This window comes from Drosophila ficusphila, unplaced genomic scaffold, assembly GCF_018152265.1.
Source record: "Drosophila ficusphila isolate 14025-0441.05 unplaced genomic scaffold, ASM1815226v1 contig_414, whole genome shotgun sequence".
Classification (NCBI taxonomy): domain Eukaryota; kingdom Metazoa; phylum Arthropoda; class Insecta; order Diptera; family Drosophilidae; genus Drosophila; species Drosophila ficusphila.
The window spans coordinates 3,091,138-4,179,156 of record NW_025064328.1 but is presented as its reverse complement, the minus strand read 5'-3'; the positions used below and the strand labels follow the sequence as shown (position 1 = coordinate 4,179,156).

Genomic DNA, 1,088,019 nt, shown 5'->3' with positions numbered 1-1,088,019 from the left:
TATCTAGTTTACTATAAATTACCCCAGCCACCAGTGAACCCTTTAAACCCTTTGTGTTATTCATTAGTACGAAAACCCTTAGCTCCTAGCACCCTGTATGTGCATATGCTTTGACCACTTTGTCATCCGACTCACGTTCAGGACTCACGTATGCCAGCCCCCCGAAAAGGATTGTCCACGCCTTTGGTCAAGTTTGGCCCGACTCGGCCCTTGGTCCTTGGTCCTTGGTCCTTGGCCATCAGCTCGATTAGATGTTGTGGCCTGGCTGCGTCCTTGCGGTCATGTTTTGTGGATTCAACCTAGCTGACCGTCTGGTCTGGGTTTTCTTTCTTTTTTTCCTGCCAGGAGGTGGAGCAGAAAGGTTTCGAGGTGTCGGAGAGCTAGCGAGCGTTAAAAAATGTTTTAGCAGTGCATTTTTGAGGTTAACAGCGTGCACGTGCTAACCCAAAAGAGAGAAGAGGGGTTAAGTAAGGGGGGAGGGGGAGGGAGGAGGGGGTTCTGGCCAAAGGTGGCGACAATGGCGTTGAGTGCCGAGAGCCAGCAGGACTGGGCCAAGAGATTTATCTAGCCCCGATGTACGTGATGGCAACAATCGTGTCAACCGCCGCCGGACTGCCATGAATTATGACGAATATGTTCGAGTGTTCGTATGGCTCGGTACATCCAAGTGGATGTCTTGTAAATCTCGGCTAAATCTCCGGCAGGGCGTGTGCTCCCAAGAAAGACAAATAAACTGCAATCGTTGGGGCATAAATCCTAATTCTAGTTTGATTATCTGCCTCTGGAGGCGGAGTGGCTTTAAGGCAACTGCTGCAGCTCCTGCTCCTGTCTGGATGGCAAACAAAGGCTTAATGTGGCTGGGAGGCTGTGCTATCGGATGCTCCACTTTCGAGTCCCCAGGACCCGGGTCCGAAGTCCCCGAGTCCCAATTCCCAGGCGAGCATTAACGAGCGCTTCCTTTGCCGCCTGCACGGGAAAAACCGGAACGAATTTATATCGAGATTATTGTGTTTCCATCAAGATATTAAGTTTTTCAAATTCTGCAGAAAAGTTATTTATGGAGCAAGATGGGAGATATATTTAATAACGGAAATTACCTTTCCTTGGAAGCAAGGAAAATATTTTTAAAACCGTCATGTTATATTCCGAAAATTCTAGCAACCGTCTTAAATTGAAACTTTGTTGTCAGCCAACTTGCTTATATTATATTTTACTTAACAAGTGTATTTATTTCTTAATAAACTTAAACTTTTAGAGCACTAAGTGGTTTCAGTGTTAAGTATTTCGATGGGGGCCAAACCCTTTGGTTATCGAAAAGTCAAGGCAGAACCTAGGACATTAAATCCGTGCAGCCATTAACATTTACGATTTCGCAACCGGGGGTCAAACACTCACACGCACGGCAGATGCTTGCCATCCAGGATTAACTGCAGATGTGAATGTGGATGTGGCCCTAAATGCCGTCCGAGGAATCCAGATTGGTAGGCGTTTCGCAGGCAACGGCAGCTGAAAACACATCCAGTGATATGTGAAGTGAGCGAAGCGGCTGTGCAATGCCGAAAATCAAGGAGGACACTCTCTATTTGTTTGCAGTTTATCTGGGAGCTGGGTTCTGGGGAACTGGAGTGCGCCTCTTGGCCCGAAGTGATCGCCTTAGGTAGTCGTTGGACCGGAAAGGGGCCAAAGATTTGCAACCAGCTGGTATTTGGGGTCTAAAGTTTTGCATTTTAATAGCCCCTAACTGCCGACCATTTGCACTGTGTTTGTTTATCCTGCCACCGAACGGGGAGTTGGCTTTTCCTTTTGGGCCAGGTGTGGCTTGCCATTCCCACAGAGATTTGCATGCGATTGCGTTTTCAAGTTGGCCAATTTTCGGTCCAGTTGCCGGCACTTGAAAGCGTTTCCCCCTAACCGAAAATGGGTTTTGAATGCGAAAGTACATCACATTGCAGCCGGTGGGTTTAGCTTAAGCACGAAATTGTTGCGTTTGCCCAGCAATCGGGTTAATTGTTTCTAGCAATCAGCCGGAATAAGGTTGCATTGCACTCTGATTTACCAACATTTAACTCAATGTGGAAGCAGGGAAGCCTTAGGCTTTTATTGCCGACGATAGGTAAGCAAATCGGAAGGTACTTACTTAATGAGGATTAGTTTTCAGAGTTTGAGTGGCTTTGAAATTCGGTTTCATTGAAATGGGTTTGGTTACACCATCAAAGGAATTGGCATTTCGGAAGCTCATGTTAACTTTAGGGAAATAAATTACAAAATAAGATAACTATATATAAATTGGAATGAAAACAGAAGAAATATATGGATGTAGGGAACATATACATAGTTTGTTTCATAAAAGTAAATATCCATTTAATATCCATTTAAATAATTGTAGTTCAACATCTTAACCCCCTGCTAGTTATTATTCCAATGGTGGCCGCTTTTTAGCATAGTCCTTGTACGACTAAATTTTAATGTCGCTCGTTTGGCTTGATGTGTGGCCATCATGGGGAGCACCATCATCATCAGGGGAACTGATGCCAGCACCAGGTCACGTTTTTGCCCGACTTCTCTTGGCTTTCTGCCCTGTCTCTGCTCTTCGCTCAGCTTTCAAGTTTCCAGTTTCCAGTTTCGTGCCGCACTTTTTGCTCGAGCGAGATTCGTGACGTGACGAGTTGCCACGCTAATGCACGCCCTGCAAAGTATGCAATAAATTTAACGCTGGCTAAAGGGAACCTGTGTGTGTGTGTTCGTGTGTGTGTGTATGCGTGCGAGCAAGGATTCTCTGTCATCTGTATCATAAACACTAACAGCTTTTACTTACTTCGTGGCAGTCGCTTTAGCACTTGACTCACAAGAACAAATACCAGGATGCAACAGCAATTTTTCAGGCATGCGACAAAATTTGTTTACTTAAGTTCCTGCTTCTGAAATTCTGTTTGTTTCCACGCATTCAGCGGGTGCAACCACATGAAAGCCGCCGCTTAGCAAACAACCGAGGGGGAATCCCCCGTCAGATGGGGGTCACCTCTTCTGCGGTCACCTCTTTTGGCCGGTAAACCTTTGGCATTCCCGTCACGTTTCGATTCGCTCAAAACTTGAGCCCGTCGCCGGTAAAAATCAAATTCAATTAGCCCAAGTGCAAGGAAACTTAAAAGTTGGGGTTTCAATTTACTATTGGCACTATAGCCTTTAAGTAAAATCAAATGTACTTCGGTCTTTTTTGACTCATTCTGATTACTCATTATAAGAAACTGATAAGCATTTAGTATATGTATGTATGTATGTAAATATGTATAACACAAAACAAAAGATTATCAATTACTTTGAATCATTAGAACTTTTATAATACTTGTTTTCTAAAATTGATTTAAAATTGATTTGATTTTAATTAACACTACAGATCCAATTATTATGACGACTAAAATCACTGCGATATCCGCATTTATCCATTTATTGGGCCTCTCATATGCGGCGGGTGCACGATCCTCTAGACAGATTTCATATGAGCTGCTGCAAAACTGCGTGGGAAACCTAGTCTCCACAATCTCTGTCGGTCTACTTGGAGTCGAGCCCATCGCCTCTTCATATGAGGGCGGCGGTGTTTCTAGTGCCACGTCAAAGAACGGAGAAACATTCCTCATTATGCCGCTTCTAAAAATATTTCACTTAGTTGCTGAATACAGAAACGGCCGATGACTAATTTAGCTTGCTCGCCATAAAGTTTTTGTATAATTACACTATTATAATAGATTTTTAACGCCACGTTCTCAAGCAGCCTCGCAATTCAAGAGCTTAAAACATACTGTATTCAAATTGGCTTTGGTGTGCTCTGAATTAGTTTTGATAAGGAGTTTTGGTGAATTTTCGAATGATTCATTAGAGAAGACTAGAAATATTTTTGGAAACGCGAGCTGCGGCAATTTAACGCACGAAAATGGATAAGCATTAAATCTTCAGATGGTATGGCTTGCCTATAAAAATATTTGATAAATATTAAGTTACTTAGCCTTCAATTATATTGTATGTACAGAATCTGGAATTGAATTTAACCAGCCGAGACCCGAGCGAAAAGTAATTCAATCAAACACAACTTAGTAAATCTCAATTGTTTTTTAAAAGTCCCCGAGCGATAAATTCGATTTATGCAAAGATATACCAATCGGCATTTAGCTATTAAGCCCATGAATTTGCATATATGCAGAGACACACACTGACAGACACACACACTCAGACACACTCGTTGGAATTCAATAAATATAAGGGACTCATCCATCAATGTCAGCTTAAGCTGCATGCGGGTCGATCTTTAAAGAGGCCTTAAATGCTCAGCCTTAAAGCACCGACAAAATGTCACATACCGTATGTGTGTGAGCCATGTGCTGTGATAATGAAATATGGCCAACACACACACACACATACACACACACACACATGCAAACAGACATGCGATTTCAAGCATTGCGTATACGCAGTGAAGCCCGGGCAAAAATTTGTAGCATCTACTTATCGATGCTGTCAATGAATTCCGTAGGCGAGCGACCTAAATGAAATTTTTGCTTCGACCAGCAGCTGCAAATGCTGCCACCAGTCGTTCGGTGCTCAAAATTCAAATTTTTGAGAAGCAATTACCCACGAGACTTTGATGTGGCTGCTCAGATGCTTTGAACTCCGCAAGTCGATGGAATATAACGGCCAGAAATGAGTAACAAAGCCGGAATGTCTAGAATGCAGGCGCAAGTGGCCCAAGTCTGCCGGCAGATTCCGGCAGCTATTTCAATTTTGAATGTCTACCACGTGGCTCTCGGGGAAAACAACACACACACACACCCTCTAACACACACACACACCCACAAACAGGGAAAAGGAGAAGCTCGTTTGCCCCCTTTTAAGCGCCTTTATGGCTAATTAAATGAAATTGAACAGGTCCGCGCTTAATTGCCGGCGTCAGCAGGTGTATTAAAAATTAATAAAAACGTAGAACTCAACGAGAATGTTTAACGCTGATGGCTTTGTTTGGAGGCGCTGCAATGCTTTTTTTATTGACTCCCGGCCGTGTCCCATGGCTTTTAATTAACTTTTCGCCGTCGTCATGCGAAGGGATTTTGTGGCATAGCTTAGCGGAGAAGGGATATTAAAGTCGCGAAAAGCGAAAATGGGTTGAAATTTAAAATTCTTATTGTTCCCATCCAATATTTGTATGAACGCACCACATGGCGTATGATTAATGCGCCGCCCGGGACTCTGCACATTTCATTGAATAAATTGTAATTTATCAAAAGCACAGGGCAGTCGACAAATAGCCCCAACTCCACACTCCACAGCTCCAGTCGATGCCAAAGCCAAATCCAGAGCCAGAGCAAATCAAATAAATTACAGACAAGTTGAAAAACTTTGACCATTAAATGCCCTAAACCAAATACGGCCAATGACGACTTGTTGTTTTTTCGTTTGGCCTGTGTTGTTCTTACTCGCCCAGCATTTCATTGCAATTGATTTTTGGTGTCAGCTGCACGCTCACCCGGAGACAGACATATCCTGCCCCCCCCCCCGTCAGTCTCCTCGGCCACCCAGAGCGGGTCCGAATTTTCCTTTCCACCAAACCCGACAAATGCTGTGGTTGCGGCTTAAGTTTGTCGGCAAATTGAAAACTTTGTTGGTTAACTTGCCCTGGAGGCGGGGGGACCAAGAAGCCCGGAGGCCAAAAAATTGCCCAAAGCCCGGGCACATCAATACAACATTTTTCCGTCGTCATTTTCCCCCTCGCCACCCTCCCCCTCACTCATCATCAACCCGATTTTAGCCCAGTCTCCCAAATAAACAAGCTGGCCGACCAGAAGGTTCGGTCGCCTATTGTGGCTGGATTTCTGGTCATTCTGCTGATTGCATTAACAAACCAAAATAGAGTTAAACAACAGCGAAAATCAAAGCGAAAGCTAAAAGTTCTTCTGGTATTCAACTAACTAAGGAAGCTTTAATATACGAAAAAATAGTTTTAAGTGGAAAAGTGCATTTATAAATTCCAAAAAAATGTTAACAATTATTTACGCCATAAAAATATTTTTATTCATATTTAAATTATTATTACTTTAAAAGTCTAATGCGCTTATTTTCTGTATTAACAATAGGTATAAAAAATATAATTATAATGATGAGAGAATGCTTTGTATATTAATCTTTCTTAAAATGCTGATAGTAAAAAAGAAAGAAATATACATTAAGCTACAAAAGGATTCCGTCCAAAAAGGACTTTAAAATCTCCTAACATTATGGGTTTTTTTTTTTGCCTAAAAAGGTCTACTTTTCGCCCCGAGCATAAAATGTGTTTCTTAACTAGCCAAAAATAGCCTGATTTTAAGGTGGAAAGAGCGTGTTGCTTTTAATATAAATAAATAAACAGACGGCTGGCCGAATTGAAAGTTTATGCCCGGCAGCCGAACAGAAACTGAAGGCCCAATCTGTTAACGGAAAAACGGAAGGTGGGCGAAAGCCTCTTAGCTCGGCTACCTAAAATCTCCAGCACCCGCGTGGCAGGCACTGAAAACCGAGGGAGTCCTGGGCACAGGATGCACCTGCACCGTGGTGGCGGGTTCCTCGTCCAGCTGGACATCGGTGCTGGAGAAGGGAGAGGCTCCGGTTATCTGGCTGTAGAACGGCTGCATCACCCGAATGGTGGACACCCGTTCGCGCCAGGTGTGCCAGAAGTGCTGCTTGTACAGGTGGCCGCCGAACTCGAAGATCATCGGGTGATCCGAAAGAGGTTTTCCAAAAGGCTGGACAACGTTCAGCATCATCAGGCAGCGATTGGCCTTCCGGAAGAAGTGAAACCGAACCAACTGGAGTGGCAGCATGCTGACCAGCTCGAAGCTCTCGATCTCCGGATCCAAACCTCTGGCCAGGAAATTGGGAACATCTCCGTACTTGGAGAAGTTGTCGCAGCCGAAGAGCAGGCGAGTGCAGGTGAGGCCGATGTGGTATTGGCGCAGTCCCATTCCTTGGATGTCCACCAGGGTGAAGGGATTCTCCACCAGCACCGGCTCGTAAATCTCTTCGTGTTCGTCGAGCAAAACTTTCTGAATTCGAAACATCCCCAGCTTCAGCTTGCGGTAGCGTTTTCGGCAATAATTTAATTGAAATGTCAATCAAGGTTTCGCCACTCTCTACAAACTCAGCTTGCTTTGAGCTGTCAGCTGTTGTGGTATCCGAAAACTATCTGGCCAAGTCGATTAGATCGTCGCCATGGCCATCAGCAAATGCAAATGCAAATCACTGGACATCCGATGTCATTCCAGCTCGAAGTCAGAGTCTGCATTTGAATTTAAATTGGCATTTGCTGGCGGGAAAGTCAGAAAGTCATTCGGTTGGCTGATGGTCTAAAATGCTGCATTGGGTGCACTCAGTTGAGTAAAAGCAAAGTGCTGATGGACATAATGATGCCGCCAAAGCGATTTAGCAAAATCAGTCAGGTTAGTCGAGCCATTTAACGAACGAGTAAAAAGATACAAGTATAAAAAAAGTTAAAAATACAAGTACAAATTTAAATTCTTTAATAAATATACATACATATATGCAAATCACCAAGAAATTCTAGGAAAAATATCTCAAAGAGATAAATGATTTGATTTAAATTCTCTAAAATCCTTTCTTTTCACGGAATCCTTTTTTCGCCTTAGTAAAATATTTGTCACTTACAGTCAATTTCCGAGAAATTCACTTATTGGCAATGAATTGTGTAAACTTTATCAATTTCCGAATCAAAGGTTATTTTATTTCAAATCTTTTTTTGGTTCTCGCCGAGGGTCTAACAAGTTCGCTTCCCCGGAGAATACCGATTTTTTTTGTGTGCCATCATATGTTAGTTTCTGTTCGACATTACAAGTTCACAGCCATAATCTTGGCTTATGCCGCCGCAGTTCACATTTTTCTCTCTCTTGTTCTGTCAGGGCAAACACTTTTAAAATATTCTGATTTATGACAAACTTTCACCGCCAGTTAGCAACTTTTCGCAGTTGCCATTTGGCACTTTCCACTTTCTACTTACCACTTGCACGTCCGTCCATGTCCTTCTTGCGTTCATTTCCCCCCAGTTTCAGTTGCTGCCGGCAGCAATTGGTGACAGGGAATAAAAAGGAGGAAAGAAAAGCTCCGGGTCCTCGCGGAATGCGGGTTGCTGATGCTGCTCACTTTGTCAGCCATTTAATTTGGCCACGCTCGCAGTTGCAGTTGCAATTGCAATTGCAGTTGCAATTTCAGTTGCAGTTGCAGAAAGAAAGCGGCTAGGAAAGAGTTATTGCGCTTAGTGCTGTGTCAAGTGGCATCTTCGCTGTTTTCAAAGTAATTAGTTTCAGGGAAACTACGAGTGCGCATCCAAACTTATAGTTAAACATAGCTTATGGCTTCCGCTTTCTGCTAATCGCATTTTCCCGTCCGGCTTTTCTCCTTAGAGCCTTTCTCGTTTTTCAAGGCGTGTCCTTGCTAATTTGACCAAATTTGACAGGGCATATCAAATTGCAGCATTGATTAAGTGCGGTGCTGGAAAACTTGGAGCTGTCACAAATCTCACAAGATACATGGTCCCTTAATGAATTCGTTTTCGCAATCGCAATCGCAATCGTATCGTTGCCAAATGAACAAATGACGTCTGCGGTCGGCTCTTGCAATTGGGGAATTAATTAAAATTTTCTCGTTTGGCATGTTTATGATGGCACTCTCAATTAATTTCAGGCTTCGTTGGCCAGCACACCATGTATTGAGGTTTCTTTGGTGGCATCTATTGGTGTTTATACAGGGATTAGTTTTAATACTTCTAGAATGTTTCGGTAATCATGAATTATAGAACTTAGCTTAACGCAATGAGTAGGAATTGATATTCTGATTCTAATATCCTTTTGAATAATCTGAATATTTTCGTAAAATATTCACTACGCATGAGCCTTTGTATGTGGGCCACAATTAATTTGGCTTTGTGTGAATTGCTCAAGTTGCTTTCCATGTCGTTGGGGCAATTAATGCCGCAAATGTATTTCATTGTCTCGATCATGGAGTTTTCTGCTGCTGCCAACAGTTTGCCCATTCACTTTGAGTGCCAACATCTGAGCGCTAATGGTCATTGGCTTAAACATTGCCCACAAACTGCACTTCCCCTCGCTTCCTGCGAATATCTGACTGGCTTCCGCTTGGCCAAACACCTGTATTGTGCTCGAGTGCAGCAATTAGGTAATAACAGACGAGGCACGCACGCCTACACCTTGAACAAATTGGAAAGTAATTAAATTAAATAATCCTGATTGAAATTTAATTGAAGTTAAAGAACTCAAGACTAATGTAGAGACGATTTTATGACTTTTACATATATATAACCAATTGTAGTTCAATGCAAACAAAGTACATAAATAAAAAATAATATAATATACATTTTTATCAAAATATTTAGTTTTCTATTCAAACTATTTTGTAATTCATTTGTTTTTGCTGTTTAATAAGAATTTAATAGTATATTCATATTTTTCTTTTACTGTTTTCATCTCTAATCCTTCATAGAATTTTCTCGGTGTACAGGGACACACACATTGACAGCCCACAAGAGTGTTTGTGTGTGTGATTCCTTGTTTGCCCGCTTTATTACCGCCTTTTGCGCTTTTCATTGCAAACAATTTACGTTTTTATTGTTAAATGCGGCGCAAGATGAAACATAAAGCACGGCAGCCGCTGTTCACATGCTCGGCGGATTGCGAATAGCGAATGGCGAATTGCGAACCGGAGCTTTACGGAAGCGGAAGTGGCTACGAATTGTAGTGCGGATGTTGGAAAGCGAAAGTACACATTTCCCATCTGTAGGCCTTATTCTACTGCCGACTTTGTGGCTCAAATCGTAATTTTCATGCCTTGCCGCAGCCACATTTACTATATATTTTTTTTTTTGTTTACCATTCTACATATTTGTGCGGTGGTGGCCGTAAAAACAAAGCATGACAAAAAATTAAGTATACGCAGTTGAAGTGCCTTAATTTAATGACTCCATACCGCTGAGCAATAATTCGTTCTTATTCTTATTCCGATGGGAAAGTAGTAAAAGCAAAACTACTTATTGCAAAGGCCGATCCGAGATCTCAGCGAATCTGTTTGGGATTTAAGCTGGGCAAAGCCGGGCTTTTAAAGGTAAGTGGAGCAGTAATTGGCACTCTACGACTGCTTTTTTCCTTCATCCCTGCTGTTAAACGCTCGTTCACTGACATAACCTTTGAGCTAAGGGCACTCAAGGGGGCTTCTCCCCTCGAATTCCCCCTTCGTTTAATGGCTTTAAGAGCGGATTCAACTGAAGCCTTCGAGGGAATTCCACAGCGAGTGGTTAAATGGAAAAATCAGAAAGGGCCTGAAGCCTACTCATATATGCAGTTAATAAGTCAATGAGCCGGATTCCTTCTTTTCAGCCTTCAGGCACATTTGGCATGATTGGCATGGCCAAGGAACTATTCGCACGGCGTTTGTCTCCTTCAACTTTTGATGTCAGCAAACGTTTCGCACTCTTATCTCAATCTGCAGCTGCCGACTCACATGCGCCATTCGCCATTCGCCATTCTCGTCCTTATTCGGCTTTATTCAACCGCCAGGAGCTGGAGCGTTTCAAGCTTATCTCACATCTCATCCCAAAAATGGTAACCGACACATTTGCACAATTGCTTCTTGTAACTGACACGTCAGCCACGTCCAAACATAAACGTAAGTGAGCGGAGCAACTAAAGTCGAATGGGCTGAGCCATTGCGAGTGACTCGGGGAATGGCTGTACTATATACATATATATATCCGCATAGAGATGGAAATTCAGTCGAGGAGAAACGTTGAAAATATGCTTCAAGCATCTGCATATGTAACTTTAAGTGGTGCAACAAATCAGATTGAGTTGCATGGTCAATTTGCTGCAAGTCGGGCTATGAATACTGATCTTCTTGAAGCACTGAAAGAAGTATGAGAAAATAATTTAACAGGGGTGTAAGATAACAATTGCCTTTGGTTTTTGTAAAAAATTCTTTTTAAATAAAATAAAGAGTTTATATGTTGAGAGTTATAAATAAAACAAAATTGTATATAAACATTTTGATTATGATGAGTTGCCTCCTAAAAATAAATATATTTATGATTTATAGATTGAATAGACTATTTAAAATGAAATGTAGAGTTCATTACTGGAACTTTAAATGACTTTACATGAAATTACGTAGCATCCTTGATTAAAATGTAATATTTAATGAAGCCAGGGATCACGGGCTCATCTCTAATGCAAATGTCCTGGCCCATCTGCACCTCGGCTCCTGTCGTGGTCGTTTTCCCTTCCTGTCAGCCGTGAGATAGGGATCTCTGCACTTGAGGCGGATTTAGTTTATGTGCTGGCAACTTTCTAATGCAATTCACGTGTGCACATAAATGCAATTGTGTGAGTTGGTCTGGTCTAGTACGGTTGCATGTGTGTTTGTGTCAGTGCGTGGCTTTAAGTGTCGAAGAGCACATTATACACATCCAGAACATAGGAAAAGTTTCCCACTTCATATCTAGCTGGGGCAAAACATTGAATGTTTGTGAGAAGTCCATTTGCATTGAATAGGTGACTGAGGGACCTGCAGAGTGGGTTTCTTTCCGAGTTTAGAACGCATTTTATGTGGAATATAAATATTTGCACAAGCTCGGTGCCAGACGAAATAAAAGCGAGCGCCGTACGTGTGTGTGCAACTATCCTTGGAATATTTGTGCAACATTTTTGCTGCATATGCAAAACGAATTTAGCTGGTACCCAAAATAAAGTTCTATCTGGCACCAAATATTTGAGTGGGCAAGAGTGCGGAAACAATGAAATGCAATTAATATGAACATTTAAAGACAACAATCCGGATTTGGGTTATCCTGATGTGGATTTCCAATTCTGAGTCACAATTCGAAAAATAAATGTAGTGTTAAAACAACAGGGAGAGGTCTTAGTTAAATATTTTAAACCAGATGTAAATAGTAAGGAAACCTATTATAACTATACGTTTTTTTAATGTTAAGCCAAATGCTAGCTATATAAAATTATCTTGGTTACAAAATATAAATGTCAAATGTGCACGCAATATAATAAATAATATCATTATGTTTTTCCCCTCCTTTTTTCAACATTTTTGCTATGTGTCAGTCTCTTTTTAAGCCGCTGAAATCGAATAGAAAAAGCCCGTAAGCACAATTTGCTGTCTTCGCCTTCTATATTTTTCGGCTCTTAGGCAGCTGCTGTTAATAAGGTGTTGAGCAATTTTATTTTATTGGTTCCTAACACAACAACGCCCACATGCCCACAGGAGCCGTGGGTGGCTCCTTTAATTTTAATTGGCTCCACGCCCAGCAGCACGTGTCCTTGGTCCTTGTCGGCAGCCTGTTACTCAATTGCTATTGCCATGTCCCCGCCCACCAACCGCCCCCCTTTTTCGGCTTTGTTTCTGGGACATGTGTGTGCCTTTGGATTCTCTTTTTTTTTATTTCGAAGGCACTTTTTTGAAGGCTTGCCAGGTCGTTAACATGTTCTTATTTAATGCCAAAGAAATTGCCATTGGCATTTATTGCCGTAATTAAGAGATGGAAAAAAAGTGCTTGGAATGCTTCGCAACGCAACCGCTTTAGACCAGGCCCGAAAAACAAAACAAAGCATTTGGCCATCAAAGACCAGCACATCGGTACGAATATAAATTTCTGCTCCAGCCGGTCTTCAAGATTTTCAAATTGCCAGCCGGCAAAGAAAGCAATTTGTGTTTTCTGGTAAGTGCCATTTTCTTTGTTTTTAGGAAACAGGGCCTCCATACTTCGCCCTTTTTCGGGCTCCGTCACTCAATTCGCTTTGAAATTTATGATCCAGTTGGGAGAAGAAGTTTTTACCTCCGACTTTTCGGTGTACTCGCTTCTGCAACAGGCGTTTAATTAAACGCTCTTAATGCTACAACCCAGGGCTCCAATTTACAAGTGGCTCAGCCGATGGCCGAAAGTCGTTAAGTTTAAAGACATTTTCCAGGAATTTGATTTCAATTCCCCTTAAAGCTTTCGCATTCCCAAAGGAAAGTTCGATCAATAACAAGGGTAATTTATTTAAAACCATTTCATTTGCGGCTATTTAAAGACAATTAATGAAGTTCTCTTTAATTAGTACAATTATTTACAGATTTCCCCATTAAGAGTTATAAAGCTATTTTTAGATCTTTTAATTTTCATTTAAATAAACAATTTTGAGCACAAACCTCTAAACGCTGATTTTCCGCTTAAATTAATAAACTACTCAATATCATCGTTTTAAATTAAGGTATTCCCAATTCAATTATTAAATGTAAAGTACTCCGATTTTATTGCATACATTCATCGCGATTTTTTTCGAAAAAGCTCTAAATAATTGCTATCGGCTATTTACAACAGATTCGAGCTGGCATGAAAACACTCAACTGGGCTTTTGTTTCGGGGGGCAATTAAATGAAAAATAGTTAAAATCCGCGGCGGATTCAGAAATGTACCAATAAATGGCGATATTTCGCGTTCCAGCGCCATTGCAAAGTTAATAAAAGTAAAAATCTGTTACGTTGAACGGGGCTCAAAGCGAAAACTGCCTCGATTACGTCTGCGCTTATGTCAGCAGATTTCCCGACTTTTCCCCACTCCCTTTGCCCTCCCCCTTCCGCCTTTTTCCGAATTTTCCGTTTGCCGAGTCGCGGGGGCATGCGACTGACGCATATGCTGAAAGTTTAATTAATGTTGTCACGTGCTCGAACTGCGAAGATGAAATTCGTTTGTAAATTACTCCCAACTTCCAGCGAGCCGGAACAGAATTCGTTGCTATAGATATGCAGGTGTATATTAAATATTTTATATTTATTCCGGAGTATCGTTCGTAGTGTAATGATTGAAATTCAATTTAAGGCAAAACTCGGGAAACGTGCCGCGCCAAATGAATTTTCACTTTTCCACGGCGAGTGCTTAAAATTCAATACACGCCGCCTACACACGCATCCTGGTTGTCCTTTTTTTGGCCTGATAACACTAAAGTTGTCTGCCTGACTGCAGAAGTTTAATTTGATACACAAACAGAAAACGAGAAACAAAACAAAACAAAATAAAATAAAACAAAACAGAGCAGAGCAGCGCAGTACAAACAAAACAACATCCGATGAGGCCGTAAAACATTTAAATTAACGTCTCCTTCAAAGCAGTAACCTTGTAAAGAAGCAAATGTATCTGTGTGTGGCGGTATGTGTGTGTATTAGTGTGTGCCCAAGTTGAAAAGGCATTCCTGGAATGGCAGACATAAATGGCAAAAAGGGTCACACGCAGGCATGTCCATAAAGATAAAAACCATAACGTGCTCATAAAGCGCAAAAAGGCGCCAACACTTTACATCTACAGTCACCCGAAAGATAGAAAGATACACTGAGCTACACGGAAAGGAAATGAGTTCCAGGAATCACCTTTGATGCTAGAACATTAAAAAGCAATATCAATGTGAATAACTAATTTGTATAAGTCAAGGGACATTCCTTGGAACTCCAACCATTCCACTGTTAATAAATTAAATGGTAAATTCCTATACACGGGTAGCTTTATTCTTAAGCGGGAATTTTAATATAAAATTTAATTGTTATTTTCCCATTCAATGTACATATTTTTTTTCTGTGTGCGACTAAACTTTAAGATACTCACCCTTGAAATGCAATTACCATTTGTACCCTGCTGCGTTTACCTAATGAAGTTTGCGAGTAGATAAAAGCGACGTTTTTGTGCTGAAAATTTGTAATCTGGCCAAAGATAGATAGCTTTTAGGTGTACATTCAGTAGATTCGCCATTTATTGGATTGCTTTAAACAAACGCATTTAATGCACATATTCCAACTCAATAACATCAACGCTTAACTACAGTACATAAATCCATGCAATTGTCGGTTGTTCTGATTTGTTTGTTCGAGCGACAACACTGAATTGCAATTTGTATTTTTATTTTCGGCAAAGGGGTGGGAAATGTTTAGCTTTGAATTGATTTTGAAATATTTATCATATTGCAGCTAAATGTACGACAGCTAATTAATGCTTAATTGTAACTACAATTATTTATTCGCTATATTTAGTTGGAAGGTATTTAGTGAGTTTAAAGGAGATATGTGTATTTTACAGTTCACATCAACTTTCATTAACTATTTTACAGAGTGGCCATTATAAACAATGTATGTGTGTGTGTATGTTTCTGTGTATGTGTGTGTGTGGTTGGGCTCCCATTTTGAATAGATCGGCACTTAAACATGGCTTAATAAATATTACAGCAAATGCATTTTACCACCATCATCATCATTATGAGTTCTGAAATCATTTTCATTGGAAATGGCTCGCTGCAGCTTTCAATTAGTAAGCAATTTAGATTTAATTATCTACATACATGGAAATGTAAATTTAATTATTATGCCGGCAAAAACACATGACTTTCAACGAAGTGCGTTGTTGACTTTCGCGTCTGCTGGTGTTTGCCAAATCCAATAAATTCACAACATTTCGGGGCTCATTTTAGTTGCAAACCATTTTGCTTAGCATTGCAAATCGCAAAACTCCTGGCTTCACTGCACTTTCATTAAAGTCGGGTGTTTTTTTTTTTTTTTTTTGTTGGCTTGACTTATATCCTACATTTAGCTAAATCAATCAGTTATCTAGGTAATGGTACAAATGTAATTTAATAAAGTCTTTGATAATTTAACTGGCCTAAGCATAAAACATTTTTGATTGCCGGCAGTCAATACGAAATCTGTTCGACGATTTAAAGCCAAAAACCATTGGTTTCTTTTATTGCCTAAGATCTCAATCGGTTTAATTCGGGTTGCTAAAGAAATCTTCGTTTGAAATCAAACCCTTCAACATTGAATAAATTTAACAAAAGTTAATGAATTTTAGAAACTTTCTTGTACAATATCTTTGGTTTAAAAGTATGATAAACTATTGGAAAACAGCATAACAAGCGGTAATACCTTTTGGAAAACCATTTAGTTTTAAAGTTGAGTGTCTTGGACTTTGTTGCCGAACAGCTTTGCATGGCTGGCCGAAAAATTCATTCTCTTTACACGGAAACCTCTTTGGTGTACTTGGACCGATCGTTCAGATCCAGGACGAGCTTATCCGGCCTCTTTGGCCGACTGGTTGCTCCACTACCGCTGGTGGAATTGTTCGAGGCATTGGACACATTGCCCAGCGAAGGAGCGGCCAAGGGTTCAGCCGGATTCAGCTGGGAATGCGCCTCGTTATCCTCCTTCTCAGCACTGGTGAACAGGACTATGTCATCCGTGGAGTGAGCTGCCTTGGTCCTCGTCTCGGCCTCCACTTCTACAGCCGCCGTGCGATCCAGGATTTCGCTGCTACGCGATTGGATCTGCACTTGGCCGCTCGGCTGCTGGCCAAGTTGGGAGTTCGTCTGCGCCTGGGAGTAGCTGCCGCTCCGCCGGCGACCCGTCAGCTTGTACTTACTTCTACAGTTATCACAAATTTGATACGAAATGCTGAGCTCCGCCTCCAGAAGATTCCGCGGAGCCCGTTTGCAGCTGGTCGGCGGCGTATTGGTGGCCGCCGTTCGCACCGTCGGCTTTCGTTGGCGCAGCCCTTGGTCCTGGTCGAGGTCCTCCGACTGGGAGCACATGCACTCCAGCTTGATGTTGGCGAAGCTCAGGCTGCCCTCGTCCTTCGGCGATCCCAGATGATCGCAGGCGCTGCGCGGCGGACAGCAGTAGTAGTGCTCCTTGGACGCATCCAAGCAGCGACTGCAGATGATGTGACCGTCGGCGGTCCGCCGGAGGAGCTGCTCCCGGAAGTCGTCGCCACTGAGCTCCGTGTTCATCGCCCGCTCCTCAAAGGCAGCCGACGGAGGCGTCGAGCTGGGCGGCGTTTCCAGAACCATCGTGGGTATACTCGTCCTGCCACTCCGCCCATTCGCATTGTTGTTCTGCTGGCTGTACTTCTGCATCTCCACATTCAAGGCGAGCAGGGGCAGAGCACTCTGCCTGGTGGCCGCCGAGTGGCCATGGGCAGTCGCCCCCGCGGCCGCCGCCACCACCATCAGGCCGCCCGGGGTTTTCAGGCCATCCAGCAGACTGGAGATCGTCATCACCGCCACGCCTTTCGGCGGAGCCATCTCCTGGATGCGTTGCAGCTGCATGCTCAGCTGTCGGATCTCCTCCAGCGCCTCCTGGTCGGAAAGCTTTGTTTCTGTATAAAGATAAAATAAGGAGGAGGAAGAAAAAAATATATATTTTATACATAATAAAAATAAATGTATGTATTTTATATAAAAAAGTTTTGAAGGTTCCTTTCCGATTTCATATGTATTTTGAATACCATTTAGGTAAAACCCTGTTATTAAATCTAAATCTTTTGCTTGTTTTCTGTGTGTACATATATAGTTTTTATACAGAGATCAAGATTTCCCCAATAAATAAGTAAAAGTGTATATATTGCTGTACATTTAAATGACCACAGCTCGAACTTTTCAAACTCTAAACACCAATAACTGGAACTAGTTTTTATCGCAGCAGAGAGCAATGAAACCTATTTTACAACTCAAAGTCTGCTCAACTCGAACTTTTTTAATGGCAGTTGACGAATCGAGTTATGAAAGTTTATCTGTATGTGGAATGTAGTAGAGAAGAAGAAAAAACAAACAGAAGTGGTCTACCTATCTGTACTCTACAAAAAATATATTTATTTTAAGGAAAGTATTATAAAATGTATATTTGTATATACAAAATATTTGTTTAGGTTCGATATCAAGTATCATAACCACCTTTTACGTTGTGGATAAAATACACAAACTGTATACGAACAAAGGAAATATCAAAGTTGTGGCTAAGAAACCACAATGTTTGGTTAACCCTGGGCAACAATCAAAGGCGAGATACGATTTTCTTTGTGAGTGGCAAGCTGGCTGAAAGCGAGCAACGATTTTCCGCCGCGTTAAAAAGCGCTGCTTCTTGCCTTCCGCTGCCAACTTTTGCACTAAAAAAGTTGCCTGTCCGTGTCAAAAGTTTCACACTACCCGAACCCCACTACAAACCCCAGAAAAACCTCCGAAACGGACCTCAAATTTAAATGCGTAATGTTTGCACCGCCGTGGAAGTGGATGCCAAAGTTGGACCCTGTTGTTGTGGCTTTCACTTCGGCCGGGAAAAGTGGCAGGCTTCCTCTTCGCTGGCGGAATGATAAATGGCCATTCAATTCAGTTGAAAGCCTGTCGGTATGATTTAAGCCACGTCCACTCAAAAGCAACTCGCTATCAACTTTCAAATAAAGGCGAAGGAAAACAAATAAATTTACAACCGAAAATCGTGAACTAAAGGCAAAACACACTTCCTCTCTCAAAAATCGGGACGCCGCAAAGAGCCGGAATGAAAAAATTCCTGACGGATTGAAACAGGCTTAGTGACCCCTCTTTACGGTAAGTGTATTAAAAGCAAGCCGCCGCTTTTTTCTCCCATTGTCCGTTGAATTTAGATTTATGGCTGTGAAATTAAGCGAGCGGAGCAGTCGGCAGTAGCCAAAATTGAATTTATTATGTGTGCCCCTCTTAGTATGCAACACAATATTCCTTTTTGCGCTCGCGAAATATTTTAAATTCGCCACACAGATACAGCTTTGACATGTGTGTGTGTGTGTGTGTGCGTGGGCTGTTGAGTGTTTGCTACTTTGTGATTGTTCAATTTAAATATGCAAATTGAGAGCCGCTTAAAAACTGGCCCAGCAAAAAACCAGAGACAAGACCGAAAGGCACGAAAAAAAAAGAATGTAAATTTAACGCACAATTTACGCAGCCACAAAAATGCGCTACGTTTTGCGTTAAAATAGAAATGCGAGTAATAAAAAATTAAATAAAAACCTCTCTGTCGGACTGAGAGCCTATAAAGCATTAAAACATAAAGCGTCGCTCTCTGGCAATAAACTTCTAGCAGCGTCGAAAATTAAAAAGGTTCCCCATCAAAACGAATAGTAAACATTGCGATAACAATGGCAGAGGAAAGTATAATGGCCAAAAGCACCTAGCCCCGAAAATTACCTCCTTTCGAAATGAACCTTTCTGTACTTCAGTTTTTCTTTTCGGACATCAAGATTAAATTCCTAAAGTGTTACTGTAGTACCACTGGGAAATATTTTAATTATATAAATTAATGGAATGATTGTACAATCATCGTAACTTGAACTTTAACGATGTTCTACAGCAATTGATTAAATCAAATTTTGCTTTACACATACAAAACCAATTATTTATTTGTATAATTTGACAATTCCTATGTTTATTTTAAACTTTCCCAAATCAAATTAGTTGTAGGGAAACCCCCAGATAAAAAAATTTAAAACCCATACAATTATACGAAACTCATGGCTGTTTCCCAAAAAGTTTGCTTCAATTCAGAATTTAAATTCAAATCAAAAGTTATTGGCTGCCGGTTGCCGTGGCATCTGTTCAATTACGAAGTTCAATTACGGACTCTTCACAGCTTTAAAAACTCCCACACAAACGGAAATGGAAAATCCCCGCGAGCCAAAAATAGAAGTCCACCTGACCCCCGAACTTTGTGGGTGGATGGAAGAGGAGGAGGGGGAGGAGGATGAGGAGGAGGGCTGTTGGCTGTTTCGATGGTCTACTTGACTGGCCCGCCCTTTGGCAGGAGAAGCCCCCCGGGAGTTCACATAGTTGTTTATGCATCAAAGCCAGCGAAGCGATAAACAAATATGGCGTCGTCGGCAACTTGGCGGAAGTTTGTGCTCCGGAGTGGTTTCCTTCCTTCCGCTGGAGCAGGGACCTCCTCCACACATGGATCTCGGGTTAACCGCAACTAAGATTGCTTCTGCATGGGAGGCAGAACATAAATCAGCATCCCAGCCTGTCAGCCAGATATGCCAGGGCTCATGTCTAGACAGCAGCGATAAGCGTGCCACTGACGCCGGTGACGCCTGTCCCGCTCGCTTTTTAATTTGCCAAATAATAAGCCATAAATAACAGGCGACCCGGGAAAGGACTTCATCCACATTGCACTCGAAATAATAACGAAGAACCGGTTGTACCTTTTAGATTTTAAAGCATTAAAATTCTTAATTTCCAATCAGTATTTATCGGAGTACTAAGTTAAACAGTTTACAAATGTTAATATATGTTTCCTGCAAAAAGGGAAATATATTCTTAATCAACCTATTAAACAAAGATTATTAAAAAAATTTTTAAAAATTCTAAAACATGCAGTATTCAATTCATAATTTATCTTATTTACTTTCACCTATTTAACTCACTTTTATATTGAACTGAAATAGAACTAATAATAATTTCCTTCTTTAAAGCTCAATGATTTAAGTCTATATAATTTTTATCTGTGCTACAGTGCACACTTTATCCCCTCCATAGATCATTTGTCAAGTGGACACTGTCGTTTGTCATAAACGTCGATACACTGGGACCATTAGAACAAATGGGGCAATTGCCCGCTATCGCAGGAGCAGCACTCCACTCCGCTCCCCTCCATTGCAGCCCACTCTTATCGAATCCACTCAACTATAGACTCACCTGCGGAGGTGGTGCCAGCCACCGGGACGGTGGAGGTGGTCACCGAGCTGGGATTGGCAAAGGTGCGCACTTGGGGACGAAAATTGAATTTCGCCCCCGATGCCTTGGTGCCCAAACCGATGTTCTCCTGATGCGATTTGCCGCTACGCAGCACGATGTACACCTGCGCCAAATGGGCGATATGGGATCAGGAAAGGCCGAAAAGCCGAGGCCAGGAGGACACTCACCTTGCTGCCAAAGATTAGGGCCAGCAGCAGCGTTACAGTCAGCTGCGTGTGGCAGAAGAATATGATGTACAGCAAATCCGGATTGGCCGGCGACTGCAGGAAGAGCCTGGAAATACACGAGTAAGTCAAATAGGTTTACCATTATAACAGCGCACGGAAATAGTAGATAAATGGCATGGCATTTGTTTGATTTCAATACTAGGAAACCACTTCAAGGTTCTGTATTCAAGGAAAGTTAATTCAAAGAACAATTACTAGTGCCTAAACAAAGACAACTTTGTTTAGCTTAAATACACATAAACTTTAAGAGCTTACAAAAATGCAAATAAGTTTGACCAATACTCAGAATCCTTAATTAAATACTTCATATGAAAATTTTAGATTAAAAGCTTAACGGGTTCTTGGAATCTGCTATGGCAATAATTAATTAATTTTCTGACGAAATTACATTTTGCAAATAGCTCTTAAATGCAATTCCTGAGAAAAGAATAATAGGGTTTGGTTCTAGATAAAAACACGTCTATTGAACAATATTTTAAAGTGCACTGGTTTTTAACCAGCTTATGTGGAAAAGCTGCTAAAAGAATTTCATTGAAACTATGGCCAGAAATCCAATTAGAATATTATGATGAAATGCTAATTATTTCTTAGAAATAATTTTTGTTTAAATACTTACATGGACACGTTGAGGAAGCAGGTGAGCAGGAACTCGTTGTAGATGGCCATCGATATGAAGCGGCTCTCGTTGAACTCCGATGGCGCCTTCCGCACCATGATGCACAACCGAACGCCCCACGCCAGGAACAGGACCTCCACTGGAAAAGGGATTAAAATGGGAAGAGGATTAGTTCCGCTGAGCATTTCAGTGGCTGCCAAGCTTCACTTTGATGTCTAATTACCAAACCCGCAAAAAGGCAGCCGGCGAGTAAATATCTACAACGTTATTAAATCTATAAAGAGACTAGTTGGAACAACTGAACTTCCATGGCTTTCGTTATATACTCTTCTTCATTGCTTGTTGCCCCCCAAGGCAAAACACTTTTTTTTTTTGGTAAATGTTCAAGCATGCAATTATAAATGAAATACGCGCTTTGGGTTGCAGCCAAGCCAAATGAAGTTATTTAGCAGCTGGCTGCTGCCAAAGTGCGTGAAAAGCGCGCGAATCTACGATAATTGTTGTCCGTGTGTGGCAGACAGAAGAACAAATGCAGATAGAAGCACTCGAGTCCTTCCTCAACTTTTTTAATTAAGCAAGCTGGCAAGTGGAACGTAGTTATTCCCGGGCAAAATTCACTCTGCTGCCGCTTCAACTCGGCTTGTGGCACGGACCTGTGTCGCCAGTTGGTTTATAAAAGCGCAAAAATCATTCATATATGGATTGGAGTGGACTTCGGTTTAGTCTCTACTGTTATTTAAATTTTCCTTCAACGGGTAGCAAAATATAAAAACATATATAAACCTTCTAAACAAAAATTTAAACAAAAAAGATTATTAAAGTTTATTTGAGATTTATACTTTCAAAGAATTAAGAAGAGCTTAAGAAGATAAAAAGTGGTCTACGCAAAACGCTCGAAAAATTGTCACTGGCTACGGTATAAAAAGCGGTCCACCCTAATACCCATGGCAAATGTCCAGTTGACATCTGCAGGCCAAGAGGAGAAAAAATATTGAATCTGGCGTAGAACTAACAAGAGCAGCAGGTGTTCGTGGGATTGAGCCTTAAGCTGGCCAGCCAACGAATTTATCCTGCTGCACTTTGCATTGCTCATATCCTCTTTGCCATTCATATTTTTTTCAGCCAACAGTGCGTATGGGTTATGCGTACATAGTAGCTCGTTCGGTGTTTTTTCACCATTTTGCAAAAAGACAGAGCTGCCTTTGAGTGGCCTTTGGGATGGCAAACAAGCCGGGTTTGCAGCCTTATTGAATTAGGTATTCCCCCAACTTACTCGAGGTGAATGTGTAGTCCCACCAGTCGGTTTTGCAGAGGAACGCCTTCAGGTCGTCGGCAGTGCGCCCAACCACAACATCTGGAGGCGAGACGAGTGTCCTGACCAGCAGGCAGGTTCCGATGGCCCCACAGATGATTCCCAGTCGCTTCAGCAGGGCGGCATCGGTGATTTTCACAGCCTTTGCCGAACGAACTCGGAAAATCACAGATATCCTTTGGGCAATATCATTGAATTGGTTGTGGTTTTGGGGGTTAATAAAGGGCCATTATTTCTTACCGCCAGGTCTTTAGCATCAGAGCTCCGTAGGTCAATGAGAATCCAATCTCACGTAGCCAAATGCGAGCGGTGCAGGTGTAAAGATTGGGATTGGGATACATCACAATGTTCTGCAAGTAAAATAAATATTTTTTATACAATTGTAGGTGACTTAAATAATATTGAATTTTAAATTATATAAAGCAGTAAGCATGAAGTTTTGAAGTTAAGTTATCTTTAGTAACAAATCAAAATAAATGACCCAATTTTAATGTTTCCATGTATTAATTTCTCTTAAATGTTCCACAAAACCACTACCAGACTTCTTGTCATGCTTTTTGTGACGTTTTCACCCGAAAAAAATTGTTTTCTTACACTGGCTAATCTGCCGGATGATCATGGAAAATGAGAAGTGCAAGCCAGCACTTGGCTTTCAGCCTCCACTCGAACAAAACCCAAACTTATGCGACAATAAGCCTACTTCGATATTGCGGCCTGTCAAGGACAATAGGTTATTTCAACACTTGGATTGGCTTCTATTTTCGGTATTCTTCACGCCTTGCACATATTAAAAAATCATAAAGCAAACTGTGCTGACAGGGACCCTCGTCCTGGTCCTCATCCCCAATCCCATCCCTATTCCCATTCCCATTCCCATTCCCATCCCCGTTTTCGTTCTCATCATCGTCCTGTGTCCATTGTGTGCTCGTCAAGAGATACTCATGGCGGCTAAATAAATCTGCCACACATAAATAAAAAAAACCCCGGCAACGGATGTTCGATGAACTCTCGCTTAAAGTTGTTTATTTGGCCGGCATCCCATTAGTTTCTTTCGCCAGCCATAAATCAATCAAATTAAATTGTGTAGAAATTGATGGGAATTGGGTTCGAGTTCGGTTTTTTGGAGTGGCGATAGATGGTTGGTTGGTTCTGTTTGCCAAATGGTTTCCTATCTCATTTTTCACCGAATGCAAATTTCACGTCTATTTATGCTTTTCAGCGCTGAATGCTTCCATTGAGTTGTAATAATGTTCAACGGACTCGTTTAGCCGGTCGAAAAATGTTTCAATTCGACGAGTGGCAGTTAAGCGAATGCATCTGTTAGATGGCTCTTAATTACTTCGGCCTGCAGTGAAATCGAGCATTTGCCATTGGATTATACCACTCAATTGGCAGGGCTTAATTGAAGCAGTTTATTCCGTTTGTTGAATGAGTAATGATCTACTTTACTTACCGTGCAGTAGATGAAAAAGGCGCCCAAGGCGATGACCCGCAACAAAGCCGGACTGGCGGCCCTTACAACCTGCAAAACAAGACAATTCCAATTAGTTTCCGGCAGCAGAAAGTTTGCAAATTTTAATTGAAATCGTTTAATCCGCACAATTTCCCAAGGACGCAGCGAAATCACTGCAGGACTTCGGTTCGAGGTGGTTCCCTCACACTTGGCAGGATTTGGGGCGGCATGTTTAGCGCCATTTAATTAGTTTGGACACACACACACACTCACACAGGCAGTAACACACACTCAAACACACACTCAAACACACACCATCTTACACCCGTTGGGGACATGAGCGGAGACACAAATGCGACAGAATCGCATTACGAATGAAAACAGTTTAGTTGGCTAGTTGCCTTGGGACGCGGGCAAGTGGAACGGGAAAGGGGGAGATGGGGGAGGTGGGGGAGTGGGAGATAGGGGGGATGGGGAGGTAACTGGGGACTTGGATAGATGGTGAGCTGGGGAAAGACAGCACACAAATGTCAGACAGCGACAAGGGAATAGAACAACTCACTTCCTTTAGCCACTAGCCCTTCTCCAACATGCATTCACTGAGAAAAAATCACAGGGGAATACAATTAAGCAAAATAAAATAGAACTGAAGGCAATAACAAAACTCAATAAAAATGTAAATTTAAAGTACTGAAACGAAATTACTACAAAAATAATTTCACACTTAATTAACCGATGTTAATATGAGATTTTCATTGAGTAAACGAAGGATTTCTTAAAGATTAAGATATATTTTTCAAACAAATAAATAAAACCTTAAAAAATTTAATTTAAATTATCTAAAAGCTGTTTACATATTTTTCATTAATTTAATGCAATTAATGGAATTGCAAAAAGATTTTCTATTTCCTGCTCAATTTGTTTTTAATTTAAATTTAAAGTTTTAGCCCAGTGTATATATATTACATCCGCAGTGGACGGGAAAGTTGCGAATGGTTTAAATCCAAACGCCAGAGACAATTGGACGCCGGCAGCTGGACTTGTCCTCCGTTCTCCGTTCTCCATTCTCTGTTTTCTATTCTCTGGTCTAATGAGCGACCAAGTGACACTCGGAGTTCATCTTGTGGGGCAGGACCTCTCCGCATCCTCTGCCGCCAGGCAGGAAACCAGCGGAAGTGGGTGTGTGGCCAGCTGTGCGAATGTTTGCACTTCCGCTTATGCGCGACTATATCCGCTGTCCTGTTGGCTTGTTGGCTTGTTGCCGCCTGTCATCGGGATGTTGACGGCCCGGATTCCTGGATGGCCGGACTGCACGTTCAAAATTAACTCGATTCTAACAATGGTAAGCCGCTTAGCGGCACAATGATGACAGCGGCTTAGGTTGGCCCTCTCCGGGATCAGCGGTATTTGACAGCGCGCACTGTCACGCATTAAAAATATATACTCAGAAAACAGAAAAACAAACGACGGACAGGTTCCGACTGCTCGGGGATAATGCCATTACAATGGTTTGACAATTTTGGCATGGAATTTCAAAGATTTATCAGGGCTTTTAATTCCACAACTGTTAGTCGGAACAAAGCTTTTAAGAAGGCAGATTGGAATTCGTTTTGCTTTAATAGCAAATGGTTAGTTTGTTTTTTGTGATAACACTTCCGGTACAGAATAATTGCATGAAAAGTAGTTGTGTGTATGGAGATTTAAATTGAAAACACTTCTCTGTTAAAATGGGGGATATATGAAAACACAGATTTCCTATTTCATTTACTTTAAATTATCTAAATGTAGCTTTAATACGTTTTGATCTGACAACAAATTAAATGGAAATGCAAACTTCTATGAAAACCAAAACCAGAAATAAAATAAAAAGTGAATTGGCAAAGCACATAACTTCTGTTAGGAGATATTTTTTAGTTTTTCCGGAACGCTTTAAGCTGTTGATATAAACCTGCTGGCGTTGGCAGAAAGGAAATGCCAAGGCCTCCTGGCAACCCACTGATATTCTACTTAGGGCGCTAAAGTGCAGAGTGTTGGAGGAGTACCTCCAGTATGACTCCCGGGGAAACCCACTCACCTTAACCTGCTGGTAGCGGAAGGTGAACCAGGCGGCTGGGGGCAGGAGGCCAATCACGATGCAGGCCAGCGCCAGGATGCTCGTGCGCATCGGCCAGTTTAGGGCGGCGATGCAGGGCGAGGAGTCCTCGCAGGAGTCACAGCCCTCGGCGCAGGGAAGGCACTCGTACTCGCTGTTGCTGTTGTACGTCGAGTTCTTGCCCTAATACATATTTAATGAGAGTAAGGCTCTTACGGCGGCGAACACTTGACGCGGCGGCATTCGGCATTTGGCATCAGCCATTCGCCATCCGCCATCAGCCATTGGCCATTCAACATTCAGTGCTCGGCACTTGGCCAAGATGACTTACCAGCATCAGCTTCTCGTACTCCTCCTCCAGCAGGCTGCCGTTGAAGAACTTGTGCTGCGACACGATGTCGGGGAAGTAGAATCCCTTGCGGCACAGGCATTTGTAGGAGCCGCGCCGAAATCCCAGTCCCATGATGGCCTCGCACTGCCAACGTGAAGTGCGGAAATGGAAATGAAAATTAAGTGCTGACTGCGGAGAATTTGGGGGCTCACACAGAGAAAAAACCAGTGTGTTATGCTGACCTTACACTATAAATCTTGGCATAATTCTGAGAGCCATAAGTTGTGGTTTTTATAATCTTAGGTTTTTGCAAACAGATTACATTGAGATTAAGAGTTATGAATAGAGGTTGCGGTTTAAGAAAACTGTGACTATTGCTTTTATGATTAGGTTTATTTTAGTAACCTTTAAATTCTTCCCAAAAATGTATGAATTTTTTAAAGAAATTATTAAAGAATTGAAGCTTCTTGAAAATGATTTTAACAAACAAATGGGTTTCTTTGTATAATTTTGAAAGACAACTTATCTCATTGAAATTACTTGACAGCAATAAAATTTATGTTTTTTCTCTGTGTACACAGACTGATACCCACCATGGTGGTCCGCTGCTTGCACTTGTCCGTGCCGGCGAAGATGTTCAGCGGCCGCTTGGTTCCGGGAGTGTGGCGCTGCGGACACTGGTCGATGTCCACGCGCCGCAAGTCGATATCGATGCCAGATGTGCCCCTGCAGGAAACACAGAAAAACAAGGCATCAGCATCAGCATGAGCATGAGCAGAAGGCGTTAAAAATTTATGTTATTAATTTGTCAGCCTAACAATCAACTGGGCGGCACTTAAGCCAAATGGCGCCATTTATAAACTGGATTCAATAAGACCTGTGCGCCGACAGCCTTCGATATTTATGGACGTGGTCGGAGGGAACGTGGTTCAGTTCGCCAGTTCTCGGCGATAACAAACAATAAATTCCTGCCCTGATTGTGCATATGTCTGGGTGCTAGGCCCATGTCCAAGATTTCGCACAAAAGGATAAACTAACATGCGTGCTTGGTTCCGGCTTCCGGGGCTCAAAAAAAAAAAAAAATAGCAGAAAATTATTTTCTTGCTGTCGCTGACGGGAAAAATAGTAGGTGGAGTTGTGGAAGTTGGAGGAGTGGGTGGGGCTGGGAATGGGTTGGCCTTGTCGTTTTACAAAGACATAAAGCCATGAAAAGGGTGCACTAAGCTGTCGACCCGTGGTTGCGCCCCCTCGTCAGCTAGTTGAAATCCCTGTTTCGCCTGTATGGCCTGTATGCCTCCACAAAGGTCGCAATGGCAATGGCAATGGCAATGGGCAGCCACCCAATTACACGCATACCTAAGCAAAATCATGGAGGGAGACAGCTGGAGGTTCTCGGCCGGAACACATGTAGAATTTTACGCATAATCTCAGCCTTCCTACTCGTCCGCATTTTCACGCCGGAGCCGTGGCTCTCCCCCTCCCCCTCCCCCGCTTTTCCCTTCTACGGCTTTTTCTTGGCCGGAAAAGTTTTCTTGCGGCATGATCCCTTCGGCATTTGCCTTGCTGTTTGTTTGCGAATTTCCCTCTTCTTTTCAAGGTTTTTTAAAGGGGTTTTCTTTAAAAGTTTCCACTGAAATTCTATTTGATATTCAATATTGTTGCAAGTGTGCAGTTTGTGAGGAGGTTACTGTTTTTAGGGTAATGAATAATATTTTCTATCATTTTATTTATGTAAAGATAACTAATAATTTCTTAAAAATACTTTCAATGCCTTACTTTAACTTCAGCAAGCGAAATTTCCAAGTCTCAAAACCCAAATTAAATTAAACGTTATAGTTTGCACTCGACATAAAAAAACCTTTCCTTTTCCAATTCAAAATTGAAAGTATAACAAATCGCCCATTATTCGGGGCAAGAGGCTCCCCCGAGAAGTGTGATTTCCATTTCGGTGCTTCAAAGAGTTTCGCAAGAACTTTCGTTTTCTTTTTTCAATATCCTGACTCCTTCGACGGCCATAATGTGTTTGTCCCGGCCATATCCGGTAGCCATTGGATGGGGATGGGGCAAGGATTCGAATTCCCGGGATCGGGATCCGGGATCCGGGACCCGGGACTCCAGCAGACTGCCTGTCAGTTAATATTGACATATCAGTTTGTATTTATTTGATTGTTTCTGACAACTTATTGATTGGGAAATTCGGGGGAAAAAAGGGCTAGTGGGAAGTGCACAGTGGCGGGACTGCCGGCTGCACAATGGCCATATTACATTATCGTAATGATTATGTTAATTCCCAGGCAGTTGATCCCAACGCCTTTGAGTCCTGCGAGCAGCATGTCCTTTTTTTCCACGTCCTTTGCCGTATTATTGGGACGGAATTCTCGGATATGTTTTCGTGTGTTATTCCTTATTTCTTATTTGCCTCTGCCATTTATTTGCTGTGGTTTCATTTTCCCAACTCGGCCGCTTTTCCTTTGTCTGTCTGGCTTTGTTGCTGTTGACAGTTTTTGAAGATAATTTGTAAACGGATATTAGAAAATAAGCTGATTGAGCCTGCCGAATGAGTTTGTCCTGTTTGCGAGCCAGAGATAAATGGATGGGGACATACAAACGTGTGTATGTGTGTGTGTGTGTGTGTCTCATATTGATTTATTAGTTTGCGCCTAAAGCTATTTGGCAATGGCTGCTGATGTGACAATGTTTGCCTATCGCTCGGACACTTGATTTATATGACAGACGCCTTTTCAGAGAGCTCTGCCTAATGCCTACAAATGAGCCATAATCGAGGTTGTGTTTGTGTGTGTGTTTTTCGGTGACCGAAATAAGGTCCAATGACGAAATTTTGTCAGCCAAGCCTGTTGAATTCAAATTAACCGTGACATATTGGCAGCAGCTTGACTTGAATTGGTTCGTAATTTAATAGGCTGGGTATTAATTTCTGCCATTATTGCAGTTTAAAGCTTGGCAAAGAGAAATCACAGAACATTTTGCAATAGAGTACTGGATACCAAGGAGTGCAGCTTGACATTCGAGGCACGTGCAACAAACACGCACTACGTGAATAAGTGAAATGCATCTGCAGAGAGTTACACTCACATCCTTGAGCCCGCCGCCACACGTTGCACGTACCAGCTATTTAAAACTGGCGACAGCCGGGCTCCCTTGCTGCCCCATTTGCGGGTTCATAAAGATGCTTGTGCTTTGCTGCCGCGTAACCAAAATATGGCAGCAACTTTATTACAGCGAACGTAATGGCATATACCGTTCACACCCAAACTGAACAAAACCGAACCGAACCAAGCGAAACCATCACGCATAGCGTTTTGTTGCCAGTTTGTAAACAACTCATCTGCTGGAGCCGCGCCACATTACGTATACGCCATGCGTGCCCAATTTTCGGTCGTGGCAGCTAATGCACATAATCAGGTTTGTAGTTTGCACCTCGGCGGCAAAGTGAGCTGCGGCCTGTAGGCCAAACCAGTGATGGCTGGCTTCTAGCTCTTTCATAATTTTAATAGTTATGGTTTAAGCCGTGTTAAATTTGATTTTCGTTTTCTACACGTTAGTTCTACTTACTATTCAAAATTGAATTTGGTGGCGTACATAAATATTTAAAACAAATAAGAATTCATTTACATTGCAAATTCAAAATAAATTTTTGTATACTATACAATATTATTAAATATTTAGGTGGCTTAAAACAACAATTTCCAATTTACAATTTACGCAAAGGAGACCGAAAAGTAGATTCAGCCATAACTTGTTCAATTTAAGTCTGATTCCAAAGTGGCATACCCCTAAACGTTTTTGATCGCATCCTTGATACAACTGCATTCAAAGATTTTCATTTTCCGGTCGAAATTTTGACCCCAAAAAAGGAAATATTGTCAGCACTGACCAAAACTCTTAATGTGCCATATTTGCCAGCCAGCGAGGCAACCTTCATTTACAAACTAATTTCAAATCCGGCCCGATGGCAGGACCAAATGGATGTCAATCCCTTTATGCCGTTGTGAAGCGTGGAAATACGGTTTAAAGCGAGAATAAATTTAAGCCTTAAATTTGAAAAAGTGAAATATGTTTTTGGAGGGAGGAAAACATTCCAAGAAACAAACTTGTAATATTCAACTAATTCTTAACCTTTTCTAAACAATTTTCCTCAGACTAAAATGTTTAGTTTTCAAGCCTCGAGCATCGGTGAAAATACCTGGCATGGCAAAACCCGAGCATTTGCTGAGTTTTCTGGAATTCTATAAGTTGCACATGCAAATCCATAATCAAGCACATATTCAGTTTCTGAAGCCGACTCACAAAGGCTGGCTTATTGCTTGATATTTGAGATTGCCGTTTCCGTTTGCATCATTATGCTGAGTCCCCGGGAAAATGTGGGGGGAAATGGTAAATGCAGGCACAAGCAGGCAGCCCAGAAGTAGGGGGCCAACTGAGCCATATTGCAGAATAAGTCAAGTAAATACAATGCGGGGATTACAATCCACATTTATAGCCGCCCCCTTGGCCCTGTTTAATATTGAAACTTTGTCGGGACCCGCAGAGTTGTGTGTCGCTAAGCGAAACTTAAATGAAATCAAATAAAATTATTGTCCCAGCAGGAGGTCCTTTGCCGGCAGGCCTCTCGTGTCCTTTCGCCACGGGGGACTAATGTGATTTGTGTTTTTCTCCGTTCTCCGTTCCGTTTGGCCAAATAATTTATAATAAAATTAACTTTAGCTTAATGTGGATGCTTATTGTTCAACTTGGCTTCGTTTCGTTTGGCTTTTCTGCCAGTGAGCCTGCATATTTCATGCAATTAAGAAAAATGAGGCAGCTACACACACCGCATAGCAAGTTAAATTAATTAGCAAGTTTCCGCCACGCTCCTCGTTTAGTATTCGCTTATTTTTTGTGTTCTTTCTGCTTCCGCCGCAACGTAAACAAATTAATTTTGCCCACTAATGGGAAACTGATAGCAGCACATTATTAACATGAGCCGGAGACGGACATGCTTTTGGATGTGGGATCCTGCCAAGACGGCCCAACTTTAGTCATTTTTCCACAGGACTCGCTCCGTAAGCCGCTGAAACAAATGAGCTTTGTTTTGACGTGCTCCTGCTGCCCAACTGCATTCTATTCCGGCCAAACTACGCGGGTTAAACTGGAACGAACTAACGAACTTTTAACATTTGCACATTAATTCTGGCGGCACTCTACAGTGGGAAAAGCAGAGGAAAACCAGGAGGAACTAACGAACTGAAGAATATCATTTACATATCTAACTAGCTTTTCTTTCAGCATTCGGTGATTCTTGCTTTCAACAATTATGACTGACAGAAAGTTTTTAACAATGAATCGAAACGCCACTTTATGTAAACAAGTTTTAAAGTTTGATTTGAAGAGCTGCTTATTAAGAAAATGTTTTGCAATTAAAAAAGTTAGAAAAAAAGTGAAGTATACTTTACTAATCAAAAGGAGTAATAAACAAATGAAGATTTTTCATCACTGTTAGATAAAAACTTGTAATCATCTTTAAATTTTTTCCCACATAGCAGAACTATAAAATCTGAAAGCAAATATAGCTCTATTTTTTTTGAGTGCCTCAAATCTCTGTCGAATCTATACTATTAGTTGAATTTTCCACGCCGGCAATTGCTACATTTTCCGCTTGACCCACGGTGCCTCCATCCACTTGTGCGGACTAAATTTATGTTGCAACTAATTGCAGGCAGTTGCTGGGCTTCCGCCAGAGGCAGACAGTTTCCTTTCGCACGGAGGTCCTGTCCCCAGGAGCAAAGGCAGGAGCAGCCTCCCAATGCTTGACCTCTGAACCCGACTCCGTGAATTTTCCCTTCGGCTGCGTGTGAAATTTATTGAGCGTGGAAAGTCATCGAACGCTAAGTAGGCATGTGTGTGCGGGGATGAAGACCCAACTTTATAATTGATTGCTTTAATTAAATTTTGAGAACGCTGTCTGCCAGCCCACCTGCCAGCGGAAATGGCTTTGGGGAGCAGAAGAGCAGCCATCGCATCCCTCGCATCCATCGCATCCATTCGCACCCGTGAGTAATTAAATTTTAAACGCTTACTTGTGCCAAAGCGAACTGCTTGCAATAATTACGGAAGCCATTAGGCAAGCTCTCAGTTGAGGGGGGCGGAAAATGTCGGAAAAATTTCCACACAGATATGCTTTTCCCGTGGCTGCAGTTGGTTCTACTTTTGTTCCTTGGGCTAACAGTCACGTGGACCAGCTTGAATCGCATCGATTGGCCGAAACGACACTTGGGATGGTGGCAGAAGCAGTACTACCAATCAAATTGTGAGTCTCTTATACAAACAAACTATATTGTATAGTCTTTTTTTGAAACAATTTCATTTATTGCAAAATTAATTAATTAGTTACCCCAAGTCATTTGATTAAAATAACAAAACTTTAAATGTTCAATTATAAATTGCTTTAATTGAATGAGTTAATGAAATATATTTATCTTTGTGATTTTATTAACTAGAAAAGTTGTTACGGTTGAAATATTATAGCATTTTATTATCTTTGAAAATAAAGAGAAATTTAATTTGTTGTTTTTTAATGACTTGATTTGTTTTCTACCTTTTAGGGAGGCAAAGACTGCGATTTACAACTACTCCCAAACCTGGGGCCACTCCAGAATCGCAAGAGATGCGATTGGTGTATCCCTGCTATTGCTATAAGCCATCACTCAAAGGATTGGCAACTGCCAGTCCAGTTGAGAAGCGAATGATTGAACCAAAAGAACTTTTTTACCTGAATAAATAGTCAACTTTTTGCTGATATAAGTACGGAGAATACTCAAAAAGGAATTATATTTAAGTATGCAAAGCTGTTGAAAAAAAAATGCTTAAACATTCTTTCCATTAAGTTTGGGAAAGTTCCCAGTTAAACTCTTTTTCCTGTCTGGAAAATCTTCACTAATCCCGGACTTTAAATCATTGCCGTAGCTGTTGTTTATTTGTTGAAGATTTTTAAGACAACAAGCTGATAAACCTCACGCACTCATCCCTTCCATCCGACCAGTAAAAGCAATTTCAGCCAGTCGAAAAACAAAAGCACGTAATCCTGGCCACTCCCCACTGACTCACTAACTCAGCCACTAAGTGAAAATAGTTTTCTGGCCAAAATGTTGTTTTTTCTTCTCTCTCTGCAATCTGCTGTCTGTTTTGCTGTTTTCTGCTGCCAGCCATTGATAATTGCGAATTATGGATGAAGTAGAGTGGAAATGCAGACAGCAACGATGACTGAGTGCCACGCCCACTTTTTTCGAGCCCACGCCCAGTCAGCATTTTGTGGTAAATATCAAAGAGGTTTTCATTCACCAGTTGTCATTAGGATGATTGCCTCAATTTATGAAGTCGCTTCTATTTTTACCTTTAGACTTTATTCAGATTTGATTTCTTGGAAATTTGTGAATTGGTAGCTCGCACTTGAAATAAATCAATTCTTTCAAAGAATTTAATTTAACCAATGCCGCAAAAATAGAAATGATTAAATTTAAACGAGTTCCTTGAATTTATTGATTTGCAGAAACATCAATGTTGAGCTCATTTGAATAAATATTTGGTTCATCGCTTTTTTTTTCTGCGATTCCTGCCAACTTGGCAGCAATATTCAATTGAAAACTTCCCAAAGGGCCGAAAAAACTATTAAGAGAGAAAAGGGAAGAAAATAAAAATTATTTAAAGCACAAAAAGGGCCTGGGGAGATTGGAAATAAAGATAAAAAGATAGCACGTAATAAAGTTTCATAAGATGTTGTGCTCTTTTTAAAGTAGTCTCTTTTTTGACCCGGTGCGTGAGTGGAATTTGGTAGCATTCGATGTTGGGCGAAAGCACTAAAACTTAAACTCAGTTGGTGGCACATTGCACGTGCCACACTAGCCGAAGGAAAGGCCAAAAACGATGGCCAAGAGCCGCCATTCAACTATTCAATTACTTTTCCTGTTTCTAGACAAAAGCCAAAAACTGGCACTCGCTCAGTTTTCCGGCTTTCCCGACCATCCTGCTGTCGCTGGCAGTTGCGGGTGCTGGCTGGGAAAACTGCAATGGCGCGCTAAGTGAGAGCAGAGCAGTTTTCCTTCGAATTTCCCATGCTGCGAATTATTTATAAAATGCGCATCTGGCGGTATCCGTCATGTGCAAGAATTGTGCAGGCGACAATGTAACCCGTGCACAGAAAAAATCGAATAGGTCATCCGAATCGATCAAATTGGAATTGAAATGAAAATTTTTTTAACTAGCAATAAATTTCCATTTTAAGTGCACTGAGTATATATCCATGAGAGTGATATTTTATATTGATTTTATATTTTTTCTGACATTTTTTTGGCATGAACTGAAAGACCAAAACTAATTATAAATATTTTTTTAAAGTTGTATGATGGATTTTATTTTTGATTTCGTATTTTTCCTAGTTTATTCGAACTATAAACAGTATTATTTTTTTTTGTTTACTCACTTGAAGTGGTAGGTGCCGTTCTCATAGCCAAAGAATGGAACCGTGTAGGTCAGCATCCAAATGTTGCCGCCGCCGCAGTCGTAATACGGTTTTGACCATCTGCCGTCCTCGTATTTCACAGCCAGCGTGTCGTCCTCGATGCGCTCCTCCGTGCGGTTCGAGTACAGATGAAAAGCTGCAAGAGGAAGAGCAGAAGAGTGCAACAGGGGGGTTTCAATAGCGTTATCCATTATGCAAACTGTAATTAGAGGACCCAGAAATCGATAAGCCTTTCACGGCAGTCAGCAGCTCTGCGATTCAGCGAGCTGTTCAGGGCACCACCCAAAGGAATACACAGCGAGAAATTGAAAGCGAAAGTAAACAGAAAATTTAATAGGATCGAAAAAATATTGTCGTAGTAAGAATATTATATTATAAAGCCTACACAACTAACCAGAACTAATATGTTATATTTTTTATATTGTATTAAATAAAGGTTTAAATTGAAGCATATCCTTTTTTTGTTGAGATATAAGGAAGAACTGTCGGTTCTACTTATCCTTTGTTAAATTATAAAAATTATTTTTGGATGGCTGCCACTTTTTTCATTTTGCTCAGTGTTTCACCTTGATAATTTGCATTGCCTAAGCCAATTCTGCGGCTAATGACTTTATAAGTGCGAACACGCGACCTTGGATGACTCGGGAGTCCTCTGATGAATAAACCAAAAATGACAAGACATTAAAAACAAATCAGGAACTGCAAGTTGGCATATAAAAACCGCTTTCAAGGGAATTTATCCTTTAGAAGTCTTAAATCCAACGAGTAAGATGAAGAAGCCATTTTTTGAACGTGCTCATGTGGCGCCTCTTGAAAAGCGCATAAGTTCCTTGGATGCAAGTTACTACTACTACCGCGCTGCTTTTTTACTTGGATGGACGCCGCCCAAGGAGGCTCGGCTAAAATGGATATATCTCATATTAACCTTAACCACATCGTGGCTGGGAATAGTTTATCTACCACTGGGATTAACCCTCACTTATGTGAAACACTTCGATAGGTTCACACCGACCGAATTTCTGACCTCTCTGCAGGTGGATATCAATTGCATTGGAAATGTGATCAAATCGCTGGCCACCTTTTCCCAAATGTGGCGATTCCGTAAAATGAATGAGATGATTGTCTCTTTGGATCAGAGATGTGTTACTCCAACGCAGCGAGAAATACTCCATAAGGTTGTGGCTCGATCGAATCTAATTGTGGCCCTTTTCGTGGGTTCATACTTGAGTTTTGGCGCTCTGAACACTTTCACTTCGGTTTTGGCGGGCAAGGCTCCTTGGCAGCTGTACAATCCACTGGTGGACTGGACGAAAGGATATTGGCAGCTCTGGATTGCCTCGATCTTCGAGTACATTGTCGTCTCAACAGGAACGATGCAGGAACTGATGGCCGATACCTACGGAATCGTATTTATATCCTTGTTCAGGGGGCATTTGTCAATCCTTAAGAATCGCATAGAGAATCTGCGGCAGGATCCGGAGATTAGTGAAATGGAAAACTACGAGCAGTTGGTCGCCTGCATCCAGGATCATCGCACCATTATTCAGTGAGAGAATAAGCCAAAAGGTTTTTATATTTTCTTTAAAGATAACCATTTCAGATGTTCGGAAATCATTCGACCCATTTTGTCGATCACTGTTTTTACACAATTCATGCTGGTCGGCATTGATTTGGGTGTGGCCTCCATCAGTATTCTGTTCTTTGAGAATACCATTTGGACGATCATGGCGAATGTTTCATTTATCGTCGTCATTTGCGCGGAGTCCTTTCCCTTCTGTATGCTCTGCGAATATCTGATCGAGGACTCCACCAAAGTCAGCGACGCTATCTTTCACTCCAAGTGGATAACCGCCGAGAAGCGCTATAAATCGGCGATTTTATACTTTCTGCACAGAGTACAGAAACCTATTCAATTTACAGCCGGCGCTATTTTTCCCATTTCGGTGCAGAGCAACATTGCCGTGGCGAAGTTTGCTTTCACCATCATCACAATCGTCCAGCAAATGAATCTCGGCGAGAAGTTTTTCAGTGACATGGCGAATGGGGAATAGAGCCTTAAAGTGCTGTGCAAAGAGAAGTTTTAAAACTAATATTTGCATCCCGACACTTGCACCATGTAGCATGTAGCACGTAAGTGCTTGCACACGCACTAAACTTTGTAGAAGTTCCGCACACACTTGAGGACTTCAAGCAGCTTTAGAGGACCATGAACTTTGTGATGAGAGGATATTAAACCCGCCTTTCTGCATTGTTTAATATGTGCATTCAGATTGATTGCTTACTGCTTTGTTAAACATATTAGGCTTCGTTCAAAAAGAAAATATAATATAAAGGTTTAGTTGAATTATGTTTGATTAATCTGTTTTTTTAATAAAATGAATTTGTAGGTACAACTTCAGATATTTCTAGGAAAGGTATAATTTAAATTGACTCTTTAACTTTAACTGCTTACCCCCTAACTTAAATTTAACATAACCCTTAAAATTCATTTTCGAAGGATCTAAATTCAAGCAAACAATTATAAACAGTAGGTATATTTTTTAAACTGACAATCCTTAATTGATTTATTAACTACTGCCCCCCACCAATTAACTATTAAGCCAGCTAATTGCCAGTTGACAGGCCTGCTTGCACTTTAATAATAAATCCCCGTTGGCAGTTAACACCTGACCAGTGGTTAACTCAAATTACAGGCCACAAAACGAAGGGGCGTGGCTTTGCCAGGGAATCGGGCACCTGTTCAATTAGCGAGGGCATGGATAAAAGTATAAAATGCAGGTGAGAGATTCTAAACAGTTAGTAAACATGGTGCTGTTCGAGCTGATTAAACCGGCTCCGTTGACGGAGAAAGTGCAGTCCCGCCAGGGAAACATATATCTGTACAGGGGCATGTGGATTATAGGTTGGATCCCTCCGAAATCGGGAATCCTGAGATATGTGTATCTCTTCTGGACCTGCGTGCCCTTCGCTTTTGGGGTGTTCTATTTGCCAGTGGGCTTTATCATCAGTTATGTTCAGGAGTTCAAGAACTTTACGCCTGGAGAGTTTCTCACCTCGTTGCAAGTGTGCATTAATGTGTATGGTGCCTCGGTGAAGTCAACCATCACCTATTTGTTTCTTTGGAGACTGAGGAAAACGGAGATGCTATTGGACCACTTGGATAAGAGGCTGAGAAATGAAAGTGATCGGGAAAAGATCCACAATATGGTGGCACGTTGCAATTATGCCTTTCTGATCTACAGCTTCATTTACTGCGGATATGCGGGATCGACTTTTCTATCCTACGCACTGAGTGGCCATCCTCCGTGGTCCGTTTATAATCCTTTTATAGACTGGCGCGATGGTTTGGGCAGCCTGTGGATCCAGGCGATCTTTGAGTACATAACCATGTCCTTTGCCGTGCTGCAGGATCAGCTTGCCGATACGTATCCTTTGATGTTTACCATTATGTTCAGGGCACATATGGACATTCTTAAAGATCATGTGAGAAATTTGCGCACAGATCCGGATTTAAGTGAGGAAGAGAACTATCAGGAGTTGGTTAACTGCGTAATGGATCATAAGATGATACTCAGGTAAAATAACTCTGATTTTATATAATTATTAATTTATTAGTTAAATAATTTATTTCCCAGATGCTGCGATATGATTCGACCCATGATTGGGCGCACTATTTTCGTGCAGTTTGCCCTAATTGGATCCGTTTTGGGTTTGACTTTGGTGAATGTGTTTTTCTTCTCGAACTTCTGGAAGGGAGTGGCCTCCCTTTTCTTCGTCATCACCATCCTGCTGCAGACGTTTCCCTTCTGCTACACCTGCAACCTGCTAATCGATGATGCCATGGACCTGTCCAACGAGATTTTCCAATCGAATTGGGTGGACGCTGAGCCACGTTACCGGTCCACATTGGTTCACTTCATGCACCACGTCCAGCAGCCGATTATTTTCATAGCAGGAGGCATATTTCCCATCTCCATGAACAGCAACATAAGCGTGAGTTAGGAACTTCCTTATTCCTTGGAACCCAATTCCATACTTGACCTCTTTTTTCTGCTTTTAGGTGGCCAAGTTCGCCTTCAGCATCATTACAATAGTGCGGCAAATGAATCTGGCCGAGCAGTTCCAGTAGAATTAGCTCACAAAAATGATTTCGAATTGTCCTGCACCCCAAAAGTCCCCACAAAAAAAGAAAAAAAAGCCCAGTAGCTATTCTTTATGCCCGTGATTTGCATAAAACGGGTATATGTTGTGGCTTATCTGGTAAGATTTGGCTGATTTAGTTGGTGAATGGTAATGCGAAAGTCAGACTGAATTTGCAAATTGCGTTAGCAGACGGAAATTACAAACAGCCAGACGTCGACGAGTGTAACAACAAGCCGTCTGAGCAAATGTTGGCCCACAGCTAAAAATTGTAGATGGGTGGAAGAACCACAGGAAGTACATATAACCGTTTACATATTGTATGCGATTTTTATTTAAATTTTATGTTAAACACGTGACTTGTAACCAGCAAAGAGGCGGAGCTGGAATATAATAATATAAAACGGATCGCCCAGACTGTGGCAAAAGCAAATATTATGACATATTTTTGCGGTTTACTTGCCGCACACGCGTCACCATTTCGCCCCCATACGACTGTGCCACATCGAGTACATAAACATATAGAGGGCTTGGGATGGGGCAAGATATATGTTTGTGCTATGCCTCTGAAAATACGAGTAAGTATGTACAAATAGTAAACGGGAATGGACAATAGGAAAGCAGAAATGCTTGAAGGAGTCCACCTTCTTTTCGGCCAAGATTTTCCTGCCATCGAAACTTAAATTGAGTGGACAATAACTCACATTTATATGGCAATTTAAGTTTTATTCCTAGCTTTATCTGCCAATTTAGTAGTGGCCCTATTTAAGTTCGCAATATATTTATTTCAGAGTAGAAATATTTATAGAGATAATACTTGAATAACTCGTATTTAATATCTATTTAATTATAGAGATAATACTTAAATAACTCGTATTTAATATCAGATAGATAAGAACACATTAATATTTTTATTGTTTTCATAGTCATTCTTAAATTTTCTGCTGCTTAGCTATTTTATTTCATTTCTGCAACGGCAATAAAAAATTCTCTAATGATTGAACAAACACTCAATTTATGGATGACTTTCTAAAAATTCTCATTAGTAATTAGTCTAAATTACAGCGTTGAGTGCACTCAAATCGACTTTATTAATCATTTGCTGAACATTACAGCCAATGAAGTGATTTCAATGAAACTGAAATAGCTATTAAAAGCAGTTGATTCGTATTGATTGCGCAATTCGCTGGATCGACTGGCGCTAGCATTCGGGAAAAATGTTATTAATTATGCAATGAAAAGGTAATTACCCCGCGAATTGGCTTTTTTCGGCTGCAAATAAAGAGAAGCAACATTTGCATTGTGCACCGCAAATACATAATCAAATTAATTGCGCATGAACTGGCCACAAATTGGTTGTGGTGTGAAAATGCCTCAACTGTTGAAATGTCCTTGGGAAAAGTGAAAGAATTTAATAGAGCCGCATTAAAGCAATTTGCGCGACACCAAGAAAGTTTCCAGCGCGAAAGTTTTTCCGCCAGCAAAGTTCAAAGGCGAGTGCAAATATGCAAATGTGCATAAATCGAATGACAGCCATCCGGTCGAAGTTTCAGCACCCCATTAATCATATTTCGCCGGGGCTTATAGGAGTTTTTAGCGTTAGATAAATTACCCAATGCCAAACATGAACACGGCCCAAACGGAACCCCTTTCGGTTTATTGTTAGAGCTACAAATATAATTTGGCAAGTTCGCTTTTCTTCTTTTTCCTTTCCAGCAGTTTGTCCGTCTTTTCAATTTGCAAACAAACGAATGAGGAACGGACTTTTATCTATGGCAAATAGTTGGCTGCCAGCCTGCAATCAGCATTTTGGCCGGGCCAAAACGCTATTAGTATGCATGGTCCTGGCATACAACCCCCTTCCTTGTCTCCTGCACTCCCTCCCCTTCAATTTTCCACCCCCTCTGCAGAATGTTTGTTTTCGATTCCATTTGTTTTCCCTCAGCCGCAGAAGGGCAGTGTGTGGGTGTGTGTGTGTGAGTGTCAGAGTGTCGCAGCCAAAGTCACGGGGAACAATCGAACACGGCGTATACGTAATACGTATGCGGACAGCACACATTTTTCAACGGCATCTCATGCAATTTCGCCAATGCAATTTGCAGGCCCCAGAGCCTGCGGCCGAGTCCCCGGCATTTTGGCCCGGTTTTGGGACAAGGAGCGGTACTGATTACACAGTGGAAAATATTTGCTAGCTATGATCGAAAAAAGCAAAAGGAAAACATTGGGTGAAGGTCACTTTACCATTGCAAACATGAACTTTAATGGAATATGACCATCAGGCCTTCCTATGATTTGTTAAATTGTGATCTAAAAAGCTTAAAGTATGGTTGTGCAGTTGATTAAGTATTCGATTTATGTTTTAAAAATGTATTTAGAATTTGCTAATGATGAGGCAGATTAATGAGGTATTTAAAATTTTAATAGGACATTTAAAATCCATTAGCATTTGGTTGAATTTGATACTTTTTAAGTGCAGTAAACATTGATTTTATATTTGTTATTCTTGCCACAAGGGTACAAAAAAAGGAAATTTTGAATCCATTTTAGGTGATCGATATTTTCGCGCAGTGTACATGCCAGGGAAATACCAGAAAGCTCATGTACTAGCACAGCCACGGCATTTAGTATTAGTTGTAGGCAAGCAAACAAATAATTTGCATGCCAGCGCTGCACACGCAAGCCGGAAAAGGGGAAAGCCGGAAAATGCCGATGCGGGCCAGCGGAATGCGGGGGGAGGGGAAAGGGGGAGGGGGAGATGCAGAGGAACGACGTGGCGTAACCGTAACCTTTAATTTGCAAATTATTTTGAAATGTTGCGGCACGGTCGTGTCAAGTGCATTCGTTCGCTCGTTCGTTCGCGCCGTCGGTGTGGGCCAAGTTATGCAAACTGTCGGACAAGTGTGGGCTAAAAAGGATGTGCCAACATCATTAAAATTCATTCGACGCAATTCGCCCTCACTTCAGCTTTTATATTTTCGAAAATCCAATGGCGGATGTCTTGACAGAGTCGCAGAACCCGGCAGCTGATTAGCAAACGAGATGACGTGCCACACAAATGGGGCAGGGAGGCATAACGGCAGGCGGTTCTTGCATAAAATTAGCTTACACGCATCACTGTCAAATACGCCGGACACTCATGCAGAAGGCCGTGAGAATGGATTAGCTGTCCACCGGAGCAGACGGAATCCGGCTAATTACGAACGGAACCGTCCGGTAAATTGGCTCGGGTTCCCCCCAGGTAATTTCCATTTAAAGTGGACTCCCCAAGTTAAAGGCAACAATCCCTTTCCGTATATTTATTATTGCTTAATTGTTGCGCTGTCAGGCGGAGTTTTTGGTGCCTCTTTGGGCCATGATAAAGTCGAGTGAAATATACGCAATTAGGCTGGCCTAACAGCCATTCCTCACAGAATTCCCGGTGACAAATGAAGTCGCAGATTAAAGCCTCCCAAAAATAAGTATTCAATGCTATATATATGTATATGAGGCCGAATAGAGGTCGTCTTCGCTATCGGGCTGCCATAAATAAGGGCAAACAGCTATCCAGGCTGGAAATAAATCAGGAAACATACCCCCGCCCAAAAAGCATCCCCGAGATACTCACACTTAAGATACTGCTCGTTGCGGGCTATCACCTTCTCGGCGTTCTTGCGGGCGAGAAAGAACCACTCGGAGGTGTTGCCCAGATAGTGGTACTCCATGGCCAGATCCTTGGCGAAGACCGCTCCCAAGTTCGGAGGCGGCAGGCGGTAGGCGAACGGACAGAAGAGTCCCGGCTGCGCTGGATGCTCGTTCCAATCGAAGCAATTTCCGGCCGCGAATATATCATCGTCGAACTCAACCATTGATAGAACGGAGGCGTGCAGCAGGTTGACATCCTCCTGCACCGAACGGCCGGTCGTCTTGAAGATCCTGCCGGAGACAACGAGCAAGACACACATCGGATATTAGTTGCTGGCCAGCGCAAGAAATTCAATTTATGAGGCTGGCCTCCCCCGGGAAATTGCATTTAAAATGCATGTGCATGGCATTTAATAACGAATCAAAAATACTCTTACGTGAAAAATAAAATAGATTTTACTTGATTTTACCTAATTTTATCTACACATATTCAAGTTTTAAAAATATATTTAAAGATATAAAAATTTGATTGTTTACGAATTAACAAAAAAGTGTGCATCTTCAGAAAGTCAGCACTTATTTATTTGAAGGTTTCTTTTTATTATACCTCGTTTTAAATTTCTATAATTTCAGATATCTAAATATAACCTTTCAATACTAATTCTAATAAGAGACCGTTAACCGAATTATTTGTAAATTAGGAAGGCACGTAGCTCGGCTTAACCCAGAAAAGGCGCAACCCTTTTCGGAGGCAGGGCATGAATAATATAATACGTTTTGTTGCAACTCGAGCGGAGGAGGACCGAAAGTGGCTCAGTGGACCAGTTCACCAGTGGACCGGGCCCGGGAACCCCTAGAATTGGCTTCCTTTCGTTTTTGTTGGGCTGTCATTTTTATTTTTATAACCCAAGATGGGAGGGTGGGTTTTTCTTGTAGGGGATGAGTGGGTGGGTGGGGAGAAGTGTTGGTAGTTGGTAGTGAACTATGGCCCGCTGGCTGTTACAAGTGCATACTTATAGGCGCGGCGCATTCAAGTCGCCTCAAACTGTGCTCAAGTGCGCTCCAGGCCTTCCATTGTCTGCAGCCTCCTTCGCAGGATGCCTTGGTATCCAACCCCCTTCCCCTTCCCCACCCAACCCCCTTTTGCCAGCATCTTGCCGCCTCGAAAATGGGTAAACGAGAAAATTACATTGAAGATTTTTTTAGCTCAGGGTGTGGGCAAATTACCACCTCCTTCCTGTCTGCGTAATATTAATTAAATTGTTGCCTCAAGAGGGGGCAACAATAGAGAGCAAAAAAAAAAAAAAAAGAATGAAGGAAGGGAAGCTCACACAGCATCGACATCAATTCCATTTTCCGATACATTAGCCAGGAGCCACGCAACAGAGGCTTTTGCGAAGAGGTTTTTAGGGAAAAACGACTGGATCCTCTGGATCCGGCGACTCTTTTCTCATGTGTCGCACTCGCTAATTGGGCGTGGCTCATTAATTCGCTGGCGGGCCTCATTTGTAAATGTCAAAGGCATTTTGTCAGCCCTCCGCCGCCGCCTGCTGAACACCTAACATACTTGGTAGTGGAAACGGTAACCACCCACAAATCCAAATCCATGCGAGTGTCCAAGGTCCCGCGACGACGGGGGCTCAAAAGTCGCCTAATGATGATGATGACGGCGCCGCCGCCGACATTGTTCGCTGGTGATAATGCTGACTTAGCTGGGAGCTCGACATGGAGTTGACAGCTTTTTTCCACCAGCCTCCCATTATTTATGGCCCACACGCATTTTTTCCGACGGGGCCAATGATGAGTGCAAATGGCTCTCTTTTCATATTGCATTAAGACTGGAGAACAAGCAAAAACATGGCTTTTCAACTTGACAGTTTTCTAGTTATTAGTCTTCCCAAAAAGACATTTTATGTTCTGAACAACTTAACAAATTTTAAAAGTCTGCTAATTATAATTCAATAACCCCTGAGGAAAAAAAGGTTGATTTATAGTTGCTTTAAAAAGCCATCGTTTTTATCTTTCTGGGAGCTTTCAAACAGGTATCCTTAAGTTTAGATAAAACGAAAAATTATTCAATTCGTGTTTATTATCATTAAAACTTAATTTATTATGGTTCTTCAAATATTATTTCCAGTGCATTCCTGCCAGTCGTCTTTCTCCAATTAACATTCTCCGCAGACAACTTGAACTGTTCGTGTGCTTACATAGTTTGGGTCGCTCGCAATTGCAGTGTGCTGCCTGTTTTTCCGGCTTTTCCGCCCACCGAGAGAGACTGTGTCCTAAAGGGTGCTAAAAACACTTTTCAGCACTTGAGTGCTGGAAAAGAGGTGAAAACAAGCGCAAAACAGGACGAGGGAGATCCAGGAGTAAGTAACTCACTAAGTACTCGAAAGTGTTTGGTCCTTTTTTGCCTTTGTTTCGATGCATTTTTGGGGGCAGTTGAGGGCGTTGGCTGCGGTAAGGGTTAAAGCCTGGCTTTAAGGCTTTCAACCTTCATAGCAACGGACTAAGTTTCGGTTACTTGAAATTCCTTTTCAGTGTTCTCACCTGTGCTGTAATTACGCAACTGCATCGCAAAGTTGAGCGGTGAATCCCTCTGACGTTTAATTAAAAACATCCTCGCCCATCACTGACCACGCCAAAAGTTTTCCCCATTTTCCCCGTTTTTCCTTTGCCTTGAGGCGGCATTATTACAATTTATATCCGCTTCTTTGTCAAAACTCGTTTCTCCCTGGATTTCAAAACATCTCCATGGGACTCAAAATGGCTGTCTCGCTTATTTGTTTAGCACATGATGCCAGTCGGCCGAATAAAACGCGTATTAGAAACTTGAAGCGCCTTGAAAATGTTCATAGAGTGGAGGAGGGGAAAGGGGAGAGGGATAAGGGGGTGGGGGGAAAAGCTGCCTGGCGGCACTTAAGCCGCTTTTTTTGTTATTTGACTTGAGAAGGTCGTTGCATGTCGAGGATGGGGCCTTCCAGCCGCTTTTCCGCCTCTTGTTAGTTCATACTCGTATTTGCATTCAAGTCGCTGCCAAGGTCTCTATTGATTTCGAAAGAAAAGTCCAAAACAGCGCACGCTAAACTGAGCAAATAATTTAATTGCCCGGCCATAAACAAGGAAATTAAATTCCATTATTTCGAAGTGAGAACAAGAAATTAATTATGCACCGAAACCGAAATAACATTTCAAACTTCGCTACACAGAGGTAGCATTCAGAGAGCGAAACACAACCCGAATGTCCTGGAGAGCTCTTCAGGAGGTTCGGCGTATCCTTTTGGCCAAAAGGCTTCAAGCACCCGTTGCTTTCCGACTCTGACGGCGTGTCGACATCTTAATTGAAAGCGAAATGCTCCGGTTTAATTATTCAAAGCCAGGACACTTTCGCACACTCCTTCTTCTTCTGCTGCTGCCAAGAAAAGAAGGCCTGGCAGCCTGGCCTGAATGACTGAATGGCCATGATGATGATGATGCCTTTTTGGGAACCCCTAGACGGAAGCGTCCCTTTTGTCTGAAGTTGGGGGGGCGTCCTTTATTTGTTTGCCGGGTGCGCTTTTAATGGGCCATAACGGTCAAGGCTTTTTGCCAATTTTAATTAGGCCATAATTAAATGATCAAACGGTGAGGCGAAGGCCTAACTGGCAAATTGATAAGATATATATATTTAGATATAATTCCCTGCTAATTGACTTCTGCAAATTATGTTTTTAAATATTTCGTGGAAGGTTAAGAAAGTTTATCCCTAAAGGAAGACATTTCCTGGTTTTTCTTTCTCAAAAACAATGTTATCTAGGGTTTCGTTAAGAAAAACATATCATTTATTTTTGTTGAAAAAATCTACAAACTAAAAGGCAAACAACTTTTACCAAGCAAAGATGTTGGCAAAAATTAAAAAGTTTCCCAAGCGTTAAGCCAAGTAAAAATATAAAATATGTAATATATGCTAAATTTGCCAGGGAATGTTGTTACCCAATTTGACATTAAACACAAAGGATCAAAAGTTGGTCGCAAAAAAGGGAAATCACTGGGAGCTTCTACGATATGAAAGTGTATATGTGTATGTGGGTGTGTTCAATTAGGAAGCAGGAAAAGGAGTTCAATTAATTAAAAGTTACCCCATGTTGGCCCAGTTTGGTTGCCTGGTTTCTGCTCTGTTGGCTTGTGGCTAATTGAGCCGCCAGGCACTTGTTGTTGACATGTTTATGCTGGCCATACGAACCCCATTCCATCTTCACTCCATCCTCCACTCGTTCTATTGTTCAAAAAATGCTTTTTGATTTAGTCCATTAATTGCTTTCAACTTGGTAACTTCTTTTCAACGTACTTTGCCAGCCCGATGATTATTATTGCAGGCGCACATTTGGGAGGGCGTAAAGTTGGCAAACATTTTGGCCGAAAAAGTTTCCCTTTTGTGATTTCCTGCCGCCGAGCATAATGAGTCGAGAACTCGCGCCTTTCAGCTCTTGCCAAAAGACAAACTTTGGCCGCCTCTTCTGTCTGTGGCGCTGGCTTTCGATCCAAATGTTTTTATTGCGTAAAAATAGACTCACAGAATGGGAGCTTTGCGGCTGCCGCTGCTGCTGCTGCTGCTTCTGCGGCTTTGCTGCCGTGCTGGCTTAAACGTTACGCATCCGCCAAGTGGGCCAGCCAGCCACTTGAAAGCGACCGCGGCGAAGGACTTGTTTTCGGGGCACACTCGACAAGTTTGTTAAGCTGTTAAGTTATGGCAACATGTGTTGCACAAAGCGCGCCAAACTGCGCTGCAGTCGCTTAGTTTTGTAAGCCAGTCGAAGGAGGTTAACCAAAAAGCAAAGCGGAGCATTCGCGGCAGATTTGCCACAAGTCGAATCGCTCTGAAAACCAACTAAATTGAGTTTAAAGAGCGCTAAGCGACCAAACTTTCAACAGTTTTATTTCAATTACTACAACAACAGCATACAACTTTCACAGCTCTTTCGCAACTCGAAGTGAATATGAGCCGCCAGTGAAAATTAATATTGTGAGTTGTGTTTTTACTAAAATTCATGAAATGTAAAGAACTACGAAAGTAAAATGATATTATTATAGATGTTTTTTCTTTATAAGTGTTTTTTGTTTGGGGTTGACAACAAATTGGTTTCATATTATATATTTATATATTTGTTTAATTTAAGCAATCAACAAAATCATATAAACCTGACTTTTTTAATTTCAGAAAGCTCTTGAAATACCTTTATTTCCTTTTGACCAAGTATAGTAAGAAAGTAAAATGATATTATTATACCTTTTTTTTTGGTTTGGGACTGACAACAAATTGGTTTCGTATAATCACAAATACATTCGTTTAATTTAATCAATCAAAAAAATCGTATTTTAAGGGTAAATATGACTTTTTTAATTTCAGAAAGCTCTTAAAATACCTTTATTTATTTTTGACAATAATTGTACGACTTTTGTTTAATCAGTTTTTAATTAAACTCAATATAAAGTTATAGTATTTATACATTTATTTTACCCTTATAGTTTTAATTATGTTACGATTATACGACTTCCCCAAAATGGAGTTCTAAACACTATTAAAACACGACTGGAAATTAAAGCATTTGCCTAAAACCTTCGCGGCACAAATCGAGTTAAATACCTAACTGGCAGTTGCTGGTCTGGCTTAGACGAGCTTGACTGTAGCCTTGTGAAGGGGCCTCAACAGAGGGGAATCACCGGAGCCAAAACCAGAATCAGAAGCGAAACCATTTACATCCAACATCGCCAGCAGGCTTTTGGATGCAGACAAGGGCAGCAGCAGGATTCGTCGGCACAAGAGTCAAGCCCAGATGTGAGGGAGCCGAAATAAACCAGCTGGAAAAAGGGCCGAGACCAGAGTGGTGCTCCTGTGCTGCAGAGGCGGTGGTGCAGTGGTGCGGTGGCTCCTCCGGGGTCCATCCCCCATTTAACCCAGCGGGGGATCCCTTCCGTCGGTGGCCTACAAAAGGATGCATGTCCGCGTCACTGGCAGTTTGAGTTTCAGTTTCTGTTTCAGTTTCAGTTGCAGTTGCACTTGCGGATTTTCATGCGGGGGCGGGGAATAAAAATCCACATTAGGATTGTTTTGCGCAAAATGAAAACAATTTCCATTTTGGGGCTAGACAACTGCATTCTGCTGCGGCGAACAATAAAAATGGCTGAAGCAAAAGGTTCGTGGGCGTGGCAGGTTTTAAAGGGGGCTGAGAGGGAGGAGGGGAGGAGGGTGAGGAGGGTGAGGAGGGGAGGAGGGGGAGGAGGGGAGGTGAGGCGGACGGGGAAAGGCAGCGTTATTAGCACCACCCGCTGGGCAAAGCAGAGTCGAGTAAATCAAGCGGCACAAAGTCCCAAAGCCAACAACACTGCAAGAAAACTAGCTGAATAATGGATTATATGACCTTGCATTCTGCACTAAAAAAAAATTCTACAAAAGTGTAAAATCAAGAAAATAAAATAAAAACCTTTAACTATACAATAACTAAACATTTTTCAAACGTCAGCAAAAAAAAATAATGTTATATATTTTTAAAACATTTCTAGATGTATAGAGTGATAATAAGAAGTAAAAATATCTTAGTAAAAATAATATATTTATTATCATTTTGAAAACACAAAAACTAAATACGATGGTTTGAAATAAATATCTTTCAAATAGGTTTTATAAAAACATCCTTTAAACATAATATTTTCAAGGTATTCCCTTTTTTCTCTGTGGAAAACAGTTTCCTGAACATTGGGTTGCATAGATATTTGTTTGCTTCCGTTTGAAGAACTTTTGAAGGATGTTGACAATGACGCGGCGACGAGGAGGGGGAGGGGGAGCCTCCTTCGGGGATGTCCTTGCCGCTGTCGCGTTTTATTGCCGCTGGCAATTGGAAACTGCATCGCTTATGCAGATTTCAATTTCGATTTGTTGTATGAACCGAGCGCAAATGCCACTCGAATTCCAAAAGGCATTGAGAATTGAAACAAGCGACGGCGAGGCAATAAATTATTTGCCAAGTTTATCGCCGAACTTCCGCTGGAAAACAAAATCATTGCCTGGCAAATAGAAGAAGGGGGGTTGAGAATTGAGAGATGTGCACTTGAAGCCAAGCCAGCAAGTAGCAGGTCGGAGGAGGGAAAACTGAAAGAGTTGAAAGATGAAAATGGAAAAGCGACCGGAAACTCAATTTCAGGACAAGCCGTAGCAGCAGGTCCTACGCTTTTCACTCACGCTTCTCACCTCCGCTTCACTCGACGACGACAACACATTAAAGTACTTAAAAGTTTTCCGATTCCATCCGCCATGTTGCCACACTTTGTGCCTTGTTGTGTGTGTGTGGGTGTGTGTGTGTTCGTTTTTCCCTTTTCTATGTGTTGCCGCCTTCACTTTGGCGGCGTGAACGGAAACTAACGAAAAGTGGCCAAGGCAAGAAAACAATTGAAGCTCGTAATTTCAACTTGAATTGATATTGTTTTTCCTGACTGCCATTTAGCCCTCCCTTTTCACTCACTCACCTTCAATTCAGTGCCCCGCGCGCCGCCCTTTTGTTTTCCTTAAATGTTATTCTTGTTTTTGTTTGCGCAACAAAGTAAACGGGAAATGCCCAAACACAAAAAGTGAGCGGGAACAGGACCAGCAGACAGGATCCTTCCTTGGCTTGGGCTTGGGAAAGCGATAACAATGTATCACAAAACAATAACTTCAATTAGTATCTATCTGTGTAGCTTTCCCACGAACCTCGGGCTTTTCCTTTTCCCTTTCCTCTCTCTTGTTATTTCCTTTTTGCCCGCCCAAACAAAAGTTTTACGGGCACCCTTGATTATGTTAACACAAGCAAAACTGATTAAAACGAGGCCTGATTAGCCGACGCCTTCGCTTTTGCCATCGCTCTCGAAAATTATGAACCGGGGATTTGGCCAGCTGTATATCTGGCATCGAAATTTATGGCAGGCGGAGTGGATAAATCAACGGAGGCTTCTGGTTTTCGACTCACTCCCGAAGGCCACATTCCCCATTGGACGAATAATGAAAACAAATGTCTGGCATATGACACTAAATGCAATAATGTTGATCCCGAACCGGATCCGCTGGTGGTGGTGGTGGGGCACAATTTAATTTATTGACATTCGACGTTAACAGCAGTGAGACTTTGACATTTTATTGCTCCCCAGGCCAAGTTACAACACTGTCCGCCTTCTCACATTCCCATTTTCCTCGAATTTTCCCCTCGCCTTTCCCCTCGCCTTTTCCCTCTGTCACTTAATTTGTCAAACTGCTCGTCGTCGGCTGGGTTAATTGTTTATTTTGTGCGTTTTATTGACAAGCGGCATTTGTTCCTTGGCTTTCTCAACTTGTTGTCGTATCGCCGTTTACTTAACTCTGGCTTTTAACAAATGAGTTTTTCGCGAACAAATGGCTTTGATTTTCGACCGCAATCAGTGGGCAGAAAGTTGTTATCTTTGCTGGAAAATTATGTCATTGGAATTTGGTGACGACTTCCGTCCCACAGAAAACTTGGCCAAATCACATCCCCTGGACAATGGCAAATGGCCAATGGCCTGTTGCACGAAGCCAAACCAACCGACCACACCCATGCTTATAAAAACATTAACTTTTTTACTGATTTTTCTATTGCTTCGCCACAAACCAAAAGGAGAACCCAGCAAAGAAACTAAAGAAAAACAGAGGGACATAAATTCCAGGTCTAATGTCTGCACGGAGCACATGCCCATCGACTCCGACACAAGGATATGCTTGTATGCAGGCAAGGATAACCGGACACAGGACATGGGACACAGGACACAGAACACAGGACACAGGACTTCAGACCCACATATGCGACATCTGATGAAACTTTGTGTTTATTGTGCTTGGCTGCTGGGGAGAAAATCGAGGAGCAGAGCTCAAAAAATGATGGCAAAACTTCTGTGGGTGCAGGGCAGCCATGTCCTTGGGATTGTCACTTGGACGTTTATCCAGATACAGGACACTCTGGCCAATCGATGATGGGAACCCAAAGCCAAAAACACGGCTCATATCAGCTTGCTCGGCTCGGGCAGCTGGAAATTCGAAGAAAAACCAAATGAATTGCCATCGTTTCGGTCGTCCAGGTAAATCAATGTCCTCTGCTCCTTGTTTTGCTTTTGGCCAGAAGAATGCCGCAAACTTTTTTCCGGGCACGCCCGCTCCGCTAAGTAATTGAACTTTTATCAAAAAAAATTGCACGCAGTCAAGCAGACGCGAGCTCGAAGTGAAAAGCCGCGCGGAAAACGGGAGAAAATCGTTGGGAAACCGAAGGTAGTTCTGCCAACTATGGCCCACCGCAACAAGAAAAGCACATTATACTCGTTGTTGACAAAGACCACTTGCCAATCTGGATGAGCAGAAATTGGCGAATAACTACTCAGACGTGAATGAAGAACGGCGAACATCGACGATGTTAACTGGAGAATGAAGGTTGTTTTTGTTTTTCCCCGCTTGTAAAAACAGTCTTCAAATGTTTCCTTTCTTGTCTGTTTTTGTTTTGAACAATAAATCAAAATAAAATATCTTGAAACAGCAACAAAGCTTAGAAAACCTTTCATAGGAAGACTGATGATTCAACCACACTTTTTCCTCAATTTATTCATCGCATATCCTGCTCATTTCAGTTTTCAACTGTCACTTCGGCACTTTCAGATTTATTCTCGTAAAAAGGTTTATTAAATCAAAATAAAATATCTTAAAGCAGCAACATAGCTTTTCGAATAGTAAACCTTTCATAGGAAGACTGATGATTCAACCACACTTTTTCCCCAATTTATTCATCGCATATCCTGCTCATTTCAGTTTTCAACTGTCACACTGGCACTTTCCGGTTTATTCTCGTAAAAAGTAGTATTGTTTAAAATCCAAAAGGAACCCCTTTTGAAAGGGGGACAAAAACAACCATGCCGGTCATCAAGTTGCAGTCCTCTGATGGCGAAATTTTCGACGTGGATTCCGAAACGGCAAAGTGTTCGAGTACCATTAAAACATTGCTGGAGGATTGTGGGTTGGAGTCGGAAAACGACCCCGTCATTCCGCTGCCCAATGTGAATTCGAACATTCTGAAAAAGGTTCTCGTTTGGGCCAAGCACCATCAAGCCGATAATGAAGAGGAGGAGAATGCGGAGGAAGCGGCCCAGCCAATTGTGGAAATTAGCGAGTGGGACGCCTCGTTTTTGACCATGGATCAGGGCACTCTCTTCGAGCTTATCCTCGCGGCCAACTATCTGGATATTCGCAATCTAATGAACGCCGGTTGCTTGACGGTGGCCAACATGATCAAGGGCCACACCGCGGAGGAGATTCGCCAGACCTTCCACATCGTCAACGATTTCTCGCCATCCGAAGAGGATTTACTTCCCGCGGAAGTCGAAGAACAAGTGGAGGAGGAATCAACGATATATGGCGATATATAACTATGGATTGAATATAACCAAATACATAAGTTCGAGAAGGCAGGGTTCCCCTTAGTTTCGCCCAAGTGTCCTTCGTTCATCTCAAGCAAATAGTTGAGTTAACAGTTGTGGTCAAAACAATAGTTAAAAAAAAATCTACCTAATATTAAATTTTACTCCCCTTTAATTACATTCCCCATGAAATAGTATACCCTTCATTTTCAGCTTGTTTATTCATTAAATCAACCTCCAAATAAATCCAATTAAACTCATTGCCATAATTTCATTTAACTGCCCTTGAAACAACCTTCAATGGAATACTACTATTTTCTTAGCCACAACTGTGCGCATTAACTTCGGAATCCATTTCCACTTGCATTTGCCAACCGTCTGGCCGAAAAAACTTTCGATTGGAAAAGTTTGGCATGTGAATAATATGATGTGGGCCGAATTGGGTGAAAAACTTTCGCCTGACACATTCACTCACCTGGTCAGCATATTGGCGCGATTGACGGCCACCTCGGCCTCCACCCGGAATCTGTCCTGGGCATACCGGTCGACCACGCCCTCTCCGAGATTCAGGGAGGTCCCCGCCACACAGTTGGAGCCCATCAGGTGCTGCTGTTCGATGTACTGCAGGAACTTGGACACCAGATCGATCTTACTATCCCGCGCATTTATCACATCGGCGGTTATCTGACTGGACTCCATATTATCACCCCCATCCTCACCCTCCACATCGCCAATAACCAACTGCTTAGTTTTATCATCTATCTGCACATCTGGTGGATAGCCATCATCCATGGTCACCTCGGAGGTGTCCAGCAGGGAATCCGAATCCGAATCGGAATCAATTTCACTGTCGAAGCTGATCTGCTTGATCTCCATGCTGGCTGCCTGGGATCTGGCCTCCGCCTCGGGTTCATTTCGCGACTCCCGCTGACCCTCGTCCATCCACTCCGTGGTGCTGAGACTCTCGTTCAGCTTGCCAAAGGGTGGCACCTCATCCTCGTTGTTCCCGTAATCCGATTCGGAGGAGGAATCACTGGGCTTTCGCTCCCAAGTGCCATTCACTGGCAACAAACGAGTTCTGGCCATTTTCGGTTTGCTTGTGGTGGACGAGGGTAGCTCCTCCGCCTCCTCCTCCTCCTCCAGTGTATCGTCATCATCGTCACCATCATCTCCATCCCCATCATCGCCACCATCATCCCCTTGGTAATTGGCCTCATCACGAACAAATTGGCGCGCCTGTTTGCCACCGACACCGATATCCGGATCACCTGGCAGCGGAGCCACCGTGGCGAATGAACTCTCCAGCTCAATCTCGTCCGCCAGCTGCATGACCTCGCTGAGGGCCGTGTCCTCGGCGTCCTCGCTGGCAGGACGACCCTGCAGATGCTCGGCCTCCGCCAAGCTGCGATGGTTCTTCGGCGGATGGAGGAGGCCCAGGCTTTTGTCCACACTTTTGCGTATGCTCTCGTTGATTTTCTTCTTGTGCAATTTGCGGATTTTATGCGTGACGGGTGCCGGCGATGTGCCACCCGCCCCCGGTTGCGGGGTGGGCGTGACCAGGAGGAGGCGGGTGGTGCCACCAATGCCACTTGTACTGCCATTTGTGCTGCTGCTGCTGCTGCTGCTGGAGCTTCCATGGAGGAAATGCGAACGAGAGCGCCCGTGGCGAATGTTGAAGCTGTCGCCCGTCATCAGGGCATCCGCTTCCGCCTTGATGCGGTTCCGTGGGGATCCTGCAGCTCCCGCTGGTCCTCCTGCTGCTCCTCCTACCCCTCCTCCCGCTGCCTCCATTTCTGAATCTGATTCCAATTGAGCCTGACCTTGCAGCACCCACAAGCCCATCACAAACAGCAGCTGCACAGCCTGCGGCATCCACATCCACATCCGCATCCTGGGGCTCGGGGTTCGCTATTCCTTCCTCCTTCTTCTTTTTTTGTTGCTGCTCTCCTCCGACTTTTTTTCTTTTTTTGGGTGGTGGGTGGTGCTGCTGCTTTTGGGTGGTGCCCCTATATCGCTTAGTTGCTCGCCTTGATTGGCTGATCAGCACTTTGTGTGCTGTGCGGTTATCGATTCGCAGCGAGTGCCGGCGCAATTGCCTTCTTGCTACCTTTTGGCATTCTCAGTTGTCAAGGGCCAGGTCGGGAATATCACGCATCCGCACCGTGGCCCGCCGCAGGTTCGGGCGGATGGTCATAAGCGCCGCTGTCGTCGTTAAGGCGCCCATTGCCCCGTTCACCCCACTCACTCTCCGTGTGCTCTAATTCTCGGTGCGGAATCCTGAAACGGAATCAAAAGAGAAAATCCAATGATTAACCAAAGGGAGTCTGGCGTAAGGTGAGTGCTCCATGATGAACTTTGATGATGGACACGGTATGATAAGTTCCGAAATGAAGCAAAAGCAAAAGGTGAGGCTTTCATCAAAAGCTAAGAAGTCACACTAAAAAAAAATTGTGTGAAAAATATTCAAAGGAAAAAATACTATAGAATTCAATTTGTGCATTTAAAGTTTAGTAACTTTTTGTTTTATTTAAACCTTCCTTTTAATTTGATTTTTTCTTAGCTTTAAAACTAGAGTTTCAAATACACTTATATTTTCGTTGAGTGTTTCATAAAAAAGCCTTATTAAGAATCTCAGATAATGACATGCTTGTATCCTCCTAGGATGCTCGCTGTCTTAACTTTTTTCCACTATTTTCCTCGGTATTCTCATAATTTTCCCTCTTACAATTTCTATTTCTTTATGCCCTTTGCTGCGTTCCCTTTTCCCCATTTTTTTTTTTGTGAGGATACAAACAAAATGTTTTCTTTGAATTATGTGATTTTTGTGTTGCCTTGAATGAGAGTGAAGGTCGTGCGCAATTCCCTGAATTCCGAGAAGGCAAGTTAGCGTAATCGGGCTGCCGGACCGGCAAAAGCATCTGCGGCAGCGAAAAGTCATACTCTCATGTTCGCTTTAAGGCGGCAATTAAAAATTTCCACATCTACGCAGCGGAAAAACAACACAAATAAATAATTGTTTCCCCAGAAGTCGTTGAGTGAGAGGACGCGAAAATTGCGCATACGCCGCGTGGCACCGCTGCATTGTGGGGCGGTAAAAAAAAGAGGCAAGAGCCTCGAGCACGCAAATTAAACGCGATTTCAAAGAAGTGCGCTTTGATTGTCAGCTGGGGGATTGTCGAGGCGGCAAGGGAAACCAAAGAGGCGGCGAGTCGGCAGCCAAGTGAACATAAATAAAAGTGTACGGCCACAGCTCGCATAAATATTATGGCGCTAACAAATTATACGCCATTTAAATGTAATACTAATTCTGAAAAGAAAATCCATTTGGCGGGTCCAGATTTCTCAGCGCTTAACGGCGATGAGCAGAGCATAAACATTTTATACACCGCACAAAGGCACATATACATATATATATATACTCACTGTATAGTACACGAATACTATAGAGCTTGAGGAGACACAGGCAGCACCAGTTCTAATTTCGAATTTTATGAGCCATAAAAATTTCTCCAAGGCGAGACCAAACATCAACAGACAGCCAACAAACACACTGCCAACAATGGCTTTATGGTTGGGGAAAGGAGAAAGTGGAGATATTGGTGGGGGAAGGATGTTCAGGATGGGGAAGAGGAAATAATGGCGATGGCAGCAAGAGTAATTGACACTCCGGCCACAAGGAGGTGAGACCCCCACTTTTGAGCTTCAGATCATGCGGCACTATGTGTGATAAGTGCAGATTAAGTTGCAGTTGGTAGAAGAGTTTAAGTATCTATTTTTTATGATATTTTAAGGATTTTTAGAAACTACTTTTGTTAAAGATTTATGGCACATTTCTTATTGCTGGCTTTATAATAAAAAAATACAAAACATTTTCTTTAACCCTAGTGGTATCTCAAGAAAGTGATTTCCATATTAAGCATAGTTTAATGTTTTTATTTTTTCCTTAAACAAACTTGTTTTCCTCAACCTTCACCCCGCACAAACGTAGTTTGCGAATTTATTTCGACTGTCACACCAGAGCCCATGAATTTTGTAGATGCAAGTGTCGCGGCAGTGGGAAGTGGAGGGGCCATCGAATCGGGCAATAAATAAACAATTGACATCCCCGGGGAATGAGGGTGCTAGTATATATTATTCATAAATGCCAGAGCAAGTCAAACGGCACCGCAGAAAGGACAACAGAACCTTGGTCCTTTTTGCCAATGGCTTTGCTGTCGGCAATTGGAAATGTTGTCTCCGGAGTGTAAAGGACCAGAGTTTGAATCCGGTTCCGGACTTTTGTTGGCCCGTGACTCAACTGCCGACACGGCTAATGCATAACGACAAACGAGCGGGCAGCAGGGGGTTAAGAGTGCCGTTCTCGTGCACTTAACCCTTGACAGCGAAACCCCCTCGACTCAGCATGCGGGCAGATGGCAACTAGTTGACAGCTCCACGTTTCTCTTTTTTTTTTTGTTCAACAGAACCTCCCTACGTCACAGGTGAGTGACTGTTGATGCAGGCAGTTCGACCCCAAAGAGCCCCCACCTTTTCTGCACACGTGGACGGAAATGTTTCAAAACTAACAATCCAATTTCCCAGGGACGAGCAATTGCATCTGCGACTGGAAGTAAAAGTGTGCTTAGTCTGATTAATGCCCACGGACAGTCCTTTGCCCAGAAAGGTCTAAAGCAATTGGATTGTCCAAAACTAGGAGGCAAGGACACACATTCTCCATTGAAAACAAAATTGTTAGGAGTAAAAATTGTGACAAAGGAATCACTTTAATTTTATTTACTTAAAGTTTAATTATAGTTAGGAAACTATTCTTTTGGATAAACCAGATTTATATTTTCCTCACAAATATTTTGATTATACATCAAAAAATTTGTATAAATTATTAGATTGCAAAAGATATTATATGTTAAAGATACATATATCACTATTAACATATGACCCACTTCCAATTTCTGAATTTATAAATCTTAATTTAGTTCTATAGACTTAAGACTTAAATCCTTTAAGGCTCTGTTTTCTCTCTGTGTATCAACAAAAACTAAACCTTCCAACTCTTCGTTGTTTTTGTCTCGTTTAAGCATTTACTCAGGTCCCAAACACATCCTAGTCTCAGTTTTTCCCTCTTTTTCGCTCCTGCAAATTTATGCAAACAGATTAACAAACTCAACGCATTTGCTTTGCATGAGCACAACACTATGGCTGTCTGTGAATTTTTATGTGTGTGTGTGTGTGTGAGGAGTGTCCTTGTTGCTGCCGGTGACAAAGTTGAAGCGTTAAATGAAATTCGGGTAATTTTTCTGTCGTTGCCAAAGAAAGAATGAAATGTCTTTTGCCCAAATAGAAGAGAAACGGAAACGGAAGCAAAAACCGTCAAAAATAAGATTCAAATAAAGCACCTGAGTTTCCGCTAAGCAAAGTTTGAATGCTCTAAAATCTTTTGCTTGTTATATTTAAATGTGTTTGTTATTATATTGCATTAATTTAACAATTTATTTATTACAAACAGCATACAAAATAATACGTTAAAGGTGGGGAGAATTCCATTTGTTTTATTGTCTACTTTAAAATATTTTAATAATAATAATAGTTTACGCTTTAAAAAATACCGATCCTTTGCTGTATAAAATTATAAACGTAATGCTTAAACTTGTAACAACAATCAGAAATATAATTCTCTAGAGAAAAGCATACTTGTGCTTATAGTAAGAATACTTTTTCGAAAGGATATTCGAAGAGGCTGTAATGCAAATGGCGGCCCGTTACCTTGCGCTCCTTTTTGTGCTCGTCGTCAACTCATCAACAGGGCCACCTTTGTTGGGTAATTCACATTATGTGTCGGCAATGGCGCCAAGAAAAAACAACACTAGGCAACAAGCAAAAGCAGCGTGCAGGGAATACGAAAAAATGACATTTGACTTTTAAATTGGATAATTTTTTCTGGCTGGTTGCCAATCAACGGACGAGGGAACGAAGCATCTCCGTCCGCTGGCATTCAATCCAGATAAAATAGTGGGGAATGTAATTGATTTGGATCCAAAGTTGATAAATACTAGACAAGGGAGATTGATTATACATATTTTCAATTGGCGAAAGTCGCCTGCACATGCAGTCGTTTGTCTACATATGTGATGATCTCAAAAAAATGCTTCCAATTTGCATACAAATGATGCAGAAAACACACTTCCACACCGACACCCTTGCTCATCTGGGGTGTATGTGTGTGTGTGTGTTTTTTTTACAGCCACTAATACTAGCAACAAAAATCACATAAAACGCAAGCAAATTGCTCAGATTATGAGCCACTTGGGTTGGGCTTTCCCGGCTTTTCCTCCAAGTGAAAACGGCGAGGCGGTTGTGTGCGCTGCGTTTTTATGAGCTGGCAAACATGCTTTGAGAATTTATGAAAATAAAAATTGCAAAAGGCAGTCGGCAGTCGGTAGTCGGTAGTCGACAAGAAGTCGCAAGTGAAAGCAACTCTTGTTTTCTTTTGGGCGGGAAAATGCTTCCTTCATTAGCTTCTATTTGTAGAAGGTCCTTTCTAGCCAAGTTCGGAAGTATTTGTTTATTTATTCGTTCGTCAGAATGCTGTTGTGTTTTCCCCCTGAAAATATTTGATGGAAACACCTACACATGTTTTTCACTCAAAAGCATATTTATCTGCCCAAAGTTTTCTCACTATTTGTGTTAAGTACACTGTGTAAAATTGGTAGAACTAAAGGTAACTTATCATTTGGAAGGTATTTTAAGCCCTGAGGCACAATTAAACGAGATAAACTATGGCTTAGTCAGCTAAACATAGCATTAATGCAATAGTTTAAAGCCCCTTGGGATTAATTTCCTTCTAATCAGATTCGGCTAAGAAAACACGCAGATAAAGCAAAACCAACAGACTGTCATGCTTTCAAGAACAAAAATACGTTGCCGTGTTATTCCAACATAATTGTTTTTCGCTGCTGCCGAGTATTCAAGTGTGGATATGGCACACACCACACCCTAGTTGAGTGTGTGTGTGATTGTGTGTGCTTTTCTTTGTTTGCCCAGGATCCCTTTCCCTAATGGAATCCCGTGGAAATGGATTCGGATTTGCAGGCGGCTTAAAGACACGGCGATAAGGATACAGGATACAGAATACAGGATACGCAACCGACGCATGTACTATATAGGTACACTCGTATATATAGAAACGTGATGGCAGGGAAGCGAGTGCCAAGTGGAAGATTATGTCGCCAGACATTAAATCACCGGCGCAGGTAAAATATATGCGATGCTTAAGCAAAATCAATTCTATTTATACGTGAGGGCATAAATTGCACGGTAACAGACTTTCAGGCAACTCCGACGTGTGCCAGATGCCTCTGGCTATTACCATTCCCATTGCCATTGCCATTGCCTTGGCCAAAACACACGGCAATCACACAGACAAGCGCCGTAGCAATAAAATGGAGCTGTAGTCCTAATCCTGGCTTACAGCTGAAAAGAATACACCTGCGAAACGAGAGAAACTGTTTATTTCGAGGAGAATTTATAACCAGAATTATGTGCTCAAGCAATGCAAACAAAACTTTGAAGAGCCCATCCCCTTGCACAAAATGTAAATTGCCAAAATATTAGCTTTGAAGGGAGGAACTCGGGATGGTTATATTAGTGCTTTGCATGACATTAAAAAAATGACAACCAAATCAAAGGCCCCAAGCCTTTCCGCCACAACTTATCCGGGGATTATGTTAATTATGTGTTTCGATTCCTGCGAAATGTGTTTCTAATACGAACCGAACCCTTGGGGGTCCAACAAAACACACTCGCAAATTAATTGAGTTGGAGCAAATTGCTCTCCCTATAATGCGTAATTTAAATATTTAAATTGACAAATTATTCAGAGCGTTGTTTTAGGGTTGAGCAAACAACAGAAACCCATCACTTCTAATAAATGCCAAAAGTTTCGCCACTAATCCATTATATTATATTCCGAAACAATCGCTGTTGACCTTGCCACAATGGCTGGTCAATAAATCCAGTGGCCAGACTTTGTCTAGCCAGCTATACAAAGAAAATGCTAAATTACGCATACGCCATGTGGAACGCGACTTTAACTTGTTTCCCTCGTTAATGGACTGCCTTGAAAGTTTGGCCTTTAAACCGGTTCCTAATGGACAAAGTGTGTAGCCATAAATTGGCCCAAGGACTTTACAGAAAAAAAATAAAGAGCGCATAAAGTATAAATATAAGCTAAATAAAAAATAAGTAAAGAAAGGCAAAGCAAAGCAAAGCCGATGGCCCAAAGTCAGGGCACAAGGCTCAGTCAAATGGAATTTTCCCTAATTTATGGGCCTCGACAACATAAGAGCCAATATAAAACATGACGTTGCCCTTTTATTGACCAAACAGACCAGTCGGAAAGGCAAATCATCAGCAGGCCTTCGGCTCGTCAAGCGGAGATTCCCCAAAATCCCATTTGCCTGGCTTCCCCCTCGACACAAAAATCCCCATTGAATGGCCAGCCCAAAATGCTGGCGTTGCCAAAATCTGAATCGTACTAAAACTATTAACTAAATTATCGGCAAGCCGAAGGGGAAAGTGGAGTATTGTATCGTTTCGTTTTGTTTTGGGTATCGTAAAGATATCCAGATGACGCCATCCCGGCGAAAAGTTTAAAGCCAAACGCCAGACTGCGGAAATAACAAATGTTAAACGCTCATCAATAACACTTCCTTCCGAGAAGGAAACTGGAGGACTTTCGCCTCGCTTTTGTCCGCTTTGTTGTGCTCTGTAATGTGATTTATGACATCGTTCTTTTTGTGGCCGATCACGCCGGCGAACTGCTCCTCGCTGCTCTCTCATGTATAAATAATCAAATCCAATTTCGTTAATGGCCTGCGAAGCGAAGGGCGGCGGATTGCCAGCTATCTGTTTACCCAATATTCACTTGATTTGGTCCCCCAAAATGCAAAGACTTAAAGCGGAGTTCCACGGTAAACCTGTTTTAATTTCCTGCCCGTGTCAATCAATTCGCAAGGCCTTGAACATGAAGCACTTTCCTGTGGCTTCGTTTATGCCTATGGGTTTCACAAACTCTTGAATGGGTTAAACCAAAAATATCTACTCTTTCTATAGGATGCCAAAGTATTTACTAAATATTTACATATTATATAATAGTAAACAATCAAGTAAGCCTGTAACTTTACCCTTAAATGCTGAATTTATTTGAAATTTTCTAGAGTAATTGAATTCATGAACTAGCGCAATGATTTCATGAAATTGCTTCCGCATAAACCCTGTCCAGCAAAAAGAGTGTAAGCCAGGTGAGTGCCGGCCAACTGAATGGCCATGTTTATGGCCCTCTATCTGCGTCTCCATCTGTTACATAACTTTCGGTTTATGCACCTCTATCTCGATCAAAGGCACCACCTCCTTTGGCCGGAGGCCAAGGGTCATTTTCATTTGGTCTCGCCCTTATCGCAGCTCGTAAATTAATAAAGCCAGCGAACAAGTGAGGCAGCAATCAACGCATCAAGCAACTTGGCCCAGGACAGACCGAACTGACGACAATGGCGTCATTAAATAATACAGGCAGCACGGCGAAAGGATACTCGTGTCCTGACAATGCCAGTGAAGTGTGCGTGTATGTGTGTCTCTGTGTGTTCGTGTGTGTGTCTGTGTGTAGTAGTTAAACACAAGCACACACTGTAAGACGAGGAGGTCTTTAAGGACTGCACTTCAGGACTCGACTGACGGATATCTCACAGAGGTGGAAAGAAATATTCTTTAGAAATGCACGCATTGATTTTTTCAAAGCGTTCACTCTCGAGTTTTCTGTGGATTTTCTATGCCATGATTTTGCGAGTATTTGCTCTTACTGAATCGGAATTATTATTTTTGTGGTATTTTTTTCGGTTCTTTCATTATCCAAGGTATAATCTTTCTGCATTTTCTTGTTTTTGTATACCGATTTGCCAGAGATATTTGGTTTTTCTTGATAAATCCCCTTGAAATGCCAGCATGCCGCACCTGTCTGCGAAAAACCAATGTGTGCTGAAATAACCGAGTACAAAGTGGTGAGGAAAAGGAAGGGAAAACCGTGTGGAAAAGCTTGAGGAAAGGTGGTGGCTGAAGCTGGGCGGTGACGTTTTGCCAGCAACCACGCCCACACGCACGACTTGTCAGTCAAGTGACGGTGAAATGCTTGTCTCTGCCCTGGCCCCAAACCTCCGAGCCATTGTCCTTTGGGCCCAGGACAATATTCGCGGCAGGTTGGAGGCGGGAAAACCAGAGGGAAGGGGCTTTGGGAGCCACACAGAGAGATGACAATTTAAGAGGACAGTTTTCGCGAGCGTGTCCTTGGTCCAAAGTCTGCATTCAGCCGTCAACCTTGACACTTGACTGTTGCTGAAGTTTGAGCTTCAATTGGGGCAGAAGGAAGTTGCAAGTTGGCGGGTATTAAGGCCTGACAAATGATACGCTTGCCTCGTGGAAGTTGCGCAGCTCTGCTTTCTAATACTTTCTCCGCAGCGGAGTGCAGACGCATCCTTTGGTTTTTGCCTTTTTGCTTTTTCTGTTCTGTATCTCCGTAGGCAGCTTAAAAGTTCCACTGACAACTGTCGCCATAATTCACTTTCACAGGACAACGGAGAAACCCTTACCGCTCAACCAGAACCAGAAACAGAACGAGAAGGAGAAGGAGAAACTGAACCAGAAATAGAGGGAAAACTAGAGGGAAAACTTGAAAACGACACTTGGCCAAACAAGTCGCTGGGAAAGCGTCCGGAGAGGCCGGCCATAAAACTTGCCCCGTCCTCAGTCTTTGGCCATTTGTTATTAGGAGAACCGCCGCAATTGTTGCCATTTGCAAGCGCTTCAATCACGGACAGGCCGAAGAAAACCTCGCCACAAAGCACCTGCTGCCTTGGGCTAGAAAAACCAAAAACAAAAAAAAAACAAGAAAGGCAAAAAAAAAAAAGCAAACATTAGAGAAAAAGAAAAGTGCTGAAAGAAAGGCACAAATCATCTGCAGGGACAGCAGGGAAAAGTCGCTGAATGGAGTGGCAAGAAAAGCCAGTCGGCTGGATTGTAACTCAACTTTGGCATTCGATGGCAATTATTCTGTCATTCGTTTCTTTTGCTGACCGCCAAAGGAATGGCACTCCTGGGACCAGGAAACCGCGAGTCCCCTTTTGTATTTCAGTCGAGATGGTAATAAAAAGATAGGCAAGCAGCACAATTAGCTATTCAGCCGAAAAGTCAAAATATAATAAGCTGAAAAAAGGTTCTTAATTGTAAAATTCCAAACAATCCTAAGCTTTAACCTAAGAAAGTATTTTAAAATTTATTTTTCATAATATGTATACAATTTGTCCATAAAAATTGTAAAGCTCAATAAATTATTTTTGTATATTTCATTTTAATGAAGCTCAATAAATAATAAGTGCATATTTCATTTAAATGAATTGTAGTTTATATATTTACCATATCTAACCATCGATATTTGAATGCCATACCTAATTAATACCTGCAAACAAGCCGTGAGCTGAAGGACACTCAATCAAATCGGAAGAGTAAATAACCTATTGCCTTATTGACCCCTAATTGATGCTCAAAGCATGGGAAAATCTATAACCATTAATGAGTGTGGGGTGTACCATAAGGGCGTGATTTTAACAGGCCGTCAATCCGAACGAGGAGTGCATTTCAAATCGCTTAAATAATTAATTTGTTTCCGGCACACCGCAAATTAGGGGAATTTAATTAATGTTTAACACGCCACAATCATAACTAATTTAACGACTAATTCTAGGGCAGTAATCGGATGATAAAGCAACTAAATTGGTAAACGATTGGGCGTGTCAACTATGCCCACTAAAGGATCAACATTTTCCAGCCTTTCGTGTGGAATTTGGTTGCCTTTTTAATTGAGTATGTCTGCTTTTCGGTTGGCCAATTAGATTAATTGCCCATGAGTTTTTCTGAAATGAGCTGTGAACACAGTTGTCCTTAATTAATTGCTTGCATGTCAAATGCCCAACACAAAACCGACACTGGACCATCAGAAATTTAAGTTGAAATACTAGAGAAAAGGAAAGTATAAACCGAAAATGGCTTTTAATAAAAGCCAACTTCAACCTTCGAGTGGAATTAGGGAATTTCACTACTAATTCCCAGTGCATAATTAATAATTTTCAAAGGTGCGCCAGGCAACGAGAATCATTTAAGCCGATTTGAAGGGCTTTAAAAAACGCAGTGTAAGTATGTCCTTTCATTACTCAATCTCAAAATTTAATTTAAATAGAGGCGCAAAATAAGTAGAAGCAAAGGCTCACAGAAATTCTATTTATTCCGCATATCATTGCTATTTAAATATTCAGCATTTGCATTTCGGTTTGCCAAATTAAATTTTAATTAAATTTGCGTGGCTTGTGTCAATGATCAAATGCATTAAAGTCTTAGCCGAAACAATAATTAAATAGAATAAACACACAAACAGCACACATGCACTGAAAATAGAATTACCCATTTTTAAGTATTCTACCTGAAATTAAGATATTTGATCAAAAAGCATAACATATTTAATCTCTCTAAGTGCCTTGCTATTCTGAATTTAACATGAGCTTCAAAGTTATATAAAGTATTCTGGCTCACAAATTTATTTTTAGTGCACACAAGTGAATGAATACAAGCCGAGCTCCATTGTAATTATAATGCTGAATGGGGGATTATGTAGTTGTCTCGGAAACTATGCAAGCTCATTTGCCGATTGACCAATAAGGATAAGGTAACAAGCCGCAAGTGGTTCGAAAAAAGAGTGGGTAGGAATCCCATTCAAAGGAATCTCAATGAAATTTGAGCCGAAACACGTGTCGGTTGTCGTAGGTTTTCAAGTCATATTTTTATACGCTTTTCTCGTGCTTCCCTTTCCTTATTTACATAAAACTCGTTGTTTGGAATTCCGCGACTGGGATATCTGTAAAGTTTTACGAAAAAATAAAAAAAAGGCACAAAGTAAACGGCGAATAAGTGGAATCAAAACAACTGCCAACTGAGCCTAACTATCTGCTGCCTTAGCTTTTTTTTTTTTAGCAACAAGCAAGCTGCTTATTTTCTATTTTGTTAGTAATCGAAAAAGGACACACTTGAAAAAATTTGGATTAAAGGTTTACCATTTTTTTTAACAGGTATTAAATCATCAGATTAAAAACTAGTTGCAACATCAAAGAAAAATCCCATGCCTTTGGAAATAACAAAATGACATTCGGCAAACAGGGTTTAATAAAGACATAACTCAGACCGCAAATTTACTTGCGGTTTTTGCCTTTGCCTGGCTCATTCCCAAATCCCTCCTGGGTGCCAAACCCTTTTGCACAAATTTCTCACACTGTATGCAAATAAGCTACTGAAACAGTCGGTGACAGGACGGCATCCTTGGGAGCACGGGTCAATGGGAAACTGCAGGCATCAGCAGGAGGCCGGGAAAATTTGCATTCATAAAGCAGAGGCGCCCAGTTGGCCCATTTGTATGCAAAGTTAAGTATTAATGGGCGGATAGGCGGCGGGGTAAGTGAAAGTAAACACCGGCTAAGAGCGTGCAGGTAAATGCCCAAAATTAAAACAATGACCTGAAACAGAAGCTCGGGATTTCAGCTGCTGAGTGTTCCTGGATGGCAATTAACTTGAATGAAGCGACTAATAAGTTGGTTGCCCCGCGAATCCCCGCGAATTTTGGTAGTCTGTCGGGGAAATGTGCTGACATAAAAGAAGCATAATTTCTTCATTTGGCCAAATGGACTCGAGTTAATTGGTACCCGGAATTTTCCAGCCAAACAAAGGAGTTAAATTAATTTGGCCGAATGAAAGGCGCTCTTTGGCCAAGTTCCGAGTCAAAGTCAATGTGGAAATACAATTTCACACAAGGCCAGGCAAAGTACACACGGCGTATGAACGATTTCGGTGGGCCTCCTTTAGCATTTTTCCATACGGACTTCTCCGGCCTCCGCCTAATTAATTGACTAGCGAGCCCACTTCACCCACTCTTTTCGACTCGCAGTGAATTTTCCCAGTAGAAAATAATGAAATTTATTATTTACTTTTACTTGAGCTGCGTCCTCGTCTGGCATTAAATCCTCTGCCAGTCAACCTATATTTTCCATAGTTTTTTCGTCTCACCGATAAAAATATTTTGTTTTTATTTGTCTTCTTATTTACAGAATTTTTCGCTATTGGCTTTCGCTGATCCACTACGTATGTCCGTGTTTTTAAGTTCTTAAAGGTTTCATAAAAACAACCAGAACCCGTAACAAAAAATTCTGTGGAAATCCAAACTATTTTCATAATTTTTTTGAACAATACACTTTCAACCTGGAATTTCGTTTACAATATGCATACAAATTTTTATTGTTTTTCTTAGTTTTGGTAGTTCTTTTTTTAATGGCATGAAAAAGGAATGATGAAAAAAAACTGTGAAACCTGTAACCCCTACATACCTTAAAAGTGTACTCCAAATTTAACTTATATTAATTCTATATATTTAAATTTGATCCGTTGAAATATGATTTCAATAAAGGGATAGTGATTTTTCACAAAATGATTTTTAAAAAATTCTTGCTGCCATTCTGACAGGCTTGTCGTAAACTCTTTGAACACTTCACTGAACTCGCGATCTCTGGTCCGATGGGATCGAGATATATTTAAGTATATATTTCTGGAAATATCTCGATTGAAACACAACCACGCCGCGACGCGTTGCAGAACGAACTGCGAACCGCTTATCGAAATCGCAACTTCAGCCTTAAAGTCGGCTTTAAATGCTCGGAAACTCACCACGCCGCGAAAACGAACCCCAAGCGCCGAGGGTTCCGACCCGAAGCATCCATGTGGGTCTGTGGACCAGCAGCTGAGCGCCGGGAGAAAGTGAAAGCCGACACAGTGGCCGCTATTGAGGCAGGTTAGTGCCCGCTTTCTCGCTCTTTTTGACTCTTTTGAATTGGCGGCGCCTTCCAGCGATGTTTCTGATTAGACTGGAAGCGGCGGCTTCGCTCCTGATAAGCGAAATTCTGGGAAACTGAAAGTAAACTGTTGCATGCAGCTATAAAAATGAGTTTATAAAAGTTTCGTTGTTATAAAAGTTTTCTTTGAAGCCTGTGATTTCAATAGACAAACTCATGAGCATTCTAATGCTTTTCATATATTTAAAATTATTTCCAACCAATCAAAATACAATAATTTGAAAAATGAACATCTCCAAAATAGATCGACCTATTTTCGTTCATCCGTTTAACCGTTAATCTGTTCAACCGCCCACCGGTCCATCCATCCGTTCATTCGTTCATCCGTTCATATGTCCATCTGTCCATCTGTCGATCCGTCCATCCGTTAATCTGTCCATCCGTCAACCCGTTCATCCATTCGTCAAGTCAATCAAGTCCATCTGTTCGTCTGTCCAAGTCCTTAAGGTCCGTAAAGCCCGTTCAGTCTGTCAATCATGTGCAAATATCGCAATGTACACAATTTTAAATCTATTGAGTTTGAATCTGAAATATTGTTTACTAAGCCATAGATCAAATTTTCTAACCCCTTAAACTTTTTTTATTTAAGTCTTTCAATTTATTAAAACAAAGTATAAATTTCGATTTAATTTAAGTCCTTTTATATCGCGATGTTTCTCTCACCGCATCCTGGACATGCGCAGCCAAAAGGACTCTCCCTACTCAGCTGTTCGGCAATGTCCGGCCTTCCAGTGTGGTGAGTTCGCACTCGGAAAGCGCTGATAAGAATCACTGATAAGAATGCATTACGGATGCAGCTGCATCCGCCCCAAAGCAACACGTACCGCGTCTCTCATAAGCGGGGTGCGATTGCATAAGTGTTTCATCATAACGGTTTGCGGTGGCCGCGGATGGAGGTTGGTTTTTTGAATGGGTGGGTTGGCAGTGGAAGGGGTGGAGAGGGGGAAAGGGGGTAAGAGGGGGAAAGAGCGGGTAATTGGGGGTAAGAGGGGGTAACCGCAAAATGCGCAACGCTGCAGACGCAATTAATGCGCACCGTTTTACAATTAGCGACCTGGCCCAATTATGCAGTTCCCAGTCGCCACCCCGTCGCCACCCCGTCGCCACCCCCATTCAACCCCCTCCCAAATTACCGCTCTGAGCCTCCGCCGTGAATCTTGCTCGTTGTTTTTTTTTTTGGTTTTTTTTTTTTTTGTGTGTCTCTGGGAACGACTGTTAATAGGAAATTCATGGCCACCGTGACCGGTCGCCGGCTGGCGTAGTTTTTCGCCTTGGCGGGGCACGTGGATGAGTTGGTTTTTTCGGTGAATGGGGCTGCCTTTTAATTATGATAATTACATTGTTGTCGTTCTCATTCGCTGACAGTTGCTGGGGCGCGATCTCTGGCTCTGGAAAAAAGTGGTCCCCTAATTATTCCCCATTTCGTGGGACCTAATGTCGTGTGCGAGCACATCCTGGTCCATAATGGGGATAAACAAATTATGCTTTTAGTCTGCGAAGGGGGGTTCGCTATAAATTCAAAATTAGGTTTCTCAATCATAAACTGGTCAAAAAAAGAATGAGCACTTTTTTGAAATAATTAAATTAGTTTTTTCTTTTTAATTTTAAAATCTGACAAAAAATATTAACGTAGCAAGTTGTATAGCAAGTTGTTAAAAGCTTGATGCTGAACACTAGACAACACTTTCATCCGCCGAGAAACTTGCGGCATTCGCCGTAATTGGGTTATGGCATCCACAATCCGCACATGAGAGCATTTTCGGAGCGGGGCGAGGGGCAGGATGCTGCATACAACAAATGGGGCAGACTGTGTGACAACGTCGCTGTGCAAAAATGCAACAATTAAGACCTTAGATTGTCCCCGAACGGCAAGCTGCGATGCATCTAAATGCGCATATATGCGATGGCTGTTAGCCGTGGCTGTTTCCCCACTTTCCCCCGATTTTCCGACCGGAGTCCGGATTTTGTATTTTGTGTTTGGCCCGTTGCCATTTCGACGGGCATGCAACAATTTATGGGCCTGTCAACAATATGGCAACATGTTTTTTGCCCGCCTGCGTCTGGACATGCTAATTGCATGCACCATGTGGAAATATCAAGTAAGTCCCGGGCCTGTTCCACCAGCGTTGAAATTTTTACGAAGCGAATAATTTAATGCGCCATAAATTCGCATGTACGCTTGTAAAATTGACAGCGAGTGCGCCATAAATTCTGTAGCATACTTTTTAGCGCAAAATTTGAGCGACAAAAACCGCTGACAAAAGCAGCGACAATGGAATAGAGCCAAAATGTGGGTACAGATTTATGTGTGCCGGTTTTATTAATTATAAAAGCAGCCACACAGTTGCCAGATTCGCCAAAGTGCTCACCTGAAACTATGACATGCATAATTCCGCATTTCATTTGCCATTGTTCAAATCAGCATGGAGTGCAAATTGTTGAACAACAAAGTCGATCCCCAAATTCGAAAAACTTTTTGCATTTTACCTCTCAAATGGTATTCATTTTTTGTCATTTATACCAACTACCAGGTAATGTGTATTGTGTTTCAGAAAGGGTGGCACAAGGTGGAACTTATAACATTTTGAAAAAGGTAATCATGTTCATCCATTAAAGCAAAATAATTGGGCATGAAAACTTTCTGGAATTTACCATTTAATACTTTATTTCTGATTTGTTTAAGGAACGAAGCGAATTAAAAAACTTTTAACTAAACAGCAGATCCTTTTAAGAATATCGAGAAATTATAAAATTGCATTATAATCATATTTATATTTATTTAAATACAAATCGAAGTAGATTTAAATTTGCACAATAATAAAAAAATCGTTCGGACTTTATTTTGAATATCCAATTGATGTCTATTGGCAAGTGAGTCCTCCTTCTCTCACTCGTGGTACTTAATTGAATTGCCAGGACCCATTTGATGCTTGAATGGGAAGCCTCAATTTATCGGCAGGTGGCCGCAATAATTCCTAATTGTTGTGGCCACGCAAGCTTAATTACATAATTGGGCAATCGCACCAATAGAAGTAACACCGAAGACTATTTAAGTGAAGCGGCGACCGATTTTAAAGAAATAAACCAAAGGAACATGACAGAGGTCTCAGTCGACAGTCTGGAGTTTTTCAAGAGCCACTGGACAGCCTGGCGAGTCCTGGGAGTGGCTCACTTTCGAATCGAGTCCTGGCGGAACTTGTACATCACTTACAGTATCCTGATGAATGTGTTCGTGACCTTGGGCTACCCTTTTCATCTGGGAATGTCGCTGTTCCAAAACCGCACTCTCACCGAAGACATCCTCAACTTGACCACATTTGCGACCTGCACCGCCTGTTCGGTTAAGTGTTTGCTCTACGCCTACAATATCAGGGATGTGGTTGAAATGGAGAGACTTCTGAGGCTTCTGGATGAACGCGTCGTGGGTCCGGAACAACGTGGCATCTACGGTCAGGTGAGGGTGCAGCTCCGGAATGTCCTTTACATCTTCATCGGAATCTACATGCCGTGCGCCTTGTTCGCCGAGCTGTCCTTTCTGTTCAAGGAGGAGCGGGGTTTGATGTACCCCGCCTGGTTCCCCTTCGATTGGCTGCATTCCACCAGGAACTACTATATAGCTAACTTATATCAGATCGGCGGCATCACCTTTCAACTGCTGCAAAACTATGTGAGCGATTGCTTCCCAGCGGTGGTTTTGTGTCTGGTTTCCTCGCACATCAAAATGCTCTACAATCGATTCGAGCAAGTTGGCCTGGATCCCAATAAAGATGCGGAAAAGCAGCTGGAGGATTGTATCACCGATCACAAACATTTGCTAGAGTAAGTGAACATATTAAGTTAATGGATTTATTTTAATCTCTTTTGTTATTACAGACTTTTCCGACGCATTGAGGGCTTCATTTCGCTGCCCATGTTTATTCAATTCACGGTGACTGCCTTGAATGTCTGTATTGGCATTGCCGCCTTGGTGTTTTTTGTTACCGAGCCCATGGCCCGAATGTACTTCATCTTTTACTCCTTGGCCATGCCCCTGCAGATCTTCCCGTCCTGCTATTTTGGCACCGACAACGAATACTGGTTCGGACGGCTTCACTACGCGGCCTTCAGTTGCAATTGGCCCACTCAAAGCAAGAGCTTTAAGCGGAAAATGATGTTGTTCGTCGAGCAGTCCTTGAAGAAGAGCACTGCTGTGGCTGGTGGCATGATGAGAATCCACCTGGACACGTTCTTTTCCACCCTGAAAGGTGCCTACTCCCTGTTTACCATAATTATACGCATGAGAAAGTAGATTGAGTGCATTTAAATAACCAATTATTTTCTAGACGAATTAAACCTTCTGGTGTTTTTCAAAAATATAAGAAGAAAAAATCGTTTGCTTTCATTATATTCGCTTTACTGACTTTATTAAAACTATCTTGTTTACCTTGCGGACATTTACATTGGATCTAAATATTTATATTAAAACTTTAGCCGAATACAATTTATTTTCATATTTTATTTATTTATTTCATTCATTTGTTTTTCTTTCTAAATAAAAGATTTGTTTTTTATTTCAGTTATGAGCTAGTGCAATGGCCTCTTCCCTCAGGACTTAATCAATGGCATTTACAGCCGGAAGCCATTATCCGTGTTTGCATACAAAATGGCGGCCGGGCAACTTCCGTCGCAGCTAACAAAACGGAAGCAACGGAAATGGACTAACCTGAAAGATATAAATAGCAAAAGAGCATAATAGAGGACGATAATTTCGAGTGATTGTGTGCCGTTGTCGATTTTTCTCGTATTCTTCTATGCGCCAATTTATTAAGTATACGCCACGTGTGTTAAACTGAACGTTGGCTAATTGAATCACTCAGCGAAATTTGCATAAGACAGTTAACGAACAAATCAATTGCTTAACCAGGATAACAGGACTTGAGCCGAATGCCATTCGCTGCTTATTTATTTGCACAGGCGATAAGACATTAAAAGACGTTGCCTTTCATTCGAATCCGATTCCCGGACTCCCCGGATCTCCCCGGTTCCGGAATCGCCACCGGAGTCGCAGCCGGAGTCCGTAATGCGCTTAAGTCGGGACAAAGTCCGTGTTGGATCTGCAAAAGTGAACATTGTAAAACGGAAGCCCGAAAAGGGACCAACTGGCTAAAATTTATTGCTGGCAAAAACTAAAGAGCATCCTGGGATTGCTGCGTGTGTGTGTGGGTGTGTGAGTGCGTTTGTGTGGGTGTTACTCTCTGTGTTCCAATCGATTTGATGACCCTGTACCCGGACATCCAAAGTTGATTTGAATTTATTACGGAACACATTTACTCCTGCTTGCCGCCTAATTCCCCAAGCCGAGCACGTACCGTAGGTCCTGCAGCTCCATCTCCTAGGTTCCCAGTCCTCCTAACCAGGACATGCTTAATTTTTAATCAAAACAAACAACAACTCAAACTGCTTAAGCCCTGCTGTTTAAGTTTTCCGCACTGGATCCTTGTTCAGTTAGCAGACTCAGCTGTTTGTTATCAGCCGGAAATTGTATTTGGTCACTTGGCTCATTTCGTCAGTACCTCGTCATCGTCCTCGTCATCGTCGTCGCCATCGCCATCCTCATCGCCATCATCATTTCCCGTGCTCAACGCTTCCCTTTATTCAAGCGGAGTCTGCAAGCTGGGCGAGCGGTTACTTGGAAATTCCATTGCACTTGGGGAAGATGATTTAACTTAGTTGGCCAGACTTGAGCACTGGGAAAAATGAAGTTCTCAAGAGAAGGGATTAAATTAAAATATAAAAGAGTAATTTATTTTCAAAGTAACCTCATGAGTTAAATACAATCATTGGTTTCTATTAACAAAATAAAACAACAAGCCAAATAAACTTTAATACATTAATGATTTCTATTTTAATAGTGCATTAACACTCCTACTAATGAGTTTCCATTATAACATTTAACAACTTGTTGATTAGCTTTGTTAAGGTTTTTGCCTTCCGTACTTCTTTAGCTAAGTACTTAGCTTTTCTTTCAGTGCACGACACTCAGCTGGAGTGGCTCATTGGCCACTTGCCCCGACCGAAGTAAATTTGTTGCTAAGCTGAATGTTAATACGGTTGCAACAGCGAGTGGCTGTTGGCTCCGTTGCTGTGACAGCCACAAGCAGCCAAAGGCTTTTGCCGAGACTAAGGATCCACATGCTGATGAGGACTGCTCCGGCTCCGCACTTGAGCATCAAGTGGTTACACACGTGAGCCACTCGAACCGCTCGACGGCACAGGAACCACAAAACCCAACAGGTGCGGCCGAATAAATTCCCACTAACTGGAGTTAGGTCGCCCGACTTTATATTTAATTACCAACTATCGTTTGGCCGGGGGCGGGGGAAATGTAACCAACTGAAACCGAATCCCAACAGCCAGCATCCTTGACTGCAAATTAATAGTTTCCGCATTCGAGTGAGCAGACCAAGAAGTTTTAAATTCTCCGAAGTAAATCAAAAGAAAAATGGCTTGAACTGTGGCGGCGAAAGTTTTGCCAATGGCCCAAGTTGGCCAAACAACCACATGCGACCGAAGGATGGGCAAAAAGGACATCTGCAGCTCGGTGTACTCAAGTAAATTACAAGCTTTCCAAGTCTTGGCATATTTAACCACAGCTATGTTGGCTCAAGTTTTACTTCACACTTGAAAAAGGAGTGGAAAATTTCCACAGGCAAAGTAACCAAATAACCTTTCTAATTATTCATTCAGGTTATTTAAGTAAGAAGTCAAAACATTTAAATAACTTAATGCTGTAGCTTTTTTGGAATATGTTTGATAAATATATTTACAAAAATATATTTTCCATAAATGTTTAATGGTTACTTAAACAACTAAATTAAGAAGATTTCTAATTTGAGTTTATTTTATCACAGCACAAATATTATGATGGCAATATTTAATTATATTTGTTTTGTTTATAGTATGACTTTGTTGGGTATTTCTTTTTCGAGTGCACCAAAAACATGGATGGTGGCTGGAACAGGATCCATATGGTCCCATATAAAGAGGGAAATTTTACAACCGGCATAAGAAAGTCACTTAACGTGGGCAATGGCACATTAAGTGAGCGATGAGGGGGCGATGCGGTGAGTGAAAGTTAATTTTGGCGGGGAAATGTGAGCCGGGGTAAATGTGCAAAGGCAGTGGCCTAGTGGATTTGCAAAATTTGAGGATGCGGATGCGGATGCGGATGAGGATATTTACTGGAGTGGGCAGGGAAGCGTCAGTAAAAACATTTTGGCTAAACTATGCCATTAACATACAAAACTTTCACAGCAGCCGGGCTGCCAGTAACTCTATCCCTCTCTTTCTGTGGCACTAGCCCCCTCTCTTTCTCGGCGGAGCACGTAAATACTTGCCCAAAACTTGCACGAATTAACAACAAAAAGTTCGTCCTTCTTGTGTGACGGAAAACTTGGCTAAAATAACACAAGACTGCCGCTGGCAAGTGACAATAACACAACACAGCAACTATTTGGTAAGTGCGACAGAGATAGCTTCACTTGGAGTAAAAGGGATGGCAGCAGGAGTTATATAGGGTTATTTGGTTTCGGGAAAGGATTCTTTGGGCGGCCAGTGCCAAATGTCAAACAATTTGCGGTCTCCCAAGTTGAAGGATTCCGTCTCCCTCTGAACTTCTCCCCCAAACTCACAGCCATATTTCCCGTTTTAAGCCACGGCCCAAAAGGCCTTTGGCCAAAGTATTTATAGCTCAAAACTTTACGACGAGCAGGCCCATAAAAAGCAAAGCTCCTCCGCCCAGCATAATTGACGCTAAAGAGTGTTTGGCGTCCGATGTGGATTGCAGTCCAACTATAACTCATTACGGCTAATGAGCGTTATTTGTGCCCCTTGCGATGAAGCCAAGCCAAGCAACTGAACTCCAGTCGCCGGCGAAAGACGAAAGGTCGAAAATTAGTTTGGCTTCTGACACAAGCCTGTCTGCAAATACGCAAAGAAGAGCGGGCTTTAACTCGGCCGAAGGGATTACGTTTAATTGACAGCGACAACAAGTGACAGCCGCTGTCGACTGCGTGCGAAAGAGACGGGATTACAGGCAGAGAGGGAGATAGAGAGATAGGGCGAACAGTTAGAGCGGAGAAGCTGAATTATGCCCAAATTCAAATTTAAGTGTTTAAGTTTGGGTTCAGCCATAAAGCATTATATTATTGAGGTAAATTTTAAAATTATTTAATGGTCTTGTTTTCATTAATTGATTACTGAAAAACATAGCTAACTACTAACCAATATTGAGTTTTAGCATACTAATTTAAATATTTAGTATTTTGAAATATTTGGTTTTTATATGATTACAAAGTAGGGGTTTTTAAACCGGAAGATCCGTAAGCTTGTGCTAATCCTCGTTAACCACACTCTCCTGCTGCATCAGCTTCCTGGTTTTTCCTGCTAAAGCCTTCAAATAATATTCGACAGCATAAATTTAAATCGAGCCACTGGTCGAGTACCCAAAAGTCAGCATGAGCCCACAAATGCGAGTTAAACGATTGCCATAAATCCCCAGCTGAACGAGCTGGTTACGAGGAGTCCTGCAGTTGCGCTTAATCACAGGTAACACAACACGCTGCCGTTTAAATGCAAATGACGCGACTCTGCGCGGCGGTAATAAACGTGGCCAAAAGGCATTTCGCTCCTTATATGCGGAAAATGTGAGTGGAAACGCGAATAAACAGAAAGAACGTTGGTAACCAAGGCATTACAGAGGAAAAAATAATATAATTAGCTCAGTTATTATATTCACAAATCTTGATTTATTTATAGCACATTTATTTCGATTTTAAATATTAAAAGTATTAAAACATTTTTAAGTTATCTTGCATTATAAGAGAAACATCATTTTAAATATGTTAGTATTTTTTTCAGTGCATCTCAGCTCCTGTTACGGCACGCTCAGTGGGCGCTGGGTTGTTGGGGGCGTGGTCGCGACACGTGCAGGACTAAAATGCTGAAGTTATCGGCGGGCAGGCGGGACAATTGAAAATTTAAATGCCGAATGGCAATGACAATAATGAGCACGATGACGAGTGTTCGGAGGATGGCAACAATTATGCTGATGACGTGTGTACCCCACCCACACCCACACCCAACACCCCAAAATACGCCTAATCCGATTGCTTTCTCTTCTCGAAAAGCAAACAAACATTCGCATAACGTTTTTTACGGCTTTGGTTGACTGATAACGAGTGATTAAATGTTTTTTTAAAAGCGTTTTAATGCGATTTAAAGGTAAATGAGCCGTTTCGTTGCCAAGGTTTTAACTCTTTCTGTGTTTTGCTAGGAATATATCCTAATGATCGAAACATTTGTACTTAACCTGAGGGCTTACTTGGAGAAAGAAAGCTAGAAAAACCGCAAAGACTTATAAATTTTCATGGTGACTCAAATGAAGAGAAATTTCTGTCCACCACAGAGTGATAAAGGTAAGAAAACTTGCAAAATATGCTAACAAAATGCAAACGAACTCACATTGATTCCTTTGCAATTGTATTGACATTTCTAATGGTTTCATTTTTAGAAAAGTTTTCCAGTTGTAAATGGGACCATTTATATGCATATGTGTAAATATTTGTATACAATTTGTGGGAAACATATTTTCAGTTCGGAAGGGCTTTAAAGCTTGGTCTGCTTTTTAAAATGCATACAATTGAAAATAATCTGCTTTGGATGCATTCGTTAACTTAAGAACAAGTATTTTTTCCAGATGCAACATCTTCAAATTGAGGCTTTCAAATTTGGCAGTTGCTTAGGAAAATGTCCTATTAATATTTATTTGTATATTAGATTGTGTCTATTTATATAGTTTTTGTCTTTTTTAAAACATCTAGACACTTCGAAACTAACGATATATACCCGTTGCGACCTTGACATGTTTTGCTTTAGTGACTCGCTCACGTCCGAACAGATAAACATTTGTTAAAATGACATAAAATTACACGAATGTCGGCTGACAAGGGGCAATTTAAAACTAATTTTGCGATCATCAAATGCCACCACAGCCAAGGCAGATGAAATAATTGTGAAGATATAAAGATAAGAGGGGACCAGAGCAATGCCAAAATTTCTAGAAACAACACACCGCAACTGGCGAATAAATTGTAACTTAATTTGTTTTAGTGGAAGATAAATATTAACCTTTGAAGGGTACTTCTATGTCGCACATCTAGACACATTTTGTTTGCACTTCATTTAATGCAATCAATCAGAAATTAATCACACTGATGGACAGAATAATAGAGGGCGGCTTAGTAAAAGTAATCGAATTTGCAGGAATTAGTTAATTGATTCTATTGAGGCCCGGCCAGTTGTGTGTCACTCGGAGCGAGTGATTTTGTTTGCCTCTGGCAAACGCATTTGCCAGAGTAAATGCCCCAATGCCGTAACCCAAAACAAACCCAAGCCCAACTACACGAAACCCAAGACGCAGAGTCTGCTGATGTTTAAGGTCACTGCTGGCTGTGATTAAAAACTGCGTGCTGTAAGGTAAACTTGAAACGTAATGTTCGGGTGTGCACTTGGCGGCATCCACGAGATTGCCACTATTGCAACCGCAGAAACAAAGCAAAAAATACAAAAAAACAGCAATGAAGCACCTGTTTCTCGGCAGAGTGCGAAATCAACTTGAGACTTGCCACAATTTCCGCTTCGTTTTATCGGGTAGAGCGTCAGAATTCAGGGGTATTCTTACTGACTGAGATAATTTGGCTCTCAAAAGACTTAATTTGTGAATTTAAGAAGCAAGTTAAAATACAAGAGTAATTTTTACAGCATTTGAATGCCCACCTATAAAAAAACCATTACATTTAATACATATTACTTGGTTCATATCACGAATTTAATAGAAAATGTGTAACTAAATATAATGCTTTCTATTATAATAAATTTTATACGTTTTCTTTTAATTTTATTTTTTTTAATAAATTGTATAATTGTATTTAAACTAATAATTTTTAAATAAATGTTTAAGAAAGTAAAGTAAAAGAGTAACATCCAGTCGAATTGCCAAACAAAAACATTCCTATTTGCTTTTGTTTGTTTTTTTCTCAGACCACAATATTGGGGATAAAGACGAAGATGAACTTGGAGCTCGGGCTGGAGTGCATTCATTTGAGATAACCTTGCTGATTGCGGCCAGAAAAAGCAGATGGAGAGCGAAATGGGGAGCCCACACACCACTGGCCATAATTGAGATGCCAAAATGGATTCACGTGTGAGCCAGAATGTTCCCCAGCCCCAAATAGAATCCGTCTGCGTGAGCAATTCAGTTGCCGGAATCTTTCGTTTACCCAAACATTTCCGGCGAACCTACTTCCGCAATGGAATCACGTAGGCGTCCGAGACCAATTATTGTCCTCGTCCCAGAAATTTGGTATGCAGGGGATCTGGGTGCGAGTTAAAATCAAATTTGATTTCCAGACTGCCGGATCGTCCGGAATCATTAGCGATTGGTTTTTGTCCAGATGCTTTTGGTTTCGGGTGCGATTCGTCACGCACCGGTGCACATCGAGTGCCAGTGGCCAGCAATTAAAACTGCGGTTCAATAAATATCAATAAATTTCGCCAGCAATTTCCCTAGTTCGCGCATAAATAACAATAGTTCGGTGCGTGCGTTTGGCAGTTGAGTGGAGTTTCTAGACCAGCGAACAGGTCAAATACCGATCGAGTTGACCAGCAATCAAATCAGGTGTGAACCAATTGCAAACAAGGTAAGGTACACGAGTGTATTCACACCCAGATCGGGCTAGACCACGCGGCGTATGAGTGATGCCGGTGACTCATCCGCCCCGTAGGCCAGGTGAAAGTTTTAGTTTTGCATTTGCATTCGCTTTAGCCACAATTGCAGTCTGCGTTTCGCGCTGCATGGCGAATTGATTGCCGCATATGCGGAAAAGAAAGTTCACAACCGGCTGCCAAACTCAAACAACCGGCAATAAATACACCGGCAAAAGACAAACCCACCGTCGGTAATCGCCATCGTACATAATACTGAAGTATTTGCAAAGCAGGGGCAGCTCTAGGCATCCAAACAGCAAACGGCAAACGGCAACTAATCAGTTAGCCACTCAGTCGAGCCTGACTGTTGCCTTTTCGCACCACTCGACAAAGGCAAACAGCAGTGTATTGAGACAAAACCAGCTGAATGATTGAGTTGATTGCCAGATACCCTCGGAGTTAACTGACCCGTCGAGTCTCTTCAAAATTAACTTTTAAAAAGTTTGCCAATCAAGCTAAGGGTTTTCCAAACTTCTGTGTTACTTGTGTTTTACAATGCGTACATAGCACTTTACTGCCTGATTTTGCATATGATTAATATTTTTTTGTATTTTGTAAACATTGGTTTTAATTAAAGGGGCTCTGAGATTTATAAGGGAAACCACATTCATTTAAAAAGAGTATTAAACAGACTAGTGATTCATCAGGGGTATAGTGAACTTTTCAGGTATAAATTACCTCATAAATAACAGAGCTGTCGGGTTTATAGATAAATCTATATTTTAGTTGAGAGCCTATTCAAACAAAATACGTTTTTTAAAGATTTTTCAGAATATTATAAAAGATACCCCACTATTTTTTCTCTGTGTATCCACACCTTGCGAAAGGGTTTCAGCTGCGCACGCGCAGCGCGCACGAAGAACAGCTGAGCTACGTGCTCGGCGGCTTAACTACCCGCTGACCACCTGTCCCCCTCCCCGCCCCCTTTCCCCCCACCCCATTCAACCGCCATTCCTCCACCCTTCCGAGAGCCCAGAGCAAACACGTTAGGCGCCAACGAAGCTGAGAAACTCGCCTGGCAACCCGCTCGCAGCTCAACCCGCTCCGCTCGCCAAAATCTAAAGAAGAAAAAGAAAAAAAAACGAGAAAAAAACAGAAAACAGAAAAAGTAAGAAAATAAAAAACAACGCCGACGAAAAGAAAACAAAACGTGCGACGCTTCGTTGCCGGCTTGAGTTGGCCAGAGCGTCAGAGCCAGGCTTGTAGCTATCGGCCAGCGGCTTGAGGTTTGGGGCTTGTTGTGTGGGGGGACTGGGGCTTGGGGCTTGGGGCTCGAGTGGCGGTAAGAGACTCTTAAGTGCTCAGCTCAGTTCAGTTGCGAATTTCATACAACACGAGACGGTTGCCTCCGAGCGGCGTTCTACTCTCGACTAGCCGATTCCAACGAAACTCCACTTCGATTCCGCAACAGAATTTGGCTAAAAAAAAAAATAAAAAAATAAATACAGTACCGAAAAAAGGAAGTTTCGCGATCAGGCGGAAATTAGTCAAGCAAATAATTGTTCAAGTGTGAGTGCTCGCGAGTGGAAAGTGGCTTGAATTCCTCTAATTGGGAGTGTATCAAAATAAGTGGCCAACATGATTGAGAGGCGCAGTCAACTGGATAAGGTAATGCCACCCAAGACATAAAAACGTTATTGTCTCAGTTCAAAAACAAAAAGTTCTATAAAAATTACTTAAGCTAAGCGTGAACTTTTTACTTTTTGTATGCTTAACCTTTTTGTGTGCGAAATTCAGTAATTGCCTTTCAAAGTTTCACAATTCGCAGATTCCATCAAAACGTGTGAAATTTTTTAATGCGAGTGCAAAAGTTGCAAACTTTAAAGATTCTCATAAACATAATGATGGCAAAATGGGCGACTAGTTCTCACTACAAATACAACTTTAGTTAACTTATTTAAACTACTATTGAGTTTTCTTGAAAATATTTTAGACCAATTTGTACATTTTCTCTTAAACTTGGACAAAACTTCGTTAATTAAGTTTTAAAACTATCCGTGTGAAGCGGCACTTATCGAAAATTCCGTTGTAAAACATTGCAATGGCTAGTCGAAATTCAGCTCCCACTTAACCAACTTAAAATCTATGTAGGTCGAACTAGTTTTATTGGCCATAAAACATGAGGTAACACGAGCAGCCCTTTTGTGTAAGAATCTTTGCTTCGGGGGGAAAATAAAATTATTTTAAGAAGGGTATAAAAACCTTTCAAGATCCGTAAAAGTATTTATGACGCTCTTGCCGTTTGATATATCGTCTTAATGATACAAGACACAGAACATATTTATTTTCCTGATTGCGATCATCGGAGAGGTTTTAGCTGGGGAGGCGAAATCTTTTGCGATTCACATTCTTGCCGGACCTCTCATTCAGGTTTTATTCTGGGTTCAGCAATCTGATTAATCAGCCATGTGCGAGATTTTCTTTTCAGGTTCTAAGCTTCTGGCAGATCGCACGATCTGCGAACCGAGTTCTGAACGCAGTGTTTTTTTTTTCTGTATCTCTGTCTGCTTATCTAAATATTCGCAAAAGTAGAATCTGAATCTGAATCTTTATTCACTAGTGACTCAGTCGCAGCTACGACTCATTTGCATTTGTTTGGCAGTAAAGAACTTTTGCTTTTATTTGGCTGATAGTCTGGTCGATAAAAGAATGTATGAAGCTCTAATTAATTATGTGCGATTCAAATTACGTAAGGCGTTCCGAAGACGAAACGAAAGTAAGCGCTTAATGTCTAATTTATGTACGTTTTCATCGATCGTTTCGGTTACAAAGTATTTTAAGCGCGGAGCGTCACAACCATCTTTAATATTCAGCGGAAACGCGACAGTATTTTTGGCCAACTGATCGACATAAATCTATATTTAGATTTACGTCAGTTAATCTGCGTCACTGCGTATGCCCAGCTGCATTTATATCGCGTTTTAAGTTGGTTCTGAATGAATTCAGATAAGTTTCTTATTCTGGGCCGTGATCCGTGTCACGTAATCTTCGATTAGAAACGATGTATAAATATTCGGGAACCCCAACATCTCTAAGCGGAAGAGTAGATGAAGCTCCATTATTAATGAGTTCCCGAAAACCGTGTGAGCAATTGGCTAATTAGGTGTTTAAAATATACAAATGACCCTAGTTCTCAGCGGGTTGCAAATGATTCAAAAGTATGAAGATACAAACAGAGAAGTGAAAACAACAAGGGTAATTATAAAAATATGAAAAAACTTTGAATGAAACCTTGATTATTGGCACTGATTAATTTGCTTCAGGGAACTTAGTGCAAGAATTATAAAATTCCAATGGAACTCATTTGGAATGGCAGTTAACTAAATACAATGCATTATTTTGTACCTTTGTTTGTGAAAAAAATATATATTGAATTAAAGACAATATTTGTTTATAAAATATTTTAAGTATCAACAAATGTGTGAGCGTGTACACGCTTAATCAGATTATCATGCAAGCTTTAAATTAATTAACGCATTAGCAATAATACACTCAATTAGCACTTTAATAGACTCTTTTCGGTAAATTTAATTAAATCCTAAAAGGATAGGTATTTAAAAACAGCTTGCACTTAAAATTAAAAGCGTATGCTATTCTTTAATTAAAAGTTAAATGAAGAGAACTTTTATTTCTTAAATAATGCAAAATAAAAAGGGTTCCTTTGATAAATCAATTACTTCTTTGCTACTTGCACAAATGCAATTTAAATTCGCCATCTGAGCAAATTAAATAAGCAAACAGTGCCCACTTTTCGCGAGCAATTGGAATAAGGCGAATTAATTAAATTGATTTTATTGGCATCAAGTGTGTGTGGTACTGCTGCGGCTTTATTCGATTGCGATTCCAATGAAAGCGAACGGGTGGGTGCTTTTGGCATTAATTAGCTGCATGATTAACGACGGCACGATGGTTAACTCCCCATCGTTGAACCCGATTTAATTGTAGTTTAACTCTGCCATTGAACCTTGTTCATTTCTCCCAGAGCACTTCGCGTATAATCTCAATTACGGGTTATCTAACAGCAGCCACTCGAAACAATAACAAACTTGGCCCGGTAATTAAATCAAATCCGCCAAGAAGAAGAAAACGTTAGCATAGCAAATAATACATGTGCGAACATAAACAACAACACAATCGAACAACAAACGCTAAAGCCGCTAAACAAATAATCAATGCTGGAAAGCGAAAATATGTAGTTATTGTTATATCTCTAGGAACGTTTATCTGCACGTGTTCGTTTTTCGATATGGGGGCGTACGACGAAGAAGAAGAACAAGTCGAAACGCTAAAAAAATATCAACCGATTCTTTCCGCTAAAGGTCACGTACAAAAACAAAATCAAAGCCCGTCGCCAAAAAAGCAAAAACGCGTTTCAAACAAAAAAAAAAATAAGAAACGTAATGAAATTAAAGCAAAATCCGGCAATCAAGCTTACAAAATGGGTACTGTTTGTTTTTTTTTATGGGCGTGTGTGTAAGTCGGTAACCCCAAGCAAAGTCAAGGCCCTCTCGCTCGCACTCTCTCTCTTTCGCTTACTTTTTCGCTATGCTGATTAGCTTCGTGACCCTGAGCAATGTCAGCCAAAGGCGCACGCAGAGGGGATTTTATTGCAGGAACCTAACTGTACTCAATAAAAACAGCTTCTACAAATAAAAATGTTAACCATTTAGACCCCTTTCTCGGAGCCTCTTAAGCATTAAATTTAACAAAATTATGCCGGGCCCCCAGTTAAGTATTCCTTCCTCCACCACTGACTTTAAAAGTTTACATCCAACTTTAGTTTTCAACACACAAGTGTGACCAGCCATAAAAGAAAGGTGCACAAATCGTTGAACGGCAAATATGATGCTGTTCATTGTTGTCATTGTTTGTTGGTGCTAGAGCCCGTTGTTTGGCCATTCAAATTTTATGCATTGTCAGCGGCCAACAACACAATGGTACAGAAAATTGTTTATGCGGGGGTAAACAGCCGGTTGAACATACAATTCAATTTAACGCTATGCGGCCCGCCCGGCTATTTGGTTTTCTAGTTCAAGTTGAGGGTCAATAGTTGCCATGGCTTGCATTTTAGCCCGGCTTTGGGTGTTTGTTTGCAATTTGTAAAATTGCCGAACAAATATTGATTGGCGAACGAAAAAAGGCAAATCCAAATAGCCGTTTCTTCTTATCAACTATGGCGAAAATCACACAGTTGCTCCCTCCAATCGCCCCACCTTAAATGTTTATATTTAGACAGGGCAAACTATAGAAGGGGAACGAGGTGAGGTGTTCCTAAAGGGCGTAGCCGGTTCAACGTGATTCATCCAGGTTGAATGCATCATCCGTCGGGTTCTCTACAGGCAGAATAATAGGTTAACTTCAAAATTAAAGTTATGGTAGGTCAATCTCGGAATTTAAAAGTATAACAATTTTATTTACTTAAATGTACATCCGTCCTTTGGCACTTTAACGTCCTTTAAGAAAGCGTATTGTACATTTTTAATATCATATCAATTTAATCTTTTTGATTAAATTTTTTTGCTGTGAATATTGTTATATGTTTTATATGCATAATAATTAACTCATTTTTCAAAAGTTTTAAATTAAGTTTCTGTGTCGTTCAAGATTAAAATGCAGTTGCAATGAACAGAAAAAAAGTGATAAAATTTATGCAAGTGCATCGACTTAACTCAGTTTTCCAACGTGGTGGGAAGGCTAAAGCCACAAAAGAGAATTGCAAAATGGAGGGCGGGATGGGAAATAAATTAAACGAGGTTGGAAGTGACAACTACACGTGACTTGCTGTGCGGCAGATCAGTAATTAATGCATAAATAGACTAAGCAAACAATTATACGGATGACTGATTTACAGTCATTCCACAGGGTAAAGGTTCTCCTGCCCTTTGATCGAGAATATTAATTGGCCAATTGAAATCATCAGTTGGTAAGTGATTTGTCTGCCGTCAAATCAATTTGTGTTGGGGTAGATCAAGTTATTAACCAAAACAGGTTTGATCTAACCAATTAAAATCGCGTAAGACGTAAATATTTTGCAAAAAAGTCATAAAGATAAATAGGCCTGTTATTCCATTTCCTAGTAGGTTTAATCAGGTATGATTGATTTCACAGAAATAAATGTTAAATGTTATTGATGAGCCAAACTTTTAACTGATAATTAACCAGAGGACCGAAGTCATGTGTATTAATGTAGATTTATGTAAATGAGCCACAAAAGATATAAATAGATTTTTTTTTTTTGAATTTACTGAACTTGTTTTATGGCTGATTCTACTTTTAGCCAAATCGTTGTCGTGAATTTAAATTTGCATACACTTTTCAAGGGTATTTGGTTGGCTAGACGTAAAATAATAAAGTAAAACAGGAACAAACTTTAATGCCTTAAAATTAAAATGCCAATAAAAATTCTTATAACAAAATTAAGTTTACAGTGTTTGGAAAAAAGCATAAAAACAAATCTCTTGGATTATTTAAAAACTACGAAGGGTATATGAAATTCAACATGACGCAGTTACCTTCGTTTTTTGCTTATTTTAAGATTAGCCAAATTCGGTTTCGTTAATTCAAATATAGCGTATCATTTTCCTTTTCGGCAGCTTTATTTAGGTATTTATTTACGTATATTCATTATATCTGGTTCTGGTGGGTTCAAGGCGGTTCCGGTCGACTCCAGATGCAGTTTCGTTTTTCAGTCAACTTATCATCTGATTAAAGCCATATAAGTTAATGGCTGAAATCGTAGAAGAACGAAACCTGGTCTGGAATCGAAACTCGGTCAGACAGATAAGGTGAGCCACTTGCGGTACTGCTACTTAGTGTTCCACTGACTTAAAAGACCCGATGAGTTTACTGATCCTCTGACTTTTAAGATCCAATGGGCTTAGTGAAATCCATTTAGCAGCTAAGCGATGGAGCAGGTTCACTGAACTGCAGTCACCTACGATTGGCATTGGGAGCAAGCGAGAGACACTCTTTGTGGGTGCAAAGAGTTCGGAGAATATGTGGGTCAGGCCGGCAATTACACTGAAAGTAGGCGGTCCACTTTTCTTAAAACCCGTTTACAGTTACCAGCGACAGATGATAAAAAGCTGAAGAAACGGAAAGAAGCAGAGAAATTTGCGGAGCTTGTTCGCTCACTTTTTCTCTTATTAGCGAAATTTCAGATTGCAAGATTGACTGTAAAGTAACAGTGCTGCACTCTCTTCTAGGTAAATGTTAACATGAATGAATGCTGACAAAAAAGCAGAAAGTAGGTCTTAAACTTTAATTATGAAGACAAAAAAGACAATTTTCCTTTAAATACAACCATTACAAACAAAAAACTGAACCACTGTACTGCCAAAAAGAAAATGATTTTACTCTCTTTTTTACTCTTTAGAACCAGCTATCTTTTACACAGCCATTTTCACTCTTACTGTAACAACGCTGCAACAAGCACGATCTCTGTTACTCTCTTACATTAACAGCAGCTACTCTCATTACAGTGAGAAAGCAATGAGAGAAAGTAAAGCGCTATGTCGGTGCTCGCTGTCTATCTCTCTCACTTTCATTGCACTCTCTTTCCCGCTTACTCACCCAACCGAGTGCAAACTTTTACATTGAGATGCAAAGAGAGGAGATGCGCTGCAAGATCCGCTGCTGTTGCTCTCTTCTTGTAACGGAAGAACGCAGGCTATAAAAGCAGCGCATGCGCCCCGTGTTTTCCTCAATCGCGCACCTGCACTCGAAAAGAACACGTCGGGTGATAAGTTCTTCCAAATTAAGAAAAACCGACTTAAAGTCACTGCAAATATGACGACGCGAACCACAACAACGCAGCGCAGCCTCTACATCACAAACGAGGTGAGTTCCTGCTTCGCCAAAAATAAGTCAAACATCAGCGCTCAAACGGAAAGCGCCGGCATGAAATAATTTATGAAATCGTCCGCCGCGGGCACTTTTAATTCTGATTACGATTCTACTTGTGATTGTGGCTCTGATTCTGATTCTGACGAGAGCCACTCAGAAACTGGCTGCTAATTAGTGCTGCCTCATTAAAGGCAAAACCAAACAAACGAAACTGTTGCTTGGACACTCGAGACCACTCTTACGAAAAGCCAGAAGTCCAGAAACCAAAAAGCAGTGCAAAAACTCGGGTAAACAAATCTGAATGGCAGCGGCTGCCCTGCTGCCTTATAATTGTGAAACAAAAGCCCCATTTACGCCAGGTCAGAGTTTCCGTCCAGAACAAAATATCCAAATTATAATCAATGCAAACAATTAGTACGGGAACAGCTTTTGGGGGAAAACTCGTTCCAAAACACTTTTGCTTTTGCTTTTGCTTTTGCCTCTACTGGCCGATAAAGGCTTACATTTCCAGAACGCTAACACAGTATTGGATTTGAAATGATTAGAATAAATTAGTATTCATTTTCGCGGGCAAACAGCTGCGGGCTCAAAGCTTAAAGAAAGCAACAGTAAAAAGCAAACAAGAAATATTCCGATTTTTGTGTTGCCCGCAGGGCGAAGTAAAAAAGAGACGACGAAAACAGAGGCAGAAATAAAATCAAATGCAAATTATAAAGAAATAATAATAATAATGTGGCTAATTATGAGTGAAATTTCAGGAAATCAAATAAATAGAATGAAGAACAAAAAGAAGAAAAACAACGGTCATTGGCAGTGAAATGAAAAACAGACTTAAAAGCCCTTAAGTGGTGGACAAAAAAAAATTTGAAAACAACAAAAATGAAGAACAAACATTTTGATTCAATAAATTTGAATTATAGCTTAAAAGTCATTTAGCATTATTTTCTCTGTTTTTACATAAACTATTTTTTATCTATAATTGATAGATTATGTGGTACAAGGAAATGCTTTACAATCAGTGTAGCTTTAAACAGTAGTCACTCACTTCTGCGGTTAGCTCATTAGCAAAGTTAAATGAGATTGCGTAACGCCGTCGCCCACTAATATGCAACCGAAACTATAATTAAACTTGTGCGGCGCAAGAAGACGCCAATTGCCACCCTCGCAGACTTGCAACCCATTTTGTTGGCTAAGTAATTAACGTTTATTGGCTGCGGACAAACAAGAAGTTCGTGGACTGCCGCCCGAAGTACACTCTGCTTATTTTCGTAAATTCAATCTTCTTTTCCAGAAAATATATATTCAAACAAACATATGTGGGTCCTGCCATTCGGCCACGCCCCCACCAAATGCGCGCCTCTGTTTGTTCGCCGCGCGTTTAGACTTTTGTTTGTTCGCCCAATATTTGCCCGAAAATTTTGAGTAAGAATAACAAAAAGATTTTTTTGCCCGCCCAAGTCAACAGATTGTTGGTGGCGCACTGAGACGATAGACCCAGAGTTGTGTGTGCATGTGTGCCTATCGATGGCAACAATTACCAGACATCGGGGCGTATGCGTGATATTTCGACGAGCAGTATCACGCATACGCCTTGTATGCAAACGGAAACGGCTTGCACCGCAAATATTTTCGGCCAAGTCGTGTCCACAGACCGTCTGCAGTCCGGTTGACCGTAATTCAACTTGGCCAGCTGCAAACAGATTCAATTTGCATTGCGACATGCAAATGCATTGGCCGGAATAAAATCTCTTTTTCAGGTCAGTCTTCGGACAAATACTTCTTACTCACTCGTTTTGTAACCCTTTTATTAAACGAAATTTGCTAGGTTTTTGTCATGCAAATGGAATCTCACATTCTTTCCCACAATTCACTTAGGATGGGAGTGTATTGGTTGATTGAATGCCTTTCCTTTAAACGGAACAAAGATTCGAGTCCTGCTTTCAACTCTGGCCTGTAATTTAAATTTTTTGCAAATAGTTTTCATATATTTTTAATTGCACACTCGTTACTTAGACTCAAGCTTCGCAATTTGACCAACCATTTCGGTTTAATTTCTGGCATATTCGTTTTGAAATCCTGGTCAACTGTATTTGCATTGTAAATGGCAACAAATATGTGATAATTGTATGGAATATTTTTCGTATTTTCCATACGCTTTTCCCCAGACAACGTAAAATATTCAGAAGGACCATCAATTCCCATTGATATGCGCATGATTATGCTAGCTGAATTTGAAATGGTTTATTCTTCAGCAAAACAAACTTAAATCAAAACACCAGCTCTATTTTTATTTTTCAACTCCAGCGAACAACGAAACCCTTGTTGGAATTTAATATGCTGTCGGCGCTTTTAAAAATTTTCAAGTACAGCGTTAACAGAATCTTTTTTGGCCAACTAGGGTCAGGGCTGAGATTTGTTTAACCATTCGTTTAATTAAGTGGCAGCGTGCGGTTGCATTTGTGTCAGGGCTGCCACAGAATCTCCGGCGACTTGCGGCGCTCAAAAATGTTCGTTTTAATGCTTTTCGAGTAACAATTAGACAACAGCAATTGCTGGGTTAACTGCTGTCCCCTCCGAGACTTCGTCTCCCCTGCCATTCTGTTGGCCAAAGTCATGGAGTGTCATGGCCCGCTGGACTTGGTTTGACCTGCTCTGCACTTGCCTTTTATGTTACCATTTTTGATTGCTGTTTCGACGCAGCCAGACAGCACAATAAACACAGATAGACAGACAGTGGGTCCATCAATGACTTGGATTTATTTTCGTAACTAAATGCGGGCTCACAGTCCGCTGGATTTGAACCTTTCGCCTTGGACGGCTTTCGAAATACTTGGGGCGGGAAAATTCACTCACTGCCAAGTGGAAAAACTCGATGCATCCAGCTGAAAACTGGTTGGCTGGCCTTGGTCTAATCCACATTTCAGAACCTCCAGCCAGCCAGTCAGCCAGGCAGTTCAGCCAGCTCAGCAACAGGCAGCAGATTCTGTCTCGCGCCAAGCGTTTCCAAACTTGATACTCGATTGTTTGGCCAACACTCTTAGCCATGGCTGTTGGCCAGAACGAAAATCTCCAAGCAGCAATGCAGCCTGCAACTTGACTTTGCAATCATACTGTTTTGAACCGCAGCACGCCAAACAAGTGCCGTTCAAGTGCGGATTGCCAAGATCAATGTGTCGACAGCATGAGCTTCAACAATGATGTACGACTGCAGTCCATTTTATACTTCATGCAATTCCTCTAATGATTCTCTTCTATATATCTTGTCTTTCAGATCATCATCACCGCCATGGATCGCTTCGTTTGGTTCGTCCTCCTGGTGGTCATGTCCCATCTGGTCACCGAGTTCACCCGCGTCACCGGATACGCGAGAGGCCAGCGCCACGAGCTGGTGCTGCTGAACGAGGTGAGTAGCGAAACCTGCTCGCAGCTCGTTAAAATATCAACTGACTGCCTAACTGACTAGCTGACACGCAGAAAAAATATCAAAAAAAATAAAGATTCCAGGAACTATGTAGTTTTCCATTTAAAAAAGACTTAGATTGGGGGATTTTTCGAGGCAAAATAATTAAAACTTTGTAGTCCTGACGTCAATAATGTGTTTACTGAAATAATAAAATAAATTTAATTATAATCTCTATACAGTTTTCAGCATTTTCATAAATATTTAAATAATTAAAAATGTTTTCTTTATGAATCAGAATTTATTCAATATTTTTTCTGCGTGCAACTGTAACTGATATTACTTAGCTGACTCTCAATTATCTGTTTACGTAATTTTGACAAGTTATTAAAATTTTGCTGACCTTTTCAGACCCTGCTGGCCCCGATGCCCGTCCAGAACATGGTGCTCTACCCCAGCCAAGAGTACGGTCAGTACCAGCAGCACTCCTCCTCCCCCTCCTCATCCTCCAGCGTCGGTGGATCGATGAGCAGCCTGCAACAAAACGCGGCCATGTGGCTGAGCAGCTTGGCGGCGGGAGTGAGTCCGGGAAACGGAGCAACTGCAGCGGGTTCAGCGGTTCCCGGGAGCAATGCGGCCATCTTGTCCCTGGGCGATAGCCAACCGGCTCACACGGCCGAGAACACTTACCCGGTGTTCAGTTTGCGTCCCCTGATCGACAGCATTTTCGAGGTGAGTTCACGCAGTTTGAGTTTTCCCTGCAGTGAAATCCATGATTTAACAATTTCCATTCGAATTTTCCGCAGATTCCGATTTCGACGCTGCGAGCTGTCAACAATTTGGTGGGTCGACTGACCGGAGGCTATCGCCAGGCTCCGACGGAAGTGTCGCAAAAATCCGTGGCAGCAGGAACGGCGCTGCCTTCCGGCAGACAAGTCCAAAATCCTACCTTAAATGCCCATCCGAGTCCACATCAAATGCGCGAGGAGATGGCGTAATTTAAGGATCCTTAGTCCCACTTTAGTCAGTACTTTTGCGTGAATGTTGTAATTTCTGTCAGTGTTGATTTCGAGTGTGTTTTTCGTGTGCATTTTTACCTTTGTGATATACGTGACCTTGTCGTAAGCTTAGCTTAAGGATATTTATGTCCACCCACAAAAAAGTCCCCAAAAAATAATATTAAACAATAAATGTAATTCCTACAAAGAAAATATTATACATACTTTGTTTTTAAAAGCAATGATCATAAAATAATCGTTTCATTAACTTAAAAACTCAGTCAATAGCAATCAATGGGATTAATATAATTCAACGTTTATTAACAAATAAAGCTATCAGCTTTTTTAAGCAAAATGTTTTTGTGTACATTATACAAATATGACTGAAGTAACTCGTAAATATTTATTTAAACGTTTTCCCTGATGAAGCTGTAAACATTTTTTCACTGGTTGGTCTTGATTTTTTTCTAGAATGTTATGCCGTTTTTACTCAAATGTTATTTTCAAATAAAAAAAGCTTACAGCCGCAAAGAACGCAATTAAATTATGTGCTGCCTATTTTTTATTGGATTAAACAAGAAAAAAGTGCTGCATACTTTTAGAGCTTCCCAACAAATGGTTATTCTTTTTATTTGAGTTTATAAATACGTCAGTAAAAGCAATCGCTTAATTCATTGATGGCTGTGCAATGGAACAGAATTAAAAATATTTTTATGTATATTTGGGGATTCGTACAAATGTTATTTACCATTGACGAGTCAATAAACGCATATCAGGGAATTGACAAAAAGCGCTTCCTCATTGATTGACAATCATAAAAAAAAGGTTATCAAAAGAGCACTGGAACTTCCTGGGTCTCAAAGCTGTAAACAATGCTTTTCCCAAATAAATCCTAAAGTAAACTAATTGATTAAAACCTAATGAGATTTCCATTTAGCGGGACACAAGTTCTCGCGTAATTAATGCGGAAGAAAAGAGATAATGAAAAGGGAACATCAAGTGATTTTCCCAACGAGAAAATCTATCTACTATTTCCCAAGGTAATCATGCGTGTTGTTAGGGACCAGAGCAAACCCAATCGGCAATGAATCGAATTTAATTATATTTTCTTTTTGGACCCTTTTCGATGGCATTTGATTTCGGCCATCGCATTCTAAATTATCCAGCACGTGCGCTTCGGACTTGGCCAAAAAAAAAAAAAAAAAAGAGAGCCAAAGGCAAAAGGCACATTAACGCAGGCGGCTCTGTTTGTCATTTGAATACCTAATGAATAAATCGCTGGGACAAAAGCAGGGAGTCCAATGGCGTTAAATTAGAAATGGATGGGTAGCTAAGTTTAAAATCAGCCAGCCGAGTCAGAGAAACCCCAAAAGAGAGATAAATTTATAATAGAAACTTTTACACAAAAAGAAAAAAAGGAAAAGAAAAAGAAAACGCAAACACAAACCGCCACCATTCAATACTTATTAATTTGCCCGGCTGCAATTGGCAATCCCAATTTGCCTCTAGCTTCGGTGAAGCGTGAACGAAAACAAAACAAAAACCCAATTTATGGCCAAATGCAGCCAATTTCAAACCGCTTTAAAGCCAACAAAAAGTGCAGGACGAAGGGGCGGTAAGCAAAAAACCGGTTGGTCAATATTAGCCGAATCGGATGCACTTTAATCGGGGCGTATGAGTAATACAGTAGTAATCCATTCATTGTTTTGTATTTATGAGCTTAGAATGGAAAATCTAAGTTTAATATATATTTGATTATCTCTGAGGGTTAGTCGATTACGACTATGAACTTTATTGTAATGCAATAAACACAAGAGTGATGATAACATATAAAGTTGTATAATTTGCCGTCAGCTTCCAACTTTTACTTAAACTCTTTATTCTTTTTTTCTGAACCGCAGAACAGACGACTGACCACAAATAAAAAGCAAAGGCAAGTCCGTCATGTCTGAAATGTTACCAAATTCTCACCCAGTTGTTAGGACAGGTGTAGAAAAAGTGCTAATAGGTCGCCGAAACAACGAATACGTATAGTATCTTCCCAAATTCTTGCATCATCATCATGCAGTGTCCAGAGTTCCCTGCACATCAGCTTCAAAGATAATAAATTGAATAAGTAAGAGGAAAGAAGAAGAAGCAGAACTCCTATATAAATAGACGCCTGAATATCAAATTGCGACACAATTCCAGTTTCGCGGGGCATTACAAGCCGCAGACAGTGGACGGCAGACCGCGGATTCCGATTCCCCTCGGCAGAATTCAAGTTTAAGCCCGGCTCAAACCACTCGACCACTCAGTTCCAAGCGAAATCGCGACGCGACAACAACGGACCACGGCTCAAACGAAACAAAATAAAAATAAATAAAAACAACAGCAAAGCATCTAGGAAAGGTACAACAAAGAGCGGAAAGCTAGAGCTTTGTTAATTAATCAGAAGCGTTCGAATTCGCATGTGAAAGCCCCGCAATTATGCTCGGCCGCTCCCCATTAAAGTGCGAGGAAGAATTCTTCGGGACGCGACTCGCATACGAAAGCGATTCTCTGGAATTGATTTCGATTTTGGATTCTGTTTTCTAGGTGCGCAAAATGTTCGTCTTACTGGGAGTTCTCTGCCTGCTGCAGACGGTTAACTTGGTGCCAGCTCAGGTGAGTCCTGCGGATTCCGGTTCCCGAATTTAATTAAAGTACTCACCGACTGACACCTGCCACCGGAGTCAAGTCATAGTTGGCTAAGACCTGCCTTTCTGGCCAAGAGCGATTCGAAAATATTTTAATTACTTTGCTCGCTGGCTGCTTTATACATTATTCGTTTATTCGGTTAGCAAACTCCGGTAAACCCAATTTCGGAGCATTAAAAATTGTAAACGCAGCTGTGAGTCAGACATTCCATCAGTCAGATTAATTTCTCGGTTTCTCGGCTCTAATTGAATTATTCATCAACTTGATTAATAGATCAATCGATGAATTGCATTTCCTGTCGCTTAAGCAGGGAAAGAAATGAGTTAATGTTATACAATGATTTTTTCAATGGAAAAGATATGCCAGATATGCAAAGTTGTCTTTGTCTTTTTTTCAAAACAATACATTTTTAAATAATAGAAACTTTTCCTTTTTATTTTTATTATTTTCTTTTTTTTGTTTGTATGGTCAATTTTACTTTGAGTTGAGTGCTGGCCCCCAGATAATCAAAATCTGCATTAGAACTGCTGGCCATCCGCAGCGCGAAAATCAATGTCATTGTCGATAATTTTATTTTGCGGTTTGAGGCCGCAAATTAACGAAAACGTCGAGAGTGCAACATTCGATTTTGGCGGGAGGGAATGGTGAACTTTGTGCCGGCCCAAAACATTGCACAATGTCCGGTAATGAAGAACTTTAGTGCGCGATTTCGCAACACGACGTGCCTTTAATTGCAGGTCAAGGCGAATGCTCGCTGGGTTTCCTTACCTGACTGCCCGAATGCCCGAATGGCAATTACATGGCACACTCAGCACTCAACACCACTTGCTTATCATTAATCTTGGCTTCACGAGCCGCGACCAACTATTATACATCATTTTAATAACTACTGTTGGTCTAGAGTTTGCCGCCTTAGTGGCTGCCTTGAACTTTGACGACCTGGGCTAACTAATATCAATTTAATTGCATTTTTCACCACCGATTACTCATACGCAGTGTTGCACACAAGTTGCACGAGAGCTAAAGTTTGCTATCGGTAATTCATGGGAACCAAAGCTTAGGTGTCGAAAGGCCATGCAATATTTTGTTTTAAATACATTTCCTCGTTTAAAATTCAAATTTATCTTCCCAATCTGAACTCGGTTTTGTAAGCAAAAAGAAATTTTAAGAGTATGACAAATCTGTTTACGTAGTAATATGCAAAATATTTTTAAAAGAAAAACCGATTATAAATATGAATATTTTCTTTTTGTTGTGTGATATGAATGGGTGAAACATCATTGTAATTTTAAACTAAGACCTCAGGCAGCTTAAGCATGATTTTGTCACACATCTTACCTGAAAACACTTTTGCCGAGATACTATTTTCAATCTTTTCTATCGTTTTCTTTTTATGGGAGTTTTCTTTACAGACTGGCTATGCCTGTTCGTGGCTTGAGGGCTACAAGAAATTAGATTTTAATCAACGCATGCATGAAATTTGCATTTACCACCCAAATAGAAAACCCCAAATAATTTTTTTTGTTTATTTTTCTGTGCGGGTCGTGGGAATTGAAATTAAGAGCGCACGTAAAAAGTCCTGAGAAGGGATTGCGGCCAGCCAATGAAGGTTACAATTCAGGACAGCCATTGCCCAGAAATTCATGCAAATTACTGGCCATTCATTCCAATTCGCAGGTTCAACCGAGAAATCCTTTCAGTTCTCTTTCTTTCTTTTTTGGGGTCATGACCCAAGCTTATGAATTTTGAAAACTCCTGGCGGCAATCTTTAATCTCCCCGTGGGGCATTAAATAAGCTTTACACAATTGTGGAACTTCACCATCAACTTAAATTAGCCAAACACAATTGTGGCACATTACTGTCAACCCAGAAGAGTCATATTGCGATTGTTATCAGGGAAATGTATGTTCTGCAAATACAGTGAATGAAAACACTTTCCGGATGAAAGTTGTGGACATGTAAAACATTTCAATTGTTCCAGGCAAATATTTAACAAAAGCAAACGAAAGTTCTGCCCATTGTTTGGTTAAATAAATCTACCCAATTTTATATATGTACAACTTGTTATAAATTTATAGTTTGCAAAGCGTTAAAATAATTAAATTATTTAGTTTATTATCATCTAATTTGCCAGTTAAAGGAACACAAAAACTTTTTGTTAGTGAACAAAAGAGCGCGATATAACATGCATAAAACAAGGTTTTGTTTTTCAACCAAACTTTTAACTTCTGACATGAGTAGGGATATATGTTCGGAACTGTGAATTGTAGTTATGAGTATTTTTTTTTTATCACTTAAAAATTAAACTGTTAAAAGGAAAACAGAAACCAGAACTTTGACGCCACTTTCAGGGTTTAAATAGTTATTATTAATAACAACTACTTACATAGTTATGTGTGCAATTTCCATAAAATTATTAAAACCCGACAACCTTTAAACGACTTTTAAACTTCAGAGACTCTTGCAACTTTTCGGTTTTAATATGATTTCATTATATTTGTCACAAGTTTTCAGTGTCAGTACAAAAGTTTACAGTCGAAAGAGCAACCAAGTTTTCTTTATAAAAACTCACCTATATATTCTCAAGACTTCACTTTTATCGTGAGTTACGAGAACATATAAACAAGTTGTATAGATTTTAATTAAGATACTTTTAAATATAGGTTAACGTGAGAGTTTTTGAATAGCTAATGCAATTATTTACGTAAGTTCATTCTAAACAAACAGAAGCTTAAGCAGGAATAAAAAAAATTACAAAAGTAAATACTCAACATAAATAATAAAATTGAACATTTCAGTTTAATTTTTTTAATATTGAAGAAGACATTTTAAAGACCTATTATAGTTTCATTTAAAAAATACATTTTCCTCTGTGCTCTTGGTTTGCACAGCTGAAAGTTCCTATCATTATTTTTACACTAATTAATATTTACAACTCCGGAGCTGGAGTGCTTGTTCTCCTAAGATAACAACGATACCCTATATGTCCACTCCATAGATGGATACCTCAAGGTGAGCAGTTTCTGGTTCTGAGTTCTCAGTTTCTGATTCGTTTTTCCTTTGGAGCCTCCGGCAGTGAATTACCACAAATTCCTGACCAATGCCACCTTCTGTGACAATGGCCTCTGCCAGTCCGTCGCTCAGATCCTCAACATGTATACCCGTAATCCGGTAGTTATCACTGGCATTCTGTTGGAGATTCCCAAGGAGATTAAGCAATTTGCACCCCAAGTACTCGATATAAATCTCACCTGTGAGCCGTAGATGAGATCTCCGCCCGGGGACCCCGGCTTTAGGTAAACATCTTCGGTGTACAGCAGGCTGGCATATTTGCCGACATGTCCCCAGGTGACCGAGGCCGCGTCGCCAAGTAACACCTGCCCAGGTGGCACCACCAATTGGAGCAGCAGCAGCGGCGGCAACCACAGCAGCCACATCCGAATCATCAGTGGCAGCCATTCCCATTCCCACTGCCTCGCACTTGTCAACATGACAACATGTGTCTGTCTGTCTTTCTGTTTGTCCGACAGTCTGTCTCTCTGTTTCTCTGTCGATTTTCCCTGCCTTTCCCTGCAAACTTGTGCTGTGATTCTGATTCTGGTTCCGATTCTGGGCCTTCAGCTTTTCCACCTTCTCCTCCTCCTTTTCCTCTAGTCGGCGTGTGAAACTCAAATGAGCTGCCGTCAGGAGGCCAAGTTAAATATTGTCGTTGTGTCTGCCTGGAAAAACTCTTATCGGCGACAGGTGTGCTACACTCTCTCGCTCGCTCTCTTTTGGCCAGGGTCATTTGCAATATTGTCACACTTTTGGTACCCTAACTTCTGGGGAAAAACCCTTAAAATCATAAACAAAAGGAAGCAATAGGACTAAAGAACAAATTAACTATTAAATATTAATTATTAATTATCTATTAACAATTAACTATTAAGCACTTCTGTAGGAAAAAGTTTCACAAACAATATTGTTATGAGTATAACCACAGGGAAATAAAAACCATTACATATTTTAAAATTTGCTTACATATTAGAATTAAAGATAGAGAACTCACAGGCCATTAAACAACTAAATAAACTCCACCACATTTGTTTGTTTGGGTTTGTTGAGCTAGCTGTTACCTGTCACAATTATTGATAACTTCTTTGTAGCTCGCTCGCTGCTCTCATTACCAGCGTTCCACTATCTGTTATCTGGTTAAACAACACTCTCGCTCTCGCTATCATTAAATCGATGTTATTCTTACGGGCTTATCTTTAGTTCGTAACATTTTAATTTTTTTCATTCTTGGATAAACGAACTGTGCAAATATTTATCATCAACATTTCCAAAGCAAGTGAATGTCTGCGCAAGAAAACTTTCGACCTTCAGCGATTTGAGCCGTTGAGAAATTCCGCTTAAATTGATTAACACAGAGCAACACACAATATGTATACAAACTTAGTTAAGCGGGCACAAAGGGTGTTAGCCTATTTTTTTTTTCTTTTTGATTTTCCTGGCCAGGCTAAAGTTGGGCCGCAACTTTACAACTATTAGTGAAACAGGGCGGACAGAACATCTTGCGCCGAAAAGTTTTCAGGAGGCAAAATCCGAAGGTCTTGGCCAACTTTGAATAGCATTAAGTATACGCAACGTGAACAAAACTTTTTGGCTAAACCCTCTCAAATTTCCCCATTGCCATTCCCATCATTACCTTTAGCTGATTACGCTGCGCGATGGCAAGGTGGGCGTGAACTTCGCCGGATTCCACGCGGATGCGGGACTCGGCGGACTCCTCACGGGAAATTCTGCCCACGGCGGACTCAGCGCCTCGGCGGGAACTCCTTGGGGAGCGAGGGCAGCTGCCGGACTCGGTGGCAATCTGGATGGTAAGAGCAAGAGGTTCTTGGCCTAATTGATTCGATTACACACACGGTAAACCTCGTTTTTCTCAACAGGACGAGCCGCTGGCGTTGGTTACGCCGCTGCCCAAGCAAATCCTTCCGTGGGAGCAAGTGCCCTTCTGGGTGGAAGTGCCGGTGAACATGGTTACATTGGTGCCGAGGCCCACAGTCCGGGTCGCAAGGCTATCTCCTCTTCTCAGCACACCGTTCAACCAGCATATCCTGAAGATCCTGCTCCTGCTCTTCCGAATCCTGAAGCTCCGCAGCCAACCGCCAGCAGTCACATCCAGAAGGTCAAGCCGCCGAAGAAGTACACGCTGATCAAACAAAATGTGAGTAACTATAATTGATAATCTTATATGCTTTATTAAATGCGGTTAATATTTAAAAGGTTTAAAACAAGATTTTACCAATATCATATCCATTAATCATAAATAATTGTCAGGTATTGGATATCTTAACTCTATAAATATAAATTGTTTCGGGCATCATTTTCTGTTTCATTCTCCTACAAATCTTTAAAGATACTTTTTACTTAATATCTAAACTTCCATTGAAGAAATCTCTTATTTTGAAGAAATATAAAGCAAACCTTAGACACGTTTTTGCTAATCAAATTCCTTTTAAAATACCGAATTGGGAAGAGCTTTTAAATTTTCTAGGAATATCCATTTAATCTTTATGCTCCCAGAAAAGAAATTAAAAATATCTTACCTTGTTTGCTTTACGTTTACGAGACTTTTTACATCCGTCTGGTAGCTGTCAAAAATTGAAAGCATCTTTAAAAGTGTGGCAATCGAAAACTTCGCAGAATATTTACCAGGTTTCGGAAAGTATTAAAAGTGTTTTGCCTAAAAGTCGTAGCCATTACTTTGAGTCAGAAAGTCCTTAAAAAGATTTTCCAAAACTTTAACGTTGCCTCGTTTCGAGAAAAGTTTTGCCGTAAAATTAGCGGGAAATGGAGGCTGAAATGGCTTTTCAATTGCGCAATTGCTGGCAATAAATCGCCAACTAGTATTTAACTAGGACGTGCGGTTAACTATTGATCAATGCCCTCGTGTCGGCGAGCCAACAACAAGCAATCAATCCACCCATCCGCCAATCCATTGATGTTTTAGCCGGACCGCAGCGAAATCATTGAAAATCATGTTAAAGCGGCCGCAGATGTCGATGCGGTGGATAAACACCCGCCCCCGGCTGCCCCGCCCACTTCGCAATTGATAATTGTCAAGCGACCACGCCTACATGCAAAGCGTCAGCGGCAACGTGTCGTATACGTGATGCAGCAACAGCCGCAGCAGCAGCAGCAACAATAACAACAACAAGAAATTCCGGACGTGGAAGCCCAAAAGGACGAGCCGCATTCATCCGTCGAGGTAACACCAAATGCGGTGTGGACACAGATACAGATACAGATACAAATACAAATACATACACAGATACACAGGGCAGCGGGCCAGCACACAGATACACACAAGCACACGCACTGGCACATTTAAACGTAAACAAATTGTTGGCTTTTTGGTGGCGCCGGATACCAAACTTTCGCTTTGAGGCCGTAATTTTATTTGAAAACATTTGCGGACAATGTGGGCGGATGCGAAAAAAAAGAAGGAGGAGAAGGGACAGTCAGCTGCTGCTACCGTAGCATTATTATTTCTGTGAAATAATTTTAATACAATTTTAATTTATCCCCCCGCTTCCCCTTGCATGTGATGCCTTCTCCCCCCGAAAAGTAATTTCGGTAACTTATGAATATCCCACCATCCACAGGTGCCGCTGAAGAGTAATGCCAAGGTGGTCCACGCCCACAAGGTGAAGACCGTCCAGCGACAGGCCGTGAACAACCGCTTCGTGGCACCTCAGGCCCAAGGACCCGTGGGTCTGGCCCTCGATGTAAGTTTCAACCAGGCAACTTAAGAAAAATATTAATGATTCAAATAAAACGAAAAACAGTTCTTAGCTGACCTTGCTTATAAATAAAACAAATTTATAATAATTCACTAATATATATATTTTTTTAATTTTCTAATAGATTCCCATTGGCATTCTGCGATCCTTGCAACAATCCTTGACCAATCTGGCCAATGGTGGACCGCCACCACCGCCTGCTGCTGCTCAGGACCATGTTCATTAGGCTCAAAATAATACTAGAGATTTAGATTCGCTATTTTTAAGAACCCCTTAAACACACAGAATAAAATAAATAAAGCATTTACGCAGAAAGCAAGGAATTAATACATACAATTAATACAAAAATAAAAATTATAAATAAATCAGTTACGTTTTATTATTTTTTGTGGTAGTATAAAAGCTACGTTTACTAAGATATTTCTCAAATTAAAAACCAGTCAAAGAAACATATTATTTTCTTGTATTTTTGCTCACAGTAGCTCTTAAAACGCTGTAACATAATTAGAAATGTTGACACATGTTGTATGTTATTCCCACTGCTAGTGTAACCGACTTTTGAAATGGAAAATCAGGCCTAAATGGCTTCCGGCTTATACGTCAATTATTACGTTGGCCAAAGCACTCAGCATTTAGCTCTCGGTTGCCAAGTGTTTGCTTGGTGATTGCCTGCCAGTAAAATTCAGCTCTTTTATGGGCGACAAGCACTCCTGGTTGTTTGTAGTTGACTAAAGGGGTCTCCTGCCATTAAATCAAATGCCACAACACAATGCAGGGAAATGAATTGAAACGGCATTCGCATATAGAACCCAACAGTATGTTGCCGCCAGGAGCTGTGAAAATTCGCTGGAAATTCAAGTTAGATGCTGCGGAAAATGCCAAGGCATGGAAGCTGTTTATTTAGGAAAAGTGTGCGAGTGTGCGGGTGTGCGAGTGTGCGAGTGTGCGCGTGTGTTGGAGATCCAGACCTCAGACAAGATACGGCTCACACACACAACACACACACACTCCTACAAGAACAGTGTGAGCGAGCAAAATATTTCACACTCGGCAACCGCAGGCACTTGGGTGCCCCAAATTCGGATGGGGTGCACAAAGTGCGGCTTTCGTGGAAGAGGGGAAGTGGTAACCAACACGTAAATGAATGCACGATACAAACTACAACAACAATGACAACTACAATAATAACAACAACGACAACAACAACAACGACATGCATTGTGTGAATGTGCTTAAATACTCGGGGGGCTTTTATGCTTTTAACCCCTCGAAAAAGTCACGGCTTGCCGGCTGGCCATAAGGGTCAGTTTGTTTAGGGCCCGGCTCACATCCTGCGGCGCTTATAGTGGCGGCTATTTAAATTTCTTAATTAGTGCTCGCCCGAGAATTTATTACCGGTTACTCGCTTTACTAGGCACTCAATGGGTTTCCTCTTTCAGCCTTTAAACTGATTAAATGCCTGCGTTACATTTTTGTGCAACAGGCTTGCAAGGTTTCTTGTACTTTACCTTTACTTATTGCAATTTATGCGAGAGGGGAAAAATAGACAAAAAAAAAACAGAAAGAAACAAGTTATTGTTTGTTAAGTTAAGACAACAAGTTTCTGCCTAAGAATTGTTAGGATTATGCAAAGCAACTTTACAAGAACTGAATTGGTAGATCTTAAAGCCAGCAGGATTAAAAAGCTATTAGAGGCAACAGTTTCTGTTAAGTTTCAAGCTCAAATATATTTTTAAGCCACTTCTAGACATTTCATTGTTTTATTGTATTAATTAAAAGCTCAGTAGCTTAGACACTTTCGTTTTTTGTAAAACAAGTAAATTTACAAGGCTAATTTAACTTTGTGATACCAACATGTACAAATAAATTTTCAAAATCCTGGAGCTGCACCTGAACACCTTGTTTCCCAATTAATGAGATCCGAAATGAGCTTGCCTAGTACCAGCATAAATCTCTCTAATTAAAATTAATAACCTTACTAATTTTTCACCAACCTTAGCCGGGAAACCTCGCTCGTAACTTAAATTTCTTTAAAAGACTACGATGCCCCGAAGATACTTGGCCTATAATTTTATGCATATAGACGTAGTTTTGTTTTTTTTTTACATTTTGGGGCCCAAAATCAACAGGACGTTTTTGTGTGTGTTATTCAGCTGCTCTTTTTTCAAGGAGCCCGAAGGAAAAACAGGACGAAAGCCAAGAGCCCGGGGTCAAAGGCGACGCAACTCGAGCTCGATTTGTGGGTCGCGGTTGCCTCATTAAATTTAACGCACGTGCCGCACAAATTATGTTTGCCCACATATACAATCTTCCGCCGCACACACACACACTCACTGTCCGTCTGGCATACATTTAAACATTTTCCTAATTTAGAGTTTGGTAAAAAAAAGAAATGCCTAAGTGGAGAATTGAAAAGGTTTTTGGTTCTTATTTTGTCTACAATTTACGTGGGCCACAAGAACGAATGAATAGGTAGTAGGTTAAATCATTCAACAAATGTACACACCCACATCGACACACACACAAGCTCAGACTTAAAAATTCACAGGAAAAACCACACACACACTTGTGCTTATTGAGTTGCCTTCTTTAGAGCGCCCAAAGGTAGGCAACATAAAATTTCCGTAATTTGCTGGGAAAATGGCTCTCTAAATTGAGCTGTTGAACTTGCAAAAGAATCGAATTTCCCACACATTTAAATACTGTGAAAAAAGTCACACTTAGCTTAATAAGATAAAGCTAATTAGCATTAATACTAATTAGTTGCCTGCTAAAAAAGATTTATAATAAAGTCACATGCAAATAATTGAAAATGTTTTTTTTTTTGTCTTTAAGCTCAATGAGTGATCCAAAAGTATGGTGATACGGCTTGCTGTCTTTAAAAACATATTTTAAACCTACTCAGCTAAGCATTTAGTTACTTTAAGAAAAAACAAAATCCAGAAGAAAATTGTTGCCGGGACAACGTTGCGTATGCTGCATATTCAACTTGAGCTGCTGACTCCATTGCCAGGTAACTAACTGCGGCACTTATAAATATTCAGTACTTTGGCTTACGCAGATCAAGTGCAAACTGTCAGAGCATAAATATTCATAAATTCAACAGGACCTTGTACATACGTATGTGAGTTTGGGGACAAAAGGGAAAAAAAAGCGCTTCCAAACTTTCGAGTCGCTGCTGTCGCTCTTTATTAAAGTTTTCTTGTACTTAAGCGGGGGCAAATAGCTGTCCGCATTTGCACACGCCAGCAAACAAACAAGCCCACACACACGTCCCAGTACATGGCATCCAAATATGCGCTGTCTGCATTATTAATGAGTCGACTCCATTTAATTGAAGCAATGTGATTGCGGCCATTGCGACAGGTGGCAAAGTGGGCGGCTTTTTTGGGGCGTGCCCCGATCCAAACGTTGCTGAAAACACCTGCCGTGTCTGGGCATATGCAAATTCGGTTTGCCACGTGCTCCGGGCAACGGATTCCTGTTCTCCGGAACCCGGCCTCCCGGCTCTGTTTTCCGTGGCAGTAGCCATGTGGCGACTGCGAGCTACAAAATGTCAACACACACAGTTCGTGGAAGTGATATTCTTTAAATGTGCCTCTACCACGAAATCGTTAAAGAAAACGGAATTTATATTGGGCATCAAGAAAAGAAGTTCAGTTCTAACAGAGCTATTAATAAAAAACTTTTTACCAACTTTGGTAACTTTTCTGAGAATCCATATTTAGAAAATTTTAAAAGAAGGTGGCAAAACATTGATTAAAAATTTGAAAATAAACTAATGATGTTTTAGATGTTTTAATAACAAATTCAGCAAGGTATACCACTCGTAATTCTGATAAAACTTAGCAAAGTTAGGGGCTTAGAAATGCTGGGAACTGGTCCCTTTTTTTTCTTTGAAAATCGATTCTTTGCATTTTACATATTTTATGAAAAAAAGAAATAAATAACCCAAACTAAAGCATTCTCTGGGAACTCTTTATTTTCTTTGGCAACGCAATAAAGGGGAAGCTTTTGCCAAATATACAGCTCAATAAATCGTGTACCCAAAATGCGAATCGTAAACTTCCTCGAGTTTAAGGTAACCGCAAATACTCAGTAACTCTGTCAACAGGTCCTTGTAACAACATTTATTTCCCCCACTTTTACCGACTGCGGTAAGCGAAAAGGTATTTAATTTCCATTGGGTTATTGTATTGATCTTTTCCAAAAGCAACAGATGTAAATTATGAATGGCCTCGCGATAAGCCGCAAGAACAGACCGCAAAATCTCTTTGCAAGCCAAGATACAGATTTAAATTCCAACCAAATAATTTAAGACCAGAGCCACCAAAACGATCAAATTGCAACCATTTGCTATTCCACCTCTGCGAAAAAAAATAAATCCGTAGTTGAGTTACGCTGAAAAACGCGCAGAAATCGTAGGGCAAAAAATATTTCCGCCTTTCGACCTCCACTGTACAGGCCCTTTCGGTTATAAAATCATAAATCCCCGGGGGGGGCAGAAGGAAAGGAGTTGCCAAAAATATGGACTCCGGGCCAGGAAGCGGAAATTATGTTGGCCTGTCTTGGGCTTAACCTTTGTCTTCCCCGCTTTCTGTTGCCGTTCGAGGATTCGCCAGCATGAATGATTGCAGTTTAAACTCACCCGAGTTCACTTTTACACTCTCGCCGAGCTCTTCTTTCGGACGCCGGGCAGCCGCACCTTTTTCCACTTTTAGCCCCGGCCCATTTATGATGCTCCTTTCGGCTGGGCAACATTTTTATAGCTGCAACAGCAGCATAATTAATTTCATTTTACGACGAGGAGAGTTGCAAAAATGCATAAAGTCAATTAACTGAAAAAAGCAGCCGGCAGGAAGGAGCCAGGAGCCAGGAGCAAAGCCCGGGGCAAGGAAGCTCCCGAGGAGCAGCGAAGCGAGCTGATGAGGTTGTAGTGGCTTAACTGAGCATGCCGTAAATAAATCAACGGGTCAAGTCGGCGTGGGCATAAATTCCTGCTTCTTCGGCCAGAAAAGTCTATTATGCGAATGATAACTTTTATTCAAGGGCTTATTCTTGAGTTGAATCTTCCTTTCCGAGCAAGTAAAATCCAATTGCAATGAATTGTTACCTGATAAGCTGAAGATTTACTAAGGCAAATAATTCGTTTTTAAATTATTATAATTACGGGTACTGGGGATTTACGCAAATAAGTATTTAAACTTTACCTTAACGAAGATTAACCAAATATACAGCTTACGATAAATATATTTATCTGCTGGATATACACAAATCGAGAGTTAAGATAGCTTCATTTACATTTATACGGTAAATACAAGTATTTATTTTTTATATTTACTATTGACTTTACCAAGATTAAAGTACCTTTTCAAAAACCGTTGCAACAAACAGCGTTGCCACCCTCGAAAAGCAAAACCGTGCAGATGGTCACCCTAACAGCTGATTCGTTAAGAACAACAAAAACATTTCGCGGCCGGCTTTTCTTTTTGCATATATTTACCCAATTTACTTGGCTAAACACCTCTATGAACAAAAGGGAACCAACCAACTGACCTGCCACATCCTTCGGCTTTTGCATGAAATGAGCCAACACGCAGCGGTCGACAGAAAGCGGTAAACAAGGAAAATGTGAGTTGTTGGTGGGGGTGGAAAAGCACAGGAAAACGCGGCAATGTTCAAATCGCTTCGGATTTTCCACTCCATTCGAGTGGCAGCCGAGCAGCAGAAAGGACACGCGCCGCGCAACGTTGGGAAATCAAAAGCGAGGACCCAAACAAACCATAAATCTCAGTCCCTAGCAGACCGAAGTAACTTCAAGTTGTGTTTGCAATTTCAGCACCAGCACCATGGATGATTTTGCCAGCATAAAGCCGCACAGCTCGGTGGTCAAGTTGGCCTCCTGCCTGGAGAAGATCTACGCAAAGGTAGTGGAGAGCCGGGAGAAGCAGGTGCCCGAGCACCAGATCAAGGAAATCGAGTTCCTCAAGTCGCAGTGCAAGCACGACCACATGCAACTCAGCTTGATGAGCTGTCAAACACTGGTGCGCCTGGTGGACGAGGGCGTCTTGGAGGCCAACGGAGTGCAGAACAGCTTACTTTCCATGCTGGCTAATGCGGGGTGAGGACAACTGCATGGCTATCTGGCCAGAGAACCCGCCCACGACCCACATACATATGTAGCTCAATTCCGCAGAGGCGCACCTCTGAACTTCCGGAGGGCAGCAGGCAGGAGGAGCAGCTAGAGGAGCCACGCAAGGTGAACTATCGTGCTGGACTATCAGCCTAAGTGGAGCGCAGCGATTCCAATTGCGAAATTGCCCACAAAGGTGCATAAATTACCGACACAGATTGAAACTCACAGTGGATTCTCCCCACTGCACTGCCACTTAATTAACGCGCCATTTAACGCTTGCCATCGAGTGCTACCAACATTGTTGACCCTCCTTCCGTCCGACGACGCACGCAATCCCTCGCATTTCCGCTGGACGCGTGTCCCAAATTAATTGCCCAGCACTTGGCACGTCATGTAACAAATGTGCAAATGAACTATGACTCCGAGTTAATCCAAAATCCCAGTTGTTTGGCATTGACGCGGTTTCCGCTTGGCCGCAATCCGCAGTCGTCAATCTTGCGGATCAACAGCGATTATGCCTGGGGCGCCGTAAAAACTATTAGCCATTTCCCGCCACGCAACGCTACACCCACATATCATATCCTGCAGCCTTGGCTGGCGAATGTTTGAGGTATGCAAAGCAACTGAAAAGTCTGGCATTGAACTTGAAATGTTTGCGGAGCGTCGAAGGACGAACAAGCGGTCATGTAATACCGGAATTAACCTTGATAAGCCAGCCAAGTCGAGCTGCAAGTGCAGGCAAAAAGGATTGCATATTAATTGGCCTGCAATTAGAGGCCAAACCTAGTAGTCCGGCTGGCCACAGCGTGAATCGTAATTACCTCGCCAAACGCAAAGCGATTTACTCCACCTTCGCCGTAAAAAGAGCTCCACTCCTTGACTGCCGATTGCAGTTGCTACTCCGGAAGTGTCCGCTAAACGGCTTTTTAAGTCGTTCCACCTTAATGATGACTTACATTATATACGTCTGCCAAATGTCAATCATTGTTGACGTTTTCCAGGATTTAATTTAAATGCCTTCTATAATTAAATGTTGCCTCTTTTTCAGACCAATGCATTTTGCCATAATCACGGAGAGCATTTTGGGCTTGCAGCTTCTAAGCTTGAAGCGCAAAACTTCTTTACTCAAGGACCAGGAGACCTACCAGTGCTCTTATGGCCTGAAAACGCAACAGCATCCGCTTATCTCGCTGCTTCAGCACTCGAGTGCCAATATGCATGATGTGAGCAACAAGATCATTGGCATTTGCCAGCACCACGATAAAGGGTGAGTGCTTCACTATAATCATTATCCAGTTAAATTTATTTCTTAAGTTCTTTTCTAGCATTCGAGACTATAGCATAGAGTACCTAAGACCGGTTTTTCTGTACGTGCTCTGCAATCCCCAAACTCTGCACGATGTAAAACCCATTTGGACTTGCCTGCTGAATTTGAGTGGCAAACAACCGGAGGCACGTGCTCTGATGCAGGAACTGCTGGCATGGAGCAAGTTCAACAACGCTAGCACCTGCTTGTGCACCAGCATCCTGGTCATTGAGGCCATCGATCACTTTCTGCAGCGAGAGGATTACGCCCAGTCCATCGACTTGGGAATTTATCAAGCCTGTCTTATCAAACAGCTGGCCAATTATGGCATCGATCCGCGTCCTAGCTTGCAATGCCTTCTTCGAGTGCTCCATGCCACGAGGGAACACACAAAGGATCATTACCATGTGCTCTTGGTGCTTCTTTCGGAGGTTTTGCACGTTCTGTCGCCCTTCTACCTGGCAGATCTGCTGCGCATCATCGTTTTTGTGGTGGTGCAGGAGCGCTGTGGCCATGAATACATTCTGAACATGTGTCTGGACGGTATTATTCAGTGGATGTCTCAGACTGCATTCATACCCGCAGAAGGCTTGGCTTTGGCCCACCAAATAGTCCAAAGGGTGCTCGATACCGAAAGGTCAGAACAGGAAGGGGAAATAATCACCACCAGTCAGTTGAAGCCCGCTCATATGCGGAATTATCACCCGGACATAGCAATTGCCTTTGACTTGGCCACGTTGGTGGAATCCTTTGACGCCTCCGACAACCAGGATGTATTCGCTTTTGTCGACGCCCTGAATGTCAAGGCGAACACGGCCTTCTGCCAGCGCCTGCATCTCTTTCTGCGTGCGCTATTTTTATCTAAGAAGCCACCAGTAGATTGTTGGTTTAAGATCTACGAGGTCATCTTGCAGATCGTCAAGGTTAACGAGGGCATAGCCTATGATTTTCTCATGACATACATCTTTAAGCTGGCCCACGAAAGTAATCCGGAGTTGCAGCTGGAACTGCTCAGAGGATTGGCCAGCTTTGCTGTGTCCAAGGTGGGTTTTAACTACTCTACTTTTAGATTTGTTTAATTTATTTTAATTAAACATTTTCAAGGACAATGTACCCATGATACTCAACACCATAAGGAATCTTTCCACCGAAAATGGCACATTTTGCGTGGACTTATATCTCCGACTTTGGCGAGTGGAGACGCGTACTTATCCTTTTCTGATGAAGCAGATTGCCCAACCTCTTCCGGACAACGACAAGCGCTGGGAGCTGCAGATCGCCCGCACTCATGCCATGCGGGAAATTTGCCAGGAAAAGTAGTTTGAGTTGCTATTACCAAATGAATTCTTTAATCCATTCCAACTCTATTTGCAGACCGACTTTACATGGTTCGGAGCTTTTGCCGCATCTTAGCAACACCCTCAACAATTCCTTTGATGAGGCGGGTGACCTGGCTACTTCCTTGGCCTTGGATGCCATATACGCTTTGTGTGATAGTCACACCGTCAACATAGCTTCCACTTGGCAGGCATTGGGAAGCAAATTCCGGAACGAGCAGCGGCCGCAGACGCTTAAGTCGCTTTATAAGCTCTTTGGATTGGTGCCACTGCTGCAGACACCAACATTGGAGTACGAAAAGCTGGCGGATGATGCTCTGGAGCAGCTGTGGCAGGCTATAAGCAGACCCGGCACAGATGCCGCTCAGGTGCGGAATGCCCTGGCTGCCCTTAAAAACTACGAACCGGGGATCACTTTGAACCTACGACACATTCCAGCCCAATTTCGCTTCGAAATCGTTGGAGGAGGAGTGGGAGTCGGTGTTCCCGGTGGTCGGGAAGTAATGGATCTGCAACAGGAGGCGGTGCCCGGTGAAGTATGGGTGCAGCTGCTGCAGAAGATTCGTCCGGAGTGTGGAGATGCTGCAGCTGATTTGATTTCACACCATATAAGCAGTGAGATTGGAGGCTTCCGGAGCGGAGTCTACCGACTACCAGAAGGCAAGCCTGAGCCTCGAAAGCTGGTCGGTTTGTTTGCCTCAAGCCCACTGCGAGCAGTCACCAATTATCTCGTAAGCCAAGCGCGCTTTGGAGACTACGTTCCAGAACCGTACGCTGTAACATTCGCCCTGCGGTCGTTGTCCAAAAAATTCCCCAAACCCATTCCGCCACTGGACTGGAGCTGCCTCACGAGCTTCTTCCACCTGTCATTCGATGCGCGGAAATATTGTATCATGATAGCCAAGAACCAGGCCGTAAATTCCGGTACCGCCAAACGTCTTCTAGAGAACTTCCTCGTAGACTTTGAGCCCAACTGCTTCGAGGAGGATCTTTTGTTGCTGTTCTCATTGCTGCCAGAGATTGCCAACAGTGTGAGCCTGCAGATCCTGAAAAACTTTGCCGAGAAGGTGGCCGTTTACTGCTTCAAGGAGTCGCAATTGAATGACTTTGCTGAAGGTGGGTTATAAATTTGAAACCATCTTTAATTTTAAATTTGAATTTGAATGGTTCTTGCAGGATGTTTGTTTGAGAAATTTCTGGAAAGCGTAAAGTATATCTTCACTGGCAAATGCGATATACCAGAAGTACTTGATGTTTTTACGCTGATTGTGGAGCGCTACATGGACTCGATGAATTTGGATTCAAGGCTTTTCGAGCGCTACACCGAAGTGGTTGCTACATTGCATCCGAATGCCATTGATGGCCTCACGACGCCAGCAAACTGGTGGGAGACGCCGGTGGGCAAGCTGAAAAAGGCCACGATTATCCGGTGCTATTTGGTACTGTACAACGAGAAACTACCAAATCCTTTGAAGTGGCTTACTCCCATTGTTGATGCCTATGAGAAACGCGAGGAGGAAAGGTCTTTCTTCTATCGCCATTTGTCAGCCACTCTTTATGCCTTTGGCAGCGATGAGCATTCCAGCAATTGGATAGGTGAGATGTTCCTGGAGATCCAGATGCTGCTGGCCGAGGTCTCCAACAAGGAGAAGGTAAATAGGGCCTTGTACCTGCTGGACACCTTCATTCTGGCCGTTGATGTGCTCTCTGGTTGTGCGGTACTGCTGGGCAGCGTGGATGTGGTGGCCACTAATGACAAGCAGCGACTGTCGCTTTTTCCCGAAAGCTTGCAGTACTTATGCGATCATATTTTCTGGAAGGATCAGGAGGCAAAGGTTCGGATTCAACCATTAGTTACATACAACTTATTTTAACTTCTTATGTCAACCCTTTTAGATCTATGAATTCTTATTCAATCTGTACAAGCACATAGCCTTGCCGTCTTCCTATGCCGATGTCTTCAGGGAGGCCATTATTTGCTCCCGAAACAAGCCATATTTTGATAACAAGGGAGTCTGGACCAAATACGTAGGAATGCGTAAATGAACACGACGACGAACACTCACCGCATTTAAACTCTCTGCCCACGCCTAAAGTGCACTTCAATGGTTAAATTCAACCGCCTACCGTCAATGTTAGTCAATTTTTGATAGCAAGCGCGTTCTTTGTTATTTGTACGAGTTTAAACTTTAACGTACATTAAATGTATTTTTGCGCACAACATTTGAATTTGCAAAGGGTTGCCAGGTGGTCGAAAATTGTGGAAAGTAATAACTGTCGAGAGCCGATAACTTGGGGGGGGGTGGTTACTATCGACTTGAACACACCCCTAGTTTCCACAATCGCTTGCAGAATTATTATTTATTCCGGAATAACTAAAAAAATGCAAATGAAATAGAAAACTCGAGTGCAATTCACCGAAATTAACGACGCTCATTTATGTGAGCTTGTGAACCGGTTGGCAAATTACTGCTAAGTGATTCGGGAACGCGTGTTTCTACGTGAGGCAACAGGAAAATCCAATCAAAACGTAAACAATGGATGAAATAAAGCTGGCCAAGGTTAGTTATCAACTTAATCAAGGCGATAGGGTTTAGAAAAGTGAGGGTCATTATACGGCGACTACTGCGGAGCACCTGGATGCCGTGAAAAGGGTTGTGAGTCATCCGTGTAAGGTGTTCACAGTTCGAAAATCGATGGGATGGTCACCTGTGTCGTGGGAAAAGGACCGGCTACCACACCCCCTTTGCCCGCGCCCCCATTGCCCTTCCCTAGGGACTTACCTCGCAGATATCATCGAAGGCCCCCGATACCCATCTAATAATATGGCCCCAAAACATGCGCATAGAATCCAAAAGTAAATAAGTTTTGACCCCACTCTCTCCCTGAAAATTCTATTCCACCCACACAAACGAAATGTGAGAGCCAATTTTTTAACCATGAAAAAGTTATTCCTCTAAATCTGCAAAAAATTCCCTCAGCTTCCGAAGAGGGATGTTTACCACACTTGCCCTTTGACGTGGCCTATTTAACGGATATCTTGTTAAGGCTGAAATTTTCTTTAACGATTTCGTATTTATACTCTTTCCTTTAGAAAAAAGTAAACTTTTAACTAAGATTTTTTTATATAACACTTTTTACCAGGTTGTCAGTCATTTAATGGTGTTCCGCAATAAATTTAGTCTAATGATCAAGTCAGAATTATTGGTGGTACTTTCAATTTTCCCATAATTTAATGTAAGCATCCTTAACTGTCGTATTATAAAGTGTTTAAGAAATTTTCGAAAAATATCTTTTGGTATATCTTGGTGCTCATATTGTTTCTTTTCTTTTCTTTTCTTCAAAAAACTAATAAACTTTTACAATAAACAACCGATATTGTTGTCAACTAAACCCCACTCCTTGCAGAGTATTGAAATAAAAAATAACACTCCTCTTTCTCTTTTCTGAAGAAGAGAGAATATCCCTGTTGTCAAATTTCGTCGGCTTCGGGTTCAGTCCGTTAGCTTTTGGGCGGCTTGGCCCTCTCCTGAGAGCCGCAGGCTTTTAACGGATTGAGAAAACGTTGTCCAATTGGGAAACACATTAAACAACATCGAAGATAAGAACCGACGGTGGGGTGATTGGCTAATGCCGAATCCAAGTTTTCGATAACTGTTGCACCTTTGCTTAAGGGTGGAGAAGTTTGAGGGGACACAGTCAACAAAGTTCCCTTTCCCCGAATTGTTTAGCCCATTTTGGCTGACACATATTAAATACCCAAAATAAGTTGAATACCTTAATTAAGTAAGCAAGAAAAATACATGCCGTTCTCTAAGAGTCTGCAGTTAAGAACCTATTAAAAAGCAGCTGAATTCTAAAAGCGGTATTATAACAATGATAAATGAGAAAAAACCGAGATACTTATCAGCAATTATGGTCAATGGGAACTATGTTGCAGGGAAATAACTCTTAACTTAACTCTTAACTCAAGGAAAAGGCTCTCTCAGCCAGAATGCTTTTCGGGCTCAAATCTCCAGTTCAGTCGTACTCATTTTAGGTTTTGCGAACGGACTGACTGACCCGACGAGTCTGCCTCAACCTATTCAAACATGAGCATAGCTAGCTTTTAAGCGCGCGTTTGTGGCCCTTCGAGTTTCGTTCCAACGCTCGACGGGAACACTTCGCGTTCCGCCATCGAAAAACACACATAACACGTATATGTGCAAAAACACACAAAAAGGCACATCCATTTGGAGTGTATATTTTGGGTTTCGCGTTCGTGTGTCAGGCGAAAAGTGAAAGTCTCAAGCAATTTCACCCACACCCACTCCAACTCGTTTCTATTTGATTTGCCCGCAAAGGATTGTTGTTGATTTAAAATCAATAAACCATCCAATAATGGACTTCACCCGATTCATGAACAAGTTCAACGAGATCGAGCGCCAATTGTCCCCCACCTCCGCCCTCCGCCTGAGTTTCGATAATATATCACCGGAGACTGAGGAGCCGCCGGATGGAAACAAGAGGCTTTGGGGCGTGCCCGTGCCGCCCTTTGTCTCCGACAAAGTGGTATCCTGGATCGAGGAGGAGTTCAACGAGGCTCCTGTCTTCTACAATGGCAACAGTGTGCTCAAGAAGGTAAACCCCGCTCCACGCTCCACGCTCCTTTATGCAAATCACGTCGAGAAAATCCTACTAATTTTCCGTTTTACGCATTGCCACCGGCTACGGGCCGGAAAATATGCAAATCACCATCGAGCGCCCGGGCAATATGTTCGGGGTTCCCAAAAGCCCTCGCCTCCCCCCCAGAAAACAATTTCCTATTTGGGTCAGTTTTGGGCGCGTGGAGTGCAGTCCAAGTCCTTGCCTGCCAGCCCAACTGCATCCGGGTGCCATGTGCGTCAGCACACAATCACTCCTTTGGATCCACCCACCCGTTCTGACAGATTGTTGCATTGTCAGCAGGGCACTCGAGTCCGGAGCTCGGGCAATTAATGGGTCGGGTTTTCCATCAAAGTCACAGATGCAATGGCCACCGGGTGGCAAATTGTACTCGTACATCAACTATTTGCCAGCGAGCGAAGCAGCCTGACAACTGTCCTTCGATGATTACAATTGGGTTTTCAACTGCAATTTGTTTAAACTGAGTTTCAGAGAACAATTTAGAAAAGAAATACGCACCACAATTTCGTAGGTCAATTTACATACAGAGATAAGCTGTTTTAAATCATGACTTGACATAATTAAATTAATATTATTGCATTTTTCAGTCACTTAAGCCTTTATATACACATTGATTATAAAGCCATGCATGGTACTCATAAATCAAGTATTCGACACGTTGCCAACAGCTTTAAATGAGCTTCTGCATATACAATCTGAATATAATTAATTGTGTTTAATATACGTGAGTTTCGGGAAGTTGAATTTATTGAGCTTATTCTGTCAGCTTCAAAGTAGCTTTTTAAATTTATTTTTTTTAAAGAAAAACGTTTTAAAATAAATTAAACGATTCAGAAAGCTAGTTAAAAGATAATATTAACGAGCAGAGTATAATTTCACAAAAAGGTTATAGGTTTATGTAACCACAGAACCTATTATTCCACTTTGCCGTAGCTATACAGTTTTCAATTCATTTAAGATAATAACAAATATTTAGTTAATTTCCTCAAATGGCAAATAGTTCCGCAGAAAGCGAAAGCTTTTTGTATCTTATCTTTAATTCACGCTACAATATCACAGCAGCAATAATTTGCATGTTAAATTGAATTGTCTGCCCGCTGGGCGAGAGTAATGAACTCCCACTGGCTAAGTCAGACAATTAACTAACCTTATCTATCCCGACAGTGGACCCGGCTCAAACAAAGGCCTCAATCTAAGTGACATGAAAGGAAATTAGTCCGATGATGAGCAGCTCTCGGGTCTGGCAATATGAAAGTCTCCTGGGCAATAAAAACAGCCGTGGGCCAAACAGCAAAAAGGGAAGCGAAAAGGGGGAAGGGGGAAATCAGTCTGAAGGACCATCAAAGGAATTAATGTCCTGGCGGCCCGGCGATTTTATTTAATGGCTGTATACCAACTAACCACAAGGGCCACGCTCTGCCCATATATTTATTTGATGCTTTAAAGTTAACATACGAGTATCCTGAATGTTTGATGAAGTTTTTGCCACACATCCGAGGATTCGCTGAAAGTTGATTGAAAAACTTTCCTCCTCCTTTCGTGTCAATGCAGTTGATTTTTTATCGTATGTAATGTGGGGGTTTTCACAGAACTATATGGATTCCACTGACGTCAGCGGGGCACAGCTGAAGTAAAGCACCAGAAATTCCGGTGGCGCAAAGAAAATTTAAATCAAATTGTAACCATTTCTTTCTCTCTTGTTTGTTCAGGTGGAAAATGTGCGGATGATAGATCGCTACAATACCAAAAATCCCACGGTGGGCACCCTCTATCTGACGGCCACCCATCTGATTTTCGTGGAGCCCGACAGCAACAAGGAGACCTGGGTAAGTGGCCCCTGCCCCATGCCCCTAATGACATCATCTATTACTCCGCATACCAACTGAAAACCTATATTCCTTGTGTGCTAAGAACTTTTTCAGCTGCGAAGTAGCAAATGCTTATTTGCATGGCCCACAAAACAGTTTAGTGAGTCACCTTTGTGTTTGCGAATAAGTCGCAAGTTCTTGCGAACGTGCTCAACTGGGTTTTTTTTTTCGGTTTAGAGCCGACCTCGCAGCTGTCAAAAAGTTTAAAGCCCCATCAAAAGAACGGGTGATGTGTGAGGCCCGCTGCATTTCCGCTCTTTCACCGAGAATGATTCCGAGGATGAGTGCAGAAAAGTTTCTTTTAACAAGTTGCCCTCCGTGTTTCTGCGCTTTAAGTTTGTTTCATGTTTACCGAAGGAATTTAATTCGCCTTCTGCAATCTGGCACGCACAAAGGAAAGTTTGTGTTGGCGTGTTGCGTATACGCCCCATCGCACACATACAAATTGAATTCGTTCATCTTTTGTGTACATTAATTGCAAAGCTAACACAGGCGAGCATATTTCCTTGTTGCAGCGGGAAAACTCTTTAAAATTATGGTGGGGTGGAAGGGTGGAAAAACAGCTCGGAAAAGCTGTTGCAGCTTAGCAGTACAATGCGATTTGTTAGCCTGCACGCGCGATGCATTCTTTATGCAATTGAAAGGATAACGTGACAAAAGGCGGACTAAATAGTCGAAAAAAAACGCTGGTTTAGCGACGGCTTTCAAAGCAAATCCCCGGCAAGCTTATATCCTTTGACACACCGCCGTTTTAACTGCTCAAATCCCAGCACAAGTAAGTGCCACTAAATGCGTTTAATTATTCCATTCGCGAGAGTTACCCACTGCGTATACGTAACGAGGTTTGGCCCGGAAGCAAGCATGCATTGCATTTTAATTGCCCCGCGAAAATTGTATTAATTATGCACTCCGCGGTGCAAGTTGGCGGATCCGAGTGCCACAAGTGGCCCAGGAGCGAGTGTAGGATCCACAATTCCGGATGAGTCGCACTTGCGACCACCGCAGCACAAAGTGGTTAATTAAAAGTGAAAACACTTAGGAGCCGAGTGGGCGGGCAGTTAAGGGGTGGAAGGAAGACCAGTAAAGATATCGATTTTTTGGTTGCCATTGAAAATTGGTTGCTTAGTTCCTCATAATCCAGCTGCTTCTTCGTCGTGCCGCTTCGCCCCTGAGTTGCTCTGCTTTTTCTTTTACTGCCCGCCACTGTGGCGCATCAATTATTTAGTGGCGAAAGCAGTTCTGGCCAGGCACGTAGTTGGGACGCCCCAAAAAAGGGGGGAGTAAGTAAAGTTCACTTGCGGCTCTGCTGGCGTTGCATAAGCGTAGCCTTGGGCGGAGTCATGGTCATAAGCCGATTTGTTGATTGTTTCACTCACAAAGGAAAATGAATTATAAGCAGCAATCAACTCCCTAGCTAAAAATAGTACAAACATTTAGTTTTATTAACCAAACATATTTTTAACTTTAAATTTTTTGGTTTCTATAAATAAATAAATAAATAAAAATAGTAAATTGTTATAGCAAAATACTTATATTTTCCCGGCGGGTTTTCGTAGATCCTGCACATGCATGTGGCCAGCATTGAGAAGCTGCCCTTAAGCACGACGGGATCGCCGCTTCTCATCCGCTGCAAGACCTTTCTGTCGGTCACATTTGTCATTTCCAAGGACTCCGAGTGTCACGATGTCTACACTTCGCTACTAAAGCTCTTTCAGCCGGGTAAGACCATAAAGGAATGCATATTCGTAAAACTACAATCATTTCCCGTGGGCAGTGTCCATCAACAAATTGTATTGCTTCAACTACCAGCCGAACAAGGATGATTTCCCCAAGAACGCCGGCTGGGACTACTTCAAGCTGGAGGCCGAGTTCAAGCACATGCTGGTGCCCAACGAGGCATGGACTCTCTGCTCGATGAACGAGAAGTACGAGCTGTGCGACACCTATCCGCGTCAGATCTACGTGCCCAAGGAGGCCACCACGCTGATGCTCATCAGCAGCTCGCGATTCCGCTCGAAGGGAAGACTACCAGCGCTTACCTATCTGCACAACAACAAGGTGATTACATTCATTTCATTTTGGTTCTACCTTTCAAGTATAATTCTATTTACCTTAACATTCAGGCCTCCATCTGTCGCTGCAGTCAACCGCTGTCTGGATTCAGTGCCCGCTGTCTGGAAGACGAGCAAATGCTGGAGGCCATACGCAAGACGAACTCCAACACGGACTACATGTATGTGGTGGACACGCGACCGAGGGTGAGTGACGGACTGGAGAGATTCCCCCAGAGTTTACCGCATGCAAATAATCCATTAACGCTGTTTGCAGATTAATGCCATGGCCAACAGAGCCGCCGGCAAGGGATACGAGAACGAGGCCTTCTACGAGAACATCAAATTCCACTTTCTCGGCATCGAGAACATCCACGTTCAGCGCGCCAGTCTGCAAAAAGTGCTGGAGGCCTGCGAGCAGAAGTCGCCCACGATGAGTGCTTTCCTGAGTGCCCTGGAGTCGTCCGGCTGGCTGAAGCACATTCGCTCCATATTGGACACGTCGAGGTGAGAACGCAAATTGCGTATTTATTCAGCAAACCAAAACAAACAGTTTTCTGTTGTCCAGTTAAGCTATAGATAAATAATTTAATGTAACTATTTTTACTGTCCTTTTACTTTAGCTTTATCGCAAACGCAGTGGATAAAGGTGTTTCGGTGGTGGTTCACTGCTCCGACGGTTGGGACCGCACTGCCCAGGTCTGCTCGCTGGCCCAACTCATGCTGAATCCCTACTACCGGACCATTAAAGGCTTCCAGGCGCTGATCGAGAAGGACTGGCTGGCTTTTGGGCACAAGTTCAGCGAGCGTTGCGGTCACATTCAGACCGATGCGCGCGAGGTGTCGCCAATCTTCACACAGTTCCTGGACTGTACCTGGCAGCTGATGTCGCAGCGCAGCGAGTCCTTTGAGTTCAACGAGCGCTTCCTGCTGATACTCCACGATCATGTGCACTCGTGTCAATTCGGCACCTTTGTGGGCAACTGCGAGAAGGATCGGTTAGATCTCAAGCTGGCCGAACGCACTTTCTCGCTTTGGGGCTATATGGCCAACCATTTGAATGAGTATATCAACCCGCTGTACAAACCCAATGTGGACGAGGCAATCAAGGCGAATCTCGCACCGCAGTGCATCAAGTAAGAAACGACATCGTCCATCAAAAACATATTTAATCTTTGAATTTCATAAACAGATTCTGGCGCGGCATGTACAGCCGCTTTGAGAGCGGCATCCATCCGCGGGAACCACTGGGCGACCTGCTGCTCGACAGCAAGGAGCACTGCAACTCGCTGGAGGATCATGTGCAGCATCTAACCAAGCGGATAGCCAGCTTCAAGAACTACATCTCCAAGTCAGCCAAGAAACTGCAAGACGCCACCAGCACCACCGCAAAAGTTAGCAAAGAAGTCTCCAGCAACGAAATCAATGACAACAAGTAAGGATCACTTCCAGACGTATTGCAAACACATCCTTGAATCCTTGCTGCATTGTAGATACAACTATGACAAAAAGCTGAGTGAACTTTCGGCTGCCGATGATGATCATCCGCTGAAGGCCAGCAACATGTCCTTTGCCAACTTGTCACTAAATGCCGAGCAATCCAGTCCCCCGCAGAATTTGCCCGAGGAGATTAGCTCCGTGGCCGTGGACTGGAAGCCCATGCGCAATGTGACCACCTGCTCCTGCTCCACGCCCTTCGATCAGTTCAGCAAAAAGGTGGATATCTTAACAAAATAACATATGTGTAATATAATATTTCTTGTGTTTTTTCGACAGACTCACTGCTGGCGCTGTGGCGACATCTTCTGCGAGCGCTGCATAGACAAGAATGTGGCACTTCCAGGACACGACAGTGGAAAGCCAGTGCCAGTGTGCCGAGGATGCTTTCGACAAATGCAAAAGCAAAGCCCGTAAAGGGAATATAGGCGGGATTAAAGGATGTTGTTAAGTCATATGGGGAGCAGTGAATGTGCGATGAAAACGGAAACTCTATTAAATTAAATTGTATGTATTTATTGTTGCATTTGTAGCCGTAGCTGCTTACAGAAGCTCATTCAAGTTGTTGCAAATGAATATCAAAAAGAGTTAAACCAACGCAATCCACTAGCGATTGGCTTCCCGGCATCGTCCTAGTCTTTAAGTCGGGCACAAAACTGTATTTTGTTGTTAGAATTTAGATCGACTTATTTGCCAACCATCCCCACACAAGAAAAGAGTACAATGTAATGCAAATTATAAATGTAAAACTCAAGTTAGAGCTATTTTGCTTTAGGCAAATACAACGGGGCCCGCTTATGATCCAAAATTATTCATTTCCGAAGGATTTCCGGACTAAGATTGTACAGATATTTGGGCAAAGCCCTCCTTCGTTGCAGCGGTCCCTTGCATAAAGTATATTCCATTAGCGTTAACTTGCAAGACACCCCGAAACTTATGAAAACTATGCAACCTATTTATCGATTTGATCAAAGTGTAATAAAAATTATTTATTCAACAACAGCGAGTTTCCAATGAGTGATCAAAGTTGTTGCATTAGTAGCCGATGTCGGGCTTGATGCGCAGAATAACCGGAACGCTGGTGCAGGGCAGAATGGCCACTTCGGTGACCACGGCACTTACCAGCTCCGGCGGCGTAATGTCATAGTTCAGGTTAAGCGGCATCGGCTTGCCCTTGGCCTCCCAATTGTTTAACTGACACTTGCTTCCGCGCACCAGCTGGTTGGGATCGCTCAGCTCGTTGTAGACGATGGCGTCTGTTTGGAAGCGTTCGCTGAATTTGTGCGTCTCGCAGCACACGAGCACGGGCACATTGTGGGCATTGGCCACCAGTGCCACCTGAGCGGTTCCCGTGCGCGCCATCACATAGCCGTTGGCCAGCAGGGCGTGGGCTCCGAGCAGCACCTTGGTGGCTTCCGCCATTACATAACCCACGGCATTGATCAACACGTAGGTGCAGGGGATTCCGTGCGCGTGCAGTCGGCGCAGCATCTCCTGACCTTCGCATCCGGGTCGGGAATCGACGACAATTACCCGGAAGGCCACCTGTCGCCGCTTGGCCTCCTCGCAGATGAACTGGATCAGGGATGAGCAGGCAAAGGTCAGCAGCACATCGCCATCGGTGATCTTTTCCTGCAGAAAGCCGCTTATCGCCTGGGCTGCCTTGCCGATCTGATTTTCTATGTAAGTATCAATAAAGTGGCCTAGGAGCTCCTTTAGCTGGTTTATAAATGGATTTTATAAATAAGAAAGCTCACTCATTCTTATATATCTAATATATATAAGCTTACCTCCGTTTCAGGAATATCTGCTGGCAGTTGCGTTAGTTGGTTCTTAAATTGTTTGTATGCATTCGACACGGACACAGCCAGCGGTCGGCACTTGTGAAGATGGTCCACGTGATGCTTCACTGCAGCGTCCAGGCTACGACCAAATTCTTTCTTAGCGGGCGTTTCAAAGTCGTGCACCACTTGACGCAGCGCATGTAGGAAGGCAATGCACCGGGCATTGGAACCCACAACTGTGCGCTTAGCATACTGAACACCTAGGCGCGCTATGCTCGGATGCACGAGAGGATCGTTGATGAACTGGCTGTTTTCCTTGGCGCAGACAAGATGATTGAACAGTTTTACCCGGCACTCTCCATTTGAAGAGTTCGCTGCACATTTGCTGGGTGAGCTGGTTGTGGCTGGTTTAGAGGGGGAGACGCTTTCTCGCTTAGACTCCTTAGCGGTCGTGGCAGTGGGAAGAGCCTTGCCAGTTGGCTGTGATTTCTTAGCCTGACCTTGGGCCTTGGCTGCCCTCTGGGCTTCTTGGATAGCCCGTCGCTCCGCTTTGCTGAGTGCTACTTTTTTCTGTGGAAAAGGGGGGAGATGTTAACCCCAAACATATTTTTGATGCAAAGAGCTCTTACCTTTTCCTGGTCCTTTCCTGCGGTTTGACTTGGAGGCTTGGGTACCTCTGGAGCTTTATCCGCCACTTTAAGCTCAGCCACCTGTTGTCTGGTGGCCTCCACTTTGGCTCCAGCGCTCTTTCCAGCCTTTTTAGCCGCTTTCTTGGCTTCGCGTTCAGCCTTGATCTGATCCCGTGACTTTTCCCCCGCCTCCGTGTTTTGACCATTCGGCAAAGTTGGTAAAACTGCTTTTGGAGCTACTGAATCTACCTTCTCCTGGGCTTTAGTTGTGGTGGTAGTCGTCAGCTTGGTGGTTATGGTCGTTTGCTCCACCTCGGTGATGATTTTGGTGCCCGAAGTGGCGGCAACGACCGCAGTCGATGACTTGTTTTGGTTCTTGGACTGTTTTGCCAGCTTTTTCGCTTCCCTCTCAGCCATTATTTGCTCACGCGTCTTTTCTGTAGTAACTGCATCCTGAATTCCGGACATTGCACTGGCAGAATCGGTAGTTAAGGTCTTAGGAGTCGTTAGATAGGTATCTTCCAGGCGATTTCGTTTGTTTCGCGGTCGATTGCGTTGTCTTTGCTTCTTGGACTTAGTCTTCCGAGTATGGGCGTCAGTCTTTAGATTAGGAATATATCATTATTTTGTGTTGAAACAAATAATTAAATCACACTAAGTGGATCTAATTTAAAAAATAAACGTAAGACATGCAACATAAGCACTTAATTTTAAGTGTACTTATTTTCAGTGTAGTTGGTACTTAGCAAATGAATTTTTTAGAGTCAAGTTAGTAAGGCTGACTACCTGTGGCAGTTGTTCGCTATTTAAAACCATTTTGCAAGCTTGAAAAAGAGACGAGGAAGTGCGAAAAGAAAAGGATGTAAAAGGTTAAAGGTTTCGGCTCCCTTAGCCGTGTTTTTTAATTCCTATCCGAATGTTAAGAATTTTAGTGAACAAGAAGTAAAGCTGAGTTAACAACTTTCACAATACTTTCACATTTACCTTACTTATTTTATTGTTATTTTAAAAATTGTAAAGTTTTGCTCACGATGGCAAAAATTCTACCAGCTGATAATGCTGAAAGCGAATCGATGGATGTTTCGATAGGCATTAGTAAACACATGGACGGCGTTGCCAGACACTACTACTATTAATCTTTATTCTTTTTCTCCTTTTAGCAAACCCCTGAAAACAAAAAGGCATGGGCCGTGTCCCAGGCCAAGGAGCATGCCGATCACCACTAAATAGAATTAGACTTAATTGGGCTGGACTTTTATTGGAATGTAAAAAAAAAGTAGCATTTATATTCGGTTAAGGCACTCGCAATGCTATCGATAATTCGCCAGTATATTTTGCTTTTGAAAACATTGACTATCGGCATCGTGTTTAGTTAGCTGCTACAAAAACTTCATCTCCACTTTAAAATGGCAAAACCTCCCCCAACAATTCTAAATTTATAAAAAGACATGGCTCAAAAGCTTTTAAATGAATATACATTTTTTAATAAAATATTTATATAAATACTTTAGCATTATTGTTTCGTTAAATTAACCACAAAGTTATATTTATCCGGTTTCAATGGGCAACAAAAGTTTTTTATTCTTTTTTTATTATTAAACTAATAATACAGGTTCTCTTTTAACGGTACGGGAAACTAATAACGGTTGTTTGCTATGCAAATTGAGGTATCGTCGTAGTACTGTCCAGATCTTGAGGTATCATGCGTCATACTGGTAATATCCTCTTGGCCTTGCGCACTACAATTAACAATTTAACTAAGGAAAACAAACAAGCGAACGTTTTAATTTACCTTTTCTGGGGCGGATCTTCCCTAGTTGTGATCGCTGCATCATTCCTTGGGTTGGCAAGCTCCGAGTTGTGAGTTTCCTGGCACTCCGGCTTCTTTGGATATCGCTCATGCATTTTTGGTTTAAAGCTAATCAATTTTTCCATCAACTGTAAATGAAAAGCTAACTGAAATAGGCTTCTCCTTAGTTTGTTGGCAGTTTCCTCATTGAGCGTTTCTTTTAAGTATATTACCATGTTAGGATCCGGATGTTGCAACATCTTAAGGGGAATATTTCCAAATCTTGGCGCCCCAGTAACTAAACTCCCTACGCGTTCAATGTAAACTGATGGCATTAACAACATTTCGGTCTCTCCAGTTCCGACACCTTTGTATTTCCGGTTTCTTTTAAAACTTTTGAAAGAAACGTTAACAAAGTAGAGGTGTTCCGCAAGCTCACCAAGAGAAAAGAAGATTGTCCGAAGCTGTTGGCCGATAATGGATTTTGTCGGAGAACCTTTTCCAAGTTTCCAAGGTTTCTATTCTCGAGCAGAAATGCAGGAGAAGTTTGTTCCTCGATTTACAGCAAGAGCCTAACGGCGGGCCCCCTTCCGCCATTTTGTCGGTACTTTTGTCCGAAGACGAACAGTAAAAAAGTGGCGGAAAGCTTGATTTCTAAGTATTTATTTGTAAAAATAGCAAAAAAGCAACTGGCCATAGCTTTTCTGGGTATTCACTCAGTACTATAAAATCACTCTGAGTCATTTCGCAACCTTTACAGCGCTCAGTAGTAAAATTGGCAGTGCCTGACATGGTAAAATTGTTAAATTTCTTTTGTTTTTAAATTTTCACACAATTGCAGCACTCTTCATCCACAACACATTCTCAACGGTAAAGTTTTTCGCTAGAAAAACATGGCAATGTTCTAAAACGGGTTGCCTCGCGGCAGTAATAATTGCAATTTTAACACATTAATAATTAAAATTTAAGCTTTCCGCCACTTTTTTATTAATGTTTAGGCCCCAAGGTATCCATTAAAAAAAAAAAAAAAATTCCTAGACCATTTTTAGCAAAAGCCGCTAAAGCGCAATTTTACCGCAACTTTTCTCGGATGCAATAACTGTAAAAGGCTTTATAGAACCACCGTGCTCACTCAAAACCACAAAACAAACGAGTGAGCACGGTGGTTTTATGAAGCATTTTACCTTAAAAGTTATGGTAAATCTAAATCTGATCTCTGGATGCCGAATTGTTAAGTGACCTCTCGCTGGATCTGCTCTTGCCCTTTAATTTAGACATCGAAACACGCGGTAAATTATTAACACAACCTATAAAATGACAACTAAAGCTCCGAAAACCGTCAAAAAAAAATGGCGCTCGAAATTTAGAACATTTAAGGTGTGACCGTACGTGAAATAATAAAATATACAATGCTACAATATTGAAGCATTGCGATTGGTACGAATTCGGACCCGCGTAACATAACATGCGGGTCCAAATTTGCAGTACCAATCGCATTCTTAATTGTATATAACAAAAAAAACGGTGCTATATTTTTACTTTCCGCCAACTGATTTCGAAGTTAAGAAGTTAAGCTGATAATGCCGAAAGCAAATCGATGAATGTTTTGATAGGCATTATTCAACACTAGACGGCGTTGCCAGACACTTCCCTCACACATTGCCATTTTTAGTGCTACCCTTACCATACAAGTTGGCATTCCCATAGCTGTCTTTTTTTGTGAGGTTTGTATGTTCGCCTGCCGCTGCTGAAAATTACATAATTTTTGCATAAATCAAACTCTATTTTATTGATTAGCTACGAATTCTTTGACTACCATGGCCGACAAAGCTGCTGCTGAGAAACCCGCTGGACGTCCCATGCGCTATCCCTACACCTTCTCAGCGAAAGTGGCCCAGTTCCCCATTAAGCATTACATCAAGAACCAGTGGATCTGGCGCTATTACTTCATTGCGGCTGTCGCCTGCGTGCCCGTGTTCTACAAAATCAGCAAATTGGGTGCGTTACAGTTCTAATGTTTATTACTACTATTAATCTTTATTTTTTTCTCCTTATAGCAAACTCCCCTGAAAACAAAAAGGCATGGGCCGAGTCCCAGGCCAAGGAGCATGCCGAGCACCACTAAATTGATTTAGTCTTAATTGTTGCATCAACACTTTAGAGCTGCCTGTGTTGGGGTTATCATGCAATCTGCCAATAAATGATTTGAAAACCACGGTGGACTTTTATTGGAATGTAAAAATTAAATTAAAAATTACCAAATATTTCATTTATATTCTGTTAAGACTCTTGCAAGTCCTATAGATAATTCGCCAGTATATTTGTCTTTTGAAAACATTGAATGTCGGCTTCGTGGTCTAGTCAGCCATCACTTTAAAATGGCTTAACTTCTCTCAACAGTTCTACATTAAAAAAAAAAGACATTGCCTTAAAGCCTTTTCAAGGAATATACATTTATTAATATCAATTTTAATAAAACTAAAAATTAAATGTTCAGGAAACAAACAATTATTTATTAACATATTCATAAATACTTTAACATTATTGTTTTGTTGAATTAACCAATTAGTTATACTTATCCGTATTCAATAGCCTACCAAAAATTTTAATCTTTTTTTTTTATAATTTAACTAATAACACAGGTAATCACAATGTAAGATCGTTACTTCTTCTGGAAAGATAAAAAGGAAGACAATTATGAAAAGTTAAACATAATATTGATAAAATGTATTTCATTTCATTTCAACTAAATTGCCTGCTTAATTTGCTCAGGTAGCCCCATACTGCAAGCTCGCACTCCAATATCATAGAATATCTTCATATCATAAACCTTCTTCTTCAATTACCTTGCGAACGGTGATGTTTGTGGAATTTACAAGAGCGTTAAGCTGAGAGGATTCCTGGAGTGTGTTGCCGGCATCAATTTTCTCCGGGGAAGTGATATTGGGGACTGCTGGCTGAGGTGTAGTATTGTCGGAAGGATTACAACGTTCAGCGCCTTCCGACTCTTTAGGCACCACCGCATTCAGAGGCAGCTTCCGGAACTCGTGCCTCACCTGCGGCACCTTTTCGTTTACCAGTTTTATTCGTTTGTTCGGTTCTGCGCTGCTGGTTTTTTGGCGCTTTCCCACAATAACATGACTTTGAGTAGCTGACGTACTTGGGATTACATTGGTATCCAATTCTGGGATCAACTGGTTCTCAATACGGGATCCCTTGTTTTGAGTAGCATCAATATGTTTATCTTGCTCGTTCAAAGTAATTGGTTCTCTCTTGTCAATTGCGTGGCAAAGAAGTTCGATGGGTTCCTGCATAATTGTCTCCACATTTACGGAAGGTGGCTCTTGTGATGACACTAGTGGATCAACTGCAATTTGTGTCAAATGAGAAGCTTGGCTCACTTCTGCCACATTGATAAAAGTGGATACATTAGCCTCAGTGGGCGGACCATTAGGTTCTTCTAAAAATAAGGTAATGAGTGTTCTAGTTGTTAGTAAAGATTTTGGTCATAACCTACGATAAACGGTGATGGTAGGGATGTTTGTTGCAGTATTCCCGCTTTCTGGACAGATATTTTCTGAGAATAAAATACATGTTTATTGAATTGTATTGTTAAAATAAAAATGAACTCACCCGACGAATTTAAAATAGGCATTAGCTCCACTCCTTGGATTTCAGGGTTTTGTATCTCATCCGAGACCTTTGGTACTTGGGGTATCCACCTATCGTGTGTCCAACAAGTGGTATATAGTTTCTGCCTCTCTAGGCATAAAAGCACAATATCGTCTAATATCTGACCGGTACGTTGGGTGTATTCCTGTTCAACGATTTTATCGAAATCCGTATAGGATCCTAGTTCCCAAGGATTCACTATTTTCGGCGACAATTCGTCCAGTTCCACATTTTGCAGCTGAACTCCTTTGCTTTCGAGCAGCATCTTCAAATATGGTAATCGGACACACAAGTTTATTGGCCAGTTACCATGGTTTACGACGTGCTGAAAGCAAAGTTTTAAATCGTCTTCGCTTTCATACAAGCTTTCCCCATCGTGGATATTCGTATAGTCAGAGAATTCTTTAAAAGATAGTTGGTGGAGAATGCGCCAAATGGTTCTTTTGAGGCCCTGGCTGGTGTGGATCAAATACTTCAGATTGTGTTCCTAATTAAGATGAAATAAAGTGAAATTTTCTTGTAAAGTTCCTACCACTCGATAAAAAATGCTTACTTACCGGACTACTTTCAGAAAAAAATAATTCCTTTGCTTTCTCTAGGATTATTTGTTTTTCTGATTTCTGGACTGATTGTAGTTCGAGATTGTTAGTCGTTGAGTTTTTCTCTGAAGTTAATGACAATAGGTGTTCGTTTCTTTTGCTGTTTTCCGACGAACTTCTTGAACAGATCGGCATTTTATTTAAAACAGATTCTTTAGCAACGTCTACCTTTGAATTTTTCTGCTTGTCCTGCTCGGAAGCACTTTTAAGAATTTTTGGGGCAGGTACCTTAAATTCAACTACGCTGATTATTTCAACTTTATTTGAACGTGAATTCAACGGATCCTCATTACTTTTTGTAGGGGTTGCAATTTGTGATTCTCTATACGCATCCATGAATGAGAAATTTTCTTGAGTTGAGCAGTATTCCATAAATTCTTTTACAAGAGTTTCTTTCTCTTGCGGGTTTGTGCTATCAGGACATAAATATGCAAGAAAGTTGTCGGGAATGTATTGCTGTAATCCAATCTTTGTCTTTCTAATAAAATAATGAATAACAATAAAGTTTATAAAATTAGATCAAACTAACATTAATTACTTACGAAGAAAATCAAACTCTATTTTATTGATTAGCTACGAATTCTTTGACTACCATGGCCGACAAAGCTGCTGCTGAGAAACCCGCTGGACGTCCCATGCGCTATCCCTACACCTTCTCAGCGAAAGTGGCCCAGTTCCCCATTAAGCATTACATCAAGAACCAGTGGATCTGGCGCTATTACTTCATTGCGGCTGTCGCCTGCGTGCCCGTGTTCTACAAAATCAGCAAATTGGGTGCGTTACAGTTCTAATGTTTATTACTACTATTAATCTTTATTTTTTTCTCCTTATAGCAAACTCCCCTGAAAACAAAAAGGCATGGGCCGAGTCCCAGGCCAAGGAGCATGCCGAGCACCACTAAATTGATTTAGTCTTAATTGTTGCATCAACACTTTAGAGCTGCCTGTGTTGGGGTTATCATGCAATCTGCCAATAAATGATTTGAAAACCACGGTGGACTTTTATTGGAATGTAAAAATTAAATTAAAAATTACCAAATATTTCATTTATATTCTGTTAAGACTCTTGCAAGTCCTATAGATAATTCGCCAGTATATTTGTCTTTTGAAAACATTGAATGTCGGCTTCGTGGTCTAGTCAGCCATCACTTTAAAATGGCTTAACTTCTCTCAACAGTTCTACATTAAAAAAAAAAGACATTGCCTTAAAGCCTTTTCAAGGAATATACATTTATTAATATCAATTTTAATAAAACTAAAAATTAAATGTTCAGGAAACAAACAATTATTTATTAACATATTCATAAATACTTTAACATTATTGTTTTGTTGAATTAACCAATTAGTTATACTTATCCGTATTCAATAGCCTACCAAAAATTTTAATCTTTTTTTTTATAATTTAACTAATAACACAGGTAATCACAATGTAAGATCGTTACTTCTTCTGGAAAGATAAAAAGGAAGACAATTATGAAAAGTTAAACATAATATTGATAAAATGTATTTCATTTCATTTCAACTAAATTGCCTGCTTAATTTGCTCAGGTAGCCCCATACTGCAAGCTCGCACTCCAATATCATAGAATATCTTCATATCATAAACCTTCTTCTTCAATTACCTTGCGAACGGTGATGTTTGTGGAATTTACAAGAGCGTTAAGCTGAGAGGATTCCTGGAGTGTGTTGCCGGCATCAATTTTCTCCGGGGAAGTGATATTGGGGACTGCTGGCTGAGGTGTAGTATTGTCGGAAGGATTACAACGTTCAGCGCCTTCCGACTCTTTAGGCACCACCGCATTCAGAGGCAGCTTCCGGAACTCGTGCCTCACCTGCGGCACCTTTTCGTTTACCAGTTTTATTCGTTTGTTCGGTTCTGCGCTGCTGGTTTTTTGGCGCTTTCCCACAATAACATGACTTTGAGTAGCTGACGTACTTGGGATTACATTGGTATCCAATTCTGGGATCAACTGGTTCTCAATACGGGATCCCTTGTTTTGAGTAGCATCAATATGTTTATCTTGCTCGTTCAAAGTAATTGGTTCTCTCTTGTCAATTGCGTGGCAAAGAAGTTCGATGGGTTCCTGCATAATTGTCTCCACATTTACGGAAGGTGGCTCTTGTGATGACACTAGTGGATCAACTGCAATTTGTGTCAAATGAGAAGCTTGGCTCACTTCTGCCACATTGATAAAAGTGGATACATTAGCCTCAGTGGGCGGACCATTAGGTTCTTCTAAAAATAAGGTAATGAGTGTTCTAGTTGTTAGTAAAGATTTTGGTCATAACCTACGATAAACGGTGATGGTAGGGATGTTTGTTGCAGTATTCCCGCTTTCTGGACAGATATTTTCTGAGAATAAAATACATGTTTATTGAATTGTATTGTTAAAATAAAAATGAACTCACCCGACGAATTTAAAATAGGCATTAGCTCCACTCCTTGGATTTCAGGGTTTTGTATCTCATCCGAGACCTTTGGTACTTGGGGTATCCACCTATCGTGTGTCCAACAAGTGGTATATAGTTTCTGCCTCTCTAGGCATAAAAGCACAATATCGTCTAATATCTGACCGGTACGTTGGGTGTATTCCTGTTCAACGATTTTATCGAAATCCGTATAGGATCCTAGTTCCCAAGGATTCACTATTTTCGGCGACAATTCGTCCAGTTCCACATTTTGCAGCTGAACTCCTTTGCTTTCGAGCAGCATCTTCAAATATGGTAATCGGACACACAAGTTTATTGGCCAGTTACCATGGTTTACGACGTGCTGAAAGCAAAGTTTTAAATCGTCTTCGCTTTCATACAAGCTTTCCCCATCGTGGATGTTCGTATAGTCAGAGAATTCTTTAAAAGATAGTTGGTGGAGAATGCGCCAAATGGTTCTTTTGAGGCCCTGGCTGGTGTGGATCAAATACTTCAGATTGTGTTCCTAATTAAGATGAAATAAAGTGAAATTTTCTTGTAAAGTTCCTACCACTCGATAAAAAATGCTTACTTACCGGACTACTTTCAGAAAAAAATAATTCCTTTGCTTTCTCTAGGATTATTTGTTTTTCTGATTTCTGGACTGATTGTAGTTCGAGATTGTTAGTCGTTGAGTTTTTCTCTGAAGTTAATGACAATAGGTGTTCGTTTCTTTTGCTGTTTTCCGACGAACTTCTTGAACAGATCGGCATTTTATTTAAAACAGATTCTTTAGCAACGTCTACCTTTGAATTTTTCTGCTTGTCCTGCTCGGAAGCACTTTTAAGAATTTTTGGGGCAGGTACCTTAAATTCAACTACGCTGATTATTTCAACTTTATTTGAACGTGAATTCAACGGATCCTCATTACTTTTTGTAGGGGTTGCAATTTGTGATTCTCTATACGCATCCATGAATGAGAAATTTTCTTGAGTTGAGCAGTATTCCATAAATTCTTTTACAAGAGTTTCTTTCTCTTGCGGGTTTGTGCTATCAGGACATAAATATGCAAGAAAGTTGTCGGGAATGTATTGCTGTAATCCAATCTTTGTCTTTCTAATAAAATAATGAATAACAATAAAGTTTATAAAATTAGATCAAACTAACATTAATTACTTACGAAGATAATTCTACTTTCCGTGCTTCATAAGCCTCGTTCGGACATTGGCTTCCTTTCTTTTCTTGTTTTAAGTCTTGACCTTTTGGCTGTGACTGATTTTGTCTTTCGTTTTTAGCATCAGAAATAAGAACCGCCCATTCTTGTAATTTTTGGGTCAGCTCAAAAGGTGCAGCATCAAAGTTAAATTTGAAACGATTTCTTAAACCCTTTATAACGTAAAAGGAGTGGAAAAATCTGTGAAGAAGGCGAACACATCTGTCTTTATCTGATCGAATCTTGGCTAGCTGCTCTGCATTGTTAGTCTTTCCAAAAGAGTCGTTGACAAGCTGATCCATCAACTCATCGCTGTTAACATAACGCATAAAAGTTCGAAACGATACGGGAAACTGATAAAGTTTGTTTGCTATGCAAATTGAGGTATCGTCGTAATACTGCCCAGATCTTGAGGTATCCTTCGTCTTACAGGTAACATCCTCTTGGCTTTGCGCACTACAATAAACAATTTTACTAAAAAAAACCAAGGGAACGGTTTTATTTACCTTTTTTGGGGTGGAGTAGTGGTCGCAACTTCATTCCTTGGTGTAGCAAGCCCCGAGTTGTGATTTTCCTGGCGGTCCGGTTCCTTTGGACATTGGTCACTCATTTCCCCTGGAAAGCTTAGCAATTTTTCCCTCAACTTGGCGGGGCATGCTTTAAATCGTGGAACAAATTTCTCCCGCATTCCTAGTCCAGAATAGAAGCCTTGGTAATACTCCTCAATACATTCCTCCACAGATTTTTCTTTATATTCATCGCAAAGCAGCATTTGGTTAACAATTTCATTGAGATTGCTAACATGACTTTTAAACATTTTCAAAGAAACAGGAGGCTTATATCTTCCAAGTCGAAATATATTGTGGAAAAAGTTTTTTAATTTTTTTTAAAAGAATATTTTATACAGCTACTTACATCAAATCGTTTTTTAGTAGGCCTTTATCATTTTTAGATATTTCTAAATCTTGGTTGGCTGTCTCTCTATGGGGTTCTTTTAATTCTGACACAATGTTCCGATCTGGATGTTGCAACTTCTTAAGTGGAATGTTTCTAAAGAAAAAAAAAGAAATATGTTTTTTTTAAATTGTTTCCGGTTATTTTTTATACTTACTCTGAATCTTGTGAAGACTCGCTTTCGCGGGACAGCAAATCATGGTTCCTTTCTGGTAATTGAAAAGTTGACTGGGGTAGGCTACTTCTCAGTTCGTTGGCAGTTTTCTCATTTAGGGGTTCTTTTAAGTCTGTTGCCATGTTCCGATCTGGGTCTTGCAACTTCTTAAGTGGAATGTTTCTAAAAAAAAAACTAATATGTTTTTTAAATTGTTTCCGGTTGTTTTTTCATACTTACTCTGAATCTTGTGAGGACTCGCTTTCGCGGGACATCAAATCATGATTCCTTTCAGGTGACTGGGTCAGGCTTTTCCTCAGTTCGTTGGCAGTTTCCGTGCTCGGAAAAGCCAGTAGGCGGTCCTGGAATTTAGTCGCACATGGTCGCAACTGGAATTTGTGCTTGTCGCGAATCTCTGGTGTGAGGTAAAATGCCTTGTAGTAGTCATGTGCACATTCTTCAAGGTCTTTTCCGGCATAATTTTTGTCCAACAGTCTCAGGTCTTCCACAATTTCGTTTAAATTCAGCAAGCTACTCTTAAACTGCTCAAAAGTAACGATGGAACTTTGAAATTGTGAATAATAAAGATTAGAGGAAAATATATGGATCTGTGAAACGCTTTTGTTGCTCACTTGTTGTTATGAGATTTTTTTGCGTCAATATCCGAAACACTTTTGACTGCAATATCATCATAAGGTTTGGCAAATTCTAGTAACTTGGCCAAGGGAGTCGGTGGCAATTCTTTGAAATAGTTCGACTTGCCACGAAATTGTGGTAGTATGTAATAGCGGGTATAGAACTTTTTTAAGGTTCTACGACAAAATTCATCGTCGGCCAATAGCTGCGCACAATCCTCTTTGCTTTTGGTGAGCTTGCGGAACACCTCTATTTTGTTCAAGTTGCTTTCAAAAGTATTAAAGGATACTGGAAATACAAAGGTCCCAGACCTGCCAAGAGGGAAATGTTGTTAATGCCATCAGTTCGAATTAAATGCGACTTACTTGTCTAGTTTAACTATCACATCTTCAGATCTTAGTTTCGGGTTTCCTGGTAAATTATTCGTTTCGCTTTTAGCATTAGCCGAATCTGTGTTAGCTGCGTCGCCCACAACCACTTGTTCTGATATTGGCTGTATGATCTCCTGCGGTTCACCCTCATTTACTATCACCTCAGGGTTAGGAACCTTGAGTAACTTTTCTCGGATGCGGTGAGGACAAGGAGCCACCTCGAAGTGATACTTTTCTCGAATACTTGGATCTCTGTAAAAGGCTTCATAATACCACCGTGCCCACTCGTCGTCGGTTTTGTGGTCTCCATCGACGGATCGTAGGGTGGTTGTGATTTTCGGCAGGTTAGCTATTAGCCTTTTAAATACCTTAAAGGTTACGGGATAAATCTGATCTTCGGATACCGAATTGTTGAGCGACTGCTCGCTGGACCGGCTCTTGCCCTTTAATTCAGACATCAAAACGAGCTTTAAATTATAAACACAGCTTACAAAACGACAACTAAAACCCCGAATGCCGCCAAAATGATACGACGCTAGAAATTCAGAATATTTTAGGTGTGACCGTACATGATATAACAAAAAAATGCACTTTGGCAATACAAAAAAATGGCTGTCGTATTGTAGCAAAACAAATGATAGTTCTTAAAATATATAACATATATCGATAAGAGGTGGTTCAAACATCGCAGCGGTTTCATCTCTAATGTTTGGTGACCGGCTGCTGAAAAAACGCGGAATATTGTTTAAGTTCTTTGTTTTGCTTTTTAAACTAGTGGAGCTTCAACAAACATTACCCCACTAGTAACATACTTGAGCAACATATTGAATAATGACATTTTTCGATGTATTTTGTACCATTTGAATCGGTGTGAGGCGCCGAGAAACGCAACCACGTGAAATCCAGCAACAACAAGTCGGCGGTGCCATGGATTTGTCCGAGTTTTCCGACATCTATATTGATCACCTTTTGGACTCGTCTGCACCGCTCCAAGATGGCCAAGTAACGCCTTACAGGCAGGTTCCACTAACTAGGATTAACGAAAACCGCAGAACCAAGAGAAGCCGGCTGGCCGAGCGGATCGCCCAAAACGACGAGCTAGTCCGACAGGTGAAGCAGCTCCAGTTCGAGAACAAGCAGTTAGCTGACCTAAAAAGCACCGCCCAGGAGGTGACGAGTCTTTACCAGAAGGAGAAGCAACAGAGAATTGAACTAGAGAAACGGTCCGCCGAGATTAGCGAACGTTGCGGAGAATTGGAGAAGGAGCTGGATGCCCAGGTGCTGAATTGTGAGAACCTGCAAGAGGAGCTGCAGCTCAAAGGACTGCCCGTAGATACCAAAGATGTGCTGCCCATTCTAATGCAGTTGGTCCAGCGAAGGGGTGAAGATAGTGGTTTCTTGCGGCGGGAGAACAACATATTAAAGAAGCTAAAGGACCACTGCAGATCATTGGGCATAAGTGTGCCCCCGCCTAAGAGTCCTAGTTCACGGAGCAAACGGAAAATCAGTCAGCTGCACCAATCTACACAAACTGACGAGGAATCCGCAAAGACTAAACCCGTGCTTTGTTCTGTGGCTGTTCAGGTGGAGGATCTAATAGAGACCCGCAACCAGGGTACGCAGCACAAGAACACTACCACAACGCGGGGAACCACCACAGCCTCCTTCATCCGGAAGCACCATGTGGGCACCTGCTTTCCCGAACCCAAACCACTGCCAAATGTCCGGCAAATACTTGATGAAATGCTGTCCTGGCGGAATGATATGGTAATCGAACCGATGAGTCCGCTGAGCGATCCGCAGTCGGAGTTGGATGAAATAACCAGCACAGCGAGTGTGGCCACCTGCACCACTCTGTGTGATATTCACCGGGAGATTGACTTTATATCCGAACGGCCGTCGCAAATCAAGGTGTCGGCCTCACGGCCACCCTCGCGGTCCATGCTGGACAATGTCAAAGAGGAGGCCAGGTCCTCCAGGGAGATGGCCAAGGAGCTGCTCAATTTTCTACCTCAAAACCAAAATTGCCTGGCCAATCTGCCGCCACAGGCCTTCGAGGAGCTGTGGCAGGTCTTTGGCCAAATGGTGCTTGGACTGCTGCAGAGGCGCTCAAACTCATCGCTAGCCACGCCGCCAAGTGTAAGTCAGGCGGATTTTACCAATTGGTTGTATGAGCTCTATGAAGGCACGCAATGGCAGTCGGAACAGATCCAAAATATTGACTCCAGCAAAAGAGGTAAAACACTCAAAACAGTTGTGAGTGAAATAATTCATTCCACTTTTCATTTAGACTTCGCCCTCAGCACAGAGTGCATGGACGTGGGAACGGATCCAATCATTGAGTCGCCCAACATCAGCCACGGGGGGATGTCACACCCATTCGTCTGCCAACGAAACCCAGAGATCGAAAGCGGAAATCTAAAAAGCGCAAAGCGATTGCGATACCAAAACCTATCTCCAAGCGAAACTGTTTGGAGATTTTGCCCATTCCCGACCAAAATAGCCTCGAGGAGAAGCCAATATGTGAGGAATCAAATAGTGAATCAGAAGGACTAGAGCATGAGCAAAAGCCAGAAACGGCAATCCAATTTTTAAGCAATTTGAATACATTTAACATGCCCAACTGTGATAATCTCGATATGGAATTGGATGAAGAAGAACTCTATTTACTACTTTTAACATCCAACGCAAAAAAACAAAAAAATAATGCAGAAATTGGTAGGAACAAGGTTCCAGGAAAGCCTGTAGAAAACGCCGAATTGATACTGAATGGAAAAAATGCTTCAAATGCTTCTTTAAAAGATGCGCAAAATCGAAATTGTATCAAACAGCAACAAACGGAAGTAGAAAGTTTAGATGAGCCACAAATCGAAATAGATGAAAAAGAGAAGATTAACAGCGTGAATTTCAGAGATTCTGAAGACTCTGACACAAGATCAGACCCACCTTTGCCAAGCAGTGAACATGACCCTCAAAAACGCTCAAGAAAAAGTGTTGGGGTAGAAAAAGATTTATTTGTGAAATGTTACTACCCGGATGACCAGAAGGATTCTATTTTACCAAATTCAAAATCGTCTCTATTTGGCAGTGACTCTGATATGGAATCTGACTCGAGCGAAAGGCAAATGGATCTCGAAGTAAGTGATTCGGAGGATGATTTCCAAGCTGGTGAAGAGGAGTCTAGAGCATCTGATGGCAAAGAGCAATCAAAGGAGTTCCTATTCGGGAGTGATTCAGATTTGGACGAAAAAGAGGAGCATATACCAAAAAGCGCTGTTAGTAACACAGCAGACAAGCAAGAAGTGGTTGCCAATGAGATAGATAAAGCCCTTCCAGATGAGTTACAATTGTTTGGATATGAAAATTGTTTTTATGAACAGACTCGTACGAAAAATGAGGAGAATGTTGATCAAGTCCGCAATGCGTCAGAAAGTCTGCATTTACTTGCCGAAAACTCAGAAACTGAAATTTTACTTACCGATAGCCAAATGCCTGAAAAGCAATCAATCTTTATTCAAACCGCACAGTTAAGTGATGAATCCGAGGACGAGCACAGTCTGGTTATCGATGAAGAAATCCCCACCTCGCAACTTCCTTTTGAAATACCTTCACCCCTTCTCGTACCAGCTAAACGAAAAAGGACGAAAAGTGAGATCAGAACACCTTCGCCACCTGAAGAAGTTCGTTTAACTCGTCAAAGAGCCAAACAATTGCTAAATGAACAGAAATCAGTCCCTGAAAATGGGCCTTCACTTGTAGAACAAATAAGAAATCAACTAAGACAAGCATTATCCAAACCGGAGTCTTTAAAAAATAACATTCAGATGGATACTGAATCGGTAGAGCAAATGAAGAAAAAACCAGAAACTGAAGAAATTGAACTGCATCCCATCCAGCAGGCCTATACATTCAGCGAAGAGTCACCAGCCTCTCCTGTTCCCCAGCCAATCGAGGAATGTGTCAACCCACCCATCGAAATACCTCTGGAGCAATCTGCTTGCCCCGGGAAAGATGGCCAACTTAAGTCAATTTTAGAACACGTAGTTCAAGTGGACAAAGGACTCGATAAGCTAAATAAGACGAATAGAAAAACTTTGGGAAAAGCCCAGCCTCAACTTTGTGCTGCAATCGGCAATTATCTTCAAGAGACCATGCAGCTGGAATCGTCCTGCAGCGACCTAGCCATGGAGATCTACAAGGTGACCAAGGATGAGGCGGTGGTCGTTAATGCCATGATAACAGTTATCTGCAAGATTGGAGTCAAGGAGGAGCCAGTGGATCGCTTGCTGAATGCCTTGAAGTATTTTGATTTCACGCAAAGATTTCTTTGCGAACTCGAGGAGCGTCTGTTCCGGAACACCAAGGAGCGGCCAGCTATTGAGGTTGCTCTGAATTATGTAAAGCTCTACCTAAAAGCGGTGGCCCTACAGACGACTCTAAAGGCAGGATACGAAAACCCGGCGAGGCTTCTGCTGGCCAAGATACTGTACCACTTCGACCGGGATATGCCATCGCTGGTAATTGAGGTGATGCGGGAATTCCCCACTGTGATGCCACACCGCGAGCAGCGAGCATACGACAACTCGGATCCCCTGATTACCGTGATAAAGCACCTGCTGATGACCCGAAAGTACGACATGCATGATCCGGAGAGCGCCGATAGGCAGCTGCTATCCAAGTTGCGCTTCGAGTACCACTTTCAACCCTTCGAGCCCACCAAACAACAGGTGCTGGAGAACCTGGTGGGGAAGCTGAAGGCTGGCCGCCTGGAGCAACTGGGCTACGCCTTTGCGCTCTTCTGCCGACGCTCAACGTTCCTGAATGTGCTCGACAGCGTGCTGGGGGAACACCTAATGCCACTCGCCACCAGCTACTGTGACCTCGCCACCCAGGACAAGTCATACGATGACCGACTCGTGGTTGTGCTGCAGTGCATCTCCTTGGTTCTGAAGCCACTGCCTCTGGACACAGATATCTCCGCCTTTGTCGGCCTTTTAAAGCGCCTACTCGTGGCAGTGCCACGACCTGGAGTTCAGATGGCGGCTGCGCAGGCCTGTCTGCGTCTACAAAGATTCGGATTCAAGTACATTTTCGATGTCCTGAAGGACTACAGGCCTAGCTACGAGATGGATTCGCTGACGCGAGCTATGCTTCGATGCTTCGCGGAGCGGCGAAGGCAGTTCCGTTCTGCGGCGACCACTGGAAAGTCCGCAAAAACTTAGGAGATTACCTTGAATAAATTGCAACTATTTATTTTATGTAATTGTATAGAATTTGAATTAAACTAAATGCCAACTGCGCTGCGGATCTTTACAAATTTAATCTTATAACTAAAACACACAAAACGATTGCACTTAGGTTAGATTGGGGATAAGTGGGATTCTGGATCGCAAGCAAATAAATGCCGGAAACATGGAAAGCGTAATCAAAATGTACAAAAGTGCTTAGCATGAATTTGGATAGAAGTAGCTATAGTTAATTAGTGGACTGTACAATAACATTTATCTAGTATGGGGTTAATGGGGGTTTACACACAAATATGTATCAACTGGTTTAACACATCCAATTGCCTGCAGAAACAGCCGGAATCATCCATCCCATCGGCCGGAGGTGAGGTATAAGGTACTTGTGATCTCCTTTCAATCCCTCCGACTTTAATTGCGGTCTGGAAGCGTCGCCGGGCAGGGCTCCCAGTTCCAGTCTCCATCGTAGAGAGCCATGAGTTCATGCTAGATTATTTTGTTTAGCTGCAAATATGAAGTTCGCATTAGTAAAAGATGGCAATAGCTTAATTGGATAGCAGTTTCTACCAGCGATCGTCGCTGATGCTCCTTTTCCAGAGCAACTTGGGTCTGCTGCGGTGAAAACTTGAGCACCGCCGATATCACTTTAACCAGTGTCTCATTGTTTGTGTTGCCAGTCAGGTACTAAAAATAAATATTATACAAATTCATTTAAGTTAAATATTTTAATTGTAAAACAGTGTTTTACCTGGAACATGATATTTTTTAAGTATTCAAACTCCGTGTTTGCTGGAACAGCCTCGCTGTGCTGCATGGATACCTGATAAAAAAAAAACACAGTCAGCAAGGTAATCAATATATTAATTGCATCCGAACCAACCAGTGTTTCATCCAGTTGTCTTGAGAGTCTCGCATTCTGCAGCTTCAACCTTTCGTTGGACTGTTCGAGTATTAGGTAGTTTTCGCATTTTTGCTCCAGGAACAGATTTCTACTTGTCACATCCTGCACCTCGTTCATAATCTCCTTAAGCTTGGCCTCCAATTCAGCCCGCTCTCCGGCAGCGGCCGCCTCCTGGACATTCTTGGGCGCCATGCTGGCAAGAAGTTGCTGGGCCTGAATGCCCGCCCGCAGGGTTTCCAGTTCGTTGATGCGCTCGGCCATCTGCTGGTTGTTCGCCTGCAACTCCTCGATCTCCTGCTGCATGTTGGACTCCGCGCCGTTGCTTTTGTGCTTCAGATCCTCCAGCTCTCGCTGCAGTCGCTCGTTCAGGCTGCGCAAACCATCGGAATCCGACGAGGCCGTGGCCTGCTCCTTGAGACTGGACACCTCCTGGTTGAGGCTTTCAACAGTGGCCTTAAGAGTGCTTTGTTCTTCTTGGGTTTTCGTTAGTTCGCTTTGTTTATCCTGGAGTTGCTGTTGCGCTTGGAGTAGTTCTTTTTGGACAGCGTCACTCTGTTCGGTGACGAAGCTGGCGTGCTCCTTCTGTCGGGTTAACTCGACCGCCTGCTCCTCAATGGCTCTTTTCAGTTCACTCACCTCTGCTGTCGCTGCCGCACTTTGGGTTTCCTTTTCGGACATTTGGACAGCGTGCTGTTCGGCCTTCTCCTGCAGAACGTACAATTCACATTGCAGGGATTTCAGTTTCTCTTTGAGTTCCGCGTCTTCAGCCAACTCCTTTTCCAGTTGTTTGGTGTGCTTGCTAAGATACTCGTTCTCGATTTGAAGCTCATCGAATTTTGCAAGTTTTTCAGAGGCTTCAACCTTGTCCTTTAGCTGGCGATCCCGCAATGCCATGGCTTCTTGCAGCTCCACCACTTGGCGATTCTTCTGGGCAATAGACTCCTTAACTTCCTCTCGTTCCTGGTTGTGCTTGATTTTCAACTGTTCCATTTCCAACTGCAGGGCATCGTTTGCTTCATGGAGACGCTCCACATCGGAGTTGGCGGCACTCCAGCGTGCCTCCAAGGTGGCAATCTGTGAGGCGTAGGATGCACTGGTGGCCTGGATCTTCTCCTGAATGCCTTCTTCCGACTGCCTGTGGGAATCCAGTTGCTCGCGAAGATTGCTGATGGTGGCCTGCAGCTGACTTACGTTTGCGGAATTCTCGGCCTCCAATTCGACGCATCGATCCGCCTGGTCTCTTAACTGCTGCTCCTGCTCCCTCTGCCGTTCTCGTAACTCCAACAATTGCTGTTGCTGTTCCTCCAGATCCCGCTCTAAATTCGCCTTAACCCGCTGCAATTCTCCACTGGCCGCCTCCAAGCAGTCCAAGGTATCCTTGGTCAGCAGCTTGTCCTTTTCGTAGGCATCGCACTTGTCTTGCAGGGTGCGGTAGTCGTGATCCATCAGCTCCTGGGCATTTTGAAGTTTCGAGTGCTCGTCCAGTACCTGTTGCATCTTTAACTGAATCTTTCCAATTTCCTCTTGCTTGGCCTCCAGCTGGGATTCCAAGTGATTCGTCTGCTCCTCCAGCAGACAGTTGCGCTCGGCGAGCTTGGTGTTTTCGCTTTGGATCTCCTCCAGCTTGGCGGAGGTTCGTTCGTCCTGGGCACTGCTGTCCACCTGCTCCTGCTGCAGAGACTCGATGCGGGACTCCAGCTTTCGCTTCTCGCGTTCCAGTTCACTGTGAGAGTCCTGCACCTGCTGCATTTGCGCCTGCATGGTACCGATCTCTTCTAGAATTCCGGTGACGCGTGTCTGCAACTCTTCCTTCTCGTTTTCCACCTGTCGGCAATGACGTTGTTGATCCGCCAGCTCACCTTGCAGTGTTTCTAATCGCGCGTTTTGTTCGCTTGATTTCGTTTGATGGTGTTCATGTTGTTTCTTTATCTTGTTTAACTTGTTGCCACTGGCTTTCAATTCCTTTTCCTTGGCCAGGAGACTGGCCTGGCTATTGGCCAAGTCCTGACTGAGTGCCTCCAACTGGGATTTCAGAGCTGCAACAGTTTCGCTTTCTGAGTTGGCGTGCTGATCCTGTAGGATTTGAATCTCGCGCTGCAGCTGCTCGAGCTTAAGCCTATGCTGTTCCTCCAAAGCAGTTTTCTCGGAGCCTAAGGCGGCTACTGATTCGCGCTCTATTTCCAGGCTCTTTTCCAGTTCAAGGGCATGTTGCTCTCGCTGCGACTGTAGAGTTTTTATCTCTTCTCGCGCACTTTCGAGCTGCGCCTCCCAGTCGTTTTGTTGATGACGCTGAACAATTTCAAGCAGCTGATCGTTTTGCAAACGCAGGTCCTGCAAACTGTTTTCGCTTTCGGTTTTGAGGGCATTCAAATTTTGCTCCAAGGACACAGCTTGCTCTTCCTTTGCCGAGAGTGCGGCCTGAAGGGCGTTTAAACTGAGTTCCGTGGATAGAAGTTTTGCTTGGGCCTCATCCTTAGCCGCTTGCAAATCTTCAAGCTTCTTCTGAACATCTTTAACTAGAGACTCACGTTGTTCGTTGACCTGGCGCAATTTTTGTAGGTTCACATCGTTTTCCTGGGTAATTGTGCTTATGCTCTCCTTCAACTTAGCCAACTGGTCTTCCTTGGCTTCGTGATCTTTCCGAAGAGAGTTTAAAAGTTTTTCTGTCGCCAAGAGCTTTGATTCAGCTTCATCTTTGGCTGCTTGAAGTTGAGTTTGTAGAACTTGAGCTTCATTCGTTTGAGACTCGCTGGCATCTTGATTTTTTCTTAACTTGCTTAAATTAGCTTCGTTATCCTTTTTCAAAACAGCCAGCTGCTCCTCTAGATCATTCAACTGTTTCTGCTTGGCTGTGTGTTCGGTTTTGAGAGATTCCAACAGTTGATCCTTGACCAAAAGCTGCGCCTCGGCTTCCTCTTTGGCTGACTGTAGTTTCTTAAGCTGTTCGTTTGAATCGCTTGCTTGGTTTTCGCGACTTTCGTTCTGTTGTTTAAGTTCCTTTAGTTTTTGCTCGTTGTCCGTTTTAATAGTTTCCAGTTGCTTTTCGAGGGCAGCCACCTGTTGCTCCTTGGCTGCGTAGTTTCCTTTCAGGGAATTCAGCAAGTGCTCCGTGGCTATTAGTTTGGCATCGACTTCCTGCTTCGTAGCCTGAAGTTTTTTAAGCTGCTCCTTAGCTTCGTTGCTGTGGGACTCCCGCTGAGACTCCAACTGCTTCAGCTTCTCCTGAAGCTGTCGCACCTCGGTGTCCTTGTGCTCCAACTCTGTGTGAATGGCCTGCTTCGTCTGGGCCAGAAGCAGAACATTCTCCTCCTCTTGCTTGCGGAGAGCTTCATACTTTTCGGTCACTTCCTTAAGTTGGGTCTCCCGCTCTTTGAGAAGTCGCTGGAGATCGGAGCCATCCTCACCGGAACCACCATTTGCAGACGGTTCCGACTTCCCCGCCGACTCATCAAGGTCGATAAGCTGCTCCGTGTCCAGCAGATGCCCGCTTCGCTCCAGAGCAGCCGTAATGTTCTCCGGATTCTCGCCGAGTAACTTTAGCTTCGTTTGATAAGCCTGCATCTTGCAGCTCATGTCGTCCATCTCAATGCGTAGCGCCTCCTCCAAATGCGCCTTTGCCTGCTGCTCGAGCGTACACTGCTCCCTCAGCTCGCTTATCCGGCGCAGCGCCTTGTCTTGCGTCTCCACCAACACGGACTGTAAAGCGATTTTATCGAAAGCATAAGTATCATAGGCTTATCAGTTGGGCCGATTAGATTGACAAATAGATACCCTCGCCTTGGAGCTGTCGCGCTCCAGTTCCTTGTACTTTTTGGCCAGATCCGTGTAGCGGCAGCGGTACTTGTGATAGCGATCCAGGGACTTCTTATACGCATCATACAGCTGGTCCTTGGTGATCACATCCAGACGAGCCGTCGAGGCGGAGTCGTCGAACTCGCTGCTCGTCTCGTCAAGATCCGATTGCAAGTGGTAGACCTACAATATTTCATATGATTAAGAGATATTTAATGCAGATTTTGAATTGCTCTCTTTTACAGCTGGCGCTTCGTAGGTGGGCAGGCGGAAGGACACATCGCTGGCCATGGACGAGTTAGACAGCTTGCGGGTCCTCGAACCATTCAGGGATTGGGTTGAGCGTCCGCGAAGCGAAGATGCACTTGTGGCCGGCAGTTTTTGGATGCGATAAGGCGAGTTCTGAGGTGTGTCTGTGAGGAAAAAAAAAAACAAATATACATATATGGATCGGTTGGGCTGATAAGAAACGCCAAGTGACTCATGGAATACCCACCCTCCTCCGTGATGCTGAAGAAGTTCTCATTGTTGCTGGTGTTCGTGTCCGAATTGGGTGTTGTGCTCGACGATGAGCTCACGGCGGCCTAGAAAAGAGAAGTAAAAGAAAACAGAGCCGTGAGCAGCTGGTCACTTCACTTGTCTTCCCAGAAATGGGTCACAATAGTACTATTTGCCGACCCCTTCCTAGCCGAACAAATACACAAAACAAATCGTGTCGGTGTGCGTATGTTTTTCTTAATTTGCATTTTTCATCTGCACCCCTTCCACCGACCCAATGCAATACCTGTGCAGCATTCGCAAATTGTTGGAATTTCGACGGCGACGCCTTCACCTCCTCGATCAGCTTGTTTTTCAGGTTGGCAAACATTTTCGGGCCCTTCTGCGCTTTTTTCAACTGGCTGCGCTACCTGGTTTTAGCACTATTTAATTTTTAATTAAAAAACATCTAAATAAATACGTGTCTGCAGTTGCTTCGGTGATGGTCACATTGTCGATATACAAAGAAGTTATCGGTAGCTGAAGACGAAGCTGGTGACGAACGCGCTACAATAAGTTGAAATCCAAAATCATCAAAAACGTAGTAACGAATAACACATATGTATTTACATTTTAAAAATTATTCGTATGCGTTTTCCTAAATTGTGAAAATGTGTACGAATAGAATATATAGATACGAATAGTTCAAAAATCTAACTACTTTAACTACATAACTACATTAATGCTTTTAATAAATCATTTCCATAAAAGAAAGAATAAAAATTTATAAATATATTTATAAATGTGGAAAGTTGATGAAATACTAATTATATTTCCTTAAAAAAGTTTTAGCTAATTATACGTACCTATCCATTCATAAAAATATTTAAACAGCTTCATAGTTACATGGGAGTTCCAGCAGATGGCGTTAACTTGCCATTAAAACGAAAAATCCGTTATGTTTAAATTGTATTTGTTCCTTATCAAAACCGGTCCGTCAATCCCTTATTTTATCGTTTCGTCTCTAGAAAGTTTTATGAATGCCTTCAAGTTTTTTTTAACAACAGTATTATAATTAGTTGTTTACACATTTAGAAGTGAATGAAAGCTGGACAAGTTTGCTAATTAAGCAATGATTTAACATTTTTAGTTGTCGCTTGTGTGTAAAGAATGAATATTCGGAAAGACCCGCCATTTTTAACACCCTAATATTGTTTAAATAAGATGCGGCTTTAAATAATAGTTTTAAATAATTAAAAAGATAAGTGGTTCCTCTTATGTTCCCTTTTTGATTTTAGATGAGTTGAGTTTGAGGTCAATAACCCAACAAACCACTATGGCCCCAAGAACTTTTGCAATCAGCCACATAAAACATACATAAGAATAAAATTAAAACTATAATGACTTAAGAACCTCTTAAAATAAATCATATGCTAAGCATCAACAGGTGTATTACTTTTATTGACCTGTTATAGCACGTGCCAATAAAGTAGTTCCCAGCTACCATATATTACTGTCGGATTTATGTTCATTTAAAGCCTTTAAAATATGGTTATTTTATTGTTGTGGTATTCAAATACATTTAACATTTTTGAGTTATTGGTGGCATAAGGTGTGCACTTGGGGAAATACAAAAGAGAGTGAAATGCATTTAAGTAAATGTCTCGAGTTAACACATCAGCGTTGTCACATTCTCCCAGTGGCCGGCCGCTCACTTGTTCAGGTTGTTGAGGAACTCCTTGTGGCGCTGGATGGCCTCCTCGTGCTCCTTGATCTGCTGGTGGTGGAACTCAGCCTGGTGGATCTGGTCGTTCTTCAGGCGATCCAGCTGCTCCCTTTGCTGCAACGAAGTAAATTAAACATTCACGATTATTCGGTGCAAAAAAAAAAAAAACAATTAAAGAAAGCAAGCCATTAAAAACTAATTACTGGTTAGATATGCCCGCCCCCACTTGAAGCGTCTCATCAATAATAAAGTGCCATTATTAGCTGCCAGTCATATAAGAGGCTTTGGGCCTAAGCCGCCGTTCCAGAGCGTAAACAGTTCCATCTTTGTCAAGGTCCAATATTTGGTTAAAAATTTTAGCACGAACTCGTTCGTATGGGCCCACAAAAATGTAAATATCACCAGGGTGACCAAAAAAAAAAAAACGGGTAGCATAGCACTATAAGTAAGCGCAAAAAATAAAAAGACCGGGGGAAAACCACCTGCCAATGAACCTGAATCAGCTTCTATATACCAGCATTGCTCGCCGTTCTGCCTGCTCATCTTCCGCCGCCCAGAAAATCCAGTTTTCAGTTGATAGTTGGCTTCCGATGTGAAACGACGAAGAAAGTGTTGGTCAAATTGGGGTCACCGTATTAAATTATTGCGCATTTCAGGCCGCATCTGGCCAAATATCAATAGAGCTAACACGCCTAATTGGCAGTCAACAACTATTCAAAGCCAAAGCCGAGCTCCACTCTCTTCAATCTCCGCCAGCGTCTCTCTTCCACTTATCAGGCACCAGAAACCAACCAAGTTGATAAGCAGCTGCTTGTAGTTCGCCCAGAACATTTCCCATCTGACTTTGCTGCGGGATGGATCGCCTGCGGATATTGTTGATCGCCTTCTCGTTGACAGTGGCTCAAGGCTATGGCCTTGGCCCCGGAGGATCTCGACCCGTTCGCACCGTGGAGACACTGACGCAGTGGGGTCAACTGGAGTTCGGCTTTCCCACGGCGCAGGATCGGGAGAACGCCCAGTCGGCCGGCAATCTGGTGCCGGAGAACGGCACCCCCATCGATGTGCAGGCTCAGTACTTGGCCAATGGCAAGATCAGGGTGTTCACCACCATTCCGCGGTTCGTCACGGGAATACCATATACACTGGCCACTGTTTCCGAGACGCAGGCCAGGAATGGTCCTCTGCTGCAGCCGTATCCCAACTACTCCTGGCACAATGGCAACGGGGAGAACTGCGACAAGATCACCTCCGCCTTCAGAGTTGCTGTAAGTTTTTAGTCACCAAGGATTGAACGTGCTCTTACTAAGGTTTATGCTCCTCCAGATCACCGAGTGCAACCAGATGTGGGTGATCGATTCGGGCATAATTGGCACCACTCAGCACTGCCCGCCACAGTTGCTGCAATTTGATCTGAGCACCGATCGCCTTCTGCATCGCTACCGCTTTCCGAACGATACGTACATCCCGAGCGGATCCCTCTTCATTACGCCAAACGTTCTGGTGCAGGATCCTCCGCCCAGAGGCTCTTGCAGTCGCACCATGATCTACGTGGCCGATGTGAGCTATCACGGCTTGGTGGTCTACAACCACCAGACGCAGACTTCCTGGCGAGCGGAGAACCGCTACATGTACCCCGATCCGGATTACGGCCAGCACACCATTGCCGGCGAGAGCTTCTATCTGATGGACGGCATGTTTGCCCTGAACAATGACAAACGCAATCTGTACTTCCATCCGTTGGCCAGTGCCAGTGAGTATGCCGTGCCGTTGAGTGCGCTAAATCGGCAGGAGAACTGGGCCAGTGGACCGGAGGCCTTGCCGGAGGAGTTTAGGTTGTTGGGCAGACGGAGAAGCGAGTGCGCCGCATCCGCCATCGATGGCAGGAACAACGTCTACTGCGTCACCTTCAATCCCATCAAGCTGTTCGTGTGGAACGTGAACACGCCGTACAACTCGCGGAGCTTCGGCAATTTGCCGGCCAAGTCGGATGAGCTGCAGTTTGTCAGCGGCATGAAGGTCGTGCGGACACCCGATGGTCAGGAGGAACTCTGGCTGCTCTCCAATCGCTTCCAGGTGGGATTGATTGATTGAGAATATTGGTTTCTATTTACTGAGTGTTTTGCTCTTTCAGAAAATCTCTGCAGGCACTTTGAAGTCCGACGAAGTGAACTTCCGCATTCTGCGACGCAAGTTGGATGATGTTCAGGGAGGCGTCTTCTTTTCAAACGACGATGATCTATCCAACCGTTTGGTCTTTACTAAGTGATTTTTTAAACAAACTAAATTAATGTATGTAAACAACATTATTTCTGTGAATTGTTTTGAAAAAGTGGCGGATCTGGGAATACCACTGAGTGGGTAGAGGGGTAAAGTTATTATCACCTTATCTAAGAAAGTAAATAATGCAAATGAAGATTTCGTTTGGACTTAGGGATTTACACGAATTTGTAAATATTTTTTCTTCCGTTTCTGCGAAAAGGTAAAATTTAATTTGTTGATGATCGTAAAGTTTTAAAGAATGAGGTTTTTTTTTTAACAATGCAGATACGGTTTCAATATAAGCAAAATAACGTTTAGTTGGAAAACTTTGAATGAGTTAAACTGCCTGAAATCAGAAGCATTTGAAAATTTAGTTTTGATTCCAACATTCATCATTTCAAGCTTTACTGTATGAGCTTTTCATTTTGATTTTTGAATTTCATGCGGCATAAAATACGTGACAAAGTTCGGGGTCACGGTTATCAGCAAATGATTGGACAAATCTTAGTCTCAGGCAACAATCTGTCCCCAAAATATTCCCTTAGGGTTTTATAAGCCCCAGGGGCTTGTGATTAGACCTGATTTTTTGCCATTGACTTAACCTTAACCGTTTCGTTGTTTATCGATTTGTTACCATCCAACGCTTTAAACTGGATTGCAAACTAAACTGTATTTATTGGATAATTGATAGCACTTAATGGGACAATGAACCATTCAATCGGACGAAATGGGTGGCGTGCATAATTAGCCAACACCAACAACTTGTTTCCCGTGGTGGACACCAATGAGCTGCCACGGCTTAACCAGAATTTCAGTGCACAGAGTTTTGTGTGTGCAATTAAACCAGTTACAAACGCCGACCAGCTTAGCTTGCTAAATGGCTGACCGGATTAGAAAGACATGGGCCAGCTGCCCGTCGCGCATGCGCAGTATCCGTTTGGACTTTAAGTGGAGCAGTTGGCGCGAAAGTGAAAGGATTACAGCATGCAGCGTTGGATTGTTTTTGGAGCCTGCTGTTTCTGGTGGCTTGCAGCTTCCGTCCAGGCCTTGGAGAGTATTTTTGCTGCATACAATCTAGAGCTGGAGTTCCCGTCGCCACAGGAAAGGGAACGAGCTCTGAAGGAGGGCCTTTACGATCCCGGCAATGTGATACCCATTGACGTGGATGTGTATTACAAGCGTGAGAGTTCCTTTCGTCTTAACAAAAGCTAGCTTAACATGGTTTCTTTTAGATGGCGATGCCACGCCCTCCATATTTGTTACGATACCGCGTTTCGCCAAGGGTGTTCCATACTCTTTGGCCTACGTCACAAACGAAATGCGTCCGAACGGAACCCTTCTGCAGGCTTATCCCAGCTACGAGTGGCACAAATCTCACGGAGCTGATTGCAATGGCTTGACCTCGGTTTACCGCACTCAGATAGATGAATGCGGACGCATGTGGATTCTGGACAGCGGTGAAATCGACTTCATTCAGCACTGCCCGCCGCAGTTGTACGCCATTGACTTGGAGAGCGGTAAAGTTGTGCACCAGTACAAGATGCCCAAGCGGCTGTACAAAGAGGGCGTAAGTCGATTTGTCACGCCCACCGTGGAGCTGGACCCCCACAATTGCGACGTGGGCTTCGTGTACATGGCCGACTCAATTGGGCATGGCATTGTGGTGTACGACGTGGCAGCCCAGCAGTCGTGGCGCATTGAGAACAAGTTCACGTATCCCCATCCAGATTTCGGCACCTTTACCATAGCCGGTGAGAGCTTCCAGCTGTGGGATGGCACTGTATCCACCACTCTTACGCCGCACGGGTTGGGTGGTCGGCGAATGATGTACTTCCATTCCTTGTCCAGCGAGTGGCAGATCGCCATCCCACTGGATGTGGTCAACAATGGCAGCAACTGGCGGCTGAACGATGTAAGTGCCGCCCTGGATCAGTTCCAGGTGCTGGGAAAGCGAGGAAGCCAGTGCGTGGGAACGGCCATGAGTGAATCGGGTTTTCTGATCTGCGGTTTGGTTCAGCCGGCTAGCATTCTGGCCTGGAACATCCGCTCTGCGTACAGCCACCAGAATCTGGTGATGTTAGTGGAGGATGAGCAGCGCTTGCAGTTTTCCAGCGGTCTAAAGATTGTGCGGAATCACGAGGGCAAGGAGGAGCTCTGGGTCCTGTCTAATCGGCTGCAGAAAGCCTTTGGCTCGGGATTGGATTTCAAGGAGATCAACTTTCGCATACAAAAGTGCGGCGTTCAGGAGTTGCTTAGCGGAAAGCCGTGCATTTAAATCTAGTGCTCAATAAAGCTGATAATGAAATGGAACTGGTGTTTACAATAACTCACCTTCTTGTAGAAGTACTCCTCCTCACGGGCAGCCTCCAATTTGCCGAAGGCACCTCCAGCCTCCCGAATGGAGCCACCACCGCCACCGCCCCGTCCGGCGCCACTGCCAAGGTCGCCGACCTGGCTGCCGCTCATCTTGGCCAGCCTGTGGAGTGGAGAATGGTAAACATGTAGAATCTTCTTTCGGTTTTAATGCCGGCGATGTTACGCAACAGTGAAGTCAGCATAGAACTCACACACACATGCGCGCAAAGTGAAAGCGATTTGGATGGGATCGAAATTGTTTATCTTATCGCGCGTTGAGGAAATGTAAGTCCAAGGCATACATAACACTTTGTACATGGAATATGGTTATTAGGAACTCCGTTAATTTTTAAACCAATTAACAGGTTAGATATTCAGGCTATATATGTACATATAAAGGTAGGTTAAATACACAAGCATAACTTACTGGACTCCAGCAGGGTAAAGGCGAGACGTACGACGTACAACGAACATTCTGCTTGTTTTCTAGGTAAACTGCAAGAAATCATTGAACATAAAAGTAATTAGGTTAACATTTAAATCCAAAATAGAACCGGAGTTTAATGTAAAGCGTTCTCAGATCTGAAAAGCCGAGTGCATTCAACTTTTCAAATACCCCAAGACGCAATAAGGCAAAGATATTTATAGCCGATTCTTTGTTTATTGTTTGCATAAAATATACCCTACATTGCAAAAGAAAATCTGTTGTATATATACGGCTTAATGCCGAAATAATGCGGCCGGCTGAACTTTACTTACCTTTTTTTTTAAGCGACAAAAGTTTTCTGAAGAGTGACCACAGGTATATCCTCGAATATTACCTTCGCGGTAAAGCTCACGATAGCATCGATAAATCGAATATTTTTTCGACCATTAATACTATCGATTAGACCGTCGATATATTTGTTCGGCTCTACTCCCAACCTGGTAACACTGCAGCCGACGCCAACAATTTGGAAAAACATATTAAAACTCTTGGATTCTGTAAAAAAACCTAAGTGTTTGACTCCAAAATGGTCGAGGTAGACGACGGGTCCGAGTTGCTGTTTTTCGACACCTTCTCGCACGAGGAAGTGACGGTAAGACCGCAGACGTCTCCACAGGGAGTCCCCATTGACCCACACTTTTTTTCGTAGGACATTAACTTGGACTTGGTGCAGTTTCCCAAGCCGGTGTTTATCACACAGGTGCGAATCATCCCGCTTGGCGCACGAGTGCAGGCGGATTTTCCGGGCGGAGTTCGCCTGGGGGCCACTAATCCCTCTCAATTCGACCTCGAGTTCTTTGTCAACGACTTGGGAATGCCGGCTGCGTCGGCATTCGAGAATCTTGGTCTACTTCGGTACAACCAGAACGACTGCATCCACCTGGACTGTTCACAGGAAAAGATCGTCACGGACGGATTAGTGCTACGCGGCTGGTACAGCACCATCACCCTTGCCATCTATGGAATTTTTACCAACTCAGTGACAGAGCCCATTGCCAGTCCAACGCTACCCTGTGAGCCTGTTGGCCCGGAAATAAGCAACCTAAGTGGCGAGGTGCTCCTTCAGGAAGAAGCGCTTAAGGATGAATGGCAGGAACCGATGCAGGCCGAAATGCTGACCGCCCACAAGGGCAACGTCAGCGACTACGATCCAGAAGACATGGAGTACGGACCGCCACGGGACCATTACCGTCAGCACTCTGAGGAGCAGGAGCAGCGCGAGATGCGCCGCCTGCGGCGCTCCACGCACTCCACGGATCACTCGCCACCACCGCCCAGGAGGTCGCACACGCACTCTGAGAGTAACGAAAGAGAGTACATCAGATGGTAAGTGGCTAAGGACCTTAAACCGAAATCAATTCACCAAAAACTTTTCCATTCAGCTCCCGCGACAAAGGCTCTAGGGATTGGTCACGTTCGCCGGAATACTCTAGCCATCGCTCGCGTCGCAAGCGCTCGGAGAGATCTCGATCCGATGTGGACGAGCACAAGTGGCCCAGGACCCCACCTGCATCGATTGACTCGCCCACTCGACCGCGTTCTCCAGATACGATGGACTACGAAGATGACGATTCGCGGTCCCACTACAAGATGCAATCCTCGCACTACAGACACTCCTCGGAGTCGCTGCATCGAGGTGATCGTGATCGGGACGACGAAGATCGATCCTGCACGCCGCAGGAGCAGTTCGAGCCCATCCTCAGCGACGACGAGATCATCGGGGACGATGAGGAGGACGATGCAGTGGATGCGGCTGCCATAGCAGAATATGAGCGTGAATTGGAGGCTGCGGCTGCTGCTGCACCTCCAGCCATTGATGCCTTCGAGCCCTGGCAAAAGCCTCTACTGGTCTACGAGGGAGATATGGCTGCCCATTTTAGCAAGGAGCTGGAAACTCTGAAGTTGCTCTTCAAGAAGCTGGTCATGCAAACCCGGTGCGAGAACGTGGCTGCCTTTAGCGAGGAGCATGGCGCCAGTGTGGACGAAAGGGAGCAATTTGTGTACTTAGGAGAGCAACTGAACAATCAACTGGGCTACTTGGCCCAGCACTTTAAAAGAAGAAACTTTGTCCTGCAGCAGTTCTTTGGAAACGATGAAGTTCATCTGCGCCAGGCGGCAAATGTGCTGCAGATTGCTCTGAGCTTTCAGGCGGCTTGCATGCAGCCCCAGCCCGCTTTCAAGATCCGGCACATAAAGCTGGGCGCTCGAATGGCAGAGCTGCTGGGCAGCAGCGAGGATCTCTTCCAGCATTTGTTGAGAGAACACAAATTCGATATGTTCGAGGCCGTTTTCCGGCTGTACCACGAACCTTACATGGCGCTCTCCATTAAGTTGCAGCTCCTGAAAGCCGTATACGCTCTGCTGGACACCAGAATGGGCATCGATCACTTTATGGGCGCGCAGAACAATGGCTACCAAATGATTGTGGAGGCAATCAAGACTGCCAAGCTGACAAGGACAAAGTACGCACTTCAGGCGATCATTAAAAAGCTACATTTGTGGGAAGGCCTGGAGAGTGTACACATTTGGTGTAGACAACTCTTCGTGGACAGGAATCTTATACCCGGTGATAGGGAGCAAATGGAGGACACTGTGATACTATCCCGGCAAATAGAGTTTGCTTTTGAGATGCTGATGGAAGCACTGTTCTCCAGCCAGTTGAGCTACATGCAGCCGCGCCGCTTTCTCCCCGTCTCCAAGAAGTTTGAGGTGGTTACCGATCCCACTGCGCAACGCGCCTTTGCGAATGCCCTGCAATCTTTTCTGAGCCAGAACGCTTTGGCAGAATCTTTGCTGTTGATGTTGGGAAACTGCAAGGAATTGCCCGCCACCACCTATCTCTGCATGTTGGATTTGATGCACACCCTGCTCCGCTCCCACGTCGGCATTGATTACTTTGTGGACGATGCCTTCCCAGTTACCCAAACGATTGTTGCCATTTTGCTGGGTTTGGATGAAGTGCCTGGGAATCCCGAGGAAGTGGAGGAGAAGCCGGAGAAGTCAGAGCCAGAGGAAAAACCTTTGGAAGTCACAAGCGCCATAGTGGAAGCCGGTGGAGAGAAGCCAGTTGTGCCCGCAGCAGATGGCGAGGTAAAGCCTGCTCCTGTCTCGACTCCTGCTCCTACCGCAGCTCCTGCTGCTCAAATGCGACCCAGGCCGATCCTTCGTCCAGTGCTGCCACGCCTTGCCAGATTGGGCATCGAAATGTCGTACAAGGTGCAGACACGTTACCATCTGGACGCTATTGTCTACGCAGCCGCAGCTCCGGAGTACGATGCCGTCAAGTTGGCCACTCATATGCATGCCATTTACTCGCAAACATGCGACCCTGCTGGACGCCAACATACCGTGGAGGTGCTGGGCTTGAATAACAACCTAAAGATCTTCATGGATCTGATCAAGAAGGAGCAGCGACTGCAAACGCAGCGCCAACTAAGCTCTCCAGGTACTAAATACAAGAGTCCGGTGCTTAGTTACGCAGTGGATATGGTGGATGCTTGTGTCCGGTACTGCGAGCAACTGGACTACCTTATCGAACATGGAGGTGTGATATTGGAGCTGGCCAAAAACCACGAGACTTTCGAGCCATCGGTTTCGGCGGTTCTGCAGGAGATGTACGTCTACATGAAACCCCTCGAAGCTATAAATGTATTCGTCTATGACGACATTATGCCGCTAGTGGAGGTGATCGGTCGGTCTTTGGATTACTTGACCACGTTCCCTGGTGATTTGATAATGGCTCTCCGGATTTTGCGCTACCTCTCCATCAGCAAACCTGTGGCAGGTCAGAAGGAGACTCCCGTGACCGAGGAGCTCAAACATCGCTTTGTGGCCCTGCAGTTGTATTCGGCGGATGGTGTCCAGCTTTGTATCCAGATCATGGAGCGATTGTGTGCCTACTTCGAGCAGCCTGGTGCACATGCTCCCGCCTTGATGACCATCCAAGGAGTACACTGCTGCCAGATTATGTTGCCCACCTTGCAGATCCTTCGAGAACTTCTCTCATACGCCATCCTGTGCAGAGATGGCACCTACAAGGACCTCACTGCCATCGATCACCTGGTAAAGGTGTACTATTTGCTGTATTACTACCCCACGCGATGTCAGGCTGTTGCTGAGGTGGAGCAGTGTAAAATGGAGGTGGTCCAGACACTTCTTGCCTATACTCAGCCGAATGAACAAGATGAGGAGTCGCTGCACAAGTCGCTTTGGACGCTGATGATCAGGGAGGTGCTTAAGAATGTCGATGGTCCCGCTCACTTTATACCGGGTAAGGAAATCTTTGAAGAATCTGAAGAAATTTAATACATTTTACATAATTCTTAAACAGGTCTCAAACTTCTGGCGGAGCTGCTACCTCTTCCACTGCCCATGCCCCAACCACTGTGTGACCAACTGCAGCAGCAGCACAAGCAACGTCTGATCACCGAGCGAAAACTTTGGTCCGCCCATCTGCATCCCCAAAGCGGGCAGATTGCTAAGTTGGTGGAGGCTCTTGCTCCGTCCAGTTTTCCGCAGCTCTCAGAGTTGCTGCAGCGAGTCTGCATGCAACTATCGGATCTGGCACCCAATATGACGCTGCTGATCGCCAAGACTATAACGGAGCTGTTGTGCAATGAGTATCAGACGTCGAACTGCATTCCGACCACCAATTTGGAACGTCTGCTCCGTTTTTCCACGCGCTTGTGCGCATTTGCTCCCTTGAAAAGTTCCATGTTGTCCATACTTTCGGGCAAATTCTGGGAACTGTTCCAGTCGCTACTGGCACTCAACGAATTCAATGACGTGGTGTCCAATTGTCAGGAGGCTGTGCATCGTATTCTGGACAGTTTCCTGGACTCTGGAATTTCATTAATTTCGCATAAGAGTACGGCCTCGCCAGCTCTCAATCTCGCTGCAGCTCTTCCTCCCAAGGAATTGATACCGCGTATAATTGATGCCGTGTTTAGCAACTTAACCAGCGTGGAGGTAACACATGGTATTTCCATTCTGGCAGTGCGAAATCTTGTTATTCTTACAGAACATGAGTAAGTATAAGATGATTTTTGTTACCCAATTCCGGTAATTAAATCATAATCTTTCTCCACAGTTATACTTTTTATCATCTGGCTCAATTACTGAAGCAAAAGATCACAGAATTTCAGGCGTGGATGGAGCGCGTTATCCTGCACAATGAGACGGTGGAGTACAATGCCAACATCGAGTCTCTGATCCTGCTGCTGCGTTCTTTAACCCAAATCGAACCACCACCCACCATGTCAGCCATGCCACATCGCACTCTGAAACTGGGCGCCGCTGAACTGGCGCAACTAGTGGAGTTCCAGGACATTGAACTGGCCAAGCCACCGGTGCTGAGTCGCATTCTCACCGTCATGGAGAAGTACAAGGCGGTGGCCAACGAGGCGGCCTTGAGTGATCTTAAGCAACTGATTCTGCTGCAGGCCTCCAAGCAGGAAGTTATCGCCGGAACAAGTACTGAAACGCCCCCTGAGGGTGAGACAGAAGCCAATCCTTCTGCCAGCAGCACCAGTGGACCTCTGACCGTGGAACCCTTTCTTCCCCAGGCTGAGGGCATTGTCACTCAGTACGAGGCGCGTCCGATCTTCACGAGATTCTGTGCCACCGCCGAAAATGCTCAGCTTACGGCTCGCTACTGGCTTGATCCGTTGCCCATCGAACTGATCGAGGACATGAACGAGCCGATCTACGAGCGTATTGCTTGTGATCTTACGGATTTGGCAAATGTTTGCCTGAATCCTGATCTGAATGTGGCCGGAGATAGCAAGCGGGTAATGAACTTATCCGGATCACCGCAATCGAATCGCGAAATGACGCCGACAGCGCCTTGTTTCCGCACACGACGAGTGGAAGTGGAACCAGCCACTGGGCGACCGGAAAAGAAGATGTTCGTTTCGTCAGTGAGGGGTCGTGGCTTTGCTCGACCACCACCATCCAGAGGTGATCTATTCCGGTCACGCCCACCCAACACTTCAAGACCGCCATCTCTACACGTTGACGACTTCCTGGCCTTGGAAACCTGTGGCGCCCAGCCCACAGGACCCACTGGCTACAACAAGATACCATCCATGCTGCGAGGCTCCAGGGTGGGACGCAATCGAGGTTCCCGTATTTCGGCAGCTGCTGCCTTTAGGTGGGTTCCATTATTAGCTTTTTAGTAAGCGATATTTAAGTTTCTTTTTTTTTTTTTAAACAGACAAAAGAAGCTAATGCGCATTGGTTCGCCGTCCAGCTGGGCAGAGTCTTCCGGAGCGTATCGTTCAGGATCAGATTCACATTTCAATAGCAGCGATTCCCACTATTCATCGCCGCACTACAGCGGAAGACCGCGTGGTCGTGGCCTGCGCTCTAGACCATCCTACTTGAGATAGGAGGAAATTTCAGCTCAACAGCCTGGTTCCCAATTCCACTACCAATAGAACCATTTTCAGATTGAAATTGGGTGTTGGAATATAAAACCAGTTCGTTTTTATTTAGCAGTTAAATTCCATTACATAATAACATGTGCAGATTTTGTATTAGTTAACCATGTTTTCACCAAGTTGTATATAAGCTTAAAGTTAATTTTCTGTAATAACACTGTGCAAACGGACATCGTGTGTCTCCATGGGCAGCTCCTCATTGCTGACGATCTGCTCGTTTAGGGCCAGTGCCATCAGCGAGACCTTCTTGTGGGGATATTTTTCGGCGTGCTGCTTCAAAAACTTGTCATAGTAACCCATTCCATGGCCCATGCGAGCTCCACAGCGGGTGAAAGCCACCCCGGGAACAATGAATAAATCGATGCCGTGCCCTGAAAGTTAAAAAAATTATATAATAGTTCATCAGAAGGAAGAGATCCAAAGAAAGTTTTATAACCGACCATTTGTCATGGCGTCCTCACGCGCCTCTTTGAAGTCAGGCTGCTTGATGTTCCACTTGGTCAGTGGAAGGCTCTCGTATTCGTCCATGCCGCGTAGCCTAACCATCTTCATTTTGGTACCCTCGTAGGTTGGCACAAAGACCATCTTCTCCAGGCGAAACATTTCCCTGAGCAGCGCCGTGGTGTCCAATTCAGATGTTGTGCTCAGGTAGATGCTCACCCGCTGCGCCTGACGGAAAACCTCGCTTTGCAGCACCTGGTACGAGAGGAATAGGCTAATATGTGATAACCTTAAGCCCTACAACGAGTTTACCTTGGCCGTGACTGCTTGGGATTGTCGGGCAATGGCCTCAGTGTCTAAACCCTTCAGTGCATCCTTCATGCGCTTTCTGAGCGCCACTTTAAGGGTATTTTGGATCGCTGCTGCCATTCTAACTAGTACTTATCACTTGTGCGAACCGGTGAGAACTGTTTCCATCTGCCTGTCCAGAACGGGCATCTGTAGGTCTCGTCTCATGCGCTCTTATCAGTTACACTGCCCCACTGCTATCAATCGGTGATTCTTCTTTGTTCTCATGTTCGTAAACAAATGGCAGGGGACAAGTCTGTCCCGAGAAATTTTGATTTCCAGTGGCTAGCCCAAAAACCGATCAGCTGATCAGAGATGGAATTACTAACTGGTTTTTTATTTTAAAGAAGCCAACCATTTTTTTAGTCAAATTAGCACAAAAAGCATAAAGTATATTTGTAGTAACTCTTTTAATAAATACAGTTAAGAAAAATTGATCATGTGACAATTAATATCATAAATATTATAATATTTTTCAACACTAACACTTCTTTACTTTTTCGGTGCCTCTGGAGCCTTCGACTCCGTCTTGGTCTTCAAATTCTTTAGTTGCTCCTTTTGCTACACACATACATATATTGAATTTTCAATAAGTATTTGTCAATAGTATTTGCCATTTATTTCGAATTTTCAGGAACTCACCTGCTTGTAGAAGAACTCCTCCTCGCGAGCTGCCTCCATTTTGCCAAAGGAACCTCCTGCCTCCCGAATGGTTCCACCTCCGCCGCCTCCCTTTCCGGCACCACTTCCAAGTTCACCGACCTGTGACATTTTCAAGTGTCTGCAATGCAATGTTGAAATTAGTTCTAGAAATCTTATGCAACTTTGCTCCAGTTTGTGAAACTTACTGAATTTGCTTTGGATACAAACGCTGACTGATTCGACGCAGTGTAAACATGTTTGTCTTTTATAGAAACGGTTTATATAGTATAGTTAAGCTATATATAAGGGGTGATTTGTCGCAGTGATTTCGCCGACTTGTGAAAACAAACTAATGAAAATTAGACAACAGCGTAGCTATAAATACTTGGTGGGGACACCAATAAAATGCTCTTTTGGGGGAAGCAATCATTTCCAAACAAAATAATTTAGTTGGTTATTTATTTAACTTAAAAACCAAATTAAAACAAAATTATTTCTGTAGTGACTTGTATATTATAGAGTCCCCTTTATTTATTGCGCCCCTGCTGTTTTGTACCAAAACGCATTAAAATTGTGTCAACTTGAAATTAAAAAGCCAGTTTTTTTTTGTTTTTAACTTTTAAACTAACAATTTTAATCGCATTGCCGTTTAGATATGGGAATTATGCTGCGCCTCTGAATAAACTGAATAAAATGAGTGAAATTAAACAAAAACAATTAACTATTTTGGGTTTTGCGGATCTGATTTTTGATCCAATACAGTAGCAGTGTTGTCTACGACTTGTGGGTCTTCTTGCGCACGATCGTGTAATACCTTTATATCGTCTGCGGTCTGAAAATCAAGTTCAATGCAATCATTAAAATGCCTAAAGCAAGATTTTTTCCAACAATCATTACCTCATTTAGGAAAAAGGCCTCCTCGAGCACATTCTTGTGTTTGTTCATGCACGATGTGCTGCCCAGGGAGGAGTGATCCAGGGTCTTTTGAAACTCATCCCAATTGGGCATGTAGTCCACGTTCTCCTTTTTGTCCCGCATCTTACACATTAGGCTTTGAGTAAGCGAGATAAAATACTCCTCTTCCTTCAGACCGCCTTGCAACTTGCCAAGTCCCCCGCCCCACAAAAAAACCGTTGGCGGCTTCTTTTCCTGACAATACGATTTCTTGGGGACTAAACCGAGCCTTCGTGGATTTCGGCTTGGGAATTATAAGCACAAAAGGTGTTAGAGAATGCTACTCACATTTGCGATAGACCCAGGCTCAGTCTACGTTGCATTAGTCCTGCGCAAAACATTTTCCCACACGTATAGAAGGAATTCATACGAAACGGTGTCAATTTCTTACAAAGGGGTAGACAAATGTAGTCGAACCCAACGACTGATACTACTAGACTTTGAAAGTATTCGCCCAGGTTACTCCTTGAATTACTTTCAAACTTTACATACTAATTAAACAATTAAGAAAAAAAATCAAATAAAACAAACAAATGTTATCGGAATTAATAATGGATTTTTATTTGAAATGTAAAACTTTGTTAGCAAGGTAAAAATAAGCAGATTTTGTTGTCTTCGTCCCAACGTGCACAATGATGACTTTTTAAGCAAGTTTCTTTCGAATGTCTCGCTGAAGAAAGTCCCAATATGGTTAAAATAACTAGGCAGCAAACTTTTAAGTTCATTGTGAGAGCTTAAGTTTTAGACTAATTTCAGAGCGGCTGCACTTGCAAATAAGAAGGAATTAGATCCCATATCTAATTGATTTTACTAAAATAATTAATTAAGGCAGCGGCACAAGTCCCCGTATCCATAAAAAACACGTACACATAAAACACAAAAAGTAGAAATCCCCTTGAAAATGTATAAGAAAATATGTATTTAACTTTTCCGTCCCCCTAATTAATGGACACAAATGTGATTGTTTTCAAATTTCCGTTGAGTTCAAACATGGCGACGTGGTCCCAAGTTAATTGAGACAGCTAGGACTGTCGACAAATCGAGAATGTATACGTATCGATATACCTATCGGAAATTGAATACATATACTTTTCGCAACATATCGATACAAAGGTATATTTTCGACAACCCTAGTTCCAGCTCTAAAAGAAAATGTTGTGAAAAGAAAAACGCTGCTTTTCCATGATTTGTGGCCAAATCGGAAGTGCTAACTGTGCGGGCGAGATAATGCCGATCGAGTGAGGCTAAGACACTAAACGGGCGGAGCGACTGCGCCGCAATCGCTTCGCTTTGGCAATTGTGTGTGTGTATCATGGACAAGCTACGAAACAACAACAAGGAGAATGCATCCATTGAGTACCCCTACCCACAGCCCTCTCGCCCCCTGGAATCCACCACCGCTGCCTCGTCTACGCCACTGGAGTCCGGCGAGGATGTGGAGAGCAATAAAAGCACGCCCTATTTCACGCCTCTCGAGTTCCTGCAGACGTCCTTTGAGTTCCCCTCGCCCACGGGGGAGGGCGGGGTCCTGGGCATTCCCGAGTCGTCCGCGGAACAGGAGGATCAGGAGTCGGAGGAGCCCTACACCCCCAGGCAGTTCACCATTGCCAGTCCCCACCCAGCTTCTAATGTCCACCATCCACCCAACTCGCAGTCACCCACTTTAAGCCGCAAGTTCAAGAGGCTCTCGTTGTACGACCGACGATCCTGCTCGCCGCACATCACCAGCTCCACTGTTGGAGAGGAGCGGGGCGGAGGGCGCGGCACCGACAAAGAAAACACTATCCCCAAGGGAAGATCGGACGATCATGACCTGGAAAACAGCTTGTATTTGTCGAAAAGTGAACACAATTCACCCACAATCCTGTTCAAGGATGAATCCTCCACGACGCCGGGGCTGGAGGCCAGTCGCCTAAGCTACTCACCCAAACTGTTGTCCTCCATCAATAATCTGAACTTATCTGGTTCGCCTTTAAACATCATCAACTCAGCTGGCTACAAGAATGGCAATTTCTTTCGCTTCCCGGAGATCGATCATGTTGTGCAGGAGGTGCCTATGGATACGGGCAGCTTAGAGGAGGCTCCTCGCCGGGAACGAAGTCCAGCGGTTGTTGAGCCGCCGGAGCAGCAGCAACAGAAGTCGGAGGGCCGAAAGAATCGCAAGAATAAAAACAATCTCACCATTCGTATCACGGACGTGCCCATTAAGAACTCGAGCCAGGCCTCGCCCTTGCCAAAGCCCAAGACTCCGACTATAAAGAGCACCAAGGAGAAGGCCCGCTCGCTGGACTCGGCGGCCAATGAGTCGGAGCTGTCGATCGTGGTGCACAACATAACCGAATCTCACGGTAGCTGCGATGGCATGGAGTCGGGCCAGAGCAAGCCATCGACGAGTGTCATTCATCACCACCATCTCCAACAGCCAACTTCTGGCGTCTACTCAACTTCGCTTTCCTGGCTGGACAGCCACCTCAGTTTGGTCAATCAGCGGCGCACTCCGCGCAGGAAGTCGCCCGGAATCAACACCACAGACTGGCTTACGTACCACCGCAAGCAGAACCCATATCAGGTGCCGCCGCCGCACTGCAGTACCACGGCCCAAAGCTCCCTGGATTCGGACGCTAGTCTGACGCCCAGTTTGGGCGATTCGGAGCTGAAGTCCGCCTGCAGCGTAGACAGCGGTTCCAAGTTTGGAATGGGCGCCACTCTAGCGCCGAGGAGCGCCCACAAGCACAATCAGCTGCTGCACTCGTCCAGCACGAATCTGAAGACGCTGCCCGAATGCCTCACCCTGGTGGAGTTCTCTTCCTCTGGCGGTCCCAAGGATTCGCCCTTCAAGCAAAAGTCCATGGATCTGCCGATGCCGGCGCTGCAGGCCAAGGCCACCGTGTCCACATCTTCGATGAATCTCCTCCAGCGGCGGGGATCCAATCACAGTTTAACGCTCAACCTGCACAGCTCGTGCGGCAACCTGATGAACAGCGGACTAAGCCTGTCCAACTACAGCCTGGGCTCCATACTCAACTCCAAGTCCAGCTGCAATTTGGATGCGGGTGCCGCCAACCAGATCAGGTCGGATCAGCAGCCCCAGGCGCATCTGCTGGCCAGCAGCCAAGGCAGTCGGCAGGGGCTGTTTAGGAGGCGCGGGTCGAACCACAGCATCACCTTGAAGACGGGGCACACAACCACCTCGTGCGGGGACTTGAACTCCATGCACCAGCTGCAACAGCAGCAGGCGATGCTGAGCGCGGAGAAGTACAATCGCCTCAACATGCGCACCAATTCCACTGGCTCGGGATCGGGCTCGGGATCCAATGTGCCCACACCGAAGCGCGGATTGCTAGAGCGTCGCGGCTCAAATCAGAGCCTTACCCTCAACATGGGCAGCATTTTGGGCGTGGGAGCTGCTACTGAAATCCAAATCCAAGACATGGGGCAACCGAAGGTTACCGTTTGCAGTTGCGCTGCCGCCAACCAAGCTCCGCACCAGCGCAAGTTCTTCAGCACCGAGAACCTAAACAGCAGCAAGGTCAACAATCAGAAGTTCTTCGGCCAGGTGTGCTTTGGATCCGCCTCGGACTTGCAGCCCAATCCGCAAGAGGAAACGGCTGGCGCGGATCCGGGCATTGTCGCCACTTGCACCTGCGCTGGAACCGTGCGCAACATCATGACACGGCCTCTGTCGCCGCAGACAACCAGCGAGGAGTTCAAGATCTACCTGGCCAGCATACAGATGCTGCAGAGTGCCTCCAATCCCCTGAATCAGTTCGATTTGATCCGACTGAACCATGTGTTCGATCACAGCTACCAGACCAACAGGAGTGTGATTGAGCGGCCCCCTGTGCTGGGCTCTAATGCACGGGATCTGGACACGCCCACTGACCTGGTGCCGCCGAGTTCGGAGGACAGCGAACTGCTTGCCTGCTACCAAACTGTGGTGAAGAGAATCGTGCAAACCCTACCGGAAATGGAGGAGAGCGAGCAGAAACGCATCTTCCGGGACCTGCACAAGGAGTTCTGGGACCTACCGCTTAATCACCAGGAGAAGCCGATGGTCTTCGGCTCGCAGACGAAGAATCGCTACAAGACTATTTTGCCCAACGAGCATTCACGCGTGCTGCTCGAAACGGAGTCAAACGAGTTGATTAACCTGCAGGAGGAGGTGAAGCGGACCGCCAGCGAGGACATGCCCTACATCAATGCCAATTACATCAAGGTGAGAAAAATCTCTCTAAAAAATAAGTAAATATCCATGTTGACATCTTTTTTAGGGACCCGACTACGTGTCCAAGTGCTATGTGGCCACGCAAGGACCGTTGCCGAATACCATCTTCGAGTTCTGGCTGATGATCTACCAAAACACACAGCGCTACATACGCCGCTGCGTTGATGGCGGGAGCAGCAGCAGTCCGCACATGGACCGGGCGCAGATCCTTCAGCAGTACTTCCAAAAGATTGTCATGCTCACCAACTTCACGGAGACGAATCGCCAGAAGTGCGCCATCTACTTTCCCGTTGAGCTGAACGAGATCTTTGCGGTGGCCGCCAAGTGCGAGGTGTTCCATCTCAGTGCAGCTGCCCGGGAATACTTTGATCCATATTTGTCGTCCACCTTTGTGCCGGACACTGTGGTGGCTTCCTCCGAGGCGATCGACTATGAGCTAAGTGGCCGGCACATTGGCGTGGAGTCGGTGAAGGTGACACTGGAGGGCGATCTGCTGGAGGCTCTGCCTGCCCAGGGAAGCTTCTTCCTGGTCAAGAACGTGGGCATTGTGCGTAGGAATGGCTACTCGGTGAGGAAGCTGGTGCTGCTCTACTGCATCCGTGTGCCGCAAAGTGCTAGCTATCACCTGCAGAAGATCTACTGCTACCACTACTGGTATCCGGACTGGCCGGATCACCACTCGCCACGGGACATCAACACGCTGCTGGACACCTGCTTGCATGTTCTGAATCTGGGCAAATGCGAGTCGGAGTTTGACAACTACGATGAGAGTAGGAGTGACCGAAATGCCCACTTGGCGGCCCAGCGGCTGGAGATCTACCAGCAGGACATCTTCAATGCGGTGCAGCCGCTTCCCGTGATCCACTGCTCGGCTGGAATCGGGCGCACTGGTTGCTTCACGGCCATCCTGAATGCAGTGCGTCAGTTGCGGCAATCGCTGGCCTACTCGCTGACGGGAATGCTGACCAAATCGCTGACCAGCAGCTCGGCGGAGGAGAGCGATTGTCCAACGGACAGCGACAGCAGCTTCACGTGCAACACCATCCGGCACATCAAGCACATTCTGGATCACCAGGAGGACGAAGCGGAAGCGGAGGCGGTTGAGACGCCCCCATCCTTTGACCGCCTGCCCAAGATGCCGGACATTTTCGTGGACGTGCTGGGCATCGTGTGCAATCTCCGCCTGCAGCGGGGTGGGATGGTCCAGAACTCAGAGCAGTACGAGCTGATCCATCGCGCAATTTGCCTCTACTTAAAGCGCACACTGGCGTTGAAGCGATTTTGAAAGTAGCGGCAAACATAAAATAACATTTTGACGACGAACAGAAGGAGATGAAGAACAAAACACCAATTTACTATTTGTAATCACAACTTTTGTGACCTTTATTTTAATGAAAGCAACCACAACGGACAAGCAACAAGATTAACAAGAAACCATGGCTAAAAGAGTCTCGAAAAAGTTAAATAAGATGGCACTCTCCGTAGAGGATTGACGAGATGCTCTCAAAATTTGCTAAAAATACATATTCTATATATATATAAATGTTTATTAAGTGTTGGATGTATGTGTGTTAAATGTGTACATAAGTGTAAATGTTTCCGACTTTTGGTGTGAACTATGCTTAAACTAAAGTTAATTAACCATTATTATACCTTACCTTACCTTACCAAAACCATACCTTACCATAAAGAACCGCATCTTTACAGAGCTCGCGACCTGTGGCCGCGTTCCTCGGTGAGTTGTCCAACCTGTTTGGGTGCGGAGAAAGCTCAAACCTTTTTCAAGTTGGGCCCCTTCCAGGGTCCTTCTGACTAAAACACCAATTTCCCCAATCCCAAACTGACAGCTCGACCGCCGGACGATGGCCAAAACACGGACAAGAGTTCATTAAAAACACAAGAGAAAAACTCGAAAAAAATGGAAACCCATAAATGAACTTGTATTAACGTTTATGCAATGGAACTAGTCAAATAAAACTTAGAAACATTTTAAATGTAACTTTAAATGTGTAAAATTATAGTTTTATTCAAAAATTAGACCATCCGAGAGGGCCTGGAGTTTGTAGTTTTGTATTTTTGTTTTAAAATTTGTTTTTGTTCTCGTAGTCTTATCGAAAAGTATAATATTGGTCTATAAACCAACAATTTATTATATATTTCTATAAAGATAAATTTATTAATTTACATGTTTTTATGAAATATTTTAAACGAGTTTACTCTTGACCTTGAAAAGCTTTTAAATATTAAACCTATTATGACGCAAAAAGCACCCGCTGGACAAGCTAAGGGTTAAAAGTCGTCAGCTGTTTTTTATGAACAAAGTTCAGCGGTTTCTGGTTTTGTGATTGCCGAATAATTGCGGCTGATTAGATTGTTTATGAAATCTCGAAGGGAGGACAGCTAATTTCGCCATGCTCCGTTCGGGCGGTAGATTAATATTTACCAGGTTCTCCAGCAGCATGAAGGTAAAACTCACCTTTCGAAATCAATTTCCATATTTTAACTGCGACTTTTCCAGGTGAAAGTGCCAGTGAAACAAGGAGTTGTAGTGGGGCAGCAAAAGAAACTGGCCAGTGGACTGGAATACAATAGTTTCTTGGGAGTTCCCTATGCTGAACCACCGCTGGGAGAGCTTCGTTTTCGAGTGGGTAAAACCTGGTCTTCGAAGTGCTCTGTAATATAGAACTATGTAAATTTAAATCCAGAGCCCTCGGCCGCTACTGCAATTTAAGGAGGCTGAACAAGACTGCAGCAAGGAGGGTAATATCTCCCACCAGCGAGATCCGTTCACTTTAGAGGTAGCCGGTTCAGAGAACTGCCTTTTCCTAAATGTCTATGTCCTAAAGCCAGGAATTCTGGGGCTCCTCTGCCTGTAATGGTCTGGATTCACGGAGGAGGGTTCTTCTTTGGCAATGGCAACAGTGACTTGTAAGATTTTTAAGCATATAACCTAATCCCAAATCTAATCTATTTTATCTTCTATCAGTCATTTTCCCGCAAAGCTCATGGAGCAGGAAGTTATTGTGGTCACCCTGAATTACCGGCTTGGTGCTCTCGGATTTCTTAGTTTACCCGAGGAGGGAATTCATGGCAACATGGGACTTAAGGACCAGCGTCTGGCCCTCCAGTGGGTGCAGGATAACATTGCCAGCTTCAACGGCGATCCCAATAACGTAACTCTGTTCGGCGAGAGTGCGGGCGGAGCTTCAGTGCATCTGCACACCTATGCCCGTCATGCTAACCGGCTTTTCCACAAGGCCATCATGCAGAGTGGAACGGCCAACATGGAGTGGGTGTTTCAAAACGACGCGGCAGCTAAAACTCGTCGTCTGGCGGGGCTCCTGGGTGGTGGTGATTTTGGTGGCGACACCAAATCCCTTTTGGCCTTTCTGCAGTCGGAGAAGGCAACACCCACTGGCATTTTGTCGAATACATTGAAAGTCCTCACTCCCGATGAACGGCGACGCCACCTGCCATTTGCATTCAAGCCAGTCGTGGAGGATAGTAGCAGTCCGGATAGCTTCCTGGACCAGAACATCCTGGATCTAATGCACAAAAAAGACTTCCTCGGAGGAATGCCAGTGATCATGGGCTACAATTCGGCCGAGGGACTAGCCATGGTGATCAAGGCCAAGCAGAAAATAGAGGCCTACGAGGACGATTTGGCCAGGATGGTTCCCAAAAATTTAGTGCTGAATCCACAGGCTCCAGAGGCCCAAGAGGCTGCTTCCGACATAAGAGCCTTTTACTTCAACGGGAAAGCTTTGACAAAGGATAATCTGGATAATATGGTGGACCTGTTTAGCGATTATCACTTCAGTATGGATTTGCAGCATGCAGCGGAGATTCACGCCTGCTGCCAGACAAAGTCACCTCTGTACTTCTATCGTTTGGACTACGTGGGCGGTCGCAATATGTACAAGAAAATCTTCCAGAACGAGGATCTCCGTGGAGTGGCACATGCCGATGATATCTGCTATCTGTTTCAGATGGCGGGTGACGAGTCCGAGATGAGAAAGGATGACCTTCTGGTTACGGAACAACTCTGTAAGATGTGGGCGAATTTCGCGCGCGATGGAAAGCCATTGGAAAATTGGACACCTGTCCAGAAACCCCAGCCAGGCAAACAATTCCAGCTCGACTGTCTACTTATCGATCGGGAGCTGAAGATGTGCGCCAACCCTGATGGGGAAAGAATGGACTTCTGGCGCAGCATGTACAGAAGATACAGGAGCAAGTGCTACGAAGCTCTGAGAGCCAAGCTCTAGGTCCATAGTTAGTAAGCAAAAAAGCAATAAAGAAGCAAGTAGATATTTGTAGAAATCGGAATTTTAAAGCGATATTCATCAGAAATTTCCTTTCACAGATATTAAATAATATCTTCTTTAAGAGGGTCTTTCTAAGTAGTTTAAATTAAAATTACTTTGTTTGAAATGATGTGATTTTAATAAATACATTTATTACCAGATCGTAAGCGAAACTGTTTTTGAATAAGTTCTCTCGCAAATGTAGAGCCTTGGTGTTTCGCATGGTCTGTCATTCAAAACATTGTAATTGGATGCAGTTCTTCGGTAACCCAGTTCGTCACAATGTTCATTTCCGTTCTGATTGTTTGGTTCCCCCGGGTACCAAATGTTTAACGTTATTGGCTGACCATTTGAGAACCAACTGTGTTTTCCTTGATGTGACAAATCAGAGCCCGAGGTCCAGTAAACATTATCTATATGATTCTTGAAGAGATACTGATTGATTAAATCCCACTCTTCAAGGGACTCAAAGGCTATAAGATGGGCGTCCATTTGACGGCAGGACTCGGAGGCAGCAAACCAATTTTTTTCCGTCTTGGTCTCAATGTAATAATGATCTTTTCCGATCTTAACGAAAGAACTCGTTGTTAAACTACCATCTTCTACAGTCGGAATAACTTGATCGCATCCTACAAGAGAAAGCAGAACCAATACTGTCCAGAGTGCAATAAACATTTTGCAATTACTGATTAAAACATTACTGAATCTCGATGTTTTTATACTTCGGCCGAGTGGCGCAGTTATCCAAAAATAACTTTTTATCTGAAAAGATAATTTTTTTTTTGGAATTTTTGTGTAAAGATATTAAAAAAAACTATTGCAATTTAGTGAACCAATTTTAATTTGAGTTAGAGTCGAAAAATATGATTAGAATTTTTAAAGATTAGGCTCGAAAAAATATAGATAAAGATAGATAGAATAGATAGAAAGTAAGTAGAAGGTAAATTATCTTTAACTCTTTAAGTATCCAGTTTAAATTCAAGATTTCCCTAGAGGTTGGTGTCCGTGCTGTATAACATTTAAATTTCACCACACCTTTTTCCTGTAAAATTTTCAGCGGGTACCACCAATTCAAAGAGGCGGCAAGAAAGCAATAAAAATCAATATTTCGTAGATATAGTTAAGACTTCGCTTATATCATTAAATTAAAAAAAAACCTGTAATTTCAATATTTAGCCAAAAACAATATCGCGATATAAATATGTCTACTTCACGCAAGAAATATCGATATAGTGATATTTTGACATGTTATCGGCAGCACTAGTTCATCGCCGGCGGTCACACTAACTGCAATTTAGCAATAAACAAATTTACATTTTAATGCAAATGCGATTGCAGGGATTCTAGCTAAACAAAGCCGCGACGGAACAGGAATAAGGACGCGCGCAGGACGTGTGGACGCGGGACAAGTGCCAACATGTTGGGCAAGTGCTGCATCGGGACATTCTGGTCACTAGCCATGTTGGTGGCCTTTTCCACTGCCTACAAAAACGGTAAGAGACTTAAGCATCACGCGCAGAACTGGAAAAGTTACTATTCCTCTTGCTTCGCAGTTCGCCTGCAGGACATCATGTGCTCGGACAAGCTATTCTACACACTGGCCAAGCCCTTCCGTGGGGATCCTACGGTGCGGCTAGACTTCGAAGACACCTCCGGGGCGATCGTCACCCAGACGTGGAATCTGACACTGCCCCACGGTCACGCGGCCAATAGGATCAAGTACGACTGCCAGTTCCGGGTGCTGACCAGCGAGCGACTGCCGCGCGGCATCTACACCATCATCACGCGGCTCAAGTTCCGTCGCGATCCGGTGTCCAAGGAGTGCATCGACTACATCCAGTTCAGTAGCGGCAACCGCTCGCCCAGCGAGCGCATTTGCACGGACATTTCCATTGACGGACCTGCTGGAAGACTGATCTTCGATCAGCGCGACCGCGAGGTCAACGTGCACATCTTCATCGATCGATCGCGCCACATACTGGGCGATCCGCTCGAGCTGCGCATGGTGCTCACGGCCCACTCCGAGTGCCAGTTCAATGGAGACTTCCTCTGCGAGCCCGGCGACCAGTACTCGTGCATTTCGCGGCACTTTGTGCGGGACAACATCACCAACTGCCTGTATCCGTGCCGTGACGAGGGCACCTGCTTCCACGACGCCATCGTGCCGGAGGAGATAGACACGGCCAATGTGGCCATTTCGGCACTGACGTCGCTCATCTTCACCATGCTGGGCGTTGGCTTCTGTGTGTGGATATGCTGGAAGTACTGGAACTGCATTACAGTCCAGCAGCGGGCGCACGAGGCCTCCGCTGCTCGCTTTAACCAGCGGCGAGCCAGGGTAAGTTAAGAATTCTCTTTAAAATGCGATAATCGGTAACTGATTGCTAGTCCTACTTGCAGTCCGATGTGCCCACCATTGAGCTGCCACCAGCGGTCCATTACGATGATAGCGTCCTGCACGAACACGATAACCAGCAGCAACAGCAGCCGGCTACGCCCAAGGATCTACCGCCCAGCTACGAGTCCCTGTTCCCGGAAAGATAAAGATCCGCTGCTCGGTTCGCTCCGCCTTGTGCCAGATCAGCAAGTACTTGGTATCGCACACTTGTTGTATTAGTCCTATTAGGTAATTGAATCTCTATTTGAAACGATTAGCATTCCATGTAAATATGTTAGGACTGATTTTATGTTTTGAGATTAGCGAAAGCGATCAATCTTCAACCTTGTTGATGTGTTCACTTCGAAGCAGATCCACAAAATACTCAACGTTTTACTGATGTATATATTTAAGCTTTATGTTTTTTAGCGATCCGTTTTGGTTTTTAGTATTTGTAACTGTTGAAGCCGCCTTTTGGCAACGCAAATTGTTTACTCACTGATGAAATCTCACTGGTATTACCGTACTCAATGAAATTATATCAATTATTTATCTAAGCAACAATTATTTATAAGCAAAAGCCACACAGTACTAGTCTCTGTAATAGCTAGCGTAAATATTCCAAGGGCCAGCCAGGTCCTGGCCGGGCATACCACATAGTTGTACCTGTTTCTGTACTGCATAGATATATGTTATGTATTTGTACGCCTAGAATACCACGCGCTTGTAGATGTCTTTGTTGTGTGCTGGCCGAATGTGTCAATTGTTCAATCCAGAGTAATATATATTATGTAGGCACACACGCTCACGGGATTATGTACGAACTACAGTATTTACTCCAAACATGTAACTGCAATGTAACTGAAAGATCGGATCAGTGGTCAGTAGGTCTTAAGCCAATTACTTCATATGTATACACACGCAACTCACTCAAATACCGTATATTAACAGATAAATAAACCAACTAAATCTCAACGGAGCATAGCGAAAGTGCGCACGGGAATCACCTCGCATCACCCTCCGCTGATCATCCCCCGTTTTGGGTGTTGGGGTTTCATCACATGGTGACACACTTCATGAATCAGCACGTGCCTTATCCAATAACCTGTCGGACGGGCTATTCGATCCCCCGCACCGTCAACTCATCTGCACGGAAACCTGAGTTTGGTCACGAATAGGAAAAAGGTGTTGGCTTTAACTGCGTCATCTATTCGGTCAATTGAGATTTTTCTTTGTTACCAACTCCGGACTCAAAGATGGATCATGGTGGATGTGGCACGTGCTGGGGTCGTTTGGCCATTGACTCGTCACAATTGACCAAACTGGTTATTGGCATCGTAGCTGCGAGACAATTTGCCGGGCAATCTGTGCCCCCGTTCAATGTCGGCCCGCAATTGTCCAATTGCCTTGGAGTCGCAGTATGCGAAACAATTAGCGAATGTGCAGCCTCTTGGCAACCGGTAGCTGGTCCACGGATATTTCTCTATATATAACGCCCAGGTGCCAATTATAACACGCACACAAAAGAGCCAGACGTTCGTTCGATCGATCTATCTTTTCATCAAGTTCAGGGTCGATTGCAAATCTCTTTTACGGCGCTCATAATTTGGCCACAATCAGCACTTGGCCTTAATTGGTGTCAAGCACCTTGATAAAAAGTTTGGCCACAAAGCCATCTATCATTCCGACTGGAAGACAGACCCCTTGGGTATCCTAGAAATTTCACTCGATCTTCTTCTGACGCTTCCATGTTGTCAAATCACGAAATTCGCACAGCGAATTAGCACTTTTATGTGGGCGTGTAGGTGTGAGTTCACGCCCAAAAATAACCCCAACCAAAGCGACTTCTTTGATCCACTTTTGCAGGCAGCTCCAGCCTCCACGAAGTTATATATTTAAAGCGAACGGTAAATAAGGATGTGCGGTTTAAGGTGTGGCTTGTTTTAAAACCGTCATGTAAAGTATATGTAAGTAAAGGTGAAAAAGGTTTTTACATTATTTTGGGTTTGTAAAATGAAAAGAGTAAATATAGCCAACTAAGTATATAAATTATTTATATTTCTTATCACATATCTGTTATCTATGACATGTTGTCATGACTTTATGACAGATTTCATTTAACAGCTCAAAAATCTATTTTGCATAAACTGCGCAGCAAGAAAGAAGATTTTTTTAACCTGGCAAGATCAATATTTATTTAATCACTTCCATAAACAGTAAATATCAATAAATCGCTCTAAGTACATGTGTACATGATTTGTCGGCAAATTGTTAAAGTTCAAGATAATTCTTCTATTTATTGGAAGTGTGTTTATTTATGCCTGTTTTTATACTTATCAACTATAAATAAAATTTTGTAAATCTCTGCAGAATTTTTTTGAATTGATAATAATAAACTGCGGAACCATTTAAATTGTGGAATATTTTATTTGATTTTTATTTGTGTGCAAATTAAACTTCCCGAAACCTACATCTCCAATACCTTTTTTAATAAATATAATTACATACATTTCACATCGATTGTTAATCCGATTGAACGAAGTTTGAGATGAAATGACTCATTGAAAAAAGAGTTTATGCTTCGGTTTGCTGTGTGTGCGTTTGTAAAAACGCTTGGTAACCACAGGAGCAGAACCAAAGCCACATCCAATCATTCATGGGGTTTGCGGTGGCGACAGTTTTACACGCCACCCCTTGAACGCTGTTGTTTGATGTTTTGGCCAACAATTAGATACGTTGCTCTAACTGGTCTCGCCAATCGCCGGAGTTACTTTCTCGCCGAGCGGAGAGCGCGTGACTCATACGCACGGGGGCCCGCAGAAACACAAAGACGCTGGCAGAAACCACTGGCAGAAAGAGCAGCTCCGGCTAAAAGTTGTGGGCAAACCGAGCGGCTCACTCAGTCTGCGACACACAGTTGAAGCTACAAGATCGATTCGGCGGACAGTTCGTATCGAAGCCTAAGGCCCGCCTCCGTTTCCAATTGCCCGGTGCAATTCTCAGTGAAGTGAACGATTTATGGAAATTCATTGATTGCAATTCCAGCCGACAAGTGTGTGAATTAAAAACAAACCACAGTCCCAGTTACCTGAACCTCAGCGCCATGAAACCCAGCCGGATCCACACAATGCTGCCAATTATGATGGGTGAGTCTCAGCCAGGCCTTCTCTGGATATATGCACAGATATTGTATTGCCATATACCATATACAAAAGCAGGCAGTAAACAAGTCGCGAACAAGCATATGCTAATTATGTGAACGTGAACTTCCACAAACCCTAGCTGATTGCTAGTAATTATACCGTGAATAAACATAGCGAGTAGCTCATTGAGCAGGGAATGTTTGAATGGGTCTGTCGAACGGTCTATAGGTATTTTAAAAGAACTGCCCATATAATTATCTCATAAAAATAGTCAAAGCTCAAACGGAACAGGAAATGTCTGTGATTATTCAAAGCGTTCTCAACACAAATAGTTTTGGCCTCTTAAATATGATTAAATGTCTGTAGAATAAATGTCTCTGTGAGTTTATACAAAATATTGATTCTTTCAAGAAGCTTTGTGATAAAATGTCTTTGAGATTTAGTTTTACAACAACTTTATAACTTCTTCTTTATAATGGAGCTTCCATATATCAACTCTTTCTTTTAACACGATGTCATTAAACTTTATCCAACAAAAATCCCCGCCTCTTATCAAATGCAGGCCATAATAGCCATCATAACCTAATTTGACTGTTTGAGGAACTTCTGGCGTCAGGACCATATCATCTTCATCCAGACATCGTAAACCAGTTAACGAAGTCTTTACGATCCAGTCATCCGCTAATCCCGTTAGATAAGATCCGAGAGCCGGCATGTGATCGCCTAATAAATATCATCCGGGCAAATCAAAATTAAAGGCCCTCGTTTCTGTGGCATTTCACTAAAAGTGGGATGTTGTTTGGTTTCGAGGGGGGCCTGCGATATCTCGACTGGCAATTTTCCCGCAAATTATGGAAACCGGTTAAGCTGAAGTCGCTGGCAAGCCCCAAATGCTAATGACAAATGACGTTATTAAATGGGGCGGTTTACTCTACTAAAGCCACCCAACTTTGGGGGGTAATGGCAACAAATCACGGAAATTCCCGAAATTCGATTTCTTAAGTAGAAAGCCGGTTCAAGGCAATTGGAGTTCGTTTATCTGCGGTTCCGATAATTTGCGGCATGTGGCCAAGACAATAACTCCACTCGCATCCACCGGCTAGGTTTGTTCAGGTGCCACCGCACCACTCGAGCCACTGGAATTGCTGACGTTGACTCCAGCACGTTTTGCTGTTAGTGGCTAATTAGATTTTAATTGCTAATATGTTGTTGTGGTTGCTTATTTTTTTTCACTTCCACTTTGCTTGTTTTGTTTGGCATTTAAATAAGCTTGTGCTGGTTTTGTTTGCATGCGTTTCTTTTTACTGCCACCTTATCAGTATCCACTTGGCACTCTATAAATAACCGAACCCACCCGCACATTCTATCCATTGTTAACTGGAAACTCTCCCCAAGAAACCCACACCCAACCATAGTTATTTTTAGGGACCATAAAACATGTGCTTACATTCTATAGTGAAGTGCAGAAGTGGAGCAGGGCTGTCTGGGTTTACTTTTAATTACTTGGTTACATTTTCAGATAAATCTCAAGATGTTTTCATCTTTTATCAGTGTGGAAAATATTTGCTCTAGACTAGCAGAAAGATTCCATTCATCTCAATTAACATGGGACGAATGTTTCCACATGACCATGTTTTCTAGATGAGTCTGAGATTTATCGTCACTTAGCACAAAGATTCCATTTAATTTTCCCTCGGGTTCGGAGTTCCCACATGACTAAGATAATGCGATTAAAATAAACCCAGAGATTCTATTCATTCAGCTTTCCTATCTATTAAAAACTTCCACTTTTTTGGCCAGACAACAGGGCGTATGAGTTATCAGTTGCGCAACTTTTCCTCTGGGAGGGAAAAAAAGAAAAAAAAATCTATTGCGGGAATGACCAGCTGTCTCTCAACCAGAATCGTCACATCCGCAACCTGGGTCAACAATTTCGTCCGACCGAAATTTCATCAGTTCTGTGGTGAAATTGATAGGAGAAATCAGACCCGCCGTAAAGTAATCATTGACAGACATTGTAAAGATAAAAGAGCAAACTGAAGGTGTGGTGTGCCGTGTGCCCAGCCAGCCATCACCAGTGCGTACCAAAGAAGACCGCACCATCGATGGTGAAATATGGTAACCATACCCACCCAAAGAAGTGTGTGAACTCAGTTGCCAACTCATCGAACTGTCTTTTAAATGAGATAGCAATGTATTTTTATGGCGGCAGCTTAACTGGCTTTTATGGTGTTTGTGTTTTGATGGGAGCGGCAAAAATATTTTGCAATCCCAGTTGCTATAAAGATAAACCCTATGTGGGCTTTTGCCTACCTCACTAGTCGCTGGATCTAGAGATATTCTCAATCCATATCAGGGATCTGGGGATACACCAAAAAGGAAAAAACGCCGCCTCAGACAGAAAGTCGTCATTGAGTCGCTTATCGTCGAGTGGCTTTTGGCCGTAAACTTAAACGGCCGATTGACTGAGCTTATTAAGCGATCCATTTACGAGGGGAACGCCCCGCTGGCAGTGACTATATTTAGATACCCTTATCAGTCGCCGAAGACAAACATCTTTTCATCGCTCCCACCTGAAAGAAAATCCATTCGTTCGCACGCCTCAGAATGGCAAAGTGATAAGCTATCAGTGAGCTCACCACTCGCCACTCCGTCTTGATTTCCTGATATACTATATATACCATAATAATATCGCTAATGCCCCTCGTCCGCTCCGTTCCCTTCTGTTCCGTTGCGATTCGATTTCGATTCGATGCGGTTTGGTTTGGTTCGGCGTGGCTCTTCTATTCCATTTCAGTAATCATCGCCAGCTCGTGCTGCGTACACGGCCAGTCCTATCTGCTCAGTTTGGAGAACGTCCTCAACGAGTCCTCCCACCAGCTGTCCTACAACCTTACCTCCGCGAACGGAACCACCGAGGTGGACTTGTTTCCCGACACCATCCCGAACAACACCCGGATAATTGTCTACAAAAACAGTGAGTGTCTTTGAGAAAACGTGAAAAGTGCCAACTATAAGAGACATAATTATCCTTTAAAAGTCCTTTAAAGTAGTGCTTCTGATAAATACTACAAATTCGATGTTATGAGTAATATCTGCATTGACAACAGTCATTTTCTTTGTTAAATATATAAACAACCGTGACCTTATTTGTGGCTCCTTATCTAAATTAAATAATAACTTGAAGTGGTAACATACGGACAAACGTTTTTAAGATCGCACTTTGATTAAAATGAATTAATTTGCGAGATAGAGTGGCCCTGATAAAAATCATAACAGCACCAATGATAAAGAGTAGTGTATCTAAGGAATATGATGAGCTGAAAGTGAACGTTTTTTAAACGTAGGTTTTATTATGATCGTAATTGCCTGTAAAAGTTCTAGCAAATATTTCTCCGTCTACGAGGCATTGTAAACAGGCTTAAGAAGGTTCAGGAACGCTTTCAATTGAACTCGGTTTCGTAACCCCTGGTAACTACTGGTAATATCTCAATTTTACCGGACCCTTGAAACCTGCACTTAACAGCAATTCCTGCCTAATTGCGGTACCCACAACAGGGGTTAGCCCCTATCTATAGACCATTTTAGCCATTAGCGTAGTTCGATGACGCGACAGTAATGCGAATCGAGCAGTTTCGTCATAAAGTTTATGGCGCAGACCCACAATTCGTGACTAGAAGCACAACAACCGCGATCAGCACTCCGATTGACTGATAACCTGATGTCGAGGCAATAAACTATGGTACTGAGATGAAGCAACCAAAGGCTTTTGGCGAAATAGGCATTCTAGGGATTTCTAAATTGATTCTAATTAATATCTGTCTAGAAGTTGGCTGGACTGTGATCCCAGAACTAATTCACACTTAATACTTTTAGCTCGCGTTGAATCGCCCAACGAACTATCCCAAACGGCGATGGATGTGATCACGATTGTGTGGTATGTGGCCACCTTCTTGGCCCTGGCTGCCTTCTTCATGCTGATGGCCTGTTCGGATCGTCGCTGTCGCGACATGAGGCGTCGCCCCACCGGAAGTCAGCCCACCGAGGGTCTGAGGGCACCACCCACTCCCTCCCCTTCGTACAGTGAATTTGCACCACCCAGCTACGATACCGTTATCAAGATGCAGCATGCGGCCAAAACGAGTGTGTTTGTGATACCGTTCAGCAACAAGTCCGGCGAACTGGGTGCCCCCAACTCACCTCCGCCCGTGACAGCAAGTCCATTGCCACCTGCTGTGACCTGCGACATGATCATCGTCAACGAACTGCAGAAGTCGGCCGACTAACCGATAAGCCATCGGTGAAGACTCAGCCTTCGCCCCTCGACTCTGTGATATTTGCTGTTTAATGGCAATGGGCCAAGTATTAGATGTCGTAAGATCCCACAAAAAAGACTGACAATGAAAGATATCTGTATGTGCATATACGCATTCAAATGCCAGTTCAACTGAAACTAGATGAATAAGTTATTATCTGTAATAAAACAAAAATGTTATCGAAGATGATTCACAGAACGTGATGTTTGGTTTTCCAAGAACTTGGCTTTAAATTAATAACGGGGCTCATGGGGGATATTCCCAGTACAAGGGAAACGTCTGGCAACTCTTTCTCAAAAAGCTTCAAATAATATGCATAACTAAGACAGAAACCGGCAGCTTTTTCTGGGTAAAAGCTCTCGGGGAACACTTGTGTTCAAAACTGATAAGCGCTGAGTTCAGGGGAATTTTTTGTTTTGTGGGGCTCCCACTCGATGCGGATGGATTGACAAGGCCTGAAACTGAACCCTTTAATCCTAATCTGCGGATCTGGAGGTGAAGTGCACTCCGTGTGTTTACCCAAAAAGTAAAATGACGTTTGTTTGACCGCTTCTCTGGCGAAAAAGGGTAAGTTAAGTAAACAAACATTAAGTACTTCCCTTTCCCATTGCCATTTAGCTGTCCAGGGTCAGGCATTTAGTTCATTCATCGATCGCTTCTAGTGAATTTCTTCTCCAGCCGCAATTGTTTAGATCGATCGAAGGTAACATCTGGCCCAAAACAGAATTGCTTATTCTGGGGCACAGCCAGCACACCGCGGCGTATGCGTAATATTTCAATTTTTGTTTATTTTCACAAATTGTTTTCGAAAATTACACAAACAACGTCGATAAGACGTCGCTTTTGGGGAGAACGAATCAGAGGCTGGGGGGAGTGTGTGTGGCAAACCAGATCGGATTGCAGTAAAATCACGTTACGCCCCGCTCAATGCGGTTCATTTGATGCAGACCATCGTGCTTGTTGTTCTTGTTCTTGTCTTTGCTCTTGCTGCCTGCCTGCCTGCCGATGGTCGCTGATTGGCGCTTGTTGCCCGAGTTGAACGCTTGATTGTGGGTCCATTCATTGAGCGATCATTAACTACACCGAAAGCTATCACTACTTTGTTTTGTTTTCAAGAATCTATTTCATCACTTATAAAGGGAATTTCCGAAAAATATATAATGATCTTTTAAATAAGCAAATGTAATTGATAATAATAATGCTATTGATAATAAATAATCAATAGCATTCACTAGTCGATTACTGTAATCGACCATTTCAAGGATTTATCGATTTAAAATCTATTACATTTATTGGTTAATTGATGATTATTAAAAATTAAACTCAAAATTATTTTAAACGAACTTAACGAACTCCTCATTTGTTAGGGGATTTACTCATAAAGTTTCTCGTTATTTCTTCGTGTGTAGAAACAGCGTTAATTATAATGTGAAATCTTAATCAATGACCACACAGTATCTCTTGCAAAACTATCATCTTTTTCTCCGTGTGTAATGGAGAGCGTTGCTGATTGAAGCGGATGGAGCCGATCGGAGTTGGCCAATTTTCTAAACCTTCTCACGCTCTTCAATTGAACCGCACTTCCTCGACTTCCTCCCGTCTCCCCACTCTTACTCTTCCTCTTCTTCCGCCTCTTCCTCTTTCCCCACAGTTAGTTGTGCAAAAACTCTCCCTCTTTCTCCCTCTCGCGCAGTTCCTCTCTCTCTCGCTCTCTCTCGCTATAAGCAAGTATTTTTTTTCGTTGAAAAGCCTCTGTAGATTAATTAGCTGGGATCAGTTCAACACCAACCGTGCCATCGCGAGGAAGTGGATTATCAGAGTGAAGTGAATTGAGAGTACAGCGAATATATCGAATCGAACCCAATAGAATTGATTCTTGGCATATCACGTATACGCCCGGTAGCACAACCGAAAAACCGTTAACATGTCGCTAAGGAAGAGCTTGTTGGGCTGCCTGCTGTTGGTCGGCACTATTTTAATGCTGAGCCAGGTTCAAGCCAACATCGATACAAACGAAGTGGACCCAGATTTTTACAGTAAGTGTGTGCCAGATGTGATTTTGGATCCGCTATAGCTAACCACCCTGTGTAAATCGTAGTGCTGCAGGGCGTCCGTGTGTATCCCAATGATCGCCAGTGCGTTCTGGTTGGCGGACTGTGTGTCCAAACGAAGGACTGCTTGGAACCCACCTCGAACAAGGGTCTGTGCCCCACGAGTGCCGGACAGGGCGTGGAGTGCTGCTATGAGCGTGAGTAGACCTACAAGCCTTTTGCTGTGTGTACCATCCTGCTTAAAACCCCCCAACAAAAACCCCAAAAACCCCATCAGTCCAATCCCAACTACCTGCTTTGCACTCTTAAAAAAACTCTAACCACCCAAAATTGGCATCGTCGTATCCAAAAATCGCCACTAACCATAAAAAAAAAAAATATAAAACCCGATCCATTCTGTGTGTCCCATCGCCCTCAAAAACGTCAAACGTCATCCCGTTGCCGTTGCAGTGCCGGTCAGACCAGCGCCCTGTGCGGAACACTTGGGACAGTGCATGGACCGATGCCACCAGAGGCTCCTGCGACCCGGTACCGATTGCCAGAATGGCCAAGTCTGCTGTGTCCTGATTTAGTTATACTTAACCACACCAAACACATGCCCATGCTGAGAAAAAACATCGCCGAATTTCTTATCATTCAGTTATTCATCGGAAATATTTTTTGTTTCATGACGTTTAAAATATTAAAAATAATTTATTATACTGAAGTCTGACCAAAAAATGTATGATGTCATTTTAAAATTTTGTTTGATTCTTTAAAAATGTATAAGATTAAGTAGAACAATGAATTCATATTTTTCATGTTAAGAAACATTTGATTTAAAACAATACAATTGTTCGCAAAAATTGGTAAAGATATGGCTTTGTTTTTTCTCTGCATGCACGCAAACACACGCACACACACACACACCGTACATAAACATGTATTTATTAAACTCTATATATTAATTATATTGTACGAATACTTTTGTATGAATTCTTAAGTACCCACACATCTCCCGACAATGTGAAATATTTGACTGCTTCCAATAAATGCATTGTAAATATTTTCCAAAACGAATCTCTACTCACTCAAACAGTCGCGTATCGGAGGATTATGTAAGTATGGGTTTGGGTCAGCTGACAGCTCCCAAGTCTGATCCCCTTATCATCTGGATGTTAAGCCGTCACGTGCCCCAAGTACAGCCCCAAATCGAAAAGACGAAGATGGAACAAATGAAAACAATAGCCGAATCATCAGCAAATATAAATGTGGATGATGGGCGAGAGTGGATCATAGGGTGAAAACCGAAAACAAAGCTTATCTTTTCCCGAATATTCAATGTCAAGTTCAGAACCCACCGAAATCAATTCGTTCTTTGGACTGCCTCTCATTTGTGTGTTAAGAATTTTAATTCCAAACAGTGCTAAACAAAAATAAACGACCTTGCCACGCATCACGAAGATATATCCATGTGCCGCGCATGCTTTGTTTTTCTGTGCTCCCCGATATTTGTTTGTATCTTTCGGTTATGCATGATTTCATTGCTAATGTTTGGACGCTTATTCCATTCAGTTATTTATAGTTGGGCGGTCGGTCGGCCGACGGGGTCACTTCAGTTTAGTTTCGATTTGGCCAGCGCTCTTGAGTTGAATGAATTCGTATGCAAGGCGGCATTGAGGCGCCAGCAACGTGTGCCTATATCAATATAGTGTATTATAATCTAATTGTTTCCACTATTCTGGAAAGCGTTTTTTCATCAATGGGAATAACTCAACAGAAAAACATTTTTTTATATGGAAAACGATTTTTATTGTGTATAAACGTGTATGCGGTATAATGTGTAAATCCAGATTTAATCAAAAAAATTGCATGGTAAGTAAATTGAGAAAAAGTTATTAGCTGTGAAGAATGTAATTCAATTTACGATAAAGATTGTAAGTAAAAAAGTTATAAGACAAGAAACGAGGTCAAGTGTCTGGAAATTCCAGAAATTTTTCAGATTTAATTGTTTACCAAGCTCTCTAAACTCAAATTTATTATAAAAGTAATAACTTGTTTGCCTCTTAAATTAAATGAAGTGGAGATATCATATCGATATCAAAACATAAACTCGTTAATATTCAAGCGATTTATGAGCTCTACAAAGTAAGGATCGTAAAAACATATATAGCTCTGGAACTAGTGCAAGTTAAGAATATATCCTGACCTTGCATTGAGTGGATTGCATCACTCTCGCTGCCACGAATTCATTGTCATGGAAATTAACCGGCCAATGCCAATGGCAGTGAAAACACCGGCCTTGTCTGGACACTTCTCGCGATCTATATCAACATCTAGAGCTAAATCGGGTGCACTACGGCCGGAGGGTACTATATGCGCTACTATAAGTACACGTATAGTGTACAATTGAGTAAATCAGTGTACGTTCAATCACCGTACTGCGTCTTAGATTGCATAAGTTGTGCAGTAATGCCGCGAAATCGCTGGCGATTGAACCCGAACCCGAACTCGAACCCAAATCCGAAACCAAAACAAAAACCAAATCCATTCCGAAACCGAAACCGGAGCGAGCCGAGCTTGCCGTAATATTTTTTGTTAAGTTGTTTTAGGTACTTTAGTTTTCTATTTTTTTTATTTTGTTTTTTAGGTAAGTGCGAGCGTTTCGTGCTGGGGACGAGGCTTATCGGAACGGCCCATCATGTCATATAATAAATTATTTATGTGGGTTTTTTTTCTGTATTTTCTTTGCTGGCTTTTCGCTTTTTGCATTTGTTTACGTTTTTGATTTCGTTTTCGTTTTTTGCGAGCTAATCCCGATTTTTGCGTTTATTTGTGTCGCATTTGCACCGAACAGAAACTAATAAAAGTTTGTGTGCGCATTTTCAAGGGGGGTTTTTTGGGTGGGGGAGGGGGAGGGGGAGTGGGGTTTCGGGATAAGGCTCAGATACGCTCATATTTCATGTCATAGTTCGCACTCATTTTTCACTTGACATAAAACTGCGTTGGCGTTTGCGTCTCATATCCTGGGGCCAGTGCAACGCAATTTGCATCTCCATACCGCCCACCGCCCACCGCCCACCGCCCTCGGATCCGCTCCTTCGTCCTTTGCCATTTTATATTTTGCACTTTTTTAATTTTTATTTTCGCATGTGGCTGGGGAGTGTGGAGAGTATAAAAGAAAATGATTTTGTGGCATAAATTAACGCCAAGAGGCACACGGAACACTATTAAAAAATACGGATCCACCAGAGCACACATGCCGGGTTGGTTGGCTGCCTCGTTGGCTGGTTGGCTGGGTCCTGGCCAAAAGGATGTGGCAAGTCAATGGCTTATGGGAAAGCCAGGATATTCACTTCATGGCCGCGTGCACTTCGTGTTGTCATGGGGTCGGAGGAGCTCCTCATGCAATTAATCCTTTTTTACCCCGCCTCGCAGCTCATCCTTTGCAGGAAAATGACTTTTTAAGTTAATTTCTTATGCGCTGAAAGTCTTCATCGGACCACTCCTATCAAACATAAACGAAGGCTCTTCATAACCGTTCAATTTATGGCTCAAACTGCACTTTCCAAATGACGCCTATTAAAATATGTCCGAAATAATAGCATTTCTTTTTCAAATGGCTTTGATAGCAGCTGTTAGCTATTAATTTAATTTATTTCGCATGCTTTTTTAGCAAACTCGTTTTTTGCCAGGATCAACAGGTTAAGCTCGGCGTTGTTTGCTGCCAAATATTTGGGTTAGGTAAACCCGATTTAATGGTCCGCACAATGTCAACACGACATCACATTTTCCTCATCCGCACACAAACAGTGCCTTCAAAAAGTATAAGCTGGTTACTCTGCAGAAAGTTGAAGAGTGCAAAGACTTTTGCCTTTTCTCAAATAATTGACTTACCTAATAGTATAAGCAAAATTTGAAGTATTTATAGTCACTTTCTTTTTCTAGAGTTCAGCAAAGGAACAAAATTTATTTTGTATTTTTTCTTTGAATTTACGAATTATGAATTTTTAAACTCCAATCACTTTTGAAACGCACTTTATATTAGCTTTTCCTTTGTGGCCTCTCGACCATCTTACGAATTTGAAATTTTGATGCAAATTGGTGTGCAAATGCCATAAAATGAAATTACCAAAATCCTTTGACAAATATGGGAAGTCAAGTGGGGGGAATGCTTGGCACCCCTTGTCACCTGAACAATATTCTCCCCCCTTTTTGGATAATACCATTAAAAGCGAGCAAATGAAAGTGAAAATGAAAATGTTTCCATAAGCCAGGTGGGCAAAGGTTTTTGCGGAGGTGTCGTGCCACCTTTTGAAGTACGCAAAATATATAGCATATTCATGCATGCGGAGGTAGACAAGATGGTGATGGTGATGGAGATGGAGATGGAGATGTATTACCCCCGACGAATTCCCCCGCAATTAGCAACAAAATTTTGGTTGTGTTTTAGCCACAGCAAAGTGCTGATCGCCTGGGGCAGAGTCTTCATTTTTTGTAACGGGATTAACCGCAATTTCTTTAATTAAAATTTCCATCACTCCCGTTGCCGGGATGGAGTTTCTAAGCTGGCGAAAGAAAAAGGATTGTAAATTACGCTGTCAGCCAGTCACTCAGTCTGTCAACAACAATTAAAACGGGAAGCAAGAGCAACAAATTAAAAATTCATCTTCCGCATATCCCGTGAATTCTTGTCTTACATCTTTACCATAAACCCCGACTCCTAACCTTCATTCGCATCCTATCCCGGGGTTACTAGATGTGGTCCTTTTTTTAATTTGATTGGCACGGCGTTTCCGGTTTTTCTTTACTCATCACCTCACCACCTCACCACCTCACCGCCTTGCTCCTTGATTAGCTCACTGAAATGTGGAAGGAGTTTTCTGTTCTGTTCTCTGGGGGTTGGGCTAATGATTTTTTTATTTTCGGATATTTGTTCTATTCCGTTTGCTCTGATTCGCCGGCAATACCCTTTTTTTAATTGAAACCTAATTTTCTGCACTTGCCTCATTATTAGGAAAATAAAAAGGAGATGGCCCGGGGTATGCGAAAGTTTTCTTCTACCCAAAAAATGATCTCCTCCCCTGGTTTATGGCTTCTTATATCATGGCTAACCGTTTTGAGTTTTTTTTCCAAACATTTCAAGCTTCAACTCCTGCAACTTTTTGACTTTTGTTGTGTGCAAATAATTTGCAGCTCGTTCGCTGGCGCCATTAACAATGTGGGGAAATGGCAGAAAGTTTTATCTAATTAATGAAACTTCAACGCTACGTCGAGCAGTCAGGACTCTTTGCTTTTGAGGAGCCCCCGAATGACTGGAGCACCGCCTTGATGTCGTATTGTTGACAGTGACGATACTGCTCGGGAAAACTGGAAAAGCTGAAAAGTGGGCGGGGCACAACGGGCACAACGTGGCGTATGATTGCTTTTGTGTAAACAACCAACGCACAGACATACGTACATATAGAAATACATATATATATATACCATATATACGAGTATATCTATGTCGCTTTTACGCTTTTCATTTTCCCATCTTTTTTGCTCCTTTTTATCCCCGTCAAAAGTTTTTTAATTAGCAACAAAAAGTAAAGGGTTAAATATCGCGTCGAAAAGTTTCGGCAAGCTAACAATTAAGTTTCGGCAATGCCGCTGACACGCCCCCTTTTCGACATCAGAGGGGGGCGCTGAGGAAAAAGGGGGCGGGGGCGGAGGCGCGAGTGCAGATAATAAGTATTAAGCAACACTTACTCGCAATTAAGTTTTGCTCCTGCCAACGCCGCGTCCTTCTTTGTTGACTTTTTTCCGGGCTGTAATTACGCGTAATCGCAAAATTAATTCCTGCACATGACTGCACCTCGACGGCTGCTCGACGGACAGGAGAGAGGCATCCTTTCCGGATGGAAAGGTTGCCGTTGCCCGGATTCGTTGAGGATTCCCCGCTCTGGCAATAACCCGCAGCCAAGTCAAGGATGTGGCCGCTTCCCATGGCGAGTGCATTAAGAATCTGGCGGCAGATAAAACCCGGCAATATTCATGAGATTTGTTTTATGATGTGCTAACAATGCGTAAATGTACAACTATAATGGCCACAACAAGGAGCTCCAAGTTAAGTGGAACACCTTTCTCGAGTCCTTCTTCCTCCATTTTAGCCACGACAAATGCAATGGCCTCGGAGGTTTCCTTGCTTTCCTTTCTGCTTCTGCAAATGTCCTTTTGCCTGGGATTATACACTTTTAAGAAATGTAAATAAATATATTTTTAAAAACATATTCATATTCTATTTATAAATACAAAATATAGCAAAAGATAATGTTTTATTTTTCCTAGAAAATTTCAAGCAATTATAATTATCTTATCATCATTCAGCGATATTGTGTTAAATAATATATTACAAGTAAACAAAGTGCAATCTGTTTTTCTTTTTTAAAGGAATTGAAATATATTGTATTTAAAATTATAAAAACTTAATAAAATGAGTTTTCAGATTTTTCATTTTTCCTTTAGATTAATTTTTTTTTAAAAAAGTTTCACAGGTAAGGGTATTTATTATACGTTTTGCTGCCACAAAACTTTTTTTTCTTTCTTACCAATTTTTTTCTTGTCTAGGTTTTCTCCTTCCATTGCGTTCAACTTTTTCTTTGGCTGGGCAATTTTTCACTTTCGCAAGATGGCAGCGAATTTTAATGAGCCACCGGACAAGCGGTCAGCCGAGCTGAGTCGGGAGAAAATCCTCTCAAGGAACAGGAGCAGGAGCAAGAGTCACTTATCCGGCTGGCCGGGAAATTTGTGTTGCATTTGCATTTTCATTGGCGCGATATGTTAATGACTTGCTTTCTTTCGCCATCTTGATACTGTTCGAAACTAGAAAGCGCTGCAAGTGTTTTCCCATCCTGCGGAATTACTTAAGGATTTGTTTTGCGATTGGGCAAAAGTTGCCCTCCCCATAATTACCAGAGTCATTTATCATCGTTGAGCAGAAAGTTTGATCTTTTGACTACATTTGGAATTCATTTTATTTAATTTGTTTCGGCAATCAAGTGTTTGATATTTGATGTAATTTAAAGTTGTACTTGGCTTGGAATCTAATTTGTGTACTTTGTTTAACGCTTCAATAAATAATTGTAGAAAAATGGCATTTACATAACTAACGGTAATTTTGTGAAATAACAATAACGAAAGTGGATGCAAAAACAGAAAACATGAATGCAAGCTCTTTTTTTTGCCATTTATTTACAATGTTCTTTTGTTCTATTTGCATTTGTGTTTGTGTTTGATTAAATAAAGTTTTCGATTTTGCTCGAATTATACGTGACAGAGCCAATGTTAAATGAAGAGAAAAATTGCATTTAAAAGCCAAAAATTGACAAAAGTCATTTCAACATTTTAACATTTTCCCAATGAAACAAACTCAATTTGACGTAATGTCTGTTTCTCCTGCATCTGCCCGTGTGTGCGTGTGTGTGTGTGTGGGAAAAACATTAAAATAATTGTTTTAAAATCCTTTTGTCAGAAAGCAAAGTAAATTATAAACACACATGCAGTGCGGAGACAGACAGACGGATAGACCGAGCCTGGGAGACAGGATAACATTTGCACATCACAAGTCATTGGATCAGGACTCCACTGAGCCATTAAAAAGGATATCATCTATGTGAGTGCCTTTCCCCGTGTGAGTGGGGACAACTGCAAAAACATAGAAAAAAAATGTAATTCATATAAAGATGTGGGAAATGTTTTATATTTCTGAGCGACAAATTTATAAGCTTAGGAAAAAATGGAGGTACTAGGACCAAAGAAAAAGTTTTGGAAAAAATATAACAAAATACATTTTTAAAAGCTATGAAATTGATTCTATCTAAACAAATACAAATACCTCTGAATACCAAACAGTTATGTGTTAAAGGACCTAAGTTCCAAAGTTCTTGATAAAAATTAATAAAGCTGACTATCTTTGTTCCTCAGCTTTTAAAATTATGGTATTGTAAAGTCAAAGGTGTTTACAGAAGTAACAGAATCCAAGGATTACCGATGGGAGTTGAGCCATCAGGACATTGCACTATCCACCGAGATATCAATTTGAAATTGATTTTTTGTTTTGTGTGTGGCGAAGGGATGTGCTTGGCAATATTTCGGTTATTTTCATTGCTATCAAATTGCACTATTGGTTTGCAGCATTTGCATACGGAACACGGCATATGCAACATGCATTTTCCATAAACCGAACCAGCAAAACGTTTCAATTCCCATTTTATTCATTGAAAGCTCATTTTTTTGTTCTTTGTCAGGTAAATTTCTTTTATTTTCTGGGAATATTTACACTTGCAGAATGAGGAGGAGATGGATGAAAAGGAGGGGGAGGTGGAGGAGGGGGAGGGGGGAGGAGGGGGAGGCCAAAGCCGCAGCTCGTAAGATGAAGTTGGCACCGGAACCGGAGCTCATTTCATCGGACTGGGACTCACCTTTGCCAGCTGCTCAATACAATTGTACAATATTTATTTAATGTAAATGAGAAACGGAGCCGGAGCCACATGAGCCTGGCTGCCGAAGAGGCGGAGGTGGAGGGCGGGGAAGGTCCTTTGCTGCAGCAGCAGGACCTCAGCTAGCAGTCCCCAATGTCGATTGGTTCTCCAATCCTGCCTCTCCAGCCTCTCCAGCCTCTCGTCCTCTGTGGATGTGTGGCAATGCATTGGAGCAAATTAAAATTGGAAATTAAATGTTTACGAAGCACAAAAATTTCGACGAAAAAGTAATTGCTTTTCCAACTTTCCAACAGAAATCGAGTGCCGGGGCTGCAAGTAAATTTCGAACCGAGATGGCTATCCCAACAAGCCAAATTGAAGGACTTAGACCAAGAAATGACAAAGGCGAAGTGTGTGTACATCTTCGACTGGGCGGATAAACTAAATTTGGTTACTTGTTTGAGTTGGTTTTTGTGAAGCATCGAGTGAATAGCTGTAACTAAGACGAAAGGAGGACTCCTTGTTTGGCTAACTCGAGGATAAGACCGTTGGCAGCTGTCAATCTCGGCTGGATTGCAGTGCAACAAGTCAGCGAAGGGTTCCGCATCATTATCCTGCCATCAGCACCCAAGGATCGCCCATCGGAATCGCATTGCATTGGAGTCGGCAGCTGTGGCAGCAATGATATCGACGAGTTCTTTGTTAGGGCTTGTAAGTCTGTTAGTTTGGTTTTGCATTCCTTGCCGCAGGACTCATTGTAATGTGCAGGTGCGGTTACGGTTACGGTTTTGGGTTTAGAGGCTCCTCCTCCACATCCTCATCCTCATCTGGCATCATCCTCATCCTGTTCCTGTTCCGGTGCTGTTTTCTTTTTGCTTCTTTTAATTTCCGCTCCGTTATGTTGCCAACTCCGGCTCCTTTGGCCCGCCTGCCTGTTGGTGTTGGCCAGTGGAGCTGGCCCAATCCAATCCAGGACCAGACATGCAGCTCACGCTCACATTTCCTTTCCAGAAACAACAAGGCAAAAGGAGGCGTGTGTGTGTGTGTAGTAGTGTGTGTGTGTGGGCAAGTCAAGGAGGAGGAGTTCGAAGCACCGAAGCGCCGTTGGCCAATTCCGACCACCGTCTCACCGGAATTCAGGGAATGCCATGGCCGTAACCTGATGAAACCAAACAAGCTCGCCGCTCCAGCAGCCAAATTGAAAGACAAGCGGCTTGAGCCCGCAGGATTCCAGGTCACTTCCGGTTTTTCACTATGGCCCTGGCTATGGCCATGGCCAGAATGACAATCATTTCGGCGAACCTGCCCGCCAGCCAATCATCGAATACTTTGGCCCCCGAACATTTCAACCGGAATTCCCCGATTCTCGAGGAGTTAAAAAAGCTTCTCACTTCCCCCGTCGACTGTCATTATAATGTACAATAAAATTTGTATGTTTACCGGGTTTTCATGTTTTTTTTTTTATTTTCTTTTTCGCAGGCAGCCAAAACTAATTAATATTAAAATAGCAGGCTCATAAAGTGATTTTGTTTTCATTGAACGACAACTGGCGTACATACATATTTATGTTCATTGGCGAGCCTAAAATTATGCAGCGGATTTTTCATGTTTAATAAAACAAACCAGGCCCGCGGCTAACTATTAATTAACATGTTAATTACAATTTTTCATTGGCATAAATGCGAAAATGCAATTTGTAAAATGTCGCCAGTTTTAATTTTATGCACGCCACTATCACAGGCACATATTGAGTTTCATGCGGGAGGTGGGACGGAAAAGGTGAAAAGTGGGCGTGGCGGGGCGGAGGCGGGGCGGAACAGGCTCCTAATCGAAAAACCCGCTCAGGTGTATTATGCATGGGTGGGTGCAAAATATTGTGCAATGGCTGGAAAAAACCATTAATATTCTTATTTGCTTAGCCGATGATGGCAAAATTGTTGGGCGCAACGGGCACCGATTTTCCACCAGTTTTCCCCTCACCTCCCCCTTTTTTTCGCCCCCACCCCTCTAAACCAACACCTGCTGATATATTTTGCTCCACATTTTGATTGGCAATCTAAAATGCACTGGCATTTGAGAAATATATTGGAGGGGGCGATGCGGGGGCACTAACCTACCTTTGTGTGTGCGCAAGCTTGTTAAGTTTTATTTAAATTCGAACTGCATTTCGCCGACCGCGAATTGGTGGGCGGTGTGTTGGTGTGGGCGTGGCAGCGTGGCAGCGTGGCGGCGGTACGAACGGCTGTCCTCGCTGCCGCCTCGAGCGCCGTTGGTCCGCTGTGATTGTCAAAGGATGCGGCCAGGAAAATAATTAAAAATTCCATTTAAATGCAGATTAGCTCCGCAAAATGTGAGACTACAAAATTATATAGAATATCCTGGACCCCCCCCCCCAACCAATATTTATACCTATATGTATGTACATGCTTAAGCGCCCGGCTTTAATGGCGTTGCGTGGCGTTGAATGAAAAATAGAATGGCGCCTAAAAATATGCAAATCGCGGACAAACGGTTTTATAAATGCAAGCAGCGAGCGTGAATCGGAAAAGCGCTTTCCATATGCATGCTCAGGCTCAGAAATCTGCAATCGGGGAATCTGGAATCATGGGGTCCGAGGTGTGCCAATTATTCATGAGCGTTGTAATAAAATCAAAATAAATTTCTATAACAATTGCATTAAATATTGAAGCCGTTTGCCGAGCGAAGTTTTTCGTAGTTTTGCACTTTCTAAGCTTTATTTGCATTCAGCATATTTTATTTGATTAATACACTGGCAGTTTTGGCTTTAAGTTGCCGAAATATATATTTCTTTTTAATGGACATTTCACCTTTCATAGTTTGAAGCCACCACCCCAAGCGGAATATGCATAAAAAAAAGACGAAATTGCAATCAAGTTTTTCTGCCGAGGCCTCATCTTTATTGGCAATTGCATTGTTTCGGTTACATTACTCATACGCCCCGGTGGCCCTCCTCCTCTTTTCGCTTTTTATTGAGCCCCCGCCGATATGGCTTTTGTCAATCAGTGTAGCGGCATTTAAATATACAATATATACATGTATATATTCGGATACGTACGTGTTTTACAATGTTGGCTTGCCAGTTGTCGCATTTCATGCATTTTTATATGTGACAAAAGCGAGCAGTAAAATGTATATAAAAAAAAAAAGATGAAATTGTACCATTGGGACGTCGATGTAATGGTTACGGTTACCGTTACGGATCAGACAGCGGCACAAGTCATCAGTTTTTATGTCCTTGCTGCAGTTGCAGTTGCATCGGAATCGGAATCGGAGTCGGAAAACAGGGCCCGAAACCCCGACGCATGCATCATGTTGCTGCCTGGCTGATTGCGGCTGCAATTGTCAAAATGTAAATGCGGCCGAAAGTTAATAATCATGCCGAAGGGTGGCCATCTTAAATGCAGAATGCTCTCAGCCATTTAAGATTCGTGCAGCAATGGGTTTATACAATTCTGGTTTTGCCTATAAAGGAGTAATTACATGCAAAGCTTTAAATAATATCAGATCAGGTCACATATCATATACATTTTGAATGACCTATCTGCTAATAAAAGGTCAAATCCTGTTGTTCTTTTTTTTTTAGTTAATTTCTTTGTATTGTGAAATAAATCCTTTATGTAGAATTTAGGAATTTTGTATCCATAACAGATTTTATTACTGTGGATTATTTTTTGTACCAATTTATTGTTTTACGAGCCCCACAATTTGAATTTATTTTATGTTGGGTCCGATTGTCTTCATGTCCAGTTATTACCGCCAAAAGCCTGCTGATGAAATCAAAATATGGGAGAAGTATTTTCATAACCAGCGCCGCACACACACCCCCACCCACACTCACACACACACACACACACACAGCGAGTTGTACACTGTGAAAATCCAGGGGGAGGAGAAGTTTACAGCTCGTTTTTGAGGTACGCAACGATTGTCCTGCGGCGGCCTTTTGGGCCCTCCAATGAACATTTGAAACGAATTCGGTTCGCATTCCCATCCTCCTTTCTCTTTTCTCTTTTTTTTTGTATGCTTTATTATTTTTTCGCCTTTTTCTGGTATAAATTTCATTTTTGGTATGTTTAGAACGGCCAGCGGCATATTTTATGTACAACTTCAACACTCTGCGTGTGTGTGTGTGAGTGAGTGAGTGTGTGTGGTATCGCACTGCATTTATGTATGGGTTTGTGTGCGTGGACGGATGCCTTCCACGTGGGTTACTTAATATACAAAGGCCTTTAATTTCGTCTAAAGCTAAATAAACTTTATACCCTTTGGTATCTGCCGCACATCTATTCGCATGTATGTATGTATGTATGTATGTATGTATGTATGTGTGTATTGCGTATACACCTGCGGTCATGCCGCCACCAAAGGACCTTCTCCTCCATGTGTATGTGTGTGTGTGTTTGATGTTTGGGCTGCGTTCTTTGGCGTTCTCGCTCTGTTTTGACTGTGTCTGCCCCTCATGTTGTTCTCGTTGTTGTTTTCGTTGTTGTTGCTGATGCTGTTGTTGCAATGTCCTTGGGCGCATATTTGCATGTTTTATTGTATCTGCTGTTCTCCCAGTTTAGGCCAGCACCCAACTCAACCCCCGCATTCCCTTAAAACCAGCGCCCGAAGGCAATCCACCGCCCTCAGTACGCATGTACCTATGTTTTTAATTCTTTACATCGATATTTGGCCGCTGGCAAGTCAAAAACGCGAGCCGCTGCCAAAGGTTGATTGCGGCACCCAAATGGGAGTTGGGATGGGAGGTCAGCCACCCACCATCTCCCCCGTTTTTGGGCAGGGAAAAGCGGACAGCAGCGCGTTAGAGGCAATTTTCCTCAAAATATTCATGATATGTGGGCTACACCTTTTGTTATGCATTTGTTTTGATGTTGGAATCTAACCTTCGCCGTCGGCCATTCGCCACATTATTTGCACTACTTAAAGCGGTCACAAAAACTGGGGAGGGGGTAATGGTAAATTAAAGCCCGATATGTGGAGGGTGCTAATTAAAAGAGTGCTGCCTGCATTTGGGGGCACGAGGACATCGCTTCTTTGGCAGCTCCACATATTTACACGCTAGTTTCCCATTACCGGGATGTCTTGCAGTCGCAGTGCGATTTTTAATTTGCGTTATACGAGGAGTTTCCTTTTGCCTGGCCCGCGGCTCACATGTGAAACGGTGGGGGGGGAGCAGAAAGGACAGGCTCTGAGGATGAGAAAAGGATAAAGAGACGATGGCAAGGAAGTGGCAGGTGCTGTAGGAGGAGCGGGGCTGCCAAGGGGAAGGGGGAGGGGGAGGGGCAGGGGAAAGGGGGTGGTGCTGAGCAGTGAAGCATGACACGCTGGAGCAGCAAATGTCACGCTTCACTCATTTCCGTCCCATGATGTCGACGTCGTCATCATCATCGTCATCATCTTATTCGCCATCGTCATCGTTCTCGCTGCCTGCTGATGAAGCTCAATGGTTAGTGGCAGTCAACCAGGAGTTTCCCCTCGTCATCCACCACTTCCTCCTCCATTGGCAAAGAAAACCACATGACAATATTGGTAGGTAGGCTGCACAGTAAGAAATATTTCCCAAGAAAAGATTCCAGCTCGAAAAAATTCCCCTATTCGTAATTCGACTATTCCTAACAAATTATTTTAATGCTTTTGATGTCTTATCTTGAATTAAAAGTAGGTATGCTCTAAAAGTGAAAATAACTGATTATTTTACCAATTTTGTATATTAATTAATCTGAATTTAATGGTATGACTATAGAATGTTTTGCAAAATATAATGCAGAGTCCGATATAATTTTAATGTTAGCCCATGAACTTACATACAATTTTAAAACTACATAAATTTTATGATTTTTGTTTTTTTAATAGCAGAATATATAAAAAAACATGAGTGGAAAATAAAATTAAGTAAGATAAATGTGATTGAAGTGTATTCCAAATAAGATCAGTTGAGTTCTTATTCCTTATAATTTTTTTTGTTCTGTGCAGGAGGGCAGGGGAAGCGGAAAGCGGTGGGTGGTTGGGTGGGCGGCTTTTTGGGTGTCAACGGTACCCCTTCTCCGCCACTGTCCTCGTTCTCGTTGCGTTTCTGGGTAGGCAACCTCTCAGCCGGAAGCACTTGAGAACTTGCAATGGCCAGCGGGCATTTTGTGCGGTTTCGTGCGTCGTTGCCCCCGTTCCCCGTTTTCCTCTCCACCCCTCCCTCCTCCCACATTTTCCCCATTTCCCCCCTTTTCCGCAGGATCCTTGACGACGAGTTCGCGAACTGAAAATTCCCTTCGTTTTCATTATGTTGCGGCCATGTTGTCCTTGCCTCGGCCTCGGCCTGGTCTCTCGGCCTGCTCCTGGCTGCTGCCACTCCTGCCACTTTTGCTCCTGCTGCTGCTGCCTCTGCTGCTGCTGCCTCTGCTGCGGTTGCTCCTGCCGATTCCGCTGCGGAATGCTCCTCCATCGTGGTTCTTTTCAGAGACCTCGCCATCATTATTATGAACACCGTTATGCCTGCCGGGCATATATTCCAATTTGTTGTTGTTGCCGCCGCTCTTATTCCTCCATCGCCAGCGGTATTCGCCTTTGTTGTTGCTCCTCTTGGTGTTCTTATATGACCGCCAAGTCTCTCTCGTTCCCTCCATACCCAGTACTGGGAGTCAGGGGTCAAGGGTATGCCAGATTTGGGAACACTCGAAACAAAACAAAAACAAATTACTATTTACCAAATGTAAAATAGCAATAAATTTAATAGGAGCTTGCTTAGCATAGAGTATAATGCAAACATAACTAAAAGTGAAGTGCAATATATATTTGTAATCTAGTAATACAAATTTCTCATTTGTTTATTATTAAAAATACTTTTAATTGAGATAAATGCATATATGAATATAAAATCTTGAACTTATATGACTAAGAATAAATTCAAGCAGGGGTATCCGCAAGTTGCATTCCACTCCCTTCTGAGATTATTTCACTTGTTCCCTTATTTTCGTTTATTTTGCCACATTCTGCAGCATTGCAGTCGCGTTGACAAAAGTCCTGATGCCTTCGCTTCGTGTGCTATTTATGAGTAATAAGAGGCAGATGACTGCCGGGGTCTTGGCAGTTCACTTACCTGTTGTGACTGCTGGAGATTGGCCCTGCTGCCGTTGCCGTTGCGCCTGCACAGCGATTGCTAATAAATTCTAGATTTGGATGGCAAACCGCATATGCAAATAAATAGTTAGGCCAACTAACTGGCCGTGGACGCCTGCGAGCGCTGCAAGAACAACAGCAATAATAACAATAATCGTGCCACATTTAGATAGCGCACACAGGGAAAAACGCTTTTAGCCAATTGAAGAGTTTAAACATTGGGCCAAGTATGAAATTTGTTTGCCCATCTTCCACCCAACCCCAACCCCAACCCCAACCCAAACCGAAATGTTAAGTTGCCGCAGTGGCTGCTTATCTCTGGCTTGCAACATTCGCTTGGGGCAATTTTTACTTTTTGGGTTTTCGATACGAGAGCCGCTCCAGCAATCCCTCCCCCGCCCCTCCCCCATCACTCCCCCATCCTTGTTGTTTTTGTTGGAGGACCACGAGCTGCTGCCCGAATGCAGTTGGCCTCCTGGGTGTTTGGGTGTGCGGGAGTGTGTGGCAGCCAGGTATGCGATCGTGAGTCGCATCACAGAATCAAGAGTAAACATATACAAAACTGATCGCTCAAAACGAGGAAGGAAACCAGATTCGAAAAATGCAAGTAGTAAAAAAGAAGAACCACAGCTCGAATTAGGCTGTTTGAATGTTTCTATATTCTATATTATTCTATATACATTCAATTAATACAACATTTGATATGTGTTTTTGATTTTTAAATTAAAAAAATATTGTGTATACATTTTTAAGACAATGTCTACAATTTTATATTGATTTCTTTTGTATTTTTGGTCTAGTGAGCTGAGCTGTTTGGTATTTTTCGCGTCCCAATAAAAATCATTAATTTTGTAATATTTGAGAGGAATGAGCTATACAATTCACCACGATGAGTGTATATTTGATAATGAGCTATATAAGTGGCCCTCACTGAAAATCATTAATCATTTTGTGTTATAAAATGAGGTTCATCACATCGGCATTAGTTTTCTTAGTTCTTGCGGCGATCGAAGTATCGTCCACTTCACTAGAACGAAATTGTGGAGTACCAGCTTCCCCGAGAAGATTTCGGCGGATAGTTGGAGGACGTGTTGCTAATAGATTATCGAGTCCGTGGATGGCTCTAGCTCTAGGAAATTATACTCGTTTCTGTGCCGGCACACTGATCAACAGCCGTCAGTATTCCGACTCGATCTGTTTGTTCGCTTAGTTTAACTTTGTCGTTTATATTTTGCAGAATTTGTGTTGACTTCTGGTGTTTGCGTGCATACAGTGCAGCCTAAGTAAGCTTAATACTGCTAATTTTAAATAAAAACTAACATTTTATTACTTCCAGAAAAGTGGTTTTAGGCGTACATGATAGAAACTGCACGACGGAAAATTGTTTGTCAGAACAAATGGAAGTTAATATTCACAGAATTGCTTACCATCAGTTGGACGATAATTCTTCCCCAGTTTCTGATATAGCACTGCTTCAATTGGAAAATTATGTTCATTTCACGGGTAAATATGGTATAATTAACAAGAACTATCTAAGCTAAACACTTTTATTTTAGACTATATCAGGCCAATTTGTCTCTTTCCTCCCCCTGAGAAAAGGGAGGAAAAGTTAAAAGACTTTATTGCCACTGGCTGGGGAAACACTCGATCGGGCCACCTTAGCAGTGTTCTAATGACAACCTCTCTCCAACGCTTAAAGCGCAGAACATGCGAAAGTTATTTTAACCAATTTGTTGATTCCCAACTTTGTGCTGGGAGTAAAAACCACGACAGGGACTCTTGCAGCGGGGATTCCGGTGGTCCGTTGAGCGCACAGCTAAACCACGGGGGAAAAAAAAGGTTCTTCCAAATCGGCATTGTCAGTCTTGGAACTTCCACCTGCAATGGCATTGGAGTCTACACAAAAGTGAGTTACTTCAAGGACTGGATATTGCAGACCGTAAATGGAGCTCACTCGAATTGAGTCGCATTGTCCTATAAAAGCTCATAAGGATTCGAATTGCGGTCTTAAATTGTTTTGGTTTTTCTTGAGTTACTTTGCAATTAATACAATATTGACATAAATAATACTAATGGCATCTGTTAATTGTTATACCTGCCTTTATCCACATTAATAAAAGCTCTAATAAATCTAGAAAATAGAGATTGAATGTACATTTTAATGGAAGGTATTGAAGGGGGTCTGCACTCGTGTCACGTTGCCACTTTTGGCGTGTGTTAAGTTGGCCGTAAATACTTCTGGCCTCGCCTGGTGTTTGGCATTTGGTGTCTGCAGTCTGCCGTCTACTGTCCGCTTTTTGCTGCCTTCTGCCCAAGCGACTGGGTAGTCGGATACTCGAGCACTCGAATACTCGAATATTCGGATACTGGGATACTCGGATACTTGGGTGCCCTGGTGTCTTACCGTTCCCCGCTTTTTGGCATCTGCTCTTTAGCCCTAAGCTGGGATTCGGTCGCTCGTTGGCTCGTTCGGTTGTTCGTTGCCTTATGAAATATTTGTGCAGCAACTTTATTTACAATTTTTTCGGTTATTTATTGTTGGCAATTTATGCTTTCGTTATGCATTTTTCGTTTCTTGTATTTGGTCAGTTCTTGCATTCTGATTTATCGGTATTGGTGTGTGCTCTTGTGGGCGTATGTGGAGCCCTATTCGATTGTGTTTTCCACATTGAAATCAGCCCATGCACGCACACATTAATGGCCCAAATACAAGCAAATTGTGAAAAATCTTTTTGGCAGTCCTGCTAGAACTTCGAGTGAAACTGCATTTTTATTTTAATTGCAGCAAGTGCTGCTAAGGTTGCAATTAGTTGTTGCATATGAGAAAAGGTCTTAAATTGGTGTGTACTTTATGGGACCTTTAAAAATGTTCAGTCCGTAAAATTAATCATGCAAATGTTATGTTCGGGCTTAAATTAGTCGTAAAGCAAACACTTTATTAAGTTGTAATATTTATAACAAATTTATTTTTCAACAAAGCCACTATTTAAATGGTTACGATTTTACTTGGTATTTTAAACGTATGTATTTATATTTCATTTTCAATATTCATGATGAATTCTGGGCAAACTCTTTCTGGCATTGTTATTTCGGCTTCGTGTTTTAGCCATGGACAAGCTGCAATCAAAATCAAGGCACTTGAGAGATATTCCCTCAAATTGAACATGACACATTTGTTTTGCTTCATCTGTGCCTAACGAAGGTTTTTAATCTCGGTGCTTGATGATTGCTGGATGGGAAATGATTCGGCCAAGTGCCAATAAAACTCAAGTTGAAAGGCAATTCCACAGAGGAACCAAATCGTTCTCTTCATTTTCTGCTGGGCGGTGTAATTAAAGTTCCAAAAAGAACAAAAGCCAATGAATCCCAGTGAAACTCTTAAAATCTCCACTTGATTGAACTGCATGATGGTACAGATACAGATACCGATACAGATACAGATACAGATGCTTGTATCTGCATTTGTAAGTACTTTTCGAGTGCCATTTGTGCAGTGATTTTATGACTTTTATTCTCTCCGCTGGCCACATAAATTCCGTACTGTTTTTCTTTTCACTTTTGTTGTTATTGTTTCGACAGTCATCATATATCAATGTCGTTGCAAATTGATAATGGAGTCCAATGCAATGCAATGCAATGCAATGCAGCGACAATCCGACTGGGTATAAAAATCAAAATCTGGCCGCTGGGCAAACATTTGATCTGACATTTGTTGTTTTCTTGTCTTTTGTCTTATTTATGTTTATTTACTTAATGCCAAGCTATCGTATTTAAATCAAATATTTGACTAAAATATTATTTCTCATAATAAGAAAAATGCCCAAGAGCCTTCAGGTCAATATTTCTGCGTGTGTGCGTTTGTTAAATTTAAATGGAAAATAATCAAGTTATCGCCCGCTGAGGTTGCCTGTCAATCTGCGTTTAAAATGCCTCTATACGGATTTTTGCATTTGCCCCACCCACCCCTTAAGCCCCCCTTTGCCCCACCGCCTCCCATCGGCAACTGCAATCAAAATTGCAAATACAATAATATGAAAGGCACAATGAAATAAATTGAAATACCTCAAGCTATGTAAATGGGACGGCTCCAGCGACTGGACAGCGGTGTCCTGGGCACGCACACGGTGACCCCCAGAGCGATGCACAAATACCCACCCGTGCCCCCAAACCACCCACACACACTCCGAATTCAAGCTGGCCGAAAGGAGAAAAGGTTGCCGACCTTCTCTTCTGACTTTTACCGAGCTTTTGGCCAGCGAGTTTGAGCCTTAGCCCCATCGAACTGCTTTTTTATTGGTGAATAAATCGGTGTTTTTCTGTGATTGGCTTGGCACTGATAAGCCGCTTTATTTATTAAATATTTATATGTATTGAAAACACAAGGTGCTACAATAATTGGATTTGTGTTAGATTATTTCTTATCAACAATGTCGACCATAAATAAAAGTTCAAATATATATTTCAAAATGAAATCTTTTGGAATGTACTTTCCATTATGGCCTCCTTATTACCTTGTTGAATCTCCTGTAATTATAATGGGCTAGGGTATTCCCCCTTCGCTATTGACTCTGCGGTCAGCCATGTTCCTTTATTTTTATTCTGGTGTTGCTGATGGGGATCTGGATCCTGTGGCTGGTGGGACGGCCTCGTAATCAGCATTTGTGGCGCTCGAGGTCATTCGTAAAGTCTGCAGGCATTCTCCGAGCCGCCGTCTTCGTTGTTGTTGTTGTTGTTGCCATTGTCGTTGTCGTGTTGCAGCAACACCAACAACAACAACAACAAGAATAACAAGAACAACAACAACGAGAGTTCCGTATGACGCCGCTTCATCTTCCTGTTTCTGGCCGCTGGCAAAGTTCTGGGTTGGCTGGAATATTATAATTACAAGCGAAACAGGCCCCAGAGCTCTGCTCTCCTCTGTTTCGGCCCAGGCATCAGCTTTGGCTTTGGATTGGGCTTCCACTGAAGTCGTAGCTGTGTCAGTGCACTGGAAAAAATGTAGCCTTAGTTGAGAGATAATGTAGAAGAAATAACTTAAGTTATCCATCCAATAAAAGTTTTATTATAAAAACATGTAGATATCACTTAACCAAAGCAACTTTTATAAAATATATCTTTATCTTAACTCATTTTATATTTTAGATTTTGCTATTTACTCAGGTTTTATTGAATTGGTTTCTGAAAGCTTAATGATCATGAATGCTATATTATGTGATATGATTCTAGGAAGAACTTCTCTATTTTTGAACTTGAAATAAATGTATATTAATTTTGCTCTGTGCTTAGCTGTATCTAGTGTATTTTGCAGCCATGACGACGACCAGGCTGAGTTGCCTGGCTGAGTGGGAGTGAAAGGGGACCGAGATCCTGAATATCCAAATGAAGTCGAACCAGCGCCGAAGGTGTCCGCGCTGACGTTGTGACAGTTTCAGTTACCGTCTGTCTGAAGGTGCAAGATGCGCAGGGAGATGTGGCAGGGGATAAGAAGAGGGAGAGGGAGGGGGGAGCGGGTAGCGGGGGAGTGTGTGTTGCAACGAGTGTAAGCCGGTTGCATGTGGCCATGTCGTACAGCTGTTGCCACTGCCAGAGCTTGTTGACTGACTGACTGACTGAATGATGCATCCGAAGTGCCGCAGATGAAGCGGTCTGAGCCCGGCTTGAACAACTCTATTTGAAGCGAGGTTCGTGTGAAAATTATTGAGATACATTTCCCCCAGCAGTGAATGGGCACACGGCCGTCGAAAACGAAAAGTACGAGTATCTGCGGCTCTTCCTTCTACCGCTCCTCTAAGCGGCGGACATTGGCGATTATCTTGTCCACGACTGTGAAACAAATGAGCTAATGCCCCAGGACATTTGCCGCATTGTTGCTTCACAGAAGATAGCTTTCGGTTCGTATCCGTATCTGTTTCTCTCCGTTTTTCAAGGCAATGGGAAAAGAGTTCCCACAACAACTCCTATACGAGTATGTGAGAATATCGCCCTCAGTTCAATCGCCATCTACTTTGGTGGGGGCCTTCGAGCCAAGTTGGCTTGCTTGTGCCCTGGGAGGCTCCAACTATATTAATGGCTTCACTAATGGTCGGCGGGTTGGAAGTAAAACGAAAATGGGACTATCTAATTAACATATCCAATAAAATACAAATCAATTTGGGACTTATTATAAGCTTGGGAGGTTTTCGAATTCATTTATATTTCTTTTGGATGATTTTTCCTAAACTTAAAATACTTAAGTGAAAACCATTTGCAGAATAAGTATTATAAAAATATTGATGAGAAAACATTACTAACAAATAAACACTAATAAAATTCTATATAATTTTACAGTTAGAAGATAAAAAAATATTACCATGAGGCACGAATTGGAAAAAAAAAAACCAAAGTACAAAATTCATATGAAAATTCCATTACTATAGTTCTGATAATAAATTCTGGGAATTACATATTAGCAATGCCGAATTTGAAAACCTTCCTTTGTGTTATATAAATAAATTTTGGAAGGATGAATAATTTGTTTTTGTTTTTATTATTTTTGGGGTTTTTTTTTTGTGAATAACACAAAACAAAACAATTTCAACTTAAGATTTTTGAGTTGGTGATTCACCCAAGAAAAGGTTTTCCTTTCTTCATTCCGGACCCGAGTTGGACTTCGTTGTTGTCAGGCCAGTGGGCAGATTTCATATTCGGATAGTGAAAGAGGAGGACTGAGAATAAGAAGTCGCCCGCAGGCGATCCGCAAGATACCTTTCTCCCCTTTCGGTTCGCAGATACTCTGCATTGTCTGGGTTGTGTTTACGTTGTAAACGGTTGTTGGAACTACCACTTGGCATCGGCAGCATTTAAGCCCGATTTCTGGAGCTCAAACAAGTTCGATGTTGGCTGCTGCCAAGAAGTATCTGTGATTTACGACCTTCTTTAGCCGCTCACAAAAATGTTTTCAAATTACACAAATTTTGCCATACGGGCCAGAGTTGAAGAGACTTTCGGCCGCCGGGCTTACGGCCACGGATTAGTGGGCCTAAGGCCGTGACATTTATCCGATGTCAGGGCAGTAGACAAAGGGGTGGTTGGGTGGTGCGGGGGGGCCAGGTGGGTCAGGTGGTGCAGCTGGATAAAGAATGGCTATCTGCTGTTTTTAAACACCACGCCACTCCTTTGTGGACAATGGAATTTCAATTTGGCGGCGATGGATTGTTTTTGCAACACGCGCTGGCAATTTAAATTTATGCATGTACATTTTCTAATACCACTTAGAATAACAGAAATAATTTATTATTTTTAACACTTTACAATTTCAGCGCATTCTGCCCGCTACTCTGTGTATGTGTGTGTGGATTTTCGGTTCTATTTTGGCAAAACAACAGAGCTTAATATTTGTTTTTCATTTGTTAGCCCGGCACCAACCGACGATGGGACAGGTGGGAAATGAGGGGCGTGGCAGCGCGGAAGAGGCGTTGGAGCGCGAGTTCTATTCAACACTTTGGTGGGGAGCGAAAAACAGCAAAAATATCCGTTTATAAATATTTTACAATAAATATTTCGCCACAAAACTGAATAACAACGAGCCGTTTTATTATTGAAATGCAAAATGTTTGATTAAAACTTCAATTTTCTCCTGCCCCATCAGAATATTGGGGCCCTCAGCAGGCGCATCAGGTAATAGAAACATTTCATCGCCAGTCCCGCGCTTTCCAATTTCGCCAAATATCGCCGCTGCTCGTTCAAATTTTCACTAACATCATATATCAAAATATAGGCCAAGTAAACTAAGGTGGCCAGTAGAAAAATTAAGGTATAAAGGTGATTCTCGTCTGGAAACGCAGGGAACTCAAAACTTATTAGGTTTATACATATTTTCATATATATAATTCTTACCAATTACATGCAATATAAAATCTAGCTGCTCTGATGCCCAGGATTTAAGAACTTCCTTAATACCAACCCCATTATGAATGTTCTTTTGGTTTTTTTTGTTTAAACTATGTTCTGCAATCTTTTTGGGTTCTTGACTTTTAAAGAATGTTCTATAGGTATTCCTCGGGTTTTCGGAGTATCTGAATGGCTTTGCATCGGGCTGATTGTTATATGCCCTTCTGGGAAAAATTCCTTCGATTTTTGGCTGTTTCGTGGCTGTGATTACTGGTTGTTTGCAGAGCGCTGAACTGCTATTCGAAATTTTACGAGTCAGCTAATGGTACAATATATCACGATAAAATTTATTTAATATTATTAATTTTAAGAAATTGCTTACTTTACGGTGTTTGTATTTAAAAGGTCTGAACGATTCCCCACCATGCTCTAAACTTTTTTCTTTTACCTGTTCGGTCTAAAAAAAATATGGTTTATACACATTACTAGAAATCCTCCGAAATACCTACCTTATTCGTGTATCTAGGATTTCTTGTCAAGGTTTTCATTTTAGGTGTGGAAAAGCTTCTTTTTTTGAATATTCCATCAAGTTTTTCGCCAGGCTTCTTCATACTTAGCTGTTCGTTTTGGCGATTGTAGGTTCTCTTTTGCTTATGGCCCAAGCTGAACCCTAAATGATGGTATCTGTCCTGATCGCAGTTCTTTGGTTTTGCCTCTGACCAATCGCTCTCATATCCTCTGGACACATCCTGGTCCAACAGTTGAAGGGATAGATTATAGAGACCCTTAGTCTTTGATCTGGAACAACGATCCATGAGGCTGGGCAATTTTGGTGAGGCAGTTAGATGACCATCTTCATGACTATTAACATTTTCAGTGCTGACTAATCCATCTGCTGCTATCTTCGCTTGGCTGTCATTAACCGAAGTTAATCTGGTGCAAAAAAATATTTTGTATAATAAAATTAAATTCAAATATATTGGATAACTACAAAAATAATTATAAATTATTGTACTGCAAGTGTTAGTATGATTTGCGCATTTAAAAAATATAAAAAAGTACTTACGATTCGGCCTCAAAATTGTCGGATCTGTAGAGCTCGACTATCCTGTTGATGGGGAATATGAATAAATTATAATAAAATCTTCTTTTGTGCTGGCTAACTTACCTCTTTGGGGGTATTACGTGTATCCTCCTCATACTTCCCGATCACTCCCTGCAGTCTGAAGGAAGGAACTGGAAGAGTGAGTGAAATGTATGTAGCTGTGTTTTGACTCGTGTTGACCGAGAGTAAGCCCGATATGTTTTGGCCTTACTTCCATTCCGATTCGAGTGTCAAGGGCTGCTGTGCTGCTGTGCTGTCGACGCCCTGGGGGCACATTTCACACATTTTCGCATTAATATGCAATTAAAGCGGAATAGTTGCAACTAGTTGCAGTTGCACTTGCTGGCTTTGTTCGTTGCGCAGGCGCATGTCCTCCGGCGGTTCTCCACGACCCATCGTGGCGATCGCCAGCGGCGCTCCTTCAGCTTCTATCTCCGGCTGTTTCCGTTCCCCTCCCCCGCGGCCCCTCTTCCTTCTTCCCCTCCCTTTGCCTTCCCTTTTATGCTCCTGCTCCCTTGGCCGCTCATCAAAGCGTCTAAGTCCCGCGGCAACATTAACACAGCGAAGCGCAAGGACCTCGCTGCCTCGGCCGGCGTCGCTGCCCGCCGCAGGACGCTTTTTCACGCAGCGACGCTTTTTCGTACAGTCGTCGTCGTGCAGCGCAAGCGGTTCCCATCCGCAGCTCCTTCAACTTGGTTCCGCACTTAGTACATAAGCCGCTGTACATAAACAGTTGCCCACTGACAAAAACAATTTAGGGAATTAGGGGAACTTTTTGAAAAATGGAAAAATACACTTTAAATACACTTATTTCTGACCTTTATATTTTTAAGCCGTTAATAATTCAGTTTTATATTAAATATTTCCATTTTTTTATTTTTTGACATTTAGGTTGCCCATTAAGAACTCAAAGCGATTATTTCCAACAATTTCAACAAGCTTATCTTTATAGATTTTCCTTGGAAACAATTTGAAGTCTTAATCAACGACAATTTTTTTTATGACTCACTAAACGTATTTAATTCATAAAAATTATTCTTCCAAAAATGTGTTAGGAAAGCATTTAAAAATGTTTTTTAATGTTTCTTTTACAGCTCTCACCAGTTTCTTTAAGTGTAGCCCTCGCCGGCGGCCCTTTGGTATGGCGCAACTAAAATGCAGTTGTTGTTGCTTTTTTCGCTTTTCGCCGTATTTGTCTTTTGTAGCTGTTGTTGCTGTTGCTGCCGCTGCTTTGGAATTGTTGGCGGTTCTTTGCCATCGCCGTTGGCTATTTGAGGCAAGAAGTTGGCCGGCGGCCATCGGCGGACAGCCAAAGCAGCTGACAGCCCGCCAGACGCTGACTTGACTCCGGCTCTGACTTGAAGAGTTGGCCGCCATTCCCTTTCAGGCTTTAATTGCGTTTGAACTTAGTTAAAAAAGTGTGCATAAAAATAAGAGTTCGGAAGTCAAATTCAATTGTTGGCCATTCAATTAGAAGGGGTGAAAGGGGGCGACGAATTATTTAGATGCCTAGAAACGTGCTTTGATTTGGATTTTGTTGTATTCAACTGTCAGTTGCATGCACTTCCAACCGAATGCATTTCCACAGAGATATTCAAAGGGGGCTTTCGGGTGGCTGGATGGAGCAGCTTCGTTTGCTGCGCTTATTCATTCGAATGTTAATTAAATTGTATTTAAACTGCATCGACTTTTGACATATGCCTCGGCTGCGTTGCCTGCTCGTTGAAGCGCCTAATTTGATCAGAGAAAAAGTCTCGTTTGTGAAATGCACATCCTTTGTCTGAGGGAAAATCAGCATTAATATGAATTCCTTCGTGGTGCTTTTCATTATGAATGTGTTGTGCTTAAACATTGGTCTGTGAAATAAAGAAAGTTGAGATAAAAACATGAGATGTTGATCAGTTGTGTTCCTTATTCCTGTATATTTATTCTCTAAAAATTGTTTCTTATTATTAATATAGTTACCTGCATAATTACTCACCTCTAAATGAATATGCTTACATTTCAAGAAAATGCACTCGACATCTTCACAAGCAAACAAAGAAAATGGCAGACAGGAAACGTCATCAGCAATGCGGCATGAGTTCCGTTCAAATTTTTGAATGCGCTTCCTGCTGCACGGGAAATTAAAACGCTGCCTATGCGGCGTATGTGTAATATTGGGGCACACACTCGGAGACAATGCTCCCAATAGAGGTGGCAGCGGTGGCAGAGTGGCAGAGTGGCAGAGTGGCAGAATGGCATTGTGGCAGAGTGGCAGAATAGCAGAGTGGCAGATAAGCGGCGGCGGCTCTTGGTCGCCGTAATCATAATAATAACAATGGCCAGCTCCAGTTCGGAGTCATTAAGCCTCGTTTTATGGCCATTGTGCGGGGGGACCAGCTCCTCCGATGGCTCCTCCTATCCTGTCCGGTCCCGGCCAATTGGTATGCATATTTGGCTATTAAGTGCAGTTCAGAGAGAGTGTGCGGGCGAAAGAGTTATCTTCAAGCCACTAAATTGCGGCCGATAAACGCGGCCAAAGCTGCCGGAATTATAGACGGGGGAAAAGGAGAGGGGTTGAGGGGGAGGGGGGAGGGGGGGTATGGGGTCTAGCCAAAAACTTTTGGCTACCCCAACCATCGTATCGGCCGAAAGAAATTTTAATTAAATGTCGCCGCAAACGATGCGGTAATATGCAACGAGTCGAAGCGAATCGAAGCGAACCGAGAACCCATCGCTGGTGTCGCCGGCATGGGGGCATTATTTTAGCGTTCAATATGATTGCGGCCTCACGGGGCATTCGATTCGGCTCAATTTATCACAATGCCAGAGCAGAAGCCACAGCCTGGAAGCCAATGGCCGGTTGGTCCGCTTGACCAGAAATCAGCATTTTGAAATGAGCCTCATGCCGCTGTCAAGCGACTCGACTGCACTTAATACCGTTTTCCGACTGCCGTGAATTGCATTTCATGTGTCAGCGTTTTTAAGCGCTTTTCCCCCGCAGCGTTCTCGCTTGGGTGTACTCCGATCTGGGATTGGGGATCTGGGGTCTGAAATCTGGAATCTGAAATCTGGAATCTGGGATTGGGGATCTCCGATTTGGGGTCCGTCCATTGAAGGCTAATTTATAGAGTGAGAGCTGCGAACTGTGAGCTGCTGAGCTATTTAATAATAAGCAAACAATGCGGGAGTAATGCGAAAAGAAATGGAAAATCCCTTAGCCCTTGAACTGCCCTGGGTTATTGGATGGGTTGAATGGGTTGCATTTGGGCGGCGTTGGAGGTCACAATCACAGTCGCGCTGCAGCGCAGGGTGCTGAAGATTCACAGTGTTCGTTGGCAAGGTGAAATTACGTCAAGGGAATTTCCAAAAAATTTTAAATGTCACGATCTGCGACTCAGTAAAAAAAGCTATTAATATATTTGTATTATACCTGATAATTATTAAAGTGCTTTCGTTGCTTCCGTTGTTTAGCTTGTTGCTTGTCTTCCAAATAATCAACATTATTATTCCCAAAATACGCCTATTTATTATGTCAATAAACACGTAGTACAATCTTAAAGCTATTTGTTCAGATTCCATAGGTTGAATGAATAATTTTGAATGGCTTTCAAAATCATTCCATTTGACTATTAACTTATTTATTTCCAAGATTGCAGAAGAGAGCATCATACTTTAATTTGTTTTTGAGATCAGTTGCCTTGACATAATTTTGATCAATATAAAATTCTTAGTACGATTGAAGTTATAGCTTTTCTTACCTGACAGATATCACTGTACCTTTTACACGTTGAGTTCAAAAATTCATCATTGTTGGCTGCTGCTGCATTGTTGCCAAAACCCGCTGTTGCCGCTCGTACCGCACCCCTCCTCCTCCCCGTGCACCTCCCCCTTCCCCTTCCCCTTCGCCTTGTTGCCCCTGCAGCCAGCTCCCCCACTTACCGCAAACCGAAACTGACTGATGCCTGGGAGCTACTTTTGGGATGAAATATTATAATTACAAGCGAATGTCCTGCGGCCAAGGAGGAGCAGGAACAGTGCCGGGGTTACAGGGGAGCCAAAGGGGGGTATTTCACATCCAGGGGGTGAGGGGGGTGCGGACGGAATGGAGCGACATCAGCCAAGCATCAGGCAGTCCAAATCGTAACTCTCTCTCTCTTGCTCTTTCCGTCTCTTTCTCTGCTTCTCTGTCTCTGTTTCTCTGTCTCTGTTTCAGTGCTTCTGTCTCTGTCTTTCTCCGTCTGTACTTCGGTGGGTTCGGTGTTTTTGCCCTTGGGGCCTTCGGATTCCCGACCCCCCTTGTAATACCCGAATACCTCCTTCCCCTCTTCCCCTCCCCCTTCCGCCTTTCCCCTCTGGCTCATCAGCTCGTCTGCTGCTTCTTCTTCTTCAGTTGCAACATGTTGGGACGTTGTGTTTATATGGTCGCCTGCCGGCTAAAAGTGATAATTTAGATGCCCTGATAAGCCTTGAAACGGGTTTCAATGTTTCCAACATGTTCGATGCGGCAACAGTTAGGAGTGGGTGGTGGTTTTTGGGTGGCACGGGTGGCTTGGGTGGTTGGGTGGCCACTTGGGTTACCCGGGAAGTGAGTGAGTGGGCCACCCATTATTAATTGCAACTCCATGGCTTGCAGGTATTTAATAAGTTTTTGTTTAATTTCTAAAACAGGCCGCCTTTCTCTCCCTTCACTCTGTGTGTGTGTGTGTGTGTGTATTTGTCTCATCATCTCATTGCCACTCGATTCATTTAATTTCGTATTAATTTAGGCCGCGTCACACACACGCACACACATGCGTCTGTCAGTTTTATTGAAAATTAGCCTGCAGTTAATTTAGCATGCCATTAAATTTCCAGCATGCCCATGTCGTTTTTGAGAGGCCAAAAGTAATGCATGCAGATTATAAACTTAAATATGAAATGTCACGCATTGACAGGCCTTTTTTGAAAAGTGTGCAGCAGCAGCAGCAACAGCAACAGCAGCAACAAAAGCAACAGCAACAGTAAGTTTTACACCTTGGGGCCAATCCGTTTATGGGCCCAGAGTTGGGGGCTCTTGGAGCTGGAGAGATGGATATGGGATACGGACTCTCGGATCAGCATCTCACGCCATGGGTAGCCACAAAAGGCAGGCAGGCCACAGCAGAAACAGGAATTTATGTGGCCTTTTGTATTTGCTTCGAGGCGAAAGTGTTCGTTCCGAAGGGGGGATCGAAATTGGGCTGGTGCTGGAGTTGGGGATTCGGATTCGGATTCAGCTTTGGGCTCTGGGCACTGGGCACTGGGATTGGAAATGGGACTCAAACTCGGACTCCGACTGGTGCCGGAGATGGCTGTGTCTCTGGACTTGGGACTCCACCTTTAGAGATGACAAGGGTCAGATGCCAGGTGGGGCCAGCCATGAAAGTGGGCAGCACATTAGTTTGCTTTCGAGCACCAGAGGCCTAAATAGTTCATCGGCTTATCAGTGTGAATAACACAATGGTTGACTTAAAGCCAGTTCAACTTTTACTGAGCTACTTTTTTGGTATAACTAGTTTTATACATTTTTATAAATATTTATTAGATAATAAGTGAAATGATATAAGCCACCCAAAGAAGATTCTACATACTAACATAATTTTTAAAAGATGTAAAACTCTTAAATTTGATATGTTAATCTTGAAGCTATGTGTTTCTTATTTTATTAACACTATGCGATAGGACCACTTTATGAGTAATTATTCTTTTTAAATCGGAATACGTTTTGATTCGATTTTCCCAGGATCTTTACAGCCACTAAACCATTTCCTTTCTGAGGCAAAAAGCGAGCAAAGCAATTACAAACTATTTGCACTCCTCGCTGGCTGAATTGCTTAACCATTCGCTGAACAACCGATTCAATTCCGTGGACTGGTCACAGCTTCCGTTTAATTGTGGGGCTTTCACGCATTTCGCACGCTTTTTTTCACACCCTCCACCCCATTTCACCTGTCTCCCCTCCCTCCAAACCCCTCCCCCTCCCCTTCCCCTTGCCTAAATGCCCGATTGCAGTTTGTGTGTGTGTGCTAGTGAGTGGGTGGTTGGGTGGTTGGGTGGCTGGTTGGTTGATCGGGTGGTTTCAGGTGGTTTCAGGTGTAACAGATGTCTGTAAATTGCTTTACTGACTGACTGACTCGCCAGTTGGCTGTTGGCGGTCGCTTAACTGCTGATGTTGCTGCTGCTGTGTTGCTCCTGTTTGGTTTGTTGTCAGTCAAAGTGTCAGTATGTATGTGCCACGCTCACAGGTGTGAGTGCAGGTGTGACTGTGCCAGTGTGAGTGTGGGTGTGTGTATGCCAGTGGGTGGGTGGTTGGTAGTGAGCATTTCACTTATAACTGCATTAATACGAGCTTATGCTTCACGGAATCGTGCGACCCATTAGTTGTTGCTGCTGTAATCGCTGATGTTGCTGCTGTTGTTCTTGTTGCTGCTGCTGCTGCTGTTGCTGTTGGTGCTGCTGAGCGACTGTTGTTGTTGGCTCAACATTGCACATACAACCGTGCAGCAGCATTGCTTACAGGTGTGCGGCATTCGCTGCTTGTCAGTGGCCGCGTTTAACGCTACACTTAAACAAACAGCCGCGTGCGTACACAAACATCACTCAAACACACGAACACTCCACACACACACACACTTGGCGGCGAAGCGCGGAAGGAGCAACAGCAGCAGCATCAGCAACAACAACAACAACAGAAACAACAACGGAAACAGGAGGATGGCCAGGATGTGGCCGCCTATTAAGTGATTTTAACACTTTGCGCATGAAAATTGCAAAAAGGCAACGGCGCGGCGTTGATAATTATCCCTTAATTGCTTAATGAGCGGCACTTGAGCAGCGCCGTCGACAGAAGCGGCGTAAGTTTAATTAATGCCAATTTAATTACCACACCACACACACTCACACAAGGCACACACACACGTACGCACCACTACTTTTGGGCGGCACTTAAATGCCATACTTGGCTAAAAGGATTTTCACACGCTTTCAAAGTGATTTTAATGGCTTGGTCCACAAGTAGAGTAACTGATAACTCCAGATTCAAGATTTTTTAAAGCTGAGATTGTAAAGAATGTTAAATTTCTTAACAGCTGCAAATAATATTGAATTAAATAAGGGCAACCGATCAGTTTATCATTAATTATTTAATTCTTTATAAAATATATTTAATAGATCATTGCGGACCCATTATTATTTCCGAGTTTCAAGCTGTCCTTCAAAGTTTTTTTGGATAGAGAAATCTAACTACAATCTCATCGATTTCTTTATGCGTTGAGAAGAAATACAACTAAATTTAACTAGAGAATATCCGTTAAAGAGCGCTAATTGCTTCCCACATATCTTGTTTATCTAACCTAACTGAGCTAACTGAGCAGTGGTATACAGTTTCAGCCATGGCCAAAGTCGACATGTTTCTGGCTCGGCTGGCTGAATGTCTCTATTAGCCGGGGCCATAAGTTATTTGGTTGTTTGGCTTGATTAATGTTCACCTGGTCGTGTTCCGAGGAAAACTTAAACACACCAGTGGAAGTGGATGGAGAGGGAGGGAGGGGGAAGGGGAAGGGGGGTAAATGGGGGTCCAACCATTCGGACCTCGCTTTTGTGGATTGTCAGTGGCAGCTTCGTTTACGCTTTACCCTTTTCCATTGCCGGATGGCCAGCGGCGATTTCTTCTTCCAGTGATCTAATCTTGTTATTGCCCTGGCCTCCGTCTCCAACTCCATCTCCATCTCGTGCTCCATCTACAGCTCCATCTCCATCACTGGTTCCAGTTTCAGATCCAGCATACCATAAAGATATACACATATAGTATACTATACACACCAACAGAGTGATTTAGCCGATGTGCCAATTCAATTATTTCTACCTACATAAGATTTTTCCACATGGCACCGGCAAAACACATATAAACACCGATAAATGCCATACATACAAGCCATGTGGCATATAAAATAGTGAATGTAATTTTATTCACATGTCTGGCCGCAGGCCAATCCGCTTGGCCCTCAGGCGCCAAATTGCACAGCAACAGCAACAACAACACCAAAAACAGCAACAACAACAGCAAACGGCAACATCAGCAACCCCGGAACAACGGCGCACCTCTCCGTATCTCGGCTATCGGTCTTTCTTCGGTATATATATGCCACATTATATTCAGGGGGCAGGGGAGCGGACCTGAGAGCTGAAATCCATCATTGGCGCATGGCCGCGGGTCACATTTGGGTTGAAATATTATAATTACAAGCGAACGCCCGCGGGCAAGGCAAGGAGGAAGGTGAGCCGGAGCCCCAGCCCCAGCCGCAGTCGAATACGAGTACGAAGCTGAAGCTGAAGCCGGAGCGTCGAACATTGCCATCGAATCGCGAGCTTAGCTTGGCTAACAACAACACTGGGAGAAAATGTTTTAACTATTGATTTATAAGTGCGGAACATATTATCCCATTTGAATTATTTGTTCTTCTAAGCGCAAACCCAGTTTCAAAGAATTAAAAAATCCCTTTATAGAAACTACATTCTAAGTATACTAAGTATACATATCTGAAGTGTTAACTAATTTTTAGTTTTTAGTTTTTTTCAAGTATACTATGGTTTACCCAAAGGACTATTTAATTCAATCAATCAATCAATTTTATTCCAATCCCGAAGTGATATTCCTGAAAATGATTGTAATCGAATCTAATAAAAATCTGCGTTAAAATTTTTCTCAGTTTCTATCTATCTATAATATAGTCTCTATTATATAATGAATCTATTTAAAAGTCTCTTCAGAATAGGTTTAACCAGTTATTTTAAAGACGGAGTATTTATCTGTATCATCATCAGAAATGGTAGAATGTCATAATATGTAGGTAAATATAATACATTCTAAAACTACTGAAAAGAATCTCAAGTCACGCATTTTCTCTCAGTGCACAAAGGGGTCGGGGGCTTGTGGTGTCGGTTGGACGGGCGATCGGAGTCGCCTGCTGCGGATATGGATACTTAGTTGTGGTGGTTGTGTTTACGTTGCGGCTGATAACATCCCGTGTTGCTGCTGCGCCAGATGTTGCTGCTGTCGCCGTGCCCCGGGGCCACGTGCAACATGTTGCACGCAACACGCTCGACGGCGCACGGCTAACACCCCCAAACGAACCGCAAAACAGTCTTTTCTCAACGGTGGCTCAGTGTGTTTGTGCTGGTGTTTGGTGTTTGCTTTTAGCCTTCGACAACGGTGGCAGGTGAATAACAGTAACAGTTGGCCAATGCTATTGCCACGCTCTTCCCCCCCTTCCCCGTTTTCCGTTTTTTTTTTTGCTGCTTCTTGTTTGCGCTCGCCTGCGCTGGTAACTTGTTGCACGGCACGTGTTTGGACAACTGGCAGGGTCACATTAGAGGGCGGGGCAGCTGCAGCGGCGAAGGATAACAAACGAGTGGCATATAATTTAAGAACAACACCGACTGCCGACTGCCGGCTGCCTATAATTACCAACAAACCGGCCAAACACAATCACAGTTTTTGTCGCCCAAATTCATCCGGCAGGTGACAACCCGTACGAAAAAAAAAAAAAAGAAAAAGGAAACTGACGGCCCAGGACCCTCATTATATGCAAAACGCACAGGGCCGCCAGCCACTCAAACTTAACTTATTTTTAACTTGCACATTTCTGCCCGGTCTCCCTGGCTGTGTGCCTCTGTGCCTCTGTGCCTCCGCATTGCCTTGGGGCATCTTAGTTGCATGTTCGAGCAGCAATCCTTTCCTTTCCTTTCCGTTCTCGCTCGCTCGTTCCACCCCAAAACGCTGGAAATAAAGAACTGGTCTCCTCTCCCATTCATAACTCGCGGCTATATCTTCTTTTGCGTTATATTTCCCTCATTCTGCTTGTCTTTGGATATCAACTGTCAGTTTTCGAGCTAAAAACGCCAGCGGGCTAGTTTGTAAATCATTAAAATTATGCACACACACAAACACATACTCATTTCTCACATCCGCACACACTTATCATGTATTATGAGTGTATGTGTGTTCGGCCAGTGAAGTTGGCCAAACTGCATAGGAATCATTATGCAGTTAATGACAAATGTCACGCATTGCTAATGACAAAAGGATGTCGGCAATCGACTCCACAATCCTCCCCCCTTTGCCATAGATGCCCACAATTAAAATGCATATATCAAATGGCCGCCTCACTCGCAAGTGAGAGTCAGCTTTCACTGAGCTCAAGAAGTGGAAATTGGATCCAATTACATATGGATTAGCTAAAATCCTGCACTATAGTTTAACAATAAAAACAAGAACACTCCAATTAATTTCATAATTTTTATTGGGTGTATGAATATAGGATAAGTTATTACTTTTAGCAGGTCCTAGTACAATCTTTTAAGCCAGCTTAATAAATTCTGTACACAAACATTTAATCATTTTAGGCCTACACCACATAACAATATTTGAGCTTTGAAAAAATATTAGTTTGTTTTTGTGAGCAAAATATAAATATTGGTAAATATTTGTATAAGCTCTTTTTGTTAGTTTTAACTGATAGTTTTTGTTTACTGTTAGCCCTTTCAAGTTGTGCTACTCAGAAAAAGGTTTAATTCAAATAACAATCCGCTGTTTACTCTGTGTACTCTTGCCCAATTGCACCTTTGCTTAAGTATTAAAACAATCGAAAAAAGGTAAAGGTTTAAAAACTGGGAATGATCAACCTACCGAAACTTTTTAGAGAAGTTTTTACATTTCATTAAAAATATACATAGGACCAATAAAGGATTTCATCGATCCCTTTGAACACGACTATACAAACACTTCATTACGGAACTCATGGCCTGTAAAATGATTACTATTCAAATGTTAATGTAAATGTTGTGCCACATATGGATGAATGGCTGGCTGACTCGCTAGCTGGCTGGATGGCTGGCTGGTTGGATGGATGGATGGATGAATGCCTGAATTGATGGTTGATATGTGGTCGCGCTTTCTGCCACTGCCGCTGCAGTTCGGTCGTGCGTTAAAAATTTAACGCGAATTTCAGGCTGCGGCGGCAAAAATGGCATCATTAAGTAAAAGCCCCGCGGCCAGACATTGTGAATTTTATGAGCCTTTTCATATATATATATATATATATATGTAGGTATATGTGTGTATGTGGGCATGTTTTTGTTGTTTGCTCGCTGAGTATCGTTAATAATAAAAAATATATATACCTATCTACATATACTTTAAAGCACACACACACTCACACTCGACCCAGCTTGTGATGAGCCGTGCACACACACACATACAAATAATAGTAATAATAAAAAAATCACAATAATAATGATGCTGATGGTGTCGGCGGGCGAGGAGCAACAAAAAATCTGCGGAAATTCTCAGCATATGCGTTGGCATTTAAATGTTTGTGTTTTTCCCATTCACCATATTGATTGACAAGCAAATGCACAAGCCTTGAATAAATATGCACGCGGGTGGGCGGTCAGGATGCTGGGGGCGTGGCTGCTCGTTGGGCTACTTTAAAAAGCCATCAACAAATAATTACAAGCGAGCGGAGGAAGGGTATAAATGTTGACGCTGATTTCTGAGCCGATCCGAGCATTCGTTTTTACCATATATATATATATGTATGTAGAATATATATATGGGTCCTGCAGCGGATCCACCACCCCTCCACCTTACTCTCCCCCTCCCCCTTCCGCTTTACCCCACTTTCCCACCCCATCCCACTTCAGTGGCCCCGCAGCGATCCAAACAATAAAGCATAAAGCGCGCCGCACACATTTTGTCGAATTATTTTGTTGGCAGTCCGCTGGCGGCTAACTGCAGCAAATTGGCTTGAAATATTGGTATTGCCATATGTATGAGTTCGTATATGAGTGACTGAGTACATACGACTCTGTCCGCTTGTGTCTGTGTGCGTGAGCTTGTGATTAAAAAAATATTTAAAATGGCAAAAACGCAAAGCGACGTCAAAATAAAGGAGCATACCGCCCCCTCATCCCCTCACTTCCCCTTCGTCCGATTGAAACAATAAAAGTTCCCCTCAGCTTTTCCCATTCCGAGCGAGTGAGTGAAATGAGCGATAAAATTGCAACAATTTCCACTCGTCGGAGGCAATGGCTCCGATAAAAGATGACAAATTGAAATGCCACACATCAAATGCATTTTGACAGTTTTATGAAACCATTCAGTACTATGATTAATATTAAAACTCGATCTTTGAAGTGCAATTCACATATTGTCAACTCAGTAATATATTTTAGGTGGACAACAATTTGACATTTAATATTTTTATTAAATGTGTTTGCAAAACAAAAAAACAGACAAAATGAATAGTATATAGACTTAGGAAAAACATCATTTAGATGTCAAAATATTACCACAAAATCATTAGTAAAGAAAAACCAATAACTATGAAAAGTAAAGAAAAAATTCCTTTTGCTTTTTATGGAAAATATATCAATAAAAACAAACTTTTTTTTTGATCCTTTTAATATATTTATATTTTTTTTTTGCGACAATAATTATTTTATTTTTTGTCTGGTGTGATGATATCCTAGTCACGTGGCCACCTCTATGCCGGATCGCAGTTTCTGCAGCGGGGAAATATAGCGAAATATTATTGTGGCGCTTATACTACAAAATGAATATGGCCGGGGGACAAATAAGCGAGCATTCCGAAACAATTGCCAATGAAAAATGATGCGACACAACTCTCGGCAGGGGGGTGGGGTTGGTTTTTTCGGGCCCACCCCCTCCCCTAAGGGCGTTCACCAGCGGGTGGGTGGAAAGTTCGCACTCATTTTAATTACAGCTGCCTAACTGCAGGCTTCACTGTACTCGCTCACCCGGTCCCGTCTCTACGTCCCATTCTCGCTTGTGTTTTGAAACACGGCCGGCGGCGTATTTATCACAAGTTTTTCTTTGCATTGCCGCAGGGCAACAAAATATTTCAGCTGCCTCCGTCGCAGTCGCTCGTCGGATGCCCGGCGGCCTTTCAGCCCGGCTCGGCGCCCCATTGCCCCGTTCTTCGTACCGCCGACGGTTGTGCTGCTGCTGCTGCTTCTTCAAAGTCTCTGGAGCTGATGCCGCACAAAGTTTCATTTCGTTTGGCCCGCGGCCGCAGCGTTCTATGCTTTGTCATTAACACAAACACGCACACTCGCACTCGCTCACGCACACAGAGACTTCCAGCACAAATACATAGGACGGCTGCCGGGTGTCAGCTGTACATGCACCCATACACCCAAACACCAATACGCCCGCACACACGGATACACATGGCCAAGGGCAACAAAAACAAACAGGCTTTGATATTTACAATTATAGAAAATCGGCCATATAGAGATGTCCCCCATGATGAATGCAGCTTATGGGTTAAAATTTGAAATACACAGTTAGAAAATTGGTCAATCAGTCAAGAAAATAAATAAAAGAGTTACTCCTTGGGAACTTTATTAAATATATTAAGAGATTTAAGAATTTAATAATTAAAATGTTTACTCAATTTAAAGGACTGAAAACATTTTTACAAATAAGAAAAGGAGTGGGAAAAGTATGTCAAATGGAACGTTAAATTACATTTTTAAGACTATCATGTTGTTTCATAAAAGTGTAGAAACAACAATGTTTCCCAAGTGCAAAAACCCTAATTAAATACATCGATTTATAAGGCAAGCGAAAGCATTTCACCCCAGCCAATTGTTCTATTTACAGTTACAATGTTAATTGCGGCAGCTTAGTTGCAGGCCACAACAAAACAAGAACAACAAAGGCAAGAACGGACCACTTAAACCGGAAATAGACCATTAAACGTCCACACACACACTCTAACACATTAACACACACTCGCACACACATAGGCATCATATGGTGCGAAAGCCAAGCAGCTAAACAACAAACGGCGCTCTCTTTCTCTCCGTTGCCGCCGCCGTCGCTCTCTCTCAAGGTCGTCGGCTCAACACAGAAGACGCCAGCAACGAACGACACCCGCAACACGACGCAACTCGAGCCGCAACACGCAACAGCAACACGCAACAGCAAACATCGCCGCAGCAGCATAGAGCCATTAGCCATCCATCAGCCAGCGAGTGGATTCAGTTTTTGGCCAACTTCAGACGCGAATGCAAGTGAGGTAAATTGCGAGCGCTCAAAAGTAGGCAACACTTAGCTCTAACGGTGAACGGTGTTCGGTGAAACCGCAAGCGGAAACGGAAGTAAACATTTGTTGGCGCGCGCACTTAATTGAAATTCAAAACGCTTAACCGAAAGCAAATAGCGATCAGCCGATCGAAGCAAGACCAGGAAAATCAAAGAGCTCTCAAGATCCGACAAAACGAAGATTGTTTATCTACGCGCGCGTTGTATTAAAAAAGAGTTAAAGTGCATTTCCTAAATATACCAACCTTTTTGTGAGTTCTTTAAAACTATTGAGATCTTTCAAGAGCTTTTTATTTTGTACTAGTTTGTTTATCCTCAATTCGTTTTTAATTAACCTTCAGTTAATTTCAGTATCTTTAAGTAATATAACTTAATTGCAATTTATTGAAGTCTGTAAAGCTGTGTAAATATATTTAAAATCTATGATAAGAAACCATTTAAGTTCTCAATTTAGCGACGCTAAAATTTCAAAAATTGATACAATTTTTTTTAAATTTCTTAATATTAAAAATCTCATCACAATAAATTTAACTAATTTGTGTTTTCTCTTTCTTCTTGCCCCACAAACAGAACTCCGTTTGTTGCATTGGATCAACGATCGCCGTTGACGGTGGATTCCTCCTGCCCCAAACGGTAAGCGTGAACCGAAAACTTTTCATTTGCAAAATGCCCCGAAATCCCAGCCAGCCTCCGAGCTGGTCAATAAATTAGTTTAAAAAAAGATTCTGTAATAAACGAATTTTTGACACACAACAGCATCGACAGTCCAAGTTGCAAGCCACCCGATCTCTCTTTCCCTCCCTCTCCCTTTGGTTTTGGCCAAAAGCGCCGCGGGCAACTGATTTTCGTCTCTCCCACATGCCAAGTCAGAAATTGTGCGCCATAAACGAAGACTGTTTTAAACAAAAAAAACCAAAAAAAAAAAAAAATTATGCGCCTCAAGTGCTCTGTACCCGCACCAAAGGAGAAATAAACAAAAGTAAGAAGAGTAACCATGGGGGAAAGGGGGAAACCAGAGGGGGGGGCGAAGGAAGCGGGCATCGGCGACGGGCAGAAAAAATCATACAAATTTCGCCGCTGGCGTTTTTGGGCAACCTTAGCCCCCGGCTGAGTTATGTGTGCAGACGAGAACGAGTCGCATTATTTTTTCTACCTTAAAGGCTATAAAATACGATGGTGCCAGGCGGGGGTAGGGGGTCGTGGGTCGAAGGAGGGGGCATGACCGGTTGTATTGTGGCTGGTCGAAAACTAAGCGGCCAAAAGATGACCCCCGGGCCAAATACATACAGCACACTCGTACAACAAAATTTTTGTTTAGCCAGCGAATCGACGGTCCGTGAGATTCGTCCATCCGTCTGTCTGTCCGTCCGTCCGTCTCTCCGTCTGTCCGCCAGTTTGTCCGTTGAGTCGGAGCCAAGTCATGAGGCAAAGTTCAAAGCGAGAGCTGCAGTGTGCGAATTCGTATTCAAATAGGGAAATGACACGAAAAACATGAATTGATAAGGTATTTATACTTTAGCAAATTAATATTAAGAAATATATTAAAAGTTCAGAAAGATGTCATTTAATATATAAATAATACGGTGTGGAGTCTTTTTAAAATGGTTCGTAACCTTTTGAGATATAGCTTTCCTTCTCATTATTTTAAGGAAAGAAAATAATACAAATGTAACTCTTATTTGTTAATATAAATAATTTTGTAATCAAGGTGGTTCCCCAATTTAAAGTGGTCTAATTTTTATCTGTGCATCAGAAAGGAGGAGTAAAATGCTTGCGACCTTCGCCTGTTGCCCTCTCGCTTTGTATATCCCTCTCTTTCATATGGAAGCAACTGGTTTTGGTTTTATCTCCAGCTTGTTTCTCGCATTTTTTTTGTTGTTTTTCGCATGCCAGACACAAGAATTTCCTTATTTGAGGCGGAGTCGAAGTCAGAATCTTGTTTGTTTGTCTGTCTGTTTGGCTGGAGCCACAGTTCGCGATTCTTTCCTCGCACTGTCAGGATCTTTCGGCTCCCCAGCTCCCAGCTAATTTGTTTTCATTCAGCGGATTCAGGCTCCAGCTACTTGGATTCGCATTTACATTAACGGCCTGTACCTGCTACTGTTTGGGGAACCAGCGGCAAAGTGATTTCCATTACGTGCCAATAGTCAAAGCCTTCGGTTGATGCATTCGAATGCCGCTGCATTTCGGCCTGAGACTGTGGCACAAAAGCTCTTAACGCGCTGTGTGTTAATTAAGCTGCAATTCGGCATCATTACCAGCATCAACATTGCGCTGCCAATTTGCCACCAACCGAGTGGTTTCGCTGCCGCAGTTTTTGCAAGGGGTACGACTTTTGGGTATCTTGTTGCTTGAAAGTGTTGCTTATAAAAATTGTGGGTTAATCTTGCTACTAAAAAAAATTTTAAATTTAAAATAAAAAAGAATTAAACATAAATTAAATCTATTTGTCACAAGTTTTTCTGAAGATAAAAATATTATCTGATTTTTGATTTAGATATTTATACATTCGACAAAAACCCCCCAAAAATAAAATCTTAATAAAATAAGATAATTTTATTCAATCTAGTTTAGATGATAGATACTCTTAGATATATTAGAAAAAAAAAGCCATTTATTATATCGTTAAATCCAACCAATATTCTACCTATTTACCATTTGATAGGTTATGCTTGTTATGAAGGTGTAAACCTGTCATTTTAAACATACATCTCCATTCATTCTGGATATTATCCACCCTCATTCTTGCATCCCTAATCCGCTGAATAATCTCTTGTATTTACATTTCGTTCATGCCCAGGATTACCCATCCCAGAAACCGATCCTTTGCCCAACTGCATGTGCACCTGCCGCTGCAGAGGCAAGTGCATTTTACTTCAGTTGCCTTTGTGTTGCATCTGCTGTTGATGCTGTTTTTGGCTGCGATATGCACACGCAAATTGCACCAATTAGGCAGGGTGCATTGTCTGCCGCTGCCAGTTGCAGTAGCAGTAGCAGTTGCAGTTGCGAATCCAGTTGCCGGGGCAGGAGTGCCTCTGAATGGGTTTCGTGTGGTGGGCATGGTTTTCTGGGTTCCGGTTACCCCGCTCGGATGTCGAATCATGTTCCATTGTTTGAGCGCTGTTCAAGTGGAAACATGGCTGTTAATTATTATGTACACTTGATTAAGTAGCGAAGGCAATCAGGCTACATGGCGAAAGCCCTTTTACAGCCAACAACTGGCAGGTAGTTGCAACAAGCGAACAACGCTGCGTATGCGCAATGTTTTTCTTTACGGCAATATTCCGACGCTTTGCCTGCTTATCCTTTGCGCTTTTGACTTTCAATTCAATTTTCGAATTTAGCAGAATGAAAACATCCTCTATCTCTACGTAGACACACACACACACACACACACACGTGGATTTATCCGGAATATATTTATATTTTGCCTGTCGTCGTTGTCGTTCCTGCTGTTGTTTCACTTTTTTTCTTTCGTTTTTTTTCCATACAGAGGTCGGAGGTCGGCGAGTTGTGAGTTGGCTGAGTAATGTTTGCTCTGCATACGTAGCTACAGCTCCGGCTTCAGTTAAGGCCCCCCTTTGCCCCGTCAACTCACCCGGAATACCTCTTCCACAACCCTTCGCCCGCTTTTTGCTGAGTGAGCCATATGCAGCGCAATCGTCGTTTTTATTTAATATTTTCTAATAAATTTTTCAAAGTTTATTTTTGAAAGCCTTGCAGCGTTTTAATATCTGCTGCTTCCAGTATATGCCGGCACTCCAGTTACTCACTCAACTTCGGCCAGACTTCCCAGCCCACACGCGCCATACTATGGCCATATATATTCTCATATATATACATATATATATCGCATATATTTGTACAATTTGCCATGGCGCACACATTCTGCAACTTTGGCTAACAATTTTCGTAGCATCACAGAGTGGTGAGGGAAGGGAGGGAAAGGGGAAAGCGAGGGGAAACGTGGTCTGATTTCCCATATGCCGCAGCTCGAGCTCCGCCGTTTGGATTTGGACCCTTTGGCTAAAGACGACGTCGACGCAGAAGTTGAGTTCGGGCAACACTGCAGCCCGAGATCCGAGTTCCCAGCACTGAGTTCTGAGATCCGGGAAACGGGATATGGGGATATGGAATACGGAGAGCCGCGAGGGAACGAGGGAGCCAAAGGAGTCAGCCGCACATATGACCGGAGTTTGGGGGCCTCCTAGCTTTGGCTTTTTGTGTTTTACTTGCGCCCGCCGTCGACTGGACGGCAAAAAGTTTTTCATTTGCCTGCTCATCAGCGTTTTGATTTTGGTTGCGGCCAACTGCGAAACGAAAACAAGCCAACACTCCTTCTTCCTCTTCTTCTTCCTCTTCTTCTTCGCCGCTCTCCTTTCGACCTTCTCGAGAATTGCCCGAGGCTTTGGATTCTTCTCAACTTGTCCCCGGGACATTTTGCAGATTTTTCCTTTCATTCCTCGTGTGTGTGTGTTTCTCTCTGTGTTGGTGTTAGTGTGTGTGTGTGTGTTTACTTTATGTTTGTCTTGGCTAGATACACAAGTGTTCCGCATTCCCTTATCTGCAGCTCCCGGGAGTCGTAAGTTTGCTTTCTTTTTCCAACCCCGAACCGAAATATAAGTCCTTATACTGGGTTTTTGGTCCTGCCTAATTGGAATCCTCCGCCCTCTCGTCCGCCCCGTCAAACATAATCTGCCGCCTTGTGCTGCAAGTGTTGCAGTTTGATAAATCTTCGGGCTCCCAATGTTTTCGTATTAACTTTCGAGGTGGATTCAGTGCAGCCGACGTCGCTTTCGCCGCGGGCGTTTTAAAATTGAGATAAGATTTTGCCTCGAAAACTTTCGTTTTGCTTTTTATTTTCTTATTTTTTATGCTGCTGCTGCTGCTTCTGCTGCTGGTGTTATTTTTTTTTTTGTTTTGCTGTTCGGTTGCTCCTGCTTTCATACTCTGCTGTTGTTTTGCGAGCTGCCTGGGGAGCATTTGAGGCCATGAGACGGAGGGAGCAACTTAGGTATGATATCTTTAAATGCAGGCAACACACATGGGGAATAAGCCAAAGCCAGAACGGACACGACTAGACTTACCTACCAATCGCAAAAGTTTGCGCCTCCAGCGGTTGGCCACCCCAGCATCCTCCATCCTCCATCCTCCATCCTCATATCCTTTCCCATTCCCGTTCCCGTTCGCATTGCCTTTCCCTTTCCCGCTGCGTTTCCCCCACATCCTTAGCCTTTCCCTTATCGGAATCGGAGTCGCAGTCCGGATCGGGCAGGAGGTGTATCCTTGCCGCTGTGGTTACTGGCTATGTTCCTGGTCCTTTGTTGTTGTTGCCGCTGCTGTTGCTGCTGCTCCTCTCGTTGCCCTCAGCGCTGCAAGGATAAATGAATGAGGAGGGACTCGGCACACACACACACACACATGCGAGGAGGAGCCACACACACATGGAGCCGGAGAAGCCCTGAAGGAACCACCAACCCACTAGAGAGGGAAAGGCAGAGCAGGAAAGAGAGCGAGAGGGAGGGAGAGGGAGAAGGAGAGTGGGTGGGCAGGAAAACCCCAAGTTTCAATCCCAAACACCAGGCACCTTGCCCAACTACAGTGGGCACTCGCTCGTGCAGAGCCCCAGTGGATTACATTCGGGGGACAGCTCGACTCCAACTACCCAATCCCCCTCCAATCCTCCACCGTGCTGATGAATAAGCTACCCACCTTCCGAGTGTCCTTTGGAACCCGGTTCCGACCGTACTCCGTACTCCGTATTCCATATTCCGCACTCCTTGGCTTGGCTTGGTTTGGCTTGGCTTGGCTCGCTTTCCTTGCTTGGTTTCGTTTCGTATCCATCCATGATTTCCGCACTAATTCCAAACGATCGCCGCGGGCCTAGTCAGCTTTTGCCCTTTTTCGCTAGCCCTCTCTCGCTCTCGCCCAGCTAGCCTTCTCCTTCGGCACTGAAAGAAATAAATGTGGAGTTATACTATACTAGTGAAAGATTAAAAATATGATTTTCCTTAAAGTATATTAACAGGAATATGTTTAGTATTTTATAACAACTTAAAGAGGACGAAAATTAGTTCTTACCTCGTAATAAAATCTCTCCATTAAAACAAATTGAACAACATTTTTAAACCATATATTTTAAACCTATAAAAATAAATTCAAAATGTTCTTGTGTCTTGAAATGATTAAGCATACTTATAATACTTATAGATAAATTGGATAGACTTTTTAATATTACTGATGTCTTTAGATTACTTTTAGATTATACATTTTCTTATTGGTAAGGCACATTTATTTCCATGTAAGTTATGTTTCCACTTCTTTTTTCTGCGAGTGCAGCTAGCAACCAGGACACTCGGGCTGTCTGGTCTGGCCTTTGTGTGCGGAAGGTTGGCTGGCCGCAGGACATTTTCTAGGGTTACATAGTCAGCGTCGCAGTCGCAGTCGCAGTCGTCAACGTCTGATGCTCTGCCTAGGTGTGTGTCGCTATTCCAGTGTGTGTGTATGAGTGTGGGGTGTGTGGTTGTAGGTGTAGGTGAGTGGAGTATGTGTGTGTGTGTGTGGGGTGTGCACTTTAGCTCATTTCTTGGCTTTTGTTTTCGCTTTTGTCCTGTTTTGGGAGGGTGGCTGCCACTACCACTACTACAGTATTACCACAATACTACTACCACTATATGGGACTACCACTAACACCCACTCAAGCGCCCGATCCGAAAACCGAGTAGTCGTCCAAGTCGTGGGGAATTGCCTGGGCGGAACTGAAGTGGGCGGTCCTGAGTTATCCTCCCAGCATTCGAACATTGAGCATGTGCCAACGGCCAGTTTTGTCCATAATTCCTTTTTGGAAAATGGTTTCGCCCGGGGCCATCTGCTGCATCATTCCGGACTGAATGGACTGAACGGACTGGCCGGACTGGCAACCTGATATCCAGCTCCGCACTCACAATCTCAACAATGGCAAACTAATAAGCTCATGGCAGCCATCTCTTTCTGCCGCCTGCGAGCCGAATGAAACATGAAACTCCAGCAGAAGTATAAGAGGAAGTTCTCGTGTACTCGTACTCGTTCTCGTTCCCAAGCAAATGTGCAATGCCAAGAGTTAAGAGTTAATGGCATTGCCATTAAAATCAGACCAGCGCCAGGCAAAGATGTCGAACGGAATGGCCACGGGAAGGACGAATGGAGAGCGGCTGAGCGGCAGGCCGGGTTGCCAGGATGCCAAAATGATGGGGGGAAGCCGCTTGACAAATATGACTACGGCAAAGGCAACTCTTCAAAATATTATGTTGGCCAGAGCTGAGCACGTGACATATAACATATTGGAGCAGTAGGAATAAGGATCAGATTAAACTTGACCTTGCAAAGTTATATTGTATATCCAAATAATAGGTGACATTTTAATAATATTTGTATAATATGTTATCTCCAAATAATTTAACTATTTTATGTTGATATTCAGTGAAGGGTTTTTAGTTTGTTTCAGCTTAATCTTTTATTTTATAAAATGCACTACTTTTTTTGAAGTATATAGAATATTTAAGCATATGTAGTTACAATCCAAAGTATGTGTAGAATTTTTGACCTTAGAAAACATAACTTTATATTTTCGGTTGCATCACGCGTTCACCTCTCTTTCTCATCTCAAGTGTAACCAAAGGCGCTGCGAAGAACTCCCGCAACTCCGCCCCCCGCCCAGCCGGCAGCCTTGCCCCGCCGCCCCTTTACTCCCCCTCCTTCCCCTCTCCCCCTCCCCTGTCACTCTGCCCCTTGCCCAGTGCTCTGCTCATCCTGCCACTAGACGGCATAGAAAAGATACCGCCGGCGGCGATAATGGACTAGAATAGGATGCAAACTGCAGTGCTTGTCTTATATACAATACCGTTAGCTCAGGGTGTCCACACACACACACATGCCACACATGCACATATACGTATACGTATACATGTGTGTGTGTGTGCACCTGTGTTGTTGTTGTTGCACCTGCTCAAGTGGGCCGCAAAGCAATTGAAATTGAATTGTTTGTGTGGCAAGCCAGAGCTCAGGCATTGCATATTTTGTGGCTGCAACTGCAGCATTTGGCCCAAGGAACAAGGAGAAGAGGAAGAGGTGGACAAGAGGAGAGAGGAGGAGAGAGGAGGGGAAAGGGAAGGGAGAGGAAGTGGGGGAAAGGTTATTGGCTAGGAAACCATTAAGCCAGATCCCATAAACGAATATCCAATGTTTGATTGAACGCATTACTCACGCTTTATAATTGCCGTAAATTAATAAAACCCAGTGCTCGGTGCTTTTGCCCAGCTTTTCCTCCCATCTACCCCACCAATTTTCCCCTCTTCACCATCGACATGGCTGCCATGAGAATGCCTCGCAGACATTTATTTTGTGCAATTTTTTTGTGTGTGGCACTGCTTTGGGTTTTTATTTGCCGTAACCCTGTTCGAGCGACGTCCGCTCCTTGCGACTCTATTCGCTTTTTAGCCCTCGTACAATCGTATACGAGCATTCGTACAGTCCGTCCGTCCACTCCATCTGCGGTGCTCATTCCCATTTGAATGTTCATGTAGTTAAAGTTAATCAAATCGTAATTACCCAGCCCCAGTCGCTTGGCCGCAGGGTCTCAAACATTTAAAAAAAGCAAACTTGTTTAGCTACACGGGCAGCGATGATTTGTGGCCAAAGCGGACAGTTGATGCTCTTCGTCATAAAAAATAAAATATAATAGTTAATAAATTTTTAGAAAAATTCAACTAATAAAAAAGGAAAGAATTTATTCAAGCATTTGTTAATTTTAGAAATTATAAAGAAACTGGAAATTTTAGAAGCTTCTTAAATAAATAGTTCATTTTTCCTGGTCCCCAAAAAGAGCTAAATTTTTTTATTTGCAAACCGAACAACCTTCACTAGGCAAGGTCCCACGTAATGTGCATTCATAACTGAGGAGAACTGCCTGTGAGCCAGGTTAATGCGCAGAAGGCATGTGAACATTTGTCATATGTGGCCAACTCGTTTCAGTTCCCCACTCACAACTCGATTGAGTTTTATTAATTTGCGATCCTGGCGCAGAGAAACTGATACTGATGATAATGATGATGATGATGACTTTGGAGATTTAGATGTGGCCTGGTAATTGGTGTTGACTTTGTTAAGACGGCTCAGCGGTGGCGTTGCGCATACGCCATGTGGCACGCATCCGAAATCCGACACGTCATAATTGGTGAGCTCACAACGCTTTCCACCGCGTAACAATGTGATTTTCGTGTGAAATTCGACTGGCCACCCTTGCGGCCAAACAACCGACAACCAGCAACAGCAACAACAACAACAGCAACAACAGCAACAACAGCAACATCAACAACAACAACAACAACGTGGCTAAAACGATGCACTCGATGGCCGTTAACATTAACTGCATCCACGGCCCGCCCGTTTCGGTTTGGCTCAGTTTGGCTCTGTTTGGTTGGGTTTGGTTTGGCTTGGTATCTGTTTTTGGCCTGGCGATTTGGTCTTGTCCACGACCGAAGCTGCAGAGAGCCGATCGCTTTAGGCCCGAAGCCCCGTAACCGAGATGGAAACGCAGTGAAAAACCAAATATTCCCACACAATCAGCCCAAGACTATGGCCATATGAATTATATATATATATACATATATATATGCGACTTGACTCGGCCCCCTTTATATATCTTTCTCTCTCTCTCTGAAAGTGTGTGTGTGTGTGTGTGAACTTTTATGGGGCCCTGTGGAGAGCTGCAAGCGATATTCGACCCGTCGCGGCATTTTGGTTGTCACGTTTGCTGTCCTTCGTCGATTTCGTTGGTTGTTGTTATTGTGGTTGTTGTTGTTGGCTGTCTGTAATCAGAGTCAAGTCAATTTCGCTCTTGCACGGGGGTCAAATTGGTTCTCATGATTAGCGCTTTCAGGCCCCCCCTGCATCTTATATAAACTAATCTAATTATATCAATTACCGAAAACTAAGATTTGATGCATCGCTTGGTTACAGGAAAAAATGCGATATGGATCGAGAGCGAGAAAGAGATGTCAAGGCCCTGGAGCCACGCGATTTGTCCTCCACGGGCCGCATTTACGCCAGAAGCGACATTAAAATTAGGTAAGTTTTTGATTCTTTATCCTTCATAGATTTTCGTAGACTTTATTTATTTTTTTGGGAAACTGAAGATAAAGTAGATATGTTTTAAGATTCGTATAATATATTTAACTTTCTTAAATTCAACGAATAATATGTTTAACTAAACTGCTGTGTTTCATATAAATTATTTGCCTTGATGAAAATATTTTAAAATAATTATTTTAGAGCACTTATTATAAGTGAGTAGTGGCTCATTTTAAATCCCAATTTTATCTGAAATTCTTTTTTTTATTTTTTTTTTAAATTAAAATTGAAAAAAGATAAATCTTCAAAAAATAAACTTAAGCCAGAAATCATCCACTTTCATATATGACTAGACTTGAGTGTTAGAACAGTGGACAGTACTCGATTCGCATGGCACTTCTCATCTCACCGTTCCCATCTGCACACACCACCCCCTTCCCCTCTCCCCTTCCCCCTCCCCCTCCCTCTTTGTTGCTATCAATCTCATTGGGAATTCGTGAATGGTTTTCGCCCGCAGCTCCTCGCCCACCGTCTCGCCAACGATCTCAAACTCCTCTTCGCCCACACCGACGCCGCCCGCCAGTTCCTCAGTGACGCCGCTGGGGCTGCCGGGAGCGGTTGCAGCTGCTGCCGCCGCCGCCGTCGGAGGAGGAGGAGGTGGGGGAGCCTCCTCGGCGGGGGCCAGTTCCTATTTGCACGGCAACCACAAGCCCATCACCGGGATTCCGTGTGTGGCCGCCGCCTCCCGCTACACGGCGCCCGTTCACATCGACGTGGGCGGGACCATCTACACCAGCTCCCTGGAGACGCTCACCAAGTATCCGGAGTCGAAGCTGGCCAAGCTCTTCAACGGCCAGATTCCCATCGTCCTCGACTCTCTGAAGCAGCACTATTTCATCGATCGCGACGGGGGCATGTTCCGCCACATTCTGAACTTTATGAGAAACTCAAGACTTCTGATTGCCGAGGACTTTCCGGACCTGGAGCTCCTGCTCGAGGAGGCTCGCTATTACGAAGTGGAGCGTAAGTATTCTGCTAAAAAATTAACAGGGAGGGAAAATGCTTACAAGTATCTGATTGAATTAAACTCTGGTTTCTGATGGAAGGATGGTTTATTCAGAATTTATTGGAAAAGATCTATGGATTTATTATCACACCAAAAATCATTTTGTGTCCTGAAAATATAAAAAAATAGCAAAAAAACAGATTAAAGATAGTTCAGAAAAACCAACTACATTTTAATACATAAATATTTTGTAAATTTGAATACAATTTTTGGTAAAAGAGTTAGCAAACTAGTAGAAGTATTTTTTTTTTAAATTTATATATTTTTTCTTACGCAAGTTTTATTTCCTTGCTATTAAATTCTTGTAATTTCTGATAAGATACTTGTGATACCTTTTCCCTCCGTGCATCGAGCCTCGTTATGGCCACCAGCGATTATGGCTAATTTGCTCTTCTTCCTATCTCCCCCCACCCACTGTTACCCCCACCCGCCACCTCCTCGACGACGACATGACCGGTACGCTGGGCCCGCAGCGATGATTAAGCAGCTGGAGAGCATGCGCAAGGATCGCGTTCGCAACGGCAACTATTTGGTGGCGCCACCCACTCCACCGGCGCGCCACATCAAGACGAGCCCGAGGACGAGCGCATCGCCGGAGTGCAATTACGAGGTAGTGGCACTGCACATCTCGCCGGATCTCGGCGAACGCATAATGCTGTCGGCGGAACGCGCTCTGCTGGATGAGCTCTTCCCGGAGGCCAGCCAGGCGACACAGTCGAGTCGCAGCGGCGTGTCCTGGAACCAGGGCGACTGGGGGCAAATCATCCGCTTCCCCCTCAACGGCTACTGCAAGCTCAACTCGGTGCAGGTGCTCACCCGGCTGCTCAACGCCGGCTTCACCATCGAGGCCAGCGTTGGTGGCCAGCAGTTCTCCGAGTATCTGCTGGCGCGCCGCGTTCCAATGTGATAGACTCCGGCTCTGGCTCTGGCTCTTCCTCTTCCTCCGGCTGCCCCGGCTCCACAGGAAGCGGGAGCTGGCGTTGCAGCGGCTCCTAGTATTGCTCCTGCGACTCCTGTGGCTTCTGTTTCCGGTTCCGGTTCGGGTTCGGGTTCGGTATCGGTTTCCAGTTCGGGTTCGAGTTCCCTGCGACGCGGCCGGCTGATCCATGTGCGCTGCAGGCGTTAGTTGCCACCGGAACGGGGTAAATGGTAAATGGGTGGGTCTCCGTTGGGTGACTTTAAAAATGAGGGAAGTAGGATGGAATCTATGAACAATTCTAAGGTATAGTAACAGGTATTTACCTGTCACGCTTAAGCTACAAAAGGAACAACTTGTTTGTGGAGAAATAACATTTATTTTAGTAATTTTAGCCTTATTTTTGGTGAAAAGAAATGGTAGTTAAGCTGTAGAATTCAATCATTTCCATGGGGAAACGTTTTAAAGCTTTACTTGAATATCAAATATCGGTTTTATCAAATTGTCTTCCCTTATTTCGACTGATTTTACAATTTCAAGATAGATAAAAAATGATTTTAAAATGGGAAATTGTAAAGTGTGGTTGATTTATCTTAGAAAAATTATTTAAAATTAGTTTTTGTTATTCACTTTAAAAACTCAAATACAAAAACTGCATTTTCGTAGCTCAAACTTGACCTAGAATTGTTCATATATTAAATTCTATATTAGCAAGTCGACCCACCCACGTTTTGGGGGAACCGTGCATTGCTGCTCTGAGCAGTTTGTCTTTTAGCAATACTTGGACAACCTTCGCTGCGGATACAAGTTCTGAATCTGAATCCAAATGTTATTTAATGTTTATCAATTAAGTTTGCTGGACACAAGCACACGCGTGCGTATTATTAAGCATTTAAAGAGCCAAGAGCCCAGCACTGATTTTGTTTTTAGCCTTGCGTTTAAGTCGAGTATTGTTTTCTCTAAGTGTACCACCTACAGCTAATGACCTTGAGTTGTTCCATTGAAACGAATTGGCCAGGCATTGTAGCTGGCATAAATTATTATAATACACATACAAACACACACAAACATGCGCCCACATACACTGAAAACTATGGTAGAGTAACATTGACTCAAGATCGACTCACAGCGAAAATAGTTTTGTAGTACTTAATTGATGTAATTGAACCTTTATGAATGTAAACTATGGGATAACTTTTTCAATATATACGAACCGACGTCTAAATAGTCTACACCAATTCAAATACAATTACATGCAAATATAGATATATTCAACAAAATACAGTTTGCGACCACGCCCTCTATAGAACAACCACTCAATTGAATATTTAAATAAAGCAAAAAATACGTGTAAGTTGTTGAGTTATTTATTGGGAATTTTAAATCCAAGCGGGTGATAAACTTTTATTTCGGTTGGCAACGCTGTGGAAACTAAACTGCTTGGTAGGAAAGCAGTGAAGTGGATCCTATGGTGCAGTACACTTTGTGGAACTGGTTGGGATATCGGCTAACTAAACGGTTCTGGTTTAAATTTGAAACATTCATTAATGACACAAATTCGTCGTTGAAATCGTTCAGCCAAGCGCAACATATTCAACCAAAGTTCACTTTGAAGTACCAGGCAAACAGAATGCAATAGTTTCTTTTTTTTTTTTTTTTTTTTTCTTTCTATTTATTTATTTAGTGCAGAATCTGTACAGCAAATTAAAGTACTTAACAACACAGGTGTCACCAATGAGAAAAGTAAACCAAACCTCAGCATTAAGAAGAGGATTATATATAGTATTTTCTTATTGATTCCTTATCGTCTTGGCAAAGCCTTGCCTTTTGAGACGCCTCAAAGGTCTCGCTGGGAGTAGATTCCTAGCCAGTAAGCTGCGGTGTCTTTCTAATCTATCTCGGTATCGGCTTGTGTGTCTCCCAATCTGTTCTTCCACAGTGTGTAGATTTAGGTCTCTGTGAAGTGTCGTGCCACGCACATACCAGGGACAGTCAGTAATGGTACGTAGAAACCGATTCTGCAACACTTGTAACCTTTTGTAGTTCGATTTGGCTGCGATCCCCCAAATTTGAATACCATAAAGCCAGATTGGCAGGATACAGAATGCATATACTGCCCTCTTGCATCTCAGCGGCAAAGTGCTCCTTCTGTGTGTAAGCCAACGCAGTTGCTGAATCCTTTGGTTACATTTTTTGACTGTTGCTTTCAGATGTGGTCCGAACGTAAGGCGCTTATCCAGTGTGATACCAAGATATTTTGCTTGCGACGGCTGTTCCAAACTGACTCCCTCTAGCTGGATTTCAGGGGTGTTAGATACAAGTCTCTTCAGTGTAAAGCAGGGGTTCGTAGTTTTTTGCGGATTGATTCTCATATTCCAACGTTTACACCAAGCAGAAAGATCCTTAAGGTATTCTTGTATTCCATTTGCTGCTTCCCTCCGACATCTGGAATTGTAGATGACTGCAATGTCATCTGCATATGTAGCAATCAAAGCTTTGGAAGGATCTATCATGTGATGTCTGTTCCCTAAAGTATGCTCCAAATGTTAGTGAAAATGTGTAATGTATGAGCATGAGAAACAGCACGTTTTTTATAAGCTCCCAAAAGTATGATACAATTTTAATTGTTCTGGTTTATTTTATATAATTTAGTATACCTATTTCCTAGATTTATACTGTACATTTTGGGACAATCCATGTCTTGTCATATGTATTTCCAAATATTCAAAAAATGGGTTTGCTGAAAAGTAACAAAATTCCCCAAAGTTTAACTCCATAAGCTTCGGAACGCTGAAGCATACTTATTTGAACAGCCCAATCATTTAGTAAGAATTCATTTTGAATTTATTGAAAGGTAATTTTATTTGTGTATATATATATTCACATATAGGTAAATAGTCTAGTTTAAATAAAGTTAACTTAGTCAGTATGCATAACGCACTTGGCAAATGGTCGATATTTAGAATTTCGTTGCCAGCTTTTGGCCGCTCAATCGCTGATCCATCGGCTGGGCATTCGCTTACAGGCTAGTGTGCCAACAAAATATTCGAAATCTTTAGGAGATTTGCATCGATCGATGCATGGCACGCTCGGGATTTAATTGTCAAACTTGGGATTTGAAACTAGGCCTAAAATTGCATAAGATCGGTACATCGGTATGATTAGTTTTTCTACTATAGTGTTTTCCATGTTTGCTTAGCTGTGTGTGTCGAGTCGTTTGATTTGTTCATCGTATTAAAAGTCCTTAGTTCGAGTTCGTAAAAACTATATCACAGTTGGAAACTAGACGCTAAAAGAGGCTAAGGCTACGGCTAACTAGAAGTACAAGAGAAGTAATTAGCTTAGTGTGTGCCCTCCGACGAAGCCTGATCCTGCGAAAGGACACTCAATGATTCCTGGCCGCATCGGAGGCGTCTACGAAATGCACTATCGGTGTTTTGTTCTCGTAATTACATGAAATCTACAAGCGCAGAATCGCGATGACGATCCCTGCTGACTAATCCTTTAGAGGCTACAGGATAGAGAAGTATACACAAAGATACGATACAATGGGTGGGGAAGGGGAAGGGGAAGGGGAGTCACTAAGTACACTAGAGAGTAATATCGGTAGTAATATACAAATCTATGGGTCGGTCTAGGCTTTGTACAGGCGCACGGGCTCCTATCTCTAAGATAACAGCCAGCAAAGGCAAATTCCGCATGGCTTCCAAAGGCACTTGGCAAGATTATCGCTGATCCTCCTTCTCCTCGAAGGATTCTAAACCCTCGTTTCCGTGTTGCGATTCCGATGCAGTGGCTGCAGCTCCCGCTGGGTGTCGTTGTAGTACTCGTGATCGGAGCTGGTGGGTTCACTTCCCGGCATCGGCACCTTCACCTCCATGGTGCCTGGCACTCCCATCACCGGGATGCCAATCGTTTGCGTGGGAATCGGCGCCTCGTTGACGCCCAGCGTTTGGGCATTCAGCAGATACTCCGGATTGTCCACACTCACGGGCACTCCGATGAGATCCATGTACCCGGCGGCCACGCCCACTGCGCCCATGTTGTTCTGGTTGGGATTGTTCGAGTTGTTGTTGTTATTCGGACCCGGTTGGCAAGTGGGCATCAGGTAGTCGTCCTCGTCCACTGGCAGATCGAGGCGGAGGTTGCCCACGCCCACTTCGCGGGCACTGGAGTCGGTCTCATCATCCCCCACCGCTGGAGTTCTTGTTGCTGGGATCCTTGCAGTAGCGATTCAGCTTGGGTATCTCGTCGGTGGCATCCGTTCGGTGGCTTGGACCAGGAGCTGTCTTGGGTTGCAGGTAGTCATCAGGTTCCGTCATTGCCTCAGCTCCATCTGAAGTGGGCGCCAGCTTCCTAATGAGATCCTTCTCATCTTGACTCGTGTAGGCAGGCAGCCTAGTGAACTTATCACCAGGAATGGCCAGATAGCGACCAGGATCCCTGGCGAACTCGGCAAAGACTGTGGTTAGCTGCTTGAATGTTGGTCGCATGGCGGCATCTAAGTGCCAGCAGGAGAGCAATGTGCAGTAGATATCCAGCGAACAGATCTCCGGTTGCTCCAGCTTCAAACCAACTTCTATTAAGTCCGGAATATCCTTGGCTGGAATATTCTCATGTGGTCGCTGGCCAAAGGTCAGCAGCTCCCAAATGGTCACTCCAAAGGCCCACACATCCGACTTGCTGGTGAAGACCCGATTGCGAATGCACTCCAGAGCCAACCACTTGATGGGCATCTTGCCGCCAGCTGCCTTGTATTCATTGGAATCGCTGCTAAGAAGCTTGGCCAAACCGAAGTCCGTGATCTTCACCAGCGAGGGAGTCTGCACGAGGACATTACGAGCAGCCAAGTCTCTGTGAACCAAGCGCTTCTCCTCCAGATAGGACATTCCCTTGGCGATCTGAGTGCTCCAGTTGAGCAAAGCCTTGGAGCCAATCTTATCCCTGTTGTTCCTCACATAATCCAAAAAGGCAACCCAGTGGCATCAGTTGGGTAATCAGCATCATCTGCGAGGACATGCAGACAGCCAGGAGCTTGAGTAGATTCACATGCTCCACGGAGGCCATGATGTACGCTTCGCGGAGGAACTCCTCACTCGACTCCGCTCCAGTGGACTTCAGCAGCTCCTTGATGGCCACGGGGATCTTGACGTTCTCGCCCTCTGGCACCCAAACTCCCTTGTACACGCGACCAAAGGCTCCCATTCCCAGGACTCCACCCTTCCGCAACTCGGCATCCTTTACGATACGCAACTTGCACAGATTGGCGCCAATATTCGAGGGACGCAGTGGCTCGGAGTCCTCGCAGCCGGAGAGAGCCATGGTCATCTTGACGGTCTCCTTCTTGGCCTTCTGCTTCTGCCGGCAAATGTAGGTGACCACGCAGAGGATGCAGATGGTGGGCACTAAAACAGCGCCCGTGATGATGAAGATCATGTTCACGTCCAGGTTGGCGGTCATCTTGCTGCTCCTCGGCGGACTGGAGGCGCAGTAGGGTCCGATGGAGAGCGACTGGTAGTTGACATGCCTAAACTCCGACGGGCACTTCGAGGTGCAGTTGAAGGAGGTGGCATTGGTGTAGGGACCCGCCTCGCTGGGATCGAAGAGCTTGAAGTTGAGGCAAGCTAAACACTCATCGGCACCCGGACCGGTGCATCCCTTGCACTCCGGATGGCACTCGAAGCACTCGCGCCGCTCCTCATCCGTGTAGTGATCGGCAGGACACTCGTCCTCGCACTGCTCCCTGCGTTTGTAGTGGGTGCACTTGGAGCAGACCTGCTCGTGGAATCCGTAGTTGGTGCACAGTTCGCAACGTGGGTGGCACTTCCTGCAGACCGCCTTTCCAGCCAGCGGTTTCAGTGATCCCAGTTCCTGCGGATGCACGTACTCCCAGTAGTAGCCATCCGGGCACTTGTCGTCCTTCAGCAGGCAGCGCTCCACGGAGGCATCGTTGTTGATGATGGCCAAATTGCAGGTCTTGCAGCCGCCCATGCCAATGGTGTCCTTGGGTCCCGTGCATCCCTCGCAGGTGGCGTGGCACTCGCGGCAGATGCCGCCATCGCTGTACTTGTTCGCCGGACACTCGGACACGCAGTGCTGGTTGTCCCGCACGTGGACGCACTCCAGACAGTGATCCGCTCCCGAGCCCGTGCACGTTCTGCACTCCGGGTGGCACATCATGCAGGTCTTGTTATCGAACTGGTAGGCACTAAAAGGAGTTGAAGTAAATTGGTTAGCTATTTGGTTTGAGTACATTTTATTAAGGGTATAACTTACTTTGAGATATTACGACAGTCGGCTATGCAGGTGCCATTGAAGTTGAACTTCTTGCAGGTGAGACACTGATCACTGCCAGCTCCCCAGCATCCATCTTCACTGCACTGTTCCGAGCAAATGGTTCCGTTTTTGGCTGAAAAGGATAAGGTATAGAGGATTAGATACAGGTTGAAAAAATCAAAGGAAAACTAACATATGTCATTGAAGTTTAGACAATTAAATTCACTTCAAAAGTTACTTCTTAATTTTAATAGATATTAAAAAACTATCAAGTTAAACAAACAGGATAACTTGATTTTATATTATTACAATCCATCAAATGATGCATTTGGTACTATTGATCTTGAATTCCAATATTCTAATTCTAAAGGTACCTACCACACAAATCTGCCCTCAGATTCTCGTTGACCCAGACCTTCTGGTCGGCCTGCTCCTGGACCGCCGACCATCGAATGTCGCTGACGTAGCAGAGGTCCCTGTTGTGCTGGATGACCACGCTGCCCGAGCTGATGTGCTTCAGGTTGCGCATCTCGAGGCTGTACAGCGAGGACTTGACGATGGCCAGGGCGGCGAACATGCTCTCCATCAGCTGGCGACCGTGGATGGTCTCCAGGTTGCGGAAGTACGAGAGGTTCCGGAACTGCGGATGCGTGCCCTCGATGTTCAGGTAGCCGGTGATCTCCTTGACGGTCGAGAAGACCTCCAGTCGCTCGGGATCCAAGGGGATGTAGCGCGGACCCAGTGTGTAGTTCGAGTACATGTCCTGGAAGCCCGAGAAGGTCTGATCCAAGATGCGAATGTTGCCGTCGATAACCGTGCAATTGCGGAAGGTCTCAATGTTGCCGGCGTGCAGAACGGCGACTCCAGGACACGTTTTGGGGCAGGGTCCGTTGCAGGGAACACACTCCCCGGATTTGGCAGTCTTGTCCAGCGGACAACTGCGCACACAGGCGCCATTGTCGCGGAGCAGGTGACCGGGGCACTCCTTCACACAGGTGGCTCCATAGGCGTACTTGCCCTCCGGATTGGCCTCCAGAACGTAGGTGGTGGGGTTGTACTTCCGCATCGGCGGGCACTCGTCCTTGCAGACGCCCTCGTCGAAGAAGTTCTTGCAGGCGATGCAGTCCTTTTGCGTGGGGCCAACGCATCCGCCGGCGCAGAAGAGGTGGCAGCATTCCCGTGGACGTGGTCCGTAGCATCTACCCCCTGCACACTGGGGCGAGCAGGTCAGCTTGCTGAACTTCTGGCAGTTGTTCGGGCCCTCGCCCCAGCAGCCCTTCGAGCAGCTCTCGTGGCACTTGGGACACTCGCGCTCCGGCGCCGTGAAGTCGTAGTTGTAGTACGCGTCCGCGTTGTTCGACAGGATCTCCGGCCACTGGATGGTGCGCATGTGGCACAGGTTGTAGTTGTTGTGGAAGCCCACATAGCCGTTCAGCACGTCGCGCAGATCGGGAATCTCCAGGGTGTACATCTTCGAGTAGGTGACGAACAAGGCGTACTTGTCGTCCTCCACCGCCAAGCTGAAGAGGGTGCGACCGCGGATGATTTGCAACCTATAAGGATAAAGGTTTTATATCAGTTAAAGTCTGATGGAGTCTCTTAATTAAATAAAGATTTTAAGAGCTTGTCACTTTAATATGGAAGTTATAAATCTCAGTAAAGCATTCAATAAAATCAAAGAACTGCTTCAATCTTTAATATTTCATGCTATTAAAATGTTGTACTATTTTGATACTTTTCTTATCCGATTAAGAATCGTAACAATTGTCAACCTCATAGTGTGTTTAAGATTGAAAAAATATTACTAAGTAAAAAAGCTACTAAGGGATGTTGAGATTGGTGTTTTCAACTTACTTTGGAAACTTGACATGCTTGACATCCACATGGCTGATCAGAATATAACCGGTGACTTCCCGGATGTTCTCCAAGAAGCTGAGGTCCATGCTGTCGTTGGCCAGCCAGGTGAGCTCCAGGTTCCCGTCCACATAGGTGCAGTTGGTGTAGCGATCCTTGAGGTTCCTATAGTGGTGCTCCTTGTTCGAGGGCACCGACAACCTGGACTTGGTGCCAATGCAGACTGCAAAGAGAGCGGAAGAAAGGGAAATCGTTGTAGTACTGTGGGTGTTGATGCGGGCTAATGGGTTTTGTTTTTTCGGGTCGCCAGTGTCGCCAGTGACCCTAAACTGTCCAATTAACCACAGCCCACCAGGTTGGTTAGGTGTTGACTTATTGTCGGACAGTTTTGAGAAATTAATTTCGATTCGAACTTCGGATCGTAAACGGAAATAGCTTTGCCGCAGCGTTTCTGTTTGTTTGTTGGCTCGGAAGCAGTAAAATGAGGTAGAAACCGAGGCAAAAACCAGTGGGCGAGTGTTTCTCGATGCCAGTTGGCGTTTTTAATAATTAGCGGCCCACGCAGTCTCGCTTCTCATCCCAGACGGTCTCTTATCATTAGTCAGCGACCTGTTTTAGCCGCATCTTCGGGGACAACTTCATTGATTTGCATCCGATAGATACAACTTCATATGCGGAGATTCTTCCGAGAAAAGCAATAAAGGGCTACGTGGGCCGGACCAGAGTCATGCATATACCATAATACACGTGGGCCGCGAAAGTGTGCCATGTGCCAACAATGAGTTGGAGTTAGACAACACCCACCTAATATGAAAAAGTAGAAGAAAAAATAAAAACGAAACCCACGGGGCAGGGCACCCAACTAATTACACACAAAATGGCTGCCACTAAATGTCCGCCAACTAAAAACTTTATCGATTTCCTTCGAACAAATATCCCATAATTATGAAGAGGAGCGAACCAGAGACAGAAATATTTCTGTCGCCAGAAAGAGGGAGAAATTCCATTGGCGATGGGAAGAAAAAGTTAAATGCCCCCAGATATGCGTCCCATGCATTCCGCCGAAAGGAAGGAGCCCATGTGGATATGGATGTCGATGTGGATGTGGATGTGGATGCGAAGGTGAGGCCACGACTGGGACCTCGACTTTGTCGCTGGACACTGATCAAAAGCGGCTGCGCCAATCGAAGCGCAAAAATTTTCGTACAAATTCTTAAGCTTTGTTTCTCTGCCCGTTTTTGTTTGTATTATTTTTCCCCCTTCCCCTTCCCCTTCCCTTTTTTGTTTTTCTTTTTCTCCGCTTTCGGTCGAGGTTGCCGCTGGGCAGCAGCAGCAGCATCAGAATCAGCCTTCATTTCTCAGGCGGACATCACGAAACCCTTTTCAAGACTCGAGACTCGACTCGAGTCGAGTCGCCTCCTCTCGACTGGGCTTTATCGCGCACAATTTATCAGCCAGGTTTTTCATGTTCGAGGCCTGAAACTTAAGCCACGACAACCAACTGGCGGATTCCCTGCCAGGCAAACGCTTTCAACTCGGGTTTCTTGCGAATCGCGAATCGGGCATCGGGCATCGGGAATCGCAAGCGTGGCGAAGGCATTTGCGATTTTTCTTCGCGGCCAAAGCGACACGCCCGCCACAAAAAGGCTAATTTGTAATCCTTAGGCTAAGGCTAAGTGTGGCAACATTAATGAGTGGCCGACTCAGACTCAGACTCAGTCGCCGTCGCAGTCGCAGTCGCAGCACAAATCAAAGTCATAATTCATGATGTGCTCATTAAAACAAAAGACTTAGGCAACGAACTCGACGCTGAGATTAATCAACCAACACAAGCGCAGAGTTGGAGCTTCTGGAAAATCGCTGTATTCGCTGTTTTCGCTGTATTTGCTGTATTTACTGTATTTGCTTTATTTGTTTATCGATTTGTATGCCAAGCCATCAACACACACGACTCCATCGGCTGGATCGCCCTTCGTCGCCCCTTGGGCCATCATCATCAACCGACGTACTGATTAATAGGCAACCGCATTCCAAACCTAACTCCGCTGACTTTCTAAATATTGTTTTTGTTTCCATCTTCAACTGCGGCTGCTGCTGCTGCTGCTGCTGCTGCTGTTTGCCTTTTCCCCTAAGATGATGGAAACAGAAGTGGAGAAAAGCCAGAAGACTGCATAATCGATTCTTTTTGGTTTTCCATCGGCAATTTGACTTTTGGACCCCAAAGTTTTTCCCCCGATTCTGGCCTAGACGCAAAACGTTCTTGACGTTTTCCTCCTCTCCCCCTCTCTCTCCCTCTTCTCTCCACGATCCCCCTGCCTTTCTGGCCAGATCATCGCTGCAACCAAACCCGACTCGCTCAGCCGGTTCTGCGCACTTAACAGTTTTTGTTGCTCACGTTCGTACCGCTCTCGGCGCTCTTCACCTTCCCCCCCCTTCCCCCCTTTGCCTTCCCCTTTCCTCCGATCTGTTGTATTTTTCATTTCGTGGAAAAAGATTTTTAACTCATGGCCCGAAACCGAAAACCAAAAACAAAAAACGAAAAAGCAAAAAATAACGAAAACCCAAAACCAAGACCCCAGATGGCTGGCAACATTTTTGTGTACCCTCGCCCGCGGCAACACGAAGAACAAGAATTGTCTAGATTTAGTTGTACTCTAACAAAAGATTTAAAAGGGCATTAGGCTGGCTTTGTTTTCTCAGCGTTTAGATAGCCCCCGATCACCGAAATCGACTGGTTAACCCATTCGATCAAATTATCGGGCAATGCCTGTCCGTTAATGCCGCCGGCAATCAATGTGAATTCGGAGATATTTGATGAACAGGTAAAGTATGGTAGTATAGTACATTGATCTGATCCGTGTGGCGCTGGTGAAAGTTTCTGTCGATCCGGCGCCAATATAATATGCAGATGCAGCTGCCCGCATCGCAAGGTGTCATAGATTAACGTCCGAGACGGCAATTGCAATGCGATCGGTACGTTTATTTCTTCTATCTCTGGTTTTTTTTTTTCTCTTGCTTTTCTGTTCCCCACATAAATAATTCATAACTGTTTTGCGACAATTTCAGTCCACTGCGGCTCGGCACGCGCCTATTTTACAATGAAATTGTGTAAAAGTGCTTAATAAATTCATTTGCGCGGCCATTAAAAACACGCAGCTCATTAGGGGAGAGGGGAGGTGGGAGAGGGGAAGGGAGGGGGAGTGGCAGGGGGGTTTTGCAGAGGGGCTTAACAACGGATCGGAGCCAGAGTCTCCAAGTCCGACGCTTACGTGCGCGGATTTTGCAATTTTCCTCTCTCTCCAAGCTGATTTTTTTCCCTCTTCTGATTTTTTTTATTATTTCGCTGCGCAGAATGCTGTTGCGGCAACTTTCTTTCGTGTTGAACGTTGCTGGCTGCCCGTTGCTATTGCCACAGTGTTCTATGCTCGCGTCGTGGCGTCACGAAGGCGAAGGCAAATAAGCGCAACTGCAGCGGGTGGTGGGTTAACTTTAAAAGGGGAGTGAGGAGAGGGGAGGGGGAAGGGGAGTGGCTGGGGGGACAGGGCCATCTTCACCAGAAAACGCTGCAAGCGCAGGCGCATCTTCAGCTTGGCATAACAAATTTGCAGGCAGCAACAACAAAGCACCGACAATCGACTGTCGTCGACCAAAAAAAAAGAAACAAAGACTGCCAAAAATGTAACCTCCAAAAGAGTAATATTTCACAAAATGAGTTAGCAAACTTTAAAGATTTCAAATGAGAAATTAAGGAATTACCTAATTATTTAAATAATTTAATGGTAAAAAAAATATTGTTGATACCTTTACATCTAAAATTATATTTTAAGAAGTGTTACCATAAAGTAATAATAAAAAGTTCAATGAACCTTTTCAGTTGTAATAAATTATCTTTCAATTCCCGAGATCATATGTTCAGATACTGCATCCCCATATGGATTGCAGAAGAAAACATATTGTGAAGATGTTGAAAGATAAGAGATAGAGATGGGCAACCCCTAATTTCTTTCAGTGGCCGGACAAAGGCAAATCAGGCAACGAACACGAAGCGAAGATGCAGCAAACAGAGAGGGGCACAGAAAGGCGGCTGCTGCCTCTTGGCTCTTGGCTGGAGATGATGGCGATGCTGATGCCTTGTGGCGGCTCATCTGGCTGGATTCCCCCCTCCTTGCCCCTCCATTCCCTTGATCCTCGTGATCGCCTTGATGATCAGCATCTTCTGCTTTCGGGTTTTCGTGTTCGAAGCGCGTTCATTTTGTTTCGAACAACAATTGGGCGCAGGTCGTGAGGCACGACAGCCGCAGCCGCAGCAACAGCAACAGCAATGCCTGGATTAGATAAGCTTATTGTTTGCGCTGTTGCCAGTACTCTTTGTTCTGGAATCCGAACCCCCCTCCCCTCTGATAGTCCCCCTTAATCAGCGAAAAACCCCCAACTGGGCTGAGATGCAGCTTTTGGCTTTTGCTTTAGCTTTAGCTTTGGTTTTGGTTCTGGCTTTTGCTTTGGCTCTGGCTTAATGAGCACGCCCTGGCGCCATTTTTGGTCTGCTGCCTGGCTTTGAATTTTCGCATTCGCAACTATTTTTAGGCATAGAACGGCCAGCGAGCGAGACGGAAAAGAAAATCGGGGAGAGGTCTCAGAAGCGATTTCAGCGGCAACTAAGGCAGCAATTCGTGGGCAGAGGACCGACTCAATCTCGGCTTTAACTCTGCTTTTCGAAATCGAACGCCCACACGCAGAAAAAAGAGGCAAAGAAAAAAAGGCGGAGGCAGATACTCGAACGAACTGCAGTCAAAAGTTCAAAACAGTCAACATGGGAAAAAATATGGTTTTTCATGCCATGTGTGGTTGATTTTAGTTAATACACAACAAAGCATTACTATATAATTTGTTATTATTATGGCTAAAGATTAAGAAAAGTGTTAAAAATTATAATTCAGATCTAGAATACTTTTTAAGAAGTTATTGTGTTATACAATGAATCTTCTCAGAACCTCAAGTTGTTCTCTACATATTTTTAAGCTTTAGAGTTGTAAAACTATATTTTGAGTTGTATAATAATTTAAATTATATAAATCCGAATTCTGTTCTTTTTTCTGTGTAATCTAGGAAAACTGTTTTTGGGTCCAGGAAAACCAAACAAAAATGCGCAGAGAGCACGGAGCTCTTTGGAAACAATCAACAAGTGAGCGACAAACTGCGCAATCGCAGCAGCTCGAGATGCTCTTTCCTCTTCAGACGCTCTCGGCTCTCACTTCTCTGTGTGTGTGTGTGTGCATCTGTGTGGGTTTTAGAAAACCAGTATTTCGACTTGGGCTCAAAATTGCTGGAAGTAGTTGAACGGCTAAAAGTAAATGCAACGCTAATGCATCAACGACTGCAGCCGCAGACCAGGCCTTAAAGTTCAGCATTGGCTGAAAGCTGAAAGCTGAAAGCCAAGCTCCGATCATTTCGCTGTTCAATTTGGCCATTATTTCTTTGATATGATGGCTTAATCAGAAATATCATAGAAGAATGCAAAGCGCACACACACACACTGGCAAAGGCAGCGCGTGCCTGACGCCGTAATTAGCTGGAAAATGGGGGTTTTTCAGGGGGACCGGGATGCTGGTTGGACTCGGACTTGGACCCACTGTGGAATGCGGTTTTTCAAGCGCTCGCACGCACACTCATGCCGCCCTGAGATGGGCTTAGTGTGTGTGTGTGATGGGATCTAGGTGGGGGAGGTGGGTGGTTAAAGTTGTGGGTTTAAGCCAGCCGCAGATTTGGAGAAGAAAACTTAGGAGTATTGGTATACTGTTTACCATAAATTCTTTGAATATTTTAATCTTTAATCTTTAAGATGATAAACATGAAACACTAAAATAAAAATAAAGTTCCAATAAAATATGTTTATTAAAATTGTAGTTAAATAGTAAAAGTAGAAATAGTAAGAATAATAAACGAGTAACTCGTAAAAATCAAGCAATAATTTATTGCAGTAGTTAGAATAACTAACCAACGGAGAAATTCTACGGAAAAATGTTTGATAACCCATTGAATATTTTCGAGCTATAAAGACGTCAACAACAAATGCCAGTTGTTCGGGTTCCTCAACCCCCTCGTTGGATTTTTTTTTAACGGTTTCAATTCGCCTGCACGTGCAGCTTGCGGCAGGCTTTTCTCTAGCATTTATTTGCATATTTGCCGCAGCTGTGCTTATTTATGGTCATAAAGAAACAACGAGGCAGCAACAGAGTGCAAACAACTCGAACAATTTCAGCGGAAAAGGGCTTTGTGTCAACGATCGTCTGTGCGAAAAAAAGAGTTATAATCATCACGAATATCGAGGGGAGATAGAGGGGATCGGGGATCATTATCGGTTTCATAACTCTGTTATCTGGCCAGATATCCACATATCCGGCTATGCGGTTGTAGGCCGCCATTAGCATGGCCCCTAGCCAAAGTTTTCCTATCAATATTTGCACAGTTGCTGGCGCACAAAGCGCACATTCAGTTATTAATTTGCAGCTACAAGATCACTGAATGCTGGATATCGACGGGCGGCCTTTGTGCGCCTCCCTTTTTCAATTTTTGTTCACATTTTTGTTTGCCCGGCTAATGCAAACATTTGCCTCAAAGTATTGTGCAAACAGACACGGCCAGCTACGCTACGCAGCGCAGTTCATTAAATTGTGGCCAAATGGTTGTTCAAACAGTCAGCCAGCCCAAAAGATCGAGAACGTGAATATTAATATTAATTTTCCAACGGCGAACAACCAACAGCCGAACCGTGCCAAGAAAACCTCGGCAATTGCAGAGTCAACAAGTCGAGTCGCCATTTTTAGCTGGAAATTGTGTCGCTAGTTGCTGCAAATTTCTGCTGACTGCGGGGAAAAGTGCACGCAGTCGGCGGGAAAAGCAAGGCGGCTTTAACACTAACTAACTACGCTTTACCTTGTACATTTGACATTACGAAATGCATAACGAAATGCTCTCCTTGGCTAATCAGTGTGTTCTGGTATTTGCTGTTTGCCGTGATATCTGATGGAGGGCGGTGGGGGAACCCAAAAAATGAAAAAAACTAAAACAGGGGGCGATAGTGCACACAAGACTCTTTGACTAAGCCAGCGCCAAGTCAAGAGGTGAGCCACAGGGCAGGTGAGACCAGCAGCAAAGGGCAGGTAAAAAACGGGCAGAAGGGGTTTTTGCGACTATGAGATACCCTGGCGTATACTTGATATTTTGCCATAGTAAATATAACAACTCAAATTGCTTTTAAAGCAGGAGTACAAATAAATGTGTGGAGTAATCATAAGAATACAAACCATAATATAGCAAAATTTTATTATTTGGAGAAAAATAATAAATATACACCAATAAATATACAATTTAACATATAAATTTCATTTAAATTCCCGTCTACCCCTCGATAACTGACTTTCCCAGGGTAGCGATAAGACCAAATAATACGAAATGCAGTCGAAAACGTAGCTAAATACAAAATGCAGCATAAGGGGCAAACAAAACAAAAACAAGAGCCCACCGGCGATAAGATAACCGACAGCATATCGCTGGAACCAAAATGAAAACCCCAGAAACAAAAATAACACTATTAAATCAAGACTTCAGGTGATACGGTGGCCATATTTGGGCCGACTTGGCTCTTGATGATATATGGGCAGGCAGGCAGATGATCTACATAAACAGATTGTGATAGATGGGTCCCCTCTTTTCTTTGAAGAAGACGGATGGATGGAATACAGTAGATCCTTCGGTGGTGCACTTACTTTTTCCCTTGACAAACTCGTTGGGCTTCTTGTCCTCCAGACTGGTGGGAACGGTAATGCCACCGGGTCCCAAGCCGAGGGCGAAGTTCGCCCCGCCCCGCTGGCGATCCCTGGCCGAGCTGCTCCGATAGACGAACCGATCCCGATCGCGATCTATATCCTGGTGTCGGGGGCGACCATTCTGGCGGGCGTAGCGATCGCGGGCCGCCGAAGCGGGCCAAATGCAAATGCAGGCGACCAGGAGCAGCAGCAAAAGTGGCAGGCAATGGCCGTTGCGCCGTCGCAGCAGCATTTTGTGGGCGGTGGATGGTGGTTGTGGGCGGTACAGTGGGATGAATCAGGCCCTCTTCCAAGCTATAACCCCTGACGTCATAGGGGTTATTTTTTTGTGTTTTTTTTTCGTGAACTTGCGGTTTACTTTTGGCCGTTTCTTTTCGCTTTGTATTTTTGCTTTTTTGCTCACTCAGCTTTGCGTGCCAAAGATACAATTTTTTCATAAATTTTATTCCGACTCTTTCACTGCGTTTCTTGTTGTTGTTGTTGCTGTTGTTTTGTATTTAAGCTGTTGTCGTTGCAATTTGCCACTGTATTGGTGTTTACATTTCACTGTGTGTGCGTGTGTGTTTTCGAGTGGGTCTGCCAACGCGTGATTGTGTGTGTGTTGTAGGAACCAGTTTCACATTACGAGCCACAAGAGTCGTCCGAAGGCTTTAATATATATATATATATACTCGGATATATATTTCTTATTATTTTTTGTGTTATTTTTAAGATGTATTTTTCAGCTTCTTGAAGTCCGCCGATGATTTTGAGGTTAGAAAGGTGTGCGCAGGCGCAGCTTTTGGTAATTGCTCTAAGCAATTGTGTTGCCCCCGCAGACTTTAACTTGCACAAACACTCTTGGCCATCTTTCGAACTGAGCCACCGCTGCCAATTAGCAGGGTAATCACAAAATCACGTATAGTATAAGTGTATAGCCGAAAAGCACTTGTTTTACACCCGTTTCGAGGTTTTTGCGGATTGCGATTTCTCGGTATTTCGATTAGCACAACCGTCGAATTAGCAATCGCCGCGATCGAGAGCAAAGATATCGCCAAGGATTCGAGCCGAGCGATTCGCGTCTGCGCAGCAACAAGTTTTTTTCGGGACTGAAACCAAAAGCGAAGCCAAAGGCAAAGATACTCTCTCTCTGCGCTGCTCTCTCTCTCTCCCCGGTGTCTTGCTCTCTCTCTCTTGTGCGGCGAAGAGAGCGGCCACAGGTAAAAACGAAATGTAAAGGTGAGCGGCTGGCAGGCGAAATCTCAAGCGCAGATCAGGTCAAAATAAAAGCAGAGCCAGAAACTCTGGCTCTCACAATAGCCAAGCCAAGGCACAGCTGCAGACTGCTCTCTCTCTCGCACTCGCAGTATGGCCCTCCCACTCTCACTCACGGCGGGGCATCCACAGGTAATCGTAAACGTAGCAGCGTTTTAAAAAGTCAGCGTAATACGAAGTGATACGGCCAGATACGTTGGGCAACCTCTTCTGGCCAACGAATGCTCTACATTGCGTTGGAAAATGCAGAAAAAACACCACACAGAGTGCCCCAGAAACAAATGAAACGCTATCTGAAAGTGCGCAATTATCACCTGGTATATCCTTAAATGTGTGCTACATTTTAGAGGTATCATTATTCTTGGATCAGATAACCACACAAATAATATCTGACTATTTTGAATAGTAACTTTGTCCATTTTGGTGACATACCTCAAAACGGTTGTAATTGAATTCCCTAAAAATGTGTCTTAAAATTTTTCATTTTGGAGATGGTCAAAATTTTGACCCCTGTTCATGTCAGATTTTTCCAAGTTTCTTATATTATAGATCCCTATACTGTATAATATACATATAATAAGAAATAGTTGAATCGACTCTCGATTATACATAAGTAAAAAATATTTTGTTCCTTTTTTTTAAATGAAAGTGCGGACCTCAGTGGTAGAAAATAGGAACACCTCTTTAGTTGGGACTTTAAGATTAGGCGCCAGCTGCAAAGCACAGCAACTTGTTGACTGTGTACTTTACAGGAGGGTATTGTTACATAGGTAGGCACTTCAAGAACAATCCCCTGATTTCCCCCTCCCCCGAAATACCCGAAATACCCGAATACCCAATAGCAATGGCAAAAACGATGCGGGGATAATCCGGCAGCATCTTAACTCCGACAGATGCGCAAGGGCATTTAAGATTCGCATCGATTGCAGGTCGCTCTCTCACAGGTAAGATCTTGTGTATATATCCCAATTTCTTGGCACTATTGTTGTTGTTGCTGGTCGTTCTGTTGTTTAGTGTCGCTCGTTGTTGTTGTTGTTTCTTCACCCGATTTGCGGCGAATTTGAAAACGCTCAGGTAAAACGATCACCGCTCTCTCACCTGGCCTACAGTGTATTTGTGTGCATGTGTGTGTGTGTGGGCAATGCTGCCATATAAGCACTCAAGATCTCAGCATTTCTGCATCTGTATCTGTATCTGTGTGCCCGCATCTGTGTCCGTGTATCTGTGAGCCGAGCCTGCGTGGGCCATCGATTGTCTTTTGGCAAAAAACGAAAGAAAAAAATCCGATATCTGTTCGAGCGTTGTCAACATTGTTAGGGCAGATCCAAGATCTCCGGGACTCTTCACCTGTTCCCGACTGCAACCCACAAGAAATCGGGGTTTTTACGCCTGCGCCATGTGCTCCGCGGGACAAAATGGGCCAAAAGGACACTGTTACGGCAGGTAAAACCGTTTTGACCTTTTGCCAGGGAACAAAAGGTGGCTCGGTGATCGGTGGAAAAGCGCAACCAACTCGAGAGCCGCATTCGAATCTCGGAATCCCACGCTGCGACTCTCGAGAGGCGTTGCATTGTCTCGCTCGGCGCTTTGTTTTAAGAGCATGAAAATACATTTAAATTGAAAAGCGTTTGGCTTTCTCGAGTATTCGGGGCGGGGAAAGCGCCGTTCTGCGTTCTTCGTTCTACCATCTTCGATCCGCAGCCATAATCAAACGTATTAATAGCCGTCCGTCTGGGGAGGAGACCTCAATCAAAAGGGCCAGTGCCCAACCCGTACGAAATCATCTGTCAAAATCGAAGAGCCATGCAACTGACAGGCCCGAACATCGAGTTGAGAACGATCTGAGAACTCCGAAACCACTTCGGGCCACTCCGCCACTCCACCACCGAGCTGATCCACAGGTAAACGCCGCTCTAAAAAGGTGTAAGATGCCGAGATGCCCCGACCCACACTCATAAACATTTGATCGAGCGTACAAAATGCCAAGCGAGGAGAAATGTTTGATTTTTTTCTACTTTTTGTTTTTTATTTGTAACTCCCCCACTCCAGCAGCACAGCACTCCACTCCATCTGCCTATGATCTCCTCGGGTTTTTCCTATTTCAAAAGAAAGCCTCGAAGAAGCAGACCCTTGAAGTGATTCCTGGCCGCTCTACAGGTTGTCGGATCCATCGGAATCATCGTGATCATCACCATCGATGTCTGGAAGTCGGGGAGTCGCAGTCGAGGCGTTACTTTCAAGTGCCACGCAGATTAAGAGCAACAAAAGATCGGCTCAGGAGGCGCTCAAGTGTCTCGTCCCGAGGAGGGATGCTCCAGCCCATAGGGCGCAACGAATTGGTGGCATTGTGCGGCTGAAGTGTTGCACATTGGCACATGATGCTCGACAAGGGGAAAAATAAATACATACATATGTACTCAATACATAACCACCACGCTGCATTCCTTTATTTGCGAAGAAAATATTGAATATTACATTTAAAGGCTATTTAAAGAAACCTTGGCGACTTAAGATAAATTCGCATATTTACCAAGGTTTTCACATACCACAGGCAAAATATTGGTTTTATTAGCGAAGCTATAACGTCTTAAATGTGTGAAATATTAAATAGCAATATGTATATCCAAGAAGTAATAAATAGGAATGCTTTATTTAGTGTTTTCTTAAATTTAAAAGCATAAATTAATTTTATGAATATTTGACTGTTTAAAGATTTTGGAACATTAATATTCCAATTAACTTGTTTGCATGCTTACATGTTATATAAATCATTGGACTGTCATTTGATACCCCAATATTTTAAACACAATATAATGACCTCTCTAAAAATACGACAAAATTGGCAAGCTGTTTGGCTTTGCCAAGCTATTAATAGTTTACCCAAAGTTTCCCCAACCATTATAAAATCATTAGGTTGTTTTCAAAGAATTCCCCAGTAATCTTTGTGTTAAGAAAATATTTACAAAAGATTTTATGCAAACAAGACAATAACCTCTGAATTAAGCAGTTGTGTCGCCTTCATTTTGGCCAACTTCAAACGCGTGCCAGCCCTAACACCTGAATCCGCGTAATTGGATTACTGGGCCCTTTTGGCCGAGACTATTACCTTGGCAAAGGGTATATCTCTCGATACAGACGATAGATAGATCGATCAGATTCCGGCTGCGGTTGTGCTTCATCAGCATTCAACTTGTCACATGGCTGTGAAAAGCTGCTTAGAATTAAAGCTAATTGCCGGGGCCCCAAAACATGATGCGGCACATTTGGCTTTGATGGCTCTTTAGGGCCAGCAGCGCCGAGTGGCATTCCTCCTATTCAGCCCGGCTAATTGGTCGCCAGATCGAGCAAAGCCTTTACTTTAGCTTCAGCTTTAACTTTAACTTTAACCCCCAACCAAAAAGGCAGGCGTGCAAATACGCAGAAACTTTGACTTCTCATCTCATCGTTTTAGCATAAAGAGTTTTGTTTTTGTTAGTGCCTTTGGTTTTGCTGGGCTTTTTACTGATTTTTTTTATTGATTGTCGCCGTCGTCTACTGTGTTGGTTCACGACTCACGTTTCAAAATAAAAACACAAAAACAAGCTGGAAAAAAAAAACGATGAAACGAAATACAAAATACAGAAAGAGTGCCCCAACGTCTCTCGGAACGATTTCGAGTTTTTTTTTTTTTTTTGAGCTTAGCTCTGTGTTCCTCGTATTTTTATTTCGCCGTTCGCTTTTCGTTCCTTTTAATGTCTTTGTAAACATAATTGCAACAACTCCAATAACAGATTGTTTGCGAGTTTAATCGTTTTGTCGTGAAGTGTGAAATATGAGCGGCCAAGTCGCTGGGGAGCTTTCGGCGGAACTCAGTTCGAGGGTCCGAGTACTCCTCCCCCGCACCTCCACCCTCGACCTAAAAATACTCACAAAAAATATGTATTTTAGTTGAGGCTGTCGAGCATTTGCAATGTGTGGCTTGTGCCGCCAAATGTAAATTATGGTCCATCAAGCCAGCGAGCAACATTGTTGGGCGGCCATTTTGGCAGCGCACGGCAACAACAAGTTCAATTAGCGCATCGCTTCGATTTGCTAAATTTAATCCGGGCTCGGAGCACGAAGTGAATGCCACTCCGGTCAGAAGATAAGCAGAAGCAGCTCCGGAGAAAGAGAGAATCTTCTGGCGGCGATAAGCGCGACGAGAATTTGAGGAACGGACGTTTTAGCCACGCACACGTGTGCTCCACGCAGAGAAAAGCCAGCAATCTCAGTTCGTCTTCTATATAAAAGACTTCCATCGCAATATTTAGTATCAGGTGTAGTATAAAAACCACTTAAATTGTTTACAAACAAAATTGAATACTCTTGATAGCACAATCTTGTGTTGCATATTATACAAAACAATTCATTTTTAATGTTGTTCATTTATTTGGGTTAACTTTATAATACTAAGTCGGAAATACTCGTATAAATTAATTTTTTCTTAGAAGTCAATTTTTGGGATTTACTTATTTTAATTCATTTTAATTTAATTGAAAAAAATACGATTCAAGAATGAGAATCGCAAAAAGTTGTACATTTTGTTTAATTAATATTTGAATGAATTGATAAAGCTTCCATCGCAATATTTAGTATCAGGTGTAGTATAAAAAACCACTTAAATTGTTGACAAAATTGTATACTCTTGATAGCACAATCTTGTGTTGCATATTATACAAAACAATTAATTTTTATTGTTGTTCATTAGTTAGTTGACCCAAATAAACTTTATAATACTAAGTCGGAAGTACTCGTATACATTATTTTTTCTTAGAATTAGGTTGTTGGGATTTACTTATTATGACTCATTTTATGTTATTCACAAAAAAATACGATTCAAGAATGGGAATCGAAAAAAGTTGTACATTTTGTTTACTTAATATTTGAATGAATTGATAAAGCTGCGAAGGGCAAAATGTCAGAGTTGACTAATGTTTAACACCAAATTTATTTAATTAATTACCCGAAAAAAACCCCAAATTTCTGTCCGATTTTAGTTCGTTTTTTTTTCTCTCTGCAGCGATTGGGTTGGCGTTTGCCTTTGGACCTTGGAGAGCAGGGCGCCCGTCGACAACAGCATGTTGCAACAACACTCGACAGCGGCAACCTGTGGAGCCTGCGTGCCATTAGCCATGGAGCATGAAACAAAAGCCGAGCCACAAAGATGGAGCACTCGGGAGGAATGGAAGTGAAGTGGAATGGAATGGAAAGGAATGGAAAGGCAAGGAAGGGAAAGGAGTGCAGCAGTGCAGCAGAGTGGAGTGGCAGTGTGGAGTGGAGAAGGCCTGCCACAATGCATTTGCGATAAATGGCAGGCTTGGAGGCCTGGAAGGCCCTTAAAAGCCAGCGACAACAACAGCAGAAGACCACGACGACGAAGAAGTGAAAGATTTGCGCAGTGAGATAGCTCATTTTGGATGTGAGTCGGGTCTGGGCCAGTTCTTCGTTTGTTACCTTGGCTAATCGGCGGCTATGTAAGATGGTTGTTGTACGTGCGGCGACAGAGCCGCAGCCTCAGTTCCAAAGTCAAGACCACGAACGTGCTGTTTCTGTTGCTGTTGCCTGTTGCCTGTTGCCTGTTGCTGTTCGATGTTGCCGATGTTGACACCAGCAACACCAACAACAACAACAGCAGCATAAGCACCAGCAACATCAGGCGACCACAGCCGCATTCCGAAATGTAAGGATTCATGCAGCTTGGAAGATCCGAGATCCGAGGGCCGCCCCACTTGGCAGCAGCCCCGGCAAGGTCAATAAATCCAGAAATCCAGATCCACTACCGATTAGTGATGGCTAGCGTATTATTTCCCTTGAGCCAATAAGGCAATTTAGTCAAGGTCCACAGGCTTTAATTTGTTGCATGTGCAATTGTAATTGGTTTATTGAATTTGCAACTTTTTCGTTTTTAAGATTTTCGATATATTATTATGGCCTTTAAAAAATGAATTAACCTTTTTTATAAAATTTTACTTCTTGTATTTTAATAAGTTTACATTTTGTATTTACCATCTTCTAAATAAATATTTAGAAAACCTTAACATTAAGCATTGTAAACCCAGAAATACCACAAGTCATTTAAAGCCTATCGGCATTTATCTAGATACATTCCATCATTTGGATGGTGAGTAAACGTTTGGCTGGCATTTAAAGCCCCTCAGAACAAAACCATAAAAACCTCATTTACAAAATCGCTGGATTTTGCCTGCTTGTCACACACTGAATACAAACAAAGCTCTCATAATTAGAAGAAAATTAATTTCGTATCTTTACCTCTGCTTCGAAGTTCAAACATTCCAATTCGAATATTCAAATTCCAATGCTATTCATTTTTTGCGGCTCATTTGCTTATTTGCTTATTTCAAATGAAAATGATTATTTCTTTCTGAGTTTGTTGTTGCTATCTCGCCTTTTGATTTGTGTGTGTGTTTTTGTTTTTTTTTTTTTGTTTGTTTCAGAGTGTGTGCAGTCAGAGTTTCGAACTTAAACAGGTTTGGGCCACAAAACAGCAGCAGCAGCCAACGTTGGCCGTTGGTTACCAAAGCTTCGACTTGGCCAGCGAGAAAACGAGAGAGAGAGAGAGAGAGAGAGAGAGAGAGATCGAGGAGATCGGAGAACGGAGAACAAGATGCTGGCTAACTGGCAAGCTGGCAAACCCACACACCGATCTTTCTTAACTCTCTTTCCAAAGAAACGATTGCTCAGCATCCACACACACACACGCACACACTCACACAAGCAAAGCTAGATAAATAGGGGGAATTTGTGGGGATACTGGGTCTTTGTTTCCCCTCAAAAATTCCCCCAGCTGCAAACTAAAGATAAGAGGCCAGATTTATGTTTTGCGAAACAAAAATATTGTTCAGATATCAAAGGTTATCAACGCTTGTCAATAAAAAACAATATTTATTTTGAGGACTTTTTTTTTGGTATCAAGCTAATTAATCAAATATTCGCTAATCTACTTTAAATTGTTTCATATAAAAGAACTTTAGAAAAGTCGCAAAAGATGCGCGTTGGCGACTTATCTCTGTTTACTTCAGAATAACGAAACCGCAGAGCCTGGCCATTTAATCTCTTCAAGGGGCCGATGCCATGAAGATCGTCGCAGGTTTTTTTACTTTGCTTTCAGTACTGAAATTATGTATAGGAGAAACACATGTCTCATATTTGGAGCCCGATTGTGGAGTCTCAGTTTCGGGATCCAGCACTAAGAGCAGCAGGATCATCAATGGCCGTGTGGCAGATATTTTTGGCAACCCATGGATGGCACTGATCAGCGGTGGAATTATGTGTGGTGGTTCCCTAATTACAAACCGTAAGTATTTGTATTACAAAATGTATTATAGAATTTTTAATAATAAATTACGGTTGACAGGATTTGTGCTTAGTGCAGCACATTGCAGAAGTTACAGTCCCACGTGAGTGAATTTAATCTTCAAGGACCTCTAATCCCCTTATAATTCTTCAATAGAATGGTTTACCTAGGCGAGTTCGACAGATCTACCATCACGGATTGCTCTACCAAAGCCTGCATGCCAAATGCAATTGGAGTCCAAGTGGACGCACAAATAGCTCATCCCAACTACGTGCACTTTTCCCAAAATGACATTGCTCTCTTTCGACTGGTTACCCCGGTACATTATACAGGTAAGTAAATACCTAATACCATCAGGGTCACTAACCCCTCAACTTACTTTTCTTTAGCCTTCATTAAACCAATCTGTTTGCTGACCAACTACAATCCATTGGCCCACATCCGATCTCTGACTGCCGTGGGTTGGGGAACCACCGAATTGGGAGTGGCAAGTAATGTTTTGAGGACCGCCACCCTAACGCAAGTGGATCGGTCCTACTGCTCTGCCAAGTACAGATACAGAGTGGATATGTCCCACATTTGTGCCGGAGACTACAGTTCGAGTACCTGTGCAGGAGACTCCGGCGGGCCAATATCCGCCATGCTACCCATTTCCGGAGTCAATCGAGTGGTTCAGTTCGGAATAGTCAGCTACGGAAACTACGATTGCAGAGAGGTGGGGGTGTATACGAATGTCATGCACCACATTGACTGGATTGCAAATACCATACGACAGGGAGGATCTCAAACCCCACGAGTGTACTACTATATGCCTTGGTATTACATAAGTTAAAGCTCCCACTTATAACATTTACTTTAAATATGAATATATAGTATATTTGCTCCACTTTTAGGGGATATTTTTGAGAAGCACATGCTTTTATCAAAGTTCTTATTTACTTCGCTCTCCGCTTTTATTTTAAAGGCAGTCAGTTTGTCGACATTGCTTGGAGATGATGTACGCAAAATACGCTTTTCTGATGTTCCTTCTCGGTATAGGAAAGATATCTGGAGAAGAGTCATCAAACTTTCTTGACGAATCTTGTCAACGGAACCTCGGCTCAGCAAGGATAGTGAATGGTCATGAAGCTCAAGAATCCACAACTCCATGGATGGCGATGATCGTAAATAAGGAGGGTTTAAAGTGTGGCGGCACATTGATTACAAATCGTAAGTTATAATTACTGAAATGGAAACCATAACATACCTACTATATATGATATATTAATTTACAGGCTTTGTCCTGACGGCCGCACATTGCTTGTTAGCCGGTAATCTGTGAGTAATACAACAAATGTTCCACAATAATCAGATAATGTTAACTATTTGTGGGATATTCAGGAAAGTAAGATTGGGCGCATATCATTTAAGGACGGAGGAGAGTGCAGTGGTCCAGGAGTTCGAAGTCGATGAATCCTATCAACACGAGAATTACACGGAGTTAAGGCACGATATATGTCTCTTAAGACTGGCCAAAAGGGTGAAGTTTACAGGTGAAAAACTAATCTACTTCCAAGGAAAGAACTTGGTTTTAAAACGCCCTTTCCACAGCTCACATCAGACCGATTTGTTTGCTGCTGGACCCGCGTCATCGAAATCTTGAAGATATGGTGAGAAAATTCAGAATATACGGCTGGGGTCAGACCGAAGATGGTGACTTTAGCCAAACGCTGCAATGGACATCGCTTCACCTTCATCGGCGTGCAGAGTGCTCTAAGTTTTATCCCGAAGTGACCATTGGCCGGGAACACATCTGTGCAGGACGAGATAAAAGCGGCTCCTGCACAGGCGACTCTGGCGGTCCTTTGACCGGCAACATACAAATTGACCGTGACCGTGAGACTGTAATCCAGTTCGGAATCGTTAGCTTTGGGGCCGAGAACTGCACTTATCCCACCGTCTTTACAAATGTCATGGCCCATTTGGACTGGATAGTGGATGTCGTTCGCAGTCAAGATAAAAATACTTCAAAACTTGAGTTCATTTCTTCATTTTAAACTTATTTTAATTGCGTATTGTATTATTGTTTTTGATACTTGTTCTTTCTTTCTTTTTTTAAATAAACTTTTTTTTAAATATATAAGTATAATAAGTCATAAAAACGCAAACTGATAAGCAAAGTATTTAAACTCGCCACCGAGTTTGCCTTTCCTCAGTACTGTTGAAATGGACTTACTCTTCGCTTGTCTAATTCTCGGAATCCATGGATCTCTTGCCTACAGCTTGCTGGATCCGAGCTGCGTAGAATACCCGAGAGTATCCCCCCTAATTTACGGAGGGGAAGCCACTGATATATTGAATAACCCGTGGATGGTGCAGATACTTAAAGCTGGGAGACATCATTGTGGCGGATCGTTAATAACCCCCCGTATGTAATTGAAATGGCATGACTTAAGCGTGATTATTAAAATTTGTTTTTAGAATTTATTTTATCAGCGGCGCATTGCCAAAGCAAATCAAATTTGTAAGTATCTAAAGTGCAATGCATATATATGTGTGACTTAACGATGTTATGTATTTAGAACAGCGCGTTTGGGTTATAGTGGAAACAGCAAAAGAAAAGTCTGCAGCGATGGAAAGTGCAGTTCGGCGAGTGTGGAAATCAATTTGGATAGAACCTTCGTGCACCCAAACCATTTCAATTATCTTTATTATGACATTGCTATATACAGACTGGAAAGGCCAGTGCAATTCAATGGTAAGCGCATAGATTTTGCGAACTTAAGAGCTCAAGTACTCATGAATCGCTTCCTCTCAGCTCAAATAAAACCGATCTGTGTTATACGCACGTTCTACAGGGAATCCCAAACGATGATTTTACAAAACGTCGGTAGGTTTAATGTGACTGGCTGGGGACTAACGAGCGAAGGAGAGAACAGCCGAGTCCTTCAGATAACCAGCTTAGCCCATCTCGATCGGCAGTTCTGCACGACAACCTTTAGGATGAATATCGACGAGGATCACATCTGCGCTGGCGATGTGAACACCGGCACTTGCAACGGAGACTCTGGGGGACCCTTGAGTGCCAGGATGGAGTTCGAGGGCAAGGTGCGCCCCTTTCTGTTCGGCACCACCAGTTACGGAGCTCCTGGGTGTCGTACGGCCAGTGTTTTCACGAGTGTTATGGCATTCTCTGACTGGATTTCAAACGTGGTTTATCTTAACACCCCCCGAGAAGACCGCTCCACCAACTACTTTGGCCAACGAAGGACGCGAATGTATCCAAATTCATAAAACAATATCAATGATCACTTTGCGGACTTGGAAAGTTTTTTGAAATTTTGTTTAAAAATACAAAACCAATGATCTATCCCGGTAATGAACTTCAGTGAGATTTTAATCAGAGTACCCTGTTTTAATGTTTTTACCAAGCAGACTTAGAAAGACCAAACACCAATTTGACCCCATAATTCTGTGAATTTCTATATACGCAAGCTATTTCCTGGAACTCCGGCCATTGTTGCATTATAGCGATAAGCCCGACGATGTGAGGCATTAATAAGGCGCTGGCATTGCGAATCATCAGTCAGTTCATTTATTGTTACAGATGCATTTCGTGGCTTCTGCAGCAGGAGCAGTAATGCTCGTATTTTTACTGGTTATCAGTGTTTTTCAGGTGGAGGGCTCTCCACATTTGTTGGATTCGCAATGTGCATTGGCGAAATCCGATGGGGTACAGTACCGCATGATCCGGGGCAAACGTGCTGATGTACTTTCCAACCCCTGGATGGTGATAGTAATCGAACGCGGGATAATGAAGTGTGGAGGGTCCCTCATCAGCCCACGTATGTAGCTTGAATATTTCTTGGCAAGTACTTCGATTGGAAATAACTTGTAAAGCTTTTCAGGATTTGTACTGACCGCTGCGCATTGCAGAAGCGAAAGCAACCGACAACTGTACGTATTGCTAAAAATGTAAAGAATTGTATACTGGGTATTGAACATTCCCATTTAGTACAGTGCGTTTGGGGGAGTATGATGTTAATCAGCCACTTGATTGCACGCGTTATGGCTGTATTCCTCGGCCCAAGGAAATCAATGTGACCAGAATCTTTTTTAATGGTCAATTCACCGACTTCCACCGAAATGATATAGCACTTCTCAAGCTGGAAACGGCAGTTCAATTCAGCGGTAAGCTGGTAAAACCAGGTATGGTCTTTATTTAAACTCTTATTCCCCTACAGAGCACATAAGACCGATCTGCTTGATAATGGGGGACTCGAATTGGTCGGGGAAGGTACTGAGGCACATTGCGTTATTCAACACTACTGGATGGGGTCGCACCGAAAGCAACACTAACAGCGCCGGCCTCATGCAGACAACCCTGACGCACTTGAGCCCCGCCTTCTGCTCCCAATACTTCAAAAGTCAACTAGATCACAGCCAGATCTGCGCGGGCAGCTCGACGAGTGCCACTTGTTCCGGGGACTCGGGAGGGCCCTTGAGCGCCAGGTTGCTGTTCCAGCGGGAGAAGCGGGTCATCCTCTTCGGGGTGGTTAGTTATGGGTCAAATGTCTGTAACGGGCCCACTGTCTTCACGAATGTCCTGTCCCATTCCAAGTGGATCGAACGCGTGGTTAGAAATAATTAAATTTCTTTTGAATAATCACTTGCTACTAAAGAACATTCACATAAGAATTTCATTTAAAAACCTTGTCATTCTTATCAGAGGAGCTGGAATATTTATTATACATTTATTTTCGAAACTGAGCAAAGCATAAACAATTCTCAAGAAATTGTAGATAAGGTACTGCTGAAATACCATCACAGCGAAGCTTAGTCTGTTCGCAACACTCATTCGCAATGTGCTGGGCTTTCTGGTTATTGTGTTTTTTCATAGGCTGTCAGATGGGTTTTGCCCAATTTCTGGACCAAAACTGTGGATATATGTCGCCAGAAGCACTTCGAAACGAAGGCCGCCAAGCACTGATATCAGAGAGCCCATGGATGGCTTATTTGCATGACTCTGGAAAATTTGTATGTGGCGGAACGCTCATAACCCATCGTAAGAAACATTGTAGAACAGCAATCGTTCCTTAATTTACTAAAAATTTGTTTAACTCCAAAGAATTTATCCTGACAGCCGCGCATTGCATTAACAACGAAGAGTATCTGTATGTAACAGTTGGAATTGAGCTAGTTAATCTGAATCTGAATTATTCACAGAACAGTGCGGCTGGGTGAATTTGATAGGCGAACTAGTAGCGATTGCAGTGGCTCTGAATGTGTACAGCCCTCAGAAGAGTTCGCGGTAAACTTGGCCATTCGTTACAAGGATTATTCGAGGACCCATCGTTACCATGATATTGGGTTGCTTCGATTGGCAAACTCGGTTGATTACAAAGGTAAAAAAGTGCGCACCCATTGAGAATTGTTTTCGCAAAGACAACTATTCTGCAGAGCACATCAAGCCAATTTGCCTGATTACAAACACTGCGCTTCAGCCGCGAATCGAGGGACTCCAAAGGTTTGTGGCCACCGGTTGGGGCAGCAGTTCCCCGGGATCTCCAAGCTACATCCTCAAGTCGATTCGCGTGAATCGGTTGGATCGAAGTGAGTGCCAGAAAAGGTACTTGGTGCCCTGTCGCCAGGATCAGATCTGCGTGAGTCACGACTCCGGAGAGGCCTGCAGCGGCGACTCCGGCGGACCGATGGGTCATGCTTTTCGGATCGACGGTCGAGTGGTTTTCGTTCAGGTCGGAATCGTGAGTTACGGCAACCCAGAGTGCCACAGCCCCAGTGTCTTTACGGATGTGATGGGGCATGTGAATTGGATCAAGAGGGTCGTTGATCAATACAGTATATAGTATAATAATATAAAGCCGATATCAACTAATGATCAGTTTTTGTGTAATCACTAGGGAAATCTGCCATCTGGCGGCCTTTAGCAAAACCTTGTGCGTTCACTCTTTACGCCCTGCTTATTTTTACAGTTTATATTTCACCCTGCTTGCTTATACATTATACCTTACACCCTGCTTATTTTTACATTTCATTTTACACCACTCCTCGCTGGCGACATCTACCGGTTAGCTGCAGTACCTGCGTGGCCGTTACACCAATTTTACATTGTTCTACATTTATTGTAGATCTCCACCAACTACAATATAAGCAAGGTTGCCAACCACTTTTTAGGCCAGGGTGGCAACCTTAAAACAGTAAACTATTTTCTTAAAATTTTAAAAATTATAAACAATTTTGTAAACCAACTCAATTTAAGGCACAAACTCTGAAATCAATTATCAATACTTAGTTGTCTTAATTTAAATTGCACCACAAAATTAAACTCTAAATACTTTCTGATATAACTTCTAAAAACCAATACCAATTGTGTGTTAAAAAAATAGCAAATTAACTACTAAGGTGAAAACATTCGCAATATCCCTTTCCAACTTTTTTTGTACACCTCGATGGCACACACAAATCGAATCGATTTAAGTCTCGCGTGTGCCGGCCATGCAAATCCACAGGTCGTCTGCCCACTGTGCTGGTTTCAGCGATGTTCCAGTTATGAAGCGGTCGCATAATGGCCGTCGTAGCAAATAAACTGGCATGAGGTACCATTAACCCCCGTGTGCCATTGTTGCACGTCCACAGGTCGAACTCTAACATTGCCGCTCTGCGTTGGCGTTGGCGCAAGCGCACTCACATGGATCGAGGGAATCGTAGAGATCACGGGGACAGAGGGGTGATCAGGGGGGAGCGGGGAGTGCGAGGGAATCAAGGGAATGAAGGGAATCAAGGCAGCGGGGGAGTTAAAGAACACCCGATGTGGGCAACCAGGCGTTAAGTTTTTCCAACTTCGTATTTTGGTCTGTGCTTTGTTTTGCTTTCTGTTTTGCTCCGCTCCGCTTTTGCGGGGGTGGGGGCGGGTCAAGAGGGGGTGGCGGAGGGGGGCGGTGGTACTCCCTTTTGTCGGGCAAATGCGCATGCGTGTCGGTGTCGCCACCACCGAACTGAAAGGGCCAAAAGGGGTGAGGATACCAGCGAACGAGAGCGGGAAGTTGGCCTTTTGTCCAACATCGCAGAGTGCAACAATTGGCTGCCAGCTGGGTATCTGTTGCACTCAAAAATAGACACTCAAAAAAAAAAAAAGAATCAAACTTGAAATCTGAATTTCAGAATTTAAATTAACTTTAAAATCCATTTTAAGAAGTTGTTTCTATATACCAAAGTTAAGTGGCTTAAAATATTTTTACGAACGAAGTTACCATTCTGCAACATATTACTTTCATAAACACGTTATATTTCATTGATTTTTATGGATACTTTTGAGATCAACCTAGATTTCCTTAATGCTGCATCGAAAACCAAACTACACCTAATTTTTTTCTGTGCAAATACCCTAAGCCGTTCTTGCCATAAAACACCTCATGCATAACTTTGGTATCCCCCGATTCGTCGCCACGACAACGGAGAGTCGCGTTTTAGCCGGGCCAAAACAATTGTGCCACGCTGCGCTGCTTCCAGCGGCGTTGCAGTTTAAAGTTGAATGCTGCATTTGATTACGATACGGCGGCGATTGCCACAGCGGCCTTAATGAATTTCCAATTGTTTTGGCATTTTATTCTCATTTGGGATTCTTGTTTGTTTGGTTTTTTGTTTTTCGTTTTTTTTTTTTTTGGGTATTCATTCATTGGCTTTGAGCTGAACTTCGTCACGAGCTCAGCTGCCTAATTGCTTTACAAACCTTTAATTGTTGACTCACGAACATACATATTATTTGTGCATATAGAGAACCCAGATTGGACATCTGCAGCGAACTCACCTGCAACAATAGAAAAACAAATGTTAGAGATTAACCCAGAGCTTAACAAATTCTTGCTTAATTATTTTAGGATTTTTATGCAACCAATAATAATAAATAAATTCATGTAAAAAAATTTGTAAATAATTAAACGTAAATAAATTTTTAAATATAATTCTTCTTTTAACAGTAAAACCAAAAAAATGTTTTCAACATTTGAAGTGTCTTCTACAAGGGAGTGTTCGATTGATACCCACGGCAATTGCAAAACGCTGACAAATGTTGCTGTTGCCTGTTGCTTGTTGGCTGATTGCTGGCTTTCCCAGCACTTGCAACACTTTCGCTTCCCAGAGAGTTTCCGCAACCCAACGCCACTGCCCCGCTCAACCCACCGCACCGCCCTTTCCCCACTCGGCTTTCAATTCACACGCTGTGCGCCCAAACGCGAAAAAGTTCTCACGACACTGAAACAAACCAGAAAAAAGCTAGCGTCAAAGAGATGAGATGCCAGCCAGATGAAATGAAATGATCCCCACTCCCTTTTCGCACTCGCTTTTTTTGCAAGAATTTTCAATGCACTTACCCCAAAACACAGTTGCAGATTTTGCTCGCAATGCCAAGAAGCAAAAGAAAAACAGAGCAAAGGAAAATTGTGGAAGATCTTGACATATGTAATCCCGATCCCCAGTTCCAGATGCTAATTGTGGGTTAGCAGCGCTTTGCTCTTCGCGATTTGTGCCAATTTTTTGTATGAGCCGCGCGATGAAAGATACAGATACAAAGGTCAATGCCACACTTTGTCAAATGAATTTCAAAGCGAAACCAGATCGGTAGATGCTGAATAATATGTTTGGTCATGCGGTACTCGCAGTCGCAGTGAATCATGCCAATTGAAATTTCATAATTTCTCGGAACCCCGTTGGAAGGGCAATAAAAAGTTTATTTAAAGGTGGAGTAAGAAACTAAGCTTAAAAAATAATTAAACCTTAAGTGTAAGCTTGAAAAATAATTAGACCTTAAGTGTTAGTGTGTTTGTATCTCAAAGATCCAGCTTAAGACTCGGAGTGAGTTTACTTTATTTTAAACGTACTTATTTATGTATATTACTATGTATACTTATTATGTATATGTATATTATATATATTATTATTTATATATAACAGCAATTCAATGTTTAAAACTTCAAACGAATTATTATAACCATTCCTCATTTAAATCTTTTGTGTTGTATTCCAAATCGAAGCCCTTTTCAGACCCCGTTTCCTTTTTAAAAAGATCACTTCCAGCTTGCAAGATTTTCTTAACTTATCTCTGAGTTTTTGTTCGAAACTTGTTTATGAACCGTATCTCCATCTCGGCATTTCGATTGTGCGCTAAACGTTCCCCGAATTCCCACAATTTCAGCATCCGCTTCGTATCAGCATCGGCTCTCATATGCAAATGCCCACCTGATGGCACAAACGAAAAATAAAAAAAAAAAAAAAGGTTGACCCACAGTGAACTCGAAACTTCAGAATGAAAAGCAATCTTCTCACATTATAAATCACCCAAGCCCGAATTCGAATCCGGAGGAGTCAATGTTAATTAAGTGCTAACTGCAGATTCTCAAAATCGTAGCCTCACACGATTTGATGGGCAATAAAAATGTGGAAATATATTTGTAGCGCGATCGTAGGCGGATGCTGGGCGCATAAAAAACAAATGAATTGGCAGACTAACAAATTTTTTATTTGCAGCCTGCATTGTTGTCACCAGTGGACTGGTTATGCTCTATATAGAGGGAGATATGCGAGCATATCTGCTGGCTTACGCAACTGAATGTTTGTGTGCGATCGCAGTGCGATTAGATGTAGGATCGCCTCCCTGGACAAAGTTCGAGTACAACATTATCACGCCTCGTGTCGGGTATTATGCCATCTATCTATAGACTCGGGCGGTGTCAGAAGTTATCGCAACCCCCTTTGGATTCAATAATAAGCCAGATCGTGGAGCTGAGCGGAGCTGCACTGTTTGCAAGAAAGTCAAGCAGCGAGCTGAGCTGAGCTTAGCGGAATTTCAGAGGAGGAAAAACACAAGTACTGAAACGCTGGCGACAACAAGCTGATTCCGATGAAAAAACCAAACAAAATATATTAAAATATATATATATTACAGACACACGAACACACACAGACAACAGCGGCCACAAAAATAATTGAAAAACAAATGGAAAAAGAGCGAGAGAGACGGGAAAATTAATACTGAAATAAAATATGAAATGTTGGCAATTAATGAACAGAAAAAAGAGCTGTGGAAAAAACGGGCTTGCGACATGACCGATCCAACGACCGATACCAGACGCCTCTGACTCCAACTGGGTGACCACTGGGTCTGGCCACGGCCCAGTGACTTCTGCCGGGGCTTCTGCTCTAGCACATATGCACTGAGAGAAACGGATGGCACTAGAACTGCACTAGGTTAAAGAAGAACTTAACATTAGCTAAAGGAGGTGGAAAGCTAACAAGTTATGTAGCCCCAAATAACATTATTTTAGCAAATGTTTGAGCTTTCAACTTAAACTCAGTTATGAGAATTATATTAATCTTAGTATTAATAAGTTGAAAGGTTTATGTAGGTCCTATATAACTTATATTCCCTGTGTAGGAAAAACCTTTGGACCGAAAACTGGTTAAAAAATTAGATTTTAATTGAGTTCAATTGCACATATTTTTCCGAGTGCATGGAGCTGGGGATATCAATCAAGCCATGAGCGGATCGTTAACTCCGCGGACTCAACTCGTGGCAGCTGGCTGCAGCGGAGAAGTTGGAGTTTTACTATGAGGAGAGAAGGGGGAGGGGAAAAGGGGAGGCGCAAGGGGGAGGAGGATGGGTTGGATGCGATGCAGATGCCCGATTGCGGCGGCATGGCAACTCAAGTCGAGTTGGCAAACAAGGCAATAGCCTCATGTTCGGATCCCAGCTCCTGGTCGCTTTAATTAAAACGAAGACAAAGGGTAAACACTGAGCGGTAGGAGCCAGGAATGGAGTGCGCAAGTGTCTCGATTTGGTCAGTAGGATGCCACTTGGCAATTGATCACAATTATGTCGCTGCAGCAGCGCCATATTGGGCCATCCACCGAGTGGCCCCCCGCCATATTGGGCATCTTGGAAAATTCACATCATTTCCAGCTGACAATTCGGTCAAAGAGTGCAAAAACTTAGCTCTTCAGCTCCAGCTCCAGCTCCAGCTCCTCCATCTCCAACTGGCAATTGGTGAAAGTTTCCAGCGCTCTCGTCACCCGGCTCTTGGCTTTGGAGCATAGATTCTGTTTTTGTGTGGCAAACACAAAGCCGCAGCGGGATGAGGAGGTGAAAAAAATGAAATAAAGTAAGGCATTAATTACTTCCGGAGCGGAGCCGAAAAGACGAAGCTGTGATCCATCGGAGAGCCGGTTTTTTTTTGGGGGGGGGCTCAGAGCTTCGAACCCCGAATAAGACCGAAAAGACCAGTGCTCCAAGAGACCAAGCCCTGAAAAAAGGTCTCCCTGTCAGCGGGTGTTCATCAAAATTCAATTCAGCACCAAAAACTCGGCCCGATCTTCGGTGCTTAACACAGTTTGTTAATCAGTTTTAGTTTTGTTTTGCCTTTTTGGTTTCCCCCTCTCTTATTTTTCGCCACATAATGTGAAAATGAACGCCCTATGCTTCGAGGGAAAAACAGCAACCATTACGAGCATATATACAAATGGGTATTATAACCATAATGGCGTCGGGTTCTGATACCGCGTCGACTGCTGACTTTTCGAAATATTTATTCCAAACGTGCTGAGCCTGACAAAAAGAATTGGAAATTCGGTGTGTGTATGTTTCTGGTTCTGGAAACTCTTTTGCTGCTGCTTCTGCTGCTGCTGTGCTGGGCCTTTTTTCTGGGTTATGATGAAGTGCCTACATGTGTACACGATGTACTGTGTAGTTGCCGAGGTGACTTTAGTGCTGCAATCAGCACAAGTCAACAACTAGGCAACTGGAGGGCGGAGAAAGGTCGCCGGAGGTGAAAGAGGGGAGATACGGCTGTAGACTTCGGATTTCCAATGGGCCCAGTGGTAAATCTGCTGCACCGTGGACTCCCAAATCTCCGGAGAACGGAGAACACGTTGCCCTGCCATCGCCGCTGCTACGTGATCGTCATGACAAATTCTCGATTGTGTTTTTATTGAACACAAAGTATTGGTTTGGCTGGCTGAGTGGCTGAGTGGCGCATAAGCTACACACGTACATGTTCATTACCGATCCGAGGTAAAATTCATATGTTTCTGCTGCCACTCCCTTCGCATTTGGACTTTGTGCATTTGCCAATGCTTGTTGTTTGTCATTTGGTTCATGTTCATGTCCCCCAATCCATTCCCCCCTCCCCCCTTAGTTTATGTGACAGCCAAAGAGTGGCTTTTGATTTGAAATACATTCTGGCTGGGAGTGTTCTTCATAATCTGACATACTAATCGCTTTCCCCAGAGCCGAGCTCATTTGAATACGAGTATATCGCTTTGAACGGCCACTTGGCCATTGACACAACCCCGGATTCCATAATTTCTCACATGCTTGCCAGACAAAGCCGGAGACCCTTAACCCCGCTTATTTGCTTGTGGAGAGCGGCTTTTTGGAAAATTGAAAATGCAGCTTCGAGTTCGACTGGTGTCGTTTTCGCCTTTTATCTTTGTTCCTCTCTTTTTCCACTGAATGTTTCTTCACTGTTTCTTCATTTCGTATTCAAGAGGGGTTTGGCTCTGGACATGTAAAAATCTCTGCACATGAAGAAATTGTAATCATTTTCCATAATAATATAGCAATAATTTCCTTACGTATGTAAAACCAAACAATCAACTTTCATTTAATGAACGAATAATAGCTACATGGTTATTAAATTCCTGTTCTATAAAATATATACATTAAATGTTCACTTTCATAAGTATTAACTACCAAAAATCTGATCTTAAAAAAATGATAACAATTATTACAACTAATGATCGTACCACATGTCTATTAAATCCCATCAAATCCCCCTAAAGATCATCTTCTTTTTTCCTGTGTGGGCCTTTTAAGATGCGTATGTTTCCACTCTGTTTTGGGGAAATTCTACCTCTAGTTCCCCACTCCCCAAGCCGCCAAAGTGCAAGTGCATAGGATAGCCATTAACCCCTGAGTGCGCCTATTAACCCGACGACACAAGACGGCGAGCAGCCTGCAGCATCATCATCAACCTCAAATTACTTCCGCTGGCTGCAACATTCTGGCGCGGCCAAAACAATTACTTGCCACATGTGTGTGTAATCTACGCGGCCAATCTCCGATGATGATGGCCCAAACAGGTACTGCGGTACTGAGAGGGCCCAAACGGCTTGTCGCTATTTTATTCCATCAGCGTAATTAGCGCGCCGCCAACAAGAGCGGAAATTCCAGGCAGGAAAATCGCCTCGGATGCGGAGCATAACGATTTTCTTTACTGATTTTTCCACACACACACACACACATCCACTCACTATTATGGCTGGGCAATCCTGTGCGGAGGCAAAAAAAAAAAAAACTAAATGCAGAAACCGGTCAATCGACACCGGATGGTCAGCGCCGGATGGGGCGGTCTATTGGGCGGATTCGAAAATGGGAGCTGGAGCCGCGACTTCTACTCTAGCTGTAGTAGCTGTAGCTGTCGCGAATGGCGGTCCGCGGATGGGACATTCTGAAAGTTTTGTCATCACCTTGCCAGGAAATGGAAACCGGCTCCATAGATGCCGAGTGAGCGGCGCAGCGCGTGGAGCTGGAGATGTATGACCCCCTCTTCCATCTCAAACATAAATCATTTTTGGGGCCAGGTTTGGTTTCCGTTCTTTGAGGCCCTTATTTGTTCCCGAAGTACCAAATAGAAAATAGAATCTTTAATGAAACTCTCTGCAGCTTGGAAAAATTTATTCTAATTTTTTAAGTGTGCTTTTAAAAGCATTATCTCAAAATGAATTGTTTTTGCAAAAAAATAAATACTTTTTTATAAAATGATTTCATTTAAATGCTTAAAAAGGATTGAGTTATTACTAAGGCTTGGTTGTAAAAATAAAAACATATAATTATCTCAAAAAAATAATACGCAATTTAAAGTGTTATGGAAAATTACTTGATAATTACAATTTATAAAAAAAACAAACTCATAAAATATAGTAATAAAAACACAAGCCTGTTGTAAATCTTTGTAAGGCCAAAACTACTTATTAAATTCCTATTTTTTAAGAAAAAGAGTTTACACTTTTCCCTGCAGTGTACTCCCCCTTTCGGCATTCCGGGGAACTGATCCCCAACTGAACTGAGCCGAGTGCAACGAAAGCGGCAAACATTTTGGCGCAGCTGTTAATCCCAATTAACCGCAATTAATATTATACAATTTTTATGGAAAGTCAAGCCGATCGTCGGGGCGATGGAAAGCGAAGGGAGAGAAGGCGAGTAAAGGGGAGTGGGGATAGATCGGCCCTATAAGAAGTCAACTTCCCCCTAACCCGACCCACATTTCGCCGCTGTAAACCTTTATTTTTCGGCTCGATCTGCGGATTGGTCGTGTGCGTGTGATACAAACATGGTTCCCATTCCAGCATCGCTGGTGACCCCGATGCTGGCCACCCCCTGCACCACTCTGCACCACCCGGCACCCCACAAATGTTGCCACTTTAATTGTTTTTAATTAACGCGAACGCTTTCGACTTCGGCTCGGCATAAACATTCCAATTTTCCCAATGCTTTTTCTGAGCGATCGCGACTCTCTGATATGAAAACTTTCGTCATCGCTTGACTTTAATATTTCTCGGATGGCAGGCTGTTGCTTCTATTGAATTTGAAATGATTTTGAAAGCCAGCAGAGGCAAGTGGGGTGCGGTCCCCTCATGAAGACTCATACATTTACAGAGAAAATATTTTTATAAATTTCAATTTGTAATAGTTAAGTGTATTGAACCCTTATTGTTCTTGAGTATTTTATATTTATGATTTTGAACAGTAACAATAAATCAAATCAATTTGTTTCGCTTTTGCTCTCTGATATAAAGAAATAAAATATAAAATCTAAATTTTATTTTGTTCTGCTTTGCTTGAACATTCTGGATTACTGCCTACTTTATTGTTACTATTTAAATTAAATATATTAAATATATATATATATAAATTAAATATCTGTTATTCTTTATGTTATTTATTAGATCTGCCTATTTTTCTTTTCGTGTAGTAATAACAATATTGAATCCAACACACCCATTGCGGGCCATTGAGAGACATGAGGAGACAGCGGGCACTTCTTGAGATGCCGTTGAGTGATGCATGCGGCGCTTCATAAAAACTGTCAATGATTCACATGCGTCCGCTTTTGACCCCGCGGCCATCAAGGGGTTAACTCTCGCTCTCTTTCAAAAACGAGCAGGGAAAATAAAAGCGAAAAAAAAGTGGGGAGGGGAGTAGGAAACTTAACCTTAAGTCGGGGTGGGGCCAAAACCTTCCTTTTCTTGCCCTTTGCAATTATGCAAGATCACTGTCAACGCCGTTGACCTTACATTCGTGCCGCGGACTGTGACTCCGAATCCGATTTTGGATCTTATTATGCTCCCTGGCGTTTTCCGGCCCAGAACCTTCGGCGGCATAAAGGCCAGAAAAAACAAACAAGCGAAGGAGAAACAACAGCTCGTCCGGCTTGGATTTATATTTGTGGAAGGAGCCAAAAATAAGCCGAAGAATAATAAATAAGAAGTCGGGCGATCGAGAGAGCAGCTATGGCTAAGTGGTAATCCGATGCGAAGGCTCGGCTTACCAAAGTGACATATGGTTCAGTCCCCCCTTTTCCCCCCTTCGCCGCACCACCCACACTGGCCGATGTTGCAAGTGGCCCTTCACTAATTGCAGTATCTCTCGATCCACACAATGTGGCAAAAGGGTAAGGCGATCGCCCTGGATTGTATCTTAATATACCATCCCCATCCCTAACCCCATCCCCATCCCCATTCTCATCCTCATCCTCATCTCAAGCCATCGCATCCAATCCCGCAACAGCTGGCGCAATCTGCTTCTTTCTTATTTTTGGCCAAGTCATAAACAAAACAAAGCTGCGGCAAGGAAGAGATCAGTTTTGGGGGAACCGAAGGCTGTACTTTATGCCCTGTAATAACAAAAAATTAAACGAAAATTTGGAGAACAAAACGGGGAATGCCCTAAATCGAGTAAGTTTCACTAGAAATGGTGCGAAGAAAATTATGTAAAATAAAGTAGCTAAAATTGGGAAATAAATTTAAAATTATTTTAAAAATTTTATCCAAATCAGAATTACTGGTATGTATAAATAAAAAATTGTCATTTTGAAATTTGTAATTTTTGCCAAAGACTTGTGTTTAAAATTAAAAAGAAATAAACCAGTATATGGTTAATTTAAAGACATTTCAATCATTATTCGTTTATATCTTTCATATCAATATTTATCTGATGAAGTATCTTAAAAATTTGAAAAAATCCTTGGCTATCTTTTTCGGCTCCCTTTAATATTCTTAGATCCCATTATACCCTAAATCTGCATTTAATGGCACCGCTGTGAGGACGCATGCGTCATGGGGCACAAATGGGGCAGGCCGTTGATTGGGCCAACACTTAACCTCCGCAGCCGAGCGAGCGCCACAGAACGAGGCAGCGAGCCGAAGCAGCGCGAATTCCGAGGCAGATTCTCTCCGAGTTGGGGAGAACGCGCCCCCATTGGCAGCCTCCATTTTGGGCGGTGGGGGGCCGACATGCAAATGAGGCAGACAAATGTGCACAAATGTTCAACAAATCAAACAAACGGAGCGAAGGAGAACCGAATGTACACAGACGGTAACAAAACAAAAAAACGGCAAACAATAAATACTTTTTAAACAATCCGACTGGCATCCCGCACCTCTCCTCCCATTGTGCTGTCAGATTTTATTTCAATTTTCTCACCAGAAAGGAAAACTTGCAGTTGCATACGCCCCACACAGCTGGAAAATGGAAATGAAAATGGAAATGGTAAATTTCGTGGGGCGATGGGAAACATTTTGGACACAGGAAATTGATTATTATTTATGATTACAAGGCCTCTTGCCCCCAACTCCTGAGAATCCACACGTGAGAATCGTTGGAGTGCAGAAGTTCCCCCAAAAAACGTAAAACGAAAAACAAAGGGCAGAAATGTATCTTTGAGATACAGTAACAGTAGCATGCTGAAGAGATAAGATGCAATTAAGAGGGAAACGGAGAACGGAGAAATGCTGGTGGCTCTCAAGAGGGTTCTTCATAATTACGAACATGAGGCCGGCGCATGCAGCTCAAGTGTTTTTCCATTTTCCAGCTAAAAGGACATGGGAACTTTTGTGCATACTACATGCATCCGTTGGAGAGCGGAGCAAAATGTGAAATGTGGCATGTCCTTTATGAAATCCGATACTTTCCTCCCGAAGGAGAAAGCAAAGTACGAACCTGAGACGTGGGCGAGCTCCTTACCTGCCAGCCAGCCGGTTCTTAAGGTCTCTCGAAAACTCAAAAATATGTTTTTTTAAGGGCCAGACACTCGACTCGACAATGGGAAATGTCGCGATCCTCGACTGGCCACTTAGCCAGTTCCTGTTTCGCTGGAACCTCAGTCCCGAAGCAGGATACTAATGCTCTTTTTTTTTTTTGTATGGGTAGCATACCCGATTTCATTATAAATCCAGCTGTGCGCCGTTGCTAATTATTTTTTTATTAGAACGGTCTTATCACAACCCGATAAGGGGTTGTGACTCATTTGAATACACAAGGTGTTTTCGCAAATCCAAAAATACTCTCCACATCACCTGTTCGCAAAAAGGTAGTTATCAATTTTAAAGTGAACCTCGCTCACGGTCATGTCCACAGATCGTATCGCGGTAATAATACGTTCAAGTTTACAGTCCCAATGAATCCTACAGTCTCATTATTTATGTTAATGGATCGCCAAGTTAGCTACGTTTTACAACGCACCATTCCCATAGGATTGAACGAGTTGTGTAAAAACTTTAGATTCTTTTGATCAGGGAATTCGAAGCGAACAAGGCAATACACTTACCATAAAACTTATAATCATTTAAAGTATATAAACAGTCTGTTATCAGCAGGGTGAGGAAGTCGAAAACTTTTAAAGTTTTTTGATTGTACATTAAATATATTTATTTTTCAAGAGAGATTAAACCAAAAATACAATAAATCAAACAAATAATTGTTTCCTAGAATTAAAAAAACATTAATAAAACGTACTTAAAAAGGATATTTTCCGCATAAACCTTTGAGTTTTTCCCAGTGGCGGATCCAGGATTTTGATAAGGGGGGGTCCAAAATTTTTTAAGGCGGGGGGTAGAAATTTTTTTTTTTTCCTTGAGATATATGCATAATTACCACGTACAGTGGCTCGAAGCTTATTTCGTGCAAGAACAAAATAAAATTTCAAATCGACATTGCTGCCAAACTAGAAAAGATATCAACAAAATTTCAACGCAGTAATTTAAAGAAACTCTTTATTAACTATTATGACAAAGAAAAATTTACTAATCTACAAAAACAAAACAACTTTTCAAATAAAAATAAAAAAACGAGGCACTTCTGACTTCGAAGCTTATTTCGTGCAAGCACTTTAATGTTCAATAACTTAACTATTTCTTAACTTTTTTTTAGCTCCTATCCGTTTGTTAAGGGCTTTAAATTAATTTCATAAAGATTTCAACATTTTTCTAGTTGTTTTAACGTGTATTTTAGCCCACTTCTGCAGTAAAAAAATCTTCAGGTCATTTTCGTTGGAAAATCCACTTTTTCGAATCTCCAAGTCCAAAATTTTCAACAATTGTTCAATAAAATTTAAGTCTGGAGACTGTGTTGGCGTATTAATCCCATTGGGACAGTTCTAGATCAAGAAAGGGCTACAAAAAGGGCCGGGTTGCACCAAACCAAATATTCAACGATCTCGAGAAGCGCTGTTTTGTCCGGAAAACTAAGGAACACCTCAAGCTATCGGTTTCAAAAATTGCTGCGCAGATTGAGATCGAAATTGTCAACAAATTTTACCCAAATACAGTTCGGAACATATTGCACCACCATAACTTTAATGATCAAGTTGCATGAAAAAATATATTCAAAAGTATACAAATATGATGCCTTGGGTCAAGTTCGCCATGGTGTTAGAAATTCGGCCGATTTATTTCTGGAATGACGAAATTTAAGCAGACGAATCAATTTTTAATTATTTTGGGTTGTTTGGAAGACGCTACGTGAGGAGATGTTCCAATACGATGATGGAAACTAAAAAGTTAAAAGCAATGCATTGGCACGGCGGTGACCATGTCATGGTTTGGGCTTATATGGCTGCATCCGGGGCCGGGAACTAAGTTTTTATTGCCGGTATCATGAATGTTAATATATATTTAACAAATTACAAAGAAAGTTTGGTGAAAAGTGTCAATAACTTGGCTAAATGGAATCGATTTAGATTCAACCAAGAATATGACCCAAAGCCTATTGCTAGAAATATATGTTTTGGTTGATCTAAAACTGTCCCAACGGGTTTTGGCGGTGGTACCCGTTACCACAGCAACTCCAGAACGATCATTTTCGACTTTGAGGAGAATGAAAGATTATCTGAGAAACACGATGGGTCAAGAGCGTCTCAATGGTCTTGCATCTTTGAACATTCATCATCGCATAACTTTGACTGAAGACGAAATTCTCAGAAAGTTTTTTGAAAAACCTCGGAAATTTAAGAGTGAATAGAACCGTTTGTGGATCATATGTAATATTTTTTCTTGATTTATTATTCGAAAATAAATTTAAATTTTTATAAAACATTCAAAAAATTACGAATTTTTATTAATAACTTGGTGTTTCAACTCCACCAACATGCCCAATAAAAGCATAAAATTTGAAAGTATATGATCCCATGGGGGGGGTCCGGACCCGAAAACCCCCCCGTGGATCCGCCACTGGTTTTTCCAACCTCTGAACCCTTTTAAAAATCAGCTAAGAGGGCAATAAAGTACCGAAAACAAGGCTGCAACGACAACTGCAGCGAGCCAAACTTATAATTTATAAGCTGGTTTCCTTGTTCCGAGCGCAAAACACCTGCACAGGTCGGCTCTTGCCATCTCCCTCTAACTATAGGCCATCTCGTTCTGTGTTGCGCATGCGCAGCCGAGTACTTCTACTTTTTCTGCCGCCGCCGCTTGGTGGCTCTTACTTACTTATGTATGGTAGCTGGGCTGTCTCTCTCTTTTTTGTTGTTTTTGCATGAAATAAAATCTCACGGTTCAGATGCGTACAGAGTTGGCGAAAAAAGACAAAGAGCGGTAGAAGGGGGGAGAGAAGGGGGAGCAGGTGGTAGGAAGTCTGGGCAAAAACAAAACAAAAAACACGAAACCAGCCGTAAGTCGGTCGCAGAGGGGAGACATGCATGTGGGTTTGTTTTTTCTCTCTTTTTATGCTTTTTTGCAAGAAATACGTACTGAGGGAAAACTGGTTTCTGCAAGCTCGCGAGAGTCGAGCAATAGAACTGAAAATTTGAATAAACACCGCTGCACTGCCAAAAGTTGTTGTCCTTTTTAACGAGGCAATCCGCATCCGAGAATCCGTATTTGTATTTGTATCTGTATCTGTATCTGTACTTCATTCATATTTCGAGATGCTTAATGGGTCCATTGGGCTGCTTTTGGTCTGGTCTACCTGGGCCCAGGTAACCAACAGGTAGAAAAGGTCTTTGTGTGTGTTTGCACTGCTCATGGGAAATCACGCTGGCCGGGAAACCTGTTGTTGTTCCCTTATAACCAGAACGAAGGCGAAAAAAAGAGAAGCCGATGCCGAGGCAGAATCTCAATCTGGCAAGCGAACAGATGCACGATAAGCGGAGGGATCGAGAGATACAGATAGCTCTCACTTCCTCCCCGGCAACCTCTGGCTGAATGAATCGAATCCCTTTTATCAATCTTTGTCTTAGGCCCCCTTTGTCCCGCACCCCTGAATGCTGCACCCAGCACCTTGCTATTTCCACTATCTGAGATACAAATGCGAGTATCTCATGCCGATACGTAGAACTCGGCACAGTTATTGTTCACTTAACTGAAATACAAGCCAGCTACGACTATACTACAACAAATTACTCGCAAAAAATCTTTGCTTCTCTATTTTATTTAGTTTTATCTGTGTATCGTTGTTATCTCTGATGCGTAGATATAGCAAATATATTGTTTGGCTATAAAAAAATTATCAATTTTCTGGGTAACAGTATTAAATCATCTTGTCATAAAGTATACGATGTTCTATTCTGTTCCCCCCTTCAAGAAATCCATTTCTCTGAATCAGGTTAAAGTAATATATTTAAAGCTTGCATTATTCTAAAAATAGAATAATTCCCTCCAATTCAGAACCTTCGTGATCATAACATATATTTTACTCTTTAAATAACTTGGTTATTTCTGGAATTTGAATCCCCACAAACAGCAATTTCACTAAGAATGTGTTTATATACTGTTTCTGCCAGCTGGCGGTTCACGTTGCAGAAGCTCGACTGTGTGGTGCAAAAGCGCTTACCTTTCATATTGTCACTTTCCACATAGCCGGTCTTGCTGGCCGCTTTGGTGGTGGCGGCCGCCGAGCAAATGAGGATCAGCACCACCGGCAGAACGGAGCTGACGATCCACGACGATCCTTGCGATATCCTCATGATGATGATGATGATGATGATAATCCCGACTCCGGGGACTCCCGACTTTGCTTATTTTCACCAACTGTATAAACACACGCGAATCGCAGCGGATTTGTTTGTTTACTTCGAATTGCTTTTTTTTAGACTGGGGGATTTTGTGGGTGGTGCCTAGTCAAGCGTGGCCGACGCTCCTCCTTGCCCCATCTCAAAAAGCCAGACTTTGGCCGGCGCGTAATAGCGAATTCTCTATTTTTTTGACCCGATCTCTGCTTGTTTTATCTGTATTTATCTTTTTTCGCGAACTGAGCATGCAAATTGTAATGTGGCGAAAAAAAACAGATAACGCAAATGATCGCGCGGGGGCGATTACAAAAAAGCTGAAGCCAGTGCGAAACAAACTGGGCGATCACTTACACTCACTAATACACACGCGGGCGCTCTTGGCCGAAAAGCTCTGGCTTTGTCGTACAATAAAAACAATTGTGATTCCCTTCACAGAACTACACTTTATGATTTTTATTTTAAAATAATATTCTTAATTATTTTTATAAGAAATCCATTTTATTTGGTTGATATTATTTCGAGTTGATTTTCGAGTACCGATTTTTGTTGTGAGATTTTCCGATGTTTCCGAGTGCAAACCGACACACGGGCAGCGCGTTTGAAAATGTCTTGAAAATTTGAAGTTGAGCGGGCCATGGTGAAATAAATGTAAGGTAGTGTCGTCGGGTCCGTGGTGAAATAGGAATAAGGTAATCTCGTCGGGCGTAAAATCGCTCGTGTCCAGTCCCTAATCGTAAAAGGCAAAGGCGCCACCAATCGCTAACGGAACCCGGCTAAACATTATTTTCCCGCTAGTGGCGCTTTTTTCAATTTGGTTAACAAACAAAGTTTGACAACGAACTCATAAACGTGAAAACGGAGGTCAACGTTTTCTTTTTGGATGAAAACCGTGCAAAACCCGTTTGTAAATTGCGTGAGAAACCCGAAAGACGCACTCGATAGTTAACGGACTGATATGGAACCAGATGGTGTTGCCAGATGGGTTAATAAATTCCAGGTATAATATTTTAGACTGTACTGTTGCCTTTGTATTTTATACTTACTTTTGGTATTTTATTCCGGTTAATGATACAGTCATACTAGTGGCTTGTTGTTGTGCTAAAAAATAACAAAATCTAAACAAACAATAAAATGAGTAAGTTTCAAACATTTAATGGCAATGATGAAGATGAAAACGAAACTGAGCAGAAATACGCACACCTTTTAAGTGAGTAAAGCGTACCATATATCTGCGCGATATTATTGAATCTGATATTTCCTCCCCACAGATTCGGGAAATGAGAATCACTCGGTTTTGGAAAATAACTCGGGAAAAGCCAGTCGTTGCAAGTGGACGGATGAGGAAGTTGAATCCTTCCTGGGGATCATCCAGCAAATGAAACTGCAGTCTCCTCTGCAAAGATCTCGCAATGCCAAGGTTTTTAAGGTTATATCCAGAGAAATGGCTAGGAAAAACTGTTCCAAAAGCCCAAAGCAGCTGAAGATGAAGTACCACCAGATGAGGCGACAGTATGTGAGGGCCAGGAATAGCGGGGAATCATTTGATCATTTCGAGGCAATTCACGAATTGATGCAGGGAAACGACGGCTCCGATCTGGAGGGAGATCTAGAAAGCGACTCGGATGGCGATGGAGAGAATGACGAGGACCATTTCGGTCCCATCTCAGAAACTGAAGGAGATGGTAGGTTTTTAATCTACCTGTAATCTACAATCAGCTTATGCATTTTGATATCACTTACTCGTACTTCTCCAGATGCCTTGGATGCCTCCTGCTCGTCAATCAACATCAATGCCCGGTGCAGATGGGCCGAGGGAGAGGTAGACTTGCTCCTTGACCTGATCCACTCGCTGGGACTAAGGTCAGCCTTGCTGCGGAAGCGCAATGCCAAGGTATTCAAGCTGCTGGCCAAGGAGATGGCGAAGCGCAACTGCAACAAGGGAGCGGATAAGTTGCGCATAAAGTTTCAGCTGCTGCGGAGGATGTACAACAAGGCAAAGAACGGCAGTGGCGAAACTTTCGAGCACTTTGAGGCCATGCGACAGGTCTTGGATCCCACCGAAGAGGAGGCTGCCGCAGAGGCTGAAGCAGAAGGACATCTCAGTAGTGGCAGCGAAAGCGAATTCAATGATAGCGATGACGAAGAAGGTGACGCCTCTCAAAAATTCGGAGGTATAAAAAGTCAAATATAATTCTAATTATAATGTAGTTTAAAATGAAACCGTTCTCCTACACAGCTCACTTTTGGACAGACGAAGAGGTGGATTCATTCCTGCTTATCATCAGGGACAATGGTTTCTTTCGAGCCTTGGATGGTTCAAGAAAACGCAACTTCCAGACCCTGGCGCACATTTCAAATATCCTGGCCAAACAGGCCATCAAACGCACTCCCCACCAGTTGCGGAATAAGCTGCGATTGCTCTTTAAGCGACATCGCGAGGCCAAGGAGCATGGTTTACAAAATGTGAGAATTTTGCCCCGTCACTTTAAGCTCTTTGATGAGTTAATTCAGGCGCCGCGAGAAAACAGAAAGAATGCCATTCCAAGGCCCGCCCGCCACATCAAATCATCTCTCTCCAAGCAAACCAACAAGTCAAACATTCCGCTGGAGAGCGACAGCGAAAACTCCGACTCCAGCTGTGATCTTCTAAGAGCTGCCGCCGAAAGCGAAGACTACGAAGATGTCATGGAGATGGAGGCGGAACCCACACCCATTGAAGCACTCACTGCCATTATGGAAGGCCAAAAGCAATTACTGACCCAAATCAAGGCTGCCAACGAGAGCTTTCTGAGGCAGCAACGCGAACAGCAGCAGCAATTCCTGGCACAAATTTCAGAGGTGATGCGTCGGGATCGAGAGGAAACCTTACGCAGGATCAACGAAATGCTGACGCCGAAATAATCAAAATCCGAGTCAAGCTTCTAAAACTTTTATTGAATTGAATTCGAAGTTATTGCAAAAAGTTGTCATTATTTATATATAGTATATGTATGTATTCTATATTCATATCGTGTGTGGTGTTTTTGTGACAGTGTCTCGTGTCTTTTCTTCGTTCATTGTGAACAGAATTTGGGCTGAAGATACTCGCAATTCGCAATTGTCTACGATTTATCTAGGTTGTTGTATAAGTATATACGTAATTTTGAGAGATTTTCATTGTTATTTGATATGCTACAATTTATAGTTTTCGTTATTCTTGGGGTTAAGTTAACAGTTGGTTTTTATTTTTAGGGTTTAACATTAAGCGGAAATGCTCGTAATCTTTGAGTTTCGTTTTCGTGTTGTTTGTATACACATATGTATATATTTTGTATATTGTACGTTTTACAACAACTAAGCAAGCTCGTCATAAAATATGTGTTGCACTCCAAAAAAAAAAAAAAAGAAAACGAAACGCAAATGGATAGAGGTAACTAAAATGCTGCTGCTGATCTGATCCGATCTGGCTTGATATATATATTATGTGTATGTTCGTTACGTTACGCTCAGGCACAAAGTGTAAATTACAAATATCTCTCCGCGACTCGAAAACCATAGGGAAACACAATCAATCAACGGATTCTCATTTGGTGGTTAATTATTGCATTCATTTACCTAGCGGTGTTTGAGTTGCTTGTGTATCAATATTACTATTAATCTCATTTTGTTTTTTGTTTTTTCTTTTTCGTTTTTATTTCTGTTTTTGAGTTTCTGTGGCTTTGTGTCTCTTGGAGCACGGCTGAAAGCTTGGCTTGGCTTGGCGGCTGCTGCTGCTGCTGCTTTATATTTCTCAGTGTGTGGTAACAACAATAACAAGGTGTATTCCTTTCGGGCGCTTTGTGTGGCTTCGATGTAACAATCTAAGAGCTGACCGGCTCGGGCAGTGGGTTCTCGGTGATGCGTATCTTGTTGCTCTGGGTGCCGTAGTAGAGGGTGCCCGATGTGTCCGTGGTCACGTAGGCACGGTTGCCATTTCCGGTTCCGGTTCCGCTTCGGGTTCCAGTGCCGCTGCCATTCCCGTTCTCCAGATCCGTATCCTCCTCCTCCTCGTCGTCGCCGCTGCGGTTACCCGCGTTGTTATTGTCCCCCTGGCCAGTGGTGGTGCAATTGATGGCCGTCTCCCGGAGCCGATTGCCCACCCGGAGGCTCAGCTGCCGCTGGCGATCCCGCTCCCTTTCCCGTTCGCGCTCGCGCTCCTCCATCGCCTGCTGCTGCTGCTCCCGGAAGTTGGCGAAGAAGATCGACGAGTAGGTGTGGTACTTAGTGCCACAGGGCGAACTCGCTGGCGTGGACAGCGGCGTTGCTGTTGCAGTTTTTTTTTTTAGAGTGGTTGTTGTTTTTGGGGGGAAGGTAGTAGTAGTTTGGCTTTTGTTATTTACGTTATGTCACTTGAGAACATGTAAGTTGTTGGTTGTTGTTCTTGATGGGTGTTTTTCTTTATACACTTTCTAAAAGGCTTGGCTGCTGTTTTTAAAATGTTTGTGTGTGGTATCTGTGGGTTTTGCTTAGCTGCGATCAAAATCAATGCAGATTAAATATTTTAAAGTTGTTAATATTTCTTTTATAAAAAACAAAAGGCTTTTAATTTCAATTTAATCCCTGAGAACTTTAGGTTTTAATACTTAATTTAATTGCTATTTTTATACCCTTGCAGAGCAAAGGGTATTATAATTTTGGCCAGAAGTTTGCAACGCAGTGAAGGAGACACCTCAGACCCCATAAAGTATATATATTCTTGATCAGCATCACGAGTAGAATCGGAATACGTCTGTACGTCTGTCCGTCTGTCCGTCTGTCCGTCTGTCCGTCTGTCCGTCTGTCCGTTTCTGCCTAAACTAGTCTCTCAGTTTTAAAGCTATCTCGCTGAAACTTTCCCAAAATGTGTGTAGTTACTGCATGCAGTATATAAGTCGGAACGGGCCGGATCGGCCGACTATATCGGATAGCTCCCATACGAGAGAATGAAATAAAAAATTCTTACTCCGTTGTTTTTGATCAGATCGACTTGAATTCTTCAAGATGGCGTTTTCTAACTGTTATTGAATTTCGGATTAAATTTGATCAAAATCGGATAACTCTATCATATAGCTGCCATAGGAGAGATCGAAAATTATATATAGAATTAATGGAAATAAATTGATAACATCGTTGTTTTTTATCCCACGAGCATGATTTTTTGAATATAAAGTTTTTTAACAACGTTTATATTGAGAAAAAAGTTTCATAAAAATCGGTCATCTATATCTTATAGCTGCCATAGGAAAGATCGAAAAATCTATATAGAAATAATGGAAATAAAATTATAACATCGTTGTTTTTCATCAGACAAGTATGATTTTTGGAATATAGAGTTTTCTTACGACTCTTGAATTACGAATTAAATTTGATCAAAATCGGACAACTATATCGTATAGCTCCCATATGATCTATAGTCAAAAATATGGAAAATGAATAGAAAAACCGTCTTAGCTTCGATGTTGTCTAGCCTTTATGAGTTTTGTTCGACATATTTGATGACTGCAAGGGTATATAAGCTTCGGCTTGCCGAAGCTAGCTTCCTTTCTTGTTCGTCTCACATTTTAACGCTTCATTAGGTATTACTGAAGTAAAAAATTGCTACAAGCTTGATTTAATATTTTTCAAAAGCGTAATTAACAATTGTTTTACATCAAAGATTTTGTTATTATTTATTATCTATCATTATTTTAACCGCAGCTGCTGTTTCTATGTGTGGGTGGTGCAATTTGCATGATTCGATATGAGAGCGGCGACAATCTGCTGCTGCTGTTGTTTCTATTATTATTATTGTTGTTGTTTGTTGTTGTTCTAGTTGATGGACGAGATGGAGTGGGAGGGAAGAAAGCTGGGCTGAGATTTCGCGATGATCGATGAAGTGATCAGTGATCACGATTCGATGGCTGCATGGCATGCGGATGTTGATGTGGCGCCACCGGTTGCTGTTGGGATTGGATGTTGCTGCTGGGACGACGATGTTGCTGCTGCTGGGAAAGAGACGACGCGACTCCCTCTGGCCAAAGACCCTAAATCTCTCCTCAATCCGTACCGTTACAGTTCGAAATTCACGTTGTTCGTTTATTTGGAATTCTCAAATATACAACAAAAGCTTACACTTTCAATTTTCGTTTCTTGTATCGTTTTTCTCGACTTGCATATGGTTAGTGTATGTAATTTGTATATAATAGCGTTGTCATGTATGTATATTTGTATAGAGTGTATAAACTTATTGCTTCCGTACATTTAAGCTGTGTGGGTGGTGAAAGCAGCCCACTTTTAAGGCAGGTGGAAAAAAGGGTGACACAACGAAGGGTAATTATGTAAAATACACATAAGCAATGCATTTATTTATGTAGACAACAAACGTAATGGAAACTAAATCTTTTGCTGCTGTCCACTTTTTAGCTTACTAACTAAAGATCGTATTAATTACAAAAAATGATTAAACATAAACAAAAGAGCAACAAAAAAATTTCAAGGGAAATCACAGAAGAGGAGAAACCGAAGCAAGATATATTTGCTCTTAAAAGCAAAGCTGTAAACCTTTTTTTTCAAGTGGTTTTTTGTTCTTTTTGTCTTGTGGGTGTTGGGTGATCATCCAATTGCTCTCTCTCTCTCTCTCTCTCTCTCACTCTGCCCCACTGAATTCGGGGGATGTGCCGCTGCCGCTGCTTCTGCTGCTGCTGCCGCTGCCAACTGCCGTTGCTCTCTCCAATCGCTCTCTTCGCTCTTTAACCGCTCTGAATCCGTTCACTGCACACTGAGCTCAATTCGCGTGGAACTGCTCCGACTGGCCGTTGAGATTTTGCGCGCCAACTTTTGCAGTGTGCCAACAGCTTTCGGGTTTTAATTCAAATTGTTCAATTGTTTGTGATTGTTGTTGTGATAACAGTTTTCGTTGTTGTTGTTGATGTTGTTGTATTTTTTGTTTTCAATTTGCGTGTAAATAAATAAAACAAATGAAAGGTCAAATAAATTAAAGAGTTATTCTAAACAAAAGGCGTGTGCGAGTGTGTTTATGTGGAGGAGAAAATTAAAGAGCGTTGGAAAAGCGAAAGCGTCACAATTGCCCAGTTACCCAGGTTGCACTGTACTCATCAAGCAAATCTACGTGGATGCAGGCATTTGCACTTCAGCTCTTCGGATCTTAAGGTGGCTAAGGATAGATGAATAAAAACATTGCTTATAGCACACAATTCAGTTAATTGAAATTAATAAAATTCCCAAGATAATACAATTTTTTGTTTTAAATTATTATTTTTATATCCTTTTGCACCTTAAAATATCGAAAGTGCCTCAACTTGCTGTGTGAATGTGTGTGAGTGTATTTCTTTAAGCTCTACTTTTTCTATATATCTGTATATACGAATGTTAATTTGAATTATTGTATTAATTAATTAGCTAAATGCATTCCAACTAGATTTCGGGTTTGTTTTTTGCAAATTTGTTAGGTATTTTACTGCTTCGTGCTTCGGATGGCAGCTCTTCCTACTGAGGTTTCTCGGAAACTACGATCGCAGGTGCGTTATGTTTGTGTACAAATATACATACCATATATACGATTATTATATTTAGTTTGTTGTCGAAATTATACAGAACGCGCAGTTGCATTAGGTTTTGTTTTTGTTATTTCAATTTTTTCAGAGGGATTAGAAAACCAATTTCGAAACGAAAAGAAAATCAGAATTAGAATAGAATTGAAGAGAACGGAGGAAGTCGTAGGTGAATGCAGCAGAGACCAAGTCGACGGATTGGATTGGATTGAATTGGCCATGAAATCGAATGAAGGTCGCGTGTGCAAGGTCATGGATTTATGGGGTGAGGGTTGTGACATTTTCGATCGATTGAAGTTGCAATTTCGTGTAAAGATTTTGTTTGTATATTTTTTTTTCATTTTGATTCGTGTTGCGTGTTGTTCGGTTGTTTTTCGTATAATTTTTTTTTGGCATTTTTAAATATTTTTTTTGTTTTGTATGTTGGTTTAGCAAAAACAAGCAGTTTTGGAGAAAGGAAAAAGAAATGAAAAACAAAGTAATGAACATCTTGAAATATCTTTTCTTGTTTTGTTGTCTTCGTGGATGCGAAATTGTCTGTATTCTTTTGGGGTCCTAACTATCGGAGGAAAAGGGGTTGGAGGTGGATAAATATGTGTGTAGAAAGTAAACGCTTGATTTTCAACAACTTTTCGATTTTTATTTTGAAATACTTTGTTTGCGTACAAATACTTGGGTTTATCAACATAAATATGAACGATTTTTAATTTAAATTTTAGCTTGTTTTTTTTTTTTTTGTATAGTTAACCAATATATAAATATAAAATTTTGCACAATCGTTTTTTGGTTTCGTTTCATTGCATCTCAAAAAGCTTTTGATTCTCAAATATTCTCGTTTTAGGCTAAGATCTGGTTGGGTCAGGATCGTTTGTGTTTTCTTCAGTGTGCGTGTGTCTCTAAAGAGGAAGAATTCAGGGGCTAGACTAGGAGCATCTCCTGAAGGGGTAAATTGAACTGAACTGAACTGATTGGAACTGAAGCTATCGGCATTTCTTGCTCCGATCGAAAGTTATAGACTAGAGGAGGCTGCTCAACTGCGGACAGTCCCAGTCGCCGGGTCTGAAGAACTTGGCTAAGACAGTTAGGTGGTTAAGAAGTTGTGGTAGTTGCGGGTTAATAAAGGGGATTAGATAGATAGAGTGGGTAAAGTAGATTGTTGAGATTGTAGCAGAGATTGCTGAGGTTGTTCAGTTGTTGTAGCATTTGATGTTGCTGTTGTTCTAGTTGTTCTTGTTGTTGTTGTGGTGGTTGTAGGTGGTGGTGTGTGCGGTGTTCTAACACTTACCGTAGCCCTCGCCCTGCAAGAAGAGCCGGAAGGCTTCGGCCAGCTTGGCCGGCTGCTCCTCCAGCACCAAAGCGCAATCGGAAATCTATTGGCAAAGCAAAAAAATACGTTAAAATCAGTCTTAAAATCCTTAAAAGTGCATACATTTGCGGTCAGAATAATGCAATCCAAAATATAACTTTTGGTATCCTACTATTATAACCGCATATGTATAAAAGTTAACATTTCTAAGAACCTTCATCCAGGATGAGTTTGTGGGATCCAAGCGGCCGTTGAAGGTCACCGTATCGTCGACGTGCGGCGACAGCGAACCCGTGATATTGATCACCGGCATCTTTAGCGTGGTGGCCGCCGTCTCGCTTCCCGGAGTTCCTGGTGGAGTGCGCGCCAGGTGCAGATCGTTGCGATGGATGTACGCGTTGATCAGCATGGCCAGGTTGGTCGGGTTAACGCCTCGCTCGAAGTGCTGCTTGTACATCTGCACCAGATCGTGATTGCGCTCCTCCGGATTCCTGCCGAAGTGGTGCCACATCAGGTAATCGATCACGCCCTGTGTCATTCCCTTGGTGCGCAAGAAACGGGCGTTGAAGCTCTGGTAGCCCCACTCGATCCAGCCCGACTGCGTGGACACGCAGTTGATCAGGCACAGAGCGCCCACCTTGTCCGGATGGGCGTGGGCGAAACGGGCCAGAATATTCGCCCCGGCGCCAACGCCGAAACCGATCACCGACTTCAGGCCAAAGTGTGAGAGCACGAAAAGCAGTTGGGCGGCCAAATCATCCATGGTTGGATACACGTAACTGTGGGTAAACAAATATTATCAGTGATGCTTTCCATTAAATATTTTTAATTTATAAATAGTTCAATAAAAATCAAGATGCAAAACCAATTTCACAACTAGTTTGGTTTACTTTACGCTATCAACTGTAACAAATTCTTACTCCTCTGGCAAAGTGGGTGCACCCTCCTCCTGTCCGGGAGCAGTCACATGGTAAACGCAAAAGTTCTCCAGCAAACCTCGCATCACTGGAAAGTTGAAGAAGCCAGCAAAGCTGGTGGCATCTGTAATGATAAGATTAGGATGATGAATAAGGATATCTTTTTTTGAGGAGTATGCAAGTACGTACAGTTGAGGCCCAAGTCGTGGTAGGTGACAATGGCCGGCTTGGCCGTGTCGCCCTGTATGGCCACGTGGACATCGCCCTTGTCTGTGGGCACGCGTCGCTGTTCGCAGGCCTCCAGAATGGAGCCACGGGAGTTGGGGAATTGCAGCTGCACGGAGCGCAGTTCGATGTCATCCATGGGATCAACGGGCATGGTGCTGTTGGATTAACATAAAGAGACTTTAGTTAATAATTTGCAAGACTGCAGACCCTAGAATAGCATCTTGTTTAGTGGGAGTTTCGGGCGGCAGCAGCGGCAATGGCGGCAGCAGCAGGATAAGCTGTTCATAGCCTGGCATCCTGTGAGTTTCTGTGTCTTTGTGTCGCGGGGGGTAAATGCATCCTGGTTTCGGATCTCATCTAGAGGCTAAGGACTACTGATCGGTGGGGATATATATATATATATTTCAGGCATGAGTTGGTCTCGCTGCTCTCCACTACTCTAGTTATGGTTTCATGTATGCAAAACTCAAACAAATCAAGACGTTAAGTATCGGTTAATCAACATTCGGAGAGATATAACAATTTGGGATGCTGTTACGGGTTTAATTGTCAAACTCAAGTCTAGGCATGTACTTACAAACTAATGGTTGTCTCTTAACAATACTAGAATAGTACTCGTAAATCAAACACTATGTGAAATGTTAATGAACAAAGATAACGCAAGATAAAGTAAAACGCAAAAGATCTAAACTTGTGTATTGTGAGAGTGTTCAGGGTGTCTTATTGTTTTTTTTTTCAACTGAGTGGCGTTTGTGTTTTCGTGTATTGCATATATCTTACATATTCGGAGGGATCGAGGGTTTGGGGCCTAATTACACAATTCCCTTGGGAGTTATCTTTTCGATTCTTTATTTCTGGTTGTGTTAAATTTTTTTTTTTTTTTGTGTTGCTTACCCCAGCAGGTGTGCCTCCTCGGCAGTGTGTGTTGGAGCTGACGGCATCTTGGTGGTCAGTGTCTTACCGGATTTGTCGCGGTCTCTGAAAGAGATTCTATGAGCATGCAAGCAAAGAATAACCAAAGGAAAACAAAAATCGAGGCAAGTTTCTGGCAGACTCTGTTCCAAATCGGCTAAAAACTTTCACCGTATATGTATATATATTCTTTTCTTTTATTTTGGGTGGAATTGGAGATCTTAAGAGTATATAAACAGGTCGGGAGAGTAAAGAGACAGACGACAGCGAAAACAGACACAAAGAAAGGAGAAAGAGAGAAGGACCAAATTTTGTTGGCTGGTTGATGGATGATGAAGCGGGGGAATTCTCGTCAAGGTCTCGAGGTCCTTACGTAAAACGTAAGCGAATGAGTCACGCAATGTCATTCGGGGTAAATGTCGATGGATGTAAGCGATGTATGAAAATGGCAAGCGACAAACAAGTGGCGCCAGGAAAATGCGACCATCTGGCATTCTAATTCGGCTTTCCTTTCCCTTTCGCCGCCTCCTCTAAAACAAAAACAGCTCCGTAAAACAGGAAAAGCGTGGAAGCGGGGCGGAAAACTTTTGTTTACCTACTCGCTCTTCTTGGGTTCTTGGGATAACAAAAAACTTTTACTGCTGGGACCGAACTCAATTAGTTAATGCTGCAGGTGTGGGAGCAACTCAGGTGAGAGCGAGGGAAGTGAGTTCATTATCCTCGGATTGCTACGCTAACATATATATATCTTGGGTCATGGCTGTTTTCATTATCACCTCTAATTGGTTACGTGATTGGGCTCGTAAGCATCCCGTTGGGTGTAATTGCATAAGCGAGCTTATGGCTGAGGAAAATGGATGGCCTGAAGGAAAACTATTACATTCTGAATTTGGTAAGGGAAACTTTTATACCAACTTGATTTTTAAATTTGATTGTAAAGATATAATTTATTACTTTTTGTTCGCTAAGCTATAACTATCAAGTTATTGACCTTGTTATTCAGTACATTTAAGGCGGTCAAGTAATCAATACAATTTTAGCGGCCTAATTACATGGCTCCAACATTTCCCCATTAATCCATTATTAATCTAAACAATCAATTTCTGGAATAGAACCCTGAAAACACCCTTGGGAAAAAATAATTGAAATGGAAAGGCACGAGGCAACTTGTGGTAATCAGCTATTTGCATAAGCTATCTTTGCTTTCTTTTTAATTTACTTTGAATCTCAAGAAACAACAACATAGCGAGCAGCTTAAACCGGTACGGCGACCAACCGGTTAGAACCGCTCGGTATCGGTTAACTTCAGGCCAGGGGCTAAGTGCAATGCACTGTTTAAAAGAATGTAAACAGAGAGTGCGATCTGGAGTCAGGGAATACGAGTATATGTACTTTATTTGTGCGATGAATATTAATTGGACTAAATCACTGGACGAGAACCACTTACAAACGATGTCAGTGTCTGCGGAAATATCAATTAAAACCACTTGAGATCGCCAGCAATCGTAAATAATCGTGAATTCTACAAGTATGAATAATTTCGAGAGTGACCGCAAATAGAACAAATGTGGGTCGCAGCCGGCGACGAACTAAACCAAACTAAACGACCAGAGAACCGAGAGTTCAGTTTATTTTCTGAGCTCTGTTTGCTGTGCTCTCGGGATTGTTGTATTGACAAAACTGCTAAAACTGCAAACTGCAGCCTGACCTTGAGCCATGGCTAACCAGAAGCGAAGTTAAATTTCTTCGCTGGGGTAAGAACTATTTTAAAATGCTCTATTTTGCGGAAATCGTTCACAGATTTTTCAAAATATTTTTCAGGTGGAAGCTGTATGTGGTTTATGTTAGCAACCGAAATTTAAGTAAGGGTAATTATAGAGAAAATTGCATCTTCAAAGCTTTAAGCTGCGTATTTCTTTAAGTTAATGCTGATGACGATGAAATGCGAAATGTGAGCAATGCGTAAGGTTTTAAATATACATCACATATATACATTAAATTCTTCCTTCTGGGCAAATCAAATCAAATGCAAAGTGCCTTAAGAACAAGTCAAGAAAAATGTAACTAAAACAGAAGCTCACAACAATGGCAACAACCACAAACAGTCAAAAGCAAGAAAAGCAAAAACAAACATTTCGGGTAGACATGCAATCGCAATTAAGCTCCAGGGGCTGGGGAAAAACTGTGGGCAAAGGCAAAGGAAGCTTTGATGTTCGGTGTTTAAGTGAACTACACAGAGATTAAGGTGTAATTAGACTTCTATACAGGGAATTTCTAGCCCTATAAATTACACTTAGGAAACATATTCAAAGATATATAAGAGGCTGAGGGCCCAGTAGTAAATTAGTTCTTGTTTTAAACGTTAGATTTAAATCAAAAATAAAAGAAAGTTTAAGCCGTTGAAAGTTAAATAATATTTTTTTTTCTTATTATGAATAATATTATTTTTATATTTTCTATAGAATTTGTTTAATTTCTAATCCGTTTAATATGGGGAAAACTCCTAAGTCCTAATAATCATTTGGACTCTAACTGGTTCACTTAGTTCTCTGTGTAGAATATTGTGGGTCAGTTGGGTGGTTTATCAGTGGGTTGAGTGCGACAGTGTGTGTTTAGTGGTCGTGCAAAAAAAAAGGGGTCGATGGATCCGGGACGGAGTGGTGATTAAGAGTGATTGGCGGAGAGCTCACCGTCGCATCGCCCGAACAAGAAGAAGAAGAAGAGGTGGCGGTGAGGTGACCCCGTCTGGGTGGACTTACCTGGAGCCGCCGACGATGACCGGCAGACGCTCCGATCGGAGCAGGTCCTCGCTGTCGGTGGGCGAGGACTTGATGGCCTGGCCAATGGCCCGCTTCACGCTCGCGAACACGGAGGGCGGGGCCGTGGGCTCTGTAGTTGACTGATAGATGGCGCCACCATTGCCGTTAACGGCCGGCAGCGATACATAGCCGCCCTCTGACTGTGGCATGCTTTCTCCTAGTCTCTTATTTAATTATTTATCGGCTATTTTCATATAACGTATCTCTCGGCTTTACTTGAATTTCGAATTTGCGTACTTAGCCTGCTTTGGTTTGGTTATTCTGATTGTGTGAAACTGAAACTTCCACTGTGCATGCAAGTGTCGGTGTGTGGGTGCGTTTTTTTGTTTTTGGTTTTTTCGTTTTGTTTATTAACAATGCATTTGATTCATCAGCGTCGAAATGTGTATTGTTATAGCCGGCAGCAGACAGACAGACAAATACATATTTTATTATTTTTTTTCGGGCAGCAGCAGCGCAGCAGCGGCGTCACAACGTCACAAAACATAAATCATATAAAAATAAAGAAGAAGAAGTGTACACAAAATTATAATAACAAAAGCAAAAATAATGATGATGAGATTGAGTCACACGAGAACCAGATTTGCGGGAGGTTCAACAGCGTCAAATGATTCGACATGGTTAAAAAAGCAGCAAGTCACTACAGTGAAGCAGCATTGGTTCAGAAAAGGCTAGCACCATATTAATATAGTTAGTTAAGCTTTAGGTCAACGGAAGTCAAACAATAAAGTCAGCAATTTTTAATTCAAAAAATTGTATTTGTTAATCTACAGCGAGCTTCAGCAGTAAAAACTCGCTGGGATAAGCCGAAACCAAATGATAAGAATGATTATCTTATAAACAATGTTTTTAAATTTCCAAAGATAAGTTGTGTGAAATTTATTACTTTTACAACTACAAATGTTAACCCTTATCAGTAATTTAATATTATGCTGTGATTTTTATTGTTAGCTAATCGATTTGGTTTAATCCCAGTTTATGGGGCCTTAAAGACCTTCCGAAATTCAAGACCCCAACCCCCATTTGCCATCATTATCCAAGTGCTACTGCGCGGGGAAACTGAGCCTGGGCGTCAATGTTCGTACTTGAAACAAAATATGCAGGCCAAGCCGCAAGGGGAAGGGGCGTGGAAGTGGGATTGTGGCACACAGAGAGACTGCAGCAACCCCCGGCATATCCCCTCTGCCCACAAACTAGCACATATGCATTACATTAACCCAGTTTGGGCCAAGGGTTGAGGCCTGCTCTCCACGTGCCCTGGCTTAAAGCCAAAGTATAACATAGGCATGAAAATTTCGCACATGCCCAGGAGGACATTCTATGCTTTTTTTTCTTTTCATTTTTCGTTCTTTTTTTTTTGGAGCTGATTAAGTGCGTCATGCGGTTGAAATTTATCAACTAATAATCACGGGGCAGGAACAAAGCAAATGCAAACGGTTTGCCCACTCCAAAGTTATGACGCAGCGACAGATACAGATAAATATGTTATATTATATACTGGACAAAGTGTAACTGTATAAATTCAAGCAACAAACAAAACAAAACTCGTTATGGCAGCTATTTTTTGCGTCTTACGATTTAGAACCCAGTCAAGCTGAGCAATTTGAATTCATTTCCAAGCTGGGACCACAGTGCGTATGATAGATGAGCCACCAGAGAGAACTCGCATAAAAGGAAAAATAGAAAATTGCGAACTCTTGGAGGCAGGGCATTGGTGATTTTAGAGTTTTATTATGCTGATGCCAACGACTTAAGTATTTTATTGCTCATTTAGCTGCAATGTTATCTGCATAATTTGGCCATTCAGAGTGAAAGAAAACTTTGGTCGTAAAAGCAAGTTGGTAATAATGAAAAGGAAACCCAAAAATCATGACCTGATAATTACACGATGCACTGCTGATGGTTTCCTGTTATCTTATCTTGTTATCTGGGACTCGAACAAAGTTCTTAACTACCTGATTTTTATAGAATTTCTTAATAAGAAGAAATATTATCTTCTTATATGTTGGTAACTTAGTAAAATAAAGTAAACTTGAACAGGGAATGCTACTTGTTTATCATTCCTTCTTTTTTTCAATGCTTGTTCAATACAACAAAGATAAAATTCAGCTGATTAAATAAAGTTAAAGCAAAGCATGACAATATCAAGTGTTCTTATTTTAAACTTTATAAAATGAACAATATTAATTTATATATTTATGTACATACATTGAATAATTAACTATCATTGCTTTATTATTTTTTTCCTAATTTATAATTTGGTGTTAAAGCACTTAAATGACATCGCATTTAAAGTTCCAATACCCATAGGCATTCGGAAATTTCGACGCCATCCTCCTCCACCCAGAAAAAGCTGTTAGTCGAGCTCAACTTTGACCTTTGCAGGGCGATTTATGGGCGCTGATAAAGTTGCGCTTGCACTTTTCACCTCGGCCACACAAAATGATATAATGGCACCAGCGCCATATTCAGATATATACTGTAGGTGGAATTACTATAGAGTATTGGTGGCAAGCGATTTATCAGCGGCAACTGGGCCACTTCAATTCCAATAATTGCAGACCAGCGTGTGCCATTTATGGCGAATTATTCATAATTACGATTGCACGTGAAGCGGAGCTTGAGGTGCAAGGAAGAAAGCCAACGAAATTAGCAACTGGCTAGAGGGAGACGGCTGGCAACACAGAATGACGTGCCTTGGCTTTTCCCCACTTGTTTTTCCGGCCTGCGCCAAAGGAGCACACGGAATATCGACAATTTGGCAGGTAGCCCACGGCAACCGTTGGCAGGTCAACGGGCAACAACAAATCCGGCTCCTAAACGTACATTCCTCCACTCAAGCTACTCAATAGTGTCCTTAGCTGAGAGTCATTTTATTTTTTTTCGGATTTTGTTTTCGACGTTCCAGTTGGCGAAGATTTTAAAAAACAATTGGCTATTTTTTAAAGCATTATTTCTGGGAATTTTTAGTTGAGGAGTTCTATATTATTAACCTGGTTAAAACTTTGCAATACATTTTACGTTCCTTTACATTCGGAATAGTTCTTTGTGGAACCTAAAGCAAATGGAGTTTGTTGTACTTCGAATTCCTTAAAAGGAAGCCGAAAACGACTTCCTTCTTCTTCGGAAAATACTTTTGCAACTGTTTTATTGACTGCAATTTGTCCGAGCCGTTCAAGGATATCGCCTCCGGTAGAGACAAATTTGCAAAACAAAAATTATTCAAATGTTCTCTGTGAGGGGTAGCCGAGCTACCTGGGCGTGGGGCGTGGCTGGGGATCAGAGGTTATGGGGCAGCGACAGCGGTAGCAAATCACATAAAGGAAATGTCACGCTATGTCAGGCCGCAGGCCAACGGAAAGAAAGAAAGTACAGCAGAAACGAACAAAATCACACGCTCAACGTCATACCGTTGTTGCAGGATATGGCAGAATATCTGTTGGGTGTGAAGGCGTGGCAAGGTGGTAGGGCGTGGGGCGTTGGACGTCGGGCGTCGGGCGGTGCAGGTTGCCCTACTGTTACGTGTTTGCAATCGATTTGAAAGTTACATAAAAACAGAGCCGCAGACCAAGGGCAAAATGGAGGAAAAGGAGGCAGGAGAGTTGGTAAACACCTGAGTGGCCAACAACAGCAGCAACAAGGCGCCAAAAGCAATTTGTGAGCCCAACTTTTCATTGTGTTTGCTTTTTCGGTAAACTGACCTACGCATTAAATGTGCAGGAAAGTTAAACAGCAGATATAGCTATATAGGAATGGCAGACGAAACGATGGCGATGGCGCCGACAGGTTACAGTAGAGCCATCAAAGGAGCAACCCCACCCACTCATTTCCACACCCAAAAGCCGCCAAGAGCAATAAAATTTCACAAAACAGCAAATAACAAATAACTACGAGAACAGTAAACACTGCCAGTTGGTGAACCAATTAGAGCAACTATTTAGGGTTACAGGTAAGTAATTCTTAATAGGCAACCAATTATTCCGTTTCAATTTTTATTTCTATTTCTGTTTCAGTTTACGCTGGGAAATTGGTCAAATAGGATTGCAATTAGCTTTAGCTTGAAAAGAAAAAACCTTTAAATGAAAGGCAGTGCTGAAAGTCTGTCCTCTATTTTTTTTCTCAAATCCCAAATATAGAACATTTAAGAATGTAATTTAGAAATTTAGTTTTCTGTAACGATCATAATAACTCTGTAACGAAAAAAAGCTCCTTTATGCCGGTTTTCCTCAGCAACAATACCCTATTGTTAACTGGGACAAGGTTTTATCTAATACCATCTTTCTCAGCTTCAAAGGCTCTACTGTGGCAGCTGCTGAAATGATTGCGGCGAAGTTTTCTGGAGGTCGTTTAGAGTGGAAAAGCGCCAGCTCCGAGAGAGAGCGAGTGGGAGGGAGAGGGGTGAAGAGAGACGGAGTAAAGGGGGAGGGCAGCAGGCTGCCATTACGTCAGAGCCAGAAGCCATTTGGGGCTTGTCAAAATTAACAGGCAGGAATAGCAAGAAAACCCAAACGAAACCAAAGCCAAAACTCACAGAAAAAAAACGAATAAAAACGAACATAATAAATGAATGAATTAGTAAAGATATGACAAGCACCAACAACAACAGCAACAACATGCATACAACAACTAACTGTTAACTAAGTAAAAGAAGAGTGCGCAAAATATATAATAGTGCTAATTGGAAAACAGATACTTGGATGCAAATGAAAAGTTTAGATGAGGCAGTGTTTTTCTTTTTTTTTAATGGGGGCGAGCGCAGAGAGTGAGAGAGAGGATAAGACAAAGAGAGAGAGGGGAGAAGTAGTAGAGAACTGCAACAAAACAAATGCAATTGGAACATGAGGAGGACGGGGAATTAGAACTGGTTAAAGTTATTACCCCCGCCCACCTCTTTCGCACCTTTACACTTTGCATTTGTTTTGTTGTCTGTTTGCACTTGTATGTGTGTTAATTGTGCCTGCTGTGTGTGAGAGAGTTTGTGTGTGTGCTTGCTTGAATATCAAAACTCACCTGACGCTTTCCGTTCTTTTTCCTCTCTTCTTCTCCTTCGAATGTGGGTCTCAAAATAGAGATAATAACTACTACCGCTTTTCCTCGCTCTTGCCTGTTTTTCAGTTATCAAAAAAAAGGCAGTTTTTTAATCGCACATCCACAACAACAACAATAAGAACGATGAGGGTCTATGAAAAATCAATATTCGGTCTCGGCCAACTTTTTTTCTTCAGCTTTTCATTTACAACTTGTGTAATTTGTGTGCTCGTTCTATTTCGTTCACTTATTCTCTCGCTCTCGCGCGCACGCACACACACACACACGTCCGCCGTTCGCGATTGCCAGTAGTTTTTGGGGATCAATTTCTTGTAATTTCTCCAGCTGCTTTCAGGTCTTTAATTTCGGTCGAGCTGCAGCGCAAATTTGTAACCGTGCGGAAGTGTGACCAAACTCGAATCGAGGCGAAAGGAGACCTATGTGACCGTATAGCCCAGAAAAATATACTTATGCTGCGGAAATACCGTTATCGCGCTGAAACGCCTTTATCCCCAATCAGGGTATTCCTTCAGCCGAACACTTACTTGTATAATTAATTACAAATTTAGACGAAAGAAAAGTCAAATACCGGTGGCACTAAGCTGCTTCAACTCTTAACATTTAGGTAGTTGTTGCTTAAAAGTAAATTTAATTTACTTGATTAAACTTTTATCCAAATCGCCCTCTTGCACAGAAAATGAAAAATTAAATACCAAATATGATTGGATAAGTGCTGGAACTTCTTGGTATATTTTTGAGTTCCATGAGGAGCCACTCTAAACATATGTTTGCAGCGTGCAAGAAGTGCATTCCTTGTTTTGAATTAAAACACTAAGAACCTTCTTCCATTTTTCTTAATAAGTTGGCAAAATACTGAATATAAAAAACTCCTTTCGAAGATACATTCCTAGGACCAGCAAGCAAGTTTGACATTTTGATGCAATCACGTGTTGACGCGCTGTTTACTTATTGAGCCTTTTTTACAGGCATGCCGCGGCGCTACAGCAAAGCTCTCAGATTGGTTAAATTAAACCAGTCAAACCAGACAAAAACTAGTGATAATGAGTCGGACTCCGAAGGAGATTTTCCGGAGAATGAAGAAGAAGAGGACCGGGTTATATGCAGGGCTCTGGAAAACGCACCTCATTTCTCATATCCGGCCGTGAACACTGGAAGTCTTGGGCAAATGCTGCACGATCAGGACGAAGATCAGGCGCAGGACTTTCCGAACTGCTCGGTCACAGTGCCACTCCCCCTTTTCCTGGCCCAAGATGGGCAAACTCCTCGCAGCGAAGCCTGCGCCCAAAGACCCTGCGCGTACGAAGAATGGACGCGGCAATTGCAATACTATAATTCCCAGTTCAATAAGCGAACCAAAAAGATGAAACAGCGGGAAAAGAAGCATGAGCAGAATGTCTACGATGTGAGTATTTTCGATATGGCGGAGCATATTGCCCGGCAGGAGAACGCCTTCTTCAGGGATAGCTACGATTACTATTATACCGGCGGAAACATCAACGTGATGCCATTTGAAAGAGGAGGCACATTGGCCATGCATGTCAGTGGTCCCAAGCTGAGGGATCTTAACTTCTCCGAGGTTAATAGCGAGGCTGAGCTATGGCAACCACTGCATACGGCAAGAATGGAGGAAAGCTCCAGTGAAATCTTTGAAGTCATTCCCATTAAGAGCGTGCAAGAAAAGCATGGTCATACGCTTTTGGCACGCTGTCTGAACGAGGTTTCCATATACGAACTGGAACGCCGGGACGATCCCGAGGAGCTTGAAAATTACGCACTGACTTGCCAAAGCACGTTTAGCAGTCTGGAAGCTCCATATGTTAGCGCTGCACAGTCGCTGGGTTATGCTAATACCTTGGCCTTAGCCTGCCAAGATCGATCTTTGCGATACGTGGATATTCTGACCCAACATGATATTGCCAAACACGACATCTGCTTGCTCAAAGGACTGAGAGAATGTACTAGTACCTGGGCACAGCTGTTGCCAGCCGATGCAAGCACCTTTCATTACCTCTCACAGACAGTTCTGCTCACGGTGGATTCCAGATGCGAACAGTCACTAAATCCTTGCTTCGCCAGCAGCGTTCATTCCAAAACCTGCGAAACCTTTTCGTGTATGGCCAAAAGTGGGAATCCCAATCTTCTGTATGTGGCTAGTAATCACAAACTCCATTGCTTGGACTTGAGAAGTTTGGGTAAAAAACTTGCTGATCGCGCCGTGGTCACCTGGACACATCAGATGACCTATCCACCCAATTTAATGGACACCTGCACGCACGAGGGCAGTGAATACATTGCATTAGGTGGAGTTCTGCCCAGTGATCAGCGTATTTGCGAGTTAAAAGGGTCTTCGGCTAAGGGAACGGAGGAAATGTTCTCGCCCGCAATGCCTTTTGCTCCGCCAACCTTGGAAGAAGCTTTAATTGATGCTCGGTTGCGAGGTTTCGTTGATATCTATGCTGATCTTCCAGAGCGAGTTAAGTACTGCATCACGGGTTTGCGCTTTAACCGATTGGAGAAGGCAAGTGACCAAGCTTTCGCCCAACTTCTCACCGCCAACAGCTTGGGCGACGTCTACTGTCAAAGATTAACGCTTAGGGACGAAGAGGAGCACGTCCAGGAGATCAGAACTGGACTCCACACCACTGAGGCCATACGATACTTTTCGAATCTTGTTCATGAGCGCGTTCAACGACAGAACCTGCCCTGCACGGAAGTTCAGTCAATACCCGAAGTGAGAGAAATATTTCGGGCGGGTGCCAAAAGATCGGAACGCGAGGAAAAACCCATTATCGTAGAAGAAATCGAAATAGACTACGGAATCGAAGACACTGAAGATTCGGATAATAAAAGCCAAAGCTCCCAAGAACAAGTAGCCACAAAGTCCAAAAGCAATGCTAAGAAGAAACCCAAAAAGAAGGTTAAGAAAAAAACGAAAACGAAACCAGAGCCCAAGAAAAAGACTCCGGCTAAAAAGAATTTCAAGAAAGACAGGGGCATAAATCGTGGACCCTGGCAAAAGTCCGCATACCAAATGTCTCACTACACGGACATGTTGTCTGTGCGTTTGCTGGAAATATGGGACATGGACGAATATGACTACACGCGAGATGTGGACAGGGAAATGTTCCAGGAGCGGTTAAATGAGAAGCAACTGGAGCCGGAGCAACGCATGGCGAAGTGGTTAGATGAACTGCCCAGCCAGCCAGTGGAATCTAGAGAGGACGAGCAGGCGGAGGGAAATCGCAACCTAGTCCCAGGAACTAATCTCCCCAAGTTGTACGATGCAGTCGCAGCGGAGTATTTGGAAGTTCCAGTCCCTGACAATAATGAAGATCCATTCATTAGTCCCAAAAAGGAACCGTTGGTCGGCTTTATGCAGCAGCATTCAATCCTCTTGCCTGGACAAAATACTATCATCGAGAGCGATCCCAACCCCAGGCCTGCTAAAAGACCCAAGACCAAACACGTCATGGGATTCTAGCTTAAGGTTAAACATACCCAGTTTAAATATATTTGTAATTTGATACTTGACTACACAATTTTGTATACTAATTTTCTGCTTAATTTAAGTTTTTTACCACATATGTACAGATACTTATTAAAATTCTCATTGTTCAAGAGTTAAACTAAAATTTATTCCTTGCCTGAAAGTCATATTGTATTTGCCACCTGAACTCCAGACATACCATGCCCAAAACCATCCTGCATATTCATAGTGTTAAGTTATACTCGCCATTTTCGATTGACGTCACGGCATGAGGATGTATCTCCACCCAAGTCGGGTTCATAAGCTGGATTCACGATTCCCACGATGGGCTCGACAACAAATCGGTTGTTTTTGTGTTTGAGGGCGTATCCTATGGATCGTTTTGCCATATTAGTTTTATCTTGGTCTCCTTGCAGCATTATACTATATAGTATTTTTGTTGTGATCACCACACGACCGATTTGAGAGTGTAACCGATATCGACTGATTTTCAATTAATTTGGGCAGTTTGCATTTAATTGATTCGATTTATCTATCGTCGGCGCTCAGTGGGGCGTAAAGCGAGCCAAGGGTGACACCTTTGTGGGAGTGCCCACAGATAGTATGCATAGTAAAACATGAGCCGAGTTCAGTGCATGACTGTACAAAATAAATAAATTCAAAGAAAATAATCAAATAAACATTTAGTACTAAACGCAAAATATAATGAGGATGAACCCCAAGTTCACGTGATTATCACAAACAAAAATAAAAAAGAACTTAAATCAAAAATCAAATAAGAATGCAACTCACACTTATTATTATTTAGTTTGCGGTCTTCGCTTAAACATGAAGGTTGAGATTCTTATAGCTCTAGTTTTTCTATTCTTTCTATTTATTGAAATAAAGGAAAGATCAGCCGTCTTGCTCTATAACAATTGTGGAAGCACAAAAGAATCAAATGGAGTCTTTTTTCGGATTTCTGGCGGTAGGAATACTACTATCTTGGAACATCCGTGGATGGTTCTCGTAATTGGAGAGCAGAATTGCGGCGGCACTGTTATCACATCACGTATGTATTTAAATAAAAACATATTTTGCTATTTCAAGGTTTTAAATTTTGCAGGCTACGTTTTGACGGCAGCGCACTGCATATTCGATTCTGATATGTGAGTATTCGAGATTTGTTTTTCAATTCATAATCTGTTATTTATTTTCGCAGGATGGTGCGCTTTGGACATGATAGAACTCCGAATTGCAGGTCTTCCAATAAGTGCACTCAAACGCCCTATCAAGTTGGTGTCGATCAGAAAATTGTTCACAGGAACTTTAACGATTATCAAAATGACATAGGTCTGCTTCGTATGGAAATTGAGGTGGAGTTCTCAGGTATTTTATGTGGTGCAAAAAAAAGGAGAACATCCGTTGATATAATGTTTCCTTCAGATTATGTTATGCCGATTTGCCTAGTCGTCAACGAGGAAATGGAACCCATTCAACAGTTCAGCGTCACTGGCTGGGGGAAAACTGAAGACGGTCATTTAAGTCGGGTCCTGAAGACAGCATCTCTGCATTATTTAAATCCTTCGATTTGCAGTGAGAAAATATGGGAGACATTAGACCAATCCCAGATCTGTGCCGGCAGTAACAGTAGTGACTCATGTGGGGGCGATTCGGGGGGCCCTTTGGACGCAAAGATCTATTATAATGGAAAATATTTGACTGCACAGTTCGGTATTGTCAGTTCTGGATTGCCAAATTGTGCCGGAATCGGGATTTACACAAATGTTACGCACTATATGGAGTGGATCGTTACAGCAGTACAATATTTTAAGAAGATGGGTTCAATGAATATCGCAACGTTATAATAAAAACAATTTCATCGCTTAATTCAATGTGTATATGAGAATATGTCAACTATATTTATAATCTACATTTATTTTATTACGGTAAAAAAAAGAATTACGAGTTGTGAAAGAAACATATCAAGATGTTTTATTTATTTTTGCCAGACGTGTGGATTTATTGATAACCTTTATATGTATTTATATTACTTCTTTGTTAATCAAAATCGAATAAAGTCCTAACCTTGGGGTCATTAAACTTATTTTTATATTTAAGTCAATTTCGAATGTTTTTTCAGAAGTATTGCTTGTCCAGTCTGGCAGTAAAGAGCAATGAAGAAAGTCGAAGCGAGCTTGTCGGTTCTATTTTGCCTTTTTCTCGGGATTAAAGATGGAAAGTCCTCCTTGCTGGATCCGTTTTGTGGATTTTCGCAGCCAAATGAGTTTGGTGGAAAAATTTTTGGAGGGCACAGTGTGGATATACGTTCGCAACCGTGGATGGTCAGAGTGGTCTCCGCGGTTAATACGTGTGGCGGCACACTCATCACCTCTCGTATGTATTTAAGATTACAAAAACATGTTTTATTATAGGTATTTTTAATTTGTTTTAGGTTTTGTTTTGACAGCAGCGCATTGCCTAACAGAGTTGGATATGTAAGTGTATGACATTTTATTTTTGATTGATATTTCCCTAATCCTCATGGCAGGTGGGTGCTGTTGGGCGAATTCGAAGTTCTGTACCCCAATCCGTTGTGGAGAATTGAAAAATTTGTCGATAAGAAAATTGCTTTTCCTTTGTACCCAAATGCAGATGAGCAGTATGACATAGCAATAGTTCGGATGAGAACAAGTGTGCCGTATTCGGGTAATTGAATGAAATGAACCAAAAACAATTACCTTTACTAAATATTTCGTTTTCGATTTTCCATTTAGACTATATCAGGCCAATCTGCCTTTTCGTCAATGAGGCAGTGCCAATCGTACAAAAATTTAACATTAGCGGCTGGGGTAGAACTGAAAATCAAAATATTAGCCGAACACTGCAGACCGCCATTGTAAATGATGTTGATCAAAGCCATTGCAGAAGTATTTACCGTAGAATTGTTGATCAATCCCAAATATGTGCCGGCAGTTACACCAGTGATGGGGATTCCGGTGGCCCGTTATCCGCAGAGATAAATTATGAAGGTCAATTCCGGACTTTTCAGTTTGGAATCGCCAGCTATGGATCTCCTAATTGTAATAGCTTTTCTGTTAACACTAGGGTGGAGTCATTTATTGGATGGATTCGTCAAGTTGTAGAACACTTCTCACATTAAAATAAAACGGCTTTAATAAACAATAAAACAGAAAAGAGTAATTTTTTTATGTCTTTTAATTATGTATATATCTATTTCTTGACTTGGTTTATAAATTTTTTAATTAATATTTTTTTATAGGCTCCTCCCACAAATAGCGCATGCGCCTTTAAAAAAGGGGGCGGCCTAAGGTTTTTGCAACATTGTATTCAAAATGTTGCTAGCAACATGCAGCCCCAGTGGACTCCTTTACGTATACTCCTTCAGTAAAATTTCAAATTTTGGTTGAGCAGGTTGTGCGTTCTGTGTGTTTCATATATTTTCGGTTTTTGGTTAACGTTTTTTCAAAAGGAAATTGAGCTCCGCCGAATATAATAAAATTTATTGAAAGTACATAGACCCTACCCATTTCCTGTAAGTGATACCTCTTAAGAACAAAAATTAAACTTTTAAAACTAATCAGTTAGTACGGAAGATATTTTTGTTTTTTTTTTAACAAAAAACTTAAAAAAAAAGGAAAAACAAGCACACAGTATGCGTTTGTATGTAAAAATAATCTTAACAGGGGTTTAAGTAATAACATCAACATAACAGAATTGAGAAAACATTATCTTTTCCCACTTGATCCACCGCTGTTCAACAGTAAAACGAGAAATTTGATTACGTGGACAAGTGCTCTCTCTCTCTTCATGTTCCCTACAAAAAAACGCCCCAAATCTCTCTCGCATTCACAGCTAAACGATCTTTTTTCTTTTAATCTCTTGTACTCTTTCACGTGTTGGGGGGAAAGGTACACCTGCCCCAGTTCCGTTGGAGGCTCTGTGCTCTCTCGCTCTTCCCAAGTATTAACTCTCTTTTATTATGTGGGTGCACTTAAAACAATGTAGATCACTTAATGTATAATATTATTTTGAACAAAAAAATAAAAATCGTAGAAAAAATGTTTTACTTATTTTTAATTCTTTTACAATTCGATTTTTAGACAAGCAAATTATAGGCAATATATGTGAATAAAACTAAGGTTGGATTTTTCGCAGTGTGATAGTCTCAAGTAGTAAAACAACGTCGGCGGCAGCAGTTCCAGCATTTCTCTGCCGCACTTCGATCGAAACGGAGGTACTTCCGCTCCTCTCGCCGTTTGCTCGCGTGTTTTTGTTGTTCGTCCATCGCATCCGCCCCCCGCCCGCCCTTTCGCCGAAATCAAGTGATATCCGTCTGTGGAAGACAAAAGGTATATTGCAAACAGCAGATCAAAAATCGTGTGTTTGGCTTAGCGTAAATGTCTAGAAAATGTGGTCATTAAGAAATGAAATTCGAGAAATCAAAAGAAAGCGTGTACTTTGCCATTGCTGTCGTGTCTCTTCCATTCATATTCAGTCCACGCACACACATACACACACTGGCCCCAAGAAAACTGTACGAAAGAGGAGGAGAAAGAGAGCTTATCGCTTCCAGTCCATAAAAATAAACACAAAAAAAATATTGCCGGGCGGTCTCTAACATTTGTTATTGTTGTCTTTCCACTAATCACGATCGGTTCAATAATTAGCATTTCTTATTCGGAAAAGAAGAAAAACTCCTGATGTGTCGCTTATGGCCAGATTTTCCGAAACATTTAGCGCCGGCCTGTGAATTGGAACTCTTACGGTACACTTCGTACCGTCAGTTCACTGAACCTTTCATAAAAGACATACAAACAATTTAAAACAAAAAACATACGTGTGTAAAAGAAGAAGCTGGATCGCCCCAACAGGTTTCAAGCCCAAAAAAAATTCAAAAAAAATTCAAAAAAAATTCGTTACAGTGAACCGATGATGTTCACCAATAGTGTTTAGAGTATAGATGGGAACAATATAAATATTTTCATTAAAAGAAAATTTTTGTACATATTCGAAAATGTTTCGGAAATTACATTTACAGAGTAAAATAAAAAAAACATTTCTCTTAACTATTAAAACAGAAGAGTTTGCTTTCAAGAGTGATCACTGTATAAAGAAAAAGAAGAAGAAAATAAGAGCAGTTGAAGAGGAAGATCAAAAGATGTTAATGTCGATTTCACGTAATTGAGGCTTGACCATTGCCTTTCCATTAGTGAAAGTTTTCAAGCTATATAAAGTCCAAACATATTTTATTTTTTGTATGCCTTTTTTAGTTAAGTTTTTTGCGGCTATTTGAAATTTTTTTCTTTTGTCTTTTTATTTGGGTGACCTAGGCGCTTTCAAAACTTTCATTTAACCAGAAACACCCACAAACATCCCATTGGAATTAACCACGACGGACATTATGCATACGCCACCATGTACGCGCAATAATTTCGTTTTGGCTTTGGTTTTTGGCTTGCATAATCCCCTCCAGCTGGTCGAGATGGTCAAAGCTGGTTGGTCGAAATCGGCTCCCGACTCTGCCATGAATTGCACATTTGCATAATGACTAATTTTTGCCGCTCGCGCATCCCATTCGCAATCGCTGCTTGCCCCTCTTCAACCATTCAATTTCAATTTCAACTTTACACTGTTGAGCAAAAATATGTTACACCTTTCCGGGTAATTGGTTCAAATTCAACATTTAGCGCTTGTGCAACCATTATATGATTATTAAGGCAAAGATGATGGCCAGCAGATGATAGTGATAGTGTATAAAAGTGGTGAACATCAATCCCAGGCAGACATTGGTGCTTTGGCTTAGTTCGAAAGTAGTTACTGGGTATCGAAATTTGTAGTTTGCAGGAAAATAAACATCCGTTTTTTGTGTTTCTTTGGACATCAAGGTTTCAAGATAAGGTTTGAAATTTTTTTTTTAAATTTTAATGTGTTTAATTTCGTATAACTTGGATATTAACTTGAATGGGCTTTTCCAAATGATGAGCCTAGTTTAATTTTGGCAACATTTCGGCAATGTTTCTTATCAAACAGTTTCTTATCTGCTTGATAAATCATCGTGATATATGCTTGTTAAAACAATGATAGTTATATATATCTAATATCATAACGCGACTGTCTTAATAATAATGATTGATTTGCACAATGCTAATTAAAATATTTGAGGCAGAAAAAAAAATTTTTGTTCATGCTTCTTCTCACTTTAATTACAGTTTTATTGCTATTATTATTAACTCGAAGCAGGCAACACAATTAATTTATTATTACTCCTTGCAGTGGAGTGTAGAAACACGTTCTTCCTCTGCGAAAGTCGTAATACTTTTTGGTAATCAAGTTTCATTTATCTTGCAGCCATGTTGAAATCCATTCTCGTTTTGTCGTGCCTTCTGGTGGTGGCCACCAGCAACAGCCTCGTCAACGCCGAGGATCTGAAAGTGGAGGTGATCAGCACCCCGGAGGTTTGTGATCAAAAGTCGAAGGCCGGCGACTCCCTCACGATGCACTACACTGGAACACTGGCGGCCGATGGCAAGAAGTTCGATTCGAGGTGAGTTGTTTATTTCTGAAATAGCGTTTAAAATAGACCCTGGCGATTGTAGGAGAAACTCATCGCTTTAAATATACCAAAACATATGACATTTTTAAAGAGTAATACGGATACTAATAGTAACTCATCTTGACTTATTATAAACCAATTTTTAAAATCTTGCTTCTCAAACGTAATTAGTATTTGTATTTACCCCAAATTTTGTGTGTAATGTCAGAGTTCAGAATGACTTATATTTTTAAAGCTGATTTTGGCTGTAATCTCCGCACGCACACACACTCGCCTCCTCCATTGGAGATTAACATACTCGCAGATACATGTGTTTCCCGTATGGGATTAAAGCTGCTGGTGCTGCATAGTCGGTCTGTCGTCACGGCGGCTCATTGCCGTAAATTAGACGCCAACTGATAAGCGATCTCATTGTTGCATTGTCGCTGCTGCTGCTGCTGCTGCTGTTGTTGTTGCTGTTGCTTTTTTTATTGTCCAGTCGCTGCAGCCTCTGGTGCATTTTCCATGCCTGAACGCCGGCTCTTCCTCTTTTAAACCCCATCTCAATCTCAATTTTCTCGCTTTTTGTTTCGTTTTCTGTTGGTTATGGGCGTGCATATGACGTGGCCCTCAACTTTTGGCTTCATTAAGCAAAGAAATCATTTTTCCGGTGCAAAAGCTAGGAAAAAGTAAGGTGAAGCAATCCAAATGATTTTTAAATACCTAATATTTATTAATTGTTTAGCAAAAGGCTTGCCAAGAAGAAACCCTGGGATGTTCTCTAAAATTTGGTCTTCAATTAAAACCTTTAGCCAAGCTGCAATAAATCGTGTTAATTTAAGCAACGAAATTTGAAAACCGAAAAACCAATTAAAGGAAAAGAAGTATTAAGTTACCTCACATGTGGGAAAAATGAGCTCCCCAAAGTCGTTCGATTTCCACCACCGAAAAAAGAATCTCTTCAATGCGTGTAATCGTTTGGCAAGCGCTAAAATTCATTATCAGCAATTTTATTAATATCAACTAAGAACAAAACTTGTTGATAAGCGACAGAAACTAGATTAACTAAACTGATATATAGACCTATTGGGGCATATAAATAAACCGTTTTTGGAACAATATGTGGATGGGGTATCAGTCCATCTCATTTTGTTACCTGAGTGAAAGCACTCATGAAATTTTGATTTAATTTTATGACCAGAAAATTGCATCTCTTGTGAAGGGAAATGATTTTATAATCGTCTGACTGACCCACCGGTTAACCCGTTTTACCATATGCTAAAATGGGAAATGGCAAACATTTCATTTTCCCATCCATCATTGGACATCTCTGTGAAGATAAATTGTGTCCTTTTACTTGTGGGCCTCACCTTGAGTTTTGGTAGACAATTTTTGGTTGCACACGGAGTGGCAAATTATCTGGAAGTTGTATTGCCCCCCTTTGCTTACTCCTTTTTCACCTTTTGCCAGGGCTTAAAAGTTTTGCAATTGCTGTTAAATTTAGCGTGGCAAAGTCGAAGTCTGGCAGTAGAGAGTGAGAGAGCTGGCCAACTAACTAACTCAATCAGAGTGCGTCCTCTCAGCCATTTTCTCTTTGGCTTGCCACCTGTTGCTGCGGCTTAAATGCCCTCGAACTTGGCTAACAAACAAGGCACTTTGTGCCAGTCAAGTGCAGTCAAGGATGCCGACAGCCACCTCCTCCGCCTTCTACTTACCCTTTTTATTTTCGTTATGCTAAAAATCTCTTTCAGCCATTTCTTGCCTCGAGCTGCGAACGGCTTCTCCTGCCATTTTGGGTTTTAGGTCTCCTTGCAGCGGAAATTAGCTGCCTGAAAGCTGGCTACACCTTCTTTTTACCCCTGGGATAATTAAGCTTTTGCCTGCTGAAGAGCACCTTCAAAAAAAAAGGATGCTTTTCCAGAGAGATAAATATGAAGAAGGCTCCTGCATTTGACAGGTTTGTCAATTGATTTTCTTGCTGGAATGACAATCTAAATGAAAACTGTCCTAAGCACACAAGCATAAGGAAACAGAGAATAGGTTTACGTGCTTAATTGATATTAAAAAGGATTACAACCTACTTGGGTGACCATAAAAGACATTTTACATTTCGGACAATTACAAATTTCCCCCTTCCTTGCCTTTTATTTTTATAACTAATTCAATAATGAGCAGGACGAGAGCTGGAGTCCTGTCACGTGCCTGCTGCCTTTTATTTTCATTGTCTCCTCGAAAAGGACCAAATAGAAAAACCGGAGGCTGTGGAGCCGAGGAGTCCATCAAGTCTACCTGTCATAGCCATGGCCAAGTCACGTGCAACCACAGTTTGTCAATGACTTTGGCCACCACCCCGACTCCCCATTTCCCCAGCTCCCCCATCTTCATTAGACTTTGGCGGCGTCTCTTGTTTTCGCTGGCAACAAGTTGAGCTCCACTTTTGACCCGCAGACCTTCTTTTGGCCGCATAAATTATTTAGTCTCTCGCCGCTATATTCTAATCAGCCTGACGCGTAACATGAATACGAGTACACTACTGCCGGCAGCATCTCCCTTTCACCTTTTATGATATATAGTATATGGTTCCCCCCTCAAGTTTTTCATGTGCAACGTGGCCCTTTCGGGCTGTGTCACTCTTCTGGGGAAATTAATTTGTTACTTGAGTTCCAAGCAGCCAACATTGTGACTTTTCCGCTTAAAGTTTTGCCAAAACATTGCGGAAGATACTCAAGAAAATGTGGAAAATTCAGCAGAAAATAATAAATTCAGTTTTAAGTCGAATGCTTGTAAAATAAATTGTTTATTTTAAATATTCCCATTAAACTAAATTCCCCTTCAAGAAATAATACTGTAATTATTTGTTGAATTTCTTAGATAGTTGATAAATGGTAAAAAAGTGTCTTTCAAATTAAATTCGTTTAACATAATTAATCAAAGAATTTAAAAAGTACCCATATATAGTGTTTCGGGCCAATTCACACCTTTATGTGACATTTTTGATTAACATGCAAATAGTGGAATATTTTGAAGAGGTGAAAGTTTATCCATCTCGAAAATAAAACCACAAAAGGCAAGGACTGGAGGTACAATGGAAATTTGTTAATTGATTTATTAATACCATTTCGGTGAATAGATCTTCAAAGAAATAGTTTGGGTATTTCTTTTGGAACTTTCTTGGAGACAATCTCGCTCAGTGCAACTTGTAGTTTAAATATGAAAAGAGGAGCTGCTCTTTTGTTGGCATCCTCAAAAACATGTTTCACAAATTTTTGACAACGTAACGCTGGAGTAACCAGAAAGTGGGAAATGGAGAGGAGCAGAAGTCAGTTACCTGAAGCATCGGGCCATAACTTGCGATGTTGTCGCTTTCTGGCTGCCATGATTTGTATGTTTCAAGTACAAACTCCGCCGTCATTCCCCCTTTTCTTGCTTTTTTTTCTGTTTTGTCGCCCATCTACTAACCAATTCTCCCCCCTTTGTCACCTCTTTTGCAGCAAGTGCAATTTAATGTCCAAAAGCAAAGTGCGTGAAAAAAACAGCAGCAGCAACCAGAAATGCATCAAAGTGAAAGTTTTAGCTCACTCCGGACAACCTTGAATGGGGTGATAGAGTGGGAGGGGAGTGGGAAAGGAGTGGGAAAGAGACCTTAAGCTCTGCTTGAATGACCACAAAAACCTTGACACCATTGGTGGCAAAACACTTGTAAAGTGCAACAAAGTACTGCCACTGAAGATGGCCACTAAATCTAAAGCTCATTACCATGTGGAAGCAATCAAATGCTGCTGTTTCTGCAACTGCAACAAACGTCTGACTTTTATGGCAACTTTCTGCCTCTTGCCTCGGAATATATATTCGCCTTGGTCTGCGTCAGACACATTTGTAGATAGTTTAAATAATTAATGAGCTTCAACGGTTGCAATTTTTATTTTTTCCTGAATTTACAGCAGCTTTTTTTCCGGGGGTTGTGTTAAGGGCGCACGAACGTGATGCCGCCAGCTGGGGCATAAATTTGGGAGTCCCGTGCGGCACTTGTTCCGTCACTGCGAAAAATATTTAAAGCTCATAAATAATGATTTCAAAATCAGAAATACAACCTTTAATTTTATGGCAGTTTAAATGATTTTTTGTTTGAAATGGAAACTTCAACTTTTGTGAGCCTTTTACTTAATTGTTACTTGTTTATTTTAGAACAGAAAAAAAATTATAAAAAACAACGCTCAATCGAAAGACTTAAATATTTAACATCTTTTGTATTTTTTTATATAATGCTTTTCATCAATTTTTTCTGAAAATTTTCCCAAACTTTAAATTCAAATCAATAAGTTCAACGTAGATTTTTTCCCCCAGTGTCTGGGTGCAAAGTTGTTCAAACTTTAGACTTTTTGTGTGAATTGTTCGCACGTTGACCATTCCCGCAGAGAGAAATCCATGGCCAGAGGTCCTGCCGGAGTCCTTGTCCTTGGTGCACGTTAATCGCAACTTGTCGCCCCAAAGGGGAGGCCTCCAAACAGCGAGTAAGGTAACGGAATTGCGGTTGCATATTTGATTTTATAACTTTCCTTGGCCGGACACATAAAACGAGGTCATCAAGCGGCAGCCGCCCAAAAGGATTCAATTTGATTGGATTGAATGTGTCTGAAGTCGTCGGAGTGACGTGGTATGATTTCCACCCAAAAACCCCTGAACCCCTGAAAACCCGTCCACAAAATACCGCCCGTGGTGCGGAATCACGTAGAACGATGGCAAACGGATGTTTGGGCGCCCATTGAGCTGCATTTTAAATTAGGCGATGCGTTGGGACTCCGTTCGCAATTCGCAGATACAGATACAGATACAGATACCAACACGGATTCGAATTGGGATTGGAATACAAGGCGGGGGCAAGAATGAAATCGAAACTTATTAAATATTTAGCAACTGGATGAATGAGTTTACATTTTTGGCTTGACTTTATGATAATGTGCTGGCCATAAAATCCCTCCCAAAAAGAAAAAATTACACATATGCCTTCTCCGTTGAACCCCTTTGAACCACAATCTAAACTTCACAGAGACGAATTGGAAAAACCCGCGAATCGCTTGCAAAATATCCACGAATTTCTGTTTGCCTTTTGCCAATTGCGTAACAACAACTGCAATTGCAACTTGTTTGTCCACCTGCGAGTGAATTCAGGTCTGATCTCTCAGCTGACCTTTTGTTTGTTTTGCCCGGTAATTCATAAATATTTGATTGCTTCGGGGGACAAACAGGACGAAGAACACGGAAGTCCGAACGGGCGGGTCGGTCAACTCTGCCGACTGAAACAATCAACACATTTAAACGATTTTATTCATTTATTTACGACTCGACAGCTCCGTTTTTAAACGGTTTCCATTAAAGCTTTTCACTTGTAATAAGGGTTAAATTAAGCGCAACGGCTGAAATAAATGTTTTCATGCATAAAATTTGGAAGAGCTAATTAATAATACGCTAAAGAAGATTATCAGATTTTGGAATAATTATTTCTGAATTAGGCAAAGGCATATTTTAATTTAGATTAGCAGAAAATGGTTTATAAATATTTCTTCAAACTAAAAGAGTTTGGACAATTTTTAGCCCTTTTCCTGAGGTTTTCTTTTAAACTTTTCTCTTATATCGAAAATGCTGACTCCAAATGAAACTCCAATATTGATCAGTAAGAAAAAACAAAGTCACACATTCTGGTTTTGTTTTAAGCCTCAAAAATCCCATAAATTAGCGGGGCTTCAGGAGTAAGCACTTCAGGGATAAGCGCTTCCCCTCAGAATGGATAGAATAAGCCTGCAAACAAAACAGGACTTCTCATAAAATGTTTCACATATTACTAGAAATTCATGGAAAATAATGCAATAAAAATTCACAGCCACAGACAGCGACACCGAAATAAAGACAGGCCGCCGAGGTGTCTTAGATGCCGCGTAATCCCTGAAAAAAAAAAACCAAACCAAACCGAAACACACACTCACAGGACACCCAAGGATTCCAAGGGGGAGGGATACAAATTTTTTACGCTTTTTTATTTCATCAGGAGATTTGCACTTGAGCGAAAGCCGGCGACAAAAAACAGCGACGACGACGACACTTTGGTTACGCTCCAGAGTCACACTTAACCGCCGAGCATGTGTGTTTGTTACCATTTTCTCTTCGTTTTTCTTTTTTTTTTTTTTTTTTTTTGGGCCCGCTTGGGTGGATTATTCAGCGCAATCCGCATGCCACTTGGTGCCGCATTTTCACTTTCCACTTGCCCCATCATCGTTGCGACTTGAACTCGAATTTGAAACAACAGCCGGAGAGGAGCATGTAAAAATGTTTGCAAAATGCCCAGGAGATGCACATAAAATATTTAACAGACAAGCTCTAGAACTTTCCCCCAGCCACGTGGGTGACTCCTGGTTAATCATTTGTTTCCTTTTCCCAGCCTCAAGTGCAATAATCTGTTTCGGTTGCCTCCACCCTCAAGACATTTAAGCGGGTATCCCCGAAAAGTTAAAGAAAACATTTCCCCGTACCACTTAAATACAGGCAAACGACTTTCTTAACAAACAACAATAATAATATAATGATGAACAACAGGAAAGTTGTCGAAAAATGTAAAAGAAAGAAAGAAACTTTCCCTGCAGTCGGAAAACCCAAGCGACACATTTCAATTGCCAAGTTCAGATCTCTGGAGGGTTCAAAAAGTTGCCGAAAATTTCAATGGCCTTTAAGTGCTTAAAAAATTTAAATAAGGTTTAAGATTCAAGAGGATTATTAAAACTGAAAGAGATTAAAGTAAAGCTCGTTGATTGCGCTAATTAAATCTTAGAACAAACAAAGTCCATAACTTTTATAATTTCAATCCGATTTTGAAGTGGGAAATCTCTAATGTTTCTATTTCAATTCTCTAACCAACTGCATCATTAGTTATTTTTTTATTTTTTGGCCAATTTTTTTTATAATTTTTATAAAACAACCCCTTTCCGAATTTCCAACAAATGGGTTTGCTGAAAGTGACCAAGATTTTGAAGTGACATGCCTCTAAAAAAATGTTGTTTCATTGATTTTATATAAAAAAAAAATAATAATAACAAATGACTGCAAGGGGATATAAGCTTTGGCATTCCAAATCTAGCTTCCTTTTTGGTTTTTTATATAATTTTGTCCCCTTGAAGTCATTAAATTTACGCTTACCATTTAAAACTGGAGTAAAGCTCACAAGAACACTGGCCTACAAAAGGCATTTTACAACGTGTTTATGGCTCTATTTGCCACCTTATTTGCACCCTTGAGCTACTGCGAATCCATTTCTATATATCATAATCATCATCAAATGGGCTGCAACTGTGCCACATCATACATCAAGCTCAAGAGCGCGACATTCTCATGCATACCTGAGCAGCTCCCTTCTCCCTGCTCCCTGCTCCCTGCTTTTTGTTTATCCCCCAGTTTTACGCTTAACAAATTAAAGTAAATTCGCTTAGCGCGGCCATCAAATAAATAATTTTTATAGACTGCCAGCAAAAAAAAAAGAGAAAGAGAAGAGTCGTAAAGATATGATGAATTGTTTTGGTTTTAAAGGGTGGGGCCTTTTCCCTCGACACCTGTAAGCACTTGAAACTTTGCGGCTAACAAGCGTCTAACAATTTGTATCTCCATTTTTTTTTTTTTTTCATTTTTTGCAGCTTCGACCGCGACCAGCCCTTCACATTCCAATTGGGAGCCGGCCAGGTGATTAAGGGTTGGGATCAGGGTCTGCTCAACATGTGCGTGGGTAAGTACTAAAAACCCGATTCTGGAAAAGAGTTTAAATTAAAATGAATTTCTTCGTGAAATGATTTTAGGTGAGAAGCGCAAGCTGACCATTCCTCCCCAGTTGGGTTATGGTGATCAGGGTGCCGGCAATGTGATCCCGCCCAAGGCCACTCTTCTTTTCGATGTGGAGCTGATCAACATCGGAAATGCCCCGCCCACAACCAACGTGTTCAAGGAGATCGACGATAATGCCGACAAGCAGCTGAGTCGCGAAGAGGTAATCGTCTATGTATGGATCGCACTTTTTTTTATATATATTCTCTTCACTGAAATATCCGTTGGATGTGGGATAAGTAACTAACCCCTAACCTGAAAAATATGATCCTTCTTTCCTCTAAAACAGAAGATATCTCTTATATATTTTAAACCAAGTTAACTAACTCCAATTTTTTTATTTTTCCCCACAGGTCAGCGAGTATCTGAAGAAGCAGATGACCGCCGTCGAGGGCCAGGACTCCGATGAGCTGAAGAACATGCTCGCCGAGAACGACAAGCTGGTGGAGGAGATCTTCCAGCACGAGGATAAGGACAAGAACGGCTTCATCTCCCACGAGGAGTTCTCCGGCCCCAAACACGACGAGCTGTAGAGTTCGCCATTTTGGGGGTTTTTGTGGAAGGGACAAGAGTGCTTAAGTTATATAAAACCCAGATATATACATACACAGATCTTAACAATATCAAACAGACGAGGCCGAAGCCGAGCAATAAATCGAGTGAACCACTGATGCTTCCCGATGTCATTTTGTATATAGCATACATATCAGCATCTAAACATCAAAAAAACATTCAAGGAGTGCATTATTATTTCGAGACGTAGTTTAAATTATGTACAATCTGAGAGGGAATGAACATCATTTTTATATACATTTATAGGTTGTTATATACTTTGTGTCGTCTGCGGGTGGTGACGATTTTTTAGACCCGTCGTACAGATAATGTTCGTATCGTATTTTGTAAACCAGACACACACTCAAGACAAAGTCAATTGGAACACTTTAAATTGAATAAAGAATTGCTACCAATAATTTAACAACAACCCAAGCATTGTTTTACTTATATTACCACAGAAATAAACAGCGATTTGATCAACAGTTTTTATATAGTTTGTTATTCATATATACTCGAGTGGTAAATGTGTAAAGCATATTAAAGAACATCACATACAAATATATATATATATTTAGGTTGCTTAGATACTTTTTACTTTCAATGAAAACTCAAAACAAATAAAATTCAAGAATAATATAACATTTGAAATGAAAAGGGATAAGAATCTTATAAAGGTAGAGACAAAAACCAATCGATGAGCTACTTAAATATATACACAGTTAACTGAGCCATCCAACAATACGACTAAACTTCCTCCTCCTCCTTTTCCGCCCCATGGGCTCGTGTAGTTATTGTAAGCTTTGTTCGCGTCGAGCTTGGAGTTTAGAGAAAGATCCTTCTGGACATCGAAAGCCAGCAGGAGAATTGCACTACGAGGGACTAAAGTCAGGCGTTCAGTATGTAGAAGACCAGCTCGAGAACGATGGGCTCCTGAATGCCAGAGGATTCGCCATGAAGCGTGGCTATCAGATGGTTATCCAGGGCGTTCATGTACAGCGGCGGCAGCTTTGAGCCTCGCGCACCGGCTTCATAACCAACCTAAAAGTAAAGTAATACATTAAACAATTGTAAAGGATTTTAAGGTGTTTGATATATACATTCTCCTGGTCGAGAGTGGCTCGTAGGCCAAGTTTGTTAATGCCAGCTGCCGCTAAAAGATCAAGGAATGGCAGCAGGGCCATCGAGGCGCTGCGAGCCAGTTGCTCGGCAATTCGAGTTATGTCCGCATAATTTCCACCATTTGTGGCATACCAGTCTTCGCACTGTTAAGCAAAATAACAAAAAGGTGTGAATTAGCATTTAGAAAAATCAAAAATCAATAGGTTTCACCTTGACAATGTATATATCACTCAAACGGATTGCATAATTAGCATTGGAATAGTTGAAGGTGGCATGAACTCGCATGTTGGATATGCCATCCATGGGTTGGTCATCAATGGGGGATTTAACGCTATCAAATATATAAAGTCATAATTTATATAAATTAATTCTTCCATCCAAACTTACCCCACATTGATATCCCGATTATTGTCCACCCACTTAATGCTGACAATCTCACTTTGATCGTCGGTGGCGTCGATGGGTCCGCAGACGATATCGATGTCATTTTGATTGCGCAGAGCCTGACGCACCTCCTCCATTTTGGCGGGCATTATCTGCACCATCAGGCCATCCTCCACGATGCTGCACTTGCCCGACAAACCACTGCTGCTCTTCAGAGCTTCATTCAGCACAAAGAAACTAGCTCCTGTGATTTTCCGTGGTTGCCCCTGAATGTTGATGGCCTGCGTGGAGTAGGAGTACATCTCGGATCGATCATCGTTGATGTTCTGCATGCACACCAGATGTCCATCGGCCACTTTGGAGAAGTTGCCAGCAAAGGCGAGAATATGATCGCTGGCATTGTTGATTGCCTTGATTACGTCCTGCTGGCGATACTTTGGAATTATCACCGTGGTCTGCCTATCCTCCATGTGGATGTATAATCCCCGGATGGCCGGTAGAGAGTACGAGTAGTTGCGGAAATCCACCAGGAAATTGATGATGGTTTGAGCTATTTCTCCATACACCGACTCCCTGCCACGCACCGAGATCAATGGACAAGGATAGTAGCGATATTGGGCGCCCAAACGGAGGATTAATCGCAAGGGCAAAACCTTGGCCCAGGGCACTTCGTGTCGATGGATAAGCACCCCAACCAGATAGGGATTATCTGGCACAATCACACCCTGCAGGCACTGGTACGTTGGCCGGATGAAAATGAATCCTCCATGCTCCCGGGAACCCAGGAAATTGGCGTTGCGCGGACTGGTGAAAGCCAATTCGTGAGTGCTCGACCTTGCATGCTCCGCCTCCACATAGATTTCGTAAAGATGCTGGAAAACATCCTTCGGGATGGCGACTTCCCCACTCACAGATTCTCCCTGCTTGGGTTCCTTGATCTCCAGCAGAATAATCAACTCATCGCTGCCCATGTGATGAAGTCCGGATGTGGTGAAGTTAAGCACCCAGCGATTCATGCAGCAGCTCACTGGGGATTACAAATATACATTTAAAAGTATTCAAATTAAATAACTATTAGTAAATACTGACTGTTAACAATTTTGACCAGCACAAAGAAGTTATTCTTGATGATAAACTTGAGCGTTTCGTTCTGCAATCGCTCGAGGAGCGCTGCATCGTTGCGCATCACCTTGTAGTCCACCTCGCCGCCTTCTTTGCTGGCAACGCAAATGGGGGGCAGGCCGTTCTCCTCGGCGGGCAGATAGCAACCTTGGGCGTCTGCGTTCGGCGGGAGTTTGCGATTGCGCGCCGGTTCCGCTTTGCGACGCGGCGAGGTCTGAGCCGCGGTTTGGGATGATGAGCGACCAGCTGGGGGATGGGAAAATATATTAAATCACATGTAACCAAATAGGAACTGAGCTAAGTCCTACCGCTTGGTGCTTCAGTGGCCGATAAAGTGGCAGCCGCTGCACTTGGAGGAATGGAACCGCGAAAGAGTTGAGCCACCAAACCCAACGTTGAACTGGTATCGATGCTGCGTGGTGGCTCCTCTGTGGCAGGCGTGGGTGGCTTCTGACCAGCACCGGAACCGCTCCTGGAGAGTCCCCTCCTCGCCTGCTTCGCCTCGCCCCACTGCTGCTCCATGGTGCTGGCCAGTTCGCTGCCCGGTGCAATGCCATCGCTGAACATGACACTCTTCCGCTTCCTGGCGCCCTTCTTGCCATCCGAACTCGAGGAGTTCGAGGAGCTGCCATCGTTCTTTTTTAGGACACCCACGGGCACAATTACGCTGGGCGGCGGAGCTCCTGGCGAGGAGGCCACCTGACGATGTGGCGGTATTGTGGAGCAGTACTCCATCGGATTGTTGGGATTCGGCGAACGCATCGGAGTGGGCGGCAAAACGGAACCCGGAGCAGATTCGGAACTGGAGCCATTGGCCTGTCGCTCGGTGAGGATCATGTAACACTGCACGCAAACACGCGACTCCGGTTCGTTGGCGAACTCCAGGTGGAAACGCTGCGAGCAGCAAACGGAGCACAGAACCTTTCCGCAGGCGCGACAATGGTGGCGTCTCTTGATCATGGTGAACTTCTGCTGGCACTGCATGCACTGACCGGCCATGTTGTCCGGCACCCAAATGGGCGGCACCTTGCCCAGATTGGCATGCGGATCGCTGTATCCCACTGCCTCGTAAATGGGACTCTCCTCCTCATCCTCACCAGAAATTACACTTGCTCCAGCTGCTCCTTCATTACCTTCAGCAGGCTGCGTTTCTCCCTGCTGGATTTCAGGGGTTTCATCTTGGGATGGAGTGGAATTTCCCGCCTGGCAACCATTCAAATCCAGAGTTTGGGGACGCTGCGGACGCTGCTCTTGGGTTTCCAGTGCATCGGTGGCCAGACTGGCATCCTCCTGCTCTCTTTCTGCCCTCTGTTCCTCCTCGCCATCCAGCTTTCTGCCCGATAGCGAATCCGACTCCGTGCTGCTGAAACTGGAGGCTATATCCTCGCCCATTGCGGTGACCGGAATTGCGGTTTCCTGCGGCTTCAGATCGGCAAACTCAACGGTGGACGCCTGCGAGAAGTTGTCCACGTTCATCTGGTCATTGGAGGTCGTCTCCTGTTCGTCGGATAGAATCCGCACGGACTCCTCTTCGGTCACTGGTGAAGCTGAGGGGGATTTCTCATCCTCGGGCATTTCCTGATCCACCTCCTGGTTCTCATCCGCGTCCATTTCCTGCAGCATGCTGTCCAGCTCTGTGTCGGAGATCTCGTCCATGGTGGAGCAGAAGGTGAGCGGTTGACTGCGTCTGGGGTGCTCCTGTGGCACCTCCACTTCCTCCTCCTCGGTTTGTGCCTGCTGTTCCTTCTCCTCTGCGGGAGGTTCTTCTGGAACAGGTGCTTTCTGAAAGGCAGAGCAAAAAGTTATATGTTGTTTATATTTTAAATTGATTCCATGGTTCATTTTTAAAAATTTTTTAATCTACATGGGATTAATGGTAGAAAAAGAATAAACTTATTATTTGGATAGCAAAAAATTGTGAGTAATTGGTAAATGTTCAATGTTTAGAATTAAAAGAAATAGATCTTATTAATAATTAAGTTCATATTGGATCATGATTCGAAATAACAAACATAATATTGTTTATTTTGGAAAGCTTTTGTTTTAAACGTATTACTCACTTCAAGAGCTACCGGAATCTCAATGCCATTGGTCATCTCGGTTTCCGGTTCCCTGCTCTGCGACGATTCCTCCGAGAGGTCCTGCAGGACCTGCCTTAAAACCGAGGATGCAGTGACCTCCTCTGGCAGCAAGGATTGCGATTCTGTGACGGATGCTGTGATGGAGATGGAGGACAGACCCACGGCCAGCTCCTCCACATTTTGCTTAGGTAGATCCGGCTCGGTATCAGCCACCTGATCCTGATTATGATCATTATTATCAACTTCTTCCTTGGGTTGCTCTTCTTCCTTTGGCATCACTTGAACCTCACTTGGCCGATCGCTTTCGGGGGGCGTGGTCAGCTCCTCCGAGTGACTGCCATTGCTGACGGGCGAAGGACCCGACGAGAAAGTGGAGCAGGACGAAGTGGTCAGGGATTCGGAGGAGGATACGATCGCTTGTCCGTTGTTTTTCGACGTCCGTTCGCTGAACTTGTGGATGTCGTCCTCGTGTTCGGCCTCCGTTTGCCAATCGTAGCTGGGCAATTGGGCATCCACCTCCAAGGACTTCACGTTCTCCCTATAGTCATCCAGGCTATTGAAAACCTGGGAGACGCCCACGAAAGTTTTCGATGCCGTGGCGCCCAGGGATGATGGTGTCGCACTCGCAGATCCGGATCCTCCAGCTGCCGCTCCATGACTGGATGCACTGGCTCCATCGCCCAGAAAGCGACCAGGATTCACGGAGATCGCCGCTGCAGCTGCATTTCTGGTCAGCTGCTCGTCGGCCGCAATGCGCAGTTCCAGATTATCCAAAACCTGATCAATGTCCACCAAATCCATGGCCACCAAATCAGCAGAAACCCTAAAATAAAGCCCAAAAACCAGAATTAATTCGCTGAATTTTCACAAAACGCAAAAGAAAAGCTACACAAAAAAAACACAAAAAAAAAGAAATCTCGTGATTCATACGTAGTTCACATCTTAAATAAATCAATAACCAGACAAAGTAAGTGAAATCCAGTCTACTTTGAATACGCTTTCTTAATAACCTGTAATTACCTTATTTACTTTGTTTTTCTGGCTAATTTATTAACAAAAACCCCGAGACAAAAAACATTGTAAAACTGAATTGACTAAAAATTACCGCAGGAATAGTGCTGGAAAGGCGTGAAAAGTAAATTTTAGTATTTTCAGAGCCCTCTCTCTGCCACTGTTAACGGATAAAGAACTGTTGGTAAGGCGCCACTGGACATATACGGCAGAATATGGAAACTTCAATATTGTGGATAAGCATAATGGGGAACATATATTTACTATGTTAGAGAGAAATTTGTTTAGTAATTTTTTAATTAATTTGCAATTCTTAAGCCTAGATTTTAAGATAGAAACCTCCCAACAGAAATGTTAAATTCACCTAACAGAGTGAGAGCGCAGTTGGTGTGACCACATTTGCGCACAAAAATATACCATGAAAACTAAAATATACTATCGAGTTACATCGACTACCAAGTCCTATATCGATACTTATATATACATCATTATTTCCAGCTCTACGGAAAATCATTCGAAAAATTTTAACGAAACGGAGTAGGCACGGGTACGTCCGGATTTAGCGCGATTTCGTGTGTGTTTTGTCGCCACTCGAGTGTAAAGAAATTTCAACACCGCGAAATAGAGTCGCGAGTGCGGTTTTTGTAAATACAAATAAGAAAAGGTGCGCAAAGTAGTAAAAATAAATGTAACGAAAATAAACGCAGCAAAACAACGGGCAGAAAGATACGAAAAAGAAGAAGCAGGCGAAGCAGAAGAGAAAAAGACACATAAAGAAGCCGCCATAGCGGCGTGAGTGGGAAAGAGAGGGGAGAGGAGACAGAGAGCGAATAGTGTGGTTGTAGTGGTGGGCGGTTGTTTTTTTTCGTTGAAAAATCGCAGGATTTTAAGGGATAAATACAAAAATAACAAACAAAAGCCAGAACGATATTGTGTACTCAAAAATCATGTTTTTGTAAATTTGGTAATAAAATGCAAATAATCGTACTGAAAATTAAACTCCCACACACACACCTGCTCACACAGTAGTTGCGCTCTTGTCTTGTCTATTTTTTGTGTTATTCTCTCTGCGTAAACGTTTTGTTTATTACCCCGCTCTTCTATTTCCTTTCTTTGATTTTAGCCGCGCGCGCATACGATAAATTGTTGTTAATTTTACAGTGTGTAATGCTTAATTAATTCCCTGCCTCTATCTCTCTATCTCTTTTGCTTTGAAATTTAGTTGATAACGCATCGGAAATAGTGTCTGGCCATTAAATCATCATATTAATTCCACATGTGCATTTAAACAGAATTTTTCTAGTGTCAAACCTGTTTGAAAAGTTCGAAAATATATATAGATTGTATATATATAAAAATATATATGGAAAGTGCTGCCGCAAGTTCTAAAATTTAAGTCAATAAACAAACTGGAAGTTATTAGCTGAAACCACAACCTCAACGACCGAAGAAATCAACGGGGAAAATGAAGCCAAAGCAGAAGATTTCCGTAGAGCCGCTTTTGCTCGTCGCCCTGCTCCTCGGAATTCTGGTGGCCGCCACCCACGCTCAAGATCAGGTAAAGCCAACGGAAACTTATGTATACACCTTAAAGCTCAGTATGTTGAAAAAATTCAAATTTAACACATTACACTAACTAAATCTATGAGGTTTGTTTTCGTTAAAAGATATATCTAGATAGCCGAATTTCTGGTGTTTAGACCCAAAGAAATTATTATTTTTAGAAAATAGTCCGGGGCTCCTAAAACTCAACCAATTTTATTCTATTTACTCTGACCAACACGTCGACAAATTTGGTTAATGTTAAAATAATTATAGTTCCCATTGCTTAGGTAGTTTAATAATCTTTTGTAGTTGAACAAACATATTTGAAAATTGAACATCGTGTGTGACTTCAGGACGCCACAATTGCGTAGAAAAGCATTGACCCCTTTTCAGGAGGACAATTGTCAACCACTTCTCCTTGTAACTTCCCAATTAAATCGATGCAGCTTCAATCAGAATTCCGAACTGCCTTCACCCAATTTTCCCACCTTGAGGGCTTTTCCTCGGCTCGATTTCTTGTTCACTTAAGTTGTTTTTGCGGTTTGTGGTTGTCCATGTTGCTGTTGTGTTGCACTTATTATGCAAAATTCGGCAACCGAGTGCCAGATACATATACATACATATAGTAGAGGGTCAGCAGCCATGAAATTTCCGAGGCATTGCACTGGATGCAATTTGTGGCTGCGGATAATGAAGAGGAAAGGCCTTCATGTCTCGTCGAGTAAGCTGTGGCTCCATCCAGCCTGCCAGACTGCTCCTTCTGTTCTTGTAGAAAAGACATTAAAAACGTCTGCATTGCGAACGCATAAATATGGCAGCAAACTAAACGCACAGACATCGGCACTCTGAAATAGACGAGGCTGTTGGTTGCGGTCCGGTCAAATAAGGCTGCAAATCTGAAATTGGTCATCGGGTCCAACTCGCATCGATGTTGTCAGTCGCTGTTTTCCATTAGCGATGAGAGATGAGTGCCGCCAGAGACACAGATACAGATACTAGGTTCATTTGGAGAATGCGGCTCGCAGCTATAGAGATGATTCAATTTCCGATGAATTCCTTTCGTTACCCATGCTTTCTTTAATCACCTTTCGAATAAGATCACTTGCCTGGAAATAAAACTTACGAAAATTGTTTACAAGCTGTTCGGAAACTCGCCTCTCACTTGAAAGTAGATTCACTTCTCAAAATGTTTTTCTAATTGCTCAATTTCTGTACTGGTTTTAGAACAGAAAATCTGTTTAAATCAAATTAACAAAGTGATAAGTGTCTTCTGGCTATTAAAAAAAAAGAAACAGACTCAATTAAACGAATTAACTGTTTAATTGTTGTTGTTTGGGTTTTATTTGTTAACTTTCTTTACAAAAACCTATCTTAGTTGGTCATACATTTGTTAATGAGTAACATCCCATAACTCCTTGATCATTATTATTTTTTCGATATTGCTTGAACCACTAAAATTGTTTTCATGCTTGAGCGGGATAAGTTATCTTCCATTCGTATATTTTGAGTAATAAATCGATAATGGTTTGCTAGCTGATAACATAGTTGAATAATGAATTAGCTCATAGTTCGACTTTGATAAAAATAAGTAAATTACTGTATGAAAAGGTTATCATTATTATTTATAATCGGAAGTTGTAGGTTATTCTAAATCACTGGGAATGAAAATAATGTTCAACTTAATTTAAACAATAGATTAGTTAGTTGGATTTCCCGAAGCTCATCACTGATAGCGCGTCTGGTTTTGGGCCTGGGTTCTGGGCCAGTTTTTGATGCAACTTCTGCTCCTGGTCACGATGATCTTTGCCATCGATGGTAGCCAACAAAAGCATCCGGCTGTTGCCAATTTCGATGGCTGTGTTTGCTTCTTTCACTGTTTGTTTGTTTGTTCGTTTGCCTGTTGGTTTTGTTTGCTTTTATCCGTGTGTGACTTATTGGCCCGAAAAATTTCTACTCACACTCGTACATAAATAGTGCGATGGCCTTTTGCCCCTTCACAATCCCCCCAAAACACTCAGTAATCTTGTTTTTGCCATTCCGTCCATCTTGTGTCCTGTTTTTGGTGTTTGTCACTTGTTTTTGCCAAAATTGGCATTCGTGGTTATTTCCCCTCCTCGTCTCCTTTGTAGCTTTTTCTCTCCCAACGCCGAAAACATTTTGAGAACGTGCTCGGAAAAATTGATGAGTGGCACGGAAAGAGATGGTTATAGATTGGGCGAAAGAGAGGGTGTAAGTTTAATGTGTGTGACTGTTGCAAGTGCCACACTATTCACTTTCCCTCCCTTTCTTTACTATCTCATTTACAAATCTAGCCCTTCATTAGCATTAATGCAATCTACAGTACACATTGAAAATAGGTTTTTTTTTTTAATATAATAGAGAATATACTAAACTCATTTAACTATTAGCTAGGCAAAATTAGTGGAAGTATCCTGTCACTCCAAAGGTGTTAAGCCCAATTATACCACGCCTCTTTTGACATTGTTGCACTCCTCCTTTTCCGACTGTTTCTTCCTTTATATCTCCTTTATTCCATCTCCCTCCCTCAGGTTTGTTCGCCTGCTGGTTGTGTTTATTTTCCTGGATTTCTTGGAATATCGATTCATCGCCAGACGGCGACAGACAGCGATAAGGTTCAGCCGCTATTGGGTTTTCCATTCGATCGATTCTGGGGATCTAGCTACCTAAACATCCGACACTTCCTTGAACTGAGTAATCATATTTCGATTTGTTTCCATTCTCGATGCTTTCATCGAAAATTTGAATAAAGTGGCTGTTTGATATGTTTCTGGGTTAAATTCGAGTTGCAGATTTGATCGTGTATTTAATTGAATCGAACTCTTTGTATACATTTTTGGTTAAATTTATTTGTTTGTGATTTTCCAAAATTGTTTTAATTATGATATATCGCAGAAGTGCTTTTGTTTTTGTTTTTAAGCTTACCATTTGTAAAAACCTTTTTGTAAATTTAGGAATTATTGTTGACATAACAAAATCTGTAAGCTTATGAATAATTTGGATGTTAACGAATTGTTGTAATGTTTATTTTTGGGATTGTTTTTCATAATTTCAATATTTTTCTATGTGTGCCTAGCTACTATTTTAGTTTACTAGATTAGATGCCAATCCCATTGATATAATGCTTTACAACTAATTTTATTCAAATTTCTATTGTATTTCCATACACATTCAGGTTTCATCTCTGCTCATTCATTTCATTCAATCTTTGTTCATTACCTTGCCCATATGTTCATTATCTTCCCCTCTCGTTTCTCCTTATTTCCGCCATATGCGGTTTACATTTTTTTCAATTATTATTCACGTGTGTCTCTTTTCATTTGACTTTACACCAGCAATCATGTCTCATGTTGTTGTTGTTATGCACTTGCATTTGCTCTCTGTCTCTTTCTTTTCCACCTCTTTCGCTTTTGTCTTGTCGCACCTTGTAATTTACTTACAAAAAAGTCAACCGAATTTATTGTACCCTTGATGTTGAAAAAATGATAACAATTATTTGATTGGTTTTGATCATGTAATATAGCCTAACTCCAGGTTTGAATACGTTGTGTATTTTAGCAAGGATTAGCTAGAAATTTATTTATATATGTCCCAAACTTACGGAATGCAGAAAAAATGCTGCTATCAATACTGCTGAGAATGTCAAAATGTTATCATAAAAAGTTTTAAAATGCATAATATGTATGGTTGATTTTTTTAATGTCAAACCGAGGAATGTACATACACACATACATGACAGATTAATTGCGGTAATCTAAGTTCAATTGAAAACCCCAAGTAATCTGCGTCATTTGCTAATTAAGCCAGTGTAAACAAGATCGTGAGAGAGGAAGAGAAAGAACTAAAGGCAAAAACAAGGAAAAGGAAAGAGAAAATCACGCTGAACACCTGTAATTTAGCTGTAACATAAACATATTTATAAATTACTGAATTTTTTCACTTGCACCTGAAAAAAATACAATTCAATTAAAATAATAACCGAAGGTTTACCGCAAATAAATCACAAGCAAAAACATTTGCTACATACATAATTGAGCGAAGAGCGAGAGCGCACAAAAAGTCGAAGAGAGAGTAATTGAGAGACAAGCAGAAAGAGAGGGAAAGAGAGTTCGTTGTAAATTGTAAATGAAGCAAACGAACCGAGGAAGAAGCAGAAGCCAGCATAAAAAAATGTTTGTGCGCTGGCGGCATGTAAATATGTAAGTGTATGTGTGTAGGCTGCAGACAACTTTGGTGAAGAAGAAAAGGCAGAATACAGAAAGCGTCCGGAGTTGAAAACTCCGGCAGAGAAGTTTGTCTACACTGGGTAACAAAACGGGGGGATTTAATGTAACGGGTCTAATCTTATCACGGGATGTTATGAGTGGCTAACTAAAAATTGTTTAGTCCAAACGAGATCGTAATCATTTCAGCAGTTCGATTTAAAAAAAAAGAAAAAAAGTAGGATTTTTAGAAAGTTTAAAAACTAGTTCAAGGATTTTGAAATATTTTTAAAAACTGTATAGTCAAAACATATACATATCTGCTAAGTCGAATCGGTTCAGTAAAATTCAGTACAACTTAGTGTTTTTGTTCTGTTGCTTTTGGTAATTGAAGCACATTTAAATGTGTTTTCGGACAGGTTCCTCGGAGCATGACTGATGGGTCCTTAATTGCAAGTACCATTTGATGGGACCCTTACCCCGAATCAGACCCCCTGTAGGCTAGTGTTTTCGGGTGGGATTCTCGCGACCTCGTCTTGAGTCTTTTGGGTTGGGTCTTCAGTCTCTGAGTCTCCGTTTCCGTCTCTTCGGGCCTTTGGCCCGTATGATTTCAAGATTTCAGTTTCTGCTGAGGCGGCGTAGGTATGTATGTAGGTATAAATGTTTGTTCGTTAGTGCGTGTGTTGTGTGTCTGCTGTGGTAAACAGCGCAAACACACAAACACCGTCTCATTAATAAATACCTACACACATTCGTACATACTTAGGCCGGCAGCGTCGCGACCCAAAGACAGACAAACAAAAACAACAACCGCCCCCCTGTTTGCGGGACAGAGAGAGAAAGGGCGATTGAGAGACAGAAGGAGATGGGTAGAGTAAGGCAATGTCAATAAACATGCGTTGTTGCCGTTTTTCATGGTTGTTGTGGTTGTTTTTGTTGTTATTGTTGTTTCATATGTTCGACTTGGTCTTGTTTCATTTTGCGGTTTACTGACGGACAAGTTGCATGTGTGTGCGGTGATTCTTCTTCTTGCTCCTCCAGCTACTCCCACTCTTCGCCCAACTCTTCCTCTTTGTCTCCTCCACCCGCGCATCCACCACCTTTCACGCACACACACACACCTCTTCCGCTGTAAAACGCGTGTGTCTGCGCTTGTTTTTATTGGATTTTACAATTTTGTTTTCATTTTTATTGGCCTCTTCGTGTGTCCCACTGTTGCTGATTTAGTTGCTCTTTCTCCTCTTCTTTGTTCCTTTATCTTATAAACTGTTACTGGGGGTACTGCAATTTTGGGCACATTTAAAAAACAAAGAAATTATGTATGGCACTATGGAAGTATAAGTTATGGGAGTTTAAAATTAAGTATAAACTTAGCCTATCAATTAGAGCTTCTTTACTTTATTTATTGTTTATCTGGCAAGGTTATTTTCAGATTGGATGACTAAAGATAGATTTATATTTTTTGATGGGGTCATGTGGCGCACTTTTAGTTTTGATGATTCGCAGTTGGTTTGTTTACCCTGATTTGTTTATTTGAGGCCCACCCCCACGGAATTTTTTCAGATTTTAATTGCGAAAAATAACATGGAAGACGTGCCAATCCCGATTGCGCCTACTCCCGTACTTAATCCCCACTTCGCCCCCCTTGTTTTTTTGCTCTTCCATTTTTCATTGACGCAAATCGCGCGCAAAATGTTCTGTTGGTTTCTTTAGCTTCCTCCTTCCTTTTTCTGGCCCCTTTTCCAGCACTTTGTTTTTGTATATGGCGCGTATTTCCTGTCTTGTTTTTTGCTGTTGTTATTGCAGCTTTTGACTTTTCGATGTGCGTTTTCGAGTTTCCTTTTTGGCTTTGCGTTTTTGTGTTTGTTTGCATATCATTAACACGGAAAAGCCGGTCAGAAAAAAGGCTTGAAAAAGAGTTAACCGCCCCCGCGAATGAGTCAAATGACAACTGAGCCAAGTTAGTAGCCGCCTTGCCTTTTCTCCACCGTCTCTTCATGTCGCCCCTTTCCTCCCTCTCCTGTTTTATCGCCCGTTCGCCCACATGCTTCGCATACTTTCATAATTATGCGTTTTTCGTTGGGATTTCCATCTCTTATTGTTGTTTGTTTGATGTTGTCGATGCGTTTTCAATAAACTTGTGCACACATTCCTGCCGACTGTTCATTTCCAGTTCCCTTTCGAAAAAAGTCTCACCTTTCTCTACCCCATTACCTGTTTTACTTTATTTTCCCACATTGTAGTACAAACTACCAATAGTATTATTTTATTCTAATACTAAAGTCCAAATTGTGATCCTTTGAATTCGAGGTTTTTAGAAAGAGATGAAAAATAGTGGTAAGTTTTAAGTTTACTTGAAAAACGAATTTTTGAATTTATTTTGAGTTTTAGTTTGAGGGCAACAAAATTTCGGTTCGTTTTGGTCGGAAAACATCATAGAGTGTTGTACATTCCAATACAGTTCCCCTTTCAGTTCAGATGTTTGTGGAACAATTTTACAGGGTTATTGTGTGTTTTGGAACGCCCACGCAATGGCCACAAAAACCGACGCAAATTCTTGCACACACACACCGCAGCACCGCAGTGGTGAAGAAGGGGGTCGAGGGAGGGGGTGAAAAGCGACCGAAACAAACACAAATGCAGATTTGTTTATACGCCCTGGTCAGGGAAATATTTCACGTAAATTTATTCATATTTACCCGACCGAATTTTATACGCAATTATACAATTTAAGCTTTAGTTTCTCCCGTAAAAATGTTTATTATTGGTTCATTTTTGGAAAAATTTCGGCAATAAGGGATTTTTGGAATAGTTGGGTATATTTTTGGAAAAAGTTTTCTCGTTCACATTAACTGTTAGGTTAATGCTCTTACCTTGGCTAAAATGGGCGTCATTTCATTTTTCAGTGAATCTGTGAATCTGAATCTCTGCCAATTTCCGAATTGATAAGAGAAATAATATACAGAGTCGCTAATAATCTGACGAACAAAGAACAGATAGCATTCCCATGAGAGTGTCTACGATAATCCCTGGACTAAGGTCACTGGTAATAATCAAGAATTGCCCGAAGATTAGTGCAAAATCTTTGAAATGCCTATTTAACGCTGAAACAGAATGTGAGGTTGCTAATTTAAATGAGCTCATTGCTATTTGAACGATAGAATCTACAAATCCCAGCTTGTACTTTGATTTATTACTTGAGTGTTTTTATAATTTTTTCTAATATATGTAGTTATTTGTGATATCAATTTCCCCAAATTTAAAGTCCGTTTGCTTTTTACTTTGGACCCCCATTTTTGGCTTCCCTTAAATTTTCGGTGTTTCTGTCCAATAGAGCTCCCCAAAGTGTTGTCATTGTTTCGACTAACGGCAGGACACAGCTTCTCACACATGGAGCGTTGGGGAAACCCAAAACTCATTACACCCCAAAAAAAGCGACTGAGTTGCAGTTGAAGTTGCGGCAACAGATTGCAGTCCCCCAAAAAGTTGAAGGAAACCCCTCGCACTTCCCTTTTTCAGTCCTGACAGCTGCTCTGTTGTTCGGTCTGCCCGTTCTTTGATTTTGGCTTTTAAAGTTTATTGACACGACTCAAGTTTCAAGTGTTCAGATGCTGGGGAGTCAAGCTTATATAGCAGCTGATAGCCGACAAGTGTTTCGCATTTCGGGTCATTGAGTATTAACATAAAAACGCAGTAAAAATGAGTGCTATTTGTGTATATATTTATACACAATAATAAACTCTGTTTTGATAAGAATCCAACAATTAGTCCATGAACATTATTTAAATTAAAAATTAATTAAATTAGGTCGTGAAAATTTTAATATTAGCTAATGAAGGCGGCCAATAAATATAAAAAATATTTCAAATTCAATTGAATGCATATAAATATAAATTAATGGACGTTCAATATTCCTTGTTTCTCAACCAAAAATATGTGAATAAAAAGTCCTTGAATAATAATTAAATTAGAAACTACATTATTCATTTGTTATTTTATATTGGGCTGATTTAAAAAAATTTGCCTACCTACATTTTTTTTTTCAATTGTAAATACTAGTTGCACTGAATTTAGTAATACTGCATAAATTATATACTATATATACATGTAGCCCAGGCCCACAGACCTCGTGTAAATATTCTGAATATTTTCTATTATGTCACGGTTTTTGTGGCTGATGTTACGCATTAAAGTTTTAGCAAATCCATTGAAAAACTGCATGCATAATTTATAACTTTGACTTTTGACCGATAGTTTTGTTGGCCATTTTGGTTTTTGTTGTTTACGCCCTCGACATTAACGCTTTAATTGTTATCTACGAATGGGCAACCAAATTATTATGCTTATTTGTCATATTTTAATTTACGTATAATCGCATTTGTTTCGTGTTTTTCTCTATATCTTCCGTTTGGGTTCTTTAAATCTGCGGTTTTTAACAATTGTGTCACGTATGTAGTCAGCGTTTTGTGAGTCTCGTCTCTCCGATTGCTCAATGACTCACAATAACCGATCGCAGATTGGAAACTGTCAATCTCCGTAGCATTATTGCACATCCAGTGCTCAGCGATAGATCAGTGAACAGTGCTGCAAACTAAAATGACTAATTTGCTGAATGCTCAGCTAATCAATTGCTGAATGCTCAGCAAAACAATTGCTGAACGCTCAGCAAATCAATTGCTGATTAACAGAAATCGCTACTTGGAACTCGGAAACGCTGCTGAGATTGCAAAAATCTTGGGATTTTCAAATTTCTCGGAATTTAACAAAAGATAAGGGACACAAAAGTGAATTTAAAGAAAAAATTATATTGTTGAAACATTTAAAGAATTCATTTCCTTTAAAGGAAGTTGATAAGAGCCAGTTAAAATGAAGTCTGCAAAGAACTGAAGCATCATGATTTATCTTAAAAATTCAAATGCAATTCTGTTGAAATGATATTATGGGTTTTTTCCTGCAAAGAAAATGACTAATCTTTTATTTTTAATATAACTGTTATCTAAAAAAATTAATTTTTTTATGTTTAAATGTATTTTGTTATTATATTTCAGTGCTCACCGTATTTTTTACCATTTAATGTGCGTAGATTTCCCGCTGGCGCTATCAGCTTAAAGTGAATTTACATTTTCATTTACGCCTGAAATGAGAGCAAGATTTTGTCTTTTTTTCTTGCTGGAGTTGCCTTGCTTTGAATTTTTCGCTGGCTGCTTGGACAAGAGGAGTTGTTGGTAGAAAGTGGGTGGCGAATGGCTGAGTGGTTGGTGAGGTGGAGTCCCCGGCGTTTGGTATTTTGCTTTGGCTTTGCCACACGATGAGCTGCGTGGATCGCTCCTATCCCCTTTTCCCTACTTTTCATCTTCTTCACACGAAAAGAAAAAATTTACGTTTAATCCTGAATCATCATATAAACAAATTTAAGAAAGGCTTGAATTTAAATTCTTTTGTAACCCAATGAATCCTTAGATTATTCCGTCTTCGAATGTAAAAGGATATTTGATCAAAGCTTGAGTATATTTTTTTTTCGTGTACTGCTTCTCTTTGGAAAGCCTGCGGCGTATTTTGCCCCCTTAACCCGCCTGCTGTTTCATATGCAAATACTCGTAATATTTTTCAAATGTTGTTTGCTTTTGCCCTGGCTCACACAATTTTCCTCATTCTTTTTACTTCTTTTTTTTTTTTGCCGAGCGCGCTGCTGGGGCTGCCTTTTCACATTTTTCAATTTTCCACGTTCGCTTTGTTGTCGCTGCTGATAGTCGGTGTGTGTATATCCCTATATAGCGTGTATTTGCAGTGTTGCTTACATTTTCATTACTTCTTTTTTTTTTTTTGTGTTTTTTTTCTCTCTCTCCAACTACCAACAATTCTCACTTGGCAGCAGCTGTGTGGCAGGCCAAACCAAAAGGAAGTTGTCCAACGCCGGCCAAGAGAGGAGCAAAATGTTTGCATTTCAAATTACCCATGGGCCAATGACTGTTGACTGATTTTTTTTTTTTTTTTTTTTTACCTTTTGTTGCTACTTGACTTCCGTTGGGGCTGAATAAAAAGGCAGAACCATCAGCAGTTTGCCGTTTGATGCACTTGAACTCAAATTGATTTGAGATTTCTCAAAATTAATCAACTAACTCAACGGGAAAACTCACACACATGTTGCTTGCCGCAAATAAATTACTCTGTTGGCTTGTTTTTATCTCTGCCTTAGAAACACCCTTACAGAGTTTGTTAGACCTCAAAAAATCCTTGAAAAAACTCAGTAATTCTAGTTTAATTTGTTTAATCTTAATCCTATGATTTATGACTGCGCTGGAAAGCGTATTACATACAGACTTTTAATGGTTTCAACAATTTAATTCCCTAGAAAGGTAAGCAGACATCTGGAAATCTTAGCCTCTTTGTTGGTAAAGGAATAGAAAAGTTTGTTTGGGGCTTGAACTGCTATCATGTGTATAAATTTATAAAAATAAATAAAAAAGGCAAAAAAAAATTAAACTTAAAGGAATGTAGACTGAAAGGGTATTTCGTTTCTGCTTTGGTCAAGCCTACTGTAATTTATGCAAATTTCTCATCAGACCTCTCTCTCGGTTTTTTATTTTTTATCTCGGATTTACGGAAGTCCCAGAACCGCAAAGTATGCAAACATAAACCAAGAGTATGTGTATGTGTGCGTGTTTGGGGAAGTGGGCAATGTATATATGTATGTATATAAAGAGAGACAGATGTACTCACATTTGTTATGCACTTTGAAGGGAAGGAACATTTCGTGTTGTTTTTGTTTTGGTGCCTGAATAAATTTAAATTCGTAATTAGTTGAGGGAGTAAATGGGATTTAAGGTTTTTCCTCGTGTTGCTCCTTTTTTCCACCGAGAAGACTAAACATGTAATAAATCTGCATTTTGTATACTTACATCACGGTGTGATCCAAATCTGCCGGAATGAGCTACGAAAACAATGAGCTGGGGTGCCCCCCACACAAAATGGAAGATGTGAAATGTGAAATGGGGTACCTGCAATCAATCAAGCTGCCCAAGTGGCCCAGATATCCGAATTTAGTGGCTGAAATAACAATTGAAAGGCTGATTGGAAATCGGGATTTGCTTTATATTCACTTTACTGACAGCTGGAGTGGGGGGGATTCAAAGGGCGATTTAAGTGGAAGAAAATGACTTGTGTTAAGGCTTTCTTAATTTATAGTACTCTATAATTGGAAATTTTTCTTTGGTAAATTTAAAAGTGATAATTCACTGCATTAAATAAACAACAACATATCTTATTGTATTGACTATAAGTTGATAATTTTATATGCCTTTTTTGGATCGTTGACGCGTAATTATTGAGTGCTTATCGAACATTCCATTTGAAGTAATGCGATGATTGCAATTATTCTAATTCCATGGGCGGGGCAATCGGATTTTCGATTGAAGGCATTAGATAGAAGCAGGGGATGAATTACATTTTTCTAGACTAAGTAAACTGCGAATTTCGATAAGCCCCACATACATTTGGGTGTGGGGTTCCATTGCTCTGGCTTCCCGAAGGTTCGATTTCGCTTGGCGTTGGGGTTCTCGTGGGCTTTTAAGAAGGGTTTAATGACCAGAGAGACCGCGTTTCATGTTCTCCTTCCCCCCTCGCTCCCCATTTTTTTTTCTTCCCTCTGCTTTTCGGACGTTGGCGTTGGGTGTGTGTGTGTGTGTGCATTTTTAATCATGTGCTTGCCTACTTAGGTTTATTTGCCAACGGCAATAACCCCACCGGCAGCAACAAAAGTGGCGACAATGTTGTGGGCCAGTCCCAATTGGGAAATGGAGCCATGTGCCACGTACTTGGCTTGCTAATTCCTTATGTGCACGAACATTTCTTTCTTTCTTGTTTTTATTCCATCTCGATTGGCATGCACAGTAGCACACAGGAAGTACAGTAAAAGCTCGTTGGAATGGTGCATAATGGTCTATTTTGGAATTTCAATGTCAATTGTTTTATAGACCATAAATCGATTTTCGCTTGGATCGTTTCAATTAAATGCAATTCATATGGGTGCCGAATGTATTGCGTGTGTAAAGGAGGGGGGCTTTTCCAATAACTGAACAACGGTTTTGCATATTCATTTTACAATCGCATGTGGCTGTGAATTTCAGGGTTGAAAGACTAATAAAAGCGAAGGATTTACTACGAAAAATTTTTGCTGAACATATTTTTTATCCAGCTGATTTTTTTCATAAACTCCATTAATTCTGCTTGTTATTGTTTTCGTTGAAATAAGTTTGAAGGTTTTCTTAAAGTTTTAGTTATGAAACTTAGTGTACAAAACCCACACTATAAATCCAAACAAAATGTTTGCATGTCCTGCATGTCGTCCTCGTCCAACTGTTCCGCTCTTCATCCTCATCGGTGCTTTTTTTTGTTTGTTCGTTTGAATGAATGTATTTCACTTTTAGCACGTTTTGTGCCATTTTTCCCGTTTGGCCGAGTTACATATTTACTTTGAGTTTGTTCAAAGCGGGGAATTCCAATTTTCTAAAATGTCACTGCATAGTTTCAGGCGTGGGTGGTTTATACCACACCCACACATACATATGAATGTGTACGTGGGAACATTTGTTATCTCCTCTTACCCAAGTGGTAAACATTCATCTCGTTCGAAATGTTTCCCGGTTTGGTTTAATAAACTGATCGAAAAGTTTCACCCGCTTACCTCTTGAAGTTTTCGTACCTTTATCTTTTTTCACCGGCAACGCATTTTCACTTTGTCCTCAAAGTAAATCGCAAGTTTTCCTTTGAGACAAATGTTCAAAGGGACATTCGCGCGCCTTTGCACTTTTTGGTGACGGGAAAAGCGTAAAGCTGGAGCCCTCAGATGGATCAAATTATGAAAGAAAAACGGTTCGATGGGGGGAATGGGGAGACTACTGCCCACATGCCAGAAGTTGGAGCGAAATGAAAGTCCGAAAGAGGGGCCAGTGAAGTAAACGTTGTGGGGAAGGATGGATAGTTAATTCCGTTGCTTATCAGCTGGGAGCCCTGTTGAGCCAACTTTTGCATTGAGCGAATGTCGCAGGCAGAAGTTGGGGTAAAAATCTCTAGCGGATAAGGGATTTCAGGCAGGGAACTTCCTTAGATACCCTGAAAAAAAATAAACTACTTTTTATAGGTAGATAAATTAAAAATAAACTTCTTAGAATAAAAATTCTTATAATATTGGTTAGTGATATAAAATTTCTTATATTATTATTGTTTTTTTTAAGTCTCTTTTATTAAACGTATACTACTACTGCTGTTATAATTATTATATTTAGTGATAGTAAAAATTGTTTAACCTGTTGAGTTGTTTAAAGAACCTAAACTCCTTGGTAGGGGAATATGGATGTCTGCAATGCCGTTGCCCACAAAAGGTTCTCGCGCACTCTTCTCATCTTCGAAAAATCCCTTGGCCTTCTCCATTCATTCGCCAGCATGTGGACGTTGATGCTGGCCATGTCTGGTCCTGGCCTGATCCGCACTGCTCTGATGTTTTCTGGATGGGCTTGGTCTTTCTGGTCTCGGCGCACTGCCGCTGACATCATTGTCTTGCTATGCGAGTGGCGCAAGGGCTCATTTGGAGCGCCGCTCCATTCGCTGGCTGCTGTTGAATGCACCCGTTTCCATCGCCTTCGCCATCTGCAGCCCACAATCCGCAACCTCAAACACCTCCCATCTGCCCTTTTCGAAAAGACTACACAGAAAAAAAAACATAACCTATTTTAAATTAAAAAAGAAATAGTTAAAAACGTATATATTTTACTATTGATTAAGAATATTATCAATTTTTTTTTAACTTGAATTTTAGGAATCGATTTTAATAATTTCAAAATTTAAACTTTGCTAAATTCAACGTACATTTTTTTTCACTGTGGATCTCCTGTATGCCATGTGCTTTCCCTTCGTCGGAACGTTCTCATTTCTGCACATTTTCTCCTGCTTCTTTCCATACCTTTTTTCTTTCTTTCTATGGGCATATATTTTTTTTATTTTTTGTTGCGACAGCTTTTGTGCTTGCGTTTAATTGAAGATTTTTTGACAGCAAACGTCGTTGGCATAGAAAGTCATGAGAACGAGAGGGCCACAAAAAAGTGAAGGAGATGGAGTTGTTAGAGGGGCGACGACGATGAAGATGTAGGACGAAGAGTTCGTAGAACTTTTGCACACAAATGGCAGCGATAACAGCACCGACTGACTGACTGCGGGCAGCCTGGCAACCCTGCACACCCAGGAATCTCTGCCTTATGACGACCCATTTCACTATCGACAGTCGAGGCTTTGTTTCAACTTTATTACGTGGCTGGCTGGCTGGCTGCTGCTGTTTGAGATGCAGTTAAAATGTCCCCAGAAAATGGGTGAAAATCAAAACTTTAAGAGCTCCCTTGAATAGTGCGAAAGTATGCATGTGATTGGTTGGAAAGTTTTACGGGTAAATGGAAAAAGTTTCGAATATTAAATTTGTATGATGGTTAAAAGTTGACAGTTCCAACTTTCGATATTTTGATTAAAACTAATTTTGGCACTTCCTTCCTTGACTGGTTGTATGAGTGGTCAATGAAATTGGTTCCTTATTTATTCATATTTGATTAAACTAACTTTAACATAAATTTTTTATAGTTAAGTAGAAGTAAATGAGAAGTTTTTCATTTACGCCTTTAACTTCATTCAAAAGATGATCTATGGAAAGTCAAATTACGTGCTAATGCTGTCTCAATTTCAAATACACACACGCTTCACGAGTTTCCTTTGCCATTTGTCTTTTGGATCTGTGGATTCAGATTGCACATTTCAATTTTCACGGGCCGGGAAAAGGCAGAGGGAGAAGGGAACTGGGGATAAAAGGAAAATGACAAGAATCCATTTACAATTCGGCACGTGCATGTAAGAGGAGGATAACAAAGGAGGGCGACATATCAGGTGCAAATAGCGACATTTACCCTTGGCTTTTCCCATTCGGAACTTTTCCACTAATGTGCACTCGGCCAAGTGCATTTCCCAACAATTTATTACTTTATTCGACATTGTTGCGAGTGCTTAGCATTTGCAAATCTCATTTGGCTGCATATTCATGGTCATTCGATAGGAGGCAATACGTTCATGAATATTGATAAAGCAAATTGCTTTTGTTTATGTTTGCATTTTCCCAGAATTAAAAAATGCCAACTTTGAATAATATCAATAATATAAAAACAAGAGAGTGGCTAAATTTTTACTGAAATATTAAACGGCTTATGCATTCGTTTTTAATTACTGCACAGAAGGTAGGGCGAAATAACAAATAACAAAAAAAAAAAATGGATAATGGATAAGGTGTGACCTCGTGGGGGAAATGCGAGCTTTGCATGTTGAAGCGAGGTTTTTCCGAGGGTTTTTCCACGCCAATCGATTGTCAAGCCGTTGGCCCGCGTTTAACTTTTGTTATACATATACCCAATGATTTAATTACTGTTTCTTGCGCACCGGAAAAACCGAGGAAATTCCCACAAATAAATGAGTAGTAGATGAAAGGGAAAATCAATGTTTCGCGGTATTTCGCAGGTATTTTTCGTGGCGAAACACGGTCCATATTAAATCGAAAAATAATAAAACAAAAAACAAATTGCAGAATTGACCTAGTTCGCGGCTTCGTGTGCTGTATGAATTCGTTTTTGATTAGTTTGGAATTTTTACCCCAACCCAATTTAAGTTTAGTAAACCAAGTGGAATATTTGTGTTTTGGTTTTTTCCCTCAGCTCTTTAAAGATGTTTGTTCCAATTTAAGTTTTGTTTGTTCGGATTTTGCAAATAAACTCTGTTTATATGGTTTTGATTGATCTTTTATACTGATACACGATTGTTAGGCGAAAAGTATGTAGGTTTTAAATAAATGCCCTAAGAGGCTGTTTTTTTAATAAATATTTTTGAATTTCGATAGTTTTTAATAATGCGCTTTTCGGTAAATGTTTTTCTAGGTTTTTGCACATTTAAAAATACCATTTCACACTTGCAATAATACGACGTACAAAATCAATGCAAATATGCATGTTTTCCAATCGACGTTTTTGGTTTTATTGCAGTGTTAATACCGCTTGGGGATTGCATTTTATGCCACATTTGGCTGCATCTGCATATGTTGCATACTTTTCAGATTTCAGCAAACGAGAAGCAAAAAATTGATAACAGTTGAAATAAATATTTTCTGCGTTTTACGTATTTGATTTTGATTTTTGCTTAATACTGTATCAACCTTGTTTATTTGATTAAATGCTGCGTTTGCCTTTCAACGTTTCGCATTTTAATTGCATGCCCAATTAATCGCTGATAATTTACAGCAGCTGTTCGGTGCGAATTTATTTATTTTTCGTTTGATTTGTCTGTTTATTTGCTGTCTGCCCAAGTCGTGCCTCGGAATATGATTGTGTATTCTATGTTTTTTGTGCGAAGTAATCAAATTTGAACATCTTAATTGTCTAGGTTAATTAAGTGTAAGAGAGGAGAAGTGGCAACAAGTTTGACAGAGCATGAAAAAACAAAATGCTTCTGCAGATGCCAACAAAAAGTACAAAGCCCCGTCTGAGTCCGTCTTTTTTGCTTCCTCTGTGGCTCTCCATCTCGCCGGTAATAAAAAAAACAATCCCAGACTGACTTGTGGCGTATGCTAATGAGAGCTGTGTGCCGCCATCTCTCTCTCTCTCTCTTTTGTCCCCGCCCACTAATGCAATTGTGCGAGTGTGTGTAGGAATAAAAAATATGCAATGGAAGGTACACCAAAGAAAAGAAAAAAAAATTAATTCCAAAGTTCCCTTGAACTTTGTTTACAACAAATATATTTTCTATTTAATGAAAAATGCTAAAAAAAAATTTAATTTGTACTTATTAGAAAAACAATTTATTTTATTTTTAACTTCACCATTTTTTTCAGTGTAAGTAAATGGAGAAAGAAGACTGAAGAAGTCACATTTTAAGCTGCTTGTAAGCGGCGCCTTTGCCTTAAATTCTGTTTAACTATTCCATGTGTCATAATATCTGGTCCACCTTTCTCTCTGCTCCCCCTTTGCCGGCCAACTATCCTTTCATTTCCCCATGCTTTATGGCTCCTAGTGGCCATGAAAAAGCACAACTCGGAGCAGAAAAGACGAGGAGGGCCAAAGCTCAGGGAACTGCACTCAGTCAAGCCGGTCCAAGTCGGAAAGTAAGAGGAGGAACCAGAAACCGAGAGTAATATTACAAAAGGGACATCTCCAGGGGGAAAGCGCGGGAAAGCGGAAGACGTACAAGAAACACCCACACATCCAAGAGTTAATGAGGAAATAAGCTTAGATAATGTGCCTCACATAATGCCCGGCTCTTGGGACTCAAATCGCAAAAGGGAAACGGACGGGAGCCATCTTCTCATATTCTCATGTTTGCGGTTGTGTCACTTAAGCATTTTGTAAATGGTTTGTTTTCTCTTGCAATTAGTTTGAAAGGGTTGTGCTCTGGGCACGGGGCACCACCACCACCACCAAACCAATCCTAAATGAGCCTAACCGAACTGAACTGAACTTATGTGAACCCAAAACAATGACCACCCATTGTCTTGAACACGATTTTCCGATATGGGGTGGAAGGCTATGGCCTTATGTTTGATGAGGCCTTTGGCCGCTCTGTTGCCTCAATTTATGGCTAATTGATAAGCTATTTGCAAGCTCATGGGTCGTAGTCTGCTTATATGTTATCAGTTTGCGTCCTCGATTTAATAGGATTTAAGCTTTACTGGCATATTGCCTTCACACTTAACGCTTTAATATTAGAAATAACATTGAAATTGATGAACTCATTCAATTTCATTTCTTTTTTATAAAGTTTTGATCAAGTTCTTTTAAATAATAAAGTGAGGTATATCAATAACCCTTGATTGAGTTCTAAATTTACTCCCACAACTTTCACTTAAGGAATTTTCTTTTGGTCTGTCCTAATGGAGTTCTCTGCCAAAAATAAAGAAAAACCGCAATCACAACACACAAACACTTATTGGGAAAAATTCCAACACCAGATGGCAAAACAATCTTATTAATTTTAAACGCTTTGTGTATACAAAAATGGTGTATTTTCCAAACAACATCAGAATGAAGGGGAAAAACAATGCGAAAAAAATGGACATTAATTATGGAATAAATAACGCATTTTATACGGTAGCTAAAGGAGGGAGTGTGTTGTGTGTGTGTGGGATGGAAGCACAATAAATGGCTCCCAATGTGCCGCATCAAGCCATGGGCGAAGAATTTAATTAAAATGCCAAATGCATCATAAATACTGCAAACAAGTTTATTCCCTCAGGGCAACGGTTTTGCCTTCACTCGCATAAAAGTGCAATTGAATTTGGATAAATCAAGTATTTTAAAGTTCTTAATCTGCCTCAATTTATCTGCAATGTTTGTGTAAAAACTTTCAAGGAGAGTTCATTCGAGAAACCCGAAAATGAACAAATTGTTAGGCTTTTGTTTTACAGTTGCCAGTTCAAAGGGGATAAAACATTGTCTGTATTTGCTGATGTCCTTTGTTGGCTTAAATGTAAATTTAGTCGAACAACAATGTTCGTCTGGCATTTTCTCCTTCTCCACTCATTGAAATACAAACATATTGAAAAACTTGTTCGAATTTTGTGTTGATTAGTTCGCCAGACAAAAAGTTGTTTACATTTGCAATGCATAAATGATTATTTACACTCCAATTCTCAGTCTATATATCTTGTTTCTATTTGTTTTTCAGGTACGTTTCCCTTTCTCAAATGATTGATTCAACCGAAAACCTTTACCATGCCACCCTGGGGTAAGTTATATTCCCTTAGTTATCAAATGGAAATCGTCCTTCTGCCTGGTTATAAATTCACAAAAATCCCACGACGCCAATGTCAATATTTATGAACGCTCCAAGGGAATTTCGCAGTCAAGGGTAACATTTTGTCAAAACCCCCCATCCATCCGGCGGTTTCAGGGGGCGTATTTAAAAAAAAAAAATTTGCAAACATTTGCCAGATGATGTTTTGTGTTCTTTTTTTATGCATATAGCATTTGCCTCGTCAAAAGTTCTCAACGAGCCGTAATTTTAGCTGGTATCCATATGAAGGCAAGCTAAATAAATATGCTACCCCAAAAATGAAAGTTGGGTAAATTACAAAAAAGTTTACTGTGGCTGCTTGCATAGATAAACACAAAATAAATTGTTAAATTATTCGGAAAAAAAGGGGACCGCAAAAGTTTCTAACATTTTTAAAGATTTTTCTTTTTCCTAATTTAAAGTAAACATTTGAGTGATTAGAGAGGATTAGAAAAAAAAATTGCAGACAAAAATCAACATGAGAACCACTGTGCCATTGAGGCACTCTATGAAATGCAAATCCGAATGACGGTATATTCATGATAAATGTGCGAACGAGAGGCGAAAAGAGCATCTGACAGAGATGGAGAGACACTCGGCCGGATATACTCGTGTTTTCCCTATCTCACTTACATCTACCCCAAAAGTTCCATAGCGCGGGATATGGCACATATATATATATATTTTTATAGCCTCAACAAACATACGGAAAAAATTAAATTTCGTTTTTACTGTGCAAACATTAGATAATCATCATCATCATCTGCATCTGAGTGGGCGTATGTGTGTAACTGAACCGAGCTGTGGTATAAATATAATTTTGTAATGCGAAACTTTCCGTTTTTATCATTTGTTTATTATTTTGCTTATTTTTCTTGTTGGGTTTTTTCTTTGCTTGGTGGCCTGGATGACATTGTGTTTGTCAGCTTAAATGGCAAATTAGATTTCATTTGAGTTTGCAATGACGCCTGCCAAGAATTATCAAGTGTCCCATCAAAACCATATAAAAGAAATTGGGAGGAGCGTGCCAAGCATTCAATGATTTATTATCTTTGTTACCCAAATTATAATATTTTATAAACCACAAAGATTGTAAGAAAGGTAATTGTATATTTTTAAAAATACCTTTTATATTTTCTTTAAGGTTAATAATATGAGACTTTTTTTAATACCCTTTTAGGAGGGTATCGTGTAACTGAAGTATATATGCTTTCTTGCTTGATTTTAATTTTCTTTTCCTTTGGAAACATACACTCGCACTTACACCGATTTTACTCTTCTGCAAGTGTGAGTTGAAATTCTTGTCTTATTTTTTTGTCCGTTGTCTTGAAATGCTTTCTTCTTTTTGCAGCTATAAACTTCCAACTGGCTGCCTTGATTCTCCCTTTTTCCCCCAGCACTTTCATCCGCAATTTTCCATTCGCTGGCGGTGCTCACTTCTGCCATCTTTTACTTTGTTAATGAATCCCTTTTGTTGGCAATTGCTTGCCATGTTCTTTATTTCGCTGTCGAGTATTCTGGCCCCATAAACACCTCCCGCGCATTGCGTTTCGATTGCAATCGGGGGGCGGAAAAGTGTGGAAAACTCGAGCAGCGCTGAATGCCATTTTCCCCATCAAATATTTAGTTAGCCATCCGCGCTTTTTGGTTGGCGAATAGTGAATTCCCAATCCCACAGCGACAGCAGTTGCTCTAATCGCACAAAGTTGTTTGCCAGAGAATTTGGGTTTTGGAAATGCAAATTTGCGATGCTCTCTTTCCTTGGAGGCCGCAAAATCTGAAATTCGAATGCTCGGAATTTGCCAATCCCCAATCTTTTAAGCGCCCGGCAACACCCAATTATTCTAAGACACACAAAAATAATAAATCTCAACGAGAGTGTCTGTCATTTATAGCTGGAGATCTCTTTGGCTGGGGGGGTACACCCATCCCAAGTAATTTCACACCCACAAGCTTGGTTTCCTTGGCCCAAGGGCGGCCAGTACACCCATTTAGCCATCCATTTATATATCTATTTTATGTTGGCCACAAACACTCTGCTATGATTTCGCATCGCAACAAATTTCTCTACGGCTTGAGTTACACTCGCTGCTCCAGCTGGAGGGCAACACATGTTGCTAATGTGCCCGCTGAGAGTTGTATCGGAATTACAGAGGTCGTCGTCGTCGTCTTCTTCGCTTTCCTTCTCTTTCTGCTGCTCCATTGGCAAACAACACCCTCTATTTCTTTCCCTTTCCTTGTGTTTGGAGGGGTCGCAAAAGTTTTATTGATTTTGCGACAGTTGGGGCGGGCTGTGCTCTTCACTGCTCTTCTCTGCTTCCCTGCTCTACCATTTGGTGTTGTTTTAGTTTAGGCCTTGTTTCGAATTCAATTCAATCAAGCAAAAACAGTTTGCCAAAATGTCTCCAGTGGCATGTACTTGATTATCGTTGTGACGTTGTCCTTGCAGCCTGTCTCTGTCTCTGTCTCTGTCGCTTTGTCACTTGCCATCTCTTTCGCTGTTGGCCGTCAATCTTGATACGAACATGTCCGATACGCTTGTTCTTTCCAGCCCGTTAATACCTCACAGGACATTTTGCATTTTGGCCCTGTGTGTCGCAAAAAGCCTTTAACCTTTTGCATTCAATTTTGGTGAAAAGGGATTAAAGCAAGTGAAATGTAATAAATGTTTGGAATAAAGTGGCTTGTTATCGATTTATTGTGGAAATCTAAAAACCCCTCTTTTCATATCTATTAAAAGATTAAAGGGGGTGATAATATATAAAAGGATTAGATTATTACTGCCCTTGGCCAAGATAACTATTCTATGGCATTTATTTTGAACGCATTTATTATAAGCGGATCTAAAAATTATGCCGAATAATAAATTTAATGTTCATCCCTAAAGTTGACCATCAAGATTCTGTGGCAGGGCAGCAGCTGGTGAAAAAAGCCTCAGCTGTGTGAACTAATGTTCCGAGTTGAAGTTGACAAACGCGGGCAGAATGATGATGAGGGATGAATGGGGATGTGGGTGGTGGGTGGTCCGATTTCCACAGGTGATCACTTCACCTGACCTTCTCCCTGATTTCCTGCCCCCTTTTATTCCTTAGTTAGCAGCTGTCTGCGAGCGTTTGTCCTGCTGTCTTTCATAGTGCTCATCAGCATCAGCATCATCGTCATCATCATCATTTTCCTTCACAGCCGGAACGTGAAGTAAAACGTGAGCGTGTCATTTTAGCTTAGTTTTTTTTTCTTCTTCTTCGCGTGGTAAAATGGCTGAAGAAAGAGAAATGAATAGTTAGAGCGAGTGAAAAGGAATGTGAACCTGACGCACGTGCAACTGACATGAAAATAAATAAGAGGAGCAACTCTAAATGACAGTTTTTGCATTAGATTTGCTTTTCCTCCTTTTTTTTCTTTTATATTTCTTTTTCCATATTTTTTTTCTTTTATATTTCTTTTTCCATATTTTTTTTTGCTTTCGTTGTGACCTTTTTTTTTTTGTGTGTTTTTTTGAGAAAACTTTGTTCCCGAAAATTTCAGTCGGACAGTTTTGCATTCAGCTGCGTTGGCACTGATTTACTCTTCTCACTATCTTTATTCCTTCTTCTCGGCTTTTTAAGTTTGTTGTTGTTTTCGCTCGGCTAGGATTGCATTTTGGGTTTTTTACACTTTGTTATTTTTTTCTTACTCTTCGTTTTTCCGCTGCTTATTGATATCAAAAGTTTAAGTGCAGCTTTGGCAGGAGCTTACATTATGCTTTGGCCAGGCTCAGTGCGCTTATCCTGCTTACGAAACTTACAAAAGATGTGCAGAAACGAAATGGAAAGCGGAGAGTGGAAAGTGGAAAGCGGAGGAGGAAAGCAGAGTGGAAATCTTTTGCCAACAGCTTGAGATGAGCGAAAAATGCGAGTGAAGCTGAAAACCCCAAAAAGTGTGCTAAAAAAAAGTGAGGGAAAAGTACGCACTTATGATACGTGTGTATGTGTGTGTGTGTGTGAGCGATGCCTTTCCTTTTTCGCTTTCCTTATTCACTTGAAACCAAATTGAGCTAAAAGAGGAAAAAGGAAACAAATCAATTTCATTTGATTCTGTTTTTGGCGGCCCTGATTGTATTGAGTGCAAGTCTTTTCCGCTTTGCCGCCTGTACATTTACATACACATCAATTTCAACACGTCTTTCGGAGGGGGGAAAAGTCGAGGCTACCAGCATTTTAGGGCCTTTCAAGTTGCCTAAATTGATTTCCCAGCTACAATTTCCCCCACACCACATCACCCATACGTGTTCGGATGATTCTTGTATTCTGATTGTTTGGAAAACGCGTTCGGCATGAGAAACAATCTTTTTTAATTTCAGGCCAATGTTCGAACGAACAAGCGATAGGCTCGTAAAAAACTTTTGTTTCTCCGCATTATTATGGGGCTGTTAAGCTGAATTGTCCGACGAAAACTTTTCCAAGTTGCAGCAGTGGAAAATCTAGAGCAAACACAGAAGAACAGAAGATGGAGAAACAAGTATTCACGGCACACAAAAAGGCAAAAGCTCATTCCAAGTTTACTTTTGGCCTCCACGTATTTGGCAGTTTATGCCCGGTTTTAGCCAGCTTCAGCTTTCTGTGTCTTGCGCGCCCGCATATAAATATTTGATTTGATTGTTTTTTTTTTTTTTTTTGCTTACCCCCTTAGCTCTCGAAGCTTATTTTAAATTGAAAGTGCACACAGAAGACCAGCATGAAAATTTCATAGGGTCACAGGTTTTCGTCCCTTCAAATAAATTCAGACAAATAGTTTGACTGTGTGGTTAAAACCTTAAAGAGAATTTTTAGCAGCTAATATTGGCTTGAATATTTAATAAACCAGATAAATTGTTAGAATATTTTCAAAGCAAATCTCCCATATTTATCTAGTCAATTTTTGCATTTAAATAGGGAATTATTAAACAAGTATTGAATTTTTGGTTACTCTGATGAAATATGCTCCCTATTCTTCCCAAATTTGTGCTGTATGTTTTTTATTTTGCATTGTCAACACATATTGTGTTGGCTGTCCTACTCTTTTGTCCATTAGAAAATCGTTAGATGGCTTTGCTGTTGTTGGTCTAGTGACCGTTTGGCATTTGCATTGTTGCAACTGCTGACAACAGTCAGTTATGGCCATCTCGTTCGCCCGACTTCGACCCCCGGCCGACCCCTGAACTCCTGACCCTCGACCTCAGACAACATGCGACAAAGTGGGCCAGGAAAAACGGGGAGGCGACGGGGAGTGAATTGTGGGGGGAATACAGTTCAAGTATTTGGTATTGTTATTGCATGGCTGTTGTCAACGTAAAATGTACCACAAAATGTGTGGCAAAACGAAAAGTATATTGTTGTTGAGAGTGCACTTTTCTAACTTTTTCCCCAGCTCTGCACTAGAAATAATTTCGATATATTTTTATGCGTCTGTGATAGAAGTATCTACAATATTGCATTACATTAAATTAATAATTTGTGTTTTAAAATTCTATTAAATGTGTGTAGCTGAACGAAACAGCTGGGATTTTGACCAAAAAATTCTGCTTGCCAACTGAAAGTTGTAAATATCATAAAATGTGTTTAATTATGGAATCAAATTAAATAATTACACAATGTTAAAGAGTTAAATCAACCATTTTTTTGTTTCCATTAGTATAATGTGTTTAATGGTTTGTTATGGCATTGGTTTATTTGTTTTTCTCCCTGTGCATCCTCTCTATGTTTTCCACACAGGTCAAAGCACACGAAGAGCGGCCAAACAATGGCGGCTACAAATGGACTACATTGTATGCGTAATTATAATTTATATAATCTATAAGCTAATCTCGGTGATCCGCAGTGCAGACAGCAGCGGCAGCAGCAGTAGCGGCAGTCGTTGGCCGACGACCAGCTGTTAATGAAATTTATGGTTCAGAGTTCGTGACCCCCGTTGACTGGGGCTCCCCAAGAGGTCGTCGTCGGAAGGCAGTTGCAGTTGACAATGCCAGAATCCTGGCAACCTGGATGGCAAATTTGCCACCTGAGCGCGTCAACACAGCCACAGGCTCTCCACTTTCCACTTTCCATGTGAAGCTGCTGCTGCTGATGTTGCTGTTGCTGCTGCTCTTCCACTCTGCCACTCGCTCCTCCATGGCGACAATGACAATGTCTGGCTGAATAAATTCTCATTTATGACACTTGAAACCCGGCAGTGGGAGGTGAAGTGCCAACTGCGGGTGGTTAGGTTCACTACGCTTCGGTTCGGTTTGGTTCGTTTTGGCTGCCTGCTGTTTTCTACTGCTGCTCGCTCCAACAGACTCACTCGTTAGTTTGCCAGCTAGATGCTGTTACTGTCTCATGGCATTCGCTTTTTCAGCCCGACTTGCGGTCGAATCGCATGCCAGTGGCTGTGGAATGTTGCCACCAGGATGAGAAACGGAAGTGAACCCGGCGGCGGATGAGAGCAAAAGGAGCAAAGGAGCAGAGGAGCCAGATGGCTGGGGGCACAAGTCGCTTGCATTCGAATAATTGATAAGAAAATGCGTTACAAATGATCAAATGTCTGCCGAAGGCCAAACAGGTCCTACACACTGGAAAAAACCACTAAATATTCGGTTTGAGTTGGTGGTAAAACAACCTTCTTTTCTGTATTTTTCATACATTTTGGGTAAAAGTAAATACTTTTTGGGTAAAAACAGAATTTAAGCCAGCAGGAGAATCTGACAAAAAATAATGTCCGTTGTATATTTGCCATACCTGCCATATTTTTCCATGAAATTGTCAGAGTGTTGCCCGGGGCACATTCCGCCTGGCTTACAGGTGATTAAACGTGCAATTTCGATTCCTTGGAGCGCAAACGTTGAATTGACTTTTTCCCAACAATCTGAATTACGGTTCTTGTTGTCATGTGTACATGTATATGCTTTCGCTCCACATCTTTCTCCTTTCTCTTCATTTTTTTTTCCTTTTTTTTCGTTGCCCGAGTCACTCGATTATTATTCATATTTATTGCGTTTCATTTAATTTTGCTGCTGGCCAAGAAGTCGAGGCTGTTGTCGTCGCTATATGTATGTATGTATTGTAGCAGGCTGGTAGTATTAAGAGTTACCAGATGTAACGGGTGGGTAGTACTTATTAAGAGTTACCATATGATTGTGATGGAATAAGTTATCGATAAGATACCATCCTTGGTATAATGACTTTTGAGATTGACTAAGAAGAGAACGCATGTGAAAAAGCTAAAAAGCAAAGAATTAAAATAAAGAATACTACAGAATTATAATAAAGACTACTACAAATTCAGAAGTGGGATCAAGAACAGAAAAAATGGATATAGTTGGTGATAATTATGCAATGGCGGTATTAAAAAAATGGCTTGGCGAATTGGGTTTGTCCACAAAAGGCACAAAAGCTGAGTTGCTGGTGCGTCTTAATGCTGTACCAGCAGCAGAACGTGGAAATGCACCAAGAGTGGACAATTTGGAGGATGATCATCTGGTGGCGGAGACAAGACGCGTAATTCAATCGCAACAAGCTGAAATGTTTAAAGGAACAGAAGCGTTGGCAAATTTGTACAAAGAAATCGAGGCCGCTAAGAATGTTCTGGAACAATTACGCATGCATGGACGAAACCAAGAGTTAGAGGGAGACGACGATACATCATGCCAAGACGTAGAAGATGATGCTCAAGGAAATGCAAGTTGTGAAATTCAGCGAAATGTGGCAGCTGAAAAAAATTTCGGTGACTGGGCATCCATGGCGTTTTCATTGGCCAAAGAGATTTTAATGGAGTACGATGGAAATACACCAGTGCGAAATTGGATTGCTCAGTTTGACAATATTACACAATTGCACAAGTTGAACGACATGCAGCGACAATTATTATGTATTGCAAAGCTTAAAGGAAAAGCGTTGCAGTGGCTGCATGCAGATCCGGTACGTGTGGTGAAGCCTATAAACCAAGTTTTGGATCAACTGAAGGAGGCGTTTGGTGGAAAACTTCCGAGAATTGAGCTACGTCGGAAATTTGCTGGACGAATGTGGATATCGGACGAAAATTTCAGCGTATACTTTGAGGACAAGTGCATGTTGGCTCGAGATTTGGATATGGACGACGATGAGTTATTAGATGGCATTATCGAGGGAATACCACATGAAAATCTACGCATCCAGGCAAAACTACAGTGCTTTGATAATCCGGCGAAGATGCGGCGAGCATTTGCAGATGTTGCCTTACCTAGGCAGAGTGGTTTGCTGATGAAGTCGGAAGCAGCGAAGGGCAGAGATATAAAAGAAAATTCTCGTTGCTTCAATTGCAACTCCAAGGGACATTGGGCACGAGATTGCAGTAAGCCAAAGAGGAAGCCGGGATCTTGCTACGGATGTGGTGACGAAGGGCATTTAATGGCGCAGTGCCCGAAGAGGAAGGTGAAGACGGAGGACAGCGGCGTAAACAATTTTGTAAGGTCAATAGTAATTTATTTTAGTAATAGTAATAACGAATCTATAATTTCAGAATGCCTCATAGACTCGGGCAGCCCTGTTTCGTTTATTAAACAAAAATGTATTCCAACAAATATTAAATTACACACACATGAAGTGTTATATTTTGGATTAAATGAAAGCCAATTAAATGTATTCGGAAAAATATTTTGTCACATTTTCAAGAACAGTAATAAAATTAATTTTGATTTAAAAGTGGTGCCTAACGAGTCTATGAGATGGAATATTGTTTTAGGTAGAGATTTTATGGAACTTTATGGTATAAAATTATATTTAAGTGAACTTGATGTGAATGGTAATGAGCGTACTGAAAGCCTATTAGATGGTAAAGACAACATAAGGCCAAACTTGGAGCAGGAAGGAATAAATGAAGTGGAGTTAGTGGAAGCAGCAGATCAATTGTTAGAAAATAGTGAAATGAATATGGATTGTGAAAAGGTAGAAAACAAATTGGTTGATAAATCGTTAGCAGAAAATTGTTTGTTAGATAGGAAATTGTTAGACAGTAAATTGTTAGAGAGTAAATTGTTAGAGAGTAAATTGTTAGGTAATAGATTGTTAGATAATAGATTGTTAGCTAGTAAATTGTTAGATGAAAAGTCAAAGGAATTAGTTAGAGGAGTGTTGGAAGAAAATTTTCAAAGTAGCATGATGCAAATTAATGTAGTGGATTCTGAAAGAGAATATAAGATTGGGACACAAGTGGATTATGCATTAAGAGCAAAATTTATAAAAATGTTAGAAAGCACTTATATAAATGCAAAGAAGCAAGCAAATCCCAACATTAGGGGCGAGATGAAAATTATTTTAGAAAAAGAAAAACCATTTAGTTGTTCACCTAGAAGACTATCATATGCGGAAAAAGAAAAACTACAACTTATGTTAGATGAATACCTAAAAGAGGGTATTATACAACCCAGTAGTTCAGAATATGCCTCAGCAATTGTTTTAGTAAAGAAAAAAACGGGGGATCTTAGAATGTGTGTCGATTTTAGACGGCTTAATAAAATTATGGTTAGAGATAATTATCCGTTGCCTTTAATAGACGATTTGTTAGATAAACTTGTAGGAAAAAAATATATTTACGAAACTGGATTTAAAAAATGGGTACTTTCACGTATTTGTGGATAAGGACTCGGTTAAATACACTTCGTTTGTGACGCCATTGGGCCAATACGAATTTCTAAAAATGCCGATGGGGCTTAAAACTGCCCCTCAAGTATTTCAAAGATTTGTTAATACTGTATTTGCGGACATGATTAGAGAAAATGAGGTTATAGTTTATATGGATGATATAATGGTCGCAAGCAAAGATATAGATGAACATTTTGCAATTTTAGAGAAAGTTTTGATTCGATTGGCAGAAAATAAACTAGAATTAAGGTTAGATAAATGTGAGTTTATGCAGGATTGTGTTAAATATTTGGGTTTTCATATATCTAAAGGTTGTATTCGAGCCGATGATAAGGGTTTAGAAGCTATTAAGAATTTTCCTATGCCTGATAAAGTTCAATCAGTGCAGAGTTTTCTAGGATTATGTTCTTATTTTAGAAGGTTTATTAAAGATTTTTCTATTATTGCAAAACCTCTGTATGATTTACTTAGAAAGGATAGAAAATTTAATTTTGGTGAAAAGGAGCTTAATTGTTTTTTATGTTTAAAAGAAAAATTGTTACAAGCGCCAGTTTTGTCAATTTATGATCATAGAGATGACATTGAATTGCATTGTGATGCCAGTGCCTTGGGGTTTGGAGCGGTACTTTTTCAGAAAAAGGCAGATGAAAAATTTCATCCTATTTTTTATTTTTCGAAGCGCACATCAGAAACAGAAGCAAAGTACCATAGCTTTGAGTTAGAAACTTTAGCGATAATCTATGCTTTAAGAAGATTCAGAATATATTTACAGGGAAAGCGTTTTAAAATTATTACTGATTGTAACTCATTAGCTTTGACTTTAAATAAAATTGATTTAAATCCAAGGATAGCAAGGTGGGCGTTGGAGTTACAAGAATTTGATTATGAAATAGTTCATAGAGTTGGAAGCAGAATGCAGCACGTCGATGCTTTGTCGAGATGTTATAATACAATTATGATAACAGAAGCAAATAGTTTAGAAACAAATTTAGTAATTTGTCAGACGAAGGATATGAAAATACAAAATATTAGAAAATTGTTAGAAAAAGGTGAGCTGAAATTGTTTGAAATGAGAAATGGGGTAGTATATAGGAAAACGAATGATGGCAGGATATTATTTTATGTACCAGCAGCTATGGAGGATCATGTTATGTATAAGTATCATGATGAATTAGGACATATTGGTAGGGATAAAATGATTAGTGCAATGATGAAGACATATGGGTTTCCGAACATGAAAGTCAAATCGTTAGGACATATAGAAAATTGTTTAAAGTGTATTGCGTTTTCATCCAATGCAGGCAAGGAATGTGGGGTATTACATAGCATACCTAAAGGTAATAAACCATTTGATATTATTCATATTGACCATTATGGACCAGTGGATAAGAGTCGATCAAAGAAATACATATTAGCAGTGGTAGATGGGTGTACGAAATTTTTACGATTATATGCGACAAAAACAACAAATAGTAAAGAAGTTGTTAGTGCATTAAGAGACTATTTTCGATCATATAGCAAACCGAGTTGCATAGTGTCAGATAGAGGTAGTGGTTTTACTTCGGGGGAATTCGAAAAGTTTTTAAGTGACGCAAATATAAAGCACATTAAAGTGGCCACGGGATCGCCTCAAGCTAATGGACAGGTGGAACGGGTTAACAGAAGTTTAGGTCCTATGTTAAGCAAACTTACTGAGGCGAAAGAGGGGCAGCATTGGGATAAGGTTATCGAACAAATTGAATACACATTGAATAATACAATACACCGAAGTACAAAACAATATCCAAGTACAATGTTGTTTGGGTTACAACAAAAAGGGGAAATAAGTGATGACCTAAAACAAAAGCTAGAAGAGGAAAATTGTGTAGATGTAAATTGTGAAAGAGATTTGGAAAAGATTAGAAAGGAAGCAGAACAAAATCAGGTATTAGCACAGTCAAAAAATGAGGAATATTATAATAGCAAAAGAAAAGATCCAAATAAATTCAAAACAGGAGACTATATTATGGTAAAAAATTTTGATAGCTCGGCAGGAGTAGCAAGAAAACTGTTACCAAAAAGTAAAGGTCCTTATGTTATTGATAAGATATTAAAAAACGATAGGTATTTGATCAAAGACATTGATGGCTTTCAGTTAGCTCGAAATCCTTACCAAGGCGTGTGGAGTGCGCAAAATATTAGACATTGGTTAAGAAAAACAAATTCATCTATTGATGTACGAGATAATGTTAACAGGAGATAGAGGGCTATCTCAAAATCAGGATGGCCGAGTTGTAGCAGGCTGGTAGTATTAAGAGTTACCAGATGTAACGGGTGGGTAGTACTTATTAAGAGTTACCATATGATTGTGATGGAATAAGTTATCGATAAGATACCATCCTTGGTATAATGACTTTTGAGATTGACTAAGAAGAGAACGCATGTGAAAAAGCTAAAAAGCAAAGAATTAAAATAAAGAATACTACAGAATTATAATAAAGACTACTACAGTATATATATATGTGTACAGATATTTCCCTCATGTATTCTCTTATGTAGGTACGTGTATGTGTGTTCACTTGATGAATAATAAATTTAATTGGTTTTCATGCGGCAGCATCCTATTTGCTTTCTTCGTGACGTGCAGTGTGCAAGTGGAGCGTCAAATCAATTAAAGATTTCCAGGCGCCAATCCGTCGCGTTCCCGTTCCTGAAAAATTATCAACTTCTCGGTTCATTGCTCGATATCATTTTGAGTGTGAAATGTGACCCATTTCGCGAATGGCTTATTTATTAAAATCTCGTTTTTATTTCCTCAACGAGGGTGTCAAGTTTTTATAAGCCAGTCGTTTGAAAGAAAACATTTGAATGAGCTTGTAGTATATCAACTGCGATCTACATTTCCCTTCAACCTTTCCCTTCTTTAGCTTAAGTAATTGTAAATGGCAAGCAAAAAAACATTGTTAGTTGCAAAAGTCAAATGGAAGGCACGAGGCTTAGTTTAGTAGTAGTTGCCAAAGGAAGCCAATCCAAACGGAATTCATTTGCATGCTACAAGCTTTTTTCACTCATCCTCTTCCTTTTCTGTTTTCTGTTTGATTTTTCATCTAATCCGTGCGTTTTACACATTTTCCCAGACCAAGTCTCACAACCTCCGCAATTCATTCGATGTCTGTGTGAGTATATAACGATGTATTCTCCCTCTTTCCGGTTTTTCTATCAAAATGGCCACGCATACAGTTCGTTTGCCGTATAAATGTAGATGTATGTATGTGAGTTTCTATGTGTGTGTGTGTGTGTGTGTGCAGCTGAACGACGCCATCAACAGCTTAGAATTTCAAAATGGGCGAAAGCCAATTTTCACACTCAAATAAATTGGGTTAGTTGCACATATCGGACGGGGTGAGTTTGTGTGTGTGTGTGAACGGTTGTGTGTGTGTGTGTGTGTGCTGCAGGTGCTGCACATAGCACGTGAATCGAAATAGCGCTGAAATAAAGTTACCACCTCGGTTGTCCTTTTTTATTTTCTTCAATTTCACCTTTATTCAATCTTTTGTTGCTTCGCCGGTCTGGATCTCTGTTTTTATGTATTTCAGTTCAGGATGATTTATGACGAAGCAAATTGCACGCAAAGCGATTCAAATTCACTTATGCTTCTTTTTTACCACGATTTGCATGTCACAAAAGACGTCACAATAGTCTATTGTGACCCAAAGAGTCCTTTGAAATCGGTCTTGAAATATTTATTAAACTTTTTTGTTTGCCAATTAAGGACTATTGATTGCTGGGTTTTGGAGATAGCAAATTGGTGTTACCTTTTAACACAGCAAGAAAAAGAATGATAAAATAATCTCAATTACTAAAATAATTACAAAAACTAAAGTTTAACTAAGCTTTAAAGCATTGTATATCCAATTTAAGTAGTTTATATAAATAAATATATTAAATTATGAAATTATATTGATACCATTCTGCAGCTTATGTTTTTTTGTATTTTTACAGTGTTCGGTAGCCTTAGGCTTTATAAAAGAACCGTGCGGTTCAATTAACTCTTTTGCAAACTATGGCAACCGTTTATGACATTTCTAGGTCCTTTCACGGCAGCTTAAAGGTCCAAGAATAAGCAAAAGGGATGGCAAACCCATTAGGGCTCAACCAGCAGCGGTCTGAAAAGGGTCTTTATTTTTTTTCGGTTTCTTTTTCTTTTTAAAGGGGGAGCAAGGGAACGAGAACAAACGAGCGGCTAGTCGCTCGCAATTTCGCTGGCTACAAGTTCAAGCGCAGTTGGCGCTACAAAATTGCCAATGGTCAGGTCAACTAACCGAATCGTTAGGACGACGCGTAATGAAAATTAATGCTGACGAGATCCCCGTAAATTGCCAGGAACACTGCAGAAAGCCCAAGAGCGAACACCGAGCAGCAGCGAGAGTGAAAGTCGAAATTAGTTGGGAAGGCTGGGAAAAAGTTTTGGGCCAAAAATGTAACGAACCGTAAAGTGATTCAACCTTGGGGCTTCAACAAGGATAAAGAGATGTGGTGTCTGCGCTATGTGTATGCGTATAGTATCTCTCTCTCTTTTGCACTTATTACCATCTATCTTGATGAATAAATTACATGGAAATGAATTAAAAATTAAACAAGGTACTCGATGATTTCTGGGGAATATTAGTTCTCTGTAAATGTATGTAACATGAACTATGTATTATTATTAAATAATTTTTGGGTTAATGCTTGCCAAAAAGGTTTTATAGGCATGAATCCCAAATTTGTTTATAAAAAGTTCATTATTGATGTGGGTATTTTTCATTCGAGTATGCCATTAGTACTTGTTTTTTATTCCTCTACCTTTTGGCTTTCTTGTGGCTCTGCTTCCTTATATTATTATTATAAGCTTGGGGTTTTCGCTCAAGCTTATCTTTGGGAAATTAGGATGCGGGGTTGAAGCACTGCAGCTCATAAAAAATCAAGACCAAATACACTTCTGCTTATCGCCGACATCTCTATGGCAGTTCTCTCTCTCTTTCTATTTCTTTCCTTCTCAACTTTTAACAATCTTAGCCCAGACATTCTACACCCCTGGCTCTGGTTGATTTAACTTCAAACCCGCCTCATTTGTACTAAGTTCCGCCCACTAGGCTGCGGTTTAGGTCGCCTAAAAGCAAATGAATGCCAGTCCAATGAAAACTTTTTACAGCCAAGAGAAAAAAAAAATATTTGAAGATAAAGCTACTTGATCAAATAATCTTATTTGATGATGAGTTTACCCCCTTACAATCCTGAGCACTCAAACCCGCACACGCAGCCTGTTGGGCAGGAAAATTTTTTCAAAGTTTTCATTCTATTTCCCACTTTTGAGGATTTGTGTTACATTTTGTTAGAGTAAAAAGTTTGAACTCCCATTTCAAGTTAACTCCACCCCGGCCTCCCATTTTTGTCTCACGCTCCGTTTTGTTTTGATTTTGATATTTTGTTGTACTTGAAATTGGTTTGCCATTCCATTTGATTTCATTTTTTTCACCCCCCTTTGGTGGCTGGCGATATCCAAAGTTTTGCTGCGCAACTTTCCTAAGGAAGTTATAAAACAAATTAAAATTACATTTGAAATGTTTAGTGTGCACACAATTGCGGCTGGCACTGTAAGCCAGCCAGCAGACAGTGAAACAAAAATGTTTCGCCCCAAATGTCGTGCAATTTCCTGAACCCCCAGGTTCAACTTTATTATGAAAATTTCATTTTAATTGCGCTAAAGCCCGGGGAAATTGTTGTTTTACTCTTGGCCACGTCCACGTTTTGTTTTTCTTTGCCCCGTTTGTGTTGCCCTTCTGCTTACTTTGTTTTTTAGTGCATCCGCTTGCATTATGCATTATGTTTAACTGCACTGCATCGTGCCACATGCAACATGCAGCTGACATGAAAATGGCAGACACAATTAATTAATAGTTTTTGACTTTGTTTGCATTTTTGACAGTGGCCTAAAAGTTGATTTAGCCTTGCTTGTTGTCACGGAAGCTGAATTTTTAATCGCAGTTTTCATGTTTTTATTTAACTAGTCTCATTTCCGCCATTTCGAATCAATATTCTATTCAAAAACTTTGAACGAATTCTAACGGCTAAACTGGATAAATGAAGAAACTTAATAAAAATAAAAGCAACTTGATATACATGCAAGAAAATTTGATTTTGTTAACAAATTTCATAGATATTCATCAGCGATTTGAAATATTCGTTTGGTTATTGCGTATACGCCATGTGTCATTAATTTAACTTTTTCTGGCTGACCCACAACAGATGTTTGCCATTTCTGGCATTCGGCTTCAATTGTGCGTAACAATCGGATAGATGCACTTTATGCATTTGTAAGAGGAATGCGGCTTATTGATGCTTCTCGGGCTTTGTTGCATAGATAAACAAATCGACGAACAAGCGGATTGAGAGCATTTTCAAATGCCACTTGACACCATATGGTGGCGATTGCTTCTTGCCACTCGCCACCCTCTCGCTCTTTCTCTCTCTCTCCCTTTCTTTCTCTCCAACAACAAGTAGCTGTCTCTGTCTAACCCTGCTGATGCTGTCAGTTTCACACATTAAAATGCAATGATAACAAGAGGCTGCAAACAACAAATAAAAGTTTCTGGAACTAAACAACAAGAATATTAGGCCAGAGTGGCTTTGAATGTTAAAGCCACAAAACTCGGATAGTTCAAGTGGTCTAGAAAGTGTGATGGAGAGAGAGAGAGAAAGCGATTTAGCTGAAGTAAGGGGTAAAAGAGACAGAGTGGGCCACTTACGATGTCAACGCCATCTGCAGAAAGCCAGCGAGTTGCATATTTCATTAATTTTGCATAAACTTGTACTCAAGAAATTTCTTTTCAGATTTTCTTCGTGCACAAGTGGCAAAATTTTGCAAAATTGAGTATGTTTTCGGGGGATGACCAAAAATCCCTTCAACTTTTCTGGCTTGCCACTCGAGTTGCATACCACAATGTGCGGCAAGAGATTCAGCTAAATAAATTGTATTGCAACTGGAAACATTTTCTCGAGTGCCGAAAACGTATTTTTCCCTTTGCTTTCAATTTGAGTTTGCGGTGAATATATATATATATGTATGCCAAAAGTTGAATCGGCAGCAAACTAATCAATTGAATTAGTGGAACATCTGACAGTGTCGCCAGCAATCAACGCCAGTAAATTGAAATGAATGCCGACGGCACTTAGGCACGAACTCTCCTCTCGGATTCATATTTCTATTCGCGTTCTATATACGTATATATGGATTTTGTCAGGTTTATGCGGTGTTCTAAGCCGGGAGCTCACGTCATTAAATGCTTCAAGGGGTTAAAGTGCAGTAACATGCAATACAAGGGTTAAAATGACTGAAAATTGGAGCCAGACGTATGTGATTAGGAGTCATTAAAAAGTTTGATGTACTGCAAATAAGTGGAAAATAAAAACTCCACCAACATAAAAGATTGCTAAGTTGCATATTGGAATTTAAAAATCAACTAAAAAGTTGCTGACATAATTTATTAATCTACACAATATTGATTGCATCATTTTTTCCGAAAGTTCATAGACACCAGTCAGGCATGCACATACGATTTAATTAAAGTTTGTTTGCCACAAGGTTGTCATCGTCATTTTTTCGAGACCCCGAAAAAAAACCACTGATACATAGATTTCTTCTTTGAGAGTTTGTTTTTTGTGGCGAACGTGTTTAATTAAAATAAATTAAACTTTGATTTCCCAGATCAAAAAAATGTCACGCAATATCAATTAAATCGCCTCGAGGCATTGAATATATATATTGTTTGTGTGTACATATATTACTGGCTGTATCTGGGTAAATCCGTGCAGAGAATCGAGAAATGCGAGAAATGAAAATGGGAAACGTGGAATGAGGAAGGGCAGCAGCATTCTCCTGGCTGACTGGCAGTCAAGTGCCGAAGTTGAGGCATGAAAAGGAGGTGGCCGGAGCAATTGCCTCGAGGTGGTGGCGTCCACTCCACTCCACTCCACTCCACACACCTTGCCCCTTGTCAAATCGATAACAAGCGGAAACGGGGTCACTGCACCCGAAACGGGACCCGGCCAAAAGCAATCAAAACTCATTGCCAAAACGGACAAAAAGGGCAAGAGCTGTGCAAAAAACGCAGGCGAAAAAAGGAAGGCAGAAGGCAGGGGAGGCAGGCAGGCAGGTCGACTCTGCTGCCTCGCTTACATTTTCAATGTTGTTTTTCATGCAACAGCAGCAGCACAAGCAGCAGCAGCAGCAGCAGCAGCAACAGCAGCATCAGCAGTAGCGGGCAGGACAAAGGCTCAAAAACCCGGTCCCTGTTCCAGGCAAGTGCTTCAATTTTCCGGCCTGCCAACTCGGAACAGAGTGTTTCCAGGAGCCGCAGGCTTTGCCCGGTTGCATTATCTACGTTTAACTGCAGCATCATGGGAGCCCCTACCGCATATAAAGCCCATGAATTCCGGCCGCCAGGTTCTAACTGCACTTAATCAATATTCGATTACAGCGTTTTTGGGGCCCACCTCAAAGATGGTCAGGCATTCGGCTCAGATTGCAGGGCTGAATGGCCGGCAAGAGCATTCGATGCTAACAAACATATGTATCTACGGATTGGCAATTGAATCATGTTTGCCACACACTCATGCCATGCCATCTCTCGAATTCAGTTCCCCATTTTGCCATTAGCCTGGCACTTTTCAACTTGCCGATTTAACTCCTCTGATCCGCTGCCCAGCTGGCAATTACAATCTCTCTGCTTTTCCCAACTCCTCTTTCTTTCCCTCTTTTCCTTTCTCCTTCTCTCTCCCTCTCTCTCTCGCTTTCCCTTCGGAGACTTGCGGAAAAGTCAAATAACGAGCAGTTTATTGGCCACAGTCAGTCATCGCTGCCTTCTGTTGTCCCACACTGCGTATGAGTGCTAACTGGCTGTTGTTCCACACGGCGTATGAGTGCTGTAAACTTCACTTACTTCTTGTCTTCTCAGGAAGTCGCTGAGCTAAGCCTATCGATTATTTTGCTGGCTTTAATTCAAACAAAGACAATTATCCAACAATTGCAGGCTTTCACCAACAAATGTCTCAGAATAATATGCGGGATTTTCTGGCCAAACCGAATCTCCAACATAGACCTCTGGAATATGACGGGTGAAACAGCAATAAGACTCCAAATCAAGAAGAAAAAATGGAGATGGATAGGCCATGCACTGCGAAAGGACCAGGATAGCATAGTTAGAATGGCGCTAGAGTGGAACCCACAGGGAAGCAGGCGTGTAGGCAGGCCTAAAGCAACATGGAGACGAACCGCCCTTCAAGAGTTGTCCCAATACAACATCACATGGGACACAGCGAAACAGACAGCCCGAAATAGAGTAAGATGGAGGAATCTAGTCGAGGCCCTATGCTCCCAGGAGGAGTTATAAAGGAATAAAAAAAAAAAAAAAAAAAATTCAAAAATATTGAGCTCACTGAATCTAAATTGGGAGCAGATATAAAATCTCTGTAAAATAGAAAACCAAAAAGAAAAATGTTTAAAGTTTTAAACAGTTTTGGTATCTAAATTACAGCATTGAACCAATCTGTTTTGATAATTGCAAGCCTAACTAGTCAAAATGTAATAAGCACTTTGCCCGGCTTTTATTAAATTTAAACAGACTTAAGCTTTGCTCATTACTTTAAATTGATTCTCATTATTAGCCGTTACCAAAGACTAACCGAATAGGACCAATCAAGGCACCAGCTATCATTTTGTTTATTCGACCAAACCAATATCAATAGTTTCATTAATTTATATCAACTAAATTATCGGCCATATTTGCTGTTCATTAAATTGCATTTGTCAGCCAATCCAATCGAATGCAAGTGGCTCTAATCTCTGGCCAATGTTTTGTGGTTCGACAAGTATTTGCGTTTGGGCAACGTGTGTTTGTGAGTGTGTGTGGGTGTGTGTGTGTATGCTATGCTTTACTGCGTGGGTGATAATAAATCACGTAAAGTTTCAAAATGCTGTCATGTTTAGTTGGCCAGGGACATATATAACCATGGACAGACATTAAAGACATATGGCTTTGGCCCAAGCGAGGACCTTGTTGTTGCGACGTCTCCGCATGTCTTGCATGAAATTTAAATGAAATTGTCAGCTTGCAAATGTGTAACATGCGGCCTGGCCACAAATTACGTTCCACACAATAGCTGACACATTCAGGGGGATATCCACATATAGATATACGTATTCACATATATATACATGTGGCCACACACAACTTGCATCCACACACACATATTAAACATAATTCCAGTCCAGGACAAACCATGACACGTACATTTGCAGTTGATCCTAATTCGGGATTACTTTACAATTTCATTTTATCACTTGTTTATGGTTTACATATTGCAAATATCTTATGGTCGGCCGGTCAAAGGTGAGTTTTAATTTTCAAATTGTGCAAATTCATTCAAATTTTGCAAGTATTTTAGTAGTTACCTGATATTTTTACGATGTCCATAACTATGCCAAATATTTGGTGCATGTCAATCAATGAATATTTTGTGTGCGTTTTTCGTTATTATTTGCGCATAGAAATTTAATTAATTATGTGAAATTATAGAAATGTGTTTATACAAAATAATGTTTAGAAAATAAATAGCATCGAAAATTAGGTAGCAATTTGTGCTTATTAAATATGATTATATTTGGCAATATATTGAAAAATATGGTGAACTTTAAAATAAAATAATTATTTAGTCAAAAGAGAATGTTTTTATACAAATTTTGATGTTTTATATGGAGTCTGTGTATAAATAGTTTGGATTCTTAACAACGTGCGTGCAAATCCCTGGAAATTTTTTTAGGGAAAAGCGAGTCAATTATTATGTGCTAAGATAATTTTTTTTTCTTCTCTACGTTTGCTGCTAATTAAGCGGTTGAACGCCTCGAAATATTTCAGTCAACCCATGATTACTCAAAGCAGTCTAGATAAAGCACGGAAAAAATGGTCTCTTCCTGTCTCTCCATCTCGCTCTTTACATCTCTGCTGCCTCCTCTTTCACTCCTTTTTCAATGGCCGTGTAATTAAACTTTGATTACGGTACTTAGCCAGCGCACTAAGCGTTTTTTGCAACTTCTAGGCGAGAAAGAGACGGCAGTAGTTCAATTAGGAGAGGTAGCAAACGCCCGGGCTAATGACACTTTCTCAAGAAGCGAGAGAACGATAAATGAGGATTTTACCACATACTTGACCAACCTGTCGAACTTAAGAGTTTACGTCAAAGAAAAGTGATTAACTGTAATAGGAAGTATTTTTTATATAGATATATCTTTCCCCCAGAAGATTAATTGCTGCCGAACCCAAAAATGTATGCTACAAAATATTTTTCATCTTCAAAAGTGATCTTTCAATGTTCCCCAGTTATATTGTCTGGTTAAATTCTTTATGTTTGTGTTTTATCACATTCCTTTTCCGCGTACAATTATGTTTATGACATTTTTATTCGATTTCTTAAAGATTTCTTGCGTTTAGCATACGAGGGCGAAGCATACCATTTATCACGATTTGCTATGGCCAAATTGCCCCGTTGCCATAAAACATGCATGAGGCACATATTTAGGCATACAATACACACATTACATAAACATAGATTCCTGGGATATCGCATCCAAAGCTATAGCTATAGCTGATGCTGTAGATGTAGATGTGGCTGCAGCCGAAGCTAAAGTAAGCCCACAAGCCATATAATGTGCCATAAATATTAAAACGTTTTTGACTTTACGCGCTTGCGTCTTTTTTGCCGCGGGCCACGTGGGTGGCAATGGCAACAGTAAGATGGCAAAGGGACAGAGGACCAGGATAAGGAAAAGGACGACGACGAGGACGAGGACGAAGACGAGGACTCGGGGATCCTTGCTTCGGTGCCTTGTCGCGCTGTAAAGCGCTAGCAAATTATTTGCATTTTTTATATGGCTCAGCCAGAGCCATCAACAAAACAAAAAAAAATACGAAAAAAAAAAAAAAAAGTAGCAACGGAAAAAAGAAGGAAAACAGCAGCAGACGGAGCATAAAATGTAAAGTGCAAAGGGGCCGCATCAGATCGGAAATCTTATAAAAAATATATATAAAACCGGGTTTTCTTTGCGAGGCAGCTATCAACGAAGGGCTTTGCACAGTCACACACCGCACGGGAAAATTGCGGCCGGATAAATGGGCGGATAAGCCCCCTCAAGGGGGCGTGGCAACCGCAAAATGAACAGCCGACAGGACCCTCTGCGCAATTGAATAAACAAGACACAATAAATCGCATTTGTTTTGCAATAATTTCAATTGATTTTTCATAAACTGCCTGCTCAATTTTTTTTGTTAAGTTCCTCGTAAAGTTCTCTTTAAATTCGAAAATGTATTCGAAGAAAATTGTTATTATAGTTCTCTTCCTAAACGCAAATGCATTTTTGAAATCACTAGAGCATAAGCATATAATAAACTCTTAGGGGAAAAAAAATCGCCTGAAGTGATTTTTAATGGCTGCACATGAGCACATAATTTTGTGGTCCATCTGGATTTGATCGGGAGTAAGAATTCATGTTCCTTTGCAAAAGCCTGGCAAACATACAGCCAATCTGCATAAGAATTTATTAAATTATTTTTTGAAAATCGTTGTACTTGACTCCAGGGCATGATTCGCTTGCTTCCTGTTGCGGTTTCATCATCATATTTGAGCAGAACTTTTTAATCAACATTCTAAACCACGAAATGTATCAAATTTGTGCACCGCGTTCTGTCTCTCTCTCTTTCCCTCTTTCCCTGTATGATTTGAACTTTTTAATTAAATATAAAGTTTGGCAACTTGGCAACAACTGCCTCTCGCACAAAGTTTGCTGTGCTGAAAATAATGAAAATATTTCACAATTAGATGCCTTGCAGGCAGCTATATTCATAGACTTGGATATGTGGCATATAATGAAAACAAACCGCAAGCCAACCCGAATGGGCCATTGAGCATGAGAATTGCATTAAGTGGGTGGGTGGGGTAACTCATGGCTAAAATGCGGTCGCCCAATCACTGGGCGATTTGCTTTGTGGCCAAATTGGACTTGGCCTGGCCTACTCTTGACTTGACGTCGTCGTCGTCGTCTCGGCCGCCGCTGCTTTGCTTTCCTCCAGCAGCTGTCATAATTTCAGTTGCCAATGAAACGGTCGCCGGAAGTGGTAGACTGCTAATGAAGAGCAGCATTCTCCGCCTTCTGTAGTCGCATCACACACATCTCTCGTGTGGGGTGTTAAAAATGCAAATCCTGCATGGCCTAATGCCTCTTGCCTCTTGCATGTTGCATGTTGCATTTAGCCGGTTTCCAGTTGGCCAACAGCTGCTGCTGCTGCTGCTACTGCTACCGATAATGAATGCTTCAAACCATTTTTGCCTGTGAATTATTGGGGATTTAATTATGGCCTCTTTAAAATACCATTTATTGTGGCCACTAAAAAGTGGCACTTGGCTTAAATGCACCAGAAATGTTTATTGTGTTTTAATGCTGTGTCTGCTTCTGTCAGTTTTGCATAATTTGCCACCAATAAAGCTTTCGACGAATTTGGCTGCCTGTCAAGACCGAAAATTAAATAAAGTATTCTTTTATACGCACGCCAGATGGTCAAAATAGCTATTCAGAAGTTAAGCCCGTAATTGTTTGTGTATTTGTGTGAGTAGGTGGACAGAGTCTACTAATTCGTTATGGTAAAGTTTTGTTCAAAAACATTTAAAACACATAATCATAAACCTTTTTTTAATCTGCTCTTTACTCTAAAGTGAATTTACATTAACGTATAATTGGGAAATGCAATTTAAAAGCTTCCTTCTCTTATCCGAAGATAAATCCTATAAACGATAAAAATCCCCTGCTCGACAGCTTGGCTTGTTGAAAATGTTTCCTTCACTCCGATACAGGGATAAATGCCAGCCATTGTCAGCCAAAAATCCCGAATGTGGCAACAGGAGGGTAAGACCAAAATATTTGACATTAGAACCCCGTCGTTGCCACGATGAAAACTTTTGATATTGGCACTCATATGCAAGTGGGTTTGTGTGTGTGTTTGTTTGTGTATGTGTGTGAAGTTTTGGCTCCCTAATAGATGCCTCATCTTGCGCATTGTACGTGACATTTTGGGCAATGTCTTTCAAAATGGCGACATTTTGCCAGCCGCAAAAAACGAAGAAAAAAAACTATTTTAGCAGCTGCGTTTTGTCAAAAAGTCAAAGTTGCTAAAGGTTCAGATTGTGATGCGTGTGATACATATAAAACAACATAGAGTATGTATTTATAGAATAAACCAATCCCCAACACTCTCCCTAATATGATTCCACATGCAACAGTGGCGGCATTTTTAATTTTCTCTTTTTTTTCGCATTGATTTGCTTCTGTTGTCTCTGTTGTGCGTGTTTCCGTTTCCGTTGTCAACGCCTCCCCCTTTTTCGCCCACTTGTTGTTGTTTTAAGTTTCGAGTTTTTTTTTTTTGTATATCGCTCCAAATAAATATACAAAAAGCGTGTATCGTTGACACACTCATACAAACACGCTGATGTAGAGAATATATATCCATTGAAAATGGCGACGAGCGCGATAACAAAAATGGCCGTTCGCCCGCTTCCGCTTTGTTTGCGTTGGTTTAGCTTGGTTTGAACCAATTTCAGTTCTTTTGTATGGCCAGCTGTGGGAGCAGCGGAGTAACTGTAACTGCCTAACTTTGTTAACATGTGTAGCAGTTTATCGTCAGCCATTGTTTCCCCGTTTCCCCTCCTTCCTCCCCTTGCTTGCTCGGACTTTCCCGCATTTTCCCTTGGCTCGCCCGCATATAGAAAATGTTTTTGATGTGCTCAGTGAAATATGCAAATATTTGCGCATATCCATTTTGAATTCCATTCCAATCGCCATTCCACTTCCTCATTCCATTCCATTTCGTTGGCGATTCTCCGTTTGAGCGGCTAATTAAATGCTGACTTGCCACAATGCCACATTTCTCCTTTGTGATGCAAATTGAATTCATACTGTGCAACTTCTGACACACAATTATCAACGGTTGCTCCAAAGCTAGCTACATTTTGGTTTTCATTTAATGACTCCATTTTGCCAGTTGAAAGGAACACATTTTTTGGTGAGCTCTTCAGCTGGGAGTGAAAACGGATTTTTATTGGACACGAAAAGCTGCAAGAGAGTTGCTGTGGAAATGTGCTACAAAGAACAAATCTGATAGGTGAAACTTGGTGGAACGAATTTCAAATAGAAGTGCAGACATATTTTTATTCTCGTCACGCTTGCTTTAGAAAATAAAAATCCGGTATCAAAGTTAATTTTTGTATTTTTCAACTCTCTAACTATTCAATTATGACAGGTCGTGCTGTATGCGCAGCAATTGAAAAATTGTTTTTTTTGTTAAAAAAAATTTAACTTTCCTAGAAAATAAACTTTAATGCACAATCTTAACAAAGTTTAATTTACAGAGAAAATAAACGATAAAGAGCAGAGTAAATGACAATGTGGAAGCCAGAAAACACGCATTGTTATTTACCACAAAACCTTGATTTTGACCATGGACTAACTCCAGACCTTGGCCAACTAATTGCCCATTAGCCAGTGCTAATTGCATTTGCCGAGATGACAATTATAAATGGCTGGCGATTCAAATGGACTTGAAAGTGTAATTTAGCCACTGGTCGAGTTTCACTTCTGAATTGGCTTCTCACCTGCTGAACACCCACATTCGAGAAGAGTGTAAATGACCAGCGAAATCATCGATCTCGAACAGAATTAGGAACTACTACCGTGAACTTGTGGACCAATTTGATGGCCATTTAAAAACGATTTGTTGCGTTAATTGCTGTCAGTGCTTAATGCGATCACTTGATTACCTTTAATCGATTTACATTTTAGCGTTTCGGTGTCAGAAAATCCCAAAACTGATTATGCAAATTTATATATGGGATATGCATTTGGGCCGACGCGCAACGAGCGTTTCGAGGCCAAACATTAATTGCAATTGCCACTGAGCTGAACTGGCCCGAAAAGCCGCTCTCCAGCGTTGCCATTTAAATGGGTTCAAGAGATGGATAAATATAAATAAAATGTCGAAATAATTTCACTGGGGCGCTTGGTGGTTTTTGAGGTGAGCCAATATGCAAATACGCATCCAAACTTGGCTCGTTTCCCCTCTTTTCGCAGCGGATGCAATTAAAGAACTTTAGGCGGCACTAGAAACCCATTTTCGCCAGATTGCCGACGTTAAAACCCCATTTACCACACCATTGAGTTGGCTTTGTGCTGCATTTAAGTCTAACGTATTGAAGTATTTATTCTTGGAACGCGTCGTGCAATTAAATTTTCAGCGGCTGGTGGGGTTTAGTATAAGGTCTTTTGGAAGTCTATGAAGTTGTTCAACATTCCAATGTCTGCTACCTGAACTCTATTGCCATTTGGCGAGCCAAAACAGCGGAAACTATGAAAATTCCAAGCATTCCCTTCCCATTTCCCTCCAAGAAGATGAAGACGAAGACGAAGAAGTAGTTGCCGTGATTTATAAACTTCTTAATGAACAAAAGAATTATCGATTGCGGCGGTGGCATGAAAAATTGCCTGCGATTGGCTCTCCTCTCCCTTCGACTCGATTGCCATTTTCTGCTTCTTTCCATTGCTTATTGCCTTTTTACCCTCGTTTTGCAGTCTACCTTTTGTGGTACAATGAGGCGTATGAGCAATGCTGTGGTTGGATACTTACTTTGATATATGCGGCAGCATTAAAAGGACTCTCTTTGTGTACGTGTGTGTGTGTGTTTGTGTGTGTGTATGTGAGTCTGGGCCTGTCATAAAAGTTGACATTTTATTTATACATTTTGGTTTTAAAATTGCTGACCCCAAAAACCTTTTTAATGGCAACTGTGGCTGTCTCTCTCGCTCATTCCCTTTCCCTTTGCTTTTTATGCGCTTTTCATGAGCTTTTACCCGACTGAGCTCTCGTGTATATGTGTGTGTTTATTTGTGGCTCATTTCATAAACCTCTTACCGCAATGACATGTTCATAATTAAATGTTAAAATATACTCAACATGTTCGGTGCTTAAAGGGATGATGGCAGAATCGGATGGCTTCAAGTGCCTGGTCATAAGGACCGTTTAACAAACGACAGAACGAGGAAAAACTGCAACTATTTTTCATAACGTATCTTGGCAAGTGACAAACAAGTACATAGAAAAGGACGAAAATGAGAGAAATACAGTGGCATAGGGTAGAAACAATACAAATTAAAAAATTTTGCTGTTTGTTAGAGAATTAAAATACAAATACAATACAAATTTTCAGTAAAAATTAAAAAAAAAAATCTGCCAAAAAATAAAAAACTATCTAATCACGCAGTTGGTTTGAGGATTGAAGTATAAATATTTAATACCACTTCAAAATCGGATGAAAAACAGAAAAGATATGGCGTTAAAAGTTAAGAACTTTCAGCAAACGCATTTTTTTCACATTTCAAAAGAGTTTGAGATTTTTTCCAATTAACTTTTTGAATTATTTTAATGAAACCACTTTCTATATCCCTGAGCCAACGTTCTGGACTTTCTAAGCCACAAAATGTATGTCTTTTTAGCTTGTCGTGATTGTCACGCTCCGCAAACGGACTCCAAAGTAAAGAAAGCCAAGCTTGGCGTTCGCGACAACTCCACATCTATCACATTTATGTGCATTTTTGTGGCACTCGAGTTGGCAATTGACCCGCTTCTGGTTTTTGGCCAGTAGAAGTGGTCATTTTACTGACTTTGGCTTTGGATTTCGCTGTGGCTCTGGCTATGGCTTCCTCAAAAGCTTTACACTTTCATTATGTTTTATTGTTTGCTTTTTTAAAGCACTGCCACTGCCCACGCACACTCTTTCAAAGCGATTGCATGAAAGCCACTTACACAGATACAAAGGGGAGCAGCTGCTCCTGCTGCTGCTGCTGCTGCTGCTGCTGCTGTTGTTGTTGGTCATTTGAAAAGGCTTAAACATAATACTTAGGGCCAGGCATTCAGTGTCCTTAGGAGCTAGCTGGAAACCAAATTGAGCTGGGGTAAACAAGTAAGCTCGCAACTCGGAGGAGCGGAAAGTGTGTGCGGAAATCAAAGCCTTAAAAGCATTTTGTGCAAAAATACATGAAAAGTGATTTGAGGGCGAGAGAAAAGATGTTATTTGAATGGTTTTAGGGTTGAGTGTGTAGTATGGATGGCTTCCCCGAGGAGCTTTAAATTCTGTCTCTGAACACCTATTTTTCTGCGAAGGAAAAGAGTGGAAACTTTGTGCCTTTTTGCTTTACCAGTAATTTGCTCACAATTCGTACAATCTACACCCTCCCAACTTTTTGTTGAAAATTGAAGTCGAATCGTTGCCATAAATCAGAAATATTCATACAGTTCTGCCTTCGCCCTCTCGCTCGCTCGCTCTATTTGGCTCTCCCTCTATTCGAACATTACTTTCATGTGTTTTGGCTTTTTACGTGCAATTCTCCTTCTGCGAGCATTAAAATTGATTTATGTCGTCGGCAAGCGTCGAAAAACTAAAATTATGAAAGCGAGCGAGAGCAAGGCTTTTCATGCTGAGTTATGTTTGAGTGCGGCTGACTACTAAAATGTTACAAAATGCTCGGCCATAGATGCTCATGTTGCAATCAGGAGAGTGGAGAAATGGGAAAAGAGAGATATGGAACCAAATATATGAACCAACGATGTCATTTAAAGTCAAGTTGTTGAAGCTTTAAAAGGGGACTTCTGTTAAATTTTAAAACTATTAATAAAATAAGTTACTAAATAGAATAAAATTATAAAATTTGTATAACTTGTTTAAGCTTCAGAAAATATTTGCTGTAAACAAAAAGTATTTAAAATTCCCTAAAGCTTAAAATATGCTTAGAAAAGTTTACATTTCAAGGGCTCTGTCAGTTAAATAACCAGCTTATAAACTTTGCAAACTATTTTCTGCGCCAATCAAATGCGCCTTAGGAAATGCTTGCATTATTTATTTTGCTCACTTAATTCTCAGACTTCTTTATGGCCACCCTTATATACCTCGCCATCGTTTTTTCATGCCCACAAGTGACGGCGGCGCCTCGAAGTATGCAGCAATTTCTAGCCTCCTTCGCTGGCTTCTGGTATCTCAACTTTTGTTTCTGCTGCCATTCCGCTGCATCAACATTTGTCATGTTATTGTGGAAATTATTGTTGTCTGCTTTTATTGTTTGACTTCTGTCTGCCACCCCAGACATCATGCCTACGGGCCCCCAAGGCAGAATCTTGTTTAAGTTTTTTTCCCCCTTTGTTTTTGCATTTTTAATTATAAATGCCTGGCAGCATTTGGCCTGCCTTCGCGTTGTCTCGTTTTATTTGCATGTTTTCTTGCTTTTGTTTTCGTTTCAAGAGTTTTCTTGAAGGTGGGTTGTCCTTTTGGGTGTTTTTTTTTTTTTTTTTCGGGAGGCCTGTTTATTAGCCACGTCGTGCGGACAATTTTAAACCCTTTTCCAGTGTCGGTTTTAGCTCTCTTTTCTCTGCCCTAAGCGGCTTTGCAGCTGTTTGTGTTTCACCTTTTGATGTTGAACGCTTGAAACTTTACTTAGCATTGCAAAGTTTTCCCTGGCAGCACAGAAAAAAGGGTTAAAAACTTCCGTATAATTGACAAATGCTAAATAGGAAGTACGTTAAGTGCTAGATGCTTTTACCAATTGTTTGTTACAATGTTTGGCCAAACACGGTGCAGCTTAGTTGGGTGCTACTCCTCGAAAAAATATAAGGTTAAGTGATTATGCTAAAAGTAAGTAAAATTTTTTGGAATATTCAAAGGGTCAAACGCTGGGAAATATTCATGGTGCAGCAGGTCGTATGCGTGATGTGCTGCTGGTCTGTCTTACTGGCAATTTCAATTATGAAAATGCGATTAAACCAAAAACATGATGTAAGCCCAGGACAAACCAGCCAAACCGACCAGCATGTGCAGCAACTTTCTCCTGCTAACTCGATTATGTACTCAATTGCCTGGTAAAGTCCCTTTTTCCGCTTCTTCTTCTTCTTCTTCTTGCTCTTCATCTTTTGCTCCTTGGGAGTCGTAAAATGTTTTCAATTATAAAAAGCTTTTAGGTAAATCAGACCTGAAATGTGTTCCAATTGTCTTGCATTTTGTGAGCGAACAATTCAATTTGTGCGAGGGAAAAACACAAAAGCAGGAAAAAACACAAAACAAGAATCGAAATCAAATCGAAGTAGCAAGAGCAGGAACAAAAAAAAAAAAAAGAAAGGAAATGAATTAAATCGAATTGAAAAAAGTAGCAGAGTTTCCATTTCTCTATTTTGTCATCTTGGCAATTTATTGTTTTCTTCTACTCAGTGCCGGTACTTCAAACGGAAATGGAAAAGATCTGTATGGAAAACTAGGGGAAAAAGCAAGAATGTTGTTTTAGTTTTTTTGTTCCTCTACTGGCGTCGAAAGTGCTTCTGTTTTAGGCACTCTGATAATCGAGCATGCATGAGATTCCTTACCCAATCGAGATTAGATTGAGAATCGTTGTTGTGTTCTCAGTTACCTTTGCCTCGCTTAATTTGCAACTCAAACAGAGAGATGGAGGCAAATGGACGGAGAAAAGTCCTTGCTAATGACTGTACAAAAAGTATCTTTCACTTTTGTTTCCTTTTGTTGTAGTTGTTGTTGGTATCTGCACTTTGTGAGATTATTGCTGCCTTTCCAAAAAAAAAAAAAAAAACGATTTCAAAAGTTTCAACTTAACGGATAGAGTATTAAAAGAATTTTCAAAAACTAAATTTACATATTTCTAAATCTTAAAATTGAATAAATAACTATCTAATCTGATTTTCTGACTGCATAAGCAACAAAAATTTGAAAAGGCTTTGGAATTTATAATTGTTAAAGCCAACGTCTAAAATTCCTCGTACAGATAATACACAAATGGCCTACAAACGAAACTTTATTCAATATGAGCAGTATACATTCCATAAATGATACAATAAAATATTTGTTGGCCCACAAAGCCTTGTCTCAGCTGGAAACATTTATCTGTTTTGTGGCTGCGAAACTTATTCCTTGGCAATCCGGATTTGATTGCTTTGCTGCTGCTGGAAAGTTTTCATTTATGAAATGGTTCGCTCACCTGGCGCTTAAATATTCAATTGTCTCCTCTGAATGTTTAAGTGTTTGAAAATGCTATTTATTTTATGCCTTGTTATGCAATCAAAATGTTTGCACTTGCCGGCAACGTGACGTGCGCGCTTACCTGCACGTGAAAAGCGCAAACGTAGCAGAAATTAATGAGAAATTATACGCGGCACTCAGACAGGGACGAAATAAAAGGGCGGCGTTGGCAGGATAACACTTGAAATTGTGTAAAAGTGAAAAGGAAAACTTTTCGCAACGCAAAATTGCACGAATATATATATATATATCCTACATACATATATACTGCACTTTCCAGCCAAAAACTCCAGATAGTAACTTGATACAGCCAATGCTGATAGCTTTTTGTGGTGTGGCTTGGTGTGTGTATGTGTGCTGTGGTGAGGTGGCAAAAGGTTTCAAGTGAACTTAAGTTAGTTACCAAGCAAAAATACCTTACCCTTTTCAAGTTTTGTATTAAAAAACTTTCTCTTTCTCTCTTCTCTCTACTTGCAGGTAAATGACGTAAATTTTTAATTACTGGCAAAAACTTGTCATCATCATCATCCCCATCACGACGGTCGGATGGTCGGACGGTCGTCGTCTTCAAAAGTTTTTCATCATTCAGTTGGCTGTCAAGTGTCAAGTGTGTCCTGGCCGGGTTTTCCAGGTTCGAGGATTGAGTGAGCGAAACTGCAGCTAACAAATAGCAAGCACAATGCAATTTGCCATCGGCTGCAGGTTATGGCAGAGCCACAAATCTTTGGACAGACTGACTGGCAGGATGAATGGGTGACTGACTGTTGCCAGTTGCAGTGGCGCAGTGGCAGCGGCAGTGGCAGTGGCAGTGGCAGTTGCTCTTGGCAGCAATAATCAAAAACTTGGGCAATCATAAAAGTGAAATTTGCAATGAGCTCGAAGAGCGGAAGTCCGATGGGAATGCACATGCAGAAACATGAATAGGTTCCTTAAAAGTATTGAAATTGTTTAATGGGGAATTCCTTTTTAATATATTAAGTGTTAGTTCAATGGGGGGATAGATTAATGTTTATTAAATTGTATTATATGATGGCCTATAGACTATAGCTTTATGTGTAATGAAATAGCATACATTTTAGCATCTATTGTAACATGAAAGAAACCAAATTTAATTAGGCTTTATTTACTCCCAAAAACGAATTCATATCCATGCAGCACGTTTATTTTTCTGTCTGGGATTTGGGGTCAGTAGCGTTAAGCGGCGGATAGATATGCATTTGACCATTCATTCGGGACGGAAAGAGGAATTTCTGCATCAAATTAGCATGTTCTCTTCAGCTCGCTCTGTCCCTCCATCTCCGGCTGGAGGGAAAACCCGAAAGGAAACGGAAATGGAAATTTTTACTTGGCAGGCGAAATTATCATGGGAACCAACGCCAGCCAACTGAAAAGGAAGTTTGTTCTCCTGCAGCGAAGAAGAAGAAGAATGGAAGAAAGGGGAAGAAAGGGGAGAAGAGAGCGGGATGGCAAACGGAAGATGTAATTAGGGGAAAAGCAAAATGGGAAAATAATTAACACTCGGGCATAATTAATTGCACGCCACACAAATGACAAGTATCTCGAGGGTTAAGCCCGAGCAAAAAACTAAAGAGAGCGATAGAGAAAGGCAAGCCAAGACCGAAACAATTTGAAAATGCATCCCGGACCACAATTAATTTGATTTTAGATGTGGCAGGGATTGGTTTAGTTTTCTAATCACATTACGTGCAGCGAATTGAACTTTGCGTTGAAATTGAGATGCCTTATAAAACGGCATTCCAATCCTAATAACCGAGAAACAAGACTGTTTCAAGCATATTGAATTACACAATAAATAAACTGTTGCCGTCTTCAGTTGTGTTTGATGTTCGCACTTCAGCGAATCCCTAGGACCATCTCCTCCTCCTTCTTGCAAACGAATCAAAAGTGCTGGGCAACATTCCAAACATATTTTGGCTTGGCATTGTTGTGTTTGGACGATGGAAGGGGGCGATCCTCAAAAGAAGTAGCCATGCAAACCATTTGGAGTGTAGTTTCCTGGCATTTGGCCCACATTTCGTTGAAATGCTGCCAGGCGAAAAAGATTTCTACATAAATAGATTTCTCATAAATCAACATTCTCATCCACTGGCTGTGGATGCATATCCAAGTGAAAAGTTTTAATTGCCCAAATTACCCAACTCCCGAAAATGTGCGCTATAAATTCAACTCGCTCTTGCTCCTTCAACGTTTTACTTTCACGACTATCCACTTAAACCATAAGAAAAACATTTCCTCTCTGTGTGTTGTGTGTGTTTCGTACATTGGCGCCTGTCTATGGAGTTGTTTTTTAATTAAAAGCACAAACACACCCAGGGATGTTAAACCCACGAAACGGTCGGAGTATTTTGATTATTTTCGTATTGTCACTGGCTGTTTGCTTGGGCATTTCAATCAGCGAAAGTACCAAAATAAAAGGGGGAAAATAGCGACAAAAACTTTTTACACAGTAAATAAAGGTCGAGTTTTATTATTTTAAGGGAGTAAAAACAAGGTTTTTACAGGCATGAAATGAAAATATAAATAGTATATTAAAATGACTTTTTGCCAGTAAGGATTTAAAAAATTATCTTCTATAAGAGCTCTTAATCGCTATTATTAGTTTCTGTTAAAAGGAAACTAGAGTTACTTTTGATTTTCCTTTATAGTTAATCAACTCAATGAATGTTTCTTTTAATTAAGGAAACTGTAATTGAGTCTGCGACTTAACTTTTGTCGCTCAACCTTGTTAAACTGCATTTACACCCTTCGTTGGCCACGGCAATAACAAAGGGCGGCATCCTTTAAGTGATTTCCACGATGTATTCCGCCATTGCGCATACAAATATGGCGAATACGATCCAATCAATATCCGTATATAGCCGATGGCAAGAGTATCGACTGCTTATTGCTCAATGAACGCCATTTTCCATGGGCCTTTTTAATGGTCATGTTCGAGGCATTCGACGTTACAATTTTGTATGTAAGTGGAATTAATGCAGAGTGTGCTGCACGTTGTGAAGCGAAAGGAAACGGCGTTAAATTAATGCCAATAAATTGGCCAATAAATATCAGATGGGGAAATGTTTTTAAGATGTGCATAATTTATTAATCTATTAAATGGGACTTCGTGGCTTGAAACTTACTCTTAATAGCTTCCAAAATGTCTGTTTTTTTTGTAAATAAAGGGGAGCTTACATTGATGGAGCTTCCATCGTCGCCTGGCAACTGGTTTCCAATTATTTTAGTTTGTGATGTGTCCTGGGAAATTCAGTTTATAACACCTTTTCCCTTGTGTAAAAATATCTTTTCACAAAAGACTAAAACTGTTATTTTTCGAAAGTATAAAAATCTTTCAAAAATTACGAAAAATCTTTGCCAAACAACAAGGTGAAACAAATTGCTAAATGTATTTCAGGGAAAGCAACACACACATATATATACTCACACCAACACACACACATGCAAGGATGTAACCCAGTATTCATCGAATGACATTTTTCCGGGCTCGAGAAATAAAATAACAAAAACTTGCATAATTTGTGCTGTTGGACCGCATAGACAAAAACAGCAAAAACGAATGGGAAAATTTGTGTGCTGCAGACAGCTGAAAAACTAAACTTTTGATGCAAGGGTAGAGGTCGGAAAATGGAGAGAGTGAAGGCCATGCAAGGTCCAATAGCTTTTGTGAGTGTGTTCTGGCATTTTATTACAAAAGTTTACACGACTCTGTTGCTAATGTTTGGCCCCCATTGCTCTTACTGTTGCTGTTGTTGTTCCTGTTGTTGTTGTTGTTGCTTCTGTTGCTAGTGCTGTTTATTTTGTGGCTAGCTGCTAGCTGCTTTTGTCATTTTATAAGCTTTTTAGTAGAGGAGTTTCCCCGAAAGCTGGAAAACTCCTGCAGAGCTATTAAAGGATGAAAATACTTTGAAGGTGATAAAGTTGCCATCCTAATGTCAAACATCAGTTTGCGGACATTGCTTTACTGAATATTCAATTAAGATTGAACTTTGTGTTCTAGATGCTTGATAAAGTAAAACCGAAAGCTAAAAATATTTTTAAAATTCAATTTCAATCTAGTAAAACATAGAGAGCTATTGATTGTATCCCAGAAAATAATATCATACTTAATTGCGTTTAAGCTTCTTTGTCAGAATTGCTTGACAGTACTTGGCCAAAAAGCTGCTACAGTACTTGGCCAGAATAAGTTTCCCGGCTAAGAACTAAACAAGCTGCGACTGCAACTCGACGCGGCTGATGAAACCACGTAGGGACAAGCAAAATGCATTAGAGCTCTCAGCCAAACTGGGGGTACAAAAAATTGAAAAACTATCGCAACTAAAATTGAGTTAAAGCGAAAAAGTTAGCAACTCTTGCCACGCTCCTTGCCCACTTTTCGCCCACTTTCCCTTGTTCCTCTTTTGGCCATGCTGTCGCGGCTTAAGCTGACCACGGGTAATGCATTACAACAATGCTCGAATAGGACAACCTAGAGTTGGGTTCGGTTGGTTTGGGTTGGCTTGGGTTTTACTCCTCCGCCCAATGTAATTAAGCAACTTACAAGCAGTAAACACAGATACACACTCATGCAGAATACATACATATATGGGCAAACATTATTAGCCCGGCCGAAGCACATACAATATTTAATATGCGATTTCTGACACCATTCGCACGCGGCAGGAAAACCCATAAAATGCCAAACAGTATAAAAGAACGACGGCCATTTATTTGACTTACGCAAATGCCTGTTTCGTATGTGTGTGTGTGCGTGTGTTCATGTATGCGTGTGTGGGTGTTGGGTCGGGTCAAATAAATGACAGGCCATAAGGCAGTGTCTTTACATTCTGCCAAACCCGTCCAGAAAAACCAGATACACTTTAACATGTCCTGTCGAATGATATTTCCATAATTGCTACCACAAAAAAATATGTTTATGTGTTGTTACTACAACTTTTTTTTTTGGATTTACATAAAAACGATTTCTTTAAAGGAAAGCGTAAATATAATGTAATTATAAATTGATATTTCCTGTATTAAAATAAAATAATATAAAATATCTAATTGTAAATTTGTATATTGTATACAATTTTTTTCCCTTAAATGATTCAAATTTAAGTTTATTTTTTTGGTTTTTTATTGTTTTACGCTTTACTTGCACTGACTGCTCATTAACGAACACGAATCGACGTTTCATGTTACAATTTTTTGGCATTGCGGTCTGTGGCCAGTCGGAAACCGAGAGGACCAAACAGAAACGACCGGGCCATGGCCAACTGTCATTAATGAGCAAGACTTTTACCATGTTAATTTGCACGGTAAAATATACAAAATATACAAAAAAAAAAAAAGAGAGAAATATATATAACAGATTCGAATCAATAATTACATCAATTCCGGTAAATACAGGCATCGATGTGCATTTTATAATTGGCCCTTCAGACGGAAAGACAGTCGAATTGCGGATAATGGTCAACCAGAGAGCCCAAGCCCAACTGAAATGATCGATAATCTGACTAATGTGGCTTCCTCAGTCTGGTTTTCGACTGTGGCGAAGCTGTAAAATATAAAGAGTGCTGCTGGCTGTTGGCTGATGGCTGGTGGCTGTTGGCGGCCATGTGATTGATGCCAGTCACGTGGTAAGGGTATCGCTAAAAGTCAAACTAAATCTACTGCCAGTCCCTCGGCAGTTTCCTGCACAACGAGAACAGGAAATACTCAGGCATCAGCCAGCAATGGCAACAACAACTACAACATTACGGCGACACTTTGTGCGGCTCACGTTGCCAACCATTTTGCGGTGATTTTTAGCTCGTTTATTTGGAAACCGAAGGATCTCCGGGCCGGGGACAACTATACAATGATGCCGCAATGGCAAAGGCAATGGCAAAGGCATTGGCAAAGGCAATAGCAAATGGCAATGACTGCCGGCGAATCTCGTTCGTTGCGCGCGCGGAACACATGAAATTTACGTGATGCTCCTAAACGTCAAATATTTTGTCATTCTCCTCTCAGCTGAAGGCAAAGTTTCCCCCCGCCACCCGCCTTCTTCTTCCGTGGGAAAAGCTGACAGTTTGATGAATGGCGGAAGATTGAAAAATGCAAATAACTAACGAAATAACTGCGGAAGATATTGAAAGCCATGTTGCTTGTGCGTTTGGCAGGAAGGAAATGAGCGGAATTTGTAAGAGACAACATGTAAATCTCATTAGATTTTTATTAAACTCCAGGGAAGTGCTTTAGCTGATTTAATATGCGGGATTAGTATACGTCTAAATTGTGGTTTAATCACTAAAACGTGTGTTTAGCCGTGATTAAAGATTTATGCTTAATGAAATTTAAGCTAATGTAAACTGAGTAAACTTAAATGCAAAATTGTTTAAAATAAAATTTCTTTGTTAATATATGATTTATTTTTCTGTGTATGCATTAAAATTAAAATCCACTGGACATTAAAAGAGGGTGTTAAATTTGTATCTTTACCGATTTTACCATTGCCATAAAACGGAATCTCCCCAGTTTTTATTCCGCCCGATTTTTACCTGACCTGTCCACTCAAATCGTTTGTTATAAATTTTCCGCTTCCGTTTCCGTATGTTTTTTTCGGGTTGCTTTGCTGGTGACAAGATAAAAGTATCCCCTTGGCACGTGGAGTCAATTTAACGTGTTGTTGTGAGGACATAAATTACGAATTCACTGGCGCGCCACTCGAGAGGACCTATAAACAGCAGACAGGCGAAATGTGTTCTGACTGCAGTTTCCTGTTAAGCACTGCCACTAAATAATAAAGAAACATAAAGCGTAGAAATCTGATATTTCTTTCGGGGTTTCCCCACTCGAAAGTTGCAATTCTGCAGGCTGATTGCTTTTGGCGTTCGCAATTAGAAACTTTATGATTAGTTGGCTGAGCCGCGTTAAAAGTTTTGGACAGCGTTTTGCAACTTGTTTTTGCCCGAGGACCTCGTCGACCAGACCAAAACTGAACACTCACTCTCCCTTTTTCTGCAGCAGTAGTTTTGCCTGTATTTTCGTTACAGGTATGTGGCTACGTTGGCCAGCTATTTGTGGGGCTTAAAACTTTGTTATCAACAAATGTGTAAATCTGCCCAACCAGCAGAAAGTACAAAAAATGTTGTAAACTTTCACCCCAGAACTACTACTATACTATAACATATATATATGTAAGTATTCATGTGCAGTGGGGTTGTCTAACTTTTAGGCAAAATATTTATGATCGTTTTAGCGAAATCCAAAACTTCCGAGTAGCGATAACAATGTTAAGTCGGTCGTGTATTGACTTGGGGAATCTCGTATTTCGTATTACGTATTTGGCTTGAATAAAGACTAAACTTAAGCTTAAAGTTTTCCCCAATCCCCCAAACATGAAACTTAATGAAAACTCCTGAACCTCCCGTCTTCCCCTACTCCACCTCCTTGAAAACCGATTTATCCCACTCAGCCGGTGGTGCGGAGCGCCAGACAATATTGAGGTAAATGCAGCCGCAGCGGGGGCGGCGACATTTTCCAGTTACGCCCACTTAACATCCGCCCCCGCCATCGCCCCCAAGGCTCTCAGTGTTAGCCATTCTAAAACGCAAAAGTGGAGGGGGGAGGGGGGGCCTTTGGGGATGGGTGGAAAATTATCCTTTATTATTTTTCAGTGGAAAGTTTTCACTCTCATCGCGCGCCACGCCGGATGATGATGATGCTGCTGGGGTTGCTCTGGCAACTTTATAATATCACATTATATGGATGTGCTGTGTGTCGCACTTGTTATCGATTACCCATCACCCACCAGGTGGATTGCTTCGCTTTCAATATGCTGCTGCTGCTGCGCCCACCTTTATTTTGCTCTCCTCAAAGTTTGTCAATCGAAGCAAAGAATAGCTTCCCCGCCGCACAGTTTGCCATTCTTTTGGTTTTGGTGCCATAAAACTTTATCTAAATGCTCGCATCGAGGCAAAGACGCTCATTACTTTCATTATCCAGCCGAGGAGCGCAAGTACAACGGCGCACAGTTGAGCCATTTGTGCTGAAATTGAAAAGCGTTTAATGGGATTTTCACTCGGTTTCGTGTGCATCAGCGCTGGTGTAAAGTAATCGCCTTATGTAGTTACCCAATTCAAAGGCGTCTGACTAAATAAAATTCGATTAGTGGCGCTGCGAAACAACTTCAGTTTCATGGCAATAAGGAGTAGCTTAAAATGTATTTGAAAAGCTGTATTAAAATTAGGATAAGTGATCAAAACTTGGCTTTTATGTAAAATTACATTACATTGCATAAAAAGTATTTAAAAATAAGGTTTATGTTTTTAATTGTCTTGCAATAAAACAGAATCAGATTAATTTACAAAAATTCTCATAATTAGTCAACTGCCCCAAAAAGTAGGCAGCACTTTGCACTAATTAAAATAAAAAGACCAAAGAGAATGTAAATGAAAGTGAATAGCTCATCGAGCAATGTCAAATGATAAATTGTTTTGGGGATGTTAGAAAGGGGCGGCTAACAAGTAAAAAAATAAGAGGGCGGGGCCGGCAAACTGAAGCTGTCTATTTTGACGCGTTTTCTCCGCACTTTCTGTTTGTCTTTTTAATTGTTTTCGCCAGGACTTGCTGCTGTTGCTCCCTTTTAATTATAAATTGCTGGCCTAATGTTTTCTTTTCTGCTTTCCGCTCGCCTTCTAATGAGTTTTGCCAACCCCCCACCACCCCATTTTGTTTGACTGATAGAACTGAGCCAGAGAAGTTTGCCAAATTTTCCATTAGCCCTTTGCCTTGACCAACTCGTTCTGTAGCATTCTGCTGGTGTTGTTTGGCATTTGTTTTTAGTAAGTTTAACAATAAACAAATGCCAACAGGCAGAGTGGCCAACTTTTGTCATAAATTTATGTTTTTTCCACGGATTATTGTTGTTGTTGCGTGCAGTTGGCGCACGGTAAATAAACTTAAAGTTTTTTTCAGAATAATGGCAACAACTTTTTTGGTTTTTTGTTTGCCTTGAGGCGCCATGCTGGGCGACTTTAATTAGTGGAAAACTCTCGAGTTTTATAGCTCGCGGGCAGAATGATAAACGATTCGATAACCGATTCTTTTTTCCCCATCTTCATTTTCAATCCGGCGAGAAAAGCGAGAGCGGCGAAGACAAATAAAACGTTAAGCAAACGACAACTGCAAATGGAATTTTAATTCAATTTGAATGTGCGCGAAGTGGGCGAACGGAAACGGGCGACTCTATTAACATCCTGTTGAGATCCTTCTTCCCCCCCCCAACTTGTCTGTTTGTGTCAGCCGTCTTGTGTATCTTTCTTTGCCATGTAATTTCATTAAGACAAAATGGAGAAGGAAAGCCCCGAAATAGACATAAGAAAGTTTTCCGCTGTCCTTTCTTCTTAATTAGGGAATTTTGTGCCATTTTAGTATGGCCAAAACGTCGCCAGACTTTCCACCTGTTGCGCCTTTGAATTATGCATGTCTCAGCCAAGAACCGACCAAATCCCGCAGGTGCAATTGTGTTAGACTCTGCTTGCAGGTGTAAAATGCAAGACACTTGTCAAATGCTGTATACGAGGGATGTGTGTGTGTGTGTGTGAGTGTGTGCTGCCCCAAAGGGGAAAACTGTCAATTGTGCGGACGCAGCTTGTTGCTGCAACACCGGTTGACTGGATAGTTGGCTGGCTGGCTGGCTGGCTGGTTGCCTCGTTTTGTGTCAGTTGAGAACTTAAACTCATTAGCTGCCGCCGCCAGGTTAGTTATGCACATCAGGTCAGGCCAGGCCAGGTACTTTATGAATTTTTCATCATGACTGAGCTCCGAGCGTTGAGGGAGTTGCAGGGAAAGTGACTGCACTGGGAGAAAGTTTCTAAATTAGCATGACAAGTTGGGTGTATAAAAATGATACAGCAAATTCTTCAATACTTCTAAAAAATTTTTAAAAACTTTATGTGTGTATATATGTACCAACTTGAAGTATAATTCCAAACATATAAAATCATCAAGATTTCTTTTTAAATATAATAGTTTCTTCGCCAAGGAATATTCCACATTTTCAATAACCAATAACTGTTAGTCTTGCTTGTTAAAGATCTATAAATAACAAGATAAAAGACACAATTTGTTTTCCTTTTCCTCTCTGTACAAAAAGAAAAGCAGTAGTTCAGCTGGAGTCAAGTAGGCAGCCACGAAATTTGGGTCACCCACCGGCAGTGGAATTATATATATATATACACTCTGTTTTTTTTCGTCGCTCGGGTTCGTTGCAGCGAAAAATTGCCTTGTTTCTCTGGCACACACAGTCGGAAAAAATAAAACACGCACACGTATTACATACGTACAACTAAACCAAGTCAAAAGGTGAGCAGTAAAGCGTTAAAAGAAAATCGTTTTAGTTGCAAGTGAGAGCACAAGCACACGCAAATTGCTTGCCATTTAATGTTGCATACTTTTCCGACTCGCCCGAATATATACAACATAAAAAAAAATATTTAAAGAGATGACATACGAAATGTAATAATACATTTTCCTCCTTTATGAAAATTGCCATCTCACGTACCACAGTTTTTATTAAATATCCTGGAAGAAAAATTGCTGACTTGGCTTTGGGCTTGCATGCAAAGGAGTGCCGTATTTTTCTTGCACATTTAAATATGTGCACACGAAAAGTGCAAAAGTCGGCGCAAATTAATGGGAAATTATAAAAAGCATGCAAGTGTAAGTGGTCGGGGATTTTAGGTGGTTATAAACCAGGAAAATCCACTCGAGCTCGAGCTTTTCATGGAAATTTGTAACTGTAGACGGGGCGGATAAACAACAACAAACCAAATTATTATACAAGCGGCAAGCGGAGTTACCTGGGAACCAGCAACTAGCCTAAGCACAAAATTAATGGAAATTTAATCTCAAGTTTTGTTCACATCAGATCGTAGCTATTATTTATTGATAATTAAGGCAAGTCGCCCGAAGTAATGATGTTATTATTCCAAGCTGAGGTAACTCAAATTCGCTTGTTAATGTTATTTTGGTGCGTTGTACATTATGTTGTAATAATCCTAATCCAAATTAATTTGCAAGTAAAGATGCTTGCTTAAAAGGTATCTTGTTTGATACGAAACATGCAGTGAAATTCGTTCTTAAAACATTTAATCATCTCTGATAAGCTTTGAGAAAATTTCATTTGCTTTGGCTTTGGGCTTTCTACCAGAGACTTTAGATTTTTATTGAGACAATGGAGGAGAAGCCTAGGCCACATTTGCATGCCCGCAGACAAGTAACTTTTAAATTATCCGATGGCAAAACACAAAGGGCGGCAACGAAATGAAAACTTGTGCCCCTTGCCTTATTCCGATGTGCAAACATTGGCAAAATCGCAGGCAAATAAGCAGCTCACATGTGTCCTCACATTCCCATACGATATACGTATGCTATATAGGGACTATATAGAGGCTGTAGTAGAGGCTGTTGAGGCTCTGCTCTTCCAGCAGATGTATAAATCGAGCAAATCAAAAGTAAACAGACACAAGGAGCAATGGCAAACAAGGAGTGGCAACAAAGGCTTCTAATGGCAGGCAGGCAGGCAGGCATTTCCCTCTCGATCCTGTTGCTCCTTCTGTTGCGAAAAAGGGAATGACAGTTTGTATTTTATTTGCATATATTGTAACAGTTTTTCCCTTCACTTCGATATATATATAGTATACACGGATAGCAGAACGATTCTAGTGCACAGATGAGCGCTTACATTAGTGCGATGCGATGCGATGGATGCTGCAGGAAATGCAAAATAAATACTATACATGTGTGCGCATCTAAATATATGGAAGGAGCTCCTCGCCCAGTATCCGTTGACAAGATGCACTCTTGTCGTATCATTTTTACCCCGGCTCAATTTAAGCTGCACAATTTGTTTGAGCGAGCGTAGAAGAGCGAGTGGAATATTATCCAGCCAGCCAGCATTTCCATGTCAATTAGTTGCAAATTCTCAACTCGGCTGCCTCTGATAAGGAACTATATTGACAAGTTGCTGCGAAACAGCTTGAGGCAGGTGTCAGCTGACAGCAGGGCACTTTTCACCACCACCGCAACAACACTCATCTTGCCTGTTGGCAAACAAATAGCTTGGCCCACTTTACCCCGAGGGGGCGGAGTGGCGAAAAAGTGCAGCGCGAGTTTTAAGCACACAGAAACACAGCAAACATCTCTAGGGTTCGCAGCAGCGTGTCCGATTGCCCTGTGTGCTGGAAAATATTCCAGGTAGCCCGGCATCCTGGGCATCATGGGCATCCTGGCATCCAGCATCCAGAGCAGCTTGTCATAACCAGCTTTGGCACTCAGGTTGCCGCACAGTCAGCCAGCCAGCCAGCCAACCAGCCAGCCTGCTCGCAATCAATTTCATTCATTGCATCGCTCATACGCAACGTATGCCGCCTGCCTGCAGGCCAACAGCTGAAAACACTCACTCCTGCTGCTGCTGCTGCTGCTGCTCCCGCTGCGACATCTTTTGTAAGGCAAGATAATGAAAAATATTTGCCGGCTCTCGCTGAAAATTTACATTCTAAAAAAAAGAGTAAAAGAAATGAAATCCATCTCACAGAAATGCAGGTGAAAGTTGAAAGTATGGCCTTGCATTTTTGCCCGTTTTCAAGTTGATCCTCACATCGGTAACATCAGCTTTACTCCGCACATCGATCAATATCCTAGTTGAGCCGACAAACCGAACGCATACACATGCACAATTGAAATTGCAAATGGCTTCTAGGCGCAACATGGCGTATACGTAATGTGGCTTCGAGGGTCAGCCAAATCGGAATCCAAAGCCAAAGCTGTTTATTTATGCTTGCCATGCTCTGGCTGTGACTTTGGGCCATTGCTGTTTGATTACACGTGTAATTCGATGCACTAACTCCCAACACAGAACCTCCTTTCCCTTTTTTTTGCTGCCTTGTTTGAAATTTTAATTGAATTCCAGCTGACTGACACATGGTTAGCAAACGGCTAGTTGGTAATTTATGTCTCTGTCATGTCTTGCGGCCAAATCGGGGCAATTTCAACATGCCCTCGAAGGCCAAAGGCTCTATTGTTTTTGCCCGCTTTTTCGGAGAAAGCCATTTTTAATGAAATTTTCAGCTTTGTTGGCCAGCGCAGACAGGCGAGAAGGCTTATGAGAACCGACAGCCAAAACTTTTGCATAAGTAGCCAGGGAGATAAGGACGGGACGAGTGTGAGTGGGAAAAGAAGAGGGATTCAAAGTACCTAGGAGATGGAATATTTTAAAGTTGCTCCGAGGAGGCGAACGACAGCTAGATTGACCCCTGACAAGGGGGAATTAAATTGAGAAATTAAGCAGGAAGTGGCTGGCGAGCAGGGATTTCTGCGGCTGGCAAAATATTTAAATAGTTAATGCCACTGACAGTTCAATTACTAAAGCTGTCTTAGGTTTGAGTCATAAGAAAAGAAGAAGATTATCTTATTTAAATTTGAACTTCATCAATACTAAATGAAGTTTAATGGAAGTTCTTTCCATTTATTTCAGGAATTTGTATTAAATTGGTTCTTGTATCTTTTGTTAAAGATTAATCTATAAATCTTACTATTGAGTTTACATTATTTATTTTCTGGACTATTTCTTTGTATTTTTTTCTGCCAGTGTCCTTCAGTATCCTTCTTGGTTCCGGTTTGAAAACAAAGCCAATGATTACCATGTTTTCTATACACTATACTCTCGCAGCTCGATGACTGCACTTAGTGCCTCGATATTCGCCGGCATACAGCAGTGGTAACTTGATTATGACCACCAGCGAAACGAAGTCCTTCGTCCTTTTCGCCTTCCCAAAGGGTTTGGGGAAGGATGAAAACGGGGGGAGTTTCAGGGGCGATATGGCATCGAGCAGAACTGGAACTCTTGTGCGCGTTTTCCGCATCCGCGTTGCTCAATGATCCGTGTAAGCACGGAAAACTCAAACGGAAAACCGAGAGAAGGAGCGAGTGATGTATGTGCAGTTATAGAAGCGACTTGGATGGGGAGGGGGAAAACCCACGAGAGGACCAAAGAATCCGCATTGATTGTGATAAATGGACATTTTGTCTGGGGGCCTCAACTGAAGAGGGCAACTCATTAAGTATTAAGTTTGTTGTTTATCGCTGGGGCGTAAATTTACACTTGATATTTAATTAATTGTTATACGAGTCTACGTACTCGACTGTGTGTTGTCAAATGCTATTTATTCGAGTATTTATGGTATGCGTGTGTGGAACGCATCGACGCGTCGATAAACAAAAACACATTTTAATTAATGAAATCCAATAAGGCTCATCCACACAGGGATTATAATCGCTAAGCTAGCAGCCGGGCAAAAGGACACACACACGCGCCCACACACACACAAGTACAAATACAAATAAAGCATAAAAATGGGCGGGCATCAACTTTTCGCATAATTAATGCTGAAATATTTTGTAATGCAAGCAAGCGTTAAGCCCCGATCCACGCCCACAAACACCTGACACCCGAAGACCCACTTCCGTTTCCTGTTCCTGTTTCTGTTGGCCCGGCTTAATGCTCGACATATTAATTAGTTTTCATATGATGAACTCGCCTGCCTCTGCCAGCGAGACTCCGCAAACTTTTAGCGCTTAATGAGGAAAGTTTGGCCTAAAAGCGGAATAAAAAAAAAAAAACAAACATCGGCGCAGAAATTTGCCGAACTGTCAAACAGGAATGTTGTCCGATTTCTCCCAATTGGCCAAGCCAAAGGCAAACGCAGCTGTCAACATGTCAAATAAAAATCAAATTTCCAATGGATATATATCTATCTGCTGCGGCACAGCGAAGATCCCCAAAGGAGACTCAAGCGAACGCAATGAAAATAAATTATCAAAAAAAGAATGGAAACCAAGGCACAGAAAAAAGGAACTTTTGTAATATAAACTAGAGTATTGAACCGCATGACGATGATGATGATTTCATTTTTTGAGGCAAATCTCCTGAACAATTCCCAAAACTTCAAGGGAAATGACAGACGCAGACCGACAATCGAACACTCCCACCATTGTTCCCACTTATTCCGCTGCCCTACTCTGTTTATTCGGGTCTGTTTGTGTTCAGCGTTACCTCATTTTCCGACCAGCCACCCATATTTTCACCACCCCCCCAACCGCCCCACCAAAGACACTTCGTTGTTATCGCAGTCACAGCTTCCAACTCTCTTCACTGTTTTGGCTGTTATTGTTGGCAGAGCGCTGAAAAATATATTTTCCATAAATCAACATCAAAATGTTTGATGATGCGATAAATAGCGAGAAAAGAGAATAACAGAAGAGCCGTGAAGAATCGCAAGTGGAAGAAGAAGTGGCGACGGGAAGAGCAGGGGAAACTGCTGAATTGGTCTGGACTAAGGTAAATACGCAAAAGAAATCATTGAGAAATGGCCCAAAGGAGGAATCCTCGCCATGGATTTGTCAAATATTTAGCTTCGCTTATTTCTCCCACTTTTCTTTTCCTCGACGAGCCTAAGTTCATTTAGTTGGTGTGTCATAATTTACAAACAATTTATTGCTCCCGACACAGCCAGGAACTGTTTGCTTTAAAGTTTTAATTAAATTCCAACTTGTTTAATTCGCCTGCACGTCAACGTGCAAAAGATTCTGCAAAGTTTATGCGTTCGAGAAAAGTTGGGTAATGTTGATATGATATGTTTTTGAGACTTCTTAAGTTAAGAAAATCCTTAAGTAAGGGATTAACTAAATATCTCTTTAAGAAATTACTTATTTTGAACTATACATTACTTAATTTTTTATACAACCGAATTCTAATCCATCAAAATAACCACTTAATTATTGCTTTATATTGTCAATTAAGTGAACTGCACCTTTATGTTCTTAGCTTCTTGGAACTAAGAGTTATGTAAGCGACTTAATGTCTTTACTAATTAAAGTTCTCTTCCCCAACATAAACGCCTTCGCTTAATTCTAGTAATTGTCACGCATGAACGCCGTCCTTTCATTTTCTCCCCGAATTCCGGAAAGTTGCGTCCGCCTTCGCTCGAGGTGTTCATTGTCGACTTGCCGCGCTCTAATTAAAATGTTATCCATTCCCGCACCACACACACTCACCCACTGATACACACACACACACATTCTGAGCAACGCATGGCAGGGCATGTGATATGTGGCGGTACACTCACACAGCCACATCAACATCCTTGCGGCTGCACACACACTAACACACTGAAAGGCAGACACCTGACTTTGACATTGCCTGGCTATTAATTAGTTAAACTCAAATTGACACTCGAGATAATCAAAATAGAAACATTGGGTTAGACGAGCCAACCAAATATACAAGTACTTGTGTGTTGTATATATACATATATACAAAATATATATGTATATATATTTGTAGGACAGTAAAAGCCAAGCCATATTAATCAGGCGCATTTCTTTCTGTTTGCTCACATTTTGTGCTAATTCTTTGAAGCCTTGACTTGTCAACCGTTGAAGTCTGGGGACAAAAGCAAACATTTGCTGACCTTTCTCATTTCATTTCTCGTTTATTTTTGGCCTAAGCTGAAAATACTCAAGTTACGAACCGAAAGTGACACAGAAGACAACAAGCTCTGTTAGGTGTAAACTTTCGTAATAAAAATCCGACTTTCGGACGCAGGCTAGTTGTAATTTCTGCATTTGTTTACTGCACTTCCCAGCTATAGTTTTTAAGCATGTCGAGTACCATCTTTTGGCCCACAAGCGAGTGTGTAAACAATAACACATTTTTGCATAAAACGTTTATGTCGACGTGACGTTGTTGTTGCTTCTCTGTGGGCTTGGGTTTTTGAGTTAAGTTTTGGGTTATGTTAGGGGTTTTACGGGTGGCGTTCTCTCGGTTTTCTTTGGGGGTGCGCTGCTGGTGGTGGTGGTTCTGCTGCCTGCTGCCTGCTTACAAGTGCAAAAGTTTTGAGGTTAAGACGCTTGAAAATAAAACTGCAGCCACGCACTCTTTCACAGAAACTCACCCACACGCACGCACACTTGACAACACAAAACTTGCTGCTTGGCTGCATTTGTCGCTTTGGGTTTCTGGCAACTTTTGCCACACCAAGGAGTAAGCTACTTATAAATGAAAATCAACTTTACACCTAATAAAAAACTGCAGAATTTAGATTTATTCTGGGTATTTAAAAATGTTTCAAAAAAAAAAAAAAGATACAAAAGAAGTACATTCAAGTTTCCAAATTATTCATGTTACATATTTTCAAATGTGATTTTTTTTTTCTTTTACCTCGTTTTTCTCTCTGTACCAAACGAATTGTAACGTTCACGATTTAAAGTTCCCCTATTCTGTCTGGTGTTTTGCTTTTCATGTCGGAAAAACCAAGGAAAACTTTAAATATGCATGAAAGAGACAAATAATGATGCCAAAATATTTGTGTTCGAAGTATGTGCAACACACGGAGTGCAGTAGGTGTGTGTGTGGGTGTGTCTGTTAAAGTGTCAGTGTGTGTGTGTGCGTGATATGCTAATTGCCAACTCATTAAAACAGTTTCGTCTTTATGCTGAAAACCAACAAAAGTTGTCTATGTCCTTGCGTTCCACTGTAGAATTTCCCATGAAAATATTTCCACTGGCCTGTCCTTTCGTTGCTCTAACTCCCTTTCTCTCTGTTTTTGTATATGTATATGTACTTTCTAATTTAATCAGTTTGCTAAATAATGAGACAAGCATCTCTCTTTGTCCCCTATTGGGTAGCATTTTGCTCAGACTGCATTTTGTTCTTAATTAAATGCACTTTGTTGCGGAGCAAATATTATTTTTACTAAAGACCCAACAAACTGGCTAACTAACCCTGAATAACCTCCTTTCTTTGCTCTTTTTTCCCCCAACCCCCGCAATATGCAGGTAATCCTTGAAAAGTTGGCCAACAACATAAGCGTAAATACCCAAAGGACTTAGCAGTCATATTATGTATTCCAGAGCCTCATCCAAAATACGTATACGCACTGGTTGCCCCTACACTCCTGCCTAGTCCTCCATAATCGTTTTGGAAATTTATGCGCCAAGGGCCACAGCAAAATGGGTTGAGCACATGTTCTTGTGTTGCTCTTTATATACCTACCGAATTTCTTTTTCTTTGTTTGGCTTCAAGTTCAAGAGTCCTGGAAAAGCATTAGGCTGCGAGGGTGTGAGTGTGTCTGTCTGTATGTGTATGTGTGTGAGGGATATTAGGTCCCCAATAAAAAGTAAATTATGATTATCTAAGCCGACCTCTTGAACTTGTTACATGGATTCCCGATTTACAAGAAAAGAAAGCAACCATGCGGTTGCTGTCCGAAAAGTGAAGAAACTTTAAAGTTTTATAGCTTTAAATAAAAATTATATATTATATATAAGTATGTAATATGTATATATGTATTTAACAATTGAAAACCGTTTTTAATTTTCAAAAAGTTATATTCGCTTTAACACAGGCGATTATAGCTTTAATGGTCAAGTTTTAAAATGTTTTTAATGGGTTGCTCTCTGCCGGCCGAAGAAGCGGAACATAAAATGGACGCATATAATTTTGGCTTGTTTGGCTTTCGGCCAACGGCGGCTTTGTGGCCAAGAGCGGGGCGTGCATAATCGCTGATTAGTGTCTACGTGTGAAGCGGGTGTATGCCCTCCACAGGCCGCAGGACGTTGCCACACACGGTCTCCTTCTCTCCCTCTCTCTTTCTCTCATTTGCCACAAACAGGATCCGCAGGGCCTTGTGGGTCATAAATTCGCATTAGAAGCAGCACGCGGACGTGAATTGGACGCTATTGCATCCACTAATAAGCAGGACGCATGTTATCCGCTGTGGGCGTGGCCCTCGCACCAACCAAACAGCTAGAAAAAAAAAAAAATAGAAAAATAGAAAAGGGGAAACTCCGCACACCCACACGCATAATGAACTCGAGCTGAGCTCAACGCAAGCGCTTAACTTAATTAAAAAGTGCATTCTATGCCAGAGCCGCGATGGTTTCGCTTTATTTTCGAAAGCGTTAAACGGCCAAAACAGGCACGAAATGTAACCAAGAACAAGCGAAATGGGCGGGCGAAGTGGTTGCGGGTGGGTGTGGCATTTTCGCATATTTTCCCGTGAAAATATATTTTCCAAAACGCATTGCGGTCGAAATTCTCCTAAAATTTTCTCATCCTGCCCGGCACGCTCTATCTCCATCTAATTTATGATGACTCCCGAGCTGTGCAGGCGGTATAATAATATCAATTAAAACCGTTTCGTTCCGAAATCATCGGTTGCCTTTCGGCATCCAACTTGGTTTTATACCGCACAAATTTAATTAAATAAGTTATTATAATTTAATTGGATTTTTGTTTATGTAAATTGCTCATTTTTCATATAATGTTTGTTTATTTACTGTTGTGTTTTTTTTCGTATTTTGTTTTGTTATGTGTTGCTGGGTTTTTGTCATGATAACACAGGTCCAATTAAAAGTCCTGCCAATAATGAAATGTGTAATAACAGTCACGTAACCTTTGACCTGTGAACTGAAGCAGTAATTTGCTGTAATGCGACACTTTAATTGATTTTTATTCCCGTCAAATTAACGTCCATTCATTGGAAAATAATAATTGAAAAAAGTCAGACAGATTGCAGGGCATATGATGAATCTGTATGTATTAAAGCAAGGAAAGAGCTAACTTAATTGGTTTAAAAGGCTCAAAGGAATAATAATTAAAAAATCAGATTGATTATGATAAAAAGATTTATTAAAACTAAAATCCTATTCCCTTATTAAAGTTAAAATAAACGTTTTAGCGTGCAAATACAACATTACCTTATTGGCTTTAAAAATAATGTGTGTGGTCATTACACCGCTTCGAAAGTTGTGCATGTGCACTTTTGTGTGGCTTAAAATATATCGCTCTATGATCCATTTATCAGCTTGCTGAAAAATGTATGAGGTGCTGTCTAAACCGCATTCCCACTGCCATTTACAAATTAGTTTTGCTGACGCTGCGCTCGCTCGCTGTTCCTAAATCATTGTCAATTGCATAATTTATGAAAACTCGCGCTGATTGAATTTAAGCTGACGTTAGTGGAGCGTTAGAAAGAGACTCGGAGGTTCACAGTTGGAATTCGGCAATTGAATTTTAGGGGCTCATTAATTTTGCCTTGTTTGTCATTGACTCATCATTGGCTGTGAATGTGAGTTAACTGGTTGAGTGGCTCCTGTGTGTCTGTGGCCTTCATATGGCTATTGATTAACTGTCCGTCTGCGGTTTTCCGTAAAATCCCACCATTCTGGTGCTGCTGCTCTTTGTCGCGTTTTTTGTTTGTTAAATTTTTCCCACTTTGCACATTTTCAGAGCAATTAAAATTGATTTATGGTGTCGAGACAGCTCGCAGTTCTCGCAGCTCCAGTCAAATGCACTGTGGGCCATATATATCCTGGGTTTTTGGCGTCGAAGAGTTGGAGGATTTCCTACTCCCTTTTCCTTTCGGACCTTCTTTTTAGGTTGTACAAGTTTTTGGCACACGCGTTCAAGTTGTGTCTCAGTATTTTTCTTGGTGTAATTAGGCGGAGTAATTTATTTTTATTACTCTTCATTTTCAGCCGGCTCTTCTTCGCTGACCACTTAGAATAAGAGGCAACAAATTTGTCAAGCTGCAAATTATGTTAGTCCCTTGTTTTCTAAATTAGCCAAGGAAAGCTGCGTGGAGGGTTTTTAATTATAAATGCTTTAAACTCGCCCACAGAACTTTCTAAGGCACCTGAGTAGGTGGTTTAGCTCCTTTCTCTCGAAAAGAACCTTTTGTGGTTTCCCCTGATTTGCTTGGTCCATTTAATTGGGTTGAGTTTAAGCTTAGTAGTCGTAGTAGTCCCAGTCGCCCAGTCCTTTCTTTCCCTTTGCCCACTTTCTTTCATTAATGTAGTACGCAAGAAATTCACGCTCTGACGCCTACGACACTCATAAATGATATATTGCCAGACTGGTAGTTAGCAAAGTTTACGAAATTCGAGGCGCGCTAAGTCACAAGATATAAAATTCGTTCACGAAATCATTAAAAGTATTATGGAGGTGACCGACCAAGAGAGGAGCATGCTGTAGAAGAGCAGCCAACAAAAAGCGTAATTTATGGCCGAATTAAACGAAACTAATAGGAAAAAGTGGGGCTAGATCGTCCTGGGCATGTCCTTTTTGACAGCACCTTCCGCTGCCGGCTGGTTTTATGAAGATGGACACTTGTAATTCATTATGCGCTCGGTGCCACAGCTCCTGAATCAACGGAAATGAGTCCAGGACAACGTTGCTTTTTTTTTTTTTTGCTGTTTTGTTGCTGTTCTTGTTTTCTCAGCCATGCTGCTGCTGCTGCTGGCCTGCCGTTTTAGCCATGTTAATTTTTCTTCATTTTTAAAGCCTGGCCTCTATATCTGGGTCCTTGCTGCTTGTCGAGTTGCAGACTCGTTAGTTAGTTTTGGTAGAATGCCTCGGTAATTGCTTGACATCATTTACACGCCAATTTCAACTGGCGGCAAAATGCGGCATCTGCTGGAATTTTTGGTGAACATTTTATGTGATGTTCTACATTTTAAACACAGGAGTTCGAATTTTTACCATGTCAATCATTGTAAAATGTTCTGTGAGGTGAAAAGCTCATGTATCGCTTTAAAATCCTTCAAACAAAAAGCTTAAATATATCTTGTTTAAAACCTTTCCTTAGCTTTTCAAAGCTAAAAAGCACTTGTTATCCTGCAGAATTCAAAAGCTGTATGTAAAAATGATTCAAACTTTTGAAAGTTTTAACAAAACGGTAAAACGTTGATGTAAATTTCAAGTTTTCTTGTTGTGAACTGAAACTTTTTTATGGCAACTTCAAAATGTTTAAGAAAATCTAACATTTTCACACTTTTTCTTTTAACTTGTTTTTGTTGCTTGTTTATATTTATAACTCAACTTTGAATAAAGATTGTACTGTAACCGTTTTTACCAAGTTTGTTCAAACTCCTTCTCCTAGTTTATGGAAAATAAAAGTCAGTGAAAAGCTCAGTACTTTTATTTCCGGTTAAAACTTTAGGTTAACAGGACAAAGCTTTGCTTCTCTCAGAAAAGCTTCACATGCGCAGTGAGCGTTGTCAGCCTCCCAAACCAAAAATCTTGAGTCGCTGGACCAAAGGTCCTTTTTGCACATGTGTGAGTGAGAGTTTTATCACAACATTTAATTTGAGGTTTGCAGCTTGTTTTGGTGTCAGTTTGAAACTTTCTGGTGAAGTGTTCGGTTGGCTTCCTTGGCACGAGCGGGCACTCTGGCTCGCTCCGTCACAATCTACGTCTCTGGTGGTCTCCCTCTCACAGGGACAATTGTGCTGTGCTAAAATCCTTGCGCTACTGTTGCTTACGGACTAAGGACAACATCCCCTGGGCGGCAAGGGTGCGTATACTTGTTGTTTTAAAGAACAGTGCGAAACAGTTCGATGTCGCGTAAACCTTTCATATCCTCGCACCACTGACACACCATCGATTTGGGTGGCACGAAAAACTTGGCAAGGGGAAGGGGAAGTGGAACTGACTTACCTGTGTGGCCTCTCTAGGTCAGTGTTATAACAATTCACAGTCTGAATGCTTCTCTGTGCTTGTGGCACACTTTTGAGCGCCACGATTTGCATGACTTTCTGACAGCATTCAGGAATCGGGCTCAGAAACAGAGGTGGAATCGTGTCAGTGTGCGAGTGGGGGTTTGCCATTTCCGCCATTGGCTTTATGTCAAGTCACTCGCCGAAATCAACCACACACACGCAAACAGAGAGAGAAAAGATGCCTTAAAAGGCTATAAAATGTCGGTTTAAAACGAAAAATGGTTTATTTTAATAATAATCTATTATTGCAAACACACATTGCTAGATGAAACCTAACGACACATTTATAAATATTACTTACTAATTATCAGTACTTAAAAATGACTTAAAACATGGGACTTACATTTAAAATAAGTATAAATGATAGCCTGACTAAAAGCAATTATATTTCATATTCAACATACAATACTTGTATGTATAATTCTTTTCCCCTGTAGCTTTTATCCCTATTTACATTTCACTGCATTCTTGATGTTTCTAGTCCTTTTGCTAACCGGAGATAAAAATACACAAATTTTCCGACTGTCAGGCTGTCGGACTAATTGCATTGTTGAGCTTTTTCTTATTTTGCATGTGAAACCAAATCGTGTGGTGCATAATTTAAATATTTTGGCCAGGCCAAATGAAAATTTAATGCCAGAGGCTGTCGGCCTAGTGAATTGCTATTGTTGTTTTAGGCTATTTTGGGCCCAGTTGAGTTTTTGTTATTTGCCCCCAAGGAAGGGCAATAATTTTGCTGTTCAATTAGGTTTTAGGCAGCAACAAATGCGAAAAGTCAAGTTTCATTTCTTTTTTTTACGACTACTATAAACATAAAAGTTCTCCCCAAAGATACACACACGCCTGGCAATAAAATACAATCTTACAGTCGCACCACGTGAACGAGTGTGCGTGTGTGGGTGTGCGAGTGTGTGTGTGTTCAGCATAATAAGTTTTGATTTGCTTTTATTCGCTCTTTTGTACGTAGGCCTTCATATTTACCTTCTTGACACCTCAATGGACAAAGGGCACGCACAGAGTGCGAGAGAAAATCCCCGAAAAGCGAAATGAAAATGTTCAATTCACCTAAGCCTCAACGCATTTGGTTTATTTATCATTCAGTTTCAGGGTAAAAAGACAAGAAAACAACGTAATATTGATGCGGGCTATTAGGATGTTAAATACCCTTTCATTGGTTGATTAAAATGTATGATATAAGAATACAATTTACTATTAAATGGATAAAGTATTCCTTAGCATAAGTATTATTATAAATAGCTCTTATTATATTAATGATAATTGGGTTAGTGGAAAGCTACTTAATGAAATACTAAACATTCCCTAACATAACACTTACCAAAACTCTGTAACTCGTTTTCTTGTTAGAGCATTAAAAGGAAATGGGTAAATGCCTTGGCATTCATTGCTTTGGCATTGGTTGGGCTTTAGCTTTGGTATTTGTGGGTGCCAGCCGAAAATACGCATGTTGGCAGCAGCAGATGGAACTGAAAAGAGGGATGGATGGATGGTGGACTCAGCAAGAAACCTAACATGGCCAAGAAGAAGAAGAAGAAGAAGCTGCCGTGTCATCAACATAATGACGGTGCAGACAGCTTGAATATGTTTTGTGTGGGCCTCCTTCTACATTTCCTTGTCGTTGTTTTTGTTTTTGTTGCTGACCTGCCCTTTGCTGATTTGCTGTGCGGGTACCACGCTGCGTATACTTGTTCTGGCATTGATCGAATCCCATTGCCTACTTTTTGGGGCCCCGTCGCTTCAAATGAAACTGTGAAGCGCTCGTCTGCTGGGGCTGTCAGCATCGCTTTGCTGACGCTTCGTTGAGCACTTTAGCTTCTGTCATTGGCTGTCAGCTGAACTCCTTTTCATTCCGGGCATTAACTGCCAGGACATCCAACTTTTTGCCGATTGCAACTGTTGGAGCGAAGAGTTTTAGCGTAATGCAATTGACACATTAAATGAGCCTGCCACAATCGAATCAGCGGTAGATCCCCTCTTTATCGCTTTCATCTGTCCACTCTTCCGCATTAAATATTCTTTTCATTCGAGCAATTCGTAATGTAATTTTTTTCCAACGGATCAACCGACTGTAAATAGTTATTTGAACCAGTCGGAGCGGACAAAAGAGGGCTTTAAGTGCGGGGCAAATTCCACAATTCAATAACATTAAAATATTTATGTGCGCATTTTATAGATTTCCCCGAACTGAAAATATTTGCAAACCATAAATATTGACAGATGAAAGCCCAAAAGAATATATTTTCTTTGTCATAAAAACAAAATGGTTTCGTTTTTTATTCCCCCGATAACAACGCGCGTTCAGGCGTACAAACTGTCAAAATATATATATATTTTATACGTATATATATTGATTTATTGCCGGGGTTTGGCCCGTTTTTGTGATCAACATGAAAAGGCGCACAACTATTTTGAATGCCACAATTTGTCACAGCAAAAAATAGGTGAGAGGATTTACCCACTGCAATTCAATTTAACGTTTTTGCCAAATTGTAGCCATTTTAAAATATGAACCAAGCCAAGCATGACTGGTGAAAATACAAAACGTTAGCCCCCAAAAAACACACAGATGCAATAATATAAAAACAGAAACTGGCAAAACATTTCCCCATAGAATATTTTGCACGTTCTCCAGCCGGAAAATCGTTTCATGTCCAAGCAGCAGGAAAACTTTTCCTGCCTGCCAAAAACGGAATTTTTCAATTATGAAAACAGGCAAAAAAAAAAGGCAAAAACAAGCAGAGCGAGGCAAAAAGCATAGTGGCAAACAAGGAAATCTATCAATAGAAAAGGCGGACTTCCGTCGAAGGGTGAAGGAGTTGGTTGGTATACATTTCATGGAAATCCCAAACCAACAAACCCCAGACGTTGCATATAAATAAGCCATAAGGCGGAAAAGCTGAATGAGAAACTGTTGCCTTTTATTTCTCATTTCCCTGGCCGGCTTTGCGAAAACTTTTGAGTTTATCTCCAGCGGTTATTCACACCTATGGTTGAGGAAACTTGCCAGCTAAATTGTTTAGAGAAGAGCAGTCGCAGCCGCAAAACTGAACTCTTGGCCCGAATGAATGACAACCTCAGGCTGACTTGACAGCCCGCCAAAAACTTAATGCCAGTAGCTTCTAAAACCAAGCTGAAAACTGCGAACTGGGAACTGGGAACTGAACTCCCCTTGACAACTTTGACTCGCCAAGTTGGCGCATTCAGGCTCTCCTACTAATCTGCAAAAAACAGCAAACGCCTGAATCAAGATAACTTAATTCGCTTTGCAGCTTGGCTGGCGAAAAAGTGCAGCAAAATGAAAATGTTATGCCAAACTTTTAGACTCGCTTGACTTATGGAGGGGAAAGATTCCCTCGTGATGAGCTTGAAATGAATGGGAAAAAGCGTTAGCAATTTATAGGTCATGGCGTTGGCACGGAACTCGAAAAATTTTTGCGTAAAAAGGGGAAATATTTGGTCCTTGAAATAACTTTTGCATTTCGTTTGAACTAATGCAAATTTACCCTCAAAAAGTATAGTTTTACAACTGACATTACGTTCACAAAAAGACTTTATAATAGGAATGAAATATTTAGGTATTAAAATTGTTCAAATATAAGGAAATAGCAGCAATAGCTTTATAATTAAATCAACTAAAGATTACTTTAAACTTAAACCATGGGAAACTAAACCTAAAAAACTTTAAAAGTGATTACCTAATTAGGAGCTAAACTTTTATTCTAATATATAATTATTTCGACAATAAACTCCAATATAAACATAAAGTTAATAATATACTTCCTTGCTTAAACTTAAACCCATAGACCAGGAAAACCACGCTTGGAGTTTTTCAGTTGCTCGTAAAGTCTTCATCAATTCGCATTTAAGCGAAGTAAAAAGAGGCGGAGAGCTACCCGATTTTCCCCGGCTTAATGAGGCAACACGGGACATGGTCAGGAGACCCCCCACCCACCCACTCTGATTCAGTTCCCTGGGCTTCTGCTTTTTATGTTTGGCCATAAAATGCGGACAGCTCCTAGAACTGAACGTGGATGGGGCACCATTAATTATGCAATGTGCGACTGGGCCGAAAAAGCCTCGGAAACTCGGCGACTTTTCCAGCTCATGCCGCACTTTGTAGCTCATAAAGAATGGGGCAACAGCAGCGGGCTGCGCTTGCCACACACAATTTGCATTTCTCATTGATTTTCCAGTGCATCATTAAAAATGCATTTAACGCGAACCGAAATACACGTTAAGCATTGTTCTTAATTAATTGTTTCATGCGGTAAGAGCCGTGGAAGCCTCGCAAATTTTTGCGGTCATGCGAATCGCTGATGGAGAAATAAATGCATTTCGGCCTTTTCCTTTTTGGTTGCGAATTCCTCCACTCTCATAACTTTGGTGCCTGCGACTCCAACTTTCCGAAACTTTCGGGCTGTCTCCACTCTCTAATTAATGAAATAAAAATATTTCCATTTCAACGAAAGGCCAAACACAAAAAAAAGGAGTCTGGATGATGTCCTGGCGAAAATTAAAAAAGTTTTCACTCTCCCTACACGCATTCGTTATATAATATTGTTTGAAAAATTCTCATTTTATTTGGAAATTTCCCTCTACTTGCAGAAATCCGTGAAACCATCGGCGGCAGCGCCTTCTCCAGCGTCCTCTCGCTCCCGGGATGAAATCTATATCGATGATGATAACATTGAGGGCTCCGGCGGACGAGGCGGCGTAAGTTTTTCCCCACCACATATACTCGCAAATTAGTTAATTAAATTTTCGTCATGCCCCCGAAGTTTGGCATGTTAATTCAGTGAGCTGATCTGGAGAGGGTTCTTTTTGCCATTTGCATATTAGAGGGGTCTGCACATTTTCACTTCCAAAGATAACGTAAATACACTTTTTTGTGCTGGTTAATGCGCTTATATAAATGGAAGCTTTGCATATGTTTTAATAATATAAAACCAAGCTTAACTAAAACCACAGAACAACAGCTTTTAAATAAAAATTGTATAAATCTTAGTTAATTAGTCTAATCTGTTTGGCATACTGTTATGCATTAAAAAATGGTAATTTTTTAAAGCTAATTATCTTGTATATACTGTATAGGTTTAAAAAAAAATTTATATATAACTCATGTTCCTCTAGCTATTAACTCTCTCACTCATTTTAATCCGTACTGAAAAATTAATTGATGACAATAAATAATCAATTTATTTAAACTATTTTGGCTCTCAGAATCTGCATCGAAATACGTCCATTTACGATGCATTTAAATGGCCAAAAAAATGTTGCCCATTCGGTATAAAAAAAAAAATGGAAACCATGTATGAAAAAGTTGCGGCCGAAAGCTTGTTACGTAATCAAAACTTGACGTTGGGAAACTCATTTGTTTATGCGCATGAAATGTTAATGTTTAACACCTTTTTTCTGATGTTGGTGTGGGTATGTGAAGGGTGAATGTGTGTGTGTGTTTGTGGGGTAAATGTGTATGTGTGTGTGCATTTGGCATGTGAGCGACATTTGTTTGAAAGTTTTTTGACAGCGCTTCGCTTGTTCCGCCCCGAAAGCGTCAATTGTTGGCCCACACTTTTGATTCCTTTTCACCACACACACACACCCACACGCTCACTCACACATGCCCATTTCCGCTCACTCATACTTGTGTGCAAAAAAAAAACTAATTAAAATGCGTGGCTGACATTGCTGCGGCAGGAAGGAAAAAAAAAAGCGACAACTCAGGCGAGTAAAAATAGAAAAAGTTTAATTAAATTCTTTGGCTTTTTCGTTTATTTTCCTTGGCTCGTTTTGGTTTCCGATTCCTTTTCTATTGCCGCTTGAATTTAATTAAACATTTTGTGCTCTTTTGACGGCGTAAAAAAAGGGGCAAAGGACCAACATAAATAGAAAATCGAGAGGAACTTTTTCGCGGAATTCAATCAGCGAGCTTCAACATGCGGGGCACGTTGCATACTTTAACGAGTCACTGTGACTAGATCAACAAGCCCCCCGAAAGCTATTGACTTGGGCATTAATGTTGCATGGCAACGGAGGGATCCCAAAAGCTTGCTGGACATTTAGCCTGGATTTCTGTCAGCTTTGTCAAAAAATATGTAAATAAAGTCCCTCGAACCGGATTCCATTTTTCATTTTTGCAAGGAAGAGGAAGGTTTTGTTTGTTTAGTTCCCGTTCAATCTTTTTTTATCTCAGCTTCCAAATAAAGTTCTTATTAAAATGGTTTAACTAAAGAGGTATAAGGAATAATATCAGAGTTTAACAAAAATTATTTTTTTGCCGATATTTTTCAATTTTTATGATACAACTCCTTTCCAAAATTTCTTTATTTATTTATGATAAAATCCCTTTCTAAATTTTCAAAAAATGGATTTGCTGAAAAGTGACTCAAATTAACTACTTTTAAGTCCATAACTTTTGTAATTTTATTTTATTTGGCTTGTTTTAATAATATAACGAGATTTTTCATAAAATTCAGCCTGAAAAGAATATTTAAAGTTCGAGGGTACTTTAAGTACTGGATTGCCAAGCAGTCCTTTCATCGTGATTTATTTTTTTATGCTGGCTGTCTGTCTCCTTCACACTATGGCTTTTCCTAATTTCCCCCCTAACCCCGGCCCCTTTTCCCTCTCCCGCTCGCCGTCAACCGTTCCCGTTCCGCTTTTTGCACCATTTCCGCTGCGGTGGTCCTGTAGCCGTCTGCCTTCTGCCTTCTGCCGGTTGCCTGCTGCCTTCTGCCAGCTTCTGGCTGCTTTTGGCATGCGCTGCCATCGTGGCTCATGTGTCCGTCCGAATGTGTTGGCATTTTTATGTTTTATGCAACTGACAAACGTAAAAACGTCTCCCATGTGCCGACTGGTCTCCTTTTTTTTCCATCGCTCCTAATTCTATCTCTTCGCTCTTTTGTAGCAGCATACCGAAAAAAAGAGGAAACTAAATGCAATTTATTATGCGCTCTGTTGATCTTTTGGGCCAACTACTACTACTGCTTGGATCTTTAAAGTGATTAGGCCAGTGGCTTGATGGATTCGCATGGCTTCCTCTTTTCCGCTGACGACGAGTCATCATCCCTCCGCGGGGATTCATTATTTCGTTATTAATGGTTTTGTTTTTGGTCTGGCCCAGAATTATGATAGATTCGCAGATTATTCAGTCAGGGTTCTAATATGTCATTCTCCTTGGCTCTGAGTTAATCAACGCTGCTGCACGTGATTAATGATTCCCCATCACTCGACGCCAGATTGGGGCAAACTGAAATATTTAAAGCTGTTCGGGCTAAGCGCCTATTTAAGCCAATTTTTGTGGGACGTGTCAACAAGATAATGAACTTTTGTTGTGCACATTTAGGAGGCATACCAGTGTGCATGCATATGCGTTGCGTTTGGGTGCCATGCGTTTGTTGTTATGTAATAAGCTGCATGCTATGCATGCTGTACGCAGCCAACAGCTCAGCTCCACTGAGCACACAAAACGACACTGAAAGAAAAATTTACTTTAAAAATATAAGTATTTCAGTAGATAGATTTTAATTTATTCCAAACTTAAGATAGAGACATTTAAAATCATTTATAATTTGTTATGTAATTTATTATTTCTTACTCAAAAATAATTTTAAAATTGGAATTTTATATCTCTGATAAAAAACATTTCTTTTGGAATATTTTGGTACCCATACCAAATTAATTCTCAATGAGAAACCCATTTTTATTCTACGTGTACTACTTATTCGCACACACCGAACAGTTTCGTTGCATTTTCCAAAATGGACAAAGCCTGAGTGCGAGGGGGAAAACGAGCTTGTCGTAGGTCCTTGTTGATTAATAACGTGCACATGGCGCACGTGTTTTTGTGGATGGCCAAGAGGAAAAGCCTTTTTGCATAACACACACACACATACACACAGGCCAGCGAGTAAGCCCCTGCATTGGTATTCGTGTCGCATGGATGATGAAAGGAGAAAGGGGGAAAGGGGAGGTGGAATGCGCATTGACAATAAATTAACATCGATTGACATGGCTAGAATGGAATAATGGGTGTGGGTGGACGAGTCCTGCCCGAAAAAGTGTGCCACAGAATGTGTTGTGTAAACAGGTCCTGCCACAACCACTCTCGCTCCTCGCCACCGCTTCCTCGCCATTTTCGATGATGTGGTTAGGTGGTGCGAAATATGCTGCCCATTATCCAGTATATCCTGTATTCAGTACTCCGAACATCCTTCTTCTCCATCTTCATTCGGCTGCCTGTGCTTAAGTACGTGCATATAATTTCCAGCGCGCTACGTTCTCGTGGTCGTCGTACTCAAGCTGTCAATATCAGTTGCTTACATGGGAATTTATTGGTGACAGTTCGCATAATACATAATGCATGCCACCCACAGCTGTCAACTGTTGGAAAATGGGGCTTCTTGCCCCGATAGACATTGAAATTTATTGGGACTGCGTGTGCCAGCCGCCAACACCCGCAAATGAGTTTATGGCATCGTAGATGGGTTTCCTTACCAGCTAGCAAATGCTAGAAAAATCCAACTTTTTAATGTCAAAGGATATGTGAAAAGGGGGTAGAAGGGGTTAAAAGAGGGACAGACATCCTCTTGTGCCTTGCATTCATTACTCAATGTCGTTCTGCTTTTGGCCAGCATACGAGTATACAAATGATGCTGCATTATTTCTCATAACATAATTCCCAGAGTAAGTCAAATGAGTTCTGGAGAGGGAAGGGAAACCAAAGCATCGCCCAAAACAACATCAGTAATCCGGGGCCACGGGGGCCAAACTGTTTTTCGAGGGACAGCAGGATAGCTGGATAGCAGCTCCTTTTTATGAGACATCTGCCGCTGTCTGTTTTGTGGGTTATTGCGCATACGCCACGTTGTCGCAGGCAAGCCTGAATGTCTATTGAATTAAACGCCCCAAGCGAGTGGAGGTGGCCTATTTGGCCAGCATTCAGCTCTTAGCTGGTAATGGGATACTCTGTAAAGGCAAAAACTGAAAGGCCAAAGCAGTCGTTTTAAAAATAAAAAGCTCGTTTCCTCAAAAACATAATTGCGAAAGGATTACTTGAATTGAAAGCGTTTAGAGTAAATCTTCTCCCCATTGGAGTTGGTAATCTAGTTAGGAAAGTGTTTACACTTTATTCACTAAACATATTATATATGAGAGCTCTCTTTTTTAATGCATTATGCATCATTTGTGCATATTTGAATATTCTTTTTGTTTGTTTTGTATTTGCAATGTATTTGCTTTTTGCAAAATGGATTGCTTTTCCGTTCCTTCAATCTTCTATTTACCTTTAGTGCTGCTTCATTTACCTCCTGTTAAATATTAAATTTCATTATTCCGTCCACTTCACTTACTGCCAAGTATTTAAAATATTTCATTCCCCACATCGCTTATTTGTGCAATAAAAGGACTTTGCTCTGCTTCTATTTGCCTTGCAATGCAAACTTCGAGCCAAAGTTGCCATATCACCTTGCACAATAAAGGAATCCAGATATTTGCAGCAACAATAACAGAATCGAGAACATCAGAGTGGAAGGTTGCCCGTACACACACACAGACAGACACACCCACGCACACACAGACACTGGGAAAAAGGGGAAAATGAAGGGAAAACGGATGGTGGAAAACTGAGACTTGTGCCATAACATTTAGAAGCCGGGCGAAAAGTCATTGTCAAAGTTGACGACGACGACGACGCGAATTGTGAGGGAGGTTTTCTCTTTGTGGGAGTGGGAGGGGAGGGGGTGGGGGAGTTTCGGGGGAAAATGGCGACGATGATGACGGGGGCGTTGTCGCCATTTTGTTTTCTCTGTTTGTCTCTAACGCTATGCGCATTGTATTGCCTGGGAAAATGTATGGGAATGTAGGACTACTCCCCTCATGCATTATGTATGCCGATAAATTCGCTTAACTTTACGACAATTTGTAGCTGCAAACCCTGCCATAAAATTCACTCGCTTTAAACTCAGATTAGGAGAAGTCTGTCTTTCATGCTTAGAAGAGGGCAAAGGTCCTGCCCCCTTTGAGGGGCCCATAATTTGATTTAGGCACAGGGCACAGGAAAGAGCCCAAATTGGTTTCTCTACTCCGAGCTCTAAGTATCTTTGATGTGGCGGCTGAATACATTTCCAGCGATTATCCCGAAATTTGATTAGACCTCCTAATCTCCAACTGCACTCCAGAGCTTCGATTGTTATTGTTACGGGATGTGCTTCAATTAGAGCGCCGTTTTGTGCACCGCAGCTGCACTCGAAGTACCTCAAAACTCGGATTGCAAGCCAGCAGTAGAGCAGCCACAGAGGATGATGGTGGGTGGATGGGTGGCTGGATTGCTTGGGTGTACTCTTCAAAGGGCCGCCAGCATTTTGAATTGCAAATCCTAACCGAAGAATGGGCAGTGGGAGTGGGAATCGGAGTCCCTCCTTTTCTGAGTACACAGGCCAGGTGGAGGAGGGTCGCCTCAATTATGTTGCTCTCACCGGACCCCCAAACTGACTGACTGACTGACTGACTGGCTGAATGACAGACTGACTGACTGACAGACAAAGAATCGACGGAGGAACGAGATGAATGGACGCATCTTGGGCAGGTCCTGTTCAAGAAACCGTTGCCTGGTTGAGAGAAAACGTTGAAATGTCTACGTTTCTGCGGACGAGCAGCGGTTTTCTCTGCTAAGAAAATAAATTAAAAGTATTAAGTATTCTGTGCACGCAAAGAAATTCCAGCAACATTTTATTTCAAGACCATTAAGGTAATAATACAACATAAATATATACAATAAGTGCTGAGTTATTTTATTGAATAATAGTCACAAAAATTAATGAAATAAAAGTAATTAAATGAATGAAATTTTAGCAAAAATAAAATGTGCTGTTACTAAGAAATTTATAGGCAAGGCAACCTAAAAGAATATCTTAGGTATTGACTTGATAAACCAATTTATTTCCCCTAACCAAACCACATTTTTCCCTAAAATATCCTGTGGCTTAGGTTACATAAATTATTATCTTTAAATCTCCCAAGATTTCTGGCAAGTTTTCTTGCCGTATTCTCGGAAGAAAAAGCCTTCCTTCTTGGAGTCTCTTTTAACTGCCATTTGTCGTTTGTCAGGCCTCTTGGCGGGGGGAAAAGTGGGGAAAGGGGGAAAATGGGGGAAAAGGATGGGGATGCGGCGGCTCTTCCTGCCAGCAATTTGACTTGTAACCGCACTCTTGAGTGTTGCATGCTTTTAGGCGCAACGTGAGGCAAGTTTGTTGAACCTGACAGGAGTTCTTCATGTTCTCTTCTCTTCTCCTCTCCTCTCTTCTATGTTTCCTCGTCCTTTTGCCTTTTTCTTGGGTCTTGGCCTGGGTCAAGCAACTTGCCACTGCCATGAATAATTCAGCATTGGAATTCTTTGCCTTGCTTACGTTTTTTAGGGCGTGGCACAGCTGCCAAGTTAATTACATTTGCTGCTACGTGCTGCCGGCGATGATTGCATTTCCGAGCAGCTGCATCCGTTTTGTTGCCAATCCAACTTTGCCTCAATTCGAATGTGGTCACAAGAGTTCGGCGCTCGCAAACCAGAGCAACTACACATGCGAATATATTTATTTGGTTGGCAGGCAATATTTACAATGCATGTGGCAAGTGGCAAGGTTAAGAGGTCGTCGCCTGCTGCTGCTACTGCTGCTGCTGTTGTGGTCCCTCAATCAATCAGTGTCACAATATGAGCTTGATTAAATGGAAAACATTATGTTCGCAGGAGCAGCAATTGCCTAGCCGAATGACAAACCTTTCCATTTGGATTTTAATTGCATTCGCACCATTCAAAGACTGAAGTTGGCAGCAAAGTGTGGCAGGTGCGTGGGGCACGTAATCCAGGTGGTTCGCATGCATCGCCACGCATATTGATTCTGCATTTGAGCCACTAATGAGCAGCGCTTGTTGGTCGCCACCTTGTGCAGCTTCAGTTGAAGTTGAGCCTTGGCCTCATGAAAGGGGATTTAAAACTTGGAAATGGTTCAAAAGGTTTAACCTTGGTTCGGTAAATAAAAGTTGCTACCTTGAAATATACTATTTAAGCAATTACTTTGGCATTTCCCAATAAACAAATTTACTTACTTTAAATTAAAAGGTATTCAAGAAATATAAATGATGAAAAAGAATACAAATATTATAGAAAATGTTATAAATAAGATTTTTTTCTGATCATTCGACCATTAGGGGGGACGGTGGCCCAGAAGGTAGAGCGCTGGCCTCCGGTCCGGAAGGCCCGGGTTCAAATCGAGCCCCAGGCTCCCCGGGAAAAAGAAACGGTCTCTTTTTCCAAAATCTCCACCACTTCTATGCTCTATCGCTCACTTAACATTAGTAACAAATTTCGGCTCCCCGGACCCGCACACCCCCTCGTCCACGTTACTATGGACCCATCAATAGAATTTTCGTCACTCCTAGATGGCGCCAGGTGGCAACCCCACCGCTAGGATAAGTCGCTACTGGCTTATCACCGGTACGATCGAAAATCAATGATAATGAATCCTCTACAAGAAATTGTAGAGGCTCTAAGCTCCCGGGTGGAGTAACAGAATGTAAAAATTTCGACCACAAGAAAAGGGTCAAACATTTAAGTATTGTTGCCTTATCAGAAATTCCACCTTTTTCCAGCATTCAGTGAACAGATTCCTCGGCAATCAGCTTAGGCAACAATTATGTGCAGCTCATCGCACAGTCGATCACACTTTTAGCCCATTTTCAGGGGACCCTCTGTTGGTTTCCGTGCCACATTTCGCCACGGCTGCCACGCTTTTCTTGCCGTTTTCTAAGCTTTCGCAATTGACTGAGCAAGAACTGTTTGGGCCACGCCCACACAAGCGCATTATCGCCGACTAAAAGGGGCTAAGACCCGTGGGTTGCATTAAAATTTTAATGATGTGCAACGGTAACAGGAGCGGAGGAGGAGCCATTGAGAAAGGAGTGGCAGTTGGATAAGTTGGAGCAGATGCAGTCAGTCAAGTTACCAAAGTTCCTTTCTTCTCCCAGCCAGCCTTCCAGCCTTCTCCTCCTCCTTGCTGAGTAAATGTGTGCTTGAGCTTCACTTCCTTTACTTCCTTCGGCGGCTCTTAGTCCTCTTTTGGCATCAGCACACATTAAGCCCGACGAGGATGAAGCGGCTCCTCCTGCAGAAGAAGCCTTCCCAAACCCTCCCATCCTTGCAATTAAAATGTAGAAACTTTACGCAAGATCCTCGCATGTCATGCAGTTAGAAAAATATTCAAAGTATTTCACTATACACAAGCTTATCTAAAGAATTTATTGGAATTAATCAATATAAAGCATATTGCGTTTAAAACAAAAAGTTTTAATAAAGCTTTTCTTCAATAAATTACTACCCATAATAGAATCTTAATTTCCATAGAACAATCTACTTTCAACTTTCAGCATAAACTTTTCCACTCAATAACTTCTAAAACTTATAACTTTGACCTGCCAACTAGAACCAAATTTTCCCCCAGTGCGGATGCACATTTTAGCCGCATTTTACGGCCCAGCTCGTCGGGGCTCTGGCAAGTGGCTCTAATGAAAATGTTGCCTTATTAGCTGCAAAATGTCTCACGGAAACAGCGACTCCATATGCAAATTGCTTCAGGGACCAAATGAAACATTAGCCGCTCATAAACCAGCATATCCTCCTAATTTAACCCATATTTCCCCTTTGGCCGGCTGATCGATTTCGATTAGGACAAAAAGGACCTGAAAAAGGATTAATTATGCCATAACCCGCAGGCGGAGCAGCTTTCGCAATTAGCATAAGTAACAAGTAATCCGGAGCGAGGAGTAAATGTTGCAAGCGCTTTTCCACTTTTCCACTTTCCTCCTCCCGCATGAATTGCAGGTTTCGTGTTTTCGAGCCCTAAGCTCATTTATTAATTGCCAGCCGCAGAAGTAGGCTTAAAAAAAAACAGAAAGAAGGAGACCGAGAGGAGAACAACCCTCTGCTTAAAATATGAAAATTATTATTTATGGAGGCAACTGGCTGGCTTGTACTACAGCTAACACAGATTTACTTTTCCTTTGGCTAATGCTGATGAGGCGGCTTTTAATTTATTTGTGCGAGGTCTGCGCAGCGAAAAAAAATCATAAAAAATGCGGAGATAGGAGCGAAAAAAAAGAGCGAGAGCCGAAAAAAATATAAAAAAGACGAAAGGAAAGAAAAGCCTGGGTGCGGTTATTGATTTTTCCGTCTGCTGATGAGCTGGAACATTTGCCATGATAATAATGATGACGATAATGATGATGGGGATGGTGGTTGCGGTGTCCAAGGCGAGAACGCCTCGCTGCGTTTTGTCGCGTTGGCAAATTTTTGCTACTCGCCCCGGGAGTCGAAAATTTGTGTCACTTGAACACGGAAAAATCATTAAAGCCCTGCCCGCAAAAAAATTCGCGTAAATAAATCTTTGCCTGCTGATAAAATGGAAAAAAAAAACTTCAGTGAGAAATACAAATTGGCTTGTGTGTGCTTTCCGCTTTCCTTTAAAGGTAAAATGAAAAAGAAACCCAAAAAAAGTATGAGGAATTAAGCAAAAGTCGTGTTTGCACCGCTGACAGACTGGAGCTTGATAAATGTGCAGTTTCCCCGGGATTTTCCCGCCGCAATGCAGCTGCCAATTAAGTGTCAAATTATGCCAGCGGCTTTTTGGTGGGCGTGGCCTTGCACAATGGGATGCAACAAAAGGCTTTTCTTCGCTCAAGAGTTGTGCAGATAGTGGCGAACTAAATACAAGGGGGGAAACTTAACAACAATAACAACAATTGTTAGCCTCAGCAAGGCCACGACACAATTTTCTTCGTTATTGTGTGTGTGAGTGTGTGTTTGTACTTGTGTGTGTGTGTAAGAGTGCGTTTGCTTGTGAGTGAAAGTTGTGAAACTCTTGAGAGAGGCATTCAAAAGCAAAAACATCGCGCTATTTGCCAAAAACTTTTTCAATTTGCTGCTGGAAAAAAGAGCAAGAGATGAGCAAAAATCCTGTGTTGCTCATTTGTTGCATTTAAAAAGTAATTATTTGTAATGGAAAACGAGAAGAGGAAAACAAACAAAATAAACAGGAAAAAAACAAAACTAAATCTATAAATAAATATACATATTTTACTAGTCAAAAGAATCCCATTTATATACAAAATGTAATTTAATAAGCTAAAAGTAACGGACTGTCAAATAAAACTATAATTTTTCTCGATAGCCAGTCTAAACTTTCTTGTCCTGTAATGACAGGATTGAAAATTGTTCTTATTTTCTCAGCTATGAATATGCATTAGTATAAGTGTGGGTGTTAACGAGTTTTTGTGTAGTTTAGGAAACCCTTTTTGCGCAATTCATTGGATTATATGCCTTTGCTCCCATCTAAATGTAAATGGGCAATTGCAAAATAATAAGGATGTAAAGGGGGGAAAATAGAAAATAAAATAGCAACCAACCAGCTCAAAACTTGTCTATCTATGTGTTTAGAAAAGTTTTTGCCAAGCTGGAAAGGGCCAAGAGAAAAGTGGAAAGGAAAACAAAAGAGTAACGAAACGAATTTTCAATTTCGTTGTCTAAATAAAGCCGTAAGTTATCTTCCAGCTGGAAAATTGAGTTTCCCCCTAGTTGAGCTGAGTCGGCTTTTCTTCCCCTTCCCCCCTTCCGCCTTTCTTTCCATTTTCCCCTGCAGGCGAAAGTTGCAAGTGCATGTAAATAAATTAGGACTCCCTCCCAGAGAGATTCCTTCAAGCAATTATTGAGCAATGCCAATGCTGGAAAAACAAAGCTGAGAATTCTGGGATTGGCTAGGGCTATCAATTTTCCAGGGATTGTGGTTTGTTTCCTTTGCTTTTGCCTTTTCCGTTACCGCCCACCAAGCCAACCAACCAACGAACCACCTAACCACCCAACCCCCCTTGTTGGCCAGACAAACTTTGGCCATTTCCTGCAGAAATACCCATGCAAATGTTTAGCAGGCCACTTGGCTCCCGAAATGTAGCATTCACAATGCGAAATTTGTGTTAAGGGGTCGGAGAGCACAGGGTCAAAAGTGGTTACGTAAAATTTTTAAAAGGGCTGAAAAGGAGAGGGAGAAGTGGTGGGGGGTGAGGGGTGGTAAAGTGGGCCAAAGTGAAAAACCCCAAACCAACAACAGACACGAAAAACCAAAACTTATCCCTGGCCAAGGATTTTTTTTGCAAATGTTTCTGGCAACTCGGTCAACTCAAGTCACGCACTTTGCGAACATTGTCAAATCGACAATTTACTCGTTAGCAGAACTTTTTCTGCTGCCAGTAAAACTTGGCCAAAACAGCTTCTGATGTTGCTTGCTTCACAAATTGAAAGCTCCTTGTATTTAGTTTCGAAATTTATTTACTAAATAAAGTCGTACAGGATTTAGCCCGGATTTGTTTTGGAAAGAGAATGTATGTATGTGGGTGGATTGTTCTTGAGTCTGTTTTATGATGGCAATACACTCGAAGCGAAATTCCAGGCATTAATTATGCTGAATGGCGAGAATGTGTGAGTGAGGGTAACTTTTCTTTTTTTTTTTCTTTTGTCCCTGGGGCCTTGACAACTTCTGTGATGTTTGTGAAAAGTCAAGAAAGGAGAAAAAAAAAGCGTAAAACTGCATTGCACTCGGGTGTTGTTTATGCATGAAACGTGCCTTAAAACCATTCTCAACTCCACGTCTCTGTTTTCCGATGGTTCCTTTATAGTTTTACAGTTTCTTTTTCCCCTCCCCCCGCCTCATCGCTTTTTTTATAGTTGACTGACACAATTTTCGCTCATTATGGAAGCTGCGAAGGTTGCTCCTTCTTGTCTTATATTCTCATTTTGCATTTTGTTCGCAAAGTTTTTGCCTTTATTTGCCTCTCCGCCCAAAAGAAGTTTTTAAACGCTTTATTGAAACAATTTCCGTTTTATGAAAATGCTCGCGCAGCTTGCAGGAATATTTCATTTTCGCTGTCATATATCAAAATGGTGTCAAGCATACGCCATGTTGGCCGGCCAAAGAAGCTGCAGTAGCAGCAAAAGCAGCAGCAGCAGCAGCAGTGGTATCAGCTGCCAGCAAATGCAAATTTAATGCGGCGTGCAGTGGCATAGCCATATCCCATTCCATTTTCGGAGCCAGGCAGCAGGTGGTCCCGATGAAATGACATCATTTAAATTCATGCATGACCCACATTGCACCTCAGCAGGATGGCGATGGCTACGGTGGCGATGGCGATGGTGATGCTGATGGCTATGGTGTGGTGCAGCATCTGCCTTCTTGGCATTCGCCTCGTGTTTTATTAACAAAGCAATTTATTGCATAAATTCACATTGCACTCGTCGGTCGGTTGGTTGGTTGGTTGGTTTGGTTGGCCACACAGTTGCCGCAGGTTCCATCGAACCACCCTTTCCTTTTTAGGGAAGGTGGGAAAAGTTTTATGCTACCCATAATCGTTTAAATTGGAAGAACCTCATGAAACTGCAAGTTCTGCAGGACTTCATTTAAGAGCCGAAAGTGTGCTACATGGTGGCACAGCCGTGCTAAGTCATGTGAGAGGCTGCCACTCGCCACTTTCTACCATACTTACTGGCTTGCCCCATTTTGCTGACTGCTAATTGCTGCATAAATCAAGCGGCAAAACAGCGAGACGGCAGAAAAGCGAGAGGAGAGCGCACAAAACGCTTTAAATAAACTCGGCCAGAACGAAAGTGTTGCAAGAGCGCCGGCACAAACGGTTTTTCCTCCTCCATTTTTTTTTGTTTTTTTCCGCATGCTTTATGGCCACTTGGGGTGCTCCTATCCTCTATAAACCCCTTTCCCCCACCACCCACTTGATTTCCCCACGTTCGCTGGAGGGATATTTATGAGTGCTTTTGGTCAAGCGTTTGCTTGCCAACTGTCCTGCACAGGATGATATATGCTGTGGTGTGGGTTTTTGCATGCGCAACACTGCGTATACGCAATGCACAAATATTTTAATTAAATTTCAAACGAAACGAGTGGATATGAAAGGAGAGCAAACACCGAAAACAGTGGCGAAAATGAAAATGTATTTGCAGGAATAATTTTTGTGTCCCTTTTTTTTTTTGGTGCTTGGGGATATTTGAATATGTAAGGGAATGCACGAAATATTATATTAACTTTACGGTTCGATTTGCATTGAAAGATAATCCTCAAAACAAGTTCGTGGTGCTCAGAAAATTTTAATTGCTTCTACTATTGCAAAATATAAAAAGGAAAAAATTGCTGTTCAGGTGAGAATTTCACTTGTAAATTATATTTACTGTACAAATTGGAAAAATAAATAAATATTGTTCAATGGTTTTAAAATGAAAATATTTAGTTTTATTTCAAAACCATTGAATAATATTTTTAAATGTTATTTTGTCAAAATACCCTTTATTTTAAGCGAGGTATTTTCAAAGTCCTGAGGCACATGCCAAACCTGAATCCACGTTTGTTTTTGAATCCCCGTATTTGTTAAGAAGGCGGCCCCCGGCTTGTGTGCTTTTAATTTTACGTTATGAATGCCGCAGAGCAGGAACCGAATTTGTATTTGCAAATCCTCAACGGAACACTGCGAATTGCTTTAAGCTCTGTGGCGAAAATTTATTTAAGCTGGAATAAAAACAAATTTCAATTCTGTGTCATTCGAAAATTAATTGTTTTCCCCTCGGCCACAATCACTCAATTTGCGCCCATTTCCCATTACTCACGGTCGTTGTCGGCCTTGTCTATATTATATATAGTATGTGGGATAAATTTACGGGGTCGGGGGTCAACAAGTGTGTCGCTGGCTGGCTTTCTTGCTTTCTGGCTTGCCGGCTGGCTTTCTGGCCAACTGCCAAGTCTTGGAACTCGGCTTTTATAGGGCATTTCATAACGCGTGAAGAAATTCAATTAAGTTAGCCTGCGCCTGCTTTGGCGCTTCTGTTTCTATTTTGGCCCAGTGTTTTTATGGCCCGAACAAGCGGCAAACGAAATTAAAGTCAATAAACAAGAGCTGGCGTCTGCGGCCGGGAATTGTCTCTGCCATTCAGTTTGGCCCACGGCGGCTGTCTCTGGCCAATTGGTTCTGGTCTGGTCACAGTTGTTGTGCCACTCTGTGTCCTTTTTATACCCCCTCCCACATTTCCCCCCTCTGGTTGTGTGTGGGGTTTTTGTACTTGTTTTTGGTGCGAGTAAACCGCAGAAAGCCGTCGAAACAGTCGCACAGTTCAGTCGCAGTCAGACAATGGGACATATGAAGTGTATTCCCCGAAGGCCGGAGGACATGACCCAGGGGCCTCGATCCCTCTTAGCATCCCAAACGCTAATGTGGAGCAGCTCAAGGACGGAGGGACCGTGCATAATTTTCAATGGGAAATGGTTGCCATTTGTTGCGCACAAAGGAGGCCATTGTTATGGGGGAAATGTCCTTTGCTCAATTCGTGCGGCACTCTGGAAAATATTTCAGCAGAAACTCTTGTTTCGAGATTGTTTCTTTTCTCAGAAGTACTTGTGAAGGAAATTCCTTTTGCTAATTGGGAAAATATTTTTTCCTTATCCTTTTTGCCTTTTGAACAAGGTTTTATTTTGAACTCAAGAGCAGAAATGTTTCGCATTTGAATTTCTGAAAGAAGAACTGAACTTTTTCTTTAAATATAAGTCAGATGGAGGTGAAAAAATAGTAAAAACGGGTTATTAACAATATTTTTGCTTATAAAGGAACTTTTTAATGTAAGGTTTATAATTTCTATAACTATAACATTTGTAACCTAATCTTATTTGCTTCTAACTTACCCAATTTTTCCCTCCTAAATTCATTGCAGATCCACGACGATCTAGAGAAGGATCCAGACTATTCAGGCTCCGGCTTTGGACCCGATGACGAGGACGCCGAACCCGACCAGCATTCGCACAGTTCGCACAACACGCGCATCTCGCAAAGCGGCAGCGCCGGCGGCATAAACAGTAAGCATAACTCGAACGAGAACTTCGGCAAGAACAGCAAGAACAGCAACAGCGACCTCATCTCGAGTAGATTCAACAACAATAATAATCACAATCAGATCGACAACAGCCAGAATATCAATCTCAATCTCAATCCCAATAATAACCATCAAACGAATAGTGGCACAATCATTGGTAGTAGCACCACAGCGAACAATAATAACCACAATATCAACATCAACAGCCAGAGCGGCATCATCAGTGGCAGTGGTAGTGAGATCGGTGGCCATAGCACTGGCATTAATTCAATCGGTAAAGATCAAGCTAGTCATGTAAATGCAGCACTCGTTGGTGCAACTTCCATACCCGCAATCACTCTTTCAACTTCAACTTCTACAACTACTACTACTACTTATACTTCCAATTCAACAAACACACCAATCCCAACAACAAATACCACAGATACAGATACAGATACAGTTACAGTTACAGCCACAGATAGAGATAGAATATCAGCTAAAGATCGATCGAGTTTAGTTAGTAGTTACATTAGTGTTAACGACAAATCCCCTACCCAAAGATCATACACACCAACAACAACAATCGCATCTCTATATCCAGCAGCTCATACACCAACACAAACCTCATCCACAATTTCAACAACCTCGAGTTCGACACCAGTGCCCGCGACAACGACAACAACAACCACCGCATCAACGACAACAACAACAGCATCCACCACAACAGCAGCAGCAGCAACAACATCCACATCGAAATCGCAATCCAATGTTAATGTTAATACAACAACAACAACAACGAATCCACCAACGATTCCATCGCCACCAAGTCAACCCATTTTCCCGCCCTTCGACAAGGATCTCGATGTGGAGGAGTCCAGTGGCGATGGCATCGATTCCGATGACGAGGACGACGAGGACGACGAGGACTATGACTTCGATAAATTCGACAAGGAGAGCGGCAAGGAGATCGACATCGATGGTCCCGAATCGGAGGCAACACTGCCACCGAAGATCTCCGAGGAAGATGTTATCCATTATCCAACGACGGCGCAAGGAAGTCACCCCGATTTCAACGAGGAAATCGATGTGGATGGCGGCGATGAGGACGACGTGGTTGTGGATAGCGATGATGTTGTTCCGAGAATCGGTGGCAACGATGGAGATATTACAGAGCGCGGACGTCAGTGGTTTTTATTTTTACCATTTTATTATTTTCTTACTTCTTTTTACTCATTATTATATTTGGTCCTTATTTCTATATGTAGTTTTGTGTTTCATTTTGTGTGCTTTGCTTTCTATAATTTATTCCCTGTGTTGTTTGATTGCACAATATTTATGTGTGTGCTTTACCGCACCTGTCTGTACAAAAATATTTACCTTAACTTATTTGGTTTTCAGCTTTTCCCTGCTTTGGTTTTATGATTCCCTTTAAGCAGTATTTTCGGTTTGAAATCGTACTCAGAAACAATCCTAAATAATTTTGCTATCTACTATCAATGGATCAACATATCCAACTTAAAGCCTTAATAAACCTTTATTAAGTATTCCTTTTTTTCTGTGTACCTAAACATACCGACTTTGCTTACTTTAAGTAGTTGTATTTTGCTTTTACGTATACTTGCTTTGCTTTATTTGAGTAGTTTGTGTCTATGCACTTTAAGTACCTTAAATTACAAGTATTTTTTAGTCCAATTACGTTTTACATTTGGTGTGTGTTTAAACATATTATTTGGTTCGAATTTCGCGCTCTGAAAGTCTACGGTCAACGCTGCGGGTGTTCTGCAAGTCCTCTCGGTTTCAGTCTGTCCCAAAATCCCCGTCTTTGTCCAACGACCGAACAATTTACCACATAATTCCAACACACTCATTCATTCACGACCACTTCATAAAATCATTTTTCCCTCTGTTCTTGTCGTTCATTCGATTGGAAAAACTCCCGCAGAGCCAAAAAAAGCACTTCACTCGACCTTCATCGTTTAAGTGTTTAGTGTTAACCTTAAGCTAGATTAAGGCGAATATTTAAGAGATAGTTTAAAAGCTTTTATCGGGACAAACGGCGAGCAAACAATAGACAAAGACAAAGCCATGGCCAAACAATCGATTAAGCTGCAACAGGAAAAGCACTCCATCAAGGAGTCGAGAAGGGCGGTGGCGATGGCGGAGGCGGTGGCATTGGCGGGTGGCGGCATTCAGCATTCTGCAATTGTTGCCCCAGGCATAAAGTTCCATTAACACTGTCCCAAATGCTCCGCCTCCTGCAGTTCGGCGGATGAAAATCGCCTGGAAAATCGCACTAAGTCGCGCAGTGATTTTGCGCTTTGTTGTTGGGGGAAAACACTTGGCGTGCTTCGCAGGCACTTCAAATGAAAAATCACTGAATCCTGGCAATGGCAAGGCTCCACTTTTCTGCCAGCAACCCCTCCCAACGATTCCCCTCGGCCTTTTGCCTGTAACTGTAGCCGCTTACTTGAGGCATTGTTGCTTCCAATATGGCTTTCTGGGTGGGGAACCACTTGGAGAAAAGAAGGGTGTTATAAAAACCAAATAAAATCAATAGCAATAGCTGGCAGATAGATGCCAAAAGTATTCTTTCCACTTCCAAAGACTTTGTTATATCAAGGCTCTAGAACTTTCTTTAGCATCTTAGTTAAAGGAACTCCTTCTTAAAGAACTTTCCCAATTTTGCAAGATTTATTTCCGTGTGAGGCCATCTCTCAGAATCAAGGTTTATGGTCCCCAGAAACCAAGGTTTATGGTCCCCAGAAACTGAAACACCGCCTAATGGCAATCGAAACTCTGTGGGTTTATGGCTTTGCTGTTTGCCTTGCAATTGCCACGCCTCGGCCGAAAACACAAGCACAATCAATAAGGTCTTCGGTCGTCTGCCGCTGGTGACACATGGCACTGGCAATAATTTTGCCATAATTGCGCACAGCTGACCACACGAAACATTCGTCGAGCACACACACATTCTAAGCCAGTGTGTGCTCGATTGCTCCTCCTCGGATTCGGCAACAAAGTGCATTTTGCCATCAAATCCAGACGCACATGAGGAGGCACCTTTATTGGTCCTGCACAAACAGACAAGCTGGAAATCAATGTGATGGCTGGCAAGACAGCGAAGCAATCTCGAAAGCTGGCAAATCCATTTGCTCTTGGAAATCGCATTGAAAAGCAAATATTTATAGCTGCAGAGCAGCGATTCAAAGAAAACTCTCACTTACTCTTTCGCTGATTTCTCGAAGAGTTTGCCGAGCGCATATAAAATCAATTCGAGGGGTTTATTCGCGAGGGCCAATTCAAGGAGCCCTCATGGGTATTACCTAATTAATATGCCGCCCCTCGAGGGAGCAGCCAAGTGTGTGTTTGCGTTTGTGCCAGTGTGTGTTTCAGCGGGTACAAGGGCTAAGTAAGCAATTTGTTTGTCTTAAGCTCTTTGGGGAGCTTAAAAGGGAGCAGGGGGAACAAACAATGGCTGCGCAAAGAATAAGGAGCAAACACATATGCAGAAATCGAGGGGGAATAATATCCGGGTTTCATTTCAATTAAGTACAATTTAAATTCGCATTGTTTGACAGGCGACTGGCAGTAAATTTTCGCCTGTCAATTTCAGGAATGCAAAATAATTGCATACTTTCAAGCATAAGTCAACCGTCGACATTTCGGAGCAAATTATGTCTAGCTGGCAAAGTTTATTCATTTCGTTGAAAACTTTTCTGGAAACTCCTGCTCATCACCGTGAAATTAGCTGTCAGTTTTAAAAGTACATTTTTAGGGAAATGGGTGAAGCGCTTAGCTTAATTCAGAGTGATCTATCATATACTAGACAAATGTTTTATTTATTCTAGCAATAATATATAGCAATAGAACTCTCTTAAAAGAATGCCAAAGGAAATTTATTTGTAACATTTTGATAGATTTAAGTTTATAGGAATTTTCGGGACGTAACACAACGCATTTCGACTAACATTTAAGCCTTGTATATATACTGCATAACAGCTCATTAATACCCGCACAACAGCACACCCATGTTTACACAATCGTATACGCTCACTAAAACCAATATTGACACTCGAATCAATTTAATTGATTACCCACAACACACACACGAAACAAAGAAAAACAGCAACTCTCTGTCTCACACTCTCTGTTATTGTTTGATTTTGCTTGCACGTCATGGGCATAAATGTGCTTTAAACCATCGAATCAGATTCTCATCGTGCATTGTGATTTTTCTTTTCTTTTTCTCTCCCGGAACAGCGGGTGCAGGTGGCAGCAACGTCCACGAATTGGACCCCAATACGAACGTGAACAGCCAGCCCTCCGACACGAAGGGCATCGATCACAGGCCCAACGGCAACGAGGTGGTCATCATGAGCGAGGACGATCGCACGTCGAGCTTCTTCTCGCAGCCCGGAATCCTGGCTGGTGAGTACCTCAATGGGGTTATCTATATATCTATATATTTAATCTATCAATCATCAGTTGAACTAGCAAACAAAAGTTCCTTCGTTTATCAGTGAATTTGATATCACTCATACGCCACGTGTATCAAATTTGTTCGAATACTAAGGTTGAATTTTCGATATAACTCGGTCAAAAATGGTCGCAGAGCAAAAAGATAGACCTTTTTTTTTACAAACTGGTAACCTAAGCTAACGAACCATGACACTTTTTGGCTGATTTTGAAAAATTTATTTTTTGACCATTTTTCGCATTTTTGATAAGGGGTCACATGAGAATTTTTTCTAAAAATTTGCGGTTTTAATGCCAGTCGATTTAGAATGTTTTTCCAAGCTCAACTAGGTATTAATTTCGATTCTCTGACCATTTTTTGATTTTTATACGCAAAATAGTAATTTTTTTTGGAGTAAAAAAATCAAAATAAAGATGCCTACTGATAATCTCCATTTCCTTACAGCTGTTATTGGCGGTGCCGTCGTTGGCCTGCTCTGCGCCATACTCGTGGTGATGTTCATCGTGTACCGCATGAGGAAAAAGGACGAGGGCTCCTATGCGCTGGACGAGCCCAAGCGATCGCCGGCAAACAATTCGTATGCGAAAAACGCGAATAATCGCGAGTTTTACGCCTGAGATAATGGCACGGCGCGCAGGTATTAAGTTGACCACAAGTGCAGGAGCAAACGGTGAGGACGAGGGTACGGATAACTGGACGGAGGCGAAGGAGCGACTGGGTTTGGCAAGGCTCAACTGAATACACTGTGCGGAGTGGAAATTGCGCCATCATCAGCAAACCACTAAAACAAGGATAGTTCATCCGCAGCAAAAGCTACAAAACTAACACAAAAACAATTGAAAACATTTTCAAAAACACACAATTTTTCGTGAGGGGTAAATAAAACTAAAGTAAAACCAAACAAAAACAAATTGGCGAAATAATAACTCAAACAAAAAACAAAAAAAATTAAAAACTTACCTGTAAGTTAAGGCAAACAACACACACACACACAGCCAGACAACCGACTTTCTGCGTGTGTGTGCGTGTATGTATGCAACTTTTCTAATTAAGTAAGTTTTAAGCGAGAAAAACAAACAAAAAATATCAAATATAATTGCAAATAAATCATGCGAAATTTAATATATAAATAATATATTATATATAAATAGTGAAACCAATATAAGGGCGGGCAAAATTAAGCGAATTAATTATGAATTACGAGTATGTAGAGCAAAAGCAGAAGGAGCAGGAGAAAATTGAATAATAATAACTATAATAATACACACACACACACACGCATCCAACTACATAGATGTAAAAGGCAACTTTCGTGCATATTGAATATAAATGTATGGATTATATATGTTAGCTGAATAACGAAAGCGGATTGGATACATCACGATTATCTCTCGACTCTCGATAAACCCCTCTCGAACCACACACTTAACCCTTTATTTCAACCATCATTTGTCAAACGAAGTCCAATGAAAATAATTATATTTATGAATTGTGCGGCACATAAAGAACGGAAATCGATGCATAAATGTTTTTAAGTTATACATAAGCAAAACTATGTAATTATTAGTGTAATTCCTAAAACAAAACAAAAAGAAAACAAAAAAAGCAAAAGCGAAAAAAAAAGAACTAAATCAAGCAAGAAAACAGATTTATGACACTGTGAACCTTCCTGGCCACTAAAAACAAACAGAATTGAAATGAAAAGAACTATTTCTACTTTTTTCTAGAAAACACAAAACCGTGAATATTTATTGAAATGAAATTGGAAAAATGAAACAGAAATCGAAATCGAAAAGAAATGGAATATCGTCAACAAGAAAGCAATTGTACATTAATTTTTAGGTTTCCACTTGGGTTTTAGAGTTATTCGAGATTTTCTTCGCTTGACTCAACTGCTTCTTCCATGGCTAAGAATCAAAATCGGATTACGCATTAATTATTGTGCATTTATTTAGTTTTTACGTTCGCTGTCATTGACAATTGTTTAGTTTTGCAAGCAAAATACAAAAACGAATTACGAACGACAAGAACAACAACAAAAACAAAGAAACAAAAAGAACAACAGCCACAGATTATAACCACATGCAATAGTGAAAATTAATTGTTAAGTTTACAAGGCAAAATCAATTCGAACGAAAGCAGTCCAGCAACAAATGTTATACTCACCCATAATACCCACGCCCTCACACAACCAACCAATTAGCTGCAATACTTGTTTAATTGTTAGTCAACCAATATTCTCTCTCCAACTCTCATGCCATATTTTCATTGCGAAAAGAAAGTTATGAAAAACGAAAAACTAATATATAACATATAAGTATATAATTAGCAACATAAATCAATTGTGTGTGTAACTGTGTATAATGCATAAATAATGAATTAAACATACTACTACTTCGACAGCCGAGCATATAACAAAGGGAAATTTCGAACATCATCAGAACAGAACAGAACAGAACAAAACTATTTTCCCTCCCCGTTTCCGGAATCCAAAGTTAAACTAACACACGAAAAAACACACACGATGAAATCAAACACGAAAAACATGAACATCAGCCACAGCAGCAACAGGAACTAAAACATTTTTCTGACACACAACTTTTTCTACACTGTAAAAAACGCAACCGCAACTTTTTTGATATGTACAAGTACTATATTTGTTCTACTCTCATAGTACGATTTGTCAAATTTTACATCAAGTTTTTTTGCTACTTTGTAAGCGTTTAGTTTGTTAGTTTTTTAAAATGCGCTGAATGTACTGAGAAATTGGTTTTGATTTGCTAAATAAAACTGGTATAAAACTAATTTAAACAACAAATCTCGTTTATTTTCTCTATTATTTTATATCCGTATGAACTATGGGTATTTGCTTCACAGATTAGCCTTCATCAGTGGCTTAAGATAGGTCTCAAAGGACTTTTGGACGGGCTTCTGGTTCATGGTGCTGCGCTTGGCCGCATCGAAGAGTCTTGGGTAGACATTGCCATCGTAGCTGCCCAAAACTGAGTTGAGAACTCGGTCATGGAAGTCGAAGCCATCGCAAATGGCCACCGCATTGGGTCGGAATTTTTCCAGTGAAATTTCCAGGCGTTTCTGCAGCGACCTCAAATCAGCATCGGTGAGGTTGATGAACTGGTTGCAAAAGAAGGTTTTATAAAATCAGTTGATTGTGGAGTAAAAGGCAAACCTTACTCTTAAAATTTCGTTAAGGTTATTTAGCACAGTCTGGACCAGGAAAAGTTCTAGCACATTCTCCAAAACCTTGTTAAGAGCAGGTGAACGCTTTTGGGCCTTGGCTCCTGTGATTTGTTCCACGAAAGTCTGACACACAAACTGTCGGCCATGAAGCTTAAGAATAGAGATTAAGATTAGTAGTATTATTAGTTTGTTTAAGGTATTGTGATATTTTGAGAGAATTATTTTAATGTAGTAAATTTTAATTACCTCAGCTGCACGAACCAACTCAATGCCAGTGTTATTAGCCGCCACTCCCTGAGATTGACCGCTGGCCATGCGATCCGCTAGGTTCTCAAAAGCAATGCGGGTTTTTCTATACGGTAGATAAATAAATTGAGCTAATATTCTCAAGAACCCTTCAAGCCCCAACTCACTGTGCTGCCGTGTACTGCAACGCCTTGATGATGCACTGCCAGGAGTTGTCCCACTTGGGGAACTCCTTCAGCTGCATGGAGGTAGCAAAGTAGCTGTACGAAGCTGACAGAGGCTTCTCTTCCACAAAGTTAGCCCAGGCCTTAACCAAAGCACGTCCAATCTGCAGAAGCAGCACTGTGTTCTCCCCTTCGTAGGTGTAGGCAGCCACAGCATTTCCATAGATGTTGCTTAAGTTGGCAGACGTGAGGTAACCATGACCGCCAGTGGAAAGACGAAGTCGCTCAATGCCAGCACATCCATCGGTGGTGCAGAGAACCTTCAAGGCGCAGGACAGGATGTGCATGTCGGGCAGGCGATCGAACTTGCCATTGTTGGCTTCCTGAACCGTCTGAGCATACATTTCCCACATGTATTCGGCAGCCAGGTGGTAAGCCATTCCATTGGCAATCTCGGGGAAGAGCTTCAGGCGCTGGGTCACATGATCAATGATCTGAGGCTCGGGTTGGCTGTTGGTAACAGGAACTAAGTTGATTCTTCTCTATAAAAAAATCATTAGAACTCACTTGGGTTCAATGGGACTCTGTCGTCGCACCGCCGAATATCTGGTGGCGATGGTAGCCGCTTCCAAAAGACACGTAGAGTTTAAATTAACAATCAGGCAGCGGGTGTAGACCATGGTCAGGTAATTAACCCTCGATGCTGGACTGGCCTTGAAGGTGCCATCGCTTTCCACCTTGGCGAACTTCATCAGCATGTTGGTGCGCGGAATGCGGACATTGTGCAGACCCAGAAAACCCTGATTCACGGACGCCATGCCCAGTTTCTTGCCAATCTCGCCAATATCAACACCAGGCAGTGGCAAATGGGTCTCCGCATCTCTCAGCGGCACAATAAACATTTGCACTCCGTGGTGGACATCGGCTACGTACAATTGGGCCACCACCATGGCGTGATTGGCAGTGTGTCCCACTAAAAGATAAAAACATTCGAAATCAGTAAAGATTCTTAGGTGGAACTGAGGTTCAAACACTCACAGCCACCGGGCCACCACTTGTAAGCCTCCAAGTTGGGCGTGTTCAACACAAACTCATCCGTTTTGGGGTCAAAATCCGCCCGAGTGGCTATTCCACGGACATTGGTGCCATGTGCCAGTTCCGTCTGGGCGTAGGTGCCAATAATGTTGCAGTTCTCCGCCGCCTTGCCCCACTTTTCTATCTGTTCGGGTGTGCCTTGACCCTTGATCACATCCACGAACATGGTGATGTGGGTGGCCAACGGATGATTGGCCGGGAAAAGTCCATGGCTCTGTACATTGAACAGGTATCCACTAAAAAATCAAAGATAAGATAATAGGGGAAGCTTTTTTTGCTAACTTAAACTTACGGCCAAATATCATTTCCTCCTGGATTCAGCTTGTTCTGGAGATCCTTTAGTTTAGTGGCTGCCTCTGCCACTTTCTTCACACTCGAATTGTATACTTCCTCGTGTGACATATACTCATGATCAATGCCGTAGCCTTCTCCCAGATCATCGAAAATTGCCTTCTCTGTTAAAATAAGAGAGAATGTCATTTTGAGTTGCAATAAAAATAATTAAAGACTGAAAACAGAGAGATTTGTCATGTGACACGGGTAAAGGTCATGAATAACAATTTAATATCAATCCTAATCAAATCAAGTGCAACCTTAATTTTATAAATTACAAATAAATAGCGGAATAATTTGGAGAGGCTTGACTGTGATTATCGTTATCACCTGGAGGCGTGAATAAGCCGCTTTTAAACTGATAAGAAACCTAAGCGAGTTGCAATTGCATGTTATCGCTTGTTTTAACGCTACCACTATCTTTATCTATTATTATTGATAAAGCAACTGTTCTATTTTGTTGATTGTTGATAGGTGAGCATTGGTTAATTATTTTGGACTTTGCGGTCATTAGATTAACTCTTTGTACCCTGATTTTCTTTTGGAATAGGTTCGAGGATCAAAACCGGTACCATGTCACGTACACCTTTCTGTGTTTATCATAGATACTAACCGATATCGCGCTTGTTCTTAAGTTTGTCTTGACCACCATGCCACCAGGAAGAAAACTCCTCCACATCGAACTCGGCGCCGGTTCGTTCTTTCTGGAGATCTGGATTCACTGTTTTCGGAATCAAATTCTTGATGTGGGACATTTTACCGGGTGTGCAGAAATAATAACGAAAATTATAAAAACTAAACAACAATGCTTCAGAACTGGATCCAACCAACAGCTGTGAGCTCCACGCGACCACTGAGCGAAAGTGAGTGGTGCAGCTAAAAGAAAAGCTTTTTGGGGGGCAAAGTGCACATGGAAGCTTTTTGAAGAGAGAAAGCTGATCGGCAACACATAACAAAGAGTAAATATTTATGCTCAGCAAAGAACTCATTATTTTTACATTATTTTATATAAAATCTAAGATCTTGTTAACAGTATTATTTATAAATAACATAATAAAACAGGTTATAATCACACAAAACACCATTATAAAAGAGGTATAACATATTATATGTTGGGCTCGGCACTAGATATAAGATTACAAAAGTATAAAATATAGTGCTAAGCACTAGATATTGGACTTCATGAAGGGTTTAAGAATCTCATTGAAGGACTTTGGCACTGATTTCTGGTTTATTGGATTTTTAAGTGCCGCATCAAAGATACGCTCATAGGCGTTGCCATCGTAGGAGCCCAAAGTGGAGTTCAGTTGCAGATCACTAAAATCGAAACCATCTACAATGGCCACAGCATCGGGACGCAGTTTTGTGAGCACCATTTCCAAACGATTCTGCAGTTTGGTGAGATCCGCATCGGTCAGCTCAATAAACTGAAAATAAATTCACAATTATCAATTTAATATTTAACAAACTTTATCATAATTTGATGAACTCTAACTTACCCTCAGCAGGTTGCCCATTTGATTGAGTGTCTCCTTGACAAGGTACAATTCCAAAAGGTTCTCCAGAATTCTGTTAAGTGATGCTGAGCGGTTCTTAGATTTAGGTCCAGTGACCTCAGCGGTGAAAGATCCAAATATAAAAGCACGGCCATGGAGCTAAAGGGCGAGAAAATGTACACAGATGTTTAGAAGCCAATAGTTCAAAGTCCAACTATTTCAGCAAACCAACCTCTGCTGCCTGAGTAAACTCAATTCCCGTGTGATTAGCCGCATTTGGCTCAGTCTCGCCCTTAGCCAAACGTTTGGAAAGACTCTCAAAAGCCAGGCGTGTTTTACTGTTATCAAAAAAAAAATAATAATACAGAGTAAAAATAAAATTGTCTGATTATCTCACTCACTTGGCTGCTGCATACTGCATGGCCTTCACCATGTTCTCCCAGGTGCCTGTCCAGGTGCCAAAGTCCGGATTCTTTTGCACCTCAGCAAGATAGCGAACAGTGGGTGCAAGCGGTTCTCCACTCAACACCGATCGCCACGTTTTCATTAAGAAGCGACCGATCTGCAGAAGCAGGACTGTGTTCTCGCCTTCGTAAGTGCAAGCTGCGGTGGCATTCACATAAAGGTTGTTCATGTTGGAAGAGGCTAGGTATCCATGGCCTCCACAAGACAGTCGCAATCTCTCCACACCAGCAGTGGAATCAACGGAGCTCGTTACTTTTAGAGCGCAGGACAGGGAATGAAGCTCCGGCAAACGCTCGTATTTGCCGTTTTCAATATCCTTAATGGTCACATCGTACAGACCCCACAAATATTTAGCTGCCAATCGGTATGCACAACTGGTGGCTATCTCCGGGAAGAGCTTCATTTGCTGGGTAACATGATCTATGATCTGGGGCTCGCGTTCCCTTAAATGGACCAAAAAGTTAGCTTGCTTCGAATGTGTTCCTAAACATCAAAGGCTTACTTGGGATCGATGGGACTCTGACGACGCACCGCCGAATATCTTGTAGCAATGGTAGAAGCTGCAGCTAACATTAGGGAACTATTCGTCGCAATTACACAGCGCGTGCGCACCATTGCAAAGTAGGTGAGCACATTCGCGGGACTGCTAATATAGGAGCCATCAGCGTTGACTTTGGCATGTCGCATCAGCATGCGAGTCCGTGGAATCCTTACATTTTTCAGGCCCAGAAAACCATTGTTCACCCCAAGGAAGCCCATCTTTTTGCCAATGTCACCGATGTGGACTCCCGGCAGTGGTTCGTGGGTCTCCTCATCGCGCACCTGTATGAAGAACATATGCGGTCCCTTGGATTTGTTGTCGATGTAGAGTTGAGCCATCACCAGGCAATAGTTGGAACTGTGACCCACTGAAAAAGGAGTGATAAGATATGTAATCTAAAAAAGAAATAAACCAAATTATTACAAACTTACAGCCTCCAGGCCAAAACTTGTAGGAGGAAATCTTGGGTGTGTTGAGAACGAATTCATCGGTTTTGGGGTCAAAGTCCGCCCGTGTTTCCAATCCGCGCAGATACGTTCCGTGACCCAACTCAGTTTGGGCATAAGTTCCGCAAATCTCGAAGCGTTCCAATCGCTTGCCAAAATCCTCATATTGTTCGGGAGTGCATTGAGCTTCCAGAGCTTTCACCAGCATCACGTACATAACGCCAAACGGATTTCCACCGGGAACGAGACCCCACATCATTTGACTGTCATAAAGCTTTCTGGAAAATAAATGTTTTTTTTTATAACATTTTTTTTAATTTTAAAAAGAGACACTTACGGCCAGTAATCATTTCCACCAGGATTCCGTTCTTCCTGCAGACGACGAAGCTTCTTGGCCGCATCAATCGCTGCCTTCACAGAGAACTCGACGATCTCCTCGTGTGATTTATTCTGCACTTGAAGCATACCAAGGACATCCACATCCTTTTGCAAATAGTCACCTGGCCAAGAAAAGAACAAACAGCAAAGTCAGCATGACCCTTGAGTTGTTTTGCTAACTGATTAGATCAGTGATTAGTTTTATGGACTTACGAACGCCGCGGTTGAACTTTAGAGTCTCTAGGTCTCCCGCCCACCAGGCAGCGAATTCTTCGCTGCTAAAGCTAGCTCCATCACGTTCCTTCTGCAGATCGGGATTAACGGTTGTCGGGATAACGGAAGTGGCCATTGCAAGGGAATTTATAGAACTCTGACCTAGTCGCCAAGAGAACCAAATGCTAACTGAAAGCTAAACCGCCGGCGGCTCACAATAAATAAAAGTGAAAACGGTCAACAAACTTTGTAAACTTCGCTCTTTTGGTCCAAATGGTTTGCGTGAGAGCCTATGTGCGTTTTTTCGAGTGTTATTTCTCGCTCTGTTTTAACCGTTATCTTCGTGATCGCTGGATCCTAGGTCAGAATTAAATTGTATGTTTGTTTTTCACTGCCTAATTAGGACGATAAGCAACTTGCGAAAACGATTATTACTTTGAGATACCATAACACTCATAATTTTGTTTGCCCATACAGTCCTATTAGTTCACTGATAACACGTTTTAGATCGCTGTGATCGTACTTAGCATTAAAAATCGATAGGAACTATCAATAAAGATTATGTTCGAAAGTCATAAAATATGTATATTTTATAAAGCTATCTTATCTTTAAAAATGTTTGGTACATGTTTAAAATCTTAATTCATTTTTAAAAGTTGAAAACAGTTTATTAACAGCACTGTTAATTTATTAAATTACTTTATGTCTATTAACATCACTGTTAAGCTGTTAACTATCAGAAAAGTTATCGTACCAAGGAATATCGTTAAATTGCCATCTCAATTGTTTTGTTTTGGTCTTAGCGCGGATTGCTTTTAATTACCATAATGCCCATAAACTTTAATATTGGCCTGCTCGGGCATGTGGACAGCGGGAAAACCACTTTGGCCAAGGCTCTAAGTTCAATTTCCAGCACGGCAGCCTTCGACAAGAATCCTCAGTCGGTAGAGCGAGGAATCACTTTGGATTTGGGCTTCAGTGGACTTTTGGTGGATCCGCCTGCGAATTTCTCTCAAGGAGAGCAACTCCAATTCACCTTCGTCGATTGCCCGGGGCATGCAAGCCTCATACGGACTATTATAGGAGGTGCTGACAATGTTGTATTCAATAAAAGAAGATTATTAATCCACTTCTTTTCAGGTGCCCAGATCATAGATCTCATGCTTCTCGTGGTTGACGCTCAAAAAGGGATCCAAACACAAACTGCAGAGTGCCTGATTATCGGAGAGTTGCTGCAGAAAAAGCTGATTGTTGTGATTAATAAAATAGATGTTTATCCAGAGGACCAAAGAGAGTCAAAGCTGGAGAAACTTCGCTCCCGTCTTGCCAAGACTCTAGAAGCAACCAGTTTTAGTGGTGAAGTGCCCATGTATTCAGTGTCTGCTCTGGAGGGAACCAACATTACTGAGTTAAGAAATGGATTAAGAGAAGCCTTTTTTCAGCCCGTAAGGAACGTATCTGATCCTCTGCTGATGTATGTTGATCACTGTTTCGGAATAAAGGGCCAAGGAACCGTCTGCACAGGTACGCTGCTCCAAGGAAGGGTTCAGGTAAACGATGTAATAGAACTACCAGCTTTGGGTGAGCAGCGAAAAGTGAAGTCCATGCAGATGTTCCGCCAAAACGTAACCAGCGCCTCAATGGGCGATAGAATTGGCCTTTGTGTTACCCAGTTTAATGCCAAGCTGTTGGAACGCGGTATAATTACCCAGCCTGGTTACATAAAACCCATATACGCCGTGTGCCTACAGCTAAAGCCAATCCGCTACTACAAACATGCCATAAAGTCGAAGAGCAAACTCCACATCTCCGTGGGACATGACACAATAATGGCAAATGTTACTTTATTTCGCGATATGGACAATCCATCAACAGAGTTTCAGTTGGACAAGGAATATGAGTATGTGGAGGAAATTCAAACAGCGGAAGTTCTTCCCACTGAAATTGTATTCGCCCTGCTGCAGTTTGAAACTCCTGTACTGACGCCTCCAAATTCAACCCTGATTGCCTCTAAACTGGACATGGATGTGCATAGTAGCAGCTGTCGATTGGCCTTCTGGGGACGAATCTCCTGGCAGACTCAGAGTTCGAAATACATTCAAGATGAGCTACCAAAACTACGAGTTTTCAAGCGCAAACAGAAAGTAGGAAACATTCAACGTGTTGTGAACGCCAACGAAGTGATTGTTCAGAATCTTTTTAAAAAGGAAGCTAAACGCGATCTGTACGTGGGAAAGTTGGTGGAGCTTTCATCTGGCGAAAAAGGTCGTATTGATCGTACTTTTGGTCAGACCTCGAAAGTTGCAATTACCTTTCCGGAAGCTTTGTCGCCCGAAACAATAACTAACATAAAGAATATACAAGTTTTACTTAACTGTAAAAAGTATGTGTTTAATAAACAGGCCGGCCTGTTTCAATGACAAATTCTGAAGTAATTTTCTTGTGGGTTGTTTTTTATTTGGAACCTAAAAAAATTTTAAATATTCCGCCAAAGTGGAAAATAGGTTTGTCATCGATTTTAGTGCTACATAACATTTGCGCTAAACTCGCAATATATTAACAGCCCCGTCCTAAATGTGTGGTATATTTTTAGTACACAGCAAAGCCGTATATTAATAATCGTGAAAAACTATCGATGACAAGGTAAGCGGCCAGCTCATCTCTATCCCAAATGCCAATGAGTCCAAACAACAACAATTTGGCCCCCGCGAACTGCAAAAAACAAAACATCGAATCAGAAACGAAAACGAATAGACCCCGTGTCAAAGAGCAACCGCCAAAGAGAGCACCACCAACCGAAGTCAACCAAAGAGGCCAAAATCAGACCACCCATGTTCCCAGTGCATCCGCTTCTTCCGCTGCTGCTGCTCCTCCTATTCTGCGCCGAAAAAAGCCACCAGATCAATGTCGACTGCAACGAACTGCAGATGATGGGTCAGTTCATGTGCCCTGATCCGGCGAGGGGTCAAATCGATCCAAAGACCCAGCAGCTGGCCGGATGTACCAAGGAGGGCCGCGCCCGCGTCTGGTGCATCGCCGCCAATGAGATAAACTGCACGGAGACGGGCAACGCCACCTTTACTCGCGAAGTGCCCTGCAAGTGGACGTGAGTATCCCCTAGTTGTCATGAGTACAAATCTCCTAATGAATCTGCCCACCCACAGTAACGGCTATCACCTGGACACCACGCTGCTGCTCTCCGTCTTCCTGGGCATGTTCGGGGTGGATAGGTTCTACCTGGGCTATCCAGGCATTGGGCTCCTCAAGTTCTGCACCCTCGGTGGCATGTTTCTGGGCCAGCTAATCGACATTGTGTTGATAGCCCTGCAGGTCGTTGGTCCTGCCGATGGCTCTGCCTATGTGATACCCTACTACGGGGCCGGAATCCACATCGTGCGCAGCGATAACACCACCTACCGACTGCCCAGGGACGACTGGTGATGGTTAAGGCGGCACAGCGCCTGGTGTACAGTAGATCACGTTAAGTCCTTGTTATACCTTAAGTACGGCTTATGACACTAACAATAAGCAACGACTGCGGAACTACGATTCGATTCCGTTCGGATCGAGACTCTGATTAGTGCATTACGTACCCTAGTTGATAAGTGTAAAGATTGTTGCCACCCCTCCTTTGCGTAGCCTAAGTTGCATTGTTTAGTCTTAGTTACCACTGTACATGGTCCCGCATACAACTCTACATCTGTGTAAAATTGTATAGGCCGCATAGACAAATTGTTTGCCAATATAACTAACGATTTTAATCAGTTCCCTGTGTTTGCCTTTCCGTATCGGGCGCGGGATTGCCTCTGTCGCGCGGCAGACGAACAATCACACTTCTTGGCAATATAATTGGCCCACTTGTACTTTGATCTCGCTAACATTTTCGGCGTGACAGAGACTGGTCAACAAAAGAACAGAGAAACGAAAACGCCGGCGACATCCCGCGTTGTTGACGTTGACTCACCGGCGAAACGCCCAGACGCCAGAGCAAGCCGACGGAGAACGCACAAACCGGGCAATCGGATGGGAAAGACGGAAGCGAAAGGGGCCGGGGATCGGTTCGGAAAACATTTGCTCTTCTGGCCCTTTCATCTGATTGGCATTTCCGAAATTATCAGCGGCGACGCATCAGCCGGCGAGTTGTTCGATTTTAATTGCATGGCCGAAGTCCTCTGTAATTCGATGCGTTTTAATTAGGCTCTCAATTAAGATCAAGTTGAGTTTTTATCTTGAAATGGGTGACTGTTGCGTATAGCATGCAAATTTGATGATTGACCGGTAGTGTTTCAATTGCTTAGTAAAGATTTCAATTAGTTTTTGTGTTCTTACTTTTTATACGTTTGCAGAGGATATTATAATTTTAATATAAAAAGACAGGAAAGGAAAAAAATTATCACGCCGTTGTTTTTCATTATATCAACTTAATTTCTTCCAGATGAGGTTGTTTAACTACTATTGAATTTCGAATTGAATTGTATTGAAATCGGATAACTATAAAAATAAGGATTGTATTCTAACTCTCAAACCAACTGCAATTTTTATGATACAACCCCTTTCAAAATTTCCAAAAAAATGGGTTTGTTGAAAATTTATTAAAATTCAATACTTGTGAGTCCATAATTTTAATATTGTTTAGATGTTTTTATATAAATAAATAATTTAAATAAATTTTATTTAAATCTGACGACAATATGGAAAATTAAATAGAAAAATCGTCATAACTTGTTTTACAGTTTGAGAGCCACTATCATCATTAAGCTTTCGAAACGTAATTTTGTTTACGTGGTTTTAAAATTTAAATATTTTAACATTATCAATATAAAATCATTGGTATGTAATTAAGTTGTAATCAAGTAAAATGGAACATGTCAGTGTTTTTCAAACCTTTTTAAAGCAAAGTTTTAGAGCCACTCAGAATCCAGAAAACTGTACACAAATGGGGCATTGTTGAACGTTGGCCCAGGCAACGGTAAGTAATACTACACAATTGCCACGCCCCTCTTGGCAATGCACTGACCCCAGCCACGCCCACCGCCCACTTTATTGTTATGTAGACAAGTGGACATGCGGAGAAGAGCTTTTCAATTAGCCCGGCCAGAAGTTGACAATGTGTTGTTGATATGTCGCCGTGGATCCACTGGATACACCTAATTACAGTGTGAGTGTCGTGCCGCCTGTGTAAACATCAAAGGGGGAGGAGGGCCGGAGGGGTGACAAGGAGGGGCAGCACACAGAAAAAAATAGGATGTTAATATATACATATTTTAAATTTTATTAGTACTCAATAATTTTCTTAAACTGCGATAGATATTAAACAATTTTGTAATAAGAAATTTCGTTCTCAACAGGACTTTTGAACTAAGTATATTTAATATTATAACAAATTGCAGTATTCTTGGTTAACTAACACAAGGAACTAATTTATTTCTAATTTATACTTATAATTCTTTTAATTTTGAGATGCAATTTTTTGGCATGCAGCACTTCATCTATGTCTGCAAACATTTCCACTGCTTTTGTTACCTTTATATTGATGTATAGTACATTTTGCTACTGTTTCTTTTCCATGAGGCGATTGAACTCTGCACCATTAGGGAAATTTGAGCAGCTTGTTTGTAAGCCGGCTATTTGTTTTTGGGGTGCGTGTGGTAACCTTATGGAAAATGCCCAGATCGCGCAGATCCCCCCGAGATTGTTGACTCTCTGACTGGCCGCTAACTATTTCACAACTCCCACCGAGCTGGGGTTATTTAAACAGGGATTATCCTCACCTGATTCGCCTCCAGAAATAGCCACCACAATTGCGACCGAGTCACATATTGGCCAATTGCAAATATTTGCCAGTATCAAAATAGAATCGATTCGATACGCAAACGGCTTCGTATTGTATATATAGCATCATGGATTGTGGGTAATCGGGGTAAATAAGGGGGTGGGGCTGGAGTGGAGACGCTCGACGGGTTTCTTATTTGCTTAGAGCTTAGGAGCTCAACGCTTAATTACGCTCAAGTGGCGTGGAAAATTGTGGGGCGGGATTCTCAGATTTCCACCACCGCCCACTCGACCCGATGACGTTTATGCCAAATTGCTTTGCACTTTGTTTACAAGAGAGGAGAACCTATGCAAATAGCAAACGGCATTTAATGAAACGCAATTATTTAATTTTACAGACTGCGTCACGGTTCCCACCTGGCTGCATATTGCACCGTTCGCCTCATAAATAATGACTGGGCAACCTCCAGTGACAAAAAGTCCGCGGCCTGGGAAACGGCGCTCAGGTAGAGCTAAAGCTAACTCCAAAACCGAAACCAAACCATAATCCAAGTCGAGTTTCGTTCGTGATAAGTGCAATTTTCCAGCCACAACTACAGATACAATGAGTGCATAAATCATCTCCAGCTCAGCTGCAACTCCATGGCATTTTCTTAGCGTGCCGCGGCAGCTTTTCCAAAAACCAAAAAAAAAAGCACAAAAAAAAAAAAATAGCGAAAAACCACCGCATAAATGTCAAATGCCTGGCAGTTTGATTTGGCCGCGGGTTAAGTGTGAATTATCCCAGGGCCTCGGATCTCTCAGCACCATTTGTACGCTGTCTCATCTGCAGAATGCATTTAGGGGCTTTAAGTGCTATTATCGCATCCGAGACAAATGCCATAAGACACATTTCGGATTGCAAGTTGCAGTCACGGCAGCTTTTTCGATTATAATGAATGGACTCATTCATGGTGGGAAAGAACATGCATTCGAATTATAGTAAAACTAAAGGAGGAAACAAAGTATTTACCGAGCTATTCATAAATTTATTATTTTTATCAGTTAGTAGGTCTTATTGACATTTACTTAAACGCCTTATAATGAATCGATTTATAAATATGGGTGTTCTTTAAATATTTTTACACATGGGTTATCATGAAATTCCTCCAACACAAAGATATATAAACTTACTATTATCAAAATTTTTTAGGTTTTCATTCATAAAGAAAGGGTTCTACTCCTCCAACAGAATGATTCATTGTTTTTGATAACAATGGTGAAATTACCATAGGAACTATTTGTCTTTGATGACACATCACTTGTCGTTTGTCTTGAAAGTAGTTTTCCAGGTGCTAATTTCACGTGACTTTCGTTGGTTTCAAAGTTCGCTAAATTCACCTGACACTCACTGATCTAATCAGCCTTGTTCGCCCACTCTTGAACTTCATTTCATTCATAGTTTGAGTGGGGTACAATCTAATCGATACTACGACTGGGGAATGTTATTATCAGACGGGGAAAAGACCCCCGACACGCGGAGCTGTCAAAACAAAGAAATCGAGGCAGACAGCGCGGAATGCCAGTTGACAAATTCTAATTGGCAAAAGTTCCCGGAATCGAATCGTATTGAATTAAGTTGCTTACTACTAAGGTGTGTTGAAGCGCCGGGCGGCAGGCGGCGGGGCGCCTCTCATGTTCGCCTTGTTAACACTTTGCCACCGCTTAGGTGTTCAATTCACCGAGGAATGTGTGAATGTAGATTGAAATTCGATTTTAATGGCAATTTTTGAGGGCTGCGCCTTTGAAGTCGCTTCTTTGTTTGTCTGTGACCGCAGCACCAGAAATATAAACAGATAATTATTTTGTACAGCAAAAATCACAAAATATTAGATAGGTTTTTTTATCTTAACAGAATACTTAATGACATATATATTTATGACGTACTTTGTAGTGTTCTATCACAATAATAGTGCTATGTGGTATCACAATAATATGGATTAAAACATATTTTATGATTTAGGGTAGACGAAAAATGTGAAGTATCTTACATATATGACAAAATCTTATGATGGTTGAGATTCCTATATTTGGTAAAATAAAAATTAAATAGATACGATTTTAAAGACTTAAATAAATTTATTTTATTTATTTTATTATATATTTATGATATTATTCATTTTGTTTCGTAAAAGTTTCACCAACGTGTTAACATTTGGTTCCTCTACGCATTATAAATTCGTATAATGGTACACTAACAGAAACAATGTAGTTTCAAAATTTTGGATAAATCTGTCACCAGTTATAACGTTCGGATTGGCGCTTTTCTTGGGGGTGAAACAAAGTATCTCAATCGTGCAAGAGCCGAGCGCCAAAAGAGCGCCGCGTTCTCTCTCGTGTGGCTAAACTCGCGTTCGGGTTAACAGTTTGTTTTGCTGTTGAGTCTACAGACTGCTAAATGTTAAGATACTTTTGAGGAAAAATTCGAACCGTCAGTTCTCATCTAGCTGCGCCGGCGAGCGGTCCGTTTTGAAAAGCGCTCGTGAGTGGAATTCGAAATCTCGAATTGCTGGCCAGGAAAATCCCTCTGTTGTGTGGGAAAACTCGCGCGCGATTTTCCCGTTCGCCGAGGCACGGACTACAATCGTTTGCAGAGCGTAAATGCAATTGAAACGATCGTAAAGTACGGCTGAAAGTAAACAAAAACAAAAAAAAAATAGAAAACAACAAGTAACGAAGTTTGTTATCAACGCGACGAGAGCTTAATGCGGGGCTTAGCTTGATTTTCAGATTTCCTGCGTGTGCTAATACGTCGTTTTCCCCACTCGCTGGCCAACTGGGAGCGTTTTCCAGTGGGTCCGGTGAATTGGCGCGCAATTTCATTGAATCGAATTGAATGCAAATTGCAATTGCGGTGCAGCGCGAAATTGAACCTTTGACAGCGACAACGACGGCGACGTCGACGACGATGGGCGCGCACAACGTGGCGTATGCGTAATCTGTGGCAAACGAATCGAAGTACTCGCAATCAAATTGAAATTGAAATGAAATGAAAGGCGCGCGCCGGCTCAAATAAATTATGCGCCAGTGAGTTCTAAGTGTCAGCCGTCTCTTTCCAATCGCGTAGCCCCATCTCTTTCGCGCAGAAAAATAGACCCAAGCCCAGGCAATTGAAAATGCGATTCATATCGGCCCGAGTAGCAACAACAACAACAACAGCAGCAGCAGCAACAACAAAAGTAACAACAAGACAACAGCTACAACAACCACACTGATGATCGTTGGCAACATGTCAAGCATAATTAATTTTCGATTCTGTTTCTGCCGCCGCCGATTTCTTGCCACTAGCACCTCATCTGGAAATCTGGAAGTGTAATTACGGGTAAACTTTGCGTCTTTACTTGTTTTTATTTTTTTTTTTCAATTTTTTTTTTTGTTTTTTGCTTTGTAATTAATCTCTGCCTCTCCCTGATTCCCGATTCCCCGATTTGTTTTTGTTTTTTTTTTGCTTTTCTTCCCGCTCTTTGTTGCTATATTGCCAAGTACGATTTTGTTTTATTATAATGCGAAACATATAAACATTTCACTTATCTGTGTGTATCTGCGAACGTGTGTGCTATCTGCCTTTGTTGTTTCAACATTTTGCGAAAATTGTTTAATTGTTTGGATTCTATTATCACATTTGGCACTCTCGCTCTCGGCTCTCCCTTCTCAAAAATTTATTATAGCCGATCATTATAAATTTGAAAATCACAAGCTGATCAAATTACGAATAAGCAAACATATGTTTGATTGCCTGCCGAGCAATTAATAAAGAACATTTGCATAGCATTTTGTAAAGCGGAAACTCGCTGTTGAATTTAATTGCCTGGCAACCAATTGGGTTTGAAAATATTCGAAAACTTTTGAGGCGTTCTAAGTGTTTTGGGTACACGTACTACCTTTAAGCCGCTTAACAGCTCCCGACTAAGTGAGTGATTAAACAAAGTATCTTAGATTGGATATACATATTCGTATGTGCACACAACACTTTATCTGTTGCCGGGCATGAATCACCGCTGAGACATATTGTTTAACCAATTAGTAACGATGTGTCAAATATCGCCCGGTGATATATAGATAAACTGGCCAACTGTCAGGCCCGGCTGATAAATCACTGCGGCAGCTGCAACTGCAACTGCAACTTCAATTGCAACTTGAATTGTCACTAAGCTAATCGCTGGCAATTTCCTGTATTACATTCACAAAGCCATAAAAAGTATTATCCCTGGGAAGGGAGGCTAAAATAGGGAATACAATAAACTGGCTCATTAGGAGGACGGACGGTCAGAAGGACACAAATACAAATTACGACTCCTGGGGCAATGAAGATGGCAAAGACACAAGCCGAAACGCAAACAGAAGAGCCAATAAAGTGTGCACAGAGAGAAATATAACAAATTTAAATGTGATATTTCATTAGCCAGGAAAAAGTTAAATAATTCCCAAATTTATTCCTAAACTAAGAGATAATTCCTTGGCTTGAAGTTTTATTAGTTTTGAAACCTCTTGAACAATTAGTAATGTTTCCTTCTTCGTTATCCTTTTTTCGAGTGATGAAAAACCTTGGAAGTAATGAAAACCAACTAATATCTTTCTGTGTAAATACTGTTGGTAATAACTGCGCATTGCAGGGGGATCCGTTGGGGGCGTTGGGGAGGGAAGAAGCCAACGCTACATGGGTTAATATGAATGTGCGCCGGCATGTCCATGAAATGTCCATAGAACAGACGTCTGACTAGCAGTTCGAGTACTCGGCTAAACAGGCGACACACCAGGCCGTGGATGACAGTCCCAGTCGCAGTCGCAGTCGCAGTCCCAGTCCCCATTCCAATCCTCCTATCCTCCGATTCCCAATCCCTCCGATCCCTGATCCCCAATTGCAGTGGCAGAGACAAACGGACGGACTTTCCCGTACTGCCTAGGTGTCGCTTTTTGTTGCTGTTGCTGTTGCTGTTGGTGTCTCTGTTCGCTTTATAATAAAAATGCAACCATACCAGTTTTGCCAACTGACAACTCACATACACAGGCGGCGGGGCCAACTCGTTTGCCCCTTCTGCCCACCGACCAACATCAGCAACAACATCAACATCGGCAACAATAACAACTGCAGCTACAACTACGAGCTGCATGTGAATTTGGTTTCAAAAAACTATGTGTTTATACCCTTGGATCAAGGGTAATTGAAGTGGATGATGTTGTTTGCTTAGCAGTCAGGATGGGCAATTGCTGGGGGAAATTAGTTGGGGAGCTCTTGAATTAAAGTAGTTAGAAGTGTAGATGGCGTTAAAAGCTTAAAACTACTGAGTTAAGTCCCTGTTCAACTTTTATTGTTGCTATAAGAACTTCATTAAGATGTATGCTTTTAAGTCTTTTGTATTAGTAAATAATGTAGGTACCTGTTTATTTTATAAACAGTTGAGAAATTGGATTTTTCATGACTTTGAACTACTTTTAATTTGAATTGGTACCACTTAGTTAACCAATTTATATCCATTTGTTTTTCTAGTTTTTAAAGCAAGCAAATGGTTTATTTGTAAACATTTAAATAAATAAAGGCTTTCCGAGTATTTGAGGGCTTAAGGGGATGGTCTAGCTATCCAGAGCATTTCTTATTCGGTACTTTTGATCCATTAAATCCGATTCCTGTTGCAACTCTCTCTCGCTCCCGTTGGCCCCGTTCACGCACCTGTCCGCGCAAAAAGCCAGGCGGTCTGCGATCCGCGATCTGCGGTCTGCAATCTTCGGCGGGTCTTCTGGTCTGCAGGTCTGCTCCACACACACTCCACACACACTCCACGCTCCACTCGAGCGATCTGCTTTCCGCACAAACAACACTCCGCCCGGAGAAGTTTTTCCTCGCGACTGCAACTGGTGACTTTGCAGGTGTTTTGTTTGTTTGCTGGACTTGATTATGCTGCCGGCGGAGAGGGGTATTTTGGAAACAGAGGCAAGGGGATGACAGGGGGGGAACCGGCGGCACTGCCTGCATAATAATAATCCGGCAATTAAAATATGATCGCATAATAACTCGACACTCGCGCGTCTGCTTATGATTTATGGCCCAGCTTGTTCGGCCAGCGACTTTTAGCTTATTTATAGAGATGGTCCGGCTATAGAGCGCCGATTCCCGTTCTCCGGCGAATTCTTCTAGCGGGGTAATTGTGTGGCTGCGACTACTTTTTCCGCCGCTTGTTCTTCGGCTCTTCGCATACTTTTGCATTCGCTTAAAGGTAAATTGCTGTCGCCAAGCGCCAGACGCTCTAGGAGAAACCCCTCGCCAACTAAGGCCCCCTTTCGGCCCCTCCATCGAAGCTTCCCCCTAAACAACCCCCTTTTTAAACAAGCCGGCTTGGCTCGTTTCGTTTTGGCAAAACCCAAAACAGAAGACCGAAGAGCAGGCGAAAAAAAAGTAAAAAAATAAGACTGAGAAGCAAAAAGCAAAACATTTGATACGCCTCCCCTCTCGCGTTTAAGCCTCCCCCCTCGACTCCACTTTTATGACACGGCCTGTCCGACTGTTGCTTCTAATAAATAATTTTAAATGCTGACTACAAAACGAAACCGAACGAATGAAGTGAAGTTTAAGTGTAACCCAATAGCCAAGTCGCGTTCTTAATTGCCTGCGTGGGATGTGGGGCTGTGGGACATGTTGCTGCTGCTGCTGTGTCTCTCTTGTTGCTGCCGCTCCGAGATGTTGCCACAGTATACTATACAGTATAGTATAGTATATATAGTATAGTGTGTGTTGCAGCTGTGCAAAGTGGGCCAAGTGCCCACTTCGGTGGGTCCAAGTCCAAAGTCTTGACACGCATCTCGGGGGTAGTTTCTCCGTTTGCCAGCCTCTGTTTCCCATTTTCATTTCCATTTCCCCGTTAGATGGATGGCTTATGACGTCAGCCTCTTTGTCGCCATATGTCTAGGCCCAAACACCACGCACACCCCACACACCAACAACACACACACACACACTCTGTCGATGGGGAAAAAGCATGCGTCATCGCAGCGTCTGTCGATTGCAATTTCACCAGGCCCCCAGACAATTGAGAAGGGAATCCAGCGATGGCAAGGGGTCTTCTGCGTCACAACAACCAATGATAATTTCGCCATGACACGCAAAGCACACACACACACTTGCACACAAAAAGTAACACAGCAATTTTCCTTTTTTGTTGTACAATCACAGAAACTAATTAATATTTGCAGAACAATACACAGCTAATAAAAATTCCGCTGATAAGATATTAAAAATAGACAATTCCCCCCTCGTTGTCCCTTTAACGATATCTCGAAGTGCTGGTTCTGCCAGACTAAACGGCGTGTACTTTGGCGATTAGTGGAGTATTTCGAGGGGTAATGAAATACACTTCGGAGAGGGCCATTAAAAAAATATATATACCATAAACGATATATGCAAAAATGGGGGTGTTCCAATAGCCTGGGAAACTAATTAAAATAAATCTCTTAAAGGAATTGTAGCGTGTAACGAAGGTATTCTGTGGTGAGTTCTAGGATCTGTCCTTGCGGGTGCACACTATAGGGTCCGGCTCTCGCTCGTCTGCTTTGGGGGTGGAGGTCTTGCTTAGACAAATCCGCACACTAGCTACATATTATTATTTTTAAGACCAGAATTGAGTGTGCTGACGAAAATAAATGCGAGATATCAAAATCAGAAGAGAAATAGATAAAATTCAAAAAAAACAAGAGATAGAAAAGATCGAGAAAAGTTAGAATCAGCGATGCCACAGATGTTGTCGTGGTCGCGAAATGCCCACCCTACCTATGATCACCATCCTTCAGAGCTAAACTCCGGTGACCCCTAATACCCTACGATTGTGGAAGCATCAGCCGAGTTAAAAAAAACGTGAACTACTCGAAATTCATTTCAAATACAATTTAATTAATAGTTATACAAGAATTCATTATTGTTATTTGCTAACAGGTAGATACTACAAATTTTATATAAATATAATAAATGATATACAGGCGATAAAAATACTATTTAGATACTTAAATATTTAAATGATGTTATCCTCATAAATTAAAGTAGTTATAATGTTCGTATATATTTAAAAAGATAAGAAATAAGAAAAATATAGGGTATTCAGATATCGTACTTCACCAATAAAAAATATTACTCTGGTATAACAATAGATATTTAAATTTCATTGCTTTAATTTATTTTTTTATTTCACTAAATCATCTTCATTCTGTTTGATATCTTTTTGTTTAATTTAATTTAGTTTAGTGAGGCTATCGGTTCAGGGTTCTTTTAAATTCACAGTTTCATTCAAGTAGATTGTTAAAAATTATTTCATAGAGTATTTCGCAATAAGATATAAATAGAATAGATATAAATGCAATAATGAGAATAATAAACTCACAGCTTATACGTTGTTCCAGCGGCGAAAGATCGATCTCCCGGGCAGGTGGCTGTAAAGGGTGAAATTGGGGCTCGAAAACACAAAACTATTCTATAAAAATCTTTTAACTTGGAACCCTTTTAGGCATACATATTTTACTGAGAACCGACTGTGATATCTTCACTTAACCACATTTTTAAATTTAATATTCACTATTGTTTCTTATCAGAAGTTGCTGTTTTCAAATTATATCTAAATTTACAAAAAAAAATAAATATTTAATTTATCGCTTTTAAGTCATAGTTGAGCGAATTTTCCAAAACAAAATCGATGCGTAAATAACTCCACTCGTGAAAAATTAAGTTTTAAATTTAATTTAATTTAAATATTACGTTTTAGACTGAATCATTCAGACTTTAGAAAATATCACTTAAACTTGATTTTTACGGCATGTTGCTATCTTTGATTCATTAAATTTTCTTCACTTTGGCACGTTTCAAAACTTTCAAATTTTTAATTATAATATTTCACTTAAAAAAAATCGCAGTAGCGGCTTAAAAGCAATTCCAGGTTATATATTCCCTTTTGTGTCCATATTTGGCTATACTAAATCTGCTGCTGCTGCTGCCGTGGGTAGAGAGGGTTAAACATCTCTCTAAATCACTTCTTTAATGCCGCATTCTTGAATTTAATTCCAGCTGAAACTCCTCATTTTTCTTGTCCGATTTTTATTCCTTAATTTTCCTTTAATTCCGATTCTTATTCCTTAATTTTCCTTATCCGATTTAATTTGGGGCACGATATACAATCATGCCCCCCACTGTCTTGAAGGGGTGCTCCCACGGATGCCAATATTGATGGCCACGTGAGAAATATATATATCATATATATCTAAAGAAAATCTGGGGTTAGAATTGATAAAAAATCTACTTCCACCACTTACATCGCAATAGTTTTCCAAAATTAATCACAAAAATATTATTCAGCTAGGCTCGCTGCACTTATTCCTCTTATTATTTTCCACGATTTCAATATATAGTGTTTAAACAAAACTTTGTTGACGTTGAGAAAAATTGGCACGTCTGCTCATATCGGATGTCAATCAGAAAAGAACCTTACCAAATATAGGTAGTGTTGGGCTAGGGTATGGTCGGAAGTTCGCCACAGATGATAACACCATATGTCTAAGACGAGCTTCCCACTGCATCTCTGTTACAGCTGATTTATCGAACATATGTGTAATTAGCTAAGACACTAAGCCGAGCTTAGATATATTTTAAAGCATGCTTCTAGGCCGAACTAAACTATCTGGTCGCTACAGGCGCCGTTACAAAACCCCCCTGCCACAATCAGACTAGGGTATTTCATTCTAGATACCCTAGGCTGATACCGCCTGGAGTGACGTCATTGGCGAATGTCTTTGGCGTGATAATTACCCAACAGTCGCCCTTGCAGATCTTCAAGCTCGTAGTAATTATTACCTATCTTTCTTTTAATGCGTGCTTTTACGAAGGAAGGTCCAAATTTGGCGTTGTAACCTGTTTGAAAGCAACTCTGCTTGAAGTTACGTCGAAATACCTCCTGTCCTACCACAAAAGATACTTCTCTAGAACGTAAGTTGTATCTCTTTTCGTTACGATCGTGAGCTTTCTGCATTTGTTTACCAGCTTCTTCGCGATTTATCTGGAAAGAATCCTGTCTATTAAACAATAGCGAGCGGTCGTCTAGCATATTCAATTTTCTTAACAAAGCATAAGTTGATCCTGAAGTAACCATATGCTGACCAAAAGCCATATAGTATGGTGTGGTACCTATACTAGAATGAAACGAAGATCGTAAGGCACAACATATCTTGTTCAAATACTCATCCCAGTCTTTTTGATCAGGACGCAAGTACGCTCTAATAGCTGAGATGACAGAACGATTTACGCGCTCAGAAGCGTTGGCCTGAGGCGAGTGAACAGCTGTTAGCGTGTGTGAGATTTCGTACTGCTTCATAAGTTTCTGAAACGCTACCGAACGGAATTGTGATCCGTTGTCTGATACGACAGTTTCTGGAACTCCGAATGTCATAAATAGTTCTCCTTCAAGGTACTTTATTACGACATCAGCATTTATCTTTCTAACAGGTTTTAAAAATACAAATTTAGAGAAATGATCGAGGACAATGAAAATGCCTATGTTTCCACTTCTCGATCGAGGGTAAGGACCAAGAAAATCAATGAAAATTCGTTGGAAAAGCCTAAAAGTTATTGGTGCTTTTCCTAAAGTCGGTCTGAGAACTTGATTTGGTGATTTGGTTGTTTTACATGTCTCACAAGCATTGATATATGCTTTGATGTCAGGCACAAGACGAGGCCAAAAATAATATCTTCTAACACGCTCGATAGTCTTATGGATGCCACCATGAGAGGCCAAGGGACTGTTATGTGCTTGGAATAGGACTTCAGGTATCAATTCTGTCGGTATCCATAACTTCCAGGCATATTCATCGTGAACCTTTTCACCTGTCAAATGTTCTGCTTTTCTGTAAACATAGCCGTCTTCTGTTTTTAAGTCAGGGAAATTTACTTTATTTGCCGAAACTTTTGCTACCAAATCTTGATACGCAGCAGATTTAAAGTGCTCTGAACTCAAATCAACCAGCAAACCTTCACGAAAATCTAATGCTGCCACTTCATCTTCGTTAACGCGAGACAAGGAGTCGGGAACGATGTTTAAAGAACCTTTTCGATGCTCAATCTTAAATCGAAATCTTTGAAGAGATAATGCCCACCGAGCTAAACGAGAACTAAGGTCATGATTAGACATGAGCCACTTGAGCGATGCGTGATCGGTGATAATGGTAAATTCGTGTCCTTCCACGTATGCTCTAAAATTCTTCAGGGCTACTATAGCTGCTAAGCACTCCTGTTCGGTCACGGTATAGTTCCTCTGCGCACGATTTAATTTCTTCGAAACAAAAGCTATCGGACGTTCGTCTCCCTCTTGAGATAATTGTACCAAGACGGCACCGACACCAGTCTTGCTAGCGTCACAATGGATGGCGAACGGCTTAGAAAAATCCGGGCTACTCAATACCGGAGCTTCACTAAGACGACTCTTCAGCGCTTCGAATGCCTTCAGTGCTTCAGGAGTCAAACAGAATTTACGTTTTGTTGTCATCAAGTCGGTTAAGGGAGAAGCGAGAGAGGCAAAATTTGGTACAAATTTGCGATACCAGCCGCATAATCCCATAAAACTCCTTAAACCTCGTAAAGTTTTAGGAACAGGAAATTCGGTAATTGCTTTGACCTTATCAGGATCTGTTCGGATTCCGCCATCGCCAATAATATGGCCAAGATAACGCACCCGTCGCATACAGAAATGACTTTTGCCAATATTGATTGTCAATCCTGCACGCTTGATGTGAAATGCGATCTCTCTGAGAACGTCAAGATGACTGTTAAAGTTGGAGGAAACTACAAGAAGATCGTCTAAATAAACGAATACTTCGTTTCTTAGATGCGCTGGAACGACTTTGTCCATTAAGCGAGACATGGTACTTGTGGCATTGCATAGGCCAAAAGGCATTACCTTAAATTGGTAAAGAGGCCTACCGGGGACTGTAAACGCAGTCTTGTCTCGAGAATTAATTTCTAAAGGCACCTGCCAATAAGCATCTTTCAAGTCCAAGCTTGAAATATATTCCGCCTTAGGCAAACGACTCAAAATTCCGCTGATTTGAGGAAGCTGATATGCGTCTTTCTCTGTAAAGCTATTGACTTTTCGACAATCTAAACAAATTCTAACTTTACCAGGTTTGGTAACCATCACTATAGGGGAAGACCAAGCGCTTTCCGACTCTTCAATTACGCCCAATTGCAACATCCTGTCAATTTCGGCGTACATACTCTTCTCAACAGCTGGCGACACTGGAAAATGGCGCTGTTTAATCGGCTTTGCTCCACCCACATCTATTGAATGAGTTATTAAATTCGTTTTTCCAAGTCCTTCCTGCGTGAATGACGGGAAACAATTGATGACATTGCCAAGCTTTGCTTTTTCCTCAGCAGACAAGTCGTGTTGATCAACTTCGACCTTGCTGCTAGCTTCGATAGTAGTTTCTAACTCTGATATATTAAGGTTTTTGGGGAGAAGATCATATAGTCTCCAAAAATCTATACCTAAATAAAGATCATGTTTCAAAGACGGTACTAGGTAAATATTTAAAGGTTTTCTCTTGTCTCCATATTCTACGTCAATTTTCATTCTTCCTACTACTTGCTGAGGTCGTCCATCTGCTGTTTTGGCTTTAATGTTTAATGGCTTGTATTCGGTATCATTCGCCATAACTTCTTTAGCTAGATCTCCTCCAATACAACTTATTGAGGCCCCTGAGTCCAGCAAACCAAAAACAGTACGGTCTAATAAGCGAATCGGCAGAAATGGTCGTGGATCTCTTGATCCCGTAGGGAGAGAACAAATATATTTCAACCCGAGCCTACAGCTTTTAACATTCTGCCAAAACCTTTTAATTCTTTCGGAGCTGCGAGACTTACGGATTTCTAAGAGATGTTCAGAAAACACAGTAGGAGTTAAAATCTGAGGTAACTTTTTAAGTTTACAATGCAGTAGAGAGCCGACATTGCTTTTTGATACGTCCGGGGAAGTTGGTGATGCGACTAATGGTGCATTCACATCTGATCGGTCATAGTTGATTGGTGACGAGAGGCATTCAAAGTCTTCGGTTTGAACTGCGACTTCGAACTGCCGGGCTTTAAGTTTTTTGAGCACTTAACGCAGTTTGGCTTATAGGTGTTAGCGGTTCCGCAACCGTAACAAAATACGCGCTTCTCTGATAAGCAATCTTGGTATCTGTGCCCTTCTTTGCGGCAATTCCAGCATACCAAGGAAAATGCGTCCACCTCTAATTCACTTTCGGATTCGGACCCATTCTGAGAATCTGGCTCTTGAATAAGCTCTGAGACTTCTCGTCTAAACGGTGTGTTTTTACTGTATCCGTGAGAGCGTTTGACATCGTCTAGAAAAGCTTCGCGTCGACGACAAGTTTCTCTCAACTCAGATACTGAAGAAATGTCAACATTCAACAATTCATGGCGTATTTCGGGTCTCAAATTGTTTTTGAGAATTCGGACAAGTTTTCTCGGCGACCATGGTACTTCTAACTGATCGACTAATACGTTTACACTATCGTAAAAACTATCAAAAGATTCATTGGGCTTTTGTTTTCTGTTTCTGATTAACTCTTCTACATCAATATCGTCCCTTTTTTGACGAAATTGCAATCGCAAGGCAGAACATAATCTATCCCAACGTACTTCGGTTACCGATTTATGGTAACGCCAATAAAATTCGTTGGCTTTGCCCTCGAATAAGACGCTAGCATTTCTGCAAAGCACTGAGAAGTTGCCTTCAAGTGTCTGATGCGTCAGCGCTTCGACTCTGTAAATAAAATTGTCTATCGATACACCTGATCCGGAATATTTTATCTTCCATCCATTCAGGATATGCACGACCTTGTCGGGTCTATTTAAGAGATCAGAAGGGATACTTCTATGAGAACTTGGAGAACCTAAGTTAGGCGCGACAAAATTTGTGTTTTGGATATGTTCATTGCCAGAAATTGGTCGGTCTAAGGGTGGTGGAGTAGCTGACCTATCTCTGTCATTCGCATTGGAGCTAGATGGAGGGGAGATTAATCTCTGAATACTGTCACTCACTGAAGTTTGTATTAACTCAGTCATTTTCTCTGACAACACTGTGAGCAGTCTTCGCTCCATTGAGAGTAACGTCATTGCATTAGCAACATTAGCTGGATCTACATCCCTACTGCTACTACTATGAGCGCCTCCTGACGTACCAGGGACGTTTTCAGATATATTTCTATCATCAATACTTTCTGTGCCACGACTTTTAGATTGGGATCGCGTTTGTAAACCTTTACTCTCGGCTACTGGCCTGCAAGAAATTCTGCATACTGGACAGCTTTCACTTTTCTTCAAATGTGCCTCAATACATTTCTTGTGAAATTCGTGATGGCATACAGTTTCAAATAAATCGGTTGCTGCCTTAATATCTGCTTTACATAACGGACAGACTGGCTTTGCACCTCCTTGCGATGCTTTTCCCGGAGAACGGTCTAATCCCATTTTGAAAATTTATAAAAATATAACAAAAGCAAAAAAAACAAAATGTTGTATCCTTAATTTCCAACGATTTAAACAACAGCTCAAAACCAAAATAATTTAAAACCAAAATGTTGTATCATTAATACCAAATGATTTCAACAACAGCTCAAAAAGAAATAAAAAGATAAAAAAAAAAATGTTGTATCATTAATATCAAATGATTTCAACAACAATCGGTAACTCTCACGATATAAACTGTGGTTATAATAATAAAGATAAAGCTTTAACTCTAGCTTGATGTCCACAACTCGTAGGATAAAAATTTTATTTACTACTAACATTTCTCAGGAAAGAAGAAAAGAATACAGATGAAGTGAATTTCTTGCCTTTCTTACTACAAGAAAATTCAATAAGGGAAGTAATTAGGCTTTAATAAATATGAAACGGATAAGTTATTCTTAAAAAAAAAGTTCTTATGTTCCAGTCTCAACTCACATAAGTCTAATTCCTCTAAGAAAAAATTATAAATAATTCTTTCTAAAAGTCAACCGTGGATAGGGCACTTCAGTAAAACAATGCCTCTATTTTCCGAAACGCCTAAGCTTGAAGAAAGCATTTATTTAAGTAAGTGTGAATATTGTAGTGATTTGGTAAACCAGCAAGGGCCAGAAGATCAATCGCAATTTGATACTCTCTGTATTTTCCTCAGACTAAGTTTTCCTTATCATCACATACAAAAGGAAGGAAAATTCTTACACGGACTTTTAATTAAGGCCAGACGGAAACTAATGTTCACTTGCTCTGTTATCCATAATAAATAAAAATCAACATAAGAGATTTTGATCAGAAGTTAAAGTTGAAATAAATGAAAGAAAGAAAAGAGATTGAATTTATCTATCGGTGAGTCTTAATGAGGTAATACTGTACTCACTAAGGCCCCACACGTTGGCCGCCACCTTACTTAATAATAATAATAATAATAATAATGATATTATAACTGTAGCGTGTAACGAAGGTATTCTGTGGTGAGTTCTAGGATCTGTCCTTGCGGGTGCACACTATAGGGTCCGGCTCTCGCTCGTCTGCTTTGGGGGTGGAGGTCTTGCTTAGACAAATCCGCACACTAGCTACATATTATTATTTTTAAGACCAGAATTGAGTGTGCTGACGAAAATAAATGCGAGATATCAAAATCAGAAGAGAAATAGATAAAATTCAAAAAAAACAAGAGATAGAAAAGATCGAGAAAAGTTAGAATCAGCGATGCCACAGATGTTGTCGTGGTCGCGAAATGCCCACCCTACCTATGATCACCATCCTTCAGAGCTAAACTCCGGTGACCCCTAATACCCTACGATTGTGGAAGCATCAGCCGAGTTAAAAAAAACGTGAACTACTCGAAATTCATTTCAAATACAATTTAATTAATAGTTATACAAGAATTCATTATTGTTATTTGCTAACAGGTAGATACTACAAATTTTATATAAATATAATAAATGATATACAGGCGATAAAAATACTATTTAGATACTTAAATATTTAAATGATGTTATCCTCATAAATTAAAGTAGTTATAATGTTCGTATATATTTAAAAAGATAAGAAATAAGAAAAATATAGGGTATTCAGATATCGTACTTCACCAATAAAAAATATTACTCTGGTATAACAATAGATATTTAAATTTCATTGCTTTAATTTATTTTTTTTATTTCACTAAATCATCTTCATTCTGTTTGATATCTTTTTGTTTAATTTAATTTAGTTTAGTGAGGCTATCGGTTCAGGGTTCTTTTAAATTCACAGTTTCATTCAAGTAGATTGTTAAAAATTATTTCATAGAGTATTTCGCAATAAGATATAAATAGAATAGATATAAATGCAATAATGAGAATAATAAACTCACAGCTTATACGTTGTTCCAGCGGCGAAAGATCGATCTCCCGGGCAGGTGGCTGTAAAGGGTGAAATTGGGGCTCGAAAACACAAAACTATTCTATAAAAATCTTTTAACTTGGAACCCTTTTAGGCATACATATTTTACTGAGAACCGACTGTGATATCTTCACTTAACCACATTTTTAAATTTAATATTCACTATTGTTTCTTATCAGAAGTTGCTGTTTTCAAATTATATCTAAATTTACAAAAAAAAATAAATATTTAATTTATCGCTTTTAAGTCATAGTTGAGCGAATTTTCCAAAACAAAATCGATGCGTAAATAACTCCACTCGTGAAAAATTAAGTTTTAAATTTAATTTAATTTAAATATTACGTTTTAGACTGAATCATTCAGACTTTAGAAAATATCACTTAAACTTGATTTTTACGGCATGTTGCTATCTTTGATTCATTAAATTTTCTTCACTTTGGCACGTTTCAAAACTTTCAAATTTTTAATTATAATATTTCACTTAAAAAAAAATCGCAGTAGCGGCTTAAAAGCAATTCCAGGTTATATATTCCCTTTTGTGTCCATATTTGGCTATACTAAATCTGCTGCTGCTGCTGCCGTGGGTAGAGAGGGTTAAACATCTCTCTAAATCACTTCTTTAATGCCGCATTCTTGAATTTAATTCCAGCTGAAACTCCTCATTTTTCTTGTCCGATTTTTATTCCTTAATTTTCCTTTAATTCCGATTCTTATTCCTTAATTTTCCTTATCCGATTTAATTTGGGGCACGATATACAATCATGCCCCCCACTGTCTTGAAGGGGTGCTCCCACGGATGCCAATATTGATGGCCACGTGAGAAATATATATATCATATATATCTAAAGAAAATCTGGGGTTAGAATTGATAAAAAATCTACTTCCACCACTTACATCGCAATAGTTTTCCAAAATTAATCACAAAAATATTATTCAGCTAGGCTCGCTGCACTTATTCCTCTTATTATTTTCCACGATTTCAATATATAGTGTTTAAACAAAACTTTGTTGACGTTGAGAAAAATTGGCACGTCTGCTCATATCGGATGTCAATCAGAAAAGAACCTTACCAAATATAGGTAGTGTTGGGCTAGGGTATGGTCGGAAGTTCGCCACAGATGATAACACCATATGTCTAAGACGAGCTTCCCACTGCATCTCTGTTACAGCTGATTTATCGAACATATGTGTAATTAGCTAAGACACTAAGCCGAGCTTAGATATATTTTAAAGCATGCTTCTAGGCCGAACTAAACTATCTGGTCGCTACAGGCGCCGTTACAGAATAAGTAAAATGTTCAAATTTAAATATTCATTATCTGAAATTGCCAATTAGTTGCAAAATACTTGTAACTAATTATAAAAGTATTTAAAATAACTAACTCGTTAGAATGATTTGCATACAAAGTTTAATATTTATGCTACATTTATTACCAATGCTTAATATCTTCTTAAATTGTGATTGTACACAAAGAAACCTTTTGCATATAGTTGTTGTAAACTTTGGTATCCGTATATCCCCAATGAATCAATCAAGTTATTCAGAAAGTTATTTCAACCATAAAGTTTACAGTTCGAAACTTAAACCAAACTTTTCAGTTGGTCAAAGAAATGTGGCGAGCGGGGAGGAAATCAAAGTTTCCAGACTTTGTTCCAGCGCCAAAGCAACCCCCCAGAAATCGCCCAACTTCCCCTGCTGCGATTGCCATGTACAGAAATAAACTAGATTACTAATACGCCGTGTTGTGCCACATTGTGCTCGGGTTATTTACAGTCAGCAATTGCAACAATTTACTCAGTGCAGCCAGACAAAATGGCGGCAACGCCAGTTCATAAGTATTGGTGTCTATGTCCATGTAACTATGAGTGTGTGCGTGTGTGTGTGTGTGTGCTTGCAACCTCGCTGACAGCATTTGGTGCGTGCCATTTAACTTGACAAGCTCATTTGTTGCAACAGCAAGTACGGCAAATACAGCAGCGGAGCAGCGGAGCAGTGAAGCAGTGGAGCAGTGGAACTGCAGCAGCAACAGCCAGCTGTACATATGCCAAGCCAGCAAAAAACGAACATTTGTTTACAATATTTATTTATTTACTAACATTCATTCCAATTGCCATTGCTTTGGCAGGCAGTCCGACAATGTCAGCCGCGATTTGGCAGCGAACTCAGCGCGATTCGCTGAGAGCAAACAATTTCAATTGTCGGGTAATATATATGCGCATAAAGCGATACTCGCTCGCATATATGTTCGCGGGCAGGGGGAAGTCGAATCTGGTAATGGGAGTAGTAAAGCACCTTGATAACAGAACTCGTGTGGCGCTCGGCTTCGCCGTCCATAAATCCCGCGAATCGCTTGCCGCACTCCAAAGTCCGGACGAATGGTTATATCCATCTTTATTTTTTTGGGTCCGAGTGCGAGGGGGTTAAGATGAGCAATTTGTAGTCGCAATTTCACACAAATTATGCAGATGACGGCGAGTATACCCCCAAGCTTTTAGTTTTACGCTCCCCTGGCTCATTTGTATGTAAATGTATTAATGTGCATTTATGTATTTCCTATGCAAAGTCCATGAAAACTTGTAAGAAAAAAAAAAACACGAAACAAAAACTGCGTTGCCCATAAAAATGGAAGCAAAATTTGTGATAATCATATGTTAATTTCAAATCAACGCTGACGTTCATGTTGTTGCTCCGGCACTCCAATCATAAACAGACTAATTTATATGAGTTTAGCGGGCCTCTATATCTGTACGTCAATAACAATGGAAATAAAAAATACACACAGTATATGTTTATCAGATAGATATCTCTTCGAAAAACTCAGGGAAAACTGCTCGGGAAAACTAAGCTCTTGAAAAGACAACATAAAACTAAAGAAGTTTTACAGGAAAATTGAATTTGATAAAAAGGCTACCAATACAAAAAATAGTAAGGCATTGTTGAAAGTCTTCTAAACTAACATGTAACTCAAATTTTAAACAAATATAAATACAGTTAAGCTTCTTGAAAGTTAAGCGCCATAAAACAAACACTTCCGATTGTGTAACTTCCACGAAAGGCAAACAACGCTTTCCCGCTGTCAAAGATCGATCTGTTCATTAGCTTCGACTTGTCACTAGAATTTAGAGCAGCCGGGATTTGGTCTGTCATTGTTGCTGTAATTGAATTAACACCTCCGGGGCATCGTCTCTGGCCGTCTTTGTGGCAGGTTCAACATCACGACACCGAACTAATCGACAGGCAAACAAACACTCAGCCGCGAGCCAATCAAAGGCGGACGAAGCTGATCAAGTGCAACTGCACTGCAATGTGAGTTGTCGTTGTCACACGGGACCCCTTTTTTTTCCTACCCAGCGATTGCATGTCTGAGCTGAAACGCTGAAATCGTATAGGCAAGATATATGAGCACATCAACGTGAATTAACAGACACATTAACCGATAACCGATCTCCAAACACGAAACACACGGACCCATAACGAAAGACTCTGGCAACGAACCCAAACGAAAGACTCTAGAAACGAACTGAGAAGAGCCGAGAAGAAGAGGAAGAAACGGAAGTCTAGACCTCAGTGGCGAACTGAATCACGGCTGCGGAATGTAGTGCCATATGCCATATGCACGGCCGATCGCATCGCACTCCGCATATAGAGGTAATATTTTTTATTGCCATATCAAATTTCAGGCAGCAGCAGCAGCAGCAGAAAAGAACAGAAAAGAACAGAGTAGAGCAGAGCGAAAAAGAAAAACACAGAAATATCGTCAGCAGAATCGTTTCGCGTCGAGCAAAACGGAACAGAACTGGCTGTGGCGCCCAAGTGTTGCCCCCGGCACCTGTCCCATTCAGCTGCCCCTTTTGGCCAACACCCCGGGCGTTTTGTCTTGGCCACAAAGCCCGGCTGAAAATATTCAAACAATTCGCATTTGCGTGCTAATCAATAAATTTGCCTGTGAAAACCATTTTGATTGCTGGTATCAAACGAAACTTGTAAGCAATCAGCGCAGGTTTTTTGAACGAAGTTGGTATGCCCTTCTTAAAAACTTTTAGTGAAAGATTCTTTAAAAAAATCTTAGTCTTGCTTACTATGATAATTTTTAGTTTATCAACATAAATTATGTTAAATGGGCTGTAAGGTATTTTCTATTCAAAATAGTTAATAAATAATGTTAATGAAAAGCCTAATAAAGAATTTATTCCTTTCCATGGAACAGTTTGTAAATTAAATAGCATCCAGCTCCATAAAACAAATCTAGTACAACAGACATAGTTTAAAGTACATTTATATTTTTTCCGGTTCAGATAAAAAGAGCGCTCATTATTGATAGCAGTTTCCGAGAATTTGTATATTTTTTCTCTGCCATTTCAGAGATTGTCATTAAACAAATGTGCCAGAAGCGGCTACCAATTCACAACGACAACAAAAATATCATAAAATCGGGTTCCGCACGTCACTCGCTGGAATTCCCGTAAATCGTCTGCTCAAAATTTGTTGTTTTGTTGTTTCTTTTTTTACTGATGTTTTTTGTTTGGCCCGTTGGTTGGTTGTTTCTAAAAAATTGTTTACAGCTATACAGCCTCATCTTCGATCAATAAATCCGGTTTTTTTTTCGAACAAAACAAAAAGAAGGCAACGAATATTTTGCATACGTAGTTTTTTGATTAACTTTCGCCTAAATAATTGCACAATAAAAATTGTGTGGAATTTCGCTTGTTGTTTTGATCGAATTTTTTTGCTATGTTCGACTTGGCAAAAGTTCGACTTTGGATTGGCCCCAAACACACAGATACACACGCCCACAAGCGCGGACTGTGTCTGTGTATCAATTAATTGTTCTGTTTGGCTATTTTTAGATTTTGCGGTAAATTCGCTAATAATACTCAAATTTCAACAAGCCAGCACCCGCACTCTAACGCCAATGCCCCCCATCCATCTTTTCCCCCACCATATTTGCCCCGGGTTTATTAATAATTTGCAAGCCGAACCCAATGAGCAGTTAAGAACAATAAAAATCATTTTATATGATCCATGATTCATGGCCATGACAAGTCTGTGCAGAGACTCCGGCTGGGCTTATATGGCCAAGAATCGGCCGAGATTCTGCAGTGACTAAGCGCCGAAGGAAATATCGTAGGATCGAAGTAATCTGGTGGCGACTCCGAAAACGGCAGTGAGCTAAATGGCTTATGCTGATTGGCTCGGCAATCAACAGATGATCAAACATTGTCCACACAACCATAAATAGAATTTTGCAGATTTTTAAATATGAATTTCAATCGCTGAAATGAGAAAGAACTAATTTGGGCAATTAATACTGAAGCCATAGTTAAATAAATTTAATCTTTTAACTCTCAATTTGTATTTCCAGCTATTTATGAACATTGATTGGTAATCGGTATTAAATACACCGATTTAATTAAAGGAAACTAGCTTTAATTAGGAAAATAGCATTTGCTTTGCATTATTTTGAGCAATAATCTTTTAATGTACTTTTAACGGGCTTTAAACTTTAAAAGATATTAATGATATAAATATTTTTAATGTAACTTCGTGGCTATAAATATTAATTTTGACTTTAGCAAGGTCCCCGAAAAAATTGAGAAAACATGTTTTGAATAACGAAACCAAGTTCGGTTGAATTTTATAAGCTAGTTCTCTTGAGTTGAGTTTTCACACAAGTTTTCCTTACTTAAAATTAAGTTTCTTTTGCTAAGTTCAATAGCATTTCATTAAATGTACAAAATTAATTTCCAATAAAAATGGAAAGACAAGATTTCCCAGATTTTCAAATGTATATGCACTATAAAACTAAACTGCGATATTTATGTCAAAACATTAAAATGAGACAACTTTCATTAAATAAGTTGTAAAATGCAAAGTTTATTTGTTTGAAAATATATTTAAATTAAAGAAAACAAGTTTTAATCAAACTAGTGACTGTCTTTTTATTAAACCACAACTCTTTCAATAGAAAAAGCCAGGTTTTTTGAAACCCTCTTTCCAAAGACATCTCCTTTCATTAAACTGTATGATGTGCGACTTTTATGGAGCACTTATTCTGGCACATTTGGGTTCGGCTTTCCCTGTTGTGTTCTGTTCAGTTGCTTTTTGTTCGGTTTGGCAATGATTCGAATGCTATTAAAATCGCATTACCCCAACGGGAGAGTGGGAATCGGCGGTAGATGGAGGACAGGACCAGTTTAAGGTCGGTCTTCCCTGTGGTCCTGACTTTTTGCAGTTGGGCTGGGCCCCATCGAAGATGATGATGATCATGATGATGATGATGGCTAATAGCTTTGTTAGCTTTTATACGTTTGTCTGTTCGCTTGTGACTTTATTATGTCGTTCAATGCATTCGTTTTCCTCCTTTCCCCTGAAATCCCCAATCCCCAATCCGAATCCCCATCCCAACTCCAATCCCATTCCCATTCGCATTCACTCCCCGGCATTCGAAATTGGTTAACTCTCGTTGTTGGCCCATTGTCTTGGGCAATCGTCAACGTCATGGATATTGCTCTGCGTTTGGGCCTTGTCTTCATCTCGGCTGCAGCTGTAATCGGTTTTTCAGTTTTGGTTTCGGTTTCGGGTTTTTGGATTCGGTTTCGGTTTCTGTTTCTGTCAGATGGAATTGTACCAAATAAAGCTGAATTCCCGAGCCCGTCTTGCCCCGAAGGTTTGGCCATTTGACAAATGTGCGTTTTTAGCCATCTCATTGTTGTGGCAAACACAGACTTCGATATGCAAATACATTGAAATTAGTTGCCAGGCGGCAGCGGCTCGGAATCAGCGGGGAACTTCGATCCAAGGCTCGTGGACTGGTGGACTGGTGGACTCGTGGATTCGGAATCGTGTCTTGTAGTTGGCCTGTGGAATTTGCATGATTTGCCAAAGTTTTTCGGTGGGGGGCTCTCTTTTTTGGCGCCGCTTGCGGGGGATTACCACTGATCTCTCGGGGGCTTAATGGCCATGTGGCTGTAGGTTGTAAGTCGTAGGCATTCCGCTGTTAATTGAATTAAGCCAGCGCGACATGGTCCACTCCGAAGGTAATTGGCAGGAGGCAGGCCAGCCAGCCAGCCGGGCTTTTAAGTGGAATTCGCGATGCGATGGCGAGAGTGTGATAAGGATGGAGCCCGAGGACTCCACTAGGCCTAAATGTATATGTATATAGTGTATCGTGTATACCTACCGCCGATCATTAGAGGCTCCGTCTAGACGCCGTCTGCGTGCCGTGCGTAACCCTTTTGGGTAGCCAAGAAACCAGAACTAGAGAACTTGAGAACTTGAGGGCTTGGGAGAACCCTAACCAATTTGCTGCAGTTGAAGTGCAACCCCGAGAGCTGGCTTAATTGCCCGGGCCTTGTCGGTCGGTTGGGTTGACGCCATGTCGGAACCATTAGAAACCCCAACGCCAGCCCATAATCACCGGCCCTCGGCCAATTTAATTGGCACGACATCGTCTAAGTCTGACTCATGTAATGCCGCCGACGGGCCACCAATTACACACATTACAGAAAATGATACGAAGGGCCGAGATCTTAGGAACTGGACCTCAAATTAAGTGCCCCTGCTAATTCCCACTATTGCCTGTCTATTTTGGGATCAACCTTAGGACCCAGAAGACGACTACTACGACGACGACGACGATTTCTCATTTCTCAACTCATTCACTCAATCGCACATTAACCCCAGATTCGAAAGACCAACTGATTTGGCGATTTGGCGGTTTGGAAATTGCGTACACTGCACACATGTGGCACGATCATCATCAGCCCCATCATCATCATCATCACCATCATCGCCATCATCGCCATGGGCATTTAAAACATGAACAATGAACCCACACGATAAGCCGAGAACCCAGGCGATCGAATTGAAATCACTTGGAGCTCGCGGCCCTTGACCAAAATCAAGAATCGTATTTGGAATGGCACTCGAAGAGTGCTCTTGACTTGAGCGATGTGATGATGGGGAATCACGGCGACATTGAAGCTCGCCGTTACATAATCTCCGACAAAGACGGCGACTTGCCTCTTCCGAGGCACACAAAAATTCCTAATGGCGATTATTACGAGCACTTCCACTTAGTCAAAGTCATGTGATTTTATGGGCGAACAAAGAGCACCACTTCCTCGAAGTATAGAAATTAATTTCTTGCGGCATACGCAGCATTTAGTAGTTCTAGTTCCCAGTTTCGATTTGCATTGTCCTTGTCAACTGCGAGACGGTTGACAAATTGCACCTAATCGCAGGGAGCGGGCACATTGGCTCCACCACTTGAACCGATCGTCACGTACTCGATCGCTGCACTTGCTACTTTTCGCAAGTGCTACTTTTTTCAAGTGCAGAAATTAACATATAATATTATTCAGAGCCCCACATACATATGTATAGTATACGTATGTATAGTCCAACATGAGCTTAGGCCTTATCAGGTCGGGCACTGCGACAAGTACCGATTGTTGGGGGTTACATGGGCCACCAAAACGGAGGGGAATTCCTAATAAGGTATATGGTTGTATATGATTTTTACCTTATAATGGTACATATAGTACATTGGCAGATTTTAGTACTAGTAAGTAACAAGTCTGATATTCATCATCATTAAACATTTTTAAAATTTAAGATTGAATTTTAAGTCTTACAGTCAACTTAAAGGAGAAAGGTGAAAACAACAAATATCATATTCTTTTTTGATATTTAAAGATTGCTTACCTAGGTTTTATTTCAAAACTAATGAGTTGTGATTATTTTAAATAATTCTATATATTTCCATAAGGTTTAAGATATTAGGGTACCTGTGATTCCATCACTTTCCCTGGCCATTGGCACTTGTTCGAGTGCCGCTGACATTTGTTAGGTCAAGCACCGATTTTGGTCGGCCAATCTCTCTTTTTCGAGCTCTCCCGATCGCCGCTGGGTGTGTCACACGATCTCCGATTGGGAATCGAACCGGGGCTTGGGATTACGCCGGGGATTGGGATTAGCGCTTAGTGATTCACTGAGATTCGTATCCGCATTTCGGTGCGTTCGGCGTTTGGTTGGCGCCACTTTGAAGCTGCCAGAAAACAATAAAAAACAAGAAAGGAAGCTAGCTTCGGCAAGCCGAAGCTTATATACCCTTGCAGCCATCAAACAAATCGAACAAAATACATAAAGGCTAACAACCTCGAAGCTATGACGACTTTTCTATTAATTTTCCATATTTTCGACTGTTGTTCATATGGCAGCTATATGATATAGTAGTCCGATTTTTATGAAATTTTTTTCTCGGTTCAAGGGTAGTTCATAAAGTCGATGTTGTAAAAATCATGCTCGTGGAATAAAAAACAACAACGTTATGATTATTTTGCCATTATTTCTATATATATTTTTGATCTTTCCTATGGCAGCTATATCATAGGGCTATCCGATTTTGATAAAATTTAATCCGAAATTCAATAACCGTTAGAAAACGCCATCTTGAAGAATTCAAGTCGATCTGATCAAAAACAACGGCGTAATAATTTTTTATCCTTTATTTTTTTGACCTCTTGTATGGGAGCTATCCGATATAGTCGGCCGACCCGGCTCGTTCCGACTTATATACTGCGTGCAACAACTACACAACTTTTGGGAAAGTTTCAGCACGATAGCTTTAAAACTGAGAGACTAGTTTGCGCGGAAACGGACAGACGGACAGACGGACAGACGGACAGACGGACAGACGTACATACATATTTCGATTCAGATGGTGATGCTGATCAAGAATATATATACTTTATGGGGTCTGAGGTGTCTCCTTCACTGCGTTGCAAACTTCTGACTGAAATTATAATACCCTTTGCTCTGCAAGGGTATAAAAAAGGTAGAAAACAACCAAACAGAGACGCTGAACGACAACAAATCTTTGGCGAAAATCGTAGTGCTGAAGTTGTTCGTGTGTTGTCTGTGGTGTGCCAGTTCAAGACAAATAATAAAATATTATGCGCCATCGAAATTAATTATAACTCAAACAAGCATTACAATATTCCCTGGCTGGCGCCAGCCCGTCAAAGATCATTAACATTTTTATGATCCGCCAGGCGAACAAAGAGCCACCACACATAAGGCTCGTATCTGTTGTTACCTGAACCACCACCACCAAATGCTTAGACACACATAGATACACACACGGATATGGCTCTGCGTACGCACCCATAAATCGCAAAACTAATAATGTCCAGGTTGTCTTAACACCTCCCAAAGGGGGCGTGGCGAGGGCTGTGCTGATGATTCGCAGAATTCGGACAGCGCCTCTATCTACAGCCTCATCTCGTTTTTGGGTTCCGGGCAGGAGTCGTAAAACCCGAAAACGGTATGATTTACTGCCCAAAATTTCACCCTGGGCGGCAAGTGCACGGACCGTCTCTCTCCAAAAAAAAAAAAAAAATAATAATAACAACAGTTGTTGCACGGGCACACACAGACACTGACACGCTGACAAATCGGTTCTAAATTTAATTTGAACAACAAAGTTGTAGGTACAAATTGGTACGAGACACCTGCAGAATATCCAAACAAATCTATTTTCGCCCGCTGCGCTGTTATTTTTAAACTAACCGGCTTGATCGTGATCTTTCTCCACCAAAACACAAATTTCTTTCCAGTCATAATTCACGCGAGCCGCAACCACAAAAAAAAAACATACGGAAAGCAAAGCATTTAACGAGAATTGTGCAGAGGAAAAACTAATAGAGATTTCGGCGAACATCGAGCGATTGTGAAAATGTGTTGCCAATCAAGTGGCCAGTGGAAATCTTCTGCGCAGCAGCCCAAGGAATCAGCGACGCCAAGACGGCATCACCACGGATTTTGCCCAAGGACCGAGGTCCTAATCCTCACCGTTATCCTGCTGGCCGTGCTCCAAATCCAGACAGTTGTCGCCGGAGTGGGCGACAGTCTTTCCGGTAAGTTACCATTCAATAGATTAGACAAAATTTGTTTAAATAGTTTGAATTTTTATGATTTCACTGTACAGTTTTCATTTCTTAATTAATTAAGTGATCTATAGATTCTTTATAAATTAAGTGATAGTATTTTTATTCTTTAAAGAAAGAACCTTTCCAAGAAGAAACTTAATTAGCTCGTAAATAATATTTTTACGATCTTTTGAGGACCATTTCAAATTAGATAATTGTTTTATCACTTCTTTGGCCATAAATTTCTCTCCAAATCCGCTCGTTAAACTTTCAACTAACCTTGATGAAGATCCACATTCTTCCCGGGTTGGGAAAATATTCAAAAAAGTCGCCCAGATGTGTACATTAAAAAGGCTTGCCGGACTTACTACAGCTTATGACTATGAATCATGGAATATAGCTGATTTTTACGAGCTTATAACAGCTTTGACTGCCAATGCGATCGGCTATAAAGCTGGGTTAAATACATAGTTATATCGACCGCTTTTCTACGGAATTTTTTTGTGATTATATGAACTGAGTCACAGTCGACTTATTCGACCTTTCACTGGCCGTTATTTCTATTAATTTGAAATAAATAACTGAGAAATATGAAAAACTATTTTTAATAAGCAAGGCCAAATAAAAAATAAAAAATAAGCCAAAAGAGGTCAAGTTCAATTTTGGTTTTTTGATTCTATTATTTCTGTAATAAAAATTAAATTAGCTAATGTGCCAATATTTGAATTTTTAGTTTGATGACAATAATTTTTGATTGTTGGTAAATATTAGAAAAATTATCGTTTCTTTTTTCCGTATTTTTACAATATAAATTGATATTGATTTTAATATTTTTTGTTGGCTTTTGATTGAAACCCGCTCTGTTCTTAGAAGTACGCCCGTAAATACCGCTCAAACACGTGCCATCGTCAGGCGCTCCTCTTAACCCCTCACCTCCCGCCGATATCTCCACTGCCCCCTCTTAATCCCCTTTCCAGTCAATTGGCTGGCGCTTAATCTGCGACTGTGATTAATCGGCGAGCGTCGCCAACGCCAACAGTGGAGGGAGGGGGGCTTTAATCGAGGGGCTGGAGGGTCCGGCGGGATTAGCTACTGAGTGAGCATATTCAAGCGCTGGCTCCACTTTATTTTTGCTGTTTTCAGTCTGGGCTCCTCTAAAAAACACTTTGAGTGGGCTTTTTATGGGTTTTCGAGTGTGTTAAATGAAAATAAAAATCGCATAAATTAGATATATTGCAATGTCGATATCGGGTTACTTGAACCAAGTTCATTAACTGTTCTAGTCAAAAAGAGAAAGGAATGTAGAAAGTCCCCAGCGGCGAACAAGATATTTGTTTTTGATTCGGAAGAGGGGAAAATTCCATTGATTTGGTGTGGTACATGGGAAGGAGCGGGAAAACAGCAGGACACATTCGAATAACAGGAAATAGTGGTCCAAAATCAACAATCATCTTAAGTCCAGCATCAAAGAACAAAGCAAACCACAAACAAACAAGCGACCAAATTACACATCTTCTTTCTTGAGGGGATAGGGCAGTGATCAAGTAGGAGGGACCACGATAATAATGCAGAATAAAACAAAGTCCTAAAGCCGCCCACAGAGATCAGAAGAAGAACAAGCAGAGAACAAGAAGGTAGCTCGAATGGATCAGAACTCCCCACCAATCGTTTTTTTAAGAACTTCGTACAGAGAGAAGTATTTAAGTGTATCCATATTTCTCTTTTTTTATAATATTGACCTGCAATCTATAATTTAAAAAAATGCTTAGAACAATCGCCAATCGCTAATAAAGTTTTTAAATATGAGTGGTAGTACTACATAAGTCCAAATTGCATAAAGAACGAAAGAATATTGAATACTTTGTGAACTAAAGTTTTTTTCTGTGTAGCGCCGGCGTCTTTATTTCCCGCGAACCGGCGGGTGATAGTGAGAGGGACGGAGCGAGTGCCTGTGTGTTGATCAGCACATTGCAGGTGGTCCTCGCTATTCGGGAAGAAGAAGAGCCGGCTCAGCCTGGGGTCGTGTCTCTCCCACTCTCTCTCACTCCCGCTATACCTGTATCTCCCTCTCCGTTTCCGTTTACCTTTTGCTCTGTTGCCCCATTGTTGTTATTGCTGCAGTTGCTGCTGTTGTTTTTGTTGTTCGGGAACATGTTTAACATGCAACGGTTGGCTACTTTTGACTTAAGCGCCAGCAGCGACGCCGACAGAGACGCCAGCAGAGCACCGGCAAAGGAAAAGGTAGAAACCAAACAAAGAAAACAACTTTAACAACAAATCGGAGAAGAAGAGTGCTTGCACAGAAACAAATAATAATTATTATTGCAAATATGAAATATGTACTTTGATATTTTGTATTTATTTATAAATTCATTGGTGTAAAATACAAAGGTATAAGGAGAAATTCTAAATAATTGGCTTGCAATACACAAACAAAAACAAATGCAAGAACATAGATTTTATAAAGGTCTTTAGGATATGATTTCATTTTTTTCCGTGTAAAGTAAACACTCATGAACATAAATCCAGTGGCCTAATCTCATTGACCTGCAGAAGAAGATCATCGGAGGGTAGGGAAGAGTCCATTTTGGGTCACGTGCTCGGATAAGATCTCAGTCGGTGGGCAATTTCCGGCGTTGGTACATGCAATGAATCGTCTTTTTGTTTGTGTTTGTTTGGTATTATTACATCAAGAGTCAACGTCAGAGGCAGGAAATGCAGTGGGAGGGGTCCCAGTGGGGATTAACTGCTGACATCAGATGGGCATATCACTAATCTGCACTCCAATATTTTTCTTTTAGGCGTACGTCAATCCTGCTCGAATGAGGGAGAAGAAGTGCAGCTGAAGAATCAACCCAAGATTTTCACTTGCTTCAAGTGCGAATGCCAGGTGAGTTGAATACAAGTGTTGCCACTTTAGTTTCCCATTTATCCCGGATAACCCCGACCTCCTCTCGACTTTTTTATGGCTCCACGGATCCTTGCCAAACTTTTGAGCTGCTTTTTGGCCTCGATAAAAGTCACTTAAAGCGAAATGAAACAAAATGAAATAACATAAACATGCTTGCTGAAATAAATCTCTTGTACTTGTTCCGTCCTTTTCCGTTTTGCTTCCATCTGTCTCCCTTTCTCTCTCTCTATCTATCTCATTCTCAGCATGGGGCGACGCCAGTGTCCAGCCAGCAGGACATTCAGACTCATGTCTTTGCAGCTACATCCTTAGCCGCCTGCCAAAATGAAAAATACCGAAAATGCCTCGAATATTTCAACGAGCCGACACTTGCACACTCGAACATTTGTGCACCGTTAACCTTACAGAGAAAAAATTTATTTCATTTGGAAAAATATTGTATTTCCGAAGTGTAAGCGATATACAAATGTTCCCCTACTCTCACTATTTAATGCTATACTCCTATAGTAATAAAAGTAGTTTTACTACTACTCTTATTTTCTTTTAATTATTTGGAAAAAGACTTTGCACCTTTGCACATTTTCTTTCCTGTGTACCGAAAAAAAGAATTTAAAGCGGCTAAAAAATATTGCCGGAATCTGTCGGAATGTTTGAGTTTGTTTGCATTTGTTTGGCTTCGCTTCGCCTCTTCCTCTCGCCAACTCGCTGTCTCCCTTCCCCTTATAGTCGTCCCCGTTGGGTGAATTTTTTATGATCCAAGGTCGTCAAACGGGTTTCGCACCGTCATCCGCCGTGTGGGACGGGTATCACGGGTACCGCGGTATTGGCAAGGGTATTCGGTTCGGTGTTGGCTGGGTCGGTGGATCGATCTCGGCACTCGATCGTTTGACAAACACTTGGCGCCGCCGATGTGATTTTTCGTCGCCAGCTTCCCAGCGACAGACCCTCTCTCTTTCACTCGCTCACCCCGTCCGGCAGTCTCTTTCCCTTTCTGGCGCGGCTCAAACGGCGACTTCGTGTCGTCATTAAGCGAGCGCGTGCTCATCTGGCTGATCGATAGAAAGAGAGAGGTAGAACAGGGCACAGGTGGATTGGGGTGGAGGCAGGGTTGTCAGGACACGGAAAAAAAAATATTTAACGAGTTCTATTTTACCTTTTTTAAGGGCTTTCTCATACGAATTAATTTACAAATTAAAAATATACAATAACTCAGTGAGATACTGAAACGTTAGATTTTATAAATGGTAAAGGTTTTTTCATATTTATTTTTGATGCCAAAAAAGAAACATCTAGACTTTAAATCTATAAATCTTATTATAAGCATTTATGTAAATTGGTAAATGTGTTTCAGTGGCAACACCCAAGTTTAAGAAGTAATTTTCACTGTGGGGCTGTCGTGAGCCTGTTGCTAATTTAGCACTAAGCGCTGCTAAACGCCGCTGCTCCAATTTGACCGGCAAGCGTTCAAGCTGGCGCCGAGCGATCGGTCGGGCGATCGGATCGATCGGAGCGATCCAACGATTGAAGCAATCGAAGCGATTCAAGCCGATCCAACCGATCGATCGATCGTTGAATCTTTTTTCGCCTGCGGCTGAGCTGAGCTTCGCCCCGCTTCGTTGTTATTATTATTTCCATTGTTGCTGCGGTTGCTGCTGCTGCTGCTGCTGTCGTCGTCGTCAAGTGGGCGTAACCGAAATTAAAAAGCAGCAGCAAAATCAGCGGGGGGAGCTGAACAAAATACGATACTGGCGCCACCTTACTGGGAAGGCGCCATCACTATCTCCGTCCCTTTCCGGTGCGACATTATTGTGCATCTCTGTCGCACGCGCTGTGGATTCGCCGCTCGACTCATTAAAAGTTCATGAAATCGAATTTAACCCGAGTCCGATGCGATTTCTCTTAGCTTTGCTCTTAAGGCACCAAATCAAAACGCTCCCCATTGAAGCGTGCAAAGCGTTAAGCTGTAATCGCGGCTTAAACACATAAAACCGATAAATAATGCCCGCTTACTGGGCTCCCGTACTTTAACTCCCGCATTATTCCCACCCATTCAAGTCGAATCTTTACGACTGGCGTTTATTGTTCAAAATAAATGAATATATAGAACCGACTTACACTCACATTCGTTGGTTAGTTCCAAATCGTCAAGGACTATCAAGGAAAACAGTACTCTCACCCCTGAAAATGGCAACAAATTTTGGCTTTTATGCGAATATTATGCTGAATCCGCTGAATTTCGCACTTAATGGCTTATGATTTAAACGGTTTTCGTGGGGATTTCCTCATCCAAGCAGACAGACAGGACTTTTATGAGTGTACATATTTGCAAATTAAATTTTTCCTCTGGAAATGGGTAAACATGTGATTAGAGGATTCTGTCATTGATTGATAAATATTAACTAGGTACCGTCTTTGAATTAATATTAATGAAAAAATGTATAATATTGAAGTGGGTTTAGCATTTTTTCCTTTACTTCTGTATTAATATTAATGAAGGATTTACGATCGCCAGGGGCAAATCAGTAAATTTGAATCATTAGAGCTGCTTTAGTGTGCATAACTTTAGCGAAATAAATTCACTTTTGCGAATATGGAATTCTAGAGCACGGGCAAACCAGATTTGGCCAAAATATTTCAAACAGGTCTGCCAACTCCTTTCCTGAAAATTCTTGGGCAATCCGTTCTAAACCCGATGCTGATTTGAAGTCCAATTCCAAATCCAATTCCGATTCCGATTTGAGCCGTCTTAGCCCACAAGTGACAAAATACACATGACCATAAAACCACAAGACAGTCATTACCATATTCACTCCGTGTCTAGAGCGGCAGACTCCAACCTGGCCAACTTAACTCCGAGATGGCCAACACACCAACAACCAACAACGAGCGAAAAGAGAGGCTCAGACGGAGACGGTGTTAAAACCGATCATGTTTTGTCAAACGCAAGGTCGTTAGAGGCCGTTTGCAAATGTGGTTCTGCCACTGTGGCACACACACACACACTAACACACACATGCATACATTTAAGCCCGGAGTAACCAACTTGTTGTTGTGAATTGCCGCTGGGCAAGAAGCTCGGCAACAACAACTACATCCTCCATCCAATCTCCATCGTACAATGCTACTTAGCAGCTCGGGTTGCCATCGTGGCGCCTTTGGCTCTGGCTTTGGCAATCTCTCGCAGAAAAAATGCCTCAACTTTCATGTTGGCTTGGCATTTTTTCCATACCGGTTCCCGATTAGAAAGAAAGAATTCCAAAGCATAAACAGCTGGATGCGAGTTGGCCGATACCACCGGCTCGCAGCTCTGGCCGGATTTCGAGAGCATGTGAACTTTGATCCGTGAGATACGACGAGTGATTAGACTGATACTCAATCTGTCAGCTTGCTGCATTTCAAAATGTGCACAGAACCCAAAAAGAGGCAAAAGTTTAAAATATTAGATAATTTTTATTCCTTAAAATGTAATTTAAGTCTTGCATTAGAAAAATAATATTAAAGAGATTGGCTAAAACACGTGTTTTGCTTCATTAATGAAACCCTATGAAAAGATAACTATCAGTTTAATAAGTTTTTTGTAGAACAATATCAACTGAACCTTAACTTGGGATAATTTGTTTTTCGTGTAGAAATGGGAGGCTGGGGGGGAGTTACGACAATGCCGCACTAAAGTGCCATTAAAATTCCAACTAACAACTGCCATTAAAACTAATACGATGATAAACATCTCGCAGCCAGAGTCGCGGTGACTGCGACTCTCGAGATTTTCATTTTCATAACAATTGCAAATTTTGCACGTTGCGGCCCCATCCAAATTGAGATCCAATCTGGTTTGCTTGCACTAAATTATACACACACAGATACTCACCAACATTGTTTCGCAGCCAACTGCATACAAATTAGTGAAATATTTTGCCTGTTTTTGGTCGACATCTATCTAGATTTATAGATACATTTACAATTAGTGTCGGGGCTCCGCGACTGCGACTGCGACTGCGGCTCCGACTCTAGCCGAGCCGAGCTCTATTATTACCTTACGGCCTGGCTGGATCTGGCTTTAACCTGTCACTGCCAGCGAACAGCTGGCACTGCTCCATAGCCGCAGCACTCAAGGGTTAAAGTTAAACTTAAAGCCAAAGCCAAAGCCATTGGCAATTGCACAAGCCGGCCAAGTTGCAACAGTTTGACTTATGATCGACATCAATTGCAATGCACCCCGCTGCAGCTGTCAGCATGTCGTTAACAGCCAAACAGCCGCGGCTAGAAAATCCAGATGCATAGATACCAGCGTACGTACATATATACGAGTAAGTATATGTACGATATATCTGGGCCGATTTGGCGCTGCTTACCTGTGGGCAGGCAATCAGCCGAGGGATCAACTAACGAGTTACAATCGCAGCGACGGGGATTTCGCTCTTAAGGATAATTTACTGCAGCATAAATTAGACGACTTTGCATAATCCCAGCTCATTATTTACCTCCAAGTTTGCAATAAAAGACTTAAAGACAATGTTCAATTACGAATGCATTAGTAACAATAAAAAATTAGTGACTTTAAAATACGATTTACTATACCTAATCTGCAAGCATAATTGGGATATATTTTTCTGTGTAGCTAACCCCAAAGTCGAACCAATCGCCGCGCCCAAAGTAAATTACTTTGAAGGTCAGAGTGCAGAGCTTCATTGAGCAATGGCGATTTCGAAAGCAATTGCTGGTCAGTGAATCAGGTGGAGGTGTTTTTTATGGAGAAGGGAAGTGGGAATATATATCTGTCGAGTGCACACACCAATCATCGGCTCAGCTGCTCGGTGACAGCCATCTTTCACATGGCTTAGCGCATTTGTGCAAATTGCGCATACGCCACATGGGGCAGCAGAATAATCTCAGCCATAAGACTAATTTATTGTGTCGCTTTTCGTTTTAATTTTTTTTTCAGAACGGATTCGTGAATTGCCGCGATACCTGTCCGCCCGTCAACGATTGCTATATTCTGGATAAGTCGAACGGCACGTGTTGTCGTAGGTGCAAAGGTGAGTTAAATAAAATATATATTTTAAATAAAAGTAGAATACAGTTTAAAGACTTAATGTGCAGATATTTCAATGAATATTAAGTTGAAACTCTTATCTAAAGAAACCTTTCTATATACTTTTCCTTTCAGGTTGCAGTTTTCGTGGCATGTCCTATGAAAGTGGTTCGGAGTGGAGTGACCCCGAGGATCCTTGTAAGACGTACAAGTGCGTGGCCACCGTGGTCACCGAAACAATCCAGAAGTGCTATTCGCAGTGCGATGACAACCAGCTGCAGAAGCCGCGCCCCGGCGAATGCTGTCCCACCTGTCAGGGTGAGTCTATTAGCCCCTCCGATTAAATCCAGACCAGTCCCCAGTCCCCGGTAGCATCACTCACTAAAATTAGCCAAAGATCCCACTAATGCCTCATAATCGTTAGACAATAGAGAGCCCAACCAGATGGACAATCAACAAAAACAACAAAAACAAAAGCGGTACGGCTGCTCTAACCGAACGGGTATTACGAATTCAGCATAAAATATGTTAAAACGCACGTTTCGAAATTCATAATTATTACAGGCATATAAAAAACAGCCTCAATCATTGCCCAACGCAAAGTAGATCAGCGCAGATAGTGCCAGCAAGTTTATGTCTCTATTACCAAAATGATTTATTCATGGGGCATTCCGATATTCGCCCCATCTGCGATCAAATCTTTGGTGATCTGCTGCGATCTGTTTTGATCGGTTCAACGCGACGCTGCCTGCTGTTATTGTTGGCTCTGCTTATTTATGGGCTTTAAATTGTCTATTAAGGCGACAATGTCGCCCCGCATATTCGCATTGCGATCTGCGGCTGAGCAAACAAAAACAAATACACGAAAATCTTATTGGGGGGGCCCTCCTATGACGTTGCCTATGCAAATGCGGTAAATGCCGCTTGGAAACCCGTTTCGCCTTGTGGAAAATTTCTTGGCCCGCGGCCAAGCAAATCAAAACCCCAACTAAATCATAAGTGTCTGATGTCTAATGTCTGATGTTCTAATATCCGATGGGATGGCCTGTCTTTCAGGCTGCAAGATCAACGGACAGACGGTGGCCGAGGGCCAGGAGGTGGACGCCTCCATCGACGATCGCTGTCTGGTGTGCCAGTGCCGGGGGAACCAGTTGACCTGCTCCAAGAAGACCTGCCCCGTGCTCCCCTGTCCCATGTCCAAGCAGATAAAGCGTCCCGACGAGTGCTGTCCACGATGTCCCCAGAATCACAGCTTTCTGCCCGTTCCAGGTGAGTTATTTAATTATCCACTTTACTTATTATTTTCCCAAAAAATGTCTATCAACTCGGGAGACTAAACCACACGTTGAACATAAAAAGATTTGTAAATTCTAGATATAATCATAAATTGTTAGCCTAATAAAACAGCATGGTCCATAAATTTACTTGATGTATACGTAGCTAGACAAATTTTATTTTAAATTCGTGCTGCATTTAAATATAGCAATATGTGATTGCAAATTAAGCTCTTGCTCGTGTTTTAAAGCAGAGAATATTATAAAAGGCAAATTGATATAAAATGATAAAATAGGAAATACTATTTATATATTTTTGCCTTTAAATCATAGGTATTCCTAGAGGCAAAACTTTTTTTCAAATTGTATTATATTAATTTATATCTATTCAAACGTTATTAAATCAATATACCTTAAAATTATTTAAGAATGCAACCAATATTACTTGTAAACTTTCTGTATTTAACAATTTTGTACTTCAAATTTTCTTTCCACAGGCAAATGCCTCTTCAACAAAAGTGTTTACCCCGAGAAGACGCAGTTTATGCCGGACAGGTGCACCAACTGCACCTGCCTGAACGGAACCTCCGTGTGCCAACGACCCACCTGTCCGATCCTGGAGTGCTCTCCGGAGTTCCAGGAGCCGGATGGCTGCTGTCCACGCTGCGCCGTCGCCGAAGTGCGGAGCGAGTGCAGCTTGGATGGGGTGATCTACCAGAACAACGAGACCTGGGACATGGGTCCATGTCGCAGCTGCCGCTGCAACGGGGGCACCATCCGCTGTGCCCAGATGCGCTGTCCGGCGGTCAAGTGCCGGGCGAATGAGGAACTGAAGCAGCCGCCAGGAGAATGTTGCCAGCGATGCGTGGAAACCGCCGGAACTTGCACCGTTTTCGGGGATCCCCACTTCCGCACCTTCGACGGGAAGTTCTTCAGCTTCCAGGGCAGTTGCAAGTACCTCCTGGCCTCCGATTGCCAGGGAAAGACCTTCCACATTCGACTGACGAACGAGGGTCGAAACACGCGACACGCCAGTTGGGCAAAAACCGTAACCTTGAGTCTGCGAAACTTGAAAGTTAATCTCGGCCAGCGGATGAGGGTCAAGGTGAATGGAACGAGGGTTACGTTGCCCTATTTCGGCATGGCTGGTGGCCAGAACATCACAATCGAGAGATTGCCAGACGGAGGAGCCGTGATGCTGAGATCCGAGATGGGTTTGACCCTCGAGTGGAATGGAGCTGGCTTCCTGCAGGTTTCGGTGCCCGCGAAATTCAAGCAAAGACTGTGCGGCCTGTGTGGCAACTTCAATGGCAGTTCGCGGGACGATCTGACCGGCAAGGATGGACGCACCCATGGGGACGACGAGGTCTGGCACTTCGCCAACTCCTGGAAGGTTGGTGGCCCGAAGTCCTGTTCCCGCAAGCGTGAAAGCCTGGCGGCCACGCCCACCTGCGACAAGCGCAAGTCGAACTTCTACTGCCATCCGTTGAGCGTTCCCTCGCTCTTCGGCGATTGCCACGAGCGCCTGAATCCGGAGAACTACAAGGTGGCCTGCCGGATGGACGTGTGCGAGTGTCCCTCCGGCGACTGCCACTGCGATAGCTTCGCTGCCTACGCCCACGAGTGCCGGAGATTGGGAGTCCCCCTGCCGGACTGGAGAACGGCCACCAATTGTCCGGCCGGCTGGCGACGGAATGCCACGCTGTCGAGCTTCAAGGGCAACCAGTTCTACGGGGATCCCAGCTTCCATCGGTTCAAGGGTCGCCGGCAGAAGAACCATCTGCTGCGACTGCAGCAGCAGCAGCAGCACCAGCAGCAGAGCAAACAGGGCCAAAAGGGGCGGCATCGGCAGAGTGCGGGGCACAACCAGCTGGACAAGCAGGGCCACCATCGACTGGACAAGGACCAGCTGGACAGGGAGTTCATCCTGAAGCACGTGCCCAGCAGTTTCCTCTATCCACGTGCGCCGGATCGCACGCCGCCGCCCCCTCCATTAAGTTACTTAACCGTTTAACTTTAGTTACCCATTTAGTTACTACACACACACACCCATACATGAGCACGCCCATCCACACAGATACTCTCGCAGGGAAGGGGCCTTAAAAAAAAGATAGCATACTTTTGGCGGCCCCAAAAAGCCGAGAGAACCGTGCGGGAAACCTAGTTGAATTCGCTCCCATGACAGCCAGGCCACAGTATTAAGCTGAAAGTCCTCCGGAGTAGGCAGATATATATACACACACACACATAAACACACCGAACTATATGTAGCACCCACACACACAAACACACACACACACAGCATCGAACAAGAACTCATCCTGTCGCCATTTCTCGTGTAGCCTAAGTTTTATTTATTTTAGCTTTAGTAAGTGGAGTTTTATTCGGAGAGCCTGTGCTGTTTGTGTGCCTGATTTGTATTTGTATTCCTGTATGTGTGTTTCGTCGCTGCGCTGAACTAAACTGATCTAAAACCTAAACTATAACTATAACTATAACTATAACTAAAACTAAACATAAGCTAAGCTTTAGCTAAGTGTACTTAGAACATAACGCAGTCCTAGCTAAAGTACTTGATAATGTTTGCTTAAAATTTAAGCTCTAGGAAGGGACGAGGAGAAGGACCTACCCAACTACTATGAGAATTGCACAACAGTATTTTTGCTTAGTTGAAAACTTGAACGAGCCCCAGATCCCGAACTCAACTCAATCCCCAAAACAAAACAAAAACCTACTTAACCAACTCGAAATTCCGCTTATCTCAAATCGGGGCGAGCGCCCCTCGCAGATTTAACCAACTTTTACCCAAACTGTGTTAATATTTATACAACAACAACAACTATCGCCAACTATTTATGCACTTAACCAGCGGAAAAGGGAGACAACTCTTTGCCATCTTTCAATTTTACAAATTAATCAAGTTTACAGTTTAAAGTTAAATGTAATGTACTATAATAACTTCTTCATATACTATACTACTTGTATGGCTGGATCTGTAAATTTACGACACATTTGAATATCCCAAAAGATGAAGAAAAGAACAAAAACAAAACAAAAAGTAATGCCACAAATGCAAGTGGATAAAATCAAATTGAAATATATGAAAAAAAACAATTTAACTTGTGTGTTTGCTATGGAAAAAAGGGTCATTAGAAATAATGGAAATTAATAGAATGATTTGAGTTCGATCAACTAATTTAAAGAAAACTCTATCAAATGCAGTTAAATTTGAAGGAAAATTTCCCGTTGCCGTGGGGGAAACCAATCTTTAAGCCATTAAAAGCGATGGCAGTTGACCAGCTCGCAAAGAGGGAATCGAATTGCCTGTGGGAACTTCAACTGCTGACTCTTGGCTTCCTCCGCGCTGCTCTCAAGTGGAGGATCCCCGGCCAAGTTGTGTTTATTGTTCTCTGCTCGTGTGTGGCATCAGTTTCAGAGGCACGAACTCCAACTCTCCGCGACGACACTGCGTCTGGGGTGGCATGTGGCAGGCAGCTCGCACTCCGATGGCTCCGAATCGGATTCCATGGCCGCGGAAGGAAGTGGAGTGCAGAGCGAGTGCCAACGGCCAAGGGCCACTCCAGTCCAGACTCCAGAGTCCAGTGAGATTGGAGCTTCGCTATCGGGGAGCGAAACTCAGTCTGGCTGGCGTCGAATTACGGGGCATGGCCATTAGCCATTTGCCAGTGGAAGAGTGGAAGAAGTGGAAGCAGTGGGGGCAATGCCAATTTATGCATGTTTGCTTAGCAATAATTGTCAGCGATGTCTAGGGTCGGCCAGCCAATTCCCATTCCCATTCCGTGTCCAATTCCCAGGGCAAGATTGTCTGTAATTCGAATCGAACTTACTGCTCAGCCTGGAGAATTCTGAGAACGAGGCGGGCGCTCGTAAATTCAAGCGATCCGATCGCCAGCGATTTAGACGGAAAACACAATCTGGCATGGCCCCTGGATCATGACGTTTGGCTCATTGAGGAAAGCATTATACACAGAAAGAAATTCATATAGTAAATGTTGATATATTTCAAATTGCAATTATAAAACTTTGGTATTGATATTAAGCTGTTTATAAATAAAGTTCCGCAAAAGGCAAATTAAAATAAAATTCATAATTCATATTGTCATTTTATTACTTCAAGTAATATTTATTTATAAATTTATTATGCTGCCTTTTGAAGTTCAACAAAAGCTCACATTGTGTTTTAAAAAAGGAGTTGAAGTAATATAAATATCAATTTGTTTAATTACTTATAATATCGATTTATAGATCATTTGTTTTTTACTTTATCAGGTGTTTTTTTGGTTTACAGTGATTTCTCTTTTTATTGTGTACAAAAAAAGATCCCTGATGACTGCATTATAAATCTTAAATTTGTGTTAAGATCACCAGTTATCATTAAAGCTTTTATCGGACAATATTTTTCCGAGTGCATTACCACGCAGCAGGCACGTGCACTGAATTCGCAAGCAAGTCGATCGATCAGGTTGATGCCACATCCAATTGCAAGTGCCCGCTGCCTGATTGATGTCCGTCCCGTGGCTTCTCTGGAAATCTAGAGGCACTTAGACTGGATCTTGGACCACGGTGACATCTGCCCGCTCGGATCGCCTTTGAGCGTTTCCGCGTGTCGCTCCTCGGGAGACGCCGGCGACGCGTGCTCGCTCCTTATCGGGCGGCAACCTGTCCATATCGGACCATCTGCCACTCGGCCACCTATTCCACCTATTCCACTGGGCATCCGCCGGCCAAGCCAACGATGGTGTGGCGCCATGGCGTGAGCCAAATTTGGCATTTGGTGAAATGTTTTCTGTCCCGCGACGAGTGGCGTTTACTGCATTCCCCAAGGGGCGGCATTAGACGACGGACCCGTGTTCATAACTCATAATTTGAAGTCCCAACCCCATCCCAGCTCTTCTTGCTGGTAGCCACTTAAATTCCACAATTTATCAATTTCTCTGGCAGGACTCTGGACTGGCTGCGATGAGACGATGAGCTGTCCGCCGATAAGCCGCTCCAAGCAAGGACATTCCAATCCGTTGCTCATGCATCATCTGCCACACAGAGGATTACAATTAAGTTAATAAAAATTTATAAAAATATAATAAGCATACCTTAAGAGGAGAATATTTAAATTATGTATGATTGTAAAGTTAATGCTTTTTATAGCATAAAATACTCAACAAAACACAAGTAATGTTACAGCATTTTAATAAGTATAATAAACAAAGTTACTTAGCATTGTAAACAAATGAAAGATTAGATTGAATTTAATAAAAATTTAAATATATAAAATACAATATTTTGACTAAGTAAGTTTTGAAAGCAATTAATTTTAGATTTGTTTAATATTTTTTTCTGGAAATTACAGTACAAACTTCCTCTCTTTTTTCTCCGTGTAAAACCAGCATCCAAGGATGCGACTCCTAAGTGTGCATAAGCAAGTGGAAACGCATGAATCACTTGGCGGATGCGTGGGAGCAGCCATTGTCATCGGTTTTGGCCATTAGCGCGTACAGCCATATGTCAGCGGCTTCCAGAGGAAAGCCACCCACGTCCAAATGGCTCAAGGGCTGCACTTCGTCTTTGGGGGGTTGAAATCGAAGGGGTGGCGGATTGGAGCGAGCTAATGCCATTTTCCGGATGCGGGAAACCAAAGCTGTTGACAGAACTGGACAAATGAAGCATTATTTATGTTATTGATACGGCGGCGAAAGAGTGAGATGTATTTGAGTAGAAAAGAAAGGGGGCCATAATTTGTGGCATACTCTTCGGCGTTGACCTAAATGACCCACAAGCGGGGTGGCAATTCCGAGCGATTCACCAGCTAAATGTGGGGAGAAATAAATGTAAAAAATTAAATTGGATGCTAGAAAAACAATAATTCGATTCGAAAATAGTTGGTTGTTTTCTAAGGTGTGGGAATGGAATTTTATAATAACTAAAATTTTATTGATATTTAAAATTTCCATAATCCTTGTTTCTCGCTTTAAAGGAATTTTTTTTGAGACATAACACAAATTTCGGAGTAGAAATTTCATAAAATATCCTAAATTTAATTCTTTAAAACGTGTTTTGAAAAATGTTTAGTTATTTAACCGCTATTCATTCTTGTGGTTTTGTGTTTAGATAATTAACATACATTTTTGTTTGATATTTGACACGCTCCAGATTGCTTCTACGAATTGATTTTATTAGCAAGCAATTTAATGTGGTGACTAATTAACAATTAGCGTTCTTTATTTTGGCATGCTCTATGTGGCATTAATGATAGTTATATTTTGTAACCAATTTAGTTTTTACATTGATTCCCACTCCTATCATAGCTCACTAATTAAGTTGTCTTGGTTCCACTTAATTAGCTGAGCAAATTAGTTATTAAGTGCTGACACCTCCCCCACCCCAACCCTCACCCACTCAGCTGTCAATCAGCGTCGAGCGGGTCGTTAAAAATACAAATGCCTGGGAAGATTTGTTTGGGCTTACACGAGATGAATGTCTGAATGAATTGTGAATTAATGGATATCTGCCTCGGTCTATCTGCGATACTCCATCGCCCTCTCCCCCGATTCTTACTATATGTGTTTTGACTAATTTAATTGGCAATTAAGTATTCAGTGTTGGCTTAAATGGCAATGGCGTGTGTCTGAATGGGGAAAGCAATCCCACAAGAATCGAAACACAATTAATTGCCTAGTTATTGGTCATTTGAATAATTGTGTAGTTGGAGATAGGATAGGATAGAATTCAGGACCTTCTATACAAAAATCTGAATTTCTATTCCACAATCTCAAATTCCCGCCGACATTTGCTTAAGCAATTCAACAGACAGAAAGGCGTCAACATCAACTGTTTTGTTTAATCTTTTTTAATATTTTTTTGTATCGGCTTTGGCCAGCGGAAACTGGTTGGCATTCATCAGATTTCGGATAAATTTTGGCACATGCCGGTCGGGAACAATACCGTTTATTAATTATATTAAATGATTCCGCTTGTTCTCCGGTTTACTTGTAGCGATTTATATCGTTCCGAGCCTCATCACAATCAGATGTAATTATGCAAACTGCACTCGACTGTGGTGTTGGCTCATGACGGAAGTTGTTGCAGTGCCATCGGTATTGGGTATTAATTGCCATTATCTAATCTTGTAATCTGAGTTCGCTGGAGGTGGGGAGATAATGGCGCATCAATCAGTGAGTTCAGATTTTGATCGGTGGGAACAAAAACAGCCGCAAATCATACAAGATTGATCACTTATTAGTTACATAATATTATGTGTCAATAGAAATAATAATCATAATAATCATATACATACCTAATATTTTATTTTGAATATTCTTTTTTAAAAAAAGGCTTCATTAAGCATAATTGCATTAATCTTTATAAGTTTTAGAATATGTTAAAGAGGTATATATGTATATTTTGAAAAATCCCTAATGGGTTTAGATTCCATACTTTCCCATTCCCCAGGCTTTATAGGGTAACCAAACACATGCTACAACCCATCAATTAGCAGCATTGAGACTCACCTTTCTTCTCGAATTTCTCCACCATAAATCTATGAAAAGCAACTTAAATCACGCGTCGCTCTTAAGTGCCGCCTTATCGGGCATAATCGCTGATGAAATTTGCATACTGAGGCCACTAAATTTAGTCTAATAGGTTCTGAGCCTGACCGAAGGAGTTTTAGCTTTAGAGAGCTCCGGTACTGGTCGGATGTATGTGTCAATAAAAGTCGGGCAATTAATTGCGCGCCCCCCGAAATAGATAGTCGCCGTTTCCCAAGCACTCAAATCGGTAAATATAGCTGGAGCATGCGAGTATATATGGATCGGATCGACTAACGATCGCATTAACATCAAACGCGCACATTTTATGGCCTGTCAACCGATCGTTGTCCACATAGATCGATCGATAGCTCCCAGCTCGTGGCAACAATGAACCTCCAGACTCTCTCCCCTCTTTTTTTTATGATTTTTTTTCCCCTTTTTTGGTTAAGTTTGGGCAATTTTAGAATCACGATTTTAGAAACAAAAGTTGGAGCGGGATGAAATGGAACCGAGAGACCGAGAGACCGGGAAGATTCACTCATCCTCCGCTCGGCTGGCCCTCAAATTAATATTTATATTTATTATCATTATTTTGTGCAAACTTGTTCTTGGCCGTTTCGTTTCGAAACGTGTTAGAAAGGCTTGGTCTGGCTAAGTCGGGCTTTGCGAAATGGCATTAGAATCGGCCGGAGAGAGATATATAAAAAGTCGGCTTGGCAGCCGAGCTCTCTTGTTAAGTTAAGGTCTTAGTCCCCGATCTCGGTTCTGTGATCATTCAAACGGAAACATCCAATAAAGACGGCCACGCTTATTGGCCAGAATCTGATAGGAAGTGCCAAAATTGATAGACATTCTTAGTTTAATTCTATAAGTTTGTAAAAATAATTATTTAAATATGGTAGCTGTAATCTGTGGAAATGCCTGCCTGGCCATCTTCTTTCTGATGATGCAGTTGGTCCTGGCCAAGGAATATAGCTGGTGCGATCCCACTCTGTGCGAGAATGGTGTCAAACACATTGCCTGCCGAAATACTGGAGTGAGTTTGGGATGAATATATTATACAATAATCGGTTATAAAAACCAAACGTCAAATTATGAAATCGTGAATATTAATCGAATGCATATTAGGGAAAGAACGATAAAACATTTGTAAAAATGGCTACGATCCGAAAATATATGGCAAAGCTCAAGGCCTTTGTCTCGCTAATTTATGTATATTTAAATTGTATCGCCACAAATCTTTAATTAGAAAGGGGAGGGTATCTTAAAAAGAGATTCAATTTTCGGGATCTCAAACGTTTAACATTTTAAGCTGCACGTTTTGTGAATAAAACTTTCTCAAATTTTAAAAGGATTGGTTTTTATTAAACGAAAAGTTACTATTATATATTTAGAACTGAACTTTAATGACTTTTTCCATAGCAATTTGCCAGACGTTGTCAGCCAGATGCTGTCCAAGTGGATGTAAGTCATAATAAGGCGGACTTCCTGCATGCCCACAACAAAAGGCGAAACTTTTTGGCCTTAGGAAAAGTGCCAGGATATTATCCGGCCGCAAGAATGGCCACAATGGTAGGGAATATTATTAAATTTAAATAAATGTTAGTAACATTTGATATCCTTAGGTTTGGGACGATGAGCTGCAGTATCTTTCCATGCTGAATTCCCGGACTTGTAAACTGGATCACGATGATTGCCACAACACCTACCGATATGCCAATTCTGGTCAAAATCTTTGCGCTGTTTGGCGGCCAAGAGATCCTTATGTGAATGTAACCAGTTTGGTGGAGGAGTGCCTGGGTCTCTGGTTCAATGAATACTCCTTAATAGACAGCACTTTTATTGATGCCTTCAAAGTTACCTCTATTTTGTGAGTTGAAAATAGGTAGCTATTATTAAATCATATTTAATTAAATTTATTTCTTAAACAGTGAGGACTACGGCCACTTTGCGGAGATGAGTGTGGACAAGAGCTTTGCGCTGGGCTGCTCCATCATGAGATTTACACGTCCCGACTATCCTTCAGTATATATCTACAACTTTATCTGCAACTATGCTTCACTTTATGCTCTGGGAGCTCCTGTTTATGAGAAGGGTCGAGCGGCTTCTCGTTGCACCACGGGAAAGAGCCACTTCTATCCAGGATTGTGCTCCACCCGAGAGGTGTACGATCCGAATTGGTAATAGCAATCGAAGGGGGATTCCCGCCCTCCACTCAGGTTCCACCACCAAGAGTATTTAGCAAACTCTAGAATAAGTTTAAATAGAAATCAATAAATGATCGCATCGATTCCAGACACTCTGCATAATTTATTTAAATTGACTGTCGTCATTGGGAGTCTGCCGCTGACTTCTGACCCGGCTTTTGAATTGCATAATCAGAGTTGAGTTATAAACCCACTGGCTGTGCTGTAAGACAGCGGAGCTCGACCAAAATAAACAATGCCAGTCTACAAAGAAAGCCAGTCCCCGTCTTCTAAGACTGGTTTGGCACACAGAACTTTCGTTTATTATTGGCCAGCAACTCATAAAGATGTTCCCCCTCGAACAGCATATGCAAATGGCTGTTTTTATTTGATTTGTGCGCAGAAGTTATTGATTTCTCCTTTGTGATCGAGAACCTGTCCGGGGATCTTTTAATACGAAGCTTAGCGTGTGCAACAGGCAAAAAACAAGAAGATTAATACATAATACATAATAATACCTGATAGTCGGAACCACCAATTGGGTCAATGTCAGTGTCAGAGACTCGAAACTCTCGAATTATAGAGTCACTGAACTGAGCGAAACACCCACGTAGTTAATTTTATGTTGAATGTTTTAAATTTGAATGATCTGAATTTTGGCTTAGAATCTTAAATGATTTGTTAGCACCTTAAGTTTATTAGCTTATGTCGCTGAAACCTGTTAGGTGGTCTTTGTAATTTATGCTAAACTATCTGCATTAATTTCACTAATATAATAATGGGTTCCTATGTAGGAGATAAATCTCCATTTTTCACAGGCTTCGTATAACCAAACTGACGAAAGCTCAAACTTTAACTAAACGCGTGTACTTAGCTTTCTCTATTCTGAACTTAACTCGGAGATTAACGATCGAGTTAAATAGTCTAATTTTGGATGGGGAGCTGGTCGCGTGGAGCTTCTTCCCCTGGGCTCTTCTCTGGGGTTTATTGCTCGAGTTTTCCTAGAAGTCGTGCACTTTGAAGTTTCGGTGTGAACGCTCTTTGGAGATAAAAGCAGAAAGACAGACTGTAATTGAGACAAAGACAACGGCCCCCCAAAATGGAAATGATTCATAAAACGTCGCTTGAACTTTCTCAAGCTGCGGTTTCGTTTTCGTATTGAGATCGGGATCGGAATCGGATTGGTAAATACCTGCCGAACATAAGCACCTGCAAATCAAAAATTTCGTTATAAATAACGCCTTGCCGGTGGTCAGGATTTGCACTTGCACTTGAGCATTTAGTGAGATTCAGTGGAGATGGAATCCGGAAGATTTATAACGATCGGCTGCCTGCTGATGATCCTGGGCACTGCGTTATCCCAACCTTTATCCTGGTGCGATCCGGAATTGTGTCCCGATAATACAGTGCATATAGCTTGTAATAATGATGGAGTGAGTCAAATTAAATCCCTTTGAGTGCTGATTTATGACTGATTTTATCCTTAAGCAATTCCACGAGAGTTGCTCTCCGGATGCCACAATGGTGGACATGAAACCATATCGCAATTTCATCGTGGATGAGCACAACAAGCGGAGGAACTATATAGCTTCTGGATCCCTGCCTGGTTATTATCCCGCCACCCGAATGGCCACCATGGTGTGGGACGAGGAACTGGAGTACCTGGCCACCTTGAATCTGAAGACCTGCTACTTGGAGCACGATGACTGCCACAATAGCTTCCGCTTCCGGAATTTGGGTCAGAATCTCTGTGGTGTTGATCGTCCGCGGAATTGGCAGATGAACGTGACCAACTTGGTGGAGCAGTCGATGGGCTTGTGGTTCGGGGAACACAAGCTGATTGACAGCAGTTACATAACCGACTTTAAGCTCACCAGGAATCTGTAAGTCCCTTTGACACTTCCCCACTGACCTAACCCACTAACTTTAAATGTATTTCATCAGTGAAAAGTACGGACACTTTGTGGAAACTGTGGTGGACAGGAACACCCATGTGGGCTGTGCCATGATGCGATTCACCAATCCCCAGTATCCCTTCCTCTATATCTACAATACTGCCTGCAATTACGCCAGTGTCTATGCCATCGGAGTTCCTGTTTACAATGCCGGAAAGCCCGCCTCCGAATGTAAAACGGGCAGCAATCCGGAGTATCCCGCCCTCTGTTCTATTAAGGAGCAATACAACCCCAACTATAATTTGTACTAGCTAATGACCAAATGATAAACAAGCAATTAAAATACATGATACCTAATGAACCTAATCAAAACAGCTTGATTTTTATTACCGCCGTTCGACAATTGCGCCCACTGATTGATACGTCAAGTTTTGTTTATCGCCGTTCCGGCTGCTAAATTTGGCTCGTTGCTAATTGCCAATTCAGCGGACACTCATTTATTGATGTTAACGGAAATAATCGAAAGCGGTTCTCGGACATTGGGACTGAATGTCAGAAATCTCCTTAAAAAATGTTACTCCTTAAACAAAATTTAAGTTAATATAAACGAGAATTATGAACACTTAATTGTTAAACTTTGGCTTATATCTTCTTCGAAATTGGTTGATAAGGACGAAAATTTTTGGTAAACAATATTTTTAACTACTCAGAATTCTGACAAATGAAACTCTTATTTACAAAGTAATCACCTTCAGCCCAATGTGCATTTGGTAATTTTTCACGCCTCACTGCATGTGACTGACCTACCCTGCATTTGTAAAAATCGAATCGATGACGAGTGCGTCCCTTCATCCGACCGCAAATTAATTTTTAATTACTCAGGATTACATTAAAAAGCAGTTAATTTATCAATGAGCCAGCTGCACCGCCCGAATAACAACAGTCCGTCAACGAGCGGCGCATAAACAATGTACTCAATGCACCCGATAATGACGTAGAGCGATTCGGTTTCAATCTTGGCAACAAATACAGGCCCAGATTTAAGGACAGACCTGACATTCCAGCAGTCAATTGTGGGCAATTTACGGTCCAGCAACTGGAGCTGGAGCCTAGATCAGACAGAGACTTCTATAACTCAGCTGGCCATGTGTGTGGGATTGCATGTGGAGCAGACAAGGGATCGCAGCAGCTGTCCCAGCTAGAGTTTCACAGGGAAAAATATATATAATATAGATATATTATATTAGAAAGATGAAAGGCTATGAAAATTACAATTGAAAAGCCTTAAATGCAGCACCAAAAACCTTTAAACAAATAATATTTAAAATAACAAAAGCTGTCACCGATTATAAATCCACATTGTAATATTCTGTATCCGCGGTGATTCACAAATGTTAATTAATTAATTTGCAATTTGTTCGGAAGAGAACTCAAATTCAGGCATTTAAAATTTAAATGATAATAAAATGTATATAATTATTTTTTAAGTGCATTCCGTCCTCCACACACTGCCCACTTTGTAGCGGGCCACAGTGAAGCCTCTGCCCTGACTTTTATCTTGCTTTATCTGCGGCTATGCATCATAAACGAGTCTGCTTTCCAGTTCCTGTCCAGTCCAGTCCAGTCCGGTCCACCGACTGTCCCGACCTGTACCGTCCTGTCCTGTGCTGTCCCGTCCTGTCCACACAAATCTCCGCACTCCCACAGATTCTGGATTTGGATGGCTGGCTGTCGTTGCTGGTTATGCAAATTCCGATTACGAAGCTTTATCGCCGCCACAATCGCAGATCTGGGGACCCAGCAGCTGTCGCCCTGTCATTCTGTCGACTGGAGACTGCAGAGTGAGCCAATAAAGATCTCTGTTTTGACAGTTTGCACGTTTATTGGACCAGGAAAGCCGCCCCTCACCCAATCCCCTTTTTCCTCTACCACCAGATGCCCAGATCGCTGAACAGCTCCTCGGTGGTGGGCAACTCAAAGTCCTCGTTGACCCACTCGGATCTCTTTTTGTTGGTGGGGTTCTTCTCGTCGGTTGCTCCGTACTCCTTGCGGTAGCCCACATCCTGGCGGAGATCCTCCTCGTCGTACTCCTCATCATCCTCCACTGCCTCCAAGGAGCTGCTCATATTGGGCTTTCGTTTCGGTGGACCCAGTGGTAAACCCTTATCGCCCAGCATTCGTTGCATGTTCCCGATTTCATCCACCTGCTGGTTTGCCGGTTGATTCTCCATCTTCGCGGCTTCTTCAGTGGGTTTTTCGGGACAAACTGCCACCGGTGAGGAGGCCAGTCTTACAATCCTATCGAAAAGAGTGGCGAAATGTCGTCTAAATCGGCTGTAGTCAAAGCTGTCCCTGGATCCAGAAGTGGCATCCAGTAATCCGTGTGTGGATGTGGACTTCGAGCGAGTAAGTGGCCCAAAATGATGCAGCATATCAATGCCGGGCGCCATCGATTCCTCCCAACTCTAGCGAAATAATTTTAATTAATTTTTAATGCATCTTTAGTGTATTAATTTTTAAAGGACTCACCAATTCCGTCCAGTCCTCGATGGGAACGCTTAGCACTGAGTTGACAACGTTGACTACGCGTTCCTCCAGGTTCAAGGCATGAATAATCCATTTGGCTAATGCCACGGCGCAGTTTAGGTCGCAGCGCTGTCTGAAATCGATAAAAAAAATAGATAGAAGGATATAAGTAAGTTATTGCGTTGCAGGAAATACAATACTAAAATAGCGATTTCAATATGTGCAAAACTAACAACTTTTAAAGTTTTCAATAAAGAAAAAATCTTACCAATAAAATATTCTTACAATTTTGTTACAAATGTATATTACTAATTGAGATATTTTTTTCTAACGTTTTTAAACATGTTGTTAACCATTTATTTGAAACGTATTAATAATAAAATTATTATTTAAGGGTAAAAAATATTAGAAATGGAAAAATATACCCTTTATCCTTTAGCAACTGCTGGGTATCAACATGTCAATTATTTTTATAGGTTCAGAGCTTGGTGGTGGTGTCAAAATAGAAGGACTCAGTGTGCGGGTAATTATAGAACGCTACATGTGTACGTACTTCCTTTCGTCCCGCCGTATCTCCACCAGTTTATCGCCCTCCAGGATTAATTGGTCGTAGTTGGACTCTATTTGCATGGTGAGGGCCTCCTTGGGCTCACCCTCCGACTGCTCCTGCAATTGGCGCTGAAGGGTCTTGAACTGCTGCCACAGATCTTCCAGTTGGTCCTAAAGATAACAAATTTAAATCACTTTATAATATTAATTTTTTAAAGAATTGAAGTTCCCCAACTCACCGTTTGTTTTCTTATGCTCTGCTGTGTCTCATGGTGAACATCAATCCTATGAAGAATTGGTTGCGCGGGTAGAAAAGGAGCCGCCATCAGGCGTTCCACACAGCGATTAAGTACTCCTCGCTTTGGTTTCTTTTTGTCCATTTTAATCAGACCAGCGGAGCTGTCCAACTGGAGCGTTCTCTCCACAATCCTTTCCAGGATCATGGCGAAGGTCTCCACATAATCGGACTGTATGCGAAAGCGATTCGAGTTCTTGGCCGCCACCACAGTTATTATTTCACTCTGCTTCTCAAGACCGGGACACAGAAGCTGGAGACCGAGAGCATGAGTGTCGCTATTCTCCTCCAGAAACTCCCCGAAAAAGGTGGCCAACTTGGGGGTCACATGCCGACTGGTGATGCTGTAGGTTAACTTGATTCCTGCTGCTTTTTGGGGCTGACAAACGCGATAAAACATAGAGAGAGGGAGATTGGCGCTCTGCTGGATGACCCTTGGAATCCCCTGATAAGGATTAGATAGGAGATTGAGCAGATGAAACTCAAAAGAACTTTGTTTTACTCACCCTGGGTGTCAAAAAAGAGGCCACCACTTCCACCTTGGTGCTATGAACATGTAGCAGTTCACCAATATAAAAGTCCAGTTTAAATTCCTTGCTTGTCCCCGCTGGCACATCGACAAAGCTCAAGGTATCCTGGCTGCATCGAACTCCATTGGCAGTCTGGAACACCAGCTGCAACTCGGCCAGTTCCACTTTAATCTTGCAGCGGAGTAAACCCTTGGCCGAGGGCAACTCCTTCACAGCCACATCTGCAGGAACATCTAAAAGCAGGGTATCCAGATCATCACTTGCCTCCGGTTCGATGGTGAAACTCAGTCGCACTTGATCCGCTGCTTGTTGATTGAGGGCATCCATGTCCCGCACATCCACCGCCTCCTTGATCTCGTCCTCAAGTTGCTGCAACTCCTTGTGAGCCTGTGCAAAACTCAACTCGTCCACTTTCAGGGGCTGCACCTGAAACTGGAAGGGCTCGGCTCCAAGGTAACCCACCTCCAATTGTCCTTTGGCTCCAAGAGTTACAATTCCACCAGCTAAATTCTGGACATTGGAGCGCTGAATGGCCACAGGAGCGGGTAATTGGTTTGGCCATTGGGCAGCCCAAATTATGTTGGCCTCTTCATAAATATGTAGCTTAGAGGATTCCGAAATGATGGCGCTTATAAGACGTGCTCCGGGCTCTAGAAATTCACTTATTTTTAAAAAGGGTTTACGAAGAGTTTATTAAGGAATAACTTACCCCAGTAGTAGCCCACCACAAAGCTGGTAAAACATTTTGGAGCATAGTCCAGTTTCAGCATAAAGTTAAATTTTCCATTGTCATCCAGTGAGATAAAATTGCGTTCTCCCAGGATCATGATATATGAACAGTTCCTAAAGGATAAAATATCAATATCAAGTAAATTATAGCATACTTTCAGGTTAATATATTTTTTTTTTTTTTTTTTTTATTATAAAAAGTAAAAAGTGTAAATTTATTAATTAACGGGTATACTGCTACCTATGTGGCAGCTTGAGCAGGTTGTAACTATAGGGGATAACAAAGGGTTGGTATACAGATTATACATTAAATCTATTAGTGTGTAGTTTAATTATATCAGTCTTCAAGTGTGTTAAATGTGTCTTAATGGAAGGTCATGTGGGTGGAACCTTTTAAGTCTTCTTCTTCTTGGTCTCCTAATTAGCCTCTTCGCCAGGGAGTTAGGATGAGAGCCAAGGCGTCTGAAGTAGCTTTCAGCATGTGCGCGACAAACATCGCCAAACTAAGGATGCAGGTGATTGGGGAACTATTTCACAAGCATTTTAAGGTACATATACCAATTCAAAATCGGAAAGCATTAAGTTATGGTCCTTGAAGTGCTGGTTTTAGGGCATTTTCCGAAAAATAGACTCGAGCATTAAACAGATACTTACTCCTTCACCTGCACCACTCGCATATCGACAATGCCCTCGCCGACGCACTGCGTCCAGGTGGGCTGGTAGCTACTCTTCGTGACCAGAGAGTGGGACAGATCCTGGTAGCTGAAGCACTGCAGATCCCAGGTGGCGCTGAACCGAAAGAAGCTATCGGTTCGCTCGCAATATGCCACCGGAGCAGGAAGAGCCCTGTGTCCAGGGAATCGGCACTCGTAGGAGATGCCATCCTGCTCGAAGAAAGTCAACGTGCCATCCAGATGCACCACGCAGAAGAACTCCCTGCCCTTCACCTGACCGAAGTGACCTTGGCAGAGACCAAAGGACACGCGCTGGAACTTATGCTCCGCCTGCAACTGAAGACGCAACTGAGCGCCATGATCCGCCAGTCCTCCGATGGCCACCACATTGTAAATAACGATGGCGTTGGGCAGGAGCACACCCAACTGGTTGGCGTTCTCGTTGCGAACGTTTCTGAGGTATAAGTGCAGATGTAATGGAAATCCTCTCCTGGAATCCCCTCCACACTCACCCACTAAACTTTCCAGCATATAACCCAATAATGGGAGCCGCCATCTGGGACTCCAACAGCAAATCGGTGGCATCGTAGCCCCTGCGGTGCGGATAGTAGATGCTCAGCTGTCCCGTCTGGGAGCCCACTATAATGTAGTCCTTTTCCTGGGCCTCCAGACCAAAGCGGGCGCACAACAGACTCGCCACATCGTATTCCTCGCCAGGATCGGAGCACTGGGCTTTCCACCAGCTGCAGACGTTGAAAAGCGACATGTTCCAACTGATTTTTCGGAACCATTCAACTCTGGAGTTAGTTGTGGCCATCAGGAAATGCGTTGCCTTGGAAACCATTTAAATATTTTTTTTATACAATAAGGGTATTCACCTTACCAAACCGTTCACAAAAAGGATTTTACATATTTTCTTTATTTGCATTTGTTCAGTAAACTAGAGCATAAATTATTGGTAGGTAAAAACTATATGTGTATAAGTATATATTAGGATTATTATGTAGTATCTGGTAGATCTGAATTAGATTTACGAATGTACATACTGCACTACAGGAATTAAGGGCCGAGACCTTAGTTAACTACGATTTACAAATTGAATTTAAAGCAGTGGGCCTACGAACTAGGCTCTCTTCTCCTCATTAAAACTAAGATGGTAATATGAATATTTTACAGTAAGTTTCCACTTAAGTTAAAAGGATTATATCTAGGGATCAGTAATATTAGTAATACGGCGGCCACGCCTTGAGCTGATCGAAGCCATCATCGTGGGCATCTTCAGCGTTTCAGCATCAGCTCATCATCCTCCGTCCAGAGCAAGCGGTTAGATCGTATCGCTGCGATCGCCATTCGCTCATGGCTGCAAAACCAATCGACAGAAATTGAGATCAATTTAGCAATGACTGATTGACTGACTGACTGACTGACTGATTGAATGCATGAGGATCGGCGTGGGATGAGCTATTGAGATTTGTTCGATCTTGAAATTCGAAAGGATCAGATTGATTGGCTGTTGACTGAGACTGATTTGGTGGTGCTTGATTTTGTGGTGGTTGTGGTGGGGTTTGGATCTGATTCTGAATCTGAATTGGTGTGTTGTAGGTGGCAGTGGCGGTGGCGGTGGCGGTGGCAGTGGAGGTGATGCTCGAGATGCTCCGCCGGTGACGTAGTCTGGCGGCTTTGCTCGAGCGTTATTCTTTCTCGCTGCGTATCAGGATCTTTTTCTGCACCAGCTTGCGTACCTGTTGCGTTGTGGGCTGCGAAATGCCGCCCTGTTGCTGCTGTTGTTGTTGCTGCTGCTGCTGCTGCTGCTGTTGCTGTTGCTGCTGCTGCTGCTGTTGTTGCTGCTGCTGCAGGCTACCCACCGTTGGCAATGTGGTGGTGGTCTGCGTTATGGTCATCACCTCCGCTGGTCCAGCTGTGGGTCCTGCAATGCTCGTGTGTTGCTGCTGCTGTTGCTGTTGCACAACTGCCAGGAGATTGCCTCCCTGGGTGGTCTGCAAACGCACAGGACTTGCGTTCTGTCGCTGGTTATGCTGCAGTGCAGCAATCAGGGTCTGCTGCGTAGTCTGCCCGCCAGCTCCTCCGGAGGCGGCCACCTTTAGGGCACTGGCGATGCTCGGACCAGCGACATGGGTTCGCAGGTTTCCTGCAGCCAGAGCCTGAGCGGAAGCAGCTGAAACAACCTAAAGATAAAGAATATTAAGTTAATTTATATATTCATGAAATTTATTTATGATTTAACCCACCTGAATTGTTTGTCGTTGGTTGGCCTGCGACGCCACCGACACGGGAATCACCCGGCCGACGCTCGTCTTGCCCAAAACCAGATTGGTGGTGGCCAGTGTGCCCTGCTGACCACTGCGCATCACCTGCTGGATCTGCTGCACGGTCACCGAGTTCGGCAGCGCCTTTGTGTTCTGAATGTGCAACAACTGTGCCTGCACACTGTTTCCACCGCCCACCTTCTGCTGATGCTGCTGCTGTTGCTGCTGGCCAGCAACTGTGGGCAAGGTGCCGCCGCCGGAGACAGTGACTCCCTGCTGCTGTTGCTGCTGCTGGGGACCAGTGGTCGTCACTATATTCGTGGCCGTTGGCTGACCACTGGCACTGACCAGCTGCGTCATCCGGCTGATCTTTCGCGGCATCGTTAGCTGCTGTTGCATTTGCAGATGTCGCATCTGGTTGGGCATGGTCACCTTGATCTGGCTGCCTGGCTTCAGCTGGGGCAGGGTCATATTCACGCTTCCCGCCTGGACAGTGGGATTAGTGGCTGATACAGTGACTCCGCCAGCATTGACACTACTTCCGCTGGCTGCCGCCGCCGTAGAAGCTTTCACCAGGGAGGCGATCTGCTGCTGGGTCACCTGCTGCGGCTGCCCGGCCACCGGGAGTTGACCCTGCTGCTGTTGCTGCTGCTGCTGGCCAGTGGTGGTGGTAAAGAGTGCTCCAGACGCTTGCTGCGCCTTCTGGGCGGCCAGAATATTGTGCCGCTTAACCAACAACATATCTCCTGTTCCCGCTGTGGTGGTTGTTCCATCGGCAGCCACAACTTGGCGCTGCAGTTGCTGTTTTCCGGCCGCCATCTGCTTGATGAACTGCGTCCTGGCCTGGCCGTGCATCTGCACGCTACTCACAACGTTACCCGCCTGCACGGTGGTGGAGGTACCCGGCATTCCAGAAACCGCCACCTTTTGGCTAGTCACGTGCGTGGCCATATTGCTAGCCTGGATTATGGTGCCTCCTGCTTGCACCAGATTGGCTGTAGTGCCTCCAGCTGAACCTGCTGGTACCGCCTGAGTCGTCGTTTGCAAAACCTTCAAGCTGCGCTGACGGTAGAGCTGGATATGTGCTCCTCCTGGTTGCTGAGTACCCGGTATCACCGTAGCCTTTCCACCTTGCTGCAAGGCGCTCACCGGGATTCCCTTGGTGGTCACTAGCTGAGTGGTCTGCGTGGCTGGAGATGTGGGCACGGCAGCTAGGCGGAGCTGCGTCTGGAACTGTGCCGGACTCACGCCTTGTCCCAAATTAGGCATGGACACAATCGACTGACCGCCGGCAGTGGTTCGCTGTTGAAGAGTATTTCCCGCCGCAGTCGATACAATCCGCTGGCCACGCAGCATGGCGGTGTTCAGAGTGGTCACCGCTGTGGTCTGATGCTGTTGCTGCTGCTGGCTGGCGGTGGTGGTCAGCACAGTGCCAACGGTGGGCAGGGTGCTGACGGAAACCACCTGCGGCAGCGACTGCGTCTGCACAATGCTGCCCAGCTGCGGGGAACTGTTAACCGGCAGCGTCTGCGAGGAGATGGACACGATCTGGGCACCCGAGCCGATCTGCGGCTGCACCACCGCCGGAAGGGTCTGCACCGGAGTGGTGAGGACCACACTCACACTTGACTGACCACCAGAAGCGGCGGCCGACTGTTGCGCCAACTGTTGCAACTGGCCCGTCAGGCTGGAGGATGTGCCCACTATCGTCTTGACCAACTGCTGCGTGGTGGTTTGTCCCGCCTGGCCAGGATGCGTGCGCAACTGTTGCTGCGGTTGGTGGAGCAGGATGGCTGTCTGCTGACCGGGAGAGACCGTGGAACTGGTCAAGTGTTGAATCTGCAGCTGCTGCAACTGACCAGCGGCGGGCACAGCCACCGTTGTCGTCGTGCTGGGCTGCTGCTGCACCAGCTCCACCGTCTGTTGAACCGGCAGGGTTTGCTGAACGGTCGAAACAGTGGGCAGTTGTTGCTGCACCACCTGCTGCTGCTGCTGTTGCACCTGCTGGACCACTTGTTGTGGTTGCGGCTGCTGCTGTTGCTGCTGCGGCGGAAGTGGAGCTGGCTGTTGTTGCTGCTGCGCTTGCGGTTGCACCTGCTGAACGCCCACTCCCACGCCAACTGGAGGCTGCGGCATCTGCTGTCCGCGCTGCTTCTCGCGAATCTTGTTCGCCTTCATGGCCGCAATGTTTTGCGGCGGCACCGGCTGATCGTAGTTCTGGATGCCGAACTGCTGCAGCACCTCCATGTGCTTGGGATTCATCAGGCTGGGAGCACTGAATTGGCGTTTTGGAGGCGGTGCCTTCTTTAGATAAGCCGTCTTGATGCTGTCGAAGCGGGAACGCATCGTCTTGTAAAAGGAGGCGTTGTTGTCGCTCACATACATCTGGGTGGTGCGCAAATATCGCAGCGGACTCTTCAGGTACTCGGTGCGCAGGGTGGGCTTGATCTTCTTCTGCTTCTTGGGACTCTCCACCACTTTGCCTTCCTCGCGCGGCTGAATGTGCGTCTCGTATCTCCAGCGGCACTGCCTCGCCGAGCGGTAGGTCTTCGAGCAGAAGTTCACCATTTCGGACACAAGATCCCAGTTGGGTGTTTGGCCCGGCGATAGAAGCATCAGACTGCAAGGCAGCCCCTGGAGATTAACTAGCACGTGCAGAATGGCAATGTCCTCGAAGACGCCCCACTCGGCCATGGCCTCCGGTTCAGTGAGTGGCTTAGCCGGCAATTGCGGTTTCAGCCCTGGAATCGGTGAGTTCGGCTTGAAGCTTCCGCGGAAGCGCTGAGCCTTCAACTCGCGACGCAAGCGAGCGAGCTGCGGAGTTGGACGATCGAAGAGCGATCTGGGCGGCACGTAGTTATCCTCCCGACGCATCTTGTTGGGCCTTCTGCTGCCATCGTAACCAGCATCCGTGCGCGAACGCTTGTGCTCCTTGCGCACGTAAACTGGCGGCAGATCCATCTCCGCAATCGGCTCCAAGTCGTACATGAACGACAGCGAGTAGTCGATATATATGTCATTATCGTTATCCTGCGGCGGCGTTGGGGGACACCACATCTAATCAAGGGATCATAAGATATTAGCACCATGATCTTAAAATCATATAGCACAACCACTTGAACTTACCGGCATCTGTTCCATGGTGTTGCGAGAAATCCAGACCTGCACCAGAACGTTGCCAAGAAAGTTAAAGAAAAGAATAGACGTTCCACATTATTTTCAAGATATAGCAACTCTGTTTTGGTGTTGGCTTAGAAACTACTTCTGATTCAAGGTATTGCTTTTGATTTGAACTGAATTGAAATTGATTAAATTGATGGCGTTGTAGCTTTCATTCCGAACAGTTTCTATCTTTCGTACGGCGCTTGGTGGATAAGATTATAACTTAAGAGGGATTCATTAATTAACAAGCAAACAGATCGTAGACTTAGACAGAATTACACTAATTGTAATGATTGGAAAGTTTTTGCGACACCAAAACAGAATTCTACATTTGATTTGAGAAAATAATATTTAACAATCATTGGATGATTTCCGCTTATTCTTTTCCGACTTTCTTCTTTTAGGGAATAAATGCATTTCTTTTTTTTGACAACGCACGAAAATAGTCCGTAAATAAAAACCACAACGTCTTTTAGTTTTGATTCAGATTTAGCTTTGTTTGGGTTTTTTTTTATGTTATCTTGTTACACAATCAATGGATTTTTATACTTTTAAAAGCATACGACTTGAGTTCTGTTTTATTAATTAGTCAATCTATGCTCATAGTCTTTAGATTGTTAATGATTCGTTTAAGTTAGAGTACAAAATAAATTATAGAATGCAAAAATATTTAACAATATCCAGTATACCTATGGTCTTAAGACTAAAGCAGTTTTTGGGAGAAGAGTGTGTTCGTTCTGGTTTCTCGATTTGTATTTGACAAACATAATTTAACAACAACGATCAAGGATGTGGTAATTTGGATGATTACAGTAGAATGATGGATACTTTGAGTCGTCTAATTACCTCTATGTACAAACTGAGATGGCTTACGGTGCTAACCCAGAAGTTGTGAACTCCCCGGTGAACTACATCTACGCTATATACTATACGCTATATCATGGGCCCAAGCCCCTCGCACAATCAAACGATCTTCTCGATCGAACTAAGTTAAATTTGTTATCCTAGTCTCTCGCATTGGTTCCGCCGCCTAACTAACTTAGTTCATATGATAGAAGGAAACTCGTTACAGTCTATAAATACTCAATTTTAATCAGTTGGCAGCAGCCACCTGGCAGTAGTAACAGGCCGGTGGACCCGTCTCCCTGCGGATGATTTATCGCCCACTAAAACGCACACAGCACACACAGCTGATAATACTGACTGAGGGAGGAGAGCGAGCATCATCACCTGGTTGACCCGCTCGCAGAAGCAGTGGCTCCCGAAACTCCGCTCACAACTGACGAGGAAACAGAACTGGCGGGTGTTCCGGGAGTGGACCGTAGCATCACCCTAGGCGACTTAGTTATCCACCTGTGCAAAGTGTTCACATTGCTGGTGGACTTGTTATTGGTGTCCTCTTTTTTCGTCAGCACCCGCTGGGCTACCCTTCTCCTTGGCTCGCTCTGAGACTGCTTGGGCGTGGACTCGATTCTGGGCGTCTTTTTCACGCTCCGATTTGCGGTACTTTTGTTCAATGTGCTGACAACGGGACTCGTGTCCAGGGTCCACAGGTTTATCTTCACCGATCCGCGCGATCGAGTGCGTGGCGTGTGACCCACAACTTCGCTCTCATCGCTCTTATCGGAATGCTGCGGTGGCTCCTTGCTCTCCACTTTCGCATCGTGGTGTTGTTCATCCGTGTCCGACTCCTCGCTCACATTGTAGTACGTGGAGCTAGTCATGGTGGTGTCCTGCACCTGCTCGTGTGCATCCCAGCCATCGACGCTTTCGTTTTCCACATCGTCATTACCATCGCCTGCTGTGGCATAAGTGGAATTGGATTTAATATCCGCTTCTGTGTCTTCGGTGTCAGCATCAACTGCTTCCTCCTCTTCGCCTTCTTCCTCATCGTCATTATCGTCGTCATCGTTTGTTTGCGACTCGGTTTGTGTGGTCTCTTCCTCGAGTTCCGAGCCCGCTGTCACCTCTTCCTCCTCCACAGTGCCTTCCGCGTCCTCATTTTCTGTATCGTCTTCTTCTGACTCCTGCTTCTCATCCTCCTCATCTTCGTCACTTTCATCATCCATGTGTTTTAAAGGCGCCGCAATGGTGGCTCTTCTCTCCAGCAGTTTTCTGCGAGTGGCGGTTATGGAAACACTGTCCCTTCGTCCTCGTTTGGGTGGAGTTGTCTTCACACTATTGTTGCTTGCCGCATTCGATTTAAGAGGCGTCTTCATCATCTTGCTCATGGCAATGTTGGCCGACTGCCTTTTGGGGCGTTCTTCGATGACAATAGAGGAATCCTCTAGAGCGGATGCGGCTGCAGAAGCAGCCAAAGCCGTGCGTGTTGTCTTTCTAGTGGGCGGTGTGGGAACATTGGCCATGTTGACCGCGCCCAGCGAGTGGAGACGGGTGTGCCGGCGAACTGTCGATACGGCAACTGTACTTTTGCCTCCTGTCGTTGACCTCTTGTGGTTACTACTGCCTCGGCTACTGCTGCTGCTGACCCCCACCCCTGTTCTTTTCCCTGCTCCTATTCCCGATCCCACCGGTGCACTCGAATTGAGGCTGTTCTGGCGAGTACCCCGCATCGGTGCTGATCTCTTGTTCTTGCCGTTGCTACTAGTACTACTGATACTCCTGCTGAGCTTCTGAGCTGAGTCGCTTCGCTTTGCCCTAACCATTGGTCGCCTATTGGTATTGGAATCTTGTTTGGTATTAACCTGATTGCTCGAATCCTTGCGACTGTAGGTGAGCATCTCCTCGGCTTCCGTTTCCTGTTTAAGCAGCTCCTCCTCCTTGTGCATTGCCGCCAGACGATTGGCCTCCCACTCGCGCTTCTGCGCCTCCAGCTCAGCCTCCGCGGCACGCAGTTGCTCCGCTGTCCAGGCTGCTCCAGTGGCTTCCACAAAGCGCATGGCATAACGCTCGATAGGCGAGAGCTGTTAAAGGATAAGATATATATAAGTATTTAGTAGGTAAGAAAATAATCGCATAAAAAAAGTTTAAGGTGATATTTAAATATGTTAGACAATGAGTGATACAATCGAGGCGTGGGTTAGGTCGCTTCAACTATGTCTGAAGGTCTACTTTCCAAGGGAAAGTTTTTCTTGGCAACACTTGCTGCATCAAAATCGTAAAGAAATACAAATTTCAATAAGATCTGCAAGAGCTGCCTTATATTTATCAAAAAAAATAGCAAAGAAATTTAGAAATTAAAATTTTTATGACATCAAAACCATAAACTCACCTGTTTGACCAAGTTCTGCATTTCCAGATCAGCCTTGCTGAGTTCCACTTGAGCGCCTCCTTCCCCATTCGCATCTTCCGTTGCAATGGGAATGTTCTCGTCGAACTCAGCCAGATCTGCTGCCACCTCGGCCTTGGCCGTCTTAGTGGCCTGCACATCCTGCTCATCTTCGGCGGCGGCCAACGCGTGCTCGAAGGCGCGCAATGACTGCTTCTCGGTTTCCACAACTGTAGTTTCTGTCTCCACAAGGGTTGTGGTTGTCGTAGGCACAATCTTATCATTTCCTTCGGTTTTTTCCTGACTTGAATCGTCCTGCTCGGTCTGGTCCATCGTAAAAAGATCCTTGATTGTGGAACTCTTGAAGAAACTGGTAGTGAAGTTTCCACCCTCGATGGCCATGTCGCTGAGCATTCGCTTTTGATTTGCCTTTTTGAGTATATTAACCTCAATGGATCTTTCGGAGACGAGTCGGTATATGTGCACATCGCGTGTCTGGCCAATTCGATGGCACCGATCCTGGGCCTGCGCATCCATGGTGGGATTCCAGTCGGAGTCGTAAAAGATCACAGTATCGGCACCCGTCAAATTGATGCCCACTCCACCAGATCGCGTGGATAGAATGAAGCAGAAGATCCTTTTGTCGCCATTGAAGCGCTCCATAAGGATTTGCCGCTGTTCCACCCGCGTGGATCCATCCAATCGCAGATAAATGTGGCCGTGGTAGTTAAGGAAGGCCTCCAAAACATCCAACATCTTGGTCATCTGGGTGAAGATAAGTACGCGATGACCCTCAGCCTTCAGCTGTCGCAGCAAACGATCCATTGTCTGCAGCTTGCCACAATCGTACTGAATGAGTCGGGGGTCCGGGAACTGCGTAGTCATCGCCGAAATAATTGGATGCAGCAGGGCCAACTTAGGCAGAAGCGCCCGGCTCACTGTGTCTTCGATTTGACGTTCGTACTGCCATTTTGTCGAGGCGAGATTCTGCACATAGCAACGGATCCGTGGCGCACACACGGAAGGAACATAGATCACAAAGTTGGCAAAAAGCGGGCTTAGCTCCGCACATCTTTCCTCGAAGCTCTTCAGCAAATGGTTGAGAGACCAGCCATCCCTGTGCACCATAGCCGTGCAGCAATTGGCATAGCCACGAGTCTGCCATGTGGATCGCTTAAGCGATCGCGTCGCTTGCATACAACGCTCAATGGCTCCACGGCAATCCTCACCGTATATGGGAGTGGCATCGGTACGCCGACGATTTATCATGGCCATTCGTTTGAGAGAGGCCAATCGCTGTTCCTTGCGCATCTGAATCAGCTCCTGCACCTTGTAGGGATCCTCGGTTTCAGTTTCTTCCTCGGGCTCGGTTTTTCCGTTAGCAATACTTTGCTTATGAGCCGTGGTCTTAACATGCGTTGCCAGATCCTTTACGATGGGATCTCTGATCAGTTGCTGGGTAGCCGTTGGTGATGCGGTTGCTGTTGTTCCGGAACTCGTCGTGGCCGCCATAGCTGTGGTTTTGCTGGTCAGTGTCAGACGCGCTCCAGCTGCTCCCGAATTCGTTGCCGGAGTGAGGTAGAAAAATGGCTTGCCGTCCTGCATCGTTTTTGCCACTTTGGCGGGCGTTGGTGCATTAATTTGCGAGCGTGCCCCGAGCATTTTGGAATTGCTGAGTACACTCAATGCCCCAGTAGGCGAGGATGCCGCGGTCGATGACGCTGTGGTCACCACACTATTAATCACCACTGGTTTCAAAGCCATGTTCACAGGGTTAATGGAGCCGCTGACTCGTTTCAGAACCCTTCCGCTTGGTACTAAACTGCGCATTGGCACAACCTTCGAGCCCTCCATTCGCATGGCAGGACTGGCTCCTATTCTTACGGCATTCAACTTAATGCGCTGCGCCAGCTCCGCACTGCGTACTCGAATGTGAAAGCGGTATTTGCCATTCGGACAACGTGGAGCCGGCTGCGGAGCTGTATCGATTTCCTCGATAAGCTTGCGAGGCGGGGCGAGCAGGCGGGATTTGTGCGAGACGTAGGCGGTCATCGTTTGCTCCAGATGCATCAGCAAAAGGTTCACCGTCTCTAGATTAATTTGCTATAACGAGATACATAACTTTATTAGTTAAATTCATTTCTCTTGTTGTCTTAAAAATATTTTTGTTAAAAATCGAATCAGACAAATGCCTCGTAAACGAGCACATCCTGGGAAAAGTTTACGACTCTCTCAAAAATAGATTGAATCCAACTATCAGTGACAATTTAGCATCAATAGTAAACAAAAAAAAAGGTAAACATTTTTTGGGAGCTCACTCCTTTGACTCACCGTAAACGGATCATACTCCATTATGTCGCAGACGAGACGCGGAGTGTGGAATGTGATGCCCTCCATTTGAAATGGTGAGATGGTAGGACGCACCTCGAACATATTCGGGTGATTGCACACCTTACGCAGCTGCATCAAAACGTTGATCACGCTCAGCAAGTTTCCGGTTTGCAAGGTTTCCCGAGTACTGAAAAAGATTAAAAAATAGGTTAATAATGTGTGGATCAGTCGTTTAAAATATGAAAACTTACTTGGCGCGACTCATGAAATCGTCGTAGAGAAAACGCTGGCGATTCGACAGGCGGCACATGACCACGTGCTCATACTTCTTTGGCATTTGTTTTTCCACCTCCTTTTTAAGGCGTCGAAGTAGGAACGGACGAATCACCTGCACGGAGAAACAAGTGCAATATGCTAATTACTGCGCATTTAGTTTGAAATGAAGGGAAATTTTTACTAATAATCCTGTCAGGTGCGTTTTCAATGTGAACAGCTTGATGGAAACTTGACCACATGGATAAGACGCACCCCCTTAATCTGGCAAACTAACAAATTGTCATCACACGAGGATATATTTAATGTGACACAGAGTGCATTTGCCTAAACTGAGCCAGCCAAATTTCAGATAATGAAGAGGTCTGTTCACAATGTAAACGGATTAGAGTTAAAGAACAAAAATCACTTGCTATTGTGAAGATTGATATTGCACACATCTACGATTTTCAAGAGCATTTAACAGGCTGGCAAGAAAACGCTTTTAGGTGCATAACTATATACTATTTCTGATTGTAAGTTGTGTTTTCAATGTAATCGCCTTGGTAAGGCATTGACCACATGGATAAGACGCAACCCCTTGATCTGGCAAACTAACAAATTGTCATCACATGTGGTTTGAATTCAATGTGACACAGAGTGCATTTGCCTAACCTAATATTTACAATATATTTTTAAAAGATGTTCACAACGTAAACGGATTGAAGTTATAAAGAACTAATATCACTTGCTATTGTGAAAATTGATTTTGCACACATCTACGATTTTCAAGAGCATTTAATAGGCTTGCAAGAAAACGCTTTTAGGTGCAAACATCCAAAATTAAATATATAGTCAGCAATATGGAATTCTGTCATTAAATAAAGCAGAAACACTTGCAACTGAGCTTTGCTCTGGCACACAACTACGATCTTCAAGAGCATTTAATGGGCTGTCAGGAAAACGCTTTTTAGGTGCTTTAACACACAAAAACGAAAGCTAATCTTAAACTGAATGATAAGCTTACCTTGTGCAAACGCGTAATCAATGTCTCGTTGTACTCCATGTTGCCCTCAATCATGCCTGTCATTGGATTGGAGAACCATTCCTTGAACTCCCGATGTGATGAGAAGACATACGGCATGAGGAAATGCATCAAGGACCACAATTCCATCAGGTCGTTCTGAAGTGGGGTTCCAGTCAACAACAGACGTCTGAAAAAAGAAAAAAAAGCTGTTATTAAATCTATCCGTTTAAGTGGCTTTTTGTTTATGTCTCGAAACAAGGCCACAAGCATTCTAGGGCTGGATTAGCATGCTCTGGTTTAGTATGCGGCGTTATAGCGAAATTATTTTTAGCACCCAAGCGTAGTCGCCATGCTAGTTTAGCAATCGCATGGTTACTGATTTTGGTGCTGGCTGGCTTAGCAATTGAAATACTTCACTTACCTCTCGGTGGAAAAATTAAGTAGCAGTTGCCAACGCTGCGATTTGAAGTTCTTAATGTTTTGCGCTTCATCCAAGATCAGATATTTCCACTTCTTGCGGCGGAAGCTTTGCTGATCTTGCACTACCAGCTTGTAAGACGTGATGCAAACATGGAAAGCATTTGGCTTAGTCCAGCCCACGCGCTTAAGCTTGCGCTCCTTTTGGGATCCATAGTAGGTGAGTATCTTGAAGCCGGGACACCACTTCTTGAACTCCATTTCCCAGTTGAGCATCACAGATGAAGGCACCACAATAAGATGAGGTCCCCAGTTGCCCTTAGCGCAGGCGAGATGGGCCAACAGAGCTATAGTTTGGATGGTCTTGCCCAGACCCATCTCGTCGGCCAGGATGCCGTTTAACTTGCGCTCATTCATTGTAACCAACCAATCGAGTCCGATGTGCTGGTATTCACGCAGGGAGTGCTTCAGCAGGAATGGCACTGGGGTAACAACATTGGTCGAGGACAAGGTGTTTCCCTTGGGCTGAAGACTCTCGGCCAGGGCGGCGGCATCGTTAAGCATGTCGTCCTTGTTGGTACTGGTTCCTGTGTTGCTTCCGCTACCAGCAGCTCCACCAGGCGCGTCGGCATCCGTCATTAGACTTTTAAGGCCGTCCTCCTGTTCGTCCTGCTCCTCCACATCCGAATCAGTTTTAATAGTTGACATGTCTTCATCATCGGTGGCCTCCTCTTCACTTTCTTCGGTAGAATCATCAACAGCCGTCGAATCATCATCCGAGTCCAGCTCAGGTCCACGAGGCGCCAGCTTTCGTCGCTTTGGACTTGGCGGCTGGTCACTGGCTGTGCCCGACTTGTATTTCGCCAGCAACTGTTCCACTGAGAGATCATTGTCCGCCTCTAGTTGATCGATCTCCTTCTTGTGGTCAATTTCCTGTTCGGCCTCTTCCTGTTTGCTGATGGTATTCTCATCGTCTTCACTCTCTTCCTTTGCCTCAAACTCGCTATCATCGCTATCTTCCGGAGTTTCGGCTTTTACAGCCGAACTTTGCTCCTCCTCCATAAGCTTATCACGATTCTCCAGATAGCCAGGTGGCAGATCATTAAGGAAGTCATCAAAGTCCATCTCTGACTCCTTGGCCAGCGCAGTAACCTCTTCTTTAACATCCGCATCTTCCTCCTCGGCCTTGGCGATGGTCTGCTCGTCGTCTTCAGAGCCAGATTCAGGGCGGAAATCGTCTGCAAGGATAAAAGGAATACAATGAGTAATTGTTTCACTCTATGTTGTACTATTTAGATATATTTAAAGAAAATGTGCATCAGACAAATGCCTCGCGAATGCGACCATCCTAGGGTAACATCGAAGTGTTCAAATATAGTACACAACAACGTTTCAGTGTGGTTTTATCATCAGGTGCTAAATTCTCTTAGTCTAAGGAGCAGGTCTACGGGATAACTCACCATCGGACTCCCGTTTGGGCGATGTTAGACGGCTGGAATTGAGACTGGGCGTTTCCGCCACACTCTTGTTCATTCCCTCGGCGAGCTGCTGCGAAAACTTCTCCGTCTGGTCTACAATGAAGCTCAGATGCTGGTCCAAAGCCTGTTTGCGTTTCTCTTCGATCTTTGTCTGGTGCTTGTATTCAACCAGCTTCTCCACATTTGACCAGAAGCTTTTCACTTCGCGCGCAATGAAGGATGCCACTCGCTTTAGATGCAGTTCCTGAGCCTTCTCCGCTCGCTGGGCGGCTGTCGCCTTGTCCTGGAAATACTTTTGCACCATCTTGGCGCATTTTTTCGCCGCGTTCTTCTTCCACTTTCGCTCCTGTGCAAAGTCGGCCGCCAGCCAGACCATCTCCTCCAAGAGATAGTCCCAGTGAGCTTTGGGGCGGCTGGGTTCCTGCAGCTTGGGCAGTCGCCGCTCAGTCCATAATCCCTCTCGCTGTAGTTCCGATATACGCTGCATCACGTACACCTCCTGCTTCGCCTTCACCGAGAACTCTTGCGCCGCACTAGTGGGCGTGCCAGAGCCACCGGCCATCGCAGGGCTAAGCAGACTGCCGGATGTTGGAGTTCCGGGCGTGAGGGCCCCACTGCCGCCCAACGCTGCCGGGCCATTTCCCGTATATAGCGGCGTCGGTGTGCCGCTTCCTCCTCCTCCAGCAGCCACGGAGGTTCCGCTGGCGGCATTGCTCTGACCCTGCGGTCGCCGCAGCGCCGTCGATCCCACTGATGCACTGCAGGGTAACAGCGGGGTGCCACCTTAGAAAATAAGCCAAATAAAAAGACAATTAGCAATTAGCATTAATAAGTTACAGTTCGGTGATAAAGGATCAACTCTTGGCATGCTGGAAAGTGCATCAAGTACAAAAGAGCTACCAGGAAAGCAATAATGGATTAATGGAATAGAATAAACATGAGAATCGTTTGCGAATCAGTTGCTAAAAGAAAGATATGGGAACTGCATGCAAACTTAGTCTTAGTGTGGAGCCCGAATTCAATGCGGCAGCTGGGAAGATCGTTGCCACATGGATAAGCGAAGCACCGCCTTTCTCTGGCAAGCTTACAAATTGTCATCACATGAGGCTGGATATCGATGTGACACAGAGTGCGCTTGCCCTTTCCGCCCGAGTTAGAGATACAGATACGGATACTTAAGTGAGCCCAGCTTAAATTGGACCTGATTCATTTGTGGATCCAGGTCACATGCAACTGTGACGGCTGCTCTGGCACACATCTACGATTTTCGAGAGCATTTAACGGGCTGGCAAGAAAACGCTTTTAGGTGCATCCCCGGGGATCACTTGTTGTCAGCTATATGGATATCTGCCATTAAGATCGGCCGAATCACTTGCAACTGAGCTTTGCTCTGGCACACATCTACGATTTTCAAGAGCATTTAACGGGCTGGCAAGAAAACGCTTTTAGGTGCGAGATACAACTAGACTAGAGCTAATGATAAGTCATTGAGGGTGAGTAGGTGGCTAGGATGGTGAGAAATGAACCCCATCCCGGTGATATGAGTCCTAAAGATCGACGCGTTCTCTAGTTTTGCTAAGTATGCTTAAGTTTGCTAACTTGCTTACAAATCAACGCAATCAATAAAACGATACATTCATCAATTATTTATCAATTCAAACTGAACTAAAAAGTATTAAGCAGGTTTACCAATCAAAACTAAGGGCAATAACACCAATTCTAGAAATCAATTTACAAATTTAAAAAGAATCTTATGCACATCAATCAATGCACTACTTTGCTTGGCAAATGATAAAATGCTTCAATATTTAACACACAAACTTGTTTAAATAGGAATGGAAATAAAAAGAACAAAATTTTAGCTGTGAAAGATTTTTGATATTTTTTTTTTTTTTGTTTGCGAACGATAAGCACCTGGCACCAAAGGTACAGAAGGGTTTCCTACGGCAGCAGGAGGAGCGGGTATTTGACCGAAGACCATACCGTGACGACCTCCTAAAGGTCTACCGGGTATGTGACCTATATTATAACGATAACGATACAATTATGGTGAGTTGAGAGCGTGTGCGTTATAGGAGGATGTGGGCAGCATTAATGTGGTAACAGAAATCGGAAAAGAAATAAAGTTTGTAAATAATAAACAGCAGTACGGACTAATCGGTTATGTAGTTATGCTTGTGTTTTAGTAGGTGGTGTGTGTGTGTGTGTGTGTGTTTGTGGTGATAAACTTACAAAATAATCTTAGCATTTTGTGAGTTTAGTTTGCTTTTTGGTATTATGTATTAGTAATGCACAAAATTTGGTTTTTAGTGCAGGACGTGCGTTGGCGGTTGGCGCGGTTTTAGTTTCAGTTTCGCAGTTACAGGATTTGGTATGCAGTTGGCTAAAGTTTTTGCATTGATTTTACAATTTGAATTTGGCATAATTGTTGGGACGAACGTAACAATTAAAAACAAGGAAAAATACAATTTTGTTTGGTCCAAACGAACACAACAAAAACACAAAAGATTTCATAACAATGAGGAAGACAAAAGTTTGTGATCGTGAACACGGTGTATTTACCTTGTTGCGTTAGCTGGACAACGGCGGCAGGAAGTTTTGTTGAAATAGCCACCGGGGTGGCTCCAACAGCAGGGATTTTGATTTCCGCTTCTCGTGGCAGGACATTACCACTTGCTTCGACCGAACTCCCAGTTGTGGTGGTGAGGGTTGCAGTTGCAGCAGTTCCTGTTACTGTGCTACTTGCTGTTGCTGCTGGACTTGAGGTTGTGTGGCTGCCAATCTTGCTTGGCGCTTGAGATTGCGTATTCTGTAAGAACGAAGAATGGAAATAATTAGTAAATGGCCAACACATTACAAACAAAGGATAATTAATTGCTTCAATCAGACAAATGCCTCGCATTGCGACATCCCTTTAACAGGCCAGAACCAATCAAAAATAGATCGATAACGGCGCTCAGTTTGATTTTATCATCACTATGATTGCTCAAGCTAAACATTGTCCTGGTGATGCGTACCGTTTTCACTGTGGTATTGCTAATGTTGCCATCCAATGGTGCTGCTGCAATTGTTCCTGTAGTGTTCCCGCTGTCCACTGACACTTCTAATGTGGCTGTTTGCTGGGTAGTTAATTTCTGAGACTGATTTTGAGCCGCAGCTGCTGCTGCTGATGTGCTCGGCTTATCCTCGTGTATCAGCTGATCTATACGATTCGCATTGCTATAGCTGATGAACTGCGGGGTTGGTGTCTTCTTGCGCCACGCAGGGTAGTCCATCATACTGCCGCCGTTTTGTAGGTAAAAGTATTCCGACACATTTTCAAGATGCCTAATGATGGAAAACAAACCAGGTATTACATGGCCAAAGCGAAGAAGGTGAAAATAACACTCACCTTTCCTTAAGATTACGCAAGATCTGCAACTTTTGCTGGAGTATGCGCTTTTTCAGGGCATTCAGGTCCTGTAGGGCCGTGGATGAAAGCCCGCCGAGCTCGCTGGTGGAGGCCACAGATGCAGGGAGCAGGGAGCCAACAATGTTGGTGCTCCCAGCGGTCCCAACAATGCTGCTGGTGCTCGTCCTATCCTCGTTGTTGTCCAAACGCTGACGCTTGGCCTGCGGCGGCGAAACAGAGGCTTCTATCGTGGCGGTGGTATTAGATGAGGCGGATGGATTGGAGTAAGCTGAGTGGGCGGGTGCTGCTGCTGCTGCCGTTGCCTCTGTCGTTTGCTGTTGTTGTTGTTGCGGCAAGGGCGACAGCGGCACAGGCAGCTGCGCACTGGGCAGCTGTTTCTGTTTGCTACTGCTGGCGATTCCTTTTGCTTGGCTGGCAAGGTGATGGTGGTGATGGCGGGTGGCCGGCAAGGCTGCTCCTGCTGCCGATCCTGTACCTGATGGCCCTGTCGTGGTCGTGGTTTTGGTTGTCGCAACTAGTTTTTCCGTTAAATGTGGAGTTACGCGGTCAGGCACAGCAGGAGGGGCCGGGCTGAGCCCTTCATGCCCCCCTCCTGCTGAATTACCTTCATTCATGTTTGAGACATCTGTAAAAACAAACAAAAAAGGGGAAGGGGGTGTGAGTTCCCAGTATTATTTTGAACAGACAAACGTTGGCGGGAAAAAAAACGTGGACTGCCGGGCACATGTGTCGGCGCTGCAGCCCTGGTCAGACTTTAGAACCAATATTAGTTCGCAAACGACGATGATCTTAGCATTAACACTGCGTAATATCCATTATCAAAAAAGCTGAGCAAATAAAATCATAGTCATTAGAAAAAAAAACTAAATGCTTATCAAACCGAATGCACCCCTTGAAAACCCGGAAAATGCAACCCTGCGTCTTGGTTTTTTCCATGTCGCACACACACGTATTTTTCCGATTTCCGCATGAGGCAAAGTGGAAACCTAATAGTTCTTCCATTAAATTTTCCATTGCTCGCATGATTTTTAAATTTTCACCAGATTTCAACGCTCAAAATAAGCACTTTTCACACACACAGTAGCGGGGTACTATATCGCTGCAGCTAAAGCGAGATGACTATACATAGCGCGATGGCGGCGTCGCCTCTTTGTGTTGGTGTGCGCGTCAATTCTCCGCGCGGCAGACATTTTTTTTCATTTTTCGTACCTCAGACGGGGAGAATTTTAATCACAATATTTCACCATCTCTGCAAGGCATCCGGGCTTGAAAATAGTGCGGATGCGTTGTGAAAAATGTGCCGCACTCGTTGGACCGTAATCTAAACCGAATTTCCTGCACATTTATTAAGATATTTTTTCGCAGAAGTGCGCGAGCACGTCTGCTCGTGTTCGAAACAACAAGAAAATTGGTGTGACCGTTGATGAGGGTCTGATTTTGGTGTGTCTTTTGGACAACACTGATAAAATACCAACTTTTTAGCTATTTTTCATAAGGAAAAAAGTCCTATGAGACGTTTATCACAACAGTAAAAATTCAATAATGTGCATATAGGACTTATAGGATAAAAATGGTAAAAAAAAAAGCAAGCGCCCTATTTATTAGTGAAGTATAATTAAAAACACACATTTTACGACATTTTCCGATCAAATTTGATCATATTTTTAGAAAAGTCGCCGTTCTGAACATTTACCGACCCTTGCAACACATCTTAGGTAATTGTTTACAAGTGCGGTGCACGGTAAAAAAACGACTTTACAAAATAAAGTAAAATATGCAAATACGATCACTCAGATCCGAATTTGTACTACAAATCGCATCTTAAATTGTTAATAACAAAAAAAAACGTTGCAAAATTTTCACTTTCCGCCAACGGGTTTCAAAATTTTAGAAAAAAAAACACATAATTTGGCTATTTTACTTTATTTTTTAAAGCCGTTTTTACCGTGCACCGCACTTGTAAACATTTACCACATATTAATATGAGGAAAACTTTTAGTTGACTTATATAAAATTGCGCCCAATGAAATGAAACCCCGTTGAGGCCGCCACTGCCAAGACAACATAAATATCCGTTTTGCCTGAGCTAATTCAAAAGCTTCCAACTGGTCACACTGGCTAACAATGGTGACGACACAACAAATTCGTTTTAAAACTTTCTTGCGGCGGTAAAAATGCGCATGCACGCTGTTAGCGCAACGTACGCACTTGTAATTGGAACAAATGTTTCCTGAATCACATCCGCCCACTCAATGTAAGCGCCAACGTTTCTTCCACCGCCGCCGCCGTCGTCGTCGCCGCCGGACTATTTTGTTTACAATTTTGCTTACACAAGTGCAGTCGTCGATAGCCTTTAATTTCGGAGTGACAAGTACGTAGTTTCCGCCGTACCATATCGCTATCTAAAAGTCACAGGTTGGTGGTAATCAGTACGTCGCAGCTCTTTGGCTGTCTATCGTTTTTGCATACGCGGCCTGGCGCCCACAAGAAACCAAAACAGAAACCGAATTCCAAATCCGGAAACCAGTGAAAGTACGGTGAATACCGGGCAAGATGTTAGCTCATTCCGCCCATGTGATGACGCTGGCCAACAGCATCATAGGCGTCGGCATCCTGGCTATGCCCTTCTGTTTCCAGAAGTGCGGCATCGTGCTGTCCATCTTGCTCCTTGTGCTTAGCAATGGAATCACTCGGGTCTGCTGTCACTATCTAATCAAAACCTCGCTGCTGACACGTAGGAAGAGCTTCGAGATGCTGGGTCTCCATGCTTTTGGCGCTTCCGGAAAGTTGCTGGTGGAGCTGTGCATCATTGGGTACCTGATTGGAACTTGCATCACGTACTTCGTAGTCGTGGGCGATCTGGGGCCACAGATAATCGCTAAGATTTTTGCCCTGAACGTGGCGGATCACCTGCATCTGCGCAGCTTGGTAAGAAACAGATGTGCGTAACTAGATTAGATTGATATAATAATACCTATATTTCAGGTCATGATCGTAGTGACAGTGGTTTGCATAGTGCCGCTTGGCATGCTTCGAAATGTGGACAGTTTGTCGGCCGTGTGCACCGCCTCTATAGGTTTCTATGTCTGCCTCATTCTCAAGATTGTGCTGGAGGCCCAGCCGCACATAACGGCCAACGACTGGACGGAGAAGGTACTCTACTGGGAGCCGGCGGGCGTGCTCCAGTGCCTGCCCATCTTCAGCATGGCGCTTTCATGCCAAATGTGTGTACACCAGTTTTCTTTGTTCTGTAGATATCGTCAAATATTTGATCAATTTGTAGGCAGCTTTTTGAGGTCTTCGAAAGCATCAACAACCAGAGCCTTGACAAGTTGAATGGAATTGTGCGCAACGCCACTTGGATCTGTACGTTTGTTTACATATCCGTTGGTTTTTTCGGCTATGTAGCCTTCTGTACGCACACCTTTTCGGGTAAGCCAACCACCTTTTTGACGTACTGCATGAACTACATATTTCGCTTTGTATTTTTAGGAAATATTCTGGTTAATTTGTCGACCTCATTTGGCAGCGATGTTATCAAAATTGGCTTTGTGCTCTCTATTGCTTTTAGCTTTCCGTTGGTTATCTTTCCGTGCAGGGCCAGTCTCTATTCGCTGCTTTACAGAAAGGTAATTGAATGGTTTCTTTTTACTTAAATGCACACTCATAAATCGTTCCTTGACAGGGTCACTCGGAAAGCAGTAGTTACATACCTGAACAGCGGTTCCGATTCATCACTATCTTTATTGTTGTCTTTTCGCTATGCGTGGCATTGGTTATTCCCTCCGTCGAGCTGATCATTGGATTGGTGGGCTCCACAATTGGCGTTGCCATTTGCATTATGTTTCCGGCATCCAGTTTTCGTAAGATCATCAGAAAGGAATCAATGGAGCGCACACTGGCCCAGTTTGTTTTTGTGAGTGGATTTCTGTTGATGATTCTAGGCACTTATGCCAATCTGAGTGCGATCGATGAGAAGAGCTCGGGTCCGGAATTCGATATGGTTCCGATCGTCACTCCTTTGTATCCCGAGGGCCAAGTACCAGCCGTTGTTGGCGAACTACCCAAACACTTGGCCAAGGATCCGGCTGAAAATGAAAAGAATTTATTGCTGAAAAAGCTTGAGGTACAGAATCCAGAATTAGTCAAGGAACCTGTAGAGGAGAAGATAATCGACAAGCCAAAGGTAGTGCAAACTGCCTCCTCCGATAGCCCACCTTTACCCCCACTGCCAATCGACGAAGTTCATGTGGTTCCCTTAGAGAGTAACAAGGCTGCAAGTGATCCTAAAAAAACCCTTAAAGCAGCGGCAGAAATAGACCCACCAGAAGTTAAGCCCATCGATGATAATCTTACCGTTGAGAAGCCCAAGGAGAACCCACCAGCTGTCATTGCAGTACCATCAGAATCTCCAAAAATAGATTCTAGTCTGTTATCAGCAAGCAACACGATTGACGGAGCCGCCATCAAAAAAGAAGAGGAAGTGGCAGCCGAAGAGCAAAAGGAGAGTAAGGCTAGTGCGGATGAACTACTAAAGACTCAAAAAGAGCTGAAGGAGACAAAAAAACTCCTGGAGAAAACCGTAGGCGAGTTAAACGAAGAGCTGGCCAAAAAGAGTCCACTCAACCAGCAACCATCGGAGTTGGAAAAAAAGGAACCAGTGGAATCGGTAGTTAATGATGCTGAAGAGCCGAAAAAAGCTGAAAATATGCTCAAGGAGCCGCAACCTGTTGCTGGGGATAAGGAAGAGCGCAGGCCCAAGGCTTCGTTAATGGACATACTCACGGAAAATACTCACTTGCGTGATGAAAAAGAAGCCCATGCCGGCGTGTTCGAACCACTGTCCTACAAAACCGGTGAGCTGCTAAAGAACTCCAGCGTAGACAGAGAAGCTCTGGTCAAACGATTGCCTATCCCACTGGCTCTAATGATAAACGCTACTCTGCCAAAGGCAACAAATGACTCAGAGGTTAAGAAACCAAACCTCGAAGACAATGTGGAGGCCATCCGAAGAGAGCTACTTAATTTGCGAACTTCTGGAGATGCGACAGAGCAACCACTGGCGAGGATTAAACGTGAAGCCTCCAACGAGGAGAACTGCCTCCGCCAGCCAAAGCTGGATGAAGTTAACAACAATGTGGCCGCAGCTGCCTTAAGCTTGAATATGGAAAGTATTGGACGCGATCTCAAATCCATCAAAGATGACGATGTCGAGATAACCACTGAAAACGAATCCTACCAAGCGAGTCCGAATGGAACCCAAACTCCGCTGCTTACGTAGTGTGGATAGTCTACAAGTTATGCAAAGCTTTATGTACATAAACTTTACACGTATTTATTTAGTTTATAAGAGAATGTAGACTAGGAGTGTATACAAAATATATACCGTTTATATGACTTGGGAGCATTGTGTCAAATTTCTCATTTAGTTGCTAACAAAATTTTGTGTAGAAAACTAGCTCAGATATTTTGGTAACCCAGAAAAATGTCCATCGTTCTCGATGTTGTCCAGCATTTTGTGTTGCAAAAGGCTTACGATTTTACCAGCGAGGCCTTTATTCAAGCATTGCGAAGATGTGGCAATGTGAGTAGTTATCAAGTTCCCAAAACACTTGCTTATTATTCTTGATTCCTTTTTAAGCCAAGAATAGAGGATGATAAGTCCAAACTCAAGAAAGAAAAGATATTGCCAGAGCCTCCTGCCAAACCAGTTTCTGGAAAAGTCTTATCTATAAAGAAACCTCAGGTGCCAGAGGTTAAAAGAACCGTCAAGTTTGTGGGACGAGACCTTCCCCGAAAGAACTTTGGCTCCATTGATCCACCCCAGTGCTCTTGCATGCGTGTCTGCCGGGATAGCTACTTCTCTTAAACAAAAATCAATCCGTAGTTTAAAAACGATTGCAACTTTAATAGAATAGGAAAAATAGCAAAATTTTAAGCAGCATCTGGCAACAAATCTCCATCCATTCTATATCCGTAAAATTATCAAATGTAACACTAATAACAGTTTTTGGTAGCAACTAACAGGTCTGATCTTGAGTATTTAAGGTGGTTTAGGCCACATCCGCTCCCAGGGAGTGCAGGTCGTAGAGCACCTCCAGGATGGCAGCCACACTCCAAGCCTGCGTGCGACAGGAGTCACCGCAGTAGGCGCCATTATCGTTGGTCAACTCGGGCAATCCGCGCCAGTGGGAAGTCTGCAGCTCCCGGAGGTGGGCTCGCAGTATGGCCCACGTTTCGGCAATGGTCTCGTCCAGGTGGCCGCACTTCTTGGCAAAGATCAAGCGCGCTCTGAGGTAGAATCCAATGGGCCACACCCACTCGGGACCCTGGTGGTAATTTGCGCCATGGGCGACCGTGCAATCGGTGGAGTCATTTGCATTGTCATAGTTTGCCCTGTAGTTCCAGTCCTCGGGATCCAAGGTCTTCATGCCCAGCGGTCCCAGCAGATACTTCTTGGCCCGCTCCAGTGCCCGCCAAGCATTCTGGGGATTACACAGCTCCGGGGCCACGGTTAAAGTGATGGGGAAATTGCAGCGCAGCTGGAAGTCCGTCCAACTCTGGGTGGCTCCAACGCTGTCCTTGTAGATGAGCCTCTTGTTGGCCACTGAGCAGGTTTCCGTCTCGGACACAAAGAAGTGCCTGTCGAAGTTGTCCTTGATGCGATCGGCCCACTCCTTGTAGCTCCATTTGGTCACCTCGCCCGAAGGTCCCTTTCGCTCCACGCCAGTGTACGGTATGGCATCCTTTTCGGCCAGACTCTGCATGAACCGCAGTACGGCGTACTGCAGGCCAATTAGCTCCACGGCGGATCCATCGCGGGGAGTGCTGGGTCGCCCCTTGTTTCCGGCCTTTTGCGAGGAGCCCATCTTGTCCATCCAGGTGCCGCAGTTAAAGTTGTTGCCACCGAACACAAAGCCAGTCTCCGGGTGCACGCCAATGTGGTTGTTGAAACCCTGGTCCAGCATATGCGCATCGATCTCGTAGCCAGCGTTGCGTTCCCTGTACTGCAATCCCTGGAAATGCACCTGCAGCGCTTCCTGCATCACGTCGAACAGCAGCTGGTCAAAGGTTCCTGGAGCATTGGGCTCTGCATCGTCGTACGGGAAGATGCGAGACACCTTGTCTTTCAGGATCTCGGAACCCTTCGGCGCATCCTCCACGTACTGCTTGATGCAGTACATCCACCACCAGACGGCATCGCGGCAGTTAAACCTCGGCTTGGTGCCGTTGTCCAACAAATTCGGGATGAGACCGTGCCGCAGGGTCTGTCCGAATCCAATGATGATGTAGCGGGCTTCGTTGTAGCGACCGGTAAGGAACATCGAACCACGCAGGGCGATAAAGGTATCACGACCCCAGCAGCGCATGTATCCTGGAGAATAAAAGCAAATTTAGTTTAAAATGTTCTTATATAAATCTTTAAATATTTTACTTACCCGTTGAGAAATGCGGCAGACCAGCGGAGAGGGTCACACATTGCTTCGGAGGTTTGGGTGGATTTATGGCAGGACTGAAGCCTGGCAGATTGGCCGATTTGCAAACGGAAAGGAACTGCAACGTGGAGAGGGCCAGTGACTGGGTGAAGCTGTGACCATTCTTAATGAAACTGTCGAAAATCAAAACAAATTAGATAATTGCGAATTAAAATCAGATTTTCTGAAGGAACATACTCAGGCATTAGTTCGTTGACCTGGTTGATGAGAACATTGTACACTCCGCTGACAATGGCATCAAAGTAACAGGGTATGAGGTAGCGTGGAATATTCTTCAGGGGCTCGAAGGTAGCCTTAAACCAGGCTGAGAGAGGCTTAAGATCTTCGTAGCTGGTTAGGCGATCAGCAATGTAATCTGGGAGAAGATTTTAATAATCAGAAACTATTTACAAACTCGTTTTCCTTTAAATGCTTACCCATCATCCAGTTACCATCGCGCAGATTGCCACAGAATGGGTGACCTAAATCATTTTTGGGCGAAATCTCCGTTAGCAGTGAGACGAATCCTTGCAAACCGCAGTAAACAATCCTTCCGAAGTTTGGTATGTCGTAGGCAGAGCCACCGTTGCCAAGATCCCGCTCCTCCTCATCGCAGTTAAAGAGGGCACCGCTCAATGCCACCAGATCCAACTTGGAAACGATTGCCTGCAGCTGAGTCCACTCATCGCCGGATCCCAAACGCAGGGCATTTGTGATCTTCTGCAGCTTGTCGAAACTGGCACGCGGACCCGGATGCATGGACACTCTGATGGCCACCACTGTGCCAGGTCGCAAGTTGGCAAAGTTCAGCTGCGTGTTGTTGCCATCCACGTAGGATTGGGTCTGGAACACGGTCGACTTCGAAAGAGGTATATGCTCCTGCAGATTCAACTGGAACTGGGTGAAGCCATTGATCACGTTGGGATCCTTCTTGAACGGAGCGGGGCGATCGAAAGGCTTGTCGCTCTGCATGGTCAAACTGGCCTCCAAGATGATCTCGTCTAGAACACCTTCAAAGCGCAACGGTCTGATCCCTGTGGGTCCGGCATTCGGAGAGGGGTAACCAAAGGCAGTGTGGGCCACCAGAATAACCGACTGATGAGTGCTGGGTGAGTGACGCGTGACGGCCACCACATTCGGATCCATTTGGTCAACATACACCTGGCTAAAGCCCTCCTCAGCAAGCTGTCCATGCAGCAGGTTAAGTGCCCGCTTGGCTCCCATTATTCCAGATTTTGAGTCAACGCCCTTGCCCCATTCCTGATACAAACGTTCCTCGTCAACGACATGGATCTGGATAAAAAATATTGAGTCAGTTTAGGTGCACAGAACGAAAGCAATAATATATTCACATGATGGGGAACTAGCTCGTCGTATCCACGGTTACTTCCGGTGGCACAGCAGGCCATGGACACCAGTGCTGCAGAGGGCAAAAGGTCGTAAACCGAACGCTTCTCCACCGGAGACGGATTATCGTGGGTGAGGTCTAGGAAGAGGGCATGAGCCACACTGGTGGCCTCGTGGCGCGAAGGGTTCGCATAGAAGCCGCCAACTGGAACACCTCCATATCGGTAGACCAGTCGGCCTTGCTCATGAGAATCCCAAGCGGAAAGTGCTTCACGGATCAGGGAAGTGATGCCCAAGCGGTTAACGAACACGTTATCGGTGCCATCGGAGTTGGTGAACAATTCGGCCACCACATACAACTCCGGATTGATCTTGCGAGCTGCATCGAGCAGATACTCAGCCACATGCAAAGGCGTCGAGTGGCAGTTGTCCAGACGGACTCCGTCGAAGATCCGCGCCGTGGTCTCCACATACTCGGTCATGTGCTTCCACAGGTAGGGACTATCTTCTGGTTTCTTACCAAAGCGCAACTTTACACTATCGCCCCACGAAATTAACTCGCGTTTCAGGTAGACATTATCGCGTCCCGGCTGTTCCTCGGCGAAGTCCCTTAGCGGATCACTGGAGCCCATTACCCAGCCGTTGTGGGCCATGAAGAACTCTCCGGCTTTGGTGTACATATCCGCCTCAATCTCGGTGAGCGATTTGCCCTCAGTGCCAGTGTGCGTAAAGTATACCATAAAGACGGAGTGCTTCTCGGAGATCTCCTTCACGCGCGGTCCATCGGCCTGGACTCTTTCGTAGCGCACGCCGGCCAAAACGTTGTCGATGGCATAGTTTATATATCCTTGGACTTCGGCGCGCACTCGGTCGTTGAGGGAATCCAGATGACGACGAAGGGTCTCGGCGCACTTGCGGAACCGGGACTCCTCATCGAAACAGTCGCCATGAAAAGCATTAAAGATCTCCAGCGCCAACTCGAAATTTATGGTCGTGGCCAAGCGTCGATATTGCGGGTCCTGTATCAGTTGGATCTCATGGAAGCGATACTCGTTGGCCACATTTTTCGGTGGTTCGCGAGTTCGCACCTGAGTCATGAACTCGTTGACGTACTTCATCACGTCGCACTGATACAGCTCGTGTATATTGACCTTGGACATGTAGGAGGTGTGCAACTGGTACTTTAACGCTTCCAAATGGCACTCCTGATCGATGACCTGGGGCACGCCCACGTGCTCCAAGCTGCCCTCGGCTATGTCCGCTCCACATTGGGCGAAAGCGGCGTCCAACAAAAACGCTGGACGGAGGTAGGGACAGGTGGCACACGAGTAGGTGGCATCCGGATGTTGGAGGAGCCATTCCGACTCGTTGGCAGTGTGATTGAGCACAATGTCGCAGATGGAAGCCACCTGTAAAGAAGGAATGGATTAAAATTAGTGAGAGTTCAATGATTTTGACTAGTGATGCTCATTTTCTTACCCCCCATTCCTGGCGGCACTTCTTGATGACCTTTTCCACATCTTCGAAGCTGACCTTGCCTCCCTTCTGGTTCGCGTAAATCGAGCTGACCTTGAGTTGGTCCCGCAACGAATAGCAGGAGCGCGAGCCTCCCAACTCCTGGATGGGAGTAAAGTGGATCACATTGTAGCCCGCCTCCTTTGCCACACGTAGCTTGGCCTCCCAAGTGTTCAACGGTCCGAGGAGCTTGGTCAGCACCGTTTGGCAGCGTACCGAGTCCAGGGGAATGGTTTTTTGGGCACCCGGCGGACCAACATGCAGCGTGGGCTCCACTTGGACATAAAGAGCACCATCTGCTCCAGAGCTGCCAGTATCTGGTCTAGAATTGTTGAATAATTAATTAGTTTTGTATTTAACGACAAAGGAAACATGAAGAAGTTTGGTTTAAACTGTAATCATTACCTTTCCAAGTACCGGAAGTAGAAGTGATAGGTGCCGGATAACTTCAACTCCACCTCACTACGGATGTCCGTGTCCACGACGTGAGCTTCAGGATGCATTACGGAGGTCACCTGCTTGCCGTTGCTGAGTTGCCATCCCAGAACTCGGTACTCCGTTCGCACGAACTTCTGTCCATCGGCGGGATAGTTAGTATACAGCACGATCTTCCTTCCCAGTAAAGAGGCATCCGGATGAACACTCAGCTTGGAACCCCTTTTTAAACGATACAACACATGCTCGGCATTCTGACCCTCGGCAATGGGTATGCTGTGCGACTCCGTCTCCTTGCCCATGGTGCTCATCTAAAGGATTCCGGAGAGTTAAGACAGTTGAAGCATTACACAATCGAGAATGTCACTAATATTATACATGAACATGGGTATTATGCACGGAATGTACAGTTAAACATCTATCAGTTTATGTCTCTGAAAGTCAAACTAGTTCTAGCGCCAATTTAGATAAGGATTACACCTATACAATATAGGTTCTATATTTAGACGGGCACATAACAGAAAAATGTTATTAAGTAAGGGTTGATTGATTGTCATTTAAAACTTTATCTTCTGTAGCTTGTCACTAGTGAATTAAGGAATCTTCTTATCATTTCAAACATTTTTTGGCAATCCATTTGGAGTTAACTGTATAGAAGTTTCACTGTATAATATCTGTTAAAGTAATTCGCGATCGGAAAACGCACAGCCAAAGGCATCTTGTTAAAACACCACCACAGTCCAAGTAGAATTTTAGATGTTTGCCCGCTTAGTCGGCGCTTTAAGTAGCTGTTACTAGCTTAGTAATCCGGCTCAGACTGCAGCATCGCCGTACGGATTCCATGTTTTATATTCATGGCCGCGACACTCACACAACCACACCACACAGGCATACCCGGAATAAAACATATAGTTATGGATTATGGACACAACACTGGGACTCCGATCACTGGGCAACTGATGATAATACCTCACGGCGGCGGATGACTTGATTTGATACGATCTCGGCACTGCCTGCATTGCCCATTGCATTCGCATTTGCACTTGGAACGGTTCTAATCGCGACTGATTTTGATTTTCCGCTGGAAATGGCATTCTCCTCCAGATGCTGTTGCTTCTTCTTTCCGGGTGCTTCCTCTTCTTCGCTTTCGATTCGTAACGGTACCGGTGGTTCGGCGTTATCAACAATCGCTATTAAACCGTAGAGCCATCGGAAGAGCTGATAACGCATCAGGATCTGGAGCATGCTTCTCCAGAGCCAATGGAATCCCTCGTTCAGCATGACTGCAACTGCTGCAAATTCGATTTCGATGGTCTACGGAATGCCAGGAATTTTCAAACGCCACAATCTCAAATCGAGCATTAAAGAAATATTATGTACTTTTTAATCGCGATAACCGGCCACACAAACACACATTTGCACACAAAGGCGTCGATTCAGAGGGGGCTGTTTATAAATATGAAAGTACGGAACTGACAAACCTAAACCCTTGCCAATTTTTTTTTTGTTTTTTGTTGATGCAATATAATTGGCATGTGGCGCCTACGTGAGAATATATGGATTTCCACGATTAGCCGACCTTATCAACATTGAAATTTCACTAGCAGGTCAGGGAATAAAAATAAAGTTTGTGCACACACCAAGTTCACAGACGAACACACACACCCACATTTCACACTTGTGTTTCAATATGTAGGTCAATGAATTGCACTTGATCGCCGGTAGATGGCCTTAAAATATATATAAAGCTTTTTTAAGAGCAGTCCCGAATTTAGAACACAACAAAAACTGTTCCATGTGAGTAATCTTTTGATTTTTTTATCTGCACAAAACTTATCTGCCTACTTTCATTCACATTCACTCTCGGAAAGCTGTTTGTTTTGATGGGTATGCAAATTATATGATTTATTTCAATTTATTCACTGGTTTTGCGATGATTTTCCGTACTTTTTGGGCTGTGATGAAGCTGCAAAATTGAACTTAACGTTACCAGCCGAAATTCTTTAGCAATTGCTTCGATTCTATTCAGCTCAAGGTGACCTTTGAAGTTTTTGTGGTCATCAGCTGTTTAGGCGCTGAAAAACAGCCCCCCAACAACAACGCAACAACGAAGCTTGTAAACAAAAAACAGCTGCTTGTTTTTATTTACACTTAATCTGTATGTCTGTAGCTAATTACGCTGTTTTTAAAAACATCGATATGTTTTTACTAAGTTACTTGTTGACTTAATGATTTCACATGACACGCTTAATTGAAAAACCAACGGCACATTTAATTATAAATTATTTAATTGAGAACAATTTGGTCAATTAAAGAGTCGATAATCTGCTGTGGTGGGATTGGCGTTATCGATATATCAACAGGTTTCTCTGGCAGCACCTGGCACATCCACCCAGCATACCAAGGATGGACCAAATTCTATTCTGTAACATTTAAATAAGAACTTAAAGTGCAATCCCTACAATTTTTTATCAGATGAATAACATAATATATTTTAAAGTTTACCTCAAATCACGTGTTTAATAAGTATAAAATGCAACAGTTTGGGGAAAACCCTTGATACGTTCTGTAACTATCGGTACTTTAAACTGACATCTCTAACGCTTCATTTTTAACTGAGTGGGAAAAATTCAAAGGTGTCCGATTTCATTAATGAAAAAGTAAATACCAAAGTAGTTCTAAAAACAATGGATCCGATGGAAGTGATGGATCTACCTATAAAGGAAGAAATCAAAGTCGAGGAAGATGCCATCAACGAGGATGACGCCACTCCTCTAAGGGAAAGTACTGGCGAGTCTCCGCCTCATGCGTTTATGCCCGCGTTTCGGATGTCCGGATCCGGCTGGGATAGTGATCCAGAGGACAATGGCCAACGCTCTACGCCTCCCACTCCGGGTTCCCATTTGAAGGATAATCTGGAGGCCGTCGAACCGAAGGGAAAGATAAAGGAAGAGGATGAACCAGTTGAACACATGTTAGATGGGCTGCTTGAGGAAGAACTCTTCGAGCGTCCTGTGATTGCCGATGTTAAGCCGAATGTGAAATTGGAGGTAGTTGATCAGGGCAGACCTAATCGCGATGGACTTCCCAGCGATTTTACATCCCGAGATAGCATGAACGACATGGATTTGTGCAGTCTTGAAGCCACCAAGGAGCTGAAACTAAACGGACCCCAAACACGTATGGATTGTGATAAGCCTGAAGAAGAGCTGGAGTCAACTGACTCCTTCGATGATCTTGAACGTCATAAAATGGAGCTCCTAAAGAAGTTGGCAGAGGCTGATGGCAAGGAAAATGACAGGGAAAAGAAGAAGAAAAAGAAGCACAAGAAGGATCGTTCCCATCGCTCAAAGCGGAGGCGTAGTGACAGCTCACAGGATGAGACTCCAAAAGATAAAAGGCGTGTCGATCGTGACAGCTCACAGGATGAGACTCCAGAAGAAAAAAGACGTGTCGATCGGGACCATCGTGGTCGCAGGCACCGCGTGAAGACCGAAATTCCCGATGAAGAATTGGACTATGTGCCAGTGCGAGCCGATGAGAAGCCATTCCTAACTATTAACCCCTCCAAACTCTACGAGCGTCCACGGCCGAAACCTGAACCAAGTGCAGCGAATCTGTCCAAGGCTGATAAACGAAATCTTGGCGTGGCAAGGGCTGAACTGGTGCTTGAACTGTTCCAGAAGAAGGCGAACAAGGAGGAGGAGGTAGAGTGCCACATGGTGGACACCGTATGCAAGCTGTCCGTTAGCAAAAACTTCAGGGACCAGGGATGCTTCGAGAATCCCTCGCCCATTTGCAACAACATGAATGTGATCTACGAGTTCAATTCCACTCCTGGCACCAAGATCGATTTGGCACGGTGGGGCCTGGAAGTGGTGCCGCAGGCCACTAGGGAGCTGCTCTGCCTGCTGGGCATCGATGTGGCCCGCCTAAAGGAGATCCAGAGCTCAACCAAGCCATCGCACCGTATACTGAAGCTGAAGATGGAGCAAATGGAGCAGGGTCTGGCGCCTGTGGAAGAAGTATCGGGCACGCTATACAAGAATGCAGGAACACAGACGGAACGCAGAACCGCTTCGCATGATGCGGGCACCCAGGTCCGCATGGATAACAAACTTAAGGGAGCCTTCTGGCAGGATCCGGACTTTAACCAAATAAATTTGACCCATCAGCAATTGAACGTGATGTTTGCCCTTCAAGAGCTAAGCAGGAAGGTACCCAACTCTACCATTGCCATCAATCTCTACAAGGCACTCGAACCTGTTCTGGCCATTAAACGAGCGGCCTCGCGTCACTAACAGCGTTTTTGGAAAACAAGAAACTATGCCAAATACCTATGCCAAAAAACGAATTTCTTAGAATATTAAAATAGATGTTAATTACTTGTATTGCCTCAAGTGCCTAAACCTATTTCAAATATGTTGTATTTCTCAACTAAACAAATATATACTTGTATTTGTGAACCTCTCACTCGAAAGCAAAGCAGTTGAAAAATGACTGCAATAATCAAGTTAACATTTGTAAATCATCTCGCTCAATGTATTTTTCATTTCTTTGTACAATTAATAAATATTCATATGCACATGCATCATACATTTTTAACAAGTAGTGTCGTAAGTACCTTTGCAAACAAAGTGTCTTTTCCTAGCGTACCAAGTATACGATTATATCATTGTGTAACCCAAAAGTCCGAGTTAACACAAAGTCCTCTAGCTATTGGCTAATTGCACTAAACCTAATTTGTAATTAAGCGTAGCTGGCACTAAATGGCCATTCTCGTTGGCTCATATCACCTAGTAGAGAAGATTGTATCATTTGCGCACTGTAAACACGAACGGGGCGGCCTCCTCCTCCTCCTGCTGTTCCAGCAAAGTGGTTCTAATCGTGGTCCGGTGCTCCTGTGCCTCCACATCATCGTAGTCCACGGAGGATGAGCGCAGCAGCTGGAACTGTGAGTTGGAATCGTTTCTGGTGATGATCAGCGATGCGGGACGTGGTCCTGTAAAGGATAGGGAGTGTATTAGGTATGGTTTTAAATTAGAATTCAGTAAACATCACCTGGTGGCGGCTTTGTTGTCAAGCGCTTGCTGGCTCCTTGGGCTTCTGACTGTCGCTCGGAAACATATTCGACATTTGGTGTTAGCTTCGTGCTCGTCGCATTGTTGTTATTATTGGTCGCCGTCTGTTGGATCGATACCCGCTTGTCGGCCTTGACGCTTCCCTGCTGCTTCAAAATGGAGTCCCGACCCGCAGGCGGCTGCATCGGGCCGGAAGAAGTACCAAGCAATGGCGCCGTCATTGCGGCTCCGGCACTCGGTGTGTCGAGCTCTAAAAATCATACGGATGATTAAGATTTAGTTAGGGATCTGGGGCGAAAACCAGCTGTCCCAGAAAGATTATATCTAGTAACCAGGTGAATTAAAGCAACTATTGAATTCAGAACAGAGGTTAAAGGCAGAACATAAACACATTTATAGAGAAAGCTGAATAAAATGCAAGAGGCAACGAGTTGTTCATAAGATTTATCATTTATTTGATACTTCATCTCACGCTAGGAATAGACATAGGGTTTAGTTTGGGGGTACGATTAGAATACCATTCGGTTAGTTGTTTATGTTTCGTGGGCGTTTCACAATTTTAAATGTAACGTGTGTGTTGTGTGTGGGTGTGTGTGTGCTTGTGTGTGGCAAATAATTAATAACTAATCTTCGGCATATAACAGTTGGAATGATTTAGTAGTCGCAAAACTCAAGTATTAGTAACTGTAGATAATACTGACCGGATCAAAGCCAAGCCAAAGCAAGAGTAAAACAAATAATGCGTAAAAATAGGTTTCGGATGATATGCTATTTGGTTTTGGTTTTGGTTTTGGTTTTGGTCTGGTATCGTTTGACTCAGACATTGGTCCAGCTTTCAGTTTGTCAGACTTTAAAAGTTAAGTACGACTCATTCCCATGCAGCTTAATTGGTTGTGGGCATGGGTGCATCCTCTCACAGCTTGGTGTCGTCGTAGGCCTGTTCGCCGGAGGCATTGGGAATGACCACCACCATGGGCAGGGAGCTGGACTCGTTCAGCAGCTCGCTGCTTATCGAGATCTGGCGCGACGCCCGATGATAACCACCACCAAACACCGAGTCAACATGCATTAGATCGAGAGTGCTACCGCTAAGATCGTTACCATTGCCCAGGTGGAGTCCACCGCCACCCGAACCAGAACCACCAGAACCACCATGCCCACTCGGAGCACCCACCAGAGTGCTGAGACTCTGCAGGGAGTGCGAGCTGACGCTCCGATTGTACTCCGCATGCAAGTACTGGTTGTTGTTGTTGATGAGGTGGCCTATCTTCACCCCGAACTGCTTCTGATCGTCTGACGGCGATCCGAACTCGGAGGACTCGCGGATGGGTGCTAATTGCAGTTGTGCGGCTGCCGCCAACATCTCACCTGTGGGACTCGGTCGCTCGCTGCTGGCCACATCCTCGTAGGCCTCCTCGTTCAGAGTCTGCAACGTGCCGCAAATCATCTGCTCCTCCAGCGTGACCTAGCAATAAAGAAAGATTATTAGTTGAAGGGTCACATGGCGTATGCTTAATCTGGTATGGGGTTGCACAAATGTGGGCTTAGAATTTTGGGTTTCAGTCTGTGTCTTTTAGTGTCTCAGCTTTACCTGCAAGTACTCGTAGTCATGCACTTTTGACTGCATTTCGTTTCGGTTTGTTTAAAATGGTCGGAATAAGAATAGATCAAAGCACATGAGTTAGAGCGAATCGGTCTTATAAAGATGCTCCTGCCCGATCCTAGGGTTCCCAACCGCATGAGGTCTCATCTTACCTGTTTCTCCATATGACTAACGGAGTTCTTGCGCGACAAGGACTCTCTGGGCGGCTGCATTAGGGCATCAGTCACATCCTTGATCATGGGGACATTCGATGGCGCCTCCAGAGCGGCGGGCTGCTGCTGCTGACGCGGCTGCTTTCTGGGCAAACGCTCGCATTCCCTCAGTGTGGTGATCAGCAGGCGGAACAGCTCCCAGTGGCCAAAGCTCAGGCCCAGAACCTGTTAATCGAGTAATATTTAGTTGACTGGGAATATGTATTATAGACAGAACCCTCTACCGATTTCAGATCCGGCATATCACAGTGCTTCAGCACACGACCATTAATGGCATTCTCTCGGAGTACGGGCGCCAATTTGGCCAACGCGGGCTTTATGTCATCAATCCTCTCCAGCAGGCTGATGACTCCCTCCACGGTTAAATCAGTCAGCTTGGTTTGCAGGATGTCATCCTGTTATAAAAGTAATTATAAGCTTTATAATCAAGTGCTCTTTAAGTTAAAGAATATGAAACCTACACCAAACGAATCACTCGGTGAGTTTATCAGTGGCGTCACAGGCTCTGTGCTCGAACTGAGATTTCTGGAGCGTAACTCATTGCTAGGATACTCCGGGTTCTGGAACATTTGATAGGGTGGATAGGCCTGGGGCGAAGGCACATAGGTGGTAGGCGCTGGGAATTGACGCATGGTATTGGAAACGCTGGGTCTCGTTTGTATCACTAGGGAACCCTCGTCCTCGATGATTTGCTGATCCTCTGTTAAATAAATTATAATTAGTTGAAACGTTAGCTTAAGGTTTTCTGTAAGCCTACCCTTTAACACCTTTCTCAGATAAGGATCCAGATTAATGGTGAAGGGTAAAAAGATGCGGAGATCCGCCACGAGCAAATCGGATTTGTGCAGTTGCAGGAAGGCGTCCAGTTTTCGTTCATCGCGATCCAACTCCAATAGAGGAGCAGCCTCTCGCAAATAAGCCAGTTTTGGACGCAATCTAAAAGCAGAAATATAATATTAGATTCCTTCAAGATTAAATCGAGCTTTAAACTCACTTCTCGTAAACGCTTTGTAGGGAAACACTTTCATCCGCGTTGCCATCCATGAACTGATCGTGGTGCAGCACTATCATACTGGCCCGCAAAGGCCACTGTTCCGTGAGATTGATCCAGGAACTCAGGCGGTACCAGCTGAAGTCAATCTGGAAGGCCTTCAGCAGGCGCACGGTAATGTAGATCACGTTCATCAGGCGTCGCATACTTCGCGGATTCACATCGCTGAAATAGTCATCCGTGAGCACGATCCGCGACAGATCGAGTACGGTCTGCGGATTCTGGCCCAGTCGATGGAGATTGGAGCCCGTGGAACTGGCAACGGATTCGGATAGACGCAGCTTCTTGCCACCACCACCACGGGCGGGTCCGCGCAGCTTCTCCTGACTGGAGATGATCTCTGAGGCATTTGACAGACGACGAGCGGATACGGAGTGACCCAACGTGGGTCCATCATCTGTCTGGTAATCTCCTCCTCCACTTCGCTTGAATAGCAATGCTGTCATCTGCGCTCGCTGCACCTTTCGTAGTCCGGAGTTTTGCAGATAAACTGGGAGATGCACCAGGTTCCTCAGGAAGTCATGTCCTCCGATTCCACCCTCCGTAAACAGACGTCGACTGTTGGCCTCCGCAGCTTTGGCGATGACATGGGGATCCACCGAAATGAGCAGCACAAATGGTCGGTTGGGTGAAGAAAGAAGGGTTTGCACAGCATTCAGAAGAGTGAGGATCCTCTCCGTGTCGCAGGAGTCCAAGGCATCGATCACACCCACCAAACGACTCTGCTGATTAGTGAAGGCATCCAAACACTTGACCATGTCCGTCATCACGGCCACTTCGGCACCCAACATGGTCAAAGGAGCCGATTCACTGGAGCGAACCGCCCTTTTCAGCAACCGGATGTGGGAGGTAAACAAGGATACAAACACCTTGGCCAGGACATGAAGATGGGTGCAGATGAGTGTGCCCATCACGGCGGCAATCACATAGAGTGATACGAGTATCTGCTCCTTCTGCTTCTCGCTGGCAAACGTGAAGTAGGCAACGGTCAGTGAGATGCCAGTGACCAGGGTGACGAGTGCCAGTTCGAAGACCAACACGATGGGAATGCAGCACATGCGACGCCACCGCCAGCCCACATCCACCTTCAAGCACTTGGGCCGAAAGGCTCGATACAATCTGGTGGCCAGCCATCCGTAGTGAGATTCGATGGCAACGAGAAGGGCGGCCAACATATGGGCCACTGCTCCGTCGCCTGTTGGTGATGCACTGTTCGCCTCCGCAAAGTGAAACCGCACGGGTTTCGCCTGTGAATCCGACTGTGGTCCTGGGGGATGGCAAAAGGCCACCTGCAGGATTAGACGCAATCTAGTTATCCTCTTCTCCAGGCCATGCTGCACGGAGTAGGCCCACTGCATGTCCATCTGGTAGTTGCAGTACCTCACAGCCGCCAAGAGCAAGTAAGCGAGCAGCATAAAGCCCACGGCTGCGGACACGCCCACCACCGCTGACCAGGTGCTCAAACCCACAATCGTTCCAATGAGCAATGCCAAGTGCAGGCAAACGATGAAAAGCAATCCACTGGTTCGAATCGGTGGTTCCGCCCATTGGCGGGCGAAGTTGTTCATCTCGTCGCGCAGCTTGTTCAGCAGGAAGCTCTTTCCACTGCCCCACTTGGCATACAGTCCGACAGTAATTGGTGTGGTTAACGTCGGCTCACTGAGCACATCCGCCAGGGCGGAGGAATACAGTTCGTAGCCCAGCATTCCCTCGGAATCCTCGTTGGTATTCAGCCGCCGGGCGCCAAACACCTGGCCCAAAATGGTCTTCTGGTGCAGGGAGTCAATGTTGTATGGCGTCTCGCCCGCTTTGTTGGCCCGGTAGAGCAGCTGACTGTGCTTGGGATTCCGCAGGAGGGCCTCCACAATTGCCTTGCTCCTCGCTCGCATCGCAATGTGCAGGCAGGTGTCGCCTCTTTTGTCGCTGGCAGTCACCTTGGCCTTCCGATCCAGCAGCAGGTGGACAATCTCCAGATTACGATTTCTCACGGCTCGCAGCAGGGGAGTATCGCCATCCTTGGTGCCGGATTCCAGGTCGGGATTCGTGGCCAGCAGCAGCTTAACGATCGGCGTGTGTCCCTTCTCCACCGCGGTGTAAATGGCCGTCTTGCGATCCTTTCCCTGTATGTCCACATCGGCGTGTTTCTTGAGCAGCGCCTCCACTACAGTTCGATGGCCTGCCTTCACGGCATGGATGAGGGGTGTATCCGCACCACGATCCTGGATGTTGATGTACGCACCGGCTGCTATAAGGGAGGCGGCGATGTCCTGGAAACCCTCTCGACTCGCTATGCAAAGCGCCGTCATTCCATCCTTGTCCAAGGCATTCACATTCGGTTTCTTTTCGAGGATGGAACTAACGCAATCCGTGTGACCACCGGCAGCTGCAACCAGCAGTGGTGTCCACGAATACATGCCCGCGGTGTCCACATTGGCTCCAGCCTTCAGTAAAGTGTCCACAATCTCCACATTGCCTCGCCTGCAGGCCCAAACCAGCGCAGTGGTTCCGTACTTATCGCCCACATTTACTTTGGCCCCGCGTTGCACGAGAAGCTCCACAATGTCCTTGTAGCCACGCCCCGCCGCCCACAATAGGGCACCCAGGTGGTAGTTACCATGAGCATTGCCATCGGCTCCTTTGTCCAGCAGAAGGCGCACCAACTCTGTGTGTCCGCGGTAGGCTGCCCACATTAAACTGGTCCAGCCACCCTGGAAAATATATTTGTGTTAACTCTAAAATATAGAATTCTTTGAAGGCAGGGACTCACCATATCACGATGCTCCACCTCGGCACCATGGTCTAGCAGCAGTTGAACCACGTCAAAGTGTCCGTTTCGGGAGGCACACAGAAGTGCAGTCCAGTTATCCAAATCCTCCGCCTGAACATCGGCACCACGGGCCAGGAATTCACGGACAAAGGCAGTAAGACCTCTCCCAGCAACAACCATCAACACTGTGGTGGCATTCTAAAGAAAATTTGAATATGGTGTTATTGTTTGAAAAGTTATAGATTTATTCTTAGAACCCACCTCATCCCGATCATCGATGGTGAGATGTCGGCTATCCAGAATAGCGCGCAGTCCGGAAATATCATTATTATCGATGTACTGCAGCAAGGCGCGATGTCCGAGCGAACCCATGGAGTCTCCGTAGCGATTTATGTTCTGCACAAAAGAACTTGAATTAGTCGGTTTCCCCAACCTCGGGTAATTGAATATCAATTAAAAATGTAACCGAACTCATGCAAATAAAAACTGTTGATTTTAGCAAAAACTTGTACCAGTTATTCGTGTTAAAAAGCCATTAAAAGACAGAAACTACAACTCTTATTTAAAAATGTTGTAACATTCGGTTGGGGGAATACATCGATTAGAGACCTCCGATGCCGCCAGAGGTCAGAGGTCAGAGTTGAACATTTCGCATGCCATACCGAATAAAGCCAAAGAACCACAACACTGGGCAGTAACTACTCTTAAACATACAAACAATGTTTATCTTAGTGCTAAATAATGGTGTACTGTTAAAATATCCATAGGTCCATGATTGAGTCAGCGAACTTCAGTGCCAATAAACTAATTATGTGGGTTATAAAAAGCCATCACCACCAATTGTCGATGGGTAATTGTGAAATCAACAGTTCTCCAAGAAATCAGTATACAAAGGAAGTTTATAAGCGATATCTATGGTAATGTTCTAAAAATATCGAAGGGTAGTTCCCGAAAAAAACACATCATAGTATTTGACACGCGAAAAATCGTGATATCTTCTAAACGACTACCCAGAGAACTCTGATCTCGTGCAAAAAGATGTTCATATACTTGGGTAATCGCACATCTTAACGATAACGTCACAGATTGCCTTATTTGTTATTTGAACAATTGCCAACCACCATCCCTCACGCATTGCAGTGGCTTGGCTTTAATTTATTTGTTTATTCTAATTAACATTAATAAACCTTCAGTCTTTATGGAGGGTGGTGAAACGTTCAATTTGATCAATAGAGCATCTACAGGTTTTCTATTGGCTGGGCGCTAACTCGGTCTCGTTGTATTCAGATTTAGATTATATCGCCTTCGCCATGGGTTTGGGTTTCATTCGAAGGTGTTAAAATGCACTCGGGCTTAACGAAGGGAAGTAAAACGGCAAAGTAAACACAAAATGGTAAACAAAGTTACCGCTGAGCTGAATCTACTTATGTTAGATCTAATTGCTGCTTTTTAAGCACCCTAGAACGAATCAAATAATTGCGTATCAGTAAGGAGATGTCTGGCCGAAAAGAATAGATAGAAATTAGATTAGTCAGATAGCTCCGATTTACGACTGCAAGTGTGCGGCCTGAGTAAATTATATTAGTCTCGACTATGTTTTATTAATATTTTTTATCTCTGAACCTTCGTTTAGGCAGTGGTATTTCCTTTCTTATAGAAAAGAGATTTCAATGTGTGTATGACTAATTTGTATCTCTGGCTAGTTTTTAAAGATTGGTATTTCCTTTCTAATAGGTAGAATCATATAATAATGCTTTACAAAGTATGTTTTTTTTTATCAATTTATCTATCAATAACTAATAACCCTGACTGATTTAATCAATGGGTGTTATTTACACTCGAATACTTTACATTTTTCCCCTTTTTCTTCGCCGGAGATCGCAAGTTATTCAGACTCAACCGGGAGGCACTCAGAATCAATTCATCGAAGCTCTTTGAAAGTTTCATTTTGTCAGCTGATTCTCGTTGAGCAGTCTCCAGTTTAGATTCTTTTTATTTTGATAAATTGCACTTGATTTGATGATATCGCTTTATGTTGCTTTCGTGGTCTTTTGTACGTGCGTCAAGCTGATAAAACGCAATGTAAACATGAAAATTCTTCGCCTCATTGGTCCGCCGAAAGATCACTAGTTACACTCTCACTGAATGGCACTTTAATTAGGTGCCAGTATGTGCATAATATTTCTTCATGTATTTATTATGCGTTTTTTTTTTTTTTCGCTGATATATTGTTTTTCCACACTGCCAACTAATTGACAAATTAATTCCTGTGGGTATTTATATTCTTGCTGCTTGGCCAGTGCAACCTGCCGCTTGAGTAGCTCGTCGACTTCTGACGACGGTCGGTTTATCAAGCGTTTTGTTACCGCTGCCGCTTCAACGGACAGTGAGAAATTAAGTTTACACGCAACCCGAAGTGAGCATCGCTTTTCTGGCCGATTACAGTCGGCGTCGGTGGGTGGTTAAGATACCGCTTTTGGTGATTTCGTGCCGCAAATATAGTAATTGGCCGAAAAAAAACACAGACAGCCGCCACTCGAAACGTGTTTGGCGATTTTGGAGCTATAGCTTTTTGCTGCTCCTGCTGCCACGAGCGTTGCACAAAGACTGATTGACCGACCAGGTTTTGTGGTCACATCGAGTCTGGTTGTTTTTGCACCGCCTTGCGTAAAGAGTTTCACTTGAATTTACGCTTAGAAGAAGGCCGACTGTAATGAAATTAATTCTGCTGACTTCATTGATTCCATTAGGTTATTGGAACGGCGTGTCCTTTGACCACAGTTGATTTGTCGTGCAATTATTTAATTTAAACACGCTAATTACTCGGTACACCCGGTGTAGAGTGCAGGTTACTTGATAGTTATGGCACACTTTGCCGATTAGCTTATACAGAAGTACGAGTTCTAGGAGTACCAACGACACTGACTGAAGGCGATCGATAATATGAAGACGTTAAATGACCGATTGCCAATTTGTGTGTTTGTTTTCCAAGTTGTCTCGAGTACTTCGAAATGATTTGTACGTCACTTGAACTCGAGTTCGCTTAATGGGTTCTCAGCGTCGAGAGCTCTGGTAATGGGTTAAGTTTCGCTGCGTCAGTGGAATCACAATCCAGAAGATCATCAGCCAAGAGCTCTCACAGCATCTGTTAACTTAATAGTTGATAGGTAACAAAACTGCATACACGTGTAAATCTTATTTATAAAGATAGGTATAAAGGTGTTTTAAAGCCCTTAAAATCTTAATTGATGATGCTGGTTATTCGATAAAGTCGATAAAGTCGTTAAACTAGAAATTCATTATAGTGCTGTGTTCTTGAATGCATCTGCAATTTGGTTTCCAACTATTTACTATATAGCTATAACTTATAGACATATATTGCTTTAATTATTATTTATTTACTGTCGTACTGGTTGGTCTCTCTACAAGACTAGTATAACTAGAAAATAACTAAGAGTGTGTCATTGGATTCATAGTTTCCATTTTGATGTGAGGTGCTAACACTGGGCTACACTTTGCTGCCCGCGACTGTCTACTTAAGCACTGTTCTTTTGGGTGTGCGAGCAGAGTAAAAGAGTGAAAGAAAGACCATTCTTGGGGCATTAGTGGCACAGAGAGAAGCAGTTAACCAAAGTCAGAAAGGAAGAAGCGACTGCAACTATAGAAGGTTTATTTTTAGATCCAGTGCACGAGACCCATACAGGTTTTTTGTTTTTTTTTTTTTTTGTTGCGATGAGAGTTACATACTCCCGATTGTGTGCGTTTGAGTGTTCGTGTTCGTGATTGCGGGTATCTGTGTATATATGAACATTTATGGGGTTAGGCCAATCTCGGGGGTTAGGATCCAAAAAGCGGAGCAGAGCAACAAGGTTACAACACCAACTTGGCCAGGATAATAGGCATTTACGTGGGCATGGATGTGGGAGAAGCGACGCAGGGCCAAATTGAAGTGACTGAAACGGCGGGAAGGACTTTGGTTCGCGTGCTCCTCGTGTTCCTGGCTGGCGATCTCCTTGCCCTCCGCCGCCGCCACCGCCGCGTCCGTCTCCTCCTCGATGTCGATCACGAATCGGGGCAGTGAGCTGTGGGGTTTCCTCTCGGTGCCGTAGCTCCGATGCGGCTGGCGGGGATTCCTGTGGTTGACCGCGCTTATCACCCGCTCCTCGATCTCCAGCAGCGGTTGGTGCAGGGACTGGAGGTCGTGGTGGTGCAGATTGCTGACCAGTGCTCCGATGGTCGAATGGCCGGCGGTTCTGGTGGGTGAACTGGGTGAGGCTGAAGTGACTGGTGGAGTGGTGGCTGTGGCCTCTGAGACTTCAGTTTCCTCGGCGATCGTCGCCTCTTTCTTTTGCGGCTTACGTGAGTGGCCATCTTTCGGCATGACTGGAGATCTGGGCTATTCTATACAGTACGATGATTTTCGGGTGACAATTGCGAGATGCCTTAGTGCTCTCGTTTATCTAGGACGTGGCTTAGTTAGTATATTATTATTTACGTGACTTAAATTGCTAAAAAAGCTCTGCGCTGTGCGGCAGTTTTGCTTTATGGAACTGTTAATGCCTTTATGACTGACATGTCTTGGTCTAATTAAGGCTGACTGAATGGAATAGCAATGAACGCCATTCCCTAAATGAACCACAATTGACTGATGACTGATGCAATTTCATTGGGGTGGACCTGAGGTAGCCTGTCGATCAAACTGGCTTTCGGGGGGATTCCCTTTGAGGAGCAGGGTGGACAGGCTGATAACACACACCTAATACTCGCGAATTGACAACAGTTGGATAACAGCAAGTGTTTTCTATCACATGATATCTGTAGCTAGTTTCGCTGATAGGAAGGGAGCGCATCTCGACTATAAAGTTCTTACTTGCACACAAATTTATCACGGTTTTAAGGGCAACACACCTCACTCCCACCCGGATTCGTCTTTAGGCGGGACTTGAACATTTTCGCCAAACTCTCGCCGCTTAGTTCCGTCTTGAAGGCCGCCTTTCAATCGATGGAAGAAATATAGTGTTCGAGTATATGTATTTGAAATTCGATTTGGGAACCGCAGAACGAACGTCGGGCATCGACCGCCGCCAGTAAACTGTCCGCACTTTGCATGGAAGCATCATATAAATGCCTTGGCGACGGGCACCAAACGATCCGCTCTCTATTTAGTTTTCATTAATTGGGCAAACAGCCAGCCTGATAGCCAGATAACTCGGATAAGCATTGGATACTGGCCCGTATATAACCGCTTCCTTATAAACAAAAGACAACACACAATGATTATCGTGTTAATTACCTTTTCTTTATTTCCCCCAAAGTCAAATAGAAGTTGGATTCACACCGGAAAGGGATGAGAGAATTTTCGGAAAAATGTAGGCAGTAATGGGTATGTCTAAAGCATAATAATAAATAATAGATTTTCAAAGTAACATTGGATTATTTAATTTGTGTAGGTGTTAACCCAACAAAACCCTTTTTCCTTTACATTTTATCACTAACATTTTATTGCATCTGGGCTTAAAGAATTAATGAAAACGCAGCATACTTTTGGGATTGAGCAGTAAACTTATTGTAGAATTCTTTCAGAAGAAAGTAATATTGATTTCTACATATACATGAAGATATATTTCTATATACAAGGGTGTGTGCGATTCGAGGCGCCGCGACTAATTGAGACGATAAAACAAACAGTTGGAAAGCCGTTTGCCTTATCGGTTGAACAATCTGCTTTTGCAAACGTATGGAGCAGTATCCGATAAGTATTCGCCATTATACGTAACATATGCCCACTAAGCTCTACTTCTGACCCGGATCACCCACCTGGCTGGGATTGCCACCCCGACCGAAGGAGCCGCGAAGCAGTCCGAAGGGGAAGATGCTGCCGTAGCCACCCTGATCGACCCGCCGATCCTGTCCAGCAGCGCTCGTCGTTGGGGAATCCTGCAGAGGATCCGGATTCAGGGGCGACATTTCCGAGTAGGCCCGGCCCACAAGTTGAAGTTTGGGTGTGCGCCGCATTTTTATCACGATTACAACCGGTAAATTATGAGGTAATTTCAAAACACCTTTATCTTTTATCAGTTTTACAGCGCAAATATTTGTTTCCCCTTTTGGGGCTCACACAAAACTGGGCATTTCGGATCGAAAACAGTGAACTATACGCCAAGGCAGCGATTGACATATAAAGTACTATATACTATATTATTGTCTAGGCAAATTGGCAAAAATCGAGATTGCAATCTATTTGAAATATATTAAAATATACACCGATTAGAGGAGCGCACGCGGCGCGCTCTGCTGGAAAACTAAATGGAATTGGAAGCGGAACCGCTGGCGCAGAAAGAGAGTAAACGCTCGTCAATCGCTCTCCTTTGTTTTACTTTTTTTTTGTTTTTTTGTTTTTTGATAAAATGAGAAACTGTTAGCCCAAAAATAACGGTGTTTATCAAACTAGGCGTGTGTGCTCAGACACACACGTGATACGCGAATGTGGGTGATGTCGCAAAGAAAACAAAAGCGAAAAATTAGCCACCGAACCGATTAATACCCTTGATTAAATAATGGGAATGGCGAGGTTTTTCTTTAAATCACTATTCATGGTAAAAGAGTTCTTTGTTGTACTCAGGGTTTAAACAATTAGATATACATTTATAAAAAGCATATACAAAATTGCTAAACGGTGTAATAATATTTACGAAAACTGCAGGTAATCGAATTTATCCTTTTTATGTTATTTTATATTTTTAATAGCCCAGTAATAAACAAAATTGTGTGGATATAAAGACATTAAACGAATAAAACTATTAATAGGTTCAATTAAAAAATAAACCCGCAAATATTGTGACTGGCTCTTAGACTCACGCATTTCAGCTCCATCAAAAGAGATTAAAGGGTAATCTAATCAAACAATTGATTGCTCATTTTGGAGTATTTATCAGGGTTATAAAATATTGTAAATTATTATTTTCGATTCTAATCATTTTACTTTTTTACGACAAATAAGAAACACTAAAATACAATGAGTAATACATAGGCTTATTTATATGGTGAGTTATAATAATGAAGAATAATCATTATTCAGGGAGTACCCAGATTAGGGCTTTTATTTATCCACTTGTGACTCGTTTTTCACTGTGTCCAATAAACCATATTTGTTTATATTGGACACTCACTCACTTGGGAATTCGAGATGCGTCTGTTGCCATTTGACGAGTTGGCAAAATGCGATTCCATGAAATGTGAAATGGAATAAACCGGAACACTTTCAGTCATATTCACGACTTTTCACTAAATTTATGCGTCTTTGCGTCAAGTGTCGGCACGATGCGAAAACAAACTGAGACACTTCGCTTGAGGAAATCAGGTGCGATCAATGATTGCCAAATGTCTGATTTATCTCTCAAATTAGCGTACGTTTGTGAGGCGGCTGAATTAAAGAAGATCTCAAGTACCTTTGCAGATTTAGACTCCATCGCTTGACAAGATCGTTGTGGAAAAATATCAAAATCAATACACGTTCAGTTCAAATTAGCACATTAAATTTGACGAGCGTTCAGTAATTGACGATGATGTATTGAAATTGTATATCTTGATCACTTTTAAGCTACCTCGACACTTTGAGGATATACAAATGTGGAGTGCACGATAACGGGAAAGATAAAGAGTGCCTTACTTTCGAGTATGCAAGGTATTATGACAGATTACGGACAAAAAATCAAAGAAAAAACCTATAGCTGATAGCGCTCCCTTCAAAAGTAAACAAATAACTAAATTAAGCCGATGACGATTTCTAAATGAAAGCGAAAATTCGGAGGGGGGTCAGAATATTATTATTTTAAAAATAAATACGGTTGTAAGTGTATATGTTGCAAGTTCTAGGTCTCTATATTTATTTATGTAAACTACTTATACGTTGGTGTGTGGGGAACTCAAGAGCGAAATACAATGGAGAATACATTATCTATCTTATTAGCACATTTTGAGGCTACTAATGGGCCACTACTATACTGTACTATATAATTATCAGACTCGGTCGTGTGTCTACAAACAAAAGTAAGCGCATAACTATGAGACCGCGGAATCATTGGATCTGGCCAGAACTGGATAAGCTCACCTGCTAAGTCGATCAAGGGCATATATATCTGCGTATCCGGATTTTCGGGGATTTTCTCGGGATCTGGATCTGGGATCTCAAAGCGGAATGAAAACAAACGACAGCTGAGCAGCATTCATTAACAGCTGAGCGCACGTGTATCTGTATCTGAATCCGCGTAGTCGTATCTGTGTGCGTGCGGGTGCCTCTGTGTGTGTATGTGGGTGCCAACTGAAACGTCGATAAAATATTTTTTCTTTAACGGCACAAAGAACTCGTCACTCCAGTGTTTGCCGAGTTAAATAAATATTTTCAGTGCATTCACAAAAACAAAGTGTCACACGAACAAACTAAAGACTTTTTGTTTGAGCAATCAAGGGCACTTTCGCCACAAATTTTTTCGACCGCAATTCACTTATTCAGCATTACACAACCGGCCACAGGAAACTGACGTTATTAGTGCGAACCACTATTGCCATTTAACTATTTTATTTGCTTATTTTATTTTGCGAGCTAAGAGCGAAATTTGCAGCTCCTTCATGTGTCTGTACAGGGTTGCCACGCGGCAAAAACTAATTTGGAAACTGTGTAGCCCTGTTGGCGTTGCCAGACATTCTCCGGGAAAAAATATCCTAAATAAACCTATCGCCAGTTCATGCGCCAAAAGTAGCGACTTCTTAATTAAAAATCTTGATTTAACTGTGGAAATGTCTCCAAGCAAACTTAATCCCCGGGAATCTGGCGCCTTTATTGTTGAGCATGCCAAGAACGTTCGTATTCTACCCGCCGGAATTGAAAAACTAACGCAGGAGATTTTAAAAGCTCTAAAAGAAAAGCGTATTGCCGTAGAAAACTTCTCGCAGCATGAATTGCATCCTAATCCGGATCCAAATCAGGCGGAGGAGTATTCTAAGGCAGCCGATTGGGTTTTTGTGCTGGACACCTTGAACTTTTGCTTCTGGACACCCAGTGAGTAACTAACTATAAAAGGCAGCATCTCTTATCTTTTAAATTAATCCCCCACAGATAACTATACCAAATACAAGGTCGAAGGCTATACCGGCTACTTTGCGTTATGTGCAGCTGTGAAAAGAGCCATTAAAGAAGGTGTGGATGTAATTAATCCAGAATTTTACTCAAAGATCGACCTAAAAACCCTGGAGAACATTTTCCGGTCTGACGATGGGGAGACTGAGATTCCCCTAATCCAAAAGCGTCTGGAATCTCTTCACGATGTGGGAAAAGTTCTAATTGAAAAGTACAATGGACGATTTGAGAATGTAATCAAGGCAGCAGACAAATCTGCAGTGCGTTTGCTCAATCTTATTGTTGAGGAATTTCCTTGCTTTCGGGATGAGGCAGAGTTCGCTGGGAAGCGTGTTTCCATCCTAAAGCGCGCTCAGATCCTTGTAGGCGATGTGTGGTGCTGCTACAGTGCGAAAGGACTTGGCTACTTCGAGGACATCGACAAAATTACTATGTTCGCCGACTACCGCATTCCCCAGGTGCTGGTGCACTTTGGCAGTTTGGAATACAGCAAAGAGTTAATGGATTTCCTGAAGACGGATACCATTTTGGAGAATGGTGATCCCCGAGAGGTTGAGATACGCGGCGCATCTATTTACATCATTGAACAAGTAAGGGATGCCGTGGTGAAAATCCTGCAGGAGCAACACCCCGAAATCTCGCCGGATAATGTTAACTCGGTTGTAATTGACCAATATTTGTGGGACTACCGGCGTCAACACAATGCCGACTTGGAGCACATTCCCTTCCACAAGGTGCTGAGCATCTACTACTAGCCAAGGGTATACAAATAAAGACGCCAGATGAGTTTGTTAAATTGCTTTATCCTTTAATGATCCACAATCGGTAGCAATCTATAGCTTGACGGGCTTGGGCTTGCCCTGCTGGGCAGCGACACGCTCGTTGTATCGCTTCACGGATTCCTCGCGGGAAAGGTTTCCCTTGCGGGCGTAACGCTGGTTGATCAGGAATTTCACATCCATCTGTAGGGGAGATTTAAAATTAATTAATATCTCCTTCGGATTGGAAAAAATAAAATTACTTACACCCAGAGTGGACTCGTGGCGTTTGCGCAGGGGGCGCTTAATGCCATTGCGATGGGCCTTCTTGTTCTGGTTGTGATTTGTGTGGTTCTTGGACTTGGCCATCTTGAACTGATTCGAGTATCCAAAGTTCCGCCATTGATGCACATGAAAACAGAAAATATTCCTAATTAGAAACCGTTGCTAGCTTGTGCTCATTTTTATCTTCAGTGAAACCCAAAATTTGCTGGGTTTCAATTCAAAAGCATTGGTAGTTGTCCACCTACGTTTTTCGCACACTGGAATTCCTAGCTGCAAAAAGATATTTTATAAGTAAATTGTCCAGCAAAAAAAGCGAGCAGCACACTTACGGAAACGCGATGGAAAAGAAGGGAATGCTAGTGTAGCAACCAGTGCGCAAACAAAAGGACCTAAATAATGCCAGCCACGTGAGTTCGCCGTGCTGTTAATGGCGTGCTGTTAAACGCATTTTGTCCCATCACTTCTACTTAAAATTTAAATTATTTTTTGTTTAGTTCCCGCCCCATGTTAAAGGCATGGTAAAGTGATCAAAAACCAATAGAGCACTCTTTATTTAAATGGAACCAGTTTAATGATAGTAAAGTATTTAACAACTTTATTCATGCTTGGGTTTTCGCAAGCTTGTATGTTAAGTAAAAATACTTAATGTTAATAATCCTACAAAAATACAATAGTATTTTTCTTATCGCAAGACTAAAAAGCACTAACGCGTCGTGCGCTTTATGTATTTGTTTTGTTTTCATCGAAAAGTAAACAAATATAAAATAAATAATCCAAACTTGTAGCTTATATTTAAAAGAAACAAGATGCCGCTAACTGCAGAGAGTGCAGCACAACAAATTCAGGTAAAGACCTCCGTGGTATTGGTATGTAATTCAATGATTCATTAACACCGTTGTTTATAGGATCGCCTGAAAGATATTCAACAACATATTCATATTGTGGACGAGGAGCGTCGCCGGGCAGAAAACTCCATTTCCAGCTTGGTGCGATCTCTACATGCCACCAATCAGAAGGTGAAACCCCTGCTCAAAGCCAGTTTGATGGAAGCTGCCCAGGAAGAGGCCACAATTCGTGCTGCCTTGGCCAAGATCCACGAGATTCGTAGCATTCGCAATGAAAGGCGCATTCAAGGTGTGTAAGTTGTATGAAGTTTTTTAAACAGAATTAAAACTACCTTATTCAATAGCTCGCAATGCTGGAAATAAGGAGGCCATTCGACGAGGAGCCCTTATGAAAATGGTGCAATTATCCGCACAAACACTGCCTTTATTCGTGGGCAAACTAGGAGAGCGCGCCCCGGCTTTATGTGGAGCGATTCCCGCCGAAGGAAACTATGTGGCTAAGGTGGATTTAATATCTTAAAAAGTTTATAAGCTTTATAATCTCTAAAACTGTTGTGTAGGTTGGCGACAATGTGGCTGCTTTAGCGAAAGGAATAGACGAGGAGGAGAATTGGATCCTGGCGGAGGTTGTGCAGTTCCTGCATCGCCAAAACAAGTACGACGTGATCGACATAGACGAGGAGCAAAAGGACCGTCATGTGCTAAGCAAGCGAAAAGTCATTCCGCTGCCTTTGATGCGCGCAAATCCCGAAACTGATGGTCATGCTCTGTTTCCAAAAGACACGGTAGTCATGGCACTATATCCACAGACTACTTGCTTTTACAAGGCCATTGTCCACCGTCTCCCACAAACTGCCACCGAGGACTACGAGGTCCTTTTTGAAGATTCATCTTACATGAATGGTTATGCCGAGCCCTTGCCGGTGGCCCAACGGTATGTGATTGCATATCGTCCCACCAAAAAAGGTGCTGGCAGTGGCAGCGGAAATCTCTCATCAGCTTAGAATGCCAAGTAATATTTATATCCATATAATTAAATTTAAAATATAGTTGTGGATAAGCCTTCCCAATAATTAAAACCGTTAGTAAACAATCTTTCAATCTTTGAGGTTCTGCTCCAAGGCTTGTGCTTTCGACTAGTACGCCACAAACTTTTAGTATATTTTGCAGAGACGGTCACACTAATTCCCCGAATTAAGTTAATAAGTTTTAAAGTTTGTAGCAAAACAAAGAAGACCAGAGCAAGTAATAAATATGAGTGAAACGGCGCTAGCGACACAAAATAATGGCACAGTAGAAAATGCAAACTGCTTTGACATTCTGAAAGTTTCTATGCTCTTCGAGACAAGCCTCCTGGATGAGGATGACGTCCAACTGGACGCTTACTTGGCAGCATATGAGGAAATAATGAAGTAAAATCCATGAACTTGGTGAAAAGTAGATATATAGTTTTGTTTAAACCACAGGTTCTTCCAGCTGATGGGCAGTGTCTTCAGTTTTGTCAGCAGCGATGTGCGCAGCAAAATAGACATATTATACGCCCTTAGAGCCAAGGACACGGAAGAGGAGCAGCACTTCGGTAGCTTCAGGACTATGCTGGAGTACGAAAAGGGGGCGGAGTTGCTAAACCAAAAAGGATACGTGTCTGGGAGCCGCACGCTATTACGTCTTCATCGCGGATTGGGTGCGTTTTTATGGGCCGCCAACTGCCACAGTGGCTAACTGATTCATTTTTTTCTTATCTAGACTTTGTCTACGAGTTTCTCAACCGGATACAGGCAATACCAGACGACCAGAAAACCGTGGAAGTGTGCAAGTCGGCCTATGATGACACCCTTGGGAAACATCATGCATTCCTCATTCGTAAAGGAGCTCGCTTGGCCATGTACGCCATGCCCACGCGTGGGGATCTCCTGAAAAAAGTCTGCTCCGATGTGGAAGTGGCCAAGGAGAACTTGCCTACCATGCTGGAGCACATGCGCACAAACTACGATCGCACGGAGCAGCTCTATACGCTCCACGATCTTCACGGCCTGCCTTAGAGTCTACCAAGTATCTGGGGTACTCACGAGATCTGATAAAGTGATTTTTACGTATCGGTAACTCACTTGTTATCCCAAAAATAGCTTAGTCTGATATTATACTTTTATGATATGAACATGTGATTTTTTACCGGATATATAACACTATTTCAGATCTAGTGGTTACCCCGACCTAGTTAATGTAGCTAAATTTGTCTGTGTTGAATGTGTAACTGCTAGTATTAGTTTTCAACAAGCCTAAATGTTTTAATTTTGCATTTCCAATTTCCAGCAATCGCTCATATAGTCGCCTTATCCACAGGCTGTGCAATGTTTCCCAAATCCCCAGTAAATTAACGCCATAAAATATTTAGTCATGAATGAAAAACTGGCCTTATCTGGGTGTATTGAACTTGAACAACTTGGACAAACATAGTTTTTAGTGTCTCTGCCAAAAATAATAGCGTAATAAGCGGTACTGATTAGATAAAAATATTGTGGGGCTACTGCGATGTATCATAACCTCTGGTTATCTTTATTTTGGCCCAAACACAAAGGAGCTAAGCCTCCTTCACATCTCCAGAATCCAGTTAAGATTTATGGCTAGATTCGCGTTAAGGATTTAATTCCAGGGAGTAAATGTCTTTAATGGTAGATTTTGGAATGCAAGACTAATTGGGCTATCGATTGGATCTTAGTCCTTATCACTACGTATCACTATCAGAACGCTTAGAATTGGCAAAAAAGCGTGTTAAGTTGTCCACTTTATCGCCGGTTGGGTTTGTGCTCGTGCCAAGTGCAAAAGCGTTAAAAATGGTGGATCAAACAATCAACCGACGTCAGCCATCCGTCTGGATGGTTAAAAGCGTCTACGCCCGGCGATTTTGGCTCATTTTAAATTTGTCGAGCGGCGCGAACGATTCATATGGAGCCATGGATTCCTCCAAACAAACAAATCCGAAACGCGAGCCTAATCCGTTTGCCAAGGCCAATATTATCTCCAAATGGTTGTTCCTGTGAGTTATTTTTTATGGGTAAAAAGTGAAATTCTTTTTGGAAGCAAAATAATCCGTGGTCATGGTTAATCAGTGAGCAGTTAACAGCTTGCAATAATGTTTGGTGTGCTTATAATCCATATCGAAATCAATTAAAAGGGATTAGTTCAGATATACAAAGTGACTTAGAGGTCGTCCAAGGAATATCTCTAAATCTAATTTCGCCAATTTCACAATTTGAATGACCATTGAGTGTCGGAAAGTCACGTAGTAGTTTTCGGGATCAGTGCCTGTCGTTTTTTAGTCCGCCAAAGCGAAGATCCATTGATAAGATACTGATATACTTATCAATTTTCCTCTTTTAGATGGATGCACAGTGTTTTCCGCAAGGGCAGACGTGAGGAGTTCGACACCAGTAAATTGTACGAACACCTGCCGAGTTTTGATAGTGAGTCCTTGACCAGAAAAGTGCAACCCCATTGGGAAAAGGAATCCAAGAGCAAGAATCCCAGTCTGATGCGAATGATTTTTTCCGTTTACGGATGGCAGTTCGTTCCCATTTGTGTGTTATACTCACTGTTGGAAATGGCTATACAGTAAGTACTTTAATTAACACAATATATTATTTCCGGATCAACAATATATAAAATAATAAATTACATCAAAAGTTAAATTTATTTTAAAAATTAAATTCAAAGCACTCTAACTTTAAGCAGCTGTAATCAGGAACTTATTCATGTTCTATTTAAAGAAAACCTGTTGAATAAACTTCCTGAAATTATAGTGATGCTTATCTTATCGTTTTTGGTGAACTAAAAATACCTCTTCGGCGATCTAAAAATAATTGATAATGTAAATAATTTAATTATTCTTTTCAGCTCCTTTCAACCTTTGCTACTTGGAGGACTGATCTCGTACTTTGCTTATGGACAGACGACTGTGACCAAGGAGAGTGCCTATCTGTATGCCATGGGCATTGTCCTCTGTTCACTGGTCACCTCCTTGGTGTTCCATCCCTTCATGTTTTATCTTTTCGCGGTCGGAACTAGGGTGAGATTGGCCTGTGCCGGTTTGGTTTATCGAAAATGTCTCCGTGCCTCGGCGAGCAGTGGCGAAGGACTTGGAGCCTTGGCCATTTCCGTGATGTCCATCGATCTCTCGCAATTCGATTTGACTTTCTACTTCTTTCACGATTTGTGGAAGGGACCAGTGGAGGCCTGCATCTTTGGCTACCTCATGTACCGCCAGGTGGGCTGGACATCCTTGATCGGGATCGCCTTCATTGTGATCCTGATACCTCTTCAAGCTTGGGCTGCCAAAGCTTCTGCACATTTTGGTTCCCAATCCGCCAAGTATCGCGATGAAAGAGTGAAATTGATGAACGAGATTATCAGTGCCATCCAGGTGATTAAGATGTATGCGTGGGAGAAGTCCTTCGGACGATTGATTGCCGCAGTAAGGAAGTCGGAGGTGAAGGCCATCCGGGGATCCATGAGCATCTATGCCGCTTTGCAGTGCACCAATATGATCTCCAAGATATCGCTGTTCCTCAGCCTGGTGGCCTATGTTTATGGGGGTGATCTTGTGACCGCCAAGAAGGTGTTCATCCTCTCCTCGTACTACGGATTACTCAACGATTCCCTGCTGCACTACTGGCCCATGGCCATTACCACTTGGGCTCAGACTTTGGTGAGTGCCCGTCGAGTGGTGGAGTTCCTGCTGCAAGTGGAGAAGCCTGCAGATGAGTCATGCTGCAGAGATAATCCCGGCTTGGAGTTGGATCTGGAGAAACCGAAACCCGAGCAGAGTGGCCGACTGCATTGCGTGAAGAGTGAGTCCAAGTGCATGAGTTTCCGGAAAGTCAGCGCCAGTTGGGACAAGCCGAGCATAAAGCATCCCAGGAAGGCCCACATCAAGAACATGTCCTTCCACATCAACGCCGATCAATTCGTGGGCATTGTGGGTAATGTGGGCTCCGGAAAGAGCACACTTCTCCATGCCATTCTCGGTGAGATTGAGCTGATGCAGGGGCGAGTGGAGATCCATGGCAGGATTAGCTATGCCGCCCAACAGCCCTGGGTTTTCCAGGGAAGCATCCGGGAGAATATCCTGTTTGTGGAGCAATACGAGGAGCAGCGATACCGAGCAGTTGTCCATGCCTGCCAATTGAATAGAGATCTGGAGCTGCTGCCCCGAGGTGATGCCACTGTGGTTGGTGAACGAGGAATCAGCCTGAGTGGTGGCCAGAAGGCTAGGATTGCTCTGGCAAGAGCTGTCTATCGCCAAGCGGATATCTATCTATTCGATGATCCTCTAGCAGCTGTGGATGCCCAAGTGGGCAAACTTCTGATGGACAAGTGCTTCCATCGACTGCTGGCTGGCAAAATGCGCATCCTGGTCACCCATCACGTCCAGCTGCTCAAGAGTGTAGACCATCTGCTGCTCTTGGAAGGCGGAGTGCTCACCCAGCAGGGAAGCTATGAACAACTGAAGGATGTGATCACCCATCATGCTGCTCTCGATCTGGAGGCCATCGAGGCGGATAAGCAGCAAGTGAAGCGAGTACTCAGCCAAGTGGACAGGACCTCGAAGCAGCTAAGCAAGGGAGAGGATGATGATCCCACCGCTAACCAGGATATGGATGGCAATGCAGAGCAGCAGTTGCAAGGAGCAGTTAGCTATGACACCTACAAGGCGTACTTTAAGGCTCTTGGAGCTCCGTTCCTCGTCTGGTTGGTTCTCTCGATGTTTGTCTTCGCCCGAGGATGCCAGGCCCTCATGGACATCTTCATCTCGCGATGGGCCACTTGGGAGGAGGATCGTGGTTACGATTCGGTGGATGACTTCGAGTCCACTCGTACTAAGATGGTCACCTGGTACACGGTGCTCCTGCTGCTCACTTTGGCCCTCTACCTGCTGCGCACCTTTGGCTTCTTCTTCATGTGCCTGCGCATCTCGTTGACACTCCACGACCAGCTTTACCAGGGGATAATCCGCGCCTGGATGTACTTCTTCAATGCGAATCCCTCGGGAAGAGTGCTCAACCGTTTTTCCAGTGACATACAGAATGTTGATGTGAATCTGCCGCAAGCCATGATGGATTGTCTTCAGGTTTGTATCTTAATCTTATATAGCTTTGAAAATCCAAATTAAATGTTTTAATTTAGTTTGTGGTAGATGTAGTGGCTGTCCTGGTTATCGTGGCCATTGCCAATTATTGGCTTCTAATCCCAGCGGCAATTATGGTATTGCTTCTATACCTTTGCCGAGCCCTTTACATTGGCGTCAGTCGGAGTCTAAAAAGGATTGAGAGTATGAGTAGGTACAAGTCCCTTACAAATATTTAATATCTAATAACATATTTAATCCCTTTCTAACCAGCTCGCAGTCCAATCTATTCGCACACAAACCAAACCTTCCATGGTCATTCCACCATTAGATCCATGGACGCCATGCCGCAGCTGGAGCAGACTTTCCATGGTCTCCAGAACACAAACTCCTCCGCTCTTTTCCTCTACGTGAGCGCCAATCGTGCGTTTTCCTTCTGGACGGATCTGATTTGTGTGCTCTATATCCTGGCCGTAACCTTCAGTTTCCTGGTCATCAAACAGACATTCTACAGTGGAGATGTGGGTCTGGCCATCACTCAGTCCATGACTTTGGTGATTATGTGCCAGTGGGGAATGCGACAGACTGCCGAAATGGAGAACAACATGACCAGTGTGGAACGAGTGCTGGAGTACGCCCAAACACCTTCAGAACCACCGCTTGAGAGTCCGAAGGATATGAATCTTGCCGCTGAATGGCCACAAGCTGGTCACCTTCGTTTCCTGGATCTCCGTATGCGATATGCTCCAGAAGATGAGGATATCCTTAGGGGTCTGAACTTTGAGTCCCAGCCCATGGAAAAGATTGGCATTGTGGGACGCACCGGAGCGGGAAAGTCATCCATTATTCAAGCACTGTTTCGATTGGCTCTCAATGAGGGAACCATCCAGATCGATGGCCTGGATATTGGTCAATTGGGTCTGCATGATCTGCGCAGCAGAATATCAATTATACCCCAGGATCCGGTTTTGTTTTCTGGAACCCTTCGCTTCAATCTGGATCCCTTTGATGAGAAGAGCGACGAGTCGTTGTGGAGTGCCTTGGATGACGTGAAACTAAAGAAACATGTGGCCTCCTTGGAAGGAGGTCTCTCTTCTCACATGCAGGATGGTGGCTCCAATTTCAGCATGGGTCAGCGGCAGTTGGTTTGCCTGGCAAGAGCAATTCTTCGACAGAATCGAGTTCTCGTCATGGATGAAGCAACCGCAAATGTGGATACAGAGTAAGCTCTTAACTAATAACATAAGGAAAGCTTTCTAATAACTTCTTAATTCCTTAGAACCGATATTCTGATCCAGGAAACCATCCATACCAAGTTCGCCGAGTGCACAGTACTTACAATTGCTCACAGATTGCATACAGTAATGGATAACGACAGTGTTCTGGTGATGGACGCTGGCCAGATTGTGGAATACGGAGCACCGCACAAGCTCCTGCAGCGCAAAGATGGAGCCCTTTTAAAGCTGGTCAATCAAAATGATGCTGCCACCGTGAAGTTCCTCAAGAAAATTGCAGCCGAAAGTTACATGCGCCGCAACAAAAGGGATTCATTCACAATAGCAGAGGAAGAACCGAAAAACTGAACAGGAATCTCCTCCAGAAACAGGATCTAACTTAAGCGTTAGAGTTTCAGAAATTGTACTGCCTCTGGGAACAGTCAAATTCGTTTTTATTGGTACGAAAAGTGTACTATAAAGTGTATTTACATAGCAGTAGAATTACGCTAGTACTAATGATAGTTCGGCACTTAAAACGAGGAGACTCTGACACACACGCACACACAAGATTACAAAATATATGTATGTATATATATATGTAGGTAATATATCAAAACTGTAAACTTGATGGATAGCCTAGGATGATGGTAAACATTCCATTTAAAATAACATAAGGTATTGACATGTATGTGGTAAAACTAGGATCAGAAACACTCTGATATGTTCTCGAATGCAAAAACAGAACGCTCTTTATGTAGGCTATACAATGTTATGCTATGTACACAGAACGCTAAAAAATCAAAAATAAATACGGTCAAACCACATTCGACTCGGCGGCCAAAACCGCTTCTGCCGCTTCCTGCTATTCAATTCGAATCCGATGCGATGCGCGGCGCAGTGCGCCAAACTCCTTGAAGACCAAACGCCCCAGCAGCACCATGGCAATGATGTCGGCAGCGATGAGCATGTGGAAGACGTACTGCCATCCGGCGGTGGAGATGAGTCCTGCGAGCAGCGGGCCAACTGCCGCTCCAATCGAGCCAGTGCCATCGATAATCGCCGTCACGGTGGCCAGGGCATTGGCATTGCCCTCCAGGGAGCTGTGCTGACCCAGCTCAGCACTCACAGAGGTTGTGATCAGGGCATAGGGGCCGTTCACAAATATGCCGACCACAATCAGCAGCACTATGCTGAACGTCAACGACAGTGCACCATATTGTTGATACATCAGCAGCTGAAAAATATATATTTTTAGTCTTTTTGGTCTATGTGATCTGTTTAGAAAACTCACAATTGGCGAGGCAATGAACAACATGCCTGTGCAGACGGTGGCCGACATTCCGCTCACATCCGATAGATAGCCCGCAGCTATAGCTCCCAAAATGCCACCCACATCGAACAGAGTGGACAGATCAGCGGAGAGTTGTGGTCCCAATGTGCCTGCATTGCGATCAATACAATATTAAGTCACTTATCTAATAAAGGGAGGTTTACAAAGACTCACTGGATTTCTGAATATAGAGGGGCAGCCAATACATGAAAGTGTAGCTGACCAGCTTGGTGAAGAACAAACACAGGGAAAACTCTACCACTCCGGGTATGTACAGGGCATCAATCAGGCTTATAGGACGTCCGTGGCCTCTAGGTTGTGCCGCTGGTTGGGGACGAGCCAGGATTGGAGTGCGCTCGGTGGGCACCGATCTATAATTGATTTCCTAAAAATGTAAGACAAATAAGTGTTCCGTTTTGAGGGAAAATCCATGCTAAGCGCAATATTTACACAAGCGAACTGACCAGCACAACGTAAAAAGCAAACAGAAAGTCATGCACTTACGGTTTCCGAAGAGTCGTACCCCAAATTGACTACATACTACGGCCGAGCAAGTTTCTTAGAAATTAAAATCCCAGCATAATGGGAAGACGGCCGCATGCGGAACATCAATTAAAAACGGAAACTGATACTTACGGCATCGTTGTGGCGCACCTGCTCCTCGTCGTCCTGCTCCTCGTCAGACTCGTTGGTCACGCGTCGCTCCTGGTGACCGGTTTGTGGATAGCAGCCGACTATCTCCGGTTGGTCCACCAGGAAAAGGAAGAGCAGAAAGCCCACGGCTGCAATTATGATGCCTGGGACTACAAATGAAAGAGCCCAATCGGTTTCCACATAATGCGCCGCTATCAGTGTGCCAAGAATGTTTCCAATAGATGTGTGGCTGTTCCAGATGCCGAAGATCAAGCCGCGCTTGGACTTTCCAAACCAACGACCAACGAGAGCCACTACACCAGGCCATCCTGTCGTCTGGAAAATGCCAGCGAAGATTTGCACCAAAACGAAGTACCACAAGCTATGGATGTTCGATGTGCGAGCGATGCCAAACATATAGGTGAACACTCCGGTAAGGATCATTCCCATGGACAGGAAGTATCGGAGGGAAACTCTCTCAGCCACAAAACCAGAAGCGAACATGGCAATGGCGTAGGAAAACAGGAAGGCCGAATCCAGCATTCCAAACAGTGTGGTGGCATCGGGAACATCTGTAGATAAAGTTTAAATTGAGTTATAAAGTTTAAAAACAATTTTAGGATAATCTTACCAAAAGGCGCATAGCCGCATTCTTGACCAGATGCAGACAGGGCAGTGGAACAGTTTCCTTGAAGCACCGATTTAACTACGGATATAGGTTTGCGGCACATGTGGTAGCAGGCGTAAGCCAGGAAAGTTAGCACAAACACAGACATCTTATAGCTGTAAGTAAATAAATAAAGTTTACGAAATAAAAAATGTACATTACGAAGAAAGCATAAATAGATTTTAATATCATTTTAACGAGAGTACAAGCCACAGTATAACCAAGATAACATTGTAACCGAAATTACACATCGAAATTGGGATATTCTAATGAGTTGATCATGACACATTAATATTATTCTTTCTTTGTGTTTCAATATGAATCAAACAGGTTATTTTAGTTTGCAAGAATTATACTTGTTGAAAAAGAAAGATCATTTGGAACTTATAGTTTTTTCTACTTCTAAGAAATCTATAGTCAATTCTTTAATTATTAAACAAAAGTGCTTTGATAATTTTTGAACTTCCTGGAAAGATAGAGACTACATATAATCGCATCTTTTAACATTGTTTTTAACTAAAAGATAATAAGTTCGAATCTATTTCTTATTTTAATTAGGTTTAATCGAGTTTGTAGTTCCTATACTCACAGCAGATCCCTGCGGACGTGGATGCGGGGGCAGCAGTGGCGGGACAGTCGCTGCACCGCCCGGATGCCGAAGGGCACGTCGTTGTAGTTGTTGCTCATCTTTCGCGTTCTGCTGGCCAGTCCCAGTGGAGCTCTCATCGACCGGCGCGGACGGAGGGCGAGAGGCAAGTGCGGCTCGTCCAGGTGGCGGTGTTCCGTTCCGGTTGCAAATTACGTCGCCAACTACCTGCAAAAAGAGCCACGATCAACAGGTAGGTGAGTGATTTGGTCTCTTTGGTGACTCAGTACGAGATACATTTTCTGGTGTATGCTTTTCAGGTAGAGTGGAGTGGGTCGCGGTTTCTGGCGGGCTGTGGAATTGAGAACGAATACAATATCCGACCTTATCGACATATGTTTCTTTAGTTTTCTTGTTTACTTCGTCAAATTCGCTCAAACAATGAGGCGTTATATCGACGTCGCATAATAAAGCGAGTTTCCGCTCTACTATTGTTGATGCGTTGGCGAAAATTTCCAACTTTGATAGTGGTCTAAGTTTTGAGATAAGGAATCGCAAGTACTTTATCTTAAAGAAGGCCGACAGTTGACTTGTTTATGAAAGATATATCATAAATTTGTCGTAATCTGAATACACAACTTTCTTTGTTTACTTTTTACTTCCTATTATAATCAATTTACAGAGTATTTCTGAGTCGACTTGTGCCGGATATGTAACTCTTTTGTTTGTTGTCGCCCCCGAAAAAGAAGTAAAATCGTGCGAGAGCTAACAGATTGCTTTGGCTTCAACTTCGCGACATTGATAAGCAGCAGCAAATATTTATTATTACCGTTAAACACACACTAAACAGCTGCAGTAAACATTACTCCGTCCGAGAAATAACAAAATAGAGGTGGAGAAACATCGATAGCTTTGTGCGACTATCGGTTATGAATGCCAGTGTGAACGTGGCTGCTCCTTGGTTAGTATTTATTTAAGTACATATCTGGTTTACTTGTTTATTTATTGTTTTCAATTAAAAAAAAAATTTGGCCTTTTGAACGATTATTCCTGCACAATTTTGATATTATGAGTAACTTAATCTGTATTAGGTCTTATTAAGAATGTTTTTCTCTAAAAGAATTAAGTTATTGCCGTATGTTAGCAAACTTTTGGTAACCGTTATAATCTTAAACTTAACGGTTTTTTAATTATTGATTATAGAGCAGCATTCCAATTTATTTGGTGAATCTTAAAAAAAAATCTTTAAAACTTTTTGCTATCACGTTTTTGAATGCAGTGCTTATTCATTGATGCGCCACATGTTTAGGTAATATTTGGGATTCACAACTTACCCATATATGTATTTAACTTTACAATTAGAAGTTGACACTCGATCCCGGAATTATTTTCTGAGATCACGGGCTAATTTGTTCAAGTGACACGCGACTGAATGAATAAATGAGAATTAGTCATTAGTTCTAGTTTGTTGACAACGAATCAGCTCAGGAAAAGACAGAAGCACATGTGCACATGACCTGGCTTTTCAATCAGACTTAACGGAGAGCGGAAAATGCTCTAGATTTCAACACTAAGACGCTAATTTCCTCCGCCTGCAGTGTGAAAATCAAGGCGAGAAACAAGAACAATTGGAAGTGCTAATCACAACGGGCAAAAACAGTTTGCCAATTGTATAAATTGCGGGGTTTAGCCAAATGAAGCCACATTTGACAACCTAAAGCTCTGCTAAAAACAAGTACACGTTGTTATCGGAAAACCATTTAAAAAACTAATTAAAATGAAGTACAATAAGGTGAGTACAGCAAGATACTTAAGAAATTGAATTTATTAAACTGACATTTTCATTTAAAAACTAGATAATCTTCCAACTGATCGCCTGCTTTGCGACTTTTGAGCTGGTGTTTGGTTACCCGCAAGAGCAAATTTCTTCAGCAGAACAAATCCAAAGATTAAGTGCAGCAACTGAAGGAGAAAATCAAGATGCCCTGGAAACCCTGTACAGCTATGAAAGAACTTTGAGCAGATTGCGAAGAGCTCTGGAGGAGCTGGCTTATGAGGAGGCAGCTGATGCCATGGAACTGGCCGAGATTAATGTATTCCGACCTCTTTTCCGTTACCGATCTCAGTCTGTAAAGGTGAAGAATCCCCAGCAGCAGCAGTTTGGTTAACCGGGTTAATATACTGAAAAGTTTATATTTAAGTTATTTAACCTCGCCACATTTCAAAAAACCTGCTCATAAACCATTGATATTTTTTATACAAACCTAGCCTGTTAAGAAATAAAACACAACTTATTTATATTGTTAAACATTTAAATATTTTATTTTATTTTTTGTTGTAGAACCTATGCGCTTTGCAAATATCCACAAGTGATTAAACATATGTACACACCAATCTAAATATTTCTCATTAGAGTTAAGGATATTATTGTATTTTTTCATGTTTCCACATTGAGCACATTTACATCTGAAGGCTTTGTGGATGACACGTGAATTCCTTGCATTGCACTATCTTGGAAGGATCCCTAATATAAACACACCGACACATACGTACATATTTGACTAAGGAAGACACAAAGAATATGAATTCTAATTCTACAATATAAATATGTGATGGACACTCATCGGGGGTTATGTATTCTTATTTTGTTTCTGACTAGGCAGCTAACTAACTTTTGATTAAGGACCCTGTAAAACTCCCCTAAGCTGCAGAAAATAAAACAAAACTTCATACGTACACACTCTAAATAAATCTTATATGAAAATCGTTCGCCTTTGGTTACATATATGTTGTTAAATAAGAACATTTCGCACACCTATCTCCTTGTAAATAGTTAAGCCGCTAGTCAGCTTGTGAAAAATATTCCCCCTACTTGCTCTTGGCTTAGAAAAGTTACTAAAGTCGCTAGTTAAGTACTTAAGTAGAGTTGTTCTCTGTTTAGTTTAGTTCAGTTAGTAGTTTTTGGTTTTGCTCCTTTCGCTTGGTTCCATTAAGTTGCTCGTACACATATAGTTGCTGCATTATGCTGGCATTATGTCCCTATGTTTTACATTAAATTTGATTTAATTTTTGATTATCAGGCTTAAGTTAGACATTACAAATAGCTGGCTGCACACACTCGTGAGTATGCAAATGGTTGTTTACATGGGGATTGGAGAGCTTCGAACCGTCGAAACCTGTTTACATATTAGATGAGCCCATCTGGTAGCACTTAGAGATAAAGCTTTCTGCCTGCCGGTTATACACATATAAGTATATATATATCTATATATATTCACATATCGACACACTTAAAACCTAGGTAAGTATATAGACGATTTGGTTGGTTTTTTTTGTTTTGTTGTTGCATTCTTGTTTTAGAGCACCTGCAGATTTTCGCAGTGCTTGAACTTGGAGTCCTCCTTGCCCAGGATCCAGGTGAGCATCTGGCGAGCCTTCATGCTGGCCGCCATCACACTGCGACTTTTGTACCAATGCGCCGGTGAATTGGCATCCCTCGGTCCCTGAAAGCCATTTAAATTAGAGATAAATCAAATTTACTCCACTCACTGAACAAAAAGAACTCTTAAATTGACCAGGAGACAAGCTGGGTTCTATGCCAGGGTTTATTTACATTTGGCCCTCTATTCGAGTGTGTTTTTATGGCCCTGCAATACAGTTATTCCATTTCGGGGCGCCAATTGAAGTTTGCATTTTTCATGTTCTTTGTGCGGGTTCTCGAAGTGGGCACAAGATAATAAACAACGAGCAAACAAACAAAACACTTTTGGCAGTAAGCTCGGAATAGTTTCTGCACTTTCGGACACTTGACACATTTTCCTTGTTTGGCAAGTTGGCAGTTGGCTTGTTTTGGCAAAAGATCAGGGGTCGGGATGGGAGTCTTACTACATATTATATATTATGTATACAGTCGAACCACACATAAACAGGGAGTAACAGCCTATATATTGGGGCTTTACACATTTAAAGTATCTAGAAGTAAGCTGTGAATGCATATTTGAGTCGAAATACATCATTGCATACTTTCAGACACAAAAAAAGGGGTTATTTGGAAAGCCACAGAAATCGTGTGAGATTAAAACCACTTAAGAAGGTAAATTGTGTACTTTTAAGTGCATTCCTTGAGAGGTTTTAATTCTCTACAGATATCTCTGGCAACTTTGGAATATTCTGACCACTTAATCATGCTTTATTTGGTATTTGGGTTGGGGTTTGAAACGAACACATCAAACATCGATTAAATTCAGTCCGAATGGGAGCTAGTTTATAGTTTGAAGTGGGTTTTTTTTTTGTCGGGGGTACGTTCAGTTTTACTTACCCCATCGCCGGCTTTAAGATCAGTCAGACATTTATCAGTTTCTACAGTCTCTACGTTTGTGTTTTCTCTAAATTTGCTTTTATCTTTTGATTTTTTCGGATTATGCTGCGAAATCGATCGATGGACATTGATTACAAGACACCAAAAACAGAGATAGTTGGGAGGACAACTAGCTAACCAGCTAACTGTTACGGCAAACTAGGTCTAGACCTATGGGTTCTCTTTATTTATTTTTTTTTTTTTGTGTGAGATAGGAATTTTCTAAAGGGGATCTCTGGCATACCTGCAGCTGGTTTTGGTCCTTCTTCAGGCGAATCTGGGTGAGCGTGCCAGCCAGAAGCTCGTCACAATTGTGATTGATGCCCACGGAGACCTCGATAAACTTTGCTCCGAACGTGCAGGCCAGACATTTGCCATCTGTGAGTGAATGGGGTAATGTAAGGGATTTACTCTGTACAGGTCACGCCATTCGATTGACGATGCAAATTAAATGCAACGTTGGCTAATTGCAATACTCACCCTGGGCGGAAACGGCGCGTGAGCGGGCCAAATCAATTTTGTTGGCCACCAGAATGGTGGAGCGGTGGCGCAGCAGGTCCATGTCCTGCAGCCGCGATAGTATCTGCTTGGCCCGCGTGAAGGACTCCTTGTCAATGCAGGAGTAGACCACCAGGAAGGCATCCGCCTGCTCCAGTTCGTCCTGCAACGAATGAAACGAATGGCCGCAATTGAAATACACGGAACTCAACAAGTTTACAACATTCTGGCCAGGATGTTTGGGGGCGGTAATGGGCGGTGGGCGGTGGCTTTCGTGACTGTCGAAAGTATTTAATGCCGTGTTTTTATTGCAGCCCGTTCTGCAGAGGCGAAATTAAAAGTTCTTAACTGCGCACCGTCAAGTGCAGGCGTTGAGCGAAAAGTCGAGCATCCATCCATCCTTCCATCCATCCAAGCAGCCAAGTTAACGAAACCCACATTTCCGCCCTTCCCCCTGGAATTTCTTTTGTTAGCCGCTCCTGGTACTTTTGCATTTTATGCTCGTAAAAATTAAAATTATGGCCACTTGGCATCGCAATAACGTGGCGAGCAAAGGGAAAAAGTTGCCGACTTGCCCGGACTTTTAATGATGTTCATTTATCTGACCCATACATTAACAGGTCAGCGGGACGCCTTCATCGTCCAGCTCCTTCGGATTCCGCTTCAGGTATTTCGCTTTAAAGGTGAGACTCTGTTTACTCCTAATTAGCGCTTAAAGGTGTTTTAATATTGATTTTTTCGAGAGGACTTTCCCTTTGATTACTTTTTTGAGCTTATAATTTTATAGAAATAAGAAGATGATAGATAGGATAATATCTAACTATCTATCTATAGCATATTGTAAAAAATTGTATTGTAAAAAATTGTTTTAATTTATGGGCAAAATCTAAACAAAATAGTTTTTCCAATTCAATTTATTAAAGCTTGAATCATGGTGGATTCAAATATTTGCTTAATTGATTGAATTGTATTGAATTGCGTTGTATTTGTTTAGAGATTTTTTTTGAATAAAATCTCATCTTTTAACAACTCTGCATTTAAAGCTTGAATAACGGAAACATTTATTGAAAACTATTTCACATCAAATATTGAATTAGGTTGCAGGACTCAACTTTGTGCCGAAAATAAAATCCAGAAAGGTTTTGTAGCCGTCAGAAGTCTTCCTTTTGGTTTCTTTTTGGGTTTTCGGCTTTTTCAGCTGTCCAATCCTTGGGCAAATACACTTTGTCTGCGGTGACGTCGGCTGGTTTTATTCTGGGCCGGGGTGTTGGCTTCCGATTCCGTGGCTCATAAAGCCACGCCAGGCACATCCGACATTTGTAAATTCGGCACTTGGCTCCAAGGTGCTCGGGATTGCCAGCGGGCTTAAGGTCAAAACCTAAGCCATTTATTATTTGCCTTCCACAGCTTTTCACCACCATGCACGACTGCACTAATTCGCTTGATTTTTGTGTGTCGCACTCCCGATTATATAGATTGTTGCCATTTCCTTTTGTTTGTCCTCGTCGTCATCACAATCGAAATCGCCCATCGACATCATTGCAATCGTCATCGGCGATTATAATTATCATTATCGTGTTCATTTTGTATTGTTTGCCACCCTCAAAAGAAGGCGGCAAACGGCCCGTTGGCCATTTGGCAATCGTCCAGTAATTTGGCCTTTCGATTGCACAGTGGCTCATATTGTTGTATTTATATATTTGACTTCCCCCACTCCCTTGTTTTATATTTTTTTTACTTTTCTTGCTTGCTGCTGCTGCAAATCGTTGTGGTTGCAGGCGCCCGTCTGGCAGGATTTTAAATGAATTCCTTAAATGATTTCAAGGCAGTGCCTCTGCCTGTGGCATTCCGTGCACTTTGCCGTAATTAACCGCAGTTCGCAGCCTGTTCTGTTTTGTGCGAAAGTTTTCACAGTTTCTGCCGAGTTCCGGAGCTTTCCGTCTTTGTTTGGCGCAACTTCTGCTCACCGAACTCATTTTGCATCTGTAATTAATTCACTTTGTGCAATTTATGCTCGCCCAGTTGGCAAATCACTCGCCTTTTCCCCCCGGGGCAAATCTCGGCCGGCCGTCAGGACAAGCTCATTTGTCTTGCTGACAGCCAGGAACCTCAGGCAAAGCCGACTCCTGCGGTCCTGCTGCTGGTCGGAGGCCAGTTAATAGTGAAATATTTAACGACAATTACAACACACAAATAGGAATAGCTTTCAGTCCCTGGACAAATGATTTACCTTGCTCTCCGGATTGCCAGTGAGGAACTTCAGCTCCGACTCGGTGCCATTCAAGATGATTGAGACGTTCTGCTCGGACTCGTCGCATTCTGCCACAGAGAGAAAGTAAATTAAAATTACAGCTGAATCATGGCGAAATATTTTTATGCCAATGAAAACTAACCAGGTCCATCGTAGGCATTGATGCAGTCCGAGGTGCGGAACTGTGAGACCAACGCCTGTTTGCCCACGCCCGCCGATCCGAGCATTTCCACGCGATAGAATTCCACCGGCTGATGGTTCTCCTGGGGATTGGGGTTTCCGAATCCGTTGCCGCTGCTGCTGCCGCCATTGTATCCGCATCCCAGGCCCAAGCTGCTCCCCCGCCCACCGACACGCCCCCCAGGCCGCCCACGCCGTTGCGTGTGTGCATGGGACTCGAGGGCGCCAGGCTGTTGCTCCTCGAGCGTCGCCGGCGAAACGAGTCACCTCGATTAATGATACCTGTAACGACAAAAAAAAGGGGCGAAAAAAAATAGGAAACCAAAAGAGAGAGTTATCAAAAACTGGTTGCGGCAAAAAAAGAGGAGAAGAATCATCCGTTTTCGTATTCCAACTGCATGCGCGGAACTTTTGTTAGTCAACCTGTCACACGCGGCGTATGTGCAACGTGGGCCGACTCAACGAGAATCGTTGCGCATACGCCACGTAGCCCCGGCAGAAATTACAGTTTCCTGCCGCAAGGGCCACATCAACAATAGTTAATCCGTCTTTTGTGTCGCATCTGTGCCGCCACCACACCAGCTCTCCGTTCCGTCCGTCTGTGTGTCTTTTGGGTTTTTCCTGTTTTCCCCACAGTTAGAAAATCCCATTTTTCATTCCGAAATTTAAGCGAAATTTCCTGCCTGCCTGCATTTTTGCGCCCAATAAATGGCAAATATTTACAGTAGAATTTCCATATACAATTAATATTTATGCGAAATGTCGGAGGAATTTTATATGCTTTTCGTACAATTATGAAGCAATTAAAAAGGCATCGAAATTTATGTGGGACAAGGCGTAATGGTTATATTAACCCATTCGCTTGTTCCGGGAATCGGTTGGGTTAAAGCCAAAAAGCTTTTTAATGTTCCTCTTAATTTAAGGTACTTTATTGGTCTTCAAGGTTTCATTGTCTGCCATATTTTATATATCTCTAGAATCAATTAAATAGGTATATTTAAACAGTATTTATTTTGTGTGGAAGTCAAAAATTGCAAAACAAAAACCCTAGATTTAATTCATTAATTATTAGCTTATCACTTTTCTAATTTTCATCCAATTTAGAAGTGGCTCACATCTAAATGTTTGTATTACAATCTTCTAACCAACTGCATCAATAGTTTATTTTATATTTTTTGTCCGATTTTTTTCTTCAAAATTTACAAAAAATAGGTTTAGATGAAAATTCGCTATACCTCTAAATTTATTTTCTTTAAATAAACAAGCAATTTGTTGTCAGTTCAGCTTTATTTACAAATGCTAAACAATAGTTTCACAACGTTTAATTTAAACATTTAATAAATTAATTGAGTACAAGACATTGCAACGATTTAATTAACCTTTTGCTTTTCTTTGCCAGAAGCACACACATAATTTAACAACATTGCCGAGGGCATAATACAATGTGATTGACCAAAGAAGAGCAGAATAAATCTAGAGATAATCTGCCCATCTGTCATTCGCCTTCCCCAAAAGACAGACAATGCCCCGTTCCCATTCTCATTCCCATTCCGAATCCGAATCCGAGTGAAAAGGTATTACCCAACGAAGACACCGAGTCAAGAGCCTTTGAACAACCTGCGGCCGTTGTCATTTATAATCCCTCAGGCCAGATGATGTATATATATATAAATATATCTATAAGATGTATCAATCTGTTCGATTTGTTCGGTTTATGTAAGTCTGTGCTGTGTACAGTTTAAATGTCATAAATAGATTTATGGCCTGCCTTATTGCATTTAGCTGTCGCGCCAAATAAACGAGTCTGCGAATATATGTATAATATTATATATATAGATGTACATCATAGATTTTTCAGTATTCGTTAGCGCTTGCTAGTTTCTCATCTGCGGTCATTAATTGTGCAAATTGATTTAATTGCCAAAACCGTTCTAAACATTTACAATTCGAGCAGCCAAGGGGTTGGGTTCCCCCCTCGCATTTTCGTGTACATCGATGGGCCGTCATCATTGGAAAGCCATAAAACAATTTTCAGGGGGCCATATTTTTTTGATTTTCTTTCTTTTTTTTTGGTTATGGCAAAACAGAGATTACGTGGACTGCGCGCGTGGGAAACAATTCATTTGGAATAGGTGCAAACTGGCAACAATAAAAATTGCGATTAGTTTACTTTTCCTGAAATTCCTATAAATTTGTACGGGCAATGTTCATATTTATTTTTAGCCATTGGCTATAATTGAAACTGACTAATCGCTGGAGTAATTGCCGCACTTTTCCGCATCTTTTTCTGCCATTCTTCAAACAAACTGTTTTCGTTTCACTTGTCTTTGATGTTTGCTTAGCACTCTCCACTTTCCATTCTCCAGGCGAAAATTGTTCATGTGTTTTTCTTTGCTGCAGGAATAACTGTTTAAGCAAATAAATTGAAAATTTTATTTGCTGATTGATTTAGAGTGGGGCGAGTGTGGCACGAGATTTCGCATATGCTGCCACGCCACTTTTGCGATATGATTAACCGCCTTCAAGGTTAGACGCTTTTTTGTTTATGCAAAATAAACGCGAATCTATAAATACACCCCACCGAATGTTTAGCAGTTGGCCAAAAAAGAATCGAAATAACCGGGAAATATTGAAAAGTATCTTTGTATGTCCTTGTGTTGGCGCATCATTCAATTACGACTCGATTGAGGCAACCCAAAGGACAATCGGGCAGACAGTTTTGCATTGTCTGGTCGTGGCTGAAAATGTATTTATATGGAAAATCCATTCAGGCCGCTTCATTGGCTGCCATCGATGACTGACACTCGCTCGGGCATTTCAATTAATCACACATATAGCCGCCTTCTCCTTCCTGCCCATTCGAACACATTCGAATCAGTGTCGGTCTGTCAGTTCTTCGGCCGCACATTTTAAATTTCCCACTTGTGCCGAACGTAAGCGAATTTGATGGATGGCTCCCCGGCTCCCCTTTTTCGGGGGATACGAGCATATCCCCACAAGACCTGCCAACATCTTGAGCGAATTAAGTTTAATTAAATGGACGCACATGACTCCAGCCAAAGACATAGCCGCAAAACAAAGCTGCCACTGCTTGGCCCCACCAACTACAAGGTATTCGAAAGCAATTTAGTTGAGAAAACACAACCACTTCATTGAATTTTAATATGCAGTGCGTTCGAAAACGTGTCCCTAGTCGGTTTTCATCCCAAGCTGGAGCAGTAACTATCCGAGATGGGACAAAATGCTGATACCCTTTGATGTAACTTGCATTTTTAAGCAGGGATTAAAGGCTATAATATACTGATTAAAATATTTGTATTATTTTAAGAACTTCAGAAGAATAGTAAACTGGCGAAAATAACATTTAAAGAAACTTGAATGTAAAACAGAAATATATTACTATGGAGTATGGTGATAACATTTTAATTTGTCTCTCACCTAAATAAAAAATTGAAATGTTGTATATTCAAAACTCAAAATGATACCTTCTTTATCCGGAAATGTACTTTGTATTTATGTGAACTATTCCCTTCTACTTTCCACCTACTTTCGCTTGTCAAAAAGCATATATTCCCATTCAGAACTGCCTTTGCCAAATGGCTGCGACTTCTTCTTCATGACTAAGTTATGACACCTCGTGCTGTTAATACGCAGGCTTGTCGTCTGTTTGCTGTCATGTCTGCTCAAGTGTTCCGTACTCCGTATGCTGTATTCCGTATTCCGTATTCCGTACTCTGTACTCCATATTCCGTATTCTGTTCTCCGTGTTTCGTGTTTTGTGCTCCGTGCTCGGAGCTGTTATGGGTGGGCTTAAACACGTACTTAAATTTGCCATGCATTTGTGCATGCAAACGCCCACAAGTGCGGAGGAAAAATGGCAAAGATCACAGCGACAGGGATGAAATTTAATCTGGAAACTGTGAAAGTTTTTCTAAGAAATGTTTACATTGCCACTATGATTTAATGTGCGCTTAGAAACTCATTTGTTTTGTGGGATGTTATACTTATGAAACACAAGAAAAGTTTGTGATTGAAGTACCAGTTTATAAACAGAACTTAAAACTTAGAACTATTCCAGTTTAATTGCTCAATTTATTAAATTGATAAGCTAATATAGTGATATCTTATTTTCACCTGAGTCAGGCAAGTAAATTGAATAATCGAACTTAATTGAATTTAAAAGTCGTTAAATTGTTGCCAACTTTCCCGGAAAGATATCATCTGCTAAACGCCAAACTTTCAACTAAGTGTCTTACAGTCCTGGCTCACACTGTACTTTTGATGGGATGGCATGGGATGGCCCACAGTGCGTATGTGTAACAATAACGTGACACAAATGTGGAATATAAGAGGAGCAAACGAAAAGAAAAACGCACACATAATGGCAAAACTTCACAGGACTATGTGGTTCTTTGAGTGTGTTTGCATATACACACAAGTATGAGTGAGTGTGTATATTGTTGGGTATTCATATTCCATGCGGAGTGGCATTTAGTGCCACTGATATCTCCTTAACATCTTCGGGTAACAGCCTTTTAAGATTTCAATAAGGATTGCTGGGCTGCGTGCCCCAGGATGAAACTATAATTTTATGCCGCATGAAGTGTATCGTGTGTCCCCAAGATGAAATTCCCTGATCCCGAATGCCCGCCGATCCCTGCCTGACTCCCTTAGCATTGTTAAGATGTGTAATCCCGGTCATCTGGCCCTCGGGCCTTTGTTGACTTTCAATTTCGAAATTAATAAATGGTCCTCGGTGGCGGTCTTTCTCTCTTTCAAGGGGAAAAGTCCTCAGGCGAAACTCACCTCCTTTGGAGGCACTGAAAGTGCGCAATCGGTCCACATCCTCGTCGTCGTCGTTGACGCGCAGGTGATGCATGTTCATTGTGGGCACGTCCAGGAAGGCGTTCGATTTTCTGTGTCCTCCTGTTTTTTTTTTTTTGAGGGGGAGAAGAGAGAAATTAAAAAAGAATAATTAAACTTTCATGAGGGATTACCGCACGAAAAACCAGCGAGATATCTCGTGTAGTTTTGCATAAGCTGCAGCAAAATTTGCATGACAGCAAGGCTAATTAATTTAATCAACCATCCGCACATAATGTTGAAAAAATATCGAATAATAATTACATATTGTTTGTATAATCTAGCAGTTATTTAACCCTGCATTAAATTCCATAAAAAATACCTTAAAAACGTAAATATTTTTTTTGAGTTGTACAAAGTTTTACAAAGCTTAAGCTCTTCTTTAATAACTATGAATTATTTTTTTAATATATGTGTATGTTGTGTAACGCGCAACATATGTTACACGAATTCCCTCTAAACCTATCCATCATTTCCATACATGCTTTTAAAAATAAAAACCCATCATTTGAATCCATGAATAAACATTGCCACAAAAGAGAAGTTCCAATAAAAGAACCCCTGGTTAAATATGCGAATAACCCTTTGGTCAAATGTTTCCCCCGCCAGTTGTGCATTATTGATTCAGTATTCAGTGCTCCCTGCTCCATCTGGCTGACATTTGGACAGCTTTAATGGTCTGCCCATGTCGAGTTGACAGAGCCAAGTGCCACACACGCTGCACACTCACTTTGCCGCTTTGCTGCTGGGCAAATTGGGTCAATGGTTAAGTTCATCGGACGACCAACGTTAATTGAATCAACATTATTGGAGAGTACTTAACAGAAAGGACAGAGAGAAACTACCATTTTAGTGGAGCGAAGCCAACTGTTTTCAGCTTCAACACCTCGCCTTAAAGTCCTGCGGTTTTTTTTTCGCTTCGCGGCCTCCCGCTATTTTGGCCAACAAGGCATTTATGGTCAATTTTACATCGCCGCTGCTCTCGTGCTGCGAGCAATTTGGCTGAGAGCTTAGTTTATGCCGCATAAAAGATCAGGCCCGGCACTTGGCTAATTTGTTGCCGTTGTTCTCCCGTTTTGATGGCTCCATCCAGCCATTAAAAGCCGCTACTTCAACTAACTTATGTACAAGGGCGGTTAAAATATTAGTGGTGTTACTCTAAAGTGGGGTAAAGATTAGTGGAAAATAGTTTTGCCTTGACCACTTTCTTGGATGATTATTGCATTTTTTTACTCATAATTCTTATGATTTTTCATATAAAATAAACTATCTAGATTTTTCCTACGATTCCTTTAAAGTGTACCATTTAAAATTGCTTTGCATCTTTATATATTATTTCAAACCAGCAGTTTGTAAATTAAGATATCTTTTAAAGCTCAAGATAAGGAGACATTAAAAACTGAAGAGATTAATTTGCTCTAAGCCAAGCTTTCTGTTGATTTTTTTCACTCTTCTGCAAAAGCAGCTTGTCAAATGGAATATCTAGTGGAATTTTAAATGGGAATACCTAAAGAGAACATTAATTTTCCCCGAGCTCAAACTTCTTTTGCTTGCTCTGTGGTCTACTTGCATTTTAGCAGCTGAAAATTTGCGGAATCTTCGTAAATTTAAAAGATAACAACGTTTCTTTTCACTGAGCTAAAACATGTGTTTTTTTTGTGCTCTCCTATACTTTACTCCTATTTTTTTGCCCTTGGCTGTGGATGCTTATCCCCGGTCGTAATTTACTCACCGTGCGGCTGCGGCCTCCGCTGCGATAGCTTTCGGCGCTGCGGAGGCGTCTCCGTTTCGCTCAGGCGGGGTTCGCTGGTGCAGTAGCTCCGTGTCTCCTGCAGCGTGTGCTGCTGCTGCTGCTGCTGCTGCTGCGCCTTCGTCTTCTGCCGAACCTGCAAGAGGAAAAGAGGGGGAGAAGGGGATGCTTTAAGCCGGGGGGTGGCAAGGTCTTTAACGCTTCAACGCTCCAATCCATCCAACTGCCTGCCTGCCTGCCTGCCTGTCCATCCATCTCGGCCCAAGGCAATCGCTTTGATTTATGGACTGCCGCCGGTTTCACCCTCGCCGTTGCAGAGTGAGAAATTAAATTGCATTGCAATTCTTTCGGTCGCAGGACCAATCAAGCCGACACACAAATCAAATTGCATTTGTTTGTCCCTCGCAAGAACAGAGAACAGAGAAGTGCCAGCAACTACTGGTAATACCCAACGAACGCCACTTGCCATTTGGCCTGCCAATGCCATAATTTATCGGCTGACTTGGCCTCGCGACAAGGGCTCCTCCTCCTCCTCCTCCCCCTCCTCCTCCGCCTTCTCTGTGATCAGAGCAGCTCAAGGGATTTCCCCTTCCAAATGTCAAGGTTAAACGCCTTGGCCACTCCAAATGCAATCAGCATTTGCCGCCGCTTGTTTCGCCAGCCGCAAAAGTTTCCTGTTCACTTTGAATGGATAAAGAAAATGTGGGAGGAAAAAGGGTAGGAAAAGCAGGAGGAGGAGGAGGTGTTCCTATCCGTGTTCCAAATCCTTCAAGCCACGTCCAAGTGCCTGTCACGGCGCCTCACTTTGTGGTGCTCCAATGCAAAACCCGATGATGAGGAAACCAAAGGGAAAGGGGCAGGTGGAGGAAGGTGGCAAACTAATTTCACCACCTGTCCACCGGCGATGTTGGTGGCCCCTCGTTAAGTTTCTTTGGTCCAGTGTGAGGGCGATATTTATAGCCAGCCGCATGCAAAACGTTCAACTTTGTTAGCCACTTCCGTTTCGCCTTGGCCCAAAAAGCAGGGGCGATGGCGAACAGAATGATTCTGGTGTTTGGGGCCAATTACTTGGTAATTCAGAATTATTAAGTTATGCCGCCTGCGGTATTAATAAATGTCTTGTGTTGAGAGCAAAATACCTAAGTAAATTATAGGTATTCAATTGATTGGCATTAACTTTTACATGTTTGACACATTTTCAGGGATTTTCAACAAATAATCAAAACTTATTTAATAAAAGTTTAAGGAATATAATTCATTGAATACAGTTAATAATTTAAAGTTTGTGTTTATTGTTTTGAATTTTATTAGAAAAAATATTTTAGAATTTATAGTTTGGAACGTCTTCTTGTTCCCTTCATATATCTTAGTTAATATTTTGAACTTGTATCCAATAAATAAATAAAAATAATTTATGTAAGGGAGGTTTTGATCATATTTACTTTCTAAAATTCTACATATACTGGTTTCCAGAGATCTATAAAGGTTTTTGGACCCCTAAAAAGTCTGGGTAATACCGCCTCTGTATCCACATGACGTTCCTACATCGCTGGAAAACGACACGCCGGAAGCGTTTGCTACGTGGCGTCGGCTGTCAAGTGGCCACGGATTTGGGCCACATTGAGTTTCTGGTCAGTACGAGAGAGTGAAAGAGAGAGAAAGAGTGATAGAGCGAGAGAGCTTGGCAAAGCCGCCAAATCCACAGGAAGTAAGGGAGGGCATTGGGGATTGGGGGGGCATTAGCCGAGCTGTCAGTGTAAACGTTCCTTGTTTATTTAGTGGGCGCTCTTTTGCGCTTTTTACTGCCACACACACATACCTACATAACTAAAAACCTGGCTAACAATATGTTTGTGTGTGTGTGCGTGTGTGCCTGCGTATGTGTGCATTTATCCTGGCATTTCATGGGCTCTCGTGACCAGTAATTGCTCTTCTTTCTTGACCAAATGTTTGCATGGTCTACTTTGCTGGCTTAATCAAATATTACGGCTGTGCGGACACACACACACACTCATTTGATCCATCCGGATGCAGTGGTTGGATTGAGGATGGAGTTCCGCCATCTCGCCTCGGAAATTAATTGCTTCCTGGCTTCAGTTCATTGACCAAGCGATGCTCCATGGAATGTCCACCGGCGGAGTCTTCAATTTGTGCCCGCTTAATCCCCAATTAGTCGTGCGGGGCAGCGCTGATAATTTATTTTCTTAATGCGCTCTGCTTTACGAGCTTCGCTGTGTGTCCATCATTGGGGAGGAGGTGGGCATTATTTTATAGCAAATTAAAATACGATATAAATACATTTTAAAGCTGCCAGCTTTTATAATTCTAATTAATGAGTTTAAAAAACCTGCGTAAATGTATTAAATTTCCCATGGCAATCCTACTTAAAAAATTCAATTTAAAGTGTGCACACACTCTATTTAAAATCTTTCTTTCTTTAAAATGTCTTTTAAAAATGTGCTACAACTTACTTTTGTTTTCTTAGCATTCTACTAACAAGCCAACCGAATTCAACAATTTAAGTCGCATATATTTTCTCAAGCGATAACAACTGTGGCATCAAACAAAATTCATTTTCTTTCTTTTCTCTGTTCAGCATTTTTTTGCAATATCCTCAGCTTGCACACACTGTCTGCAATTTGGTTTCTTGTGCCGAAACTTTTGTGTCGAATATCGCAAAATATTTTCCTACTCGTGGCTGGCGTCTGTCTGCCTCACTTGTTTGTTGGTTTTTGTTAAGCATTTGCATAGAATACGTCTGACTTTGGCTCACAGAATGCCGTGAAAAAACGAAAATAGCTTTACAATGCGGCTTCATTGAGTTCGTTGTTGTTATTGTTGTTGTTGTTGTGGCATCTTCTCATTAAACTTTTGCGTCTGCAGATGAAAAGTGCCTGCGACTTATCGACATCGGGACATCATCATACTGAGCACTCAAAGTTTACTTCTCTGCTTCTGAGGATAGTAACCTTCCCTTCTCTGCTTCACAAACAAAAGTCATTTCATCGCTGCTTCTTCACTTTTGATACCCTCTAAAAGGAATATTGCAGGGATATATATACTTTCTACAAAAAAACAATGACCTGAAGGGAAAACTTCTGCATTTTCTATTCTAACCAAAAGAACAATAACATTTTCCTGTTCATTGAATTCAAACTACAATTTGTATGCAATTGTTAAAAAAAAAAAGAAAGCTGGGTACCTTATGTTTGGTATCCTTGACTTTTGTTCAGTTGCGAACTCATTACGGCCACGCCCACCGAGCACATGCCGCCCCCAAAAAAAGTAGGGGAAACATGTGTGAGTGGTCCTGTCTTGGAAACTTTTCCTATATAAATTACCAGCTCGCGGCGCATCGCAGGCGATGAGAAGGACATTTTTAGCACGATGCAGGAGCGTATTGCCACTTTTTGTTGCCTCGTTTGCTTACTAATAATGTCGCTGGCAGAAGCACAAGCAGAAGCAGAAAACGCCCCTTTTTCTTCCACCCAAGAATATTCAGCGGGAGAAGCTGAAGAGCAGAGCAGGGAGCTTCCAGCTGACAGGAAAACACGCATACGCAACGTATGCTGCCACGTGGCGGAAGCCCTTTTGTCTGAGGCGCTCCGTCCGCAGAAATTGAATTTGGCCACGTTCTAACTCAATTCACACGACGCACTGCAAGCGCTCCGACTTCCACGCAGAATGACGAATCAATTGAGTTGAAGACGTCAGCGACTTCAGATTTCTGGCAGGCGTTAATGGAATACAAAAATAAATGTGGATAACATAAGGAATATACATCTAAGCGCCAGTGTATTGTCTTTGGCATTTATGTTTGCACTTGATATAACTCAAAAAAAAAACTTGCAAAAGAAAAAACATCAGTTCCAGTAAAAGTTAGGTACTTCTAAAAATATAATTAAAGATTTTCTATGAATATAATATTATATAATTTGAAAGTATTAATAATTACATCTTGAAGAAAAAAAAAACCTTGTTGACCTTCCTAAATAACTTTCGGATAATTTATTTAAATTGTTTTAAGAAAAAAAAATATCCTTCAATACCTTGCTTTTAATTTCTTCTTTTAGAACTGATTTTATTTGAGTTATGAATTTACAATTTAAAAACTTTCCAAAAGTTGTTTTAAGAATTTGAACTCAGCTGCCAGCTCCTAAAACTTCAAACAACTGCCTTTTTTTTTGTTAAATTTATTTCAAGGCTAAAACACTTAACTAAACCTCAAAATGGAAATCCGGGAGCGACTCTACACCATAATGGTGAACCAGAGCTCCTTGTCGCGTTCCACGGTGACCGAGAGCATGGCCAAGTTCGCGATTCAGAATCTTGAAGGTTCCGTGAGTCTTGAGAAGACAATTGTGAGGATTCTTCTGGCGATTGAGGACAAGTACCGCAACTACTTCGAGGCCTACCAAAAGGAGATGGAGCTGCAGAGGATCGCAGCTCAGACTTTGAGTCAACTGATCCAACGCTATAAGATCACCATGCAAGTGGACACGAGCTGCATGTGTCCGAATATCTACGAAATCGAATCGGAGGAGGCAATACTAAACAAATACTATCTGCACTACCAGGTGATAGTTAGTTCGAATAAAAACCAAGGATGGGCCATCCATCATCTGCGACAGTTTGTCCTAATTTTCCGAAGAGAGTGCTCAAAGTTGGATCATAAAGCGGAGAGTTCTTTCATCATGGGTGATGCTTTTCACAGGCCGATCAAGTTTTTCATGGAGTTGGTGGATGAGTTGTTTGCCTACTTCTATTCCGGTCATTTGCAGTTGGATTGCGCTGCCCGACTGTTGGATCCCTTGGATCTGAGTAGCCTGGAGCACTACCAAAAGCTACTGGCTCCCAATGAGGATTTCGATGAGTACTTCCTGCACAACATCAGCTTCTGCCAGTGCCTGCGACCGCCTCCTAGATGTGCTACATACGAGTGCCACCAGAAGATCAAGGATCAGGCAGAACCCTATATTTCGCAGGCCAAGAAGGCAAGATGTCTGAGGCGTTTCAACAAGATGGCCAACTTGGAGGTGGAGGATCCGAAGAGAGAGAGCGGTGAAGTCAAACGGGAGCCATCGGTCGTCAGCACTCACAGCGAGAAGTTGGCCAAAAGTATCAGTCGTAATAGCCGCGATTCGACTCAGCTGAGGGAACCACTTCCAGCTGTTAGCCAACAACACGAGTTGGACCTAACCAATCAGCTGAGGAATGCCATTAATATCATCTGCTAACTCCACTCCTGGCTCGAAATTATGTTTCTATGGCTCCGCTAATCTGAATTACGTAAACTTAAAATGTAATGTCAGCCAATTAAACGGGCGAAGTGCACGTGATTGCGTTTTCAGTTTCTCAATTTCTCGGAAATATCTGCGGAAATGTTGTTATCTCCTTTCACTTTGGATACTTGCTGCACGCAACTGCGAGTTGAGTTGTTTACTTCACTTCAAAGTGATTTTGGCGAAGGTTCTTCAACGAGCACACTCGACGCTCAAAGAGCACTAATGAAAGGCAAACTACGAATTTCGTTTCAATCAAGTGGAACTCTTCAAATTGATAAATAGGTAGCTAAGTTAAATTGAGGAAAGCAAGGAAAAGGTTGAGTAGTACACTTAAATTTTAAATAGTAAAAATTAAAGAATGTGGAGAGCTCCTTTTTGATGTGGAATATGGTTAAATATATTTATTAACTCCATTGTTTACTGAAATAACTTTAACAACGAACTGTAATATTTAATTCTAATATATTAACCAAAAATTTCACCATATAAACATGTGTCTGTTTTCAATGAATACCGCTGAAATAAATAAATTTATTATACATTAAAAAGAATGCCTTCTGCTTCAGTCGTTATTCCCCATCTGCTCCAAAAACCATTATATTTAATCTTACCACCCAATAAACACCATTTCTGTTTGCCAAAGTGCTCTAGCAAATCAAAGATGACACTATAATATGGCTGCTATAACATTTCTGCATGTGCGTGTCTGGCAAATAGACTAAAACTTTCGACTTTCGCTCTTATTTATAGTGAAAAGCGTGCATTGAGTAAAAACTATAAATAAAGAGGCGAACTTTGCGAAGTGACGGGCAGATGCAAATGCTAATGCTAAATTTGCGCCGCATGGCTGCGTTCCAATGGTATTATTACATATTACGTACTACCTACTACTACTACGTATTACGTATACGCCCTGTGTGTAGATGTACTCACCGATCTGGCGCCCGAGGTGATGCGGGCACTCTGAGAGCGCGTTGCCGGCCGGCGTCGCCGGTAGCCAGGTGTACCGCCCTCGGGCGTGGCACTTCCGGAGGCGCCGGGCATCCCATGGATGACCGTTTCGATGCTGGCACCCGTGGCACAAATCGAGGCGCTCCGCGTCTTCTTCTGCATCCGATGATGCATCGGGGAGATGTCGTCCACCATGGCGAATGCGCTTTATTGTTCGCCGCCGCCAGCTGCCTTCCTCCTGGGAAATTTCAGTTGACTTTCGGTCCTGGTTTCTGGTTGCTGGTTGCTGTGTTTCGAGTTTTCTGGCCAAGTCTAGGGGTTTCTACTGGTGTGCATTAAGCCAGTTCGTGCTGTGGTTCTAGTCGCCTCTATTTGGCTGCTGTGGTTTCATTGTTGCATAATTCATAATCTGAGTTTTTGGTTGGTGTATGAATTTTTGTACTATTTTTTTTTTTTTTGCGATTTTTGATTTGTTTGTGGTGGTGCACTCTGCAAATAAACGGTGACAAGCAAAAATGAAACGAATGCAAACATTTAAATGAATTTTCAAATCAAAATTACACGCACATTTTTTTCGAATTCATTTTCGGTCGAGCTCTACAGAAATAACCCAAAGAAATATTTTCGAAAAGCAAAAGTGAGCAGAGCAGCAAGCGATTTTCATCTACAATATTGTATTTGTAACAACATGCAACATAATTTGCTGTGTGATTTTTCATTTCGCCAGCAGCCATTAAACATCAAATTCCTCTGTTTGTTTTTCCCACCTCCCTTACCTCCCAAAAAAATCCCCATCCACTTTGGATTTATTTTTAAACGTGCCTCACGCGTCTCTTTGAATCTGGGTCAACTTTGCTAGCTGGCCACTGCCCATTCGCATTTTCGGTGGACACCCCCAGAAAAAAAGCGACAAATTGCAACAAACAAATTCTAAATCTATAGAAAGGGGCAAAGCCTCGGGGAATTGCGGTTTCAGTCGGGGTTACGTAAGGGTTTAGGTAACTGCCCTGTGTTTTTCGGTTATGCATGAGTTTGGGATGTCCGATTTTAGTTGGATGATTTATGATGTTGATGTAAGGCTTTGATTTGTTAGTTACAATTTTCTATATATATTTCAGGATTTTTTAGAGACAGGAAAGTGTCCCCCTTCAATCATAAATTACAGATTGTTTTAAAATGACAAGACTATTTTATGATAATTATTTTATTTATATTTTATGGATTTATATCTCCTTATTCTTAATTTCAAAAGAGTAAACTATTTACCATAAAGTTCTTGTGCAATAAATCCCAAGATATTGCCCGTTTTTCAAACAATACAATCCAAAAATAAACACTTATAGTCATTTTTCTTTGGTTTACTTGATCTTTTCCCCCTTGAGAGTTCTTAATCACGTAATTCTCGCAGTCTAAAAATAAATCTCTTTATATTGGCTTCATTTGCTAACCCTTGCATCATCCGCATTTTGAACTCTTTCGTATGGTTTCCAATCGAGGCGAGCATTTCACAACAAAGATGAAAATAAAATCAGAAAACAGTGGAAACTTTCGCTTAGCTCTGCTTGGGAAATTCCCCTTAAAGAGCGCGGAAAAGTTAAATGGCAACTTTAACCTGCAGACTGCGCTTCTAATGGACACTAATTGCCATTTGCAGTGCCGAGTTCCCGGGGCCATTCGTTCGCGAGGGAGCTAAATGAAATCCATTTCTCAACTGGCCTTAAGCCAAGACGACTGAAATTGAATTTTCCCCCGAGTTCCGAGTCCAGAAAGCGAGGCTTAGAGCGGCGGATGAGCAGTCAGCCAGCGGGCCAATCAAAACATATTGGTAATCCACTTAGGCATCCTGTTCGCTACTTGGACATGCATCATTAGTCCCTCGACCTGGATCCTTCTCCCATTTCTCCTTACTGTATAATTGAGTTACGCTCTCGCTATCTTTTCATCCGCACTTGCACTTAAGTGCAGCCAAGTCACTTTCCAATTTCTGTCGCCGACAAGCGAACTTGATGAACTTGCAGTTTTGGCCGCGTTCATCCGAGTGCTTTAAGGTCCTCGCAGCAGGGTAATTAACTTGTGCGAATGATTAAAACATAAATAATTAAAACGAGCCAGGGTGTTGGCCACCCTTTTTTTTAGCGTTTTTTTTTGTAAGCATTTGGCAGAACAAAAGATTCGGGCCAAGTCCCTTGTAAGTAAATAATGCGAAGAGCGCAAACGAAAAAAAGAGGGGAAAATAAATACATAAACTTGAAAATGGTTTTAACGCGGCAGCATATGCGACAAAAGCTTGAGATAAGCAGGCAAAAACACTGCGAGAAATTACTTGGGTTCAAATTTAACAAAACTAAATTCCGAAAAGAAAAAATGTAATTAAAAAGAAAAAAATGTAAGCTAACATACAAGTTGCAGGGAGAGCTGCTTATAAATTTATCTTGAACTCAAGTATTCATACGTCTACAGAATCCTTTCCAACAAACTCCCTTCTTATGTAAACCTGGCCAAAAAGCCATCTAGAAAGTCGGCTAGAAGCCACCACCCACTTTCCCTTAAACATATTTAAAGGGTTGAGCAAACTTTCTGTGCGACTTTACGCTTGATTTGCCACCCAAAACGGGGAACCAGCGATGCATTGCCAGGACACACGAAAATGCGAAATGCGAAAAGCGAAAAGGTTTTCCCTGGGATGATTTCAGCTGCTGACCGATTCAGCCGTGCATGAAACTCCAGGCCACATGTACACGATGAAGTCGTCGTCACCCTTCTCGTCGATGGAGAAAGAGGCTCCATTGTCAGCAAAAAGGAGCTGCCTGCCCGCCTTGTTTGCATTCAATTGATGCCCCAGGCTCATTCTGGCTAACAACAACATTGCTAAGAGCCCCCCGATGCGTGTGTGTGTGTGTGTGTGTGTGTGTGTGTGTGTGTGTGTTAGCTTGTCCTCCTAATTGGCCAAAGGAGTGGGAGAACAGGAGCAGCAGGAGAAAAGGAGCATCAGCTCTAATGCAAAGGAAGCTTCGCCTTTAAAGCCTTTTCCCATGGACTTTGCTATTAATTTTCATCTTTATTTTTATAGACTTTAGCCGGAATTTCGGGGAACACACACATTAGTGGTGCGCGAGTTGGCTGGTCATTCCGCTTTATGGCCCAATATGAGGCGGCCTTATCGGTTGGCCTGTTGCTAGTTATTAACATAAATATTTTCGCCTCATATTTTTCCGTCTGTCCCGGCTAATCAGGCCACCACCACCATTACCGCCAATCGATGGGGATGTGGATGTGGATGTGGACAGATGATGACAGCTGTGCCCGGTTACAGGCAACTTACCATAAGCTATCTCAAAAACAGGGCCAAAAAGTGCGTTGCGTTGGCCCATTGGATATCCCATCGCACGCAGAAAAAAAATATTATAGAATCCCCGATAAAGTGTCAACAGATACCGCCATGGTTCCCAAATGTCACTTGACTATATGGAGGGTTTTTTTTTGGGGGGGCGGAGAGTGGGTGGTTCAAGGTTGACAAACCCACCGGAATGCATAAAAAAGGTGGAGCAATCAGGAGCAGTTGAGCGGAAATGCAAACAAAATTGTTTTAAATGGGAGCTGATTGTGGTAGTGAATAAATTGGTTTTAAGTGTTTAAATTCATTCAAAGATAATCAAATGCAGTTCAATCTCTGGTGGATAGATTTAATTGCCTTGCAGTAAAGCTAAATATTTGGCTTGAGCTAATAAATAAATAATTAAAAATTTAATTGAATTTTTAAACCATTGTTTGAGAGTATTTTATAAGCTCTTCGTTTATATAAAAATCTAGAATTATAAATTATTTACTTTAAATGACATGAACAAAAAGCTCAAAAGCTATTAAGTCTAATTTTTGGATGGACTGTCTTCATTTTCAAGTCGTTTAATTTAATTTGTTTGTCGAACTGGGATTAGATAACTTTATATCTTAATCTTTCGCTGATGCAGAGTTTGAACAAATCAAAAGCTCTTAAAGTATTTCTTTTCCATTCTATTTTTAAACAATTTTAAGCATTTTTCTTTGAGCCAAAAGTTGGCTAGTTAACTTGAGATACACTTCATAAAAGCTCATTAAATCCGCCTGCTGGCTGATGTGTTAATTTTTTTCCAGGAAATGTTCGTTTTCATCTCGTTCAACAATGACCATGGGCTTCGACTCGGCTCGTTTGTGTTTGTGTGGGATGGGAGTTTGTTTGGCCTGCCAGCGGCTTCCTTCAACATGTCCACGTCCGCATCCACATTCACATCCACATCCACTGCGAACATCCATGTCCATGTCCACGTCCTTGTCGGAGTCAATGTCCATGTTGTTATCCGTGTGGCAAGTCGTGTCGTTGTCACTGGATGTTCGCAGCGTTTGTTTAATGTTTCCCTTTGAGCCCCACACACACATCGCACATCAGGGGTATTTGTTTATTTTCATGGCCGACGGACACTGTCGCTCACCTGTTGCTGCAAAATTAATTTCAATGGGTCACAGGTTGCCGGGTCGTCTCAAAGGTCGAGGTCAAAAGTATGCTTTCTTCCCTCAAATCCCCTCATTATTTATTATTTTTTTTATTCGCTGATTGGCGACATTAATCCAAAGCCACTGGGAGTAATTTCTTGCCGAGATTTTAGCCCGGCTTTACCGCATAGAGCATCATTATTATCATTTTCAGCTGGCAGCTTGTCAACGCAAATGAGCTAAATAAAAACGCAAAACAACAAACTTTTTATTGCGCATACGCCACGTTGTCGCTGGTTTTTCTCTAATGGGACAGCATGTTATTAGCTCGGTGCTCGGTTTTATTTTCTCTCTTTCTGCTCAGATGAAAACAAATTTGAATGATTAAATAAATTATCCAGCATTTGGCTCCGACAGTGCGGACTAAGCGTGCGAAGAATTTTTATGATTTCAAAAAAATGAGCACAACAAAATTGTTCAAAAGTCATCGTGAAATTTCTTCATCCGCAAAGATCACCGACCAATTTTATTATCTGAGGAAATCAGTTGACACTAGCCGCAGATTTTCGAACAGTTTGACAATAATTTATGGCTAGGATTCCTATATAATATGTATTTTGTTTTCATTGCTTAAGTGGCTGAGCAAATTCTTTTCCTCTTGCCTTTGATTTCGTGTTTAATGTTCGATAAATCGATGGGCATCCCAAATATATAAACGGCAGAAAAGGCAAGCGACAGAACCTGTTTGAGAATTTATTTTGCTGCAAAGATTTTCCAAATCGTTGGGCAAAATCCAGCCCAAGGGCAGATTATGCCGCTTAATGTTCTGTCTCCTTCACCAGATTTTTCCCCTGATTTTCCCTTCCCGGATTTTCCCGCCTTCTTCGAACCGCTGTCTGTTTAGTTTAAACTCGACGTCTTTTACGGTGATTATGACACATGTGTATGTGTGTGTGTGTGTGTGTGAGTAAGGGGGGTGGTGTGCACATGCTGGGGTGTGTGTTTATTCCACCTTTGACTGCCTGCTGTTTACTTCAAGTGGCATTCTTCTTTGGGGGCATCGCAATGGCTTGTTGTTCTCAATTTAGACTCAAATCAAGCCAAAGGTTGGGCCGCCGGCGCAGATGTTTACACAAAAATTCACTTCATTTGGTTTGTGACAGGATGGATGAGGCACTCGGCACTCTCCTTTGAAGTGTGCGTCATAATTAACTATCGGCGAATGTCCTTAGGTATTTTTTGAACGGCAATTTGCCCTGGAAATAAATCGAGGAAGTTTACGATTCTCTCCTCCCGTTTTTTTCTTATTTTTTTGGGACCCTAATTGGTTTGCATTTGATTTCACATGGTCGCATTCTTGTCCCTCTGCTTTGTTCAATTTTATTATGGGGAATCGGATTTTGTCAGTTTCGTCGTCCGAGGAATTTCACTTCTTTTGTTGGTTTGGCTAGCCCAGCTGAAAAATGCTTTTGAAAGTGAATAATTGGGTGGGGGAAAGGCCAAATTTACTGAGAATAAAGGATTTCTACACAATAAACTTTGTCAATAAAAAAAGGTTTACTGGCCAATGCAGAAATGCAATAAAAATATTTAGTAAAGGTAGTGGCTTTCGTGTTGTGATTTAAAATATAAGGTATAAAGCCAAGTTTACTTAGCTAATCTCCCTTTAAGTCTTGTTGAATTACCCTATCAGAATCGAATCAAAATTGACCAAGCTTTTAACTAACACAATTTTCCTTCTGCTCCACCGATTTCCCTTCGGAGCAGTTCAACTGGAATCAATTGCGACTTCCTTCTTATTTATCCATCTATCTGATTCTCAAACTCTTTATGCCATTCTGTTTGCATGGACATTGCTGATCCAGACAGTTGCAATTATGTTATTTTTTTTCGAGAAAAGGGGGAAAGGAAAGCTCCTGCCGGAAGAACTCGCAGTGTCCATCAATGTGAGCTGGGAGAAAAAAGAAATCGCCACCAGGGAAATAGAGAAATGGATAAAAAGTTAAGCCAGCACGGAATTTATTCGCATTTGAACTGCTGTTTGTTTGTTTGTTTGGTTTGCGTTCGCTTTGGTTTTGTTTGGTTTGGTTTGGTTTGCTTTCGGTCGCTGGAAGCATTCTAAGTGTGTGCATAAATATTTTTGTTAGTTGTCTGGCTGAGGAGGAGTTATGCAGCGGAAATGTGTCCCACTTCACTGCCATCCCGGCCAACCCGGCCATCCCGGCCAGTTTCCCTCACTTCCCTCAGTTCGCTGCCCAATTGTCACTGGCACTGGGCCCAGTCACGTTTTTTCTCTTCAAGTTAACAGGGAGTTGTGCACAGGAATAAAAAACAATTAGATTAAAGAATTTGTTTGTATTAAAAAAAAATATAAACATTCCATAAAAACATTTAGAAAATAAGTAAAATTTTATGATGTCTAAATGTTTTTAAATGAAATTACAAAATCGTTTATTAAAAACAATGTTTCCGGAAAAAATATTTGCTTCAATTAAATTACCTTGAAATTCCCTTTTTATATTTAAATAAAAAAAATATTTTAAACAATATTATCCTATGAAAAGGCCACTTGAAATTTGAAAAAAAAATCTCACTGTAATGTAAAATAATTTAATTAGCTTAATTGTTGCGGCTCATTAAAACGCTCTTCGAAATAATCATTCTTAGATTATCTTTTCGAACTTTTTAATCGTTCATTAAATAAAATGATTTTTGTTTTTTTGTGCGGTGTAAACATTTTAATAAATAATTGTGTTCCCCCGGTTAAAGGCTGTGTTTTTTCTCGCCAGTGCAACAACAAGGGGGACACGGCTGTCATGTTCATAGCTTTTCCGGGCGTACAAAGAGTCCAAAGAGTCCAAAGAGCAATGACAGGGGCGACAACATTTTCGGGGCTAAGTGGTGGGCGGAGTGGGCGTGGCCAGAAGGCAGAAGGTGGACAATGCCGCGCGACCTGGTCGAAAGCACCGTGCTCAACCTGCTGCCAACCTTAACATGCCCATGGGCATTTGGCTCCCAATGTTCCCAATGTGCCCAATGTGCCAGGTGCAGGCCAAAGTGCTTTCAGGATCACACAGCTTTGTTCCCCCGGAACTCTCCTCCACTCACCCAGCAATGAACTCCTCGATGCAGCTTTTAATTGAATTTGGAATATTTTGGGCCGGGGACCCTGGCAATCTGGCCAATCCACTTCGCAACGAATTTGGCTGTGACCAGAATGGAATGCCCTGAATCCCCTTTGCCTCAACTTCAACTTCACCTTTGGCCCTGCAATTAGTGGTGGCTGTTCTCTTGCTCAAGCTCTAATGGAATTAGTTGTTAATTTGATTTGCCATAAAAGCAGTTCTGGTCTCTATTCCCATTCGCATGCAACTATGTATCTGCGTGTTTGTGGCTGTGTGTGTGTTTTTGCGGCTCAATTCTGTGGGCGCAATGGAGTGGGCGTGGCTAGGGGAAGTCGCGTGTCCGTGGAGCCAGCAGACAACACTTTAGTTTAATTGGCAGGCGGTGCAAAAGTGCATGGAGCATCGGACCCGCACACATTGGAAAATCAGTGAGTTGAAATCAGAATGCCGCACTGCAGCTACATTTGTTTTTCCCCACTACTATGTTTCGATTCGGAAAATGTGGTCACGGCTATGCCAGTTCTGCCAGACTGTGGAGTCCTGATTAGGCCATAGATCTCTCTGGGGGAATTGCTGCGGCGATTTGTATCGCTAATGATTGCCCGCAATGACTGCTCTTTGTTTGCTCCGACTTGTTTCGCTCATTTCTGCTGATTGCAAGTGACCAGACATTTAATGCTATCTGATTCAGTCGCAAACGAAATCTGTTTTTGTCTTCTATTAAGACAAATGTTCAAATAGAGCATTGTCTTTTGGCTTGGTTTAAAAAAAGGCGAAATGATGAGTAATAAAATTGTGGTGCACATGCACACTTCGACATGAAAAACAATATGAAACTTAATTCCTGGAAAATGTAATTACCGGAGAAACATAGTAATTAACAAAGTACAAAAAAGATTAAAAATGTTTTACACAGAAATCTAATTTCTATGGCTGTGGTTTGCCATTTTTTAATCCAAGCTTTTGTTTAGCCGTAATTATTTTCATTCCTTTAAAGGAATTTAATTTACAACAGCCACACAATTGTATCTCTATTTCCCTTGGGCTGCGCCGTTTTTCTCTGCATTTTCCCCCAGGGCTTTTCTTTAAATTTATTTTCCCATTTAAAGGCAACGCTTGTCCCAGCGGAGTTTTTACTGCTCGATTATCGGAAACACATCCGCAGCTTGTACAGATCCTACTCCATGACTTCTGATAAAATTTTATTTTATTTTATATGGTCATGCATTGCCGCCTGCAGTTGGAAATCCATTTATCTTTTGTTACACTGCCCGGAATTGATTGTTATTTAGCAATTTCCCCGCACCACCGCACAAATGGTTTATAGCACCCCAAAGAATTCACTTCCAAATAAACCATTTCGGGAAAGGCAGACCATAAACTGATGGAGGCTGTCGACTCCTTGCCGTTGAATATTTAATGCATGGGCCAACGTGGCGTATGAGTGATTTTCGCTCTTTTTTTTTACCCGATGCCCGATTATCCTGTACCAAAAAAAAAGGGACTGGAAATGAAAATGGAAGTTTAAGGAATGAAAGTAAACAAATCGAACTGCCGAACGGAAATGCGAAAAGTGCCAAGGCACACGACACTTTCCTCGAGGGTTATTTTTGTGGTTAAATATCTATTTGGGTCACGACACTGCAATTAGGCAATTTAATTAATCAAAACAAACCTTTCTTTCCTTCAGCTGTTGGCTGTTGGCACCTTCACTCACTTTCCCCGCCGGCGGTAAATTTTGTTTGTGGCTGGTTGGTCACCAAACTCGAACATCCATCCAAAAAGTTTATGCTGTTTTGGGTTTGGGGGGCACTACTTATGTATTTGATCGATAATTTGTATAAAAAATAACAGCGGTGGCAGCCCACTTTATATAGAATATATATATATATATATATTTATAAGTATAGTGAAATAATTTTTTTGCACTTGTTCACTTTCTTTCTCCTTGTTTTCCGTTATTTTTAGATAATGTGAAGTGAAGCCGAAACCGAAACGCACAAAAATTTTCCTTCTTTTCAGATGTTTTCCACCATAAAACTTGTGTTCCGACCGTAGAAACACATTGACTAGCTATTATAGTCTGTGTATATTATTTGGATTATTTTCAGGTGGTCTGGGTTTTTCCAAACGCGGGTTTTTCAATTCGAAACAAAATTCGAAACGATGCGTTAGGCGCCTGGCGATTTTCCAACCGCTTTTCACATCCGATCCGTGCGAGCGCCGTCGAGTGTTTGAAGCGATTTCAATTCGGTTCGGTTTGGTTCGCCGCCTTCGGTCCGACGCTTTCAACTGTGACGTCACGGAAAAGCTCTGCCACGTCACCGTTAGCTTTTCCGTGCACTTTGCTCTGTGTTGTAGTGAACGTCCCTCCCAATTTGATTGCCCCACCGCGTTGGGATTGTTTGTATTTTTTCTTTACGACTTTGCTTTGTTTATCTTTAGCTGTCTCTGCTGACTTTGTTTTGTATGTTCCATCAATGGAGCATAAGGAAGGGTGGAGAGTGGGTGGTTCAAGGTGGCGAAAAGTGGGTGGTACTTGGGTGGAATGTTGGGCAGCCAAGGCACTTTAAGGATTGCAACGTTCACAACTATATTTTTTTGTTTTTGTTTTTCGACCCTTTTCTCTGGCTTTTCCTTTGTTTTGCTACTGATTCTCTTTCGGTCTTTTTTTTTTTTTTTTTTTTTTTTGGCTGGCGTTGTTTATTGCTCGAGTTTTCCGTTGGTTCTTTTATGATCCGAAGCGCTGACAGCCCAGCAATATTTCGAATTTGTGACGAGCATTATTCGGCATTTTATTAATGTTTCGATTTCGGCAGAGGACATGGGGGGTTTTACCCATTGCTCATGCCGCTGTATTTCCCAATATACTCACATGTTTGCACAGGAAAAATTCAAAAAGAAATTAACACTGTGCTATGAATCCGTATCATATAAATATATGGATCATAAAATGAAAGAAAAACTTGTATACCTCAAATAAAAAATAACTTTTTGTTTGCATCTGTTGAATAAATTAAAGTTTGAGCAAAACCCAAAATATCATGTACATTAAACAAATTTACAAGCCTATAAAAACAGAACATAATCTTTCACAGCAGATTTAATGATTCATTTTCGGATTTATTTACTTAGTTTAAACCACAAACATGAATCATAAATCTTGAATAGTTCTCCTTTTAGTGTAGCCTATTTATCTGCTGATAAAGTGCTCATATTTCCCATTTAAGTAGTTCCAGTTGGGAAGTTCTGACCCGAAACACTTCGGTGTGAGGCACCTTGCACTCAGTTCGCAATTACCTAAATGGCCAAACTCATTTGCCAAGTGCAGGAAGTGCAGGTGCCGAAAATAGCAACAACAAAGTGCACCTGCTGCACTACCAAATGCAATTAATCTTCGGCGAAAACCCGTCAGACAAACCGCAAACAATCTCGCTCAGCGCAAACAAATCCCATTCACGTTGCATATGGGTAGCATTTTGTAATATTTTTCGTAACGTTACAATATGTCAACTTGAATGGTGATTGAGTGGACGTGGAAATCGTACAAGGGCCTCAAAAGGGTGGCTCGGAAAAGTCGGAAAAGGTTAAGGCGTAGGGAAAACTCACTCATAAGGAATCCTCGACGGAAGTCAAGTGGTGGCGGCCTTTGAACTGTTTGTTATTGTTCCGCGTTGGGGGAGCTTTTCGTTATGAATACATTAAAGACTTTAATGCCTCAAAATAGAAAAGAAAATCTTTAAGAAAGAGTTCAGCAAATTGGAACAAAGGTATTTAACAGGTATTCAAAGCAATGAGGTTAAAAAATAGTCATACAGTATAGAAAAATGTTTAAATTGTATTTACTAGCATATATGTAAATTTATTAAATATTTTATTTTTGTTTTTGGTAATGGGACATGTTACTATTTGGGATATCAGAAATCCTTTTACAAATGAAACTGCTATATTTTTATTTATTTTATGATCCCACCGATTCGAAAATGACTGTATTAATGATTCTAATATGGTGGCTTCTCCCTCTAGGTCGTTGAATACGATGGCCTATATCTTATCAGCATAGGGTGTGTTTGTGTGGCATATTATCATAAGCCTTGATTTATTTATAGAGGCGACCAGGTGGCCCACACCCATACACGCATACGGCGAAACGCACACAAACACAAACAAACACTCAGATTGCCTTTGTCCTCGCTCAAGTTCGGAGCTCAGAGAGCTGTCAATTGATTTACTTGACCCACATGGGCAAAAACTGAACTCGAACGAGCAGACGGGCCAGCCACACCCACCACCCACCGGAAAGCACCCACCGCCTACTTTTCCTGCGGTTTGCCGCCTTTTCACTAATGCGATCAATATTCGGCGGATGAAAAAGGGGGCAAGGCAACGAGTTGCTAGCGGTTGACCCACAAAAAGAAAGGTTTAACGTTGGCTTTAAGGCCAATTGTTGCTTCTGTCGGCGGATGGAAATTGGAGGTTGGCCCTCAGGTGCTGGTCAATTAGAAGAAAATTCATTTTCGCGGATTTCCCGGCCAAACGAAAATTTATGTTAATTTATTTCGAAAAAAAAAACTTTTTAATTAACCCACAAACGCTGGATTGAGACAGCCGAACATCCCGACTTTTTTAGGTGTTGCTGCCAAGTGGCGACTTGCCACCAACGAAGTGTATTTGTATCTGTATCCTGTGCTCTGTATCTTTTGCCTTCCGTTTTAATCTAGCTAATCTATGCAAATGAAATGCGCACACCTGTCGGCCAGACAGACAGGTGGGGCAATGGGCAAAATGAAAAGGAATTCTGCTCAGCTGTCTGCCTTCTGCTGTGGCTTTGTTGGTCGCTTTGAGCCCGTGTTTTTTGGCTACAATTTGCCAGAACTTGCCTCGCCGCAAACGCTTAATTGCAGCCCCAGGGCTGTGGGTAAGTGTATAATAAGGAGCATTCACAGCGGAAAAAGGAAAACAAAAACGAAGAAAAGAAAATCATGTGGGCTGGTGTCACAGGATGAAGCCATTGCTAATGATATTCATGAGTTTGTCTTTGGTTTGGTCATTTCCATTTCAATTGAGTTGGAGAATGGGAGGAAGTCTCGGCGTAAGTCTGCTTAAAAGTTTATTTTTTCAACACCTCAATATTACAGATAAAGAACGATTTAGTCTTGGGGAAATAAGAAAAGTTTTTTCAATTCTTGGATGCTTTGAAAAGTAAATTTCAATTAAAATGTAGCAATTATGTCAAAATATGTAAAATATGTAAAATGTAAAAATATTTGTATAATTAAAGTGTAAGAGGTTCTAGATACATATTTATATTCATGTGAAGAAAGGGCAAAAATGTTTTAATAAAATCTTTTCAGCTCTTTGATTTTTTATTGACCCCAAAATATATTTGTTTTTATTAACTCTTTTGTGCGTTTCAAAGGGCGATCTTTGGTAAACAGCCCAAAGCCAATAGCTCCCTGATTGTGTGATTTATCTCCCACCACTTCATATATCCCATCCATAGCTCTCAACTATGCCCATTTCCATATCCCGCACTAAGCAAACATCATCGCGGTCGGGGAAATCCCTTCCATCTTCCACTCGACGCGTTGCGTTGCGTTTCGCAAAGTGAAAGATAAATGGAGGTTGTAAAAGCAGAGCACTTCGCATAGTCGCAGGCCAAAAGAAGAAGAAGAAGAAGCTGAAGGGGGGGATCGGGGTAAGAGGAAAGGGAAGCCACTTTATCATAAACTCAACAGGTTCGAGCGCAAAACCCCCCTCGAAAACCTCCCCCCTCGCCATCCGTATGTTTTGCCATAAAAGTTGCTCTGCTGATTGAATAAAAATTTCATTAAACGCACATTTTCTAGCAGCTTGAAGGCGTTTTTCCAACGCTCCATCTGCAAAATCCTTTGGAGGAAGCGAGGAGCGATGGCCCAAGGCAGCTCTTTTCCTTTCCCGTCTGTCGTATATTTTAATTGCCGGCATTAGGCGTTCGTTGATAGGCCATAAAAAAAAGCAGTTGGCTCGACGGAAGCCGTCAAAGACTAAATGGATGACTTATCTCCAGAGAATCATTGGCAAGCTGTGCTAGACACTCTCCTTCAGGATTTGGAATTGCACAATGAAAACCTTTCAAACCCCATGAAATATTATACATTCCTGATCTGCCCGAAGGTATTCTTAGGGTTTTCCTTTTCGCTTTTTGTTTTACGCGCCTCGTCGGCTTCATTTCCGTTTGCTTAAAGGGGCGGTAATGGAGAAAGTAAGGGGTGTGGAGAAAGTAAGGGTGCGTTGAAGAAAGTCAGAGGGATGAGAGGAAAAGGGAAGGCATTGTCATTCTGATTTTGCGGTTGCTTATTCGGTTGTTAAATCGTTTTTATGACGTATTCCCCGCCACCGAAAATTTTCGCTTTGCGGTTAACTTTTTCCCACCGAACTTCCCGCCCCTCATTTCCACTTTCCCTTTTTCCTGTTTTCCACCTCACCCCGTGCGAATCTCTCGGGCATTACTCATCCGTCTGTGTTAAGCTTTCGAGTGTTTGGGTAATTTCACAGATTTATGCAACTTTTTGGCGGAAAACGAAAATAAAAGAGGAAGGAAGGGGCTGATGGGGTTGCTTGAGGATTTCACTCATTTCTTTCCTCGCTGCCAATTATCTGCAGAAATGGTCTGAAGTTATACTCCAGTTAATCATTTTTGGTTAGGAGGTGAAATTGGCCATTATTCAATTTAATTGCACATTTATATGTTTTTTTTTATTTCCATATATTTTCCATATTTTTTATTCTTCTAGGTCTTGTAAATCAATCAATTCATTCCCTAATTTAACTTTAAACGTTTTAAAATGCATGATTTTTGCCTAACAATTATTTAATAAGTTAATATTATTTTTGAAAACAATTATCTTATCTTGAACCTGCAATATTTAACTGTAAATATCTGCTAAATAAATGTTAACAGCACTGCTATGTATATTTACACATACCCTTAAAATATTATGTAGAATAGCGCCCTCTACACGTTTTCAAACACTTGCAAAATTTACATTTCCGTTAACGAGGTCAGGCGTGACTTTTCTCAATTTGGGCGCTGGTAATTAGTTAAGAGAAACTTAAACAAATTCTGGGCCATAAAAACAGTTTTCATTTATACCTTTTCATTTACACAAGAAGAATCCAAAAACTTGCCCTTATCATTCCCCTTAACTGAGCAATGAAACTCTGTTAACAGAACTGAACTAAAAGAGGGGAAATTTGCTAGCACAAAAATAAAAACGGAAACCCGTTTTTAGCACAGATCTAAAAGCGGAGACACACACCGAAGAATTTGAATATGAATTTTGGCGGCTTATATTATAATATAATAAAGGAAACAGGAGAGAGGAACCACTTATCTGGACTAAATTATTAGTTAAGTAACAACTCCCTGCTGCCTTTTTAAATTAAAAAACCATTTAACTCGTATAGCTAATGTCATGGGTACAATCATTGTTTTTGGCCCATTATTTGCACCATGGAAACACGAATACCGCTGTAAACAATACCAATACCTAGAAAATGAGATAAACACTCAATTGTAGCGAGCTAATTTCCGTGCACTCAACTTGTGGCTAGACGGCTTCAGAGATAACGACACACTGAGAAAAATATATTGAACATCAAACGGATAATGCCTTCGATATGAATAAGGTTTTTAAACAGTTGTAGTATGGTATGATTTTTAGAGTCTAAAAACTTGTTTTTGTTTATATTTTTTAAAATGCCAAATAATAAATGTTATGTTTTCAGTGTAGTTGAAGACAGGTAAGTGGCTCTCCCTCTCTACTTCGTTGAGTTGAGTGCTCTCCAGGTGTCCGCTCTCTCAGTATCTTTTTCTGTTCGCGTCACAGGTAAAATTCAAACGGTGCTTCGTAACGTATTTCGGCCCGATCAGCACCGCCGCAACAAGTGCGCAGGTGCAAGCGGGACGCCAGTTGTCGCGGCCAGAAAGAGATGGCTAGCTGGTGCTGGAGATCGGCGAGAGAGTATTTGAGTTTTGTTGGTGTTTCTTTGGTTTATTGATTCGCTGAGCGTGGCCCAAAGCGAAGCCGTCGAAAGAGTCGGCGTCAGTTGCTCAATTCACTTACCTGTCGCCAGACGTGTTTTCCCCCAAAAAGCGGAAAAACGGAAAAGGAAAACCCGCGTGCTCCGTCTCGCTCCCTCCTTCAGCGTTCGTTCGTGTGTGTAAGCGAGTGCCCTCTCAATGTGTGTGTGATTGCGCGAGTGTATATTCAATTAATTACAAAGGCAAAGAAGCAGCTATGTGAATTGAATGAAAGAAAGCCAGTTAAAAAGTATGCAAAAAAGTTGCGTGATACAAAAGGCAGGCTGAAGAAGAAGCAGAAGAAGCGGCAGTGTAAACGGTGATTAATTCACTTTAAGGTGCAATTAAACAGCAGCAAAAATAAGCGACAACAACAACAACAACGGCAGCGGCAGAAGCAGCAAAAGAAGCAGCGCAAGGTGCAGACAAGGTGAGTTGAACTTGAAGTTTTTCTTTTCTTTCCACTCACCAACACTCCCCCCGCTCCCCTCGCTTCCTCACCCCAAAAAAAAAAGAAGAAAAATTATTCAACAGCAAAAATATTTAATGAGCATGGTATCTGTGTGGACGATGAGTATGTGTGCGTGTGGCATTTTAAAATTGCACTTGAAAACGCCGAGGTGGAAAGAGAAAGACCAGATAATGACAATGAGAAGAGGGAACAGAAAATCAGTACAAAACGGTATAAACGTGATTCTTTTTTTCCAGCCATTGGCTTGTGGGAATTTTCCGAAAGGGGGGAGGAGCACAGGCTTGTTGGCCTCCAAAATTGGCCGACGATGATGATGCTGCCAACTGTACACGCTCTGTTTTCCTCTGATCCATTGGCGACATTTTTTCTGAAACTACAAAAATAAAAACCGAGAAGAACAAAAATAAAACAGAAAACCCATAAAAAAAAAAACAAAAAAAAAACGCAAATCTGGCGCAATTGGCGAAACCAGAAAAACAAGCAACAACGTTGAGAAGCCAAGCGCTTAGATTGCCGGCCTCAAGTTACGACGATTCGAGCGCTTGGCTTTCGATCGCCAGCGTCGTCGTCATCGCGATCATGATCATGTTGCGGCTACGCCGATCGTTATTATGCTCTTTTCACTGAATGAGCCACATTCCGGTTTAGCATTTTTCAGCCCAGCCAAACCGATCCGCGCACGGTTCACAAAAGCATCCCCGAAAACCCACACAAATGTGTGCACACCGCTCGATTCGAAGCCAGGCCCATTCTCAGGCCCCAAGTCCATTTCCAATTGAAAAGCCAAGTCAACAGCTCGTCCGCCGCACCCCGAGCAAATCCCCTCTTCGATCGCTTTTAAACGTGTTCCCCTCGACTAAAAAAAACACACACACACAGCGAGAAATCCAAGTCTTTCGTATTTGTATAGATTGAGCTACTATCTGTCATAAAAAGAAAAAAGAACGTTTGAGAACTTATAGTTAAAGAACAAAATTCACACAATGGGTCGGTAAACAAACTTTGGGTTATTATTCCCGTTACTCGTAGAGTAAAAGTATTCGACTAAAGACTCTTTTGTTAAAAAATGGAAATTATGAGAACTTTACTGTTGATTGACATTTGACAGATGTTTATATATCTGAAGTTCAAGCTTGGCTTTATTATTCGTGACAATTTAGTTTAGGCTTACGAAAATTGTGTAACTTATTGTTTGTAATGTTAATTTTAAGAATCTAGATCATTTGATCTTTTGTATATTGAACGATTGCAATGGGGATGGAAATTAAGCCTAATTTAATTAACTAGAAAGACTGTAAGTTATACTGATTATATAAAAGAAAGGGAGCCGTTTACTATTGTTTAATAGCAACACTTTAAATACTAAAGCTTTTCTCATTTTTCTCCGTGCAGCAAACCAGCAGCAACAACAAAACGTTGTAAAAAAGCAACAAAGCCGTTTTTTTTAGTTTCAAGCCTTGTTTTTGTGGTTGTTGTAGCTGCTGCATTCCAGCGATCGCCGTTGAGTTGGCTTTGTTGCCTTGGCAACCAGGAATGCCAGCTCCAATCCCCATCTCCCTTCTTCGGGGAGCAGACCTCTCTTTCGCTCATTCTATCTGGTAGTTTGGGTTTTTAGAAATTCCAACGCAACGAAAACGAAAAGTGTGAAAAGTGAAGCGAGGCAGACAAACGATGAACTTCGAGGTCCCAAACTTGCTATCTCCTTTCCCTTTGCTACCCGTCTCGCTCTGTATCTCCTTCTCCCTCTCGCTCTCTTTCCCATATGTCTTTCTCGCTCGCGTCTTGCACCCCCGAAAAAAAATGAGTATGAATTTTTGGAACCTGCACGTTTTTTACGTGTAATGTGAGGTCAGTAACACTTTTGTTTCAAACATTTATCACGCTCCGTTTTGGACGAGTGCGTGTAACGCTTATGACGTCAAAAACGTTGCCAACCGTTTAATGAACTCCACTTGATTGACAAGCAATTTAGTATATTTTTTTTTTTTTTTTTGGGAGAATGAACAGATAAATTAGTCTGGCTTCCTTTGTGATTGAAGTGTTGTGTTAGAGATTATACTACAATAACCACAAACAGAGATTCGAACAAAAAGTTTTTGGCTTTATGAAAATATTTTATTATAATTTAATATTTAGATTGGGATATCGATTCAGTTTGAATTTCACAATCATTTATGTTATTTCTTGCATATTTTTAAAACAGTTCTCCCATTAAAATCTATTAACAAAAACAACAGTCGAGGATTTTCCCAAAAATCGCTCTAGGCATTTAAATTACTGCATGCGACGTACTGCAAGTCCTTCCTGGAAACTAAAACCCAACTTTCCACCGGGCGTGGCATGTCCGCCCACATTTTGAGTTTTGAAACCGGCTGCCTGATGTTGACAAACCTATTTTCTAATTTGTTTTGCATTTCACCATGGCAACGAAGAGAGAGAGAGTGGGTGGTGGCGGGGGAAACGTGTTTTTTTTCATGTCCAAACGAAGCGTGCGGGATTTTATTTAACGCGCCTGGTTTTCGAGTGGGGGGTAAGCGAAACCGGGGGGATTTTTTTGAGGGGGTGCTCAAAGCCAGCTGCGTGTTTACAGATATTTTTGCGACGCTTTTTCGGCCAGCCCCAAATGAAATGGGGCCCGGCCCACAACTAGTTGCTCCAGAGCACATACACACGTGCAGACAGCCGCGCCCAAAAGCCCCTCCCCCATTCACCTAACCCCCTTTGTTACTACATCCCCCCGCCTATGCACACTATTGTCCACGCGCGCTTTTCACAGAAAAAAAAAATAAAAAGAGCGAACCAAATTTGCGTTTGTTTGTTTGCTTTAGCTTTTTTCGAGTGAGTTGCCAACTTTTGTCGGGTGGGTTTTGGTGGCGAGAGGGGGTTAAGGGATTTCCAGATGGCAGGATAATGGTGGGTCATGCATACATGTGTAAGTACAATCATTACGCGGGACTCATCTTCCTATACAGTACTAATACCCTAAATTGGATAAACAACTGCCATTTGAAAAACGATACCTTGTTTTAAAACCACTGGTCTTTACTATTTTTAATCTACATATCTTAGATAACATAACATTGCTCTATTACCAATACTATTTTAAAAAACAATTCTCTGTTACAAAGAAATCCAAGTCGGAAAAGTTCAAAGTTCGAAATAAAGACATAACAGTTAGAAAGTTTAGTCGTTAAAGGTCTTGCCCCTCAATTTGATTCCATTTGCAAAAAAATCACCTTAGGGAAGCTCGACTATATGTGCGGGATCCCTTTCCTTGTTATTCCTTTGGCGGGGAGTTTCCCATTTCCACGTTTGTCGTGCAGTCAACCCACTTATGTGTCATTGTGTGTGGTTGCCTCTGTGTGCGTGTTAGGGCAACCGTTTGGTTTTTATGTCTTTTGTAAAATTTTATTTAATTTTTGAATCTTTTTTTCTCGTGAAAAGTTTAATATTTGTTTTTCATGCTTGCGATTTGCATAATTTGCACAAAAACACACATAAAGACGGGTGTACACACACACACACACACAGCCATGACCTCCATTTGACTAGCAATACCTGCAGGGTCTGCGGGCAAAAGAGATGGGGCTATGGGGAGCAACAAAGAAAGAAAGAGAGAGAGAGGGAGATAGGAGACACTAAAAACGGAGGATAAGCAAGGATGTCTCCGCTCTGCTCACATGCGATATATTTTATGAATGCAAATCCCTGTTCATTCGGATTTGGTTTACTTACTTGCGGGCGGATTCATCCTTCCTTTCCCTTTCCCCCCTCCGTCTTTACTTTCTCTTTCCTTATTTCCCTCTCTTTCTTCCGCCCGCACACACACACTCTCACTGCATTTTCATCTGCACATGTGGGCGAATCACTTTTTTCATTCGCTGTAGTTCGGTGTTTTATTCATTCATATCGCATTTTCATTCATGCGAATTCTGTGCGAAAAATCCTCCAAATGAAGCGAGAGGATTTTTTAAAATACCCTTCACAAAGATTAAATAGGTATTTACAGGTATTTTTTAAAATATTAATTTGAACCCGTTGGATTTCAAGGGACTGAACCTTCTTTGTTTGAAAAGTCAAAAAAATCGAATATGCAAGGGGGTCAATTGAAAAATTTAAATGCACTTTTCTTGAGAAATCCAATACAAGGATTGCAATCGGACTAAAATTGGAAAAATTATGGTTCCTGAAAGTAAGGCTTTGGGTCACTTTTGCGCAAACCATTGAAAACTGAGAAAAATGGGATTTGCAAGAAGGTAAAAATCATTAAAACTAATTAAAGAGGTTAGTAAAATAACCTTTAATTTGGCTGAAAGTTCACTTTAAATATCCTTTGTTACACAATATTCATCTTCTTATTTAAGAAGATATTATGCATACCCCCAGCTGCCCTTTCCTTGAGGTTGAATAAAACGGAAACTGAACACTGAACTGAACTGAATATTTATTATTATTATGTTTTTGGCTTGCATGTGCTACCTGCCCCCGAACCACCCACAGCTTACATCCCGCTAACCACCCACCATTTTCCTTCCCGCAGTATGGTTGTCCTCATTGCGCCGAAATCGTTGGGTCTCGGTGCGCTTTTTTGTTCGCTTCTTTTCTTTATTTATTTTCATTGTGTGGTGCGGCTTAAATGCGCTTTGCAGATATTTTATGCCTGCCAACTGGAAGTGGAGAATGTGGCGATGGGGGTGCACCCTCCTCGGGGGCGTGGATGTGGGCCAAATATGTTTATTTGACACACATCCCAGCCACCAGCTCCTCTCCGCATGCAAATCTTCCCTTTGCCGGCTTCCCTTATTGCTTGCATATAGAATCAAAGTTTTTTTTTTTGTGTCTGAATTATCCAGTGACACGGCGTGCACACACACACACGCACACATCCACTCACGTATGGCGCGATTGAAAAGAGTTTGGCTTTCCGCCACGCCCCTCTTTTGTGTTCGGGGGCGGAGGAAAAATATTTACCGCCCCCCCGCCTGACGGGAAATTCTCTTTTACCCTGACAAAGCAATTTTAGTTATTTTGCCGCAATTGAATTTTGCTCGGTGGGGTTTTTTTCTTTTATTATTTTACGCCATTTCGGTTTAACCTTTGGTACGAAATATTCGTTTGGTGTGCAGTTTTTGATGTGTTGAAAACAAAATAAATAAATGGTAGCACGCAGGATTTTGGAAAGGACTCATTTGAATTCGTTTGTTGATTTAGCACATTACATATACATATTAGTAAACTATCTGTAATTATTTGCTTTGAAATACCTTTTAAGTAGGACAACAATCCCCCAAATGAATTGGCAGGCAATTCAGCAATAACATTTTCCGCTTCCCTTGTTAGTTTGTCCACTTCGCTTGCTTTATTATCGCATTATTAATTTTCTTGCCCATTCAGGCGTGATTTACTTCAGTGCCAATTTAAATATCATTAAAACGTAATTACAATTTAAAATTAAAATAACTCACGCAGGACCCCGGCGCCCAATGAAGGACAAACAAAGAGAATGGGGCAACGGGGCGGGTACTTAATCCCTTTAGGGTGCGTTCAGTGATGTTCACATATGATAAGTTGACCCCCTCGACCCAACCTAATCTGTGCGTGTGCAGAGTGATGATATGCAGGCGGAATCCTCTCCTGAAAATTGCCTCCGAAATCCTTCACGCTTCATCAATTCGCATTATTGTTGCCATTGTTGTGTGAGTCCATGTGTATATGTGTGTGTGGGTGGGTGGGGTGTGTTTGTCTGCCTGTCGGCGTGTGTGTAACGTCGCTTTTTCACATTGAATTGCTAATAAATACAGCCGCCGGCGAAATACTAGTGTTGCAAAAAAACTCGTAAGGATTTAAAAAAAAATTCCATAACAAAAATTTCTGTTTGGCAGAAAATGAATTCAAGGTTTAGGTTTCATGAAAGAACAAATTGCTTTAAGGGAAATATAAAACTCTTCATTTAAATAAAGGTTGTACCAGTTTAAATTCTATGTTGGTACATTTTATGAAGATTTAAAATTGTTTTTCTAAGTATTTTTTATTTATTTTAGTGAACACATTTTAATAAATATGCTTTGAAATTGCACTATTTATCTAAGACTTTTTATAAGCAGAGCAAAGCAGGTAATATAATAACATTACTTTCGATTTAACCGCAATTGTTTTGGTTGTGTGTGTGTGTGGCGGTGTGTGTAAGTGGTAACAGAAGCCGGGCCATGACGCACATGGCGGAACAGAGACCGCAGAAGCGCTTCTCCAGGCCAACTCTTCCGCTCCCCCTTCCCCTTCCCATTCCCCTCCGCTTTTCCACTCTTCTCCATTTCCCCACCAACGTACTTAAGCGAATTGCGTATTTATGTGTGTAATCGCAACTCATCATTTGGGGCGGTAGTTTGCTGATGGGCGGGGATTCCGGGGAAAGGCGGCCCATACTCGCACACACACTCACACTCACACACACACACACATTCACACTCACAACGGGGCTTTCGTTATGGACTGATGGATTTCGTCTGTTACCTTTTCGCATTACGAAAATGTCGCTCGGTTTCTGCTTGTTTGACTCTTGTCTGCCAGCCTGATCTCCTCTTACCACTCCCCCAAATGCCCCCCTCCCCCTTCCCCTTTCCCCTTTCTCTTTTTTTGGCGTGTCAGAAGTTGCTGCGATTTATTCGGCAGCCATTTACATATTTTATTGTCAGCTAATGTCGGAATAAAGGTGCGAGAAGGGCGAGTTGGGCCGAGGGTTGGGTAAATGTGTGGTGGGCTGTCTATTTCTAGTGTGCCATTTACACAAGCACATTTCAGGATAATTTAGTATCGGATTAGAAGTGGAATACTCGTAATTTGAGAGCAATTTAGTGCCTAATGACTTGGGAAGACCATATAAAATGTACGAACCTTGTAGGAGTTATCAGTTAAAAACATGAATTCCAATTAATAAAACATTTTCTATTCACAATGAAATATTTCTGCATCATAAAAGTCCCATTAATAATAAAGTAATCCATTGGAAGCAATTAAGGTGTAATTTCGAATCAGAAATATAATATATACACACAGTGCAACATGATTTGGTTTTATGTTAATCATTAAAGTTTTTCTAACCAGTCTATAAAACTCACAGAATTTGAAAATAAATTTAAAAGCTTAAACAATTTAATTTCAATTCTGCAATTATATGGCAGTTTAATTACCATTTTGAAATATTTATCATTAAACGAAACTTTTCGAAATGAATTTGAATTGGTTTCCTTTCATGACTTTTTCGGTTGCATGTTTTTATCGTTTCTCGTTTATCTGGCCAATTAAAGCACATAAACATGAACACAAACATATATAGTATGTTTGTTGACCAGTGTTTACAAAAAAATTTGCCTTTCTCATATTAAACTATTTTCCGTTCGCTATCTTTCCCAAGTTTCGGACAAAACAAATTTCATTTTCATTTGCCAACAATTTTTGCATAATTATTTAAAGATGGGAAACTCACATTTTTGGGCTGTCATCATCGTGCCATCATCCCTTTTCCACGCCCCAAATTTTCCCCCAAAAGTAGATAAAAAGTTTACTCGAAACAACATTTTTCTGCTTTGTTTTTGTTTAATTAAATTGAAAATGTTTTCCGCTGAATTTGCTGGCCAAGCAAAAATGGCAAGCTATGAAGGTCTGTAGTTTTTGGGTTTTTCTTTTTGTTCGGATGCCCTGAGCTCTGGGCTCTTTTTAATAAACCAAATCGATTTCTAAGCTCGAGTAATTGAACAAATTGCCACAAAATGCTGTCTGGAATTTCGGCAGCGCAAAATGATTTTCCAACGGAGAGAAAAGAAGGCGACTTGGAAAATTTCTTTTGAATGCGAGGCGCATTGAGACAGAAAAGCGTTTTGAGGTCTTTCCGGGCGCCAGCCACTTACTGATGACCTTCGAGGTAAGCGAAGCGAGGCGTTGCGTATACGCCGTGATGGACGTGGCGTATGCTCATTCAATCATCCGCCGATTCATTGACAAAGCTGTCAATGGCTATTGATTTATGAGCCGCGTTCGAGCGCTCCCTTTGCGGAAACAACTCATTTGAAGTGCCGCAGACTGCCATAATTTGTGGTCCTTTTGGCCATGATTGAGTCCTGTCTTAATGACATCTTGTCGAAGTGCTTGGCACAAATGGTTGCCCTACGAGAAGACTGTTAATTACCTTTCCCCTGCCCTTTCAGGCAATTTCTTCCCTTAACCGCACACTCAACACGCAAATAATTGAGATATGCCCATTGCCCTCTGACCCCCTTCTTGCTCACTTGTTGGTTGGCCAAGCGAACGTCTCATTGTGGCCAAGAGAAACCCCTTTAAGATTCAGCTATCAGTCGCAGATACAGATGCAGATACAGATAACGAACAGGGAACTGGACTTTATCAAGCAAAACGTGATGTCGTGCTGCCCCCACATAAACTGAAGATATTGCCGGCACTAAAGATAATTACTTGGCAAAGCAATTACTCTGTTTAGCTGGTTAAGTAATTATTTTGGTCAAAGCCGAAGTTGCAAATGCCAAAAGTACAGGGCAGGCAAACTATCTAATTCGGTTTAGCATTCGATTTATGTACGATGGCTGCAATTAGCGAATTTTCATTATAAAAGTGGACACTCATTTATAATGGCTTCTGTTTGCTAAATTTAAAATGCCCATCTTGGGGTAGATTTATATAATAACACTTGCTCTTAAAGTTTCATTTGATTGGAATCGCTTAAATAAATATTAAAAAATAATAAAACCAAATTTGCTCTCAACTTTAGGCACTTTTCACTGTATGAATTAATGGCTAGCGCCTCATCAAAATGGCCACAACGATTTTAATTAGTTTGCAGCCTGCAGGTGTTATTCTCGCGCTCTTGTTGTGCATTTGGCAAATTCCCACAAATATGCATGTGTTTGCCGTATTGTGTGTGTGTGGATGCAGCTTTTGGCCCTCTGGCGCTTGGCAAATGTGCAACGACCACAACAACGACAACAACAACGGCAACAACAACAGCAACAACAACAGCAACAACTAGAACATGTCTATCGAGCGGGACGCAATGTTCCGTGTTACCCACCATCACACCGCACATTTTCAAATTCAATTTGCCACACTTAGGCCTGAAAGATTAATTCTCATTAAAATTACATTGTGCAGTTTTTCGCTAATTTATGTAAAGCCCCGATGAGCGGAAATGGTAGATGATATGATGCCACAGAGACCGAAAACCAACTGAATGAAAAAGTCGCAAATGAATTCGAAACCCGAAACCGAATCCTAATAAAATTCTCGACCAGCAAAACACCGCAGCGAAACCTTGTCTGAATTTTGAATGGGTTCGCGCTTCTCCAATCAGGATCTATATTGTTTGTTCCCTTGCTGCCGCAAATAATTAAAACAATTCTGAATTACACATTTATTGAAATTGTTTTTGTCAGATGATATTTTTGCACGGCTTTTATATGCGGTCGAGTTCGGTTCTGTTGTTTTAGGGTAAATATTCTCCCGGGATTTGCATGCGAATGTGTGTTTACCTTCGCCCCAAATGTATTCACTGTCAAATCGATAATTGCATTAAATACTGTGGCGTATTGGGGCAATCAAACGTGTTTGGCGTTTCCAAATTATACGACAAACTTCGTTTAACAAAGTCACTTACTGAATTGTACTGCCGCCCAATGATGTTTATTTACTCGATGGGATGGATTGATTAAATGTCAGGAGATTTGTGCTGTGCTGCTCATTTTCGTAATTGTTAGAAAATTAACTATTATTGATTTATGAAGAGTGGTTGTTATGTGTTGAAGCAGTTTTATGTTTAGGTTGTATGACAACTAATTTAAACTTATGAAAATAGTTAAACGAATTTGTAATTCACCTACTTGCTGTATACAAATTTTAGTAAATTTATAAATTTTATTATTCTATTTTTTATTATCTTGAATTGAATAAATTATGCTAATAGCTTTAAAATGATTTTGTTTTCTGAGCCAATGATATAGTTGATTACCATCACTTTTTATATATAGATAATTCATGTTTATTTATTTTCTACTGAATGCTCTTTGTGTTTATATGAAAGTCATTTAATTTGTGGTTTCTAGCCAAATGAGGTTGTCATTTATATTTTGCATACGAATGTTTTAGACAGTTTTCCTTGATAAGTAATTGTGACTATTGTTTTGATCGACCGACTGCCTGCCAAATATTTGTCTCTATTTCACGGAGAAAATTCGTTGTTTGTAGCCAATTTTCTTTGGTTCGTTTCGCTTGGCTTTCGCCTGGTTTCTGCTCAAATATACATGTGCAAAAATAAACGAATTCAGTTGTATAGATTCGTGTGTGCATCGCCCCCCACTTTTTATTTAGCTGGTTATGTGAGAATTTGGATATCGTGCATTTGACACGTTCTGTTTATGGCGCTGCAAAAGGTGTGGGAATGTATGCAAAAAACTTTGGGCTATCGGGTTCGGTTCGGTGGGGGAATTCCGGAGGAACCGTTTGGAGCTGTCATCAAACATGCAAACTGCATTCGAGCGAATTGCCAAGTGACTGAAGTATTTGCCATTCGAACTCAGCACTGAAGTGCAGGAGGAGGAAAATCAATCAAATGCCTTTAACCGAAACAGAGAACTTCGTCTAACCGAGATTAACTTTGGCGCACCCCGCTTGCAAAGTATCAAACGAAAAAGTTTACAAATAAGCGAACAGATACTTGCACTCGGGGGGCAACAAACAAAGGCAATTTGCCTATAAATACCTCGGATATGGGTTTTCAGGAGCCATCGATCTGGGGCGCAGAGATTCCCCCCTGGAGATTCCGATCAACAAACTGGAAAATGTTCTCTCCGCCGGCGAGCAGTGAATTTTCCAAGTTTATTGTTCGAGGGGTAAAATGTGTGGAAACTCGAACTTGCTCAACACATATCCATAAACGCTCCCACTTTAAGCCATGCAGAAAACTTTTCGTTCGCACAAAAAAGTGGAAAGTGAAAAGCGAGCGAGTGGCAGAGGAAAAAGTAAAATTGCTGACAGGAAACTTCCAATCAGAAATGAATTACTTTGAAGTGAGCTGAACAGATGATGGAGCAGAAGGGGGGACTGAAGGGCTGGATGCTGGTAGTTACCGCAGTGTCAAGTTTAAGAAGCCATGAAATAACATTAATTTGTTGCAAATTCGCTTGCCAAGTTTTTTTAAGTTGAATTATTTTGATTAGCTTATCGCCCGTTCAAAGTTGAGACTCCATCAGCATTTCAAACAGGATTGCAAATTTTCGGTTAGGGATGCGTGCGTGAATAGAATTTTATCGTGTCACAGTGAATAAATAAACATATATAAATGAATGTAGATATAGTTGTATATAGGGTAAAAGTATTTTATAGCCATTGTTCAATTCAATATATACTCGCATTAAAATAATTGGAATTGATAGTCAGATCGTTACTTTTTGATATAAAAAATCAATTTCATTTAGTAAAACCCTTCTTTTATGCATCAGCTTAAATTAAATACTCTCACGATATAACATCTAATTCTTATTCCAAATACTACCCATTAAAAGTATCTGGTGTACTGGCTTTTGCGGTTGCCAGTTCACTTTACAAATTCAGGCCGAAACAAAAGTCGACGACAATTCAAATTTTATTAGATTACATGAAATTTATGTGGCAATCAACTTAAAAAACAGAGGAAGCGAAGTATCTAGGCCGACAGGGCGACTCGTTGGAAAATGCAAATGACTGCGAGTTCTGCTGTGTATGTCATGATTTTAATAAGAATGAACTTCGTTTCCCCACCGCTTGTGTCCTTCGCTTTTTTCTTCTTTTGTTGAACTAAATAAGTCACATAAAAAGAGTGAATCTTCGTTGGGTGAGAGATGGTTCAAAAAGGAAATGGGTATTAGGTCCTCACTCCCTTCGTCCTATTTTTTTTATCATTTCTTACTTGAATGTTGCATGAAGAAAAGGCAAATTATTTTTTTTAATATTTTTACGGAAAAATTCTTGAAATTGATAAGGCTGCCTTTTGTGCACATATACGTATGAGTATGTGGGTGCCAGTATGTGTGTTAAAGTGAGGAAGTCCCTGTGGGTAAGCATTGTTAGCAACCACAAACCCCCTAAACTCCCCACTCAACCTGCTCGTTAAACTTAAATTTTATCGCGTCGAAACATAAAGTACACTTTCTAAACGTGAACAAAATTCAAGAGCGATTTTCCAACAAACCAGTTTATTCACGAAAGCAAATATTTATTTCACAAACATAAAGCAATGCGGCTTTTAGTCGGTTAAATATAAGCATCTTAAATAATTCATAAGCTAGAAAAACAAAAATATTTTACCAAACTAGAGTAGAATATCTGTCAAATACCAAAGACAATTATTAGTTGATGGGTTTTCGGAATTTAAAGAATTCCCAATGATAATAAAATAAAATGCAAACATTGGAAAAATATGTGGTATATAAATTTTATAAATTTTAAGAAAAATAAATGGTATTTCCATCACTGGCCAGCAAAGCCTGTTTCAGTTTTTATTCCCCTGGCAAGGGAATCGTGCAAAACGAGAGGGAAGCCACAAAAAAATTGTTGAAAATACAAATTTAAATTGTCTGTTTGTCTGGTTTTCTTAAACATATTTGCCAAACCCACACACTCACACACTCACACATACAAACATGCAGACATGCAGACAGGAATGGGAAAAGGAATACTTCCTTGGCAGCAAACACTTGTATATCGACGCCCCTTAACACATCACATCACATCACCCACATTGTACATCTGATATTTAATGATTATTTGTTTGTCTGTTTGCTGATTCTGACTTCTCCATTGTTTGCTTTCTCTCACCGGCAGATTGGATGAATCTCTAACGTCATGGTATGAAGGAGCCGACGAACACTTTGGATGAAATTGTAAGTGCTTCTCCGGCTAATCAGTGTCTAGAGCCAAACAGTTCAGATCCCCGTGTCACATAACCGAGGCGGAACCGCATCACGAACAAAAAAAAAACGTTCACTGGGGTCGGGGAAAACCCGGTGAAATATATGCGAAAAAGTCAAGACAATGCAACTGGCACATAATGAAAGTGAAGTGCGGGGGAAGTTAAAGCCAACAAGTTTTATGGTCGGGGGAAGTCTAGTGTGCTACACAAAAAAAAAAAAAAAATACCAAAATGTAAAAGTTAAAAAAAAATAAATATATTATAAACTAGATAGAAAAGATATTTACTATAAGATAGACATACTTTCTTGTAGTAATAGTTTCACTAAGGATCTTATTGTAAAAAGTGAAATCTCCAAAAAAAGGAAAAGTCGAATATTAAACATTGATCTTATGATTGCACATTTTCCTTCTGTGTATTGAAAACTGCACGCAGTTGGCGGTTGGAAAATGGAGAAAAGTTGAAAATGCAAAGCAATCTAAATAAAATGTCAGTCCCGCAAGTGCCGGCAGGTGGCGCCACCAGCGGGGGCTGGGAGAGGGAAGTGCAAGCGGGACGGAAAGACAAACGGAAAGAGACAACATGTGAGCCACAACAGAAAAAGCAACAACAACAAACAATAGATATAGTTGGGGCCCAGACTTCAAAGTATTACCCAATGTGAAGTCGAGTTTTGTTTTGGGCCGAAAGGCGCTGGTGAAAAGTGTGGGGAGCATCGCCGTGTCAAGCGGTAATTGTTATGTAAATGAGTTTTACAATTTTTGCCAGCCAAAAAAGGTCACCACCAGCAGAAGCAGCAGCAGCAGCAGCAGCAGATGAAGGGAGACTCTGTGGCTTAGGCCTGGTCGACAAATTTCATCCAAGTCAGTCAGCAGTTTTTCTGCCACCCGATGAGGACAAACAAAAGTTTTGTTTAGCTTTTGTTTCGGTGCTTTCGCATTTCAGTGCATATATATTGTACCCAACCCAACAACCAAACATCCAACCAACCCATACCATACCATTACCACTCTTTCGAAAGGCAACAAAGCCAGGCTCTTTATAAAATTGCAAATCAGTTTGTAAGTCAACGACAACTTGTTGTTTAGGTTCTCTGGCCAAAGTGTTTCGCCGGTCTTAAGAACTTTTAACCATTTTTCCCTTTGGTGCAAACATACGAATGACTATGACTGTATTTTCGTTATAAGGTTGCTTTTTGCAGCCATTAAGGTCCAGCAGACACGTTTGAAAGTTAATAACCGTTTGGCAAAGTTAAAGCGAATGAAATTCGAAATTTTTCTCCTTTGCTCAAGTGTTTGCATGGTGAAATGTTGGTATTTAATGGTGAAAGCCAGCATTTAATAACATTTTTTGAAGGGAAAACTTTTGCATGTATTTATCCTTTCAGTAAAGGGAAAAAGTTGTATTTGATATGCAGAAAAATAGGTATTCAACGTGTGTGAGTGTTTGTTGATAAGCTATCATATTTCTTTCATATATCATATTTAAATATATTTTTTAGTAATTAATACCCTTCGACGCTTTTTGTTTTCAATTTAATGTTTCGACTTTGGTATCTCTGAATCATAGTGACTTTAAAATTTAACCACAAATGACCTTTCCCCTCATGAAACTCCTTCCCATAAATTTGACTTAGAAAGATGCACGAAGATGGGTGCCAGGCCAATTAGCATTTTATTCAATTATTTATTTGAAAAGTGCCCCACTCGAAGGTCATAACTAATATTGGAATTTCCCCTGGCGGCGCCGCCGACCAACTGTCCTCCGTTTCAGCAATATTTGTGTTAGCCTATTTCCTTAAGTGCAACGTCAGCTTGGCATTTCGCAACTTTTGTTGCTGTTTCCTGGAGGGAAATATAAATGCCAGGCCATGGCAAAAGACAAACACACACAGATGAGTGGGGGCGAGTCACGCAGACAGACACACATGGAGGCACTCCACTCACACACACAGACACACCCATAACGGGACACGCACACACATGCGGCAAGCATGCAGATGTGACAGAGTGGGACTTGAATTTTTAATGCAAGGCAACAACAATTCTCAGCGGCATATTTACATTCCGGCTCAATGTCAATTGTGTTTATAAATTAATTTGCAAAAAGACAAATGTACACATGGCATTGGAGCGATTCGGAGTGAGCGAGAGAGAGAGAGAGGGTGAGCCTATTGCCGCTGCTGAACAAGCACGCCTTTTGTTTTGGAGGCCATTACGGCCAGGGATCCCCAATGCCAAAGCCGGGTTCCATGTACCGTACATGTGCTCGTTCGACTGCCGGTGTCAGCTCATGTGGAGCACCTCCGGCTCCCGAATCTCCACAGGTTTCTGGCTTCTGTTGCTGCTGTCGACTGACCCCCTAACGCATTGTTGTCTCCCTCTCTGCAGGGGGGCCACCTTGTTAGAGGACCCATTCTCTCGCTGTCGGTGCCCATTTCCGTACCCAAGTCTCCTCCCCTCCCAATCCTCCGAACCCTCCGGACCCTCCAGAGCCCTTCACAAAAAAACCCGTAGCCGTACCTCAGCTGGCGTGACAGGTTGTTGTCGTCGTTAGATGTTAGACGCATGCTTTTGTTTCTTTTCGGTGTCCTCTTGCCTCTGGGATGGGACAGCAGACTGGAAAAAAATTAGACACTAATAGAATTTTCTTTCTTTGACATTTGTTGCTTTTTTATGGAACATTCTCAAAACCAATAATGAGGTTTTAATTTATGGAACATTCTCAAAACCAATAATGAGGTTTTAATTTACAAACAAGATTAATGAGTAGTTTTGTAGCTTACGTATTTTAACCATTCCAAATGCTTATGTACGATAATAGTTTATCATTAAGTACTTGGGACTAAAATCACGCATACGACACGTATGCCAGCCATATATGTATATTAAACCTAAAAATAAGTACTACCAATAATTTACGTTCACTTGTTAAAAGTATTTTTAGAATATAGAAATAAATATTTCTTATGCCTCGTTAAAAAAGCTGTTTAAACAAAAATGCATTTTTAAATCAGAAAGCGCAAAACAACTTAACAAAAGTATGCCTTCCCCTTGATTAAGAAAGATAATTTTGTGTTCACTGTTTAAAATCATGAGTTTAAACAAAGGATATCTTATGAATACAGTTTTTCTCCCTGTGCATTGGCAGGAGTGCGGGGATAAGCAGCTGCCAGTTGTCGTAAATATTTGCGCACAAAAGTCGGCAATGATTTGATGCACACGCACACAGGCAGCTGGCTAAGCTGAAACTAGCTAAGCAGCCCACACACACACTCTCTCACTAACAAAGAAGGCGGCTTAACCCGCCGAAGGTGCGGGGGTTGCAGGGGGTGGCAGGGGGAGGGATGGCGGAGGGTGGCGGCTAATTTGCGCAACAGAATGACAGGCTAGGCCATCTACAGTGGGATTTTGCATGCCACCAGCAGCTGGAAGCGATAAGCAAAAAGTCAAGGCAAGAATAACAGAAATCATGGATTAATAGATCCATTCTGTTTATTAAATACCTATCAAATATCTCTGAACGAGATGAATGCCTAAGCTTGTGTGTTTCCAAATACCATTGCTGAAATAACATTTTAGCTAAGGTATTTTTCTCTTACGTAAAGCTAAATAAGTTTAAGTGAAGAGTTTTCGCATTGCATGTATTACAAACAGCTGGCAGGGCAATAACAATCCAGCCAATAAAACGCATTTATAGAGCACTTTATTGATTAAAAATTAAATAAATCACTGAGCATATAGACTACTGGGACTACCATAATGTATTCGGATTGCGTTCTGCCATTATTAAGCCATTCTATCAGCATAATAATCAGCAAGTGCATTCGTTGCATGCATGCTTAATGCTCGGATGCGAATTTAATCCTTAGTCTTTCATTGGGATAATACCCCGGCAGAACTGCAGCAACGCACGCACTTCCGTGCGGCATCTTCAGCAATTCGGCGATGCAAGTGAGCAAGGCCGCCCACATTTTCCGACCAAACCGAATCAACCCACCCAGCACCCAGCACCACCCCCGCCTCTCGAAAAACAACTGCAGTTATTCGGCTAACGGTCGGCTCGGCATTTCCCTCGGACATTTTCCAACTTTCGGCTTCTTTTGCCGCCCGATGACGAACTTCGTTTTCGAATTCAAAGCAGCGGCAGCCGTCGTAGCGTTCAGTTCTGTTCCACCAGCGGTCCCAGCAATTCAGTTGTGCTTTGGCTGGCAGTCGCGAAAGTTGCTAGCTAACGCGATATTGCCGCTAACGTAACGTAACGTAACGTCGTGATTTTTGGCCAGCGCATAACGTAACGTAACGTAAACAGTTTGTAACGCGGAAGGTCGGCGCTCGTTTGGCGCATTTTTTCGTGAGTTATTAAAATGCGATAAAAGCCAGTGAATCGGTAATAAAGCGCTTATCTGGGCCCGCAATTACGACCCAGAAAAAGGGGGCGGGCGGATCTCGCGTTGGCGGTTTTTGTGGCGGAGACAAAGCTAAAGGCAAAGCAGGGCAAATAACAACAAAAAAAAAAAAAAAAAAATATATATATAAAATAAAATATCAGAAACAGCAGCAGGAGCAGCCGGAGCAGCCGGCAGTTGTCTCCAATTACTCGCGGGCTCGCTGTGAAGTCAATTGTGTGCTGGCCCGCATCTGTTACAAATTTCTTTCCAGGCCGGGAGTCATTTTAGGCCATCCAGAAATGGAAGCGAACGAATGAACGAATGAACGAACCAACCAGCCAACTGTCACCATTCCACATATCCGCCCATCAGCGCCTAAATGTATGCTTTAGTGCGTCCGTCTGTCACTGTGTCTCTTTTAGTTAATAGTTGTCTACGTGTGCGGCATATTACCAACTCACATTAATGCGACCGACCCACACACACACACACACACACATATAGCTCTCTAACACATAAATATCACAGGTGGGAGCGTGTTTGTTTTTCTTGGCTTTTAGCTTCCGCTGCGGGCTATCTTGAAAAACATTCAAAGTATCTTTCGGATGTGCCACTTGCCGTGCTTCGATGTGTGTGTCATCGCTGGTGTGTGTGCTACTTTTTGGTGTTTATGGCATTTAAATCAATAATGTCGCATGCCACCGCTCTCACTCCTTTTTTTTTTGTGGCTCGTTTTTTTTATTTTGTAGTTGCCCCTTTTTGCTTTTTGCTTCTTGGCACTCCCGCTGCGAGTGCAATTTGTGCGGATTTGTTGCCTTCATCCAGCTGAAGTGGTGCAAGCACCGCCTACTACGTTGCAGTATTAGCAAAAGGTGACTCAGAATTATGAGTTGAGCTCACCCCCTCCTGTTTTTCAGCTGGCCTGAATTTGCTTAATGAGCGCAGCGCCCGACCGCAGATACTTTGCACACACTTATTTAACGCTCATACGCCCCGTTGGCCACCCTCCTTTTATTTTTCGGTTCTGTTCAGTTCAGTACAGAACAGTTCGGTTCAACCGGGGCCAAGGGCACACGGCTGGCTTTTGTTGGCCACGATTGCAAGTGCAGCTGGGATTTATGCTGGTCCTATTCTTTAATCTCGTTAAAGGCCGCATTGAAATGACGCCGGGGCTCAGGGCGAAAATTTTAATGAAGATGCCGCTCAAGCCAGAGCCAGCTCAGTTCCCTGGCCAGTTTTGTGGCATTTTAATTTGCTAAGCGTGTCCAAGTGTCCGGCAAAATTTACACAAAGCTGCCACAAACTTAATTCACACAACCACAATTGCCAAGCGAAACGTACGAAAAAGGCGGGTGAACGAGAAGTGCGGAGGCAACTTTGCGGGGTTGCAACATTTTAATCAAATGTGTAAAAACTATTTCCACCACTCACACTTTAGCACCGTGCTAAATGGCAGACATCACATCATCACGAGGGCCATTGGTGGGGATGGCCTGGGCCATTGGAGACCACGTCTCCTCCATGAATTTGTTAATTAAGCCTAATGCGCAATTAAAGCTTCAAGGAATGTAAACCCAACTTTGGTCAGGTCCAGGCTGATTTAATTTGAATTTCGTTCGGTCGGGGAAAAACTGGGTTAGAAGCTGCCAGAATCCACGTTGAATGTCGTCCACATGCAGCGGATTCTCTGCCTTTTGGCTGCTCCATTTCGGGGCAGCAGCACCACCACATTATCTTAAGCTCATAAATTTAACCCATTTTTTGTTTGGCTCCCCGTACGTACATACACTTACAAGAAGAGCCCATCAGGTGGGGCTAAATTTCCCAGAAGGGTCGTAAGGCTTCAAAGATGGAAAACTTTTAGATTACCTGCCTGTCTGCCTGCCAACGCAAAAAAAAGACCAAAAATTGACCTTATCAAAGGTGCAAAGTTGAAGTCATTTGGCTGCTTTTCCACCTGCAATTAAGCATGAATTGGGGATATCAATTTAATGACTCGGATGGACTTAATTAGCTTCTTTTTTTTTTGAAGCTGTTGCTAGTTAATTAAAATATCTGATAATCTTATTAAAAAAATTTTATTCTGCCAATTTAAATCTCGTGAATTCAATTAACTCCTTGGCGACCATTAAATCAATCTATTAATTATTGAATTTATTTCTGGATTACCGACAAAAGACCAGGAATCCTGCCACTCACGAAATCACTTTGCTGACCACAAGATTTCGATTTAGCCCCCATTTGGCTTCCGTTTGGACCATTTCCCCATTGTGCAGTTGTGCGGCGACTCCTCCTGGTTCTCCACCTCCTCATCATGCTCCAGCTCCTCCTGCTCCCCTTCGTAATGCCCAAGTCCATTTGGTCTTGGCACTTCACTAATCTGTCCATTGTGAGACATTGAAAGTGGGCGGCAGTAGGCCTAGCCCCGCCCACTGTCCCCAATGGTTCTTCATAACTGTTGGTGTGTGTATGTTTGTGTGGGTGTGGAGATGGAGGCTTTGGTGAATTTACGACCACAGTCAACACTCATGGTTAACTCATGGTCAATGAGCGGGTTCACGAACTTCCGAGTACAGGTTGTTCGAAGGGGGCGAACCAAAGGTCAAGGGTGGAGGGAAAAGGGAGAAAAGGGGGCGCTGTGGGAGGTACGTATTATACACCAGAGAGCATCCTTCACGATTACTTAATATTAATGACTCCAGGCAGTGTGGTCACTCGGTGGCCATTGGTCGTGGTCCCAGGTCTGTTCTCCTCTTCTCCACTTCTCCTTTCTCCACCTTACTTTCTTCCCGCGTCTGTTCTTTTTTTTTGCAGAGAGGAAAATTCTTTATTATGTGTTATAGGTAACATTGGGTTGTACATAGGATCACTCTTTTAAATACCATACTAAGTGCATTTCAATGTCCTTTTGTTTCCCTATTTTGCATGTCAGCATGTTGTGCATGTCAGCACAAAACATGTATGCATTGTTTTAGGCCTTAATTAAGTTTGTTCATTAATTTGAAATTACTGAATTCCATAAATAATGTTGTTCTACAACATGCAAGCACATAATTCATTTTATTTAATATGTTATATGCTAAACATTTAATAAATTGGTTCATTAGTTGTTTTTCTGCCACAAACAAAAACATAATTCAATTTTTGTAATGAAATATATAATCCTCTATTTACATAAAAATTATTTAAATGTCTAACAAAAAAATCTGTAAAATTCCATGGCTCTTTTGTCTTTACAAAGTTGTTAAAAAACAATAGGAAACAAAAAAAGTTTATTTATTTTTTCCCAGTGTACTGCTGAGCTCCTTGCGCTGATGTCGCAAATCTGACATCGCCGTCGATGAAAAACTTTGCCGCTTTGGTCTTTTGTAATGAATGCCCTTTTATCTGTATTAGTTTACGTGTGGGGGAGAATGGAAAGCCCGCTTTCGCTTTCGCTCTGGCATTTCTCCTCGGCCAAGGCCAGAATGAACGGTTGATCTGGGCCTGGTCCATTGTGTTCGACAACCGCTGCTTCTGGAGAATATTTGCTTAAGCTGATTTAACTACATTAACTTGATTAAATAAGTATTAAACAGTCAAGAGGGAGGAGCCAACTGTTTGCCCACAGATGCGGGAATGCGGGTATTAAGGCCCGGTTTCTTCTTCAACTTCCCATTCACTTTTTTATAGGTTCTATTGATTGATTTCGAATTACAATAAATGTTTGGCTGCCACTGCTACCAGTTGTTTCGCCTCAAGCTGCAAAAGAGTTCAGAGTTGTCTCTCCAGCAGATGTGGGATGAACTTTTAGAAGATTAAACTATTTTTAGGTACAGGAAGTTCCCTGAAACATTTTAATACTTTATCCCTTTGAAGAATGTAACAAAAAAAAGTTTATTTTTAATAAAAAAAGAGCTTGTTAGCTTTTCTAAATAATATGCCAGCAAATTGTGGCTTTATCTATAGATGTTATCATTTATTGAATGCAACATATCACCCTTTTAATATATATTTATGCTTTTATAGAAAACATTTTCTGATAAAATATGTAGGGGAGAAGTGGGGGTTGTGGGCATGGGTCGGTTGTGGGCACCCCTACGTATATCTTCACAAAATGAAGATTGAATTTTTTTGGTAATGTCATTCGCAAGCAATTACCCTATGTATGATTTATGCCAAATATCAAAGTAAACAGACGCGTTTGCTTTTTGAAATTAACGAATTGGTTTTTCTTGTGCTTGGAAAAGGTGGTGAAACTTTATTCAAAGATTTTCAATAGTGTATCAATTAAAGTGAATCGATTAAAAAGGTAAGTGTAATGCATTTTTATTTGGTCAAAGCAATATACTAAATGGAACAATATCGATTTGAACCAAAAAATTTATGCTAACACATTTTTTAATTACTTCTTAAAATGTCTGCGAAAGTTGGTTGTGGGCACCAAAATTGGGTGGGTTGTGGGCACCCGTTTTTTTTTGGCAAATTTTTTTATTACCTACAATTTCTTGTAAAATTGTTTTCAAAATTTGTTTGGAACCCTCTAGAACATTATTGTATAAATCTTAGGCTCTTGAAAGGGATCCTCTCCCGCTGAGAGGGATTATCACTAAGATTTTAACACTTTATTCTTCATTTTTCATCCGAAATGTATGGACATGCGGGGCAGTCATTATACATGTCAAAATTGTGTTTCCGACGATGAATATCGCCTATGTAGTCTTTGAAATAAATAAATTGTCATTTTGTTGATATTGGTTGCGGTTTTTTTCCATATTATTCCATTTGCAGCATTTTTTCCCAGGGTGCCCACAACCCCCCCAAAAAAAAATTTTAGCTGAAAATTACGATTTTACAAAAGTCCATATGAAATTTTTTCGCATGACAAAATCAAGTATGTTTCTTCATAATTAGTTAGCTTAGGTCTCTAGCTTTACAGCATATGTCCAAATAATATTCACTAGTTCGGTAATTATAAGCCAAAAACAAAACTATGCCCACAACCCCCACATCTCCCCTATATTTCATTTAAACTGCAATGTCTGCTTTATTAAAACCACAAAATAAATGGTGTACCTTGCTCATCACTGGCATTCGAAAAACCACAAGCCTCCGTCTGCAACCCACAATCGAGTGATATTGCCCGCCAGCTGTTTGCCTTTGCGATTGAATGTGAATGTGAATGTGAATGTGGCTCAATTGTTGTTCGAATCAAATCGGTTAGAACAACATTATTGCTCTGGATTCCCCCATACCGCACGCACATTGCATAAATAGTTTGATTGCGACACGGATCGAGATTGCTGGCCGTTTTATGGCCAAGTAATTAACATTCCCAGGGCGCTAAGTGAAAGCCATTTCGGCCAAGTCAAGGTCGAGGAATGCAATTTGGACAATTTTCGGTTCGTTCTGGGCTATCTGGCTGGCGGATTCCCTCGATGGGTATAAATTCTTGTTGTCACTGAAGCTGCAGCAAAATCCAAAAGACAGAGAAGCTGAAAAGCTAAGGGGAGAAAATTGTTGGGAGCGTTGTATCGTTGGAAATGGAAAACAGAAAATAGAAAATTCTGCTTTTATAACTTTGTTAGCGCTCATTCTCTCGTCCTCTAAGTCAGGGAAATGGAATGCGGAAAGCGTAATTTAATGAAAAGTCATCAAAGCAATGCACCAGAGAGAGATTGCAAAACTAAACTTTTCGATTTCATTAACCGAACAGTGTGTGCCGTGTCGTCCTTTTTTGGGCCGCAGGAAAAACCATTTAAATGCGCCAACCATTAAATTCTACTTAATTTATGCAAAGTGGAAAATCTGTTTTGCTCGTAATGTTGTCCATTCGCCTTTGGGTCATAAATAAAAACGCATAAAAGCCAAAAAAAAAAGAAGAGGGAAAATAATATGATAACATATTATTACGGGCAGCAAATTAATGTCATCATCGAGCCGGCAGCAAATTGGTTCCGAAGCCCATCTGAATAATTGCCTGCGAATCTGTCGCAGGACATCTGCACATGTCTGCACTGCCGGCCAATTTATAGTTGAGTGTCGGCCAGGACCACAGAATTTTGGCACTCCTTTCGCCTTGGCTTTCTGTCCTTCGCTCGCTCTAGACTTCTTCCTTTTCCCTTCGTCTGACAGCTCTGGAAATGAGCAAATTTTTGGGTCGTCATTCCAGTTAATAATAAACAGACACAAACAGAATCACACAGCACAGACAAACGCACACACACACACACACACACACGTCAAGGACATTTGAACAACACAAATAAGGGAAGAAGGGAAGAATTGAAGAAGGAGGGGGAGAGGTTCCTGGGAACCCACCAAATTGCGCTTCATTTATTTATAATAATTACAACTGTAAAAAGTTTTAAAAGTCATTTCAATGGCAGCCGCTGCCGGGTTCTCCTCCTAAAGTATGCAGGCTAATAGGCCTGCAGAATGGTAAATAAGGACGAAGGAGGAGCCAACTATGTCCACTCCTGAATAATGAATACCGTGAGAAATTGAACTATTATTGTTTGCCCGGGGGCAACTGGGGCCATCGAGGGCTGACTGCCACGAATACACTTTGTTACCGGGCAAAATTTAAATTTAATTCCCTGAATTATGGCCACAATTTACCATGGGCCCGGCCAGCTGACCAGTTGGCTTGCATAATCTGCGCTTAAAAAATGAGCGTAAATGTTTAACGCCCCAGCGCCCAAGTGGCACTCGCTGACCTCCCAACAAAACCCCCAACCCCTCACCCCCCAAAAAAAAAAACCTCACCCTTCTCTCTTATTTATTCCTTTATTTTACACTGTTTGTTTATATTTTTATGATTGTGTTAAATCAATTGCTCCGCGAGAGGCGTGTAAATTTTATGCTTCAATTTGGTTTTTATTTATCTTCCTTTATTATTGTTTTTATGATTTTTTCCCCGTTGTCATCAATAATGGAAGAGGGATGAGCCGAGTGAATGAGTGAATGGCAGAAGCCACGCAATTCAATAAAGCATTAAATTAAAATTAAATCTACAAAAGCAAACGCAATTAAGTTGCCAAACAGTCGAGTGCAGCGACATTGAGCCACCCTCGACCTAAAAGCCCTCTCCTTTCCTTGTTTTTTTTCTGTTTTTTTTTTTTCGTGCGATGTCCTGACAGTCACTTAATTAACGCAAATTATTTGCAATGCCAATAAGCCGACAGTATATATTAGGTTTTGAGGTTTCATGGGCTAAGCCCTTTTATTTCATACCCCGTTTGAGTGCTGATGTCGATTGAATGGGACTGAATATTTCATTGAGTTCAATGGGCCAAACTCTATCGATTGACAGCAAAAAGTAATTCCATCCTGCCGCATCGCATCGCATCGCATCGCATCGCATGGCATCCCAATATGGAAGTTCTCAATTTGCGGCCCCTCAAAAGTATGCAACACTTTTCGAATGAGTGCAGGCAACCGAAGAAAATCGAGTTCGAGTCGGTTGCGAAATACTTTATTGGATTTTCCCCAGAAAGCGCTTTGATAGTGGCATTCCCTTGCCGAAAACAGACTGCAGTGGTTTTCCAAAAAGGATCTTAACTTGCAATTATTCAATTTCGCCTCTGACGTAACTTATTTATTTGTTTTGCCTTTTGGTTGTCAATCCTTTCCGGAAAACTATTGTTTTATTAAGTAACTACGACTACTACGAGAGCAAGTCGGTTCGGTTCGTTTGTAATCCATGCTTTGCATATTTTTGATTTTTGTAAAGCTACAATTTATTTAAATTTCTACGTGACTGCTAGCTGAATAAATGGGAATTGCATTTTGTAAAACAAAAGATTAAAGTTTTTTGTCTGCTTTTGTTTTTCATTTCTGTTGAACGTGACATGTTAAGTGAAAAGTAACGAAGCAAAAAATGGCTTTAGTTTTTATTTAACGTTAATTGAAAATATAAAAAGTTGACAAACATAAAAGAAATGCTTAAAACTTGTTAAAGTTGATGAGGAAAAATTGCTTTTTGGAGAATTTAAATTTTTTCGTTTTAATCCGTTGGCATTTAAAAATCACACCATGAAATAAACAAAGTTTAGTTCGTTTTTCCGGTATTTTAGCACCGATCCGTTTGAATTTCGCCAACGTTTCGGTGACCTTGAACGCACTCGCATTTCAATTCGTGCATTTCCATTTTTCGCTCATTTGAAACAGGTCAGTGGCTACTCACGTGTAAATTTACCCACAGGCACCTACCGCCACCCATCAAAACCCCCCTTCCCCATCCACCTGTTTTTCCCCCCGAAAAACAACCGCCCCTTTTGGCAGGCAGCCCGTTGCTTTAATTACTCTTGCGGAAAATTGCTTCAACTCTCAACTTTGTTGAGTGTTAAGCATTTGGCACGAAACAGAAAAAAAAATGGGTGGAAAAAGCCGACACGGACTTTGGACTCCGGACCTCTGGACTTTGGGACTCGAACTCGTACTCTTATTCGTACTCGGACTTTGGACTCAGTGTTATTCGCTCAATGAGGGTCAGCAGTGGAATTACAACGCGTGTGGTCTTTGTGGACGGGCGTTGCTCCAAAACGGCGTGTGCCACTGGTCGTTTGCCAAGTTAAGGACCCCCGAAAAAAAGGCTCCAAACAGGAGAGCAATGGCGAACCGTACGGAACCGCAACCGCAGCAGTCCGTTGGACATCAGCAGTACGTCAAAATACTTCTACTTCTGCCACCTTTTTGTGGAGTGAGGCAAAAAGTGAGAAGAGAGATTCGCGTGAGCGACGACTTAAGCCCCTCCGAAGCGTTTTTGTTTGGTCCTGGCACAGACCCTTGTAGACCCACTCCCCGGAATCCTGGCCAATACCTCAGTTCGCCCCCTCTGAACCCCTTTACCCTTCTTTCCTTGACATGAGTGTGCGAAACTTTTTGCCGAGGCAAAAGCCACTCGCAACTGAAACCACTTGGAACAAACCGTTTGCCACCAAGGACGAAGGACGAGCAGCAGGAGCAGGAGATGAGGACGAAGAAGATGGAGAAGAAGGTTGAGGCGCTGGAGAGTGGCACTAATGTCTGCTCCAGTAACTAACACGAAAGTGAAGCTTGATTTTGGCCAGCCAAAGGCGAAGGATCCTTGTCGCATTTACCATATGTGTGTGGTCCAACGACAAGGAATCCTTCGTATTTATCAGGGATGCACAAATGTCACATTTGCCTCCTGCCAATTTGGCCGACAATCAAAGTGCTGGTTCGCCTGGCTTCTGCGGTTGAAATAATTATGTTTTTCAGCACAGGATCGTTGGCTACGTGTTTTTATCAGTCTTGCAAATCTGAAAGAATTGCAATTTTGACTGGCTTTGTGGTGCGATGAAATTGACTTTCTAATTTCGTTTGCAATCATGATTTTTTTAGGTAAATTAAATTAAATTAAAAATTATTGGTATGCACTCTTTATAAATAATTTTAAATCCTTGAAGTTTGTATATCTCCTTGAAGCGTTTTAACAATTTTTTAAGTATTTTTTAAATTCCATAAAAGCGGCTTAAAATCACATTTCAAAGAGGCATCAGTCATCATCATCAACTGCAGAACAAATATACATTCCATCCTTGAGTTTCACTTATGATATTGCTATCTGGTTTCTGTTGAACTTACGCTCGTATCCCTGGCAATACATTCGCCTGTAAATGAATATATTTATGTGTGCGGATGTGGATTGCAGGTGTCCTTGTCTCGTTCTCGTCCTCATTCTCGTCTTCATCCTCGTCCTCGTCGTCAGCGGGCCTCATTCGTCTCCCATCGGTGCACACAAATTGCCAAAGTTGCGGACATTCCATCGCATAGGCAAAACTTTCGCCCGTCGCCCGTTTGCTGGTTGCTGGAATTAATTAAAATACAAAATGGCCACAAAGGCGATGGTGGGCCATCCAATCCGTGACGGGATCACAGCCGGATGTGTGTGCTCTCCAACAGCAGCGGAGGGAGGGGAGGGGCGGATTGTCGAGGGGGAGTGGCACTTCTGTGAACCGCTTTTCCCCCTCTAATCGTTTTGCTGCGGCTGGCACTTCCATCAAACACGCTTCCGCAGTGCATATCCTGTTTGTAATCGATTTGAAAATGTGCAGCAAGGACATTGTCCGGCAAACGACGACGAGAAGTACAAAAAAAAAAAAAGGAAAAACCGATGAAAGGAAAGCGAGTTACGACGGGGGCGCAAAAGAAAAGTAGAACAAAAAAGGAAAAAATTAGCAATAAACGTAAGCGCACGCGATGTCCTGCCCCCCAATGTCCTGCCCCCCAAATGTCCTTCCCTCCCCCCAAACTCCCACTAAAAAAGGGCTAAAATCAATAAAATGCTTGTTGCTCCGACACAAGAAATAGCAACACCAGAGGCAACAACATTTATACAATGCCAACGACGTCGCGACTTTTCTCCGACATCTTTCAATGTACAATTATATTGGTTGGCTTCTGCCACGCCCCCTTCCCCTTCTCCGCCACAAAGTCTTAAATGGAAAGGGTACTTCGTCGCTGTGCAACATAAATAGTTGCGTTTTTGCCTCCCCTTCAAGTGCACGGAAAGAAAACTATACAGATCTATTTTTTTAAGTGGATAATTTAAACAAACTTGAAAAAATAAAAGAAAATATATGTTCATGTCTACCTACATTTTTTCAGCCAAATATCAATGATTCTTCTTACCATTTGGCACAACAATAATAATACTTGTTATGCCTATTCAAATATCAATTGTTATTTGAACACATTTAATTCTATTAATTTTGTTCATAAAAGCCTTGCGAAATTATATAAAATTTTTGTACCTTACTCTTTTTATTCAATTTAAATAAACTATTGGCCATAAGTCAATAAAGTGTTCTTTGTCTTCTCCGGAAACCAGAGCAAATTGATCTGATTACGTTGACTTGAAAGGCAAACGGAAGTCAAGGTGTCAAGCTGAAACTGATACTGATATTGCACTACATTTTATTCTCAGTGCTTCGCTTTTTGCGCTGCGCCAGCGAAAATGCCGGAAATTCTTGGGACTGGGTCCGTGTAGTGTCCTTCGCTGCCAATTCCTCGGCTGCTCCTTCCGCTGTTCCTGCTGTTCCCTGCACCTCCTAGCTGCTCCTTTCTGCTCCTTCTGCTGCTCCTTCTGCTGCTTAGCTTCGTCAGCGCCATAAATGGCTGCAAAAATGTAAATAGACAGAAGACGCGAAGGGAGTAAACGCGGAGCACATTGCTCGTTACATGCTAGAGATTCCTGCCAGCGAGCGAGTTATTATGACAAACTTTGTTAATTGGAAAATATTCCTCGAAAATGCTGGCTGGCTGGCTGGCTGGTTGGATGGCTGGCTGCCGCCACATTGAATTTACAGGATACATTCATCGCCTGGGTCGCCGTGCCTTTGGTTTTTGGTTTCTGCGGTCTCAATGCATTCGACAAGTTTGAGCAGCTCCCCCGGCTTCATTTTCTGCTTTTTGCTGTCCTGTTTGGTGTGTGTGCGAGGCAAAGTTTGCTTTTTTGGGCAAATATTTGCGCAGATGGCATCGGTGGAAAGTAGATTAATTCATTACGCTGCCAGCAAGTTCGTTAAAAACTATGGCCAAAAGATAGAGGAACTTGCGCTTTAAATAGTTGCAAACTTTTGCGGGCGGAGAGTTTGACAAACCGCTTATGGCCAACTTTATGACAGCTGCAAATGACTGTCTTTAAGATCTCCGTCGGAAGTGAAGTGAAATGAAGTCAGCCGTGGTATGGGTAAAGTTGACTGCCGGACATTTGATGTCTCACTTTACGGTCGGTGTTTTACATGTGATTTATGGCTGTGAAACGCGCTGTCTCCAGGACATATGCTTTTATTTTTCGTATCATTTCGTCGTAATGTGTCGCTTTTTTATTTGCCCCATGCACACGTATAATGCGACCCAGAAAAAGGGGCAATAAATTCAGAGTGGGGCGAAAATTGGGGATTGGAGTATCCATTGCAGTCGATGTCGGATGTCGGATGTCTGCTGCTCCAATGGTGCTTTGTCTGATCATCTTTCGGGGTTAACAATTGAAGCAGCTCTTGGCAAGGCAATCCATTGCAGCCAGCTCATCGTCATCGCAGTTGCCATCATCAATTCGTCCCTGGTCTTGATGATGGTGACCGAAGCCAATTGTACTTGGCGAGGCCAAAAAGCAAAAAGCACCATGGGAACGAGCACTATTCACTGAATGAATGGGTTCGGAACAGTGAAAAAAATAGTGCTGAGCTCAAGCCTTTTTCTAAAGCAGTTTTTCAACAGCATATCTGTAAAATAAATTCATGGCAGTTGTATTCATTAATCTCAATTGCGCTCGAATTGGCTTAGCCTTTTTTTATTGGAAATAAAATATATTTTTGCAGGCATCTATATACTTTTTAATTTAGGTAAAGGCTCATTAATTTTTTCTAGGCAGTGAAACATTCTCTTCAGTTGCCCATTTAATTAACTAACAGTTTTCTAATCAAGAGTTGCAGAATAAACAAGAACTTTTTTATAAATACTTTTATTTGATTTGCAAAATCCACAAATCCCCATGAACTGATTGCTCAAATGCTAGATTTATTCGCAGTTTAATTTATAGTTCGTTTTATCGATGCATTGGCTACACTCGTATATAGTATCCTTGACATCCTTGATTCAGTCTGCGCCTTGTTTATCCTCAGTGTTGGCGTGAAGTAGACACGATACTCGATAACAGACTGGGACGTGTCCATGGCCAATCCTCATGACGGCATTTTATTGTTTGCTGACGGTCTTTAGCCCGTCGAGTGGATACTATACTTTATATACCTATATATCGTATACTAGATATGCTATACGTATGTGTTTTTCCGTTCGAGTGCGACTCTGTTAGGTCTAGATCTGCTCCTATCCGGTTTTGTGTCCATATTTTTTCCGTGCCGCAGGACCCCCTTCTATTCTTCTTCTTCCTCCCACTCCACTTGGTATCCTTTATGTAATTGTAAGTGCCAGCGATTATGTACACGCAACTATGACTTTAACTGCTGCTTGTTGTTCCAGCAGTTGGTACTTGGACTCCGTCGAGCGTTGTTATTGTCACGGCCGTTTTTTTCTTTTCTTTTTTTTCGGGTGGCGCTGCCCCGTTGCCAATGACAACCCTGTAGGCGCTTGGTAAACACCCTATAACCAAACAAAACCGAAAACCCCTCACACCCCCCACCCTCTAACCAACAACCCAACCACCGCCCACTCCTTTATGGCAGTAGAACCACATGGATGCACACACTTGTGCACTTTCGCAACACCCACGAACAGAAGCACACCCATTCGCACCCACTCACACACCCACTCACACACACCCACACACACAAAGTGTGCTTTCAATCAGGCACTGAATTGAAAATCCATTAACGAGTACAAGGCAGAGGCACTGGCGCCAGCTGCCACTGCCACTGCCGATGGCACCCACTGTTTTCACGAGGGGCACCCCGGAAATGCGGCCACTAACGAAGGGTTGGAAAGGGGGAGGGTTAAGAGGGGGGGAGAGAGAACTCCCCTGCTTCATATTCTTTCTTGAACAATAACAAAATAATACACAAATTTGGCGACTCTTTCACGGCTTTGCTGCTGCAAGTCAAGAACAAATATTAAAGACCAAATGAATGCAACTTCAACTTCAACTGCAACTAAGTCTGAAGCTGCAAAGAGTGCAGTCAGAAAAATCTTACACCTTCTTAGAGTGGATTAAAAAAGATTAAAGTTTGCCTAAGATGCAAAGTGATTACTCTATTGCAAAGTTTTTGAATAAGAACTTTTTGCTTTTGTATTGCTGATAGATGAAAAACCATTGAGGTCCAAAACAATATCAGAAGTTGCTAAGGCAAAGCACTTAAGCTTTCAACTGATTTAACTTTTTGGGAAACACTATTTGTACAAAAGGAAAGGAAATTTTCTAGCTGAGAAAAAATAAACGGTTGCCTAAAAAGCGAAAGTATTTATAATTCTTGTAAATTCATAAGTGAATCTCCATATTCCAAATGTTGTTTAGTTAAACGGAACAATAAACCCCCAATCTATAAAAGAAAAAAAACACTGCGGTTTCTCCAAGTGCATTAAATAAGTACCGAAACGAAATAAAAATTCAAATAAATCAAAGCCAAATCGAAGCCGAATCGAAAAATCAAAGGAGCGTGTTGAAGATGTTGACCTGCGTGTGTCGACCCGTCTCCGGCAATCTGCCCAAGATGCCGCCCGCCTCGCTGATGCCCGCCCACCGGGCCACGCCCTCCTCAGCCTCAGCCTCAGCCGCCTCATCCACATCCTCATCAGCATCGACAGCCTCCTTGGCCTTCGTCAGTCCGACGAGAGGAGTGGTGGTGACCTGCGAACCCAAGCTGAATGTGAGTAGCCCGGCGGTATCTCCATCCGTATCTCCTCCATCCGGAGGAGCAAATCCAATCTGCGACACACAACAAAAAGCCGAAATTAGCTTAAGCATAACTTGATTTATGGCTGACCACGAACGTTGACAACTTTCAGTTTGACTTTTGAGTTTTCCCCAGGATGCTTGCTTGGTGTTTTTCATTTTTATTTCTCATTTTTTTTGTTTTTTTTTTTTGGTTACGTCTCGGATTATAAATTGTGAAATCTTATTTGACACTCTAAAGAGGAGGTGGATGTGTCACTTATCTTTACTAACGATCCACAATCTGAATGGCAATCGCAATCTCTAATCCGAATCCAAATCCAAATCCTTCGTTGCAGGTGCCCAGCAGGCTGACGTCAGCCGAACTGAGGGCGATGGCATTGAGACAGCAGCAGCAAATCGACAGCCAGCACCAGCTGCTGGCCACCAAGGAGCAGCGCCTGCGCTTCCTCAAGTCGCAGGAGGTGCGGAGCGCCGTCGCCAGTGCGGAGGGGGAGCGGCTCCGCCGGCTGAGGGAGCGGGTCGAGGCGCAGGAGTCCAAGCTGCGCCGCCTGCGAGCGCTGCGGGGTCAAGTGGACCTGCAGAAGACCTACAATGTCACGCTGAGTGAGTAGCACACCTTTACAAAAGCAAAAAACACGTGAATATATTCTAGGGAAGTGCACTTTAATAGATGAAGGTTAGTTAAGGGGATCTGAGGAATTAAAATAAATTAAATGGGAATTTACGGGTTATTAGTTAATTGGGTTAAATTCAAAAAAATTAGATCATAATCTATTTTTACAATTTATTTATTTCTTTTAATGAATTAAAATATTTAATTTTATTATTACTTTATCATGAGATAAGATAGATAGATAAGTTAAGATGGTAATCTAAATTTACTGCCTTTAGAGACTTCATGGAAATAGTGAGTAGTATTTTCTTATCTTGTTTTAAATACAATTTTGCATTGGAAGTATGGTAGTATAATTTCATTGGTAAAATGTACTTGATTATATCTTCTCTCTCTTTCTAATACACACCAATTTATAGATTGGTATTATAAATTAATTTTAAATCCCCTTCCGAGTCTGCTTCCTAATTGTAAATCCCTTCTCGGATTCCCTAGCTGCTCTTAACCAGCTTTTAATCGTACCTGCCTTCCTTAAACATGGCTTTGCTCTTTAATGCGCAAAGGTAAATGTTGCAAGGGAACACCCAAGATTTATTATGCAACTTTTGAGCAGTGCAACGAGGGAAGGGAAGGGAAGAGGAGAAGAGAGGGGAGGAAGGGGGAGGGAACGGATTCAGGGGCAGTGGCGAAGTGCCACCAAGTGCATCTGGTGGGGATATCCTATCCGGTCCTAAGCTTACCTCTCCAATTGAGTTAAGCACCGCCGGCTGAGTGGCGAAGAGGGGTTCTCTGGGTGAATTAACATGTGTTAAAACCGTGTTGAGTGGTGGCCTGCCTGCCTCCAATCCTGTCGAGCGTACAGCCCAATCCCAGCCAGCCAGCCATCCAACCATCTGCCAACTGCCACCCAACATTCGCCATCAGCCACTCGGTTCTCGCGTGTGTGAATTTAATTTATGTATGTGTGCCACTTTGTTGTCCTTTATGATTGCCTGTGGGCGGGTGGACCACGCCTCTTCCCCCCGCTCACCCACTGGAAACATGGCTAAGAAGATGTTGGCCCGCCGCACAAGCTCCGGCGCACACAATTCCATACAAGGGTATTATGTTAATGAGCTGGCGCCCTGCGTTGTGGCTCTAATTAGTTTGAACAGGCAACCCAAATCCACGAAAAGGAAAACACCGGCGACCATCAGGCGGCCGGCGATTATAAAATAGTTAGTGGGTTAGTGGGCGAACGGAATGGATCCGGGATAACATGTTGATTAAGCCGGGCACTCAAAGAACAGGCGCCTCCTTTAATCAAGGAGCAGGCGCTCGACTACAGATTGTTGCGGCTCCTTTGTCGGTGATTAAGATTTACTTGGGTGCCTATTAATAAGCGTGAGATATCGGGCATTATAATCATGATAATAACCATGGTAGTATTTTTAGGTTGAGAGAAAGTGTGTGTGTTTACTTAAATAAATAGTTAAGTGGGCTATTTAGTAACAAAAATGTAAAGAAAAGCGATTACTTTCTTATTTAAAGGAAGCTATTTCTAAAAAGAATGTGAAGGTTTAATCGTTTAAATATGAAATACTTCGCTTTTGCTTTATAATAATGTGATTCTGTCTATCCAATACCAATAAGTTTATGATGAATCTAGAAAATATATACAGATTAATTTAATATCCTAGTCATCGAATAACTTTTCGACACTGAGGAGATTCCCAATATAAGAATTTAAAACTAGTTAAGATTAAAAGAAGTGGCAATATCTTTTAAAAACATTTTTGCTTAATTAATTAAAAATGTTTCTTTGTATCTCCACTTTTCAGGCAATGACTTGGACTCGATTCGAGCGCTGTTCAGCGAGAAGGAGAAGGAGCTCAGCCTGGCGGTGGCCAAGGTGGAGGCACTCACCCGCCAGCTGGAGGAGCTGCGCCGCGACCGGCGATGTCCTGTGAACATCCTGGCGGCAGCTGGCAACGGAGTTGGCCAGGCACTTCCTCCCCAGGCGTCCCGCGAGCTGGAGAAACTGCGCCGCGAACTGATGGTGAGTGAGGCGAAACAATGGGCCAGCTAATTGGGAAAGTGTTTATTTGTTGTTCTTTGCTCAATGTTGCAGTACCGCAATCAGCTGTCGCTGCAGCAGGATGCGCGGTTGCACATGCAACGCGAGGCGTTGCAGCAACGTCAGGCGGAGCTTCGATCGGTGGACCAGCGCATTTACGAGCTGCAGACGCGCCTGCAGCGCAAAAAGCAGGCCAACACCCACCATCAGCAGCAGCAGCAACAGCAGCAGCAACACCAGCAACATCAACATCAACAGCAGCAACAGCAACAATCTGCAGTGCAACAACAGCAGCAGCAACAATTGCATGTACAGTCCGCTCAATTGCTGGCGGCAGCAGCAGCAGCAGCCACTGTGCAGCAGCAACATCAGCAGCAGCAGCAACAGCAGCAGCAGCAGCAACAACAGCAGCAACAGCAGACTTTGGCCTACCAGCAACCTGCTGGCAATTTGGCCAAACACGGCGGAGTTGCTGCCCTCAAGCAGCAATTGTTGCAGAAGCAGGTGAACCAACTGGCCGCCGCTGCTGCTGCAGCTGCCGCAGGCAGAGCCCGTGGCAATGTGGCAGCCGTAGAGCCCTTTATCCACACGCCCCAAAAGTCCACGATTACCAGCACGGCCAGCTATTTGAGTGGCGGGATGAAACACGCGGCGGCGACGGCTAATACGAATCAGCAGAACCAGCTAATCCAGGATTTAACCCACGTAAAACTGGGACAAAATAGTGGTTTCTTCGCTGGATCAGTGCCCGTTCCCGTGGCGACTTCCAGCAGCGAGAGCGATGAGTCCAAGTTGGCCAAGAAGTTGCTGGCAACTCCTGCAAAAACGGAGGCTGAGTTGAGGAAACAGGCGCAAACGGAAGCGATGGATAGCACCACACACATTTACGCGGAAGTGGGACCCAAGAAAAGGGATCGAGAGGCAGCAGCAGCGGCGGCAGCAGCAGCAGCAGCAGCAGCAGCACAAGCAGCAGCAGCAGCAGCAGCAACAGCAGCAGCAACAGTAGCAGCACAAGCAGCAACTGCAACTCCAACAGCAACATCTCCGCCCGCCACTGCGAATGCGAGTAAAATCCCCAAGAGCATCTCCTCCAGCAGCAGCAGTTCCGCCTCCGCCTCCGCCTTGATAAGCAAACTGAATCAGCAGGCAACTGGAAAGGACAACCAGGATCCACAGCAGCAATCGCAAATCAAAAAGAACGAGATTTCGGTCACCAGCGAAACGCTTTCGGAACGCAACACCCAGCAGCAACTCACTGTGCACAGCATGCCACTGGGTGCCATTAGCAAATCGGTGGCTCTAGCAGTGTCCAACGCCTCCAAGCCACTGCAAGTGCAGGTGAGCAATTTGGCGGTGCCACCGAGGAAACCCATCAGCAGTGTGGCGCCCACTTCGGTTTCCAGCGGCAGTTCGATACCCAAAATGATCACCTACAGCCCGAAGGTGAATCGCGTGGCGCCCAATGTGGTGATGGCGGATCCCCGACCAGCATTGCCACCCAAACCCAGCAAGATGTCGCCCACGGAACAGCCATCGCCGGTGGAGGCCAGCACGTCAAGCTCCACGGGAGGATCAGGAGGAGCAGCAACTGCAACCAAGACACAAACAGCAACCTTTGGCCTGCAATCCCTGAACATCAACGACAACTTGCCCATCAAGGCCAAGCCATTGACCATCCGCAAGCAACCTTTGTTCGAGCAACCTCGCCTGAAGTCCAGCCAATCCACCTCGAATGGCCAACAGAAGCCACCGATGTTGCAGCTGCAAAGTCAGCGGAAATCAGAGCCCACAATTAGGCAGCCCACGGATAACTTGAAGTCCTCGCCGGACAACTCACCCCAGCATTCGCCGAGCAGTGAGTCGAGTGTGGATGAAACCGACCGCATGGTGACCCCAATCAGTGCCACCAGTCAGCAGGAGGCATCGGCAACAGTTGCACCAACAGCAGCAACAACGGCGACGACAACCAGCAACATCAAGGAGCGAACGGGTGGCAAACCCAAGCTGGCGAGGCGGGTGAGCTTCGATCCGTTGGCCCTTCTGTTGGACGCCAGTTTGGAGGGGGAACTGGAGCTGGTGAAGAAGACGGCCATGCAGGTGGCCAATCCCAGTGCGGCCAACGATGAGGGCATCACGGCGCTCCACAATGCCATTTGTGCCGGTCACTTTGACATTGTCAAGTGAGTCTGACTCAAGAATCCATTTAAAATCCCTTCTAAATACTTTATTTTCTAACAGATTTTTGGTTGAGTTTGGCTGCGATGTGAATGCCCAGGATTCGGATGGCTGGACGCCACTGCACTGCGCCGCCAGTTGCAACAACCTGTCCATGGTGAAGTTCCTGGTGGAGAGCGGCGCCTGTCTGTTCGCCTCCACGCTCTCGGATCACGAGACTCCGGCGGAGAAGTGCGAGGAGGACGAGGAGGGCTTCGACGGCTGCTCCGAGTATTTGTACAGTAAGTATATCCTTTAAATTTAACTAGAGTGTATAATTTGGTACCATTTCGTTAATCAATGGGATTCAATTATATAAATACAAGCTGGAATTAACTAGATCAAAGAGAAGTGATCACTTTTGTCAAAATATAATAAAAGATCATAAGAGTCAAAAGACAAGAATATTTGCTTTTAAAATATTTAAAAATGTTTGTACATCCTTGCAGAGGTTATAATGCATTTTTTAGCTTCTAAAAAATGTTTAATGCTAAAAAAAAGATTTAATTTATATACATAACTTATCTTGATGAATATCCTCCCTGTCTATTTTTTAAATCAAATCCCATTGAAGTGTTTGCTTTTCATAAAACTAAATCAAATTTGGAAACCTCCTAGGAATCTTTGATATAACTTCAGGGGCAACTTCCTTTCTGATTTAAAAATCTCTTCTAACATGTTTCCCTTTCCTTTCTCGTAGGCATCCAGGAGAAGCTGGGCATCCTGCACAACGGCGACGTGTACGCGGTGTTCTCCTACGAGGCGCAGAACGGCGACGAGCTCTCCTTCCACGTGAACGAGCCACTGGTGGTTCTGCGCAAGGGCGACGACGCCGAGAACGAGTGGTGGTGGGCGAGGAACGCCGGCGGCGAGGAGGGCTACGTGCCGCGGAATCTCCTGGGTGTGAGTATCTGATGAAGTGCCTCCTTTTTACGCAGGATAGTAACTAACTAGCAACTCCTTTTCTCTCATTCTTATTTCACAGCTGTACCCACGTGTGCCGCCGCATTCGCCGCACTTCAGCGATTAGCAGTTAATACGCTTCACCATACTGAAGCGCAAGGCCGGCCGACTCATCCAGAAGCGCTATATATCCAAGTACATCTAGGGAGGAGCCCCATGGAGCCAATTCTGGGCACGTGCCAAGCGCAGGAGTCATCGGGGAATTATTTATCACGGCCCCATGTTTCTTTCTGTTTACTTTTTGTTTTGGGAAAAGCAACACAAAGGACGAGGAACGAGGTGGTGACGAAGGCTATATGGTTTCCCATATGCTCATCCATATGGAATGGAACCAACTGCAACAGCAACAGAAGCTTCCGCCTCAGTCATTTATCCCGACGACTGGCCTCAATTAGCCAGGCTTTCGCACAAAGTTCAGCACCCACAAATTCATACACACAAACCCATACACACACACACACACATATCACCTACACATATCACCCACACATATCAGCAGCCGAGAAACATAAACACCCCCTGCATACGTACAACCGCAAATTGAATTTCACTTAAGCTCCTTAGCTTTAAGGCCTAGACTAATAACTCATATCAGCCGCCTGCTCGCCACAAAAAACTCCAACCTTCTCCAGCTACTGCAGATATATATAAAGTTCAAAATTGGAAAAACTGGTAAATGGTAACGGGGGGGAAAATTAGAAATTCCTGGACACCCGCACACACAGAATGTTTCATCTACGGTTTGCCGAAGGAGTTTGTTAATTGCATATATCAAGTTAGTACTTAAACCTTAATTGAACTCGAACAAAGTTCACACACAAATCGAAAGAAGTAAACATTTTTAACACATACTATATAACAAAAAAAAACTGACAAACATGGAGAATACATAACGAATCGAATGTGATTTTTGTATAAAGACGAGTATAATTTAAACAATTTGTATCGAATATGGAAATGTAAATTACATAAAGCGGATTCGTTGACAAGTAATCGCATTATAGGATGTATGCTCTAATTTAACTTAATTTAATTACACCTAATTGATTGCTTAATAATTTAGCCTTAAGAAACACACATTAAAATGCAAATACGTTTGAAAAATGAAAATAAAACGATTAAGAAAGCTTAAAAACTGTGTGTGCTTTTTACTACATCCCCATCTCTAGTGGACCAATAAATATATTTTTCAGATATACAACGCAGTTAAATCTACAATCGCAATTGAGCTGCTATTCAGTATTCATTCAGAGTTCCAAAACGTTACATCTTGAAGTTCCCCGCCATATAAAAAGCTTTCCTGTCACGCGAGCATCAATTAAACTGTCACTTTATATCAGTGGTTACGTATTCTCGAATCTCTATGAAGCCATTCGAACATTAACAACCTTATCAAAAGTAAACAATTTGTATTTCACAAATGTTCGCAAGGTCGATGGAACGACAGAGATTGCTTGCTTAATTTGTTGGAATTTTATTTTGATTATTTTGTTTGACTAATGTAATCTCTGTTGGAATTTTATTTTGATTATTTTCTTTGACTAATGTAATCTCTGTTGGAATTTCTTTTTGATTATTTTGTTTGACTAATGTAATCTCTGTTGGAATTTTATTTTGATTAATTTGTTTGACTAATGTAATCTTAATTGTTTATTATTTCATCTTGAACTTTGTGACGAGTTAGCAGCTTCAAACAAAACCGAGTCGAAATTTGGATGTTAAGCGATAGAACGGGGAAGTCGGCTTTAGAATCTCGAGAGCAACGGATCTCCTAAATTAAACCGAAAACAGGTTTGCCTTAGAAACAAAATAAACGGGACGTGAAATCAATTAAAATTTGTTAAAAACAATACCTAAAATTTCCGTTAATATTAAAAAAATGAAACTAGTGTTACTATTTTATCTCCTGGTAGCCGGGAATTTATATTTCCAACCAGAAATAGTTGAGGGATCTAAAATACTTGCAGTGTATGCCTTCCCAGGTAAAGAATTTAAAACAGATAATATGTCCAGCAGTCTGATAACTTAAATATTTTATCAGGCAAATCGCATTTCATGATGCACAAGGCTTTGATAAGGGAACTCGTTGAAAGTGGACATCAGGTGACCATGGTAACCGCATTTTCTCTAGAGAAAGAGAAGCTCGGCAGCAATTACACGGAGATCTTGATAGAACCGGTCTATGATTTTTGGCACGATGGTGAGTTGTGTGTTTTATGGTAAACAAGCCGAGTCATCATCTGTATCGTTGGTTACCAGTCAAGCTGAACTTTGGAGCCCAGCACTTATTCGAGTTGACCCGCATGACTAACTATGATTTCCTGAAAATGCTCGAGATCATTGGGCTGAAGACCACGGAACATGCTCTCCGGCAACCAAAAGTTCGGGCTCTCATTCATGCAGAGCAGAAAGAAGGAGTCTTCGATCTTCTTCTGGCTGAGCAGTTCTATCAGGAGTCTTTCCTGGCTCTGGCTCAACTTTACAAGATACCCGTGGTGACCACAAGTACTTTGGGCTATGTAAATCACATGAGTCAAATGATGGGCTTGATTACACCTTGGTCTTTTGTGCCCCATGGCTTCATGCCCTTCACCGATCGCATGAGTTTCATCGAGAGGCTGAAGAACTCCTATGCTAACTTCTACGAAGATATGAACAGGCTGTACAACTACTTTCCCAAAATGGATGCGTTGACCAAGGAGCATTTTGGTACCGTTTTGGGTGAGTTAATCTAACGGTTTGTTGGTAATTGAAGGCTCGGCTAAAACGATTGCCTTCCAGATGAAGTGCCAAAGGTCAGGAACATGGAGAGGCAAATCTCGGTGATGCTGCTAAACAGTCACGCACCACTGACCACAGCACGTCCCACTGTGGATGCCATGGTGTCGGTGGGCGGAATGCACATTTACCCGCCCAAAAAGCTGCCGGCGGACATGCAAGCCTTTTTGGACGGAGCCACCGAGGGGGCCATCTTCTTCAGCCTGGGGAGCAATGTCCAGAGCAAGGATATGCCCGTCGAGATGCTTCGGTTGTTCCTGCAGGTATTCGGTTCCCTCAAGCAGCGGGTTTTGTGGAAATTCGAGGACGAGACCATTCGCCAATTGCCCGAAAATGTGATGGTGCGCAAGTGGCTGCCACAAGCGGATATTCTGGCCCATCGAAATGTAAAAGTTTTCATCACACACGGCGGTTTATTTGGCACTCAGGAGGGAGTCCACTATGCGGTTCCCATGCTGGGCATTCCCATCTATTGTGACCAGGTGGGTGGTTTAACTCAGTTATAATCTTCTAATGGTAATTACTTAATTGTACGTTTCAGCACTTGAATATGAACAAGGCTGTTTTGGGTGGCTATGCCATTAGCCTGCACTTTCAATCGATTACTGAGGAAATCCTCCGGGAGTCTCTGCATCAACTTCTCTTTAATGCCACCTATAAAGAAAATGTGCAGAGGATTTCGAACATATTCAGGGATCGCCAGCAGGAACCGCGAAAAACTGCTGTCTACTGGATCGAGTATGTCATCAGACACCGGGGAGCTCCACATATGCGATCTGCAGGACTAGATCTCAACTGGATTCAGTTCTATCTGCTGGATGTTATAGCCTTCGTGCTGGTGGTAGCTTTCATTGGAATTGGAGTCCTCGCGTTGGCCATTCGACTGCTGATGGGCAGTAACAGGAAGCAAAGGAAAGCTAAAAAACATTAATGTTTTAAAAGTGTATATCTTTTTGAAAAGCAATGTAAAGTGGTCGTAAAACAATTGTAAACAGGGCTCAACTGTGTTGAAGAATTATAATACGAGCTTTTAGAGGAATTAAAACAAAAACTAGTGATTTATTTTTGTTAACAATAAGAAAGGACATCGAAGCTATGTCGATTCTTCTATGAAGTTTCTCTATTTTCGACGATTATTCATACGAAAGCTATATGATATTATCGTCGGAATATTTTTGAAATTTAATTCCACTTCCAAGAGTCATTGGAAAACTCTATATTTCAAAAATTATGCACAACTTTTGGTAATGTTTCTGCAAGTATGAATATTGATTTCATAATATTATGAAATAATTTGTTATTTAATTTCAAAATAAATATTCTATTTAATTAAGATGCATTATCATGCTTACATCAAGTTAAAAAGTCGAATCATGCATAGATTACTTTGACGAGACATCTAAGTCACTCGTTTTGAGCACGAACCCCTTACAATTTCACGAATCTCAAGGGGTCTACGGCATATACTCGTATATGTTTGTTGTTTATAATGGCGAGCTACCTAGAGATCTACCGGCACCCATTCGCAGTCGTTTGAGAGGCGTCCACCGAGTCGGTTGCTGATTGTTCCTATCGCAGAACAACAGGCGGAAGCAAAATGGTTTGTTGACTCTCGTAGATCAATTTATTAAATAACTGAAAGCTTTCTAGAGCTTTTTTGTTCATAAAATTTATTTAAAGGTCATTAGCCTTACCGATACGCTTTGGATTTCTAATCAACGAACGTGCGAAAAGCGTTACAAAAACATACAAACTAACTGATAAGATTATGATATAACAGTTGCTGTATTATAATTGCTTAAAACAGAAATACTTATCTGTTAAACTGACTAATAGATCAACTGATAACAATTTTATTTTACAGCAATTCAGAAATACTTTTCAAATATTGCTTTTGAGCCTGGTGGCTCTCCAGCAATTGGATTTTGGTGCTAGTTCCCGCATTTTGGCAGCTTTCTTCTTCCCTGGAAAGAGCCACTTCATGATGACCAATGCCATCATCCGGGAGTTGGTCAAACAAGGACATGAGGTAACATTCATCACTCCATTCTCCTTGGCCAAGGAAAATCTGGGAGCAAACTACAAGGAAATTGTGATTCCACAATACGATTTCTGGCCAGAAAGTAGGTGATAATAATAAAGAAAATATTCAATTAATGACTAACATTTATATCCCTTTAGTTAAGGAGATGACCCAGCGCAACACGGTTCTGGAAATGACCGATCTGCCAAACTATACCTTCCTCCGGATGGTCAATGTAATGGGTGTTCACAGTACGGACTTTGCCTTCGAACAGCCGGAAGTTCAGGCCGTAATCAATGAGAAAAACAAGGTTGGAAAGTATGATTTGCTGCTGGCGGAACAGTTCTTCAACGAGGGAGCACTTATCCTGGGACACCTGTACCAGATTCCCATCATCACTGTCTCAACTTTCGGCCATGCCAATTACCTTAGTCAACTTTTCGGCATAGTTACTCCGTGGTCCTATGTGCCACATGCCTATATGCCCTTCACAGATCGCATGACTTTGTGGGAGCGAATTGAAAACGTGGCCATCAGTGCCGCCGAGGATCTTTCCAGGGAGTTCTCATATTACCCCGGACAGGATGCGGTCCTCAAGAAGCACTTCTCCAAAATTCTCGATAGAGTTCCCAGTGTTAAGGAACTGGAGCGAAATATCTCGGCTATTCTTCTAAATACCTACATGCCTTTGGCTTCAGCGAGACCGATGTCTTACAATATGATTCCGGTTGGAGGTTTGCATATTCAGAAGCCAAAAGCTTTGCCGGAGGATCTGAAGAAGTTCCTTGATGGTGCTACTCATGGAGCCATTTATTTCAGTTTGGGTAAGAGTTACCTTTTATTAAATTTTAATAGTTATACTAATTTAATAATATATTTTTTTTTTTAGGCTCCCAAGTTCGCAGTGCTGATTTGCCGCCTGAAAAACTCAAGATCTTCCTGGATGTCTTTGGCAGTTTGAAGCAGCGTGTAATATGGAAATTTGAGGATGAAACTCTGCCCAATCTCCCAGCCAATGTGAAGGTGCAGAAATGGTTGCCTCAAGCTGACATCCTGGCCCATCCGAATGTGAAGGTGTTCATTGCCCATGGAGGTCTCTTCGGAACCCAGGAAGCTGTCTACAATGGAGTACCTGTTCTTGGAATGCCAGTCTATTGTGATCAGCATTTGAATATCAACCAAGGAAAGCAAGCGGGTTATGCTTTGGGTCTGGATTACCGGACTGTAACAGAAGATGAGCTTAGGGAATCACTTCTCCAACTGATCGAGAATCCCAAGTTCAGGAATAATATGAAGAAGGCTTCAAAGGTATTCCGCGATAGACCATTGAATGCAATGGATACTGCGATGTATTGGATTAACTATGTGATCGAGCACCGAGGAGCTCCTCATTTGGTGTCTGCCGGAGTGGAGCTGCCCTGGTACCAATTCTACTTACTGGACATCGCAGGACTTGCTCTCGCTGTGATTATCCTGCCAATTTTAGTTCTCCTCTCGATTTGCCGCAGAAGCTCGAAGCCAAAGAGCTCTCCGAAGAAGAAAACCAAGAGGAATTAGAACCAAAACTAGTGATTTATTTTTGTTAACAAAAAGGATACAAATATGTTAGATAGTTTTCTGCAATAAATTTTGGATAATTTCGTAATACATTTCTAGGGCACTAGACAGCTGGTAATTGATAAGAAAGCTAACGACTAGCGTGCAAAGACCGCTCGCAACTAACTGAACTGGATGCTGAAATAGGTCAGGAGAATTAGCTTGGGATCTTCGCAGGGCCTCTTCGTTCCTCGTTCGTTCTTCGGGCCATTTCTTAAGCTGTTTCTGTTTGTTTGTGTGTGTTCGTGTGCCTTATGTGCGTGTGAGTGTCATGTGAGTGTGTGTGCAGTTGAGTGTGTTTCAGTGTGGGTGTGCGGCGATCTCTACTGGCTTATGACCATCGACTTCTTTACCTTCTTCTCCTTCCTCTCATGGGTGATGGTCACTTCCTCTGCGAAAGAATGGAGATGAGGGGATTTTTAATAGACTGGAAAGAACTAAATTAAATATTAATAAGATCCCTGAACAGTGTAAGTTATGAGTTAGACTTTTCTCTATCATGGAAATACAAAGTATTAAAGTGCAATTATGATTCTTTTATGATTATGATTCTTTTTATTTCTTTTCTTTATTTAGTTGTTGTAATATGATTTTAAATATTATTTTATGTATGATTTTAGGGATTAGGTACAAAGGTATTTATTTACTCACCCTCGAACTTGGTGGGCAGCTGCTTCACAGTCTCGATGGTCTTGACGTTCTTCTCGCCGGGCTCGATGATCTCCTCCTCGTACTCCTCGATGATCTCCTCCTCGTCGGTGTCGTCGGGATTGTTGCTGGGCACGGGATCGAAGACGGTCTTCACCGCCTTCTTCACGATGCCCTCGGCGGTGACGGTGGTGTAGTGGTACTCGGTGCCGCCCTCGATCTTGATGGTCTCCACGGTGGTCACGTCGCCGGGATTCTCCGAGGGGACGATCTTCTTGGTTCCGGACTCGGACTTCAGTTTCTTGGTGGTGGTCACGTTCTTGTGCTTCTCGGCATCCTTGAGGGTCTTCTTGTACTGCTTGATCTCCTCTTCGGTGAGCTCCACCTCCTCCTCCTCGTAGACGGTCTTCGAGGTGGTGATGGTCTTGCCGGATTCCAGTTCAGTGGAGTAGGTGTACTCCACGCCACCGGGCACTCGCTTCGAGGACACCGAGGTGGTGTCGTTCTGGAAGAAGTCAGCTGGTGGTGGTGGAGCCGACGACTTCTTCTTCTTCTTCTTATCCGTGGTGTTGGTGGTGTTCGAGGAGGTGATGGCCTTCTGCTCCTGCTGGGAGTTCTTGCGCACGGTGCGATTGTTCTCGGTGATCTCGATGTTCTGAGTTTGGGTCACCGAAACACGACGCTCCGAGGTTGTGGTGGAGTTGGTCTGCTGATTCTTCTGAACGATGCGACGAGAGGATTCGGTGGAATCGGTGGAGTCCACCGACGACTTCCTGGTGATGTTCTTCTTGTTCTTGTTCAGCTTGGCGGCGGTGTTCTCGTCCACTTCGGTGGGCACCGAGTCGTAGAAGGTCTTGGTGCGCGTGGCCCGAGTTCCGTCCTCGTTGATGGTGGTGTACACCTCCTCGTAGCCACCTTCGATGGCGCGGGTCAGCATGGTGGTGCGCTCATCGATGCGGATCTCCTTGCCCAGGCGCTTCTGGACGAGCTTCTTGTTCGCCTGCTCCTTCTTCAGATCCTCCTCGCTGACGGGCTTCGGGTCCCAGAAGGTGCGCGTCGAGGTCTTCACGGTGCCATTCGGCTGGGGGGTGGTGGTGATCACCTCGTAGCCACCGTCGATCACCTTGTACTTGGTGCTGGCACCGGTGGCCTTGTCGAACTCCACCTTACCGTCCTCGATGTCCGCGGAGGTGATTAGCTCTGTGGTGTGTGGATGTGTGTATAGTATACGTATATAGGTTGTATATATATGGAGCGATATCCCAAGCTATCGAGTGTGTGTGTTCGCATCTGGGGTTATTCCAAAGCACTTGCGGCTTAACTCTAGTATTAGCTTTCGTCTTATCCTAGGCTAGAACTACGATATTGCATGGGTTTCCTTCGTAAGGCAGCCTGGCATTTGGTTTCAATCAAGTGACTCTTAGACGATCTTGTGTTCCTACTTCCCTTTTTAATCTAGCTTCAATGTAAGCATGATATTTAATGTTTAATAATTATTGTTCATTGCATTTCGATTACCTAATTTATACACCAATATTTGAAGACACAAAGCGATTTATTAAGTTTACGGAAACCAATGTTTTCCCTTAAAATATGATTTAAATTCATATTACGAATATTAATTGAAATTCTTTACTTTAATTCGTTGATTTCCTTTTGAGTAGTTGTATAAAGCGAAAAGTCGCATACAAATATTTATATAGAATTTAGTTACTTGTGATTTTGATACCTTTCTTCACTATTTAACTTGTAAAACCTAAAAAACGTTCGTCTAAGAGCCGCTTGGCAAGCATTTTGTACAGCTCTCATCGTTGCATACTCGCTTTGTACTCTCATTAAGTGTGTGATTTTCTGGGTTTAGACGTGCACGGGTTCAGGGGGTTCATGGTCCAGATTGGTTGCCAGCTGCCGGTAATGCGACTTGCAACCGAATGCCAGGTGTGGCAGGCAGCTGTAGTGCATCAGCAGCTGCAGTAATTGCTATTTGAACTTGCGGGCGGACCTCTGTTTGCCGTTCTTCGAGACGCCGCCACTTCCGCTTCCTGCCGGCAACCTGATGTGCTGCGGCTGTGATGGTTGTGGCTGAGGTTGTGGTTGTTGCTGTGGTTGTTCCAGTTCCGGTTTGGGCTGCGGAGGCCTCTCCTGTCGCATCTGTGGATTTGGCTTTAGCTGGGAGGGAGCAGGAGCTGAAGCGTTTGCCGGACGTTTGTTAGTTGCGGTTTTTTGCCGAGGCGGAGGACGTGGCTGGTCAGCTTGCTGCAACTGTCCATTCTCATTCGCAACAGTTGGCTTTGCATTTATCGCCTCCGAAGGTGCGGATTTATCCTCGGACTGCGGATGCAGCAGCTTGCTAGCGGTTTCATTGAGCAATTGAGCGGTGCTTAATGGGTTAGCAGTGGGAGGAGGTTCACTATCGTTATCATTATCTGCAAATGTGGTTTGGGGTTAACGAGACAGTTGTTTTAATTCGATCTTCTGAGGTGACTGATGCTAAGATGCTGAGATGCAATGGGTGAAACTGATTGATCGATTTTTGGTTTGGTGCTGGCTCTTATGGCTACGTGATGGTTCTAAGACCTCAGAGACTTAGACCCCGATGCTGCCCATGGACTGAGATGGCTTAAAAGTACACAACTGAAAAGGCGACAAACGTGGGAGAAGAACGCAACTTAGGGCTAAAATAAAAATGCACACTGCAAAAACAGAGTTTCTATAAATTGAAAATTTGTTCGTGTTGTGGTTGTTTTTGTTTGTTGTTGTTTTAGGGGATTTCTTTGTTCTTGTTGTTGTTGTTGTTGTTGTTCTCGAATAAATATTACGACAATATTTGCAAAAAGTAAATTATAACATAAATGGTATATACGTATATAGATAGAAAAGTTGGGCTGCCGAAACACTTGAAACAAACATTTAACGCTCAGCTCGAATTCGATTCGAAGAGTGGGCGCCAGAAGAGGGGGCGGGGCAGTCCACACACACACACATATAGTAAAGTTCACACACAGACACAATACACAATAGCCACAAATTGTTGGCTACAATTTCAGTTTTGATTTTTACTTTATTTTAAATTGTTTTTCGTTTATCTTTTCTAGAGTTATTGTTTACACTCCTTGTTTGGTTTTTATTCAGAGGGAAAACATATGTACATATGTGAAGGAAAATGGGTGGGGAAGGGGGGAAAAGGGGGAAATGGACTTTATGCCACATTGAATTTCTATGCAGATGAGCTAAAAAGTCATCGCTATAAATTGGTAAACACAGGAGAGGGCGAAAGTACAAAATTTTCAATTAAAATACAATGAAGTGTAAAAGTTTGTGGCCGGGCCAAGTGTTCGTTTTTTTTTTTTTGCTGGCTGGTTGTTGGGGAGAAAAGGGGTTATTGGGGGCAAGAGATTGAGGCAACTGTGCCAAGTGTGTCGCCCCAACACACCCATACACACACACACACACACGTACACACATATGGCAACATATCACGTATGTCGAGAGCAGCAGCAGTGCAAAAAGTTTAATTTGAAAACTTAATTAAAATTTCTGTGCGTTCTTTTTTTCACTTTTTTTTTTGCTTGCTTTCTCTCTCTTTCTTTCTTAACAAGATGTGTGTGTGCGCGGGGGGCAAATAAAAATTGCATTTATGACACTCGAAAGAATTCGTTTCGACAACATTTTTCGGCTGAACCTTAAATTTCAATTAGACCGGCGGCTCCTTGACATTGGCAACAGTTCCCACGCCTCCCAAAAAAGGGGAATTCCAATTGTGTGTGTGTGTTTGAGTGTTTGGTCTGTGTGTGTTGTTGTTCTTTTTTTTTAAGGAGGAAAGGAAAAGGGGAATTGTGTGTGCGTGTGTACAACAAAAAATGGCAACAAAACGACGAATAACGAACGAATTGCATTTGTTTGTTCTGGCTTGTTTTGTTTTGTTTCGGTTTGGTTTTTTTTTTTTTTTTTTTTATTTTTTTGTATCTATGAGCTACCAGTTTCTTCGGTCTCCTTATCGGTCTTCTTGTCCAGCGTCTGCGAAATCTTCTTCCAGATGTTCTCGAAGGAATCGGCGCCGGTGTAATCGATCTGTCCGGACTCCCAGCACTGGCGGCGCATCTGGTTCTCGTAGGCCTCCTGCTCGGGAGTGCGCTGCTCGCCGATTCGGAGCTGTGAAAGAGCACCAGCGAGTCCCGCCTGAAAGTATGCAAATTTCATGTATTAAAATCCCATTTAAGACAGCAAATTTCGGTTGGGTATTATGGATTGGTTGATAGATTGGTTGGGGTGTATCATGCACTACGAATCAAAACATTTATTAGTTACTAAGAACGCTGACGAACGGCTGACGAACATTGAGATGTTAGTTACGGTGCACGGTGCGTATGATTAATATGACAAGCAGAGTGCTGCAAGGGGCATAAATCAAGTATACGACGTGTTGTGCTCCGGCTGCTTACGTTTGGCAACTTCGTGTCCCAGAAACTATCTGGCAGATTACTATGTGAAAGCAGAAGAAATGGAGAGGTGGCTGGAAGTGAGCACATGCAACACGAGGATGGAGAGTCAGACTGCATTTGCTTCTTGTTCTCAAGATTTCGATGTTGATGATGATGATGATGATGGGGAAGCGAGCTCTCCTTTGTTACATTTACATTAATTCTTGACCAGGTGCCAGGCCAACTAATAATAAATCAACAAATGCCCTTATCCAGGCCACAAACACAAAGTTGAACCATGAACCAAGGACCAAGGACTAAAGACCCAGGACCATGAACAATGAACGATGACCGAAGGACAATGACGATGAACAATGACAATTCGTATGCAAAAACAGTGACCAGACGAAAACCAGGGCATTACATTATCACTATCACTTGCACTAGCACTTGCACACATTTGGCACACCATTATCCGATTTGGTGGATTGGATTGGTTTGGTTGGGAGCTGGACATATGGCTAACTACACAGAAAAAATATCTCTTTAAATACTAAAAATGTACTTTCATATCTTCAACATTTTAATAAATATTTTATGTCTTTTGAAAGTTGTTTTATAAATTTATTAAATTTAAAGTCAAAAAATCTGCCTATCAATAATGTATTTATAAAAGTGTTAAGTAGAAGTTATGAAATTTAATCCATTTAAAAATTTATATAGTAGATGAACTCTAGAAATTTTAAATTGTATCTTTTAATAGGACAACATTTTCAGCAATTTTTTTAATTGGTTTTAGCAATCAAGTTAATTTTTAATTCACTTATTTTCAGTAAAATTAGCTATTGAAAAAATATGGAAAAATATATAAATTAAAAAAATTATAAATCTACCTAATGCATTCTAAATAAGAAAAAGGTTTCAGTGCTTTGAAAATCATATCAAATATCAGGATACATTTTTTTCTGTGTAGTTTTTGGGCCGGGATTGGATTGATTGCCTTTACCTCAGGCGGCGCTGTGGCTGCAACTTGTTCTTGGTGTTCTTGTTGGTGGCTTTTGGCATTTTCTACTGTCTGACTATACACGGAATGATGAGGCGTAGGCGTGGGCGTGGGCGAGGGCGTGGGCGTGGGCGTGGCAGTGGGCGTGGCATTGCCTGAGTGGGCGTGTTCAGGTGGGTGTGAAATGTCTAGCTCATAGCTATTCACATCAACGGATGGAAAGTCTTCGGCATTGGCAGTGGTGGCATTGGCATTGTAAGATTGGGATGAAGGATTCGGCGACGACGAACGTGGGTGGCATGCATCGTCATGATGCCACTCAGTGGCATATTCATTTGGATTCAGATTCGCATTCGCATTCGCATCCGCATTCCCATTGTCCTGGCTGTGATTCTGGCTGGGATTGTGGTGCTGGCTCCGATGCTCCTGCTCCTGCTCCTTCTCCAGATTCTCATAGTAATCTGCCCAAGGATCGCGGAACTGGCGCACGTGCAACAGTTGGTGGTGCAGCTGCTGCTGCTGGTAGAACTCATGCTGCTGCCGCTGATGCTGCTCATCCGCCGCAAAATCTCTTTGCACGTGCGTTATATTTAGGCAAAAGCACTAATTTTGATTAGAGTTTTTGTTTTGTTTCAAATGCACAACAAATGCGATTCAGCAGTCCGCGTATTAAGTTTATGGCAAGTTTTAATTTACAAAATGCGCAACATAGGAAAATAAAGAGTAAATGGATAGTAAATCAATTTGCAAAATTAAAGAACCATACAGCATACAGCACAAACAGAGAAAGGAAAAAAATTAGAAATTGGCAAAAAATAAAAAAAAAGAGATCCCCCACGAATGCGTGCTAGTGTGTGTGTGTGTGTGTGTTTGTGTTATGGGATATATCTAATGATTCAGTTGAATTCTCTGGCATCACCCCCAACCGACCATCTTGATTTGAATCATTTCCATCTATCGATGGCGTAAACCGAAACATTTCTCTGGCTTTCGGCCAAATCGATGCAAATTAGAAAAGAAAAAAAAAAACAGAAAGAAAGTGAACACTAAGACGAGCACTAACACACCACACACACACACACACATGAGACACACACAGAGAGTTGGACAAATATTACAAAAAATACAAAAGAAATAAATTAAAAGAGACCCAATTGAGATTCGTACAAAAAAGCGAAAGAAAATGGGTTGCTCTGGGGCGTGGCTGCTAATCGAGGAAAAATCAACAGAAAATTGCAAACCGAAACAGAAAAAAAATTTAAAAGAAAAGAATGGAATCGTAGTATTTAAAGAGTGAACAGAAATAATAGGCGAGAAATGGAACGACAACGAGGTCAGCTATCGGCAAAAAAAAAAAAAAAAACGAGAATAGCAAATAGACAGAATCTGAATTTGAGTTTGTTTGCTTTGGGTTATTTACTTGGCGCACAGAAAGATGGATAAATAAATAAATATTTGCGTTATAATTAAGATATTTACATATGGGTGCTCAAGGTCTCTACAGATCTGGTGCGATATGGCGGAAAAATCTCCGAAAATCGGAGATCTGCTTACCTCTGAACTTAACCCTTGGGCTATCGCTCCCTCGGGTCGATCGCTATCAACTTGTCCTGGCTTTTAGCGGGTTAAGAAACGAAGCATGGGTTTTTTTTTGTTTGGGTTTCGTAGCAAATACAATTGGGTTAAACAATAAAATTCTTGGGTTAGCTTTAGTATGGCGTTCAAAACAAGGGGAACATAACAGAGTTTCAATCTGATTGTAAGCTGTAAATCGCCAAGGGTAGAAATATCTATTTGCCGATGGTCTACAGAGATCACTTACCATTTCGGTGGACAGGGACTGGATGACGTTTTCCACGAAGATGTTCCACCACAGCTGAATCAGATCCTGGGCATGGGCATAGTCGGATGAAACGCTGGCCACCTTTGTCTCAGAATTGAATTGGATCAGCCAGGGCTTCAGCTTGCCGGCGAAATGCAAAATCTTTATCTTATCTCTGAACCTGTAAGATAAATACTATTACAAACTGTTGTTATTCTGAATACTGATAAAAAACTTACTGTTTGAAGGCGGGCAGATAGCAGTAGGAGGCATAGGCCGTCACATTGTAAACGAATGGCAAATGCTTCTTGATGTCCGCCGTCGACCAGTCGGCGAAGAACTGGTTCAGCAGGCCCTGGTCGCCGCCATCGAAGCTGCCGTTCTTCACGGCGAACTCTGTGATCTGGGCGAAGGTGTCCACGCTGGGCTTAAACACGAACACGCCGGAGTTGAAGCAGTCCGGCCAGCTCACATCCGGAGCGGCGGAGAGTTCCTCGCGCTCGAACAGCTCGTCGCAGTTTTGCAAGACCTAAAAGTAATAATTCGATTATTAAAGTAACTATTTTTCAATACCATTTTAATGGCATATTAGGGAAACATAAATCCACAGCTATTTAAATTCTAATTATTCATTCATTGCAATAATTTAAATTTAATTAAATGCTTTCAGAAGTCAATTTGATTTAACAATGATATTTAGCAAAAGCGCATTTATTTATTATTAAATTCCATGATTTCAAAATAAAGTGAAGGAAGTTTGAGAAGTAATGCTTCTATCAACAATTTATAGAAAAATTTTAAGAATTACCAAAAAATTATATTTTCTCTGATGTTACAGATTTGCAAATAATCGAATTGAAATTTTGTAAGATTCATTTGAATCATTTGGGATCTATTTTTAAATGAATCTTTTATGTTCCTCCATAAAAACTTATTTGCAGAACCTAACTTAGTTTAAAATTGCAGGCTAAAATACATAAATATCCAGAGATCAAAGTGACTTGCAGGCATATAAATTATGTATGGTAATTTTCCCCAATCACTTACCAGTGTATCCGCATCCAGGAAGACGCACTTCTCGAACTGCACGAGGCGCCAGCAGTGGAGCTTTGTGAAGGTCACGCCCAGTTCGGGGCGGGAGAGGAGGGCCAGGTTGGCGGCGTCCTGTGAGTCGAGTACGTTCACCTCCTGCACCACGTTGTAGACCTCCTTCAGTCGGTCGCGCATCGACTGCGAGACATTGGGCGTGACCAGAACGGCCAGCTGGTGGGCGGTCTTGGCCCGCTTCAAGGAGTGGGCCAGAACCAAGGCACCCAGTGAGTACGTGTCATTTGTCGTCAGCGTCACCCAAGCGAACTCTAAGCGAGACGGAAGATAGAGATACAGATGCAGATTGAACGTTAGCGCAATGTCGCACAAGATACAATTACGGCCAGAGATACGAATTGGGTTACAATACAAAAGATACTGTTATGGTGCACGTTTCACTGCAGCAGATGGCGATAGGGAAAAACTCGCTCGCTCGCTTTTCATTAGTTTCGGATTCGGCAAAAAAAAACGTTATGGATTATAAATAAACAAGCGATTTTTCTTTTTTTTTCTGGTTCCCCCCATTCGAAATAGAATAGATACATGTATGTTTGTTTGTATGTACAAGTGGTGTGTGCAGATCTCCAACTGCGTCAGCAGAGTGGGCGGGGCACGCTCCGCCCACATGCATCGAAATTTCATTTGCTTTGTTAGCGCAGATAAAATTGCAAAAAAAAAAAGCAGAAAAAAAAGGGGAAAAGAGGGAAAACCATAAAGAATTGGCAAAATCGAGCAGAGCATATTTCAGGCGCGTCCAAAACGAGCAATTAGAATTTTGCGTAGTTGGCATTTAGTTGCGCGCAAGCTATAGATAATTATTCATGGCGATGGCGATGGCATATATCCTATATAAATATGTTTTTATGGGGCGATTATGAGCTTTATTCGGTGCAGACTTCTCACTCGATGGGGGAATTAGTTCGGACTAGATTAGATCGGAATCTGTATGGTATAGTACACAATTTACAGGTGAATCTCTTTGAAATTCTCTCCCCATTCTTAGTAATTTATTTATAAATGATTAAACCATGCAGACTTGCTGTGTTTGAAAATTAAAAAATCATTAGAGTTAAAATAGAGAAAACATACGATTACTTTTTATTTCCAATTCAGATTATTGACAAATGGAATTTAGATCATTATTATTGTTGTTCGGGTATTAATGCTACGGATATATATGTGTATATATATAGTCTTGGTACACTTCGTTGAGATAACTTTAGTCGGGTTAAGTGTCAGATTAGAGTTCGGTATACATGGGCTTTGTTTGTTGTTTGGTTTTAGAGAAGCGAACTGAAAAGGAACTGTGAAGCGCAGGATACAACAAGTAGATGGATAACAACAACTACCTTCTCGCATTCAGATACGAATGTGGACACAGATACGGATGCGGATTCGGATTCGGATACGGATGCACATACTGATGGATAACTGCTGCACAGCGAGCTAATCAGCGGCATTCAAATGCATTCGCTAGCCTGATCTTGGTTTGGATTGAGTTCAGGATGATCATTATCCTCCGCCGGGTTCTTTAATGTGCGTGTGTGCGTGAGTGTGTCTGTATTTGGTGTTCGTGGTTGTGTGTGTGTGTGTGCGGGTGAAAGATACACAGATGCTTTCTTTTCTATTTGCGTATGTGTGTGTGCTCTTGTGAAATGAATCGTTGAGCCTAAAATAAAAATGAAATCATTTACTTTCGGCAAAACTAGAATGGATCTTAATAACTTCGGACTTACCGGATGTGTGCAAAAAAATGACAAAAATTTTCACAAAAACAATAAAACTTATGGGGGAGAACGATCAAAAAGAATTTCTCAGCAGACGTCATAAATTTGGCGACTTAAACAAAATAAAATAAACAACACTCGGTCTAAAAATAAAACATTCAACAACTGTTGAAATTGTGAAATAGAATGCGTCGCGACAGTTTCCTTAAACATATGCTTAGCGCGTATTCTTAAAATAAGTAAATTGCCAATTTATGTGACAGCTAATTGTGGGGAAATTCCTATAATTTATTTTTTACAGTGTAAAAAGAGAGAACAGCATAATACTCTTTGTGAAGGAAAGCTCTCTCCTTCTCTCTTTCACTTGGGGATTCTCTCTCTTTCACTTGGGGATTCTCTCTCTTTGAGCAGAGTTTGCGCCCTGTCTTTTCAACCCCACGTTTATCAATTGCGTATATCCGGAGCACAATAAAGCTGATAAAACGCCCTGTCAAAGCGAAAAGGCAAAAAGGTCGGCGCTCGTGGGTTGGGCTTTTGGGTCTGGGTCAAGTGACTGAGCGAATACCCATTGGAGCGTGAAGGGGCCCAGATCAGATTAACGCCAGACAACGACATGAATGGGGTCACCAATTAGATGAATGAGGGAGCCGAGACCTTGAGCAAGACATCCAGAGCCCCTCCCGAAAACCCGTTTGTCAGGGTCCCCATTAAAGCATCGCGAATGCTTGCAGCCGGCGCATAAGATGTCAAGTACAGTCGAACTTGGTTAATGGAAAACCATATTTTCTACGTCAAATATGACAGATTGAGATGAAACATATGTTTTCGTGACAAGGTGTACGTTCGTGACTTATTAAGTTGAGAGTTTAAAAATGCTTATATCTTTTGACATAGTTTTTGGGGTAACGAATTAAAATGTGTTGACTATTAAGGAATTTTAGTTTATAAAATTGTGATAAATCTCCTTAATGATTTATAAATTCTAAAAGTTGATTTCAAATTAAAAAAAAAGATATTACGGTATAAAAACTTTAAATATGCAAAAGTCTCTACAGAGTACAAAATTTAAATCATTGTTACATATAGACTTTCTCGCTACCCATGTTGCACTGTAATGGAGGAAATGCATAATGGGATATGCCAAAGGCAGTGATCGCAGAAGGGAAATCGGGGAATGTCGGCGACACCAACGCACAAATTGGCGAGTGCAAGGCGCGGAACAAGTTCTGCGGGAAACCTCAGCAGGCGGCGTGTGTATCTTGTAGATGCCGATTCTGTATCCGAAAGAGCAGGCCACTAAAAATAGCCCAGCCGATGCGAAGTGAAATGAAATGAGATTGTGTCTGCTGGTAGGCAGATCCAATGGATGCATTGGATCGGTACAGGCAACGCAGCAGTTTTAGAAACTGAATCACCATGGATGTGGATGTGGACAACCGAGGGGTTGACCGAAACGCGAGATGCTGGAAATCCCTGCGGGCTGAAATATTGAAGGCAGCTGCCGTTTTTGGGTGATGATTAATGCGGGCATAAATCCGTGCAGATTTAATGGATTTTCCAAGGCGAAAAGTCGAGATCACCCAGAACTTTTAGTGGGCGAGATGCGACACAAAAGAATGTTCTCGAGCGTGGAAAACTTTTTCGAAAAACAAAATTTTTATTTTCGAACACACAAAACTTGTTAGCGCCTGTCGCCAGCCATAATTCCGAGCGCAAATATATATGGGCGATAGTTAAAAATAGAAAGACACATCTATGGGGTATATATACGTATAAAGTGTGAATTATATATATAATTGGGTGCTTCAAACATGATCGGCGTGTGAAAATGCCAAGGCGAAGTGCATCCCTTAATGGCCGCTAATCTCAATGAACTGCAGATGCGGAAATCGGGCTGATAAGCAGCCGGATCAGATAATGACGCTAATGGCGCTACGTGGGATTACTGGGTCAGCGGATTGCGACAGGTACAAGGCGCAAAATCAACGTAATCGAATCACAACAAAACGGAGCTCCCTCTCTCTCTCGCTCTCTCTCGCTGTTCCAGCATAACTTTAAGCTCCCCCTCTCTCCTTGAAGGTTATGTGAGCTTCACGTTATCAGCGTTTTGTGCACAAACTTTTCATAAACAAACAAATGTGCCTCGCACTTCCCAATGCAATGGTTTTACTCATTTTTGTTTTTTTAAATGCTTTCCTATACTCAAACCAGGGGTGGGGAGGAATCGGGGGGTGGTGAGGAGGGGCTGTGGGCAGAGCAAATGCTAGTGAAGGTCAGTAAAGGTCGTCGCCGCACACCGTCGCGCTCTATGCTCGATTTATAAAAAATATATATATTATAGTAGTGCGATTATCGCTATGATTTTGATTCGGTTTCTTGATTTCTTGACTTTGCATAACTCCTCCCAGAAGCGAGTGTTATGAAATGGGAGGAATGGCGATTTTGGTTGGTTTTGGATTAGCAGGAAACGCCAAAGGAGCTTTAACTTAGGGCAGGCTTTTCTTTCGATTTTCAGTTTTTCAAGTTTCCAGCCTTTAGCCATGCATACACACACACACTCTCTTCTTGCTTTGCTTTTCTTTTTCTTTTTTTTTTTTAATTTTTTTTTCGCTGCTTGCATTTGCGTTTTGATTTTGGTATCGCAAAACTTACTGCTCATTTTGTTAGGATTTTATGGGTTTAACTCGGGGTTTTATTGTGGGTAAACTCGATATTGGGCACTCGCGACGTTTTTCCGGCGGGCGGTGGGCGTTGGGCGGTGGGTGGCTGAGCTTTCACACTAAATTCGAGAACGAGAGCGGCGTTTGCGATGCGCCTTCCACGAGCGATGACGAGAATCTGAGGCGGCCGTGCGACTGCCGTGGGCATAAATGCCTAAATGCCAATGCAGAGACACCGACAGCGCAGTCGACGTCGCCGCCGACGTCCGTTGGCCACCACAAAAAAAAAGCCGGTGGGAGATTTATTCTACCCCGCTACTCGTGCAACAAAAGAGGGTATATTCTATTCGCCATGAAATGTAAAACGCAATGCACTTATTAAAAAAACATTTAGTCATTGAACAACTTAAAAACAGTAAACAATTTAACCGATAAGCAAGAGTAAACCACTGAGCAAATACAAAATTAGCCGGTTAACAGCTGAGTAAAGAGAGTTGTTAAGTTAATAAGCGTGAAAATGCCTTTGCAAGTTAAAAGGTATTTAAATAATGTTAATTAATATATTATAAAATTAATAATTATAAGAGCATTAAATTACAACGTTTATTGGCCTTTTTTGTACCGCCATCTATAACACAAACACACAAACGAGTATATAATTAATAAAAAAAACTATGATTTTCATTACTCATTTATGAGCTATGCGAAGGTATATATTTAGAATCTAAATAATTTTCCACGCCTTAATTCCACACCTAAAAAAGTGAAACTTTGTGACAACCACAAGATAAATGTTTTCGGAAAATATATATCATTTGACCAAATATTCACAGAAAGCAATATTTAAGCAATTTGTTTTGATTTTAAGAACATTTTGGACCACTTCCTTAGTTAGGAAACACATTTTTCTAGATAAGGACCTCAAATATAGGGTATTTCATCGTCGAGAACCATTGCTATTGGACTATATCGTATTCTGGTTTCACATACGATTGCAAGTGTATATGTGAGGAGGAAGGCGCCAAAGAAAAAGTATTTTGCATTCCGCTTACTTATATTTCATTTCTATTTCTGCTTCTTCTTCACTCGCCGGCTAATGCTGGACCGGCTATAAACGTAAACGGGAGAGACAGAAAAAATGAGAGAGCGGAAAAAGGTGCGAAAGTCACATTAAAAGCGAACTTTGATTAGTGATTGTGAGACGTGTATGTGAGAGAGTGTGGGTAAAAACAAAGAGCGTGCTCGTAAGAGAGCTTCAGGGTTGACAATTGTGCAGAAATAGTTACAAAAACTAAAACATTTTAATAAATAAACAAAGTATACATTTTAGAAAAAAACAAATTAGACTAGCCAAATTAACGCATGTTGGATCATTCAAAAAACCCAATTTTCGAGTGCAAGGATCATACACTGGCAAATATTGTTGCATACTTTGTGGAGGTCATGTCATAAAAACCGCTCATAAGACAGTTGCAAAATTGTTTGCCTACTTTAAAGCTGTTTCGACAAAATAAAAATCTTAAATATAAAAACTGCACATCACTGAAAATGACTAATTTATGATTCGGTTATAAAATATTTCATTATGAAAGATCATTCCTTTTTGAATCACTGGCCAATTATGCGCGAAATCAAAATTTATACTTATTCACCCATCTGACAAATCATTTAAACTCGGTAAATTGTATTTCATCTTAATTATAGTTTTATTGTCATTCGTTATAAATAGTCGATTCTTTTGCAAGCTTACTAAATCTATGTTACTTTTATAACCAAGTAAACAAGCGGTGGCATTTGAGCAAGGCATTTCTCTTTGATTGCGTTTTTTAGCTTTAGTTCTTGGTGTTTTTTGGTAAGGGATTCACGGCAATTCGCTAGGTAGACGGTTGTTCTAAGGCTTAACTAAGACATTTAAAAGTAGGAAATAAATAACTGGCCACTAAACCTAACTAAGCGACTAATTAACTAACTAAAGTGCTATTTTCGGGCAATATCACAGTGCAGAGGCTCGTCCTCCGGTTGACGGTTGTTGATGGCGTTTTTGGGCGAGATCACAAAAGGTTTTCGCCTTTGGACATTTCTCAGTCGTCGTTGGGCGCGTTTTCTTCGACAATGTACAACGCAGAAGATGACAACTATAAAAAGAAAGAAAAATAAATAAAAAATAAGAAAATGGAGTTCAAAAATTCTTCTGCTTAAAACAAATTTGAACGTAAAAGGGATTTAAAAGATTTCCATTACTCAAAACTCACCTAAAAGCACAAAACAAACGCCTCCAAAACAGCCAGCGCCAAAGAGCCAAAAGCTGCGCGTTTCGGCCAACTCCACAGTCGTCTGGCAACTGGCGAATGTCGCCGAGTGGATCGTCCGATTGTAGGGCAGTGGACACTCGCGGATGTCGAGCGCCTCTGAAAAAATGGAAAACGAAAATTGCAAATTGGTCATGTGCCAAAATTAGCAGCCGGCAGCTCCGGCTGCATCTCTCCATCAACTTACCCATGCAAACTGGCACGAACTTCGGACTGGCGCCGAGCATCATGAGATGGTTTGTGACCTGCTGGCATCCGCACTGGCTCAGCTGCGACTTGGTCAGATCGATGACCTGCAGGTGGCACAGGTTCGCCAGGCTGTCGATTTTGAAGTCCCGCAGTGGGTTCATCGAGGCATTCAGTTGCCAGAGCTCTAAAAAGTTTTAAGTGTTACAAAACATTAAGGCAAATTCGTAATTACTTAAAAGGTATATATATTTTCTTTGCATTTTTCCGATTCGCCTCGTCTATCTTTTAATTAAGCGTTCATAAGCCAATTATTCCTATACATATATCTGACCTAAATGTGTCCAAAATTGTAATTTATAATAAGGAGCGTGTAAGTCAATTATTCTTATATTTATCTCACCTATTTGTGGATTACGATTCTATTGATTTAAGTTTCATAAAACTGTTTATCTTAAAAAAGTAATTTTAGAAATTTTCTCTAATCATTACTCGCTGTATTTAAAATACTGAATGCATACCATCTAATTTCTCAACCCTTTTATTTTTTATAGACTTTCACTTACTTGGCAATATTCCCAGATTGGGCAGATCCTGCAGCTCGCAGTTGGCAATGTTCAGGTACTCCAGTGGCGCACGGACGGGTTTTTCCAGCGCCTGGAGATTCAGGGATGTCAGCTCGTTGCTGTCTATATAGAGATTTCTCAGGCGCGGCAGCTGGAACAGCTCCAGCGGAATCGTAGTCAGTCCATTACTCGAAAGATCTATTTCCTGGGAATGCCGATTGGGAAATTAATTAACGACACGGTGGCTGATTAATTGGATGTCGTTGTTACCTGGAGCGAGGTGAGCGGCTCAAAGGTTCCCACCTCCACCGATAATATCATGTTATCGTAAAGCATCAGAAACTTAATGTCTGTGTACTTCTGAAACGAGCCACTTTTCAGCTTCCTGATGCGATTGTGCGATAGATCCAGAACCTGCAAAAAATTGCCAGCGAATTGTCAGATCATTAAACGACAGTTGAGAGTTATGAATGGCTAGGGTTCCCATATATACAACCCAACTGAATGTAGAACTGTATGTGCGATGGATAAATTTATGTTTGTGGGCAACTTCTTTATTCTTTAATTAAGCTCAATTGAGGCTAACTGTGGCGAGGGCTGCCATGACGAGGCGATCGTCTGACCCCGCGATCGCGGATCGTTACTCACCTCCACCGAGGTCTTGAGGTTCTGGGGCACCTCCTTGAGGTCCAAGTCGTAGCATCGAATGCGCAGCAGCTTCTCAATCCGGCCGTAGGTGCACTTGCGCTCTTCCTGCAGGATAAATCCAGCGGAACGCAGACTTTGGAGACACACGATGAACGTCAGCAGCTGCCAATGCAGTTCCATGCTCTACCAAAATATAATATAATATATAATATAGATACACTTGTATATAGAACTAATGCAATGAAAATGGGGCTTTAGGGCGCTAACTTGCTTATTTTCTTGATTGGAATTAGAACAACAAAATCGAATAATGGCTCATGGGCGCGTCAAAGCGTTTATTTTCGAATTAGCAATACACATTTACAAGATCATTGCCGATCTTTTAGGTTTTAGGTGGGTTTTAGGGGGTGAATTCGTATCCGAAGCTGAAAGCAGCCAATCAAGCGGAGCTCCCGCACCTTGCAAACAGAATTAACCCATGGCAAAACAGCTGCAGAATCAAACAGAGCTCAAATTCAAAAGCGTAGGTCAGCTGTTGGCCTGCGTATGAGCGATGCTCATATTACGTATACGTAACAAACAATCAGTGTCATTGCGACTGCATTCATGCACATCAACAAAAGATGATTCCGCATTGCGGCGGAAACAGTTGCAGCCCTATAATAATAAAAGCTAAACTAGCCCGAAAATAACTGACTCACTGCCTTATAGATAGATCCATTTTGGGAGAGTCTTGACAGCAAGTGTTCGCCTGTATAATATCTTATCGTTTTTTGCTTTTTTGTGTGTATATCTTTTAATTCAACATCAAACAGCAGAGTGGTAGCTATAAATCACACAAATATTTCATTGGAACACTTTACAGCTCTTTGTGTTGGATTCCTCAATTTGCCAAAATTAAAAAGGAAAATGGGAAAACAATAATCGATTATGGGCCAGCAAATGGGAATTCTACAACGTGATTTATACCTTCGCATAAGTACATATATCTTGACATGATCTGGGCATGTAAGCCCACTCGGAATGCACATTTGGGAAACTGAAAAACTGAAATGGCCAGAATCCATTGTTAATGTCTCTGTCACGCCCCATTGAAGGGCAATTAGAAAATTGCACGTTTCCCCGACTTTGTATCAGCTGCCTTTGCGTGATTTTGCATTGTGAAAAATGTGAAAATGGAGACCGAACCTCATGAGTAATATCTTGAGCATTGTAATTTTGCATTGGTGACATTCGGGCTAATTGCTGTCGCAGCTAAAGTTTTCACTTTGCCCACTCAAACTGAATTTCTCGAGAAGTCAATTGTGTCAGTTAACAAAATGAAAAAAAAACTGGAAGTTCTGTTTACCCATACCTTAAACGCTTGCCAATGAATGATGAACGACACCTAGATATCCATCCATATTGGCGAATCACTTTGAGCCCGTCGAAGTGGCGGAATTAAGACGCATTGAGCCCCCAGTTGGCCGATAAGATCTTGGCCTCTTACAAAGGCAACAAAAGGGTGTTAATCAATTATAAAGTTAGTAACAATTCGTTGGTCATACTAGAGGCTAAAAATGATTCATGGTTTTTTTTTTAGACGCCATGATTCCCCGCGTTTATTAATTTTTGGGTTGTTTTCCTGCCAGCTGAAGTGTCTTGGCCTTTGACCAAAAAATGTTTCGCTCCACTTGAGAGACATGTGCTCCCTCCCTCAAACAGTTCTAGTAATAAGTTCTCTCCACCGTTGCAAAACCAGGCGCACACTTTCGCCACCCAGTGTGCGCTACCTCTGTCATTAGAGCTGCCTGTCGAATCAGCGAAAAAAAAAAACGAAGCAGAAAAATATCAAAGAAATATTGAAGCTATTTCCACACTTTTTGGGTCTGACAGCAACCGCAACAATGGCTATAAATATATTTCATATATTTAAATTAAAATTAAGCAGAAAACAGACCAAAACAGCAGCCAGAGCGGGATGGCAATATAAACAGTGGCAGCCAACTGCAAACTTATGGATTTGAAGAGATTTTATTCCTTTCCCTTCCGCCATTTCGATATTAGGGGGATCAGAATTCAAAGAAATTGGCCATAAAAAGGGCTAATGCCAGGCGGCAAATGGAATATCCACTCAGTTTTTGGATATAAAGCGATCGCGCCACGCAAATCAAATTGGGGAATCAGGGGAATCAGCCTTAGCCTTAGACATTTTGTACTATTTGAGGTGGATTGGTAGGGGTCAGAATTTATGTTTTCCACTTTGGCCGCATTTGTTCCAATATTTATTTATATATTAGGCTCAATCAGGCGGCTGCCGCAGGCCAGACAAACAATGGGCAAATGCAAATGGGGTGGCAGAAACGGGTTACATATCGAATCGGATTGGTCCAGGGTGAAACACCCACCTCTTGGGTTCCGACGACTGTCGACCAACGCATTGCAGCCTGCCCAATATGATAAATATGACGACGAGGGATTATTTATCTGTTCGCCGGGGCCAAGCGATTATGGGGATAACAAAACGCAACATGAAATCGAAATTCCCCCTTAAAAAACTCTCGAAATTAGTATCAAATATTTTAATAACATTCTAAACATTTGTGAATGGATTTATGTGCTCTTGTGATAGTTCCTGTCACACATTGTGGGCGTTGAAGAATATGCATATATTATCGGGTATACCCGTGCCCGATCAGCATATATCTTTCGGCTGGCATCCCTCCCCCTCCCCCTTCCTCCGCCACCTCCTTTACCCCCACCCCTCAACAGGTGTGTGAACTGGAGGGGCACGAGATTTATTCACATTTCTCGCGAGTACGATGAAGATTTATTTGTTTGGACTTTTCTCTGAGGCTGTGATGAAACATCGCTTGGGACAATTTTTATTGTCACGTTCTTGGTCCGCCAGAAATGCCATTGAGTAACATTCATATTTTCTTGAAAACGAAAGCTTATCAGAGCACGTCAAGTGTTCTTATCACATTTGAACCCCTTTCCGCTTTAGGGTTTTTTTCAAATTATAACAGCGATGCAAAGAACAAAAAAAAAATTAATTGAAACGGCAATAACAACGGCCTCGTAAAGAACGGTGAAGCATAAAAAACGTTGTTCATTTATTTCAATTAAACACAATCAAGAAAGCATTCCCCTGAGAATAAAGGGAGGGGAAAAACAAAAGCCTTCACTCCAGTTACAGTTTCTGGCCAAGACTACACGATATCAGAATGCCAGTCGGTAATATCGTTTTGCCCTGATGAAACCGCGTTTATTTATTGTAGAACTTTAAATATTTCTGAATTTCTTCGGTGAAAACCTTTTAACCAGAATGTCATTTCAATCTTATGTTATGAATAGCTTTACTTTGTTGGTTGCCGTACAACTCCCTTGTGGCTTTCATTTCTTTTTCTAGAACACGAACTGTAAAGATTAGTCTTTCCCTTGATAAGCAGGTGTTCTCTCGAGAGTTAATTACTAAATAAACACTTTTGCTTTTCCCTTACAGATATCCACATAAAGTATATAATGTAACTTGTATTTTATCTGGAAGATATGTATGGTGGTATGTACATATAGTATACAGCAAGCCTCCAATTGCCGTCGGTCGCCTCCCCTAATTGAAATCAATTTAACTTGGATTCTATCGCATTATGCTGTCGTAGCGACTCTTTTGGATCCGAACACTTATTCTCCTACATACAACTCGACAAAAACCAGAGACTGGGGCACATTTCAATGCTAAGTTTCCTGATTAGAAAATTTAATATGACGGGCGCAGCTGTTGTGCAATCTAGTCGTAGTATTCTGGGTTGCACCATTGATGATAACCCCACAAAACCCCTGAACAGAGTCTACTGCCTGCTTACCACTGGAAAGTATCAAGTGTTCAGGTATAATCCCATTTAAAGTTGAAGAAGATAATCCTTAGGCAGTTTCAGGAGCGTTATTTCACTTCACACACTTCACTGATCCTTATATCATTTATATTTTTTTTATACCTTTTTAATAATTTTATTATATTATTTTTAAAGCACTTGTATATTTTTTCGTAAAATCAGATTAAAATAAATAGATTTACGGCGGAGACTGATAAAGCGACCGTTACGGAGCGTTCACGTTGGCCGGAACCGCTCAATTCAACCGCAGACACAGAATTGAAACGATCGGTTCAGTTTTGGGCCTTTCGGACTCCGACGATCGCCCGAGCACACACACCGAAAAACTCTGATAAAGTATACGCACACAGATGACACGGTTGCAGTCGGGGAAAACTCAAAGGGAAAATTCGGGAGAGCGAGTACCGCTCTCGCTCTTCTCTGACTGATAACAGCAATGGAAACTGATACACTTGGTATCGCTGGAAATTGAATTGTTTTGGGGATTTTGACAGCTCGATTGTGTGGATATTTCTGATTTAGCCGGCCAGTCATTCAATTAGCAGCTAAATGATAATCGAAATTGATCTGGGGGAATGGAGCTCTCCTAATGAAGCATCCACGCCAGCTGGTAATACAAGTGTAAATGCCTTTGAATGATACCTCCAATAACAAAGTGATGAATGATAGAGATATGATACCCAGAAATGAGAGCTTAACCCGTGTCGTAAATGTGGGCAGACGCCTTAATTCCCTCCTTATCGGCAGGTCCGACTCCCTGACAAACGGAGATCTCTTCATGTGTGGACATGAGCCCTGTTCTTTCCACACTTTTCCGAATTGAGTTGAAGTTTTGAGACAACCATAAACCCATAAATCCCCGAGTGACGACCGCTAATTGCTACCTGGCACCACGACTGGAACTCCAGGTAGGAACTCCAGGTAATAATATCGCTCTAAATGGATTTACTTTTCATCGTATTTATTGGTTTGTTTTTAATATTTTGTTTACAACATGAAAAAGAAATTGTAGAAAAATATGACATTGTGATTAAAGGTTTTAATACATAAACCCATATTCCATTAGTTTTCTTACGTTTCTTTTAGTCTTCTCTTTGCAATGTTTTTTGTTTGTTTAGACAGTGAAAAGTAAAAATCAAAAATCAAAAACATGAATAATAAGTGACTCTTCAGTTGGTTAATCGAGAAAAGAAAGTACAAATTAAGTTATAAAGGAAAAATAAATAGTGCTTCGGGAGGTTCAATATTCTCTCCATTTCTCTTCAATTCGCCAACGTTCGTTGATAATGTAAAATTGTTTCAAACAAGGTTGAGCAATTATATAAATCGTCCTTCGCCTTTACAGCAACTAACACTATTGGTTAGTGCCCATTTTATCTAGATTTCATTTTTTTTGTAATTTTTTCAAAATATTTTTCGTTTGTTTTTATACATTTTCTAAATGTTTTTTCGTTTTTTTTTTTTGTTCGATTTTCTTCGTTTTATGTTGTTTTTGGTGATAATGTTCTTGTGTTTTATGTATTGATTCAATAGTTAATATTAAAATTAGCATTCATTTTGGTTTTCCATGAAAAATCAATGAAGCATCTTGGCTAATCAAAATCGTGAGGTTTCCTCCCCCGTTTGAATAAGTTTAACTCGTTCAACTAAATAGATAATACAACGCCAGTTTTAGCCAAACTAATCACAATCTCCTGCATGGAGCTTATATGAATTGCAATCCGTCCAATCGGTCAATGCCCACCAGTAGTGTGCTCACTACTTTTACTTTTCCTGCAGGCGCAGCTGCTCGCTGATGTTCTTGCTCTGGTAGAAGAGCCGCACGACATGGGTGTCAGCTCCCTTGGTGGCCAGAATCTCCACCTGGAATGTCTCGGAGAAGCGCGAGTCAATAAACGTTTGCAGCAGTGCCACATCGCACTTGGCTATGGTGGCCGCCTCCAGTTCACAGTGCTTGCTATACCGCTCCGCTTGGGCCAACTCCTCGGGCAGCTGGCGGAACTGCTGGGTCACCGCATTGTTGCCAAAGTCAATGAAATGCACCTCGCACTTGCCTTCGTCCAGGACCTTAACAATCCTGGCACGATAGAAGACCTCGTCCTCCGGAAATTGGGCAACGCACAGTGCGCCCTCTTTGATGTCAGAGAAAACGGGCAAATCTTGCTCTGCGTCCAGGAGTTTATCAGTCATCTTCTCCAGCGCCGCGACATCGCTTTCCATTTGCACGTAGAAGGATTTCGGGTCATCGTACTGCACCACGATGCAATTATGCAGCTCCGCTTCAAGGGGTTTTTGAACCCCGGCCACTGTGCTGGCCAGCTCCTGGGCAAAGTCCTTATAGTTGATTCGGAGTTGAGCAGAAAGGGGTTTAGTCTCATCCTCATTCGGCTTAGTAGTTATTTCGTATACCTCCCCGAAGTGCTGCTCCAGCAGAGCGGCAAAGGCCTCCTCCAGCTTTTCATCAGTCACATCTTGTGGAATTTCAGTCAGCTGACAATGCAGGGCCAGCGGCGAAATCAGTTCTATCTCCTTGGGTAACTTCCAAAGCTCCGAAACAGTCAAGGTGTTTCCATAATCCAGCAAGAAGACTTCAAAGCCCTTGTTTTCCTCCAACACAGACTTAATGCTGCAGCGATAGTAACAGGCATCCTCCTGGGAGTAGCAAACACCAAGGGATTCCTTGCTTGGTGCGTTCAACAATTTCAGCTGTTCCTTCTTGAGGAACTGCAGTGTCTTTACAATCAAATCCAAATCCGCTGAATTGTGCTTTAGTTGCACATAGAAACTCTTCGGTGAGCTTCCGTGCGAGATGACACACTCCGAGTTCTCGTTTTTCTTCTGGATTACTTTCAACTCGGCTTCAATCAGCTTCTGAAGGTGCTCATAGATGTTCACGCTCTTCTTATCCTTGGTTGTACATCTGACCACCGGCGGATTGGCTGACTTGTCCACAAACTCCACCGCCACATTACCATTGCAGCTGTCCAGCAGTGCATCGAGTGAGGAAAGGGCCATAGCCTTGTTCTTTTCAAATGCAGCACAGGATTCCAGACTACAGATCTCAGCTACGGGGTCGATCAGCGTAAACTCCTGAGGCATCTCGTACAGCTTATCCGCAATTGTAATGCTGCCATAATCAACCATAATAACCTTGTATTGGTCCTCGTCGAGGACTTCTAGAATGCGTGCACGATAGAACTCCTTGTCTTTGGAAAATTGAATCACGCACGCCTCATCCACCTTTCCCTTTTCGTTCTTCGGCTGCAACTTCACTCCATTTAGCTTTTCGCAAATAATATCCATCAGCGAATCCTTCTCGCTGAACTGTAGGTACATGTGGGAGGTATTTTCTACGTGTGTGATGATGGCTTTGGTGGTGACCGTCAGTGACTCCTTGCTGGCCGCCTTTTGATCCTTTTGCTTGCACAACGGCAGCAGTCGCTCAATGATATTTTCTCCGTCCAAAAGGAGATCGATGGTGATATGATCCTGTCCTGGCTTTAAAAGCTGTGTGGTGAAAACCAGTTCACCCTCGCCCGTAAGCTCGGCGAATTTAGCCTCCGCCTCTGGAGACCAAGAAGTGTAAGCCTCCGGTAACTGCAAAGTGCATTTCTTGGACAAGCTGGGAAGACTTGCAATCTCCTCTGAAAGCTGCAGGCACTTTGATGTGGTTGAGGTATTGCCGTAGTCAATGAAGAGTACTTCGTATCGGGAGTCGGGCAACTGCTTTAGCAACTGGGCCCTATACCACAGCTCGTCGTCCTCAAAGAGAGCCGCCACAATGGAACCCTTTTCGAACTTCTCCAACGGCTTAAGTTTCTCCTCGTCGCGCAAATACATCTCAATGAGCTCCAGTGCTTTCGAATCCCTTTCAAGCTGAATGAAGAAGTCGCATATTCCGTTCACATGTGAAATGTAGCAGCTACATCCACTGGCAACGTACTCCAAGGGCTTAGCAAAGCCATCGGCAATCAATTTCTTAGCCACATCCTCGCCTTCAATAGACACGTTCACATAACTGGTCGTCTGATGATCGCCTTCTGTAAGGTACTCGAAGTGCAGGACTTTCGTGTATGACTCGTTGAAGATACCATTCGCTGCATCCACCCAATCAGCGGTGCTTTTGGGGCAAATGGGCAGAGCACAGGGCAAACAAAATGGCTCGATGTGCGACCACATGCTCTCCTTGATGTCAGTGGTATCCGACACGCAATCAGTGTTGCCATAATCAATGAACAGCAGCACCATCAGCTCAGCATCGATGATCTTGGCGCGATACCAGAGTTTGTCTACCGAGTACAGCGAAATACAATCGGCTCCATTGACCACGTTCATCAATTGAGGCAACGAGGGAGAAACAATCTGGAGGTTTTCCTGCAGGCGTTTCAGTTTTTCAAGCTCTTTGATCCGATGTACAAAGAAGTGAGCCGGATTATCACAATGGCTCAGCACGAACTTGTCCATATCCTTGTAAGGATCTTCCTTTGGAGGAGCAGGTTTTTCTGGCTCAAGAGCAACCTCTTGAACAACGGACACGACTTTTGGTTCTTCCACAGGCACTGGAGTGGCTGGTTTTGGCACTGGTGTTGGCTCTGTAGGAACTGGCGTAGGAGCTTTCAATGGAACTGGTGAAGGGGCCGGTGATGGAGCTGGCTCCGCTGACTTCTTCTTTGGCTCACGTTCTTTGTCATTCTGCTTTTTCTTGGGTGAGGCACTGGCCGAGTTCGACTTGCTGTTGTTGACGGGTTCCCTACGTATTTTTTCCTCCTCGTCGTCTAGGGTCAGATCCACGGTTTCAATGTACTCGTAGGTGCGCGATTTACCCTTTTCCATTTGCTTGCGCATATAATCCAGATCCTGACCGGGTATCAGTTTTTCAGCCTTTAATAGCTCTATCACACTCTTGTTGTCATCCATTATGACATCGGCAATAAGGTGATTGCGACGCACCTCAATCGATTTAACTGTGACCACCTTCTCCTCAAGAATCTCAGCCAGCCGCGCCTGCAGCTTCGCTTCGTTGCTCGGGCGGCCAACCGGCAAATTGATCTCTACCGCAAATCCGCTAGAGTGCTCAAAGAATTTTTCATCCAATGCCTTAATATCGTCACGCTTTACTTCCTCCGTGTTGCCGTAATCAATGTAAAACACTTCGGTGCGAGCAGCATTGATGTCCTTTCCAGTGATCCTGGCTCTGTACCAGTTGTCATCGGAACTATGAACTGCACAGATCTGGCCTGCTTCGTATTTCTTTAGGGAGTCACCTAAATATTAAAACAAATGTGTGAATCAGTTTCCTAAATTTGGTTTAAAATATTTACCCTTGGCCTTATAATGCTCGTACATGTTATCCAATAGACTTTGCATGGCAGTTATGATTGACTGCGGCTGGACAAATACGCGGTAAGGTTTGGCGGTAAACACCACGAGTGCCTGGAATGAGCTTAGCACCACGGGATAGGGGCAAATGAATGCCTTGCGATCATCCTTGAAGAGTGGCATCACAGGTCTCAGATGAATGCTAAAAATTTAAAAACAAAATTTGAATAATTCTCGCGTATAAAAAATCATGCATACTTACATATTGTTTTCGCAGACGTTTTTTACATTAAAGGCAAACGACTTGCCCTCATAGAACTCCTTAAATCGCCTGGTCAAATCGGGATTGGACTTAACAAATTTAGCATCGTCGTAGCTGCACAAGAAGTTCACATTGCTGCAGTAATCAAACTCCACCTTGAAGCTCGTCATGTTTTGAATGGAAGTGAATTTGCCTCTTATCTGCTGACCTGCCAGAAGACTAACGCGGATCTCTGAAAACGAAGATTACAGAAGTGTGTCATTTGTAAAAGAAAATAAAAGAATAAAATAAATTATTTTACCTGGAGCCACTTCAGTTAGGAATTCGGCCTTTATCAATGTGTCGCGCAGCGAAACGCCGTTAACAAACATGTTGACTGTGTATGAGCAACTGCTATTGTTATTTGAGCCGTTGTTATTCTTTTCCTTAGACAAAAACTCGCAGTCCACTTTGGCATTGACTGGAACGAACTTTTCCATGCGATCCACAATGTACAGAGGATCATAGTTGGTCACGACGCTGTGAAAACTGCATCGGTAGGCCATGCAGGGTGGCTCCGCAAAGCGCTGCTCCAGTTGCCAAACATCCTCCGAAGTGACGGTAATCAAGCTGCCCGTGTCCACGCAAAAGACACGATACTTGCGGATCATGTGATTGCAAGCGGTCACAGTAGCTCGCAGGATAGCATTGTCTTTCCGTTGACGCACCACGACGGTTGATCCAACCTTTAGCTGCAGTGGCTGATGTTGCTTTTGGCGATAGAACTGTCGCATATCACGCAGGACATTATCGTACTTGTTAGATGCCGACTTTAGCACTACGTAAAACTGGAACGGAGAGACCCACCAAGATAGACTCGCCGCCTCTTTGCCCGGTGTTTTAATGTCCTGCAGCAAGTAAGGCTTGTCCAGGGAAACATACTTCTCTGGTTTGGTGGCTGTCACTGATTCGGTTGTGGACGAAGCAACATCGCTGTCTACTCCGCTGGAACGCTTCGAACAGACGGTTCCGTCTAGCGTGGACTTTTGGCGCAGCGGCTTTTGGGCATACCCCTGTGGTGCATTTTGCGATCGTTGATTCCTTTGTTGACCATCTTGATTCTTGCGAGGTGATTCATTGTTGCTGAAGCGTCTGAAATAAATAAGGAACTTTATAAAATCTTTAGCTCCAACATTTTAAATTACCACTCACGTATTCTTAATCGCCTCTTGCTTTCCATTATGACGTGGTGACTGATTCGGCGTGCGGCCGTTTTGTTGGCGGTTGCCCTTGCGTGGAGAACTCAAGCCACTGGTGTAGCTGCCGGTGCTCTGGGTCTCAAAGCTAGAGTCCAAGTGACGATCGATTCGTTGACCGTGCTGCTGCTGCTGCTGACGCTTGCTGTCCTTCGAACCTGCTGAAGTGGAACTACGTTTGTCCCAATCTCCGGAGCTTTTGCTACCGGCCCCTGATTTTCCTTGCTGCGGAATTTCAACAACTAGTTGCTTCTGCAGAGGCTCCTTTTGTTGTTGCTGCTGCTTGTCCTTCAGTTGCAGGCGGTCCTCGCTCTCCACAATGCTGGTAGAATTTAGAATCACGTTCTTATCCATTTCAGAAGAGATCACAGAATCAGCATGCGTGTTGTTGGCATTGAACTGACCCTTTTCCAGCGACAGATACTGCTCGAAGGGTATGGACAGTTTGTAGAGTTTCTTCATTACATTTAGGTTCTTGGCCAGCAAGTTGACAACATTCAGTCCATCGGGTTCTATTCGAAAAACACGAACACTAAATGTGCGACGACGGATGTTTGATTCTTCAGCCAACATCTCAAACTGATCTGTGATTTTTTCCTGACCCAGTTCGCTGTTTTCGAAGCCCTTCAGGCAACATTTGATTGCCTGGCGGGGCATTTGTAAATGCTTTTCGGCAATGTGGCCGATAAGGTGGCGCTTTACGTTCTGTTCGTATCCAAAATCTACGTGCCGCACAATCACAGAGTCATCGACGCGCAAAATCTCTGCTCGATACCATTCTTGATCGTATTTGACAATGCACGGTGCGCCCAGGATCAACTGATCGGGCACTTTCTGGTTAGCATTGTAGTAGGAAAACATCTCATCCATCAGCTGCTCGAACTTTCCAATGTTGGCTACCTTCTGCACATAAAAGTTGCTGGGTGAATCGATGTAGCGGATTTCTACGGCGTCGTCGTTCTGCAATTGTTCTGCTTTGGCATACGATTGGCGCGAGTTTTTCAGCTGCCTAAGTAGCTCCAACATATTGGTTCCCTATAAGACGGAGGTTAGTTTAGTATGTAAACTTTGTCTGATAATAGTTGATCATCTATACTTACATTTTGGTTGAGATGACATGTTTGCATGGAGCCCACGCTCTCCGGCGCCTGCACTGTCAATTCGAAGTTCATGTAGATTGCCGATTTCTTGAAAATCCGCTTCATGCTCTCGTCAATGGGCTCGATCTCCTTGGTACCGGCTAAAGCAAAGCGGAAGGCGAAAGGCTTGATCTCCAAGAGCTCCGGGGGTATTTGAAAGAGATCGCTGGCCGATAGCAGCTCCGAGTTTCCATAGTCGACATAGACAACCCGGTATCGCTGGGCGTAAATAGCACTAACCAATGCTCGATACAGGTGACCATCTTCCGAGAAGCGGGCCACACATGCGGTCCCGAGCTCAGGAGCTTGGGTGAGCGCCTTCAGATTCGTCCTCTCAATCTGACCCATCATGGCACTCAGATCATTGCCGCTGCTCTTTAAGTGCACCCAGAACAGATACGGACCATTCTCCACATAGCTGATATCCACGTCGTATGTAAGGCCCACCGTTAAGCTGGAGGTTCTGAAGGCCGGAATTGTACGCTGTTGAGCTCGCTGCGCCAAAGACGGCGTGGGCGGAGGAGTGAACCGTGCTGGGGCATAGCTCAGAGGCACGTAATTTACAGATTGGTTATAAGGCTGCTGGAAGGGCACATTTAGGGCGGGCGGCGGCATGGCCGACAAAGGTTTGTTCATGCGAACATTATAGTAGGTGTAAAGCGAACGGGGAGTCGCTTTGGGCACATATGGTTGAGCAGCCGGCTCGGCGGGCTGATAGTTGGCACGATTATATTGATTGGCCGGCACAAAGGCCGGTTTCTGAGTATTGGCCAGGCCTTGCAATGGCACCTGTACATTTGTCTGCAAATAAGAATGTTTAGAAATGAATATCTTTTGCTGAAATTTAAGTGATTCATACCACATTGGCCAGCGGCAGCTGTTTGGGCGTATAGTCGGGTGCATTGGCGTTTAGCGACCTTGGTGGCGTTACCGGGACCGAACGCTGTGCATCCAGGCGAGCGGCCAGGGAACGTCGAACCGCCAGCTGTTCACGAGCGATTTCCGTGGGCGTCTTTGCGGTGTGAATGCTATTGTTATTGTACTCGCTGACCGGCGGCGACTGCGGAGCATCCTTCCACAGCTTCTTGCAATGATCCAGCATAAGTTGTTTCGCCATCGGTGCTCCGATTTGCCTCTGCTGCACCAAGAACTCACTGAGCTCGAAATCTTTCCATCGCAGATTAGCGAACTTTTGGCCACAGATCTGTACGGGATCAATGGCAAGTTTAACGGTCTGGTTAACGATCAGCTTGTGAACCAGCTCCAGATCGGACTTGTCCCACTCGGCGCAGATGCCCAGCACAATGTACTGGGAGCAGAGCAGGGGAATGTTCTGCAGCAGTTTCGGCTGCTTGGGGAACATTAACTGGAAGAGATTTAGTGGTTAAAATTGAAGTCTAGAGAAAATTCATACTCTTACATCATTATTATTCACAGTGCGCTTAAAGCCAAAGTCCAGAAAGTCGATCTCCGTGCGCTGACCCTCCAACTCCGCGGCGACCACTCGAGTCCTCATGTACTCCACATCGCCGGGAGCCGGACCATTAATCTTCTTGAAAACGCAAAAGGTGCCGGGCGTGAGAAGGGCCTGCTGGCGCTCCACGGACCAGCTAGGCTCGATTGCAAAGCATGTGGGCAGCACCTGCTCAATGCGCTTGCTGACCAGGATGGCGGCGTCTCTGTTCACCTGGCCGTAGACCTTCAGGTACGGGCCCACGTGATCCAGGTGAGTGATGTACAGATCCACATTGGATGAACCCGCTTTGGGCGGCTGTCCATTCATGGTTTTGTATTGTTATTCGCTGGAAGCACATAAAATTCTTATTAAAATGTCTATTTAACACAAACACAGACCCTTTAGCATGAACCGTTAGTTTGGGTCGGGCATAAATTGGCAGCCCTGCACAAAAAGTGGGCATGCCAAAAAAGTGTGCCAAATTTTTTTTTGCAAAAATAATTTAAAGGTAATTAAAACAATGCCAATCTACTCACGTCTTGTCGTCGTCGTTGTCCAGAATAAAAGCGAAACTCTGAAAATGCGCCCTGCCCCTCGCCAGGTGCCCCACTTTTCTCTCTATCTCTTTCTAATTCTCTTGTCCCTGTTATTTAATTCTATTTGCTGCCTGGCTTACGGAACTGGACGGCGTATTTTGAGAGTAAAAAGTGGCACAATTCTAATGGCTGGACCTGTGGACTATTTTCTTGTGATCACTTTTCGTGGAAGAAAGTCTTGCGAGTGATTAGAAATCGCGATGCACACAGACAACTCCGTTACACGTCTGTGCAGGTGCAGCGATTTTAGTTTCTATTTGGGGCTTTCAGTCTTTTGAATTTCTCGGGCGAATGCTCGGCATTCGACCACCCGTGTTAACTGTGATTCGTAGTGGTTGTGTCAGATCAGAAGAAGCAATTAATCAGCGCGAAATGTATTAAATCGAAAAGTATCACCGACACCCAACTTTTCCACAAGACAACGAAACGACGACCAGTGTGACCGCGGCATCTGCACAGTACACACCGAAAATCCCCTAAGCAAAGACCCCTCTACACGGCGACCACCACAGCAACTGTTATTTTTATTTCTGCTGAATTTAATATATTTATATGTATATTAAATATTATTATTATTTATATTTGAATATTTAACTAAATTTTTGTTGTAATATTTGACCAACCAAGGGCCTTAAATTTAACACAGTTAACACAGTTTATTTAAAAAATCTCATTGCAAAAGCTTTTTAAAATGATCGATTTGCATACGATTCGGAGATTTAGGATAACCATGCTCAATAATTTGTTTGTTAGGCTTAAAATAATTTCTAAATGTTTAAAATTTTTTGTGCCTGACTAGTATTTTTTTAATAAAAATATTAACTAGTATATATGTATAAACAAAACAGAAAAAAAGTATTTTGCATCGGCCGGGAATCGAACCCGGGCCGCCCGCGTGGCAGGCGAGCATTCTACCACTGAACCACCGATGCTTCTTGCATGGATATCGTTTAATACTTTACCAGTTGATTTTTGTCGGACTTAACAGCATGTAAATTGTCACAAATTCGAGTGGGGAACGACTGGAATCAACAACCTGTTGATGTTGGGGCATTCCTCTCACTTGGAGGCCTCCCCTAAGTTAGGCGTAACGAAATATGTCGACTCCGTGGCGCAACGGTAGCGCGTCCGACTCCAGATCGGAAGGTTGCGTGTTCAAATCACGTCGGGGTCAAGTCAAATAAACATTTTTTTTTTTTATGAAAGAAAAGTGTGGCATTTAACGGTATTTAAATACATAATTTATTGTATAATTAATAAGCAGCTTTGATTTACTACAAGCAACATCATGAGCATTCAATTTCAACATTTAAAATCGTCCAATAGAGATAGGTTCCTTTTTGGGAACAATTCGAATATAACTTGTTACATAGGTTAACATACATACATAACTACTGGTTTGATTATAATTTTATGAACTGCGTTTAAATTGTAAATTCCCTAAACAGTTTGCGTTGATTTATTATCAGTTGTTCCCTTATTGCACAATGCATTACTCGTAAGTGTAAATTGTAAAAATTATCATTCATGTGTCATAAAACTGCATATAAAATTGAACATAAAACTACCCAACACCGGAAATCATTTCTCGACCTCTGCGAATCTCGCCTCCCTATACTCTCTTCTATGTAAATGTATTTAGCTAACAGAATTTTCAACAATTTTTACACAAATCAACAAGGTAAATGGCTGCAATCATTGCACTAACTAAATGAAATCAATCCTAAAAACATAAACTAATGGACCCTGTGTTTCGTTACATTTTTGTTTGTTTGTTTGTTTGTATATAAGCGCCTCCAAAAATATTGTAAGGGTTTAGTTGGTCTCGGATTTCAATATCGTCCTTAGTGTGTCCACTTTATTTGCTATTGACTAAGTTCAGGAATTCCTCACGGGTCTTGGGATCGTCTCGGAATACGCCCAGCATAGTTGAGGTAACAGTTTTGCTGTTGATTTTCTGCACGCCACGCATCACCATGCACATGTGTCTAAAAAATAGGATCTCCAGTTTAACATTTGTTCTTGTTTGAAATGTAGTTCCAAACACTTACACTCCTTCTACTACAACGGCTACTCCAGCAGGTTGAACTGCCTGAGTTACTGCAACTGCAATTTGTTTCGTCAAGCGTTCCTGGACTTGCAGACGACGCGAAAAGATTTCCACAATGCTGAAAGAAAGGAAATAATTATTAATTATTATTATTCGCTTGAAGAGAGCAATCAGTTTATCCTGTTTAGATTTATATTTAGTCTCATCATACCGAGCCAATTTGCTGAGGCCTAGAATCTTGTTGCACGGCAAGTAACCAATGGAGACTTTGCCGTAGAAGGGCACTAAATGGTGCTCGCACATGGAGAACATTTCGATGTCCTTGACCACCACCATTTCGTCATGATCCTCATCGAACACGGCGCCATTCAGAACGTCTGAAAAAGAAAAAAAAAATGTTTAAAATATTTAACAGAATATAAAAAATTTTTATGGCCCAAGCGTGATTTGAACCCACAACATTCCAATCTGGAGTCGCCTCCAAGTTTGACTCAGAATGCACCACATACCCGGAGCGACTCAAATGCCTTGCCACTTGTGATTTATGGCGCGCGTAACTCGTGTTAGATTTATTTGCTGCATAACTGAATGTTAAGTTCAAGCGACTGTGAGTGCTAAAGTGGCTGCTTGGTGGGGGAATGGGGTATATGGCTCTGGCTTTATGGTTCTTGTGGAGTGTGAGCTTTCGCCGCACTCGCCTTAAACGACGTGCTCTTGAGATGCCCTGACAAGTTGCTCGGAATAAAGCCGCACACCCACTTTCCCGCTCTTAATGTACAGACCGGAAAGCTGCGTTTCCTGGCCAACTAACCAACCAACCAAGCCACCAGCCAACAACCAGCATCATCTGGTGGCTCCCTCAAACTCAATGTCAGATTGGCAAGTCACGTTGACTCGGGCTTCTTGGGTTCTTCGAATTCGGGTTAAACACAATCCGAGCCATTCTATTGCCGAAGGCTATTCACTTTCGTTTAACTCATTTAGCTTTCAAATGGCCAGCACACTTGCGTTGTTTGTTGTTGATCTTAAATTTACATGCGATTTTATTTGACAAACTGTAGAACCTGATTTTTATCTCGGACAACCGGTTCCTTGCTCGCTGTTAGCCGTATTATTCGCAATTCGGATTTGTTTTTCAAACCGCTCGCATTGATTACATGACAAGTTCAAATGTGATTGTCAGTGGAGATACAAGCGGAAAATGCAGGCCAAATAGTTTGTAACTTTAAAAGTAAATAAAATATGCCAAAAAATTCTTTGCTTTGTTTGATAAAAAAAACCAGAAATAACTTTATGGATCTTCATTGGTTTTTGGGTTTTATCTGACCACCAACAAGTGGTAATTATACTAATGCACTGTCGCGGACGGAGGAGGAACCCCCGATAAAGCTGGCGGGTGATTCACTAACAAGAAACTAGTTCTCGCATGCGGGGAAATCCAGGATGAGCAACGTCGCCCGAACACTGACCCGGTGCTAATTGCCCGAAATGAGGTGTGTGCTTACCTTCGAGACTCTGGTCGTAGCCCTTGGTGAAGTACAGCATGGCCTTGGCCGCCCGCTCCGGGGTCTTGATCAGTCCCTGGCGATCCGGATTCTCGCCGAGTCCGCCCAACAGCAGGCGGTACGAGCGGGCCATGTCCGGCAGCAGGGCCTCTCGCGTCGGCGGCTTGTGGTCCAGCTCCAGGTCGTGGTGGAACGTGCACTTCTCGTGGCCTGCAAGCATACGAATGCGTTCGTTATTGGAATCGTTATCATCGGCGATAGGGAGAGGCATTGCCCCTCCCCCTTTTAGGAGGGTTTGTGTGGCTGTCTAAGTACTAACCCCCTGCGACCTCTGAACCAAAACACTAACCCACTGATAGGCGGCTGGTTTATGTTCAACAAAAACAAATAAAAAAAAAAGCATAAAAGTTTGTCTTCCACCCCGCGCTTCGTGAGATTCATGAGGAGAACCTAGTTTTCGTTTTTGGAGTAGAATCTCTGGATTCCTGGGACTTGGCCTGACCCCCACCACTACCTGGCGTTGTCGATGTACGCGGTGTCATTGGTGTTTTCGGTTGTGTACCATCGCTATCCGGACTGCTGCCGTTGGTCTTGAGGATGAGCCGCGGCCGCTGGTTCCCGGTTCCCAGTGGTGCCACCTCCTCGCTGGGCGTTCCCTGTGGTTGCGGGATGGCCTCCTCCGGCTGGGCAGTTGGCACTCTGTCGGCCAGCGAGGAGGTGCCCGAGGTGCTACTTGTTGAGCAGACGCTGTTGTTGCGTCCGCGCGACAGGATGTGGGCCTGCGGGAAGTTGGTGTCGTCGATGGCGTCGTTCAGCTCGCTGGCACTCATCTCCGAGAGTTGGCGGGTGAAGCTCATGGCGGTGCGGCTACTCAGGTGTTTGTTTGCCACTCGACGAACGGAACTCTATTCAACGCACACAATCTTCGAACTTGGCCCGAGTTGTTTTCTATATGTTTTTTCTCGCTGGTGTCTTTCGATTTTTACTCGTAGCAACTCGTGGACTTTGGCGGTTTGTGTTGGCGCTTCGGGTGGCTCTGCTCTTCTGGTGGCTACTGTGGCCAGCGGTGCCAATAAGAACCTCTCGAGCGGAGCTTTGAGCGGCCGAAAGCTCTGCGTGTCAACACCCAACCACCACCCACCGCCCTGCAAGCTCTGCTGCGACTGGCGCTTAGCGGAGATTAAGTGAGCGGAACTAAGCCGCACTGAGCGCAGGCCCACAGTTTGGTGGCCATTGGCCAGTGGCTCTCAAACTGCATGCGTACTTGTTGCTCTGCCAGGAGACGCCAGCGGTACAGCATTTGACAAGGTAATAGCACAAGCATAAATACAAATGAATTGACTAAGAAAGTTCATTAGTATTTGCCACAAAAATATCTAGAAAACATTCAGTTATAGAATAGATTTAATCTGTAATTATTATTTTTTTTTTTAAGTCGAGTTACAGTTGAAAATGTTGGGCTTTTATTTTGACCTCAAACGTGCACTTCTATCCTTGGCGCCAAGTCAAAGTGGTCAAGGCTTTTTTCATTGTTTACGCAGATTGTTTGCCATATCCTTTAGTCTAGGCGCCTTATCCACTCGACTTGGTGCCAAATGTCAAGGGGTATTTAAAATACAAACTTTTTATTCAACACGCCTCAAAACGCGTTGAGTTCCTAAATTCTAACCACCGTCCATCCGTCCGCCTCTTCGGAACTCCAACAGGATGGCGCACCGCCTGCAACTTCGGAGCGATGACTTCGACGTTATTGGCGCCGTGCCGCGCGATCTATCCGTGATCAAGAATTTCATAAAGCGCGATTGCGCCATCAAGAAACTAATTGATATCGAGGAGGAGTTCCTGCAGGAGTGCGTACAACGTGGCGAAGATCCTATGAAGCCAAAGAAAAATGGCAGAGACAGTGTGTCACGGGGCAGGGGTTCGGATTCCAAGCCACCTGAACCCAAACCGAATCCCTGCGAGAGCCAAACCCCAGAGAATACACTGGCCTCGGACTACTGTGATCCCTGCCATCGTCTCAAGACGTCCGTGGTGTTGGAAGAGGTGAGTGGCCTTTTCTTGCAGTGTTTATCTCTACAATAGCATTTACTATATAGAAACGATAATAAGGTTGCCTTCTTACACAATTTTTAAACAAGCTGTAGGTACTATATATTTACTTATATAAAATTAAAGTTTAGATTGTTAACTAAGTTTGTATTTTTATCCGAAATACAGCTGACCAAGCCGGCTACCACAAATCCGGCGTTCAACAAAGCCCTACCGCCGTACTTCGACGAAGAGAGCGTGATGGGCAACTCGTTGCCGGTCAAGTTCCGTTTCCGCCGGAAGTTCAACAGATGCGACCAGGAGAAGAGCGACAATCTGATGTGCACCACGACACCGAGCACCAATGTGGTGGTGCTGACCAACTGCTGCGATGTGCTGGTTTGGCCCAGTCAGCGAGTGGCCCAGATGAACCGAGTGCCAGTGACCACTTTAACTGGGGAAGGCGATCTCACCGAGTACATGTTGGAGGAGGAGACCATTATGTAGACCACCAACTAACCACGAAATGACAGCGAGTATGGGAATCCAGTTTGGAACAAATCATTCAATAAAACATTCTGTTCACCCCCATCCAGTATTGTCCTTATTTCACTTGGGAAACCCTGCAGCATCTGACTTGTTGGGCTTCTATTGAAAGATTCTCTGGCCCAGCTGTTCAGATTTGCTTATTCTCTGCATAAATTCCGGGTCTCATCAATTTATGCCACTCGGATTCAAAGAATTGGGAATGCAAATCGTTTGGGGTTGAATCTGAAACATCTTGTTCTCTAACTTTTGAGTTGAAGGTTAGGAATAATAAATATCTTTTCAAACATTATCGAGACCCAATTATAATTTAACATTCTGTAACAAAATATGTATTTGGCATACAAATATATTATTTAGTCAGTGTGCGATTACAACGAACTAATAAGTTACACAAAATTATATTATTTTACCATAGAAAAAATGCTTTTTCAAATGAACTTTTTATTTTTTTGTTAGGGTTGAATAAATCGGTTGGAAATAGCACAGGCTGGTTTAGTTTACATAAAGCAAAGACAGCTGCAGATGACATAGACTTTTGATCTTTGACTTAACATGGCTACAGTAGAACCTGCCTAGGGGTGACAAATTTTTTGAATGGGTAATCCAAAAGAGAGCCTTAAAGGATTACCAAGGAATACTTCCAGACAACTTTTCAGATGGCTTACTATATGATAATCTTAGATATAGCAAATAGTTTCTTCCTGAGTGGTCGACCTGTGAACATGTAATGCAATTAAGCCACCATTAACATTTTCCACAGGGCAGGTGTTCTCTCCGGCTCCCCCAACTCGAAACGTGTAGCCCACAATTACGCATTACGGAACGAGGAATGAGAAATGCCTTTATAGAGCGACTATCGTGGGGCGATCACCGATCGGGGACTCCAAGCTGGCAGGGTTGCCACCGCCTGGCATTTTCTCGGAGAATTTTTTAAGTGGCTCAATTAGCGGCGTATGAAACACCCGCGAGGCTCGGCTTTTGCTCTCAGCCAGCCAGTTAGTTGAAGTCTTTTTTATTGACCGCAATCGCTCAAATGTGAAGTACTTGCTGCTCGGCTTATTAGTCACCGCGTCAGACTTAAAGACAAGCTCGATCTGAGGGGCAGTCGAAGAAACTGAAACTGAAAACGGCAAACAACGGCAAAAAGCCCACGAATCGAAACCGTTTGGAGCGCCGTACTCGCAATTAAACACTTTTTTAACCTTCACAAAAGTAGTTCAGGTCTGTGTACCCTCCCCTCATCCAACCTAACCACCCTACCTTTGGCCAAATACCGGATCACAGGGGTTTATGTCTTTGTCTCTATCTTTATCTTTGGCTCATGGCCCAGTGTTGAGCGCAGCGCTCTCGTTGAATCTGCCGATCGAATCCAAGTGCCATGTGCCAAGCGGCAAGCAAATCTTTCAATGTCAATGTCAATCAGCCCCCTTCCCCTCAGTTCAGTCCAGGCTGGTTGTTCAGTGCCAGAAGTTGGTGGCTCTCTAGCAACACCTTTTCCTCGCCGCTGTTCACTCGTGGGTGGTGCACACAGAACACAAAGTTCCTTTTGATATCCGGCACTCTGTGTGGTTTGCATATGGGACAGAAATCCGAGTCCGCGTTCTCGCTCTGCGGTTTATGTTCTCGGATTTATGTGGCCCAGCATCGCCGGATTCGGAATCGGAATCGGAGTAGGCTCATTATGCGCATCTGATTGAATTTCAATTGCTCTCTAAACTAATCTATGTGTGATGCAATATCGGTGCCAGATTACATCTCGGCGCCATCGGCCAACTCGAGGGGCTTGTGTTTCCCGGAAACCAGATCTAGATCTACATAAGTCTAGGGGTATCAATGAACTTGCGCGCACAAATCATGTTAGCAATTTTAGGGATTGTGGAGATCGTCAAACAAAGCGATACATTTAATAGGTGCTTTAAAACTTAGATTTATTTTTGGATGATAAATTATTTATAAGGAGTTTAAGGAACCAATTTCAGCATTTGCCTGTAAAAATGTAAATATGGTAATAGGCTTTGGACAAACCCCTTTTCTTAAATGATATCAGAAAACTTTATAAATGATTCCCCCAAGTCAATGAATCACATTCTGTGAAAAGTGCTAATTTGATTCACTTCTAGAATATTAATCATTTGGCAATGGGGCTTCCTTTATTCAATGATAGATAAAATTTTAAAAAATCAAACCATAAAAGCCCCTTATAATGGATCATAATAAAATTAAGAACCTCAAACATTTGTTACAGGATTTGGTTACCAGAAAAGGAAAAGTTTGTTTATTTTTCCTGTGAAAAATCACTTTTTAGTAAAACATCCCGCTACACGGAGCTAACTAATTGGTTCTTCCGGAGAACTCACCGCTTCCATTGCTGGCCAGCTCCAAGTTGAGCATTTCCAGTTTCAGCTGCTGGCTGTTTTTGGAGACCGCCAGTTCGGTGGTGGCGGCGGCGGAGGCTTCGCCCGTTGGGATCGTGGCAACGGAAACCGCATCCGCGGCGCCCTCGCCATTTTGGGAACTGCCATTTTGCTCGCTGGTCTGGGGCTTCATTTTGTTTATGATGTTTATTAACTGAATTTGTTGGGGGTGGCGGACTTTACTAGGACTCGGCTTTGGTTTGTGTTGCTGGTGTACGATCGCGTTGCGGATTTTTGTATTTGGCGCGCTCGCTCCGAATTTATCTGACGACTAAACCGCCCGAGATTTAGTTGAAACCTTTTTATTATGAAAAATCGAAAGTTCTGCCGCGAGACATCGCGGCGTATGAGCAATCTCTCTTCGTCCAAGTCTCGAGCGCAGTTATATCGCGCTCTGGCGTAATTGCTCTCCATTCGCCAAAGCTTTTCGCTTTTTCGCTCTCCGCTCCGGTTTGAAGCTTTACGGCTGGGAAGTGCGAGGACTCCAGGAAATCGGAGTTACTTGTTTGACGGTCGAAACTTTCCGAATACTTTTTGTTTTATATTTCAAAAAAACGCTGGCTGAGTAAACATTTAAACAAAAAAATCAAATAAAATAAAACAAAACACAGCCGTTAAACAAACGTTGGCGCCTGACTTCGGACCCCAAAGCAATAATTTCGCTTTGATAACCCGGCTGCGTTTGCATCGTTAACGGGTCGTTGGCAATTATCAGGCGATAGCGTTCGATTTGCAACAACACATCCATTTTCAGGTTAATTCGTGCCTGAAATTTGTTCGGTCATCGCGGTTCACTTGTCGCCTGATTGCGAGCCCCTTAAATTGAATTACGGCGGGACAGGAGACAGTAAGAAAAATTTCAATTCATCTCATCTAAAAAAATTATTGTTCTTTGGGGTTGCTATGAGCTATAATTCGTTAACTCAGAAAAGATTAAAAACAAAATAATACAAAGCGATTAAGTATACCATAATGATCTAAGATTTATTTTACATTTTGTTTTCCCACTCTGTTTGCCGGAGTAATTTCTGCTTGCAATAACAATTGCAGTTCACAAAGAATATTTTTCAATTGGCAGCTTAACTAATACGTTTGCGATCACAGGTATAGATACAAATACAGCTGAAAGATAAAAACTTAAGCTGCGCTTGCGCCCTTTCGCCGCCTTGAACGGCCAGTTAGTCATGCCTGCGAAATTATAAATAATATTAATTAGCCATTAATTGGACATTTACGTCTGATTTGCATGGCGGACAAAAAAAAAATTTAACTTTTAAATTTTCCAGCCATACTGCCGTCGTGATCCGCTTTTAATTGCATTCAATGTCATTAGCTGACGGCACAGCGACTTAAGTTATTCCCGGAAGGAAGTCGGACAAAGAGCCGGTTGAGCCAGGTGAGCACCTCCCACATCTCACAGCTCCTGTACCTCGCCGCCAACGCCCTGTTTGCCCTGGGCCTGCCGCTCCAGCTTCTCCTGTTCAATGTTCTCCAGTTGGGCCAGGGTCAGCAGCGAGATGCCCAGCTGGTCCTCGCGGGTAAACGGTTGCGCCATTCGCCTCAGCCATCGGCGTGCCAATTGCACCGCCTCCTCGGTACTCAGGTTACAGAAGCTGTCCACCAGGTGCTCCTGGATCCACTTGGGCAGACGTGACCTTTTGTCGTGCCGCGAGAAACGCTTGTCCGCAAAGATCATAATGCCGTAGTCCGTCTTTCCGCGCAACGCCCGACCCACGCACTGTGCCGCATGCCGCATGGCGTCGAAGGTCAGAAAGTCGTTCTCACGGATTTGGAACTGATCGCGCAGGTAGTCCAGGCGGGCCTTCAGAATCCGCGACTGCGTGTACACGTAGGGTATGCCGAACATGAGCACCGCGCGACCATAGTGATGGTCGAAATCCACACCCTCCGAGACCTTGCCACGCGCCACAGCCAGCAGCACCGCTCCACGACCACAATCGCAGGCCTGCAAGTCGAATTGAGAACGTTAGTTGGGGCTAATCAACTTTGGGAGCAATCTGTGTATACTCTTTCAATTGCAAGGTATAAGATAGGTGATATTGTCATTTAACATGTGAAATTAATATGTTGGAAGCACACTACAAATTATTCAAAGCTTTGGAGAACGTATTTAAAATATGTCATTATTAAAAGTTATTGTTTTGTTTAATAAAGTTCACCATGATAAGGTCAATGAATTAACTAATTTAAGAACATAAGTAATACACCTCAGTTGCGGTAAGGTTAAGAAATCATGTTGACTAAATCAACATGATCCAAGCAACAAGGGCTGGAGCGAAAAAGAGAGCGAGGTGGCTGTGTCAAGCTCATTTGATGAGAAGCCATACCAGTTTCGTTGGCCTTTTTGTGAAATTGAAAACATATATCTCACCTTAACATAGTTCATCAGGGCGTAGCTCGTCTCGGCATTGTCCTGGGTCTCGATGAATAGCAGCTTGTAGCGTAGCAAGGTGTCAACGATGCCTTGATCATACCACGAGGCCACCACAGACTCCAAGTACAAATATGATGTGAAGAAACAAACGATGCCGTCAGGCACGGTTTTTGCTACCTCCACCAGCAGCTGGCCATAATTCCTGATCACTGCTGTGTCTTCTCGAGTCTCAAACTTGGAAGAAATAGTAACCTGGTCATTTCCCTTGGACACAATCTGTAAGAAAAGAAAATTAACATATGTTCATCTACCTAATAATGTAAATAGTACCATAGGAAGAAGACATGGACGGGCCAGCGTCATGGTGAAGCTGCTCATGACCACGGGATCAAAATCGAGAATTTTCGGGTACATGTCCATGGGCGACAATGTTCCAGAGGTGATGACCACGGTCTGGAATCGTGAAAACACCGGAGCCATGGCAATAGAAGAGTCCAAGCAACTGAAATGCAAAATTGGATTCGACACTGTCGGCGTTTTGTCGTCAAAGGGTTCAATAATGATGGTGAAGCCCTTTGTGTAGGTGGACACTAGGGTGGCGAAATGTGTGATCTAAAAAATAAATCTTTCGTTAACATTGTTTTGGGTACATTCAAGATAAAAACGCACCAAAGTGAGAGCTCCGTACTCAGTCATATCACTGATTTCAAGGGTGCGCAACAAACTGGACAAACGCTCCGCGCAGAAACGCAAAGGTTTTCGTTCGATACAAATCTTTGAGGAAATATCCTTGAGGAAGCCGGCCGGCGACTCCTGAACGACATGATGTACTCGCAGTCTAGTCTTAATATACTCAATAAAGCGACGCAAAAAGCTGAGAAAGTGGTCGGCGTTGCGTATGTTTCCAGGCACCACCTCGGTTAGGACATCGTTGGGTAGGACTGGATTGGCCAAGATCATGTCCGTGTCCCGCTGAACGCTGGCATCCTTCAATCCCTGGACCATTCGCTGATACTCCTCGTTAAGCCGATTTGTATCCTCTTCGCGAATGCTGTAAAATACATAATTTGTTTAAACCAGGTCGATGAATCCGTTGACCCGGTCAACTTACTCCTGAACCAGTTTGGTGAGCTGATTCAACGCGTTTGTGCTGCGCTCCACAGTCCGTCTGTTGATCTTCACGCTCATCGAATCGATGCAAACGTTGTCGATGTTGTGCGCTTCATCAAAAACCACACAGGACTCGCGGCTCATCTCCTTAGATACCACCTGGGCTATCTTAGGATCTAGCAGATAGTGGTAACTGTATACCACGATGTGGGCGTGGGCAATCTGAAAAGGAATAGGGTGGACGTAAGTTCCTTTTTATGACTTAAGTTAACTATCACTTACAGCATATCGGGCCAAAAAATATGGACACCAGTTACGGGATCGTCCATATTCTTTGAGATCATCGATACTGTAAACGCCGACTGGCAATGTGGACTCCTTGCCCTCCAAGCTAAACCCCTCGAAATACTGGCCTAAAAAGAAATCCATCAGATCGGATTCTCCTTAATGCTGAAACAACGTTTCCTTACAAATTGGAGTCTCCGAATCCATTTCATGCCGGTCACGAATGTAACTCGCTGTGAGTCCGTAACACTTTCCATCCACCGCCTTGCCCTCGCGCTCCTTGCTGACCTCCGGATGAATGCACATGTTCTTTCGGGAACTGAGCACCAATCCCGTGAGTGGCGGCGGATTTGGACAATGGCGCTCGTAGTAGACCATCAGGTTCTGCAGCTCGGCTATGACCTTCTCGATCTCGGGAACTGTACGGGAACAGTAGATCAGCTTACGCACTGTCTCCGGATGCTCCACCATATATGCCACTATCAGGGAAAGCAAAGTGGCCGTCTTCCCGGTTCCCGAGGGCATCTCCAGTAGGCAGTGACCCTTGGCGTCCAGGCTACGCTTCAGTTCCAGCATGTAAGCATATTGCTCCGGGTAAATGTACTCGTACGGAAAGTACACCAACAGCCCATCCACGCTGAGCCTATGGGTTTGGAAGTTATGAATGATCCCGAGTTGAATTTATTTAGCTTACTTCATTTCGTGCTAATTTCAGGATAATCTGCAATTGTTTCAAAACAAGCGTGACCGGCAAGCCAGACCGCTAAAATTTACCGGTGCGCTCGGAAAAATATCCTAAAATATACAGACAAATTTACACTGGCCGACACAAAATTGGAGTTTCATTTGCAAAAATTTAAAGAAAAAATTTATGAAGCAACGCAAATTTAAAAACAAAAATATAAATGCAATTTGAATTTTGATTTAATTTATAATTATTAATTAAATAAATAACTGTATTATTAGTTGACCAGTGTTTTTTTGTGAAATATTTTGTTTAGTATTTTTACCCTTCAGAGCCGGTTGGTATTTTTGATCAACTGAATACCGGTCTTGTTAATAATAAACACTACTATAATTAAGTTCAAAGCTACTTTAAACGCATTTATTTACCTGAAAATTACCTCTAAGAATATCCATGGACGATTTAAATCCCCTGGCGGGCACGGCTCACCTTTTGGAAGAGGTTGACAGTTAGTATATGCAAGCGGTACCTGAAGAAGGAGTTTCAAATTGACTTTTTACAGAGAAGCTGATGGTGCTTTTGAGGGACGGGAGGACTCTGATCGGTTACCTACGATCCGTGGACCAGTTCGCCAACCTGGTGCTGCAGCGCACCATCGAGCGGATACACGTTGGCAACGAGTACGGTGACATTCCACGCGGAGTTTTCATCATTCGGGGCGAAAATGTGGTGCTGCTTGGCGAAATCGTAAGATTAAATGGAACGGCAAAGAACCATTGAGCAAAGATCTTTTTATTAACTCAAACAGGACCGCGAGAAGGAGCAGAAACTGCCACTTAAAGAAATCTCCGTCGATGAAATCTTAGACGCACAGCGCAGGGAACAGGAGCAACGGCAGGAGAAGCACCGTCTGGTTTCCAAGGCACTAAAGGAACGCGGCCTAGCCGTAGACGCAAATATAATCAACGAGGACTTCTGCTAGGACTTCATTTCTCTCTAAGCACATACATAGATAGATAAGGCTCAAATGATTTTCGTCACTTTGTATATTTGTACTGCATTAAAAAACTATGTTAAAATCTATGTACATAAGTAGCTATGTAACCTGTTCAGCCCGAACCGCCTGTCCCCGACCCCGTACCGCTCTCCTCGAGCAGAATGTACTTCTCCAGGATCTGGTACATCTCCACTTTGGCCTTGATTTTGTGGACGCGCGACAACTGACGCAGGTAGGCAGCTATTGATTTGCAGAAGAAGTCGTCTTCCGTTTCCGAGTGGTTGGGGGGCACGGCAACCGGTGGATTAGCTGTTTCTGGCGCTGAATGCTCCCGCTCCTGGCTAACATTGGGCACGCAGACCAAGTAGTTCAGGTCGGCCTGGCTAGGTTCCCCTGACTCACACGGCGTAGTAGAGTTTGGCTTTGGAGTGGCAGGGTCTGGATGAATGGTAACCACTTTAACCTTCTGTTCACACTCGGATCCCAGAAACTCTTCAAAACTCTCCTGATCCTGCTCCTGGCCTTCGTCAGCCTCTACGAGCACCGAATACGTTTCTGAGTGCGTGGTCTGCGCCTCCAGCTTGGCATCGTAATTCTGGTGTTCCTCGGCCTCGTCGTAAACCTGCGAGCCCTGCTCCTCAATCAGCGTGTCCGTGTCGAGAGGCAATCTAATGCGACGTCGTCGCATGTCTACTTTCATCCAGCCGGTTGGCTTTTGGTCCCGTACACGGTCGCGTCCTCCTCGCTCCCGTCTCTTGCGTACAAAGTCTCGCAGAAAGTCCATCTTTCGGAAGAAGTCGTTCTGGCCGAACTCGCCGGACGGATGCAGACGCTTTTGTTTAAGCTCCCGGGAATAACGATCCCTCAAACAGGTCCATCGACGCCTGGCGTCCATTGTCGATATGTTGAGGACATCTGCGACTTTGGCCCAGTCTTCCTCCTTGCGCTGCGAAAGCCGGAAAGAGGGCTGTTGTGGATCGTACAGCGACGGCGTCTCGCGGATGGTCTGGATCAGCAGGATGTCCGAGTCGTCCAGAGGACGGTGGTTCGAGCTCATTTTGTTTAATTCGAAATTATTATTATTAATGCAACTTGCAGTGCTGGTAAACGAAGCAGTGCAGAGAAGGGTGAGCGTTGGCAGTGGTGGCTCAAAAGTGTTGGAATGCGCTTTACTGTAATATAGTTGAGGTATTCTTTGATATTTAAAAATTTAGAACAGATTTTCTAAACAATTAGTCCGAAAACTTTGGGTAGCTATAAATTATTATTTATTAGCGTCAACGAAAAGACGAAGATTGCGCACGATCAAAAAAATTTCAACGAATATTCTTTATTTAGCGACGAACTTACTTGGAGCCTAGCTTGAAGAAGGTTTGCAAAGTCGGGGCGAACACACAGGGTAATTGTTTACAAGTGCGGTCCACGCTAAAAACAGCTTATAAAAATAAAATAAAATATGCAAATTATGTGTTTTTTGCTTTATTGAAGTCCAATATTAGGGAAATTTTAAAACTTTTTCAAAACATTACTCATTAAAATTGTTCTAGTATGAAAAATATACTAAAGTGTGGCGACTGTAAACGGTCACTCTCAGACACAATTTCCGAAAACGCCATGGCAACCGTCAACTTTACAGGTGTGGCAACGCTCGAGGCACTAGGGCAGCCATTTTTTTCACGCTTTGTAAAAAACTTTTTTAAAAGTTGTGGAAATTGTAGAAAAGTCAAAAAAAACAGTGCCTGACCAGTTTTAATCGCTTGTGCAGACCGACCAAAGTATGCAAAACTAAATTTTGTGTGTGCGCGCCGTGAGTGAACCGAACAATTGAACATGGAAACAGTGGTTGCCTTCAACAATGAGGTAAGTTATAGAGCCTTTTGCAACGAGGTGAGTTGTAGAGCCGGCGTGGTTACACAATGTTCGTTTGGAGTTTCAAAGTCCTTGGTGTGAAGAATAAGGATCAAAAGGCACAGGCAGATCACCGAAATTTTCCTCCGAGAAGCACCCGTCCAGGGTTGCTTCATGCGAGCCTCCGATAAACGATAACCCTGGCCCCAGAACCCGAGAAATCCCCTTACCCGTTAATTAACTCCTTCGGGCTTTTTTCCAGCTCTCCGGGCTCTATGACACCCGGCCGCCCATTTCCAAGGCCAAGATGGCCGCCATCACCAAGTCGGCGATGCGAGCCATCAAGCTGTACAAGCACGTCGTCCAGAGCGTGGAGAAGTTCATCCTCAAGTGCAAGCCGGAGTACAAGGTGCCCGGGCTGTACGTGATCGACTCGATAGTGCGCCAGTCTCGGCACCAGTACGGCATGGACAAGGACCTGTTTGCGCCCCGCTTCCAGCGCAACCTCACGGAAACCTTTGCCAATTTGTTTCGCTGCGCTCCGGAGGATAAGAGCCGCATTATCCGTGTGCTGAATCTGTGGCAGAAGAACAACGTCTTCAAGTCAGAGGTTATCCAGCCGATATTTGACTTGGCCGATCCGAATCACCCCATCTACCACCAGATGCCGCCGGTGGTCGGTGGCGGCGGACAGGGAGGCAATGTAGGTCCCGGACCAAGTAGCAGTGGGGCCCTCAGCCTGGCGGACATATCGAGTGGACCCAATGGCCTGAACAGCTCGGGAATGGGAAGCATGGAGCTAAGCATGAGCAGCGCTGCGGGAGATGATAAAATGGGCGCTATGCCCGATTTGTCGGTAAGTGATATATCTGGTTGAGGCTGTAAGGTGGCATCTGGTATTATTGGACACTGGCTAACTAACCCTTCATCTGCTATTCTGCTGCATTTACATTTCTCTGTCTCTCATGTCTTGCCCACTAACTGCACCTATTCGTCCTCGCTCACTCGCTAGCTGGGCCATGAGAAGTTTGGCGGTGGCAGCAGCAGTTCTAAGCGCCACTACTCGGATCAGCACTACTCGAAGCGCCAGTCAGGAGCCTCGTGCTCGTCCAAATCTAGCAAGTCGCATCATCACAAACGGGATTACGTGAAGAGCTCGCACGACCTTGACTACCAAGTGCGGGAGATCATCGAAGACGAGGACGACAACCTGCAAATGCTGATGGGCGATGACCACCACTGCATGGGCGACGACTCACCGCCCACTTCATCCAAGCTGTTAGACGTATGACGAGCCCCATTAACACTTCATTTAGATAGTTTTGTTTGGCTTTAGTTTTCACTTGCTGTTATAACTTAAGTTTTATCATTGTAAAATACCTTGTAACCTACTCTTGCAGAACAACAATCTCAAGCAGCTGCTGAACGATCCTAATGTGATCCGGCAACTGCAGACGCTGCAGAACTTCCAGAAGTTCAAGCAGCAGGAGGAGAACCAGAAGCATCGCTATCCGGATGATGCACTGCAGCAGCACTTCCAGAACGTAATGAAGGTACACCGCCGTTTTTAACTTGGTTGTTCTTTTTATAATAATAATCTGCTTTCAGGGAAATGCTGGCATGCCGCCGGGCATGGGAATGGGCATGGGCATGAGCATCAATTTAAACGACAGCATGGACCTCAACAAGGATGTCGAGTTCATATCGGAGCAACAGACCATCGAGGTATACCTTCTAACTTTTTCTATCTATCATAGTTATATCAGCAAAGTGTATGCTGTTTTCCAACCGCTGTTGGCTTACAGCATAAACATCGCTGATCAACAGTGTTCTATTAGTTTGTAGTCGGCAGTCGCATCAGATGCCATTTGCCTTGTGCTGACGTGCAGTTGAACCGGATAACGTGCCCAAAATGTTGTTATACCCGTTAAAGTATTGGTGGTGTTCGAGACCAAGTAGATTCATATAATGATTTGTGGGGTGATTCTGCACTATTTAACCATAATCATAATATATTTAAAGAGACAATCTGAATATCTTAACTTTAACTTATTGCGGAAACCCGTTTAGTCAATATAAGATGCCTTTGTGCCATTTATTAACTACTTAATATCCTTAACATATTTTTGAATTTCAAAACAATTTCAAATATTTGAATAAGTCAATGAAATAGTAAATGGTTAAAAAAATATATATATAAAAGAGAAGCCAAAGGTAAGGTTTTAAAAGCCACGTAATGTCCGGCGGAACAACCCATTACCCGATGCTATAACAACGTTTGGTAAGTTCTTAATATGTAAATCAAAATGTTGCTCGAAAACGAAAAATTCCAATTAGTCTGAAAGAATTATGAGAATCGCCAAAAGTCTAAAGCGTAACAGAACCACACGTCAACACACGCCAAAGAATGCAGTTTATTCAGTCTATAATATCGTTCGTTTACCCCAAACCCAATTCCAATTCCAATCCCTATTCCGCTCCAATCACCACCATTCTGGACCCAATCAACTTTTAAGCTTACCAAAATGTAAACGTTTTTATCACGTATCACTTCTCTCAAATTTCTTGCAAACACTCCCGTTTCCGATAGGTGATCAACCTGGATGGTGCCGATTCGCGGAGTCCGACGCCCGACCGTGAACGCTACAAGCGCAGCCGCCGGAGCAGTCGCAGCCGCTCGAGATCTCCGCGTGGACGAGGGGCCGGGGGAGCCGGAGGAGGTGGTGCCGGCGACCGAAGGAGACGCAATTCTCGGTCCAGATCGCGCAGCCGATCGCCACGTTCCAGCCGTCGGAGAGGATCGCGCGACCGGGATCGCATGGATCGAAGCAACAGGGACAAGGAACGCGAGCACGAGCGTGAGCGTCGCAAGAAGGGCTTGCCGGAGATCAAGAAGGAGCACCTCAGTGGTAACTATAACAGCTAATCATAAAATGGTTCTCAACGTGCTCAAGCAGTTGGTGCAATGAGATCCATTTTCATCTCTTTTTTTTGTTTTTTATTCTTTTTTTTTCTGCTAATCCAGAAAACTTTCTTTCCTTTCTCTGCAGCTCATTGACTCGGTTGACGTGTGTGTGTGTTAAGCTTTAGAGATTCAGGCATATTTTAAAACTACCCTCCCTACTCTATTAAAAATTAGTTTTCGAGCAATGTTTGGGAGCAATCCCGATTTACATATACCTAAGGACTACCTATATAAAGAAGTCTATGAAAAATAGGTTCAGATATAAAACCACGTTATGTTTGGACTTTATTGAACTAAAAATGACTTTTTTATTGAATGCCATTACATTTGTTTCCACATTCAAAAATGGTTAGAATAAAAAAGTTTATCAAACTATATGAAAGAAACAACAGTTTAAAATAAATGTACGTGATTTGGTATGTGACTATAAAGAATGGTCTTTTGTCGTAACACCCAATTATTGTTTTTTGCGACAATGATCGACAATTTAAAGTTAACATAGAATGTTTTGATTTGTTTTACGAGATTATCGGTCGATTCGCATTTCAGATTGATTACTTTATAATTTTTCGCCCATTTACCTATTCACATTTCTTTTGATATATCACTTGAAGATTGCTTATAATGAACACAGTCTACATATGTTCCAAACTGTTGGATCACATTTTTTTATATTTAAAAATAAGATTCCTAATAATTACACTCACACTTCAACGTAGAAAATGGGCTTCCAACTAATTGATTTGCTAAACTCTAACGCGGCGTTAAATTTTTGACTTTCAGTGTGCAGCACAACGCTGTGGGTGGGGCACCTGTCGAAGCTTGTCTACCAGGAGGAGCTGTCCGACACCTTTGGCGAGTATGGCGATATAGTCAGCATAGATCAAATTGTTCCGCGCGGATGCGCCTTCATTGTAATGAATCGACGCCAGGACGCTCACAAGGCCATGCAAGCGCTGAAGAACCACAAATTGCAAGGACGCGCCATCACCATTTCGTGGGCTGCCGGCAAGGGTGTGAAGAGCAAAGAGTGGAAGGACTTCTGGGACCTCGAACTGGGCGTCACCTACATTCCTTGGTCCAAACTGGGTCCAGATACGGATTTTGACGCCCTGGAGGAAGGCGGCATGTTTGACGAGGACACCATGCCCATTCAGATGAAGCAGAAGATCAATCAGGCAAAGAACGCCGGCAAGGACAACAAGGGTCCGTCCGTTGCTGAGGTAGCTGGTGCACCAGGTGTTGGTGTTCCGCCACCAGGTCTGATCTTTGGCATCGACACCACCCAGCCACCGCCGGTTGGCCCAGTCGGACCTGTAGGTCCGCCACCCGGTCCGGGTGCACCACCTCCGGCTCTCATGGGCATGGTTAGGGGACAATTCCCGATGGCGCCACCCATGGGCATTAACATGCCCCCGCCGATGATGATGCCGCCAACGAATTTACCGCCACCGATGATGATGCCAACGACCACCATGCCACCGCCCATGATGATGCCGCCAACTATGATGCCGCCTGGTTTTCCAGGTAACTTAAAATTTAATTTACCAAAAAAGAATTTGATCTTAATTCATTTTACATTTTATTTCAGGCATTGGTGGACCTCCGCACCCCATGGGATTGCCACCAGGAGCTCCGTTTCCACCGCCCGGAGCTGTTCCACCCCCGATGCCCGGCGGCGGACCTTCTTCTGCAAATAGCGGCAACGTGAGCGACGATCAAATGGACATCGAGATGGACCTAGAGGACGCCCCTCCTCCGCCTCCGCAACAACAACCTAACTTCAATCCGTCGCCCAACAATGCCGAGGTGTCACCAGCGGCCTTGGCAAATGAGATGTTCCAGCAACGTGATCGCGATCGTGACAGGGATCGCTCTCGAGGTCCAGGCAACTCGCGGTGGGGCGGCCGAGATGATGTGGTCGAAGCGGCCGAGCGTTGGCGCGCCGAGAATGGCGGCGGTGGAGGTGGTGGACCTGGACCCGGACCTGGATCTGGACCAGGACCGAACGCAGCCTTCAACGAGGCTCGAGCGCGTCTCAACCTAAACCCGATTGATCACGGAATGCCAAGGCCGGACTTCATGGGTAAGTGGAAAGAAAAATGGCAAAAGGAATTCCAGCTAATCAATTTCTCTGTGCTCCGCAGATTTTGAGAATCGTGGAGGACCTGGAGGACCACGGGGAATGGGACCACGTGGAAACCATAACGGCGGCCCTGGGGGCGACTTTTTCCCGCCAAACATGAATCACAATCGATTTAATCAGCCCACCAGCCTGATGCAAATGCGCATCCCGCCACCGGCGGCCTTTAATCAGCGCATGGGCGGTCCGGCTGGAAACGGTGGGAACGGCGTCGGACCCATGTTCATGCGGAACCAAGGAGGCGGCGGTGGCGGACCAGGCGGTGGTGGACCCGGCGGTGGCCCGGGAGGTAGACAGCAAGGACCAGGTGAGGATTAAAGTGGAGCATAAATTCAAAAACACAACGCATAGAAGGCCTTAAATTTGATTCCTTAGGACAAATTTCATTTGTTAAAACATGTATTACAAAACAATTATAAATTAAACTTTTATAAAACATCGAATAAATGATAATGAGCTAAGCGACCATTTAATATTTGGAAAAGAAATTCTTGAAGAAACTGCAAACATGAATAAAGATTTGTTTTATAAATAAATTAACTAAGAAATATGTTGAAAATTAAACTATATTTCTTTAGATGCTAACTGTTACTTTCCTTCGAAAATTCTTAAATATTAGTTTGTACTATAGAAGTTATAAAGTGTAGTAGGTTTTTAATGTTAAAAGGAGAATTTATTTATCCAAAACCTTAATTATTTCCGTAAAAGAAAGTTACCTAATCGATTAGTAAATAGTTTAGACATGCTTTGGTACATTTTGTTTGGATTAGTATATAATATCTCTTTTTCTTGCAGGTTTCTTTAATCCTCGGAACCCCTTCAATGACAACCAACGTGGACGCGGAGGGCAAGGAGGAAGCGGAGGACGTGGCATGGGCGGAGGTGGCCCTGGCGGTCGAGGGCGTTGGAGCGACGATGAAGACGAGGGCGGTAACAACTTTAAGCGACGTGGTGGTCCGGGTGGTCCTGGTGGAAATCGATTCCGCGGTGATCGCGGAGGCGAAATGATGGACGATCGTCGTGGCAACAATCAGCGAGGCGGTCGCGGAGGTCCGCGTGAGGATAGGGAACGTCCGGGCTTTGGTAACAGACGTGGTTCGCGAGACGACAGCAACCGGCACTCAATAAGTTCCACTGAGGAGGGCAGCAAGCCGACTCCGGCACCGGAGTCCGAAGCTAAGCCTAAAAATGCTGAAACGGCAACCGCCAATGCCAATGTAGGAGCGCCGCCCACGACCACGAGGACAGACACCGAGGAGGACTGGGACCAGGAGCTTCAAGACTACGATGCGCGAATGGAAGCTCAAAAGCCAGTTGAAGTTACTTCTCTGACGACAGATAGTCCGTCTCAAGAACAGAAACCGGCGGAGGAGACCCAAAGCTTTGCCAGGCCAGCTGAAATTGCGAACGATTCAGCGGTTGCCAAACCGCCGATAGAAACTTCAGCCGCCTGTACACCGCTCTATGACGAGTTGCCACCGCCAGCGATCCCCCAGTCCCAGGCTCAATCCTCGAGAGAAGCCGATATCTCTCCACCCAGCCCGGAGCCTAAAGTTATTCACACAGAGGCTGCGCCCAAAGAGGAATCGGTTCCAGCGCCGGCTGCGGAACCCCAAGCGTTGGCTCCACCTTCAGAGGAGCCCGAACCACAAGCTGCGTCCGCCGAAGTCGATGCGGATGCCAAAAGCGATGCCGCAGCTGAAGCCGAAGCATAGACGACAGACAGATCAACTGAGGAACAAACGCAACTTTGAGCAAATTCAACAGAAACTGTAATTTATGATTTTCCTTACCAAGTAACTTAAGTGTAACTCCATACATGCGAAAATTTTACCATTTTTAACCTGAGATTACGCAGCATTTGTTGACGAGAGTGGGTCGGACGCTTTTTAAAATCAGATTCGGTTCAATTCGCGTAATTTAACTTGTCGTACAATAGGAACCACAACTATCAAGGACTACGTGGAGCAACAGACACACACAGATATAGCAAATAACTAGCAAAGGAAACGAATTGTATGGACAGGAAATTGACAGGGGAGCTTGCGAAGATGTAGAAGCCCAATCATAAACAAATCAGCAATCGCAAAACTTGAAATGTTTATTATTTTGTTATGTATTTAGTTTTAAGAGTATATTTAACACTCAGATTGTTTCTAATGCGCAGATTCTAGGTACACGCATAATAATGTACAATTCAAATATACCTATATTATCGGATACTATAAAATAAAAAGTGAAAAACATTAACGCATTAAGAGTTCTCCGGGCACCTAAACAATTTTTTTTTAAATAAACAATTTACTATTGCGGCAACGCAATCTTTTAAAAAAGAATAAAAATATGACCCCGACGTGATTTGAACACGCAACCTTCCGATCTGGAGTCGGACGCGCTACCGTTGCGCCACGGAGTCGTTGGCGAGGAGAGGGCGGAAGGATCCCTATTTCAACCACCGATCAAAACGGATCGGTATCCGTAAAATTTTCACAACAATAAATTTTTTTGATTTCACTATATTCATATATTTTATGATGCTTAAACGGGCACCCAATGACAGCGAAGCCGAGCGGAATTTACCTTTCGCTCGAAAAAAAATAAATAAAAATATCAAAAACCGATAAGTTATCAGAGGAACATATTTACTGGGGGTATTTCAACACAAATATATATAGGTACTATATGGTTTTGACCAGCAGTTTTGGAAACCAGAAGGGTCTTGAAAAATAATATTTAAAGACAATGTCAACGAAAAACTCCAAATATATAAGGTACCAGTAGCTCAACAAGCATCGGTGGTTCAGTGGTAGAATGCTCGCCTGCCACGCGGGCGGCCCGGGTTCGATTCCCGGCCGATGCAACAAAATTTTTTTCTGTAAACATAATTTTATCATCGGGTTTTATATCCTGATATAAAATAAGAATCTCAGTCTGTAAAATAAACCTTCCGCAAAAATCTGATTTTTTAAAAACTGCGTGCAATAACCAAAAATTACGTTGTGGTACTGAGTACTGACCCCGACGTGATTTGAACACGCAACCTTCCGATCTGGAGTCGGACGCGCTACCGTTGCGCCACGGAGTCGTTGACGCGGAGAGGGTGGGAAGATCCTTTTTTCAACGACAGATAAAAACAGATCGGTTTTCGTATAATCTTTTGAAGAACAAATTTAAATTTAAAAACAAGAAAGGAAGCTAGCTTCAGCCAGGCGCGATAACTTTTTTTCTGTTATTTTTCCGATCTCTCCTATGGGTGCTATCTGATGTAGTCGGCCTATCCGGCCCGTCCACGCACACGTCTAGTTCGATTTGAATCTCGATGCTGATCAGGTACATATATCATATATCCTTACCGTGGTCTGAGGTGGTTCCTTTACTGCGTTGCAAACTACTGACTGTTGGGTATAAAGATAGACAAGCTAACATAAGGAAATATTTACTGGGGCATTTCAACAAACAGTAAGATGCAATCATTGTAATATTGATAGACAATGTAAATTACCAATTTGTATATATGTATATATATTTGTATGTAAAGAACTAAGAAGCCAAGAAGCATCGGTGGTTCAGTGGTAGAATGCTCGCCTGCCACGCGGGCGGCCCGGGTTCGATTCCCGGCCGATGCAACATATAATCTTTTTAGTTATTTTTTAGATAGCTTAACAAAGTTTAGATAGTAAAACAAAGTAAAGCAAATTAAGTAAAAAAATAAATTATATGTAGGGGAGATTGGGGTTAGGTGACCCACGTTTTGTTATTATCAGCAGGAGCACCATTATGTCTGAACAATTTGACGTGAGGGTGTGCTGTATATAGAAATCTTAAAGAGTCCACACGCTCCCCTAATGCCCTCCGCAAAAGAAAAAATTAAATAAAAAGATCTTTGGAATTTAGCTTTGATAGATAAATAAATATATTTTCTGCACAGACGGACATAATTTAAATCTTGTCACGATGCGGCATTCGTTGCTTCCGCTGCTGCAAAAGTTTAATTTAAATAAAATCGAACGACTCGATCATAAAGCTGTCATAAGAACAATTAATGAAATTAAAGAAATTGATAGAAAATAGCTTAATAGGTATTCTTTCATTTAATTTTACAAAAAGCTAACTATGCAATACTATTATTTCGTATAGCTGCCTTACAAATGTGAAATTAAATGGAAAATTCGCAATACCAAAGACAAACTATTTAAAACACTATATCACTGAAGTTGTAAGGATCGAACTAAGAATAGGAAACCACAGAAAAAAATTTTGTTAGTATAGATTTGCCATGACTGCATGCAATTAAATAAAACGACTTGTGAAATATGAAGAAAACTTAAAACCAAGAGGTTTTGGTTCTGATAGGCAATTAAATAAATTTTTTATACACAGATAGGGGCACATTTTAAATCCTGTCACGGGGCGGCATTCGCTGCAGCTAATTAGGTACTGTTGATGGACTCACCAACCAGATGCTCCTGCGGCTGCAGGAGTTTAATTTAAATAAAATTGAACGACTAGATCATAAAGCAGTCATAAAAACAATCGTTAATCTTTGCCGAAGCTGACATTATTTTTTGTTTTGAAAAATTTTATACATGACTGTACAGAATCCGTTTCACAACAAGTTATCTTGAATGAAATATGTGTTGCATCCGTTACAGGCAACCAACAAATTTGGGCACAGTTTCTGCTTTGCAGTCTAGGCGATAGGTTCTATTTCTTCGCCCGAAAATATTTTTTAAAATCAAGAAAGTACCTAAATACTTTAAAAATGCTGAACAAAGTATTTTGCTTTCGACTTCACACCTTCGGTGTGGTTATGGGTTGGCTTAGCATAGTGGCATCCATATTTGCCACAATCATTTTGTCCATAGTTTTGGCACACGGAAACGAACGTATTGACGATTTTTTTTTTGGTACATTTAAATTGGGTAAGTGTTCATCAAGAGGACAATTGCCCCGAAAGTCTTTTAACCTATGATTTCAGCATTTGTGGTTTGCATGAGTATTATACTGATTTTGGCAGCGATCAGTATTGTGACTTCGTTTCTACTTTTGGTGGCTCTCCCTAAGGTAAAAGTACTCATAAAGTTTATTCATTGGTTTCATCGAATATTCAAATCGACTGGAAGTACATACAAAAACTCTTTAGACTTTGTAATTTCAACCATTTCAAGTTTTGCACCATTGAACCATTTAAGTTCTTCAAAACCCAGATAAGGTTTTTCATTGAAGCTGTGTTTGCTATACAATTTATCTTTGTTTTCAGAAAAAATCTTCTTTAGTGCTTCCCTGGTTGATAGACAATGGATTGCGAATGTTCCTCGTCACTATTTTAAACCTTATTGTTTGGATAGGGCTCATTTGCAACGCGCCCGTAAAATTCATCATTCTTTATTTTATATTTATCGGCGCCCTTAATGGTAAGTTTAACCTAAATCGCACTGAATTACGCTCGAACCCAATGCAAATTGCGTTCTATTTAATTTTTTTGCAGTACTCGGCTGGTATCTGTACTATGGAATATATTCGCTGTATAGATCTTTCCAGGCCCTTGAAGATATAAAAGGCTCAGGACATCCATTTCAACGATATTCGTAAAATCTGTGTCCTTCCTTCAATTCGCTCGATTTAATTTAAAGAACTTACCTTGTGTTTGAAATCGAGTTACATTAAATGCCTTGTGAAATAGGCGGAAAACGTAAAAACAAGACGTTTTGGATTTTGCTCTGATAGGCAATCAAATATATTTTCTACACACAGAGAGGGGCATAATTCAAATCTTGTCACGGGGCGGCATTCGTTGCAGCTAATTAGGTACCTGTGGGTGGACTCACTGTCATTTGCCCAGGCCCAGCCACATGTAGCTGGGGTCGATGAACTGGGAGCCGCGGTATCCCTGCGGATTGCGGGACACCAGCGATCGGATCTTCTGGGAGGGCCTGTAGCTGCGCAGGGCGTGGAGGAGCTTCGATGTCTTCCGGTCCTGCTCCTGCTGCTGGGCGGGATCATCCGCGGCATCCGGCGGCATCGGCGGCAAGTGCAGTGGGTGCGGATGGTTGCCCTCCAGCATTCGCGTCTCCGACTCGCCCAGCTGCGATTGCTCCGCGAAGCGCAGGTTCGCCTCCAGCTGGTTGAAGAAGCCGCCCAGATTGGTCATGGCTCCTAGAAGAATGCAGCAAGGGGCACTAACAACGGTGGGATTTTCACAAAGAGCACGGCCTTGCTTAAAACTTCTCCTAAACATTATTTTCCTCTAGCATTAAATAAAGTCTGCTTGTTAATAAAAACATATACGTACAATCAACAAATTGAGCAATATTTTTGTTCTTAGTAATTCGTATTCTCCGAAAAGCATTTATATCTGTTTAAATATTTATACGGAGTTAGTTCTAAATTCCCCTCTAAAATAATTATGTAATTTCCGCTTGTTAAAGATTATTCTCTCTCTCTGAATACTCTATATTATAAGAGGCTATCGCATTTGCGTATGCATTGTTAAAGTTAAGGAATGAAGTTCCCTCCTAAATTTGAAACTGAAAACCCCAGCCAATACTCACCAGCACTGATCGAGGGCATATAGCGTAGATTATCCGGCTGCTGATTGCGTTTCCAGGGCAAGAAGTAGGCGTAGTTGAGCCCTGGCAGCTGCTCCTCCACATCGGGTGGCCACTTGGGGGGTGTCCTTTTGGCCTTGACCTGTGTTCCTGTCGGAGATTGCCACTTGTGCTGCACCTGCAGTTGCTTGAGGTGCTGAAGGTGCCACTGCCGACCGAACAGCTCCGGATACGGCGGGAAATAGTTGTCTCCGTATCGGTTGTCCATTTCCTCGCCACTCGATTTCGGCAGGGGATTTCCGTCGAAAGAGCGTGACGTCGTCGTCGTCGGTGGGAATGGGTTTCTGCTGTCCACGTACCCGTTGAAGTCCCACTCCGGATCCAACTCCCAGTCCCGCTGCCACTCCGGCGGAATTTGGCGGTCACGGCCAGTCGTCGTCGTCGATGTTGCCCCGCCGAAAGGTGCGTTTCGCAGTGGAACTGTCGGGGGAAATACGTATCGGCAAAAGGGCCCATTAATTGTGAGCTCCCGCAGGATTTTTCGGGGCAGTCACATAGGAACAAACAGGGTTGGCTTCACAGAAACGGCACGACATTCAATTTCCGCTCCTGCCCCTCAGATTTTAATTAGTGATAGGCGCAATGACTCCCAATCGAGGGTCAACTTTCAATTTAAACAAGTACCGAGAAGTGAAAAACTGACAGAAACGTGATATAGTTTTCTATGAAGTTTATGGCTTCTAATAATCCGTACACCAAAAAAATATAGCGTTTCTTATAAGATTGATTAAAATGGTTAAACAGCAAGTGGAATTATTTAACTTAGTAATTTTGAGTAGTGATACTATAAATAGTTTTAGCTTTGAAATAATCATATATCAATTGATATTTATCAAAAGGGTTTTAGCGAAAACAATTTAAAAATCTTTTTATTAAAATGTATTCGCTTAAAGGTTAAATTATATATTACTGATATAATTATCAAATGTGATGTCTTTTAGTCTGTAATCACTTTTAAAACAGAAAAAAAGATTTTAACGAGTTGTAGGTCAAATTTAAAGCTAATCCGCTCCAGTTAGATGCCCTCAATCTTGTATTCATTTAAATAAAGTTTAGATCGTAGCACCTTTATTATACATTAAATACCATGAATAGGTACATTTATTTTTAGTTTAAAACTCAATGCACTTAAAGACTTCCTGCTAAATCAGAAATTCAATGACCCAAACCATTTTGGCTCACTCTTTATTTTATGAAGTGGGACTATTCCCCGGTGGGACCAGGGTCCTTTTAAGTTAACCAACTCACCTGTGAAGAGCAGGACCATCAGCAGAATCCGTCGCCTCATCAGCAGGTGCGACATTGTGTGGCTGATACTTTTTTTTTGTTTTTTGAGTGAGGCCGTCGGGTGTTGTTACATTTTACGGGAACTCCGACGCTAAATAGTTTGCAAACACATCTCAACCGAAGGGAGCGAAGTTTTAAGGAGTACAGCTAGCTGCTCCCACGGCAGAGATCGAATTCCACGCCGGAGGACTTCAAGTCGACTAACGGCCAAGTGGTTCGCACCGAGCGCTTTTATAGCTCCTCGCGGCCTGAGGACCAACGCACCAACTCACCGGGAATCCTTTCGGCCAACCACCCCGTCCAAGTTCCCGTTCGCGCGAGCACCTGTTGCCCGACGACAGAAGCAACAGCAGCAGGAGGAGAAGAAGAAGGAGGATGAGGAGTACAGGGAAGGAAAGGACGAGGAAGGACACTGGGGACATGCGCACCAGCCGGATGGACGTGTCACCTTTGCTTGGTTTTTGGTTTTCAAGTGCGATTTGAGCTCCGGCAATTTTCTAATATGCACGGCAATGGCAATTGGGAGTCGAGTGTCCAAGTGACGCCATGGATTCCTATTCCTTTGCCTATTACCATTCACCTTTCGCCAATCCGGGGCAACCAATAAGGCTCAGATGTGCCAAAGGGCCTTTTTATGCAATTATCCTGTCATATTGCGCAATCTTGTCCCAGCAACCGATATTGCTCCAGGTGTAAGCCGGGTCTTGCCTCATCCTTTATTCCCAGCCAGCCATGCTGGCCGGGCTCGATCCCAGACATCCATCCGGATGACATGACGTCAAAGGATTCGCCTTTGAGTTTGGCCACCGTATTAGCATAATTGGGTCAGTGGCTGCCGTCGGTGGCTTCCACCATTGGCCATTGTGAGCCGTGCATCCATTTATCCATCTTTCCGGGAGCTGCACCACCTTGGGACCTTGGTGGAGCTCCTCGCTCCTAATTAGATTTGCATGCAGCTTCTTTGTGGCACGCTGGGCGTCCTAATGGGCCCGAGGTTTGGTTTTGCCTGGCACCTCGCTCCATTTTTCCCCGGCTCCATTTGTCCAGTGGCCGGTGGCCAAAGAACGGCAACTTTACCTCCACGGCATTTAAAAAAGTTTCGAGCACAAACTGTTTGTTAATTAAGCTTCAATTACAAGTTAGCTCAAGTCAACTCACGGCGCATCTGCATTTGTTTTAGTTTTTTTTTTCCCTGGCCAATGGGTAAACTTTGAAATTTAAATCAATTTAGGGAAATTTAAAATCAGCAATTAATTGAATCATCTTCAAGTTCAATCAGCTCTTATAATTTGAAGATATTTTAAAACTAATATCTAATAAATGGAAGGAATCTAGTTGCAACTTCTTAAGACTAATTATATATATTTGTGGTTAATCTGACGCTTTTAAGAATAATAACTATATTCACAAAAATAAATGTGTGCCATTAAAATATAGTTTAAGAAAACTTTAAAGATCATCTGGGCTGTTTAAATACACGTATCAACTTTACAAGTAACGCTTTCATAGATAAATACATATTTTCCTACATACCATTTAAGTGTAGGGCGTTGAAAAGTCGTTGACAGCCGTGAGCTTTTCTAGTGTGCCAAAAACCAAGCGTTCCGCCCCAAAGAAAGCTTTGGGGTTTTGGTTTTTTGGGGACCAAGTGGTTTTCGCTCAGTCGCTCTTGAGCTTTCGTGCCGCGAAGTTGTCCTTAGCACAGCGCATTTGTTGCAGTCGCGACCGAATAATTGGCTTCACAGCAGTTAAAATTCGTAGTGAAAAGTGAACTCCACCCGGAAAAAGGACTCACCAAAGAGCCACCAAAGAGTACAAGTGCAATTAAAAGGATTTAACTCCAAAAGGAAAGGGAGTATCGGAGGAGTTCCAAATCAAATTTGCGTTAAAGGTGCGGCGACTTCCCTTTTTATTTTTTATTCAAATTGGGAGAAGGATGTGCACATGCCGTTGCATCCTGTTAACTCCTTTTTGTTACCACCCCATTGGAGTCTTTCGTTTGGCAGTGCGCCGGCGCCATGGAGAAAACGGCTGTTTTTCACATTTCCCGCGCTGGCAGCAGGTTGACGACCCGGCCCAAACCCAGGCCCAAAAAAAATTCGAAATGCCGGCTAATTCCGGGCTTCCACACTCACTTTCGTTCGGTGCGTTTCCCAGTTTTCCAGCCCTTGACGCACTTTCCTCATTTCCTCGTTCCGTTTTCCCATTCACCCTTATAGCATCTGGTTTATTAAACACATCAATATGTCGGCTTACGCCGCGTATACTTAATGATTATTGTCCATTGGTTTGGTGGTTTTCGTTGCTTGTTTACTTGGCCCACATCCAGTTGTAATTCTCGGCCAAATTCGGAGGTGGGAATCTTTTTACCAAGCACGCACTGGCACTTGATTTCCAATTTGGGCGCGGGCGTCTTCAAGAGACTCTTGTTCTTCTCGCTAAAATCGAATAATCGTGCTAAACATTTGTTGAGCTCTTTCACGATGTGTTTAACGAATTTGTAGTTCTCTATATAAAGTAAGGAAATAGTGATTTTAAGTAAAAGTTGTTTTACTTTTAAACGGTTTTGCCAACTAAAAGGTCAAGTAGTCTTCAGATTGGAACGAAGCATTTGTTTGTTTTATAATAAGTAGAGATATATTTCGGAATAGAATACAATAGTGTTTTAATACTTCAACTAATCTAAAATCTAAACAAAAGTTATCCCTGTATTTAAATTTATGAATATATACCTATAATAGTAATTTATTGTATTTATTAGTCATTAACCAGCTTAAAAAGATTGGCACCCTCATCATCGTATTCAAATCTCTAGGGATGTGTGTCAGCAGAGTTTCTGGGAATTAATTTTAAGCTGACCCACACAGAGAATTAGACAGAGAAGTACCCATTTCAAAGTTCGGCATCATCAGAGTGGCAATCGCTTGGAAATACCCCATTCCCCTTCTCAGATGAGCTGCTATATTTTGCATCTTATTCACTGATTTTTACCTGTAACTAATGCTGACTCTGACGCTCGATTTCCGCTCGATTGGCGAAGCAGTTGGCCTTGGGGCTCCGCAGAATATTGCATTGCACCGGCGGCAGCAGCAACAAAAGCGGGTTAATCATCAATGAAGCGTGCAGAAGCATACTTGAGGCCTTCTGATTTTGCATTGTGATTTCTGTTGGCCAAGTCACGTGGAGCTGGAGCATAGGTGGCCAACACACAGAACGGGCGAGTGTCTGGGCAGAAACTACAACCGGTTCAATGTATGCACAATTTTCGTGTGTAGCTTTGTGTGTTTTGGGTTCTTTTCGGTTTTATTTTTTTCTGCTGTTCTGCTCTGTCGCCAAAAAGCATTAAATATTACTGAATGACTGCGGCTCTGGTCGTCGTCGTCGTCGTCGTCGGTTTACCCACATTTCGGGCTCAACGTGCGGAGCATGCTGGCTTGTTAATTTGAATTTCACACTAAAAAAACAAACACTCGCTGCGACCAGATGTTGCTAGGGCCAAGCTTCCCGCTCTCTCTCCCAAATCGCTTCTTTGATAAACATATATTTTTAGTAGAGTTTTTTTTAAATATATATTGTCACCCTTGCAGGTTGACTCAGCGAACCCCAACTCATCGCCTGAACACCTGAAGGTCAGCGGGAGTTACACCTTCGTTAAAGCCCGCTTCCTGCTCCACCTTCGCACTTCCGGTTCCTGAACCTTCACCTCCTCCCCCTCCCCCCTCCCCCTATCCCTTTTTCGAGGCATTGCGTGTGTGTTAGACATGATTGCCCCTTTAGGTACACAGAGAAAAGTTCTCTAGCTGGCTATCAATTTAGAATTTTTTAATTGAGAGACAGAACTAAACTTTAAATATAATAAATTAAATATAATTAATATAAATTAAATATATGGTTACTTAGTTAATTTTATATTTTTTAATTCTCAATATTTTTTGTGGAAGTTATTGCACATCCCACCTTTAAATAACTTGCAAATTAAAAGTTAATTTGACTTACAACTCTTTTCGCGTGAGCATGAATGAGCTCAACTAACTGGTGAATAAAGTTCACTTCTAGCATAATTTCATTGTTTTTTTTTTTCGTTGGCCACAAGCAAACCGTTAGTTGTGTTAGCTTAGTTACTGAGACAACCGCACCGCATTCTGACCCTGGTTGGGTGCCTTTAATTACTCATACGCCGAGTGTGACAGCGAGTAGTACTGACCCCGCCCGAAAAGTGGAGAGCGAAATGGGGAAACTGGCTGCAGAATGCACCGCGAATTGAGGGCTGTCCCACGATGGCAACTGGCCTGCTTCTGATTTGGCAGGGCAGTAAACATTTAGCCTAATGGGGCTTCTCTTCAGGGGGGAGGGGTTTTAGGGGGGCTTTTTAAGGGGGTGCTGAACGGCCCGCGGGCATTGCCCTCCAGCACAATTGCGCCCTCAAGCATGGAAACTCGCCTCGCTGGCTGTTGCTCAGTTAAAACTAAAAAACACAACACTGAAATTGTCGTTAATTCGTTGTTGTGCGCAAAGTGAAATTTTGTATGTTTTAAGCGGTTGCTGCTGCTTAATGCTGCCACTGCTGTTTTGTTGCCTTGTTTTGTTAATGCAGCGATAAATTCGTGACGCTAAATTCACAAACATGTGCCACCGACACGATTTGTTGACCCCAAAGAGAACTTTCCAAGCGTGATATGAAAGCTCTCTCCACTTGGTAAATAGGTTTTTCCATCACTTCTATTTTAAAAGAAATAGACAATCAAAATGACCAGTGATTGTTAATTTCAACAAACAGTTTATTATTGCTTTGAAAAATAAATATGAATAAAAGAACATAATATAAATTATAACTACTGAACTCACCTTACTTAATCATATTTTTAAAGGTTAATGAACGCCTTAAGTATCTCATGTCAACAAGATTCATCCAAAAAAAGATAACAACGTTTCGTAATCCAATTTATACAGGTGTATAATATTGCGAAATTAACATTGTAGGGTTCATATATTAATTTTTCATTCTGACAGATTTGAGTCCGTATCTTATACGTTCAGCTACCACATTCCACTCTGTTGTGTACATAAAACCTTTATTTTTCTCCTTTTTTGTTTGCCAGTCAAATGCGCAAGTTGCATGCGACAAGCAATTTGGCGAGGCCACATCCTGCCCCATTTCCCGAGTCCTCGGAGGGCTCCCACTCATATCCACTCGACATCCTGACATCAACAATGCTTGGCTGCCGCAAAGAACAATGGTTAAGGCAGTGGAGGAGGCACTTAACCCAGTTTTTAGTTTCATTCAGATGCTTCCTTCAGTTTGACATGCCAAAAAGACCGAATGATATCATGTTTAGCCGAACCGCCCTTCTCCATCTGACCTAAATTCGGTGCTATTCTATTCCATGCGGGTGGCCACAACAATTGTCCCAGGTATTGATTTTTGCTGCCTTCGTTCCAGCTGAAGTTGGAGCTGAACTGCCAATAAAAAGACTGAACCGAACTGAAGACACCAACCGAGGACCAAAACGAGGAAATGTTTTAGGAGAAAACAGCTGCAGCATTGCGATAAGGGAAGCGCCGCAGTAACCCTCATCATTAACTTGAACATCGGCCAAACGAAGTCGCAATGTTTCTGCCCGTGAAATCAAATCAGTAAGTACACATAAAAAATTATACTATTTTGTTATTCATCAGGGTAAAAAATCTATAGAGTAAGAAAGGTGTCTAATAATTTTCTTAAAATATTATACATTTTTCTTTTAGTTAGGGAAAACCTTGCTTGTTTATTTAAGCTAAATTTTAGAGATATTTTCCTTGCATAAAAGCTTAGAGAAATTCGAGTGGCGTCGTGATGCTCCACGTCCGCTCCATTCAACCCCCAAATTTGAGAGCCCCCAACATAACATAAACATGCACATCAAGCATAAACAACCCCCACGGCTTCACAGACAAGGATGAGTTCCTGTTTCTGTTTTTGCCGACACTTTGTCGCCAGCATTATCATTATGCTGGCGAAAGTTGACTTAATGGAGGTGAAGATTTTACGAAACCATCAAATTCTCGTTGCAGTTCCGGCGAGGCGAGTGGCAACAACGAGGATGTCACCACCACCAGCAACAATTCCACACAAACGCCCAGCGATCTGAGCCCACCGGGACCCAATGAGGAGGTCCTTCCCCAGGCGCACCACCAGAATCCGGGACACTGCATCGCCTCCTTCGCAGCCATCAACCAGATGAGGAATAATGCACAGGTGAGGATAAATACATTTATATTGATTCCGAAATGAGAAGCAAATTGCAGTTGTATCAATCAAGTAATTGCTAGATTTATTGCTTCATCTAAACTCAACCAGTTCATATCAAAAAGTTCGTCTTCTAGCGAATATTAATTTATTCAGATCGTCAATTTACTGATCTTGATATTGCCATACTAATTGCATTAGGCGTGAGCATAATTAAAATATTTATTTAGAATGGGCGCGTGATTGAGGTCGTCGTCGCAGGTCCGAGTTGACGCTTGCCCACATGGCGCATACATAATGTCTTTCGCCCGTTTCTTCTTTCATTTCGGGCAGGCGGCAACATTAATTGCGCCCGATGCCGCCCAATTCTCGCCAAAGTTCAGCTGGGTGAGGCTATTAGAGCAAATTGCCGTTTTAGACGACCGGCGGGTGGAATATTATAGATGAGTTGGCCTTAACCAAAAGTGAGCCATGATGTAAGCGACACTTTCCCATTAAAAACTGCCTCCGCTTTCGGGTTCATTGACTGGGGGAGACCGTGTCAGCCCAGGAGTTATTGATGAAGAGCCCTTCTAAGGATTCAGGAGGTTCGGGGGAAAAGGTTCGGGATTTTGAGTGCAAATTGAGCACGTAGTCGGGTATTAATCGGATTTGTAAAGCGACACTTTGTCGGCCGCATCAGGAGTGGGCTTTCCGTCTCAACAGCCTTCCTTTCGCCACTCACGATTGTATTTTTCCTTTCTACTGCAGCTCTGCGATGTTCGCCTGGAAGTCGGAGGCGACACCATCAACGCCCACCGAGTGGTCCTGGCCTCCGTGTCGCCCTATTTCTATGCGATGTTCAACGGTGAGTGCAGTTAACAAAAGAGGAAGTCTATCTTTGCTGACATTTTTGATCTTTAAACTGAACTGAATATTTCTGTATAAGTATATAACATTTATATAGAACCCTTTCTACCTTTAAGTGATTAAAATTTATTTGTTATTTATCTCAAAAAAAAAATCCCAATTCAGTTCTAGTAAGCCATAAATAGTAACAAAGCTCACACACCATTCTACACATCCTTTTTAAACTGACATAATAAACACAACCAACTCTATCTTTCCTGTTTACCAGACGACATGTTGGAGCGCACCCAGGGATTGGTCCGCCTGCACGACGTGGACAGCTTGGCGCTGAGGCAGCTGATCGACTACACCTACACCGGCGAGATCACGATCACCGAGCAGAATGTGCAGGTGCTGCTGCCCGCCTCCGGACTGCTGCAGATGCACTCGGTGCGGGATGCGTGCTGCAAGTTCCTGCTGCGCCAGCTGCATCCCTCCAACTGCCTGGGCATTCGCAGCTTTGCGGACGCGCACTCCTGCAAGGAGCTGCACACGCGGTCCCACAAGTACGCCCTGCAGAACTTCCAGCAGGTGGTGGGCACCGAGGAGTTCCTGCTGCTGCCCTTCGAGGAGGTCCGCGAGCTGATCTCCAACAGCCAGCTGAACATCAGCTCCGAGGAGCGCGTCTTCGCCGCCGTCATCAATTGGGTGAAGCACGATCTGCCCGCCCGAAGACTCCACATTGCCGAGCTGATGTCGAATGTCCGCCTTCCGCTGGTCAGCCGGGATTTCCTCATGAGCTGCGTGGAAACGGAGACCCTGATGCGCGACGACTCCGAGTGCAAGGAGCTGCTGCTGGAGGCCATGAAGTACCACCTGCTGCCGGAGCAGCGCAGCATAATGGGCAGCCAGAGGACCCAGGAGCGTCGGCCGGAGGGCATGAAGCCCTACGTGTTTGCGGTGGGAGGAGGCAGCCTGTTCGCCATCCACAACGAGTGCGAGGTGTACAATCCGCGCTCCAACTCCTGGAGTCCAGTGGCTCCCATGTTGTGGCGACGATCGCGATCGGGAGTGACTGCCCTGCATAAGCAGCTATATGTTGTCGGTGGCTACGATGGAGTAAGTGATTTGGCCACGGCGGAGAGCTACAATCCGCTGACCAACAAGTGGAGCAACATCACCCCGATGGGCACGAAACGCAGCTGCCTGGGCATCTGCTCCTATGATGCGTTGATCTACGTTTGCGGTGGCTACGATGGCGCCTCCTGTTTGAGCAGCATGGAGCGATACGATCCCCTCACCGGAATCTGGAGCTCCTGTCCGGCGATGAGCACGCGGAGAAGGTACTGCCGGCTGGCCGTGCTGGAGAACTGCATCTACAGCCTGGGTGGCTTCGATTCCACCAACTACCAGTCGAGCGTGGAGCGGTTCGATCCGCGAGTGGGTCGCTGGCAACCGGTGCCCAGCATGACAGCACGCAGGAGCAGCTGTGGCGTGGCCTCCACCGATGGCCATCTGTACTGCATTGGCGGCAATGATGGCACCATGTGCATGTCCAGCGGAGAGCGGTTCAACCTGCGCAGGAACAGCTGGGAACCCATCGCAGCCATGCACTCCAGAAGGTAAGGAGTTTATTTACAAAGAATCTTATTATAGTTTATAATTGGTGGGTTTTACTTTCAGATCCACCCACGAAGTGGTTGAGGTGGAGGGCGCTCTGTTTGCCCTGGGAGGAAATGATGGCAGCTCCTCGCTGAACTCCGTGGAGCGTTATGATCCCCGGCTGAACAAGTGGAATGTGGTCAATGCAATGGTGGCTCGTCGCAGCTCCGTCGGCGCTGCTGTGCTGGAGTGCTTCCACCTTGAGCGCGGATTGGTCCAGACGACGAACTTATGACCCTTGGCCAGCATAACCGAGTCCTTCGCCGCAGCTGCAGCGAACGGCGCTACTAATGGCAGTAGCTCCATCAATGGAATTGTACCGGGAGGCCAGGTGCCTCCCTCAGCGGGAGCAGGAGGAACCCTCACCGTTCCCAGTCGAGCGGAGGCGGCTGCCTTCACGGCCAACATTGCGCTGAGCAGTTCGGCTCCCTCGGCGAGCTCCACACTGCGTCGCCATCGACGGGATACTCCGGGGTTGGCCGAGAGCCGGCGGGCCAACAGCAATGCCAGCAGCAGTGGCAGCGAGAGCGGCAGCAGCAGTGGATCCGGGGTAGGAGGAGGAGGGGGAAAGCCACCGGCGACGGCCTGATCCTGGTCCATGTCGCGTCGCTTCTAAGCCACCTTACAAATTAACACTTACATACAAAGCTAACCCCACGCGCCTAATGCAGGAATTTGATTGTTCGAGTTCGTTATGGATAGATATAGGAATATTTATACGACTGGGAGGAGGAGGAGGCCCCAAGGCGGTGGTTCGATTGCTCAACCAAGGATGACCATCGGAGTGGATGCAAGCCCATAATACACACACACACACTAACACACATATGTTTCTAGTCAAGATCTCTCTCTCACACACACACACACTGTTCATGGGAATGCCGCGGGGGGCGAGGACGGAACTCCTGGAGAAGCAACCTAATCTGCCTACAATTTACATACATAAACCTCTATACACTTAAATTATATACTGTATACACTCTTATGTACTATTCTTATGTATTTTATACACGCAATTAAAACGATAAGTATGTGTTTCGTAACCGGATGCGACGAAGTCGGCGTTTCTGTTTCTCTGTTCTGTTCTGTGCGCTTTGTACTAGGATCTTGACAGGAAGCCCCTGATAAGGAAAGGATCACACCATTCGCTGTGCCAGGCTGGTCGCCACATTGCCCACGTTCTTCTTATCCTTCTCCGCCTCCGTCGGCTGTGCGACCTTCGAGGCCATTTTCCGGGCGTCCAACCAGTTCTTGGGCAGACCGGTACCAACTGTAAAAGACGGGGGATTTGGGATTAGTGGAGGGATCGCTGCTCGGGGAGACAGCTTCGTTCTTTCACGAATCTATGCCCCGGCAGCATTGTGCTTGAAAATCAACATCAATTTACAGAGGATACAACGATCGTCAGACAGTTCTCAGTACGCATTTATTTTCAGTTTCCGTTTCACGTGACTCTCGATGATGGGACAAGGAAAGTTAAATGCTGGTGCGGCCATCTGCCCGCATCGGTCGCACTGCGTCACAAAGAGACGTGCCGTTGTGCTTCGATCCTTGGCACCCGGCGAACGGATGTGGGATGAAGCTGCCGCCGGGTGGCAAGGACCTCGCACTTGGCAGACAGTTCGTGAAAAAATGAAGCCGATGCGCCGCTTGGGAGTGGTTAAAACTAAACGGTACTTAGGCTCTAGCTCGAAGGAATTGAAATACGAATTAATTAACAACGAATGCGGATCGCCTCCTAGTCCAAGTCGTCGGCTACTGGTTTGCGCGATTGGGAGAAACGTTAACAGAACGAAATTTTATAGCAAAATGTAGGAAGAGAGATGGTTAACGGAGAACGCGTTAGAAGTTACTCAATTATAAAGGCTATGTCTAAGTTTTGGCCAATATGGTTGGAACCAAAAGTGCACAAGTGTTTTCAACTTAAAAGTAAACTCTTTTTGTTAATCAAAACGAGAGCTATTTACTTTTGTAAACCTTCTCGGTCATGTCATCGAAGCCAGAGTCCTGGATGTTCAGCATCAAGCTATCCGCCGACAGGTAGACCTTGTTCTGTGAGCTGGCGATCTGTGGGGAGACATTCATTTAGTTCTGGATTAGATTAGATGGCTAGACCACTAAATTCATACCGTGCGGGCAATGCTTTGGGCAGCACGCAGCTTGCGCAGTTTGAGGTAGGCAGGGTTCTGCTTCACGGCCAGACCTAAGTAAACATATCAGTTAAGGAGAACCATAAGGTGGCAAAAATATGGGTAAGGTGGATTTCCACATAATACATATATAAGGCCAACATTAGCTTGTAAACTTGGGAAACCAAAGTAGTTTCTCTAGCTTACAAGATACCAACAGCCTTTCAGTTATGTGTGTAATAGTTCAAAGTAAAAAGGTTTGTGTTTTGTAAAAGGATATCATTTTGGCAGCCTCAGCTTCTCCCTCAGCCTGGACAATCTTCTGCTGCTTCTCCTGCTTAGCACGCTCCACGAAGAAAACAGCCCGCTGGGCCTCCTGTTGGGCCACCTGTTTGGCCTCAATGGCGGCCGTGTATTCCTTGCCGAAGCTCAGCTCGGTGAGGGACACATCGTCCAGGATGATGTTGAAGTCGCGGGCACGCTCCACCAACTCCTTGCGGATCAACAGGGAAACCTAGTAATATATTAATTTAAGATTTAATACAAATTCAACATAGAGGTTTTAAAAATATCCACCTGCTGACGCTGGGTAATCAGCTGCGAGGCGTTGAACTTGGCAATCACACTCTTCAGCACCTCGTTACAGATGGAGGGCAGCACCTTCTCGTCGTAGTCCACGCCCAGTTGTTTGTGCAGGTAGGGAAGGTTCAAGGAATCGGGGCGAGACAGCACTCGAAGCGAGATGTTGATCATCTGCAGATCCTTGGAGCCAGTGGGCGAGGATATTTTGCGGGGACGCGAGCGAATGTCATAGATGATGGGGTACTGGAACCAGGGAATGCGCACGTGCAGACCCTCGGAGTAAATGTCGCTCTGGATTCCGCCGAGACGGCTGAAGATGATGGCACGGTGACCACCCTCAACTGTGAAATAAAATATCATTTTGGTTAGTTACAACTCTTGCAATATCAACAAAGCAAGATGATGGACACAATTAGGATTCCATCATTTTATATTAGTTCAATAAAAATAGAAATATTTTTTAATATTATTTCTAGTATCTGCTGTTTTGAACTTGGACCCCTTAAGTAAACATTTAGCAAACATAAATGGAGTTTGTTATGCAACAGTAGAGAGATGAAATCGGGGATTGGATAATAATATAAAGAACTGAAGCAACTGATAGGTTAATATTAACAAATTTTACAATGGAGACTTTTTGGATGCCAATAAGAATATAGTAAATCCAGTTGTTAGTTATGAAATCCGGGAAACAGTAAAAACACATACACCAACATGCAATCATTTGAGGTTATGTAAACATGCCGCTATGGTTTCATGTTTTGTGCTGTTTGCTGGTAAAGTCGACGGCTATATTAGATCGGCTATATCCTTACCGGTGTACAAGGACTGGCTGACACCATAGGCAGCAGCTCCCACCGCAGCCAGGACCTTCAGTCCAATTCCCAGTCCCGGTGGCCCACCTTTGCCCAGCTTGCCCGCAAGATCGTTCAATTTGCTTTGTGCCATCTTGTTTGTGTTCTGCAGAAAAGAATTTAAAAAATAATACAACAATCTTTAGATGCAGGGCACACTATTTAGAATTTATATTGATAAGAAAACTGATTCTTACTTGTATAAAATTGGGAAACTCGCACGTTCTGTCAGTGCGGCCAGGTGAAGAAAAGGTTTGTGTCAAAAATACTATTTACCAGTTTTCTCTAAATTAGCCAGAGCAACATTTTTCCACTTTCAAAAATGGTTGGTGCCTTGGATCGGTTGTGTTTAACAGCAATGGATCCTAATATTCATTTAAATGTTGATTTAAGGGGCGGCAAAAAAAAAGTAAATTCTCACCAAAGTATTAAAATGTATTTCTCCCAAACCAAGTGTGTTCTCTGGCTGTGGAAGAAGATATGTATCTTAACATTTCTGTTAGCTAAATAATCGATTACGTCTGACAACCCTGTTTCGGTAGATGTATTCGCTAACCCGGAATTTAAAATTGAAATGGTGGAATTGAAACATGGCGGTAAATTTAAAAAAAAATATTTTGGCCCATTTGAACGAGAGAATAGGTTTCTCATTGAGTTTTTAGACCTTGACAGTCCTTTATTCAAGAAACAGATTTATTAATGCTAAGTCTTCTTATTCAAACTGAGGTAATGTCCAAACAAACATTGAAATTCAGCTGTAAATGTTAATTCATAATAACTTACCATTAATGGCTTTGAACTGTACCCGAGGGCTAAAAATAGACCAACAAAAGCTTATGATGGAGTCGTCTGGGGTTTTTTTTTGTTGCTAACAGCACTTAAACTCACTTGTTGTGAGTTTTTTGTAAAATTGTGACAATTACAATTTCGAGCGCATAGCTCCAGTGTGCTGGAGCGTAAAGGAATTCGAATCGGCAGGAGAAATTATTTATGCCCCTTATCGAAACAGTGAGGGGCCTCGGGTTTCGATCGCGTTTTTGTTTTGGTTGACAATCTGATTTCAGGACTTACCCTCTGCGCAGTATTTATTGTGGTGTATTTATGGCTTTTTTACTGCTTAGCCCCCTTTGATACGGAAGTGGCCGATTATGTTCTATTGCTTTATGGCGCTTGTCGCAAATTGGCAACTGATGGATTTGTAATTAATTTCGGCAAGCATCGATTAGATAAGGGATGTGAAAGACTCTGTTTTGCGGCTTTCAATTGGCGCGGAAATTTCCTTGAATTAGCTGCGCTAAAAGCCGAAATTAGGATGGCCATCTGACGCACCTGCCACCTCTCTTTTGATCAAATCGCGTTAAGATGTTAACAAGTGTTCCCTAATGGCTGTTAAATTTCGCTCTGACGTCGACAAGTCACTTACGCGCCTAAGACAACGTAGCCCCAATTCAATCCGGCTAATTCCGAATTCCCAATGCACAAGTTATAAAAGTATATGTAAGAGTAATGATAGCCTTTGCGTATCCAGAAATCCCCCAGAAAATCTCCATATAAAGCTTCGCCACACAGTAAACAATACTTTACGGTCTGCATCCTATCAATTCTGGTCAAAATCTCAATAGGCCTTTTATTTGGTTTTACTTTTATCAAGCTTTCTTGATTGATCCACTTTCGTAGTTTCGATTGGGTACTTATTTCTAAGTTTATAGTACAAATTATGACTATCCTACGAAAATATGACTCAATAAACCAATGAAGCTTTTAGTCAGCTTCTAAATAAATAAAGTCTGTTTTCATTATAGGATTCATTCATGCATTCTGCAAGATATTTATATTTATATTACAATTAAAATAAATGGTAACTAGTCATGACAAATAAAAATTGTGGTTCATCAGCATTATAACGCATATAAAATTTAATACTATCATAAAAATTTTACCCAATTTTCAGCAAAGATCATAAAAACTGAAAAAAATGGGCCAAAAAATAAAAAATTAACTAATGATGCAGTTGGTTAGAGGATCGAAATATAAACATTTAAAGACCACTTCAAAATCGGATTATAAATAGAAAAGTTGTGAATTTAGGAGTAGGTAATATTGATCAATTTTTAGCAAACCCGTTTTTCAAGTCAATATTATAAAACACAACGGAGTGATAATTTTTTTCAATAATTTATTTTTAATTTAATTTTGCAAGCTTCTGCCTAAACATAACTTAATATCCTCTGCAGAGGTAAAATAAATGGTGAATAGTCATGAAAAATGTACATTTTTGTTCATCATGATTACAACGCATATAAAACATGACAACTTTAAAAGCAATTATTATAGTTGCCATTATCAGATAAATTTCTTTTGTTTGTTTTGAATTTTGAGGAGTAGTAAGTAGGAATATTATTATTTTTTCCCGTGCAGCAAATACCTGATGAGTTCGGTTGAAAGACCGCAGAAATTCACTATCGGAATACCCAAGTTCTGAGGGGGGATACCTAACATATCATATGTGGAAGTGGGTGGAAGTACCCAATCAATGCCATCTGAGCGCGTTAATCGCCGGCCAAAATCGGCTATTGGGCGGCAATTAACATGCGCAACGGGCCGCTGAAAAAGCCAAATGCGAGCACTCGACTATATGGCCAACATCGGTTGTACTTAGCCTGCGAGTAGTTATCGCCGGGGCCAACAAAGCTTGCCAATTTAGCGGGAGTTCGTTCGATTTCAATGGAACACTTGAACTTGAATTTCCATGCGACACTGCGGGGGGGTTAAAGCATACTACTACTGATATATATAGTATTGAGGAACTAAAATCGAATTAACGCCGACTTGTCTGTGGCCAAGTTCAAACAGAACAGCACGTTTTGCATATTAAGAACTTGAGAATCACTCATCACAGATATCTGTGGATCAGGGGGAAACTTATGCAATCCACAGCCGAATGTTAATATAGTACAGCTTGAATCTGAAATGCATTAACAACTGCTCGTTTTGCAGGGCTGTAAAAAATGTGTAACGGATTGTAATTGTTCGAACAACCAAACAACGATAAAATCCAGAGGAGGATGTGTAATTGCATTGACTGGCAATTATTTCGAACCAATTCTCCGCCCATTCTGCCACCTGACTAGCGAAAAGCGAAAAGCTGAAACAAAAACACACTCAGATACAGATACAGTACGCTTTTCACCAGTGGAGCATAGCGTGATCGCTTGTTTTTGAGGGGGAGGGAGATTCGGATTGGGATTGCTTGTTTGGGGGGATTGGAGATCGCAAAGTGCCGCATCATTCGCCAGCGGAAGAGATGCTCCGCGGCAGACCTTTCCAATTTACATAAACCAATAATTGATTTGCATCCGTCAACGAGTTATTTTAGTCACTGATTGATCTATTAACAGCTAGCTTTTCGGCTTTGTGGGGAACCTTTTGTGCCTAGCACGGGATCGACGAATCTAAAAGCACATTCGGCTATCGCAACTCTATTAATTCGGTACCGCCGATGGGGATTTCAATAATTTATAAGGCCGACTAAATTGGGGAGATAAAAAGCTTAGTAATGCATTAAAAACTTAGCTTACATCAGAGTTTTATGTTTGTTATGCATTTAAACAAAATTGTTAAGGGGATAAAGTTAATTATTAACTACTGGGTTTAAGCCGATGCGTTCCAGATTTTTCTGGAAAAAGAAAACTCCCTTTACAATTTTTAAGTACTAAAACTAAAATAGTTTAAATCATCTTTAGCTTTACTTCTGTTTGCTTTAATATTTTGTGCTTTAAATCATGTTATTTAATAATCTTGACAAAACCTATTGTGATTTCAAATAACAATGAAGCTCTAAATTATTTAGCTTGTAAAAACATTTCACACAATCGATTTTTTTCATTGGAGATACTTAATAAAAAATATACGATTGCATGCTTACTTTTAGAAAGTATAACTATTCTAATATCTCTATTTTGTAAACCCCAAATGCTTGCTTATATGAAATCCGTAAGTAGGGCATTGCGATTTGTCTACATCAACTCTAAAAAACTGCCAAAATCTTAGCTTCGTGACTTGACCATCAATGAATCCCGAGGTATTTTCGCTCTCATTGACTCGCAACTCGTTTGAGGAGACCGAAAGCCAAACAGAGGCCTCATGTCAGGTGTATTAGCAGACTGGTACCGAATCCAGATTTAATGTTGGAGAGGCTTTACGACCATTTAGCACAGCCATTCTGGAGCACGCGTTCGGCAAATTTGTTCGATGCTCGACTCGGTTGTTTAGCGTCTTTGGGTAATCAGTTTGTTTTCATTTCGAGTCGGGACATGAGACGGGCGTGTGTCCAAGTATCTCGCAGATACTCCGCCTCAGCTGTCGCGGAGCTATCTAAAGCACTTGCTTGCTCTGCTGACGCACCATTAGATCGAACTTTCATTCGCGGGGTCGTAAATATTTTTTGGCAATGCGCGCTTTAAGCCCGACATCCAAGGCAATGAGATATCTATGACGGCGTGGCACTGTGTACTTCAGTTGCAAGAAATTCCATTTATTGTCTAGTAAAAAACAAAACAATACAATCTCTGATCGCCAGAGAGAAAAAGAGAGAGAGATGCGAAACGAATTCCATTGGGGCAGCCAGGCATGAACTATGCATAACTAAGAATCGCAATCAACACTCGACTCTGCGATTACCGAGAACCTTTTTAATTGGGCTCCACTTTGGCACGGGTGAAAGTGAAAGTGCCCTAATGTCAACTCTAATTCACTCCACTCACTGTCGGGAATTCGAGAAAAACCCCTAGATAGTTAGATAGATAGATACATCGCTAAGCTTGAAGTTCCGTGGCATCCACGAGTACGGCAAGTGATCGCTTAACCAGTTTTTTTTTTACCTACGCCACTCTCCGAACTTTTGGTGTTTTCGTCATTTCGATTCGGCTCGGGGTTTCCCTCGACGGCCCATAATTCAATCTCTGTTTACCAAAAATCAAAAAAACGAAACAAAAAATCAAAGTTTCATTCAGTTTAGCGGGGGAAGTCAAGACCCCACGGGCTGTAAATTTTCCACTAACCCATTTCGGTGCGTTCGGGGTGCATGCCACTCGCCACTCGCCGGTCGCCACTCGCATCGCCCTCGGGATTGATTTGATACCAAAGAATATATCATTATGTCAAGATCATCAGAAGAGCCTCCTTTGATTGGGTGCGAGGTCCCACCACTTGAGCGGCACTATGTAGCGTAGTAGAGCACTGTTGCCCTGACAAGTCCGGTAATCTAAAGATGAGTCCGATAAGATTCGATTTCACGGATATTTCTGTGGGTGGAGTCCGCCCACCCCACGGCCTGTCCACGAATCGGGCAAGTGGCCTGGGGAATTTCTCCCTCAGCCGGAATCGTTTTCGATTTTATTTTTTTGGAGTACCCGCCGGCTAGCTTCGTCGGCTGGCATAGCCAACCTGCTCCAACCGCCGGTGACGTATATATTTTTTTTTGGAGCCCCAAGCGTCGGCGTGCGAGCGCAAAAGCGTGTTTGAGTGCCGATCGATCGGGGAGCGTATAAACGTATAAAAGTGGAGTCCCGCGCCGACTCAGCGTTCAGTCGGTGTGAAAACGCAGCGGCGGCGAGAGCGTTACTTGAACTACTTCCAGCTTCAAATCAAATCAAATCAAAACCGAAATCAATTACAACAGTTGTGAATATGGTGACATTTTCCACGACAATTAACACGCCGCATTAAGAACGGCCCAGCCGTAAAAGTGATAGAACAATTTACAATCTGCAATCCACAAACACTGCCAATTCTCTGTACCCGAAAAAACAGAGAGTTTGTTTAGTAAATAACTCATTTAGTTAGTCGAAAAAGCATTAAAAACCCATCATGAAGCTAATGTGCTGCGGCGGAAGCAATGGAACCATGAGCGTGGACGCGAAGGGATCCACAAAGGAGGATGAGGCCGTGGGCAAACGTAAGTGGAGCGGTTAGATAACCCCAATAAGTCGGGCCTTAAGTAACTATTGTCACTTGCTATAGGGGCTCATAAATTTACAATGGAATGTATTACAAAATAGATTAGAAAAAACAATTTGTTGAGTGGGTTACGACGGAGCTATTGGAAATTGGTCATTTCTATAAAGCCAATGTTTTATAATTTTCTAAAAGCAATAAGTCAAATTTTTTAATTAATTTCGAAAGTCGTAAAGTTTCTCATTAACAACAAAAGTTATTAAATTACGGGTTACACAAATCTTAACACAAGCCACAAATCACAACACAAGTGTTCGTAAATTCTGCTTTTATTGCCACTGTTCTACAATAAAATTTATTAATCAGATAATAAGCAATTAATTTTTTTTATCACATGGAACGAGAAAGTAATAATACACTTGGTGTCAGTGAAATACTTCCTAAATCGATGGGCAGAAATCGAATTGATTTCTCGAACATAATATACAACGTTATCCCGAATTTTTCCAAACCTGAAGTGGGCTTTGATTACGCTAAACAATTAATGTTCAAGTGCGGCCAGGCCGCTAATTTCAGTAAATGCGATTTAATCTTAAGTGGCAGTGACGGTTACTTTTTGTTTTGTTAATCTGTTTTTGTTATTTTCGACTGCAACAAGTGTTTTCTTGGTGCCATGGAGCTTAGTCATTTCGTTCAGTTAAAGCTAATTATTGGCCGAATATTATGACTGGCCATTAAAAATTAATTAGATTATATGCACCTGTTTCTGTATCGATTGGGGATTGGAGAAAGGAGGCATGTCTTTAGAACGGATAAATCCGACAGAGAGACAGGAAGCGAGCCCACAAATATAAATCATCAAAGTTCGTATGCAAATCGCGACCCAGGGCAAAAGTAAACACCGCCAGCCGATTCATTAAATTTCTCTGTTTTTGTTTGGGTGGCAGTCACCCGGTCGTATGTGGAATACGAAATAGAAAGAAAAAAACAAACACTGATCTAAACAATAACAACAGATCACAAAGAATGCTCAAATACTCGACAGTCTGTCTGAGGCGAATCCAGTTTAGTACCGGCGGCTAATGAGCAACTATTGCAAATAAATACTGCGACTAAACAACAGCAAACATCGGCTACGGATTCAGATTGAGATTGAGATTGAGAGATACGATTCTTTGAACAATTAGAGTCGGCCGCGTATATGGCGAAAACATAAATCTCGAATATTTCCTATTATGTTCCTGCTTTGACTAAACGGAGCAACAACCACTCGGCTTTCGAGGGGGAAGTGGCTTTGGATATCTGGGGACCAGCCTTTAGGGATGATAACGCACCTCGCTAATTACACATGCAAACATGAGCGAGGGGCTCATTAAAATATCACTGATAAATCGCGGATCAAATCTTTATTTAGAGCTGCGTGCAATTATATCGGGCGCCAAGTGGCCTGCATGCAAATTCATTAGCACTTGGCAGAATGCGGGGCGCTCTTCCGTCAGAGCATAAATTACGCAAGTGCGCTCGAAATAAACAATCAAGTTTGGATTACTTGTAATTGTATATTTAAATAATTTCACTAAATATTCAAATTGGCAAGGCAGGCGCCACGGCGCCCGATAAATAACGCAAAAACGAAACGCATAGAAATCGAGACGAGGCTGACACCGCCAAGTCGGGTCACAAATCACAGGTAGAACGGAAGGTTACGGGGCTGATAGGCCACGAGCTACACTTGAAAAAATATCACGTGCTTGTGATTAAAATTTTCTTAGAAGGAGGTGTGTACTTCAAGTGCTCACTTCAAAACTCAAATAGAAGATAAATTTCCAATTTACTTTTAATTTTTATTGGTTGTATATAAAGTATTTATTTCCTTTATAGATCAATTGATTTTATAAAACTGTTTAATGTTTGTGTGAATATCTGTTTAATTATGTGTAAAAAAATGTTATCAATATTCAATTACCAAAAAGATTTCTGGGAAACCGAAAAACAATTGATTTGATCTGACATTGATCTCAGCTTTTTTCGCTGTGTTGTGGGTGGGTATATCGCTTAGCGAAACCCGCTCTGCCAGTTTTTTTTTGTTTGGTTTTGTGATTTTGTGATACCGCTCGAAAACTCGGCCAAAGAGCTGGCTTATCAGACGTCCGTGCATTCGTCCATCCGCACGTCAATCCGGCGGCACAAGGTGGCCAAGTGACTGGGCCTTGTCTAGGAACATGTTGTGACATCTGTGTCGGATACATCAGCACTTGACGGCCAGCCCCGAACACCACCCACCACCCACCGCCCAATGGAAACCACCCATCGACTAAACCAGCTATCAAACCCCTATCATCCCCTATCAAACAAAATGTCGTCGAGTGGCGCTCGCTATCTGCCTGGCCAATGTGAAACTGAAGTGCCTGGACATTTGAAAGTCGTTGGACTTAACTTCTTCCCGGGAAACTCCGCCTGCCAATTCGGTCATATCCTTATCAATGATAATGATATGATAACCACCATAATACCTCACAATACCCCCTGATGAATTTACGCCAGAAGCGTGTCTAAAAGTCAAACTGAATGAACGTCCATAAATGTGGGAAATAGAACTGAATTGAAATTCATAATTCCATTAGTTGCCAGTTGATAATTACATCTATAATTGCGTGACTTGTGGTTAGCGAAAGCTTTGTAGTTAAAACTTGGTTCCTTTTAGTGAGTATCCACTGTAGTAAACAATAACATTGCAGCTTTAACTGGTTAGCTTTGAGAGCTTGAGCTTTTTTGGTTGAATGAAAAGCCCTGGCATTATTCTACGATCCAACTTTTCAACTGCTTTCAAGTTCAAAGCTAACGGAAAGCGATTTCAAAAACGAAGGTTGGCAATAAATCGCTGGTAATTTTGGATCAGCGATAGGGGTTTTAGCACGCCTTGGCCAAGTGATCAGTAATGCATAATGCCGTAATTGGTTACATCAAAAGTGGAAGATAAGCTCACACCCAAAGGGGTTCAAAATAGAAGGGGTTTTGCTAAGGGGGTGCAAATATGGAGCAACTGCCACGCGCTTTTACACAGCCAACAACCCAACAAATCACAGCGACAGCTAACGTCACAGGTCCAGATTCAGAATCAGATACAGATACGAACACAGATACAGATACTCGTACTGGAATGCCCCGAGCTATAGCTCTACGTACAGATACGTATAGCCATAGATTACCAGGCGATGCTGGTTGTGCGGTTAGGTGATCTGACTATTTGCATAAAGCACCTGCGGATGCTCCGCCAAGAAGCCATCAGTTAGTGAACAGGCTCCAAGCCGAACGGTAGTGCCTCCTTGCCAACTTGCAAACAGCTTGATTAAGAGCTAATTAAATTAGTTATTGCTGCAATGGTTACCACTGTGAAGAATCGTCGGTTCGAGGATGAAGGTACGTCCTGTCTTCAGGTGTTTTAATACATTTTTTGGCAAAATAATGAAAATTAAAGGGTGAATAAAAAGGAGTTTTATGAAAAAAATAGTATTTTGCGACTCTAAGTAGGTTTTTGTGATGGGTCAGCTAAAAAAATTGTACTATAAGTGTTAAAAATTTTAAACTAAATTAATTAATAATAAAAATGAAAACCCTTAAAAAAAAGTTAAAACAAGTAAACAAATATTTCTTAATCTTATCCGTTATAATTTTATTTCTAGTACAAATATTTTTTAACCTACTTCAGTATTTCAAGGGTTATTTATAAATAGTTTTGTCTTCTTGTCAAAATTAATTAGAGTCAAACGAAAATATTTAAGCGACCGCAAGATATTCCCAAGCCACAACATTTTCCCAAGGTCTTTCGGATCTGTCAGATGTACAAAAATAGCTCTAATAACAGTCAAGAAATTGCGTAGAGGCACTTATCAGCGATGATAACAGAATATCCATAAAAGACGAGCCCCCGTTTTCAGCTAGAGCACATAAAACCGGAAAAAGGGGCTGGATTCAGGACTTTACGAGTGCAGTAAAGCTCTTGGTGCAAAGCCGTTGTAACTGGTATTTTACGGCCCACTCACAGTTAATTAATCTCTGCCAGCGAACTTGAGATTAAGCGGACACAGATAATTAGCCCACTACATGGATATACAGTTTCATATCTGAATAGTTTGGGGGTGAAAGGGGTTAAGTGTGGAGGAGGATGGAAGGTTATATGGATGTGCGTGTCCGTCACTTTGGCGCCATACGTATGAATGGAATTTTTTTTAGCAATCCAGAAAACCAGAAACAGAAGCTGCCCCCCAAATGCAAATAGAAAGGCAAATAATTATGTCTCCACCGCTTGTCTGGCAGATAAGGGATGATAAATTCGGGCGTAAATTAAGGCCATAATCGGAAGAAATAAGCACCGAGAATAAGTAGTATACTGTCAGTCGTAAATCTATTTTACCAGGGGGGCGCGCTTTTGGTTCTTGCGCCTTTCAAGAAACGCAAAAGGCAATTCCGAATCTTGGCCACAAGCGACCTACAGGTGACCTACAGACACTGCCAACCCCACATTATATATAGCCATATATATGTAGCTCTGATAGTGCAGCTGATAGTTGATAAGCGTGGCTAATCGATGGCTGACTGCCCATTGATTGGGCTGAAGATCAATACTGGAGCCAGATTACCCAACTGAACCTAATCGATTGCGTTCTGATTTCTGATTTCAGATTCTGGACTGGGAATGCGTCACTTTCAGGTCTTCCTGCTCTTCTTTGCCCTCACAGTGGCCTATGGCCTACGGGTGAACCTCTCCGTGGCCGTGGTGGCCATGACCGATGCGGAATCTGTCAATCCCGATTTTCCTGTAAGTATATTAAGTAAGAGACCTTAAAGTTATTAAATCAAAAAAGTTAAAAGTATTGAAAACATATTCATATATAAATTTATTTTATATATATTATTATATATAAATTATATTTATACATCTTATCATTAAAACCTCAGTATTTAATTAAAAAAGTAAATAACAATAATAAAAAATGTAAAAATAGAATTTATGTATAATTTATTTATACTCAGCTTTTAAATATTTAATTTAATTGCACAGCAGCAAACTTCTAAGAATTTCAATGATTTTAAAATAAATGTTAAAGTCTCCTTTATAAAAAGTTTAACTTCAGTAATGTTTTGAATAAAAGGCATTTAATTAATAAAGGGATCCTTATTAATTTTCCTTGATTTTCCAGGATTACGATTGGTCGGAGAAGACGAAATCCCTGCTGCTGAGCAGCTTCTTCTGGGGCTATGTGATCACCCAGGTGCCCGCTGGTCAGTTGGCCCGCAAATACGGCGGCAAGGTGATGATCCTTTCCGGACTCTCCATCTGCTCGGTGCTGAATGTCCTGACGCCTATTTGCGCCAGGATTGGCGGATGGCAGCTTGTCTGCGCCCTGCGAGTGGTGGAAGGACTGTGCCAGGGAGTCGTCTTCCCCTCCACGCACACGATCCTCTCCCAGTGGGCGCCACCCAAGGAGAGACCCACGCTGGGAACCTGTGCCTACTCCGGAAACCAGTTTGGAACGATCCTCATGTTGGCCACCAGTGGAGTGATAGCATCCTCAATCGGTTGGCCCAGCATCTTCTACATCTCCGGAGGAATTGGTTGCGTTTGGTCGGTGGTTTACTTCTTCTTTGGCGCAGGATCTCCATCGGAGTGCAAGAGCCTCTCGGTGGAGGAGAAGAAGCTGATCGAGATGTCGCAGGCCGAGGAGAAGACCAGTGAACAGGATCAGCCCGCTGAGCACTTGCCGACGCCCTGGTTGAGCTTCTTCACCTCGCCCGCCTTCCTCGTTTTGATTGTGTCTCATTCTGTGCACAACTGGGGATTCTGGACCCTGCTCACCGAGATCCCCAGCTACATGAAGAACATCCTCGGCAAGGACATCAAGTCGAATGCCCTGCTATCCTCGTTGCCATACGTCTGCATGTTCGTCATGTCCTTCGTGTTCTCAACACTCTCCTCGCAGCTGAACAGCCGCAACTGCATCTCCAAGGTGACCAGCAGGAAGCTCTTCAACTCGATTGGTCTCTGGATCCCTATGATTACCCTGATTTGCCTCGGCTACGTGAATACCGATCAGTCGGAACTGGCGGTGGTGCTGCTCTGCTTTACCGTGGGAATGAACGGAGCCACCTATCTCGGCTTCAACATGAACCACATTGATCTGTCACCCAACTTCGCCGGCATTCTCATGGGCATCACCAACGGAGTGGCCAACATCATGAGCATCATCGCCCCGCTGATCGTCGGAGTCATTGTCACAAATGAGGTGAGTTTGAAAAGCTATAATAAAAGATCGAGGATATTGAGATCATTAAACAATTTTCTAAAAAGAATCAAGTTGAACTTTAAACATTTAACTATCAAACTTTCAGTTCAAATATTTCTCAATTCAATTCAATTTATTATCCTTTCACCATCCCCTTACTAAATCCTTTTTCATTATTTATTTTTCAGCACGATCCCGAACAGTGGCGCATTGTGTTCTTCATCGCCGCCGGATTCTACCTGGTGGGCAACGGTCTGTACGTGATCTTCGGCAAGGCGAATGTCCAGCCCTGGAACGATCCTCCGGCGAAGCCCCGCCGCAACTCCACGCCCCAGATTGAATCGCAACACTAGTGATATGGGTTCAGAAGCCGCTAGTCAGCTAGTTCCGTTCTCCACCAAATCGAAAACCATCAATCCTAACTAAAGCCGGGCGCAATGCATTTTCGCATTGGCCGTGTATATTTGTATATTGTATTTGTTAACTGTGACTACTTTGTATTTGCTTTCCGCTTCGTCTTAAGTTTTTAGTTAGTACAGAATAAGTGATAAGATCAAAAACCATGCGAAAAAAATAAAAAATATGCATGTACAACATGTGCAAAATCAACCACAAAATTGTTTGATTCTCACCTGTGGTTGCGCTTTAATGTGGCTTGGATTTTTATTTGAGGGGACTGCTGTTTTTGATTGACAGCTAAAAAAAAATTGTTTCCTAGCAATAAAGTTTAGATTAGTCTTGTCAATTCACAGTAATTACACGTATAAAGGAGATTTATTAATTTAACTTTTCTTGTACAAAACAAAATGGTATAATAATATTGTGTCTGTAGTTATTATGAAATAATATTGAGAGTTCAGTGACCTTAAGTGAACAAAGAGCACTATAGACTGTTAATTATTAACGTGCATTTAAAATAATAATACAGTTAATTAAAGATTTAATGAATGGCTTACGTTACGATCAATGAAACTTTGTTTTTCCAGAATGCCCAAAAAAGTATGCTTTAAAAAATTTAAATAAGTCATGTAGAAATACGTTGTGTGTAAAATACAAGCACGTGTATTGCACATGTAGAATAAATTACTTTATGACTGTGAGAGAAATCAGATTGTCGTCGTAGGAACTAACGTAGATTTAAATCGAGACTACTTTACGTTAGCACCCGACACCAGATAAAGTTGGATCCCCGAAATAAGACCAGCTGGCAAATCAATTCTGCAATCATTTAATCCCCGTTTCGAGCGTATCTCTCACATGTTTAAAAGAGTGCCGTGCACATTTTATAGCTTCGAACTCGGCGGGCAAATGGAAAGTGAGGGATAAGGTTTTTGTTGGAGCGGGGGAATCGGGGGCTGGGGAGCTAGCAGTGGCGGGACGAACTTGTTGATAAGCGGAATTTGAATAAATGTATTTTTTTTTTCCATTTCCAAGCACGCGATATGAACAAAGGCAGTGTTATGTATTCGATCACGTATATAAACACATATGTAGATATTTTTAGTTGTGTGACGAGAATGCGAGAGGTTTTGAGTCAACCCAATTTAAATTCGATCCCCAGTAAAACTAGCATTCCGAATCGGATCTTTACCTGGGTAAGTTCCGAGTTCTGGGTGTTTCAGCATTTTTTGTTCTACGAGCACATTCTATGGAATCTTGAGCTCTTGAGTAACTCGGTGATAAGGGAATCCATTAAATGCCCATTTAAAGGGAGTTATTTTTATGAAATCTGAAGAGATCTTATCAAGTCACAATTAAGCCGTAAAAACCGTAGCCACTTGTCCTATCGGCCAAGTAATTTCCTACACAAAGAAAAAGTAGAAGTATGTATTTAGGTAAATAAAACCATTCAAGTAATGACCATTAGTTTTTTTTTAAATATTGATTAAATACAAAGCTTCAGAAGTTATATATATTTTTGATTCTAGCTCTTTGTATTCGTATTGATTGTTGTTATAACGGATGTCACTTCAGTTTGTAGATTATAGTTCTCGAATCTGTTATCAAAAAATTGTATAATTGGACTTTAGTACTTTAAAAACCAAATAAATAACCAAAACCCAAGTAATACACATAAAAACCGGTGTAACGGCAAAAAGATACTGAAATATTAACCATAAAAAAGGGATACAAATTTTAATATCCTTAATTCAGAACTATGTAAAGATTATGCAAATATATTCTTGAGGTATACCAGATGATTTATCTTGGTAATTTCCGAAGTGTACGCCTTAGTAAAGGTTTTGCCTTGGTCTTTGGCCATCATCGTAAACTGGTTGGTTGGGGGTACGGGGCCCAAAATAAAGTGTGCAAATCTCGGCCGGAATGGAGGGAGGGAATGAGAAATGCGTGATAGTCGGCCGACTCGGTGTGAATCGGCAGTTTCTCGACTGACTCTCTTCAGTGGTGAAATCATGGGCAGCACACCCATGGGGCCCCAACTTCCACATAAAACACACCTCCCGCCCCCCAAGCAACTGCAAAAATGGCAAACTCATTTTGTGACTCGTTTTCGACATAAAGACGTAAAGAGCGAAAAAATAAGCGGGAGAGAGAGGGAGAGCAGCACATGGTTATCACGTGAACGAGGCGCCGAGCAGTGGAATCGGGTGCCTTCGTCGTGTGCGGGAAACGTGATCAAAGATCGGCCGAGAGAGAGCCGCAATTCTCTATTCTCTTCGCGATTTTCGATTTGTGTGTGTGTGTGTGTGTGCCTCGGATTGGGGCCTGCAAAATGGCAAAAACAATTAGCACAGTGCGGCGCCCCATTCTCTCTTTCTCTCTCTCTCCTCGATCGCATTCTTTGTCACCCCCTCCCTTTCCCTCCCCCTCTCTCCACCCATCGTTCTGTCTCTGTCTTTAAGGTTATCGCTTAATCATTTTTGCACTGTTAACGCAAATACTCAATGCTGTTTGTTGTTTTTTGCCACAAATTATATTCGTATTTATACCCGTATTTATATTCAAGCGAGTGTTCAGATGCCTCTGCTTTGGCGATAATGAATTGTCAATTTCCATTTCACAACCAACGCGATGTTCGTTTTAGCTGCTTTTTCGGTTCTAACATTTTTGCCAAGTCACTTTGGGCCTGATCTTTGCCTCTGGATTTCAGGCCCTATGTCGCGATTATCTAAATCGCTTTTAGGCCCCGTGATGTCACGCGAATGATAAATCACAGCTACTGGCGGTTCGCCCGCAAATGATAAGGCTTACACAATAGAATGTGAAATACCGCCTTCTTTATGACTCCCCAGAAATCTTCCGAGAGATAAGATCGTAAGATCTTAGAGCATCTGCAGTCGCACTGCGTCCACGGGAGATTTGTCGAGTGACTCAAGGCAATCGGCTTTTTTTCATCCACCTCCACCGGAAATAACCGCTCCGAAATGATCTATTTATAAAAGATGTGCTCTTAGTCTCTTCCCGACTGCAATTAAATTGAATACAATTTTTGAATAAATTTTTCCGCAAATAGGCGTCTTTGAGTGTTTGCCAAGTAGCTGACCTACAGATATTATTCTCGCCTCGGCGACAGGGTGTTAATAAAATGCCACGCCCCCCCACCTGCCACACCCACCGGTCTGATTAAGATCCAATTCCAATACATCCGATAAAAAAAAACTTTTCCAGCGGCAATGGCCCACGCTAATTGAAACCGGCGGGTGGCAGTGGACAATGGACAATTGCCGCTGATTGGATACAATTCAATTACGACGCCCAGTCAAATATGCCCTAGGAATTCACACAATCCCACCACCAATTTGATCCCCCGCTGTAATGACACATTTGCCCAAACATTTAGATGCCACCCAAATATAAATTTCAATATTGTGATCGATTATTTTGACTTGTTTGCCTGCAAAACCATCTAAAATGGGATGGATGTCGAGCGATCGACGCTGGAATACTCTTTTCCATTTATTGGACTTTATTGGCGTGAAAACGACCACTGATATTGATCAAAATTAATTACCGCTATCTTTGGGAACGGAAAAGTTTCTGCTATTTCGAGATGTTAGGTAACCTTGATTGTTTTTCATGAGAGCTTCACGATCTTTTTGCCAAGTCAGTATCAAGTTGATAAAAAGTTGGTGGTTTTCTGGATTCTTTCTGGTTCGTCTTAAAGTTTTATATAATATGGGAATTATTGACAAAAAAAATTAAATTTCATAGGTGTATATATATCTTAATCGTGTCTGATTGAAATTAAATCTTTTGAGGTACGTTCTTAACTTCCTAATAGGACTCAAATTATTAAACAGATTACGATAATAACTCTACTGCATTTCCAACAGAGAAATTTTCTAGTAATTAGCTTACGGCATTATAAATGATTTGCAAGGTCTTAAAATGGTTATTAAGGGATTTTCCCTTGTTTTCCGTTGGCAGACAAGTAAAATATTTTATATAATGAATAATTTTTAATCAGCTAAAGACAAATGGCACCCCTTAACCTGATATACCCTCCTAGAAGAGTGCCAACAAAGACTAATTTCCATAGTCCAACATTTGTGGAGGGCATTAAAATGCTGTCGGCGCCAACGCCTCAAACAATGTCCATATGCGCGGGGACATCGTGATTAGCAGTGGAAAAAAACTCCCGAGCGGTGCTGGAAAGGAGCCAGAACCATCGATGTTGGTACACAACACCAGCAGCTCACAATTAGCCTGTTTAGAGGGTTTTTGTTTGGTTACACCTGGCGTATACGTAATGCAGCGTAAATAATTTTTCCGCTGATCAATCGATATTTGAACAATTCGTGTAAGAAAATAAGCTGCATATTAATTAGTCTAAAACAGGTCTCGCATGTAAGGGTGCGCCATATGTTGGAGCCCATTAGATCCCCCCGATCTAAAATCCAGTGATCCTAAGCCCCCGCATCCCTATTTCTATCCCCACAATAACTGACGTCAAGCGGACTGACTGTTTGCCATTCATCAGGCGATAAGCTTGTGGTGCTGTAACAATCACATCCATCAGTGCCTGCCTTTTGAAGTGGGCGTGTCATCCGATTAGATTGCCATCGCTGGAAATTCACGAAATGTTCTAAATTTAACACACCATAAATCCGAATTCCGCTCAAATCATTTACTAAAACTGTCCAATTAGAGCCGATGGTTAATTCTTTAGCCGAAGATCCGGGGCCGATAACCAGGTTATGGATTGGCCACCGGGGGCCCGGCTAATCAAATGCCCTCCCGAATCGGAAACCGATAAGGTACATTTGTCTCGAGATTCCCGAGTACGGCATCCATTAAATGAACGTGCCTTGAAACGTGTCTGCCATGTGCCAAAATTGATTTGCCATCGGCGAAATGCACGGAAAAAAAAATAAACATTTATATATATGATATATCAGCAAAAGTCAGCCACTGAGATTATTTATAGTGTTCGTTTGTGAAATGAAATAGATCATTAAAGCAAAAATTGTTGTTTGGGCTTAACAAGGTTGGGGAAATTAAAATATAATATAATATACTATATATGAAATTGGCGATGTAATAAAATGGACTTGAAAACTACACTACAAAATTATTCAAATTAAATACAAAAAAAAGACAATATGCATCATCTTGTTCTTATTAAATTTAATACAATATTCTCGGAAAATCATTTGGTACTGTTAATTAGTGAATAGTTCAAAAAAGTGGGCGCACCTTAGTTAAGATTTATATTTAGTAAAACTGCTTTTATTACGATTGGCACTATAAATAAAATTTTCGGATTTATGCTAATTAAATGTGTTAAATATAATGTGGATACCAGAAACTAAATAATAAACTGGTGATTATACATTTTTGTTCTCTGTAAAAACGGGAACGGGAGTGGAGCCTTATCAGCCAGCGGCTGTCGTCATTGGCCCCTGACTCCTGCGCCTTCCCCTCCCCCTGGGGCCATCGTCCCTTCGGGAGCTTATTGGAATCAGAATGAATTTGCAGAGCTCTTCCTGGGGGAACAATGGGGAAGAGGTGGCTTGGGAGGCACTCGACCATTTACTTAGTCGAAAATCAAAGTCTGAAGTGTCGTTCGCTGATAAGAATAAATAATTTGTTTAAAACATTTCATTTTCAGCAATTATATTTTGATAAGCGAAATGTGTGTGAGGGGGGAAAAACAACAATAACAACAAAGAGGGAAACCAAATAAACAAGTGAAGTAATTAAAGTAGGAGAAGTGCGAAGGGGAAAACCGTGTCATGATGAAGTGAAAATTGCATTGATCATAGGTTCTGTGACTTATGCAAGAGCGTGAATCAAGGGTGTCCATCGATCAAGCCGAGCGTTGTTTATGGATCGCCTCGACGAGGCTGTGGGTTATGTCATTAGCCATTAGCCAGCCGATCGCAGAGAGTTCTCGGAAGATGCGGTACAACCAAGAGGATGGCTTATCAGGGCAACACAATGACCTCGTCTGAGGTTTTCGAATGCCTCGTTATCTGGCTTTAGCTGTTTACCTAGGAGTCCGCAGGATTCCGTTCATTCATTCAATTTGTATCTGGAAGATACCAGATTGCCCGAAAAGAGAAACAGGGAAAGAGAGAGGGAGAGAGAGAAAGAGAGAGCACTCTGTGACTAATGTTACAGCCTGATGCAGCGGCAATACCCAGAAATCGGAGGTCCCGCGAGGCAAGGAGCGGAGTGAGCGGTAACCACTTGGCCCGAACTGATAACCATGTGCTGGTCGTGGTGTTGTTTACTTACTCCCGTTCGCCGGTTCGACCAAGAAGAGAGGAGCACTACTACTACTATATACATATATACACACATAGAGAGATCGTATCTGTGAGTGCCAGCGTGTTCGGTTTGACTGATAGCGGAATTCACGCGATACACACGCTCGCCGCTCGCTCCGGCAAAAGCGAGAATGCGTGAGTGTGTTGGTGAGAGCGGTCGGTCGAGCAGCGGGCCGAGTTCGATCATATTTATAAAAGAATCGACCGCCGTCAGTTACTCAAGCAGTCGCAGTCGTCCGCCAGAACGTTCAAAACCCGCTCGTCGCCTCTGAAAAGCCAATTCTTTCGATTTGGAAAAATCCTACGCCCAGAATCTCTGGATTCCAGATTCCAAAACGGAAAGGGGAAAAATCGTGGAAACACACACGCGTAACACACACATGTGCTGCAACTTCATGACGACGGAACCGGAACACGTTGCGTGAACAAGAAAATTCCAGTGACCGAAAAAACGCGAGCGTTAAAACGTTTCGAAAATCAAATCAAAAAAAAAAACTTAATCAAATTCAACCCGCGCCGCACACATGACCACCACATTAACCATGGTGAAAACGGGTGGTAAATACGCCAACGGTAAGTGCACACACCCCCCACTGGAGATCCACTGAGCCACCAGACCACTCTATCCAAATCCATTCGGTTTAACCGATCTCTCCGATCTGCGAGTTGTTAAACTCGGACAACTGCCCAAAGCACGTGTCTTATGTAAGCGTCGCGATCGTTCGACTTGATCCGAGCTTGTGTTGCCGGAAACCGCTTAATTGGTTCTCCAACAGCAGCACTCCCATATTTCTATCTCGATCTCGATCTCGGATCCGAGTCGCCAGTTCCCAGCTCCATTTGTAGACACACATTTTTGTGTTTCACTTTTATTTCCACCTAGCCGTTCAGCTGGAAGCGCTGCTTCAGCGGTTCAGAAATATCAGAAATAATAATGCACTCGAACAGGCCATATAGACGATATAGACAGACGACCTCCACTGCACACTGCATCCATCCGCTGCATCTACTGCATCCTCCGAGATACAATTTAATTTTTCCTCAATTTATTTACGTGCGTTGTTTTTGGTTTTGGCCTGTGATTTTTGGTTACGCTGACAAACAAAATAAAATCACATTTTAGCACTTTCGAGTGATAAAAATAAATAAAAACCAAGACAAACGAGCGGAGAGAATGAGGGGCCAGTGTTTCTGCGCCAATGAAATGAAAAACTTTAAATAGATCCCGCCATCGTCCCGGGATTGTGAGGGTGAAGGGGGGTGCGAGAGGGGTGAGAGGGGCTAAGAGGGGGGATGGCAGCCAGTTTAGTCAGCTGATAAGCCGTAAACCCAAAGACGAATCCACAGTTGTAAAAACAGTCCGCCATTTGTTCACTTACACGTTCCGCTCGCATGTGTGTGCTTCCTCCTCCTCGAAAACGAACGGTAAACATGCAGACCGAGTGGGTGGTGAATGGTATAACGGTGTAAGTGATTATCTTATCACCTTTCGGGGACCTCTGTCCGCGCCTGGAAAGCGCTCTAGTCGGCGTTCCGTTCCACATTTATCGGGGCCCCGAGTCGAGCTATCGGTTATCAATGCGGCACACTTGACTCAGTTTGTGCGCCGTGTGTCCTTCGCTTGTCCCACTAACGGACAAACTGGTGACTGTACCCCAATGCGAATGGTAATCAATCAAAATATACGCGAATACTCTATAAATGGTGGCCAATAAACACTCCAAGCTGGAGCCCTCAGCCTTTATGGCGTTCCATAAATGCTGATTGATTCGGCTGGTCGTGTATTCCGCAGAAAATTGGTTTGCAATCGTTATTTTCGACTGGGGGGTTTTAGGTGTTACCCTCTGGCACTCTTCTCCAACTCGAGACAAAAAGTTCTATATCTTGGCCATAAATTTGCTCGGTGTTACGCCTAAGGGGAAGACATTGCGCAAATAAATTTAAAAACGTGTCAGATAAAGCGTTCTCACACGACCACGAGTCATCATCGCATTCAACACAATAAACCCACACGAAAGAGACGGCGCGATCGCGGGGGAAAGAGACTGCTCAACAGACAGAAAGAGAAGGAAAGAGTGGGGCAGAGAGAGAGAGGGGGAGATAGGGGGAGCGCCACTCAAGAGGAGGAAATGGAAGTGGAAGTGGGAGAGAGCTCAAAGTTCGAACGTCAGTTTCGGTTTCGGTCAGCAATTCAAATGTGAAATTATTGGAAACACAGTAAAACTTGTATAGCTGAAATCACCAACTATGACCATAAATAAAAAAAATTACGCTGCTATTTTGTATGGTAGTTAAAGTACTTCCTATCAGCAAGTATTACTAGTGCCCTATTTTGGTTTTTCTTATCAAAAAAAAATTTTTTTTTGGTTTTTTGAATATTTTTATTGTGTCTCATTAACAAATAAACACTTCCACTAACACTTTGATTTCCTTTGTGATTTATACATATTTTTTTAAAAAACCAATTTAGATTTTGAGAAGTTTGATGGCTAGAGACTCTTGACTGTAGATTTAATTAATGGTTTCGAATCAAACTCGAGCTTGGGGTTCAATAGACTCCAGTGCCTTGTAAGGCCGCGTTGCAAGGTTGCCAGCAACGGTGGAGCAATGTTGCAATATGCACCACCCTCCCACCGCCCACCGTCCACCTGCCAGCAACAGCAACACAAACAGCAACCCACTCCTATTTATAAAGACTAAGCCATTTATGGCCAGCCAAAGTCGGGTTTAAAAATAGCCAAACGCACCAAAACCAAGCCAAAAAACAAAAATACAAAATAAAATGCATAATGGTGTTGTGCCACCGCCGGCGAGAGATCGTCACGTGAGGAACGTGGTCGGATCGGCCGATCGCCTCGAACAGGTAGTGTGGGCCACACTTACCTTATATTTAATACTTTATAGTATAGTACAGCACCGTCTCGGTGCATTTTACACAACAATAACAAAGACGGCCGACGGGTCTCAGTGTTTCAGTCTCTCAATGCTCAATGTTCAGTGCTTAGTGCTCGGATTCTCGATATTCGCCAGCCAACTTTTGGCCGAGTGGGTGTCTCTGTATACGTGATGTGGCCAACTACATACATATCTCTTTCTGGCCCGCTGGCATGTGCGTGCGCGAACAAGATTTTGACATAGTCAAAGTGTTTTATAAATAAACGCGCCCCACATACTTACATGGCTACCAGTTTGGGCTTACTGAGCAGTCGAGAGAGAAAGGCGAATGAATGGGAGAGTGAGAGAGAGAGTGGGTCTTGATAAGGTGGCTGAGAGAGATGGCCCTCCGGTATCTCTCCAGCATCCAATATGGGTAGTCATCATACTCACCTTCTTCTCTCGAATTCCAGAGAAATTCCTCGGCGTGCGGCATGTGCAGTGCATACTGTGCTTCTTCTGCCTGGCGCTGTGCTACGCTTGGAGGGCCAACCTCAGTGTGGCGATAGTCGCCATGACGGACAACAGCACCAAGCCGATCCAGAACAACACCGACCTCAGTGGGGAGGACCCCGGACTTGACCTCTTTGGTTCCCAGGTAAGTGAAGGAATCTCTGTGGATTCATCACAGTAGAAACCAAAAACTCATCAAACGCTCTGAAACTTTGATTAAAACTTGATTACTAAATGATTACTTAATTCTTAATAATTAAACGTTTTTAAGATTTTTAAGTCATTGTATAAAGGTTTCCTAGCGTTTGAAGATTTAAAAGATCCGCTATTTATTATATTTATCTAACATAATTTTTTCCCACAGAGCGTCTACAACTTCACCAAAAAACAAGGCTCCTGGATGCTTAGCAGCTTCTTTATTGGCTACGTTGTGACCCAAGTTCCAGGTGGCTACATCGCCCAGAAATACGGTGCCAAGTCGATTCTGATGTACGGATTGACCATCGCCGCCGTATTGACGATGATATCGCCGCTTTCGCTGCAGTTGGGTGGCTGGTTTGCCCTGTGCTGTGTGCGATTCGCGATGGGTCTGAGTCAGGGTGCAGTGCATCCGGCCACGCATGCGCTGCTCGCCAAGTGGTCACCCGCCGAGGAGCGCGGTCTGCTGGGAACCCTCTGCTATTCAGGAGCTCAATTCGGAACGGTGGTGATGTTGGCCACGGCTGGCTTCATCGCGGACTCCTTCCTCGGCTGGCCGAGCATCTTCTACCTTGGAGGCGCTTGTGGATTCCTGTGGGTTCTCTGCTGGTTCATTTTCGCTGCCAGCACACCCGAGGAGCATCGCATGATTTCACCGGAAGAACTGAAGTTCATCACGGACTCGCGCAGCGATGGCAAAATCCAGTCGGCCGAGAAACTTGCACCCACTCCTTGGAAGGCCATCTTCAGCTCGGCGTCCTTCATGTCGCTCCTTGTGGTGCACTGCACCCACATGTTCGGCTACTGGCTGCTGCTCACCCAGATGCCCACCTACATGAAGAACATCTACAAGGTGGACATCAAGCAGAGCGCCCTGGTCTCATCCCTTCCCTATATGGCCATGCTCCTCATGAGCTTCTTCTTCGTCTGGCTGTCTAAAGTTCTCCAGCGGAAGGAGGGCATGTCGTTGACCTTCAACCGGAAGATCTTCAACTCGATCGGCCATTGGATCCCGATGTTCTCGCTGATCGCTTTGGGATATGTGCCCCAGGATAATGCTCCGCTGGCAGTGACCCTGCTCACCTTGACCGTGGGTATCAGTGCGGCCACCTACTTGGGCTTCCAGGTGAACCACATCGATCTGTCCCCCAATTACGCCGGCACTCTGATGGGTCTCACAAATGGAGCAGCAAATGTTCTTAGTGCCATGGCTCCTTTGTTCGTCGGCTGGATGATCGAGGATGATGTAAGTTTTACCAAGTTTTAATTAGAAGATGAACAGCAAACTAATAATATATTTTTCTATAGAAAAATGTGGATGAGTGGCGTACGGTGTTCCTGTTGGCTGCCGCCTTCTACTTTGTTGGCAACCTGCTCTTCGTGATCTTCGGACGCACTGATGTCCAGTGGTGGGACTCCCCGCGGGACAACAAGGACGATGCCGAGCAGGGCACGCCACTGGCTCCCAATGTCCAGGTCAAGTAGAGGCTGGCATTGGTTTACCCAGATCACTTCCAGAATCATCCGGGCTGTTGTTTCGTAGTAGTTTCGTAGGCGTAGTTAGTTAGTTAGACACCAGACGAGCTGAAAGTTAACTTTAGTGACGATCGCGTGCTTCCATTAGCGATATTATACGGTAATTGCTTAGTCCTAAGGCAGCGTAAATTATTATTGTTTGCAGTATTTTCCATAATGTACATAATCCAAAAAAAAAAGAAGAAAAATGAATCAAACAAACCAATTAAACTTGCGACTTGAGAAAACGTTCAGTGTAAATAGGAACAAAGCCCGCGACGAGTGTATTTGCTGCTGCAACAACAACTCTAGTAATTGTTATGTTTTAGTCTTAAGTTAGGAATTAACAAAAAACAAACTTGTGATGAAAGAAAGGAAACTAAAAAAGGCAAAAAAGAATGATGAAGACAATACTAGCCATGAATAAAACAGCTCAATTTGCAGCTGCAAGAGTCAAACTGTAACGAAATCATTTGTGTTTTATTTGAACCCAGATTTGAATTTGATAATCAGTCGGCGGTGGTATATCGATAGAAGCGCACCTGTCAACTTCTCTGTAACTATCGAATATGGTGTAACAAAACAAACAGTATCCACTGTTGACTGTGGGTGAATAAAATTTTGAATTTGGGCTTAACCTGTGCTTGAGTTCAGTAAAGCCAAAATGCTCACACTTTATATCTTAAATAATTTTACTGAAATCATTTGTATAACTATTTCAAAGGTTTTTAATTTAAATATTACCCCTCAAATATCGAGGCACTTGTTAGAGCGATAGTTTCGATAGTCTCTCCTCTAACTGCGTGGGCAGCAGCTGGTGGCATTTGGTGCTATCAGCTGTTTTGTGTTTAGACGCTCATCCGAAGCGCATATTCCCCCTACCCATTACCACCCACCCCCTTGAATTAATACACATCATCTAAGTTGGCTACGTGGAAGTGATAGCACCTGAAATTGCACCTGCAATATGGTGCTCGGATGCCTGCCATGCTGCAATCGCAATGGCTACCAGCAGATAGGGAATACAGGTGAGCACAATTGATGACCTTCTGGCCTTTGTTTACGTGGATATTGCGCACTATTTCAGGTCCTCGATTCGGAGTGCGTCATCTGCAGTGCATCCTGGTGTTCTTCGGCTTGGCCGTGGCCTACTCCCTGCGCGTGAATCTATCCGTGGCCATTGTGGCCATGACGGATCGCAATGCCAGCAACCCGGACTTTCCTGTATGTGTTCAGATAAGAGCCCTGCATGAATCAACTTTATTTGATGCACACAAACCAAATAGATAGCGCGTTTATACTAGCAATCAATCAATTAACCAGGAAATTAATTTTTTTTTCCCTAGGAATTTGACTGGAACGAAAGCACCAAATCGTACCTGCTGAGCAGCTTCTTCTGGGGTTACGTGGTTACCCAGATTCCTGGCGGTTATCTATCCGCAATTTATGGTGCCAAGTTCATGCTCTTCTACGGCGTGCTCATATGTTCCTTTTTGGCCCTGCTCACACCGTTTTGTGCGGAATATGGGGGCTGGCAGCTGGTGGTGGTGTTGCGGGCAGTCCAAGGACTCTGTCAGGGCGTCATCTTCCCGTCCACACACACATTCCTGTCGAAGTGGGCGCCGGCGGAGGAGCGCGGTCGCTTGGTCGGCTACTGCTACTCGGGATCTCAATTCGGAACTGTGGTAATGCTATCCGTAAGTGGATACATTGCCTCCTCCTCGCTGGGCTGGCCCAGCACCTTCTACATTCCCGGATGCGTCGGAATCCTGTGGGCATTTGTGTGGATTTATTATTGCTCCAGTACGCCGGCACAACATCCAACCATTACGCCAAGCGAACGAAGATATATTGAATCCTCTGGACAGGCAAGAAGGCCCTCGGATGCGGGACGCGAGGAACAGCCACGGCCGCCGACTCCCTGGTGGAGCATCCTCACCTCCGGACCATTCCTGGTGCTCGTCCTCGCCCACTGTGCCAACAACTGGGGCTTCTGGACGCTGCTCACGGAGATTCCCACCTTCATGAAGAACGTCCTGGGCATGGACATCAAGAGCAATGGACCGCTATCGGCGCTGCCCTACTTCGCCATGATCCTGCTCACGGTTGTTTTCATCTGGCTGTCGGATGCACTGAAGCAAAGGGGAACAGTAATTCCCCTGGAGTTCTCCAGGAAGTTCTTCAACACGCTGGGAATGTGGCTTCCCATGCTTGCCTTAGTCGGATTGGGTTACATCACCGAGGGAGAGGCCAATGTTCGGCTGGCCATTGGATTGCTCACCGCGGCAGTGGCCACCAATTCGGCCACTTATTTGGGCTTCCATGTTAACCACATCGACCTGTCACCCAACTATGCGGGTACCTTGATGGGCATAACTAATTGCGCGGCCAACTTTATGAGCATACTGGCACCGCTGATCGTAGGACTGATTGTCTGGGATGAGGTAACGTTGAAGGACATCTTGTGATAAATATTTACTATAATTTTAAATCTTTCGCAGAAAAATCCTGCTCAATGGCGAATAGTATTCTTCTTCACCGCTTTCGTGTATTTCGTTGGCAATCTTTTGTTCATGCTTTTCGGACGCACAAGTGTTCAATCATGGAACACTCCCATCCAGACGAGAACGCCTTCGTCTAGCGGAGGAGGAGATCCAGATAACACTACCGAAGATCGAGCTCCGCTCATTGACGCATAAAAATAGTAATAGAAGACGTGGCCTAGGGATTGGTTGTAAATGTGAAACTTTTGTACCTTGAAGGCGAACCATTCCATGGAATTGATGAATCGCAATTAGTATCGTATTACTAGCTATACACATGACAATTATTTATGTCTGCAAATATACCGAATATATATATACTATTTATGTATACAGGTTCGAAAAAGGTTGTGTTGATTTTTCGTTCGTTTTTATTGGTATTTGTATTTGTATTTGCATTGTACACAACGATGTACATATGGTACAAGACTTATATGCTGGCTATGTGGTATCCTGACATAATGCTAAATCTAAGATCTATCAACTAATTGTTCTAAGTGGGAATATCAGGGGATTATCAAAGGAAGCTTAAAGAATTGTAATTTTCTGTTCTTATGGAATAATATAATTTGTGATTATATTTAAATTCCTTCTTTTCTTCGCCGTATCTCGACCCTTCGATCTGGTATTATCCTTATACTTGCTTATCCCTAACATATTTGTAGTTAAAGCTAGGTAATTACAAGTGGATACGGTCCTGTTTTTGGGCCAACGCAGCTGAAAGAGCTCTCCGATGCACCCTCTATTGTCTTGGAACCCTCTGAACCCTATCCGTATCCCCTCTGCCCCTATGTACATGGTGAATCTCTACGCCTTCCGCTGCCGGAGAAGTTCTCAGTGCTCAGTGCAGTTTGTGGTTGGCGGGCAGATCCTCGGAGCGGATGCAGCGTCCGCGGTAGCAGATCTCCGTCTCGGAGGTGACTTTGGTCGACGTCGAGGTGGCGTACACCACGTGCTCCATCAGGTCCTTGTGGAAGCTGTCCTTCTTGCCCTCCGCCGCCACGGTGGCTTCCGTGGTGGTGGCGATGGCCTCATCCACTGCCGCCTCTGTGGTTTTTTCCGCGGGCGTGGATGGACTGGTTCTCCGGATGCTCGTGTAATCCTGGCGACGCTTTCCCACAGCAGCCAGAGCAGCTGTAACAGCTTGATCATCGCTCTCCTCGATCTCGAAAAGATCGTGGAGCTGTCTCTTCACTTCGGTGAAGATGCTGGGCTGCACCTCCAGGTCGTCCACATCCGCTGCCGTGTCCATACGTCGTGTGGCACTATCCTCGCTCACGGGAAGCGTGGAGGTGATGGTGGCCTCTTCCATTCCACCGGCGGTGGTCACTTCGTACTCCTCGGGCGTTGTGGGCGAGGGTACTGTGGTGGTCGCCACCGAAGTTTCTGTCTGAGCCTCCGTGGAGGGAGTTAATGGAGTGGTGGTCTTGGCCAACTCCTCCTTTTCGCTGGCCGATTGAAGAGCGTTGTAGAGCTGAGGTCCAAGGTTCTGGGATTCGGCTGTCTCGAAGTTCTCGGTGTTATCCGAGTTACCACGGTTCTTTTTCTGCCATTTGCCACGTCTGCTAAGGCGACTAATAGTGCTGCTGGTGGATTCAGTTGTCGACTCCCCAGGGGCCTTGCCCATCACTTCCTCTAAGAGCTCCGCAAAGGATTTCTCTGGCCTGTGAAAAATTGATTTAGTACTTAGTTATTTAAATCAATTAATATTCTTACTTCAGATTGGGTGCCATGATGGTTGTGCGCTGAACCGCAGATCCTCCAAGATCAGCAGCCACATTTACTTCATAGGTTTCCGGCTGATTGGTTGGTCCTGCGGTCACAATCTCCGGCTCACTTTCGAAATTGTGCGTCTCAGTTTTGTACTTGGGACTCAGGGGTTTGAAGCTGTTGGAATTGCTGTTGCCATTGGCTGATTCCGAAGATGGCGACCACTGGGATTCCTGACCCTCCAGTTGGAAGGGCTGCTTGTAACGACGGCGTTGAGTGATAGGAGACTTTGGGGAATAATTTAATTAGTAAAAGTATTTAACAATTATTAGAATATAAACTTACCACTGTCGCCTCCTTGTCCTTTGACTCTTGGTTGCTGTAGCGACTCAGCTTGCGGAGATTTGGCTTGTGGGTAATGGGTTCGGATTCTTCCTCGGGCGCCACTGTTGAAGAGGAAGCAGGATGCGTAGGACGACGCTGACGCTGGCGCACCTTCACCACTCGACGAGGTGGTAGTCGAGAACGGATCTGAAGTTTAAAAAAAGTTTCGATAAGTAAAGAAAGATAGTGAAAAAAGAAATTTACCAAGAGATCTTACCGATGGCCTCTCCTCCGATGGCGTGGTGGTGGTCAATGGAGCCTCTGTGGTCGTGGTTGTGCGCAATCGTGGATAGTTTCTCCTCACAAATGGCGATCGACGCGTTGTCGTGGTTGTGGTCAATGGAGCTTCAGTGGTTGTGGTTGTCGTGGTCGTCGTGGTTGATGGCGTTGTGGTGGCCAGAGTGGTGTAGATGGGGCTCACCTCGTTGCGCACGATGGCCTCCGTCGGGCTGAGATCCTCCTGGTTGGGGAAGTAGCCGGGTCCGTAGTTATCCTTCGAGAACTCCTGGTAGTGCTGGGCAATCTGCATGGGTTCCAGAAGATTGGCGGGGAATCCGCTCTGCTCGTTTCCACTGTTATCGATACTGTTGCTCGGGGTCACCGTGTAAACTTGTTGGGATTCCGAGGCGGGTCCTTCGGTAGTGGCCTGGACATCATAGGAACTGGGAATCGCCGTGGGACTGGTAGGTCGTCGCGAAGAAGCCTTGAACACCGGATAGTTCTGCTTGAGCACATCTCGCTGGTAGTCAATATCCTGATCCTCTTGAGGTTTGCCGTGCTTCGATCCCTTCCTGGGTTTCGTCTTTAAAGTTTGACGTTCCTCGGTTGTTGGCCTATAGCGAATGCGATTGGGATTCCTGATGAGTGGATTACGGGCACTGGTTGGTCGACGAGTGGGTGCCACTGCCGATTCATCGCCATTATCTCCGCTGCCCGAGGAAGCACCAGAATCTGGTGCAGTAGTTCCCCGACTGCTGTATGGCCTCCTGATTCGGTGGGTGGGCAGCTTACCACTCGATTCGGATTCCGAGTAGGAAACAGAAGATGTCACCTTGGTTACAGCTGGTTTACGAGTGCGAAGCACTGGTCTCCTGGTTGGTCGCGTTTCGGGTTCCGGTTCAGCAAATGGAGTAGTTGCAACGGCTGGCTGCAACTTATCCTTCTCCTGCAGATTGTTCACCAAACCGGGAATATCTGGGGTCAAAGGAGGCAGCTCGGAGGGCACATGATACGGATTCGGTTCGTACTCCACATTGCTGTTGTCCAGAATTTCGTTTTGAACTTGGCTGTAGTGAGGGCGATGGTTCAGAGGAGCCTGCTGATCCACATTGTTGTAACCCACATCCGAAGTGGTCACCGGAACTGCAGCGGGAGTATAGAGATTCACGCGGTGCTTGGTCTTGATTCTCTGAGTGGTGGTTGTGGGCAGAGGTGCCTCATAGTCCGCAGTACTTGGGGAGTACTCGAAAGGAGGACTTGTGGTCAGAGGTCGCTGGCGGAAGGCATCCTGCTGACGGAAGTACTGCTTCATGCGGTGCTCTTCCTCGGTGGATGCAGTTGGCGGACGGGTGGTCAAACGAGGAAGCTGCTCCTGCACTGGTTCCTGAACATACTGCGGATACAGCTGACCACTCGATCCGGGGAACTCGATCTGAGGTCGCGTACTGTACGTAAACAGAGATTGTGGAGCAGCCGTGGTGGAAGTGGTGGATGAAGTGGTGCTCGTGGTGGAGGTGCTCGACGTGGAACTGGTGGTGGCTTTGCTGCCCAGAGTCTTGAAGAAGTCATCGCCTCCAATCTGGTTGAGGGTATCGAAGGGATTCTGAGTTTGGGGCTTCGAAGGCGTTGGACGATAGGCGTTCTGTGGCGTTTGGACATTCTGGGGTCGCTTCTTCTTGTGTCGCTCCTGTTTGGCGGGATTCTTGGGTGAGCTCACCTCCTGGATGCCATCCTGCACGTAGTAGTAGCTGAACTTGTTGCCTCGCTCGGGAGCTTGTCCAGGAGCCAGGATCTGTGATGGAGTGGTGGTCTCGAAGGGATTGCGAGTGCTGCTCACAGGGGCATAAGGACGATGAGGTCTCGCAGCTGGCGACAATTGCTGACTGGAAGCGATGTCCTTAGCCCTGTTGACCACAATCGAACCCACATGCGGTTCCGGCAGCAGGATCTTGTTAAAGCCATTGGGAGTACGGTAACTCAGAGGAGCCACAAAGAAGGACACATCACTCAGATCGCGATTGGAAGTGAGTTGCGAAAGGTAAGGCAGATCGAACTTGACATAACCATCGGGAATTGGCATTCCAGCGGGTCCCACAAAAATCTCCGGAGTTTGTTTAGTGGGTGAATCAATTACGGAGATGCTGTGGGCATTCCTCAAGGCAGAAACCACATCCGATTGAGAGGGTCTGGAGCTGGATCTCAACAAAAACATGGCCAAGGGAGGCTGATGGGCCTTGGGTTTCGGTTTTGCTGTGGTGAACTGCGTTTGAGTTTGCGACTGAAGTTGCGGCTGCGGCTGTCCGAAGCTCTGGAAAATGGTCTGCGGCTGACTGGTGGTGGTACTTGGCCTCAAGGTGGTTCCCGAACTGAAGAAGTCACTGCCCACACTGGGATCCTGAGTGTAGAACTGGTTGATCTGGTAGGGATTCACCGCCGGCAGACCAGGATTCACATTGAACTTATTCACCTCGAAGTTGGAGTTCGATTGAGAACCGGATTGCTGACGCTGCTGGTTGTACAAAGTATCGTAGGGCACATAGAGCAATTGGACGTCCTGATCCCTGGAAGAAGTTGGAGCACTCGAGGGAGCTGCCTTGTTGGATCCAAAGAGAGTATCTGGTTCAGGATCCACTGGAAAAACTTGCGGGGTAACACTCTGCAGAGAAGGTTGAGTTGGCAGTGGTTTTCCCAAAGTTTTCGGAGGCAGAATGTCCTGCACGTAATTCTGCTGATGGAGTGGCTTGTTCAGAGCCTGAGCCAAGGGCTTCTGGGAACCCAGAGAGTGGAACTCCGAGCCAAAAGGTTGACTCTGCTGTCCGTAAAGAGATGGAGGACTGAACAGGGAAGAAGGCGCCGGGAATCCTGCAGCTCCTGCTCCGAAAGTGTGCTGAATTTGGTAGCCCGTTTGAAGAGTTGGAGGCGCCTGAGCCTGTCCTTCATTGTTTCCATGGAAGGGCATCTCGAACTTGAAGAAGGACTGCGACGTGGGCTCCTGACCCACTCCAGATCCTTTCAGGCTGGACGATGGTGGTGCCTGGCGAAGAGGCAGCGCCTGACTTCCTCCATTGGGGAACCTCTGGAACTGGAAGGGATAGTCGAACTGGGAACCCGTCTTGGTCAGATCACCAAATCTGGCACTCGGTGGAAAGGTTTGCGAGTAGGTCAGCACTCGACCGTTTCCCGTGCGATCCTTGCTGCCATCCAAAGGTTGTGCCAAGGGAATCCAATCCAAAGAATCCGTATCGGAGGTGGCCACATTCTCCAGTTGCCGCGACCATTTTGCAGAGGATTCCTGGTTTTGAGCCAAAGTAGCCGTGGCTAAAAAAGCACAGCCAGGCGGCGGTGAGTTGCATGCCTCGCTTCATAGCTGAAGTGCCTAGAAAAAATAAAAGAAACGAATATAATATAATACAGCAATTAGATCTACAAAATATTGGTGAAAATATTTCCAATGAGCGAACAATGGTATATAGGAAAGTAATTTGAACGTTATAGTTTTTTAATAACCTAATGAAAACATCATACAAAACATCTTAATATATAATTAAACGAAAATGTATGTCAATAAACCCAAAATACTTCACCAACAAACTCTTTAGCAAAAGCTTGTAAAGATTTGTAGACGAATATTGTGCTTAATTAATTTTTGCACGCCAAGTTTGGCATTCGAAAATGCCAATTTTGGAAGCAGATCAAGAGTTCAACTATTGTTATTCTAGATCTAAAACAAATGTTTATAAAAATGTGCAAATGGTGTGCCATTTTAAGCAACAATTATGGAAATTTCACAATGGCGAAACCAAAACTCTAATGAATTGCAGGTGGTTCTTTTGGCCAAATCAAACAACTTCGGCAAAAGGTCACAAATGGTGGAAATGCCAGAAACTATAATGCCAAAACTTCGAAACCGGAACACCCAGAACCGGTAACTAATAGTCCCTTGTAATTATACCAGACCAAATGCAAATCTGCAGAAATCTCTGTTCAGATTGCTAATTAAATCTTTTCTCATAGCATTCCAGTTTGATTTCGCAACTTATGGCCAAGGTCGCTGGGCGTTGAATGCAGTTTGATTTTCAATTCTGATCGATTTGCATTTTTTTTTTGCATTTTCATGATCGCCAGCGACTTGGGGGCAAGTGAAAGGTTTCTCCCCGTTTCGCTGGCTGGGTTGTAAATCAAGAGATAATTGCCGGGGTCTTGGTCTTCGCTCCGGCATCTGGATTTTGTTTTTATTTTTTTCTTTCTTTCGTTATTTACTGGCTCTTTGGTGTGGCAAGTGTAACTGTCGGCTGTGCAACTGGTCGGCTAGCGGGCCTTCCATAACTGCCAGCCAAGTGGCCATAATTGTGCGCTCGTTTTCATTTGGCCAATGCGAGAAATTGCAATAGTTAAGGCGAAATGGCAGTGGCTGCGGCTTTTGGCGTGGCTTTGTTTAATGCGCCATTGGGTAGCCATGATCCATGAACCGCGATCAATGATCGGCGACAGATTTCCTCATTGCGAAAACGGTTTTGCATGCGACTCGCTGGGATGCTAATTGCGTCATCAGCCGGCGTAATCATTGGGTCTCTTTAAATTATATTTTTGTTGTATTTATTATTATTTCTTTTTTTTTTTTGTGAAGCCAAGAGCCCGCCAGAAGATTCGCGAGCATATATGAATATGGAAAACGAAAGTGAGGCTGGCAACAACCGACCAAACCTGACCACTGACCATTGGCCAAGTTAACACACACTCACACACACACTCACACCGCACAACTGCAGATTGGCGAGCACTTTCGTTTTCACTTTTCCACTGAATTAATCGCACATACTCGTATGTGTTTGTATTTGCCCCCTGAACGAACGGATGCCGCATTAAATGGGTTAAACGAAAGCAAAAGTCCGCAAAACAACGAAAACGAAAAACAGTAAAAATAATGCGAAATATCGTAACAGCGTAAAACGGAACTTGCAGCGGTGCAGCCAAACGGGAGAGCACTGTCTACAGGTGGCACAGTGAAAGAAGAAAGTTCAGTGTGCTATTAAACGGCGGCCGACGGAGCGGGATGGCAGGAAAAATAATAGAAATTAGACTCACTTGCGGTCAATATTTCGGACCGCCGCTCCGAAAACAAAACCAGTTATCAAAAGGTTCAACAAAGCAAATAGCGTCACACCTCACTGACTCTTATTTTTTTTTATTTCTTCAGAGAGGCGGCACTGCACTTGAAATCATCGAAAGTGAAATGTGACAATGCCCTCGGAAAGCGGCATGTCTGGGCTCCAGGTAACTGGCAATTTCCCTTTCATTTCGGACCAAAAAAAGGAAAAAAAACACAACACATCTGGCGGAATCGAAGCGGACTTTCCTCGGGGGCGTGTATCTCTCGGATTAATTGCGCGACAGGCCCAGGTAGTTGACCACAAACCACTGAGCCGGATGTAAGTAGCCGAAAAAGTTAAGCCTCTTAGCGATACACTTCTGTAATCCGCGAAGGGATTATAATCCACGGTCTGGCATTGACATTGTTTCATCGCTTTGCTGATCATTTGGGTGTGATTTAATTGGATTACATACTATTCAACACCACACTGTACACTGTACACCACACCCCACACCACACCCATTTAATCCGCGGGGGAGGCAAGGTCACTCCGTTGTTGACTTACCATAAACAGCGGCAGCAGTCGACAGCTAAGTAAGTAACTAACTTGGCCCGGAGTTCGTCGAGGTAACTGCAAAGCAGAGCAAACCGAAACACAATGTGGCATTAGTTGGCGGGTAATTAAAAGGGATGCAAATAATGGGGACTACGAGATGTGGTAATGCCACCTGCAGATACAGATACATTTGCCACTCAGTTTCTTGGTCTCTCAGTTTCTAGAGCTCTGGCTTTAATTGCAACTGGAGGCTGCAACGGCCACGCTCAGATGGCCACACACAAAAAGCACACACAACAAACACACACCTACTTCACGTTCACTTTGGGGCTTATTTTCTGGGCTGATTTTTTTTGGCAACGCCTGCGGATCTGCAGCTGGTTTATTAGAGCGCAAATAACCCAGAATGTGCGTGACCCAAGTGACTCACTGTTGGCCAACACACATTTGCACAATTTGCACATTAATACTTATTAACAGATTGTTTGGCTGCATTGCCGAAATCAGGTATCTCCAAGATACAGTTACAGTGACGGCCAATTAGCGTGACTGACTAACGAGGCTCCCGGGATTGATGGCCATCGTATATTGTTTCTGCCGCTGGGCGGGCAAAACGCATAAATTATGCAGAGCCAATGAACCCGTCGCCAAACTCAACACACAACACAGAAAAAAAAATTCAAATAAAAACACAAAAAACGAAAGCGACAATGAAAATGCACTTTTCTGTCTGCTGGCTGCCATTCAGGGGGCGTTTCTGCCGGAAAGAGCCCCAATGCCCAATACCAGAAGGAAAACGGACGGAAAATCACTCATTTCTTGTACGGCGGCTAATTCCTCAAATTTTATGCCACAGCGACCCCGAAGAAATGTTCGAAATTATTAAACGAAATGTAAATTTCACGCAACGCTCAGGAGGCAAAAAAAAAAAAAAAACAAAAACTTTCATTTCTCGCTGCTTTCCAAATGAGGTAAGTGGTTGTTGTTGTTGGTGGTGCTGATGGCGGAGGTGGTGCCTGCGGTGGTTGTGATGGCATTAGTATTGATGGCACCTGCTCAGCAAACCAAAACACGACTTGCGTAATCCCAAGAATTTATGCTCGAGCATTTGAAAGCGAAAGCATTTCTCTTTTTTAAGTTTAGGTTTGATATTTGGAATGCGGGGGAGCGGCAGTTGCGCAACTCCACAATAATAAACCGGATATGTTGACGAGCGGAATTCGCCGTTTTAAATGGCCTAAACGGTTTAAATGGCTTATCACCCCGCTCATCGCAAATCGAATTGCGCAAACGATGGGCCAAGCTAATTACACAAACTCTCTTGCCACAGGCCGCATCGCCACTGAGCCGCAGATAACTGTCCCAAATCCAAAAAAAAACAATGTGACAATTGCAACAGAGCAATGCTTGGATACTACCAACTCCATCTATATATATACTCTATACGAGTATAAGTATATGAAAAACCATAAAGCAAGCGCTGACAAAACAAAGCAGCAGGCAACTGGAGCAGCAGCTGAAGAAAGCAAGAGTGGCTTGGCAGAAAACCATATAGCACTCGTACCCATACCCATACCCGTACTTGTTGGCCAGGTCTTAAAGTCGGGCTCATTCTGGCCCAGACCAGACTTGTGCAATGCGGTGCGGCAAGAAGGGGTATCCACATAAACCGCCTGCCGCAGATATATTCGTATTCGTATGCCCAGATGAACATTAGCAATCAATCCACATCCGTGACCAAGACAAGAGTGTGAGAAAAAATTCAGTAGGCCAAGACACTTCAACTTGTCGGTGGGTTTAGAAGGAAAACAAAAAAAAAAAGAGTAGAAAAAAAAACCAAGCGGAGACAAAACGGAGCAAAAAGCCTCAAATGGTTGCCTTGTCTCAGCAGCCGGGTGCTGACTAATCAACTGTGTGGGTTTTCCGGGGGAAAAGAGGGGAGTTAGAGGGGAGTGGTGTCTTTTGGGGGCTTTGGGGGCCGCACATGCAACGGCAAATCACGACTTGGATCCAACAGACCAGCAATAAATGCCCGGCCTGGAAGCCATTTGAATTGAATTTTTTTTTCGCCACAGCTAAATGCACTTCGGATCTGATATTGCTGAATGCATGGCAATTACTCACGTTTAGAATTCAGTGCGTGTCACAAGTGCTGGATAATTGTTGCTGTTTTGAAAGACCGCTGAGCATAATCGATATTAATCTTTGAAATCGGATAGTCACCACTTGGCTGGCGAAATTACTTCATTCGCCAGATGACTTACATTAACACGAACAAGATTTTATAGTGGGTTTGAACTGCAAGTTAAAATCTATTTAAGATTTAGCATCTGATTTTTATAACACTTAATTTGATTCGTTACCTATGGCATTTGTAATTTATGAACTTTTTAATTGGTTGGGATGTAAAACTGTATTAATGACTGACTGTTTCTATTAAATAACCAGCCGCATATAATTGGTAAATTAACTTTTAATATAGGCAAATTATTGTAATTAAGCCGCACTTAACAGATAACAAAACCGACCTAGCTGTAATAATTTCTCAATTTAACAACTAATTAAAGTAAGTGAGTGACCAAAGCCTCCGACCATTGGGTTCTGCAACACATTCCGGCGAACAAAGCCGACTAATGAGTCAAGTTCGGGTCCTAAGTCTTTTGTTTGGCCCGCTGGGAAAGTGGTAATCCCGCCGAAGCTCGCCGCTTGACAAATTGAATACTTTGCGGTTGAGTAATTGAAAGCCGTGAAAGACGGAGACCACACGTAGGTCGGATCGACGATGGGCACGTGCTGAGTGGTGGAAGCTTCTGCAGCTACGCAAAGTCATTCGCACGTTTCACTTTCATTGGTTTTGGGATGGAAAAGGGGGGGAAATGGGGGGGAAAATCGAGGCGGCGGTGGAGGAATCAGTGGCAAATAAACACATCAGGCGCCACATTAAGACATGACAATAAATAAAGAAAAAGTGAGTCCGAGTGGTATTATATTTTCTTGACACTTTCGCGAGTTTTGTTTTATACCCCGCCATCTTTTGCCCCTCTCTGTTGCCACCGTTTCTCATTCATTGGCATTGGCCAATGCGGCGGCTACGTGATTTCAGTTTTGCAGTCCGCTGCCAAAGGCTACGATGTGGATTCAGATGGACGTGGCCTAAGCAATTGGCCGGCCGGCGGCCATCGCCTGCGTTTATTGTAATTAGAAAGTATTTAATTTCGAAAACGCTGACCGCTCGCACATAAAAAATGTTCGCATAAAAATAAATATAAATATAAAACGGAATAACAACGAAGCAGAAGAAGCGACAAACGCGTGGTTATTTATTTTTTCCGCTCTTCTGTCGAAATCACAAACAAACGAATAAGTGCGCACATTAGTTCCGTTAAGATCTGAACCCAGATCGGAGATTAGGGAAGAGAAATGTCTGTTTGTGGAGGGCATAGAGCTCCACAAATGTAAATTGGCTCGATAAACAAGATTTTTCATGTCCGAAACCAAAAGTTTCTCCTGGTGAAAATTGGGTTAATGAAGTGCAGATGAAGATGGAAAACTAACGAACCCAAAGAATACTGATGGACCAGTTTCTTTCTTTCTGTTTTTCGTTTTTGTTTTTCTGGTCAGGGGTCTCCGGCACCTTATCTCGTTAATGAGGAAGTCTGGCCATAAAGCTTGACTCAACTTGACTCTCTAGAGGATGGATCGCTATTTACTGTCTGCAGTTTGCTGGATTAGACGGATGGATGAATGGATGGATGGTTGGTTGGATGGTTGGACCATCGGTCTTTGGGCAAACAAATTGCATGCCAGTTAACGAGTGTCGGTGGGCAAAAACAAAATGAAATTTCCAAATAATTAGAGCATGAAAAAATAAACAGCAAAATTGCCAAGACAGCCAAATGCGTTGAGTGTGTGGTTAGCTTACTGGAGACTACAAATTTCTATTCGCCTTTTTTGGCAAAAAAAAAAAAAGAAATAAAATAAACACACTTACCACTCTCCTCTGCAGCTTCTGCTTCTTCTTCCTGGACAGCAGCTAATGTTTCTCTTTCACTTGTCTTAATTCAATTAAGACCTTAATTTGCCCAGCTAGCCAAATTAGCAGCAATCCAAGCGTTTTACTTTTAATTAAATCTTTTATTTGATTTTTTTAACTATTCAATTTCACTTTTGAATACACTTGAAACGGCAGGAAGCTCACGCACTTTCGGCAAAAGACAGATGCAAGTCAAATGTCGCTGGTACCACTGTGCGTATACTCGATACGTATGAGTGTTACACTTACAGATCAAGTTATTAGCTTGCTTTAACAGTTAGCCGGAGCTGGTTTTTAGCCGCGTCTGCATCGTTGGCGTGCCGTTAACAGACTGAAGAAATGAAAAGCGTCGCGGGCCAAAGTAAGTAAGAGTGGTTCGCTCGTGGTTTTCATCCAAGTGCCGCAAAGTCGACGTCGCTGCCTCGGTTGGCAGAGCAGCCGCAGTCGCAGTCGCCGTCGCCGTCGACGCAGGCGTCGGCTCAAAGCCAAGTGGCTGTTTTTTTTTTTACAGCTTTTGGGCCAGCAAAAGACTTGGCCAACGAACAGGCAAATGATCCTAACTCAAAAGAGATCCTCCATTGATGTGTTGTGGCTTATTAAAATCAGATGGTGGGAGGCGGGGAGGTGGCTACAATTCGAGGGGGAGTGTCCACAAGAATGCACTAAATGCAAATCAACTTGGCCATAAATGCTAACATGTTTTAGCATTAGTTGCGGCGATGCTGTTCCAGTTTTGCAATTTGCTTGCGACAAGTTTTTCGTTTTATCGCTTTTTTTGCTGGGAAAATCGATCCGACTGTGTGGGTCCCATGAATCGTGTTACACCCCTCGCTGATATATATATATCCACGATCGTATGGCAGACATAACAACAATTCCAATAATTCTGACTCAGTGCCATGCGATTTGAGAGCCGTGCATCTAGCTTTTAATTGGCTTTTTAGGCTTTGCTCTGCAGCCAAGGTCGTTTTGTTGATACACAAATTCCATTATGAGTTTAATTGAATTGTTTGTTTTGGTTTGTTTTTTTTCATGTGCGTTTCTTCCTCGTATTTTTGGTTGGTTTGTTAGGAAACCTATAAACCGATTGATATTTACCAATTAAAATGCGTGGAAACCATATTTTTGACTGACTGACCTTTGCCGGCTTTTCTTTGTTACCAATAAGTTACAGACTTATTGAAAGCCATAATTAAAACGAGTGCCAAGCTTTGTGTGACAAGCTTAAGTATATGGTAGAGTTAGTTGCCATAACTACATAATTATATATATTGAAAAACATGTAATTTATGGTAGCGTTTTCTCCATTTTTGGCTTGAAAAAGGATTGGCAATCGTTGCTCTAAATGTGCAAAAAATTAAAACAAATTATTTATTAATTTTACTAAGTGTTATTTTAGTTAATAAATACTCAATATATTAATTCCGTTTCGTATATTTAAGTACAAATTAATAAACATTCTTATAATCCTCATAGTTATACCCTTTTCTTGCTGTGTGCTAAGTTTGTTGGCAAATATTTTGTGGTCTGCAAGAATTGGCCTTAAAAAGAGGTCGTTTTCAGCTTCTTTGACGGGCAATTAAAATATTCTCATACCGGCGGCCGAACAATTTCCGCTAAGCAAACAATTGTCTAAGTGAGACGTTTCTGGATCGTAGAAATTGAGTTAATTAGCATATTATTCAGGCGTCCGCCATTATCCATTACGTGGATTGGGTAACCCAAACGCGGGACGCTCTGCGTTCGCTTTTCTTTCGCAGTTTCCAATTCAATTTTCCAGCAACGGCATTTGGCGAGTGCATTGACAGGAGCAAGAGCAAGAGCTTCGCCGCAAATCCAATCAGTCAACTTGTCATAATGCCAGCCCACCTGTCTGTTTGCGACGCCCCAGGTGGGCGTGAGTTATGTGCGGACTGATGACGTACGAGGAAGGTCTCCACCTTGCGGCCAAAGTTATGTGACGGGGCTTTTCTATTCGGCGATCATTCAACCGCGACCGCCTCGCACTTCCGCTCGCTGATATTTCGCCATTAGAACAAAGCACTTTCACCACGCCAACGGAGCCCAAGAATCAATCGAATTGAATTGTATTCCATCGAATTGAATTGATTTAGCAGCCAGGGAGCATGGGTTGGGGGCAATTAGCGTTGACCTTTTCACAGGTGTCTCAGCCTGGCTCACACGCCCAAGGCAAAGCAATGCGATGCCAAATGGCAAAGGTGAGGCAGAAGTGAAAAAAAAAACAGATCGCGACCTTCAGCCCTGCTTATGAATGGCTTTTCTCAAGCATTTTCCACGACGTATGCGGAAAAGAGTAACGAGATTTGCATAAAATTCGACTTCGACTCAGAGTTGAATGGTTCCCACAGCAACCAGATAGATCAAGTTAATGGGTTATGTAGATCTTGTTATTTCTGGCATAATTCAACTTAATTAGTTGTAGAATCTTTTGGGACAGGAGGCGGATAAGCCAAGGAATGCGGGGAGAAGCCACCTGGCTGATGCAACGCTGACAAGAAGACAGACATAAATATCAGTTATGCAATCGCTGTTGCCAAAGGAGAGAGAGTTGGGATGTCGATGCGTCGACGCATCGAGAGCCAAATGCATTTAAGCTCCACGAAAGTAAGACAACTTTTTTTCGCCGCTGCCCCTTCGGGTGATGCCCAAAATGCTGGTTGTGTTTGCTTGGTTGGTGCTTGGTGCTTTTGGCCAGAAAACGCTTCCTGCTCCCGCTGCAGCAATGCATTGGTCGAAATGTGGTCGAAATCTAAACTGGATTGCCAGCGGAGAGCCTCTCGCGGCGACTTTTGCTCGAGCGCCTCACTAGTTTCCTTCCTTGTGTGGATTTGGGTTAGCCAAACATTTATCTGCCGCTCGAGCTGTTGGTTTTTATGTTGATGTTACTACTCCGATCGCTGTCAGAGATCGGGGATAAATACGGAGGAGGGGAAGTGTATCAGTGGGTGAAACCAGCAGGAGATTGGACCGAACAATGGGTTTTTAATCAGCTAATTTGGTTTAGGTTGTTAAGTATTTTTCCTACTAATTGAAAATGTTGTTTTTGTTTCTGTTTATTTACATTTATTTTTCATATGGGTATTTGTTTTTGTATTCAATCACTTACCCCTTCAAGGAACCACTAATTGTTTTAATATTTTCCCAAGCCACTCAAAGAGCATTCACTGTCCGCATTTCACTTTCCTTGCCATCGCTACTTTATTTTGGTTCACTCTGCCAACTGCAATTAAAATTTTGTAATACGGTGACCAAAAAAATGAAAAAACAGAAGTGATGGAAAATATATCCAAAGCACAAACAACATCGCGATGAAAAATTACGACAAAAAAGAAACATTTGCTTTAAACGGTCGCATGGAATGTGAAAAAGTGTGTGTGTTTTGTCGGGCAGCGAATAATTTTACCACTTTCAAAACTGATTTTCAATTTCACTGCGCCGGATCGAAACTATAGGCCAGGGTGTCGGCAAATGGCGACTAAGTGGAGGGGTTCGTACATACGTTCAGATAATAATTATGCATGCGGCGTATTAAAAAGCGCGAACCTTAGAAACGATTCAAAAACCGAATGAAATCGAAAACGAATTGAATCGAATTGACTCCAGTTTGGTTTGCGTTCGGTTTGTGGCTCTGGGAAAGTGGCTGCGGGGGGATGATAATTTCACTTTCCTTTCCCAAAAAAAAAAAAAATATATATAAATAAGAAAACGCTGCACTGACTCCGCCGACTGCATTTCAATTTTCCGCATTGGGCGTGTGTGTTTCTGTGTATTCGTTTAGTTTTTCATTTTCATATCGTTTGTGGAGTGGTCACTTCAGTTGGCATGTTAATGTAGGTCCGAATGTCCGATCGAGAGCAGATCGGCCGGTGAAGAGCGAAAGTCTGGTGCTTTGGAGCTCAGGGAAATAATTAAATCCCACCATCCTCCCCATGAAAGTGATTATCGAATGTAATTTCACTGCCAAAATTTCTGGTTTAATGTAATTTCAATTACGTGCTGGCCGGAAACGAAATCGAAGACAGGCTGGCAGACTGAAAAATGTCAGTAGTCGCTCACGATGTCACAAGCGATTGTTGGCAAATTGCAATGTGTTCCTCAGTGAGTCACGGATCTACGCGGTGGCATGCAGATACATTTTCGACCCGTCTCATTTATCAAATTGCGTGCAGCGCGGGTTCAGGGCGGGTCAAGAAAATCAGATCAAGGCGGCACAGCCAACAGTCCAAGTTAAGGCATGAAAATCTGTTTATTAATTGGAAAACTTCAAATAAGCAAAAGTAATATGTTCGCTTTTATTAAATTACATTACAATTTATTTATTTAAAAACCGGTTGTCGTTTCCTCATCAGATAAACAGCAAATATGCAAACTAAAGAAATCAATAAATATATTTTTATACCTAAGCTCACGCAAAGCATTGTATTATTCGCTTTTAATGCAATGTTTGCGGGCAAATAAAATTCAATCTCAACGTGAATTATTTCAACCGCCTTCAAGTGCAAGCTGTTTTGTGGGTGCGCTATTTGACTATGAGTGAAATTTCGCTGTCTGTCTGTTTGACATGGAAATTAGTGGCAACAACAGCTCATACTTGCTGTACAACAACATTCGTTATAAAGTCTGCCTAATGAGCTTGGCACACCGCTGCGTATACTTGATGTACATACGCATAAGAGTGTGTACAAATGCCATGAACATGAACATTTTCCAAAGCCAAGCCCAAACAGTCCACATCAAGCTCATAGTTTTTGCGCTTTAATGCTTCACTTCGCCTGTGGCACTTTTTTTTTTTTTTTGCGCCTTTGGCTTTTCGGCTTGTAAATTGTAAAATTGTTTCAGAAAGACGCGCTCTCACCTGTTTTTGCTTCATTTGTTGTTTAATTTGGCCCATATTCGTGTTAATCATCCGCTGAATTGCACTTTATGGCGTTAGATAAGGTCTTGCTGGTATTTTGACAATTGACAACCGATTATGTAAGTTGGCGCTGACGGGCAGCCGATGCCGATGTCCCCCATTTGATGTGATTTTTGCGCCATTGTCGCGATCTCGATTCGCTCCACTCCCCAAATTGAAATGCACTTATAGTAGGCGAGCGTCGCACGTTGGCGGATGCTGCAGACGCGCCGGCACAGATAAATCACCAAATCATCAATCTCGGGGATTGAATATACATCAGCGATATAGCTCATTACTGGTTCTCCTGGGCGAAATCAAGTTTAGTTTTATGACTTTTGCAGAGAAAGAAATTAACAACAGTGTTACAAAATTTATATTATTGAATTATTATTGAATTATTTATTTTATTGAATCAATAAATGTGTCAAAAATTAACAAAATGTATTTTAAGAGGTAACAATTTAACCAAATACATTAGTGTTCATAAAATGTAAAACAATTACAAGATTATTTTAAAGTATTCTATAATTAAAAGGGAAATAAAAAGGTCATGTAAATAGTCCCCCTATGTGTTGAAAATACCTAGAAAATATCTTTTTTAACCGTGTACTATGGCTGATTTTTTTTGATAAAGCATAACGATGTTGCAGCTGACAGAGGCGCTGACAGAGAAGTCCGGATTGCGTAAGATTCAGGCCACGACAGGCGAGCCGTAAATTGGCCGAGATTTTGCGAAACGCAGCTCAAGCAGTTGCAATTTCATGCATGCCGATTTTTATGTGAACAACAACATTAAAGCCACAACAACTACAGCAGCAGCATCGAACCTTATGACCATTGTACAATTTGGGTGAAAAAGCTATCACCAATTGAGCTACGGAAAGCTGTGATAAAAATAGCACGAAAAGGCAAAAATCGCGAAACATCAAATTGTTTATTGTGGGATCAAGTATTCGCAATACTGTACCGCAAGAAAGGCGCAAAAAGAAAATAATAAAAGTGCGTGATAGTAAGGAAACGAATTCAACATACTCTATAAAAGTTTACTATCGTCAATAAAATTAACTGAATTTATAAGGTAATATTATTTTAATTATTAAAGTAAAATATAAGTTATTTGACTTTATTGCGTTTATTTTCTGTATTAATTTCGAATTTTGGTTAAGTTTTTCTGATAAAAATGTTTGTGTGACAATTCAAGGTACTAACGTCGGGTATAAAACCAAATGTACCCTTGAAGTTGGTGTAAAATGAAACATCAGTTTTGAAACTATGCGTGCGAATTCGGTTATGCACGATATTTCACGCAATTGAAGCGATTTCCAAGTTGTCATTCATTCATTCATTCAAAACAACAGGCGTTAAACCGACAAAGTTCGATGGGGAAAGACACAGTTTCATTCAATTAACTTTATTCCAGACCTTGCTACAAACTTCTGTAAGTAAACATTTCAATTTAAATCGAATTATCAGCAAGAAAGCTTACAGTTTTGGAGCCACTTCCCTTGGCACTCGACAACAAGCTGACACACCCACAATTTCTACACCTCCCCACAGAAACAAGCCCACCAAAAACGTTGAAGGTCAGGGAAAGTAAATGAAATCGAAAGTTTCAACGAAGCTGATACGGGAAACAACGGCACGTGTCGTTCAATTGGCACATAAATAAATAAAATAAGATAAAAGCATTGGAAAGGCAAGAACAGAAAAGCTCTTGCCGGCGTCACTGGAATAACTATGTACATATGTGCTGGCCATATGGTGGGGCCTTAAAGGGGGGAACGAGCTATATACAGAACTTGTTTTGATCTGACAGAGTTGTCGGGGCGCCAGAAGAATACTAATGAAAGAAACCTTAGAAAAACTGAGCTCCTAAAACTATTTTATTCCGCGTATTTGTGTTCTTATATTTTAAAAATGAAAATCTTTTTTCTCTTCAAAAATATTTGATATGATGAATATCAAAATATGTTTTTATTCTATCAGTATCTTCTGGAATAAGATTTTATTATTTTCTTATCATAGCATAGAAATAAATTATGTACTTTATATTTTATGTTTATATCTTTTTGGAACCAACTTAAAACAAATTATAAAGATTTCTATAGCATATAAAATAAATTTGCACTTTCATTAAATTCATATCGCTCTCAAATAAACTCGACAACTCTTTTGAAACCGCTGGAATGAAGTGAAATTGCGTGACTGCGGAGCAACCAAGAGCAGTGTGCTTCTGACAGCGGTCCGATCGCGTAGAACTTTTTTAGTTTCAGTCCTATCCGTTAGATTTCTAGATCAACAGGTGGGTGAGATATTGTGGCTATCCGTGATTGCATAACAAGCAGATATTTTCCGCAGCCATGTCTCTTCGCGTGTTGAACCCCGCCATGCTGAATGCCTGGAGCCAGACCTTGGTGCGGGCCATGTCCACCCAGGGCGGCAGCAAGAACATCGGCTTCGTGGGCCTGGGCAACATGGGCGCCAACATGGCCAGCAACCTGATCAAGGCCGGTCACAAGCTGCATGTCTTCGACATCTCCAAGCCCGCCTGCGACGGTCTGGCCGCCAAGGGAGCCACCGTCTACTCGAAGACCTCGGAGTTGGCCAAGAACTCCGACTTCGTGATCACCATGCTGCCAAACAACGCCATTGTGGAGGCTTCCTACGATGAGATGACTGCCGGTGGTGTGAACAAGGATACCATCTTCATTGATTCATCCACCATTTCGCCGGATCTGGTGAAGTCGCTGCAGAAGAAGATCAGCGGCAAGGGAGCGCGCTTCATTGATGCCCCCGTTTCTGGCGGAGTTCCCGGAGCGGAGCAGGCCACCCTCACCTTTATGGTGGGTGGAACTGAAGCGGAGTACAATGCCGTCAAGGCCGTGCTGGAGTGCATGGGCAAGAGGATCACCCACTGCGGTGTCTATGGAATGGGCCAGGCTGCCAAACTGTGCAACAACATGATGTTGGCCATCTCCATGATTGGTGTTTCGGAGGCCATGAATCTGGCCGTTCGCCAGGGATTGGATGCCAATGTCTTCGCCGAGATCATCAACTCCTCCACCGGTCGCTGTTGGTCCTCTGAGGTTTACAACCCGGTGCCCGGAGTCTGCCCCACTGCCCCCGCCAACAGGGACTACGCCGGTGGCTTCTCCACCGCTCTGATCACCAAGGATCTCGGTCTGGCCTCCGGCGTGGCCAACTCCTCCAACTCACCGATTCCGCTGGGATCGCTGGCCCACAAGGTCTACCAATCGCTGTGCGAGAAGGGCCTGGGCAACAAGGACTTCTCCGTGGTCTACGACCTCATGAAGAAGGAGAAGTTCAGCGTTTAGGTTACTTACTGGCTAAGATTCGTGTCCGATCCAAAAACCAGTCCTGCATTTATATATATCGCTAAGTTTTTCGAGAGCCTACCCCTATTTTGCTAATTCGACTGTGCAATTACCATGTTCTAGGCAAATATGTACGTAAATTAAAAACGTATTCGTTTATCGTATTGAAGTGAAAAAGTTCCATTGTGTTGCGTAATCGTATGGTGGTTTGATTTGGCCTGGGAATCTTTTAGCAAGTGGAACTCCGAGTGCTGATAAGCGCCCTCAAACATCTGTTTTTTATTGGCTTTTTTGAGTCCCCTGCAAATACAATTTTGGATTGAGGCTTATCTCCTGGTACTCGTGGCATTAGATCCCGCATGGCGATCGTATTTAATTCATAAAGCTTCTCAGGTAAACAGAGAACTGAGCAAAACAAACAACAAATGGGAAATCGGAATGAAAATAGTGGCGTGGTCATTAAAAGCTCACCGATTGATAGGCACTGGTGAAATATTTTGCTAAATTAGTTCCAGTGTGTAGCATACTGCTCACAGTTTGACAAGCTCTTTATCAGCATAAATTGCTCATTTGAAAAGATTTTTTAAGCTACTATAAAAGTAAACATAAAACGATCTAATTAACAGTTTTGTTATTATGTCAAAATCACTTAGACCATTTAGCTGATGCCAAAATATAGATCTTTTATGTTCTAAAATATTTCGCATGGGCGTTAAGTATATTTGGTGTTAATAAGTTTTGTGATTTTGGTAAGTGAAAATTAGAATATGTGTACGAAATATTTTAGATTTCATCACAAATCTAGTTTTTGTTGTCTTATGCAAACCGTGCTTTTTTTGTAGATTTCCCTCTGGCTTGTCAAAGTGAAAGATGCTCTTATCTATGTCATGGCAAATTTTATGGACTCGAAATTCCTTCACCTGGAAGAAAACTATGTTTTATAGAAAATCCAGTCACATTGGCTTCATTGGACTCGGCAATATGGGTGGATACATGGCAGGTAATCTATTAAAGTCCGGACATAAGTTACATGTCTATGATATATCCAGAAAAGCCTGCGATGTTCTTGAAGCCAAGGGAGCTACAGTTTACACAAGAACTACAGATCTTGCCAAGAATTCCAAGATTGTTATCACCATGCTGCCAAATAATTCTGTTGTGAATGCTTCCTATGATGAAATGATTTCAGAAGGTGTTAAAAAAGGAACAGTTTTTCTCGACTGCTCCACCATTTCATCGGAATTAGCTAAGTCTTTGCAAAAGAGAATCAGCTTGAAGGGAGGTACATTTTTAGATGCTCCAGTTTCTGGCGGAGTTCCTGGAGCTGCAGAAGCCACTCTGACTTTTATGGTAGGAGGACGTGAAAATGATTTCAAGGCCGTGAAAGATATCCTTCAATGTATGGGAAAACGAATTATCCACTGTGGATCCCATGGAATGGGTCAGGCTGCCAAACTGTGCAATAATATGATGCTGGCAATATCTATGCTAGCGGTTTCAGAGACCATGAATCTTGCAGTCGGCCAGGGATTGGATGCCAGGATCTTTGCAGAGATTCTTAACTCCTCAACTGGATGCTGCTGGACTTCAGAATCCTACAATCCAGTTCCCGGAATTACAGCCCTCACTAAAGCCAACAACGTTCCCATATCTTTAATCAACAAGGATCTTGAATTGGTTGTCAATGCAGCCAGCTCCTCGGAATCCCCAATCGCCATGGGTTTATTGACCCACAAAATCTACAGCTCTTTAATTACTCAGGGTCTTGGCGACTTGGATTTTTCAGATGTCTACAGCTTGATGGAATCGAATAACTTTAAATATTAGCAATAATTTTTTAATGTTCACTATTGTGAATGGAAATATGTATTTATTGCATAATAGTTAGAAATAAGAAAACCGCTAACAAGCTTTATAAAAATCTACAAGTCATGCTGCCAATTTTATCTAAATAATTTTTCAGTACTTGAAAGCTTAATTGCCAAGTAAACAAAGTGCTGAGCAAAACAAATAGCGAAAAAACAGACTAGCAACAAAATAAAACAATAAAATCAACGAGCTTTAAGATAAAAATTTCTAGATATGAAAAACCGAGTTTCGAGAAGCACTGTACAGTTTTATTAGCACTGCCATCGTCCCCCAAATTCGACCAACATAGTTTTATATTTTGAGCGAAATCCAAAAATATTTTTTATTATTTTTGCCATCATATATATATATTGAAAAATAACAAACTTAACTTAGGTGCTAATTAATTAATTGAGTTTGGTATGTATATAAAAACTTTGTTGTTGCTCTTTCTGTGGGGTATAAAATAGTTTAACTATCTAAAATGTATCAAATCGATCAATTGGAGTGGGTTACAGTGGCATTAATTAATTAATATATATCATATTTGTATGGCTGGGCCGGGGCCTTTACGAGCTGATTATCCTAGACGTAGTTAATAAATATATAAATTTTAGAAAACGTTTTGAACAATCCTTTTTCGAATGAAATAATTACAATAAATTTGGTTAGGATTAGGCCTATTTAGGTATATAGTATATGTAAAGGTATATTACGAAGAAGCGTCCTTAAACGAGTCGAGTGCAATCGAGTGGTAAGTTGTAAATGGAGTTAATGGGGAAACTTCGGTGCGGTACGGAGCTTCCGTGGGTTAAGTCACATAAGTAGTAAGCCTAGTTGCAAAGTTCTTTGAAAATATCACAAATTGAAATACACAATAAATAATTAATCGCATTTGGATTCGCGCAAAAGGAATCTGGTAGTTAGCAATTTGAGTTTTCGGTAATTATTCGAGTAGATCTTTGAGAGAGGTTACCTTAGGTACATGCAATGTTTCAATATAGCCCTAATATCCACTATCTTTTCATTTTTTTTTTTGTGTATGTACAGAAACGGTTCGTGTAAATAGTTAAAGTTTTGCGTTTTACATGTACATCCATATCCTTTTTTTCCGTGTGTATGTGTGTGTATATATATATAGTTCTAGGAAAATAAGTTAAGCAAACTTTGTGCTGCATAATTGAGTCAAGTTGAATTGATGTTGCCGTCTATGGGTGGAACTGGTTGACTGGGCGCCGCCTCCTTGCTCCCAATTCTTAACTAGTATAGCTAACTAACTTTGGTGTCTAATTGAATTCGCTATGGCTCAGACTGAGGCTCTTGGCCTGGCCAAACTTCTGCTTCAGCTGGCTGGTGTTCACCCGGAAGCGCTGCATCAGCTGTTGCTGCCTTCCTCCTCCTCTTTCTCCTGCTCCTGCTCCTCCACCTCCTCCTCCGGATGCGCTGGACTGCAGCGGCGAAAGGGTCGCCATTGCCGCATCAGCGCTGGTTATAGACTATGATCCTTTCAGCTTCTTCTTCGGGTTGTTGCGCGATTGATCGGTGGCCGCTGATGGTGGTAGCTCTCGGTATTGATTCTTTAAGAAAATAAAATAAATATAATTAATCGATAAGCATAAAAAGGTTCATAGATAACTTACAATCTCCTCGTTATCTGGCACTCGTGAGAGGAAGTCCAATAGCTCGTTGTTGGGAATGGTGTTGGGTCTCAGCAATCGCCTGGAGAACTTCATCAGGCCCCAAAAGAGGAGCAGCCAGCGGAGTGGAACAAAATGCAGGACCAGAATGGCACCCAAAAGTAGAACCACAGCTAGCCAGGTTAATTCGGGGACGGAAAAATTGAATGTGCTAGGGAATATCAAATAAATTAATATAAATGTATATAATTTTATGAAATAATAAGAGATAAGAGATCTTACTTAATAGTGCTTTCGCCTAAAGAAGCCAGATAACCTATGGTATTCTGAACGGTTTGGGAGACTTCTTGGATGGCCTGTAACCTTTCCTTGATGGACTTCTTCTCCTCCTTTTCCTTGTCATCATCGTCATCTTCATCGTACTCATAATCGTAGTGGGCAGCGGCATCTGTGGTGCCTGTTATAAGGCGAATGAGCCAGTTTCTGGAAGATAAAATAATAAATTATTATAATTATACCTTTTTGAATATATACTACTTCTTACTTTAGTATGATGAGTAGTAATACTAGTGGTACTGTATCTAGATCGCCGTAAACACAGGCCAAAATCCACAAGACGAAAGCTATGCTGGAACGCACTGGTGATTCCCATTCAAAGCAGCTCCTGAAAATAATACATAAATTATAATTTGTATACCAAATTTAAACATTAATAAATAAAAAACTCACTGAACATATCGCGCGGCATCCAGGATATCCATGATAATTTCCTTGAGTCTGTTCACATTTCGGAGGAAGAGTTGTCTCTTAAATTTGGCCTCCTGCTGGATGAGTTTCTCCTCCTTCGGCTGGAGAGCTCGACAAACGGCTCGAATTTCACTCCAAACTACAGTCAGTTCCAGCTGAATTTGCGGTGAGTTTCCTTTGGCTCGGACACAGAGATTCTTGTCCTTCAGTGTGTACCATCTCTTGACTCCACTCTTGATCCTCAGAAGGGGAATGACTAGTTTGCCCAGGAACTCGACGCGATGATCGCGATCCTCATCGAAGACGGTGATCTCAAGCACCTGCGTTATGTCTTTAACGTTGCTAAAAAAGAAAATCAATTCATAACTCAATAAATCTTATATAAATGATAGTAAACAATATTTACAATGTAAAAATCTTATTCCAATTAGGAGTGAGTGTCTTGTATTCCGTTTGTGTTTGCAGTCGCGCATTTCCCAGTTCCAAAACGCAAAAAGGATCCGATTTTCCCCCAATATCCGCTGCTGCCAATCCTGTGGCTCCGAAAACCTTCACAGTCAGGTGACCCACATCCCTCAAGTTTTGAAGGCATCTTAGGAATCGATATCTATCTTTCAGCAACTGAACCTCCCGAGGATCCTCCTTGAAGGCTTTGAGATCACTGATGGTCTCCAAAGCTGTGGTTCCACTTATTGTGAGCATTAAGTGGACTTCACCAGGACAATCTTCAAGAGGTTTCCAAATGCCATGGGTGTTTTCTCGTTGGAAAACACTCAGATCGATAATGGCCTTGCCATACAGGGTATTTCGATTCCAAAGAGCCAGCTCTAGGTTTTGATCTTCATCGAAGAGGTGCAGATCGAACTGCTCCAACCAGCGTTCCGTCCAGGAAGACTTGCTCTTGTACTTCTCATTGCCCAATCTAAATGTTTAAAAAATATATAAAAAACCTATTAATTATTCTTATAAAAATATGAAAACATATAATAAACACAAATCATAAAGATGGTTTTGATTTGTCGATAATCTCTTATTTATTTTTGAGTAGCCAACTGACCTGAATTTAAAGTGCGTGTCATTGAGCTTGCTGCCATCTTCGGCCAGCGGCAAATCTTTGGCCTTAACCAGCAGAATGGTGACCACGGAGCTCCAGATCTGCGACTTCAGTCGCTTCGATGACTCGGCCAGCTTCGAGTTGCGCTGAAAGTGCTGTAACAATTCCGGAAAGTGAGCCTCGGCCGCCTCCTTCAGTTCCTCGCATCCCTGCTCCAGTTGCTCCCGGAACTCCTCGTGCTGGCGCCTCACGTGTTTGAGCACCATGCGAGGAGCCCGCTTGCAACCGGGCCAATTGTTGCCCAACATGATCCCCGAACGAGAGTCGCAACCAAAGCGAACCGCAAATTACATACACTGGCTGCCTCGAAACGAAACAAAACTCTAAGCCGCACTTAGCTCTCGACGATCGGACAGTGACTAAAGCCATTGGCACAGAGGTCTTGCGATTGCGAGAAAAATACACTCATTACAAAATAGTCAGGTATGCCGGACTAGACATAGTGCATACTTGTCTACAATATGTAATGGAATGCTAAGTGGTAGATGAATCATCTTCACTGCTAGTTTAGACTTTAATAGGTTTTAACAGCCCTAAAAAATCAGGGTGATATAACAACCTCAGGTACTAGGTATTACAAATGATTTAATAAAATTTTAGGTTTGTTATTGTATATTTAAAATAATACATTTTCCACCAAAAAAAAACTATACTAATGAAAACCAACGAAAATATTGAAGCTAGGATTGCTAAACAACTTTATTTATTTTTAGAAAAATAAGTAATAAAGAAAATTATAACCCTTAACTCTTTAGAGTTTTTTTTTTCATATTTCCGTATGAAGTTTTTATAGGGTATCCATTCTTCGTACTTCTCTGCTATCCATTTCCCCTCTGTTTTCCCAGTTTGTCATTTATTTACTTCGGAGCGCCTTCGTCTGGCGATAACATGCAATGGCACAATGACAGCTCAAGCTTTTATTTATTGAGCCACAACGATCGCTGCTGCTCTCTCGCCATCGAAGCTAAAGTCATGATGAGTTTGCCCCGGCTGGAAAACAGCTCAATTGTTCGGCTTTATATCGTGTTGGCTGCGGTTACTGGATCAAAGTTAAAGCTTCGTGTGTGTCTACCCGAAATAAAGCCCAAGTGGTGTGTAACCAATTCGGCTGGGCCATAAATAAAGTTGGTGGGTAGGCGAGAGCGCTTATAAATAAGCGGTGGGTCAAAGTTGGGGGAGGCTAGGAGCTCCTCGTTGAGAGGCAATTAAGAATGCCAGACAAAAGGTAGCGAGACAATCGCTTAGCTCACCGTGGAAATCCGCCGAGTGAAGGGCTGATTGATGGCCCAGACGAGCTGCTTCCGACTAAATTTCCCCTCGCTCCCTCCTCCTCCATTTTCCCCACTAAACAATAGAGTGAATGGATTTATGAATGCCACTCACCATTTCCTTGTCCTCCTGACTGCGCGGCCAAAGCGTCAAATTGATGAGTATCTCGCCCATGCCACATCCTCCATTTCCTGACGAGTCGCACAGCTGCAGGTGGATGTCCTCGGCCTTGCCCAATTCCAACTGGGTTAGGTCCAGCTTGGCCGAGCCCATAAAGTCGTCCTGCAGTCCCCAATCGTAGTCGAAAACCTGATGGAGAACGGGAGATTGGAAAAACCAAAGCGGAAATCCATTTCGATTAGATTGGACTAGGTGCTTCTGGGAATTGGTTTGCGCTCTAAATCAATTCTGTTTCATACACTAAGAAAACTAATTATACCCTGGTTGCAGATAAAAAATTAAATATGGAAAAAAAGATTCCCTCATGGCAGCGGTGGGATTCGAACCCACGCCTCCGAGGAGACTGGTGCCTTAAACCAGCGCCTTAGACCGCTCGGCCACGCTACCGTTGAAGACCTGCGACTATTTTTTTATCGCCTTGTGTTGCTCTTATCTGGAGAAAACTATTTCTGGCTGCACAACTTATCTCGGAAAAACCTCAGGCAGTTTTACGCCGTCATTTAAATGTGACAAAGGCATTTATTTAAATTTTTGACAAGCATGAAAACAATCTTTACACCGCAGTAAAACTTTTTATGGGAAAACTAAAGATGCACTAAAAAGTAAAGGGTGATAAATAAAAAAGATATTTTCGGCAAGAGTAAAAAACTTTATGAAACTTTGAAACTTTTGGAAACCTAATGACATGCTACTTAACAAGAAAAACAAAATGATTTAAAAGAAAGTGATATAAGGGAATTATTCGATTATTAAATTGTAAAAACGTTTAACAAATTCAAACTTAAACAAAATGTATACTACTAAACTACTATATTATAAATTTCTTATTTATACATATTTTTTCATTGAAGTATTTTAGAAAAAAAAAAAAAAAGCTCTTCAAACCAATAAAAAATATTGAAAGATCTTTCTCAAAATGGTTCTGCATTCTTAAAGAATATGAAAAAAATAGGTTTTCAACTACATATTTATATTTCTCCATGGTGATTTGTTTAAACTTTACTCCCCTGGTAAGTATTGATACCCATTTAGTGCAAAACTTTCTCTGCGTGCAAAGCAAACCCGAAGTTTCTGTGGAGGGGCCGACGTGCCATTGCAAACTTTCTGCGCACTCACCTTGACGATAATCGGCTGGAAGGGGTCCTCGATGGGCACGATGAAGACCTCGTCCCAAACGGGATTCAGGTCGCGGTGAATGGTGCGCGATTTGTGGAGGAGTCGCCCGCCGACCTTGAACTTGACATAAGGATCACTCAGTCCTGCGGCAGGACGAAAGACAAAAGAAATTTCTCGCTGCAGTGGCTGTGCATTGTGTCCAGTGCTTGATTGAGCACAAAGGTGTGTGGGTTTGGATAATGGAGAATGGAAAGTGGGATTCGGAGGGGTTTTTTCCAGAGGAATAAAGGTAAGGGGATTCTGGGGGTGCCTGCTCACCATTCTTGTCCATGGCCACCAGGTCGCTGCCGGATTTCAGATGAACGCGCAGCTGAAAGAAGACGAATTGACGTAATTGGGCTTCGCGCTTGCGACGCAGCTCGTCGGCCTGATCGATTTCATTATCATTTTGGTCAGTTAGTTAGAGTTGTAGTGCAGCACAGCGAGTCGTTGGAAAAGCGTAAATCGAAATTTCAGTTAGTGCCATTGAGTGAAAGTAAAAGGCGAGTAAATCAAGGAAGCCAATTGATAATAAGGAGCAAAGCAACCAAAAAAAAATAAGAGCCAGTTGGGTTCACCAACCTGCAGGGCTTCCAATTGCTGTTGGGTGGTCAACTCTGGAGGATTGCAGCCGGCGGAACCGTTCTCCGGATGCTCATCTATCCTGCCCTCCATGGAGCCGCCGAATCGCTGGATAACCTGGGCCATCTTGGCGGTGGCTCGGAATTCCTTGGCCAGCGGCGAACCACCGATGGTGGTGCTGCGATGTCGAGGACTCTGGGTCACGGAACTACTTTCCGAACTGTAATCCGCCGCATAATCCGTGCTCTCTTCGAGGAAATCACTCGGGGACTTGCGACCCAAGCGATCTTTGCTCTTCGCGCGACTCCAGCGATGTCGGAGATTGTTGAAGAATCCGTGGGTCTTCTGCAGCACGCCCACTCCGCTGGCCACGCCCCCCGATCCACCGCCTGCCAACTGCTGGGCTACGGCACTTTTGGCCCGCTTGGGTGATATGTGCGGCGATTCACCGTGGCAGTCGTGACCATTCAGCTCCGAGGCGGATTTGCTGAGATGTTTTCCGAGGCGCTGGGTTTGCTGCAACTTCGGGGAGCCATGTGGCGAGATCCGGAGCGGCGGAGTGGATCCGCTGACGGTGAAGCTGCTTCCGGGTTGCTGCTGCTGCTGCTGCAGCTGACGATCATCCGCCTCCTCCTGCTCCACCTGGTCAACGTAGTGGATGCGTGCTGAAAAGTGGCAGGGGGGAAATCGTAATTGTTATTTCACCTGGCACGCAACGCCCACAATCGATTTAACAAGAATCCAGCGACCGATTGATAAGTCATATGGAAACAAAAGCAAAAACAACAACCAAATATACTCTACGCCGTATTTACTATGTTTTTTTGAGTGTTTGCAGGCCCACCAATTGCCACCCATGACATCACTGCTCTTTTGCGATTGTCTTAATTATGAGAATTACAGAAAGCCATAAGAAAGTGGAATGATTTTTGCCATTTGGCGATGCGGTCATCCAGAATAGAGAAAAACCATCAGGGCATTTTAAAAAAGGTAAACCATTTCATAAAGTGTTTGTTGTTAATTAAAAAATATTACAGTCTGTGAGGTGCTCAGAAAAGTCATTCATTAGTTAAAATAGCTTTTATACTCCCAATATATTTTCCATTAAAGGCACGCAGCGCCTTAAAACATTTATGGGACAATTAAGAAAATGGAAAGTTTACTATTACAATGTAGCACTATTTTTACTTTAATAAAATCTTATTTTACAACGCAAAAGCTAATTTATTATTATACTATAGATCTATATGTATCTATTATGTGTGTCATAAATGTCACATATTTCAACTATTCAACTTGGATAAAATTCACTTCACTGCACATTGCTTGAACTTTTTAAAGAGGAACATTTCTTTGCAAAGTTTCTTAAATTTATGATGATTGCGTATTTTGCTTTCATACAAATTTATCTTTGCTTCGCCGCAGAAAAGTGACAGCCATTTGGATTCCATCTAATATTCTATATGAATAATAAACGAAGGATTTCGCTGGGCTTTTTAAATTTATCTTTCTATAAAGCCACGGGGTTTAAGTTTACCTGTGACTGGGAATATTTTATTAATTCTGTGGCACAACGCGGCGGCTTGTGGCTTCTTCGCGTTGCTCGAGGACTTGAAAGAGTGCCTGAGATGCAGCGGTTGCATGACATGGCCAACAGTCGCAACTCAAATTGAGATAAATAATTGATTACAGCACTTTTTGATGGCCTTTGCTTAGGTTAATTGCACTGTTAAGCAATAAGAGCTACTTGGTTCTATTTAATAAACCTTAACTGGGTTAAAACCATTCGATGTTTGCAGAACAATGACTTGGTTTTTCTTTTGCTGATTTTCCGACGCGGAGCTTGGCGAACTGCACGGCGGCAGTGCCCCTAGAAGACTGCTTCGGATTCGGATTCGCTGTCTGCCGTTATGGTTTCATTTTCATCCCCACCACCCCCCATTTTCCTCCCCCTCCTTTTGGCCAACCGTAACTTTTGCTCTCCTTTGGCATTTGTTATTGTTAACGAAGGCGCGCACATACACTTTCAGTTTATGTTACGAGTTCAAGTGTGTGTGGGTGTCAAAGTGTGTGTGTGTGGCATTGAGTTGAATTGCGAGTGGGTGGTGCTGGGTGGTTTTGCGGTGGCTCTTGGACGGTGCTCTTGTGGGTGGTTGACTGCCGGCCTTACCCACTTGCATTATTAATGCTTTGCAGCGATGCTGCAGCTGCTTTTATTTCTCTTTCTCTCTTCGATGCCGCGAAAATTGGAAAAGCATCCAACGATGGCGTCACCAAATGCAAATGTGAATGTGCGCCCTTTTTTGGGGGGCATAAGCGACAAAGCTTTACGCACCCCGAGCGCAGAAAGCTTTACATTTTCGGGATTTTCTCGGACTTTTTCACACAGTTTATTTTATTTCAATGAATGAAATGGCAGTCAAGTCAGAAAGAGAGTATCCAAATAATTCTCAGAGGCTTAAGGCCGAACAAGGACACCGGTGTTGCAAGAGCAATTCGCCTGGCTCTTGTGCAACCGAATGCCTTTGCATATCATTTCAATTAATTTAATGCAAGGAAAATGCAGATTTCCCAACCCCCACAGTCAGGTGTGGTTTTCCACCGCCCTCGGGTCATTCGGAGAATTTGTGGCAAACTATTCCCCGGGGAGCACTTTGCGGCTTAGGGGCTTGCCATCAATTTGCCACACACTCCACATATGTTTCATCGAGTTTTTTGTGTTGTTTGCGGCACACAAACATTTTTTATGTGGGCCTTTTAGTTTGGACACCAGTGTTCGTTCCATTAAAGTGTTGCATACTTTGGGGCTTTCGAGTGTTCTTGATGTTTGTTACAAAATAAATTTACTTGAGCCTTGGCGGCGCATTGCAATTAGCTAACTTTTTGGCTCTCGGGGCGGCAAAAGTTGGCTGCCATCAGCCTTGAGTGGAAGGAAAGGCTCTTTTCAAATTATCGCACATACGCCATGTGGCCAGAACTCATTTAATACCATTAACGAAAAGGCAAGCGGCATTTCGTTATCCCTAATGATCACATCCGAAGCACGTGCTTTCGATAAGCATAAAAACAGAAGGTTTTACCGCCCTTTTTACGGCCCAAATAATGAAATTGTATATGTATATGTATATCCTTTTCGCCGCTGGAAGTCCATAAATGCAGCGTCATTAATGTTTTTGTTTTTTGGGCCGTATCATGGATGGTTTTAGTATCGGAAATTGGCCCGCCTAATCGGGTAATATAAAGGCAACATCGGACATCAATTATGGATTCTACACGGTGCACGGACTTGTTTCCATCACAACTTTAGTCAATAAATCAAGCTCGAGGTCAGCCATCAATTATTTAGACGTGGGTCAGCAAGTGTCATATGGCTCAAATATTTCTGTCTCATTTGCCCTTTCATCGTGCCTCTCTTTCTACACGCTCACCTGTTGACTTTTTCTGACATTTTAGCGAATCTATTTTCGTTACATTGCACTGAGAAAAAAAATATTGCAAGCCTTATAAAAAATGAACTGAATTACTAAAAAGTTGAACATTTCAAGTTATGGCAAATAAATAAATATCCAAATAGCTTAATATATTCAACATACAAAAATGCGAAAAAAATTTAATTCCCTTTGAAAAATATGTGATAATTTTCTAAATTAATTTAAGCTAGACAAAAAATGTATGTGGCAAAAGTGAAAATTATTTTAAAGGTGTTAAATCTTGGCAAAAAAGGTTATCCAAAAGTAAATATAAATATTATGTTATTTCCTTGGGATATTTTTCTGAGTGCATGGTAAAAGTTTTCTTTTCTACACGACGTGTTTTCAGCATTGTTGTCCTCAAGTCTTTTTCTGCCCTTTGGCTTATTGGCCCCTTATATATGTAGTACATGTATAGTGGGAAATGACGTCACTGCCGGCTAGCACAATCCCCTTTCCATTCATGCGAAGTTGGCAACAAGGAGCCGTCTGGATGTCCCGCTGTTCGTAGCTTCGCCGGCGGGTGTCGCAGTTAGCGTAGTTGGACTGTAGCCCACTGTGTGGGTTTGTTGTGGTTCTGATTATCTTGTTTACCGAGCACGCAACCAACCGAAACCCGACTTATCACAGAGCGAGAGTTTAATCGCTTGTCGCAGCCAAGGCGTTGCTTTTGGGATCCCCAGGTGGGCGACGAGGCGAAAATGAATGAATGCTTTTATTGGCTTCTTATATTTCTGCGCCAGACAAGCGAATCGTTCATCTACGCCATGTGGATCAGATACTCATAATTAGCACATTCCGTGGCTGTCGAAAAGCCAAACAAAGCAAAAGCCAAACATCTGCCTCGAAGTTTCTCAAATTTCGATCGGAAATTCCTTAACTTTTATTTGCATTTTCCCATCGCCGCTGCACAGCTTTCATCGTTCATCGTTCGTTGTTCTTGGATAAATGATTTTTCCTCAATTTGTTGTCGGCTCTGAATTATTCATGGAATTTCTTTTTACCATACATACAATATTTTGGTCTTGGTCTTCTTGGTACTTTTTGCGCTCCATCTTGCTAAATTATGCATGAATTATTTATGCGGATTGTGCCCTTATTTAAGGTCCACGCTCTTACAAATGCACAGCAATTGCAGGACCTCTAAAAGCGCTCTTATGGCCACAATTGAATTCTATATGTAAATTGCGTATACGCAGAGTGGGCCCAACTGATGGTCAGCCCGTTTGACAGCCCATAAATGCATCGGATCCTGAATGGACTGTAGCTTAATTAAGTGCCGGGATAATGACGAAATTAAATGGGATTATGCCAGTCTTTTTGATGGCCTGGCTCTCGCTGATGCCTCATAAGAGTCTCTAAAGCTGGGATTACCAAAACCCTGTACGTGTGTGTTGCCCTAAGGATGAAAAAATCCTGGGGATAGGTGGCAGTTGGCGGGCCACAATATGCGCTGGCCCGAAGCTTTCATTTTAATTAACTGGGTTACCTTTGTGGGCCAGCCGTTTCGGAGCCAAGTAATTACAACTCGCCGGCAAGCAGCGAAGAACAGAAAAAATCCAGGGAGAAAAATTACAACCCAAATTGGTCATCAGAGTAGTAAATGTTTGTCAGGAATATATTAAGCTACAGTCTGAATCTTGATGTGGTCAGCATTTTGATTAAATTGTTAATAGCAAGCTAAAAACTTTTTTTTTGTAAGATTATTAAACCTAAAATTTTTGTTTTGTGTGCACTAAAAGTTTCTTAAACCTTCTTTTGTTGTTTATTTCTTTTAATATACCGAGAGCAAACTTTGTTTTTAATTGCCTCTGTTTGAAAAACATGAGATGCTGCAGAAAGAACTTGTCACTTCGTGTTGAATTGCTTTTTCCTTTTCTGCTTTTTCCCCCTAATATTTGAGAACTTGAAAATAAGACAACTTTGAAAACACCATCCTGTTTTCATTCCCAGCTGCGTCTGACTCGATTTGAACAATCAATTTATGCGCTCGTGCTCGAATTGCTTTGTCCAATTTTACGTTTGGCAATTTGCAGATGGCAGCTGCAATTTCAATCAGGGAATATGTGGTGCTCCCAAGCAGCGGGGGACTGAGACGGGCAATAATGGGAATGAAAAGGGCAGACACCTCGAGGCCACCAGTGGCGACAGTTTTCCTCCCATTTCCTCAGCATTTCATCTGGCTTCTAACCCAGCAAGATGTTCATTTCTCAAATGGTCGCATAAACAGCAACAAATTAATGGCCAAGTGGGCAGAGAGAAGAGCTGGCAAATGAGCGCCAAGCGATAATTAAAAACTATATCAGGGAAAAAAGCACGCGACATCTAGACAGCAAATACAAACCGAACATAACCGAATAGAACAGAACCAAGTTCTGTTGGCCACTCAATTTTATTTGGTCATGCCAACTGCCAGCGTGGTACTTGCGTGTCTCTGTCTCTCTCTGTTGGTATGCGTGTGTGTGAGTGTTTGGTTGGTGTATTTTAAGTGTGAGGAAGTGCAGTGGTGTGTGTAAACCGGAAGCGCAGCGGCATGCAAAGACGCCATAACTGCCATGACGAACAGCAGCTGAATGCCGCAAAATGAGGAATAGCCGCACTGTGCGTAGAGGAGAGGGGGTTGCGGGGGGTTTCCAGGGGTTATCGGTCCTAACCCCTTGCTGACATGGCGCCAAAATCAAAGCGAGGGGTGCTCGATAAGTTATGAAGTTATATTTATTTGTTTATGTGGATTATGTATTCCAAATATGTTAATGCAGATATAAATTATCTTAATGCTTTGTATTATCGATACAATTTTAAAATAGAATTTACATTTTATTATTTTATTTTTATTATTTATTTTAATAATTAAAGCATTGCAAAATAATTGAGTTAAATAATCATTTACAAATATTCACAATACAATAATTATATTTTGTTCCTAATTTTTTGCATGTTTGTAATATGTGTGTGATCTTACTGTTTTAAAGGTTATAATTATATTGTCTATCTTTCTAACCATTAAAAAAGTGAGAATGAGACAAGTGACACAAGTTAATAAAACGGAAAGTTATAAAAAACAACAAATGCTTTCAGAAAAACAACGTTTACGTTTGTTCCATAACATTTGTATGTATTTATTGTTAGGACAGGTGCTATTAATAAACAAAAAAAATGTGTTAGGCCTGCGCGTGATTTCGTTACCCCATTTGAATGACCTATTAGCTTGTTTTTCTCACAAACAGATTAAGCCCACCATTGCTGTGGCAAAATTTATGCGCAAACTAATTTGGCCAAAGCCGCACTCAACCCGCATAAAAATAGCTGGCCAAATTGTGCGGCGCTGGCTTTTCAGAGCGACTCAGCGGCTCAAGTGGCAGCATTCAGCCATCTACCAGCATCAAACAAACAAAAAAGGGAGTTGGGCGGGCCCGAAGGATAAGGGATAACGGATTACGTGAGGGCTGCTTTAAAATACATAAAAATACAACACTCTAGAGCAGACGTCAGGTTGAAATTTGCTTTGGATTTGGCCAGGTTACATACTATATAGTATACTATACACCTGCTGGCTTATCAATGGCATTCGTGGGAGCCAAACATTTTTATTTCCCCCTAAACACTTACACATCCTTACACAGCTCGGTGTTCGTGTGTGAGTGTGTGTGTGCGAGTGTGAGGTCACCAAGACAAGTGCATTCGAATTTAGCGACTACATCCTCCTTCCTCCTCGAATTTCGCCGATTTTCCTAGTTGGCTGCTGTTACTCCTCGTGATTTTCCTGGGCGCTTACTATTTTCCCATTTAGGACCTGCACTGCCGTTTGCATTTGCAGTTGGCCAAATAATTTTTTTACAACACACTGCACTCGGTTTAACTTTTCCTGCTTTTATTTTCCTTTTTTCTTGTTGTTTTAGTGGCACACACACGCGAGATGAATGGCTTTTCGGCGGGGGGGAATGAAGAAGTAAAGGGGGAGAAGGGGAGTCCTTCCAGAACTTCGCGTGGGGAAAAAGGGAGCGGGAAGTCCCTCCGATTTTACACAGAACGCGCGTTTCGAGTGAGCGAGAGGGCGAAACGCTTCGCAATGCCGTCCGCTGCCTTGGAGAGTTTTCGCGCAACTGAACGCTCGACGGAAGCTTTTGCGCCTTTGCTGGGCCTCCGAAAGCTTTTTGCCGCCGAGCGCAAAGCAAAAATTGAGTACAATTCGGTCGAGTGGCTGCTCAAAAGTGCCAAAGGGACGAAGGGTCCTTCAAACGGGATAAACAAGACAGGTAAACACGATTGTCACTGGTGACAGGCTTTAAAACCAATGACTGGGAGCCTTAATTTGTTGGTTCTTTATCGATAGTAACTACATTTTTGGTAAACATTCTACCTCAAATTAACCTTCTTCTTCAATTAACCTAATTAAACAGTAAGCTTTGAGAAAGCGGTTAAGTGGCCACGGGTCAAAGAATTTCTATTATTTGTTTTTCAGACGGTTTTTACTTAATTTTTATAATTCAACCCTTTTCCAAATTTTCATAACTTTTCTATTTCGAATCCGATGTTGAAGTGACATACCTCTAAATGTTAATATTTTAACCCTCTAACCAACTGCATCAATGGTTAATTTTTTTATCTCTTGGCCAATTTTTTTAAAATTTTTATGATGCACCCTTTTTCGAAATTTCCAAAAATTCCTTTTAGTTGAATTGCAGAAAATACGTATTTCTTCCAAACCTTAAATATAAAACAGAGAAATTTTGATAAGTGGTGATTGATTATATTTTTTCCTCTTCATCAAAATTAGATTCAAAATATAAACCATTGATTTCACAGATTATCAAGGCCCCTTCTATCAGCGCTGAAACTTCCTATAGACAATATCTTGAGAGATTGCACAAAAGAGAGGCGATTCGAGATTGTTGCGAAAAGAGATAATGCCGAAGCTTCTGACAGATGACACGATCACTCACCATCACTAAACTCGGGATCCGAACTGAAGACGATCATCCGGCTCGAAACGACGGCGGTTCGAGAACTCGCAATTCAAAAACTGTTGTTCAGTCTTTTGGGAGTTGTGCAGTGGGAAGCTTGGAACCTGCGATCGCTGATCCAGAATTAAGAAAGCGGATTTGGAATAGTGTTTCAATAAAGTGATTTTTATATTCCAAGCTCTTTTAATAACTAAAAAGTTTAACTTTTGAAACTTGCGGCTGGTTCGAAAGTTTCGATTTAAAAATATATATTAGAATATATAAGTTCCCGAAGTAAAACCAAAAAGACCGGTAAGTGGAAAGAAATTATTCGGTTTCTGCGTCTCGCCCGCAGATTCTCGAGCGCCATTATTGCAGAAAAGCGAAACTACCGTTATCAGTTAGAATTCCAGTGCCTTGCACTTTATACTTTCGCTCTGCTCCTCCACTTCCTCCTCCTCTTCCTCCTCCTTTCCCCCTTTTTCACCCCCCTTTTCGCACCGCCTTCACTCGCCGGGAAGTTCTGCACTTTTGCATCTCGTTACACTGGCCAACAGGGTTTCGCCTGGATTCACTTCCATTAAACTGCGCCATGTGTATGTGTTTTTAATTTTGCGTTTTATGGAGATACACTTTGATCCCCCGAACAAATGCTTGTGATAATTTTATTGTTTTTGTTATTTAATTGAGAATTCGCGTATTTTCTGAGCGATGCAATAAGCGCTATAAATATAAAATAAATGAATGTTGTGCTTGTGTAACTTTATATTATACGCCAACAGATTTCTTTCTCTTCGCGGCAAAAATAAGAATGGAAGCCATCAACACACAGAAATGATTTTAACAAATCAAAAAAAAAAAAAAATAAAGGAGAGCTAACCTATCATTTTATTAGAGGCTCAGAGATTTTCAAATCACTTATAACTTATAACCTCACCCACACAGTGATTATTCCGAGACGGAAATCACCCGTAATCAGCGTTTTGGAACTATTCCTTCTCCAATCGGAATCGTACAAAGTTCAGATGGTATAATTTGAAAATACTTAATTTGTTTTGATTTTTGTTGCTGCCGCCGCTGCGGTCTTCTTAATTTTTTGCCGTTAGTCATTGGTCGGCACAAGGCATCCAAATACTATAGAGCGACTGACTATAAGTTTTGCCAGACGGCAGCAACAAAAAACAAAAGCGAATCCAAATCTCAAGTTATAGCAAGTGCGAAGTGGCGATCCGCTCCGATAAGCGATCCACTTTCGGTTCCTCTGGCAGACGACCTCGTATTGTCAGGTCTATTAATACGGTATTACCGTATTCCCGGGTTGTTCAGCCGGTAATCACGCGGCAATCCGGAATCCCGAATAAAGGTATCCGTACCTTTACGACTGCTGCTATAAAGTGGAACACTCACCAAAATAGGGGGAAACTATAGAGATAAGACTCAGAACAAACTAATTTGGTTGACAACTAATCTTTTGTTCCGGTTTTTAATTCACTGAGTTGTGCTGGAATATTTTTATACAGTCATGTTATATATATAAAAATATTGTTTTTAAATGCAAACAAACAGTTTAAAAAAATATATTTTTTTTATAGGTCAGGGAATGATTGCCTAATTTTTATTAATACTGACATGTAGTCATAGCCACATAAAATTAATTTTAAGAAAGTTGCCAAAATGTTATTGCCAAGAAGTTCAAAGAAAAGGATTAAGCATTTAATCCGGCTTACTTGAAGTTAAAGCTATTAAAGTTGCTCCGTGTTATCTGCTCAAATTAAAATCCAATAAAATGTGGTTTTCTTTATCAGCAAAATGGCCCAGGAGACGGAGACGGTGGCGGGAGCCAAAGATCAGCACCATATCGATGAGGATGAAGTCAGCGAACTGCAGAAGTCGCGCAGCTTTTACGATCGGGTTCGCGAATTGGCGGAGCGATTTGCCGGAACGCAAATTGGCCAATTTGTTATTGAACGGGCAGATCGAGCATTGGTTATGATCGAGGATACGGCCAAGTGGAGTTTGCCACAGGGTGAGTAATAGTTCGTACCTGATTAGGTTTCTTACACTTTCAACTCCCTGAAACAGAGAAATCTGCTGCTCCCCTCGAACGTCCTTTGCCTTGGGCTCCTTTTCTGCTGCTCATCATCCTGCTGCGACTCACTCGCATTTGGTTGTCGGTGGGCGCCTTGATGATCGGCAATGGTCCTATTTCCCCCTCGGATATGGTTTACTTTATACAAACCCGTCGTCGCAAACTGCGAGCCATTCGAGTTCATGGTCTGAAGGTAATGAAGCATCGCCAGCAGGAGGTTTCCTACGGCAGTGGCAAGGGTTTGACCCAGAAACTCAGTCAGTGGGTTTCTCGAGCCATTTGTCGTCCAGGAGTTCAGCAGGACACCAGCAGTCGAAGGGTATTTGTACGCCATTCAGAGCAGGTGGGTTTATTAGGATCAAATTATATATTAATTACATTAATATTTAATATAATATCCTTTATTAATAGGGCCTTTCCAATTCCGTGGTTGTTAAGCGTCCGCGGGAAGAAGACTCTCATGTGGATCCCGATCACAATCTGACCATTGACCAAATGCTGGCCAAGTACGCGAATGAAAACTCCGAGGATGACTCCGATTTTGTTCCCAATGAGGAAGAGGAGGAGACCAATACCAGCAGCAGCGAGGAAGATAGTGAATCCGAGTCCGAGTCCAGCGGGGAGATCAGCAGCAGCGAGTTGAAAGAGCTCGGCGATCAGGTGGGCTTTACAAACTTATAACTGCTCTTCCGACTTAACTAAGATTTATCCTTAGGCCAAGAAACCACCTGTGGTGGAGAATGGAGTGCACAAGGCCGAGGAGAATAAGGATAAGGAAAACGATAAGGGAAAACTGAACGTAACGACAACCAGCAACGGCAACAAAGACAAGGAGCAGGCGGAAGTTGGTAATGGATATTGAACTTGAACCTTATTAAGACTCGCGTGCGTAGCCCCCTAAGTCTAGGTTAACTGCAAGTATCGCATATCGAATTAAGCGTAGATGAAAACTGAACTTAAAACGTTGTCATGATGAAATACAATACAATACCGATACAACAATACAAAAACGAAACACAGGTTCTTGCTCGTAGATCAATCCATTTGCAGGACTCCCCCCCAAAAACATAAAATTCCAAATTCCAAAAAGCCAGTTGTGAGTTTGGCCCCTCGTTGCAATTCCTTCCCGATGCCCTGACCTCGAATCTTTCTCTGTTTCTCCCCCATTCCCATCCGATTGATCGCGATTAGCTGCTGGCCAGCGGGACGAGCAGTGGAAATCTTCGCCAGGACATGTGAGTGCCGCCATGATGAACACCCGATTCTACAATAACACCGCCGCTGCAGGTAACTCACGCGAGAATCGCTTCCACATTGGTCGCAATTAACATTTTAACGTTAGTATTCTGTCTCTGTTTCTGTTACTCCGTGCATGTGTTCAAACACAACAGCAAGCTCTGATCCCCCAAATTCAACTCAACCTGAACCTCAACCAGAAGCAGAATCTGAAACTGAAACTGAAACAGAACCTGAACCCCAATCCGAACCCCCATCCCAATCCCCAACCGAAAACGATGAATCCAACGAAGACGAGGACGATACTTGCAGCACCAGTGGCAGCAGTCAAACTGGGGGCACTGTCTGCCCAAGGAAAATCGAGGCCAACGAGACCCAGCCAGATACCCAAGCTGAACAGATCCTCCTCCTCGAAGTTGCCGCCAATCTGAGTGCCTCACAACTATCCAACTATCCCACTGTCGACACCCTAACTCCTGCCACCTCCTCCGAAGATATATTCTATAGTCCTATCGGTGTGTCATTCACTCCTAGTTTCTAGTTTCAATTGCATGTTGATTAAGTTAATTAAACTTATAACAAATCATTAGGATTCCCTGCACAAAATTTATTCGATTTATTTATTATACCAAATAGTTAACATCTTCCTTGGCTAGCCACTTTTATACACTCATAATCTTGTTCTAAAATTTGTTTATCTATTTTATATAATTTATTTAAACAGGTTCCCCCACTTGCTTCAATACTAGCCTAGGAACCCAGGCTCTTCTCAAGAAGGCCAGCATCCAATCCGTCCTGGGCAAGTAATTAAATTGCATTAAACCTTCCTAAACCTTCCTTCCTTAATATCGCTTTTATTTCCAGCCCACTCCACTCCCACTACGGAGAAGAAAGATCCACCCACTGAGGAGGCGAACAGCTCCATTTGCCAAACTCCCGAACCCGAGAAGCCCCAATCCCAGCCCCAAAAGGAAGTCCATCATCAGCCGCAAAATCATCAGCAAAATCAGCAGCAACGTCAGCGGAATCATTCCCACCAACGCTTCCGCGGACGCAATCGGCGCTAGACTTTGGCTATAACCATATCATATCGCTTCGATTTTCCTTTTAGCCAGCTAGCTTTTTTCTTTTACTTTTTACATTCCCATATTGTTAGTGAATACTGCGAGTAAATCTCTGAACTTAAACGCTAGTCTGTAATTGAGCTTAGCAAACATATCACAATGTATCACCGACTGGTTCCAGTTTAAAGCGAATATCTCCACAGGGGGCAAGGATAATGGTGCTTTCATATTGCATCGGAGTTTCGGGAAGCCAGCTGATCTTGTAGTTCCTCAAAAGTCGCACCAACAGAGTTTCAATCTCCAGTTCCGCAATCCTCTTGCCAATACAGGTGCGTGGTCCAAAGCCAAAGGGAAGATATACAAAAGGATTCCTGGATCGTTTCTCTGGACAAGCCTGAATATCGGAAGCTAAGTCCGATTTGAGCCAGCGTTCGGGTATAAAATCAGCACTCTTGGCAAAGTATTCATCGCTATTGGAGAGCTCCAGGACTCCCATCAAAACTCCTGTGCCACGAGGCACTTGATATCCCGATAAAACTAGATCCTTGGTGGTTATCCTAAAGTTTCCAGGTGTTATGGAGGTTATGCGAAGGCCCTCTTTAATGCAGGCCCTCAAGTAAGGCATATTTTTGGTACTTCCATCTGTCAAGGATCCCTTTTTATCTGGTAATACGCGTAAAAGTTCGCGTCGCAAGTTCTCTTGCTTGGAGGGATTACGAGCCAAGTGGTAGAGGATCGTAAGACAAGCAGAAGAAGTCTGAAATAAATACTTGTTTAATGATTATTTTTATAAAAAATCATTCACAAACCGTATCAATTCCAGCCATTAGCATATCCATAACCATTGCCACAGCCACCTGTTTGTTAAGTTCCAGCAGTTGCTCCAAAACGCACTTTGTTTTGCGCTTTTCCTCTTTTCCAAAACTTTTCATCGCCGTCTCAATATAATTTGAGGTAATTTCGGTGATATCGTCGTAGGTTTTTAGGAACTTTTTGAAGCCAGGAGTTTTATAAAAAGGCCAAATTGAGGGCTGTACATCGTACTTAAAGCTGTAGTTGAAGAAATCACCCATGTGCTTGGCCAGCCGATCTGCATTTGGATCTGGTTGATCGGTTAGTAATCCCATTCGAGTATTTATGGCCACAAAACTTATAGATTCAAAAGCCCACATCTTTACCTCGTTGTGAAAATCAGCATTTAGGGTATGGTTCTCCGGATTCCTTAGTGTTTCCAATCTGAAAAAGAGAAAATGGTTAGACATTTTGAATGGATTCAATATATGCGATATTTTACTTGTCGATAAACTCCTTTGATATTTGATCCAGTTGCGGTAGATTCTGCCTGACATTCTGCACCTTCATAAGCACAGGATTTACTTTATTGCGTACATCAGCCCAGGCCTGTCCTTGACTAAAAATATGTACTTATTAAAATATTTTTATTTAACTACTACTATAAGTTTCTCACTCAGATACCAATCCGCCAACTCCTTTGAAAATATCAGGTCTATGCACTTTGCGATAATAATTGAAACTCTCCAGACCAATTCGAATGGGCCAAACTCCCTCGTTGCGGTAAGTCATCTCAAAATCCTCTGGATTGTAGGTAAAAACAACATTGGGCTTACCCATCATTCCAGGAATACAGTATATATCCCCATACATTTCTCTCATGCGACGGTTCATCTGGATCAAATTTGTGTTGCGAAGGGCGCCTATAATTCAAAAGTACTAAAATTTGTTATTCAACCATTATTATAGGTACTTAATTATTATATATGTTGATTTACCTCCCGGCATAAAAAAGGATAACATGCGCAGGGTGCTTGGTCCTGGCATTTCTCTATAGGATTTGGCCTGTTGCCATTTCTCATCGATTCGAGCCGTTGAAGTCCCTGCGAATTCCAACTGGGTCTGCGAATACGAATATATAGTATTGTCATTGTTTGTAAACAAACTTTCTCTCTCTGAAAGCTTTTTGCTAATTTCTCTAAACTATCACCTGCTGAGCGAGAAATCCATCCACAGATAAATTCCTAACAAAACACAGCTGACTTGTTGGAAAATGCAGCTGAATAATTTTATTAGATAATAAACACGACATTTTGAACAAAAACAAAATTCAACTGATTTAAATTGGTGTATATTATGTATAGTCTATAAAAGCTTTTTTAATTAGAATTTTTAATTAGAAACGAATTGAGGATTGATAGACAGCGAACCGGTGGCGAGAAAATGCCAAGAACGACTGAACTGAGCGAAAAACTATGAGACCTTTGCAGGTTGAGCTTTTCTCTCTTAAAACTTGTTATCCGAAAATATTAGCTTTCCATAAAACTCTTATCTTTTAAGATAGAATATATGCAAAATAGTTGTAAGGATAAGATGATTAAGTTCATGAAAAATTATTAATATATAGGTATTTAAAATATCTACTATTAAACATTTCTGCATTGTTCCAAAATATACTGTATTTCCGTTGGGAAATTAAGTCAAGTATATTACTTACAATTTGCAGAGGTTTGTGTCCAAACCTTTAAAAAGCTTTTATACCAAAGCTTACGTATAAAAATGTGTAAAAACCATCCAACCAAAATTGATATTTATAAATAAAAAACATTTCGTATTTTCCGTTTTTCGAATTACATTTATTTATTGCATGCGTAAAATTTTCCATAGCATAAAATGTTGATTCTTCTGGGTTTTCTTACAATTTGTTGAATTTCTATACGACTTTCCATCGTTATTAGTTGATTTATTTTTTTTTTTGTAATTTTTTGAATACTTTTTGTATGTATGTACATTGAAAGTTTGAATAAGTTTGCAAGAGTTGAGTTATCGTTAGAGTTTAAGTTTAAGTTAAAGAAATAGAGAGTTGATTTTTAAGGTACATTATAGTTGTTGAGTTTTGCACGTTCAATTTAAGTAGACAATACATCAATAATATCAATATATCAATATCAATGGAGGATCTAGAGTTGAGTTAAACTTTTGATATGTATTCTGAATGGCAATTGGCGTAGTTCAAGTTCGAGGACAAAATGTGACTACAAATTGCTCTTTGAGTATATATTCATATATATAATTTCGCATTACTTTAATATATTTTAAAAATGGAAATCGGTTCCATTTCGGTTTGGTTTCCTGGATTTCGGTTAATGTACTTTCGCTTCTGTATAAAAATATAAACAAATTAGAAATTTTCGTTGTCTTTGCTACTATATTTGTTTTCGGTTGGCTTACAGAATTCAACAAAAATGAGTGATTGACTAAAAAAAAAACAACAGGAGAATAAAATATTCTGCGGAGGACCTTCAGTCTTGCTTTGAATTTATATTGCTTGGTTAGTTTCATTCCGTTCGTGGTTCCTTTGTCGTTAAGAGATCAGCATAGGATGTATATTATAAGGAGATACACTGTAAAACAAGGTTTATACACTTCATCGTAGTCTATTTTCTGTTGAGTTAAGCGCTAGTTGAGTTCTGTGCTGAAGATCCCTAAGAACTGGTACTCGAACCAAGGGGGAAAGTTGTATATATCTCAATCTATATACGATGAATGTGTATGTTGGTGTCAACCTAAATTGGATGGATCGTCACGGAAATTGTTAGCCTAGGTTGAGTTTTTCACATTGAGTTTGATATGCATACGAAATGTTTAAACGTTAGCTAAACAGCTGATAAGTGTGTATATATATTATGTGTATCTATAGGTAGAGTTGCCGTAATTGATTTGGTTTTCTCTCGTTAGGAATACAAAATAATCTGGCTTAAAAATGCATTAAAAAACTATCTTTGATAAACTTATCGCCTAAGTGGGTGCAGTATAATTATCTAAACAGACGTAACTATTCTTTTGGTTTAGGCAGTGCGTTATTAACCTAGGATACGGATATATTCAACTATAAGTTTGTCTATGACGATTCCGTGACACATCGCGCACTACAAACTAGGTCAAAATCAAAGTCATTTACAACAAATTTGATGCTCGACTTAGGGTCTACGATACGATATACGGTTGTATATAATATATATATAGATATGCTTGTATATATAATTCTTGTATATTTGCCGACGACTGCAGCTGATATGTTTCGATTTCATGGTTGGTTTAGCTTTCGATATGTAACATAACGTACGAATTGCATTAGTTCAATCATATTTAGTATTCAAGTTGCTTGAGGACCTCGAGTACCCCTGATATGTTGTGTATATACTATTTTACCTTATGCTAGGTGTGATATGTTTGGTTTTTGTTCATGTTTCTGTACGCACACATTTAATTCAGCCGACTGTTAGTCTAAATACATTTTTAATTGCCACTTTGCGACGCTGATGCGTCCACTTTCCCCCCTCATTTCTCTCTCCCCATTTTCCACATATCCATTTCCCAGCCATCGCAATCATTTTCAATTTTTCCTATGCTTACTTGCTATAAAATCACATTTAGTTGCTTAATTAATTTTTATGCTCTCTCACACACTCGAACCCAATCACACACAGACACGGAGAGAGAGAACAAACATGTGGAACGCAAACAGACGTAGAAAAGTGTAACCTTCGAACATCATGTAGATATTGCTTTTCATTTCGCTATATATATATATATATATGTGTATAAACGATATACATATAGGATGTACAGTATATGCCCCATTCAAGCACACACATTTTCATGGCCTGCTGCACAGCAAAATGCGTGCAGTTTATTTTACTTGATATCCTTTTTTTCGGCTGCTCCTTGTTCTTTCGCCTGTTCTTTGCTGGTGTAAAGGCAAATTTACATGTGGTGGTGGTTGGAAGGGGGGTGTAAAGTGGGTGGCTGGAAAGGACCGGGCAAATAGGAATGCAATTTTTCAATACGCGCACATAATTGAACTGTCAGAGCAGCTCGACTCGGCCAGGCAGAAATACTGCGAACCGGCCCGCCCTTAAAAATATGCAATGGAAAATTGCAGTGGAAAGTCCCGGGAAAACTTTGCCATGCTCTTTGCCCGTTTTTTTTTTTTTTTTTTGCCCGTGGAAGGTTCCTTGTAATTAAATTGGCTGCACAGCGGTCCAAACGATTGACCAACGGCAGATTTATTGGCAGCCAGCCCAGCGCAGAACTCTCTCCTTTCCCCTCCATTTCTCCATCCACATCCACATCCATTTCCTAGTCCTAGTTTTTTACTCCTCCGGCCAGCCGAGATCCTCGCCCACCAACTCGTAGAAGCGCTGATTGTACTCGGCGAAAAACTTTCGCAACCTGGAGACCACCACGGGGTCCACGTGCGGATGCTTCCTGCCCTTCGTCTCCCGCAGGCAGCGATCCCCGTTGTCGTAGCGCAGGCAGTAGAACCCCTTCGTTTCGTTGAAGTAGAAGTGCTCGCTGTTTACACGATGTTCGATGCCTAAAAGGAATAATGTAAATAAAATGTAAGTTTACTCTCGTATAAGGAAAAAACATGAACAACATATAAACATCAAATCTAGAACTATGAATCAATAAGATTAATGTCAATACACGAAATAAAGATGTGAAGAAATCAATTGTAAATTAGATACATTTTGTATACACTTTTCTAGATATTACTTTAATATTAACTTTAATACTCAAGCCATAAAAACTTGATTAAGTTTTGGTATCTCAAAAAAATTAGTAAATAGAATAGCTAGTCTACCCTTAAGGATAACTCACCCAGGAAAGCCTCGATGCGTTTGAGTTGCGAAACCGGATCCTCGATGAGGCGATCCCCGTTGACCACGAGGAGCTGCTCCCGCGGAAAGACCTCCAGCCAGCGGTGCAAGTGGACGTGGTACATGGAGATGCTGAGCGGTCGATAAGCCTCGTTAACGGTGCCATTGGGAAATATGGCCAGCTCTTCGAAGGACCTGCGAACGGGTAAGCGATGAGACGAGGGCCTTAAATCTTCCCCCCGACAAGGATGGCAAATTGAATTGCCAACAGCTGCAAATGAGCAGCTCCCCTCCCTCTTTCCCAATTCCCCCCTTTACTCCTCATACTCCACACTCCTCGGTCATGTTAAGCAGAGTCCTTGGCTCCTTTTGCGTCTCGTTTCAGTCCCTCTGTCAACAAGTGAGGCCGCAACAAGAAAGTTTCCCCATCAGCGGAACAGAGATAGAAACACAAAGGGGGGAAAGGGACAGAGAGAGACAGAGAGCCAAGGACAAGAGTCGCATTTTGGGCAACTTTCATTTGCAGTTTGCATTTCATTTGCATGTCAAGCAGGGGAGTGGAAAGGGGGAGTGGCAAAATGGTGAAAGCGCGCAGGGGAAAGGGGTGTAAAGAGAAAATGCCTCAGTTCGCTTCACTTACTTGGCTGCCATTTGGGCGGCACTTGCCATTGGCGACAGTGTCGTCGTGGTCATCGTGGCCCCACCACCGCCCACCGCCTGTCTCCTGGCCGCAGATCCTGTCTTGCCTTTCGTCTCCTTGGCACCCGCCCCACTGCCTCCCACGAGGACATTGTCGTAGCCACGGGCCGACTGCAGTTTGGCATACAGCACCGATTGCGATTGCGATTGGGATGGCATCTTGGCAGCTGCAACTCCTGCGGCGGCGGAAGAGGCGCCAGTGTTGGTGTTGGTGGCACCACCTCCGGAACTCTCCCGCGGACTGGGGGGATCCTTCTCGGCCAGCGGCAGGATGGCGGTGGCAGCATGGCTACGCAACTGCGTGTAGTCCGAAATGGCACGGGTCACCGGCTCTCGGACAATCAGCAGCAGCTTGATGCTCGCATTCATGGCCCTCACTCGTTCCGGCACCTGGAAATAATGTTTCATAAAAATGTATAACTCAGTCATCCTGAATTTAACCCAATTAAGTTTGGTTAAAAGTTGCATACGAGAAAAAACTTTTTTTACCTATAAAATAATTCTTATTTGTGAGAGCTCTTTAATCGTATAATTTTTAACTCAATTTATAGTGCATAAATTATGGAAATTAAGTTAATAATATAGTTGAAATATAAACCTCCAAAGTTTTCGGTCTTAAAAATAATAAATTAAAAATAATAATAAATTAAAAATAATTTAAATCTGAGAAAATCATAAAATGTTTTCTGACTTAATCTAATTTGCCTACAATTTTAGCCAAGCTATCTGGATAACACAATTTGTTTTTATTTGCATTTTAATTTAAGTTGAGATGAACTTCTTTAAACAAACTCCAACTTCATATGTATATATGCTGTTTGTCAAAAATAATGCCATAAAACGGAAAATTCATTAAAAGCACAAATTCATTTATTTTTGCTTTACCCCCTCAAAACTAATAGTTTTTGGTCTATGATTTTATGCAAATAATAAAATATCTGTTCGTTTTTTGAAGAGAAATTCTAACGAAAATTCAAATAGTCAGACGAAAATATGCACCACAAAAATAAAGGAATTTAAAAGCATTTCCCACTTTAATAACATTTGCTTCAAATAAATTTAAATGGCCGCTAAAAAAATTTAAGAAAAATCGTTCTCCAGCGGAAGTCATGATATGTTTTTGATGAAATATTTTCTCAAGGTGGATGCCGTGTAAACTGAATATCCAATGTTCGATGCCTCCGCCTTTCCAATTAATGAACTTATGTCGGGGACCAACAATCGATAATAATTGCAAGCTCTTGTTGCTACAGTTTCTGGAAAGCTTGGTCGCCCCCTTTGTTGGCTTTAATTTGCTGCCTTTTGTAGCTGCCACGCCCCCCTGTCCACCCGCCTGTCCACCCTGTCCGCCCCCTGCTGCTGCACTTCCGCAGCAAGTGTGCTGTGAACAATTTAATTAAGCCGGAAAATATTGCCGCTCAATGTTGGCAGAGCAAGGACTCGGCTCGACTCCGCCGGGGTCCTTGAATTTGCCACGTTGTATAAATAGCCTCGAAAATGGGCGAAACGAGCCGAGTAAATAAACTTAATCAATTTCAATAAGAGCCACCAGGCCGTGCAACAAGTTCAAAACTTTTTTTGTTTTACAGTTTTGCCTTTTTTTTGCTTTGTTTTTTTTTTTGTATTTTTTTTCCCCCTTCAAACTCAGGCGTTTTGAAATTATTTACGTTGATGAACCATTTGCAGTTTTGAGTTGCGCCGCAGGGAATATGCGTTTCGCTGAATCTTTAATGCGGCCAAAATGCATTTGGCAAACATTATGAGCATCAGGACATATCCATGTTTCGAGTTCCGAGTGCCCGGAACTCTGGGGAGCAGATCGGAGGGCTTTAGTTTGAGGCCAAAGTACGCCGTTGGGAGATGCATTATTTATGGTGCTTCACAGGATAATTTGACATTTCCCGCTGAGCGAGATCCGCTTGGGTGACATTAGTTGACCCTCCCCCTCCCTATCTACCCTTTTTACTCCCCCTCCCTCTTGCATCTCAATAAATATTAATAACAACATTAATGAAGATTTATCTATATGGAGAGATGGAGTGCAGGCACTCCAGTTTTCGCCCCCTCACTCAAAGTGCACGACAAATTGAAACGCTGCCATCAACTGCAGCAAGTCAGTGGAAATTGAAATGAAACTGGATAAAATATTGCTCTGTCAGGATGCTAACCAAGTTTCGTTGCCATTCCCCCCCCCTGTTTTTAGCCCCCAGTTTTCGAGTTTTCCCTGTGACACATGCAACTTCCGGCTCGCAGCGAAATTGCATCAGGCCAAAAACCCAATTTTGTGACACTCTGCGGGCAACAAAAACAAGGTGGAACCGGAAAAGAAACAATAATAAAACCCGGCCCGAAAAGCGATTCGGTTTGGGTGTTAGACGTTGCCGTTTGCCAAATGAATTTGCAAACATTTCCGCTCCGGCTCCAGCGACATGCTCACGGAAATTGGCTGGGACATGGCCAGCGTTTCACTTTAATTTGACAGATGGACAAATGGACAGATGGATAGATGGACACCACATCGACTGGTAGTCATGGCAGGCAGTTAGACAGTTAATTAATAATTACGACCAGGCTGTCAGAGTCAATGCTAATTGCCAATTAGAGATCAAAGCAGAAGTGGCGAAACCCCAAACCCCAAAACCCGCAGCACTCACCTCTGGCGACACAAAGTAGCTGGGACTCTTCTCGATGGTTATTTGCCCTCGGAACGAGTGCGGCATCTTCTTGCGGTACCACTCCAGGCCCTTCAGATAGTTCTCGTCCCGATCGAAGAAGTGCACCTCGCCGCCGGCCTTCTGGATCCTCGGATGCAGGTAGAGCATCTCCAGCAGCGCCCGCGTTCCGCACTTCCGCACGCCGATGATGAGCGCCTGTGTCCGGAAATTCAGGAGGAGATGGAGGAGAAGAAGGAAGAGGAGAAGTTGGGGAATGTAAGCATTCAAATTGCAGCAATTAGTTGGCGCCTAGATTGAGTGACTGGCTCACAAAGCCTCTATACACTTGAAATAATATGCATTACTAATGATAAAATGATGAAAAGCCCTTTTTAATCTAAATATTATTTAATACTATTATCTGATTTACTAAGATTAGTACGTTATAAGATATTATTTATCTTTTTTGCTTTGGTAAAGATCATAGATATGCTATAAGGATGAACTCATTAAGAAATATTTTTAAATTACTTTACATACTTTACTTTACTTTACTTTACTTTACTTTATAAATTTTCTTTCAAAACCTTTGGTTATTTTAGGTCAATGATTATAATTAGCAATAATAATTAGTTATCATTATTTTATCTTTCTTTTTTTTTGATTAGTAAAAACAATTGTTAACCTTTTGAGGAACCTCAAACTATTCTACAGTTTTTCAAGTGTTATCCAATGACTTACCTGTGGCAGTCGTCGACTGGTTTTGGGGAAGTGCACACGGCTGGAGGGAAAGACCATGGGATGGCTTAGCTGATTGGAACTGGGCACGGGCTTCACGAACACGGGCAGATGATTGGAGCCCGCTGCAGCGGAGCCGGTGGAGGAGGAGGAGAAGGGGGAGAAGGCGGAGCCAGAACCGAACGATGATGAGGAGGAGGAGGATGCCAAAGCCGAGGAGGATGCGGCCAAGGAGATGCGGTGCCTTTCGTGGACCGCTTGTGCCGCCTGGATGTTGTAAACTGCACTATCGTACAGAACGTGGAAGGTGAGGAACAGCGAGATCAACATGACCGTAAGGAAGACGACGGCCAGCTTTGGACGGGACACGCCCACCACGAGGATGCAATCGGTGGGCGAGGCATCTGGACCCGCCGGTCGCATCGCCGATTTGGGTAGCCATCTGAAAACAAGAAGAGAAGAGAAGAGAAGCCAAAAGGCATCGATTAGATTTGGGGCTTCCGTTTCCGCTTCAGCTAATTAGATTGCCTTCCCGACCGTGCTGAGTAATTACCGTGGTCGCTTTCCACCTGCACTCTCCACCTTCTCCTGTTCCCATTTCCAACTTTTCACCTCCTGCTTTCCCGGCTCTCCAGGCTTTCCCGACTCTCCCCCACCTCCTTTACTTCAGCTAAATTAGCAAGACGACACTACGGGGCGCGCAAGTTCTCTATTTTTAGCCACGTCCGGCGGCGCTTAAGCGAATTCCATTATAAACGTTTCCGCTTAGACCGCAGCAAACACTGCCAGCATTATTATGAGCACCACATTGCAGTGCACTAGGCGTATACGTAACGTGGCCTAATGGATGACTTCATTTGCAGCATGCCACAGATGGGCGGGGTGGAAAAATAGTGAGAATGGGGGTGGGGGTGGATGGAAGGAGGGAGGCGAAGGGGGAGGGGCATTAGCAGGTGACAGAAGGAGCCGCTGCCAGTCTGCGGCTAAGTGCATTTTCATATACACGAGGAGTGATGGGGGGAAAAAGGAGAGCAAGGCGTCACAAAGGATACGAGACTGGGCCAGGACATGGCTCGTAGTGTGTGTGTCTGTGTGTGTGTGTGGCAACTGGTGGCTCTTCCTTCGCCTCCCCAAAGTTTTTTGCCCCTGGTGGTGATGCCTCATCCACTTGCGCGAGCTTCGCATGCGACACCTCGTTAAAAGTAACGACACACTGGGCTGCAGGCCCGCAAGGAGTCGAGGCACTTCACTCGACGGCGCCGTTTGTGGCGCTCGTTGCAACCTCAGAGCAAGACCGACCGACCGACCGACTTCCTGCCATTCCTGCCCCCTCCCCCTCCCCCTCTCCTTGCCCCTCAGTGTTCTTGCCTCCCTACTCCTTCTTTTCTGCCAGTTGTCGACACGCTTTAAGTTCTTTTTATATTCACAACTGTTGTGTTTTTTTTAGTAACCCGTTTTAAGCCCGCAGCTGCAGTAACGACACTGGCAAAAAAAAATATTAATATTAAATTATTATTGTAATAGTAAAAGAAATACCTACAAGTAGTTTTTTTCCATGCCTCAATTTGTACTTAATTCCCAAAGTGTATCACAACTTTTGTCTCTCAATCTCTTCTAAAAACTTTTTGAAACTTTTGATTGTAGTAAATTGGTTTTGGCTTATAGACTATTACTATATCTTTAATTGTAAGTTTATTCTATAGCTCATCAATTCATGGAAGAACAGTAAAAAGTTGATGCCAATATTTGAAATACTTATTATTCGATTACACTTTTCTAGTCCACTTTTCCAGACAGCCACAAATGTATTATTTAAAAGTCGCTCCTTTAATTGCTTATAAAATCTGTTAACTTATGAAACCTCTTTATTCATAACCCCCTATATATTTCTCGCAGTGCACTCCGGCTGCGACTGGCCTCGTTTCACGCCCCACAAGGCGGCCAGCCACTTGACTGCGATCTGCATAAACGCAGTGCCGCCCCAAAGACCGCCCACCTCCCACCTCCCCCTTGCATCCTTCTCCCAACTCTCCTGTCGCTGTCACACACTTTCTAGGTTGGCTGGCAGCCTTTATGCCAAAATCCCCGCCGAACGCAAGGCTTTAAGGACAGGCTCACTCGCCCTAATCCTGACAAAACTGGAATAAGTTTCCCTTTGCCAGCGCGCTAAGCATTTGGAAACGCTTCATTTGTCCCAGTCTTTTGGCTTTTCATTCGCTTATTTTCCTCTGCCCTTTTATTATTTTTTTATAATTTTGTGATTCATTTTGCGCTGGCGTGCTTTTCTGTGCAGCAGCGGGGAAAATCGAATCGAGCAAATGTTGTGCCGTTAAAGTTAATGCAATTTTCATTCGCGTTGTTAAAATGTAAATTTTATTAAACCAGCCAGACGTGCGGCTATCTGCGCTCCAGATTCCCAGGGGAGATGAAAAGTGGCTTGACCTTTTTCCCAGTGACCCTCTCCCTCCTCCCCCGCCCCACTGTTGTTGGCCTTCTTATCTCGGCCACGTGCAAAAGCGAAAAGCCCACACTCGAGCAGCAGTTGAGGGGCAAACCCAGAGAACCCAAAATGATTTGTTGGCCGTACTCACAGGATATCCAGAGGCAATTTGACGGAGCAATCGCGCAATGTCGCCTGATGTTGCTGCTGTCTCTGGTGGTATTGCTGTGGGTTGTTGCCGCTGGTGTTGCTGTTGCCACTGCCGTTGTTGTTGCTGCTGTTGCTGTTGCTGCTGTAGTGCTGGTGGTAGTGATGGTGCGGGTGTTGCAGCAACTGTTGGTATTCGTTTGGCTGGGAATGCTGATGATGTTGCTGCTGTTGGTGCTGTTGCTGCTGCTGATGTTGCTGTTGCAGCTGCAGATGTTGCTGCAGGGAGTGCTGCTCGTGGCCATTACTGTTGTTGTTGTTGCTGCTACTGCTGCTGCTGCTGCTGCTGTTGCTGCTGCCCGCACGTCTTTTGGCGGCAGTCATCAGAGAGGCAGCTCTATTCGGCCGGAGTTCGCTTTCAATGGGGCCCAAACGATTGCCGCTCTCGGCTGTTGCAGCAACTAATTGGCCAATGGACGTGGGCCAGCTCGATTGCAGCAACGTGCTGCATTTGCGGTGCCCGTTGGCCGGGTAGATTTATGGCCCCTCCTTTCTCCTGCCTCCCTCCCCCTCCTCCTCCTCCTCTTGCCACACGGGGCAGCCTTCCGGGCGGAATGCTCTTTTGTTTCGAACCCTCTTTTTCGTGCTCCTTGCTCTTTAATTAAATTCCCGGCAATCGCGGGCTCGGGATTCCTATAGCTCCTATAGTTCCTATGGCGTTCGAGGTCACTTTTCACAAAGTTGCAAAGGTAACCGATGGCTGGACGACATATTGCGCCTCATTTCCGCTCGGGCTAACAAAACGGAAGTTTCCCAACATCATCATCATCATCATCATCACCAGGCACCAGGGCCTCGCCTTATTGTTGTTCTGTAATTAGATTTGTTGTTCCCGCTGTTAAAGTTGTTGTTGTTCTGGTTGTTGTTATTGCTGGTATTGATGATGTTGCTCCTGTCCAAGGATTAAAGCTGGCATGGCCCCGCCCGATTTGGCTGCTGCTGATGTTGGCCATTGTCTTTTGATGGCCGAAAGTGCTTCAAGCCTCTGAAAAGATAGGCAAAACAAAGAGATTGGTTAGAAAAGTCAAAAGGGCGGAGGGTTGGGCCAAAATTGTATATTCATAACCTTTAAAATACTATAATATTTTGCTGATATATGTATATTTTCTTAAAATTATCTGTTGGTATCTAAGCCGAAAAATTTTACTATTACTTTTAGTACAATTTTGTTACTAATTTCTTATTTTAAGCACTCATAGTTTTCCAAAGATATATATTTTTTAAACCATTTATATGTTTTATCATACAGGTACTGTTGTGGTGGAACAGTTTGACTAACCAACATTAGTCTGCATATCCAAACAGCCCCACTGAAGTGGTGCAGCGTAGGCAAACGCATTAGAATTACGAAATTAGAATTTTAAATCACTGCGCTTTTCGGCCGGGAAGTTCAGCTGCAGAAATAGCATAGTGTATGCAAGAGCATACTTAATCAGGTGCCAACGCTGGGTGACCATTTCCCGGGCGGAGAACCCAGTTTTGGGGCACCAACTGGTGGCAATCGCTTAAAAGGAGGCGAATGGCAAACTTTTGCCTCAGTTGTAATTCGCGATGAACTCCACGCTTTTGCATTTTTTCCACGGACTGCCAAAAGGTAAACTCTATCATAAAACCTAAGCTCTTCAATAATTTTTTTATATTTCTTACAGAACTTCCATTGATGGGTACTCCTATACCATCGGTGGTAATTGTTCTGGCTTACTTGCTGCTTATTTTCAAAGTCGGTCCAGATTTCATGAAATCCCGCAAGCCCTACAATTTGCGAACTGCAATGTTGATCTATAATCTCAGTCAGGTTTTCATGAATTTCATCTTCTTTGTAATGGTTTGTATAGTCTATTATTTTGTTGCTTTTCAAGTTTTAATTAATCATTTTCCAACAGAGCGCTTATTACCTGTTTGTGAAGAAAACCTATAACTTGTGTTGCATGGAAGTGCTTCCCTTGAATCATCCAGATAAAAATGCCGAACGTTTGATGACCTACGCTTTCTTCCTCAACAAGTTGGCCGACCTAATGGATACTATATTCTTTGTGCTGAGGAAGAGCTACAAGCAGATCACCGTGCTGCATGTTTATCACCACGTTTTGATGGCTTTGGGAGTGCCCTTCGTTAACTATTTCTATGGACCCGGGGCACAATATGGTTTGATGGCCCATCTAAACTCATTTGTGCACGTGGTTATGTACGCCTACTACTTTGCATCTGCGTGGTATCCACAAGTGAAGAGCAAATTGTGGTGGAAGGAGTACATAACCAAGCTGCAGATCCTTCAGTTCGTCATCCTCTTGGCTCAATCCATACTGACCATGACCCTCAATCCCGGATGCACTTTTCCCCGGACTCTTCAGCTCACCCAGTTGTCTCTTTCCGTTTCCATGATTGTGATGTTCGGCAATTTCTACTATCAAACATATTTGAAAGCCAAGAGCAAACAGCACTGAGCAATAAATTCTAGTTCTCTTTTCAAGCGAGCGTTTTTATTTTGGTTCTCTTACTTTTCAAAATGTGGGACAGACACCGCAGTTCAAACACTTGAATAATGCATTTTTTGATTTGGTTAATTCCGATAAAACAGCCTGGAATGCCTTGTGGCAACTGAAACAGTCACCAGTGGTCCCTCAAACGACAAACACCCATCCACGATGCTCCGAATTTTCCACATACCCCAGGCAGGTGGGTTCGACTACTTCCTGTTTTGTAAATTAAATATAATACTTATTGATTTGTGGATATCTAGATCCCAACCCCATCATTTTGGCTGGTTCACCATGGCCTATTATCTGGATTTTGGCGGCTTATCTGCTGTTTGTTTTCAAATTCGGCAAGCTACTGATGAAGAATCGAAAGCCCTTCGATTTGAAAGTAGTTCTAAAGGTTTACAATATCATGCAAGTGATATATAATGGAATTTACTTTGGAGTGGTGAGTAAAAGGGGATTATACCCTTATAATATTATATTGTATTTTATGTTTTTTTTTTATCTTTTTAAGGTATTCTACTACATGTTCATCGAGGGCATTTGCAATCTTCGGTGCATGGAGAGCTTTCCCCAGGGGCACACGCACAAGCAACTGGAACGAGTGGTGCATGCCGCGTATTTGATCAACAAGGTGCTCGACCTACTGGACACCGTGTTCTTTGTGCTGCGAAAGAGCTTCAAGCAGGTCACCTTCCTGCATATATACCACCATGTGTTCATGGCCTTTGGAAGCTATGCGCTGACCCGATATTATGGCACTGGTGGCCATTTGAATGCAGTGGGATTACTCAACTCCCTGGTGCACACGATCATGTATAGTTACTACTTCCTGTCCTCGGAATATCCCCAAGTGAAGTCCAATATCGGATGGAAGAAATACATAACACTGACCCAGATCAGCCAGTTCTTCTTGATCTTCAGTTACGCTTCTTATGTGCGATTCTTCTCGCCAAACTGCGGCGTTCCCCGTGGAATTCTCTATTTGAACATGCTGCAAGGCGTAGTCTTCATTTGTCTGTTTGGCAAGTTCTACATCCAGACCTACCTGCGATTACCTAAGACCCCTAAATCGAAGCAGCCGTAGTCTAATCTAGAAATCACCCTCTCCCCTTTTCCCCTTCCCCTTTTAATATATTCGAGTGCATTCAATTAGTCAAACTAACTAAACACGCGCTCCTTGTCCTTGGGAAAGTCAAACTGTCTCTGGGACTTTAGGCCGATGAACTTTAGGATAAAGAATAGCCAAGCTATATCTCAAATAAATCGAATAAAAGTATGGTACTGTTTTTAATTAGTATTCTTTATAACGGGGGTAAATCAACCAATTTTACTAACAACTTTCTTATTAAAATCTACAATATAAGAACTTTTATTCAAAAAGTATCTTATTTTATTCCATTGATAAGATAACACTAATAAGAATACCGAATGTGATTATGCAAAAAGTTGTCAGCTTACATGGAAACATTGATGACTTCATAATTAACAAATGTGCTGTCGTTTTAATTTGTCTACAGTGCTAATGAGCTTGTTATTATGAAAAAAAGTTACCCATTCGAATAAAAGATTACATGACAATGTAAATGGCTAATTACTTGGCGTTACGAGTCTAGGTTATTGGACTTAAGATATGTCCATAAAATTAAACCAAAACGAAATGAAAAGTACTGAATGGAAACAGGGAAAAAACAATTCCTATGTTTGGTAACATTCCATTGTAGCATTGCAGACAATTACATAAACAAAGAAACAAATAATACTTAGCATATGGTATTCCTTTTTTAATTATATTCAAGGTTGTTTATGGTTTAACAGCCAGTGGAACATTTTTAAAAAAAGCTTTCTCTTTAACCTTTTGCCAAAGAAAACCAATCAAAGTAAAATCAAAGAGAATACAAAATAATTTATACTGAAGAGAAAATTGCAATTTCGTTTACGATCACCGATCCGTAGCTTTAAGCTTTATCCATTTGAATAAAGCATGGTAATACATCGTTTTTGTAAGTTTACAATGAGTAAATCGGTTTACATTAGGTGAAAAGCAGCCGGCGAAGAAACACCTAAAGTCAGTTGTAGTTGTTCAAGATTTTTTATTATAGTTCAAGTTGATTATTCTTGAGAATTAGCCGAAGTCAAATCTGTAATCCCTCAGATACAATGGAGTATCCAAGGGATTTCTTCAAATTATTCCAAAACAAGGATGAGAACGGCTAACCAGGGACTGGATGGAAAAGCCGGGCCATTTAAGCATCGACAGAGTGGAAACTGCAAGCCGGAAAAACAAGTTGGGGCAATCAAATGCTGCCCCCAAATCCTATATCCTTTGCCATTCGCCGTTACCTCCTGTGTTTTTGCTCGTTTGTTGGCACGTTGGAAAAGCTCCGCTTGATAAGCATAAGAAATGGAGGCAACCAAAGGAAACTAACAAGTGCGTGCGACTGAGTGTGTTTTTCCCAACGAGCGACTGCACATAACAAGCTTCCATCCTATCCCATTTATACTGCTCCTTGCCGGCTGATAGGATAAACCGGAGTTGCACCAGTCAACCTAAAGCCGGAAATTCACTGTGAGTACAGAGAAAAATATCCCATTCTTCCTGAAAAAAAATATATATTCTATTTGTTGTACTTACTATCAAACTTTAAAAGTACTTAAACAATTTCAATCAGCTTAATATATATATCTGCACTTAAAAGGAGAGCTGCTAAATCGATTTAATTTTACACCAAAATATTTTATAAATTTTTTTTTATAAGGTTTAAAATCCTTTTCCTCAGTGAAATCGTTGCACAGTGGCTTACAACATTCACCTACTGGAATTGTATTTACTGCTGGAGAAAACGAAAACAATTGCCGCAAATATGGCAAATGGCAATTGAAAAACAAAAGTCCCTGGTGAAACGAGACCAGAAATCCGTTCGCCTGCTGCTTTCACACTTTCCTGCCACGCAGGACAAAAGGCCAAAACGGCAAACAGGGACATATGAGTGCTACTGCAAAAAAAACTAAAAAAAAATGCCAAGGATGCAGCTGCAAAAAAGGGACGACGACGAAAAAAAAAAAGGATGCACAAAATTGGCTGTGAAATGAACAAGACGAGTCGAGTTGAGTCGAGACGATGAAGCGTCTTTTGTTGCCATAGAAAGAAAAGGAAATGGCTATGACAGCAGCGCAACTGAGGTCAACACTTTGCCTCTGCCACACACACACACACACATACAGAAATGTGGCAAAGTCAAACGGGAAATCTGCATAAGACCCTCCAGCTGCGATCGACAGTCCTTGAGATGTTTCCACTCAATTTGGAATGGCTTTGGCCTGTGACACAGGCACCCAGACACTCCTCCTTCGAACATCGAGTACAGCCGGGCAATTAAGAAGCATTCATTCCGGATCGCAGCATAAATTACTCAAAAGCGAATATGCAAATTCCAATTGTTCGATTTTCGATTAACAATGCAAACTTCAAGACCACTGAGCACACTACGCACAAAAGACACACATTAAAGATATCACAAATTATATGGCAAAAGGCACCTGACATGGTCAGGTATGCATATATATTTATACCATAGAGTTTATATATATGTACGTATATAGTGGCATACCAAAGGGACCCGACCTGCCCGGCTGCCTGGCAACTTTCCCATAATTTACACTTTATCGAACGATAACAAACAACCTGCATAATGTATGGCTCTCGGTTTGCTCCACCGCTCCCTCTGAAATGCCAGTGGGTGGCTAGTTGGGTGGCTGGGGTGATTCTCTGGCATTGACTGGCATCTGAGGTCACCGAAGGGTGCTGCGTGAGATTCTCACCCCTTCGCCGTAAAGTTTTCTCGTATGCAAAACGCCCGTCAATCAGAAATGCCACAACTGCAACTCGTTGCACCTTTGAGCCAAAAGCAGAGCGGACCTGTTAACCCACATTTAGCTGGCTAAGAAGACGACACACCGAAAAGCATTTACATTCGAAAACCATAAAAGATACGACCATCGACGACCTTTACCTCGGCAAACTGCTCGTTTGGGGAATATGGCATAATAAAATTTTAATTCGTTGCGATTGATGGTATCCTCGCAGTCCCCGCAAATACACGCATCAATGGATGATTTTCCGTAGTCGAGGGAAACAGCCAATACATTACATTTTATAACCCCGGCTAATTTGCATATATGCAACCATACGTACATCCATATGTATAGTATATATATATATATATATATTTATACAGATATGTGTGCCTGCGTAACATTGATTGGATTTGTTTGACTTTCACACTGGGTGATGGCATCGCATCGAAGTTGGGTGTTTCGGAGGTGGTTTTTAGGGCTTTCTGATGGTTTCTGGTGGTTTCTCGGGTGGTGTTGCGGGGCTAAGTGCCTGACATTTGCTAAATGGCAAAGGGCCCGAACGAATGCCTACCAAGGGTTTCACAGGCTTTTGCGGGTTATATTTTCCCCATTTGCCCAACCGAAAATTGCACTTGCCTCGTTAGCCGAAATGGCTGGGTAATTACGAGTTAGGGGGATTTCCTCGCTGCCATTTTAAGTCACCACTTACTCGATGGCTAACCTTCAAAGTTGTATCCTTGGAAAGAAGCAACTGCTGAGGGATAAAATCTACTACGATATATATAGAAAAAAATGCATTAATTCCCTACTGACAAAATCAGCACTTAATTTAAAATGGATTGCCTTATTCACATCGCTTTAATCATAATTACCAATGTTCAGTTTATACGCCCCCTTCACATTTGTAACCCAAATTTAATCGCACCAACCGCAGATCAATCAGCAGCCATTTTTGTATCGTTGGACAACTGCAAATTAGCTGCAGTTCATTTGGCCAGTGTCAATTGTATCCCCGCATGAATACGCAAATATAAGTATGCTTGCGGATATATATTCAGTGGGTAAATATGTGCTGGCCATTAAGCCAACAAACTATCTGTAGGGGAGCCACATGGAGTGGAATATAAATTAAGGCTGGGAAATTCGCGATTAAATGCCGTAGATGTCGATGATGAAGCTGAAGCCTTCGTTGCGTTGACTCTTCAAATGGATTTTGGCAAAAGTGCTCTGTGGTCCACCAGAAACCAAGTAGGCGAAGCCACCATTTCCATCCCTAACTTGGTCCGTAACCACGATTTGGGTGATAGTGCGGCGCAGTTTCTTCAAAAAAAAAAAAATTATTTGATCTTTTTTATGGAAAAAGGTAACAGTTGAGGAGTTAACCAACTTTTTGATTGAAAACGAAATCCCTAGTGACCACGCGCAGGAATTTGGACTTCTCCGTGATGATTTCCCTTCGAAGGTGCATGTCCCTGTAGCTCCTCACTCCCCAAGTAACACTGTGACTCCGGCCACGCCCCGCCGCCTCCGAAAGGGCGGACAGTGATATCACCAGTAATATTATGCAAATTTTCATTTTTGAAAATGAGGCAACACCTGGTTGATGCGAAGCTTTTATACGTCGGCTATACGTCCTATAAAATTCCCCCATTATTTGCAAACAGCTGTGAAAGGAAAGCTATTGAATCGTATTTCATTATATAAACAAAAAGGTATTGTTCGTAATACTCAATTAAAAACATGAGTTGTCAAAATATAAATATCCACTTTCCGCAAAAACTGTTATCTTTTGCCCTTTGTTGTTATTTTATCACATGTATTTTATTACACGCTTAATTTTTATTTTGGGCAATTAAAATCATGAATTATGAAACAGGTAGTAACATTTACTAAGACAAACTGTTATTTTTGGTGATTTACTCTTATTATTTCAGTTTATTATTTTCAGTTTATTATTTATTCAGTTTATTATTGCAAGAACACAAAAAAATGTGTAAAGAACGTTTTTTGCAAATTTTCACAGTCACAAAAAAAATAGGTTAACAGAACAAACAAAACACACTGTAAATATAAATAAATGTATTAAAAAATAATACCAAGCTGAAAACTTAAATTAATTAAAAATAAAAAAAATATGATTTACTTTCAAAGAAATGTGAATACAATCAACAATTAAATAAACGGTTATTAACACATTTATATATATATATTTACATTTACATATTTATTTATATGCTTAAAGGCCTAATAAAAACCGATAGTAATTAAGTTATTAACTGCTGCATAGAGTGTTTCAGTTATTAAATTTACATTCCGCTAATTAAAACCATAGAATCCTAGTCATTAATTTAGAAATCTCTCCCCCTTTCCCCCATAATTTCTGCAGTTTAATTACGAGCATAAAAATATTTTTTATTGGTATAAAATAAACTTGGCTATTATAAAAATGAGTAATACTTTGGGACGGGGGTTCCGTACGCCCATTGTAAATGGACAGCTGTCGTCGTAAAAAGTCCCCAGATTCCGACTACTATAGCTCTTAAATGAACCCTTTTGGGGCAGTGAAATAAACCACTTACCCCCCGTCGCGTCGTCTCGTATTTTGCCAAGTGGAAATGCTTTCGCAAAGATTTCTGAGGCTCGAGACTTTTGTTTCGGGCCGGCTTGTGTTTCTGTTGTTGTGGTTGGCTGCTTTAAATACCGCTGTGTGGGTGTCGTGTTTCGGTTTGTAAGCCGCACTGGCGGGCTTTAAGGCAAATATTTATTTAATTTTAACATCCCCACCTCATGGCCCGCTGCACAGATCCAATTTACTCAAGTACAAAGACCCAGTCGCGTATATTGTTGAAATTTTATTGTGCAAACATGAGAATGTCTGTGTTTGTACGTGTGTGTGTGGGTGTACGTGAGTGTGTATGTGTGTGTTTTATGGTTGCCACGTTGGTTTTTCTCATTTATGCACACAAACAAACGCCCAAACGCACAAACACAACAAAAAATGGCAGTAACACAAACAAAATGGCCGAGGAACCGTTGTTAAGTGTCTTTCATAGCTGCGTTTGATATTGCCTTTGTCCTGGTGTTGGTATTGGTGTTGGTGTTGCTGTAGGTGTATGTGTAGGTGTGCATGTGTTTACCGCAAAAACACAAATAAAAACCGATTCGTTGGCAAACAAATCAGCAAAACGAAATTTAGGTGGACAATAAAGTTTAGCTGCAGGGCAGCTTGCAAAAAGAGTCACAAACACATATAATGCCATAAATATTATGTTGTCTTCTATTGGAGCACAAAATCGGATAAAAAAGGCACAGTATGTTCTGCATACGTAAATAAAGGTCTATTTGGTAGGAGGGAATGTTATTTTAATAGATAAAGAAAATTTAAAAAATGAAAAAAGTTATGTTTGCCTTAAAGGTAAAATTTCACATATCCTTTTCAGATAATTGTGTTAATTTTTAAATTGCGTAGTCTGATAAAACACAATTTTCTTGTTTAATAAAAGTCAGATAATTGCATGTGCAATTTAATAATGTAATTATAGTTTCACTTGTATTTTATTTTGTTAAAATAAAGTGCTGAGCAATGTATTCTGCCATTCGAAACTTTAAACTTCAACTCTATAAAATCATCTTTTAACCACCGACATTCATGCTGTAGCGTAGCAATTATTTCCTGTTCCCCTGGGCCACGAACTAATTGGATAAAACGGATAAACCTATCTCATGTTGCTCTCAAAGCAACCATTTCTCAAAAAACCCCACGTTTGAACTCGATTGGTTGTTTTGGTATACGTTACGCCTCCTTTCAGTGGAAATTGTGGCAAGTGCGAAACTTAAATTCAGGCGCTTGTCGCCTTGTCGAAGCTCTTCAAGCTGAAATCGCTTTAAATAATTTTAATTAAAACAAATGGCACTCGAAATAAAACACGCACATCAAACAGCAGTGGGTGGGACAAAGGGAAGGAAGGGGAGGGGATGGGGAAGGGGAAGAGGAAGGTGGTGGCGCCTGAATGGAACAGACATGGCGTGTAATTACGCTTGACGGTTGAAGAGAGGGAAGCGGGGGGAAAAGAGAGAGAGGATGGAGGAGGGAGGGGCAAAGGATAGCGGCAGGACGAAACTTGTTTGTGCATTGAATCAAGTGCTGCTGCCTTTGGTGTTGTTGTTGATGTTTATGTTGCTGTTGTTGTTGGTGTTGCTGCTGCTGTTGACATTGCACGGCAGCAACATCAGAGGCCACAGCAGCGGCGCTTCAACTACGCACACAAGCGAACTCACACCCAATTATGCACAGCAAGAAAAAATTAATTACAATTTATTAAATTATTAAAAATCAGAATACAAATATAAGAAAAATCCCCACGAATCAACCATTCTATTCCAAATGAAATTTAGGTTTGATCCAATATTGCTATTAAATTATTATGGGTTATTTCATATGGTTATTGATAATGACAAATAATTACACCCTTTACAATATTTTACTTTTGCAGCACTCTTTGCTAAAATAGATAAAATTGATCTATCATTTTATTGTAGTTATTTAACTATTCCATAATTGACTTATCTATTTCACGGTTCACTATTTTTGTCAGTGGCCACTCTGCCACGAGGAGCTTCTGGCCACGCTTTTGTTCGTGACAAGTTGAGACAGAGGGCAAACAACGAGGGCGACGCGCCGTGCGGACAAACTCCCAAACAACTTCATTTCGGCTGATGTTGCCGAACATGTTGGTGAAGTTCTCGCGGCACTTTTCACGCTTGGCGATGGCACACTGGCTTTCACACACACAACCAACCAAGGTGGCCAACTCCTACGCATCCGGCACCTCCACATTTCTCCCAAACAAACACCCAACCCCACAGCTAAAAAAAAAAGAGAAGAACCCAATTGTAATTAGACTTGAGAGCCGCCCCTCGAGGGAGAGTGGGCCAAATGGGGATGGCGGCGGTGGACTTCCCAAAATTACATTTAATCATTGTTATTTTAGGCCCCCGCAAATGCCTGAGTGCCTCCACTGACCACGCCCCCTCCAAGTCCAACGCCAAACGCCCAACGCCCAACGCCCATGTCCTTTCGCACGTAGATGACACAAAAGCCAAACAAATGTGTACGTGTACGTACACGAGTGTGGGCAAGGACACTAAGGACATTTGATAAAAAGCCACTTAGTGCGGCAATGCGGCCTTAACTAAAGCCAGCGAAATCTGCCCCGAAAAACGCTCATCCATCCCCCAGCATTCGCGAAACCATAACCCATTTGGCTTTGGCTTGCTGTGTTAGCTGCTTAACACTTTGGGGCGTGCTACATTTTGACAATATCAAAGTTGAGTGGCGCAGCTGACAATGGCAGCAGAATGAGCGGCAAATAAATAACGTTTAAAGCGTAAATATGGTAAACGACGTTAACGGGCGCCTCAAGTGTCAGTTGTCGGCTGTCAGAGCCACAAGGGCCAATGCCTCGTCACTTGTGGGTTATACGCTTGGCCAAATGCCAGGCCAAAGCCAAAGTAAATATTATTTAGTATATTATCAACGCAGTGCGGTACTATTTTCTTTTTTTTTTTTGCCAGTGTGCCGCTTTCCCAGACGAATGACAATGAGATTGCGCATACGCCGGGTGGGCAAGCCAAAGATTTTCACTGCCAATTACGCTGCAGAAATTTTCTGGCCAGGCTTTGCCTTTTTTTTTTGCCAAAGCGACACTTGTTGAGGGCGGAAAATTTCCAAATCCCGTTGATGTCAAGTTGAATTTAAGTGCGCTCCACCAGCTGCCAAAGACATTTTCCCCAGAATGCGCTATTTTTCGACCGAAAAGAGATTTCCAGACTCAAAGAGCTATAAAATTATTTCTTGGCATGCAAATTGCTTTCGTTCGTGCGCTTTTTTCTTTTTCCTTGGCTGTCAACAGCAAAATGCAGATAAGTCCGAAACGAATGGATTTTCCAGCTCGGAGCTGTGCCAGCTTTCCCTGGCTAACAATGAAAATTACTTTTCATATTTAATTGCAGCTGCTGCAGAATGGGTGAACATGTGGCCAAATAGCAAAGCCAAAGTGCAGGCCAAGTGCCACATTAAATTACATCAAAGTCAAAGAAAGGAAAGGAAATTCCGCCAAGTTGCAATTGAAATTTGTTTGCCAACTCAAACACGAACATGGGCCACCCGAAAAGTTGGTCGAAATTAGACGTGGCAAGTAAGTAATGGAGACACCCGAAAGGAAATGCTTATTATTTGCATAAATTCCACACACAAAGCCGCCAAAACGAGTGACAGGCCAAAAAGCAGGGGGCCTCCTTCGAGTTGAAAGAAAGAAATGCAAATTGTGTTGGCAAATTTAAATGTCAGTCAACAATTCAGTTGTTAAACTCGCATTACACACAAAGCCATAGACATTGCTGGTCTTGCATACGAAAGGAACTTGTTACTCATACGCCCCATAGTCCATTTTCCTTGGACTTTTGTCTTTCGCTCTCTCTCTGCTCTTAATCGAAAATCGTGCGTGACTCATGGAGGGGAACGAGGGGGGATTGAGGATTTGGGGCAGGGGGATGGCTTATCATTTTTCCCGAAAAGAAAAACTTTCGACAACTTTTCACTTTTGTTAGGTATTGCCACAGCAGCTTTTGGTTTTGCCATTCGATGTCAATTTAAAGTTTCTCCTCTACTTCCCTTTCATCTCTTTGGTCCTTCTGCTATTTTTTTTTTCTATTTTTTTTTTTTGTGTTATTTGGGTGCCGAAATAAAAGTTTTGTATGGCAAAGTTGCCACAATTGTGCGAGTTGTTCCGTTCTGCTGTGCTGCTGCTGCTGTGCTGCTGCATCCGGCATAATCGATTCGCTTTTGCCTTTTTCATTTTAATAACTTTTGCAGCAGCCGGGGCAAAATAACAAGCACTGCAACAATTACGTGCCGCAAGTGCAAGAGCAGCAAACAAGCGGCAAACAACGAAACAAACCGAAAGCAGCGGCAATCGACAACAATGGCAACAAAGGCGGCCACTAAAGCTGGATCAGGAGCTGTGCGCCAAACTGCGAACTGGGTTAAACACTTGGCCGGAGTTTCCACCTGGTCTGCCCTGCCAGCCCGCCCAAGTTTCCCCCTCCCCCATTTACCCCTTTCCCCTCATCCCTTCTCCTTGCAGCTTCCACCACTCGATCCCTTGGCATTTCGAAGGGGCAACTTAGTTGCCATTGCCGTTGCTCTTGCGCGATGCATTCAAGTGCATGTTACCTTGGTCATAATTGAGGCACGCGCTAAGCGAAACAAATAACAAGGGGAACAGGAGCAGGAGCAGGAGCAGGAGTTGCAGGAGCGAAGAAGTGATTGCTGGCCCCAAAGCCCTTAAATTCAAGTTAGGTGTCACTGAGGGAAAAGGTGGGATTGAATAAAGGGATTTAAAAACACAAAAGAACACAAAACAAAAGGTTTAAAATCGTCTTTAAGATTTCTGCATTGTCGAAATGTTTAAACCTCTCTTAAAAGAATATTAATTAATATTAAAGTTACTCATTAATACTAAAAAAATTGTTCTTGATTATAATTAAAGTTTTAGAATACATTGATGAACTAAGAGATTTCAAAATAATTTTAGTAAATATATTATTATTATCATTTATAAATCATTTATTTTCTGCCCAGTTCTAAATGAACATAGTTTGCTTACAGAAACTCAAATTTAATAACTATAGCTGAAATGTTTGTTAGCTTTCTGCAAGATTCACATCAAACAAAGCTTCATTTGTATTTAATCTGCACTGAATGTTTGATACATATGTACATTAGCCCGAGGGGATTTTCCTCATTTAGTAAACTACATTCTGGTCGCTTTGCTTCGCTCGTAAAAGGATTTGAAAAGGTGCTCCACATAGAATGCAGAAAAGCCACCCGTTTTCCCCGCAACACGTACTCGACTCATAAGCTGGCATAACAGATTGCTCGAGCAATTATGTACTTTTGTATGTACGAGTAGTATGTAGTTTCTCTACTCACCGAAAGTTAATTTCCGCTTGGGCGCCGCACCTGCAACGAGAATGGAATGAATGAAACGTAATTTATAATTAATATTAACGCATTTTCGATTCAATAATAAATGAGGCTAATTTATTTACAGCTCAACCACCGCAGGGCCCCCAATTTTTTTTTCTTTTTCGTTTGAATCGCCTGCAAGGGAGAACAGATTTCAGGTAAAAGTTTCATTTTGGGTGAGCTGTCGCAGCCAACGCATTTTAATTCAATTGAAGTTGATTAAAAATTAATTTCAAATTAAATGAGAACTCAATGAACCCAAATTGTAGTTGAAAATAGTGGCGGAAAATGAGAGGAGAGCGAAAAATCGTGGCATTTGACAGGCTGTGACATTTCAAGGGACAGGAACGCAAAAAGTTGATTGGATGGAAAATTGCGAAACTTAAACGGGGCACATATACGTGAGTCTGTGTGTGTGTGAGTGTGTGGGTGGATTACTAATACGTAGGCAGGTGAAGCGGAAACGGAAGTTGTTACAAAGTCCGTTGAAATCAATTTTAAAGGTAAACTGGTAAACTTGTTAGGTGGAAAGCCGAAACAAGCCAATGGCAACGGAAACCAAGTGGGTTGAGTTGGGTGCTCAACAAGAAAGGGAAAACTAATTGCAGCGCTCATTTTTTCCTTGTTAATGGGCCTGCAAACGAGCTTCAAGTTTCCCTCCTTCTATCGATCCTTACCCACACATACACACGCTTACATCCCCGCACACTCACACATACTTACATACACACACATGTATGCGTTCTGCTTCTGACATCGAAAAAGTTTTTCCCCCAATTTTATTTGCCTCATTTCGCTGCCATTGTTGCCGCTTGTTGGAAATCTGCGTGCGCAAGTAACAACATTTTACAGCTGCAATTAAAGTTAGTTAGCACTGCTCCCCCCCGCCCCGCCCGCTTTTCCAGCAGTTTTCCCGCTGCACTTCCCGCAACAAGCTAATGCACTGCACTTTAATTAACCCAACACCAGGCGAGCGAGCCAGAAATTATACACCCCTTTTCGCTTTTCGCCCAACTAATGGCAATTTATGTGCGATAAATTGCGGTATGAGAACTATAAAAACAAGTGCGAGTTTCCAAATAACAATCAACTAAATACGGAAACACTCTAAAATGTGGAAATTACGTTTTTATACCGTGTTTCAATGAGCATATATTTACAATTGTTTTGAATTAGTATTAGTTAATTGGGCAATAAAGCTTAAAACTATTTTATTGATCCCACGTATTTCAAGGACTAAGGATCTTGCTCTTCACTTTAATGTTTATTGAAGTGAATTTCCCTTTTCACTGGCATAAAAGGATTAAAAAAAACCCACGAAAGCAATTATATAATGGCAAAAGGGCATTAATGTGCATTAGAGTCAATTATCAGGGATTGCAATGCAAAAGCCGCCGAGCAGCCGAAGGCAATCAGTACTATCAAAGGCTTTTATTTGCCATAAATCTGTGAAAGTTGTTAAAAACCCATTTAAAATTGTCACCGTAATGGCACACTCAACCGGCTCGGGCCATTTAACCAACTATCTGCCGATCCCCTCTCCTCCCCCCGATTTTCTTGGCCCGCTTCCTGCTTTTGCCAACTTCAGTTGCAGCCTGGATGGGATGTTAATTAGAAAAGTCTTGAAAATTATTAAAAACTTTCCAAAGCTGTCAGACAGACGAGAGCAGGAAAGATACTAGTGGTAATATACCACTTCGAATAGCTGTGAGGTCTCTGGGAAATGTTTTAAGAAATTGCTTGGTTTCTTTTTGATGGCTTCTTAAAATTTATTTGTCTTGGGAAATAACTTTCAAAAAACTCTGAAAGAAAACTTTATGATTAAAAACATAATCTTTGCACCCGGCATAAACTCAGGCTTTTATTTAATTAAGTATAATATAAAACCCAAGTGCAAGCATTCTGAATTTTCACATCTGGCTTCCGTATTTCACAATTCTACACAATTTCACAGTTTGGCTTAATTTACGTGACCAGTTTTCATTGAAGATTAAATTTCACAGGTTATATTAAATTTCCTTCACCCCTTTACGAATGTATTCATCTCTCAGAAAAGCCAATAAACACGATCCCTCTAATGGATCTGAATACAAAGTGTCTCTGTTTTTGATGCCGTTTCAGTGTCTCGCATCTGCATGCCACTTAGCACCTTTTATTAGTGCCAATTAAGACCGATTCCGAGCTATTTCCGACGAGATTACAGCTCCGGACTGCCCCAAACTAGATAATCAACCGCAGAGAATTTGCGGCGTGGGCCTGACATTGAATCTCGGAATCTGAGCAGCTGCCAGTCTGAGTTTCCAAGTATCCAAGCATCCAAGTATCTCGATTGCGATTGCGGTTAGTTAAGCGCGTTGCCTCCAAGTGCACAGTAGTTCAGCGGAATGTCGAAGCTAGAGATTGCCAGCAAGTCGGAAAAGTCGGAAAAGCCGGCGGAGCAGTGGGGCAACGGGCTGGAGTTCCTCTTCTCCTGCATTTCTTTGTCGGTGGGCCTGGGAAATATCTGGCGTTTTCCCTACATCGCCTTTCAGAATGGCGGCGGCACCTTTGTGATTCCGTATCTGATTGCCCTGCTGGTAATTGGACGTCCTGTCTATTATCTCGAGATTTCCCTCGGCCAATTTACGGGTCGCGGCGTGGTCAAGGCCTTCGAGTTGGCGCCCCTCCTCAAAGGCGTGGCAGTGGGCCAGGTCCTGGCCACAGCCGCCTCCATAACGTACTACTCGAGCATCATGGCCTTGACTCTGCGGTTCCTGCTCGCCTCCTTCGGCGCGGAGTTGCCCTGGAGTCGCTGCTGGGAGAGCTGGGGCAGTGATTGCCACGACGGAAGTGCCCAGAACAGCAGCGGAAAGTTGTCGCCAGCACAGCTGTACTTTGAGTGAGTGACAAAAGGCGGGAAAACTGTTTGAAAACTCAATAAAATGGGAGTTTTAAATATTCAACATTAGTAAAAGGAGCTAAACAATGAGCTATGATGATAACTCATAATGCCTTTGGGGTCTTTACGAAATATAAAGGCTTTAAAGTGTAGATACATGTGCATTTAAGATCTTTATTGAATTAAATAATCATGTAATATCTTTTTATTGTTTCAACGGATAACTACAATTTTTATTGATTGTTTGTATGCATTACTTATTCAACCCATTAACTTTCTTTTATTTATAGACGTGAAATTCTCCATGAGGTTCCCAACATCGACAATGGATTGGGTCTCCCCAACTGGCAGTTGGTTGCCTGTTTGGCATTCGCTTGGCTAGTAATCGGTGCAGTTCTCATTCGTGGCATCAAGAGCAGTGGCAAGGCTGCCTATTTCCTGGGTGTGTTTCCCTACGTGGTGCTGCTCATCCTGCTCCTGAGAGCAGTGACCCTTCCGGGAGCCATCGATGGCATCATATACTTCTTCAAACCGCAGTGGAGAGAACTTCTAAATCCACTTGTGTGGTATGCAGCTGTTACCCAAGTTTTCTTCTCGTTGGCCATCTGTTTCGGAACTCTAATCACCTATGCCAGCTACAACAACTTCAACCGGAATGTATACAAGTGAGTTTGATAGTAGCTAACCTTGAGTTTAATACCCGCTCACTTGTTTTAAAGCTTTAATGAAAGATGAAACCCGCGCAAGAAGTATATACACCTAATGCTTCTTATATATTTATAAGCTTTACTTAAGCCTCGGCAAACTTGAGAGTTTTCCCTCCGACCATAAATATTTCTAACAAAAAATTTGTGTCCCCCAGTGACATTGTGATAATCACCACAATGGACTCCTGCTCCTCCATAATCGCTGGCTGCATTACCTTCGGGATACTGGGGAATCTGGCCCGCGAGACCGGCAACACGGACATTGGCAGCGTGGTGAAGGGCGGCGCCGGATTGGCCTTCATCTCGTATCCGGAGGCGATTGCCAAGTTTGAGTATGTGCCACAGGTAAGGTATCGCGAACGCACAGCGCCGTGGGCGCCCTAAAGCACAACTACCTAAAGATGTTCGCGGTCCTTTTCTTCCTGATGCTCTTCGTCCTAGGCATCGGCAGCACCGTGGGCATGGGCTCCTGTATCCTGCGAGTCATCCGGGATCAATTCGGACCCCGCTCGCCGCCCATTTGGAAGCTGGCCAGCGGTTTGACCGTCTTGGGCTTTTCGGTGAGCATCGTTTACATGACCCCGGGCGGTCAGTTTATCCTGAACCTTGTCGACTTCTACGGCGTGTCCTTCACCGCCTTGATCCTGGCCATTGGCGAGCTGGTGGCCGTTGCCTGGATTTATGGTAAGTAACGAGGATTTTCTTTTGCAACTTTTCCCCAGGAAAGCATTAAGCTCGTGCTAATGCTTGTGTTTTATTTTTAAACTTTAAGGAGTTAATCGCTTTTGCGAGGACATTAAGTTTATGATGGGCATTGAGACCGGTTGGTATTGGCGCCTGTGCTGGCGTTTCGTTACACCTGGCCTGATGACCTCGGTGCTCATCTATATGCTGATCGACATGTCGCCGCTGCAGTACAAGGGTGTTGGCTATCCCACCTTGGCTCATGGTAAATACTCGGTTAAGTAAAGTACCCATCCTTGGTATTTACCCAAGGAGTTGCTCCTTTTTCTTTGCTCACAGTTTTTGGCTGTTTTTTGGCTGCCTTGGGGCTGCTGCAACTGCCCGGCTGGGCCATCTATGCCATCTACAAAAAGCGTCACCAGAACGGCAGCTTCTGGCAGGTAAGTTTCCCCCCCTTTTTCACAGAAATATCTTTATTTTTTTGCTGAAAACCCCTTCCCCTTCTGTTCAGAGAGTACGTGCCGCCTGCAAGCCGTCGGACACTTGGGGACCGGCCAACGTTCAGCTGGATGCCGACATCTAGGAAATTAGCTTAGTCCCCAACACTGCGTATACGTAATGGCCCCAGTAGTCTGGGGCATTATTATTTGATATGGGGGCCAGATGAAAATGGCCAGAATAAAGTGAAATATATATTAAACGTGGAGCCAGAAGAAAGAGTGAGCTTTTATTCTGGCCAAAACAGTTTAGCCGCCCGAAGGAGTTGAGCTGGCGAAAGGAGGAAGTCGCTGCTGCTGCTGCTGCTGCTGCAAGCGCTTTTAATTACCCCAGGGCAGAGTTGCCTCCGTTCGGGCGTGGCAGCTGCACTCCACCTCGGTTGTGTTTGTGTTAGTCTGCTTGGCATGTCAGACATGTCAGCAATGCGGAAATGCGCAAATACTAAATGAAAACAGGAGGTGAAGCTTGCTCATTGCAGAACTTTTAATACACTTACAAAGAAAAAGTAATTAAGTAAGAAGAATATTATGACCTACTCTTAATCTAATTTAAACAATTTCATGTCATTTTATACTTCCATTATATTTATTTTTTCCTAGAAAACGTTTGGCTAATTTGTTTTTATATAAAATCCTTCTCATACAGCTTTTTATTCCCATAGCAATCTAACAATTTTTAAATGGCATTGACAAACTCAGCTTATTACGGAAGCGAGCCACATTTTTGTCATATAACTGCCCGCAAAACGTAATACTCTTTGTAAGGATAAAAACTGCAGCTCAGACAAAAAAAGAAGGAAAATGGGGACTAGAGCGCAGCAGGAAGGCACTGTAAATAAAACATTTGGTTAGCTGCTGTTCGACACATTCGTTCGGCGGGTGGAAGGAGGTCGCAAATCAGAATGTCTGTGGCATGTGACAAAGTTGAAAAGTAAATATGCAAGGGACAAAAAACACAAAATACGCGGATACGGAAGGCAAAAAACATGTTTCCCACTCTCCGCTGGCTGTTGCAGTGCCCCCCCCACACATATGACAGCGCATTTATTTGCTACACGATTTTTTTCCTTGTGTTGCTGTTGTCAAAAAAAGTGACAGTGTTAAATTTTTGGCTCATCCCCCGCAGCAGCTGAAATTGAAGTGTGTGTTGACTTTGACTGACGTGTCGTTAGTGCTGAAGAGCAGGGAGAATCTTCAGCTAGAAGTCCGCTTGCGTGTGGCACGCCCACTCACACTCCCAGACACACACTTACACACATACACACACACACAGACACACACATGCCACATGTCCGCGTGGCAAACAACTTTCTTTCATTTCTTTCGTGCCTCCTTTTTTGGTCTGCCGTTGTTGTTCATTGCTTTAACGATGCGCGTAAATCTTGACATACTTTCGCCGCCGCCGGTGAAAGGTAAGAGGAAGAGGAAGAGGGAGCGGAAGAGTGCCACTCACACACACTCACACACACACACACATCCCACGCCCATTATTAGTAATGGCCAAATCCTCGATTTGGCCCTTGTCAACGCAGCTGGCTGAAAAGTAGACTACACTTTTTGTGCAGCCCACAACATGCAACAGTGTTGCCAAATCGCTTCCCCAGGGTAAAAAATAGACAACAACTCTGTTTGCATATTAAGTAACCGAGTCTAGAAAATCATCTGAAATTCATTGCAAATTTATTAATGGCATACACTGTTGTTTGAGAACTAAAGTGGATTAAAAATGTATGTTTTGAAGCTCATCAAAACCACAATTGCCGTGTGGTTTTTATGTAGTTTTTATAAAAGAGAAAATAATGTTTTTGATTAAAGAAAAATTTTTTAGAGATTTTTTATTCCTGCAAATGATGTTTAGGGACACTCAAATATTTGTGTAATATAAAAAACTGGTTTAGGTTTGTATAATATGTAATCGTAACCAACACATCAAGTGCGAGCATTATTATACACAAATTATCTTTTAATTGAGCTTGCTACGCTTTATGTTTAACTTTCTGAGGTTAGAATCAGAAATGCATTTCGTAGACAACTGCATCTGTTTAAGAATTGGCAGCAAGACATCTTAAATAACACTGTCTCAGACACTCAAGCGAGTCAAGACTTTTCTTGGCTGACTAACTCCGGCCGGACATGCAGCACAATTCTCTTGAGTTGGAGAGCCGGGGCAAAGTCCTCGTCAGGCGGACCAGCATCATCAGGATAATGATCATCATGCGATGCAGATGGAGTCGTACCTGTGAGCTACTTTCATGCTCCGAATTCAGCACACTTGAGTGACGGAAGCAGCTGCCAGCTGGTCTCTTGTCAGGCTGCAGGACCAGCTCTAAGGATCTGGCTGCCCCGCATCCCTCGTCCTGATTGCGAAATATGAGCCGGGAGTTGAGAGCCGAGAGGAGGCGGAAAATCCGCTTCAACTTGCATGTCTGCCTGTCAGCAGCAACTAAGCGAATTTATAGCAATAGTTTACGTATACTCGTATATGTATATTTTTTTTACCCAGCCAACAACTTGATTCGATGACTTAAAACGTTTATCGTGTTCGTCCGCAGTCGACAGACACTGTATTATGGCCCGGCCAACATGTCGTATACTTAACATTCCGTATGCCACAAGTTGTGCACTTTCCCAGGCCACTCTGCTCGATATCACCGGCATATATACCCCCTATATAACCCGCCCCTTGACTCATAAGTGAAATTTAATTGTGTTCAACATGGATTCAAGTCTGGCACAAAAAAAAAGGGACTAAAGTGAAAAAGGTTGACTAGGCTTTTCTACCCTCCGTATTATTTTCATTGATATCGTTTCGAGTCGATTGTTTCGATGGGTTTTGGGCGGAGGCAATTTCCTAATGAATCGAATCGATATATTCCCTCCCTTCCCGTCTAGACAGCATAAATTTATTTATTTATGATATTTACGTACGTACTGATTAATCTTGAGCCATTGTCTCGGGTAATTTATGTCATTTACGAGCATTTGCCGCTTATCAAAGTCACGATAAATTAAAACAGAAATGATCTGCCCCCTCCTCTCGCTTTTGTTCCTGTCGAGCAAAGCCAATTACGTTTATTACATAATTCAGCAGCTGCCCACGCATCCAACAGATGAGATGAAAATGTCTAAAAGCTGGAGGACGATGATGGCGATGGAGGGGGAGGGGGGGGGAGGAGTGGGGAGGATTAAGATAACCTGGGTGAATACGCACCAAACAGCGACGTCAGCGAAAAACCGCGATGCCCACAAGAGGATAAACCGAAGAAGAAAGGTGAAATTCTGGATTCGGGCGAAAAGTCAGGTCAAGCAATTAAGAAAACCCCAAGTGTGGTGTAAAAGCCTTAAGAGTTTTCCCTCTCTCACTCTCTCTATCTCTATCTCTCTTTCTGTCACTCCCCATTTGGGCCACTCCCTATCAGTTTTCCCATTTCCCTCGTCCACTTAAATAGGCACAAATATGTTTGTTGCCAAATTCGAGCTTCATTAGCAATCGGAAAGGAGTTCGCTTCACGCCAGCTGACAACCTAATGCGAATGTCGAAACAATATTTTCCATGTCTGCTAATGTTTCAGCATGTGTGTGTGTGTGTATGTGTGTGAATGGATGTGGAAAAGGGAGGAAATCCTAGCCAAATTCCGGGAAAGCGGGCGGCAAAAAGTGAAAGCAGCGAGACAGTGAAATCCTATTAAGAAGTTTCTATCGCAAATTAAAATCTAAATACGCAAACAAAATGATGGTGACGTCTGCGCCACGGGGAAGCCAGACAGCCAAAAACAAAAAGAGCACTCATCACTGAGAGAAAAATAAAGCAAAACAACAAATGCAGAACAGAATGAAAAATCTGAGAACAACCAAACGTTCCACTTTGTTTAATTTCTATACATAAATAGACTTTGATATTTTATGTTTTTCCTTATTCAAGGCGCTGAAGGCAAAAATACACATGCTTTCAAATAAGTGAAATATTTGGGATTTTTATTTGTTTACCTTTGAAGGAAATTTATTTATGGAAATGCGCTTTTCTACGATTTGTTTAGCAAACAATTCGAACTATAATCTAAACATTCTACGAATGGTTTGCATTTTTAAAAGGTAAATCATTTTAATGAAAATCTATATTTTATTTCCCAATGGAAAACTTTCATTAGCATTCCCTGCTTGTATGTTCTTTGTTCTCAACTCCTTTACTGCAATTGATTAAAGATATTCTCTCTGTGTGCGCAGCAAAGGCTCCAAGGAAATGGCATTAACCAGGACAAAGGTAACCGCTAGTAGCCAACAGGCAAGCCACCTTGGCCACGCCCCGTATTTCCTTTTTATTTGTGCTGTCTGCTTACAGTTTGAATTATAAGCTAGCGAAAATTTAATAAAGCTTTCTCCTCCCCAAAGAGAAGGAAGCCGAAAGACGGGCGACTTTGGGGCAGGACACGCTTGGCAAGGACATGGAACACCCGGCCGCAGGAGAGGACAGACGACAGACAACGACGACTATGACAATGTCAAAGAGTTTCGCTGCACGCAATGTGGGCGTGGCAAAGGCTGTCGGGGGGATAGAGCACCTGCGACAACAACAACAACGAAAACAACAACAACAAAAACAACGGGGAGCAGCAACAACTATTGACGGCAAAGTTTTTGGCCTGGCAAATGGCAAAAGTTTTGAGCTCTCCACCCGTTATCCGTCCTATAAATTCGCCTTTCCTTTACTTTCCTTTCCTTTTCGATTATTTTATTTTTGTGCCGCCTTGCTGCCCTTGCAGCAACTTTAAGCCTTTATTAAATTGTGTGTCCAAAGTCAACAGCGAAAGCAGAAGCGACAGCGACTGCGAATGACAGCAACAATTGACAGCAAAACAAACGATTGTCATTGCCAAGTGTGTGCGTCAACCTTTGAACCCCGAGTTGCTGCTCCCCCAAGTTTTCAGTTCTGTGTGAAAAAGTACAGCCCACTTTCCCCACCCACCCAACACAGCCACCTCCATGCTGGAAAATAGATGTCAAGCGGTTTTCCCCCAGTCCGTTTAAATTGAATTGTTAATTCGGCCCAGAAAACCTTTTCCCTTTTTGCCTTTTGTGTGCGTGTTTGACATCAATGCGATTTTCTTTTTGGCTCGTTCCGGGTGAAAATATTTATGTTGAACCCTTTTTGTGGCAGCTTTTGTTTTGGCCTTTGTTGCGCGTTATGCAAACATTCGACTGTCAGTGACAACAGGACAGGAAAAGCATCCCAACTTTCCCCATTTCCCCCACAGCTAAAACCCGTCCATTTCTCCCCTCTTTTACCCAAACTAGTTATATCTGAGCCGGAGTCAATGGGGAATATAGGTAGATAGGTACACCTGCATCGGATGGCTCTGTGGTCCTGGCAGCCGATTCTATTAACTTTTTGCCCGTTCAACATTTGCATATCCCGACCGCAAGAGTCCAGTTTACAGTTTTCAGTTCGACTCCCGACAATCCGCCACTTCCGCGCTCACAGCTCCCCACATTGTTTGCCATTTGCAATGGTATCCCCACCCCTCCTCCCCCTCTCACAGCCCACCCCCGTTTTCCACCCATTTCCCACCATGACTAAGGCATAAATCAAGCGCAAAGTACAAATATTTTTCAAGTGACAACAAATATATAATGACGACTCCACGGGCTTTGCCTCTTGGCCAGCACCTGAAAGCCTGAATAGCAGAGTACCTGAATGGACGCTGCCGGGAACTGGGAACCGGGAACCGTGCTTCTCTGTTGACTCTTTTGGCTGGAGCACAGTGCCACCCACTCTCATGATTTCTGCAGAAGGTTACTCTAACTGGAGGGGGCATCTCGAATTTAATATGAACAATTTGGGAGATAGCATGGTCGAACGTCTTTAGTTTCAGCATTTGACTCACAGGAACGAAAGGAATTTAATCAGCCCAAATATGTAGATGCTTGTGGATATAAATAACATGAAGAACATTCTTCTGCAAGTTTTTTTTTTTTGGTTTTAGCTGGAAAAGTCCCCAGATTCACTTTGGGTAAAAATATGAATATGAACTAATTGTATGCTTTATTTGAATCTTGTGTTTCCATTTAATTTGCCATTAAATCTTGGTTATGTATTTTCTCTCAAATCAGTTTCATTTTTCCCCTTTTCCACAAAATCCGACTTTAATTAATTTACGAGTAAAGTAATTCATGGCCGTAACCACATATCCACGTCCATTAAAATATGGTATTTCATTCCGAAATTGTTGTGACACTTTCATTAATAAATCTGCGATTTCCTTTGCATAACCATAATAACCATAATTTCTCATTATAAAATATATTTGATGACAATCGTTGTTTCAGCAGATGTTCCCCTAGGCAGTGCATCAAAAACTCAATTTTCCTGTGCAGTTTTCCCAGGCTTTTCCGGCCAAACCTGCTCCACTTTCCGTTGCGACGCTGCGGCTTGCGCTTTGCTGATTTCGTTTTGATTACGGCAAATTGTTTTTAGTTGCCTTCGTCGTTCAGTTCCTTTCCGCGATTTGTTTCGTGGCCAAGTTTATATTGCGGCATTTGTGCAGTTTGCCCAGTTCCGTTGATTTGCATTCATAGCCACCGTAATCACAGGTCAAGTCGCAAATTATATTCAACTCCAAACTCCCCTTCCTGACCTTAACAACCAGCTGAAATATTGACAAAGTCCTAAACAAATGACGATTGCGTGCCTTGTGTATTAAGTATTGATAAATGCTACTATTTGTTGAGTAATTTTGGTCAGACTTTATGCATTATAAATTGATTCATTTAACCATTTGCGCTTATAAAAAAAAGGGTATATTAAATAATTTTGGTAAATATGAGGAGTTAAAGCACACAACTAATAATAACCTAGATTGTTTGCTTTAACCCATTAAACACATTAAATTTTGGTTACAAGGTTTTTTTTTTGTTCTCTGTTTAGTTTGTCGCTGTTGGCAGCAATTAGCAAGTTTTTCGATGCACAACTTTTTAATGAAATTAACAACCCGCGGGACCCAATTCTTTTTTTTTTTGCCATCGTGCAGCAAATGTTAAGTGCTACTTCAACTCCAGACCTCCTCTAATGAGAGGGTAAAAAAAAAGTATGACTAGACGGATGTCTGCAGGGATAATACGATATTTAGGAATTGTCGTTCTGTTTAACTGATTAGTTTGTGGGCGCGACTTTCAATGCCGATCCATGGCGATAACATTTATAAGGCGTAACAACTAGTTCCTGCACTTATGTCATATTTCAGGGACAGTGACAGCCGGAGGTTAACACGCACGCATGCCACGCCCCTCGGCGCCTTTTCCACCTCTCATATGTATGGTATGTTATATGTATATGCATGGAGTCATCCACGTTTCGATTAAACAAACCTTCTTAAATATGCAATGACATTGACTCAAAGGCGAGGGAGAGCTTAGAGTGGGTGGAATGGATTAGGGTGTGGGTTTAACATACGAAATAAATCCAATCAGCATATTGCATTCAGGCTATATCGACAGATTATCACAGACTTTATTGAAAATTCTGTAGCCAACAGCATTGCATTTAAGTTAGAGGATTAAAGGCTTTTCAATTTGCCTGATAATCTTACTTAAAAGGAGCGATTACATTAAAAATTTTAGTTAGTGCAGGTCAAAGCTTTGTGCATGTTATTCAATATTATTTTAAGGAAGACCATAAAATACCTTGAATTTGCGTGACTGCTTTTTGGTTAAAAGATAAAACTTTATGTATTTATTCAGGCATAAAAACTAATGAAATTGAATCCATGAAACGATTGAACTGACATGCTTAGCAATTTCAAACTGCTCGTTCACTTAAATTGTAAAAGGATTTGAGCTTTATCTACGATTGCATAACCTTAGCTCAGCTAATTAGGCAAAGGAGAAAGAGGGAAGCGAAGCGGAAAAGAAAGTAAAAGGATTGCCAGCGATTGCATAAGCCAGCCAGCAACAATATACATATATAGGTACTCATATATATTGTATGACTTGGAGGTATAGAAAGGAAACAGGAATTCAACGGCAGTTGAGGAAAATGGGGAAAATGTCAACGCGACAGCGACAACGCATGCAACATGCCCGGCGCCCAACTGACGCTCAAGGATACGCAAACACACACACACAGATACACTCACACACACACATGCTAGATGACGGTGTGTATCTGTGTTTGCAGTTGCTTGCGTAACGTAAAAATAGCCTTGAACTGCAGCCGTGCGCTTTCAATGGATTTGCATGCCGCCCACTCTGCCCCACTCCCACCCACTCAAGGTCACGCGATGCCTACCGCAAATGGAACAGTTGCGGCCCATAAAGGCTGACACGACCATTATATAAGCCGGCGACCGCTGCAAATGTCGCCGAGACACCCTGCTAATTGCTTCTCGAGCAGCAGCAGTTGCAACGAAAATTGCACTTGCAAGTGAAACTAGTGTTGCAACTTGCCATTGCAACACGCAATTGCATTATTGGCCAGTAAATGTCATCGAAGTTGTCCCTTTTTCCTCGGAAAACAAAACGAAAAACGGTTACTGATCGAATTTGCAATTCCAGAGTCTTTTCTTTCACAGTCAAAAGCTTAATGCGGACTAATAACATTAATTCCAATTTTTCGTAAATTTGGTAAAGACTTAGGGACCAAAAAAGAGCGAAATCTGAATGGGGCCCTAATGAATATTTATATGTATTTGTTTGGCTTAATATTTGGAGCTGCCCTCGACGTCGCTGGCCATTTAATGTCCTTTTTCCTTGCCTTTTCTCTCGCTTTGGTCTATTCTGGTTTATTCCCGCCATATCCTTGCCATTTGCTTATGCTGGCAGCTCTTTCATTTCGCTTTCCGCTTTTTGCTCTGCTCTGCTCCAGCGCCATCGTCGTGTGCAAGTTGGCCATAAAAATGGAGTAACATTTATGACCCACATCAGGCGCACACCAGCAAAGCAACAAACGCAGAAGGACTCAGAACGCAGGCAATGCACTGACAAAAATACTGAAGTATTTTCCAGACCATGTAAAATCACAAAACAAGACTACGTTTTTTTTCTAAAACTTGTAACTCTTTTATTTAGAAAAATATGCATTTATGACATGTTTTCAGGGATTGTTTCTATTTATTTACTTTAAAACATTTTTACACAAACGCATTAAAGGTATTTAAATATTTTGCTGTGCATGGCTAAAACGAAAATGCTTTTGCGTGGGTGTGGATGAACATTAGGGAGTTCTATGGGGCGGGGAAAGCCGGGAACGGGATGGAATGACGCCTGCAAGCGCAACATTCACAAGGATATTTTATTTTACTGTTATTCCATTTCCCGCTTCTTGTTGCTGTTGCTTCTACTGCTGCTGTCCTTTTGTTATTGCTCCTTTCGGCATTTCGACATTTACTTTTCGACTCGCAGCGCATATCCTTGAAACACCCCTTCCCCATCTAGTGCTTTTTTGGTGAACACCCCGTTATAGGTTAAAGCTGTTTTCAAGGTTAAATATGCGTGGCATATCGGAATCCAAGGATTTTCGTGTTTTGAGTGACTTACCCTTTTGCTCCATTAAGTATGCCACACATTTAACTGCAGCGCATGCAACATACTGGCCGCTTTTCCTGCTCCTTCCTAGCCGCTCCTTTCGCCTTCTCCCCTTCTCTCCCCTCCTTCCCCCTTCTCTTTCGTTTCGCTTACTGACCCAGTTCGCTTTGTTTTGCGTGTTTATCTTGCTCAGGTAGCTTCTGCGTTTTCGGCTGCTGTTGCCGCTTGTTTTTGTAGCATGTTCTTTTTTAGAAACACAAATTTAGACCTTGTATAAGTTTTACCGTTTTTGTTTTTATCTCAACTATGACCGACTTAGGCACGCACGCACACACACACATGCGTTAAAAGGAGAAGAAGGTTAAAACAGAGAATGAGAAACCGAGATATATGACAATTTAGCGCCCAATTCAGTTAATTGTGGCTTGCGTTTATTAAGGCCACTTTATCAAATCTTCTCCCTTTCTTAATTTCCCTCGTCTCCCTTTTTTATGCACTCTACTTTCACTCACAATTGTGCTGCTAATTCCGTTACTTTCACTTTGTTAGGCCTTCTGTTTGCTTGTATGTGAATGTCTGTGTCAGTGTATTGGTGTGTTTTGGCTCTTGGAGCACACGTGTGCGTTTATGTGTATCCGTGTGCGTCGATTAACGGCATTGATTTTTTCCAAAAACAAACAATAATTCCACTCTAATTTCACTGATCCGTTTTGTTTTAGTTATTCGATTATTTTGTGCGCCGTTTCACGTGGACATTTAGCATTTTCCGTTTTGGTTTGCTTTAATTTCGGCGATTTGCGCGCGCGCTGGGTGTACAGGTGTGCGTGTCTAACTGTGTGTAAGTATTTCGTGTGTGAGTGTGTTGGCCATGTGTTTGTTAAATATAGTTGCCCGAGAGCGAAGATTCCGCAGGAGCAGCAGCGCACGTCCGCTCTCCACGACGCTTTTCACACTTCTAAAAGGCTCCAACGCCACTCTCGCGTATTTATGCAAAACGCGCGTCTCCACAAAATCGCACTCTCTCTCTCACTTATTGGGATCCCAAATGTCTCTCTCTCTCTCTCTCGCAATCTCTTTAGGCGCCACTATGTCTACGCATAAATAATACGCACGTTGCAAGTAAAGCGTGCGAATGCAAGAGGGAGAGAACAGCTCCAACGCTCATCTCTATGCAAAGTCAACTCCATCAGGCAGGTGTAAAAAGTGAGAGAGGGTGACGCTTTGGGTTATCAGGACTGGCAGAGTCCCCTTTCTTTCTAAAATTTTGAAACTAATAAAATATAATGATTTTAATTTTAATTTTAAAGAAGAGATATAATAATTTATAAGTTTTACAAAGAAAAGTATGAAACTGCATACTCGAACAAGATTTTACAACTTCTCGATTTTTTAAGATTTTAATTCATGTTTTGTAAAAGGATACTTCAATATCGATATTTCGGATATGCTCTGCATTCTCCTACGCTAACGGCATACGTCATCATAACGGTAAACAAAATTTTGCATGAGAGAAATTCCCATAGAGCTCACAAATTTCGTTGCCACCTCTCTCTTGCCTCATGGTCATGCGCTTTATTCCTTTCTTACATGCTCCCACTTCATTTGCTCACCGCGCAGCCTCAAAAGCGATTCACTGTCTCCCTCGCATTCCTATATCCCTCCAATTTCTTTAGCAACCTCTACTGTTATTGCATGCGAAGCACGTGAATCTTTGTGTTTACTTTTTAATTTTCTCCCAGCTCTCAGGCTCAGTTGGCATTTGTTTTTATTGTTGCCGCCGCCAGTTGTTGTTGCTGCCACCTTTTGGAGCTTTTGTTTTTCTTTATCGCATGTGTGGGCCTTTGTTTTTCTTGTGGGCCTTGCTTTGTTTTGTTTTGTTTGGTTCCATTCATACGGAGTTTCGTGGGTTTAGCTTTTGGGGAGAAACTATGCAAACTGTTTTCCATTTACGATCGACAGTTGGCAGTGTGAGTGATTGTGTGCGTGTGTACGCCAGAGATTTGTATGGAAATTGGCGCAAAATATGCCCCAAAACCGAATTCAAGTCCCCAGTTAGTTATGTGCAGCAGCTTGCCTTTTCTGCATTCACATTTTCCGAGCACAGAGCTGCATATCAGCATTTGCCGGGGGAAAACTCATTCCCAATTTCACAATCTCCTCTTTTTAAGTAAACCGAATTTTCCTAATTATTCTTTTCCTTCTTCTGGCATTTCCAAAAAAGAATTCCAAAAATCTAACAAATTAAAAAACAATATAAAATAATCATAAATTTTATTACATTGCAAAAGGTCAATATCGATCTGGGTTCGAATTTTTTTGTAATTCGAGCGAAACTAAGTTGCGGAACCGTCTACAAAGCATGTTATGGCATTTCGAATGTTTGTTTTGGGGAAATGTTAAATCATGCATGCTGATTGTCCTGTGGCCTCGAGGATGCCAAGAATAGCAAGGATGCATGGCATAAAACAGCAGCATAAGCATCACAATCGGCATCAGCCATATTCGAACTCGTTTACATTTTCAACTTTGTTTCGCATTGCTGGCATGTCCAAAAGTGACGAGAAAAGAGGAAAGCGAGCTGGATGCAAATGATTTCGCTGGCATTGATAGCCAACGTTTTCTCTGCGATTTTCCCCGATATTCTTCCTCTGACATTTCCCCTTTGGCCTGTGGAAAATCAACAGCACAAAAACCGCTTCAGCAACAGGAATTTTGATTTTAAGCAAACGGAGTGCAGAACAAACAAATAAACAAAAGGGGGGGAGTCGTGGGGTGGGAAACTGTGTGCGGGCGTATCCACAGCAACGGAAATTCTAACCGTAACTCATGGGCGGCCTCCCCTCACCTTTTCCTCTAACCCCTTCCCCAGCCGAAACTATTTCCATGAGTAATTGCCGCTGTGCATGCGCCTCTGTCTGGAAAATGGCACTCCTCCTCCGGCCGTCCCACTTTATTTCCCCATCATCATCATCATCAGCTGTATTTGTTGTCAGTTTCGGTCGGGCTTTAAGCCATTTAGCCAGACCAGACCGGTGGGCCAACAGCAGGAGCACCCAGCCAGGTAAACTGTTGATTCCATGTGGCGACGCGTCTGTCAAGGATCCTCCCCAACTCCCCCTTTCACGTGGGAACTTTGGTACGTTTCACCCATCTGATATCTGTCCAGCACGTCGGGATATTCGAGTTTATACACATGCACAGTTCAACTTCTCTAACTCAATACCAAATCTGTCACACGGAAAAATCGCGTTAACAGGAAGTTTAAGCTGAATATAAATACAAATAGTTTTGAGATTGCAAATTGTAAGGAGTTATACCTATTTATTTAAGACTAGAGGTCCTGTGTCCGCTTCGCTGGTCAACACAATTTAACAACATAAAAGTCAATGTTGCAACATTTTTTAAATATATGGAAGTATAGAAAGATGGTTATTTAAGTTAAGTTTGACTTTTCCACTTGCGCAGCACAATCCAGCCGTTTCTCTTTTAAACATTAACGCACTGCAATATCGGTATATAGTCGCCATTGCTCCAATATCTAAATTTTCATTATCACTGTAGTTCGCAGTGGGGTCATATTGGAATGCCAAGCGATTAAATGATGCTAATGATCTCCATGTGCTCATTTGTCTTTCTTCGCTTAAGTTTTGTGAATATACTGGCTGCTGGCTTGGATGTCTGCGGCCAATGTTTGCACGTCGTCCTCTAAGCATTTTGGACTATGGACAGAGTGGTGAATTTATCCTCAAATGCACGATCCACATAATTTTCACAGTTCAACTTAAATTGAATAAAAATTCTTTTTTTTTTTCACAATTTCACAGTGAACACAAAAATTGAGTTAAAATGCTATGGAAGCGTGTTTGTCAGTGTGATGAGGTAGCAACTCACTTTATATGCGACAATATTGCAATTTTCTTACGGATCCCTAATTTTTTTCAAAATAAATTATAGCCTATTTAACTCCACGATAATATAGCTTTCTATCGGTGAAAGAATTTTTTAAATCGGACCAGTAGTTCCGGAGCCTATTCCCTGCAAACAAACAAACAAACAAACAAACAAACAAACAAATTTTACCTCTTTATAATATTAGTATAGATTAAGTGAAATTTTAGTTTAAAAAAAAAAAACTTCAAATGTAACTCATAAAAATTCCAATAATAATAAAAACTATTTCCTTTTTCTACGAAATTTTTAAGTGGTTGTAATTCCATAATTATTTCCGGAACATGCAAAGTTCAAGCCCTGAAACTTCCACTGTATGTTTGTTGGACATGGCTTTCAAAAGCATTGCAGTCGTCATGGCATTTACCTTTATTAACATAGAAACGGGCACAAAAAGATCCTTATCCATTCACCGCGAAAAGGATAAAAGTTTTTTGTTTGATTTCCGGGAAGTTTATCTACCTCGTGACCTTTGCCAAAGGATTTCTTTCAGTGGAATTTGGCCGGTTTTTGGATTTTGTACGAAAATAGCATTCATTCGCCAGACAAAACAAAACAATGAAGTGTGTTTGGGGGTCCCGGAGTGAAGAATAAACCAGATCAAGTCCCCAGATGGCCATAAACATCAAAAGAGTGCACTCAAACACGTAAACATTTCAGTGCTAGGAAAATGTAAAGCAATTCGCTGAAAAGTATGCTATAAAATTGCGAGAGTGACAGAAGACAGATACGCACAGACATTGGGCCATAAATTTTGTCCCATTTTCGGTTATTTTTGTCAACAGTCGATAGCTTAATGTACATAGAATCTCCCCAATTCATCCCTTTAAATGCAAAACCCGAATAAACCCCTCTGATTTTCTAAATTTAGGCGTAAAATGCTGATTATTAGACCATAAACGCTTTTATATCGTTTCGCTGCACATTCGGAATCCCAAACTGTGGTCAGCACTTTTGGCCGTTGTGTCTGCGGTTTGATTAGTTAGTTATTTTTGCAAAAAACCACACATTGTTTTAAACATAGTTGAGGGCCAACTTTAATTGCCTAATGCTGAATGCAAATTTCAATCAAATCGCTTTGAAATGCACGAAATAAACCGCAAACTAATGCACAAACAAATCGCATTAAATGGAAAACTTTTTTCGCGTTCGCTCACTGAGATTCGATTAGGTGTGGGTAAATGGGAAAATCGAAAAATTAAGGAGGGTGATAAGCAGATGAGCGCCTCTCGGTTGATTGTCACTTGAATATTCCGAGCGTGATCGATGCGCAGAGCTTTTGGTTTCCTCGATTTCGCCAGCGAATTGAATTCAGAAAAGCCCCACACGTAAGCAGTGCTCCATCTCCCTCCCGCGCCATCTCCGGCTATCCGCCATCTCTTTCGCACACCATCGCTGGTTGTGTTTTCTCTCGTGGGCAAAATTAATGTCAATTTTTATGCTTGATTTATGGCATCGTATTTATTCTTCTGGGGCGTCGCCGACATTTTGGCCCGGCTTCATTTGAATTCAATTGCTGGCGAAGATGCCACGGCGCTGATTTTGTCGCAGCAAATGTCGAAGGAGCAGGTCGAGAGCGGCACGTGACCCGCTAACCCCGAAAGCGCAATATACACAGCATCCTGCCCTCCATTCCTGAGCAGTCAAACACATCTGCCAAAGGGCAATAAAAAATTGACAACGCCAACGCCAACTGACAGCAGCGGAACGATGAGGCGAAGAGGTCCTAGGCTTAGGTGTTTACACAGAGAAATACAACAAAGCAGAAAGTTCTACATTTTAAAATGGGCGTCCTTCGGAAAAATCTGACATAAACAGGGGTCAAAAATTCGACCCTCTCAGAGTAAAAAAAATTAAATGCAGTTCGCCTTGGAATTCCATCACAATCATTTTGAGGTACGATACAATCTAGTATGTCACTTTGAGATAGGTTTTCCGACTTATGGCTCTTGGAAATGCTAATTTGGGTCTCCTATTCCAATTCATCGGAAATTTTACGAAAAATCTGCCCTGAACAGGGGTCAAAAAGTCGAACCTCTCCGAATGAAAAAGTTTAAATGGAGTTTGTTTCCGAATTCCATCACAATCATTTAGAGGTATGTCACTTTGAGATCGGTTAAAAATTTTCCAAAGTATGGCACCTGGAAGTGCTAATTCTTTGCAATTCATCGAAAACTTTTGTTTTTCTCAGTGCTGGCGATACTAGCTTCCTTTTCCTGCAATCATTCACCAAAAGGGAGCAAAGGTGGGAAAATAAAGCTGTGTCTGCCTATCAGTTGACACAGCCGAAGGAAGCGGGGCATCCACAAAGTGCTGCAGCGTTGCAATTGCCCGGGAATCTTTGGTGCAGCTGCAGCTGCAGTTGCATCACTTTTCCCGCGATGCTATCCCAGCTTCTTCTTCTTCTTCTTTTCCATTTGCTGCCCCTGCCACAGGTAAACACCTGGGGCCGGCACTTTGGCGTTATTAAAGCGCTCCCCAGCGGAGGAAGTGGAATCATCAGCCATTTTTGGCTGGCAGGCCGGAAGCACTTTGCGTGCAGATTTATGGCTCGCCCCAGGCCGATCCTCCGTGGGAAATACATCTGCATGCATATATGCACACATACATATGTATATATGTATGTAGTATGTTGGCATGCGTGTACTTGGGTTTATGGGTGCATATCCTTCGGTTTTCCACGCTCCTCTGCGCTTTTATTTTCGAATGCATTTAAATTGCATTTGCTTTGGCCGCTGATAAAACTGTCGGCACTTGACAACCTTATCGCCGCACTTAAATTCGAGGGCGAAAAACAATAGACCCATAAATTTAACGTCGGATTTATTGGCGAAAAGCTTGTTTCCCATTTATGATGAATGTACGAGTGTCCATGTTCTGAAAAATCAGTAAGATCAGAATAAAGCCCTGTGAAATTTATTTTATTCACAATGGATTTTTAAAGAATTTTTCTTGTTGTTTAAAAAACTTTGGTTTGTTATGGATTTATTATATTTTACACATTTTATCAACTGATGTTTCAAGTATCACTTGCCATTGAATAAGTTTGATTATTTGTAAATTTAATAAATCATAAAAAATGTTAAATTGATTTTAATTCCCACTGGAGAAGCATCACGATTTCTGCCAATAATTCCCCCGCTTAAAATCTCTTTCTGTTCCATTTTCTGCCATTTTTTTCCAGCCGAATGACTTTTAAGTGTCAGCTGAAAGGCTCCAAGTGAAATCAGCCGTGCCACTTGAGTTTCCCCCACCCGGCATTTCCTTTGGAAAATCCGCCCAACCTTTGAGTTTGGCTTAAAGTTGTGTGTTATGGCGCTCGACTTGTTTGCCTTTCATTTGCTGTCCACTCACGCAGCCTCTCTTCACTTGGCGCGGCCACTTGCCGATAATCCCTGCCCCGCCCCCAAAGCTCACACCACCCACCGCCTGCCACCCAACCCCACCTGCCGCCCACTCCAATGCCGTGCACATAATCCGTTTAAAATGAGCACTGGCTGTGCTCCAGTTTCCGCTGCTCCTGTTTTTGAGTGCACTGAAATTAATTTAACGACTTGACGCACTTCAAACTGCACAAAACACATGAGTGCGGGGTGGAAAATGGGTGGGGGCTAGCAGTTTTTCCTGTTGCTCATGCGAGAAAGCGGGGTTTGGTGGGGGCAGGAAGTGCTGGGACAATGGCAACTTGACCTTGACACGTTCGACGTTTCTCTGCGCATTCTCTTCCTTGTTCCCGCATTTTAGTTTTCTTTTTTGCGACTTTCGCCTGGCTTACGTAAATTCAATTTTCAGTTTGATGAAAGCAAAGTTCAGACTACACACAAGTGTGTATGTCACTGTGTGAAAGGACTACCTGAGAATCCAGTGCCTGCAGGTATGCAATGCCATTTAGGCACTTGAGAAAAATATCAGATAAATGCAGAATCCATTTTAATGCTTAAGAATTGCTTTCTTGTATTCTCTTAGTCAATTAAACCTATATTTCAAAATTAGTTCTCCATTATTAATAGATTTTAACATTTCCAATAATTTTAGGTGATTTAGCGATTTTAAGTATTAGGTTTTTTTGGATAAAGAAATATTTCTCAGTGCAAATGACATAAGAAGAAGGCGGCGGTATTGGAGAGCGTGTGATTTGCACAATCTGCACACAACTCGAAATTAAATTCGGCCCCGGCAACAGCTCGAACTTTTTTGCGAAAGGTCAAAATGTTAATGTATTTGAAATGAGACGCCACAAAAAAAAAAAAAAGAAACGAGAGCGAAAGGAGCAGGGATAAAATAAAGTGTGAGCTAGGGAAAGGTGAAGGGGACAGCAGGCCAAAAACGAGACTCAGATGCGAGATACAGCACAGGGAACTTTCGCCCCTCGGAAAGTGGCAAAAACTTGTCCATGTTCATTCAACTTGACACGGTCGCCAGCGGGCAGACAAACTCCCCAAAAAAAAAAGGGACCCAGCAAAAATACAAGGAAACTTGGGCCTAATATAGGGAATGAAACTAGAAATGCCCTTTAAAAATGCGCCATACTGAAAAATCGAAGATATATAAAACAAACTCATTATATTCTTAGGTAATCCTCAGTCAAAAGGTTAAATTTTTTTAAATTTTTTAAGCAGTATAAACGTGTATACTTTGTAAGTATTCCGCTTTATTACCACGTTTCAAGCTCTATAGAAAAATCACAATACCCCCTGTCAATGTGTCAAAGCCGAAATAAAAAAGATGTCTGCGTGTGTGTGGGCGGGGGGCGTGGAATGTTTAATGCGATTTGCCACACGTAACTCAGTCTGTGGAGACTGTTGAATTACTTAGAATACAGAAGCCCACGTCGTGCTCTACTTTTGTGCTTTATTGAAGAGGGATACACGAACTTATTTGCCATGATTTGGGTCCACAATGCACAGCATTGTCACGGGATCCGTCAAACAATCTACAAAATGGTTAAGTAATTAAAAAGGTGTATTAACTTAAATGGTTTTTGCTACCAACCGCCTGCCGCCAAAGAACTCCAAAGGGTTAAAACCAAAACCAAAACCAGCAGGAATAACTTCATGTTGTGAACTCTTTAAGAAAACCTTTACGAATAATGCTCTTATTGAAAACAAATAGATTTGGTTCTTATCAGTAGAGAAGCTTCCGATAGAAAAATTCCGAAAAGCAAAGCTCTGATTATAAAAATAGAGCTGAGATCAGTCTTGAGAGTAAATGCACTTAGAGCGATAAGGATACAAAAATCAAATTTAAAATTGCTTAAAGAACAAAAATAAAAGCAAAATGAAAAATTTTACTCACCTTGAAAATTGATTAAGATAAAAACAAACCTAAACTATTTATTGTATTGCTAATTCACTGCATTAGTTGGCACTACTTTTTCTTTAAAAAACAATTCAAATGCTACCAATAATTTAATTATGTAAGCTATTCACTATAGTGTTCTCCACCCGCACTTTTAAAATAAGCAGTCATTTAAAAAATTGATTGTTGTGCGCAATTTGGTTATCGATAACGAAGGCATCTAATCAGCTGTTGAGTCCGCAGATAATTTCGTGCTTACCAACACTACCAAACTTTACTAGAGAACAAGACAACAAATTGATAAAACTTATTTGGTTTATTTATTTAGAATAAGAAAATAAAGTCTGCAATATGGGTGATACTAAAGCCAATCCCTTTGATATGGACAGCTCCACTTTCGACGCAGAAAAGTATTTGGAAAGGTTGCTAAAGGTGAGGAGAAAACAACTTCATTGAAGAAACAACCATTAACTTTAACCTTATGTTTTTGTTATTATTCATAATTTTAGGACTGTTCCCTAAAGCAAATAATGGATACTGAGGCGGCGGTTGTGAAAGACACCCAAACTCTGCACTCCGACATGCAGACTTTAGTCTACGAGAATTACAATAAGTTCATCTCCGCCACGGATACAATTCGCCGAATGAAAGATGACTTTAAGCAGATGGAAACAGACGTTAATTTGCTGATGACTAAGATGCAGTCTATAACCACTTTTAGTGAGCAAATCACCGGAACCCTGCAGGGCACCAGATCTCAACTATGTCGCTTGTCCGAAAAGCATTCACTGCTCAAGCGGCTGCAGTTCCTCTCAACCCTTCCAGCCAAACTAAAATCCCTGATTGAAGAGCAAAACTACTCCCAAGCTGTGCAGGATTACCTGCATGCCCAGAAAGTGTTCGCCCAATACGGCCGTCAGCCATCGTTTGACGGAATTCAACGAGATTGCGATGCCATTATGGCGGACCTAAAAGAACAATTAAGGAAGGACTTTCAAAGGGCAGGAAATACGGCCCAGTCGTTAACAGAGATTGGAGAGCTCCTCCTGCAACTGGACGAGAAGACCTCGGATCTAGCCAGTGAGATGCTCACTTGTGCGGGAAAGCGACTTCACGAGCAGATAGTTATGCTGCAAGATCAAACAGAGCGGGATATGCTGGAGTTCGTGGACATGGGCATCGATGGATTCCTCAACGATTTGGCACTCGTGGTGACCTCCTACTTTGACATGTTTGTGGCCAAGCACTACGAGCAGGAGCGGTAATCTTAATTCAGCAAATTGAACTTTGCATTGGTATTAATTTCCCTTCCTATTTTAGTGACGACTTCCAGGAGAATGCCCTCCAGGAGCTGAATGTCTTCCTTAATCAAAACATCGATAAGTATCTAACACTTGTCCAGGATCGCGTGGAATCAGACATTGGCTATGGAGACACCCAAGTGATGCTACGTGCTCTAGATCGCCTGCATCGACGCCTGCAAGCAATGCGAAATATCTGCCGCGGTTTGGAAGTGCAACGCAACACAGTATCCATTATAATATCCGCTGCCCACCAACTCTGCGATGCGCATGCAAAAAACCTCAAGGATCACTTTGCTGATAGCTTGAGTGCTGTTCGCTTATCCCTGGTGTCCGCCAAAAGCGATGCAGCTGCTGGTCTCAATCTCAATGACCTGATCAGCAACCTGTACGTCGCCATGGTGGAGAAGATCAAGGGCGTGCTACAGGACTTGCTTATATTCTTGCGCACCGACTGGTCATTTAACATCAAGGCGGAGCACAAGGGCGCCTTGTGCGTGGAGGGAATAAGAGAGAACCTGCTTATTGGCTTCCTGCGTCATATCGCCAAAGTGATGTGCGGTTTTGGAGATGCCTCCAGCTCCAGTCCACCGAATCTTCTACTAGTGCTTTCTAAAACGTGTCTGGAACTGGAACAGCAGGGCGTTCACATACTGGTAAGCATTGCCTAACATCTACTAAGAGTTTTTTCTAATAAACTACTCTTGCAGATTGCATTGGTGGATGATCTATACGAAATCGATTCGGAGAACAGCGCCACACTTACCCACGAAACGGAGATCTGTGCGGAGATGCGGGAAACGGCTCAGGCACTACTTGACTCTTATGTACGCCTTCAAGGTAACAATATCTCACAAATGCTTCGCAAAAGCGTGGAGACACGGGACTGGCTCAACTGCCTGGAACCACGATCCGTGCGAGCTGTAATGAAACGTGTGGTGGAGGAACTGAGCAGCATTGAAACTGTGGTCGCCAGTCTCTACGAGGCAAACCCAAATACAACGTCAGGATTCCGCACAACGGCCAGCAGCGATTCCAGCCGTAAAACATACTTCAGCAACTTTGCATCAACCTCCAAGCCACAATACCGATCCAATTGGTCTAACTACACGCCTTCGCAACTGGAATCCAGCTACGTGTCAAACATACATCGCTTGTTCTCGGAGCGAGTTGAGATCTTTACTTCGGTGGAGTTCACTAAGGCCTCTATTGTGATGGGCATTATTAAAATTGGTCTAAAGGTAAGAGATTATTTTCAATCTGGCTCGATGCTTATGAGTTTCTTTTTCCTAGACCCTTCTTGAGTGCGTGAGGTTAAGAACTTTCAGCAAATACGGACTGCAGCAGATCCAAGTGGATGCGCACTATCTGCAAATGAATCTCTGGCGGTTTGTTAGCGATGAAAAGTGAGTTCGATACAATTATTATTAGAAAAGATTTAATTAAATAAATTACTTTACAGCCTGGTCAACTTCCTGCTGGACGAGATCCTTGGCTCAGCTGTGCAACGCTGCTTGGAGTCCGTTTTAATGGAGCCCAATGCTGTGGAAATTATTTGTGAACGGGGTTAGTATTGGTTTCCAAAAATTTTAACAACATTCCACTTAAAATCTCCGTCTATTTTGTTAAACGCTGCTAGCCTAAGGATCTTAAAATAAACGTCTCTGTTTCTTAATAGAAAAAGTTATTAACTTGGCGGGAAGGGAAATAAAAGAATTTAACTTTTCTAAGAAAATTCTATTAAGTCCTACACCGTCAAATGGTTTTGTAACAGAGCTGCAATTGTATGTAACGATTTTTAACAAAAACATGATTTTTAATCTGTGTTTTCGGGACTAAGACACAGGGTGAACTCGATGCCGTCGGCCTTGAGATCCTCGTCGCTGTTCGTCAGCAGAATGCTGTGCGTGGTTTCGCCTCCATCTCCGCCCGTTGAGATGGTGAGGATGCTGGGTGCGACTTCATCGATGGCCTTTCGTTTCTCGGAGCGTGCCTTTCGCGCCTCCTCGAACTCTTTCGGATGACATTTCCGGCGATGAGTGTGCTGGTTGGCATTCGAATTGAAGGTTTTCGGGCAGTGAGGACACTTGTAGAGCACCTCACCAGTGTGCGTGGCCATGTGCTCCTTTAACGTAATGGCCTTTTTGAAGGCTTTGTCGCACACGCTGCAAACATGCTTCTTATCCGTGAGGTGAACATATCGCTGGTGACTCAACATGGCGCTGCGATTCGGGGAGACCTTTCCGCAGATTTCGCAGGTGGTAGCGGTGCCATTGTGTCTTCTCACATGCTTTTTAAGGCTATGCTTGTTTTTGTGCCACGACCCACAGATATCGCACTGCACCTTGGGTTCTGTGACACCAGCGTGCTCCAGTTGGTGGCGCTGGAAGGCCGCTCGACCGCGAATTACCTGGGCACAAATGTCGCACATAGTGCCATAATTGCCATGGGCCATCTTTACGTGCGTGCAGAGCAGAGATTGGTTGGGAAATCTGTTCGAGAAGAAATTAAAAATTAAAATTTTAAACAAGTAATACAAAACGTACCTTCTTTCGCAGAGGTCGCACACCACGTTGCGCTCCTTGTGGATAACGCGGTGCTGGTCCAATAGATACTGCTTCGTGTATTTTTTCGGACACTGCTCGCACATAAAAGTCTTCTCCTCCTCCGGATGGTGCTTCAGCAGCTCGTGATTCCTCAGGCACTGTTTGTCCGCAAACCGCTTGTCGCACTGAGTGCATCTACAATTAAATTTCTCATTAGTTAATGACCCTCGTGCGGATATTTCCTATTCAGATTGGCTTTCTCCACTTTACCACTCACTTAAACTTCTCGGGATCGGCATGGCGATCGATGTGATCGGTGAGGAAGGAGCGCTTGTAGAACTTCTTGTTGCAGCAGATGGCATATCCTTTGCGGTGGTGCTCCTGCAACATGTGCTTGCACAAGAGCAGGAACGTCTCCTGTCCCTCGTGGCAAACATCGCAAGTGAGTCGCATGTGGGCAGAGATCTTTGCATCGATCTCTAGCATGGACTGCTTGTAGTCTGCATAGCGTTTAGTTTTTTGCGGGGATACTTCTGCTTTGGAGGGGTTTCGCTTGGCTCTAGTTTTAGTTACTAAAATCTTTGATTCTTTTAGAGGAAGAGGAGGAGGTTTTGGTTCGGTTGCAGGATTGGATTTACTCTTGGTAGAGGAACGCGTTTCTCTTCGTTCTTCTGTGGGTAAGGTGGGTACGGGTTCTAGTTCATCCTCAAGCTTCGTTCCTGGTTCAGATGCTTCCTTGACAGGTTCTTCTTCTAATGGACCTTGTCCCTCCTGCTGAGCAATAACTTCGTTGAGGAACTGTTCATTGTTAAAAGATTCGCAGTCACTAGCGGGCAAGCCGACCGCCTGATCCTCATCCTCCGCCTCATCCTGAAAATCCAAACCATCATCCGGCTCCGGTTTCCCCTGATCCTGGACAGTTTTCAACGAAAACCTTTCCGTTAGCAGAAGATGTGCACTTTCCACCGTCACATAAAACTTATGGAAATCGTTCACCTGGTTCCAGCAGGTCAAACAAATCACCGTGGATATAGGATCATCGCATTTAGGCTGCAATAGAAAAATGATTCTTTATATTTTTACCAAGAGAATCCAAAAAGAACACACCTCAAACCAAAAGTACTTCGCCAGCACATTAGCCACATTTAGCGAGAGGCCAATGTCCTCGAAAATCCTTATCGTATCCGAATCGTTGACGCTGTTCAGGCACAAACGGCAAATCATGCTTAAATTAACACATTTAAACTTTTAAAACAAAAATTATTTGTTTGTTGACTTTTTGACCAAGAGTGGCTTTGCATCAGCTGGTCTTAAAATACCAAAAACAAGAAAAGTCGAAGTCGATTAATCGACAATCGATATCGAAGATGCTTATCAAATTTGAAATTGCATTTAGAAATAAAATTAAACCGGGGACAGATTTAATTGAGCTCAACAGCTAATTTTAAATAATAGCGAAAGTAAATTTTGTTTCCAATTATTAATAAAAATACCGATAGTTAATGTTTGGAGAATTGGTAATTTATTTAAGATAAAGTTGAATTATTTATTTATATAATGATATAACTAATTGGTTTCAAGTTTGTTTGTAGTTTTTGTTTGTTTCTCTTCTTTGTTTCCTTCCTACTTCATTCGCTTTAAATTAATTAATTACATTTAAAATCACAGCAGTCTTTCATTAAAAAATAGATTTATCAATGTTGTGTTTAATCCGTAGAATATAACTCTAACCATAGATCGTGTGTGTATAATAACTGAACAAACTTTCACTACATTTATAAAAATGTTTAAAATTTAACGGAATCAAGAGCTTACCACTTATCGGAGCTACTAATTGCCACTGCAAACTAACTACGGATTTAGTAATCACCTATATATTAACACTTAGGTTATCTATATCTCGTGCAGATATAGATGTACGTATCGTCATTGAACTGAGTTGACAGAATAAACACTTTTATCTCGTTTACGAATTGCACAAAAGTCGAAAGTAACATTAGTCGGTATACATTTATATATAAAGTTTAGTTCTAAATATTGATAATATTTACGGCTAGAACGAACGTTGGTTTCCTTTGTATGAAATTTCTGCTACTGGAATGTATTTTACTTTCTCCTGTTGCTGAAAAACCTTTCGCCACCCAATTTGTATTACAAATTCTCTAAACTATGTTGGCATGTGCGTAATTCGTTAATATATATAATATGTTTGCGAATATTTGAAATAACTCTACCCGTATATACACGATCCGTTTTGAATTTAACTACCTAAGAACCGGTGTGGTCGACGAACAATTGAAAAGTGTCTATAATTGATTTTTAAAATTTTGATTACGCTACTGAAGTCGAAAAACGGGAGAAAGGGATAAACTTTGTTAGGAAATTGGAAGCTAATTCATGTCCAATTGCTATAGTTATATGATGGCTATATCGTACATATCGGCTTTGATCACAGCTACGCAGAGTTTGGGCAAGGCGAGTAGTCACTTTTGGGTAGCCAGAGCAGCTCGAGGATTGCTCCTTCATTTAGCCCGCCACCTGTTGCATGGTGATGGTGCTGATCAACTGCTGGCAGATCTTTCCGTACTCGAACTGGTCCCCGGAAATGCGTCGCAGCTTGATACCCTTGCCGGCTCCATGGTGATCCCGGCTGCGTCCCTCGCACACCTGCAGTTCGATCTGCAGGCCGCCCGAGTACTCCAGGCTGAGATTGGTGGTCGGCTCGCCGTAGCCAGAGTGTGAGGCCAGAAGAGAGGCCGCCTCGCAGGCCAAAGGATTCGAGCTGGACGCATTCGAAGCGCTGCTGTGGCGCGATTCAGCCCCACTATCCTCCGAACTTATGCTTCCCTTGTGCAGCACAAAGCCCTTGGGTGGCATGGTCGAGTCAATCGTTTGCTTCACCATCTCCAGGATGCGGGTGGAGTCCAGGTTGGAGCACTCATGTGGCAGCGGAACCTCGTAGCACATTTCATCCGACATGCGTCGCGAATCGCATATGGAATCGGGTGTCAGATGGCCGCACTCCGTGTGATCGCCCATTTCGGAGTGGGAGTCCGACTTGAAACCGGAGCTGGCCGATGGTTCCTGGCAGGGCGACAGGTTATTCGAGTCGTTGCTGAGCGAGTCGTCCGAAAAGCCCAGCGATTTGTCGCTTCCCCGCCGGCATTGAGCTTCGGTTTGAGCATGGCATTGGGACTGGGTTTGCGATGGATGGGCGGAACTACTTCCTGATGGACAATGACTTGCGCCACTCGTTTCGCAGTCCAGACTGGCTTTACGGCCAATTCCCCTGGTAATCGAGGGCATATCGCTGCTGGGTTCCGTAATAATCAGACCCTAGAAAGAGATTTATTTATGTAATTAAATATGGTTTTAAGAACTATTTAAACAATTAAATACCTGCAGCGACATCACAGGAGTATGCTGTTCCAGGGAATCCTCACTATCACGGCTGTTGTCCGAGGACAAAGCCACCAATGTAATCTCGCTGCCCTGGACATCGGTAAGACATATTTGGGGCGTTATGCCTCCGGTGCATCCGGCGTACGGAGTGCCCGTGCTGATGGTGTGGCACATCTGCCCATTTCCATTCTCCTCTTGGATGATGCACAAGTTGGGTGAAGCTGGTGGCGTCGGCACAACCCGCACCGGTTGCGCTGGCGACAGATTGAGCGGTTTCAAGTCGTAATACGAAGCATTGGGCATAAACCGATTGTTTGCTGCATAGTCTTGATTTATTACACCACCACAAACATCCATGGAAAGGTCGAGTGGTTGATTAGCAGCGGCAGCAGCTGCTCCTTCGCTGGCAGCTGAAGTGCCACGAGTGATCGAACCACCAGCTCCGCCAGTGCTCAATCCGGAGATTCCCTTGGTGATCTGGTGGAGGGGGAGAGGACCCACCGCACGGCAGGTAGGGATTCGGGGAGCAACTGCCACTGAAGCTGCTACTGTAAACGGGCGACTGGCAGCCGCTGCTTGAATTCGAGTTGCTGGCACCCAGATTGATGCTGCTAAACTGACCCACCAGCTGCTGTTGATGCTGCGGCTGAAGGGCCAAGGTCATCGGTTGATATTGCTGGTAGCCACAGATCGGTTGGCCGAACATCTGCTTGGCGGAGGTCAGTGAGGCATTCACGGCTCCACCCTGCGGCAAACTCAGTGGCGAGACACTGAAGCTGAGCATGTGCTGTTGCTGCTGCTGCTGCTGCAGCTGCAACAGGTGACTCTGATCCAGGTGGCCGCCGCTCACCGCCGCCGCACTCGAAGCATGAGCCGCCAGTCCCAGAAGTGGCGCCAAATCCATCGGCACCACATGCGTTGAGATTATCTTGTTGGCTATTTCGAAGCTGACGCGCTGCTCCTTCACCAATCGGTCCAAAGCGGGCATCAGATTCTTGATCGCCTCCGGAGGAACTTCAATGTCATGGCCACGCCGCAGAGCCAGCTGCAATCCCACGCCGGGTTTGCCATGTATGGGAGAACCTATTGAAACAAAGTTTATCAAATTATTTGATGCCGATAAGCGAATTAAAAGCATTTCTTACCTGGCAAACTAATCGAATTTTCTAATAGCGGCGGACTCGGTGCAACCAAAAAGTTTCTCTGCGCAATATCCTTTTGCAGGGATTGGCACTCCTGCAGCGGTCCTTGGAACTGACTCTTTGATCCTTCCGAGGCCCGACGCACTGGACTGTAACGTCCTATTGTCGCTAAATGGCAAGTAGCGAAGGAAACGTAAAAAAGAAAAACAAAGAGTAGGAAAATGTGAACTAATTATAAACCCAAATCCTAGTGTAAGTAGAACATTACAAAGAGATTTAAATATGTATATGGGGTTAGATCATTTATGTAAATTTATGATTAAACATCAGGCGAGATAGTATCTCAGTTTAATTATTAAGTTGAACTTTTTAGAAGCAAGTATTCATAGTTACAAAAAAAAGGAAATATAGTTAAGGTATGTAAATAAAGAGAAACATAATACAAATTAATTTAATAAAATGCGGCGAGGTTTTAAACGTAAAAGATTGATTAATGTAATGCACAAGAGTCAAGTCTCCATTTTTTTTTTGGTTATTAGTTATCACAGTTTTGACAGAAAACTCCGATCTTAAACTAACTCCAGCAGAAGCGAACACAAAAACCAAAGACTTACCACCCTCCTGAACGGTGGGCAATTTCGAGTGGACAACGCGATGGATGCGCCGATTGCTGGTGGCCACCAGGGGCAGGGAGCCGCCGGCGGATGCCACCAAGGTCAGTGAGTGGGGCGGCGACACGCCCTTCGACAGGGCCCCGCCCACCGGGTATGTACCATTTGGCGGCGAATGGCTAAGAACTTTCAGGGTGGGTGGCAGATAGTCGCGGTTCATGCGAGACTCAACCTCGCGAATCACCTCGGGGGAAAACTCTATCGTTTATGCGGTTCGGGTAGAAGGATTTTGGTTTTGGTTTTTTTTTTGTTTATATCAAGCAGCGAGATCAGGAGCGGTAGCGGTTGTAGTTGTTGTTTTTGTTGTGCAGTAGCGGGCGATGCAAAATTATCAATTGCAATAAACCAAAAATGTTTACATAAAAAGAAAGTTTAAAAAAAGCAAACCATCAAATTAATACAGTAATCAAATTATATTAAAAAACGATGTTCAAAACTGATAAATGATATATTCAGTAATGAAATTATATTACAGTAAATTAAATAATTTGGGTTCAGAATAAAGCTTTTTATAGAGCCATGCAGCTGACTTAATTTTTGGTCGATTTAAATAACATTAAGGTATTTTGATTTTAGGACAGTTTCAAAATATGAAAATAAATTAACCTAATATATTTTTCATACACATGGTATTTTCTGGATGGTTAAAGATATATATTTTTATCCTAGTAAGCCACTTTGAACGCACCTGGCGGCCTTTCGGTGACCAAGAGCAGACCCGTTCGACGCTGTCGCATGTTGGAGGACGTCGTCGGCGTCTGGGATTGTGATCCTGGCCCAGGGCCATGTGTTACCGAGAGATCCTCCGTGCAGCCAACCGTATGACGTTGGGTAAATCCCCTGTTTTGCATATAGCTACATGGAGTAAAGAAATTGAATATAATTCCTCGAATTAACAGTATAAAAAGCAGGTAAACCTCTTTAGCTCATCGCTGCCTTCGCCGGTGACATTCTCCTGGCAGCACTGCATCTGCGCCTGTTCGTTGAGCGGTGACAACTCCTGCACAGCCAAGGGATCCGTGCCACAATTGGGATTGATATAGTAGCCGGCCGTGTCCATCTGCTGACCCTGAGCTGGGCCCACAACGGTGCCCGTGGCGGGATAATAAATATGAAGATTCGCCCCGCCATCCGAAGCACGACGACCAAATGAGCCTTAATGAAATAGGCCATCCATTAGTATTTCAATGATTAAATTCAAGCACTACTCACTGTTTCCCATGACCACGGGTGGCTTGAGCAAATGTTGATCCTTGGTGGTGAGATTTTGCAGTGGCAGATTCTGCAGCATTGGCAGATTAACCGGATAGTAGGGAACCGGCTGTGTGGGATCGCTGCACTGCGGCGGACACTTGAAGTCGATGGGCGGTACATGGGGATTGGCCAGCGCCTGTTCGTGGGCCACATCGCCAGGTCCCACTGTATGCCGTCGCGTATTCGCACCGCTAATACCTCCGCCAGTTTGGGCGCTCAAGTTTTGCGGATTAAGAGGTGGCTAAAAGAGTCAAGAGTAAATTAAACCAGGTTCAAAATTGAATATTTAATCTGTAGTTTTCTTACCTCATTCGATCGCGCCAGGCATTCGAGCTCCAGGTCACCAAACTTCTCCAGATCCACGGCGACGTCGGACCAGCCAAAGCCCAACGCCGAAGTGGAGGCATTGGCGTTGCTCAGCGGACTTAGGCGGTCCAGAGATTCCTGCTTAACGGGCTCCGAGCGATCCACCACGCCCGTCGTGATGCTCGTCTTGCGGGATCGGGAGTAGGCCAAACTGGCGTGGTGCTGCAGTCTTTGGTTTTCGCGCCGCCTTTGCTGCAGCTTATCCTGCAGCAGGTTGTAAATGGCGTAGATGTTGTCGAATCTCTGCTCGTGCACCGACTGCGCAATCATGTCGGCCGTCAAGCCGGGCAGCTGGAGCATGTGCGTCATCACCACCGAGTCCAGCTGCGGCGGTGAGTCCGCCACGCTGCCCAGCGAGGATGTGGAAGCGGATTTGGACACATTTCCCGATCCGCAGGCATAGGACATGGATTCGAAGCGCTCCTCCTCCTGCATCTCCGACTGCCATTCGCTCAGCCAGCGGTGCTTGATGATCTGTTTTATAGTGTACCGACGATCAGGTTCCACCACGAGCATATTGCGGATAAGTTGCTCGCATTCTGAGGAATACATATAAATTGTTAATCATTTTTCCATCAATCTATACACCATTTATCTCACCCTGTGACATAAAGAAGGGAATGCGGAATTTGCCCAACACCACGCGACTTTTTAGCTCCAGGATGGTCTTTCCATCGAAGGGTAATGCTCCGCAGACCAAAGCGTACAGCACAACGCCTAAACTCCAGATATCCGACTTGGGTCCATCGTACTCCAAGCCTTGGAAAACCTCTGGGGCGGCATAAGGCGGGGATCCACACCAGGTTCGCAAGGTGGCACCCTCCTCGTAATGATTACTGAAGCCAAAGTCTGCAAGCTGCAATAAATAATATAAAATGTTAAAAGGGTTTCCTTCCTTCCTTTTTTCTGTAATGAAATGGTAGTAAAAATGTATGATAATGATTCCCTCTTACCTTGATATTCATATCCTTGTCAAGCAGGACATTCTCGGCCTTGAGATCGCGGTGCACCACCCCCCGCAGATGGCAGTAGTGGACGGCCGAGACGAGTTGGGTGAAGACGCGTGCCGCTTCGGGTTCCTTCATCCGTCCATTGGCCACCAGGTGATCGAAGATCTCCCCATTTGGCGCGTACTCAGTGACCAGGTAGATCATCGACTGCGACTCCATCACCTCGTACAATCGAGTGATGTGCGGATGGCGCAGGGACTTCAGGATGGAGATCTCGCGGAAGGTCTTGCTCAGGTACTCCTCGTTCAGGCATGTTTTGTCTATGATCTTGATGGCCACCTGAAAGATGTTTCGAGAGCAAACAAGGAAACGCATTTAGCCAAAAAACCAAAACATGTCATTCCCCCGTTTGTTTGCCGTTTCTTCGGTTTTTGTTTGGCACGCAGGTGAACGAACGTTTGCATTGCACTATGGGAAAAAAAGTCGATTTTTTTGGCATAAAATCAAATTATTTTACAAATTATTTTCAAAAAATAAAATATATTTTTTGAATTTACATACCCTAATTATCCAAGAACCGTTATCTAAGATTTTTTACTAACAACACTATAATGTTGATAAACGAACAAAGTCAGATGTTCGATTGACTTTTTTGTGTGCTTAAATTAGTGAAAAATCTTTGCAAACTTTCATTGTTTATTTTGTGGAGCAACAAATTGATTTATTATTTCTGATTATGGCAAATAGTAGCAAAGGTATTTATAAATGTATCTTAGATTACATGTTTTAATTATTATGACTTGTTGTCCAACTGTGATCTGTTTTATATGTGTATCTTTTTAGCTTAAAACTTAAAAGTTTGTTTGTGTTCCGTGGTGTATAACTTATAAATGGCACAACGTTGCAAAAAGGTAAAAACGCAAAGTTATTACCAAATGTATCCCTAATATCGCAAAACTAATCATTTTTGCAACTTTTTGCACGTTTCTTCAAAATTGAACTTTTAAGGTGCTAACCTAGCAAAAGAAATTTAACACAGCTTGAGAGAAGACATGACACTTGGCTAAGCTCGAAAACATTTTTTTCTATAAAAAACGCTAAGAACCTGGTGGACCATGGAAAAAAAGTCTGAAAAACATAAACATATTAACTAAAATCAAAGTTTTATACTTTTTTGTTACAGGCTCTAAAAAAGTGTTCCGCAAAATGCAAAAAAATCTATATAATTATTAAAAAAAAAGTTAGGACAACGAACTTTTTTTTAAATTGTTTTGTTTAACAATTTTATTCCAAAAAAAAAAAAAAAATTTTTTTTTTAATAGTATTCATTAAAAAAAATTTTTAAATCTAAAAAATAGGCGAGGCCACACCCCATTTTCTTAAATTACATTCCTTATTTTATTATTAACTGGAATCAAAAAACAGATCAATAAAATGTTGATTAGTTCTCAAGTTATTAATTAATGCCAAAAAAATCGACTTTTTTCCCATAGTGCATTGGAGCGAGAAAAGGGGAAAAATAAGATTTAAAAGTGGGAGAACCTGAGAGAGAGACCCGAAATTTCGAACTGTGTGGGCTGGCCAAAAAAAAAAAGCGTCTCGCTTGGATAAGAAAACAGTGGTGCAAAGGTGATTAATTACCTTTAATATATTCAACATAAAAATAGCGGTCACAATTTAAGATATATCAAAAATATTCCAACTAGTTGATTGATTTAAATATAAAAATAATTTAAACAAATATTGGAAGAAATTACTTTTATTTTTTATAAACTGAAAGTATTTCTTGGCGAAGTCATTTCTACATTTAATGTTTAATACGTCAGCAAAAAAGGAAGAACTAATTGGCTTGCCAGCCTTGGTAACTATTGATCCATAAAAATTACGCAGTTTCATACAAATGTATTCGTTACAAATGCGAGTACTGCAATTAAACTTGGAGTACCAATTTATGAAAGGAAACAGCTTTCCTATAAATTCTAAAAGAGGCTTCATGCTGCTACAGCAATTGGAATTTTAAAGTCAGTTTGATAATTTTATATAACTATATTAACTATATAATTTGAATAATAAACCCAAATAGCCATTTCAACCATGATAATATATTTGTAATTTATTTTTCAACACAGTTTGTTAGCAGTTTTTATTAAAATTTAGGGTATTTATGGAGTCTCCGCCTTTAACACAAATGTTTTCTTCGAAAAGATACGATAAATTCTGTGGTTAAGGTTTTCGAAAATGTAAATGTTGAGTTATAAATACAAGCCACTGTGAGCGTTGCTGTTGCCAAGGCTCTTGGTGGGTGGCTTGGTGGCGCTAAGTCTGCAGCAGCAACAGCAACGGGAGCAACATGAACAGCAGCAACATGAACGGCAGCAACACCAACAGAAGACACGGCGACAGCGCCATACATGGTGCGCGTGTTCGGATCTCGGGATCTCTACGGATATGTGAATATGCGATACGGAGACATGATGTTTTTGGCGGCTAAAGGGGAGCAGACTGGCGGGGGAAGGGGGAATGGGGGCGGCGGTGGCGACGGTCAAGGGAGACGACAAGACAAAAACATTCTTTGCTCACGACTTTCGTTCGCCGCCGACGACGTTGCCGCCGCTGACTGTTTATTTGCTTTTGTGTATTCGCAAAACATTTAAAAAATTTAACACAATGTTAAATAATTAACAACACAAGTAAGCGCACACTCACTCAGTATTCCCCCTCCCTCTCTCCCTCGCTCACCCTCTCTTTCTTGATCTGTTGCTCTCTCTTTCAATGACAATGAGCAAAAGCATCATCAGCGCCACCGGTTTCTTAAATAATTGTTGTTATTGTTTGCTTAACGTTTAAGCAAATTCAGCTTCCTGAGTATTGTTATTATTTAAATATTTTTTTAAACGCAAAATGATTTTAATGTTTTCTTTTTAATTTTATAGTTGGTGGATTTCCCATATAAAAAAAATTAAATCACAATTCTTAGAAGTAGACTTTGAACTTGAGACATGGTGTGGAATGATTACTATTTGTTTATAATAAAGACGAAACTGTGTTGACAAATGTGCAATGCGGCGTATACGTAATGTCTGTAGAGCAAAAGAGATAGTGACCGGCGAAATCGAGATGTGTTTGATACTTTTACATAATTGCATGTAACAAAAGCTGATTCTGCACTAATATTGCGCCCTAGAAATCGCCAATGCCACGTGAGCAGGTTGAACTTCAGCTTACAACGAAATAAAAGGGGGGAAAAATGTGGGGGGCAGGGGGTGTGGGGACAAAACAGAAATGCCATTGCCACGTGCCGTTTGACCTTTCCTTTTGGTCGCCGGCGAATGCGATGAACCTCAAAGCCCTGCTCGCAAATGAGACATTTCAAAATAATCGCAACCAGAAATACCAACAACTATAACAGTCATAGCGAAAAATACCAGTGTCGCCTTCTTTTAGGAATCCTTCAGACGAAGGCGAAAAAAAAAACAGCGTATCAAAAGGTCCTATTGATTTAGAAGGCAAGCTCAAGGCAAGGTCTAAAATGTTGTTGATTACGAGTGTCGGCCATTAAATAAGAGCCCTGAAACAATGCCAAGCATTTCACAAATATTTGACTGCAAATCGTAATTCAAAGCAATCTTAATGTCTTCTGCTAGAAAAACATTTTCAGTTCTACATTCTGTCTGGGGCTTAGAAATTACAGAAGATTTGTAGTATTTGGGTTGAAATTGCTTTCAAGAATTTGACCTTAAAAGAAAAAAAAAAAACAATTCATCAAAAAACGAATATTTTTTATTATCAATAGAAGCTGATGTTTTGTGTTTACATTTAAAGTAATTAAACGACGATTTCGCTTTAAAATTTGTTTTGCCATGTGTTACTGATTTTTTACTGAGTTAATTACTGAGTTAATAATACGTTTTTTTTCCACATTTACATGCTTCCTTTCCATAGAAGCTTATTTTCCTGCTCTAATTTCTCGTACTCCTCCTTCAACTCTGCAATTTCCTTTGAGTTTTGAGCAGTCAGACGATACAATTGGGTGTTAACGCCAACAATTCTTTCCCTCAGAGCGTTTACTGTATACTGACTGAGACGTTCTGGACGAAAGACGTCCTCTTTTATCGTGGTTACAAAGTGCCACATGTCCTGCAGTTCTTCTCGTTTTGCAGTACGATATTGCAAATGCTTTTTATTCAGTTCCACTTTCTCATGTTCGATTTGGTTAATAAGTCTTATTAAATCTGCAGTGGAAGAGCTGGTGGGTCGTGGATTTCTTATAGTCTCAAGGTTTTCAGATGCATTCACTTCGTTCTTTGACTTTGGATCTGTATCTACTGTATCACCATCATCGTCTTGGATTATAAAGTTGTTGGGGTTTAGCTTCACTTGATGGCATTCAAGATATTTCTGCTGGGCCTTCAAACGAGTCAGTTCACAGAGAATGGCGGTGGGTGTTGGCTTTGGAGTTCTGGTTTTGGTTTGGATTTTGACTTGGTTTCGCTTGCGAATCGGTTTCTCGGGTGCCTGGGCCTTTGAAACCGATGGCTTCTGTTCATCGACTTTTGGGTCCTCCATGGTGCTTCAGTAACATGTGATTGTTGCACAACGTTCAGCGAAGGAGTCCTTGCAACTTTTGCAGTGTTCGTGTTGTTGTTATTTACACGCGGTAATCAAATGTGTTGCCAGAGCACCCAACCACCCCACTCGTTCCGCGTGTTTAATCGATATGCGACCTCCTTCGCTTTCACCTTTCCCCATTCCCCATTCTCCTTTCACGGCTGCTGCACCAACTATCCTTCTTCTTCTTTTCCTTTGTCCGGGGTCAGTAAACTCTATTCGGCTTGGAGGGGTTTTAAAAATTTCCATCTGACTGCGGCAAGCTTCAGTGGAAATGGAAAATCGATTGCTACAATTACAGTTTCCATGCCGTGGCCTACTTAATTGCCCCTGGAATTGGGGCAAAAGGGGTGGAGGTGTTGGAACCCTCTCTTGCGGTTAACTAATTTCTAATCAGTACCTCTTGCAGACAGGGAAAATCCACTTACCCGCCTCAAGTGGCGATCAAAAGTTTGGCACGCTAATCAAGTCTCAATGGGGTTAAGCAAATTTTGAAGGAAATACGGTGGAACCTCTTTTATCCTTTTACTCATTCCGCAACAAAGTTTAATTTTTTGGTAGTTAAGAAAATGATGTTATTTAAAGGAAAATATTTGTTTAATACTGATAAAGTATTAACTCTAAGGGAAGTACAATATGGCTAATTTTAAGTCAGGCCTCTTCTGTTTTTAATCTCGCCATTTTACGTCCATAGTTCACGATATGGAGGGTAGACTGTTTATGCGAAGAAATCACTTGGTTTTATGTTGATTTATTATTTGTTTTGCTATCGTTTGCAAAGTCAAATCAAAACAAGAAAGGAAGCTAGCTTCGGCAAGCCGAAGCTTATATACCCTTGCAGTCATCAAATATGTCGAACAAAACTCATAAAGGCTAGACACCATCGAAGCTAAGACGATTTTTCTATTCATTTTCCATATTTTTGACTATAGATCATATGGGAGCTATACGATATAGTTGTCCGATTTTGATCAAATTTAATTCGTAATTCAAGAGTCGTAAGAAAACTCTATATTCCAAAAATCATACTTGTCTGATGAAAAACAACGATGTTATAATTTTATTTCCATTATTTCTATAAAGATTTTTCGATCTTTCCTATGGCAGTTATAAGATATAGATGACCGATTTTTATGAAACTTTTTTCTCAATATAAACGTTGTTAAAAAACTTTATATTCAAAAAATCATGCTCGTGGGATAAAAAACAACGATGTTATCAATTTATTTCCATTAATTCTATATATCATTTTCGATCTCTCCTATGGCAGCTATATGATAGAGTTATCCGATTTTGATCAAATTTAATCCGAAATTCAATAACAGTTAGAAAACGCCATCTTGAAGAATTCAAGTCGATCTGATCAAAAACAACGAAGTAAGAATTTTTTATTTCATTCTCTCGTATGGGAGCTATCCGATATAGTCGGCCGATCCGGCCCGTTCCGACTTATATACTGCGTGCAATAACTACACACATTTTGGGAAAGTTTCAGCGAGATAGCTTTAAAACTGAGAGACTAGTTTAGGCAGAAACGGACAGACGGACAGACGGACAGACGGACAGACGGACAGACGTACAGACGTATTCCGATTCTACTCGTGATGCTGATCAAGAATATATATACTTTATGGGGTCTGAGGTGTCTCCTTCACTGCGTTGCAAACTTCTGGCCAAAATTATAATACCCTTTGCTCTGCAAGGGTATAAAAAAAACAATCGAAGAGTGAAGCATGCAGGGAGCATTAACTTGGCGCGTGCTGTTCGTCTTCTGTCCCCCTCGCACTCCCCAACCGCCCAGCCCCTCCCATTCGATCGTGGGTGTGGGCGTGCGAAAGAGAGGGAACACGCACGTGACTGATTTGCGAATTTACTTTTCTTGTAGAGACAAATAATCGTCGCCGAAGAATCAGCAGAAGAACCTGAACCACTTGATAACAATTTCGGTTATCATAGAAATATCAATGTATGGGTTCTCATTTGCTGCTGCAGGAAGAGGAAGAGAACCACCATACTTTTATTACTATCGCAGTCAGATAAATAAGAACGGGAAATAGTAAAGAAAAACAAAACAAAAAAAAACGACCTTAAATTTAGTGCGCATGATTTTTGGGGTTTTGTAAACACATACGAAAATTATAAAAACCGCAGACAACAAAAAGCGAGCAGCAAAAAGCCGCGAAATTGTTAATGAAAAGGTAAATAAAAATTGTTAAACGATTTTAACCACCCATCTCGCTCGCCCACTATCTCCGTCCCGCTTCCGCCCGTTGGATTCGGTCTGACGCGTGTTAGATGTTCAAACATGTTTTCGGTCTGTTGGCCAAAAGGCAACGCTCAGACGGCAGCTTAAATATTTGCCCATAGCGAAAGATCAATCAACAAATGTGAGTGAGACGGGGAGAGGAGCGTAGGGCTACACTCAGAGAAATATAGTCAAAGATCACAAATTATAAACTATATTTAGATAGTGTATTAGGACCCGTTTTTTAGCTCTATAATTATGTATCCTAGGCTAAATGTAAGTTATAATTAATTTATTTTATGTTCCTTTTAAACAAAATAAATTTCCAAAAAATTTTAATAAAATATATTTTAATGATGTACTTTTTCAAATTGAAAAGTTTTTCTCTACATGGGAAAAACGAGAGAAATATAAAGTGGCTACGCTGCATGGCTGCTGCTTAATTGCATCAATTGGAGCATTAAAACAGTTGCCAAGGCAACTGCGAAAAAATTTAATTAAACTAAAACTTGCCAATTGAGTACAAACACATTCCGCACAGAAAAAAAGTAAACTGAAATTCGATTTGAAAAGACACGTGAAAGCGACCAAGAGAGCGTAGAACTTCAAACAAAAAAAGCAAGTAATTAATGTTATTTGTGCATTGAATTCACAGCCACACAAAGTGATTAAAATAAGTGTTAATTAATTCAAATCTTTTATTTCAAGGTTACCACTAAAGAAAACATTTAAACTAGGTTATGGTTCATTTTCAATATACCTTGCTTTAGAAACTTATCTTTTTAGTACTTCTTATCAAAAGCCGCAGTACCTTTGGGCCACACAAATAATCATAATTCAAGTTATTTACTTATTTGGTTATGTGCTGGCTGTGTACCCAAATTGATGATAGTGAATTTATTGGCAAATGCGGTTAAGAGAGATAAGCCACAAGCTCTAAGGCTACCTACATATAAATGTTTCAGTATTATACACATACTATATCGAACGTGAACATTGTACATACTTGTACATTGGATGGTCAATGCAAAAATTAGATAAGTGAGCACCGTTGGACCTTGAAGTTGTCGAACAGCTGAGTTCTTATCGAGGCAAACTTAATTTCGTTACAATCAACAAACAATTCGCCTGACCGGGGGAGGCTGACTCGATTTTCTTATCTTGAAGTTTTACTGACCGATTGCTTTTACTTATGAAATAACACAGACATGAAACTGTTATTTATTTGAAAGATTAAGATTAAGTTTTTAATATAACAAACACAACTCAATATCCTTTAACTGAAAAGAGGAATATTTTAAGAGTACTTGAAATTTATTTTTTATTATTCGGTTGTGGACCCTTTCAATCATATCATATCCGGCGTTAATTATTAAGATTGATTTCGACAGGGGCACGTGCTCAAGTCAGATTCCTCAACGTTGTCAATTATGCAAAAATTCATTTCGATTGTTTACTCTAGAAATTTGCATTCTTCTCGGCTTTCTTCTCCCCGCTTCAATCTTTCTTTTATTTGTTCCTCCCTCGCTCTGTTAACTGATTAAAGTACTGTTTTTATTGCTGTTATTGTAGCCGCCATGTGTGAGTACTTCTCTTGACAATCCCAATTATCAAGTGGCACAGCTGTTTCTGGTGTGTTAGCACTTCATCCGACGTTCCCACCCACAAATACTGATAAAGAAGATATAAAGATTCCGGTGAGTCAATCTGTTACATGCTTTTAGTAGGTTCTATAGTATATTTTGTCAGAAGAGGCGCCTAATTGTGATTTACCCTGCTCATCAACTTGAGTCGACTTTATAGCAGGAAATTCGCAAAAAACTGATTTGTAAATGCAAATGTCATCAAAAAACAAAAGGCAAATTGAATTACTTCCTCAAAAGGTTCACACACACACACACACACACTCACACACGGGAGTAAGGTAATCAATGAGTGAGATGGCACAAACTCACACTTTTAAAGCGCTGATGCTTTACAAATGCGATTCAATTAGCATCTGTCGATTGCCACCTCCGCATCTCCATTACCCCTTTCCCGGACATCGTCAATTGAAAGCAAATAAAAAGCCAAGCAACCGAAACCGAAACAGAGACACCGAGATGCCGAAATCGAAACGAAACTCCTGATTGTCAATAAGTTGTGTAAATAACTGTTGAACACATATTTATGCAGCAATAAACAAAATCATCAAGGAACAACAACTACAATTTTATCAACTCAAATGCGCAAAATATAGTAAAAAGAACATTTGTTGGTTGAATATATTGTATTCGTATATTGTACCTCTTCAATATTAATTAATAGATTAAAAAGGAGTTCTTTTGACCCCAGTTGGGTTCTAAGAGAACGTAATTTGGTTACAATATTCGTACAATAATCATGTATAATCGACCTTTTAACCACCTGCTGTCAATTGTTAAAGCAAACACTTGATTAATCAGTTATGACTAACCAGGTATCAGCTCATTAATTGAGGAAGTCGGAGTTCGTGGAAGAGATTTGTTTGGGAGACTCACCTTTGTCTTGGTCACGATGTTCGTGGCCAACTTGACCACGGCAAAGTTGCCCTTGCCGATGGTCTTCTCCAGCTCATAGTATCCAACTCGCAGGAGCTTGTCCACGGATATCTTGCTGGTCGATGGCACCTTGTAGTTCTGCGGCGTTGAAGTTGGAGGAGCTTTTGATCCAGTGGTTGGTGTGGTGGCCATCGCAGCTTGCTTTTTGCCGGAGGCTTTTCTTTTGTTTTTTTTTTTTGTAGAGCTGGTATCAGATGCGTAATTGCTTTCAGCGCACAGGAAATTCACTTAAAATGCATTTTCTTTTGTCGCGGAGTTCGAACGCGAGTTCATTTGCTGGCGGCGAGACTTGAGAACCGGAGAATTGAGAAATGGATACGGGATGCGGGAGATTGTAGAACGGAGAGCCGCCGCCAGCAACGAATGAGTCGTATAACTTGTGGCTTCTAAAATTATTCACTTAATTCGATTAAGAGGTCAATGGCAGCTTCTCGTTCGGACGCTCCAGCGGATTCTCGGCGGGCAGTGGGCCATGCCCACCAGGCAACTCCAATGCTCACTTTATTCACCTTTTTATTTATTCAAACAACACTTCCTTGAACTTTTTATTTCTTTCCGATATTTTTTTTACGACACCTTCAGTTCTCAATTTTATGGTTCTTTGTTCGAACGCAAATTACTTTTCACATTTCGATTTTGCACTGTTGTCACCGCCTTGGGGGAAAAAGGAAAATTATTAAATAAGTATTTCACTTTGCCTAGCTTTTGACCTTGGTTTTTCTTTTCTTTTATTTCTTTATCGAGAGTGGGCGTGGCGCGTGTGTGCGTGTGAGTTAATGAGCAAAACAAACACCAAAGATAGCGGAATAAAAAATAATAAAAACACAGCAGGCCAGTGTTATCTATTCGGGCAGAAATCTCAAAGAAAACAAAAGGCACATAAATTATTTTTCCAGCCATAACAACGGCTGCTACGTTTTGCACTTTGAATTGCGGGCTTCATAAATTTTTGTGTGGTATTGCATTAATTTAATGATTTGTTTTAAGCTAAAGTTTATATTATGATGATTTTTTATTAAGAATATTACCAGTGTAGTTTGAATATAGTTTGTAATTAAAAAAATATCAGAAAAATGTATTCTGTATGTATATTATACACTTTTTTTAATTTTTAAAAAATATTTCGAAATTTTTATCGCCAAGATTATGTATGCATACATCCCATGTGTAAACAAAATCAAAAACCTCGAAATAGTCCCTTTCCAAGTGGCGGTTTAGGCGCTAACTTTTGGCGCCTCGTGTTAAGTAAAGTAAAAGAAACGAAGCGAGGTAAGACCACGAAGAAGAAGAAGAAAACAGGGCCCATGTCTGGTTTTTTTTATTCTTTTTTTGTAAGCCGATCGCCCAGCGAAGGGGGTGCGAGAGAGACAGTAAGATAGAGGGGCTCTCAATGGGTTAATGTACAGCATCAAGGTCGTATGAAAACCGGGCACTTGCACAGTCACATTCGCACATAATCGCCAAACGAAAGAGATGGGAATACTGGAGGCTGGGGGGCTAGGGAAAAGAGAGGGATGGGCAATCGTCAAATGCTCATTGAAATCAATTTAGAGCAGAGTGTGTGCGAAGAAGAAGAAGCAGGCGGCAACGACGATGATCACAAACATTAACCCAACACTCGCGTTCACATAATCTAAACAAATTGTTTTCCCCCAAAACTTTCTCGTGATATTTCGCGGGTGTGAAAATAGCAGCGGCAGCTGGACATGTCGCACCCCTCCTCGCACCTTCACATATTTTCTCACATTTCTGAAAGGTTTTCGATAAGCTTTCCTTTGTTTATTTGCATTAATCATTGGGAAGACACAAAACAGTTGTAGAATTTTCGGGGATTTGGAAATTAGCAAGTGGGTGGCAACTACCGGAGACCGAAAAACGCGTAGAGCGAAGTGCACGGAGTCAGAAGTCAAAGCTGAATGAACTTCCAACTTGGAAGTTCTCCGACAATATAAGCCGGAGAGGCTGCGACCTCGCTTCCAGCCAAGCAGCACTTTTCCAGCGCAGAGAGAAAGATAGAGAAAGCCAACCAGAGAGAGAGAGCGAGAAAGACTGATTGGTGGGGATGCAAAAGACGTCATCAGGTCAAAGGTGCTGCTTCCGTCGAAAACCGAAAGGAATACCGATTACACTACAAATTTCTTGGGCTACTACAAAAGCAGAACCTTTAGCCGGTCTTTAAATAATAAAAAACATATTCAAAAAATATATATGTAAATATGTATGTAAAACCTCAAGGGATTAGCTGGTTGGCCAATAAAATTTAATCAAATTACAGGGAATTCCAATTTAAACAGGAATTCTTTAGGACTGCTTTTCGAAAAGAGCTGGGCATTTTACTTATCTGGCCAATTTTGCTGATAACCAACCAGCAGTAGCGATCCCAGTTGTTTTGGCTCTTTTTACCAAATCACAGAGGCGAAAATGATTAAAAAACATAAAAACAACAAGTAAGCGAAAGGCCAAAAAGAAACGAGAAGTAAAATAAATGAGGCAACAAGCCGAAAGCGAAAGAGGAAAGGCGAAAACCGAAAACAAAAAAACAAAAACCGAAAGCAGAAACAACAACAGTGGCTAGAGAACTTGGACTTACACAGCAGCCAAAGCCAGACAGCAAAGCAGACGGAAAGTGAGAGAGAGAGGGCAAGTGGAAGTGGGGGCGGAGGTGGGTGGGGAAAGATAGAGCAAAGCGAACATGCGAGACAGTCGCCAGTTCCCCATCGATTTCCGAAGGGTAGAGGGAGAAGGCACTATCAGCAGGGTCTGCATTTGCATGTGTGTACGCATGTGAGCGGGGGCGCAGCAACAGTTTGTGCGAATGTGTGGGTGTTGGGGCTCCAAGGAGTTTTAGGAAAACTACAACCAAACACGCGAAAAGAACAGCAGACTTAAAAAAGTAAATGTAATTTAGTATTTGCCGAGTTAATCAAATGTTGACATAGTGTTTATCTAACATACATACATATCTAAGTACCACATTCTTGTTACTGCTAATAGCGGTTTATATCATTTAAAGTGAGCACAGTTTAATGGAAATTTAAGTGTTCATTAAAAAAAATGTTTAAATTGTCTCAAAAAAGAATCATAAGCGTTATCACTAGCCACATATTGTCTGCAATTGCATATGTGGGATAAAATAAAACTTTTCGCACGCACACCCAACCACCTACAACCCGCACACTTGTGTTTACAGGAGAAAGCACCTGCAATTGATAACGGGTCGCCAAATGGTAAATAGTATAAACAAGTAATACGCAAGGCGTCCAATTAGACCACTCAACGGCAATTGGCTTTTTGCTGCCCCTTATTTGCGTTTTACCGGAGTTGCCATGACGTACGCACGCACACACACAAGGAAGCGGCCGAGCGAGAGAAAAAGAGAGCCCCACACACACACACCGTTATGCCTGGGAAAACGTCACGACTTCCAAAGTGGAAAATCGTACGCGCAATGTTTTTTGTTGTTTTTCCACAGTTCAAATCGAAGGTAAAACTTGCCGCAGCGCACGGCACATAATTGCCATTCATGAATATGTTTTTTTAGCTTCCGCATCTCAGGGGCCGTTCGAGATGGCTGCGTGACTCACGCAAGCATACAATCCATTCCATATTGTAAAAATTATGGAAATACAGATCGTGTCACGCGCTCTTCACTGGAAATAGTTGCTCACCACAAACACACACTCACACACTCGAATGTAAAAGCGCTGTTGTTGTTATTCCGCTTTTCTTTCAGCCTCCGCAACAACAACAATCACAAAAGCTGGTCAAATACAAAACACACTTGTAAATTTATTTAATCTTCGCTCCGACGTTATTTCTTCGCCTTTTTTCATACGCTCTGGTCCCGCTTACACATTACGATTTCTATCTCTCCTCTCTCCTTCATTTTACTTTATTTCCATTTGTCGCCGAGTCTCTGCCTCTGCTTATTTTTTTTTTTGCTTTTCTTTGGCTGGCGAGATTTCTTTTCACGTTGAATTTATACTATATTATATTTATATTATTGCGCTTATCACTGGCGCTTTGTTGCTGGGCTTCTTGCCTCTGGCTTACATATTATATTCACTTGTGTTTGCACTGAACAAATCCGATTCGCGTGGGCGAAGCGTGCGACGCGTAATTTTGCATTTAACATTTAACATTAACAAACACATAAATAATCGCCCTCGGCTATTCTATTGGAATTTTTTCGTGCCGTCGACGGCGATTCTGATTGGACAACACCACCTGCTCGCGAAGCAAAAACTCGGCACCGACTCGGTGTGACCATGCGTAAGAGTGTCCAATATGCCAAAATCGATAACGATTGCAGTACAACTCTGTGAACGAAATTGCGGATTACTTAACACTGAAATCTGATTTCAAATCTTAGCGCACTTACCCACACTTTGAATCTGCATTTGGGTTAAACATTTGGAGCTGAAAATAAAAAAAAACCATTAAACAAAACAAAAAACACAATTTTTGGGAAAGTGTGACTTACAATAAAACGATTTGTGTCTAAATAATATCTCGGCATCTCAGCATATGTATTTATCCTAGAGAAATTGCTGTCGACTGCTGACCTTCTTTGGCGGCCCCGCGGTTTGAGGTCGGTTACGAATGGGCCTGGTCACTTGGGCCACATGTCTCACTTTTTCGATCAGCATAGTCTTCGGAATTTCGCGGGCCTCATACCATCCGGGGTTTACGGCTTTGACCCACGTATTACCGCTGCACTCAAAGCCCCTCAGAAGTTTTGCCACACAGCCGAAGGACACCATTTTTATCGTAAAAAACTTTAAAGTTGTGTAGAAATTAAAAACGGAAAATTAATTCGAAAAAAAGATTATGTTGAGTTGAAACTTGTAAATCGAATGAGATTTACTAGATGTTTCAAAGGAATTGCCAAGCTCCGCCTGCTGTTGTAACGGTTTTTCTCCTTCCTGCGCAGCTTGGAATACGCACCAAACTAAATGGCATCCTGGAAGGCGACAGTCAATGAATGAAAGCCTTCCAGCTGGCCGTTAATTCAACTCTCTGCCAGCAGCCAGCTGAATGAAAGTGGAGCCGGGAATTCCACTACAGCACTAAAACGGTAAATGCGTGGGTGGAGCAAGAGAAACAGAGGTGGATGATTCAAAGAGAGTGAGAGCGGGAGTTACGCACTAGGAGTCCGCGTGACGTCAGCTAAAGGCTTTCGCCCACTCAGAGAAAATGTTTATTGTAAAAATGGATAAATATCAAGGAAAAAGTTTTTAAAAATATTTAATAGAGCTTTATTTAAAAAAAGGCAGGTCTTGATTTTCCGGTCAAGGCTTCGGCCCCTTGTAAATATGTCACACAAAGTGCATCCAAAATTTTCAATGAAACCACAAGCCCCAGATAAATCAGAAAAAAAACGAACTAACAGCAAAGAAAGCCAGCAGAAACTTTCAGAGTCATCAGTCCAAGAGCTCTTTCCACTCATTATATAACAAAATATAATTCCCATAATATCGTAATGGTTCGTAGAAGGATTCTGACGAATTCCGCCAAGCAAACTTCGATGAACGCCTATCAGCAATGGTGGCAACAGCAGCAATATGCCCGAAATCCAATGGTTGCCTCAATGCCGGAATATTGGCACTCGGTGTGCAACAAAATGGGCGGAGCAATGCCGCGAATGGCGTTACTGGTTCCGCCGGAAGTCAGCAGCCGGAAATTAACTCGCTTGCGTCGCCAGCTGATGAGACCTCCGAGGGAAACTATTCCAATACAAAGCTTTATACCAAATTATGGACTGCAGCTGAATCCACAGATGCAAATCCCAAGGGGATATGAAGTCCAAGGAAAGGCATCCTGTCTGAATCAAGGACTTTCCAAGGCGTCTCTATTAAAACCAGGCTGCCTAATGTCCGCTTACCAAAATCAGTGCTTTAGAAATCCACCAACAGGAGCTGGTGTTGCAACTTCGTCACAGCAGCAGCATTACAATCAGGAAAACTCATTCGGCTATCCCGATTTGCACTGGCAACAGCAGCAATATCAAGTGCAACAGCAACACAAGCAATTTCTAATGCAACAGCAACAACGGGCGGTACCTTCTGGTATTTTAAAAAACTCTTCAAGAACTGCATCGAATCAACGAGTGATGGGAGATTTCCAAAGTTACACTCCATTTAAAAGAAAAAAGGTTTCCATCAAGAGCACAACTTCGAGGTATCAACAACCCAAAGTGGAGCAACTGAAAACCAAACCAGTAATTCCAACCAAGCCAAGTAAAAAAATTAAGCAAAATGTATTGAAGAAAGAGCGAGAACAACTGCAGCAGTTGCAAATTGAACACGAACTTCTGAAACAACGCCAAAATTTGCAGAGCGAGAAGGAGAAAGCGAAGGTGCAACATCAAAAGTATGTGCAACAGCAACATCTGTTGCAACACCAACAGGACTTAAGAAAGCTGCAGCAACATCGGAAGTCCCTGTTGCAACTTGACAAAAGTTCGAGCTTTAATTTTGGTAAATTAGCCAACCATTTAATCGAAGGCTGTAGAAGGGATTCGGATACAGAAACATCCATGTTTACGGCAGCAAATGATCAAATTAAATCCGAAAAGCAATCATTTAGGCCGCAAAACGTAAAGAAAGTTCAAAGTTCAAGAACTAAGAGCTTTGCAAGTGAAGAAACCAGACCGGAAAAACTACAAGCTAACCAGGAAAAGCCAGAAGTTTCCAGCAGAGTGGGTAAGGTTTCTTCTCGACGCTTTCTAGATCGCCAAACAAAAAGGTTGGGTTCGGGAAACGAAAGTAGCACCATAACCCTAACCACAGAGAATTTATCAAGGAGTCACACTTCGTTGACTGACAAAGCCACAAACACTAAGGCGGATTCACTGAATGGTTTTCTAAAATCTGCTCCTCGAAAATCCTTATCGACGACATCGGCAACTAGTAAAGGATCAAAAAAGATGAACATAAATGAGCTGTTGAGAAACGAGAAGGTCAGGGGATTGGATGGCAATCCAATGTGGGCTTCCTTAATGCAACTTGTTGCCCACATGTGTGAGGCCAAGGAAAATGAGAAAGCCGATGAGAATCAAAAAAGTCGCCTTAGAGCAGGATCTGGAACTGATAAGCAACGAAAGCAGTACTCTGTGTATCTCATGGTTACTTCCGATGAGGAGGAAGACGAAAAGAACTCATCCAAAACAAAAGTCGAGACATCTAGCAGTGATCCAAACTTGGCGAGTAATTCTGGTTTCAATGGAGGAGATGACTACACCAATAAGTGTTTCGATCTCTACCAGGAAGAGCATCAGAAGTAAGTTAAATAATTCACAGAAATCTTTAGAGGTTAATAGCTAAAGGTACCTTAGAGTATATTTCAAAAAATGTTGAATTAAATGGTCTTGAGGAATAATCCTAAAAGACTAGTTTATACTTTGAGCAGCATACTTTGAGGCTGTAGCTTAATCTTTCTAAATATTTTTGTGGCATTCCCAGTAAACTGAATTTTAAATTAATAAAATACTTTAGGTTAGGTCGCCATAAACGCAAGCGTACAAGGCTAAGTTCCCGTCTGGACCAGCTGTCCATTCCCTATCCCAGCACCCAGACTCAGGTGCCAATGAGAAGACCCCTCCACTGGCCGAAACCCGATTTCTCCAAGTCCCAAAGTCGATCGAATCGTGTACGGAATCCATCTCGTGTTCGTGCGCGATCTGTAGTCAAAAAGGTGGTCAAATTCAAAAGCCAAAAGTCTTCAACCTCTTCAACTTTGGACGAAAAACGCAGCTGGCGATTGTGGAAGGACCTGCCGATGACCGCGAAAGTTTTAAACAAGGCATATAGTCGCATGTTGACTTTATCGGGCGGCAACCCCAACTCTTCGGAGATATAGAACGCATAAAACTTATTTTGTTTACTGACTCTGGACAATTCGAAATCTTCAGATCATCGACGAAGCTCAAATCGCAGCTTTGTTTCACAACAATAAATATTAATAAAATATTTCTTGGGAAACAAAGCTGGTTTTGGTGTTTCGTCCTTGATCTGCGATTTTTCTCCTACGCGCAACTTAAAATAAAACACTGCTTTTGGCTTAAATAGTCTTATTATTTTGTATAACACTGAGTTTTAAATCATACCCACATGTCAATCGTGGTGGGGTATCACCAAATCTCTTTTTTTTTTGTAAAATAAATTAAAACAAATTGTCCAAATTGCATGTTTCTAGTTTGTCTTTAACCAATGGATCTTGAAAACAAATAAAAAAACCTGTGTGATTACAACAGGATTAAAAGCACAAAAATATCATATCGATGGCGCAACCAAAGGATTTGCCCATGCAATTGGGTAAGATTTACCTGCTGGTTGAAAACGAATCAAGTGGTAGAAGCACTTGCACCGAATCCTTTCCAAAAGAGGAAAGTGAACTCAAAGAAAGTCCCGCTTTCACCGCATTTGGATCTCACTTCGTTGGCCTAAACCTAAATCCGCATAGGAGAAGGAAAAGGGTTTTGGGTGGAGATAACGAGTACTGTCAGCACTCCCATTTATTACGGAACCCATTGGTTGTGAGGAGTGGCGAGGTTCCAGCTGGAGGTGAATGCCATCCGAGCTGCCCATATTACCAACCCAAGCCCCAATCCCAAAAAAAGCAACACAAACAGATTTACGACAGTTATCCGGCTCAGGAAAATTATAAACAGCCAAGTAGGCAATGTTATATTCAACCAGAGAGAACTCCTCCACGATCCCGGGAGCAAAGTGATAGTGAATGCCGCTGCGATCCACCAGCTGGAAGAAGAGCCTACCGGACATCCTCCTCTAACTACATTGAATACCGGGAGTTCCAGCAACCTCCAAAAAAGAATACCCAATATAATGAATATAACTATGAACCCCAGAGAAGCAATCGATTGCAGAAGAAGCCATCCGTTTGCAGTTGCGGCGCTGAATCCCCGCCAGAAAGACGTCGGGTTCAGAGAAGTAGTCGGGCGAGGAACACGGGTTCCGAATGCAGCTGTGAATCTGAATCCCTGGCAGAGAGGCAGCCTGCCAAGCGAACCAAACGATTGCAACGAAAGTCATCCGAATGCAGCTGTGCTGGATCTCATTCCCCAACAAGAAGGCAGCCAATCCAAAAGAGAACTGCTCCCGAAAAATGTGATCACCCAAGGAAGACCACCCAGGTATTTCCCACCTGCTCGGTTCGGTGTCATGCTCGGGCCCATGTCCAAAAACCAGCTCCTCCACCTGCCCCAAAACGAAGTAGTCAACCTTGTGCGCCGCCTCCAACTTCCATGAAACCCACAAAGAAACCCAAAACAAAGTCACCCAAAAAACCACCTCCCAAAAGATGCAGTGAAGCGTGCTATTATCGCTTTTCCGATAAAGCAGGTTGTGTGCCCAACGATTATGTGGAGCGAAGTCGCTCCAGGTCGGAGGTCCTTAGAAATCCTTTGGTTCAATATCGAACTAGCGATGATGGCACTGGCATGCTGCCCCACGAAAGTTACAGTGAGGAGTACATCCGGAGAAGATCGCCATGTCGGAACTGCAGGAGATCCCAATCTGAAAGTAGAAACACCCCCAGAAAGAAACCTTCCTTCTGCTCCAATGAAACCCTGAAGGAAAAGGAAGTCAAGAGCTTTCGTTTCAGCTGTCCAGAGAATGGGAAATGTGAGGCTTGTAGAAAAATCTGCCCGAAATGCAACAGGGTGCAGCCCCAAAAACAGAAAAGCTCGCCACCCAAGAAATTTGCCTCAACGGTGGCCAAGAAATGCTGCCCCATGTGTGGATTACTGCCCATGATGCCCAATATATCCATTCCAAATATGGCCAGTGTAAGATTAAAATCCTTTTAGTAGAGAGTTTTCTTTTAAAAAGTTGCAGAAAAAAATTACTGCTTAAAGTACAATCTGAAAGAAACTTTTTTGAATTATCATTTTCTTTCAGGTTTTTTCCCGATTTGTACTTTTCTCTTGTTTTTTCTACTTTCTAAGTTAAGAATTTTAGCTTTATACCACTTTTTTCTTCCACAAAATAGAACAACCGCATTATATACAAAACCTTGGGTAAATGTCGACCTAGGAAGGTACCCAAAACCAAATATGAGCTAACCATTTTCTGCAAAAAACGCTGTCAAGGTGGTAGAAATTCTCACTACATGACGAGCACAATTGCCACGACTCTAAAAAGAAGAGCAAAGGCAGTTTTACCAGGAGTGAATCCTGTGGCACCTTCAAGGATCTCAAGCCACAGACAGGGTTAGTTTAATCGAACCATTATGTATTCCCTTTTCCCTTAACTTCTTTTCCTTAAGGTGTTAGACAATCTCCTGTTCAAAACATTACCAGTCAATCACAACCCGCAGGACAACCAAGGAGCCAAAGTAGATCGCGAAATTCCTATATGATCCAAGAACAATCCTTTCCTTCAACTTCTGGTCAGCAACGGGAAAGATCAGCTGCTCCGTCGCAAGTTAAAACGCGTTCTCCTTCAGCAATGCAAAAAGTGGAAAGAAGGGAAGTCGAAAGAGGATCAGCTCCTATATCTTCTTCCCAGCAAAGAACTAGAGCTCAATCGCCAGTGGTAGATATTCAGAGTATCTCACGAAGTGGGGAAGCTCCTAGAGGTTCCCATTATCCTAAAGAAACAAGAACTTCAAATAGAAATCAACCTGAAAAGGAACCTTCCTATAGATCTTACTCTGAACCAGCAACATCCTCTAGATCTCAACATGAACCCAAACCTTCATATAGAGTCCAACCTGATCAGAAAATTTCTTTAGGATCCCAACCTGCACCCGCAACTTCCTATCGATCTCAATCTGAACCCACAACTTCCTTTAGATCCCAAGCTGAACCAGCACCCTCCAATCGATCGAGGTCTGAACCAAGAGAATTACCCGCGTATTTGTTGGAGCCGGAGATATTGGAACCCACGCGAAGGGGAGCTTCCTACTTGGGAACCGAGGTAAATCCCTTTTACAGGGGAAGTTTCCTCAGGGTGCGTAACTCTATGGACTCCCCGCCATCTCGCTTCAGTCCCATTCACCAAAGAGGCATTACGGACACTGAACCAAAGCCCCCAAAAGCACCAAAATCAAAAGTAAAGGGCTTGGCTCTGCCCAGTAAGTACAACAGGTTAACCCAACTTCATGCCTGGGTATTTGGCGATCCCTTCGTGAAGGGAAACAAGGATCTGGGAACCTGGAGTTGGCGTCAGATATTCGGTCGCAGCAAAAAGCGTTCATCCTCCAAAAGCAAACCGGCCAAGACAACGGAGGGCAACATATAGGCCAAGAATCTCATGTCCGAATCAGAAACCCTTTCAAAATGAAACATTTCGTCAACGACAAAATTATGAGCCACTTCCGGAGCTCAAAGCATAAAAAAAATGACGAATCAGTTGGCCGAAGTCAAGCGGATTGTTCCCCGGAAGAAGGAGCGATTGATCCGTGCAAGAAGCCACGTCCTGTGGTCCAGAGAACGTGTCCTGGCAGTGAAACTGCCCCGGATAACATGTACGTCCTGAAGAACTGCGATCGCTGTCAGGATTACACGGTGCAACCGTGTGGCAAGAACTGCAAGTGCCAGAAAAGGAAAACCAATTGCTCGGGACAGTGCGAAGTTGCAGCTCGGGAAAAATCACAGGCGCAGTCGCAGGAGAGTTTTCCCGGAACGAGGAAATCAATTCACAAGATGACAGGAAAACCATCAAAAACCTCGTTTAATTCTGAGTCCCAGCGTAGAATGGGTGGCATGGGTCCGATTTGCCAGCTTTGCGGACTGGAGGAGATCCGCCAGCCAGGACAAAGTATGTGTCCAGTTTGCAGTGAAAAGATTCAAGCGGCCGTGGATAACTACTACGTTCAATGCCAAGGACAATGCCAACAGGGAACGGGACAACCATGTCCTTATCAACAGAATAATAATCAATTTCAACAGGGAACGGGAGAAACCTGTCCTTATGAGCAGCAATCGCAACAACAACCAGCTGGTGAATGGCAGCAGTTGCAAGGATCTCCACTTGGAAATCAGCAGCAGCCACTAGGCGATCAGCCCTTCAACATCATTGTCCTTCAGGATTGCAACAATAGTTCGCTGATCGATCAGTTGACCACTGCCATAAATCGCGGAGGAGGTCAAGTGCATGTGCCACAACAGTACTCCGACTATAACTATCAGAATCCGAATCAGCAGTACAATCCATTAAGTGGTTATATAGACTACGAATATGTGGATTACCAACAGAGGTTCGATCAGGAAAGAATGGATAGAAATGGCTACAGAAACGGCATGAGTCCTTGGTCAACCTCCTCTAGAGATGGTGAGTTTTAATTAAATATATTTTCTAGAAAAGAAAGCTAGCTTTTTCAAATCAAAGATTGTATTTTAAAAACTGAATTCTTTGAAATGATTTCATTCATTTATAACAAGTTATTTAGTTATTTACAATTTCTATATTTCTTTAATATTTTATAATAAACTTTCTAGCTTATCTTCTGTTTTCTATCTTGTTTTTAATATTTTATAATATACTTTCCAGCTTATGAAGACGAACACATGTCGTGCAACAGCTACGATTGTCCTGCCAGAATGCCCGAAAACTATCAGAGGCAAGGACCCTTCAATGAACCCCGCAGCGATAATTCGAATCAAAGTTATGCGAATAGTTGCACCTGCAACTGCGACTTCTGCCGCAAAGGATTCGAAACGAAGGAGAAGCTGGCCATGCTGATAGCCCAAGCCCTCGAAATCTTCATTGGCAACAATAAGGCCAAAGCCAAAGGGTCGGAGATGAAACCTAAGAAGGAGAAGGAGAAGGAGAAGGGTAAGGCTAATCCTGGCAAAAAAAGAAAGCCTAATAAGTCCAAATCTCCGCGCTTGAAGGAGGAAAAATCCGCTAAGAGTTCCCCCGTGATAAACTCGCCGGCTTTAAAGGCGTCTCCCAAATCGGATACCAAAATGATTTCCAAGGCGGATTCCAAGGTGATTCCCAAGGCGGAATCCAAGATTAATTTCACTGAAAATGATAGCTCAAATGTCAAGAAAGAAGTGATGCATCCATTCTCCAGGGAACCCTCGCAATTCCATGCCTCCACCATCGATTCACAAAGCGTGGAATCCCGACCGAAGTACAAACCGAATTCGGATGACGAGAAGTCGGGATTCTTTTTGCCCAACTGCGAGCAGCATCGCTGCAAACACAACTGCAAAGGTAAGTGTTCCCGACCTCCGCACAATTGCAAAAAGGGTTGCAAGGACTACTGTCGAGGACCCTGCTCCAAATCAGGAGCTGGTGATGGCCGAAGTCGCAGCAAGGGAAGCAAAAATCAAATCCATAATCAGCGGCACACTCGCTGCTGTGGATTGTGCAACCAAGGTGAAGGTCGAAAGTGGCAGGAAGTCAGCAGAGAAAGTGGACTGGCCGCCAATGGCCAGAGGGGCGGCGAAGGAATTGCCACGGGTGCCGCAGGCTGCCCCAGTTGCCGCAACGATCGCAGTGCCGGAGGTGGCAGGACCTCCCTTCTGGGACTCAGTCCAATCGCCCACTATCGACCGGGAATGCTGCAATTTCCCGTGAACTATCTCCTGGCGGGAACCAATTTCCGCAGGAGTCTGGTTCGCACTGCCGCCGGGGTGACTCTCCATCAGAAACCCTATGTGGACATGGCCAGCACCAAGGATCTGCCCCACTTCCCCTGCCGCAAGAAGAGCAGCAGTCCAGACTGTCGAACCCCACGTAAAAAATGGCTTTGAACTTCAGTTGAGAAACGATACAAATAACCGGAAAGATAATGGCTCTGAGCTCCAGATCGCGACTCCGAAGGTTATGCATTGTAGAGCATCGAATTTATCGCTTCGATCGATATAGTGCATAAGTTCGTCCAGTCGCAAAGTGGTTTATAGTTTTTGTTATTCAAATCCAGAAGTATTTCCCACTGTTTATTCAGTAATTCCTTTGTATGCAATAAACCAGATAATAAGAAACACCAAAATAAATGTTGATTTTTATTTTTTCGATTTTTGTGGTTTTTTCTAAGTCTATAATTTTTGCAAATTTTTTTTCAGATTTTAAATCAGATTTTGAAACGGCATAACTCAAAAAATTTGTATTTTTATTCTCTTACGAATGCATCATTAGTTAATTTTTTATTTTTTGGCTGATTTTTTTTTCAATTTTTATGATACAACCCTTTTGCAAATTTCCAAAAAATGGGTTTCCTGAAAATTGATCAAAATTCGTTACTTCTAAGTCAATAACTTTTCTATTTTTAATCCGATTTAATTTAATCTTTATGAAACAACCCAATCTCAATTATTAAAAAACCGGTTACCAGAAGAGCTTCCAAAATTTAGCTCTTGTAACAGTGCGTCTCATGAATCCGAGCAAAATGCTAGGTATTTATGTAATCATCTATTAGTTTCACTTGCCCAGAAAATATCAAATTGTCCAGGCATACAATCACCTGTATGTTAATCCGCATATTTATCTGTTTTCTTCGTTTGCAACAACCCGGCAAATTTCCAACTAATTTCCCGATCTCTCGGATCTTCCGGCTTCCGCCTTCCGTCTTCCGTCTTCGGTCTTCTGGCTTCCGTCCGTCGCTTCCGCTTCCTGTGGCCCAGATTAACCGCTTAGAGCGGTGCAAATCAAAAGACGTGGCCATCAATGAGCCGGGACAAACAATTAACGCCGCAGGCGTTTCCTCATCGCCACCGACCAAAAAGTCACTAATCACCGGCAATATTTTGGAAGGCGCACATCCACATCCATATATATATTTATCTATATATTTATATACCTGAACGGTACGTGAACGGACAATGGGTCCGAAATCAAATTGAGCCTGGCTGCAGCAGCTTCCTGCGCTGCATTTCACACTGTCTCAAAACGAGAAACTAATTTGGTTGCCCCGCTGCGTTTGCCTTGCCACATGTCCTGCGGAGAGGATGTCAGGATGTGGTGCACTCAGAAAAAATATATAGAGAAAAATAAGTATTGTTAAAATACCCTGTAGTTCGGTGTGCCTTATTACCAAGATATACTGAGATCCTTTTAACAAGTTAAAATAAAAGTTCCAAATAAAGTTCAAACCAAAGTTTAAAAAAAAAGTTGAAAAAAAAAATGTTCAAAGCTGTGCACAGTGGTCGGTCCCATAGGCCAAAAATAAAAAAATCGACTTTGGAATTTTGATTTCAAATTTGGCGCATCTGTTTACCAATAGAACAAGGCTTAAAAAACAATTATTAGTTTTTTTTTTTGCCCCACACCTTCGCGGAGTAATTGGCGCGCAAAGTGAGCGCGCAAACCAAGCAAAAAACTAAAAGCCACTGCAGTGGAGTGCATACACAAATTTAAAAATTTTAAATATATTATAAAACGCTGTTAAACCAAAAACGGTTTGAATGGATATTGAAAATAATGGTATATACTTTATTTGTAAAGATAAATATATAAATAATTTTTCCTGTGTTTCGTGTAAATCTTAGTTAAAAAAGTGCGTCTTTTTTGTTCATATATGTTGTGCGTTACCAATGTTTATGTAAAGTTTTAAGTATTTTCCCCCGGTTGCCCCCAAATGAAATGTATGTGCCGTTATTTACTAATATTTTAAGATTATAAAAATGCTTACTTCAGCTGCGGAAGCCTGCAGATGCACTTTTGACATAACAAAATGCAACCTAACCTCATTTTCCAGTAGCTCTATTTAGGAGGGAGGAATGTTTTTGTTTTGTGCCTTCGTTTGTTTTTATTTCATATTACTTTTATATTACTTTAAATTTACGTTAGTCATCCTTTTTTGTTATCTTTTGTTAATTTTTTAACCAAAATTATGTGTTTAATAAATATAATTTTTGTCAGTTACGCTTTAAAAAAATTGTAGTGTGCATTTGGGAGTCAAATTTCCTATCGTTCCTATGGAAGCTATAGGATATAGTGGAACGATCCGGTCAATTTTTTTATAATGTATTTATAATATTTTTATAGATTTTTTGTGAAAGTTTCATAGCGATAGCACATCTAGAAGTATTTATGGCCGCGGTTCCATACTGTGCTGCGGAATGAAGTCAAAAATATTTTAATAAAAAATGCGCCAAAAAGTATTTTAGGAAAATCAGAATGAAGCTCTTAACTTTTAAAATTTTTTCAACTCTCTTTTGCTTAAAAAACCTATGAGATTTTCCCGCAAAACAATTGAAAATATTTTTAATAAATCATTGCTTTCTCAGAATTCTGGAATCAATCTTTACTTCCTTCAGTGTATAAATGTTAATTGCAACGCATAGCATTCTACGCACTTTTCCTCACTCAGCAGGACATCCTTTTCCTTGTTATTGTTGTTTGACAACATTTGTTTTTACAATTCCCTGCGTTCGTCTGCCTCCTTTTCCCCCGCTCCTGTTTTGTGTACACTGTACAGTGAACGCGCCTCTCCTTTCGATTCCCGTTTCCGTTCGGTGGAAGCCTTACTTTCTGCCCCTCACAACCGACCTCGAGCAACAGATGATTCCTGCAGCGGCTCCTGCACGAAGGACCTAATCCCATGTGTTGTTTGGCGAACGGGAAGCGGGACAGCAGGCATCTCGGGCAGGAAATGCAATTGTCTAGGCTCAAATATTTGGCAAATGCACCGAGCCATTCACTCAGAGGATGTAGGCATTTATTATGAGTTGTCGATTGCTATCTGGCCATTGTTTGGTTTGTCTTTGCCAAACGGAATGCGTTAGTTATTATTTAGATTACTCTTTTGTGATGAGCAGTGGAAAATTTGCTTTAGTTAAGATCTAAGAAGGAAGATCGTTTAATGATCAAGGTTAATAAATTGATAACATCTGAAGGAAACACTTGTTAATTGTCTCAAAACTGAAATGCTTTAATCAATCATAAGAAACAAATTTGAGTTTAACTAATTCAAATATGATATTTGTAAAGGCCTTTGATTTAAGCTCCACATTTTCATAACAGCTAAGTCCAAAATAAATTATATTAAAAGATTAAACAAATGATTATGAAGAAATATAATATATGAAAGTGTATTTGTGAGAATATTTATCATTTGTAAGATATGTACAATCCTTAGCTTCGCAATTTATGTTTAAAGACTTTCAAATATATTTTGAGTATAGCAGAAGCTAAGGGTAATTATAGGTATTTAAATAGGTTTTAAATTTGCCTTTCTGTAGGTAAATATTTTCCTAAGCCTTGAGCACTTCCCTAACCATTTTCCACTTCCTCTCGCCGCTTTCCGCCCACAATCGTGATCGGATTGGATCTGTGTAAGTGGTTTAACTAACAAAGAACCGTCGCCTCATTAGAGATTTCCCTTCGGAGACAATCCGGCGAGCTTTCCTCACCTCAGTTTTGTGTTTCCCAGTTTTGTGGCATTTATTGGTGTGTTCTGTGCGTGGATTGTTCTGGGGCATGTTGTTGTGGGCTCACGGTGGTTTTTGTTTGCTGCCCGGTGGGTTGGACCACAGAGCATTTATGTACGTGACACGTTTTGTAAGTTCCCATTGTCGAGAATGGTGTGTTGTGGCCGTTAATCAGATTCACGGAGCATTTCTTCATCGCCGTTCGCTTTATTTACTTTCATTGTTATCATTTGAAAATGCCTTAATCCGAATTTATGAAACGAAAGCGGAAGTCTGCTGCGGCTTGTTGCCCCATTGTCTCCGGTCTTCGCGGCTCCGTTTCCCAGCTCCCGGTGATATACCCATCAGATCTTGCCTTCGAATCTCTTTTTTACACTTATGAAAAAAAGGGGAGAAAATTCTGCATTATATTTTGAAAATTATATATTATATTATTCAGTAAACAATAACAAGAAAAACTATTTAATTTCTACGGTTTTCCTAATATAATATTTAGATCAACATTTTTGAAACACATTTTTTGTACCTTTTATTAAATTATATCTTATATTACTGAACGTTCTATTGTTTATCTTAACTGAAATCCCATTTATATAATTTAGAGATCTAAAATTTCTCTTAGTGTATCCTTTTTGCCTACTGTGTGGCATTTTCATTGCGATGTTTGTGTCTGCCTTTTTCTTTACGAGCGCGTCTTATTTTTCCAGCTTTTTTTTTTGTATTTACGGTTACTTGATTTGGTTTTTTTATTATTCTTCCGATTGATTCGAACGTTTTCGTAATAAGATTTCAGTTGGAAACTTGAGAAAACTGGGAAAAACCAAGGAAAAGCGGGGAAAACATGACAGCTGCCAGCCAAAAATTCCCCGAAGGAAAACGCTGAAAACTTTATGACGGAAGATGCCACACAATCTGTTTATTGATTTATAGTCTGGGGAAAGTGCCAATAAAACGCCGAGCACGAAAACTGGAGGCAATTCGGGATTAGTTTTCCCGAGGAAGGGAAATCCCTCCACACGATCGTTAAAATTCTGCAGCATCCATAGTACTTTCTGTATATTTTCGTTGATCTTTAATGACTTCGGATGGGATCCAGAGTTGGAGCCGAGAAAATGTTCGAAAATATATATATGGGCTCGTAAATCGTTTAGTTCGGCGGGGGTGGTTTAGCTCTATATCTATAAATAGCTGGCGACACCCCGAATTATTGGATGTATGTATTTTTAGGGAATTTGATATATGTTTTTCCACGGCACACGCTCCTCATTTACAATCTGAATCCAGCTGGCAGATGTATATATATCAACGTATTTGTGTAAGTGTAAATTAACTATCCGTTGGGGGATATAACTTCCTTTGCTGGCAATTTATGCACAAACACAATCCGGACCCGGGCACGTAATTGAAAATCAACAAAGCCAAGCAAATATCGAGGCATTCCTTTGGGCAATTATCAGCCGGACACACAGGAATTACCTCACAGAGTCACGTACGTGCGCCTAAGTAAACATCCTTTTCAGGCCTCTCCTTCCTTTATTCTGTATGATTACTATTTTCCTTTTTTTTTGGCAACTCTCATTGCACATCCTGTCCAGGGCGATTCTTATCGCTTTCGGGATAGCCGTGCCTAATGCGTAGATTCAAATTCCGATTCCGATGCCAAACAATGGGGAAAACACGTTGCAATTGGACGCAAGGCAGCTGTTTTGGCTTGGGTTCATATGTGGACGGGATCAGCCGGGGATTAACAGTTACTGCACTGAAAAAATACAGATAAAATTTTAAAATGGTAGAGGAATGATGATTAAAACCCATCTTTTATAATAAAAATTTTTTTTGGTAGCTACAGAAACTTTCTTATGAAACCAAAAAGGATTTCTTGAATAACAATATTTAGAAGTAATCAAAATTTATAATGTAAGCTGCTTCTCTCCTATTCTTAATAAATGTGGTATTTATGAATAAATATATATAATACATATTTGTTTCTTTCTTAATATATAATTTATTTGGATTTCTAACAGGATGCCAAATTGTATTGTTTAAGTGTCTCCATCTCAGTGCTCATCCTTCGCATCGCAATTAGAACTGATTAGAGCGACGCCGCAATCAATTAAGGGTAAGGCAAATGGTACCTACTCAATTTATTTGGCCGGCGATCGACAACTGCTGATAAACAAGCCATTAGATGCACTTGAGATCGCAACAGGACACCGCTTCAAAGAGGAGCTGCAGCATCTGCGCTGCAATTCGAGTGCATTAGATCCTGATGCGGATCGTGATCCTTCGTCCGCACCTTTCGAGGGCGTACGCGTGCCCTTTGGAAAAAGGGGGCGTGGTCCTGCAACTGCCGATAAAATTTCCAAGTAAGCTGGCGTAACTCGATCACCGGTATACGAGTATATATAATACTTCAGCACTTCACGCGAGAAGCAAAAAGGATTCGAGCACGCACTTGACAGCTCTCGACACATGGCTGACCTACAGCAGGGCAAACATATATGCCATATGCCACGATCCCGATCCCGATCCCGATCCCCAAAAAGGATCTCCAGAGATATCCACAAATCGCTTGGCATGCGTGTCAGCCGCAAAACATTGAAATGCTCTTTAGTGCGCGGCAGGAAAGGGATTTCCTGTAATTACTCGGCGATCAATTCTGACTGCCGGCTGAATAATTAGTTTTTTTGTCGACAAAAATTAATGATTCAGTTACTCGCAGAATAAATGAATGCACAAGTGCTGAAGCAAATGATAAATCTCTGAAAACTGTTAATGAAAATGGTGATAAATTGGGGACAGTTCAACGCAGAGAATAATTCAATTTCTTGGATTCATAATCAACAAAATAAGATCATAAACTTGTCACTGGAAATTTTAATTAGCAAAAAGAAAGTACATTTGCCGAGAAGAACTTGTCTTGGGTTTTTTCAAGTTTATCAACATATTTTTTGTATTAAAAATAAATATTAAATATTTTTGTTCTTAATTCAAATGGAGCACTCCACTTGATCAATAACTAACCAATCTTAAAACAGAAATATTACACTAAAGATATTCCAAATAACAAATGCAGTCTTGACGACAGCTTTCACAGAGAAATTTCGAACATTTGGATGCAAGGATTAACCCATGGGATTGCCCTGCTTCCTCTGTATTTCCCTTTCTTCCAAATCTCCCTATAAATAAGAATACAAATACCATAAAGTCTGTTTAAAATCCCTTAATCCTTGAACAAAAAGTGCTCGCTGCCATCCAAAGTTAACCCACATTTCTGTAGGCCAAGGGAGTGCTTACATATTTTTTTGTTTCCTTCTTTTCTGAAACCAGTGAACCTTTTTTTTTTTTTTTTGTATTGACCTCCGTTGTTGACTCAATCAACAGCAAAAAGTGTCCGATATGCGGGCATGCAGGTACACAGGAAAAAATGGCATATAAAAAACAATTAATATAAGATATACATACTTAGGAAATAATTTTCTTATTCTTTTATATCATAAAATTGAAGGTGTTATAGATATCTAAATTATGAATAAATGGAACTTAAAAGGATATCTTTATATGCAAAGTTGCAAAGTTTATTATTCAAAATACTATCATTATTTCTTTACAAAAAGTATTAAACAATTTTTATCAAAATCAGATAAATTATATTTGCAATATATATAAGTGATCCTAACTCATATGATATCTGCATTTATCAGCACATGATCTACAAAAGTGTCCACGGCTGTCGGCCAAAAGAGCTGAGAGAAATCGTGCTCCCTATTTCTTTCGCACTTGGAAAACACCCTTTCACTCGCACTCATTGTAGAGATTGTTAGCGGACTGAGAGACCCGACGAGAGCACTATATTCCGTTCGGACTGTATTTGTATTTATTGAGGCAGCCAACAAAAACCGCTTCTCGGCCACGATCGCAATCAGTTGAGAACGAGGAGCGCGCGTGAACAGAACGCAGATACAGATACTCCCTGGGTCATAGATACATTTGCAGTGCGCATTACTCACTCGACCGCCAGATACGAAGATACATTTCGCAGTGCGCCAGACGATTGCAACTGCAAACTGGATTTACCACCCAAAAACTAACAAAAAAAAAAGGAAGACCAAAACAATAACCGCAACTACAACTCGTGTTAAGTGAAAAACGAAGCCAATTGCAGCAGCAACAAATAAAAAACTTTCAAAACCCGGAGCCGTAGCGAAATAGAAAAGTAGTTCAGAGCGTGAAAAATACGTTACTAGCTGCAAAAGTTGTGAAACGTATCCGAGAGATACGAATCCATTTGGGAGAGCGAGAGCGGCCAAAGCAAAGTGCAATTTCTAAAAGCAAATACCAATAAAACACACATATTTAATCCGTCAAAACCAAAACAAATAATTAAGGCTGAACAACTGAAATTGGGCGAATTAATTTTACCCGCAACCTCGAAGGCGATTCGCAAGACAAACTATTGTTGGATTAACATATTTTCGATCAAGGTAAGTTGGTTTACACATTTTTTTATATGGCCCTCATTAACACTCCACGTTAAATACAGAAATCCGAAAAACATTCCGAAGGTTTTAGTTGACTTGGCTTTTATATAGTTGCTTGCGCTGTCTTGCAGTCAAAACGACTAAAGTTGTCTGTCTGTTTTGATGTGAATCTGGCTAATTGACCTCCAAAGTTGTGTTTTCATAATTAAGCCAAAACGAAACGGAGCAGTAGTAACCAATTGAAAGTTCATGAAGAGTTTTTCAACAAGGTCTGAAAGTATCTAGAGGTTAAGATGGCATGGGAAAAGGGAAATTGTGTGTTTCGAGGTCTTTACTAAAGGTTTACCATACAGGAAATAGTTGCTTAAAGGGAAAAGCACTTACAGAAATTAAGTAGATATTTTTAAGATATATAATAGAGAATTTTAAGAACTTAAAGTATTAACTATTGTTACCAACAAAGAAAGTACTATATTATCAAAGAAAAGACCTTTTCAATCACCTTTTCCTGATCCTTAAATACCACATTATTTCGTTCGGTGCACTAACAAAGCGACACTTAAAATGCCAAGACGGCAGCTGCAAAAAGGAAATTTTGTGGCCAAGTCAATGGAGATGCATTCGGCTGGCTGGTTTCGTGGTTTCCCCAGTTATTGCCCTCTTTCTCGTTCGTTCTGTTCGCTCTGTTCTCTTCAACCTCGAATTGAATGCGCGCGCATGCGCAAAGGATATCGCTTCGAATTCTAGAGGTTCGTGGCATCGGGGGTTGTAAGGAGAGTGTGGGGGGTTCGGTTCTGTGTAATCTTTGCAGCTGCAGGATCGAACGATCTGCACCTGGCCTCGCCCGCTTAATTAATTTCCCAGCTGACTCAGCCAAAAGCAAAGAGGGAAATGACAAACCTCTGACTATGCCACATTTTGATAAGCAAAAGTAAATTGACAGTGGGGTAAGGGGAAGGGGAAGGGAAGGGGTGACTTCCTGCTGATGCCATGCCCCACTGCAACGTGACACGTGCGAGGCGTGAACACACAGCCCCTCCTTCTTCAGCCCCCCCTTCCCATCCCTTGGCTTTCATTTACTCGACTTGGCGGCTACTGCACATTTGACAAGACTCAAAGCGATTCGAAATGCATTTGGCGCCATTTGGCCGCTCAGTACTTATATTTTTAAACGCATCAGCGACAACAAGACCGAAAGTCGTCACACATCCGTCCATCACACATTGGGGGCCACAGTGGCGCACACTGAAAGAAAAACGTATGCTTATTAAATACAGAAAATATTATGTAAATATTTAAAACTTTAAATGGAAAGAATAAAGTTTTTGTTGAATAGTTATTTGTGAAAAAATTCTTGATTTTATTTAAGTCATTAATGGATTAAATATATAATTACGAGATCCGAAACCATAGTATGTTATATCTTTCTTAACTTACAAAATTAGTAAACTGTTTTATCATAGCATCCATGTTTTTTTCATTTTGAAATTAAATATTACTCTTTTAAATATTTTTATATCCTACTCAGAGTACATTAGAATTTCTTTCTCTGTGGGGGGAAATTGATGAATGGTTCGGTTGGGGGCAGACAGAGATGGCAAGACAGCGGAACGGGGGGTGCGAACGAGACGGCGATTGCAGACGTCAGGCAGACGATGCATTTTCGCTGCCTCGATGGCGTTACATGATTTGTAATATCAGCAAACATACGTCACAACAACAACAACAACAACGGACAGAGCAACATGTGCATAAACGGAATCCGGTTGGCGTTTTTTTTTTTTTTTTATTCCGACTGCTAGACTAGCAAAAATGTTTATTTTTAAAAATATTCAGCAGATTATCATCTGTCGTCTGCTGCACTCCGATGAATGAACGAGTTTATTGCCTTGAAAGCTGGCCAAGAAAATGCGAACATCATTTCAGCAAATTAACGAAATTATTATGTTAAAATATTTAGGGGATTTTCAAATGGTATGGAATAGAAATTCATTTCATTTCATTTCACAAATCAAAAGTGACTTTTAATGATAGCCTAATGCTAATCTATTGGCAGTAAAGAAATTAAACAATAAATTATTATTATTCGGGAGCGTGGTTTTATGATAGGCAAACATTTAGAAGTGTGTGACATTTTGTGACCTTTTCTATACCAAATAAATATAATTTTGTGCAAATTTTGGGAGATTATAAGTCTTGTCAGCCTCCGAAATAAATGCACGATAACGACGAAAAGAATCTTTTTCGTGTAGCGGAAGCCGCTTGAAAGATGAAAAAGGAACCCTGGAGAAAGAGGAAATTGTGGGGCATAAACACCCGCCGACAAAACAGACAAGATACACACTCAAAGCCCGGAGAATCACATACTCGTATTCGTACTCGTACTCGTATATTTGGCGGATAGCAAATTACGCACTTAAAGTGCTTGCCAAATGACAGGAAACGCGTCATTTTTACGAACTTCAAATTACGATTCTTTTCTGCGTTTCGTTGTCTTTTGCACACTTAAAGTCGAAAGTCGGTGTGTGTAGTTTTTTTCTGTTTTTTTCGTGTCGGTTTAGTGGCTGCCACTAAGTAGCACGAGAAGAAGGCAGACCGAAATGCCATATAATTTGGTGAACGTAATTAAAACTGGCGCATTTCCTCATTTATTTGTGCAAGTGTATCTGTGTATCTCTGTGGGCATTTCCCTGAAAAAAGGGACAACATCGGTGGGGGAGTGCATCCTGTGCTCAAAAGGCGGATATGCGAACGTTGCACCGCAGACGACGACGACGACGACTCGACTCGACTTCCTGCCATTGACTTTTGTCAACCGAATAGTAACTGAAAACCATTTCCCTTTCCTTTTTCCTTTTTCCCTTTTCCATTTCCATTTCCACCTTCCACCGAAAACAAAGCGAAGCGTGAAAATCAACGCGTGCTTAGCACGAGCTGCCGATCAACTCGAATGTCAATGCCATATGCCGATCCCGATACTATATGCCATATAAGCTATATAGTTTGTTTCTCTGACAACACGAATCAATCATTTCGAACTCGATGTGGGTGGAGTGAAGTCAACGGAAGCCTCGCAGACAGATCCATTCCGCAATTGCTGACTAATCCGCTCCGTTTTTCCGCTTTTCACACGCTTTTCCCGTTCGTGGGAGTGGGAAACCGAATTGAACTTCAAGTGTTTTCATTGGCCTTTACTGCAGGCGGAAGTGGTTGTATATATGAAATTGAACACCATTAACAAGATTGGTCAGCAGAAATTGATAAATACGTTTATAAAGATTGATCAAAATGTAAGGTTTTTTATAGACAAAAATGAAATATGATGATCGATTTAATTGTTTCTTTTAGGTTTTATATCATTATCACATCACTAAAATTCTCAATTGATTACATTTATAATTGAAGTACCTTCCTAGTAATACTTTTCTCTGCGTGTATGCCCCATGGGTGGGCTTCCCCTTTTCTCTTTGAATTAAAATTGAAATGAAATAATTGAATTCACGGAGAAGCTACAATTATGTAGTTCGCCTGCTGTGGACCGCCTGAAGATCGGCGAATCTTGGAGATTCTTTATGGGTCATTCTCCACCGGGGGTTCTTCTTGGGCTTTGTTATTTTAATCAAATGGTGCCTAATGTGTCGCTTTCCTAGGCTTTCGAATAGTTTATGATATCCGCTGTCTGACTCAGTTGGGATTTTAAAATAAAAAAGGTGTGGGCTTTGATGGAGGTTTTCTCTTTGACATTAATCTTAACTTGGCATTCGATAAGCGATTAATTTATTTCACCTGCATTTCTGTGGGCTTATCTGCATTATATTGCTGGAAAATAAACAATTGACAACCAAGAAATCCGGTTTAGTGACTTGTTCTCTTTTATATCAACAATGAATTGCCTTTTCTTATAACAGAATTATCAGCATAAATTCTCCCTGTTTCCTTTTCCATTGGGTGAATAGCTTTTCGTGGGAATTTGCTTTTCACCTGGCAATGAACTGTGTAATTAAAACCGCTGCGAACCGACTCCTTCTTACGCATTTCCTTGAACCAACGGAAGCTCCCGGGAGTTCATTCCGGAAAACTATTAAGGTTCCCTTTTTGACCGGCTTGAAATCTCGTCACTGGGCTTCCGTTGGATTCCCCCTTCCTTTTCCCCTCTCCTTCCCCTTCCCTTCCCTATTTCTTCCCTTCCCTTCCCTCTCCCAGAGTACGAACTCTCTCCCATTCCCCCTCTCTCCTTCCCCTCCCCTCTCTCTCCTTCCCCTCCACCCTCACTCTCTCTCCCCCCCCTCTCTCTCTCCCTCCTTTTTCATTGCCATTTCCATTCCCATTGCCATTCTTACCCACATTCGCATTGACACCTTTTATGATCCGTCGGCGGATGTTTCGCTTGCTGTTTTTATTTTTTTCCTTTTTTTTTTTTTTTTTTTTAGTGCGTTGTACCCCCGATCCCTTGGCATATTCTTATTTCGATGGCTCTTTGTTTTGCTCGCCACATTCGCAGCTGCCAATTGGGCTGGTAATTATTTCCGCTCCACTCTGCTTTGAACTCACTTCCGCGATTGTTTGTTTGTAATCGTAATCGAAGCTTGGCCTGAATTTCTATGTCAGCCACATGCCGGTTTCCCCGCCCCCTTCTCCATTCCCCCTTTGATCAAGCCTAGCCCCCCGCTTTTTCCCCATTCAAATGTGACCGACCGCCGATCGATATGACAGCCGCTTTGTAATGATTATTCAGCACTTCCTTTCGCATGCGATCCGCCCCCCGATCCGCCCCCCAATCCGCCAACCGATCCGCCAAGCCGCCCATTCCGGCGGCAAGGTCAGATTTAATAACAAAATATAAATTGGAACAGGAAGCGCGGAAACGGTCAGGCGAATAACAGACACACTAGCGGATTCAAGTATTTAACATCATGCCAATTTTAGGGTACTTAGTCAGTTATTAAACAGAGCAAAGCATTCAGAAAAAATGTAGCCATAATTTTAAAACCGAATAACATTTATATAAAAGAGATTAGTTTAGTTAGCTTCAAAATATTTCAAACTTAAGTTTGCTTAACCGATGAATTTTCATCAATTGTGATTTATGTATTCTTAAAATAATAGTGAAATGTTTTTTTTTTTCAAAAATTAGTTTAAAAACTAAAAAGCACTATCAAACAAACTCGCCGAGCCAATCACACCTCATGACTAATGGCGTATACCCCTATATAATCGTTCAAGAGGAGGTCATCAAACTTCTGATGTGTACAACCCGGCGTATGCGTGTTAATATTTGTATTTTGCTGATTTTACTTCTCGTTGTTGCTGCTGCTATTTTAGCGATTAAAACAATTGCCGGCTTGTGAAAGCATTTCCGTTGTACTAACCTCATCACATTCCCCTCTCAACACTTTGCCCCCAAAAAAATGAGTCACATCCATTAATCAGCGATTATTACTCCACTTTCAGAACTAAAAAAAGAACCGAGCGAACGGAAGCGAAATGCAAGTGGAGGCCAGCTATCCAAAGTACGCCGGACGTGTGCCACCTTTGGACCTCTCGCAGGTGAATGCTGGCGAGGATCTCTGGTCAGGCAGTGCATCGAGTACTCCGAACTCCAAGCGCCACCTGCATCATCATCCCTACCAAATGCTGGACAAATGCCGCGGGGTTGTCACCTTGATTAGTCCACCCAATTCCTCATCCTCCTCCTCCGATGACAACAACAATCGACTGATGATGGCTGGCGAGGATGGGGCCACCAGGCTGCTGCATCCCATGGGCTCCGATGGTCTGCCCTTGGATCCGCGCGATTGGACGAGAGCCGATGTGTGGAAGTGGCTCATCAACATGGCCGTTTCCGAGGGACTGGAGGTCACCGCCGAGCTGCCCCAGAAGTTCCCGATGAACGGGAAGGCTTTGTGCCTGATGAGTCTGGATATGTACCTGTGCCGAGTTCCCGTGGGTGGCAAGATGCTCTACCGGGACTTCCGGGTGCGATTAGCCCGCGCAATGGCCCTCCTCTCGTAGGAAGCCTCACCCACTTCTCACTGGTTGTACATATCTCTAGGATTCGATTTAGTTTAGCCTAGTTCTCCTACTCTTAATGCCTAGTCGCTAGTGCTCTCGTTGGTTAAGTCCTAGCCATAATATCCTGCATTTCAATATTGTCAAAGATTGCTCTAAGTTCACATTTCACATGAAAGTGGAGTGAAAAGAAAACACGAGTGAAGTGAAAATGCTGTCCTATTAGTACGTTAAGTTCGCATCTGATGAAAATATAAAATGAAATTTTATAACTGAACTTATTTGTGGTTTTAATGGAAAACAGATAGAAAACTTAAACGGTAAGTAAATGGTATGTTTTAAAATTTATTAATAAATTAGCTTAGAGAAAAATTCCAAATAAAAATTTAATACACAGAGTGTTTTAATTATGCATTCACTTTGTCAAAGTTAAAAAATCAACAAGTTTAGAAAATGCGTTGACTCTTTAAATATTTATGTAAAATACTAATTTTTTGTTTTATCAAAGTAGTTATATTTTCTCTATTAAATTGTTTAAATACTTAAAAGGTAACAGACTCATCCTTGTTTACTTAAAATAACCTTAAACAAGACCCTTTAGAACAGTCTTTCAATTCATTTAAGCTGCCTATAGAAGTCATTTGGCAACCATTTAGTTTGTTTAATCTCTGCCTCCTCGACCAGCAGACACTCTTTAAGTAATCCCCGAAAAAAGATCTCGCACGGGTCTTAATGTTCTGTTTATGTCTTTCACAATTCCCCCAGAAGAACTCACATTGACAAGTGAAATATACGCTTGCCCAATTAGCACATCATTAGGTCCCAACAAATGCTGCGAGTTGAAAAGTTGGTCGGCAAGGGGTACGTAGATGATGCCCCCCACTCCCCAACACTCACACACAGACAAGTGCAATAAACTCTTTGTTATTGCTGGCCAGAAGTTAGTGCCAACATTTGTTTAGGGCCCGGCAATACATAGATCACCAGAAAGTGTTTATTTTCCGAAGACTTTTCTCGTCGGTGTGATTAATGCGGGCGGGGGAATTGGATGGAAACTGGAGTTACTTCTCGGCAAATAGAGAAAATTAAATAGCCAAAAATGGAGGTACTGGGGATACTCCACAGTAAATAATTGAAAGCAAATAGACAAAAGATATGGGAGGGTAAAAAAAAAGTTATCAGCTAATATGAAAAATATACATAAGTGTACAATTAATCTTTTTATTTCATCATTTTAAAAAGTTAATTTACAGTAAACAAAAATGAGAAAAAATTGATGTCATTTCAATTTTTACATTTTTATTTGAAGGAATATAAATTCCTAACTTAATGTATTTCTCAATATATCATTTTTTTATTGGCTAAAATTAAGTTTCATAATTTGAAGAAATACCCATTGTGTGAATCTTAGTAAAAGCCATCTTTACTTAAAACTAGAAACGTTCGTTTTTAATATGATAGGTGCTTTTTAGTATAGAGTGAATTTATAATTCCTGAAATAAGCGGAAACCCCACACAAATTTTTTCGTGCTGTATCCCAAATTTCCCCATTTCGAATTCAGCTGTTGCAAAAAAAAAAACGCAGCGGAACAATTATGACAATAACAATAACGGATAACGATAATCAGCATCGGTAGTCAAATAGAACCCGGATAGATACAAAGATACAAAGATACATCCGTGTGTGGGCGAGTGAGAGAGCGGTGGCATATATACAAATTCAAAGCGCTCCATCCGCCCGTGCATCCGCTCATTTCATTTGGGTTTTTCTTTCTTTCTGTTTTTTTTTTCTAGTTTAGTTTTTGTGCCTCCCATGAATGGGCAGATACACAGATGCATAGATACGCAGATACAGATACATTCAAGCGACGTTGGATGCTCTTCCTGCCGCTTCTGCTGCTTTTTCGCTCCATGTGGCTCATTGTCGCTGGGTTTTGTAAGTTTGCATTTGGTGCAGTTCGTTTTGGTCGGCTTTTGGGTTTGGGTTTTTCGGGAGCATCCGGGATGTAGTTTAAAGGTAAAGGAAGTGAGACAAATGAGCCAGACCTCAGCCAAGTTGTTACCTTGTAAAGCAGAAACCCAAACACAAACACAACAACAACAACAACAAACACAAGCCGAGGGGCAGCAACAGATGTCGCAACCTGACACATGCCACGACCAGGGGCACAGTCCACAAACAGTCGATGTCCACCAGCTGACGCCTCTGCTGCATCTCCACCTCTCGAAAACCTCGAATACCTCGAAGAACTCGAAGACCTCGAAAAGGACAGAACAGGAATTCCAACTCAAATTTCAATTCCACATAACCTGTTCAACTTAAATTTGGGCAGGTCAAGTTGTCTTTTAAAAGAAACCGATACAAAGAGATTTTTTCCTCGATATTTACGATTACTTGTTATAAAGATTAGCTTCTCCATCTAAATCCATCTGAATCTATCTCGCTGAAACTTGACCAAAAATTATGTATTTATTGCAGGTTTTTCCCCAGATGAATTCCTTTATTGTGTTTCTTAGAAAACCAAAATGTTGATAACATAATCTAGCAGCCAAGGATCATGTCTTAAAATTTATAAGAGATCATAAGTTTATCAAGTAACCGGAAGCATTCATACCGACCTTTAAATTTAAAGTATAATGTATTTTTGTTGACAAGTTAGAGTATAAATAAAAAATATATGTATGCATGTTAAAAAGCCAAATTTCTGAAATATTTCATAGATTTTGTTATCAAACTTTTTCAATTCTTATACGAAGAAATTTATATAGTATACATAAGTATATTTAAAATAAGTATAAAATTCAAAATGCAGACAGGCAACACCTATTTCAAGAGGTTGGTAAAGTTCAAACAGATTTTTTCAATCAAATTCCTTACTGAACTGCAAAGCTTTTCCATGGCATTAGTTTTATTCCCGTAAAGATCTACCAATCGGCCAGTTTTTTATATATGACATGCATATCGAAGCTACCACGAAATTCTTTTTGGGCGAAATGTGATCAGAGTTTGGTGATCGAACAGGCTTTGGTTTCAGCAATCGATGAGAATCTTCGTCCTTTGGACTACGAAGAAAGGCAGCGAGAGGCCCGCGAGATTCTTCTCAAGTCGCAGGAGAAAGTGTTTACAAAAATGAACCAAAGTCAAAGTTCAACGGATCAGGATCGTTTTACGGAAGATGATGAAGAAGATGATGCCAGAGAACCAGTGCGTCTCAAATCTGAGATTTTACTTAACGAATATCAAAAGCTTTACGAAGCCTCTTCTAACATATCATTCACGAGTATTTTACCGAAGGAGAAGATCAGTAAGCGATCATTTATACTTTATAAAAAATGACTTTACTTAACTTCATTTATTTTATTTTTGATAGAACAATATCTTTTGCTGTTATTGAGTCTCTTCGTTGTGGCATGTAGTGTCTTTTTTCTGATCCAGTGCGGCAACCACAATTATTTCCTATGACCGACCGATCACCGAGATATATTTAGTTGTGGCGAACGCGGCGAGCAAAACAAAACGGCAAATCGAGTAAATCATACAAAGACCGGAAAAATTGAGGAAATGCCGCTTATGTAAAGTAGAATATCCGCTGGCAGGCGAACGGAAGGCGAGGTGCGAAAACAATAAAAACCGGACGGAAGTGGACAGGGACGGAAACCGACGACGATTCCAACGATTCCGTCTATCGTTCGACGGTTTTCCGACCAATGCCGCATAATACCAATACCAATACCATTAACTCTGGCTACTGGTCTTCAATCTCAGGGCTCAGGGTCTTTTGCCAATTTGTCGAAATGATTTTTCCGCTTTTCCGGCGCCGTAATTGAATTTCTTTTCGGGGAGGAAATGACTAAACCAAAAAAATCCATTCATTCCGACTTCAAGTGGCTCAGGAAGCTCGATTGAAGGGGATGGGTTTTTAGATTGCACAATTGAAAATACTTCAGAACTCCAGGGCAATGTTATATTTATACCTGTGACTCGTGGAGTAAATGGGGTATTCTGTATTTGTTGAAAAGTATGTAACAGGTCGAAGAAAAACACTTCCAACCCCTTAAGATATATGTATGTAAACTTGTATATTAATGGTCATCACAAATCATAAAAATCTGAATACGCAGCGAATCATGTTTTTATTTTTCGCCACTCCCATTTGCAGCGTATACGCCTCTATATTCGGTACCCAAACCTTACCCAAAGCAGAGACCCAAACCAAGCAAAAACATTATCTAAATAACGGGTATCTGATAGTCGAGGCACTCAAATATAGCGTTCTCTCTCATTTTTAATTAGTTCATTGCCTGCACTGGCGCGATATTTCCCACGAAACTCCAAGTCTTCGTTGGGGTAAACAAATGAAGTGAATCAACAGAAAAAAAACGAACATGAAAAATATGGAAAGAGTTTCCAGAGCCACACACATTGTTGTTTGGCATGGCCACTTGTTGTTCGTTTCTTGTTTGTTTGTTCTGGTCCAAAAGAATATGCTAAACATGTTTGGGGCATCAGCATCAGGGAAATTTATGAACCCATAGCCTTATCGAACTAATGTATATGGAAAACCCATCATCAATACGACCCACGCAGGTGAGTCAGAAAAGTGGAGGCCATAAAGTATCCCAAAATCGAATAAGGCGACGTATTGAACACCATTAGGAGTTCCAGAAAACTAAAAACCTTTAAGAAAAGTCTCTAGATTATTTGGAGCTTCAGGTGGTCCACAGCGGTGCCGTTGAATTCTAAAAGGGTAATTACTAAATTTCAACTTTAGACTCTTGGATTCTCAGCAAAAGTATCATGTTGTGCCATTCCCTACCAGGGGGCCAAAAATTCTAAACGCTCACATTGGCGACTTCCGGCCACATTAGATGAAATACTTTTTCTCAGCGAATTCAAGAGCACTTGAAGCTCAGCGGTTTGGATTTCAGCGTTTTTTGTTTTTCGGGCTTTTTTTTCTTGAGTTCTTTCTCACTCCCACGCTCTTGGGAGCTGGAAAAGCTGTGTGTGAATTGTTTTTTAAGGGAAATGCCGAAAGACAAAAGTCTCAGGGCAGCCGAAGAAACTGTCATTGCCAGCAGAACCCACACAAAGAGTTACTTGGCTGGATGGGAGAATCTTGTGAATGGAGAGCACAGACCAGAAGACCAGGAAAAGCAGTTCATGGGAACGAACTTTGTGGCCTGGGGAAGTCAAGTGTGAAGAAAGGGAGGCCAGGGGGTGTGGTGTTCCAAGAGAAAGAGGGGGGGGGGGGATAAACGCCCCCCTCGTTGCAACAAGTGCAGTCATCTAATAGATTCGAGTGCCAGTCATGAATACGATAATTAATGCGATGCACCACCATTCATGATTCGCTTCTTGTACAAACGGCAATCAAGATGAAAACACCCTTTCTACACAGAAAAGAAAATTTCTTGTAATGTTTACTATTTTATATTAATCCATATAAGCTCGGAAAATTAAATAATTGAGTTTACAATAAATCAGAAGTTTGTTTGCTCTGTTTTAATATTCCAAATGTTTTAGGTTCCGTTTTGCCATTTAAATTATTTTAATTATTACAACTTTTTTATCTGTGGATAAATTCCTCTTCTTTTAAATTAAAAATGAACACTTTTTCTTTTTGTGTAGCCCACAAACTCGAACTTCCCGTTCTCGCCAACTCCGCCTGCACTTCCCATCCAATTGCTTGCTTATGCAAGGCAACGCGACTGTGTGGGCGTGTCATCACTTTCAATTTTGCGGCCAATTTGAGTGACACTTTCTGCCTGTTTGTCACGCCGCTTGCGTAGCCAAAGATTGTGGCACAAATGGACGCGTAAAGGGGGCGAGGGAGGCGAGGGGGGAGTGGCAGCCGCAGAAGGAGGAGGCTAGCAAGGAGGCCTAGAGAGGCAACTTTGTGTCTGCTCGTCGTCTGCCGCGCATCCGTTTCCTGTGCATAAATTTTAATGATCGAGCCAGATTTCCCCCTGCTCCTACGCCGCCCCAATCACAAGACGCTATCAATTGAAGATCGGAAAATAAAAGAAACAATCGCGCAGGAAAGGAAACCCTTTTTTTGTATTTGCTTCGTGTGTATGTCTCTTACCTTGACTTTCGCAAGCCGTGAACAAAGTCACGGCAATGTTGGCCATAAAAATGGCACAACCAGTTTTGGCCACGGGAGAAAACAAAAGAAAAGCCGAGGCATTGGCCAAATGGATGAGGCTTTTACTGGCTTTCCCAGCCATGAAATTTGCACAAAAAACACGCTAGTAGGAATTTAGGTAAGCAGACTGATCGACAGGTGGAATATCTTTTAAAAGAAGATTGGATTTAATTTTAGCTTCTAAGATTTTTTATACAAAAATATTTTTGTGTATTTGTTAAATGCCTTCAGCTTGTATTAAATCGTATAAGTATTTAAATAAATATGTATTAATTAAGATATGATAAATATCATGCTGTTTTTAAGTGAAATATGTAATATATTTTTTTGCTGATCAAAAGTCCTACTTGGTGAGTAGTTTTCATGGATTCCATCATACCCCAGGATGTCTAGGACCCCCAGTCTTCCCCCTCCCCTGCTCTCTTTCTCAGTGTTGGCCACACACCGCTGTTTCTTCAGCTGGCGATCGAAACTAGTTTTTCAGGTTCGGCGCATGGCTGATAACAACAATTGCAATGCGCCGAGCGACGGACGACGGAGGACGGACGACGGCGCATGCGCGCCAGTCTTGCATTCCTGCGATGGCTCTGGGTGCCCAGAACCCCCTCCTTTCCTTCGAGGCATTTGCGGAATTTTAATTGCGCAAAAACAGCGGCGAAGCCAACTGCAATTGCAACCGATGCGATGCGATGCGATGCGGAGCGATGGGCTGGAATGGAATGGTTGGGAATGACGTTGAATGATGGTTAGTTAGTTGGAGGTTGCTCGCAAGTGAGAACATATCGCGTGATGGTGATAGATATAATGGCCACGGAACTGAGTGGTCTTGGGAAGAAGATGGGGTTGGCAATCGAGAATTGAGAATGAGGATGGCACATTTACCAGCCACGCCTCGCACTGAAAAATCCCCCGGATTGCGATGGCAAACAGAAACCAACCGACCAGAGCAGAACGAAGTCTCTGTGGAGAACTGGAGGAATGGCTGGAGGAAAATCTTACACGCTGCTCGAATTATAAGTCGTCGACATTTTGCCTACCACCAGACGACGGGCAGAGTACACAGAAAAATGAGCCAGCATAAATAAACCATACCGTGCCATTACAAACCAAAGCCAAACCAAACGCAGCCAAAGCAAAGCGAAATAGAATAGACATTTGTATCTGTTGTTTTTCGTCTGCCTTGTGTCGCTGGTGTAATTGAAGTTGCAGAAAGCCAACCAAACGAACAACGGCCACAAAACCTAGACCAAAAAGAGCAAAAACAGAAACAGAAACAGAAACAGAATGAGATGAGGTCTGCGTCTCCACGGAGCCAGTGGAGCGCGAGGCATGGCGCATACGGAAGCCATAAGCTGCAACAGATTTCTCCTCTTCTTTGGCCCCGCTCGACTTTCGGCGCTTCGGCTGGCTGTTGAACCCGCAGCGCACCACTGGAGCATGATCCCCGCCCTCTGAAGATGGTATTCCTCCTCCTTTGTCTCGCTCGCCCCAATCCCCCCCAGTCAAATCACTTGCCCCAAAAGCCAACGCTCAAGGATGCCATCGAAAATCAATCGGTTAGCTGAGCAAAAGGAAGTGGAAAGATCGCCGAAAGGAAGAGATGCCCAGCACAAATCGCCGAAAATTACAGGAAGCAAAAGCACTTGCCGAAACGATCGAAAATCATTCAATTACGACAGCTGGCCCTGCATATAAATAATGGGCGTGTGCCCCCCAAAAACATAATTATGTAAGCACACCGGAGAAAACAAGATCACTTTTGAGATGATTTCCTATAAAACAAGATTATCTTATTTGTAAATTTGAAAGCTTAGCGATTTGTAAACTAATAACTATAAATAATATTTTCAATCAAATTCAAAACAAGTTGAATATAATAACATACATTTAAAGGAGTAATAAATAAATTAATAATTTTTGTTTTTGAAGTGCGATATTTAATTGGCAGAGGGGACCAAATAAGGTCAATGGCAGGTGCATGGATTTATTACAGGATGCGGGTGTACAATTCAAGGCAAATCGAATCAGGTCATATTCTCATATTCCCAAAGGCAATAAGTTTACTTATGCTTTCCGACTTACCAAATACAAATTTGAATTCAAAGAAGGCGCCAAAATCATAAGTCCTAGTACTTACCAACACTGAAAAAAACTTATCGATAACATTATTATGGTATATTACATTTGGTATCTGCCTAATATGCTCAATGGTATTTCAAAACAGACTAGCAACGGTTACACTTCCAAATTGCAAGCAAAAAAAATTATTAAAAAAAAGGATAATGCTGCGGATATAAACAAAGAAGCGACGAAAAAAACGTTTAACACAAGGTCGTGACACTTTTTAAGCAGGCAATGAGTTTCAATTTTTACGTGGAAGCACTCAATACAACGTTACAGTCGATTGCGCGACAAGTGGAGCAATTTGCTGGCGTTGCACTGAAAGCAGCCGTCGATTTGCGAGGAAATCTGGAATCTATAACCGGTGACTTTCGCTGGGAAAACGGACCAATTGCATTTACAGACTTGCAAGCCACTTTGCTGAAGGTCCTGCTTATTCTCCTCCTAGGAACTTGCGTTCTAGCCGGCTATTCGTGGTCAGTTTACGGCCAAGTCATCACGGAGAAGTTTGTCAGGCCAAGTACGAAATATTATGAAATTTGTGTAAACACGTTGATTTCTATAATACTAACATTATGTATTGCGTTTCAGGCACACTCAAGGAAATCGAGGAGCTTAAATTGTCGGTTGCCAAGTTAAAGTTGCCCAAGGAACACTCGCCGCGCATCTAGAAACCATGTCCAAGATCAAGAAGTTCTTTTCGCGGAAGAAGGAGGAGGCGGCGTTTAAAGTGAGTCATTTATAAAAAACGCCATTTCCAATTCATTTTTAACTTTGTATATTTGCAGCTTAAGCTAAAGGGCAGCTCGATGGGCACAGGCCATAAGTTGAATTCCCCCCAAGAGGCGCCTGTAGCCAGTAGCTCTCGCCAAAAGTACGAAGCCTACGTTCCTCCCAAAAGAAACGAGTTGAGTAACGAGGCCAGGCAAGCTGCTAATGCAGCACTGGCCCGTATTGATAAGAAACCCTCCAGGGAATTCAACACCTCGCTGTCAGCTGTGAAGGCTCAGGCCAAAAGAGAACTCGAGGCGGAACGTCGCCAGAAGGAGGAGGCAGAGGCCTCAGCCTCAACGGTCAGCACGGCAACCTCGGCCTCTGGCGGGGATAATCGCAACTTGGCCTGCGAGGGCGTCTTCTTCCGCTGTCCCCTAATCAGCGAAGAGATTCTACCAAAAAGCGTTTGGAAGGCCCGAATCAAGGAGTTTCTTTACCAGCAACTGGAGGGAGATCGCGGCCTAACCGCCTGTCTGATCATCCACAATTGCAATGTAAAGGAGAAGGCGGACGAGTGCATTGCCACCCTGATTCGGTACCTGGAGAACCTAATCAAAAATCCCGAGGAGGAGAAGTTCTGCAAGATACGCATGTCCAACAAGATCTTTAGTGAGAAAGTGCGATACGTCGAGGGTGCCTTGGATGTGTTGCATGCAGCTGGCTTCAGCGAGGTGAAGATCGATGATGAGCAGTTCCTGCTGTGGACGCGAGAGCAAACCGAACAGGATCTCGACTTGCCTACACTGGTGGATGCTCTCAAGAACTCGGAGATCATTCCTTTGGAGCTGGACCGAAATATAAAGGTTCTGCTGCCCTCACAGGCACGTCGGGTTGTGCTTCCCGACGAGTTCTATCGCCTGGCGCCGGAGGAGATCAAGAAGGAGCAGCAGCTGCGATCCGAGGCCATTGCCCAGTCCCAGATGCTGAGAACCAAGGCGATGCGGGAACGCGAGGAGCAGCGCAACTTGCGCATGTATCGATACGCTTTAGTCAGGGTTAAATTCCCCAATGGTCTCTTTATTCAGGTAAGGCAAAACGAGGTGATGTCATCTGTGGGAAGTTTGGGTAATAATTGTGATTCATTTCTAGGGCACTTTCAATGTGTATGAGAAAATAGCCGATGTGTTTGAGTTTGTGCAATCTTGCCTGGCAGATGAAAGCCTGGATTTCACCCTGGTGGCCACTAGCGAGGGTAAACTGGGCGAAGAAGACCTGGAAAAGACACTTTTTGACTGCAAGTGAGTTTTGTGTAATGTTTAAACCAGCTTTATATTATAATATCTCTCTTTTCAGACTCATTCCCAACTCCCTTTTGCTGTTTAGCGCAAATGGAGTGCCTGCTCCGGTACAAGCGGATCTTAACTACTTAAAAGAAGATCTTCTAATGCTGGTGCAGGCTATGTAGACTTGCTTTATTCCCATCTAATCAGCGGTACTTGTCCCTTACATTATAACGGAGCTGTTGTTATTTATTACTTTCAAATCTATTATTCAAAATCAATTATATATAAACGCACTTTTCAAAAAGGTAATTGTGTTTTAAACCATATTAGGGCCGCTGTTTGGTAAATTCCAATGGTTGCCACTGAAAGGAGTTATTTGGATATCTTTCTTTTACTTTCTTGTTTTTTAAACCACTGTGCAACCAACAGCTGTTTGGTATTTTTACCGCGGAATTACAGGTGGTATTTTGTTGATATCTTTAAACGGTCTCATTTCGACTAAAAAATAAACAACAAATTGCAGCGTTAGCATGTAAAAATAAGCAAAAACTTAATAAACTAAGAGCTTTAACTGTGAATTGTGAACATCGACTATAAGTGCGAATACCGAGGAACCCTTTGGTGCTACGAAAATGTGAGTCAGTACGGTTTAAAACCAAGAATCATATGTTTGGACAAACAATAACAAAGGGCGGCCAATTGGTTTCATTGCGCCACATTAACAAATGTTTAATGATTGCTTAGCCATCGGAATTCGGGGGTTGGAAAAGCAATAAATTATGTTACTAATAAGCGGGAACGAAGAGTCTCATCTGGTTATGACTTTTGCCACAGTCTTTAATGCGGTCATTTCATCGCGTGGTTTCCTGACACATTGCACATTGTAATTTCCCACTCCACGCGACTTTTCCTGGTCATTATCGAATTATTATTATTATTTCTGCTGCCGGCCATGTGGGTGCTATTTGTAAATGTTAAGAGTCTAATTAACCAGGCAGCTACAACGAATGGCTGTCATGTTTGAGGGCTCTACTTAAAACCGGTTGGAACTTATACACACTGATCTTAATTTATGCGAAAATTATAACTCAGATCGATTGGTTATATTCTTCTATCCTCATAAAAACAGTTATGGGATAATAATTAAACTTTGTAATTATTAAAATAGCAATATAGTAAACCTGATTTATAGCTCCTCAATTTAGATTTCAGCTCATTTCGTGGGAACTTAAAACTAGAACAGGCAGTTTAGTCTCTTTTCGGGACTTCTCGATTCCCCTAAACAAACAGTTGCATTTAATGAACCAATTTTGCAGTTGGCCCGTACTGTCTATCAAAGCGGCATCAGAGAAACGGTAAAAATAAAAGTCGGAGGAGGAAAAAAGAGATTAAGGTGATGGAGGAGAGGAGCAGCTTCGAATACTTCGCCCAACCTCTAGGCACTGGCAATTTGGCGTAAATCTCGCTTGATCTTGGGAAAAAGTAAATAGAAAAGCAGCCAAAATCAAACATTAATGAATCTTTTCGGCGCGGCTGCAAGCTCAGGGCTTAAATTAAACCCAGCAATCGCGCCAAATCGAAACACGCAGCCACGAGAAGGGAGCTGAAAGGAGCAGAAAGGCAGCGAGGCTAAATAAAATGCAGACAGAAAGCCAGACTGCCAGCCATCGCATAAATTGGCCTGGGCCGGAGCCAAAGATTTCATTGTTGGCCATTGCTTATTATGGCCAGGCATCGGATCTAGGCCTTCATTAAACGGCCGAAAGCAGTAACTTCAGCTGCACCGTGAAAAACTGTCATCAAAATTGGTCAATTATTCGATATTATGTATTTCGAATCGCAGGAGAGTTTTATTGGTTTCATAGATAATTTATAAAATATATATCTTTAAACAAACATGTACTGGATATGGACTAAATGGCGTAAAATAGATAAAAGATATACATATAATATATTTTAAGTTAATATTTTTTGTTTCACTTGAAGTGCTAGCATATTTTCTGGTCCATATCTTATAATTATATCTAACATTCCGACTTACATTTTATCCTTTGCTACTCAACCTACTATAATAAATTATTACGAATTAGTACATATTCATCTGTTATTTGGCAAACAAATATTTCTTTTTGTGTACAATAGAGCCTTAATCCAAGTTTGGTCCGCGAAGCTAGTGCGTGAGATATGCATTATTTATCTAGCGAAATTTTTCTCATTGCTGCAGCAACTTGTTGCAGGCAGACTTCCTGGTTTGTCCAGCTGCAGAGCCACGATAGCCGGTGAAATTCCGAAAATGATACGAATAGTTTGACTCGGTCGGCAGATAGCGAGAAATATGTGGGACATCCTGAGGATCGTTGTTTTACTTGTGGGGGATTTCGGTTTACGGGTGAGCTGGGTTATGGGTTACCCATTGCTGGTTGCAGGTTGCCCGTTGCAACCTGCACGTGCCTCGCCTCGCTGGACCGCCTTGATTGAACGATTGAAAGATCATCACCCGGAGAGCGAAAGAGAAAGAGGGATCTGCCAAGAGGATAATGATGATGATGAGGTGCAAATTGCCGCTGCCATGAAATTGCAAATCAACTTTCTGACTCCCGATTGCACTTCATTCTAAATTGTTTGCTCAACAGCAGCAGCCACTCAGCTCAGCTCAGCCAGAATCCTCTGGCGTTAGCACAAACAAAAAAAAAAAAAAAAAATTGCAAATCGAATTTGCCAATTGCCGGGATGCCTCGCTACGCTCCATTCTCCGGCTGATTTGTTTTTGTGGTTGCCACGAACCAAACCGCACAGAAGAGCAGCAATTGCGAACCCGCCCTTTAACAAGCGTTTAGCTTGCACCTCGATTCTCGTGACCCATTCCCATACCGAAAAATCCCAATATCCAAGTATCCAGTACCCAGAACTCCTCCAATATAGCGGTGAAGTTTATGACCCGGCTCGAAATTAAAGTGGAAATCGGTTAGCATTGGGTGCGCTTCTTCGATTTGTTTTCTCTTTTATCGCTCCACGCAAGCGCCCTGCATTTACATATTTCAGCCTGCATTTGACCCCTGAACTTTGAGCCGGCCAACTGGCATTCCGAACGGACGAAGGGGCAGCTGTGTCCGGATTAGCTCACTCCTGGCGGAAATACTTCCCCTGTGACGGGCAAAGCAAACAAATAACAATAATTAAGGCTTTTGCTTTAATTAACACTCTTGATCTTGGGTGACAGCATAGGAACACAAGAAAGTTTCTTATACTCTAGGAAACCGGAAATGGGAATACTCTATATGTTCAATTCCAAATTATTTCATTTTAAGAAACATTTTTGAAAGCATGAATACCAAATAAAAGGTGCAAACAGCGTTTATACAACTTAAGCTAAATGTAGTAATAACTGAATAAAAGATTAACTATTTTCTGGACATAATAAAAATAAAATTCCAAGTTGTTTACTATTATACGACCGATATGCTCCACTTTACCCTTTCCAGAAACCTATCACAATTTGCAATCAAATAAGAACTTCCGGTCCGCCCGGCGAGTGTTTTATGAATGAAAATCTTGTCTTATTGTCTCATCGAGCTCCTCATCAGCGTTTCTCAGTGGACGATGTCCATCGCCAGCGATCGACACGCTCATTGCCAATTAGTGCAATCAATTGCGTGGATAGTGGACGGGATCCAATGGAGCGGGATGCCGCGAGGGCTGGGTGCTCCATTGGGTTGTGTTTGGCCAGACCTCGACATAGACAATTGCCAGGGAAATCTTACAGAGTTCACAACTTGATAAGATTAATTGACTGGCTCTCCCTTCTTTTAGGGCAGTTCAAAGAAAACTCAAAAGAAGGGAACACAGTGCGTGCTATTTAAAAACAAGAAAAAATTGTAAAAACTGAAGAGGATTAACACAAATATTTTTAAAAAATTTTAAGCCCCTTAGTTTTTTTGTAAAAGTAATTTTAAAAGATATTTACTGTATTTCATTTGTTGATTTTAGGAATTTAATAACGTTAAACAATTCATTAAATTTTATTACATAACCTGAAAATAAATTATGGATTAACGGAGTATCGTAAAATGCAGGATTACAGCTGTCAAAAAAACTCCAAAGAAAGAATTGCCATCTAACTCGTTGCATAAAACTTGTTAAAATGGTTGAATACTAAAATTAAATGTGATTAAACAACATAATTAAAATGCCCAGATATTGCAAAACCCGAATGTGAGTTTAATCAACTATCGGGACCAGCTTGTTCAATTTATATCGTAACCCCAGTGATAAATTCCCCCCTCACCCCTCTCCCCGAAACCTCTTGATCTAACAACTTGCAGTCAATTTCAAATACATTTGCAATTTGTCAAATTTTGGTAGCCAGTGCCAAGATAAATTAATTTCGGCATCGATTTGATCGCTTGTCTCTGGTCATTTTGCATGGCTGTGGGCTTTGGGACTCGGAAGGGGGTTTCGGGGGGACAAAGGGGTGAGGGGGTAGGTGGCTTAGACCATGTTAGCCACAAGCCAACATGGCTTGGCTCATTGTAAATGTGCTTTAATGACCACCGGTCAGCAAATCTCATTTTTTGTCGACGGACCGCATGCTGTTTCACACACACACTCGAAGAAAGAGAAGAAGCAGGGGGGATGCGGAGGGGGTGCGAAAGAGAGGGCGGGATTTAGTGGCCTGGCATAAGATTTCTGGTACCTGTAAAAAAACACTCCCCCTCCGTATGCCCCTGTCTGCAATAAAAATAATGACCACTGTCCACATGGTGCAAAATTAGACATATTTTCTTCTTACTTCGGGTGTTATCCGCCCGCCTCCCATCTCCTTGATTTTCCCCCACATCTTCTTCTTCTTCTTCTGCTTGGCTCACCTTTTGCATTTTCAACACCAAAAAGTTTTACATTCGGATTTTCCGCAACTGCCGAGAAAAATGACATTACAAATTGTGGGACATTTGTCTAATTAAATCCCTGCCTGCTCCAATAACGAGAGCTTAGATTACAATCTCACAGCGGTGCGTAATGGCTTTTGGCCAACTTCGGTATAAGGTGGCTATTTGAGGGAGAAGGGGTTAGTTGAAAAGGTTGCATTTTGGGGTAAAAGTTGGGGAAATCGTGTTGGGTATTGGAGGAAATTCGAGTGATGGAGAGCTGCACTTTGTGCTCCAATTTCAGGTCAGATTAAGTATTTATATTTAGTATTCGTATTTTGATAGTTTATTAAAGTAAATCTTTTCAATGTTAAGGGATATTTGAGATTTTGCCAACTTAACCAAGCTTTCCTATCTTATCATTGGAAATCGTTATTGTTGTTCAACTTTTTTATCTGAAAAAAACTAGTTTGGGAGAACGATAAACTCTTACAGATTATTTTTAATATTGAAGTTGTGTTTTTATAAAAAAAAAAGGTCCCCCACTCCAAGATCTTTTAAGCTTCAATGGACAGCTGTCACGCCCAAATTAGATCAATTTCTCGGAAGGGTTTCATGCTCATAATTCATAGTTCTATATCAAAAGAACCTTTGTATTTTACTTTTATTAAATTGAGGCAGAGATAGGGGCCAACCCAACTGCAATTATTGTACATAAAGCGCTGACCACTGACCAATTAGAAGAGCAAAAGAAGTGCAACCCCAAGCGAACGAGTGACCGCAAACCGAATCGAGTGACAGTGGACCGGCATCAGATGAAATTAAGCCAAAACAAGTGACTATCACTCAGCACTCAAATTCTATCCAACTCACTCAATGACCGACTGATAAGAACACGTGTTGCTCCATCCGCCGTCCCGCTCGCACCACCCCAACAGAGAAAGAGCGAGGCTCCAACGGGCATAGAGAGAGAGGCTCCGGAGAGCGAGAGAGCCCGACTCGACGAGGGGTCCAATTAGATTGCCGGCAGCAAGCATGCGCTCCCTTTCTGCCCAACGCAGAAACTGTTCCAAAGGCTTTGGCGCTGGCGCTGCTCTTTTATTCTCGCCGAGTGCCTTTTGAGCCTTCCATTCGACTTGGACTCTCGGCTCAGTTGCTTTTCAGTCCCATTCCGGTTTGCGTCTCGTCGTCTCGCGGAATCTTAAGCGCAATCGGTGTTTTAGCCCAGAAAATTCCCACAAAATTTATAACAATATAAAACACAAGATAAAAATTAAGAAAACAGGAAATGCCGACGGTTCAGTGCAAATAATGAAATATAACTTTCCTTAAGAAGTACCATTTGTTTAACTAAAGATCCTAAAGAAAAACCATCTAGTGCAGTGTGAGATTTCAAATAAAGGAAAGTTGAAAAACAATGTGTTAGTAAACTTTACAAAACTTTGGAACAAACAGTTTTTGAAAGAACCGTTTTAACGACTAAAAAAATAATAAAACCGTATTAAAGCAGTGGAAAGTGTCAAATCATTGTAAGTTCTAGTAATTAGTATTTATACAAACAAATATTTCATAAATAAATTACTTGGGGAAGGCTATACAACTTATAAATAAATGTTTATTACCATTATTCAGTAATATGGAAATATGCTTAGAAATTTCATCGAAAGTAAGTTGAATCTTGGCGGCCATAATGCCCAATTTTCAGCCTAGAAACTCTCAAAAAAAACCTTATCTCGCATCGAACTGCTCAGAGATTTATTTATGAAATCACTGGCAGAGGATGAGCTGAGAAGAGCTGATAAGCCAGCGACGCTGATTATTCAGAAATATGTATCAGAGATATATATGCGAGAATATTGTGTGCCGCTTCATTCAGCGAGGGAGGGATCTTAGCCGCCTTATCTTCGATTTTCCCGCCGGGTTTTCCCCGGCTATCGATCACTTTTCCCCTCGAAATTAATAACTTTTGTGAGAACAACTGGCAGCGAGCAAGCGCACAGCGGAATCATGTTCGAGTGATTAAATTAATTAATGATATAGACACACTGCGCAATAGTGTCCACGCCAGCGGAAAAGGAGGAGATCTTCCTCAACGATCTGCAGATCTGTGGACTGGCGATCCTGCAGCGAGAAACGCCGCATGATGCGGATCGCCGGGCCAAAAAATCTGTTGGACAGCACCAGAGAGGCAAGACTCTTGGCCACTTGATGGTAGATGCCGTCTGGAGCTGCAGAGGCGAGCAGATCGTTGTCTTAACTTGTCGTACACGATGTCTTATACGTGTAGCAACAATTTATTTCGCCGGCCATTGGATCGATCGCCGGTGCAATCGATGATCATGGTCTTTCGGAAGAGGAGTCTGCAGCTCCTCTATCCCTGGCGATCAATCAAGCCCGGCTGGATGATCAATATTAGCCGGTCTAAAAATAATTGTACTCTGGCTATCTTCATCGATGGGAGAGAAAAAAAAGCGATGAACAACTACCTAAATGGGTTCGATTAATTCAAAACTTATGGCTAGCTGCAAGGCGGTTTTTTGTATTAAAATGTAATATAGCTTAAAAAAAAAGATTATTCCGAGTTTGCGTATTTCTTTTACCCTTCTAAATGTATTTTTAGTTTATAAAGAAGTAATTTCTAGAAACGAAAGTAATCTTTGCTCATTCTAAATATACGTTTTTGGAATGTGCTGATTATTTCTATTCCCCAGCTCTTAATACTCAAATATGTTGCCATAATATAAACTTTATGGTGATTATTTATATTAGGTGGCAGCATATAAAATAAATATTTCAATTTTGTGATTATAAGCACATTCACTTGGTTTGTTTATAATATAAATATATAGTAACCTAAAATATTGATAATTCCCCGACTGGATTCCAATACATATAGACAAGATGAGTCAGATCGACTCAGTCCACTTCTGTTAGTTGTCGGAACATCTAATTTGGCTTGCCTTTTAGGTTTGTTAGGCCTTTACGACTTGTGTAATGAGTTTTTCTCTCGAAGATCTTTTATGGCGTCCGCCAGACTCCAAGATATATAGATGTGCCAACACCACTAACGCCACAAACTCTCTCTATGTAAAAATTTTATGTTCACAAAAAAGTTGCCATTAAAAATTGGAGTAACTGTTTTTCCAACTAATATCTGTGTCCAAAGCGCTAATTGAAGGCGACTTCACAACTTCATAGGGGAGACTCTTCCAGCAGCCGCAGCTCCCAAAAAGTCGGAGTCTGTGTCAGGGGTCAAAGTTCTTTCAGTTTGTGTGTGATTTTCACGAGATGGGGGCCCAAAAAGCGGTCGACTCGAGTGAACTGGACTGACTGACCGACGACAAGTGCCTGTACACCTCTTTCGAGTAAGCTGTCAAAAGACAGGCAGTCAGCTCGGCCAGAGCTTGTTTACAGCCTCCGATGCTGAATTAATTAAACTAACTCTCCAGCCGCACAATAACCCCCTGGCAGCCAGGTGAGTGCAGCTCAATTTGTACTTTTCGAAATTGGTCAGTGTAACCGGAGGACAATGACTTGGGCCCCTTTGACTGCCTTCGAGTCGCCTCTCTTGGCCCCAAACTGCTCCGCCGGTCACTCGTCAGAGGTCCTTACAAGAAAAGGACATAATTGCTGCAATAGATTCTCGACAGAAGTTGAAAGGTTGCATCAGCAAGGGATGTCTTCTCCGAGAAGAAAACGGGGATGAAATATGCACAACGAGAAACAGGAATCCTTTTTGGATAGAAAAATCTTAAGTGAAAAACTTTTAATTTAGAATAACAGGAGGGATATTTAAAATTGTTACTGAATGGAATATCAAAATTTGATATAGATTTAAATATGTATTACTGTTGATACAACATTTGGATGTCGTTTTTCCACAAATTCAAAAATATCTGTAAATGTTTGATGTTTTAAAACATCATGATAATGATAACTAATTAAAATATTTTTCATTAAAAAAACAACAATTTTAGTACCACTTTTTTCATTTGTAAGGATGAAATCTTTCCTACCGAAAATGCAATTTCTACTAATCTACTTCGAGTTCTGGCCATCTAATTTGGCCAACATTTTAATTTCCTCCTTCGTTTGAGTCAGGGGTCAGGGATTTGCCAAAGCTTCGGCAACAACATCACCCACCACCTCATTCATTTTTGTGTGCGATGGTCTATTGATTGGAATATTCATTGAATAGTTTTTAAGCTGATTTATATGCTATTGTGTGTGTGCTGTCGATTTAATAAATATTTAATTTCAACTCCGGGTCCGTCTGCTGATGGCTCCTAAATCCACACATAAAAGATTCAATCAGCGAAAGGAGCAAGGAGCAAGGAGGAGCCTCGGCTGAGGATTGGGGGCCAAAGAGCCGACGATGATGATGTTGTTATTGCTCGGCAGGCACACTGCCTGCATTCAGGTATTAATAATGCCGGCCAGCGAATAATCCCCAGAGCTCCCGAGACATCGTAATTTGCAAAATGCACAATCGCTTCCTATAAATCAAGTTGGTCAGCAGCAGCGTCAAAGGAAATCTATTCAGATCGCAGCGCGGAGGCAAAGAAATATACTCCTATATATATTTCACCTGGCCGAATCATAAAAGTTCACTCCGAAAAGGCTTTCAAAAACGAAGCCAAGCCGACGTCAACTGCTATCAATCTCTGGTGAAATGGAGCTGCGTCCGCCGGCCATTAGATGCTCCCTGGTACATCCCAGCTCCCACTGCTCCACTCCGCTTTGGATTCCACCCATCCACTGCCGTACCATACCATACCATAGCATCCATACAATCCCAGCCAGCTTCGCAGGCCAAGTTGCTCCGCTCAAAGGAAAGCGCCCGTCGCAATAGATCGCACATTGCAGATAGAGGCGTGCCTGCCACTCCACTCCACAAAATTGAGCAGCGACAGATCTCGTGCCGAAATCAATATACCCTGGAAAAGAAAACCAGGAGTAAAACGTTTCGGAAATGCCGATAAAGATGAGCGAAAATGCTAAGGTGTTAGAGATAAGAGTTGTCAAAGTATTCACATTTTAGGAATAGTAAATTGAATAAAAGTATGTCAGTCTGTCAACATAATAAAAAATAATTGGTAGTAATGATAAGTATTCTTATAGTTAGAAAATATTACTTTAAAAAATATCACAGACCAAAACAGAAGTTCTTTTAATAAAAAATGTAGTTAGTAAATCTTTGGTTTAGTGTTTTAAAGAGTAGCCATTGTTTAACAAAATCATAAAATAATTCATTCTTAATAAAAACTGTGATCAGAAAATTAATATCAATTAAAAGTGTAATTCCTCAATCTCAATCCTCTGATCATACCCCCCTTATTAAAGGGTATACAAAAGGCAAAGCCAAACAATGAGCTGCAATTTCTGGCCACAAAGGATGAACGCAGCGCGTACGCCGAGCAGAGAAAATAAAATAAATGAAAACCAAAAAAAAAAATTAATAAAAAGAAGTAAAGAAAGGAGAGGAGTTGGGGACAAGAGAAGCGGAGAAGAGAGAGAAGAGAGAGTAGAGGAGAGAGGAGAGAGTAGAGGAGAGGAGCTGGCGAGATGGAGCTGAGGAGCTGCAAGAGTCGCACATTCGCGAGCGCCTTCAGCAGTTGTTATAAATTATAGTGCCGCATGCGGAATGAATGCCCAAGATCAAACCGGTGGTACGAACTACGTACACACACACACACACACACACTATATAGTATCCACTGTACATCCAAACCAAAAGGGGGAGGACCGATTGGGCGGTTGGTTGGGCGGCTATAAAAACAAACCTCCGCCCCCGCACGTATTCGCTTTATGGTTGTTGTTGTTGCTGCTGCTTTTGTTATTGTTGTTGTTGTTGTTGTTGTTGTTGTTGTTGTGCTCGACGGATGCTGTTGCCTGTTGCTGCAAAATATTTAGCAGTGTACCGCTATGAAATTTGGTATTCCAAGACGGAAACTACAAGCCGCCTTAGTGGCGAACAGCACTGAGAAAAAAATATGGATTTAGAGATCATTTTTGGGTTGATTTGAGATCCTTTAAGATCCTTTTAACCTATTTTTCCATTTGTTACATACTTTTATTTAATGGTAAACCACTTTATTCTGTAGTACAATAATGTACTATTAACAAACTAAACATTTTAAAAAACAATTAAACAGTTTGTAGTATTATAATTTTTCAAAGTAAACAACTCACCATTTTTAAACAATTAAACTTTTTGTAGTACTATTATTTTTCAAAGTAATCAGTACATCTATGAAAAAGTTAATTGAAAAAGGTACTTTTGTGTATGTCTCTTTAACGATCGACTTGAAGATCAAAGGAACATTTTGTTTCAGTGCACTTGAGCGGTTGTGCAGCAGTTGGACTGCCATTACCATTACCACGTTGTTGGCATGTTGTAAATGCCAGCCGACTGCTGTGGATTTTTGTCGTTTCTTACTGCCTCAACTGCTGCTGCTGCTGCAGTTGTTTTCGGATATATGTCGGTGTGTGTTTTGGCCATAAAAACAGAAATGAGCCCACGGAAAACATGTCCAATTGCGCTAGCAAATATTCTACGCTGGCGGCGCATCAGACAAGAAAACAAACGCAAATGCAATGGCCAATCCTTGATCGGAATTCGCAGACATTTTTGAAATATCTCCGAGGTACTTAGGCGCGAAAACATTTTTAATGAGTTTTTGGGGGAAAAAAGAAAAAAGAAAGCAGTTTAAAATGGCAAAAATTAAAACCTATCAGTAGTTGAATAATTTTGGAATTTAATGTTGATATCCTGAATTTATTAAAAGCCAATTGAACCAATATTAAATGAATGAGCTATAGAATAGGTTTTTAAGTAAATAACTAAGTAAATAGAAACTCAAATCAAATTTTAAATTATTAACCAGTTACTGGGAAAGAGCGATTTCCTTAAATCATCTCAAATTCCTTGTCAGATTCTCAACAGCTTAATAACAGACTACACATCAAAAGTCCAGCAATTTTCCGCGAAATTCGCAGTACATTTTCGCAGTACGTAAAGCGCAGTCCATAAAAGTCAAACGAGTTTAACTTAGTTAGTGTAAGTCAGACTTTGGTTTCAGCTAATGCAAACCGACGGCGGGTTTGACGAGTGCAACTGCGGAGGAGAGGACAAACAAAGTGCCGCGGTTGTCAAGCAACCCCAGCAACAATATCACCAGCAAAAAAAAAAAAAAACAACAACAAAACTAAATACGAAAAACGAGGAGAAAAAAATACTTTGAAAAACTGAAAGAAAACGACTGCGTTTGGGACTGTGTGCTATGCTAATTACTGGACATGACGGCAGCGCAACGCTTTCGGAATCGGCGGACCCCATCCCCAACCATATCCCCGACCATATCCACATCCACATCCAAATCCACAGCCACAACCATGTGAACAAAAGGCGCAAACGTTTACGCACACTCGGCAACTCAGTCGCATTTGCATTTGCATAAGCAGCCATAAAAACAAAATAAGGAAACCAAGAAAAAAACTAAAAAAAAAAACAACCAGCTGGCTGAGGAGGCATTCGCTAAATAAAAAAAAAAAAAAAAGAGGAAAATCAGAGACAGCGGCAACTTAGCAGATACTACACGACAGCAACAACAGCAACAAAAACAGCAGACGATCCGAACTTAGTAATGGGACAGGCGACTCAGTGAGAACTCGCCTTTCTTGGGCCTAACTGCTGTGTGAAAATGGATTTCCTTTTCGGCCGACTCTGGGAAATTGTGCAATGCAAACGCCACTAAAAAGGTGATTTATCCTGGGAGCCTTAATAAAGCAATAAATAGAGTGCTTATCCAATAATATAGATACCTTATGATTTATAACATGAAGGAAAGCTGCATAAACAAACGCTTAAAAGTCAAATATAATATATTGAACACCTTGAAATACTTTTTAATTGCGCTAAAAAAATACTACAAATTAAAATTTGTGTTAAGATCAGAAGGTTGCCAATAAATTGGTAATTTATTTCAAGAGATTGTATTTCTATTCCCCATTGACAACTTTCGATGGCTGACACTCCCTTTTGGGATTCACAATCAAAAATTTGAGTGATCGACAGCCAAGAGCTCCAAGTCACAGCTTACTTCCAGATATTCGACTGCACTTCCAATTGAAAGAGGCGATGACAGTACGTGTATAATGAACCTATCATCATTAATCATTATCTGGATGAAGTAGAATTACAGAATTGAATTGCTGATTTGAGCACATTGAGCCACGGGGAGCACGACGATCGGTTTGGATTCTAATTAGAGCCATTCAGGAAATCGCAGACTTGAGACTTTGGATTTTCAGTTTTCAAAACCCAAACGTGTATTGGCATCTTCCACATTAACGAGACGAAGTCACTGGTCTAGACCCCAAAAAACCGACACGAAAAACATGGCCAGAAATGTCAACTTCAATTCAGTCTGTTCCTCTAGTTGTTGTTTTTGTTGTTGTTGTTGTTTCTTTTGGCGGATTTTGGCATCCCGAAAAGTTGTAACCGCCAAAAAGGAACACGAAGCTGGGCTTCCACTCAATGTAAACTTTCGTTTTCCTTCTTTTTTTTTTTAAAGGTTTTCATTATTTTTGCTGTATTTTTTGCTCTTTGCGGTTTCAATGGTGACCATTTCTTAGGGGGAGGCTGGGAAGGTAGCCCGCCTCACGATATTTGCGTGCCAAAGCGAAATTGTGTGGAAGTCAATTGGCAGTCACGTTCGGCCAAAGCCATTGGACCTGGTCTCTTGGGCCAGGGCCAAAACAATCCGCTGCAGCTGGGCCAAATTAAATTGTCAGTGCGGCATTAAATGGAAATGAGCTTACTGCACAGACTGCAACTCCTTCGTCTGCTGTGTATATAGAGTTATCTTTCGATTAACAAACGATTGAAATTAATTTAACAATATTTCCGCATGCTGGCGCTGGCCATGAAATGTGTGGAAAACAATGACAACTGCAACAGCAGCAAGCAGCAACAATTGCTGTGGCATTTGCAACTGCAGCAGCAGCAGCAGCAGCAACAAAAGGAAAATCACGAACCCGGAAAAAGGCCTTCCAGTGGAGCCTTAGATCTTGGCCAGATCCAAGACAGTTCTCCATTTTCCCCTCCTCCCCTCGACTTTTGGTCACATGTTGCTGGTGGCTTGCAATTTCTTCATTTTGGCCGGAATTTAAGCCAGCAAACCGGTTGCCGTCTGGCAGCCTCGGATTTTGGCTGAAATTTGTTCGCGCTTGTTGACAATTGTGTCGTGTTCGCAAAAAAAGGGCTGCCCGAGAAGAATTCCAAGTGGTCCGCCATCCGCCAGTTGGACAGATGATGCACACGGCTATGGAGGAGGAGGAGGAGGCTGGGTGTAAATTACCTCGCCATAAACAGAACCAAGTCGAAAAGTAGCAGTTGTAGCTGTTGCTGCTGTCAGTTGTATTGCAGTTGCAGTTGCTGTTGCTGCTGCTGCCGCTCGTCAAAATTGCAATCAATCATGTGGCCGCCGCCAAGAATGCCCGGCCAGTAGACAAATGGAACCTGTTTCCTTCTCGCCGAGGCTATCAGTGTTAAATCTACAAGATCATTTTGCCCGCTCCGGCCACAAACCCATAATTTGTGATTGTTATAAGCCAGAACAGAGAACACAGAGAACCGTAACGAGTTCTCCGGACCAGTCGTCGTAATAGACTCGTCGCCGGCCTAATGAATTGAATCGCTGAATGATGGCCTTGTTGGCTGCGTTTCTAGCCATCGATCACGCCGGGATTGAGGACTCCTCCTCCTTAGCTGGCTGCCCTCGCTCTTTCCTGGGATTCTGGTTTTCTGGTTCCTCTGCAGCCCTATCAAGCGGAGGGAATCTCTTCATTCTTCTTGGTTTTAAGTTCGGCCAACAGGCACGAAGTGACTGGCAAGACCGCCCGCTCGGCCAGAGTCAACAGAACTTTTGGGCCTTTGATTAGGAATCAGTTTGGGGGAAACTCGGTCATCCTGCCTCACCTACATAGATCGCCTTCCTTTTCCTGCCTTATTCCATTGCCTCGTTCTGGTTCTACTGCACTCTAAAAAATTAGTATAGTACTCTAGAAAATGTAAATGATTACTCTATAAAATATTCCTAAAATTCCTTGCGAATTATTTAAATTGAGATCCAATTTATTTTATGGCGGAATATTGGATTACATTTGAGTGACTTAACCCACATTGATTGATAATTTTCTTGTTAATATAATGTTCTTTATTTATGATCTGAAGTACTGAAATGCAATTGAGTAATTAATCTTGATTTTGCATTTAATTTGTAAGCTCTTAATGAATAGTTTTCTCTCACTGTGGCCATCCATCCTTTGGCTTCGAGAGTGGAGCGCGCCTATCGCCAACTGTCATCATTTTCAAATTATTTCTCGTTGAATATCTAATCAAGATTCATGCATGATCGCGGCTAAATTGCTTCCAGGCAAGACCGAAGACCGAGCCGGCATAACAATTGCCATCCTAGCCGGGTTCCTTTTGGCCATCCAGCATCCAGCTCGGTCTGGAGCTCTTCACGGTTCGCTGTTTGATTTTTCCACAACGTTTTCCATTGTTTTCCGCTCCGAGTGAAGTTAATAGTGTTGTTCCTGACTGGAATTCTTTCGGGCTTTGTTTGCATTTTTGTTCAATTTTTTTCCCCCCCCTTTTTTTTGGACAGGCAAACAACGAATTTTGCATCGGGAATTAGCCCCGACAATTGTTTTTATTTCTTTTTTGAGAGACATGTAATCATTTATGTTTATGAGACTCTTACGATGTTGTTATACTGCTCGTATATGCACTTATTCTTGAACTTTGGCCCCTCTTTATTTCACTTAATTGAAACTAGACAGCATCCGTAGGTGAGTAATTCAATTACCCAGCTCGACTCGAGTTGCAATTGCACTCGGAAAACAAAAACAGGGTGCTGCCATTGGGCCATATTTAATTCTATTAAATTTGTTGTTCATTTGGATGGTTAATTCGCAGCGACCGCCACTTAATGGTTATTAACTTTCGTGTGACATCTGTGACTTGGGGTGTTTGCCTCAATTGCCTGGGTATCGTCACTTCGTAAATTGATGACCCCACCCAGGGGCCTTCTAATTGTTTTATTAGATTTTCTGAGAGCCACGAGTCGTACCCCCTTGCGACCACGCCCCTGCGAACCAATTTCAGGGTGTCCATTGTTGGTTAACTCTTGAGAAGGGGGAATCGAATCAGCCGCGGGCCCTCAACTCTTGACATTTTTATTTGCACTTTTCGCTCGAGCGCTGGCCAAATTTACGACTCTGCCCAGGGGAGGGATCGAGGTGTAAACATATATTTCCCAACTCCGTCGGCATGAAATTATTATCAAACATGCAAATCTCCGCCGGTCGGCGGGCATCGTAAATTGATTTTTTATGCCTTCGCTGCTTCTGTTGAAGTTGAAGTTGAGCTTGCAGTTGGGGAGCTTCGAGATGTTGTGGCATCTCACATCCAGTGGATTCTAAGTCATTTCGATTTCTCTGTACCTCTTTCAGAGTTGCCTGCTACTTGTCTTGACCGAGACAAACACCGAGTAACTCGAAGCGAACTCCTCGAAGGAGGAAACCCCGCAGGAAGGAAGGAAGGACACACAGCAGACAGCCAGAATGGTGCTCGTGCTGAACGGAGTGCTGCAGGATGACTGCCCCATGGACACCAACAGCCTGTTCCTGCAGCATCCCGTTTACAGAGACTACGCCCAGCAGCTGCACTCCATTCCGGCCAAGTCGGTGGGTCCGGTGGGCCTGCTCTTCGTCGGCCAGCGGGAACTGGCCGCCTCCGCTCCGCACGACAAGAATGTGAACATCATCGGAGCGGACGATGCCACCACCTGTATTATCGTCGTCGTTCGCCACTCGGGTAGGATGATTTTGCACCCATAAACTAGCCTCTTGTGGCTCATTAACCCTGGTTGCTCATTAATATTATTATTGTGCCACAGGATCGGGAGCCGTGGCTCTGGCCCACTTCGACGGCAGCGGCGTGGACGAGGCTGTGTGCACCATGGTCTCGCGGGTCCAGGAACTGGCCGTCGGCTATCCGGAGGGCCGCATCGAGTTGCAGTTGATTGGTGGCTATCGGGATGCCAAGGGCTACGGCGAGGACGTCTTCTTCAGCATCATGCGTAAGTGGAAAAAACACATACAATTTATATTTAGTAAAGAAAACAAGAACTCCATCCAACAATGGATCCATTTTTGTAACAATCGAAACTGGATTATTATGTTGGATTATATAACCTTTTATGTTGATTTATTCTTAACCATAAAAAACTAGTAATTGGAGAAACGCTTGCACTCTTATTTCGCTTTACAGAATCATTCCACAATCACCTACTTGAGATTGATCTGACGCAGGCGTGCGTTGGAGAGCTGAACACCATGATGCGCGGCGAGATCAGCTGCCCCATTATCTACGGGGTGGGCGTGAACATCAAGACTGGGGAGATCTTTCCGGCAACCTTTCCGGACCGAGGACCCGACCGGGAGCTACGCGATGCTCGCATTTTCATGGGAGCGCAGTCGGTAAGTAAGAGTTGACTTCACAATTATTCCATTGCTAATGGTTTTGGTCATATCTTTAGGTTCTGGATGTATATGATTCTTCGCTGGGAATGCTTCGCATTGGACCCTTCAACTACGATCCGTTGCGCGGGGCAGATCTCTGGCTTTCCCAGACGGATGAGTTTCTGCTGCAGCACCTGTCCTCCAGTCCCGACGTGGAGCCGCCTCACTTTGCACCCCAGGTGTGTTGGAATAATATTAATAATATAAATATTATTTCCTTTTGCCTTATGCTACTGCTTCAATCCATTTCAGACGCGTGCCACCATTAGGTTTATACAGGAGAACCAGTTCCCCGCCGTCACCGTCTTCAGGGACAATCGGCCGCGCTACTTCCGGCGGGATGATGCCACGGGCTGCTGGGTGCTGGTTAGATATTAAAGCTTACTGTAGTGCTTAGTTGTTACGCAATTCGAAACTGTCGCAGATGTGTTAATTGGCTGGTGCATGTGTTAATTGTCGCTGTCCACCGCAAATGCTTCTGCTTGCCTTTGTTTGAGTTTTAATCGTTGAGTTGATTGTATTCGGCTGTAATTTTCGTCATTGATATTCTAAAATGTGTATATCCACTGTAATTATCGGCCGATTAGCAACTGCAATTGATGAATGCGACATAATCTCTCTTCAATTAGATACAAGATTGAGTTCCGACGCTGGAGACGGTTGCTTGGGACGAGCCTTAGAAATGGATCTGAACTGGGAACGTGAAAGCGATAAATATTGATTAATAATTATTACGATCGTATGTGCCCACGTGCATGTAAATATTTATGTATGTGAAACCAAAGACTATAGAATATCAAGATGTTGCATGACCTCAAAAAAATCGTTCTATGGTGGGTCTTGATATGGAGACCCACATGACTTTGCACTTTTAAAGGCAGCTAAGACCATATACGCAATTAGTTCGCCGCGCTTCATGAAGCCCGGTGGTGTTGTGGTAGATGCTATGCCTCGTGTACATGAAGGCCCGGGTTCGTATCCTCGCCGAGCCCAGCCATATCATAAATTGTTTTTTTTTTCTTTTTTGTGTAAATTAATTAATTATTTTATTTTTACATTTTTTTTTCAATTTTTTGTTTTTATATTTTTTTTCGCGTTCATGCAAGTGGTGAACAGCCTGATACAATTATACAAGGTAGTCCACTCGGCAAAATCCATAGTCCCCTAATTTAACTTTGTCAAGTAAGTGTGAGTGAAACGGCTACATTGTGCTTCAGTTTGACAAGCAGGCACGCACTGAAAATAAGGGACCAAAACCGAACGAGTGGACTACGTTGTATAATTGTATCATGGTGAGCAGCAAAATACCCTAAAACGCGTATGTACACGCGCATGTGTGAAAATTTAACGACACAATTATCTGAATAAGGAACATTATTAATATTGCACCTATGAATTCTTTAATTTAATTATTATAAACGAAAAATGATGATTTAAATGAAAATTAAAGAAAATAAAATAATAATGCTTTACAAGTCTGATATACCCTTCTACTATTGTAAAGTGTATAAAGCCCGATAAACTGAAAACTAGCAGCTGTGAACAAATTCCCAATTTGGGAACACGACGAATATTAAAAACGAAGACGAAAGCCGAAAGCAGCAGTTCGTCGTGTTTCTATTTTTAGATTTTCCCTTTTTACCCCGACCGACCGCATCATGAAGCTCGAAACAGAAACGAAAAATTGTTTGTATGGGATGCAACATCTTGATATTCTATAGTCTTTGGTGAAACCCATTTATGAACCCAATACTATTTAAAAGAGATTCTTAGCTAATTATATATGCGCATAATCCGTGTAAAAGAAACGAAACAAATTTAAATGCAATCATTTTAGCTGTAATTAAAACCTGTAATCAAAAGTGTAAGAAAAATATATAAAAATGGCTTGGCTATACATACACACAAATCTAGAAAAGAGTTTTGCTTGTTTTACTTAAACTAGTGGGAAGTTTTTGGTTGTAAACTATGGAATAAATTAATCTTTTTTTTAAGAAAAATATATTATTATTTTTGGTATTTTATGTTTCTGAATATATTTTCATATATATTCACCTCAAATCACTTCCTACTATTGTTTCAAATGATTCAAATCTGACATCGTAGTTTTTTTTTCCTCTGCTCTGAAAGTAAATTTGTAAGTATATAGAGTAATTAAATTAAGAAATTTAATTTTAGCGGATTTAGCAATATTTTCAGAATACATTTTTTAAAAAATTGGTTAATATTTACCACAGAGACGGTCCACAGGATAAAAACCCATTTTATTCACTTCTGAGACATTTTTCAAAATTCCAAAAGCCCTGCGACAAAATATTGGAACTGAATTTTTATTGTTCATATATATTGAAATTAAGCAACATGCCTTTTATTGATTTCCATCACCTTTTAATAATTAATACTTGTGTGTGTAATAATTATTACTTGCTTTGCTTTAGGGCCGTGAAAAAGATTAACCGTTAAAAAAAGGGTTTTTTAAAAAAATCAAAATTATATTTACACACATTCTCCAAATATTTTTAGGGAATAAAATAATAATACTGATTCGTTGACAAAATTGAATTTTTTTCTGTTGTTAAAAATTTGTTCTTTGATTCTGGTAAAATTTGTCAATTTTATAGTTGCTATAGTTGCTTCTGGTGACTTAACGAAAAATTGGGTGATCGGCAGAACCCAGGTAATTTTTAAATTGTTTTTACAGAAGGTTATGCGTATTTATATTTATATTCAACTGATGCATTTGTCAACAAAAAAAAATGTTTAGTTATAGATTGATTACAAAAAGTTAATTTTATTGACCCCGACGTGATTTGAACACGCAACCTTCCGATCTGGAGTCGGACGCGCTACCGTTGCGCCACGGAGTCGACAAATTCCATCTTGCCAAATTGGATTTTAGTTCTAGTCGTTCTTCTTCGCCGTTACAACAGCGCCATCTAGCCCTGATGTTACACTATAATATCGATAGTCGTGAGAGCACATATATCGAATCACTGCTATGCAGCCCTACGTTTTCTTAATCGCAGCCAACTTCACTTCAACGCGTTCGGTGTATAAGATTTCGGGCCATTTATTTATTCGCAACGAATGCGAATGTAAAAGCGAATTTGTTGGTTAAAAAGTGCGCGCCCGGTGCTAGAAAACATTGCAACTTAACTTTGGAGACGATTTCAGTGAGAGTGCCGATTTGCCAGACAGCGCGATTTGGCATTTAAACCCCCTTTTATTGTTTTTTTCGCATCGCCAGCTTTTCAGCGGTGCGTTGGTGTGAGTGCGCGAGTGTGTTTCTGCCGCCAATCCAAAGTTGAAGCGGAAAAATGGATGTGGCGAAGCTGGAGAAGATGAAGGTGGTAGACCTGCGCAACGAGCTCCAATCCCGGGGCTTGGACACCAAGGGAGTCAAAGCCGTGCTCATCGAGCGCCTGCGGGCACATGTGGAAGGAGGAGCCGGCGACGGAGGTGAGTTGTGTGTGTATGCGTCATTTGTCCGCTTGTTTTTCTGCAAGTGTGCGTGTGTGTGTGTGGCTTGCCGCGTCTATTGCATGTGTGTATGCGTTTGTGAGTGGCTCAGCGTGAATTAGTTGTAAGTTTTCCTTATATAAGGCTTGGTTCTCATTTTACATTTTTCCCGCCTTCAGATAATGCGCCGGTCACACCAAGCCGCCGTCAGCGTCGCACGCGATCTATGTCCCGCTCCCCATCCCCCGTGCAAGTTGCCCCCGTGGCCGCCGAGCCCGTGCTCGACACTCTAGAGGAAGAGGAGCAGCCGGAGGAGAAGCCACCAGCACCCGCCGAACCAGTAGAGGAACAAGAGCCAGAGCCAGAACCTCAGCTGGAACCAGAGCCCAGTGTGCCAGAGGAAGCAGAACCAGAGGCCGAGGAAGAGGACACAACCACAAATCAAGCGGCAAGTGAGGAGACGCAGGCCGATGACTCCGATGGAAAAACAGAACCAGATGACAAGGAGGAAACCGTCGAGGAGGAAACTCCAGTTGCAGCAGCACAAGACCAAGTCGATGAGCCCATGGAGGAGGACAATGTCGCAGAGCATAAGGAGCAGACTTCGGCGGACGAGCCAAGCGACGAGCAAAAAACTGAAAATTCCGTGGCTGAGCATCAATCAAATGGTGACAGCCAGAAAATGGACGTCGACGAGGAGGAGTCGGCTGCCCCGAAAGCGGAGGGAGCTGACGAGTCCGCTTCAAAGACGGAGGATCAACCTCAGGAGCGCCGCAAGCGCTCGCACAGTCGTTCGCGATCCCGCTCGCGCAGCGGCTCCCGCTCTCCCAAGCACCGCAGCAGCACCGGCGACAAGCGCGACTCAAAGGCAGCCGCCGAGGAGCGCACCGTTCCGGAGGACGAGCCCACCATCGAGGATAACAAAGTGGGACTGAGCTGGTGTAAGTTGACCCTGAATAAGTACTCTACATATTGGTTATAATGCCATATAATCTGTGACTAATTCTGTTAGTTATAGCAGTATTAAGAGTTTCAATGGAATTTGCTAAAGAACGTCCTTTACTTTTATTTCAGTGGATTCTGACCTGCATTTGCGCATCGATCCGACCACGTTTACCTCGGCTAAGCCTCTCACCTCGGAGATTTACTCCCTAATTTGGTCGGGAGCTCGCTCAAACTTCGGAGTACGCGAAGGAAAAGTATGCTTTGAAGTCCGTCTTTCTGAGGAGTCGGTGCCGGAGAGCTCCCACCACTTCCGGGATGAGCCGAATGTGCGAGGCTTCCGCGTGGGCTTCTCCACTCCCAAGAGCTCTTTGCTGCTGGGCGAGGCGGAACATTCGTTTGCCTACTGCGAAACCGGGCGTAAAGCCAATCAAAGCGAGTTTTCAGACTACGGCAAGCCCTACAAGCTAGATGACGTGATTGGGTGCTATTTGAACCTGGAGAGCGAGCCATGCACCATTAATTACACTCTAAACGGCGAGGATCTTGGTGTGGCATTCGAGTTTGAAAAGAGCATACTGGGCGAGGAGGGAGCCCTGTTCCCGCACATTGTCACCAAGGGCTACGAGTACTCTGTGAATTTTGCAGACAACGAGCAGCTGTTGGTGAATGCCGAAAGGCCAACGCGCAAGCGCCGCAAGCCGCGCAAAGATGAGGATAAGGACAAGGACGATGATAAGGATGACAACGACGGCGAGAAGTGGAAAGTCTTGGACGAAGCCACCGCCGATGACGATGAAGTGGAAAAGAAGGAGGAAGACGGCAAGGAGTCCTCTGAAAAGGATGAAGAGGATGGAGAAAAAACTGAGAAAGCCAAAGAGGCTGAGTCGGAACCCAAAGCGGAGGCGGAAGTCGAAACCGAAGCGGAGGCTTCTTCCGAAGCTCCTAAGCCAGAAGCAGAAGCTACCGAGTCTTCGGTAACTGGTGAGTATTTACTAATTAAAGATAATTTTACACAGACTTTCAATAAATGGTTTTTCTTTCAGCTGAAACATCTACCGAAGCCTCGGATGAGGCGGCCACTGTGGCCAATGGTAATGCGGCTGAGAACGCCAACGATGTAAAGCAACCCGAGGAAAAGAAGCCCTCGGCTGACAATGAAGAGGAGGACGAGGACGGCCCTTCGCCCAACAAGCGGGTCAAGACCGATGGAGATTCTGAGAAAACCGAATCTGAAAAAGAAAAGGAGAAAACCCAAACAGTTGAGGATGAGTATGAGGACGTTGTGCCCGAGCCGAGAGATACGGCTGCTCTTTTGGAGGGCTATGTATTGATCGGTTTAGTGCCTGTGGAGCAGCTGGTTCCCGGGCCGCAACGCGCCGGTTCTCGCAAGGAATGCGAAGTCATTTTGCTGGTCGGCTTGCCCGGAGCCGGAAAGACCCACTGGGCTCAAAAACATGTTGCTGAGAACCCCGAGAAGCATTATGACCTGATTGGACCCGATTCATTCATTTCTAAGATGACGGTACGTTCGTTTTTGGTAAAAATACCTATAGAATTCTTAGCTTTATAATTTGTGTTACTAACAGATCGACGGCGCATCCCGCAAGACTGTGCACAAAGGCCGGTGGGACAAAGTGTACGAGATATGCTTGAACAGCCTGGCAGCCCTGGAAGATATTGCCATGAAGCGGCGACGCAATTTCATACTTGATCAGGTAAAACATAAACAAATGACTTGCACACACCCGAAACAAAACACCAGTCCACAAATACACAACATACAAGAGATAACATACAAACAAACGAACGATAACCAAACACCAAACGAAACAAGCGAGAATTATACGTTGATGATGACTTTGGCGCCCGGCCAACACACTGGGATTTGATCCCCCTCGGGATCGCGGGAGTCCACCAGCGCAGGGTCGCAACACAAGTTGCCCTACATTTTTTTCTGTATATTTGAGTATGAATTTAATTGCTCATTGCTCGTACCGTTGAGATCCCAAGTGCCCTCGAAATGGGGGCACCAACTCGCCTTTCCGGCAGGCAGGTATGTCCTAAATGTAAGTCGATCCGATAATTAGAGTGCTTAAGTTTCGAGGCAGTAAGTATGTGTGGCGTACCCGTAAGCTTAAGTTTTAGGTGCAGGTGCAACAGTTGACGGGGAAGTTAAGAGGGCGGTGTAAGAGGCGTGGGGATGATGATGGAGGTGGAAATGGAAATGGAAATGAAAATGGCATTGGAGAAAGATGAGTGAGTGAAATGTAATGGAGTGGATGGAAGTAAGGAAGATGGAGGAGCGAGCGGCATGGAAGCCACTGTAAGTAGACAAACACAAATCCGATCGACGAGTCGTTCGTTCGCTCGCCTACAATCTAATCACATATACGTATTAGTACCTACTATCTCTACTCTCTATCTCTCTCTAAATGCCAACTATCTCATATATATGTATGTGTATCTACAGAGAGCTATGCGATGCTTCATCCTACAGCCCAGCAGCACAGCCAACCACGACTACTTTTACCCCATTGTAAATTCTATTATCCTTATGCAAAGTATTAAGTCAACTGTTGTTAGAAGTGGCCGGGCGAGAACCGCCCAAGGTCCCTAGGTATTTTGATGGTGGTGTGCGCGCCCCTTCCGTAAGACCCCTTCCCTGGCGGAGTGCGGGCGGGGAGCGGGTGACCCGCCGTGAATCAGGTATGTGTTAGCTTGTAAGCGCCGAGACCGAGCTCCAAGCGGGTTGGGCTCGACAGGACGCCATCGGCAAACGTGGCCGAATCATCAACGTGTTTCTCAAATGGCTTGCTATCCGTTCGACGACTTTCCCAACAACCAACAAACAACCAATCCAACCAAACAACAACTGGCAGACAATATCTGAACCCAATTCAACCAACAACCACACCAACCAACCAACCAACCGATCAACTGTATTCTTGTAGACCAATGTTTATGCCTCGGCCCAGCGACGTAAAATGAAGGGTTTTAACGACTTCAAGCGCATTGCGGTTGTTTGCATACCCAGCGAAGATGAATTGAAACGTCGGATCGCCGAAAAAGAGGAAAAGGGAAATGCTTTTACAGTTAAAGAATCAACAATTAATAACTTACGAGGTAAATATAGTCCACCACACCAAAGCAACGAATCGAAAAAAAATATATCCAGAATAATGTACAATCGTATAACTTATGTTCTACCTATCTAAATAAGGAGACATTCTTGTAAAAAACAAAATACAATATAAAAACTTATGTAAAGTATTTAGTTAGTAAGCAGCTGCACTTTATGTATCTGTACGTAATTGTAACTGTAAGCCTTTAAAAATATCTCATAATTTAATGATTATTAATTCCATTATTCATTAAAATATATTCTATAAAGACCCACAAGTGCAACTGGTTCGTAAAAAGGCTCAAATTCATTTGGATTGGCAAATTATTCTAATCGAATTTATTTCTTTTTTTAAACGACTTTTGTGTTGCATTAATCGGAATTCAAATTTAATTGCCTTTTTACGCCCGGTTGCCGACATTTGACCTGACCCTTTCCCTTCCCCAAACTCTCCTTTTATAATAATAATGAGTAAAGATAACGCTCGAACATCTGCCCTACAGACTTATTGATGATATCCTCGCAATCTTTTTCCAGCCAACTTCACACTTCCCTCGCTGGAGTTTGGCTGGTTCGATGACATAAACTACACGGAGCTGACCGGCGACGAAGCCAAGAGCGAGGTCAAGAAGTACAACGAGAAGGGAAAGAAGGCCATCGATGCGGAAAGGTCCCGCGATAAGAGATCCCGTGGGGGACGCGACAACTATCGTCGTGACGACCGGAACAGGAATCGGTACAACGACGATCGTCGACGCGATTACGGTGGCCAGCGGCATGAGAGCCGGTGGAGCGATTCGAGGCGAGGAGGCGGCGGCGGTGGCGGCTACTCCAGCAACAGTGGCGGCGGCGGCGGAGGTGGTAGCCGTGGATACGACAATCGGCGCAGCTACAACAGCGGAAGCGGCGGTGGCCAGCAGAATTGGGTGCCGAACAGTCGCAGGAGCGGCTACGACGACCGCGGCTATGGTGGCGGCGGTAGCGGTAGCCGTGGCTACGACAATCGAAACCGCGGATACGGAGGCGGCAGTGGAGGTGGTGGTGGCGGCGGCGGCGGTGGTGGTGGAGGCCAACAAAACTGGATGCAAAGCAACCGCCGGAGCGGGTACGATGAACGCGGCTATGGAAGCTCACGAGACTATCGCGACAGAGACCGCGGCAACGACCGCAGTCGAATGGGCAGCAACGACCGCAACAGGGGTAGCAGCCAGGGCAGCTATCGCTCGGGGGCGGTACCCATCAACAACGGGATTTTCGGCCTGGCCACCGCGACACCAAAGAAGATAGTCGCGGTGGCTATGAGCGGTCGGCTGGTCAATCGGCGCCCAAGTACGGCAATAACACGGCTGCCGGCGGTGGCTACGATCAGTACAAGCAGCAGGCGGGTGGAGCACCCGGAGGAGGCAAGGTAATTAAAGCTCTCCTCCTACATTGCATGGCAGTTTGAACATTGGGAATTATATTTTTTCAGGCCTCTCTGAGCGGCAAGTGGAGTACCTACAGTCAGCACCATCAGCAGCAACAGGCGCCGCAGCATCAGCAAACGGGCGTCTGGCAGACTCAGCAGCAGTCACAACAGTACCAGCAGCCACAGCAAGCGGCAGCGGGCCAGCAACAATATTGGGCCTACAACCAAATGCAGGGTACGTATAAACATTGCTCATTTATTGGGGTAACCCACTTATGTATTTTATTATTCGCCCACAGGTTATGGCAACCAACAGGCTTGGCAGAGCGCCGATCCCCAGCAGCAACAGCAGTGGATGTCCTGGTGGCAGGTAAGCAAGGAGTACTTACTTCGCAAAACCCAAAACTAAAATCTGAATTGTTTTCCTTTAACAGCAGCAGCAGCAAGGTTCTGGCGGAGCAGCGGCCGGTAATGCCAGCGGCGGAGCGGGCGTGAATGTGGGAGGCGCCGCTGGCAATAATGATGGCGGTGCCACCAATCATTATTGGTCTCAATATTCGTACTCCACACAGTCCAATGCGGGCGCCGACAAGAAGTAGAATGCACCCACTCTGCAGTCACGTTCCACCAGCCCAGACCCCTCTACGTTGTCCCGCGGAAGGAGGAAACCACAAATCTGAACTAAACTTTATAAACATAGTTTTAAACGATTAACAGAAACAGTAAACAGAAAATTAACTTAGTTTAGCCAGTTTTAGGCGTATTTTGCCGTTTGGGCTAGTCCAAACCACAACCAAACCACTAAGAGGGCTATACCCCAATCAAATTCTTACCTAACCCACAGAAAAATTGTGTACCATGAAGACGAGCTAATTCATTATAAATTGAACCTGCATATTAACGTTTCGCTTTTCATTTTCTATGAAGCATTTTCTGTTTTGACGGCGATACAGAAATCGCAAGAAACTCGGTCTTTAATCTGACACTACGTATCTATCTAGGCAGTACAACTTGTTTTAACGTTTTATTATCATTATTGTTTTATTTTTTACAATCAACGCAAACAATTGAAAGGAATGCATTAGAGAGGAAACATTAACAAATAAATCTATACATTGAAAAAATTTAACCAAATTGAGTTTGTCTTTGAATTGGTATAATGCGAATTTAAATTATACACTTATACACATTTAAGCGAGCTATTAAACCAAAGATGATCGAAAGTTTTGGGGGAAAAACGGTTGATTATCAGAAAAGTGTTATATCCTGTTATATAGGGACCTATGTATTACATTATTTTTTTAAATCCTGATTTTTTGATTAAATTATATGTACCTTAATTTCTACGAATTCCTAATTTAATTTTAATTTTGGTAAACGTAAAACAAAATAGGATTCTTATTTTAAAATCAAATATTTGTTTGCGTTTTTATTCTTGCCTTCATTAATTTTTTTTTTTAAACAATGAGTTTTTTATACTAGGATCTTCAAAATATAACAATAACAGAAAAAACAACCCTTAAATTTTTGTCTGTTTAATTGTTGGTATTTTTTAGTACATTGTATTCATCAGCTGTTTTGGCGGCTACATCACGCCTTATAATTCAATAAATTTAGGTTTCTGGTAAGTTCTGATTATAACTAAAATAAAGGTAAAAAGAAGAAATATATAGCAAAGGTATGGTTTCCCCTGCCTGGTTGTTAATGGTTTATGTCAGTCTACACACCCAATTTAAAACAATCCCATAACGTATGGTCATTCATGTGTAATCGCTATGTGTGTACATTGTACATGATCCGATAAGAAAGCGTCGCCTGCATGACACATACCTCACTTCGCGGGAATTAAAGGTGGTTTCAATTGATTTTCCACAGAAAGGGCACGGACCTGTCTCCCCCAAAATGGTGGCCATACAATTGTTTAATGAAATCGGCAGCATCTTCCGCAACGTGAGTTTTTTAGGTTGTTTTCAGACGACTTTTGATTAAAAGCTTTTTTCAATTTGATTTGTTAGACTCCCACGTTTGCCCTGGTTTTGGAAACTCTACTGCTCATAACCGTAATCTGGTTACTCCTTCACAAGCGAGGAGGCGGACGGCGCCGCCAGTTGTCTAAAGAGGAGGAGGACCGGATAATTGCTGCGTATGAACCCGAGCCGTTGGTGGCAGACACCGATCCCAATCATCCACTGCTCCGCACCCGCATTGTCCAATCAAAAGTGGGAAAGCACATCAAGGTCGATGGACACGACTGTCTGAATCTGGGATCCCATAACTACCTGGGCTTTCTCGAGGACCAGGAAATTCTGGAGGAGGCTTGCAAATCCCTCCGCAAGTACGGTGTTGGTTCCTGCGGACCTCGTGGCTTTTATGGCACCATGGATGTGCATTTGGATCTGGAGGATCGCATTGCCAAGTTCATGAACCTCGAGGAGGCTATCGTGTACTCCTATGGTTTCTCCACTGTGGCCAGTGCTATTCCTGCTTACGCCAAACGTGGCGATATTATCTTTGTGTAAGTCGATTTGTTTTATTCAAAATTTTCTCTACTGATAATGTATTTTTTGCAGAGATGAGGCTGTTAACTTTGCCATTCAGAAGGGTCTTGATGCCTCGCGCAGCACAATCGCTTTCTTCAAGCACAATGATGTCCAGGATCTGGAGCGTCTGCTGATCGAACAAGAGAAGCGCGACCAAGAGAATCCCAAAAAGGCGCTCAAGACACGGCGCTTCCTCGTTGCCGAGGGTATTTATATGAACACCGGTGAGATTTGTCCGCTTCCCGAGTTGGTTGCCCTGCGACAAAAGTACAAACTCCGTCTCTTTATCGACGAGAGCATCTCCTTTGGCACTTTGGGTAAAGGTGGACATGGAGTTACTGAGCACTTCAATGTCGATGTGAGTAAAAGAGTAATTGACAGGGAACCATTATTATTCATAACCTACTTTCAGCGTGATGAAATCGATCTGATATCGGCAGGAATGGAAGGATCCATGGCAACTGTCGGTGGCTTCTGCGTAGGATCGCACTTCATAGCCGAGCATCAGCGACTCTCTGGCTTGGGTTACATCTTCTCGGCCTCCTTGCCGCCCATGCTCACCCAGGCAGCCATTTCCGCCCTGGATCGCTTCGAACGTGAACCGCAGATCTTCGAGCAGTTGCAGTCCAAGGCCAAGTCACTCCATGAGAAGTTTTCGGGCTTTAGCAAGCTGACCCTGCGAGGCGATGAGTTGTCGCCAGTGAAACACTTGTACTTGGCCCAGCCTGCCGAAAACTTTGACGAGGAACTTAAATTGCTCACAGAGGTGGCCGATAAGGTATACAAAATTTCTTAATTGCAATGATAAGATAATTAAATAAAATTACCCTATTTTCCGCAGTGCATTGCTAAAGGTGTGGCTGTGGTGCAATCTGCCTATCTTCAGAACAGAGAACGCAAACCGGTGCGTCCAAGTATCCGTATCGCCGTCAACCGATTGCTGGAGGATTCAGACATAGCCACCGCATTCGAGGTCATTGAGAGTGTTTCCAGCACCGTCCTTTAAGTATTCCTCTTGAAAAGAACAAAGTTTCCCGACAAGGGCCTTCCTATTAAGTTTATAGGCCTACAGGCTCTATTCTTTTTCCAGTCACGGCCAGTCCAGTATGATTTATTCAAGCAAAACTATTGCTAGCCTCGCACCTACTATTTCGTTATGAGTTTCACTACATTTTATTAATGACGAAAAATCTAGGAATAATTCCAATGATTACAAGTTTGAGATAAGAGCTGGTTTAAAAAACTTGTAAGGTTACTTCGCTTCTTTTCTTATACATACATGCAAAGGTGTTGCCTATCGCACCAAAAATCACGCACTTTTTAATTATGTTAATAAAGATAGTATAATGTGCGCCCGCATTACTTTTATCGGAGCAAAAAAACAATAATAAAATGTTAAGCTTTAATAAAGTAAAAATCGCATTGTGCATCTTTATTTTAAAACTCACGTTAAAATGGTAGGTATAACATTTTCTGTGGAATTTATTTTCGCTTTGTTAAACACAATATAGTATGACCTCACTAGACACCCACTGCAACAAACAGTACATCAGCAATGTATTGGCTGGTTAAATTATGGGCAAAAAAAAAACTGTCGTTAACGTGAGATGAAAGCTGATTGTAGTGATCATAACCCTTCGACTTTCAAACTCATGTAAACATTCCTCTGATGAACTTGACAACGACGACCCCAAATCATGATGTTGTGCACATAACGCTTCGCTGCCGGTTTAAATATATATCAGCCTCAATTGGGATCAGCAATCAGCGATCATCGGCAATCGGGCGTATACGTACTCTGCACCCAGGTGCTATCACTGCGGGTACGCAACGTTTTGGCGACAAAAACATGCAATTACAGCTATTGCACTTTGTTGTTTACATACGCGAATGGAAGGCGCAAAGAGAAAGCTGCGAAAAACAGCTGATCCACGGTAAAGCTCCCGTTGGCCGGCGAGCTTTTGAGTTTGGGTGCAGCTGATAAGTGGGCACAGTTGTCGGTCAGCAGGCGAACCAGCAGCGCCTTCGTCTACGTTTATTTTGTTTATTTCCCGGCCGAGAATTCTCTCGGGACTCATTCCTTATCCGCAAAACGCACTCATCATGGTCGAGGTTAAGGACATCGAGAAGCTGTTCGAAACGGACGGCTATTTGCGGCCCTTCGAGCACGAGATTCGTCGCCGGTAAGTTGGGATTTGTGTTTGTTTTCCAGTTGCTATTAGACATCCCAATACAAAATCATGTAATCCAAGGTCGGCGCCGGCTTTATGCGCTCTATGCTGATAACAGCCGTACGGGTCGTAACTTTATAGGGCAAATTGTAGTGTCCATGCTGCACAGCCATATCAGTTTGGCCCCACCACCTCACATGCAATTGGAAAAACTGCGTTCGCAATGTCGAATGAAGGTCACCGGTGTTTGCCGCCCTCTGTGGCCCTGTGTGTGTGTGCCTTTTAGTTAGCCTGTGTGTTAGTTTGTTAAAAACAATTATATTAAGAAGTGTTCGGTGCGTGCTGCCGGCGTGTTTGGAGCATGGATCTTGGCCTTGATGCCATTTTCCGGGTTTGCCAACATTTTCTCATCGCTCTGTTGTCATCTCAATTTCTATTTTTGCATCCACTGCGAATAAAAACGATTCGGCGGCTCTTCCGCTTTCGCCAATTTTGTTTTGGTTTCTTTTCTTGAGAGGAACACAACGTGGACAGAAGATGTTTAGCTATTGACATCATTTGTTAGTGGTAAAATTGTTTTCTTACATTGTTCTACATTTAAAAACATATAGGCTCAAACTGATTTAATTCAAAATTTCTCTTAAATTTAAATTAGAATTAGTATTAGATCCAAATACAAAAAATTCATAATTTTGGTATCGAACACAGGTGCAGCTCATAAAGACAAAATTAAAAAAAAAAAAATGATTTATTTTCAATGTCTAAAAATAGTTTCTGATAGTCAGAATGGAAAAATTTAAATATTTTAGAGAATGTTTTTGCTAGTGGGATTCTTCTGAAGAAATTATATTTTTGGTGAATTTTGCATCGATTACTTATGACGTCCCTTTTTCCAAAGTCACGGCGTTCTCCAGGACTGGCTGAACAAAATAAACCAGAGCGAGGGAGGATTGGAGGAGTTCTCGCAGGCCTACAAGTACTATGGCCTTCATTTCCAGCCGGACAACTCGGTGATTGCCCGTGAGTGGGCACCTGGAGCCAGAGATGTCTATCTCACGGGAGATTTCAGTAAGTTATAAAGCACTATCAATAATAGATTATACCTAATTGATTCAACCCACAGATAACTGGCACTGGGAGTCGCATCCGTTCAAGAAGCTGGACTTTGGCAAGTGGGAGCTCCATTTGCCCCCCAACGAGGACGGCAGCCCGGCCATAAAGCACATGAGCGAAATCAAGGTGATCATTCGCAACCATTCCGGTCAGTTGCTGGACCGCCTGTCTCCGTGGGCCAAGTACGTGGTGCAACCTCCCAAATCGGCCAATCAGGGAGTCAACTACAAGCAGTACGTGTGGGAGCCACCATCCTACGATCGCTACCAGCGCCAACATCCTCGTCCGGAGCGGCCAAAGTCGCTGAGGATCTATGAGTGCCATGTGGGCATCGCCTCCCAGGAACCAAGAGTCGGCAGCTACGATGAGTTCGCTGATCGCATTGTGCCGCGCATCAAGCGACAGGGCTACAACTGCATCCAGGTGATGGCCATCATGGAGCATGCCTACTACGCCAGCTTTGGCTACCAGGTAACAAGTTTCTACGCCGCCTCCAGTCGTTTTGGCAATCCGGAGCAACTGAAACGCATGATCGACGTGGCTCACTCGCACGGACTGTTCGTTCTGCTGGATGTCGTCCACTCGCATGCCTCCAAAAACGTGCAGGATGGCCTTAACCAGTTCGATGGCACCAACAGTTGCTTCTTCCACGACGGAGCACGCGGTGAGCATTCGCTGTGGGACAGTCGTCTCTTTAACTACGTGGAGTACGAGGTTCTGAGGTTCCTGCTGTCCAACCTGCGTTGGTGGCACGATGAGTACCAGTTCGATGGCTATCGCTTCGACGGAGTCACATCTATGCTGTACCACTCTCGAGGCATCGGCGAGGGTTTCAGCGGTGACTACAATGAGTACTTTGGCCTGAACGTCGACACAGATGCCCTCAACTATCTGGGACTGGCCAATCATCTGCTGCACACCCTGGATCCGAGAATTATCACTATTGCGGAGGTGAATAAGGGCTTCCTTTGTATTTCAAGTGGTGTTACAGAAAGTTTTCTAACAATCGTTTCTTTCATCCACTTAGGATGTATCCGGAATGCCCACCTTGTGTCGTCCGGTTTCGGAGGGCGGCATTGGATTCGACTACCGCCTGGGCATGGCCATTCCCGACAAGTGGATCGAGCTGCTGAAGGAGCAGAGTGACGACGAGTGGGACATGGGCAACCTGGTGCACACGCTGACCAACCGGCGGTGGATGGAGAACACGGTGGCCTACGCAGAGTCCCACGATCAGGCGCTGGTGGGCGACAAGACGGTTGCCTTCTGGCTGATGGACAAGGAGATGTATACGCACATGTCGACCATGTCGGACCCCTCGTTGATTATTGACCGAGGACTGGCGCTGCACAAAATGATTCGCCTGATTACGCACGCCCTGGGAGGCGAGGCGTACCTTAACTTCATGGGCAACGAGTTCGGTCATCCGGAATGGCTTGATTTTCCGCGTGTCGGAAACAATGACTCATATCACTACGCTCGTCGGCAGTGGAATCTGGTGGACGACGACCTGCTGAAGTACAAGTACCTCAACGAGTTCGATCGCGCCATGAACGAGGCCGAGGAGCGCTACGGTTGGCTGCATTCCGGACCCGCCTGGGTCAGCTGGAAGCACGAGGGCGACAAGATCATCGCCTTCGAGCGCGCCGGCCTGGTCTTCGTCTTCAACTTCCATCCCCAGCGGAGTTTCACCGGATACCGCGTGGGCACCAACTGGGCGGGCACTTACCAGGCGGTGCTCTCTTCAGACGATCCGCTTTTCGGCGGACACAACCGCATCGATGCCAACTGCAAGCATCCCTCCAATCCGGAGGGCTACGCCGGAAGATCCAACTTCATCGAGGTCTACACCCCGTCCCGCACGGCAGTAATCTATGCCCGAGTCAGTGACTAACTGACTCCGGAAGGGGTCTCCAAAAATGTTTATGCCTATACGAATTTCACATTTAGTCATAGTTTTTGTTAATGTTACGAATCGGAAAGCCATTAGTGAAATATATGCTCATTGAGGTATAATTTTCTAAAAACAATTATTTTAATATGATAATTTCAGATATGTAGATAAAATCTAAAAAACTTCCGGCAATTGATTGTTATTTCGGCCGAAATGCCGTTCGGCTCCAAAGTTTATAGATTATTAGTAACCAAAATCAACTGATTCGATTTAGCAATATCGGTACGTTTGTTTTTGATATGGGTTTCACCGTGCCCTTCCTGTTGAGCAAATGCTATATGCATTCACGAACCAAGTGTTTTATTTACGGAAGCCTCAAAAACTAAAATTACATTAGTCTGTGGTTATCTAAATGTGTTTTAAAATATATAAAATCATCACAACCTCGATGAGAGAAGAATGAAATCCATTGCACTTGTCGTATTTTCTAGTTATCTCGCCTGGAGTGTTGTAAGTAGAGATAAACCATTTATTTTCTGTTTTAATTTTTGATATATCTTTTGCTAGGTAAGTGAACCCTCCTATATCTACAAATTAAAAAATATCGAGTGCTCGACGGTTCCTGGCTTTTCGGCAAATGCTTCGTGCCGTGTAAAAGCCATCAACTGGAACAAGGCAGTGGCCCAAATGGACGTGGATCTCGCGAGGACTTTGTATAATATCTCTGTAGGTTGAGCTGATTTTTAACAATCCAAACCAATCCATCCATCATTAACGTGGAGTTCTTCAGGTGCGACTGCAAATCCATAAAAGGGACTATAGTAACCAGTTCCAGCCTTTCCTAGTGGATGTGATGATTAATTTCTGTGACGTACTCTCGAAACGAAGCTTTATACCTTATGGTCTAATTGTTCTCCAAGTTACCAAACGATTCTCAAATTTTAATCATTCCTGCCCCTACTCTGGACATTTATTGGCTCGGGATGCATATCTCGACGAATCATATTTACCCAACGTCTTTCCATTGGGTTTGTATAAAATCAACATTACCATACTAGAGGGTTACGTAAAGTCCCCATATGCGCATGTTGGAGGTATCGTTTGGTATCTCCAGGTTATGCACGCTTATAAGATTAAAAATAAACAATCGTAATGAAACCCCGACTTTTGATACGACCAGGGTAAGGTATTCTTAATTTCAAACCCGCTGCAACTTATAGTTACTTCTAAAACAATGTTGTTTGTAAATAATTGATAACCCAAACGAACTGATTCGATTAAGAAATATCGAAACATTTGTTATGATGTTGATAACACCGTGCTCAAATATAAAAAGCAAAATTAATGTAAGCATTCATGTTGAACGAATAGCAAATAAATTCATGAACCAACCTTTTAATTACCTAAAACATCCAAAATTAAAACCACATTAGACAAAAAGAATTTCAAGGCATGTATAAAAAAACAAAATCATAATACTGGGGAAAATGAACTCCATAGCACTTGTTCTATTTTGTAGTTATCTTGCCTGGAGTGTTGTAAGTAGCGTTATATTTATTTTCTGTGTTTAATTTGTTACATTATATATTTACTGCTAGGGAAGTGACCCCTCCTATATATACAAATTGAAAAATATTGAGTGCTCCACGGTTCCTGGGTTCTCGGCAAATGCTTCGTGCCGTGTAAAAGCCATCAACTGGAACAAGGCAGTGGCCCAAATGGACGTGGATCTCGCGAGGACTTTGTATAATATCTCTGTAGGTTGAGCTGATTTCTAACAATCACTTTATTTATTAAATTTGAGTTCCTCAGGTGCGACTGCAATGCCATAAAAGAGACTATAGTAACCAGTTCCAGCCGTTCCTCGTGGATGTGATGATAAATTTCTGCGACGTATTCTCAAAACGAAGCTTTATTCCCTATGGACTAATTGTTCTTAAAATTACCAAACGATTCTCAAATTTTAATCATACCTGCCCCTACTCTGGACATCTAATGGCACGCGACGCGTATTTCGATGTAGCATATTTTCCGAACCTAGCGCCTCTGGGTCTTTATAAACTAAACATTACCATAATGGAAGGTTATGCAAACTCCACATATGCGCATGTTGGGGGCATCGTTTGGTATGCCCAGGTTATGCCCGCTTATAAGATTAAAAAGAAGGAAACGTAACCAAACCCCGGCTTTAGATGCGAAGGGGATTAGGTATCCTTCACTGCATTTATACCACGTATCATATTTTTACACAATAATCTTTTGAGGAGTTTCAACGAGAGCTTAAAAACTAAGACAATAGTTTGTGTGAAATTTCAGTGGCTTTTTAACTAGAATGGCGATCAAGAATAAAAGTTCTTTGTGGTGTTGAGGTGTCTTCATCTAAATTAAATTGTATTAATTTTTGATTGAGAAAAACTTAAATTGTGTTTTTAATTCACCCAGACCTTGAGCCGGCAAAAACACCAAATATGAAAATTTAAAACCTGATGGTTACTTCTATCACAATGGCGTTCATAAATTTGTAATTAAACCAAAACCAACTGATTCGATTATGAAATATCGATTCGTAATTTTTTTATATAGATTACACCGTGTATAAACCTAAACACCTTATTAATGCAACTTTTCATGTTGAACGAATGTCATAAAAATTCAGGAATCAATTTTTTAATTACCTTAATCATCAAAAATTAAAACCACATTAGCCTGTGGTTACAAAAACGTACATATGTTAGGTTATATCAAAACAAAATCCCAATGCGAGTAAAAATGAACTCCACTGCACTTGTCGTATTTTCTTGTTACCTCTCTTGGACTGTTGTGAGTGGAGTTAAATCATTTTAATGTGTTTATTTTGTTATATATTTACTGCTAGGGAAGTGACCCCTCCTATATCTACAAATTAAAAAACATCGAGTGCTCGACAGTTCCTGGGTTCTCGGCAAATGCTTCTTGCCGTGTAAAAGCCATTAACTGGAACAAGGCAGTGGCCCAAATGGACGTGGATCTGGCGAGGACTTTGTATAATATCTCTGTAGGTTGATCTGGTTTTTAACAATCCCTTTATTCATTAACGCGAATTACTTCAGATTCGACTGCAATTCCATAAAAGAGACTATAGTAACCAGTTTCAGCCGTTCCTCGTGGATGTGATGATTAATTTCTGTGAGGTACTCTCCAAACGAAGCTTTATACCTTATGGTATAATTGTTCTTCAAGTTACCAAACGATTCTCAAATTTTAATCATACCTGCCCCTACTCTGGACATCTAATGGCCCGCGACGCATATTTCGATGAATCATACTTTCCGAACGCCTTTCCTTTGGGCATTTATAAAATCAACATTACCATATTGGAAGGTTACGCAAAGTCCCCATCTGCGCATGTTGGGGGTATCGTTTGGTATCTCCAGGTTATGCCCGCTTATAAGATTAAAAAGAAACAAAATTAACCAAGCCACGACTTCAGACACGCCAATGACAATTATGTTATGTTTTTCTATTTTATATATATTTTACCTCACATTAAATTTCATCAGAAGCGGAGTTTCCTCGGCCACAGTCTCTTCTGAGGACACAACCGCAGCGAATGTTATAGTTATAGTTTTTGTTTATGTGACGATTAGGAAACTCATTCTAAGTGATAAGCTTATTGAGGTATAATTATCTAAAAGTAATGATAATTTTGGATAGATCCAATTGAAATAACTTTCTATAACTAGTGTTGCTCTTTTTATTGATTACTAAAATATTAACATTGTAATCAAAAAAAAGGTTTATCGTGTAACCATCCATGTTGAACAAATGTCATAAAAATCAATGAACAAATTTGGTAAAAACTTAAAATCGCAGAAACATGAAATTAGTTTGTGGTATGTTAATGTAGTTTGAGGTATCAGAAAAAGATCCCAATGCTGAGAAAAACGATCTCCTTTGTTCTATTTTTTAGTTACCTTTACAGGAGTGTTGTAAGTACGCAAATACCATTTTAAAGTGCTTCAAGTTTTTAATGTAGTTTTACTGCCAGCTGTGCGAGCCCTCCTATACATACAAATTAAAAAATATCGAATGCTTAACAAAGCCCGCATATGCGACAAATGTTTCTTGTCTTGTAAAAGCCATTAACTGGAACAAGGCAGTGGCCCAAATGGACGTGGATCTTGTGCAGCCTTTGCGAAACATATCGGTAGGTTGAGCTGATTCTTATAATATTCCTTAATCATTAGCATTTTTCAGGTTCGACTGCAATACTTTAAACGAGACTACAGCAACCAGTACCAACCGTTTCTCGTGGATGTGATGATCAAATTCTGTGACATACTCTCAAAGCGAAACTTTTCACCCTATGGGATAATGCTTCTTCAAGTCACCAAAAGATTTACGAACTTTAATCACTCCTGCCCTTTCTCCGGCCATTTATTAGCACGCAATGCATATTTCGACGAATCATTTTTCCCGAACCTTCTTCCATTGGGTCTGTACAAAACGAACATTACCGTCTGGGAAGGCTATGCGAAGCGTCCAAATGGGCATGTTGGAGATATCGTTTGGTATATGGAGGTTATGCCGGCATACAAGAAAAAAAATAGAACTCAAACATATCCCTTTTAATTATTAATTAACTTTAAAAGATTGTCATGAAACATATTAAATCATTTCTAAGTCTTTGGAAACTAGAATTCGGAATTGCGATAAAAGACTTGAGTTCTTATTGCAAGGGTATTTAAGCATCGTCTCGCCAAAACTGGCTTACTTTCTTGTTTTTCTAATATTTTAAATTATTATTCTATTAGTCCCTAAAAACAATTGGATTTTAATGATAGTTTTCGCGTAGATAAATCTAAATAAGAAGATATATCTAGCTAATGGTTAGTTTAATTAGAACGCCGTCACCTATAATACATGTGTATAAATAAAATAATGTTTATTGTGTTACTATTCATGGTGAACAAATGTCACGATTTTTGTAGTTATTTAAAATCTCAAAAATTAAAAACTCATTATATGTGTTGTGGTTATGGTAATGTACTTTAAAGTACATAAAAACAAAATCGCAATGCTGGGAACAATGTACTCCATTGCTCTTGTCGTATTTTTTAGTTACCTCTCCTGGAAAGTTGTAAGTAAGCATAACATTTTTAACTTTAATTGTTTAATATAATATATTTACTGCCAGCTATGTGAGCCATCCTTTATATACAAGTTAAAAAACATGGAGTGTTCCACAGTTCCTGGGTTCTCGGCAAATGCTTCGTGCCGAATAAAGCCAGTAAATTGGAACAAAGCCGTGGCGGAAATGGACGTGGACCTTGCTAGGACTTTGAAAAATATTTCTGTACGTTCGGATGATTTTCATAAGTTATTTTATTTCCGAATATGCAAACTCTACAGATCCGAGTTCAATTCTATATGAGAGACTACAGTAACCAGTACCAACCCTTTCTCGTGGATGTGATGATTAATTTTTGTAACATTCTCTCGAAGCGAAACTTTCTACCTTATGGGATAATGATTCTGCAAGTAACCAAACGATTCTCAAATTTTAATCATTCTTGCCCCTACTCTGGACATTTAATGGCACGCGACGCATATTTCGACGAAACATTTGCTCCGAACCTTTTTCCGCTGGGTTTTTATAAGGTCAACATCACCATAATGGAAGGCTATGTTAGGGCACCAAGTGCGCATGTTGGGAATATTGTTAGCTATGTCCAGGTTATGCAAGCATACAGGAGTAAAAAAAAATCGAACAGAACTAAGTCCTGATTAAATAATGAGCATATGGCATAAGTTAGAGTTGTTTCTGAAAACTTAAAAAACATTCAATTTGTTAGTCTGTAAAAAAAAAAGCAAACGAATTTTTGACATGGGTCCCACCATTTATCAGAAAAGTTTGAAAATTTTAAAGATAAGATAAAGCCTCAACAAATAGTAAAAACGTATTTTATTGCTTTAAATTTTTAAAATTGTATTTTATTGTTTATAATAAATATATATATATGTATACGTAAAGTAATATTAGCTTTAGAATTTGTATCATACATAATGTAGGCTACTTGAGTTGCTTAATGGTTTGCTTTTCTTGCTTCGTTATTATTTAAAGTATATCTTACAGAAGTGCAACTCGTTTTTGCTTATTTGTCTTAGATTACATACTTTTATTAAATATTTTGAATCATTGTCTTCCATCTGTTTATGTTATATTAGGCTTAACCTAGCTTCGCTTAGCTTAGTGTGTTGTTTTGTTGTTTTCTTGGGTTGCTGGTGTCGCAAGAATCTTTTTAAAAAAATACTTTAGTCTAAAGTATCGAGCCTACAACTTAGAGTAATGTTAGGTCAGTGCTATGCTTCCTATTTATTTATGAATGGCATAACGAAATTGCAAATAAAATATATAATATTTATATGTAATGAATATACAACATGGTAAAAGAAATGATAATGGCAAGGGTTTTCTGGGGAAACGGAAAGGGTTGGTTAACAAAAATAAAAATAAATAAATAGATTGAGAACTTATGGAATAAATACTACATGAATTACGTTGCATAGCTGGCTCCTGCCGCATCTCTCGTTATGCAAGGAACAAATTATATTTATAAGTATTTGTTGAGAGGAGTGAGTTGTCCTTTAATCAAACCGAACAATTCTCGCAACACTAAATTAGGCTAAACGTATTTTCGCCTGCTCTTCAGGCGGGCTAAATAGTTACAACTGGTTTGGGGTGTGTGTCTCGTCTTTGCACTTAAACGTTTAAACTTTAGCTTAGTAGTACAAATAATTTAAATTTACGATGCTCTTCTGTTTGCCTTGAAACGTACATATTTGATTCTTCCGCAACACAATTCGCGCATGTGTGTGTCGTGTGTGTTTGTGTTGAACAACATTTGATTTGTATTCTTGTAGGCATTTGGTTTTCGAATAAAAAAATAAATTTTGTATGCACATCCAACAGTGTGGTAATATCAATTAGTTTAGCTTGGCTTATGTTTGAGTTATTATTCAATCATTCATATTGTTACAGTGTAATCGCATCTGCTTCTACAGTTCCCCCCGCAGTTCCTTTTCTTCCCATTTTATTTGGTGGCCAAATGTGACGATTTTTGACGTGTTCGAAAACTCCAAAAGAATATATACTAAACATTCCAGTGTTGCTGACGGTACAAAGCTAAGGATAAGCTTTGCACCATGAGCAACCGAATCACGAGTGAACAGTATTTGAGATTTCTAAAAGAAGTAAGTGGTCGGCATTATGGTGGCACTGTTCAAAAATCGACCCATTTGGCCACCCATTAGCCCCTACGCGGCGAACAACTGAGCAGCAGCAGCAGCGGCCGCCTGTTGCTGTTGTTGCTGCTGCTGCTGTTGCTGTTGCTGCTGCTGCTGCGGAGTGGTCGCCAGTATGGGAATGGCCGTACCGTCGGCGGTCAGGAGCAGCGTCTGCGTGGTCTGTGGCGTTGCGGTGGCCTGCGCCTGACCCGCTGCTTCAGTGGCCATGGCCACGTTGCCCGGCAGCGCTATGAGTTGCTGCTGACCCGCCTTGCTGGGATGCGGCACCTGGGTGGCGGCTATGATGCTGCCGTCGGCCGACTGCAACAGTATGGTGTTGCTGGGCAGGTTGAAGCAGGTCACGGTTCCGTTGGAGGCCACCGTCTGCAGCTGCAGCGGCGGCGGCTGTGGAGCCAATAGCATTGTGGTCGCCGTGGTGGCCGTCGTCGCAGTATTGCTACTACTTAAATCCAAACCATCGCTGTTCGTCGCCTCCTGCAACTCCGGCTGCTCCTGGCTCGGCTCCTCGTCAATTATCTCCTCGACCAGATCGTCCTCGTTCAGCTCCTCGATGATGTCGTCTTCGTTCTCCATATACCCGGCCGACTCCACACCGGAACTGGCCAAATTGACGGCGCTCGGCGGCGATGGAGTGGGCGTGGGCATGGCCAGGTAGTTGTCACCCGACTTGGCCGTCACAGCCGTGCCCTTGGGTATGCGGAACTTGCGCAAGATTTGAGCAGTCGACGAGGAGAGCGCACCCAAGGCCACGGCATCCTCGTCCAGTTCCTCGTCGAGCTCATCGTCCTCGGCCAGCAGTTCTTCCTCGGCCACAGGATGCTGTTCCACAGAGGCTGCTTCCGGAGCGACGATAACCTGTCGCTGATTGCGATTGGCGGGGGCATTTACCCGCACCAAGGTGACGGCACCGTTTCCGCTGCCCACTTTGGTGTTTCCATTGAGGATGCTAATCGGAGGTTGCTTGGTGGAACCACGGGCGGCCAACAGGATGACGGGCGTCTTCTTGGCCGCCGGCTTGAGGCCATTGCTGCTATTCACCACGCTGGTGGCATTGCTGTTGCCGCTGCTGCTGTTGTTGTTGCTGTTGCTGCTGCTGCTGCTGTTGGTGTTGGGAGGAAGGATTGCATTAGTCGCTTTTCTTGTGGAAGGCGGCACATGGGTCTGGACATGGGAATTGGGCATGGGAGTAGTTCGACTCGAGTTGCTGACAAAGTCGGCGAACTTGTCGACGAAACTGCTGCTGCTTTGGCTGCTTTTGTTGCTGCTACTGCCGTTGATGTTGCTGCCATTACTGTTGCCGTTGCCGTTGCGACTGCAACATTTGTTGCTTGTGTTGCTATCGGCAAGGCGAGCACGGGAATTCGCCTGCTTGACGGTGATTTCTTCGTAGTAAATGCGATACGCCTCCACTTGGCGACGCTGCGATTCGTCGTCTTGTGTTGTGTTCTTGTTATGGTTTTGATTCTGATTCTGTTTCTGAATCTGATTCTGAATTTGACTCTGATTGTTGTTGTTGGTGTTCTGGGTTCTGTTGTGATTGCTGGTTGTGTATGGCCGCTTGAACAATTGTTTCGGGTGGTTGTTGTTGTGTTTAGAAGAACCTGTTGTCGTTGTTGATGTTGTTGTTGTTGTTGATGATGTTCATGTGATTGTTGTTGTTTGTTGTGTCGCATGATTATGAATTTTTGTGTGCAAATCATAGGGAATAACACAAAAACACAAACAACAGACGAACGTAAAATGTTGTCGGGTGAAAAAAGAAAAAATAAAAACAATTTGATTAGCATATTTGCTGGTTTCTTATTTTGGTTTTGTGTTAGTTGTTTTCTTATCAATTCCTTTCTTTAATTTGAATGTTAGATATGCTTAAATCAAAGTTAATTTTGGGTTAGTAAATGATAATGACGCTTATGACTGATTGCCTAATTGGATCGAATGTGGGTGTGTGACTAGAAAATTGAGATTTTTTATGTTTTTAGTTTAGTTCAATTGCCACCACAGACACTCATTTAATTTATTAGTATTTTTCTGTTAATATTGAAGTGTTGGTAATTCCCCAATTATTAGTGTTGAGTGGTAGTCAAAGAACCAAGTGTTGTTAGGATGCAGGAACCCAAGGGACATTGGTTATTTACAAAACAGAAAAGTGATATGCAAAACAAAATCAAAACAGAAAAATAAAGCGAATAAACAAAAGTACACATACCTTTCACTAAATGTCCAATATTATATTTTAATATTTATTTTATTACTGTGTTATTCTGTATTTTGTGTAGTGGAGATCGTTATTTGTTGGTTTTTATTGAATCTTTGTTGCTGCCCTCGCACACTCGCACACGGCGTGTGAATGAATGAATCAATGAGTGACACTCAGGCAAGTGAGTGTTTTGAATATGTGAAGTGAGTGATGTAAGTACACTAATGTTTCGGTAAGTTAGTTTCGCTTGATTGTTATTTATGCTTGGCCGCTGATCTTGGCAAACATTGAAAATGGCTTCCATTTGCGTTGCTTTCGATTTGGTATTACATGGGCAAGTCTTTCACTTCATTTTCGTTTAGCGATTATATATTTTTTAATTGCAAACTCAGCACTGAGTTCTTTATTGGTTAAATAGAATTTTTGGTACTTTGGCTGCAGCTTTCTGTGGCGGTCGATTCTTCAGAGAGCTAGTAGCACTGCCTCTGATATATCGTAGCTATAGTTATAATGGGTTGTTTTGTTTGATTGATTGATTGATTGATTGATTGGTCGGTTGGTGGGTTGGTTGTGTGTACATAAAATAAAACAAGAGAAAAGAAAGAAAAAGAACAAAATTGCATTGAAGTATAAAACGTATTTGAACACAAGTTGATCTCGAAACAAAATGTAAACGAGTTTTTGTTATTGTGATTAAATCGGGGTATAAATCGGGAATGGCATATAGTTTTTACAGGGAAGCAACAACAAGCCGCCACAAGGATCTGTCTATTGGAAATAGAGTGCAGGACCTTTGTGGTTTCAAGATTGGTGAATAAATAAATGCACAAAAATCAATTCATACGACTAAGATACAAACTGAAAAAACTCTGGCTACAAAATCATACAATTACAGAATAACTAAAAAGATACATAATATGTATAACTAAAGTATGCATAATCTTAAACTAAAACTAAACAAGTTAATGCTTAATGTAGCCCCTTGATTCCCCCTAATGTTCAGTTTTCGTGTTTTGCAGGCGGCCATCGGGTGTTTAAGTGTTAATATCTTTTTTATATATATATTTTTTGGTTGCAAGTACACCTTTTGTTGCGCGACTCAAAATACGTGGTGAAAGGAAGATCAGCAGAGGCGGAGTTAGCGATATCGAGAGAGTTATAGATACAGATACAAAGATAGAGATATACAGAGCAATCTAATCGAGCGCGTTACACTAAGAGAAATCGTTCAGACAGAGGAGGAGGGATTCGGGATTGGGGTTATCTTTTTTTAGTGGCTTGGTTAGTTGGAAAGAGCGTTTACCTAATTTCTTTGGTTTCCAGCAGCGACGAGGTGTTCACATCGTTCACCGCATTGATCATCGACGTGGGCGAGAAGGGCAGGTGGTACATGGAGGCGGCGTCCAGGGCGTAGGCATCGCCCCCCTTGATCAGCAGCTCGTTCTTCAGCTCCATGAACTGCTGGTGGGGATTGTGGTGCGTGGCGAAGGGCTGCTGCTGCAGCTGCAGCTGCGTCTGCTGGTGGTGCTGCTGCTGCTGGTGGTGCGCCTGCTGCTGCTGATGATGCTGATGCTGCGTCTGGGCATCCAGTGCATTGGCATTCAGCGTGGGCTGCGCTCCCGCGTGCGTGGTGAAGGTGTACTGCGAGTAGGGACACAGGTCGCCCAGTTCGGCCGGCTCCAGTTTGGGCTGGAAGTTCTGGAGGCCGTCGGGCGTCAGGATCTGGTAGCTCTGCACGGTTCCAATCACATGCTGCTGCTGCTGCTGCTGCTGCTGTTGCTGCTGCTGCTGATCGGCCGCCGCAGGAGTCGCCGCCGCCGTGGAGCTCAGATAGGTCACGTTGTCCAGCTCGTAGTGCGGCTGCTGCTGCTGCTGCTGCGCCTGACTGCCCGGCTGCTGCGCCTGCTGTTGCTGCTGCTGCTGCGTCGTCTGATATGTGGTCGCCGTGGGCTGTTGCCGCTGAGCCTGCGGCGCCGTCGTGTATATCGCCTGGGTGCCCGGGTCCAGTTGCAGCGGCACCAGATTGCCCGCCTGGTCCTGGATCATGATGCTCTGGCCGTGCAACTGCTGCTGCAGCAGCGCCTGCTGCAGTTCCAGCTGGTTGGAGTAGATCAGCGTGGTGGTGGGCGCCGTTGGCTGCCCGCCATTCGGAGTGCCCGGTCCGCGCTGCAGGCCCACGGAGCTGGTGGCCCCCGGATTGGCCAGGGCCAGCTGCGCTCCGCCCGGCAGGATCATCCCGCTGAAGTCCAGCGAGGGCAGCGTCTGCAGCTGATGCTGCGGCTGCGCCGGCGTCGTGGGAGCCAGCGTGGTGGTCAGACTGTGCTGCATCGTCTGCTGCGGCTGCTGCTGCTGCTGCTGCGAGTGACTCACGCTGACCGGCGTCATGGCCAGCGACTCACCATTCTGCACATCGTCCAGCACGCTATCGATCTGCGCCAGCCGCTTCTTCGCCGGCGTGCTGCCATCTCCACCCTTCGACTTGCGAACTCGCGGCGTCCGAGCGGCACGCGCCCTCTTCGCCGGCGGACCATCGGACTTTAGAGGCGTCGTGGTGGCCGAGGGAGGCATTGGTACGTCGCCGTGCTTGTCCTTCTTGTGCATCTTCATCTTGTCGGGGCGCGAGAACTCCTTGTTGCAGATGGGGCAGGCGAAGATCTTGCGGTTCTGGCCCTCGTGGAAGAGGTAGGCGTGCCGCTGGAAGCTGTACTTGTTCTTGAACGTCTTGAAGATGTCGTTCTTGGCGCAGACCAGACAGTAGGCCACCCCGTCGATGATGTGCTCGTAGCGAGCGATGTCCAGGCCGCGCACACTCATCTTCTCCAGATACTCGCCCTGTTCGTCGTCGGCGATGACGCGCGTCTTGCGTTTGCGCTTCTGCTTGGCCGCCGCCGCCGAACCGGACTTGGGCACCATTGAGGAGGAGATGGTGCCCTGCTGATCCTGGCTGATGGTGTAGCTGGTGGTCCCAGCTGCCTGCTCCGCCGCCTCGGCCTCCACCTCGGCCTTGATCACCTGGAACTCCTCGAACTCGTGCTCCTGCTCCCCGTCGTGCTCGTTCTCCGGGTCGTGCTCGAGGCTCTGCTCCTCGTACTTCACCTGCAGCAGGCCGTTCTCCTCGTCGTCCTCCTCATCGCCAACGATCCCGTGCTGCGGCTCGTACTTGATGATGTCGGCGGCGACGGCACTGCTGCCGTTGCTCAGGCAATCGCTGCTGCCCGGCTCGCTCTTGAGCACATGGTACTCCTCGTAGGTGCTGCCATCGAACTCGATGATCGTCCCGTCCGTGTTCACCAGCGCCGTGGTGGTCGTGGTCGCCGAGGGATTGCCCTGCGAGACGGAGACGGGAACGGGCGTTGGAGCGGCGGCACTCACTGCCGGCATTCCGCCGTTGTAGTTCTCGAACACTATGGTGGTCGGTGTTTGTCCATCCTCGCCGGTGGTGGTGATGTAGTGATAATGTGGTTGCTGTTGCTGTTGCTGCTGCTGTTGTTGCTGCTGCTGCTGTTGCTGTTGCGTGTCCACTCCGTTGGTGTTGGCGTTCGTGTGCAGGATGGAGGACGAACTAATAGTTGTGACCACATTGTCTTTTGTTTATATATTTTTTGAAAATACATATTCGGTTCGGTTCATAAAAGATGTGTTTGAATGTAATATTTGCATAAATCAATAAATCAATTCGTAATCGAAATCGAAATCAATCAACAATTCACTCAAATCAGGTTTCTTGTTTTTTTTTTTTTCGGTTAAAACAAATGTTGTGCAAAATGAAAGCTATTCGTGGCCAACAGTGTGGGTAAATGCCACAGATGTGTTGCATCTGCCGCATTTTCACGGGCCTTTTCATCAATCAATCGAATTGGATACGGCAATACAGGATATACAGATAGAACGTGAGTGAATTGGTTTTTGTTTGTCGGTAGAATTTGTGTTTTTACTTAGATCTACTTTACAGCAATCGTAATCGTAACTCTGGTACAGTACTCGCAACTCAATACGTACAAAATAAAATTAAATAATTAATCGACTTGAATAACTGAGTTTACAGGAGGAAAGTTTAAAGGATGAAACTGTTGTGTTGGCCAACGTTGGTTCAGACTTCTCCTCTTGAAAGGACAAGCTGAGAACGGATAGAGTGGTGTTGTGTCAAAAGTACGAAACAATAAGTGGAGAGTAAAGGAGATAGTGTCGTTGCTAAAAATAACTAAATCATAATCGCAAATCTAAAAACTATGAGTTTTTCATTTCAAATTTGACGCACAGTGCTGCTAAGTGTTCGCTTGCGCATGGGCAGCACTTTCGCCGTCCGTTGGTCAACACTGGTCACACTTATCTACAGTTGGGCGCCAAAAATGGAATTGCAAATTCTTAAACTAGCTAATAAGTAAAATAATACGTGATCGACAATTTTTTGAGCCTTTTTTCGTCGCGCATTGCACGGAGTTTCCTCGGTTGAAATGATTTGTGCATTTATCTATGTGATTGTTCCAATATTCATGACATTTCGAGAAGAGACAGACACAAAACCTGGGAAAGGGTGTCGTAAATTAAAAACGAGAGCATGTTGTGTGTGGATCAGTCGAAAGCGGTTGTTGTTATTAATTGGGCGATGAGATTGGATTTTTGATTTTCGGTGGTTAATTGAAGAGTTTATCGACTTTTCATTTCTTGTCTTTTCTTTTCTCTTTTCTTATTTATGTTCATTTTTATTTTTGGAAAGGCAAAGGAGTGACAAGAGCTCGGCAAATGGAAGTCAAATTCATTGTTTGTTCTCATTCAAAACATTCTTGCTGAATGGCGCGTTTGAATTTTGGCACAAAAAGTTAAAAAAAAAAATAAAAATGACAAGTTTTAGTAGCGAATGACAAAGATGGAATATGGATGTGCGACACTTACAAAACAAAACATTTGATTGGATTCGAATTTGGCCAATTCGGATGACGGTCGAAATCATAAATGTGGGTGAGTTTGTATTTACAATGAGCGGTTAGTGATAATAGCTTGAACGGAAACACCAAATACGAGTACACAAGAGGGTTAAACCATACACAAAGACTACAACCAACAAACAAATAAACGTAAAGCGAACAAATTCAAGGCGGACACTTACCGGCAACACTGGTTGCAACATTCTGTTGCTGCTGTTGCTGCTGCTGCTGCTGTGGACTGCTGGCCGTGGTTTGATATGTGGCCGTGGCGGCAGTCACCGCATGTCCGTTTGCATCACAGAGTATTTCGTTTTGCAGCTGATAGACATTGCCATCCGTGCTGCCGTATTGCTGCTGCTGCTGTGTAATGCCGTTGAGGGTATTGGCCGCTGGCAACATGTTGACGTAGACAATCTGTTGCTGCTGCTCTTGACTAGATTTGGATGTGGATGCCTCCCGTGCTCCTGCTGCTCCTGTTGCTTCTGCTTTCTCCGACTGACTTAGTTTTGGTATCTTGCCCTCGAATTTACGCGACTGTTGCATAAACTGCAGCGACGGCTGCTCCTTTTTGGCATCTGAAAAACGTCAATCGGTAGCGTTTAGTACTTGATCGGATCTGGATTTTCAGTGATTGTGATTAAATGCGGTTAATATTGTTTTCGGTTTTGGTTGGTGTAAACACACACACACACATCGGTTTTTTTTGGGGGGGAGGGCATTGCAATGGGGTGGGGGGAATGCGGGTGAAAGCGAAGAAGCAAGTGAAGCAATTATTCTCTGGGTCGGCAAAACAAACAGGAGAACAGGCCCAGGCAGCACCAACACCTTGCGATTCGGTTTTAGTAAAACAGTTTTGGTTTTTGGTTAGTTTTTAGCATAGGTTTAAAAGCGTGATCGTATATTTCTCTGACGCACTCTTACAATTAAAACAAACTAGTTGACGACTTATTGTACATTAAACACAAAACAAATAAACCATGGAATGATTTTGCCTGTGGAACGGCTATAAAACATTGAATTTTGATGGTACCGAAAGGCGACGAAGAAGCTGTGAAATGTGAAATCGATGTTTTTGTTTGCTAGAGGAACGAATGAAAGGAGTGATTCGGGGAGTGACTGGGGCTTTGTCGGATTATTGGATGACTTGGAGGTCAGGTCGGGTGAAGCAGTGATTATGTGGATGCAGTGGTGCAGTGGCTGCTTAAGCTGCTGCTCTCACCTCCGCCGCCGTCTGCTGGTGTGTTTAGTGATGTTGTTGTTGTTGTTGTGGTGGTCACAGCTGCCGGCGATGTTGCAGCAGCAGGCGAGGCAGCAACACTTGCCACCGCTGGCGAAGTGGCACTTGGGTCCTTTTTCCGCCTCGTTGGTGTTTTTCGGGGCGTGCCGCTGGCCTTGCCACGCCTTGCACCTCGAGACGTTGAGGAAGTCGAGGACGCCGGTGATATGGAACGATCGTCCTTGGTGCGTGGACTGCGTCCCCGACTGTTGTTTCTCGAGTGATTCTTTCGCTTGGAGGCCAACCAATCGTCATCGTAGTCGGCATCGTACTTGCGCTTCTGTTTGCGCCGCTTGAAGTCCTCCTCCTCGTCGTCGTCTTCTGTCGAAAGAGAAGATTGGAAAGGCGAGACCAAAGAAAGGGAAGACAGAGAACAAGAGCAAGAAAAGAGATTATAGTACAGTTTTGTTTGGTTCGGAGTTAAGGGCACCTGAGGGCCCACACACCTGTGCCATCGTCTATGTACTCGAGCAGCTCCTGCTTGGTCTTCAGATCGGCGGGGCTCTGCAAACTCATGGCGTCCTCGTTCCCGAAATCGCCCTCCTCCCCGCCCACTTCGCCCGTGTCCAGCGTGAGCACACTCTCCTTCAGCATGGCCTTGACGTCGTCGGGAACGTTGGGATTCTGCTGGATTTCATCCAGATCCAGATCGGGATTGCGCTCCTTGAAGCTCTTGGCCTTGGTGGGATTGCATTGCTTTTTCATTCTAAAGAGAGGAGCAGAAGTAAGACAACATCCTGAATGGCATGGAAAGTACCCCCCGCGGAAAACCTACTTTTTATCACACAGCAGGACATCGAGATGAGGCGGCAGGGGAGCTGCGCTCAGCACCGCATTCGAGGGATCCTCGGGATGCCGGCCCACATCGCGCCCGTTCATCCACATGTCATAGCGATCGCTCTGGAAGCGCTTGACGAAGGTGTCCATGGAGATTTTCACCATGTCATTGCTGCAGGTGCACTGAACCGCCCGCTTGCCGTACTCGATCCACCGCTCCATGGCAAAGTTGGTGGACTCGGCGCAATTGAAACCATGGTTGAACCCAGCATGGTAACCGAAAGGAAACGTGATCATGATCTCGCCCGCTTCCTGCGTAATCTGCAAGAGGCCGGGATTTAGTAGTGCCACCAAATCGGAATTGATAACTGATAACAACACACACCTTACTGACTGGCACATCGTGCTGCTTTAGGATCTGCGGCGAGATGAGCGTCATCTTGTGGCGCAGATAGGCATTGCAGTTTTTGTAACTGGCCGGGAAATACTGATTGGCGACCTTCTCCAGCTTGCGACCACACTCGGGCGGCACAACGTACCACGTTTTCGGGGCCCCAAAGTGTAGGTAATTAATCGAATACAGATCCATGTCCTCCGTGTGCCAGGCAAAGGTCGTCTTCCACATGCCGAAGTACAAGTACGCGGTGTTAACACCATCGATCTGAATGTTGTAGTCCTTGTTCACATAATCTAGGATCGTGCCCAGCCGGTTGATGTTCCAGCTCTGCAAAGGGCAAATCGTCAGGTTGGAGGAAAACGCAAACCCCCAAGGGGAACCTAGCCCACACTTACATCCTGGTCGGTGTCTGTGATGCTCCCGCTGACATCAGCCCCGTAAATGGGCGCCACATAGGTTATGTTCTTCCAGTACTTTCGCTCCAGATCCTCAAAGTCAAAGTGCTTGGGCGTGGCATAACGCTCCGTGCTGGCCAGCTCGCTGAATTGCTTCACGGTCAGCGGTTTCTTCTGTATGTTTATCTGCTGGTAATAGCCCTGCTTGCCGGTGACCACTTGGCAGATGGGCGCCGGTATCGTGACATTCAGGGCATCCAAGTCGGCGTAGCCACTGCGGCGGGGTACCCATTCCGGCGGTGGGACCACCTTGGCCAGACCGGCTTTGTGGGCGCCCTGGGACTCCATGTAGGCAACGTACTTGGGAAAGTCCTTGAACTCCTCCCAAGTGGGTCGAAAGACCATAATGCGAGGCACCTCTGACATTTTCATGATTCCGATTCCGGTTCGTTCGTTTGCCTTGCCTACTCGAAACTTTTCTCTCGGATATTGCTGCTTAACTTCGATCTGGAACGTGTGATAGGAAGCAGCATTAAAACTCCGTACTCCGAACTCCCAGTTCGGCCCATTAATCCCGGGCAGATGCCCCGTCCGTCTGCCTGCCCCGTCGCTGAGCGCTCAAATTTAGAGCTCAAAACGCTCAATGGTTCGGATCGGATGGGATCGGATCGGATCGGATCGCTTGCCTGCCGCACAGAAAACAAATTCTGAGGAGCGCACGAACAGCTGCAACTTTTCGAGGTTTTTTTTTTGCCTTTCTTTTCTTTTAATGGGCGCGGCAGCAGCGACAACAGCAGGCAGGCAGGCAGGCAGGACGACTGACTGGCAGGAGAATAGAGGCTGGCAGGATATGCAGTTGCCGCTGCCCCCCGCCCCTTCCCCTGTCATTCGAGTGGTTTTCCTCGTGTGCTACAAACAGTGCCCATGCCAGCCCATAGGAACCCATAAAAAGTGCAACGATCGTTCATTCGATAACCTTAAGAAATGTTGTAAACTGAGTAACGTATATTACATATCATGCAGAACCGGCTGAAAGGTTGAAAGTTTAAGGAATAGCTGGTTTTATGGATCTGATGAAAGCTGAAATTGAAATTCCTTACCAAAAATAATTTGTTATAAATTGTCAGTTAAACTATCTTACAGAATTTGTCAACTAATATATTTAGAAAATACAAGAACAGATCAGAATATGTTCCTGTACCTCAACTATAAAAAATTTACTTAAAAATACTTACTGATTTGTTATAAATAAAGCCAAAGTAAATGTAGGTTGTTTACTTGTCATGTCAACAAATATATATAATTTAAATATTGTTCACCAAAAAAGTAAAACGTTTTCGCTCGAAACTGATTAGCTTATAAACCATAAAAGATCAGAAGAAAATTTTAACAATAATTTAGAAACTTTGTGTATAAACATTTTTATATTTTATAGATAAGTTAAGAATTTATTTGCCGCCACAATTTTAAAATTTTAGTCTATTTACCATTTTCTTATCAATTAATTTTTTTCTTATTTCATCAACTAATCTAATTTCATGAATCACATAATTTCCGGAGTGCACAATTTTTAGAAACACTTTGGGAAATTTTAAGAATCATCAAGTTAGTGTCTTTCAAAAACAGAAATATAATGAATCATGCATAATTGAACATTTTTGCTGTCTGTATTTCTGTATACGTCGAGCCACCCAAATTAAAAATCCCAAAAAAAAAAAAAAAAACAATAAAACAAGATGAAGGGGATAATTAATTATTGAGTGCCAGGACAAACTGTTATCTCCGCGGCAAGTCATTTATATGTGTCGCGAACGCCCAATAAGCAAATGACACAAATCCGGCGACATTTTTTCCCCATTCAATACCAATGGTTTTCCTTTTGTTTTTCCTATTTTCCGTACAAGCAGACAAGAAGCTCTGCAGGCCGGAGAAGCAGCAAGGATAGCGATAACGAGGACAACGCTGTGCGAGACATCCCAGAGAACTAGATGAAAATTTACGCAATTTTTCGGCCACGCAGAAAACTGTACCACCACCCGAGGACTTCAGGAGAGCGAGAACACCAAAAAGGACACTGAGAGAAAGAGAGCCGCCGATGATGGGGAAGGGCAGGGGGAAGGGGGGAGCGATGACGAGTGCGCAAAACTATTTGCTAGCTAAAAGGAGAGAGTGAGAGAGCGAATTTTGGAGGAAAGGAGCGAGAGATTGTATGGGCAGGATATACTCGCTACTTTAGGGGCAATACGAAATGGGCGAGTCGCTAGCCAGCGAGAACATGACTGTGTGTGTGTGTGTGTTTACGGTTGGGTGAGTGTGTGTGTGTGTTTGTGAAAGGACGAAATTTGGAACTCACTTGTGATGGGCTTCGAAGGTTTTTTTTATTAGCTTCTCTAGTTTGTTCGATGCTCTCCGTGCGTAAATCCCAAAGAAATGGCAAAAGTATTTGTGTGCCCAAATAAGCAACGCTTGCTTGTTGTTGATTTAGCTGCTGCTGTATTGCTTTTGTTTGTATTTAGTTGAAGTTTATTGCACATTATTTTATTGTGTATTTGCATGCGAAACTTTTGCTCCTCTTGAACTAATTGTAACTAATTTGCACTGTTTGACGTTTAGTACGAAACACTTTTGTTTTTTTCAATTTGCGATTCTTGTAGAATGATTTGCTTTGGTTTTGGTGAGTTATGTATATATTTAATTTAATTTAATCCTGCAACATCTGATGGCGTCGTTGTTTTGCGTTTTACAGTCTTTGACTTGATGGCTGCTGCTCGTTCTCTCTTCGAGGATGTATATATATAAATATATATAGATATATGTATATGCGTACTAGCTAACTAAAAGCACTCACGACGGGCGCGACATGTCTGAGCGGTCTGAGCGGCAAGCGTTGACTGAACGGCAGTTCGATGTCAGGACGCTGGCGACGCAGGCGTCGAAAGGACTCGCTCGCACTCACACACAGACACGGGCCGCACACACCGTGAGCCGTGAGCACACACGTACGCACGAGAGCGTTGTCCTTTTAATGCGAATGCTCTGGTCAAAGCATAATGCGAAAGGAAAATTGGTGTAGAGCCAAAAGGAGACGGCGCAAACAAGTTTGACAGGATAATTGTGGAGGGGGAAAATGCAGGCCGTGAGGAAAACTGGCAGTTTTTATCGCTCCTCCTTTTCCTCCGTTCATTCTATTCATCGAACAATGCCTTTTCCCGGCTCTTTCGTTTCATTGCGAAAAGCAAATGTGGCAAAAAGGAAAACGCATTCGCCATTCGAAACGCTCTCTCGCATTCATTCGGGACTCCCTTTCACAAAATATCTCTCTAAGCAGTCGGAGAAATCGCAAAGGACTTAATCCTCATTATACATTGTCCTGGCCTGGATTTCGGATTTTGGCGAATATCTAATCTGGTGATTAGAAATCAAGGATCGCCTGCGATCGTTCGTAGGTAAACGACTGCGGCAGGGGTTCGATCTCAAGGATCCACTTGAGACGGGAACCAAGGATTCGCTCTCTCGAGACGGCTTCATGTATCGGTTATTTAATAATTGAATATTTATTAAATCATGCAAAACCAACAAACTGGAAAGCCATTGTGTTTTTGGCATACCAATTTGTTTGTTTTTAAATGTTATAATTTTCAATAAATATGATTTATTTATGCGACTTAATAGGGTTTATGGTGCAGTGAGAAGACTCTATAAGATATAAATATTTTTTGGGCTAATTCAGCCAGTTCGTTAGCTATAAAATGTATGCCAATACGCAAGATCATTGATCACTTTTAAGCTACAAGAATATGGTTCATATTGTCTTTGTGAATTGGTTACAAGATGTACAAAAAAAATGTCTGGGAATAGTAAAATGTTTATTTAAAATAAACTCTGGAGTACATAAAATATCATATTTTAATTTTCTCTATTTCTGTATCTTTTATTACATCATTACTAAGTTAATCTTGAAACACTCTGATAAGATATAAGACAATTATTCGATAACTACAGAACCCCATAACAAAATTGTGCAATTTGCCAAATCCCTTATAATGCCCAATTTAATGGAACATGAGTTCCGTTTCCCGAATACAAATTAGCACATCTGCAACAACTGCGAAGGATAACTGCAGCGAGTAATTACGTGATAGCGTTTCGATAACAAGCTTCCCCGCATCCTGTGAGCAGCAAACCCATACAAAAACCAACATAATATTATAAAACGAAGCAAAAACTGGAGAGAGAATGGGGAAGGGGAGACAAAAAGGAAACTGAGTAATTACAGCGGCATGAAACGGCAAGAGGAATGCCGCGGAGAAGTATAATTTACAGCATGTCATTAGGCGGGCAACGCCTACATAAAATGGAGCTTGAAGGAGCGGTCGGTCAAATGAGAACGGCAGGATCAAAGCGTGACCAGAGCTCAAAAGAATGGTCACACTGCACACGGGGGGACTTTGGCAAGAACAAACAATAAGTGGCGGGGTGCCCAAGGATCCTGGAAACTTGTTTCTCCTAAAAACAGCTCAGCCAGAACGTACAGAGAGTGAGCGAGCAAAAAGGACGAAAGAGAGAGAGGGAGAGAGTAGGAGAGCTTGCAGGAAAAGCAGCGAGAATGACCAGGCGGCGGCTTCAACTTCCGGCAGGATAACTCACACACACATACACTGTCGCACGCACACAAGCTGCAGTTGTGTACACAATGTGGTCATTGACTGAACGGTAAAAAGCGAAAACAGGAACTCAACGCCAGCAGCAGCAGCAGCAACAAAAACAAAAACAACAACTGGCGATGACGTCGTCGACGAAGAACACACGTAGGAACCGCCATAATACGCGTCCCCTTTTTCCACATTCCCACTTTTCCCCCCCTCCTTCCTGCTATTTTATATTCCATTTCTCACACACACACACACACACACACACAGACGTACACATCGTCCTGTGTCTCGTGTGATTTCACAAAGCATTTCTCTAATACAATTTCTCATAAAATTTCAATTCGAGCTCCGCTTTGCCTCAGCTGCGACAACAACTACAAGATTATTTATGCTTTTTTTCCTTGTTCCTGTCGTTTGTTGTTGTAGTTGTAGCTGTTGTTCCTGCAGTCGCCGTCGCCGCTGCCAGTTGCCCGTTTTATATCCTTTTGTGACGCTAAGCACGCGCGTCGAAGCCGCACAGTGGGCTAATTTTATATTAAAAAGTTAATTTTTTTTATTTAATTCAACTAAGAAAATTAAACATTATTTTTTATGAAACGAATGAACCATCAAAAGAATTTTAACTTACTAAGTGTTAAAATCAAAAACTCGAAATCCCCTATGAATCTTTTAGAACTGAAAAACTTGTTAATTTATGGGCTTTTATTTTAATTGAAATAGTTGTCTGACTGTGGCTTCAGTTATTTCTTTATAGCCTTTATTAGTTCTTGAAAAACTAAAGTTTTATATTGGGCCATATGTAAACTAATTTACATATTTAATTGTTACCACTGTGCGGCGGTGACAGGCATCGAACGAAAAGCAAAGCACGCGTCCCCTTTTCGAAGTTTCCCTTTTGTTGTCTTTTATCTCAATTGCACAACTGTTTGGCTTTGGCTCGTTTCTCTGCCTTTGCCGCTGGCCTTTGTTTTGTTTTTATGCTTTCCATTCGTTACATTTTGTGATTCTCGTGTCTGTGTGTGTGCGTGTGTGAGTGTCTAGTGTACTGCGAGTCCTTTTTTTAAGCAGGCGCCCAGCTACAGTCGTCCTGGCGTCCATTCTTTTCGGTTGTTGTTGCGAGCTAAGTGAATAAAAAGCGTTGAAGAAGGAGGAGAATTCGAGGCGCATGACAAGTTTCCCGTTGCAGGCTTTCGGCGCACACTCGCAGCTCTCTATCTTTCTCTATATTTCTCCGATTCTCTATGGCTCTCCCAGCTCGTTTCTCTACATCTCTCTCTTTCTCTCAGCTGCAGCACACCCAGCAGCTGCCTTCGCAATCTAATTAATTCTCCTTCTCGCCATTGTTCGTCTATCGCTCGACACTTTTTGCATCTAAGGACTTATTGGTCAACAAAATGGCGGCCATTTGGAGCAGAAAGCGCAAGGATATACAACGAATATGTAACAAGAAAAAAGGGAAAACTTTTCAAGAAGCCCGTGCCCGTGCTCAAGTGGCCACTCGGCCATCCTGCTCAAGGAAAGTCGATCGAAGCAGGATGTTAGCACCAGGACCTTCGTTACTACACAAGTACCTTGTGCTCTAAATTCATACCCATGGCTTTAGAAAATATGGAACGAGGCCAAGAGGCCCTAGAATTTCCAGGTGGAATAATGACTTCCAAGAAGGTGGCATGAAAAAGAGAATGAATGCCTTTGAACTTCTCAGAGTTCTATTGCAGTTATTTGGTTTATCAACACTGGAGCAATTGTTTAAGTCAAAACAACAACAATACGTTTAAGATTGAAATAGTAATATAAGGCCCTATACAAGTTTTATGTTTAGGGTTTTTAAAATGTATTTCATTATTATTAACATATTAACAGAAAGATAGTATAAAATAAATCCATATAAGAATTCGGGTTTTGTGGCTTTGTGCCAAGATACAACAAATGTGAAGGTAAATGCTCGGCAAAGTATGCAATATATTTCCAGTCCAGCCCCAACGTGCAGAACACGAATCCTTAAATGTCACCTTAAACCTAGCACAACACCATGGCCTGTAACCCTTAACCCCATCCACACTAATTGCATACCCTTAGTCGGACTTGGTAGAAAGGATCGCACCACCCACCGACTGGAGTGCAACCACCCGGCGGGGCGGCGCGACCTGTTGCGTTGACAACTTGTTCGCACTTCATCCACGGCCCGGAACCACCACACCTGACCTGTGGACTTCGGGCGGGATCTGTGCCAAAAGCACCACCTAGTCCGGGGGTATGTTTATAATTTGCCTTATGAATGCGAGCGGGAGCGGATGCTCCTTTTGCTCAGCTTTAACTACCACCGATGGATGGCTCGCTCTGTTTTGGTTTTTTTTCCTTCCGTATTTTGGTTGGGAAAACCCCTAAATGTGTCGAAGACGTTGTGTGGATGGATGACATGCCGGCACACGCCACCGCCGAATTCATATCCGTAGCTGACGTTTCCGTGTTCCCAAGTGTCCGTGGTGGTGGGTTCGGAATTCACATGACCAAGAGCAAGAGCGGATGCGGTCGGTGCCGGCGTCTGACTGCTGACTGCTGGGGTTGCTTTCGTTTGTTTACGTTTTTGGGGGGTTTTCCACAAACGTCCTTGCACCTACGAGAAGGCCGTGCCATGCGGTTCGGTTCTTCGTTCGATGTGGTGCGTGCGTGTGAGCGGAACCACCCCATCATGCGCCATGTGTCCCAGAGCAAGTGCGCCAATGTAGGTCGGTGCGGTGGTTGGTCTCGCCCTGGTGGTGATTCCAAAAATATGCCCAGACATGTCTAAGGGTTACTGCCACTGTCACAGTTCCGTTTTTGTTTATAAACATTGCGCAAAACAGCTGATTTTCGGCCATCCCCCAAAAGCTGAGACTCCACACCCCCAAAAAACACAAAAAAAAAAAAACACTCCATTCTCAGCCAGGATAAAGTGAGCTTCAGGCGGAAAATACTGCATCACCTGCATGCCGAGTTCTTAATCGGAGAGCTCTCGTTCAGGACAGCTGGCTGGAAACAGCACAGCAGCAGGCCGGGGTCCTTAGGCACCGACAGATGTCGGCTGTAAAATGTAATGGACGTTCGTGGGCAGGCAATCCAACGAATTGCAGCCGGCACTGAGCATTGAGCATTGAGCAGAGCCGAGTTGAAAGGACGAAGGCACAGAAGGGATCGAGAACGAACAGCCTAACTGGCCTGCTGTTGCATTGATTAGTTCAATGAGCGGAGTGTTGGTAACATCTGGTCCCTAGCTCGTCGTTCATCGATCCTCGCTTGGCATGTGCCACGGATCGAAGGACATCTGCTAGCTGCCTGCCGATCGGGGGGAGCCCAAGGCGAATGTTTGATGGTTCCACTTCCCAGAGTGATAATGCTCTCTTTTTGGCAAACAGGGGAATTGAAAAAGCTAATTTAACACGAAATATGGAACCATTTCAGGATGTTTTTTTTATGAAAGACATCCTTTGTTTTGCCAAAGTAGTAAAGCAGTTACACAAAACCCTCGCGGTAATAATGAAATAAGTGTCATGAGTGGGGTCTGTCATGAAATTTATTAGCATTTCCTGTATTTTCTTTATTTTAAATGGTTACTTATTAAACAAATACACTACATACATGATTATAATATAAGATACAGCTGTATATGTAGCTGTAGAATATTTGATTTGAGTTAATCTTACAAATTAACTTTTCCATTTTCTTGTAAAGATAAAAATAATATCACTCAACTTGCCTATTTTAATAGGAACTGATCATTTTGTGTGGGTAGTAGACGCTACCTGGTAAATTGGTAAAAAAAAAAGATCTAAAATGCTGGCTCCATCGCCAGCTGTTTCTTTATATTGCCATCAGCTGCCCGACCCCACAGGATGCCTTTCCAATGCCCAAACAGCCAGCATAAAAAACTTGCAGCAAACGTCGGGCAAACAGCTTTCCAAAATTGAATTCTCCCAGCTGTAACTGGACACCGAGGCCCGTAGGGAGGATAAGGATGGGAATGGGAACAAAAATGGGGATCGGGATAAGGTCGAGCACAGGAAGAGGGGTACCGAGTGCCCCAAACTGGGAAAAGTTTCAAATTGCGCTAAGAGCAACTGGCTTAGGGAAAGAAACCGGTATGTGAACGGGCCAGGACTCGCTTACAATCGAGGGCAATTACATACATTTTACGAGAAAGGAGCTGGCGAGAACAACCGGCCAGAACTGTAACACCATTCGAGACTTCCGCTTTTGGCTGTCGTCGAAAAGGAAGTGCAAAATGTCGCTGAAAATCACGGCTTCCCTGTCGCTTTGCAGTCTGTCCCAATGGCAGCTGCGTTTTGCCACCGTGTTTGCGCAGGCGTACATTGAACCCTGCCTTTTCCTTTAGTCTGAGAAATCAGGTAGAAGCAGACGCAGACAGGACGGCAGATGTTCCCTTCGTGAGTCCTCTTTGTCGCAGGTCAGTTGCTGTCTCAAAAAGAGTTGGTTTTCGGTCTCTATTGTCGCTCGAAGGCTCGTAGAAAGGCTTGTCAAACATTTGTTTACCTTTGTTTGGTTAGAAGAAGTCATCGACTCGAACAATGGGGGAGAAACCTTCTAAGCCACAGCTGCGATCAAATCGAGATCATAAAACGCTGGCGAGACATTCTTTAGACCTTCTTATTAGTAATATTAGAAAAAGTTTTGGTTGCATTGATACTAAAATGTGGCATCCGTAAAAACAAATTTATACATCGATACAAATATATTAAAAACAATATATTTGGGTACCCACAAATTTGGATATCATGATTCATTAAAAATTAGGAAACAAGCAAGGGGTAATATGTTTTATCTTGGTTACGTTTTGTTTTCGTTTTAATAGTGTTGACAAATTGTTGAAATAAGCTTTTGTGTGATTTGTTATGTTAGGATATGTAAGATCAGCATGGAGAGCCAGAAGTTTGTTTACTTCGCTACAAAACTATTTCTAAATTTTACTTTAAAGCATGAACTGTCCATTTCAGCTTCATAGAAGTACAGAATGATAACACCTTTAAAATCTCTGATTACATTTGTCAATGAAATCTGCCTAAATATGTAATAGTACGTTTTAACTCAATTGTTTTGTTTTTGGTTCTTAAAATGCCGGTTTTCTTAAATCTATTAAATAAGCTGGTAATTAAATAATTTCTGCTGCTCTAGTACATACATATGTAGTTATACTCTATAAATTTAAAATCCTCTCTTGACAATCATGGTTCTATTTATACCACCCCGACTGTGTAACAGTCATCGGAAAGAAAAAACGCACGGCTGGCGAATTTGCCAAGTTAATGGAATTAATTCGGGTCCGAGAGTTCCAGTAACAAAGTGGGTGGCAGCAGTGGGTGGTAGGGAGGCAGCCCCGCTTGGCGAATTGAAAAATCGATTTTGTACAACGCACTCGCTGTTGCAAATCGTTGAATGGGGGAAAATGGACAGTGATGGGCACTCTATGTTGGGGAACTCACCCGATTGCTGATGCAGTTGCTCCTCCTTCAAGTTCTCTTCCGCCTGCTCCTCCTTTGATCCCCTTTATGTGGAGGATGTGGGGCACCTGTGTTTTTCACTTCGCGATTTCCCAGCAATCTGCACTGCTGGTGCAACAGAATCGGGGAATCGGGAATCGAGGAATCGGAATCGGCGTACGTGACCGAGAAAAGGTGCTCGTTCACAATGGACGCAGTCGCAGTTTATTTACAATAGATTAGCTGCACATGTCTGGGTGCATTGTTGTTGCTGCTGCTCTTGCTAATTCTTCTTGTATCTCATGGATAGTTAAATATTAAATGATATTGTAGTAGTTATAACTTTTTTTTATTTATTTGGCAGCGAAACACTCGCCATTCTTATAAGATGGCTGCTTATCAGACGCCTAGTCTCCAGTTTAATGGACACACAAACTCGCAATAGAACATTTACATTGACGCGGTAGCTTGTCACTAGTGGTACTATATTATACGCGAACCTCTGCAGTATTTACTAACAGTTCCCAAAAAGCACAACACATATTACACCAGTTTATGTATTTATTTTTCGCAAAAATCTAGCCATGATGCAAAAACACTGTAACCGCAGGTGTGACCAGACTCCTCCCAGTACTAGAAACCAATTACAAATACCGACACACACCTATCGATAATCCGACAGTGCTGTCAAGCTAAATCCAAGTTATAGCCAAACAATCTAATAACAAGAAATTTGTATATGTTTCATTAATCAGTTTAACCTAAAAAAGAAATTAATTTCTTTTAAAGAAAGCAGTTCTGATTAACATTTAAAAATTATTTATTATACCCTCATAGCCTTGACAACCAAAACTCAAATTTAAAATACAACAGTTTTATACAATGCTCATTTTTTAATTTGGGATGATAATATGAAATACTAGATTGTATATATATTTAAATTGCCAAATAAGGTATATGTAAGTTATTTATATAAATTTTATTATTAAAACAACATTTGTTTACTGATATTAATATAAAAACTAATATGCATGGTGGGCATTTTATATTGATAATGACATATGTTGACAACCCTGCTCACAAAGTGCACACGTTTTCATCTGTTTTTTCTGCGACTCCCGTTCAACTGCAAGTGAGTAATGAACTCCGGCCATTTCATCACTTAACTCACGATTGAACCAGCCAGATTTACACCTGCGACCACCTATAAAAATGCCCGAGGCTGAACAGCAGAACGATGCCAGTGCACCGGCCGGAGCAGGAGGTGATCCTCCGAAGACTGCCAAGCAGTTGGAGAAGGAGCGCCTAAAGGCGGAAAAGCTGGCCAAGCTGCAGGCAAAGCTGGACAAGAAGGCAGCGGCTGCTCCAGCAGCGGGTGAAAAGAAGGAGAAGCCAGAGGTAAGTCACCAAAATACACTAGTACCAGTAATTGGGCTCTCGAATCGAGGTTATGTGGCCAAGTGAAAGGCGGTAATTGCAACCTATTGTTACAAGAGAAACCTAATGGTTTTTGTACTTTCCCAACCCATTGTAGAAGCGCACCAAGGAGGTGAAAGAGGCTGCCGTCTACACGGCAAAAACAGCGCCCGGGGAGAAGAAGGACCTTAGTGGACCGCTGCCTGATGCCTACAGTCCACGATACGTGGAGGCCCAGTGGTACAGCTGGTGGGAGAAGGAGGGCTTCTTCACGCCCGAGTACGGAGTGAGTTCATTTTGTTTCTACCTATGAACTTAATAACTAATCCTGATTGATCCCTCAGCGCGAGTCGATTGATGCCCCCAACCCGAATGGCAAGTTTGTGATGATTATTCCCCCGCCAAATGTGACGGGATCCCTGCATTTGGGTCACGCCCTGACCAACTCTATTGAGGACGCAATCACGCGGTACCACCGCATGAAGGGACGCACCACCCTGTGGGTGCCTGGCTGTGATCACGCTGGCATCGCCACCCAGGTTGTGGTGGAGAAGCTGCTGTGGCGAGACGAGAAGCTCTCGCGGCACGATCTTGGCCGAGAGAAGTTTATCGAGCGCATCTGGGACTGGCGTCGTGAGAAGGGCGGCCGCATCTACGATCAGCTCAAGAGTCTGGGCTCCTCCTACGATTGGTCGCGAGTGGCCTTTACCATGGATCCTAAACTCTGCCGCGCTGTGACCGAAGCATTTGTCCGCCTGCACGAGGAGGGCAGCATCTACCGCAGCTCCCGGCTGGTCAACTGGTCTTGCACTCTGCGCTCGGCCATTTCGGACATTGAAGTGGACAAGGTGGAGATCCCCGGTCGCACATTCCTCTCAATTCCCGGCTACGATGACAAGGTGGAGTTCGGTGTGCTGATCAAGTTCGCATACAAAGTTGAGGGTAGTGATGAGGAGATCGTTGTGGCCACCACCCGTATCGAGACGATGCTGGGCGACACAGCTGTGGCCGTGCATCCCCAAGATGAGCGCTACAAGCATCTGCACGGCAAGTTCGTCGTCCATCCGTTCTCCACGCGACGCCTGCCGATCGTGTGTGACGAGTTCGTGGACATGGCTTTTGGTACGGGAGCCGTGAAGATTACCCCGGCCCACGATCCTAACGATTATGAGGTTGGCAAGCGCTGTAACCTGCCCTTCATCACGATCTTCAACGACGATGGCTTCATAATCGGCGACTACGGCGAGTTCACGGGAATGAAACGATTCGATTGCCGCAAGAAGATTTTGGAGAAGCTGAAGGCGCTGAATCTTTACCGCGAGACTCTGAACAATCCGATGGTGGTGCCCATTTGCAGTCGCTCCAAGGACGTTGTGGAACCGCTAATCAAGCCTCAGTGGTATGTAAGCTGCTCGGACATGGCCGCCTCCGCCACAGAAGCTGTTCGCTCAGGTGAACTGAAGATAATACCGGAGCACCACACAAAGACGTGGTACCACTGGATGGATGGTATTCGTGATTGGTGCGTGTCGAGGCAGTTGTGGTGGGGCCACCGGATTCCCGCTTACCATGTCAGCTTCAGCGACCCTTCAATTCAAACCGGATCGGTGAGTGAATCTATTTTGAGTCTTAGTTTTATCTGGGGTAATATATAATATAATGTTTGACTTGACAGTCTGCACATGGAAAAGTGGTGCGTAAAAAGACGTAACTACAATCAATTCTTTAAATTAAACGTTTTTCCCTAAGAGTTACTTAAACATTCTTAATTGTATTCCTCACAGAACGATGACGAGCAATACTGGATTGTGGCACGCACCGAGGAGGAGGCTCTTAGCAAGGCAGCGGAACGATTCGGAGTGGATGCCAGTAAAATTGTACTTAAGCAAGACGAGGATGTCCTGGACACGTGGTTTAGCTCGGGCATCTTTCCCTTTTCCGTGTTTGGCTGGCCAGACAAAACCAAGGACCTGGAGACCTTCTATCCCACATCGCTGCTGGAGACCGGTCATGACATTCTCTTCTTCTGGGTGGCTCGCATGGTATTCTTTGGCCAGAAATTGCTGGGCAAGCTGCCGTTCAAAGAGGTATACCTCCACCCAATGGTCAGGGATGCGCATGGTCGCAAAATGTCCAAGTCTCTGGGCAATGTTATCGATCCGATGGACGTCATTTGCGGCATCACGCTGGAGGGACTCAACGCTCAACTTGTGGGCTCCAACCTGGATCCACGCGAAATCGAAAAAGCGAAGGCTGGACAAAAGCAGGACTACCCGCAGGGTATTCCAGAGTGCGGATCTGATGCCCTCCGATTCGCCCTGTGTGCCTACATCACGCAGGCGCGCGACATCAACCTGGACATTAACCGCGTCCAAGGATATCGCTTCTTCTGCAACAAACTCTGGAACGCCACCAAGTTTGCCCTGCTGTACTTCACCGGCTCCGAGAAGTTTGACACGGAACTCAATGCGTCGGAAGTGATCAACCAGATGGACGCCTGGATATTGTCGCGATTGGCTTCTGCCATCGAGGCATGCAACAATGGTTTCGAGACGTATGACTTTGCTGCCGCCACCAGCGCTTGCTACGCATTCTGGCTGTACGACTTGTGCGACGTTTATCTGGAGTGTTTGAAGCCGGTCTTCCAAAGCGGAACTGAGGAGCAGCAGGCCGCCGCTAGGCGCACACTTTACGTTTGCCTGGACTTTGGCCTGCGTCTGCTTTCTCCGTTTATGCCTTTCATCACGGAGGAACTCTACCAGCGGCTGCCGAGGGCCAAACCCGCGCCCAGCATTTGCGTGGCCAGCTATCCCAGTAAGATGTTAACCTAAATCCAAACGCAAGAATCCGTAATAATACTATATTTTTTTCTAGGCAATATCTCCTGGCGTAGCACGAAAATAGAGGCAGACGTGGAGTTTGTACAAAAGGCTGCACGCATCATTCGCTCCGCTCGATCCGACTACAATCTGCCCAACAAGGTCAAGACCGAGGTGTATATTGTGTGCACGGACGCGGCGCCACGTGAAATACTCAAACGCTACGCCAGCGATCTGGCCACCATATCCTATTGCTCCAAGGTGGAGTTCGACAGCCCAGCACCGCCCGGTTGCGCCATCCTCACAGTGACCGGCCAATGCGAGGTGCATCTGCTGCTCAAGGGACTCGTGGAGGCCGACAAAGAGATCGCCAAGCTGCAGAAGAAGAGCGACCAACTGGTGCAGACGGTGGGCAAGCTGACTCAGGCCATCCAGGCCGCCGACTATGCCACCAAGGTTCCCGCCGAGGTGCAGGAGGCCAACGAGACGAAGCTCACCGAGTCGCGGGCAGAGATCGAGCGCATTGCTGCCGCCATCGAGACACTGAAACTGATGTGAACAGGGAAATGGTAGCCGCCAGTCGGTGACACTAGTAATTGATATTCGAGCACGCTTGCCTCGCTGGCTGCTGGGCTTAATGCTTAAGAAAAAATATACATACACATGCGCTTCACTCGCAAAAAACAATTAATGCATTTTGAACAGATTAGATCGATCAATCAATGATTTTTTGTTTATTTATTACGTCCCACACTTTAAATTTTGCCGGTATAAATAAATAGAAAATAATATACGCTAAAAGATTTTGGTTCTTTAACTTCCGAACTACCAGGTTAATCGGGTGGCATGATCTGTTTTGCGCTTGGACATCTTGATGTAACCCAGAAACTGCAACTCGGCTACGGCGCGAGTGAAGCGGGCTCTAAATTGAGAAGGGGAAAACGTACAGAATAAGCAGCCATATCAGTGGGGAATCAGTTTAAGTACTCACTGAATCTGAGGATCGATTTGCTCCTGGTTTGTTTCCTCGTTGTCGCAGCCACTCACCACAGATCGGAAGGCCTGCAGCCAATCGAAGAGGTTTATCATGCGGCCGCACTCCAGATGCAGCTTGTACACCACGGAGAGATCGGGCAGGGTGTTTACGAGTTGTGTCTGATCTTGGAGTTCGCAGCACTTGCACTGCAAGTAAAAGTGCGGGTTGTTCAAAGCTGTATGTAGAGCAGCTCGGGGAGCTCCTATTATGTTTCGGCGCACTGTCCCAATGTCGCTGAAAACGAACAGCTCGTGGATTGGCGGTGCGTCCTGCAACGGGCGGAGATGCTCCTGGACAATGTGCGTCTCGATCAACTGAAGAGTTTTCTGCAAAGCTCGTGCAAACTGCGTGGTGGGAGTATTTAGTTGTTGTCGGTTCTTGTCCTCTTTGCTGCGCTGCAATAGCTGCTCCTTGAGCTCCTGACGCGAAGCCACCTGACTAAGATTATCCACTGCCTGTCGGCCTTCGTTGGGCGATGTTGTTGTCACGGCCGTCATGGTAGCTGTGATCACATCGTTTACTGATCGGCGAATAGCTTCCAACTGAGGCCTAAGCACAGCTGTGCAGGCTTCGCCAAGTTCCAGGGGAGCAATCTCGTTGACCAGGAATTGCTCCGTTCTCTCGAGACAGCGGTTAACCTTAGAAACGAACTCATCCTTGGAGAGAAAACTAAGCATCTGATGGCACTCCTTGTACTCCGGCATCGTGATGAGCGACTTGTTTAGACAGTTCACATACAACTCACGACGTAGTTTTCCTAGTGGACATCGTGGCAGATCCCCAACCAGTTCCGTGAGAAACTCCAGGGAGCTGCGAAAGAGCAGGAAGTGGAGAAGGCAGTCGCGCAACAACTGCGGCAGCTTTTTCTTAAGATATTCGTCGTCGGTAAGCACAGCTATAATCCGTTTGCAGTCGTTGATCTGCTCAACGTACGGCCTAAAAGAGGGCAGTCTTCGAATGGTTTCCATGTCATCGTGTGTCAACTGCTTAATGCGTCCCAAAGCTTTGCTGTAGTCCGCACAAAGTGCAAACGCATTTCCAGCGAAGAAATGCTCCATCAGGCAGTACTTGAAGCCCTGAATAAATCCGTGGATGGAGAAATCGTAATACAGGAAAATGTGGGTCAGGAACTTGAAGGTCTTTCCCGAAAGGTGGAATGCGTACTTGGGCGACAGCAGAACTTTGTCCAGCACCTAGGATATTTAACTCGGTTATTAAATAAATTTTATTACGCTTTTTAAAACAGATTTTAAAGTCGTTAAAAAATATATAAGTTAAATATTTATTATATTATTTATATTATATTATCGTTACTATCTTACCTCGTTTAGACCCATCGGGGCGGCTTGCGTTTGGAAAACCCTCAAACGAATCTTGCTGCTGACGTGGTAGGGCAGAGTACCATGCACTGCAGTCATGGCCGTGGCGACACCGAGAACCAAAACGAATGGCAGTGAACAGCAGTGCGCGCTAAGGATTAGGATAAGATCCTGCAGCACGTTGGCGCTGAAGCACTCAAAGTCCGGCAGGATGACGACCAACTGGCGCCGCTTTTGCTCTGAGTCAAAGTTGTTGGCGTACCAGGACTTAAGCTGCTTCATGGTGCACTGCGAGCGACGCAGTCGCTTGCGATCGCGGTCGGCCACATCCTCCTCCTCGTCCTCAATGTCCTCTGCCTCGGCATCACCTTCGACCAAACCGAAGACCAAGGACTCCACTGCGGCTTTGAGAGAGGCACAATCTCGCGACTGAAGCACGCAGACTTTTGCAGCCCGCAGAACGTGTAGCCGTTGGGTAAATGTTGTAAACTGGCTGAGGTGATCCGGCTGATTGATGCCCGTCAGCAGAGCGGCGGTGGGCAGGACCTCATCCTGTGTCGTCCGCTGTCCCTGGGCCACTACAAAGTCTACCAGCTGTTCCAGAGTGCGGGCATAACTTCGCTGTTGTAGGTCGGTAATGTGAGTGTTCACCTGGTTCCAGGCATTGCGATATTCCACGTAGAACGGTTGCTGGACCACTTCCTTTCCCAATAGGCTACTTGATCCCAGAGCAGGACGCTTCCTTTTGCTAGACGCCTTTTTGCCGGCTCGTGTAGCACCGTTTTTATAAACAAAACAACCCTTAAATGAAGAAAACCAAAAAAACATAAGCCAATGTTCCTGTAAATAGTAACCAAACCACTCACCTTAGACACGGAAATTGTGGGATCCATCGCTGGGTTTCTACTGACTGCACTTAGTTTTTGTGGAGTACTGGGATTGCTGGTTGCGCTTACTTATTTGTTTAGGTCAGCTTTGCTGTGTGCCAATTTAGGTTTCTTCACCGGTGGGAACGCGAAATAAAATCAGCTGGCAGCTGCAAGGTGTTTGGCGCCAACTGGTAACAGTGTTAAGTAACGGCCTAGAAATCAGTGGTGTATTCTGCAAAGGCGGCAATTTTTAAAAAGGTCAACTCAGCGATAAGAGGTTTTTATCACGTTTTACATGTGAAACATTTTGAATTTGATTTTAAAATTGCTTAAACACTTAACTTACCCTCAGTGGTCGTGTAATTGGTGGAATACGACCAATCAGACGACGAAGAACTATTCCTCGTTGTGTCTTTAAACAGCACCAAATTTACCGATTGTTCGTCGTCACAAGGGTCCGACCATTTTGGACCCATTTGGAACGAGAAGAGGTAAAGCAGTAAGAAGTCTAAAAACAGAATAATCGCAGCCAGAAAGTAGTCATTTGTGCGCATCTCGGCAAACCTTCCCCCATTAATAATTTGAGCGTGGTACATGACGAACTGTAAAGAAGAATGATCTCAGATCTCTGGATTTATTGAAAGCGCTTATACCAACCATCAAGATGCTGATTACAATAAAAGCACGCGCGATTAGAAAGGAATATGGCACATTAGCTACGATGTAAAGCATCACGAAGTAAATAGCTCCAATAATTGACACAACAGCCAGTACAAAAAGCACCACCACATCCAAGGTTAGATCAAGCTTTAAATATCATAAATAAGATAATATTAAATTCAGAAAAAAATCAAAGAGCTTTTTTTAATTTTTAGAATTTCGTTGACTACTTACCGGTAAACAAAAACCGCAGATAATAAAGATGGCCAAAACTATGGTCCAAATCAAAAAGCTAAACATGAATTGAAACCGATAGTGGCGAACAATCAGTGGTGCCATACCCAGCACAATACATTCAAACTAAAATCAAAAAGTTTTTAAAATTTAAAAAAATAAAATGTTTTTTTTCTTACAATTAATACCGCAAACAGCCAGTTTACAATTTTATTAAAACGTAATGTCTCAAAGAAAATAAACACAACCAAAAGTACAAGACCAATCACAAAAAAAATGCAGCTTACCCAGTAGTAAGTTGTAAAAAACGCGTTGATACCGTCTCTAAAAATTAGAAATGGGTTAGTATAATGCGAATGAAAGGAACTCAAAAACGTACACAATGTGGAAAAGAACCCATTGCAACAGCGCTACGATTAAAAATAATGCGGTCAAAAGGTATGAGATTAGTGCAAATTTCCTTCTCTTTTTTTTATAGTATTCACTTTTTTCCGAAATGTCTGTCATTGTTAACTGTTTGGAGTGTATTTTTGGAATGATTATCACAGGAATGTTAAAAAAAGAAAAGAGTAGCTTGTTGTTTTTGTTTTTTAAACGGATAAATATCAAATATTACTAATAACGGACATAGGAAAATGCAGTCTTTCATAGGTTTTGAATTTAACGGTCTAAAAAATCACCTCAATATGCTTATCGATACTCAATTATTGGACAGTTAGAAGTCCCATCGCTATTTGTTGACCATCTCTAAGTGTGTTTTTCAACTGGTGGCTAAGAAGTTTTGTTTAGAAGTTTCATAATTTAATAGAAGATCAGTTTAACATGAAGGTAGCTAAATGAAACACACCGTTAAATGGTCCTCTTATAGTCTACTTTTCTTTCTTAATTTTTAAGGATCACCAACAAACAGCGGCGGATAATGAAACGGATAAAGGGGATCCCGCTGAGGACGACGCTAACGCCGCACAATCTACCAAACAACTTAAAGCTCTGGAAAAATTCATGGATCTAAATGATCAGCAATTGTCAGAAAAGAAGTCAACAGGCTCAGCAAGGCCAGTCAAAAAGGCGACTCCTATGGAATTGGACATCTATGACGATTTGGACGAGTTAAAACCAAGTGATTCAACAGGCAAGAAAGATACGTCCCTTAATTTGGACATCTACAATGATTTGGACGAGGTTAAGGAAAAAGATTTACCAAAGTCGGAAAAAAGGGATATATCTCTCGATTTTGCCATGTACGACGATTTAACTGAGATAAAATCAAAAGAACCATTAAAGCTAGACGAAAAGTCTAAAACTTTGGAGTTGGACATTTACGACGATTTGGATGATTTTCAGGAGGCCGAGGATCAAGTAAGTCATGCAAAGGGACCACTTTTTTCAGTGTACTTTCACAATTATACTATCTTGCAGAAAACTAAAGAGCTGCAGGAATGGGAAGCTAAATACGAAAGGGCGCAGGCCGAAATCCAGGAACTTAAGACTGAAAACAAGGCGCTAGGAAAGAAGATTAAAGTCATGGAGGTGAATCTTCAAAATCTGCTGGACACCGCAAAGGCGGAGGTGAAGAGAAAGGAAGCCCTGATTGCCCAGCTGCGAAATGAGTTAGTAAGCAAACGTTGACTTCCCGACGTCCCGACTAAAAACCATTTCTTTCTACAGAAAGGACGACTTGTGTTTCAGACGAAAGCGAGGACGTGCGGTAGAGGAATCAGAAGAAAAACTCCAGGAAAGTAAACGCCCAAAAGAATCGCTGTCAAGAACGGTTGCCAAGAATGACGCGGAAAAGGATAAAAATCCATTTAAGACGTTCCCAAAAGATCACGATGTCAAAAAGGCGCCCGCAAAAGAAGACACCAAGAAATCGGACAGCCGAAGAAGCAAGTCTCCTAAGACCAACGAACGAAGATCCAGCACGCACTCTCGTCGCCCAGAGAGCCGCAACAAGTCCAAAGATCGGCACCGCAGCCGCAGTCGGAGTCCAAAACACACAGCAAGGCGGGATCAGCAGCAGAGCAGGGAGAATAGTTCCAGGCAGAACAGAAAGCGAAGCCGTACTCCGTCGCCCAGGTCAGTGAGATAAGAGGACATCGATTATCTTTGTTGATAGCAACATCTGACTTTTGTTGCAGAAATCATTCTTCAAAAGAAAAATCCCAAGCCAAGACGACCATGCATGGCAATAAAAAAAATGAACTGCATGCTGATGAGATGACCCAAATGGAAACTGAATTGGCGCTGTCAAGGAAAGTCGTGCCCAAGTTAACCGGCAGTAATACTTCAGAAATCAAAAAGAATTACTCATGCGAACCAAAAGAACAATGCAAAGAAATTGCTCAAAACACAAATGGATTCTTCTCTGAAGTCTGCAAACCAACACATGAAAATATTCCGGGGTTAGACTTTACTTCAAAACCAGTAGCTGCGGAATCTGTCAATTTCACCATAAAGGAAACAAAGCCTGTGAAAAAACATGATAATAATCGATCAAAAAATGGCAAACAAGATAAATCAAAGGATTCAATTCAAGGCTTGGATCTGGAAGGTCCTAAAGATGGGGAAAAGAGAAAAGAAAGCTCAGGAAAACATTCCAAAACTAAAGTGCTGCAGTTGGACCATCTGGAACGCCATGAAAAGCAAGCAAAAAACCCAAACACCAAATTGGATAAAGAATCGAATAATACTCATGAAGATTTTGACAATCCTGCGGCAACAAACGAAGGGATTATCGATCAGGCAGAACCAACTAAAACTAGTCATGAGTACAATGATAATTCAAAAACGTCTTCAGGAAAACCCAATTGCTCACCGACTGAAAATCATTCGGAACTTAAGAGCGATGTTGAATCAGAGGTCGGAGTCCGAATAATAGAGGATATTCGATTGCCAAAGATAGCAGATATCGACCATATTGCTCTTAAGGTCGACCAACAATGTAGGGATCAAATGACAATCGCGAATTGCGCAACAAATGAACCGAGCTGCGGTTTAGTTGACAAAATAGAGCAAGACCTTGTTCCTTCTTTGGAGGAGTCAAATGAACCAACTCCCACCAGCTCTTCGGACGATGCTCCCTTGAAATCTGCCACTGTTTTATACGCCAAGCCCGACTCGACGAAGTTGGACCACAACGATGAAAACGACGAGATTGTTCTGGAAGCGGCTATGGACTTGCTAACGAACGAGCAGGATGCTCCAATTGTAGCGGCTCCTACCTATCCAAATTTGAGTATCGAAGAAGATGCCATTGAGATGGCATTGGAACAACTGCATCAGCAGTCACCAGACGAAACTGTGGTGACCTCAACATCAAATAGAGCTTCGCAGGCGCAAAGCCTAAAGGCGATCCTAAGCCAATCTCCCACTCAGCGCAGTCCGTCAAAGTCCAAGGTGAAATCTGCGAAGACATCACCCTTGGTGTCCCCAATAAAGACGGCGACTGAGAAAACACCGCTTAAAAAGCGGAAAATTAACCTGGAGAGTCCGACTGAACCATCGCCCGTTGTCCGACTGGATTTCTCGGCGGTGAGCCAGGATGTCACCATTGACGAAACGTTGCAAAGCAGCTTGGGTGAAGATCCCTCAACGGTGACAAAGCGTTGTTCTTTAGGCCATACTGACTACCAGTACGAGCAAGTAAACGACGAGGTCATATTGCGAGTAAAACGGCGCTGTCGACGCCGACGACCGACGCCAATGGAAATACAAACGGGCGACAAACCTATATAAATAAATAAGTCGTTTATAAACGTTTGAATTTAGAATTTATTTTGGTTACACTGCAAGTATGAACAATTTGAACTACACTATACTATTGAAAGCAAAATTTGGATACTATTTAGTTTGCGGAACTTGATTCACCGAGCATCTTGAACCATGAGTAGGCGACGAACCAGAAGAATATCGCAGCTCCTGTTCAAAATATATTATTACTTTTGAGTTATCAGTTGAGTGCAGTAAATAAATCTTACCTAAGCCACTTAGGATAAGCAGCAATGTTAGATATACGGGGCCAAGTTCAACGCAAACATAAACAAGGAGTATTGAGTCATAAACAAAGCGAATTATGCCAATTATTAGGTACGGAATAATAAGATTTTTAAATTGCTGAAAGACAGTGAGGTATACATTTAATCGGTTGAGTGGCGGTCACTTACCATCCAAACAGAAATCATGACGAAAACACAGGCTACTAAGTGGACAAAGTGGATAATAAGGGTGCCAATCCAAAGAAAGTAGTTCGGACCAACATCAAAGCTTATCATATCATCGTCTATATCATCATCTTTCACTGAATACGCCAAATCTAAGATATTTTGGGTAAGTATTTTCCAGATATGGTTTTAATACCTACACTTAGTTTCCAGAACAACGGCAGCCGTCATCATCATGTCTATGATAGCAACAATAAGAGCTCCCCATTTTAGATCACAGCAGCAGCACTTCCTAAAAGTCGACAACATTTATTCTTATTCAGCTTAACGAGTCAAACTGTCAACGAATCTTTGATCAAAATTTTGTCGTGACAGGACATTTTAATGACAGATTTATATACGACGGTTTGATATGGAAATTACTTTGGATTGTGCATCGTTGATTCATTGATGTATTCTTTCTTAATTTTGAGAGATAGAGAACTCTTCCATTTTATCTGCAATTAATTTCGAGCGTATTACTTGAGTGGGGTTTTACCACCCAGCTTTTTGAACCACGAGTGAATGATAATCCAGAAGTAGACAGCGAAAGCTATGGATTGAAATCGATATTTGGTATAATATAAGTCTATATATAACAGGACAGAACTTAACAGCAACTATTATTTTACTATGAACTCCGCTTTACCCTCTCAAAAACTTACCAATTCCAACTAAAATAAGACACAAGCTCCATACAGCTGGGGCTTCTATACATAAGTATATAAAAAATATCAGGTCAAATATAATTCTAATAATGCCTGTTATTAGGTACATCACAACCAGTTGTTTTTTTTCCTAAAAAAACGTTGATATGCACCAAAATACTCATCGATTATGATCTGAAAGGTGCTGCCACTTACCACACAAACGGAAATGATGACCAGAATGCAGGCAACGACGTGGACGAGGTGGACAATTAGGGCGACAAAGTAAACAAAATAGTTGGCATGGTAGTTTCTTGAGTCATAGGAACGTATGTCCAAGTAATGTTCTTCTGCAGCCCAGCCTCTTCTGACGGTGAGCCCTGAAAGAAGCATTATTAGATGGGTTTTTCATCAAAGGAGATCTTTGAAAGAGCTCACATCTGGCTTCCGCAGGAACTACAAGTGCAAGGATCAAATCCACAATACCGACAATAAGAGCCCCCCATTTTAGCTCACAGCAGCAGCAGCTATCGACTGTAGGAAAACCCATTTAATTATTTTTTTTTAATTTTTAGCAGTGAGTAATAAAAGGTTTTATGGCAATTTGCTCTACGATGGTTTGATTTTGAAAACAAAAATAACGTACGAAAGGCAAAAACTTATGTATAAATATATTTAAAACACTTACCTATAAATGAAAAATTCTGTATACCAATCCTTATTACCGAAAATTTAAACTAAAAGTCTTCGAAATTGATTGATTTTTAAAAAATTTGTAATAGGTTAAGAACATTTAAAATATATCAGTTATTCAAAAGGATTATACCACGAAACGACTGTTAGCCAAAAGTAGGGAAATGTGACTGTAAAAGGGATAAGGATTTTAAGATGCACTATGGATTTTTTTTTTTCTTTAAATTACAATGTTTTAGAAAACTTACAAAGACTTAAGCCGATAAACCAATAACTAGTGGTGCAATCATACGACTTGCTGACTATCCAACATAAAATTAGAAGCAACACAACGAAACGCATTATGGCAGTGGCCAAATAGGGAGCAGCCCACTCTTTTGCCTCCTAAAAAACAATAAAAGGTGGCAGGAGGTAGTCAATCCCTAGATGTGCATGAACTTACCCAAATTGCGGAGACCAGCAGAAGTATACACGATCCAACGTGAAGGACTAGGACCACCAACAGGAAGACATACATTGTGTAGCCAAACCTATTGTAGTAAGTCTCAATGTAAGTTTCTCTCCACCACTTTTGGGTTGAGGGAGCTGTCATCAAATAGAAATCATCCTCCGCTCGTCGCGGAATCCCTTTTAAAAGAAAACGATGGCAATAAAAGACGCCATTGCGATGCAAATCAACCGTTAACTTACATGGTAACCACCATCCGCAAAAAATGCTCAGGATCATATCTATGCATCCAATAATGAACACTCCCCACTTCAACTCGAATAAAAAAAAAATGTCTCAACCAAACCCATTTTTGACTATTAAAATTCGTACTGTTAAAATAAAATGATTTCCTAACCCGGTTTTCAGTGATAGTACCGACAATAATGAATTTCTTTTTTGAACTCTGTCTTTTAAATGATAAGTGATCCAAGGCACTCCTTGCCAAGAAATGAATAAATATTTACTTAGATAAGGTGTTTGGGTTTTTTTTATTGTCTTTGTCAAAGTTTTGAACTTTTATTTTTAGTTTCTAAATAGAAGTAACAACACATTGCTAAAATTGGCTAAATGATGTTTCAAGACAAGCTGTGCAGTGCTTTAAGTTAATATTTACATAAATATTTCATAATTTATACAGTTCTATCCAATTTCACAATCTTTATCTAAAATAATTAATAAATTATAAACAACCCGATACTCGTAGTATAAAAGGGATTGTTGCATTGCATAAGTAACAAGTTTAGTATACAAGATATCTTGAATTTTTTGGCAACATAATTAATTTATAGATAGCGATTATCTTGGGTAATCTTTTTGGTTTAATTTAGAATTAAGGAGGCTTAAACTCCAAACCACAAAATAGAAGAACCCGTATTTGAAAAACGAGTTCTTCCTTTCTGACTTATTCCTGCTTTGACTTCGAGCCCGCTTCCTCGCCGAGCAGGATGCGCCGAACGATGGACAGCTTGAAGACCGGAATGGAGAGCACCGCCCCGGCACAGGCGCCAATCCAGTAGACTATGATGTGCTCCAGGTGGGTGTGGCCGCGGCAACCCCACTTGAGGGCGGTGGCCAGGACCGGGTTGAAGTAGCCGCCGGAGAAGTTAAAGGCTGCAAGCAACATATAGTTAAAGGCGTAAACTACTTGGAAAAACCAATGTTTGGCTGGCGGATCGGATCGGAAAAGCGCTACGCCACTCACCTGCCACCACCAAGCTGGTGCCGATGAAGGAGTCGATGTAGCTGCCGAAGCGCGGCTCCTTCTCGCTAATTGTCTTCGAGGCCAGACGGCAGAGCAGCGTGGCCACGCCCTCAATGGCAGCGCCCACATATGGACTGACCTGCAGGTCGGCGTTGCAGGACTCGAAGGCCCGTCCGCGATGGGTCTCGGCCAGCTCCAGCCACCAGACGAACTGCACCACCCGGTACACACAGCAGCCGCCCATCAGCTCCGCCCAGCTGCGCAGCGCCATCTCCTTGAAGCTGGTGCGTCCCTCCACCACGTCCTCCATGTGCGTGTACGGACAGGCGGAGGCGTCGCCCCAGACACGACCCCACCAGATGGTCAGCAGGAACAGGCAGACGGCGTACATCGACACCCCAAAGTTGTCGGCCACTGAAAGGAAGAGTTGAAGCGAGTGGGATTTTAGAAACTTTTTACAGCATTTTCTGAAAATGGAACTTAAAAACCATTAACCATTTTGGAACTTCAAAAGCTTGTGGAGATCCCAAAACCGCATTTCGATTTTTTAAACAAGGTTTGTACTTACCTATAATCAGCTCGAAGCAGCAGGAGCACAGCTCGGCGGCGGCGATAGCCTCGTTTATCAGGATGGGAACGATGCCCTCCCGGGTAACCAATCGCCGGCTGACCACCCGAGCGATTTGGGCCGCCACACAGTAGCCCACCATGAACAGGCAGCTGATCCCCAGTGCTGTCGCCGACATTTTCTGCGTTTTAAAATAATTTGTTTTATTTAACTCTTCAATACAATGTTGTAAGCCAAAAAATTCAAAAGAATTATTAGCCTAATCATTTCTGAATTAGAATATTCATGTTATCATCTTCGACAAAATCGAGGTTGTAATGCTTAACAAGACACATTGAAATATTTATTTTTGTTCAAAAGTCTATGAGGCTTACCTAAATATTTTGTAGAAAACTTAAAAAAAAGTATCTATGAATTAAGATAAAAATATTTTTGAATCATGAAGACTAAAGAAGCAATTTTGTGTTCGCGAAAATTTTATAAGTATTTATTTAGTTAAAACATTTTGAATCATAAGAAGTTGGCTTTTACATTTCTACTGTGGATAACATATAAAAAGGTGAACTTTTTGACCCTTTTTTCAAGGCCCCCTTATCTTGTAAGCATTGTTTGTAAACTAGTGTATTTTGTGTGCAAAAACTATTTCCGAATTCAATGCACAAGGCGAAGCACTAAAAATAAATGTTTTGGCTGACGCTAGACCGCGCAAACAATCCAAATAAAAACAAAATATTGAAAACATTGGACTTTTGGACAAAGCTTTTATAAAAAAATTCTTAATAAACATTTTTGCATATTTTTGCACATACTTTGGAATTAAAATACGACTTGGATTAACTAAAAGCAGCAAGAGGACCGCGTAATGAGACTGCGAAAACTGTTCGTCGACTGAGACCTGGTATAAGTGATTTATTTATTGATCACTCTCTGCTCGCTGGGAAATCATTTAGCTCTGCTATATTTATACGCTGGGTCCTGACGTAATAGTAGACTTATACGGCAAAGAGAGCGCCAATTTTCAAAATAAAAGCACCGCGCAAAATGCCGGCGACGAGTTATCGATTGGGAAGGCATATCGATAACAAGCCACTGATCAGCTGGTTTAAACTTACACTTATGCAAGGTAAATATGTAAATATTGTTTATAGTTATTTAATTTCAATTAAATTGGAATATATGTTTACATTTAAAGTCAATAAATTTAATACATATTTTTAGAATCTAACAAAAAACAGCAACTTATACAAACTGCCTAGTATAAAAGGAACTTAACAATTGCAACATCAAAACATTCATGAAAGTCAGTAAAGTTAATATTATAAAATTTAACGTATTTTGAATTAATAGTTAAGTTTTTGTTTGCTGGTAGTGCTGGAGCTACTGGTCAGGATACGGCCCTCAAATCTGCCATGGCGGAGCTGCATGTCTTTAGCCATTCAGCCGGTGCAGAAACGCCGCCTCGCAACAGAATCTATCACTAAAAACCCGGCAAATGACCAAGCCGGATTTACAGAGTGGCGGACCGTTTATAGCCTGCCGTCCATAAGATTTGTGGCTGCAATAAGTAAGCTGAAAGTCTACCAGACAGTGCTCACGGCAGCTGGAATGCCCATAGTCTTTGCCCTCGGAAACGCAGGACAACTGTCCACGGATGCACTGGCCATTTACTCTGCTGTGGGAATCAGTGGTCTGGTCACCCTCACACTCGCCAGTTACGCGGCGGCGAACCTCGTTGGCTTTATCTACGTGAACGAGCAGCAGGATCTGATCAAACTAGCCTACGTTGACTTTTGGGGAAGGCGACAAGAGAGCCTTTTGGAAACAGAGGATCTACTGCCCAGCTGCGAACAGGCAAGCCCATCTCGACTGCGATTCGTTTCGCCCATCTGCCTGCGTAGCGATCCTAAGAAGCGATACAAGCTTCTTAACCGTTTTGGCCAAGTCAGCGATCCCCAACTATTTGAGGGTCTCTTTGGAGATTGATTATTGTCGTTAGTAGTAAACTGTTGTAGCGGTGGAATATTGTTGTTATTAAAATTACTAAACCTTGTACACAGCCGGTTTATTATCTTACGTAACATGTTTTTTGTTTTCCCGAGCTTTTTCTACTTTGTTTAGTATAAAAATTTTTATTACGAGTATTTACAAAGCTCTTTAACATTGTTTTAAAAAAAAAAAAAAAATTAAATTTAAACTATCCAAATTTGGGAGTGTAGAAGCAATTGTCACCTTATCAATTCCCCAATGCAATGGCCTCTTCCACCTGTGGGTAATTACAACTTGAATTATTGATACTATATCTATAAAGAACTTACTGTATCCGGCAGCTTCTTGTTAAAGGTTTCTGGAAGTAACAGCGAGAAGAGCCCAGCTATTAGCGATATAACTCCGAATAATAGGAGAGGCAATGGTTCATAGTACGAAGCCTGCGAAAGATTAAATGCGATTTAAAATCTTCTAAACATATTTAATTTCAAAAGCTGGTTTTTATGAAATAGCTTTGAACTCACCAAAAGAGGCACGAAAGGAGCCAACATTGCCCCAAATCGTGCAAATGTGGACATGACTCCAACGCCGCCGCTCCGAATAACCTTAAAAAAATAATTTATAATTAAGCCAATGAGCCTTGAATCACATATCCTAAAGTTTTCCATCATACTGTGGGCATCATTTCCGCGGTGAACGTATAAATGACGGCAAATGAAGAGGTGATGCCCAGTTTTCCGACGAGGAAGAGCGTGACGACCAGCCAGTTGGAACCTACGATAACAGATATTTCTTATTATTAAAGGTATTAGAAATGCGTGTTAATATTGTTAGTAGAATCGGAGAATAATGAACTTACAACTCCACGAGTGTCTACTCTCGACTCCTGGCTTGCAGTTAATCCATTCACCTTGAGCTTAGGGGCATGCAGGAAGAATTACGTTATGATCAAACTAATATTTTAGGAAGCAGTTTTTAGTTTTTATTTTAAATAATGATTTTAAGAAATAGTCTCGTAAACTGATCGCTTTTCTGTTTAAGAAATCTACCTTACCTTATTCCTTCCCAATGGGATACAAATCTACTATATAGGCATTTAAACTTATAAGATCCTTCCCATTATATCTATACTTTAAATATTTAGTACTTACCCAGGGTGACGAAACCGCTGGATACACAGGTGATAGAACAAAGCAGCAGTGATCCAGAGAGGGCTAATCTCCTTCCGAGTCTCCTTAGGAAAAGCTACTGGCGGAGGGTTGGTAATCAATTAAATGGTAAGTCTTTGTTATGAAAAACCTACCCAAGCAATGCTATAGCCAGGAATCTCCACCAGGCAAACTAGTGCAAAGTTGAGATACTTATTGCCACTCAAACTAGTTGCATTCAGCGATAATCCGTAGTAAACTATGGCATTAACGGCCCAAATGAGCAACAGGATGGCGTACCTGCCCATCAAAGTGCGAGAGCCCACCACCTGTTTGATGGCCATCCAGATTTTGTCATCCTTTTGTTCCGCCAGGACACCATCGGTTTCCGGTTCCGGTGCCGCTTCCGCCTCTAGTTCCTGCTGCTTGAAACTGGCCATCAGCTCAACGGAAATATCGCGTCGGTTCACTTTGGCCGCCCGTCGAATGATGACACCTGCCTGTTCCCTTCGATTGCGGGCCAAAAGCCACCGCACCGACTCCGGTACCAACCAAAAAGTATGCCAAGCAAATAAGTGGTGGAATCGAGAGCACCAGTTGCAACTGCCGCCAATCGGGCAGGAAGACGGAAAGGCCAAGAAGCGCCTCACCCACCGCGTAAAAATAGTTGAGCACAATGGAGGACATCTCGCGCTTCCGTGGTCCAACCATCTCCACGCCGATGATGAAGGCCAGTGGATAAACACCGGAAGTGCCCACCGCGTTTAAAAGGGCAAAGACCAGAAAACTGATGTAGTCCCAGGAGAGCGCCTGCGCAACGCCAGTGAGCGCCATAAATACGATGCAGAACAGAAAGACGTGCTTACGTCCATAACTAAAATAAAAATGTATAATTATTCCATTATAATAATTATGTAAAGCTAGATTTTTTTACTTACCGGTCAGCCAAGTAGCCGGAAAGTGCTGTTCCCACCACCAAACCGGCGAAATGCATTGTTCCCACGAAAGCCAGCTTCCAGAGATTCTCCTGGCACTGCAGTCCCCACTGCTGGACAATAGTCCGCTCCGCACTGCCGTACACAAATTGCCGGCATCTCTCCGTTTCTGTTGTAAAGTTGTCGGCGGTGCACCAAGTTTCAGATTCGGAGTAGCTTCCATTGGCCACGAATCTGTCACAAGTGGACGGCGTAAAGTGTCCCCGTTTGCTCCAGCTACCGGGAACAGCGATGGAAACCCAATCTGCTCCATATTCCTGATCATCTGGAGAATCACAGCCAGGAACATAACATCGATAGGTGGGCGATCCTGCCGTGAAAACATATGAAAGACTGTTGGCGGCTGCAAATAGAACCGGCAGGCAAATGAGCAAATAGTTCCGACGCTGAAAACGTCCGAACTCTCCAATCTCAGCAAGGATGTCATCAAAATCCAGGACGGCAGACGCCGCAGCTGCCGCTGGAGCGGACATCCCAAGTATAAAATTAACTACTTTCTCCTTCAAATCTGGAATAAGGAATTTGTAATTTGCGAGATATGTGAATTTAATTAGAATTTTTAAATTTGTCATTCTTATTTTGATCACGTTCTTGGAGAATGTATAATATACAATATATACATATGTATGTACATATATAAGCAAGTACATATATGTATATGTACAAGATCAGAAATAGAAAAAAAAATCGTTTTTTTTTCAAATACCAAAATTAATTTACATTTTTGCAAAAATTTTAATTTTATTTTTTCTTAGATGCAACTTTTTGAGGCATTATTAGTTTGCTTAAAAATAATAAAATACAAAACTATCTGGGTCCAGATTCTAAACCGATGTAAGAAATTTAGTGAATTGTGTTGTCCCTTACTTAACATTTAGATCAATTAATTGGCAGCTCGATCTTAATTATTAAAAGGGAGCAATATTTGCTGTGCATATCCCTTATGTAGTTGCGAGAATAAATTTTCTTGCATGCATGCAATCCAATCTTCGTCAATTGAGATAAATTGTAGCATGTCTTGAAAAATGGAGAGTGTTGTAATTGGAATACGGAATTTATAATAGTTGACAACCAGAAGTGATGCATGATTGATGCGTGCTAGGGCAGAATAATGCATAATGGATGAACCGTGTGGGAATTACCAACAGGTACGCCGGCGGGGGTTTCTGGGTCTCTACTCCGAAAGTTTTCTAAGGTCAGGGTCGGGGTGACTGCTATTATTGCATCGACTTGGTGGGAACTTCTGCAAGCTGCTGAAATACGTCGTTGAAGTGTCCAGATAAGACTGTCCCCATTATCTAATCACGGCGGACATTTAATGATGCACTTAATGGCTCTGCTGTTTTACACTCGCTCACTAGACCGGATAATTACCGGAGACTCACTTTGCTAAACACTTGGCAGGTGAGTTTGGAGTACCGGGACGCCATTCACTAAATATTGCGCGGGTTTTTTTCTAATATCCGGGTCCGGCGAGTTTCTCCGGGGCGTGTATCCCGGACCGAATCTGACAAAGTCTGGCGAAATACTGAATTGTCTTGAAAAATAAATGCAAACGCACACAGAGAGGCAAACACAATTTTCATGTGCTATCTTCGTGCTCAATCTAAAATCAAAGTAGCCGGCATTAAAATCAATACCAAGAGAAAACTGAATGTGGGAAGAGTTTGGGCGCTACTTTCTCTTACAGAGAAAATTTGTAAGAGAATCGTTTGGTGATCGTAAATATCTTAAATTGTCTATTGAACTTCTTAAATATATTCATAAGATGGCTTTCTAGCTTAAACGCTGTAAATAACTCTGGACTCTGATTAACGCTTATTGAAATTAAACAGAAAAATAATATTAAATGTAAAAAATTGCATGTTACATAAGAAACAACTTGATTTTCTCTAAAATATCTATAAACAAATTTTTTAAACCAAAGAAATGCTTCACTTTGGGGGTGTTCAAAACACTTTAATGATAAATTACATTTTTTGTTTTTCTTGAGAACACAAGGTATATCATTTTTTCGACTAACCCAATATCAAAGGAATCCTAGGTAAATGCTTTAATAGACCTCCGCTAAGTTTTTACTTCTTCAGCTTGATGAACTTCGAAGCAAACTCGTAGACGCCCACGGAGTTGTTGTTCTTTTGGTCATACTCCACCCAATCGTCCTCGGAAAGGTCGACGTCATCAAATTTCTGGCCATTTTCTGACGATGATACCTGCCATCCAGCGCGGGGTGAGAAATCTACGGGTTCAGCGCCACGACATTCAAAGACTACGATGGTCTTAAATCCGCCGGAGTCGTCTGCCGTATAAGCAGCTGTGGATTTACATTTTAGATTATTGTGGATTCTCTCATAGAATCTGCTGCTTACCATTGGACTTTTCCACAATGTCGAGGCTGTTTTCTCGACTGCACATCTTGCACTTCATGAAGAAATTAAAGCCGGCCGCATTTCGTGAATCCTGTTGCACGCGTTCGGATTCCGTGATATCGTGCCATTTGTCCGACTGTTCGCCGCAGTTGCTGCATTTTAGTTTAAGGAAGAAGGAGTACTCCGGATGACAAGTCTCCAATTTTTCTACGTTCTCTAAAGTAGCGGAAATCTGAAGGCCCACGCGCACCATTTCGTAAAAATAATATTTATATTTTTTTACAGTCCAAATCACAGCTGATTGGAAGTGTGGCCAGTTCTTTCCAGTTGTCGCAGTGGCAACTCTGGAAATGAGAGTGAATATTTGCTGAACAAAAGCGTAGAAAACATAAATACATTTTGAAAACAAATATAAACATGGATCTCAACATGAAACCCTCTTTGGCTGCTGATGAAATGTTTTCCGAAGGCCCTGGCTACATGGAAATGGACGAGGTAAGTCGTTAACGAAGATATTCTTTAAACGCAAGCGGTCAGGACATGTTTTTTACATTCTTTTAAAGAGTATTACTTTTTTACGAAAAGACGACAAAAAGAACTAGGCAAGTGAGGTGAAACTTATTCGCTTCTAAGTATGTTTCATAAAAATCGTAGTATTCAAAGAGCATTGAACTTGCAAAGTTAACTCCCTTTCTCATAAGCTTCTCAATTAATATCCTTTCAGTCCGGTGGAGCCACAGGAATGATGATGGACCATCTGCCCTCGAATGACAAACACGTTCACGCAGACTTCTACAATGATTTTGACGACCTCTTCGACGAGGACAATTGGGCCAAGATGAAATCCGATTCCAAACAGTAGATTCGCGCAGGATACTTTAATTTAGTGGGCGAATTGAAAGATCAATGTCTGCAGTTCATTCTTCTGTCTGTAATTTTACTTGCATAATTATCTGCGTTCATCGGTGTATAAAAACTTGATTCAACTATTGTTTAATCGCTATATTATGTTCATTTGGTTCGTATAACTAACGTAAATTGCCATGTGAAGATAATGCCGAGGTGGATTTGAACTTTGGCGTAGCGTAAAATCAACAAAATGCGTAATTTTGTACAGAAAACGAAACTAGTAACTAAATTTACGATATCGAACTGAGTTGCAGGTGGAATGAAGCAAACGTAATTGAGATAAATACAAATGTACACGATAACCTAGTGGATCCATTGAGTGTGTCTGTTAACCAAGTTGTTAGCCCTGGGCCGAAACTATCCGTCCAACGGGGTGCCCAAGTAGACCATCGAGACCTCGGTGTTGCCGTAGACAGCGGACACTGTGGGGTAGAGCTTCTTGTCCGGCAAGCCTGCAAAATATAGGGTGTATGAAATATTTGGCCCCGCATCGAAAAGCAACATCTCACCTCGAAAGGCTACACCCAGGAACTCGTAGTTCTTTTCGAACGACAGTGTGTTGTCCTCGCAGTCGAGGATGACGCGTATCCGCTCGCCCACTTGGTACTTGGGTGCATTGTTCAGCAGTGGGTAACTGCCCTGCATGTCGCCGTTGTGCAGCAGGTGGTTCTCGACCAGGTTCCAGCCCCAGCTCTGGTCGTCGGAGCCGAGTAAGGCCACATAGCCATGGCACTGTAGCGCCGCCTCCTTGGTGGAAATGCCAATGACAGCCACCGTGCCCAAAGGTCCCTCCCAGATCACCTCCCAGGTGTGCCGTCCGTGACGGAAGCCAATCTTGCCCCGCGCTGCATCTGTGCTCTGTGCCACGGGGTTGCTGAATACATAAGGTTTAAATTGGCAGAGCTGAAGCGTTAAGCATAAAAAAAACTCCTACCGATGCAGGGTAAATCCGTTGGGTTTGATGTACACATTCCGGGAGCAGTCGTTGGGACTCCAGGCGTGGAAGTACGCCCGCAGCTTCGTCTTGTACGTGGAGACGGAGGCTAGGAGGTCCGACTTCAGGGCCTCCTTGGGCAGCTTGTTAAGGCAGTGCCAGCGCCATACGTCGCTATTCTCGTCGTTTAGGAAGTGGTACCAACTCTTGCACACCTGCGAACAGTGACTGAGGTCGTCCAGTTCCAAATAGGAGAAGATCACCTCCAGGACATTATAGTTGCACAGCGCCGCCACCGGATCGACCATTGTGCGGTTGCTCCTCTGCTGGGGGACTTGTTAAATAGTTTCTCTGATTTCCCTCGGCCTCTTGATTGTCATTTTTCCAAACAACCCAACGAAAAACGAAAAAACTCCAGAAATTCGCGATTAGACTCCGATTTTGTGTGGCCGTTCTCCAAACGTTAATGAAATACCGCTGCCCAGACGAAGTGGCCACTTTGTTTACATTCGCGACTAGTGTGGTGAAACGAAGTCGACGGACAGCTGCTTGCAACACTGCGTAAATTGATGCGTAAATTGGCGCGCACTGTCTGCCATTTCATTCGCACCCGCACACAGCCTGCTTTGCCTTTCCCACATGAAAACGAAAAGCAGTCACTTGGTGGAAATTTTGTGACCATTGTGCTGCGCTCAAAACTCGCTTAAATTCGTGCTGTTTAACGCCATTCGAAAGTTAAGAATCCTGTGAATCTTTTGCCACCTTTCCGGTGAAAATCAAAACGTGAAAAGTCCGCGAAAAAGGCCAACGAAAAAGGGCCGCCGCCTGTGAGTGTGTGTGACCAGCAGAAGAAAAAAATGCCCTGCCGCTGGAAGTGAAAAATGCGCTCGCCATTTTGACTCGGGCGACAGTTTTTGTACAAGTGCTCCTCCGCTCCTTTTCGTCGTAGTCGTGATCCGCCTCCGGATTTGCACACGTGCCCCAGTCCGTGGGTGCAGTACGTCCGACCGCCCACCCCCACTAAACCGTCGCCCCTTCCAGTTTTCCTATACACACGTTGCGGCTACGGCACGTAGCTCCGGTTTTCTTCTTGTTTTTGGCGGTTCACCTGGTAAGCGGTAGAAACCACAACAACAACAAAAGCAGTCCGGCTGCCCCCACCAAAAAAAATGGCGCATTCGACGGGCGGTACAGTGAAGGCCGATGAGGTGAACTTCTTTTTTCGGGATGAGCACGGTAAGTGGGCGGCACATCCTGCGGCAGAAATATAAGTACCGATGGAGTGGGTGCACCACTCACTCCCACACACACTGACACACACACGCCAGTACACATACTCGCACGCACGCTACAAAGTTGCATGGGCAGCGTAAAACGCCATCTTTGCTTTTTCGGGTTTCTTTTGCCTACCATATTCATCGTTTGATACGCTTTGCGGGGAACAGCAAGAGGAGCCGAAGAGTGCTAGAAATCGGCAAAAAGTAATAATAAAAGACACACACAGAGAGACCCCCGCAAAATAACAACTAAAATCGGTGAGCCACCCCAACCCCGCCCCCTTTCGATTCGCCCATCGCCCAGTTGGCGCGCTCACCCACACGCACACACACATGCACGCGCGCATTTTCTCCCACTTTTTTTTTATCGGTCGGCCAACAGCTGATTACTTCGCCGACGCTGTGAATTCGCCTTCAGGATTTTGCATGATATCAAGCTAGTTATTATTGCAAGGGAAAATAATAAATGTATCTTCAAACAAATGTATCTGAACTTCGTGACATTCTGCAATGTCTCAGAGAGTTGCAGGGAGGTGGTGAGCGGGGAGAGAAAAGAAGGCCAAAACAAGAACAACACTGACACACACACACATACAAAGCCGGAGCCACGAAGCTGCGGCCCAAAACAGGCAAGCGCAAATAGGTGTAAGCGATGTACACGTGTGTGGTTGTCAGTCGCCGCGTTTATGCGGCAATTTTTGATTAAGATTATCGCTATATCTTGCCACGGTTGGAATTAACTAAAAAGTACTCTATATCGCTTAAAAGGAATTTAGTTTGTTGACAGGTAAATTGCCACGACTCAAGTTTCATAATAAAGTCTTTTGTACCTTACAACAAAATGCTTTCTTCTTTTTTTGCTGCCAATATAAAGTTTTAATTCCGTCAGAGCTAAAAATTAGGCGCACGTATAAACGTAGTATATGGTGGTTTACTGTCTGCCCGAATTAGCGACAAACCCGGTTAGTGGTTAGCTGGCCAACTGCTGAGGGTGTACTATGGAATTGCTTATTTGATTGCTTGGTCATCTGTTTGTTTGAATAATAGGACAATTCTTGAACATTGAAATATCAATCCCACCGAACCCAAGTGGACCAGGGCCACCATCTGGTCGAACAGTTCGGTATTTGACCATACCTAACGCTGGTTAAGCCCCCGTGAGTCTGAGTCATTTGCAGGTGTGTGTGTGAGAGAGTTAGCAGGTATTTTTAGCGTTCGACCCTTTACTGTTTTTGTTTTGGCCCCTTCATCTTAATTCTCCTACTTCCACTTGCTTCGTTGTTATGATTATGCAAATATCGGGTGGAGACAGGTGAATAATTATTACATCGAGCAAAGCCCATGTAAAACTTGAAATTTTTAGAAAAGCCGGTTACATTCATAGTTTAGGTATGACACCCGGGCCGGTAACCATATTTCAGTATTAAGCTAAAATTTTGAATCATTTCGTATTCTTGTTTGGTGAATATATTGAAATAGATCATAGGTGATATTAATATTCGATTATTTCCATTTTATGTGGTTTATGAATTTCAAGGGTTCCATTTGGTTTTCTTATTCTGCGCGCGCTGATATCAACATGTTTTAAAAAGATCGCCGGTTCAAAAGAACCCAACCGGTGTATTTTTGCCAACAATCGTATTCAAACACGAATTCAAGTATCGAACCATCGCTAGTTGGTTAATGTTTATTTACGGTCACGTGTGCCCATCGCTAATGTCCAGGCGATCTGGTTTCGGGTTGTTTGTACTTCTGCATCTTTATCCTTGTCACACCGTTGTCTACACTAACGCTCACCATCTCCGTGCGAGTGTGTGAAGGAGTACCTGTGTGTATGCACCCCAATCTTAATGTGTTCGCTTGCTTTTTGATGTTGCACTCAACTCCAGTGCGCTTCATTCGCTCCATTTGGATTCATTCGCCGCACGGCGAAAACAACGCATCGTTGATAGTAAAACACAAACGAACCGCTCTCTTGCACACAGTCAAACGCATGAGTATCTGTGAAAATACATGCAGTTGTGTTATCAAAGAAGGCACAATTTTAGTTGCGTGTTATGTGTATATCAGAAACTAAGGAGCATCTCCGTATTTTCAATCCTGCAGGACAAATAGCCAAAATGCTGAAACCGGCACAAACCAAGTCCGAATTGGAAACGGGAGGAAAACCCACAGTGGTTTACGCCACCGGCTCATCGGCGCGCAACAGCGGAAGTGCCAGCGGAATCGGCAACGTGGGACGCATGGGTGCCTTCAGTCAGATGGTAGGTTCAACACTAACCTATTTCATTCAAAATGCATGCCTAATGATCCCGTTGCCGCACAGGGCTCAAGCAATCAGGGACAATTCATACGGCTGCAGGACAACGGCCTGTCCATTCCAAAAACAGAAGGTAAAACTCGTCTAAAACCCAGGAGATCTTTTCCTTGGATTAATGCTTCCCCTTTTTCCTAGGTACTACCTACACCACCGTCTCGGCGCAAAAGACTTCGGGCAGTGGACTTTACGACATGCAGCTAAAGGGGGATCGCTATGTAAAGTTTACGCCAAACAACCCCATGAAAATCAAAACAAAACTGTAAGTATCCCATCGGAGCAAGGGTCAAAATATAAAAGCTAATGCGATTGATTGTTATTTTCGAACAGCCATGCCATTCAGAGCAACTCCTTGCACTCCATGTCTGCCTCCTCATCATCTGTGCAAAGGAAACGCAAACCGGACAAGGCCGGCAAGGGATTGCGACACTTCTCGATGAAGGTCTGCGAAAAGGTAGAGGAGAAGGGCAAGACCACCTACAACGAGGTGGCCGACGACCTGGTCAGCGAAGAGATGAAGAACAATGCGTACGACAACAACTGTGATCAAAAGAATATCCGACGTCGTGTCTACGATGCGCTCAACGTACTGATGGCAATCAATGTTATCTCCAAGGACAAGAAGGAGATCCGCTGGATAGGACTGCCCGCCAATTCAGCCGAGGTGGGATTGGTATCCCTTAGCTCTGCTCTCATATGCTAATAAGGCATTTTAACCCCTTTTCCTTAGCAATTTCTGGCTCTGGAGGAGGAGAACAGTCAGCGCCGCGAGCGCATCAAACAGAAGAACGAAATGCTCCGCGAAATGATCATGCAGCATGTGGCTTTCAAGGGATTGGTCGAGCGGAACAAGCGAAACGAAAGCCAGGGCGTGGTGCCTTCCCCAAATGCCTCTATTCAGCTGCCGTTCATCATCGTGAACACGCACAAGTCCACCAAAATCAACTGCAGTGTGACCAACGACAAGTGAGCTGCCTTTTAGCCATAATTAATTAAGATTGGTAATCAAAAATCTTGCTTGCAGGTCCGAATACATATTCAAGTTCGACAAGACCTTCGAAATGCACGATGATATTGAGGTGCTCAAGCGTATGGGATTCCTGTTGGGTAAGTGTGTTTAAGAGGTTATTACGTTTGGAAACTCAGCAGGTTTCAACATTTTTAGGCTTGGATAAGGGCGAGTGTACGCCGGAAAACATTGAACGAGTCAAGTCCTGGGTGCCACCAAACCTCGCCAAATATGTGGAAGGTATGGCTTTGTATTTTACGAAAAACTCATATATTTAAAGTTTGAATTTATTAAGCATACGGAACTGGCAAGACTGGCGAAACCATTTACGAATCAGACGACGAGGATAATGAGTTCAATGGGTACCTAGAGTCAACCAATGATTCCCAGAGCTTTGCACAACACTCGGCACAACACACCACCGATGGCGAGTATAAGTTGGAGATGGATGATGATGAGCTGGACGATGATATCGATTGAGTTGACGGTGCCGCCGACATTGCGCCAGCAATGGCCGATGCGGACGCGGATGCGGATGGAGAAGCAGATGCAGATGCGGAGGAAACATTTAGTTTTACGTTTATCAACGCTTTGTTAGGTTTGCCACGCCCCCCTGGTTAGGCGGGAGGACCCCCGACACTCCACTCCACACCCAATCCGACCCACCCACCCACATAATTGGTTTTGTTTTTTCTCAATGAGACTCTATTAAATTATAAAGCTCGCAACGACGAGAAAGGAAGATTCGGTAGTTCATGTATGTACTTGTAGTTCGCATACACAGATTGTACTTGTATCATTGAAGATTTATGTTTAAGCTCAAACGTTTTTAAAATAATTTGTCTAGTTAAGCAGAAACCCGTAATTTAGTGCAAACATCCACACATTTTACATATGGCAATCCCCCGAATCCACAGGCCCAAGCTAATGTTCACTCTCTTCTTAGTTGTTATGAGTCTCCCTTTTTCCCCCCAATTGCCTCTTTATGTTTGGGTAGGCATAAGTGAAAACGATAATGTTATGGGTAATTGTCTCTTTATAATATATTATACCAAAATTGTACACATAACAGCAATGAAATGCAATTATTTTTAGAATGCCACGAGCAGTTTGAACTGCAGACAAGACGGAACATATGAAATATGTTTTATTTGCCTATCAATACCCCATTTGATAAAACGATTGTTTTAATTTCTCAAAATCCACAATTTAAGTTGACAACGGAGAGCAGATATTTGCGAAATAATCAACCTACCTAATTAGTAATAACAATTAAAACAAGATATACATTTTCAGAATTTGTATTTATATTATTGAACCTTCTTCAAGTGAATACAAAAGCATACAAATACAAATTAGTAGAAAGTCAAATATAAGGCGTTAACAATTAAGTGTCGAGCATGTAGTTGTGTAATAAATCGAAATAATTAATTGCAAGGATTCAAAGGAAATAATAAGTGAGACGAAATCGAACCGAGTGACAAGTTAATAAAGAAGTAATTTGCATATTGTAAAATATGATAAACTGAGATCGCCGTTTTTTTTTCTTTATTTATTTTGTTTGCACACGTTTCGGGGAGCAAGAAACCCGAGAAGCCCCATTACTAGTAAAGGTTGAGAGAATTCCACACCAAAATTAAAACCAATTCCAAGTTAACGCATATGGTTTGTGTTTACTTTCATTGGGATCGCTGAATAATTAACAAGTACAATTAAGTGGAAATATACAAAAGGCGAAAGCTATCTTAAAATACAGGGACGTACATTTACAAAAGCTGAACCGAACTTAACTAAAGTAAAAGGTTATTCCCAGAGTAGAGGGTCAGCTCAGGCGAATCCCTCGCCCAGGACAGCTTCCGTCGTGGAGGGCGGTCCTAGTGGCACCTGCTGCTGGGCAGCCAGGTTGAAATCGTAGTTCATTTGCTGCTCCAATGGAGGAGATGCAAAGGCTCCCGCAGAAAGATCCATTAGTTCGGGTTGTGGCTGGGCAGGCTTTGTTTGGTCCTGTATCTCCTGTCGCATCTGCTGTGGTGACTTAACGTAGTTGATTGGAATGATTCCGGACGTCTGTCCGTTTGTGGTGGCCAATGCCCATCCGGTGTTGAGTAAGTTCAGCGTCTGCTGGATGTCGCGGGGGGCCACATGGAGCGTTTGACCGGCGCGCAGCGACAACTCGCTCTGGCTGCGTCCCACGAAGTCGTAAACAGCCTGGGTCTGAATCGGTGCCGTCCACTTGGCTGGATTACGGGCTGAAGAGGGATGAAAACACAGGCGTTATTCGCAGGTCTTATCTTAAAAGGCCTTATCGGCCAGATTAAAGCACATGGACGGAGCAAAGTGCTTTCGATTAGATAAACCCGAGCTATGCAATCTGCAAGGCTTACCTTCCTCCTGCGCGGTATTCGTCACCGTGCCCAGCAGCTTCATGATTAAATAGGGAGCAGTGAAGATGAAACTGATGAAGGCCAACACCGGCCAGGGTGAATTGCCCTTTCGCGGTGCCTGGGGTGCACCTCCCGCCTGGGGATTGTTTTCGTTTAGAGCCTCGGCAAAGGCCTTTTTGAAGGCATCCGAAGATGGATCCAGATTCGATATTCGGAGCCAGTAGAGAATCCTTGCAAAGAATAGATGTTAATATATGATATTTCCCACTCAAAGTCTGAACTCACTTTCTGTAAATCCAATTCAATCCTCGGAAAATGGCAAATGTCGTCCAGAATTGGGCAAAAACACTGCGCAGCCGACCAAAGTTCGCTGCCACGCCAAGAATGGCCCGAAACGAGCTTGTTAGCGCGAAGAATGTTGAGTCCAGCATGGAGGCGATGTTGCCGATGGCCGACACTAAGGATTCGATGCTCTGGAAGGCCGGACGCGAACTGGCTTCGGCCATCTGAATGAAACGCTGCTCCGGGTCGTTGACGCCTGGGCCTCCGAATCTGTTGTATGCACCGCCAAAGCCACCACCATAACCACCTCCGTATCCGTAGCCACTACCGAATCCTCCCAATCCTCCGTATCCGAATCCACCGCTGTTGAATCCACCGAAACCGCCTAGTCCGTAGCTGTTTCCACCGTATCCACTGCCGAACCCACCGTATTGCTGTGTCTGCTGGAACGGGGAGACCGGAAGGGGAGGAGGCTGCGCTGGACCGGGAAGCGCCCTAACATTTCCGTACGGAGTGCGCAGCACTGCCTCTGGCGGAGATCCGCCGCTGGACACACCCACTCCGATACTGCTCGAGGGCGGCAGCAGGGGCGCTTCGTTAATCACAGCGCTGCGTAGATTGTTGTTGTCTACCATGACGACCGATTCCGACTAACTCCGGGACAAAAAAAGGTAAAAGTGCTATGAACTTTACCCCACGGCAAGTTACTTTTGTACTTTCAACAGGCGCCACTCGATTCGCAACTTTTGGCAAAAAAGTGAATGAGCGGGATGTGACCGCTTCGTGCGGATTCGCTCGCTATTTTGGCCTCGGAACTCCAGCGGATGTTTATCAACGATATCTGGCGTAATTTTTATTTTAATAATTAATCAATTTCAGCAGTTGTACCGCTTTGTCTTTTTCCAGCTAGATTTATCGGGAACTCGCTAGAAATTGTCAAACTTAAAAGTGTGACCTGCGGGATTTAGCGATTGTTAAGCTAAAAATTGAGAACTAGAGATGGAACTTTATAAGTATGGCTGTTAACAACATATTTTAACGTGTTCTAAAAAAATGAGGAATTGATAAAATTTAATAAATATCAACAATACACATAAGAACACTTTCTGAAAAATCATTAATATACTTTCATCTTTTTTTTTTTTTTTTTGAGGGGTGACCACCCCGACGGAACTCTACAATTCAAGAATGAACTAAACAACAGCTGTGGAACCAGTTGGATTTTTAATATGAGTTTTGATGCCGATTGTGATGAGTTTATTCAAAACAAACTTTTTCGCACCCGAGGAAAATGTGGTAGCTATATTAAATATGATTCGAAACCCAACTTCAAGTGTCACATAATCCACAGCAATATATGCTCGCCAATCAGATGTCTATGTCGCGGTGAAACAGAAGTCTTGCTTCCGAGCCTCTGCATCCACTTTGGCCATGGCGGAGGGCAACAACAACAGTTTAACTGTAATCAACATGCGACATGACATCTGGTTCCACATATCCATGCACATCGACCCGGAGGACGTGCAGACCTTTGCTTTGATTTGTAAGCAAACCGCCAAACTGGTCGCATCGCGGGCTTTCTGGCGTAATCTCTACCGGCGCCACTGCACTGGAGCCACCTCCGGGTGGAATCTGGACCTGCCCGCCCAGCTGCAGCTGGAGCAGATCCGCAACTGTGATATACGGGCCCTCAGATCACTGGTCATCGAGGCGCTCTTCCACTGCCACCGCCCGCTGAAGATCCGTCTGGAATTGGGCTACAACCTAGACTGGCTGCTCCAGCGCATCTTTTTGTCCTGCTGGCAGACGCAGTACCAATGCCTTTGGATCATGTGCTACAAGTTCTGGAATCGACAGCCGCAGGTACAAAACGAATCGGATGTGGAAAACAACGAAGTGGTTAATGATTGGGAAACCCTGGCTGATGACGATGTGGGAAAATTGGCTCCCACGACTGGAAATTCCAACGAGGGAATGGTACTCCTTATTGTCCTGTGCCGCCACTTTGTTCCTACACCCAGCCAATTGTCCTACGGCCATCAAGAGACACGCTACCGCCTTCGAGCCACCCGGGAGCTCCTCTGCACGGACATGCGAGCCAAAAACCTGGAGCTGGACTTCGCCGAGGATGGCTGCCAAAATGTATCAGTAACCGTGAAATACGCTCGCATCGAAAAGTACAAAGTGTTGCCCTGGTGGCATCCTGACTTCCAGAGATTCGTTAAATAAAACCCCCACTACGACTTTAACGTTATCGACTGCAGGTCGTATATTTCTTATCTACGGCTTTGTGGTGTTCGCACCTTATCTTGAGTGCTACCGCCAAAACAAGTGTTCACAATGTTAACAAGCGTCTAGCATTGATCGTTTTTATTCAAACCGACTCGGGAGATACATACTTCTGGAGGGATAAATCACATTTGCGTACCTAAAATATAAAACAATCAGGTGCCTTGTCATTGTAAAAAAGCGATTATGTTTAGGGACTAAAACTGGAAGAAGACTGTTGATATGTACACACACTTTAATCTTAAACATAACTCTAGGTGCCACGAATACGAAACAAGCAAAAGGTGGTCGTAGTAAATTCCGGTTCTCGGTGCTCGGTGTCATTTGTTTAGAATTAATGGAAGCGTTTCCGGGGATTGACCTACACCTTGCCCAAAAGGTCGTGACCATAGGGCTTCTTGCGGTATCCCTTGAAGGCGAACAGCTTGAAGGCCAGCACCATCATCACGATGCAGAAGGCGTACAGCAACATGCCCATCCGCATGTCGATGTCGGTAAATACGTTGGAGATCTGGCGTTTCTGCCGCATCTTTTCTGGCGAAGGATGCAGCAACTCCTCCCGCTGCACGCCGTACCGGCTTACAAACTGCGGATTGTGTATATTCTTGAGGAAGCTCAACACAGCGTCCTTGTTCCATTCGATCTCTAGGTTCTCCGACTTGGAAACCGGGGACCGGTAACATTCGCTGCAGCTATTTGGCGTAGGGAACTGCTTCTTTGGGAACTCCGGATCCTCAGTGGCGTCGCCGGCAAGTCGTTGGTTGACCTCATTGTGAGCGGCCCACAGCCAGAGAACTGCCTCCTCCTTGTTTGGTACACTCCAGATTTTTCGCCTCGACGCCATTGTCTGTGGAGCGTAAACAGAAATGAATTACCCAAAGTTTGAGCGTCACAAAAATCAACTGTTGGCTCAGCTGTTAAACGAAAACCTAGTTGATTACAGTGGTACCTTTTTAAAAGAACCTCAAAAAAACAGACAACACAAAAAGAGAAACAGATCCGTAAAGATCAGTGAACTTTTGAATAAGGCTTTGTTTTGATTGCTTAGAGTAGTGCAACTAGCACGATTTGTTGTTCTTTATAAACAATCAAGAATAGGAAACAGTATAATTTCTTGGTTTAATATGGAAAACCTTCACCTTGTATGGTTCATAAACATTAAACTTTAGATCTTTATGTCTTAAATACATCATCGCAATTAAGCAATTTTAATTTAAACACAAAAACTAAAACCCGATGTAGTTAGCGAACACGTCGTATGTGTTAAGCACTGAGAGAAAGTAGGTGCAAATGACTCACATATAAATAACAACTTTAATCTTGCTTCTGAGCTTTAGTCAGGAAAAACCCACAACAATAAACAACGCACTGACTACATCGTGGTTATTCAATTAGTGCATTATACAAGCCGAGTACCTGTAGCAAAATCAATATCAATGTAAGCACCCAAGAACAGCCAGTTTTCTGAGCTGCTGATGCGTAGCTTAATTTTTTGATCAACACAGCATTTAACTATATACAAGTGTAGCTGTTTTGATGGTCTAATTTGGTCGTTAAATTAGTTTTTTGGTGAAAAAAAGTTTAAATTTGCATGCATGGAATATTCCAACTGTCAGCACCCAAGTCTTTTGTTTGGTAATCAACTATCCTACCCCCACAACGATCGCCTTCCTAATCAGCACTATTGTGGTCATTAGCACGTAGCCATCCGGCTGCTGACTCACCTGAAAGTGCTCGGAGCACTCGGTGCAGCCAAAGAAGTTCTTGATGTAGCCATGCATGGCCTGCAGGACTTCCAGGGGATCCGTGGCCTCCTCGTTGTTGGCCGCCTGGACGGTCATGAAGTGGAAGAGTGTCCACAGGGAGCAGCTAAATCCGCGGTAACGAGCGCTGGAGCCAGCACATCCCACAAAATGGGTGGAAGAGTAGACCGGCGACATTTGTTCCTCCAGACGCTTTAGTTCCTCCTCGAACTGCTTACCCGTCAGCTGTTCGTTGAACTGCACCACGTAGTCCTTCAACTTGGCCACCAACCTATGCCCACTGGCGCCCAGTGGATTGTAGCGCTGTAGCACAGCCAGGAAACGCTGGAGAGCGAGCAGCTTCTCGCCGTTGATCTCGCTCACCTTCGAAACCTCATTGTGCAGCACCGTGCGAACGGCCTGTTCGAGATCCGCCTGGTAGACGAAATGCTTATTCCGGTGCACTTCATCAATTAGTTCGCTCTGTCCATCGACCTTGGGTGCCGTCGTGACCACTGATTTATGCACTTTTACTGGCCTCGGCGTGACATTCTTCTTGCCCAGCTCTTCCTCAAGTTTTTTGGCATAGGATTCACCGTTGGCAAATTCCGGCGAGTAGGCAGTGATTTCGCCCTGACGGTTCACCAAGCTAATAGGCTGATTGGCGGGATCAATCTTGAATTTGGCGGCCACCGCAGGATCAATGACGCGGCGCACCTCCACCGCTGGCCATTGGATCATGAATAGAGCCACCTCAATGCCCAGCGTGGTGTTCTCCGGTTCGTGGACCACTGCCACGTACTGCCTGGCGCTGCTGAGACCTTCGAATAAGCCGCTGACTGAATCGTTCTCGGTGAGGTAGTGGAAGTTGGGCCAGTAGGAGTTGTTGTGGCCGCTCGTCAAGTTCTCGGCGGCCACCATTCCCGCCAACAGTTCACGGATCTCGGTCATGTCCTGGGTCATCAGATTCTGTCCATAATGCTGCTCACTCGGCTGGAAACCGGGACCCAAGTAACGCAGTGTGGGATAGCCCATCACCTCGTAGTTTCGGCAAATGCCATTGTTCTCCTCGGCGGCGCAATCGATGGCCGCCACGAAGAGGACCTCGGACCAGGGCAACAGGTGCTCCGCTACAGTTTTGTAGGTAGGTGCAAACCGGCGGCAATGCCCGCAGTAGGTGTTGTAGAACTCCACAAGTGCCCCTCGATTCTGGTTCACCACGGTGGCATTGAAGTTGTCTACCGTCAGACGGACCACCTTGTCCGAATCGTCATAGAGACCTGAGGAGGCGTCCACCGGTGCGGATTGCTGCTTAAGGAGCGCCTCGTATCGCGGAAGGGGAACGCCAGCAGACGCGGAGGCAACGAAAAGCAGACTGATGGCCAGAATCACCTGGTGCTCCACCGACATTTTACGGGTTTCTCTTTCCTAATTTACGGGAGCGGATGCGATTCGTACGGAATGTAAATCGCGACTGCTGCGATAAGATTCAACTTCTGCGAAGCATTGGGTTTGGAATGTTTTACGGTCGCAAATGGGTTTGATTAACTGCTTTCGTTAGAGATGGTCGTGCGTTTGGTTTTTTCACGCACGGCACGCCTACCGTTAGGAACTAAGTGATTCTTTTTACAATATATTGGCTTTAATTAGCTAACTTACATAGTTACGACAATAATAAAGTTCTGCTTTTCACGATATTAATATTGGTTTCTTTAAGACAATTAACACATAAATAAAAGTCAAACTTTAACAAATATGAATAACGGTAAATCTATTCAGGCCCATACCCATTCCTAACTGCTAGAGTCACTGCGAACTAGTTCCTTCTTGCTAAACCAACCTTCTACAACTTAATTGAATAAATCAGAAAGTATCTACTTAACAGTATAGCTAAAAATAAGATTGCTAATAAGAATGAAAAGAAATCATAGCCACTGTCCTTTAAACAGTATTGTTTTCTTTGTTGTATTGACTACTTTTAAAATAAATACTTTATGCAATAAACAACTTGTCTCTAAAAATAATGAAAGTAAAGCCAAGCTCAAGACTCATTGAACTTCTGTCACTCTTTCTTATCAGTTTTTTATAAGCTTTATATGTATGTATTCATTATGAGGAAAATCGCAATGAAGTTGTTTTTCTGTATAATTCGCTATAATAGTTGGAAAAGCCAGCATGAGTTAAAAAGTAATCTATGTACGTACATACATATGTATATGTTAAATTACTGTAAAAGTATGTTTTATATGTGTTATATGTGGCGGTATTTCTGAACTTATTTAAAATTGGTTTGTTTCCTGTTATGTTCTTTTTCGGTTAACATTTTAACTGGTTAGACAATGTTACCGTTAGCAGCATTGCCAAACAGCACTTTGCAACACTGTAAAACCAAATTGAAGTTGGGGGTGTAAAAATAACGGGAGCAAAATGATTTTGCGTTCATGGGATCGGGTTAAACCCCGTTCCTTATCGGATTTCGCCTGTTTCCTCCTGGTGGCGATCTTCGTTCCGGTGACGTACATCTTCCAGGTAACCGTTGTGATGCCGGAGTTGTTTGCCATTGGAGGAGTTTGCTACACGGTGCTTTGGTTGGCCAGCCTGTTTCTCATTTTCAACATTACTTCAAACATGCTGGCCTGCATGCTGGTGGATACCAGTATACGAAGTGGGTATATAGGATATGTATATTTGACCCTCAACTTAAACTCACTTTTTAGTGGAGCTTCTGAAGCCACCGGTGGAATCGGGGAAGTTGGCCCGTTGGCACATGTGCCACGATTGTCAAACTTTGGTTCCACCTCGCTCCTGGCATTGTGAAGTGTGCAACGTGTGCATCCTGAAGCGGGATCATCATTGTCGGTTCACATGCTGCTGCATCGGGCATCACAACTACAGATACTTCTTCTACTATTTGGTGTACATGATCATCGGATCCCTGGCGGCCGCCATTATGGAAAGCATCTACCTGTGGTGTCTCCATCCGGACATCTACTGGCGCTGGTCCACGCTGTTTACAATCTTTGCTCCCGTTGTAAGCTTGACTTTCTATCCCAGCTGGGAGACCTTCTATCTGGTCATATACGATCTCACCCTGCTGGGCTTCTGCATATCCTCGCTGCTCTTGGTCTTCCACTGGGCGATTGTCAAGAGCGGTTCGGTGACTAGGGAGCGTGGCACGAGGAAGTTCGATCGTGGCTTACGCGGCAATCTGGAAATGGTGCTCGGAACCAGGATGCATCTCACTTGGCTGTCGCCTTTCTTACGCAGTGATTTGCCCCACGATGGAGTGAACTGGGAACCCAATGCAGTCTCCTCACTGAAGGAGGAATAGTGCACAATCGTGTCTTATATTTCTTTGGCAATATATAGTATTAGTGGCATTTACTTAAAACTATTTATGTACATCAAGTCACGAATTAGGGACATGTTAAGATGAAGTCAGTCATAATGGTTATTCCAAAACAAACTAGTCAATACCTCAATCTCAATCCTTCTCTATACAATCTAAATCTCCAATTTAAATATGAAGTAACCCAGCCATCTCTTTCAACCTAATAATAGCCGAAATTTAATTGACTTCTCGTTGAAAGAGGATTCTTTGGGACCTCCAATAAGCTCGGTTTTCCGAAAACTTAGACTTTACAACTTAATGACCAAAATTTAATAGCAATCAATAGTCAATAATCTTTGTGGCCACACATTTTTATAATCTTAATTGCATATCAAGTACAAAAACATTTAACTAACATCAGGCTTTACCAAATATCTATGGTTAATGTCAAAATATTATGTTGTATGTTTTTATTTGTATCATTATTTTTTAACAAAAACTAGTCTCCAATTTATCGTAATTTATTTAACAAATTTTTTTATATCAATTACAAAAAATTATCGTTAACCGAAAACCTTTCTACTTATTGAGAAAACTTTCGCCCACCAGCGATTTCAGCTTCGACAGGTGTGTTTCATTAAGGGTAAATCCTTCATGGATGCGCTTGGCCAAGCCGGTGGAATCCATGTTGTTTTCTACGGCGTACTGAAGGGTGAGCAATGCCTGACTGGGGGACTTCTGCTGCACACTGGCTTCTACAAACTCTAGCAAAGCACTTTCGGCAGGCGTTCCGGGTATTCTGTGCTGGTTCTTGTCAATGTGGGCGAACACCTCAACGGCCTTTTCGTAGTTGTCACCGCGAACGAGCAGTGTAAGGATATCCCCAAGCATTTGGCCGGTGAAGGAGACCTTTCGGAGGCGCCTGATGGCTTCTTCCACCTTCTCGTACATATCCAAAGCCACTTTGGCGCCCTGCTCCGCCAATTGCTGATGGGCGGGGGTCTCGGGATTCGGCTTGTTGTTTACCAAAATTCGGAGAACATACAGAAGCAGACTTTCGCGGTGCGTGTGATCAAACACCACCATGTCCGACCATATGCGTGGCACATACTCCACACCGCCATTATTATCAATGGCTCTCAGGATCTCCTCCATGATGCCCGGCTCGGGGGTGTAAATGTTTGGCACCAGCAGGTCGTATGTTACCATAAAATCTTCTATCGACTCAGTTTGGCAGAGCAGTGCCAAGTAATTGCGGTAGTAGACGGACTCCTTGAAGGAGTCGCCTATCAAATCGTAATTCTTTCCTGTGTGCAACAGCTCGTCCACCTTTTTGGCCAGCGACTTGTCGTGCAAATGATTGCGGCACACATCCATGGCGGTGGCAAAGAAGTACGTGTCCCTGGGATGCTCAATCTGGAACTCCCTGCCAGCAATGTCATTAAGAATGTCGACGATAACATGGGACACTGGTCCCCTTTCCCGGCAGAAGATGATCAGCAGATAGTAGTAGCTTCCTAGACTGGGACTCACTTCCAGTTGCTTAAATTCCGCCAGCACTTGAAGAGCAGCAGTGCGGGCAAGCTTGAAGTTGCCAAAGGTGCTGATGCACTGAAGAACTGCGTTTAGGGTGCCCAGATTAGGTCTTAGCTTTTGCTGTGCCATTTCCTGCAGCAGCTCCGTGCAGAGCTGCCAACGTTGTTCCGCCGTGTCCTTCAGGAAGCTCACTATTTGGATAATGGAATTGAAGGTGTTTGTATCCAGTTGGATCTGCTTTTCGCCGGCCTCTTGGAGCAGAGCATATGCTCGCTCGCATTGCAAGTACTTCGCCATTCCGCGGATAAGGGAGGGGTAGGATTGCGGCGTCTTTGGTTCGATTTCGGAGTATAGTTTCTCTGCCAGATCGCCATCCTTCCAGGTCTTGCCACTCCGCTCACGGCGCCGGTTGTTCTGCATGAACCAACGCTCCTCGATGTACTCCTCTGGCAGGGGATCCTCGTTGTTGTGGAAACACACCAGCTCCAAAAGGCTTTGCTTTAGATCAGGGCTTATTGCGGTTCCCTTTTGCTGGAGGAGGTTGTAGACCAGAACAGCATCCTTGAGTTCTCCTTGAGCAATCAGTTGCCGCAGGGAGCTCTCCTCCACCGGCGAGTCCTCGGTGTAAACCATGCGGGGCGCAAATTTCTCTATGGCTGGTTGAGCTTCCTGGTGCTGGAAGATGAAAATTCGTTAGTTATTGTATTGTATTTCATAACCACTCACCATAAACAGCTCGCGGTGCTCCTCTTTAATCCAGTTGGCCGCCTTGCGACCGGATTCCTTGGACATGGCGTAAGTCCGCTTGGCCGCGTTCGACATGGGTATCAGGAATGGGTCATCGTGGTATTTGTAGTGCGGTGCGGTGTGATCCCGGCCCACAGTGCCTGCCAGCGCCTGAAGAATATCGGTGGGCGAGCGCTCGATCCGATTGGGGATTTCAATGGTGGAATCTTCCGCCGGCGACGCTGTTGTGTAATGTGTTCCGCTGGAACTCAAGCTGCGCGCGATGTTCGCCCGGGGCAGTAATCTCAACTGACGCGAGAGGTACATTATGAAGAAGAAGTTACCACAATTTAACCAGATTTTCAGTTATAAAACAAAACTTAATGTTTTTCTGTTTTAAAGTGAGAAACCTGCAGGTGCTTCTTCTTGCTCGTAAAGTGTGGCCGAACAGCTGTTCCTAACAGCAGGTTAACAGTGGGTACACTTTACTGCTTTCCAATACTTTTTCAGGGCTACATCATATTTAGTTCAAAGTAAGCGTTAGAATTTAAATGCCCATCTTATCATTTTCATGCGGTTAATATATATTTGTTTTAATTATTGATTGTTTTAATAAAAAAGAAAACTCTGGAAATCTATTTACTTATCAAATTTTTATTGACCAAAAAGGTATTACGTGTATACATATTTGTATACCCTCTGCTGTTTCAAGACAGCAACTGCAAACCGATTTAGTTTCTTGTTTGTCTTTAAGGGGATTGTTTGTCGGTTCTTTCTACCTGATACTTCCGAGATGTCTCAACCTAAGCCGATTTTGTATTACGATGATCGAAGTCCGCCTGTGCGCAGTTGTCTTATGCTAATAAAACTGCTCGATATCGATGTGGATCTTCGTTTTGTGGATCTCTTCAAGGGCGAACAATTCCAGAAAGACTTCTTGGCGGTAAGTGGAGTTAATTTATTCGGTGAAGCTTATACCCACCGAATCCATCATAAATGTATTGTAGTGCAAATTTTTGAACATATTTATCATAAAATGATTCCCCTACTTTTATTTTGTTTTGTTGCATATTAGAATATTAATAAATATTCCCCTAATTTTTAGTTAAATCCCCAACACACTGTCCCCACTTTGGTGCATGATGATCTGGTGCTGACCGATAGCCATGCTATACTCATTCACCTGGCGGAGAAATTCGACGAGGGTGGAAGTCTGTGGCCGCAGGAGTACGGAGCACGTATGAAAGTCCTGAACCTGCTGCTCTTCGAGTGCTCCTTTCTGTTTCGCCGGGACAGTGATTTTATGGTGGGTTCGCTAATTAAAACTACAAAGTTTTTAATTGTGTTCGATGTACTCCGCAGTCGGCGATTGTCCGCCAGGGATTTGCCCATGTCGATGTGGCGCACCACGAACGCAAGCTGACCGAGGCGTATATCATCATGGAGCGCTATCTGGAGAACAGCGATTTCATGGCTGGGCGACAGGTAAAAAAGCTGCTGCTCTGATTGCGATTCCCTGTCGTTGTGGCGGTTCAATTAAGTTTAGAATTTCACCTTTGTCTCTGCGGTTTCAGCTGACGCTCGCCGACTTATCCATCGTGACCACATTGAGCACCGTCAATCTCATGTTTCCCCTAACACAATTCCCACGTCTGCGGCGCTGGTTCTCCACAATGCAGCAGCTGGATGCCTACGAGGCCAACTGCGGCGGCCTGGAGAAGCTGCGCCAAACCATGGAGAGCATCGGTGGCTTCCAGTTCCCATCCTCAGCCGCGCCGACATCCGCCCAGGATGTGGAGTAACTCTTGATGGTTATTAAAAGCGCGTTTTAGCCTCGGGCTGGGATGCAGTTTGATGTTTGCTCTGCAGGTGAAGGGTTTACTGTGGGATATGTGGATATAGCATGCTAAAGAATTTTAAGCAAATAATTTGCAATTCCTATTTGCTCTATAATTCCAAAAAAATTAACTTGCTTGGGCTGATAAAAATATATTTACAGGAAAAAGATAAAAAAAGTATCAAGTAAAATTAAAATATATATTTTTAAATACCATTTAAACGCTCTTTCTAATATGCAAGAAAATTTTGTGGAAACAACAACAACAAAAATAATTTGGTTGAGTAATGAATATTTCCGTGTACCTATGATAATTGAAAAACGTACCCCAACCCATTCTATAATGTGTAGAATTACCACTGAAAATTGATGTTTGCTTTGGTGAAGGGAAAACATGTGTAATACCCTCGAATTCAAAGTAATTTGGCGGATGGCCATTCGCGACCCTCGACCAACTCATTAACATATACGCGTATGACCCCTGTTTACTCCGGAAATGTTGGCAAATATTTGGCTGCTCCGGACATTTGCAGCCTAATGACAGCTTGTCAGGCCTAATAGCCGTATCGAGTGCCCTCCAGTTGAGCGGGGTAATCCTCTTCGAGGGCCACTCGCTAATTGCTGTGCTCCATCCTCGAGGAGACAGTAACTCGATGCTCTGGTCAGCCAACTCGAACAAAGTTTAACGCACGCATCACGCACCCCATCCATTTACAACTTGGCGACTACGTGCACCTGGTCCTTTCATCGGATTTCAGCTCCTTTGGAGCGGCGACTCCTGCCCACCAACGACTGCCAGCTGCCGGGAAAAGTGCAGTCATTGCTATTGCTTTTTGTGAGTGCCGAAGCAGCTTCTACCCGAGGCACGCGGCAAACTTTCCGCACAGCAAGTTTTTCAATTTGGACCGGCGTTGTCTCAACATTTATCTGCCCTTCACGTTGTCAGTGTGCTGTACAGAGATTTTTTTTTGGCTCGGTGACCGAAGTCTTAGCTTTCTGTCAACGGTCATCTAAAAGCGCATCCGTGACCCCAGATACATAAAACTGAATTATTTAACTTAAGTTTCACGGCACTCTTTTGCCGCAGAAAATGTAAACTTTGCCGTCGGATTTGCATCAATTTGCGACTTTCTGCGGAGACGCAAGTTGCGAATTAAAATCTGAACTGAATTAAGTGCCTTTGTTCGGATACATAAAGGAATTATTTGCATTCCGTTTAAAACATACTTTACATATTTAATGGAAATTCTTTTTTAAGCCAAAGGTGTAACAAATTGAAAAAAAGGCTGATATAAAAATGTAATAGCTTTTTTTCTACTGCCCCTTAAATACGTTTGCTTTCTTTAAACATATTTTCAGAAAATTTAAAATACATTACCGAACTCTGTCCAATGCATAAACCGAAAAAAATCACTTTATTTTAAGAGCATTTACTCAGTCGAGTTGTATATTCAGCATTTTTTGGCAATTTTTTTGCCTGTATTTGCATGTTGCTATGAATTCGATTAAAGGCCACGCTGCTTCATACATGCGACTTTATTTATGGGCAATTCAGACGCCGGACGACGATGATGCAATGCCACCCACTGGAAAATGTCCCAGCCTCGCCGATTCGAATTGGTATTTAAAAGCAAATTTACTCTGATGCAGCCCGGAAAGGCAATTTAATTTAAATCATTATTATTGTTGTGATGATGCTAACACAAATAATTAAAAGTACAGGCAGCAACTTTTCAACCTGCATAAATTAGATGCAGCGAACACAGACGAAAAAAGCTAGGCAAAAACTCAGCATGTTGAATAAAATCAGCACTCGTTTTTGTTTTTCAACAGGGATCGATAAAAATAATAAAAGAGAACCTATTCAAGTTTGTCGTTAACAAAATTCTAAAGCGCAAATATTTAAGAAGAAACAAGGAAACTTATTAGACTTTGGGTTGGTTTTTTGCTAAATAAGTTAAAGGTTTTTGTCGAATCTTAATGGCACTTCTTTGATACTCGAAAAAGAACACTTTCTCCTGAAACAAATATTCGAAATTAAATTTCCTTGTTAAATCATTAGGGTTTCTTTCAGAGAGAAAACTCTTTTGTTATCTTGTTATTTTTTTTGCCTACTCATTTCACACATTTCCCAAAGAAATCACCATAATTAGACGCATAATGGCTCCAAATTAGCATAGCTGTTAAAAATTGGAGCCCAGCCATGAGAGAACCCAAATGTGGCACACATTGCCAGGAACAAATCGAGTTATGGATGACAGACGACAACTTTTGTTCGAAACTTTTTTTGGCCAAATGGGTGGGAGGGTCCAGAACTCCTTGAGCCTAATGCTGTTGAATACTTTGTGCAAATTGATTTAGTGAGAATGCTGCTTTGAAGTCTCCCTTCATCGCCTGCCAGTCAATTTCTTGAAATGGAAAACTTTGTGATGAGGGAAGGTGGGTAAAGGTGGAGCATAAACCTCATTACACGCTCCTAGTAAGTAGCCTAGCAGCCGGCTTTAAAGTGTTAGCCAGGAAATTCAATTAGGCCAGGCCATGCCACACTGCCAATTCCCCAGTAGGGACATTCAGAGACCAGAAGTCATCGGTGCGTGATCCTGAAATATTGACAAAGTTTTCGCATTCGACCATTGGGACAAGCGATTTCGGGTTTAGCTTCTCGATTATTACTTGGGGCAATATTTGCTGATTTTATTTCGGGTCGGACAACTTGCCTTTGACCGCTGCTGACTTGGCTATAAATTGGAAAGCATTCGCAGTTGAATTATTGATTAAAACGCTGGCTGCTCACTCGCCAAGTCCACACCGATTTGTAGCTCGTACTTTTGGTTTACGCCCAACTAACCACCGCCTTCGCACATAAAAATGCCTATTATATTATTTTCACCTTCCATATTCCCGGCCAGCTGGCGAGGTAGACCTTTTTGTTGTGGTTAAGTGCTAGGCATCTTGGTTGCGGTCCTCCTGAATTTCTAATTAACCTTTTTTCGGTTTTACGGGGCCGGGGCTGAGCCACTCCCACATTTATCTGGGGCTTCGTCTCAGGATTCACCGAAAACCGTAAACCGTTCGGGTGAATGATATTGGTTGAAAGCCAAACAGAACACAAGAGAACAGACCAAACAAACATCTGACAACCAACAAACAAAAAAGTTCAAAAGATTCCGCATCGCAATTATTGCCGACGCAAGTTTGGAACATGAGGCAAAACTTTATGTTAAATGGGATCAGGGATACTCTTGGGACTACAATAAAAACTTTATTAGGTCAAAAGTGTTATGAGCAAAACATTTTTATCATTTATGCGCACAATAAAACTGGCTTTTAATAATAAAATTTCTTGTACATTGCAGATGTGCTTGTAAAACGGGAAGGTACAAATGTAAAGGCAAGTACATAATTTCAAAATGTTTGTCTGCTGTTATAATAAAAGTTTTAGTTCCATCTCTTAGTTTTTTAGACGCAGAAATAAGATGACCAAGCTGGAAAGCCCCACCTGTAAAAGTGTATTCACACAATTTAAATCAATAAATGCAAGATGATTGCAAAGGTTAGCCAAAGTCGAGGCAAAAACTCTTTTCGCTTTTGTTTATTCGCTTTCGAGAAGCACAATATTGGCAAAAGGTAACAATTTTAAATATCAAAGAATATTTTTTGCCAACATTGTGCTTGCTAGCCATGTTCTCTTCAACGACAATGTGGGAATGCGAAATTTATTTAATTGCTTTTGTCGCAGCGGAGCGGGAAAACGTCTACAGAAATTATGGGAAACTTATAAATAACTATTCTATGCCATGACCGCCACGAATTGAGTGTTTATTTTTGTTAACAAAATGACGACATTGGGCATGATTTTCCAATTAAACGGCGAGCTTAAATAAATAATGTGTCTATTCTTGGCCAGACAACTCATTGGCTATGGGGCACGAATTCAGTATCGGTTCGATGATGTTTGCTGTTTGCTGTTTGTTTATAAATGAAATTGCAGTTTGCAAAGTCTCGAACGCTTGACTCAATTTCCGTTTCCGCCCAGCTTCACTGTAAGCCAGCGGAAGCGGCACAAATTCCAGCAAGTGGTTGCTCTCCTAAGGGCTCTGCATCTGGATCTGGTCCTGGTTGTCCTGGTGGGTCCTTTTCCTTTTTCCCCAACGACCTAATTTTCGCTTGACTTCATTTCGGATATGCGCTGCCATTTTGGGGCCATTGTGCGCCGGCCATTTTCGGTCGCAGGCCATGGCCTTTGTTGTGTTTTTATGCTGATTTATGGGAAAATAATCCCGGCTAACTTAGCGCCTGGCAAACGGTTTCCCGCCAGGATGTTTGCACACTCGAATCTAATTTTCCTGGACAAACACGACGGTAACGCCGCCGAATGTGTGTTTGTGTTTGTGTTTGTCTGTGTCGTATGTGCAATTTGGCCGAAACGATGCCGGCTGATGAGGATGCATGAAGCATCCAACAATCCAGGGAAACAAGGACCCAAGGGTCCAGCTCCGGATAAACATTTAATCAGGCGTGTGTTTGGATTGCAATTCAACTGGGGGACCGTGCTTTCGGAATCCACTCGAGTACCATAACGTAATTGAATTTGATTATTTTACTTACATCTCCGCGTTGTTCCACCCACCCAACCCACCGCCAATGCAATTACAATTACAATAATTTAATTGCCATGAAAAATGGCCGCACATCTGCGGGGCATTAATTAAATTTTTGCGAAGACAATAGTCAAAACGCAGCCTACGGCGAATTTAATTCACTTAAATGGCAGCAAATGCGGCTTCCTTCAATCCGCCGAGTATTTTGTTAATTAAAAAAATAAGACAGCCATCCGACGAAGTGCCGCGGGCCAAGGAGGCGGTAAAAATAAACGAACACGCCATCTGTTTTTCGTTGCGAGAGTAAAAGCGAGAAAAGCCTGGAAAATCTCAACTATTTCGGGTCCACCTGTTCGGAATAGAAAATTTTAGAAATTAGTCGTGCTACCCAGAGCACAAATTCTTCGAGCCTTTTACGTGTATGCCTTGGATTTTCCGAGTGTTATCGAAATAGTATCCGCTCTAGCAGAGGAAATTTTCCCCCTTCTCGAAATAGATGTCGCTGTCCGATGTCCGATGTGCGATTTGTTTATTTGGTTTTTCTCCGACTTACTTTAATAAAATATTCATTTTGGCTCGTGGGGCCACGAACTTTGGCCATTCCAAATTCCCCTTGACATGTCCCCTCAACTTTATTGCCCTCTTGTTGTGATTTTCTGGGAATGCTAAGGGTGTCTTTTAGCGCTGATGTTTGTCCTCTAACAAAGTGCTTTTCAATAACACAAGGCGCATAACTCAAGTTAATTGTTTGGTCATAAAATATTCGCTGGCCTTGTGTTTTCGAACGCTTGTAAATGGTTTACTCATTTGCCGATGGTAATCTGTTTTTATATGCATCAACAGATTATAAATGCAATTTATTGCTAATTTTATAGGCTAAATGCAGAGGGGGATTCGTTTAATTTTAACTGGATGTATGAGAGTATGCAGAAAATAATCTGCTTATTAATTCATTATTTTTATCATCATGTTATTAATTGTTGATATTATTGCGCGGCATCTGCTAATATTTAATGTAATAGCCATTGTTTGTATTTTTTCTAGTTAGAAATTAACGATTTTGCTTGATTAAATCTATAACAATTTTGCATCTGGCTTTAAAATAAAAGTTCACGATTTTTTCTGATACTCTTCTAAAGCCTTTTCGGACATCTTTAAAAACATTTGGCAAAGAAAAAAATATATATTTGTTCATCTTATTAAATACCTCTAAATCATGTTAAATTCAAAAGCAGTATAAAAAAAGAGTGTAAATTAATAAAAATGATTATTTTAAAAAATATGTAATATTTCATAGATTTTTTTCAACATAACAGCACAAGGTAAAAGGTGGTGGACATTGTCAAGCTCTCAAAACTATGACATGATTTATGTTTGTCATATTTCACTTTAAATTCTGGAGGATGTGTCTCTCGACGGGAACCAATTGGGTGCCATTTTTAATTATGACCCAATGCAAGCCGTTGGAAATTACGGGCAACAAATGCAGGCGCCCGAAATGAGTGCAGAATAATGGCAGCAGGAGCAGCCGCTTGTTGGCCTGGCCAAGTCCGAAAAAATGCGGTTAACATGCAAATGAGCAGCGCAGTTTGAAGAGCAGAGTGTGCAATACAGACACAGTTCCCTCCATCGATTGGAAATGTGTGAAAATTATTAGCCACTCGTTGTTGCTGCCGCTTTGGATTTTTCCTTCTGCTCGGCCGATGATGTGATCTAAAATTATAACGCACGACTCATGCGAGGGAGGTGGGAAAAAAAGATTTTGGCGCTTCGAATATATAGAGGAACGCCCACGCCTCGGAATTTCACACACTCGACTCCGAATTCGGATATATTTTTGGAAAATTCTTGAACGAATCCGTCGGAGTGCGCTCTCTTGCGCTTTAAAAGCCGCATACGCCCCGTTGGCTGGCATCAGTGTTAGCTTGTCAGAGCTTTAGTGAAGATCCCACAGAAACCGAATCCCCAAACCAAAAACCAAACATGTCTCTTGAGCGTGCCGTTCGTGCCAAGGTGAATACTTAAGCAGTGAACCAAAAAAAAAAAAAGAAAGATCCTTTAAAAGAAAACATCTCAGAAAAACACAGTGAAAATATGTGAAAATTGAAATGGAGTTTGGTGAAATGTGTGTTAAATTTTTGTTTGCTTGTTCTTTGATCCAACCAGATTGCTGGCAAGCGCAATCCCGAGATGGACAAGGAGGCCCAGGAGTGGATTGAGGCCATCATAAACGAGAAGTTCCCCAAGGGCGAGTCCTACGAGGATGTGCTCAAGGACGGCCAGGTGCTGTGCAAGCTGATCAACGTTCTGGCCCCCAACTCGGTGCCCAAGGTCAACTCGTCGGGCGGCCAGTTCAAGTTCATGGAGAACATCAACAACTTCCAGAAGGCCCTGAAGGAGTACGGTGTGCCCGACATCGATGTCTTCCAGACCGTCGATCTGTACGAGAAGAAGGATATCGCCAACGTGACCAACACCATCTTCGCTCTTGGCCGTGCTGTAAGTTTTAAATACTTTTGAAGTAATTTAAGAGGTTTTCTAACCTTTGAACCTCGAACCCTTTGCAGACCTACAAGCACGCCGACTTCAAGGGTCCCTTCCTGGGCCCCAAGCCCGCCGATGAGTGCAAGCGCGACTTCACCGAGGAGCAGCTGAAGGCTGGACAGACCATCGTGGGTCTGCAGGCCGGTTCCAACAAGGGAGCCACCCAGGCTGGCCAGAACCTCGGCGCCGGCCGCAAGATCCTGCTCGGCAAGTAAGCCCTTGAAGTGCCAGGACATCACAAGCCACCCACTTTTCTCCACATATATGCTAAGTGAACACACACACACCCATATATATACCGTATATATATATATTTTGTATGATGAAACATGAACACAAAGATATTCCTCACCAAAGCAAAAAACTCAACACTAAAACACTCACACAAACAACACATGAAAGCAACGCGAAGGCTCTGTCGCCTTATATTAAGTATACGCCTAAGTTAATCTATTTATGAGTACAATAAAGTAATTCACAAAATCCTAGTTTTCCACTTTCCAATCAGAAGATCACCTCTGTAACCTTGAGCTATCTACGTTCTTGCTGTTGTTCTTTGTGTGGGTGTAGAGATTTTATTTATCTGCCTATGGTGCGTTCTAAAAATGACTTTTGTACGTATAGCTGTATATATATCATCGAATCAGCGTTATAAACCAAACATAAACACACTCCGATGAGTGTGTGCGATGTGAAAAATTCCACCGAAGCGTGTCGAGGTCAGAATATCAGCGTTGGGCTGAGTTAACATCGAGATGGGCTATCTATATTCCGTCTATATGTAAGGACAGGAATTTGCAAGAGGCAAGAGCCGAAACTCACCTGTCCGAAGCGTTAAATTGCTCACTTTGAAAGCAGGCAGACAACTATGTATTGCAGGTGCAACTATGAGGGTGCCAAAAGCGAGAAGAGCCAGACAGCTCTTGAAAATATTTCACGCCTTCAGCTGGCAGTTGCCTATATCTTAATTTGTTAGCACCTGTCCTTTGATGGTAAGCCTTTAAAAAGTGATAAATATTTCACGAGAGCATCTCGGAACCTTAATTTAAATTTAAGGAATTAATTCGTTAAAAGAAAAATTGCCAATTTTATAATTTACATTTCCTATATATTTAAAATGTTGTTTTTGCAGTCCCCAAATGAAATATTTCCGCCATTAGTTTTCACTTAGTGAAGCGTACAATGAGTGTTTTATACTTAAATAGTACCCAAAAAAATGTGATTAAGTACAAAGTGTGCCGAATACCAAATTTTTATTTTTAGAAATTCAATTTTTCCAACAATTGGCTGCCTGAAATATTAATGAGAACAACCAAATGATATTTCCCCTTGGTTTCTTTCTGTTCAACATATATAAGGAATAAATAAAAACAGGCAAATAAATAACAAACTTGACACTGAAAATGTGAGGGGGAAATATATTTTTATAATGGTTCATTAACAGATTTTCTTTAGGAACTCAGGGTTATTATTGATGCATAAGCTTGTGAGTAGGAAGTCTTGGTTATTCCAATTAAACCTGTTGTTTATTGTATTAAAGAATAATAATAGTGGATTTTTTTATGATAAAAATTTATTTTGATGCTATGTTTAAAGACGCCTTGTAAAATGAATGACTTTGCTTTAGTGACACGGCTTGCAAGTGATCGGTAATGGATTTCAGGGTTTCCCTAAGATTGGTGACTTTCTCCTTCTTTTCTTTTATGTAATCCACCGTTCGATCGTAATCGTACAATAATGCAGGCATTGCCAAAATGCCACCTCGGTAGGTGCACTCGTTAATATTACTCCTAATTTTTTTGTGCTCAATTTTTGCCTTATACAGCCTAACCTTCGCCTCATGCCTCATTTCCATCTTTTCCTCCAGCTTCTCCTTAAGATATTCTATACTTTGCTTCAGCTCCAGGCTCTTTTCACGGAGATGTTTGGTCAAATGCAATTCCGTGTGATACTGGGTTCGCTGCCTTTTCAGTTCGATGTTTCGCTCTGGGTGTTAAAAACAACATAATTATTTATTTGTTGAATATGTTTAGGAAGGAGTATTCGGCTGTACTTACCTTCAATTTTTTTTTGTAATGACAGCACTTTTGTTTGCACGTTTATGTAGTCCTTTACGCTCACCGTTTCGCTTAGAGTTTCTATCTTTTTTATAATCTAAGGGGGAGAATGTGTAGGTATAATTTTGAAATTGAATATATGGTAAAAAATATGATGGATAATGTGGAAAAAAATGGCCAGCACACATGCAAATGTTGTTTACAAAGTGAATATTCAGATTTCAATTTCAATGAAAAACTTTCTATCAGGAATGTAAGATTTTTTGGGGATAACCCAATGGAACTTACTTCTCTAACGCGACCAAGGGTATGTTTCTGCTTGATGAGCGTTAGCCGCGTGTCGCTAATTTGGTTCCGGTGTTCGGCCATCAGTCTCAGCTCGCGGGAAACGAACCGCTTGAGGAAGTCGGTTTCCGCATCCGGTCGGACCAGGAGGCGACGCACCGACTGCTCAAGATGCTCCTCCGTGCTCACTGCAATGTGTATGGCGTGGGAGAGTTCCATTAACGATTTTTGTATCTGAATGGAATGCTTTTCCTTAACATCATCCAACCGTTTTTTGTTCGAAGCCAAATTGTCCAGAGCCTCTTGATGGCGTTCACGGTAGGTCCTCGCCTCCGAAAAGGACAATTCGGCGAAGGCGCGCATGTTCTTCGTTCGGCGGAGGTACTCGATCAGTCTGTCTTCGAGCTGCTTGTGATTATCGTTATTTATGATGTAATCACTCACGGCTTCCTGCAGAGCGACCAACAGCTTGTTCTTATCCAGTCGCTTCCTCAGATAATCTTCGCTTCCAGGGGCCTCCAATACTATCACTTTATCGAACAATTGATTGATAAAATCGTAAACTATCTGATGAGACTCTGAAGCTTTTGAATCTGGCAGTACAGTGACATTCGTTTCACGTCTACTCTCGGCGGCAGCAAATAACTCTTCTAAGAATTGGTCAGGCTCTTCCTGCGTGGGCTTAGAGTATGGTAAGTCGATATCCCCAGAGGACTCTTCAAGCGATTCCGATTCAACCATTTGATCACCGGCGGCAGACTGGGTATCACTGCCCGATTCGCTTGATCCCGATTCGGAATCGGAGCCTTTCATATCCAGGGCATCCTTAAACTGACCTTGACTTTGCAACCTCTCTGATTTTATTGACTTTAAAGATTTATTTTCTTTTAGGGGTTCAAATGGCATCGATATTTCCGATATATCGGGCACTAACATTAGCGTATGAACTGCCAATCGTAAAGGGTCAACGCTTTCTTGTACTTCTTGTAATTCCTGAGTTTCTGGTTCTGGTTCTGATTCCGAGGAGGATTTTATCAAACTGGGTTCCTCTTCGTATTCAGCATCCACCTTGAGCAAAGCTCCTGTGAAGGATTCAACATCTGAGTTCGAGCTGGTTGTACTGCTTTCATCGTCCAACTTGCTCAACATCAACTGCTCATCCTCTTCCTTCTTTTCGAGTTGAGATGGCCGGCTTTGTATACTGACCGCAGATTTTTCCTTGCTTGATTCCACCATCTGGTGTTCACTTTCTGCCTTTTCTGCAGCCAGCTTCGTTTCCTCATCGCGCTGTCTCAGTCGCTCCAAGGCGTCCCTCATTATCAACCTCCTCTCCTCCTTTTTGGCTTCCTGCAATAGCATTTCACTCTCCCGATACATGCTTTCCGAATCTGCCGAATCTTTAACCTGCAACACTTTATCCTGCAACATCTCCTCCTGCGATACTTCAATCTGCAATACGCCAACCTGCATTTCTTTATCCTGCACCACTTCCTCCTGCAACACTCCATCCTGCAACACTTTATTCTGCAAACCTGGATCCTGCAATACTTGATCCTGCACTACTTGATCCTGCACTACTTGATCCTGCACTACTTGATCCTGCACTACTTGATCCTGCACTACTTGATCCTTTGGTACTTCATCCTTTAGTATTTCATTCTTAGCATCGTCAGTTGTTATGGTTTCCATTATAGAGCTATTTGTTTTTATTATGAATATTATATTGTACTTGTATAGGTTTTTTGCGTACGATGGTATACACTCGAAAAAATCAATTAATCTTAGCTCTTATTTTGCTTATTTATATTTTTTAGTAACTTTTTGTTTTTTATTTGTTTTTTGTGTAGTTTCTTTGAGTTGTGTACTCGTGTACATCTGTGTGTATTGTGAGAATATCCTCAACTGTCATTGACAACTTATGAAGTGAAAAAATGTTTACCATTCTAAGGTTACCTTGAAAAAAAAAAAACATTTTTCATATAAACAAGAACATAATTATTTTTATTATGTTTAAAATAAAAAATTCTCACGCCGTTGTTTTTGATCAGATCGACTTGATTTCTTCCAGATGGCGTTTTCTAACTACTATTGAATTTCAGATTAAATTTTATCAAAATCGGATAACTCTATCATATAGCTGCCATAGGAACGATCGAAAAATATATATAGAAACACGGGAAATAAAATTTATGACCTCGTGTTTTTTCATCAGACAAGCATGATGTTTGGAAAATATAGTTTTCTAACTACTCTTGAATTTCATCAAAATCGGACAACTATATCATATAGCTGCCATACGAACAATAGTCGAAAATATGGAAAATTAATAGAGAAATCTTCATAGTTTCGATGTTGTTTTGTAGTTTATCTGTTTATCTTTGAGCCATTAACAAAACCCCTGTAATCTATTGAGATACGCAATTTAGTTTAAGTTTAAGTTGAATTATTGAAATTCACGTTTATTATAATACACAGGGTACTTTTGTGTTGAAGTTCTGTGTTTGGGCGCTTTCTAAATGCTTCTGCCTTCCAATACGCTGACGCGACGTTGGAGCGCCTTCATGGTCTCCCTGAGCTTGGAAACGGCCTCCTGTTTCTCCTTAACCTTCTCCACGGTGTGGTCGTAGTCGTACATCAGGGATGGCATCGACAGGATGCCGCCCTGGAAGGCGAGATCCCTGTACTGCTGACGCATCCTGGTGCGCTCCAGCTTCACCTCGTAGAGTCTTTTTCGCAGGAAGCGCTGCTGATCGACGGCTTTCTGCAGAACCTTCTTCTGGATCTCAAACTTTTCCCCCAAGCCAAGGGCTTTCTCCCGCTGGTGCCGAATTAGATGGATATCGGTGAGGTACTTGGCGCGGTTTTTTTCAGGTCATTACTTCGTTCTGGGGAAATATGGCTGTCTTTATTAAAATATTAGAAGCTTAGTTGCTCGTTACCTTCAATTTTCTTCTGCAGGGCATGAACTTCATTTTGCACGGCTATAAAATCCCTGATGCATAAGGTGTCACTCACGGTTTCGAGAGCTGTGATTTTCTGTAGGACAAAATGGAAGATTAGCATACAGTTTCTTTAAGATATAAATATTACATTTAATCATATTATTGTTTCCTTGTTGGCTAGTTCAATAAATATGTCCTTGTAATATATATATAAACCTTTCTATTACACTCACATTTAAAATGCTGGCCAAAGCGTGTTTCCTGGTGATGAGAAACAGTCTGGTGTCGCTGATCTCGTTCCGCTTGGCAGTCATTAGCTTGATCTCCCGTTCGACTTGGCGTTTCATGAACTCGGAGTCCGGCCGGATGAGTTTCGTCCTCATCAGGTGCTCCAGGCGATTCTCGGTGAAACTGACGACGCTCTGGGCGGAGTGCAGATTCATGAAGACGTGGTTCATCTGGAGGGCGTGCTTGTGCTTGGACTCATTCATTCGATTCTTTACACTGTCCAGGTGGAATAGAGCATTCATATAGCGGCCGTAATATCGTTTTTCCATTTCCTTGGAGAGCGGTTGAAAGACGCGGGTGTTGCGATTGCGTTTGAAATACTCGACAAGTCGACTGCCAACTAGTTCGTTGGTGTACTTCTCATACATGTAATTTTCGGTGATGGCTTGCAGCTCGTTGATGAGCTTCGTCTTGTCGAGCTTTTCCCGTAAGACGTTCTCCTCGTTGTGAAAATCCGACTTATTGGCCGTCTCCTCGATAAGATCGCGTAGTAGTTCCTCGACCGCTTTGCTAAGCTCGAGAGCATGAGTGTCGGTTGAATCCTTTTCGTCAATTGCCACCGAGAAGTCTATCACTTGCATATTGTCAAAATCCTCCAAAGTAACCGTCCTTGTTTTCTGGACAGCCGCCGGCGGAAGTTCCGCGAAGTCTGGTATATCGGAGATATTGGAGGAGCCGTCCCGACTTTCCATAAGTGCCACATCGTCCTGCTGCTCGTCGTCAGAGGCCGCTGAGGCTTCCGACTCCAAACTGGAACTGGAAGCGGAGTTTATCTCAACGGAGTCCACGAAGTGACCCGAAAGAGCACTTGTCGTGGATTTGGTTCGGCTTAATTTGGCAGTCAGCTCGTGCTCCTCCGATATGTCCGACAGACTGGGTATGTCGAAGTCCCTCAGAAAGTTACCCTTCAACTGGACGGAATCGGGATCGGCGGGTTTCAAGGATCTCTTCGATACAATGCTAACGGAAGACATACTCGTCCTGGCCTCATCATCATCATCATCATTATCATACTTTGGATCTTTAAAGAACAAAGTTCTATCGATAGGTGCGATGGAAAAGCCGGGTGGAAACAGGCTCACCATTTTGGGTGCCTGAAAGTTTTGGAGGAATTCGTCATCATCGGAACTCTCAGACGATTTGGATTCACCATCGACGGGCTCATCGAAATTCACCAGGATATCGTTCGGATCCTCGACAAGCTCCTCCTCCTCTTCCTCCCCAATATCTTTGCTCTCATCGACGTGTTCTTCGATGAAACTAACTGCCATTTGCCGGGGATCCGAGAGCGTAAACCGATTGCTGGCCAGCATTTTCAGGCGCTCCTTTCGCTCCTTTTTCAGCCTTGCCTTGTTTTCCTCGAGCGAAAGCTCAGTGGTGGCCTCCACTTCCTGATCAGCTGCTTCGATGTTTTCGGTTCCCTCCTCCTTGAATTCCTGATTTGGATCGGACAAGGTTTTTTCGCCGGGTTCCTCCTGAACAGTGGGTTCACCTGGCTCAGGTTGGGTTTCCTGCTTCTCCGGTTTGGAAATCTCTTCCTGTTTTGGGGTTTCTGCGGGCTTCGGTGTGTCTTCCGGTTTCGGTATTTTTTCCACTTTTGGTGTCTCTTCCGGTTTCGGTACTTCTTCCGGTTTCGGTATTTCTTCCGGTTTCGATTTCTCTTCCGTTTTTGGTAACTCTTCCTGTTTCTGTACTTCTTCCGCTTTCGGTATCTCTTCCGGTTTCGGTGTCTTTTCTTGCTCGGGAACCTTTTCTTGCTCAGTTGGAGTACCTGCGGATGCCATTTCCGCCTTTGGTTGATCAGCGTTTTTTTCAGTGCCTTCGACTTTCAAAACTTCCTCCGTGGAGATGGGTTCTTCAGCCATTGTGAGTATTTTTGTGTATTTTTATTGTTTATTATTTTTTTAAGTTTTTTTTTGTTTATTTTAGTATTTATTTTTGTGTTTGTTTTTGTGTTTATGTTATGTATTTTTATGTTTTTTTTGGGGGTATTTTATGTGTTGTGGGCAACAGTGTTATGTGTTTGTGGAGTTTGTTTTGACATGACAACTAACTCAAAAATCATATAAGGGTAACTTCAATAATCAAGGGAAGAGTACAAATTAAACCGTACCATAACAAATATAAGTTATAATTTTGATGTTGTCAAAATTCTGTTGACAAAATGTAATAAAAAATGCATACTTTTAGGCTTAGTATAACAACTAGGAAAACTTTCTAGCTCATAATTTTATTGATTATAACTAAGATAAGTTTTTGTTTATTCATTTATAAACAAGAAGTTTAATGTTCAAATTAGTTTTAAAATATTAATAAGCAGCTTTAAAAGGAAAATGCAAAATTTCTGAGATATTGTCAAGCAACCTTTAAGTCTTAAATTTTGCTGCTTGCTTTTAGATGACATTTTGCAGCATCTTCACTTTAAATTAGGTCGAAGCTGCTCCTTTTTAGAGCCATCTGGGGTCCAATTGAAGGGCCTAAGTAAATTTTATCAAGGCTTTAAAGTTGATTGATTGTCCTTTGTGTGCGTCTGCTTTTTTTGCATTCTGTATGAGTGCGGTAAACTTTATGACATTGATAAATTTTTAATAAATATGACAAAATGTCGGTGCTTTAATTCACTTGATTCCGCCTCCTTTTTTTGGGCCAGCACCAGGTGCCGGGCGATTTACATAAAAGTTGTGCAGTGCTGGAGAGTGTAATTTGCATAGAAAGCACTGCAGCACTTGGAATGGATTTCGGGTCTTAATACTTTCCGTTTGATTGTCTTGGCGTGGAAATTGATTCAGCAAAATGCCAAATTGCTTTAAATTATGCATGAGCCTGCGACTTTGGACTCCCATTCCGGCAGTTTGCCTTTGATGTTCGGAGGACATCTGGGAATCATATTCAATAAGCCGGATCCGACAAGGAGGCCAAAGAACTTTTTTACGACAGACGCAGTGGGCCAATCCCCTTTGATGGCTGTTAAATAAATTTGTTTTCAAAGCCGTTTAAGCCCTTTGCCACGCCCTCAGGTGACTAATAGCCCAGCTCCAAATGGGCTTTTAATAGCAGGGCAAACACTGGCGACACAATAATTGCCCTTGGACATTCATCAGCGGACACATGTGGCTTCCTGGAGAGCCAAGGCATTCCTCAGTCGTCTCACGTTCTGGCCAAAAAAACCGGGCCAATCCTTGTGCTATTTATCATTCCGTCCAAAACTTTGCCCTAATCCTTTTTATTTTTTGCTCTTCTGTTTGTCTGCATTAAGTGGCATTTTCGACTTGGCCGTCTACTGTATCTGGCGGCTACTTAGGAGAACTCTTGAACTTGACTCTTCCTCCGCGAAGCGCTCCAATTGCGGTGGCACGTTCCGCCCGGCGAAATTGTAATTTACGAGTGTTTTCATACACAGCGAGATAAAGGGAATGCTTCATAGCTATTCAAATCTAAAGGTTCATTCCAGATGCAAAAGAAATTTTGTAAGCTAAAGAGCTTTTCCAGAGCTGTTTGTTCAAAGATAACCTTTTGATCTGGGTTTTTATTAAGATCTTTGATCCCATTTTCCAATGAACTATACTACAAAGTTCCAGCAATCAAAATTTGAAGAAAAATATTTCCTATTAAAAAATTCACTCAGTACTTTCGAAGTAAAAACATATTTACTTGCTTTTAAAAACAAATTAAAAATCTGGTTCACACAGGTCTTAAACCAAAAAGTATTTTTGATTTCAGCTAAACACTAATATTTTGCAAAAAAATTTGATAAGAAAACAAACTGATATTTATATGTGTGTTATGTTCTATCAATCTTTAGGAAATGTTTTTAAATATGTTTTTATTCCTTGCCTACCTAACTTCACTTGGGACAAGTAGATCTTAACTTTCTATAGAAACTGTAAGTATTTCTTTAACTGTACGCTCGTTGTTTACAAATTATTTCACTTGTTTTTGGAAAGCGTCAGTAATTACTAATTGCGCGTCGGCATTATCTCCTGTGATCCCAAAGCGTATCAGTCCGATTCCGTCTGGTATGCTTTAGCAGCTCAATAGTGCATCCCACAGCCTCTCAATTTGTTGTCATGAATTATGCAAGTAAAGTCTGGAATCGCAATTGCTCGGAAATTGCGCAGTTGGGCGGAAACTGGAAGAGAGTGTTATGTGCAATCTATATGCAATATACAAGTATGTATGTACATATGTATTCTTATACCTGCGCTTTGCATTTGATTGATGCTTTAATTAGATTTGTAGCCGTAATCACCAAATCGCAATCCGGGCGAAAATAATCTCTTTTTAGGTTTCGTGGGAAATATTCGTCCCCGATGAGAATCAGTTTGGAACAGTCAGTCTTGGCGCAAAGTGTGCTTAGAGGATCGCAAAGGAGACTAAAGCTTAATATAATCATAGGAGGATACAGAAAGGACCAAAGCCATGCAGAGATCCTTGTTGCTAGTGCTAATTTCCAGCATTTTGCTGAGTGCTGCACTTGCTCAGCCCGTGAGTTCGGAGAAAGCCGAGAAGAAGAATTGGCTGGAACGGATGATGGCACCTGGTTTTGATCCAGAACTCTTAGACAGCGACGAGCTTCGGGAACTTAACTTGTCGATAGAGAAAACTTTTTCCAAGCGGTCCCCCAAGGATGCCAGCAGCTCCTCCGAGGAGCACAAGGGCACGATCAAGGACAAGGCGGACAGCTCCGGGGATTCCTCGTCCGAGGAAAAGACAACCACTACCACCGCACCCGTTGAGTCCAGGAGACGGAGGCAGATTAGAAAACTGGAGTTAGAGGTTAGGCGGAGGCGTGAGGTTAGCGCCCAGGAGCAGGATCCAAAAATCACCGACGAGCCGGAACTGGACGCCCAAGGCGAAAAGGAACTGGACGAGGCGATGGTCCGGGCTCTGAGCGACACGGATAACACCAGCATCGAGGACTACGCCCAGGGATGCGAGGTCATGGAGGTCAGCTCCAAAGAAGCCAATGAGGCCACGTACGCAGAATAATTTCCCAAAGACCTTACTATTTAAAATAAACATACTTACATGAAAACTCCACAAACTGAATTATTTTGTTTTGGGAATTTGAATGGTTTTTCACTTCATATTCATATGCAAATATGTTGCACAATAAGGGAAATTCTTTTGAAAGGTGAAGAGGTTTTCAACAACAAGAAAATTTAAATGATTTTTATATAATTTTCTTTATTTTTTTTGGACATATAAACATTGCTTGAGAATTTCTCTGAGTCATCTGCGACCTTAAATTTTACTGTCCTTATCGCCAGAACAGAGTTCAATTTGAAAGAATTAAAAAAAATATATTTTATTTTCTGGGTAATTCCTTTAAATATATTTGACGATCTTTGACCAATTTTTCAGCTTTCAAATATAATAAGTATTTTGTTTTTGTTTGCTATCTGTTGGGCTCAATTATATTTAAGTCAATAATCACGTAGTCGCCGTGGATGCGATAGAAAAGTAGGTTTCTTGATAGACCTGTGCCACTGGTCAGAGTCAGTCTGAAAAAGTGATTGCTAGTGAACGCAACGAGCAGAAAAAATAAATAAAAAATATAGAAAAATGCGTGTGTTGCTGCTCCTTTTGGTCTCGGCTTTTGTCCTGAGTTCGGCAAGCTTACTGCCCCCAAAACTGGAGACTTCCGAGGTGGCGGACATCAGTCAGGAATCCGAGAATAACAAGCTGGAGAGCGTGGAGTCCAATGAATCCGTAGCATCAGCCAAGGATGACAGCCATTCTTCTGAGGAGCCTAAGGATGCCATGAACGAAGTTAAGAAAAATGAATCTTTGGAGGAATCTTCATCGGAGGAGGAGAAGACATCAAACATTCATAGAAGGCGCAGATCGGCTGACAGTGTTAGATACAGGAACCTAAATCTTTTAGCCACTATTTGCCCATACCGTGATACAACCGTATTGGAGGAGACCACTATTTTAGATTCCCGCATTGAAATAACAGAAATGTATGCAATTTGTAAAGATCTTCCAAAAAACAGTGGATTAGGTGGGAAATACTAGTCACAAGCGAAAATAATAAAGTCGAAAGAAATACAAAACTGTCCTCCCTTGTGAAATTTTTCTCCCTCAGCCACTTTAACCCTGACCCATTAGTCATCTGCGAGTTATCAGTTTCAGCATTCTTATCAGGACAGTCAAAGCTCAGGCCAAAGACGTGTCAGTTCGGTGATGGTTTATGCCTCAAAATTTATGATATTATGTACAGGAAAAAATAATTTGTAGTCGTAACTTAAGGGTAATACCTAAGGTAATGGTTTCAAAAACTAAAAACTACTACCAATAACCACAATCAATCTTAAGAAGTCTTCAAAAATGAATTAAAAATCTCTTTATATTTTGTTAAAATATTAAACACTAAAACATTTATTTTAGTATTATTCTAGATGATTATGAAATCAAACACATGAACCTAAAATGTGTTTACATTTTTGTGAACAGCTTTTTTTTGTGACTTGTGTCATTTGCATTTTGCGCCCGTTCCGACTTTTTGGAATATTGAAAACTTTGCTCGCAAAATTTTGCTGCCGGCTATATCCCTTTGTCTGTCTTGTGGCTGTCACCATTTGTTGTTGTTGTTTTTGTTATTGTTGTTGCTGTTGTTTTTGCGGCTGATAAGGCACGCTTCACTCACTCTTTTATGGCCAGGCCAACAAATTTTGTGCGAACTATTCCTTGCAGAGACCACATACAAATACGACCAGTATGTATGCAATATGCCCTGTGCTAATCGAATTTTTTCATCAGGTGTGTGTGTGTGGCTGGTTTTGGGCTTTTCTCTTGAAATTTCTTTCACATGAAAGTCTGATTTCCCATTGTTGTTTATTTGACAAGCGGAACACCGAGCTTGTGAGCTTGGCACGTTCAAGTTGTTTACTTGGCTTTAATACTCGGCAGTTGACAGGTAAAGAAAAGAGTTGAATGTGCGGGTTGATAAAACAAAAGCCAATATGAAAGTGAAATAGTTGATATTTGCTTCCAAATCGATAGTTACCAATGGGAACTTCTACTAAGTCTTAAAGTACTTAAGCACTTTAATAAATTATTCATTAATTAAGTTATAAAGAATGAATATAACATCTGTTATTTCGAAGAAAAAGTATCTTACCAACTTCAATTATACTTTTTTAATTTTATTTGCAGTTGTTGTGGGAAGTAAGCAAACAATGAAACAAAGTAAAGCTTACTTCCATTTTCATATTTATTTATTTACTTTCCACGCTTAAAGTTGCTTTAATCATTAGGAGAAAATGCAACAAAAAGAAGGCTGCAATTCTGCGGCGGCACGTTATCTAAAAAAAGGAAAAACCAACCAAGAGGTGGAGATGAAAGGCGAGAGAGAGAATGGGGAAAATGGAAAAAATGCAGCCACAAAGAAAAACTTCTCGAAAATTATTTTAGTTTCCCCAGTCGAGTGCAGTCGTGTGGAAGTGAAAGAGAAGCCAAAAAAATAGAAGCACCCAGCAAAGGCGGAATAAAAGTGTTAAATACACTTTCATAATTATCATTCAGAGTCGTGCTCCGGTCTGTTCGAAATTTTTGGAGTTTCCGCAGTTTTCAGCACTTTTCCGACCGAGATTTAATGTTATTTGGATTGTGCAACGCGCGACTGCTGATTATATAAGTCCCACAATTGGCCAAGGTTCAAGTACTTAGGTTTAACTTTTTAGTTGAAAAGTAAGTTGGCAAGTGAGCGAGCGAAAGTCAGGTTGTGTAGAAAAGCCGGCAAAATTCGAATAATATTTTTGCACCGCCGAAATTTTGACAGCCAGAAAGCAAACAACAAGCAATCGGAAAAGCAACAACTAGCTAAGTGAAAAGAGCAACTGAAACTTTCGCAGGAAAAGAGCAATAGAAAAGCGGAGAAAGAAAATAGGAAAAGCGAAGAGCAAGAGTGCCGCCGGCAAGAGTGCGAATTTATAAATAAAAACCAGCGGAAAGGAAGAGAGCCAGAAGAACCGGAGACTCTTCGGAAGAGTGCGGGTAAACAACGCGATGCCGGAGCCACAGGGAATTCTTTGGTCCGTGCCGGAGACAAAGGCCAAGGCGCCCATCATCAAGGTGTCCTGCGGCATCGGCGACACGGACGGCTTCCCCGCCTTCGACGTCGACTCGGATGCGTATGCCACCAAGGACGACAGCCGGTGGGGATTCCTCATCACCGGCGGAGCGGAGTTCCACATGCCGCTGACAGTCTTCCAGGTGAGTGGGGGCCACCACCGAGATTGGACGAAGGATTGGGGTCTGTGATTGGAATAGGGATAGGGATCGGGGTGGTTTATGCCTGGGAACGGAGCCATCTGGTTCCAGTCAAGCAATTTTAATGATACAGTCGAAATCCCTAATTATATGTTAGGTCACAAAAATTATTGATTTTATATTCAGGTTAAAAAATAAGTTATTTACTTCATTGGTTTAGTATTCATTTAGTTCAAAAAAATATAATAAAATAGTTCAATATTTGTTCACCTAAGAAAAAGGCATTTGAAACTAAAGATTCTTAAATTTATTTTTTATTTCTATAGTGATAATTATTCTTATTCTTTCTATACCTTTTTTAAACGGTTTCTGTTTAAATATTTGGGAAATCAAAAATACGAAATCCTTTTGTTGCAAATTTGTTCTGTGGAAATAAATCAAATCAGAAACCAATTCAATTCAATTTACAATGGCTTCACTGTACACCTCCTTCGCTGCATTTGCGGTTTCGTCATTGTTTCCAATTTTTGGTTGCGGGCCAGAACGCCAACAACCCAACCCACGTCAATTTTGAATTCCAATTATGCTATGACGAAGTCACATCGAATGCAAATTGGCTGCCGCCGAATAGAAGTGAACATTTTATTGTTTCTGGCATCTGCACCTGCCGCTCCCCGTCTTCTGTCCTCAGTCCTCAGTCCTCAGTCTTCGGTCTTCAGTCTTTAAGTCTTTTCTAGCGTTTTAGTTGTCGTGCCTCGTCTCCCCAGTGGCTCATTTTTGGCTCACTTGAGTCTCGAGTGAATGTACAATATTTGGGTTAGTCGATTTCCATTTCTTCTTCAAATTTATCATGCATACAGTGGATGTCCTAAAAAATATATGAATTACAAAAAATATACAATAAAGTAACTTTAAAATAGAGTGGACATATTTTGTAGTATTGAATGTACTGATGTAAATTATTCCTAATTATCTCTATTTTATTTTTTTAAAAGAAATAACTTACAAAAACGTCCCGGACTGTATGGTATATGTATGCAAAGTGATTTCCCATAAGACTAAACTATTAGTATTGCTTTCGGCTTTTGAGCAACATTTTACTTTTGACTTTTTGCGTTGAGTCAAAAAAGAAAACATCAGTTGTTGTCTTGTTTGCTTTATTTCTGAATTTAAATAATTTTTAGGGCAGCTATTAAAGAGTTTCATGGACTACGTTGTTACCAAGCATTTCTTTTTAAAAAGCGTTTGTTACAAATTTCGCTGGTTGCCTAAAAAACTGGAAAAAAAATGTACTATCGTTTCAAGAAAATTTGATCTGCTCAATTAAACATTGTTTTTAGATAGTTTGAGATAAAATCATTTAATTTGTTTACGATACGCTTAATAATATTTTTATGGATATTTAAAAATATATTTTCGAGGGTACATATCATGTTGAATCTGTAATATTTAAAAATGCCGCATTGTTTTGCTTTGAGTTTTTATTGCTTTTCATTATTTGTCGAGTGTTTTCTTTTGGGAGCAGCCGTTCAGTTAGCCCATCTCGTATACATGTCATCTGTATCTGTCGTCCGCGCATCGCGTATATTTTCTGAACCTAAACTCAAAGTACGCAGATATCCATTCAATTGCGCCTCGAAACTCGAACCGTGCGGTTTTTAGCGGCTCTGTGAAAGGACCAAAAGGGGTTTCGGCATCGCATCTCGCACTCGATTTGAATCGGCAAACCTTTGGCATCCTTGCAGGTGACCCCAAACGGTCTGGCCGACAAAGCGGGCGTTCGCCTGGGCGACATCATACTCGAGATTAACGAGGAGGACGCCTCGCACTTGACGCTTTCCCAGGCCCACGAGAAAATCAACTCGACGCCGAAGAAGATACATTTCCTGCTGCGCAAGTAGGTTGCCCCAGATGCACTTGGCTCGCTGTGTGTCTGGGCGGCTTTTGATTCGGGCCGTTTAACTTATGTAATGAGCAAACTTCTCACCGATGACCATTTCTCCTTCCCCCCAAACAGCATGGAGGAGGACGATCCCATGGGCCAGTTCGAGGCCGGCGAGGAGAAGTCGATTGTGATGAGGGTTCCGAAGGCCTTGCCGCCGCCCAGTGGTGAGTGCATTATGCTGTCTGGTGTTGACTTAACTTGCACGAATCCCCGAAACACTCTATTCCCATTCAGCCCTACTTTCCTGACTACACAGAAAAATTGTGTTAACTATTTGTTTAGATAGTGTATCTTAAGAAAGGCTTTTTATTGATTAACACAGAAAATTTAGTGTCTGAATAATTAAGACATGCTATTTCACAAGAGTAATAAACAGAAAAAGTATTTTTATTTCAAGAAAATTATAGGGCATTTAAATAAAATATAGATCAATAGATTAATCACCTTTTAAAAGAATAATTTCAATGTGCTTTTAAAATCGAGTTCTGAATTTCACCCCCCATCTTTTCCTGTGTAGCCCTGTTCTCACTTGGCTTTGTATCTTTTTGTAGACTTCCACCCAACCCCCCTGCTTGGCTCGCGTTGTTGGCATCCGATTATGTGGCAAGAACCCCCGGAGCCGCCGAAGCCCAAGAAAAAGAAAACGAAAACCGAGCTGGACGACGAGGGCAACGAGGTGGTCATCGAGCTCAGCGAGGACGAGTCGTCCGACGAGGAGGAGCAGGTGAACCACAACCACACGATTGCATGCCAACAGCCCGGCCAACGAGACTAACCCATTCCGTTTTCCATTCTCCATTTTCCATTTTCCGTTTGCCGTCTGCCGTTTGCCGTCCGCCGTTCTCCATTTTCCGCCGTGTGTTCTCTTCTTCCTGTGTTGTGCGCTCCCCCGAAATGCAGGAGCTGCCCCACCATCGCATCATCCGGAACATCCGGCGCTTCTTCGCGGAGGTGGGCGACAACCAGGAGCTGCGCAGCAACACCATCGAGAACATGCTGATGGCCCTGCCCAGCGCCTCCAAGGCCAAGTGAGGAGCCGCACTCCCAGCTAACCGGCTTGTCATTATGTTCTTGGTCCCTGGCAGCAGAAGCTGTCGCATCCTTTAACCCCACACTGAGAAAAAATGCTAGTCATAAAAATATATACTGAAAATATAATCTTGGATGTTGATCCTAACTTAAAAATAGGTTAAAGAATTTTCTGATAACTATAAACTTTGTATACGCTATTTGTTTATTGCTAACATTTTAAAGAAAGTACTTAATTTTTCTGGTTTTTGTACTTTTTTAAAGATGTTTTGTTTTTAAATTTAAAAGATTATCCTTGTACCTTGTTATGCTTGTATGATTTTTTAAACCTGAGGTATAACTCTTTGTTAATTTTTAGTATAATTGGAGTACAGTTTTATAATATACAAGATTTTTATCCAATACTTTTGTGTATTACCAATTTTTTATAAATTTAAAACTATTCTTTGTTTAGACAGCATTTTTCTCAGTGCCAAAACTACTTTACTCTACTCTCACTTTTGTGTACATAATTTTGGATATTTTGTGTCTGTGTTTGTCGCCTTAATAAAAAACAAATCCCCTGAAAACCCCCGAAATGCAATTGCCCCTTGATGAATTCCATTTAGGACGCATTCGCGCCAGCTCCATTGAGATGCGCCTGCTGGAGATGCAGCGAAAGCTGTCGGCCATAGCCGAAATACCCAAAATCCTCTGCTCCACCTTGGCCACCGTGTCGCAGAGTTTCGGGCGGATGAGTGAGTCCGAGCTGGACGAGGAAGGTGACGAGGACAAGGACGAGGCCTATGTGCAGCGCAAGTTCTCCTACGACGAGGATGTCCTTGACTTCGAGCTGAGGAATGGGGATCAGGCAGGTGACACCGAGAGTGATGAGGACGATTTGGTGCTGGTGGAGGAGGACGAGGATGAGGACGAGGATGAGGACGAGGATGAGCAGGAGGCCTCCAAAGGTGGCAAGCAATCAAAGCTGCTGAAGGATGTGACGCCGGAATCGGATTATGCATCGGAAGCCAATTATCCGGCAAATGAGGCAAGCGATGATGACACGGAATCCGAGGATGAGGAAGATGCTGGCAGTGCAGTATATTTTATAAAACTGCCAGCGGCACCAGCCGAGGATATTTTGTCCTCAACGGAAGAAGAGGATGACAGCGATTTCTTGAACACCACCTACACCTGGAATCTGCGGAATGTGCCCAAGCTGCGCATTAACGATGCCGAGGCCGAAGGCGAACTGACACTGGGACAACAGGCTGGGGAGCTGCCACAGGAGGTGCCACAGGAGGTGCCACAGGAGGTAAAACAGGAGGTGCTACAGGAGGAGCCACAGGAGGTGCTCCTGAAGGAGGAGCACCTGAGGAAGGAACACCAAAGGGAGGAGCACTTCAGGGAGGAGCAACTGAAGGAGGAGGAGGAGCCTTTTCTGGAGGTGGAGACACCAAAGGTGCGCCCAGCCACGCCAACACCACAGGCGGCGCCACAAGATTCAGCTGAGAAACAGACGCAAAAGGTAATTTAAGTAGGAACACAAAAAGATTTTCAAGTATTTATAATATAGAGACAAAAATATAAAAGTCTTTCCAACAAAGTTTAGAAACAACATAAAAAAAAACAAAATTATTTTATTTGCATTCAAAAATTAATTCAAATCCCAAACTAGCAAATTTTCCAAATGACTTCACTTTATTGGTTTTAGTAAACCAAAACATACTTGGCTTTTAAATTCTAAAGCATTTATATCTCTAATGATAAATGATTGTTACTTTTATAATTAGAAAAAATATATGTAGATATCTTTTAAGCACTTAACAATACCGCAATGCTATTAATACTTAATTACCCTCCAGTTGCTCTTTAGATTGGATAGACTGGAGCGATCTTGGCCCTGGGCAGACCGTGAGAAAATCATATACAAGTGAGCGTTGAACTTAGGTCCCATATGCATTGCAATGCCACCCCGATTTGTTGCAGGCAATCCACATGCCACCTGGTGCCCCGCAAGCCGCTGGGACTGGTGGGCCAACGAATGCAGCTGTTGCTCAAGGACAACAAGGAGTGAACCCGCCGAAGGGGCGAACGGGAAGGAGTCGAACCCACGTTGAACAGTTCCTGCCATTAGCTTAAGTCTAACCTCCGAGGAGGACGGGGTGGGTGTGAAGTGGCCAACTTTTAATTGAGTTCATTATGCAAATACAGCAGGCGACAACAGCAGCCTCAACTCCGAACAGCACTTCAATTAAAAGCCGCACACCGGGGCGTTTGTGAAACTCTATTCAAACCCGCTTCACACCCAGCCTTTCATTCGGGTTAAATTTTAATTAAAGTGCACCCACTCGGATGCCGAAAAATCACTGCCAAGTCAAACGCAACCAGAGTCAAACCAAGACAAACCCCGAACCGAAACTAGAACAAACCGAACTCTCCAACTGGCACTTGCAACTGGCCAGGTTTATGCATTATTTGTGACCCACAGCACCATAAATTCCGGCTGAAGGCCAACGCATTGCACTTATCCTCCGACAACAGGACGTGCGAGTCACGCAGGATACGAAAACGAGCGATGACGATGCCAGAAAGTTTCCTTGAATTTTAACCCTTTTTTTAGGTCTGTTCGTATTTTTAGAGGAAAGCGTAGATTTAAGACCAGCAAAGTTCCTTTTATTAATCCGCTAGTTGGATATTAAATAATCTTTCAGATAAATAACGATCCTCTCTAAACAAAATATGTTTTATATTCTGCAAAACAATGTAGAACTGATTGGTAAACAAAAATTTCATTAAATTTAACTATTAAAGTATTTCTTATTGGTATACTCTTAATTTATATTTGCTTACCAATTTTATTTAATAAACTGGCTTCCAGTATTTTTCTGCCCCAGAGTACTTATTTTTTAAACTGTTGCATGAAAAAGCTTCTGTATTTCCACTTGACTCCAACTTCAACTTTATTATAATTGTTTGCAAGTGCATGCAACATTGAATTGGTAAGTGAAACAAGATCCTTGTTAACATGCATAACAATAATGTTTTCCCTTGTCTGAAATTCACTTACCCCGCTAGCCGCGAAAGCAAACTGCTCGGGAATTAAACAGCTCATTTGCCTGCTGGCTGATGAGGAAAGTTTACTGCCGCTGGCGCACGTGGCGTATGAGCGATATCAACCTGGGCTTAAAACAGCATCCTGCTGCCAATGCTTTCGGGCGCGAATAATCTGTAGAATTATGAGTGTCTGACGCCAGAAGTGTGAGGGCACACGGATGGTGCACAATGTGAAACTGCCACTTATAGCACACACTTCGCATTCATAATACATTGTGCCGCACAATGGGGCAGTTGCGAGGACACGTGTCTGCCGTGCGAACAAACAAGCCAACCAGTCGCAATCATTGTGCCACTGTGCCACTGTGCCACCCACTGCCACTTGCAGGGTCGTCATTAAAAAAACCACCAGCGGGAAATGGCCAAACCAGAGCCAGACCTCAACGGATAGCCCTCAATAAGTGTCAACAAATGTTGACAGCTCGGCAATGAGCTTTGTTGCTGCGGCGTGTCCTGGCTGCCCAGAATACATTTTCAGGTTCCAGGTTGTCGGTGAGTTTGCGTGAGAAAAGCTGACACTTTCTGGGTTCGCTGTTGCTTGTAATCAGTTGGAAAATACATGCCTTCTTGCATTCGTTAACTATCAATTCCAGGAAGAACAATATTTAAAAGTAAGCTTTTGCTAATATTTTATAAGATGGGAATGAAATCGCCATATGCCGCATTCCTTTAAGTAAATTATTAACCATATAAAAACATAATAATTCGCGAATCCCAATTACTTACCAGAAGATCTCTTCTCAAAGTTTTCAAATCAAACTTGGAAAAATCTTACATCAATAAAAAACTTTGAATGGAGTTGTATCAAGGATTTTCGAATCGGATTTAAATTGACAAAGTTATGGGTTGTGAACCTCCAAAATTAGGACTCATGTCAGCTTAAAATGATTAGGAAAAATCTGACATGCAAATGGGTGAAATAATCGACTATCACCAAAATTAGGAATTTAAACAGTCGGTTTTTAAAATTTCGATTAGGAATATTTTAAGGTACGCCACATCAGCGTTAAATTGACAAAGTTATGGCTTATGCGTTGTTTTTACTGAAGCCCCACAAAGTTCATAAAGTCCACATACAAATTAGGTTTCTGTTTGTCGCAAGAACTGGCTTTGGTTAAATGGAATACGGAAGCACCTGTTGGGCCTTCATCACCATTCCGGTAAACCTGGCCAACGTCCATTGGGAACAAATGGCGGAGAGCTCACTTCAAATGGCATTCATTAAATGAGCATTAGGTTCTTCCTGAGATGTGGTTCTTGTTGCTGTTGACAGACGTTCCTGGGATTCATTAAACAAACTGAAAGTTGACTAATTACCAGAGCAAAACCAGAGCAACTTGGATATGTTCAGCAAACATACATATAATTAAAATTTTATTACACTTGCGTACATTCATAGACACACTAAAAGCGATTGCCAGAAAGCTCAGCTTACCACAGAGAGAGATATATTTTTTTGTGGGGAAAGGAGTCGAGGATCTAGTCCTGGGTTACACTTAACACTTAAGACAACAATGATATTTAATATCCACATAAATTCTTACACTCGTAGGTACAATAAATATGTTCTCATTCAAGCTGCTCCGTTGCCGGCAAAAGGCTGAAATTCATTTTGCACTTTGCAATCTGAGGGAACCAAGGAAAACAGTGTAGTATACTATAAAAACTTAACATTTAGCAGTGTGCAATTTGTGTCAAAATTTATTTCAGCCTTGCTGGCTAGGAAAGTTCGAAGTTGGAAGTTGTCCAGCAGTTTTTAAACAATATCTCGGGTGTCTAAAGGTAAGTTATGCATTTTTGAAAACGGAAAAACACTTAAGCAAAGAAAAAGGAATGTTATATAATATTTTTTGTTAAAGTTTCAAGAAATATGATTGAGTATGTTAACACGATGTTATTATTTTAAATGAAAAATAATTTTGTTGCCTACTTTCAGACACCCGAAATAATTATTTGAAAACTCTTAGAAACCAAAGAACAATCTGAATGCGATAGTAACTGGTTTCAATGGGATGTGGCTTTTGGTGGGGCTTAGGGCTCTTGACCTGTTTTGGTTTTGGTATTTCAGTGGCTTAAACTATGAGATGTTGCGTGACTCGACGGGATTAACCTAAAGCGCCTCATCGGCCATGTTCGGTTGGCCAGCTCCCTCCATGCGAACGATGACGGTGCCCATGCCATTCGGGTGGTTGTCCTCCGATCCCGTGGTGCCTGTCCCAGCATCGGATGTGGCTCCCGCGTCCGAAGTGGCCGCCGTTCCCGTCTCGGCCACGTCCTCCGCAATGGTCGTCATCAGAGTTGGCCTGTCCCCGCCGGCTGACCCCCTTTTTGCCAGATTAACCGATACCGAACCGCAGTTCTCCCGCTCCTCCATGAGTGGCTGGCTCTGGCGGGAGTTGTCGATTGTTTGGCGGCGTTTCAGGAACGGCATCCGGCTGCGCAGGCCATCGAGAAAGGATGACGACGACGACGACGAGGAGGAGGAGGAAGCCACCAAGCTCTGGCTGCGAGTCCTGGCCTGTTCCAAGGACGACTGCTGGTGGTGGTGGGGACCCGAGGAGGCTCGCCGCTTGGCCGACATGTCCTTTAGTCATACCTTCTCCTCTCCTGGCATCGGCGGTCCGCAGCGCACGAACTACAATCAAAAGAACTGAGAATTTGCTATCATGGTGGTTGGCCAGTTGGCAACGGTGCGTCGGCTTCTCTAACTGTCTTCTATATTCTTAACATTTTGTTTTTTCTTTGCATGCGATTAATGCGTATCTAAAGGCCAATAAACTGTGAGTGCTTAAGTGTGTTCTAGTGTGTGGCTGCATTACTCATACGCTCCGTAACCCGTGGTATAAAAATTAGAGTAGAGAAAGGATGGCAGTAAAGCATGTGAGGCTTCTAGTACAAATCTTACCGAGACCTGAGTGGCTGTATAGGAATTGGTCCGCGGTCGGTTGCTGAAGCACATCATCCGCCACTTGCGCTTCATTTGGGCAATCACCTCTCCGTTGAAGAAGCAGAATAAAGTGGCCACGCACAAGCCCTGCAAAAATACAAGTGGAAAGCCGAAATAGAGTGAGCGGGCAGGCAAAATTATCGACGGGGCTTATCGCCGTTGTCCTTATTACAATGCCTATTACTTGTGTCCTTTTCTACCCTGCAAGTGGGCATTACAATTTCCCGTCTCTTTACCTACAGGTTGTAAAGGTATTTGCTCGAAAGTAATCTCTACTTCTTTTGGCAAGTGGAAGCCATTTCAGATAAGAGAATGCTCGTTACAAGCGGTCATAACAATTATGCTTTTCAGAGTCACCTTAATTTTATTAAATTATTATTATTTTTATTATTATTTCAGGCTGTTTTAAAAAATACAAAATACTATGCAGAACATTGAATTCATTGGACGTTAGTTTACAATTTTTTTTGAAAAGATATTAATTTAAAATAAATTTGTGTTAAAGACACTATTTGATAATCAATAAATTCTATCAGAACCCCTTTAAAAATTATACTAAATTGTGTTAACTAAAATATGAAAACAAAAAGTAATCAATATCCGAACTTAGATATTTAACGCTAAATTTCTATAAGAGTAAACATTTTTCCAGGGTAAATCAATCTTCGTTATCTGCCGCTAGCTTTTCTTTCTTTGTTTGTCGGTCGTCAGTTGGCCCTAATACAATACATAATACAATTTTCCCTGTTCCTTTGGTTATTCCCCCATTCCGCAAAAACGAGAAGGCTCAGTATTCATTTCTCCCGTCAGACGGCCACTTGAACGAGCCGTGAGTCCTTCGTCCCGTCGGCCATTCCTTTCGGTCCTTTCCCATCCTTTCCCATCCTGTGCCACTGTTTGCCATTTGTCTTGCCGCTTTCTGCCTGATTGTCGCAGGCGGCATTTGTGTGGGTTATATATATATGTAAATATTTAATGTATGCCCGGCTACGTGCATTGACTGCCGCCAGGATTTCTGGTTGGCACTCCGGAGCGGGGCTTCCTTTGATTGCCACTACTCACGGAGACCCATCATGAACTCAATCAGCCACAGTTGCCATCCATTTGCCCCTCTATTTTTGCCTGCTTTCCCATAATCGAAATAGGGTTTGCCGCCTCACAGCATATTGCAAGTAAGACATTTGCTGTTTGATTGCAAATGGAAACGTTCTGCTTGGAAGTGGAGTGATTGTCTTCACCTGAATTGGGAGATTTCCACTTTATTAAAATACAAGAAAGATAATTTAACTTTTCATAAAAGCTAACCAACAGTTGGCAATTCGATATAGAATATTTTTCTAACCAAAAACTCTTTTGGGAATATATTTCAGCCTTAAAGGAAAGACTTGCTTAACTTGCTTACATCGGAAACTATAACTTTTTGTTATAACTACATCTACACACAAATTGTTATGTAAACCGTTCCTGTTCTCTGGAGCTTGTTGTTATTAGTTGATTCGGTTAACAGAGTTGCTTCCGGAATATGATTGACCACAAAACGGATAACCGACATTGTTATATACGCCATATAAAACTAGTATGTATATCCAATTATTGCATTTATTTTCCTGCTCTTTCTTTAATGTTTTTTTTCTCTCTCTCTTTTTCCCCCATTTATAAAGCTTCCGTTTTAACTAACGTTCTTTATCTTGCAGTTTTAGCCATTTGTTAAAAGTGCTTCTCAGCAGAAAGTTTGGCGGTGGATTAATGTTTTTTTCATGTACTTTTGTTTTATGGGACTTATGAAAGTTTCCCAAATACACTTTCTTTAGTATAGATTTTGCTGCCGAATTTATTTAATTAAGTTTGCAGAAAAACTATTTTGCGCAGCTGAAAAAAGCCAATTAGTTGATTTAAAATATTTGGCAAGAAGTCGGAAACATTCCAAGCCAATTTAATATCACGAGTTTGTTGACATCCGACGTTTGTTTTTCCCATTAGCTTCCTGCCAAGCGGAAGTTTTTAATTCAATTTAAGTAGAACGTGTTTTGTGTGCACATCTGTTAAATAGAAAATGTCCCTAAGCTCTCGGATGAAAAGCAGAGGAAAGTCAGTGCGGAAAAGCTTGCAAGCTGGCAAATGCCAATTGCAGCTAGTTTCCTATTTCAGCACAAAAACAACCGAATAAACACGTTTACATTCATACAAATTCCCATCTCTAACTAAGTAGTTTCGGGCTTTGCATTTCCCTCGACTGCAAATCCCCGCCGAGCCAAACTCAAAAATAAATTTGATATTCTTTCCGTGGCTTGAAACTTGCGGGGAATCTTTTACGACTGTCGCCATCATCACCACGGCTGCCACAATAAATCCAAATTATATGCAGCCGCTGAGTTCGGTGCGAAAACTTTATCATCTTTGCAGCAAATAAGGCAACGGAAAACAACATCATAAAAACAAAATATAAATAAGGCAAGAGGAAAAGGCAAAACAAAAGTCCCTCGCGACTGGCTTTAAAATCTCCGCTTGCGAATAAAAGATTCTACCAATCGATTGACATCGACGAAAGAGGCTAAAACGGAGGTGACATTGTTCAGTCGCCGGGATTTATAAAACAGGCAAGAGCTCAACTGCAGCTTAGAAGCACCGAAGAAGTCTTTATGTTTATTCGCACGATAATGGATTTTGCTATTGTTTCAAGGGTGGCCATGCCCTGAATTGCTTTTTTGAAGTTGTCTAGCTTGTCTACCTTTTTAAGCAGATTAAACTCGGTGACAATCAATCGAAAAAGAGATTTACGGAATAAAGAATTTTAATTGAAAGTTTGCTTATAGAATCCAAAAAAATGTATAGCATTATTGCAGCATTTGTTTTAAATTTGGAGTCCAAAGATGTTAACTTTCTTATAAATATTTTTTAGAAAATATACATATTTTTATTACTTTACTTTTAAAATACTATTTCCGACACCTTCCTAGAACAGCTATAATATGCAAATACTTAAATCTGCTAGTGCAGGAAATTTACTGGAGCAAATCGTTTGACAAGATACTTAGGGGATTTAATCTACAAGATGCGATTGTTTCTGCCAGATGGAGGTTTCCCTGCTTTGTCTTTAAGTTGTGGCCAAGGAAAATATGTTAACTGACTGTAAATGCTGGTCCAGCGGGACTGACTTGGCTGGGGGCCAAGCTGGAGCTGCTTTTACGAGCTCCTTGGCCCGGGAGTGCATTTCATGCTCAACTTGCTACACGGGAAACTTTCCTCCAATCTCGGCCAGCAATTTAATAAACTGCGAGCGAGCCAAAACGCCAATGGCAGGAATGCCACATGGCGTGTGTTTGCCTTATTGATTCGCCAAGACCCCGGATCTAATGAGCTCGGTATGTTATTCGGTATTTGGCATCCCAGTAATTCCGACTTATTTGCATTCCCTGTTGCGAATCCATAGCGCGCGAACTAACATCATAACTTTTTAGCCATCTCCAAGTCGTAAAGTGATTTTATGAAAGCGAGCAGAACAAAAACGAGGGGCAGAACAAAAAAAAAAAAAAGGAATGAGAGCAGGAACGAAAACATTTTACTTACTTGAAACGAGGCCGTAAACGCCGAGATGATTTCGTATGTATTCTCCCAGGGATGTCCGGGTGCAGGACGAAACGGCGTCACAATATACTGGAGGCCGAGCAGAGGAACCAGCAGCAGCGTGGCCCTAAAGAAACAAAAGTGAGAGTGTGAGTGGGAGTGAGTTATAATGCCTTGTTTTGCTCTGTCGGGTGTGTATTAACATGCAAGCCAACGCGGCGTATGCGTAATTTAAAATGTAAAATGAAGCAAACTTCCAAGTGCAGAGCGAATAAACAATAAAAGACCTGTCAGCTGAAGGAACGATTCTAACGAGGAAAGCGCTACAATAAATACAGGGCAAAACAAAATGTAATTACGCATTCGCCCCGTGGGCCAGTTGAGAGTTTTCCTCTTCGCTTTTCAGCAATTCAGTCCCCCCAAATAAATTTTTTATTTTTATTTTTTTTTGCGTTGAAAAGTTAACATTCCTTTGTGCAGATGAAGCGAACTCACCGAAAGGCCTGCAGAACGGTTCGCGATGGACCGCAGCTGCCTTGAATGCTGGCCGGGGCATTAAGTTTCAGCAGCACCACGCGCACAATGTTGCACAGGAAGAGCAGGTTGAGGAACATAAAGATGCACACCGGCACCACCAGAATGTTGTCGTAGTCCGTGCGGTTCATCCAGCAGCTGCAAAGTGGGTGGGAAATTCAGTACGTGAATTGCTGATTGATTTGATTGGCATTTGGCAAAGCATTGGATGTAACAAATGCATATTTAGTAGACACAGTGAAAACCCTATTGACATGTGATAATTCCCAAATAGATATTGGAATAAGTAGTAAATACTTGTAGGTAGAGATATAATTTTCTTGCATAATAATACAAAAGCAAAATCATTGAAAAAGTGTTGCGAGAATAATCCGACAAATTTCATTGGTTCATTCAGAGTTATTCCTTTTATTAAATAAAAAGATGGCAAGTGATTTTTGCAGTTCATATCTACTAAAATATATGGATAACTATTTCTTTTTGGTTTCTTAAAAAGAAAATAACTTCCTTAAGACATTATGCCAAAACTATATTTGACCACTTATATTTTAAACAATCATTAATTCAGGTTACAACTTTAAACTTGCAGCTTTAGCTTATGCAAGTGTGTAATAATGTTTTCTGTTTGTGTAGAGCACTCTCATTAATTATTCACTTACTGCATATGGTCCTCGGGCGAGCCGCCCAGACCGCGGGCCATTCCGTAGACGAATATGACGAGGGCGGGGGAGCCCCAGCCGAAGGCGATCAGCCACTTGACCAGACGCTTCTCGGAAATGAACGCGGCCACCAGGACGGTGTGCAGGTAGAATCCCTCGCAGAGCATCCACGAGTAGTTCGAGAGGAGGAAGTAGTGCAGGGTGATGTGCAAGGCGACGCAGCGCATCTGGGGAAATAGGGAAATGGGAGAGCGGAAGCCGCTGTTGATTCGCCATTACGCATACGCCAGGTGGGCCCACTTACCGGACTGTAGTGGAGCAGCTCCATGTTGGGCAGGACCAGCAGGTACCACACCAGCCACAGCGAGTTATTTGCCGCAAACGAGGCAAACAGATTCATGTGCAGCGTGATGCGGGCGCACTTCAGGGATCTGTGCAATCGAAAGACAAATATGCGAATTGAATTACTTTGGGCGGGAAATTGTGGCAAGTTTTTTATCGTTCCCTTTTTTTTTAGCCAAAAATTGCTGGCCTGTCTCTTGACCAATTTGCATTCGGCCAGCGGGCATTGGAGTAGATTGGATTGGGCAGGCGGAGCTGGAAAAGTCCAAAGTTCATTTCCCATTTTCCCTTTTGCTCAATTGCATTGATTGCTGGCATCTGGTCAAACAGAATTTTAATTCGATTCCTTCCAGCAATTTAAATCCACAGAAAGGACTGTGTTCCTTCATCGCTTAACTATTTTGTCATTTAATTGTATTTTATTTAAAAATAAATTGAATTCTGCCTTTTCCAATTTTTTGTAAAATAAATAAGTTTTCTGTTTTCGATAAATTTTTAACAACCAACCCACACTTCTTTCAACCAATTAAATTTTATTTAAATTGAAATACCCTGGCATTTTCATTACAATTGCTTAAAGTGGATGGAGGGTTTTTGTTCGTTCGGTCACGCTTCATTGTCATTAAACTTTTAATTATCCACTGTTTTTGGGACAGACCAAATTCCCACACGACGTTGGCCCCGTTTTATTTGCCTTTGGCACACAATTTAAAGCACTTCCATGGCATCCCCCTCTGTCTGCATGTCCTTTATCCTTAGCCTCGTCTCTATTCGAATGAGTGATAAACAAACCGAGAGCACTAATTGGTCTGCAGGCACTGGGAAATTAATCGATATCCTGTTTCGAGTCTGGATAGAAAGGGGGAATGTGGAAAACTGAAGGGGATGAGACAAAGTATTTTCCCATTTCCGGCGACGATTGTGCCGCATTAAGTGAGTGCAATGAGCATTTGGGCCAGCACCCAGGTTGGCAGTTGATTAAGCCACTGTCCCATTTGTTTGCCATCAATAAATTTTATTTTTGGCGCCAGTCGTCGCATTCTAACGACCTGCGAGCCTCATTACCCCCGAGTGGTTTTTCATGCTGTCAACTCGTGGCCAAGACGAAGGAGTGGAGTGAAGGAGTTCTCCTGGGAGTGGATGTGGATAATCCCCAGCTGTACTCGTACTTACTTGAAATAACCCAATATGGCCAACGACAGCAGAATGGCCAGCAGTGAGATGCCGTAACCAACCTCGTAGATCAGATTCACATGGCTCTTCCACTAGAGATACAAATGTAAAGATATAGTCTTCATAATTAATAGCAATACATAAAAATACCTCGAGGTCATCGATATTAACGCAGGTTGTGTAGTTCGACCAAGTTTTATTCGTCAACGGATGCTTAAACCACTCGCCATCGTAACCACATTCCTTATGGGCATATCCTATTTAAATATTAAAGGTAAAATAATATAAGTTTAATATTAAATTGCATTTTAAGTTCCTTTTTCCGCTTGTGTTGTTTCCTATACAAAAATAATAAGCTTTCATGCTTATTCTACTTATTAATTCTTTTTCGTTAAATATTTATTTAATTACTTTCATAAACAACAATTTTTCCCAACCTGCTACTTCAAGCGTTAAGAATTTCATAAATTGCATCCGGCATCCTGTGCAAAACACAATTATTTACAATTGCTAAAAATGTGTGATTTTATGATTGACTATTGGATAAATATTGCAGCTCATATTTACATTTTGCGGTGGCCCACAGAATTAAATTGCATTAACCACTATTTATTGAATCTGCCACAGAGTTCACCACAAACAATGTTACGGTTTGCATTCGAAATGAAACCAAATTCGTTTGATGTGTGAATTTAAAATGTAATAATCATACTTATACTACTGTTGTTGAGGTCATATATTCATTCGAGTTGAATGAAGCCGAAGTTCGTGACAAAAAGTTTATTTTGCTTGTGGCATGTCAAGTGATGTTCGATTGAGAATTACTGAGTTTTGTGCTGCAATTTGTCGAGTGGCACTTGTCGGAAAAATGCAGAAAAATTCGGTTAGGAATTTCGAAGGTGACTTCTATCAGCTCGTTCGTTTTACACGGATTTCTTTTTCGTTTCGTTTTTTGGAGCGATGATCTTGGCTGAAACCCATTTATCGCCGTTTGGCACGCAGACTGAAAAAATCACGTATACGCGCTGTGTGGCAGATAAGTAGCCGAGCGGGGGAGTCGGAGCCCGCAGCTCACCACATCGACATCCGGCGACCGGAAGTGCCATAAAAGTTAATGGCGGCGCAGCGCCAAAGCACATAATCTTGTACAAGCTGCCGGCGACCCCAAAAGGCGAACAAAAACAAAAAAATTATTAAAAAAAAAAATAGGTGGAGCAAAACCAAAACCAAAACCAACCACGAGTCAAATGTAGTGAAAGTAGCACTTTCTTGGCGCTCGCCTTGTTTTTTTCTTCCCTCCTTTCCACGGCAAAAAAGTCATTCAACTTTTGCTATTTTCGTTGTCCCGGTCATGGCCAAAATGAGGTTACGATTTAAGTTGGCTTGCCCCATATTGCTAAGCGCCTCATTAATGCAAATTGACATGCAGCGCATGATTTATTCCATAAATTGCTTCATATATTTATATACATATTTATGCTGGTTTCCCGGAAAGTGCTTGTGTTTTTTCCTGAATTAATTTGTAATGCCTCGGTTATTCAACAATTGCCAAGCACAATTAATTAATTTCAGTTGTGAATAGCTGAACATTCAAATAATTCATTTATAAAGCACTCATCTACTAATTTTTAATGAAATAAAATATTGTGTGGCAAAAAGTGGAGAAATTATTCAAGTCACCTTGGGACAGATATCCCACATCGCGATTAATGATTCAACAATGAGTTGAAAAACTATACAAAATGGTGGGCTTCTTTAATCAAATTACTTTGGACGTCATCAACACCTTGGCAGGAGAACATAATTAATGGTTTAAAGCACCTTTTGTTATTTAAAAAAGAAAGAATCTTCCTTAAAATTGCTCTTAGGTTTTATATAGATTTTCCAGTGTCAAATGATTTCCACTTTGGCTCAATCAATTTGGTCTGGTTTTCTACTTTACATTTGATGCCAGAGAGATACCGGCAAATTGTGGCAAATCAGGCGAAAACATTTTAGCATTTCGTCGAGCTTCTTGGGATAATTTAGTGGCCAAAGGAGCTCGGATGAGCCGTGTGCCCTCAGCCTGTGTGGCTTTATGAATATATTATGTATTCCATACGACACGAAATCAAAGCATAAACATAACAAGTTTCCAATTGATTTGGCCTGGCTGGGAGCTTATTCTGTAACATTTATGTGTATACAAGGATGAGCCGAGGGTTGAGGCCAATTAGAGGGTAGACCGACGACCTCAAACCACCGACCAGACCGCATTGCCTCGTGCAAACACATTTTCCCCCCTGGGAAAATCACATACATTTATACCATGTATACATATATTAACGTTTTTTTTCGTGTCATATGCAGATCCCCGGCTGACCCCAAAACGGATGTAGCTTTGTGGAATTTAATAAACAATTCAGCTTCAGCTTCAGCTTCAGCTGGCCGGCGTACTTACTTGCTGGATCGAATCCCGTGATGAAGTCCGGGCAAAGTTCGTAGGCGGAAGTGCCGGCGGCCGTATCCGGCCAACAGAGCCAGCCATCAAAGGTGCCGGCGCAGTGGGGTCCTCCGCCTGTTTATCGGTCCAAAAGGGCAACCGGAGAGAAAGCGGAGAAAGCAGGAGACAAGGGCGGCAATTTAAAGTTACTCGTGCATAATGGACACCAAAATTGCAGTTGGTCAGAGCCAGAGCCACGCAGAGAAACGCCATTAAAGTGTCGGCTCAAGGGCCATTTCAAGCGTATATTTCTACTTTATTACTATAATAATATAAAACAATACCTTCTGCGAGGGTGTAAAATAAACCTGCTGGTGGCCAAGGCCGAATTTCATGAAAAAATAGTGAACCACTTTTGGGAAAATCTGCTGGCTCTTAGCTCTTTGTGGTTTTAATTAAAAGCCAGTTTAATAAGATTTATGCTTATGTAAATAAATACATTTTGGTCTTACTGCAGCTAAGTGCCGAAATAAAGCTAACTTTAAAGTTAATTAAAATACTTTTTATAGAAAATAATACATTAAACACTTTTTAACAATTATCATTATATTTATTCAAAATATTTCAAAGAAAGAAGATATAAAAAATAGTTTAGACTTAGTAAAAGATCTTTATTGTTGATCATTGGACAAGTGCAATAAGGGCTGTTTTTTCAAAGCAGATGTTACTTATTGAATTAATTTGTTGTTCTAAAATTTCGCTCAGTGTATCACTCACCCGCCAGCTGACCGCTGCCATTTAGCCGCGTTTCGCAGGCGGCCCGAAGTGCATCGAAGTCCGGACCGCTCTCCGCCGCAATTTCGGCGATGGAGGCCACGTTGCTGCCACTCCCACCGAGGGATGCATTGTTGTTGTTGTTGTTGTTATTGTTGTTGTTGTTGTTGATGTTGCCAGTTGGCTCGTTCATGGCTGCCTGCAACTACTGCACTGCGTCAGCTGAAAAGCGGCAAATAAGTTTCGTTAGTCAATCAAAATTGCATTGGAAGGGCTCATAAATGCCTGTGTGAATGTGTGGTGGCCTCTGCGAAAGTATTTTGCGTTTTACGCTCCATTTGAAAGGAAACTTAATTGGTTTTCCCACAGTTAACCCGTTTTAAGTACCACGACTGCATACTGTTGCACTGATTTCCACTGAATTATTTGTGGTTGCCGTAATTGATTTTTTGCGCACAAAAGGTATTAGTTGCGTGAGTAACTTAATTGAACTTAAACAATCGCATCAGCTCTTAAATAAAGGTATTTGTAGCAGATATTTTAAGAGAATTAGCATTTTTTGCCATAACATTGTGAACATTGAAAATGAAAAAACAATAACTAATTATACCGAATGTATTTCATTTTTGAAAAACCCATAATTGTTTGTAAATCAATTTATGCATTTAACCGCCTTTTCAATTAAATCTTGTCTCTGGCATTTTCTGTGCATTTCCATATGTCTTTGGAACTCAAATAAATATTTACCCTTTTCTGTGTGCATATTTCTGTCAACTGCAACTGAAATTCGCCTGCACAAGTTGACAATGTTTTTGTGGACGGCAAATAGCAATAAGGTGTGTGCAAATATCCACTTCACCGGGACACACAAATATTGGTGCAGAAATGTTGCACATGAGGTTGCTCCTGTGACTGTTGTGTATTCAGGCTGAAACTAGCAATGTCCACTTGCATATCGAAGATTTTCCAATTGGATATCCGACTCTGAGCTGTGAAAAGCATACGACAAATTGCTGGCATGTGGCAAGAGAACTTGTCAGGTGGTTTTTCCCCTTTTCCATTTTGTAATCTTATCGTTTAGGCAAATTGCCGCCTGCACTTAAATTGCAAAGTGACAAGAGCAAAGACCACAAAAGAGGGAAAAACAAACCAGGAACGCAGAAAATGCTGCCATGAAAGCGAACATCATAAAATCTAGGATTGCAAATTGGTTGTGCAGAAAATATGGGGGATTCTCCGAGGGTTGGGTAATGGCAAACTGAATGCATTCTGTGTGCACAACACTTGTGAGCGAGTGGCGTTTTATGACAACTCTCGGCGATGTTTGCCCGGGTTTTCTGCAGCTCACTCCATCGTCTCCTGTTGTAATAATAATACAAGTTTTATATTTATTACACGAATTACACGAAATCGCATAACATCAGTCAGGACAGCTCGCTCAACTCGCTGGCGTTGCCCTCGGTTTTCTCGAGCTCATATTCCCAGCAATTGGCTTTAATGCTTGAGCTGAGCAGACAAATTTGGTTATTAACTGGCCGTAGCCGTAAAAGCCGTTTAAGGAGCGAAGAGGGCTCGGGGCCACTTAAATTTTACGACTTCTCGGTACGAACTTGCCCATAAATCCCCGACATTGAACCTGGCATTAGCTATTGAATAAATAAGCGATTCAGTACTGAAGTGGGTTGAAAAATAGTTGGATGATAGATAAAAATCGGATAAATCTTGAAAAGTGTTCAGGCGAAACAGTTTATTGCCGAAGTTTTAGTTCTGCATTGTAAGCAGAGCAAAATATATTATCAACTGAAAAAGATATTGTTAAGTATTCCTTTTAGCTGATGAAGATATATAAATTCTTAGTACATATATAGCTTTTTTTATTTTAAATCCTAAACCATAATAAATAAAATCATCTAGCTTTATTAATAAAGTTGGAATACTGTTTCGTGTTCCTTGATTTAAAGTCATTATAACATAGGCTTTAAGTGATTTAGTTACAAAATTAGCTCTATACCATGATTCCTTTACGATGCCATATAATTAACCGATTCTAGACAAAAGCTTAACGTTTAACTAAGATGAAAATTAATTCGCTGCTAAATAAAACTCGATGAAATAAAGCCGAATGTGTAAATCAGAACATTAAGCCGGAGGATTTTCCTAGCATACTTTCTAGCGTGTCTCACTGCCAAAATGTATCAGCTCGTGTTGCTTTTAATGTGCCTGCTTGAGGAGGCGGTGGGGCAGGGGGCGTGGCCCTTAACGCCCTAAGGCGCAACACCACCCCCTCCATCGACGCACCTCCCCCGATCAGCTAATAAAAATATTTTTACGACAACGCGCGAAACTCACGCAAAACGTTGGCAATAACAGAAATTAGCAATAAAAGCGTGTGGAAAAGTGCCATAGGCGAAAAATAGCCGAGAAAAAAGTTGGTCTACAGGAAGGAAAAACGCGGGGGGAAAAGCGGCAAAGAAAAGCAGCTGCGGTGCGTTAAACAAGCTTGACTTGACTTGACTTTGGCAGCCCTGCGTTAATGCCCGATGTCAGGGATCCGTAAATTGCATTTGATAAAAGCGAACGGGAGGCGACTTCAATAAAAACCGCGCGTCGGGGAAATGGGAAAATGCGTGGGATCTTGCGGGGTGCTGGTGGGAAAAGCATAAAACTGGCAAATGTATTTCACTTTCTGCATGTGCGTTACATGTGTAGGGCATTTATTTTAGCACTCAGCACTGAAGTGTCGACCCTGACCACGCCCCCATAGCCCTATTCACAACACACAAAAAAACACAAAAATGAAATACGGACACAACATAGTGAAAAACTTTGTTGGCGAAAATGCTGGCAAAACTGTTGTGTATTAAAAAACGTAGCCAAGCGAAATTGTGCCGTCTGCATCTGTCAAAATGTTTTCAATGGCTGGTTTGGTTTCGGATTTTCCCGTGTGTGTGTGTGTGTGTGTGCTGGTGCAATGGGCCACCCTGACGTATGAGTAATGAAAATGTTTGTTCGCCGATTTCCAATTCGCTGACTGTCAGTTGTGAATCGAGACGGACTCAGTGGAGAGGAGCCCAGCCATCCAACGGATAGTTTATCTTCATACCGCGCTCGCCCAACAAAACATCTTTTAGTTCTAGCTGCAAAAATTTATTAGGCGCATAAATCAAACAGCGATGTCTGCACACAGCTCTGGATTTCGTATGATTTATTAAAGATTTTTCTTTAAATTTCGTTCGCTTTTGGAGCGAACAGCAGCATCAATTATTAAATAGACGATGGTGGGAGTCATTTATTTATTCCCTCAAATTTAGCATGAAAGAATAGCATCGAATATGGCATAAATCAGGAGTGTAATGCTTTAAGAGATTGTGCTAAAAGCCAGCCATTTCCACAGAATTTTATGTTTTATTGAGTATTTTTGGAGTGTGGGGGGATTTGTCGATCGGGCTTTTAAATTGTTTAAATAGCTTTTCGCCTAAAACAACATTTCTGCCTCCACGGCAGCCATTGCTGAAAACGTTTTGGCCTTGGTCCGAACGAAGGCATTCCATTCGGATTTCCCTGGATTTCCCTGGTATTGATGCACTGAATCGTTTTCCATTTTCCACCACTTTTGTTGCAAATGGAATGACAGAGCATAAAGGCAATTTATGAGTTTCCAATTTCGCCTGCTCTCGGGGATTTCAGCCGGGGATTATAAGTTTAAATGCTTTTCATTGAAGAGCAATTGTGTTTGCTCTCTGCCGTCGCCAATTGAGCTTGAATGAGTTGAAGATTATCTTGGAAGCCAATTAAATTATTAATTGTGAAAAATTAAACCATATATTCATTTAAATAATTAATAGGTGTTGAAGCAAACAGAAGTTTTGAATTCCTTGATATCATAAATTCATTTCATATTTAAGAAAATTATTTATTTGATATATTACTACAAGCTATTTATATTTTTCTCCTAAAATAGCTACAAATATATTGTGATTATCTTCCCCACCAAAACTGACTTTGCACAATTTATTCTTTTTATTGCCACCCATAATGTCAGACATTCATCCCGCCCAAGATATGTAGGAATTTACTCAAAGAGAAATTGAAATCGTCTTGTCCTGGCTGACAGGCACATTCCGTCTAAGTTGGCCATTCAAATCGCATTTTGTCATCTTGTATGCTCCACCAGCCGAAATGTCCGGGGAATGTATCTCAACCGAGGGCCCTTTGTTGGCGGTAATAATGCCAACTGACAGCTGCCATGGGTACGATTTGAGAGCGTGCCGGTTGATTTATTTAGCGCTGCACTCGGCAGCGTGGAAAGGAGCTCATATTTCAAATAAATATAAAGTGTAAACACGGAACGGCTCAACAGGATCCGGGATCTGACGAAGGGAAATGCCCACACAGGGACATTAAACGCTCTCCGCCGGCCGGAAGTAACTCTTAACCAGGGATTATGCTGGTTGGCCAGCGTCAAATAGCTGGAGAGGGCGATAAAACGTCCAAACACACACACACTCTTGCCCAGTTGCCCACTTGGCTCGGGATTTAAAGCCGGCGAGCGTGAAAGCCGAACCTTAATGGAATGGAATAATTTATAAAACTGGTCTGAAAAAGCCCCGGCCAGCAATGAATTAAAGAAAGATGAGGCTTTAAGCCGGTGAGCCGGCGAAAATGGAGTTTCAAAGGCCCGGGTGTAAAGTGCATTTGTGGCACATTCTTGCTTGTTTGCTTTCGCTTCCTTTGAGCCAACCTTTGTCCTGGTTCATTGCTTTTCCGCTGGACTGCTGGAATGGAAGGTGGCAGGAAAGGTGTGTGTGTGTTAGCCAAATTCCAAAATGAAATACGTGCCACACGTGCTAAATGCCTTGTTCTCGCAGCTCGCAGCTCACAGCTCCCAGTTCGCAGCAACAATTGCACAATTTGTTCGCGCGAGAAATTTGCATATGTCTAAGCCGGCGAGGCGAAGGTGTGGGTTCCGAAATGGACTTTGTTTGCCGTCTGCTGTTTGCTCTTTCACAAATGTCTTGCGGTCTACTCAAAAGTGCTCAACACACACCATAAACATGTACAGCTGCGGTCAAGATAATAGCACTTGAGATGGTTTACGTGTTAAGCGATTTACTCGTATTTTATTTCCAACTTGAAAAGAAACCTGTGTGCTTATATTATTATATATATTATTATTAGCGGTATTTTTGCTGTTTACAGAAAATAAATTATATTATACCACATTAAGTCATGTACTTTAAAACATAAATATTCAATAATTAATCTTTTTTTAGATTATAGATCTTATCCCATACAAATTTTTACTTAATTACTTGGATATTATTTTGAAATACCTCAAGTATGTGCTATTGTTCTTTTAAGGACTGTTTACCCATATATTCAACCTGAAGAACAAGGAAAGCAGCTGCTCAAAGGTACATTGCATGTGCCGTATCCTTTTCAAAGTGTGACAGTCTTGGTAACAAGCAGGATCCCCTTCCCCTCCCCCTTCCCCTTCGCCCAGATGTTATTTAACTTTGTCATTTGGCGAAAGCCAGTGGGAGAATTCTTACTTTAACTGAGCTTATTTGTTGTGCTGCTTACGTACTTTGATTTCAACAACTTTTCCTCGCGAATAAGTGTACTTTTCCCCTCGCTTTTTTTTCGCGGCCCAAGTGCACATTTCTTATTGTTTGGCAAACTTTTTTTGTGAGCTGGGAATTTGTTTTTCGCCTGGCTCTCATAATATTTCCAGTCGAGGCGTGTTCATCATAAAATTTGATTATTTCTTTGCCGTTGCCAGGACGGGGGACTTTTCACAAATACTTTGTAGTCCAATTGAAATTTTGGCGAAGGTCTAATGGTTAAAGTGGGTCAATTTAAGCCGAATGCAAACGAGTTTCTGTGAAGTTTTAGTTAAAAGCTTCTTCAAGGAATTTCAAAGCTGAGAATAAATGTTTAATGTCGTTGAGTAGCAACGTTTTAGGTTATTTGTATAATATATTTTGCGTGACTTTGAGTTTTTGATTATTTTTATTAATAAACAATAATAACAAGTATTTTTTATGGATAGAATTGTAATTGTAAGAGGTATATATATTTTTCTCCAACCTGCAAATTAATTTGTTTATATTTACTAGTTAAATTCGGCTCATTTGATTTGCTATTAATTCTTATTCACACTCCGGCTATTAATTTGATTTTACTAAAATCCCATCCTAAATATGGAACCGGAATTAGAATTTTCCGAGCACGAAGCCAAGATAATTATTTGGCCAGCTCACGCACTTTCACTTCCTGCGAAACGAACTCAATTCATATCAATAACATTATTTTGTGGCTGGCCTTTATCCTCTGTTCTTTTAGCCAGGACCTGCTGCTCTTCCTTTTCTGGTCCGCAATTTTGGCAACACAAATTGGTGTAGGCAGTATTTTCGTTGTGTACCCTAAACACACGACCTCGCCGCACTTTTCACTTTTCATATCAGCAATTTTCTGCACGTCTCGTTGAGTTTTGTTTAAATGTGTTTACAATTGACTACACCCGAGTAAAGAGAAACCCGGGTAGAAATTCCAAGAGGGGAAAGGTTCGCGGGGGGGCCAAAACCATTGTCAGTCAGCCTAAGTCAAATTGTTTTGTTCCTCTCACCTCCATTTCCATTCCCATTTCCATGCCACACCCTGCCGCAAATTCTTGCCTCTCCGGCAGCCAGCTAATGTCAATTGGGAAGGCAGTTTGATTTTCATATTTCATTTCATTTGCAATTTGCGCTGCCTTTAGACAATTGTTGCTCTATTCATATGGAAATTCCAAGTTGCCGGCTTAGCTTCTCAAAAAAAGGGGGCTGTTTTTTATGTTATTATGCCATAAGCCTTTTTGTTTTATTATTTAGTGCTTTTATTTGTTAAGACATTGTTGATGATGCTTCTTGAGAAGAATAATCAAGATAAATACAAACAGATTGATTTAAGTTTAACTATAGCTAAAATATATTTTACTACTACGTTATTCAAATCTTTTGTCTTATAGAGTTGGTTTTTTCACGTATTTTTTCAGACTTTACTGCATAAATAAATTAAGTTTAATTATACAGTGCATATATACCTTTTCTGCGTTTGTTTGTATTTTGTATTGCTTTTGCCTCAGCTGAAAATTCCCCTTCTAGTTTTAAGATTGTTATTGATTTCCTTTTGTTGATACTTCTTCTTTATCTTCTTAATTTGTTGCTGCGACAGTTGTATCTTTTGTAACACTATCAATTCTGCTTTTGTGCTGTTGCCTTGACTTATTATTCTGCGACTCTTCTTGCAGCTGGGTTTTCTTTGTGGAGCTTGCTGCCTCAACTGTTCAACTGTTCAACTGTTGCTCTTTCTGGAATTTCGCCAGAGGGTCGTTGTGTAATTGTCGGTGGTTCATCTGACTTGACATCTTGTGCCCCTCACCCGCCGATCCCTCCCTGCATGCATAATGGTCGAACAATAGTCGTCAGTCGAGGTTCAATACATCCAAATGAATGTTCGGGCCAACTGAGGCCTTTGTTTTCGAATTGCTTTCGATTTCACAAAGTTTCTGCCTAATTTTCCATTTGCCTCGGACAAAGAAAAAGTTTCCTCAGGACTTTAGGTTGTTCGACTGGAATCGGTTCGTGAATTATGGCCAATTGTAACTGCCGGACAATTGAGCTTGACTTTAAAATCACTTATTGTGTCTAAACTGAAAGTAAAACGATCTGGAAACAAAGTTGCCAACATAAGTTGTTTATCAAAGTTTTTAATTGTGTCCAAAAGTTTCGAAAGTGAAGTGGTCAGTGTTCGAAGGTAAACTAAGGGATTCAAACCAAATCTAATCAGAACCAATAACCAGCAGCGAACTGCGTCACCAGAAGATACGCAAGTATCTGGTGGAATCAAAAATTAATTAAATGTATCTTTGGCCGATGGCGCGTGCTAAGTTTGAGTTCTCGGTGATTCAATGGGCACTTGTTGCTTTATCTCTTCGAGGTCGGATCATAAACTTTTCCGACAGCTGCAAACTTTTGTTTACCGACTTCTTGTTAATGAAACCGAAAGAAGACACTACTAACGAAGTAGGGCTTGTTGGCTTAATTAATTCAGTTGTAGTGTAATTTTTTCTTTCTCGAACTTCTGCCGCCTGTGATATTTAATTAGGATCCCGATGACAACGGCGGCATGAGCATGAACATGAGCATAAATCTGCGTGCCAAACAAATGAGTTCGTTTGTGAACCTCCTGCACAAATGTATCTGCCAGATACAATCACAATTCCATTACAAGCCAACCAGGCGTAAGTCTACCCGTGTGTTAGTATGTATGTGTGTGTGTGTGTGTGTGTGTTTGTGCCAGTTTGCTGGCCAACAACTCTTGGCCACATTGTGTGCTCGGCATTAAGTGCTTATCTGATTTGCCTTTTCGCCCACGAGACAAGACCAAAAGCAAAAGCAAGAGCAAAGCTAAGTTGCAGCCGCAAGCCAAGTCAAAGGAACTTTGGGCTTTGAACCTTTCGTGGCGCGTTATCGAAAACTGTTTTGATTGCACGCCTCGAAGCCAATTAAAGCGATGTTGCCAATTTACCGCAGTTGGCCAACGGAGCGACTGGCCAGAGACAGCCGGATAATTCAATAAACTTGCCCAGATTTATCTCCCAGGGCGACATTGCCCCCAGGCCAAAAATTTCAGCCCATGTGAAGTCGAGGAGAAGTCCTTGTGCTCCTGCTCCTGCATCTGCTCCTCTTCTCTCTGTGTTTATGCATTTAGCAAATTATGGACATTATGGCACATGTTTAACCAGATTCTCTCTGCTTGGCATATGGTGAATGAGTGCCATGCAGATGATACACAGAAAGAAAAAGGTTTGGTTAAAAAAAAAACCATCTAAAAGAATACTTTAAAGCAAAGATAAGAAATAATTATTCTTTTATCTTAAAAATCAAAATAAATATTATTCTTACTTTCTCAATTCCCTATTTCCAATTCAATACTTCTTTTTTGTTTTCTAAATACTGTTTTTATTGAAAAACAATTTTCTTTGTGTACCTTTTACGATCCCCCCACCGATAAGCAATGCAATTCGGGTGCTGTTTCCTTAGCCAGAAACCTCAGCATAATTTTCCATATCTCATGCTGCATGCAACAATGAATGCCAAGTGGGTTAAACGAATGCAACATTCGCCTCCATGCAAAATATTCCAGATTGGTTTTAGCAGCAGGAAACTTCCTGCATTGCAGTACATATTACTCACTCACTTAATTAAATTCTCCAGCTTATGATTAAATATCATTGGGTTTTGGTTAAGGTGTATTTAATATGTTGAACATGATTCATAAGCCACATTAATTTTGACTTTTATCGTAATACATTTAGAATTAATGCGTTGTTTTATGAGTTTGTTATAAACACATTTGCAAAATGAATTATATAAGATTTATGAGTACATGTTCCCAAACATAATAGTTCCGGCTAATCAGCTGATAATGAAAGATGGCAGCGGGCTATTAGCTTAAAGAGTTATTTACGAGCCATGATGTATTAGGAGCAATATTTAATGGTACCATAAAACCGCTGCTTAAAACAAATGGCTTGTAGTCAATTGTACTCCAGTTTGAGTAAATGCCTAGACCTTGGTGCTCTTAGCACACTTCACACTCAATTTAATCCAGGAGAGGATGGCCAAGAAGGTGCTCCACCTTCGCTGACGCAAAAGGAAAAGTGCGCCGGAGAAAAGCCGTAAGTAAAAGGAGCAGGAAAATTCAGCCCCTTCTGGCAGCCGTGTCAAAGGGAAGCGAAATGTCGAAATGAATTTTCAGACAGTGAATTATGTTTTCCTTGGGCACACTCCGTTCACTTCTCGTTCTTTCTCGTAATTTTTGCCTTCTTTTTTTTGTGTATTTTACGCCGTGGGGCGGCATCTTAATTACCTGCAATTTGGTGGCCGCAAAAGCGAACACAGCAAAAAAAGGCCAACAAAAGGTTCGAAAATGCGGATGAGGGGGCTGTTGCCTCCCCTGGAAAAAAGGACGCTCCTTCAATAGAGCGTTTTAATTTCAATGGGTTACTAGGGGCCGTCCTTGTAAAAGGATATGCTTAATGTATGGATATTGTTGGCCAACTCTTTGTGCTCCTCCAGTTCGCCTTTGGTAATAAAAGCAAGTCCGCAATAGATATAATACGCCATAACTTAGCATAAATTACGCGGACGTGCCCCAAGGGGTGGCATAATTGCTGTTTATGCATACTTAATCAACTGACCAAAGTCGAAACGCAAAGGATTTAACGACGGGCTAAAACTCCGGGCTCCGCTGATTGGATCAGCCGGCTGAAGGAACAAAGGCGGAATTATGCCCGAGCACGTTGTCCGCAAAACTTCAATTAGTTTCTGGTTTAAGTTTCAGCCCACCGACTGATTGGTTCCAACTGGCGGCCACTGCTCGCCGAGGACATCGATGGCCATATCCTCAAGTCTGATGGACTGGGCAACTGACACTTGCTGCCAATCCATCTGCCACTCACTCGAGACGAGCGTGCGAAGATGGACACTTGTTAAAACAATCTGCTGGAGGAGGTGGAGGCGATATAAAGCTGGACAAAAGAAAATCTAACGATCCATTTGTGGTGGAGCAAAAAATGCATCAACAGTATTGTTTCCATACTCTGATTAATTATGCAAAACATAAATTGATTAATCATTTCCTAAAAAATATATAATATATATTTAAATTAAATTCCTTTAAACAAACTTAATAGGTACTTTATTCGTTTCCCTTTAATAAGTAGCAAAATGTGTGTACCCTTATATTATCTAGTAAGTTATTCAGTTTCCCCTTAAGCATTATGGAAATTTATATGTTATCTGGACGTATCATATTCCAAAATGTTATTCCTTTCGTTGTACAACATTTGAGGGAGCTTATGTAAGCCTTCTTTCAATATTTGTACCACATTAAAACTAATTTTATCTAAACAAAAATTATTTGTATCCCTTCAAGCACTTCTTATAATCATTTCATTTAAATAATCCCTGTGGATATATTTTTTCCCTTCCCAGCTAAACGTCTTAAATAAATAAGTGGTAGTTCAAAATCAGATGGTCGTACCCAGAGATTATCCTGTAAATTATTCAGTTTCCCCTTTGGCATTATGGAAATTAATATGTTATCCGTACGTATCAATTTTCAAAATGTTATTCCCTTCCCGATGGCTATCTAAATTTGGGTCGCTGGCTTTGGTTTGAGGACGCACTTGTGAATCATTTTACATTATTTATTCCACTCTGGAACTCATTAGCCGGAATTTAGCAGAGGTCGAGGGCTCAGTGGTAGCAGCTTTAAAGCCCTCGGTGGTCGAGCACATTAAGAGCAGCTGACCTTTGACCGACTTAATCCCGTTTCCACTACATTCCGCCAGCTTTGTGGCACTTGAGTGGCGGAATCCATTCGCAGGACACTCGAGCAGATCCTGTCGCATAAAGGCGAGCTCTAATTGAAAGGGAATTTCCTGCAAATGCTTCCCTAATTAATGTTGCAACATTTGCTGCTAAAAGTTTTCGACTTTTGTTCCCCGAAAGCCAAGTAATTAGAGTGCCGGCTGTTCGTGGCTTGGGCGTCAAACAACCCAATAAACAAGCTAATGAACATCAAATGGGACTTGTAGCACCACAACAGTAAACTCGAGTCGAACAAAGGCGACAATTTGGCAGTGGACTCTTGGCCACAATTCACTTCCTCTTTTGACACTCTTTTTTTCCCCCTTCTGCATCTTTAATTAAGTTATGCGCGCTTTTTTAATTGCACATTACAAACGAATCCGCACTAGAATTGTGAGGGCGGACTTTATATATTATAATATATGTGGGTGTGGGTGTTCCCTCATTTCCATCGTCTTCTTCTAATGCAATTTTCATGTAGCATGCTGCATATAAAGCTTAAAGGCAGCCAACGCACCGCCACGAGAAATGTGTGTGTTTATTTATGCCATGTGATGCGCGACTTGCAGTTGGAACCTTGCCACATGTGCGTCGTCCCATAAATATTACGCATACGCAGCATTGCCGGCAAGGCAGGTTGGCCACAACCGCTAACCTGGTTTACCCAGACAAAGCAGCCACCCAATTTATCATTAGAATTTCATTAGGGCCTGCCATTCCCCATGTATAAAGACGAAATTGTCAACCACTAAAGTGGAGGAGTGGAGCCCAATCGCATGTGTTTGGAAAATCAAAAAGTGGTTTACAATTTCATTCTTATCTTGATTTTTTGTAAGAATTAAAATAAATCAATATGAAAAAAAAAACAAATCTGTGCCGTTTATCTTATCTTAGTTCTTAATGAATAATGCTACTCATGTTCACAGACTTTCTTAGATTAATTAAACTTGATCACGTAGGGCCTATAAATTGGAATTAAAATGTTGAGCCAAAAAAAGCTTAGATAATATTCAAGTGGGTTTTGGTGGGCAATAACAATTCAGTTTGTGTTAGATTTAAAAGATTTTACTTTTCGGATTGTTTTAGATCTGATGGTTGTTTAAAAGTTATTGCTAAAAAGATAGTGCTTATAAAAATATCTAAAAATAACATTGTAACCTGCAATTAAAGACAACCGTTCACTGAATTGTGAAATTGTAAGTTAACTCTGCTTCAAACAATTCACAACTTTTCAGTTAGCGAAAAGTTTGGATGCCGCCCCCGAAATCCCACGCAGATTCACATTTGTCAATGTCTTCGCGACACGCCCCGAAAATTGTTTTAATTGCAATTACTGTTGCCACACTATTTCTGTGGCATCTCGCTTCTTGCCACTCTGGAAGAGACGTGCCCAGAGGCTTGTGTTTGAAATGAAAATGAAAATTTAATGACACTTTGATTTGCAGCTGTCAACACTTTTGGCCAAGATGCCAAATGCCGGGTGACAGGCGACTTCCGGCGCGATAAACGGCAGACAAACATGTACGATGTGATGTGATGTGTCAATTGCTCAAAAAATTGTTGTTGTGGTTCGGGCCAAGAGCCCTGGCTGGCTTAATGTTGCTGTTAATGGCAACAAGTGTCTGACAAGGGCCAACAACAGCATGAGCTTGGCAATTTGCGCCTGATTTATGGCCACCGAGGAGGAGCACGAGCTCCACGGCGTTATCTAAAGAGCATATCGATGTTCGCCGCACAGCGAAGCTGGAAATCATATCTAAAGGCTGGCCAAATCGGAAGTGGCCACCAACAGGTGTCCCTCCACTGGGCGGCTAATTTATGGCCAACATCTAGGTGCAGCATTGCAACCCGCTGGGGAAAACAAGGCAGGGGGAGAGGAGGAGAGGGGTAGAGCCAACATGCTGCAATTGATTAATGTCAGCGGTGCAAATTAAGCTGAACACACGTTGCCCCTTGACTCCGCCTTCGCCGGCTTGTCTTTTAAAAAGCCAAAGCAACAGCAACAGCAAAAGCAAAGGCAGCACACGTGTGTAAGCCACCTTGAAGTGGATCCGACCATGCAATCCGGTCGGATGTGTGCGATGCTTCATTAGCGCCGACAGTGGGGCACAAAGGAGCTGCTGCCACCTGGTGGCTCTGCGGTGACGTGAACTGTCACTGGCAGCCAGAGGAGCAGCAGGAGGAGCAGCGGGAGAAACAGCAGTGGAAACCCAGAGCAGTTGGAACCAAAAAGCCAGCAGGTGGGCCAAAAACGCTGGCCTGTCAGTCGCAGACAGCCAGGCAGCCAGGCCGTTCAGAGAAACTATTTTCCCAACTCAACTGCAACTGGCTGCCACTGGCCAGAGCCGAGGAAAAGCTGCTCCAATAATTCCTTTCGCTAACGATCTTTGTTACGGGCCCACGACTAAATGCCGCCAGAAGAATCCAAGCCGAGCCTTATCTCTAATGCACTGCGAAAAAAAGGTTCAACTAACTAACATTAATATATCAAAAAACTTATTAAACAAATAAACATGTTTTTTTTTATATTTGTGTAATAATAAAACTAGTTAAAAGGAGAAGTATTTTTTACAATCTATAAATGCAATTGAACTCATCTTATCAAGATGTTCATTCAATGTTAAATGAATTAGGCAATTAAAAAGCAATTTATGCTAATTGGCAATTGAATGTGCAACAAAATATACATTTAATTATAAGGTAGCTTTTGAGAATGCTGTTGGTTTGATAAGATCAAACATAATGTTCAAATATTCTCTTTATTATAATAGTCGTTTTTAAGATTCTAAAAGCAAACATAAACAATAAAATGTGCAAATGTCACGTTTGTGGTTGTCTCATTAAAGCAAGATATTTTTGGATCTAAATAAACAACACAAAATAAATTCCCTCCAATAGTTAAAGTTATCTATACATTTAATATGTGTTCTCTATAAAAATAGCGGCTATTATGGGAACATGAATGGACCAACTTAATTTAATTATCTATACAAATTGGCTGTGATGATTTTCTGCCCTCTTATTTAGAGGCTCCCCTTTGCGGCAGTGTTTGTGAGGGAAAATCACGATTCTTCCTGTAGATGGGGTACCAGGAATGGTCATGACAACGGAGGCCGGGCTCTTCAGCTCCTCAGCTCTTTGGCTCTTCTGGCTATCTGGCCATCTATCTGACTATGTGGCACCAGCAGATGCTGCCCCAATGCTCCAATGCTGGCGATGCTTTGAGATGTTTAGCCAGCAGACAAATAAGTTGATGTTGATTGTTTTTGCCTGACTGCGGCACGTAAACGATACTGACAGTCAGTCCATGGATCCAGGGATCCATCTGTTCGGGCGAAACTTAATTTCTACATTTTGCCGGCAGATAAAGCGCAGAGTGGGTAAACTGGTAGCTGCACAGTGGGCCTGGTCAGTTGGATTGGCAACGGGCCAATACGCACAGCACGCATCTCTTCCATTAGACGCTTTTAGAGATTGTTAAATTCCAATTAACAACTTTTTCTGTCCAGTTGGCCCGTTGCCGCCGCCGATTGCCAGGGCATCTTGGCCGGGGAGTCGCCTTTTAAGGCCAGAGCTGCAAGCTCCCTGATTCCGGATTCCCTGAGAGCGAGAACAAGTTGTTTGGGCCGACATGGGCCAAACAGCAACAGCGTTAATTGAACCCGCACACACTGGGCCATGTAAGCGTCGCATAAGTTGTGTAGTTTGTTTGTTTTCGACTGGCGAGATACTTGCTGTGTGAGTCACGTCGCCGTGTGCTTTTTTCTGCTGCATTGTAATGGTTTATGGAGTCCCATAACCATTTATTTTAATTTTTCCTGGCATTTGCCTGCGGACAGTTCGGCCTTAACAATGACGTTGGCCGTGCGATCTTAACATCGTTTGATCATCTTGCCCACTTCGCCACTGACCGCACGCTGGGTAATGAAAATTAATTGAAAAATTGATTGAAATTGTGCACTGAGCAGTTCAATCAGCGCCAGCCTTTTGTTATTGTTTAGACCTGTCCGTTTTCTTCTTTTATTTTTTTTTTTTTGGGTGGCGGGGAAAACTTGTGTGCGGCGGAAAATTGCGTTTCCAGTGTGCGGTGAACCCGAAATAGCTCATATTTGCAATTAATTTGGAAAATGCTTAATACAATAAACACTGATGATGCCCAAATCCGTATCCAACAACTACCGGTTGCATAACCATTTTGTGGAAATGGCTGGACAGCGAATTAATTTGGCAACCGCCGAAATAGGATGTATCAATCAATGGACCAAAGCCACAAATGATGGGAAATTGATAACAAATAGGGAGAATTGCAATTGGCTTATATTTGTGCAGAGATGAGAGCTTTGCCAAAAATTGTTTACATGAACTTGTACATCAAATAAATCATTTATAAATCGCTTTTATTTGACCAAAAGGTAGAGCGTGGGATGCTTGACTATTTTATATATATAAATAAAGCCATATATTTCCTATAATGCCTAAGTGCTTATGTTCACAAGCACATTTCCGAATGCTTAAGTACAGCTAAATTGTTTTGGATTGTGGTTTTTATTGGGCTAAAGAAATGCTAATGTTTTATGCGGCCTAACTAGAATTATATTTAGAATGGTATTTCGATTTGTTTATTTATTTTTATATATTATGAGGCTATCCAGACTTTTTTCATCAAGTTCAGTGAGCATAAATAGAAAAAAATTGAAGAATGGTTTTACTTTCACGTTGTTTAGCTTTTAATGCGTTTTTAATTGCCTTCTTGTGCCTGCTGCATTTACAAAGTCACAAATGAGTTGTTTATACCATTTGAATAACTTACTTGTAAAGTATTTAAAGTCATGCTGTCTTATCAGTTTGCTGTTCAACCAAAGCGACTTCAGCAAAAACTTTACTTCCTGAATTACTTGCTCGAGATAGTGATTTATACCCCTCGAGAGTCATCCATTCACTGGAAGCTCCCAAATGCACAAACTGCTGCACTCGTATATTATCTCTGGCAATATTTACTCATTAGACGCTGCATTACGCTCACGTGGACATAAACAAAGCTGCGGGGCAAAGAAAAACAAAAGCGGAATAAAGAATATACAGAATATACAGAATATAATATGCGCTAAATGCATTTTCTGGACCAAAATGCTTCTGCTCCAAGAGATAGCGATTGCCCGGAATTTGTTGTTTAAAGTAAAAGCTAATGCAAAAACCCACGCCACCTTTGGAGGGTATATAGGCCCATGTATCTTTGCCCAGTATCTATGACATCTACGCTGCAGTCCGGGCGCCACGTAAACGGCTAATGGAAAACGGCTAACAGCTAACAGCTAACAGCAAATAGCGAATTCAGCCGGTGGCAAATTGTTTGCTTTTGGTCGCCAGGCTCAACTTGTTACAGTGACAAATGACGGCAGATATATCATGATCATCGCACAATAATGATAGTGTCGCGTCGTGCTGTGAAATCATCGTCGATTTGCAGATTGCCGATGGCCGCCGACTGTGCTCCTAACAATTAAAGACATTTCGGCCGAATCGCAAGATTTATGGCTTTACAACGTGCGTCATCATGAAGCTGGAAATCAAAAATCAAACGAACTGGGAGAAATGCTGCCCCATTGATTTATGCAGCTGCTAACCGGGATTCGTTTGCCGAACAAAAGCCAATTCACACGCTAAATAGATGGGCCCAAACTAAATCCTTTGAGCGATTTCCCCCAATCACGCATTTGCATAATGGCCATGCATTGAAAGCATATCTTAAATATTTTCTTTATTCTGTAGCCCAAGTTCTTCAGACTAAAGTCACACAAAAGAATCGGAAACGCATGTTCTGCCTTTCACTTTCTCAGATTTTTCTTGACTTCTTTTTATCAGAAAATTGCAAACTACACGAGAACTTTTTAAGGGGTGCTTTAAGAAACTTTAAAAATAAATATATATTCTTTAAAAATGTAATTTGTTTTTATTTTGTGTTGGTATAGAGTAAAATTTTACCTAACTTAAAGTTGTTTTGTACTTGAAGTCGTTGCCTGTTTTAATTTGAGCTTTCTAAAGTATGTAAAATTTCCTCCGAAAAGTTTTAATTTTATTAAGGAATTTCTAGACTTGTCGTAAACTAAGTAAATTTACATATCCTTGCAGGAAACATAACAGAATGGTGCAGTAGTTTAAAATACGGCGAAGGCAGAATGTGAAAAGACAGCGTCCCTGGAAAGTGTAAGCCGGAACACAAAGGCCTCATAATTTCCGGGCCGCCAGCATGTGAGGCATGTGTGCGTTTTGAAATATTTGGCCCATTGTGAGTTGGCTTACCGTGAAGGAGGAGGCTGGCGAAAGGAATTCCTCCTAGGCAGTCCGCCGCATATCCTGCGGCAATGCAGTGCTGTGCTCCCGACTTTTCCTCGCTTTTCCTGGCTTTTCCTCCCTTTTTCTCCCTGGATTCCACTGCAGCCAAGCGCCGCCGCTCGTTGACGTTGTCAGCAGTTAATTGAATTAGTTGTTAATTTATGGCTATGTTTTCACTGGGAATTTTGCGAATGTGCGCGGGATGAGGTTGTTGTAGGTGCCTCCGACTCTTCCAAGGACTCCGCCTCCGACTCCGACTTGGGTTCTCTTTTGTGTCACCGACGGTGCGGCAGAATGGGACTTGACTTGATTAAACGCCTGCCACTTAAATTGGCATTTAAGCGACGCAATCGGGCACTCACACACCGCGGCGGAGGAGACCGATGACAATGGCTTGGTGGGAAATAATAAAAGAATAAGTAGAGCACACACACTTTTCAATGGCCGGAGCTAAAACTTTTTATTGTACACCCATTTGGGTTTAATGAGCGTTTCGCGCACTCGCTTCGAAAATGGCTTTGAAAATCGGTTTCGGTTTCGGTTTCGGAACCGGCTCGGTTGCGCGAGGAGCGTTCCGAATACGCGGCAGTTGGACGGCAACTGAAATCCGCATGCCACACGCCTCGCAGCCGGCAACCCGACAGCAACAATGTTGCCAGCGGAAATGTTGCTGTGGCTATTTCTGATGTTGCCCCGGCAACATTGCTAGCATTGCTCCTCCTTATCAGTGGACTATGGGTAAAAAAGTTGTTTGTGTTACCTATAAACTATAAATTAAGGACGGTATTAATCTATTAAAAAAATCAATGAAATCTTGTTCCATAGAAAATAATATAGATAATATATTTTTTTTTATTCTGTAGTAATGAGTTTTTATTTTCTCGCAATATAGCTTTTCCATTGTCTTTCTATTACAGTAAATTTTTCTTACAATTTGTTTTTTTATATTAACCTACATTTTACCTATAAAACTTAAGTCACTTCAAAGAATATTTTTGTGTAAAAATATTCGAATTTTGCCCACAGTGCACTGGCCTCCAAAAGGTTTCCCAAGCTTTGGAAAAGCTTCGCGCTGTGATGGCAGTCTGAAAATTGGGCACCGGGTATTATTTGTTGCCAGCAACTTGTTGCGCTGCCTCTAAAAAAGTGATAAGAAAAATTGCTTCAATAGCAATGAATTCAAATTCGGCTTATTGGACTATGCCGATAATAATAATTCTTAGTTGGCGCCGCTCATAAAACCCGAGTTTAACAATCGCAATTAATCACTTTAAAAGCAGGCAAATTCTAATTTCAACTCAGATTATCAGCAGTAAATATTTTTGAAAGGGGGAAGATGACTTTGTGTAAACACTTGTTGATAGTCTGAAATTAGAAAAGTTCCAGGTCAGCATCCTAAAACAAAGATTGGAAGTCTGGGTGTAGTCTTTGATATTTTTAGAAATGTATGGTTTCAATCTTTTAACAATCCCTTGAAAACCACCAAAGGCTTATTGAGCTTTTTGCAAGTTCACAGGATATTAAATACGAAGCTTTAAAATAAAATAAAACTAAAGTGATTCAAAAAATTCCCATAGCCACTTCTAATATGATGGATGATTTTTAACGGGCGTCGATTTTACTTTAGTTCACTTGCAGGCGTTTAGATATAGTTTAGCCAAGATTGGAATCCGATAAATATGCGAACCACTTGATAGATTGTCTCACACGCTGTTTGAACACCCAGATAGCCCGGCTTCTTGAGATAATATATTGCTTGTCTGGTAATTGTCACAGACAAATGTTGACACCACGGCTGTTCTGATAAGTCTGCAATTATCTGTAATTGATAGTGCCTGCGGTGGGAATAGAAAACGAAAGCCCCAAAAGACCCAAGCGAATCGTAGGTGCCAAATAAGTTTCCCGGTCGGATCTCTTTGATTGCTCAACGCTAATGCCAAAGCAAACAAATCGCAAGTCTTTCTTTTAAAGCTCTTTTTAATGCCAAATTCTTTGTTTAGTTTGCAATATCAAAGAATTTTTAACCGCTTAGGACACCACGTAGGTGAAAGCAAAGCCGGCTTCATTCTGCCTGTAGATGTCATCGCTGTTGAACAGAACCATCAACGGGCCGGGATTGTTGCCTGAAAAGTATTTAAATATTTAAGTAATTTTCCGTATTTGCATAATTTAAATAATAGGTTATTATAATAAAATTATTTTTAGATTGTTTAAAACAAAAATGATTAAAATTATTGCTTCTGCAATGACCTAAAATATTAGCAAGTGAACGAATGAAACAAATAATGGCCTTTTAAGTGCTCATAAATAAATATTAGTAAATAATTGTTAAATAAATAAATTACATCAAATTGTTAAGACTCAAAATCTACCAACTGATTTTCCCAGAGGAAAAAGAAAATTTGTTTGCTAGTGTTAACCGAGCTTTCCCGCCCGGAAAAGCTCTGTGAAACTTACTCGAAATGACCACATCCTTCTTGATGGAGCCACAGAAGTAGGTGGCGTGCTTGTGGCTATCTTCGAAGGTGGCCTGTGGCACCATCAGGAAATCGGCATCCAGATCATTAGTGCTATCGCTGCTATAGCAGTTCTCATCGGTCGTCAAGGTGGAGGAGGAAACCACGTCTCCCACGTTGAAGTCATAGGCGCGAATGCTGTATGGATATTAAATATATAGTTATTATAAGAAATGGTTTTGAATTTATAGAATTACTCACGTTAGTTCCTTAGTTCCTGTTTCACGACGGAAGCAGATGGCGTAGTTCATGCGGGATGGGTAAATACCATTTCCATCGTTGTAGTTGAAGGACTTGACTGCTCCCTTGGATTGGGGGAAGTACTGAAGGCAGCCAGGAGGCGCCACAAAGAAGCCATCCTTGATGGTGCTGGCACGACCCTCGATGGTGGGCAAGTTCTCCAGTTCCTCCTCCTCCTGGAGATCCAACGAGCGAACGGAGGCACCTGCAGGGCACTCCAACTGGGTGACGGTGATGTCCCAAGAGGGAGTTGGCAATCCAGTGGCTCCAGCACGATCGGCCAATCCAATAACCAGATCCACCACACTTTCGCCATCGGTGGCATTGAAGGGCACATAGATGTGCTGCCAAACCTCAGTGCCGCACAGCCTCAGTCCATCGACCTCGAAGTAATCCTTAGTGCACTCGGCGTAGGTCAAACCGGAATCTGCGCTTTCCAAAGTTGGTTGGGCCAAAGTCATGGCCCAATCAATTCGCAATTGGCAAACGTACTTGCTGTACGCCTTCAAGTGGTATTCGCACACCCTTGGTGGATTTGCGGGATTAACCAGGTTGATGTTCTTCGAGGAGGTGCTTCCTCCACAAGTTGGCTTCGCCACCGAGGCGGCTTCGATGGCCGAAATCGCCACCAGGAGGAGCAGGGTGCTTGCTATGCAGTTCTTCATCGTTATGAATCGGTAAAGTGGTCAGCCAGCGGCTTTTTATGGCCAGCCGGCAATCTCGACTGTCAACCGTATCGCTTCCAATTGTCCAGGTTTCAGTGTCAACAATAGTGATCGATTGGCTTTATCGCTACGCCGTTCCAAGGGGGCACCTGCAGTCCGACGACAGAATAGCAAACGTTTGGAGCGCTCTATAATTAGTTAATCAATGGGGGACTAATCCAATTGCTTTATCAATGGGGAAATAGGTTTGCTGGGGTCGCTGTACTTTAATACCAAAAATTCGGGGATTATTTGAGAGTCATAAATTATGCTGGCATTTATATAAAGAGAAATTATATAGAGAAAATTAAATTCTTCCGAGCTCTGACTTTATATAAAAATTAAAATTATTATATTTGTAAGCACATCCTTATCAAATTTTATCAGTGCTTGGTAATAAGTTTAGTAAGCTTACAAACATTTTTCTACTCTATTTCTAAGTTATATTTGTTATCTCGGATAAGTACTTAAAACAGTTATTCAGTTTTTATCTAAGTTTATAATTAACCTACATATTATATAGTAAGTGTTAGGAATTCCAATCCAATATTGCGCATTGACTTTTTTTAAATAATTGGCATTTATTAATTTCTTATCCCTATCAAATACAAACAAAATAATCCCAATCCCAGCAAAGCCGAGAGATAAGCATTATCTTATAGAAACTCTCATAAATAGAACCCTTTTTGTCAGTTAAATTTGCAAGATAGTGACTCACAAATCAGTGAAATATTTCCCCCAAAAATAGAACTCTTCGCTGCCGCTGCATTTATCGAAGTTGTTTCCCCACTTGGGTTGTGCAATCCTCCTATAATTGGGGTCTTGTCATTTTCACACACCCACCCATATTTGTTTCCTCTTTTCACTTTTTGACATCATCATCACCATCGATCGTCATCTTCGTTTGCGGCGATGATAATGAGATAGCCAGCCAGCCATTCTTCGCGACACCCAAAAAGCGAACAAACATAACCCAGTTTCGATGGATCTAAGATCAGAGTAATGGACACTTCGTCGAGGTTCAATGACTTGATTGATCGGTGATGGGCACACACAGTTAATAGGCGCAACTAGTTCGGTTTGAATATTCATGGCGGTAAGTGACGAACCGAGCTTCTTACCAAATATTGACACGCCGTTGCTTCTAACACGAAAATCTCATCACCGCATCGCCGGCAGCGCCGCTGTATCTTTTGGATTCTTCGGCCCAAGAAGTGCTATAAAAGCGGTGCTACCCCCAAGATCTTCACACAGTCGATGTGAAAGTGCGTGGGTGAATAGAACCCGAAGAAAACCAAACCGAGGATTATGATTGGATATACGCTGCTGCTTCTGGGATTTCTGGCCTTTGCGCAGGCGCAAAAGCTGAACGAAACAAGTGCTGGTGGTGTTGTCCTGCAGGAGCCAGGACTGTGGCGCCAGGGCAGGCGGAGGAGTGTCCTGGCGGACAGTTGTATGACCAACAGTGGCACCACCGGCACCTGCCTCACGCGCTTCAAGTGCATGCGGCAGTCGGGCACCGTCAACGGATATTGCGGCACCTACGGCGTCTGCTGTGAAAGTGAGTCAAAGAAAGTGATAAATGGAACGTCATGGAAAATCTGGGTGGATAAATAAACTATTTTTGCTTCATTCAAAGAATACGAAAATCCTTTAAATCAAATGGGATGACTCTGCTTTAAAAGACGTTAACAAGATTAGTAAACTGTTTTCTTTTGACAAACAACTTAAGCTTACGCTGTTTATGTTGTGAAAGTGATTAAATGAAAGTGATACAGAATATTTAAGATCTTTATTAATGAAATATGGTATAGAAACTATAACCTAAAATAATACCTTAAATTCATAAATTTTAAATTCAAATATTAAAACATTTAAAAGTAAAAATTAACTCTTTAGGATATTTTTGTATCCAATGGTTTTTTAATGAAATTATTTTTTTTGCATCTTAAACATAGCTTTTATTTTTTATTAAAACCAAAAAATGTGTTTCCTTAGCTAACCTTCAAGTGGGAGCATCGACGCGTCAGAAGAGGACTATTATCAAAAATCCCGGCGTGATTTCCAGTGATTTGAACACCTACACCATCGAGGCTTTTAGCAGCAATGTGCAGCAGTTGCGAATCGATTTCGAGCAGTTCGTGATGACACAGCCCACGGACACCGATGGAGTCCTCGAATGTCAGGATTACTTCGAGGCAGGAGGCTTCAAGTTGTGTGGCGTAAATGATGGCCAACACCTGTATTTGCCCTTCAATGCGGCTGCGGGTGTGGATCAGGTGACCCTGACATTTCTGGTGACCTCCAGGGGAACTGCTCCCACTTGGAGGCTGGTGGTCACCCAATTGGAGGGTCCACCTCCGAACAGCAAGCGGCGATCCAGCACCTCCGCTGGTTTGGGAACCTCCACCAATTCCCTGCAGGATCTTCGCGACATCTTTGCCACTCATCATGCAGATTATGAGCTGTTGGCTCCACCAGGTTGCCAGCAATACTTCACGGAATTAACGGGCACCATTACCAGCTTCAACTACCAGTCTTCAGTGGTCAGCAACTATATGCCCGATTTGAGCTACAATATCTGCATTAAGTCTGCAACTAGCGCCAGCATGATTGAGTGAGTAAAGTAAACATCAAATAAATAAATAATAACTAACAGCATTTTAAATAACTTCAAGGAATTGAAATTAAAACCTGATTTATTGGGTTTGTGATTTGAAGTATTAAAGCAGTACCATCCTCTATATTTTTCACATATATTTATATTTTAATAATGGTTATTCTTGCCCCCTAATAGGTACTCCTTCAGCAAGTTCTCGATGTCGGTGCAGGCTGAAACGGGCGAAGGTTACGACGAGTTCTGCCATGCCACAGTGCACACGGCTGGGAGGCAAGAGGACTACCTGATGATACCGCAGGGCATTCTGGCCAAGAACATGGCCTACCAGCCCACCTACTACTGCGGCACCAACGACAACCTGCTGGTTTACGGTGAGTATCTACTAACTGATGAGGATTTTCCAATGAGAACCGTTTAACACATGGATTTTCCATTGCAGCTTCACCTCCCTATATGATGCACTTTTCCAGCGATGAGCTGACCCTAAATCGCGATGTGGAGACGGGTTTCAGCATGACTTACCGCCTGAGGAACTCGCTCCTCTAATTCTTCCTAATTAAGTTTGCATAGTTTCTTGCCTAGAATTTAATAAACTCGAATGTGTTTAAGAGCATTGTTGGCTTTAAGCCAGTGTGTGTTTGGAATTCAGTTAATGAGCTTGTCAAATCGAGGGGATTATGACAATTTGGGAGTTGGGGGAAGGCGAGTAACACAAAATCAAACGCACTCGCAAAAAGTTGGACAAGCGCATTAAGGAGCTTGTGCGGTCAGCGACACGATTATCCTTTTAGTTGCGTAATTAGTGTGATTAAAGTCAAGAACTACGAGTGGGTGGAGGGGGGAATGCCAATACCACCTCAATGGCCAACTAATGCCCCACCAAGAGAACAGTGGCAAGCAAATAGAAATGTATAAAATGCGCCATTGGCAGCTTTGAGCGCTGGGAATCGAACCGTGGCGAAAACCTACAAACTACCGAATACCCCTTTCCCCATTTCGCCCCCTTTGGCCTTTCACTTCGACAAGGTGCTAGATTTGGAGGGCTGCTAATTGACGGCCAGCACATTCTTCCAGCGATCATGGCTCATTTAGCAGCGCCGGCTCCGGGAATCACTCTCGCCCACAGCCACTCTACCCACTCCACTCGCCAGAAGCGGTGTAAATTGTAAAATAAGCCAATCAGGCAGGCACATGCCCAATCCCAATCCCAGTGGTCAATATTGTTGATTGGTCGGGGGGAGTCGCTTTATGCCTGGATTAGCGTCTTCGCACCTGCTGTGGGCAGCCCTATTAGCCGGGCTCCGGATGAGCGGCTCCCCAACGGGCCCAGAATGCCCCGTCTTAAATGGCCGGAAGAAGCGAGTAAGTAAATACCGTGAATCTAATGATATGTGTGCTGGTGAGTAAGCCACTTGTAAAATGGTTGCCAAAACTTAACAGGTTTATGGGGTTTGATTTCAAATCAGTTGCTAGAGAATTAAAATACAAACTTTAAGAGATATGCCACTTCAAAATCTGATTAGAATTAAAAAAATTATGGAATTTGATGTAGTGAATTTTAGAGAGATTCCGAATCAAGCAGCGCTGCCGACACACGTCAAAATAGCTACTTAACTGGAATTTAAAAATATTTTATTTTACAAAACTGCAAGAAGGCTCTTGATGAGATTCGGTGGTGCCGTGGACAGAAAAACCAAAAGCAAAGCAAGAGGATCTCAAATTTTTCTTTTGCGCACTCTTCGTGTGCTAATTGGACTTTGTCTAGTGCAGACGTACAACTACAAATACTCATCTGTAGACGGTCACCATTCACTCCGCGCGCTGCCGCGCAAGAGGGGTAATGGATGGAAATCTTCATTCTAACTCTCAACCTAGCGGTAAGCAGTTTGATTATAAAAAAATGTTCCAAATAGCTGGTAAAACACCTTCGGAGATAAGGGAAGAGATCATCAGTTTACAACGCCCACTGTGCTCAAAATCTGCGAGCACTAGTACTATAACCTCAATGCTGGCTACAGCATCAGATGCGGAAATCAGCAGTGTTTGCTCTTCCGCGAGTATGGATAAAACTAATGTTTATTACTCCCAACGCTCATCTGGTAATTCATCCCCATTACCCAGAGGTGGGGCTGCAATTGTCTCTCCAACTCTTGGTGATAATTCAAAAATTTCTTCAACTCCGTTTTCTGATGCTGCTACCAAGTTGAAGCTAAGCCAAAGCCATCTGTCGTACAAGAGGAAGAAGCAACTTTCATATACTCCTTACCCTAAGAAGGTGCACAAAGAAAAGTTATCTGGATCACCCTCAGCATCAACCAGCAAGGCAAGCTCTAGTAATAGGTTTGCCTTACTAGACATGGAGGTGGACCTAGACAGTGACAGACCTGTTGAGGAAAGAAGTAATCTTTCCTTGGCAGATGCCCAAACAGATTTAAATGATGATATGGAAACAATTGTCTCAGATAATGAATTTGAACAAAATAATTCTAATGGCAAGAATAATCCCAACAATAATTTAAAACCACCACAAATTGTTCTAAGTTTTGTCAACCTTAACGATCTATTTGATGTTATTTCGGGGATCACTAGTCTAGATAACGTTATCGTTAAAGTAAATCAGGGATCTACAGCAAGAATATTTTCCAAGGACTCTAAAACTTATAGAGACATTGTTGATCATTTTGATGAAATGGAAATTGAATTCCATACGTACCAAATGAAGGAAGATAAACCACACAGAATAGTAGTTAAAGGGCTTCATCATAGCACATTAACTAGCGAAATTGTTGCCAATTTTAAAACCTTAGGTTTTGAAGCTCTTCAGGTGCATAACCCAAGATCTAGGTCTGACCCAGATGAGAAACTCAACATATTTTTTATCAATATTAAGCCATGTGCTAAAATTAATGCCATATATGATATAGTAACTCTTTGCCGCCAACGAGTGCGAATAGAAAGGATGCGTAAAAGATCTGAAATAGCTCAATGTATTCGTTGCCAAGAATTTGGACATACAGCGAAGTACTGCCGCCGGCATCCTAATTGTGCTCGCTGTGGAGAAGATCACCATACAAAGCAATGTGTTCGTCCCCAAGATCAACCGCCTACATGTATGCACTGTAGAGGGAATCATACAGCAAGCTACAAGGGTTGCCAATCTTATCAAGAATACCTTAGGCGATCGATGAGTTCAAAAAAACAATCAACGCGACAACATCCACAACAAAAACGTCAGCAACAACAGCCAATCCGAGAGCAGCAATCTCAGCAAATGCCTAACTCTTCTGCCAGCAATAATATAGGCTTATCTTATGCCTCTATTGTAAGAAATGGAATTGGTCATGCCCAGCGCCGTCTACATGATCTCCAAGCGCAGCCGCAAGTACAAAATTCGAAGAATACTCAACAACAACAATATGTGCTTGACGTTCAGTCTATATTGGAGCAACAGCAACAGCAATTTATGAAATGGCAACAACAACTTCAGCAACAGCAGCAGCAGCAATTCTTTTTGTGGTTACAACAACAGCAGCAGGAACAACAAAAGCAAAACAAACAGAACAGCCTTCGACTTGAAAGACTTGAAAATATGGTTTTCGAAATGGCCAATTCTATTAAGCAGTGGACTGGGGGCAAATCAGTGCTTCACAACAACGTTTCAGCCTCAAAATGAATACACTCAAAATCCTTATCTGGAATGTCAATGGCATTTCAGGTAAAGCCAGAGAAGTGGAATTCTTTGCGCACAACAACAACATTGATATTATACTTTTAAGTGAAATTAGGCTCAATCGAGGTGAAGTTGTCAAAATTTTCGGATATTCCTTCTATCCAGCATATAAACCTTCACGACATAATCAAGGAATGGGTGGGGCGGCGGTATTGGTAAGAAGCTCTCTCAGTCATTTCCCACAACGTATTATAGAAACGAAAAGCATTCAATTGTCTTCCATTAAAGTTGCGACCGGCTTAGGACTCGTGGATGTAAGCGCAATATACTGTCCTCCAGGCCAAAGAATTGTAGAAAGACATTTCACTGATATACTCTCTTCTTGTGGTCAGAGGTACATAGTTGGTGGTGACTGGAATGCTAGACATTGGATGTGGGGTGACACCTACAATTCACCCAGAGGCCGTGAGCTGGTTGAATCGATTTCAGCCAGAGGGTCCAAAATACTTGCCACTGGTTCACCAACGAGATACCCATATGTTCCTAGCCACACTGCTACTTGCATCGATTTTGCTTTATACCACGGAATTATGGATTCTCAAATCAATATCTGCCAAAACTGGGACTTGGAGTCTGATCACATTGCCCTTATTGTTAATCTACTAACAAATGGTTCCAATATCACCCGAAGCCCTCGGTTAATAACAAGTCGGACTGATCTCACTTCTTTCAAACAAATTCTTGATAACTCCTTTCAACTAAATTCTGCTCTGGACTCACGACAAGACATTGAGAATGCAGTTGACACTCTAACTAATAATATTTATATGGCTGCTTCTGCTTCGACGCCTTTGGAACCGGATTATCGTCCTATCAATTATGGTGTTGTTCTCACAAGGGAAGCCAAGGCGCTAATTGTAACAAAAAGGCGCCTTCGAAGAAGAGCAATTCGTTCTCAAGATCCTGAAGACCGTATTTTGTGGTACAGAGCTGCAATGCAACTTCGAACCCTTTTAAGGAGACTTCGAAGCGATTTTTTTGAGCATAAATTGTCTTCCATGGACTACACGGTGGATGCAAATTATTCACTGTGGAAATGTACAAAATCGCTTAAGCGCCAGCCCCTTAGACAGGTTCCTGTTCGGTGTCCCAGTGGTGAGCTCGCAAAAAATGAAGTGGAGCAGGCCAATGCTTTCGGTCTACATCTAGAAGAACGCTTCACTCCGTATAGCTTTGCATCGACAGTTCAGGTTAGCGAGACCCATCAAACTCTGGAGACGCCTCTGCAGATGTCGTTGCCAATAAAGCCTATAAGGATTGAAGAAATATCTGAAGTTATCCAGTCCTTACCGAAAAATAAGGCTCCAGGAATTGATAGAATTTGCAACGTAACGTTGAAGGCCTTGCCCATAAAAGCGATTCTATTTATAGCTTTAATATTTAATGCTATTATTAGGACTCAAGTGTTCCCAAAGCAATGGAAATTAGCAGCAATTCAGATGATCCACAAGCCAGGTAAGCCAGAGGCTGATCCTGAGTCTTACCGTCCGATAAGCCTCTTATCGTCCCTGTCCAAGTTGTGGGAGAGACTCATTGCCAATCGAATAGCAGTTATCATGAATCGAGACAGTATCTTGCCAGACCACCAATTTGGTTTTCGAAGAGGACACGGCACTGTGGAACAAGTGCATAGATTGGTGAAACATATTTTGCAGGCCTTTGATGACAAAGAGTATTCCAACGCAGTTTTCATTGATATGCAGCAAGCCTTCGATAAGGTGTGGCATGTTGGACTTTTGCTTAAAATCAAAAACCTCCTACCTGCCCCCTACTATGGTCTTCTGAGATCCTACCTAGAAGAACGGGAGTTCAAGGTCAGAGTTAGGGACAGATACTCTGATAACTATAGAATGAGAGCAGGAGTACCTCAGGGCAGTGTGCTTGGGCCGCTGCTTTACTCTTTATATACAGTGGATATACCAAGCCCAAACAGACATCACATGATAGATCCTTCCAAAGCTTTGATTGCTACATATGCAGATGACATTGCAGTCATCTACAATTCCAGATGTCGGAGGGAAGCAGCAAATGGAATACAAGAATACCTTAAGGATCTTTCTGCTTGGTGTAAACGTTGGAATATGAGAATCAATCCGCAAAAAACTACGAACCCCTGCTTTACACTGAAGAGACTTGTATCTAACACCCCTGAAATCCAGCTAGAGGGAGTCAGTTTGGAACAGCCGTCGCAAGCAAAATATCTTGGTATCACACTGGATAAGCGCCTTACGTTCGGACCACATCTGAAAGCAACAGTCAAAAAATGTAACCAAAGGATTCAGCAACTGCGTTGGCTTACACACAGAAGGAGCACTTTGCCGCTGAGATGCAAGAGGGCAGTATATGCATTCTGTATCCTGCCAATCTGGCTTTATGGTATTCAAATTTGGGGGATCGCAGCCAAATCGAACTACAAAAGGTTACAAGTGTTGCAGAATCGGTTTCTACGTACCATTACTGACTGTCCCTGGTATGTGCGTGGCACGACACTTCACAGAGACCTAAATCTACACACTGTGGAAGAACAGATTGGGAGACACACAAGCCGATACCGAGATAGATTAGAAAGACACCGCAGCTTTCTTGCTAGGAATCTACTCCCAGCGAGACCTTTGAGGCGTCTCAAAAGGCAAGGCTTTGCCAAGACGATAAGGAATCAATAAGAAAATACTATATATAATCCTCTTCTTAATGCTGAGGTTTGGTTTACTTTTCTCATTGGTGACACCTGTGTTGTTAAGTACTTTAATTTGCTGTACAGATTCTGCACTAAATAAATAAATAAAGAAAAAAAAAAAAAAAAGTGAATTTTAGACAATTTTCAGCAAACGCATTTCCCATTTATTGTTAGTCATAAAATATTGTTCAGTTAAATAATAATCAGAAAGATAAGAAGGGGATGCATTTTCATTTATGGAATTGATATTAAAACCAAAAAAATTAGATTTTAAATGCCTTTTTATAAAGTTCCCACATTCTTTATAAATCAAATCAAAGTAGCATAGAATCAATAACTTAAATCTCAAGAGTTAACAATCTCTTTAGGCAATCTCCCAACATTCCAGGGCATCTTGGAATCGTTGTTCGTTTTTTAATTTGTAACTGTAATACTCTTTTTTGTTGTAAAGGTGGCAAACAACAAGCCATAAAGCACAGTTTCCATGGAATGGCTTGCAGCGGCTTTCCCAGGTACAAACTGCTAAATGTTGCTCATAAATTAACGCCAAACTAAACTGCTGGTGGAAAGTGGCAGAGGAGGGGCAGGGGGAGTAGCTCCTGGCCAGGACCTCCCGAGGTGGCTAAGGCTAAATGCTGTGAGTGGCAAAAGATCGACGACAGCCAGTAGCAACTGGCAACGCGTCGCAGCTGCAGTGAAAATAACGAAAATGCATTTTAAAACCCCCAAAAGCGAGCGAGGCGAAAAGGAGAAAGGCCGAGGCGAAGGACATGGCGAGGAAAAACCAGGAAAAACAAGGAAAACATTGGGAGTCAGAGGAGCAGAGGGAAAAGGACAGTGTTCCACTGGACTGACCGTTCTCCTTCTCCCTCTCTTTCGCTCTTACTCCTTTGCCCAGCATGCCTGTGCTTGTGTGTGTGTGTTTAAGTAATGATTTTGCAAAATATGCGCAAAAGTGCCAACACCAACACCCAACAATATGGTGCCCTAAATGGAGTGTAACCGGAAGTGCGAATAGCGTGCAGCTGGGACGACTAGTTGACCAAGATAAGACGCCGGCTCAAATCGGGCTTAAAGCCCTTAAAGCCACCCGGCATTGATGGCTGGCTAATAAGCAAAAAGGGAAACTCGGACACACGATTGCAAGCCAATTTGTCATGGTCAACAGGGGTGTGAAAATGCATGCCAAAGTGGCTCGCAGAGAGCTGCAATTTTTGGCCCGCGAAGTGCAAATGGAAATTGTAACGGGCCATGTGAGGTGCGCTGAGAGAAAAATTGTGAGGCTTTAATTAACAAGTTAAAGTGTTGAGGAAATCATAAACTTTTTTTGTATTAACTGAGCTATAATATTTTACATGTTCAAATGATATTTGATATATCAACTGGAAAATTAAACTTAGGAAGTTTAAAGCTCAAATTAAATTTAAAAAAACATAACTCAAAGTACTTTCAAATGTAAAAAGTTTCTTTAGCTGTTTTAATCAATTTAATAAAATAAATATTCTTTAAATGTCAAGATCTTTTGACCCACTTTGGTGACATTTTCACCGTGCATGCTGTCTCTTACCCCCACTCTACCCCTCTCTTTCTCCTCCTGCTGTTGTTGTCTTATCAACACATTGTCGCCAACATGCAGGCGGCTCATGAAATGAAACGAAAATATTGAAGCTGTCCTTTGTGGCGTTTGGTCCTTTATCGAGCGCCGCCCACCGAAATGTCCTGCTCTCATAACATTTCTAAAGACAAAAACTGTAAAATCGAGATACAATTGCAATGCAGAAGTGGCGGGAAAGGGAGCGCTGTATCCAGCGGGAGAAAGAGACGGAAAGAGGACGGCGAGAACCACTCACGTGTGCTCTCTGTGTGCGAATTTTTGTTGATTTTCATGGCATATTTTACACTGGCTGTAAATACACACGCATACGTGGGTGTGTGTGTGTGTGCGTGGGTGTGGGTGTGTTCGTGGGTGCAGCAAGAAATAAAATTGAAATGAAATATGCAAACACGAAAAATATGCGCCAGCCCGAAAATATGCTTCGAAAAAATTGCCAGTTCACAGAGGCACCCACACGGATGCAGATGCAGATGCACACCAACACGAGTACATTCGCATTCATGCACCCACACTGTTGCACTGGCCACTCGGCTGCGATTTATTGCATTATCAATAAAGTGAATAAATTTTGAGGTTATTGTGGCGTGATAACGGCAATTTTTGTACTTGCTCTTGTTTCTCCGGCATACCTCCGTCCTTCGTCTGTGTGCGTATTCGTTTGCCTATGTGTGTGTGTGTGCGTTGTGGGCGGGTGCATCTGCGTTGGTGTGCGTGAGAATCGTGGAATGGTAATACTGTGTAAATGGCGCTGTTAATTAAAAAATCACACCCATGCGTATCGCTGTTGCCAACAATTAACTGATTAAATGCTTAAGCCGCTTGGCTTAAAGACTTCCCATACAAATTGAAAGGGTGTAGAAGGGATTCCAGCAAAGGTCCTCGCATGCAAAAACAGTTTACTTGTATTAAAAAGGAGAATAAGAAAATAGTTAATATTAAAAAAGTTAAATGAAAAGTTGTGAGAATAAATATGACCTCCTAAACTGTTAATCTGTTTCAACAGCATGAATTTCGTATAGATTTATTTAAATAATTAACAAATTAATAATCTTCTTCAACCATAAAATATTTTTTAAATTCCTTAATCAAAAGAGAAAGATTTAATAATTTAATTAAACTTCATGAATGAATATAGCTCGCTTTCATTCATTAAACCTGTTTTATTACATTCATTTCTTAATTTCCCCGAAAATGTCTGCCAATTCTGTCAATTAGCCCACAACACAAATTCCCCTCTTAATGGCCAAATTGTTTTTTAATTAGCGGTTAATAATCTGCAAATTTGGCATCAACAACTGATGATCAAGGCCTTTGTGTGGCAACATGGCAGTGGTACGAGTATGGAAACATCGCTACGGTCATTCGGTTTTTCCTATTAACAAGCCCACAGCGAGCTCTTCTTTGTTTACATTCCCACAGAATACCGAAATCGCCAGAATGAGTCAGGGAAACCTCACACTTCTTATTGGCCAGCTAATTCATGCGGAAATGCAAATCCAAATTCAAAACCAAAACCGAAAGCAAAGCCAAAACCGAATCTCAAATCCGAAAATCCAGTATTGGATCTTGGAGTCTGAGTTTCGAGTGCGTATGCAAATCAACGTCGGCGACACGGCAACTGTTTGAACTATGAATTTCTCGCCGTTTGTGTTTATGGAAATTTCGGGAATTATGCAAAATGCTTCTGACTCACGCACACCCACCCACGCAGTGTTGTATATGTGTATATGTGTGTGCATTTGTATTCTAACACCTCTTTTGTGCGTGGGTGTTTGTGCGGCGATTGTTTGCCCCCCAATGTATGAGTTATAATATGTTAATCGCTACCGTTTGCCTGTTTGCATATTGAATAATTGCCGTTATGTGTGGGCGATTCGGGCCTTTTGTTTGTTGTTGGTCAATAGGTTCTATTATGGAAAAATTGGCGGACACATCAAAATGTCAACAGATCAAACAACGGCGACACCGCTGCGCCACTTTCAACATTAGCTTTTCGATGATCTGGTGAAAGGGTTTTGCGCCGCGGGAGGTTTTGACGTTCATGATGACGACAAAAGGGGCGCTTTATGTGCCACGCCCACCCCTTTTCCCATGCCCCTTTCCCGCCCAATGTCAGGCCACAGCCAACAAGCGCCGGGAAACGTTTTAATAAATTTGTAAACAGATTTGTTAATTTCAGCATAAAATTTTGATGAGAATTCAGCCATATTGTGCACGGTGCTCTCCTGGAGAAAGCCTTCTATCTCTCGCTGCGGGTGTGTGGGTGTGTGTGTGCGAGCGAGTGTGCGTGCGATGGTGTTAAGTATGCGTGTTCAACACAAATAACGATAAAAACACAAAGTTAACTGCAGACAGACAGTAACTGCGAAAAACACTCGGAGAAAGTATTAATTATATTTAATTTCTAGGATTTTCTCTTGTTTTAAAAATTCTAAGAAATTGTTTTTTTAATCCAGTTAAATGGTTAAGAAATAAATAGGAATTTATCTCTATTATTATAGCTCTTGGTTAGCTGGACAGATTTCTTTCTCTGTAGGAATGAGCGAGCGTTGACTCGGATTTTTAAGGCAGGCAAATGAAACTCCCGCCGCAAAGCTTGTATGTGTGTGCGGGTGTGCGTTGGGGTGTGTGCGTGTGTATCCTTTAAGCACAGCATCACCATCAGCAGGAGCAGCAGCAACAACAATGTGGAGAAAAGGCGTAAGAATTTAATGAAAATCATCAACAAAGTGGAGGCCATTAAGGGGCGGGTGTGCGAATTGGGGCGTTTTGGGGGCTGGAAATGTAACCAAGTTTATGATGAGCCACGAAAATTAAGACTACAAATGTTTGTTTGGCTTAAATGAGTTTGCCTTCGCCTGGCGACAGGTTGTTTTTGTTTTTCTTGGCCTTAAAATAAAAATAAAACCGGCATGTTGTGTTTGGTTCTTCCCTTTTTTCTGGTGTAAAGTTTAAACGCCAGCGAGACAGTTTACATAATAAATGAAAGGGGAGTGGTGGTGGGCTTTTTATGGCCATGTTAATTATTAGATAGAATTTGAAATGAGATTTGAGCTGAAATGGTCAGCAAATGTTGGCTGGCCGTCAGCCGGTCGCAACGATTCGCCATAATCATAAGCGTAATGACCATGGCCAAAACAGTGTCAATGATGCCCGAAAAGTTGGCGCAATGGAGCACGAAACTAATAAGGATAATGCGCGGGTCCTTCGGCCGGCGTTTCCACCAGCCAGCCAGGAAGCGCGAGACATCAGCAAAAAATAAATTCCAGCCAGCTCCTAATTGCATTGCAACAGTTTTCATGTCGCTTCTGCCGCTTCTGACTGCAATTATCGCGAGTGTGCGAAAAACCGTTGCGTTCAGTGGGTGGTTCGGTGGTTCAGTGGTTGGGTGGTTGGGTTGTCGAGTGGTGCGTGGCACTTGGGTGGTGCACCATAAAAATGCTGCCTCATCTGCCTTGCGGCTTCCGCGAGTGCAAAGTGCCACAAAAGCAAGCGCATAAAACGCGACATCGCTTTTGGCAAACATTTTCCGTGTTGCGCGATGCTTTCAGCAGATGCGAATGATATTTGCCGTCGGTTTATGCGAATTTTTTCCAGTCAGCCAACGAACGTAATTGTAATGAAACCCTGCAAAAATAATCGCAAAGCCACATATGGATATCGAAATGCGCTTAGATTTTCACAAAAAGATTGCACATGTTTAAAAGTGTTTCAGCAAACGTGGCTCAGCATAAATTTTCTTCTCGTATTTAATGCAATCTGCATTTACTCGACTAAAATGTTTATTCGATTTGAAATAAACGAAAAAATTATTTATAATTTTTATGCATTCTTTTATAGTTATTAATGGTTTTACATTTCATTTTACATTCTTCAATATAAAATAATTTTCCACAAGAGTTAGGTGAACGTTTATGTTAAATGATGCTTAACTATTTTACTTTAAGTTTTATTTACTAGTGACTTTCATTATCGAATTTCAAAGAATAAATTATTAAATAGTCTTTACAAACCAATTTAAGAGCTGATTTAAATTTTTGTGCGATTGGAACTTTTTAGCTTGGTTTCATTTTCCACATCCGGTTATTTTTTGTTAGGAAAACTTTACCGCATAATGTGCTATTTTTCTGGCACACATTTTTTGCTCAGCTTGAATGTAGGCAACACAATTTAAATAAATTCGAGCTAATTTGTAAAAAGTTTGTTTGGCTTTGCGTTCGCCCTTGCTATCGCTTTTTTACGATTTAAATATGCTGGGCTATTAAATTTACTTTTCGGGGAGGACGTTCCCGAGCTGACAGTTTCCTACGCCTCGTTTCAATTTGTTTCGTGCTGTTGGCTTGTTAGCCGCCCGCTGGCGTGTCCTTGCCGCTTGGTCCTTGGTCCTTGGCCCTTGGCCCTTAACCGCTGGCCCTCCGTTAGCCCAAAAACTGCGCTAAGCTATACATCAATGGTGGGCAGTCAAGAGAGAAGCGTCGACAGGCGACTGTCAGCGTCAGTGTTGTCACAATTATCTACATGAGGGGAAAAAATACCCCAAATAAATGGGGAAAATGTGGCTAAAATGGTGATTGAATGCGGCTTTAAAGTGGCTTTGTGGTGCATAAAAGAATAAATCCCTGGTTTTAGAGTAATTACTATTTAAGTTAAGTTTGCAATCTTCTAAAGAAAACCACTCTGTAATAGTCATAAAAAATAATATTTGTAGTTTACAATTATTAAGTGACAACAGCAAAAAAGTATACTATAATTTAAAAATATTTGTAAGGTCTAATCTTTTGGTAGAAATATTCTGTTTTACAACAAGTAGCTTATTTATAAGTTCTGATATATCTTTTGATCTTTTCTTTTTTAAAAACTTCTCTAAAAATGTTTCGAACTGCAATAGGTCCTTTTAAAAATACAAAATGACAACACTACGCCGCGTGTTTCCGCTTCGCGGCAGAGATTAAAATTTTTCAATTTCCCCCCGCCGCTCTGTTTGTTTATTTGGTGGGGCGGCGGCCCAGTAATCAGTGGGGCACTTCCACTTCCCCTGCTTAGTGGCAAACGGAGATTAATGTTTCGGGGCCCCGTTAGCAGTGACTAGCTCAATCCGCAAGGTGGCCGCGATGCTCATTGGGCCTTATGAGTTTTCCAATTAACTTAATGTGCATAAAAAGCAAGGGCGGCCGCAAAATGCACACGCAAACGCTTAAAACGTGAAACGAGCAAAGGGAATGGAGAGGGGGTGGGGGTGGGTGGAAAAGCACCGTGGAAAACAAACAGAGAAATGCGTTGAAAATTTATGACATCTTGTTTTTTATGGCCAGAAGCTGAGGGCCGTGGAGCGTGGATCGTGGAGTTGAGTTCGCATTCGATACGCGCTCGATTGGCCCTTGGACCCTTGAGGGCAAGGGGGTGTGTGCGGAGTGTGTGCGTGTGTGTGTGTGTGTGCTGTCAATTCAATCAAACGTTTCATACATCAGCGGACACACCGAGTCCCCAGGAGAGAGTGGAAAGTCGTTGCGTACCGGACGTGTTTTATACTCGAGTGCGCGAAAACAAGTTTCCTACGTTGTGATCCGCGTGTGCGACATCTAAAATTGAAGAGAAGGGGTTGTAGCGACCCATAGTTGTGGAAGGATAAACATACCAGTGTGCGGAGGTCTTCCCTGGACCCCAGAATCCCTCTGGCTCCAGTAGCGTCGGCTCGGCACTGGGACGAAGGGGTGATACCCCCCTGCAGGTGAGTGAAAGCCCTTTTCACTCAATTTTCCGAATTGGGTGATTAGGTCTGCCATCTTCGTGGTCAGTTGACTGATCAGCTGCGCTGCAGAGTTACCAACTTTTGCGCAAGCGTTAGCCGAGCTGCCAACTCGCGGGGAAAGCTCTAAAGCAAGCTCTCCTCCGACCAAGTATAGCATATTTTTAGGCGACAGGTAGGAGTCAAAAGATTTAAAGGATGGCGAGCCGTGGCCCTGGCCCGGTTAGCATAACTAAGGAGACGACTCAGGGCAAGGCCAAAAGCGCAGCAGATGAAGACTCTGCTGCGCCGGAAGCTGACCCATTTAGGAAGAGTAGCAAGATGGGGAGATCACCGACAAAGGTGCCAAAATCTCCACCCATCTTCTCGCCTGCAGTAGAGCAGGAACAGGCGGATACGGCGCATGCTGGAGGTCCCACAGAAGCGGGGGTCTTCCATTTCAGCGCAATTTCCGAGCAGGGACTGGCTCCGCTTATCGCCAATGGCGACATAGACGGAGTTGTTGGAGCGATCGGGGCGAAATTGTCCCAGCTTAACAGTATGATGTTAGGCAAGACGAGGGTGATGGTGACGATTCCTATGAAGGAACTCGTGCAGCAGGTCATCGCCCTCCAAAAGTCAGCAGTCAGGATTCTGGAGACGGCTCCAAAAAATCCCAGTGAGCAAAAGCCCACTCCCAAAAGGTCACGTGAGAGCCCTAGAGCCGGTAAGCTCTCAGCGCCAAAAAGGCAGAAGGTGCCGCAACCTTGCGGTACAAGCAATAAGGTGGTGAAAGCCATAACCTACGCAAGTGCAGCGAAGCAAATTTCCGGCCCCCTTCCGCCGAGCCATGCGGACAAAGGCACGAAGGAGGGTGCGGAGAAATGGTCGACGGTTACCAAAAAACCGAAGAAGCAGCAGCCAAAAAAGCAGCAGCAGCATAGAAAACTCCCTCCACGCACAGACGCACTAGTCGTCAAGTGTGGCGAGGGCATGCAGTATGCCGACGTGTTAAAGTTGGTGAAAAACAACCCAACTTTACAGCAACACAAAGATTGCGTCAAAGGCATACGGATGACTGGTAGGGGCGAGCTACTCATCAAAATGATGAAAACGGCCGACCCAGCCACATCCAAATTACAGAAGGCAATGCAGGAGACTCTGTCTGATAAGGCAGAGGTTAAAGAATTGAAGGAGCTAGTCCAGGTTGAGATTAGGGACATAGCAGAGTTCTCGTCGAAGGACGATATCATCCAGGCGGTTTTCGCCAACTATGAGGGCGACATCCCACCTGCGGCCATTCCTTCCCTAAGGAAGGCATACGGGGGCACACAAGTAGCCAGGTTGAGCATCCCGCCCGTTCTTGCGGAGAAGATCCTAGCAGAAGGAAAAATCCGCATTGACTGGGCGCACTGTAGGGTCCGTAAGTCCGATGAGCCAAAGCGATGCTATAAATGCCTCGCATTTGGTCACATGGCCTTGCACTGCCGTAGCAAGGTCGATCTGTCCAAAGCGTGCTTTAACTGCGGTGGGCTCGATCACGAGTCCAAAAGCTGCAGCAAAGAGGCACGCTGCCTATTATGCGCAAAAACCCAGGGCGCAAACAGCAAGCACCACACGCTTAGCAGAAGCTGTCCAGCTTATCAGCAGGCTCTCAAAGCAAAGGGGAAATGAAAATTCTCCAATTGAATTTGAACCATTGCAGAGCGGCCCAGGACTTGCTTGCACAAACGGTGCGAGCCCTAAAAATAGACCTGGCCATCTTGAGCGAGCCATACGCAAGTAAGCACGATGGGATTTGGTTTCAAAACTCCCAAGGTGGTGCAGCAATTTGGAGCTGCAGCCCGAGACCACTGCAGATCCAATGCCGGCATTCAGGCAGAGGTTTTGTCAGGGCGAAGGTGGGTAGCCTTACCATCTATTCGTGCTATATTGCACCCAGTGTCGACTCGCAGACATTTGGCAGCATTGTTGACGACATTCTGGAGGACGCCAGAGGACGACACCCCATCATCATTGCCGGCGATTTCAACGCCTGGGCAACGGAGTGGGGCAGTCGCCTCACAAACCATAGAGGCCACATATTGTTGGACGCTATTGCCCGGTCAGGCCTCACTCTGGCTAACACAGGGTCAGCCAACACATTCGAGAAGGCGGGAATGGGTTCAGTGATCGACATCACGTTTATGAGCCCAACCTTAACCAGGACGTCAGCATGGCAAGTCTCAGAGATATATACCGGAAGCGACCACCGGGCCATCACCATGGAAATAAGAGACGGGCGATATAAACGCAAAAACATCAATGCGTCCACTGGGTTCCGAGATTCTACCCTCGACCCGCAAGCCCTGATCTTAATGGCGGAAGATCTCGTGTATGACGAGCGTAAGAACGCCAACGAAAATGCTGTATGCATTAAAAAAGCAACCTGGTCAGCATGCGCAGCTTCCATGGAAAGGAGACGTGCTGGCGGAAATGGGTGTCCCCCGGTGTATTGGTGGACCGATGCCATAGCGGAGGCGCGCAGGAAGTGCCACCAGGCACGAAGGCAATATATGCGCTCTCGAGGTAGGCCGAACTTCGCCTCACTCCAACGCCTCTACAAATCCTTGCGGACGGCTCTTAAAAAGGAGATCTCCGCGAGCAAGAAACAATGCTTCGCTAAACTATGCGATGACGCAGACACACGTCCCTGGGGCACAGCGTACAAGCTGGTAATGGGGAAGTTGGCGGCCTTCAGCCAGCCCACCCCAACATGTCCTGAGCAGCTCAGCAACATAGTGGCGCACCTCTTCCCGCCGAGTGTAGTACTGCAGCCACAGCAAGAGCCCTCCCCGCTTCAAAGTGAGATTTTTCCCACGTTCACAAATGCTGCGGAAGTCTTGGCTGAAGTTAGGAGAATCAAAGTCGAAAAGGCCCCTGGCCCAGATATGATCCCTAACAAGGCATTAAAGATAATAATGACGGAGAGATTGGAGATCTTCGTAAAGCTCTTCAATGCCTGTTTCGCACAGAGAACGTTCCCTGAAGCCTGGAAAATGCAGAGATTGGTACTATTACCCAAGGGCAGTCAAAATGACAACCTTGCGGCCTATAGGCCACTCTGCATGCTCGACACTGTGGCAAAGGTATACGAGAGGCTAATCTGCAACCGCATCGAAGTTGCACTGTCCGAGGGTCCGGGCTTATCCCACAATCAATTTGGTTTCAGGAAGAAGCGATCCACAGTGGACGCGATCGGGCTGGTACACAAACTGGCCTCTGAGGCAATCCAGGGAGCACGTTGGCGAGGCGGTAGCAAAAAATACTGCCTTGTGACTACCCTGGACGTAAAGAACGCATTTAATACTGCCAACTGGGTGCGGATACTCTCAGCCCTGAGACGTTTACAGGTCCCCAGCTATCTGGTGGACATAGTCTCAGAGTATCTTAGCAACAGACAGCTTCTATATGATACTGAGGAGGGCCGTCGAAGCTATGCAGTTTCAGCAGGAGTTCCCCAGGGCTCGGTGCTGGGCCCTACCCTCTGGAACTGCATGTACGATGGAATACTGAACCTACAGCTCCCTGAAGGAGCTACGATCATTGGCTTCGCAGACGATATTGCTGTCGTCGCAGTAGCGAAGCACCTAAATGAAGCCGAAGCAGTAACTAATGCGTCTATCGAGCAAGCTTCCCATTGGCTATGTGCTAATGGCCTGAAGCTCGCCGAGCACAAGACGGAAGCCGTCTTGATCAGCAGCAGGAAGGCAGTAGAAACCGCCCAAATAATAGTGGGTAGGACAATTATACGGTCCAAGCCCTTCATTAGGTATCTTGGCGTAATGCTGGACCACCGGCTTACGTACAAATTCCATTTAGAGGTGACGGGCAACAAAGCGGCCAAAGTTGCCACGTCTTTAGCTAGAATGTTAGGGAATGTTAACGGGCCAAAACAGCAGAGCAGGCGCCTTCTGGCAAATGTGGTGAAATCCACAATCATGTATGCGGCACCGATCTGGGCTCCGGCCATGACCTCGCCCACATATAGTCGCTCATGCAGGGCGGCATACAGACGCGCCGCACTCCGAGTTATATGTGGCTTTCGGACCATTTCCGAGGAAAGCGCGTTATTGCTAGCCGCCACGACGCCCCTAGACCTGCTCGCAAAGCAGGCGCAGGAGCTGGCCGGCGAATTTGCATCGATCGAGGAGAGTAGAGCCCGCGTGGTCTCAGCGTGGCAAAACCGGTGGAGTGGAAGCACAAAGGGTAGGTGGACGTACAAGCTACTGCCAGATGTGAAGCGTTGGGTTGAAAGAAAGCACGGACAGGTTGACTTCTACATGACGCAACTGTTGACAGGACATGGGTGCTTTAAATCCTATCTTCATAGGTTTGGGCACGAGACGGACCCGTTCTGCACACAGTGTACTGGGGCAATCGAAGACGCAGAACATGTTTTCTTTTTATGTCCGAAATTTGAAGCTATAAGGCATGAGCTCAGCCTAGCAATTGGGAAGCCGTTCACGGTCTCTGACCTGATGGATACGCTACTGGGCTCACAAAACAATTGGGATGCCGTCAGCAAAATGACAGTCTTTGTCATGAAATCCATGCGTCGCGCTGAACGTCAGCGCAACCGTCGTCTAACCTAGTTTAATTCCTAGTTGCGGCTTTTCAGGCCATCTCCCCCCTCGCGAAGTAATACCCAAGGTTAACCCCTGCGGTTGTACCGTGAGAAGGGAAACGGAGAGTAGGTTCGGGGTTTTACTGGGTGAAAGACCCAGACTTCGGCTCTTCAAGCTTTACCACCTACTATAAAAAAAAAAAAAAAAAAAAAACACCGAGTCCCCATGGCCAATACACACATACATACGGCTTTAACCCTTTAAGCGCCGGATGGGCAAAACTGCTCGCATAACACTAACCGAACACGAACGATGCCACTAAGCGACAGTAAAGTGCAAAATTCGTGCACCGGAGTGCATGAAATGTCGATGAAATTCATAAAAACTGCTCACGTTTTATTGAAATAAAATATTTATGTAATGGACAGTGAACTCTTTGCGTAGCAGAAGGGGCGTGGTGGTGGGTGGTGAAAGGGGGGCGGGTGGATACGGTTGGTTTTCGGGCATTTGCTAAAGGTTAACAGGCCCAGCGGAAAGGGCCATTGAATGGGCAGCGGAACTCGCATGCAGATAGGTTGCCATTTGAGCGTTCTGAAAATCATTGAAAAATAGGAAAGAAAAAAAAAGCAAAATATAATAGTTTTATTGAATGAGAGTGATTTTACCTTATTCTTAGCAATAATTTGAACAGAATGTGCCAAGATTATATTTTGTAAATGTATTGTAACATTGTAAATACATAAATAATTGTAAATAATTTTATGAGTTAATGAAATTCGTATATTTTCCACTTTTAGAAAATATATTTTTATTGCGGAATAAGGAGCATTTTAGGTTCATCTTAAAATCAAATCCAAAACTGAATAAATATTTCTTCTATTATTTTGAATGCTTACCAACACAAGTTCTCAGCATAGAACGCATTTGTACCACAACTTAGAGGTTTTCCTGGTGAATTTGGAAACCGAAACGCCCTGGAAATTTACCTTCGGAATTGTGAGTGTGTGTGTGTGAGTGTGTGTGGGTTTGTGGTTGCGTGGGCGGACTTTGTTTGCTCTGCACCGCAAAATGTGTTCACCTTGCTGTTGCTGCTCCATTTGTAGTTGTTGCTGCTCATGTTGTTGCTGTTGTTGTTGTTTTCGTTGTTGTTGCGGTCACATTTGAAGTCGTAAATTTGTCGCACGTAAAGGTTTAAGCAGCCATGTTACGGCTGCTGTCCTTCGCCCCCCCAATCCCCCCTCAATCCCCTCCAGCCTGTCGCAGCTAAAAGGTTCATCAGATAGCCAAAAAAAAAGAAGGGAAGAAGAAAAGATGGAGGAGAGCGGGGAGGGGGGAGGGGATGGGGGGGTTAAAATTATGTTGCTTCTCCGGTTTCTGATGCCACTGGTGATTCCCGTGCAACGATGGCATGCCCGGGAGCCATCGTCCCTGTCCGTAGTTCTCCGGTCGGAGTCAAAAATTCATTGAATTGCGGCCGCTGCATTATTAATAAGCCGAAAAATTGTTGTTGCCTGCCACTTGAAGGGGGTGTGGTATGAGTTGAAGTTGGGTGGTGGGAGGTGGGCGGTGGGTGGTGGTATTGTGGATTGCAATTGAAACGTGCGACGGCAACTTTTACAGCCGTCTTGCATTTATTTCAATTTGCTGTCTGCGTCTGTGTTCCTCGTTTCCTTTTCTTTTGCCTCTCCTTCCTTTGCCACAATTCTTTTGTCTTAACTGCCTGTCGCCCATTTCTTTCTCTCGGAATTTGCCTGCCGCACGAAGATGCCAACATTTCCCCTTCTCTCCCCCTCCCCCGGATTTTCTTGCTTTTCCCCTTTTTTCCTGCTCCGGTGGCTTGTGGATTGGACTGAATTGTAGTTATTGCTGCGGCGTCGAGGACTCGAAATTGAGAAGTTCTTGACTTGGAGCATCTTGTCCTCGTCCTCAAACTAAGCTGTACTTCTAAGCAGTGCGGTTCGAAAGTGTTGCCAAAATGCAGGTTGGTTGTCTGGTTGAAAGGATATGCTGATTTTGGTAATTAACTTACGGTTGGGAATTAATTATATTATTGCTATGAGTGTTGTCAAAAGAGTATAGTTCATAGAAGTAACTCGTATAGTATCCCTTAAGTTAGTTCTTGACTTACCAATTACAAATCAGCTTTAATTTTTGATAGCTAGTATATTCATTAACATTAAAATTATCATTTAAATACAATTATGTTTACATTTTAAGCATAATTGAGCCAAAGATTATTGTATAAATAAACAACCAACTTAGTAATCAACGTAATACCATTTGCTAAGCTCCCTTTAAATTTAAATTGATAGATATCACACAAGTGTTAGCCTTAGAAATGCAATGCCAACATTTATCCTTTTCTCAGCTTACACAACTTTTCTGCAAATCCTTGAAATATCCATGCAAGTGAAAATATGTCTGCTGAAAGTATTTATTTGGTTGGAATTAATCCGAAAATAACAATAGCAATTGCGAAGCTGAATCCGAATCCGAATGCGAATCCGATTGTGAATGTGAAAAGACCTAAAAATGGTTGTAAAGGAATTCTTGACCTACGGCAAGTGTATCGCATTGATTGATTTTTCATTACATATCCAGGCGGCATCCGCTGAGGTCGGAGGACCTGGAGGTCCTTGGCATGCATGTTTACCACTTCCGGTTGCCGCAGGCGGAGCGGTGCAACGATTGCAGCCCAACAGTGGCAGCCACATTGGCAATTGTGACAATGGAACAACTGCATTTTTGGCCCGCACCCACACACACACACACACATGCACACGCACACACACTGCCCCAAAAAAGGTGATTGGAATGAGGGACTTTGGGGCCGACTTGTTTCACATTTCCGTCACACATGCAACTCGATTCCGTTACGTTACGCCCACATCCACACATCTCCACATTTCCACATTAGGTCCACACAGTTGGCCCACACAGTTGGCCCACACACTTGGCCCCATCCACGGCTGCCGATCTGGTCATGTCAATGTGGACAACTTCACTTTAAGCGAGGGACCAGCATTGGGCAGGACACCGGACAGGACACTGGACAGGACACTGGACAGGACACTGGACAGCACACTGGACAGGATGAGAGGACGAGAGAGGACAAAGGACGCGTGGCTGGGGCATTTGGATGCCAAGCGCCAGCCGAAGGATTCTCCATGTCCTTTGACACGCGCTCAATTGCAATTTCTCTTTGCATCTGTGTGGGCACGCGGAAAAATAGAACCGCATCTTGTGCAGGCATTTTTGTTTTGTCTATTACACAATTTAAATATACAAGGTATGAATATAAAATTAATATTGCTAACCTTAATTGTTAATTAAAAGTTAGATGGATACAAGATCCTAATAAGTGAAATGTTTCAAAATGACTAATACTTAACAATTGAACATTTTAAAGATTATTTATTACAAACAACGAACTAATTGCTTTTTAAATAAATCGTAATGAACTTAATTTTATCAAATATACCTCTCTTAAATAATCCATGAAAATCAGTATGAGGAACTCACCGACTGTTACATATAATAATTGGTTATAAGAACGATGGATACTAAAAATAACCTCTCTAATTACAATCAGTACTTGAACCTCCCTAGATTTTATCAGTGTCACTGCAATGCAACCAAAATGTAAGAAATGCCTGGCAGCACAGATGAACAGGCCGAAACTGGCTTCCCTTCGGAAGGACCCCCACAATTTGGCTCAAATGTGCAGCACACTGTTCACTGCCCACTGTTCACTGGGGCTATTCCATTCCGTTCTAGGCCTGCAGTTCGCTTTAAAGTTACATTTTTCATTTGCCATTTCCATGTATGTGTGTGTGAGTGTGTGTGGGCAAATATGCAATATCCTGTAGCTGCAGATCGTCCTGCGAATCGAGAGCAAGTGCCAGTGTTTGTCATTTTTGAGGCTGTTAATTTTAAACTAAAATCGATTTTTCATTCGAGCATCTGCCGAATGTCCGGAAAATATTGAATGGCCTGGCCCCCGAAAAACAAGGAGGATGCAGAGCAAGGGGGGCAGCTGGAGAAGGGGGCGTGGCATTCCCCTGTGGGCCGTGGCAGTGGCATGTTTAACCTCGTTTGCAGCAGACACTTGTCTAATGTTTTATTGCTGTCTCGCTGGCAATGCACTGCGATGCAATTGCAATTGCATAAGACTTAAATTAATTAATTTCCCACACACACAAATACACATTCTAGAAGAAGAAGAAGAAGAGGAGCACTCACACACAAGCACAATGACAGGACAAATCCTTTGGCAAGTGTCTGCCTAATGAGCTGCAATTCGCAGCCCGCTGCTCCAGCTGATAAAAACCGAAAAGAGGGCGGACACACTGACTTCTCCTCCGTGTGGCCGAAATAGAATAGGAAAAAAAGCGAGCGAAGGGGCAAAAAAAAAGGTGGCCAAGAAGGAGGCCCCCCAGAGCAATTTGTGGCAATCAGCAAATGGCCAAGGCGATGTGATGCTGCTGCTGCTGCTGCAGTTGCATTAGCTGCTGGGCGACACTTTTGCGTTTTTCGTAATTAAATTAGTGCCACTGTCGAGCATTAGTTACACTTTCCCCACACACACACACACACTCGCAGGCAGACACACACACACACACCACGACCACTTGGGTCTGGCAGTTTAAATTTGCCACAAACCTCAGACTTTCCCCATTTTCCCCTGCTCACTCATTGTCAGCAACTGATTTTCCACACTTTTGCCAGCATTTTAAATGTTTATTTGTACGCTCGTTTTATTTCCTTGGCCAGCTTAGTTGTGTGGCATCCTGCGGTCAGCAGAGCAGTCTGAACTTTTGCCTCTGATTTCGCACAAGTTTGGGCATTAAGGATCCCGAGATCCCGAGATCCCTTTCCGAAGAGGAGGAGCCACTGCTGGTTATTAGAATACTTGCACCGAAGCGGTGCAACAATGCAATGCCCACATATTTTTCACCCAGCCAGGCCAGGCCAACTGAAGTCGAGGCAAGCTCAATTTCATTTGGTCGCTGTGAAGCGAAAGCATTTTCCAATTGTGAATTCACTATCCTGTTTGTTTGCCGCTCCTTGTCGGCCCGAACTGCAAAACTATTTTCGAAGATTTACGACGAAATTGTTTCGGAACTTTTTGATTTCGTTTCGTCGTCGTTGGCGTCGCACGTTGCAACTGTGCTCGCTGCTCGAATTTGCTTTGGTTTTTTCGGGTTGGGAAACTACTCATCCCCCCCTCTCCCCTCTCTCCACTCCTCAAAAAAAAAAAAAAAAAAAAGGATTAGGAACGTACGTGCATGTGACCGTTGGAAAGCTGCGGGTCCTGGCCATTTGTCACCCCCGTCCAGAGCAATTTAAAGTGCCCCCGAGCATAAGGCACTCCCACACACATACACACTAATACACACACACATATATACACACTTTAGCAGTATGTCCTTGCTGCCAACTTAATTACACGTTTGCCAAACGAGAAACCTGGCACTCATTTTCACTTTTGCCACTCGCCCCCGAATTCAGATGCCCGATTATTATCTGCTATTTGCATCCTTTCTCGAGTGCATTTTAATACGCTTAAGTGCACGGCGAGTCCCTAAAACTATGCTATGAGAAATAGTTCAACAACTTTATTATGAAATTTCTGCAAGTCAGGCTGCAGTCAAAGCTCAGAATAAATAAAAATACCATTTGTACCCAACAGCGTGTGTGTGTATTTGTGTGTGTGTGTTAGCCGACTGAAGCGCTTGGCAAATAGAAAACAACACGACGAGAGTCGGAAAAGCGGACGGTTGGCTGGCTGGCTGGCTGGCTGGATGGCTGGCTGGGAAAACAGCCAAGCGACAGAGACAAACTGACGAGTGTGCTTAGTGGGCCATGCAAAGGTTTAGTTTCCACTCTTTGCTTTTTTATACCCAGATTTCTGCCTCTGTGCCTGCCAACTTCTGTGAGCCCTGTGTAATTGCTAAGAATGCAGCTGAAAGCAGCTTGATATGCATGTGCTATGTGCTATTTGGCCAAGATGCGATGCGATTCAAGTCGGAAAAGGGGAACATCACAAAGGCAGCGGATCATTATTAAGCTGCGACGCAAATCCAACAGATACTGATGGCCCCCGCTTGTGGCACGTCTCAAAAAAATGCTCAGTCCAGGAGCCCCAAAGTCGAGAGGAGGATTTGAGGGCGGCAATTGTGTTAACATGGCATTTAAATCGATTATTTTCAGCTTTAGCATATGTGTAAAAACGAAATGTTATATCTATGGAAAGTTGGGATCCTTGCTTATAAATCATTTTAAGGCCTGTATTATACTCATACCAATATAAAAATATTTTTATAGAATTCTTTTAATACGAAAACTGCTTCGAAAGGATTTCCATCTAATAACTCTAAATAAATGGTATGAATCTTATATCTAAATTTGGATATTAATATTATAATATTGTTGATATTGGCCTTGGTATAAAAATTAATAAATGTAATCTAAGTTGTATTTCTTATTCTAAATTTTCTATAAATGGTAGCAGTTCAATATGCAGACATTTATTTTAATAGTTTCTTCATATTGGTATATTATGTATATTGAGCATCAAAGCTTTGCGAATTCAATGTTCTCTTTGGAATCGTAATCCCACCCAATGTTACATTAATAATTGCGTTTACTTGGTATAATCCCCGTCAGTTAGCTGAGGTAAAAAGATACATATTTAATTTGCCGTTTCCGCTGGCTTCCCGACTTATCCTTTAATAAGAATTAGTATTTGAATTTGCTCAGCAATTTTAACGCTTGGACGGGCAGTCATTAAAGCGAAAGTCGCCATCGCAACCGGAAGTGGGGTGGGGCAACAAAAGGGGGAGGGGAAAGAGGGGGGGAAGAGGGAAAGAGGGGGAGGAAGTAGTGGAGGCGGTGAGCAAACACAAACTAACAGCCCAAACACATCCGCACCGTTAATGTGCTTGTGCCTTTGTATAGGTGGCATGTGGTTAGTGGGCGGTGCCCACAAAGGGGGCGTGGTGGTGGTGCTGAGGGGCACAGTGGGCGACGAGTGGGTGGCACCCACACACAGTTGGCAAGTTGCATGCGCTTAATGCAAATCCTTGAAACCACTTGCGGCCCACTCGAAATTTTTAATTTTTCCCACAAAAGCCGCACTCGACAGAACTCGAGGCGCATCAACATCAACCGACTCATGTGTCTCTCTCTTCCAGTGTGTGTGTGTGTGTCAGTCAGTGAGTGTGGGAGTGTATGTGTTGGCTGATGTGGCATTGCCGCTGCAAGTTGCAACTGTTGCAATGGGCATGAAACAGAAACACTTTGGGCCGCCATGCACCTAGGCGGAATTACAAGTACGCGCCATGTTCGTTTGTATTTCCTCTGGCTTCGCATGTATATGTGTGTGTGTGTTAGCCCGAATCCTTCGCATGTATGAGTATGTGTTCCGCTGTTGCAGATAGCAGGAAGCTGAGGGGAGCAGGAGTTGACTCGGAGTCGGAGATGCGGCGGCTCGCAGTGTAAATAGCATAAAAAATGATAAATCATCCGACGTGTTGCCAACGACTTTTGAAGTCCTTACGAAAAGTAATGTGGGATGTGTTTACTTAAGGATATTTTACACATATTAAGATAAGCAACTGGAAAAACGTATAAGCTTATATAAATTAATAGAAATGTTTACTTTTCTGCTTTGATTGTAGGACAAGTTAAATGTTTTTTTTAAATAGAATTTTAATTCAATTTTTTGAGAACAGTAAATACTCCTTAAAAGAGTATTATCGAGCAGCTAGGCCCTCTGTTGCAATTGTGTGCTGCTGCATCCTCCCACCAAGTGTGTAGTTGTGTCCGTGTGCAGGCGTGGCACCACTTCTGCCTCTGTATGCAAGTGTGTGTGTGTTGGTGTGCGGTGCTTATGAGTTGTGCGCTCGTGTGAGTGCGGGTTCTGCGGGGAAACTCACTCATAACGCGCTCGGTGCTCATTGCATTCGTGAACTTTATTAATAATGGCGCCAAACAACATGAACACCGCCGCATCAGAGCAGCTTTAGCTTCGGATTCAGCTTTCCCAGGATCCCATCATCCGTATCCGTGTCCGTCCGGAAGTTGAAAAAAGGTATGCCAACTTGTAGCACACACATATATATATATATGTATTTATATATATCCAGCCAGCCAGGGCAACAAAAAAAAGTGGCACAGAAAAAAGCAAGCGGAAAGGAGAGCAAGAAATGTGCACTGCAAATTATTATTTTTTTTGCCCGCGGCTGAAGGAGTCTGAGCTGTAGTCTGTTTAATATGCGTTGGTGTTTTCCCTTTTAGGGTGTGGCAGCTGTATCTCAGTATCCGTATCTGTATCTGTAGCCCCGTATTTGTATCTGTACTTTTGCACTTGTATAGGCGGCAACTTCAACACTTTAAGAGCCGCCTAAAAGCAGGCAAGTCATCAGCGTCGACGACAGCGATGATGACCATAATGGCGATGATGACGGCATTAATAATTACAGCCAAGCAGCCGAGCAGCAGAGCAGCCGAGGCAGCATGCAAGCCAAAGACATTCATCTTTTGCCAGCCGAAAACTGAGTTACGGGGAATGTGGGCACCACTCAGTCAAAAATTTCATCGCGTCAACTCGAGTTAGGCGATGTGTGTGAGTGAGTGTGTGTTGGTGGGTGTGAGAGTGTGCTAATTACAGCTGACAGTTGGTGCTTTTTTCCCCCGCAGCTTACATAACTCTCTTAAACACTCAGGGAAAAATTCAAGCAAATTCTGCGTACCAAATTCAATTACTCAAAAGTTGCCTTCTAAATATTATCTCTACTTATTGGGTTTATTTGGCTGTTTTTTGAAAGTTTTATTCTTTGGCTTGAAATTTAAAAATCTAACAAATCTTGATTTAAACTCAACCTGATTCCTTGAAAGAATCACTTAAAAAAGGGTGCATATTTTATTCGCAATTTCAAACAATACTTATGTATGGCAAGACTTAAGCATTTAATGTGAGCTACAATTAATAATCCTTGGAAATGAAAACCCTATCAATGTAAGAAGGAAAAACAGCTTCGCTGTAACTCAGATTATTATCTCGTAAATGTCACCCGTTTGAAGGTAAAAGAATTCTTGCTGTGCAACACTTTATCCACTCCTTTTTGGCATTTGCGCGCCACGTGACGTATGAGCAATGTACGTGGGGCAATTAATGAGTGAAGGCGAAATGGGGGCGTGGCTGCCAATTAGGCGGGGCCCCAAAACTCGCTTATTGATTTCTGTTGTGCCTGCCTAATTGAATTTATGTATTTGTGTTCAATTGCATTGCAGCGCTCCGCCAAAGGACTTTCCTTTTGGCCTGCGCCTGTTTCATTAATTAAGTGCGCCCTGACCTGGCAAAAATCAAAAAGTTAACATTATAAATTACAAAACAGCGGCACGAGTGGCCTGCTAACTGCTAGATGGCTAGATGGCTAGATGGGCACTGCTAAATGGGAAATGAGGTAGCGGAAAAGCGAACGGGCGAGCGGAAGAGCGCGGAAAAGCGGGAAGCGTACGGACAAGGAGCAGCCGAAAGCTGCGCTGCGGAAAACTGTCAAGAGTCTCATTAATTGAACAAAGCATTCGAGTGTGCGGCGGTCGTCGGAGGGAGCGGCAAAGATTGGCCGCTGCAAATTACCAGCGGTTGGAGTGAAAAAGCGGGAAAAGCGGTGGGGGAAAAGCGGGTGCAAAACTGACCAAGAGCAGCAAATGAGCAACCAATTTTTATATAGAAATGATGACAACCCGCGAAGGGAAAAACTGTGGCAACTTGGTCCGTTCTGTTTGTTTCTCGTTTGACTGGGGAAAAAGTTCGTTCGTTCGCTCGTTCGCTCGCTTTCCCCTCGCCCATTTTCCGCTTTTCCCGCTCGCTGTGTTTTGACTTTTAAGCAGTTCTCGGGCAGCCAGCGGAGCGACAATGATGATGCAGGACAAACGGTGGGTGGATGGGGAGAGGTGGAGTAGAAAAAGAGGGAGGGGGAGGAGGAGGAGGAGGAACGGAAGAGGAGCGGCGGAGCGGGACCATGGCGCTTTGTGTGCTTCCGTTTCCGATTTCGTTAGTTTTTTGACTTTGCTAGAAAGAGAGAAAGAGAAAAAGGGACAACGCTGCGCTGCTATTGCTAGTATTTCACTTTAGCCAGCTTCCTGCCGAAGGACCTCCTCCTCCCTTCTGGTGCTGCCACGCCCCCTTGGGGGAGCAGCTCCCACTTCTCCCCGCTGCTTATGCAATGAAATGTTTCGCAAAGCGGCACTTAAGCGTACTTCTTGCCACAGCAAATGTGTTTTGGCCCGGCTCTCTTTTCGGACTGGCAATTTCATTTCTGAAGTTTACTGGCCAACGAAACTCACACAAAATATACAAAAAAAAAAAAAAAAAGAAAAAGAAAAAGAAGAAATTGAGGAACGAGAAGCTGCATCAGCGTAATTGCGGTTATTTCACCTGTCGAAAATAAAACAAAATGCAGCCAGGTGAAAACAAGTTGCAATTTGTAGTTGCAAACAGTTCAATTTCACTCGTTACCCATTCCGAGGCGCCACCCCCAGTTCGGTTGACAGGGCCACGCCCACCGAATCGCCGTGTGGCTGGGCGGAGCTAGCCAAGCGCCTTTAATTCCAAACAGAAAAAGTCAATTTTCTGGTAAATTTGTTGGGACTCGTTAGAACTCCTCAATCACTTAGTTTTCTATTTCCGAGCCGTTTTACTTTCCGTTCTTGGTTTACTTTCTTTCTTCTCATCTTTTTTTTTTTTTTTTTTTGCTGTTTGAGTGTGTTTAAGTGTGTTTGCAGTAGGAATATGTCTAAGTGTATGTGTGTGTTTGCCCAGTTTGCCTTGGATCCTTTTGGGGCATTTCATAAATGCAGCCATAAATCAGGTTTCAGTTGGCCACGAATTGATTTTTTAACTTTTGTCGCTGCCTTCTTCCGGCGTTTTTCTCGCTTTTCCATTTCCTCCATTTCGCTGGACTTTCTTTCACGCATTCTTTATCGCATTTCTCTGGCTTGTTGCTTGTTAGCCTGTTTGCCGTTTGCCGTTTGCTGTTGGCCTTTAAAAATAAATTGTGTTCAATATTTCATGGCTCTTATTCGGGCTCTTGGCTTTTAATCAATTTTTGTGTCATTTCATGCCAATTATTGCCGCTCTTTCTTACGCTTTTCGTTTGCATGTGAGAGCTTTTCAAACAAGAACAAGAAACTTGATATCTTTGATAAGACGTCTTCCCATTTTAACGAGTGCTTTTCGAAGCCTATCAAAAATTAAACTTAATGGCAGTTTATTTTAATTGCTCTTTTATTTATATTTATAGGTACTGAGCTTTTGTTTTTGGAATTCATTTGGGTATAAAATACATTGAACTTATCTGCATTAAACTAAAACTAAGCTTCTCATTTTGGGACATCTATGAAAGTAAAATAAATTGTTGAATAAGTTTAATGACATTATGATTTCACTGATTTTTGCACACACCATTGCAACGCATTCGAATATTTGAATGTTTACCAACTTTATGTGCAGTTAAACATTGCGTTTTGTTTGCATTGATGTTGATGTTTATACGCTACTTAAATTTTATTGACCGTGAAAATAATCACTTTTTGAATGTGTAAAAGGAAGTCCAGGAAAAGCATTTGATTTGTTGAACATTAACAGCCATTAGACAATGGATTCCCAACTTTCGCTTTTCCCTGCTCTCAACTTTTAATGCCAGCTCAATGGGGATAGAAAGGCTTTCTCCCAGCCACCTGCTTTCACCTCCTGCTCCATCTTCTTGCCACTTCTGAGCGCCTCCAGTCCATTGGTTATTGTCTTTGTTCGGCATTGTCCATCGATTGCTCGATAACACTCGACCGAAGCGTTGAAGTGCAAGTGCAAGTGCAGCTCCATTTTCCAGGACCAAAAGGAAAAAAAAGGAGGGGGTTTTAGAGGAGGAGCTGCTCTTGGCCAAGTTTAAAGTGGATTTCCGGTTGGATTTGTTGCGGTTGCGTGTCACTGGCATCTCCGCCGCCTTTCCAACCGGACCGACTGACTATTGACTGCATTCGCTTTTATGTCTTCCGGCCAACATAAACACTTTACTCCGACTGTCGACTGTCGGAGGAAAGTTTCGCTGACAGTCATGGCCGCAAAAAGAAAAGCCCTGTGACAAATGTCCTGGCATGTGAGTGTGTGTGTGTGTGTGCAGAATGTGCGTGTGTTGTGTGTGTTGTGTGAAAGTTGGCAACTTTTAAAAGTTTCACAGCTAAACGCCTTGATTCGCCAGTTGCTCTCTTACCTGCAAAATCCTCGGAGTGTGCCTGCCATTATTGCGTTTATTGGCTTAAAGTGTTTGGCAATTCATTAAGCTGCAAAACGGGTCGCCGAAATTGCCCTTTGCCATTGCCATTGCGTTTGCCGTTTGCCTGGGCGTAAATTGCATTTACCATCTGAGGATCAGGCGGAACAGACACGTTAATTTCGGACTCTAATCTCGGGCAACAAACTTGGGCGACGACTCCTCCGATGTGTCAACAAATCGCTGGAATTAAATTGGTTTTGCATAAACACTCCGCAGGCGAAACAAGGACGACAAGGACTTAAGACCCGAAAGTATGCAACATCAAGTTCTGTTTTATTTTGCTCCAAATATTTCTGCTGAGCCAGGCCAACACACACCCACACACACGCAGACACACACACACACACACGTGTCCAAACTATAAAATAATAAACCGAATTTGTTGTGCAAGTTTAAGTGAAAATGTTAAGAGTAAAGTTTTGTTCCACCCCGAAAATGAAGACAAACATTGTTATCACCTACGAAACAGAGACGGCGGTTCGAGGGGTGAAAGGAGAGGGGGAGGGGTCATGGGCTCAAAGGGGGTCTACGTGCAAATAAGTTGAGCAACAGAGCAAGGCAAAATATTTATACAAATAGGTTATGCAAACAAACTTAGACAAAGTCACACAAGCAGAAGAAGCAGAGCAAGATGTCGGGCCAAGAAGAACAAGTTAAGGATGGATGGAAGGGGAGGGGAAGCGAAAAGGGGAGTGGAGGGGTGGAAAATGGGGTCGGAAAAACTAAGGAAGGGCACACACAGCACGCACACGACATGAGACTTCGTCCTGGCGCCAGGACCGCTGCAGGACATAATGAAGTTTGAGCTCGACTCAATGAAATGTCAACAGCGGCATGACGATAGATGATAATGGTCGCTGATAAAAAGTGATGGAAAAGGGAAAGAAAAAAACAAGAGAGAGAGAGAGAGAGAGGGAGTAAAGAAAACAGGGAAAATTGGTATCATGCATTGCCAACTGCACTGCAGACTCCACTAATTAATTGCCATAAATTAATTATGATTCGTTGGCACTGAAACTCAGCGCCCGACTTGGCCACTCTGACTATCGATTTCAAAACTTCAAGCATACGCAGATATATGTATATATATGTGTGTATATAGAGGAGTTATGTGGGGGGGGGACATAAAACATGCAGCAGCCGCAAAACATATTAAATTTATTATCAATAAATTTTCATTAGATTCGTGTAGCAGTTAGAGAAGTAAAGCGCTCCCCTCCATATCCTTTATGGCACTCCAACTATAACGAGCTCTGTGGGTCGTGGCCAGTTGACATAATTTACAATTTTAGTCATAAAAAGCACAGACACACTCACACACACACGAACAACACACCCACTAACCCTCTGGTTTTTGTATTTCCCCCCCATTCCGAAAAACCCCAACAAAAGCCTTCGACAAACCCCTTTAAAGTTTGCCGTTTGGCTGTGCCAAAGTTGGCCAACAGCGAATCAACAGTAAATGAAACATCCCGTTTGGGAGGGAGTGGCAAAGCAAGGGTTAAAGTTGGGGCTAACCCCACCCCCCGCATCCCCCCTCCACCTCCACTGCAACTGTTATTTCATTTTGTTGAATTTCGCAAATCTGATTTCTGGGAGCTAATAAATTCGGAGGTTGGCTAAATTTAATGGAATGCACAATTATGTCTGCGTGCGATATTATTTTGAGCATTTCATTAATTATTTTTGTACACAAAGAAAAACAAAGATTGAAATTAAGGGAAACCTATTTGAAATAGAAACACAATACTTTAATTTAAATACCTAATAACTTTTAAGAAACAAATTTGTTATTGCATATTCGATTTACTCCCTTTATCTTTGCAACATCTAAATCATGTTTTTTGGGTATTACTGCTTTAAAGTCATTGCTTAACTATTTGTAAGGCCAAGAGTAAAAGCTCTCCCCATTTAAAAACCCTTTCCCCTGAGCTATTTTTGATAGTTTTGATAGCTCGCCAAACTTTCCCTAATCGTTATCGGTTTTCGACTGCTGGGTATTCCTCAAAATCAAGTTAAGTTTTTATTGAATAAAAATTGTAAGCCGAGACTTTTTGCGTTTCCCCATCGTCATTCGATGGGGCATCAATAGCAACAGTAACAACAACTACAACAGCAACAACTACAACAACTACTATTACAACTACAGCAAGGATGCTATCATCCAACAGCGACGCCATTTTATTTTCTCTTTGTGCCACATCTTTTTTTTCCCCTTTTCAGCTCGCTTTCTTTTGCAACGCGCTGTTGTTGTTGTTGCTGCTGCTCGTGTTGTTATTGTTGTTGTTGTTGGTTGGCGTATTATAATGCCAACTCATATTGCGCTCGTTATCCTTTTGTGTATCGTCGTGCAACGGAATTGACCCTTTTTTGCCGCTGCGTGATGTCACCGGGGGATGTCAAAGGGGGCGGACAAAAGAGTGGGCGGGGGTTCATGGGGCAGGGGGGCAGGGTCAGGGATCTGGGGAAAAGGTAACACGCGGCGATGGCAACGGCAGCGGACTGCTAAAGTATCAAAAGTGATGGATGACAGGTTAATATGCGGCGACATTTTCATGCTGATGCTGATAAAATTTTCGTTTTGCATGCGGGCACCGCAGCTAGTGCTGCTATCATGGGCGTCGGCGGGGAGCTCCCGAAGGGGGTGGAGGAGGGGTTCGCTGTTCGGAGGACACCACAACCGGATCACGGCCATGTCGCCGGTCCTGCTCGGTGACATTTTAAATGCGCAGCAGACAAGTTTAATTTTACATAGCCCCGGCAAACGTTCAAACAAATTAAGCGGAACATTTTCTCTACACCCGTTTTTCCCGGTTTTTTCCACCCCTCTCTGTCGCACTCACTTACCATCCGCATCGGAATAAGTGAGTGAGTAAGTGAGTGAGTGAGTGAGTGAGAACACGAGACAATTGCATTAAATTTGCCTGCACAACGGTGCGTATGCGTAATGTTTAATTGCCGTCAGCAGCTTCATTAGAGGAGCTGCTAAATAACTGCCAGTCAACCAGCGACCCCCGAAACCTCCATCCTCCTCGTCTTCCCTTTCCCCCCTTAAAAACCCTTTCAGTGTCCTTGTCCCTCGTCCTGCAGAAGCAGCAGCAACATCGTCCTGCCAGCTCATCTGCATGCCGTTTGAATGTGCAACACGAAATGGCTAACTGACTGGCTGGCAACCCGAGCTACCAGGATTCCGGGGAGTCGCCCTTCAAGCTTGGCTGACTACAGACAGAAAAAAATATATATCAACCAAATGGGAGGGATTTTCTTGAATTTTTTACAGGATAAGCAAGCTTAAAATGCTTATTATAAAAAGGTATTGAAACGAGGATTAGTATAGATTCACCAAAAAAGTTAAATACCTGCTTAAAAGTTCATACAAAATATAAGAAGTTTCTTGAAGCAGCTCGCTTTTGTAAATTTAGTAAAATCATTCCCGCATGAAAACGATCAATAAATACCACTATATAATTTATTGAAATATTTGTCAGCTGTGATTTGCTTTTAATTAAAAATTCATTCTAATTAAACCACATTTAATTGACTTTCGTGTATTTTTTTCTCTGTTCGGTAGTTTGTTGCAGGAAAGGGCCTGCGACTCAACGAGCGGCATTCGAATGCTTTGGAAAAACTTCCGCTCCATTAGTCTGCCTGTTTCCGGCAGCGTTTTCCTAGCACAATTTACGCAAATTGATGTCATCACGGGGCGGGGACCTCGATCCCAATCCCACTCTCTCTCCTTCCCCTGGCCAAATCCCTCCCAGAAAATCCCCAATCCCCCTTGGATCCCAGCTTCCCAGTTGGGCATTCAGAGCGAGACCCAAAGCGTGCGTAACTCGGCAAATGAAGTGAATGAATGAGTGCATGTTGCAGGCCGGATGGCTAGACATTTTGGGGTCAATGCGGGTAGCCGAGGGGGAAGGGCGAAGAGGGGGTGGGGAAAAGGGGGGAGGCCATAAAAGGGCCAGCCCACTCGACCAAGATGTGTTGACATATTCCACAGCGGGTGGCAGGGTGGCTCTTAAAGCCAGGATTCCGGATTCATCGGGGGCAAAGATGCAAGGGGAAAAGGGAAAGCTGCCCTCGAACACCTGGCAGTGGTTCAATTGGCGCTGCCAGATATGTACCGAGATACTCGTAATTTAAACAGATTTGCTCCGATGAAAACAACTTTATTCTCCTCGGCCCGCAAAAAGTGCAACATCATGGCAAAGCAAAAAAGCCTGAGCACAACTTGAGCCCGGCAAGCGCAAACAAACAGAGGACAAACTCGCAGGCAAACTCGCAGACAGAAGGCAGCGAAAAACCCAGCCAACACAGCCATTTCAGCCATACAGCCATACAGCCATTTCAGCCAACTTAGACTTCGAGTGAGTTTCGAAAGTCAAGTGCGTGTCGCTCTTGGCAATCGCAAAGTTTGCCATGTGTGTGGATGGAAAAGGGGGAGGTGAGGGGGAAGATGGGCTCTGATTTACAAATATTTACCTGGCACCGCTAATGCCAGCAGCACTGCCTTCCTTCTATATGCACTCGCTTAATCAACTTTGGATGGATATGGACTCGGCTTTAAGTGCCCGCTGGATGGAAGCGATTTGAACTCGTTCGACCGGAGGTTAAAGCCATCCAACTAATACATTTTAATTATAGCAATTAGCCTGTGGCCCAATTACCGATCCCGATTGGTAATACCAAGGCGCATTGAAGTCCGCATCAGAACGAATATATCGCTGGACATTTAATTAGCTGCATAAATTATGGATCCGCTTGGATTTATGATTTCAGCTTAAATGATTAGTTTGCTTTGTTTAAGCCTCGTTAAATTTTAAGCAATTACCATTGATTGAAATTATGCATAAAGCCGGAAAAAAAAAAAAAAAAATTACTAATGATGCAGTTCGTTATAGAATTGAAAAACAATCGTTTAGAGGTATGCCACTTCAAAATCGGATTAAAACGAGAAGAGTTCTAGACTCAGAAGAAGTGAATTTTAGTCAATTTTCAGCAAACCCATTTTTTGAAAATTAGGAAAGGTTTTTTTTTTACCACTGAATTAAATTAAATTAAATTATTGAATTATTCGCCAAACAAAACATAATTTTCAAACCTCCTTTTCGTTGCTTTTAAATCGTTTAGTAAAGGTAATTATTAGCTCACCCAAACGAGTTTATTATTTATAAGACATAACCCAATTATTAATTCATTACGTTGCAGGAGGGAATGTTAATTGTTCATGGTTTATTAAATTGATCAATAAATAGGAATGCTCCGAAGTCATGAATAAGCTGCGACTTTTGCTGGCAAATTCCTGGATTCTCATTATTTATTTATACTCTTTTATTTACCTGCAACAACTTGCATGCTAATGCGCTGCAAAAGGTTATCCTCCTCAGAAACAAACACACACATCTCCAACTCACAACTTACGAGTGTGACACAAAGTGGTCGCAAAGTCCTGGCTGCAAATGCCAGTGCAAAAGTGGCTGAAACTGGCGCCAAGTTCATTTGGCACTGGCTAAATCTCGGCACCTTTTGGCCTGCTTTGCGTGGAGTTCATAAACCAAATTGCATTTCATTGCCAGTGCTTGGCAGCCACGTAAATTCGCCAGTTACTTGCGTTGCGTTGCGTTGCGAGTGGAAAGTTGCTAAAGTTTTAGCCGCATAATCTGCCCGGGCAATGCCATAAATATCCAATGGCTTTGTGTCTGTCTTGGTGGCCCAAAGGATGCAGGCTACGTATGTGTAGGTAAGTTTGTATGTGTGTTTGTTAGCCTGCCTGGTTAGCAGGTTAGTGGTTGCAATCGATCTATTAAAGCGGGCTCGGGAAAACTCGTTATTAAAGGCCGCCTGCTGAGTTCATTATTCGATGCCAGGTCCGCAGGACGACCTCCCCAACAATAAAAACAACAAGAACAACAACTATCTGCTGCTCACTCGTGTGTGCAAGCCATCGATTAAGTCGAGCAGACGGGCGTACCTGGCGTATGAGCAATGCTCTTAGCTCCTAAACCTTCCACACTCCCCCCTCCCCCTCCCCTCGCTCCTCTATATATTTACTCCCTTCCAGGGCTTTTTTTTATTTGCTCGATGGCTTGTGCGCCTCGCGGGAGAAGGCAGCACTTTCAATTGAGAGACAACAGCCGCACCTGGCGGAATTCCTCACGCGACTCGTCCTTTTCCCTTTTCCCTGAATTCCAGCTGCAGCTTAGCTCCGCCGAGGATCCTTCGTTCTTTTCACTTCAATTGCCGCCAGCAGCAGTAGCAGCATCGATTGCACGTACATACATACCTCTTTGCCCCCAAACACTCCGCCCCCAAGGCCCCCGAACTGCAATAAACAAACGGATCCAAGGGGGACACGGGAAAGGAGAAAGGAATATGGATAGGAAAGGAGGAGTCGGGTGAGGGGATGCGAAAGAACAAACAAAAGTGCACAATTCCCGGGCGATTACAAGTTGGGTCCACAAAGTGTCGGCATCTCTAGGTGGCGGCGGAACTCTCAAGTTTGATTCTTGGCAAACATTTAACATTTACCGCAAGCACAGCAAAGTTTTCTGTGGCATTGTTTTTAATTTATCTAAATTGAAAAGTGCAACAAATCGCGCAACTTAAGGATGACCAACGAAACCAACAAGGAAAACCAAGTGCCAGACAGGACATCCAGGGGGTGTTTTCCTCGCCGCTCGAGTGGGTGGCTCAACGGGCGGATAAGCTTAGAGAAAAATGTGGGGAAATCTTCGGAAAAAAACTTTGCCTTCTTGAATAATACAAACGGAGTTTTTAACAGAGATAAAAAAGGGAGTAATGATGAATTTAATTTTGATAAAAGAAATTTAATTTGAAACGTATGATTTTTGACCCTCTTATTAAAATAATACAAATTACAGGAATAAGGATTTTTTACTTATTTTATTTATTAAAAATATTTAAGCTATATTTTAACAATATTTATGTTACATTAAAATTATAGATGATATGCGGATTTCTAAAGAAATACTATTGATTGGCACCTTTTCAAAGGTCAAAGCTTAACTTTCAGCGTTGCCTAAGTTTCAGGTATGGTTTTTTTCTAAGTGCATTGAACCGAGGTAGACAGCCGCAGAGCGTAAAGAGCAAGACATTTGCTGAAATAAAATTTCAATTTGCTTGAATTTCATTTGTGTGTGTCCGTCCGTCTGAGACTTTTGCTCCCGTGCGATGCTGTGTGTGTGTGTGTGTGTTTGTGTGTGCCGTGAGTGTTTCGGTGTGCTTGTTTGTTTGTTAGTGTGTGTGTGTGTGTCGCTGCTTTATCGCCTTGCCAGTTAACGTCAGCTTGGTTTACCGTTATGCTTGGCTGCGTGCGTTGCGTCCTGCGTCCTTCATCCTTCGCCTTTCGTCCTGCGCCGTCAGGCCACAGCCACTCGAACTTGCCAACTATTTGCCGTGTGCATCTGTATCTGTATCTGCCCGAGCATCTGTATCTGTATCTGTATCTGTGTGAGCGGCCAATCCTCTCGGGCGGTTCTTGCTGTACGAGAGTGTGTGTGAGTGAGTTTGAGTGTGTGTGTGAGTGAGTTTGAGTGTGTGTGTGAGGAGCAAAAGTATTCCCGCTGGTGACGTTTGTTGATGGTTTCCAGGTGAATGCACGAATTGCGTTTTCGTATTAAATAATAAATGAATGTTGGATTGTTTTTTCGCCCCTCGCCGGCAGTTTGTTCCTTGGTCTTTGGTCCTTTGGTCCTTGGACCCTGATTCCTGATGCCTGATTCCTGATGCCTGGCCTGATACCTCCTCCCGATTTGCCGCTCTGCCATAATTCCAGCTGCCCTCGCTGATTGCCGCTCTTGTTATGCTTCTCGTTTTCGTCCTGGTTTCGTCCTGGTTTCGTCCTGGTTCCGCCCTCCTTGTACTTACGCCCATTTCTTTTGGACCCCGGACATTTAATGTGTATTTTGCTTATTCCTTAAGTGCCGATGGTTTGTTTATTAAAGCGTCTGCAATGTCACCGCAGGGAATTGCGTACAGTTATTGCTCCCTGCTCATTGTTGATAATTAAAGCGAGTGCGATATGTGTGCGTAGCTCGGTTCCACTGAGGGGATGAGGAGGGGTGGGGTAACTGCCACTCGCTGATAGATTAACCCCACAAAGAATGTGGCAGGACCCGCTGAGTGAAACTTAATTACCCGCCAGGAGGTGACCAAGAACAGAGCTCGCCAAAGCTCTTCTCCTCTCGTGGCGACAGTTCGCTGGCCCACTTTAATTGAACCAATTTGACGGCTTCATCATGAGGTTGGCCAGCCAGGAGATTAATGTCCCTCTGCAGGGTTGAATTTCATTAATGATCGATGGTCCTACTTAAATTTGAACTGCAGCATGAGGAGAAATCGTAAAAAATGATTTCTTAATTTATCCTAAAACAGTGAGTTATTTCAATATTTTCCTTTAATTTTATTTAACTACTTTTACTTACTTTAAAGAGTGAAAGGAATACAAATACCAATAATTATCCAAGCAAAATAAAAACAAAGATCAGTAAAAGGTTCAAAGTTTAGTTTACCGCATTATTAAAGTTTACCGCAAATCCAACACAATCCTCGGTTTATAAAAATAATACATTTATTAGATAATTGCAGATAAACACTACCAACCGCCGATGGCATTAATTTGCGCTATTTAAAAAACAGAAAACAAACCGTGACTCCCCAAAGAATGATTTCAATGCAATGTCGATAATTGCTTTACCATAAATGCAACTTTTTTTTGCGCCGTAATGTTTACCCGTGGGAGATAAATAGATCAGCGTATTCCTCGCGATGACAATATTGAATTTCGGTAAATACTTTTGGTGCTGCACGGCAAAGAGCAATTAATTAATTCCGCAACCACAAAACGCAATGTAAATGTTTAAATATCGCAGCTTGATGAAATTATATCACAAACATAGACGTCGGCGGAGGTGAAAAGCGGAGGGGGAGGGGATAGTAGTATAAACAATTTAATTTCATTTTTGCCCACGTTCAATTTGCAATTTACTCTTGCAGAAAGAATGAAACCAACAGCAGTTGGGTGATTTTTGTGCAACGTTAGCTGCTAATTTGAAAATGATTTTGCACAGAGCCGCATGGGAATGTGGATTTACACGGAATCGGATAGGGATTCCTGACTTTCCTAGTTTTATTTTCTCTTTACGCTCCTCTGCGCATTTGTTCAGGATTCATTTTATTTTAATTCCCCAGCACAGGTGTGTGGTTCAGGGAGTTCCTCTATTTAATGGGGATTTCTTGATGAGTTGGTGATACGAGCCCTTATCAGTTCTCCGTCCAGTTGTCTTGTAATGCACACGGGGCGAGAGAATGATAAGGGTACGAATGCACCGGCCAATCCTTCGATCAGCCCAGGTTTAATCCCATTATTATTGCACACTTTTCACTGCAAAATACTCACCCCAAGTATCGATTACTGGCCCACTCCGCCGACCATCAATCATTCGCGCATCTGTGAAAAGAGGCAAACAAAACTGGTTAAACGGCTGACAAAACGCTTCCTTCGGTTTGGGGAAGGTGTTAAACATCAGTTGGCGATGGAGCAAATGAAAAGCCAAAAACTAAAGCTAAAGAGAAGCCCTCTTCTCGGCCAACTCATGTGCATAATTCATTTGCATAACGCATATGTATATAAATCAACTGAGCACATACACCATATATATTTTCCTATGCGGAGCGTATAAATAATTCAACAATCAGGGGAGCTCCAGAAGAGGCCCTTGTTGGGAAAACCCTTTGCCGCCTTTCAAATATTTTTCAAACGCTTTTAGTTGGAAACTTGCTAATTGATTTACTCTCCTGTTCGAGTAGAGCCTCTCCAGAGTTTTTTGGTTTTTGATTTTCGGTTTTTAGTTTTCGCATTTGATTTGCAGTTTTTGGTTTTCGGTTTTCGGTTTTCGATTTCAAGTGGTTCCATGGGTCATGAGTTGTTTTCGCAAATCGCATTCGGGGCTAAATGCCAAGCGCCGCGTTTAAAATTAGCTCTGTCTCCGAATCTGAATCCGAGTGGCAGTCTCGGCCTGTCCCCGGTAATATAATGCCTCCGATATTGCGGATATAAACTAGCTGCAAGCTCCACGCTCCACGGTGCCTCACCTTCCATGCGATTCACGTTCCGGGCGCCCTGTCTCGTTGCTTGCTGCACGTTATGAATTTTCAAATGGAATTTGCTGTTGCCGTTGTTGCTCCCTGCAATAAATCAAAACTATGCAACAAAACGCGGAGCAACTCCAGCAGATCCTGCTCCCCTGCTATGCCATGCCATCCCATGCCATGCCATGCCAAAAAGGATGCCAGAGGACTTATCTCTGCCCCGTAAAACGCTGCCATGTATAAACCAACCAGGCAGCCCAGGCAGCCAGTCAGCCAGCTGGCTTGACTCCCCTCGTTGCTCCTTTTTTTTTTCCTTCACTGTTGCACTTTTACGGTTATAAATTCCGCCCACAGACGAAGGGCGAAGGGTGGGGCAGTGGGCGTGGCACATAAAACCGGACACATGCTTTTAATCTTCGGCGCAAACATGCTCACAGCTCGCTGATGCATGGCAAAGGATGCCGGTTGCATGGCAAGGAGCTCCTGCAGCTCCTCGTCTTCTTCCGCCGGAAGTTAAAGCGTTTTCCCAGCTGCAGCATACTGAAGCGTCTGAGTTTGAGTTTGAGTCCTGTCTGTGTGTCCTTTTCAATTAGCGCCCCACTGAAATTGGCCGAAAAATTTTCAATTTTTGCTTAGTGCTGAAATTTACACGAAAAGTGAAAGAGAAAAGGGGTCGTCGGTTGAGTGGGTTATCCTATTCCTGCGAGAGAATTTTTGGGCGCATAAATGTCGCTTATCGGCTTTTATGCGCTCTTTATGAGTGAGTGTGTGTGCTGTATGTGTGCTCTGTGTGTATGTGTGTGTGTATGTTTGGGCACAGGACATGGCTGGAATCCTGAAAGAGGGGACCATTGTTTGCATCTGGGTCGTGCGGCTGCCGCTTTGGCTAACCAATAATGGCAATTGGCCGGGTTTGAGGGGTTTCAGGCCCCAGTTTCCATGGTCGAGGTTCGAGGATACGGCTGCTATCGCCAGCGGGCAGGACACGCAGGACGTGTTGTCGGTGCGGCACCTACTGCGTTATCGGGCCTGCTGGTGGCAGGCCAGGTGCTTTAAATTTCCCCAACATGTTGACCAACAG

At 42.4% G+C, this 1,088,019-nt stretch overlaps 152 protein-coding genes, 4 long non-coding RNA genes and 19 other non-coding genes across 273 annotated transcripts; 96 read left to right on the top strand and 79 right to left on the bottom strand.

The window, feature by feature from the left end:
• Nucleotides 1-6,361: 6,361 nt before the first annotated feature.
• On the bottom strand, nucleotides 6,362-7,132 carry LOC108087620. The gene has a single exon (XM_017185062.1). The coding sequence runs from the start codon at nucleotides 7,077-7,079 to the stop codon at nucleotides 6,495-6,497; it is 585 nt and encodes a 194-aa protein (XP_017040551.1). The 5' UTR covers nucleotides 7,080-7,132; the 3' UTR covers nucleotides 6,362-6,494.
• A 7,671-nt stretch (nucleotides 7,133-14,803) lies between these two features.
• LOC108087714 lies at nucleotides 14,804-68,071 on the bottom strand. Of its 2 annotated transcripts, XM_017185234.2 has the most exons (14): nucleotides 67,819-68,071; nucleotides 53,829-55,630; nucleotides 42,918-43,225; nucleotides 35,135-35,309; nucleotides 27,252-27,384; nucleotides 26,659-26,802; nucleotides 26,310-26,510; nucleotides 24,236-24,304; nucleotides 23,023-23,132; nucleotides 22,744-22,958; nucleotides 21,471-21,609; nucleotides 20,795-20,900; nucleotides 20,568-20,730; nucleotides 14,804-17,224 (listed from the first exon to the last, which is right to left on the bottom strand). In XM_017185234.2, exons 2-14 carry the CDS (start codon nucleotides 55,241-55,243, stop codon nucleotides 16,086-16,088), a joined length of 4,317 nt encoding a protein of 1,438 aa, XP_017040723.1. In that variant the 5' UTR covers nucleotides 55,244-55,630; nucleotides 67,819-68,071; the 3' UTR covers nucleotides 14,804-16,085. The 2 variants fall into 2 exon arrangements, with proteins under 2 accessions (XP_017040723.1, XP_017040724.1); XM_017185235.2 differs by lacking the exon at nucleotides 26,310-26,510.
• LOC108087719 lies at nucleotides 32,666-33,465 on the top strand. The gene is made up of 2 exons (XM_017185239.2): nucleotides 32,666-32,965; nucleotides 33,261-33,465. The coding sequence occupies exons 1-2, from the start codon at nucleotides 32,833-32,835 to the stop codon at nucleotides 33,437-33,439; spliced, it is 312 nt and encodes a 103-aa protein (XP_017040728.1). The 5' UTR covers nucleotides 32,666-32,832; the 3' UTR covers nucleotides 33,440-33,465.
• On the top strand, nucleotides 35,944-37,224 carry LOC108087715 (putative odorant receptor 59c). The gene is made up of 2 exons (XM_017185236.1): nucleotides 35,944-36,719; nucleotides 36,774-37,224. The coding sequence occupies exons 1-2, from the start codon at nucleotides 35,944-35,946 to the stop codon at nucleotides 37,222-37,224; spliced, it is 1,227 nt and encodes a 408-aa protein (XP_017040725.1).
• LOC108087716 (odorant receptor 59b) lies at nucleotides 37,979-39,302 on the top strand. The gene is made up of 3 exons (XM_017185237.1): nucleotides 37,979-38,748; nucleotides 38,809-39,166; nucleotides 39,234-39,302. Exons 1-3 carry the CDS (start codon nucleotides 37,979-37,981, stop codon nucleotides 39,300-39,302), a joined length of 1,197 nt encoding a protein of 398 aa, XP_017040726.1.
• Nucleotides 52,735-53,613, top strand: LOC108087718 (S-phase kinase-associated protein 1). Its single transcript, XM_017185238.2, has one exon. The coding sequence runs from the start codon at nucleotides 52,850-52,852 to the stop codon at nucleotides 53,360-53,362; it is 513 nt and encodes a 170-aa protein (XP_017040727.1). The 5' UTR covers nucleotides 52,735-52,849; the 3' UTR covers nucleotides 53,363-53,613.
• A 3,363-nt stretch (nucleotides 68,072-71,434) lies between the features above and the next one.
• Nucleotides 71,435-72,628, top strand: LOC108087621 (odorant receptor 59a). The gene is made up of 2 exons (XM_017185063.1): nucleotides 71,435-72,159; nucleotides 72,214-72,628. Exons 1-2 carry the CDS (start codon nucleotides 71,435-71,437, stop codon nucleotides 72,626-72,628), a joined length of 1,140 nt encoding a protein of 379 aa, XP_017040552.1.
• Nucleotides 72,629-80,018: 7,390 nt separating this feature from the next.
• LOC108087611 lies at nucleotides 80,019-92,611 on the top strand. Of its 4 annotated transcripts, none has more exons than XM_017185054.2 (4): nucleotides 80,019-80,078; nucleotides 91,262-91,393; nucleotides 91,802-92,122; nucleotides 92,197-92,611. In XM_017185054.2, exons 2-4 carry the CDS (start codon nucleotides 91,277-91,279, stop codon nucleotides 92,386-92,388), a joined length of 630 nt encoding a protein of 209 aa, XP_017040543.1. In that variant the 5' UTR covers nucleotides 80,019-80,078; nucleotides 91,262-91,276; the 3' UTR covers nucleotides 92,389-92,611. The 4 variants fall into 4 exon arrangements, with proteins under 4 accessions (XP_017040543.1, XP_017040541.1, XP_017040539.1 ...); XM_017185052.2 differs by lacking the exon at nucleotides 80,019-80,078 and adding an exon at nucleotides 81,486-81,753; XM_017185050.2 differs by lacking the exon at nucleotides 80,019-80,078 and adding an exon at nucleotides 87,861-87,984 and having other exon boundaries at nucleotides 92,197-92,610.
• Nucleotides 92,612-94,587: 1,976 nt separating this feature from the next.
• Nucleotides 94,588-102,179, top strand: LOC108087739 (protein bassoon). Its single transcript, XM_017185260.1, is given in 7 exon segments — nucleotides 94,588-94,779; nucleotides 94,966-95,034; nucleotides 99,762-99,930; nucleotides 100,000-100,277; nucleotides 101,064-101,315; nucleotides 101,719-101,841; nucleotides 101,981-102,179. Coding segments are annotated over 6 exon segments (984 nt in total). The 5' UTR covers nucleotides 94,588-94,779; nucleotides 94,966-94,974; the 3' UTR covers nucleotides 102,083-102,179.
• Nucleotides 97,537-98,760, bottom strand: LOC108087737. Its single transcript, XM_017185259.2, has 2 exons — nucleotides 98,320-98,760; nucleotides 97,537-98,257 (listed from the first exon to the last, which is right to left on the bottom strand). Exons 1-2 carry the CDS (start codon nucleotides 98,557-98,559, stop codon nucleotides 98,048-98,050), a joined length of 450 nt encoding a protein of 149 aa, XP_017040748.1. The 5' UTR covers nucleotides 98,560-98,760; the 3' UTR covers nucleotides 97,537-98,047.
• A 5,143-nt stretch (nucleotides 102,180-107,322) lies between the features above and the next one.
• LOC108087732 (focadhesin) lies at nucleotides 107,323-112,856 on the top strand. Its single transcript, XM_017185253.1, has 8 exons — nucleotides 107,323-107,487; nucleotides 107,696-107,977; nucleotides 109,041-109,259; nucleotides 109,318-110,341; nucleotides 110,403-110,614; nucleotides 110,673-111,751; nucleotides 111,812-112,470; nucleotides 112,532-112,856. The coding sequence occupies exons 2-8, from the start codon at nucleotides 107,706-107,708 to the stop codon at nucleotides 112,679-112,681; spliced, it is 3,615 nt and encodes a 1,204-aa protein (XP_017040742.1). The 5' UTR covers nucleotides 107,323-107,487; nucleotides 107,696-107,705; the 3' UTR covers nucleotides 112,682-112,856.
• A 103-nt stretch (nucleotides 112,857-112,959) lies between these two features.
• On the top strand, nucleotides 112,960-121,716 carry LOC108087690 (myotubularin-related protein 6). 2 transcript variants are annotated; one of them, XM_017185198.2, is made up of 10 exons: nucleotides 112,960-113,196; nucleotides 117,010-117,126; nucleotides 118,725-118,887; nucleotides 118,943-119,226; nucleotides 119,292-119,426; nucleotides 119,497-119,726; nucleotides 119,843-120,355; nucleotides 120,412-120,654; nucleotides 120,713-120,935; nucleotides 120,996-121,716. In XM_017185198.2, exons 1-10 carry the CDS (start codon nucleotides 113,173-113,175, stop codon nucleotides 121,131-121,133), a joined length of 2,070 nt encoding a protein of 689 aa, XP_017040687.1. In that variant the 5' UTR covers nucleotides 112,960-113,172; the 3' UTR covers nucleotides 121,134-121,716. The 2 variants fall into 2 exon arrangements, with proteins under 2 accessions (XP_017040687.1, XP_017040686.1); XM_017185197.2 differs by lacking the exon at nucleotides 112,960-113,196 and adding an exon at nucleotides 114,795-115,255.
• On the bottom strand, nucleotides 121,672-124,229 carry LOC108087691 (translation initiation factor eIF-2B subunit delta). Of its 3 annotated transcripts, XM_017185199.2 has the most exons (5): nucleotides 124,114-124,189; nucleotides 123,916-123,953; nucleotides 123,130-123,729; nucleotides 122,507-123,070; nucleotides 121,672-122,435 (listed from the first exon to the last, which is right to left on the bottom strand). In XM_017185199.2, the coding sequence occupies exons 2-5, from the start codon at nucleotides 123,943-123,945 to the stop codon at nucleotides 121,752-121,754; spliced, it is 1,878 nt and encodes a 625-aa protein (XP_017040688.1). In that variant the 5' UTR covers nucleotides 123,946-123,953; nucleotides 124,114-124,189; the 3' UTR covers nucleotides 121,672-121,751. The 3 variants fall into 3 exon arrangements, with proteins under 3 accessions (XP_017040688.1, XP_017040689.1, XP_017040690.1); XM_017185200.2 differs by lacking the exon at nucleotides 123,916-123,953 and having other exon boundaries at nucleotides 124,114-124,229; XM_017185201.2 differs by lacking the exon at nucleotides 123,916-123,953 and having other exon boundaries at nucleotides 124,119-124,213.
• A 441-nt stretch (nucleotides 124,230-124,670) lies between these two features.
• Nucleotides 124,671-126,297, bottom strand: LOC108087750. Of its 12 annotated transcripts, none has more exons than XR_006245470.1 (4): nucleotides 126,103-126,297; nucleotides 125,152-125,382; nucleotides 124,922-125,095; nucleotides 124,671-124,868 (listed from the first exon to the last, which is right to left on the bottom strand). XR_006245470.1 is itself a non-coding variant. In XM_017185273.2 (4 exons), the coding sequence occupies exons 1-4, from the start codon at nucleotides 126,194-126,196 to the stop codon at nucleotides 124,766-124,768; spliced, it is 465 nt and encodes a 154-aa protein (XP_017040762.1). In that variant the 5' UTR covers nucleotides 126,197-126,282; the 3' UTR covers nucleotides 124,671-124,765. The 12 variants fall into 12 exon arrangements, 3 of the variants coding, with proteins under 3 accessions (XP_017040762.1, XP_017040763.1, XP_043064070.1); XR_006245468.1 differs by having other exon boundaries at nucleotides 124,922-125,067; nucleotides 126,103-126,287; XR_001771185.2 differs by having other exon boundaries at nucleotides 124,922-125,067; nucleotides 126,159-126,285.
• A 250-nt stretch (nucleotides 126,298-126,547) lies between these two features.
• LOC108087751 lies at nucleotides 126,548-127,133 on the top strand. 2 transcript variants are annotated; one of them, XM_017185279.2, is made up of 3 exons: nucleotides 126,548-126,642; nucleotides 126,716-126,916; nucleotides 126,976-127,133. In XM_017185279.2, exons 2-3 carry the CDS (start codon nucleotides 126,736-126,738, stop codon nucleotides 127,041-127,043), a joined length of 249 nt encoding a protein of 82 aa, XP_017040768.1. In that variant the 5' UTR covers nucleotides 126,548-126,642; nucleotides 126,716-126,735; the 3' UTR covers nucleotides 127,044-127,133. The 2 variants fall into 2 exon arrangements, with proteins under 2 accessions (XP_017040768.1, XP_017040767.1); XM_017185278.2 differs by lacking the exon at nucleotides 126,548-126,642 and having other exon boundaries at nucleotides 126,665-126,916.
• LOC108101424 lies at nucleotides 126,662-130,180 on the top strand. The gene is made up of 3 exons (XM_043208136.1): nucleotides 126,662-126,691; nucleotides 129,739-129,963; nucleotides 130,023-130,180. Exons 2-3 carry the CDS (start codon nucleotides 129,783-129,785, stop codon nucleotides 130,088-130,090), a joined length of 249 nt encoding a protein of 82 aa, XP_043064071.1. The 5' UTR covers nucleotides 126,662-126,691; nucleotides 129,739-129,782; the 3' UTR covers nucleotides 130,091-130,180.
• LOC122320060 (protein telomere ends associated-like) lies at nucleotides 127,411-129,680 on the bottom strand. Its single transcript, XM_043208134.1, has 5 exons — nucleotides 129,148-129,680; nucleotides 128,552-129,077; nucleotides 128,436-128,495; nucleotides 127,765-128,378; nucleotides 127,411-127,589 (listed from the first exon to the last, which is right to left on the bottom strand). The coding sequence occupies exons 1-5, from the start codon at nucleotides 129,559-129,561 to the stop codon at nucleotides 127,581-127,583; spliced, it is 1,623 nt and encodes a 540-aa protein (XP_043064069.1). The 5' UTR covers nucleotides 129,562-129,680; the 3' UTR covers nucleotides 127,411-127,580.
• A 277-nt stretch (nucleotides 130,181-130,457) lies between the features above and the next one.
• On the bottom strand, nucleotides 130,458-135,486 carry LOC108101423 (protein telomere ends associated-like). 4 transcript variants are annotated; one of them, XM_017205751.2, is made up of 12 exons: nucleotides 134,920-135,486; nucleotides 134,551-134,865; nucleotides 134,159-134,482; nucleotides 133,922-134,101; nucleotides 133,726-133,860; nucleotides 133,317-133,652; nucleotides 132,778-133,266; nucleotides 132,194-132,713; nucleotides 131,598-132,123; nucleotides 131,482-131,541; nucleotides 130,811-131,424; nucleotides 130,458-130,635 (listed from the first exon to the last, which is right to left on the bottom strand). In XM_017205751.2, the coding sequence occupies exons 1-12, from the start codon at nucleotides 135,381-135,383 to the stop codon at nucleotides 130,627-130,629; spliced, it is 3,972 nt and encodes a 1,323-aa protein (XP_017061240.2). In that variant the 5' UTR covers nucleotides 135,384-135,486; the 3' UTR covers nucleotides 130,458-130,626. The 4 variants fall into 4 exon arrangements, with proteins under 4 accessions (XP_017061240.2, XP_017061239.2, XP_017061241.2 ...); XM_017205750.2 differs by lacking the exon at nucleotides 130,458-130,635 and having other exon boundaries at nucleotides 130,643-131,424; nucleotides 132,778-133,257; XM_017205749.2 differs by lacking the exon at nucleotides 130,458-130,635 and having other exon boundaries at nucleotides 130,644-131,424.
• Nucleotides 135,487-135,621: 135 nt separating this feature from the next.
• Nucleotides 135,622-140,238, top strand: LOC108101419 (little elongation complex subunit 1). The gene is given in 3 exon segments (XM_017205745.2): nucleotides 135,622-137,161; nucleotides 137,216-137,284; nucleotides 137,287-140,238. Coding segments are annotated over 3 exon segments (4,239 nt in total). The 5' UTR covers nucleotides 135,622-135,852; the 3' UTR covers nucleotides 140,148-140,238.
• Nucleotides 140,152-145,865, bottom strand: LOC108101418 (golgin subfamily A member 4). Its single transcript, XM_017205744.2, has 8 exons — nucleotides 145,646-145,865; nucleotides 145,358-145,445; nucleotides 145,105-145,274; nucleotides 144,841-145,044; nucleotides 141,049-144,765; nucleotides 140,917-140,988; nucleotides 140,736-140,852; nucleotides 140,152-140,672 (listed from the first exon to the last, which is right to left on the bottom strand). Exons 1-8 carry the CDS (start codon nucleotides 145,727-145,729, stop codon nucleotides 140,655-140,657), a joined length of 4,470 nt encoding a protein of 1,489 aa, XP_017061233.1. The 5' UTR covers nucleotides 145,730-145,865; the 3' UTR covers nucleotides 140,152-140,654.
• A 1,000-nt stretch (nucleotides 145,866-146,865) lies between these two features.
• Nucleotides 146,866-152,493, bottom strand: LOC108101414 (ATPase inhibitor A, mitochondrial). The gene is made up of 4 exons (XM_043208330.1): nucleotides 152,438-152,493; nucleotides 152,106-152,173; nucleotides 151,655-151,799; nucleotides 146,866-147,178 (listed from the first exon to the last, which is right to left on the bottom strand). Exons 2-4 carry the CDS (start codon nucleotides 152,150-152,152, stop codon nucleotides 147,050-147,052), a joined length of 321 nt encoding a protein of 106 aa, XP_043064265.1. The 5' UTR covers nucleotides 152,153-152,173; nucleotides 152,438-152,493; the 3' UTR covers nucleotides 146,866-147,049.
• On the top strand, nucleotides 147,261-149,370 carry LOC108101409 (protein yellow). The gene is made up of 3 exons (XM_017205735.2): nucleotides 147,261-148,329; nucleotides 148,388-149,137; nucleotides 149,196-149,370. Exons 1-3 carry the CDS (start codon nucleotides 147,919-147,921, stop codon nucleotides 149,328-149,330), a joined length of 1,296 nt encoding a protein of 431 aa, XP_017061224.1. The 5' UTR covers nucleotides 147,261-147,918; the 3' UTR covers nucleotides 149,331-149,370.
• LOC108101410 (protein yellow) lies at nucleotides 149,477-151,633 on the top strand. Its single transcript, XM_017205736.2, has 2 exons — nucleotides 149,477-150,503; nucleotides 150,556-151,633. Exons 1-2 carry the CDS (start codon nucleotides 150,308-150,310, stop codon nucleotides 151,596-151,598), a joined length of 1,239 nt encoding a protein of 412 aa, XP_017061225.1. The 5' UTR covers nucleotides 149,477-150,307; the 3' UTR covers nucleotides 151,599-151,633.
• Nucleotides 152,494-152,595: 102 nt separating the features above from the next.
• On the top strand, nucleotides 152,596-158,775 carry LOC108101408 (protein virilizer). Its single transcript, XM_017205734.1, has 6 exons — nucleotides 152,596-152,757; nucleotides 152,815-153,491; nucleotides 153,548-156,435; nucleotides 156,496-157,192; nucleotides 157,255-158,316; nucleotides 158,380-158,775. The coding sequence occupies exons 1-6, from the start codon at nucleotides 152,692-152,694 to the stop codon at nucleotides 158,552-158,554; spliced, it is 5,565 nt and encodes a 1,854-aa protein (XP_017061223.1). The 5' UTR covers nucleotides 152,596-152,691; the 3' UTR covers nucleotides 158,555-158,775.
• On the bottom strand, nucleotides 158,622-159,684 carry LOC108101411 (5-formyltetrahydrofolate cyclo-ligase). The gene is made up of 3 exons (XM_017205737.2): nucleotides 159,359-159,684; nucleotides 159,046-159,301; nucleotides 158,622-158,976 (listed from the first exon to the last, which is right to left on the bottom strand). Exons 1-3 carry the CDS (start codon nucleotides 159,473-159,475, stop codon nucleotides 158,744-158,746), a joined length of 606 nt encoding a protein of 201 aa, XP_017061226.1. The 5' UTR covers nucleotides 159,476-159,684; the 3' UTR covers nucleotides 158,622-158,743.
• A 101-nt stretch (nucleotides 159,685-159,785) lies between these two features.
• LOC108101415 (ATPase inhibitor A, mitochondrial) lies at nucleotides 159,786-160,395 on the bottom strand. The gene is made up of 3 exons (XM_017205741.2): nucleotides 160,243-160,395; nucleotides 160,037-160,175; nucleotides 159,786-159,955 (listed from the first exon to the last, which is right to left on the bottom strand). The coding sequence occupies exons 1-3, from the start codon at nucleotides 160,290-160,292 to the stop codon at nucleotides 159,887-159,889; spliced, it is 258 nt and encodes an 85-aa protein (XP_017061230.1). The 5' UTR covers nucleotides 160,293-160,395; the 3' UTR covers nucleotides 159,786-159,886.
• Nucleotides 160,396-160,618: 223 nt separating this feature from the next.
• On the bottom strand, nucleotides 160,619-161,427 carry LOC108101413. 2 transcript variants are annotated; one of them, XM_017205739.2, is made up of 3 exons: nucleotides 161,279-161,426; nucleotides 160,934-161,208; nucleotides 160,619-160,868 (listed from the first exon to the last, which is right to left on the bottom strand). In XM_017205739.2, exons 2-3 carry the CDS (start codon nucleotides 161,081-161,083, stop codon nucleotides 160,758-160,760), a joined length of 261 nt encoding a protein of 86 aa, XP_017061228.1. In that variant the 5' UTR covers nucleotides 161,084-161,208; nucleotides 161,279-161,426; the 3' UTR covers nucleotides 160,619-160,757. The 2 variants fall into 2 exon arrangements, with proteins under 2 accessions (XP_017061228.1, XP_017061227.1); XM_017205738.2 differs by having other exon boundaries at nucleotides 160,620-160,868; nucleotides 160,934-161,219; nucleotides 161,279-161,427.
• A 677-nt stretch (nucleotides 161,428-162,104) lies between these two features.
• Nucleotides 162,105-167,214, top strand: LOC108101416. The gene is made up of 2 exons (XM_017205742.1): nucleotides 162,105-165,206; nucleotides 165,262-167,214. The coding sequence occupies exons 1-2, from the start codon at nucleotides 162,303-162,305 to the stop codon at nucleotides 166,498-166,500; spliced, it is 4,143 nt and encodes a 1,380-aa protein (XP_017061231.1). The 5' UTR covers nucleotides 162,105-162,302; the 3' UTR covers nucleotides 166,501-167,214.
• An 84-nt stretch (nucleotides 167,215-167,298) lies between these two features.
• LOC108101417 (juvenile hormone esterase) lies at nucleotides 167,299-169,689 on the top strand. The gene is given in 5 exon segments (XM_017205743.2): nucleotides 167,299-167,680; nucleotides 167,734-167,859; nucleotides 167,921-168,050; nucleotides 168,053-168,143; nucleotides 168,202-169,689. Coding segments are annotated over 5 exon segments (1,683 nt in total). The 5' UTR covers nucleotides 167,299-167,626; the 3' UTR covers nucleotides 169,484-169,689.
• A 1,103-nt stretch (nucleotides 169,690-170,792) lies between these two features.
• Nucleotides 170,793-172,874, top strand: LOC108101421. 2 transcript variants are annotated; one of them, XM_017205748.2, is made up of 3 exons: nucleotides 170,793-171,015; nucleotides 171,076-171,860; nucleotides 171,923-172,874. In XM_017205748.2, exons 1-3 carry the CDS (start codon nucleotides 170,940-170,942, stop codon nucleotides 172,064-172,066), a joined length of 1,005 nt encoding a protein of 334 aa, XP_017061237.1. In that variant the 5' UTR covers nucleotides 170,793-170,939; the 3' UTR covers nucleotides 172,067-172,874. The 2 variants fall into 2 exon arrangements, with proteins under 2 accessions (XP_017061237.1, XP_017061236.1); XM_017205747.2 differs by having other exon boundaries at nucleotides 171,911-172,874.
• Nucleotides 172,875-174,790: 1,916 nt separating this feature from the next.
• LOC108101427 lies at nucleotides 174,791-179,542 on the top strand. The gene is made up of 3 exons (XM_017205757.2): nucleotides 174,791-175,045; nucleotides 177,840-178,019; nucleotides 178,919-179,542. The coding sequence occupies exons 1-3, from the start codon at nucleotides 175,003-175,005 to the stop codon at nucleotides 179,326-179,328; spliced, it is 633 nt and encodes a 210-aa protein (XP_017061246.1). The 5' UTR covers nucleotides 174,791-175,002; the 3' UTR covers nucleotides 179,329-179,542.
• A 1,578-nt stretch (nucleotides 179,543-181,120) lies between these two features.
• On the top strand, nucleotides 181,121-182,464 carry LOC108101191 (U-scoloptoxin(19)-Tl1a). 2 transcript variants are annotated; one of them, XM_017205447.2, is made up of 3 exons: nucleotides 181,121-181,394; nucleotides 181,457-181,606; nucleotides 181,687-181,977. In XM_017205447.2, exons 1-3 carry the CDS (start codon nucleotides 181,283-181,285, stop codon nucleotides 181,716-181,718), a joined length of 294 nt encoding a protein of 97 aa, XP_017060936.1. In that variant the 5' UTR covers nucleotides 181,121-181,282; the 3' UTR covers nucleotides 181,719-181,977. The 2 variants fall into 2 exon arrangements, with proteins under 2 accessions (XP_017060936.1, XP_017060927.1); XM_017205438.2 differs by having other exon boundaries at nucleotides 181,125-181,394; nucleotides 181,860-182,464.
• A 15,502-nt stretch (nucleotides 182,465-197,966) lies between these two features.
• On the top strand, nucleotides 197,967-199,088 carry LOC108101300 (serine protease grass-like). Its single transcript, XM_017205605.2, has 4 exons — nucleotides 197,967-198,159; nucleotides 198,222-198,267; nucleotides 198,321-198,487; nucleotides 198,541-199,088. The coding sequence occupies exons 1-4, from the start codon at nucleotides 198,102-198,104 to the stop codon at nucleotides 198,945-198,947; spliced, it is 678 nt and encodes a 225-aa protein (XP_017061094.2). The 5' UTR covers nucleotides 197,967-198,101; the 3' UTR covers nucleotides 198,948-199,088.
• Nucleotides 199,089-204,535: 5,447 nt separating this feature from the next.
• Nucleotides 204,536-206,162, bottom strand: LOC108101225. The gene is made up of 6 exons (XM_017205477.2): nucleotides 206,022-206,162; nucleotides 205,920-205,961; nucleotides 205,363-205,786; nucleotides 205,236-205,310; nucleotides 204,860-205,172; nucleotides 204,536-204,795 (listed from the first exon to the last, which is right to left on the bottom strand). Exons 1-6 carry the CDS (start codon nucleotides 206,051-206,053, stop codon nucleotides 204,608-204,610), a joined length of 1,074 nt encoding a protein of 357 aa, XP_017060966.2. The 5' UTR covers nucleotides 206,054-206,162; the 3' UTR covers nucleotides 204,536-204,607.
• Nucleotides 206,163-215,110: 8,948 nt separating this feature from the next.
• Nucleotides 215,111-233,529, top strand: LOC108101426 (BTB/POZ domain-containing protein kctd15-like). Of its 2 annotated transcripts, none has more exons than XM_017205755.1 (6): nucleotides 215,111-215,179; nucleotides 219,649-220,066; nucleotides 220,663-220,725; nucleotides 230,089-230,196; nucleotides 230,717-231,222; nucleotides 231,739-233,529. In XM_017205755.1, exons 2-6 carry the CDS (start codon nucleotides 220,056-220,058, stop codon nucleotides 232,170-232,172), a joined length of 1,122 nt encoding a protein of 373 aa, XP_017061244.1. In that variant the 5' UTR covers nucleotides 215,111-215,179; nucleotides 219,649-220,055; the 3' UTR covers nucleotides 232,173-233,529. The 2 variants fall into 2 exon arrangements, with proteins under 2 accessions (XP_017061244.1, XP_017061245.1); XM_017205756.1 differs by having other exon boundaries at nucleotides 219,649-220,343.
• A 1,488-nt stretch (nucleotides 233,530-235,017) lies between these two features.
• On the bottom strand, nucleotides 235,018-249,230 carry LOC108101311 (epidermal growth factor receptor). The gene is given in 7 exon segments (XM_017205616.2): nucleotides 235,018-236,376; nucleotides 236,378-237,148; nucleotides 237,150-238,389; nucleotides 238,458-238,590; nucleotides 238,836-240,010; nucleotides 240,312-240,534; nucleotides 248,078-249,230. Coding segments are annotated over 7 exon segments (4,272 nt in total). The 5' UTR covers nucleotides 248,370-249,230; the 3' UTR covers nucleotides 235,018-235,938.
• A 105-nt stretch (nucleotides 249,231-249,335) lies between these two features.
• LOC108101336 lies at nucleotides 249,336-258,774 on the top strand. The gene is made up of 8 exons (XM_017205646.2): nucleotides 249,336-256,724; nucleotides 256,785-256,827; nucleotides 256,881-257,056; nucleotides 257,114-257,540; nucleotides 257,689-257,933; nucleotides 257,999-258,041; nucleotides 258,105-258,256; nucleotides 258,315-258,774. The coding sequence occupies exons 1-8, from the start codon at nucleotides 256,502-256,504 to the stop codon at nucleotides 258,758-258,760; spliced, it is 1,755 nt and encodes a 584-aa protein (XP_017061135.1). The 5' UTR covers nucleotides 249,336-256,501; the 3' UTR covers nucleotides 258,761-258,774.
• A 155-nt stretch (nucleotides 258,775-258,929) lies between these two features.
• On the top strand, nucleotides 258,930-260,086 carry LOC108101404 (serine protease grass-like). Of its 2 annotated transcripts, XM_017205728.2 has the most exons (4): nucleotides 258,930-259,131; nucleotides 259,185-259,227; nucleotides 259,286-259,461; nucleotides 259,522-260,086. In XM_017205728.2, the coding sequence occupies exons 1-4, from the start codon at nucleotides 258,930-258,932 to the stop codon at nucleotides 259,995-259,997; spliced, it is 897 nt and encodes a 298-aa protein (XP_017061217.1). In that variant the 3' UTR covers nucleotides 259,998-260,086. The 2 variants fall into 2 exon arrangements, with proteins under 2 accessions (XP_017061217.1, XP_017061216.1); XM_017205727.2 differs by having other exon boundaries at nucleotides 259,286-260,086.
• Nucleotides 260,087-260,297: 211 nt separating this feature from the next.
• LOC108101405 (chymotrypsinogen B) lies at nucleotides 260,298-261,358 on the top strand. Its single transcript, XM_017205729.2, has 4 exons — nucleotides 260,298-260,548; nucleotides 260,612-260,660; nucleotides 260,719-260,894; nucleotides 260,948-261,358. The coding sequence occupies exons 1-4, from the start codon at nucleotides 260,311-260,313 to the stop codon at nucleotides 261,352-261,354; spliced, it is 870 nt and encodes a 289-aa protein (XP_017061218.1). The 5' UTR covers nucleotides 260,298-260,310; the 3' UTR covers nucleotides 261,355-261,358.
• A 208-nt stretch (nucleotides 261,359-261,566) lies between these two features.
• Nucleotides 261,567-263,641, top strand: LOC108101407 (serine protease grass). Its single transcript, XM_017205732.2, has 4 exons — nucleotides 261,567-261,768; nucleotides 261,832-261,877; nucleotides 261,930-262,108; nucleotides 262,164-263,641. Exons 1-4 carry the CDS (start codon nucleotides 261,567-261,569, stop codon nucleotides 262,568-262,570), a joined length of 834 nt encoding a protein of 277 aa, XP_017061221.1. The 3' UTR covers nucleotides 262,571-263,641.
• Nucleotides 263,642-279,351: 15,710 nt separating this feature from the next.
• Nucleotides 279,352-281,284, top strand: LOC108101403 (zinc finger and SCAN domain-containing protein 29). The gene is made up of 4 exons (XM_017205726.2): nucleotides 279,352-279,485; nucleotides 279,547-279,960; nucleotides 280,033-280,449; nucleotides 280,515-281,284. Exons 1-4 carry the CDS (start codon nucleotides 279,410-279,412, stop codon nucleotides 281,177-281,179), a joined length of 1,572 nt encoding a protein of 523 aa, XP_017061215.1. The 5' UTR covers nucleotides 279,352-279,409; the 3' UTR covers nucleotides 281,180-281,284.
• On the bottom strand, nucleotides 281,192-297,473 carry LOC108101347 (protein NDRG3). Of its 13 annotated transcripts, none has more exons than XM_017205657.2 (8): nucleotides 297,018-297,473; nucleotides 291,948-292,294; nucleotides 289,171-289,266; nucleotides 288,238-288,431; nucleotides 288,052-288,172; nucleotides 287,346-287,910; nucleotides 287,111-287,195; nucleotides 281,192-282,560 (listed from the first exon to the last, which is right to left on the bottom strand). In XM_017205657.2, exons 2-8 carry the CDS (start codon nucleotides 292,154-292,156, stop codon nucleotides 282,118-282,120), a joined length of 1,713 nt encoding a protein of 570 aa, XP_017061146.1. In that variant the 5' UTR covers nucleotides 292,157-292,294; nucleotides 297,018-297,473; the 3' UTR covers nucleotides 281,192-282,117. The 13 variants fall into 13 exon arrangements, with proteins under 13 accessions (XP_017061146.1, XP_017061151.1, XP_017061159.1 ...); XM_017205662.2 differs by having other exon boundaries at nucleotides 289,171-289,254; XM_017205700.2 differs by lacking the exon at nucleotides 281,192-282,560 and adding an exon at nucleotides 284,324-285,108 and having other exon boundaries at nucleotides 297,018-297,470.
• A 333-nt stretch (nucleotides 297,474-297,806) lies between these two features.
• On the top strand, nucleotides 297,807-300,581 carry LOC108101324. The gene is made up of 2 exons (XM_017205636.2): nucleotides 297,807-297,955; nucleotides 298,022-300,581. Exon 2 carries the CDS (start codon nucleotides 298,024-298,026, stop codon nucleotides 300,535-300,537), a length of 2,514 nt encoding a protein of 837 aa, XP_017061125.1. The 5' UTR covers nucleotides 297,807-297,955; nucleotides 298,022-298,023; the 3' UTR covers nucleotides 300,538-300,581.
• Nucleotides 300,582-300,763: 182 nt separating this feature from the next.
• LOC122320044 lies at nucleotides 300,764-300,963 on the bottom strand. Its single transcript, XM_043207981.1, has one exon. It carries the CDS (start codon nucleotides 300,960-300,962, stop codon nucleotides 300,780-300,782), a length of 183 nt encoding a protein of 60 aa, XP_043063916.1. The 5' UTR covers nucleotide 300,963; the 3' UTR covers nucleotides 300,764-300,779.
• A 210-nt stretch (nucleotides 300,964-301,173) lies between these two features.
• Nucleotides 301,174-302,571, top strand: LOC108101406 (serine protease grass-like). 2 transcript variants are annotated; one of them, XM_043207980.1, is made up of 5 exons: nucleotides 301,174-301,271; nucleotides 301,432-301,594; nucleotides 301,649-301,691; nucleotides 301,745-301,911; nucleotides 301,969-302,571. In XM_043207980.1, exons 2-5 carry the CDS (start codon nucleotides 301,543-301,545, stop codon nucleotides 302,388-302,390), a joined length of 684 nt encoding a protein of 227 aa, XP_043063915.1. In that variant the 5' UTR covers nucleotides 301,174-301,271; nucleotides 301,432-301,542; the 3' UTR covers nucleotides 302,391-302,571. The 2 variants fall into 2 exon arrangements, with proteins under 2 accessions (XP_043063915.1, XP_017061220.1); XM_017205731.1 differs by lacking the exon at nucleotides 301,174-301,271 and having other exon boundaries at nucleotides 301,355-301,594.
• A 128-nt stretch (nucleotides 302,572-302,699) lies between these two features.
• On the top strand, nucleotides 302,700-303,726 carry LOC108101184 (spaetzle-processing enzyme-like). Its single transcript, XM_017205427.2, has 4 exons — nucleotides 302,700-302,919; nucleotides 302,978-303,020; nucleotides 303,074-303,231; nucleotides 303,300-303,726. The coding sequence occupies exons 1-4, from the start codon at nucleotides 302,700-302,702 to the stop codon at nucleotides 303,683-303,685; spliced, it is 807 nt and encodes a 268-aa protein (XP_017060916.1). The 3' UTR covers nucleotides 303,686-303,726.
• Nucleotides 303,727-304,728: 1,002 nt separating this feature from the next.
• LOC108101281 (FK506-binding protein 2) lies at nucleotides 304,729-315,920 on the top strand. 2 transcript variants are annotated; one of them, XM_017205577.1, is made up of 5 exons: nucleotides 304,729-304,895; nucleotides 306,895-307,090; nucleotides 314,755-314,843; nucleotides 314,914-315,113; nucleotides 315,292-315,920. In XM_017205577.1, the coding sequence occupies exons 2-5, from the start codon at nucleotides 306,897-306,899 to the stop codon at nucleotides 315,469-315,471; spliced, it is 663 nt and encodes a 220-aa protein (XP_017061066.1). In that variant the 5' UTR covers nucleotides 304,729-304,895; nucleotides 306,895-306,896; the 3' UTR covers nucleotides 315,472-315,920. The 2 variants fall into 2 exon arrangements, with proteins under 2 accessions (XP_017061066.1, XP_017061075.1); XM_017205586.2 differs by having other exon boundaries at nucleotides 304,730-304,895; nucleotides 314,914-315,101.
• Nucleotides 315,921-315,971: 51 nt separating this feature from the next.
• Nucleotides 315,972-321,323, bottom strand: LOC108101243 (zinc finger FYVE domain-containing protein 9). Its single transcript, XM_017205501.1, has 8 exons — nucleotides 321,220-321,323; nucleotides 320,179-321,022; nucleotides 318,427-319,900; nucleotides 318,086-318,364; nucleotides 317,000-318,023; nucleotides 316,823-316,943; nucleotides 316,591-316,755; nucleotides 315,972-316,531 (listed from the first exon to the last, which is right to left on the bottom strand). The coding sequence occupies exons 2-8, from the start codon at nucleotides 320,998-321,000 to the stop codon at nucleotides 316,379-316,381; spliced, it is 4,038 nt and encodes a 1,345-aa protein (XP_017060990.1). The 5' UTR covers nucleotides 321,001-321,022; nucleotides 321,220-321,323; the 3' UTR covers nucleotides 315,972-316,378.
• Nucleotides 321,324-321,706: 383 nt separating this feature from the next.
• On the top strand, nucleotides 321,707-422,476 carry LOC108101253 (syndecan). 7 transcript variants are annotated; one of them, XM_017205517.2, is made up of 7 exons: nucleotides 321,708-321,874; nucleotides 322,503-322,768; nucleotides 399,845-399,952; nucleotides 415,041-415,473; nucleotides 415,783-416,361; nucleotides 419,442-419,609; nucleotides 420,103-422,476. In XM_017205517.2, exons 2-7 carry the CDS (start codon nucleotides 322,676-322,678, stop codon nucleotides 420,273-420,275), a joined length of 1,554 nt encoding a protein of 517 aa, XP_017061006.1. In that variant the 5' UTR covers nucleotides 321,708-321,874; nucleotides 322,503-322,675; the 3' UTR covers nucleotides 420,276-422,476. The 7 variants fall into 7 exon arrangements, with proteins under 7 accessions (XP_017061046.1, XP_017061006.1, XP_017061014.1 ...); XM_017205525.2 differs by having other exon boundaries at nucleotides 322,433-322,768; nucleotides 415,786-416,361; XM_017205511.2 differs by having other exon boundaries at nucleotides 322,433-322,768.
• LOC108101292 lies at nucleotides 348,826-350,491 on the top strand. The gene is made up of 2 exons (XM_043208310.1): nucleotides 348,826-350,254; nucleotides 350,310-350,491. The coding sequence occupies exons 1-2, from the start codon at nucleotides 349,121-349,123 to the stop codon at nucleotides 350,319-350,321; spliced, it is 1,146 nt and encodes a 381-aa protein (XP_043064245.1). The 5' UTR covers nucleotides 348,826-349,120; the 3' UTR covers nucleotides 350,322-350,491.
• Nucleotides 422,461-425,551, bottom strand: LOC108101420 (probable peroxisomal acyl-coenzyme A oxidase 1). Its single transcript, XM_017205746.2, has 8 exons — nucleotides 425,308-425,551; nucleotides 424,654-424,816; nucleotides 424,305-424,597; nucleotides 423,834-424,239; nucleotides 423,270-423,776; nucleotides 423,103-423,208; nucleotides 422,851-423,006; nucleotides 422,461-422,790 (listed from the first exon to the last, which is right to left on the bottom strand). Exons 1-8 carry the CDS (start codon nucleotides 425,447-425,449, stop codon nucleotides 422,530-422,532), a joined length of 2,034 nt encoding a protein of 677 aa, XP_017061235.1. The 5' UTR covers nucleotides 425,450-425,551; the 3' UTR covers nucleotides 422,461-422,529.
• Nucleotides 425,552-425,660: 109 nt separating this feature from the next.
• LOC108101425 (probable peroxisomal acyl-coenzyme A oxidase 1) lies at nucleotides 425,661-428,738 on the bottom strand. The gene is made up of 8 exons (XM_017205754.2): nucleotides 428,234-428,738; nucleotides 427,980-428,142; nucleotides 427,628-427,920; nucleotides 427,158-427,563; nucleotides 426,592-427,098; nucleotides 426,423-426,528; nucleotides 426,194-426,349; nucleotides 425,661-426,121 (listed from the first exon to the last, which is right to left on the bottom strand). Exons 1-8 carry the CDS (start codon nucleotides 428,367-428,369, stop codon nucleotides 425,861-425,863), a joined length of 2,028 nt encoding a protein of 675 aa, XP_017061243.1. The 5' UTR covers nucleotides 428,370-428,738; the 3' UTR covers nucleotides 425,661-425,860.
• A 292-nt stretch (nucleotides 428,739-429,030) lies between these two features.
• LOC108101234 (selenocysteine-specific elongation factor) lies at nucleotides 429,031-430,667 on the top strand. The gene is made up of 2 exons (XM_017205489.1): nucleotides 429,031-429,319; nucleotides 429,374-430,667. The coding sequence occupies exons 1-2, from the start codon at nucleotides 429,061-429,063 to the stop codon at nucleotides 430,651-430,653; spliced, it is 1,539 nt and encodes a 512-aa protein (XP_017060978.1). The 5' UTR covers nucleotides 429,031-429,060; the 3' UTR covers nucleotides 430,654-430,667.
• A 212-nt stretch (nucleotides 430,668-430,879) lies between these two features.
• LOC108101207 (TM2 domain-containing protein CG10795) lies at nucleotides 430,880-431,997 on the top strand. The gene is made up of 2 exons (XM_017205459.2): nucleotides 430,880-431,339; nucleotides 431,398-431,997. The coding sequence occupies exons 1-2, from the start codon at nucleotides 431,065-431,067 to the stop codon at nucleotides 431,672-431,674; spliced, it is 552 nt and encodes a 183-aa protein (XP_017060948.1). The 5' UTR covers nucleotides 430,880-431,064; the 3' UTR covers nucleotides 431,675-431,997.
• Nucleotides 431,998-436,468: 4,471 nt separating this feature from the next.
• On the top strand, nucleotides 436,469-473,718 carry LOC108087852 (BMP-binding endothelial regulator protein). The gene is made up of 7 exons (XM_043208331.1): nucleotides 436,469-437,366; nucleotides 461,076-461,375; nucleotides 464,189-464,277; nucleotides 469,241-469,334; nucleotides 469,466-469,648; nucleotides 470,387-470,599; nucleotides 471,102-473,718. Exons 2-7 carry the CDS (start codon nucleotides 461,195-461,197, stop codon nucleotides 472,616-472,618), a joined length of 2,277 nt encoding a protein of 758 aa, XP_043064266.1. The 5' UTR covers nucleotides 436,469-437,366; nucleotides 461,076-461,194; the 3' UTR covers nucleotides 472,619-473,718.
• On the bottom strand, nucleotides 450,214-452,945 carry LOC108087871. Its single transcript, XR_001771194.2, has 2 exons — nucleotides 451,350-452,945; nucleotides 450,214-451,297 (listed from the first exon to the last, which is right to left on the bottom strand). It is a non-coding gene; the product is annotated as an uncharacterized LOC108087871 (long non-coding RNA).
• Nucleotides 473,719-478,915: 5,197 nt separating the features above from the next.
• Nucleotides 478,916-480,448, top strand: LOC108087773 (antigen 5 like allergen Cul n 1). Its single transcript, XM_017185302.1, has 4 exons — nucleotides 478,916-479,187; nucleotides 479,574-479,723; nucleotides 479,777-480,021; nucleotides 480,083-480,448. The coding sequence occupies exons 1-4, from the start codon at nucleotides 479,047-479,049 to the stop codon at nucleotides 480,333-480,335; spliced, it is 789 nt and encodes a 262-aa protein (XP_017040791.1). The 5' UTR covers nucleotides 478,916-479,046; the 3' UTR covers nucleotides 480,336-480,448.
• A 1,187-nt stretch (nucleotides 480,449-481,635) lies between these two features.
• On the top strand, nucleotides 481,636-482,543 carry LOC108087758 (antigen 5 like allergen Cul n 1). The gene is made up of 3 exons (XM_017185288.1): nucleotides 481,636-481,770; nucleotides 481,826-482,220; nucleotides 482,282-482,543. The coding sequence occupies exons 1-3, from the start codon at nucleotides 481,636-481,638 to the stop codon at nucleotides 482,541-482,543; spliced, it is 792 nt and encodes a 263-aa protein (XP_017040777.1).
• A 1,547-nt stretch (nucleotides 482,544-484,090) lies between these two features.
• Nucleotides 484,091-488,301, bottom strand: LOC108087770 (protein PTHB1). The gene is made up of 8 exons (XM_017185300.2): nucleotides 488,048-488,301; nucleotides 487,516-487,989; nucleotides 486,842-486,975; nucleotides 486,109-486,782; nucleotides 485,547-486,047; nucleotides 485,312-485,478; nucleotides 484,762-484,891; nucleotides 484,091-484,697 (listed from the first exon to the last, which is right to left on the bottom strand). Exons 1-8 carry the CDS (start codon nucleotides 488,299-488,301, stop codon nucleotides 484,158-484,160), a joined length of 2,874 nt encoding a protein of 957 aa, XP_017040789.1. The 3' UTR covers nucleotides 484,091-484,157.
• Nucleotides 488,302-488,438: 137 nt separating this feature from the next.
• LOC108087791 (helicase domino) lies at nucleotides 488,439-506,511 on the bottom strand. 3 transcript variants are annotated; one of them, XM_017185324.1, is made up of 16 exons: nucleotides 506,320-506,511; nucleotides 505,090-505,735; nucleotides 504,716-505,025; nucleotides 504,261-504,507; nucleotides 503,613-503,717; nucleotides 501,681-502,481; nucleotides 500,225-501,458; nucleotides 499,804-499,990; nucleotides 498,776-498,912; nucleotides 498,525-498,711; nucleotides 496,197-498,296; nucleotides 495,670-495,888; nucleotides 492,929-492,964; nucleotides 489,785-492,859; nucleotides 489,278-489,721; nucleotides 488,439-488,895 (listed from the first exon to the last, which is right to left on the bottom strand). In XM_017185324.1, exons 2-16 carry the CDS (start codon nucleotides 505,722-505,724, stop codon nucleotides 488,890-488,892), a joined length of 9,723 nt encoding a protein of 3,240 aa, XP_017040813.1. In that variant the 5' UTR covers nucleotides 505,725-505,735; nucleotides 506,320-506,511; the 3' UTR covers nucleotides 488,439-488,889. The 3 variants fall into 3 exon arrangements, with proteins under 3 accessions (XP_017040813.1, XP_017040812.1, XP_017040814.1); XM_017185323.1 differs by having other exon boundaries at nucleotides 488,439-489,721; XM_017185325.1 differs by lacking the exon at nucleotides 503,613-503,717 and having other exon boundaries at nucleotides 488,439-489,721.
• LOC122320199 lies at nucleotides 498,367-498,476 on the bottom strand. The gene has a single exon (XR_006245546.1). It is a non-coding gene; the product is annotated as a small nucleolar RNA Me28S-Am2589 (small nucleolar RNA).
• On the bottom strand, nucleotides 498,984-499,125 carry LOC122320207. The gene has a single exon (XR_006245554.1). It is a non-coding gene; the product is annotated as a small nucleolar RNA psi18S-841/snoR66 (small nucleolar RNA).
• Nucleotides 499,161-499,290, bottom strand: LOC122320209. Its single transcript, XR_006245556.1, has one exon. It is a non-coding gene; the product is annotated as a small nucleolar RNA psi28S-3316 (small nucleolar RNA).
• Nucleotides 499,308-499,447, bottom strand: LOC122320208. Its single transcript, XR_006245555.1, has one exon. It is a non-coding gene; the product is annotated as a small nucleolar RNA psi18S-841/snoR66 (small nucleolar RNA).
• On the bottom strand, nucleotides 499,477-499,608 carry LOC122320210. The gene has a single exon (XR_006245557.1). It is a non-coding gene; the product is annotated as a small nucleolar RNA psi28S-3316 (small nucleolar RNA).
• On the bottom strand, nucleotides 499,624-499,755 carry LOC122320214. Its single transcript, XR_006245561.1, has one exon. It is a non-coding gene; the product is annotated as a small nucleolar RNA psi28S-3316 (small nucleolar RNA).
• Nucleotides 501,532-501,639, bottom strand: LOC122320198. Its single transcript, XR_006245545.1, has one exon. It is a non-coding gene; the product is annotated as a small nucleolar RNA Me28S-Am2589 (small nucleolar RNA).
• Nucleotides 502,699-502,838, bottom strand: LOC122320206. Its single transcript, XR_006245553.1, has one exon. It is a non-coding gene; the product is annotated as a small nucleolar RNA psi18S-841/snoR66 (small nucleolar RNA).
• On the bottom strand, nucleotides 502,876-503,009 carry LOC122320213. The gene has a single exon (XR_006245560.1). It is a non-coding gene; the product is annotated as a small nucleolar RNA psi28S-3316 (small nucleolar RNA).
• Nucleotides 503,022-503,152, bottom strand: LOC122320212. Its single transcript, XR_006245559.1, has one exon. It is a non-coding gene; the product is annotated as a small nucleolar RNA psi28S-3316 (small nucleolar RNA).
• LOC122320201 lies at nucleotides 504,575-504,681 on the bottom strand. Its single transcript, XR_006245548.1, has one exon. It is a non-coding gene; the product is annotated as a small nucleolar RNA Me28S-Am2589 (small nucleolar RNA).
• Nucleotides 506,512-507,208: 697 nt separating the features above from the next.
• On the top strand, nucleotides 507,209-510,514 carry LOC108087812 (putative sodium-coupled neutral amino acid transporter 10). The gene is made up of 6 exons (XM_017185375.2): nucleotides 507,209-507,481; nucleotides 507,551-508,038; nucleotides 508,096-508,334; nucleotides 508,394-508,542; nucleotides 508,603-508,739; nucleotides 508,796-510,514. Exons 2-6 carry the CDS (start codon nucleotides 507,664-507,666, stop codon nucleotides 510,389-510,391), a joined length of 2,496 nt encoding a protein of 831 aa, XP_017040864.1. The 5' UTR covers nucleotides 507,209-507,481; nucleotides 507,551-507,663; the 3' UTR covers nucleotides 510,392-510,514.
• A 9-nt stretch (nucleotides 510,515-510,523) lies between these two features.
• Nucleotides 510,524-511,134, top strand: LOC108087813. The gene is made up of 2 exons (XM_017185376.2): nucleotides 510,524-510,694; nucleotides 510,752-511,134. Exons 1-2 carry the CDS (start codon nucleotides 510,596-510,598, stop codon nucleotides 510,977-510,979), a joined length of 327 nt encoding a protein of 108 aa, XP_017040865.1. The 5' UTR covers nucleotides 510,524-510,595; the 3' UTR covers nucleotides 510,980-511,134.
• On the bottom strand, nucleotides 510,995-517,358 carry LOC108087811 (glycogen debranching enzyme). Of its 2 annotated transcripts, none has more exons than XM_017185372.2 (8): nucleotides 516,852-517,358; nucleotides 515,853-516,193; nucleotides 515,412-515,769; nucleotides 513,938-515,341; nucleotides 513,023-513,878; nucleotides 512,784-512,961; nucleotides 512,550-512,719; nucleotides 510,995-512,485 (listed from the first exon to the last, which is right to left on the bottom strand). In XM_017185372.2, the coding sequence occupies exons 1-8, from the start codon at nucleotides 517,161-517,163 to the stop codon at nucleotides 511,164-511,166; spliced, it is 4,941 nt and encodes a 1,646-aa protein (XP_017040861.1). In that variant the 5' UTR covers nucleotides 517,164-517,358; the 3' UTR covers nucleotides 510,995-511,163. The 2 variants fall into 2 exon arrangements, with proteins under 2 accessions (XP_017040861.1, XP_017040862.1); XM_017185373.2 differs by lacking the exon at nucleotides 516,852-517,358 and adding an exon at nucleotides 516,589-516,676.
• A 1,115-nt stretch (nucleotides 517,359-518,473) lies between these two features.
• Nucleotides 518,474-520,473, top strand: LOC108087794 (protein panoramix). Its single transcript, XM_017185337.2, has one exon. It carries the CDS (start codon nucleotides 518,570-518,572, stop codon nucleotides 520,181-520,183), a length of 1,614 nt encoding a protein of 537 aa, XP_017040826.1. The 5' UTR covers nucleotides 518,474-518,569; the 3' UTR covers nucleotides 520,184-520,473.
• Nucleotides 520,397-535,264, bottom strand: LOC108087793 (kinase D-interacting substrate of 220 kDa). Of its 10 annotated transcripts, none has more exons than XM_017185326.2 (12): nucleotides 534,707-535,264; nucleotides 530,504-531,056; nucleotides 526,858-526,992; nucleotides 526,597-526,794; nucleotides 523,773-526,537; nucleotides 523,536-523,714; nucleotides 523,240-523,478; nucleotides 523,003-523,173; nucleotides 522,719-522,943; nucleotides 522,065-522,428; nucleotides 520,944-521,213; nucleotides 520,397-520,884 (listed from the first exon to the last, which is right to left on the bottom strand). In XM_017185326.2, the coding sequence occupies exons 2-12, from the start codon at nucleotides 530,975-530,977 to the stop codon at nucleotides 520,697-520,699; spliced, it is 5,208 nt and encodes a 1,735-aa protein (XP_017040815.1). In that variant the 5' UTR covers nucleotides 530,978-531,056; nucleotides 534,707-535,264; the 3' UTR covers nucleotides 520,397-520,696. The 10 variants fall into 10 exon arrangements, with proteins under 10 accessions (XP_017040815.1, XP_017040816.1, XP_017040821.1 ...); XM_017185327.1 differs by having other exon boundaries at nucleotides 522,332-522,428; nucleotides 534,707-535,263; XM_017185332.1 differs by lacking the exon at nucleotides 530,504-531,056 and having other exon boundaries at nucleotides 534,707-535,262.
• On the top strand, nucleotides 535,225-536,528 carry LOC108087795 (queuosine salvage protein). The gene is made up of 2 exons (XM_017185338.2): nucleotides 535,225-535,654; nucleotides 535,712-536,528. Exons 1-2 carry the CDS (start codon nucleotides 535,225-535,227, stop codon nucleotides 536,485-536,487), a joined length of 1,206 nt encoding a protein of 401 aa, XP_017040827.1. The 3' UTR covers nucleotides 536,488-536,528.
• LOC108087796 (60S ribosomal protein L29) lies at nucleotides 536,520-537,051 on the bottom strand. The gene is made up of 3 exons (XM_017185339.2): nucleotides 537,021-537,051; nucleotides 536,758-536,865; nucleotides 536,520-536,694 (listed from the first exon to the last, which is right to left on the bottom strand). Exons 2-3 carry the CDS (start codon nucleotides 536,857-536,859, stop codon nucleotides 536,566-536,568), a joined length of 231 nt encoding a protein of 76 aa, XP_017040828.1. The 5' UTR covers nucleotides 536,860-536,865; nucleotides 537,021-537,051; the 3' UTR covers nucleotides 536,520-536,565.
• A 433-nt stretch (nucleotides 537,052-537,484) lies between these two features.
• Nucleotides 537,485-538,721, top strand: LOC108087828 (SAGA-associated factor 29). The gene is made up of 4 exons (XM_017185399.2): nucleotides 537,485-537,620; nucleotides 537,681-537,909; nucleotides 537,965-538,122; nucleotides 538,181-538,721. Exons 1-4 carry the CDS (start codon nucleotides 537,582-537,584, stop codon nucleotides 538,622-538,624), a joined length of 870 nt encoding a protein of 289 aa, XP_017040888.1. The 5' UTR covers nucleotides 537,485-537,581; the 3' UTR covers nucleotides 538,625-538,721.
• Nucleotides 538,722-538,783: 62 nt separating this feature from the next.
• On the top strand, nucleotides 538,784-540,034 carry LOC108087829 (ceramide-1-phosphate transfer protein). The gene is made up of 3 exons (XM_017185400.2): nucleotides 538,784-539,032; nucleotides 539,087-539,304; nucleotides 539,367-540,034. The coding sequence occupies exons 1-3, from the start codon at nucleotides 538,875-538,877 to the stop codon at nucleotides 539,660-539,662; spliced, it is 672 nt and encodes a 223-aa protein (XP_017040889.1). The 5' UTR covers nucleotides 538,784-538,874; the 3' UTR covers nucleotides 539,663-540,034.
• A 65-nt stretch (nucleotides 540,035-540,099) lies between these two features.
• On the top strand, nucleotides 540,100-545,790 carry LOC108087826 (probable multidrug resistance-associated protein lethal(2)03659). Of its 2 annotated transcripts, XM_017185397.1 has the most exons (6): nucleotides 540,100-540,657; nucleotides 541,002-541,232; nucleotides 541,515-543,747; nucleotides 543,804-543,954; nucleotides 544,018-544,966; nucleotides 545,024-545,790. In XM_017185397.1, exons 1-6 carry the CDS (start codon nucleotides 540,455-540,457, stop codon nucleotides 545,325-545,327), a joined length of 4,071 nt encoding a protein of 1,356 aa, XP_017040886.1. In that variant the 5' UTR covers nucleotides 540,100-540,454; the 3' UTR covers nucleotides 545,328-545,790. The 2 variants fall into 2 exon arrangements, with proteins under 2 accessions (XP_017040886.1, XP_017040884.1); XM_017185395.1 differs by having other exon boundaries at nucleotides 540,100-541,232.
• LOC108087827 (glucose-6-phosphate exchanger SLC37A2) lies at nucleotides 545,366-549,108 on the bottom strand. The gene is made up of 7 exons (XM_017185398.2): nucleotides 549,007-549,108; nucleotides 548,181-548,405; nucleotides 547,556-547,707; nucleotides 546,928-547,496; nucleotides 546,466-546,676; nucleotides 546,253-546,401; nucleotides 545,366-546,195 (listed from the first exon to the last, which is right to left on the bottom strand). Exons 2-7 carry the CDS (start codon nucleotides 548,315-548,317, stop codon nucleotides 545,824-545,826), a joined length of 1,590 nt encoding a protein of 529 aa, XP_017040887.1. The 5' UTR covers nucleotides 548,318-548,405; nucleotides 549,007-549,108; the 3' UTR covers nucleotides 545,366-545,823.
• A 754-nt stretch (nucleotides 549,109-549,862) lies between these two features.
• Nucleotides 549,863-550,493, top strand: LOC108087838. The gene is made up of 2 exons (XM_017185413.1): nucleotides 549,863-549,969; nucleotides 550,034-550,493. The coding sequence occupies exons 1-2, from the start codon at nucleotides 549,955-549,957 to the stop codon at nucleotides 550,343-550,345; spliced, it is 327 nt and encodes a 108-aa protein (XP_017040902.1). The 5' UTR covers nucleotides 549,863-549,954; the 3' UTR covers nucleotides 550,346-550,493.
• On the bottom strand, nucleotides 550,472-578,124 carry LOC108087836. The gene is given in 11 exon segments (XM_017185410.2): nucleotides 550,472-551,680; nucleotides 552,496-552,600; nucleotides 552,779-552,912; nucleotides 553,015-553,195; nucleotides 555,263-555,351; nucleotides 555,426-555,630; nucleotides 555,633-555,745; nucleotides 560,270-560,389; nucleotides 562,059-562,212; nucleotides 568,295-568,801; nucleotides 577,580-578,124. Coding segments are annotated over 10 exon segments (1,461 nt in total). The 5' UTR covers nucleotides 568,508-568,801; nucleotides 577,580-578,124; the 3' UTR covers nucleotides 550,472-551,533.
• Nucleotides 566,219-567,410, top strand: LOC108087837. The gene has a single exon (XM_017185412.2). It carries the CDS (start codon nucleotides 566,306-566,308, stop codon nucleotides 567,311-567,313), a length of 1,008 nt encoding a protein of 335 aa, XP_017040901.1. The 5' UTR covers nucleotides 566,219-566,305; the 3' UTR covers nucleotides 567,314-567,410.
• Nucleotides 578,125-583,973: 5,849 nt separating the features above from the next.
• On the top strand, nucleotides 583,974-623,120 carry LOC108087814 (apoptosis-stimulating of p53 protein 1). Of its 2 annotated transcripts, none has more exons than XM_017185378.1 (8): nucleotides 583,974-584,399; nucleotides 597,303-597,361; nucleotides 616,475-616,742; nucleotides 618,573-618,790; nucleotides 618,863-620,988; nucleotides 621,047-621,264; nucleotides 621,723-621,925; nucleotides 622,008-623,120. In XM_017185378.1, the coding sequence occupies exons 2-8, from the start codon at nucleotides 597,329-597,331 to the stop codon at nucleotides 622,050-622,052; spliced, it is 3,111 nt and encodes a 1,036-aa protein (XP_017040867.1). In that variant the 5' UTR covers nucleotides 583,974-584,399; nucleotides 597,303-597,328; the 3' UTR covers nucleotides 622,053-623,120. The 2 variants fall into 2 exon arrangements, with proteins under 2 accessions (XP_017040867.1, XP_017040866.1); XM_017185377.2 differs by lacking the exons at nucleotides 583,974-584,399; nucleotides 597,303-597,361 and adding exons at nucleotides 600,741-601,779; nucleotides 615,759-616,110.
• A 567-nt stretch (nucleotides 623,121-623,687) lies between these two features.
• LOC108087875 lies at nucleotides 623,688-628,431 on the top strand. The gene is made up of 8 exons (XM_017185460.2): nucleotides 623,688-623,967; nucleotides 624,027-624,185; nucleotides 624,245-624,706; nucleotides 624,767-625,245; nucleotides 625,305-625,685; nucleotides 626,628-626,886; nucleotides 626,945-627,610; nucleotides 627,676-628,431. The coding sequence occupies exons 1-8, from the start codon at nucleotides 623,865-623,867 to the stop codon at nucleotides 628,341-628,343; spliced, it is 3,177 nt and encodes a 1,058-aa protein (XP_017040949.2). The 5' UTR covers nucleotides 623,688-623,864; the 3' UTR covers nucleotides 628,344-628,431.
• LOC108087810 lies at nucleotides 628,340-641,855 on the bottom strand. Its single transcript, XM_017185370.1, has 3 exons — nucleotides 641,745-641,855; nucleotides 629,034-630,230; nucleotides 628,340-628,773 (listed from the first exon to the last, which is right to left on the bottom strand). The coding sequence occupies exons 1-3, from the start codon at nucleotides 641,749-641,751 to the stop codon at nucleotides 628,706-628,708; spliced, it is 1,272 nt and encodes a 423-aa protein (XP_017040859.1). The 5' UTR covers nucleotides 641,752-641,855; the 3' UTR covers nucleotides 628,340-628,705.
• LOC108087807 (glycogenin-1) lies at nucleotides 630,237-641,858 on the bottom strand. 5 transcript variants are annotated; one of them, XM_017185368.2, is made up of 8 exons: nucleotides 638,715-641,724; nucleotides 637,324-637,634; nucleotides 636,516-636,805; nucleotides 636,277-636,457; nucleotides 636,009-636,068; nucleotides 634,458-635,057; nucleotides 633,008-633,209; nucleotides 630,237-631,456 (listed from the first exon to the last, which is right to left on the bottom strand). In XM_017185368.2, the coding sequence occupies exons 1-8, from the start codon at nucleotides 638,722-638,724 to the stop codon at nucleotides 631,011-631,013; spliced, it is 2,100 nt and encodes a 699-aa protein (XP_017040857.1). In that variant the 5' UTR covers nucleotides 638,725-641,724; the 3' UTR covers nucleotides 630,237-631,010. The 5 variants fall into 5 exon arrangements, with proteins under 5 accessions (XP_017040857.1, XP_017040854.1, XP_017040853.1 ...); XM_017185365.2 differs by lacking the exons at nucleotides 630,237-631,456; nucleotides 636,009-636,068; nucleotides 638,715-641,724 and adding an exon at nucleotides 641,745-641,858 and having other exon boundaries at nucleotides 632,898-633,209; XM_017185364.2 differs by lacking the exons at nucleotides 630,237-631,456; nucleotides 636,009-636,068 and having other exon boundaries at nucleotides 632,898-633,209; nucleotides 638,715-639,551.
• Nucleotides 641,859-643,434: 1,576 nt separating this feature from the next.
• LOC108087872 (leucine-rich repeat-containing protein 4C) lies at nucleotides 643,435-649,580 on the bottom strand. The gene is made up of 7 exons (XM_017185456.2): nucleotides 649,307-649,580; nucleotides 645,462-645,644; nucleotides 645,084-645,227; nucleotides 644,814-645,018; nucleotides 644,249-644,434; nucleotides 644,005-644,160; nucleotides 643,435-643,887 (listed from the first exon to the last, which is right to left on the bottom strand). Exons 2-7 carry the CDS (start codon nucleotides 645,639-645,641, stop codon nucleotides 643,730-643,732), a joined length of 1,029 nt encoding a protein of 342 aa, XP_017040945.1. The 5' UTR covers nucleotides 645,642-645,644; nucleotides 649,307-649,580; the 3' UTR covers nucleotides 643,435-643,729.
• Nucleotides 649,581-650,276: 696 nt separating this feature from the next.
• Nucleotides 650,277-659,784, bottom strand: LOC108087825 (maternal protein tudor). The gene is made up of 9 exons (XM_017185394.2): nucleotides 659,284-659,784; nucleotides 658,712-659,093; nucleotides 658,151-658,657; nucleotides 657,253-658,092; nucleotides 656,109-657,187; nucleotides 655,219-656,048; nucleotides 654,918-655,149; nucleotides 654,658-654,857; nucleotides 650,277-654,600 (listed from the first exon to the last, which is right to left on the bottom strand). Exons 2-9 carry the CDS (start codon nucleotides 659,072-659,074, stop codon nucleotides 651,101-651,103), a joined length of 7,551 nt encoding a protein of 2,516 aa, XP_017040883.1. The 5' UTR covers nucleotides 659,075-659,093; nucleotides 659,284-659,784; the 3' UTR covers nucleotides 650,277-651,100.
• A 420-nt stretch (nucleotides 659,785-660,204) lies between these two features.
• Nucleotides 660,205-660,275, bottom strand: Trnag-gcc. The gene has a single exon. It is a non-coding gene; the product is annotated as a tRNA-Gly (tRNA).
• Nucleotides 660,276-660,445: 170 nt separating this feature from the next.
• On the top strand, nucleotides 660,446-660,517 carry Trnaw-cca. Its single transcript has one exon. It is a non-coding gene; the product is annotated as a tRNA-Trp (tRNA).
• Nucleotides 660,518-660,561: 44 nt separating this feature from the next.
• Nucleotides 660,562-668,166, bottom strand: LOC108087849 (GTP cyclohydrolase 1). 3 transcript variants are annotated; one of them, XM_017185430.2, is made up of 5 exons: nucleotides 667,836-668,166; nucleotides 662,899-663,108; nucleotides 661,605-661,770; nucleotides 661,395-661,511; nucleotides 660,562-661,331 (listed from the first exon to the last, which is right to left on the bottom strand). In XM_017185430.2, the coding sequence occupies exons 1-5, from the start codon at nucleotides 668,023-668,025 to the stop codon at nucleotides 661,202-661,204; spliced, it is 813 nt and encodes a 270-aa protein (XP_017040919.1). In that variant the 5' UTR covers nucleotides 668,026-668,166; the 3' UTR covers nucleotides 660,562-661,201. The 3 variants fall into 3 exon arrangements, with proteins under 3 accessions (XP_017040919.1, XP_017040917.1, XP_017040918.1); XM_017185428.2 differs by lacking the exon at nucleotides 667,836-668,166 and adding an exon at nucleotides 663,413-663,958; XM_017185429.2 differs by lacking the exon at nucleotides 667,836-668,166 and adding an exon at nucleotides 663,461-663,958.
• Nucleotides 664,465-665,520, top strand: LOC108087851. Its single transcript, XM_017185431.2, has 2 exons — nucleotides 664,465-664,944; nucleotides 665,119-665,520. Exons 1-2 carry the CDS (start codon nucleotides 664,606-664,608, stop codon nucleotides 665,434-665,436), a joined length of 657 nt encoding a protein of 218 aa, XP_017040920.1. The 5' UTR covers nucleotides 664,465-664,605; the 3' UTR covers nucleotides 665,437-665,520.
• A 684-nt stretch (nucleotides 668,167-668,850) lies between the features above and the next one.
• LOC108087863 (general transcription and DNA repair factor IIH helicase subunit XPD) lies at nucleotides 668,851-672,466 on the bottom strand. Its single transcript, XM_017185447.1, has 8 exons — nucleotides 672,377-672,466; nucleotides 671,868-672,325; nucleotides 671,680-671,810; nucleotides 671,399-671,619; nucleotides 670,957-671,338; nucleotides 670,618-670,899; nucleotides 670,285-670,563; nucleotides 668,851-669,858 (listed from the first exon to the last, which is right to left on the bottom strand). The coding sequence occupies exons 1-8, from the start codon at nucleotides 672,379-672,381 to the stop codon at nucleotides 669,307-669,309; spliced, it is 2,310 nt and encodes a 769-aa protein (XP_017040936.1). The 5' UTR covers nucleotides 672,382-672,466; the 3' UTR covers nucleotides 668,851-669,306.
• Nucleotides 672,467-672,725: 259 nt separating this feature from the next.
• LOC108087869 (U6 snRNA-associated Sm-like protein LSm1) lies at nucleotides 672,726-673,450 on the top strand. The gene is made up of 3 exons (XM_017185453.2): nucleotides 672,726-672,875; nucleotides 672,930-673,114; nucleotides 673,176-673,450. The coding sequence occupies exons 1-3, from the start codon at nucleotides 672,821-672,823 to the stop codon at nucleotides 673,347-673,349; spliced, it is 414 nt and encodes a 137-aa protein (XP_017040942.1). The 5' UTR covers nucleotides 672,726-672,820; the 3' UTR covers nucleotides 673,350-673,450.
• On the bottom strand, nucleotides 673,396-674,503 carry LOC108087868. The gene has a single exon (XM_017185452.1). It carries the CDS (start codon nucleotides 674,419-674,421, stop codon nucleotides 673,477-673,479), a length of 945 nt encoding a protein of 314 aa, XP_017040941.1. The 5' UTR covers nucleotides 674,422-674,503; the 3' UTR covers nucleotides 673,396-673,476.
• Nucleotides 674,504-674,977: 474 nt separating this feature from the next.
• Nucleotides 674,978-682,570, top strand: LOC108087830 (SR-related and CTD-associated factor 4). Of its 3 annotated transcripts, XM_017185401.2 has the most exons (10): nucleotides 674,978-675,224; nucleotides 675,475-676,068; nucleotides 676,225-676,497; nucleotides 676,613-676,765; nucleotides 676,821-676,937; nucleotides 677,803-678,121; nucleotides 678,961-679,704; nucleotides 679,769-680,263; nucleotides 680,325-680,627; nucleotides 681,116-682,570. In XM_017185401.2, exons 1-10 carry the CDS (start codon nucleotides 675,195-675,197, stop codon nucleotides 682,033-682,035), a joined length of 3,948 nt encoding a protein of 1,315 aa, XP_017040890.1. In that variant the 5' UTR covers nucleotides 674,978-675,194; the 3' UTR covers nucleotides 682,036-682,570. The 3 variants fall into 3 exon arrangements, with proteins under 3 accessions (XP_017040890.1, XP_017040891.1, XP_017040892.1); XM_017185402.2 differs by lacking the exon at nucleotides 676,225-676,497; XM_017185403.2 differs by lacking the exons at nucleotides 677,803-678,121; nucleotides 679,769-680,263; nucleotides 680,325-680,627; nucleotides 681,116-682,570 and having other exon boundaries at nucleotides 674,979-675,224; nucleotides 678,961-679,173.
• A 94-nt stretch (nucleotides 682,571-682,664) lies between these two features.
• Trnaw-cca lies at nucleotides 682,665-682,736 on the bottom strand. The gene has a single exon. It is a non-coding gene; the product is annotated as a tRNA-Trp (tRNA).
• Nucleotides 682,737-683,109: 373 nt separating this feature from the next.
• Nucleotides 683,110-683,180, top strand: Trnag-gcc. Its single transcript has one exon. It is a non-coding gene; the product is annotated as a tRNA-Gly (tRNA).
• A 153-nt stretch (nucleotides 683,181-683,333) lies between these two features.
• Trnaw-cca lies at nucleotides 683,334-683,405 on the bottom strand. The gene has a single exon. It is a non-coding gene; the product is annotated as a tRNA-Trp (tRNA).
• Nucleotides 683,406-683,875: 470 nt separating this feature from the next.
• Trnag-gcc lies at nucleotides 683,876-683,946 on the top strand. The gene has a single exon. It is a non-coding gene; the product is annotated as a tRNA-Gly (tRNA).
• A 1,068-nt stretch (nucleotides 683,947-685,014) lies between these two features.
• On the top strand, nucleotides 685,015-686,025 carry LOC108087775. The gene is made up of 4 exons (XM_043208240.1): nucleotides 685,015-685,242; nucleotides 685,299-685,384; nucleotides 685,581-685,734; nucleotides 685,809-686,025. The coding sequence occupies exons 1-4, from the start codon at nucleotides 685,083-685,085 to the stop codon at nucleotides 685,910-685,912; spliced, it is 504 nt and encodes a 167-aa protein (XP_043064175.1). The 5' UTR covers nucleotides 685,015-685,082; the 3' UTR covers nucleotides 685,913-686,025.
• Nucleotides 686,026-686,046: 21 nt separating this feature from the next.
• LOC108087774 lies at nucleotides 686,047-688,384 on the bottom strand. Its single transcript, XM_017185303.2, has 3 exons — nucleotides 688,177-688,384; nucleotides 686,872-687,348; nucleotides 686,047-686,476 (listed from the first exon to the last, which is right to left on the bottom strand). Exons 1-3 carry the CDS (start codon nucleotides 688,229-688,231, stop codon nucleotides 686,151-686,153), a joined length of 858 nt encoding a protein of 285 aa, XP_017040792.1. The 5' UTR covers nucleotides 688,232-688,384; the 3' UTR covers nucleotides 686,047-686,150.
• Nucleotides 688,385-689,892: 1,508 nt separating this feature from the next.
• Nucleotides 689,893-697,979, top strand: LOC108087831 (kelch-like protein 17). Its single transcript, XM_017185404.1, has 6 exons — nucleotides 689,893-690,106; nucleotides 693,656-693,849; nucleotides 694,267-694,450; nucleotides 695,192-695,288; nucleotides 695,559-696,891; nucleotides 696,953-697,979. The coding sequence occupies exons 2-6, from the start codon at nucleotides 693,824-693,826 to the stop codon at nucleotides 697,164-697,166; spliced, it is 1,854 nt and encodes a 617-aa protein (XP_017040893.1). The 5' UTR covers nucleotides 689,893-690,106; nucleotides 693,656-693,823; the 3' UTR covers nucleotides 697,167-697,979.
• On the bottom strand, nucleotides 697,907-700,803 carry LOC108087833 (prohibitin-2). The gene is made up of 7 exons (XM_017185405.2): nucleotides 700,694-700,803; nucleotides 700,458-700,602; nucleotides 699,637-699,983; nucleotides 699,341-699,574; nucleotides 699,061-699,138; nucleotides 698,899-698,998; nucleotides 697,907-698,201 (listed from the first exon to the last, which is right to left on the bottom strand). Exons 2-7 carry the CDS (start codon nucleotides 700,588-700,590, stop codon nucleotides 698,068-698,070), a joined length of 1,026 nt encoding a protein of 341 aa, XP_017040894.1. The 5' UTR covers nucleotides 700,591-700,602; nucleotides 700,694-700,803; the 3' UTR covers nucleotides 697,907-698,067.
• A 5,289-nt stretch (nucleotides 700,804-706,092) lies between these two features.
• LOC108087853 (putative inorganic phosphate cotransporter) lies at nucleotides 706,093-713,344 on the top strand. Of its 2 annotated transcripts, none has more exons than XM_017185434.2 (4): nucleotides 706,093-706,452; nucleotides 711,134-711,270; nucleotides 711,653-712,735; nucleotides 712,924-713,344. In XM_017185434.2, the coding sequence occupies exons 1-4, from the start codon at nucleotides 706,365-706,367 to the stop codon at nucleotides 713,086-713,088; spliced, it is 1,473 nt and encodes a 490-aa protein (XP_017040923.1). In that variant the 5' UTR covers nucleotides 706,093-706,364; the 3' UTR covers nucleotides 713,089-713,344. The 2 variants fall into 2 exon arrangements, with proteins under 2 accessions (XP_017040923.1, XP_017040924.1); XM_017185435.2 differs by lacking the exon at nucleotides 706,093-706,452 and adding an exon at nucleotides 709,742-709,871.
• Nucleotides 713,345-719,666: 6,322 nt separating this feature from the next.
• Nucleotides 719,667-725,038, top strand: LOC108087845 (putative inorganic phosphate cotransporter). The gene is made up of 4 exons (XM_017185425.2): nucleotides 719,667-720,042; nucleotides 722,817-723,001; nucleotides 723,221-724,300; nucleotides 724,363-725,038. The coding sequence occupies exons 1-4, from the start codon at nucleotides 719,994-719,996 to the stop codon at nucleotides 724,537-724,539; spliced, it is 1,491 nt and encodes a 496-aa protein (XP_017040914.1). The 5' UTR covers nucleotides 719,667-719,993; the 3' UTR covers nucleotides 724,540-725,038.
• Nucleotides 725,039-725,382: 344 nt separating this feature from the next.
• LOC108087835 (putative inorganic phosphate cotransporter) lies at nucleotides 725,383-727,458 on the top strand. The gene is made up of 4 exons (XM_017185409.2): nucleotides 725,383-725,597; nucleotides 725,657-725,793; nucleotides 725,916-727,013; nucleotides 727,071-727,458. Exons 1-4 carry the CDS (start codon nucleotides 725,537-725,539, stop codon nucleotides 727,266-727,268), a joined length of 1,494 nt encoding a protein of 497 aa, XP_017040898.1. The 5' UTR covers nucleotides 725,383-725,536; the 3' UTR covers nucleotides 727,269-727,458.
• Nucleotides 727,459-727,460: 2 nt separating this feature from the next.
• On the bottom strand, nucleotides 727,461-739,446 carry LOC108087834 (mucin-5AC). Its single transcript, XM_017185406.2, is given in 7 exon segments — nucleotides 727,461-728,776; nucleotides 728,829-729,109; nucleotides 729,168-729,353; nucleotides 729,424-732,750; nucleotides 732,752-732,801; nucleotides 735,083-735,148; nucleotides 739,065-739,446. Coding segments are annotated over 5 exon segments (4,656 nt in total). The 5' UTR covers nucleotides 732,791-732,801; nucleotides 735,083-735,148; nucleotides 739,065-739,446; the 3' UTR covers nucleotides 727,461-727,953.
• Nucleotides 739,447-746,215: 6,769 nt separating this feature from the next.
• Nucleotides 746,216-747,555, top strand: LOC108087874 (probable 3-hydroxyisobutyrate dehydrogenase, mitochondrial). Its single transcript, XM_017185459.2, has 2 exons — nucleotides 746,216-746,326; nucleotides 746,383-747,555. The coding sequence occupies exon 2, from the start codon at nucleotides 746,385-746,387 to the stop codon at nucleotides 747,357-747,359; it is 975 nt and encodes a 324-aa protein (XP_017040948.1). The 5' UTR covers nucleotides 746,216-746,326; nucleotides 746,383-746,384; the 3' UTR covers nucleotides 747,360-747,555.
• Nucleotides 747,556-748,274: 719 nt separating this feature from the next.
• LOC108087759 (probable 3-hydroxyisobutyrate dehydrogenase, mitochondrial) lies at nucleotides 748,275-749,186 on the top strand. The gene has a single exon (XM_017185289.1). The coding sequence runs from the start codon at nucleotides 748,293-748,295 to the stop codon at nucleotides 749,184-749,186; it is 894 nt and encodes a 297-aa protein (XP_017040778.1). The 5' UTR covers nucleotides 748,275-748,292.
• A 379-nt stretch (nucleotides 749,187-749,565) lies between these two features.
• LOC108087860 (multiple C2 and transmembrane domain-containing protein) lies at nucleotides 749,566-757,747 on the bottom strand. The gene is made up of 12 exons (XM_017185442.2): nucleotides 757,429-757,747; nucleotides 755,892-756,556; nucleotides 755,589-755,697; nucleotides 755,271-755,413; nucleotides 754,089-754,283; nucleotides 752,649-752,800; nucleotides 751,998-752,513; nucleotides 751,574-751,933; nucleotides 751,389-751,508; nucleotides 751,127-751,327; nucleotides 750,848-751,055; nucleotides 749,566-750,784 (listed from the first exon to the last, which is right to left on the bottom strand). The coding sequence occupies exons 1-12, from the start codon at nucleotides 757,532-757,534 to the stop codon at nucleotides 750,704-750,706; spliced, it is 2,856 nt and encodes a 951-aa protein (XP_017040931.1). The 5' UTR covers nucleotides 757,535-757,747; the 3' UTR covers nucleotides 749,566-750,703.
• Nucleotides 754,460-754,541, bottom strand: Trnal-aag. The gene has a single exon. It is a non-coding gene; the product is annotated as a tRNA-Leu (tRNA).
• Nucleotides 757,748-764,395: 6,648 nt separating the features above from the next.
• On the top strand, nucleotides 764,396-768,816 carry LOC108087843 (RNA polymerase II degradation factor 1). Of its 6 annotated transcripts, none has more exons than XM_017185417.2 (9): nucleotides 764,396-764,616; nucleotides 766,110-766,330; nucleotides 766,387-766,736; nucleotides 766,805-767,053; nucleotides 767,109-767,241; nucleotides 767,585-767,680; nucleotides 767,785-768,144; nucleotides 768,354-768,428; nucleotides 768,494-768,816. In XM_017185417.2, the coding sequence occupies exons 2-9, from the start codon at nucleotides 766,114-766,116 to the stop codon at nucleotides 768,694-768,696; spliced, it is 1,683 nt and encodes a 560-aa protein (XP_017040906.1). In that variant the 5' UTR covers nucleotides 764,396-764,616; nucleotides 766,110-766,113; the 3' UTR covers nucleotides 768,697-768,816. The 6 variants fall into 6 exon arrangements, with proteins under 6 accessions (XP_017040906.1, XP_017040907.1, XP_017040908.1 ...); XM_017185418.2 differs by having other exon boundaries at nucleotides 768,354-768,432; nucleotides 768,494-768,660; XM_017185419.2 differs by lacking the exon at nucleotides 767,785-768,144 and having other exon boundaries at nucleotides 764,397-764,616.
• Nucleotides 768,803-770,919, bottom strand: LOC108087844 (probable cytochrome P450 12b2, mitochondrial). Its single transcript, XM_017185424.1, has 6 exons — nucleotides 770,696-770,919; nucleotides 770,484-770,607; nucleotides 770,162-770,408; nucleotides 769,988-770,104; nucleotides 769,503-769,929; nucleotides 768,803-769,450 (listed from the first exon to the last, which is right to left on the bottom strand). The coding sequence occupies exons 1-6, from the start codon at nucleotides 770,795-770,797 to the stop codon at nucleotides 768,848-768,850; spliced, it is 1,620 nt and encodes a 539-aa protein (XP_017040913.1). The 5' UTR covers nucleotides 770,798-770,919; the 3' UTR covers nucleotides 768,803-768,847.
• Nucleotides 770,920-771,319: 400 nt separating this feature from the next.
• LOC108087815 lies at nucleotides 771,320-819,020 on the bottom strand. Of its 4 annotated transcripts, none has more exons than XM_017185379.2 (9): nucleotides 810,271-810,694; nucleotides 809,771-810,072; nucleotides 795,441-795,470; nucleotides 781,054-782,094; nucleotides 778,466-778,904; nucleotides 777,725-777,940; nucleotides 775,012-775,460; nucleotides 774,373-774,566; nucleotides 771,320-774,085 (listed from the first exon to the last, which is right to left on the bottom strand). In XM_017185379.2, the coding sequence occupies exons 4-9, from the start codon at nucleotides 781,431-781,433 to the stop codon at nucleotides 773,862-773,864; spliced, it is 1,902 nt and encodes a 633-aa protein (XP_017040868.1). In that variant the 5' UTR covers nucleotides 781,434-782,094; nucleotides 795,441-795,470; nucleotides 809,771-810,072; nucleotides 810,271-810,694; the 3' UTR covers nucleotides 771,320-773,861. The 4 variants fall into 4 exon arrangements, 3 of the variants coding, with proteins under 3 accessions (XP_017040868.1, XP_017040870.1, XP_017040869.1); XM_017185381.2 differs by having other exon boundaries at nucleotides 809,771-810,026; XM_017185380.2 differs by having other exon boundaries at nucleotides 809,771-810,001.
• On the top strand, nucleotides 782,661-783,553 carry LOC108087760 (elongation of very long chain fatty acids protein F). Its single transcript, XM_017185290.1, has 3 exons — nucleotides 782,661-782,715; nucleotides 782,762-782,934; nucleotides 782,993-783,553. The coding sequence occupies exons 1-3, from the start codon at nucleotides 782,661-782,663 to the stop codon at nucleotides 783,551-783,553; spliced, it is 789 nt and encodes a 262-aa protein (XP_017040779.1).
• Nucleotides 783,725-784,868, top strand: LOC108087818 (elongation of very long chain fatty acids protein F). The gene is made up of 3 exons (XM_017185385.2): nucleotides 783,725-783,785; nucleotides 783,850-784,034; nucleotides 784,104-784,868. Exons 1-3 carry the CDS (start codon nucleotides 783,755-783,757, stop codon nucleotides 784,674-784,676), a joined length of 789 nt encoding a protein of 262 aa, XP_017040874.1. The 5' UTR covers nucleotides 783,725-783,754; the 3' UTR covers nucleotides 784,677-784,868.
• On the bottom strand, nucleotides 788,473-789,023 carry LOC108087819 (probable salivary secreted peptide). Its single transcript, XM_017185386.1, has 2 exons — nucleotides 788,835-789,023; nucleotides 788,473-788,767 (listed from the first exon to the last, which is right to left on the bottom strand). Exons 1-2 carry the CDS (start codon nucleotides 789,021-789,023, stop codon nucleotides 788,597-788,599), a joined length of 360 nt encoding a protein of 119 aa, XP_017040875.1. The 3' UTR covers nucleotides 788,473-788,596.
• Nucleotides 797,755-800,846, top strand: LOC108087817 (sodium-dependent nutrient amino acid transporter 1). Of its 2 annotated transcripts, XM_017185382.2 has the most exons (7): nucleotides 797,756-798,354; nucleotides 798,645-799,019; nucleotides 799,217-799,406; nucleotides 799,463-799,745; nucleotides 799,834-800,010; nucleotides 800,085-800,185; nucleotides 800,257-800,846. In XM_017185382.2, exons 1-7 carry the CDS (start codon nucleotides 797,861-797,863, stop codon nucleotides 800,326-800,328), a joined length of 1,692 nt encoding a protein of 563 aa, XP_017040871.1. In that variant the 5' UTR covers nucleotides 797,756-797,860; the 3' UTR covers nucleotides 800,329-800,846. The 2 variants fall into 2 exon arrangements, with proteins under 2 accessions (XP_017040872.1, XP_017040871.1); XM_017185383.2 differs by lacking the exons at nucleotides 799,834-800,010; nucleotides 800,085-800,185; nucleotides 800,257-800,846 and having other exon boundaries at nucleotides 797,755-798,354; nucleotides 799,503-799,705.
• Nucleotides 819,021-819,268: 248 nt separating the features above from the next.
• LOC108087861 (vacuolar protein sorting-associated protein 51 homolog) lies at nucleotides 819,269-821,988 on the top strand. 2 transcript variants are annotated; one of them, XM_017185445.1, is made up of 7 exons: nucleotides 819,269-819,436; nucleotides 819,514-820,265; nucleotides 820,325-820,961; nucleotides 821,016-821,546; nucleotides 821,599-821,711; nucleotides 821,768-821,871; nucleotides 821,945-821,988. In XM_017185445.1, the coding sequence occupies exons 1-7, from the start codon at nucleotides 819,356-819,358 to the stop codon at nucleotides 821,947-821,949; spliced, it is 2,223 nt and encodes a 740-aa protein (XP_017040934.1). In that variant the 5' UTR covers nucleotides 819,269-819,355; the 3' UTR covers nucleotides 821,950-821,988. The 2 variants fall into 2 exon arrangements, with proteins under 2 accessions (XP_017040934.1, XP_017040933.1); XM_017185444.1 differs by having other exon boundaries at nucleotides 821,768-821,988.
• On the bottom strand, nucleotides 821,905-824,145 carry LOC108087862 (transcription factor grauzone). The gene is made up of 4 exons (XM_017185446.2): nucleotides 823,959-824,145; nucleotides 823,129-823,901; nucleotides 822,852-823,046; nucleotides 821,905-822,797 (listed from the first exon to the last, which is right to left on the bottom strand). Exons 1-4 carry the CDS (start codon nucleotides 824,073-824,075, stop codon nucleotides 822,122-822,124), a joined length of 1,761 nt encoding a protein of 586 aa, XP_017040935.1. The 5' UTR covers nucleotides 824,076-824,145; the 3' UTR covers nucleotides 821,905-822,121.
• Nucleotides 824,146-824,350: 205 nt separating this feature from the next.
• LOC108087804 lies at nucleotides 824,351-840,640 on the bottom strand. The gene is given in 12 exon segments (XM_017185359.2): nucleotides 824,351-826,187; nucleotides 826,251-826,742; nucleotides 826,744-827,336; nucleotides 827,399-827,563; nucleotides 828,010-828,264; nucleotides 828,755-828,921; nucleotides 828,984-829,221; nucleotides 829,279-829,561; nucleotides 829,627-830,225; nucleotides 830,287-830,542; nucleotides 830,640-830,975; nucleotides 840,009-840,640. Coding segments are annotated over 12 exon segments (4,386 nt in total). The 5' UTR covers nucleotides 840,201-840,640; the 3' UTR covers nucleotides 824,351-825,377.
• LOC108087805 lies at nucleotides 834,395-835,564 on the bottom strand. The gene has a single exon (XM_017185362.1). It carries the CDS (start codon nucleotides 835,200-835,202, stop codon nucleotides 834,558-834,560), a length of 645 nt encoding a protein of 214 aa, XP_017040851.1. The 5' UTR covers nucleotides 835,203-835,564; the 3' UTR covers nucleotides 834,395-834,557.
• Nucleotides 840,641-843,837: 3,197 nt separating the features above from the next.
• Nucleotides 843,838-844,938, bottom strand: LOC108087806. The gene is made up of 3 exons (XM_017185363.2): nucleotides 844,552-844,938; nucleotides 844,450-844,487; nucleotides 843,838-844,387 (listed from the first exon to the last, which is right to left on the bottom strand). Exon 1 carries the CDS (start codon nucleotides 844,829-844,831, stop codon nucleotides 844,607-844,609), a length of 225 nt encoding a protein of 74 aa, XP_017040852.1. The 5' UTR covers nucleotides 844,832-844,938; the 3' UTR covers nucleotides 843,838-844,387; nucleotides 844,450-844,487; nucleotides 844,552-844,606.
• Nucleotides 844,939-845,373: 435 nt separating this feature from the next.
• On the top strand, nucleotides 845,374-848,255 carry LOC108087841. Its single transcript, XM_017185416.2, has 2 exons — nucleotides 845,374-847,349; nucleotides 847,565-848,255. Exons 1-2 carry the CDS (start codon nucleotides 845,551-845,553, stop codon nucleotides 847,926-847,928), a joined length of 2,163 nt encoding a protein of 720 aa, XP_017040905.1. The 5' UTR covers nucleotides 845,374-845,550; the 3' UTR covers nucleotides 847,929-848,255.
• LOC108087839 (serine/arginine repetitive matrix protein 1) lies at nucleotides 848,183-851,332 on the top strand. Its single transcript, XM_017185414.2, has 3 exons — nucleotides 848,183-849,876; nucleotides 850,080-850,299; nucleotides 850,356-851,332. Exons 1-3 carry the CDS (start codon nucleotides 848,350-848,352, stop codon nucleotides 851,330-851,332), a joined length of 2,724 nt encoding a protein of 907 aa, XP_017040903.1. The 5' UTR covers nucleotides 848,183-848,349.
• Nucleotides 851,298-854,040, top strand: LOC108087840. 2 transcript variants are annotated; one of them, XM_043208239.1, is made up of 3 exons: nucleotides 851,298-852,364; nucleotides 852,584-852,868; nucleotides 852,928-853,060. In XM_043208239.1, exons 1-3 carry the CDS (start codon nucleotides 851,371-851,373, stop codon nucleotides 852,942-852,944), a joined length of 1,296 nt encoding a protein of 431 aa, XP_043064174.1. In that variant the 5' UTR covers nucleotides 851,298-851,370; the 3' UTR covers nucleotides 852,945-853,060. The 2 variants fall into 2 exon arrangements, with proteins under 2 accessions (XP_043064174.1, XP_017040904.2); XM_017185415.2 differs by having other exon boundaries at nucleotides 851,310-852,364; nucleotides 852,584-854,040.
• A 7,296-nt stretch (nucleotides 854,041-861,336) lies between these two features.
• On the top strand, nucleotides 861,337-868,182 carry LOC108087866. Of its 2 annotated transcripts, XM_017185451.1 has the most exons (3): nucleotides 861,337-861,899; nucleotides 866,327-866,412; nucleotides 867,348-868,182. In XM_017185451.1, exon 3 carries the CDS (start codon nucleotides 867,381-867,383, stop codon nucleotides 867,906-867,908), a length of 528 nt encoding a protein of 175 aa, XP_017040940.1. In that variant the 5' UTR covers nucleotides 861,337-861,899; nucleotides 866,327-866,412; nucleotides 867,348-867,380; the 3' UTR covers nucleotides 867,909-868,182. The 2 variants fall into 2 exon arrangements, with proteins under 2 accessions (XP_017040940.1, XP_017040939.1); XM_017185450.1 differs by lacking the exon at nucleotides 866,327-866,412.
• A 2,442-nt stretch (nucleotides 868,183-870,624) lies between these two features.
• LOC108087768 lies at nucleotides 870,625-872,026 on the top strand. The gene is made up of 3 exons (XM_017185298.2): nucleotides 870,625-870,741; nucleotides 870,813-871,210; nucleotides 871,277-872,026. The coding sequence occupies exons 1-3, from the start codon at nucleotides 870,713-870,715 to the stop codon at nucleotides 871,366-871,368; spliced, it is 519 nt and encodes a 172-aa protein (XP_017040787.1). The 5' UTR covers nucleotides 870,625-870,712; the 3' UTR covers nucleotides 871,369-872,026.
• Nucleotides 872,027-876,274: 4,248 nt separating this feature from the next.
• Nucleotides 876,275-876,880, top strand: LOC108087865. The gene is made up of 2 exons (XM_017185449.2): nucleotides 876,275-876,692; nucleotides 876,764-876,880. The coding sequence occupies exons 1-2, from the start codon at nucleotides 876,407-876,409 to the stop codon at nucleotides 876,841-876,843; spliced, it is 366 nt and encodes a 121-aa protein (XP_017040938.1). The 5' UTR covers nucleotides 876,275-876,406; the 3' UTR covers nucleotides 876,844-876,880.
• Nucleotides 876,792-878,478, top strand: LOC108087864 (UBX domain-containing protein 6). Its single transcript, XM_017185448.1, has 4 exons — nucleotides 876,792-876,902; nucleotides 876,961-877,971; nucleotides 878,036-878,184; nucleotides 878,240-878,478. Exons 1-4 carry the CDS (start codon nucleotides 876,849-876,851, stop codon nucleotides 878,349-878,351), a joined length of 1,326 nt encoding a protein of 441 aa, XP_017040937.1. The 5' UTR covers nucleotides 876,792-876,848; the 3' UTR covers nucleotides 878,352-878,478.
• Nucleotides 878,479-878,652: 174 nt separating this feature from the next.
• Nucleotides 878,653-897,534, top strand: LOC108087820 (protein N-terminal asparagine amidohydrolase). 2 transcript variants are annotated; one of them, XM_017185388.2, is made up of 7 exons: nucleotides 878,653-878,803; nucleotides 894,555-894,918; nucleotides 895,001-895,183; nucleotides 895,375-895,583; nucleotides 895,643-895,804; nucleotides 895,878-895,991; nucleotides 896,255-897,534. In XM_017185388.2, exons 2-7 carry the CDS (start codon nucleotides 894,666-894,668, stop codon nucleotides 896,264-896,266), a joined length of 933 nt encoding a protein of 310 aa, XP_017040877.1. In that variant the 5' UTR covers nucleotides 878,653-878,803; nucleotides 894,555-894,665; the 3' UTR covers nucleotides 896,267-897,534. The 2 variants fall into 2 exon arrangements, with proteins under 2 accessions (XP_017040877.1, XP_017040876.1); XM_017185387.2 differs by lacking the exon at nucleotides 878,653-878,803 and adding an exon at nucleotides 884,186-884,563 and having other exon boundaries at nucleotides 895,878-897,534.
• An 886-nt stretch (nucleotides 897,535-898,420) lies between these two features.
• Nucleotides 898,421-898,492, bottom strand: Trnaw-cca. The gene has a single exon. It is a non-coding gene; the product is annotated as a tRNA-Trp (tRNA).
• Nucleotides 898,493-898,656: 164 nt separating this feature from the next.
• On the top strand, nucleotides 898,657-905,687 carry LOC108087798 (heterogeneous nuclear ribonucleoprotein U-like protein 2). Its single transcript, XM_017185341.2, is given in 11 exon segments — nucleotides 898,657-899,084; nucleotides 899,264-900,025; nucleotides 900,159-901,010; nucleotides 901,073-901,551; nucleotides 901,616-901,744; nucleotides 902,981-903,152; nucleotides 903,688-904,371; nucleotides 904,374-904,558; nucleotides 904,622-904,793; nucleotides 904,858-904,928; nucleotides 904,993-905,687. Coding segments are annotated over 11 exon segments (3,813 nt in total). The 5' UTR covers nucleotides 898,657-898,942; the 3' UTR covers nucleotides 905,158-905,687.
• Nucleotides 905,688-906,102: 415 nt separating this feature from the next.
• LOC108087800 (serine palmitoyltransferase 1) lies at nucleotides 906,103-908,525 on the top strand. The gene is made up of 6 exons (XM_017185346.2): nucleotides 906,103-906,182; nucleotides 906,434-906,508; nucleotides 906,574-907,073; nucleotides 907,129-907,456; nucleotides 907,511-907,876; nucleotides 907,940-908,525. The coding sequence occupies exons 2-6, from the start codon at nucleotides 906,461-906,463 to the stop codon at nucleotides 908,102-908,104; spliced, it is 1,407 nt and encodes a 468-aa protein (XP_017040835.1). The 5' UTR covers nucleotides 906,103-906,182; nucleotides 906,434-906,460; the 3' UTR covers nucleotides 908,105-908,525.
• A 557-nt stretch (nucleotides 908,526-909,082) lies between these two features.
• LOC108087799 (1,4-alpha-glucan-branching enzyme) lies at nucleotides 909,083-912,398 on the top strand. The gene is made up of 4 exons (XM_017185344.2): nucleotides 909,083-909,281; nucleotides 910,168-910,337; nucleotides 910,393-911,333; nucleotides 911,410-912,398. The coding sequence occupies exons 1-4, from the start codon at nucleotides 909,202-909,204 to the stop codon at nucleotides 912,274-912,276; spliced, it is 2,058 nt and encodes a 685-aa protein (XP_017040833.1). The 5' UTR covers nucleotides 909,083-909,201; the 3' UTR covers nucleotides 912,277-912,398.
• A 122-nt stretch (nucleotides 912,399-912,520) lies between these two features.
• On the top strand, nucleotides 912,521-914,092 carry LOC108087801. 2 transcript variants are annotated; one of them, XM_043208363.1, is made up of 3 exons: nucleotides 912,521-912,786; nucleotides 912,844-913,006; nucleotides 914,038-914,092. In XM_043208363.1, exons 1-3 carry the CDS (start codon nucleotides 912,736-912,738, stop codon nucleotides 914,040-914,042), a joined length of 219 nt encoding a protein of 72 aa, XP_043064298.1. In that variant the 5' UTR covers nucleotides 912,521-912,735; the 3' UTR covers nucleotides 914,043-914,092. The 2 variants fall into 2 exon arrangements, with proteins under 2 accessions (XP_043064298.1, XP_017040836.1); XM_017185347.2 differs by lacking the exon at nucleotides 914,038-914,092 and adding an exon at nucleotides 913,067-913,586 and having other exon boundaries at nucleotides 912,844-913,002.
• Nucleotides 914,093-915,045: 953 nt separating this feature from the next.
• On the top strand, nucleotides 915,046-915,728 carry LOC108087762. The gene is made up of 3 exons (XM_017185292.1): nucleotides 915,046-915,066; nucleotides 915,152-915,310; nucleotides 915,366-915,728. Exons 1-3 carry the CDS (start codon nucleotides 915,046-915,048, stop codon nucleotides 915,726-915,728), a joined length of 543 nt encoding a protein of 180 aa, XP_017040781.1.
• Nucleotides 915,729-916,187: 459 nt separating this feature from the next.
• LOC108087764 lies at nucleotides 916,188-916,887 on the top strand. Its single transcript, XM_017185293.1, has 3 exons — nucleotides 916,188-916,244; nucleotides 916,304-916,462; nucleotides 916,513-916,887. Exons 1-3 carry the CDS (start codon nucleotides 916,188-916,190, stop codon nucleotides 916,885-916,887), a joined length of 591 nt encoding a protein of 196 aa, XP_017040782.1.
• A 457-nt stretch (nucleotides 916,888-917,344) lies between these two features.
• On the top strand, nucleotides 917,345-918,042 carry LOC108087765. The gene is made up of 3 exons (XM_017185294.1): nucleotides 917,345-917,395; nucleotides 917,453-917,611; nucleotides 917,668-918,042. Exons 1-3 carry the CDS (start codon nucleotides 917,345-917,347, stop codon nucleotides 918,040-918,042), a joined length of 585 nt encoding a protein of 194 aa, XP_017040783.1.
• Nucleotides 918,043-918,227: 185 nt separating this feature from the next.
• Nucleotides 918,228-940,281, bottom strand: LOC108087802 (probable lysine-specific demethylase 4B). 10 transcript variants are annotated; one of them, XR_001771190.1, is made up of 10 exons: nucleotides 939,660-940,281; nucleotides 929,531-930,037; nucleotides 929,124-929,462; nucleotides 928,737-929,059; nucleotides 928,408-928,667; nucleotides 927,905-928,282; nucleotides 926,868-927,260; nucleotides 923,064-925,344; nucleotides 921,770-922,259; nucleotides 921,062-921,164 (listed from the first exon to the last, which is right to left on the bottom strand). XR_001771190.1 is itself a non-coding variant. In XM_017185348.1 (9 exons), exons 2-9 carry the CDS (start codon nucleotides 929,960-929,962, stop codon nucleotides 919,573-919,575), a joined length of 5,496 nt encoding a protein of 1,831 aa, XP_017040837.1. In that variant the 5' UTR covers nucleotides 929,963-930,037; nucleotides 939,660-940,281; the 3' UTR covers nucleotides 918,228-919,572. The 10 variants fall into 10 exon arrangements, 8 of the variants coding, with proteins under 8 accessions (XP_017040837.1, XP_017040839.1, XP_017040838.1 ...); XM_017185348.1 differs by lacking the exons at nucleotides 921,062-921,164; nucleotides 921,770-922,259 and adding an exon at nucleotides 918,228-920,662; XM_017185350.1 differs by lacking the exons at nucleotides 921,062-921,164; nucleotides 921,770-922,259 and adding an exon at nucleotides 918,228-920,662 and having other exon boundaries at nucleotides 927,905-928,279.
• A 522-nt stretch (nucleotides 940,282-940,803) lies between these two features.
• Nucleotides 940,804-944,692, top strand: LOC108087821 (valine--tRNA ligase). Its single transcript, XM_017185390.2, has 5 exons — nucleotides 940,804-941,054; nucleotides 941,191-941,358; nucleotides 941,417-942,679; nucleotides 942,857-943,886; nucleotides 943,947-944,692. The coding sequence occupies exons 1-5, from the start codon at nucleotides 940,869-940,871 to the stop codon at nucleotides 944,447-944,449; spliced, it is 3,150 nt and encodes a 1,049-aa protein (XP_017040879.1). The 5' UTR covers nucleotides 940,804-940,868; the 3' UTR covers nucleotides 944,450-944,692.
• On the bottom strand, nucleotides 944,598-947,314 carry LOC108087822 (origin recognition complex subunit 3). The gene is made up of 4 exons (XM_017185391.2): nucleotides 947,113-947,314; nucleotides 946,250-947,047; nucleotides 944,883-946,120; nucleotides 944,598-944,813 (listed from the first exon to the last, which is right to left on the bottom strand). Exons 1-4 carry the CDS (start codon nucleotides 947,137-947,139, stop codon nucleotides 944,717-944,719), a joined length of 2,160 nt encoding a protein of 719 aa, XP_017040880.1. The 5' UTR covers nucleotides 947,140-947,314; the 3' UTR covers nucleotides 944,598-944,716.
• On the bottom strand, nucleotides 947,230-948,523 carry LOC108087823. 2 transcript variants are annotated; one of them, XM_017185392.2, is made up of 6 exons: nucleotides 948,389-948,523; nucleotides 948,189-948,333; nucleotides 948,010-948,135; nucleotides 947,773-947,922; nucleotides 947,462-947,717; nucleotides 947,230-947,347 (listed from the first exon to the last, which is right to left on the bottom strand). In XM_017185392.2, exons 1-6 carry the CDS (start codon nucleotides 948,514-948,516, stop codon nucleotides 947,328-947,330), a joined length of 825 nt encoding a protein of 274 aa, XP_017040881.1. In that variant the 5' UTR covers nucleotides 948,517-948,523; the 3' UTR covers nucleotides 947,230-947,327. The 2 variants fall into 2 exon arrangements, with proteins under 2 accessions (XP_017040881.1, XP_017040882.1); XM_017185393.2 differs by having other exon boundaries at nucleotides 948,297-948,333.
• A 222-nt stretch (nucleotides 948,524-948,745) lies between these two features.
• On the top strand, nucleotides 948,746-951,768 carry LOC108087776 (muscle M-line assembly protein unc-89). The gene is made up of 5 exons (XM_017185304.1): nucleotides 948,746-948,837; nucleotides 948,904-949,368; nucleotides 949,429-949,619; nucleotides 949,678-950,085; nucleotides 950,148-951,768. The coding sequence occupies exons 1-5, from the start codon at nucleotides 948,832-948,834 to the stop codon at nucleotides 951,742-951,744; spliced, it is 2,667 nt and encodes an 888-aa protein (XP_017040793.1). The 5' UTR covers nucleotides 948,746-948,831; the 3' UTR covers nucleotides 951,745-951,768.
• Nucleotides 951,763-952,599, bottom strand: LOC108087787. The gene is made up of 4 exons (XM_017185320.1): nucleotides 952,370-952,599; nucleotides 952,173-952,321; nucleotides 951,987-952,122; nucleotides 951,763-951,927 (listed from the first exon to the last, which is right to left on the bottom strand). The coding sequence occupies exons 1-4, from the start codon at nucleotides 952,476-952,478 to the stop codon at nucleotides 951,854-951,856; spliced, it is 468 nt and encodes a 155-aa protein (XP_017040809.1). The 5' UTR covers nucleotides 952,479-952,599; the 3' UTR covers nucleotides 951,763-951,853.
• Nucleotides 952,600-953,601: 1,002 nt separating this feature from the next.
• Nucleotides 953,602-954,589, bottom strand: LOC108087788. The gene is made up of 5 exons (XM_017185321.2): nucleotides 954,586-954,589; nucleotides 954,239-954,331; nucleotides 953,991-954,175; nucleotides 953,797-953,932; nucleotides 953,602-953,718 (listed from the first exon to the last, which is right to left on the bottom strand). Exons 1-5 carry the CDS (start codon nucleotides 954,587-954,589, stop codon nucleotides 953,663-953,665), a joined length of 474 nt encoding a protein of 157 aa, XP_017040810.2. The 3' UTR covers nucleotides 953,602-953,662.
• On the bottom strand, nucleotides 954,508-956,722 carry LOC108087782 (aquaporin-11). 2 transcript variants are annotated; one of them, XM_017185313.2, is made up of 4 exons: nucleotides 956,617-956,722; nucleotides 955,808-955,988; nucleotides 955,240-955,653; nucleotides 954,508-955,148 (listed from the first exon to the last, which is right to left on the bottom strand). In XM_017185313.2, the coding sequence occupies exons 2-4, from the start codon at nucleotides 955,983-955,985 to the stop codon at nucleotides 954,940-954,942; spliced, it is 801 nt and encodes a 266-aa protein (XP_017040802.1). In that variant the 5' UTR covers nucleotides 955,986-955,988; nucleotides 956,617-956,722; the 3' UTR covers nucleotides 954,508-954,939. The 2 variants fall into 2 exon arrangements, with proteins under 2 accessions (XP_017040802.1, XP_017040803.1); XM_017185314.2 differs by lacking the exon at nucleotides 956,617-956,722 and adding an exon at nucleotides 956,182-956,330.
• Nucleotides 956,723-956,820: 98 nt separating this feature from the next.
• On the top strand, nucleotides 956,821-957,880 carry LOC108087785 (transmembrane protein 186). Of its 2 annotated transcripts, none has more exons than XM_017185316.2 (3): nucleotides 956,821-956,930; nucleotides 957,026-957,107; nucleotides 957,177-957,880. In XM_017185316.2, coding segments are annotated over exons 2-3 (615 nt in total). In that variant the 5' UTR covers nucleotides 956,821-956,930; nucleotides 957,026-957,106; the 3' UTR covers nucleotides 957,791-957,880. The 2 variants fall into 2 exon arrangements, with proteins under 2 accessions (XP_017040805.1, XP_017040806.1); XM_017185317.2 differs by having other exon boundaries at nucleotides 957,160-957,880.
• An 80-nt stretch (nucleotides 957,881-957,960) lies between these two features.
• Nucleotides 957,961-962,047, bottom strand: LOC108087778 (organic cation transporter protein). Its single transcript, XM_017185307.2, is given in 10 exon segments — nucleotides 957,961-958,070; nucleotides 958,123-958,233; nucleotides 958,318-958,398; nucleotides 958,467-958,567; nucleotides 958,653-958,709; nucleotides 958,945-959,038; nucleotides 959,097-959,498; nucleotides 959,500-959,815; nucleotides 959,880-960,444; nucleotides 961,960-962,047. Coding segments are annotated over 9 exon segments (1,722 nt in total). The 5' UTR covers nucleotides 960,410-960,444; nucleotides 961,960-962,047; the 3' UTR covers nucleotides 957,961-958,040.
• On the top strand, nucleotides 958,542-959,225 carry LOC108087790. Its single transcript, XR_001771189.1, has 3 exons — nucleotides 958,542-958,598; nucleotides 958,949-959,070; nucleotides 959,130-959,225. It is a non-coding gene; the product is annotated as an uncharacterized LOC108087790 (long non-coding RNA).
• Nucleotides 961,870-962,669, bottom strand: LOC108087786 (UPF0587 protein CG4646). The gene is made up of 2 exons (XM_017185319.2): nucleotides 962,306-962,669; nucleotides 961,870-962,250 (listed from the first exon to the last, which is right to left on the bottom strand). The coding sequence occupies exons 1-2, from the start codon at nucleotides 962,556-962,558 to the stop codon at nucleotides 962,012-962,014; spliced, it is 492 nt and encodes a 163-aa protein (XP_017040808.1). The 5' UTR covers nucleotides 962,559-962,669; the 3' UTR covers nucleotides 961,870-962,011.
• On the top strand, nucleotides 962,639-963,525 carry LOC108087789 (COP9 signalosome complex subunit 9 homolog). Its single transcript, XM_017185322.2, has 2 exons — nucleotides 962,639-962,800; nucleotides 963,030-963,525. Exons 1-2 carry the CDS (start codon nucleotides 962,723-962,725, stop codon nucleotides 963,165-963,167), a joined length of 216 nt encoding a protein of 71 aa, XP_017040811.1. The 5' UTR covers nucleotides 962,639-962,722; the 3' UTR covers nucleotides 963,168-963,525.
• On the bottom strand, nucleotides 963,293-964,613 carry LOC108087784 (F-box/SPRY domain-containing protein 1). The gene is made up of 3 exons (XM_017185315.2): nucleotides 964,149-964,613; nucleotides 963,724-964,088; nucleotides 963,293-963,666 (listed from the first exon to the last, which is right to left on the bottom strand). The coding sequence occupies exons 1-3, from the start codon at nucleotides 964,454-964,456 to the stop codon at nucleotides 963,572-963,574; spliced, it is 768 nt and encodes a 255-aa protein (XP_017040804.1). The 5' UTR covers nucleotides 964,457-964,613; the 3' UTR covers nucleotides 963,293-963,571.
• Nucleotides 964,614-964,747: 134 nt separating this feature from the next.
• LOC108087779 (transcription factor Dp) lies at nucleotides 964,748-970,280 on the top strand. The gene is made up of 9 exons (XM_017185310.2): nucleotides 964,748-965,384; nucleotides 967,532-967,689; nucleotides 967,752-967,818; nucleotides 967,881-968,004; nucleotides 968,073-968,406; nucleotides 968,473-968,708; nucleotides 968,767-968,849; nucleotides 968,908-968,991; nucleotides 969,047-970,280. The coding sequence occupies exons 1-9, from the start codon at nucleotides 965,318-965,320 to the stop codon at nucleotides 969,229-969,231; spliced, it is 1,338 nt and encodes a 445-aa protein (XP_017040799.1). The 5' UTR covers nucleotides 964,748-965,317; the 3' UTR covers nucleotides 969,232-970,280.
• A 124-nt stretch (nucleotides 970,281-970,404) lies between these two features.
• Nucleotides 970,405-972,369, bottom strand: LOC108087780 (probable peroxisomal membrane protein PEX13). Its single transcript, XM_017185311.1, has 3 exons — nucleotides 971,421-972,369; nucleotides 971,136-971,365; nucleotides 970,405-971,000 (listed from the first exon to the last, which is right to left on the bottom strand). Exons 1-3 carry the CDS (start codon nucleotides 972,050-972,052, stop codon nucleotides 970,579-970,581), a joined length of 1,284 nt encoding a protein of 427 aa, XP_017040800.1. The 5' UTR covers nucleotides 972,053-972,369; the 3' UTR covers nucleotides 970,405-970,578.
• A 95-nt stretch (nucleotides 972,370-972,464) lies between these two features.
• LOC108087781 (transmembrane protein 183) lies at nucleotides 972,465-973,676 on the top strand. The gene is made up of 2 exons (XM_017185312.2): nucleotides 972,465-972,713; nucleotides 972,769-973,676. The coding sequence occupies exons 1-2, from the start codon at nucleotides 972,647-972,649 to the stop codon at nucleotides 973,644-973,646; spliced, it is 945 nt and encodes a 314-aa protein (XP_017040801.1). The 5' UTR covers nucleotides 972,465-972,646; the 3' UTR covers nucleotides 973,647-973,676.
• A 96-nt stretch (nucleotides 973,677-973,772) lies between these two features.
• On the bottom strand, nucleotides 973,773-977,003 carry LOC108087777 (sulfhydryl oxidase 1). Its single transcript, XM_017185305.2, has 2 exons — nucleotides 975,431-977,003; nucleotides 973,773-974,553 (listed from the first exon to the last, which is right to left on the bottom strand). The coding sequence occupies exons 1-2, from the start codon at nucleotides 976,856-976,858 to the stop codon at nucleotides 974,068-974,070; spliced, it is 1,914 nt and encodes a 637-aa protein (XP_017040794.1). The 5' UTR covers nucleotides 976,859-977,003; the 3' UTR covers nucleotides 973,773-974,067.
• Nucleotides 977,004-977,816: 813 nt separating this feature from the next.
• LOC108087848 (probable palmitoyltransferase ZDHHC24) lies at nucleotides 977,817-979,286 on the top strand. Its single transcript, XM_017185427.2, has 2 exons — nucleotides 977,817-978,113; nucleotides 978,166-979,286. Exons 1-2 carry the CDS (start codon nucleotides 977,876-977,878, stop codon nucleotides 978,777-978,779), a joined length of 852 nt encoding a protein of 283 aa, XP_017040916.1. The 5' UTR covers nucleotides 977,817-977,875; the 3' UTR covers nucleotides 978,780-979,286.
• On the bottom strand, nucleotides 979,285-981,479 carry LOC108087847 (protein PTCD3 homolog, mitochondrial). Its single transcript, XM_017185426.1, has 2 exons — nucleotides 981,042-981,479; nucleotides 979,285-980,990 (listed from the first exon to the last, which is right to left on the bottom strand). Exons 1-2 carry the CDS (start codon nucleotides 981,366-981,368, stop codon nucleotides 979,359-979,361), a joined length of 1,959 nt encoding a protein of 652 aa, XP_017040915.1. The 5' UTR covers nucleotides 981,369-981,479; the 3' UTR covers nucleotides 979,285-979,358.
• Nucleotides 981,480-981,772: 293 nt separating this feature from the next.
• On the top strand, nucleotides 981,773-983,170 carry LOC108087769 (glutathione S-transferase E14). Its single transcript, XM_017185299.2, has 4 exons — nucleotides 981,773-981,984; nucleotides 982,147-982,347; nucleotides 982,404-982,526; nucleotides 982,616-983,170. Exons 1-4 carry the CDS (start codon nucleotides 981,835-981,837, stop codon nucleotides 982,841-982,843), a joined length of 702 nt encoding a protein of 233 aa, XP_017040788.1. The 5' UTR covers nucleotides 981,773-981,834; the 3' UTR covers nucleotides 982,844-983,170.
• Nucleotides 983,171-989,358: 6,188 nt separating this feature from the next.
• LOC108087857 (muscle-specific protein 20) lies at nucleotides 989,359-990,511 on the top strand. Its single transcript, XM_017185440.1, has 3 exons — nucleotides 989,359-989,492; nucleotides 989,646-989,978; nucleotides 990,047-990,511. Exons 1-3 carry the CDS (start codon nucleotides 989,463-989,465, stop codon nucleotides 990,236-990,238), a joined length of 555 nt encoding a protein of 184 aa, XP_017040929.1. The 5' UTR covers nucleotides 989,359-989,462; the 3' UTR covers nucleotides 990,239-990,511.
• Nucleotides 990,512-990,609: 98 nt separating this feature from the next.
• Nucleotides 990,610-994,239, bottom strand: LOC108087856 (coiled-coil domain-containing protein 96). The gene is made up of 3 exons (XM_017185439.2): nucleotides 992,369-994,239; nucleotides 992,081-992,177; nucleotides 990,610-992,009 (listed from the first exon to the last, which is right to left on the bottom strand). The coding sequence occupies exons 1-3, from the start codon at nucleotides 994,052-994,054 to the stop codon at nucleotides 991,597-991,599; spliced, it is 2,196 nt and encodes a 731-aa protein (XP_017040928.2). The 5' UTR covers nucleotides 994,055-994,239; the 3' UTR covers nucleotides 990,610-991,596.
• A 552-nt stretch (nucleotides 994,240-994,791) lies between these two features.
• On the bottom strand, nucleotides 994,792-997,667 carry LOC108087870 (zinc metalloprotease ZmpB). The gene is given in 4 exon segments (XM_017185454.2): nucleotides 994,792-995,227; nucleotides 995,230-995,250; nucleotides 995,305-995,401; nucleotides 995,541-997,667. Coding segments are annotated over 4 exon segments (2,388 nt in total). The 5' UTR covers nucleotides 997,461-997,667; the 3' UTR covers nucleotides 994,792-994,877.
• A 2,242-nt stretch (nucleotides 997,668-999,909) lies between these two features.
• LOC108087767 lies at nucleotides 999,910-1,000,639 on the top strand. Its single transcript, XM_017185297.1, has one exon. The coding sequence runs from the start codon at nucleotides 1,000,015-1,000,017 to the stop codon at nucleotides 1,000,582-1,000,584; it is 570 nt and encodes a 189-aa protein (XP_017040786.1). The 5' UTR covers nucleotides 999,910-1,000,014; the 3' UTR covers nucleotides 1,000,585-1,000,639.
• Nucleotides 1,000,640-1,001,099: 460 nt separating this feature from the next.
• Nucleotides 1,001,100-1,001,654, top strand: LOC108087766. Its single transcript, XM_017185295.2, has one exon. It carries the CDS (start codon nucleotides 1,001,161-1,001,163, stop codon nucleotides 1,001,614-1,001,616), a length of 456 nt encoding a protein of 151 aa, XP_017040784.1. The 5' UTR covers nucleotides 1,001,100-1,001,160; the 3' UTR covers nucleotides 1,001,617-1,001,654.
• Nucleotides 1,001,655-1,003,028: 1,374 nt separating this feature from the next.
• Nucleotides 1,003,029-1,009,653, top strand: LOC108087854 (neurofilament medium polypeptide). Of its 3 annotated transcripts, none has more exons than XM_017185438.1 (6): nucleotides 1,003,029-1,003,815; nucleotides 1,005,558-1,005,709; nucleotides 1,005,830-1,005,921; nucleotides 1,007,395-1,008,296; nucleotides 1,008,634-1,008,701; nucleotides 1,008,758-1,009,653. In XM_017185438.1, the coding sequence occupies exons 1-6, from the start codon at nucleotides 1,003,609-1,003,611 to the stop codon at nucleotides 1,008,843-1,008,845; spliced, it is 1,509 nt and encodes a 502-aa protein (XP_017040927.1). In that variant the 5' UTR covers nucleotides 1,003,029-1,003,608; the 3' UTR covers nucleotides 1,008,846-1,009,653. The 3 variants fall into 3 exon arrangements, with proteins under 3 accessions (XP_017040927.1, XP_017040926.1, XP_017040925.1); XM_017185437.1 differs by lacking the exons at nucleotides 1,007,395-1,008,296; nucleotides 1,008,634-1,008,701; nucleotides 1,008,758-1,009,653 and adding exons at nucleotides 1,006,309-1,006,481; nucleotides 1,006,658-1,007,364 and having other exon boundaries at nucleotides 1,003,029-1,003,290; nucleotides 1,003,382-1,003,815; XM_017185436.1 differs by lacking the exons at nucleotides 1,007,395-1,008,296; nucleotides 1,008,634-1,008,701; nucleotides 1,008,758-1,009,653 and adding exons at nucleotides 1,006,309-1,006,481; nucleotides 1,006,658-1,007,364.
• Nucleotides 1,004,105-1,004,920, bottom strand: LOC108087855. Its single transcript, XR_001771193.1, has 2 exons — nucleotides 1,004,819-1,004,920; nucleotides 1,004,105-1,004,680 (listed from the first exon to the last, which is right to left on the bottom strand). It is a non-coding gene; the product is annotated as an uncharacterized LOC108087855 (long non-coding RNA).
• A 1,569-nt stretch (nucleotides 1,009,654-1,011,222) lies between the features above and the next one.
• On the bottom strand, nucleotides 1,011,223-1,040,639 carry LOC108087859 (calcitonin gene-related peptide type 1 receptor). The gene is given in 11 exon segments (XM_017185441.1): nucleotides 1,011,223-1,012,520; nucleotides 1,012,791-1,012,919; nucleotides 1,016,400-1,016,523; nucleotides 1,016,892-1,017,068; nucleotides 1,017,590-1,017,816; nucleotides 1,017,894-1,018,020; nucleotides 1,019,105-1,019,196; nucleotides 1,019,255-1,019,361; nucleotides 1,021,545-1,021,661; nucleotides 1,022,304-1,022,522; nucleotides 1,040,021-1,040,639. Coding segments are annotated over 10 exon segments (1,815 nt in total). The 5' UTR covers nucleotides 1,022,494-1,022,522; nucleotides 1,040,021-1,040,639; the 3' UTR covers nucleotides 1,011,223-1,011,995.
• Nucleotides 1,040,640-1,042,012: 1,373 nt separating this feature from the next.
• LOC122320058 lies at nucleotides 1,042,013-1,043,494 on the bottom strand. Its single transcript, XM_043208126.1, has 3 exons — nucleotides 1,042,771-1,043,494; nucleotides 1,042,511-1,042,707; nucleotides 1,042,013-1,042,176 (listed from the first exon to the last, which is right to left on the bottom strand). The coding sequence occupies exons 1-3, from the start codon at nucleotides 1,043,472-1,043,474 to the stop codon at nucleotides 1,042,082-1,042,084; spliced, it is 996 nt and encodes a 331-aa protein (XP_043064061.1). The 5' UTR covers nucleotides 1,043,475-1,043,494; the 3' UTR covers nucleotides 1,042,013-1,042,081.
• Nucleotides 1,043,495-1,044,752: 1,258 nt separating this feature from the next.
• LOC108087772 lies at nucleotides 1,044,753-1,046,746 on the top strand. Its single transcript, XM_017185301.1, has 4 exons — nucleotides 1,044,753-1,045,074; nucleotides 1,045,512-1,046,130; nucleotides 1,046,311-1,046,504; nucleotides 1,046,573-1,046,746. Exons 1-4 carry the CDS (start codon nucleotides 1,044,822-1,044,824, stop codon nucleotides 1,046,677-1,046,679), a joined length of 1,173 nt encoding a protein of 390 aa, XP_017040790.1. The 5' UTR covers nucleotides 1,044,753-1,044,821; the 3' UTR covers nucleotides 1,046,680-1,046,746.
• A 12,092-nt stretch (nucleotides 1,046,747-1,058,838) lies between these two features.
• On the bottom strand, nucleotides 1,058,839-1,059,878 carry LOC108086320. Its single transcript, XR_001771120.2, has 2 exons — nucleotides 1,059,791-1,059,878; nucleotides 1,058,839-1,059,734 (listed from the first exon to the last, which is right to left on the bottom strand). It is a non-coding gene; the product is annotated as an uncharacterized LOC108086320 (long non-coding RNA).
• Nucleotides 1,059,879-1,088,019: the final 28,141 nt, after the last annotated feature.

Excerpts from the sequence above, each read along its gene's own strand:
- LOC108087620 (XM_017185062.1), bottom strand. The coding sequence starts at position 7,079 with ATGTTTCGAATTCAGAAAGTTTTGCTCGACGAACACGAAGAGATTTAC.
- LOC108087719 (XM_017185239.2), top strand. The coding sequence starts at position 32,833 with ATGCTTTTCCCGTGGCTGCAGTTGGTTCTACTTTTGTTCCTTGGGCTA. Across the intron at positions 32,966-33,260 it reads GCAGTACTACCAATCAAATT|GGAGGCAAAGACTGCGATTT; the intron begins GTGAGTCTCTTA and ends TCTACCTTTTAG.
- LOC108087715 (XM_017185236.1), top strand. The coding sequence starts at position 35,944 with ATGAAGAAGCCATTTTTTGAACGTGCTCATGTGGCGCCTCTTGAAAAG. Across the intron at positions 36,720-36,773 it reads GATCATCGCACCATTATTCA|ATGTTCGGAAATCATTCGAC; the intron begins GTGAGAGAATAA and ends TAACCATTTCAG.
- LOC108087716 (XM_017185237.1), top strand. The coding sequence starts at position 37,979 with ATGGTGCTGTTCGAGCTGATTAAACCGGCTCCGTTGACGGAGAAAGTG. Across the intron at positions 38,749-38,808 it reads GATCATAAGATGATACTCAG|ATGCTGCGATATGATTCGAC; the intron begins GTAAAATAACTC and ends TTTATTTCCCAG. Across the intron at positions 39,167-39,233 it reads CCATGAACAGCAACATAAGC|GTGGCCAAGTTCGCCTTCAG; the intron begins GTGAGTTAGGAA and ends TTCTGCTTTTAG.
- LOC108087718 (XM_017185238.2), top strand. The coding sequence starts at position 52,850 with ATGCCGGTCATCAAGTTGCAGTCCTCTGATGGCGAAATTTTCGACGTG.
- LOC108087714 (XM_017185234.2), bottom strand. The coding sequence starts at position 55,243 with ATGCGGATGTGGATGTGGATGCCGCAGGCTGTGCAGCTGCTGTTTGTG. Across the intron at positions 43,226-53,828 it reads CGCGCCAATATGCTGACCAG|GATCTTCAAGACGACCGGCC; the intron begins GTGAGTGAATGT and ends TGTCTCCGGCAG. Across the intron at positions 21,610-22,743 it reads GGACTACACATTCACCTCGA|TGGAGGTCCTGTTCCTGGCG; the intron begins GTAAGTTGGGGG and ends TCCCTTTTCCAG.
- LOC108087621 (XM_017185063.1), top strand. The coding sequence starts at position 71,435 with ATGACAGAGGTCTCAGTCGACAGTCTGGAGTTTTTCAAGAGCCACTGG. Across the intron at positions 72,160-72,213 it reads GATCACAAACATTTGCTAGA|ACTTTTCCGACGCATTGAGG; the intron begins GTAAGTGAACAT and ends TTGTTATTACAG.
- LOC108087611 (XM_017185050.2), top strand. The coding sequence starts at position 87,934 with ATGACGACGCGAACCACAACAACGCAGCGCAGCCTCTACATCACAAAC. Across the intron at positions 87,985-91,261 it reads GCCTCTACATCACAAACGAG|ATCATCATCACCGCCATGGA; the intron begins GTGAGTTCCTGC and ends CTTGTCTTTCAG. Across the intron at positions 91,394-91,801 it reads AGCTGGTGCTGCTGAACGAG|ACCCTGCTGGCCCCGATGCC; the intron begins GTGAGTAGCGAA and ends TGACCTTTTCAG.
- LOC108087737 (XM_017185259.2), bottom strand. The coding sequence starts at position 98,559 with ATGTTGACAAGTGCGAGGCAGTGGGAATGGGAATGGCTGCCACTGATG. Across the intron at positions 98,258-98,319 it reads ATCTCATCTACGGCTCACAG|AATGCCAGTGATAACTACCG; the intron begins GTGAGATTTATA and ends AATCTCCAACAG.
- LOC108087732 (XM_017185253.1), top strand. The coding sequence starts at position 107,706 with ATGGATGATTTTGCCAGCATAAAGCCGCACAGCTCGGTGGTCAAGTTG. Across the intron at positions 107,978-109,040 it reads TCCATGCTGGCTAATGCGGG|ACCAATGCATTTTGCCATAA; the intron begins GTGAGGACAACT and ends CCTCTTTTTCAG. Across the intron at positions 112,471-112,531 it reads GGAAGGATCAGGAGGCAAAG|ATCTATGAATTCTTATTCAA; the intron begins GTTCGGATTCAA and ends CAACCCTTTTAG.
- LOC108087690 (XM_017185197.2), top strand. The coding sequence starts at position 115,016 with ATGGACTTCACCCGATTCATGAACAAGTTCAACGAGATCGAGCGCCAA. Across the intron at positions 117,127-118,724 it reads ACAGCAACAAGGAGACCTGG|ATCCTGCACATGCATGTGGC; the intron begins GTAAGTGGCCCC and ends GGGTTTTCGTAG. Across the intron at positions 120,655-120,712 it reads AACGAAATCAATGACAACAA|ATACAACTATGACAAAAAGC; the intron begins GTAAGGATCACT and ends GCTGCATTGTAG.
- LOC108087691 (XM_017185199.2), bottom strand. The coding sequence starts at position 123,945 with ATGGTTTTAAATAGCGAACAACTGCCACAG. Across the intron at positions 123,730-123,915 it reads ATAGCGAACAACTGCCACAG|ACTGACGCCCATACTCGGAA; the intron begins GTAGTCAGCCTT and ends CCTAATCTAAAG. Across the intron at positions 123,071-123,129 it reads CAGGAAAGGACCAGGAAAAG|AAAAAAGTAGCACTCAGCAA; the intron begins GTAAGAGCTCTT and ends CCTTTTCCACAG.
- LOC108087750 (XM_017185273.2), bottom strand. The coding sequence starts at position 126,196 with ATGTCTAAATTAAAGGGCAAGAGCAGATCCAGCGAGAG. Across the intron at positions 125,312-126,158 it reads AAGAGCAGATCCAGCGAGAG|TTTTAAAAGAAACCGGAAAT; the intron begins GTCACTTAACAA and ends TTCTTTCAAAAG. Across the intron at positions 124,869-124,921 it reads GAAGATCCGCCCCAGAAAAG|TGCGCAAGGCCAAGAGGATA; the intron begins GTAAATTAAAAC and ends TGTTAATTGTAG.
- LOC108087751 (XM_017185279.2), top strand. The coding sequence starts at position 126,736 with ATGGCCGACAAAGCTGCTGCTGAGAAACCCGCTGGACGTCCCATGCGC. Across the intron at positions 126,917-126,975 it reads CTACAAAATCAGCAAATTGG|CAAACTCCCCTGAAAACAAA; the intron begins GTGCGTTACAGT and ends TTCTCCTTATAG.
- LOC122320060 (XM_043208134.1), bottom strand. The coding sequence starts at position 129,561 with ATGGAATACTGCTCAACTCAAGAAAATTTCTCATTCATGGATGCGTAT. Across the intron at positions 129,078-129,147 it reads TTTTTTCTGAAAGTAGTCCG|GAACACAATCTGAAGTATTT; the intron begins GTAAGTAAGCAT and ends CATCTTAATTAG. Across the intron at positions 128,379-128,435 it reads CCCTACCATCACCGTTTATC|AAGAACCTAATGGTCCGCCC; the intron begins GTAGGTTATGAC and ends CCTTATTTTTAG.
- LOC108101424 (XM_043208136.1), top strand. The coding sequence starts at position 129,783 with ATGGCCGACAAAGCTGCTGCTGAGAAACCCGCTGGACGTCCCATGCGC. Across the intron at positions 129,964-130,022 it reads CTACAAAATCAGCAAATTGG|CAAACTCCCCTGAAAACAAA; the intron begins GTGCGTTACAGT and ends TTCTCCTTATAG.
- LOC108101423 (XM_017205749.2), bottom strand. The coding sequence starts at position 135,383 with ATGTCTGAATTAAAGGGCAAGAGCCGGTCCAGCGAGCAGTCGCTCAAC. Across the intron at positions 133,267-133,316 it reads ACTACTCCACCCCAAAAAAG|TGCGCAAAGCCAAGAGGATG; the intron begins GTAAATAAAACC and ends TGTTTATTGTAG. Across the intron at positions 132,124-132,193 it reads TTTTTTCTGAAAGTAGTCCG|GAACACAATCTGAAGTATTT; the intron begins GTAAGTAAGCAT and ends CATCTTAATTAG.
- LOC108101418 (XM_017205744.2), bottom strand. The coding sequence starts at position 145,729 with ATGTTTGCCAACCTGAAAAACAAGCTGATCGAGGAGGTGAAGGCGTCG. Across the intron at positions 145,275-145,357 it reads CTTCAGCATCACGGAGGAGG|ACACACCTCAGAACTCGCCT; the intron begins GTGGGTATTCCA and ends TTTTCCTCACAG. Across the intron at positions 140,853-140,916 it reads TAAAAAATATCATGTTCCAG|TACCTGACTGGCAACACAAA; the intron begins GTAAAACACTGT and ends ATTTATTTTTAG.
- LOC108101409 (XM_017205735.2), top strand. The coding sequence starts at position 147,919 with ATGGATCGCCTGCGGATATTGTTGATCGCCTTCTCGTTGACAGTGGCT. Across the intron at positions 148,330-148,387 it reads CCTCCGCCTTCAGAGTTGCT|ATCACCGAGTGCAACCAGAT; the intron begins GTAAGTTTTTAG and ends ATGCTCCTCCAG. Across the intron at positions 149,138-149,195 it reads TGCTCTCCAATCGCTTCCAG|AAAATCTCTGCAGGCACTTT; the intron begins GTGGGATTGATT and ends TTGCTCTTTCAG.
- LOC108101410 (XM_017205736.2), top strand. The coding sequence starts at position 150,308 with ATGCAGCGTTGGATTGTTTTTGGAGCCTGCTGTTTCTGGTGGCTTGCA. Across the intron at positions 150,504-150,555 it reads CGTGGATGTGTATTACAAGC|ATGGCGATGCCACGCCCTCC; the intron begins GTGAGAGTTCCT and ends GGTTTCTTTTAG.
- LOC108101414 (XM_043208330.1), bottom strand. The coding sequence starts at position 152,152 with ATGTTCGTTGTACGTCGTACGTCTCGCCTTTACCCTGCTGGAGTCCA. Across the intron at positions 151,800-152,105 it reads CTTTACCCTGCTGGAGTCCA|GCTGGCCAAGATGAGCGGCA; the intron begins GTAAGTTATGCT and ends TCCACTCCACAG. Across the intron at positions 147,179-151,654 it reads AGGAGTACTTCTACAAGAAG|CAAAGGGAGCAGCTGGATCG; the intron begins GTGAGTTATTGT and ends ACTTCGTTGCAG.
- LOC108101408 (XM_017205734.1), top strand. The coding sequence starts at position 152,692 with ATGGTCGAGGTAGACGACGGGTCCGAGTTGCTGTTTTTCGACACCTTC. Across the intron at positions 157,193-157,254 it reads GTTATTCTTACAGAACATGA|TTATACTTTTTATCATCTGG; the intron begins GTAAGTATAAGA and ends CTTTCTCCACAG. Across the intron at positions 158,317-158,379 it reads TCGGCAGCTGCTGCCTTTAG|ACAAAAGAAGCTAATGCGCA; the intron begins GTGGGTTCCATT and ends TTTTTTAAACAG.
- LOC108101411 (XM_017205737.2), bottom strand. The coding sequence starts at position 159,475 with ATGGCAGCAGCGATCCAAAATACCCTTAAAGTGGCGCTCAGAAAGCGC. Across the intron at positions 159,302-159,358 it reads CCCAAGCAGTCACGGCCAAG|GTGCTGCAAAGCGAGGTTTT; the intron begins GTAAACTCGTTG and ends CTCTCGTACCAG. Across the intron at positions 158,977-159,045 it reads TGAGGACGCCATGACAAATG|GGCACGGCATCGATTTATTC; the intron begins GTCGGTTATAAA and ends TTTAACTTTCAG.
- LOC108101415 (XM_017205741.2), bottom strand. The coding sequence starts at position 160,292 with ATGTTTACACTGCGTCGAATCAGTCAGCGTTTGTATCCAAAGCAAATT. Across the intron at positions 160,176-160,242 it reads TTGTATCCAAAGCAAATTCA|ACACTTGAAAATGTCACAGG; the intron begins GTAAGTTTCACA and ends ATTGCATTGCAG. Across the intron at positions 159,956-160,036 it reads AGGAGTTCTTCTACAAGCAG|CAAAAGGAGCAACTAAAGAA; the intron begins GTGAGTTCCTGA and ends GTATGTGTGTAG.
- LOC108101413 (XM_017205738.2), bottom strand. The coding sequence starts at position 161,358 with ATGAATTCCTTCTATACGTGTGGGAAAATGTTTTGCGCAGGACTAATG. Across the intron at positions 161,220-161,278 it reads AGCCTGGGTCTATCGCAAAT|GCTCGGTTTAGTCCCCAAGA; the intron begins GTGAGTAGCATT and ends AAATCCACGAAG. Across the intron at positions 160,869-160,933 it reads AGGCCTTTTTCCTAAATGAG|ACCGCAGACGATATAAAGGT; the intron begins GTAATGATTGTT and ends CTTGATTTTCAG.
- LOC108101416 (XM_017205742.1), top strand. The coding sequence starts at position 162,303 with ATGGACAAGCTACGAAACAACAACAAGGAGAATGCATCCATTGAGTAC. Across the intron at positions 165,207-165,261 it reads TCAATGCCAATTACATCAAG|GGACCCGACTACGTGTCCAA; the intron begins GTGAGAAAAATC and ends CATCTTTTTTAG.
- LOC108101421 (XM_017205747.2), top strand. The coding sequence starts at position 170,940 with ATGTTGGGCAAGTGCTGCATCGGGACATTCTGGTCACTAGCCATGTTG. Across the intron at positions 171,016-171,075 it reads TTCCACTGCCTACAAAAACG|TTCGCCTGCAGGACATCATG; the intron begins GTAAGAGACTTA and ends CTTGCTTCGCAG. Across the intron at positions 171,861-171,910 it reads TTAACCAGCGGCGAGCCAGG|TCCTACTTGCAGTCCGATGT; the intron begins GTAAGTTAAGAA and ends ACTGATTGCTAG.
- LOC108101427 (XM_017205757.2), top strand. The coding sequence starts at position 175,003 with ATGAAACCCAGCCGGATCCACACAATGCTGCCAATTATGATGG. Across the intron at positions 175,046-177,839 it reads AATGCTGCCAATTATGATGG|TAATCATCGCCAGCTCGTGC; the intron begins GTGAGTCTCAGC and ends ATTCCATTTCAG. Across the intron at positions 178,020-178,918 it reads GATAATTGTCTACAAAAACA|CTCGCGTTGAATCGCCCAAC; the intron begins GTGAGTGTCTTT and ends TAATACTTTTAG.
- LOC108101191 (XM_017205438.2), top strand. The coding sequence starts at position 181,283 with ATGTCGCTAAGGAAGAGCTTGTTGGGCTGCCTGCTGTTGGTCGGCACT. Across the intron at positions 181,395-181,456 it reads AGTGGACCCAGATTTTTACA|TGCTGCAGGGCGTCCGTGTG; the intron begins GTAAGTGTGTGC and ends TGTAAATCGTAG. Across the intron at positions 181,607-181,859 it reads CGTGGAGTGCTGCTATGAGC|TGCCGGTCAGACCAGCGCCC; the intron begins GTGAGTAGACCT and ends TTGCCGTTGCAG.
- LOC108101300 (XM_017205605.2), top strand. The coding sequence starts at position 198,102 with ATGGCTCTAGCTCTAGGAAATTATACTCGTTTCTGTGCCGGCACACTG. Across the intron at positions 198,160-198,221 it reads CGGCACACTGATCAACAGCC|AATTTGTGTTGACTTCTGGT; the intron begins GTCAGTATTCCG and ends TATATTTTGCAG. Across the intron at positions 198,268-198,320 it reads GTGCATACAGTGCAGCCTAA|AAAAGTGGTTTTAGGCGTAC; the intron begins GTAAGCTTAATA and ends TATTACTTCCAG.
- LOC108101225 (XM_017205477.2), bottom strand. The coding sequence starts at position 206,053 with ATGAGGAGGATACACGTAATACCCCCAAAGAG. Across the intron at positions 205,962-206,021 it reads CACGTAATACCCCCAAAGAG|GATAGTCGAGCTCTACAGAT; the intron begins GTAAGTTAGCCA and ends CCCCATCAACAG. Across the intron at positions 205,787-205,919 it reads GACAATTTTGAGGCCGAATC|ATTAACTTCGGTTAATGACA; the intron begins GTAAGTACTTTT and ends TTTTTGCACCAG.
- LOC108101426 (XM_017205755.1), top strand. Across the intron at positions 220,726-230,088 it reads GATTCCTCCTGCCCCAAACG|GAAAAAATGCGATATGGATC; the intron begins GTAAGCGTGAAC and ends GCTTGGTTACAG. Across the intron at positions 230,197-230,716 it reads AGAAGCGACATTAAAATTAG|CTCCTCGCCCACCGTCTCGC; the intron begins GTAAGTTTTTGA and ends TTTCGCCCGCAG.
- LOC108101336 (XM_017205646.2), top strand. The coding sequence starts at position 256,502 with ATGAAGATCGTCGCAGGTTTTTTTACTTTGCTTTCAGTACTGAAATTA. Across the intron at positions 257,541-257,688 it reads GTGTACTACTATATGCCTTG|GCAGTCAGTTTGTCGACATT; the intron begins GTATTACATAAG and ends TTTATTTTAAAG. Across the intron at positions 257,934-257,998 it reads CGGCACATTGATTACAAATC|GCTTTGTCCTGACGGCCGCA; the intron begins GTAAGTTATAAT and ends ATTAATTTACAG.
- LOC108101404 (XM_017205727.2), top strand. The coding sequence starts at position 258,930 with ATGGACTTACTCTTCGCTTGTCTAATTCTCGGAATCCATGGATCTCTT. Across the intron at positions 259,132-259,184 it reads CGGATCGTTAATAACCCCCC|AATTTATTTTATCAGCGGCG; the intron begins GTATGTAATTGA and ends ATTTGTTTTTAG. Across the intron at positions 259,228-259,285 it reads TGCCAAAGCAAATCAAATTT|AACAGCGCGTTTGGGTTATA; the intron begins GTAAGTATCTAA and ends TTATGTATTTAG.
- LOC108101405 (XM_017205729.2), top strand. The coding sequence starts at position 260,311 with ATGCATTTCGTGGCTTCTGCAGCAGGAGCAGTAATGCTCGTATTTTTA. Across the intron at positions 260,549-260,611 it reads AGGGTCCCTCATCAGCCCAC|GATTTGTACTGACCGCTGCG; the intron begins GTATGTAGCTTG and ends AAAGCTTTTCAG. Across the intron at positions 260,895-260,947 it reads AACGGCAGTTCAATTCAGCG|AGCACATAAGACCGATCTGC; the intron begins GTAAGCTGGTAA and ends ATTCCCCTACAG.
- LOC108101407 (XM_017205732.2), top strand. The coding sequence starts at position 261,567 with ATGTGCTGGGCTTTCTGGTTATTGTGTTTTTTCATAGGCTGTCAGATG. Across the intron at positions 261,769-261,831 it reads CGGAACGCTCATAACCCATC|AATTTATCCTGACAGCCGCG; the intron begins GTAAGAAACATT and ends TTAACTCCAAAG. Across the intron at positions 261,878-261,929 it reads ATTAACAACGAAGAGTATCT|AACAGTGCGGCTGGGTGAAT; the intron begins GTATGTAACAGT and ends AATTATTCACAG.
- LOC108101403 (XM_017205726.2), top strand. The coding sequence starts at position 279,410 with ATGAGTAAGTTTCAAACATTTAATGGCAATGATGAAGATGAAAACGAA. Across the intron at positions 279,486-279,546 it reads GAAATACGCACACCTTTTAA|ATTCGGGAAATGAGAATCAC; the intron begins GTGAGTAAAGCG and ends TCCTCCCCACAG. Across the intron at positions 280,450-280,514 it reads CGCCTCTCAAAAATTCGGAG|CTCACTTTTGGACAGACGAA; the intron begins GTATAAAAAGTC and ends TCTCCTACACAG.
- LOC108101347 (XM_017205657.2), bottom strand. The coding sequence starts at position 292,156 with ATGCCACAGTCAGAGGGCGGCTATGTATCGCTGCCGGCCGTTAACGGC. Across the intron at positions 288,173-288,237 it reads CCACGACTTGGGCCTCAACT|ATGCCACCAGCTTTGCTGGC; the intron begins GTACGTACTTGC and ends TTATCATTACAG. Across the intron at positions 287,196-287,345 it reads CAAACTCATCCTGGATGAAG|ATTTCCGATTGCGCTTTGGT; the intron begins GTTCTTAGAAAT and ends CTTTGCCAATAG.
- LOC108101324 (XM_017205636.2), top strand. The coding sequence starts at position 298,024 with ATGCCGCGGCGCTACAGCAAAGCTCTCAGATTGGTTAAATTAAACCAG.
- LOC122320044 (XM_043207981.1), bottom strand. The coding sequence starts at position 300,962 with ATGCTGCAAGGAGACCAAGATAAAACTAATATGGCAAAACGATCCATA.
- LOC108101406 (XM_017205731.1), top strand. The coding sequence starts at position 301,372 with ATGAAGGTTGAGATTCTTATAGCTCTAGTTTTTCTATTCTTTCTATTT. Across the intron at positions 301,595-301,648 it reads CGGCACTGTTATCACATCAC|GCTACGTTTTGACGGCAGCG; the intron begins GTATGTATTTAA and ends TAAATTTTGCAG. Across the intron at positions 301,692-301,744 it reads TGCATATTCGATTCTGATAT|GATGGTGCGCTTTGGACATG; the intron begins GTGAGTATTCGA and ends TTATTTTCGCAG.
- LOC108101184 (XM_017205427.2), top strand. The coding sequence starts at position 302,700 with ATGAAGAAAGTCGAAGCGAGCTTGTCGGTTCTATTTTGCCTTTTTCTC. Across the intron at positions 302,920-302,977 it reads CGGCACACTCATCACCTCTC|GTTTTGTTTTGACAGCAGCG; the intron begins GTATGTATTTAA and ends AATTTGTTTTAG. Across the intron at positions 303,021-303,073 it reads TGCCTAACAGAGTTGGATAT|GTGGGTGCTGTTGGGCGAAT; the intron begins GTAAGTGTATGA and ends TCCTCATGGCAG.
- LOC108101281 (XM_017205577.1), top strand. The coding sequence starts at position 306,897 with ATGTTGAAATCCATTCTCGTTTTGTCGTGCCTTCTGGTGGTGGCCACC. Across the intron at positions 307,091-314,754 it reads GGCAAGAAGTTCGATTCGAG|CTTCGACCGCGACCAGCCCT; the intron begins GTGAGTTGTTTA and ends CATTTTTTGCAG. Across the intron at positions 315,114-315,291 it reads GCGAAGAGGTAATCGTCTAT|GTCAGCGAGTATCTGAAGAA; the intron begins GTATGGATCGCA and ends TTTTCCCCACAG.
- LOC108101243 (XM_017205501.1), bottom strand. The coding sequence starts at position 321,000 with ATGGATTTGGTGGACATTGATCAGGTTTTGGATAATCTGGAACTGCGC. Across the intron at positions 318,024-318,085 it reads GCTGGTCAAAATTGTTAACA|TGAGCTGCTGCATGAATCGC; the intron begins GTCAGTATTTAC and ends TGTAATCCCCAG. Across the intron at positions 316,756-316,822 it reads GTGATATATACATTGTCAAG|TGCGAAGACTGGTATGCCAC; the intron begins GTGAAACCTATT and ends TTTGCTTAACAG.
- LOC108101253 (XM_017205517.2), top strand. The coding sequence starts at position 322,676 with ATGAAGCCAAAGCAGAAGATTTCCGTAGAGCCGCTTTTGCTCGTCGCC. Across the intron at positions 416,362-419,441 it reads AGATATTACAGAGCGCGGAC|CGGGTGCAGGTGGCAGCAAC; the intron begins GTCAGTGGTTTT and ends CTCCCGGAACAG. Across the intron at positions 419,610-420,102 it reads GCAGCCCGGAATCCTGGCTG|CTGTTATTGGCGGTGCCGTC; the intron begins GTGAGTACCTCA and ends ATTTCCTTACAG.
- LOC108101292 (XM_043208310.1), top strand. The coding sequence starts at position 349,121 with ATGGATATAGTTGGTGATAATTATGCAATGGCGGTATTAAAAAAATGG.
- LOC108101420 (XM_017205746.2), bottom strand. The coding sequence starts at position 425,449 with ATGTCCCACATCAAGAATTTGATTCCGAAAACAGTGAATCCAGATCTC. Across the intron at positions 424,240-424,304 it reads CAAGTGGTGGCCCGGTGGCT|TGGGACACACTGCCAATCAC; the intron begins GTGAGTGTTTGA and ends TTTATCTTTTAG. Across the intron at positions 423,209-423,269 it reads TTGCAGTACACGGCAGCACA|AAAAACCCGCATTGCTTTTG; the intron begins GTGAGTTGGGGC and ends TCTACCGTATAG.
- LOC108101425 (XM_017205754.2), bottom strand. The coding sequence starts at position 428,369 with ATGGCCACTTCCGTTATCCCGACAACCGTTAATCCCGATCTGCAGAAG. Across the intron at positions 427,564-427,627 it reads CAAGTTTTGGCCTGGAGGCT|TGGGTCACAGTTCCAACTAT; the intron begins GTAAGTTTGTAA and ends CTCCTTTTTCAG. Across the intron at positions 426,529-426,591 it reads ATGCAGTATGCAGCAGCCAA|TAAAACACGCCTGGCTTTTG; the intron begins GTGAGTGAGATA and ends TTTTGATAACAG.
- LOC108101234 (XM_017205489.1), top strand. The coding sequence starts at position 429,061 with ATGCCCATAAACTTTAATATTGGCCTGCTCGGGCATGTGGACAGCGGG. Across the intron at positions 429,320-429,373 it reads CATACGGACTATTATAGGAG|GTGCCCAGATCATAGATCTC; the intron begins GTGCTGACAATG and ends ACTTCTTTTCAG.
- LOC108101207 (XM_017205459.2), top strand. The coding sequence starts at position 431,065 with ATGTTCCCAGTGCATCCGCTTCTTCCGCTGCTGCTGCTCCTCCTATTC. Across the intron at positions 431,340-431,397 it reads GAAGTGCCCTGCAAGTGGAC|TAACGGCTATCACCTGGACA; the intron begins GTGAGTATCCCC and ends GCCCACCCACAG.
- LOC108087852 (XM_043208331.1), top strand. The coding sequence starts at position 461,195 with ATGTGTTGCCAATCAAGTGGCCAGTGGAAATCTTCTGCGCAGCAGCCC. Across the intron at positions 469,335-469,465 it reads GTGTTGTCGTAGGTGCAAAG|GTTGCAGTTTTCGTGGCATG; the intron begins GTGAGTTAAATA and ends TTTTCCTTTCAG. Across the intron at positions 470,600-471,101 it reads CAGCTTTCTGCCCGTTCCAG|GCAAATGCCTCTTCAACAAA; the intron begins GTGAGTTATTTA and ends TTCTTTCCACAG.
- LOC108087773 (XM_017185302.1), top strand. The coding sequence starts at position 479,047 with ATGGTAGCTGTAATCTGTGGAAATGCCTGCCTGGCCATCTTCTTTCTG. Across the intron at positions 479,188-479,573 it reads TTGCCTGCCGAAATACTGGA|CAATTTGCCAGACGTTGTCA; the intron begins GTGAGTTTGGGA and ends CTTTTTCCATAG. Across the intron at positions 479,724-479,776 it reads CCGCAAGAATGGCCACAATG|GTTTGGGACGATGAGCTGCA; the intron begins GTAGGGAATATT and ends TGATATCCTTAG.
- LOC108087758 (XM_017185288.1), top strand. The coding sequence starts at position 481,636 with ATGGAATCCGGAAGATTTATAACGATCGGCTGCCTGCTGATGATCCTG. Across the intron at positions 481,771-481,825 it reads TAGCTTGTAATAATGATGGA|CAATTCCACGAGAGTTGCTC; the intron begins GTGAGTCAAATT and ends TTTATCCTTAAG. Across the intron at positions 482,221-482,281 it reads TTTAAGCTCACCAGGAATCT|TGAAAAGTACGGACACTTTG; the intron begins GTAAGTCCCTTT and ends GTATTTCATCAG.
- LOC108087770 (XM_017185300.2), bottom strand. The coding sequence starts at position 488,301 with ATGTCGCTTTTCAACGTCTGCAGCTGGTGGAAAGCCCAGTGCTCCGAT. Across the intron at positions 486,783-486,841 it reads TGTGGTGGGCTACTACTGGG|AGCCCGGAGCACGTCTTATA; the intron begins GTAAGTTATTCC and ends GTGAATTTCTAG. Across the intron at positions 486,048-486,108 it reads CCTCTTTTTTGACACCCAGG|GGGATTCCAAGGGTCATCCA; the intron begins GTGAGTAAAACA and ends AATCCTTATCAG.
- LOC108087791 (XM_017185323.1), bottom strand. The coding sequence starts at position 505,724 with ATGAATGAAGGTAATTCAGCAGGAGGGGGGCATGAAGGGCTCAGCCCG. Across the intron at positions 501,459-501,680 it reads GCCCAAACGGGAGTCCGATG|ACGATTTCCGCCCTGAATCT; the intron begins GTGAGTTATCCC and ends TTATCCTTGCAG. Across the intron at positions 489,722-489,784 it reads ACCAACGACAAACAATTCAG|GTTGTTTCAGCTGCTTCCGC; the intron begins GTGGGTTAAATC and ends CTTTATCTTTAG.
- LOC108087812 (XM_017185375.2), top strand. The coding sequence starts at position 507,664 with ATGTTAGCTCATTCCGCCCATGTGATGACGCTGGCCAACAGCATCATA. Across the intron at positions 508,335-508,393 it reads ATGGCGCTTTCATGCCAAAT|GCAGCTTTTTGAGGTCTTCG; the intron begins GTGTGTACACCA and ends ATCAATTTGTAG. Across the intron at positions 508,543-508,602 it reads CTGTACGCACACCTTTTCGG|GAAATATTCTGGTTAATTTG; the intron begins GTAAGCCAACCA and ends TTGTATTTTTAG.
- LOC108087813 (XM_017185376.2), top strand. The coding sequence starts at position 510,596 with ATGTCCATCGTTCTCGATGTTGTCCAGCATTTTGTGTTGCAAAAGGCT. Across the intron at positions 510,695-510,751 it reads CATTGCGAAGATGTGGCAAT|CCAAGAATAGAGGATGATAA; the intron begins GTGAGTAGTTAT and ends TTCCTTTTTAAG.
- LOC108087811 (XM_017185372.2), bottom strand. The coding sequence starts at position 517,163 with ATGCTGAACGAGGGATTCCATTGGCTCTGGAGAAGCATGCTCCAGATC. Across the intron at positions 516,194-516,851 it reads AAGTCATCCGCCGCCGTGAG|ATGAGCACCATGGGCAAGGA; the intron begins GTATTATCATCA and ends GGAATCCTTTAG. Across the intron at positions 513,879-513,937 it reads ACGAGCTAGTTCCCCATCAT|ATCCATGTCGTTGACGAGGA; the intron begins GTGAATATATTA and ends TTTTTTATCCAG.
- LOC108087794 (XM_017185337.2), top strand. The coding sequence starts at position 518,570 with ATGGATCCGATGGAAGTGATGGATCTACCTATAAAGGAAGAAATCAAA.
- LOC108087793 (XM_017185326.2), bottom strand. The coding sequence starts at position 530,977 with ATGCCGAAAGATGGCCACTCACGTAAGCCGCAAAAGAAAGAGGCGACG. Across the intron at positions 522,429-522,718 it reads TTAGTCATATGGAGAAACAG|GTCACGCTGGAGGAGCAGAT; the intron begins GTAAGATGAGAC and ends CTTTATTGCTAG. Across the intron at positions 520,885-520,943 it reads GACAACAAAGCCGCCACCAG|GACCACGTCCCGCATCGCTG; the intron begins GTGATGTTTACT and ends TATCCTTTACAG.
- LOC108087795 (XM_017185338.2), top strand. The coding sequence starts at position 535,225 with ATGTGTCTGTACAGGGTTGCCACGCGGCAAAAACTAATTTGGAAACTG. Across the intron at positions 535,655-535,711 it reads CTTTTGCTTCTGGACACCCA|ATAACTATACCAAATACAAG; the intron begins GTGAGTAACTAA and ends AATCCCCCACAG.
- LOC108087796 (XM_017185339.2), bottom strand. The coding sequence starts at position 536,859 with ATGGCCAAGTCCAAGAACCACACAAATCACAACCAGAACAAGAAGGCC. Across the intron at positions 536,695-536,757 it reads GCCACGAGTCCACTCTGGGT|ATGGATGTGAAATTCCTGAT; the intron begins GTAAGTAATTTT and ends TCTCCCCTACAG.
- LOC108087828 (XM_017185399.2), top strand. The coding sequence starts at position 537,582 with ATGCCGCTAACTGCAGAGAGTGCAGCACAACAAATTCAG. Across the intron at positions 537,621-537,680 it reads GTGCAGCACAACAAATTCAG|GATCGCCTGAAAGATATTCA; the intron begins GTAAAGACCTCC and ends CGTTGTTTATAG. Across the intron at positions 537,910-537,964 it reads CAATGAAAGGCGCATTCAAG|CTCGCAATGCTGGAAATAAG; the intron begins GTGTGTAAGTTG and ends CTTATTCAATAG.
- LOC108087829 (XM_017185400.2), top strand. The coding sequence starts at position 538,875 with ATGAGTGAAACGGCGCTAGCGACACAAAATAATGGCACAGTAGAAAAT. Across the intron at positions 539,033-539,086 it reads GCATATGAGGAAATAATGAA|GTTCTTCCAGCTGATGGGCA; the intron begins GTAAAATCCATG and ends TTTAAACCACAG. Across the intron at positions 539,305-539,366 it reads ACGTCTTCATCGCGGATTGG|ACTTTGTCTACGAGTTTCTC; the intron begins GTGCGTTTTTAT and ends TTTCTTATCTAG.
- LOC108087826 (XM_017185397.1), top strand. The coding sequence starts at position 540,455 with ATGGTGGATCAAACAATCAACCGACGTCAGCCATCCGTCTGGATGGTT. Across the intron at positions 543,748-543,803 it reads CCATGATGGATTGTCTTCAG|TTTGTGGTAGATGTAGTGGC; the intron begins GTTTGTATCTTA and ends GTTTTAATTTAG. Across the intron at positions 543,955-544,017 it reads AAAAAGGATTGAGAGTATGA|CTCGCAGTCCAATCTATTCG; the intron begins GTAGGTACAAGT and ends CTTTCTAACCAG.
- LOC108087827 (XM_017185398.2), bottom strand. The coding sequence starts at position 548,317 with ATGAGAGCTCCACTGGGACTGGCCAGCAGAACGCGAAAGATGAGCAAC. Across the intron at positions 547,708-548,180 it reads CACGTCCGCAGGGATCTGCT|CTATAAGATGTCTGTGTTTG; the intron begins GTGAGTATAGGA and ends ATTTACTTACAG. Across the intron at positions 546,677-546,927 it reads AGGTGCGCCACAACGATGCC|GAAATCAATTATAGATCGGT; the intron begins GTAAGTATCAGT and ends TTACATTTTTAG.
- LOC108087837 (XM_017185412.2), top strand. The coding sequence starts at position 566,306 with ATGGAAATCCGGGAGCGACTCTACACCATAATGGTGAACCAGAGCTCC.
- LOC108087814 (XM_017185377.2), top strand. The coding sequence starts at position 615,910 with ATGTTGACCTGCGTGTGTCGACCCGTCTCCGGCAATCTGCCCAAGATG. Across the intron at positions 616,111-616,474 it reads CCTGCGAACCCAAGCTGAAT|GTGCCCAGCAGGCTGACGTC; the intron begins GTGAGTAGCCCG and ends CCTTCGTTGCAG. Across the intron at positions 616,743-618,572 it reads GACCTACAATGTCACGCTGA|GCAATGACTTGGACTCGATT; the intron begins GTGAGTAGCACA and ends TCCACTTTTCAG.
- LOC108087875 (XM_017185460.2), top strand. The coding sequence starts at position 623,865 with ATGAAACTAGTGTTACTATTTTATCTCCTGGTAGCCGGGAATTTATAT. Across the intron at positions 625,246-625,304 it reads TTCCCATCTATTGTGACCAG|CACTTGAATATGAACAAGGC; the intron begins GTGGGTGGTTTA and ends TGTACGTTTCAG. Across the intron at positions 627,611-627,675 it reads AGCCATTTATTTCAGTTTGG|GCTCCCAAGTTCGCAGTGCT; the intron begins GTAAGAGTTACC and ends TTTTTTTTTTAG.
- LOC108087807 (XM_017185368.2), bottom strand. Across the intron at positions 636,458-636,515 it reads TATCTGCCCGCCTTCAAACA|GTTCAGAGATAAGATAAAGA; the intron begins GTAAGTTTTTTA and ends TTTATCTTACAG. Across the intron at positions 633,210-634,457 it reads CAGCCACAGCGCCGCCTGAG|GCGGGACTCGCTGGTGCTCT; the intron begins GTAAAGGCAATC and ends GCATACTTTCAG.
- LOC108087810 (XM_017185370.1), bottom strand. Across the intron at positions 628,774-629,033 it reads GCTGCCCACCAAGTTCGAGG|AGGAAGTGACCATCACCCAT; the intron begins GTGAGTAAATAA and ends ATTCTTTCGCAG.
- LOC108087872 (XM_017185456.2), bottom strand. The coding sequence starts at position 645,641 with ATGGAACTGCATTGGCAGCTGCTGACGTTCATCGTGTGTCTCCAAAGT. Across the intron at positions 645,228-645,461 it reads ACCTCAAGACCTCGGTGGAG|GTTCTGGATCTATCGCACAA; the intron begins GTGAGTAACGAT and ends AATTTTTTGCAG. Across the intron at positions 643,888-644,004 it reads CGTTTGTTTTGTGCTTTTAG|TTGTCATCTTCTGCGTTGTA; the intron begins GTGAGTTTTGAG and ends TTCTTTTTATAG.
- LOC108087825 (XM_017185394.2), bottom strand. The coding sequence starts at position 659,074 with ATGAATGGACAGCCGCCCAAAGCGGGTTCATCCAATGTGGATCTGTAC. Across the intron at positions 658,093-658,150 it reads AGCTGCCGCTGGCCAATGTG|ACAAATGTACAGGTGCCATT; the intron begins GTATGAATCACT and ends TCTTATTTGCAG. Across the intron at positions 654,601-654,657 it reads CGAGCATTATAAGGCCAAGG|GTGACTCCCTAAAGAAATAC; the intron begins GTAAATATTTTA and ends TTTAATATTTAG.
- LOC108087849 (XM_017185428.2), bottom strand. The coding sequence starts at position 663,755 with ATGAGCTTCACCCGCCAACTCTCGGAGATGAGTGCCAGCGAGCTGAAC. Across the intron at positions 663,109-663,412 it reads GCGTACATCGACAACGCCAG|GCCACGAGAAGTGCACGTTC; the intron begins GTAGTGGTGGGG and ends GTATGCTTGCAG. Across the intron at positions 661,771-662,898 it reads CTACGACCAGAGTCTCGAAG|ACGTTCTGAATGGCGCCGTG; the intron begins GTAAGCACACAC and ends TTTCTTTTTCAG.
- LOC108087851 (XM_017185431.2), top strand. The coding sequence starts at position 664,606 with ATGGCGCACCGCCTGCAACTTCGGAGCGATGACTTCGACGTTATTGGC. Across the intron at positions 664,945-665,118 it reads CGTCCGTGGTGTTGGAAGAG|CTGACCAAGCCGGCTACCAC; the intron begins GTGAGTGGCCTT and ends TCCGAAATACAG.
- LOC108087863 (XM_017185447.1), bottom strand. Across the intron at positions 671,811-671,867 it reads GGATTCGGAGACTCCAATTT|GCCAGTATTTCGAGGGGTTT; the intron begins GTAAGGAAACGT and ends ATTTCTTTTTAG. Across the intron at positions 670,900-670,956 it reads AGTACGGAGCTCTCACTTTG|ATCACACATTTCGCCACCCT; the intron begins GTGCGTTTTTAT and ends TTTATTTTTTAG.
- LOC108087869 (XM_017185453.2), top strand. The coding sequence starts at position 672,821 with ATGGACGATTTAAATCCCCTGGCGGGCACGGCTCACCTTTTGGAAGAG. Across the intron at positions 672,876-672,929 it reads CCTTTTGGAAGAGGTTGACA|AGAAGCTGATGGTGCTTTTG; the intron begins GTTAGTATATGC and ends GACTTTTTACAG. Across the intron at positions 673,115-673,175 it reads TGGTGCTGCTTGGCGAAATC|GACCGCGAGAAGGAGCAGAA; the intron begins GTAAGATTAAAT and ends TAACTCAAACAG.
- LOC108087868 (XM_017185452.1), bottom strand. The coding sequence starts at position 674,421 with ATGAGCTCGAACCACCGTCCTCTGGACGACTCGGACATCCTGCTGATC.
- LOC108087830 (XM_017185401.2), top strand. The coding sequence starts at position 675,195 with ATGGAAACAGTGGTTGCCTTCAACAATGAG. Across the intron at positions 676,766-676,820 it reads ACTTCCAGAACGTAATGAAG|GGAAATGCTGGCATGCCGCC; the intron begins GTACACCGCCGT and ends ATCTGCTTTCAG. Across the intron at positions 678,122-678,960 it reads CAAGAAGGAGCACCTCAGTG|TGTGCAGCACAACGCTGTGG; the intron begins GTAACTATAACA and ends TTTGACTTTCAG.
- LOC108087775 (XM_043208240.1), top strand. The coding sequence starts at position 685,083 with ATGCTGAACAAAGTATTTTGCTTTCGACTTCACACCTTCGGTGTGGTT. Across the intron at positions 685,243-685,298 it reads TTTTGGTACATTTAAATTGG|CATTTGTGGTTTGCATGAGT; the intron begins GTAAGTGTTCAT and ends CTATGATTTCAG. Across the intron at positions 685,385-685,580 it reads TTTTGGTGGCTCTCCCTAAG|AAAAAATCTTCTTTAGTGCT; the intron begins GTAAAAGTACTC and ends CTTTGTTTTCAG.
- LOC108087774 (XM_017185303.2), bottom strand. The coding sequence starts at position 688,231 with ATGTCGCACCTGCTGATGAGGCGACGGATTCTGCTGATGGTCCTGCTC. Across the intron at positions 687,349-688,176 it reads GATGGTCCTGCTCTTCACAG|TTCCACTGCGAAACGCACCT; the intron begins GTGAGTTGGTTA and ends TTCCCCCGACAG. Across the intron at positions 686,477-686,871 it reads TATGCCCTCGATCAGTGCTG|GAGCCATGACCAATCTGGGC; the intron begins GTGAGTATTGGC and ends GCATTCTTCTAG.
- LOC108087831 (XM_017185404.1), top strand. The coding sequence starts at position 693,824 with ATGTTTCTGCCCGTGAAATCAAATCA. Across the intron at positions 693,850-694,266 it reads CTGCCCGTGAAATCAAATCA|TTCCGGCGAGGCGAGTGGCA; the intron begins GTAAGTACACAT and ends TTCTCGTTGCAG. Across the intron at positions 696,892-696,952 it reads GCAGCCATGCACTCCAGAAG|ATCCACCCACGAAGTGGTTG; the intron begins GTAAGGAGTTTA and ends TTTTACTTTCAG.
- LOC108087833 (XM_017185405.2), bottom strand. The coding sequence starts at position 700,590 with ATGGCACAAAGCAAATTGAACGATCTTGCGGGCAAGCTGGGCAAAGGT. Across the intron at positions 699,575-699,636 it reads TGATTACCCAGCGTCAGCAG|GTTTCCCTGTTGATCCGCAA; the intron begins GTGGATATTTTT and ends ATATATTACTAG. Across the intron at positions 698,999-699,060 it reads CCCAAAGCATTGCCCGCACG|ATCGCCAGCTCACAGAACAA; the intron begins GTATGAATTTAG and ends GTCTCCCCACAG.
- LOC108087853 (XM_017185434.2), top strand. The coding sequence starts at position 706,365 with ATGAAGCTAATGTGCTGCGGCGGAAGCAATGGAACCATGAGCGTGGAC. Across the intron at positions 706,453-711,133 it reads GGATGAGGCCGTGGGCAAAC|ATTCTGGACTGGGAATGCGT; the intron begins GTAAGTGGAGCG and ends TTCTGATTTCAG. Across the intron at positions 712,736-712,923 it reads GAGTCATTGTCACAAATGAG|CACGATCCCGAACAGTGGCG; the intron begins GTGAGTTTGAAA and ends TTTATTTTTCAG.
- LOC108087845 (XM_017185425.2), top strand. The coding sequence starts at position 719,994 with ATGACCACCACATTAACCATGGTGAAAACGGGTGGTAAATACGCCAAC. Across the intron at positions 720,043-722,816 it reads GGGTGGTAAATACGCCAACG|AGAAATTCCTCGGCGTGCGG; the intron begins GTAAGTGCACAC and ends CTCGAATTCCAG. Across the intron at positions 724,301-724,362 it reads GCTGGATGATCGAGGATGAT|AAAAATGTGGATGAGTGGCG; the intron begins GTAAGTTTTACC and ends ATTTTTCTATAG.
- LOC108087835 (XM_017185409.2), top strand. The coding sequence starts at position 725,537 with ATGGTGCTCGGATGCCTGCCATGCTGCAATCGCAATGGCTACCAGCAG. Across the intron at positions 725,794-725,915 it reads CCAGCAACCCGGACTTTCCT|GAATTTGACTGGAACGAAAG; the intron begins GTATGTGTTCAG and ends TTTTTTCCCTAG. Across the intron at positions 727,014-727,070 it reads GACTGATTGTCTGGGATGAG|AAAAATCCTGCTCAATGGCG; the intron begins GTAACGTTGAAG and ends AATCTTTCGCAG.
- LOC108087874 (XM_017185459.2), top strand. The coding sequence starts at position 746,385 with ATGTCTCTTCGCGTGTTGAACCCCGCCATGCTGAATGCCTGGAGCCAG.
- LOC108087759 (XM_017185289.1), top strand. The coding sequence starts at position 748,293 with ATGTTTTATAGAAAATCCAGTCACATTGGCTTCATTGGACTCGGCAAT.
- LOC108087860 (XM_017185442.2), bottom strand. The coding sequence starts at position 757,534 with ATGCAACCGCTGCATCTCAGGCACTCTTTCAAGTCCTCGAGCAACGCG. Across the intron at positions 752,514-752,648 it reads GACACGCACTTTAAATTCAG|ATTGGGCAATGAGAAGTACA; the intron begins GTCAGTTGGCTA and ends TTAAACATTTAG. Across the intron at positions 751,509-751,573 it reads GATGCCGCGCGATATGTTCA|GAGCTGCTTTGAATGGGAAT; the intron begins GTGAGTTTTTTA and ends TATTATTTTCAG.
- LOC108087843 (XM_017185417.2), top strand. The coding sequence starts at position 766,114 with ATGGCCCAGGAGACGGAGACGGTGGCGGGAGCCAAAGATCAGCACCAT. Across the intron at positions 766,331-766,386 it reads CAAGTGGAGTTTGCCACAGG|AGAAATCTGCTGCTCCCCTC; the intron begins GTGAGTAATAGT and ends TCCCTGAAACAG. Across the intron at positions 767,681-767,784 it reads CAATAACACCGCCGCTGCAG|CAAGCTCTGATCCCCCAAAT; the intron begins GTAACTCACGCG and ends CAAACACAACAG.
- LOC108087844 (XM_017185424.1), bottom strand. The coding sequence starts at position 770,797 with ATGTCGTGTTTATTATCTAATAAAATTATTCAGCTGCATTTTCCAACA. Across the intron at positions 770,409-770,483 it reads ATCCTTTTTTATGCCGGGAG|GCGCCCTTCGCAACACAAAT; the intron begins GTAAATCAACAT and ends TTTGAATTATAG. Across the intron at positions 770,105-770,161 it reads GTTGGCGGATTGGTATCTGA|TCAAGGACAGGCCTGGGCTG; the intron begins GTGAGAAACTTA and ends ACATATTTTTAG.
- LOC108087815 (XM_017185379.2), bottom strand. The coding sequence starts at position 781,433 with ATGACTGCCGCCAAAAGACGTGCGGGCAGCAGCAACAGCAGCAGCAGC. Across the intron at positions 777,941-778,465 it reads CCAGTCGACGACTGCCACAG|GCGCTCATCATCGGCGTGCG; the intron begins GTAAGTCATTGG and ends TTCCGGACACAG. Across the intron at positions 774,086-774,372 it reads ACGCATCGAGGCTTTCCTGG|GCATCGAACATCGTGTAAAC; the intron begins GTGAGTTATCCT and ends TATTCCTTTTAG.
- LOC108087760 (XM_017185290.1), top strand. The coding sequence starts at position 782,661 with ATGAACTCCACGCTTTTGCATTTTTTCCACGGACTGCCAAAAGGTAAA. Across the intron at positions 782,716-782,761 it reads GCCAAAAGGTAAACTCTATC|TTCCATTGATGGGTACTCCT; the intron begins ATAAAACCTAAG and ends TTCTTACAGAAC. Across the intron at positions 782,935-782,992 it reads ATTTCATCTTCTTTGTAATG|AGCGCTTATTACCTGTTTGT; the intron begins GTTTGTATAGTC and ends ATTTTCCAACAG.
- LOC108087818 (XM_017185385.2), top strand. The coding sequence starts at position 783,755 with ATGCTCCGAATTTTCCACATACCCCAGGCAG. Across the intron at positions 783,786-783,849 it reads TTTCCACATACCCCAGGCAG|ATCCCAACCCCATCATTTTG; the intron begins GTGGGTTCGACT and ends GTGGATATCTAG. Across the intron at positions 784,035-784,103 it reads ATGGAATTTACTTTGGAGTG|GTATTCTACTACATGTTCAT; the intron begins GTGAGTAAAAGG and ends TATCTTTTTAAG.
- LOC108087819 (XM_017185386.1), bottom strand. The coding sequence starts at position 789,023 with ATGAAAATTTGCATAATATTACTGGTGATATCACTGTCCGCCCTTTCG. Across the intron at positions 788,768-788,834 it reads ATTTCGTTTTCAATCAAAAA|AAACTGCGCCGCACTATCAC; the intron begins GTTGGTTAACTC and ends TTTTTTTTGAAG.
- LOC108087817 (XM_017185382.2), top strand. The coding sequence starts at position 797,861 with ATGTCGAAGCTAGAGATTGCCAGCAAGTCGGAAAAGTCGGAAAAGCCG. Across the intron at positions 799,020-799,216 it reads TTCAACCGGAATGTATACAA|TGACATTGTGATAATCACCA; the intron begins GTGAGTTTGATA and ends TGTGTCCCCCAG. Across the intron at positions 799,407-799,462 it reads AGTTTGAGTATGTGCCACAG|ATGTTCGCGGTCCTTTTCTT; the intron begins GTAAGGTATCGC and ends AACTACCTAAAG.
- LOC108087861 (XM_017185445.1), top strand. The coding sequence starts at position 819,356 with ATGGGTGATACTAAAGCCAATCCCTTTGATATGGACAGCTCCACTTTC. Across the intron at positions 821,547-821,598 it reads TTATTAAAATTGGTCTAAAG|ACCCTTCTTGAGTGCGTGAG; the intron begins GTAAGAGATTAT and ends TCTTTTTCCTAG. Across the intron at positions 821,712-821,767 it reads CGGTTTGTTAGCGATGAAAA|CCTGGTCAACTTCCTGCTGG; the intron begins GTGAGTTCGATA and ends ATTACTTTACAG.
- LOC108087862 (XM_017185446.2), bottom strand. The coding sequence starts at position 824,075 with ATGATTTGCCGTTTGTGCCTGAACAGCGTCAACGATTCGGATACGATA. Across the intron at positions 823,902-823,958 it reads CGAAGTACTTTTGGTTTGAG|CCTAAATGCGATGATCCTAT; the intron begins GTGTGTTCTTTT and ends TTTCTATTGCAG. Across the intron at positions 823,047-823,128 it reads GCCGATCCCGAGAAGTTTAA|ATGCACTCAGTGCGACAAGC; the intron begins GTGAGTGGTAAA and ends ATTTAATTGTAG.
- LOC108087805 (XM_017185362.1), bottom strand. The coding sequence starts at position 835,202 with ATGGAGGACCCAAAAGTCGATGAACAGAAGCCATCGGTTTCAAAGGCC.
- LOC108087806 (XM_017185363.2), bottom strand. The coding sequence starts at position 844,831 with ATGGTGTCCTTCGGCTGTGTGGCAAAACTTCTGAGGGGCTTTGAGTGC.
- LOC108087841 (XM_017185416.2), top strand. The coding sequence starts at position 845,551 with ATGGTTCGTAGAAGGATTCTGACGAATTCCGCCAAGCAAACTTCGATG. Across the intron at positions 847,350-847,564 it reads TACCAGGAAGAGCATCAGAA|GTTAGGTCGCCATAAACGCA; the intron begins GTAAGTTAAATA and ends AAAATACTTTAG.
- LOC108087839 (XM_017185414.2), top strand. The coding sequence starts at position 848,350 with ATGGCGCAACCAAAGGATTTGCCCATGCAATTGGGTAAGATTTACCTG. Across the intron at positions 849,877-850,079 it reads CCATTCCAAATATGGCCAGT|AACAACCGCATTATATACAA; the intron begins GTAAGATTAAAA and ends TCCACAAAATAG. Across the intron at positions 850,300-850,355 it reads GATCTCAAGCCACAGACAGG|GTGTTAGACAATCTCCTGTT; the intron begins GTTAGTTTAATC and ends CTTTTCCTTAAG.
- LOC108087840 (XM_017185415.2), top strand. The coding sequence starts at position 851,371 with ATGAAACATTTCGTCAACGACAAAATTATGAGCCACTTCCGGAGCTCA. Across the intron at positions 852,365-852,583 it reads GTCAACCTCCTCTAGAGATG|CTTATGAAGACGAACACATG; the intron begins GTGAGTTTTAAT and ends TATACTTTCCAG.
- LOC108087866 (XM_017185450.1), top strand. The coding sequence starts at position 867,381 with ATGCAAGTGGAGGCCAGCTATCCAAAGTACGCCGGACGTGTGCCACCT.
- LOC108087768 (XM_017185298.2), top strand. The coding sequence starts at position 870,713 with ATGCAGACAGGCAACACCTATTTCAAGAG. Across the intron at positions 870,742-870,812 it reads GGCAACACCTATTTCAAGAG|TTTTATTCCCGTAAAGATCT; the intron begins GTTGGTAAAGTT and ends CCATGGCATTAG. Across the intron at positions 871,211-871,276 it reads TTTACCGAAGGAGAAGATCA|AACAATATCTTTTGCTGTTA; the intron begins GTAAGCGATCAT and ends TATTTTTGATAG.
- LOC108087865 (XM_017185449.2), top strand. The coding sequence starts at position 876,407 with ATGAGTTTCAATTTTTACGTGGAAGCACTCAATACAACGTTACAGTCG. Across the intron at positions 876,693-876,763 it reads GGAGAAGTTTGTCAGGCCAA|GCACACTCAAGGAAATCGAG; the intron begins GTACGAAATATT and ends ATTGCGTTTCAG.
- LOC108087864 (XM_017185448.1), top strand. The coding sequence starts at position 876,849 with ATGTCCAAGATCAAGAAGTTCTTTTCGCGGAAGAAGGAGGAGGCGGCG. Across the intron at positions 876,903-876,960 it reads AGGAGGAGGCGGCGTTTAAA|CTTAAGCTAAAGGGCAGCTC; the intron begins GTGAGTCATTTA and ends GTATATTTGCAG. Across the intron at positions 878,185-878,239 it reads AAGACACTTTTTGACTGCAA|ACTCATTCCCAACTCCCTTT; the intron begins GTGAGTTTTGTG and ends CTCTCTTTTCAG.
- LOC108087820 (XM_017185388.2), top strand. The coding sequence starts at position 894,666 with ATGGTGCTCGTGCTGAACGGAGTGCTGCAGGATGACTGCCCCATGGAC. Across the intron at positions 895,584-895,642 it reads TTTTCATGGGAGCGCAGTCG|GTTCTGGATGTATATGATTC; the intron begins GTAAGTAAGAGT and ends TCATATCTTTAG. Across the intron at positions 895,805-895,877 it reads CGCCTCACTTTGCACCCCAG|ACGCGTGCCACCATTAGGTT; the intron begins GTGTGTTGGAAT and ends AATCCATTTCAG.
- LOC108087800 (XM_017185346.2), top strand. The coding sequence starts at position 906,461 with ATGGTGGCCATACAATTGTTTAATGAAATCGGCAGCATCTTCCGCAAC. Across the intron at positions 907,457-907,510 it reads CTGAGCACTTCAATGTCGAT|CGTGATGAAATCGATCTGAT; the intron begins GTGAGTAAAAGA and ends ACCTACTTTCAG. Across the intron at positions 907,877-907,939 it reads TCACAGAGGTGGCCGATAAG|TGCATTGCTAAAGGTGTGGC; the intron begins GTATACAAAATT and ends TATTTTCCGCAG.
- LOC108087799 (XM_017185344.2), top strand. The coding sequence starts at position 909,202 with ATGGTCGAGGTTAAGGACATCGAGAAGCTGTTCGAAACGGACGGCTAT. Across the intron at positions 909,282-910,167 it reads GAGCACGAGATTCGTCGCCG|TCACGGCGTTCTCCAGGACT; the intron begins GTAAGTTGGGAT and ends CTTTTTCCAAAG. Across the intron at positions 910,338-910,392 it reads CTATCTCACGGGAGATTTCA|ATAACTGGCACTGGGAGTCG; the intron begins GTAAGTTATAAA and ends TTCAACCCACAG.
- LOC108087801 (XM_017185347.2), top strand. The coding sequence starts at position 912,736 with ATGAAATCCATTGCACTTGTCGTATTTTCTAGTTATCTCGCCTGGAGT. Across the intron at positions 912,787-912,843 it reads GTTATCTCGCCTGGAGTGTT|GTAAGTGAACCCTCCTATAT; the intron begins GTAAGTAGAGAT and ends ATCTTTTGCTAG. Across the intron at positions 913,003-913,066 it reads GGACTTTGTATAATATCTCT|GTGCGACTGCAAATCCATAA; the intron begins GTAGGTTGAGCT and ends GGAGTTCTTCAG.
- LOC108087762 (XM_017185292.1), top strand. The coding sequence starts at position 915,046 with ATGAACTCCACTGCACTTGTC. Across the intron at positions 915,067-915,151 it reads TGAACTCCACTGCACTTGTC|GGAAGTGACCCCTCCTATAT; the intron begins GTATTTTCTTGT and ends ATTTACTGCTAG. Across the intron at positions 915,311-915,365 it reads GGACTTTGTATAATATCTCT|ATTCGACTGCAATTCCATAA; the intron begins GTAGGTTGATCT and ends GAATTACTTCAG.
- LOC108087764 (XM_017185293.1), top strand. The coding sequence starts at position 916,188 with ATGCTGAGAAAAACGATCTCCTTTGTTCTATTTTTTAGTTACCTTTAC. Across the intron at positions 916,245-916,303 it reads GTTACCTTTACAGGAGTGTT|CTGTGCGAGCCCTCCTATAC; the intron begins GTAAGTACGCAA and ends TTTTACTGCCAG. Across the intron at positions 916,463-916,512 it reads AGCCTTTGCGAAACATATCG|GTTCGACTGCAATACTTTAA; the intron begins GTAGGTTGAGCT and ends AGCATTTTTCAG.
- LOC108087765 (XM_017185294.1), top strand. The coding sequence starts at position 917,345 with ATGTACTCCATTGCTCTTGTCGTATTTTTTAGTTACCTCTCCTGGAAA. Across the intron at positions 917,396-917,452 it reads GTTACCTCTCCTGGAAAGTT|CTATGTGAGCCATCCTTTAT; the intron begins GTAAGTAAGCAT and ends ATTTACTGCCAG. Across the intron at positions 917,612-917,667 it reads GGACTTTGAAAAATATTTCT|ATCCGAGTTCAATTCTATAT; the intron begins GTACGTTCGGAT and ends CAAACTCTACAG.
- LOC108087802 (XM_017185348.1), bottom strand. The coding sequence starts at position 929,962 with ATGAAAATGTCAGAGGTGCCTCGCATTATGGTCTTTCGACCCACTTGG. Across the intron at positions 929,060-929,123 it reads ACGATGTGCCAGTCAGTAAG|ATTACGCAGGAAGCGGGCGA; the intron begins GTGTGTGTTGTT and ends GGCCTCTTGCAG. Across the intron at positions 925,345-926,867 it reads TGTTGCAACCAGTGTTGCCG|ACAATGTGGTCACAACTATT; the intron begins GTAAGTGTCCGC and ends TATAAACAAAAG.
- LOC108087821 (XM_017185390.2), top strand. The coding sequence starts at position 940,869 with ATGCCCGAGGCTGAACAGCAGAACGATGCCAGTGCACCGGCCGGAGCA. Across the intron at positions 942,680-942,856 it reads CTTCAATTCAAACCGGATCG|AACGATGACGAGCAATACTG; the intron begins GTGAGTGAATCT and ends TATTCCTCACAG. Across the intron at positions 943,887-943,946 it reads TTGCGTGGCCAGCTATCCCA|GCAATATCTCCTGGCGTAGC; the intron begins GTAAGATGTTAA and ends ATTTTTTTCTAG.
- LOC108087822 (XM_017185391.2), bottom strand. The coding sequence starts at position 947,139 with ATGGATCCCACAATTTCCGTGTCTAAG. Across the intron at positions 946,121-946,249 it reads CCCCGATGGGTCTAAACGAG|GTGCTGGACAAAGTTCTGCT; the intron begins GTAAGATAGTAA and ends TAAATATCCTAG. Across the intron at positions 944,814-944,882 it reads CAAATCGATCCTCAGATTCA|AGCCCGCTTCACTCGCGCCG; the intron begins GTGAGTACTTAA and ends TTCTCAATTTAG.
- LOC108087823 (XM_017185392.2), bottom strand. The coding sequence starts at position 948,516 with ATGACAGACATTTCGGAAAAAAGTGAATACTATAAAAAAAAGAGAAGG. Across the intron at positions 948,136-948,188 it reads GGCTGTTTGCGGTATTAATT|TTTGAATGTATTGTGCTGGG; the intron begins GTAAGAAAAAAA and ends TTTTGATTTTAG. Across the intron at positions 947,348-947,461 it reads CAATTACACGACCACTGAGG|AATACACCACTGATTTCTAG; the intron begins GTAAGTTAAGTG and ends CCGCCTTTGCAG.
- LOC108087776 (XM_017185304.1), top strand. Across the intron at positions 949,369-949,428 it reads TTCAGGAGGCCGAGGATCAA|AAAACTAAAGAGCTGCAGGA; the intron begins GTAAGTCATGCA and ends ACTATCTTGCAG. Across the intron at positions 950,086-950,147 it reads AGCCGTACTCCGTCGCCCAG|AAATCATTCTTCAAAAGAAA; the intron begins GTCAGTGAGATA and ends CTTTTGTTGCAG.
- LOC108087787 (XM_017185320.1), bottom strand. The coding sequence starts at position 952,478 with ATGTTGTCGACTTTTAGGAAGTGCTGCTGCTGTGATCTAAAATGGGGA. Across the intron at positions 952,322-952,369 it reads CGTTGTTCTGGAAACTAAGT|ATTTGGCGTATTCAGTGAAA; the intron begins GTAGGTATTAAA and ends AAAATATCTTAG. Across the intron at positions 951,928-951,986 it reads GCTTATCCTAAGTGGCTTAG|GAGCTGCGATATTCTTCTGG; the intron begins GTAAGATTTATT and ends TATTTTGAACAG.
- LOC108087788 (XM_017185321.2), bottom strand. Across the intron at positions 954,176-954,238 it reads TTGCGGATGGTGGTTACCAT|GGATTCCGCGACGAGCGGAG; the intron begins GTAAGTTAACGG and ends TTCTTTTAAAAG. Across the intron at positions 953,719-953,796 it reads GTTTATCGGCTTAAGTCTTT|TCACATTTCCCTACTTTTGG; the intron begins GTAAGTTTTCTA and ends TCCCTTTTACAG.
- LOC108087782 (XM_017185313.2), bottom strand. The coding sequence starts at position 955,985 with ATGTCGGCGACAGCACTGGGGATCAGCTGCCTGTTCATGGTGGGCTAC. Across the intron at positions 955,654-955,807 it reads CTGCTTCGAGCTGATTATAG|TGGCCGACAACTTTGGGGTG; the intron begins GTAAGTACAAAC and ends TCTTCCTTTCAG. Across the intron at positions 955,149-955,239 it reads CACCAGCTTGGTGGTGGCAG|CCTTTAACTTCTCCGGCGGC; the intron begins GTGAGTGGCGTA and ends TGTTGCTTGCAG.
- LOC108087786 (XM_017185319.2), bottom strand. The coding sequence starts at position 962,558 with ATGGTGCGCGTGGGCCTTCAGATTTCCGCTACTTTAGAGAACGTAGAA. Across the intron at positions 962,251-962,305 it reads CATTGTGGAAAAGTCCAATG|CTGCTTATACGGCAGACGAC; the intron begins GTAAGCAGCAGA and ends GTAAATCCACAG.
- LOC108087789 (XM_017185322.2), top strand. The coding sequence starts at position 962,723 with ATGGATCTCAACATGAAACCCTCTTTGGCTGCTGATGAAATGTTTTCC. Across the intron at positions 962,801-963,029 it reads GCTACATGGAAATGGACGAG|TCCGGTGGAGCCACAGGAAT; the intron begins GTAAGTCGTTAA and ends ATATCCTTTCAG.
- LOC108087784 (XM_017185315.2), bottom strand. The coding sequence starts at position 964,456 with ATGGTCGATCCGGTGGCGGCGCTGTGCAACTATAATGTCCTGGAGGTG. Across the intron at positions 964,089-964,148 it reads AACGGATTTACCCTGCATCG|CAACCCCGTGGCACAGAGCA; the intron begins GTAGGAGTTTTT and ends TTATGTATTCAG. Across the intron at positions 963,667-963,723 it reads CCTGGGTGTAGCCTTTCGAG|GCTTGCCGGACAAGAAGCTC; the intron begins GTGAGATGTTGC and ends TATATTTTGCAG.
- LOC108087779 (XM_017185310.2), top strand. The coding sequence starts at position 965,318 with ATGGCGCATTCGACGGGCGGTACAGTGAAGGCCGATGAGGTGAACTTC. Across the intron at positions 965,385-967,531 it reads CTTTTTTCGGGATGAGCACG|GACAAATAGCCAAAATGCTG; the intron begins GTAAGTGGGCGG and ends TCAATCCTGCAG. Across the intron at positions 968,850-968,907 it reads GCGTATGGGATTCCTGTTGG|GCTTGGATAAGGGCGAGTGT; the intron begins GTAAGTGTGTTT and ends CAACATTTTTAG.
- LOC108087780 (XM_017185311.1), bottom strand. The coding sequence starts at position 972,052 with ATGGTAGACAACAACAATCTACGCAGCGCTGTGATTAACGAAGCGCCC. Across the intron at positions 971,366-971,420 it reads TTGAATTGGATTTACAGAAA|GATTCTCTACTGGCTCCGAA; the intron begins GTGAGTTCAGAC and ends ATTCTTTGCAAG. Across the intron at positions 971,001-971,135 it reads GAATACCGCGCAGGAGGAAG|CCCGTAATCCAGCCAAGTGG; the intron begins GTAAGCCTTGCA and ends ATCCCTCTTCAG.
- LOC108087781 (XM_017185312.2), top strand. The coding sequence starts at position 972,647 with ATGAGTTTTGATGCCGATTGTGATGAGTTTATTCAAAACAAACTTTTT. Across the intron at positions 972,714-972,768 it reads TCGCACCCGAGGAAAATGTG|CAATATATGCTCGCCAATCA; the intron begins GTAGCTATATTA and ends CATAATCCACAG.
- LOC108087777 (XM_017185305.2), bottom strand. The coding sequence starts at position 976,858 with ATGTCGGTGGAGCACCAGGTGATTCTGGCCATCAGTCTGCTTTTCGTT. Across the intron at positions 974,554-975,430 it reads AGTGCTCCGAGCACTTTCAG|ACAATGGCGTCGAGGCGAAA; the intron begins GTGAGTCAGCAG and ends TACGCTCCACAG.
- LOC108087848 (XM_017185427.2), top strand. The coding sequence starts at position 977,876 with ATGATTTTGCGTTCATGGGATCGGGTTAAACCCCGTTCCTTATCGGAT. Across the intron at positions 978,114-978,165 it reads GGTGGATACCAGTATACGAA|TGGAGCTTCTGAAGCCACCG; the intron begins GTGGGTATATAG and ends CTCACTTTTTAG.
- LOC108087847 (XM_017185426.1), bottom strand. The coding sequence starts at position 981,368 with ATGTACCTCTCGCGTCAGTTGAGATTACTGCCCCGGGCGAACATCGCG. Across the intron at positions 980,991-981,041 it reads AGCACCGCGAGCTGTTTATG|CACCAGGAAGCTCAACCAGC; the intron begins GTGAGTGGTTAT and ends TTCATCTTCCAG.
- LOC108087769 (XM_017185299.2), top strand. The coding sequence starts at position 981,835 with ATGTCTCAACCTAAGCCGATTTTGTATTACGATGATCGAAGTCCGCCT. Across the intron at positions 981,985-982,146 it reads TCCAGAAAGACTTCTTGGCG|TTAAATCCCCAACACACTGT; the intron begins GTAAGTGGAGTT and ends CCTAATTTTTAG. Across the intron at positions 982,527-982,615 it reads ATTTCATGGCTGGGCGACAG|CTGACGCTCGCCGACTTATC; the intron begins GTAAAAAAGCTG and ends CTGCGGTTTCAG.
- LOC108087857 (XM_017185440.1), top strand. The coding sequence starts at position 989,463 with ATGTCTCTTGAGCGTGCCGTTCGTGCCAAG. Across the intron at positions 989,493-989,645 it reads AGCGTGCCGTTCGTGCCAAG|ATTGCTGGCAAGCGCAATCC; the intron begins GTGAATACTTAA and ends TGATCCAACCAG. Across the intron at positions 989,979-990,046 it reads TCTTCGCTCTTGGCCGTGCT|ACCTACAAGCACGCCGACTT; the intron begins GTAAGTTTTAAA and ends AACCCTTTGCAG.
- LOC108087856 (XM_017185439.2), bottom strand. The coding sequence starts at position 994,054 with ATGGAAACCATAACAACTGACGATGCTAAGAATGAAATACTAAAGGAT. Across the intron at positions 992,178-992,368 it reads CCCTTGGTCGCGTTAGAGAA|ATTATAAAAAAGATAGAAAC; the intron begins GTAAGTTCCATT and ends TCTCCCCCTTAG. Across the intron at positions 992,010-992,080 it reads ATTACAAAAAAAAATTGAAG|AGCGAAACATCGAACTGAAA; the intron begins GTAAGTACAGCC and ends TTTAACACCCAG.
- LOC108087767 (XM_017185297.1), top strand. The coding sequence starts at position 1,000,015 with ATGCAGAGATCCTTGTTGCTAGTGCTAATTTCCAGCATTTTGCTGAGT.
- LOC108087766 (XM_017185295.2), top strand. The coding sequence starts at position 1,001,161 with ATGCGTGTGTTGCTGCTCCTTTTGGTCTCGGCTTTTGTCCTGAGTTCG.
- LOC108087854 (XM_017185438.1), top strand. The coding sequence starts at position 1,003,609 with ATGCCGGAGCCACAGGGAATTCTTTGGTCCGTGCCGGAGACAAAGGCC. Across the intron at positions 1,003,816-1,005,557 it reads TGCCGCTGACAGTCTTCCAG|GTGACCCCAAACGGTCTGGC; the intron begins GTGAGTGGGGGC and ends GCATCCTTGCAG. Across the intron at positions 1,005,710-1,005,829 it reads ATACATTTCCTGCTGCGCAA|CATGGAGGAGGACGATCCCA; the intron begins GTAGGTTGCCCC and ends CCCCCCAAACAG.
- LOC122320058 (XM_043208126.1), bottom strand. The coding sequence starts at position 1,043,474 with ATGAAGAACTGCATAGCAAGCACCCTGCTCCTCCTGGTGGCGATTTCG. Across the intron at positions 1,042,708-1,042,770 it reads ACAGGAACTAAGGAACTAAC|CATTCGCGCCTATGACTTCA; the intron begins GTGAGTAATTCT and ends ATATCCATACAG. Across the intron at positions 1,042,177-1,042,510 it reads GAAGGATGTGGTCATTTCGA|GCAACAATCCCGGCCCGTTG; the intron begins GTAAGTTTCACA and ends AATACTTTTCAG.
- LOC108087772 (XM_017185301.1), top strand. The coding sequence starts at position 1,044,822 with ATGATTGGATATACGCTGCTGCTTCTGGGATTTCTGGCCTTTGCGCAG. Across the intron at positions 1,045,075-1,045,511 it reads CTACGGCGTCTGCTGTGAAA|CTAACCTTCAAGTGGGAGCA; the intron begins GTGAGTCAAAGA and ends GTGTTTCCTTAG. Across the intron at positions 1,046,131-1,046,310 it reads ACTAGCGCCAGCATGATTGA|GTACTCCTTCAGCAAGTTCT; the intron begins GTGAGTAAAGTA and ends GCCCCCTAATAG.